This window comes from Lepidochelys kempii, chromosome 2 (genome assembly GCF_965140285.1).
Source record: "Lepidochelys kempii isolate rLepKem1 chromosome 2, rLepKem1.hap1, whole genome shotgun sequence".
In the NCBI taxonomy this organism is placed as follows: domain Eukaryota; kingdom Metazoa; phylum Chordata; order Testudines; family Cheloniidae; genus Lepidochelys; species Lepidochelys kempii.
The window spans coordinates 118757887-119879487 of NC_136381.1; the positions used below are offsets into that span (position 1 = coordinate 118757887).

General features: G+C 42.9%; 14 protein-coding genes, 1 non-coding gene and 1 pseudogene across 38 annotated transcripts; 10 read left to right on the top strand and 6 right to left on the bottom strand.

The window, feature by feature from the left end:
* Positions 1-90800: 90800 nt before the first annotated feature.
* Positions 90801-154242, top strand: ECI2 (enoyl-CoA delta isomerase 2). Of its 4 annotated transcripts, none has more exons than XM_073332146.2 (10): positions 90801-91054; positions 130729-130894; positions 133021-133119; positions 141737-141922; positions 143197-143266; positions 146476-146578; positions 148023-148143; positions 151150-151239; positions 152483-152626; positions 153598-154242. In XM_073332146.2, the coding sequence occupies exons 1-10, from the start codon at positions 90801-90803 to the stop codon at positions 153751-153753; spliced, it is 1389 nt and encodes a 462-aa protein (XP_073188247.2). In that variant the 3' UTR covers positions 153754-154242. The 4 variants fall into 4 exon arrangements, with proteins under 4 accessions (XP_073188247.2, XP_073188251.2, XP_073188248.1 ...); XM_073332150.2 differs by having other exon boundaries at positions 90905-91054; positions 130732-130894; XM_073332147.2 differs by lacking the exon at positions 90801-91054 and adding an exon at positions 109344-109462.
* A 19555-nt stretch (positions 154243-173797) lies between these two features.
* On the top strand, positions 173798-201658 carry FAM217A (family with sequence similarity 217 member A). 5 transcript variants are annotated; one of them, XM_073332160.1, is made up of 7 exons: positions 173798-173913; positions 174006-174102; positions 175632-175716; positions 175807-175832; positions 178568-178639; positions 178757-178836; positions 195518-201658. In XM_073332160.1, exons 1-7 carry the CDS (start codon positions 173852-173854, stop codon positions 196734-196736), a joined length of 1641 nt encoding a protein of 546 aa, XP_073188261.1. In that variant the 5' UTR covers positions 173798-173851; the 3' UTR covers positions 196737-201658. The 5 variants fall into 5 exon arrangements, with proteins under 5 accessions (XP_073188261.1, XP_073188262.1, XP_073188264.1 ...); XM_073332161.1 differs by having other exon boundaries at positions 174009-174102; XM_073332163.1 differs by lacking the exons at positions 174006-174102; positions 175807-175832.
* Positions 201659-213187: 11529 nt separating this feature from the next.
* Positions 213188-263744, bottom strand: PRP4K (pre-mRNA processing factor kinase PRP4K). 6 transcript variants are annotated; one of them, XM_073332158.2, is made up of 19 exons: positions 263637-263743; positions 246217-247413; positions 242990-243160; positions 242512-242667; positions 238882-238963; positions 237425-237635; positions 233034-233107; positions 230414-230504; positions 229552-229699; positions 228439-228576; positions 225844-225997; positions 219889-220003; positions 219167-219318; positions 218466-218552; positions 216499-217251; positions 215943-215988; positions 215333-215418; positions 214478-214523; positions 213188-213379 (listed from the first exon to the last, which is right to left on the bottom strand). In XM_073332158.2, the coding sequence occupies exons 1-15, from the start codon at positions 263672-263674 to the stop codon at positions 217048-217050; spliced, it is 3018 nt and encodes a 1005-aa protein (XP_073188259.1). In that variant the 5' UTR covers positions 263675-263743; the 3' UTR covers positions 213188-213379; positions 214478-214523; positions 215333-215418; positions 215943-215988; positions 216499-217047. The 6 variants fall into 6 exon arrangements, with proteins under 6 accessions (XP_073188259.1, XP_073188256.1, XP_073188258.1 ...); XM_073332155.2 differs by having other exon boundaries at positions 214478-215066; XM_073332157.2 differs by having other exon boundaries at positions 214960-215418.
* A 1929-nt stretch (positions 263745-265673) lies between these two features.
* LOC140907045 (zinc finger autosomal protein-like) lies at positions 265674-298891 on the top strand (annotated as a pseudogene). Its single transcript, XR_013635352.1, has 7 exons — positions 265674-265984; positions 266990-268153; positions 269173-269269; positions 275002-275248; positions 280820-280922; positions 286067-286190; positions 289964-298891. The product of XR_013635352.1 is annotated as a zinc finger autosomal protein-like (transcript).
* Positions 298892-304652: 5761 nt separating this feature from the next.
* LOC140907043 (myb/SANT-like DNA-binding domain-containing protein 7) lies at positions 304653-307912 on the top strand. Its single transcript, XM_073332168.2, has 2 exons — positions 304653-306708; positions 307362-307912. Exons 1-2 carry the CDS (start codon positions 306193-306195, stop codon positions 307386-307388), a joined length of 543 nt encoding a protein of 180 aa, XP_073188269.2. The 5' UTR covers positions 304653-306192; the 3' UTR covers positions 307389-307912.
* Positions 307913-321512: 13600 nt separating this feature from the next.
* Positions 321513-777014, top strand: LOC140907042 (tubulin beta-2 chain). 2 transcript variants are annotated; one of them, XM_073332166.1, is made up of 4 exons: positions 773004-773163; positions 774927-775035; positions 775367-775477; positions 775734-777014. In XM_073332166.1, exons 1-4 carry the CDS (start codon positions 773107-773109, stop codon positions 776792-776794), a joined length of 1338 nt encoding a protein of 445 aa, XP_073188267.1. In that variant the 5' UTR covers positions 773004-773106; the 3' UTR covers positions 776795-777014. The 2 variants fall into 2 exon arrangements, with proteins under 2 accessions (XP_073188268.1, XP_073188267.1); XM_073332167.1 differs by lacking the exons at positions 773004-773163; positions 774927-775035; positions 775367-775477 and adding an exon at positions 321513-321518.
* On the top strand, positions 403917-434642 carry PXDC1 (PX domain containing 1). Its single transcript, XM_073332169.2, has 5 exons — positions 403917-404834; positions 418860-418951; positions 421284-421401; positions 425816-425927; positions 432966-434642. Exons 1-5 carry the CDS (start codon positions 404579-404581, stop codon positions 433081-433083), a joined length of 696 nt encoding a protein of 231 aa, XP_073188270.1. The 5' UTR covers positions 403917-404578; the 3' UTR covers positions 433084-434642.
* On the bottom strand, positions 424786-424858 carry TRNAR-ACG (transfer RNA arginine (anticodon ACG)). The gene has a single exon. It is a non-coding gene; the product is annotated as a tRNA-Arg (tRNA).
* Positions 574270-739660, top strand: SLC22A23 (solute carrier family 22 member 23). 2 transcript variants are annotated; one of them, XM_073332151.2, is made up of 11 exons: positions 574270-575552; positions 608534-608637; positions 611855-612009; positions 690120-690288; positions 702279-702406; positions 712557-712652; positions 716032-716134; positions 719992-720224; positions 724028-724060; positions 724752-724875; positions 735940-739660. In XM_073332151.2, the coding sequence occupies exons 1-11, from the start codon at positions 575016-575018 to the stop codon at positions 736286-736288; spliced, it is 2031 nt and encodes a 676-aa protein (XP_073188252.1). In that variant the 5' UTR covers positions 574270-575015; the 3' UTR covers positions 736289-739660. The 2 variants fall into 2 exon arrangements, with proteins under 2 accessions (XP_073188252.1, XP_073188253.1); XM_073332152.2 differs by lacking the exon at positions 712557-712652 and having other exon boundaries at positions 574292-575552.
* On the bottom strand, positions 745158-753894 carry PSMG4 (proteasome assembly chaperone 4). Its single transcript, XM_073332153.2, has 3 exons — positions 753590-753894; positions 750679-750754; positions 745158-745739 (listed from the first exon to the last, which is right to left on the bottom strand). The coding sequence occupies exons 1-3, from the start codon at positions 753803-753805 to the stop codon at positions 745618-745620; spliced, it is 414 nt and encodes a 137-aa protein (XP_073188254.2). The 5' UTR covers positions 753806-753894; the 3' UTR covers positions 745158-745617.
* Positions 777015-801469: 24455 nt separating the features above from the next.
* On the top strand, positions 801470-804861 carry LOC140907047 (tubulin beta-1 chain). The gene is made up of 4 exons (XM_073332170.2): positions 801470-801631; positions 802525-802633; positions 802921-803031; positions 803594-804861. The coding sequence occupies exons 1-4, from the start codon at positions 801575-801577 to the stop codon at positions 804652-804654; spliced, it is 1338 nt and encodes a 445-aa protein (XP_073188271.1). The 5' UTR covers positions 801470-801574; the 3' UTR covers positions 804655-804861.
* BPHL (biphenyl hydrolase like) lies at positions 803593-837032 on the bottom strand. 2 transcript variants are annotated; one of them, XM_073332171.2, is made up of 7 exons: positions 836747-837032; positions 829378-829481; positions 820828-820994; positions 813775-813928; positions 812232-812363; positions 809178-809301; positions 803593-805348 (listed from the first exon to the last, which is right to left on the bottom strand). In XM_073332171.2, the coding sequence occupies exons 1-7, from the start codon at positions 836863-836865 to the stop codon at positions 805261-805263; spliced, it is 888 nt and encodes a 295-aa protein (XP_073188272.1). In that variant the 5' UTR covers positions 836866-837032; the 3' UTR covers positions 803593-805260. The 2 variants fall into 2 exon arrangements, with proteins under 2 accessions (XP_073188272.1, XP_073188273.1); XM_073332172.2 differs by lacking the exon at positions 836747-837032 and adding an exon at positions 834846-834928.
* A 9136-nt stretch (positions 837033-846168) lies between these two features.
* RIPK1 (receptor interacting serine/threonine kinase 1) lies at positions 846169-883350 on the bottom strand. 3 transcript variants are annotated; one of them, XM_073332173.2, is made up of 12 exons: positions 883177-883350; positions 874812-875014; positions 870975-871128; positions 869692-869829; positions 867012-867252; positions 864339-864488; positions 862998-863074; positions 860129-860225; positions 854767-855375; positions 851777-851854; positions 849624-849776; positions 846169-847749 (listed from the first exon to the last, which is right to left on the bottom strand). In XM_073332173.2, exons 1-12 carry the CDS (start codon positions 883339-883341, stop codon positions 847463-847465), a joined length of 2352 nt encoding a protein of 783 aa, XP_073188274.1. In that variant the 5' UTR covers positions 883342-883350; the 3' UTR covers positions 846169-847462. The 3 variants fall into 3 exon arrangements, with proteins under 3 accessions (XP_073188274.1, XP_073188275.1, XP_073188276.1); XM_073332174.2 differs by having other exon boundaries at positions 883181-883262; XM_073332175.2 differs by lacking the exon at positions 883177-883350 and adding an exon at positions 879573-880771.
* Positions 883351-888186: 4836 nt separating this feature from the next.
* Positions 888187-963486, bottom strand: NQO2 (N-ribosyldihydronicotinamide:quinone dehydrogenase 2). The gene is made up of 7 exons (XM_073332179.2): positions 962288-963486; positions 901657-901802; positions 900208-900372; positions 897249-897379; positions 895827-895940; positions 892013-892114; positions 888187-890986 (listed from the first exon to the last, which is right to left on the bottom strand). The coding sequence occupies exons 2-7, from the start codon at positions 901661-901663 to the stop codon at positions 890813-890815; spliced, it is 693 nt and encodes a 230-aa protein (XP_073188280.2). The 5' UTR covers positions 901664-901802; positions 962288-963486; the 3' UTR covers positions 888187-890812.
* DUSP22 (dual specificity phosphatase 22) lies at positions 962480-1020177 on the top strand. 4 transcript variants are annotated; one of them, XM_073332180.2, is made up of 7 exons: positions 962480-962865; positions 970475-970508; positions 982207-982289; positions 998689-998738; positions 1010052-1010126; positions 1011774-1011945; positions 1016918-1020177. In XM_073332180.2, exons 1-7 carry the CDS (start codon positions 962845-962847, stop codon positions 1017101-1017103), a joined length of 621 nt encoding a protein of 206 aa, XP_073188281.2. In that variant the 5' UTR covers positions 962480-962844; the 3' UTR covers positions 1017104-1020177. The 4 variants fall into 4 exon arrangements, with proteins under 4 accessions (XP_073188281.2, XP_073188282.2, XP_073188284.2 ...); XM_073332181.2 differs by lacking the exon at positions 970475-970508 and having other exon boundaries at positions 962481-962865; XM_073332183.2 differs by lacking the exons at positions 970475-970508; positions 998689-998738 and having other exon boundaries at positions 962481-962865.
* A 94-nt stretch (positions 1020178-1020271) lies between these two features.
* Positions 1020272-1080769, top strand: IRF4 (interferon regulatory factor 4). 3 transcript variants are annotated; one of them, XM_073332176.2, is made up of 12 exons: positions 1020272-1020384; positions 1023707-1023818; positions 1024238-1024367; positions 1038983-1039779; positions 1061581-1061817; positions 1062551-1062737; positions 1063718-1063806; positions 1064413-1064554; positions 1067020-1067127; positions 1068581-1068934; positions 1074267-1074379; positions 1076897-1080769. In XM_073332176.2, the coding sequence occupies exons 5-12, from the start codon at positions 1061614-1061616 to the stop codon at positions 1077038-1077040; spliced, it is 1341 nt and encodes a 446-aa protein (XP_073188277.1). In that variant the 5' UTR covers positions 1020272-1020384; positions 1023707-1023818; positions 1024238-1024367; positions 1038983-1039779; positions 1061581-1061613; the 3' UTR covers positions 1077041-1080769. The 3 variants fall into 3 exon arrangements, with proteins under 3 accessions (XP_073188277.1, XP_073188278.1, XP_073188279.1); XM_073332177.2 differs by lacking the exons at positions 1020272-1020384; positions 1023707-1023818; positions 1024238-1024367 and having other exon boundaries at positions 1038448-1039779; XM_073332178.2 differs by lacking the exons at positions 1020272-1020384; positions 1023707-1023818; positions 1024238-1024367; positions 1038983-1039779 and adding an exon at positions 1058973-1059071.
* Positions 1080770-1121601: the final 40832 nt, after the last annotated feature.

Below are 1121601 nucleotides of genomic sequence, written 5' to 3' on the forward strand. Positions count from 1 at the left end.
GCTGGAAGATGCAGTGCTTTGGGGATTGTTCTTTGATTCTCTGAGCTCTTTTTTATGTGCTTTATGGTACTAAATAAGATTTGAAAAACTGGTTCAAAAACAGATGAGTAAACACCTTTGTGACAGGCATTGGTCATAGTTTTTAGGCCTTGTCTACACACAAAAGATGCACCAGTTTCATGTGGACACTCCTATATTGACATAGAGAGTTTCTTATATTCATTTTAGTGTGTGTGAGAATGAAGCCTACAATATTCTAACCATGAAATCACTTTTTTACAAGTACTTGAAAAGCATAAATAACAATCAACTAGAAAGATATCTTAAAAACCACAGAGATAGGTTAGAATGGAAAAAATTCTGGTCCCATTAGCAACTATTGGAGGGAAAAAAGCAGACAGTTTTGTACCTGTTAAGGTAGTTTATACTTTTGTTTCTCAATCTGACTGTAGAGGCAACCAAAACACTTTCAACAAATTACAGTAGAATTTACTCTGAAAAATAAACTATTCTGTAATGCCTTATTCTTCAACAGATCTGCCACTTGTGTGTGTTCAGAATCCTTTCTACTGACATTGATAGAATTCATTTTTACTGTTTCTAATGGTTAGCCCTGTAGAGCCATTACAGCTAACAGAGCTGAGTTGAACTGAATTCCTTCTTGTGCATCAACAGAATTATTTACAAAGTTCTAGTCACAGAACAGATCAGCAACACCCACGGTAGGTCAGCAACCCATTGAAGACAAAGGGGTGGCAGAGTTGTAATAGAGGGCATAATTTGGTCTGCAGACCTTTATTATTGATGATGTACACGGAGGAAACGATGCAGCTTCACATTCTGATCTTAGGCAGAGTTTCCAGGGGTGGGAGTTAGGAAAGCCATTTCTCCACTTGCAAAGTAAGCACAGTTTACCTGCTGCTCCTTTAAGCAGATCTCGTGGTTGCCGGTTGCCTAATAAGTTAATAGCAAGGATGCAGTAAAAAGTAAACAAAGCCAACAGGAAAAATGTTCTCTGTGCTTCAACTGCCTTCCTTTGAACACTCCTTGGTAACAGTGACCGCTCTAAGCTCACTTCATACCCCTCCCCCTCACACCGTCTAACAGAAATGATTCCTCCAAAGCTCCACTTCTCTCTCTTCTGCACTCCACTCCCAGAAAAACCCCTGTTGAGTGGCCAGCTAAGGGCTTGTTTACATGGGGACACTCAAGAAAGTTAAAAGTGAATCAACTACAGATGTGAAGTCAATGCTATACCTTAAAGCACATTGCACTGCTCCCACCCCCATGGATGCTTTCATTCAAAAGTAAAGTGGCTTTAGTGCACAGTAACTTAATCTTCCTCCAACTCAGCTTGTTCTGCTTGGTTTGAGACTAGAGCAAGCAGAGCAAGCAGCTGATCAAAGTTATTGGTAGCCTAGGGACCCAACTCAACAGATCTCTTTCCAATCTCTGGAAGCAAGGAGAGCTGGCTGCGGTGTGTGGGAGAGAAAGAATCTTGGGTAGGAGAGGGGGGATTAAGTAAATGGGGGGGTGAAAGTAATATTAATGTCTTACCGGTACGGGGGCCAGGGCCTGGGGCAGAAGGGGCGGGGCTTGGGGTCAGCATCCCCCAGCCAGCCCATCCGCGCTGCCTGGCCCGCACCGCCCGAAGGCTCTGGCGGCAATTTAAAAGGCCCTGGCCCTGGGGCAGCTGCCCCTTTCTTCCCCACCCAGTCAGCAGCAAAAGGGGGCAGCGACATCTGCAGACCAAACATTGGCTGCGTACAGCTTTTTACCGGTGTGCCATATCGGCCCGTACCGGCCTACTTTCATAGAATCATAGAATATAGAATATCAGGGTTGGAAGGGACCCCAGAAGGTCATCTAGTCCAACCCCCTGCTCAAAGCAGGTGCATCCCTAAGCATCCCTGCTTAGAAGATGGGGATGGTTGAAACTTGAGTGAACTTGAGTGAAACTGGAGGGGTATGACGGGGATGGGGGAGGAGAGGCAGGAGGGATGGAGCAGAAGGGATCGGGGTCGCCTCTTCTCACCCCCTCCAGCCGGCCTTGCAGGGGGCAATGGACACTCTGGCCAGGGGCCCCACCAGCCCAGGCGGGCACCCGGGAAGTGGGGTTGGGGGCTGTCAAGGTTCCTTCCCCACTCTGAACTCTAGGGTACAGATGTGGGGACCTGGATGAAAAACCCCCTAAGTTTATTTTTACCAGCTTAGGTTAAAACTTCCCCAAGGTACAAACTATTTTACCTTTTGCCCTTGGACTTTATTGCTGCCACCACCAAGCGTCTAACAAATATATAACAGGGAAAGAGCCTGCTTGGAAACATCTTTCCCCCCCAAATCCCCCCAAACCCTATACCCCCTTTCCTGGGGAAGGCTTGATAAAAATCCTCACCAATTTGCATAGGTGAACACAGACCCAAGCCCTTGGATCTTAAGAAAATGAAAAAGCAATCAGGTTCTTAAAAGAAGAATTTTAATTGAAGAAAAAGTAAAAGAATCACCTCTGTAAAATCAGGATGGTAAATACCTTACAGAGTAATCAGATTCAAAACATAGAGAATCCCTCTAGGCAAAACCTTAAGTTACAAAAAGACACAAAAACTGGAATATCCATTCCATTCAGCACAACTTATTTTATCAGCCATTTAAACATAACAGAATCTAATGCATATCTAACTAGATTGCTTACTAACTCTTTACAGGAGTTCTGACCTGCATTCCTGCTCTGGTCCCGGCAAAAGACACACACAGACAGAGAGAACCCTTTGTTTCCCCCCCAGTTCTGAAAGTATCTTGTCTCCTCATTGGTCATTTTGGTCAGGTGCCAGCGAGGTTATCTTTAGCTTCTTAACCCTTTACAGGTGACAGGGTTTTTTCCCGCTGGCCAGGAGGGATTTAAAGGTGGTTAGCCTTCCCTTTATATTTATGTCAGGGGTTCACCCCGCTCCACCCGCCCGGTGCTCCAGACGGGGAACAGGGTTGGAGCGTGGGGGCTTGCCTGCTCCCCAGCTGGAATGCCGGGCAGGTGGAGTGGGGCAAGCCCCCGTGCCCTGACCCCACTCCCCAGCAGGAGCGCTGGATGGGCGGGCGGAGCAGGGCGAGCCCTGGATCCTGCTCCCCGGCAGGAGTACCAGGTGGATTGGGGTAAGCCCCCACACCCCATCTCCGCACCCCAGCAGGAGCGCTGGGTGGGCAGAACGGAGAAAGCCCCCATGCCCTGACCCTGCTCCTTGGCAGGAGCTTTGGGCGGGCAGAACGGGGAAGCCCCCACATCCCAACCCCACTCCCCAGCTAGAGTGCCGGGCGGGCAGAGTGGGGCAAGCCCCTGACCCCACTCCATGGCAAGAACGCTGGCTGGAGCTGGGTGAGCCCTCAACACTGCTCTCCATCTGGAGCACTGGGTAGGCAGAGCTAGGCGAGCCCCTGACCCGTCCCTGGCAGAAGCGCTAGGCGGGTGGAGCAGGGCAAGCCCCTGTACCTCAACCCCATTCCCTGGTTGTGCACCTGGCATGGGGGGCCCCTCGCCAGAGTGTCCATTGCCCCCCTGCAAGACCAGCTGGAGGGGGTGCGGGGAGCCATCCCCGAACCCTCCTATCTCCCCTCGCCCACCCCATCATTGCCCACCCACCAAAGTTGGGGCGCACCCAAGTGTCCCATCCTGGCTATGCCACTGATCTGCACATCTTACCGTACCGCACCATGTAAAAGTGAATTCACTTGTGCAAAAATAAAGGGTCACAATTAATTGAGTGTGCATAACTGAAACCGGGCCAAAAAAAATACTATGTAAATCAAGGCCTGAATATCTGAGGAAAATCGCGAAGCTCTTGCCCTTTTTAAGCCCAGTCATCCCTATACTAAAGCTGAGTTCAATGCAAAGCCTAAGGGGAGGAATCAAAGATGGTTTTATGTCACCTCCGTGCTACCCCCATCCTGGGCTGGCCAAGGAACTGCTTTATGCTGATGCAGGTTAGAGCAGCCTGAGGGCTGTCCCGATGCATGCCTTGCTGCCTATGGTTCCAAGGGGCCATTCCAGCAGCCAATAGCCAAAGCGCAGCAGTGCTCTGATTATGCACCCACTCCTTTAGGAACATCCCCAATATGACCCCTGCCCTGAGGGCTCCAGTGGAAGGAAGTGGTGTAGAGATGTTACTTCAGTTCGAGAGCAGAAAGGGAAGCTCCTTACTTCATGACCTCTTTATGGTGGTAGAGGCAACATTTTGCAGTAATGAATCAGGCCAAATTCATCTGGCTGCTCAGAGCACATTGCTTAGACCAGGGGTAGCCAACCTGTGGCTCCGGAGCCACATGAGGCTCTTCAGAAGTTAATATGCGGCTCCTTGTATAGGCACCGACTCAGAGGCTGGAGCTACAGGCTCCAACTTTCCAATGTGCCGGGGGGTGCTCACTACTCAACCCCAGGATCTGCCACAGGCCCTGCCCCCACTCCACCCCTTCCCGCCCCCTCCCCTGAGCCTGCTGTGCCCTCGCTCCTCCCCCTCAGAGCCTCCTGCATGCCACAAAACAGCTGATCGGGAAGGGAGGGAGGGGGAGGCGCTGATCGGCGGGGCTGACGATGGGTGGGAGGCGCTGGGAGTGGGGGGGGGGAGTGGAGCTGATGAGGGGCTGCTGACGTGTTACTGTGGCTCTTTGGCAACGTACATTGGTAAATTCTGGCTCCTTCTCAGGTTGGTCATCCCTGGTTTAGACTGAGAGAGTGAATGTGAAGCTCTGATTTACATCAACTCCAACAAAACTAGTTATCCAATTGGATCCCAGTTTAGTTTAGAAATCCCATCAGTAATGATAAATCTAATCACTAAAAATCCTATTTAGCACTTAATCACATTTGTATGAAAAAGCGGCATGGTTAGTACCTTAGATATACAATAGTAGTATTTAAAATCAGTTATAAATCCCCTGAACTTTGTATCATTTCCTACTGAAGAGTTTTTCAACCCCTCATTGACAATTAGTGGCCCAGGCAGACATCCATATATGCACTCACCTGCCCTTCCCAATAACCATGGCCTTTTGTAGCTACATTACCTGCCTAATCCTACCCCCTAAAACTCAGTGTCCCACTCATCATCCTACACCAGACTCCTGTTACTTCCCAATGAGACAAATGCATCACAGCACTTCTGCTTTCCATTCCCTGCTCCACACCATGTTTGCATTTCTTTTACCTTTGAAGGAAATTCCTGTGCCCTGATGCCAACTGCTCAGTCTGCTGTTGCCATGAGCTCCTTCCTTGGCCTATAATCCCATGCTCCGTGTTTCCTTGATTTAGTTGTCTTTTGTGGTTCTAGCTGGCATTAAAGGGGTGTTTAATTTCTTATCCAATGGGTTTAGATATGTGGGACTGTATTGTTGTTATGCTCTCCTGGAGGTATTAGCAGTTTTGTCACTAGGTAGTGCAGATTCAGAGGTAAGGAGGCTTTCTTCTCCTTCTCTCTGTGTTTCTAGTCCTCTGCAGGTTGGCATACAAGAGTCTTCTTCTGCTTCAGTTATGACTCAAGAGCCTAGTATGTACTTTGCAAGGGAGATTTTAAAAATGTGTTACCAAAAAGGTGTGGCTTTTCCCTAGTGTCACTGGAGCTCTAAGACAAGACAAAACAGAAGGAAAATAGTTCAGTGGTTAGAGTACTCCTTTAAGCTTTGGGAGATCTGGGTTCAATTCTCCGCTCTGTCACAGACTTTCCTGTGTTATTTGTGCTTACTCAACTCTGTGCACCAGTTCTGCATCTACCAAATTAGAAGAGCTGCATTCCTGTACCTCACAGCAGGATTGTGAGGTGCTTGGATACTACAATAATGCTGGGGGTGGGCATTTAAGAACCTAAAAGAGGTGGATTGATTGCAGGGGTAGCCAATGTTAAGGCCAGCTTTGATATTTTCAAATCACATTTGCCATTCCTAATATAATGTTCATAATGGTTTTAAAATAAAGGGAAAACTAGACACTGATCACCAAAAACATTTATACAGAATCTAAATTGTGGATATGCCCCACTTCATGTCTCATACCAGAAGGTTACAATGTCAATCTAAGGGCAAGGCTACCACAGCATTTGGGAAATAGTGATATTGTGGACAGCTACCCACTCTGGCTATTATATTTTGTTAGAAAAAAAAATTGCCTATAGCACATAAAAAGTAAGACAGAGGACAGACAGGTTGATCTGCATCTTGTTATTTCATTTAGGAAGGCTGGTACTTGAGAAAATGCACAGTCATACATTTTCCAATCCAGGATGAACATTCCTGATGTATTGCGTATCAATTTTTTGAAAAGCTTCTGACTTTTCCTCAGAGGTAATCTATTTCCAGGTACAGCAGGGGATGACAGGACTGAGGTTTCAAACATAGTACGTTAGTCATTTGCTTTACCTGCTAGGTCAGCCATGTTGTTTTGGACAGAAAACCAAAATGACAGACATGACTGAGCCAGCTGCTGAATCAAATACTGCTTCACCCGAAAAACTGATCTTACACAACAACACTGCAGCATGGTGGCAGTCCCTGAGGATTACAGCATCACGGCTGACTTTTAGTTAACCCTTCGGAGCACTGTACAACAAACAAGATTGCCAGACTTAATGAGCTGCTTGTTGAAAAATAATGACAAGTTTCTGCATTCAGAGGCACAATCCTATGTATTTACTATATCACTATTACTGTAAATATTTTTCTAGTAGTTGAAAATACAATTCTCTCTCCGGAGATTTGAAAATTTACAGAATAGCTTTAACTAAGAACAGTGTATTGATATACTATTTGTTGTGGTTCCAGCATAACAAATTCCTGCCCCCCCCCCTTCAACTCATCTTTAAAAAACAAACAAACAAAAATTTTAAAAATCTTTCAGAATTTTGGAAACAAAGCAGACTCCATCGAAGCATTAGGAGACGACAATGCATCATCAATATTTTCAAGAAATATAACTTTAGGAACAGAGTAAGCACAAACATTTTTTACAGTTACTCCTTTAAGTCAATGGGCCTGACTCTTAGCTGGTATAAATCAGCATAACTCAGTGTATACACTGAATTTAGATGCAGTGTGTTTAATTTATGGTAAAAAGTATTTACAGAATATCAGCTGCCATGTATTTTTTTAAAGTTAATATTTACAGCGCTTATAAAGTGCCATGCTGAAATCCCTGGGGAATGAATATTTCTGTTTATCACTACCCCAAGTATAGAATGGCAAGCCACCATCTTCATGGTGGACTCATATTTACAGGAGCAGTTCAATATTTTGAGGACCAGGCAGGTGCATTTTTACCTGTCTCCATCCCTGGCCTTCCCCAGGCTTGAATTCTCTATCTTGTTCTAATGCATATTAATTGCCAGTTAACGTGTTATTTAACGCAATTGTAAATGTGAAACAGACACATCAGATGTTTCTTATAGGTTCAGCCTAGGGTGATTCATGACCAGGAATAAGTGACCTTCCTGTAATAAATATTTGTTAAGTGTCTACTTTAGCATTTACAATCAACAACTAAAACTGCAACCCAAGTATTCAAAAAAATCACTTCAACTTATCTTTTCAAATGTGAGGGACAGAAACTTACCAAAAAAATAGAGTCTCACCTAGTCACATGACTCCAGGAGCTGGAGCTTTAAGAAAGGCACCAAATATCATGAGACTCACAATAAAGTAATGAAAGTTGGCAACACTGAATTTAGACAAGGCTCCTGCCTCTAAAAAAATAACATTCATTTTTATTGGCTGCCATCTGCTTCTTGTGATGCAGGGTAAGTGGAGTCCTTCTGCTTGTGCTGAGATCCATGCATAGTTACCAATATTTTATTTTTTTAAACAATATTGAAAGGGGTAATTTCTCTAAACAAGGGGCAATGAGGGCCTTTTCTACCTCAGTGGTTTGTGTGCAGTGTGGAATTTAGGTTATTTTCTCTTCTCTTTCTCCAGTTACAGTGTTTTTGTTAATAGAAAGCAATATTTAGCTACAGATAATCAATCACAGAGCATGGATAGCATATTATGGAAACAAACCATTCAAAGCAATGGTCATGTCAAATAGTTTGAAGCTATTGATAGCCTGAAATGTGTTGCCAAACAATACTGAAGTCATTTAGAAAAAATGAAACAAACAGAACAAGGTGCTAAATTCATTGAATGAAATGTTTCTTGCAAATAATTCACCAAGCAAGGGAAACAGACTAGAAAAAGTAAATGAATTAGTTTCACTAAGCTAAAAGCGAGGTCTTCCCTTCCGTATCCTTTGGTCTTTCCTCCCGTGCCTACCCGCTTCTATCCAGCTTCAGAACTTTTACACTAATTTCTCTAGAATTATTTCTCTCCTCTCCTTTCTTTGGATAGCAGCATCTCCTTCCTTCTGATTCTCTTTCCCACATGTAGGGGTAGGAGAGAAGAATTCATTCTCTACATCAATTCTATCCCTAGCTTCTCTACAGATACTGCAACAAAGATGACCATTTGTGATGACAATATAGATTCATAGATTCATAGATATTTAGGTCAGAAGGGACCATTATGATCATCTAGTCTGACCTCCTGCACAATGCAGGCCACAGAATTTCACCCACCACTCCTAAAAAAACCTCACACCTATATCTGTGCTATTGAAGTCCTCAAATTGTAGTTTGAAGACCTCAAGGAGCAGAGAATCCTCCAGCAAGTGACCCGTGCCCCATGCTACAGAGGAAGGCGAAAAACCTCCAGGGCCTTCCAATCTGCCCTGGAGGAAAATTCCTTCCCGACCCCAAATATGGCGATCAGCTAAACCCTGAGCATATGGGCAAGATTCATCAGCCAGATACTACAGAAAATTCTTTCCCGGGTAACTTGGATCTTACCCCATCTAAAAACCCATCACAGGCCATTGGGCCTATTTACCATGAATATTTAATTACCAAAACCATGTTATCCCATCATACCATCTCCTCCATAAACTTATCGAGTTTAATCTTAAAGCAAGATAGATCTTTTGCCCCCACTACTTCCCTCGGAAGGCTATTCCAAAACTTCACTCCTCTGATGGTTAGAAACCTTCGTCTAATTTCTAATCTAAATTTCCTAGTGGCCAGTTTATATCCATTTGTTCTTGTGTCCACATTGGTACTGAGTTTAAATAATTCCTCTCCCTCTCTGGTATTTATCCCTCTGATATATTTATAGAGAGCAATCATATCTCCCCTCAACCTTCTTTTAGTTAGGCTAAACAAGCCAAGCTCCCTGAGTCTCCTTTCATAAGACAAGTTTTCCATTCCTCGGATCATCCTAGTAGCCCTTCTCTGTACCTGTTCCAGTTTGAATTCATCCTTCTTAAACATGGGAGACCAGAACTGCACACAGTATTCCAGGTGAGGTCTCACCAGTGCCTTATATAACGGTACTAAAACCTCCTTATCCCTACTGGAAATACTTCTCCTGATGCATCCCAAGACGACATTAGCTTTTTTCACAGCCATATCACATTGGCAGCTCATAGTCATCCTATGATCAACCAATACTCCAAGGTCCTTTTCCTCCTCCGTTACTTCTAGTTGATGCGTCCCTAGCTTATAACTAAAATTCTTGTTATTAATCCCTAAATGCATGACCTTACACTTCTCACTATTAAATTTCATCCTATTCCTATTACTCCAGTTTACAAGGTCATCCAGATCCTCCTGTAGGGTATCCCTGTCCTTCTCTAAATTAGCAATACCTCCCAGCTTTGTATCATCTGCCAACTTTATTAGCACACTCCCACTTTTTGTGCCCAGGTCAGTAATAAAAAGATTAAATAAGATTGGTCCCAAAACTGATCCTTGAGGAACTCCACTGGTAACCTCCCTCCAACTTGACAGTTCACCTTTCAGTAGGACCCGTTGTAGTCTCCCCTTTAACCAATTCCCTATCCACCTTTCAATTTTCCTATTGATGCCCATCTTATCCAATTTAACTAATAATTCCCCATGTGGCACAGTATCAAACGCCTTACTAAAATCTAAGTAAATTAGATCCACTGCGTTTCCTTTGTCTAAAAAATCTGTTACTCTCTCAAAGAAGGAGATCAGGTTGGTTTGGCACGATCTACCTTTTGTAAAACCATGTTGTATTTTGTCCCATTTACCATTGACTTCAATGTCCTTAACTACCTTCTCCTTCAAAATTTTTTCCAAGACCTTGCATACTACAGATGTCAAACTAACAGGCCTATAATTACTTGGATCACTTTTTTTCCCTTTCTTAAAAATAGGAACTATGTTAGCAATTCTCCAATCATACGGTACAACCCCTGAGTTTACAGATTCATTAAAAATTCTTGCTAATGGGCTTGCAATTTCTTGTGCCAATTCTTTTAATATTCTTGGATGAAGATTATCTGGGCCCCCCGATTTAGTCCCATTAAGCTGTTTGAGTTTCGCTTCTACCTCAGATATGGTGATGTCTACCTCCATATCCTCATTCCCATTTATCATGCTACCATTATCCCTAAGATCCTCTTTAGTCTTATTAAAGACTGAGGCAAAGTATTTGTTTAGATATTGGGCCATGCCTAGATTATCCTTGACCTCCACTCCATCCTCAGTTTTTAGCGGTCCCACTTCTTCTTTCTTTGTTTTCTTCCTATTTATATGACTATAGAACCTTTTACTATTGGTTTTAATTCCCTTTGCAAGGTCCAACTCTACTTGACTTTTAGCCTGTCTCACTTTATCCCTACATATTCTGACCTCAATAAGGTAGCTTTCCTTACTGATCCCTCCCTTCTTCCACTCCCTATATGCTTTCTGCTTTTTCTTAATTACCTCTCTAAGATGCTTGCTCATCCAGCTTGGTCTACAACTCCTGCCTATGAATTTTTTCCCCTTTCTTGGGATGCAGGCTTCCGATAGCTTCTGCAGCTTTAATTTAAAATAATCCCAGGCCTCCTCTACCTTTAAACCCATAAATTCTTCAGTCCAATCGACTTCCCTAACTAATTTCCTTAATTTTTGAAAGTCAGCCCTTTTGAAATCAAAAACCCTAGTTGCAGATTTATTTTTGTTAATCCTTCCATTCAATTTGAACTGAATTAGCTCATGATCACTTGAGCCAAGATTATCCCCTACAACCATTTCCTCTATGAGGTCCTCATTACTCACCAAGACCAAATCTAAAATGGCATCCCCTCTAGTCGGTTCAGCAACTACTTGCTGAAGGAATCCATCAGCTATCGCATCTAGGAAAATCTGAGCCCTATTATTATTACTAGCACTCGTCCTCCAGTCTATATCTGGGAAGTTAAAGTCTCCCATGATCACACAGTTTCCATTAGTATTTACTTTATTAAAAACATTAAAAAGGGCTCTATCCATATCCAAATTAGATCCCGGCGGTCTATAGCACACCCCAAGCAATATCCCAGGGGAGGCTCTAATAGTTTTCTTCCCCAATTTAATTGTTGCCCAGACAGACTCAGTCATATCCATTTCATCGCTTCTTATTTCTTTACATTCTATCTCATCATTGATATACAGTGCTACTCCACCACCTTTACCTTTATTTCGGTCTTTCCTAAACAGCACATACCCTTCAATACCTGTAGCCCAGTCATGACTACTATTCCATCAGGTCTCTGTTATACCTATAATATCTGGTTTCACTTCCTGCACCAGTAACTCTAGTTCCTCCATTTTGTTACCTAGGCTCCTTGCATTAGTGTACAAACATCTTAATTTTTGCTGTTTGGCCTCACTCACATTCTGTACCCTATTAGGCACGGTTATTTTACTACTATGTGTGGTTTGAAAACCTGTTCACTAGGACTTAGTCAAAGACCAGCTAACATTTAACTACTTTGTGATTTTCCCTTGTATTGTATTTTACTTTGTAAAGGATACCTTATTTCCAAATTTCTTGTGCTGTTTCAGTGCATCATCCCATATCATGCTCAGTCAGTCAATAATGAAACTAACTTAATAGCATGAACTTTGAAGTTGTGCTTTCAGTAATGTAACTAATGTGCTAATTTGAATCACATATGTGTTACACTAGTAATTTCTATTTCTTATTATGAAGGTCCCTAGGTCATAATATGAACTGGAGCCATACATAAAAATGCTGCAGTCATGAATTTAGCTGTGTACAACAAACATTGCTGAAACAGAGTGATACTCTTATTAAGTAGCATTAACTATAAATGAATCCAAACCACACAATATATAAAGCCTATGTGCCCCAGAATAAATCAATTTACACCTCCAGAAAAGATTTTGATGCACCTGTTTGTTCGAGGCCGACAGTATTAAGGCAAAGAGCTAAAAAAATTGCTCTGCACTTCTAAATTATATCTAACCAAAAAAAGTATATTTAATCAGCACTGAAGTTATACAGAAGTGAGTGTTCCAGATTTACTGTGTGAATGGTCTCTGTAACATAGGCCAATTGTGATATGCAATTTGCAAAAGTCTCCTGGCACTTTGAGCACGGAGAATTTCCCTAATTCATATAATCAGACAGAGAGAAGTTATAACATTTTAATCAACCTTTGGGGTCCTGCTGGGAAGCTCCATTACAAAGCATTGTCATGCCCAGCAGGAACTTGCAGACTCTGGGAGACTGGAATGGTGCTGCACTTTTCAACAATAGCCATGGCAGATTAATAACTACTAAGTTAAACAAAAGACTGTTTCCTCCCCTAGAGATTTGCATAGTACAGCAAGTTAGTATGTTAAAGTACATTTCCTCTCTATAATGGCATCAGCTGCTACAGGAGCCATCTGAGAGTGAATCAAGTCAGATCAGGGAAGACCCTGTATATTAAACACCTAGCTCCTCAACTGGAGGAGGAGCCAGAGCTCATCCTCTCAGGATCTGTCTACACTAGGATAAAAAGCACATCCCCAGATTTCACCTAGACCAACTAATATGTGTTAAAATACAATTTGCCCTGTGTAGACTAGAGTTCTAAAGAATGTTAACAAACATCTTTTAAAATACATCTTTTACCCTAGGGTGGATAGGCCCTGATGAGTAAAATTAGAGCTTCTATCACTTGTATTTTAAAATCCTTTCAATCCTTGATAATTTTAAAGATACTACTGGAAGTGAAGAGCAACACCATCATCCCTCATTGCCCTAATTCAGAAGGCCTGTGGTGTTAATTCCAGCAATGGAGAGAAGAAGATAGAAGAAGGATAAAAGACATTAGAACCAAGGACCCAGCAGAAAAAGAAATTTAGATTTTTAAAAGTAGCATATATTGGCACAAACACAAAGTACATCCCTTAAGTAGAATTCTTTTTAAATTCAAATTACAAATCTGTGAACTAGACATTTCTTGAAGCAGTTATAAAAATTCTAATTAAAATGCAGCTATTGTGCAGTAATATCAATTAGCTCTTTAAAAACCTAATTAATAATTTATCAAGGAGACAACTCAATAATTCAGCAGAGGCAGTAAAAGAGATCTCTTGTTTTATACCCACTACTAGGGGGAACACATTTCAATTAGAAGTGTATGATTGGCATAAACTGGTATAGCACCACTGATTTCAGTGGAGTTACACTGATTCACATCAGCTGAGGACCCAGCCTTGTCAAATTAAGTGTCTTTTCTCTAATTCTCCTATTATCCTGTATAAGTGTTTTTTGTCTGTCTACTTTGATATATAATCATGAAAGTAACAATCTAGGGTTATGATATGATTTGTACAAGGGCTGTATTATACAGGTTCTATTTTGATGTAGAAATGCATATCAATAAAAATGAAGCAAAGATTTTTGGGGGGGAGGGCAGAGGAGAATTGGAATAAAAAATAGGATGTATGCAATCAAAATCATTTTAAACTACTAGTAACTCAGTATCTAGATGAATTAGCAATGACAGGAACAAGAAGGGGATAGGAAAGTACCCCTGAAAGAAATTTTTGAAAAACAGGCAAATGATTGGAATGGCTTTCAAGCATCTGACAGTGGCAGCTCTGGTGGAATAACAGGGGAACAACAGACAAGTGCTGAATTTGCTGGTGGGCTCGGAGATTAAACAATGGTTAGATTAAATGCCACCATTTTATGAGGAGATGGGGGAATTCAAGCTTCCATTTTGGAAAATGAGAGGTGAATAAGTTAGGGCTGGGGGAGGGGGGATATTGTGTAGTTACACTATTTCACCACTGAAAAACAGGTATGTATGTCGCAGTCTCACAAACACGAGCGTAAAAAGAAGCATACCACCTCTTTACATGTTTGAATGTAATGGGATATTAAACTGAACGCAGTATTTATCAGAAAAATTGAAGTATCTTCTGAATAAGAGGAGTTTTCTAAATTTTTGTCTATTTCTTCTAATTTATTTCATTGTCCCTTCTTTTCTTCTCCCCCGTCATATTTCTGGTACGCCTTTCTTTGAGTATCTTTATTTTTCAAGTCAAATTTTTCAGCAGGCCTCCACGAATATGCACCTTTTTGCAAGGCAAGTAATCTGCATTGTCCACACAAAATGGGTAATTGTGTACACAATAAGAATTTAGGCATTCAGTTACTTTTTTTTTATGTGTCTGTGCAAACAGATGCACCAGAGGGTAAGTTGCTAATATGTTACTTTCCCCACACAGCCTTTGCCTTTCTAGTCACCAAAGAGTAAGATAATTCCTTGATAAAAACATCAAAAATTAGCAAAGAAATAAGATAGTTATTAGGCTGTAAGGCTGCATTTGGTTTGTATTAGAACTACTGTATCTTGGGCTTCTGGCTTTTATCAAATGTATCTATTTTGAGACTGACTGTCAAGGGAGTTGTTTAACACTTCCTGAATTCATCACACACTGGCTGAAATTAACCCAAAGGTATAAGGTCTAGAGAAGGCAGTTCCGCCGCATGACAGGCAACTGTGAAGTGGCGATATGCAGGAGATTCTTCCACTCCTCTGTGTTGCAGATGGGTGAGAAACAATAAGAGAGGTCTAAAGGAGGGAGAACCACCATAGAGAGAAGAGAGGCACAGGAGAAGTGGAAGGGCCTCAAAAGAAAAGGAGCTGAAGTGGAGTGTCCCAAGAGAGAATTAGAGGGGGATGGAGGAAATGAATGTTCCTGAGAAATCTTGAGCACTTCCACTGCAGTGCGAGTGACTTCAACTCCCTTTGAGTTTAATGAGAATTGTGGGTACTCAACACCTCACACGACTGGACTCCATAAAAGGGCGGGCACACAAGAGACTGTGGCCTTGGGAAAGGAGGACATTATGACTACAGCCCAACTCTTCAAAAGCTGGCCCAAAAATCCAGCAGAAGTCTTGGACCTGATTCTCTTCTCATGTAGTCAATAGAGTTACACTCATGTAAAATCTGTATGTGAGGAGAATTGGGCCTCCCGACGTGCATAAAGTGCCATAGCACTCCAAAAATTACTCTGAAAGTGGCCATGTTTGTGTCTCAGACATCAGCATAAAATTTTCTCAGTTTACAAGGTTAAAAAAATTGCTTTTGTAACTGCAATCTCTGCGAATTTAGCCTGGGGTTTGCAAGTCATGCTGTGTCTGATCTGGCCCATGCATCATCACCAGTAGAAGAGATTCTGTGAATAGAATTCAGCCAACAAATCTACTGATGCATGAAACAGAATAGAATGCAACTTCTCTTGCCCTCACTGTGGTGGTTCTGCAGTGCTATGAAGACTAAAGTAGTGAAAGTTTTATAGTCCAGAAAATAGCCAGACTGGCATATAACTCGTGGACTGATGTGTAAGGTGAGATGGGAGTTTTCACAATCATTTTTATTAGCTTAAAGTTTGTTCCCTCTATAAACTAGGATAAGCCAGTGCAGTGTCCTAAGATTAACCTATGTCTTGTCAGCTGGTGAGAAAGGAAGCAAATGAAAAGGACCTCTATCAGTGCCAGCCATGAGCAGATAAACACCATCAGACAGAGGGTTTAGGAGGGCTCTCTCCACTGAGACACCTTCTGATCTAGCAACCCAGGCAGATTTCAGCATGAAATAGGAAAAGAAACAGGCTCCTAAATATGACCTTTTGGGGTATTAAAAGGGAGAGAATCTATACTGCTAGCCTAGAAGGAGGACAGAGTTTTATACCCTGAATTGCAGTGGAAGATCCTCCCAGTCACAGATAACTGAGAGTTTGGCCCCAACACACATTTTAACACACTTGTCAGTGATTTACTTTGCTTTGGACTTTGATATATTAGTAATTAGAATGTTATAGTCACCGTTTCACTTTAAATAAGGGAGGGCAGACTGGGTTTGCAGTGTAGTAGGGTTTACTGAAGGATGAGCTGCACACAGTAAGTCAGGAGCTACCCTGCTAGACAGTGAGGAAAACTTTGCAAAATCAGGAAATAAGATGAAACACTTGGAAAAGAATCCTGAAAATAGAGTTCAGCGGCAGGGACACTATGCATTGTTAAAACAGGAATGTGAGATAGTCTTGCTTTGGAGGGTTAAACTCAAAGATGTCTGAATACATTGGAGGAGATCTCTGAAAAGTTGCTACCACTGTAATAGCATTGCAACAAATCTTGTAAGGTGTCTATGGCAACGTTATGATTTGCTGAATATGATTACCCTATTTGTAGGCATGTACCTGTATCTCAAATATTTGGTCTTGTGGTAACACCCACAAGGTATTTAGCCAGCACATTGTGAATGAAGTATTCAAGTAGGGCTGCCAATTAATCGCAGTTAACTCACACGATTAACTCAAAAAAATCAATCGCAATTAATCGTAGTTTTAATCACACTGTTAAACAATAGAATACTAATTGAAATTTATTAAATATTTTGGATGTTTTTCTACATTTTCATATATATTGTATTCTCTGTTGTAACTGAAATTAAAAAGTGTACAAAACCAAAACAATGTAAAACTTCAGCACCTACAAGTCCACGCAATCTTCCTTCTTGTTCAGCCAATCACTAAGACAAACAAGTTTGTTTACAGTTACAGGAGACAATACTGCCCTCTTCTTAGAATCATAGAAGATTAGGGTTGGAAGAGACTTCAGGAGGTCATCTAGTCCAATCCCCTGCTCAAAGCAGGACCAACCCAATTAAATCATCCCAGCCAGGGCTTTGTCAAGCCGGGCCTTAAAAACCTCTAAGGGTATCTACACTACGAAATTAGGTCAATTTTATAGAAGTCGATCTTTAGAAATCGATTTTATACAGTCGATTGTGTATGGCCCCTCTAAGCGCATTAAGTCGGCAGAGTGCGCCCTCAATACCGTGGCTAGCATCAACTCACAGAGCAGTGCACTGAGGGTAGCTATCCCACAGTTCCCGCAGTCTCTGCTGCCCATTGGAATTCTGGATTAAGCTCCCAATGCCTGATGGGGCAAAAACATTGTCGCAGGTGGTTTTAGGTACATGTCCTCAGTCGCCCCTCCCTCCGTGAAAGCAACGGCAGACAATCATTTCATGCCTTTTTACCTGGGTTACCCATGCAGACACCATAGCCTGGCAAGTATGGAGTCCGCTTAGCTCACAGCTGCTGTTGTGAGCATTGTAAACACCTTGCGCATTATTCTGCAGTATGTGCAGAACCTGGCTAAGAGACCTCAGCATGAGGGCGACTGTGAGGAGGACATGGACACAGATGTTCCTGAAAGCATGGGCTGTGGCACTTGAGACATCTTGGCGGCAGTGGGGCTGGCTGATACAGGGAATGCCGATTCTGGGCCCGGCAAACAAGCCCAGACTGGTGGGATTGCATAGTGTTGCAGGTATGGAATGATTTACAGTGGCTGCGAAACTTTTGCATGCGTAAGGCCACTTTCCTTGAACTTTGTGAGTTGCTTTCCCCCCGCCCTGAAGCGCAGGAATACCAAGATGAGAGCTGCCCTGACAGTTGAGAAGCGAGTGGCGATAGCCCTGTGGAAGGTTGCAACGCCTGACTGCTACCTGTCAGTCAAGAATCAATTTGGAGTGGGCAAGTCTACTGTGGGGACTGCTGTGATCCAAGTAGCCAATGCAATCACTGACATTCTGTTATCAAGGGTAGTGACTCTGGGAAATATAGAGGTCATACTGAATGGCTTTGCTGCAATGGGGTTCCCTAACTGTGGTGGGGCGACAGACGGAACCAATATCCCTATCTTGGCCCCAGAACACCTTGCCAACCAGTACGTAAACTGCAAGGGGTACGTCTCAATGGTGCTGCAAGCACTGGTGGATTACAAGGGACGTTTCACCAACATCAACGTGGGATGGCTGGGAAAGGTACATGACGCTCGCATCTTTAGGAACTCCAGGCTGTTCGAGCAGCTGCAAGAAGGGACTTACTTCTCAGACCAGAAAATTACTGTTGGGGATGTTGAAATGCCAATAGTTATCCTTGGGGACCCAGCCTACCCCTTGCTCCCATGGCTCATGAAGGCAGCCTGGACAGTAGTAAGGAGCAGTTCAACTACAGGCTGAGCAAGTGCAGAATGGTGGTAGAATGTGCCTTTGGATGTTAAAAGGTTGTTGGCGCTGTTTGCTGATTAGGTTAGACCTCAGCACAACCAACATTCCCACTGTTATTGCTGCTTGCTGTGTGCTCCATAATATCTGTGAGAGTAAGGGGGAGACGTTTAAGGCAGGGTGGGAGGTTGAGGCAAATTGCCTGGCAGCCAATTTTGAGCAGCCAGACACCAGGGTGATGAGAAGAGCATAGCTAGGTGTGCTGTGCATCAGAGAGGCTTTGAAAACCAGTTTTATGACTGGCCAGGCTATGGTGTGACAGTTGTGTGTCTTTCTCCTTGCTGCAAACCCACCCCCTTTGTTGATTTTAATTCCCTGTAAGCCAACCACCCTACTCACTTCGATCACAGCTGGCAAAGGAAATGAAGTAATTATTGTTTTGAAACCATGCCTTTTTTCTGTATTAATTAAAAAAAAAAGTGAGCAAACTGACAAAGTAGCCCGGGTGGGGTGGGGTGGGGGAGGAGGGAAGGACAAGGCTACATTGCTTATTGTAGCCACGCTACAAATCAAAACTGTTTGCATGACAGCTTTCTGTTGCTTGGGCCATCCTCTGGAGTTGAGTGGCTGTGTGCCCGGAGCCTCTCTCCCCACATTCTTGGGCGTCTGGGTGAGGAGGATATGGAGCTTGGGGAAGAGGGCAGGTGGTTATACAGTGGATGCGGGGGGCGGGGTCTGTGCTCTTGTTGGCTTTCCTGCAGCTCCACCAGATGCCTCATCATGTCTGTTTGCTCCCCCATTAGACTCAGGATTGCCTCTGCTCATCGGAGTCACTTAATGCTTTCCTGGCCTCTGCCACTGAATGCGTCCATGCATTAAGCTGTGCCCTATCAGTCTGGGAGGACTGCATAAGCTTATAAAACATATAATCGCGAATGCGTTTTTTTCACCTTCTAATCTGCGATAATCTCAGGGATGGAGATGACAGGAGAGAATAGAAACATTTGCACCTGCGGGGGGATAAAAAGGGAGAGTAAAATTTAAGATGATACATTTCTGAGAACAAAAGGGAAACTCTTTCACAGTGAATCAAGCAATTCACAGCAGACAGCACCTGTGCTTTAGATACAAGCTTGCATTTTGCCTTTTATATTGAGCGCCTGCCGATATGGTGACACATCACACACGGCTGGGCAACAGAATTTGGTTTCCGGGCAGCCATGGTAAGCCAAAGGGTATACGGGGTTGGTTTCTTACGCCTTCATAACAAGTGGGAATGGTTTCAAACTGCAGCGCCGTCCTTTCCCATAGCAAGCAATGCTGGTTGGGTTTCACATTTAAAAGGAGGGGCTGCGGTTTTCAGGTGGATGTGCAGCACACACCTCCCCACAACCCACCACGTGACTATTTTCTGGGATGATCCCTTTTAGCCAAGTGCAAACAGCCCAGCATGAACAGGGTCCTTTTACTGTTCCCTTACAAAAAGTCCCCTATTTCAACCAGGTGACCATGAATGATATCACTCTCCTGAGGCTAACACTGAAAGATATAGCCTGAATGTTGCTTGAATATGACCAAAACCCAGGACCATTCGCTGCCATGCTTTGTGCTGCAATGATTCCAGACTACTTGCTACTGGCTTGGCGTGGTAAAGTTTCCTACCGTGGAGGACAAAATAAGGCAGCCCTCCCCAGAAACCTTCTGCAAGGCTCTCAGAGTACCTACAGGAGAGCTTCATGGAGATGTCCCTGGAGGATTCCCGCTCCATCCCCAGACACATTAACAGACTTTTCCAGTGGCTGTACTGGCTGCGAATGCATCCTAATTCTTCAAGGCAAATCAAACATTAAACACTATTGCTTTTAAACCCCATACTGTAGTTACAAAAGTGTACTCACCAGAGGTGCCTTCTCCGGCTTCCGGTTTGGGGATCCTGCCTTGGGAGTGTATTGGCTCCAGGGTGATGAAAAGGTCCTGGCTGCCGGGGAGAACAGATTCACCACTTGCCTGCTGTGCATTCTCCTCCTTCTCCTCCTCATCCACAAAATCCTCCTCCCTGTTGTGTGAGACTCCCCACTTGCAGGTGTCCACGGACAGTGGTAGGGTAGTGGTAGGGTCCCCCCCTAGAATGCCATGCAGCTGATCACAGAAGCAGTATGTCAGGGGCTCTGGCCTGGAGCGACCATTTGCCTCCTTTGTCTTTTGGTAGGCTTGCCTGAGCTCCTTAACTTTCATGCGGCACTGCTGTTGTAGCCTCTGTCCTTCATGCTCTGTGTGATTTTGGCATATATATCCGCATTTCTTCTTTTTGATCGGAGTTCGGCCTGCACAGATTCTTCTCCCCATACAGCAATCAGATCCAGTGTCTCCCTTTCGGTCCATGCTGGAGTTCGTTTGCGATTCTGGGGGACTGTATGGTCACCTGTGCTGCTGAGCTCACCACGCTGACCAAACAGGAAATGAAATTCAAAATTTCCTGGGGGTTTTCCTGTGTACCTGGCTAGTGCATTGGACTTCAAAGTGCTGTCCAGAGCGGTCACATTGGAGCAGTCTGGGATTGCTCCCAGAGGCCAATACCATTGAATTGCATCTGCACTACCCCAAATTTGACCCAGCAAGGTTGATTTTAGCGCTACTCTCCTCGCCGGGTAGGAGTACAGAAGTTGATTTTAAGAGCCCTTTAGGTCGATGGAACAGTGTTGGTTGTGTAGATGCATTCGTTTTAAAATTGACCTAATGCGGCTAAATTCGACCTAACCCCTTAGTGTGGATCAGGGCTCAGGACGGAGATTCCACCACCTCCCTAGGTAACCCATTCCAGTGCTTCACCACCCTCCTAGTAAAATAGTTTTTCCTAATATCCAACCTAGACCTCCCCCACTGCAACTTGAGACCTTGCTCCTTGTTCTGTAATCTGCCACCACTGAGAGCAGCATAGCTCCATCCTCTTTGGAACCCCGCTTCAGGTAGTTGAAGGCTGCTATCAAATCGGTTTACACTGCTTTGGATTGTTATCGAGTATAACCCGTCATCAGCATGGACACATGTCCTCTGGAATGGTGGTTGAAGCATGAAGGGACATATGAATCTTTAGCACATCTGGCATGTAAATATCTTGTGTCGCCGGCTACAACAATGCCATGAGAATGCCTGTTCTCACTTTCAGGTGACATTGTAAACAAGAAGCGGGTAGCATTATCTCCTGCAAATGTAAACTTGCAGGCTCTAAAATTTTACATTGCTTTATTTTTGAATGCAGTTTATTTTGTACACAATTCTACATTTGTAAGTTCTACTTTCATGATAAAGAGATTGCAATACAATACTTGTATTAGGTGAATTGAACAATACTATTTCTTTTGGTTTTTTACAGTGCAAATACTTCTAACCAAAATAAATATTAAATGAGCACTGTACACTTTGTAATCTGTGTTGTAATTGAAATAAATTTATTTGAAAATGTAGAAAACATCAAAAAATATTTAAATAAATGATATTCTATTATTGTTTAACAGTGCAATTAATCATGATTAATGTTTTTAGTTGTGCGATTAAAGGCGTTTAATGTTTTTAATCGCTTGACAGCCCTATATTCAAGTTGATGGCTCATCAACTAACACAATGGATCTGGAAGAAGCCTATCTACACCTAATGGATTTTCTGAAGACGTTCTAACTAGAGTACAGGGAATGGCCTTTGCTATGACTAAGCGAAGAAGGCACAGACATGTGACTTGCCCATGTGACTCCAAACTACAGGGATGTTAAATTTTATTATATTATGATCTCTATTACCGAGCGGTTCAGCTATATTCACCTCTTGAAACAGATCCTGTGCTCTACTTAGGATTAAATCGAGAATTGCCTCTCTTCTTGTGGGTTCCAGGACTAGATACTCCAAGAAGCAGTAATTTAAGGTGTCAAGAAACTTTATTTCTGCATTGTTTTGGTAAGAGTAGGAGTGCAGTCTTTATAATACTAATCCAGGACATAAGATTTAGGCCAGGGAATAATGGTCTCTTTCAGAATTCCTGTTTATCAGACCTGTATTATACAGTATCAGAAGTAAATGATCTCTGGCAAAAATGGAACATATGAAGTCACTTGAATCCCTCAGTCTAGAAAGTAGGGGATTGAAGGAGGGGGTTGCAGCTCTTCCAAGTTTTCCTGAAAGTAAGTGGTGTTGCAGAGAAATCTAAGGACTTGGCTACACTTGCGAGTTAGAGCGCATTAAAGCAGCCCGGGCACCCTAGCTCACTACCTATCCACACTGACAAGGCACGTAGAGCGCTCTGACTCCACAGCTAGAGCGCTCCTGGTACTCCACCTCAGCAAGAAGATTAACGCTTGGTGCGCCTTGGCTGAAACACCCGGGCATCAGTGTGAACAAGATGGTGCATTACTGCGCTCTGATCAGCCTCCAGAAACATCCCATAATCCCCTTAAGTCAAGTGGCCACTCTTGTCATTGTTTTGGAATTGCTGCAGGAATGCGGATATGCCCTTCGAAAGCTCCATTTCTGACAGCTGGCTGCTTATCTGCTCCGAGACAAAGCAAGCCATTAGTGTGGAATGCTGTGTGTGAGAGAGAGAGGTGTGGGGGGTGTGGTCTGCTGCTGTCTGAACTTACAAGAAAGCATGCTGACATGCTCTCAGCCCACCAGAAACCCACTCTCTCTCCCCCACATACACACAACACACTCCCTGTCACACTCCACCCCACCCCACTTGAAAAGCACTTTGCAGCCACTTGCATGCTGGGATAGCTACCACAATGCACTGCTCTCTGTGGCCATTGCAAGAGCTGCTAATGTGGCCACGCCAGTGCGCTTGCAGCTGTCAGTGTGGACAGATTGCAGTGCTTTTCCTACTGAGCTCTATGAAGGCTGGTTTAACTCAAAGTGCTCTACATCTGCAAGTGTAGCCATGCCCTAAGATAGTAAATTCCTCCTCACAGAGGCATTGCCAATCTACAGTATAGTACATTCCAGTAGGAACATGATAGAAACTGCCAGACAAAAAGTCATTCCAAAATGTCAAGAATTCTTTGTTCCATGCAAGAATGTCTATTGGGAAAGACATTTTTGTTTATTGCAAAGATAAACTTCCTTTAACATTACTTAAGTTTGCTCACATAAATAAACTATTAGGAAATTAGAGGGGTAAAGTTAGGAAACACAAAATCAAGGATTAAATGTTTGCAAAGTCAAACACTCTCAAGTTAGGAAATGCCAGAATAAACATTGCCCATTCAAATTTAATTGCCCCCTTGCACGTATGCATTATGATACAGCCTTTAATCACATGGTTCCCTTCCCCCACCCAGTCTCCACAGACACACAGAGGACCCTTATCTCACTCAGTGCACACCATGGGAAGCGGCTGGAGCTCCCCTTTGGGGAGGCTAGCCCCCCTCCCTCCCATCCCTTTTGCCTGAGCCCCTCTTCCCAGTGGTCGGGGCCCCAAGCCCCCCCATTCCCCCCCTGGAGAAGCCCTGGGCTGGCCAGAGCCCCGCCAGCCACTCCTCGCCTCCCCTCCCAAGACCTCAAGATGCCCCAAGGGAAAAGATGGCATCTCTTCGAAAGAACCTGAGCTATTTATATGAGCCATGCAGGTTCTGGGGCAGCTGAGGAGGTGGTATGTGTTATTCAGCTTCCTGGGTTCATCAGTAAATCTTCCTGGAATCCAGGAAGATTACTGGTGAACCCAGGAAGCTGAGTAGCACATACTGCCTCCTCAGCTGCCCCAGAAGCTGAATGGCGCATAATAAGCAGCAAAAACTTCCCTGCAACCAGCGGCCTCAGCTGCGCTGCACTGGCCTATTATACCCACTGCCTATAGTGCACAGGATGGATCTACTCTGGGGATGAATCAGGGCTGTGTAGGAGGCCGATGTCTGTAGGACTTCTGACTCATTTGCTGCAGAAGTTGGAAGATTTCTAGTGAATGAGGCAGGGGATTGCAGGAAGAGAAAAGATGGTCTCATTGTTGGATTATATTAAAGAAGTTCTGTATTAAAATCACAAATGAGTTTGATTCCCCATAGTTTACATTCCAGGGTATTACTAATTAAGAGGTCTCTTGGTTTTTGGTACTGTTTCTATCCCTCTATGTGTGAAACTTGCAAGCTGCTAATTGTGTTAGTACATTCTAAGACAGAGTCTGCTCTCAAAGCAATTCACACAGAGAGAGACTCAAAGCAATACTCTGTAACAATAGAAACAGCACCCAGAGACTCCCCGCCCTTTTGTTGTATTCATCTCGCCTTGTTAACAATTGTGATTAAAATAGAGATGGAGGATGTACGTGGATGGATGCTTGGTGTGGATAATAACTGAATGATCAGGGAGGTGCCAGCCTAAGAATCCAGTGTCCATCGGCTGAAGAAGGCGTCAAGTGGAAATAACCAGAGGACCCCCGGAGGGCAGACTGGAATCCACCCAACAGCCTCAAGGATGGGAGAACCAAAGAACAAGATAACATCTGGCAGCACGGAGCCGTCAGGAATGTGCTATCTGCTGATTGATTCAGCAACAGCATGATGAAGCAATTCCCATAGACTGGCACAGGAACAAATTCCTATAAAAATGGCAGGTTTCAGAGTAACAGCCGTGTTAGTCTGTATTTGCAAAAAGAAAAGGAGTACTTGTGGCACCTTAGAGACTAACCAATTTATTTGAGCATAAGCTTTCGTGAGCTACAGCTCACTTCATACAGCTCACGAAAAAAAACATACAGCTCACGAAAGCTTATGCTCAAATAAATTGGTTAGTCTCTAAGGTGCCACAAGTACTCCTTTTCTTTTTTCTATAAAAATGGACTCTAGAAAGTGAGAACTTTGGGGTCTGATTCTGCAAACCAACTTCCAGGAGCATCAGATGTGCATCTGACGAGGCCCTGCTCCCTCCTCATGTCCAGGCCACCTGGCCAGTGGCTTGGCATGAGCAACTCTAAGGCTGGTAACTATGATAACAACCTTGCAGAACCTATGTGTGTGTGTGTTTGTATCAATGAATGTGTGAATAAATATGAGATTGAATGGAATGTTATAGCTATAACTAACTGCTTACTATGATCTTTCTGTATTCACAATAAATGTGGTATTTTGCCTTTTTCCCTTTAATAAGATCCTGCTGGTTTTTATTTTATTGGTATAACATTATGATTAGTGCAGTTGAATGCCGTCCTGGGGAATTGGATTCTACCCTGCCTCTATTACAGAATTCCTATGTGATGCTGGGCTACTTACAGACTTTTCACACATATGCATATGCACAAGGGAGCTCCATTTAGGTTGCATGGGCAGTGTTCATTCTGGCATTTCCTAATTTGAGAGTGCTTAACTTTGCAACCTTTATAAACCTTAATTTTATATTGACTAATTTTTAGGGCTTAGTTTATTGATGAGAGAAACCTTAAATGTTAAAGAACATTTTTTTTTGTTCTGAATTTCCTCAGTTTTTAGTGCAAAGAAGATATTTTATACATCTGCTATTTAAATAACAAAGTACTTATATGTTTATTGTCTTAATTTGTTTGTTATTGCCATTGTTCTAGTACTAGCAAAATTTTTTAATAATTTCAATGGATAATAAATGTTTATTTTTAAGAATTTATTAAAATTATCTTAATCAATTTAAATTTTCACAGTTGCAGGAAGTTATGTGTGGGGGGGAATCAGACAATTATTTAATGACAGTACATATAGACATTCAAAAAGTTAAAGCTTTATAACACAATAAAACACAAATTATCAAAATATACAGAGTAAATTTCCTTAAGTCAAACTCTAATAAGCTTTCAAGGAGCATTTTTCTAATTTTGCTTATCTGCAAATTTCAATCATAATCTATGGAAATATTTTTTGTCTGTTTGAATATGTACAGTGAAATTGACCTTTACTGACATTTACCAATAAAAACCCAATCCTTCTAAACCTACTTTTAGATTTATAGATTCCAAGTCCAGAAGGGACCATTATGATCATCTAGTCTGACCTCTTGCTAACACAGGCCATAGAACTTCTAAAAGATCTGCTCTAGGAAATATTTTGGAGAACATCCAATCTTGATTTTAAAATTGATAAATTGTTCCAAGGGTTAACTACCCTCTCTGTTAAAAACATACACCTTATTCCAATCTGAATTTGTCTCGCTTTAACTTCTAGCCATTAGATCACGTTATACCTTTCTCTGCTAGATTGAAGAGTCTATTATCAAATATTTGTTTCCCCTGTAGGTAGTATAGACTGTAATCAAGTCACCCCTTAACCTTCTCTTTGATAATATAAATCGATTTGAGTTTCTTGAATCTATCACTAGAAAGCATGTTTTCTAATCCTTTAATCATTCTCATGGCTTTTCTTTGAACCCTCTTCAGTGTATCAACATCCTTCTTGAATTGTGGACACCAGAACTGGACACGTTATTCCAGCAGTGGTTGCACTAGTGCCAAATCCAGAGGTAAAAATAACCTCTCTACTCCTATTCAAGATTCCCCTGTTTATGCATCAAAGGATTACATTAGCCCTTTTGGTCACAGGATCCCACTGAGAGCTCCTGTTCAGCTGATTAGCCACCACAACCCCCAAATCTTCTTCAGAGTCACTGCTTCCCAGGAGAGAGGTATCTTTGCAAAGCTCCATATTTCATTACTCTGTGTCAATAAATTGACAGTAACTAAATTAAACTGCATTCAAACAAAATTTTTAATTTTTAAAACAAAAGTTTTACTGAAACTTCTAAATGACTTTTTAAAAAATTGTTTAACAGAAAACTGCGTAGGGACTCATCTATAATTTCCTGCTTTCTTTAACAAAGTAAATATTCAGAAAGCTAGAGCCTCTAATTTGTAAGAAGCATGTAAATATACATATAAGGAGGTGTATTTGTTTTCATATAACTCTTTAAGAGGAATACTACAACCAATTATACTGTGAAAAGAAACAGTGGAACTTAACCCAGTACAAACCCAAAGGAGTATATAAAAATCCAGGGCATTTTCATTACAGGTCTGCCTGTGACTCTTCTCTGTTAATAATGTTCTGGTCCTCTGAGGTAAATCAGTTCTCAAAGGCATCCATTGCCATGACACCCAGGGCAAGAGCGACTCTCCCCAAGTATGCAAATGAACTGGATGGAGTGAGTAAAGAGTGACTGATTATCTCTGATGTTACAATGTTACTGCTCAGCCAGCAGCAGGGTCAGCAAATGTGCATGGGGGGCAGGGCTAAGTCAGACTTTTCTGGTGTTCAGGTTTTACGAAGTTTCATTTAAATACTCATACATAGGAAGCACACTGGAGATCATCTCGCACACACATTATTAGTGGAAATGTGGTTCAAATTTCCCATGGCATACTTATAAAAAAGGGTTCTGAAAAAAGGTGAGATGCTGTAAAACAGAATTCTGGTGCAACCTTAACTATGGTCTCACTACTGTGAGACTAATATTTAAGAGTTCTCCTGAACCTGGGTCTAGGCCTGATTGATATTTGTTTTCCTCCTCATATAAACTGTCCCCAAACTAGTAGAGAAATCTGGGTCACTATTGGGATATCTGTAGGAAAAAGTTATTTATTTATGTAATTAAAAAAGTAAAAACATACATAGCAAATGTACACAAAAACACAAACATGTTTATATTAGAATGTGACCCACATCACTCCTGGTCTCAAGACAAACCACTACAGAGTCCTTGGTCAAATGATTTTAAAAACCCAGAAGGTTACTTTTATTTGGCTGTCATCCCCTTCAGGTGGGGCACCACTTTTCTCCAAAACCACAGGCAAGTCACCAATTGCAAATCAAAAAAACTCACCAGGCCTACCCTGTCCCATGCAGACTCTGATAGGCAACAGTCTTGTAAGCAGCTCCTGGCTCCACCCAGGCGTCTCTCTCAGAGTGAGAGCCAAAGGTTTGCCCTCCTGTCCAGTCAGTCACTAACTGAACTGATCTCTCTCTTTTTAATCTCTCCACCATCCCTGACACCTACTGCAGGTATAAGCAGGGTAGGGTTTATTTAGTTCCCAGAAGCTCCTTAATCTCTTCCGGACCAATGTGGTGTTTGTAGATCCCATCACAAAGAGATATGTATTGGATTGTCTCCATCTCTCTCACTTTTTGCATGCTGCTCATCTCCTTAGATTTTGAGCTCTTCAAAACAGGGACAATGGTTTTAGGTTTTCACAGCACCTGGTACCATAAGGCTCCCATTCTGATCAGGGGCTCAGGATGCAACCACCACATGAAAAGGAAGTGACCAAGGAAGTGCATCAAGTTGGGCAAAACTACAAATTAGAAATACTATTTGACTTTTGAAAAAATGAACTGACCCAGGCTAAATTTAGAATTCCTGAAAGGAATGGCCTAGATGATCGAAAGTCAATGGGACTCATGTTCCTAAGTCACTTAGGAACTTTTTAAAATCCCACCCATTAAACATGAAGATCATAAAAACAATTTTGTTTGAAAGTCTGTGTCAGAAAAAAGAAAAGGAGTACTTGTAGCACCTTAGAGACTAACCAATTTATTTGAGCATGATCTTTCGTGAGCTACAGCTCACTTCATCAGATGCATACTGTGGAAACTGCAGAAGACATTATATACACAGAGACCATGAAACAATACCTCCTCCCACCCCACTCTCCTGCTGGTGATAGCTTATCTAAAGTGATCATCAAGTTGGGCCATTTCCAGCACAAATCCAGGTTTTCTCACCCTCCGCCCCTCCCCCCCACAAACTCACTCTCCTGCTGGCAATAGCCCATCCAAACTGACCACTCTCCTTACAATGTGCATGATAATCAAGGTGGGCCATTTCCAGCATAAATCCAAGTATAACCAGAACGTCGGGGGGTGGGGTGGGGTGGGGTGGGTAGAAAAAAAACAAGGGGAAATAGGCTACCTTGCATAATGACTTAGCCACTCCCAGTCTCTATTTAAGCCTAAATTAATAGTATCCAATTTGCAAATGAATTCCAATTCAGCAGTTTCTCGCTGGAATCTGGATTTGAAGTTTTTTTGTTGTAAGATAGCGACCTTCATGTCTGTGATTGCGTGACCAGAGAGATTGAAGTGTTCTCCGACTGGTTTATGAATGTTATAATTCTTGACATCTGATTTGTGTCCATTTATTCTTTTACGTAGAGATTGTCCAGTTTGACCAATGTACATGGCAGAGGGGCATTGCTGGCACATGATGGCATATATCACATTGGTGGATGTGCAGGTGAACGAGCCTCTGATAGTGTGGCTGATGTTATTAGGCCCTTTGATGGTGTCCCCTGAATAGATATGTGGGCACAGTTGGCAACGGGCTTTGTTGCAAGGATAGGTTCCTGGGTTAGTGGTTCTGTTGTGTGGTATGTGGTTGTTGGTGAGTATTTGCTTCAGGTTGGGGGGCTGTCTGTAGGCAAGGACTGGCCTGTCTCCCAAGATTTGTGAGAGTGTTGGGTCATCCTTCAGGATAGGTTGTAGATCCTTAATAATGCGTTGGAGGGGTTTTAGTTGGGGGCTGAAGGTGACGGCTAGTGGCGTTCTGTTATTTTCTTTGTTAGGCCTGTCCTGTAGTAGGTGACTTCTGGGAACTCTTCTGGCTCTATCAATCTGTTTCTTCACTTCCGCGGGTGGGTATTGTAGTTGTAAGAATGCTTGATAGAGATCTTGTAGGTGTTTGTCTCTGTCTGAGGGGTTGGAGCAAATGCGGTTGTATCGCAGAGCTTGGCTGTAGACGATGGATCGTGTGGTGTGGTCAGGGTGAAAGCTGGAGGCATGTAGGTAGGAATAGCAGTCTGTAGGTTTCCGGTATAGGGTGGTGTTTATGTGACCATTGTTTATTAGCACTGTAGTGTCCAGGAAGTGGATCTCTTGTGTGGACTGGACCAGGCTGAGGTTGATGGTGGGATGGAAATCGTTGAAATCATGGTGGAATTCCTCAAGGGCTTCTTTTCCATGGGTCCAGATGATGAAGATGTCATCAATATAGCGCAAGTAGAGTAGGGGCGTTAGGGGACGAGAGCTGAGGAAGTGTTGTTCTAAGTCAACCATAAAAATGTTGGCATACTGTGGGGCCATGCGGGTACCCATAGCAGTGCCGCTGATCTGACGGTATACATTGTCCCCAAATGTAAAATAGTTATGAGTAAGGACAAAGTCACAAAGTTCAGCCACCAGGTTAGCCGTGACATTATCGGGGATAATGTTCTTGACGGCTTGTAGTCCATCTTTGTGTGGAATGTTGGTGTAGAGGGCTTCTACATCCATAGTGGCCAAGATGGTGTTATCAGGAAGATCATCGATGGATTGTAGTTTCCTCAGGAAGTCAGTGGTGTCTCAAAGGTAGCTGGGAGTGCTGGTAGCGTAGGGCCTGAGGAGGGAGTCTACATAGCCAGACAATCCTGCTGTCAGGGTGCCAATGCCTGAGATGATGGGGCGCCCAGGATTTCCAGGTTTATGGATCTTGGGTAGTAGATAGAATATCCCAGGTCGGGGTTCCAGGGGTGTGTCTGTGCGGATTTGATCTTGTGCTTTTTCAGGAAGTTTCTTGAGCAAATGCTGTAGTTGCTTTTGGTAACTCTCAGTGGGATCATAGGGTAATGGCTTGTAGGAAGTGGTGTTGGAGAGCTGCCGAGCAGCCTCTTGTTCATATTCCGACCTATTCATGATGACAACAGCACCTCCTTTGTCAGCCTTTTTGATTATGATGTCAGAGTTGTTTCTGAGGCTGTGGATGGCATTGTGTTCTGCACAGCTGAGGTTATGGGGCAAGTGATGCTGCTTTTCCACAATTTCAGCCCGTGCACGTCGGCGGAAGCACTCTATGTAGAAGTCCAGTCTGCTGTTTCGACCTTCAGGAGGAGTCCATCTAGAATCCTTCTTTTTGTAATGTTGGTAGGGAGGCCTCTGTGGATTAGTATGTTGTTCAGAGGTATTTTGGAAATATTCCTTGAGTCAGAGACGTCGAAAATAGGATTCTAGGTCACCACAGAACTGCATCATGTTCGTGGGGGTGGAGGGGCAGAAGGAGAGGCCCCGAGATAGGACAGCTGCTTCTGCTGGGCTGAGAGTATAGTTGGATAGGTTAACAATATTGCTGGGTGGGTTGAGAGAACCATTGCTGTGGCCCCTTGTAGCATGTAGTAGTTTAGAAAGTTTAGTGTCCTTTTTCTTTTGTAGAGAAGCAAAGTGTGTGTTGTAAATGGCTTGTCTAGTTTTAGTAAAATCCAGCCAAGAGGAAGTTTGTGTGGAAGGTTGTTTTTTTATGAGAGTATCCATTTTTGAGAGCTCATTCTTAATCTTTCCCTGTTTGCTGTAGAGGATGTTGATCAGGTGATTCCGCAGTTTCTTTGAGAGCGTGTGGCACAAGCTGTCAGCATAGTCTGTGTGGTATGTAGATTGTAATGGATTTTTTACCTTCAGTCCTTTTGGTACAATGTCCATCTGTTTGCATTTGGAAAGGAAGATGATGTCTGTCTGTATCTGTACAAGTTTTTTCATGCAGTTGATAGATTTCCACTCCATACGGCTAAATGCAGTGCCTTGCATAATGACAGGTTTCAGAGTAACAGCCGTGTTAGTCTGTATTCGCAAAAAGAAAAGGAGTACTTGTGGCACCTTAGAGACTAACCAATTTATTTGAGCATGATCTTTTGTGAGCTACAGCTCACTTCATCAGATGCATACTGTGGAAACTGCAGAAGACATTATATACTCACAGAGACCATGAAACAATACCTCCTCCCACCCCACTCTCCTGCTGGTGATAGCTTATCTAAAGTGATCATCAAGTTGGGCCATTTCCAGCACCCTCCGCGCCCCCCGCCCCCCACAAACTCACTCTCCTGCTGGTAATAGCCCATCCAAAGTGACCACTCTCCCTACAATGTGCATGATAATCAAGGTGGGCCATTTCCAGCACAAATCCAGGTTTTCTCACACACCCCCCCCCCCACACACACAAACTCACTCTCCTGCTGGCAATAGCCCATCCAAACTGACCACTCTCCTTACAATGTGCATGGTAATCAAGGTGGGCCATTTCCAGCATAAATCCAAGTATAACCAGAACGTCGGGGTGGGGGGGTGGGTAGAAAAAAAACAAGGGGAAATAGGCTACCTTACATAATGACTTAGCCACTCCCAGTCTCTATTTAAGCCTAAATTAATAGTATCCAATTTGCAAATGAATTCCAATAGTCTGCGAATACAGACTAACACGGCAGGCTGCCACCAGGAACATGGGAGACCCGGCAGGGACAGCCTAGCAACAGTAGCCAGGAACAGGCACTGAGTAATCCCAGGTGGAGTGTGGCAGCTGCTGAGCCTCAGCCTGTAGCAGCTGGAGCTGCACTGTTGGAGACCTCCCTAACTGACTCCTCATGGTCTGTGACCTTCTCGGGGATCCCTGCCATCTCCCAGGCTAGGGCAGGGCTTCTTCTCCCTGCAGAGCATGTCTGCAGGCCCTGGGGAGGGAGCAGGTGGTGAGACTGGAGCCCCCGCCCCGGGGTACCACCAACAACGAGGTTGGGGCAGGGACATAGGCTGGGGACTGCTCTCGGGCACGGCAGGTGGAGGGTCTGGGGTCTGGGGCTCCCCACAGCGACTCAGGCTCCCTGGGCAGCTCTTGCCATGGCCCAGCTCTGTTTTCCAGCCTGGCCAGGGGGCACAGCCTTGAAGATGAGGAGCAGGAGGAAGGGCCATAGTTCCGGTGCCAGTAGCCCCCTACTTCTACCCAGTTTCCTGTGCTACTGTGGCGGCTCCCAAATTGGCTGAGGCCCCTAGGCATGGACCCCATGAACCTTGGTGTTTATCTGCTACTGTTCTTGATACAGTGTATAAACTATTTACAAAAAAATCTTACATTAAAACCTTTTATGAAACATGCAGGGTTTGTTGCCCCCCGCCCCTAGTGTGACCAGATGTCCTGATTTTATAGGGCAGTCCTGATTTTTGGGTCTTTTTCTTATATAGGCTCCTATTACCCCTCACCCCGTCCCGATTTTTCACATTTGCTGTCTGGTCACCCTCCCCCCAGCCCAGTTTTCCTAAGCATGTAACCACATCAGTGCTCTGAGTGGAAGCCACATGATCACCTAGTGTGTTGTTGGGAAAATCCCTTTGATAAATTAAGTGAAAATACTCCCTGTCAATAAGTTGTTTTAGAAAAAGAAAAAAGTACTGCACTTGTTGAAAAATGTCTCACTTCCTGCTTCCAGTTGGTCTCTGACATAGCTGAATAGAAGGCAGCACTAAGAATAATTCCTGCATAAAAATATTCTTGCTCTAGTTCTGGTTTCTGATAGTCATGATCTGGCCCACACTTTATGCATTTCTGTCTGTATGACTCATAGCACAGTGCAAGTTCTTCAGCCTTTGTCCTCAACAAGTGTTCAAATGCTAGAAAATGTGTGTGATCCATGGGGGCAGAGGAAGAGAGAGAGAACAGTTATTTATGCTTCTGGAGTGCATGGCTCATTGAACTGGTAATAGGGGATGCTTGTTTGGTGTCAGCCCTGCATTAGTACTCACAAAGTCATTACCATCAGATGGTTATTCAGTGACCTACATGAAATGAGTCCAGTCCAGACTATTCCCTAGTGGGCAGGTGTCCATATTTCAAAACCCACATATTCAGTTGATACTTTTGTTTGCAGCCTCAGCAAGAAGCAGTATGGATAAAAATTGATTAAAAAAGTGGATTTTTAAAAATTTAAATTAGTTTAATTTAAATTAAAAACAGGGTTTTTTTTAAACTATTTAAAATTTAATTTGAAGTTGACTATGTATGCTCAGGCCTAAATTTATAATCTATTAAAATCATTTATATTAAATACAAAAAAAAATATTAAGTAGTACATGTTTGGTGCCAAGATTTAAAGAGATTCAAACCAGTGAACTGATGGAAGTTACAGGGTAACAACCTCAAACTAGAGTTTGTTGAAGTGCTAAATCCGCTTGTGATATCAGTAGCCTCTTCGGCAAGTGCAAAGAGAATATTTTCTTTCAGTTTATTCAAAAAGTCCAGTTAATGACTAGTTCATTCAAGGTTAAGAAACTAATTGGGAGTTGAAAAAGCAGGAAAATTTGCTTCCCTCTTCTAATCTATGAATTAAAAAAAAAACTACATATGCAAGGATGACTTCTATTAATTCTAAAATCTTGAACACAGAGATCATTGAAAACAATAAATTAAATTTACTAACTACAGATATTTCCTTTGTTTAATAAACTGGTTAGTTTTAAATGCAAAATGTTTTGATCAACTTTTTTTTCCTTATGTATCCAACACATTTAAAATAGTTTAATTAAAAATTACAATGCTTTTTTGTGCATTTTTGATTGAATTTGAATTTCCATCCAAACAGCACTTAACACAAATTGCCAGTAAAAATTATTAATTTTGTGAATAAAAATACATCATTTACCATTTTTGAATGTAATCAAAATGTAAAACTTAAGAATGTGAATAAATATTAGTTTAGCTATACAAGTACTTAAATAAATGAGTATAGATATAGTGCATTTTCCTGGTTATCAAAAAGAAGTGCCGCATTTAGTGTAAAAGCTATATTTAGCTGCAAATCAACATGTTTTAATAGTTACCAACTAATGAGAATCAACCTTTCTTTAGGAAAATAGAAGTACAAATGCAAAACACGATTGAAGCTGATGATTTAATCAAGATTTCCTGCTAGCTGAGTAAACCATGATTTAAATCTGTGATTTAAATCAATCCACCTGCAGAGAATCCAAGGACTGAATAGAGGATGACTTAATTTCTCACTCTTATTGGTGGCATCCCCATGTCAAGGTTGAGACACATTCATGGAGGGAATGCGTGCATGGCTGCTGCTTGAGTTGTCACTGTCCTATCGATAAATAGAGGACTTCAGTTCTTCAGAGCTATCCACCTGGCATCTTTCACAAACACTAAGCTCACTTCAACATATGTTTAAAAAAAAAAATAGGTGGGGGACATCTCTGCCGCCTTCTCATGGCATTCCCCACGAGTAGCATAAAGCGAAACGAAAGTAGACAAAAATGCAGAATACAGTTTGCATTCTAAGCCATCAGCCCAAAAGAACCATCCTCCAATAGGCCCCCTTTATGGGCCAGAGCTGCAAACTCCTGGGGCTGTTTCTCAGGATGCTGCATTTTAATATTGAGGGAATTGCGGTGGTAAAGGGGGATACCTCCTTCCACTTAGCTACAAACCTGGATGCACACATCATCTTGCTTCAGGAGACGCATTCCACCACTGACATCCATTTCCGTTCTAGGCTACGCTGTCATGACTCATCCCATCACAATCAGTATGGGATGGCATCCTATATTAGAGAATGGCTGTCCGCTGTCACTGTATGAACATCTGGACCAAGTGGCATCACAGAATGACATTCAATAAAGGTAAATGAGCTTCCACTGATTAATGGCTACAAGTTTCAATCATTTAACTGGCCAATCCCCACTCTGCCCATCTTTCCAGGTCCTCCCATCTACTGTGGCAACTTCAATTTCTGTCATGTCAATTGGGAATACCCTGATAACAATGCAGGCGGAGGGAGTCTAATGGAGTGGGCATCAGTCATTGACTTTCAACTCCTCTATAACACAAAGGAAACACCAATTTTTCACAGTAGCAGATGTGCAACAGGCTCTCTCCCAGTGCACTGGGCAACTGCCACCACTGGTCATAGAGTGGAAGCTTTGAAGCTTTCCCAAAGTCTCAGCAATCAGCTGTCTTTGATCACCATGGGCCTGTGGATATCAACAAACAGCTTACAAAAGGCCCAGTGGAATCTTTGGAAAGCTCAGTGGGAGGTCTTGCAAGCAGAACTAGAGACATCTGTCAGCAAACTGGCTGAGTTGGACTTGACATGTCCAGCCAATATAAATGACTTCTACCAGACTTCAGTGAATTAATTCAGGCAGCTGCTAAGAAATTGATTCCTAGATGCTATCACTGACAGTATATCCCTGGGTGGTCATCAGAGGCAATTAAGCTCTACTAGGAATTCAAATCAGCTAATACCAAACAGGAGCCCAGTAATAACTGTGAGGAATTCATTCAACTGCTGAATCAAACCAGGCATGACTGATGGAGAGAGTCAGTCATAAAGATGGACTTTACTCTGTGTAGCCAGAAAGCTTGGCAGACCATCAAAAGACATTCTGAAGATTCCAGTCACAAGGAGTTTCCAGTCACCACAAATGCCATCGCATCCCAGCATGTGGCTAACAGCCACACACAGAACTCGGATAAACCTTTCAGCCGTGCAGTCAGAACTGAGATTACAGAGTGGTGACAGGTTCCTAATGTGGATTGATACTTGATGGCTCCTTTTTCGGACAAAGAGCAAGACCAGGACATAAAGATATGAAAACAGAAAGTTTCCATCCTGGATTATATCCAGATGGAGTTCCTACTTCAGAGAGATCAAAAATCTGACTGCTTCAGTTCCTCCACCGATATTTCCAGGAAACTGCATCCCAAAAATCTTGTGCAGAGCAAAGGTCATAGCCATTCCAAAACCAGGAAAGTCACTGGAAAGATCCCAAAGCTACTGACCCATCTCTCTCCTCTGTGTCACATACAAACTTACAGAGAGACTGATTCTGAAGCACATCAATGAGGTTATTGAACCACATCTGCCCTTTGTTCAGGCTGGCTTCAGACAAGGCTGGTGTACCCAAGATCAAGTCATTCGCCTGACACGAGACATTGAAGATGCCTCTGAGAAGAGAAGAAAAGTTGGTGCTGTTCTGATGGATCTGTCAGCTGTACGTGACACTGACTGGCATGTGGGGCTGACAGCCAAGTTGTTGCATGTTATTTCCTGTAAGCCCATGGTGTGGATTATCGTGGAAATGACAGTGAATTGAAGCTTCATCTTGCAAGCTAGAGACAAAGTCAGCCAGCTTAGGTGTCACCGTAATAGACTTCCACAGGGACTGGTTCTAGCTCCTGTCATTTTCAGCTTCTATACTTATGACCTAGCAACAACAAAGGTTGATAAGTATGTATACGCAGATGACATCTGTCTATCTAATGTGGATACGATCTACACAACATGGAAGGCTCACTCAACCAAGACATAAACACTCTGGTCACTTAATGCCACTGATGAAGGTAAGGGAATCTATAAAATAGGGGCCACAACCTTCCATCTCAACAATCACCGAGCCCATTAACCCTTTACACGCAATACTGAGGATCATTCATTCCCTTTCCAGGTAGTTGTCACTTATTTAGGAGTCAAACTGCTAACACATCAGTCCTATCTAGAACACTTAAAGAAAAAGATCTCCTCCCACAATGCTCTGATCTAGAAGCCTCCTGGGGAGTGGAGGCAAATGTTTAACAAACTGTAGTCCTGACACTGGTATTTGCTCCAGTGGAATATTGTGCAGCAGAAGTCAGTATATGCATCTCTTTGATTTGGAGCTGAACACAGCCACACATCTCATTGGTGGTTGCCTTAGCTAAACCTTAACATCTCATTTAAATGTGTTGGCTTAAATAGCTCCCTCGAAACTTCAACAAGATGCCATTACCCTTAAAACTGCATGGAGGGCTATGATGGGTGAAAACAATCTGCTGCACACAAAGCTGACAATGGTTCCAACAGGTGCAAACAAACAACTCGCGCTTCCTATAAGAAGGTCAGCCCACCTCCAGAAGAAAACACCTACACCAGCAGCTCCTGCTGGCCTGCCATGACTGACTTTGCGACATCCTTTTGTAGCAGCCATTCATGCACTTATATCCAGTGCTGCTGCCCCACTGCCCATCTCAGATAACATTTCAGGGCCAACAGTTATGTCTTTGCAAAGTGACAGCAACTCTGGGATAGAGACAGATATGCTGACAAATTTCATAAACCCTAATTTGCTTCCACCTGTTTGTAGCCTGGGACACAAATCCTGGACTAGGCTTAAAAGGTTACTCACTGGAATGGCCAGCATAGCTACCACAATGCAGAAATTTGGCTTAGCCCAATCTTCACACTGTGATAGTGGGGAAATGATGCAGACAGTCAAATATGTGGTGGAGCTCACAATTAGAAGACTGGAGGGCAGACTGCTACATCTCGCTACCTTTGATGATGCAGCAGTTAGCTGGCTGAACAAACTAGATATCAACTTGTGAAACATATGAAAGAAGAACACCTGAGAAGTTGTAAATATCAGAAACAAAAGCAATAGTCATTACAACAGTTAGCTTTTGTGTAAAGAGACAGTATGTAGGAACACATTCAGATCTTTCTATTTAACAGGGTGTTACCATATTACAGAGTGAGCATCGTTACAACTGTAATATGTAGTTTCTAGTGTTTTTATTGAATTGACTGAAATCTCTACATAAACATTTAGCAGACCAGGCACATCTATCAATTGTTAATATTCCAAAAGCATATTATAATATTCCAAATAATATTAAAAAAACTTCAGTTATTGAGTGCCCATCTGGAGAAACAGGCCTGATTTTCAGTGCACGAGTGCTCTACGCTTCCTGACAAACCAGGGCCTTCTAAACAGACTCAGGCTGGGCACTCAAAAATTGAGAAATCCAGAAGATCACTAAGTCACTTTTTAAAATGTTGGCCTCTGCTCTTTTGGGTGTCTGCCAGGCAAATTTTGGTGGTTCTTATAGTAATTCTTTGTTACAATTTACTCTATATTAGTAATCCGGTTATCATAGGTTGCCAGCTTTCTACTCGCACAAAACTGAACACCCTTGCCCCACACCCTGCCCCACCCCTCCTCTGAGGCCCCACCCCCACTCACTCCATCCCCCCCCTCTCTTGCTCGCTCTCCTCACCCTCACTCACTTGCTCTTTTCCACAAGCGTGGCTCCAGGGGTTGGGGTGCAGCAGGGGGTGAGGGCTCCAGCTGGGGATGTGGCTCTGGGGTGAGGCCAGGGATGAGGGACTTCGGGAACAGGAGGGGGCTCTGGGTTCGGGAGGTGGAGCAAGGGGTTCAGAGTATGGGAGGGGCTCTGGGCTGAGGCAGGGGGTTGGGGAGTGGGAGAGGGTATGGACTCTGGGCTGGGGTGCAAGTTCTAGGGTAGGGCCAGAAATGAGGGGTTCAGGGTGTGGGAGAGGGTTCCAGGCTAAGGCAGGGGGTTGGAGTGTGTGGCAGGAGTGAGGGCTCCAGCTGGGGGTGCAGGCTCTGGTGTGAGGGCAGGGATGAGAGGTTTGGGGTGCAGGAGGGTGCTCTGGGCTGGGATCAAGGGGTTTGGAGGGCAGGAGGGGGATCAGGGCGGTGCAGGAGATTGGGGGGGCAGGAGGGGTGAGGGCTCTGTCTGGGGGTACAGGCTCTGGGGCAGGCCTGGGGATGAGGGGTTTGGGGTACAGGAGGGGGCTCTGGGTTGGGTGGGGCTCAGGATTGGGGCAGAGGGTTGGGGCTCGAGCTTACTTCCAGGTCAGCAGTGCAACGGGGCTAAGGCAGGCTCCCTTCCTGTCCTGGCTCTGCGCTGTGCCCCGGAAGCAGCCAGCATGTCCGGCTCCTAGGCCGGGGGAGGGAGGGGGCTATGAGGCTCCAAGTGCCATTCTCGCCCACAGGCACCGCCCCCACCCCCAACTCCCGTTGGCTGCAGTTCCTGGCCAATGGGAGTGTGGAGCTGGTGCTCGGGGCGGGGGCAGTGCCCAGAGCCCCGTGGCCCCCCACCTATGAGCCGGACCAGCTGGCTGCTTCTGGGGTGCAGCGTGGTGCTAGGATAGGTAGGGACTAGCCTGCCTTAGACCCGCAGCACCACCGACCGGACTTTTAATGACTCGGTTGGTGCTGACTGGAGCTGCCAGGGTCCCTTTTTGACCAGGTGTTCCAGTCAAAAACTGGACACCTGGCAACGCTAGGTTATCATATTATTTCCTGCCTATGTACTGGAATATTTCCTTCCTTAAGTTCTGAGCTCCAGATCCCCAAAGGTAGTTAGGCGCCGAAGTTGTATTTTTAGGTGCCATTGTAATCCACAAAATCCCCGCTCCGCTGCCATGTAATTCTGTAGGCACTTATATTCACTTGGGTCCTAAGATTTTGCAGTAAAAGTTCCCTAGGTGCTTATGGTTCTCGGCATGCACAGTGCTGCCTCCCTCTAGATGCCCAGACACTTATCTCCTGCTACGCCCCAGAGTGATCCACGAACCAGGGGAAGATAGGTGCTCCTCCACCTAGCTCACATGTGGGACCCAATCCAGTAGGCATGCTCAAAGCCCATCTAACTCCAAACAAAACAACCACAGGAAGACTACCTCCCTCATAATCTTTAGCTCAGTGTTTATCACACTCACCCAGGATGTAGGAGACGCCCAGTATAAGTCTCCCTGTCTGCCTGATGAGGAGAAGGGATTTGAATAGGAATATCCCACCTCTCAGGAGAGTTCTGTCACCACTGGGCTATGGGACACTCATATATTCAGGTTCCGTCAATTCCTCCTGTTGAAGCTGTTCCTCTTTAATTAAATAATTAAATATTAATTGGGCTGAAGGAGGAGTCTGAATGACTCTACAGCTCTAGTTAGAGCACTCACTTGACAGGTGGCAGATCTCTTATCCTCATGAGGCAGAGTGGGGATTAAACTGGTGGTCTCCCACAGCCTGAGTGCGTGCTCTAACCATTGGGCTAAAGATAAGGGAGCTCCTCCCCCTCCACTACCACAGCCTCTGAGCATGCCTACCAGATCAGGCTCCACATGCAAGTTAGGCAGAGGAGCACTCATCTTCCCCAGGCTTCTGGGTCACTTGCAGAGATAGGCACCTCCCTGCAGCCCAGACTTAGGCACCTCTCTCTCTGTGAGTGGTAAACAGTGAAGAGGACAGGTCACTGATTCAAAGTGATCTAGATTGCTTGGTAAACCGGTCACAAGCAAACAAACAATGTGTGTTTTAGTAATGTTAAATGTAAATGTAAATATCTGGGAACAAAAAAAATGTAGACCTTACTTATAGGATGCGGGATGCTATCCTGGAAAGCAGTGACACTAAAAACCATTTTGTGGTCATGGTGGATAAGCAGCTGAACATGCACTCCCAGCATGATACTGTTACCAAAAGAGTTAATGCAATCCTGGGATACATAAATGGGAGTCTCAAGTAAAGGTAGAGAGGTTATTTCCCGTCTCTATTTGACACCGATGTGCCCACTGCAGGAATACTGTTTGCATCCAACTCCTGTGCCCACCATTCAAGAAGGATGTTAATAAATTGGAGAGGGTTCAGAGAAAAGTCACAAGACTGATTAAAGAATGACAAAACTCATGTTATGGTAACTGAGCTCTTTGAGTCTATCTATTTAGCTTGACAAAGAGAAGGTTAAGGGGTGACTTGATTACAGTCAATAAGTACCTACACGGGAAACAAAATATAACAGACTACTCTTTATTTAGCAGAGAAAAGTATAACAGGATCCAATGGGTAGGAGTTGAAGCTAGACAAATTCAGACTAGAAATAAGGCATACATTTTTAACATGTGGAGGTAATTAACCATTGGAACAATTTTTCAAGGGTCATGATGGATTCTCCATCACCAACAATTTTTAAATCAAGATTGGCTGTTTTTCTATAATATATGAACTAAGAATTATTTTGGGGAAGTTCTATGGCCCGCATTGTACATGAAGTCAGACTAGATGATCACAAAGGTCCCTTCTGGCCTTGGAATCTATGAATTTTTGGCAGACAAAATCCCATCTTTTATGATAAATGAATATATACTTACTATATTTTAAGAATACAGACATGTTGTTGCAAGTGTGGACAGAAATGGCTGACTTTGTGCAGTATTATCTATTTCACATCTGGTTGCACAGGGTCTGAATGAGATCACAAATTGGCCTGTACATAAAGGGATTCTTATAGAGTTTGCAATCATGTTGCAGTTTTCAGTATCTGAACCAGCTGGAATGCAAAGCAAATGCTGCTCTCAGTTTCACTCATGCAATCCCACTGGAGCCAACAGTGCAGTGAGACAGTGAATGTGGCCCCATATGTTTATCCAAACCATTTTTTACTACTGGGAAGGTGAATAACAAAGTCACATGATTAAAATTATGGGGCTACTAGCCATTTGTAATAAAACAGCTTGCTTGGCCCTGATTCTCCTCTTCACTAGTGCAAGTGAAGAATCACTCAGTTGAAGTCAGTGTGAAATGAGTCAGATGAGAATCAGGCTCCTTGGGTTGAATATCACACATATTCATTTAAGCCTTTTACCTTGATTCTCATTATGGAGTTTCCTTTCCATAAATGCTTGGCAATCTCACAGTCTCTCTCTTTTTCCATCTTCATTGTGGACGGATTTACAGAGAAATTACACAAGCACTTGAAGAAGTTGCCACGAATGACTGTTATAACAAGTATCACATTTCATGGGCTTCTGAGCCAGATTTATCATAACAGGAGCAAAATCATCCCCTCAGACACTAGGTGGAAGGAAGAAGAGTTTAGCAGATCCAGGCAAAGAACAGATTGGGACCGGAGGGGACACAAGAAGGAATTCTGCCTCTTTGGTATTATTCCAACCTTCCCCCACAGAAACACCTCCATGAGAGCTTCAGGATGCCTGACAACTCTAGGTAGGAAGTGGACAGGCAAGACCATCTGTTTTTTTCCCTTCCCCAAATCCACGGAGTTTGCTTGCCTAATCTGCACTGACTGGGTCAGCATACCCAGTAAGTTTATTCTTCATGCTCATGCACCTCCTAAAATAGGATTGTAGGAACAAAAGTCACTGGTCGAACCCATGGTAGCACAGTTCCATTGAAGCCATTCTGCCATGCACTTGAAAGAAGGCTGAAGGGAAATGGGACTGGTGGCAGAATGGAAGCACAAGCACCTTTCCTTTCCTTTGATCCCAGGGCAGGTAGGGGCCCAAACAACCCTAGCATAATTTAGAGCAGCCTACTTTAAAGTATGTTACCTTCAGCCACTAGCTGTAGATCAGGTGGAGTTCTGTGTGCTCCATTACTCCCCTGGCATGCCCCTATGTATTACTCAAGACCACTGAAGTCAATGGAAAAACTCAAGCTGCAAATGGTTACATCTGGAGTTTATCATTCTTGTGATACCGTTTTGAAATTAACCAGGCCATTATGTTAAAGTGTTACTGATTTTGTTCTCACTTAACGTTAGTTTTACCCATTTTCTGTTTCCTATCTAATTAGTGACCCAACACTAGACTAACTGAGCTAGAGTTGTGCTAAATATTGATCAAGATGGTTATTTGCATAAGTAACAGTGCACATCAATCTTAGCATACTCCCAGGAAAAGCTATCCTATCACTTTGATTAGAACCAGAGAGACTTCTAACAGACTTATTTTGAAATGTGACTACTATATAACATATTACATTTAAAAACTATTAACTGCATTTAACACACACCTCTACCTTGAAGACCCATCTCTAAACTCTCACACAACTCTGTATCTAGCACATCAATCTAGGCATGTACAGCACATTCATCATCATGGTATCTCAGCACTCTCTATGTTTATGATGTGTCTGTCTTTTTGCAAGAAGTGGTGATTATTATTGTAGTGGGAATGACCTCAACAGTTTCATTGAAAATATGGAGCAGATAGTAAAAATGATGGTGAGGTGGATAAAATAAGAATGGACGTTTTAAAAATTTTGCCCATTAAGGTCCTGAGCCAAATGCCTTTGAAGTCAATGAAAAGAGTCAGTGACAGTCTCTCCATTGACTTCAATGGCCTTTGGATCTGCCCCCAAGACTCCAATCCAGCAAAGGGATCTGCAAGCAAGCACCCTTACTCGCACTGAACTCAGCAGGATGCTGCATGGCAGTAATGGTCCAAGCCTGTCATCATCTCAGCAAGATCTGGGCCTAAAGTTTGGAGTGAACGCCTCAAGTTTTTGGCTCCATCTAAATTTAAACAGGAAGAAAAAATTGTTTGGTTTTGGTGTTTTAATCTAACCTGGAAACAAAATAACGTTGAAAGGAAGGATGATACAGTAGTTGAGGAGCTAGTCTGGAACTCAGGTGACCCAGGCTCAGTTCCATGTTCTGCTATGGGCTTCCTGCAAGACCTCAGGCAAGTCACTTAGGTCTTTGTCTACGCTATGCATTAGTGCCCCTTCATGCTTCGGCCACCATTCCAGAGGACATGCTTCCATGCTGATGACACTTGTTAAAAAAAAAAAAAGTGTTAATTAAATTTGTGACTGAATTCCTTGGGTTCAGAATTGTATGTCTTCCTGCTCTGTTTTACCTGAATTCTGCCCTATATTTCATGTTATAGCAGTCTCAGATAATGACCCTGCACATGTAGTTCGTTTTAAGAACACTTTCGCTGCAGATTTGACAAAACGCAAAGGTGGTACCAATGTGAGATTTCTAAAGAGTGCTACAGCACTCGACCCACGGTGTAAGAATCTGAAGTGCCTTCCAAAATCTGAGAAGGATGAGCTGTGGAGCATGCTTTTAGAAGTCTTAAAAGAGCAACACTCTGATGTGGAAACTACAGAACCCGAACCACCAACGAAGAAAATCAACCTTCTGCTGGTGGCATCTGACTCAGGTGATTAAAATGCGTCGGTCTGCACTGCTCTGGATCATTATCAAGCAGAACCCGTCATCAGCATGGACGTATATCCTCTGGAATGGTGGTTGCAGCATGGAGCATATGAATCTTTAGCACACCTGTCACATAAATACCTTGCTATGCCAGCTACAACAGTGCCATGTGAATGCCTGTTCTCACTTTCAGGTGACACTGTAAACAAGAAGGGGGCAGCATTATCTCTCACAAATGTAAACACATTTGTTTGTCTGTGCGTTTGGCTGAACCAGAAGTAGGACTGAGTGGACTTGTAGGCTCTAAAGTTTTACATTGTTTTATTTTTAAATGTAGTTATTTTTTGTACATAATTCTACATTTGTAAGTTCAACTTTCATGATAAAGAGATTGCACTACAGTACTTGTATTAGGTGAATTGAACAATACTATTTTTGTTTTATAGTTATTTTTTATTACACATATTTGCACTATAAAAAGTGAGCACTGTATACTTTGTATTCTGTGTTGTAATAGAAATCAATATATTTGAAAATGTAGAAAACATCCAAAATTATTTACATAAATGGTATTCTATTATTAACAGAGCAATTAATTGCATGATTAATTGTGATTAATTTTTTTAAATCGCTTGACAGCCCTACTAGAAAACAATGTTTAAAAATACTTTAAGGAGGAAAAACTGACTTAAAAATTGTTGAAATCACCAATATTAAACGAAGTAAATAGGCAGGTAGGCCAGGGTTTGGAGTTTCAGTTCTCCTTTAATTTCAAGCAAGCACAGTCCTAATTTTTGCCAGCTAGCCTCAGAGCAGAAAACTGACAGAGCAGAGATGTTTCTCACCCCTACAGGGGTTCTCCCTTGAGAACAGGGTTGAGGCTTATGGGAAGTTTGCATACGTCTCCATTCTTCTGTGGATAAATATAGACCTTCAGTCTCCACGGTTGTTTATCTGGCACCTTCTACAAGCCCGTAAAATAACCCGAGTCTAGCAGGTAGCACGTCAGAGCCTCTTTAGAGAGCATCTATTTGCTTATTTCATGGAGATCCCCTCCCTCTACCTGCTCGTCCCACTGATATCTGTACAGTTATGGTGATAGTCATTTGACAGTGGTAAAGAGTCACAAAATGACAATGGTAAAGGTTTGCCTTTTGAAACTGAAGGAGGAAATTTATCAAAATAAGGAAAACAATGCTATCCCTAAGATGCTCCTACTTCACCTTAGAGCTCCTGTTCCTTCCCCTCTCCTGCTACAGATCCTTACATCTCATACATCCAGTCTCATATGAATATGCCTCAAACTCTTCTGGTTGATCTTTGGAAGCTGTTACTTTGACAATTGCCATATCATGGAATGCCTCTAGGTTTATGCATCCAGCATTGTTGACAAGACGTTAAGCACATACCCAACAGAGGGTTGGTAATTGGAGAAAGGCAAATTCCCAAATGCAGGACAGAGGCCTGGTCTCCACTGCAAAGTTTTGGTGGCATTACTATGTTGGCTAGGATAGCAGAAAAAAAAAATCACATATCCACCAACATAGCTATGCCAGCAAAAGCGTAGAAGGAGTTACACTCGCAAGTGTGTCCTTTTATTGATGTAGCTTATGTTGTTCATGGGAGGTGGTTTAACTATACAAGTCAAACAACTCATTTTGTTGGTATAAGCTGCATTTCCACTTGCAAAGCATCTGTAGTGCAAATAAGGCTAAAGACACCAACATGTTGATGCTAACCTTTAAAAACCCCAGAGGTGGAAGACTCAAAGAGCCACACAGAAAGTTTTGGCCATGAGAGGGGAAGAGGAAGGACCAGCCAAAATCAGAAGGTGAGGTGGTCACAAAAGACTCCTTGTCTGAGGAGATAAGTCATACACTGCAACAGAAGGACCTTAGATGGCCCCAGAGGACTCTGATCACAGCCCAAGAAATGCTCTGGAGTGGTGAGAAAACTGGAAAAGGGGAAGTGCATGTAAGATTTATTTTTGTCTATTTCATGTGATTATGTTAGGAGCAATAGTGCCAGAATCCATTTGCAAAGTGTCTGTGAATTTTGTGCATGCCTTGTGCCCCTTGATAAGGTAAACTGCAGACCAGACCCACACAGCTGGAGACTGGGACAGGGCACGTTTCAGCTATGGAGGGAGCCTGAGGGGTCAGCACTGGTCCAGGGGCTGGGCAGTAAGCTGTGTGGTTGCAGCTGTTGGGGGGTGGGGACATGGGTGCTGGACAGAGGATCCATACCTGGAGTGTACTCCTCAAGGCCCCAAGATATGAACACTGTCTGGACTCCTTTCAGACTCCGGAGGCTTAACACACACAGGATCCAGCGGCTGGATCCCCTCCCAGTCTGGTGAGTGGCCAAAAGAGGGTGCTCGACTGGATTTGTGACATGGGCCCATGAGACAGTTCTCACCTGACTTCATTTTAATACATTTTTCAGATAAAATAAGTTATATTGACTTGCAGTCCAGAGATAGTCAGAGACTCCAGTGAGATCTTAAGATGTATTTTAAGGCTTGTACAATTCTTGGTTTATTTACAACTAGAATCTGCTCCCCATTAGTTGAGAAACAAGGGGCTAAGATCCAATGTCAACTACACTTCTGCACCACTATCAGAGTAAAGGGAAATAGGAAGGGTAAGCTCCCTCTGCACAGTCAAAGAGGTAAGGAGCCCTGGGGCAGTGCTGCTTACCCACATCACGAAGAGTCAGGTGATCTTTTCTCAGGCTTTTATCAGAGGAGGGAGAGCTGCATGCTTCCCCCTTTATTCCTTGCATCTGCAACCTCACTGGCTTCACTGAGATTGCATGATTGTAAGTTAGTCAAACTGAGCATCCTGGTCCATATTGTGCCCTATGCTCTTATTTAAATAAAAATGTTGTTTGACTAACTCACCTTCCCCCCTACAGTCCTGCCCAAATGAAAAAGTTCTTAGTTAAGAGATGGAATTTCACTTTAAACAAAAACAAAAACATACAATTTCTAATGTTCCAGATTGCGTTTTGCTTCCCAACAAGCAAAGTTAGAAGTAGCAAGGCCACAGAGAAGCTTTAACTCCCCCTCCCAGCCCCAAACAAATAAAAAGGTAGTCACACCAGTACCAGGCAGAAGGTGCCATTGGTTAAGCATTGCAGTAAATGGATCAATTGTGACAGTGGTGTGAAATCCATTTCAGGACTTGACATTGAATTAGAAAACTTTTAGTTGGGTTGCCAACCACTTAATCACAAGGGGGGAATCCTACGGTATAAAATGACAGTGTGCTCTCCTTTCTGACACTTTTATTGTGATGCTTTTTACTGTTTTTTCCAAAATTACCAGTTAACCTAGAAATCTGTTTCCCATGGAAAATGCAGAATTTGCGTTTTTACAAAGGATCGTTAGTTTTTATGTGTTGTGAAAAAATAAAACACAATAACTATTAACAAAATTTTACTGAAAGCACCAGGGTCACTTATTGAATGCACACAACCTCCCCCTGTTGTGGTTGATTTCTGAATGTGCTTTAAATTTACAGTGGAACCCCATTTATCTGATTTAATTGGGACCAGGGCCAGATCAGATCATCAACAATTGAGATAATCTGGAGAATTGGCAAAATGCTTTCTATCCCTTATTTTAAGATGGGTGCGGGGCACGCCTACGGTAGTCAGCCACTGCCCAAGCCCTGGTCACCTGGGGCTGACCGCCTGCGCCCGAGCCACTGTCAGCTCTGGGCGGCTGATGGTTCTGTTCTTACTGAGAGCTAGATAATGGAGGCTCAGATAAACGGGGTTCTACTGTATATTGATAATATACTGTGACTATGGAAATGAAAGTTTAGCATTTCTTTTTTATCACAGAAAAATGTGGATTTTTTTGGTTTTTTAAATCAGAAAATTTTGTTTTATCAAAGAAAACTAGGATCCCTGAAAATTACTATAAGAAATGCTAGTGTACAGCCTACCAGTCTGCTCAGCTGAAAAAGCAAAGACTAAGCAAAACAATAGGAAAATGTGTATTTATAGCTGGACACAAGATTCATTGTCTATTTGGAAGACTGTGGCTAATATAGCTGTGGAACCTCTGGAGAATTAGATAAGAGTTCCAGGTGTCAAATTACTTTTGATATTTGGATAATGTAATTATTGTATGAGAAAATCATGCTGATACTTGTGAATTTAGATGCTGATACAGTTCAGATTTAAACTGAAACACAAGAAACCTTTAAAGTCAAATAAGTTTAGAATTGCATGAATTACATGAATACTGCATTTTCTTTACCATGAAGCATGATCATAAGATAATTGTTTTCTTCAAAATCTAGTTCTGTTATGTGATGCATAAGTGATTATAAGTATCTACAGTAAATTAAAAGTGTAATACTGGTCTTAATTTATTACCAGCCTCACTGAGGCATTCATGGATTCCCCTCTAGCTCCTTTATACTGTATGAATTCACATTACAGTATCACAAGGGAATTTGCAGAATGAAATGCAGAATTTCAGAGGCATTTATTGGACTGCATGGAAGGCTGTCACAGGGTCCACTCACTGCTAGTGGTACCTGGGGATTAGTTCCTTCCAGGTGCCGCACCTTCCTCCAGCGTTCTCCCCACCCATCATCCTCTCTCACCATGCAGCCCTTCCTGCTCCAGGAACTGCAGCTTCATCTTTGTGACTGGGCCCTCCAGCCAGGTCACTAGGGTCCTTCCCCTTCCAGAGTATCAAAGTCTTTCAGGGCAGACTGTCCCAAGCAGTCCACTCTCCACTGCTTGGTCTGTGCCACTTCCCCAGTGGCTGATAGGGGAACCTGGGCCCAACCTCTACTCTGTTTCCACCTCAGGGACCCTCTCTTCAGCGACCAAGGCCCATACTATCCTATGCCTTGCTTTTTTCCCCTGAGTTTTCCTCTCTTTCTAGCTTTCCTCCCTCTCTGGATTTACCAACTCCCTCCTCCCAGGGAGTAACTGCAAGCTACTTGCCTCTATAGCCCTAAACACACATCCCTTCTCCCAGGGAGTGGCTACAGGTTACTTCCCTGCAGCCCCCTTCCGCTCTCAGCTCCTGGGATTTATACAGGCCCCTCCTACTCCTGTCTAGCTGAGACTCTTTTAATTAATCTCTGCTCCCTGGCTGCTCCTCCTCCATCTGAAGCCTGGGCAGTTAATTGGCCCAGCTAGCCATCTTAACCCCTTCAGGTCTTGTGGGGATGGATACCCCGTTACAAAGGGAATTAATTCATATTATACAGAACCCTGGAAACCATCAGAGTCATGAAGAGTCAGTTCCTGACAGGTGCTAAGCACCTGAAATACCCCTTGAAATGATCAGGAGTTACTGATGTCCAGCTCATCTCAGAATCAGACCCAAGAATAAGAAGCTTCTCCCCACCCCCTCACAGACATATTTATAGATTATTCTGTGTATGATACTGAGTGCATTTACTCTGAGCTACTTTGCTGATAATTCTTTGGAGATGAGGCTTTCAGAAATTGTAATGGTTTGCTTTTTTGCTCTTAAAAAAAGAACTCCCTTAAGCTGTGGGTTTTTTTATTTGTTCTGGATAGTCTCATATTTTGACCTTCTGGTCATTTTGTTGGTGGAGGAGGAGGAGGAGGAAGAGAGGACTCCAATAGTAGATGCGTCTCTGGCTTGGAGAGTATTTGGCCCTTGAATTGTGCAGAACAAAACAAAAAACAAAAACCAAGGAACAACCAACAGTAGCAGAAGAAAAAACTCTGAACTGGCTGGGAAGGGAAGGGTCATTTTTGTAACAGATTTTTCACAGCTTTAGTCCCATTGAACAACAGTTCTATGTAAAAAGTCAAAGTGGGTCTCTGAAATGGGAATGGCTCTTATAGTAGTGCAGGAGCAAATTCAGTATGGTTTTATTACTTGGTGCAAGGCAGAAGTTTTACAATCCAGATCTTGAAACAGAGGCTTAGCAACATTTTACCATTGGCTGTCTCTTCACCTCTGATTTTTCCATTAATAAAAACATCTGGAGAATTTTGTTAAATGCTTCAAATTATTTTTCTAATGCAAAATAAATGTTGAAAGGGATGAGTGCAAAACTGGTGTAAATGAGAACGTCGGACGGTGAAAATCTAATCACAACATAAGCAAAATAACATTACGATACAGTAAAGCAACAAGGATTGGAAAGTAAGGACTATTCATTCCTTATACAGCATTAAAGCCCACACTTGCAATACTACATGCAAGTTGGACACCCCAGTAACGAGAATGATACTGAAAATCAGAGGCAATTCAGTGAAGAGCTACTAATCTGATAAAGGACTTGTAGGAAGAGACATTAAACTCTATGACTTTCCTCAATGCATATAGCTTAGAGAAAAGAGGTTATGAGAAGTCTGCAAAAACTTAAAAGGGTGTCTGCATTGGCGAGAGAAAGGAGCTTTTCTGGTCATGTCAGAGAGCAGAATTAGGCATGGTAGTCTTCTTAAAAGAATTTATAACCAACATCAGGAAACATTTTTCTTTAATAGTAAGAACAATTAGAATGTGGAATACTCGTGAGGTCACTGGAAATATTTAGAGGTCACCTAGATAAAGTTTATCTATTGGAAACATTCCTCCGTGCTGCAGTGCGAAGGGCGGACTAGATGACTACTTGTTGTTTTCCATACACATTATCCACCAATGAGTGAGCAGACATAAGAAATTAACTGGTTTATTGACTGTTAGTAGGGCACCGGATAGACTATTTATTTTTCCTTTTTAAAACATGATAGCCACCTGATTACAAGCAAAGTGGAAATACCTATTGATGCTGCTGGCAAATAGCATTAGACCCAAAATCCTAGTATTATTACCAGTATTGGACCTCTAGGGCACACTCTTTACACAGTGGTTGTCTGCATCCCATTCAGCCACATGCACTAGCTTCTTTAACTTCAACATTTAGAGAAGAAGGATAATCTTGCATTTAAGGCATTGGAAAGACTCAAGAACTGGCTTCAATTTCTGGTTTTGTCATAGACTTCCTGTGTGACATAAGTCACTCAGTCTCTTTGTGCCTCAGTTCCCTATCTATAAAATGGGGATGATAGAACCACTACTCCCCATTAGACAGTAAGTTCTCTGAGGCTAGAACAACATTACTGTATATGTGTACAGCACTGAGCACAATGGGGCCATGTGTTCAGATGTGATCTCTAACCACTAATGTAATATAAAATTGTCATAGACTCACCATCCCATAGCACTTCCTCACAACAAGACCCAACATTGCAATCCCTCTGCCTCACCCTCCTCCAGGCTTCTGTGGTCTGTGCAGTGGCTTGGCCCTCCAAACAGATCACACTAAAAATCCCATTCCTCTGGGGTAAGAAGGTCCAATCTCAAGAATTCTTGCCACCCTTCCCAGGCTCAATCTTCTGCAGAATTCTTCCTCACTCTATTACGGAGTGCCAGAGGCCCAGCTTCTCCCAAGCCACTGACCTTCAGAGCTCCTTCCCTAGAATCTCTCTTTTCTTCCAGGCTTACTTTAGAAGGCTCCTTCTCCCCAGCTACTCTCTCGCTTCAAGGACAGCCGCAGGGTACAAACATCTTTCTGCGGGCTCCTCTATCATTCCTTTCACAAAATAAAATCTTCCAATTTTCTATCTCCCATATCTCCCCTCTGTATAGTCCTGCAGTCATTCATGTACAGGAATCACACAATCTAGTGCTCCCCAGATGGGCCTAATCCCTAATTATCTGTCTCCCACTCAGGCATCACAGCAAGGGCTAATTGGGCTCTCCAGCGCCTCTTAACCCTGTCATTGCCAGTGTGGGGCACACACCTCATCACAAAAATAATAATGCTTGTTTGCTATTGTTTCACTATAATATCACATATTTTGTTTGCAGTGGTGTTGTACCCATATTTGCCAACTCCGTGGGTGCTCTGGAGCTGAAGCACCCATATGGAAAAATGGTGGGTGCTGAGCACCCACTGGCAGCCCCCCTACCAACTGCCCCATACCCCAGCACCTCCGGCCTGCCGGTGCGCCCCGTGAATCAGCACCTCCCCCTTCCCTCCCTGTGCCTCCCGCCCACCGCAATCAGCTGTTTTGCAGCATGCAGGAGGCTGGGTGGGAGGGGGAGGAGTGAGGATGTGGGGCGCTCAGGGGAGGGGCGGAACTGGGCGGGAAGAGGCGGGGTGGGGGTGGAGCGGGGCCGGGAAGAGGTAGGGCAGGGTTAGGGCCTGGGGCAGAGCTGGGGTTCAAGCAGCCCCTGGCACTTTGGAAAGCGGTGCCTGTGGCGGTAGCCACATTGGCCACAGGACATTAGAGAGGGAAAGGGGGTGGGGGTGAGGTAATATCTTTTACTGGATCAACCTCTATTGGTGAAAGAGACAAGCTTTTCAGCTCCACAGAGCTCTTATTCAATCACCTGAAGACAACCTCTTGTGGAGCTAGAATGAGTCTCTCTTTCACCAGCAGAAGTTGGTCCAGTAAAAGCTATTACCTCACCCACCTTCTCTCTATAATATCAGAGTATTTTTAAAAGCAGTTTTCTTGGTCACCAACCAAATTAAATGTCTATTTAAAGTCTCTCCTTATTACTAGAGATGAGCCACAGAGTGGGTCAAAGTCTGAGTTTTCCTCAAAGATCAGGGTGCTTTAGAATCATAGAATATCAGGGTTGGAAGGGACCTCAGGAGGTCATCTAGTCCAACCCCTGCTCAAAGCAGGACCAATCCCCAACTAAATTATCCCAGCCAGGGCTTTGTCAAGCCTGATCTTAAAAACCTGTAAGGAAGGAGATTCCACCACTTCCCTAGGTAACCCATTCCAGCGCTTCACCATCCTCCTACTGAAAAAGTTTTTCCTAATATCCAACCTAAACCTCTCCCACTGCAACTTGAGACCATTACTCCTTGTTCTGTCATCTGCTACCACTGAGAACAGTCTAGATCCATCCTCTTTGGAATCCCCTTTCAGGTAGTTGAAAGCAGCTATCAAATCCCCCCTCATTCTTCTCTTCTGCAGACTAAATAATTCCAGTTCCCTCAGCCTCTCCTCTTAAGTCATGTGCTCCACCCCCTAATCATTTTTGTTGCCCTCCGCTGGACTCTTTCCAATTTTTCCACATCCACAGTACTCCAAATGAGGCCTCACCAATGCCGAATAGAGAGGAATGATCATGTGCCTCGATCTGCTGGCAATGCTCCTACTTATACAGCCCAAAATGCCATTAGCCTTCTTGGCAACAAGGGCACACTGTTGACTCATATCCAGCTTCTTGTCCACGGTAACCCCTAGGTCCTTTTCTGCAGAACTTCTGCCTAGCCACTCGGTCCCTAGTCTGTAGCAGTGCATGGGATTCTTCCGTCCTTAGTGCAGGATTCTGCACTTGTCCTTATTGAACCTCATCAGATTTCTTTTGGCCCAATCCTCTAATTTGTCTAGGCCCCTCTGTATCCCATCCCTACCCTCCAGCGTATCTACCTCTCCTCAGAGTTTAGTGTCATCTGCAAACTTGCTGAGGGTGCAATCCATGCCATCCTCCAGATCATTTATGAAGATATTGAACAAAACTGGCCCCAGGATTGACCCTTGGGGCACTCCACTTGATACCGGCTGCCAACTAGACATTGATCACTACCCGTTGAGCGCAATGATCTAGCCAGCTTTCTATCCACCTTATAGTCCATTCATCCAGCCCATAGTTTTTTAACTTGCTGGCAAGAATTCTGTGGGAGACCATATCAAAAGCTTTGCTAAAGTCAAGGAATAACATGTCCACTGCTTTCCCCTCATCCACAGAGCCAGTTATCTCATCATAGAAGGCAATTAGGTTAGTCAGGCATGACTTGCCCTTGGTGAATCCATGCTGACTGTTCCTGATCACTTTCCTCTCCTCTAAGTGCTTCAGAATTGATTCCTTGAGGACCTGCTCCATGATTTTTCCACGGACTGAGGTGAGGCTGACTGGCCTGTAGTTCCCTGGATCCTCCTTCTTCCCTTTTTGAAAGATGGGCACTACATTAGTCTTTTTCCAGTCATCCGGGACGTCCCCTGATGGCCATGAGTTTTCAAAGATAATGGCCAATGGTTCTGCAATCACATCCGCCAACTCCTTTAGCACCCTCGGATGCAGTGCATCCGGCCCCATGGACTTGTGCTCGTCCAGTTTTTCTAAATAGTCCCAAACCACTTCTTTCTCCACAGAGGGCTGGTCACCTCCCCCCCACCCACACTGTGCTTCCCAGTGCAGTAGTCTGGGAGCCGACTTTGTTCGTGAAGACAGAGGCAAAAAAAGCATTAAGTACATTAGCTTTTTCCACATCCTCTGTCACTAGGTTGCCTCCCCCATTCAGTAAGGGGCCCACACTTTCCATGACCTTCTTCTTGTTGCTAACATACCTGTAGAAACCCTTCTTGTTACTCTTAACATCCCTTGCTAGTTGCAACTCCAAGTGATTTGGCCTTCCTGATTTCACTCCTGCATGCCTGAGCAATATTTTTATACTCCTCCCTGGTCATTTGTCCAAGCTTCCACTTCTTGTAAGCTTCTTTTTTTGTGTTTAAGATCAGCAAGGATTTCACTGTTAAGCCAAGCTGGTTGCCTGTCATATTTACTATTCTTTCTACACATCGGGATGGTTTGTTCCTGCAACCTCCATAAGGATTCTTTAAAATACAGCCAGCTCTCCTGGACTCCTTTCCCCCTCATGTTATTCTCCCAGGGGATCCTGCCCATCAGTTCCCTGAGGAGTCAAAGTCTGCTTTTCTGAAGTCCAGGGTCCGTATTCTGCTGCTCTCCTTTCTTCCTTTTGTCAGGATTCTGAACTCGACCATCTCATCATCACTGCCTCCCACGTTCTCATCCACTTTGGCTTCCCCCTACTAATTCTTCCCTCTTTGTGAGCTGCAGATCAAGAAGAGCTCTGCCCCTAGTTGGTTCCTCCAGCACTTGCACCAGGAAATTGTCCCCTACATTTTCCAAAAACTTCCTGGATTGTCTGTGCACTGCTGTATTGCTCTCCCACCAGATATCACTATGATTGAATTCCCACATGAGAACCATGGCCTGTGATCTAGTAACTTCTGTTAGTTGCCTGAAGAAACTCTTGTCCACCTCATCCCCTTGGAGTTTGGATTTGAGGTTCTGATTTAGACCCACTATTGAAAGAGTCCTTCTTCCCCTTACAGCAGGTTTATTTACAATGAAGACTACATCCACCGTCCAGTTTCCTGTATCTGGTTTCCATAGGTCGCAGCTACATAGGTCACTGAAGGGTTCTAACAGGACAGAGTCCATATCTGCTATTCCTCAGTGATTTTATGTTTTGTTTTCATTCATAGGGAAATCAATTAATTATCAGTTCCTACTGATCGATTACAGATGATAAACGTCAGTTATGGAAGATAAGGAAGCAAGAAAATGTCATGGTTGTGGTGTGTATTTTTTTAAATATAAAAGGTATTATGGGGGAGCTGGCGGCAACCCCTGTATTTAGGTTGCCTAACACTTTCCATTATAAAAAATGTTTGAATTTTTTTAACACACACTAAAACCTCCACTGTTTGCAGCTGGCCTTTGAAATATGCTGGGGGAAAGCCTCCAGGCTAGAGAGTTGGCTTTTCTTTGTCACATTAAATTCTGTTCAGGTTTTGCTAAGATTTAAAGTTTTGACCATCACATTTCCCTGCTCTCCCTTGTGTTCCTCAGGACACGCTCTAAAATGTTGGGCATACACTGCCACTGGCAAAACAACAGCAGCAGCACCTATTGAATAGCCAGGGAAGGGCGGGTGCAAGCCTGCCCACATATAAAGCCCCTCTCCCTCCCCTAAGGGGAGGAGCCACTGGACCCAGGCGTCAACAGAGTTTGTGAAGGAAAAAACGATAAAACAGGGATGGGAGTGAGGTCATAGAGTCAAAATCAAGGAACCAGATGGAAATACAAAGCAGAGAACCCTGGACAGCACTCACTGCTCACAGGGAGCCAGTGGATATGGCCCAGAGGAACTCTGCCTGGAGACATGACCTAAGGGAGGATCGGAAATATGCCCAACACTCAGCAGCAGCATATTGCATGGCAACACTTAGGCCAGGAGCTACCAAAGCCGCTATGTAGGGGGTGGCTAAAGAGTCAAGTCGGGCTCTCCTCAACCCCTTTGCACAAGCAGTCCATCTCTGCTGCCTCCTCTGGAGGCATCACGTGTGGCAGGAGCTTCCCCACCTCATAAGGTGGGGAAAGGAGAGAGTTAAGCTGGGCTTCCTTGACCATGCCTAGACCCAGCACAACTCTCAGCACTCATCCCCACTGCCTAGGCTATATCTACATTTACAGCAGCATATAGAGTACATACGCTGCAAAAACTGCTGGCATGGGTATAAATAGCAGGCACTGCTTAGGAGAGTAGACAAAAGACATGCCACAACTTTAGTGTATGTACCAGCTCTCTACACACCCAAGCAGTTCCTCCCTCATCTATACTGCTATTTTTAGCAGTGTAGTGTCCCACTGCCTACCCTCTGTCAGAACCTTTCATTGCCAGATGTAGCTACACACTGCAATGTAGAGGCAGCCTGCTTTTTACTGTGATGTGTAGTTACACTTGTCTACACTGGTGGTGGCAGGTAGGATAAGGCCTTAGATAATAATTTTCTCCTAGCAGCTAATAAACTAAGCCCTGGTCTACACTACAGGTTTAGGTCGAATTTAGCCGTGTTAGTACTATTTTAAAATGACTGCGTCAACACAACCAACCCCGTTCCATCGACCTAAAGGGCTCCTAAAATCGACTTCTGTACTCCTCTCCGGCGAGGGGAGTAGCGCTAAAATCAACCTTGCTGGGTCGAATCTGGGGTAGTGCAGACGCAATTTGACGGTAGTGGCCTCTGGGAGCTATCCCAGACTGCTCCAATGTGACTGCTCTGGACAGCACTTTGAAGTCCGATGCACTAGCCAGGTACACAGGAAAACCCCCAGGAAATTTTGAATTTCATTTCCTGTTTGGTCAGAGTGGTGAGCTCAGCAGCACAGGTGACCATGCAGTCCCCCCAGAATCGCAAACAAGCTCCAGCATGGACCGAAAGGGAGACACTGGATCTGATTGCTGTATGGGGAGAAGAATCTGTGCAAGCCGAATGCCGATCAAAAAGAAGAAATGCTAATATATATGCCAAAATCGCACAGAGCATGAAGGACAGAGGCTACAACAGGGACACACAGCAGTGCCGCGTGAAAGTCAAGGAGCTCAGGCAAGCCTTCCAAAAGACAAAGGAGGCAAACAGTCGCTCCGGATCAGAGCCCCATACATGCCACTTCTATGATCAGCTGCATGGCATTCTAGGGGGGGACCCTACCACTACCCCACCACTGTCCGTGGACACCTGCAAGGGGGGAGTCTCACGCAACAGGGAGGAGGATTTTGTGGATGAGGAGGAGGAGGAGGAGAATGCGCAGCAGGCAAGCGATGAATCTCTTCTCCCTGGAAGCCATGACCTTTTCAGCACCCTGGAGCCAATATACTCCCAAGGCAGGATCCCCAACCCTGAACCTGAAGAAGGCAGCTCTGTTGAGTGCACATTTGTAACTACAGTACAGGGTTTAAAAGCAATACTGTTTAATGTCTGATTTGCCTTGAAGAATTGCAGGATGCATTCACGGCCAGTACAGCTAATGGAAAAGTCTGTTAATGTGTCTGGGGATGGAGCAGGAATCCTCCAGGGACATCTCCATGAAGCTCTCCTGAAGGTACTCTGAGAGCCTTTGCAGAAGGTTTCTGGGGAGGGCTGCCTTATTTCGTCCTCCACGGTCCATAGGACACTTTACCATGCCAAGCCAGTAGCAAATAGTCTGGAATCACAGCAGCACAAAGCATGGCAGCCAATGGTCCTGGGTTTTGGTCACATTCAAGCAATATTCTGTCTATATCTTTCAGTGTTAGCCTCAGGAGAGTGATATCATTCATGGTCACCTGGTTGAAGTAGGGGAATTTATGTAAGGGAACAGTAAAAGGACCCTGTTCATGCTGGGTTGTTTGTGCTTGGCTAAAAGGGATCATCCCAGAGAATAGCCACGTGGCGGGGTGTGGGAGGTGTGTGCTGCACATCCATCTGAAAACTGCAGCCCCTCCTTTTAAATGTGAAACCCAACCAGCATTGCTTGCTATGGGAAAGGACGGCGCTGCAGTTTGAAACCATTCCCACTTGTTATGAAGGCGTAAGAAACCAACCCCGTATACCCTTTGGCTTACCATGGCTGCCCGGAAACCAAATTCTGTTGCCCAGCCGTGTGTGATGTGTCACCATATCGGCAGGCGCTCAATATAAAAGGCAAAATGCAAACTTGTATCTAAAGCACATGTGCTGTCTGCTGTGAATTGCTTGATTCACTGTGAAAGAGTCTCCCTTTTGTTCTCAGAAATGTATCATCTTAAATTTTACTCTCCCTTTTTATCTCCTCCCAGGTGCAAATGTTTCTATGCTCCCCCTATCATTTACGTCCCTGAGGTTATCGCAGATTAGAACACGAAAAAAAATGCACTTGCGATGACTTGTTTTCCGAGCTCATGCCGTCCTCCCGCATTGATAGTGCACAGCTGAATGCATGGAGGCATTCAGTGACAGAGGCCAGGAAAGCATTAAGTGAGCGTGAAGAGCAGAGGCAGGAGGCGAGCTGAGGCTAAGGGGGGAGCAAACGGACATGATGAAGCATCTGCTGGAGCTGCAGGAAAGCCAACAAGAGAACAGACCCTCCCCCTGCATCCACTGTATAACCGCCTGGCCTCCTCCCCAAGCTCCCTATCCTCCTCACCCAGACTCCCAAGAATGGGGGGGGAGGGGAGGGAGGCTTCGGGCACCCAGCCACTCCACTCCAGAGGATGGCCCAAGCAACAGAAGGCTGTCATGCAAACAGTTTTGATCTGCAGTGTGGCTACAATAAGCAACGTGGCCTTGTCCTTCCCTCCTCCCTCACCCCACCCCACCCCACCCGGGCTACTTTGTCAGCTAGCTCACTTTTTTTTTAATTAATAAAAAAAGAGTGCATGGTTTCAAAACAATAATTACTTTATTTCCTTTGCCAGCTGTGATCAAAGTGGGGAGGGTGGTTAGCTTATAGGGAATTAAAATCAACAAAGGGGGCGGGTTTGCAGCAAGGAGAAACACACACAACTGTCACACCGTAGCCTGGCCAGTCATAAAACTGGTTTTCAAAGCCTCTGATGTTCAGCATACCTAGCTGTGCTCTTCTAATCGCCCTGGTGTCTGACTGCTCAAAATTGGCCACCAGGCAATTTGCCTCAACCTCCCACCCCACCATAAACGTCTCCCCCTTACTCTCACAGATATTATGGAGCACACAGCAAGCAGCAATAACAATGGGAATGTTGGTTGCGCTGAGTTCTAATCTAGTCAGCAAACAGTGCCAACGACCTTCTAACGTCCAAAGGCACATTCTACCACCATTCTGCACTTGCTCAGCCAATAGTTGAACTGCTCCTTACTACTGTCCAGGCTGTCTGTGTACCGCTTCATGAGCCATGGGAGCAAGGGGTAGGCTGGGTCCCCAAGGATAACTGTTGGCATTTCAACATCCCCAACAGTAATTTTCTGGTTTGAGAAGTAAGTCCCTTCTTGCAACTCCTCGAAGAGCCCGGAGTTCCTAAAGATACGAGTGTCATGCACCTTTCCCAGCCATCCCACGCTGACGTCGGTGAAACGTCCCTTGTGATCCACCAGTGCTTGCAGCACCATTGAGAAGTACCCCTTGCGGTTTACGTACTGGTTGGCAAGGTGGTCCAGTGCCAAGATAAGGATATGCTTTCCGTCTATCGCCCCACCACAGTTAGGGAACCCCATTGCAGCAAAGCCATCCAGTATGACCTCTATATTTCCCAGAGTCACTATCCTTGATAGCAGAACATCAGTGATTGCATTGGCTACTTGGATCACAGCAGTCCCCACAGAAGACTTGCCCACTCCAAATTGATTCTTGACTGACCGGTAGCAGTCAGGCGTTGCAACCTTCCACAAGGCTATCACCGCTCACTTCTCAGCTGTCAGGGCAGCTCTCATCTTGGTATTCCTGCGCTTCAGGGCGGGAGAAAACAACTCACAAAGTTCAAGGAAAGTGGCCTTATGCATATGAAAGTTTCGCAGCCACTCTGAATCATCCCATACCTGCAACACTGTGCAGTCCCACCACTCTGTGCTTGTTTGCCGGGCCCAGAATCGGTGTTCCACTGTATCAACCAGCTCCACTGCCGCCATGATGTCCCAATTGCCACAGCCCTGGCTTTCAGGAACATCTGTGTTCATGTCCTCATCACAATCGTCCTCATGCTGGCATCTCTTAGCCTGGTTCTGCATAAACTCCAGGATAATGCGCAAGGTGTTTACAATGCTCACATCAGCAGTGGTGAGCTGAGCAGGCTCCATGCTTGCCGTGGTATGGCGTCTGCACGGGTAACCTAGGAAAAAAGGCGCAAAATGATTGTCTGCTGTTGCTTTCACAGAGGGAGGGGCGACTGATGACATGTTCCCAAAACGACCTGTGACAATGTTTTTGCCCCATCAAGCATTGGGAGCTTAACTGAGAAGTCCAATGGGCAGTGGAGACTGCGGGAACTGTGGGATAGCTACCCACAGTGCATGGCTCCGTAAGTTGATGCTAGCCACGGTATTGAGGACACACTCCGCCGATTTAATGCACTTAGTGGGGACGTATAAAATCGATTTCTAAAAATTGACTTCTATAAAATTGACCTAATTTCGTAGTGTACACATATGTTAGTCTATTGTGCAAGTGATAAACATCAGTGCTATAATGCTGGAAGTCCAGAGTTCAAGCCCTGTTGGGTACTTGTTACAGTTCTACATAGAAGAACTTGTCTCTACCTTTCCCTTTTAAAAAAATCCCTAGGAAATTACATTAAAAAAGCTAAAAGAAAAGGAGTACTTCAAGTACTCCTCTTCTTTTTGCGAATACAGACTAACATGGCTGTTACTCTGAAACCTGTCATTAAAAAAGCTTATATTAAAAGCACATGAATTGGACTCAATTTTATTGTATTTATGTATGTTGCGTCACTCAGGAGACTTGCATCAAATTTGCAAGACAAGGTTATTGTTAGTAAGTTATCAAATAGATTCTTGCTGCAAAAAGCATGTACTTACATATTTGCTTATCAGCAGAATAGATTTTTTCCCCAGTTGTTTAACATAAATACAGTTCATTATACAGATATAATCTGTAGTTACAATCAGGGGTAAATTTCTTAAACAAGAAAAATAAGATAAAGGTATAGAAAGTGACCAAATGGGCAGGACATTACAAGTTGTAATTATAACAAATAAGACCCTCTTCACTGCAGTATTTGTGTTTAAGTTAAGCATAATGCAGGGGGATAACTTGGAAAGGAAATGGGGTTGTTTTTTTCCCCTTCCATGTATATACAACACACATCACTACTACTTGTTGATGAGACCATTACTGAGCCTGATTTATACCACTAATAATGTTTCAGCAGGCATTGCCATTCAGTTACATGAAATTAACCATCTCACCCAAAAGGTTAAGTTTCTCACCTCTGAAGTAGAGCACAAAGGGGCCGAAGCACCCTGAGAATTGGAACAGTAGTGTTTAAAGTGATTCAGCACTGACAGTCCCCACCACCAAATACTTCAAACTTTTAAGAACCAAGTTGTCTATAATTGAGTATTTTTTTAAGCCCATCCAAAGGAAATTCGCATGCAAAAAAGCTGATAAACAATTTTATATTCTCATATAATAACCATACACCAGGTGCATTTCATTAGGATTGTACTTAGGTTGAAATATCTTTTGTTCCTTCAGTGAGTTTATTAAAATTAAAATATCTGAAGAAGAATCGAATCAATTAATCTTTTCTTTCAGCCATGTGAATAAATGCCTTGCAATCTGAAAGCAGGAACAAAGCAAAACTGACTTCCCTTGCTCCCCATGTTGCTTGCTCACATCACATCATATTTTGTATGTCATGGGAAGTACTGTTCTTAATAGAGTCTCTAATGCTAGAAACCCAGGTTTATACCATGTCAGTCTGCTGTAATCTCAAACATTTATGTTTCTAAATTATACTGTTATCAACTGAGTGAAACCTTGTTATGGGTTGAGTTAAAACCTCATTGAGATTTGGTATGAATATGCCCTTCAATTACCATAACTGTCAGGATGCGTTAATCTGAAACCCCCCATCTAAGACAAAAGGCAGTTGTGAACCCACCCAGGAGTTTGGACTGAATGGGCAGAAGCAGGAGCAGCGGAAGCCCCCTAAAAGTGGGAGAGGCCACTAGTGTCTGAACAGTGGCCCCGCCCCTGCACCGTCCCTTCTCTCCAAGCCCCCACCCTTGCGCCGCCCCTTTCTCCCTGAACCCTCATCCCCACGCCACCTCTTCCCTGAGGCCCCACTTCTGTGCTGCTTCTTCCAATCAAGACTCCACCCCTCGCTCACTCCTCTCCACCTCCTCCCCCCACCATTCCTCGCCCTTACAGACAGTAAGGAGTGGAGGGTCCATGCCTCCATCATCCCCCTGTTCTGACGTCCCTGGGAGAAGGGGCAGTGAGAGGGCTTTTGCTGAATATTGTTTGTGTTTTGGTATGTTTGGATACTTTGCGGGTGGGGGAAGAGGCAGGGAAGGCTGTTGGTTAAAGAGGCTTGGGCTGTAAGCTAAGAAACTGCTCCGTTTGTTCTTGGTTCCTCCTGAAGTCAGAGACGCAGGGCTTTGTACCCTCCTTGTAAATAAATAAGACTGCATCCAAAAATACCCATCACCATTTCTCCTCACTGGAACATACCCAGAGCCCTGAATTTGGACTAGCCACGTGGGTCAAAAAGGGGCAACAGCACTAAAAAACAATGTGTTGTATAATGAATCTCTGATGCTTATTTAATAAATTTATTGTACATCATGCAACACCACTGTAGCTGGAGAATGATATACTGAGGGCCTATACTTATGTGTTTGAAAAGTAATTGAAAGACGATCGTTTTTGGCTGTGCAAATAATTTGAGCTCTGCCTCTGATGGTATATTTCTTTCATCATTTTGATTATTTGTTTCCAGGTCTGCTGATTCACATATTCTAAGATTCTCATAACAGCCCTCATACCCTCGTTGCTTGGAAATATCTGCTTCATTTTTAGACACGTAGGCTTTGTCTAAACTACACAGCTTTTAGCGACACTGCCGTATCGACACAGCCATGTCACTAAAAGTCAGGCATGTAGCTGCTGTTTGTCAGCACTTTGGCCAACAAAATACTTCCATCCCCAATGAGCGGCGTTCGCGTTGTTAACAGGAGAGCTCTCCTGCTAACAACATGCTGTTCACACTGACACTTGCTGTGGCAAAACTTTTGTCTTTTGGGGGGGAAGAGGGTGTTAGCACATCTGAACGACAAAAGTTTTGTCACTCAATTGCCAGTGTAGACATAACCTTATTCTTTTTTAGTTGCTGACTTTGACAAATAGAAAGAAATGGCTACATGACTTGAACTCATTTTTAAGTGCTGTGCAAGCATCAAAAGATTCTTCTCTATTGCTTCAGAAAGATGAGGTTTCACACTTTCAGATAGTGTCCTTTGCATTTTCACTGTCTTGTAGGATTCCACACATTTTATGGAAAACAGTATGTCTAGCCTTAGGGCTTGTCTATACTACCGCTTAAGTTGATATAAGTTACGTCACTCAGGGATGTGAAAAAAACACTCTCCTAAGTGATGTAACTTACATCAAATTAAAGTGGCGTCCACACCATACTATTTGGGCAGAAGATGCTCTCCCGCCAACATAGCTTCTGCCTCTCATTGAGGTAGAGTAATTATATCAATGGGAGAGTGCTCTTCTGTCAACATAATGTGTCTTCACCAGAGTGCTCTAGGGATGAAAACGAGGGTGTGCCCAACACTCCCTCCATCACCTCCAAGAGCACCTGATTATTTTGTGAAGGTGCCAAATTATGGTTTGCCCAGAACATTTGATCTAAGAATGTCCCCTCCTTGGCTATACAGTACCTTGTTAGTTTTATACTGTTTACTCTTTTGCCCAAATCCCTGCCCTGGCCCCGACTCTTCTCCACCTTCTCCCCTGAGCACGCCGCATCCTAGCTCCTCCCCTCTCCTTCCTGTAAAGTCCTAAGCACTGCCAAACAGCTGTTTGGAGGCTGGAAGCACTGGGAGGTAGGCGGAAGAGCAGGAGGGCAGCGTGCTTGGGAGGGGAGGCGGGGAGGTGGGGAGTGAGGGGAGCTTGGTTGCCAGTGGAGTCGGCGCCTATGGCGGGCTGCAGGAAATAACTCCGTGGGCCATGTGTTTGAGACCCCTGCCATAGAACTGAAAACACCCAACCTTCACAAAGATTTGTTCCAGGCTCAGCCTAGGGTAAACCACTCCCAGGCACAAACATTTGTGAAGTTGCCTACATTAGCACAATCATATTACTGAATATATGTGACAACATGACTGAAAGTTGAAGTCTAGACAAGGCCCCTGCCTCCAAAAGTTAACCAACTCATTTTATTTGTTTCTTTATTCATTACTCTGTAAAGCCCTTTGAAATCTACTGATTAAAAGCACTATATAAGAACTAGGTATTATTGTAGGCTGCCATCTGCTTCATGGGATGCAGTGTAAGTGGAGTCCAGCTGCTTGTACAGAGGCCCATGCATAGTTATGCATATACATTTATATTTAATATCAAGCAATAATTCTCAAAACAAGGAGGGATGGAGTCTACAAAGGCCCCTTCTGTCTGTGGGTTTGTCTTGTTAAAGATGTGGCATTAGAACACCTCCTAACTAACATGTTCTAACAGTCAAGTGTAGACAAGGCAGTGTAGACTTTGACATGTGATAAGGAATGCTTCAGCTAAGCCTGGTCAGCACACATTAAAGTCTACAGTCTCTTGCCCACACTAGACTTTTAGAACATGTTAGATATGTAGTGTTAGATAGGTGGTGTTAGAATATGCCTTTATATCCTAGTCTGGACTAGTTACAGTGTTTGGGTATAGAATGTAGTATTTAGCCACAGATAACAAGGTGACCAATCACAGAGCAGGAATAACATACTATGAACACTAAGCATTCAAAGCAATATTCGTGTCAAATAGTTTGCAAGCCATCCAGAGTCTGAAATATGTTCCCAGACAACACTGAAGTCATTTAGAAAAAAAATGAATAAATAAATATTTCTTTGTGACACAAACAGAAGAAGGTGCTAGGCTAAATTTATTGCAAATACTGCACCAAGCAAAACAAAAACCAAAAAAACATAAAATAAAGGCACATGAATGAATTAATTTCACTGTCTTTTCTTGCTTATTCCCTTCTTTCATTTCATCCTTTTTCTCTCTCCTGCCACGCTTAACCCCTTCTATTCATAATCAGACCTTTTCAACTCTCATGTGTTGAGCATTTTCCCCTCTCCTTTCCTTTCTTTGGACAGCTGCACCTCTCATTCTCTTTCCCCTGTGTAGGGGTGAGAGTACAGTTCATTCTCCATGTCCATTCAATACTTTGCCTCTCTACTGAGACTGTCAACAAGAATGACAATTTGTGATGACAAGGTGTGATTTGGACACCTGTTCACTAGGAATTAGAGATGAGCTAACATTTAACTCCCTTGTGCTTCTATGTGGTATTGTAGTTTACTTTGCAAAAGGATAACTTAATTTCAAACTTGACATACTGTTTAAGTGTACCGTCCTATGATATATTCAGTCGATAATGAAGCTAGCTTTTAATTGCAGGAACTTTGAAATTTTTCTTTCAATAACACAGTTAAGTGTGCTAATGTGAATCTCAGAGATGTTACACTTTGATTACTTATGCTGATGTTCTCTAGGTCAGTGGTTCTCAAAGTCGGTCCGCCGCTTGTTCAGGGAAAGCCCCTGGCGCGCCAGACCGGTTTGTTTACCTGCCGCGTCCGCCCATGCGGCTGATCGCGGCTCCCACTGGCTGCGATTCGCCGCTCAAGGCCAATGGGGGCTGCGGGAAGGGCGGCCAGCAGGTCCCTTGGCCTGCGCCACTTCCCACAGCCCCCATTGGCCTGGAACGGCAAACCGCAGCCAGTGGGAGCCGCGATCGGCTGAACCTACGGACGCGGCAGGTAAACAAACCGGTCCGGTGCGCCAGGGGCTTTCCCTGAACAAGCGGCGGACCGGCTTTGAGAACCACTGCTCTAGGTCCTGATATGAAGTGGAGTTATACATAAAAATTCTGTAGGCATTAATATAGCTGTGTACATCAAGCATTGTTTTAGAGTGACACTCTGATTGTGTAGTAAATATTAACTATAAACAAATCCACGGAGGACAGGTCCATCAGTGGATATTAGCCAAGATAGTCAGGGATGCCACCGCATGCTCTGAGTGTTGCTAGTCTCTGTTTGCCAGAAGCTGGGAATGGACAACAGGGGATGGATCACTTAATGATTTCCTGTTCTTTTCATTCCCTCTGAAACATCTGGCATTGGGCACTACTGGAATACAGGATACTGGGCTAGATCGACTATTGGTCTGACCCAATATGGCCGTTCTTATGTTCATATGTTCAAGCCCAACAACACATATATCCAAGGTCCCCCAAAATAAACCAGTTTAATTCTCTTGAGAAGTTTACTATACCTGAAACAGGCTGAAACCAATAGTATTGTAGTGTTAAGGCACATATCGCATATCATCTGTATTCAGGAAAAACACTTTAAACAGGAACAAGAAAGTGGCCTCCAGTGAATATGGTGGAGATAAATCTATTGTGCTTTCACTAAAGTAGAAGATGATTGGGGCTGTCCAGAAGAGAAAAGAAATAAGATTCCACTACTATTTCTATAACACTGATTATTTTATCAAGTTTTAGTCTTGACACAAGGCACCCTTGTGGGGTGAGTGAATAAGATTGGTAGTGTTGGTTGGGGTGCATGGGGTGGGTGGATGAATATGTGCATTAGGTGGTAGTGTGCCATCCTCCAGCTAATTCTATGATATTCTATGAAACTAATCTATGATAGCTGGACACACGTCATCTGCGCCATGCAGCCTGCACCTCCTCTTTGAGTAGACAGTAAACTGCCTTTATTTTCACCCAGCCACATAAAAATACAAGCCAATTATTATAAAGGCCAGAATTCTTTCTGCCTCAAGTACCCTTCTCCAGACTGCACCAGTTAGCTCTACAGCCACACAGTACCCAAATTCTCATCTCAGTTACAGTGATGTAATCCTCTTGGCTTCAGCAGGACTGCATCCCTGTAACAGAGTGGAGAGTTTGGCCCAGAGCTATCTGGCCTCTCTTTACTGAAAGGCATGAAGAAACAAAAGGTACAATAGGAAAGACTTCAATTGCAATATCCCAAAAGCGATAGTTCTGAATGCAACACAGAGTAGATTGTTAGTTAGTTATTTATAAGAACAGTGAATTAGAGCTTTGTCATTTTCTATTCTTTGTTTTCTAAGTATTGCAACTGTCACATTTTTATTGTATCTTCATCTTATTTTCTTTCACTTAGGCAAACAAGATGCTGCTTTTCAACAAGAAGCTGACAGCAGGGGAAGCATGTGCCCAGGGATTTTTTTTTCCTAGTGGGACTTTTCAGAAGGATGTTTGGATAAGGTTGATAGCAACCAAGAGTGAAAATTAAACTTATCTATTTCTCTGAGGGAGATGTAATTTATATTTTGTATTTGTTTCCTTCTTATTTATATCGGTTATAAAGTTAGGCCTAGCCTGGGCAACTGGCCCTTTGACAGGTGGGGTGGATGACTGCATAGATGGCAGGGCTGATCTTTGTATGGATGGATGCATTCTCTATTCCAGCTTTGTCATATGTCACATGACATCTTGTAACGAGGCCTTCGCTTGCCCTCAGAGACCTCCTCCAAGTGCAATCACCAATGCTTCTTTTATTAACAGTGTCACCTCCTACCACCTTCTATTTACAGACAGTTGTAAACCAGCAACCTGGGGGACAGCTAACTTCTCCAGCCAACAGGGATGCACAGCCTGTGACCCTACCCTACCTTTCCCTTCCCTTCCCTTCATTTCATATAGCCCCCTGGCTAATAAGGCCCACAGGTGTTCCTCTTTCAGTTAGGCATGGCATACTCAGCCAGCCCCAATTAATCCTTTTTAATTGGAGCTGGGCTAACAGGGGCCTGGCTCAGGGCCTCCTGGCCAGCACCCTGTTACACATCTCCTATGTCAGAAGGTAACAGTGCCCCTTTTAGGGTGGTGCTCTGTTGCAGAGTGTCTATCCGGAGGCTGAAACAGGTTTGTTTAGGTTTATAAAGCAATATCCAAAGTACCTAACTAGTGGCAGTTATCACTGAACTATCTCTCTCCTCATTATATCTTGGACTTGGCTTCACCATCCAGCCTACAGGCTGAGGGCAAGGCATGGCCTTATGGCACTCCCTGAGCTATGATCTTCTGCAACCTCTCTCTTCTCTACCTGTGGCCTGGAGTAAGATTGGAGTAAGACTTCTAAGGGCCCTCTACCATAAAAGCTGATGAAAAGCTTCCACCAACTTCCCTCCTCCTGTTTGTATAGTCTATTGGTGATCTCTAGTTATGCCTAATGTAGTGAATGCCAGTGAAAATGAGGTTGGTCAGAAGAGGCTAAAATAGGGAAAGAACAAGTTAAAAATTACTTGGACAAATTAGATGTCTTCAAGTCACCAGAGCCTGATTAAATGGATCCTAGAATACTCAAGGAGCTGACTGAGAAGATATCTGAGTCGTTAGCAATTATCTTCGAGAAGTCATGGAAGACAGGAGAGATTCCAGAAGACTGGAAAAGGGCAAATATAGTGCCCGTCTATAAAAAGGGAAATAAGGACAACCCAGGGAATTATAGACCAGTCAGCTTAACTTCTGTACCGGGAAAGATAATGGAGCAAATAATTAAGCAATCAATTTGCAAACATCTAGAAGATAATAAGGTGAGAAGTTCGAGTCAGCATGGATTTGTCAAAAACAAATCGTGTCAAACCAACCCGATAGCTTTCTTTGACAGGATAACAAGCCTTGTGGATGGGGGGAAGCGGTAGAAGTGGTATATCTTGACTTTAGTGAAGCTTTTGATATTGTCTCGCGTGACCTTCTCATAAACAAACCATTCCCAGAGAGTAGTTATCAGTGATTCACAGTCATGCTGGAAGGGCATAACAAGTGGGGTCCCGCAGCGATCGGTTCTGGATCCGGTTCTCTTCAATATCTTCACCAATGATTTAGATGATGGCATACAGAGTACACTTATAAACTCTGTGGATGATACCAAGCTGGGAGGGGTTGCAAGTGCTTTGGAGGATAGGATTAAAATTCAAAATGATCTGGACAAACTGGAGAAATGATCTGAAGTAGATAGGATGAAATTCAATAAGCAAAAATGCAAAGCACTCCACTGAGGAAGGAACAATCAGTTGCACACATACAAAATGGGAAATGACTGCCTAGGAAGGAGTACTGCAGAAAGGGATCTGGGGGTCATAGTGGATCAAAAGCTAAATGATGAGTCAACAGTGTAACACTTTTGCAAAAAAGCGAACATCAATCTGGTATGTATTAGCAGGAGTGTTGTAAGCAAGACACGAGAAGCAATTCTTCCGCTCTACTCCACTCAGATTGGGCCTCAACTGGAGTATTGTGTCCAGTTCTGGGTGCCACATTTCAGGAAGGATGTGAATAAATTGAAGAGAGTCCAGAGAAGAGTGACAAAAATGATTAAAGATCTAGAAAACATGACCTATGTGGGAAGATTGAAAAAAATGGGTTTGTTTAGTCTGGAAAAGAGAAGACAGAGCGGGGACATGATAACAGTTTTCAAGTATGTAAAAGGTTGTTACAAGGAGGAAGAAGAAAAATTGTTCTTCTTAACTTCTGAGGATAGGACAAGAAGCAATGGGCTTAAATTGCAGCAAGGGAGGTTTAGATTGGACATTAGGAAAAACTTCCTAACTGTCAGGGTGGTTAAGCACTGAAATAAATTGCCTAGGGAGGTTGTGGAATCTCCATCATTGGAGATTTTAAAGAGCAGGTTAGACAAACACCTGTCAGGAGTGGTTTAGATAATTAGTCCTGCCACGAGTGTAGGGGACTGGACTAGATGACCTCTTGAGACCCCTTCCAGTTCTATGATTGAAACCCCTTAAGTCAGTGATTCCCAAATCCCTTGAAAGCTGAGCCTCCCTGCAGTTGGGAAAATGAAACCAATCGTGCCCCATTGTGTGTGGTTAAAGGCCTACATATTTTAATGTATACCTCTGCCACACAACCCTGGCTAGTCCTTCACTTGCCAACACCTTTTGAGAAATGCTGATGTAGGTTATCATAACATAACACTTTCCTCTTCTTTCTTACATGCTTTGATGAGAAGGGAATACCAATGTTGACTGTTATAACATTGTCACTGGCAACCTAGTTAGCACCTACTGAAATAGTTGGGGAAGTTCACACATCAAAGCTATTTTTCAGACTCTCTGCAAACTCAGGGAGATGTCTTGCATCTGTTACACTTTCTTCACATTTTGAAGATTTTCTCTGCAATCGTGACAGCCAGAGTCTCACTTTAAAAAAACAAACCCTAAAAGCTGAGACTCTGAAAAACAATTTGAAGGGCACTCCACACATCCCGACTTTGGGGTGTAGGGAGATAATCACTTAAGACAGCTTTCTCAATGTGTAGGTTACGGGTGAGATGGTTTTGGAGGGTTACTTGCACTAGGATAGATTTAAGGTGTATGATGTAAAAGAAAAAGATTAAGGGAGTAATTTAAGGAAGAGAAGCAAGGAGGATTGGGAAGGAGGAGGAGATTATTGGTGATGAGAAGATGACAAACAAAGGAGAAGACAAGAACACAATTCAGAGAAAAATGAAAAGATGGTGCTTAATTTTAGGTTTGAAAAATGTTGGCCTCACACAAAAAGTTTTTGTGACAAACTAATCTTTATTTTTGAAAAACTAGAAAATTCCCCAACAAAAAATATTGTAAGTTAGGCATTTAGGTACTTTTGAAAATCCCACTAGGCTTCTATCTGCATCTTTAGGCACCAAAGCACCTTCCTGGCCATCTGCGATTTGCCCAAGGTCTGTAACAGAGCAAGGAATTGCATTCTAGTCTCTGAAGTCTCAGGCTAATGCCATAACCACTAGACTACTCTTCCTCCCTATTACCTGTACATATCAATATTATCTTTGCTAAGTCCCTAACTAAAACCCTATGACCCATAACATGTATGATATAACTCCTTTTAAATCAGTGTGATAGGAGAAGCTGCATGTCACGGAGTCCACTCACTGGTGGCACCTCCTCCTACCTGTCCTCTCACCATTTGTCACTTAAGGGGCTCCCTCTTCGTGACTTGGCCCTCCGGCCAGGTGACCACATTTGTTTCCCCTTTTGGGGGCATGTAACAAACTCTTTCCAGGACTCCCAGGCAGTCTGCTGTCCTCTGCATGGCTTGTGCCACGTCCCCAGGGGCTACTAGGGAACCTAGACCCACCCTCTACATCGGGTTGCAGTCCAGGGACCCTCAACCCAGTAGCTCTGGACTTTTATTCTCCCAGTCCTTACTGCTCCTTCCTGGATTGCATTCTACTCTCCCTTTACAGCTGCCTGATCTTCCCCATTATATCAGGGAGTGCAACTGCAGGTTTCTTCCCCCAGCCTGCCAACTTCTTCTCTTTACAGATCCTGTGTATCTCCTCTCCCCAGCTGGACTTCATCTGGAATTAGGTACTCGCACTCCCTAGGTTTTCTCCAGGTGCAGCCTAAGGTTAATTGGCTAATTTACCCCTTCAAGCCATGTATGGAGTGGACATCCCATCACACTGCATATGATTTAACTTTTGAGTAAACTATATCGCACATTTGGGCCCTGATACTGTAAGCTGCTTCAAGTGGGCTGACTCATGTCCATTGTGCAGAGACTTATTAAAGCAAATGTGGCTCTGTATGGTTACAGGGGTCTGCCCGTATGGAATATATTGCAAGATGTGGGCCTTTTATTAACCAATATATAAATAAATAAATATGTTAACAGTTCATGCATTTTTACCACCACTTGCTTTGGGCAGATGTATATGGGCTTGGCTACACTTGCGAGTTAGAGCGCATTAAAGTAGCCCCAGGCGCCCTAACTCACGACGGGTCCACACTGGCAAGGCACGTAGCGCACCCAGACTCTGCGGCTAGAGCGCTCCTGGTAATCCACCTCAGTGAAAAGCATAATGCTTGCTGCACCCCGGCTGGAGCGCTGTGGCGTCAGTGTGGATGCCCTGGTCTATTATGCACTCTGATCGGCCTCCAGAAGTGTCCCACAATGCCTGTTCTAGCCACTTTGGCCATCACTTTGAACTCTACTGCCCTGCCCTCAGGTGACCAACCATCAAACCTGCCCTTTAAATTCTCTGGGAATTTTGAAAATCCCCTTCCTGTTTGCTCAGCAAGGCGTGGAGTGCTCTCAGCGAATCTTTCCAGGTGACCATGCCCCCACGCGCCAGGCGATCCCCAGTATGGAGCAATGGTGAGGTGCTGGACCTCATCAGCGTTTGGGGGAAGGAAGCTGTCCAGTCCCAGCTGCGCTCCAGCTGTAGGAATTATGTTACCTTTGGGCAGATATCAAGGGACATGATGGAAAGGGGCCATGACCGGGACGCACTGCAGTGCAGGGTTAAAGTGAAGGAGCTGTGGAATGCCTACCGCAAAGCCCGCGAGGCAAACCTGCCATTTCGACAAAGCTGGACACAATACTTGGGGGCGACCCCACCTCCACTCTCAGGACCACAATGGACACTTCAGAGCCCAGTTCAACAAGGCAGGAGGAAGAGGAGGAAAGCAGGAGTGAGGGTGCTGAGGAGGAGGGAGACAGCCCAGAATCCCTAGATTCATGCAGCCAGGAGCTGTTCTCAAGCCAGGAGGAAGGTAGCCAGTCGCAGCGGACGGTCCCTGGGGAAGGACAAACACCAGAGGAGGTGCCCGGTAAGCAGCTTTTATTTTGGGAAGGAAGTTGTTCGGTGCAGGCTCTTGGGACGAGGAGGGTTAGGGCTGCATGCATGCCTAGATGCAGAATAGGGCATTGATGTGCTCTCTCACATTGTGGTAATTGCCCTCAATGATCTCTTCAAAGGTCTCATGCAGAAGCTGGGCAATGTGCTTGCGTAGGTTCCTTGGCAGAGCTACTGTGCTCTTTGTCTCAGTCAGGCTAACATGTCCGCGCCACTGTGCCGTGAGGGGTGGGGGAACCATTGCTGCACACAGGCAAGCTGCATATGGGCCAGGGAGGAAGCCGCATTGCAGTAGAAGACCCTCCCTTGCTTCACAGGTCACCCTCAGCAGCGAGATATCTTCCAGGATGAACTCCTGTGGAAAATGTGGGGACAGTGTTCAGTATAGGGGCCCCCTGCAACTGTTGGCTCTCCCCAAGGCACAGAACCCAGAGAAGAGTAGGGCCATGAAACAATCAGTCTCCCTTGCCCCTGTGCTTACTCACCATTTTGGGGCTCCTGTGGGTTATGTGCGCTCGCTTTGGGATGGGCAAATTCTGCTATTGTGTAGACTGTGCTTGTCTTTAAGTTTGGGGGAATCATTGCTCTGTCTGGTGTGAACAATGCTGCCTCTGTTAAGTGTTGGATTTTGGCTTTACAGATGCAACCTTGAGATCTCAGCCATCCTTGTTATCACCGGCCAAAAGACTCCAAAGAATTAGGAAGCGGCCACATAGATGCAAAGAGGACATGCTGCATGAAGTAATGCATCACTCCCTTAATGAAAATCAAAAAGTGCAGGAGTGGCGGGAGAGTGAAAGGAGGGTCCGCCAGCAGAATGCAGATCACCGGCACCAAAGCACGGAGTGGCTGATAAGCATTATGGAGAGCCAAGCATACTTGATACAGGTGCTCGTAGCAATGCAGGCAGAGCACTTCCGCGCCTGCCCCTCTGCAGCCCTTGTCCCAAAACTCTTTCCCTGGTGCCCCCATGTCACCTCCAACCCACTTTCCCCCACATCCAGGTTCTTATTGCCACCAGCTGCCTCCAACACCTCTAGCTTCACCACCCAGCCCTGCAAACTATGACCCTTACCCACTGCACTCAACCCCCATCACCATGCATTTTAGCCAGCCTGAAGTGCAGCACTCATTGGATGGCACTCCAGACAGGAAGGCTGAGTATGATAACAGGACATACGCAAATCTGTGATTGAACCGTTCCCCACCCTACCCCCCCTTGCCCTTTCTGTTTCCCAAGCAGTTGTGTTTCTTTTCAATAAATGGATTTTTTGGCTTTGAAAACATTCTTTATTATTGCATTAAGTAAAAGATACCTTAGCCCAGGAAAGCAACAGGCACTGCAAGTCAGTGTAGAAAACACAGATTCCTACTAACATTGGAACCACTGCTCTTCACTTCTGTGCAGGGCACGAAACATTACTGGTGGCTTTCAGCCTCAAATTGCTCCCTCAAGGCATCCCTAATCCTTGCAGCCCCACGCTGGACCCCTCTAATAGCCTTGCTCTCTGGCTGTTCAAATTCAGCCTCCAGATGTTGAACCTCTGAGTTCCATCCGTGAGTGAATCTTTCACTCTTCCCTTAACAAATGTTATGGACGGTACAGCACGTGGATATAACCGTGGGGATGCTGTCATCGGCCAGGTCCAGCTTCCCATACAGAGAGCACCAGCGGCCCTTTAAATGGCCAAAAGCACACTCCACAGCCATTCTGCACTGGCTCAGCCTGTTGTTGAACCACTCCTTGCTACCACTCTGTGTAGGGTTTCATGAGTCCTGGCATTAAAGGGTAAGCAGGGTCTCCAAGGATCACAAGGGGCATTTCAACTTCCCCTACAGTGATCTTCTGGTCTGGGAAAAAAGTCCCAGCTTGCAGCTTCCTGAACAGGCCAGTGTTCCAAAAGATGTGTGTGTCATGCACCTTTCCGGGCCAGCCTTCATTTGAAACGCCCACGGTGATCCACAAGTGCCTGGAGAACCATAGAGAAATAGCCCTTCCGATTAACGTACTCGGAGGCTAGGTGAGCTGGTGCCAGAATTGGAATATGCGTGCTATCTATCACCCCTCCACAGTTAGGGAAACCCATTTGTGCAAAGCCAGCCACAATGTCACGCACGTTACCTAGAGTCATGGTTCTTCTGAGCAGGATGCGATTAATGACCCTGCAAACTTGCATCAACACGATTCCAGTGGTCGACTTTCCCACTCCAAATTGGTTAGCGACCGATCGGTAGCTGTCTGGAGTTGCCAGCTTCCAGATTGCAATAGCCACCCGCTTCTCCACGGGCAGGGCAGCTCTCAATCTCGTTTCCTTGTGCCGCAGGATGGGGGCTCATCACTCAGTCCCAGGAAAGTGGCTTTTCTCATCCGAAAGTTCTGCAGCCACTGCTCGTCATCCCAGACTTGCATGACGATGTGATCCCACCACTCAGTGCTTGTTTCCCGAGCCCAAAAGTGGCATTCCACGGTGGTGAGAATGTCCGTTAATGCCACAAGCAATTTTGTGTTGTATGCATTATGCGAGTCAACATCATCATCGGACTCCTCACTGTCAGTTTGTAGCTTAAGGAGTAACTCAACTGCCAAACGTGACACGCTGGCGAGACCCATCAGCATATTCCTCAGCACTTCGGGATCCATTCCGGCAGACCGAAAGGGAAGACAGAACGCGCAGTACAAAAAACGTTGAAAGATGGCGGCAAATGTGGATGGAAGCACAGGGATTGCTGGGATGCAAAGCGATGCATCACGGGGCATTGAGACAGGACCCAGAATGCCCCGCCCCCTCCTTCCCACAAGCCACAGTGCCAGAATGGGAAGAGGTGCTCTGTGGGATAGCTGCCCATAATGCACTGCTCCCAATGCCGCTGCAAGTGCCACAAATGTGCACTCACATCTGACAGTGTGAACACATTGCAGCGCTTTCCCTACTGCACGCTCCGAGGGCTGGTTTAACTCACAGCGCTCTACATCAGCAAGTGTAGCCATGCCTTCAGTGAAGACGCTACCTAGGCCGATGGTAGAGCTTCTCCCATTGGTGTAGGTACTCCACCTCCCCAAAAGGCAGTAAAGCTATCTTGACAGGAGAAGCCTTCCCATTGACATAGCACTGTCTACGACGGGGGTTAACACATCTTTACATATAGTTAACACATCTTTATGCGGATGTAACTTGGGTCAACCAAAGTCTATAGTGTAGAATGTGAGGAATGTGCAAGCAAACAGGTATATTTGGAAAATATGTGGAAAAGAAAAACAAAATCTGAAGATATGCCACATCAAGTTAAATGGAGGAGCAACAATAAAAAAATGCAGCTGAAAAAATACAATCATCTTTGACTCATCATTAACATATAGTGGCAATAAAACTCTAGAGGAGGGCATTGCCAGCCATTAGGGACTTGTTTGACAAACAATAAACCTAAGGCAACTTACCAAATGAGCTCACGCTGCCCTCTCTAGAGAGTCCTATAGCTTCATTATATTGGTGCTGACACTCCTGCAATAGTAAACATTGAATTAGTGTTCCATTATATGACATTTCAGGCTATTTCAGATTGTATCAAGTTTAAACTAGGTGTAACAACACATTTTTATTTGACAAAAATGTTAATATCTTGGAGCCAAAATCTCCACACAGATGTGTGTGGAGGGCTCTCGCTGGCTTCAGAGGAGAGCCTCACAGGCCGTGTTAGTCTGTATTCGCAAAAAGAAAAGGAGTACTTGTGGCACCTGAGAGACTAACCAATTTATTTGAGCATAAGCTCAAGCATCCGATGAAGTAGCTCACGAAAAGTTTATGCTCAAATAAATTGGTTAGTCTCTAAGGTGCCACAAGTACTCCTTTTCTTTTTATTAAAAATTAAATGGGACAACTCACGTATTTACAGTTAAACTGGGTTGAAGTGCTTTGCTGCATAGAAGCATTCAGGATTTAAAGCCTGATTCTGAGAACTTGCTCTCAGTCATAGATGTGGGTACTGCTCAGATCTCAGGATCAAAGCTTTACTTAATAATGGGTGAGGTCCTTCATTTTCAATTTTTACCTAAAAATATTCCCAGGTTTTACAAAAGTTATTATTCCATTTTTACTGATTTTCACCCAAATTTTGGACCACTCCAGTACATGAAAATACTAATTATGTTGAGAAAACCCAGTACATTCCATTAGGTAATAATAAATTAGCCTAAGTGTATGTGCAAAGCTGTCTGTTAAAGTAAGGCAATGTAGTACGCATACACATGCATGTGTGTGTGTATATGTGTACATATTGTTAATGTACAGTTCATGAAATAAACCACGGCATTAAACTGCTTTTACTTTCAATACTCTTATTTTTCTCTACCTGTTGCTTTTTTTCTATCTTCCCATTCCTCATTATTAACCCTGATATTTATCCATAAAACTGTGAGGTTAATTTTTTGCACGGGTTTTCACCCATTTTTTAATTTTTGTGATAAACACTGACACAGTCCCAGGAAATGTTAAACAAAATAAAAACTGAAAATGAAGCTCCTTGATAAACAGCCATATTCTGAGGTTTCTACTCAGTCCTTACTCAGCTTTAGCTTACTTAGCTTCTCTATGGGTATGTCTACACTACTGTCCTTCATGCCCTGGGAGATTTTGACAAAGGTTTTGGCATTTCGAAAACTGGAACAGAGTTCTGATAGCACGGATTCCTCTCCCCAAACAGCAATCAGATCCCGTACCTCCCGTTCAGTCCATGCTGGAGCTCTTTTGCGATTCTGGGACTCCATCATGGTCACCTGTGCTGATGAGCTCTGCATGGTCACCTGCAGCTTGCCACGCTGGCCAAACAGGAAATGAGATTCAAAAGTTTGCGGTTCTTTTCCTGTCTACCTGGCCAGTGCATCTGAGTTGAGAGTGCTGTCCAGAGCAGTCACAATGGAGCACTCTGGGATAGCTCCCGGAGGCCAATACCATCGAATTGTGTCCACAGTACCCCCAATTCGAGCCGGCAAGGTCGATTTAAGCGCTAATCCACTTGTCAGGGGTGGAGTAAGGAAATCGATTTTAAGAGCCCTTTAAGTCAAAATAAAGGGCTTCATTGTGTGGATGGGTGCAGGTTTACATCGATTTAACGCTGCTAAATTCGACCTAAACTCCTAGTGTAGACCAGGGCTATGAGTTTTGCCTGAAGGAAGACTGATCAGTGATATCAGGATATGGCCCAATAAAAACACTTTGCATCATTCAGTTGATGCTCTCAAAGTACTCACAAACATTAATGAATTTCACCAGCACCACTGTGAGGTAAGTATTATTACCTCCATTTACAGAGAGGGAAACAGTTACTAGGAGGTTAAGGCCAAAATTTTCAAAATGAATTTAAGGTAGATCAGTTTTTCGGAGCCCAACGTGAGAAATCTTGTGCCAGCTTTTCAGAAATACTAAACTCTCACAACTCTAATGAAAAAATAGATCCAAAGTGTCTCAAACTGGACACAGAAACTGACACATCCTAAATCTGTGGCTACTTTTGAAAATTCAGCTGTATTTGATTTAATTTTGGCTAAGGTGACACAGCAAGTCTATGGCACAGCCAGCAACAGAACCCAGCTTTCCTGACTCCTAGTCCTGTTGTTAACCACTAGATCATGCTTCCTTTCTGCATCTGAGATGTTATATACAATTTTGGAAAACTTTAAAGATGTATTTCCAGGTATTAGAGAAAATAGAGAAAAGTGTTTCACAATTGATTAATGGTATGTAAGGGCTGTATCGTGAGAGAAGATTCAAATCTTAAATAGATATAGTTTGAGGAGAAAAAAGAGAGAGAGAGAAGGAGATTGAAAGGTGATTTAATTAGCTGGGATTTTAAAATCTTAGCCATTATGGTTTTCAAGTACCTAATGGAACACACAAGGGCATGGTATGTTCTGTCATCAACGAACAGTTAAAATGTAAAGTCATGAGCTGAAGCTGGAGGAAGAAAAGTTTAATAGTAGATATTAAGGTTTTATTGTCTTCAATTTAGATTGTAACTTTTTTAGGGCAGGGACCATCTTTTATTCTCTGTTTGCACCATGCCAAGTACAATGGGGCCCCAATCATTGGTTGGGGCCTGCAGACACTACTGTAATAAAAGTAATTAATTAAGATAATCTTAAAGAATTATTGGGATGTGAAAAACTCTGCCATATGATGCTGTGAGAACAGACAGAATAAGTGTTCTAAAGGTATAGTAAGCACACTTACTAAATAATATAATGTATAAGTAATGAAATACTGCAAAGGATTAAATGGACCACTGCTTACTCTCCATTGAGGAATTCTGTTTTTTACATTAACAATTACTTGACACCATCATATTAGCCCATTCCTAAGCTTTTAGCAATACCCACAGCATTAGAAAAACACAGCTGGCAACATGCATTGCAGTTAGCACAGTTTACACTTTTATGTTCTGCAATCCTATGAATTTTTTATAGGGGTCACAGTTTCATTCTGCTCTCAAAGTAACAGCTTTCACAGTTAGCTGTGGTATAGGCTCATGGTATTATGAACTAGCTCTGCTGGTTCTTTAGTTAGATAATATGCTGATAAAAAGAGGGGTTGAATTTTCATTTATTTATTTATTCATTCATTCCCTAATTGTTGATGAAGGTGAATTCTGCAACCCAGAAGTACAGTTACCATAGAGAACTAAAAGATAATAGGTACCACTTGGAGATAATCACACCACTATGCTCATGAAGCAGAAGAGGCAACTGAAAGCTTTCATTCTCCTAAAATTAGGTTATTTAATTGAAAGTATACCCACTCATGTTTTATGTTTGGGAGAAAAAGCACATTTTGATATTCCTGCCTTCTATTTATAGAATTGCACAGCTACAAGTGAGAGAAAATTTACCACAATGGACTAAAGATAATTTAGAAAGTAGCTCTATGATGCCTTTGACTTGAGCAGTATTCTGTGTAGGTAGAAGCAATGACAAGTGCATTTTACAGTGGTACCTGTATAATACTGCTCAAGAGACGCAGACATTTCAAACAAGTGAGATTTGGCTTTTGATCTCTGTGGAGTGCTGTTATTTCCTCCAGGGATGTAGTTATTTTAATAAGTAGGTCAGTCATGTATTTTAGATGGGAGAGTAAATTTACCATTTGAACTCTTCTATTTGTGGGAGAAAACATTGATTATTACAGTTCTGCGCCAGGTACAAAAGCATGTTTGATGTTTGCTCAGACCCATCAAATATTTATCAAAGTTCCTGCAAGACTACTTAAAATTATAGTTAGGTGCTGCCCTTTCTCTAAATGTATTCTCTCCTGGGAAGAGGGGTGCGGGAGGGAAATAAAGCACAAATATTTTTTCTGATAATGCTTAGTGCTAGATAACTACATATAAATAGCAAAATCTTCAATTTTCTTCATGTCTAAATGTCTCCATAATTAGTGTACTCCTCATTCTCCCCCTTATATTCTATCTGAGAAACCTTTAAGACTTGATAATTTTTCATAAATATCCATATTTATTGTTGGAATTATATTGTTAATTTTGGTAATTTGTTTCTAGCAATATGATTGTAATATGTTATACACATAGCCATTGGATAAACAATGTTATGTAATAAAAAAGAAAAAGGTTTACAATACCTCCTCACAAACACCACAATTTGAGTGTGTCCTTCGTAAATTACCAGCTGAGTCCCCTCTGTGTCCCCACAGGCTGAGAATAGTGAAGAGGCAAGTGGTGGTCATTTGAGGGAGCTGGGGAAGGGGGGATAAGCAGGGGACCTGAGAAGGTTCCACAGCTCAATCCCTGTAGAGTTTGGGGAAAATATCTAGTGGACAAAGTCATAAGAAGAACCAATGGCTGAAAGTTAAAGCCACGCAAAATCAAATTATAAATAAAGAACACATGTTTTAACTGTGAGGGTGACTGACCAATGGAACAAACTACCAAACAAAGCAGAGAATTCTCAATCTCTTGATGTCTTCAGATCCTGACTGAATATCTTTCTAGAAGATATACTTTATTCAAACACAAATTATTGGACTCATCATAGACGTAACTGGATGAAATTCAATGGCCTGCATTATACAGGAGATCAGACTAAACAATCTAATGGTCCCTTCTTGAAACTGAAATTTTTCAGCTCATATGGCCCAAAAATCTTACAAACGATGGCCTCTCTTGTTGGGTTCTTCCTCAAGATTTTTAAAAATTATTTGTAGAGAAGGTAAAAGCTGAAGATTCTTCTCATTTTCTCACCCTCCTCTCAAGTCACATTGGTTTTACTTAGTTTGGAGATGCCATGTTCTTCCTTTTGTATTAGGCCTGCCTAGTAGGCTTCATCTATATTTGTTCATGCCATAGAATGCCTCAATCTTGTCTATACTCCCTCTCCCACCATGGCTACCACTTCTGAAGATGTTCCTATGATAGTGCAATGATGAGAGTTTCCTAAAATTACCTGTGCAAATAAATAATATGTAATTCTGTTAACTAAATACGAAAACTCCATTGATGTGAACCATCCAGTACCTGGAAAGGTAACGGAGCAAATAAGCAATCAATTTGCAAACACCTAGAAGATAATAAAGCGATAAATAACAGTCAACATGGATTTGTCAAGAACAAATCATGTCAAACCAACCTAACAGCACTCTTTGACAGGGTAACAAGCTTTGTGGATAGGTGGAAAGTGGTAGATGTATATCCTGACTTTAGTAAAGGTTTTGATGTCTTGCATCACCATCTCATAAACAAACTAGGGAAATACAGCCTACATGGAGCTACTATAAGGTGGGTGCATAATGGTTGGAAAACCGTTCAGAGAGAATAATTGTCAGTGGGTATACAGCTGAGCTGGAAGTGCATATCGAATCGATCGCAAGGATCAGTCCTGGGTCCGGTTCTGTTCAATATATAATATATAATATCAGGGTTGGAAGGGACCTCAGGAGATCATCTAGTCCAACCCCCTGCTCAAAGCAGGACCAATTCCCAAATTTGGTTATGCTCATCATCCCAATGCACAGCAGCAAGTGTTGGGAGCACGTTAAGGCCAATATGGGCAATCCCATTCTCCCCATGGCCCATGAAGGAAGGGGATGAACAGGAAATCACAGATTCCAACCAGAAGGGATCCCAGCCCCTCCAGCCCCATGCTCGCACATACAAGCTGCAGAATTTTGCCAAGAGGATGGATTAAAGCATGTCTTTTGAAAACACAGCTAATCTTGTCTGAACCACTCCAAGTCTATCACCATCCCGGGAAGTTGTTTAAAGCTGTAGCTACCAGGCTTTTCTTCTATTTCTGGGGGTGGAGGGAAGTTCCCTAGAATGACCCCTTCCTGCCCAGAGACACAGATGTTGCCCAGAGATGTACCGAGCCTGTACCCCACAGCCCCTGGCTAGGAATCTCTGCAGTAGGAAAGCAGGCCTCTCCTGCCTCTCTCTCCCCTTTGTCAGCCTCTGAGTGTTTTTCCAAGAAGCCATTGTGAAAAGCTCCGGCAGAAAGGGACACCTGGAAAAGCAGGAGCTGGATCTACTGCTCTGGCAGGATCCCAGGAAGGTGAGGGCAGCCTGGTGCAATGACCCAACCGCCACTTCCAGCCTCTGGGCTGGGCGGAGGTAGTATAAAACTCTCCCACACACAAGGGTTGAACGAGCAGGAAGTTGCTAAGGTGGTGAAGGGGCCCAAGCCCCAGCTCTGCCAGTGCTTTAATCCCCCCAGCATGGAACAATACAGTGCGTGACATGAGGGGCCCTGGCAGAGGGGCCCAGCCCAATGCAAGTTCGCTTCATTTTCCCTCAGCAGCCAGCACAAGCACTAACCCCTGATTAGTGCCAGACAGGTTGGCTCTGTAGGGGCAGCTCACCACTAAAGTGGGGCAAACTCTCGCCCAGTGGGCACTCCTGAGCCGCTGCCTGCTGTCATGAGGCAGGCAGGGCTGGCACATAACAGAAAGCAGGGCTCCCCTCACTGAATCTCTGTCACACAACCCACAGCCACGGCAACTCCACCTGTAGGCGAGCGGGACTCTGCTCACAACCCTTCACAGCCAGTGCTCCTGCACTGTGCCCTGCAGCGCCTCCTGCTGGGAGAGGCAGGGTTGGATAACTTCCCACCAGCAGCTGGGGTGCTTGGCCAGCAGAATCAAGGATTTAGTGAAGTTTTGGCTCTCCTTTGCTCTGTAGGGTCTCTCCCTCTCCCCCTCTTTCCCCAACCCGAAGCAGCGCAGCATCGCCCGACTGCGGTGAGGCAGGCAGTGGGGATCAAGACAAAACCAGAAGATGATGTCTCTGCACTTCCGTCAGACAGGAGTCACCCTCTGGCCTCAGCAGTGTCTCCGGCCTGCCTAGGGACATGACCCAGAAGGCGTTGGCCCTGCTCCAAACCCAGCCTCACTGATACAATAGGACTCCATGGGAACGGATCCCCTCCTGGGATTTTATCTCCAAGTGTGGCAGCGGCCCTTAAACAGCACCCAGGCAGGGCCACAGCGACTCTGTCTCAGACCCTGACAGAGCTCAGTGAGGGACCTGGGCCTGCTCCCCACTGCCAGCGATGCCAGGGACTACAGGCTGTCCCCTTTGCTCCTGGTTCTTTATAAATGATCTAGATAATGCCATAGAGAGTATGCTTATAAAGTTTTCATACAATACCAAGCTGGGAGGGACTTCAAGTAGTTTGGAGGACACGATTAGAATTCAAAATGATCTGGACAAAATGGAGAAATGGTCAGAAGTAAATAGGATGAAATTCAATAAGGACAAATGCAAAGAACTCAACTAGGAAGGAACAATCAGTTGCACACCTACAAAATGGGAAACGACTGCCTAGGAAGGAGTATTGCAGAAAGTGATCTGGGGTTTATAGTGGGTCACAAGCTGAATATGAGTCAACTGTTGCAAAAAAAAGTGAACATCAATCTGGGATGTACTAGCAGGAGTGTGGTAAGCAAGACACAAGAAGTAATTCTGCCATTCTACTTTACGCTGATAAGGCCTTGGCAGGAGTATTGTGTCCAGTTCTGAGCGCCACTTTTCAGGAAAGATGTGGATAAATTAGAGGACGTCCAGAGGAGAGCAACAAAAATTATTAAAAGTCTAGAAAACATGACCTATGAGGAAAGACTGAAAAAACTGGATGTGTTTAGTCTAAAAGAGAAGACTGAGGGGGGGCACGCTAATAGTTTTCATGTACATAAAAGGTTGTTACTAGGAGGAGGGTGAAAAAATTGTTTTCCTTAACCTCTGAGGATAGGATGAGAAGCAATGGCTTTCATTACAGCAAGTTAGACTTTAGGGCTGGTTTTGTTCAATATCTTCATAAATGATCTGGAGGATGGTGTGGATTGCACTCTCAGCAAATTTGCGGATGATACTAAACTGGGAGGAATGGTAGATACGCTGGAGGGCAGGGATAGGATACAGAGGGACCTAGACAAATTGGAGGATTCGGCCAAAAGAAATCTGATGAGGTTCAATAAGGATAAGTGCAGGGTCCTGCACTTAGGACGGAAGAACCCAATGCACAGCTACAGACTAGGGACCGAATGGCTAGGCAGCAGTTCTGCGGAAAAGGACCTAGGGGTGACAGTGGATGAGAAGCTGGATATGAGTCAGCAGTGTGCCCTTGTTGCCAAGAAGGCCAATGGCATTTTGGGATGTATAAGTAGGGGCATAGCGAGCAGATCGAGGGACGTGATCGTTCCCCTCTATTCGACATTGGTGAGGCCTCACCTGGAGTACTGTGTCCAGTTTTGGGCCCCACACTACAAGAAGGATGTGGATAAATTGGAGAGAGTCCAGCGAAGGGCAACAAAAATGATTAGGGGTCTGGAACACATGACTTATGAGGAGAGGCTGAGGAAACTGGGATTGTTTAGTCTGCAGAAGAGAAGAATGAGGGGGGATTTGATAGCTGCTTTCAACTACCTGAGAGGTGGTTCCAGAGAGGATGGTTCTAGACTATTCTCAGTGGTAGAAGAGGACAGGACAAGGAGTAATGGTCTCAAGTTGCAGTGGGGGAGGTTTAGGATGGATATTAGGAAAAACTTTTTCATTAGGAGGGTGGTGAAACACTGGAATGCCTTACCTAGGGAGGTGGTAGAATCTCCTTCCTTAGAAGCTTTTAAGGTCAGGCTTGACAAAGCCCTGGCTGGGATGATTTAATTGGGGATTGGTCCTGCTTTGAGCAGGGGGTTGGACTAGATGACCTCCTGAGGTCCCTTCCAACCCTGATATTCTATGATTCTAAGTTAGGTTTAGGTTAGACATTAGGAAAAACTTCCTACGTGTCAGGGTGGTTAAACACAGGAACAAATTGCCTAGGGAAGTTGTGGAATCTCTGTCATTGGAGGTTTTTAAGAGCAGCTTAGACAAACACCTGTCAGGAATGGTCTAGTTATTATGCAGTCCTGCCTTGAGGCCAAGGGACTGTACTAGGTCCCTTGTAGTCCTACACGTCTATGATTCTATTACGAGTTTTCGGAGGGGTGATGGCATACTATTCCTTTTACTCTTTGAGAAAGTAATATTTTTTGTGCTTTTCTTCTAGGTTCATAGCCAGTGTATTTAGTATATGCTGAAACTTCAAGAACTTCTCCATCGGTAGAATGTGGAAACCCATCAGACAATAAGTTTATGCCTTAAAGGAGGACAGGAATGCTTTTTAAAAATCTAAACCAACTGATGAGATCTCAAATCACTAACAGAATGCATATTCTAGTTTCAAAATGACAAGTAGATATGTTTTTAAAATTAACTTAATAGATTTTTATCCGCCATAACCTGAATTCAGGTTTCTAAATTTCCCCTGTGGGAATTTATGGCATCACACACCTACCTAATAAAACAAAGGAACTATTCTGTTTACCCTGCATTAGGTGCTTCCTGGTGTAATCAACACTTATAGGGTCATGAGAAACCCAAACTACAAATCCCATAAGGCACCATGACAGCTCAAGTGGGCACAGATTAATGTTAAAATATATCAATTTGGGTCAAATGTTTCAATTTAACTTGATAAAAAAATAAGAAAATTAAAAATGTCAGCAAAATCAAAATTGTAGTTTGTGGAAACTGTATTTTTCAAAGAAAAAACGTTGACTGAAAATTCCCTGACCAGCTCTACTTCCAGCCCAGTGCCCTGATTCCTAATTGCCATTGTTATTTGCACATCCCTAGATCCAGTTTTACTTAATTCCTGGGTACAATATGTAGAAGCAGATTACGTGGTCATCCAGATTTAGAAGACAACCTGTTAAATCATCTGGGTGATGAGACCCTTGCTGAAGAAGTTCTTTGATGAACTCATATTAGAACTTCTATTCCTATGACAAGGTTCCTTCCTGGACAGATTCACTTTTGATCTTCCAGCAACCAGTTATTTTAAATTAGTCTTCACGGGCAGTTAAACAGACATCTTCCATTTGTTACACTGTAAGCTACTCTGGGTCAATTAGGTTTGGTTACTTGTGTGATGACAGATATGTGCACAGAGAAGAAAACATACCATTTCCTGCTGAGTTTTAGCCAGTTTTGTTCACTAAGGTTCTAGAAATATAGGGAGAATATTCACATTGGTACCTGCAGCTTGGACCCATCTCTTCATGGCTAGTGAAATCACGTGAAAAACTCTGGATTCACTGGTGAAAATTATTAATGTCTCTTTTTGGGAGGGTAGGGTGCCAGCATTCCTGGAGCAAGTTATTACTAGAGTTGCTCAAAAAAACAAGTGTTGACACTGGCAATTTTTCTGACTATCCCCAATTTCATTGACTATCTTAAATTACATTTCTTGAGAAAGATGGTTGAGAAAATGGCAGTGAGGAAACTCAGGCAGTTACTGGAGTCCTCAGATCACCTTGCTCTTTATCACTTAGGCCAGGTCAACTCTAGGAACTTTGGTTTGCATCAAGGGCGCAACAAGGTGGGGTGGGAGCAAGATGTCCAACTCTCCCCCACCCCCCGCTCCAACCCCTCACTTGAGCTGGCATGACGGAGAGATTGCCGGGCCAAATACAAGTGGCATTGCAACCCCATACACTTACTCTTCCCACACGCTTTTGCAGTCCTTCCAATCAGTGTCCATGGGTACTGGGCACCCCCAATCCCTGGAGCAGGAGGCATCAAGAACCTCCAGTACCCAGGAGTTCTGGGGGCAAGTGGATTTGGGCTTTTAATGCTTCCTGGGAAAACAGACACAGAAGCAGGATGGAAACTGGGGCTCCCAGCATTGCCTGGCCACTGGTGGGAATGGTGGTCTTCAGCCTGACTGCCTCTCTGGGTAAGAGCTTGAGGGATGAGGAGACTGCGGAGCTAGGCGCAGGGGGGAAAGATGGAGCTGGCTGTGGCTGTGGGGCAATGTGCGGGGAAGAGTGCAGGGCTAGGTATGAGACAGGAGGAGGGGTGTGTGTGTGTGGAGCTGGGTGCAGGGAGGGGAGCATGGGTTGGAGTGCAGAGTCAGCGTGAGAGAGCTCAAGACTGGGTATCGGGGAGAAGCAGGAGGAGAGCCTGCGGCTAGGTCTGGGCCCCCTCTTTAGGAATATTTTGGTTGTGCCCCTATTTGGCATAGTTTTGTTGGTCCGGGGTGTGAAAAAAACACTACTGCTAGCTATGCCAACAAAAACCGCAGTGTAAACCCCCAGCGTACATGCAACTATGTCAACTATGGGCATGTCTACACTACAGTGGCACAGCAGCTATGGCACTGCAGCTGTGCCGCTGTAGCACCGTACTGTAGACGCTTCCTACATTGACAGATGGGATTTTTTCATTGATGTAGTTAATCCACCCATCCAACAGGCAGTAACTAGGTTGATGGAAGAATGTTTTCATCAACCTAGCTGCGTCTAAACTGTGGTCTAGGTCAACATAACTACAGAGCTTTGGGCACAAAATTTTTTATAGTCCTCAGTGATGTAGGTAGGTTGACCTAATATTTAGGTGTACACCTGACCTATGTTGACAGAAGAGCACAACTGACATAGCTAATATTCCTGGCTTGGCAGAAAAACTCCTTCTGTTAGCATAAGCTACTATACCAGCAAAGTATTTGTGGTGTAGATGAGGCTTTAGTCATATGGCTGGTCTACACAACACAGTTAGGTTGACGTAAAGCAGCTTATGTTGACCTAATTATGTCAGTGTCTACACTACAACCTTACATCCCACTGATGTAAGTGCCCTACTACACGGACATAATAACTCTACCTCCATGAGAGGCATAAGGCTTATTGTCAGTGTAGTTAGGGTGACGCAGTGGGCATGGCTACACTTACAGATGTAGAGTGCTGTGAGTTAAATCATCCCTCGGAGAGCGCAGTAGGGAAAGCTCTGCAGTGTGTTCACACTGTCAGATTCAAGCGTACTGGTGTGGCCACATTAGCAGCTCTTTCAACGCCACAGAGAGCAGAGCATTGTGGTAGCTATCCCAGCGTTCAAGTGGTTACAACGTGTTTTTCAAATGCGGAGGAGGGTGGAGTGTGACAAGGAGTGTGTTTTGTGTATGTGAGGGGAGAGAGAGTTGGTTTTTGGGGTGCTGAGAGTGTGTCAGCATGCTGTCTTGTACGTTCAGACAGCAGCAGACCCCCTTTTCCCCCCCACCCCACACTCACAGCAAGCAGCATTCCACAGTAATGGTTCCTTTGTCTCGGAGCAGATAAGCAGCCAGCTGTCAGAAACGGAGCTTTGAAAGGCATATCTGCATTCCTGCAGCGAGTTCAAAACAATGACAAGAGTCATTTCAGAGTAGCAGCCGTGTTAGTCTGTATTCGCAAAAAGAAAAGGAGTACTTGTGGCACCTTAGAGACTAACCAATTTATTTGAGCATAAGCTTTCGTGAGCTACAGCTTCATCATCCGATAAAGTGAGCTGTAGCTCACGAAAGCTTATGCTCAAATAAATTGGTTAGTCTCTAAGATGCCACAAGTACTCCTTTTCTTCCAATGACAAGAGTGACCACTTGACTTAAGGGGATTATGGGACATTTCCGGAGGCTGATCACAGCGCAGTAATGCAACACCTCGTTTACACTGGTGCCATGGCGTTTCAGCCAAGGCGTTATGTTTCTCTTGGAGGTGGATTACCAGGAGTGCTCCAGCTGTAAATAAGTGCCTTGCCAGTGTGGACAGGTCAGGAGTTAGGGTGCCTGGGGCTGCTTTAATGTGCTCTAACTCCGTAGACACTGCCTTACTTACATTGGCTGTTGGGTGTCTTCTCAATTTCACGGCAAAAGCCCTGAATTTGACAAGAAAGCCAGGCAACCAGAGCCCAGCTGGGTGTCTGGATCCTGTGCTCAGCTGAGAGCCAGGGCAAGAAGCCCAGGCATCTGGACCCTGCTCACCAGGGCCAAGAAGTCCCTGGGGCCACTTGCCCTCCGTTCCCCCTGGGTAATGGAGAGCCGGGAAGGGGGGCTGCACAGGAGCATGTGCTGCAGGAGGGCTTCTGGCAGGGAGCTGCTGCACCTCTTAGGTCAGTGGAAGCGCTCCTGGCAAGGAAGCACACTACCGATCCATGGAGGGTAGTGTGAACATGCACCACCACAGTAATTACTGCAGTGGCAGTAAGTCGACCTAATATAAGCCGACTTACCTTTCTAGTGTAGACATGTGTCTGCGTCTGGTTTGTAGAACTAGTGCAGAACTGCTCTTGCACCGCACATTTCACTCCGGTGGATGCTGCATTTTCTGCCACACAAAAATCTGACGGCGAAGTCCCAACTCTACTAAATGGGGTTAAAGTCACTATTGAAACCGCTGCCAACACTGGCGTCTCTCTCGCTCACACTTCTCCCCATACACACAATCTCTCCTCTCCCCACAGCTTCACTGCCCCTCTCAGAGGCAAATTCTCTCTCTCACACACACACACAGTGTCTGTACCTCATTCACCCCCATGCCTGCCTCACATGTCACACGCCGCCCCTCACGCCCACAGGCAGCCCGCTCCCAGGCGCCCCCTGCCAGGCGCGCCCCGCAGGACAGGGAAGGAGGCGGTGGCAGCGGCTCCTCCCCCGGGGCCTTGTCCTGCAGCCGCCTCCGACGAGCCGGAGCTCGCTTGGCTGCTCTCTGCGCCAGGCTTCTGCATGGCAGCTGCCGCCGCCGCCGCCGCCGCCTTCCGCTTGGCCCGGAGCTTGCGGCTGCGCCCGGTCTGTGGGGCAAGGTGAGCGGCTGCGGGGCGCCAGGGAGGCTGGAGCTCCCGGGCTGGGAGGGAAGGGGGCTGGGCACTGACAGAGCGAGCAAGGGCGTCCTGTTAGCCTGCTGCGAGGCGGGACCCGCCGAAAACCCCAGTCCAGCGCCTGGCTGGCTCCTGGTTAGGAGTGGAAGGTTTCACAGGCAGGGGCGCCCCTCGGGGGCCTGTGCAGAATAACATGGAGCCTCCCTGCCCTCCCCCCACTGTGGGCATGGCTGTGAGGTCCTGTGCAAGCTCCAGCTCCCTCCTCCAGGGTCCCACCCTACAGGACATGCCACCCACCCCAGTCCCTGAGAACACCCAGCTACTCCCAAGGAGAGGGAGAACTAGGGAACAATAGGGGCCAGAGAGCCCAGCAGGGAGGGGAAAGGGTCCGGGTGGTCTATGTATTGGCAACAGGCATCCTTACAGTGAGGCATCAGTGACAGTCACTTCTGCTGGCTTTGGCCAGGGTTGGCCTTTGAAGAAAAATTCTAGTGCTGATGTTAACGTGTAACAAACTTCTTCCTCCTGCAGAGCTAGGTAACTCTTGTTTTAGCGTCTCACTTTTCACACATAGGCTAATAGGCGTTTTCTGCTGCCAGAAAAATTGTTTTTGCTCAGTTCATTCCCTCAATTTATTTTGCAGGCTGCAGGGTCATTTTTTATTACAAAAGAGTCCTGTTGAATTTTAACCACTTCTTTGTCATTTAAGACATGTTATCTTTCTAAGTTAAAAGTAATAGTCTTGCTATCAAGTTGTGTTTATTCCCAGTGTTTAGTTAATATAAACAGCTCTAGGGGTCACAAGCTGTCTCACATGTTCTCTTCTCTGCAGTGATACAGTTGCTGTCAGTGTTAGAGAGAAAATATAATAGAAATTTTATAAACTTTTAAAGTGGCATGAACATGTTAGGTCTTTTTCAAATATTTACATGCTTAAAGATAAACATGCAAGTAGTCCCACTGAGGTTGTGGAATTAATTTCATTCTTAAAGTTTAGCATATGTATAAATAGTTGCAGTATTTGGAACTCGAACACTTCTTGTTCAGTGAAGATTTAAAAACTGTCTTGTAAAGAGTTAGTAACCAAAAAACCTGCAGTATTGTGGTTGCTTGTGAGAACCAGAAAGTGAAACTGATAAGTCTTTTCTTCATCAAGGCTGAATGAATTGCCAAATAGTATTAGTAGTGAATGAATTTGTTTCAGAGTAACAGCCATGTTAGTCTGTATTCGCAAAAAGAAAAGGAGTACTTGTGGAACCTTAGAGACTAACCAATTTATTTGAGCATAAGCTTTCGTGAGCTACAGCTCACTTCATCGGATGGGAGCTGTAGCTCACGAAAGCTTATGCTCAAATAAATTGGTTAGTCTCTAAGGTGCCATAAGTACTCCTTTTCTTTTTGAATGAATTTGGTTTTTTAGTAATATCAACTGATTTTAAAAACAGATTTTTACCCCAAAGTGTCCCTTTAAGTTCTAAAAGATTTTCAGAGAGTGCTGAATGAAAGTCACAGATCCACAATATTTTAAAGTTGTAAATTTTCAGAGAGAACCTGGTTCTTTATTTCAAAACTGGTTTATTTTAAACCAGTAATTCCACTGTTGAATAATTCAAAGGAGATCTGCTGATCTTTTCTAAAGATAGCACATAATCCTCAATGACAGAAGTGCTCCAAGTAGTAACAGGCAAAATAGGCTGTCAGTGTTTGTTTATATGAGCACTTACTATGGGGCAAGCTGAGTAAATCTGTAAGCTACTTGATCTTGTGACCTTTATCATCTTGTTCTAATTGACAATTCAGCTCCAATAGTGCTCTGTCAAGTTCTCCCATATGATGTGTCTACATAGAGAGCATGATATACAAGGATGGAGTGAGCAAGTAAAATGGGTTCCGGGGAGAAATTTGAGGCTTCTGACACTCCAAACAAGATAAACTATTACATTGCAGCCAGGAGCACCCGAGGGAAACAATTTGTTGGTAGATATTTTCGTCATCTTCAGACATGTGCATGTGAGAGGGTAAATCCATTACGTTGATTGAAAAAAACCTTCATTTGAAATGTGCCTGTCAAGTTTAAAAAAGATATTAAAGCACTGTAATAGTTATACAATACATAAGCTTGAACTAAAATTTCAGATCCAAATACTTCTGAACACTGAAGTGCTTGAAATCCAGATTCTAATTTGGTGACTTGAATCATCTCTCAAAGGTACTTTTTAAAAAAAAATAGTTAATTGCTCTGCTGTAAAACAGCTGAGTTCAGCTTTGGTAGCTTTTTTTTGGCTCATATGACATTAATAGCACGCCAAAAATGTGGCTGTTTTTTGTGTATCCTTTATCAGCTTTGACTTGACAAAAGGTTTGGGCCTGGTATCCTCCCCTCTGAGGCATTTGATCAACACATGTTGACCTATATCAAAATCATCCCAACAGTCAAGCTCACAAACCTATTTTTCTGTCTCGTTCATTCTTCGCTGTCTGCTGGGGACTATCCACTCTGCTGCTCCTTTCAGCTGGGATTCAGTTAGTGGCAGCTGGCGATTGACAGGTGAGGCACCTATCACAAACTCTGACATTCCAATATACACGTTCCTCCTTGCAGTCCTGGCCTGGAAGGGGGAGTGCCTTTGTTCTGCCCTTCCAAGGCAGCAGCCTCCCCATTGCATTTGCAGATGTCCAGTGTCACTGGCCCTGTGGTTGTGCAGGGAGCCCTCTGCAACTCTGCTGTCATATAGCACTCTCTCACCAGCCAGGAGTGTGGGAGCCGTCCCAGGGCAGGAATTGTTCAGCAGTGGGGTGGCCTCCCCCCACAGCCAGGGGCTCACTGGGTTCTTTGTAATCCTGGCCGGGAGTCTCTAATTTGCCAACCCAGGATGTCTACAGCTTCCCCTGCGACTTGTATCCTTGTGTCTTAGGCCCCTCAGTGGTGTAGGTAGCCCCCCTGCATTTCCACTGTATCAGTGCTGGGAGGGAACCCTGCATCCATTCTGGCAGAACTGCCTTAACTTCTGCAACCCTGCAAGCCCTGGCTAGCACAACAGTGCCCTCAAAGTGGCTCCTCAGCAGGGTTAGTTGCCATAGTTACAAGGCAGCTTTGAGGCACTACTACCTATACTGTGATTTGAGCCTCATCCACAGCACTACATTTTTTTGGCATTACGGAGATGGAGAGGGTGTGAGTAACATGAATTTAAATCCAATCACAAGTGCTTCTTCTGGATATATGTATATATAAATAAAAAAAATAACTGTCCTTAATCTTTATATACACAAAAATGTAGCTTTTGGGAATTGGCTTCTGAATTCTTTGGTTAAGCTGTGCCTCACTTGCTTAAGCTGATGAGCCACCCCTGGATAGAGGCCATCCATATAACAGTTCAGACCAACTGCACCAGTATTTCCCCTGGGGCTCCAGCAAGGGCACCACTGTCAGGCTTTCAGCTCCCCACCCATTGCATTTCTTTGGTGAGACTCATGTCCCACTTCCTTCTGACCAACTATTTCTAGGCTGCATAGTTCTGATATAAGCTTATTGGCATGCATCATCCCAGTTCTAACATGGGCTCTGGCAGGAGCAATCCTTCAGTACCCTGCCCAAGGGATTTCCTTTGTGATAACAAGTTCAACACAGCTTCAGCTCAGAAAAAGTACCCAGTTTTATGAACCTCAGTAGGCCAAGTCCTTCCAACCCTACTCTAAGGTCTAGGGTCTTTCATACCAGAGGTTTTGTCCATTTGCTGGATCAGGAAGAAGGCCCTGAGCCAGTTTAAAACCAGGCTATTTATCCAAAAATCGTTTATTGGTCTCTGGAGAATCCAGTTTGAACTAGTATATGTGGATCTTTCCAGGGAGTAGAGTTTCTCTGGAGATATTACAACCTGAGTGAATTTAACTAATCACCCCTGCCTGTTGTTCTCCTGTTTACTCTTCTCATGGAAATACAATGACACAGAGATGAAAATTAATTGTATTAAAATGTAAAGATATTAAGCTCAATTGAATAAGGCTTAACTCAATTAAGTAAGGTTTGTCCAGGATATTATTCTGTCACAACCTCCTCCTATCCACATGTCCCTTGGTCTTCCTCCACTCTGTCCTTATCGCTAATAACCCCAGTTGATATGAGCTAGAAAGTTTGTCCCACCTATCTACAATTCTTATGACAGACCAATCTTCCATCCCCACTGTGAAGGGACCAGTAAAGAAGTATGGTGTTACCCTTTTTGGCCTGAGTGGCTAGCCAAAAATATGGGGTCTTGCAGGTTGGTCTTCTTAGGGGGAGAAATTGAGGGTGGAGTCGGGTACCTTTGATGCAATCTTGTTTGTTTGTACAAACAAAGGAATGTACAAAATCCTGTTTTTTCCTTGAAGCTGTAAGCAAAGAAACTCTTAGCCAGCACCACACTATGCTTGTCCAGGCTGTGACAGTCTGCCCGTTGTGTCATTCTCGCTTTCTCACGCACATGTTTCCCCCCCACACTCCAGGATACCTAGGGAGCACTCTGCTTGCATAGTTCAAATTCCTGAGTGGCCTCAGGTGTGCCTTTGTTCTGAGTGGTGACATGTGCCTGTCCTTTGATTTGGAGACAACAATTATTTCATAAAGGAATTTAACTGTTTCTAATGGAGAGCGGCAGTTACACCCACCAGCCACAAAATGGTTTAATTTAACGCATCCCATAACAGTACAGTCATTGGATATACTAAGGGGCCAATCCTGCTTCCACTGAAGTCAGCAGGGGTATTGTGATGAAATATGTATTTCTATTTGATAGAAGTTAATTAGAGTTTTGGGGCACTATAAGATTTAGGTCTATTAATTTCCTTGATCTTTAGTGCTTGGGTTTTGTAGGTGATAAGGTAAGTGTGATACACTTGTCACTTAGTAACATTTACTAGTATTTTAAATGTTACTCTCTCAGTCTCTAAGGTGCCACTAGTACTCCTTTTCTTTTTGCGAATACAGACTAAGCCCTGGTCTACACTAGGACTTTAGGTCGAATTTAGCAGCATTAAATCAATGTAAACCTGCACCCGTCCACACGATGAAGCCCTTTATTTCAACTTAAAGGGCTCTTAAAATCGATTTCCATACTCCACCCCTGACAAGTGGATTTGCGCTAAAATCGGCCTTGCCGGGTCGAATTAGGGGTACTGTGGACACAATTCGACGGTATTGGCCTCCGGGAGCTATCCCAGAGTGCTCCATTATGACCGCTCTGGACAGCACTCTCCACTCAGATGCACTGGAAAAGAACTGCGAACTTTTGAATCTCATTTCCTGTTTGGCCAGCGTGGCAAGCTGCAGGTGACCATGCAGAGCTCATCAGCATAGGTGACCATGATGGAGTCCCAGAATCGCAAAAGAGCTCCAGCATGGACTGAACGGGAGGTACGGGATCTGATCGCTGTATGGGGAGAGGAATCCGTGCTATCAGAACTCCGTTCCAGTTTTCGAAATGCCAAAACCTTTGTCAAAATCTCCCAGGGCATGAAGGACAGAGGCCATAACAGGGACTCAAAGCAGTGCTGCGTGAAACTTAAGGAGCTGAGGCAAGCCTACCAGAAAACCACAGAGGCAAACGGCCGCTCCGGGTCAGAGGCCCAAACATGCCGCTTCTATGATGAGCTGCATGCCATTTTAGGGGGTTCAGACACCGCTACCCCAGCCTTGTTGTTTGACTCCTTCAATGGAGATGGAGGCAACACGGAAGCAGGTTTTGGGGACGAAGAAGATGATAGCTCACAGCAAGCAAGCGGAGAAACCGGTTTTCCCGACAGCCAGGAACTGTTTCTCACCCTGGACCTGGAGCCAGTACCCCCTGAACCCACCCAAGGCTGCCTCCTGGACCTGGCAGGTGGAGAAGGGACCTCCGGTGAGTGTACCTTTTAAAATACTATACATGGTTTAAAAGCAAGCATGTGAAAGGATTAATTTGCCCTGGCATTCGCGGCTCTCCTGGATGTACTCCCAAAGCCTTTGCAAAAGGTTTCTGGGGAGGGCAGCCTTATTGCGTCCTCCATGGTAGGACACTTTACCACTCCAGGCCAGTAACACGTACTCGGAAATCATTGTACAACAAAGCATTGCAGTGTATGTTTGCTGGCGTTCAAAAAACATCCGTTCTTTATCTCTCTGTGTTATCCTCAGGAGAGTGAGATATCATTCATGGTCACCTGGTTCAAATAGGGTGCTTTTCTTCAGGGGACACTCAGAGAAGCCCTTGTGGCACCTTAGAGACTAACCAATTTATTTGAGCATGAGCTTTCGTGAGCTACAGCTCACTTCATATGCATCTGATGAAGTGAGCTGTAGCTCACGAAAGCTCATGCTCAAATAAATTGGTTAGTCTCTAAGGTGCCACAAGTACTCCTTTTCTTTTTGCGAATACAGACTAACACGGCTGTTACTCTGAAACCTGTCAGAGAAGCCCGTTCCTGCTGGGCTGTTTGCCTATGGCTGAACAGAAATGTTCCCCGCTGTTAGCCACGGGGAGGAGGGAGGGGGTAGCCATGCGGTGGGGGGAGGCAAAATGAGACCTTGTAACGAAAGCACATGTGCTATGTATGTAATGTTAACAGCAAGGTTTACCCTGAAAGAGTGTAGCCACTGTTTTATAAATGTGTCTTTTTAAACACCGCTGTCCCTTTTTTTTTCTCCACCAGCTGCATGTGTTTCAATGATCACAGGATCTTCTCTTTCCCAGAGGCTAGTGAAAATTAGGAAGAAAAAAAAACGCACTCGTGATGAAATGTTCTCTGAGCTCATGCTGTCCTCCCACACTGACATAGCACAGACGAATGCGTGGAGGCAAATAATGTCAGAGTGCAGGAAAGCACAAAATGACCGGGAGGAGAGGTGGCGGGCTGAAGAGAGTAAGTGGCGGGCTGAAGAGAGGGCTGAAGCTGAAATGTGGCGGCAGCGTGATGAGAGGAGGCAGGATTCAATGCTGAGGCTGCTGGAGGACCAAACCAGTATGCTCCAGTGTATGGTTGAGCTGCAGCAAAGGCAGCTGGAGCACAGACTGCCACTGCAGCCCCTCTGTAACCAACCGCCCTCCTCCCCAAGTTCCATAGCCTCCACACCCAGACGCCCAAGAACGTGGTGGGAGGGCCTCCGGCCAACCAACCACTCCACCACAGAGGATTGCCCATAAAACAGAAGGCTGGCATTCCATAAATTTTAAAGTTGTAAACTTTTAAAGTGCTGTGTGGCATTTTCCTTCCCTCCTCCACCACTCCTCCTGGGCTACCTTGGTAGTCATCCCCCTATTTGTGTGATGAATGAATAAAGAATGCATGAATGTGAAGCAACAATGACTTTATTGCCTCTGCAAGCGGTGATCGAAGGGAAGAAGGGAGGGTGGTTAGCTTACAGGGAAGTACAGTGAACCAAGTGGCGGGGGGTTTCATCAAGGAGAAACAAAGAGAACTTTCACACTGTAGCCTGGCCAGTCATGAAACTGGTTTTCAAAGCTTCTCTGATGCGTACCGCGCCCTCCTGTGCTCTTCTAACCACCCTGGTGTCTGGCTGCGCGTAACGAGCAGCCAGGCGATTTGCCTCAGTCTCCCACCCTGCCATAAACGTCTCCCCCTTACTCTCACAGATATTGTGGACCGCACAGCAAGCAGTAATAACAGTGGGAATATTGGTTTCGCTGAGGTCTAAGCGAGTCAGAAAACTGCGCCAGCGCGCCTTTAAATGTCCAAATGCACATTCTACCACCATTCTGCACTTGCTCAGCCTGTAGTTGAACAGCTCCTGACTACTGTCCAGGCTGCCTGTGTACGGCTTCATGAGCCATGGCATTAAGGGGTAGGCTGGGTCCCCAAGGATACATATAGGCATTTCAACATCCCCAACAGTTATTTTCTGGTCTGGGAATAAAGTCCCTTCCTGCAGCTTTTGAAACAGACCAGAGTTCCTGAAGATGCGAGCATCATGTACCTTTCCCAGCCATCCCACGTTGATGTTGGTGAAGCATCCCTTGTGATCCACCAGAGCTTGCAGCACTATCGAAAAGTACCCCTTGCGGTTTATGTACTCGCCGGCTTGGTGCTCCGGTGCCAAGATAGGAATATGGGTTCCGTCTATGGCCCCACCACAGTTAGGGAATCCCATTGCAGCAAAGCCATCCACTATGACCTGCACATTTCCCAGGGTCACTACCCTTGATATCAGCAGATCTTTGATTGCGTTGGCTACTTGCATCACAGCAGCCCCCACAGTAGATTTGCCCACTCCAAATTGATTCCCGACTGACCGGTAGCTGTCTGGTGTTGCAAGCTTCCACAGGGCTATCGCCACTCGCTTCTCAACTGTGAGGGCTGCTCTCATCTTGGTATTCATGCACCTCAGGGCAGGGGAAAGCAAGTCACAAAGTTCCATGAAAGTGCCCTTACGCATGCGAAAGTTTTGCAGCCACTGGGAATCGTCCCAGACCTGCAACACTATGCGGTCCCACCAGTCTGTGCTTGTTTCCCGAGCCCAGAATCGGCGTTCCGCAGCATGAACCTGCCCCATTAGCACCATGATGCATGCATTGGCAGGGCCCATGCTTTCAGAGAAATCTGTGTCCATGTCCTGATCACTCACGTGACTGCGCTGACGTCTCCTACTCGCCCGGTATCGCTCTGCCAGGTTCTGGTGCTGGAATACTGCTGGATAATGCATGTGGTGTTTAATGTGCTCCTAATTGCCAAAGTGAGCTGAGCGACCTCCATGCTTGCCTTGGTATGGCGTTCGCACAGAAAAAAGGCGTGGAATGATTGTCTGCCGTTGCTCTGACGGAGGGAGGGGCGACTGATAACATGGCTTACAGGGTTGGTTTCAGGGAGCTAAAATCAACAAAGGAGGTGGCTTTACATCAAGGAGTATTTCAATCAGGACTTCATGGAGGGTTCCAATAAGAAATGGTGCATCTAAGTTATTGTTCTTATTGCAACAAGGAGGTTAGTCTGGCCTCTGATTGATACATGGCTAGATTTACCTCGCTGCACCTTCTCTGTGAGTGACTGCAGTGTGACCTAGAGGAATGAGTCCCCTAGACTGGGGATGGGGAGAAGCAAATGAGTACAAAACAAATCTGGTCTATTTCTTGTTTTGATCCACTCCATCTATCTTTTACATCTTTGGCTGGCAGCAGACGGTGCAGAAGGACTGCATGCCATCCACATCTCAGGGCTGCTCGGCAGAAGATGGTACAATAGGACTGCTAGCCATCCTCATCTCTTGCCTGCCTGGCAGAAGATGGTACAATACGACTGCGAGCAATCCATATCGCCTGGCTGCTCACCATAAGATGGTTCAATAGGACTGCTGAAGGACTAAAGAGAATGAGTTGATCAAGTCACTCCAAATTTAGTCCCTGCGCCCATGTCTGCCCAGGCGCTTCTGGCCGACATGGTCAGGAGCACCTCGGACATGACGATGACGGCTACCACTCCTATTGCACCGTCTGCTGCCACAAGGTGATGGGTTGCTGCTACTGTGTAGCAATGCAGTACCGCATCTGCCAGCACCCAGGAGACATACGATGACAGTGAGCTGAGTGGGCTCCATGCTTGCTGTGGTATGGCATCTGCACAGGTAACTCAGGAAAAAAGGCGCGAAACGATTGTCTGTCCTTGCTTTCACGGAGGGAGGGAGGGAGGGAACGGGGGGCCTGACGATATGTACCCAGAACCACCCGCGACAATGTTTTAGCCCCATCAGACATTGGGATCTCAACCCAGAATTCCAATGGGCAGCGGAGACTGCGGGAACTGTGGGATAGCTATCCACAGTGCAATGCTCCGGAAGTCGACTCTAGCCTCGGTACTGTGGAAGTACTCCGCCAAGTTAATGCACTTAGAGCATTTTCTGTGGGGACACACACACTCGAATATATAAAACCGATTTCTAAAAAAACGACTTCTATAAATTCGACCTAATTTCGTAGTGTAGACATACCCTAAAACGGCTGCTATTCTGAAACCTCTCATTCTATGTGTTTCCATACATTAGAAACATTGTCTGAAAGCCCAGATCAGATAGATTCCTTTCTAGATTTCAAGGTCATTATAAGGATTAGAGTTGGGGAAAATCTTTTCCATTGTAGTGCCTATTTTCTTTGCTCCATAGTTTTGTTTTGTTATATAGTATGTTTTTGTATCAGTTTGCCTAAGTCAGTAGCTTATGGTTTTGTTTTTTTGTTTTTTAAATAGAGCCTTAATGAAAAGGCATATCAAAATACCAAAAGTAAATGACACTGTATGTCCCCAAACAAGCATCAGGGCACATTTGATCCAAAGTTTAATTGTGTCAGCTACATGACTCTAAATAACATTGTCATAAACATACAGCTAAGGGTAGCATAAAATCCCTCCTTTACCTATAAAGGGCTGAGAAGCTCAGATAACCTGGTTGGCACCTGACCAAAAGGACCAATAAGGGGAGAAGATACTTTCAAATCTATGGGGGAAGGTTTTTGTTTTGGGTTTTTGTGTTCTCTCCGGAGACAGAGAGAGACCAAACAAGTAATCCAGCTCCTACTGAAAGATACATATAAACTTCAGAAATAGTAAATAATAGCAAGGAAATGCGTTAGAGTATCTTTTGTTTTAGTTTGTGAATTTTCCCTGTGCTAAGAGGGACATTTATCCCTTTTTTTGTAACTTTGAAGTTTTGCCTAGAGGGGAATCCTCTGTGTTTTGAATCTGATTATCTGTAAAATTACCTTCCATCCTGATTTTACAGAGGTGCTTCTTTTATTTTGTTTTTATAATAAAGTTCTGTTTTTAAGAACCTGATTGGTTTTTAGTGTCCTAAAAACCCAAGGGGCTGGCCTGTGCTCACCTTGTTAACCGATTTGGTTGGTATATTATTCTCAAGCCTCCCCAGGAAAAGGGGTGAAGGGGTTTAGGGGGATGTTTTAGGGAAACAGAAACTCCAAGTGGTCCTTTTCCTGAATCTTTGTCTAACTCACTTGTGCCTTGGGGAAGTTTTTAACTTAAGCTGGCAGAAATAAGCTTAGGGGGTCTTTCATGTGGGTCCCCACATCTGTACCGCAGAGTTCAGAGTGGGGAGGGAACCCTGACAAATGTAAAAACAACTACATATTCACTTATCCCATTCCAAGGATGGAGCACAAACTGAGTCATCTTAAAATTGTAATGAAATACTTACTAGAATTACACAGCACGTTTCTATATGACTTGTTCAGATAAAGTAGGGATGGTCATTAGATGAGTAAAGCATTTATCTTTCTCTGTCCTTCCAAAAAACTCTTTGTCTAATGTGTTTAACTTGTGCGGAGCCATAAATGCACAGTACTGGCAGTTGGAGAGCTGTTTTTGTAATTTCATTTTTTTTAAGAAGGAGCAGGAGTGGTGATGGGGGAAATTGCTATGGCTTCAATCGACTAAAGTCAGTGGGACTACTTGCATGTGTGAAGTTAAGCATATATATAAGTGTTTGCAGTATTTGGGTTCAAACGTGTAGCCATGACTTCTTATCTAATATGTTTCAGTTGCTTATTTTATGATGTAAGGGTCTCAGGGGAAGGGCCTTGAGGAACAATGAGTATAATCTGGTTCTCTATAAATAGTTGCTTAAATGTCCTTGTATGTTTCATATGTTGGGAGATAGTCCAATCTTTCAAAATACAATGAGATTCTTTGCTCAGAAATTGGTATCTTCATCAATAGCAAAGCAGTCCCATATGGTACAGTCCAATATAATTTTAATGAGGATTTGGGTTTGAGAATATGTACTGTGCAGAGAGGGTGGTGGGAAACTGAAGAGATTGTGTAGGCAAGATTGTTCTTGGACTTTTATTTTACAAACTTTCAAACTCTATTCTTAGTGAAGAACATGATTTTAATTACTTTAAACTATATTATGAACACTGATAGGACCAATTATTTGATCAGCTGGCATGAGATGAGGGAAATTGTGGGTTATTTAAGAAGTTGTCGCTCTAAATATGCAACCATAATAAGGGCTTGGATAATACACTGGAGTTGGACGGTGTAATTTTCTGCTCAAGCAGACGTACCTGCACTTTCTTTGATTGAACTAGTACCCTAAAATAGAGGTGTAGCCGCAGCAGTGCGATGAGCTGGATGGCCTAGCTTCCCCAAGTATGATCCTATCCAGGACCCTAGGCACATAGGCAGGTGGCTAGCCTCTCTTGCTGCTAGTGCTGCTGCGGCTACACTTGTTTTTTACATGAGGTAGCTGAATCAGAGCAAGCATAGGTATGTCTACGGCCACATCTACACTACCTGCCGGATCGGTGGGTAGTGATTGATCTATCGGGGATCGATTTATCGCGTCTAGTGTAGACGCAATAAGTAGATCCCTGATCGCTCTGCTGTCGACTCCGGAACTCCACCAGGGCGAGAGGTGGAAGCGGAGTCGACGGGGGAGCAGCGGCCATCGATCCGGCACTGCGAGGATGCGAAGTAAGTGATTCTAAACCAATCTAAGATACCTCGACTTCAGCTACACTATTCTTGTAGCTGAATTTGCGTATCTTAGATCGATCCCTGCCCCCCAGTGTAGACCAGGCCTACGTGAGCTGGAAATTACACTTCCAGTGTAGATATACCCTTAGTGGGTGTGCAGGATGTAGATGAGAAGGGCGGAATCAGGCTCAAAGTGCTGTATTAACAGTCTGCATCCTTTATTGTCGGAGTCTATCTTAAAAACATGCTTTCAAAACAAGTTTTAGAAATAGATAGTTCACTTTCTCCTGCATGGTGAATGGTCTGGAAGCTGCTAATTTTGGATAATTCCCGTAGGAATCCCAGTCTGATGTAGTTTAGGATTTGAGGGTCAGTCAGTCATGCTGTCTGTTAGCCCATGCGATCTCACTGACTATTGTGGGGTTGCTTAACTGTAACAAAGGACACAAGTTGATCGAAGGAATGCAGCTGCCATTTGCATTATTAGCAAGTGAGCTGGGGGAGACTTTGAAAGTTTGAGTTTAATTGTTTCTGGTGATTTAGCTTTTTTAAAATTAATTCAATTAATTTGATCAGAAAACAAAACTGATGTCAGGTTTTTTTAATTAGTTTCTCTTTTCCCCTGACTGCTATTCATTCTTCTCCTCCATTTTCTTTTTGGCTGGATTGTTTTCCTTAGTTATAAGGAATAGTATGAAGTATGTATATTTATCTCACATACCAATATTTTGTGCCCAAGCATTATATTAGAATGTGAATTGCAGGAGGTTTTTAGTCTTTTCTGAATATTCACTGTGTCTCCTCTGTGTGTTGCTGTCTCTATGCTTTCGTATGTCTTCTCACATTTCTCTTGAATTAAAAAAAAAAAAAAACCAAAACCATTTGGTCATGCATTCACTGGGGTTTTTCATTTTGCAAGTCATTCTGTACATTAGGTTAGCAGCTCCCTATGTAATAGTTATTTTCAGGAACGGGAGGAAGGGTGGGGTGATGGTGAATAGGCACAGTGGAGGGAAGAAAAGTCTATAACCACGGATAGAACACATTCCCTCACAGAACCTGGAATTGTAGAAACTGAGGACTCCTGGGAGACACGAGATCAGATTTGCACAAGCGCTGAGCACTTAAAACCGCAACTGAAGTTGATTAGGGCTGTGCTTTGAACATGTATAGTGCTGTAAAAATTCTAAATACTCTGAAAAGTCAGGCCTTGGATGTCTCAAGCTGGGCACCAAAATTTAGTGGATACTTTTGACCTTAATTTCACATCCGTTCCACATCTGTAAAATGGAGATAATAACACAACTTAATCTCACAGAAGATAAGTGTTGTGAAGATAAATGCATTAATGTTTCTGAAGTACTCATACTATGAGAACATGAGAGAAACACTCGTGAAAATTAATAATTTTGTATTCAATGCAGGATTTGGATGGTGTCCATTAAATAAAGCCTGGGGCCACACATTCAGTGTTGAGGATAAAAAGAAATATCAAATAGCTGTCCATTCTCTGAATAAGGTGGGGAATGTCACTCACCACCGGGCTGGCGCCTCCTCTTGGTTGCTCTGGGGATTAGCTTGAGGCCAGTGCCCCCAGTCTGCGGCTTGCACACTGTCACTGCATTTGCCTGTAGCCCCTCTCACAGCCTGAGGCACCATAGCACCCTCTTTGTCACTCAGCCCTACAGCTGTGTCATCATCTGTGTTCCCCCCACTTCCAGGGGTTAGTGTCTCAGTCCAATAATCATGCCACTTCCTCAGTGGCAAATGGAGGGCAGGGGGACCCTGGCCCACCCACTTCTCTGAGTCCCAGCCCAGGGACCCTGTGGATAGCAGCCTCCTGCTGTGATTCCCATGGCCCCAGCACCTTCTTCGCCCTTGCCTCAGGGCACTCAGCTGCGCAATCCCTGCAGTCCACCAGGAACTCTCCCTTGCTCCCCTGCTCCTTTCTTTTAGCCTGCTAGAGACACAGTCCTCATTATCTTGGCCATTATCTTTGAAAACTCATGGCGATCGGGGGAGTCCTGGACGACTGGAAAAAGGCTAATGTAGTGCCCATCTTTAAAAAAGGGAAGAAGGAGGATCCTGGGAACTACAGGCCAGTCAGCCTCACCTCAGTCCCTGGAAAAATCATGAAGCAGGTCCTCAAGGAATCAATTCTGAAGCACTTAGAGGAGAGGAAAGTGATCAGGAACAGTCAGCATGGATTCACCAAGGGCAAGTCATGCCTGACTAATCTAATTGCCTTCTATGACGAGATAACTGGCTCTGTGGATGAAGGGAAAGCAGTGGACATGTTGTTCCTTGACTTTAGCAAAGCTTTTGACACGGTCTCCCACAGTATTCTTGCCAGCAAGTTAAAGAAGTATGGGCTGGATGAATGGATTATAAGGTGGATAGAAAGCTGGCTAGATTGTCGGGCTCAACGGGTAGTGATCAATGGTTCGGTATCAAGTGGAGTGCCCCAAGGGTCGGTCCTGGAGCTGATTTTGTTCAATATCTTCATAAATGATCTGGAGGATGGTGTAGATTGCACCCTCAGCAAATTTGCAGATGACACTAAACTAGGAGGAGAGGTAGGTACGCTGGAGCGTAGGGATAGGATACAGAGGGACCTAGACAAATTGGAGGATTGGGCCAAAAGAAATCTGATGAGGTTCAACAAGGACAAGTGCAGAGTGCTGCACTTAGGACGGAAGAATCCAATGCACCGCTAGAGACTAGGGACCGAATGGCTCGGCAGCAGTTCTGCAGAAAAGGACCTAGGGGTTACAGTGGACGAGAAGCTGGATATGAGTCAACAGTGTGCCCTTGTTGCCAAGAAGGCCAATGGCATTTTGGGATGTATAAGTAGGGGCATTGCCAGCAGATCGAGGGACGTGATCATTCCCCTCTATTTGACACTGGTGAGGCCTCATCTGGAGTACTGTGTCCAGTTTTGGGCCCCACACTACGAGAAGGATGTGGAAAAATTGGAAAGAGTCCAGCGGAGGGCAACAAAAATGATTAGGGGACTGGAATACATGAGTTATGAGGAGAGGCTGAGGGAACTGGGGATGTTTAGTCTACGGAAGAGAAGAACGAGGGGGGATTTGATAGCTGCTTTCAACTACCTGAAAGGGGGTTCCAAAGAGGATGGCTCTAGACTGTTCTCAGTGGTAGCAGATGACAGAACAAGGAGTAATGGTTTCAAGTTGCAGTGGGGAGGGAGGTTTAGGTTGGATATTAGGAAAAACTTTTTCACTAGGACGGTGGTGAAACACTGGAATGCCTTACCTAGGGAGGTGGTGGAATCTCCTTTCTTAGAAGTTTTAAGGTCAGGCTTGACAAAGCCCTGGCTGGGATGATTTAATTGGGGATCGGTCCTGCTTTGAGCAGGGGGTTGGACTAGATGACCTCCTGAGGTCCCTTCCAACCCTGATATTCTATGATTCTATGATTCTCATTGCTTAGGCTCCCAGTAGCAACTGATTCTGCTCGCCCCTGTGGCTCTTCTTATATGGTCCTGCTTGGCCTGGATTGGCTGTTCCTCACAGTGTCTCTCCTATTGGCTCCTTCCTGTGCAGCCTTCCTAGGGGTCTGTTCACCCCTTACATGCTGGTGTGGGGTGGATGCTCCATCCCAGGGTGGCTGGGGAAACAATAGTATGTGAACATGTAATTAAAGACTGTATCATAATATGCACAAGGGGGCTGAAAAGGTTGCATATTTGCACTTTGATTAATCGCAGCTGAATAGGGTGGGGACTTTGACTGCAGACTTTGTTTACAGGAAAGCAGCATATGGTGGGAGATCTTGCTTGTGGAAGCTCCAGAACTTGATGTAGTAAACTTATCTTTCCAGAAAGCAAGTCTTGTTGTTGAAGGTGTAACATTAGTACATACTTGGGTCTGGATGTCCTTATGCATAGCTAAGGAACTACAGAGCTTCTCATTTGTAAGTCAACAGTTAGAGCTAGGCTAGGCTAGATTCAGTAGGGATTAAAAATTGTTTCCATCTAATGGCTATTTGGAATCTATATGAGAAATTTGGTGGGTCTCAATTCTCACTCCCACATCACAAACTCACTAGCATGCTGTCATAAATCCAAAAGTGGCCTGACGGTGTCTACTATGAGGGGAAAAGTGCTCGTGGCGTGGAAGAGGTGAACCTCTCCCTGACCCTTGGGCGTATGCAGCGACAGCAGATCAATGAGCTGTGCACTAACTACATGCCGATGTTCTCAGCCATCCCAGGACTAACTGAACGGGCATACCACTCCGTTGATACAGGTAATGCTCACCCAATTAAAGTACAACCTTACCGGGTGTCTCCTCAAGCTAAAACTGCTATAGAACGGGAGATCGAGGACATGCTACAGATGGGTGTAATCTGCCCTTCTGGCAGTGCATGGGCATCTCCAGTGGTTCTAGTTCCCAAACCAGATGGGGAGATACGTTTTTACATGGACTGCCGTAAGCTAAATGCTGTAACTCGCCCAGACAACTATCCAATGCCATGCACAGATGACCTATTAGAGAAACTGGGAAGGGCCCAGTTCATCTCTACCTTGGACTTGACCAAGGGGTACTGGAAGGTACTGCTAGATGAATCCGCCAAGGAAAGGTCAGCCTTCACCACACATCTCGGGCTGTATGGATTTATTGTACTCCCTTTCAGGCTGCGGAATGCACCCGCCACCTTCCAAAGACTTGTAGATGGTCTCCTAGCGGGATTAGGAGAATATGCAGTCACACCTTGACGATGTGGCCATATTTTCGGATTCCTGGGCAGAACACCTGGAACATCTACAAAAAGTCTTTGAGCGCATAAGGGAGGCAGGACTAACTGTTAAGGCTAAGAAGTGTCAAATAGGTCTAAACAGAGTGACTTACCTTGGACACCAGGTGGGTCAAGGAACTATCAACCCTCTACAGGCCAAAGTGGATGCTATCCAAAAGTGGCCTGTCCCAAAGTCAAAGAAACAGGTCCAATCCTTCTTAGGTTTGGCCGGATATTTGTACTGCAATTTGTACAGGCGATTTATACCACAATACAGCCAAATTGTTGCGCCACTGACAGACCTAACCAAAAAGAAACAGCCAAATGCCGTTCAGTGGACCGAAGAGTGTCAGAAGGCCTTTAACCAGCTTAAAGCGACACGTATGTCTGACCCTGTGCTATGGGCCCCAGACTTTGACAAACCGTACCTAGTAACCACAGATGCGTCCAAGCGTGGTGTGGGAGCAGTTTTAATGCAGGAAGGACCGGATCAAGAATTCTACCCTGTAGTGTTTCTCAGCAAGAAGCTGTCTGAGAGGGAAAGCAACCTGTCAGTCAGTGAAAAAGAATGTTACGCTATTGTGTACGTTCTGGAAAAGCTACACCCATATGTTTGGGGACGGCGTTTCCACCTGCAAACCGACCATGCTGCGCGACAGTGGCTTCATACTGCCACGGGAAATAACAAAAAACTTATTCGGTGGAGTTTAGCTCTCCAAGCTTTTGATTTCGACATCCAACACATCTCAGGAGCTTGTAACAAAGTGGCTGATGCACTCTCCCATGAAAGTTTCCCAGAATCAACTGTTTAAAATCGTCCTTGAGATGTGGAAAATATTGTTAGTCTTTATATACTTGGTCGTATATTTAGAGGTGCATGTGTCTTATTAACTCTGTTTTCTCCTAGAGCTCCAGGAAGAAATCACAGCCAGCGTTTCACCCTATCTGTGATTTGGGGTGTGTGTCATAAATAAAAAGGGAAGGGTAAACACATTTAAATCCCTCCTGGCCAGAGGAAAAATCCTTTCACCTGTAAAGGGTTAAGAAGCTAGGATAACCTCGCTGGCACCTGACCAAAATGACCAATGAGGAGACAAGATGCTTTCAAAGCTGGACGGGAGGAGAAACAAAGGATTCTCTCTGTCTGTGTTGTCTTTTGCTGGAACCAGACCAGGAATGCAGGTCAGAACTTCTGTAAAGGGCTAATAAGCAATCTAGTTAGATATGCGTTCGATTCTGTTTTGTTTAAATGGCTGATAAAATAAGTTGTGCTGAATGGAATGTAGATTCCTGTTTTTGTGTCTTTTTGTAACTTAAGGTTTTGCCTAGAGGGATTCTCTATGTTTTGAATCTGATTACCCTGTAAGGTATTTACCATCCTGATTTTACAGAGGTGATTCTTTTACTTTTTCTTCAATTAAAATTCTTCTTTTAAGAACCTGATTGCTTTTTCATTTTTCTTAAGATCCAGGGGTTTGGGTCTGTGTTCACCTATACAAATTGGTGAGGTTTTTTACAAATTTTTATCAAGCCTTCCTCAGGAAAGGGGGTGTAGGGTTTGGGAGGATTTTGGGGGGAAAGACGTTTTCAAGCGGGCTCTTTCCCTGTTATATGTTTGTTAGACACTTGGTGGTGGCAGCAATAAAGTCCAATGGCAAAAGGTAAAATAGTTTGCACCTTGGGAAGTTTTAACCTAAGCTGGTAAAAATAAGCTTAGGGGGTCTTTCATGCAGGTCCCCACATCTGTACCCTAGAGTTCAGAGTGGGGAAGGAACCTTGACACACGCTTTGCGCTAATTAGAATACTCAGCAGAAAAGCTGAGCCATGGAAACTGAACTGTCTCTGCCAATCTTAGTTACTAGCACCTCCCTCCTCCTCCTACCCCCTATACACACGCTACCCATAAGAAGTGAGGCCTTCGGGGTGTGTGTGTGTGTGTGTGTGTGTGTGTGTGTGTGTGTGTGAAAAGCTTGCTCTAATGCTGTCTTGTAAATAATAAACAGAGGACTCCATTCACCAAGGCAGTCAAGCCACTGCCTTTCACCAACATTACATCCATATGATTTTTCTTATGCTGAAGTTTGTAGTTACATATAAATTACATTCAAATATGTAAATTATCTCATTGAATACATTGCGTAAAGTGTCACATGGAATTATACAACTTGGCACCTATGAACCTTCATTTTTAGGGGTGGATGAATGAAGAAGAAAGAACAGCTTGATTTAAAGAGACATGGTTGAATTTGCTGTGTTGCCTTTTTGTTTTTATTAAAGCTGGTAAGTGGCAAACTTCAATATAAAATTTGATGAATAAATGTGGAACTAGAAGATGTCATTTTTAGTCACTTCTTCCTGTAATAACAGCACTTAAAACAATTTTCCAATTTAAATGGGAGTCTCTTCAGTAAGCTTACATGTGCTCAATAAGCAAATTCATAAGCAGAATACATGTATACATTATACGTTTTTCTCAATGTTTGTTTTGATCATGATCAGGGAAATATGAAGTTTGATCAGCAGAACATGAAAGTTCATCAACTAAAATGTGCACCTTAATCAGTAAAACGTACAAACTGAAGAGCCTGTAGTATATAGCTCAATTAGGGAGGAGAGCATTTTGCCCTGTAAAGTATAGTCATTCATGTAGCTTGCCCATTAAATTGTAAGTTTTTCTCTCCAAGCTGTGTGGAAAAATTAACTGAAATATGCAGATTGAACATCTTAAGATATGGGGGGAAACTGAGAACATGCAAATTCTGTGATCAGCAGGACTTCTGCCTTCATTTAAAAACAGAGCTCTCTTAGCAGGCTTCCTACAGGTAAACAATGTTGATTTAATGTAGCTGGTTAATAATAAAAAATAATCAAATCCAGGTCAGAAAACATGCCTTGATAGACCTCAGATTTGCTTATTACCGTGTCTAGAGGGGGGAAAAGCAAAACATATATTAGTTTAAACAGTTTAAGATCCTAAACTAAACATAAGTAGCATTAAAAATTACTGTCCACTTTATTTTAGAGACCATCTCAGGTTACATAATGCTGTATAAAACACTTAGACAATTTATGTCCTCAAGGAGTTCTCAAAGAAATTGAAAGGAAAAAAAGGCTTTCAAAGAGGACGGGGAGCACTGGGAATGGGAGGCTGTTCCATGCAGGGGGCAGCATGAAAGAAATTGCTGCTTCTTTCTTTTTTCATTTATCCTGCTTTTCCTGGTGAGGGTTGCAGCAGCATGGAGAGTAGGAAGGACCGGACCTCCCTTTCCTCTGCAACTGGTTCCAGCTCCTAAGGGATTCCCCACCATTCACAGGCCTGCTGGGGGGAGATAATCCCTCCAGCATGTCCTGGGTCAGCCTCAGGGCCTCCTCCCAATGGGATGTGCCTGGTAGAGTTCCAAAGGAAGACTCCTAGGAGGCATCCTTATCGGGTGCCCTGAACCAGCTCAGCAGGCTCCTCTCTATCAGGAGGAGTGGAGGCTTTTCTCCAAGGCCCTCCCGAATAGCTGAGCCCTTCATCCTGTCTCTGAGAATAAACCCAGCCACCTTGCAGAGAAACCTCATTTCAGCTGTTTGTACCTGCGATCTCGTCCTTTTGGTCATTACCCAAATTTCATGACCGTAAGCGAGGACAGGGACATGGATTGACCTGTACACCTAGAGCTGCATATGAGAACTCAGCTCCTGCTTTACCACCATGGATCGGTACAGCACCACCACACCAATTAGCCCATCGATCCCACGCTCCTGCTTACCATCACTCGTGAACAAAATGAACTCTTCCACCGAGGACAGCTGCTCCCCCATCACCTGGAGAGAGCCGTCCACTTTCTTCTGGGAGAGGGCCATGACCTCCAATTTGGAGGTGCTGATTCTCATCCCAACACTTCACACTGGCAGCAAAATGTTCGAGTGCACATCAGAGATTACAGTCTGAAGAAGTAAGAAGGACATCATCATCTGCAAACAGCAGAGACGGCCACCTTCTAGTTCCTGTACCAGATGCATTCCAGAGGTCAGTTGCATCTTGATCTTGTGTCTGTGGAAAATTACATACAGAAGTGGGGACAAGATGCACCCTGGGCGAAGTCTAACGCCCATCTTGAATGAACTCCACGTAATGCCAAGAATACGAACACAGCTCTCACCCCAAGAATAGCGGGACCTGATAGCACGCAAAAGTAGTGCTGGCACCTCGTACTCCTGCAGCACTTCCCATAGGACATCTCAGGGAATTCGGTCATATGCCTTCCCCAGGCCCACAAAACAGGGATACTGGATGAGCAAATTCCCACGGCCCCTCGGGTATCTGTGAGTGAGCAAAGAGCTGGTCCGTTGTTCCACGGCTGGGATGGAATCCACATTGTTCCTCCTGAATCCGAGGTTCAGCTGATGGGCATAACCTCCTTTCCAGCACCCTGGCATAGGCTTTGCTGGGGGGGAGGCTGAGGAATGTCATCCCCCAATAGTTGGAAACACCCTCTCATCTCCTTTCTTAATGCTTGGGACCACCACCCCGGTTTGCAAGTCCAGAGATACTGCACCCACCTTCCATGCAAGATTGAAGAGGTGAGTAAACCACAACATCCCAACATTGTCCCGTGGTTTCAGCACCTCCGGACAAATCTCGTCCACCACTGCTAACTTACCACTACGAAGGCACTTTACCACCGTAGCGACCTCAACAACAGTAATAGATCCAACCTCACTGGAGGTTTCCAGCGCTGCCTCCTGAAAGGAGGGCATGTCCACCAGGTTGAGGAGTTCCTCACAGTGCTCTTTCTGCCTCTCAACAATCTCCTCAAGTCTAGGTCAGTGTTACATCACCCTTGCTGAGAACAGCCTGGGCAACGTCCCGCTGACCCCTCCTAAGGTGAACAGTTTGCTAGAACACCTTTTGAGGCCATTCGGTAGTCATTCTCCATGGTCTTTCCAAACTCCTCCCAAGCCCAGGCTTTCACTTCAATGACCACCTCATCCCTCTTGGCCAACCACTATCTCTCTCTGTTGTTATCAGGAGTCCAGTTTGTGAGCATTTCTCTGAAGGCCGCCTGCTTCACCTTGACAGCTACTCTCACCACTGGTGTCCACCAGAGGGTCCTAGGGTTAGAAAGAAATTACCTTTAAAACTAAAACAAAGATTTCAAACTTATGCCACCTCCTGCTACCTGAGTAAGTAGACAATTACTTACTTTTTTCCTGCCCTCTTGCGTGATTATACATATTAGGATACTGTTGTTCCAGTTGTCTGGACTCCTGTTGTCTGTAGGCCATATTTGCTTTCTCCTTATGTTATTTTTTGTCCTGCCCCTTGCACTGCCTAAATAGTTGATATAGTTTATTCCTTCACAGAAGAAGAAAAGGGAGGGGGGGGAAGGGGAACCAACAAGAACCCTAATATTAACTTTTTTTAAAAAAAAAAGAAGACCAGGTTTAATCCTCCAGAGAATGTAAATTCATCCTGCCTCTCATTTAAAATGAAGATCAACAATGAGTCAAGTGACACATGAGATAAACTTTAATATGATTGCAAATAGACTTTTTAGGTAGCTAATTTGCATATATTTGCCCCGATCCTGCAAAGAAGCGTGTGTGTGTGTGTGTGTGTTTTTGCAGAACCATGGACTCAGTATGGCTTTTATGACTAAAAGTGTCTTCCAAAAAGCTTTAAAGAATCGTAGAACAAATAGTTGGACAACAACAGATAACTCGCTGATGGTATGATGACTACGAGAATCTCTGGATATACTTATATGTTTGTGTTCCACTGTCCTGGTTATTATTGTATTAAGTGTCTTGCTCATTGTTTTGTTTGTGCTTGCGTTTTATGTACTTTAAGCAATCCAGCACAAAATAAAGTAAAATACCTCTAGTCATTTGGCTGGAAATGTGGTTGTGTGTGGGCATTTTGTCAATAGATATTGTGTGCCCTGAAACATGATCACTGGGCAGCAAGATTTGAATATTTAGCCTAACAATTCTGCAGCAGTGCACTACAGAAGGAGACAAATAGTTAAAATCTGTTAGTGAAGCCAAACTATGGTAGATTTTCTGCAATGGTACTAACATTAATTTATCTTAACTGAACTGTTACTTTCTGTTCCACTGGATCTGCAAGTTTGCAAAAACTCTGTTTATATTTGCATGCTTAAACAAAGTGTGAAGGCCATATTACGGAGCTACTGTCCAGACAAAAAAATTAATAAATTAGATCCATATGGAAGCACAGGAGAATATGCTGTTTGTGTACATTTCTGTAGGAAACGATTGTCCTGTAACAGTTAAAAATCAAATGAAAACAATGAAAAACAAACCGCAGTCTCATCAACTCTGTAGCTGAGCCAGCATTTTATAACTGACTATTATATAGTTAGGTATCTGTTTTGGAACATGGATTGAAAAGTACCTTTCTGTTACAGTTAATGAGCTTTGAAGCAGGTATTTATTGAAATTCATTGACAAAGCTGAAAGTTATTTTTTAGTCCTAGATCTTTAGCTGGTTCTGAAATAGTTTTGCTGTCCTAAAAAGAATCTGGTTATGTAATAAATGTGAACAGGAGGGTAGTTAGGATGTAAATGTGTTTTTAAAACTGGAGGGTAGGAAAAGAGAGGTGAATTCACAAGACTTCAGCATCTGGAATCATTTTCACCACCATTTTAGTTAAATTTGTTGAAAGGCAGTCCAATGGAACTGAACTGGACGCACTGAGGGTTTTTTTTTTTAATGTATGTAAATTTTCCCAGTGTAGACATATAATTGAGATTCGCTTTCTGAAATGGTATGACAACATTTTTTCCTGTTTACATTAGTAATCGAGCCATTTTCAATACCAGTTCTGGGATATTGCTGCCATGAAAACCATTTTCATCAATGGTTCAGATTTCTAGCATAAACAGTATTTGAAGTGTATCAAATTCGAATCCATACTTGCACAAATCTCTCTAGCTGGGTATTAAGTTACAGGTAAAAGACAGGACACTATTACGTAGCAACTTGTTAGAGTTGGCTCTTCCAAATCTTTTTGTGGGAGTCACAACATTATATTAAGAAAAGGAGTACTTGTGGCACCTTAGAGACTAACCAGTTTATTTGAGCATAAGCTTTTGTGAGCTACAGCTCACTGCATCGGATGCATATTGTGGAAAGTACAGAAGATCTTTTTATACACACAAACCATGAAAAAATGGGTGTTTACCACTACGAAAGGTTTTCTTTCCCCCCCACACCCCACTCTCCTGCTGGTAATAGCTTATCTAAAGTGATCACTCTCCTTACAATGTGTATGATAATCAAGTTGGGCCATTTCCAGCACAAATCCAGGTTTTATATTATTATAATATACATTATTATTCTACCAATGTTCATGTTTGTAATTTTTTCATGAAAATAATTTTTGAAGTATCTACATTAGAAACTCTGCAACTTGCCTAAGTGCATCTTATAAAAGAAATAAGAGTATCTTTTGCCTCTTAGTTTTAGTCATTAATATTCTCATTCTTTTCCAGTTCACTTTGAATTGTGTAAGAGAAGGCTTTCATGGGGATACAAAGTGATGAAGGGAATAATTACAGTTTCCTTTGTAACAGCTGTGATTAAAGAATATTAACAAGTGCACATTATATAGGATAGTCTCATTTTGACTGTAATACTACACTATATCTCAATGTTTATTAACTATTCTTTGGATCTGAAAACTATCAAATGCAGCTAATAAATTCACCCTTAACAATGGTGAAGCAGCACTGTGATCTGCCAAGAGACATATCATTATTTTGTGTATTTTAATACTAAGACAGTATAATGTAAAATGTTAAGGGCCCGTGGGTATAGTAGGCATAAATTGCAATTAGAAGAAATATTGAACCTTAGGCTCCCCATAATCTTTACCTGCTAACTCATACAAAAACTACAATGTACCATGTCGTCTTTAGGATTTTACTGCAATTACATTAAAATTAGCTACTTACACCTTTTTTTAAATATAGTGAAGACAAAGGCCTTTGTCTTATGTGATGCTAGTCACAGAAAAGCTATGTCAATCACTTAGCAATGGTTAAGCGTTACCTCCTTCCACACATCACCACTGTGAGAAAGCTATATATTGGTTGCTGAAGTCTAAAGGAGCAGGGTTTGTCAGGGGCTTAGCACAAGTCAAGGTCTCTGGTCCTGCCATCTTCTGATTCAGGGCATGTAATTTCATGAGTATTTCATACTGATTGCATCTTAAAATGCTTTAGATAAACACAGAATCATAGAATATTAGGGTTGGAAGAGACCTCAGGAGGTCATCTAGTCCAATCCCCTGCTCAAAGCAGGACCAGCACCAACTAAATCATCCCAGCCAAGGCTTTGTCATGCCAGGCCTTGAAAACCTGTAAGGATGGAGATTCCACCACCTCCCTAGGTAGCCTATCCCAGTGTTTCACCACCTTCCTAGTGAATACTGTTTCCTAATATCCAACCTATACCTCCCCCACTGCAACTTGATACCATTGCTTCTTGTTCTGTCATCTGCCACCACTGAGAGCAGCCTAGCTCCGTCCTCTTTGGAACCCCCCTTCAGATAATTGAAGGCTGCTATCAAATCCCCCCTCACTCTTCTCTTCTGCAGACTAAATAACCCCAGTTTCTTCAGCCTTTCCTCTTAAGTCATGTGCCCCAGGCCGCTAATCATTTTCATTGCCCTCTGCTGGACTCTCCAATTTGTCCACATCCCTTCTGTAGTGAGGGGACCAAAACTGGAAGCAATACTCCAGGTGTGGCCTCACCAGTGCCGAATAGAGGGGAATAATCACTTCCCTTGATCTTCTGGCAACGCTCCCACTAATACAGCCCAATATGCCATTGGCCTTCATGGCAACAAGGGCACACTGCTGACTCATATCCAGCTTCTCGTCCACTGTAATCCACAGGTCCTTTTCTGCAGAATTGCTGCTTAGCCAGACAGTCCCACAGCCTGTAGCAGTGCATGGGATTCTTCCTTTCTAAGTGCAGAACTCTGCACGTGTCCTTGTTGAACCTCATCAGATTTATTTTGGCCCAATACTCCAATTTGTCTAGGTCACTCTGGACACTATCCCTACCCTCCATTGTATCTACCTCTCCCCCCGGTTTAGTGTCATCTGGGAACTTGCTGAGGGTGCAATTAATCCCATCATCCAGATCACTAATAAAGATGTTGAACAAAACTGGCCCAGGACCGACCCCTGGGGCACTCCGCTTGATACCGGCTGCCAACTAGATATCGAGCCGTAGATCACTGACTGTTGAGCCCGACAATCTAGCCAGCTTTCTATCCACCTTATAGTCCATTCATCCAATCCATACTTTTTTAACTTGCTGGCAAGAATACTGTGGGAGACTGTATCAAAAGCTTTGCTAAAGTCACGATATTTCACATTCACTGCTTTCCCCATATGCACAGAGCTAGTTATCTCATCATAGAAGGCAATCAGGTTGGTCAGACATGACTTGCCCTTGGTGAATCCATGTTGACTGTTCCTGATCACCTTCCTCTCCTCCAAGTGCTTCAAAATGGATTCCCTGAGGATCTGCTCCATGATTTTGCTGAGGACTGAAGTGAGGCTGACCGGTCTGTCGTTCCCCAGGTTCTCTTTTTTTTTGTTTTTTTCCCCCTTTTTCAAATATGGGCACTATATTTTCCTTTTTCCAATCGTCCGGGACCTCCTCCGCTTGCCACAAATTTTCAAAGCTAATGGCCAATGGCTCTGCAGTTGCATCAGCCAACTCCTTCAGCACCCTTGGATGCATTAGATCTGGATCCATGGACTTGTGCATGTCCAGCTTTTCTAAACCTGTTCTTTCACCACTGAGTGCTGCTCACCTACTCCCCATGCTGTGTTGCCCACATAATAGCAGAAAGAATTTTAAGAGGGAGAGAAGAGGTGATTTCATAAGAGGTGGGAGAGTTGGTGAGGCAGGTACAACAAGGTTTCAGACAGCAGGAGCTGCAGTGCAGAAGGTTCTCACGCCTTCTGTAGCCACTCTACATTTTCTAGTACAAGACAAGAAAGTCACAAGATGGCTATGAACCAACAAATCAGCTGGAGAAATGCTACTTTTTAACATAATGGCTCTCCTGCTGAAATCTTTTTAATAGGGTGTTTTGACTGATTGTTATGTAATTTAGACTTGCATAGTTCTGTAATGGGGAGTGCAAACCTCACATTGGCCAAGAAGGTCTTAACAAGAGCCTGTGGGATCAGTCAGCCATGTCCTAACACACCTGCAGTAGGTGTCCGGTCTAGAGGGTGGAGGTGAAAGGGGAGAACCCAGGTCAGTTGGTGGCTGACTGGGAAAAGGAGCAGATTTTCAGCTCTCACTTGGTAAGAGAAGCCTGGCTGAAGCCAGGAAGCTGAGTAAGACTGCAGCCTGTCACAGCCTCCCTGAGAGAAGCTAGGTCTGAAGCAGGGAGTCCAGAGGAGTGTTAGCTAGAAAAACAGACTGAATAGCAGGGCTGCATCCAGCCATGAACTGGAACAGTCAGTTTTCCTTTCTGGTTTTATTATATTTGTTTTGTAACTTAGATACTCCAAAAACAGAGGAACTTTGACATGATTTAGTCCTGACAGCATCAGGCCACATGGGAGGTGGCTGCTTTGTATGACTACTGATGACCTGGAAGGAAAGCAAGGAGGATGAATAGTGCTACAACAAGCCACAAGTGAGCATTGTGGAGGCCAACCCTACTACAGACTGAAAAGAGGCACTCCTTTCCACTTGAGAATATACTGATGGGATTGTCCTGCAGGCATGCTATTATTCTGATAGGATTATCTACAATGAGATTATGCACTATGATATCCCGCTGTGAATTTACCCTCCTAGAAGAAACAGAATGGCTCCTTTTAAAACAAAACAAAACCTGAGAAGGGTGAATGAGGGGAAGAACTAGTGTCTAACTGGCTAGTCCCTCGAGCTCTTGTGGTGAGGCCCTTTCATTTTAGACTGTGCTGTTATGTGTGCTCTATATTGAGTCTCCAATAAATATAGTAATTGGCCTCCCCCCTACTGCTGAGTGGCTCGTGGGCATGTTAGAGACTGGCTGGGAGAAAAAAAAAGACTGGCTGAGAGAATGTAACAAAGTGTTCTTTTCCTGGATGGTGCTGTTTGTTGTTGCAAGGACAGCGTGTATAGCATGTCTATTGCTAAGCAAAAATATACTTCAGAGTTATTGTAAATGTATTGAATGTACAAAATTCTGCAGGCGGATAGTGAAAGGCTTTAGCAAAACTGTTTGTTCAGCCTTTCAGGGAAATTGTGTACTAAAGGCATAGTTAATGACTTGTTCATAGTCATTTGACACTTTTTAAGAGTGGCTATCAACCTTTTAATCCATTTTTAAAATCCTTTTGTTAGAGTTTCACTTGATTACTCATGAGGCCTTAGAAAGTTAAAGTGAAATCAGTTTCTCAGATTGAATCTGCCTCTCCGTGTAAGACATTTATTTTCTTTTATTTTCCTATGGAAATAGTTTTATTTCAAATACTGATTCTAACTCCTAGCATCCCTTCCTTTTCTGAATTGATTGCTGCATCAGGGCAGCCACCCAGCACTCCTCCTCATCCCCTGAACTGAGGCTATGGCTACACTAGAGAGTTTACAGTAGATTATCTAGTGTAGCTGCTCTAAACTGACAGAGAGCTCTCCTGTCAATTTAATCCATCCCAATGAATGGCAATAGCTCTGTCAGCAGGAAAGCTACTCCTGGCGACATAGCACTGTTGACACCGGTGCTTAGATCGGTGTAACTTATGTTGCTTGTAACTTATGGGTGACATACACGGTAGTGTAGACATAGCCTTAGTCTTTTTGTCTCTCCTGAGCAAATAAATTGATGGTAAGGTAGTGGGAGCATGATGCTCCTCCCCCAGTCCCCTTTCCTTCTCTGATCTCACAATAACTCCTGGAGGAAAGAGGAATGGGAGGGAAAAAACAAACGCGTTTTTAAAAAATGCTCAACTCCTACAGCACTAGCAAGCATTTCCCCTCATCACTGATAGCTCTGCCAAGCAGGCAGGAAGTGGGCCATGTTAGCAGTTTCTGAGATACTCTGTGTTCACACGTGAGGTTCTGTTCTAGCAGCAGGGAGAGTTGCTAGTATGGAACTCCCATGCAGATAATTATTCCTTTTTTTTCAATTTGCCAGCAGTTTCTCAGTGAAATAGTTGCTCATGCTGTGGCAGGCCTTTTGAACGCTCTCTGGATTGAGTTAACACCCTTGTAGCCTTTAGAAAATTACAATTCTGGTTGGCATCCTGGAGTATTGGCATATTTTATGATGCATTGTCACACACAGCGCAAGCGCAGCAGGAAAAGACTGAAAAAGTAGTTACCATATTATGAAGACTAGTTTCCCCACTTACTCACTAATGCCATGTGTTAAGAGATGCAGGGAAAAAGCTCAAAACAACTAACATACAAATGACTGTAGCACTTTGTCGCATTCAGCTTGGCAAGCCAAAATGGAGATGCAGTTTGTAACATGCTATATCTCTGAAACAGAATTTTTATATTACTACCAAAATTAAAAGCCCATGGAACATGATCTGTCTTCAGGATTTTGGATTGTGTAAGGAAAAGACATTATTTCATAGAAAGAGTGTGTGTGTGTATGTATATGTGTGTGTATATATATATATTTTTGATGGTCTTATATTTGGTTTAATGGCAACTCTTTGTCAAGTCTGAGATACTCAATTGAAAAGAGAACCTATTACTGGGAAACAAAATTCTCCAGTGAAAGAGACCCCATGTTTATTTTTCCCCCTACTGTTCCTCACACGTACTTGTCAACTGCTGGAAATGGCCCATCTTGATTATCACTACAAAAGGTGTTTTTTTTTCTCTCCTTCTGGTAGTAGCTCACCTTACCATGCACACTATAACAAGAGTGATCAGTTAACACCCACTGTTTCATGTTCTCTGTGTATATAAAATCGTCCTACTGTATTTTCCACTCCATGCATCCAGTGAAGTGAGCTGTAGCCCACGAAAGCTTATGCTCAAATAAATTTGTTAGTCTCTAAGGTGCCACAAGTACTCCTATTCTTTTTGCGGATACAGACTAACACAGCAGCTACTCTGAAACTTTTCTCCAAAATGTGTCTCCTGCTATCCAAACGACCGAATCGAGTTTGTTTATATACTTATTTTGCATAGCAGTTAAGTACTTGTGTATTTTCTAGAAAACAGAAAAACTGAGTGACTGCTGCTTAGTAGCCTGTGCTAAACTGATTTGGAACTACAAAAAAACCAAAACAAAAAACCCAGAAATAATTGGGGCTGTCCCTCTTATTTTTTTTCTTAGGCCTTGGAAATCTACTTGGTGGATATATATATATCTTCTGTAAAGCAAGCCTTAATTAATGTCTCTGTAAATGTCCCAGAAAGCAACATGCAATTTTTCTTCCTAAACAAATAGTTAATTACATTATTCAGGACATAGTAGATTAGAAACTCATGGGGTACCTAGGATAGATCGTGTGCCTTCTAGGACCGTCATTGACATTATACTCTTCACTGCTGTACTGTGGCATTTCTTATACTTAGTCCCAGAAAGAGACTTTAAAACACAAAATATCAGTAACACACATAGCTATTTGATAAGAGAAATATTCCCATTCGGTGGTGGTTCTCCTCCCCCTCTGCATAGTAAGTAACCAATAATTTGTTCATACCTCATAGGGCCCTAACAAATTCACTGTCCATTTTGATCAATTTCACAGTCATAGGATTTTCAAAATTGTAAATTTCATAATTTCAGCTATTTAAATTGGAAATGTCACAGTGTTGTAACTGTAGGGGTCCTGACCTAAAAAAGAGTTCGGGGGGAGGGGAGGTCGCAAGTTTATTGTAGGCGAGGTTGCGGTACCACTGCCCTTACTTCTGTGCTGCTGCTGGGGACAGCACTGCCTTCAGAGCTGGGCGGCTTGGCTGGGAGCCCAGCTCTAAAGGCAGCGCTGTGGCCAGCAGCAGCACAGAAGTAAGGATGGCCTAGTATGGTACTGCCACTCTTACTTCTGCGCTGCTGCCTGCAGAGCTGGGTCCTCAGTCAGCAGCCGCCACTCTCCGGCCATACAGCTCTAAAGGCAGCAGCGCAGAAGTAAGGGTGGCAATACCACACCTACTTCTGCAGTGCTGCGAGCAGGCTATTGCCTTCAGAGCTGGGCGACCAGCCAACAGCTGCTGCTCTCCAGCCATCCAGCTCTGAAGGCAGCGCAGAAGTAAGGGTGGCAATACTGTGACCCCCACCCCTTTCCACGGCTCTCTTTTGGGTCAGGACTCCCAATTTGAGAAACATAGGCCTCTCCCTGGAAATCTGTATAGTATAGGGCAGTGGTTTTTTTGAACTTTTTGAATTGAAGGGCAAACCAGGATCTACCCTGCCCCAGTCACTCCATCCTCCCGCCCCCCCCATTGCTTGCTCTCCCTCACCCTCACTCACTTTCACCAGGCTGGATCAAAGGGTTGGGGTTCAGGAGGGGGTGCAGGCTCTGGGCTGGGGGGTTTGCAGTGTGAGATGGGGCTTTGGGCTGAGCCTGGGGCAGGGGGTTGGGGTGCTGGCTCTGGGAGAGGACTGAGGGCAGGGGCCTGGGGTGGAGGAGGAGGTTCGTGGTGCAGGAGGAGGCATGGGGTGCTGCTGGCTCTGGGAGGGGGCTCAGGGCTGGGGCAAGGGCTTGGAGTGCAGGAGGGGCTCAAGGTTGGGGTCTGGCCTCCCACTGGGCAGCACTTAGCTTGGTCAGCTGCGCAGCAAGGCTAAGGCAGGCTCCCTGCCTGCCACGGCTCCATGCCACTCCCAGAAGGGGCCAACACGCCCTTGTGGCCCCTGGAAGGGCCAGGGGGCACATGGCTCCGCGCGCTGCAGTTCTCTGCATGCACCACCCCGAAAGCTCCCATTGGCCACAGTTCCCCATTCCCAGCCAATGGGAGCTGTGGGGGGGATGCTTGCAGGCAGGAGCAGCGCATGGAGACCGCTCCCTCCCCCCGGGGCTGCGGAGGCGTACTGACCGCTTCCGGGAGCGGCATGGGGCCATGGCAGGTGGCCCCTGCTGCGCTGCCTGGCCAGAGATCACAGTCAACTGAGAGAGTCCCAAGGATCAACCAGTCATTTGTGATCGACGGGTTGGTGACCACAGGTATCAGGTAAAAGCACACAAAAAGACCAGATTTCATGGGGGGAAACCAGATTTCACGGTCCATGATGCGTTTTTCATGGCCATTAATTTGGTAGGGCCCTAGTCATGCTACATAATTTATTCTAAAGTAGTAGGTAAGTGGTAGAGGACCTATTGATCATCTTTAACATGGTATATGATGATAATACTGTATATGTAACCCACACGCTTGCATTGCAACATTTAGTGGTGCAAATAAGGGAGGATACATAGTTTCTTGTTTTGGGAGCACTCTCTGTGCCTGTAGACTTACCTAAGCTAGGCAAGGTGACTCCACTGGATGGTTTATAGCAGGGGTGGGCAAACTTTTTGGCCCAAGGGCCACATCTGGGTATGGAAATTGTATGGCGGGCCATGAATGCTCACATAATTGGGGGTTGGGGTGCAGGCTCTGGGGTGGTGCTGGGGATGAGTGCTTGGGGTGTAGGAGGGTGCTTCGGGCTGGGACCGAGGGGTTTGGAGGGCACAAGAGGGATCAGGGCTGGGGCAGGGAGTTGGGGCATGGGAGGGGGTCAGGAGTGCAGGCTCCGGGCGGCGCTTACCTCAAGCAGCTCCTAGAAGCAGTGGCTTGTTCCCCCTACTCCGGCTCCTACGCAGAGGCGCGGCCAGGCAGTTCTGCACACTGCTCCATCCACAGGCGCCACCCCTGCAGCTCCCATTGGCCATGGTTCTTGGCCGATGGGAACTGTGGGGGCAGTGCTTGGGGCAGTGGTAGCGTGCCAAGCCCCTTGGTTGCCTCTACATGTAGGAACCAGAGTGAGGACATGCCACTGGTTCTGGGAGCCGCATGGAGCGGGGCAAGTCCCCAACCCCGCTCCCTGACTGGAGCGCCAGAGCAGGGCAACCCCCGGACCCTGCTCCCTGGTGGGAGCTTGAGGGCTAGATTAAAATGTCTAAAGGGATGGATGCAGCCCCCAAGTCATAGTTTACCCATCCCTGGGCTAGCGTCATTCAGAAATTGGGTGTGGCAGGCACTAGGCATGCATCATTAGCTGTTTGAAATTACTTGGGTGACTTTCATTCCAGTCAAGAAGCCTAGCGGGACACCATGAAGAGTCACCTTCCGAGTGGAAAATCAGAGAAATGTAGGACTGGAAGGGACCTTAAGAAAATCATCAAGTTCTCTGTGCTCTGGCAAGACCAAGTGTTTTCTCCAACTTGTTTTTAAATGCTTCCTGTGATGGAAGCCTATTCCAGAGCTTAACTACCCTTATAATGAGAAGGTTTTCCCTAATAGCTAAACTAAATCTCCCTTGCTGCAGATTAAGCCCCTTGCTTTTTTGTCCTACTTTCAGTGGACATGGAGAACAATTGATCACCACGCTCTTTATAACATCCCTTCACATATTGGAAGACTTATGAGGTTGCACCCCAGTTTTCTTTTCTCAAAACACAAAAATTGGGCATGTTTAAACCTGTCCTCAGAGGTCAGGTTTTGTAAACCTTTTATCATTTTTGTCAATCTTCTCTGAATTCTTTTTAAGTTGCCCCCATCCTTCCTAAAGTGTGGTGCCCAGAATTAGACACAGTAGTCCAGCTGGGGCCTCACCAGTGCTAAGTAGAGCGGGACAGCTACCTCTTGTCTTGTATACAATACTCCTGTTAATATATCCCAGAATCACATTAGCCTTTTTTTGCAGCTGCATCACATTGACTCCTCATATTCAGTTTGTGGTCCATTATAACGCCCAGATCCTTTTCAGCAGTATTACCACTTAGACAGTTACTCCTCATTTTGTAGTTGTGCTTTTGATTTTTTTCCTTCCTATGTGAAGTACTTTTCACTTGTCTTTATTGAATTTCATCTGGTTAAATTCAGACCAATTCTCCAATTTGTGAAGGTCATTTTGAATTTTAAACATGTCCTCCAAAGTACTTGCAATCCCTCCCAGTTTGGTGTCATCTGCATATTTTATAATCATCCTTTGTACTCCATTATCCAAGTCATTAATGAAAATAGTGACTAGTACCGGACTAAGGACTGACTACTGTGGGACCACCCCAAATACACCCTCCCAGTTTGACAGCAAACCATTGATAACTGCTTTTTGAGTACGGTCTTTCAACCAGTTGTACACCCACCTTATAGTAATTTCATTTAGACCACATATTTAATGTTTCTGAGCAAATGGCCGGCCTGCTTAAAAAAAACCCGGAGAGTTAACATTTAAATATTTTATTAATGTTTTAGTTTTTAAACGTATAAAATTTATTTACACCAATGTGAAGCTAGTTTTACATCATAATGGGAGGCTGTTATTTTAAACAGCCTTCTACAGGGTGAGGGAAGGGCTTGCCGTGCTGTAAGTGTGACAAGTAGTGTCAGTCATTAGCTAAATGGACAGATGCTACTAGCTGTAGAACTGATGTGAGCCCAGTTAGAGGCTTTATGTTCAAATGTTTTCTAGGATAAGAGGCATTTGACAGAGAGAGGTCAAAGTGAGTGGAAAGATGGATAGTTCATAAGAGATCACGAGTGAGTAGGAGGACTTTAAGTCTGTGACAAGGCACTATAGTTGAAGTGATTGTCAGCATGGATATTAAAGGTTCTGGTGTTGATGCCCAAGGACAGTGATCTTTCATGTTGAGAAAATACAACTGGCCAAATGCAAATTGTATTTGGCAATAGTGCCAGTGAAAAATTACAGCTTTGTCTAGGTTGGTGAGTTCAGATCCTAGACTCTTCTTCTCTGCCTCATCCACTTTGTTTCTACTGACTGAGCAGCCTCCATGGTAACTTATCTGTTTGTTCAGCTGTGCTGAGACGTTGAGTCCATTGCTGCTGCACGAGAAAGCGAACTGTAATTGGGGGGAAATGACTACCAGCAGGGGAAGCACAGTAAAAGCTGAAAACTTTAAACAAACAACAATACAGTTTTCTGTATGCTAAAGTGGTGTTAAAAGATAGGAAGGAAGAGCAGAGGCAAACGCTTTCTCTCCCTCCCTTTGGACTCACATTTACTCCATTGGGAGCAGGATTGAATTTTGCCATTGATTTCTACAGGTCACATTATGATACTTCTATTCATCCTGAGGAGTATCTTGCTGGCTTCAGTAGGGTGAGAAAAGGTATACAGGATCTAGTCTGATGTTTCTGATTAGGTTCATTATTAGGTCTGCATATATGCTTCACATAGGTGCTGACTCCGTGGGTACTCTGGGGATGGAGCACCCACGGGGAAAAAATGGTGGGTGCTGAGCACCCACGGCAGCCCCCAATCGGCCTCCTCCCTGCCTCTCAGTGTGTGCCGCTGGCCAATTTTTGTCTTCATTTGCATCTTTTAAAAATATAGTATTTTACTGAAATCCTATAAAATACAGTAGCATTCCGATCTTGAGAATTGATTGTGGCCCTTGTAACAGGGCCAGCCACCTCCTGACCACCCCCTCATGGCCAGAGAACACTCTGGGGTCTCCTGCTACCAATTTCTCCACTTCACTTCAACTCCACCTAACAGTAATTAAAACATTCCCATCCTGGGGTCCCATTTATAGAGTCCTTACATACTGCCGCTACTGAAGTTCATTCATGCTCTCCCTTAGGTAGGGAGTCCCCAGCCCTTTTTCCGAGAGCAATTCTAAGTCTGTTGGGCTTAACCTGGATAGAACTCAGCCCTTTGGCTTCCAGGCCCCCAAACTCATCTCCCAGTCAGGGTCTGTATTAGGAGCTGGGGGCCCAGTACTCCCAGACATTACCTGGCTGAACCTCATCAGCCTCTCAGCTTTCTGGTTTCCAGGCCCAAACCCTTCTCTCAGTCAGTGTCTGTCACAGTTCAGTTGGCCTCAAGGTCTTCCCTGCAGGAGCCTGTCCCACACTCTACAATCTCTCTACCATTTTCCCAAGTTTCTCTCCTCTTCATTGTAGCCTGCTGCTGCTGTCTATAGGGCAATCACCCTGATCTCTCCCAAGTGTGTCACATTCTGAGCAGGATTGGCTACCCCAGCAGTCCAACCCTTATGTGTGAGCTACCCTGTTACAGCCACTTCTTCATGGGAAAATTCCCTCAAGAGACATAGGGAGAGTAGGCACATAGTAGGGACCAAATCACAAATGGTCTACAGAAAGTTGAGATACAAGTGAGGGGGAAAAGATTTTTAAAAGTATAATGAAAGAGTGGCACAAAAGGAAGGATAGAAAGTGACATAATAGTAATACAAGTGATTGGTCTATCTAGTAACTTTTTGAAGTTTTTGGGTAAGATAGGACTCAATGTAACACTAGGGTGCCAGTAGCTCTGAGTCTAGACCTATTGGAAGGAATCTTCCTGCTGTTCTTCAGTTATTTCTTTGCCATCCAACTGCCTCTTTTCGTGCTTACTAAAGATGAAAATTTCTAACTTGACAAACCCCAAAGCTTATTTGATGCTGAATACATGGGTGGTACCTTGCAACAGAATCTCAGATACTCTCTTTTTTCCCCACTACCTAGCCTTGGAAAGACTACATGACACACAGTTTAACGAATCAGATCGTTTAACATGATCGTTCCCCTCTATTCGACATTGGTGAGGCCTCATCTGGAGTACTGTGTCCAGTTTTGGGCCCCACACTACAAGAAGGATGTGGAAAAATTGGAAAACATCCAGCAAAGGGCAACAAAAATGATTAGGGGACTGGAACACATGACTTATGAGGAGAGGCTGAGGGAACTGGGATTGTTTAGTCTGCGGAAGAGAAGAATGAGGGGGGATTTGATAGCTGCTTTCAACTACCTGAAAGGAGGTTCCAAAGAGGATGCCTCTAGACTGTTCTCAGTGGTAGCAGATGACAGAACAAGGAGTAATGGTCTGAAGCTGCAGTGCGGGAGGTTTAGGTTGGATATTAGGAAAAACTTTTTCACTAGGAGGGTGGTGAAACACTGGAATGCGTTACCTAGGGAGGTGGTGGAATCTCCTTCCTTTGACGTTTTTAAGGTCAGGCTTGACAAAGCCCTGGCTGGGATGAGTTAGCTGGGGATTGGTCCTGCTTTGAGCAGGGGGTTGGACTAGATGACCACCTGAGGTCCCTTCCAACCCTGATATTCTGTGATTCTATCAATGCAGTACGGTTGGTTAGCTCATATAAAAGGCTTGACTCTTTTTGCTTCCTGTGACATGGTGGTTCTTCTGATGTCATATTGCATGACTTATTGGTGCTTTTTTTTTTTTAACTCAGGCTTTTGGAGCCAATTATGAGTTACATCAATTTGTAATAACATGCAAGGCTGAGTGTCACCATTTTCTCCGTGTTACTGATGAAGGGTATGTTGCTCCACCTACACACAAACTCAGTGGCCCAAAAAAGGAAGAAACACCAGAAATTTAAAATTCAACAATGCTAATGTTAATGATAGTGTCCCAGAAGGGCTGTAGCTAAATAGAAATTCTGATAGCCCTTATAAATGTTAGTACAAGATGACTCTGGAGCTTTATAACTGCATCTCATGGAGAAGCACTATAATCCAATGTTTTAATAGTATTCTTTGCATGCTTTGCCTGTAATTTTTTTCTGTTTCATGCTTAATAACATAAAATATCTTTTATATAAGATGGATATAGCAATCAAGGGGGTTGGATATTGCATTATGCAACATCCTGGAAAGGCATTATTCCTAGATTTCTTTAAGATTCTGACTGTCTATACGTATAGGAAAAAAGGGTGAGTTTACTTGCTATGGATCTGATCTGCAAAAGAATGTTTTTGTACTGTAAGTACTAACAGAATGACTAAGAATGATATGAAATTAAGACCTGGAAAATGTTTACCTGTTAATGTCCCAACTGGAGCTGGTTAGAAAATGGAATTTCCATTCTGTGAGAAATACTGACATTGTAAAATTTGTTTCCTTCTTTAATTGGAACAAAAAGTCAATTTTTTTTTTCACAAAACAGAAATGCAGAAAATTTTTTATTCAGAAACCTTGACACACTTTTGATAATATTATAGTAGATAAAATATCAGCTGTATAAGTGAAAATTATTAGAATGTAGAAGTGAAATCAAAAATGAAATGAGTCAAAATGATTAGTTTCAACCCTTTTCCACAGAAAAGATTTAATTGAAATCGCTACATTCCTGCAAAACATTTTTCAATTATGACAAAAAACTGCATTTTCTGATGAAAAACTTTAGTCCAATATTTTGACCAGCTGTAGTCCCAAATGTCAATAGAACATTTTGGGACTGATTCTTCTCTTACACCAATGTAGAAAAGTGGTGCAACTCCACAACCCTCACTGGAATTACTCTTGATTCCCGGTCTTCATAGAGAAGAAACAGACGAATAGACTTCAGTATCTGATGTTAGATATATTTGGACTTGAGGAGTTTATAAAAAATTACAGTGACTACAAGAGATTTTTTTTTTTAGACTTATGTAGCTTGTAAACTAAATACAGTAAAACCTCAGACTTACAAACTGACTGATCAACCACACACCTTATTTGGAATTGGAAGTACACACAATCAAGCAACAACAGAGACCCCCTCCCCCCCCCACACACACAAATGCACATACAATACAGTGTTAAACCTAAACTATTAAAAAAATAAAGGGGAGATTTAAAAAAAATTGGCAAGATAAGGAAACTCTTTCTATATTTGTTAAAAGCAGCATTTTTCTTCTGCAAAGTAAAGTTTCAAAGCTGTATTAAGTCAATGTTCAGTTGTAAACTTTTGAAAGAATGGCCATAACGTTTTGTTCATAGTTATGAACATTTCAGAGTCACAAAGAACTTCAATTCCTGAAGTGTTCGTACCTGAGGTTCTACTGTATACACTACATTGAACACATTAACAATCTTTTTTTTTTTCCATTGTGTTCTCCAGTCCAGCCAGAATAGATTGAATCAGTGGAGTTATGGATTTATAGGTAAAAACAAACATCAATTTGCCTCCCGTGCAACTGATTGGTGTTTTGCAGCTTGGCTGGCACCTGATCACATAACTTTCTCCCTCTGTCCCCTTTCTCTTCTGGCAGCATCCTGGTGGACTCCTATCTCTGGCACTCTATTTTATGTACAGGAAAGGGTTAGGTACTAGTTGTTCAAAGGTTAATTATGCTACGAGTTGCATCAAACTTCTACAGTGACTTTTTGTAACTTTTTTTGTACTTATTTACTGGGTGGTTGGTTGGGTTTTTTTGGAACATTTACTTGTGGCCCTGTGAATATGTTTTTTTAAAGGCAAACATTAAACATCTTGAAAAACAACATTTATAGTTACAGCAGACAAAACAGCTAACTATAAGTAGATATTTGTTTTCCTTCTAGTAGGACAGTGCATGCTGTCTGTTTTCCTGTAATTCAGCTGCACACGACTGGAGCTGTCATGCGAGTCAGTCAGGAAGATTTTGAAAAGGCCAAAGATCAGCTGAAGCTTTTGAAGGAGGACCCTGGTAATGAAGTAAAGTTGAAGCTCTACGCATTGTTTAAACAGGTAGGTCAGACAATTTTTGTTTAAATTGTGGCTATAGTCTGAAAAGTGACTGTAAAAGAATTCTTCTTAAAAGGCATTATAGGGTTCTACATTTTGTGTCTGAGCAACTTCATTGCATTTCAAAAATGCTTTTAAATTGTTTTTGAATAAATGACAGCTCTGCCAACTCAGCCTGAGCTCTGAGAGTCCAGCAGAGTTCTTCTCACCTCATGAATAATCACCAGTAACTGGTTTGTGAGTCATATTATGCCCTCAATGACACCTGTACCATTCCATTACCGTCAGTGTGATGTGAGGTGTGTCTGATTTGGACTGGGAGTGTGTGTGGAATTGTTGATGCACAAGAAGAAATAGAATCCAATTAATTCCCTTTTAGCAGTTGTACAGGTCCTATATTTGTACAGAATTTATTTCTGAGGTAAAAAATTACTCAAAATTAATCCACCACGTAGTTTGTGTGAAATGATTATAGTTTCAACCAATGTTTCCTCTAATTTTTCCCAGGCATGTGTGAAATTAATTTTGTTATGTGAACCAATATGGAGGTGATATGTGGTAGGGGTGGGGCTGAGGGGTTCGGCGTGTGGGAGGGATCTGGGGGCTAAGGGCTCCAGCTGGCGGTGCGGGCTCAAGGGTGGGGCTGCAGATGAGGGGGCTCAGGGCTGGGGCAGAGGGTTGAGGTTCAAGGGGGTGAGGGCTCCAGCTGGGGGTATGGGCTGTGGGCTGGGAATGAGGGGTTCAGGGCCGGGGCAGAAGGTTGCGATGCATGGGGGGTGAGGGCTCCAGCTGGGGGTGCAGGCTCTGGGCTGGGGATGAGGGGTTTGGGGTGCAGGTTGCCCCAGGGCCACAGCTGGGAGAGAAGACTCCCCTGAGTCTTCTCTCATCGCAGCGGAACCTGGGCTGGGTGGGAGAGGTGCCTCTCCCTGGCCACAGCAGCTCTGGGGCTGGAGCTGCAGGAGAGGCGCCTTTGCACCTCCTCGCTGCAGCCCTGAGTGCCTGCATGGTACTTGATAGGCTGCTGCACAGCCGTGCAGCTTAGAGGAACTTAGGTTTCAGCCCATTGTATTATTTATTACTAAGGCTTAAAGTGGACAATGTGACAGAGGGCATTATGCAAGCCCTCTATAGTGGGGTGGGTCTTACTACCCTAAAGGAATCTTTTTGTAATGGTACGAAGCAGTGGTTTTCAACCTTTTTTTTTTTTTTTCTCATTTGTGGACCCCTAAAAAAATTCATTCAAATAGAGGTGCGGATCCTGTGGTCCATGTCCCCTACCATAGAAGTCTTAGACTGAAAACTGGCTGAACAGAATTCAACTATAAATGTTGCACGTGCTCGGCCTGGCATTTGACGCAGCGTGAGAAAGGGTGTTAAACTGTGGACCTCTATGGTAACAACACCACTTCCAGGTTTTGACTTGCAGATGGAGGTATTCCCATACTTTTGATCAGAAAAATGAAATGCCTTTTCTGGGATCTGAAACTTTAGTCTAAGGGGTCTGTGAAAGGTCACTGAAAATAGTGTGCAGACCCCCCCAGGGGTCCGCGGACCACTGGCATGAAATGGATGGGAGGAGAGATTAATCTAGGGGGTTAGTCTGGGCCCTATCTTGTTGTATTGAAGGAACTAATTGTTCTTTTAATAAAATACAAGAACACACACTCTTTAAAGATAGACCCTTACATGTTATTGTCAGTAACAGCTGACATTAGAAAGCTAGTAAACTTACTTTTCTGGGGTCTAAATACTTCTCTCCCTGTATATGTAATGTGCTTTTCTTAAAGAAAGATTGATCTCATGCAGCGATATTTTTGTAAACTGTATACACAAATGCACCTTTTAAAAGCATGTTTTTTTAAAATTCATTAAAATGGTTGGAGTCTGTACAATATTGAGATCGGGTTCCTGAGAAGTTATATGCTTATCTTGAATATTTAAAAGACGTAATATAGACATAGTGACTTTCCAGTACTCTCTTCTTTGGAGCATACTTGTTTGTTTTCAGAGCTTCTGTGCCATGATCATGTAATGATTGATAGTGGTTGTGTTCTTTGCCCCCAGCCTACTGATTGAGAAATTTGAATTTACTTGAAAGCTTACATGAGTTTATTCCACCCTTTATACAGGCTACCGAGGGTCCCTGCAGTTCTCCAACGCCTGGCATGCTTGACTTTGTCAAGAAGGCAAAATGGGATGCATGGAGTTCACTTGGCAGTTTGTCTAAGGTGAATATAGCACTGCTTTCAATTCATCACTTCATTTACAAACCAGATATTTGATACTGATTAGTGAAGGGTTAGTGTGTAATCATATTGTGTGTTAGTTGAAAGTCTGTTTCAGACATCAGCATATTCTGCACTATGTCTTACAAAGTTCTAAAATATTTTAGTTATATATTTTAGCTTTATAAACTTGGAGTAAAGTGTTACCAACAGCTGATGGAAATGTTAATCTACAAGAGTATTAGGTGTAATTACTTATTCAAGGAAGATTTGTTTGTTTGCTTGCTTTTAAAAGTGTCATTCTAATTGGGTCACATTTTAGCATTTCTTTAAAAAATAAAAAACGAAATGGGCTTTATAGCACTTTTCATTGCCATACAGATTAATCCTGAGTGTGTATATGTGGGGGACAACAAGGATGTCTGCCTCCCTTTGTCTCTCTTATTTGTTGAATAGATATACAAATAGAGAGAGAGCATGCTTCTGGTGTTCTAGGAAGAGATAAAAAGCCTTAGTTCTATAGGATATTCTATCAGCTGATCCAGGACGGAAAATGACTTGTTCCAAACGCCAGTCTTACCCAGGCCTCTTGGCTAACGTATATGTTGATGAATTGGGTGTTGTCATAAGGAAGTTAAAGGTGAGGATCTTTAGACTAAAGTCTAATTTGGTTTTAGCTGATAAACAACACTACCCCAGCAACAAATTTGTGCCTACTTTGTGGACTTTACAAGTGGAATTAAGCTAGTTTCTATATCTTTCTTTAAAAGAGGAAGAAATCTTCCATCGTGAATGCTCATTTCATGGATATTGGTAACTTGTCACGTGAAATAGGGGACTTATATCATAGGCTAAAAGACTGTGAAAAGTGAGTCTAAAAAATAGCCTAGTTGTATCCCATTTTTATTCTGTCTCAATAGATTCCATGTTAAAAAGTATTCTTAGTTTATAAGTAAAAATACAGTGGTTCTAACTGTAAGCCTTGCAAACTAATGCAGGTAGATTACCAGAGCCCAAGGATGAGTTTGTAAAGCTGATAGAAGAACTATATATTTTTATTTTTAAACTAAGCACAGTTTTTTATATGGAATCTATTGAGAAAGAATGAAAATGTGTTTCCCACTATGGCATTTTAGAGTGAGTCACTTTTCAGAGTAAAGAGTCAAATATCTTCTCCCTAAGTCGTGTCAGTTGGCAAAATTTGACTTTCCTAAAACAACTTCTGCTAGTTCCAGAAGACAAACTACTGCATCAGAAATATTTTTTCTTCACTTAGCTTATCAATAATATAGCTAAACTTGCTTACCCAATCATTGTCAGAGGGGTAATGATTTCTTTCTTTCATATTGATTATGCTGTGGTAGCTCTTGTAAGAGCTATCTCTCATGTTCTGATTCTCAAATCATGAACTGTTGATCCCTCTTCACTGATGCACTACTTTTTAAAAGGACTTACAGTTAATAAACAATGTTTACAGACTGCAGTACTTCAGAATAGGATGAAATTGAATAGTGAAAAGTGCAAAGTCATGCATTTAGGGATTAATAACAAGAATTTTTGTTATAAATTGGGGACGCATCACTTGGAAGTAACAGAGGAGGAGAAGACCCTCTGAGTATTGGTTGATCACAGGATGACTATGAGCCGCCAATGTGATATGGCCGTGAAAAAAGCTAATGCGGTCTTGGGATGCATCAAGCGAGGTGTTTCCAGTAGAGATAAGGAGGTGTTAGTACTGTTATACAAGGCACTGGTGAGACCCCATCTGGAATATTGTGTAGTTCTGGTTTAAGAAGGATGAATTCTAACTGGAACAGGTACAGAGAAGAGCTACTAGGATGATCCGAGGAATGGAAAACATGTCTTATGAAAGGAGATTCAAAGAGCTTGGCTTGTTTAGCCTAACCAAAAGAAGGCTGAGGGGAGATATGATTGCTCTCTATAAATATATCAGAGGGATAAATTCCAGGGAGGGAGAGGAATTATTTAAGCTCAGTACCAATGTGGACACACGAACAAATGGATATAAACTGGCCATCAGGAAGTTTAGACTTGAAATTAGACGAAGCTTTCTAACCATCAGAAGAGTGAAGTTCTGGAACAGCCTTCTAAGGGGAGCAGTGGAGGCAAAAGACATATTTGGCTTCAAAACGAAGTTTTATAAGTTTATGGAGGGGATGTTATGATGGGATAGCCTAATTTTGGCAATTAATTGATCTTTGACTATTAGCGATAAATATGCCCATTACCCTGTGATGGGATGCTAGATAGGGTGGGCTCTGAGTTACTACAGAGAATTCTTTCCTGGGTGTCTGGCTGGTGAGTCTTGCCCACATGCTCAGGGTTTTAGCTGATTGCCATATTTGGGGTCAGGAAGGAATTTTCCTCCAAGGCAGATTGGCAGAGGCCCTGGGAGGTTTTTGCTTTCCTCTGTAGCATGGGGCACGGGTCACTTGCTGGAGGATTCTCTGCACCTTGAATTCTTTAAACCACGATTTGAGGATTTTAGTAGCTCAGACATAGGTCAGGGATTTGTGGGTGGGTGAGATTCTGTGGCCTAAGTTGTGCAGGAGGTCAGACTAGACGATCATAATGGTCCCTTCTGACCTTAAAGTCTATGATTCTATGATTCTAGAATAGTAACCATGTGATAGTGATGTTCACGGTGCGAGAAAGTAATGGCTCTTCGTGCATTGTCTGAGTGGGGTGGCCGCACCAGTACACTGAAGGCTGAGCTGCCTTGTACAACCTATAGTTAGGTCTTTGCACTATGCTGCCATGGGCCTAACTGTTTCTTCCTAGCCACACTACTGTATTTAGCAGACCTAGTTCTGGATTTTGAAACTGGCCAGCTCAATGGCAGAAATGCCAATCCTCCCTTATTTTCCATACTCTCCTGATTTATACATTTATAAATTCAGGCCTCAAATCTATGACTTTTGTGTCACTTGCCACTGTTCGGGTCCAACAAATGCAGCAAATAGTGTCGTGGCCGTGGGGTTCGTTCTTCTCCTCCTGGCACATGCACAGACTGAACTGTGACGGTCTGATAGAAAGGAAGCCTCAGCAATTTTGAATGGGGTTTGTGGCGCTGGTTGCACAGCCCATGCTACAAGATGTGTGTCATGCTACAAGATGTGTGTCGTGCTCTAACTGCCCCATGTAGACCCTGCTGGACTATATTAATGTGCTCTAGATCAGTGGTCTCAAAGTGGTGGTCCGCGGACCGGCATGCCATCGGCTGCCTGTCTGTGCGCACATTGGGGAAGAAAAATTTGCCAGTCCCCCACATCAGATAACTTTTGAGAGCATGCCAGCTGGGCCCCCAGGGGGATTGGGAGAGGTCATGGCTATGCAAAGGGGGAACCCGATACACATGTGCAGGCCTCTTGGGTGCCCTCCTTATGAAAATTCTGGTTGCACCTCTAGTGAAAGGAGTGCCATGGGGGCAAGCAGGCATAATTTATTTTTCGCTACAACCCATTTCCCCCAGAGTTCACCAGCTGCCATTGTTGATAAAAATGGCTGATGTGGGTGATAAAAATGAGCCAAATATCCCAGAAAAACCCTGAGTGGAATGTTTCTGAAGTTCAAAATGGGCTATGCAATCAAATTTAAAGTAATTAAGCTATTGAGAGAGAATGAAAATTATGTGTACTGTGACCTATGTCACGTGGACATATCCATCATGCATGGCTGTCGTAACAATGTGAAAATTTGCATTGTGCGAAAAAGCATGTTGAGACAGCAAAAACACCAGCCAGCAGCATGCAGATAAAACAATTCTTCACCGCAGACATCAACGAGAGTGAGACCTGTGCTGAAATGTTAGTAACAGGTTTTGTTGCTGAGCATAACTTGTCAGTTGTGGTGAGCAATCATGTCTCAAAGCTGCTGAAAACTGCATTTTCTGATTTGGAAATCGCCAGGAAATATGTATGTATGCACACAAAGACGACAGCCATTATCAAAGAGATGGCAAATGACAGTGTGGACCATCGAGCAGAAAACATGCGTTGTTCATTGTTTAGTCTAGCCCAGGACAGCAACAGTGGTGCAGGTGCCAGCAAGCTATTCCCAATCATTATTCAGCATTTTAATGATAGCAAAGGTAAAGTGATCACCTCGTTGCTATCAGTCTCAACCTGTACAGTGTGCCACTGGAGAGAATATTTTTCATCTTCTGAATTCAAATATGGATGCCAGGAAAGTCCCACGGTCAAACCGCTTGGCTTTTGATGCGACAGTGCTTCTGTCATGATGGGCGTGCACAAGGGTGTTGCAGTGTTTATTCAAGAGAAACATCTGTCTCTTGTGGGCTGCCCACTTTACCTTGTGCACATCACAGCTGAGAGAAGTGCAAAATATTATGATTAAGGCTATGTTATAGTCTAGGCATTTTTAGTAAGTCATGGACAGGTCACAGGCAGTAAACAAAAATTCATGGCCCGTGACCTGTCTATGACTTATACTATATACCCCTAACTAAAACTTGGGCCGAGGGTGCTCTGGGAGGGGGGCGGGCCGGGGGTGCTCTGGGGGGAGCCCAGGATCCCCACTGGTGCTGTGCGGGGGGAGGTGGGAGAAGTCCCGCTGGTGCTGGGGGGACAGGTGGGCAGTGGCCTGCAGCACACGGCTCAGGACCCTGCTGGTGCTGGCGAGAGTGGGTGATGGCGCGCAGTTCGGGATCTCTGCTGGTGCTGGGGAGAGGGTGGGTGGTGGCGCGTGGCCTGGGACCCCTGCTGGTGCTGGGGGGAGGGAAGGGTTGGTAGGGCTCGTAGACTCTCTACCTGGCTCTGCGTAGTTCCCTGGAAGCGGCTGGCATGTCCCTCCAGCTCCTAGAAGGAGGGAAGGTCAGGGAGGCTCCGCGCGCTGCCCCTGCCATGAACACTGGCTCTGCAACTCCCATTGACTGGGAACCGCAGCCAATGGGAGCTTCAGGGGCAGTGCTTGCAGGCAGGGGCAGCGTGCAGAACCCCCTGGCCCCTCTGCCTAGGAGCTGCAGGCACATGCCAGCCACTTCCGGGGAGCCCGCCCCCTGAGGTAAGTGCCGCCCTGCATGCCAACCTGCTACCCCGGAGCCAGCTGCTGCAAATGTCACAGAAAGTCATGGAATCAGTGACCTCCATAACTGACACGCAGCCTTACTCCTGATGAGCTCCTAATTGACATCTTCTGTTATTTCAACAACAGCACCAAATGTCCTCTGGAGTTAATCATGTGTCAAGCTGTGCAGTGTGTAAGTCTGTAAGATATTGAAGCACGTAGGCATGCACTGTCTGTTGCTTGGCCTATATGTGACCCAGCTCATCCAGCAGTAGAACCACTGACCATCCTTCTTCTGGACTGAAGCAGCAACATGAGTTCATTCATGCAGCACCAAGCCCAAATCTGCAGCTATCAGTCTGCACAGTCCTCCTTTGCAGCAACATAAAAGGACCACAGATGCTGATCAGATTCATGCTAAGGTGACAAGTCAGGAAGACTAGGCCATAAGTGACAACCTAATGCACATCAGGATGGGCCACGCAGAGAACAAATCAGCAACAACCAAAACTGAGCCAGGTGTAGCAGCAGCCACCAGCCAGTTATCAATAGCAAAACTGGAAATCACAGCAGCAGCACTACTGTAGTTACATCACAATTTCTGTTTAAAGGTCAACCTGTCTAAGGCCTTTAAAATTGACATGCATATTTGGATTTCTTTGAAATTTGGTGTTTATCAGGAGAGTGCCTGGATAGGGTTAGGTACCCAATTTTTGGGGTCATTTCAGCTAGCGGTTCTAGAGAGAGAAGCCCCCTCTCCCCAGAACTAGCCATTTTTCAAAAAGTTTCTAGGTGGGCTTTTTTGTGCGGTGCTAGAGATCAAACTGCTGATGTGATATGGGTCAAAAGATGTCTTAATCTGTCAAGTTTTACCCAAGGTAGTGCATGGCACCACTAAATCTTTGGGGTGCCCAAATTGAATGGTGTTTAAGAAAATGTACATTTTTTTATAGTGGGCATATTCCAATACAGAAAAATGGCAAGAGTTTCTTTTTCCCACCATTTTATATGCTTTAACGCTCAACTCCTTTAAGTGTTCTAAAATCTGAACAGTTACTTGAATTGCATTGAAATTCGATTTGCCTCAGGCGGCGTTAGTGGTCCAACCACAGGGTCATTTGACTAAAAGGTTCCCAAGTTACAGCCCCCCACCCCAAAAACCCAGTTTCCTTCTGCTGCCTTGTACTGTTAAACTGAGCCCTGCTCTACACTACAGTTAGTCGACACAAGGCAGCTTATGTTGACCTGACTCTGTAAGTGTCTACACTAATATTTAGCGCCTGCCAATGTAACTCACTCACTACGCCAACTTAGTAATTACCTCCACGAGAGATGCAGAGTCAGTGTCAATGTAGTTTGGTAGGCATAGTGTCAGTGTAGATGCTGAGTTGCTTACATTGACTGTTGCTGGCTTTCAAAAGCTATCCCACAATGCCCCATACTGACATGCTTCAATATGCTTGAGTGAAGTACTCCTGGTGAGAATGCATGCCACTGACGTGAGCAAAGCATAGACACGCACAAGTGATGTAATTACTGCATGGCTGTGTGCCAGCATAAGTTAGGTCGACTTAATTTTGTAGTGTCGGTGTGCCCTGAGCGATACTAATGACTAGATGAACCGCAGACCTCATCAAGATTGATGGCTTTGAACATCCTTCATTTAACATAACTATGGATAGGTAGACAAAAGGATTTTGACTGAGTGGCAGGAGGCTGCTATAATTTGTGCCTCCTGGGTGGCAATTTTATTTTGGGGGAATGTAATCAAAGTCTTGGGGGGGTGGGAAGGTGGGGACGACGACTGGAATTAAATGTGTGAATGTTTCCTGGGAGGAGATGGACATTAGGAGGTGGAGGAGTGGTGGAATAAGGGGAGGGGGGCTTGGGGTGCAGCATGGGGAGGGGAATAAATGGGGATGGTTGCTAAGGGAGGGGAGAGGCCTTAGGGAAAATGGAGGAGGACTACCTTTTTTCCCCCTTGTCTATCTTTTAATAGTGTTAGATGGAATCTTGAGAGTGAGAGTGAATGGGTTGCAAGAGGAGGTGAAGAGCTTGTACACTGCAGCACTTCTGGGGTTGGAAAAGTAAAAATATGTGTGTTAATGGGGAGAACTGGGGCATTGCTGAAAGAGGGAAAAGTTAAGGTTGTGTGTAAACAAAAACCAAAAAAACTTGAACCTTGGGTATGGGGGCATAAAGATGAGGTAAACCAGTGTATGCAAAATTAGAACTGAACTGAAATCGCTTTGGAACTCAACATTGGTTTAAATTTCCCTCCCCTCAATTTTTCCTGTGTCTCCACACTTACTGGTTTCTGCCAGAAACATAGAGGGTCTGTCATGAGATTCCAGAACAATTTTTAGACCAAGAAGCCTTTGGATAAGCATCCAGAAGTTTTAAAGTACTTCTGTGAATTGAAACTTTTGAGCTCCACCTATCATTAGGAAGAAGTTTCCCAAATCACTTGGAAGTGGGAAGAGAAAAGGGGAGAGAGAAGGTGAGGGTTTTTCTGGTGTTGGTTTTTCTGGTTTTTTGGGGAGCTAGCTGACCAGTCTTATGCTCTGATCATTGTTACTGGCAAATCTTTCTGTTTGGAAGGTTACCACTTGTAATTAAATGTTTATTCCCATGTCACCTCTTAGAGTGAGAGAAGAGCAAGTCTGGGTCATTCTTGCACCCTAGAATGAATAAAGACTCTTATCACTCCATAAAAGAATTCAGATTACAAAGTGTAAAGATTTGAGATATCAGTATTTTACATATAGAAGTTTAAAAAAAAAATCTGTTGAGCAATCTTATCAAAATAAAAGACTGATGCATACAGAAAAGCAGTTCTCTGATGAAACTATAAGAGCTACAAAATGTGTGTGTGGGTGTTTGTAGATGGTTGTTTTAAAATGGGCTCTCTGCACCCTGTAGAATGAGCTGAACAACTCGTATTACTAGAGAATAATCCATTCTTGAAGTTCAAGTGACACACCCAAGAATTTACATTCTTAATCTTTACACTGTTAACAGATTATTTTTTTTGAGAACTTCGTATTTTATTTTGAGCTGAACATTTAGTTTTCTTTCATATCTGTAGCGTACTGTTTAAAATGTGTCTTACCCTCCTTTTCTGGCATTTTATTTTCCATCAGTACTTACATTCTGAAATAAAATTTTTGTTTTGCTGAAGGAATGTCCCAATGTGTGTCTCAGTATAGAATACCTTGAGAGCTCTCTTGTCCCAAATCTGGAAAACCAAGTGATGATCCTTGCCTTTAGCATATTCTACCATAAGGATTTTCAAGACAGATATTTTCCCCCTGAAACTGGCAATGCTCAACACCATCAAAACCTTTGCCATTGCTCTCACCAGACACAAAACGTACGAAGTGTTCATTCAGTAAACATCCTTATTTGCATCTTGGTCACCTTGATGAACATAACTTCTATTTAAACAGATTTTTCTAGTTTGATTTACACTGAGAAGAAATTCCTATTTTCAGTTCATCATTGCACTAAGCAGAGGAGACTGAGCTGGACTCCAGCATTTTTTAATAATATTTTTGGGTTTTCCTCCCCACAGGACAATGCCAGACAGAAATATGTTGACCTTGTGTCAGGTTTGGTCTCTTCTGAGTCTTCTAGCCAGGTGAAAGATACCACTCCGGACAGCAAACATGGATATGAAACCCTACAGGTTACCACCACAGACAACATCACTAAGATAATGCTAAACCGCCCTGAGAAGAAAAATGCTATCACCACACAGGTAAAGACATTGACATTAGGGGTTAAATATGATCTTACATCAGGTTAAAAACCTGGTTTCGCTGACATATGGTGGTGAAGTTTTATAACAACTTTTTGGAGTGTCTTTCAAATATTGTGGGCCCAATCCTATGAGATGCGGACTTCCTTTACTCCCATTGAAGCCAATGGGAATCGAAACCTTCAGCACTGAGCAGATGAGTCCCACGGGTTTGGTATAGTGATGCATGTGGACACATGGTGAACAACTACGTTTTTGTGAAGTAACTTGGAAGAATATACTGTGCTAATGCCCAATCATAGCCTCAAGCAACAGCTGCTCTTCCTCTTGGTATTTGTCTTTTCAGCATAATGCCTTAGTGGTGTGTTTTCAAAAGCAGAAAGCTGCCTTTTATTTTCCCTCCAGTTCTGGTGTGTCCTCCATTTCCCTGCTATTTCAAACAATTTATGTAATTCTTCTGCTTCTATTCAGTTTTTCCATTTCAATCTTTTCTTTAGCTTTGAGTTGATGTACAGAAACTAACCACCTTGATAGCGATGTACAGCTTTTTAAAGTTCTGATTTTTTCAAAAGCTCTTAGTGTTCACCTAAATCCTACCCTAACTTGAGACTGTAAACTGCAGAAAGGCTCTACTGTGGTTCATTTAAAAGACTGTGAAATGCTTTCAAATCTACTAATGAAAAACACTATAAAAGAATTAGGTATCATTATTATTAATTTAAACATATGTACAAGACCTCTCCATAGCCCTGTCTAAACCAAGGAATATGTAAAATTCCCTAAACTGTTTTTTTTGCAAAGTTGTATGTGTGTCTAGATAGCTGATCTGCTTCTGCAACTAATTCCAGCAGCATAGAATGTTCAGGGGAATCCTGATGTAGGAGCTGCAAAGCTGGCAGCCAGATTAGGGACTGGAATCTGATCCTTTATGTTTTATATTTTTAGCTCTTTTTAAATTCACATATGTATAATGTCATTTGTCAGGTTTTAAAATAAGTTTTATCCAATTCATGTGCACTTTTTAAGGGGCCTCATTCTGGTCTTCAAACTTGCATCTGAAATGTTACGCACGCTCCTCTGTGGATATAAATATCAGACTGCAATATTTAACTAGTGCAGGCATACATGACCTGTGGGCATACATTGCAGGCACAATTTTAGAGGCAGTCCTTGGAAAATTTGGCCCTTCCAAGTTCTTGATTTTCAGTATGGGTTTTCTTTTGTGACATCACAGCTTTTTTCTTATGTGCTTTTTTCATCCTTCTTTTACATAGATGTACAGAGAAATTATTCAAGCACTTGAAGAAGCTGCCAAGGATGACTCAGTCATAACTGTAATAACAGGTATCATGTTTCACGGGCTTCTCAACCAAATTTATTTCTCTTTTTTTGAAGAGATGAATTTTACCTTATGCCTAAATATAATGTTGACAGATCAGTGGTGCGCTGCCCCCAGCAGCAGCACAGAAGTACGGGTGGCAATGGGGTGCTAGGAAGTCTGCTGTAAAAAGTGATATTTGTATATTTTAGTAAAAGAGCAAAAGGCTGAAGGTTCTTCACGCCTCTCCTGAGAACCTTTTGCGCCCCCCGGTTTGCGCACCACTGATTTAGGTAACCGTTAGCAGACTAAGGCAGAACTGTGTGTAAACAAGGAAACTAAAATAAGAACACTTCCTTCCTCTTTTTTTCCTAGGGCTGTTGATTTAATGGCCGTTAACGCATGCGATTAACTCAAAAAAATTAATCGTGATTTAAAAAATTAATCGCAATTAATCACAGTTGTAATCACACTGTTAAACAATAGAATACCAATTGAAATTTATTAAATATTTGTGGATGTTTTTCTGCATTTTCAAAAATATTGATTTCAATTACAACACAGTATACAAAGTAGACAGTGCTCACTTTATATTGTTATTTTAGTACAAATATTTGCCCTGTAAAAATGGCAAACAAAAGAAATAGTATTTTTCAATTCACTTCGTACAAGTACTGTAGTGCAATCTCTTTATAGTGAAAGTGCAACTTACAAATGTATAGTTTTTGTTATATAATTGCACTCAAAAACAAAACAGCGTAAAACTTTAGCGCCTACAAGTCCACTCAGTCCTACTTCTTGTTCAGCCAGTTGCTATGGAAGATAATGCTGCCCGTTCCTATTTACAATGTCTCCTGAAAATGAGAACAGGCATTTGCATGGCACTTTTGTAGCTGGCATTGCAAGGTATTTACGTGCCAGATTTGTAAACATTCATATGCCCCCTTCATGCTTTGGCCACCATTCCAGAGGACATGCTTCCATGCTCATGACGCTCGTTTAAAAAAAAAAATGCATTAATTAAATTTGTAGCTCAACTCCTTGGGGGAGAATTGCATGTCTCCGATGCTGTTTTACCCACATTCGGCCATATATTTCATGTTATAGCAGTCTTGGATGATTACCCAGCACATGTTCGTTTTAAGAACACTTTCACTGCAGATTTCACAAAACACAAAGAAGCTACCAGTGTGAGCTGTCTAAGGATAGGTACATCACTCAACCCAAGGTTTAAGAATCTGAAATGCCTTCCAATATCTGAGAGGGACGAGGTATAGAGCATACTTTCAGAAGTCCTAAAAGAGCAACACTCCTATGTGGAAACTACAGAAACCGAACCACCAAAAAAGAAAATCTACCTTCTGTTGTTGGCATCTGACTCAGATGATGAAAACGAACATGCATCAGTCCACACTGCTTTGGATGGTTATTGAGCAAAACCCGTTATCAGCATGGATGTATGTCCTCTGGAATGGTGGTTGAAGCATGAAGGGACATATGAAGCTTCAGTGCATCTGGCACGTAAATATCTTGCGACGCCAGCTACAACAGTGCCATGCGAACGCCCGTTCTCACTTTCAGGTGGTATTGTAAGCAAGAAGCAGGCAGCATTATCTCCTGCAAATTTATTTGTCTGAGCGATTAGCTGAATAAGAAGTAAGACTGAGTGGACTTGTAGACTCAAAGTTTTACATTGTTTTATTTTTGAATGCCGTTATTTTTTGTACATAATTCTACATTTGTAAGTAACTTTCATGATAAAGAGATTGCACTACAGTACTTGTATTATGTGAATTGAAAAATACTATTACTTTTGTTTTTTACAGTGCAAATATAAAGTGAGCACTGTATACTTTGTATTTTGTGTTGTAACTGAAATCAATATATTTGAAAATGTAGAAAATATCCAAAACTATTTCAATAAATGGTATTCTGTTATTAACAGTGTGATTAATCGCACAGTTAATTTTTTCCCGAAGTGTCACAGCAGAATCTTTTCAAAATAATGTTATAAGTTCTTTAGCAGATTTGCACTTCCTTCTGCCTCTAAATATCCTTCTGAGATGCTAAGTTGTGAAAGTTACTGGAAAATATAAATTTTGAGATATTTGTACAACTTACATACCTCATCTCCAGCATGGGGGTGTTGCTCTTGCGTTTTTGTTTTGTTGTTTTTTTTAAATTCTCCGCTGTAGTCACAGTTTGGTTATATATAATATGTATCAACATAGTAGAAATAACTGTTCTTGATAAGCTAATAGAAAAACTACACTTGCATGTTTTCTTGTGACCAGTCAAAAAATCTTAACTTCTCTTATATGGTCTGTGAGCCCTGAATGCATGTCATGTCCATCATTAAAAACACACATTCAAGATTTGGGTTTTGTACCAATACTAGTAACTTTGCTCAACTACCCTTAAAGCAGTAAGAAAGGTAGTTTTGTTGGCATTTGTAGGCCACCCATCACTATGGTATCTGGGGGGTGGTCTCAGAGAACCATAAAAACTGGCAAGGGCCCAATCCTGCAAATACTTATGCATATACCTTTATGCCGCTGATTATTAAAAAGGACTAATTGGGCACAGAGTTCTGAATGTGTTTAAGTGTTTACAGGATTGGAGCCTTCAGCCATCATGATAGAATATAATATATGTTCGAGAAACAGGAAAGAATCATCCAGTCAATGTTCTAATTTTTAACCACACCCTTTCTGTTTGAAAATTGTGGTCCCAGTAACCTTGTATTGTAAAATGCTAGTCTTTGTAGTCTTCACTGTAGATTACTATCTTTTTTTTTTTTAAAGGGACACAACATGAAATTTAGGGGTTTAGTTAAGATTCCCCTGTCAGTTTTGAGGGGAGAGGAAAAATCTATAATTGTATTTTCCTATTTGTTTTTAAATGTGTTTTCTCTCCTTTGTTGCTGTGTGAAAGACCCATACAGACAGGGGAAACTGACTATTCACAAAGCGTGATCAGATGCAAAAAGTAAACTGAATTTTTTTACCCCTAACTTTCATTTTCACTGCTTTTAGGTATTGTAACAAAAAATATCAGAACTAATATTGTTAGGTTGAAGATATCCTTTAACAAGGAATTGTTTATGCTTTGAAGCAACTTCTTAATTACTTACCCTAAATATCTAAAGTTAAGCTTTCTCTTCTAAACATGAGAAGAAAGCTTGAGTTTCTTTATTTTGCCTATTCAGAAGTTTTTGTCTTTATATTGTCTGCAGGAAATGGGGATTATTACTGTAGTGGAAATGACCTGAATAACTTTACCAATATCCCACCCGGTGGAATAGAGAAGATGGCAAAAGATGCTGCAATATTACTCGAGTAGGATTTTTTTTATATTGTATGTGCATACACTACTGTAAAGGGTAGGATATTATTTACTTGACTTAACTCAGGGTTACAGGCTCCAGCCAAGAGTAGGGCTCTGTAGTACATACACATAGTAAGAGAGATCTGTCTCAGAGAGTTTACAGTGTACATAGACAAGAGTGGGAGAAAGGAAGTATTAACCACATTTTACAGATGAGGAAATGAGGCAGGTCTACATTAGAAACCTTTGCCAGTATAGTAATGTCAGTGAGGGATGACTCTGGGATTTTTTATTTTTTTTTAAATGACAATGCTGTACTGGCAAAAGCTCTAGTATAGATGCAGTTTTACAGTATAGCATATTTTGTTGAGGAAACCAGTAGAAGCTATACCAGCAAGAGCACTCTTGCTGGTATACGCTACATCTCCGTGAGGAGGCTTTGCTCATGTAGCTATACTAGCAAACTTTTTCTAGTGTAGACTAGGCCTCAAACTGAACACATCTCTTGAGTCCCAATCTCATGCCTTCACTAGAAGACCATACTTTCTCCCTATATGCTGAACAATGAAAAATTATAGTTTACAGTCTTACGGTAGATTGGGAGATAATACAGTGCCGTAAGATGCAGGACAAATATAGGGAAGGTATGTGGGATGAGACTGTGGCTGGCATATATATTTGAACAGGCAGAAACTGATCTTTTTGCTTTAAAAAAAAAAAAAGATTAGGAGATCTTTTACCTTCACCATTGCTTCTTTGTGCTTATAAATTTGAGAAGGAAACTTTGGGAAATACTCTTACTTTGGATTCCTGACTAAAGCATCAGATGCTACAGTAATGCACACAAGAAAACCCTAAGTTAGGTAGATAAGTACCTGCTGCTTTCTATCCAATATTTAAAGATAAACTGCAAGTGAAGGGCTGCAGGACTGTCTTCACTTAGGCAAGTGACGTGTGGACCTCAATTTCCCCCCCAGGAGATGACAACAAGACTCAGATCTATTTTGAAAACTTTTTACCTCAGTATGTGATAAATGGCCCCATTAATCATGCTAAGTAGGGGATTCAGCACTATACCTAAAATTTCACCTGTTTGGTTTTTAATTTCAAGTTCTGTTGAGCCTTATCCCTTTTACTCTTGTGGTGCCCTTGTATTCATTATGCTGCTGACATCCCAAAATGAACATGTGTTGTACCCTTCAGGATATAAAATAATTGTGTAGAATACAATAGAACACCCTTGTGTGACCCTGTATCGACAAGCGGTACTGAGGCTCCATGGTAGTTATGACATCGTTAGCCTGGAGCATGCTGGGGCATCATGGCAGAATAGAAACTAAACAGCATTACACAAGCATAGACTATGTAACTAGTCTCAAGTTTTGCAAAAGACTGGTCTTCCCCGTCAAAAGTTAATGTGTCATCCTGACAAATTCTGCTCCTGCCCCTCTCCAGGAACTTTGTCAACCATTTTATTGATTTCCCTAAGCCATTGATTGCAGTGGTGAATGGTCCAGCTGTTGGAATCTCTGTAACTCTTCTTGGGCTCTTTGACATTGTGTATGCTACTGACAGAGTAAGTAAACTGCATGGCTGATATCAATCCAATATTTGTAAATCCCTGTCTACAAATTTGTGGGAATGAAATTTCCCAAGGTAAGCTGCACCTGTGTAAGCACTGCTTTGCATCAGTGCAGCCCATTTACAGTAGGGGTTTGCACTAGTGTAACTAAACTGATGTTCTTACACCCATGATATTTCTCTCATGTAGATATGGCCTGTAATTTGAACACAGCCACCAAGAGTAATGAGACTTGATATGACTTCTAGTGAAGAAAAGTCACTACATGTTGGCACAGTAAAGGGTAGATGATGTGAAATTATGCTTTTAATGAGTTTGTTAACAATTAGGCCATTTTTACCAACTATAACCAATTCCATTAGCGAATCGGAATACAATAAACTAATTTTACCCAATGTATAATTAAAAACCTCATGACAGCTTTTCTTTAGTCACATCAGAGATGGCTGAGATTACCAAATTTACTGTACAAAGAGCCATGCTAAAGCTTGACCTAAAATCCAAATACATATGCAATATAGATTGCTACTGTACAAAATAGGACACATCTGTCATTCATTTGTTGTAAATTATTCTTTACTGCTTCTACACAATTAATTTGCTCTCTGGTCTTGAGGTCTTGAGCACGGTGGTGCTAGAAGCTGTGTGCAGCTTGGTGTGAGTAGAAGATAAATTTTAAACTGAGTGTGATACCCCATACCAATAAAATGAGAGAGATGTTCACTCAAATTTACATGGCTGGCATATTTATTGCCATTATCTAATGGTACAGAAGGTCCATACTCAGATAGAAAAGTTTTGGAAGAGAAATGAATCCACATCATATTTGAGACAAACCTAGGATATAAAAACTCTAGGGTTGGGTTTTTTTTAAGACAACCTATTACCTCCTGAGCTAAAAAAGTAATCCTTAATGGGTACCCATCTCAGATTGTTGCTTCAGCATTTATATCAATCAAACTTTTTTCTGCCAATCTGTTGGATAGTAGTTCATCATTCTAAGACTCGATATAGTACATGCACAAATTAGTATACAGTACGTTTCATTTAAAAAAAATGACCTTATTTAATTGTCTCACTGTATAACTGTTTGTAATAGAGTAGAGGTGCCCAGCCTTTATTAGGGTGTGGGCAGTATTGGAAACTTGGCAGGAACTTGAGATTCATACTCAATTTGCATGCACATTTATGTTTTTAAAATAGAAGATACTCAGTGAAATCCAGCAGTTCAATTTTTTTTTTTACCATTAATGAGTTTTAACTTGGAGCTAGTTTAGGGTTCCATGTGACATCACATTGTTCACCTTTGCCATAACTTCTTTATGAAAATGTTCAAGGTTTCAGCTCTGAAGCAAGTGTGTAACAGAATTTAAGTGGGGAGAAAAAAGTCTTACAATATTTTAAAAAAAAAAAAAAAGCGTGCTATGATCCTTTACAGACAATTTATCTGCATTGCTGTAAATTAAAAACTGACCTGTTCAGAAGTGATATTTTTGCATGTATTTATGCGACTTACCTATTTAACTTCTGGGGGAAATGTATGTAAATATTCCATATGAAAAAGTGCTGCACATATGTACTAGTTAGGTTCCCCTCCCCCCCCAAAAGGGTTTCAGTAGTCAAATTTAGGGTCCAGTCCTGCAAGCACTCTGTGAATGGAATTCACTGCCAGAATCGGGCCCTTTGTAACTCTTGGATCCTGCCTTGGGTCTCCTCTCGATGAACTTGTTGATACCATTATTTATTCCTTTTTAGGCTGTGTCCCCACTGTGATTGAAACTCTGCTAGATGCTATTGTGTTTAAGTATGGTTGTTGCCGTTTAGCTACCCTGAGAGTGGTTTTGGCCAACAGTGCTATAAACCCCTCTAAATAGGCAATTTAATCATGTTGGGGGATTGATAAACCCGGTCAGGGGATTGTGTTCTATAACGCAGTTGGGTCTTATATGTGTAGAGAGAACCAAGCTGTATATTAACAATGTGTAATGGGGTTCACTACTCACCACTATCACTCCTCTTTGAGGCTTATCTGGGGATTAGTTCACCACTGATTGGACATCCTTTCCTTCAGTCACTCAGTCCGTTGTCTCAATCTCACCCTGCAGGACTCTGGGTAGTTGTCTTCTTTGTAACTCAGTCGTCTGGTCTGGTCACTTTAGTTCTCCCCTTCCAGAGGTCGGTCGGTCGGTCTGTCTCTGAATAAGCTGTGTCTCTGCTGTTCCAGGCAATCCCCTGTTCTATGTCCAAGACTGTGCCACTTTCCCAGTGGCTGATGGGGAACCTGGGCCTGCCCTCTACTTCAGGCAGGGGTGCTGAGAGCCATTGCACCAAACTGTAAACCCTGTATGTAATGGAAACCATTTCAAGCCAGTGGGTGTGGTAGGACCCCTAGTTCCAGCACCTATGACTCCAGGTGCCAGCCCAGGGACCCTATGCTCTGCAACTATGATTTACTTACTCCCAGCCCCGGTTACTACTTCCCTAGGCTCTGTTCTACTCCCTCCTTCGATCCTCTGGCACCTCTGGGTTTACCCCCCATCTAAGCTTCCTCTGTTCCCTATGACTACTTCCCCCTTTTGCTTCTTGCTGGACCCTGTAATGTGACAAACTGCCTCCTGTCAGAAAGTGATTACATACTATTTCCCCTTGTCCCCCCTTCTGTTCTCAGCTTCTTAGCTTTATAAGAGCCCCCACCTGTTCCTGCCCAGATGAGCTTCATTCTTAATTAAGCTTTATTGATCCATAGCTCCCCCCTTGGTGCAGCCTACGTGGTAAGTTGGTCCATCTAACCTACCTTAACCCCTTCAGGATTGGTGTGGGTGAACACCCTATCACACCATGTTGCTAAATTGTGTTTTAAAGCCTGTGAAGGTAATGGGTCAAATTAATCTCTGGTGCAACTTCATTGTAGTCAACTAGACTCTAGTATTTTTCTTCTATTTAAAATGACAAATTTAATGTTTGATTCCTCACTTTAAAGCTGGATTTACTCTTTAATAGGCCACATTTCACACCCCATTTAGTGAACTTGGCCAGAGTCCAGAAGGATGTTCTTCTTACATGTTTCCAAAGATAATGGGCTTATCCAAGGTAAGAGAACACAAGTCTGTACTTTAACTTAGTACTTTCTACGTACGTTTATTGAACTCCAGTTTTCCTCAGTAGTGCCATCCAGCTACATGAGTGAGAAGGGTGACTGTGGGAGAGTCATTTAAATGGAGCCCTCTCCCATTGTGCTTTGCACTCTGTTTAATTAAACTTTTTTTTTAAACATGAGGAAGGTAGTCAAATAGTATCACCAAGGGCACTGAAATAAAGAGAAAACTGAATATCAAAACTAAAAAAAAAAAAAAAAATCCACTGCCAGAGGTATGTAACCCTTCTCTCTCTCTCCCCTTTCCCCCAAACCGTGTATGTCAGATTTCCCTGAGGGCTTGCATCTTTCCTCCAGCAATGGCAGAGGCAGTTGTAAAGTTGTCAGGAAGGATATTGCACTAAAAAGCACCTTTCAGCTAAGCACCTCTGACAGGCAGGGAGCAGTAGTTGTAGGTACTCCTGCTGAACCTTTGGGAAAACTATATATTCAGTCTTTCCTCAGTTTTGTTAGGAAGCTTTTTCACAAATTCCAGGACCTTTCTCTACTACCTGTTAATGGCTGAGTTATTTGTTAGTCTCCTATCCACAAACTCATGCATTCGCTCTTCTGAGCCTGCAGTAGGAATAAAAAAAAATCCAATAAAAAGGCTTAAATGCACCCAATCAAAATAGAGCAGATCTTATCTTCCTATTACAGTTGCGTAATTCCCATTAGCTGTTGTTTAGGTATGCCACTATGATAGTTCTGGCAGTTTTAAATAGCTATATCAGGTTGCCTTTATGTTAACAAAACTTCTCGATATAAACTGTGACAGTTTTGTATAGTACATAGGGAAATAAGTGCTTTCTAGTCACTAGGAAGACAAGGATGATCTTTTCAGCAATTTACAGAATGCCAGTCCCTGTTCTGGAGAATTTAGAATAACCGAGTAAGTAACAATTAGCTTTGACGTTAGCAAATCTTGGGTGATCTGAGAGGGGACAGCCCATCCTGTGCCAGATTCTCTGACAGCTGTACCACTGCTACCCCACAGTGCTCTAGGATGCGACCCCTCAGTGAGTACCTGTGGCCAAACCCTTTTCAGAGAACCGAAATTAACAGGCAACATTTAAGTTTCCTTTTCTACTATGAAAAAGAGCACTGTAAACTGGAGGCTTATGTTTCTCTATTTTTCTTTTTAGTTTCTTAATTCTTGTGTTTTATTAGATTGACAGTCTTTTGTTTTCCTTCCCACAGGCAAACGAGATGCTTCTTTTCAACAAGAAGTTGACTGCAAGGGAAGTGTGCGCCCAGGGACTTGTGACTGAGGTTTTTCCTGACAGGGCTTTTCAAAAGGAAGTTTGGATGAGACTTAAAGCTTATGCAAATCTCCCCAAAAACGTTAGTATTTAAAAATTGTGTCTATACGGCCTGTAACAAGAGAGAGGTTCCCGCTCTCCTATGAGCAGACACTATAGCAAGGTACTATACAGAGTCCAGACTTACCCTCTTGGGGTTTGGCTTTATTGGTAATTGAAAAAATAACAAACCTCAACCTAAGTTTTCTTCTCAAGCTTGGTTGTTCCTATGGTTTTCCCTCCAGGAATTAATGTCACAGTTGCCCCTCTCCCAGAGGCTATCCTGGTTGAAGCTGGCAAGAGGCACTTGCTCATCACTTTCCATTCAAGTACCTTTAAGAAATGAGCTGTTAATCAACTTGAAAATTATGTGCATTTGCCTTGGATGCTAACTCCTGCAGGGTTGACAGAGATACTAGTTTCAACAGCTTTTTTAGATGTATTTAATAGATACAAGTTTGCTACAACTGCTATCGTGTGGGATATTCATTTTACATACTTACCTAGGAGTGGTATCTTCAGCACCTTCAAAAGTGGATTACTACAAAACCAACAAACAACCTACGGGGAAAAAAATCCTGAATCTCTGCACATTCATTTCTCTCCCGAAAAGAACCTACATCCACAGTCCATCTCTTTTCTGACTGCTTGGAATGTGTAGAAAAACATAGTGAGCTGGTCTCATAATAGAGACACTCATACCAGCAGTTTATAAAAACTCCATTTATATTTGGAGCTGCAGGTAGTCTAACAAATTCCCAATTGACATTTGTCTGTCCACACACGTTCTGGGCATTGACGGGATGGATGTATTGTTCCTCCTGAAATGGCACCCTACTAAGTAGTCTTAGCAGCAGCCCCTATGTAAAATGCCAATTTAAATTAAAAATCTAACTGGAATACATACTACTTTTCAGAATGCTGAACTGAGGAGATGTGTAGAATAACACAATTTGTACTATGTATGCCTCACTAATTGTGAGCTTTTGTTTTGTTTTTGTTTTCTTCTCCCAGTCCTTGGCTCTGTCAAAGCAGTTAATACGAGGTGTGGAAAAGGAGAAGCTGCATGCAGTTAACTGTCAGGAGTGTGAACTCCTCACGGAAAGGTGGTTATCTGACGAATGCAGGACTGCTATTATGAGCTTCTTTGGGAAGAAATCAAAACTCTAATTTTTATTGTTGGTGAAGATCAAGCTCCTGAAGCTCATCTGTTTATCCTCACTGAAATAAATTTTAATAAATGAATACACTTTTGGGGGGGTAAATTCTAGTTGTGCCTTTTTATTGATGTTGATTATTACTGTATTATTGTATAGAAACAATTTCATAAAAATTTTAGTAACTTGTAAGTTTTATCTTTCTGTGGCCTGACATTTTATATTCAGACATGAATTTGTGATGCCAAACACATTGGATCCTTCGGCCTGGGTTGTTGGCTGGGAAAGCATTCATTGCTTTACATGCTGAAATGATGTCTTTGAATATAACTACAGCTGTTTGTCTTCCAGAAGGAGTCACGGATTCAATAGCACCAAATCTTGATAGTTCTTGGATAACTGAGTGATAGTCATATGATGCTAACATGTTTCTTTTTATCCATCTAATATAGGAAAGGAAATATTGCATAAGTATAAAATAAATATTAATATTTGTTCCTAACTCTTGCAGCTCATTATTGCTTTAGTAAAGTGACATGAAGGGAAAAGGCCCTATTACTTTAAATAATTCCCTGAGGCTTTGTTGATGTTACCTTGTTTCTTGGCCTTCCAAGTGAATACTGCTCTTTAAAAAGTGTTCACCTGGCAGGCAGACATACAGATCTTCTCGTTTTATATTTATTTCCAATGTTAGAAATAACCTCTTGCCCAAGGCTGGAGCACTAAAAAGCTTGAAAGTGCAGAAGATTTTTTAAAATGCTGTAAAGACTCAAATCTGATATTTTCAAAAGAGAATAGAAAAAGTGGTTGCATATCTGCATATTATCAGGGCAGCACATCCTGCATTGCAAGCTGCTGCTCTGGCAGATCTCAGCATGTGACTACGGGCAATGTTTCCATGCCTATTTGTGACCAGTATGGCCACTGTTCAGTCCACACTTTAGATGAAACCATTATATAATCAACCACATGCTTCATTCTGACTGTCCAGGCTAGGACAATCTCCCTAGCCATTTGCTTATCAGTAGCTGCTAGTAATGCTGTGTGAGAATAACTTTGTCAACTGCAGGTCCAGAACAGCTCATTCAGCTTGAATGTGTTCAGGAAAGATATAATTATAAAAATGTCTGATGGCATTTTGAGATGTCTTAATTCCTTCCACTCAAGACTTGTATCTTAAAAGGGCACATTTCAGAGAGGGTGAAATGCGCTTAATTTAGGCCCAAAATGTAGTTGTTCTTTAAAGGGAATTACAAACCCTAACTACAGCAGAAAATGTTTTCATGGATTTAAGAAATGTGGCTGGGATTTTGCCCACTAACTTCTTTTAAGTCAATGGGGCCATATACAACAGCATTGAGCCGTCTCGTGAGATTCAAAGAAACTGCTGTGTAGTTTTAGCACATCAGATGAACAAAGTGCAAAAAGTAAATGGCAATAAGGTGGAAAGTCAATTGTTTTAATAATCAAAGGTTTCAGCAACATAGGTAGATTGAAAAAAAATTCTTGTTGTGTCTGACTCTCTCTAATCCCTTTGCCTGTAAAGCCAGGGGCCTTAATTACCATCTGACAATCTGTGTATGGTGCAAAAGGAAGATAAAACTGCCACAATGGGGCCAAATTTTGCTAGTGTAAAACTGGAGTAACTCCACTGGCTTATTTCTGTTTTACATCAGTATAAGTGAGAGCAAAATTTGCCCCATAACACCTCCTAAAATAGCTTTCCTAGCTATATCGCCACTTATAATCACAGTGTTAAAGATCTCTGTCTACAGTATCCTGACAGGATAAGACTGATGAGTTTTACCTTACAATTACTGCTGACATCGGAGTGTCCTTTAAATTCAATCTGAATTGCCTGTATTTCTCAGCAAGCCTGTTGGAAATATTTCTTTTCCAGAGTGGTACGTGGTCTGGCTCTGGTGAAAGATAAAGCTCACGGCGTAGCCCCTTACTGGTTAAAATATTTTCAAAGCTGAAGCTGTGGAAACCTGTACTCAAGCAAGAGAGAAATGAAAAATATAGACTGAACCTTCAGTTCTCTTGGCCAAGATTTTTTGTCACCAGCAGTGATTTTGGCTGCCTCAATGTTTGGGGGACTAACTTGTGACACCTTAAAGAGAGCCCAGTTTTCAGAAAGCACTGTGCACCAACCCCCTGGAAATCAGGATCTCTTAAAGTGTCACAAATTGGGCACCAAAAATTACTAGTCATTTTTGAAAATCTTGGCCCTCAAACATTATTTTAAATAATCTATTGCAGCACAGAACCTGCTTCTTTATATGGCGTGGCTGTGTTGGCAGAGTCTCTGAAATCTATCCAGGACTGATGCCTGTCATGAAAAGTGCCATCTTGAAATTTTTAATAACCAGAAGTAGTTGGAAACTTTTTTTCTTTTCCTTTTATGCTGAAGATGGCACCTCTAGTAGCTCAGAGCCCCTCAACACCAGACTAATGTATTGGGTCAGTACTGCCAACAGGGAAAGATTGACACTGAGTGAGCAACACCACTTTCAGCAGCATCGAGGTTAGTGTTGACCTGGCTTGACCCTGTTTAGTTTGTATGTACTAAGGAGATCACAGACCTAAGTGGTATGGCCCCAAGCAAATTAAATGAAATCTGAACATAAGTTTGGGATTTTTGGGCTTGTAACAATGATACTTTAAGCAGAAACATTAAACTTCATTTATCCTGTTTGAATTCTGCTTTCTGGACCTGTCCTAATAAGTATTGCCGTTATGAGCAAGTATTTCCCACAGCAACCATCTTTGCATTATTAATAACTAAATCAATTTGGCTTTCTAGAGTAAGAGCTTTCCTTAATATGTCCGACCACGTTCAAATAACAGTCTTTCAGGAATTCATGTAAGGTTTTCCCACTAATTGGTTTCTAAGCATGTCATCAATCTTATCACTAAATTCACATGGTTAGGTGCTTGTTCCCTAATGCAGAGACTAAGGCACAGCTGAAGAGATGAAGGATCAAAGAAGTGGAGCACAAATAAAACTAAGAATGAAGATGAATAACAACATTCCACAGCATGAGGGGTGAGAATAAAGGGACAGACATTTATCTGTTGCATTTAGAAGAATGAGAGTTCATCAGAATGGGAATTTACAGGAATAGTGGAAGTTTGAGTTTGCTTGAGCTCCATGACTGAGGTAACAAAATGACGACTAGGGGGTGAAATACTCTAATTAATTCCTGATTGGTCTTTCTCAGGCAAAGATACCATTAAAGTCAACCACTGTCATCAGATAATTCAATGGGCCAGCACCGTTACCAACTCCTGTGATTTTTATTGTGAGTCCTGCGATATCGGGGTGGTTTTTTTTAAAGCCCTAGTTCCTGAAGTCATGCCATTATATGAGAATCACAACTATCTTTTTTTTTTTTTTAAAGAAGCATGTTCCTAGCCCTCATGGTTGTGGAGAGAAGTTGGAAAATGTGACCCCTAAATCAGAATGCAAATACAAAGACCGCAAAATGTATTATTTTAAAAAATCATATGATTTTTTTGTGTGTGGATGCTGACTCATTATTTTGAATCTTGAGGCTGGCAATACAGCAAAAGGAGGAAATGATTTGAGAATCATTCACTTATTTATATGCAGTAATACAATACTTCTGTTGTAACCACATTATTTAATCACGTCCATAGGATAACAGTTAAAGTTTTAAAGGTTTTTTTTAGTAAGCATATACTTTAATAAAGGGGAAATGTATTTTATATCATCTGTGATGGAAGGAATAGAATACAGAAGAGCTTTGCAGTACTCTGCTAAACAGCTGCTGCATTCTGCTCTAGAGTTGGCTGCATTTTAGTAGTGGGTGAAATGATCCTTCTATATAGACCTGATCCCCTAACTGATCTAAACAGGTTGGGATCTCTCTACTTGTTTAGAGCCCCACTTACTTCATAGAATCATAGACTATCAGGCTTGGAAGAGACCTCAGGAGGTCATCTAGTCCACTCCCCTGCTCAAAGCAGGACCAATCCCCAACTAAATCATCCTAGCCAAGGCTTTGTCAAGCCTGACCTTAATAATCTCTAAGGAAGGAGATTCCAACCTCCCTAGGTAACCCATTCCAGTGCTTCACCACCCACCTAGTGAAAAAGTTTGTCCTAATATCCAACCTAAACCTCCCCCACTGCAACTTGAGACCATTACTCCTTGTTCTGTCATCTGGTACTACTGAGAACAGTCTAGATCCGTCCTCTTTGGAACCCCATTTCAGGTAGTTGAAAGCAGCTATCAAAATCCCCCCTCATTCTTCTCTTCTGCAGACTAAATAATCCCAGTTCCCTCAGCCTCTCCTCATAAATCATAGAATCATAGAATATCAGGGTTGGAAGGGACCCCAGAAGGTCATCTAGTCCAACCCCCTGCTCGAAGCAGGACCAATTCCCAGTTAAATCATCCCAGCCAGGGCTTTGTCAAGCCTGACCTTAAAAACCTCTAAGGAAGGAGATTCTACCACCTCCCTAGGTAACGCATTCCAGTGTTTCACCACCCTCTTAGTGAAAAAGTTTTTCCTAATATCCAATCTATACCTCCCCCACTGCAACTTGAGACCATTACTCCTCGTTCTGTCATCTGCTACCATTGAGAACAGTCTAGAGCCATCCTCTTTGGAACCCCCTTTCAGGTAGTTGAAAGCAGCTATCAAATCCCCCCTCATTCTTCTCTTCTGCAGACTAAACAATCCCAGCTCCCTCAGCCTCTCCTCATAAGTCATGTGTTCCAGACCCCTAATCATTTTTGTTGCCCTTCACTGGACTCTCTCCAATTTATCCACATCCTTCTTGTAGTGTGGATAAATTGGAGGGGATAGATCACGATCACGTCCCTCGATCTGCTCGCTATGCCCCTACTTATACATCCCAAAATGCCATTGGCCTTCTTGGCAACAAGGGCACACTGCTGACTCATATCCAGCTTCTCGTCCACTGTCACCCCTAGGTCCTTTTCCGCAGAACTGCTGCCTAGCCATTCGGTCCCTAGTCTGTAGCTGTGCATTGGGTTCTTCCGTCCTAAGTGCAGGACCCTGCACTTATCCTTATTGAACCTCATCAAATTTCTTTTGGCCCAATCCTCCAATTTGTCTAGGTCCTTCTGTATCCTATCCCTCCCCTCCAGCGTATCTACCACTCCTCCCAGTTTAGTATCATCCGCAAATTTGCTGAGAGTGCAATCCACACCATCCTCCAGATCATTTATGAAGATATTGAACAAAACCGGCCCCAGGACCGACCCTTGGGGCACTCCACTTGATACCGGCTGCCAACTAGATATGGAGCCATTGATCACTACCCATTGAGTCTTGTGCTCCAGCCCCCTAATAATTTTTCAAAGGGCTAGCTGTGTCAGCCTGGATCTGTAAAAGCGGCAAAGAGTCCTGTGGCACCTTACAGACAAACAGACGTATTGGAGCATAAGATTTCGTGGGTGAATACCCACTTCATCAGATACATGTAGTGGAAATTTCCAGAGGCAGGTATAAATATGCAAGCAAGAATCAGGCTAGGTATAACAAGGTTAGTTCAATCAGGGAGGATGACGCCCTCTTCTAGCAGTTGAGGTGTGAACATCAAGATAGGAGAAACTGCTTTTGTAGTTGGCTCGCCATTCACAGTCTCTGTTTAATCCTGAGCTGATGGTGTCAAATTTGCAAATGAACTGAAGCTCAGCAGTTTCTCTTTGAAGTCTGGTCCTGAAGTTTTTTTGCTGCAGGATGGCTACCTTTAAATCTGCTATTGTGTGTCATTTTTGTTGCCCTCCGCAGGATGTTTTCCAATTTTTCCACATCCTTCTTGTAGTGTGGGGCCCAAAAATGGACACAGTACTCCATATGAGGCCTCACCAATGTCAAATAGATCGGAATGATCATGTTCCTCGATCTGCTGGCAATGCTCCTACTTATACAGCCCAAAATGCCATTAGCCTTCTTGGCAACAAGGGCACACTGTTGACTCATATCCAGCTTCTCATCCACTGTAACCCCTAGGTCCTTTTCTGCAGAGCTGCTGCCGAGCCATTCGGTCCCTAGTCTGTAGCGGTGCATTGGATTCTTCCGTCCTAAGTGCAGGACTCTGCACTTGTCCTTGTTGAACTTCATCAGATTTCTTTTGGCCCAATCTTCTAATTTGTCTAGGTCCCTCTGTATCCTATCCCTACCCTCCAGCGTATCTATCACTCCTCTCAGTTTAGTGTCATCTGCAAACTTGCTGAGGGTGCAATCCACACCATCCTCCAGATCATTAATGAAGATATTGAACAAAACCGGCCCGAGGACCGACCCTTGGGGCACTCTGCTTAATACCGGTTGCCAACTAGACATGGAGCCATTGATCACTACCCGTTGAGCCCGATGATCTAGCCAGTTTTCTAGCCACCTTATAGTCCATTCATCCAGCCCATACTTCTTTAACTTGCTGGCAAGAATACTGTGGGAAACTGTATTAAAAGCTTTGCTAAAGTCAAGGAATAACACGTCCACTGTTTTCCCCTCTTCAGTATGGTTCCACGCAGGCATAAGTATTAGCTAGCACCGAGCAGCTTGCAAAATCAGGTCCACAATTTGTGATTCTGGATCCCTTTGGATGAAAAGTGCTCTACATAGTAAGGACCTGATTTCTGGAGGTATTGCGCATCCATAACTCCCATTAAAGTCAAACATTTCTGTGAGTGCTAAGCATGTCTGAAAGTCATGCCATAAATGTATATTATTTTTTGTACAAGGTGTGCTCTGTAATAATAGCCTCAACCTTGATTACCTGAATGTCTAAGATATTTTGATCTAACTTTATGGTTAGCACCATCAATATTCTCCCTTCTGAGTGTCTGTTAGCATGCTCTTGCACCCCCAGCCTTTCCCCTCAGCATTTCTGAAGGTCCTGAGAGCAAGGCTATATAATGAGTGCAGCGCCTGTTATCACCTCAATTCCTTCCACTGCAATGGCAGAGAACAATAAGTGACTAGGACTCTGACAAAGAGGGGAAGGTGGGTGGGAAGTGTGAATATGCAGAGCCGTCTCAAAGAACTCCAGTTACAAGTGAGTAACCTTCATTTCTTCTTTGAATGGCTCTGCATATTCCCACTTATGGGATAGACTGATAAGCAGTGCTGAAAATAACATGGAGCTAGGCACAGAGTTGTAAATGAATAGAGACTGCAGCATCGCTCTAACAAATTCAACGTCTGCATTAGCAGCTAAGTCCAAAGCATAATGCGTAGTGAAAGTTGTGAACAAAACTCCAGGCAGCAGCTCTGCAAATCTCCAGAGCAGAGACTTGTTTAATGCAAACAAAAGTGGTTGCCACAGCTTTTGTCCCAGGTCTAGGAGTATCTACTAATGAATAACATTCAACAATAAATAGCTAATTATAAATAGCTAATGATAGGATGCATCGGATGAAGTGAGCTCTAGCTCATGAAAGCTTATGCTCAAATAAATTTGTTAGTCTCTAAAGTGCCACAAGTCCTTCTTTCCTTTTTGTGGATGCAGACTAACACGGCTGCTACTCTGAAACCTGTCAAGGAAGGACAGTATGTGTCAAAGGAGGATGCACAGTAGATAAGTCCTTCATACACTTCTTAATGGCATTATATACAATGATCTACTATCAAATAAAGTATCTACTATCAAACAAGGGCTCACTTGACAGCCATTTCTGCCTTTAACAATGAATTAACCCTTCATTTTTAAAAACATAAAATATTCTAGTGCACAGTGTATGGATACTGAAGCAGAAGAACCACCCTTTCCAGTCATCCAAGTCACAAATCTGGTCTATTCTGACTTGTAACCATGTCTGGTTGACTGCCTCCTAACATTAAGCAGCACATTGCAAACAGCCAACATGTAACTCACAAGCCAAATGCAGCTACAGACACCTTCATCTTTAACATGGAGGATGGCCTGTGGAGATGACAGTTCCCAGCATATAGTATTCCACCTTGATCCAAGTGGTATCACATGATACGACTCGTTACTACCAAAGGCCACGCTTCATCGGTAAAGAGGAGGGCACCTGCAATCTCCACTTCATTTCATACATTTTGGGTGCTGTTATTCCTGTGCTATTGGCAACTTGCATCTCTCCAGCAGAAGCCAGGCCAAATTTTGACACCCCTGCCTGCCTCATAACTATAGATTATACACACATACATTCTCCTTCCTCCTCACTAGTACACTGATAAAGCAGCTCCTTCAGCGGATCCTTCAGTTTGCAGTGAAGTCTGGACAGTTTTATAAACAGTTTGTAGATATCCTCCTCCTTGTTATAGGAGTTAACTTTCTGACACTTTCCTAGAGGGGGCAGTTTCAGGAACGCTTGCTCCCCAGACATCCTTCTTGAAGAGAGATGGCCCTTTATTTCATGGGCCAAGGTAAGTAAACACTCTTGCAAGACAGGCTGAACTCTCCTCTCTCCTTTATAGACAGGCTGAACAAAGTGCCCAGCTGGTGGGAATTGGGCTCTCACATCTTTGGCCTTGCTGCTTTGGATCACAGAAGTCACAATAGTTCCATGACATCACAAAAAGACAACTGAAGGAGGAGAATGTATGCTCCATCATACTAGATAGTGGGCTCAGGAGCTGAGTGGTTACATTCTTCTGCTCTATTGCTTCATATTCTAAGACTAATACTCCAAGATCTTTTAATTTCCTGTGTTATAAGATGAATAGTTATAGGTAGTAGTAATTTGGATTATTAGTAGGATTTGATTATTAGAAATATAGATAGTTTGGTTTTGTGATGACCGGGAAACCCGCATGCAAGTTAATTGCCTACTGGGCACAAAGGTTGCGGATCTCACAAGACTGCTAGATAAATGTATGTGCATTGCTGGGGAGGAGCCAGTGGTCATGATGCATGTAGGTACCAGTGACATAGGGAAAGGTAGGTGAGAGGCCCTGGAGGCCAAATTTAGGCTGCTTGGTAAGAGATTAAAGTCCAGGATCTCCATGGTAGCATTCTCTGGACTGCTTCCAGTTCCACACACTGGGCCAGAACGACAGGCAAAACTGCAGGGCCTCAATGCATGGATGATACAGTGGTGAAGGGAGGAGGGTTTTATTAAGGTTTATTAAGAACTGAGAAACCTTTTGGGTAACAAGAAGCATATGCAGGAATGATGGGCACCACTTAAATCAAAATGGAACCAGATTGCTGGCATGTAAAATTAAAACGGTCATAGAGGATTTTATAAACTATGGGCTGAGGGTAAGCTGACAAGTGTGCATCAGTACACAATTCAGGTGCAGAAATCCCTTAGCAGATGTGTTGACTTTCTAATGTGCCAGGGGGTGCTCCCTGCTCCCCCACTCCACCCCTTCTCCCAAGGCCCCACCCTGCCCCGCCTCTTCCTGCCCCCGCTCCTCCCCTTTCCTCACCAGCACTTCCTGAATGCCATAGAACAGCTGATTGTAGTGGGTGGGAGGTGCTGGAAGGGAGGGGGAGGCACTGATCAGCGGGCCCGCCAGTGGGCGGGAGGTCCTGGGGGGAGGTGGGGGAGGAGCTGATGAGTATTTAAAAAAAAGGAGTATAGTAGTAGGAATATACCACCTGACCAGGATGGTGATGGTGATTGTGAAATGCTCGGGGGATAAAGGAGGCTACAAAGGCAAAAAATGAAGTAATAATGGGGGATTTTGACATCCTCATATTGTCAGGGGATTTTGACTATCCTTATATAGAGTAGGTATATGTCACCTCAAAAATTTCTGGACAGAAATGAATACCTGTAGGAAGAGCTCATCCTGGAACCCACAATGAGAGAGGCAATTCTTGATTTAGTCCAAAATGAAGCACAGGTTCTGGTCCAAGAGGTGAATATAGCTGTAACAGTAACTATAATGTAATTACATTTAATATTCTTGTAGGGGGAAAAGGCCAAAGGCACCCACCCATAATAGCATTTAACTTCAAAAAGGGAAGCTATGCAAAAATGAGGAAGCTTGTTAAGTGGAAAATTAAAAGGAAAAGTCACAGGGATGAAATGCCTGCACTCTGTATGGAAACTTAAAAAACACCATAATAGAGGCTCAAACTAGACATATTCCCCAAATAAATTTAAAAAAAAAACAGTAAGAGGACCAAAAAAAGTCACCATGGCTAAACAGCAGAGTAAAAGAGGCAATTTGAGGCAAAAAGGCATATTTTAAAAAAATGGAAGTCAAATCCTAATGAAGAAAATAGAAAAAGGTATAAACTCTGGGAAGTCAAGTGTAAAAATAGAAGAAGGTGACCCAAAAAAAGAATCTGAAGAGTAACTCCCTAAAGACACAAAAACTATCAACAAAAAAATTATTTAATTCAGAAGCAGGAAGCTTGCCAAACAGTCATTGGGGCCACTGGATGTCTGAGGAGGTAAGAGAGCACACTAGGAAGGGAAGGCCATTGCAGAGAAGCAAAATGAATTCTTTATAATGGTTTTCACTGCAGAGGATGTGGGGGAGATCTCTATATCTGAGCCATTCTTTTTAGTTGACAAATCTCAGGAACTGTCCCAAACTAAGGTTTCAATAGAGGAGGTTTGGAACAAACTGACACATTAAACAGTAATAAGTCACTGGGATCAGATGGTATTCACCCAAGAATTCGGAAGGAACTCAAATATGAAATTGCAGAACTACTATCTGTGCTATGTAACCTATCACCTAAACCAGCCTCTGTACCAGATGACTGAAGGGTAGCTAATGCAATGCTGATTTTTTTAAAAAGGCTCTAGAGGTGATCCTGGAAATTACAGGCCAGTAAACCTAACTTCAGTACAAAGCCAATTGACTGAAACTATAGTAAAGGACAGAAATATCAGACACAGATAAAACATGATTTGTTGGGGAAGAGCCGACACAGCTTTTGTAAAAGGAAATCAGGCTTCACCAACCTATCAGACTTCTTAAAGGGGGTTAATAAGCATGTGGACAAGGGTGATCCATTCCATATAGTATACTTGGACTTTCAGAAAGCCTTTGACAATGGCTCACCAATGGCTCTTAAGCAAAGTAAGCAGTCATGGGATAAGAGGAAACATCCCCTCATGAATCAGTAACTGCTTAAAAGATCGGAAACAAAGGGTAGGAATAAATGGTCACTTTTCACACTGGGGAAAGGTAAATAGTGGGGTCCCACAACGATCTGTACTGGGACCTGTGCTGTTCAACATCTTCATAAATGATCTGGAAAAGGGGAGTGAACAGTGATGTGGCAAAATCTGAAGATGATACAAAATTACTCAACATAGTTATGTTATTTTATCTCCATGTGGAAAAGCATAAGAGCAACTTAATAGCAGAAACAAATTATTTTTTCATTCTCTTAACTCAGAAATGACTGGCACAATTTTTCCTCAGCTTTTCAGAAGAAACAAAATAATTTTTAAGCAGAGGAGAAACTTGGCAAATTCATCCACATAGAGAGAAACTGTGGATAGTTAAAAGTACATGAAAACAAGGTTATACTGGAAATATATAACCTTAACATAATTAAGATTATGAAACCTTAATTAGGCTGGTCAATGTTAGTGACTGCTTCAGTAATAACTGGAGGAAAAAATTTGAGCAAACATACAAGGATTTATGCCCAGATCTTCAAAAGTTAATTCCTGGCTATTACAACCTAATAAATCTTGTGAGAAAGAAACTGGGTTTTTTTCCTTGCATATGTTTGGGACCAATTCCACCATGCCAGCTTTTATGACAGCCTCTGGGCAGGTCTACATTTAAAACACTCCAGCGGCACAGCTTCAGTGAAGATGTTGATGGGAGAGCTTCCCCCATTGGCATAATTAATCCACTTCCATGAGAGGTGGTAGCTATGTTGATAGGTGAAGCCCTCCCGCTGACATAGTGCTGTCTACACTGCGGGGGGTTAGGGGGGGTTAGGTCGGTATAACTGTGTCATGCAGGGGTGTGGATTTTTCATACCCCCTGAACAATGTAGTGTTACCAATATAAGTTTGTAGTGTAGGCCTGGCTACTCTGATGTAGTCATTGTCAGTTCTTCCGATTCTGAAAAGCCTGATCAAGTGTGAAACATAAATATTGATTTGTTTTATACTTAGGGTTGTTTAGTTCACAAAGTAACTGTGGGGTGGGGCTAAGAGCTGGGAAAGTTTATTCGTTTAAGGACTAGACATAGGATAATGGAGCCTTTTCATTGAACATTTTGGTTCCATTCACTGACCATAAAAAAAATGTGTTTAGTAAGCATGAGAACATGCCTAGCTCTTTAAAACTCAAAATATGGCTATTACTACCTATGAAAACAACAATTTTCAGATGTGTGCATATTAAACATATAGCCCAGCCAAAATGGCTTGCCCACAATCTAAAAATAATGTAGACCATAATATATTCTTCAGGTGTTCATTTACCTATTTAGTGTAAATTCAGTCTGAACAGTGTGTACTATCAGTCTCATGTAATATTGCTGCAATCCACATATTAAACCCTAAGCTGTAAGTCCTCCTTAAACCTTTTGATTGGGTCATAATGGCTTTGTGATTGATGACAGAGTAAAATTCTGAAGAACAGAGTTCTAATAAACTTGTACTTATAAAAAGTATACAGCAGCACATTGTGAGATTATTCAATTGAAATCATGATTTATGATTTGCTATGATGTCAGGAAACAAATGTTCAGACTCAACTTTTATGTTATCATTCACCAATTTTATTATACTTTCCGGGTCTTAACTTGGTTTATTATTGATACTTTTAGGATGTTAAAGTGGTGTTTTAAGCAAACATTTATTCCCCCCTCACCAACAGATAGCAATAAACTGCTACATATTTTGTTTCTGTGATTTGATGGCAATATTCCATGTAGTTAAACTTAAGATATATCATTAACTTAATTGATCCCACAGCATAGTTCTTGTCAAATTTTCTCTGCCATTCTAGTCAGGCTCCTCTAATCATGCCATTATGGCACATAAAGGCCACTGTTGTATTCTCTCTCAACACTGAATCTTCCATTTATGCTGCTTCTTATTATAAAGCACTTGGGTCTCAGCCACAAAGAGATTCAGCAATGTGCAAATAGAGAAGATGATCTTAAGAATACTTGATGACACTGCTTGGAGGACAATATTTTATTCCAGGACAATAGAGTTGATAGATTTCACTATGAGGAAGAGGATTCTAGACAGTGTTTTAGTGCCAAAGAGCAGTAGTTTCAATTTAACTGAAACTGTGGGCTTTAAAATAAAGCATAAAATATTGACTTAAAAAAAGCAGAGATTGATATTAGTAAGTATCTGAAGGACAGGGAATACATTTACATGGAGTTTAGTATGGATTTTAATAGCATTTCAGATACGACATTAATATGAAAAGTCAAGGAAATTTGTAGGAAGCAACTCTACAGATATAAAACTAGATGATTAGAAGAATGCAGACAAATAATAAATGGAAACAAGTAGACATGGAGAAAGGTAACAAGTATTGTCTGCCAGTACTTGTCGTTGGAACTAATTCTCTTGGAGCAAGAACAAATTGCGTAGTATTGAAATTCACTAAGAGAAGGAACAGTGGACTCAGATGAGAGAAGTACACAACTGCAAGAGGTTCTGAAGATTTAGTTGTGGTGAGGCAATGGATTTATTTTGTGCAGAAACATGTTTAGTCTCAGCTAAGCACACACACACACACACACACTTCATTTATCACTCATCAAAAAAAGGGGGGGGAATTGAGAGTAAGCATGTTGCATCACAAAACAACAAAATTTTTGAAAAGATTATAAAGGAGTAAAAGAACTGGCAGTTAGTAAAAGAGAAATATATTCCCAACCTTCTCAATCATTGTTTCCAGTAATAAATACTATTACAGGATAGGAGAATCCCAATTTCCTTACTATGTAAAAGAATAAGCACAACTGCTACAAATGGTTTAACTTCTTCTGAAATGATTTGTAACTCCAAACACTTGATTTTTTTACAAGTGCCACTCACGCAAATTGTATCCCAAAACACTTTGTGCAGACTGTAGAATACAGTAATAGAATTAAAATAAAAAGTAGCATCTGTGGCAGAGAGAATAGACATAGGCAAAGGAAGAAAATATGTTTGAAATGAAATGTGAAGTTAGATTTGGTGTAAATGCCTAGATAGACCTACGGTTTAGTCAGTGAAGAGAACTGTTACTTACCTTACAGTAACTGTTGTTCTTCTAGATGATTTCTCCATGTGGATCCCATTCTAGGTGCGAATATGCTCCTGGCACCCAAGATTGGATTTTTTTGGCCAGTAGTGTCTGTTGGGGCCATGCATGCACTCTCCTTGCACCCTGCACTCAAGGACAGAAAGGGCACAGCATCCCCAAACACCAATACAAAAGAGAATTCCAAAGCTAAAGGATTTTGCATTACTGTGGAAGAAGGATGGCTCATGGGATCTGTGTGGACAAAATATCTTGAAGAACCACTGTTACTTACATTACAGTAACTGTTCTTTCTTTGAGTATTTGTTCATATGGAGCCAACTCTAGGTGATTGTCTAGCAGTTGTCTCCCTAACGAGGTGAATACCAGGAGTCCTATTTAAATAAGGACTGTAAGACTACCCTGCCAAATTGAGTGTCAAGTGTAGAGTCTACCACTAGAGAATAATGATTGGTAAAGGCATGCATCAAGCTCCAAATAGCTGCCCTATAGATTTCAGATCTAGAGATGCTCCTCAAACAAGCTAAGGAGGCTGCCTGAGCTCTAGGACTGTGCTTTGATCTGAGAAGGAGAAGCTAATTTATTCATTTCATATGAGATCCTGATAAAGTCTGACAGTCACTTTGAGAGTACGGTACGCCTACACTACCCGCCAGATCAGTGGGTAGTGATCGATCTATCAGGGATCAATTTATCACGTCTAGTGTAGGCGCGATAAATCGAACCCCGATCGCTCTGCCGTTGACTCCTGTACTCCGCCATGGGACGGGGGAGGGATAGCTCAGTGGTTTGAGCATTGGCCTGCTAACCCCAGAGTTGTGAGTTCAATCCTTGAGGGGGCCATTTAGGGATCTGCGGCAAAAATTGGGGATTGGTCCTGCTTTGAGCAGGGGGTTGGACTAGATGACCTCCTGAGGTCCCTTCCAACCCTGATATTCTATGAGAGGCAGAAGCGGAGTTGATGGGAGAGCGGTGGCAGTCGACCCTGGACCGTGAGGACACGAGGTAAGTCAACCTAAGATACGTCGACTTCAGCTACGCTATTCTCGTAGCTGAAGTTGTGCATCTTAGGTCAACCCCCCCCCCACCCCAGTGTAGACCAGAGGCAAAATAGCTTGCCCACTAGACAGATCTCCAAAAGTTGCAGACTGTGTGAGCTAATAGGAAAGGGCTCTCAATGTACCTTGTATGGAGTTTTGCTTCTGCAGGAGATGAGTGAGGACCTAGGTAAAAATACTGGTAAGTGTATGTATGTACCAGTTCAAGTGAAAGTCTGAAACTACTTTGAGTAAAAGTTTTTGGTGAGGTCAAAGAGTAGCTCTGTCTTGTGAAAAGAAGTCCTGCCATTAATGCCTGAATCTTGTTCACCCACCAAGCAGATGTAAAAGCCACCAAGAATGCCATTTTAATAGAAAAGGTGGTATAAAATACATGATGACAAGCTCAAATAGGTGTTCCATCAAAGGTAGAATACTACATTTAAGTTCAGGGAGGGAGAATTTCCTTAACTGGTGGAAAAACATGAACCAGCTCCTTCAGAAATTTAGTCCCAGTCAGGTGTGAAAATACTGTTAGACCTGAATGGGAGGGTGACATTGCTGCAAAATGAACCTTAATGGAGCTGACTGAAAGACCTGAGAGTTTCTGGGATAATAAATGATCCACAGTGATAGGAGTGGAAGTCTCCAAGGGTTGAAGATGATGTTAAACAGCCCATAATGAAAAATGTTTCCTGTTGGCTTTATATGTAAAACTCAACAAAACTTTCCTGCTATAAATTGGAATGTCCTGCATTGTAGCAGAACAACATATGTCTACCAAACTTAGCCAACTATCTCATACTAGCAGATGTAGAAATGATGTAGATGGGTCCAGATGTAGAATAGGCTCTGCAAAATGTTTTCTGGAAGAACTGGGAGTATGAAGATGGACAAACTTCTAGATGCATTGGCTCCAAGTACCAAAACTGGTACACCCATGATTGTGCTGTCAGAATTAATTTGGCATTGCTCTGGCTTATTTTATGAGGACTCTGGGAACGAATGGAATCAGAGGGAAAATTTATCTTAGATTTGTGTTCCACCAAATGGGAGCATCCAAAGGGAGCCTGGGCGCATTCCTCCTTGGGAGCAAAATAATGTAACATTTCTTGTTTGAGTTGGCTGCAAAAAAGTCTGTGGTGGAAACGTCCCATAAATTTTTCATAACTGTGGGGACTGAACCTTTCAGGGTTCATTTGCAAATGGGAAAGCACTTCTGGCTGAGTTGGCCTGCTAAACTGTTCTGAACCCCAGTCAAGTGCAGGGCTATCAAACTGACAATGTTGAACTCCCCACACCCATCGATGAATAATCTCCTGACACAGAGAGGATGATCTTCTTCCTCCTTGTCTGTTTACATAGTGCATCACTGCAATATTGTTTATCAGAATTTGGATGGTGGTGATGAGAAGTCCTTGATGAGAAGTAAAAATGCTTTGCGAGCCAAATTAATGACCCTGAGTTCTAGCACATTTATATGTAGCTGAGATTATGTTGGGAACCACCATCCCTGTGTCTGTCTGAAGAGGTTTCAGGTGTGCTCCCCAGTCTTGTCTAGAGGCATCTGTTACAGGAGTCTTTATAGGGGATGGTGATGTGAACATCACACCTTGGCAGACATTTTGCAGATCCTTCCACCACAGCAGAAATGATAGAACCCCAGGGGGAAGGACTTGTACATGCATTGTGTGTCTGCTTAGCTGATGGATCCATTTTAACTATCCCTGAAGAGGCCAAAGATGAAGTCTGGCATGTGGCATTGCATAAATGCAAAAGAATATATGACCCAATAAACTGAGACTGATGGGTTTTTTGAGTGTGAAGAGCTATTATGAGACGCCCTGTGATGCAAAATCTGTTGTGAGGGAGGTAAGCTTGCTGATATTGAGTTGAGAAGTGCTCCTATGAACTCTATTGATAGACTAGGAGTGAGACCAGACTTGACTAATCCAGAGACCTACCAAGGAGAACAGATGGAGAACCACCTACACAGTCTTGGTGACCTGCTGTGACCATTTCCCCTGAATCAATAAGTCACTGACATAAGGATAGATGTCTTCACAGATGCACTACTACCACCAGTAGTTGATGAACATCCTTCATGCCACAGAAAAACCAAATGGTAGCACTCGGAACTGGTAATGAATGTCCTTCACCATTACATGTACTTCCTGTGGAGTGGACAGGAGATTGGGAAGTATGCATCCTGCAAGTTGAGAGTCGTGAACCAATCCAGTAGATCTAGGGAGGAGACTGTAGAGGCTAGATTGACCATCCTGACCTGAAGACTATGGATGAACTTTTTGACTCACCTGAGGTCCAGTATGGGATGCTACTCTCCTTTCTTCTTCAGAATAAGGAAGTAATGGGAATAAAATCCTCTGCCCTAAAACTCAGTTGTTCTCCTTTGTATGAGTAAAAAAATCCTCTACCCCAACACCCTCTCTATTGCACTCAGATGTAGAGGAGAGTCTTGCTCTTGTAGCACTACTAGTAGAGCCAACTTGTCAATCAGCTGATCTAAGGACCTGGAATTTAGCTCTATCGTTGAGTCCTCTAAAAGTTTTTCCATAAACTGGGAGATCTTGTCTCATTGGAGGTAGTCATATTTGGCTAGCAAAGCATGGCAACTGGCAATCTGAAAGCTAGCAGAAGAATTAGACCTTCTCCTGAGTAGGTCTATTTTTTTTCAAATATTTACCCTTGGTGTTGACTTTGGCTAATTGTGTTGCTTAGTTTTCTCATGAACAGCAGCTACTGTTAAAGAACTGGAACACGAGGAGTATAACAATACTCAAAACCTTTTGGAAGGACTCAGTATTGATGCTCTTTTTGTTTGGGAGATAGCTAAGAGGAGGCTGGGTCTGTCATTGATCCCTGACTGGTTCAAGGATACCTCTGTGTATGGGCATTGCCAATTGACCTTGAATTGTATGGTGTAATGCATCAAACTAGTTATGTTACTATTCTTGTACAACTTCCAAAGGATTTCTAAGGTGACAGCATCCTCTTTAGGAGATCTTGAAAAGCCTTAAAATGGTACATTATAGATAGATTGACCACTTCATCCAGCAAAGATGAAGAAATTGTCAAAGGAATAGAAGGATACATACGATCATCATCCTCACTTTGGATTTCCTCTCCCAAATCACGAGGGTCACTCTGCCAAGATGGTTGCACTAATCTTGAAGGCTTCACAGTAGGACATGACCTATTCCTAGACAAAGGGACTCTCAAAGAATATGCAGCAGATTAATCAAGTTGAGGGTTCCAGTAAGGCCAGGACTGGTTACCATAAGGATAGGCCATATGAAGCTAAAGTGGAACTTGTAATCTGCCAGAACAGCGTCTCCTGCAATGAGAGGAAGAATGCCCTGACATCCCTTTCGCTGGTTCTTCCTCATGAACTGACCCAAGAAAAGAGGAGGCAATCCTTGGAGAAGGACTTCTGCTATAGCTAAAGAGGAAGACTCAGAATAACAGAACATAATACATCTTCTCTGTAGGATGTAATGATCTCCGCAGAATCTGAGGAAGTTGAAGAGAGCGGTTGAGAGTGATCTTCTGTGCCGAAGATGATGAGTGTAGAGAAATCTTCAGGGAGGCTATTAAGTCCCCAGATGTAGTAAAGGTAGCTGGACAGAAGCTAACTGCACCACACTGGCATTACTGATGGAAGGAGTACCAACTAAGTTGGTACTGGAGTGGGATGCAATGGAGAAATAAGTGAAGAACAGAGATATACCAAAAGGCTGTTCCAGCTGGTCAAAGCAGTAGAGATGACTCTCCATCTGGAAGAGGTGAGATTCTGTGAAGAAATGGACTGGAGAGCTTGGTGCTTAATGAGCAGGACAGGGAACAGAAGAAAACCTAGAGCAAGTTCTGGGAGGGCATATACGAACTGGATCCTAAACAAATAAGGACCCAATTGAGTTATCTGAGAAGGAGTTGTTGTGTAGTTGCTCTCTTTTGTATGAGTAAAAAAAATCAGGCTTTGCATTCTATATATGCTGCAGTAAGGAGAACTGGAATGTGGAGAGGCCACAGACAAGGGAAATGCAATATCTAAGGGGAGACGAGATGAAGGCCTAGACTGAGGATTTCATCACAGGTGGTGGAACTGAGGTAGTGTTGTAGAGGTGGGGCCAAGCAAACATGCAGATGTGAGACAAGGCACATTGAGAATGAAGATGATGTGAGAGTGGAGAGTGAAGAAGGGAAATCCAGGTGGGCAGGAGACACGAAAGGAGATAGTAAGAGAAGGCAGGAGTGGAGGCGAAAAAGAGTGAGATTGAAGAGGATTTGACTGAGTGAAAACAGAGGAGGAAGAGAAGGAAGCAGACAGGAGAAAAACTGCTGCTCTCTTGCCCCCGGTTCCTAAGATTTCAAATTTAGTTGTTCAAGAAAACAGTTGTCCCCATATTTGGGCTTGGTGGCCTGGGCATGTTTGGCAGCCCTCAACACAAGCAGGCTCCAGCTTGCTGGGGGTCCACACACCCTGCCCCGACCGTAAATCTACAAAACGAAGTAAGTGGCACAGCTTGGGCCTGAACTGCTCTAAAACCTCCCCCAAGGGGGGGGGGGGGGAGAATTGCAGCAGGGGGTCAGAGCAGCGGGGGCGCCAGACTTCCCCCCCCCCCAACGTGGGCCTGAGTGCGGGACGGGGGGTGCAGGGAGCTGGGGGTAGAGACGCTCAGGGGCCGGAGGGAGAGGCTCGAGGCGGTGGCTCTCCGCCCCCCCCCCCCCGCTGGGTGACAGGCCTCCGTGGGGCCGGGGCAGCGGCTGGGCCCCGGGCCGGTTCCCATAGCGATTCCTTGTGACGCGGGGCGGGGCCGGGGACGCCGCAGCGCGGGGCCGGCCGAAGCGGAGGCGGCGGTGGCGGCAGGAGGGTCCGATGGACCGGCTCGCCAGCGGGGCCGGAGTCGCTGCGACACAGTCACCCGGGAGCTTCCGAGGGTAGGTGGGGGGGGGGGGGGGGGCGGCCCGGTCACCCCAGGCCCGGCCCGTGGCCTGCCCCTCACGCCCCTACGCTTCTCTTCCCCCCCCAGCAGGTTTGGCAGGAGGAGCTGGCGCTGCAGCGCTGTGGACGCGGGAGACTTCACAGGCGGCATCTATGGCACCAGCCTCTCCTCCGACTCCCGCCAGGTACGGGCTCCCCGCCCCGTCGCTGCTCTGCAGGAGCAGAGCGGAGCCAGCGCCCCCGGGTGGGCTTGGCCTGGCCGCGTCCGGCGGGGTTTCTTTGTGAATACACCTTAAACCGCTGCCCTCGGGGGCACCAGACACGGGTCACGGGCGCAGGGACGTCGCCACCTGCCGTAGCGCTGGGAGTCCGGGGCTGCGGTGCCGGTTTCCGACTTGCACGCTCCCTTTCAGTGGTCGGTAGTTCCTGGCCGTGACCCCCTTCTTCACCTCGCAGCCTTGCTGCTTCTGCTCGGGCTCCCGAGTCTGCAAGCGGGACACAGCCACCAGCTTTGACCCCCCTCCCAGTCAAGGTGAAAACAGGCCCCTACTAACCGGAAAGCAGGAGTGGCTACAGGTTGTCACAACGAGACTCTGCCGCTGGGGTTGTAACACACTCAGCACGTCTGTGGATCAGGTGCGGAGGAGGTCAGGTACATTACCAAACAGTGGACTCCACAAACACAAGGACATCACTTCATGCACACAACTAGTGTTACTGAAAAAGCCAGTGGTAATTCTCATGCAGGCAGTTACTGATGCACAACCCTAAAGCCCCAATCTCGTAGTGAACCCTATACAGACAGACCCAGCTTTCCGTCTGGAGCACCAGTCAAATTCATAGGACTTTGCAAAGGAAAAAAGGTCTGCCCACATGAAGCCCCCTGCAGGATCAGGACCGTGATCGGTAAATTTCTTTGGGATACTTTGAGATTAAAGGCACTATACCAGGGGTGGCCAACCTGCGGCCCCGGCGCCACATGCGGCTCTTCAGAAGTTAATATGCGGCTCCTTGTACAGGCACCGACTCTGGGGCTGGAGCTACAGGCGCCAACTTTCCAATGTGCTGGGGGTGCTCACTGCTCAACCCCAGGCTCTGCCACGGGCCCTGCCCCCACTCCACCCCTTCCCACCCCCTCCCCTGAGCCTGCTGCATGCCACAAAACAGCTGATCAGGGAGGGAGGGGGAGGGGCTGATCGGTCTGCTGGTGGGTGGGAGGCGCTGGGAGCAGGGTGGGAGCTGATGGGGGGCTGCTGACATATTACTATGGCTCTTTGGCAATATACATTGGTAAATTCTGTCTCCTTCTCAGGCTGAGGTTGGCCACCCCTGCACTATATGAATGCACAATATTATCTTTTCAATGTATTTCTTAGTCTAGTACAAGTAATAATAATACCTAGCTCTTATATATTGCTTTTCATCAGTAGATCTCACAACACTTTATTACAGAGGTCAATATTATCCCATTTTATAGATGGGAAAACTGAGGCCTGGATAGGGGAAGTGACTTGCCCAAGGTCACCCAGCAGGCCAAGTGGAAGTATTTACTTCATATCATTTCTCTGTCCCACAGCTATTCCTGTTAACAGCTCTCTCCATTCTCCACTTCCTCGGTCTGGCTCATAAAGTTATTAAACCTACATTGTCATAGTTACCATATATCTTTAGTTTCTCTGTTTTTGCACTTACTAAAACTCAAATACTATTATAGAATATACATACCAGTGATTTGGAACATGATGTCCACCTTCCTGAAAATAAATACTATCTGTCGGGAGACAAGACTGGAACAGGTGGTAAGGAATCCCTGTTATTCAAAATTCTGTATGGAGAAAATTTTTCTAGAGGACTTCTGTAAGCATAAACCAACTGTTGGTCTTTTACAGGTGTTCTTTCAAGCAAGTTGCACAAGGTAAGACCAGAATAAATATCAGTCTTTTGATAGTAATTGAAGTCAAACCTATCTGGAATTAACTTCATAGGTTTCAGACCTAAATGTTGGTTTTGAAAATCTATCAAACAAATTAGACACTTAAGTTGAAAAGGACTAAACCACTACTGTACCTCTTAAAAAGCCATAAATGAAATTATCAGAGGGGTAGCCGTGTTAGTCTGTATCCACAAAAAGTGAGGAAACAGATTGGGAAGTGAGGAAACAGTTTGACAGAGTGAGACAGATACCCAGAAGTCACCTACTACAGGACAGGCCTAACAAGGAAAATAACAGAACTCCACTGGCCATCATGTACAGCCCCCAGCTAAAACCTCTCCAGCCCATCAACAACGATCTGTAACCTATACTGGAAAATGATCCCTCATTCTCACTGACCTCGGGAGGCAGGCCAGACCTCGCTTACAGACAGCCCCCCAACCTGAAGCAAATACCAACAACTACACACCACACCACAGAAACACTAACCCAGGTAACAAACCCCATTGCCTACTCTGTCCCCATATCTACTCTAGCAACACCATCAGAGGACCCAACCAGATGAGCCACACCATCAGAGACTCATTCATCTGCACATCTACTAACATGATATATGCCATCATGTGCCAGCAATGCCCCTCTGCCATGTACACTGGCCAAACTGGACAGTCTCTACGTAAAAGAATAAATGGACACAAATCAGACATCAGGAATGGTACCATAGAAAAGCCAGTAGGAGAACACTTCTGTCTCCCTGGACATTCAATAAAAGATTTAAAAGTAGCCATTCTTCAACAAAAAAAATTCAAAAACAGACTTCAAAGAGAAACTGCAGAGCTACAATTCATTTGCAAATATAACAATAAATATAACATTAATTTGGGCTTGAATAGGGACGGCGTGGCTGGCTCACTACAAAAGCAATTTTCCCTTTCTTGGTATTGACACCTCCTCATCAATTGTTGGGAGTGGACTACATCCACCCTGATTGAATTGGCCTTGTCAGCACTGGTTCTCCACTTGTAAAGTAACTCCCTTCTCTTCATGTGTCAGTATATTTATGCCTGCATCTGTAATTTTCACTCCATGCATCTGAAGAAGTAGGGTTATAAATGAAATTATGGCTCCACTAGGAAAAAAAATGTTTCTTTTTTAAAATATTTTTCAAATAAAGATAGGCAACTGCATTTTTGAACAGCGTTCTCATTGTAATTGGCCAATCACTTATTCATATTCCAAGTTTTCTTTAAAAGTTATAGTTGCCCTCTTTGATTTGCATGAGGTCAAACTGTAAGATGTACTTAGTTTTAAAAAGTGAAAACTCATTTCAGTGCACTTTACACCTCACCAATAGGAAGACCGTTTTGATTGCAGAATCTAAACCTTCAAAATATAGATTTTTTGAGCAAATATAGCAATCTATGCTATCTTTGTTACATATTTGTATCTTCTATTCCTTTCCAGGGGAGTTACATGTATGCATGTGAGAATAGACCCTTCATATTGTTGAACATGATTTTCCTTTCCCTTAGATAGAATGATGAAATATCCATTTGGTGGCTGCTCAGCAGCCTATGTGAAATTAATTTGGCAAGTTCCCATGTCGTGTGCATGCTCTCAATTAAACACACATGCACACAGACGCACACAAAAGCACAAAAAAACTCATTACATAATTAGCAACTATAATGGCAGCAAGGATAGTTGAAGCAAACCTGGAAGGCCCTGCGAAGCATTCCAGTTGTGTCCCTTAATAGAGCAAAAGCTATTGTCACATTCTGTTACTTTGTTCTGAATTAGAGCAATAAGTCAGTATTCACCTCAGAGTTCTGTAGAATTCATCAGTAAGGCCTCAGGGAGTGAATTCTTCAGTCTGAATAAGGGCTTCCCTATCTTCTTCTCTGTCCCAGTCTGACAAAGCAACAGGAACCACTCTTGGGGCCAGGTTCACAGGTGATGGGACACTGGGTTAGGACATCATCTCTGTACCGTCAGACCAACCTGGTAGCAGAATGAGGTTCTCAATAGAAAGTTGACTAACTCATTCATTCACATGGATTGAATTCAGTAGCGCTGCTGATTTATTGCCTGAGGCGGGTAGCCTGACGCATCTAAAACAGGCTTGAGGAGTTAAAGCTCAGTGGGCCATGTTTACCACAGCAGGAATCTTTCCACTGCTCCAGGTGCACATGTTGCTGCTCTCCATGTGCTCTAACAGTACATTACAATAAGAATTGAGCATCTGTGACAAATCAGTTTAGCCTGAGGAAAGAGCCAATCCATGGCTTTCTCTGTCTGCAGATTTCACAACTTGTCTAACTGGCAGTCTCAACAGAGAGGTCAAAAACTGAATGAGTGTGGGTCAAAAACTACTATGGAGTAATATTAGCCCTGCCACCTATAGAAAAGTGATTTCTCTTGGACAACGTTGCTGTATAAAGAAGCCCTGCCCATGTGCTGTACTTTTTCTGTGTGATTCCAGGCCTCTCAAGCCATCACTGTTCATGAGCACTAAATTCACACAGCAATTTAAATGTTTTATTGAAAGCTAAATTCAGCCCTCAGTTACACACTTGGAACCTCACTGAAGCGAATGGGGTTGCATGGTTTTAACTGAGGATAATTTTTGGACCAAAAGATCCAAGATAAATAAATGATCATGCCTGAAAAGTGTCTTCACACCTACGAAATATTGTAGTTGCTCTTCTGTTTTACAGGATGCTTACAAGACAGCAGTGGAACAACTGGCAGATCTTAGTTTGTCAAAAAATACGACTAGAAGAACACAGGTGGGATTTGTTTGTCAAATAACTTTAATTATGCCATTTATTTCATTTTGCATTCTTGGTGCTTATTCTAAAATATATCAATAGTATTTTTATAGATATTCTTTCTGCTTATTGCAGCTCAGTCAAAATAATAGCAAGGAAGGGATGTTTCATTCCTGGAGATATGCACATGATCAAAGCAATACTACTGTGAACAGGTAAAAAAAAAAGTTTTATTCTTAACACCTAAATCCAGTTAAACTGAACAGTTTTGTTAAAAGGTGTCAAATCATTGTGAACAAGCAAGAGAATTGCATCTAAAACATGCATTTAACACTCTGTGAAGTTATATACTTATGGTTTATTGTCAGCTTATACATTTTCTAACAGAGTAGAGTTCAAAGGAGTTTTATGAATTTATGCATTGGTATTTTAATTAAAAGTGAGATAACAGAGTTATGAATTCTGATGTTCTGGTAAATGCCTTTAATCTCTTCTGGACCACAACTATTTTGTACTATGGTTAAACCTAAAGGATATTGGCTTGCCATCTTGGTATGCAATTCATTAACTCTTTTTTCCAATAAATCCTTCATATACTCTGTCAAGTCTTCAGTTTTCACTGTTAATGAAATAGCACCAAACATATATATAGCAGTATTTTATCCTTTTTCACACTGGAACCCTCCCCGCCCCAGCTGTGGCACCCTCATTCTCCTCTTTTAGCAATCCGGGAAGAGCAGGGTGTTTGTGGCACCTTGAAGGGGTTTGTGACTCTAAGCCTTGAAAACCTTCCAGAAAGGTAAGCAGCAGGATACGGACCCTGGACTTCAGGAAAGCAGACTTCGACTCCCTCAGGGAACGGATGGGTAGGATCCCCTGGGGGACTAACATGAAAGGGAAAGGAGTCCAGGAGAGCTGGCTGTATTTCAAGGAATCCCTGTTGAGGTTACAGGGACAAACCATCCCGATGTGTCGAAAGAATAGTAAATATGGCAGGCGACCAGCTTGGCTTAACGGTGAAATCCTAGCGGATCTTAAGCATAAAAAAGAAGCTTACAAGAAGTGGAAGGTTGGACATATGACCAGGGAAGAGTATAAAAATATTGCTCGGGCATGTAGGAATGAAATTAGGAGGGCCAAATCGCACCTGGAGCTGCAGCTAGCGAGAGATGTTAAGAGTAACAAGAAGGGTTTCTTCAGGTATGTTGGCAACAAGAAGAAAGCCAAGGAAAGTGTGGGCCCCTTAATGAATGAGGGAGGCAACCTAGTGACGGAGGATGTGGAAAAAGCTAATGTACTCAATGCTTTTTTTGCCTCTGTCTTCACGAACAAGGTCAGCTCCCAGACTGCTGTGCTGGGCATCACAACATGGGGAATAGATGGCCAGCCCTCTGTGGAGAAAGAGGTGGTTAGGGACTATTTAGAAAAACTGGACGTGCACAAGTCCATGGGGCCGGATGAGTTGCATCCGAGAGTGCTAAAGGAACTGGCGGCTGTGATTGCAGAGCCATTGGCCATTATCTTTGAAAACTTGTGGTGAACGGGGGAAGTCCCGGATGACTGGAAAAAGGCTAATGTAGTGCCAATCTTTAAAAAAGGGAAGAAGGAGGATCCTGGGAACTACAGGCCAGTCAGCCTCACTTCAGTCCCTGGAAAAATCATGGAGCAGGTCCTCAAAGAATCAATCCTGAAGCACTTATATGAGAGGAAAGTGATCAGGAACAGTCAGCATGGATTCACCAAGGGCAAGTCATGCCTGACTAATCTAATCGCCTTCTATGATGAGATTACTGGTTCTGTGGATGAAGGGAAAGCAGTGGATGTATTGTATCTTGACTTTAGCAAAGCTTTTGACACGGTCTCCCACAGTATTCTTGTCAGCAAGTTAAGGAAGTATGGGCTGGATGAATGCACCATAAGGTGGGTAGAAAGTTGGCTAGATTGTCGGGCTCAACGGGTAGTGATCAATGGCTCCATGTCTAGTTGGCAGCCGGTGTCAAGTGGAGTGCCCCAAGGGTCGGTCCTGGGGCCGGTTTTGTTCAATATCTTCATAAATGATCTGGAGGATGGTGTGGATTGCACTCTCAGCAAATTTGCGGATGATACTAAACTGGGAGGAGTGGTAGATACACTGGAGGGCAGGGATAGGATACAGAAGGACCTAGACAAATTGGAGGATTGGGCCAAAAGAAATCTGATGAGGTTCAATAAGGATAAGTGCAGGGTCCTGCACTTAGGACGGAAGAACCCAATGCACAGCTACAGACTAGGGACCGAATGGCTAGGCAGCAGTTCTGCGGAAAAGGACCTAGGGGTGACAGTGGACGAGAAGCTGGATATGAGCCAGCAGTGTGCCCTTGTTGCCAAGAAGGCCAATGGCATTTTGGGATGTATAAGTAGGGGCATAGCGAGCAGATCGAGGGACGTGATCGTCCCCCTCTATTCGACATTGGTGAGGCCTCATCTGGAGTACTGTGTCCAGTTTTGGGCCCCACACTACAAGAAGGATGTGGATAAATTGGAGAGAGTCCAGCGAAGGGCAACAAAAATGATTAGGGGTCTGGAACACATGAGTTATGAGGAGAGGCTGAGGGAACTGGGATTGTTTAGTCTGCAGAAGAGAAGAATGAGGGGGGATTTGGTAGCTGCTTTCAACTACCTGAGAGGTAGTTCCAGAGAGGATGGTTCTAGACTATTCTCAGTGGTGGAAGAGGACAGGACAAGGAGTAATGGTCTCAAGTTGCAGTGGGGGAGGTTCAGGTTGGATATTAGGAAAAACTTTTTCACTAGGAGGGTGGTGAAACACTGGAATGCATTGCCTAGGGAGGTGGTGGAATCTCCTTCCTTAGACGTTTTTAAGGTCAGGCTTGACAAAGCCCTGGCTGGGATGATTTAATTGGGTATGGGTCCTGCTTTTGAGCAGGGGGTTGGACTAGATGACCTCCTGAGGTCCCTTCCAACCCTGATATTCTATGATTCTATGACCTTACATGTGGTACACAAATGTTCTAAGGAATGGGAGGGCTCAGGAAGTTATGCTTTTTGAAAACTTCCATTTGAGCATTGAGTGGTTCAAGTATGATGTTCAAAAATTTAGTCTTTGATGTTATTCCTAGAGATACCATTAATAAATTGATGGTGCTCAGAAGTTCAGTTACAGATTGCAATGCATCCACAGGATTACAAACACTGTTCTGAACTCACTCTATACCAACCATGTTTAATCCATTACTGCATATAAGATCTAATAATTTTTTTCATCCATTAGATTTTTGTTCAAATGCCTTTATCTAAAATATTAGATATAAAACTAATGTAATCAATAATTCAGATATTATGAAATACAGGGAGTCCTCGGACTTATGACACAATTCGTTCCTCAGAATTGCGTTGCAAGTCGAAACCGCTTTTCCCATAGGACTCAATGGTATGAAGGGGGCATTGGTTCCTGAACCAAGGCTTGATACACTATTTTCACCACAATAACCCAGATTTTTGTACTAAATGAATTATAGATGACTCATGTTGCAACATCAATGTGTTTACTGTACACTGTATTTTGTAAACAGCAGTCAAATAAACATATAAACTCACATATGCTGCTCAGAAAGCCAGGGAGAATGGCACACATGCTGAGCCTCAGCCAATCACTGTTCAAGCTTTCTGATTGGCTGAGCCCAGGGCCGGGAGCCAATCAAAAACAAGCAGCAACCCTACTTGGCAACAAGCTACCCTGCTGCCTTGAAGCCAATCAGAAGTGACTCCTTCCAGCTCCATACCGGTATAAAGCAACCAGGAAGCGATTTCAAGCGAACTTTTTGCAAATTGAGCGTCATAAGTGCGAAACAGGCAGTCAGTTGAAAAGCGTTGTAAGTGGCATCCGACGTAAGTTGGGCGTCGTAAGTCCGAGGACTCCCTATATATTTACCTGTATGTGTGGGGTTCCACTGAACTTTTAATTGTTAAACCATGCAAACTCTTGTGGTCTTTTTAATTAATTATAAAAAGTAAGTTAGTTCTGCAACACTCAATAAACCAGACACCGTAACACCAATAAAACAGACAGCTCTTCTTCAAGTAGTGTCCCTATGGGTGCTCCACTTCAGGTGCGCATGCGCCCCACGCATCTTTGATCAGAGATTTTAGGGAGCAGTGCCAGTTCGGCCCATGCATGCTCTCTATTCTGCCTTGTGCTTTGCGCTGTGGCTATATAGAGCTGTGCTGGCGAACCATCCTCAGTTCCTTCTCAAGCACCTTGGCCTGAGATGGAGTCCAAGTTGAGCTTAGTTCAATTGCAGTTTTTCTCATAGTTTTACTTATCTAAGTTATTGTTACTATTTGTTAAAACAATGGTTGTAAGGACCATTGTACTTTCAATTTTTCCCTGAGGGGAACTTTAGATTGCTGGGTGGATATGCCTGGCTCTCGAACTTTTAAACATTGTCTTCTCTGCCAGGAGGCTATCCTAGTGAGCAACAGGCAGTCCTGGTATGGTCCGTTACACTTTGGGGGGGTGGGGGATAGCAGCGTGCATGTGATTCCCCAAGGAAATTTTTGCCTGGTCTTAAAATCGAGACCCAGAAAGAACCAGGAAATTAAAATGTGTTTCCTTATAATGGAGAGCTCCCTCCATCCAGCTTCTCACTCAGGCCAGGGACTGCCTTCTCTCCCCATACATCGGTCTCCTGAGTAAGTTGACTGCCTCTATCACTTCAGTGCAATACTCCCCTAGAGCTTCTAAGTGGAAGATTCAAGAATCCTCTCAATAGGACTCTAGGAAAGGGAGCTTGAGTTTTTTCACCTACATCATGTGGACCCCCTTCATTGGCCATACTAGGATCCATGGGCAGCATACCGCCAACAATTCTCTAGGGCCCTTAGCATCACTAGTTGCCATGATAAGGGTAGACAGTCCCTCTCCTCCTCTCTCTCCAAAAGGTCTGATCCAGAAGAGGATATCTTTGAGAAATAGGAGATGAGAATCATCCTGCCAACCAACCTCTCTTCTTCATCCCCAATGAAGCAGTTATGCCTGCCTCACCATCCCAGGCTGACGACTTCAAACAGTTCCAGGAATTCACTGAAAGGACAGCGAACTCCTTACAAAATTCCACTTGAGGAGACTAAGGAGTCACAACATAAACTGCTTGATATATTGCACGCAGCGTCATCTGCCTGACTTGCATAACCTATTAATGAGGCTCTTCTGTATCCTGCAAAAGTAATCTGGCATACCCTAGCAACAATATTGCCCACCTGTAAATGGGCTGATAGGAAATATTATGTTTCATCTAAAGATTCAGAGGTTCTGTTTTCTCATCCATCTCCCAACTCCCTAGTTGTCAAGGCTGTACATGAATGTGTAAGGCAGCACCATGGTAAATCAATACCACATGACAAAATTCAGAAGTATCTCAAATTTATTTGGTTGCAAATCGTATTTGTTTACATCTCTGCAGTTTAGAATTGCTAACTATCAGTTGTGGATGGTGAAATATAATCACACCAGCTACTCAAAGTTCACTTCGTTTATTGAGCATCTACCACCACAGCAGAGGGACTAGTTCCAGGCAATCATTACAGAGGATCAGCTTCTTGCCAGACCATCTGTGCAGGCCTCTCTGGATGCTGCTGACACAGCTACTCGCTCTGTTTCTATGGTAGTGGTCATCAGAAGGGCCTTCTGGCTTCAGCTCTTAGGATTTCTGAGGAAGGTCCAGAATACAGTTGAAGACCTTCCCTTCAATTGCTTAAAATTGTTTGTGGAGAATACAGACAAGTCTCTGCATACATTAAAAGATTCCCGGGCCACTTTATGGTCTCTGGGAATTTACACAGCTGAGCATAAATTTAATAAGTCCCAGACAGCACAGAGATCTCGTCCTGCTCAATTCCCTAGCTCCCAGAGATCTTATGAATCCATACAAAAGATGCAGAGGTTCCAGAAAAAGAGACTGTGTGCTACACGAGCATTGACCTCACGAGCCTCATCTTCAAAACGCCAGTTTTGGTGGGTGGTCTAGGTTCTGAGTTGCCTTCCCCCTTCTTCTTACCATCTGCAACTGTTCGCATGCCTTCCTCCCTTTCTCACTTCTGACAAGCTTGGGAGCATATCACTACAGACAAGTGATTTGTGGAGATCATATGAGCAGGATGTTTCATCCACTTTACTTCCCTCGCTCCCTCCCACCCCTTTTCCCTATCCTTCTTCATGGACCCATCTCATAAGTACCTTCTAAAGCAGGAAATAGACTCCCGCCTGAACTTAGGTGCTACAGAAGCAGTTACTGTAAAACACAGAGAAAAGGGGTTTTACTCCAGGTACTTCCTGGTTCTGAAAAAGAACAGCAGGTGGGGACCCACTCTAAGTCAGGTTTGTGAAGATACAGAAGTTCATATTTGTAACACTTGCAGCAATACCACCATCATTGGCTTTAAAGGACTGGTTTTTGGCCCTCAGCCTACAAGATGCATATTTCCATATAGTGATTCGCCCTTCCCACAGAAGTTTCTGATGTTGCACTCGAGGCGAAAACCACTTTCAATACAGAGTGCTTCCATTTGGTCTGTCTCTTCTGCTCCCAGAGTGTTTTTGAAGGTTCTGTCAGTGGTAGTGGCTTACCTTCACAGAGAAGGAATCCTAATATTCTGATAGCTTGACGATTGGCTGCAAAGGGACGCTCCTACAGCGAGACCTCGGTCTCCACTCAGATGACCATAGATCTATTTCTCAGGCCATGTCTACACTACCACTTTTGTTGGCAAAATTTACGTTGCTCAGCGGTGTGAAAAAACCACCCCCCATAGTGATATAAATTATGCTGGCATAAGTGGTAGTGTACACAGCACTATATTGGCGGGAGAGCTTCTCCCACCAACATAGCTAGCACGGCTCATTGGGGTTGGTTTAATTATGTTGACAGGAGAGCTCTCTCCTGTCAGCATAAAGCAGCTACATGGGCGATCTTACAATGACACAGCTGCATCGGTACAGCTGTGCCACTGTAACTCTCTAGTGAAGACACAGCTTCAGTCTGGGGCTGCAATTAAAAATTCAGACGTCCACATTGGCCTCAATGCAATGATGGAAGTTCATAGGAACTTGCTTCGATGCAATAGTTGCCAAACGTAACTCCCAATGCACAGGTTTGCAACCCTATCAAATTTAGTCACTACTGTTCAAATCAGCCCCCAGACATAAGTCAAAAACTGTCTCCAGTTGTTGGGGCATTTGGCAGCTGGGACTTTGTGGTAAACCAGGTCAGGTTGCTCGTGCGCTGCCTCCACAGGTGGCTCAGAAATGGTTATTTGCCAAGCAAACACAGCTTGAACAAACTACTCTGGGTGCCTACTGTTGTGAAGAAGTCCCTCAACTCAGAGGCAACGCATGTGGTGGGGCACGTGGGGTCACACCCTCCCCAGATTTCTGCGAGTGCTGAACTGCCCTTGCAGGGCTTGCTCTGGTTTGCCTGTTGGGGAGACGGCGGGACTCAGTTTTTCTCATGCTGCACCTCCTGCACAGCACGTTTCTGGCTTACTTGGCCCCTCTCCACAGCAGCTGAGCCTGGACAGGGAGCGGAGGGGGCAGGATGGAGCCGCTTCTCCTTCTGGGTGAGGGTAATAGCTCTGAATCAATGCCCCTGTGCAGCGTGGTGACTGCCTATGAGAGCCCAGCTGGGGAAGTGGCAGAGGCCTGCCCTCTCTGCTCCCTGCCAGGCTGCCTGGTAAAAGGGGGGCTCTGGCTGTGCCCCCACCCCTGCCCCGGCACGTTTCTGGCTCACTCAGTCCCATTCTCCAGCTGCCAGGCCTGGGCAGGGAGCAGAGGAGGCAGGCCACCACCACTTCCTCAGGCCGGCTCTCACAGGCAGCCGCAGGAGCTGATGAGATTGGCTGCCCTGGACCGGAAGGTTCCTCCCAGAGGCGACATGTCAGGGCAGTCACATGACCCGCCCCCAACCTTTAAATTGTGCCCCCCCAGCATCATCAGGTACAGATAGTCTCTGCCTCAACTGGTGGAAAGAACATTTGCACAGGAGTCCTCTTCACTCAACCATATCTAAAAACAGTTACCTCCCTGTTGGGATGAGGAGCACATCTTAACACTCATGTAGCTTAAGGCAGGTGATTGTCTCACAAGAGCACTCTACACATGAACTTGCTGGAACTCATGGTGGTCAGGAATGCACATCTCCATTTTATGCCATTGATTGGGGCAAAGATCATGACAGATGATAGTCATGAATGTTTTATATCAATTGTCAAGGGGGAGTGAGATCACCCTCCCTCTGCACCAAAGCAATGAAACTCTGGAGTTGGTGATACGAAATCATATCAGCATGTCAGCAAGCTTATCTTCTGGGCATTCAGAACATCATCGCAGATACCCTCAACAGATGTTTCTCTGAGGATCACAAGTGGGACATAGATTCCATTATATTCCACTGCATATTTCAGTGTTGGGGAGTCCTGCAGGTAGACCTCTGTCACGGCCAGATACAAGAGTGCCTCCAGTTCTTCTCGAGATGCGGAGTGGGCGACCACTCCTTGGGAAATGCCTTTCTCCTTCATTGGATGTCAGGTCTGTTATATGCGTTTCCTCCAACTCTTCTGGTATCCAAGGTGCTGATCAAGAGAAGGAAAGACAAGGCCAGGGTTATTCTGGTGGTTCTGATGTGCCAAGAAAGATGTGGTTTCCTTACCTCATCCAGTTGGTGCTTCTTTTGTAAACCCCACCTGAATTAGGCGGATGTGGTATTACATACACTTGATATTAGAATGGCATTAACCTTTACTTGGACAGGAATAAACCATTTAGAAAATCTCCCAGATAGTTTGTCTCTATTGTGGACAGCTCTAATGGATCTCCAGTTCCCACGCAAAGACTTTCTCCATGAATATCTAGCTGTATTACCCTTTTTTATCAATCTCAATCTCCAACATTCTTCTGTACTAGTCCATTCAGCAAGAGTTCTTTCTACTTTAGTGGCCTTTCTAAAGAATGTTCCCATTGCTGAAATATGTAGAGCCATACACACCTTTTCTGAATATCATGACACAGCTTCTGGTGCTGTGTCTGGCAGTACTGTACCGTCTTCAGTTTTGGACTAGATTCCAAAAGTCCCTCCCCTTCCTGAGAGGATACTGTTCAGTACTCACCTTAAGTGGAGCACCACTAGGGACACTACTTGAAGAAGAAGGCGAGGTTACTCACCTGTGCAGTAATTGTAATTCTTTGCATTGTGTTCCCCTATGGGTGCTCCATTACACACCCTGCTTCCCCTCTTCTTCAGAGTTCTCTGCTACAGAGCTTTGCCATAGAGAAGGAACTGAGGGTGGTTTGCCTGCACAGCTCTATGTAGCCACAGTGCACAGCATGAGGTGGAGTAGAGCACTTGCACAGGCTGAACAGGTACTGCTACCTAAAATATCCGATTGCAGGCAAACGTGCACCTGAGGTGGAGCATTGATAGGGTGACCCATCTCAAAGAACTACAGTTACTGCACAGGGTGAATAACCTCTCTTTATACCTTTTAATTTACTTGGGCCAAATTCAGCAATGCCTTAAATTTGTACAACTTGCATTGACTTCAAAGGTAATCTTGGCTTCTTACACCCAGAATTAATATGGCTCATTTTCCTTTTGGCCTTTAAGAACTCTGCTTTCCTATTTTCCCTGTTTCTTAGCATAGGTTTGTTGTGGTTCTCCTGAGACCTCTTCCACCTTGTTCCCCAAGAACTCAGTCTCTAGTCTTGTTATTCAGGTTCCTTTATCTTGCATACAGCAAAACTACGCTGAGTTGATCAGACTCAGGACAGGGGGCAGGTATAGGGTGTACCACACATCCAAAGTTACACAGAAAAATGTTACCTTATATGCATTTTTACTAACACTGATAACACATGAATTCTTAACTATACATTGCATCATACACTTCATGATTGGCTTGGTTACTTTTCAGGAACCAATCCCTATCCAGCATGCTCTGTACTTGTGCTGGTCATATATAACCTGATCTTTACATTCCAAGTTTTACATCTTTACATCTTGTCTGTTGTCCCTAGTACCAGGGTGTTCCTGCTTGTGTTAGCTAGCACAGATATCCTGACTCCAGTATACTGCTTGCTCAGCCCCTATTTATGGTTTAACCTTCCATTCACCTGCCCACTAAGAACATAAGAATGACCATACTGGGTCAGACCAATGGTCCATCTGGCCCAGTATCCTGTCTTCTGACAGTGGCCAATGCCAGGTGCTTCAGAGGGAATGAACAGAACAAGCAATCATTGAGTGAGCCGTCTCCTGTTGTCGACTCTCAGCTTCTGGCAGTCAGAGGCTATGGACATCCAGAGCATGGAGTTGCATCCCTGACCATATTTACTAATAGCCATTGATGGACCTATCCTCCATGAATTTATCTAATTATTTTTTGAACCCCATTATAGTTTTGACCTTCACAAAGTCCCCTAACAACAAGTTCTACAGATTGACCGTATTGTGTGAAGTACTTTCTTACGTTTGTTTTAAACCTGCTGCCTACTAATTTCATTGGGTGATCCTGGGTTATTGTATTATGTGAAGGGGTCAATAATACTTCCTTATTCACTTTCTCCACACCATTCATGATTTTATAGACCTCTATCATATCCCCTATTAGTCATCTGTTTTCCAAGCTGAAACCTCCCACTCTCTCCGAATATGGAAGCTGTTCCATACCCTTAATCATTTTTGTTGCCCTTCTCTGTATCTTTTCCAATCCTAATTTTTTTTTTTGAGGTGGGGTGACCAGATCTGCACACAATATTCAACCTGTATACCGTGGATTTATATATTGGCATTATGATCTTTAGTTTTTATTATCTCTTTCTTCATGATTCCCACCATTCTGTTAGCTTTTTTGACTGCTGCTGCACATTGAGCGGATGTTTTCAGAGAACTATCAACAATGACTTCAAGATCTCTTTCTTGAACAGCAACAGCTAATTTAGATCCCATCATTACGAAATGACGTCTGTCTTATGTCAAATAACTTATGCCCAGATAGGCCTACAAAATCAAGTTTGAGTGACATTGATTTTTTTTGTTTGTATTTAATATTTGAGCACCAAAAGGAAACACACTATTTAAACTGTTCATACTGTATGATAGGCTGTGATCCTCCAAGACTTAAGCATATGTGTAATCTTACTCTCTGAGACTACTCAGGTAAATAAAAGTGACACATTCTTAAGTCTTTGCAGGATCAGGGCCTAATATTGTTCAAGGAAAAGCAGCAGAAGCAATTGTGCTACGGCACCAAGTGACTCAGAGAAAACAGTTTCTTATAGAATCTTCTTACATTAAAATATGTCTAAAATTATATTAAAATACTAGAAATAACTAAGATCCTATCCACAGTATGGTCCAAACCATGGCAGTAATAACCAGAGGTGGGATTTTTTTGGTAACATAGGTTCAGTAATAGTGAGACAGGACATAACATCTCTGAATCCACCTTTTTCAGAAGGATTTTTCCCCCCTGGTGCACAGTTGACCAGATGTATTCTGGAACTTTCCCTCCCTCCCCCTTCTTCTGAAGTATCGATGATTGCCACATCTGGAGCCACAACAGTGGACAGGGTGGACAAGTGCTCTAAAGTGGTACAGATAATCCTCTCTCAGATGCTTTGCTGATGTGTCTAGCTCAGATGCACAGGATCAAACAGATCACTAGATCAGAGGTCAAGAAGAAATTTTCCTTAAGGCCTCATTAGCAAGGTCCTTGGGGGGTTTTCACCTTCCTCTGCAGAATGAGGCATGGTTCACCTGCTGGGGTCATCTGGGCATCTCATATAATCAATACTCTGCCATTGCAGGAGCATTGAGCATCGGTGGCACCTCGGTTCCGCCTGGACTCTGCCTATGTAACACACTGTTTAGTCTCAAGGATTGAAATGTTTTAGTCTAACAAATTACTGGGACCAATATATGGGTATCTGGGTGAAATTTAAAGGTCTGATCTAATGGTCCCTTCTTATCCTAAGCTCATGGTAAATTCCTAATAGAGTATATGGTGAAAGCTTATCAGCTCTTCTCAGTGTACTGTTATTCGTCTAATCTATTCCCTAATTTCTGGGGCAGGGAATGAGGCTGCAGTAATCTAACATTGTGAACAGCTGGAATAGTAAAGAGAATAAGGCAAAGCTCCTGATATGTTTCTCAGTAGGTTCAATAATTAACCAGCATTGCTCTGTCATCACAGTCTAGTGTGTAGCAAATAAACTGTCTGCTGAATTACTGGCAGATCTTTATTCTCCTCTTCTGCAGTACTAATGAGGGCTAAAAGAATATTTTCTTTTAATTATTTTCCAGTAATGCTTTTGCTGAACTCATGTCCCCCAACAAGTACTGTAATTGCTATTAAAATATTTGCTGTATTTGCACAATTACCTAGAAAATATTTTAATAATTATTATCTTCATTTGGTAAAACCTAATAGAGCATGCATGGCCTTTAGCAAGTTAATGTGAAATTTAATTCACACTAATACACTCACAAGCAGGAAAGAAGGAATGCTGCTGTGTATAGGAAGAACCTGAAAGCTCTGTTGCTACTGTATGTGCCTTCTCACTTTTTCATTTGCATCTTTTAGCTGCAGAAAGTGCCTTTGCCACTTATTTCCCTCTCCTTGTTCCTCCACTTCGTTCCCATTTAATAAATCCTGAGAATCCCTCCCCACTTCTGGGCTCCATGGATAGCATTAGATCAAGAACACTGAGAGATGTTGTCCCCTAGGCAGTGCTGCTCTGTACTCTGCCAACGAATAGATGGTACCTAGTAAAGAGTATTGTCAAGTCTTCTCAAAGATCACATCTTAATAGAGAGAGAATTTCACTAACACTTCTCTTCCCTTTGCAGAACATTCCAGGAACAGCCTCTGCAATTGCTTCCATAAAAAGTAATATGAGGGAGGTATTTAATTTGAATGTAACTGTCTAATGAAATGTAGTAGCTGCAAACAAGGAGAGTCATCACCAGCTGCTTCACAGACAAACTGCAGTTCACAGAACACTGGCTTACACAGTGCATTTCAAAAAGGAAGTCATATTCTATTTCCATTGCAGCTAGTGAGCCAAATTCTGAGACAACTTACACTCTTGTCCAACTCCCTTGAATTGCATTAGGTGTAAGTCAGTTTAAAATTTGCCTTAAAATCTCTTGCTGCTTTTAGAATTCTTTCCAATTGAATACCAGTATATTTACCCTAGTTGGTAATGTACCTTCATTCTTAACTTGCCAAGCTTTCCTCATAGGTATTTTATAGCTCCTCTCCAAATATATAGGCTCTTCCTGAGCATTTGAATTAAGAAGCTTGCGGCTAAAACTAGTCATGAATCCTGTCCAGACTTCTATTTCCTTCGTGCCTGAGACACCTTGTACAGTAAATTGCTCACTGTTACTGACTTTTCAAGTGTCTCAAGCTTCTTTTCTTGGAACACTTTGTTTTGAGGAGTTTGTGTTTCTAATAAGGATAAACTTATTTTTCATATTTTCCCCGATTCACTTATAGCTCTGCTGTGCAGCAGATTCAATTTCTCAGGCATAGTTCCTACTCATTCATCTGAGTTTGCAAGATGCATAGTAATTATGTACCAAAGTGTTTCTTCCAGAATATATATTAGCTGTTTTGGGCAAAAGGCTTCAATACACCCTTTAATACTCCCAAGAATTATGGTCTGCACTGTTAACTTTTAGTCTTTTTACCTCCGAGTTAGTCAGGGTGATGGGTCCTATACAATGGTAGTACAGTCTAGATATACATTATTTTGCCTTGTTTGTCATCTTCTCCTTTATACTTCCCCCCTCCCACTGCAGTGGGACTAGAGAAATCTGAGTGGCTTTCCATGCTAGTATCAAACTATGTGCCCCTTCCACTTAAAGTGACATTGTACTTTTCCCTGTACATTTCAATGAAAACTGAGCAGTTTTAATGCTCAGATAATCCTTCTGTCTATAAACAGGGTCCTCTGATTCAGCCTACTCTTAACAACTTTATTGTGAGTCTTACACTCACGTGACTGCATGTGATATAATTAGACAGGCTTCTGACTTGTGAGATGTGGAAATAGGGACTGTGTAACACTTTGAAAACAGTGACAGATAATTTCTCTCTCATGAGTTCTCCGCTGAGTCTTGGCTGATCCAATTAACAAAACATAACACATTGCTTCCAGTTCTTTGCATTATAAAGCACTTAAATATCTCACCCTTCAGAATATTGAAATATCATTTGCTAAACATATAAAAAATTGGATTACCGTCTAGCAGTGATATGCTAGAAAAGACTTGTAGAAACCCTTCTTTAAATTTTGTTGCAAAATTATGAGGAAGATTAGGGATGGTTTCTGTGCTAGTGTTGGCTTCCATTTCCTCTTTGAATAATGGTAAACATTTCTCTCCCAGAGAAGACTTGGGTTGAAACTCAGAAACATTTGTTTGCCTTTAGAATAGACCTGACTTGCACTAGGTCTCATGTACTTAAATTTTTTTAAAAAAAGATCTAGGAGAGGAGACACCAGTTGCTACAAAGTCACTCACACCATTGCAATTTACACAAGTGGAAGACTGCGCTGTATTATCAGTGTAGTCAGTGTGTATATATACAAACATTTAGAACCAGTGCACTTAATTGACATTTGATTTGTTCAGTGGTAGTGCCTTTCTCCTTGCTTATAGTTACAAGATCACATTTTTGTTTAAATGAGAACATCCGCATCTGAATCTGAACTTGCCAGAATGTTAGAACATTCCCAAAGGGATTCAGTTGCATTAGCGATACGTCTAAGCTGCAGATCAGCATCATGTTTTTTCTAAAGTTTCATATGAAGGTGTTTCAGGTCAGGTTCACGTTTAGGTACCTTGTGTTCAAAACTTGGAATTTTTCACAGCTCAAAAGAGCACTGTTTAATTTTTGAGATACCCTTAAGAAAGCTGTGTTAAGTATATATTCTGTTATCTTGCAATAACCACACAACAAATGTTGCAGTTAAACTAATGTAGAAAAAAATGTGCCACCTCAAGGCAAGGGATAGATGAGTGTTTTACACTATTATATGTCTATTCTATTTTCCTACATAGTTATTACACTATAATTTTCACTCCCTAGTTATAATCTAAATATCTTAGATCATATTTAACTCATTACCTTGTAAACTGTTTTGAGTTAGATACATTAAATAAAAAAAGGTGCTCTATGACATTAGATTTTCTGTATAGCGGTGACGGGGCAAGGCCAGATGGCTATAGGAAAGTAGTGGGAGACAGATATATTAGCTGCAGGCTAAACAAATCCCTGTTACCAGGGTAAGCAAATGGCAGTTGCTCCAGGTCAATTAAGACACCTGGGGCCAATTAAGATCCTTCCAGAAAGCAGGGAAGACAGCTAGGTTGATTGGAACACCTGAAACCAATCAAGGGCTGGCTGAAACTAGTTAAAAACCTCCCAGTTAGTCAGGTGGGGGCACGTGTGGCAGGAGCTGTAGGAGGAAGCCACGCTACTGGAGAAATAGAGCAGTACAAACCCTATCAGGCACAAGGAAGGAGGCCCTGAGGTAAGGGTGACGTAGATATTGAGGAAGTGGGGGGCTGCTGTGGGGAGGTGGCCCAGGGAATCATACTCGTCCTGTTTCCAAAAAGTCAGCTACCAAGAGCTGCTATTATCAGGGTCCCCGGACTGGAGCCCGGAGTAGAAGGCAGGCCCGGGGTCCCCCCTCCCCTCTCTGACTAATCACTGAGCCTGGGAGACAACAGAGACTGTGCGAGGGAAGAAAGCTTCTCCTCACCTCCCTTGCTGGTTTTTGATGAAAATGACTCAGTAGGCTGTGACCCTTGCCTCTAGAGAGAGAAGGGCTACATGGAGGGTCACAGGGAGCCTCTGAGGCTAGCATAATCTGCTAGGAAGCGTGGGACCCACTGAGACAAGGTTGGAGCTTTGTCACAACCTGACATTTGTTGAAACAGAACTAAAGACCACTAATGGTGACTGATAAACATAATTTGTTGTATGTGTTCTGATGAGAACCTTACTGTATTTTTGTTAGCGTATAGTTTTTTCAGTCTTACAGCTGATCTGAAAAACAACCTCTACACTAAATTGTAATTCTACACTAACAATAGTAGTGCAAAGTTTCTCCCCCCTCACAATCCGAGGAACGCAAGCTGGTAATCCTTCCCTTTTATGTATGTTTGCTTGGGTCCTGAAAAATTTAGAAGAGAGCTGTTCTTCTGAGGTCAGTTTCAATATTTGGATCTGAATGTATGATGTCTGTAGGGCTTTTGGGTCAAACATTCCCCTTAGAGGTACACACTAAAGAAACCAAAGTAAGAGTCTTGTAAAATTAATATTAAATTTCCATAACAATACAGCAGAGCGACAGGTGACTGGTTGAATATTTGGCCTTAAAGTCCATCTGGAAGAAGAAAAGTAGAAGGGCTGCAACTCAGGCAGGGAGAACATCATGGAGATGCACTTTTGATATTTTAATGAATGGAGAACAGTTTTATGCCAAGAACAGTAGGACTGTTTACATAAGCAAGGCAAGTAGGAGTTGGCCCTTGGTATGCAGAAGCATTAAGTCGTATCTGAATGAGTATTTCCCTAAAAAGTGGTTGCTGTATGATTGAGCCAAAGCTATAATTTACCTTTTCAATACAAATTGAACAGAGTCATTATTCTCCTTGTAATATGCAACATTAACAGCTAGCCCCCTTAAAAGATAGGGTAAATCCTGGCTCCATTGCAGTCAGTCAGTATGCCCATTGACTTCAGTAGGGTCAGAAGGGCTCGCATAAATGCATTTTATCCTACCAATTCCCTGAGTAAAACTACACTATACTTTCTTTTTTTTTTCCCCTCCAGAGTCTTCAATAAGCCTCTAGTGGAAACTCTTTCCAGCTCACATGGTAATTCTTTAGACTTCTTTACTGTTAATCCCACATTGGTGGGGGCCCATATGAACAGCTGTCACACAGTGTCTTACCGGGGACCTCAGCAGATGCCATTAGGAATCTACTGGACAAATGGAGATGGGGATTTTTTCAAGGTCAAAAATGAAACCACAGCTGACTCCTATCCTGCTACAGAAAGTAGTAGTGATGACGCTCTCTCTGTGTCCAAATGGAATTTGAAGTTGCAAAACAGTAGTGTTGAGAACAGTCTTTTAACAGAGGAAGGTGATGTATCTGAGAGTGAAAAAGTGAATGATGTTTTGCTTAGTTATTTCAAATATATGGATCTGAACTTAAGACCAGAAACCATAGAAAACATTGAAAAAGCTTCCTCTAAGCACCAAAATGAAGTGTTTCCATACCCTGATTTTCTCCCACCACCTTTCAATAACCTGGACTTACAAAAGTTGGCCTTATCAAAATGGGATGACTGGAAGGTAGTCTTTAATCCACCACCAGAAAGCTCTGTTGTGAAATTAATATCTCGTCTGTTGGAAATTGAAAGGATGCAGCACTTGACTATATTAAAAGAGAAGACAAGAGACCTGACAGTATCTTCCAGTATGATGCTTGGCAATCGACCCAGTTCCACAAAATCCATGCATCAGTTGAAGCAGTCAAGACTGTCTGATCCTCTATGTTTTCAGACACCTTTTAATCGAGACTATCAAGAGAAAAATAAATCCAACCATTCTGGCTGCTGCATGCATGACTGGAACAGCTCAAAATGCACTTGGGAGTACTGTCATAATTGCAAATGGAGTGCTGGAACATCCTCTGTTAGAAGTTCATCCACAAAGCAGCTTAGAGCATCTTGTGATGCCTTTAAAAGCTCTAAAATCCCCATCATTTTAAACTCTAACATGCTCTTGCGGAGGTCTTCCTCATGCTGTGTGGCGGCACCAAGAACTCAATCAACTGTAAAATTGACTTCCCCAAAGCTACTGCCATCAAGTACAGCTCTAACCAGTCCTTTCCCTGATAAGGACAGTTTAAAATATAAACAGCCAAGGACCAAAAAGAAACTCTATAGAAAAAATGTAGCAACGAGTAAGACTTCTCATTGCCAGAAGTTAAAATCTGTATCTGCAATGCCAAAGCAGAAGTACACACACACTGACAAACAGTAATTTCTTGAATTCATACTTCTCATTATGAGTGAATCCTGCTCAGCAATCTTATTTTAGGTTGATTGTTGTCAGGTTAAAGTATTTTTAATGGTATGAGACCGAAGTGATATGAAATAGCACTTGTGACAATTGAATCCACTTGTATTGTAGAAAAATCAAGTTTTATCCCTCTGCCTGCTGACATCTTTTAGACCATTTGTGTAACTTTTAAAAGAATTGGAGCAATATAAGCATACCAGCAGATCATCCCGTTCCAGAGTGCAACTATTTTTTTAAATGTTTATAAAAGTAATATCTATAAAGTATAGTTATATTATACTAGCACCCAGAAAATCCCACTCCGCATCAGTGCTCCCCTATGCGCTACGTGCTGTACTAATACATGGGAAGATAACGGTGTCAGCCACAGAGAATTCACAATTTAAGTGCAATATGAAGGGTGGGAGGAGAGAGAGAAAAATACAATTTCTATATATTTGTCATTTTTTTTCCTGATACATAGATTAAGGACCAATGGTCTGATTATACACATGGGAAAATACTAAAGCAAACTGAATGTAGTACATTTCTATCACTTTTTTCCTCAAACAAGAAAATTAAATAGAACAGCTAAATTGATGAAGTTTTCTGTACATGCCTAGAAATCAAGAAAATCAGATTTATGATTCCTATTGCAACCATAGTTGTCCTTGTGTATGAGACCCTCCCGTCCCCCACAAAACCTATGTTATCTGATACTCTGGTGGAATAGACTAGAAATTCTGTAGCAGTTCCATTTAAAATTCTATTTTAATTGAAGTCCATACACTATTCCCAATGTTACTTATTCAAATATTAAATTTGATTTTATACTACCCTTACATGTTCAGTATGTGTCACAGATTTTGGTATGGACAAGTAATTGAACTATAAAAGTTGTCAGAGGGGTAAACTGGAGGTTTTTGGCACATGAAAAGGTGGAGGGTTGTTACCATATTAGCTAAATATTTTTGCTAAAATGATCAGCAGTGAAATGGTTATCATTGTTGACATTTCAAATACCTTCAGGTTTCAGGGTTACCAGTCCTCAGCACCTCTCAGCATTAACTGAGGAAGATGGCAGGACATCAGTTTACAGTCTTCTTCACATATTCAAGAATAATTTTCTTGATGCAAGCCAGAAACAATTGTTTTAAAACCCTGAAATTTTAGCTACTGGAGCTCATTTGTACAAGGGCTGGATATTATATTCATAGAATACAATGTAACATGGCCCGTAATGCAATACGTTCCTATAAGTGCTTCTCGTCAGAGCAACTTACACACAATTACATCTCAACATCCTGGAGTTTAAGGTAAACAGTAGTACAGGAGGGGAAGGAAGGCAATGGTTGCCATTTGAACACCCTGATTTTAGCTGCTTATCACTTTTCAACTCTTTCATCTTTGGGGCTGAAAGAGGCAGGGACATAGTACTGAGTTGGAGTCATGTATCAGCAGTCTCTGCGGGCAGGGCTCTTGTGGAACCCTGGGGAGAAACTAAAGCTTCTCCCCACCCTGTAGAAATATGAAGGGAGTGCATTGTCAAGGGAGAATAGCTTGAGTGAATCTGGCTTATGATCTAACCAATTCTTATTCTGATGAGAGTTCTTGGGAGCAATTGGCTGTTCCCCCTCCCCCAACACACACCGATTGCTAGATCTTATGGTTGTGAGAGGGCCTGTGTAAATCACCCACTCTCACTGGTGGGTTGGATAGGATAATTAAGACCCCTGTATTCAAGAACTTGAGGACTTTTCAGTCACCAACAACTTTAACATTCATTCTTGCACCACAAACTGATTGAGACCTACTCAGCCAGGCCTGTGCAGAAGACCATTTTGAAGTGATTAGCATTCACTGAAGTTACAATTATACACTTTAATGAGAAGATTTTTCTCAAACTTCACCATGGAATCAAATGGGTCTGTTCTCTAGGACCTACAGAGTATTCGTTTTTCATACTAGATACACAATTAAAAATCCCAAGTACAGATGAATCCAGTTGTAAGAACACTCTCTGCATGTTCTCCTGGCTCATTGCCGTACAACTTGTCCCAAAACAGATTTCTTGTTTAATGCACACTTTAAATAGGAAGTTTTCTAAAAGTATTTAGGGGCCTGATCTTGACAACTACCGAGCACCTGTAACTCCCAGACAGTGACTGCACTTGCAAAAAATAGGATGCATAATATGCCAGCAGTGCAGCTCCACCAGTGGAAACTATATTGTAGAGAGGGCTTTCAGATCTCTATCACCATGCTACTTAACTAACCCACTGGTGAGCTTTGAAGTTCAAAAACAGGACCAATGATCGATAGAGAGCCAGAGTAGTGACCAGAGCGCTGTGCTTGTCAGCTCAGCTGCTTTCTGTATCACTTGGAGTTTCCTTAGGTCCCAATTCAAGGAAACATCCTTAGTAAAGGACACCATTTAAGGTGTGTTTAAGATGCAATGAAGACACTATGTGCTTAAATGTTATCCTGAACAACAGTGGTAATAATCACATGCTTAAGAGCGCCAATGAATTGGGATCCTAGAATCTAGACCCTCCAAATGGTCCTAAACCTTCTTTTCCATACTTTCCACGCTGGATTTCTCAAAGCAGCTCTGGACCTACACAAATGACTAATCATATTCTGAATCAGAGTTTTGGATTGCATGGGGATAAAGGGAACACAAAACACCTCCTGAAGTCAAAACGGACACCAGAACCCTTCCACTCTCTAAAGAAGAAATTGCACTTAGAGTGCTCATGGTGAGCAGCTCACTGCTGCTGGAACTGGTGTATTATTACCGCTGGAGAAAATATAGCTCATATTTAGGCACAACCTGCATTTGTTAGATTTTAAAAATGTATTAGTTCAGCTCTTGTAAGCAAGTGATAAGTAACGTATCTTACTGATCAATGCAAACTGAGAGGCAGAACTCATTTACATTTTCTCCTGCTAAATCGAACAATTTTGTAACAAAGATTTATCCCAGAGGGTTTCAAATTAAATCTATTTAACAATTTTTCAGGATAAATGTTTTGCGAGTTGAAGTATCTGCATAATTGCATTTTATTTATAAGCTCTCTGAAAATGCAGCCATAAATTTTAAATAAACTTGACATGTTTCTCTGAACAAATGCTGCCAGCTGTGACAGCTGGCTGGTGGTGAATAACAGTCATCTCAGAACTCACTTAACCATTGTACCATGATTGGGTTATCAGTGACTAAGACGGAGTGATTAGAATCAGCATCTTTGAAAGGTGAGAAGCTACCAACCAGCACACCACTCTACACAGTTACATTTAATATAAAAATATTTCGATTCAGGTCGGCTGATATTCATCCTATGCACTGAGTCAGCACAAGATGTACTCATCTGCTTATGGTCCATTTAAAACAATTGGCTAGGGCCAGTCTGGTTTATATTGGTAACATTTTCATTAATACCTGTACTTATATTTGAAATGGCATATCACTCACAACTGCACATCATTTGAAAACATTCCTCATCTAGCAGCTTGCTTTTGAACTAGAATGTCCCATGAAATCTTGATGCTTAGTTTAGTGTAAATCCTCTTCAGATTCACTTCTAACACTGGCAAAATAATTGGTAGCTGGCTGTGGACATGCCTTTATGAGACAACTGTAAATACCACCTTTCCTCCTCCAGAAGTGTGAACAAGATTTACCCTTACTGGGTCATCCCAGCAGTTTAAGAAACTGATTCAGGCTATGCTGCTACATAGAACTGCTTTGGCCATGACCCTGGCTACGTTAATTAGGATCTAGCCATTTGATTTTTGTTTTTTAAACGTAGGAAACAAAGATTGTGTGGTTAAGACTTCCATATTAACTTATTGGAGAGAAAAGCAGGGCAAGGATGGTCAGGTCACAGTATCATAAGGAGAGAAGGAAGTAAGATGTGTATCTTACATTGCCTTCAATATTAATTTGTATGTTGTCTCACTATTAAGGACCTGATCCAGCAAATACACATGCAGCTTTACACACATGTAGTCCCATTGAATTAAAATAGGACAACTTGTGCAAAGTATGTAAGTTTCCAGAACTGGAATCTTATATTGTAAGCTCTTCTGAGCAGAAACTGTGTTTCTGTGTGTGTACACATACTTAAATGCATTTTGGGCACTACTCCTGCAATAGAAATAAGTTCTAGTTCACCCCTACTCCCTAGGAACATCTGAGCTTTCATTAGTGTATCAGTATCCATGTCTAAACTACATGAAACACTCAAGAATTTAGTGGAGAGGAAGATTCTGTACTGTTGTGAGTAGAAACAAGTGACACTGTGTTCATTTTTAGTCATATCTTTGTGTGTGATGTGCAATAGTTTCCATTTAAAGAAAATCCAAGACAATGCTTGAGATAAATGTCAAAGCATGTGTGTTTTGGGTGCAGTATGTTCTCAGCCACTTTATTTTTTCTTCCATCTTTTAAAGTTTTTAGTTTAAGACAATGCTGGCTGGTCAATTTCTTATTATTTGGGTGCCCAGAACTACAGAGAAGCAGGAAACCCCAAAGTTCTAGGAGGAGCATCTAACATTGCTATGAACCTCACATGGAACATTTTTTATTGAAAAGCTTGTCTGATGGCAGGGAAAGATTGTAGAATTTAGCAGTGGAGAGGGAAAAGTGTACATTTGGGAGTTGAAGAGTTCAGCTAAGAAGCAGATTTGCATGACACAATGGTTGCTAAGTGCCTCTGGGTTTTGACCACCTTTTTTGTTAATTATGTTTTCTGAGGAGAGTGGTCTTAATTCTTGCCTGTGTGATAGGGTCCTAGCAAGTTTTGTTATTTACACATACACATAGTTTTATTTACTTTGTTTCTTCTGTAGTGGTATAGTCTTGTTTTTCCTTTTTGTAATCTGTAAATATTGTTATAAATAAACCCTTTATTCTATTTATAACTACAATGTCTTCATTGCTGCTTTTAGGAAAAGTGGTTACCTGTGGCTGGTAAGATCTGTCTTGCAGGCACGCTAACTCTACATTTAATATAACAAAAGAAAGCTAAATACAAGTGGAAGAGTAGCTTCCAGGGAACAGTTGCTGGTAGCAGTGGGTAGTTCAATATCTATTCTTGTCCCCATCAAACCAGAACTTGCAAATTTTATAAAGTGCCTATTTAGAAAAGCACAAAAATTGCCGGAAGTATCACTCTGCTAAAATTTCAAAACATCTAATGTTCCGCAGAATGCATCTAAAAATCTCAGATAATTACTCTTTAAAGGGGAATGGGCCCATTGGTGGGACCCAGGACATACAGTTTGCACAGCAGAAAGTCTTCCTGGGTACAGGTGAAGTGGGCAAACCAGACACACCTATAAATTAGCTGTCGATTACACCTGCTCCTGCTGGGGGCCGTAGAGCTATTGCCCAGTGTAGGTGTGGCCAGGGCACTTGCATCTCCCTTGTCACCTGTCAGTGAGGAAGTCCCAAGAAAACTCCCAAACATTTCATGAAATGGTGTTGGTGATTCAGGCGGTAGCATTCTTTCTTGTAAGTATGTACTGAACTACTGCCCAGCACAGCTGTGATACTGGAAATGTTTGGATGAGACAGAGCAGATCCTGACTACTTGCAATCATGAGTAAGCACTTTTCACAAGTAGTAGTATTGTTAAACCTGTGGTGTCCTGAAAACAGTCTAATTCTGCTCATTTTTTCTGCTTTTCTAAACTCACCTTATAGCAGGGTGGATAAAAATCAGTGATTTAAAAACAATTATTAAAAAATTGGATTTTTTTGATAAAATGCTTTTTGAGGAGAAAGCCTACCTAAAGATAGTTTAAATTAAAATACATTATAGCTCAAAGATATCTTATCGTGGAATAGGGATTATAAATTCTAATTCTATAGTATGAGACAATATATTCATGTAATGTTTAAGAAAAGTTTTGTAAATAAATTCCAATAGTTCATGGATTAGGAACCCAATCTTATGGGGTTCCAGGGGCTTCTGTATAGATTATTTAGGTTAATCTTTCTATCTACCCAGTGGGACTCGGTGCTCAGTCTAGAAAATACCATCAGAGATGCTTGGTTTTGCAGATCTCAAACTGTGGATTTTGTCTCCACAGAGATAACATGCTTGTTAACAGCAAAAATGTTTTAAAATAAATAATATATAGAGGTGAGAAATAACAGACCTCAACCCTATTGTCCCTCTGCAAATTTGTGTACACAGAGTCAATCCCTTACCTCTCTCTAAAAGTGCAAAGTTTCAAAAAGTTCAATGAATGGAAGACTGTTGTGGGCGGAATAGATCTGGACAAGGAGAAGAAGTCTGGAGATAAATGTGAGGAGAGAGAGACAGGCAGTAGAAACAAAAGTGAAACTGTTTGAGCAGCATATTCCAGAAGTCTTGAGGTCTTTCTGGGTGTAGCCTTCATTGATTTGAGATCTACCATACCATTCTCTCACTAGAAGGGAAAACGTATAATGGCATCAAGCTGTAAGAGAGACCCAGTTTGGGAATATTTTAATGAAGTTCCTCTACCGGCGGGTAAGACAGGCATGTGTGTAAAATGCAAACAGTGCAACAAAGAAATGCAAGACCTGGTTGCCCAAAAGAAACAACATCATGAGAAGTGTTCCTTCTTAGGAGGAAGCTGCGTTGAAGATGATGAAAGGAACGTGTCTGAACAAGTAGGATCTTCAGGTTGGTAAACTTTTTTTTATTTCATACTTCTTTCTTAAGGACTGCCTGTCTTCCTTCTGGACTATTCTTGAATTCTCATGTTTGAGCAAAAATATAGTTGTGACTCTGGTACTATCGTTTTAGATGCAGTTGTGATAAAAAAATAGCTGAAATAGGCAGATCTTCCTTTTACAATTTCACCTTTAAAGTAGTACTGAGTGTCAGCGAATGCAATGAGTAATACTAAATGAGCAGTATGGTAATAATAATTAAATAACTGCATTGACTTATTTTGTTTAGGAGAATCCATCCTCAACATACAGGATTCTGAAGACTATCCACCTTCAAGATCACCATCATTTTCTATAGTTTGAGTTATCTGCCAATGATAGTGTTTCAGTTTCATAGTGTATGTCACATAGCCACAGTATATCACCTGTAGCAAAAAAGAAAAAAAAATCTCCATCATCCAGAAACAACAATAGATACATTTGTGATAAGAACCAGTAGATTCCAAAAAGAGGTAATTGATGAAAAAATTGCCCGGTTTGTTTATGCAACAAACTCTCCTTTCTGTATGATTGAGAACCCACATTTCATTAACATGATTCAGTCATTAAGACAAGCATACAGTCCATGCAACAGAGCAGATGTCGCAGGCAAGTTGCTGGATAAAGTGTATGAAAGAGAAACTGGGCAGTGTGCAAAAGGTCTGGAGGGTGAAATTGTTAACCTGAGTCTTGATGGGTGGAGCACATACAACAATGTTCCTGTTGTATGTGCTTGTGTGACAACAGAAGAAGGGAATGTCTTCCTTACAGAAACAATTGCTACATCAGGAAATGCACACACAACAGAATACTTACAAGAAGTAGCAGTAAAAGCAGGGCCCGCCCACAGCATTTTGGCACCTGAGGCGGGGAGCTGAAATGACGCCCCCATGTCCCCTCGCTTGGGCCAAAACTTTGAAAGGTCTCAATTCTGCCTTCTTCCTGTTCTACTCCTCTCATGGTACTGCTCTGCTACCTACCCCAGTAAAGAAGAACCAACAACTTTAAATGCCTTGTTCAAAAATGTTAAGTAACACTTAACTTTCAAACACCTGAACAGCAAATGTAACTTTTCTTGTCTGCATAGTAAACACTGGCATTTTTATCTGTTTGAATAATCAAAGTGGTGCTTTCTTGGTTGCAAAGATTTGAACTGCTTCCTGAAGGTCCACAGTACGGGCCAGCTCATGCTCTATTGAGACGGTTGCAAGGCCGACCAGCCTCTCCTGTGTCATTGTGGAGCGTAGATGTGTTTTTATTGACTTCAGCTTGGAGAAGCTGCGTTCTCCACTGGCAACTGTTACAGGAAGTGTTAGAAGTATGCGCAGAGCAACAAAAGCATTTGGAAAGAGGACAGTCATCTTATTTGTGCACATATATTCCAGAACAGCCTTTGGAGTTGATCCTGCTGAAATGTATCTTGAAAGGACTTTCAGTTCATCACCTAAATCACTCGAATCAATATCGCACATGTCATCATGTGTCAACACTGTCTCTAGTGCCCTGCATTGCTGGTGTAAGTCTTCTTCAGATATAATGAGGAGTTTTGGAATATCATACAACATCCCAGATATACTGCTGTGTTCCTTGAGCTGCATGAAATGTTCTTCAACTGACTGTATTGCACAGTCTAGCACCTGGTTAAAGAATTAAATTTTGAATTGTTGTTTGGGCTGTCTTATGAGATTATCCCGTGCCTTGTAATCAAAATGTCGTCTTCTTCGGTGACTCTTGTATTCTTGAATGGGTGGGAAAATAGCTTCAGTGTGAAGTTCCTCTGCCAACTTCTGTGCACTCTTCAGAACGTTTTGAAATCCCTCTAGGTATGACTTTGCTTTGTCCAGTTGTTCCATTGTTCCAGATATATCAAGGTCAACACCTTGGAGTCTCTTGCTTACAACATTTATTTCAGACAGTATGTCATGCCAGAACACTAAGCCACACAGAAATGTGAAGTTATGTATGTTTCTGGTGATTCCATTTCCCTCTACCACTGTTCTCCCACGAACAGTTCCTGTCATAACAATATCCTCCATAATGGCAACTATGGCATCATCTATCTTCCCAATTTGGTATTTGATAGGCTTTATTGCCTCCACTTGACTTTCCCATCATGTGGCACTCAGTGGTTTTAGTGTCAGAGGGGATGTTCTCAGATGTTGCTTTAAAATTTGCCATCAATGAGTTGATGCAGAGAAAAATACATAGATGCTTTGAATTACATTAAAAAATTCAGCAGCCTCACTAGAAGCTGATGCTGCATCACTGACCACCAAGTTCAATGAATGAGAACGGCATGGGACAAAAAAAACTCGAGGGCTTAACTCTCGGATCTGTCTCTGTACTCCTCTGTTCTTTCCTCTCATGTTGGCACCATTATCGTAGCCCTGACCTCTCATGTCAGCTATCGCAATTCCCGTATCTTCCAGCTTTTTAAGAAGCACATTTGTCATACGAGCTCCTGTAGTATCATCAATGTCAATAAATTCTAGAAAATGCTCTGACAGTCACCATTGCAGGGACATTTTCACTAGGTTCTGTTGTTACAAAACGCAACATTAAAGTAATTTGTTCCGTATGGCTGATGTCAGGTGTGCAGTCCAGAATGACCAAGTAATATCTTGCAGACTTCAGATCTGCCACAATCTTCTGTTTGACTTTTGTTGCCAGGAACTGTATGATTTCATTTTGAATGTTTTTCCATGGTAGTGGTGTGTGTACATTTCTTGGGTGGTGACTCTTCTTAGATGCTCCTGAACTACAGCATCAAACTCAGCAATCAGCTCCACAGTTTTAAGGAAGTTTCCATTGTCTGGCACATACAGCTGATCTGAAGTGCCAAGCAGTGCTAGATTTTGGGTAGCAAGCATTCTCACAATGGGAATGAGCCTTTTCAGAACATTTTGTCAGTAAAGAGACTGATTCAATCTTCTCTTGATGCTGATCCTCTATGGTGGCCTTTAACCTTAGTCTCATCTCAAGCTCTTTCCACCTATGGAATGCTCTCTGGTGATTTGCTGCCTTCTCATAGCATGCCAGATGTAGCCAGATTTTTCCAGTCCTTTGTTCCTGTAGAACCCAGTGTGGCTGGAACATTAGACTGGAAGAGTTTGCAACGAAAACAGTATGCAGCATTCTGGGTTTTTGAGCACATAAGCCATGACCTCTCCGTTTTGTCACCGTTGGGGATTTCACACCAGTAATGTGGTGGATGGAAACTTCTATTTTCATTGTCTTTGGGGAACATGAAGTTTTTCACTTGCTGTGGCCCAGGCAGTACAAGGAAGTCCCTCAAGCTACTGCTCAAGTGGGTCCACAGTCCTGGATCATCTAGACTTAAGGAACTAAACCCAGCAGCAGCTGTTTCTTGCGCCTCCACCACACTCTTCTCTGATCTACACTTTTCTTCAGGAATGTGCATGGTTACATCCATTTGAGATGGAGATATGGGTGCTGCAGTAGCTGCCAGGTCACCTGCACTCTGACTAACTGGAAGAGCAGGCATCTCCTCACCACTCACATCCTCACTGGGGCCGGAACGCTCACTGTGAATAGTTGTGTCTGTGTACCTCAGGAGAGCTCCTTCCTGCTTAGATAGAAAAGCTTCCTTTGCTTTCTTTTTCTGAATGCTGTCTCAGAGGGGCATTTTTTTCTTTCACTCATGACTGCTGTTCTGTGCCAGCTATAGTGGCTCTCAACACTCAATTGAAAGGGACAAATAAGCAGGCTGGTAGAAGGGACTGAGTGAGGGAAGATATCAGCATCTTAAGGGCCTAACTGGCTCCTACTACTTCAGTTGACTGCCTGTTCTCCTCAAGTGGGTTCAGGGAAGCAGCAGGAAACAGGAAGCTCCCTGAGAAGCTGGTGTTTATCAGTCCAGGCTCCTGGGGGTGCTAGAGAGGTACATAAATGGCTGCTCCTCCTCTCTTTCCCTGCAGCTCCTGCTGCTTTCTGTTATTTCCTCTTACTTTTTCTCCTGCCTGCCTGTTATGTCTCTTGTGCCCTCCTTCTTCCAGCACAGCACTCCACCATCTCTGTGCATCTAGAGCAGAGAGAATACATATGAACTAGCAGCAGACACAATTTTCCACACTCTGGGTCCTAGTGGCGGCCATCTCAGTTCGCCTCATGGTAAGGCCAGCTCTGAGTAAAAGCTATAACAAACTGTGAAAAAAAAATCCAAATGTCTAGTACGCAGCTTGGTCACAGACAATGCTGCAAATGTATCCAAGATGAGAAGCAATTTAGAAGAGGGTGAGGAGAGTCCCAAGATAATAACATACAGGTGCAGTGCTCATTTGATTCACCTCCTAGCCAAAGACTTCAATATTAGCCTTTACTTCTGAAACAGTGAAGTTACAAAATACTTCCATAACAACCACTTTGCAGCAGCTGCTCTCAAAAAAGTGGGAGGAACCAAGCCAACTCTCCCACAAGACGTGCGATGGAACTCAGGAGTGGACTGTTTTGAGCACTGATCAAGAACTGGCCCAATCTGATGACAGTTTGTGAACAGAATCGTAAAAAAATAGATGGCACTGTCACAGCCAAAGTTCTCAACATTGGGCTTAAGAGAAATGCTGAACACATGCTGAGTACCCTGAAGCCTATTTCTGTAGCCTTGAACAAAACGCAGGGAAATAGCTGTTTTATTGCTGACACTGTTGAAATTTGGAAGACACTGAGTGAGATCTTAAAAAGAGAATTATGTATGACAGAGTTAAATTACAAGCATTAAAAAATGAATGGGACAAGCACTATCTCCAGCTCATTTTCTTGCAAATTTTCTCAATACTTGGTACCAGGGTCAAACCTTAACTGCTGAAGAAGAGGAGTTGGCTATGACATGGACATCCAGGAATCATCCCTCCATAATGCCAACTATAATAAACTTCAGAGCTAACAGTGAACCATTCCAGAAATATATGTTTGCTGATGATGTTTTAAAGAAAGTCACACCAGTGAACTGGTGGAGGTCACTTAAGCACTTGGATTCAGAGAGTGTTGAAGTGATAATCTCACTTTTAACAGCAGGAAAGCTTGTTTTTCTTTTCAAGATTATGAACAAACAGGAAAATAAAGGTGAAGACGACCGAATTAGCTACAGAAGCCAATATTTTAAGTTTCTCATGTTGACTGATATAGTCTATCTAATTTTGGGATTTTTTTTTTGTTTTTTAAAAGTATTCCATTTAACTATTTTAGTTAAAAACAATTTTAACACAAACAAACCTGATTTTTAAAAACTTGAATGTTTAACTACATTCAAAAATTTAGTTTTGTTGCTTGTTTTGTTACATTATTATATGTTTGCTGTTGAAGAAAAAAATCCAGAATAAATAACATTGTTGTTTTTGTTAAATAAAACAATTTAAATGTCTGTCTGGTGGTGATCTCCTCCTAATAGAGCATGGCAAGAAAATCCTCCAAATATTAATGATTAACCTGTTGAATTGGAGATAGTTCACCTCTCAATATTTCATAAATATCTGCTTCAATTACCTTTGGTAAATGAAATAACCAATCATTAATTTTCTGATATAGCTGTAAAACTAATCTGAAAAGTTTTCAAAATAAATCACTTTAAAAATGTATAGTGTATACCTTCTAAAAATGAAACCTACATCTATCTCTGAGTTGTGAAGAATATGTATTAAGGTTATTACAACCAACAAGAATGCACTTCTATGTAGAAATCCATGATTAAATAATCAAATCCACCCTGCCTTATAGTTTCAAAAGGATTAATTATTTTTCACTTCCTGTTCAAACTTGCATAGCATTGCTGTTTAATGTTAAGCTGTTGCAGCACATTTCAGTGTGGGTGAAGTGATTTGTATGTAAAGATAGGTAACACTCCATTTTTCGGGTACTTTGGGTTATTTGGTGAAAGGAGCTCTATAAATGCTATCAAGCATTTCCTTTAAAAATCTAATTCATGTCTATGACCTTTTTTGGTTTCTCTTTTCAGATCCAAGAATCACTGTCTTCAGCTTCCTGCTTTACTGTACACCAAATGTGCAGATACCTCTCAACATGCATGCAATATTTATTTCTTAAACATATGTGACTGGATGGATCAGAATATTAGTAATGAAGCAGTTTCTCAAATTTTAAGGCCTAGCAAACCACATCTAAAACTTAAAATACTTGGCATATCATCTGTGTAATTTTAATCAGTGTAGTTCTAATGGATTCTTTATTCGAATACACGTTCAACCAACCTGCATAACATCTGATTCTGGCTCACCTACCATCAGGGGTAAATGTAATAGTTTGAGAACTACTGAAGTGGTAGGATATGGAACCTTTCATCTTTAGTTTATCAATTAAAATCTACCCTGGGTCAGTAGTAACCAGTTCGTTAATGGTGTTGGTTCAGTTCCTAGTGGACAGATATTCACATCACAACATGTATTAACTCTCATGAAAATGTGAGACAAAGTGAAAAACAGATTGCTATTTAGAGGTCTATAGTACATCATAAAGCACCTATTATTTGCATTACGGTAATGTCTCAGAGCCCCAGTCAAGTACCCAGGACCCCACTGTGTTAAGTGCTGTACAACACAGAATAAAAAGATGGACCCTGCTCTAATGAGCTTACAATCTAAGCAGAAGATAAGAGACAACAGACCGTTACAGATAGAAGAGGTAATGCAAGGAAACAATGAGAATATTGGTCAGTATTACAGGCAGTGGTCTCAGCATACCAGCAGCCTAACCGTTGAAGATTTTTGTAGGAATCACAGCCAACGAGTTTTAAGGAGGGTGAGTTAGTTTTCAGGTGTTTATGGGGAGCTTCTCCCAAGCATGAGGGGCAGCATGGGACAAAGCAAACTGCTTATTTGGAAACAGAGGCTGGCATCACAGGCTGATCAGAGGGGGGAGTCAGCACTTCCATGGTGAATGAGATGGGATAAGTAAGACGGGAATAGGCAGTGAAGGTAAATTTTATGTTTGATATTATAGAGGAAGGAGAGCCAGTGGAGGGATGCAAACAAATGGGTTATACAGTCAAAGTGATGGGCTATGAAAGCGATCTTTGCAGCAGCATTTGGAATGGTTCTGAGCAGAACACCACTGCATTTGTCAAGACCAAAGAGAGGGATGTTGCAATAACAGATTTGAGAAAGCCTGAATGAGAGTTTTAGCTGTGTGACTGGATAGGAATGGCCATATCTTAGAAATACTATGCAGAAAGAAATTGCAGGAGTTGGACATAGCCTGGATGTGATAATCTAGAGACAGGTTCAAATAGATGACGACGATCAGGTTATTAGCCTGAGAGACAGGTGGGATGGTGGTGTTGTCCAGTGATCAAGCAAGAGGTAATGGGAAGGTCTTGGGGGCGAGGGTTAGAAGATTTAACAGCTCTCGTTTAGTCATATTGAGCTTGAGGGGATGCCTGGAACATCAGCATCCCTGTTAGAGGGACAGGCCAAGATTTTATTTTTGATAAGAGACCAGTCCAGAATAGAGGTAAATCTGAAGTTGTTGGCATAGAAATAGTATTGAATTTGTGTTTGCAGATGATATTACAGAGAGAGGTTAGAGGGAGAAAAGAGGACTAAGGGCAGAGCCACATGGAACCCTCACAGAAAGATGTGGGGCCAGGGCCAGCAGATGAGGAGGATCCTTCAACGGACAGGCTGAAAGAGCATTTAGAGCAGTGGTCCCCGAACTTTTCAAAGTCATGCCCCTCCACTTACCTTTGTGTGCATGTGCAGACACACACACACACACCCCGGGGCTGGGAGCAAGGCCATGGCTCGGGGGTGGAGGGAGGAGGATACAGACAGGGGTAAGGGGGCCGAGGCTGGGTCTGGGTCCAGAAACGAAGCCGCAGCCTGGGGCTGAGACTGGGGGTAGGGGCAGGTGTAGAGCTGCAGCCAGGGTGTGGTCGGGGGCCAATGCTGGGGGTGGGGCCAGGGGCAGGGTGGCGCTCTCTCCGCATCCCCCATGGGGCTGGCCTGGGCCCCATCATGTCCCCCCTGAACGTTCCTCTGCACCCCCTAGGTGATACACCCCACAGTTTGGGGACCTCTGAATTAGAGACACAGAGGAACCAGCACAGGGCAGAGTTATGGAAGCCAAGGGAGGACAAGATCTTAAGAAAAGAATGGTCAACAGTATCTAAGGCAGCTGACAGGTCAAGGAGGACAAGGATGAAGTGCTGGCTAGGAAATGGTCATTAGTGTCTTTGGTGAGTGGTTTCAGCGGAGTGCAAGCAACAGACACTGGATTGGAGAGAATCAAGGATGAAACTGGAGGAAAAATGGCAGAAAAAGATTGTAAAGAGCACATTCAATGAGCTTAGAAACGAAAGAGAGAATGGGTGGTAGTTGGAGAGGCAAGTGGGGTTGAGTGTGGGATATTTTTAAGATGGAAGAGACTACAGCATGCTTGTGTTCTGACAGGAAAGAGCCAGAGGAGAGTGTGAGATTAAGGGGTTAGGGAGGATATGAGAGTAAGTGCGAGAAAGTTGGGGTTTACTGGGGCAAGTGGAGATGCTAAGAGGAGGGAAGGCAAGCTGAGGGGAGGGGGAAGGTCATGTTGTATTTTGTCAATTCAGACCATATATTAGAGATATAAACATTCTAGTACAGACAAAAATAAATACAGACTCATCAAAATTAGGACGTGGGGAAAAAGTCCACCCTAGCTGCAAACACCATCCCTTTGCACGTAGATCCCAGTCCAGACTGCACACTTCCTCCTTGAAAGCCTCAAAAAGTTTTTTTGCAGCATGCCCTGAAGATCATCAGATTTGGGTGATTTTTGACCCAAGGTCAAGGCTGGAATAAATTCTGAAGTTCAAGGCCCTTCACAGACAATGCCCTTCCAGCAGCTCCCTCCTCTTTTAAACAGAGGGGGCTTCAGCTCAACCACTTCTAATCAAAACTGCACCATTGGTATCACCTAGCAAGAAAGATGGTCTCAAGTAGGCAGCTCCAACCCATTTAAAAACTGACCGGTCAATACCAAGTTCCACCTGGCAATTAACAGGCAGCCAATACAGAGCACCAATTTCATGTGTTCAAGTGAGAAACTCCAATTAACAAGTAAGCCACCACATTCAGCATTACTTTTAAGTTGATTTAAGGTATTGTACCATCTAGATTACATTGCTATACTGTAACCTCAAAGTGACACAGTGACATGGTGAATAAGGTCTGCACCCAAAAGAGTTAGAACTTCTTGGCTAGATGAAGACAGCTAGCCATCCTGTCCAAGAAGCTAGTGAATCAACAATACACTTAAAAACAAATGGCAAGCACAACCTCTGAATTAAAGAGGCAACATAATCCTCGCCATTTCATCAGGCTGCTTTTCCCATCCTACAATCTTTACACTCTTATCCCAATTAAGCTACAGCCATCTATCTTAGTCACTAACGGCCCCCATTAGTGTGATACAATTTTTAACGTATTTATCTTCACAAAATCCTGTGCACTATTACCCCACTTTACAGATGGGGAACTGAGGCACAAAGAGACTAAATGACTCTTGCTCAAGGTCACACAGAAAGTGTGTGATGGAGCAGGTAACTGAACACCTCTGGTACCTCAGTGCTGGCCTAAACTCGAGCAGAGAAAACGGAATCTGAAGAATGACACTGGCATGTTATGATTTAGTGTATGCAAGTATTTGAAAAAAGTATTTTAAAGCTTTATATTATCAACATTATAAACAGAGCAAAAGTAAAAAACACAAAATGCAAATAAGTTCCAAAATCTTATTTTATTAACTTGAAGCAATTGCCACTTTGAACATTTGCTGCTATAACTATGAGTTACAGTTGATGACTTAATACACTGTAGAAGATTAAGTTATATCTCCTGCATTCTCACAGAATGATCAGCCTTCTGGATCAATATATTCAAAGGTTCTTCAGAGGTTTACGGCCACTTACCCTATATATGGATGGAAAAACATTATTAAAAGATGTGACGATTCAAAATCAAAATTCATTAACAATTTTATTTTAAAATGGTTTTCAATTATGTCAACCTATATGTATTCACCTAAGCAACATACATAACAAATATAAGTAGTAAAGAGATTTTTTAATATACATTCCCACTGCATTTAATTCTCATCAGGGGGCCCAGATTCAAAAGCACTTTTAGTTTGTTTTTTGCTGATTTTCAGTCACCATGAGACACAGATCATGGGTTAAATGCTTGGGTTCAGCCGAGTTTCACGTCGCACAGGGCCTGAGGTGTGGAGGCAGCAAATATAGCTGTATACCACCCTCATCCAAAAGCCAACTGCAAATGGCAGCTTCAGGGATTCTTCTATTTTGTACCAGTTTGCCACAGCTGGGAATCAGCAGAGTTCAGCACCACTCCAGTCACACATCCAACTCTCCCCTACACTAAAGGTTGAGAGGGAGAGGCGTGGCAAATAGGTAACTATGTCTCTATACCACTCAGGAATCTTCCATGCTGGGGGAACCATTTAGCTGGATGCTCAAGCCAGAATTACAACTCCTTTGTTCTGCCAGAAAAGCACAAAGGGAGCTGGAGGAGGGCCAAGGACCAGGATCCACTTGTTTTTCAACAATTTCTCATAACCCACCTCCCTAGTTACAATGTTTGCTCTGTTGGCTAAAGGTAAGTAAGAGATAGTATTAGCATATATAATGCATGTGCTACAATAAAATATGGGAACAAAATTTTGTATCCTCTTCTAGTAAAATCTTAAAAACGTCAGTGATGCTAAAATATATATATTTTACCGTCAAATTTGGTTGACTCCTTCCTAAAGGAAAAGTATCATACCCAATATTTCTCTTACAAGAAGAAAGCAAACAGATACAGTATTGTGTATCTTCCTACATTTGATCACAACAAAATCACATCGACCAGAAATGAAACAAGCACATCTTACATATAAATACCATCACAACAGAACTATTCTTAAAATTACCAATAGTGCTAATGAATGCTGTAAACAGAAAGATTAGACAGACATAAAAAATATTTTCATATCTTTTATAGGACAGAAACCTTTGTTCATGTCTTCTGGTGGTCATCATCTTCTTTTGAGCGGCACCTACAACACAAAGAACAAGTAAACGAGCAACTTTATTCTTCTTTAGAATAGTTTTTAAAAGTTCTGTAGGTATAAGGTGCATTGTTTCTATTGGAGTTGACAACTCATTTCATTATTCTTAAATAGGGATACAAAATAATAGTCAAAATCAACAGAAACAATAGGATTTCACTACATCTGTGTAAAATTGCCACCAGAAGTGCTGGATATGTTATAGGCGTCACCAGAACAGTGCAAATTTCTTTGTGTGGAATTAACTAAGTATCTAGTTCTTCATTTCAGTAAGAGTGAAATCTGCATTCTATTTCCTGTATGAACAAGAAACTTAATACGTTGAAGTAGGAACAGATTTACTTTTCATTAAAAATGAAAATAAAAACTGAGAAAAGACAGGTTGAAGGTTCAAAATAGGCATGTAACATCACCCATCACCTGCCTGCTTTGTAGTTCATTACATCTCCTTGGTGGGGAACACCCCACCAGCAGAATGACTGCTTAGTCTCATTTTCCATCCTTGATTGCACTAAGTGTGCATGTTTGTGCCTAGATGGATAAAGAAGTCCTATTTACAATTTGAAACGGGTATTACAAAAAAACCCCTGAATCCCTGTTTTTTCTATACCTTTTATGCAAATAATAAATGGAAATAAAAAGATGCATTTTTTATTGTCTCAAATTATATTTAAAACATCAGTATGGACTGGAAAAGTTTGATTCTGGATTCTTCATGTTGCATAACTAACTCAAATGTTTCAAACTATTTTTAACTGGTTGCTAAATGTTTATCTACACATGCTGTCAGAAATAACCTTGTTAGGAAGGTGAAGTTGGTGTCTCATCAAATCAGACCCATGGAGTAGGCGTAGAGTGGCCTGTGCCTCGCTTTCCTTTCTCTCTTTCAGCACCATCAAAAGGAAAAGTGAGAAAAATAGCACAAACATTAGTTAAAGCCTGAATTCAATCATATATCCTACAGGAATAATTTCATAACAATGAAAGCAGATAGACAGTATCTGTAGGTTTTTGGTTTGTTTTCTTTCTTTTACAATGATGATAATTAGAGATCTAATTAATGTAGTCTAATATCGCCTTCCAAAGATCATAACTTTTAATAATCCCTTTAATTAAAGGATTTACAGAAAAATGAAGGGTTTCTTCTTACGTATTACCTGATTTACCAGCACTGAAGACAAAATCTTTTAAAAATGGCTACAAATGCCTTGTTCACAAAAGACTTTATTATCTAATGATGCATACTGAAAACATACAGAAATCTGCATGGTCCACTTTACATGCAGCAGAACAATCTTCACTTTACAATAAGTGAGTGTCAACTGTTTTATGCAAGAGACAACACTGTCACATTTCTTAAAGAAAAGCTTCATTTACAAAAGAAATAAAAGGTAAAGAAGCAATTACCGCTTTTAAAAAGCAGCTGCTTTGTTCAAGAGTGGAAGGTTTATGCCTGTATTGAAAGACAACATGATCACAAATAATGAAAACAATGAACAAATGAAACACTTTTAGCATAAAGCAGTACACTTTCAAAATGACATACAAATAGTTAAAAATTTCATTATGTTGTCTATCTATCCTTTAGATATAAGGTCTTTCAGAATCAGATCCCAACATATGTAATTAGTAAATGAAAACTCTTCTGTAAGTATTGGTTCTATGTCATAGTGAACTATATTTAACAAAATGTATACAAAGTCTATAGCAAGTTGATTAAAAAAATTAAAGTAATAAGAACAGTACACTGAAGGCGCTCTATCCATCAAGTGCGCATTCTCCAAATTTTAAATGTGATGAACAGAACAGAAGTCGTAACTATGCCACAGTTGCAATGCCAGAAAATAAAACATCATTTATCAAACATGCAGGGAATTCTGCCATAAAGCTATTGTCTCTCATTTGTCAGTTGTTCCAGTAAAATAACATCTTAAACACCGGTGATGTTGATGGTTTAGCTTACCTTCAGTGTACTGAAAGTTGTACACAACCTGCTTTAAAAGAGGAGACCATCCCTGCAGGCAGGCTCAAGAAGGAACAGACCCCCTTCGGCACTGACTACACCAAGGGCATGCTGCTGTGGCCTGCACACACACACCTAGGAAAACGTGAATATAAACAGCATTTATGCTGGCCATTTTTTAAAGACAAAAATGAAGCCAAGTCTGCTAAAAACAAATCAACCACCCAGTATTACTGTTCTTTTATAACAAGCTTTTTTTTTTTTTTTTTTTTATAATATATGAACTGCAACCATATACATTAGCATTGTACTTGTGTGCAGTCTTGGCAATTAAAACAGTTCTACAGTGAAAATTTTCACATAAGACACAAACAGAATTACTCTAACATTTCTAAAAGAAATATCAGCCTTGGTGTTAATTCAAATATATCATTCTTCCTTAACTTTGCAGGGGAAATATTTATGTTTATATACATTAATAAACTGCTGTGAAATTTCTTCAGTCTTTGTATCTTAACTACTCAAACCCTTTGGACTTCTTCATCTGAATTAAATTTTTTCCTGGATGAAGGCATGTTGCAGAGCCTGGTTGATGCTAATCCGTTTGGCTGGGTCTAACATTAGGATCTGGTCCAACAAGTCCTTTAGCTGATGTACTTTTTTCCGCTGGTCTTCAGGGAGTCGTTGGCACCCAATTAAGTCTGCTAACAGGTCCTTGGTTGGATTAATGGTGCTCATGACAGTAACTTTTTCCTAATATAAAAAGTGCAACCAACATTTACTTCTACATAAATTAGCACAGTTAATAAAACCACTATGAGCACAGTAACAAGCACATATTCCAGTTAAAGAACTCACTCTCTCTCTGATGTTATTCCTCCTAAATTTACTGCTGTCCAACACAAATTTAGTGTTGTAACTCTCATTACTGTAAATGTTACTTAAAGAAATACTGAAAATTGAACGTAAGACTAGTAAATGTGCTTTATGCCAAATGCATTCATTTTCTTGCACATCTCATTTAAGATCCGCTTCTCTTCATTTGAGACTCAGTGGATTAGTATATTGAGAATTCTAAGTGAGAAAGCATGTTCTATATTTGCCAATTTGACGCATTCTTAGGGTGCACTCTAACATTCAGTGGTACACACTATAATCCCTAGGGGCATATTTACCCTACAAAATTATGTTGGCCTAAATTACGTCGGTATACAGCCATCACAGTCATTGAATTGCTTTTGTAGTCCACACTATGCTCCTTGTGTTGGTGGTGCATGTCCTCATCAGAAGCGCTTGTACTGACTGTACTGTCAGTATGGGATGGCTTCTGAAAGCCAGTAACAGTCGATGTAAGCAACACAATATTTATACTGACGCTGCATCGACCTAACTACATCGATACTGACTCTATGCCTCTTGTGGAGGTGGTTTTTAAGTTGGGATAGTGGGGCAGTTATGTTGAGGAAGCGAAATTTTAGCATAGACACGTACATAGTTATAATTGAAGTAAGCTGCTTTGCGTCGACCTAACTCTGTAGTGTAGACCAGGCTTAAGGGAGTATTCTATAACAAACATTTCACATAAAAGTTGCACATTTTCTAATTTTAATAAAACAAAGGAAGGCAGCAGCATTAAGATTTATTCATAATTTCAAGTTAAGTTTATTGAAAGTTAAATTATATGAAGGAGTGCACTCAGTTTATGATTGAGAATAACCAGATTTTTTTAAAAATTAAAATACAAAGCCTGAGGGAAATTCCCTGTTGCTAGAACATAATTTAACCTATCACAATAAACTCTCTGCATTCTGCAGGGGAAAAAAATATTTTAAACAGCCTTCACAATGTATCTTGGTACTAATTAGGACATTAATTAATAGGGCATTAATTACTGAATTTCATAAACATTATTATAGTTAAAAAACTTTTTAAAAAATTATAGTTCAGTTAGTCCATTTAAAACTTACCCTTTCTGTTACTTTGTCTACTTCTATATACATGAAGTTGAGATTTTGATCGAAGTGTTGATCTTTGAATACACCTTTTCGGATCATCTGAAAATAAAACAGAGGCAAGAGTTTTGTACAGTTTTTTGTCTTGAAAACTTCAGACTCATCATAACTGAAGATTACATCTACTGCCTTACAGTAATATGAATTACTTAACACTTTTAACACTTGTTCAGAGAACAGCGAGAAATGACTAGAACATAAGAACAGCCATACTGAATCTGACCGATGGTCTATCCAGCCCAGTATCCTGTCTTCTGACAGTGGCCAATCTCAGGTGTTTCAGAGGGTATGAACAGAACAGGTAATCATCAAGTGATCCATCCCCTGTCGCCCATTCCCAGCTTCTGGCAAGACTAAACTGAATAAAACGTCACTCAAACCAGTTGGATAACACACACAGTTATTCTCCGTTTACTTACGTGTTTTATTTTTTCAGGTCGGTGTATAAAAGAGGTTTCTGCTTTCACTTAACACATATAGTCTAAGAAAAAGAAGTCATGTACTTTCACGTCATAAGATTTATAATCAATACAAATTCTACAGTCAAAAGGTTGTTATATGCTGGCTTTTAAGACATCAAACCAAATTCAGTGTTTACTATGATGCCCATTACTGCAATTTCATATGAGATTTTAAACAGTTTACACATTTCTTACCTTGTTTGGCATCTTTCCTTTGAGGTCCATGGCAAGTTTCAACATATGGTTATTGGTTTTGCCAGGAAACAGTATTTTTCCTGTATAAAGTTCATATAACGTGCAGCCTACTGACCACATATCTATACCATAATCATAGATTTTTCCTATAACTGAAACAGAAGAGTTTTCTGATTATATCAGTTAATATCACAAAAGCAGGCATAAACATAACATCCCGCAAGAGCAAAAAGATCCTGTAAACCCTGATTTAGGAACTACCTTAAAACTCATATTCCTAAGAAGAATAAAGTATCAAAGGAAGAGAAAGAAAGTCTTTCCATTTTCCCATGACAGTGGGCTTTAACTGTATCTTGCCCTGGCCACCACAAAATAAAAAACAGTGGAAACTGTCAACCAAAATTACCCCTCCCCCCTGGAAAGGTCATGTGAGCTTCTGCTCACCAAAGTCCGTCTGTTCTGCCTCTGCAACATCTCAAATCCCTGCCCGACTAGGACCAAACAATGAGCATCTCAAGCTCTCTTTCACCAGATGCTAGTGTGTTCTGCTACTGATAGATCGCGGGACTGGCTACATTAAGATTATTGTTTTAACTTTGGTTTTAGTTTTTAGATTATCTATGAAGCATCAATGTTCCAAATACATATGGCCATGTATGATAATTACCAGTCAAGTATTTACGTAATTTAAATACCGAGAGAAATACGTCAGATAAACTTACTAATTTCAGGAGCTCGATAAAATCTACTGACAAGATATGGTGTGATGTCATTATCTGCAACATGTGAAGCTGATCCAAAATCACAAAGCTTTAATATGGTTTTAGATTCATTCACCTGCAAATTAAATAAAAGCTTTACTGGCACAGTGACAGTACACAGATTGTCACTGATGCTGTGATAGTACATAAACTGTCACACACCAGTAACAAGACAATCTCAAATCATCCAATAATCCCCTTAACTAACTTTAACATTTGTTCCCCTTACTCTATCTTGGTTCCTCGTATTCTAATGAAACTGTAATTCCTTCTTAAACTGGAAATGACAATGAATGGCACTACATCATAAAAACTACTGACTTTAAAATTCATTTTTACTGATCAATATGACTAATTTTACAGTTGTTTATCTATAAACTGAGAGACTATTAAATAACATTTCCAAATTTATATTTTCTCTCTACTTATATCAAATGCATGCGCTATTAGCCCACCAAAAATAATCAGTTAACATGATTGACAAAAAAAAATTAAAACCATGGACAAATATGTCCAAGAACTGTGTGTTCAATTTTTTTAAAAAAAAGATTTCTTCTAGGTACACAGTAAGAATGACACCTGGTGAGAAAGGCTGGAATCTGCTCCCCAGGCTGCCATTCTTGAGCCCGAACAATGTGCAAGATTAATAAGTGAAGATTATTTACATTCAAATGTGTCTTCAAAAGAAACATACACAAATTCTGAGCTGGCACAAACTCAGAGTGCGCCTCCCCCAAATACAGAACCAATACACATTTCAAATAGTAGTAGAGTCCTAGTCACTCTTCCCCGTCATCAGAGAAATGGCTCTTCCTTGCCATATTTGGCTTGATCAAAAGTTGGTCATATAAAAGGTCCTGAGGATCCCCTAAATCTTCACCAATCTACTTCTCTAGAGCAGAGTTTCTCAAACTGGGGGTCTTGACCCAAAAGGAGGTTGCAAGGCTATTGGGATCATTTTTTCCCTTGCCTCACAGCTAGGCAGCCGAAGAGCAGTGGCTGTTGGCTGGCCGCCCAGCTCTGAAGGCAGTGCTGCTGCCAGCAGCAGTGCAGAAGTAAGTGGGGGAACGATATGGTTACTTAGCTCTGTAGGGATCTGCACTGATGCAGTGAAAGTTATGTCCAGTACCAAGGGTGGGGTGGGGAAGGTCATCACAGCCTGAAATATTTTCAAAGCAGGGCCCAGCAAAAAAGAAGTTTGAGAATCCCTGCTCCAGAGAATTAGACAGGGTAGCAGCCTGCGCAGAACTAGACAACATTCCCTGTCTGAAGATCAGTCCAGAATGTGCTCATGTAATGAAGGCACATAATTTTCCACTCAGAGCGCAAGAGAGTCACTTCTGCAATGCAGCCAAGTTCCAATGATCCCAAGAACAGAGCAAACAAAAGTCACTTCCATACCTGGATAGCATGAACTGCAGCACTCAGCTCTGTTGCCAATCCAGAGAGCTGGCTAAAATTCTCACTCTCTAAATCTGGTATTCATATATCAACTTACTGTGTCAGTAATAACAATGCACATCGGAATTAGTACTTATTAGCTAATTAATATTACATAGTTCATGTCATTTTTTGGGTAAATATTCTTATAGCTGGAAACATACAGCCTCTATTAGATTACCACACCACCAATAAGACTTAAATACCTCATATTAAATGAAATGAATCAACTATAAGGACTAGCCAAAAAAAATATTCTACAAAGTTTTAGACTGTTTGGAATAGAATTCATGCCTCCAATACAAAGTTAGAACATTTGTTGAAGTCATTTACGAACATTAGTATTCATTTTGTATGTACTGTAATAAAATTTAGAATCTTTAATATGAAAAAATATTCCAGTAGGACATATATATATTCAAGTAGTCAAAAAACATGTTATTTTATTATTTGTTATATTATTCAGCTTTCACAAGTTGAACAGGCATTTGCTAAGATTAAAGCAATGCACTTCACTACTTTTCACACAAGTTTAAGTACGAGACCGCACTGCACTCCAGAGATTAACTTTACAGTCACTCGCCTCTGGAATTTTTTGATAGCAGGATTTTCTCTCAGAAAAAAGGGGTAAAGTTGCATGTGCATGTAGTTTTTTGTTTCTGTTTGTAGAATGAATGGAAAAGTGAAAACTAACTTTTATACACTGAAAAAAGCAAAATTCTAAATTGAGCCAGAACTTCTAGTATGACTAATACAAAAAACACCAAAGGGAAAAAGCATACAAGAATTTTTGAAGTTCTATTCAGAAATATTTGCGAATGCTGGAGATGACCCTGAATAAACTGAAGATATCATCATAAAGGTGAGAACTTTATTTTTCTATTAGAACACATTGTCCTGTATGTGTGTGTAAATGGTTGGATGCCATAGAGAATTCCTTTATCAAAATGAGGATCGCACTGATGGCTTGGATCGCTATAATTTCTAGGGGTTGCTGACAACTCATAAAAGGACATTACTTTTTTTTTTTAAATCATACTTGGATGGGAAATGAGGCCTTAAGATCTTTCACAGTTTGATTTCCTTTTTTGAAAGGGTGCACTTAAGGCTTCTTGGGCAGACAAACTGAAAGACAGAATGCTTATTTTAGGATTCCTTACGTAAAGCCTTTGTTTTTCACAAAGAGGTCTAAAGATTAGCTTTAAAATATTTGAACAGTTGTATTCTTACTCATGTGGGCAATTTTTAAAACTCAATATTTTAACTATGTTATAGGTGGAAACCTCTTTCAGTCATTGAGTAAATAGGAAATTTTAGAAATAGAGAAAGTCTTAAGTTCTTGCCTGCTCACTTTTTTCAGACATCTATTTGGTTAAAATGATTATACTACATTGTTAAATTTATTACAGATTATTTCAACCATGCTAATAAGAGATATAATCATCTTGGGGAAAAAAAATCTACTCTCATTTTGTGGCTGGCAGACCACAGATTAGTTAAGCCAAGCTCAAACTTTGTAGGGAACATAGAAGAAAGTCCTGATTGAACCTTAAAATGTATAATATAACCTGTCAATCTGAGCACTTAAATTGGTTTCTGGATACTTGTGTGGAGAGCTAGAGTAGGAGTTTTTGGACTTATTCCATTTAACTTAATCCTCTTCATTATTTCAAGTCTTTATAATCCTTTATAATACTATTATAAGTCATGCTTCTAAGCACTGACATTATTTCTTAGTTGATGCTTTCAAGAGAACAGAGGGAAGCCATCCATCAGTTCAAATTAGTCAGACTTCTCACCTTAGATAACATTAAGGGAACAATTCAGATTTCCCTCAGGGGATTCTAACTCAATATATTTGATTTTTAAAAATGTATTTAAGAAAAGCAAAGTTATTTTAACACAGTTCAGCCAGAGAGAGATGTATCATATCTATAATATAGTCGGGTTAGAAAAGATTAATCTCTTTGAACAGTCAAATTAAACAAGATAATTAGGCAAACTGGATTTTCCATTCATGCAAGCTCAGAATTGGGAGGGAAGAATCAAGTTAACCCTAGCTGTGCCTTAGGGCTTGTCTACAGTTATAGCGCTGCTCTAGCACTTAGTGAAGACGCTACCTATGCTGACAGGAGAGAGCTTGCGCCGTCTACACTGGGGACTAGGTTGGTATAACTACATCACTCAGAGGTGTGGATTTTCCACACCTCTGAATGACATGGTAATATCAACAAAAGTTTGTAGTGTAGACCAGTGGTTTTCAACTTGTGGTCAATGGACCTTTGGGGATCCACAGAATACATCTAAGTATCAGAGGGTAGCCGTGTTAGTTTGTATCCACAAAAACAACAGGGAGACTGGTGGCACCTTAAAGACTAACAGATTTATTTGGGCATAAGCTTTCTTTGGTAAAAAACCCACTTCTTCAGGGTGCATCTGAGAAGTAGGTTTTTTACCTATGAAAGCTTATGCCCAAATAAATCTGTTAGACGTATTCTCAAAAACAATAGGGAGTCTGGTGGCACCTTAAAGACTAACAGATTTATTTGGGCATAAGCTTTCATAGGTAAAAAACCCACTTCTTCAGATGCACCCTGAAGAAGTGGGTTTTTTACCCAAGAAAGCTTATGCCCAAATAAATCTGTTAGTCTTTAAGGTGCCACCAGACCCCCTGCTGTTTTTGAGAATATGTCTAAGTTCACAAAGGGGTCTGGCACCTCCATTAGAAATTTTTTAGGGGTCCGCAAATGAAAAGAGGTTGAAAACCACTTCTGCAGACCAAGCCTAAGTTAACTTGACCATTAAAAACAGCTTTTTAACACGTGTTTTTACAGAAACAGAGCCAAATTTGTTATTGGAGGCTTCAAAGAAGTTATACTACATATAAATTTGGCCCTCTCTCTATCTTTTTTTTTTTTTTTAAACGGCCAGGGTATAAATTTAAGACCCTGTATGGCCCTCAAGTCAGTTATTTGCATAAAACTCAAGGGTAGAATATGGTTTTTACTTATTAAACTTTCAGGTATTCTCTATTATTTGTTCAGTATCTTATTGTTCTACTCAGCATCCCTCCATGAAAAAATAAGCTCACATTTAAAGCTACTTATTTCTGCCCTTTGTTGCTTTCTTAATTTTGTTTCTCTACCTTCCCATTCTTTTATTCTCCTTCTGTCTATCCCCTGCATTTCTTTCCCTACAGCAATTCCAAATTCCTACTTTTAGAGTTTTGCGTCCACCCCCTCCCATCCACTAAAGTAATCAGCAGTTACATAGTTAATGTTATTATTTAAAATACCATGATTATGCTTTAGAGCAGCAGTTCTCAAACTGAGAGTCAGGACCCCAAAGTGGGTCGCGACCCCATTTTAATGGGGTTGCCAGGGCTGCCGTTAGACTTGCTGGGGCCCAGGACTGAAGCCCAAGCCCAAAGTCTGAGCCCAAGGGCTTCAGCCCTGGGCGGTGGGGCTCAGGTTACAGACCCTGCTGCCTGGGGCTGAAGTCCTGGGGCTTCTGCTTTGGCCCCCGGACCCAGTGCAGTGGGGCTCAGGTGAGCTCAGGCTTTGGTCCTCCCTCCTGAGGTCGTGTAGTAATTTTTGTTGTCAGAAGGGGGTCGTGGTGCAATGAAGTTTGAGAACCTCTGCTTTAGAGTTAACACCCCAATAGGATTAATGAAGGATAACAAGGAGTTAATGGATCCTAGATATTGTTTCAAATTGATGCACACTCAAAAGACAGTTAATTGCTTACACTAGGTTCATATTTAGGTTATTTTCACAACCAGGAAGACTAGAAACTTACATTTTTAAGTAAGTGAAAGCTCAGATTCTGTAGGATTTGAATCTGTCATATGGCCCACAAATACATCAAGTGAACCAAAAGCAACCTGTGTTCTGGTGTTTAACTCCCATGACGCTATGCCTATCCTCTGCTGCAAGGGTACAGGGAAGAGAGTTTAAGGAGTCTTTCCCACTTCCCTCATACGAACAAAAGGAATCATCTCAATTTAGAGCCAGCTAGCATGTTTGGCTCTTGCAGCAGACATGTCTTTGCTAGCACACTCACAAAAAGGGAGCATTTTCTTCCATTATCTTTAAAGAAGTCAAAAATCTTTCTTATCAGAAAGAATGCTTCCTTACTTTGCAATACTGAAGCCCTCTTTTTAAAGAAGTATGAGTGGAACATGAAGGGGGATCTGGGCAGTCACTGTGCTGGTTTAAAGGATAAAATCCCAGGTTACCAGGTTATGTTTAGTGTTAAAGTTTTTTAATTGGAAGCAGAGAATATTTGATTGAATTACAGTTATTTTCTTATTTACTATTTATACCATGATGATTATATTTTGTCCTAATACAAAATCAAAAGCTTTTTTTCCGAGTAAAAGGATGACAAAATTTGGACTTTAAAATTCAGATAACACCCTTTTCAAACAAAAATGTATTTTGCACAGGCTGTCTTATAGTGTTAAATATTACTTACCAAAATATTGTCTGGTTTAATATCAGCATGTAGGATGTTACATCTCTTAAGTAGTTTTAATGCCAGGAACAATTGCTGGCTGTAGGACCGTACAGCTTTAATGTGGAGACCGACATCCTTTCCATACTTTTTCAGTACCTCTCGTAAATTCATACTATTTATGTATATAAAAATTATAGGAAAAATATTAAACAAGGAATAGCATATTTATATTTTAATTATCAATTTTAATGTATATAAACTAATTCTCTTTTAGGCAGTAGGAAAAAAATCACTTAAACCAGACCAACTTGAAATAGATTCCTTGTCATCAGGCCATATACTGAAATAGTAGCCATTCAGAGCAAGAGATGCTATACAGTTACTGACATGACTGTGCTTTTCTAACAGTTATGCAACTTCATTAGGATTCACGGAGGGTCTCATTTGTGTAAAAACTATGATAGTTTCTCAACAGCTGTATGGTCTTTTGTAAATTTTCTCAAGGGACAAAATAGGGCAGGAAAACATATTGACTGGGACTTGGGGAGGAGAAATACAGAAGTTGAGGTGGCCATGTTGGTTGTTGGCATAGGCAAATAGATTGGCTAATATTTATCAAACTAGCAGATCAAAGGGACTTAACAGCCAAATACAGCAGAGAATTTGAGGACAAAAAGATTTCTGCATGCTGGTAACTTTTGGGTGCTCCATAAAACAACATCCTTTGGTCTCAGGTTATTAGTCTATTGTGACACGCTGTACCTCCAAGTAGCATCCTGCAACTTCCATATTCATCATTCATATATGGTTGTGATATTTAAAACAAAGCATGCATTGTAAGATCTCATATGAAAGGTCACGATCCACTGAAACCCACTGTTCTGTCAGAATATGTATATCATTAGAGTGTATGAAGTTATGAGATTTTCCTGCATGGCTGTTATTGAAATATGTTGTAAGTTTGCAAGTTGTCCACTGCTAGTTCTCCAGTGACAACAAAGGAGGTGACCAACACCTGGACAGGCATTGAAAGACCATTAATGAGCAGGGGAGTTGTAATCAAGGGATTTACAATGCTGTAAGAGGGCTGAGCAAGCATCACACAATGGGAGATTGCTCAACTTGGTGACTCAGCAAAGCCCACAAGGACATGTCTCGGCCAGTGTTTTCCAGGCACATGACTGAGGATATAAAATAAGGGAGAGTGGCATCATGCTTTTACCCTTCTCCTCCCCAACCTACACTGGAAGCAACAAGAATGCTGGGAAGACAAAGACTTGAACTGAGGAGATTGGTCCCAGGCTAAAAGGGGAAGCCTGTACATTAAGATCTGTGGCCTACCTACAATATCCAGTGGGTGAGAAAAACTGCTTGATCCAAATAGTACCTAGTCTAACAAGGTTTAAGATTTAGACTACACACTTACCTTTTATTTTCTTTGGTAACTATCTCTGACCTTTTGTGCCCACCACTTATAATCACTTCAATTCTATCTTTCTGTAGATAAATCTGTTTTATATTTTACCTAAAACAGTGTGTTTTGGTTAAAGTGCTTGGGAAATCTCAGCTGAGTTTACAAAGGCTAGTTTGTGTCCTCTCCACATTGAGGGAGGGGCAGACTGGGCAATGCACTTATACTGGTTAGGCTTCTGACCAGGGCAAGATGATACAGTTCTGGGGTGCAAGGCTGGGGGATTGGGAGATTTTCTGGTGGCTTTCTCTGTGTGATTTGAGAGGGGCTCAGGGAGCATTCACACAACTTAGCTAGGTGTGGGGCTCCACATGCTGTTGTACTGAGTGATAACAGTGCCTGGAGGGGTTTGTTGCTTGTCACTAGCAAAGGAGTGTGAGAGACAGCCCAGAGTTGAGAGACAGCTAAAGAGTTAAGAGGGCACAGCAGTGCCCCAGTTCCAAGGTATACCCCAGGGATCCCGTCACAGCATACAATTATTACTTCATAAACCTCAATATTACTTTCCCCAGGATACATGGAAAATTACTTGATTGTACACATACAAAGCTTAGGATTCATAGTACTCTGATAGTCTTGGTGTAGAAATGTAACCCCAAAAGAGTTGCATAGTACACATTTTTGAGTCCACTGTCATAAAATACAAAGTACAGAATCTAGTCTGTCACAAGAAATCTGAACATTTATACCATTTTGGAGGAAAAATTAAAGGTTGAATCACTCTATTGATTGTTTTTCTCTGAATGTATCCTACATGGTTGTATACACACAGGTAACATGTCCTCAGACATACTTAGCAAATGATATGAATGCATTCTGAACCTCTGAAACCATCCCAGATGAAGAAGGAACTATGAATGTTAGGAAAGAAAAATATAGTGGTAAAAAGAATTGCCAATTGTCCGGACCAGATGTCACCCTGACATTGTCATTTTAAGTAGATTAAAATAGTGTGGTGGTACTCGGTATATTTGTGAATCAGTTTTTGAACTGATTTCTTTAAGTAAGTTTACCGACATATTAAGAGCAGAATGTAAAAAGTCCAAATGTAAAGAAAATGTACAAGTTAAGAGTACAAAAGATTAAAATGCACTTAAATCTACTTTCATTTTTGTACACAATTCAGTACATATTCATTTTACCTGAGTGGTTCAAATACCAGACAGAGGTGCTGTTTGTGATAAAAATGCCTGAACAATCGCAGACAATGAAATTTGTCATCTGGATCTGCATCATTGAGCTTCTTCAAAAATTCCAGTTCTTTGAGACCAGTTTTTTGCCTAAAAACAAAGAAATACATTTTGGGCCCAGAACTTATTGACATTCTATACATCACATCCAACATGAACATTATGTTGGCTGGCTCTCAAAAAGTTAGGAAGGCAGTAACAGTCTTATGGTTAACACATCCCTAAAAGTCAAAAGATCTGAGTTTTAGTCTCAACATCTATTGTCTTTGACAAATGACTGGACCTTTTTGTGTTTCATATGTCCATATAAAACCTCTCTTTGCCTTTTCCCATATGTAAAATGGAGGTAAGACTTCGCCCTACCACCCAGGGTTGTGAGGTTTGACTCAATGCTAGGTTTTGAGAGAGTTGCTGTTTAAAAAAAAAAAAAAAATCAATCCAATATCTATTTAACAAACTGTACTATACTTGTTAGCAGATCTTCTGCTGAATGGGTTGCACATGATACAGAGAGTTCACTTAATATTTAAATTCACATCCAGATTCACATTTAAATATAATCTGTGAGCTAATTAATGGAAAACAAAGTAACAAAATGAGAGACCGCTAGTTAAAATAGATAGGGGAGGTTTACACTGAAAATCCTCTTCATGGAGAAAGGAAAGAAAATTACAAAAGCAGTGAACTTTAAATTCACAGTATTGCAACTATGCTGGATAATATTGTTTACTGTAACATTTATATTACCCAACAAGGGACTCCAGCTCTCAAAAGAGCTGCAAATAATTTACTTTCCACGTAGGCAGAGTCTTACTCCTCTGATACCAAATATTTATTAAAATGTATAATTATGTAATCAATCGGATTTTGATTTCTATTGACTATGATAGACCTGAGATTATTTCACTTGAAACATCAAGTGGGAATAAAACCAAGTACTGAAAGATTTTCTAGAAATTTTTTCAATACATATAATTAATAAGATTATTATTAGCCCCACCTTTATGATTAGATTATTAGTGCTGTAAATCCCATTATTTTACTATTTAACAAAACATGACTTACATAAGTTCATTGTTCCTGATTATTTTGACTGCCACTTCTTGGTTTGCTCTTGCCATATCTCTGGCTCGCACTACGTTACTGAAAACTCCCTGGCCAGTGTAACCATAAACATTGTAACGTTTATCTAGAACTTCACCTATGTTAACACCTAGGAAAGAAAATGAACAGGGAAATAAGATAAATTCTGAGCTACGTACACACACATAGAATAATTGAAAAAAAAATTTTCTGTATAGTTCTGAAAAAAACAAAAATACACAGTGCAGTCACTTAATTATTGTGTCAAGTCTACAGAGCTTTGTAGCTAGGTTTGTGGAAATTGTGGGGAAGTGAAACTGTGCTTCCTTTGGTCAGGAGTCTTTTCATAAACAATGTTAGAAGTTGCATGCCCATTTCACCCCATTACAAGAAAGGTTCTGTTGGTCTTTATTAACTGCTGCTGAGTTTAACATTGAGTAGTGAAGAAATGTGCTCACTGAAGCGCTTCCATTCTGAGTCCTGGGTGACAACTACAGCACGATGGGCATCAAGGTTCTTTTCATGCTGTTTTTCTTGGTTTCAGATCATGGCAAGCGTGCTGACGTAACCCTTCCTTCTGGAGGGAGGTCTCATGGCTGTAAATAACTTTGGATAGGTTTTAATTTTACTTTGACTGTTAGATTCTGTGACACACCTGTGAGCAGTTTGGCAGAGCACTATAGTGCAGGAACATGCAGCTGCTTTGGGTGAGCCACACTTTAAGTGATGGCACTGTGGTATGCAATTTCAAAATAATTTTGCAGATCTTTTCAATAAGGTGCTTTTACATTTAGCAACCCTATTTTAGACAACAATATAAATTAAGTTGGCAAAAAATACTTACGATAATAGCCTTCTGCATCAGTCCAGTTATCCCTGAGATTGGGGTTTTCTTTGAAGTCTTTTCCAAAGCCAGCAGCCCTAAGACGAGCACTCTGAAATAAAGCAGAGAATTAGCTTTTTTATTATATTCAAAATACTTTTTTTGTATATAACTGCGATTTTTCATAACACTTACTTATGAAAACTAGAAATCCATTCAGTTATCTATCATCTCTTTCCTAACAAATATTCTTCTATTTCTACAGTTCAAATAATAAATTGACCTTTCAGGAAAGGAAGTATCAAACACACAATATCCCTTAAGCACCAATGTATGAGAATTATGAGAGAAAAATCAATAGAACTACTACTAAATATAGAGATACATAAAGCTTTTGTTGCTACCATAAGTAAAATTTAGTAAATCATTAATGTACACTCCTAGTAACACACAAGATTTGTGGTCTCTCCCCCAGCTTCTCGGAAAGTTTAACTGCAAAATACTACAGTGTCATATTATTTAGAGTTCGATATTTTTACCAAAAAATACTACAATATATTTATTAGTAAATTATCAATTATAAATAAAACTAAAATATAATTGTCAAAATTAGAAAAGGATATTCTGAGGTGGTGGTATGCTTGAATTTTTTGTGAAATTGCTTCTTACTTCATTCATAATGGATATTACTATCAATACTGTGAATCAGCAAGAGACAACTACAAGCAATATATAACCATCAATATCAGTATGACAAATTTAAAAAGTACAGCAGACTCTCGCTAGAGCGCGTGTCGCTATAGTGCAGATTCGCATATAGCACAGTCACGCCGAAGGATCCCAAATTTAAATATTTAAATTGGGATCCATGGTAATGAGGCCCCTGCTATAACACAGTCCCCGCGTTAACGAGGTACCGCGCATGGATCCCGAACCCCGCGTTCTAGCGAGGGTCCGGTGTATATACAAAACTAAAAAAGCACTTTCAATTAAGCGATAAGCATTTCCCTTCCAGAAACTGTCAACCATCTATAAGCTATTTTAAATGGAACAACATCAAGTACTTTCCTACATTTTATTTTTATTCTTTATCTCTATTGTTTACATCATGGTTGTAAAATCTTGAAAATAAAAATATTTTCCCAACAATTTTACCTTTTTTCCATTTTAAAGGGTTTTCTTTTGTTGTTAATGGAGTGGCACTACAATGGCTTTTTGTTATCCCCTTGTTTGTGGTGACATCACTTATAATTAAAGAATGACATTTGGTATGAATCATTAATTCCATGATTTTTATGTTTTGTTTCCTTAAAAGAAAAATCCATCCTTAACACATTTTGGGATGTTTGCATGTAAATAAGCAGGTCACTGAATGTACATGCAAACATGATGCTTTCAAAGCCCCAAATATCCCATTAGATTGCATGTATGTATTGTAAATTATTTAGTGAAAATACTGCAGAAATGACAACACTAAGGACTAAACTGATGTTTGCTATATGGGAGGCTGTGACAGAGTGCTGGGAGGATAAGTTAAGCAGTAATTAGCTGCCACACCTCCCAAAAGGAGGAGTGGAACATTTAATTATTTGATCAGACTTGAGGAGTGGGGAAGGCTCCAGAGCTAAGACACTAATTAACCCACTAGCTGAGAGGACAGTTAAAAAGCACTGGAAAAAAGAAATGAAAGAGGAGGAAGCTAGCAGAGCCCAGAGGACATAAGATCAGTGTGGTCAGATATTTCTCTCTCCCTTCCCCTGGAGAAAGGGCTAAGGACTGGAGAAAACTGTAGACAGAGTTGATACACAGGATCATGCTCGTGGTTTTGTGGAGATAATATAAATAAAACTCACAGTGGTGCTAACAAACAGAAAGCATCGAACACTGTGTGGGATCTCAGGTTAGAAGAGGAGCCTGCTCTGTTACTGAGGCACACATCCACCCTTTCAAACACTAAACCACCAGGACAACATGTGGTTTGTCCAAGTATGTATCTATGTCCAAGACAACAGCATACATGAAAGGAGGTAGGATGCTAAGTGCCACCTAAACTATGTCATGAAGATTGAGAGAAAATAAAAATATCCTGAACCTATAAGGAGAACCAAGTAATTGTAGATTAACTAAATCCTACAGCATTTTTCCAAAGGCAATGTTGTAACTACAAAACCCGTCTGTGACTAACAATCCTGTCACCTTTTTTCTGAGGTGACACTTACCATAATGCCCACCTCACTACATTTCCCAATTATGATGACAAACTTACAGTCCTATTTATGACATTTTTGCACAAATTCTGGGAGTAGCTTTTTTGTTTTTTCTTATATTACTTTGTGCTTCCTCTGCAAAGACAATGCACAAAAGCCGTTGCAGGTCCTGCATAAACAGTAGGCAAAATCCCCCAGTATTTCTCCAGGGAAAACTCCCATTGACTTCAGTGAGAGCTTTCCTGGATGGTACTTGTAAGAATTTCCAGATCAGGCTCAATGGACTTTTATTAAAGTTTTCAAAAGATATTATCCACCTGATTTTACAAATTTTAGTGAGCCAAAATTCAGGCATAAACGACTTGACAGTGTCCCTTTAATAACACAGCAGCGAGCAAATAACGTGCATAAATTATCTCTCTAAAATTACCTACATCAAAGTATGCAGCAAACATATCATCCGATTCTGTGAACATGTCAGGAGCTAATAACTTCTTCTGAGCTGAGCCTTAAAAGGAAATTTACATTACTCAATTTGAAAAGGAAAAAATAAACTAAAAGCACAGATTACCAACAAACAGAGGTATTCTGGTGTGTTAGCAGTTATCTTCTCTATATTGAGAATCTACATTATACAGCATTAAACTTATTTACTAGTTATATAAGACTACAACCAGGCACTTCTTTTACCATTTCTCCTAGATTATGTTGGTTTATGGTATATTCTTTTACATAATTAACCTGTTTAAAAATGCAACACAGAGCTTAAAATCTTTCATTTGCTTTAAAAAAAAAGCAAATATTTCAATTGAAGACTTAACTGAAATGGCTTTCTAACAATTCACATAACAGGGAAAAATTCTGTATTCTACACATTCCTATGCATAACCTGTAGACTGAGTACATAACTTAGAATTATTTTTTTTTGCCAATAATATGAGGTACTTTATTAAAAATTTTAAACCCCCAAAACTCTTTCCCTGGAAGTTTCTCTCTCACAGCCAGAAAAGAATCTTCTTGACTGGATAGATAAAATAGCTGATGGTATTTTTAATTGTTCTATTTAAAAGAAACATTTTAAAATGCAGGCAAGATTATCCCTTTCTCACCATTTAATCATCTTTAATGTCCCAAAAACATTTTATAGGTTGATAACGTAAAAGAAAAGTTCATTAAGGGTACATGTTAATGAAGACAAAACTGGAATTATTTCATAACATATTAAAGTATGATCATTTTAATATTTTGGAGTAAGTTACATGCATCCCTGCCAGAGTATTGAGGAACCCACTTCCCCCAGCATTACACCCCAAAATCCTGCACTTTCAAGGCCCCATATGACAGCCACCAGCCTCCTTATGATAGATGACTGGACTGGAATCAATTGAAACCAATGTAGGTCCCGTAATCAAGCAGAGAGTGCCATTAAGAGATAGAGGGCACTTCACCATACTTCTCAAAATGTCTTTCATTTGAGTCCCAAAGTTACCTACATTCCACAGAATTTGGTGTTCCCTTACACTTCTACTCTTGAACAACATTTACATCAGAAATAAAGGAGAATTAAACTGAGATTATACAAAAGCTGTTTATGCAAAATGATGAATCCAAAATATTAAGTTTTCTTCATATATAATTTTTTGTGCCTCTTCTCATTTAGTCTCCCTTTCCCCCCTCCCTGCCTGCCCCTTGAACATATCGCATCCCACATTTGAACTCTGGCCAGTTGCTAGTCCACTGATGGCAGATCATACTGCCTCCACAGGAGGTCACAACACAGATAAAACTTGGCTCTGACAAGCAGCAGGACAATCTTTTAAAATTGTCTTTCATTTTATGTTTCTATTTATTTTAATACCCACCCTTAAAATCCTAGAACAAAATTATTTAACGCTTTTTAATTTTAAGTACTACTACTATGACTTTCTCTAACTGTATTTTCTTTCATTTTTATATTGTGTATTTTGTATTTTAATTATTTAGTATTTTAACTGTTTGTGTAGTACACAAAAGTGTGTCTTGGCAGGGTGCTTTCTAAATACTATTATTTTTATATTAGCTTTTCAATTTAGCAAACTGATGATTTGGTGTATTTTTCAGAGTTGAAACAAGATTATTCTTTACAGATAATCCTACCACAATCAGCAATATTTGACAGAGTTGCACACAGCTCTAAAAAAAATATTTTGTTAATCAAGGGTTATAAAACCAGCAAGGAAGCACTATTTAAAATGCTACGTGCTAGAAATCACTGAGCTAAACTCTGCCATCTAGTCCCTCTGTTACACTGATATAAAAGAAGAGGAAGCCAGTTTGTTGGGGCAGGGGGGCCTCCCTAAACACACTAACAATAGGACAAGAACTTTTCAGAATATTCAGTGGAGCGCTAGGCTAGACTACCAACCTCAATGAGATGCATCCCTAAGAGGTGTGCAGTCTGTGAGCCAGAGGGTGCACCTAGCCTCTAAGCCAGCTAGTACAATTGCTGCATGCAACAGCAGGTTGAATTGCACTCTGATCTTGCTCAAAAGAACAAAGTGTGCTCCACAGCCCTAGTTAACACCCTACTCCTGAGGGAATTCTGCGCCAAAAAAATTAAAGTTCTGCAAAATTCCACATATTTTATTTGCCAATAAATAAATGTGGAGGCTCCAGCATGGCTGTGGGGTGCACAGGCCACTGGCTGCAGGGAGATGGGAGATCACCGTGCATCCCTCCCCCGCCCCAGGACATGAACTCAATGGTGAGGCTGGAGCTGATCCTGACACTGCGCAAGGACTGGGCCTGCCCCACAAACACCCCGAGGCCATGCCCCTCTGTGCCAGGCACACCAAGGTAGCAAGCAAGAGGGACAGAGTCTTGCACGCACGCACACCCAACCCTGGCCCCCAATCCTGCTGTGGAGCAGGCAGACTAAGCCTGACAGGATCCAAGTGTGGAAGGGCTTAGTGTGGGAGGATCCAGGTGTGGGATGAGAAGGTTCTGTGTGGGGCAATCTGGGTGCAGGTAGCTCGATGGAGGGTCTGGGTGCAGGGTGGATCTGAATGCACCCCCCTCATTGGGGGGTTCCAGGTGTAGGGGGAAATGGGACTCAGCAGGGGGTCCAGGTTAAGATGGTTGGGGCTCAGCAGGGAGGGTCCAGGTACTGGACAGCAGGGTTCACTGGGGTGGGGGTTCGAGTGCAGGAGGCTCAGCAGGGGATGTTCTGTGTCCAGAGGTGGGGGTCTGGAAGCAGGGAGGTTGAGGCTCAGTGGTGGGGGTCTGAGCGCAAGGGGGCTCCGGATGCAGGGGATGAAGCTCAGTGGTGGGGTCTGGATGCAGGGGGGCTCTGGATGCATGGAGTTGGGCAGACGCGGGAGCAGCTCCCCATACAGTGACCCCTCCCTCAGGGCCGATGAGTGATGGGGGCAGGAAGCAAGGGGCAGGGGAGTGGGGCATCGGCATGGTGTGGAGCTTCCTGGGGATGGGTCTGACCTGGCTCTCGCCCAGCCACTCCATGCAGGGGAAGAGGAAGTCCCATCCTCCCATGTGCCCACCCGGGACTACCAGCTGAGCCTAGGGTGCAGGGTAGGAGTCACCAGCCAAGCCCTGCCCCCTTCCCCCCCCCGCAGTGATTTACCCCTCCACCAGCTGCTCTGGGAACCCAAAATGACACGCCCGTGCTGCTTGTGAGGGGCATGTGACCACTCTTGCAGCTTCCCTTTGCTTCCCCATCAGAAGTAATTTTTCTGTGGTGAAGCAAAGAAATCTGCAGAGGACATGAATTCTGTGTGTGTGCAGTGATGCAGAATTCCCCCAGGAGTAACACGCTTTAGCACAGGATGCACAAGACAGGTGTTCTTTGCTTCTCTTGCTGAAGCAGCCATGGCAAGCTTTGGTCCTATATTTATAAAATATATTTCTTCACACAACGCACAGTCAACCTGTGGAACTCCTTGCCAGATAATGTTGTGAAGGCCAAGACCATAACAAGGTTTAAAAAAGAACTAGATAAATTCATGGAGGCTAGGTCCATCAATGGCTATTAGCCAGGATGGGCAGGAATGGTGTCCCTAGCCTCTGTTTGCCAGAAGCTGGAAATGAGCAACAGGGGATGGATCACGTGATGATTACCTGTCTTGTTAATTCCCCCTGGGGCACCTGGCACTGGCCGCTGTTGGAAGATAGTCTACTGGGGTAGATGGACCTTTGGTCTTACCCAGTAGGGCCTTTATGATGGTATTTTAAAGCCAACATTACTTTGCTACACATTTTTTTGGGAACAAAACAAATACTTCCACCCATAAAAGCCATATTTTGTGTAGCAAAGCACAATCCTGGTACAAGTTTCTTCTGGCTTTGTGGCAATTAAAACATTCACAGATCTGTGCACATTCCTCAATGACAATGACTAAGATGAAAATAAGTCAAGGTTTGCCAAACAGAAAAGGAAAAAATAAAATCAGCAGAAAAACAATTTGCGATCTTCCAAGAAAATGTCACATATCTTGGAGATTTAAAAATATATTAAACTAAAATAAATTGACGGTTCCTTCTTAAATATAAAGGAAGACATTAATGTCTGTTCGTCCTAATTTGCAGCACTGACTGCTTAAAGTGGTAATTAGGAACAATGAAAAACTCTCACATTCACACCACCATTCCTCAGAAAGTGTTTTAACAGTTCAGTTCTATAACTTTCTGGGGGGACATTTTCAACACTGTCTAAGAATTAACTTCCTTCACAAGTCTGAAATTATGATATTAAGAAATCTGAACAAAATATGCCTGCAAAACAGATTAGGTATTTCATTTCAAATTGCATAATGAAATTTCAGATTCTTACCATTATTCTGTTCAACTGTCATGAGATTGTGTTTGGCTTTTACAGAGGCCTCAAATGTATCAACATTTTCCCGTTCATACTCTTTAACATCAGCAGCTACACGTTCTAGAATGTCATCTGGTGAATTTGAACGACTACGTGTGCTGCTCTGAGGACTGCTTGGTTCAGATGGCACAGACATGTTACTGTCTTCAGTCAGGTACTTGTATTTCTGCAAAGAAACTTTATCAAGTTATTCTCAGCATCATGACTTGTCCCAATCTAATTCTATTGTGTATTTTGGGGCATACTTTTTCCTGAATCTAACTAGCTCATTCTAAAACTTAATCTGTATCTTTTCTTTATACATTATCTGAAACACTAATCAAATTGTGAAGCATGCTAGTTGTGAGATACAGAAAGAAACATGTGTTGTCAAAATATACCCTGAGACAAGACATTATTGTCCAAATCTTCAAGCTTGATTTATAATACTTCAAAAATACCTTTTTAGGCATTTAGATTTATTGATAAAACCTTTGTAAAAACTGATTTATTGATGAAGAAAGCAAGGCAAGAAGGATAGCACTTGACCATGTGTGGCGAAACGTCAGCATTGAGAAGTCCATTACTAATATTCTGGTGTATAAGAAGTGAATTCATGCTTCAAGGAGAAAATAAGAGCTTTGAGTCTTGCAACCTAAAACATTTACTATTCTATATTAGTTTGAAAGTACAGAAATCTCAAGTGTTATTTTCAATTTTGAAACATTTTTGTAACATTTCTCAAGGTAGCACCAGTGCATCTTTATGTGTAACCACACAGAATGGTAACATTATTAATTATTATTAAGCACCTGCTGTTATCAACACTTATTTTAAGGGTTTAAAATATAAACAACAGTATGCTAAGAATATCAGATAACCGCATACATGGTACCTAACAGTTTCACAACAGGCAAAAATAACACCAGTTCTGCTCAGCTTTCTGGATGCTTACATAGAAGACAAACCTTTCATTTCAAATAAAACTGACTAATCAGATTACAATCAATATTTCTGAGCCTTAACCTCCACTCTACTGTCATTGTGGTATCAGCAATATACCAGTGAAGACAATAAATGTATGATTTATCCTTTGATGCAATTACTATATAATTTTATAGTCATTTAAGTTACACAAAATCTAAAAAAAAGCCAACTCTCACAAAAATGACTCATTTGGAGTAGGTTGTTTAAGTTTTTAAAAATAAGTTGTGCACCAAAAATGTAAGTTTCAACCCAGACAATATTTTTACAACCACATTGAAAAATAAGTGACAGATAGTGACAGCCTTAGCTTTATTAATGTAAGTGTCCACTTGAAAAATATCACTGTCTCCAATCTTATTTTAAAAGAATCAGTAAGACAAAAAAGGTTTTTACTGTACATGTTTAGACAACTTCAGTAATCTGAGGGTTTTAATACAGTGGCCTACCTGAACAATTGCTTGTCTCTGTAATCTTCTCTGCTCTATCAGTGCTTCTTCATCTTCTTCTTCTACATCAAAGTCTTCAAGGCTGTGAATAATTAATTATTAATAATTGTATAGCACCATAAAAATATGTGGGTCTTTACAGAACTGAGTAAAGATGTAGTCCCTGCCCCAGAGAGTTTACAATCTGAAATTAAGAGTAATTACACAACTCTTTGCCTCAAAATACTTGGAAACAAGAACACAGATTCTTTTGAAGCATAGGAATAACTATAAACTTCACTCCTCTATAGTCTTACTACAGATTCAACTGTTTGAGGCAAAGCAAAGGAAATCCCAAAATTAGTTTTCTGAAGCTCCTTTATGAGAAAACATATGCTCTTCGGTGTGCGGCAATTCTCCAAAAACAGCCATATTTTTGGAGTTTAATGTACCCTCCTTACATATACCCACATCATATATCATTTGAAAGCTTATTGTATGCACGCTTGGATGAGGTACAACGTGGAGCTGTCAAGTGGTGCCGTAAACCTGTAGGTGAGGTGAAACAATGGTACCCAAAATGAAAGTCATTTTTTGGTCAATTCCGGAAACACCACAACATGACTAGGACTACAATTTTTAATGTTCACGTTAATTATAATATCTTAATGGCGTTCCTGTTAATCATAGTTGCCAAACGACAATGTATTAAAAGATTTTTATTGGTTTTGCCTGTGGAAGCATTATTTTTTTCAGAAATGATGAAGGTTGTGCACCCGTAGCAGTAGATTGCATGTCCCTAATTTGTACTGCATCGTGAGTAGATATAAATGTATGCAAACTCCTAATGTAATTCTTCTCCTTCAGAAGCTTTTTTACATATGATGAAACATCTAGTCTGCCTGGTAAAATGTTTTAATTTGTAGTGCCTATGCATGCAGTACTAGCCTTTGAAATATTCCAGAAACTAGTTTTTTAATTCAGTGACACTTCTGCACAGGTCAGATTAGTGTTATAGATGACAATATACAGTTTCATACTATGAATATGCAAAAGCTATGAGAGAAATAAGTGGCCTAACAAAAAGTAGTGAAGACAAAGTCCACAAACAAGTCCGTCCCTATTCATTGCAGACGCAAGAAGATCACGTTACAGCTCTTACCAACCATGTCATCAACAATATGACCAACCTATTTGACCCTGACTCACATCCAGAGGCACTTACCAACATATCTACTGGACTGCATGAAACATGAGATGTACAACAGACTGTACTGAGAATAGCAAAGGGTGGTGAAGAACAAATGGAGAGATCTGTGATTCTGATGGGACATGCAGCTTTTCCAGCCTTGTCAAGAAATCTGGCATCAAAACATTTGCCAACATGGACAAGCAAGTGAAGTATAAATCTGGCAACGGAGGGATGATAACAGCAGCAATCAGTCCAGAAACTGTCTTCTGAAAAGCGCTCTCCTTAGCAAGATGCACAGATGATATTTCAACACCAACTGTTCTTCACCCAATAAGAACCTGTGCCTATGTCCCTCTTCCATGCTGATGGAAACATAAGGACAAAGCTGAATTAGGATAACAGCTGGAAGCTCAACCTGAAAGAATCCATCAGTTAACAGCATCCAGCAAAGAAACCACAGTGTACATCAGAGATGCCCTGGCTGTGAAAGAAATAATGGCAGGAAACAAATTCCACACATTTGATTAACTGGATGCTGAGTACTTGAGGCAGGTCCTAAAAAGATTTGACAAAGCTAATTCTATGACAATAACTCTGTGAAAACTACAGAAAGTCAGTGCCAGACAGGACTTAAGGTTGGATGCCAAGAAATACCAGGTGATTGGTGGGCATCCTGTACCTCCATGGAAAAAGTTTCTAAATACCGGATCCAACAGCCAGTCACCTGTAAAATTCCTCTGTGACTATTGTTCAAAATGCTCATGAGAGTGTGGGAGCACACCCAACACAAATACTCCCTGTTGGGGGCTTTTCCAAAGGTGAAGTAGCAAAGTCCATCACCAGTAGAGGTGTTGAAAAAAGCTCAAGACTTGTACAGTACTCATGAGGAAGCGGACACAAGGATGCTTCTGTATCCTGTATGTGCCAATATGGCTTTGGGGCTTCTTGGAATATGTGTTTTGTTTGAATTCATGGTTATTGTGTTATGTGAAGGGATAAATAATACTTCCTTATCCACTTTGTCCCTTCATGATTGTATAGACCTCTATCCTATCCCCCCAAAACTCATCTCGTTTCCAAGCTGAACAGTCCCAGTCTTATTAATCTTTCCTCATATTAATCTTTCCTCGTTTCCTTAAGCTGTTCCATACACTTAATCATTTTTGTTGCCCTTCTCTGTACCTTTTCCCATTCTAATATATCTTTTTAGAAATGGGGCGACCGGAACTGCACACAGCATATCATGGATATATAGAGTGGTATTATGATATCTTCTGTCTTATTATCTATCACTTTCCTAATGGCTCCTAACATGACTGCACACTGAGCAGATGTTTTCAGAGAACTATCCATAATGACTCCAAGATCTCTTTCTTGAGTGGTAACAGTGAATGTAGACCCCATCATTTTGCAGATATACTTGGGATTACATTTTCCAATGTGCAGTACTTTGCATTTATCAATACTCAATTTCACTGCCATTTTGTTGCCCAGTCACCCAGTACTGTGTGCTCTCTTTGCAGTCTGCTTTGGAATTAACTATCCTGAACATGGGTAGCCAGAACTATACACAGTATTCCAGATGAGGTCTAACCTGTACCTTGTACAATGGTGTTAATACTTCCAGTGTTTTATATTTTAAATTGAAACAGATGTCCAGCAAATCCATGAAAAAAATTAGGAGCTGAATAATCAAATATTTATTGATTTTCTTCTCAGCTCCACTTCTCCTTGAAAATCTGAATGTTAAATATAAATATATCTTTTTAAGAGGGTCTCAAAACAATTTATGAGGTTTTATTGAGCCTTACATCTGTGGTGTACTATTCTAAACTCCTCCCCGCCCCCAAAATAAACAAACTGAGGTACAGCAAGACTAAGGCCATGTCTACACTAGCACTTTTGTCGGTAAAACTTTGTTGGTCAGGTGTGTGAAAAAACACACTCTGACTGACATAAGTTTCACCAACAAAAGTGCCAGCATGCACAGCACTATGTTGATGGGAGATGCTCTCCCTCTGGCATAGCTACTGCCACTTGTTGGAGGTAGTTTAATTATGCCAACGGGAGAGCTCTCCCCCGTCACAGAGCGGCTACATGGGAGCTGTGCCACTGTTAGGTCTCTACTGAGACATAGCCTAAGGGATTTGCTCCAGAAACACAGCAACTCAGGATTGGGAACAGAGCACTCTCCTGCCCACGAGCCAATACTCCCAGCTAGTTTTTAAATTCTCTATAATTATGCAAAAAGATTTTGATCACCACAAAACCAGTTTACCACACAGATTAGTACTGAAACAATGCAAGAGTCAGTGCCCTTGGCTAACATGAAAGAATAGGTCATTACACTGGTTTTGCTTAAATGGACACAATACAAAGCTTTCAATAATTAATTCTCCCCATTAATGGAACCAAATCTTTACTCGTTAGGAAATTAAATATTAGAAATTCATTCTTACTTCTCATCTGATGAGGATTCCTGCTCAGCTTTCATGCCTTCAGAAAGACTTCCTTTAAATTTATCTTCCTTAACTTTGCTTCTACTCCTACGTCTACGACCACCCCGTGACCTAGACCTCCTCCTAAGCCGAGATCTACTCCTCCGACCTCTATCCCTGTTGAACAGAAGAAAAATACAGTGTTGATTTATGTCCACATAATATTTAGTTGATACTGAAATATATAAATAGGCAAACCAAACAACCCTTTAAAATAGTAAGCTTTAACAATTAAACTAACGTTAAGATTCTGAAGGAGGCGAAGATGAGTGAAAGAATGTGATAATGTATAACTTTTTGGGGAAGTGAGAATATATGCATGCTAGAGCTGTTATGAATGAGCTAATAAAATATTTAATTTTTATTCTATCCAATTTGAATAATGGGCCTGTATTTAGACAATACTGAAAAGAAAAGTTCCACTGCAAGACGTTTTTACCTCCTCCGAGGAGACCTGCTTCTCCTTCTTGGAGACCGGCTACGTCGGAGTGGTGAACGAGATCTCCTTCGGATGGGAGACCTAGATCTTCTTCTGGATGGTGACCATCTGAGTGGGCTGGCTTCTTTTGATCTCTCACGCCTAGAGAGAATATCATCTCTAGGTCGGGTTCTTGAAATTAAGAAGAAGAGAAAGAAACTAGTATCAGGGACAAACTGAAAACAAAAATCACAATTCCCTCTTAAAGCTCACTTTAAAAGCTTACTGCAAGTGAGACTCCACCAGAGGGGTAAGTATACTTCAGCGCTGCCAGTCTGCTTTGCATGTCTCCCATCCCTGGAAATATCTGCCCAAACACAGACCTAATTCAGCACAACTCTCGCAGTAAACTTTGTTAATTACCATCACAGAGCTAGAAGAAGTAAAAGAAAGTTTTTAAGTATTGTGTAAATATTGGTCTATTTTAAGTTAATGTGCAACAGTGTTGAAATGAATATATACATAAAATAAAAATTGAATCCAGAGGATCTTCTCCTCCACATTACAAATAATATCTCAAATTTGGGCTTAAACTACTTAGCTGTAATCACTGTAGAGTCCATTTTAATTTAGAAAACTGATGTGGCCAGCCGTGATTTAATTAACATTATGTGGACACTATTGTAGCAGGAGTGTTGGTGATTCTGTGGAAGGCATCTTTGCACTTGTGACATTACTGAACCAATTCCGTACTGTTGGTAAGGGCCACAGTTTTGTAAGTAAATATTTCAAATAAGCTTTAGTATTTTTACAATATATACCAACAATTCTACATGAATGGCAAGTGAATAGTTATGCAGTGTTTGCATGACAGATGCAACATAATGAAGACATGAGAGCTATTTAAACTGTGAGTAGTTTTCTAATGAGATTGTGACAGATGATTCAAATGTAATTTTAAACAACTCTATATTTAAAGTAAAAAACTAATATATTTCAATATTATTTTAAAAATATTTTTAACCATTGTTTCTTGGAGGTCTCCCTTTCAATTATTAACCCAGCCCAAATCGGTTTACTCTGGTGTAACTGAATCACAGCATAAGGTACCATAACAACAAAGAAAGCTATAATCCTAACGTTACAATAGTTAAAAATAATTTTAAAATAATATTGAAATGCATTAGTTTTTTTTACTTTAAATACAGAGTTGTTTAAAATTACATTTGAATCGTCTGTCACAATCTCATTGCAAAACTATTCACAGTTTCGACAGAGATCTCATATCTTCATTATATTGCATCTGTCATGCAAACACTGCATACCTATTCACTTGCATTCATGTAGAATTGTTGGTATATATTGTAAAAATACTAAAGCTTATTTCAAATATTTACTTACAAAACTAATTTCAGTATGAGCAATCAAATGAACTGAAAACTGGCTGAAGAAGCAAAGGGCAAAAGCAAATGGCAAAGCACTGAGTGGAGGAGCTGTTAATGATGCACTGTTGTCTTCCTGAGTCATCAAGCTGGGAGCTCCAGAGTTATCACAAGCAAAGGCAGAGTGAGATTAATAAGGTCTTGTCCACAATGGGGATTTACCTGGCCACCACCATCAGTGACCAGTCACCAGCGCACCCTCACTGGTGCAAATCCAGAGTGCAGGCAAACAAAGCCACTATTTCCACTGGTAGAGCTTTCCTCTACCTGAAACTAGAGTGAGCGTGACTGGGGCAAACAGCTTAGCCTGCCTACACTAGCCACTTGCAGCAGGTGCAGCTACACAGGAGGCTGGCCACCAGCTACTGAAGCAAATCTCCAGCTCATATAAGACTTAAGACTCTTCAGTATCATTCTGCGACTGCTTGGGAACACTATGAGCAGCAAAACATTTATGAGAGAGGAGGATTCTGAAAAAATCCAGGAGCTTCTGGAGGCACTGAGCAGCGGAGTCAATCCCAGAGGCACAGAGCAGTACAGACATCTCCCCACTAGTCTGTAGGCTTGCAAGTAGGGTGCTCAGTGAGAAAAAAAAATCTCTCTCCATTCAAGCAGCTAGAGGGGCTTTAAAATTTTAGACACCTAGATTTATTAGACTAGGTCCTAGCCTCAGCACAGGGTGTCTGCAAAACAAAGCTTTTAAACCAATTTTTTTACATCCTCAATCCTGGGCCAGCTGTCTGCTGAGCTGGACCCGTTGGTATAAATTAAAAGTTACTTACTGATGTTTTTAAAATGTGCTGCTTTATACTGCAGCAGCTGCAGCTCCCAGGTGAGCTGCAAGCACTCTTTAAAAAAGAAAGACCTATACACCAAACATTAAAATCTTTTTCCTCAAGTTTTGATTCTTGTTTAAAATGATTTAGTTTCAAATAAATGAATATATGTTTTAAAAGAAGATTTCTTCTATTAGGATGGCTACTGTCCCAGCTTTATCTGTTTCAGAGAAACAAAAACCACCAGGAAACAGATTTTCTATGGATTTATATTTAAAACTATACTTAACTGTTTCTCCTACTATTATAATAAAATATAAAGCATAAAATTCAGAATGCACTTAATAAGAGATTTAAGTCCATCTCCCCTGATTTTAGGTATAGTTAAGAAGCGTGATGCTGCACAGGGCAAAGCAGCCATACCATCGAACACATATGCAAAAAAGCAGCAAGATAAATGCTGCCATGGCTCAAACAAGCAAAAATCATCTTTAAAAGTGAAAATCTCTTAAATAAATTACTAAAAATGGCATCTTCTTAGTCTGGTGTGTGTATTCAGCCATATATGCTGATTTTATTACTAAAATGTTCTCGTTAGCATTACAGACCCAACTCTGCTATAGAAGGATGAACTAGATTTTATTTAAGCTTGTACACACTCCACAGGATTGTTAAATACTTTCTAAATACAGGGCAAAATTCTGTGCCCAACTGACAGAACTGAGAACAGAATTTGAGCTACAGAATATTTATTATTAGGGATGATGAATGAGCCACGAAAAGAACCCACATGAGTCTCAGAACCCAGGTTAGGCTTGAATGACTAGAAGTTAGAAAATACATCTATTTGTGAACTGAACACACACATAAACTGTAAGTTAAGACAATAAATATGCAATCTCATGATGCCATTTTTCTCAGCTATTTTTCGATAAAGCTGTACTTTAAGATGATAGTACAAAATTCTGAAGCCTTCTGATTTTTGCACTTACTTGAGCATCTTTGGTGTTTCTTAATATTTTAAAGTTACCTGGGGGAAGAAAGACGCCTCCTTTCTGATTCTCTTCGTTTCCTTTCTGCTGATCTGCTCTTTGCTCTTCTACCAGGAGACTGAGTTCGAGAGGGTGATTTACTCTGTTTTGATCTGCGATCATTAAGAAGAGGAGATCTGCTTCTTCGTAATTTATCTCGTTTTGGAGATAAGCTTCTTCCTTTAGGGCTGCGGCCAGGTCTTCTACTAGGAGACCTGTTTTCTTTCCCTGAAGAAGCATCTTTTGAAGGAGATTTAATTTGCTTCTTCTCTTTGTCAGTCTCCGATCTCCTTGATTTCCTGTCTTTTGATCGTGACCTTCTGTCTTTGGATTTGCTTCTTAGTTCTATTGGAGATTTGGATTTTTTGCCACGATCTCGACTTTTGCTTTCATTTACAACTGGAGACCTTCTGCGATCTCTTGCTTTACACTTATCATCTGCTTTATTCTTATCCTCCGGAGGAGACTTAGACTTTCTATTTTTCTCTTGAGACCTCCTTTTAAGGGTTGGAGACTTTGATTTCCTTGTTTGATCTTGAGATTTAGTTCTTTTAGATGGGCTTTTTGATTTTCTCCTCTCTTTTGATTTGCTTCTAGTTGCTTTCTCTTTCACTCCGTCAATTCCTATCTTGCTTTTCTTTTTATCAGATCTGTGCCTAGTCCGTTCTTTTGATTCATTCTTACTTGCTTTTTTTGAACTTGTTTTATTGTCCACAAGCTCTAGTTTCCCCTTAGTGTTTGATGATTTAGTTGAAGACCTATTGCCATTTCGCACCTTTTCATTGATTTCTCCCTCTTCTTCCGAACCTGACTCATAACCTTGTAATATTAACCCCATCCCAGATTGAACTTTTCCTTCCATTAACTCATTCTCAAGTTCAGCTTTTAATAATGCTCTTTGTTTCTCCAAATCTTCTAGAGGAGCTAAGAAATCAATTTTAGTTCTTTTTGCTGGTCCATCTTCTTTGTCAGAGGCATCAACAACCTCTTTCCGTTTATGTTTCTTATGTTTGTGTCGGTGTTTATGTTTTTTGTCCTTGTCTTCTTCTGAAGAATGTTTGTGTTTCTTGTGTTTACTTCGGTGTTTGTGTTTCTTTTTTTTGTGTCGGCTGTGCTTATTCTGAGGTTGTTCTACTTCTGATATTTCACCATTTTCTTCATTGACACTTCTCTCAGAAATATCAGCATCTTCAATTCTGCAAGTACATTAAAACATACATCAGCAACTATCAAATATTTCTACTTATTATGTTGTTATACTTTTAGCATCTTGACATAATTTCATTTACATGATACTTGTAAAAACTTTCCAAAAATAAAGAAATCTAGATTACACTCAAATTTCAGGATACTGAGAAGTTATTTTCTGTCTATGGAATCATACTTGAGTGCATCATAAAACCAAGTTGTAATGGCAAGTAAACGTCACGTCCATACAGGTTATTTTGATGTCCAAATGGTACTGATGATGGGAGATCCAGCAAGTATATTAGCAGATACATATCATACATGTTTATAATGCCAAATTGTGTCAGTTTTCAAGCTTCATATTTATAGTAGCACCCATATGTTAGCATTACTCATCTGTGCTGCAAAGTATTTTTACGCATCACCTTAATATTATCTTTATTAAGCTCTTACTACTACTAAGGGAATTCTGCACCACTGCACAAGCGCAGAATTGATGTCCCCCCAGAGATTATTTCCCTCCCCTGCAGAATAATTGATTCTGATGTGAAGGTGAAGGGAAGCTGCAATTACACCTTTCGCTCACCAGGGATTGATGTGATGCCGAAGAGAGGGCAGCTGGCTCATGGGCCAGAGCAGCCAGCCATGAAGGGGGAGGGGGCAGAGGCTGCCTTCCTCAAAGGGCCCTGTCTGTAAAGCCAAGTATGAAGGCATGGGATATGGGGGCACGGACAGAGCAGGGCACATAAGGCTGCTGGATGGGGAAAATCACACAGACTGGGGTTCAGAAGCGCTGGGAGGGACCAGACCAGGGCAGGGACACAGGAGCTAGTAGGGTGACAACATTGAACCAGGGGCTGAATGGGAGCTGGAGTACGGGCCATGTGAGGACAGGACGGAGGGAGGACGGAACTATGCCTGGCTGAGTGGGGGGGCAGGGACACACAGAGACAGGGGCAGCTGTGTCTGGCTGGGGGAGGATGCAGAGACACATGGGGACATGTGCAGATATGCCTGGCTGAACGGAGAGTGGGGGTGCAGGGACACATGGGTCAGGGACATACGTGCCTGACTGAATGGGAGAGTCTAGGGGTTAGCCAGAATCTGCATGGATGAGGCTCCCCGACAATCCCTCCCCCACCAAAAAAAAACCTGTTCCTTACTTCTCCCACCTATACCCAAATAATTCTCCAGGTTCACCCCAGGCTCCTTCCCAGCAATTACCTCCCTCTCCCTTGGCCCCTCCATGAAACCTGACTTCCCCAAACCTTTGCACTGCTTCTGAGGGGTGCAGGAAATACATTTCTGTATTGTAATTTAAATGACTACTCAAAGTTCAGTATTAATATGCCTAGTAAAAGATTTATTTGCCAAAAAACATTTCCTGAATCTTTTTTTGTTGTCCGTATTGTTACAGACATACTTGCTGACAGGTATTTTGAAATAATTTACAAAAATAATTGAAATTGGCATGATTATATTGTGTTATTTTGACAAATAAAATATGCAGAATTTTAAAATATTGTGCTCAGAATTTTTAATTTTTGGTGCAGAATTCCCCCAAGAGTATCTTACTTACTATTCCACCCACATGTGTATTCAAGGCTAAAACTTTTAAAAGTATGTATATTATTTTCAAATGATAAAATGCATAATCTGTATGTTTCTGTTTCAAAGGACTGTACAAGGCACCTGATTAAGCCATTCTTGCACTATCCTATATGGATTGATTTATTTAGCAGTGTTAATCTTTCTTCCTAAGTGTGCACATAGCTTGGCATATAAAGAATGTAAATACTACGAAAGCAAAGGCTTTTCTGTCAAGTGGCAGAAATGAGTATAAGGACCAGGATAAATTAAGAAAAGGACAATTTAGAATGAGTATCAGAAAAACCTTCCTAACAGCAAGCCACATGAATCTGCTTATCTGTCTCCCAAGTAAAGGGTGAAATCTTTGGACACTTAAAGCTGGACTGCACAAAATACTATATGATTATTTAAAATAAACAGTCACTCTTGACTGAAAGTAGGCAAAAAATTTTCCTGGCAATCACATCAATTAAAACAAAAATTAATAGCTCCCTACAGGGGTGGAGGAAGGGAGACCCTGTCCTGCTCATACCCTCAGCTATACACGGACTTAATTTTCTTCTTACTTTACTCACACAATGAGGAACACAGAATTTTGGATGAACAAAATGAGTCGCAATTATTCTGGACTCCAAACAACAAAAGGGAATGTATATAATACCCTTAATAGTGTTGAAGAGATAAGCTCATCAGGCAAGCTTCAACCCACAGAATCAGAAATAACTATAGGCATGCCTACACTGGGAAATTTACAAGCATAACTATACCAGATTAATTATATTGATTTGGGGGAACAGGATTGCATTTAACATAAAATTCAACAAAACCATTATAGTTATGCAGGTAAATTTCCCTGTGTAGACAAGTCCTAAGCCTCTACTGCAGTCCACTTCAGGAAAGATCTTTCCCCAGAATAGTAATATCGGTTGCAGCAGTCATTAGAAGTGATGCCAGACTCAATTTGACTTTTGTTACATTTGTGATGCTACTTGTTCTCATGTCTGGCTTGACCATGTCATGAAACTTCTAAACTTGAACCTTCTAATAACTGCCACCATCCTGTCAATATTGCTTCAATTTTTTACAATTGTGTCAATATGGCAAATTTTGAACATTACCACACACTGTATTATCATACAGTTATAGTTCTTATAACTGCTTTTCCACAAGCTTCTTATATAACCTCACTCAATTTTATACTCTGCACATCCTGAGTCTGATAAAACTCTGGATGACAGTTTTTTCTCCCATTTTATTCTATTTAGAAGCTGAAATGGGTTCATTCATAGTTTTTATGTATTATTTATTAATTGCAACCCTATCCCCCAACAATCACTCATACAACACTAAGCTTACATTGTTAAAATTTAAGTCAGAAAACAGAAAAGATTAAAAAAGCAACAGTAACTCTGCCATACTGCATATATCATTATATTGTATATGTTTTATTATATATACAGTAAGATACACATTTAACCAGGAAGCTGTATTATGCACATTGTGAAAGTTAAAATATTTGTTGGGTAAGTTAAGATTTACATTTCCTGTCTTTAACTGTGCAAATGTAACACTTTAATTACTACATTTATTAATTTTGCAATTTACATAAATACATGCCCTAACAATAAATAAGACTAATATTTGCCACCAATAAGTCATTCTGAAGCAATATATATACCCTAACTATTTTCTAGCCAGGCTATTTAAACATACTTAAGCTAGCACTGCTATTCTGTAGTTGTTTTTTAAACTGCATATTAGACTTAGACAGTAGTATATTTTAGACTGCAATAAATAAACGCAGACCTTAAAAATCAACGTACCCACTTGTCCTAGCAAGGGAAGGAACCTACATTATCCCTTTCTGCAGAATCTAAACTTCTATTTAAAAAAGTTTCTGGACCTTATGACTGACAAAGATAACCTTCCACCAAGGCCTTGTCTAGATGAGGATAAAAGGTGTTTTCAAAAAATTATGTTAGCTAACACACTTAAACTTTATTGTAAACAAAGCAAATCCTATTTTAACATGTCGTCATGTAGGTGGTTGACTTAGGGATCACACAACTTGCCCTGCGTAAGCTAGGATTTTAAAACGTGTTAGCCAACACTTTAAAAGTTTAGACAAACACAAATAGTAACAGAGTCCAAACCAATGTAGTGTTATCCTCCTGAGTTTGAAGACAGACTGCTCCAGTGCCTCTGCTGTTGCTATTAGTTTTGCCAAGTGAAGGTAGAGTGAAATTAACAAAACTATTTTATGTCTGGTATTGAAAATCCAGGGGACAGCATCAGAGGCAAATCCTAGAGTTATTGACTGGGGAGGAAAACCCAAGAAGTAAAGGCTGGGAGAAGTGTAGAATAACAGAAGTCTCTCTCCACCACTACCCATTTTAGCAGACAAGAGGCTTTTGAGGATGCTGGAAAAACACAAAGTACCTTTTATATTTCTACAGCTAAAGGGGAACGGAGGTCCAAATACAGAAGACACCTACTAGCCAGAGGTTTATATGAAAGATGGAGCTTTCAAATAGGGTCCAAAGATAGCCCTGGTATAAATCCCACTACTGTTCCCCTTACCAAGAGCTAAAACTTAGTTAACAATTCTTTTTAATACAAGTGATGGAAAAGTCCAGATTACTTTCCAATAGCTGTATTGGTTCTTTAATTTTAACAGGAGAAAAATGATAAAAAGCTGTAACAATTTTAGTCAGTAACAGTTATTACTTTGAGAACTAAACAGCCAGTATAGCTACAAGTGAGCATATCAGCAGAGTTAAAAACATACTACTTATATATGTGAACATCTGACTACAGCCACACCTCAATCACATATTTTCTCTATATATTCTTTCCCATTACCACTGATTATCAAGGTACTTGTATGTAAATGAGCAGCTCTCTATTTCTTATCAGCTTCTTCCACATGCTTGTGAATTTGTGACAGCAGCAAATTTTGTCGGAGAAAGTGGAGAAACTGGTCATAACAAGAGAAACAAATTTTACACTACATCTGCCTCAATAGATGCCAAAAAGGAAAAAAAATCTAGTTTACAACTTTTTAAAATTCCTAGTGGCAAATTGGAATTTGAATAGAAAAAGCTACAATCCAAATCAGACACTGCTATTCAAGAGGTTCAGAGAGGAAGCAAGAACTATATGGTATGATTAAGGCTGCAAGTTTGTGACGGAGGTCATAGATTCCATGACCTCAGTGACTTCTGCAGCCGCCAGTACGCCTGGCCCAGGTGCCGCCTGAGCATCTCAGGCAGCCCCTGCGCCACCGCACCCACCTCCCCCAGCAGCAGCAGGAGTTTGGGTGTGGAAGTGGGCTCAGGGCTGGGGCAAGGGAGGGTGTGAGGGCTCTAGGCGGTGCTTAGCTTGGGGGGCTCCCCAGAAACAGCAACATCCCCCTCCCTCAGCTCCTAGCTCGGGGGCATGGCCTGGCAGCTCTGCACATTGCCTCCACCTGCAGGCACCGGCCCCACAGCTACCACTGGCCATGGTTCTCAGCCAATGACAGCTGCTGAGCTGAAGCTCAGGGCTGAGGCAGTGTGCAGGGCTGCCTGGCCACACCTCCGCCTAGGAGCTGAGGGAGGGGGATGTCTCTGTTTCCAGGGAGGTGTGGAATATCCAGCCCCTGCCCACCCAGGCTGTGCACCCCCTGGACCTCTCCCCCCGAGCACCCGCGGCATCCCCTGGGCCACCCCCACTCCCCCCCAGAGCACCTGCAGCATCCCCTCAACCACCCCCCACCAACCATGACACACTCTCCCTCCCCCACAGGATTTAGTCAGGGTATATAGTACAAGTCAGACAGGTCACAGGCTGTGAATTTTTATTTACTGCCTATGATCTGTCCATGTCTTTTACTAAAAATACCCAAGACTAATACATAGCCTTAAGTATGATTAATAAGTGTAGAAATATCAAAAATGACTTCTTCATTGGAAGATATAATCATAATATTTTCTACTAGCAAGATAGTGAGTGTAGTAGTTTCTTAATATTTTAATAGTACTACATAATCTTATTAAAAAGCAACAATACAACAAAAACAGCTATATTAATTCGTGCTGCACTGGATAAATCTTTTTTTTGGTCTGGACAATGAAATTAGGTACCAGTCTAACAACATCATGTGGGTCACTCTGTGGTTGACCTTACTTTTCATGTTGTGATACGTAATAAGTAGGGCTGTCAATTAATAGCGATTAACTCAAAACAAATTAACTCAATTAAAAAAATTAATCACAATTATTTTCAATTTTAATTGTACTGTTTAACAATAATAGAATACTAATTGAAATGTATTACAAATATATTTGGATGTTCTATATTTTCAAATATATTGATTTCAATTACAACACAGAATACAAAGCATATAGTGCTCACTTCAAATATTTGTAATAAAAATAATATAAACGTAAAAAGATAAACAAAAGAAATAGTATTTTCCAGTTCATCTCATACAAGTAATGTAGGGCAATCTCTTTATCATGAAAGCGCAATTTACAAATGCAGATTTTTTTTGGTTACAAAACCGCACTCAATATCAAACCAATGTAAAACTTTAGAGCAGGAGTTCTCACAACCAATTTTTTGGTGGCCTCAGAGTGCAGCCACCAACTCTTGCTGGTTGTCAACTCTGACAAATTATCCTAAAATACTAAATTAACAAATAAATATGCATATATACATGTCCAAAACATTGGAATTGATTTATGTAGGGTTGTTGTTTTTTGCAGACTCAATAAAAATAATTTGGAGTTGTATTTTGGTGCCCCTGGCCCCCACTACCTCCCTCACCCCCCTGCCCCAACCCCCCATTGCCCCAGACTCCCTTCTGAAGGCCTTCACCCCAGGCTCACCCCACTCCTTGCCTCTTGACCACAACACCCGGTAAGGCCAGTCCTGCTGAAGCCCAGAGCCAGAGCCCCACGGCTGGAGACAAGAGGGTGTGGCCTGGAGCCCAACGCCAGAGCCCTGCCACCCCGGTTATGCTAAAACCCGGAGCCTGGAGCCTGGCAGCTGAAGCTGGGCAGGGACGCTGAAGCTCACCACCAGAGTCCTATGGCTTGAGTGTGTGTGTGTGGGGGGGGATGGGACGATGGGACTGAAGCCCACCGGCGGAGGCTCCAGCTGAACCAGGGGATGGGGGCTGAAGCCTGCCCCTGGAGCCCCTAGGTGCTGCAGGGAGGGACCGCTGCTTTGCCTCCTCCCTCATTCATCTCTGCACAAGAGGCTGTCGTGACCACAGGAAAAACCACTGGTGGCCGCATTTGAGACACGCTTCTTTAGAGCCTACAAGTCCACTCAGTCCTACTTGTTCAGTCAATCGCTAAGACAAACAAGTTTGTTTACATTTACAGGAAATAATGTAGCCCACTTATTTACAATGTCGCCTGAAAGTGAGAACAGGCATTCGCATGGCACTTTTGTAGTCAGTGTTGTAAGGTATTTACGTGCCAGTTAGGCTAAACATTCAGAGAAGCAATCAAGGGCTGTTTATAAAGTGGTGGTAATCCAAACTCTTCTCTATGGCTGCGAGACTTGGGTGACCTACAGATAACACTTGAAAAACCTGGAACACCAGCACTTTCTTCAGAAGATCCTCAATATAAAGTGGGAGGATCATCGCACTAATGTCAGTGCCCTCACAGAGAACAATATCTTCAGTGCTAAGGACCTACTATCCAGCACCAGCTGAGGTGGAGCGGGCAGTGTGTGCGCATGCCTGATGTATGCTTACCGAAACAACTGCTGTATGCCCATCTTCCCAAAGGAGAAAGGAAATGGGGAGGACAAAATAAATGCTTCAAAGACACCCTCAGGATAACATCAAAAGGTGTGGCACACACTGGGAGACAGCAGCCCAGGATAGGGATAACTGGCAAAGACTTGTCAGAGAGGGAACATCCACTTTTGAGGAAAATTGCCTTGCCCAGGTTGCAGAAAAACGCCAGAAAAGAAAGGAAAGACAGCTGTCACGCAGCAATGGCGGCCCAACCCTGTCTTCCAACACCACCTGCAACGTCTGCCAACGAGCCTGTGGCTCAACAATCGGACTTCGCAGTCACCAAAGGACCCATGAAAAATAAAACCTGTGAAAGAGATCATCCTCAACCTCGAGGGATAGCCGACAACGCTAAACACTCATATGCCCCTTCATGCTTCAGCCACCATTCCAGAGGACATGCTTCCATACTGATGACACTTGTTAAAAATATAAGGCATTAATTACATTTGTGACTGAACTCCTTGGGGGGAGAATTGTATGTCTCCTGCTCTGTGGTTATACTACATTCTGCCATATATTTTGTGTTATGGCAGTCTTGGATGATGACCCAGAACATGTTGTTTGATTTAAGACCACTTTCATTGCAGGTTTGACAAAACGCAAAGGTACCAACGTGAGATTTTAAAGATAGCTATAGCACTCGAGCCAAGGTTTAAGAATCTGAAGTACCTTCCAAAATCTTACAGGGACAAGGTGTGGAACATGCTGTCAGAAGCCTTAAAAGAGCAACACTCCAATGCAGAAACTACAGAACCCAAACCACCAAAAAAGGAAATCAACTTTTTGGTGGTGACATCTAAACTCAGATGATGAAAATGAACGTACATCAGTGCACTCTGCTTTGGATCATTATCAAGCAGAACCCGTTATCTGCCTGGACGCATGTCCTCTGGCGTGATGGTCAAAGCATGAAGGGGCATATGAATGTTTAGCATATCTAGCACATAAACACCTTGCAACGTCGGCTACAACAGTGTCACGGGAATGCCTGTTCTCACTTTCAGGTGACATTGTAACTAAGAAGTGGGCAGCATTATCCCCCATAAATGTAAACACTGTTTATCTTAGTGATTGGCTGAACAAGTAGTAGGACTGTGTGGACTTATAGGCTCTAAAGTTTTACATTGTTTTATTTGAGTGCAGTTATGCAAAAAAAAGTCTACATTTGTAAATTGCACTTTCACAGTAAAGAGATTGCACTACAGTACTTGTATGAGAACTGAGAAATACTATTTATTTAGTTTATCTTTTTTACAGTGCGAATATTTGTACTAAAAATAATATAAAGTGAGCACGGTACATTTTGCATTCTCTGCTGTAACAGAATTCAATATATTTGAAAATGTAGAAAACATCCAAAAAAAATTAAATAAATGGTAGTCTGTTATTGTTTAACAGTGCAATTAAAACTGTGATTATTCGCAATTCATTTTTTTAATCATTTGACAATCCCAGTTATAAGCTTTCATTACTTTGTATACAAAAGTAACGCACGAACTGGGTTGGAAAGGAAAGTATATCAGTTTCCTTCACTCTACTGTAGATAGTGATCTGACTGCTATTTTCCTTTATGCACTCCTGATTTAGAAGTCTGCCATAAAATTGACTGGTGCTTGTATTAAATTGTCAGAAGTGTTTCTTTGTATAAGAGAGTATGTAAACTGAATCAGCCAAATATTTCCAATTTGAAAGACTGATCTTTTATTTCACATAGTTCACATGTGGACTCATAAAGGCTAGAAACTTTTATAAAATAACATTTTAAAAAATCTGCGGATGAGTATGATATAAGTATTGGTATCTCTCATGGAGAGAGTGGGTATTTCAGAAACTTCTTTTCCAGTTCTTTTTTAAATGAACAGTGGATTTTCCACTAATCTCTTTGGAAAATTACTCCAGACTAATAGATTTCACCATGAGAAAGATTTTCCTGATATTCATGTTAAGAGTTCCTTTATTTTAACTCTATTACTTTTTGTTGCAGTTCTCTGTACTACCTTAAACATTTCCTCCCACTCCTTGCTGTGTATTTACTTTATATATTTGTCACAGTTGTTACATTACCTGTCTTTTTCTCCCTCCTTCTCCATCACTGATTACTCAAACTATACATAGTTTTTTCTTTTACTCTTTCCATGCATGCAAATTTCTATGCAAGCAGATCTTCCCCTATAATTTTTGGTATGCACAAAATGCTCTCTACAAAATTAAGGTTTTGTTTATAATTTTCTAGCCCTTCTGACTATCAGAGATCTGTCTATATCAGAAAAGTTTTCACAAATGCACTATTGTAATTTCATTAAGTAGTTACACCAGAGCAAACCCTAATGTAGGTTTCAGAGTAACAGCCGTGTTAGTCTGTATTCGCAAAAAGAAAAGGAGTACTTGTGTCACCTTAGAGACTCACCAATTTATTTGAGCATAAGCTTTCGTGAGCTACAGCTCACTTCATCAGATGCATACTGTGGATAACGTAGATATGCTTCACTGAAATAAAGCAATATTTAACCCCCATGTAGTATGTAATATGCTTCTGTCCAAATCTGCAGACAGACAAAGGCTATGTTCGCACTCTCGTCATTAAAACTTTTGCCACTCAAGGGTGTGAAAAAACCACACCCCTGAACAACAAAAGTTTTAACGGCAAAAAGAACTGGTGTGAACTGCGCTTATCTGGCAGCGACTCTCTCCCGGCGACAAAGCTAATACCCCCTCATTTGAGGTGGTTTTATTTTGTCACCAGGAGAGCTCTCTCCCAGTGACAAAGAGTGGCTACCCTGAGCACCTTACAATGGTGTGGCCGCAGCGGCACAGCCATGCCATTGTAAGATGCGCTGTATAGACATAGCCTGAAACAACAAGTTTTAGGGCCTAATTCAGAGATTATTCAAATCAGTGGAAGCCCTTCCATTAACTTCAATAGGCAGGGAATTAAACTCGGAGAAGTGTCAACCACTACATTCATCTCAACAGTGATCACCAGGAAGCCACGAATGAGAATTAAAGGTCAGCATTAACCACTTAGCAGAAACCACCGAACTAACAGGTTCAAGTATATCCAGGGGGTTATATTTTCCATTCATTCTAATGCACAATCCACATGAATTTAAGGCCATGTCTATACATATAGCGCTGCAGTGGTACAGGTATACCGGTACATCTGCAGCACGTGTAGTGAAGATGTTCTATGCCTATGGAGAGAGCTCTCCCATCGTCATCTCCCATCCCATCAAGAGTGTGAAAAAACCCCCACCTCTGCGAGTGGCATAAGCTATGTTGGTGGGAGAAGCTCTCCCACCAACATAAGGCTGTGCGCATGAGTGCTTATATTGGTGCAACTTATGTCACTCAGGGGAGTGGAATATTCACGTCCCTGAGTGACATAAGTTTTGCCGGCATAGGCTGTAGTGTAGACATAGCCCTACAAATTTTAGCTACAAATGTATGTTCTAGTACATGGATGGGCAAACTTTTTGGCATGAGGACCACATCTGGGTGGGGAAATTGCATGCAGGGCATGAATGTAGGGCTGGGGCAGGAGGGAGTGCGGGAGCGGGTGTGATGTGCAGGAAGGGGCTCAGGGCAGGGGGTTGGGGTGCAGAAGGGGCGTGGGGTGTGGCAGTGGACTCAGGGCAAGGGTTCAGGGTGCAGGATGGGGATCAGGGCAGGGGTGTGGGCTCCGGCCCAGCGCCACTTACCTGGAGCGGCTCCAGGGTGGCAGTGGCGCTGTGCCACTAAGGCAGGCTCCCTGCCTGCCCCGGCCCCAAGCCACTCCCAGAAATGGCCGGCACCACATCCCTGTGGCCCATGGGGGTGGGGTGCAGGGAAGCAGAGGGCTCCAAGCGCTGCCCTCACCTGTGGGTTCCAAACCCAAAGCTCCCATTGGCTGGGAACAGGGAACCGTGGCCAATGGGAGCTTTGGGGGCGGTACCTACAGGCGAGGGCAGCACGCGGAGCCCGCTGCTCCCTCTGGGACGTGGTGCCGGCAGCTTGCAGGAGCAGCACGAGGCCTGCGGCGTCACACGAATGGCAATCCTGCGGGCTGGACCCAAAGCCCTGAGGGGCTGAATACGGCACATGGGCCTTAGTTTGCCCACTTCTGTTCTAGTAAGTTCTACTCCCAACACAGAACTTTTCTGTCAGTCTCTATCTCCACACTATCCCAGGAACCTTATACGAATTGACATTTGTACCATTTGTCAACCTTTAAATTTACTGTTTTGAACCTTTATCTGCTGACTGATGTTTCTCAGTCTGATGCAGAGAAAGACTAGGACTTCAGTACACAATTTAAATCAGCAGAAAGTTTGGCAGGTTCTGTCTCCAAAGCATGTGGACTCTTGGTCCCCAATGAGACAGAAGAAAACAGAATAGTGGTAGGAGGAGTCACAGAATGTAAAAGGATGGAAACTGGAAAGCCAGGAAGAACACCAAGCAGAGAGAACCCTCGACTTGATCTTCCATATTAAGATGTGCCCCCACCACCACTCAAACACTCCTGTGTTCTCCCAACCTAAGCACCTGCTCCCAAAAATCCTCATGCCCTCCTTTGCTTTCATCATCTTTTCCTCTGACTTAAAAGGCTGAAGGGACCCCAGGGCCCATCAACCCTGCTCGTTGTTTTGCTATCCTGACTGCTTCAGGGGAACATGATACCTTCTCGGCACAGCCTGATCCTATTGCTTCTCCAGTGCACCCAGGCCCTGTCAAACATAAGGAAGCAAGAGAACAGAATTCAGCTCTCTTGCATAGGAGGGCAATGTACTAACCGGAGACAAAAACAAGCAGACAGACAGCCCCCATAATTTAAATAAAATAATCTTGAAGAATTTAGGTAAATATTTCAGTTAATGAAAGCGTTGTGTGCATTGTACTCAGTCACCAGATTTTGGGCTCCTGTGCTGGGTTTTGCATAGTGTTACGGAATTTCTATGAAGTTTTGTACAGAACAACAGGCACTAAAATAACCTAATTAAAAACTCCTGTCTTATAATACCAACTGGAAAATGTTGGAATAGGACCAAAGAGAGAAAGAAGATAATAAATAAATAAACAGTCCAGCAAACTCTTGCTAACTAAATTCTATGGATTCTGGCAAAAAATCCCAAAGTAGTTCTGATGGGAGGGGTGTTGCCCCAATTTTATAAGATTAGAATATCACAGATTGGGCAAAAAGGTTTAAGTAAGCTAACCTTTTATATATACACCCATAGAGAATACTTTTCATAGATATTTAGGCCAGAAGGGACCATTATGATCATCCAGTCCGACCTCCCGCACAATGCAGGCCACAGAATTTCACCCACCACTCCTAAAAAAGACCTCACACCTATATCTGTGCTATTGAAGTCCTCAAATTGTAGTTTGAAGACCTCAAGGAGCAGAGAATCCTCCAGCAAGTGACCCGTGCCCCATGCTACAGAGGAAGGCGAAAAACCTCCAGGGCCTTCCAATCTGCCCTGGAGGAAAATTCCTTCCCGACCCCAAATATGGCGATCAGCTAAACCCTGAGCATATGGGCAAGATTCATCAGCCAGATACTACAGAAAATTCTTTCCCAGGTAACTTGGATCTTACCCCATCTAAAAACCCATCACAGGCCATTGGGCCTATTTACCATGAATATTTAATTACCAAAACCATGTTATCCCATCATACCATCTCCTCCATAAACTTATCGAGTTTAATCTTAAAGCAAGATAGATCTTTTGCCCCCACTACTTCCCTCGGAAGGCTATTCCAAAACTTCACTCCTCTGATGGTTAGAAACCTTCGTCTAATTTCTAATCTAAATTTCCTAGTGGCCAGTTTATATCCATTTGTTCTTGTGTCCACATTGGTACTGAGTTTAAATAATTCCTCTCCCTCTCTGGTATTTATCCCTCTGATATATTTATAGAGAGCAATCATATCTCCCCTCAACCTTCTTTTAGTTAGGCTAAACAAGCCAAGCTCCCTGAGTCTCCTTTCATAAGACAAGTTTTCCATTCCTCGGATCATCCTAGTAGCCCTTCTCTGTACCTGTTCCAGTTTGAATTCATCCTTCTTAAACATGGGAGACCAGAACTGCACACAGTATTCCAGGTGAGGTCTCACCAGTGCCTTATATAACGGTACTAAAACCTCCTTATCCCTACTGGAAATACCTCTCCTGATGCATCCCAAGACGACATTAGCTTTTTTCACAGCCATATCACATTGGCAGCTCATAGTCATCCTATGATCAACCAATACTCCAAGGTCCTTTTCCTCCTCCGTTACTTCTAGTTGATGTGTCCCTAGCTTATAACTAAAATTCTTGTTATTAATCCCTAAATGCATGACCTTACACTTCTCACTATTAAATTTCATCCTATTCCTATTACTCCAGTTTACAAGGTCATCCAGATCCTCCTGTAGGGTATCCCTGTCCTTCTCTAAATTAGCAATACCTCCCAGCTTTGTATCATCTGCAAACTTTATTAGCACACTCCCACTTTTTGTGCCCAGGTCAGTAATAAAAAGATTAAATAAGATTGGTCCCAAAACTGATCCTTGAGGAACTCCACTGGTAACCTCCCTCCAACTTGACAGTTCACCTTTCAGTAGGACCCGTTGTAGTCTCCCCTTTAACCAATTCCCTATCCACCTTTCAATTTTCCTATTGATGCCCATCTTATCCAATTTAACTAATAATTCCCCATGTGGCACAGTATCAAACACCTTACTAAAATCTAAGTAAATTAGATCCACTGCGTTTCCTTTATCTAAAAAATCTGTTACTCTCTCAAAGAAGGAGATCAGGTTGGTTTGGCACGATCTACCTTTTGTAAAACCATGTTGTATTTTGTCCCATTTACCATTGACTTCAATGTCCTTAACTACCTTCTCCTTCAAAATTTTTTCCAAGACCTTGCATACTACAGATGTCAAACTAACAGGCCTATAATTACTTGGATCACTTTTTTTCCCTTTCTTAAAAATAGGAACTATGTTAGCAATTCTCCAATCATACGGTACAACCCCTGAGTTTACAGATTCATTAAAAATTCTTGCTAATGGGCTTGCAATTTCTTGTGCCAATTCTTTTAATATACTTAGGAAATTTACTTTACTATGAGAACACATAGCTAATATTATACACAAAGCTTGGGCCTACTAAAGTCAACATATTTTGCTATTAACTAGGTATTACAATAAAACATTTTTGCGCCATTATAACGTTTTTAAAATGAATTTTCATGTGACCCAGAAACAGTATGTATTGTTTTTTATTTCTTTGAAAAGCAACTGGTAGAAAAAGCCCTTCAAACTATTACAGCCAGAAAATCAGATTACAATTTAAGACAGGTCCAACACTATGTCTAAAACGCCTTGACTGAATCCCTTCCCCTTTATATGAAGCTAGTAGTTCCCAAATTGCGGCCCATGAAGCCCTCATGAACCCATCTCATGGTGGGTAAAATCACCAGAGTAAGTGACCACTGCAGGATTTAAGAGGTTGGGAGGGCATGGCTGATGTATGGCTATATATTTATACTTAGGGCTTGTCTACGCATAAAATACTGCTGCTACACTGCTCTAGCACTTCATCACCTATACCAATGGGAGGGGTTCTGCCAATCAGTGTAGGTTATTCCTTTTCCTGAGAAAGGATAGCTAGGTCAGCAGAGGAATTCTTCCATTTACCTCATACTGTCTACACTGAGGGCTAGGTCTGCTTAACTACACTACTCAGGGTTGTGGATTTTACACACCCCTAATCAACGTAGCTGGATCCCCCTATCTTTTTAGAGTAGCCCAGACCTTAAATCACTACACCAGCATATCTGAGCTGCACTACTGTAGTATTTTAGTGAAAACACTACCTACACTTACAGGAGGGGTTCTCCAGTCAGCCTAGGCAAGCCACCTCCCTGCGAAGCAATAGCTAGGTCGACAGAAGATTTCTATCGATCTAGTGTTGTCTGCACTGGGGGTTAGGTTGGCATAATCACGTCTCTCAAGGGTGCAGATTTTAAATTGCCAATTTAAATTAGCTCTATGTCCACATGGGAGGAGTTGGGGGGGGGGAAGGGAGGAGGAGGAGGATAGGGTCTGGTTAATTGATTGCCTTTGATGAAGAACAAAGTCCAAGAGCTCCTTGCTCTCTCACAAAATGCTTTGCACCCTGACTCTAACGCCCACAGTACTAAACACAAGTCAAGCCTGGCCCTGGCCCTCCTCACCCCAGAACGCTGCACGGCCTGCGTTCCCCAAAGGCAGCTGCCAGTGCAGTGGGTATGGACCAGCCTCCAAGCTTCTGGATACCCCCACCCGGCGGGAGCCGGCCTCACTTTCACTAGGGGAGAGCAGGCCGGCGAGCAGCAGCCCTAGGGCGGGAGAGGGTGAGCAACACCCCTCCTTGGAGTGAGCAGACAGCCAGTGTGAAAAATCGGGATAGCGGCGCGGGGGCGGGGGGGGTGGGTTTAAAACGCTCCCATATGAAAAAAAACCACGAACATCGGGACTGACCCTCCCCCTCGGCACCTTAGCAACCACCCCTGGGCGCCCGAGGCGGGAAGGGAGGAGCACGAGGAGCCCCGAACTCCAAGCGCGTGCACGGCCTCTCCCCGTCGCGGCCTGGCTCGTGCTCAATGGGGCCGGGGAAACGGACGCCGCGTGCAGTCCCACCGCCCAGGCCCGCGCTGGGTCTCAGGCCAAAGGCCCAGCCAGGGCCCTCGCGACTCCTCCCCCCCCCCCCCCGGCAAATGAGCCTTGGCGACCGTTACAGCCACCTCCCGCCACAAGACGCCTCACAGCTTCTCCTTCCCACTTCCCCCCCGAGAGGCACCTTCCCAAAGGGGCCACCCTCTCTCTTACTCGGGCTCCCGCAGCACGGACTCCACCGCGGCGGCCATTTTGAACTTCCAAACTCCTTCGCCGCTGCTGGTGAGACGGGGACACAGCGCATGCGCGGTGAGACGCCAAGGGTCGAGGCGAGGAAACGCACCCGCTTGGCGACCACCGGAAGCGAACCTCACCCTCCGGGGAGGGAGTAAGTCACTTCCGGTGGATCTTTTTCTAGGGAGCGTCTGTAAAGAGCCACCTCCAGGCCCAGCAGCGCAAGCACAGAACAAGTGGCTGGGGAAGGGAGTCCCCCATAGCTCAAGCGATCTGGACGCGGCGCAGTGACACGGGCAGCTGCATGGGGCGGGCGCACCCAGTGTTTAAGAGGCGGGTGGGTGGATGATGGTGGCGGAGGGGACAGGAAATTTGGGGTGATTATAGAACAAAGGGGTGGGGGTGAACAGGCAGGTGCTCAGGACTTCTTGGGGAGTGTGGCCCCTAGATGTCACACCAAATAAGAAATGGGATACTGAAAACCAGGGGTACAACCAAAAACTACCGAGGCTGCCTGAAGTTGTGAGCATATGGAGTTAATTTAAGTAAAAGAGAAATTGCCAGGGAGCCTAAGTCCAAAGCATAGACATTGTGGCTATTGTTGAATTATGTTTTATGACACTTAATAGCTCATAAACAAGATTTCACCATTTATTATTTGGATGTCAGAGCGGGCGTAGATGAGCATCTGCAACCCAGATACTCAAGGCATTTGCAGCCTTGCCCTAGTGTATTAGAAGAAGACAGTGAGGCTATGTCAACACTAGCACTTTTGTCAGCATAATTTATGTCGCTCAGGGGTGTGAAAAAAACGCACCCTGAGTGACAGAAGTTACACAAACAGAGGTGCCAGCGTGGACAGTGCTATGTCAGTGTGAGACGCTCTCCTGCTGACATAGCTACCATTGCTTGTTGGAGGTGGTTTCATTATGTCGATGGCCATGGGAGAGCTCTTTCCCGTTGGCCTAGAGTGGCTACACCAGCAGTCTTACAGCAGTGTAGCTGCATCGGTACAGCTGTGCCACTGTAAGCTCTCTCGTGTAGATATGGCCCTAAACTGGGTAGGAAGTCTTGCAAGATTGTCATGAAAATCTAAGCAGCTAGTGATAATATTTGGGGGAGGGGAGGAATTATATTTTGCAGACATTATTTTTGAAAATAAATTATTCTGGATGGGAAAATGAGAATTTTGTCAGCCTGAAAACAAAAATGAACCCCAGGTGTCTGTTTCCATTTTCAAAATGGGAAGAAATGCAGTAAGGAAACAGCATAAACACAGAAAATTAAACTAGATTTTAAAAATGGTTTCAGTTGTGATAATCTCGGGTGCTAATAATGCTAATACTTAGTACTCCGCTATTATTACCTATAATTCATTATAGGTACTAGATAATACTTAGTCCTGCCTTGAGTGCAGGGGGATGGACTAGAGGACCTCTTGTGGTCCCTTCCAGTGCTAGGATTGTATGATTGTGGCCTAGTTATTACTTAGTCCTGCCTCAGTGCAGAGGACTGAATTAAACGACCTATTGAGGTCCCTTCCAGTCCTGCACGGCGATGATTATGTTCGGAAAGACTAACCAAGAATTGTGCTAAGCGCTGTACAGAGTACTAAATGATAATATCGCTTTCCAATACCTGCTTCAAAGAGCTCATATGCAACCATAAATTACCACGTGTTGAGTTAGAAAGATGAAGAACTTGAAGCACAGAGCGCTTAAATGACTGAGCCAAGCTCACGCAGCGATGGGAACAGGGAGGCGCTCGCGGAAATTGAGCGGTCGCTGGTATTTAAAGCGTTGAGATTGGGGTTTCAAACGAGTCCCTTCGCGGCGCTCTTGTGTGCGTCACTTTGCGCACAGTCCCTTAGAGTGGGGCCGCTTGCTGTTATGAAGGGTGGAGGCGGGAGGGTTGAGCGCGCGCTCTAACAAGTGCTCCCTGGGTTGCGGGCCGGAAGCAGGAAAGCTAGCGCAGAGGGGCGCGTCTGAGCCGCGCAGGCCCGGAAACAGGGTGAGACTAACTCAGCAATGCAGCCAGTGACCCCTGACGAGCGGAATGGAACCTTCCTCCCTTCCTTTCACGCGCCGCTGACCCGAGCAGTGTGGGAGCGGCACGTGCTTTCAGTAGAGAGTCCGTCCAAGCAGCAGCGGCTATTGCAAGGGGTGGCTGCGGGAGGATGATGCGCAGCCGTTGTAGCTGTAGGTGGTGCTTTGAGGTGACCGTGTGCCCTCGGCTGCCAAACAGGCGCAAGGGGGACCTGCCCCTGATGGTCTTCCTCCGGCACTAGTCCCTGCTGCTACTACCTCCCTGGTTTTGCTGTATAGCAGGTACGGTCAGCTGGTTCTTCGCCATTTCCTGTGTAAGGGGAATTCATAGCATCAGAGAACAAAATATTGTATTAGTAGAGCCCTACAGTGGATACAAAATGTGTATCTGCATCTGATCCGTGATCAGCAAACGTCACTGGATATAAAGTGGAAATCTGCAGATTTGCAAGGCTCTAAGTATAAGGAGCGATCCTGCACTGGTGGGAGCAGAGGAAGGTGTGCAGGGGGATGTACTACAAATGATCAGGTATAGGGCTTCCAGCTGCTGTGATGCATTCAGGATTACTTGATTATTTTAAAAGAATCGGGGAGGTTACCAGACTGTAAAGATTTGTATAAAAAGGCACAGCCCCTTGTCAGTAGTGGATGCTCTGTATATATGTCAACTCTATAGATTTGTGAATTAATGTATGCTGAGATATTTGTATCTTAATAATGCGTTTTTCTATGGAAAAGTCTTTGCCATGGGATTCATAAATTTTATGCAAGTCCCAAAACGAATACACAACAAAAATCCAATAGAGGAGAAAGTAGCAAATGATTTGGGATTGTTTTTTTAAAACAAATAGTTTTCTAAAATCTCAAGTTTGAAGTTACAGAATAAATGTTTCATCTGTAATATTAATAACTTACTGAAGTAAAAAATAAGCTGCTTTGTATAAGGCATTTAGGTATAAATTTTTTACTTTCAAAACTTCTGTTGTCTTCCAAGAGGCTATGATTTCACCCTTGAATTTTATATACCCTAATGCAATTTAGATTATAATCTGACCCTAGGTCCTCTTGTTGTAACTTCTGAGAAAAGGCAACAATAATAATTGAAATATAAATATACCATAGCATAGTATGCATCAATCTCTAGTTGGGAAAATGTAAATAGGCACTTTATGTATATCTTGCTTAGTATTACTGAAGATTTAGGATAAATTATCTTCTTCTGGAGAAGAGTGCTGATATACCAGCTTTGCAGATCATAGAACTGCTTTATTTATGTTTCTCTTATAGACTTGTGTACTTGCACTTTCTGAAAATGAATGAATTTAAATATAAATTCCAGTACATTCCTTCCACAAACCTACATTTACCTGAGGAGATCACAACATCCTGATTTTATGCCTCTGGGACAGAAGGCTTTGAAACCCAAATTGCCAGCCTGGTGGAAATGTTTTTGGTTGAAGTGTACAGGTGCAAACTTTGTAAGTTCACAAGCAGTATCAAGAATAGAATCAGAACTCCTATGACTAACATTCATAAACAGGGTAGAATTTGCCACATTTCTTAGTGCCTTGAAATGGGCCCAGATCAAGATGAAGATGACTCATACAGCATAGGGGATGAAATCAGCCAAGAAAACAAAGAAAATGAAGAAAACCTTGCAAAGATGTCATTTCTGTTGCCCATGTACCAGATGCTTCATAACATAAGCCCTGAATGCTGTGATGTGAACCTGGGGAGTTACCGTGATAATCCTAATGGCTCTCATTCTTGTAAGGTAAACACACTGAAGAAGAAGCAGGTCAGTTTCAGCTTGAGGAGCCCTGCTTTGTGGTGCCTAATCACCTCTCATATTCCACAGACCCCAATGAATCTAAAAAAAGCAAAGATGAGGAGGAAGCCCAATTTGAACATCTCATGTGACTTGGCCTGTGTTGCATTTCCAGCATTAAAACTCAAACCTTAAAGGTAGAAGTGAAAACAACTAAAGTTGAAGTAAAAGTCAGAAGAAGGTCAAACTTGAAAACAGTGGCTTAGCTCAGCCTTTGAAAGGTATTTGCACTTTAAAACCAAGTGCTGAAAGAATACAACACTGCAACATATGTGACCAAGAACTGAAGTCAAAAGGTGCTTATAAAATCCACGTTAAATGTCATGATGGGGATGAGGGCTTCAAATGTGTTTATTGCAGTTGCTGCATGACTGAATGGAACTTAATGAAAAATAATTTAAAAACACACAAGCCGGTAAAAGAGAGCTACCAGTGTCTGATTTGCAAGAGAGTTTTTATGTCGCCAAGTTCATGGAAAATGCATAGGAACAACCATCATGGAAAATGTAATCTCTTTCTATGCACAAAGTGTTCATCTCTTTATGAAACTGAGCAAGTGAGAAATCTGCATATATCTTTCCATTATGGTATCTTGTTTAAATGTCTGCAATGTGATTTTATTGGTAAGTCTCAAACATTTATTTTTCTCATACTTTCACCCTCATTGTAAACCCATCTGTAAGCATAATGTATATTGAGAGTTACAAAGATGTACTTTAAGAGTTTCAGCATGTAGTACAGTGGTTCTCAACTCTGGTCCACCACTTGTTCAGGGAAAGCCCTGGCGGGCTGAGCCAGTTTGTTTACCTGCCGCATCCACAGGTTCGGCTGATCGCAGTTCCCACTGGCTGCGGTTTGCCGCTCCAGGCCAATGGGGGCTGCTGGAAGTGGTGCGGGCCAAGGGATATGCTGGCTGCCCTTCCTGCAGCCCCCGTTGGCCTGGAGTGGCTAATCGCGGCCAGTAGGAGCCGCGATCAGCTGAACCTGCAGACGCGGCAGGTAAACAAACTGGCCTGGTGCACCGGGGCTTTCCCTGAACAAGCGGTGCACCAGAGTTGATAACCACTGATGTAGTATGATACAATCTGTGATGAGCTATAACAAATAATCTTAGTGTTACTGGGAAATTTGTTACAGGCAGGAACAATACAAATCTGTGTGTTGAATAAGCTTTTGTAAATGTACCTTTTTATGAAAATGTTACTCTGCTCTACAGAATTACATCTCATTTTAAACTATAATCTGTGGATTCTAAATATTTGTTTTTATTTAAAAAAAAAAAAAAGTTGGACTTTTTTTAACTTCTCCTGGACTATTAGGACTTGAAAGTCATGTCACATGTAATGGGAAAAGTAACTTTACGTGGATTTACTCTGTCTGTAGTTTAATAACACTTTGCTATTTTTATCTTTAAACAGCTATATTCCCACTATAAACATTAACTAATACTTACTTGGCTGTGATGTAACTGTTACCTACATTTTATGAATAGGGAAACAAAATGTATAGCTGAAAACAAGGAAGATTGTTGAACATGGTTAAATGTATAATTTTAGAAGAATTAGTGATATTTTCTGTATTTACTTCTATTTGTTTCCTCTGACGCTGATACATTTCAATGATCTATGGCTTTTTGACACAGACGGAGAGTGGAACAAGGTCTACAAGCATCTCTGCACCCACAACTACAGTTCCAGACCACGTCCGTGCACCGAATGTGAAAGATGGTTCTTCCAAATGTAGGTAGCTCTTTAATTTATATGCTTTACTAGGTGTTTGTCTCTTTTTTTTTCTAGCTTCTTGGTTATTAAAATACAGCAAACTATTTCATAAATATTTGTTAAAATCAATAATTTGTTGGGTTTTTAATGCTGTATCCTATTACTGTAAATAGTGATGTTCAGGGAATGGTACAGCCCTACATGTGAATATTTAGTATAAAAGGGTTAAGGAGTGGGAGTGTTAAAAGAAAAAAACAGGTTTTTAAAAATAATGTGGTGGGATTTGCTGTGTTCGGGAAACACCACATAATGTTGCTGCAATCCGAGGGATAGAGAGCACTATAGTGGCTCCCTATCACAGAGACATGAGGTGGGGAAAAGGTAACTTGGGCTCTGAATACAAAGGATCTTATGCTGTTATGGGAAAGAGAGGTGAAAACTGGGATTGAGATTTGGGGTGGGCAAAAAGACTGGAATTGGGTGGGTGAACAGACTGGCACTGGGAACCAGAGGGGCCAGGGGATGGAGGGGAGAGAACTGGGGGAACATATCTGACACCGGGAAACTTGTGGGGAGAACTGGGACTGGCTGAGTAGAAAGTCTGGGACAAGAACTGAGTGGGGACAAGAACTGGGAGCCAGTGGTGATGGGACACATGGGCAGAGGAGGGCAACTGGTGGCCAGGGTGAGGGGAGAGACAGATCAGATATGGGCTGTGGGGGACGCTGTGGCTTGCTGGACAAGGTGCCTGAGGGTGGGAGTGGGTTGGGTGAGGGGAGACTGGAACAGGGATTCTGGAGGGATGAGACTAGCTTGGCAGGGATTCTGGCATTTTTCTAACTTCTTTCTCTTTTTTGAGCGCTTAACTTTGCAACCTTAATCTTTGAATGCAACATTTGTGCGTGATATATTAAGGAGATTTGGGGGAAATGGCAAGATTAGTAACTTTTAAAGAAAACTGACAAAAATCCATCAACTTTAGCAATATGTGCTGAATGCCATTAGCAACCAAGCTATAAGAGGCATTCAGCACGTTGTTAATTAAAAGCTCACAAATTTCTCCTTAAGTCCTGGGACATTCAGACCCTCTTGGGTCGCCGGCTTCAGCTCCATCATGACACCTTGTTGGTGATGTCATATTGACCACCGCACCCCTCTGAAGCATGGAGCTGGCATATATTGTGGGTGGAGGGTCAAGTAAGTGCCGTTTTATTTTTAACATCTTGAATAATTTTTTAATATTTTATCCCAAAAGGGATAAAATATTTTAAAATCTTTGCAAAACTGTGTAATATAACTAAAAATGGGCATTTTTCTGCCCCGTCTACTATAGTGGTTGGCTGAGTAATCCAGCCTTTGTGATACTGACACTACAATGCTTGCTGGGGCATCACACTAGAGAATTGGCAATCCAGGTGAGGCTGGATGGCATTGGCTGAAGTGGGGGAGAAAAAGACACACACTTTTTTTCCCCCTAGGTAACAATGTGCTGAATGACAGGTTTCAGAGTAACAGCCGTGTTAGTCTGTATTCGCAAAAAGAAAAGGAGTACTTGTGGCACCTTAGCGACTAACCAATTTATTTGAGCATAAGCTTTCGTGAGCTACAGCTCACTTCATGTGCTGAATGCCTCTCTTCTTTACCAAGCTGTTGCAGGGCATTTAGCACATATTGCTAAAGTTGATGGAATTTCACAGGTCCCCTCCTAATACTGTTGTTTTGTCTTGGGATTGGTTATATTAATCACTAATATTTTCATGTAATAGCTAATATCTCATTTTCTGTTTTTCTTCGCTTCCTACACTTTCAAGATTTTTGTTGTTGCTAAAATAATGAGCTCATTCAAGCGTGATAAACCACAAACAAACTCTCAGTGAATACGAGGTGAACAACTAAAATATGGTTATGATACCAGGTGTCAAATAAAATAGTTCTCTATGAAGTTATACTATACTTGCCACAAATGAAAGTATTCTTACTCAAATTTATTTGCTTCTGTTTTCACACTGACATGCAAACATCAGCTTCCCCTTCCCTCCCAAAAGGCCCTTGCCAGATCTTTTTAAACATATGATATGACAGTGCAAACAAAATAAGCTTATCTATGTTGGTCCTGGGATATTAGAGACCAAGTGGGTGAGGTAATATCGTTTATTGGACCAACTTCTGTTAGTGAAAGAGACAAGCTTTTGAGCTTCACAGAACTGCTCTTCAGGACTGGGAAAGATAGTATCACAGCTAAATACAAGGTGGGAACAGATTGTTTAGCATCAGTTGTTAACACGCTTTTTGAGGAGCCATTCGAGGTGAAGTGGCCCATTAACACCTCTTCAGTTATAGGACAAAAAATATGCTAAGCAATCTGTTCCGCCTTGTATTTAGCTATGACAATCTGAGGGTATGTCTACACTGCAACATAAACTCGTGCTTGAGCCTGGGCTCAAGCCTAACCCTCTTCCACCTACACTGAAAGTGTGCTAACCCAGGGCTCAGACCCAGGGTCCCAACCCTGCAGGGCTGGAGGCGCCGAGCTTGAGTCAAGCCAGCACCAAGGGGCCAAACACTTTTGCTTTGCAGTGAAGGTGCAGCCTAAGTACCTTTCCCAGACCTGAAGAAGAGTTCTGTGTAGCTTGAAAGCTAGTCTCTCTCACCAACAAAAGTTGGTCCAATAAAAGATATTACCTCACCCACTTTGTCTCTCTAAGATTATTTTACTCCTTCGAAGCTTGACAAAATATACTGCCTATATAACTCTTCACATACTATTGTGCCTATGCTTATTTTCAAAGATAATATCTTTTATTAATGCAAAAATGTGCCTATGACCTGGTTTGATCTTGATGCCAGTTTTGCGTGAGAGAGTTATTTTCACAAGCTTTGCATGATGGTTCAGATTTCAAATGCCGTAGTAACAGTTTAGTGGTTTTTGGCAATAATACATAAGAAGTATCTGTATTTGAACAACATGATAAAATAATAAAAGTTTAAGGGTAAAATGATAAGGCTAAATTCATTCCTACTGTAATTAATTTAATTAACCTCAGTAGAATTACACCAACAATAAATGTTGCCTGTCATGCTTATCTGTATATATTATTTTATCATTCAAGGTTAAACTGAAGACGTATCTAATGCTATATATTGAAGGAAAGCTGAACACATTTCCATAAAAATATTTATTTAAAAAATGTCATGAATTATCATGAATCCATTGGGTTCCAAGATTGCAGCTGCAGTTTCAAAGTGTACGTAAAAGACTCTCATCCTAAAGAGTTTTGCCCTCCACCCTTGACTCTCTTTTTCCTGCGTTTCAACTAGTTGAATTCAAGAAGACACTGTCTCTGGAAAGAAGGGTTATACTTTGTATCTTTTTATAGCCTCCCCCTATTTAAAGTGGTAATGTTTTTCTGACTGATTATCACAGTATTTTAAAAACACAAAAATCCACACACTTTTAAAGACGAGGTCACCACATGAGTGGTATTGAAGTCCCTTAGCTCAATGGCAGGTCAAAAGTAGTCATCTAACTGTATATTATTGGTATATTGCACAGCAGAAAAAGAAAACTGGTTTAGATTAAAAACAAAGGTTGACTTTTCAATAACTATAAAAAATCAGTACCAGAAAAGCAGAACCAGAAAGCAAAGTCCTGGTTCCTAAAACATGCTATTTTATTTGTAAGGGCTTGTCTACACTGGCAATTTACAGCGCTGCAACTTTCTTGCTTGGGGTGTGAAAAAACACCCTTCCCCCTGAGCGCAGCAAGTTTCAGCGCCATAAAGCACCAGTGTAGACCGTGCACCAGCGCTGGGAGCCACGCTCCTTTTGTAGGTGTTTTTTTAAGAACACTGGGAGAGCTCTCTCCCAGCGCTACACCACAACCACACAAGCCACGTTAAAGCGCTGCTGCGGCAGTGCTTTAGCGTTGCCTGTGTAGACTAGCCCTAATACTCCACAAGTACTCATTGTGGGTTCCTAATTGTCTTCTGCAGCACTAACTGTTCCCAGATAGTAACAATTGTTGGACCTGGTTTATCCTTCGGTCTTCACCTTAAGAATGGTACTATACTGGTATATTATGAAAGTATTACTGGAACGATGCTGGTTCTGGTGGGACCCAACTGAGAGTGCCAATTCAGGACAAATTGCTTAAAGCAGGGCAGTTACAGCCCGAGGCTGGGGTCTCTGTGCACACCAAGGCAAACCAAACCAGCCAAACAGAGAAGACTTTGGTTTTACCCCACTGGCTAACCACAAGTCACACAATCAATTCCCTTAAACACTCCAGTTTCCCAGTATCACCACCAATGCCACTCGTTATGGGGACCAATGGTTATGAAAACCAATACCCTTGTAAAAGAAAAAAGGTTTTCTCGATCCTAAAGGACCAAGCCCCAGACCCAGGTCAATATACAAATCAGATCTTACCCACAAATCAAGCTGTTGCCAATCCTTTAGAATCTAAAGGTTTATTCATAAAAGGAAAAAGATATAGATGAGAGCTAGAATTGGTTACATGGAATCAATTACATACACTAATGGCAAAGTTCTTGGTTCAGGCTTGTAGCAGTGATAGAATAAACTGCAGGTTCAAATCAAGTCTCTGGAGTACATCCACAGCTGGGATGGGTCATCAGTCCTTTGTTTGGAGCTTCCATTTGTAGCAAGTTCCTCCAGAGGTATGAAGCAGGACTGAAGACAAGATGGAGATGAGGCATCAGCCTTTTATAGGTTTCAGAGTAGCAGCCGTGTTAGTCTGTATTCGCAAAAAGAAAAGGAGTACTTTTCTTCTTTTGTAGTCTTTTCCAGGTGTAAGATCAAAGAGGTGTTCTTACTGTGGAAAATTACAGCAAAATGGAGTTTGGAGTCACTTGAGCAAGTCCCTGCATACTTTGCTGAGTCACAAGGTGTATCTGCCTTCTCTGGATGAGTCATTTGTATAGCTGATGGTCCTTAATGGGCCATCAAGCAGGCTAGGCAGAGCTGACACCAACTTGTCTGGGGTGTTACCCAGATGCATAGCATAAGTTTGAAATACAGACAGTATAGAATCAGTATTCATAACTTTAACTACAAAAATGATACACACATATAGAGAGCATAATCATAACCAGCAAACCATAACCTCTCCATAGACCCCCCACTTATACGACAACCTTTATACAATATTTGTTGCAAATATATAAAAGTGGTCGCAACAGTGATCTATACAGTTATAGATTGTCAATAACGTCACAACTACTTTCAAGAATGCTAACCTCACCTTGTAGAGTGTGAGTAAAAATTATATATAAATACCGTACTGTAAGACATTTGCTTATCCATATTTTTGTAATATTTTAAAAAAACCAGTTACTAGATTAATATAATTTCAAGGAAACAAGTTAAATATAACTTTGTCCTGTGTCTAAGTTCTAAATGTTTGAACATCTTATCTAGTTGCCTGTGGGAGTCTTTGTGTGTATGTGTGTTTATACATATTTTTAATTTCATGTATATAGCATGGAATTGTGATATGTTAACAAGTCACTTGCTCACCCATGAAACTATTTCTAAAATACAATTACATCTTCACCTACCTTTTTGAGAATGTTTTATCCCAAACTAATAAGATGTTTTCCGCCACTGAAGATAATAAAGTTTATTTTGATTGACTTGCACTTTTTTTGGTAGGCGGAGGGAATTCTTAAGTCTAATTCTGGCTTGGGTTTGCTAATTTGCTTATTTGTATTTCTTTACTGTCCACCCAGAGCTGAGCTGAAAGAGCATATGGCAAAACACAGAACTCCCAAACCCTTCCTATGTTCATTATGTGGCCAAGCATTTAAATATACACATCAAATGAGCAGGCATCAGAAACATGTCCATCAAAGACAGAAAGTGAAAGAGATGAAGAAAAGAAAGAGAACTGAGAATAGTCTTGTGCGCTCCGATACAAAAAGAACAAACTAGAATAAAAAAGAACTCAAATGAATTTGTGTGCAGCATCTGCAACAGGTAAGGCCTATGCTACGATTAGGTTCAAGCTCTGTTTTATGCTTGCAAGTAGTCCTATAGACTTCCATTTTAGGACTATTATTCAAGTACTGTTATTCGCCATGGGCAATATTTTCAGAGAGAGGGGCCCACAGTTAATCTAAAATAGGCACTCTCTTGGCATGGCTTTGTATACAAATAGGTCTGTAGTTGGGCTACTCACATGAACAAGCTGCGGAGTTGGCGGGGACTGTTACCACACACGCATGATTTTCTTATGGAGTTTTTCTTTTACATTTTATCAATACTTTGTTATATACTGTAGATTTTATAGTTGAGACCTTTTAAAAATATTAACTGAATGTGGGTGAGACTTACTGTGTTTGTGTGTCTATCATTATGGACCTCATTTTCAGAAAGAGACCTGATGTCTGCAAAAATGTATGGTTACATGTGTTACAATCTAATAATGTTAGATTAAATGTTACATGCTGGGTGAAACCTTTTTAAGAACTGAGTTTAAAAAAAAAAAAACTCCATGAGGTCGATGAATCTGAACGCACCCTTCAATTAGCATAACATAAATACTCCCACCCTTCCCCCCCAACCTAAAACAAAAGGGTTTTGTGAACCTGCCCATGGGTTTTAGACTGGGTGGGCAGAGGGGCTTTTGCTGACTATATTTTTTTGGGTGGGGAGAGTGAGAAAGGAGAATAGAAACTGAGAGGCAAAAGGCAGGCAAGCCAGCCAAGCAACTATCTGCGAGTATGAGAGATGACCCTGGAAAAAGCTAGAGAGTTTTTGCGGTCTGGTGTTGGCTAAAGAGGCTTGGGGCTGTAAACTAAAAAACGATTTTTTGGTTACTGAATTCCTGAATACTGTTTTCTGTGAGAACCTTTGTATATTCCAGAAGGGGGCAGCAAAGGGTTAGTATTGTTTTGTTCTTCCTTACAAATACTGTTTTTATTTAATGCTTTACTCATTATGTAAATTTAAATACAGAAAACACATAACAATCACAAAGCTCCAGTTTACATATATGGAAATTCAGAGTTAAGGATGTACCTCTGTGCTTTTTTTTCATTTATGCCTTGGTATTTCAGTGCGCTTGTAACAGTGATTTCCCCCCCCCAGTACAGTATGTCTGATACAAAACCAGGGCGACTTAGTGTGCGATCTGCTAGTGTGGTGTTCATTCAAACCCTGGCTTGCCATGCAGTAAGTCTCCATGCGGACATCCTTAAACAGCTTATGGAAATTTACCAAATCATTAATTTGGAGTATAAATATTGTTCAGTGATCACATTTGCAGTTGCTAATTGATATCTAATATGATAAGTTTAAGTGCCCTAGAGAGATTACTTTCCTATGCATGTCATGTAGAATTTGGAAAAAAAGCCAGGTGCTAGATTTCAGTGAAACATCTGGCATTAACTGAGTACTAACAGATAATTTCTTTTTCTGTGACTTGAAATAATGTTAGTTGAATTTAAATATTTCATTGGTTTTGTTTTAAATTGTTTTTTCCTGATTATGTTAAAAGAAGAGACGTGATCTGATTCTGCTAAAAGGAGCATATTTATATTTTACTCAAGAAACCTACTTTTTCAGAACAGCCTGTGAATTTTTACCACATCACAACCAGTGATTTTGATATTAATGTATATTTTTATTTTTAAAAAGTTCTTTTTAAGGAGAAATATTCATACTTGGAACTTCTGCGACCCGTATGGTAGAGAAGCTGGATTTAAAGTCACAGGATTGCATTTAAAGGTACCTGGAACCAATCCTGCTCTTGTTGAAACTAATGGGAACAAGATCAGGCCAAATGTCAAGTCAACTTTGACCAAAATATAATAGCTTTTTTTTTTCTTTTACACCAAAAAAGTCTTCATAAAGCCTAAGATTAAATGAAATGGTTCTTATTATTTTTTTTAATTCTAGTGGAAACCTTTTTAAACTAATATTCTTTTATTTAAACTAATAATTTAATATAAAATTAATATTTTAAACTAATATAATATTAGCCACCCAGTTATTGCCGTATCATGCAAATATATTTCATAAAAGTGAACCTGATGAGAAACTAACCAGCAACACAAATTAATCTGTCTAGTCCATTCCATTGATCAATCTGAGAGAAATTCAACAAGTAAACATCACAAATAATAAAAAGTAAATTAGACTTTAAATTGCTTTGATTATTAAAACTGAACAAGTGTTTGTTTTTAGCATAAATAAGGACCTTTCCTACTTGTGAACTTATGTAATTATTGTACACACAGTCCATGACAGTCTGGTGAATTTTAAGCTGTTTTGTGCTTAGAGGGCTAAGAGTGAAAAAGCAGAAGAAAATAACTTAATTCACTAGAATGCAATCCTTGCTTATTTGGAAAACGTGGTCTTAAAAAAAAAAAAAATGTTACTTTCTCCAAGTATGAACAAGTATGATCTCCCTTCCTCCATGTTGCCTGCTTATTTTTCTCTGTGATCCTAGACTCCCCAGGGAGCCTTCAGGAGCTGGTTGGTTGGAGATCAGCTGGGAGGTGGCAGTCTTTAAGTTGCAGCTGAGGTCACTTAGCAGGTAGCCATTGCAGAGCTGAGAGAGGTGCTATAACTTAATTCCCCATGCTGAGCTTTAGCGGCTAGCTCTTATGTAAAGAGGGCGGCAGGGTTACCTGCCAACAGGGTATTGAATGGGGGCACCAGCTCTCTAGGGTGGAATGTTCTTTTGTTAGGTATGACGTGTATTATGTTTCATCTTACGCTGACCCTTTAAAAACGTGTCTCTTACGGTGATCATGCAGAAATGTTATGGATCCTGAGATTTTTTTGAGCAAGGCAACCTATGTTGCTATGAAAAGAAACATGGGAATCTTATATTAAATGCACAGGACTCTTTTTTTTTTTTTTTTTTTTTTTTTTTTTAAAGGTGTCTGAAATATCCCTATGGTGTACTGTTTATTTTCCTCTTAAGGGTGAAAATGAGTTGTCCCAGCTGTAATTACATGTAATCTCAGTATTTTTCTCTCCTTATACTTATAGTCATAAATCATCTCCTCCTAGCATTATATTTAAAAAAAATCCAGAGATCAATATCTATGGATCTTTTGGTCATTCTATGCCACAAACACCTAAGATGAGACCACAAGGTTATTGGAGTCTTCATGTGTCCCCTTAAACCATTTACAACTGTTAGAACCATGCATACAAACTATTTGTTTTAACTACAGTTCAAACCAAAAGAATCTGCATGGCTGATGGTTTTACTTCTCTTCAAGTCGATTGAGTGATGGAATGGGGTTGGTCCACTAAATCATTGTGAAATAGGGATCTCTTAAATACATAAAGATAATACTTTGATTGTGATTGCAGTGAGCAGAAGCAGTGACAAAGAATTTTTTCCTAATCAGTGAATGAGAGTACTTATAACTTTGAATTACAGTATGTGCATGGCTATTGGATTCCAAAAGACATTATGGAAATTAGACAGCATCTGTGTTTTTGAGCTGTGTATTTATTTTGTAGCTCTTAAAAAAAAAAAAAAAATCTAATTCTAGATCTGTAAAAATCTACTATTTGCAGTGAGGCTTTACAGTTGAAAGGTTATAAATATTTAGGGGAAGGAAAAAAATTGATGTAACGAATATTATTTAGAATGGTACAGCTTGCCTTTTGTAGATGGCTGACATGTTGAAATCTACTGTTTAAATCCAATTATTTCTTCTCAAGCTTTTGAGTTTACTGAAATCATTCTTTTATTCAAGATTGCATATCTTCTGTGAACAGCAAGGTTTTTAACAATTTGCTTTTTTAACCGCTTTCACTTCCCTTATGGAAATGATGGGCTTATCCTCTAAATGATGCAAGCTTTATTTCTTCAGTGCAAGGAAGTGTTAAATTATACACGTCTGAAAGTTCAGTCCATTTTTTCCATCTTTTTATTTTGAACTTTGATACAGCCAAACATCCTTTGAAAAGTTAATTATAAATTAAGAGGTTATGCAGTTGATGGATTTCCACTCCATACGGCTAAATGCAGTGCCTTGCATAATACATCTGATGAAGTGAGCTGTAGCTCACGAAAGCTTATGCTCAAATAAATTGGTTAGTCTCTAAGGTGCCACAAGTACTCCTTTTCTTTTTATAAATAAAGAGTTAACTAAACTGGAATATTTTTATTAATCTTCTTTTTGTTTTTTTTGCATGGTTGGCATCTCAGAGATAAGGTAAACTTCTGTATGTATCAGAGGGGTAGCCGTGTTAGTCTGGATCTGTAAAAGCGGCAAAGAATCCTGTGGCACCTTATAGACTAACAGACATATTGGAGCTTAAGCTTTCGTGGGTGAATACCCACTTCATCCGACAAAGTGGGTATTCACCCACAGAAGCTTATGCTCCAATATGTCTGTTAGTCTATAAGGTGCCACAGGACTCTTTGCTGCTGTATGTAGTAAATTTCAGAAATCAGTGAAAGTACTACAATATCAGACTTTTAAAATGTAATAGGAAATATATATGTTATAGCTTTATTTTCAATATATTGGGTGTAAGCAAAATACTCAATGGGTACTAGTAATGTGTGACTTTAGTGCATGTATTCTGGGGTTAGCATTTACCTTAACAGTTAACATACAGGAATGTATCAGAATGAAAATGTTTTTTTCTATAATAGTGTTGATCAAGAAACTGGAAAATGTGAAGGGCCAAATTTTGAACTCTCTGAAATCAATTGGGAAGACGGCCATTGACTTCTATGGGACCAGGATTTAACCCAAATCTTTTTTTGCTTATATTTTTTCCAATACAACTATAATGGAGATATATATTACTAATTAAAAATAAGCTGACTGCATTATAGCCTTGATCCTGCACTTCTTGTTTACCCACAGTTCTCACTAATGTTGCTGGGAGTTGGGGAGTTTTAGGTGCTGAAAACATATGGATAGGCAGTTTGTGGGCATGAAGATGGGTCTAGAAGAAGTGCCAGACGCTGAATTCACATGAACAGCAATAGAACTTATGAGATCTATATTATTGTTCAAACGTTTACATCTATGTTTAATAGTAAAAAACTGTCTTTTCTTTTTAAGAGGTATAAACCCATATATCATTCAGAGGTGTACTTTTCAATGTAAATAATTGCAATGTACAAGAGTGAAAAAGTGGGTCAGGTAGCTGGGAAGGTAGAATCTACCTTTGATACTCACACCAATGGTTTTTAGAAGATCAGATTGGATCTCTACACTTTGCTGTCCTACACTGTCAATTGATGCCAGTAAATTACCTGTGCCTAGATTATGCATATTTGGTCCATTCTGTGCATTAATATTTTAAAGTTAATACAATATTAAATATATTTAACTACTGTGAGGACTGAAATAAATCTGTTCTTTCATTCTCCCTCCCTGATTATATTAATCTATACCCATTAAACTAACAGCTATAAATATCAGCCATAAAAGTCATTAAAGGGCTACAATGACACAATTGGTTGCTATAACTGAGAAATGTCATCCTTTATCAGTTTATCCAGGAAAAAGAGAAGATGATGATTTTCAGCTGTGACAAGGCTTGTTTCCTCTCTGGCAGGAAGTGTTCTTCAAAACTGGCTCTACAGAGACACATGGGAATACATGTGAGTACAAAACTAAGCTAAAGGCCTCATTGATACAGCATATGCGCATCCATACTGGTAAACTCTGTGTGTGCATTATGTTCTCACTTACAATAAACTGTAATTTTTTTGTTAAAGTGGTGATTGCTTTGTAGTAGGAGAATTTGGATCTCTCTCTTTGTTCCTTAGCAAATATTTACAGTGGTTCTAATGAAAGAAGGTTTTTACCCACTAGTTAATCTGGCTATGATAGTGAGTTTATGTCCCTGATTCAGGAAAGCATCCCAGTTACTCAAGTATTTAGACTTTCTAAATAAATAAGTAAATAGATAAAGTGTTATACATTTACAAATCCTTGCCATGTAAATATTAAATACAATGCAATAATCATTACAACAGTGAGTTCTGTTTAGAGACATTCTACAAAAATATAGTTATCAGATCTGTCTATTTAACAGGGTGTTACTATATTACAGAGAGTGCATCATTATGCTTATGACATGTCATGTTTAGTGATTTTTGTTGAGTGACATTTCTGATTACATATATTTAACAGACCAGGCATGTCTATAACATGTTAATATTCAAAAAAATTGGACAAGCTGAGGGGTTTTTTTTTAAATTATTTTGGGGTGGGTGGGTGACTGTACTTTTGTCTGAGTACTGAATAAATGGTAACCAAATATCTAAGTATCCAAGTGTTTTGACTTTAAGCATATGTTTATCTTCTATGGGACTTAAGCATATCTTTAAAGTTCGGATGTGGGTGACTGCTTTCCTGCATAGGGATGTCCTTATGAACGTTCTTCCATGCATTTCTGATTGAGATCTATATTCCTGTTCACAGCCATGTTTTAGACTTAATAGTTCCTGGAGGTACTTTTGGCTCCTTTCCCTCACCTCTAGAGACTTAGGCCTGGTGTAAACTTAAACGTTAGGTTGACATGGCTATGCCACTCGGGGGTGTGAAAAATTCACACTCCCTAGCGCTGTAGCTATATCAACCTAATGCCAAGAGCAGATGCAGCTAAGGTGCCATTTCCAAAAAGGTACTAAAATATCTCTGCTATTTAATTTTTGTACTTGTGTACTTAAAGGACCTTTTTTAAGTTTTGTTTTTTGTTTTGTTTTTTTAAACCACACAGAAAGTAAACTGAATTTGCCTGAGATAAAAGTAATGATGTTCTGACTAAAAGAATGAGGAGTACTTGTGGCACCTTAGAGATTAACAAATTTATTTGGGCATAAGCTTTCATGGGCTAAGGCCCACTTCATCAGATGGATGCAGTGGAAAATACAGTAGGAAGATATATACACACAGAGAACATGAAAAAATGGATGTTGCCTTACCAACTCTAACGAGATTAATCAGTTAAGGTGGGCTGTTATCAGCAGGAGGAAAAAAAACTTCTGTAGTGATAATCAGGATGGCCCATTTTAAACAGTTGACAAGAAGGTATGAGTAACAGTAGGGGAAAAATTAGCACGGGCAAATAGTTTTTACTTTGTGTAATGACCCATCCACTCCCAGTCTTTATTCAAGCCTAATTTAATGGTATCCAGTTTGCAAATTAATTCCAAGTTCTGCAGTTTCTCGTTGGAGTCCGTTTTTGAAGTTTTTTTTTATTGAAGAATTGCGACTTTTAGGTCTGTAATTGAATGACTAGGGAGGTTGAAGTGTTCTCCGACTGGTTTATTAATGTTATAATTCTTTGTCTGATTTGTGTCCATTTAGTCTTTTGCATAGAGACTGTCCGGTTTGGCCAATGTACATGGCAGAGGGGCATTGCTGGCACATGATGACCTATATCACATTGATAGATGTGCAGTGAACGAGTCTCTGATGGTGTGGCTGATGTGATTCCGTCCTATGATGGTGTCCCTTGAATAGATATGTGGACAGAGTTGGCAACAGACTTTGTTGCAAGGATAGGTTCCTGGGTTAGTGTTTTTGTTGTGTGATGTGTGGTTGCTGGTGAGTATTCTGAGTGAGTAATGTTTTGAGTCAGTGTCTTTTCTTCAGTTTTGTGGTATGTTAATGTCTTCACTGGAAGGCTCAGTATCCCTTTTTCACAGATACTCTTGGGTTCTTTTCACTTTGTTTTAAGAAATTTAGGTACATGGAATTTACATTGTCATGGTTATATTAAGTTCCTAATCCTGACAAAAGACACTGTATTAGAAATCCTGAGTTTGGGACTCTTGGATATTTTCCATATGCTAGGCATTTAACTCTGTAAATGTGATGAGTTTTTTTTTTTTTTTTTAAACTGAGCATGTTAAGAGGTTAGGAAATAGAGATTTGAATTGTACAAGTAGAATAAAACATGTGCTGTGTTAAAGGAATGGCATTCCTAAGTCTGCTACATTATATGTATGGTGGGTGGGTGACAGGCAGGCAGAGTGGGAGAGCTAATTAGCAGCTTGTGACAATATTTACAAAAGTCAGTGCATGGAAAATTTTTGTGTCAGACCTGGCAATGTAGCGGAGAAGTAATATCCACTTCTCTCCACCTTGTGCAATAAGTAAACTTTCAGGGGATTTTTAAAAACAAAAATGTGCTTTCAGTGGTTTGTCAGGAATACAACAGGAATACAACACTCTGACACTTGACTGACATGAGTTTTTTTTTTTTTTTTTTTTTTTTTTTTTAATGCAGTTTTGGGGCTCCATATTCTATGGTGGTGGATCCCTGGCATACATGTGGGTACTTGGAGTAGATAGATCTCTGATATGCCAGATACACAAGTAGTCACATCACTTTAAAACATTCTAAATAACCCCTCCCCCCCGACTGCCCCACCCTCTGACCGCCCCAACCTATCCACACCCCTACCCCAAACTCCCCTGCCCTCTATCCAGTCCCCCTTACCATGCTCCCTGGAGCACCGATGGCTGACGGCGCTACAGCTGTGACAGCCAGAGCACCAGGAGAGGCAGCTGCGCCACCCGGCTGGAGCCAGCCACACCACCGCGCCACACAAAGCACCGGGTCAGGCCAGGTTCTGCAGCTGCGCTGCCCTGCTAGAGCTCACAGCCCCGCCACCCAGCGCATTGTGCCGGCAGCGCAGTGAGCTGAGGCTGCGGGGGAGGGGCTGGGTGCTAGCCTCCCGGGCAAGGAGAGGGGCCAGGCAGGACTGTCCTTCGGGCCAGATGTGGCCCGTGGGCTGTAGTTTGCCCACCTCTGGTGTAAGGTATAATTGCAGCATGATCCCTCTTGCAGGTTCTCTTCGCCTCCCCGTGAGCATCAATTATTCTGGGGAGGGGGGAATCTGCGGCAGACATTAATTCTGTACTTGTGCAGTGGTGTAGAATTCCCCCCCGCCCCTCCGAGTATTAGGTGTCTAACTGTAAGGCCTGGCCTACACTAGAAAATTAAGTTGGCTTAACTATGTCGCTCAGGGATGTGAAAAGTCCACACCCCAAGCAACAGCAATTAAACTGACCTGACCCCCTGAGTAGACAGCGGTAAGTCGACAGGTGTAGTCTTCCATCAACTTAGTTACCGCCTTTTGTGGAGGTGATTACTTATGCCGATGCGGGAACCCTTCCTGTCAGCATAGGTAGTGTCTATGTTGAAGTGCTGTAGCATTTCAAGTGTAGACGAAGCCTGAGTATGATTTTGAAAATTTTGGCCTTAACCTCTCTGAGATTCAGTTTTCCCCTGGGGATTAAAGATTCTATATACTGAGTCCAAAATGATGTTCATTTTTTAAAATTATTGTTAAAAGACCATACAGAACAAAATCTACTTTATAATGAACCGTTACCAAAAGTACATGTAAAACACTGGAGATGGAAGCGTCCTGCATGTTTGCATTTGTAATGGTTCCAGTAGAGAATCGGAGAGACACTGGTTAAAAATCATATATTTGAGGGGAAATACTACCTTACCTGTGTTGATGTTGTTAATAAGTTAACTTATTTCATTTTTAACAAGCTAATAGATTTTTTTAAGTTTTCACCATTAACTTGAATTGTCTGGGTTTTTTTGCATTTGGGTTTGAACCCATGAAAATAGACTTATCAGTTTAGTTTTTCTTTATCACGTATTTATTTCACTTTCATGTCCTCCTCTATTAGATAAATGTTGTAAAATATGCAGGTAAACGTTCAGATCAAAGCATGTGTGCAGATGGGCATGCATGCACAATTTCCATGCGCACCAAAAGGCAGAAGCCCTTAATGTCCTCTGCTTTTTAAGCATTATTTTTTTGTGCTCTTGCTAAAAGGTGTCCATGCTTTTACAAAAAAAATAATTAACACCCTGGCTTCACTGCTAATACTGTTTCCTGTTGCTTTTTGAGAACTTCCGTTCTACCTCCTCTTCAATTTGCAAGAGACTGTGTTTTTAACTAGTGTTAACCTAGTGACTTAAAGCAGGCTGAGAGTTAGTGTTCTGTATTCATGGGGCTGATGCAGGAAAAGGGGCAAAGATAAGTCTTTTTAGGAGAAAAGTAAACTGATCTTCAATTTGGAAATGGAGTTAGTCAATTTACCTGAAACCACGTTCAGCTGTGATGATTTAAGGTTAAAGGTATCTTACCAATAAGTGATCTATCTAGAATTAGAATTGTCCTTTTGTGCAAGAACATACTTTTTATTTCAGATTTTATTTAGTGCAACAGCTTTCTTATAGATGTTCAAGTCAAGTGTGTTAGATTAAAAGTTGTAACCATTCAATACCTGAAGGAAGGGCTTTGTGTGCAAGTCCACGTGGGAACTAAGGCATTTCTCGCCATGGATGCAGCCTGCAAGTATATGACCATTTTGTAATTGGCCACATGGGCAAAGAGGAGAGTCACGAAGGGCCCACTTTAAGTCTTTTGCAGTACATCTCATAACTCTACAACTGAAGTGATTGAGTTTTAGCGATTGAGTTCAAACCAGGGGGCTGAATTATTAGATTTGTCACAACATAGGCACTGGCTACGTTTGAAGCTTGTTCTTGCTGATGCAGCTACATTACCGTCACATATCCCATAAGTAACCTGCTTCGGCAGTGGAAACCTAAGCTGCTACTAGCAGGTCAAACCTTCCACGTCCTGGCTAGCGTAGACTCTCAAGTGATCTTATTTCAGATGGGAATATGTAAAAGACAAGCCAATGGGTCTGAGGATATTTTTTTTAATGTTCTGGTGATTTCCTTTGAATTTTCCCTCCCCTCAGCTCCCATTCCTCATTTATGTGAACATGTCTGCTGCTTTCCATATTTTGATAGGTGAGAAGCCTTTCAAATGTGAAATCTGCTCTTATGCCTCAATTGATGCAAGCTCCCTGCGCAGACATTTCAGGACTCACGCAAGTGAGAGGCCCTACAAATGCGAAATGTGCCCGTACAGTTGGTAAGTGTAAATAGTCCCCCTTGCTTGGGCAGATTTTTCACAGTATAACTATGCGTTTGTTTTTTTTTAAATAAGAGATTGTTTCCTACATACTTCCATCCATCAACAAAAGAAGCCAGATATTTAAATTCACTCCTATAGACAGTCATTCGATACAAAGAGCTAATGAATAGTTTAGTTTTTCTAAGTGGATGTTTCTAACTCCTTTATCTCTGCTTCCACTTAATTTCTATTGATTATTGTACAGGCTACGAGGGAGGATATATGGAATTGGAAAATGATGAATCTAAAAATATCTGAGGGGAAATTGAGATATCTGTGTCATGCCTGGGGCACTGGGATTATGACAGAAGAACACGTTTCTATACGTTCATTCAATGAATGGGAGTCTCTTCCCACTGTTACATGAGCTTCACTAGGTCTTTTCCTCATACTGATTTCTTCTGCCAGTTTGCTTGTAGTGCCCATCCCCCACAACTTGGAAAACTGTCACGTTACTTAAGGCATTTCCCATTGTGAGGTCATACACCTGTCTTTTGTTCGTTTGACAGCACTGGCACAGTACTGTACATTGTATCAAGAATAGAAGCAATAGGTAACTTTGGTAAAGCTCAAATATATTTTGAAGTATGTTACGGAGCATTTAGTAATGTGTAAGTAATGCAAAAGGATAACTTAAATATTTTACATTCTTATGTCTTTGAACATTGTACTGTATGTTAAGTGCAAACATCCAGAGGGAAATGGTATTTAACTGCAAAGGTTTAAACTGAGATAGCTGAGATAAGTTTTGTCTGCCGAACCCATTTGTTGGTTGGTTTGGTTGGAAGGACTATTATAAAACCGTCAATAGTAAATAATTTAGCACTGGATGCGATTATGCTTGCAAAATTGAAGTGTTACTTCCAAGTTTCCTTCAGTGCCAAAGTTCAAACATGGAAACACATCCATCAAATAAGAGGTAAGATAACAAAAATACCGAGTTTAGAGTAAACTCCCAACTCCCTGACCTACATTATGAGCCTTGCAGTAACTGAACACAGGAATAACAACAACAAAGTCTCTTCCTACTCTTCATGACAGCTGCACTGAAATTAAGAACTCTAAACATTGTCCAGCTTCGGTGACAAAAAATGAATTAAATTCAAGAATTGGAGCAGATAATTCACTACCAAATTTGGACAAAAACAGGACACATTCATTAGCAGATGACTGCCTTCTTGGAAGTTATAAGAATGATGTTTGTTCTACTGTATAAGTTAGAGAGCAGGAAGGAGTCAGCAAATAAATATTCCTGTTACATAACAGACACCACAGAACTGCAGAGCAGAACGCTGCTAATCTGCAGTTCACTAAACTACACACTCAATAATCTGCACAAAAAATTGTCAGATTCTTCTCCTGTCAAGTAAGATTTAACAGTAGGGCACTGTAGTGAATTCTCATATTATGAAAATCTTTTTACAAAACATGCTGCAGTATTTTTCTAGTGTATATTGTGCTTTATTTTAAATCATTGACAAAATAAGTACAGCTTTGTGCCATGTTGGCCTTGATTCTAATCAGATTTACTAATTTACAGAATTCACTAGTTCCCTGCACTAGTACAAATTGCAAGATTGGTTGGTTGGTTTGTTATAAGGCCCTAATCCTGGCCTTATGTACATCCTTAACTTTAGGCATGGGAGTAGTTCCATTGAAGTCAATGGAACGGTCATATCTTCAAAGTTGAGCATGCATGTACATGTGTGCAGGATCAGAGCTTAAATATAATGCACGAATAAGGATGATAGTTCAAAATTGTGGCTGAGTTGCACGCAAGCCATGGAAAAAATCACGTAAAAGAAATTGTGGACCTTATTATTTGTGCTAATAAGGTCTATTATTATTTTTCCATGATTTCTGCTGTTGGCAGCCCTGGGCTGAGAACAGGGGATCCTGCTGTCAAAACTGTGGTGGAAGCCTAATATTGCAGGATCCACAATTTCCACAGTATTGTGAATTAAGTTGGGCCTTATGCATGAGTAACTAAATTCAGCAAGTGTGCTGTATCATGCTCTGAAAGTGCCATTTACTTAAAGAACGTTTCACAGGTGTATTTATTATACAACTTCATTATACCAATTACTTGCTTATCATCAGCGTAAGAGCTGAATAATGTTCTCTCTCTCTAATAAATATATATATATATTCTCCAAATAGCCGCATGTATGAATTTGTGAATATACAAATTCATACAAACTGTTGCAATATTTTCTTTAAATAATTTTTTTAATGCTCCACTATCTTTTACTTTAGACTACAACCCCCGCTACTTTAACTTATACCATCTTATACTGTCCTGTTGCTTTTTTTTTTTTTTTTCCTGCTGTGTAAATTGCTTCAATATAGAATTCATTAGGCTGTTGATCTCAGTGGGCCATATTCAAAGAGGAAGGGTAAAGTGATGTAAGGTACCCATAAGTAAACACGTGTAAGCAGGTCTAAGGCTATGTTGACACTTGGGGTGCAATGTACAGTTTGTGTAAATACGCCCGGGCTAGCTTTAATCGAGCTAGCACCCTGAAAATATCAACGAGGGCACAGCAGTGCAGGCTTCAGCGTGTGCAAGTACGTACCCAGGGGATCAGCTGTGCGTGTACAATCTGCGGTGATCCCTGTGCTGCTGTGCCATCGCTGCAGTTTTTTGCGAGGTTGCTAAATTAAAGCTAATGCAATTACATCTACACAAGCTTCAAATCACAGCTGCAGTGTAGACGTATACCCTCAGATGGTATAATTGAAATAACAAAGGAGCGAGAAGAATGTGCAAATTACACCAATTTAGCTACACCTCTGAGTTCTACCCAATACTCTAATTTTAATTTGAGACTAAAATAAAGTTTTGGGTTGGATTACCTGTAGCTAGTCACGAGAAAGTTTCATGATTTGAGCTGCCACATGTGAAGACTGTTTATGTGCCTTGGATTCAGCAGAGACCTGAGCATCACCTTAGTCAAGTTAATAGGAAATGATGGGATGAAATCTGCAATGACATCTGTCCATCTAATAGGAAGAGTCCACTAAGTAGTGAATTTTAAAATGTGTCTCTCACACTTCTTTCTCTACCATCACAAATTTTTGTTTCTCCAACTTCTATATTTGGAAATTCAAGACCTGAAATGTTTCTGAACTGGACTGTTTTATGTAATCTGAAGAGTATGGCCCCCTCAGATCAATAGCCTAATGGATTCTATGCTGGTGCAATTTATATATCAGAAAAAAAAGTACCTAACAGGACAGTATAAGATGTTATAAGTTAAAGTAGTGGGGGTTGTATTCTACAGTAAAACATATTGGAGCATTAAAGATTTTCTTTAAATATTTTTTTAATAATTTGTATGAATTTGTGTATACACAAATATGCAACAGAGCTCACCTTTTAACGTAGAATACTGATAGTATTTGGCTCATGGCTTAAATTCTTATTTTGGAGGCCTGCTCTTTTGTCAATCCATAAATGATGAGAATGTGATTAAAAGTACAAAGTCAAAACACAGATGTTTTTCAATAAATTCATACTCTGGTCTTCAGCCTCTTACCTCTGTCTTGCCTCTCTTAGAATATAAACTCTCCAGGCAGAAACTGATTCTTGTTGTGTGTTTGTACAGTGCCTAGCACAAGGGGGCCCTAATCTTAGTTGGGACCTCTAGCCACTACTGTAATACCGTTTCTACTAGTAGTAGTTACAATTTTTTCCCAGTAAGCTCTAATAAGTTTCCATTACATTACAGAATCCAGAAGAAGAGCCTGGACCTCCATGTGTGACAACATCACACTGGTGAGGCATTTGGCTGTAGTTTTTGCTGCTATTCTTCCCCTGACAAGCAACTCCTCCGGAAGCACGTAAAGAAATACCATCTCAGTTCAGAAATCTCATTAATCAGCACCCAGCCCAGCCCAGCCCATCCCTAGCCTCAAACCATTTCCAATGGAGCATTAGGTTCTTCATGCTTAAATGTGTACCAGAGCAGCTAATCAAGCAGTAGGTCAGCCAGAAGAGAAGGAGAAATTGATCCAATGAGGACATTAAAAGGACAGGCAAATGTGACTCAACCCGAGGCTCAAAGAGTGGTCCTTGCAGGAGGCTTCATATACACTGTAGTATATGCTATAACTCTGGTTTTCCTGAGAGGAGCATGGCATGCTATGAGTAAAGAGTTCTGTTTTACGTGAAGACTGAGTATTTAGATCCTGTTTTCTGACTACCTCATGCTGACTTGTCCTTCATTCGAAGTTACTGAGTTTGACAGTTAAAGGGGGAATTTATTGAAATGCCAATTTAGGTGCATTGAATTCTGCAAGATCGGTTCTTGGATGTCATCTTGCTCATTTTAAATATAGGTACATATTTTTAAATAAGTAAATGAAAGTGAAATCTGTTGGCGCACTGGCTCTCAGAATTAGTTATATTAGAAAACATATCCCTGCTCCCTGGCTACTGTATAATTATTATATGAAAAGTGTGTCTCATAAGAAACTAATCAATGGTAAAATAAAAATATAGACCACATATCCAATAAACTTGATTTTAAAAACTCAGTGGTTTTATATTGTCTGTACTTACTTTGGAGTGGCAACAAAAAATTACTAAGTTTTTTGGAGAGAATGAAAATCAGACCTTTAATAGCCCATGAACAGAAACTGTTTTGCTCCTGTTACTCCCTATTTCTTTGCCAGTAATGATTTTGTAGCATCTGTAAGTAGTAATAAATGTTACACCAGAAATATAACTCCAGCTACATAAAGATTCATACAGACACTTAATGTGGTAACTTTCTATTGGACCAACAAGTAAATTATAACACAAGTGTACACACATTATTTTCTCCTTAACAAATACAATAGTAAAGAATAGGGAGGAGTTGCTAAATGCTGTTCCATTTGTGAAGTGTTTATATAGCAGCTTGAATGAAGAATTTTATTCTCTGCAAAATCTACTAACATGAGCAATGTAGAGACTCCCATCCTTTTCAGGCAGAAAGGGTTTAGGATCTAAATTCTGACAAAAATGGTAAAATGAAGTTAAGGTTTAGAGAACATATTGGTAATTCATGGGACAAATAACTAGAAATTTCCTTTAAGATTATCAGAAAAACAATCCAGAAAATTGGAAGGTAAGGTTAAACCACAGCAGAGCACCATTTGAAAATACAGAAATGCACAGATAAGGTCACTCAAACAAACCTTGCCACCTTCTTTTTCCAAATGCAAGGTCACTTTGCCCTTTCTAACACAAATATAGCAGTGTTTTTTAAAAAAACTAAACAAAAAACCTACCCTACACACACAATTCCTCCTCTGAGAAAAGGGTTAGAGAGAGAACAAACCATATGTTACAGATGTTAGTCACATTGCCTAATGCCTTTGTGAAGGTGCTCGGCTATTACACTAAGAACCTATGTATAATAAACAGCTTTAGCTCTGCTCCCATACTGATATCAATCTCTGTTTTTCCTTCTGTTTCTCTTGTATCTATATAGTAAGGTGATCTAGTTGAAGTAATGACATTTTCCTGAATATTTTTGTTCAGAAGGAGGAGATGGCTGTCCACTTTAGTACTAATCTCCTAGCAATAGCCTCATCAGTTCCAGAAAGGTTAGTGGCTCACAGTGAACAGGTTAAGGAAACTCTTGAACACTGACTAGTTCATCCTTTGAGTCTAGCACTGTCTTTCTGAGGGAAGATACACTTCTATATGAAGGGTAGCCAAAGTAGTTCTTCACCTGTGCTTGAGATTTTAGGGTGGTATTCACAAAGCTACTTAGGTGCCTAAGTTCCCTTTTTTATGGCGTGGGGGACTTAGGGATCCCCACTATGACCCACAAAACTCCCACTGACCCCTGGAGGTGTGTAAACTCACTCAATTCCTCAATTTTTCAAAGTAAAAGATCCCTAGGTGCTGATGGTTCTGACTCTGGACCTGCTGCCACCTCACTCTAGGCACTCAGACCTCTATCTCCTGCCTACGCCCCAAAGCAATTCATGAATTAGGTGAAGATAGGTGTTCAGTTGCCCAAAAGGCCCATTCTGGCAGGCACCTTCTGAGCACCCCTACTGGATTGGGCCCCATTCAGAAGCCTGCTGGAGGTGGAGGTGCTGTTGCCCATCTTATAACTTTAGTGCAGTGGTTAGGGTGCCCCACCTCAGAATATCCCATAACCCACTGGTTAGAGCACTCCCCTGAGAGGTGGGAGACCCTTGTTCAAATCCTTTCTCCCCCTCTGCCAAGAGGAGGGAATTGAACTTGGGTCTCATACATCCCAGGTGAGTGTTCTAACCACATAGCTGAAAGTTACATGGCTGCCCTCTCAACAGGCACTTAGCTCATTAAAACAATGTAGGCACCTGAGCCAGGAGAGGAGTTCTCCTTCATGGATTGCTAGCAGAGCTAGGTGCCTATCTCTGAGAAAGGGGCGGTGCTCAGTGCATTGACATCTCCCATTGGCTAGTTTAAGCAGGAAGCTGCTGAGCATGCTGGCTTTCATGGATTGCATTCTTAGGTACCTATTTCTCCCCATTCATTGTATAGGGAGCCTGGTGCCTAACTTGGCTTTGTGGATCAGTGTTATTCATATGATTTCCTAGGTATCCAAAAATTAGGAGCTGTGATGCTCAGCATTGCAATGCATAAGTCCCTTGGTGGATCCCACCACTAACTACTAATGGAAAAAATATTTCATTTCCTTACAATACTAGCAAGTAAACTACCAAATAATTAGTACAGTATTCTTTTGGGTGTCTTTTTATACTGGAATCTTCCCAAATGGTAAATTTCCAGCTGTCACAGTAATAGTAGCTTACATTTAATAATGCCTTTCTTCCCAAAGGATTCCAAAAGCACTTTACAAGTTATTTATATAGGAATCATTTCACCCATCATTGACACTAAGCCAGCCATCTCTGGGGTGGGACATGGTAGCTATTTGAGAGAATTAGGCAACATTAAACAGTTTAAAATGTGAACTGAAGAACAGTACCATATCTGAGGGAAACTTCAGAGGGAGTTTAAGTAGGCAGGATGTAATTAAACAAATTGGAATTAGGTCAGAACATAGATTAACAGCCCGATTCTTGCAAAAAGTGCAAGGGGACTTTTAATAACCATAAATGGACATGATTTTATTTTTGCATGATACTTTTATGATTTCACCTTTAAGCTATCTAATGCCCCGTAGCACCTTCTTGTGGTATTGATTCACTAATGACTCAAAGGGAGAGGCATACTACCTTAGGACTCAGTTACCAGCCACCACTTTTTGCAGCATCCTGGCTCTTGGAAATTTCCTGTGCAAGTACTAACTAGGCCCAACCACATGTAGCTTATGAAAGCAGACAAGAGAACAGCCTGAAGCATTAGGGATGCTGGCAAAGCATGGCTAGACAGTTTTAATACACTGATTTCTCATTGTCGCCTGCACAGACTGTTTATCAAGTTTGATGGAAGTTTAGGAATTGGGTTCTGAGTAGAAAAAATAGTCTTTTTTAAAAAGTTTTAAGTTTTCATAGATTTTTTATTTCATTCTGATTATAGCTGGGCAGAACTATTCATCATTAGTTAATTAAAAAGGACAAAGTACCAGTATATGAATTGTCTTGAGGATAAAAGGTACTTTAAGAAGCCAGATTCTAATCTCTTCTGTTTACCAGCCTTAGGTAGAACAGATGTTGTTCAATGAAGTGAGTGCTTATTTGTATCTTTTTAAGTGCTATGTCTATAATAATATGGCACAATGTAATGGAAATTGCTTCTCATTCTCTTCCTCTAGTTTTTCTCCTCTTCACTGGTCCCAAAAAGGAATTAGGATAGATCTAGATATTGACTGTAATGGCCTTTGCAGTGTTGTTGTAGCTATGTTGATCCTAGGATATTTGACAGAAAAGGTGGGTGAGGTAATATCCCTTATTGGACCAACTTCTGGTACACAGAGCTCTCCTACCATTTGCTAATTTAAAAAGACAATTAGATGAATGAGCAGCTAGGGTGAATGAGAAGCTCTTTCTTAACTCTCCTACAATTGCTTCAAGCTCAAATTCCTAGGAAATCTGGAAGAATGCCTGGAATGTAGTATCTAATTGACATATATACATGCACAAGTTGTATATATAACTCTTGTATGGGTAACTTATACTATTCAGGTAGCTAAACCTACCAGCAATAAAAATAGGGAAAATAGTTTCACTGTGTGAATGTCATTAAGCAGTTTAAGCGCAAGCAAAACTAAGTTATACACACAAGCCCTCTTTTGTACTCATATTCCCTCTCCTTCCCTCCGCTGTCAGGAAAGACCATTTATAAAGGACCAGTTCAACAAAGCACAACCTCAGAAGAGGCTAGTGACTGTAACAGTGAGTGAATTGTAAGTTCTTCTATGCAAGGACCTTGTCTTCCTACATTTCTGTGTAGGTCTGAGCTATAAAAAACAAAGTTTTTAAATGGGGACTGTGTACTGCAATAGCAGATTAAGCACTAATTTACCTCCCTGTGTGGTCCTCTTGTGATCTAATGCGGTGTAAATTGGTTTTAAACCCCAACCTTACGATTTAGCTACATGCAAAATAGCACCAGTTTAATTTAGTTTGATTTTAAACTGGTGCAACCCCCTGCATGAATACTCTGATTTTGGTTTAAATCTGGTTGACATTGCTTTAGCTTGTGTCAATAAATTTACGGATGTAAACTAAACTGATGATACATAGATTGTAAAGCCAGAAGGGACCATTATGATAATCCACTCTGATCTCCTGTATAACACAGGACTTAGAATTTCTCTGAATTAATCCCTGTCTGCACTAGAGCATGATGGGGAAAAACATCCCATCTTGATTTTAAAAATTGCCAGTGATGGAGGATCCACCACAACCCCTGGTAAATTGGTTAATTACCCTCACTGTTAAACATTTGCACCTTGTTCCCAGTTGGAATTTATCTAGCTTCAATTTCCAGCTGGATCTTGTTACAACTTTGTCTGCTAGACTGAAGGGCCCATTATCAATTTTGTTGTTGCCAATGCAACAAGCTGGGATCAAGTCACCCCTTAATCTTTTCTTTGTTAAACTAGATGAAGTACCTTGACTCTATCACTATCAGCCATATTTTTTAATCCTCTAATCATTTTTGTGGCTCTGCTCTGAGCCTTCTCCAGTTTATCAGCATAATAACCAGTTTGAAGCTACTATCAGAGTGCCCACACAGGAATTTGCATCAGTTAAACTAAATTGGTTTTCAAACCAATTTAAGTTAAATTAGTACAACTTTCACATGTAGACAAGCCTTTATCTCCACATGTAGCTAAGAAAAATTTGGGAATCAGATGATTATGGTCCTTATCAAACCGATGCCAGTGCACTTTTATTGCTGTCTGACTCAAGCACAAAATCTTCTGATATACTTGATACATAGGTCAGGGTTGCACACAAACAGCAGGGGACTTGTATGTCTCTGTGCAGACAAACAACAGTTTGAAAATTTGGACTTAACGGTAAAATATTTAAAAGTTCCTAACTGACTTGAGAGCCAAAGTTCAATTTTCAAAAGAAAATGTAAGAGGCATGTAAGAGTAATTCAAGGTTCATTTAAATCAATAAGAATTAGGCCTCTAAATGCCTGTCACTTAAATTTGGACTTAGGCAGTTTTTAAAATTTTACCTTAAATGACTTATTCAAGGTTATAAAGTGAGATAGTGGTAGAATCTAGGAGCAGAACCCAAAACTCCTGGCTCCTAGACTCATCCTCCAACAACTTGACAACATTCCTTTCAATTAGACCTTGTCCTCTCCCAATACAAAATAACAGATCATATAAAGAGTTTACATTTATGCAGCTCTTCCTTTTGGCCTCCATGCAGGACTCATCCTCTGGGCACTTGCGAGTAGTTTTTTAAAGAGTCAAAAACTCCCAAAGATCTGGATCAGCACTTATAGAAGCACTGGTTTCAGAGTAGCAGCCGTGTTAGTCTGTATTGGCAAAAAGAAAAGGAGGACTCGTGGCACCTTAGAGACTAACCAATTTGTTTGAGGTGCCACAAGTACTCCTTTTCTTTTTATAAAAGCACTGAAATTCCAGATGACAAATACAATCAGAAGGGTAGGTAGAGAGGTGAAACCTGCCTCTGATGGAATGGCACAAATCAGAGTTTCACCTAAAGGGCCGGGGTTAAAAAATAAAATCTCTGAATTCTGCAAGCACAGCTGAGCACTTCTTTTTTTAAGCATGCATTTCTTTCTTGTTTGTAACCAGGCAATCTTTTGTGAAATGTGCAGTACAATTTAAAATTGCTGCCCCTTTAAAAAAAAATGTTTAAAGTCAATTTATTTGAAATATAAATTGCACATTTTTAACTTGTCATCCTTCATTTAGAAACTCCTTCTGTACACATAACAGGAAATTTAAAACACCAGCAAAAATAATTTGGCAACAAATCCACCAATCAAACCCAGAAAAAAATATCAAAAACATAGTCATGGTTGTTTTTTTCCCCTCCATTCGTAATGTATTATTCATTCAGGGCCGGCTCTAGGTTTTTTGCCGCCCCAAGTGGAGTGCCGCCGAAGAAAAGAAAAAAAAGGGGGCCGGGGGCGGAATGCTGCCCCTTGCAAAGTGCGGCCCCAAGCATGTGCTTGGTTTGCTGGTGCCTAGAGCTGGCCCTGTGTTTATTCATAGCAACTAGATGCCTGCAGAGCTTTCCAGTGGAGAAAAGTGGCTGCTGAGAGATTACACATGGGGAGGTACCTACATGCCTGGTTCAGGCAAAACTCACCACCCTTTGAGATAGCGCAGCATGCACTCTATGGTGCGCTCAGCCTGCTCTGCAGGCCAGCGGAGGAGGAGGACAAAGCTGTGGCCTTGGACTTCTAGACATCTTTGGGGATGGTGGAGGGAGCACCAACTGTGACAAGTCATTGCAGCAAAGGGAAAAGGAGGCTTTTTATGCACTTTCCCAGCTACGCACACCCAAGGGGGGGACACAATCTGGCACTGAATTTTTAGATTGGAACTTATTCTGCTCTCAGTTACACAGGTACCACTCCAATGACGTCAGTGTGAGATGAAGGAGTTCTGCTCTTCACAGGCAGTGCTCAGCACCTTGCTGAATTAAGCCCTGGTGGATAGTAGATGAGTCTCCCTCATTATAAATTATTCCTAGCCCTCTGCATTACTTCTTCAGCATAGCTTCCCTCTGTCGTAATGAAGGGTTTGGCCAGAATCTTGCTACTTCTTGCCAGTATGGATTGGCATGAGACTGTGGCTGCTGGCGCAGGCTCCCTACCCTCTGTTATGGTTCTATGTACCAGGCACTGTTGCCCTCAGTGGAATTGCTCAGTGGTTTGTTCTCAGACTTTTGCTACTATGAGGTAGCATCTCCTGCTGTCTTCTAGTTTAAGGAGTGGGAATGCTAGTTGTTAGTGTTTTGCATACTAAAGGATTGGGGTTAGAAAAATACTATGTAATGTTTGGGTCTCCGCATAATAACTTACGTTATCTCTATTTTTATAAACAAGCAGAGAACAGAAAGAAAACTACACCCTAATATGTGCATTTTTACATACAAAGAAAACACGCTTCTCAGCACTAACTGGTGTAATGTTTCATGAGGTTTAATTGTTGTCTGAATTCTGGAGAAGATGAAAGGATGACTGGAATGTCTTTTTTTCATATGCCAACCACTAAGTAAAGGTGCAGTAGTTCTGCTGTAATATAGCAGGTTTAATTTCTGCTTTCCTTAACTGAAAACAAGACGTGCAATGCACCCTTTAACATACAATTAAACCTTTCTTAATCACCACTCAAGGGATGGAAAAAATAGCTTGCTTAATTAATCTAATAAAGGTGGAGCAGTATAGTTGTGGGGAGCAGTATAGTTATTATATTTATTATTTGTATTACTGTAACACTTAGGAGCCCCATTCATGGACCAGGATCCCATTGTACATGGGCAGTCTCTTAAGGTAGTAATTTGCCTATTAAGGGTGGACTCCGTACAAGCCTTCACTGTATCATGCTTTTTTCCTTTCTGTTGATAGGTGAAGTGAAATCCTGGCCTCACTGAAGTCACTGGGAATTTTGTCACTAACTTCAATGAGGCCAGGATTTCACCTATGAGGTCTGTATTAGGACACTGATTCCACTCTGCATTCATGCTAGAAGGGGACAAATTGGCTGATGCTGAGTCTTACCAGAATGATCGCTTGTTCTTTCCCAAGCCCTGACTACACTAGGGCTTGTAACTAGGATTGAAACTATTTTTCAACATGCCTACAGCCTGACATTGCAGTGACATGGTTCCTGACCACATTTTACGTAGAGCACCGTAGAGCTTATCCTACAACCTTCCAACCTTATCCTATAACCTTGCTGCCTGACCACCTGCTACAGATTTAAAGAAACAGTAAATATATCCTTTCATAGACTTTAACGCCAAAGGGATCATTAGATCATCTAGTCTGACCTCCTGTATAAGGCAAGCCATAGTATTTCATTCAGTTTACCCCTCTATAGAGCCCAATAACTTGTGTCTGAGTAAACGGTATCTTCCAGAAATGTATTTTGTCTTGGTCTGAAGTGATCAAAAAAAGGAGTCTCTAAGGCAGGGGTTGGCAAACTTTGAGAAGTGGTGTGCCAAGTCTTCATTAATTTAAGGTTTTGCGTGCCAGTAATAAATTTTACATTTACAGGGGCCCCGACGGAACCCCAGACTGGCAGTGGGCTGGGTGGGGCCCGTGGGTCCATCTGCCGCCTGTGCTGCCGGTCTGGGGTCCCAGCCGCCGGCCCCGCTCAGCCCGCTGCCAGGCTGGATGGACAGAACCCCGGACCGGCAGCGGGCTGAGCGGGGCTGGTGGCCGGAACCCCGGCTGGCAGGGGCCAGCAGATGGAACGCCAGACTGGCAGCGCACTGAGCCACTCAGCCCGCTGCCGGTCTGGGGTCCCAGCCGCCAGCCCCGCTCAGCCCGCTGCCAGCCTGGATGGACAGAACCCCAGGCCGGCAGCGGGCTGAGCGGGGCCGGCGGCCGGGACCCTGGCTGGCAGCAGAGTGCCACTAAAAATCAGCTACGCGTGCCGCAGGTTGCCAACCCCTGATCTAAGGGCTTGGCTACACTGGCAATTTACAGCGCTGCAACTTTCTCACTCAGGGGTGTGAAAAAACACCCCCCTGAATACAGCAATTTTCAGCACTGTAAAGAGCCAGTGTAGACAGTGCACCAGTGCTGGGAGCTACACCCCTTGTGGAGGTGGGTTTTTTAGAGCACTGGGAGAGCTCTCTCCCAGCACTCTGCCGCGACCACACAAGCCACATTAAAGTGCTGCCCTGGCAACACTTCAGCGTTGCCAGTGTAGACTAGCCCTAGCACTTCCCTTGGTAGCTTGTTCTGATGGTTAGCACCTCACTGTTAACAATTTGTGTATCTCTAATTCTAATTTGTCCAGTTCTAACTTCCAAACAAACATTTGTTCTTTTTATGCCTTTCTCTCCGAGCTTAGAGAGCCTTCTAGTACTTAGTATCTTCTCCCCATGAAATACACTATATACCATAATCCAGTCATCTCTTGACTTTTCTTTTGTTTGATAAATCTTTTTAAGTCTCCTTTCATTGTAAGGGATCTTCTCCAGCAGTCAGACGGCTCTTCTCTGCATTCTCTTGAAGTACAATAACTGTGTTCAGAAAGGTTTCAGAGTAGCAGCCGTGTTAGTCTGTATCCGCAAAAAGAAAAGGAGGACTTGTGGCACCTTAGAGACTAACCAATTTATTTGAGCATAAGCTTTTGTGAGCTACAGCTCACTTCATCGGCTGCAGAAACCAATTTATAAATTACCTTAAGGGTCAGTCTAGAGCAGTGGTTCCCAAACTGGGGTTTGTGAACCCCTAGGGGTTTGCAAAATGTTACAGGGGGTTGTCAGAAAAAAATCCCTAATGGCAGACAGAGCTGTCCCTAGGGACTCCGGGCAGCACAGGACCAGCAGCCCGAAGCCCCTGGACTTCCAAGAGCTAACCAGATCAAAGCCAAGCGTATCTATCCCACTGAGGAGATTTAAACTTCAAAACTCCTTATAAGAAATGGAAAGGGAGGTGGATATTTTTTTGTTGTTTTTAAAATTAAATAGGCAGCTAGTATTGTTTTTAAAATTATGATGAAGAACAAGTTTAAGGTTTGTTGTAACATGCATTGTTTGCCTGGACTGCTCAAGACCTGAATGCCTGTGTAGGAGGAACTCTTTGAGCTGGCTGCTTAAATACCTTCATGCTGTTTCCCATTTGATACTCCTTGATGAAACATAGGAGCCTTGTCTTATAACAGGCTTATTCAAAGTGATACAAGCTACGAAAGTGAGATCTTGGAAGAGTGTTGCCGTTTTCATAATAAAAATACTGTAATTACAAATAATTAATAATAAATAGTGTGTAACAAGCATGCCTGAAAAACCATATATCCAAGATCACTGCTTTTATAATTTATACTCAGGTAAGGGAGAAAATCCTTGGAAATACTCATTTTTAAGAGGGGATTCGCGAGACTTGACATTTTAGTGAAAGGGGTTCACAGGTGGTTAAAGTTTGGGAACTACTGGTCTAGAGCGCAGTTTTGGCTTGAATGGTTGTCATTTAAAGAGAGAGAGAGAAATCCTGCTCCCTGTGCCAATAGCACTGGACTGGGACTCAAGAAACCTGGGTCCTATGCCTGGCTCTGCCACTGGCCAGTTGAGTGACCTTGGGCAAGTCACTTCAGCTCTCTGTGCCTCAGTTTCCTCATATGTAAAATGGGGCTAATGATAATGAGGTAAAGTACTTTGAGATCGACTGATGAAAAGTGCCATGTAAGTGTTACCCCTGTATTATTATTATTTGCCCAATGAAAATGGACTGTGGTACAATAGTGGCAGCATTAACTGGTTTTGAACACAACTGAAATGCTAGCACAGTTCCAGCTGAACAAGGGCTGATTTCTAAGGTTGCGCTTTTGTGGTTTTCTCTACTGCTTCTTTTACAGCTCTTACATTCATTAGCCAGCATTTGTCAAATCATATCATTTCATTCAGAGATCTTCAAATACTCAACCTTTATCCAAGCGAACTATGCATTCATTAGGATGACAGACTATCACAACACATTTTTATTTCTATCTTTATAAAAATCCATTGAAATTTGTTGCCGTCAGCTGCTTCTTTATGCAGCGTAACTTCTCATATTCTTGACAGTACTGATTGATTTGACTCATTGTCCTGCACAGTGAAAGCATAGGAGAGCTCATTTATGTTAATTACCCTGGCTTACTGGGTCTCAAGGGACTACCACACATGAGCCTCGCATATCTCTGACCAGTTTTCCCCTTTAAACAATGCCCTGGAAAGTGGTGAGGATTTTGTCTGCAACAATGACAAATCTGGTACCGGTTACAGATCGTGCCTATGTTATCCAGATGACACATCCTGTTCTATTTTGTTGGGTAAATAATTGCACTGCTGTTTTGTTTACATGTTCCTATCTGGTTTGTGAAAGCATTTTACTGTTCACTTTTGAACCCATGTGCACATTCACCACTGGCTCTTCAGAAGAAGTACAAAAGTCTGCTTATCCCTGTCTCTGTGAAGATGATCGATAAATTGAAGTTAACCATTTATTTTTATGTCTAATCATTAATTATGCAAGGAGTACTAATGCTCTTTTCCCTTTGTAGAAACACTTTAACCTTATGCTTGAGGTGATTTAAATGCCAGCAGGTTGCATTAATTTTTTACTACATTTGATAGTTTGCTAAAGAGAAGAATTAAACTGTCATCCAGCCAAAGAAGAGAAGGGTTATAAGTACCTTCTTAAAACAGCTGCAGCTGTTCCTGTAGCTGGATGACAAGTTGTGTGGGTTTAAAAAACAAAACAAAACACACCCCTGGCAAAATGCATGGGTGGAAAAATCAGATTCTGTTGTGGCTTACAAAACAGCAAGCCTGAAAGAACCATATGCTCCTTACAATGAAACAATGGAGTATTGCACATCTGTCTCACTAAGTGGAATTACTACAGTTCAGGTTTCCAGCACTCCTGGCAGGAGAGCTTCATAGCAGATGTATGCTTTTTCTCTGTCTTTTTTTTTTAACCACTTAGGAGAGAAGCTGATGTCCCCCAAGATGGCATCATAAGCTAGGAAAATACTTCCAATATAAAGGAGTACACATCACTAATAAATTTAAAAAGTATATGCAGCTAAACTTGAAGTGCTCTATCTAAACTTGAAGTGCTCCAACTACTCAGTCTCATTTAAAACCACAGAAAACAAAGGAACTGACTTGTGGTTCAATGAGAGCACATTTCCTGCAGAACTTGTAACAAACAGCAAGTAATAAGAACCCCATTGTATGCCCAAGAAAGCAGCATTTTATGCATCATCCCAGACTTTCCCTTATGAACAATACTTCACATATAGGAGGCACTAACCCAGCAAATCACTTAAGTGTGTGCTTAATTTTAAGCACATGATTAGTCCCAGATTAACTTTAAGCATGTAAATTGTGACACTGCACCCCATATTCATCATAGTGATATTATTATGATATGATTATGGCATAATTATTTTGCTTTTTGTACAAGATGGGTCATGTAAGGTGACACTGGAAAAGTTATGATTTGCTGATTATCCTATTTCTGTGCATGTATCCTATTTGGATCTGTCGTTATGAATATTAACTACGTATCTGTATTTCAAATGTGGTTACACCTGGGTGGCACCCACTAGGCAAAATGCTTCCAGTCTAGACAGCTGGTTGTGAAGGATCTATTCAAGGTAATGGGCATAAGGAGAAACAATAGGCTTTTGGAGAAACTTATCCCCCACCTGGTGAGCCTTCCTGAGAATGTTCCAGAGAGCCTATGAATAAAGGCTGCTATGCCTCAGCAGGGCATGTGACCAGGCCACATGATGCTGATCTCCATTTTAGGTACCGGCATTTTTCCATAAACTGAGCTCGGAATTGTTTTTGGAATAAAGGATTCCTGCCATAAAGTAAAGCTATATAAGGTGGGGTGTGATGTCATCTAGGGGCCTCACTCCTCACACAAGGACACTCCTGAGGAAACAAAGACTGAACTGGAGGAAGTGCTGGTCCCAGGCTAAAGGGATTTCTAGGCTATGGAAACCTGGTGGACTGCTTGTATCATCAGCCAGGGTGAGAAATTGCTAATTCATATCTAATCTATGTAGTATTTTAGGCTTAGTTTGTGGTTTTGTTTATTTACTGGGTAATCTGCTTTGATCTGTTTGCTATTACTTATAATCACTTAAAATCTATCTTTTGTAGTTAATAAACTTGGTTTTTGCTTTATCTAAACCAGTGTGCCTCTTAATGAAATGTCTGGGAAAAATCTCAGCTTGGTTAACACAAGTTTGTTGCATATTTCTCTCCACATTGAGGGAAAGGTGAACTGGGTAATATATTCATACAGGTTGGGGTTTTGATCAGGGCAGGACAGTACAGCTCTGGGGTCTTGGGGAGTTGGGGATTATTTTGACTGTAGCCTCTCTATTGTTGGTTCATGCAATGGCTGGCCGAAGCCTGCATGCGGCTGCAGCTGGGTGTGTCCCTGCAAATGCAAATGCTGGTGAAAGTGTAGGACTGGAAGCAGTCTGCAGCTTGTCACAGCATTACAGTGCTGAGAGGGAGCCCAGGCTAGTGTTTCAGAGGGCTCAGTGGAACCCCATTTCCAGGTGGCACCCCAGGGGGGAACCTGTCACATGAGTAGTTTAGTCACATGGTTAAAGTGATTTGCTGGATTGGGACCATGCTGTGACTTCTATGTGGGATTCTCAAAGCACTTTACAAAAAATAAATAGCCAGTACTTACCTTGTGTGTGTGTATGTATGTATGTATAAGTATTTTAAGCCCCATTTTACTGATAGGAAAACTTCTACAGAGATGTTATGGGTCTGCAAATTCCTTGGGGCAGGGACTATGCCTGCTTTTAGCACAATGGATCCCTGAATCTTGATCAGGGCCTCTGGGTTCTAGAAATATTTAACTGGAAAATAAAAGGCGAGGTGTCTATGGCCATGTGTGAAAACTGTGCATGCAATTACACACAAAAATTAGAGGTTTGCAAATGGCCAGTACACCATCTTGCTGGCTATTTGTGTATGCAAAATACCTCTGTCATTCTTGGTCATGTGAAAAAAAAAATTAGGCTTGCAACCAATGTTCCCTCTAATTTTTTACCTTCATGTGCAGAATGAATTTTGTTATGTGCACCAATTTGGAGGTAATGTGTGGTGGGGATGGGGCCGACGGGTTTGGAGTGTGGAAAGGGGCTCAGGACTTGGACAAAGGGTTGCAGTGCAGGGGAGTGAGGGCTCCAGCTAGGAGTGAAGGCTCTGGGGTGAGGCTTGGGATGAGGAGTGCGGGTGGGGCTCAGGGCTGGAGCAGAGGGTTGGGGTGGAGCTGGGAATGAGGGGTTTAGGTGCAGGCTGAGGTGGGAGAGAGGACTCCCCCCTCCCTCTCTCACTTAGCATGTCAGGGCTGGGTGAGAGGTGCGTCTCCCCAGCCGCAGCAGCTCTGGCTGGGCTGGGCCAGGCCGTGGAGGGCCTCCTCTCCCCACCTGCATGGCCCTTGATAGCCACACGGCCATGCAGAAGGCTATGCAGCTTACAGGGAACTTAGCTTGCAACTGATCCTGGCCCTTGGTACCTTCCTTTTTGAAAACTAGGTTCTTAGTAACTTGGCCAAGGTCACATAGGACATCTGTGGCAGGATCTGCTAACAAATGCAGGGGTGAGGATTGGTTTGATTGCAGCTATGTGTCTGTGTGTGGGGGAGAAGCAGCAGAGACAATGACAGAAGCAGAGAGAGAAGGCACAGCTAGAGATGTATTTGTAGTATAACCCCAAGAAAAGATGATCGAGACAGCTTTTGGGTGCTGACTGGAAAGAAGTTGGGACTGCGAGCAAAGAAACTCCTGTTTGAGTCATACTGTGTTCAGGGAAATAGGATTTTGTGTACATGCTGTGTAAATAAACAGTAATGCATTAAAGAAATACTTGACTCTATCATCCATATCCCCTCCTGACAGAAACAACCCCCAAGACCCCAGATACTGGCCAACCACTTAGATAAAAAAGGGCAATGATATTTACAAATTTTATTTTTCATAATTTCCCCCCAAATCTTCATACAAAAATCTCCAGCATATTTATTCAGGACCCCTACTCAGTGCAGGTCTGCAGAGAAGATAAGATCTACTGCTGCTACCATTAATCAAGAAACTTCCTTAGCTCAGATATTAACGGCCTTTGATGAAGGCCCCAGATTCTATATACTGTACTTTACCTTTTCGAAGCAGAGTGGGAGAGCGAAGGAGTCAGAGTCACTAAGAAGACACTGAAGGAACAATGAGAGTGCTCCTGTAAGAACCAGGAAAGCACAGGGTCACAAGAGTTCTAGGGAGGAGAAAATCCAGGAAGAAAGAATCATTAACTGTATAGAAAGTGATGGCAAAGTAGACTGGAAAAGAGGAGTAGCAATTTAAACAGGAAGAGGTCTTTGACCTTCGTAAGGAACATTTCAACAGAGTGGAGCTGGCAGGCACCAGATTATAGGAGACTAAACCCTGGTCTACACTACGAGTTTAGGTCGAATTTAGCAGCATTCGATCGATTTTAACCCTGCACCCGTCCACACAACGAAGCCATTTTTGTCAACTTAATGGGCTCTTAAAATTGATTTCTGTACTCCTTCCTGATGAGGGGATTAGTGCTGAAATCGACATCGCTGGGTCGAATGTAGGTTAGTGTGGATGTAATTCAACGGTATTGGCCCACAGTGCTCAGTTGTGACCGCTCTGGTCAGCACTCTCAACTTGGATGCACTGGCCAGGTAGACAGGAAAAGCCCCGCGAACTTTTGAATTTCATTTCCTGTTCAGTCAGCGTGGCAAACTGATTCAGCACTGGTGACCGTGCAGATCTCATCATCAGAGGTGACCATGGAATCCCAGAATAGCACAAGAGCTCCAGCATGGACCGAACAGGAGATACTGGATCTGATTGCTGTTTGGGGAGATGAATCCGTGCTATCAGAACTCAGTTCCAAAAGACGAAATGCCAAAATATTTGAAAAAATCTCCAAGAGCATGAAGGACCGAGGCTATCACAAGGACCCGCAGCAGTGCCATGTGAAACTTAAGGAGCTCAGGCAAGCCTACCAAAAAACCCAAGAGGCAAATGCCTGCTCTGGGTCAGAGCCACAGACATGCCGCTTCTATGATGAGCTGCATGCAATTCTAGGGGGTGCCCCTACAACTACCCCACACCTGTACGTGGACTCCTGCAAGGAAGTCTCACACAACAGGGATGAGGATTTTGGGGACAAGGAAGATGATAGCGCACACCAGGCAAGTGGAGAAACTGTTCTCCCCGACAGCCAAGAACTGTTTATCACCCTGAAGACACTACCCTCCCAACCTGTGCTCCCGAACCTTGAAGGGGAGAAGGGACCTCTGGTGAGTGAACCTTTGTAAATAAAATTCATGGTTTAAAAGCAAGCGTGTTTAATGATTGATTTGCCCTGAAGACTTGGGATGCATTCGTGGCCAGTACAGCTACTGGAAAACTCTGTTAACGTGTCTGGGGATGGAGCAGAAATCCTCCAAGGACATCTCGATGAAGCTGTCCTGGAGGTACTCTCAAAGCCCTTGCAAAAGGTTTCTGGGGAGGGCAGCCTTATTGCGTCCTCCATGGTACGACACTTTACCACGGCAGGCCAGTAACACGTAGTCTGGAATCATTGCATAAGAAAGCATGGCAGCATGTGGTCCCGGTGTTTGCTGGCATTCAAGCAACATCTGTTCTCTGTGTTTATCCTCGGGAGAGTGATATCATTCATGGTCACCTGGTTGAAATAGGGGAATTTTATCAAGGGGACATTCAGAGGTGGCCATTCCTGCTGGGCTGTTTGCCTGTGGCTGAAAAGAAATTATCCCCACTGTTAGCCACGTGGTGGGGGGAGGGGTGAAGCGATCATCCCAGAGAATTGGGTGTGTGAGGGGGTTTAGTTGGGTTTGTGCTGCACGTTAACCCGAAAACATTGGCCCCTCCTTTTAAATGGCCAATGTGTCTTTTTCAGTTTTAATTTCTTTTTTTTTTCCTCCCACAGCTGCAAATGTTTCAATGCTGCCACTAGCATCTCTGTCCCAGAGGCTAGTGCAGATAAGAAGGCGAAAAAATGCACTCATGATGAAATGTTCTCTGAGCTCATGCAGTCCTCCCAAACTGAAAGAGCCCAGCAGAATGCGTGGAGGCAGACAATGTCAGAGTCCAGGAAAGCACAAAATGAACGCGAGGACAGGTGGCAGGAGCAACAGGAGAGGTGACGGAATCAAGAGGAAAGGTGGAGGCAGCATGATGAGAGGAGGCAGGATGCAATGCTGAGGCTACTGGAGGATCAAACTGATATGCTCCGACGTATGGTTGAGGTGAAGGAAAGGAACGGACCGCCACTGCAGCCCCTGTGTAACCAACTGCCCTCCTCACCCAGATGCCCAAGAACATGGGGGGGCCCCTCTGGGCACCCAACCACTCCACCCCAGAGGACTGCCCAAGCAACAGAAGGCTGGCATTCAATAAGTTTTGAAGTGCAGTGTGGCCTTGTCCTTCCCTCCACCCCCACCCCTCCCAGGCTACCTTGGCAGTTATGCCCCTATTTGTGTGATGAATTAAAGAAAGCATGAATTTGAAACAATAATGACTTTATTGCCTCTGCAAGCAGTGATCAAAGGGGACAGGGGAGGGTTTACAGGGAGGTAGAGTGAACCAAGGGGGTGGGTTTTCATCAAGGAGAAACAAACAGAACTGTCACACTGTAGCCTGGTCAGCCATGAAACTGGTTTTCAAAGCTTCTCTGATGTGCACCGGGCCCTCCTGTGCTCTTCTAACCCCCTGGTGTCTGGCTGCACGTAAGCAGTGGCCAGGGGATTTGCCTCAACTTCCCACCCCGCCATAAATATCTCCCCCTGACTCTGACAGATATTGTAGCGCACACAGCAAGCAGTAATAACAGTAGGAATATTGGTTTAGCTGAGGTCTAACCAAGTTGGTAAACTGCGCCAGCACACTTCTAAACATCCAAATGCACATTCTACCACCATTCTGCACTTGCTCAGCCTATAGATGAACAGCTCCTGACTACTGTCCAGGCTGCCTGTGTACGGCTTCATGAGCCATGGCATTAAGGAGTAGGCTGGGTCCCCAAGGATAACTATAGGCATTTCAACAACCCCAACGGTTATTTTCTGGTCTGGGAATAAAGTCCCTTCCTGCAGCTTTTGAAACAGACCAGAGTTCCTGAAGATGCGAGCGTCATGTACCTTTTCTGGCCATCCCACATTGATGTTGGTGAAACGTCCCTTGTGATCCATCAGAGCTTGCAGCACTATTGAAAAGTACCCCTTGCGGTTTATGTACTGGCTGCCTTGGGGGTCCAGTCCCAAGATAGGGATATGCGTTCCATCTATCTCCCCACCACAGTTAGGGAATCCCATTGCAGCAAAACCATCCAGTATGATCTGCACATTTCCCAGAGTCACTACCCTTGGTAGCAGCAGCTCAGTGATTACGCTGGCTACTTGGATCACAGCAGCCCCCACAGTAGATTTGCCCACTCCAAATTGAATCCCGACTGACCGTTAGCTGTCTGGCGTTGCAAGTTTCCAGAGGGCTATCGGCATTCACTTGTGAACTATGAGGGCTGTTCTCATCTTGGTATTCTTGCCCTTTAGGGCAGGGGAAAGCAAGTCACAAAGTTCCATGAAAATGCCGTTACACATGCAAAAGTTTTGCCACCACTGGGAATCATCCCAGACCCGCAACACTATGCGGTCCCACTAGTCTGTGCTTGTTTCACGGGCCCAGAATCGGCGTTCCACGCCATGAGCCTGCCCCATTGCCACCAGGATGGCCAAATTGCCAGGGAATTTGCTGTGCTTTGAGAGAAGTCTGTGTCCATGTCCTCATCACTTGTCACCACACTGCCATCGCCTCCTCGCCTGCTTTTGCAGGTTCTGGTTTCATAGATTCATAGACATTTAGGTCAGAAGGGACCATTATGATCATCTAGTCTGACCTCCTGCACAACGCAGGCCACAGAATTTCGCCCACCACTCCTGCAAAAAACCTCTCACCTATGTCTGTGCTATTGAAGTCCTCAAATCATGGTTTAAAGACTTCAAGGAGCAGAGAATCCTCCAGCAAGTGACTCGTGCCCCATGCTACAGAGGAAGGCAAAAAACCTCCAGGGCCTCTTCCAATCTGCCCTGGAGAAAAATTCCTTCCCAACTGCAAATATGGCGATCAGCTAAACCCTGAGCATATGGGCAAGATTCATCAGCCAGATACTACAGAAAATTCTTTCCTGGGTAACTCAGATCCCACCCCATCTAATATCCTATCACAGGCCATTGGGCCTATTTACCATGAATATTTAATTACCAAAACCATGTTATCCCATCATACCATCTCCTCCATAAACTTATCAAGTTTAATCTTAAAGCCAGATAGATCTTTTGCCCCCACTGCTTCCCTTGGAAGGCTGTTCCAAAACTTCACTCCTCTGATGGTTAGAAACCTTCGTCTAATTTCTAGTCTAAATTTCCTGGTGGCCATAACCATTTGTTCTTGTGTCCACATCGGTACTGAGCTTAATTAATTCCTTTCCCTCTCCGGTATTTATCTCTCTGATATATTTATAAAGAGCAATCATATCTCCCCCCAACCTTCTTTTAGTTAGGCTAAACAAACCAAGCTCCTTGAGTCTCTTTTCATAAGACAAGTTTTCCATTCCTCGGATCATCCTAGTAGCCCTTCTCTGTACCTGTTCCAGTTTGAATTCATCCTTCTTAAACATGGGAGACCAGAACTGCACACAGTATTCCAGGTGAGGTCTCACCAGTGCCTTGTATAACGGTACTAAAACCTCCTTATCCCTACTGGAAATACCTCTCCTGATGCATCCCAAGACCACATTAGCTTTTTTTCACGGCCATATCACATTGGTGGCTCATAGTCATCCTATGATCAACCAATACTCCAAGGTCCTTCTCCTCCTCCATTACTTCTAATGGATGCGTCCCCAGCTTATAACTAAAATTCTTGTTATTAATTCCTAAATGCATGACCTTACACTTCTCACTATTAAATTTCATCCTATTACTAATACTCCAGTTTACAAGGTTCTGCATATACAAGAGAGTCTCCTCTTATGCTGGGGTTACATTCCGCAGTCAACGCATAAAGCAAAAATCACGTATAGTCAAAATTACATTGAGTATAATGGTGTGCGGAATTGCCCGCACTGCAGGTACAGTATTTAAATAATTGTTTTTCTCTTTTTTTGTTGTTGTTTTTGCCGACCGCGCAAAGCTGAATTCACGCATGTTAAATGCGTGTAAGATGAGACTCGCCTGTACTGCATAATAATACGTGAGGTGTTTACAATGCTCATAACTGCTGCGGTGATCTGAGCGGGCTCCATGCTTGCCATGGTATGGCATCTGCAGAGTTGCAGGGGAAGCGGTGGTTGGATGACCAGTTTTGCAGACCTACTGCACTGTCTGCTGCCAGGACACAACAGCTGAGCGGGCTGCACACTTGCCGTGGTATGGCGAGACAAGAGCAGCCGAGCAGAACTGCAGCGGAAGCGGCCCTGCGAGACCACCGGGAGAGCAGAGTGCCAGCAGAAGCAGTGGATGACAAAGGTCATGTAGAGGACCTGCGAGGTGGATTCATAGCATCAGGAGAACAGGATCACAGAGTGGCAGCAGAAGCGGTGGATGACAACGACGGTTAGCAGTCCTACTGCACCATGTGTTGAAAGCAGTATGGCGCCCACATGGAAAAAAGGCGTGAAATGATTGTCTGCCGTTGCTTTCACGGAGGGAGGGGCAACTGACGACACGTACCCAAAACCAACCGCGGCAGTGTTTTTTGCTCCATTGGGACCTTAACCCAGAATTTCAATGGGCGGCGGAGACTGCAGGAACTGTGGGATAGCTACCCACAATGCAACACTCCAAAAGTTGACGCTAGTCTCGGTACTGTGGACGCACTCCGCCAACTTAATGCACTTAGTGCATTAGTGTGGGGACACACACAATCAACTGTAAAAAATCGCTTTCTAAAAAATCGACTTCTATAAATTCGACCTAATTTCGTAGCGTAGACATACCCTAAGGGGAGAGTTAGTGGAGAAGGAATTGATGAAATGGGACTAGACAGCATGTTCAAGAAATATAGAGGCAGGGAAAGGAGTGAGACTGGGCAGGTACAAGGGAAGTTTAGAAAATTTCTAGCCTGATAAAGAAAAAAACATAATTTGTGTTCAGCTGTTTGTTTATTTATCAGTATAATCCCCCTTGACATTAATGCACTTCATCCAGTGCAGCCGCAGTTTGGCTGTGCCCCTCTTGTAGAAGTCCTTGTCCTGCATGTCCAGAAACAACTTGAGTGCTATGATCACCTCATTGAAGCTCTTTCCACAAAAGTCTTCCTTCAATTTGGGGAACAGGTAGAAGTCTGAGGGAGCCAAATCTGGTTTGCAGGCTGTCTGGAAAAGCAACCAAAAGCCACATTTGGTTGCTGTGGTCATTGCAACCTGGGATGTGTGGGGTGATGCGTTGCCATGGACAGGGCCATCCCTAGCTATTCTGGGGCCCTACACAGCCACCCTCCCCATGGGAGGGAGGTTATGGGGGGGCCCCAGGCCTCCGTGGTGGAGTGGGGCTGGCTTGGGGGGCGGGGGGAAACTGCCCCCCAGCACTCAGTGGCAGCACGGCTGGGGCCAGGTTGCTGCACTTCCCACCATAGGTGAGTACAGGCCTGGCCTTGCTACAGTCCTCAGGGGTGGGAAAAGGTGGGGCAGGGGCGGAGCAGGGTGGGGCCTTTGGGGAAGAGGTGGAGCGGGGGGGAAAGAGGTGGGGCAGGGGCTGGAGCAGCATGCAGTTGCGCAGGGCACCAGAAAATGTGGTGCCTCAAATTTCCTGGTGCCCTATGCAGCTGAGTACTTTGTGTATGGGTAAGGATGGCCCTGGCCATGGAGAAGCAAAAAGTTCACTGAAAATGTCAAGTTGCACTCTTTTCTGGTCAGCTCTCATCATTCTGGGCACCCATCTTGCTGACACCTTTCTTATGCCCAGGTCTTTATTGAGGATGGCTTGCACTGACCCAGTGCTGATGCCCACTGTCTCAGCTATGTGTCTGACTGTTGATCTTCTAGGTGAGGTGATTTTTTTTTATTGGACCTTCTTTCGGTGAGAGAGTTAAGCCTTTGAGCCACACAGAGCTCTTCTTCATTCATCACCATCTTGCAGTGGACTCTCTGGGGTGTCCCCTGCTCTTAGCTCATTTTCCATGCTGATTCTCCTTTGCTTGAATTCAGTAGGCCAGGTTTTTCTTTACTGTGTGTATGAAGAGGCATCATCCCCAAAGGTTGCTCCCATGTCCTCATGGATTTCTTTTGATGTCAAGCCTTTTTATGGAGGTACCGCTCTTTATGGAGAACACCGCTCTGATTTCATTCTTCTCTATTTTTCCAATCTTTGATGACTGACTCACTTCAAAAGGTCCTTGCACAAGTTCTGCACAGATGGAAAAAATGGCTACTAACAAAGAAATACATCAAAATACCAGTACTTTGATCTGTAAAATCTGTTGGGCTCTAGAATATCATTAAATAGGTCAGGCTAGACACTTTCTCAGTGACCCTTGTAGATAGAGAGGCAACTACTATTAAGCAAGGGTCTGGGGGACTGTGGAGACAATAGCGCATTTGAAAGCTGAGGAAAATAAGCCAAGTGACACAGAGAGAGAGAGAGAAAGAGAGAGAGAGATGTTGAAGGTGAGGGAAAGGAATGAGGGGAGGAAGAGAGATCCCAAACTGGAAGAGGGTTGGCTAAAGAAATTGGTCTGAAGGTCAGTGGTTGAAAGTGGGAGAGACATGTCTGAATTGTAGTCCAGAGTGAAGGAGGAGAAAATCCAGGCTGTGTGTATGTATGTGTGGTGGTGAATTGGAAGCGCATGCTAAATTATTTCAGTCTTCTCTTTGAAGAAGCTTCTCAGCAGTGAGGGAGAAAGGTAGAGGCTGAGGAGAGGATTAAGGAGAAAGATAAGGGTGGAAAAGAGACAGCAAAGGTTGTAGGAGAAGGACTTTATCAGGAAGGAGAAGCAGAGCTGTTTTGCAAGGAAGATCTCAGTGACGAAGGCACCGAGGATAAAAACCTAATAGGCCTTCCACATACAGCATAGCTTTAAACAGAAAATATGGGCAAAGGCAAGAGTAATTCCATTGAAATAAATGAGGGTTAGATTGGTGTAAAAGTAGGGTGAGAGGAGAATCAGGCCCATTACATCTTTAGGAATCCTAGAAACAGAACACTAATTATTAAAATCACCAATATTCATTCCAGGAAAAGTCCACATTAGGCAGAGTGAACGCTATATACCACAATTAACAGAGGCCTTGAGGTCAGATTCTTTGGCCATGTAAATTAGCATTGAAGATAAACCCTAGGCTCTCCCATAGTCTTTATCTCAATTTGCTAACTCCTGTGAAAGCTACAAACTGCCTTCTCTTCAGTAGCATTTTACCTCATGTTAGTTACCATGTTAGCTAACTTGAGTTAAGAACACACCTCATGTCCTAGTGAAGATACAGCCTATGGTCAATTTTTAAAAAACAATAAATAAAATACCACCATTTTCAACATCAATAGCCCCGTGACACAGAGCCAGAGAGGGTTAAGCAACCAGCAGGCTGTGTGACCTGGAAGGAACCCTTACAGACATATTAGAAGAGTATTGAAATGGTAAATAGGGCCATTACTTGTAGATAGTGAGCAAACCCATGTTAAGTAGACTAGAATCCTTGATATGTAGGCCTGTATTGTTAGAGAATCACAAGTAGATACTAATTGTATTTGTCTGTGTTTACCTGTATCTTGTTTAGAAGTTTAACAATGTGATCTAATTACCTTGTAGATGCTAAACTTCTGTTCCTGTCTATGATTCATTACTGTATTCTATTGATTCAGAGATCAAAAGGGGATATTCTCATTTAGATGGGACTTGTGGTATAATAAAGTTATTGGCCTCATTTATCTTTGAAATTTGCAACCCTATGTAGTGAACTACCTGTGAACTGTTTGATGGTTAATTGGCTTATGCTAATGAATACAACTAGTTACTGGTCTATGCCTAGGAAACAGAGATTAGCTTCAAAGCAACAATATACATTACCTATTCTTCATCCAAGAAAGGCCCTGCTGCGACCATGACTTGCTTCCGCCATAAAGAAAGATTTGGGCCTGATCCTTTTTTATCTCGGAGCTGCTTAAACTTTGACCAGGAAAATCTAAGCCCACAAGACTGAGGTCTCCAGGTCTACTGTGGATTAGCCCTGGAATTTTCATGGAAGAATTTGAACAAGCTCTGCAGATGGACTGCCTATTGGACTATAACCTATTGAACTGATTGTAGAAGGACTTTTGCAGATCAGCAGCCTCACCATTTCTGTTATGAAACTGACCTAAGAACTGTATTCATATCTGTATGTATATTGACCTTTTAAACCATAGCATCTCTCTCTCTTTTTATTAATAAATCCTAGATTTAGTTAATAAGAATTGGCTCTAAGCATGTATTTCAGTGAGATCTGAAATATTCATCGACCTGGTGGGTAATGTGTCCAGTCTCCTTGGATTGGTAGAACTTTATATTTCCTGAAGAATGTTTTTTAGTAACCCTCACTATATTACACTTGGCTGTCTGGGTGGGAGCCAAAGGCTGGATTGCTTAAAGGGGACTATATTTTGGCTTCTTGGTCACCAGTAAGATATTACAGAAGCTGTTTGGTTACTGGCTTGGTGAAATCTAATTATAGAATAAACCACTAGTTTTGAGGATTGTCTGTTCTATTCCTTGCAGTTTGCCCTGAATAAGCTCCTCCATGGTGACAAGCCCCAAACATGGTGACACCATTAAAGTAAGAAATGGGGTTTTATTATACTCTCACTTCACCATTGTACATCTGGATCAACTTCAGTGAAGTTATGCTGATTTTACATTGGGGATGTGTGTGAGGTGAATCAGGCCTTTCCTTAATGGTGCTGTAGTGCTTGGGCTTTTGCTTTTAAATCCGGTATAATTTTTCTTATAAAAGAAGGTTTTGTGTGTATGGTGCTTCTTTTACAGCATGTAAGTTCCGCTATACCGCATTACGCAAACTGTCTCCTTGGTGAACTTGTAGCGCTGTACAGCAGGGAAGTGTGTGGCTTTAAGCTTTGCCTTCTCTGCCCCAGCAGTTAATAATTAGCTGGCTTCAGGCAAAGAGAGTCTCTGAGACTCACAGTAAACAGTGGGAGACAGGTCAAGGCTGCCAAAACACAGTCTGTGCTGCGTGGCACTTGTGAAGCAGCAATACAATCTGTTCCTGGACACTCAACATGGACAAAAAAATAGATTTTTGTTTTTCTTCTGAAGCGAATAGTTCCATTTGGAAATTCATGGCCCAGTTGTCAAGAGTTACCAAAACACATGCCGTATAATAGCAGGGGGCAAGTGGAAATGTTTTGTAGTAGAGATTTAAAAGGACACTTCATGTGGTGGTTTGGTGTGAGAATTGTTTGAACAATGTTTTTTAAAACCAAAGGGAAAGGAGTTCTGTATTGTGTCTGGACACAGCCAAAGCCCGCATCCTGCAATGCAGTTCCCCACTTCTTTAGATTCAGTCAGTGAGCCTGATGTTCACATGTGCTGATCTCAAGAGGCGTTGCAAGTGCTCAGCATTTCCCAGAGTCAGGCCCAGTTTCCTCCCTCCCCCTTTATTTATGGGTCCATTCCCTAAGACACAGGAGAAGTTCTGATGAATTTTGTCTAGTAAGACATAAACATCAAATCCAAAAACCAGAGTTCAGTTCCCAGCTCTGGTGGTTACAGTCTCAATCTGTTGTATTTTTTTCAATTTCAATTTAAGAAGGGCTTCCTTCTCAGGGAAAGTAAGGAAGCAAGCAAACAACAAAGAAACAAAAACACACAACCAGTAATTTAGGGAGGCAGCTGAAAGGGGGAGTGAAAGATGTCATGAGACCTTGCATTATTTAAGCAAAATATTCAGACGTTAATGTTTTTCTTTGTCAGATTCCAATATGCAGATGCTTATAATGGCTATAAATCTCCCACTCTGTAAGCCAGTGTCATTACAGGCATCAGTGCAGTGATCAAACGCAGAATGGGAAAGCTGGTCCAAGTTTATCCTAATGTTTGAATTAGCACTTGCAATAATCTCCAATATGTACACACTTAGAAGGATTCAATCCCACAAACTGATTTGCTTGTGTCTGGGATTACATTACCTTCAGAGCAGTACAGATTTCCTTATTCAACAAGGGCATTTATTGACTATTTCCCTTCACTAGCAAGATTTGAAACACAGGCCTTTACTGACACATATGTTTAATAAAGTGATTTATGAACTTTTAAAAATCCTAATTCTACAGTATATCCAGTTTCGTTAACTCTGTCACTAACTTTTAATACAATATAACTTTTTAGGGTCTTTGACACAAATTATTTCCTCAAATATGTTGCAGATTTGAATAACACAGTTGCACAGGTAAATAATAAACAACAGCAGAAGGAGAGAGCTTAAGAGCCAACAAGTCAGGGAGAAAGGAAATGTTTTCAGGTGTGACTTGGAATGGGACAGAGAACTGTTGACATTGAGAGATACAGGAAGAATTGCTGTAGCCAATACAGTTGACAAGAGCTGCAGAGGAGAATGTGCTTGCACTGGTAGTAGCAAGATTGTGTGACTAGCCAGAAAGGAGTGGCACTAGATGAATGCAGGGGGCCTGATTCTCCATTACCCTGCACCATGTATAGGGCATTTACACCCCCTTTGCAATGGTGTAAATGACACCACAAGGGACAGAACAATTGCAAATCTGGCTAATTATTTACAGGTACATTATGAAAAGTAAATAATCATAGGGCCTGATCCTGCAAGCTGGTAAGCACCCTCAACTCCCATTGACTAGATGGAGGCAAGTTAATTGAACTGTTGTTGGAAGGGCTTTCACAATTCAGTCCCTACCTGTCCAAACACTTCATAGGAACTGATCCTCAAGTACGATCTAATGGAAAACCTATCTGTGCTGGAAGACATTCAGCAGTCAGATTAGTGAAACAAGAAACCACACTTCTCACTGAATCAAACTATCGCCAGTGTTGGGCTTAAAAGCCCCTTATCCAGTATTTCATCTCTGCCACTGCGTGCCTTTTAAGGTATATCTAGCTACAACTTACACCTTCCAGTTGAAGTGTAAAGGAGGCAGACCTGTGCTAGCAATTGGTTGAGCTAGCCTGCTGAAAACAGCATAGTTGCAGTGGCACGAGCAGTGGGAAGGGCTAGCTGCCTGAGTATGTGCCTAGCATCTTCAATAGGTATGTTCGTGGGGTGGCTGTCCTCTGCTGCTACTGTTTTTAGCATGCTAGTTTGATCAGAGCTAGTGCAGGTATGTCTCCTCAAGATGGAATGTACATCTTCAGCTGGCAGTGTAGACATACGCTAGGGGTACATCTAGGTGTCTGTGTGATTGTAGCATGGGCAGGCATACATTAGTTTTAATCTAGCCAGCAGGATAATAATAGTAATGTTGACATGGTGCCATTGGGTTCAACACAGGCTAGCAACCCAAGTACAGTAGAGGGTTTGACAAGAGTTAAATTCATTTTGTTTCTCTTAGATCTGCCAGATACAGCACACATGTTGACTGGAGCCGTATATCTTTCCATAATATGCCAATATTCAAATTATCCCAATTAAGGGGATCAGTTACAATTTGGTTTCCTTTGTATTGTTGACCAGATTAATACTTCTGACATATTTTTGCAGGCTTGTCACATGAGCCAAGCATATAAGCTTCTGATTAGTAAAGAAGCTCCTTGTGTTTTACTATTATGGATTCTGATCGTGGGTGGCTATTTCAGTGGAACGTTTCACAGCTGCACTGTTTTTTCTGTGGGAAGGAGGTGATTGTCTGGAGTCTCCAGACTTTTATCTAGAATGCCAGTAAAATATCAGTGTATGTGGTGTGGAGTGTTGAAGGCTTTTTTTGGCACTGAAAGAGAAGAATTTAGTTTTGGTTTCCATTGTCTTACCTGGACTGGGATTGTACATCTGAAATCTTAACTCCCAATGTGTTCCTGGTTGAAGTCTCTACAAATGGCGAAAAATAATGTCTACACATATGGGGCTTGTTTTGCTCTCATGGAGGTCAATGAGAGTTTTGTCATTGAGTCCAATGGCAAAAACAAACAAACAAAAGCAAGTATTTCTTCATACAGCCAAACTGTGGAACTCCTTGCCAAATAATGTTATAAAGGCTAAGACTATAAAAGGGTTCAAAAAATAACTAGATAAGTTCATGGAAGATACATCCATCAATGTCTATTAGCCAGGATGGAGAGGGATGATGTCCCTAGCCTCTGTTTGCCGGAAGCTGGGAATGGGAGACAAGGAACGGATAACTTGATGATTACCTGTTCTGTTCATTCCCCCTGGGGCATCTGGCATTGGCCACGGTCGGAAGACAGGATACTGGGCTAGATGGGCCTTTGGTCTGACCCAATATGGCCATTCTAATGTTCTTATGAGCAGGACTGGGTCCATAAATCTCCAAAGAGGGATTTTTAGATTTCCAGATGGGTTTTCTGGAAGGTGTTCAGTATTTCAATTAAGGTCTCTCAGTTTAAAGTAGGAATCTCTGACATCTGATTTCCAGAAGACAGGTTGGAAGGGTCATCCACCTCATCCCTCGCCCTCCACTAGTTACAAGGGCACTTAGAAATGCTTAGAAAATGCAATGCAAGCACACAAGTGACCTAACTCTTTGGCACAAAAAAGGGGATGTGGTGTGGGGGGTATGGGTAGGAAAGTGGAGGAGAAATTTCTTACTTGGTTAAGTAAAGGAAAGGGCAGGGAATCAAGTGAAATAGGGGGTGAAAGATTTTTAAAACAGTAACTGTTACAGCCTGAACTGTGTGGGGGTTTTTTGGGGGGCGGTTAGGGGGAAACCTTCAGTCGAAATAACCCAGCCCACCCAACTGGAAATTGAAAGCAGGAACACAAGAGAGAAAAGAAAGATATCCACATGACATCCTTAGTCTATGATGAAGCAGAAACGTTTTCTTATAATTTCCAAGGGTTTGTGCTTTTCAAGGAGGAGGTCCAGCTAGAAATAAAAAATCACTTCTGCAGCATTTGGAAGGGCATGTTTTCTTTGAGTCACTGTCTAACCCATAATTGTTTTATTTGGGTGGAATTTAGGTACTTTGTAGTGCTGATTAATCTGAGGGACAAATAGCACAAGTTAGAGGCAAGCATGAGGTAGCAAGTGCTATGAATCGCCCAGCTGATTGCTCAGTCTTGATCTGCATTAGCTTTGTTATATTCCTCTACTGGATCCTCTCTTCAGAAGACCTTTCTATCTGCTTCATTATGTAACAAACTCTGTTGTGGTACAGGAGAGTATCCAATGTGGCTAATATCCAGTGGAGATTAAGGCCCCACTGAAGTCATCAGGAGTTTTGTCATTGATTTCAAGAAAATCTAGGATGAAATTCCAGCTAACATTTGACCTACGTTTATGTGTGAACCCAGGTTTCCAAAAGTTGAAAGCACTCTAAACCACCGCCCCCAAAACTGGTGGACTAGGGTCTGAGGCCTTGTCTACACTGGGTGTTTGTAGTAACAGAATGATCAGTTGATCTCTCTCTCTCTGTATATTTAAAAGTGTATTTATAATGTATAAAAGTGCTTCCGCTGTGAACAGCAGTGCTCACATTCAAAGTTTTTGGGAGCAGACAGCTAATCATCTGCACAGACTGTAAAGCCTGGGTGAGCCTGGACCTCTCAGCTACTTGGAATGTCCCTGGAAAGTTTAGCATCATTCTCTTCCAAAATTCTGTTGTTCCCCTGCATGAGAATTTTTGTTCCAAATGGGCTTTTTAATAGACAAATGGGAAAACTTTTATTTTCTAGACAGAGAGTGAGATTCTGGCCCCTGTTAAAGCAGCTTTGTGCTACGCCAGTGGTGCAAAGTAGCTTTATTCCTGGCTTAACGGCTACACAAGGATTTTCCCAGAGTAGGTCAACTGGAGATTTTCCTAGAGCTAGCTACACTGGCTCTACACTAGACCACCTCCTAGCCCCTGGGTAAGGGTGTGTGTGTGTGTTGGGGTAAGGGGGATGGCCAGAGGGCCTTTGGAGAAGTTACAGCTAAACTAGCTCCCAGTTAGCTTTGGGAATGGGGAAGTGGGATGTAAGACCACCTTTGTGCCTCACAGTTGCACTGATTACTTCTCTGGTGCAGTTTGATGGGGTGTACTTGTACTTGTGTACTCCCCACACTGGAGCGGAAGGAGTTAAGGAAGCACTCTTAGCCCCAGAAGCCATGTCCCCTTGACCCTGTTGGGCATGCGCCAACTGCTGCTGCAGTATAAAAGGGAACAGCCTAGCTCAGTCTGGGGGGATTGCTGAGGAGGAAGGATGCACCTCACTGGCTCACTGCTGAAGAGCAGCCAGGATCCTGGACCATTGGAGCAGGAGATACCGAGGCCTAGGTAGGTGCCAGCTACCTGCGGATGACCCAGAGAGATTGCAGCCACCACCCAAGGAGCCCAGAGAGTCCAAAGACACCCCAACTTCAACTGCAGGATTCATGGTAGGAAGTAGCCCAGGGTGGGCTAGCCAGTGTCCCTGCAGCAGTTGTGGGCCAATTTCCTGCTGACTTGGTGGTGAACCCATTTGCCACTACCTGGGCTGGGATCTGGTGGAGCAGGGAGGGCCTGGGTCCCCCTACCCTGGCTGCCCTCCCCTTGGGGGGCGGCCCACCAAACCCCTTCCTATTGACTCTGGACATTAGACCGTGCTCCCCTGTAGCCAAGGGGAGTCCTATTGACACCAACCATTAGGCCACGCTCCCCTGCAGCCAAGGGGAGTCCTATCGATCCGGCCATTGGGCCACACAGCCCTGAGGCTCAGGGCAGCCATACTGACTTAACTGTGGGGCTACCACGCCCTCTCCCCACCCCCAGGGTGATGGGGTGTACTTGCCCCTTGACATGCAGCAAAAGATTTAACCCAAATACTTTCCTTCCCTAGTGTAGTCCTGTTTACTTGAATCTGTTTGGCCCAGCTCCTCTGCAGGGGAAAACACAAATCTCAAAGATTACCTCGTAAAACACACAACATCCTTTGTCTTTGGTCAGCTCCCCCCTTATATTTCCAGTTATTTGGAAATGCTCTTTTGTCGGATGTGTAAACTGAATCCATGTTTCTGTATCAAGAGAATAGAAAACATGGATACCTAGAGCACTTGAAATGTGATCATTACTGGTCAGTCCTTACTTAGATTATTTGTGATAAATGCTTATCAACATGTCGTCTGGAAAAGCAGGAATTCCAAAACAAATAAATAGTTAGGTGCTACCAAATGATGGGGCAAAGTAGCAAAACATTTCCCATGAGTATCTGTTCAGAGTCTTAAACATATTCATATTGATTCTGATCAATCCCCCTTGTGTTTGTTTTTTCCATTAATATTCTAGTGACTGAGTCTGCTAGCAGGAATATTCAGTTATTTCCATTTTACAGCTGGGGAAAATGAGACAGACAGAGTAAAATACTCATCCTATGAGGAAAATGAGGGCGCTCAGTCCTTCTTAAAAGATGCTCAGTGTCTTGCAGGGCTGGGCCCTAAAAGTAGGTCTATACTGCAGCTGGGAACATGCGTCCCTGCCTGGGTAGACAGACGTGAGGCTTGCTCTGCTTGAGCGAGCACTGTAAAAATAGGAGTGCGGACATTGTGGCATGGGTGACGGCTTGGGCTACCCACGCAACTACGGACCCAGGGGATTGAGCAGGCTTGTACTTGGGTGACGAGCCCATGCCCCAGCACCTGCAGGGTTATTTTTAGTGCGCTAGATCAAGCAGAGCTAGCATGTGTCCACCTCCCTGCACTGAGAAGCACCCTATCAGCTGCAGTGCAGACACACCTTAAGTGATTTGTTTAAGGCCATACAGTAAGTCCGTGTCAGACTGGGGGAAAAAAACGAAGTCTCCTGCTTCCTATGTTCCTTGTCCAGGCATGTTTCCCAGCTGGGGTTTTCCTAATATTTTAAATATCTCATACGGAAGACCTATTTTAAAATATAGTCCCATCCCCCCATTTTTAATGCAGACTTTTTCAATATATGTTTTTGGTTTGTTTGTTTTTTGTTTGAGCTTAGCAGGAAATGAAGAGAAATATGCACACGCACACATATATACATCTATAGCAGGAAGGTGAAAAAATGCAAGGTTACATTTTGGAAAGAAGAGAAATGGTGACAGCGATAGTGGCCTTTGAAGAAAATATGGGAAATGGCTGTTCTTTTCTGTGTCAGTTTGTTTTGGCAGCTGCGAGCATGCAAGTCCTCAGATGGTTGCTAAGCAATGTTCTCCATATTTTCCCATCATAGGTGGAGTAACATCCATACGTAAAGTTATTCAAACGTTTTTATTTGAAAGGGTCCGCTTTGGTGTCTTAGAATTGTATTAAACCTGTCCTCCTTCGGCTGTTGTTTGTCACGCTTGTTCTCAGTGTGAGAGTGATTCAGAGCAGCCACTTTCAAGCATGAATGAAAAAATGTTTATCTTTCTGCTGCAAAAAGATTTTTGCAACATTTCATTGAACAGGTACAGACCCTCAGCAAGAGGGGATGGAAACGAGATATTGGACAAGGCCCCAATTCAGGAAAGCACTTAAACACATGACTTTAATGGGGCTTCAGTGCTTTACTGAACAGCATGTGCTTGAGGATACGTCTACAGTGGTGCTGGAGGTGTAATTTCCAGCTTGGACTGACAAACCTGTGCTTGCTCTGATCAAGCTAGTGTGCTAAAAATAGCAGGGTAGCCATGACTGTAAGCACAATGGGATGGGCTAGCTACCCTGAATAGGTTACCTAGGCTTTGAGACGAGCTTGTGCTCAGGGTGGCTAGTCCATCCCAGTGCCAGTGCAACCATGGCTACACTGCTATTTTTATCATGTTAGCTTTAATCAAAACTAGAACATAGGAATGGCCATACTGGGTCAGACCAAGGATCCATCCATCTCAGTATCCTGTCCTCCAGCAGTAGCCAGTGCCTGATACTTCAGAAGGAATGAACAGAACAGGGCAATTATAGACTGTCATACAGTCCCTTAATTTCTGACAGGCAGAAGCTGGGAGACCTAGAGCATGGGGTTGTGCCTACCTGACCATCTTGGCTAGTAGTCATTGCTGGACCTATCCTCTGTGAACTTATCTAGTTCATTTTTGAACCCTGTTATACTTTTGGCCTTCACAGCATCCCCAGGCAATAAGTTCCACAGGTTGCCTAGCACAGATATGTCTACCCAAGCTGGAAATTACACCTCAAGCTCCAGTATAGATATACCTTAAGTGTTTTCTTGAATCAGGGCCATAGTCCTAAGATCACAGATAAACCTTTTGGTGATAAGATGAAAATAGGTTCTGATTTGGGCTGGGGGTTTAAAAAGCACATTTCATGTGTATATACTCACTTTTATTGTCTAATAAAAAAAAGTTCTCTCTGTGTTTCATTAGTACTGCTCATGCATGCATATATAAATGGACTGGCAATTTTCTTTGAATAGACAATCTCATTATTCCATTGTGTTTGCACAGGCATGCATAAGAATGTTGAGTTTTAATGTGTCAACACCCTTGTGATATAGTCTTTGAGAATGTGTGTGGAAGAAGGTAGGGCTTTCAGAAAACCCTGGCTCATCTTGAAGGAGACCTTGTTTTATTGTGAGCATATGTGGTGCAGAAGAGACCATTCTGCTTCTGCTTAGCAAACCGAATGGATGCATTTCACATGTCCCTTTTTTTTAAACCAGTTGTGCTGGTTTAACAAGATGGATCCCAGTTGCACAGACAGTTTCCTGTTCCTGTGCTGGGTTTATATAAAAGCTGTGGACCAATCAGGCTACAGCAGGACTGGAATCCTCTGTCAAGGTTCAGCTTCTGCCCTAGCAACTGTCAGCTGGTCACTGGGTGGCAGGAGGGAGCTTCCTTGCTCCTAAGAATCCACCTTGTTCCTGCAGCTTGACTCCTGGCATCCGACTTGTGGTTCTGATTTCCGGTTTGTCTCCTGCTTCTGATCTCCTGGTATCCTGACCCAGCCAACACAGGGCTGGAGTCAAGAGACTGTGGACACTGGCTCTGACCCTGAGGTCTGGCTGTCTATGACCTGCCCAAGGCACCTTCAGATCCTGATCCAATGCCTATTGAACTCAATGGGAGTCTGTCTAGTGAATTAAATAGTTACCGGATCAGGACTTCTGTGCAGCCAACTGCAGTTCTTCCTTTAGCCAAAAGGAAAGAGTTAACTCCTGACTTTGACAATTTCTGGGCAGTGTCTATACACCCAGCCTGTCGCCAAGTACTACGTACTCACTGAGCTGCTAGCATGGGAGTGGAGGAGGTGAAGTCTCTTTGATATCAGGATGTTTGGGTTTGCATATGCTTGCTCAGTTGCAATGCATAACAATCATTCTTGGAAGATTTTAGATTGCTTGGAAACTTGTCCAGCTTTTTCCATCTATTGCTTTGGAAACTTCCTTTAAAAATTGCTTGTTCTCATGACAGGCGCCGGATGGGGAGCTCTAGAGGCTGACGTCTTCAGTACACCAAGGAGAGGCAACTGTACTAGCTTTCCCTAATTCGTGTTGACCTTCTTCTGGAGGAAGCACTTCTACAGGGAAGAGCGTAGTTTAGACTCCAGGCCAGCTGAATCCTGGTCTTCTCTACAGACTGCCGACTTGAGTTCCGAGCAGTGCCAGTTGTGGATACATAGTCCATCAGATAATGGTCAACTACCAGCCTGGGAAAGATTTGAACTGATGACCTAAAAGTGAAAGCATCCATATCCCATTATCAATTCCCTACCCCCAGACTCAAAAATATAAATAGATAAGTCTTAGGTCAGAGATCTAACAAGTTTTAGATTTTATCATCAATCTTAAAAAATCACCAGGATTTGTGCTTTTGATTACATCTCTGCTTTTATTTCACAGTTCTGTATTTGGTATGTTGATGCTCTGAATAATACATTATTGCTGACATATATCTTTGTTGCTTTCATTCTGTGCAAATACTGAAGCTCTCTTCCCTTCACTGCAAATGAGATTTTTCATGATGTGAGAGTGAATGTGCAATTAACAGCTTAGCAGTGAAATCAGAGCTCGCTCAGCCTTTCATAACACAAATCTGTTCTCTTCTAATAGAATTCTCTGCTCATCGCATGCAGTATATATCCCAATGGAGGCTCCTGGGGGTCTAGCCTGGCCTACTTTGTCAGATCAAGCATGATCTTTACTCATTGCTGTAAAAAGGGTTTGAACACACCTTTGTGTGTGTTTAACCAATCCATTTTTGATTATATACCAGCCTCCAATGGTATATAAACCTTTGAAATCTATAATAGAAACCCAAGGCTTTCAATATATTAGCGTGCAAAAAACCAAGCTCTGAACTCATTTATCCTGTTGTAAAACCAGATTAACGCTAGTGAAATCAATGGAGCGGCTCCAGATATAAGGCTGGATCTGTTGTGATGCTGAGCACTCCTTGGGCTGTGCTGCCTGCCTTCAACTCATTGGGCATTGAAGGCACTCAGTATCGTGGAGAATAAGACCCTCACGCTTTTGTAAATAGATCAGAACTTGGCTCCATAGCAGCAAATGATACTTTAGCAGGACAGACTTTGTCATAAAGTTGAATTTAAGTCAGTCTACTGGTATGAGCAGGAACCGCTTACATTTGCGTTGTTCCTATCCTTACTCTATGCATGTGGACTCCTGAGAGTATGTTCCCTTCCCTCCAAGAATCCTCATTTAGGGGCTTATTAGCCTTGTGTAAAACTGTTAACTTTTTATTTAAACTTTCTTAGGTTGCAACCTCCTCTATGGAAAAGGATTATTTATAACTTTATTTTCCTAAGCATACTAAATCCTATAAACAATGGACTCTCTCTCTTTGGGGTGAAATTCTCCTTTCCAGCACAAAGCTCAGATAATCAGGCTTTGTGTGGAGCTCTGTCCAGGAATTGTGGGGGCAAAGGCAAAATGGCTGCTGCTCCAATGTGTAGAATAAAATAATGGCACCTACCTGACGCAACCGATGGTAGGACCCGCAGAGTGGTGGGCAACTGCAGAAGGAAGGAAGGGATGGAGGAAGCACACACTGAATGCAAGGGTGGGCCCCTCTTTCTCCAGGAGCTCTCCTACTGGCCAGCCAGAGGAAGATAGGAGCTGATTGGCTTCTCCTCTCCCCCCAGCCCTTCATTAATTTAAATCCTTGCCTGCATCTTTTGTTTTGGGGGTCAGGAAGGAATTTTTTCCATTGGGGCCACATTGGCTGAAACCTGGTGGTATTTTTTCACCTTCCTCATCATGCATCATGCAGGCTAAGTAGGAATAGTGTTAAGAAATTGCTAATGTTAATGTGTAAGAACGTTTAGTTCATTGCAACTTGTGGCCTGTGACCAATGCAGATAAAAAGCCAAAAGGGCCAGTGCCCAGAAGAGACCTAGGATTTTGCTGGTGGACCTCGTGCCTATGGAAAGAAAGAAACCTGAAGTTTTCACAGACAGAGGTCCCTCTTTGGTACCTTCTGTCTCCTTTGCAGTGGGATGGTGAGAGGATTCAGAAGAGTGAGCCGAATCCCAGGGATAGCCTGAGGACTTATGGTTTACATGGTGGGAGCCTTTAACACCTGCATGGAACCCATATGTATACCTAGTATGTGGGACATGGGGCAGGTGGGACCCCTCCCATGTGTTAAATTAATAATATTGCAGCCTGCTGTTTAAATCCATCTTTCTGTCCCCATTCACTTGTGTGTCCTAATCAACAGCTGGTACCCCTCCTCATCTGCTAGGGTGGTAGCATCAAGGCTGGCTCATGGGCAGCCTGTGGGCATGGAGTGAGCAGCTCCGTGTCGGGGCTGAAAGCCAGGGATCAGTTCAGGGCTAGGGCAGGTCAAAACCGAAAGTCAGAGTCCATTACAACATTGAAAGCATGAAGCAAGAATCAGGGCAGGGCCAGGCTATGGTCTTTCACTGGGGTCAGCAATGGTCTTAAGCTGGAGACAGTATATCAGGATCAGGGTCAGGAGCTGAGCCTGGGTCAAGAGCCAGGAGTCTGGGTTCAAAGCAAGTTGCAGCCAGCAGTGTCTAAGGCAGAAGCACATCAGAGATCTGTGTTGCTCAGACAACTCCTAGAAATGGCTTCCTGGTTTATATGGGGAGTGCCTAATGGTGGACAGAACTGTCCCTAGGGGGTCTGGGCAGCACAGAGCCAGCAGCCCAGAGCCCCCGAACTTTCAAGAGCTAAGCAGATCCAAGCAAGCATATCTATCAAACTGAGGAGATTTAAACTTCAAATATTTATTAAATATTAAAATATTTGGATATTTGTTGCTGTTTTTAAATTAAACAGGCAGCTAGTATTGTTTTAAAATATTATGAAGAACAAGTTTAAGCTTTGTTGTAACATGCGTTGTTTGCCTGGACTGCTCAAGACCTGAACACTTGTGTAGGAGGGATACTTTGAATTTGCTTCTTAAATACCTTCATGCTGTTTCCCATCTGATACTCCTTGATGAAACATAGGAGCCTTGTCTTATAACAGGCTTATTCAAAGTGATACAAGATACGAAGGTGAGATCTTGGAAGAGTGTTGCCGTTTTCATAATGTAATAAATACTGTAATGATAAATAATAAATAGTGTGTAATCATGTCATAAAAACAAATTTTATATTTACGAGATCACTGCTTTTATAATTTATACTCAGGTAAAGGAAAAAATCCCTGGAAATATTCATTTTTAGGAGTGGGTTCGCGAGACTTGACATTTTAGTGAAAGGAGTTCAGAGGCGGTTAAAGTTTGGGAACCACTGCTATAGGGCTTAGCCACATAGTTCCTCTTGGTAACATCCCTGACTAGGCCCCTGGTGGTGATGAGGAAGTGGTGCCTGGCTTGAACCCCACCACACCCTGCCTGGATCTGCATTGGCACAGCTGTCATGGCTTCTTTCTAGCCAATGACCAAAGCTTACTTGTGAGCCAGGATGAATGTGAAGTGCCATACACAGCAATTGCAGATGCTTCAGTGGGAGGTTTGTCTGTCTCTGCCTGCCCCCTGTTAAAAATGCAACACTAATGCAAGGCATAAGTGGTTGTGTAGAGCAGTTGTGGCTGTACAGGTCAAAAAGGTCACCCTCTGTACTGGAAGGTGGTGGTGGGTGTGAAGTTTCTGGACTGCAGGGTCAAATAGGCAGCGGTAGCTAACAATGGCCTCTGTTTGCTGCAGTGTTGCATCTAATCAATTATGGAATAAAAATAATTGAATAGTGTTATAGGAGCTCTCCTTGCTTCAGTGTGAAGAACACCACTGTGATGAGGAAGGCCTTACATGAACCCTAAATGCCATGAGGCTGCTGTAACTGAGATGGAGGCTGAGCAGGGCCTTGGCTATCCCAAAATCTGGGAAACACAAATGTGATTTAAAGCTATCTTTCCACCCCCAGCTATGCTTCTGCTGAAAGCACTGTGTTGGAGGACTGAGAATAGGGGCCCTTGGATCTCAATTTTGATCTTGGGAAAATAACTAATGTTTCACCTCCACTTCTAAAGTTTCCACAAATTCTGGGGCATGACGGAGTGCTGGATTTAGCCCAAAGAATGCTCGATGTGTGAGAAGGTCATATATGTTGTTGTTGAAACTTTTTTTCTTTTTTTTTTCTTGATAGAAAAAGGGCTTTTCAATAAAATGAAAATGTTCATTTTGGTCACATGTTTCCAGTTTTTGGTTTTGATAACCAACTAATGTTACTGAAAGGGATTTCTAAAAGCTGGAAAAAAATTCTGTTGGTTTTAGTTTTTCTTTGGAAAAAAACAAAACATTTTTATCTTTTTAAAAAAAAAATCAATTTTTCAAAAAATTTCCCACCAAAAATAGTTAATGTTTTTTGACCAATTCAAGTGATAGAGTTTACTTGTCTCTTCAGAATGCTCCCATATTCCTGATCAAGAAATCTTTAGGAATGAAATCCCTCTGTCTGTGATTTCATCCCATAAACTGAGTATGCACTATAGTCTCAGTTAACTCAAAGTCCAGTTAGTGTACTGAAGCCAAATCCATTGAAGTCAGTGGAATTTCAGGTCCATCTTCTGCCCTCACTTGTGGGGTTGATCATGTGAGAAATCATTGCCATGCTAGATAGCCCTTTCTCTTTGGACAAGCTGAATGGGCTTCTGTTAGTTTTCCAGTTGTGCAGCTGTATTTCCAGTACAGTATGTTGTGAAAGTCACACAGAATGCCTCAACTGTGTGGTGTTTTGTCTCAAGAAACAAGAACTTAAAAAGGAGCAATTGGCACCACTTATTCCTCTTCACAGGGTTGCCATCATATAGTAATTTATGGTGTTTATACATGAGTTTGGGGCTTTGAAGAAAAATAGATAGTGCCCTTTCTTAATCTAGTTTGTCATATGCTAAAATTAAGAGTAGGTAATTTTTGGTTTTTTTTCTTCTGACAAATGCTAAAGTAAGGATGAAGTTACATGCTGTAAAAGCTGAGCCAGCAATTCTCATCTGGAAACTGTTACAGCTAATGATAGATTCTATAGAAATCTCTAATCTATGAAAATATAGAACATACTGTACAACATTTGGGCAGCCTTAAGTGAAGTCCAACAGAATCCCCAGACACTTTTGACACAGCTGGATAGAGGATTGTTTGTGGGGTGTGAATAAAAAGCTTAACCTTTGGTGGTGGCAATTTGCAAGTAGCACAAGTTTCAGAATAGAAGATGCGTCTACAATCCTGGCTAAAAAGACAATCTGAAGGGCTATGAAAAAATTCAACACATTGATGCCCCAAGGAATCCTTCTTAACTGCTGTACCAGCGCATTCTGGGATTCTTGAAACATCTATCCCATAGTGCCTAGCACAGTTGCTGGGAGCAGGGGCTTTTGAGTCATTTCCAGATGCACGGCACTGTTCTATGGAATGGAGTTAGGAAAGTTGGTACAGCTGCTGTGTTTTTGGGTCCTGTCCAGAGTGGGGAGAAACTCATATAAACTGCACCAGTTCAGCTGGAACTGAGCTAAAGACTTGCTCCAAGGCATGTGGCAACTGCCTACTACAACTGGCTATTGTAAAATGCCTGTGGTGGCTACAGTGTACATGCAAAGCATTGTGCAAGTGTTGCAAGCTCAAGGAGTCCAAAATAAATGTTTGGGGTTTTTTTGTTTGTGCTTTTTCTTCTGCTTAGTACAGACAGGATCTCTGTGCTTTGGGACCTCATTCTTTGAATACAGCCGGTGAGAAGAGGCCAGTCAGCCAGAAGACTAGTTCTTAGGAAGAGAGTGGGAGGTTGTGAGGAAGGAAAGAAAGCAAGGTTTTGTCTTTCCTGTCCCCAGCCCCAGTGGGAAATGTGTATAGCCAACTCCATGTAAAATCCTAATAGAGATGGGGCACCACAGATTTTATCTCAGTGTAGCAAGTCTAAGTCAACTCTCTATATCACCCACTTGGGGTTGACTTCAGCTAGCTCCATTGAGGTAAAACTTCTAGTGCCCCATCTCCACTAGGATTTTACATGGAGTCAGCTTTCTCAATGTAAAATCACACCTTTTTTGCAGTGAAGACCTAGACAGAGCAGGGTGAAAGTGCTGAAAGAAAACAAACAATTTTCTGTGGGCAAGTGATGAGATGTGCAACCCACACCAACCCTGATAGGGTTAACAAGGGCTTGAGTGGCCAATTAGGTTACCTGGCATCACTTCCCAGAGGGAGGGGCAGGGCTAAGTAAGAGTGAAGCCCAGTAGGGTAATGCTTGGGGCACTATAAAGCCAGAGGGCTGAGAGCAGAAGGGGGCTGCAGGGGAAACAGGCTTCGGTCATTTCCTGGGATGAGGGAGGCTGACAGGGGCAAGGAGACAATCCATGGGGTGATTAAGCCCTGAGATCGTATCATGGTGTAAGGAGTCTAGCAAGAGGCTAGGAGGGGGTGAAGTAGCCATGGGGAGTAGAGTACTATTCTGTGGTAAACCCAGAAACAGGCAAGGGAAGACAAAGAGGCTGGGTAGGAAGGAGTGCAAGGAAAGAGCAACAGCGATGGGGATTGAGCGGACATGCACTGCTGGTTATTGAGTTTATGGGATGAAATTTGGTGTAGTGAGTGAACCTGGGTTCCCCTGCCAGCCACTGGTATAGTGGCATAGAGCCCCAAGGTGGTGCTGAACTCCATCTGGAAACAGCATTTGGACAGTGGTCCTATTGGACTTTTTAACCTGGTAAGGGGTGAACTAAATGGGAGTCTGGATGGAGGGCTAAATTACCAGAAGAGAGACTATTGCAGAGTGAGCAGAGAACAGAAAGGAGCACCCGATGCCTCATGAACTGCTTTCCCACATCTAGACATGAGGAGATGCACTAAGAGTGAGTTAGATCCTCTATTACAGAGCACCAACAAAGGTTTGGCCCTGGCTGCAGTCAAGTAATCCATAAGTAATGACCATCCCTTTCATTCCCTCTCCAATCACGTCCCTCCCCCATATGATGAGAGAGAGAATTATGCACCTGTTTAGATGTTTGTAACAAGGCCTTCAGCGATACTGAGAGCATGGCCACTTGGATGGAGGTGTAGGCATCTAGAGACAAGCCGGATGCTTGAAGTAAGATGTCAGGGGTGTAGCTGTAATAATAGAAAAAAATTAATAGAATATTTTATTTAACCTGGAATCTTGTCTCAGAAGTCCTTCCTGATATATTTAATATAGCTAGGGTTTTTTTTATGTTCCTTATCACCTAGCATTTAGGACTACTATGAAGGATCCTACTAACTTTTTGGGATTCTTGAAAGAGAGTATTTTCTTGTGATGAATGTAGGGGAAAATGGAGTCCTGTTTCTCTTTAAATGGATATACACAGTACTATTGATTAGAAATAGGCCAAGTAGACATAGTGAAAATTTAGAACAGGATTAGATTTAGGCTAGAATTCAAAGCTAGGGTTTGTAGTTGGGCAGCTGCCCCACTCCTGCAGAACAGGGGTTGAAAGCAGCCCTGGAGAGGGCTGCAGCTGGGAAAAAGAGTGAAAGCAGCTGAGGGATTAGCTGACCACAGTTGTGGCCAGCTTAATTAGGGCCCAGCTGGCCCTTATAAGAGCGCTGGGGGCAAGGAGCTAGAGGAGTCTCACTCCTAGCCCTGGAGGGGGAAGGGCTAGCTGCCTGAGAGCAAGGTACCTGAAGCAGAGCAGAGCAGTGCTGGGGAAAAGGGCAAAGGGAGCTGGGGAGCTCCAGCCTGGAAAACCCCCTGGTTGGTGAAGGCCTACAGAGGTATTGGGGCAGCCTGAGGGTAGACAAAGGCAACAGGTCCTATCCCTTTGCCAATGATGAGTGACGACTGCAGTCTGCCCCAGTGAGTGGGGGCTAGATGATGACTGGCAGTAGCCACTGAGGCAAGGTGGGTTTAGAGGGTTGGGAGCTCCTCTAGGAGGGGAAGCCCAGAGTAACGGGGGTACTGCTGGGGGCAGAACCCTGGGGGTAAAGAGGCACCAGGGTCCGGGAGGGACATGGGGCCAGAGACACCGGCCTGCAGAGGGCGTGCCATATGCTGGAAAAGAGCTAATTCCCAAGACGACCAGCAGGAGGTGCTGCATCCAGTGAGATTTGCTTTGCTACAGGGTTGAAGACCAACCAGAACTAAGGTTCAGGTTTAGATTTGATGGTTCTGAATGACAATGAGCTTTTTTTGACCCAAAAATGATGGAGAGCTCATGAGATCAGCTCTTCTAGCATGAATTTTGTCACTTTTGGCTACATCTAAAATGGATCTGAAAAACGAACCCTTTCTAGATGCAATCCATGCTCAAAATGGTGGTGGGGGGGGGGGGAATTCAGCTCTGAGAGCTCGAACGTGTATGTGTGTGTTTGTATTCAGAATTTGAGATTATTGTTCAAATCCAGATCAACTAATGATGTATAGAGATAAATGTCAGTCTGCTCAAAGATTTAGAGGGATATAATTCAAAAAGGAAAATGAATAAACCCTTTAATAAAGAGGTTACAGCTGCAATGTACACATTTTATAAATGAGATGCTTATGGGAAAATGCAAAGCATGCTTACAACTGAAAATTTGTGAAAGACTCAGTGTATGTCTACACTACAACGGCATAGCTATGGTGCTACAACCGTGCCACTGTAGGTCCGTACTGTAGACACTTCCAACATTGACGGAAGAGGATTTTCTGACAATGCAGTTAATTCCCCTCTGCGAGGTGGTAGGTAGGTGAAGAAGAATTCTTCTGTTGATGTAGCTGCATCTACAGTGGGGATTACGTTAACCTAACTCTGTTGCATGGGGTGTGTTTTATAGCACAATCCGGTCACCACTATTTCTTTGTATTTCTGGGAAGTCTTCTATTTTCAGTGGCTTTACTGTTGCTTTGTACCATATATGGAAACAAAATACTTTGCATGATTAGAAATATCAATCTTAAGCAAACGATACTGGCAAAATTCAGTATTTGATATGTGCAACCTTCAAAAAGGCCTTTTCATCATTAAAGTGACACAATATTAATACCTCATTCTATTCGAAACACCTCAACCACAGAAAATAGTCAACCCCGGGGGGGAAACTAAAGGGGAAAAATACCCAAACCCCGCCAAAATAAAAGTAAATTAACAATTAAACCCCAAAGCACTCCAAAATGTGAGCAGTGGCAGAGACTCGGCTATTGCTGTTTATTCTTCACGAGTGGCACTCAGATACTATGCTGATGGGCAGCTGTACAAAAACCCTAAAATAAATACAATATAAGGACCGAGGCATTACAGAAATGTATACATTTGTCCTGCATAAAGTTCCTCAGGGTACTGACAAGAACTTCTTGTTAATACATACTGTATTACTTACATTTCTTTTTCTAGTTAGCTCTTTTCTGCTTCTGCTAATGCAAAGAGTTAGTTGTGGGTGGCTCTGATTTTGTTCATATGTAGTTAATTTATTCCATGGCTTGAGAAGTGCTGTAGTTTATGTTGATGGCCATCAGGACCAGATATGAATTATAAATCCATACAGCTTATTTTTCTGTCGTTAATGTTTGTGTGAGGCCGTGGATTGAAAGAAATAGAGACTTCGGTCTTTACTCTGCCACACTCACATAGTAGGTACCGCAAAGGCAGGGACTGAACAACATTCCCCATTCTGTGCAAACATTCTCAATATCATTGAAGCAGTGTGCCTACTTCCTAGGGACTCAGGAGACCTGGGTTCAATTCCTGGCTCTGCCGCTGGTTTTCTGGGTGATTTTGGGCAAATAACTTTTCCTTCCTGTACCTCAGTCTTTGATTCTATAAAATGGGGATAATGATTCCTTCTTCCTTTTGTAAACCACATTGAAATCTACTGGTCAAAAGTGCTATATAAAGGCTAGGTATCATTGTCTCATTAATGTAATTCAACTCTGACATGGTTGAACTATCTCTAGGATTCAAATCATTCTGTGGGATATGTGCTTTATACAGTATAATTGTTTCTTCACATAAATGGTTTGTTTGTTTTTTAGCATGTACGCACCTGGCCTAAGCTGGGATACTTTCCAGCAGCTGCCTTCCTAGGAGTGCATTGCAATGTATTATCTTTTGGTTAGTAACATTGTTAAAATGCATGTTCTAGCTTGCTTCTGTGTTCAATTTAATTAATCTGGAGATAGAGCTGTACAGAAAAGAATTGCTTCTGAGCATTATCATTATTTATTATGGTTATTAATTTATATAGCTTAATTAAATGTGCACAGGTCTTTACAGCTGGTCAAATGTACTAGAAAAAGAACATGATCCCTGCTCCAAGAAACCTGTGAGCTCAACATCAATGGAGTTGCACTCATGTAACTGAGAACAACAGAGTTCTGAGGATGAACCTATTAGTGGGTGCTGGAGGGAGGGGGACATGCACCAGTGACTGAAAATTTCACTCACGTAGCCTGCTGTCTCCTTTGAAGTTTCACTGCAGTTGAAGCAAAGTTCTTTTGAATTTGAAAAGTTACTGTAAAAGTATCCCAGACACTGGCACAAATACGTCCCAATGCTAGTTCTGTGTGGATGAATTTCACAATCTGCCACAACAACAGCTGACATGAAACATGCCAGCCAGCTGGAATGTGAGTTGCTGTGAGAAGACAGCACATGCTTGATTAGGATAGCAGTGCTGGGCTGGGGGAAAAGGCTAATGCCAGCACCTCAACATATCAATTGTGAAAAATTCCTGATTTTTGGTCCCTTTGATGTGGGTATGGTAGCTGTGTCTTCTGACCCTCTTTTTGTGTGATCACATTAGGCTGGAGAAGGGTCCAACCCACTTTATAATGGTCTGAACCAAAAGCTCACATCTAAACAGCGCTGAACTCTAGACTCCAGCCAGGTCTGAACTTTGTGTTTCACATCCATCTCTACATTGTGCATTTTTGCAGTCACCTGAATCTGCTAAGGAATAACTTGGAAGAAAATGAAGGTCATTATATCATTTCAGATATTTAGCAATAAGGATAAAAGGTCACTTGCAGAAGTGTGAATTCTGAACTAATTTACACTCTGAAGGCAAAAGTGCACCATGGAGGTATAAGTGAGAACAGAGTATGAGTCCCAGATTTTACTTTCAAGAGGAAAAAATGTCGCCTCGTGAACGTATCTTATTGAAAACCAAGGCAGATAGATAAGCCAGACTATAGCCATTTCTTGCTGCAAACAAGTTATATTCTTGTACCATCAAAAAAGAGAAAGCAAAATTCTCCTGTGCTGTCTGGAAGTGTTCTGATCAGAGCACTAGTTTTGGTCCCACAAGATGGTAGCCGTAATAGCTGATAACAGAAGTTGGGTTAGTGCAGTTGGGAGAGACACCCAAAAATTGTCACACCAGACGTCACTAATTTAATAAATCTGATGTTCCACAAGGGCATCAACCCTTGTTGAAGAAAGTGACTAAAGCACTCCTTAAATCAGACTGGATGAGGACATTGCTTTCATTTTTGATGAGTCAACAGGGAAAAAAAGTGTAAAAGAAACAGCCGGGGGGAAAAGGTAAATACACACCTTTCTATAGTGTGTAAATTGTGTTTTAGGGGGTTATTAAAAATACTTAGCACATCTATAGCATGTTATAATTGCAGTGCTTGACATAGTGTTTTTCAGTACCATCTACCATGTGACTGTGCCATAGGAAGCTGAGCAGTTATGCTAACAATGGTATAATGTGACTTTTTAGTATGAATACAGGTAGCCAGGGATCAGGGAGGAGGAAGGGTGAGACAACAGATTGCACATATTCTTAAGAAGTCCTGAAATAATAATCATATTAAAGCAAACAATGTTTCTTCTCTCTCTCCTATCTAACATTCAAACAGAACAATCTAAAGTGAGGCCCATTACAATGTACACTTATAAGGGCTTTTCTGCCCCTGTCTTTTGGGAATTGTGGAGTACTTCCATGTGCTGTTACCAGCCTCAGTCACCTGAAGTTTAGACACTTTGGTGATAATTCCCACCATTCACACAAGCATTTTATAATTTCACAGACAGGCAGGGGCCCTTATTATGGCTTTCACATAGTATTTCTACAGCTCTTTCATTCTGAGGACCACTGTGAGATCTCTCCAGGCAAGGCTCTGTACACCTCTGGTAGTCCACAAACCACAGTCTGAAAACCATTGCTGTAGATTAACGTTCTATCCCTTGTTTTCATCTACTCCATAATCTGTGAAACAAGAGTCTTTTGAGGCTGAACTGCTCCATGTTTTGTTTCAGCCTAGAGCTTAAGGTGGTGGGTTTTGTTTTGGTTTTTTGCTTTGAGATATTGAAAATAGGTACAATATGAGAAACTATGAATAGAATAGAGAGATGCAACCTGCCCTCATCAGCCAAAAATCTGGGTTATCCTCATCCCTTCCTATGGTTATCTCAGAGGCATGTCCCTTAAAATAACTAAATAAAAATTGTCTTGTGAGACTTGGATTTAAATAGCAGCAGTTCTGGAGTTAAACATCCTGGATGACACATGTAGTGGAGAAAAATCTCTGACTCTAATGGTACAGCATTTCTTTATCCATACTGATATCTCCACCAGGGTCTTTTTGAGGTGAAGCTCTAAAACTGATGCCACTTGCTGCATTTTAGACCATATTCAGTAATAAGGGGGTGAATCTCTTCTCTTTGAGGGAAAGTAAAATCTTAGAGCTTTGCTTTTGTGTGACATTCATCCTGGCATTGTGTAGTGTAATGCTGCATTAATTCCCATCAGCTCCAGGTACTGCAGTCTCAGTAATATGGTTAACAAAAAGAGGTCCTACAAAAGGAACAAGGTAGGGCCCAGGCAAAGTTGGAGGAATCTCCTGAGTAATTTTTTTTATTATTGTTCATTATTATTTTATTTCTCTTCAGGCCAGGTCCGACAAATCAGTAACTTCTAAAAACCTGGATGCCTAAAGTTAAGAGCCTAAATCTATATTTAGATCTCTTAATAAGTGACCAATAATTTTCAAAACTTCTGACCACCTAGAACTTCTCTAGCTTAGGCACCTAATTGTAGATTTATGAGCTCACCTTTAGCCATCCATTTTTGAAAATCTTGGCAAACAAGGAGGATAGTGATTCCTACTAATTACAAATCCCTCTATAGCCAATTTTTTTAAAAAAGACAATCTTGGGTTAACTGTGGTATCTGAGCATCTTCCTGTCTATTTATTATTTAATATGTAGCTCCTTAATGCCACAACCAGGTTGGGCCCATTATGGTAGACTCTGTACAAACACCTAATAAATGACAGTTGCTGCCCCCAACAAGTTCACAATCTAAAACGCAGCACTATGAGAAGATTGGGGGCTTGTCTAAATGGTGGGGAAACTCATTCTATGGAGGTGATTTCTAAACTCTACTAAAGTGTTGCACATGAATTGGTCCATATAGTAACAGCAGTAGACCTGCTGATGCTCACTAATGGTTCCTTGCATGCTTCAACGTAGCATTCTTTCAAACAGCACTATGTTAAAGTACAACAGTAGGGTTTATACTGAACAAGTAATGTGCAACACTCTAGAAATCGCTCCCTTAGAGTACATTATGCCACCATGTAGACAAGCCTTAACAGTGAAATCCAAGAATTTGATACTATTGCTCTTCCCAGTGCTAACAGAAGTTCAGTGTTAGAATCTGTGGGATTTTTTTTTTAATATAAATTTCCCCACTGTAGGCACAGTTTAAGGTTAGGCACCTAAATAAATGTTAGTGAATTTCAAAGTGCTGAGTGGTTTAATGGGTCTCAGTGACTTTAATGGGAGCTCTATGTGCTCAGCTGAATCAGTGTTATTGCCAATGGTTTTTTTCTTATAAATTTCACTAGTGTTGACAACATCTTATGCTGCCAAGTTTGAAAACTTTGCCCTATCTTTATTTGCTAATCCCCTGCAAGAGTTAATTGCTTTCATATGGCTTTGAAAAAGCAGGATGTGCTGCATACAGTCTATCTGGTGAGAGTTAGAGCACGTAAACATTTCCTAAAAGCTTGTTTCCTCTTTTGTGGCTGTTTTCTGTTCTTGCTGGTGTGAATTCATTTTTCAGTTCTCTTGAATAAAGATGGATGGGGAAGAGAGAGAGTGGTTTGTCCCCAAACTTCCCCATGTCTGAGAGAATCTGCTCATCTAATAATCCTAGGAATTGGGAATTAGGAAAGCCTTTAGGATGCTTTCTATAAACATACAGAAGGAGTTGTCACATTCCTTCATAGGAAAGCAATGTTGTCTATGATTAGAGTACTGGGAGTGGGAAAAGATGGTTTCTAATTCTGCCACTGGCTTGCTTGGTAACCTTGGGCAAGTTACTTAACGTCTGTGCCCTAGATGCTCTATTTACAAAATGGTGAGAATAACCTTTCTCCATCTTTGTAAAGTGCTTTATCTTCTGATGAAACACATTACATAACTCTAAACTATTATTACAATATTATTGTCCTACTAGATCAGCTCAGTGGTCCATCTAATATGACATCCGGCAGCAGTAACTACTTGCTGCTTCAGACAAAGGCACTCCGCTTACTTGCCACCACACGAAGGGCAGTGAACCAGATACACAATGCTCATGCTCTGAAGCCTGAAATTTGTTTACTCATATCATTATATCAACATACATAGTTGCAAATGTTATCAGTGGCCATAACATTATCCGTCCTTTTCAAAGATCCAGCCGTGTGCTAATTTAATTACATACCATGTACGCAATTTTTGGTTCTATATTTGAAATTTTCTTGCTTAGCTTGTTGACCAACTAATTATTTTAATAATATCTACCTACCCTTCCTAGGTGTGTAGTGTGTAACTGTTCATTCTCTCTCTCTCACTTCCCCTATATTTTGAATTCCATTGAACAATCAAAAAAGTTTTAAAAATACATGCACTAAGTCCCTGATCCAAAACACAATTCAGTCAATGGGGATCTTTTAATTAACATCACTGGGCTAATTGTGAAAGGTAAAGAAAGAAGAGCATATCCTGTACATGTTCTGGTTTCAGTGTCAAAGACCTGTACAGGTTTCCAAAATTTCCGGTAAACTTAGCCAGAGTTTGGAGTAAGCCTTATTGGAACAATGGACTAGATTCTGATACCCTTACTCAGAGTAAGAGTCCCTTATTCTGTGAGCAGTCCCATGGAAATCAGTGAAGCCACTTATGTTGAGTAGCACCTTATTCCATAATAAGCATAGCAGAATCTGCCTCAGTGGGGCAAATCTCTGAGCAAATTTCAAGTGAACCTGGATTGATTCATGGATGTGGGAAGAAATCATTAAACTCAGGAAGTTTAAATGGAGCTTTTCTCCCACATCAGGGAAGACTCGGCATTTGAGCTGAATACTCTGAATGCATCCAATGAAGTGAGCTGTAGCTCACGAAAGCTTATGCTCAAATAAATTTGTTAGTCTCTAAGGTGCCACAAGTACTCCTTTTTTTTTTCCGAATACAGACTAACACAGCTGCTACTCTGAAACCTGTCATTTGAGCTGTGTTTCTCTTGTGAACCAATTCAAACTGAAGGTAAAGAAAGGTTTGCATGACAAGCTGAGACAAAGTTACAGATTTCCCCCAAACTCTAGTTAATTGACCATTGACTTAATCAGACCTGGAAAAACAAGTGCAAATTATGGCCAGAAACAGCTCCTTGAAATAATTGCACAGAACCTGTGTCCTTTGAGGGTTTTTGGTATTCTCTACAAATAGATAGCAAGCTAACAGCCGTGACCCTCTGACCTCACTTTTTCTGGCAAAGAGCAGCCCAATTGTTGTATATTATAAACACCACTTCCTATCCTCTTCCTGTGTGCTGACATGTTTTCCCATGGCAGGTCACTGCTGTAAGCACAGGTCTGCTTTCCTCAAGAAAGAGGCCCTTCCGTAATTTATGAAACTAGAGTCCAGCTGGCAAAATAAACACATTCTGGAACAGGTGATGAAAAATGTGGAAGAGCCTTTGTCTGAAGAGCACATTATTTTGTGTTGAACTTTTAAGGATGTTTCTGAGGAAATGCATGTTGCATCTACATGAGCACTGAAAGAGTTCTTCCCCATTTGTATTCCTGAGCTTGAGAAAGCAGGTGTGGTGTGCCATCTTATTGCAGCGGACACAAGGTACGTATTCAAACCAGAACCAAAATCTAGCTTTGAGCCCATCTCTATTCTCCGTTGCCCTCTTAGCTGTTTACATGGATGGGATATAGGAGAACACTTGTTTACTACTTTCAAACAACAAGAAATAAAAAAAGAGCCAGAAAGATGATGGGTTTTTTTTTTAAAAAAAAAACCCGCTTGAAAGATGCTGTACATTTGAGAGACTGCTGGGGAGGAGGATCGCAGTACCGGGGATTTACAGCTCAAGTTATTGACTGAATAGAAGAGAGCAGCCCAATTTTTGACTGAGAATTGAACCCTTGACATTTAATCTGCTGGCATAAATCCCTGGATCTGTGGTATGACACATGCCCCTCTTTTATTCAAATGCTGGATAAAGGCAATTGCATACAATGATTACACTTGGGGTGTGGGGGGGGAAGCATTTTCATTTGGAATGCAATAAGAAAGGAGATTATTGTAGAGACTGACATACCACTCCTGTTTCCTGCTGCATGGGGCCCACTTGAATCCACTTCGTAATGTCAGGCTTCTGTCATCTGCTTTTGCAAATACTTCAATGTAATGATCTCTTTTCTGGGACAAAAAATAAATTGAGATTCTTCCCACTCTTTTCAAATCGCTGTCCACGGCATAATCCTTAGCTCCAACGCTATTTCTTCTCTGACTAAAGATACTTCCTCTGTGGAAAATGCTGATATTTTTACATTCTTCCGGGCAAAATTTCAGCTAATTTCTACTCAGTTCAGTGACCATTTACCCATTTCTAGGTTGTTTTTTTTCTCCTTTGGGTATCTTAAGATATTTCTCAACTTGAACTTCATAAATATGACTTTGATGGGGTGCACAGACCTTTTGGTAGGGACCCTAAAGTCTTGCCACATCCTGCCCCAGTGGGTCTCTAAAAAGGTCTTGCCAAGCCGGACAATGGCCTGCGGCTTGAGGAGTTAATTCACAGCCAGGAGCAGCTCAGGGAGGCATTCCCAGCTCAGAACTAATCTGGTGCAGATGAACTAACATCTCTACGCAGTGTGTTTCTTTTCTCCAGAGACACAGGTGAAGGAGTTGTGCTGCCTAAAATTTGTGATGCTCTGGGGAAATACAGGAGCCACTCTTTGGCTTGCACTTGACTTCATGCTTATTGTTGGTAAATATATGCAGAAGAAATGCAACTACAGACTTTTGCCAAGTTGATGTCAATTTGGATTAAACTAGGGCCCATGCAATAAAACTGCAGTCCACAAAAGATGACTTGTTCAGACCTGAGCCTCTATTGTTCTAGCCCTAGCAAGCCACATGACAATGTGCGTTTTTATATTGGCAGGTCAAACTCCTCTCTGGTGTAATTCCATTTGACGAAAGGAAGCTTTGAAATATGTCTTGAAATCAACTCCAGGAGTGAAAGATAGACACTTGCTTGGTTACTGTGCATGTAACACGGGTCAACAGAAATAGACGAACCCATTATCCCTTTTTAAAAAAACTAAAGATCAATGAATGCTAATGCATTATTTACTTTATTGTTCTGATGGAGGCTGGGTGAAACCTTGTTAAAGCTGGTGGGTTTGACAGCTGCCCGTCATTCAGGATAAATGTAAGAAGCAGGAATACTATTACTGAAACAAAAGGAACCACCACCCAATGCACAGGCCACATTCAAGGCCAGTCAAACTCTGTGGGTGGAGTGGTTTCACTGGGTATTGTTTGATGGGGCTGTATGCTTCTGCTCCCAGACGCAGCCCAAAAGCCATGCAGACAGCAAGAAAAGCACTGGAAATGTGATCCTGAGAGAAAGCAGTGAGGGGACTCTTTGGGCAGAGTGTTGTCTAGAAAGACACTTGGAGCTGTGAGCAAAGAAACTGCCTCCTGTGATTCCTCTTGTGTTCATGGAAACAGGATTTCATGTACATTCTCTGTAAATAAATAGAATTGTAGCAGAGAAATACCTGACTCCATCTTCCATTTCTTCTCCTAATGGAAACAACCAACAAGACTGAATATTGGCTAACCACTTGGGCCAAAAGAAGTAAAAATATTGTCGCACAGAACATCGTTCTGTGTGTACTTCTGATCAAAATTATATTGTCATTTCAATCAGCAACTAGGGCTGGATCCTAAAACTTGTGTAGGATTTTTTTTAAAACTTGGGGAACATAGAGATGTAGCCTATTAGATGCTTTTCAGATGTGAATTTACTGTGGAAGTAGATGGGGAGTAATTGTCCTAGGATCCCAATTTGGTGACTATTTCCTCTTCTTCTCTTAAGTCCGAAGCATGACCTCTGCACAAGTTTTAGGACTTAGACATTGGTTAAAATGGTGATACAAATTTATACTTAAGCCCACAGATTCTCACGTAGCCTAAGCTCCTTTTACACTGCTCTGGCAATAATTGACAATTACATCCACTCTAAGGCTATTGCACACTGCCAGGGTCGTGGGACCTTAGTGTAAATGAGAATCCTACCCAGCGTTATCTAATGGATGCAGTGATGATGATACATTTTGTTCCTTAATGCAAAACAAAAAATTAACAAACAAGTGATAAAACCCACCTGCTTCTATTCTCTTATGATAGGAAAACCAGTGGACAAATCTGTTGGAGTGGCTTTCAAGCATATAGACTTACACAAATATATACAATTTACTTCAGTGAGGTTGCACTGATACTAGGTCTGAATTTGATTTTGTGTGTGGCAGGGGTTATATATGCACCACCAAGTCAGCTATAAAAAACCCTTCAGTTACCACATAGCCTAACTTTATTAAACCTTATTCTCCCTTCCCCCTGTACCTACCTATTTGTTTACTGCTGGCACTCCTTGTGTTTTGCCTAAAATTAAGGGTCTATTCTGCCACCTGTTTGAGTGAGTCATCCCACTGATAATAGGCCTACCTAGTCCTACGTGAGTAACAATTCATGGGAGGAAGTAAGAGTTTGCAGGGTTAGGCTTTCAGATTGTAAACTCTTCATGGGAGGACCTGCCTTTTTAAAATTTCTCTATAAAGCAATGCTTCTGGACACTGTATTAAGAATAATAGACTGACACAGGAACCTGATTCCATTTCAACTCCCCATAATAATTCTGTAGGGATGTTTGCTACTGTACAATTTTTAAAAAGCTCTTTCAAAGCTGACAATTTAAAAAAGCTAAGCCCTAGTTGAAAGTAGAACTTGATTTCTTTCTCTGCTTGTGGTGAGTTCTTTAAAATGACTTAGCCAACAACTGAAGGGTGAGATATAATTGAAGTCCAACAGGAGTTTTGCCTGAGTCAGGACCAAGCAAGGACAACAGCATTCAGGATATAAACTGAGATATTTTGTTCCGTAATCTGTTAGGCAAGATTGTCCTCCTCTTCCCATCTAATTTACCGCCCCACACTTACACACAAAGTGGTATAATAAAGAACTAATAATGCATATTGAAAAAAGGCAAACTAGTACAAATATGGGTGATAGCCATGTTGAACAGGGCTTGCTTGATTCAGCTTCCCCCCACCTCTCATTGCTTTACATCCTTATATCTGATGTCTGAATTAGACTTTCACTGACTTGGCATCTCCCTTGGTCATTTAAAACAAAGTATGCATGCACACAACAGTGGGTGAAAACTGGCAGTAGTTCAGTAGCAGTGTGCCTATGACTTAAGTCAGTTGCTATAAATCCCAGGCAAGAATGTCTCCTTTAGAGCTATGGCAGATGTGAGACATAGTCTGTTTGGGGATAGGATGCTACTACAGCAATGTGGCCATAAAAGAAAGTGGATAAAGCAAGGATGCATCTGTTGCAGAACAAAGAACATCTGTCCTCAGACCTAGCAGCTCTTGGCATGATTTCACAAAGGGCCAGGTTGACTAATACAAGCCACCATTCCACAAAACAAGCTGTATGTCTGTGGCTGTGCAAAATTGTGCTGTCAGTGATCCTGGGCTCCAGCAGTAATGAGGCTTATATTCTTCTGTCTAATGGGAGGGCGTGGAATGGGATGGGTACCATCATGGTGCACAGCCCTTAGCATTGCCCTTAGCCCTTAGCATACTTGTCTTTCATGATCTTTCTTTGTATACAACATAAACTAACTGCTCTCCTCTTATACACAGACATGAACAAAATGGGAAGTGGAGGACAGAGTGAAGAAACTTTGCTCCTATGTATTTACAATGAGTGACATTCCCACAGAATAGACCTCCCCCTGCCCCCACCCCACACTCTCCCTTTTTTAGCATCGTTCTTTCATGTCTCTCTCACCAGGCTGTTAACTTTTAATTATTATGGTAACTTTTCTTTATTGAAACATTGTAAATCAAAGAGGTGCATCTGCCTTCAGAATGATTGTGTGTCCTATTTTGGACAAGAGAGCATTTCAAGTGTCTGTCTTTTCATGTGTGTCACTAGAATCAAATTGTATTAATCCAGCAAAGGTTGAGGAGCCTGGGATGAAACTGATTTAAAAAAAAAATCATTAATCACATTAGTTTAGAGTCACTCTCTTCAAAATTATGTTGAATCTCCATCTCCACTGATGCATTAGCATTCAGAGTAGCTGAAGCTCTTGACCTTTGGCTCTACCCAGCTGTTTAACAAGTTGGTTTTCTTCCTATATCTTGAGAGAGAGAGGAAATATTTATGTGGGGCCAAACCCAGTAGTCTTTACTTTGATTTTACTCAGGTGATGGGAGTTTTGACTGAATAAAAATGAATAAGGACTTCAGGATATGGTCCATAGACTTTTAGTAGATGTTTTAGTGAGCTCAAGCCCTGCTGATGCCATTTTATGTGGCTATAATCATCTTAGAGATGGGCCTAAACTGCAGAATTCAGATTTTGAATAATATAAAATTCAGAATTGTTCAGGAAAGGAGGTTTGAATCAGTCTATTGCCATCTTGCCAACAGCCATCTCAGTCCAGTTTCAAATTTCCAGTGGTGGCGGGATCCAAATCAGGTCTAATTCTGGATGACACAATGGGGTAGATCAATATTTGGAGAGCACCTTATTCATTTTTTTTAAATAAGATATTCTTAGTTGCAACAATTTGTTATATACTGCCTAGTGACTTTTTAAATTCATTCTGTGGTGCCTAGCTTCTGCAGGAAGTGAGTCATCCGCTATACCATGCGTGCACAGGTGTGTGGGCCCAGTCATTCCATTTAGTAGTCATAAGATATTTTCCTCTGTCCACTTCTCTTTGAGGAGTGACATCTCCAATCTGTCGGTTGCCAACCACCACCTTCCATCTCTCACAGTTGAAACAGAGTTGTAAAACTTCCTCTATCCTTTGGATGTCAGTCTATTTGGCAATGCTTCCGATGTAGTTGGATCTCTTTCTTCCTCTTCCTGGTTTGCCTGTGATCTTGCCTGATTGGGTGTATGCTAGAATAGTCATTTTGCAATTTCTGAGCTATGTGTCCACAGAGATGTTATTCTCTTTTTTGAGACCTAGGTGTGATGTTCTGTACCTCGCAGGAATACCCTGAACCCCCATATTCATCCTTATAATATGATTGTGTGGTGTCCAATGCAAAGTTTATCATGTTGGGTGTCTTAACAATGCTTAGTACATCATGAGCTTTCTGGTTGTAGTAATGTTATAGGTTTGTAATTTCATGTATATAGTTATGAGGCTGAAAATGTGTCCTCATGGCTTAAAACAAGCCCAAGCAAAAATTCTCCAAGAGCAGAGGGGCAGTTCACACCTCATCAGAGCATGTATGGGGCAAACCCAGTCCAGCCTCCCAGGAGCAAAGGACACTGGCCTAGGCAGCAACAAAGGATCTGTTGGACTCTCGAGTGAGTCACCCCCCTTCCTTTGGTCAGTTTGGGACTATGATGAGGTAATGTTCACCTGACCCTGAAGGGGAGTGCAAAGCCAAGAGAGAATAAAGAACATGATAAAAGGATGTTTGCCATGCTCTTCCTCTCTCTTCCACCTCCATCTACAGACATCATCACCAAGCAACTGAAGCACTGATCAAAGGGAAGAGCCTGGCTGAAGGGCAACCAGCCAGCCTGTGGCGAGAAGCATCGAAGTTTATAAGGGCACGGAGAGTGTTAAGATCAGCTTAGAACGTGCTTTGCTTTTATTTCATTTGACCAAATCTGACTTGTGCTTTGACTTATAATCACTTAAAATCTGTTTGTAGTTAATATGTTTGTTTGTTCTACCTGAAGCAGTGCATTTGGTTTGAAGCATGTCGGAGACTCCCCTTTGGGTAACAAGCCTGGTGCATACCAATTTCTTTGTTAAATTGATGAACTCATATAAGTTTGCAGCATCCAGTTGGCATAACTGGACACTGCAACACTGCTAGGCTTGTGTTTGGGACCAGAGGTATTGGCTAGTGTCATTCAGTTACACAATCCAAGCAGCTTACATGCCAGAGGCTGTGCGTGAACAGCCCAGGAGTGGGGGTTCTCACAGCAGAGCAGGGTAAGGCTGGCTCCCAGAGTCAAGGATTGGAGTAGCAGATCACCGGTCTGGATAACACCAGGGGAACGTCACACTAGGGTCTCAAGTAATTGTTCTTTTTATAAATTTATCCTTGTCATCACCTCATTGTTAGAGTCCCGCAAATCCGTGAATATCCATGGACTATTTTTGTGGATAGTGGATCGGATGTAGATACAACTGTGCAGGGCTCTACTCACCAGCAGCTCCTGGCCTGCAGCATCTGGATTGGGCAGCCCGGGGGGCTTAGTGTGCTTGGGGGTTGGTGCCAGCAGCCAGTGGCTGGGAGGCAGTTCAGAGTCAGGGCTGTCCAGCACCCGCTCACCACATCACTTTCTGTCCAGCATCCCCACTGCTCAGCCCGCCAGCTCCTGGGCTGCAGGGTCTACCCCTGGCCAGAGGGATTGGAGTGGGAGGAGTCCCGCTGCTCCACCCCACTGTGATGCAACACGCACTGCTGCTGCCGTGTGCTGTTGCTAATGAGCCCCCGGGAGCAGCACGCAATGCGCTGCCCTTTACCCCCAAGGCCCACCCTTGTGCTGCCTCTTCCCTGCAAGACCCTGCCTGCACTTGTTCCCTTCCCTGCCCCCCATCACTAACCCTTGTGAGATGGCTTGCTGATGCGAATACCGGTAAAAGACAGCTGTCGGATCACGGGTTGATATTGCTGGATGTGACTCGGATACGGTTCCACATTTTTGTATCCGTGCAGGGCTCTACTCATTGGTTCTTAGCTTTGGCTATCTAGCTAATTGTTAACATTCTTCTGTAACACCAACACTCAGATGCTCTAAGTCAGCTCTGGGTAACCACAGGTAGCATGTCAGCAGTCTAATGCAGATGTGTAGCTTTAACTTTTGGCAACACAGAAGACTTTGGAAGTTGTTGAAAGTGTATTTTGCAAGCTGTCTCCTTCTCGATTTCTTCATCACATATTCCATCTGATGTTATTGGACTCCCTAAATAGGGGAAACTATTCACCAGTTTCACCACTTGACTTTCAAGATATAGGTGGTGCCCACCTGTGTTTACTTATTATCATACTTTTTGTCTTCCTAATGTTAAACATCATTCCATATTTCTTGCTGGCATTGTTCACCACACAAATATGTTCTTCCCTTGTCAAAGTGATGCAAAGTAGGTCGTTGGCATATCTTATGCTGTTCATGTATATGCCATTGATCTGTATACCCTAACTGGTGTCTTCTAAACTTTCCCTTATTATACCTTCTATCTCTATATTGAATAGTTGTAGAGAGAGGCTGCAACCTTGCTGTACACCTTTCTTGATGCTGCAATACTCAATTAATTGTTCATTCAGACTGTCCCTATGATGGGGTATTCACCCCACACTGCCAAGGAAGGGGCTAAAAACAGCATAGGAAGGCTGTGCAGGGGGCAGCCAATCAGGGCCCAGCGGGCTCACTTAAAAGGGAGCTGCAGGGCAGAGCAGGGTCAGTTGCTCCAGGGAGCCCAAGGAGAGAGCACTATGTTTCTAGCAGGCTGCAGGGGGGTAGCACCTTGGACAGAGCAGTTGCTAGCAGGGACTGGGGGAGCAAGAGGGAGCTCCTGGCTGGCTGCTGGAGGCCCTGGGAAGAGGACGAAGATGCTGGGGCTGTGGGGAAGTGGCCCAGGGAATTGAAGCAGTACTGGTGGAGAAGTTAAGGAGAGGCAGCAGGAGGCTGCTAGCTACACGTCCCTGGGTCGGGACCCAGACTAATGGGTGGGCCTGGGTCCCATCCTTCCCACTCACCACTGGGGAAGTAGCTGGACTGTAGAACTGGGAGATACTCCCTCACCCCCAGAAGGGGGAAAACATGGATGGTGGCATGGCTGGCGGGTAGAGTCATAAAGAGGACACTGAAGGACTTGGACTGAGAAGGGTCTGCAGATGGAGACAATGACTGGAGAGGCACCACCAGGAGACAGCGCATGAACTGAGAGTGCTAATCCCCAAGATGGCCAGCAGGAGGTGCCACAACACAGGATTTTTATTAATTGTAGATCTTGGAAGTCAATACTACATTCTTCAAGAATATATATCATCTTGTCAGGTTCGATTTTTATTAAATGTCTTCTGAAAAATCCACAAAGCACATATAAATTTCCCTTTACATTTCTATTGCACATTTATATAATATCTTCTGGGCAAAAATTGCCTTCCTATTCCTAATCTTTGGTGGAAACCCAACTGACTTCTGCTCATTCTTGTCTAGAGATGTTGATGTATCCCTGTGCAGGTGATTTTCAACAAAACTTTGAATGTGTGGCTTATCAGGCTTCTGGTTTTAATGTTGTTCACATTCACTAGCATTATTAACCTTTGGTAAAGAAATGAAGATTGACTTCTTGAAGTTCTCCTTATGTCTGTATCTGATTGAAAGTTTTAGCAGAAAATTTTTTGACTCTTCATTCAGGGATTGTAGCATTGCAACTATAATGCCATCCTGCCCAGCTGCTTTACCTTGTTTATCTTTTAGCACTCTTTCTAGTTCTGACACTGCAATATGCTATGCCTTTTTTTTTCTCCTTTTCTGATGTCTATCTTTCAATTTTTCAGGATAATCAAAGTTCCTTCACATATTCCATTCATTTTTCCATGATGCTCTTGGTTTCACAGCATACTCTGCCAATTTTAGTTTTAATACAGCTCATTCCTTTCCTTGACTTCTTTCTTTGTCTCATTGTGGGTTTTGTTTTTTTTTAACAGTGCAATGAACATCTTTGTGTTGTGTCTTACTTTATATTCTTTGATTTCATTGCATCTTTTTTCTAGACATTTTTCTTTTGCCTTTTTGCATGCTTCTTGAATTTGTTTGTGTAACTTTCAATATTCCTCATTTCTATTTTTGCCTTATTGCATTTATTATATTTACAATGTCATCAGTCATCCATGATTGCTTAACATCCTTTCTCTCCCAATACCGATGTGCTGTCGATATGTTCTGCTGTCTTAATTTTCCCCCCAATTTTCCTTGAAGTATCTTTACGGTTGCATTTGTAGGAGACATCAAGCTATTGCATGGAATACATTTCAAAAGTCAACCACTTTTGTTAATGTCTGAGTCCATCTACAGTAATCTGTAGGTTTTTTTGTCTTTTAGATTAGGTAATTTTTTAAGATTTAGTCTGTTTCACAGCAAGCTAATTATGATCACTATTGCAGTCTGCCGCTGGGAGCATTCTGGCATCTAAAACTGCATTACAAAACCTTTTTGATATTAAAATATAATCTATATGATTCCTTTATAGTGTGTCTTGGTTCATCTCCAGGGTTTTGCCATATATATAAATGTCTCAGGTGATGCTGAAATCATGTATTTTTGGCAATTGGATCATTCCTGCTTGCACATTCAATCAGTCTGTGTGCTCTTTTATTCCTACATTCTAATCCATGATCTCCAACTATGTCAACCAATTGACCTTGTCTCGTCTTGGTGATGAAGTCACCCAGGAAAATATGCATACAACAAATGATACCTACACTGTACTAAGGTTGGAGAACCTTAGATACACCATAACATCCTCCAAATCACGTTAACTGGCCCAACAGGGGAAGTGGTGCTCTGGTGTATGTACATTGACTAAATAAGGAGCCAGAGCACCATCCCTGATTGTCAGTTTCTTTTGACTCCAGTTCCAGTGGCAAAGACTGAATTTCCATGCTCCTGATTAGAAATCTGCACTTGGGTCAACCTCCTGATCTACGTATGTGTCGTCATGCTCCGTAGCTGTGACACTCTGTGTATGTTTCCTAGACCTGAAGAAGAGCTCTCTGTGGCTTGAAAGCTTGTCTCTCTCCAATGGAACTTGGTCCAATAAAAGATTGGACCCACCTTGTCTTTCTAATGATGCTTCATAAGTAGGTGAAGAGGGGGTCATGCCCAGACAGGTAGAAGGCAGATAGGTTGGGGGATCTGGGGATAGAAGGCAATCTAGGCATAGAGAGGGAACTTGAGAGGCCCCTACATATGTTTTACATTGAGGCAAGTGAAATTTAGGCCCACATGCTAATTAAGTAATGGCAGCAGGGATTGGCCTCATGTGAGATGAGCGGGTTAAGCTGCTTGAGGTCTTTCATTGCAAAGGATCCTCCAGCATTTTACAGATTATGCATGTACACTGAGCCAATTGAAATGCAGCCACCCTGGGGGAGAGGAGCCGCAGGCTGCACGTATCAGCACAACGGCTATTGGGAGGAAAGATTTGTTCTATGAAGTTGTTGTGTTTGGCCTTTTCAGATGAAAACTTCAACGCCTACATTTCAGACGAGTAAAGGGCTGAGTTGATCTCGTCAGGCTTAATTAAACCTGTGACTCAGCCACCACACCTGGTTTAAAAAAAAAAACCCCAGCCCCATATAATGGCATTGCTGATTTACCCTTTTAAAAACAGTTCCTTTCCCTGAGCTCATAACTTAAGCAAGGCGCTGAGGAGCAGTTTGCACTCCATGTTTCAGACTGCCACAGTTGTTGTTGTGTGGTTGGTTTGTTTGTTTTTAAACTGTATTAAGGCAAAGTTAAGTAATGTTAGTTAACATTTTACTGTATTATATATTCAGGATCAGGTCTCTAATTTCTTCAAAACTAGATATCTTGGATATTTGAAATATGGGGGGGGGGGTTATTCACCATTTCAAGAAGATTAATCTCTTGCCAAATTTTATTGTCTTTTCACAGCAAGTTTCAACACTTGGCCAGTGTTCAGACAAGTTATATAGCCACCCCCTGAAGACAGGAATTATAGTTGGAATGTTTACCAGTGTAATGGGGATTCTGGGGATCCTTGCTGCAAGAAGAGGTTCCAAAATTTTCTTGGTAAGGTAAGCCTTTCTGAGGCACGATGGAATGCAATGCGGCAAACCACCAGCCAGGCGGTCTGGGCAAAGGGCCTTCACGGGAGGTACAAGCTTGTGAGTGCACTCCTGAGCACATGGCCCCTTCCCCTTTTAAGGACCTGCTCCTCATGGCCTGCGACTAGAGGTGACTTGGCCGAGGTCTGGTTGGTCACACTCCACCTCGAGCAGTGTCCGTGCATTGGGTGTGTAAGCGCTGCCTAATTAGAGTCCCAGACACCTTGTCTACCTGGGAGCTCTTCGGATCTTCCAGCTGTTCAACCAGTCCATTCATCCCACAAGCATTCCAGGAGGGAGGGGGAGGAGGAAAGCCACTTCACAGGTATTCAAAGCCCTGGTCTACACTAGGACGTTAGGTCGAATTTAGCAGCGTTAAATCGATGTAAACCTGCACCTGTCCACACAATGAAGCCCTTTATTTCGACTTAAAGGGCTCTTAAAATCGATTTCCTTACTCCACCCCTGACAAGTGGATTAGCGCTTAAATCGACGTTGCCGGCTCGAATTTGGGGTACTGTGGACACAATTCAATGGTATTGGCCTCCGGGAGCTATCCCAGAGTGCTCCATTATGACCGCTCTAGACAGCACTCTCAACTCAGATGCACTGGCCAGGTAGACAGGAAAAGAACCGCGAACTTTTAAATCTCATTTCCTGTTTGGCCAGCGTGGCAAGCTGCAGGTGACCATGCAGAGCTCATCAGCACAGGTGACCATGATGGAGTCCCAGAATCGCAAAAGAGCTCCAGCATGGACCGAACGGGAGGTACGGGATCTGATCGCTGTTTGGGGAGAGGAATCCGTGCTATCAGAACTCCGTTCCAGTTTTCGAAATGCCAAAACCTTTGTGAAAATCTCCCAGGGCATGAAGGACAGAGGCCATAACAGGGACCCGAAGCAGTGCTGCGTGAAACTGAAGGAGCTGAGGCAAGCCTACCAGAAAACCAGAGAGGCGAACAGCCGCTCTGGGTCAGAGCTCCAAACATGCCGCTTCTATGATGAGCTGCATGCCATTTTAAGGGGTTCAGCCACCACTACCCCAGCCGTGTTGTTTGACTCCTTCAATGGAGATGGAGGCAATACGGAAGCAGGTTTTGGGGACGAAGAAGATAGCTCACAGCAAGCAAGCGGAGAAACCGGTTTTCCTGACAGCCAGGAACTGTTTCTCACCCTAGACCTGGAGCCAGTACCCCCCGAACCCACCCAAGGCTGCCTCCTGGACCCAGCAGGCGGAGAAGGGACCTCTGGTGAGTGTACCTTTTAAAATACTATACATGGTTTAAAAGCAAGCATGTGAAAGCATTACTTTGCCCTGGCATTTGCGGTTCTCCTAGATGTAGTCCTAAAGCCTTTGCAAAAGGTTTCTGGGGAGGGCAGCCTTATTGCGTCCTTCATGGTAGGACACTTTACCACTCCAGGCCAGTAACACGTACTCGAGAATCATTGTAGAACAAAGCATTGCAGTGTATGTTTGCTGGCATTCAAACAACATCCGTTCTTTATCTCTCTGTGTTATCCTCAGGAGAGTGAGATATAATTCATGGTCACCTGGTTGAAATAGAGTGCTTTTCTTCAGGGGACACTCAGAGGAGCCCATTCCTGCTGGGCTGTTTGCCTGTGGCTAAACAGAAATGTTCCCCGCTGTTAGCCACAGGGAGAGGGGAATGTTGAGGGGGTAGTCATGCAGTGGGAGGAGGCAAAATGCGACCTTGTAACGAAAGCACATGTGCTATGTATGTAATGTTAACAGCAAGGTTTACCCTGAAAGAGTGTAGCCACTGTTTTATAAAATGTGTCTTTTTAAATACCGCTGTCCCTTTTTTTTTTTTCTCCACCAGCTGCATGTGTTTCAATGATCACAGGATCTTCTCCTTCCCAGAGGCTAGTGAAGCTTAGAAAGAAAAAAAACCACACTCGCGATGAAATGTTCTCCGAGCTCATGCTGTCCTCTCACACTGACAGAGCACAGACGAATGCGTGGAGGCAAATAATGTCAGAGTGCAGGAAAGCACAAAATGACCGGGAGGAGAGGTGGCGGGCTGAAGAGAGGGCTGAAGCTCAAATGTGGTGGCAGCGTGATGAGAGGAGGCAGGATTCAATGCTGAGGCTGCTGCAGGACCAAACCAGTATGCTCCAGTGTATGGTTGAGCTGCAGCAAAGGCAGCTGGAGCACAGACTGCCACTGCTGCCCCTCTGTAACCAACCGCCCTCCTCCCCAAGTTCCATAGCCTCCACACCCAGACGCCCAAGAACGCGGTGGGGGGGCCTCCGGCCAACCAGCCACTCCACCACAGAGGATTGCCCCAAAAAAAGAAGGCTGTCATTCAATAAATTTTAAAGTTGTAAACTTTTAAAGTGCTGTGCTTAAAGTGCTGTGTGGCATTTTCCTTCCCTCCTCCACCACCCCTCCTGGGCTACCTTGGTAGTCATCCCCCTATTTGTTTGATGAATGAATAAAGAATGTATGAATGTGAAGCAACAATGACTTTATTGCCTCTGCAAGCGGTGATTGAAGGGAGGAGGGGCGGGTGGTTAGCTTACAGGGAAGTAGAGTGAACCAAGGGGCGGGGGGTTTCATCAAGGAGAAACAAACAGAACTTTCACACCGTAGCCTGGCCAGTCATGAAACTGGTTTTCAAAGCTTCTCTGATGCGTACCGCACCCTCCTGTGCTCTTCTAACCACCCTGGTGTCTGGCTGCGCATAACCAGCAGCCAGGTGATTTGCCTCAACCTCCCACCCCGCCATAAACGTCTCCCCCTTACTCTCACAGATATTGTGGAGCACACAGCAAGCAGTAATAACAGTGGGAATATTGGTTTCGCTGAGGTCTAAGCGAGTCAGTAAACTGCGCCAGCGCGCCTTTAAACGTCCAAATGCACATTCTACCACCATTCTGCACTTGCTCAGCCTGTAGTTTGAACAGGTCCTGACTACTGTCCAGGCTGCCTATGTACGGCTTCATGAGCCATGGCATTAAGGGATAGGCTGGGTCCCCAAGGATACATATAGGCATTTCAACATCCCCAACAGTTATTTTCTGGTCTGGGAATAAAGTCCCTTCCTGCAGCTTTTGAAACAGACCAGAGTTCCTGAAGATGCGAGCGTCATGCACCTTTCCCGGCCATCCCACGCTGATGTTGGTGAAACGTCCCTTGTGATCCACCAGAGCTTGCAGCACTATCGAAAAGTACCCCTTGCGGTTTATGTACTCGGCGGCTTGGTGCTCCGGTGCCAAGATAGGGATATGGGTTCTGTCTATAGCCCCACCACAGTTAGGGAATCCCATTGCAGCAAAGCCATCCACTATGACCTGCACATTTCCCAGGGTCACTACCCTTGATATCAGCAGATCTTTGATTGCGTGGGCTACTTGCATCACAGCAGCCCCCACAGCAGATTTGCCCACTCCAAATTGATTCCCAACTGACCGGTAGCTGTCTGGCGTTGCAAGCTTCCACAGGGCTATCGCCACTCGCTTCTCAACTGTGAGGGCTGCTCTCATCTTGGTATTCATGCGCCTCAGGGCAGGGGAAAGCAAGTCACAAAGTTCCATGAAAGTGCCCTTACGCATGCGAAAGTTTCGCAGCCACTGGGAAACGTCCCAGACCTGCAACACTATGCGGTCCCACCAGTCTGTGCTTGTTTCCCGAGCCCAGAATCGGCATTCCACAGCATGAACCTGCCCCATTAGCACCATGATGCATGCATTGGCAGGGCCCATGCTTTCAGAGAAATCTGTGTCTGTGTCCATGTCCTGATCACTCACGTGACCGCGCTGACGTCACCTCCACGCCCGGTATCGCTTTGCCAGGTTCCGGTGCTGCATATACTGCTGGATAATGCGTGTGGTGTTTAATGTGCTCCTAATTGCCAAAGTGAGCTGAGCGGCCTCCATGCTTGCCTTGGTATGGCGTCCGCACAGAAAAAAGGCGCGGAACGATTGTCTGCCGTTGCTCTGACAGAGGGAGGGGCGACTGACGACACGGCTTTCAGCGTTGGCTTCAGGGAGCTAAAATCAACAAAGTGGGTGTCTTTACATCAAGGAGTATTTCAGGCAGGACTTCACGGAGGGTTCCAATAAGAAATGGTGCACCTAAGTTATCGTTCTTATTGGAACAAGGAGGTTAGCCTGGCCTCTGATTGATACATGGCTAGATTTACCTCGCTGCACCTTCTCTGTGAGTGACTGCAGTGTGACCTAGAGGAATGAGTCCCCTAGACAGGGGAGGAGGCAAATGAGTACAAAACAAATCTGGTCTATTTCTTGTTTTGACCCACTCCATCTATCTTTTACATCTTTGGCTGGCAGCAGACGGTGCAGAAGGACTGCATGCCATCCACATCTCATGGCTGCTCGGCAGAAGATGGTACAGTACAACTGCTAGCCATCCTCATCTCTTGCCTGCCTGGCAGAAGATGGTACAGTACGACTGCTAGCAGTCCGTATCGCCTGCCCGCTCACCATAAGACGGTTCAATAGGACTGACTGCAGGACTAAAGAGAATGACCTGGTCAAGTCACTCCAAATTTAGTCCCTGCGCCCATGTCTGCCCAGGCGCTCCTCATCGACCTCACAGAGGCGACCAGGAGCACCTCGGACATGACGATGACGGCTACCAGTCGTACTGTACTGTCTGCTGCCACAAGGCAAGGGGTTGCTGCTACTGTGTAGCAATACCGTACTGCGTCTGCTAGCACCTAGGAGACATAGGGTGACGGTTACCTGAGCGGGCTCCATGCTTGCAGTGGTATGGCGTCTGCACAGGTAACTCAGGAAAAAAGGCACAAAATGATTGTCTGCCCTTGCTTTCACGGAGGGAGGGAGGGAACGGGGGCCTGACGATATGTACCCAGAACCACCCGCGACAATGTTTTAGCCCCATCAGGCATTGGGATCTCAACCCAGAATTCCAATGGGCAGCGGAGACTGCGGGAACTGTGGGATAGCTACCCACAGTGCAACGCTCCGGAAGTCGACTCTAGCCTCGGTACTGTGGAAGCGCTCCGCCAAGTTAATGCACTTAATGCACTTAGAGCATTTTCTGTGGGGACACACACACTCGAATATATAAAACCAATTTCTAAAAAATCGACTTCTATAAATTCGACCTTATTCCGTAGTGTAGACATACCCAAAGAGGGAGAGGAGATAAAAGGCGGGGGGAAGTGTAACAGACCTTTCGAGCATACAGGTTATACATAGCATAGTCATACAGAGCATACAGATCACTGCTGCTCCTACAATAGGTCAAATCAAAATTCTATATCCAGACATTCCTGAACTTTGAATCTGCAATGAGATCTATCCTTCATAGTTAGCCCTATATTGTCCCCCATCCTAAAGAAGAGATAGGACCTTTTTTATAGTAAATGAAAAAAGGATTGTTTGAGTTCACAGACAAAACCCAGTAATCCGTCATAGATTTTTTTAACTCCTAGATTAATTAAACACAGCCCATATGGCCTGCTGTCATCACACAGGGGCTCCTTAATCCCAGGCCTGCACTAAACGGTAATGCAATTCCTATCTGTATAATGGGCCGAATGAAAAATTTGGATTCAAATTACACAACTGTACCCTGAATGTTTGTAAAGGTTCAGATCTAGATCTAAGCTTTGTCTCAGACTCATCTTTGATTTCTTGATGTAACCCACACACCACCTGGGTGCGGTGTTCTGTCCCATCTAGTGGCACCGAGACCATTTAAAGAGAGAGAGAAAATGAGTCTGCTCTACAGCACTAAGCTCCAGAGATCCCCAGTTCAATCTGGCCCACGGAGGACTGGGGTCTGTCGGCATTACACTGATACTGGCGTTATAGTGAGCCATTTAGTTTTTTTGAGGTGAATTTAAAAATAAGTACTTGAAAACATTAAATAAATTTAAAAAATCTCTAATTTGAGCACTCTGTCTCTTGCCCAGACCTGTATATTCTTCATGACATCTGATTTCTGATGTAGGACAATCAAAATCACATTTTATCTATTCACAGTTCATCCACCAAGTATTTTCCTGTCATTTTCCTGATGGATTGATCAGAAATTTTGAAAATAGAGGTTTTTTTAACCAGTTAAGCTCCAGAAGGGATCATCTGGATTATGCTGAGAAATCATTAACTGTGTAATATGTATATACATGAGTTTTGGAAACTGCCAGCAGCAGTCTGCTTACCCAGAGCTCCCTGTGGCAAAGGACAGAGCAAACTTACTGTGGTATTTGCTAACACCAGGTTAGATAAAAGCTTGTCAGTCCCCTTACAAGCCCTGTTGTTCAGGATTTCTGAGTGATCTATAAATACTTGCTCCAGTACAAAGGAGCTCATCTTGAGAGCTCCTGTTTTGAGCAGCAGTTTGCTGTCTTTTTCATCTCCTTTTGAAAGGACCCAATCAAGGTTAATGGAACCTTAATATGACATCCTTTTTAATACTGTACCTCTTTGCCATGTGAGTATTCCCCTAACAAATGCTTTTAAAAAGGGAATCACAGCTGAGGACTCAAGCCGAATAAAGTGCTTTGTCAATCTGTATGGGACTGAATTTGGTGACTAGCTGGACTTAATAATACCACGCATTGGAAATTTACTAGCAAAAATAACAATCCTCTAACTGGTGTATATCCTATTATCTGTATGTTTGTCTTTTGGGCCCTGATCATGCAGTGGAATCTGCCTGCATGGGCCTGAATGCTCATTGATGGCCTTAGCTCTCTGTGCCCTTGCTGCTCCCAATCTAGCAAAGCACTTAAACATAGGAGAAGTCCCACTGAAGCATGTATTTAAGTGATTTGCTGGACTGTGCCCTTATACTGTGAGCACGTCAGGAAAGGGAGAGGTCTCTTCTTGAATGTCTGCAATACAAGTAGTCTGCTTTTGGGTGCTCTAATCATGCTAACTGATAATAATCTTAATGGACTAAATGCCGGGCTTTCCTTACTGCTCAAAACTAAAACAAGCTGGTCTAGCTTTTATAATGCACCGCTCATAAAAAAGCACCCTAAGATATGTGTTAGTGCTTATGTAAGGTTTACCTATACAGCAAGTGTAACACATATGTAGAAATAGACAGAAAAAGAAAAAAATAGATTGGATGTTGGTTGGTTGTGTGATGCTGCTAGACCACGTGTGTGCTCTTGCCAGGGCTGTGGGTGTCAGCTGAGCCCTGATAAACTCCTAGCTGGAAACCCAGACCAGCTCACCTGTATGTTAATATTGATCAAGACAGGTGTTAGATGTGTTTAGCTTCTATAAAATACATGTAAGTTGCTGCATGCATTAACCTTGCTTTTAACGGCAAGTTAATATGTAAGTTTTGCTTTATAACTGTAAACATGTCTGTTCTGAACTGAAGCAGGAGAAGGGTTCCCCTGTCCATCAAGGAGGACTATCAAAACTAAGTGGGCAACTGTGAAACATCACGTTACAAAGACTGGGCTAATGGCCCTCTCACACCTATAAAGGTGCTATGTGCAAGGAAGCTTGTCCTATCAGCTTGAATTCTGAAAGAAGAAAATAAGATAGCTGACATGAAAATTCTTCATCTCTTTGCTCTTTGGACTCTCACAGGGCTGGAGCTACGAAACAAAAGCAGAGATCCCCAGGTCAACCTGGGTTAGCCCTAAAAGACGTTAGTTGCTGACAGATTACCACATCTGACACCTTTTGGAACCACAGACTGTCATTCATAGGTGTATATATGTTGCCTGCTTTAACTTGTAAATAACTCTTTTTCATTTCTTTTTCCTAGTTACTAATTAAGTTTACTATAGGATTGGCTATTTTTGGTGTGAGAGCTGAGGTACAAAGTGACCTGGGGTAGGTGAGTGGTCTCTAGGGACTGGGAGCAACCTGAATAGTTAGTGATAAATGGTCACTTACACCCAAAATCACAAAGTCCAGCTTGCCTGGGTGGCAAGATAAACTGGAGTGTGCAGGGGGACTGTCTGTGACTCCATGGTAAGACCGGTATAGTGACCAGTTCACATTTTATTATTCACTTGGCGAAATCTAATTACAGAACCCACCACCAGCTTGGGGTCTCTGCTTTTCGACAGTCTGCCCTGAGGCTGGCACTCACAGTTATGAACACTGCAGACAGTGTGATAGCATGTATATTTAAATCTTTGATGCAAAGTAGGGAGCAGACCAGTGGCAACTTTAGTGAGGTTCCATCTCATGTGTTCAATTGCACCCACAGAAATCATGAAACCAATGGTGCAAAGCCAGGAAAGCATATGTTTCTCCTGGTCTGGGGAGAAGGGGAGGCCTTAGGGAGTGGCAGTGGACTGGACAGAAAGCTTGCTCCACACTTACCCTGTAACTATGGTGCCTGTCCTGAGGGGCTGGGCCTAGCTTCCTACTTTGGGCACTGTGACCTAGAGCATGGGGTCATAGCGCCGCTCAGGTTTGGCCCGGATGTTCTCCCAGTGACCCCATGCATCAGGTCGTGATGCCACTCACTCAAATTTGTCCTTGCCACTGCTCTGCCATGATGAAGGAGCAGCCAGGCCAAACCTGAGTGGAGCTGTGACCCTATGCGCCAGATTGCAATGTCCAGAGTGGGGAACCGGGCCAAGCCCCGTGGGACAGGTGCCACTGCTGCAGGATCAGTGCAAGGTGGGCTCGCTCTCCAAATCCCACCCCCAGGGTCTCCCTTCTGCATTGGGTGGGGTTTAGGTTTGTGGTGCTGAGGTGAATGGTTTTGCTGCAGGTGGTCAGTGTCCCCTCAGAAGTTCAATATAATGCACCCATTAAATGTGGAGACTACTTCCACCCTGGGAGCAGATCTTCAACTTTATATTCCTCTTATATTATACTTAATTTCAATATATATTACACATAAAAAAAATATTAAGAGAGAATTAAAGTTGCAAAGTCAAGCACTCCTAACTTAGGAATGCCAGAATTAAGGCTACCTGTGCAACCTCAGTTCGCCCCTCTTGTGCGTATACATTATGATATAGTCTTTAATTATATGATCACATCCTATTTTTTCCCTCAGTCAGTACCCAGCAGGGACCAGCTGTATATTTAACATGTAATGGAAAACAAGACCTTTTGATTTTATCCTTTTGCTTTTTAAAAATCTAGTAACTTTATGCCATTGAATTTTACAGGAGCATTGACCTTTGTTACATCTTGTGACTGGGGTCAGGCAATAAAGTCAAGTCTTTCCAGCACTCCCATTTGTCACACCCATATTACAAATTTTGCTTTGTTGCAACTGTTCTGCTATATGTGGACTACTCTGGTCATAGTACAGCACTCAGCTGGAGGATGTTGCAAGGACAGAGTTATAAGCAGCAACAAATTATCATGAGACTGTCACTCGTAGAAAGTTTGAATTGATAGTAACTTGGGTTGTGACTAAACCTGACTTCATGCACTACCTTTTTAGGTCCTTCCATCCTTGTTGTAGAGATAAAAGGCCTGATTCATCATAGGGTACTATAGTTTTATACCAGTGTAATTCCACGAGTATCACTGAAGTTAACTTACTCCATTTTCACATGGTGTAATGGTGAATCAACCCCAAAGCATGCCAGGCACCTGCAAAACAAACACTGTGCTTTTAAAACCTACCTGTGTATCAGTTTTCCGTGGCAATTTGATAGTTTTGTAATGGAACTGAAGTGTTAATTAGAGTCCAGGGTAGACAAGTTAATGGATCCTTGTATTCACTTTTCTCATTCTGATTACAGGCTAAGGGCCCAATCCTGTGATGCTAAACTCACATTAGCTTCAATGGAAGTTGAGGATGCAGAGCACCTCACAAGATTGAGCCCTTTGTTTTTATACCATGATAAAAGATCTCCTCAATAATAGCAAATAGAAGGTACTATTTTGACAGTATTGGATAGGCCTGAACCTGCTCCCATCATAAAACTCCTATTGACTTCAAGGGAGAAGGATCAAGCCATTTGGGTTAGCTTCCATCTCCCAATTAGAATATTTGTACTGTTTTTGCTACTTTAACATTTTTCTCTCTGATAATTCCTAATAAGCTGGGCCTCTGAACAAAATACTAGAAAAGATCCACAAATAAAGAATTTGACTGTAAAATGCTTGTTTCCCACCAACAGTGCTAGGTTCCTACAAATCACACAATGTGTCACTCATTACCTCTTCTTATATTACCCCTGCCACCAATACATACATGCGTAACTGGGCCCCCACAAGAAAAAAAAAGAGCTGAGTCATGAAATTCAGGAACAGGCTGGTCTAGGTCCTGATTCAGTCTGGGGCTTCAATATGACCTTCATTTCTCCAGCAAACTTTGTTACCTATCTTATGTATCTATCTTAGTCACATACAGAAAACTTAGTTAAAGAAGAGAGGTGGTTGGAAGTATGCTTCAGTTGAGTCCAAGTGATGCTCCCAAACAATCCGTTTGTTTTAAAAAATGCATAGCTTCAAAAGAACCCCAAATTAGAAAAAAAAAATCTAGGAATTAACAATTCAAGAATCCAGCCAGTTTCCCAATACCATATAAATTGATGTGAGTATGCACTGCAAACCTTGTTTGGGAGATGACTACCAAAACAGAATGTTGGAAGAAAAGAATTAAAACCTAGGGATTTGATTTGTCCTGCCCTGCAATTTGTATATTCATTTGCATTTGTGTACAGTTAGTCAAAAATAGGTGTAAAATGCTACCAGGTCAGCGAGGTAGCTGTGAGGAAAGGAAGGATTCTTCAAATGCATGGAGCATAAAATGGTAGAAGGGAGCCATTTCTCAAGTGAGTCATGGAACATTTTCTTTTCAGAATCTTGTTTCCATTTCAGATATTGACTGAATGGAGACAGAATCTATTTGTCTTCGTAGGAGCTACAAACAACCTGGAAAAAAAGACCTGAATGATGCTCCGAAGGTGGTACTGGGATAATGGCTTCTATGCCTGGATAGATATTATATATATATATATATATATTTTTTATTTTGTAATATAAATTCACTGGCATAGAAGACAGAATGAAAAGGAGAGTGGAAATCTCTTGGAATTCAACTTTTTGTCCTACTTTTAGAATGCTTCTGTGTGAGATTAAGTTGGTCCAAAAGGAGAAAGGAACATGTTCAATTTCTCTTTAGGTTAAGGATTCCTGAACCAGCAAATTTACATTATCTGTTGTTGTCTGAGTTGTAGGGGGATCTGTGCTGATCTCTGTCCTGTAAAGTTGAAAAAATGTTTCTGGGTACCAGAAGACCAAAGTGGCTGGAATGATTGCTTGTTGGAACAAGAGTTCTTTTTCTACTTTCAGTACAAAGTGTCTTCCACACCTACCCTGAGAATGCAGGTTGGTTGATGAGGTTGGACGAATCTGTGTGTGCTTTCTTTGAAGAATTCTTTGGATAACATAGGTCTTGTTCCAATGCCTATCAATTCAGTGGATGGACACATCCCTGATTTCAACAGGCATTGGATCAGGCCCTTAGTCACAACTGAAAAGTCATGACAGATGTTACCATGATAAAGTAGCAATGTCAAAACCTTACGTTCATTTCTTCTTCTTTTCATTATTATTCTTACATCCTTCTTATACTAATGTTGGCTCACAGGATGGAAACTAGTCTGCTCCATCACTCTCTGTTGTTAGCAGCTGCTGCCATCTGCTCTATGGTGTTGAGATTGACTGACTGTTCTGCACCCCATGGTAAGCGTTCTTCTTCAAGTTTCTCTTGGTGTCCTTTTTTCCTCGCATCAGCTGGTTTCCACTTGATGGCTACGTGTGGGAGTCTGTGTGTTGGCATCTCAAATTCTGTGACTGGGGTTCTGGGGAGCCACACTGAAGTTACTCAGTTAGGGTAAACCCCAAAGAATGATAAGTCAACAAAGGTCATGTGTAGTGCTGGGGAGGCGGCGATTGGCTGGGCGGGCGGGGGACCAAGGGGGGTCATGGTAGCAGTGTGGGGTTCGCTGTGTGACACAATTACAACAACTTTGTGCAGCTACTGGGGAAGTTTGTACAGGCAACAAATACACCCTGCGTGGGTGGGCGGGGGGGACCCTGTCACGGGGGGTGGCAGGTTTGTAGAAATTTTGGTGGTGCCCAGAACCCGTGCCCGCCCAAACTCCACCCCCGCACCTGCCCAAGGCTCTGGGAGAGAGTTTGGGTGGGGGAGGTTTGGAGTGCAGGCCCCAGGCTGGGGCAGGGGATTGGGGTGCAGGCTTTGGGAGGGAGTTTGGGGATGGGAGGGAGTGCAGAGGTGAGGGGTGTGGGGTGAGGGCTGTGGCTGCAGATGAGGGGTTTGGGTGTGGGAGGGGCTCAGGGCGAGAGTAGGAGTGTGAGGGCTCTGTCTGGGGCAGGGGGCTTTGGGGTGTTGGAGGGGCTCACGATTAGGGTTGAGGGTGCGGTGGGGGGGTGAAAGCTCTGGCTGGGGGTGTGGGATCTGGGTGGGGCAGGGCTAGGGATGAGTTTGGGGTTCAGGCAGGCTGCTCCAGGACAGGGGCCAGAGAGGAGGACTCCCCCCACAGCCCTTTCCCTGCCCACAGCAGCGAGCTCTGGGGGAAGACCCCCCCAGCAGCACACTCACCTCCCACCACTGTCACTGCACGTGGTCCTAGGGCCCCTCTCAGGTCCAGGAATCTCCCTCGCCTCCCCTGCGGTGGGTGCCGGGGGTGCTGCATGCACCTCCTCCCCTGCTGTTGCCCCTGACTGTAGCCTCACTGGGGGTGAGGGATGGGGCTGCCTCCTTGCCCAGCATGGGGCAGGAGCAGTGACTGCGTGCGGAGGGGTCCCCTGTGCGGGTGGAGGGTCCCGCCGGAAAAGGGAAGGGTCTGAGGTGGAAGGGCAGGCTCAGTCAGTCTGCCCTGGCAGTGGAGATGGGGGGGGTGCTCGGACCCTGCGGCAGCAGTTGCTGCAGGGAGGCAGCATGGAGCTGCAGGGCAGAGGCAGGGGCAGGGACGCTCTGCTCCAGGGCCCGGAGAGGTGTGTGGGGGCAGCAAGAGGGGGCTGGGGGAGGCGTGGGGAGGACACCGGGCTCCAAATATTGGTGGAGCTGGGCCCCTGGGCCGACTCGACTCTCTCCACACTGCTGGGGCTGGCAGCGACGTAAACAGGGCTCTGCTGCCATCGCTGCCTGCAACTGCTGCAGCCTCCTCCTCTTCCTCCTCCCCTCCCCCGCCCCTCCCAGCCTCCAGCGGGGGAGGGGGCGGAGCAGCCTTCCCGCCGGCGCTCAGGGCATTAGGGTGTGCCTGGGCACACCCCGTGCGCACGTCTATGCCCTGCGGTGAAAACAGACGGCATCCATCCTTGTCATTGTGGTGTGTAACTGTATGCCGTAGCGAAAGGCGCTAGCAGTGGAGAGGGCTGCCGCTCTGCTGCTGGAGCTTTCCCCACTGCCTCCCCCCTGCCAGAGCCTTTCACTGCAGTAGGCTCTGGCAGGCATTTAAAAACAGCAGTGTAGACATGGCAGGCATTGATTGGGTGTGAGAGCCTGTGTAGGGTATGTAACCTGTGGGTTCAGGCATGTAGGGCATTCTGTTCCGCTCCACTTTGCTTGCCTAAGCAGTGCCTCACCATTTACACTGCTATTTATACCCATGCTAGCTGGGCATGCAATGTCTACTCTACAGGCAGCCATAAGTGTAGATGCACCTTTTGTTTGTAGCTTTTCAGGGGCGCAGTATCCCCAGCAAAGTCGAGGTCTTCTAGGCATTTGCCATCTACTCATTTATTTAATTTAAATTTATTTTATTTTATAATATTGTCTTCTGGCAAGCAGGTGGTATGAGCTAGCAGAGCACTTGCTACTCCATTGTTCTCTGGGAGAACTGTCACCAGGCTCAGTAAGGTGGCAGCCTAAGGAGAACCCTGGCATAAGAGAAATTCAGGCTTATATTTCTTGCAGAGTGGCACTATTTTGGTGGCTTTCTGGTACAGATAGGCTGGTGGTAGGTCACTCTGCTATGGAAAGCCAGTGGTGAAATGCTAGGCTTGGTTAGCAGGCTGAGATAGATGGAAGAATGCAGATTCAGCAAACAGGATACTTTGGCTGCCACGGCATAAAAGGAAGGCTAATAGGCTCCTGTAACTGAAAAGGCAATTCATTTGAAATGCCCAGCAGTTGTGAGAGAAAATCCTCTCCCTCGTAATCTGGAGTCAGACAGAGACAGACAGCTTGAGTCAAAGCCCATTGAAGTAAATCCATTGGATCAGGCCCAGAGTGTAGGGCTGCAACAGATCAGCAGCAAACTGAACTCGAAGGAGGAACTTAAACTGGTTCCTTTGTGGTAGAATGAACAGGTCCAATGTGTGAATAATGCTCAGCTCAAGGATGAGGAATTATAGGAGACACAGTAGGCCTGGGCTAGAACGCCTGGGAACTTTGGTCAGTGTCTGGAATATAAATACAAATTTTGCAGCTTGAGCCGGTCTCTACAAATGCATCAAGAAGCAAAGCAAAAAGAGTGTCTGCTAACATTCAGCATAAGAAGAACTGAAGAATAATCTTTCAGGATGTGCAAATCCAGTTTTAGAGATTTTAATAGGGCTCAGATTTCAAACTTCTTGATTTCTCCTATGATGACATTAAGGAAAACACTGTCCTAGCACAGTGGTGCCTCATCTGAACTGGAAACTAGACAAAAGTCAGGGCTAATGGGAATGCAATTTAAAATTTTGGAATAAATAACAGCAATTGAGGTGAATTGGATGTATACGAAAAGAAATGTGCACCTGACTGATATAACTGCATACAAACACTGCTACTGTGTTCAGTGCTGTCGGCTGTACTTGTGCATGCCTGCCAGCTCTTGAACAGAGTTTTCATTGATACACATGATTAGAAATTCACCATGTGCTTGTAATCAGTTAAAACAATTTTAGCAACACAGACACTAGAAATGGACAGAGATCCAGGGCAGAGGCCATCTTTTGTTCTGTGTTTGTACAGCAGTGGGTCGTGGTCCATAACTGGGGCTCCTAAATGCTATGGTAGTACAAATGATAAATAATAACAGACATCTGATGTATTCAGAGAGAAATAAGGAAAACCAAATAAACACCTCTGCAATGGAAGCAATGCCCCTACACAACAGCCCACAACCCAATACATAACAGTATGCAGTGTAAGCATGATGTCAGTATGGTGTCAATGAGACCTTTTATTTGCCATGTTGTTGTTGCCGTGTTTGCCCCAGATATTAGAGTGACAAAGAGGGTGAGGTAATAGCTTTTTATTGGATCAACTTCTGTTGGTGAGAGAGACACTCTTTCAAGCTGCCTGTAGCTCATCAAGGAGACACATATCATAAGTGAATCTGAGATTGCCCCATGACTAATGCAATCATACAGGTACTGTCAGGCCTCCATCATACACTGACCCCACACCAGCACTAGAATCTGCTACGTTCTCTCACTTGCAGAGTGGAAAGATGTAGCTTTAAATTGCTCCCATTTTTGCTGCTGCTTTGGGGGTGCGTCATGCTGAGTGACTGATGAGGAATTTGGTCCTGACTGACTACCCCCCACCCTGTTGTATGTGTTTTGTTTTTTGTTTGTTTTTCCAAAAGGTCACACTTTTTACAGTGTGTCTGCACCACATTCTGCCCAACCACGCTCAAGACGCTAAGGTAGAATTGCTTTATGTGTAACTTACACCAACCCCCACAAAAAGCATGTAACCATTTTTGTCTAATGGGCATCAGACACACAACAGACAAGCAAATCAGGTCTTTAGGTTCTATTCCTACCTTTACTGGGCACTTCCTGGGTGACTTATGGAAGGTCACTTAACCTGTCCTTTCCCCATTCCCTTCTCTGTAGAATGGCAATAAGGTTACTGACCTACCTCACACGAGTGTGTGAAGGCCAATGTAACTGCTATTTGAAAAGTATTGGCTGGAAGGTACTATGTTGTTGAGGTTTTTTTGTTTCTTCTTTGAATCATCCTAGCGCCTAAAACCCCCAGTCAAGGAACCGTGATGCCGTCGTGCTAGGTGCTGTACAAATACAGAACAAAAAGACAAGAAAGATGTGATCATTATATAAATCTTTTATTCAGGGTCTAACATATCTACAGCAATACAAAATGAAACCCCCAGTGCCTTTTTCTCTGACAGTCAGAATTCAGTCAAATCATTTTGGAAGTGTAACATTCCAACTTCAATAAAGATATGCATATAAGGAATTGAGGAACACGTTAACTTAGGCTGAAAAATATTTAGCAACCAGCTGCTGGTGACATCAGCATGGCCTGACCTGCAGAACAGAGATTGTATTGCCAGCTCTTGCTAAATAAAGCAGATGACTTATATTTTTCCTTTTTAAAGAGCAGATTTCCTTGGGGAGAACCACAAGCTACCATTAAGGCAAGGTTCACTCCAGTATTTGTTTTTAATTGCTCTCAGCTCCCACCTACTTCCAAATATTTCTGGAACAAGAGTTATGTGATTAAGCTGGAGCGATTCATGAGTTTGTTGGGAAAAGAGAAACCGGAAAAGAAGGGGCTGACTATTCAGGGTAATGATATCATCACACTGGCATCCTTTCCCTGGCCTAGAAAAATGCAGCCATCCCTGCTGTAAGAGTTTGGAGAGCAAATAATAGAGAGTCAGAAGCTGTTTAATTCCTTGGCAAGCCTTCAGAATATACTAGACATAGTCTTGTAAGGTTTACCGGCAGTGACTAGTCAAGTGGGAGATATGGGTATGTAGATTGCAGCCAAGAATAATGGCTGACAGTATTCAAGGAGAATCCCAAGCAAACAGAGATGAAGATAAAGAAAAAGCTCAATAACTATAAAGAACATGTCATCTTCTTTACATCTTTCATTTGATTGCACCTGAGGCTTCTGTTCCTTTTTTAAAAACAAGGATGGTAACATTTCTTGGAACCATAAAGTCCCCACACTAAGATAACGCAAAGAAAATCTCCAGATCACTCAGCACTGAACTCCTTGAATCTTGTGTTCTTCACAGTAAAATGAATGCTCCTTGTAGAGGCCATGAAAGATTAGATGGGACCATTTTGAGGTGGGGAACCAGCCGAGTGATTTTGTTTAATGCTGAAGTATTTTCCTTGTAAAATGGGATTTGGCTTAAAGACAGCTGAATGCGTAAGTGAAATCAGTTTGTCGAACTTCGTTCATTGCCTTGATACTGGCTACTACATATTTGTACAGTACCAACACAATGGGGCATGATGTGGGTCTCTAGGTGCTACTGTCATATAAGAATAATAAAATCGAAAACCGTTATGGGGCCTGATTCTTCTTTCCCATGAGAATGTGCAGTCAGTGGTGTAAATGAGAACAGAATCAGGCATGTGTTCAATGCAGAGTTGGCTTTTCAGTTTTTAATTTGTGTAAATTAATCTGTCCTCAGCACTGGTATTGTGCATTTTGTTTAGTCAGTACTAGGTTAAGTATTTTTAAGCTGGGGGAAAATATTTACATGAAAAAATGGTAGGACTATTATCTGAAAATTTTTTCAGCCTGAGGCAGGTTGAGGACAAAAAGTGCTCTGCGAGAACAGACTCATGATACAGATGTCGATAGATCACATTGGTTTCTATGCTTTCTACATTATGAGCCCGACAATGATTCCTAGGTGAGAAATAGGGTTGGGTCACTATAAGTAATATGTATGTCATTTGTCCTGATTTGGGGCTACAGATGTGTATGTGATACAAAAATCCCTTTGTTGCTATGTTTTGGGGTGCAGGGCAGGGCCGCACACCTTCTGTGAGCGAGCTGTGCAGTACAGCACAGCAGAAGAGGGTGTGGCCTCTGGAACAGGGGGGTACAGCCAGCTGAAAAATCCCTAAAGCCTGTGATTTCCCCCCCTTAACTGGACCTGGTTGCAACAGGCTGTTGCGACAGGAGGGACGTAAAAGGTACATGTTTACTTAGGCTCTGTAAGCATGGATGAGGGGGTGGGGGAAGGGAGCTGGCTCCCCCCTCACTTAATGAGTTTGCTGGTGCATTTGCAGGGTTTTGCTCCTTGCACTGACAGCCCCTGCATTATCGCACCTCTTTGCATTTGACCCTGTGTGCTCTCCTTTATTTGTCACAGCAAGTGCACTTTATCCCCAGTGTTCCCGTGCTACCTATAGCCAGGCCTGTTAAGAGAAATTTGGGACCTCGGTGCATCGTATTCACGCTGGGCCCCCACCGCTTCCCATTTCACTTTATTTACACAGACATTACAGATGTTTTTGGGGGGTCCTGAGTTCAAGACATGGGACAATTGTCCCCCCCTTTTCTTCCCTCTTGTCAGCCATGCAGAGCCTTAGGCAGCTTTGACTAGCTCTTTCTTTTTCCCCCCTAAAATGCTGCTCTTGAAGGGTATCATGGTGAATAAGGGGTTGGCCCCTACCGCAAATTGGGCCATATTGTATCCCCACAAGTAAAGGGCCCCAGTAGTCCTATAATTAGATTGTATTGTATAAAGAGCTCTTGCTTACATATGTGCTTTTTTTCTGCTCGGTTATTACTTGATACACTTCCTTTCTCACCCAGTGCCCATGAGCTGGGATTCAAGCTCTTCTAATGGTAATACAATGCACTTGTCTGTAAAACCCAGTGCAATGGGGAGGGAGCGGAGGTATTCAGAGTGTAACGAAATTTGTCTCTAATTTTTTGGCAGACGGGTGATTGTTCACACAGATCACTTCACAGCCGGTAGCTTTAGCCCCACAGCCGCAGAGCAACAATGCTGCAGGCACAGCTTGGAGCTGAGGTACTAAAATAAACTAATGATTCATAGCGAGGAAATCTCAGGAATGATGAGTGTTTAAATCCAGCTTAATTAAAGCCTTGTTTGCTTTAATCTGAATATGTGCCTACAACAACAGAAATCTTCTGGTGTGAGTATAAGGCTAAGTGGTGCAATACTGCAGCAGTGGGCAGTTTCAGATGTGGGAGGGGAGGTTTTCTCTGACCTATTAGATACTTTGCACCAGGGGGCCTAGGACTAGTCAAAGCTCTCATAGCAATAATTGCTAGTCACAGACCACTGGACCTTGCCTGGCTTACTCATATTGGGTCACAAGACAGGATGTTAACCGCTGACACCACAGCATGTTGCTAAATGGCTATTTTTAAACACATAAAACATGAATAAAAGCAAAATGTTTTGCTTTGATCTACAAGGAAGATTTGAAGCAAGTGTATTGAGTGATGATGGGTCCCTGAAAATCAGGAATGTCTCCTTTTTCAGGGCCTGCCTCTGGCAGTTTTACAAAAAAAACCAGTGCCTTGTCCCCAAATTTGTAAACCCTTGAGGCCGTGGCCACCTAAGATAGCCTCTTGTTCGCTGAGCTGGTGAAACTGACATCAGGCAAACCAAGCACATATGTACGTCAAGGACCAGCCCCCATCAAGTCTGTTATAGGTTGCCACCTTTCCCTCCAGGAAGCTTGTCTTTGAGCTAGTCCTCCCCTACGGGAAGAGTCAAATGACTGCACATAATGTGTAATGGAGATACAAAGGTGGTGCAAAGTTCACCTTTGCACTCCCCTTATCTGCTGATGCTGTGGGCCAGGCCAGGTCACCAGAACTGAGTAAGATTTCTGACTGCTCTCACTTGTGACAGCTGCTAATTGCCCTAAGGAACCAAAAAACACAGCCAAAGAGCAGTGGGGCCATGCCCCATTTCCTCTAGCCACCTCCCTTTTCCCCTGCTACACTGGCAGCAGGGAGGGGATGATATAAGAGCATCTATGCCACTAGAAGATCCCCTTTACGTGAGGATGGAGCTCCTGCAGCTGAATCTCTCTGGGTTTGGGGCCAAGTTGTACCAGAGATGGGGTGCAGAGCAATTACACCTTATGGGAGAATTTGGGTTGGGGACTGAAAGTAGTGAGCCTTCTGGCAGTTCAGCAGCATAGCCACCATATTGAAGGTAGCAACTGACCCAGCCAGGGCTGATGTCCATGCTTTCACCTTCCTCCCCTGCATGAGAGTTGGTCACTGGATTGTGGCAGGCACTGGGAAAGGGGGGAAAAAAGAGAGCAAGTGGGGAGACACAAGACAGAGATAATGAATAACTGGCAGAGAAAGGGTGAAGGAAATAGAAGGGAGAGGGAAGGGAAAGAAGCCTGAACCTTGAGGAAAGAGGAAGCAAAACAACGAAAGCAGCAGTGTGTGTGTGTGTGTGTGTAGGGAGGGGGAGTAGAAAAATCATAGAGAAAATAGAGCACCCTTTTCTCTTCCTCCCATCTCCATTTGCCAAACCCTTGTATGCAGTTCCCTGACCTTCACCAAACCCCTCCCCCCTCATTAAATCCCCCTGTTCACTTTGGAAATCTGGCTACACTACAAGTGAATGGATTTCCAAAGTAATTATTTTTCTCTTTTAAGGAATTGGTTTGTGGGCTACTCCTGGCTTGGTATAGCCAGTGACATCAGTAGAGTGGCACTGGGGCTGAATTTAGCCCTCTGTCTGCAAAATCTATTTTAAAAGAAGTTCCCTTAAAGTGGAGTTATGCAAAATTGTCATTATGAAACTTGCCTAGTTTTGTTGCTGACTCAAAACACAGTCCAGCCTTGCTAAGGTTTGTGAACTTGCTGCTGTTGCACTACAAACATTTGAAACTGGGCATTTTCATCTGGGTTTCACTTTGAATTTCAAGGTTGGTTCAAACACCAAACTGAAGAGGTGGATGCAAAACTGCAGTGAATCAAATAATGGGTTTGTATAGAATCATAGAAGTGTAGGACTGGAAAGGACCTCAATAGTCCCCTGCACTCCAGGGCAGGCCTAAGAAATAACTAGCCCTTTCCTAACAGGTGTTTGTCTAACCTGTTCTTAAACTCCAATGATGGAGATTCCACAATCTCCCTAGACAATTTATTCCAGTGCTTAACCACCCTGACAGTTAGGAAGTTTTTCCTAATGTCCATCTTAAACCTCTCTTGCTGCAAAGTAAGTATGAATGCCTGCAGTCCAAAAGCTCTCTGCTATAAACTTGCGGGTTGCAGGAAATCTGCTTTGGCTTAATGGAAGAAAATGTATTCCAAAGACTGGAGCACATGTAGGTGGTTCCCAATATACCACAGAGTGAAAGTGTGGGATGGATGGTGAATAGAGCTTGTGTTTCCAACTACGATGCTGAGAAAATACATTTCTGATTTAGTGAAGCTGAAGACCGTTGCAGTGGGGGATCAGGTTTAATTACAAATGGATTATAAAGCATCTGCCCAAAGCCATTTACAGATGCTTGGCAACACCACCACTGTTTTTAATTAGCAGTGTGGGAGAGAGAGAAATCTTCCACTCAGACACATTATTTAAACAATAAGATATGGCAGAAGAAGCTGGATGGATATCTTGCATCTGATGGGGGGAATGTTGTCTCCTTTCTGCGCAGTAGTGTCTGAATGCCATGTTTTCTTTACATCATGCCATTTTAAAAGCACATTATCATGTTAACTGCTTTCTTGTGCGCTATTAATAGTTTCATTTCTTTCCAGCTGCTCCATGAAATATTCACCACTCTCCCGGAAAGGCTGCTTTTGCTTCCTGCTGATAATGCATAGCATCTGCTTCAAGCTGGAAGGTGAATGACTAAGTCAGGTGGCCTAGACTTGGGCTTCTTCCCCATGAAGAATATGCTTACAGAAGAACTGGCAATATATGGAAAAATATTTCCACAGGCATTCACTCAAATTGAAAAATCAATTTGTTTAACTTCAGTTGATATATCATTTGCATTCACTTCCTGTGAATGTTTGGGTGATTGAGTTTTACTTGCATGCATGCTAGTGAATTCTAAGTCCACATGCTTGAGTATCATCGCAGGAAATAGTGTAGTTCATATTGAACTGGGTCACAGCAGCAGGACCGTGTTCACTAAACCCTGCGCCAGAGCACTGGCACAAAGCAGGATCCAGATAAGGATCTAACAACACCGTTTTTCAACTAGAACCACACTGGGGCATCTTTAATGTACAACCAAATTCATATTCCTCCCATCTGAGCTGTTGGGAAAGGGTAATGAGACACTTGTTAAGAGGAAGAAGAGAAGTTTGGGGCCTTGATATGGGATAGTGACTAGCAGGTACTGAATAGATGCACGCAATATAATAATACTTAGATCTTTATATTTTCAGAGCACTGTATAAACATTACTCATCCTCACTACATCTGCAGTTTGCAAGAGGGGAATCTGAAACTCAATGTCTGGGTGATTTGCTCAAGGCTACACAGGAGCTCCTGGCTACCGTTACCTACCCTACATATCTACAGAGACTTCATAGCACTAGACAGATAATATATACTGTAGGTCTTCCAAACCTGTGTTCCCAATGCAATGATGATTGGAATGACTTATGGTGGATGCTCTGGAGTTGTTCTGAACATCTCAAGATCTTTTTCTTCTCCGAAATGGCCCTAGGTGTGTTGACATCCTGAGCAAAGAAGAAATTGGGTGTCCTTGTCACCCTTAAATACATCCCAGAATCCTTTTCATCAGTTACAGAAGTGATCTCAATGGCTTTAGGAACTCTTCTTATTCTTCTGCCCGCTTCTTGCCTGGAACTGAGTTACCATGATAGCTCTAGCACTAACCCTAACCCTGACATTCCCATAGATGTGATGTTCTGCATAGTCACCCATATCCTTGAACCCAAAGCCAGCACTCTAATTTCAAGAAGGAATGGATCTCAATCATGATTGTTTCTTGATGATCCTCATGACACCTGAACTATCTTTTGTAGAGGTTGGCCTAGATGACCACATGGAGGCATCTAAGCATTCATTGGAAGTTACTTTTCAAGGGAAGTAATTTTATTCTTGTAGCTTTAATTTGCTTTGGTATTTTTTGGCTCAAGTCTTGCTGCCCATGCTGTCAGTTTCCTGATAAATTGAATAATGTTCTTAGCATATGGAGCCCATTTTCTTCATATTGTATCCATTACCAGGCTTTGCTGTCTTGTTTTCTATGTTGCCTTGATTCAGGAAAACACGTAAACACTTTAAGCATATGCTTGAACACCTTTCCTGAATAGGAAAGCTTTTGCAATAGGGCCTGTGTCTGCAACATTTGCTTGGCCATGCCATACTATTTTATTCTCCTACTCCATCGCAAGCCTGTGCTACCATGATTCCATGTTTAGGGCTTAATCCTGTAGAGTGTGGAGTGCTCTCCACAGCTCAGTTGGGGCCGAGCCAGGGAAGGAGGCAGATGTCTCAAGCCCTCTGCAGAACTCCAGACTAGGCCCGGAGTCACCTACACCCTGCCCCCGAAGAGGACTGCGGACGGAGAGGAGGTACTGGAACTACCATTGGCCGTCTACCCAGAAGCTGTGGAGGACGTGTGGCCAACTGAGCTGAGCCAATGGACGGCAGTAGGAAGTAGCCCAGGAGAACCAGATATTAGTCTGGTTGTGCTACCAGGAAGTGAGTCAGTGTGATTTGGCGGGATCCCTGCTGATCCAGTGGTGGAACCACCCACCACTGCTAGGGCCCTCAGCTGGGACCCACTGGAGTAGGGTGGACCTGGGACCCCCTACCGCCCCGCTGCCAACCCAACAGCTGGCATTTGGCCACATGCTTATCTTAAACCTTTAGGCCTGAAGTCTCTTCTTGCTGTCTGTCCTAACCAGGAGGCTTTGGGCTAAAGACTGTTCCTTGCTCTGCCCTGCCCAGAGGGTCAGAACACTAGACTGCTAACTTCTGTCTGCCCCAGCCAGAAGACTATGGCTATAGACTGTGTTGCTCTGCCCTGCCCAGAGGACCAGAGCCATAGACTGCTAACTGACTGCTGTTTGTTGCCTGACGCAGTGAGTCAGAGTGGCCTCCTTCCAAGCCTGAGATGGAGGGACCACTACAGCTTCCTATGCTAGAAAACAGTAAAGAGATGCACAGTATATAAAAGAAATGGAAGCTAGAATGGTCACAATGTTATTGGAAATAAAAACTGCTCTCGGCCTAGATTTTTTTAAGGCATTTAGGTGTTACTCCACCCAGTGTTGCAAGGCTTATGTGATGGATAAATCCAATTTTCCAATGTGATTTAGGCACCTAGGAACCTAAAGCTACGTCTACACTATAAGTGCCACAGCAGCACACCTGCAGATCCTTGCTGAAGTGACAGATGGTTTTTTTTTGTCGCTGTAGTATGTCCACCCCTCAAGAGGTGGTAGCTTGGTTGATGGAAGAATTTGTCCATTGACTTAGTGGTGTCTATACTAGGGTGTAGGTTGACCTAATGACCTTGCAGAGGGTGTGACATTTTTCACAGCCCTGAGCAATGCAGCTAAGTCAACAAAGTTTTAGCTGAAGATCAGGCCTAAGTCTTGCTGAACGGACTCTTGAAAATGGGATTGAAAATCACTTAGGCCTAAAACCTTTAAAAATCTGGCCCTTTGTGCTTTCCTCTGGCTAAGTGCCTGATCCTACCACCCTTACTCATATGAGTAGTTCCATTAGAAATCAGTGAAACTACTCACATGAATAAGGGCTGTAAAATCCAGCCCTAAGTTTATATTACATGCATGCACCTTAACAGGAGTGGTTCATCTTTATTAACCACTATCCACTTTATGCTGGAATTTGTAGAAGATCTAATTCTTGTTGCTGGGAAAGAGTTGAAATTTTCTAGGAGCCGGTAGGTAATGTCACTCAGGACAGCACTAGCTGCTTGCTAAATTTGGCTTTCACCACTTTCCCAGGCCATTCTTGTATTTGTCTGCATGGGCTTCCATGTTGAGTGCTTGCACTAATATTCAAAGATAGTGGTAACTGCAGCATTATGAAAAGCTCGGAGGAGTGAATTGGCTAGAGATCATAAATCCAAGAAGGAAATGCTGCGAAGAAAGAAGATTTCACAGACCAAAGTCATCTCACATTGACACAACGCAGATAAAGCTTAACTGATGCAGTAAAACTCAAAAAGTAAAATGAAACAATTACAGACTGATGGAATGATGCAGGGATGCTATATAGCAACCCCTTCACAAGGGATGTCACTCAGACACTGTAGTTGGGAGGGATTGGAATAAAGGGTATTTTACTTTTATATCTAGTCTCCAGCTGGAGCATGCCCAGCAGGGCCACAGGGGCATGACCTCCTCGGCCCAGAGAGTAGAGTTAACCCTCGCGGTACCAGTGCACCCTATCACAAGGCCAGACCAGAATAGTTTAGTAACATTATTTCCATTTAACCTGGACCAGAGCTTTCTGTCTGCAAAGACTCAAACAAGCAACATCAGGCTGTAAAATCTGTGACAGGGATCCCACTTAGAGACATAACAACAAAAATAGCAAAGGAAGGTTGAAATGATTCTTCAACACATGTAAGATGGGATTTTCAAAAGCAGTCAGCGATGGCCTAACTGCTCAGTGATAAATCTCCCGCTGACTTCAGTGGTAGCAGAGTTAGGTCAATGCTGAGCACCGTAGAAAATCCCTTCTATAACATTTTCTGAAAGCTCTATATGGGTTGAAGAATTCCATCCCCCATCATTATAATCTTCCTCTGCTGCTGCTTTTGCTGTGTCCCTCAGCTGCAGTCTCTCTTTTAATGTTCGGGATTGCTACTGTTAATAATTTAAAGCAATAAATAATAATAGGATCATTGTTGGAAGGATGCTGCAGAAAATAACACAGTAGTAGCCAGCAAGCTCTCTTCCCTCAATGAATAAAGTTTATAACAAGGAAGCAAGTTAGGGTTAAAATAGGCAGAAACCAAAATAAGCCCCTCTGGAGGTTCAGTCAAGACCTATCACCCCACAGGTAGAGCCCATTCTCAGATATGTAGCTCAACCAACCAGCTTATAGTCCTTTTCCTAAGAACCTGTGCAAGGTGAGAAGGAAACTAAACTGAAGTTAACCCCTTGTTCACCAAAAAGCAGGTAGTACCCATTCACAAGCATAATTTCAGCTTTGTGGGTGAGATACTTTGGGGTTTAAATTGATTCAACTATCTTATCATCAGGACAGGCGGGATATCTGAGGGATATTCATTGTTCTCTGCTAGATTTTCCTGCAGTTGAAGGATCAAGAGGCTTCCTTTAGATTCAGACTGCTGCCTGCAAAGATCTTTTGTAAGCACACAGTGTAGTCTTATTCCAGCCTCAGTAGCTACATTTTTCCCTGTGGAAAAACTGATCCATCTGTGCAGAAAAATTATATTCAGACAACTATGAGCAGCTCAGAAGCAAAAGATTTGTTGTCACGCTTCCTGGGAAGAAATTGAGGGATTTCCTGTGGCAGTCTGGAGATACAGAGACAGTCTCCCTATATTAGAAATTAAAGCTATTAGAACTGGAGAAGTAGTGGGGCAGCAAATATTTATGAACATAGCCCCTTTTCTCAGTGCAGTTTGTTCATCAAGTAGAGTATTAATAAATATAGTATGATTGCACTTAAAAATATTCTGCAGTTGCCACCACTACTAGTCGTCATAACCCAGGTGTCCTGTTTTCTGCTGAATCATCCCTGGAAATAGAACCTCCAACCAGGAAACACCTGTCTACCAGGAGGCCCATGTTGATTTAGAAAGTAGAAAAGACCATTTGGCTGGCAGTGTCGGGGAAGAGAAGGGAAAATATCTTCTTAATCTTAAAGTAAGAGAAGTGTGAGGAGAGAATTTTAAAGCCATCTAAAATGGGGGACAAAGATAGCAAGGAGGATACATGGGAGGGTAAAAAATAGAGAGATTTCTGTATAATCCAGAATACTTTATAGAAGAGAACTCTGATTTTAGTTTTGGGGTTTTGCTGGTTTCTTTACGTCAATGTACACTAGCTATGTGTGGTTGTGTTTTGTTTTTTTAATCAAACTTAAAGCTTTGTTTTTTATAAGTGTAAAATGAGGAACCCAACAGGGTGTATGCTGGCACTTGGAAGCGGTTTATAGGCCAGGCATGGCCCTGACCCAGGACAAAGTTATTCTGAGGAATGTAGTTTGGAGGGACTGATGACAGGCCTAGTGCAGGGGCTGTGACTGAGGGCTAGTGTTTGCAGGACTACATAATGCAAGCTCTTTGTTCAGCTGGTAGGAGATAAGGGCTGCAGTAGGAACTCTCTGTGACAGATTGACAATTTCCTGCAATACCCTGAATGAAGTTTATTGAATTACGTTAAACCTTATCGAATTAGGTTTACTGCCTTTGGGGTCCACTGCATTAAAAATGCAATTACTTGTGTGTTGTTGAGGGATCTTGTGTTTGTCCATAGGAAAGGTAAATAAGAGAACAGCAGGGAATGATTAGGCAAATTTCACTCAGGTTATAACATCTCCAGAGAAACACCACCCCCTGGAAAAGTTTGAATACACTAGTTCAAACTGGATTCTTCAAGGACCAACAGACAATGAAAGGATTTTTGGATAATAGTCTGGTTTTAAACTGGCTCATGGTCTCCTTCCTGACCAAGCAAACAGAAGCATCTCTGGTTCATAGAAGGCCCCAGTCCTCAGGGTGGGGTTGGAAGCACTTGACCTACTGAGAGCTCATAAAACTGTATGCTTGTTCTGAGCTGAACCTTTATTCCAGGTCACAATGCCACATAACAACTTTGACGCCCAAAATGTCTTATTTCAATCTTGTAACCTAGAGCTCAGTTTTGTCCACACTGACCTGAGCTGCAGCAAGAACAGACTTTGTAATATGTGATCCCTTACTAGGGCAAAATCAGTCTTAGTGTAAGTATTATCCCACGGGAGTCAATGGAAGTACATACGGTGATATTTGATCCATCTTCCTGTCTGTGGTGGGTCCCCACAATACATTATCTGGTGCTTTATTCAGTGTACTTCTAAATGGAGTTTACACTACTTCCCTTGAAGGGTTATTGTGAAGTACGTGATCTAAAATTACTGGCAATTACCTGCAGCCTTTATAGATACTCCTGGGGTGAAATCCCAATCCCACTTAGTCAAAGGCAAAATTCGAATTGATTTCAGTGGGCCAGGATTTCACCTGTGGTGTATTTTCCCTCTTGACTCTGACATTTCTCTTTCCTCTCCTTCCCTCAACTTTTAATCCTGGCTGATCACCGAAATGATGCAGTTACTCCGGTTACCTAAGGCTGAAAGGCACTGTATAATGGCAAATACATTATAGCTTCAATTCAACCTGTACAGAAATTTTCTGTTTGTCTTGCCTCCTGCTGCTCTCGTCTCTGCTTAGGTTGCTCCTAGACAAAGGCTCAAACTAAAAACCTCACGTTCTAACCCCTGGGAACTGTGTGCTTGCATTGCAGAGATGCATACAATCTCTACATCCAATCTCACCCCCAGCAATTTTTATTTTAGGTAAGGTCTGAAATTAGAAGACATCTGTAACTGTCAGCTATCCACAGGATCTATCCTATGCCCCAGAGTTTAAACACTCCCTGGGATGAACTCCTTCAGTGGTCCAGACTCTCTCAGGGATCCCACCCTTTCTTAAGGGTAGACGATGCAGCCTTAGCACCTCCAAGACTGAGTCTGTGCACTAGGGGCTCTGCCCAGTGAGTCCGACTGAGGGCTTGTCTACATTTAAAATACACCAGCGGTGCCACTGTCGTGCTTCAGTGTAGACATTAGCTATGCTGCTGGGAAGGGATTTAAAATGGCAAAAAAAATTCATACTTTATGTGCATAATGTTTTCCTTTTGTTATCTAATAGCTACAAGGAGTGCGTTATCATAAATGCACCGATTAAAGCTTTGGCATTTATAAACAAACTAATGCTTGCCCGGGTAAGAGGTATTTGAAAACTACCTAGTGTACATCTTAGAGCACACCTCTAAGTTGTCCTATTTACAACAGTAACAAAAACAAACATAGCTGACCAGGGGAAAGGCTTCTTTTTTTGCATTTTCATTGAATGCTGCTAATAAGCTGTCTTGATGGGTCTTGCTGTAGGTCTCCATTTCACAGCTCAGACTCTCCCTGTCTTGAATTAGAGAGACAACATGGGTGAGGTAATATCTTTTATTGCACCAACTTCCGTTTGTGCGAGAGACAAGATATTACCTCCTCCATCTTGTCTCTCTAATATCCTGGGACCAATATGGCTACAACAACCCCGTCTTGCATTGTCAGTCCTGGCCCAATCTTTAGATTTGCAGTTGATAAGGAGAAGCAGGGTGACCTGCAGCAGTGTAAAGTGCCCTGATTTTATTTTAAACTCCTTCTTCAGATATTCAGAATCAAACACATTCACCAATGAATCCAATGGGGGAAATTGTCCAGCATTCCTGGTGAAAAGAGCTGAAGCTTACAGCTGGAAGCCTTGCTTACAATATACTAGAACTGGTAATAGCCCGCTACTATTGGCTACTTCTCAAAGTGTACCAGCCAAGAGGCTCTTCTTTCTCTTTCATGTGTTTAGCATTGTAAGGTAACTGCATTGTATTTGCAAGACCAATGCTCCAACTGACTTCAGTGACAGCAAGTTTGGGCTTAATGTGTAAAAGATTGTTTTGTTTTTCTCTGTTAAATTGTACAATATATGATAGCTGTGTAGGAATTAGCCAGGTCATCACTGTAATTCTGTCAAAAGGTATTGAGACATCTTCATGCACAGAAGGAAGTGACAGAGCAGCCATCACAAACCTTCCTAACTGACAGCATCCCTAAAATAACCTTTTTAAATGATGAAAAATTGGGTTTAGAGATGGAGTTTTTCATTGAGAAAGCTTGTCATAAAACAAAAAAATTATATTGTCAAATTAAACTTTCATGAAAAAGTTTTGCATTCAATAAAACTCCATTTCTGACACCTCTTTATTTGGGTGTGGGAGGGAAGATCAGCTCTGTTCATGTGTGATGAAGCTACTCCTTGTGTTCCCCCAGATCTCCTCACATTTGGAAGGTAAAGGAGTTGATTTACATTTGCCACTCTTCTGGGGAGTTCTTGCTCGGGGCAAGCACACTTCAGAGTAGTTTTTCACATTATCTACAAATCCCGTGTCTAGTCAAAGACAGAACATGAAACACTTTGGGGAACTGGCAAAAGACAAAATCCCATGCAACAACAAATTATGACAAACTCTGCATTTGAAATGAATAAAAACAAAGAGAGGTTCAAGATTTGACCCCCCTGAGCTCAATGGAAGTTTTGATGCTGACTAAAATGATACTAGAATATAAGATATATTTTCAGCCTGGAAACTGGTAAATCAGATTATCATTCTTACCAGCAAGTTACTAAGCATACTGCATTCTGAAGGGCTGAATGTTCAGAAGGAGTTAGGTTCCTAACTTTGACTATTTGATTGAAAATAGACAGTAGGCCTCTAACTCCTTCTGAGCATTCAGTTTGACATGTTTAGCCTCAGTATAGTGTACCACAAAAGCTACATGAGTACCATTTGCTATTGTAGTTGGTAATACCTTAAGCATAACATACTGTATGGCTGCTATCACCATAGTAGCTGAACAGCTCACAAAACTTACTCCATTATACCTTTGTGACGTAGGGAAGCATTGTCCCCATTTTCCAGATGGGGAAAGGGAAATGGAGAGACATTAAGAGACTTGCCCAACATCACACAGAAGTCCGTGGCAGAGTTGGAAACAGATCCCTGATCTTCTGAATTCTAGTCCAGTGCTTTAGCAGAATACACCTTCAAGAGTGTCACTCATTTCACTATATTCAACTATAGTGAAAATATACCAACATCCCAGAAAACTTTCATGTATGCTTTCCATGTATCCCCTCCCCTTATTGCTGATCACAAAGCCACTTGACGTGACTGAGCCCCTGGGCTGAAGGGTGTCATGGGTGCATAATATACTTATAATTAGCACCTTTATATTAATAGTTTTTAATTATTATTTATAGATTTCCACTTCCTTCTGATTGAGTCAATAACAATCCTGTGTTTGTAAAATGATAACAAATTACAATGGAAGTGAGTCAGATGTCATCTTCTACTTCAGTGTTTGTTACTGAATAAGTCAGGCAGGAGGAACAAACTAATTAGACTTGCTACTAGGGCTAGGAAATGTGGAACCTTTTCTATTTGAAAATTTATCTTACAATGACCCTAAAATATATAAAAAAAAATTGCTGAGATAAAACCCTTGCACGGGGTACAAATAGAGCATATGAAACTGTGGTGGAAAAACTCTAAGAAATCCATAGTGGAAAACACATTATTACTGCTATTATTTATAATTTACAAAGTTATACATTTCTTTGCATACAACAAACATACATGTTCTATATATTTCTGGGGTGGTGGTGAAAGGATAGATTGAAAGTGAGTAAGAATGGAAGGAAAAGCATGGAAGTGAGAGGTAACTGGGAAAACATATCTAAGAATAAAAATAACATGCAAATGTTTGTATAATATTTTACTGAGGCTTAGTCATGATGATGACACAGTAGATATAATATCAAATGTTGCAAAACTGCATGCAGACTTCTGTAGATCAGTGGATGTTACAGGACTTCAGCTAAGGATATAATGAAGAAAGAGAAGAATAATCAAAAACTTGAAATATTTCTGAAAATTCTCTTTGAATGCTATACTACTTCCTGGGCAGGTAGAAATCACAATACATGGCAGGTGATCTGACACTGCCCTAACCAGCATGACAGGAATATTAGCATGAAGCAAACCACTACTTTCAAGCAAGGTATGAATGGGAAGAATGTGACTTCACTGGACAACATAGCTGACACGTTAAAGCGTGCTGCTTTAGTTCCTGCATGGTGATGGTTAATGGAATGATAAATGTTTAATCTGGATCACTATGACTTGTAGAGATTTAGCATGCCCAGAACTACCTAGGCATGATAGCATGATTTCATGATGAAACACTTCGTTAAAAGCTGAACTCTTCTCGAACTCTGTATTCAGTGCACTGAAGGTGAGAATCTTCCAACTGACAAAAGCCAATGCAATGCCCTATAGCACCACTTAAGCCTCACACTAAGGAAGTAAGTAGTGGTACCTACAGCCTTTTGCAGACCCCTTTATAAGCTTCCTTCCATGCCTCACCTTCAACATCCACGTGCCTATTTCTTTCAACCTCTTTTTTATTGTACAATAAAATATTATTGTAGATAGTAAAAGGAAAATTCCATTCCTCACTTCCACATATAAGACTTACTTATATCTTACACTGATGTAAATTGGGAGTAACTCCATCAAAGTCAAAGAAGTTGCACTGTTAAAAAACACTACCCATATAAATGAGGAAGAATCAAAGCCTCAGCATTCTAATATGTCCTCCTTACATTGTCCTCAGGCTTCATATGGTGCAATAAAAAATCTTGTTCTAAAGTCTAGCCCAGTCCCCTTCATTCCTCCTCCCCCAGAACTCCTGCACTGATACTACTGATCCCTGAAATTGTTCTTTCCATATGGAAGGTCCTAAGTACACCTCCTTTGTCCAAGGACATTTGATGTCACCAGTTTGAGAAGTTTTAAAGAAAGAAACAGTTTCGCTGCTTGTTTGTTTGGGGTGTTTGTTTCATGTAGTCCAATATGAGGAGCATGAGGTGAAGTTGTCACCCAGGGTTTTAGTGTGGCCCATTTTTATGTGGAAGCCTTTCCATAGCTAAGGTTGCAACCTATGTCCATAATATGACTCATATTAGCTGTCTTATAACTTTGGTTCCAAAATATAGTTTGGCATGAAAATTGCTAGCTTTGCTCTGAAGAAAAAGGAGAATGTTTCTCATAAATTTGCAGAATTTATCAAACTGTTTTGTCACTTCAGTTAATTAAAAACAATCTGATTTGAATTGTTTATTTCATGTGATCCTTGTAGCTCAAAATCTGCTTGTTTCTACGTCAAACTTCCCATATAGTTAAATGATCTTCAGAACTTGAGTACTGGCTATACTTGAAGAACAGAGTTTGTAATCAAGGTAAGTTATTAACTTTTTTTTGTGGAGAGTTTTGAGGCCAGCCCTCTTTCTGCTGCCTTTGGTAGGAGTTATGAACGAAGGATTAATGCCACTGAAGTCAATGGAGTTATACCAGTGTGAGATCAGAGTTGAGCTCTAGAGATGAAATCCTGGCACCATTAAAGTCAACAGTAAAACTTCCATTGACTTCAGGATTTCACCCTAGATCTCTCTCATCTCCTTAATGGTCATGGCAATTATAAATGTACTTCCTACCATCCAATTCTTTCAGATGCTGGGGTATAATTACAGTCCTTCAATACACCTTCAAGAGTTACAGTTCCAGACCCAACTGTTCAGCTCCACTGAAATGCCGTGACAGAGAGCATTCGGGAGCAGGGCTTTTCTACCACAGAATTTCAAATGAGCTGAACAGGAGCATGTAGTTTCAGGGGGCATATCTGGAAAGCTGAAAGGCATGTCTGGAAAAGGTATCATACAATTAAATAACATCCAACATGCAAAATAAGATGTTATCTCAATCTGGTAAATCAAACTCCAATAAATATTCTTTTTATTATGGAGTCATTCCGGGATGGCCTTAAGCTATGGAGATAATGGAATAAGGATTTAGATCTGTATTACCCCATGCAGGATTCGGAGTCAATGTGGAAACAGTATACTTTCTATTTATCCAAAGCATGAAATGATTTTCAGCACAGAATTTACTCTTTACGTTAGAAGCTGCCATATACCCCATCTCTTTCTAGATTAGAAATCTGCAATAAAATATGAAGACTTTCTTTCTATGGTGCCCAATACTACAAGTCTTTCTCACCCAGGTTATCCTTGCTTGCAGTGAATCAAGTGAATATGGATTGCAAGATTGTCCATTCTTTAGAACTGTAGAAGAATTAATACATTATTAAGATTTACTATTAGTATCTGGTTTATTGCATTTTTACATGAGAACAAGATGCTGTCTGGCTCTTACCTGGGTATGCAGTGAGTAATGAGCATTGAACCTTTCCCTTCACCCCATTTCAGCAAGAACTGCTGTACCAACATTCACTGGAGCGCAAGGATTGCTCCATCCCTATTCGCCTTGCAGCACGGAGCATCTCAAAGGGAACTGAGAGGGTTGGAGAGGAGGCAGGACTGATGCACAGTTGGTAGCAGGCTGCATGCCTGAGTGGGGGTAAAAAGAAAAGGAGTACTTATGGCACCTTAGAGACTAACCAATTTATTTGAGCAGGAGCTTTCGTGAGCTGTATCACGAAAGCTCCTGCTCAGATAAATTGGTTAGTCTCTAAGGTGCCACAAGTACTCCTTTTCTTTTTGTGAATACAGACTAACACAGCTGTTACTACCCCCACTCAGGTTTCAGAGTAACACTTGCCCATACACCAGGGACATCTGGGAGGCACATAGCCTGGCTGATGCAGAATGCCGCCTGGCAGTACAGCTTCACACCAATCCTGACGTGAACTGTCAATGTTTAGGAGGGCAAGTTTGAAAAGACAGGAGAAGAAGCTTTTAGGAATTGGCCTATCTCCTGAACATCAGTATATAATGAAAAAAGAAAAGGAGGACGTGTGGCACCTTAGTGACTAACAAATTTATTTGAGCATAAGCTTCCGTGAGCTATAGCTCACTTCATCGGATGCATTCAGAAGTGAACTGTAGCTCACGAAAGCTTATGCTCAAATAAATTGGTTAGTCTCTAAGGTACCACAAGTCCTCCTTTTCTTTTTGCGAATACAGACTAACACGGCTGCTATTCTGAAACCAGTATCTAATGAGGCACTGGATAAAAGGGTTAAGAAGGACAAATTCTCCCCAGTTACACTGGTTTAAAACCTGAAGTAATTCCATTATTTTCAAGGGAGTTATTTATTCCAGTTTCATCCAAACATCAATAAGAGCAGAATCTGGCCCACTGAGACTAATGGATTTACTCTGGATTTATACATCTGTAACTGGGTGCAGAACTTTTGCATGGTCTTCAGGCAAACATCAATTTTTAAAAACCCAAATAATCAGCAGTTTAGATCTAATAACATGCTCCATTTCTTGGTCTGCTGCAAATACTTGTGAGGCTAAGGGAAAGGATTTCTTAATTCTGAAGTCTAAACTCCCTGATCTCTGGTCAGGACACAATTTAAATATCAGATGATGAGTTCTGAAGTAGTTTTAAAAATAGTGGAGCACAGTCTGACATCGTATATGTTCTATTGTATGCCATGAGAACTCAGAGCACCCTTACTTCCTAAAACCACGCAGTCACAGTACAGCAAGAAGGATTTTATCCACTTCCACTGGGTCCCATGATGCTTTTCATGGTCAGGCAAGAAAACTGCCTTGAATGCGGACTGATTCTGACCTCAGAGTAGTTTTATCCTGGTGTAATCCCTTGGCTTAATTGTTAATGGTTTGACACTTTATTTACACTGGTGTAAAAGAAATCAGAATCAGGCCTTTTGACTTTTGGTGGTCTCCTCTGTATATAATAAAGAAATCAGTGGTCTATTCTGAACAGATAATAGACAGTACTATGCTCTTTGTGTTAATCCCTTATGGTCCTCTTTCCTGTTCATTGATCTAGTTAGATGGGAAAAATGTTTCTATTTAAAATGAGCTCTCTAATAATAATCTCTGTAGGAGGCTGCAGACATATAATGAGAGCTTCTAAGGAATGCATCTGATGAAGTGAGCTGTAGCTCATGAAAGCTTATGCTCAAATAAATTGGTTCGTCTCGAAGGTGCCACGAGTCCTCCTGTTCTTTTTGCGGATACAGACTAACACAGCTGCTCCTCTGCAATCTAAGTATTCAGATATCCTTTAGGAAGTCTACATCACTTCAGTTTGCTTTTCTGATAGTAAAATAGTAGTAGTAGTAACAGCCACCATTACTTTACCGGCACACGATGATGCTGTTAATAAGGCAAAAATTACTTCAAGAAAACTTCTAGTTACTCATAGAGGGCTAAATCCTGAAGTCCTTATTCAATTTTTACATATTCTTACTCCTTCTTTGACACTAATGGGAGGCTGCCTGAGTAAGGACTGAAGAAAAATGGGACACTGAATTCTGATCTCAGCTTAGTTCTACATCAGTGAAGCTGAGATCAGAACCGGCTCTTTGGAAGGACTTCAGAATTTGGCCCACTAATTTTTCACAAATAGAATTATTCTGAAGAGGGAAGAAAGAAAAGTCTTGTGATTTACAGGACTATGTGGGTTCTATGCCTGGTTCTTTCACAGACTTCCTCTGTGATCTTGGCCAAGTCATATAGACTAATGTTACCTAAATGAAGGCATCTAAATTCATACTGAGATGAGTAAATAAGTGACCTGTTTTTCAGGGGGCTTGTGCATTCAACATCCATGGAAGTCAGCGGAAGACAAACAGGATATGAGGCTGCAAGTCCAGCTTGAATCAAACTCAAATTCATAAACCAAAAAAAAAAAAGATTAAAAAAGATTAAAAAAGATACAAATCACATGTCAGATTCAGAGTGAGAAATCAGATTAGATGTTAGAAAAATCACAGTAATGATATTTCAATGTCACCTCAAAGAACTGAACATCAAATCCACATCTCCTTTCATGTTCCACTGCATACAAGGAAATGAAAGCAAATTAGAAAGAGAGATGTTTGGGTAAGTTTGAGCTATTTTGCTTTCCTGACCAAAGTAAATAGTGAACTGGAATAGATTATTTCATCAGTCACATGCTGACAATGCCAGTAGTTAAGCTCAAAATGCCTGCAAACCCTTACTTATATGAGTATCCTTTACACATCTAAATGAAAGTCTTATTTTGTTGCTCTTTTAACTAAGAGGTCAACAGTCCATGTTCAGTCACCAGTTTGATGATGGTAGTCATGGCTTCCCACTTAACAGGGTGGGCACATGAAGGTTGTCATCTTCCACGCAACACCTCTACCATGGTTTTCTGTTTTAGAAAACATTGAACCTCCAGCTATCTGTCAAGATAGAGCCACAGCATGAAAACTTAAACATGCTAAAAACTACCTGGAACTTCCAATCAGTTTTCTTAATAATAATTTCAATTCCAAAAGTGTTCTTGTACAGGATATGGCAGTGTGTGCCTAAATTTTCAGAAGTGACTAATGATTTTGGATGGCTCAGCTTTTCAGTATCCAACCTGAGACATTTTAAACAGGCCTGATTTTCAAAGGGCAGGCGCTCAGAAAGAATTAGACTTGAAAATAATCAGATTTTTATTATTCAAGTAACCTCATAAAAAACAGCTAAGACAAGAAAATCAATTGAATAACTAATCTATGACCTGATTCTTCAGACCTGGGTAGCTAAGTTATGCTCTCAAATCCTTATCTAGGAACATAAATATGTGACTTTTTAATTTTTTTAAAGATGCTGAAAACCCACACTCCTATTGACTTTCATTTAGATGTCTAACTAGGGATTCAAGAGTAGAGTTGAGAGAGGAATTGATTTTTTTTTTTGGTTCGGGACAGACCCAAATATTCAGAAGAAAAAATTAGTTTGGTTTGAACTGAAATTTTTTTGACTTTTCTTACTGAAATGAGAAACTGGAAAAAAAATTAGTTTCAGAAATACTGAGCACATGGTGTTTCCAAAATGAAATTTTCTCTGGAGAACCAGCAGCTGCTGAGTGAAATTGACAAGAATGCCAATTTCATGCAGCACCTGCTGGGATGCCCAGGGCTGGACTCAAGGCCAGGTGGACTGCCCTGGATTTAGGTATACCAGGGATTTGACTTCCAGGCTAGCCTTGAGTCTGGAAGCTTGGAGAACAGGACTCTGGAGGCTGGCAGGCTCTCTGTCACTAAGCTATGGACTGTGAAACACCAGAAGATTCCCAATGGAAATATGCTTGTGTTTTGGTGAAAGTTTTGTCAAATCTGCAATAGTTTTGATAAAATATTTCAGTCCAGCAAATTGGCATTTTCCAATGAAACTTAGTTTCATCAGAAAATTTCTGACCAGCTCCATTTAGGAGGCTAGCTTCAGGCACCCAGGTTAAACATATTTTGGACGTACACCAAAAGAAACTGATAACATTAAACTGATTATTATGACTTAACATTACTAAAAATCTAGAAACCTATGGTCAATTCCCCCCTTCCTTCCCCAGGGTCCTTATCCCATCTTTACTCCTTGGAACTGACATTAAGGTTAAAAATAATGATACTGAGAATAATTGGTTCTTGATTTCTAGTCATGGCTGACACTTATTTGCTGTGCGGACTCTGGTAAATCTTTTAACCTCTCTGTAGCCCATTTTGTTCATCTGTTCTTAAAAAAGAGAGTTCTTGTGACACTCTGCAGAGGAGGTAAATGATTAATTAGTTGCTGTTCTTACAGCACTTCGAATAACTAATACACTAGCATGCTATAGTTATGTGCTATTATTATGTGTTGAAACTTCTCAGTAGCATAGTACAACACAAACATGCATTTTAACAATTTTCAGATACAGCTTTGACTCTAGCCAACCCTTGTTGTCTTCGGTTTTGTTCCAGACAAGAAGGAAGAAGTCTCCTGGGATTTAGGTTGGATCTTTTTGACAGGAAACTGTGGAATTACTTCGAGGGGGAGGAGGTGGGGGGGGAGGTTAAATGGAAATTGTGGAACAAAAGAAGTTAAAGTATCTCGCTTGTTTTAGTCAGATTGCTGTGTTACAAGAAGCTGACTATCAAATGCATACATTCTTGACTAATTCGAAGGTAATTTTCAGAACACAAAACAGGAATCTGTCCAGTCTAAACAGAAAAGTCACTCAATAGCTTAATTTGCTTCCCTTCAGAATGTAGCACTAATAAATAAGGTTGCTGCAAAAACAAAAAATGAGCACTCTGCCCCTCCACCCAGCCATTACCACTTGCTGAGACAGGTGGAGGCATGCTCTGTTCTCAATCATCTTCAATCCTAAATCCCATGACCTGACTGGGTCTCCACAAGCAGGCAGCCTATATTTCTTGCCAGTTGAACTGTGCTTCATGTTTCCTTTCAGAACTGAAGACTGAAAGGCCCTAGAATTGTTTCACTGTGCATTTAAATAAACAAACAAAGCTGACATGCTTTATAAGCTTTTAATTGTCACTCCTTCCATTTCATTTACACCCACCCCAGCCCTCTTATCTTTCTCTTTTTCATCTGCACTGCTGGTTCTATCTTTCCTTCCCACCTCAGCTTTGGAAAGGAAAAGACGAAAGGTGAAATCCTGGCTCCATTGAAGTCAGTGGCAGAACTCCCAGTGACTTCAGTGAAGCCAGGATTTCACCCTAAGGTTCTGATGATCCTGCAAGTACTTACGCACATGCTTTGCTTTAAACCTGTGAGTAATCCCACTGAAGCCTGGCTTTACATGCATGCACAAAACTACGGGGATTTGCACTGGTGAAACTACATCAGCATAGCTACACTGGTGCAAAAGTCCCCACTGCAGACAGGCCACCAGCCTCACAGGGAATGTTCTGAGACAGAGGTCGGAGAAAAGGCAGCGTTGGTTCACCACCCATGCTGCAATCTGAATGGCAATGGCCATTGCACATTGTTGGAAATGCTGCTCTCCATGGGAGAGGTCACACAGCAACATCATTCAGGACCCTCTGGAATAGTTCACCTTCTCTTTTGTTTATAGTTTCAGGTCAGTTTCATTTGGGGGGTTCTCATGCACTAGGATGCTGCTGCAGTGTTTGGGTGGCAAACACTGGAGGGAAATAATTAGACTCAAAGAATATATTTTAATGAAAATGTTACTATTAGTTCTTTGAAAAAGCTATGGTGGTTTTTTTTGAAACAAAACATAAATTTGGTACCTAGACTACCCCGCAGCGTTTCTTTGAGTAAAGGGAATTCAAGGAAGACGTACACGTGGTACTGAATTGTATTAAATAGGAGCATCAATCATTGACATTGAATAATGAGCATATTGTGGCTGCTACTGGAAACTAATCATACTAATAATTACTGACAATATGACTTGTCTAACCTGAATTTCACAGAAGCAAAAGAGGTGATTGTCATTGGTTGCTGACTGGATTAGGCTTGTAGAGTGATGGTTCTGGACAAGCTAGTAATGGGGCCATAAATACAATATTTATTACGTAAAAAACAAAATAGCAAACCTTGAGTAACAGCATCTTTGTGCAGCAGCAATCAACCACTTCAGCCTGTGATGCTACTTAGTAACATCATGAGCCCACTTCTACTGCAACATTTATTGATCAGGGTCCCATGGTATAATGTACTTTAGTCTTGCCTATGGGGAAAGGACCCAGCTGTGGACCCACGTGATGTCTGTGGTCACTACAGTCTTTTTAATTGGTCTAACTTGGGGCCAGATTGTGCCTACTCCTTTCTCTGGTGCACAGTGTGACTGGAGGGTTTCTACAAGATGCTTTCTATTTCCTTAATCGTATGGGCTGAATAATCATTTTAAAGCACAGTTAATGCTAATGCTGTTTGCCTACCTCTAAAGCCAGTCCAGTCATATTACAACTTAGAGATCCATTACGGAGCACATCTTTAAATGCAGTTGTAAAATTGTTATGCCATATGTAGATAGCTAGGCAGATAGGGCCAGATTCTTCTCTTCTTTGCACTAGTGTGAACGGAGAAAATAACTCCAGTGAAATAGAAGCAGAGTTATACTAACATAACACTAGCGTAAGTGAGTTGAAAATCAGGTCCATATTATTCAAAATGTATTAGTATGAACCATATTAAATATGGCTTCTTGTGGAGGGCAGAAAGAGAGAGAGTCCCTCATTTTCCAGTGTGCCAAATTGTACACTCAGACTTTTTTTCCCCTAAAATTTCCCTCTGTTGCTACCTCTGGTTGAACCCCATCACTCGCAGCAATGGAGAGTTAGCTTGTGTAGACAAGGCATTTTAACTACTGTGTTGTGTAGATCAGAACTGAGTAGGGTTAGATGACAGAGTATCTAAAATGCTGGTGAATGTCTGGAGTCCTATCTATATCAGCATGTATCACTGTGGGTACCACAAGTGCAGCTCTAAAACTGGAGAAACAGCGGTTAAGTGCTATGGAAAAAACCCTACTGTAGACACAAACCTCCGAATCAACATGTCTTGCAATTGCCATTTCTAGGGAGTGGCTGTCTAAGAGGAATTCAGAATAAAGAAGAAGCCACAGGGCAAATTGTGCAGTCCACCTTCACATGTACCAGGTATGATCACATGTAATGCATGAGTCAAATCTATAGAAACTTGTAAAAAGGAAAATCAAAAGAAAAACAAGGGTTAGAATCTGCAGATACTGTGATTCAACTCCCACAGGTGGTAGGTGCTAGTGTCTTTAAAGTAAACTAAGGGCTGAATCCTGTTAAGGTTCATGCATGGAACAGCTATAGGGCCAGGCCCCTAAGGCTTTTTAAAAATTAGCTATGGGGAAAACTGTCTTCTTCCAAGGCTCAGCTGCATTGCAACCACTGTGTATTGCTCACTTAGTTATCCAAGATCTTTTAATGGCCTTATGTAGTGTTCAGTTATGGCACAAATTAAACCCTTGGTTGAAGTAACGTACTTGGCTTCACATAAGGAAACAAGCAGTAGCTTTCTACTGGTCAAATGAGCATCCACCCGGCATTCCCTAATAGGTTTTAGGTGTTTTATTAGTTTCATAACAAATGCATGATACAGAAACTCAGTGGTACATGAGTGCTCAGCACCTCACAAGATCTTGCCCCATGTGAATAAACAAAAAGATATTACATGATCTGTCATGGCTTTTTTCATATTGTGACAGGCTCAGGCCAGATAGCTACAGGAGCGTAATAAAAGGCAGATATATTAGCCCCAGGCTACGTAGGTCCCTTTTCCCTGGGTAAGATAACAGGGAAGGTTCCAGATCAATCAGGAACCTTCTGGAGACAATTAAGACAGGCTGATTAGAACACCTGCAGCCAATCAAGAAGTTGCTGGAATCAATTAAGGCAGGCTAATCAGGGCACCTGGGTTTTAAAAAGGAGCTCACTTCAGTTTGTGGTGTGCGTGTGAGGAGCTGAGAGTGAGAACGCGACTGTTGGAGGGCTGAGGTGTACAAGCATTGTCAGACACCAGGAGGAAGATCCTATGATGAGGATAAAGAAGGGGTGGGAGGAGGCCATGGGGAAGTAGTCCAGGGAGTTGTGGCTGTCGCACAGTTGTTCCAGGAGGCACTCTAGACAGCTGCATTCCACAGGGCCCTGGGCTGGAACCCAGAGTAGAGGGCGGGCCCGGGTTCCCCCCAAATCCTCCCAACTCCAGGACGAGTTGACCTGGACTGTGAATTCAGAAAAATGGCCAAGCTGAGGGCTGCCGTGAAGCTCCAAGGTGAGCAAATCTGCCAATAAGTGCAAGACCCACCAAGGTAGCGCAGGAACTTTGTCACAATATATATATGACAATAAGGGGTGGAAGGGAACATTAGAGACCAAAATATTATACTCCTTTAACTGTATGGCAGGCTCCTGGAAAAAAAAACTTAATAAAAGAAACATAGTAATTGACTTAAAAGAGCCCCAAAAGAAATGTCTATACTCATACCATGAAAGAACTACTCACATGCATGCATGCACACAGCAGTGATGCTAAATAGCACAGAGGAATAGAGCATAATAGGTAACAACAGAGATTCACTACAAGCCCCTTTCTGGAAGGGGGGAAAAAAAAGGAGGGGGTGGGGAATGGTTTCTGTCTTGCTCCTGGGAAGAGTTAGAAAAATAGAACACTTATCAATACAGAAGAAAAAGGAAAATAGCTCTGTGTATTATTCATACTTCATTTGTAGCTCACTCATTCCCTCCTCCCCCAACCCAGAAAGGCTTCCTAGGGCATGAAAGGGACTATAAAACTACATAAGAACATCAACAGTAGGTGTGTGCTTTGGGGGAAGGAAGTAGAAGTAATGGAACGCCCACCCTGATCCTTTAGCAGCTATACTCTCAGGAACCTCCAAAACAAAAGCATGGCTTGGAACCCTGTTCGCCGCTAAAAGTCTCTGCTTTGAAACCCATATAACTAAAAATGGGGGAGACTGTGGCTCATCCTGGAGGTGGAGGGAGTTTCATAAAAGCGGACAACTCGGTTGTCATGCACCGACTGAACGACCAAGGGTATGATGGGCTCAAACTTAATTCCTGATACTGTAGTGCTGTTGTATATTACAATTATACTGAAATACCTCATGTATTTACTTAGCTTATTGCTCTAGCGTCTGTCATGGCAGTCATTGTTTACATCTGTAATTAAGCTATGCAGACATATCAACTCATCTATGCTTGTTTTGACTTGATGTAGCTGAAGTAGTAAATGTAGACTAGACACACATTGCAGATGCAGTTATGCACATCAATACAATTTGGTAGCCATTGCTTTTCACTCCAAGGATTCCATCCTGCATTTCTTTCAGATCCAAGGCTCCCCTTAATTTTAATGGGCGTTTTGGGTGCATGGGGTCTGCATTTTGTGAAATGCTTTCTTGGTCTGTGCAGATACTTAAGGGCTTCATCTTGCAAGATGTTGAGCAGTCTGATCCTGATCCAGCAAAGCATGTAGGCACTTGCTTAAGTTAAGCATGTGCTTAAGTATTTGGCCAGAGTGCTGAACATTTTGCAGGATCAGGGCCTAAAAGAGAGAGGCTAATCCTGGGCCTAATGTAGTGGAGGGAGAGCAAAGATTACATTTATTTCAATTTCAACATCATTAGCCCCAAAATGACCCACAGAGCAATCATTAACCTTCCAAGTTGTAGTATATTAGCTTAGACTTAGAAAAGGAAAAATTAGACGGAAATTAAAGCAGCTTTTGAATCTCAAAGTCGATAAACCACATTGATAGATGAATTCTTCTTTAGGGTAGGCATATAATACAGTTGCACATACACTGATTTTAGTAATTTCAGGTATTAATAATGTAGTTTCCCTTCTGAAACAATAAGATTTTAAATTTTATAAAATGCTACTTGCCAAATAGCGAAGAGATTTCAATTTACATTCAAGCTGCTCTTTCTTGTGGAATCTTAGACAAATCACTTCACTGGTCTGTGCATCATCCTCCCTAGCTTAAAATCAGAATACTTGTCTGCCTTTGTAAAGCTCTTCGAGATCTACTGAAAAAAAGTGCCACATAACAGGTTGTTATTATTAGGCCACAAAAGAAATAACTATAAACTGTGCTTAATTTTAGCACATATATCTTTGTGTCCAAATTAATAGATATTAGGCTGAAAACCTGAATAATTTATCTCCATTCCATCTTTCGTATTTTTACATTCATATTTTTAGTATACTGCAGGTTGATTTAATACATTTCTACTATACTTTACTATACTATGCCTGAAACACATTAAAGATATACTTAGTATACAACCTTTTTCGTATGGGCTAATAAAGGGTAAAATTGTTTCAACTAGCCATGTTCTTTAGCTAGATGAAGCTAGCTTACCCTTTGGCATGAATATATCTAGCTTTCAAACGTGGTTACAGATCCTTGAGCATTTACAATACATTTTTTAATGGAAAGAATTTCAGGCTCTGCTGTTAAATCAAATTCAGTGTCAATGCTGAGGGAAACTTTCAACCAGTTTTTACCCAGAAAACATGCTATAAAGTGTGCAACATTTATATTATGAATAGTCCAGTGCTGCCTAGGTACGGCATGCCCTCCACTCCCATTGACTTCAGTGGGAGTTAAGGGCACTCAGCATCTCACAGGATCAGAGCCGGGGTGATAGGAGAACACAGCAAGAATACAGAATTCCAACAGAGCTCTGGCTGTGCATTCATCCCTCAAGCACACGGACCACCCTTTAGTAGAATGAAAGGATATTTTAGTCACTAGCCCATTTAATCCAGGGCTGCCTTCCACCAAAATGTTTCAGAGGGAAGATCTTGTCTTGGGAATAATAATTCCCTGAAGACTACAAGATGAGGAGTTACTGTGAATTACAGATGCAAATGAGTTCTAATAGGAGGGATCTAACAAGGAAGAATTGAATGGGAGACCCCACTCCACGTTGTCTGCAGGTGTTAGCAGGGCCTGGGATGCTGTTTAAACCTCATTATCTTCTCTTTACTTTCTACGTAAGTGAATAAAGTTTCCTCCCCCACTGCTTTGCAAATGCCTGGTTGGGATTCTTCAACAGGAGAAATAGAATACAGTTCATTTATTCCAATACCACTGGCAAAAGAGCAAAACAACGCAACCAGCAGCTAGCTTTCCCCTCTAAGTCTTTTACCTCTTCCATTTAAAAACCCAGCCAGCCCAAGCCTGTAAATTCCACCTGGTTCTTCATCCATGGTATCTGGACTGGCCATCTTGTTACTTTAGGGAGGAATCTACAAGGTGCTAAATATCTCCTGTCAGGTGACCTCACGGGCCTGGGTTGCTGCATCATCAGGTCAGTTTCTTCTTTTTTTTTCCTTTAAATTTTTTAATTATTTCTGTTATTTAGTGGTAATTGCAACAGCTATTCATTGACATTTATCTCTTGGCTTTCCAAGTGTTTAACAAAGAAAGAGAAGTATCATTATCCCCATTTTACAAGATGAGGAAACTGAGGCACAAAGTAGTGAAATTACATGTCCGAGGTCACCCAGCAACAGTACCAGGATTAGAACCAAGGCCTCCTGAGTCCAAGTCCCATTGCCCAGCCACTGGTACATACTCCAGATATAAGGCAGGAGAACAACCTGCTCTCAGAATTCTCATAGTAGCAATGGACTCCAACTTCTCTCCAACAGACTGCGCTTCCTGTGAAAACCTGTTAAAACCAGGTCATTGTGTTTATGACGAGAAATAAAGATGTTAATTTCCCCTTTTGGTTTATCACTAGAGTGTTGTTGAACTGTTTATTATAGTGAACATTGTATTCATCAAATATTTGCATGAACAAGTTTCATCCTGTTGGTAACCTGGATTTCAAAGTGTTTAACACTTGCTGCACTTTAGAGAAAAGAAGGAAGATGGCAAAAGAAGATAAAATAAAAATTTGTATGTTATCTCTTATTGTAGAACCCTCCATCTCTCCTCTATTTGTGTCTTTATTGCACTCATTATGATGCTATTATGGAACAGGTCACAATAATACTATAGAACAGAGTTCTGAGATCGACACCTTATGTACATTAATTGTTGTGTGTGCTTCAGTCTAAGAACTGAAGGTCAGTTTTCCACAAAGGTAGGCTTTATAGGGTTTGGGTTATTTCAGCAAGCAGAGAAACAGACTGTAGGCACTGTGTATGTATTTTTAGCTGATTTCATTCCTGCTGGAAAGCATTCCTTTCTTTAATATCACGTGTTAGTGAAAGTTATGGTTTGCTAGGCTGAAAAACTCTGAGGCACAAATCTAAAGAATTTAAGTGGCTGGGAGCCAGCATGCATTTAAGAAATACGATTGTAACAAGACAATCAGATCACTTCAAAAACCTCATAGCGTAAAATACACACTCACATGGCATCTTTATTTGCTAAGATATCTATGTGCCACCAAAACAATCTCTCCTCCCTTAAGTATGGATAATAACCATCCTACACAATTCATATAAAAAGCCACTTACCAGGAAAGGGATAAAAATGTATCTTAATAAAGGCCCTTCCTTTAAAAAAAAATCAGATACATATTTCCAACTCTCCACTGTGTCATAGATGTTTCTCCACTGACTGTGATTATGCTGCATATAAATGAACTAAATGAATGCAAATAACCACCCTCTATCTACTTTTTTAAACGTGTACTATCCGTGCAAATTTAATAGTAGAAAACAAAAGTGTGAAAAAACAAATGGAACAATTTTCATTTGCAAGATGCATATCCCTTGTGGTTATACTTGTTTATTGCAAATCAATTTTATGGCCCAAGGTGCCAACCTATTTTCCTCCTAGACATACTGCTGTTCTACTGCAAATAATTTTTTTGTGTGAGAGCATTTTTCCACTAAATTTTTATGGATGCAAACAACATTTGATTATTATGAAGTAATCTTTCATTGAAAGAAACAATCAATTCCATTTTAAAGCTGCACCACAGTTTATACTTAAGTCATGTCTCTTTTATATTTAGTAGGGCTGTCAATTAAATGCAGCTAACTCACGCAATTAACTCAAAAAAATGAATCGCGTTTAAAAAAATGAATCGCGATTAATTGCAGTTTTAATCGCACTGTTGAACAATAGAATACCAATTGAAATGTATTAAGTATTTTGGATGTTTTTCTACATTTTCATATATATTGTATTCTGTATTGTAATTGAAATCAAAGTGTATATTATATTATTATTATTATAAATATTTGCACTGTAAAAATGATAAAAGAAATAGCATTTTTCAATTCACCTCATACAAGTACTGTAGTGCAATCTCTTTGTCATGAAATGCATGTAGATTTTTTTTGTTACATAACTGCACTCAAAAACAAAATAATGTAAAACTTCAGAGCCTACAAGTCCACTCAGTCCTTCTTCCTGTTCAGCCAACTGCTAAGACAAACAAGTTTGTTTACCTTTATAGGAGATAATGCTGCCCTTTTCTTATTTACAATGTCACCAGAAAGTGAGAACAAGCATTTGCATGGCACTTTTGTAGCTGGCATTTCAAGGTCTTTACATGCCAGATAACCTAAACATTTGTATGCCCCTTCATGCTTCGGCCACCATTCCAGAGGACATGCTTCCATGCTGATGACACTTGTTAAAAAAATAATGCATTAATTAAATTTGTGACCGAGGGGGAGAATTGTATGACCCTGCTCTATTTTGCCTGCATTCTGCCATATATTTCATGTTATAGCAATCTTGGATGATGACGCAGCACATATTATTGATTTTAAGAACACTTTCACAGCAGATTTGACGAAGTGCAAAGAAGGTACCAATGTGAGATTTCTAAAGATAGCTACAGCACTTGACCCAAGGTGTAAGAATCTGAAGCGCGTTCCAAAATCTGAGAGGGATGAGGTGTGGAGCATGCTTTCAAAAATCTTAAAGGAGTAACATTCTGATGCAGAAACTACAGAACACGAACCACCAAAAAAGAAAATCAACCTTTTGCTGGTGGCATCTGACTCTCAGATAATGAAAATGAACATGCATCAGTCCAAGCACTGCTTTGGGTTGTTATTGAGCAGAACCCGTCATCAGCATGGACACGTGGTTGAACCATGAAGGGACATATGAATCTTTAGTGCATCTGGCACATAAATACCTTGCGACACCGGCTACAACAGTGCCATGAGAACTGCCTGTTCTCACTTTCAGGTGACATTGTAATCAAGAATCGAGTAGCAGTGTCTCCTACAAATGTAAACAAACTTGTTTGAGTGATTGGCTGAACAAGAAGTAGGACTGAGTGGACTTACAGGCTCTAATATTTTACATTGTTTTATTTTTAAATGCATTTTTTGCACATAATTCTACATTTGTAAGTTCAACTTTCATGATCAAGAGATTTCACTACAGTACTTGCATTAGGTGAATTGAAAAATACTATTTCTTTTGTTTTTTTACAGTGCAAATACTTGTAATAAAAATAATTATAAAGTGAGCACTGTTCACTTTGTATTCTGTGTTGTAATTGAAATCAATATATTTGAAAATGTAGAAAACATTCAGAAATATTTAAACAAATGGTATTCTATTATCGCTTAACAGTGCGATTAATCGCGATTAATTTTTTTAAGCATGATTAATTGCAGTGAATTTTTTTTATTGCTTGACAGCTCTAATATTTAGTGAATTAAATAACTTTTCTGGTACAATACTATATAATCACTCACTGGAGGTGTAAGGGGCTGATCCTGCATATAGTTATATACATAGTTAATTTTAGGCATGCAAGTAATCCCATTTTCAGCACTTCTAAAAATAAGATGTATTTGTATATAATATATATGCCTAAATGTGACTTAACTTTAGGAATCTAAGTTTGAAATTTTTGGCATTGGATCATTTTTCATAAGCAGGCAGTAACATGCACACAAGTTTTCTTGTAAAATGTATGTTCTCAATTGCTTTGAGCACTTTAATTAAACTGGGAAGGAGAGGGAGGGGGTGGGGCTGTGTAACTGAAGGAGAGAAAAGTGAATTGTACAAATGAAAAATCAAAAGGGCTCAAACCTGTGAGATGCTGAATGCCCCATAGGAATGAGGACACTCAGCACCAGGCCTGAAATATAAGAGAATTTCAGTCTGTATGGTACCGGGCTCCTTCAAGTTGATTTCAGCAAGAGTTGGGAGAACACAGCAATGGGCAAAAATCAGTCACAGTCAGTATTGTAATGAAAAAAATACAATTAAACAAATAGTGTTCAAAAAGTGCTTCGGCTGCTATATTTAGAAACAACACAAGGCTGACATCTTAAAAATGAGTGTGATGCACAGTTGCCTTCACTTCCTTAGGATATGTGCTGAGTTTTTTTTTTTTCCCCTTGGGTTACCACAGCGACTATTAGAAAATAAAATGCCTTCTCTTCTTGTTTTGTTTTTACATTGAAGAACTTGGGAGACCACCATGTACTGGAACAAGAGAAGAGATGACAAAAGCCCTCTTTCAACAAAAAGAACTGTGTTAAGTTCTTCCCTCACTAAAAAAGTTCACATCAATCCCTTTTCCTTGAAAACACATTGACTATTCCTAACAGCTAATAACAAATACAGAAGAGAGGTCTTGTCTGTCAGTGATAACAGAATCTTTTTGTGGTGAGCCAAGGAGAAGTGGGTGGGCCTTTACCACACACTGCACTGTCTGCTGTGGTAGCAATGTGTGAAATGTGTATGTAGATTGCTGAATTGCTTATCTGGTTTACTTCTATTTGTGAGACTTAGGCCCAATCCTGCTTTTTTATGGAGGTCAGTTTGTTGGCAATTTAATTTGACTGGGGCAGGATCCAGTTCAATCTTAAGGAATTTGGGTATTATTAGTCCAGATTTTTTAAAAAATCAATATAATCTTGAATAAAAAGCAACTTGGGGAAATATGGTTCAGTTGTGGTTTGCTTTTTTCTCTGATGTTCTCTTGTGCTTTAAAATGGATTCAACGCAGCTGTACTGATAAAGAAGTTGAGTCAATAGAGTGTGGGCAGTTTGTGTGTGTGTCCCTGGGAAAAGGATTAAAATTCTTCTGTTGTGTGTCTTGAAGCATCAGAATGATGTAGTGACTTATCAGCAATTCCTACCAACAAGTTTAAAATTGAGAGGGTTTTGCTTACTCAAGGCTTCATCTAGTTTACAAAGTGTCAACCATCTTTTTCACCCGTTCTTTATTTAAAGGGTTTTAAAATTCAGCAATATCTGCAATAAAGGTAAACAACAATGCAATCTGCAGTACCTTTCATATGAAAAAGCTACACAACCATCCCACCCACGCTGATTCAGCTGCAATGCCCTCAGAGTAGCTATCCCTCCATTCCTATAGGTTTCTGTTCCACAGCTCTGGTAACTCCTTGTATCTGCCCTCCCCTTGCATCCTCAGCTGTTGGTCTGTTGGCTGCAATCCTGGTCTGAGGAACCTTAGGAGTTTATCACATCAGCAAACCAGCTCTAAATGTGCTACTGAGTACAGTAGCAAGTTAATGTGGGAACCTTAGGTCTTCCAAAGAAAGCACCTCTCTCCTTGCCACTGTAGGGTCCAGGGAAAGTGCCCACCCTTCCCTAACTGCACTTCTGCTCTGTCAGAGCTGGTGAGCTGTAAGCAAGCAGAACTCCCTTGCCAAAGACCAAAAATTCTTCATCGAGGTGCAGGTACCCCCAACCAAACACTTCTGGTTTTGTGCCTTTATTTACTATGGGTCTGGGAAGTACCACTTACTATTCAGATTCACAGGTGTTTCAAACAACTAGAACAACAAACACACACACCCCTCTCCCTTATCATAGACACCTCTCTAGTTTTGGCAGATAGGTCTCTTGCCTGATAGACCTTACAGTCTCCCAGCTATCCAGTGGGATGGAATAGCCCCAGCATTGATTCTTCCTGAATGAGATCTGCTTAGGGTGGGGGTGAAGCAAATTGTACTGTATGTTGGCAAGAACGCGCGCAATGCTTTTGCAGGCTCAGTCAGGGGTGCTGCTGGCCCTCGGGGGCAAAGAGGTAAGGCCAGATTGGTGGAAAGCACCAGCGAGCTTGCTAGGTTTCCCCCTGCTTTGCCTCTGTAATCCCGAACCACGTATGTGCTTCTAGTCTCGCCCTTTCCTCAGTAACACGCCACGAGTGCAGGTCCTGCTGTAGCTAATCTTGCGTGGGAGGGGGAGGCTCGATGTGGCAGGCACTCATCTCCAGAGCCGCCGGCACTCCCGCTGCGAAAGGCAGCTCACCAGAGCAGCGGGTTCTGCCTTTTAAACCACGTGCAGGCTGGAAGCTAATGCAGCAGCCAGAGCCTGGGGCTGGGGCTGGGGAGAGCGGTCTCTTCCCAGCCGCTGGGGCTGTAAGAAAAACTTCTCGGGGCAGTGGGAGAGAGGGAGAGAAATTCCTCGTCCGCTCCGTGGCTGTCTGTGAGATCACCCCGAGGCGCAGGCCCCTGTCCCTCGGCTGGGACCCTGCTCGGCGCTGAGGATGGGGCGGGGGCTGGCTACGGGCTCTCCGCTGCTGCTGCTGCGGAGGGGGAGCCTGGCAAGCGCAGCTCAGGAGGAGGCTCCGCTGGCCGGGGCTTTGCACTGACCCCTCCCCAGCGAGCCGGGATCAGCAGCGCCACCGAGCAGGGGGGAGCTGCCCCGGCCGGAGCGCGCAGAGCAGCCGCCCAGGCGGGGCGATCGCGTTGCAATAACCCTGCCCTCGAGTCCCTTTGCGAGAGAAGGCAGCGGGGGGGGGGGGGGGCTTCAGCCTCTGCCTGCTGCAGGGCCGCGGGAGGGACAAAACTCCTCCGCTGCCCCAGAGGAGCCAGCCGACGGGAGCCTCCGACCAGCCATCCCCAGGGAAGCGGGCGGGAAGCATCCCGCCCCCGCTGTCCATCCCCCGCGGGATCCGGAGAGAGGAAGCCAAGGCCGGGGGAGCGGAGGCTGAGTCCCGGGGCGCGGAGGAGTCGGCCGGAGGCACAGGGGGTGGGTGTCTGCCTGGAGGGGCCTCCTCGATCTGCTGCGTGGGGAAAGGGCCCGGGCGAAGCCAGAGCTGAGTGCGCAGGGAGTGCCCGGGATCGGGCTGCAAAGGGCGCTGCCCCCCTTGGCCAAGCTGGGAGCCAGAGGGAGCTGTTTGTGTCGTTACCCCGGCGCCCTGCAAAGTGCAAGGAAGTCGGGAAAAGTTCCTGCCCGTCGGGGTCCCCGCGCCGAGCCGCTGCCCGCCGGGCGTGTGACACGCAGCACAGCTGCAGCGGGAAGAGGGCAGGGCTGGGACCTCCCTCCAGCGCAGGAGGAGACTCAACCCGTGCTTTTTGCGGATCGCACCCCCCACCCCCCCTTGATTTGCAACCCTCCCCCCAGCCACCCGTCGGTTCCCCAGCAGCTGGAGGAGGCTGCTCCCCGCCGGGGTATGTGCGGGCAGCGGCAGGATGGCCTCGGCCGTGTTTGAGGGCACCTCTCTGGTGAACATGTACGTGAGGGGCTGCTGGGTGAACGGCATCCGGAGACTCATCATCAGTCGGCGCGGGGACGAGGAGGAGTTCTTCGAGATCCGCACCGAGTGGTCGGACAGGAACGTTCTCTACTTGCACCGGAGCTACTCGGACCTGGGCCGCCTCTTCAGGAGGCTGCTGGACTCCTTCCCGGAGGATCGCCCCGAGCTGTCACAGTCCCCCCTGCTCCAAGGTTTGGGCAGCTTCTGGCTTCCTTCCTATTGCCTAAGACCCTGCTCCTGGCTCGGGGCGTATGTGGGTACACACCCTGGAGAGGGTGGGGAGAGGTAACTCAGTTGCTGGGGAGAGTCAGGCTCTGTTGTTGGCTGTGTGGGTTTGAGTGGCTTTCGCGGAGCGATTGAAGGGCGGCAGAACTGAGGTGGGGAGGAAAGGGTTAAACGCCAGCTAACGGGCTGGATTCTCCACTGTGTAAGTTACAGCCTTGTACCGTGCCTGTGAAATACCGCTTGGCTCAGTCAGACTGGTGACCCTTCAGACAAGGCAGTGGAGAGAATCTGCGCCAGAGGTTTGGCCCGGATTGCTGGGAAACCGAACTCAGTCATCATACGCACAAGTCCCAAATTCGGATGCACCCTGTGGACGTCATTGTAGAGAGAGTTCTTAGAACCCTGTCCCATCCCGCTCTGGGTCCAAGTGATCCTAATTGACATAATCTATGTTTACTGCTCCATCCACACTGATTTAACACCTCCCACCCTTGCCCAAGACACTTTGAGGGATGCGGGGGCTTTTCGGCGGGGGGGGGAGTGGGATGGGGAAGCACTGGTGTTGAAAAGTGAGCAAATGTGTATTTCCCATTTGTAAGCACAGTCCATAGAGCAGACTTACAGGGCTAATAATAGAGGGAAAAGTCCAGACTTTGTGTATATTTTCCCATGAGAACATGGAAGTTTGCTGCTGCTGTCTCTCTTTAACCATCCTATGCTGAGCCCCAGTGCAGGGTGATGGAGAGTTAAATTCTGAGGGTTGATTCTCTGCTCCTTTGTACCAGTGTAGTTCTACTGACTTCAATGGGGTTACTTCTGATTCTGACCTGTGTGAGAAAAGACATGGTCCTTGCGGTTGGAGGTAGCATCACAGAGTTTTCCCCAAGCTAAGGTGGTAAAAAATATTTTTTCTAGAGTAATTCAAAGTGAAATATGTCTTGCAGGCTCTGTCAGTCAGTCAAGTCTCCTGCTTTCTTTACTCCTGCCAGGCAGGTCTCCATCTATTTGTGTTGTCATTTTGTCCTGTTAAAAATATCTGGAATATATTCTTCTCCCCCCCACTTCCCTGATTCCTGTGCTATATCCTAGGTTCATGGGAAATCGCTTCTCTTTCTGTTTCTGAAAATGTAGAGTTGCTCATTTTAGTTCATCTTGTTTTCCCTCCTCATCCTTTCTCAGCTAACACTGAGGGAGGAAGGAATGCTACCTGACAGTCTAGGCACTGAGTGCCCCCTGCAGTCAAGTGGGGAACCTTGCTGTGTAAAATCTGAAAACCCTTGAGCTGGCTGCCAATTCTAAGGCCTACTGATTTGGGTACTCAACTTAACGTACTTTGGGCCCGATTTTCAGTGGTGCTGAGCACCTATAGGCCCTACTGACTAGAGCTGGAGCTGTGAGTGCTCAGCACCTCTAAAAATCAGGTATCAAGTGAGGCCCTCCAAATCAGTGATCACTCTTGCAAAATATTAGGCCTTAATTACATGTTTCAGAGGCCCCGTTTGTGCTTTTTCACTCGCACTGGAATACTGATGCCCCTCCTTGGTCATCCCATATAGCATGAACTATAACTGATGAATAGTAAGGGAAGAGTAAACCTCTTTAGCACATCAGATTTAATTCCTGTGCAAGGCCTGGGTCCTGCAGCCCTCACTTCTGTGAGCAATCTTTCCCATATAAATTGTCACCCTTATTTCAGTAGGCTTCCACAGTGAATGATATGCATGAGGAGGGGGTGGAAGAATTAAGCCCTAATACCACAGTCATTGAGAGCTTCTATCTCCCTACATTATTTTTAATGCTGACAATTCTATGATTTGGGGGTTAAGATCTTTTAAATCTCAAGAACTGTACTTTCTTTGGCTAATGATGGAAACTACTTACAGTGAATAGGATTACCATATGTCTGTATTTTCCTGGACATGTCTGGCTTTTTGGTTTTTAAATTGCCGTCCGGGAGGAATTTTTAAATATCTAAAAACGTCCGGGATTTTGCCATTATTATTTTTCCCCAAAGAAGAGTTGATCATTCAAGAAAGAGTGAATGTTGATCACTTGAGAGAGTGCCCGCTTTTCCCCCTAGCTCCCAGTTAACAGTTGTTTTGTGAAGCTGGGAGGGAGGAGGGGGAACGTGGTGCGCTCAGGGGAGGAGGCAGGGCGGGGGCGGGGATTTGGGGGAAGGGGTCCAGTGGGGCGGGGAGGGGGCGGAGTTGGGGCGGGGATTTTGGGGTAGGGGTTGGAATGGGGGCGGGGAAGGGGTGGAGTTGGGGTGGGCCCGGGGGGCGGGGGTGCAAGCAAATAGTCCCACCCCCCACCGCCCAGAATGTCCTCTTTTTTAAATGTTCAGATATGGTAACCCTAACAGTGAAACATGGGAATGTGATAAAATCAAAGTCCTGAATTGTTTCTGAGTATTTGTAGTATGTAGCTGATAATTCCAGTTATAGTGAACCCACTTCTTAAAATGAAATTCTGTGAAAAATGACTTTGCGGTAATGAAGTATCACTGCATTTCTCTGTACAGTCTGTATTTCATATTTATTCATCAGGACTTGTGCACATTTGGCCACACATACAGTCAAATCTTCTTTAACTAAATGATGCTTTGGATATAAGCAGGGGATTTTATAATATATTTGGTACAGATAGGGGGTATGACCCCATTTTAGATACACTTTTTGGATCTCAGGTTTCTGCATGTAGCATTTTAAAGAAGAATCACATTTTTCCATAATTTTCAATATATTTCACCCAGTAGAAAGTCACACAGTTTCTAGGCATTAGCACTGAGTCAGATATACTGTTGATCCTAGCTTTTCCAAAAGTGTCAGGCAGAGTATTATTTGCATCTTTAATCTTTATGGAAGCAGTGAAAGCATTGTGAGTCAAATTTGCATTGCATAGCAGGAACGGGAAGTACTTTTGGTTACCATAGGTACATTTAAGTAGCATCAGAAGAATTAGATTATCCTATCATTTATATACATTTTGTCAAATTACGTTGTATGAAAGTCAAGGGATATTTTCAAGAAGCAGACACCTAAAATTTGAGCTAAAGTAGTTTGATCTTAAAAATGGTTATTAATTTTGTAGGCTAAAATTTTTTTCCACTTTTCAGTTGCAGAAGTTTTAGAAAGAGATGGTAGACCACTCCTTTTGTGGGACTGTAATTACTTGTGGGTTCAAAACAAAGCTAACATTCTGTGCTGGTATGTTCCTTTTTGCACAGTACCAGCAAATTTTAGTGAATCCCCCTCCCAATCCACTATTTCCAGAACTGCACAGCATTAATGATGCTTATGCAAAAATAAGGTAATGGGAAAAAAAACAGACCCATGTTGGCTACTGTTGCTCTAGGAATACTAAAAAAAGAGGTGGAGAGAATACTGAAGAAATACATATTTGAAATCTTTAAGAGGGGATTGCAAGCTGATTGTGGCTTGTTTGAGATTAGAGTTCTGCAGCTCAGGGCCTGTTTACACTTACAGATTTGCAGCAGCAAAGGTGGAGCTGCTGCAGTGCTTAGTGAAGTTGCTACTTATATCGGCATAGGTACTCCATTTCCTCAAGAGGCAGTAGCTATATTGACAGGAAAATCCACACACCTGAGCAAGATAGTTGTACTGACACAAATTTGAAGTGTAGACCAAAGCTCAGTGTTTTGCCTTCTGAAGTTTTTTACATGTTGTCAAGGTTCCTCCCCTACTCTGAACTCTAGGGTATAGATGTGGGGACCTGCATGAAAACCTCCTAAGCTTACTTTTACCAGCTTGGGTTAAAACTTCCCCAAGGTACAAATTAATTTTATCCTTGGAATATCCACTGCCACCACCAAACTCTAACTGGGTTTACTGGGAAACATAGTTTGGACACATCTTTCCCCCCAAAATCCTCCCAACCCTTGCACCCCACTTCCTGGGAAAGGTTTAGTAAAAATCCTCACCAATTTGCATAGGTGACCACAGACCCAAACCCTTGGATCTGAGAACAATGAAAAAGCATTCAGTTTTCTTACAAGAAGACTTTTAATAGAAATAGAAGTAAATAGAAGTAAAGGAATCACCTCTGTAAACTCAGGATGGTAGATACCTTACAGGGTAATTAGATTAAAAAACATAGAGAATCACACACACTCTGAATACACACAGTCTCTTCTGTCTCATAGGGCTGTTCTGCTGTATTTCTCTTTTCAGATTGCTTCTCTTCCGGCTGCTTCCTCCCCCACCCCTGCCCTATCTAGTCGGATTTTTCTCTTCCTTTCTTCGTCAGTCTTTCCCAGGCTGTTTATCCCCCTCATGTCTCACTTTGCTTGGCCTACTTTCTGTTTCCTCTCTTCCTCCTCACGTGTTTCTCTGTCCTTCACAAGAATGTTGGTGTCACTGATAATTAATTAGCTGTGGCATATCAGAGCTCTCCCATCGTCCTCCACATTATCTCCTGACACAGAACTTCTGTTTCATGCTGGATCATCTCTGCCTTCCTTCCCTGTTACATCAGGCCAAAAGCAGGAGTGAATGGAAAAGAGATGCTCAGCTGCTTCTAGAAAAGGAGTACTTGTGGCACCTTAGAGACTAACCAATTTATTTGAGCATGAGCTTTCGTGCTGTAGCTCACGAAAGCTCATGCTCAAATAAATTGGTTAGTCTCTAAGGTGCCACAAGTACTCCTTTTCTTTTTGCGAATACAGACTAACACGGCTGTTCCTCTCAGCTGCTTCTGTGTCACATCAGCAGTGCACCAGGAAAGACTGAGGGCTGCATGATCTGGATTACACACACTAGCAGACTGTCACATTTTGCTGCACTTTCTGAACACAATAGGTTATGGGTAATGTGTGCTCTCTTATACACTGTTTACAAGACCATCTGGGAGTTTAATGTATGTGTGAAGGGAGCTCTACAGAGGCAATTTAGCAGTTTCCAAAGACAGCAGCTGTTACAGTACTGTGACAATACGGATAAATACACTGCATCTATTGTGCCCCATGTCACTGTTGACAATGTCAATAGTTCATTAACAGAGTTCGTTCAGTCTGGTGGACAAAAGGGAACAGATTTCCATTTTCAGGCTTCTAGCAATGTAGTCCAACTGAAATTCAGTTTTTTTATTTGCCTTAATGGCCTTTAGATTCAGCTCTTTCAGGATGGCATTGGTTGCATACTATTGCTAAGGACCTTCAGTGAAAGGACACATTTTTTCATTTTCTTCTCAGTCTCCTTTACATCTGATGAAATGAGCTGTAGCTCACGAAAGCTTATGCTCAAATAAATTGGTTAGTCTCTAAGGTGACCCAAGTCCTCCTTTTCTTTTTGCGGATACAGATTAACACGGCTGTTACTCTGAAACAAGTTTTACTTGGTTATACGTAAATCCATTGAAACCAGCTGATGTTCACCAAAACATTCAACAGCATGGTCCAGTGATGGCAAAAATTAATGGTTCATCTGTAATGTTATAAGATTAATAAAACTTGCTACTTTCATAATAAAGCCATCCAAAAATCTGGAGTACATGATGAATTAATAAAATTTGTCAGTTTGGGGGTTTTTTGGTCCATGTTCCATGCTGAGTTTCTGAGTTTGTATGAATTCAGTGCTAAGAGTGATAGCAGAGACTTCCATTTTAATGCCATTTTCCTTCCTTCCTTTAATGCCGTGTTCCTTTCATTTCCTCTTCCTTCGGTCAGTTTTCCTCACTTCATTTTGTCTTTTGTGTTCTGTCTTATACCAAGTATCTTATCTGACACCCTGTCTGCAAGATCACTGGGGCTGGGGCTATTCTCTTTGCTTGTGACAGTGAAGTCCTGAGCACCTAGACTGGTGTTTGTAGGCACTATCATAATAATGATAATGTTGGTATGAATGTATGTAAAAAGCCAATGAGTTGAGAGACCAGACTTCTCTGCCTTTAACCTCCTTGGGCTCTACATGTGTGCATAAACAGTTATGTTAAATACAGAATGAAACAAAAAAAAAAACTTTTTTACTCTTCAATTCCTGTTTTGGGGAATTTGTCAGGCTGTTGTTTGAAAGGAATACTGGTAGGTGCTGTAACTTACCTCTGCATAGTCTGAGCTATAGATCTTAAAATAAGAAACCTCTTGTATCAGGATTCAATTTGTGCACAAAGGCCCAGATTTTTACAGGTATTTATCTGCCTAAAGATGAAAATTTTGAAAATCTCACTAAGGACCTAACTATCACTGCATAATGCTAAATACCTTTACAAATCTGGCCCTAATGCCCCCAGACAAGAGCTCTGTTCAGAATGTAACCAATTTAAAACAATGTTTTTTTTCATACTGCCAACATCCAGCTCCCAGCACAGCTTGCCAGCTCCTCCCCAATAAACATGCCCAGAATGAGCAATGTTGGTGACATCACATGAAAATGAAACCCTTGGAGCGCAGAGGTGATCTCTAAAACCTGGATTATTTTCTCCAGAATTAATGCATGGACTGAACCCTACGTGTGTGGATTTCCCCAGCCCCCTGAGAATAGTGGGGAAGAGTGCCTCCTTTGTGACACCATCCACGGGCCCCTGCAGGGATAGCGTGGCAGAACTGAAGACTAGGTGTCACAGGGGAGGTGCTGCTCTCATAAGAACATAGGACAACATTTCTCAAATGCAGCCAGTTTCGCAAATGCAGCCATCGTGGCTGCATGCAGCCACCAGGGTCTTTTTGTGCAGCCACAACAGCCTCCTGGGTGGTGACGGGGAAGAGGGGATGCATCGGCCCCTCCCCCTCCCTCCTTGTTGCTCCTGGATGCGCCACCCTGCACCGCCTCTGGAGAGAGGTGGGGTACAATGCTGCAGGAGCAAGGGAGTCCTTGACCACCATCGCCTCTGGCCCCTGCTGCCTCCCCCTTTGGCCTCCCCACCCAGGGCTTAATGGGTCCTGGGTCTTGCTGAGAAAAGTGATATTAACAAACATGCAAATATCACTTTTCACAGCAGACTTACTAGCTATCTGTGAAAAGTGATACTTGTATGTTTATTAATATCACTTATCACTTTTCATAGCCTCCCAGGTAGCTACTAAGTGTGCTGTGATATTAACAAATATACAAGTATTCACAGCAAGCCCCAGGACCCTCTATGCCCTGGATGGGAAGGGGGGGCGAAAGGGGAGACCACATTATTTTTGTTACTGAGTCTGCCAAAAAAATCCTACAAATATACATTACAATGATTTGGATGTGAATTTGTGCATATTTAATTGTTTTTCCTAAAGTTAATTAAGTATTTTAGGGGGAAAGTGTAAGTGTGGCCACAGTGAGAGGTGGTGGCCGCATTGTGAGGCCACCAAAAATTTGTTGCGAGAACCCCTGATAGGATTTCCCACGCTGAATCAGACTAGCTGTCCATTTAGTCCAGGATCCTGTCTGCAACAGTGGCTAGAACCAGCTGCTTCAGTGGATGGTGTAAAAAATCTGCAGTAGGCCAGTGTGGGATAATCTGCCCTCCACATAGGTTTCATCCTGATCTCTAAAATTAGAGATTATTTTAAACCCTGAAGCATGAAGTTTAATATCCCTTCCAGCATTTTTATTATCTTTAATTATGACAACTCTGGCTATTTTTGGTTATCCATATAAATTCCCAATCTGCCCCACCTGCCTTTTTTTTAAATCTTGATATGTTCTTGGCCTCAATTATTTCCTATGACAATCAGTTTCACAGCTTAATTGCTTCTTGTGTGAAAATGTATTGCCTTTTATCCGTTTTGAATTTCCTACCTTTTAATGTCTTTGAATGTCCCTTTGTTCTTGTGTCATCCCTGCAGATCCTGTATAATTCTGTGCAGAAATGGGGAGGAGGGGTGGAAATAACAGCTGTAGACTGTCTTATCTTTCTCTGAGGCTGCTAATGCATGCCCGGCAGGTGGGGAGGAGCGCTCGAGTCTCTTGCTGGGCCATGCTTTCTGAGGTTAGGGGGAAGAGTAGAGTAGTAGCCAGCAGTCATCTCTGCAAGACAGCTCCTGTGTCTATGCAAAAGACTTTCTGTAGAGATTTGTAAGATCTAATTGCCCTTTATGCAATTGGGAGGGGGCTCTATCTCTAAAATTTGTGGTTCCTCAATCCCCTTCCATAAAGGAAAACTTTGCCAGGTGTACTTCATAGGATTGTCCACCTCTTCGTTTACCTTGCTCCCTCCTGTGGGTTTTCCCGTGGGAGATGGCAGTCTAGGTCGAGGAGAGGAAGGTACAATCTGATTTATTTTTTCATATACGCTGTGGGGTATAATACAGTAACTCCCCACTTAACGTCCTCTTGCTTAATGTTGTTTCAATCTTATGTCCCTGCTCAATTACAGAACATGCTCCATTTAAAGTTGTGCAATACTTCACTATAACGTCGTTTGGCTGTCTGCTTTGTCCACAGCTGGCAGCTGCCCTATCAGCTCCCTTACACCCCCACCCACAGCACCTCCCGCCTGCTGGTAGACCCCGCAGATCAGCGCCTTCCCCCTCCTCCCCTCGCCTCCTGCCTGCAGCAATCAGCTGGCTTGCGGTGTTCAGGAGAGAGAGGGGGAGGAGTGAGGACTCAGCGCGCAGGCTTCCCCTCCTTCCGCTGCCTCCCGAACTCCGCAAACCAGCTGATTGCTGCAGGCAGGAGGGAGGGGGGAGGCTGCGTGCTAAGTCCTCGCTCCTCCCCCCACCCTCCTGTCCACTGAACGTCACAAGCCAGCTGATTGCCGCGGGCAGGAGGGAGGGGGGAGGAGCAAGGACACGGCGTGCCCCCCTCCCTCCGCTGCCTCCTGCCTGCGGCAATCAGCTGGTTTGCGGTGTTCAGGAGGCAGGGGAGGGAGGGGGAGCCTGCGCACCGTGTCCTTGCTCCTCCCTCCTGAACGCCAAAAGCCAGCTGATTGCTGTGGGCAGGAGGCAGGGGAGGGAGGGGGAAGGAGTGAGGACGTGGCGTGCGGAGTAAAGGGGGAGGGCGGAAGAAGAGGCAGGTTAAGGGTGGGTGCTTGGGGGAAGGGGTGGAGTGAGCGGGCCGAGGGTTGAGCCCCCCATCCCTGGTGCTTGCAGAGTAGGGGAAGCTGCCACTGCTGCTGCGCAAAGTGCTTCTCCTAGCCTACAGCACCTTCAGCCTCCTTTACTGCCTCATTGTCTCCAGTGCCAGTGGGCTGTGCCTGCGTGGGGTAGGGCGGGGGCACCTCCCAACTATAGTACTGTACTGTATGGCAAAAAAAAATGTCCCTGGAACCTAACCCCCCTATTTACATTCATTCCTATGGGGTAATTGGATTCACTTAACATCGTTTCGCTTAAAGTCGCATTTTTCAGGAACATAACTACAACGTTAAGTGGGGAGTTACTGTATGTAATAGTAATCACAGTACAACGTCTCACACACTTTGCAGAAAGCGTACACTTGCTTTGACCTCCGTGCTCCAATAAGGTTCCATGGTTAGTGAGTTAAACTTAAGAGCGGAAGGGGAGGATCTCTATGCCAGTCCCTTCGCCCCTTACCCATGTGTTAGTCCCATTAGAGTCAATAGAGGTAATCTTGTGAGTAAGATAAACAGGATTTGGGACCTGTCTGAGACAATGCCAACTTAAACATAGCTACATTTTTGGAAAAGCAAAGACCTATTCATGGCATTATCGAGGGATGGTGTGTGAGACTTATAGCTCTTATGTATGTATGTAGCTATTTTGCCTTGGAAGTCAGTCGATCTTTTTATAAGTGACTCATTATGTACATTTCTCATCAACACTGTGTGTGATATAGTGAGCTATGCACCATTGAGTGAAATTCCTCCCCCAACCCCCTATCAGTTAAAAAACATGCAAATGAATCAAATAAGTGCTTTGCTATGTATGTGTGTTACATAAAAGTTCAGCAGTGTGCAAGATTAGGTGTATGGACATTAAAACATAATTATTCACATTTCAGTAACATTTGTATATAACTGAAGGTTTTGTGGTAGGGCAGAAGAAGCCCATGGAAACCCATGGAAATCCAGTTTAGCTTAAAAACGATAAAGATGGGTGTTTACAGCGTTTAAATCACTTGAATTGATAGTTATTTGTCCAAGCATAGTACACATAATAAGACAGCACAGCAAAGTTTCCAGGGAGGATCCAGCACATGCTTTCAATTAGAAGTCAGACTGCAGCAGAAGAAAAGGAGTGTGAGCAACATTTCTCCGTGACCTCACTGGGATATTTCCCAGCTCTCAGCTAACCTACGTATGCATGACTGAACAAGTGAAAAATAGTACAGTTGGGTTCCAAGCTACAAGGCATATTCTTCTGATTTATTTTCCTTTATTTAAGGACTTCAGTCTGAACAAGGTTTCCAAGTCTGTGTTAGCAATGTAAATGGAAGACTTGGGTGAAATCCTGCAACCCTCTCTGAAGTTGGTGAAATTGGTCATATGAATAAGGAGTCTTTGCCTGGGTAAGGGTTGTAGAATTTGCCCTTTATCCTGGAGCCCTCATTCTTCTAAGTTCTCCCACTGACATTAATCTAGGTGCTTGTGTGAGTAAGGGTTGCAGGATTCAGACAAGAGTCTGTTACCAAGCATCGAAAGGGTTTGATTCTGCAAGGTGCTGAGTCCCGCAGCTCCTGCTGACTTCATTGGGTGGGCTGATCCTGCAAACTCTTATGCATGTGAGCAGTCCCATAAATTGCAGGATCGTGGCCTACAGTTACTGAAAGTACTATGGCATGTCTTGTACCTGTTAATTTTTAAAATTATATAATGTGTGCAAATATTACAAATGAAATTATGCTGGCTTCAGTTTATATGTAAAACCAATTGGGTATTTTCCACATATTTAGAATCTAGATGCAGAAAGCAGAGAGGCCTGTACCGAGCTGAATTCATAGTGACTAATCGTATAAGATCAGCAGCTTCAGGCTGCATGTTTGTAGTCAGTGAGAACGTTCATAGCAATTTATTCATGCATATATAGTTCTTATTCATGCATGTAGGCAAAGCCTGTCCTGGAGCTCTCTCTGTGGCAGTGCAGATTTGCATGATCCTAAAATCAGACTCGTGTGCTAATCATGCAGTCTGACCACAAATTGACACTTGTCAGTCACTGAGAAGAAGCATTATTTTCAGAGGTAACGAGTGAGCATGGATGGCTCTTGCAGGCTTTCGGTAGAAAAGCAAAAGGGTCGGAGTTTTTGCTCCCTCTCATCACTCTTAATCTCCTTCCTCCCCACTCTGCTTCTTTTCTTCTGTTAAGTTGTTTAAGGTTTTAATAAAAATGTTTTTATTGTGCTAAAAGCTGTAAAGCTTCTGTTCCAGTTTTCTAGTAGGTTTTTGTTTTTTGTATTTGGTCTGTAGCTGATTCTTTTCCAAGATCTAGAGGTTAGAAACATGTACTAGAGGTGAAATCTCTTGCTTATGATGAAAAATCTTGGTGGACGCCTGGAGCTATAGAACCCCCTACTGGGTGGCCTGTGAAGTGCCAGAGACTAAAAATCTCACCTGCCATTTCTGATGAAAGAATAGGCCATTGTAGACAGAGAGAGCTCTTGCCTGGACAAATATGCTTCTCTAAGTACTGATTCCTGCCAGCCATCTCTTTTGGAAGATTAGGAGGTGTGTCAGTGTCTTGAATTTGCAACACTGGAGCCCAATCCTGCAAACCTTTATTTACACAAATAGTCTATTCTCGTGCAAGTAGTTCCATTGTGTTCAAGGATTTGCACAACGTTTTTATATAATGCTGTATGTCTGTCAGGAAAAAAAGATGAATGCCTATGTTAGAAATATTATTGGAGAGAAGCAGATCCTGCTATTGGAAATCAACAGATGCAAACTTATGTACTTGGTCACATTAGGCATAGAGATGGAAATAACCTGAGAAAGTTATTATGGAACAAATGGTGGTGGGTCATTATATTGGGGGACGACCAGTAAGGCAATGATGGATGGATAGTATATGGCAGATCACTGAAAGGTCAGCTGCTCAACCCTTGAAATTAGCGATGGATCATGAAGGCTTTAGAAAATCTTGCTATGATGTCACTAATACATGGATTTACTTACTTACCTACTTATTCATAGTGAAAGCCAGGCAAACACTGCAGTGCCACTTTGCATATAGAATCTTTGGCCCCATGTCAAAGCACAGGTGGGGCTGGCCTGGAATAAACAGCTGGCAAAAGGGGCTACCAAGCAACTAGAAAGACGTAGAAAATGAGGCTATATCTATATGTTGGTCCAACTTCTCAATAGCCTTATTCACCTACATTGTGACAAGATGGAATCTCTGTAGGTGCCTATTAGTTACAAAATTCAGAGCTAGATCAAGATTCTGAGCACCCGAGTATTAAGGGCTGTTGGTTTTGCTGTGTCTACTTTCTTTAGGCCCAATCCAACTCCCTTTAAAGTCCATAGAAATACTCACATTGATTTCAGTGGGAGTTGACTCGGGCTCTGGGTAAGGAACCTCTTCCTTCCTTGAGCATGGAAGAAATAGGAGAAATGACAGTGTGCCTAATGGATTTGTATAGAATATAGCAGAATGTGACAACACGTCCAACATCCTGTTGCTCCATCCTTGGTAATCCTCTGATCTGCCGTGGATGATGTAAATTTGGGGCCCGTTGCCAGGAGTAGTGCTGTTGAGATAGTCTGTAACTTTTTTTTTTTAACAAACGCCGTACTCTAAGGACCATTGCCAGCCTAAAGTCACACTTCTGCATGGAAGTTATGTATGCGCCAGTGCTACGAGCAACACCTAAAATAAGGCTATGTACACACTGCTACTTACGTCGGTATAACTTATGTCGCTCGGGGTGTGAATAAGCCACCCCCCGTGCGATGTAAGTTACACTGATCTAAGGGCCAGTTTGGACAGTGCTGTGTAGGCGGGAGAGCTTCTCCTGCCAACGTAGCGACTGCCGCTTGCAGGGGCTAGAGTAATTGGGAGAGCTCTCTCCTGTCAGATTAGAGTGTCCACACTAGCAGTGCAGCAGCGGCACAGCTGCACCGCTGTAAGCTCTGTAGTGGAGCCACTGCCTAAGATATCAATGCCAGACAGAGATTGGAAGGAAAATGGAGGGGAAATTTTTCTATATTTTTGTCTCCAGTTTGTTAGTTTTGTGTGTTTGACAGTCTTGTACGGGTCTTTCACACAGCAACAAGGAGATTAAAACTTTTTTTTAAAACATGAACATATAAGTGTAAAACCACAAAAATTGTCAGAGTGCTCAAGGGCAGGGTTCTACCTCAAACTATTTTACATATTTTTGTTGTCTGCTTTTCAAAGATTGACTTAGGTTTCAGTTTGCTGGATTTTTTTCTGCACAGCCTGTAGGACTTCCTCATTTCCCAACAATGAGGTCTGTTAGGTTGTGAAAAAAATCTCTCAAGTATTATGATGGAAGCCTCTTATTCTGAGACATTTAAAACTAGAGACAAAGCACTCTAAATATATTGCACTGACTGGATATTACGATGGTGTAGAGGACCTAACGTGTCTTTTTCCATCTTGATCGTTTCTATGGCTGTGTGATAACGTTCATGGTGGATGATTATCATGACAGTTGTAGCAAAATCCCCTTGTCCTGTAGTCTAGCTGTTTACGGATAGGGTTTTGAAAAATCTTCCTTTGACTATTGCTCCTGTACCATATTATGTTCAAGAAATATGAGGTAGCTCTCAAAGAGCTTTGTTTAGCTTGTGTTTGATTCTTTCCTCTTCTCCTGTGTGAGTACTTTCTTTTCCACTCTTCGTTGACAAATGAGGATGGATCATGGCTTCAGAAAGAGGATTTGGGGTTTTTTGATTTAATATCCCTCTCTGTGTTCCAACACAGCAACGCTCTGACATGAAGTTAGGGGAGCTACTTCTGGACAATGGGTCATCATCTCCTGAGGTAAAAGATGTGTATCAATTAGGCATGCTGTTTGATGTCTTTCCACATATTCATGAGTAACCTAGATCTGTCTGCCACATATAGACGTCCACATGCATGTTTTGTATTTTCATTCTCGCTTACAATGTGTTTACTTTGTTTCTAGGACTAATCACAATAAAAGAGGCCCGTGATATAGAAGCCAGGCTCAATGAAGTGGAGAAGCTTCTGAAGATTATTATAAATATGCCTTGGAAAGTAAGTATGCTAAGTACCACCTTACTGAACTTTACTATCCACCGGGTCTGATTTGCCCTCTTCATTTAGATGGGAAGGCATGGGGCTGTTTGAGCTTTTGCAGAGGCGAAAGGGGCTGTTCACGATCCTGCATGATATCATCCCTCCCTCCCTGTATCTCAACCCTCATAGTCTCCTACCCCTTGTTTCTACCCCTGCTGCCTTTGCTCCTAAGCAGCCCAACTGGTATCCTTCTTTTCCCCAGAAGACCCTGCTTTTCCTAGTGCACCAAACTATCACCCTCTCTACAGTCAGGTACATCCCTCATTTCAACACAAGTTCTTCTCTGGAGCCTGTCAGAGTTAATCCATCTAAGTCAGTGGTTCTGAACCTATTTACTATTGTGGGCCACATATGCAGCTCTCTATGTGTTATGAGGGCCGCATCCACACAATATATATACACACTACCTGTATGGTCCTAAGGCTGTCACATGGGCTGCAGCTGTGTGCTGTTTGGACCACAAGCGGCCGGCAGGTTGAGAACCAGTGTTCCAAGTAATGTTCTGGTACATAACATTTATTCCAAAGTGACCTGAGCATTGCCATGACTATCATCTCCTTGTCTTTCAGGGTAATATATCTGACCTGCATTGTGTGTTGAATTGAGTGCCCAATCTTGTAATTAGATCCACATGAGCAGACCCCCACTGATTTCAGTGGGGCTCTGTATGGCACAAGGGTCTACCTCTGTGTTTTCTGATTGCAGGATTGGGGCTGTAGATTGTAAGCTCAGTCAAGCAGGGACTGCGTATTTCCCTGTTTTTGTTGCACGAGGCACGCTGAAGGTGCTCAATGAATAATAATAATAGTAATAATGGGTATTATTTGTAGTCTCGCCCCTGCTACCCCAGGCTTCTGAATGCCTTCCTTTTAATGTTATCTGGACCCTAGATTCAGTCCCCTTTTTAAATTGGACAAGTCACTTAACCTCTCTGGCCCTTGGGTTGCCCATCTGTACAAAAGGTATTATAACATTTATCTCCATGACAAGGCTATGTTGAGGCTTGATTAATGTATGCAAACCACTTAAAGATCCTTGGGACGATCTTGTGAAAGAGCAGTTGCTCTTGAAGTTCAACCACACATGCAGGAGTTGGGAGATATGAGTTGCATTCTTGGTCGTGACACTGGCTTTGCTGTATAAATGGGGAAGTCATTGAACATGTGTGCCTCAGTTTCCCCATCAATAAAATGGGGATGATGATACTTTGCTGGGGTACCGAGCGATGTTATTCATTTTAAGTGCTTTGAGTTCTTCAAATGGAATGCAGCATGGAAATACAACGTATTTTTATTTTATATTTTCAGCCAAGGTCCTATGATATGACTGTGTAGCCAATAGACTAGTGGGTCTCAAACTTTTTTACTGGTGACCCCTTTCACACAGCAAGCCTCTGAGTGCGACCCCCCTAATAAATTTTAAACACACTTTTAAATATATTTACCACCATTATAAATGCTGGAGGCAAGCGGGGTTCGGGGTGGAGGTTGACAGCTCGCAACCCCCCAGGTAATAACCTCGCGACCCCCTGAGGGGTCCCGACCCCCAGTTTGAGAACCCCTGCAATAGACCATGTGCCAGGCGTGATCATTCTGCCTGACAGTCATATTGCTGTATTTCAGTGTCTCAGATACTTACAAAGTGTGTAGTCATGTCTGCAGTGTCAGTGTCTTTACCAAGGAAACTTAACTCATGAGCAAACAAAGCGCTCACTGGGGAAGAAAACTACTTGAGTAATTGGCGACCATGGTGACTGATAACCAATGTGAATGGGTGGTCATTTTGAAATCTGCAGATCATAGACCTGGTTGGTTACTTGTTCTTGTGTAGAGCAAGATATACTCCACAGAAGTCAGTGGATTTACACTAGTGAAAAGGAGTGTAAGCGAGAGGAGTTGCAGACTTCATGAGTTTTTTGGCATGTCCAGATGAGTTCAGTGTAAGAGGGTTCCCCCCCACCCTCCCCCACTAGACAAATAAGTTTGTTATAAGTTTGTTTTTTATGCAAAGTGCCTAGAAAATGACTGATGGACAAGTAACAAAAAACAAAAAAACCCCACCCATGAAGTAATCATAATTTATTAGACAAACCCTGAGAGCACTGGGCATCTGGAATGCCTAATGTAGTCAGTGGGAGTTGTATGTTGTCAACAGGAATTGCATGTATTGAGCATTTCTCAAGATTTGGCCCAGTAACAGGTGGGAGGTAGGGGATAACAGGATAAACAAACCAAGCCATGAGTCTGGGAATTAAACTTTGAAAATATATATTTCTTTGGTTCTTTTTCAGTATTCTAGATCTGAAGTTGTCCTTACCTTCTTTGAAAGATCTCCGTTAGATCAAGTGTTAAAAAATGACAATGTTCATAAAATTCAACCAAGCTTTCAGAGTCCGGTTAAAATATCAGGTAAGAATTATTAGCTCGCTAGAATGCATACAAGAATTATTAAATGAAAATATTTGTCTGTTCTTTCACTCCCTCCCTCCTCAACATTTCAAAAGAAACACTTCCTCCCTCACTTTCCCCATGCTCTTGCCTTCCAATGTATAGAATATCATAAGAGCAAACATGCTATGGGCATTATACGATCTTCAGATTCTTCTTTGTGCTGCTTGGAGTCCATTAGCCATTCCTTGAGAAGGCCGTGTCCTTGTGCTGTCCATACTGTTGCACTGCAATGGAAGAACTGAAAGGACATGAACTAAATAAAGTATATTTTTATAACATGCAAAATGGTCACATTTTGTACTAAGGGTTTATTTATAAATATTTTAAGAAGGATTAATACATGATGAATAGATGTGACAGACAGGAGTAATAATCTTACAGTGTAACTACATCAGTACAGTAGAAGATTTTGTAGATGATTATATGCCATGGTTAGGAGTAATCATTTGTTAGAGTTTATTAACCCTTTATAAATGATTTATAAATGTACCCTTAATATAAAGCATGCCTGAGAAATTTAACAACAAACCCATCTGTATAAACGATGGTGAAGAGCATCAAAGAAATTAAATGAAACACAAGAGCAGACGTAAGTGCAGAACAGTGATTCCATGCCCTATTTGGCTTCCATGTACAAATTCAGTCTCCTTCTCAGTGGAGGATTTGTGTGTCTGTCTCTTCAGGTATCTACTTATATGCTTGGGGAGAGGGGAAGGGCGTGAATAAATTTACTGTACGTAATCCTCCTTGACCAGAATGTGAGTCAGGTAGAGGTGGGTATCTTCATTAAGATAAACAAAAAAAAAGTGGGTTTTTCCTATATTGATACATGACATGTGCAAATGTATCCCAAGAGGGAGTAAATGCAAACACAGAAAATCAGTCATTTATTCTTTATATAACGTTGCAAAATTTAGCGTGTTCAGGATCTTTTTTTTAGTCATTTTACTGAGGTACAGAACAAACTGTGATAAAGACTTCTAGGCCAGTTCTAATGGCAAAGGTGTGAATTTATAGACAGGTTATGTATAAGTTAATTAGAAATTACATCTACCATTTCTGTGCACAGTTTTTGCATCGGTCACCCACTTAAATGCATGATGTGTTGACTATATGCCATTTATTTTGTTTCTATATACCTGAAAATGTTCTCTGAAAATACACTAAAGAGCATATTCAATGGGACTACTTGCAGAGTAAGTTGCTACTCGGTGTCAATAAGGGTGGCAGACTCTAGCTTTAAGAATATATAATGTGAAACAAAGTGCTCTTAAACAATATACTTTAAAAGAAAGTCTAGGAAAAATTGCAGTTTAAAATACTGGAAATTGACATACTGGGCCTGATTCCCTTGACACTTATACTGGGATAAATCAAGTATAACTCCATTGGAGCTGAACTGGTTAAACACTGGAGAATCAACTTTTTTGTTTTTGTAGAGTTTAAGGCTTGTTTTGTTCTCTGAAGAAAAATGTAGTGAAAGGCAACTACTTAACAACTTGGTCTGTGTGCATCTCTGCACACGTGACATGATGGGTCCAGAAGCAGATGGAATGTGGTCATTAAGCAACAGTCTGGGCACCATTCTGTTGCAGCTCTAAGAGTGCAATAAGACGGCAGCTACTAGTTCTGCTGCTGCTCCTTCTTACACTGGTGTAAATCAAGCTTAACTTTGTGGAAGTCACTGAAGTTACATCAAACTGGTGTGACAAGAAAATGCGGGTCACTGATATTTTTAATGGTTGGTAAAGAATTGTGTGGAGACCACCACCTTAATTCTCATGTATGAATGCTCAAAAACAAAGAGTGAAACCTGGACGAGCAGTGAGTAGATTCTGTGTAGAGGAGCTGTGGAAACAATGGGACCTGAACAAGAATATGTTTTTAAATCCCAAATTAACTCCTACAGTTTATAATCACACCTGACTTGATTTGTTTTTTCCTCTCTGTCTGGGTATCCAAAAGCACTCTGTGGTATTCAGTCTTATGTACTGACTGGCTGTTATAAAGAATTTCAAAATAAAGCCCAGAATCCGCTGTTTAGTTGATACAACCCTAGTCTGAATTTTGCACAGTGAAATGACTGCATTGTTGAGTTGATGGTTCCAGCAGATGGCACTAAAGGTTAACTTCTAAAATGCTTCATACTGCAGGGGTAATGCTGTAATATTCTTAGGTCATGTCAAGGACACTCGGAAAAAACTGTGACATGCTGGGCTTGCTTTACATTGGATATAATACAACTCTCTAGGTGACTTGTAACCTCTGAGTATGCTGCAAAAATATTTTGTAGTCACTAAAAGAAAACCAACTGTGTCCAGCACAGTCCACTCCAGATTAAAATATTTGAACCAAACAAAACTCACCAGATGAAAGCAGAGTCTGATCCTTGACTTTGCATCTCAGTCTACTGAACAGTGTTTGACAGGGAGTCACGGCTGAAGTGGGATTCTGGAGGGATTCAGTGTAAAACCTCTCACAGATACATCCTGTTCAACTTGGGTGCAATACAAAATGGACCAGAAGTCAGAGAATAATTTTTCCACATAAACATAGAGGCACATGAGTGTTAGTCTGAATGCAAAAATGTACCTTTATTGTAAAAAATTTAAACCTCAGGTCTTTTCACATCTAAGGTCGGTCGGTATCACAGGGTGGCAAACACTTTGGGTTCAAGATGCAAACCTTTTGTGTCCAGACCCACCCCACCACCCTTTCAACAGCGGGATAGTTCTCTTGTTGTTCCTGCAGATAATGCTCAAAACTAACAAACAGGTCCTGGTTCTCCTCTTAATTTCGTGTATATCAGGAAAAAGATCTATTGAAGTCAGTGGCAGTATGAAATGAGTGCAAGTGAGAGGAGACTCCAAGGATGTGCCAGCCCCAGTGTACTTTTGGTGCTCCCAGTGAATGAAAGGTGTTCTAATGAACATGGGGCTAAAATCTCTGATGTAAATGGGTAAGAAACCATTAAAGGCAATGCTGCTGTATCCATGTATACCAGTTGCAAATTTGCCCCCGAATTGTAACTTGGTTTCATGCAGAATTTATAAAGTAAATGCAGGTATGTTTCTTCACTCCCTGCCTGAGAGCTTTAACTTTGAAGTTTAGTTAACTTATTGTTAGATGTAGGAGTGTTAATTCATGATCATAGAATCATAGAATATCAGAGTTGGAAGAGACCTCGGGAGGTCATCTAGTCCAACCCCCTGCTCAAAGCAGGACCAATCCCCAATTTTTGCCCCAGATCCCTAAATGGCCCCCTCAAGGATTGAGCTCGCAACCCTGGGTTTAGCAGGCCAATGCTCAAACCACTGACCTATCCCTCCCCCCAAAGAACACCGAGCCAGGCAGGAGTCGAACCTACAATCTTCTGATCCGTAGTCAGATGCGTTATCCATTGCGCCACTGGCCCTGAATCAAACGTCTCTCCCTTTTATCATGTTCTTTCTTCCCTCTTGGCTTAGCCCCCACCCTTCCACTCATTTGAGTTGCAAGTGTTGGGCCTAATCTTGATTGAAGTCAATGGCATTCAGGCCCCAAAAGTGTAAGCTTGCTGCAGTGAGCTTGCTAAGTATTTATGATATCATAACTTTGTGTATTCACTGAGAGCCGAATCTAGTGCCCCATAAAGTCAATAGGTGTCTGTCCACTGATTTCAATGGGGATTGTGTCAGACCCTCCGACCTATAAAAAATGACTGTAGAATTCAGCCATTCTGAGCTGGTAGCATTTGCAGAGACGTAATGACTGCACAAGGCTCAAGGCAATAGAGAAGTGGGCCCAAGGAAAATTGCTGTTGGAAAACCTATTGTCTAACTTACTTTCAAGGTTGCTGTTGATTTAGAGTTGTAATTATTTCTTTTCTTTATCTTTTTGTTTAATTATGATAACTTGATGTCTGGGAAGAATACAATCAAGATACTGTTGGACTATAACCTTATGGAGCAGATGCCACTCCATTGAAGTCAGTGGGAATTTTGCCACAGGCTTTAATGGGAGCAGAATTTGGCCTTCTCCCAGATGGGAAGATTTGCTAAATATTCTCACATTAGGGTTCTGAACTGCAAATATTCAAGCACATGAGTTCAGTAGGACTGATCACAAGTAAAATTGCTCAGATGTTGCTCAAGTGGCTATGAAGTCAGCAAATGAGCCCAGCTCATCAATAAGCTACAAAATAATAAAAAGACTTTTTCTTTTAATTTAGCTTGCACAGATATTCACTGACACTTCAGTGTGTCCTGTTTGCAGTAATGTCAGCTTTGTGTGATGCACATCCACCCTATCCCTGCCTTGTCGCCCTCCCCACCTTTTCTGGATCCATCTCAGACTTTCAGCATTTTACCTCTTTCTTCCCTTCTCCCCACAGAAATCATGCGTTCTAATGGATTTTGTTTAGCAAACACTGAAACAATAGTTATTGACCACAGTATACCAAACGGAAAAGACAAGCACCTGGATGTAGATTCAGCAGAGCACTTGTAAGTATACATTGTTCCTGAGTATTGGGGTCTTTAAATTAATTGTAACCTTCTCCTAACAACATTTTAATGCCCAGACAAACCCAGTGCTGTGCGAAGACCTGTGTTGGTAAAATTGCCCGTCTAGCTGATTAAAGGTTGGTTAGTTTGGCTGGGCTGTAAGGGTCTGTCTATGCTGCAGCTGGGAGTGAGCCTCCCAGCCTGGGTAGACAGACTTGTGCTAGCAGGGCGTAACCTACTATGCTAAAAATAGCTGTGTGGACGTTTCAGTGCCGGCAGAGGCTCGGGCTCCCCACTCGAGCTCAGACTCAGGGAGCAAGGTAGGCCTGAGCTTGGGTGGCTAGCTTGAGCCTATGCCATGCTGCAACATCTACACAACTATATTTGGCATACTCGCATGAGCTCCACTGGCACAAGTCTGTCCACCTGGGCTGGGAGGCTCGCTCATAGCTGCAGTGCAGACGTACCCTAACGGCCCATTGCAGCAGTCATAAAAATCAATAGACTCCCAATGGAGTGTCATAAGAACATAAGCACGGCCATACTGGGTCAGACCAAAGGTCCATCAAGCCCAGTATCCTGTCCTTTGACAGTGGCCAATGGCAGGTGCCCCAAAGGGAATGAACAGACAGGTTATCATCAAGTGATCCATGCCCTGTCACCCAATCCCAGCTTCTGGCAAACAGAGGCTAGGGACACCATTCCTGCCCATCCTAGCTAATAGCCATTGATGGACCTATCTTCCATGAATCTATCTAGCTCCCTTTTGAATCCCGTTATAGTATTTGCCTTCACAACACCCTTTGGCAAGGAGTTCCAGAGGTTGACAGTGCATTGCGTGAAAAAATACTTTCTTGTGTTTGTTTTAAACCTGCTACCTATTAATTTCATTTGGTGACCCCTTGTTCTTGCATTATGAGAAGGAGTACATAACAACTTCCTTGTTTACTTTCTCTATACCACTCATGATTTTATAGACCTCTATTATATCCCCCCTTAGTCACCTCTTTTCCAAGCTGAAAAGTCCGAGTCTTATTAATCTCTCCTCATACGGAAGCCATTCTATACCCCTAATCATTTTTGTTGCTCTTTTCTGAACCTTTTCCAATTCCAGTATATCTTTTTTGAGATGGGGCGACCATATCTGCATGCAGTATTCAAGGTGTGGGTGTACCATGGATTTATAAAGAGGCAATCTGATATTTTCTGTCTTATTATCTATCCCTTTCTTGATGATTCCCAACATTCTGTTCACTTTTTTGACTGTCGCTGCACATTGAGTGGATGATTTCAGAGAACTATCCACAATGACTCAAAGATCTCTTTCTTGAGTGGTAACAGCTAATTTAGACCCTATCATTGTATATGTATAGTTAGGATTATGTTTTCCAATGTGCATTACTTTGCCTTTATCAACATTAAATTTCATCTGCCATTTTGTTGCCCAGTCACCCGGTTTTGTGACCTAAAGGAGACTGGCCCTCTTCTGGTGGAAAAACTGTGGATGCAACATGGGGCCTCAAGGGTGATTGGTACCAAGGGTCTGATGTGTGCGACAGAATGCTGAGAACTAGTAGCTGACCCAGCACTCTGATCACTGAGCTTTAATTAGTTACCCCAGAAGAGGCCTGCTGGAGGAGTGGAGTATTTAATTATCTAATCAAACTGGGGGATGGGAGGACTGATGGGCTAAGGGGCTAATTATCCTATTAGCTGAGAGGGTAGTTAAAAAGCATGGAAAGGAAGTGCAAGGGAGGCCGCTAGCAGAGTTCAGAGGAAGCAAGAGGTTGGGGTGGTGAGAGCGCTCCCTAGAGAAAGGGCTGAGGACTAGAGGAAACTGCAGAGAAAGTTGCTGCACAGGATTGTGATGGTGGTTTGGTGGAGGTAATATCAATAAAACTCAGGAGGTGCTAGCAGACAGAAAGCATCCCAAGCTGTTTGTGTGGGATCTCAGAACAAGAGCGGACACTGGCCTGTTACACTTTGTCTTTGGTGAGAGCTGGATTGAATCCAGTGTGTGGAAAAGTGAAGGATCCGTAGAGAGGCGAAATCCTCCTAGGAGGCAAGCAATTTATTACTCAGTGACTAAAATATACCTTCTTATTTGTTATTGCTCCCCCTTTGGGTCTGCATTGTAGGCACTTTGGGGATAAAGTTTTCAAATAGAGTTTGAGTCGATGAGTATGTTGACAGATTAATTTTTATGGAAATGCACTCCTGTAAAGTTCTGTCATGCCAACTGATTGATGTTTCACTTTAATAGCTTCAACTAGATGGAGGTAACAGTGTATTCAAGCATTTTAAATATTTGCAGTGAAAAACATTGAGCTACCCATTAGTCAAGCCAGTAAAAACCAAGGAAAACAAGGGAGGAAAAACGTCATGGATCAAATGGACAGAAGCTTGGTTTCCAAACTTAAGGTCTTTTCTAAACTGCATTTAGAATGTGATCTGTATCAGTTTGCTAAAGGGTTTAAAGGATGTTGAGGGCCCCTGTTTTAATCAATGGGAATTTTGCCATTGACTTTAATGTGGCCAGGATCTTGCTCCTTGTTTCAAACTTTGATCCTTGATAACATAGTTTGAACTGTAGCACATATAGGGCCATAATCCAATGGCTGGAAGTAGGCGTAAAAAGATCCAGTGTCTGGAAGCTGAAGTCATCAAAGCTGAAACTGGAAAGCAGACATACATTTTTAATTGTGAGGGTAATTAACCATTGGAACAGGTTACCAAGGGACATGATAGATTTTTCCATCACTTAGATTCTTTTAGAAAGACATCCAGTCTTGATTTAAAAATATGCTCTAGCCCAGCCAAAAGTTGTTAGGCTACAACAGGGGATCAGATGGTGTAATGCAGTGGCCTGTGGTATGCGTGAGGTCTGACTGGATGATCATAACAGGCCCTTCTGGCCTTAAAATCTGTGAAATATATAACAGATGCAGGGTTTTCAGACGAACTGTGGTGAAATAAATAAGCGAATGAAACAGGATGTCTTTACCCATTCATATTCTAAATTCAGAGGTAGCTTGTTTTCTCTTGCAGGGAACGGTTCAGAAGTTAATAACTGAAAATCTATACGTGTGCTGTTCTTAGGCTGAATTGAGGTCCTTCTTGCCGTTGTATTTTATAGCCAATCACTTGTGTAAGATGTGGTTTTATCAAAGGCAGAGTTAGTGAAGATTTCCTATATTGCAGATGTAAATGTAGGTTGATAATCTTCAGTAAAAGTATACATTTTTTTGGAGTGTTATGGAATCCATTTGCAGTCTGTGTACAGTTGAATTGACTGGATTGGTGCTTTCTGTCTGAAATAAGAGCTAATTCCTGTTTGGCTGACTAGTCTCACCTGAAATGAAAACTTGTAGATCCACATTTTTCTTCAGCAACTCTAAGATATTGTAAGCTAAATAGGGCTTGGCTAGCTTTGAACTTGGATAGAAAATTTGCACAGAATACCTACATGCTTCAGAAAGTGGTACTGGAGATTCAGTAGATGGCACTCTTTCCTATAAGTCTTTATTGAACCAGTGTCCAACATTCAGAGGCATTAGATCGTGAGTGGTGCTGTGTTTTGTAAGATCCATAAAATGGAAATCCTGATCATGCTTCATTAAAGATGTTGTAGCACTTTTGTAAGCAGGAGAGTTAGTGCTGGTGTTCTGGCCAAATGCCAGTTTGAGTAACTGTATTCTGCCCCTTTAATTTCCCCTGTAATTTTAGAGCCTGTTTTGTGCCCTGTGTGACCTTGGATGGCCTGGAAAGGATTCAGATTTAGAATTTCACTTAGCTGTATTCTTCACATCCTGTCCTGAAATGTGTTGTACTGTTGCAGTATGCTGTGAAACGACTGTGTTCCATCCCAGAGGTGGCAGAAATGATCCCCTTGTGTATAGTTTGTAATCTTTTGAGAGGAAAAAGTGCTAAATAGACATCTTCTACTCATCATAATTTAGTCGCTGGTTTTGCTTTAGTCACTGGTTTGCTGTACATGAGCCTTATCTTACAAGGGTTATTTGGACCCTTTCTGCCAGCAGCAGGTGGTGAAAACTGTGGAGTTGGCCATGCTGCTTTCTAGTAAAAATCCACTGTAATAGAAGATGTGCATTTTTAAGGACAACCCTACTGTAGTGTTATTAGCATGTAGAGCTCTGGATAGGGGATTTTTATGTAAGTGAATGCAAATAAGTTAAATAGAGAGCTGTGCTGAAATACTAATGTTGGGAATAGAACATTGCCAGAAATGTAAAATCCTACCATTTACTATCAGGAAAAGAAAATGCTATCACTGACCTTTAAGATCTACCCAGAGAGAGCAGAGGCACTATACAGATACTGATCTTATGCGGGCTGATACATGGGACCAGGCTCTCTTCTCCCACCAATTTTACACTAGTGTTACTTCATTGACTTCTGTGGAGTTATTCTTGGTTTACAATCATGTAGATTATGAGAGGAGAATCAGCTAATACTTTCTTCACCAGCAGCACACTGTCCCTGATTCTCCTCTCACTTACCCATGATTTACACTGGTGCAATCGTATTATAAGGAGAGAAATTACCCATTTTGCATCAGTGTGTACAATGAGAGGAGAATTAGGCCCTTTGTGAGGACATATCTTTTGAGGAACTAGGGAATAATTAGTGAGGACAGAGGAAGGAATCTGCATGTAATTAATAGTCTGAAGAACTATTGTTTCAGAAACTCTCACTTGGGAAAATGACTTGTTTGTAACGTCTCAGAAGCATGTTAAATATCCTACTGCAGTGCTGTCCGATGCAGTCTCCTTAACTGAGTTCAGCTTCACATGAAGATTTTAAAATATTGCAGAGTCTAGGGTATATGTCCCACTTTAAACAGAAGTGTCATCTGTTCTTCAGTAGAGATACTGATGGGGGAAAGATAGAATCTTAACAGACCTGTCTCCTGCTTTTCTAGTTTTTTCACCCTGAACATAAGACCATGGAAAGTAGATAGAAGCCTGGTATCAGAATGCTATGGCGTGTTTAAAATATTCCTGCCAATGACTTGTGAAGCTTCTGAAACCAAAAGAAAGAGTTTGATGGAGAAATTGCATGTAGGGTTGGAAGCTTTTGACTGCCATTACTTTGCCCCAGCTCTTTTTGGTTCATCTCTGGAATAGCGTGCCCTAATGGCAATCTGTGGTAAAGTTGCTGGGATGACTGTAGTTATGTTACTCAGCTGCAGCAGTCTAATCAGTTCAGATGAATGTGATGACCCAGCTTTACACTGAACTATTTAAGGCTTCATCTGTTTGGTCTCTCTTCAGAGAATTCGATGATGTCTAACAAGATGTCGGAAAATATTAATATTGGCTCCATGCCAAGCGAGGCAGGTCCCATAATGCAGCAGCATGAAGATGGTGCAGAAAATGTCAAAGGAAGAGAAACTGAGAATAGGATCATCTTTTATTCTGGTCCAGCTAAACTAGGTTTACTAAAACCTTGTGTGAGTAGGGGATGGCAGTCAGGCTGTAGGCATTAGAGAGGGATACACTGACTCATCAAGAAATTGCAGTCATTCTGTCATAGTTTAGTTCCTTATTCTGACTTGTTGCAAAAGCCAAACGCAAAGCATTGTATATAAAAGGAAAGGATTATATCTCCATTTTCAGACCAAAACAAAAGCAGATTCCATTCAGACTCTGTCCTCTGTGTTCTCAGAACAGAAGCATTTGAAATAGCTGCCAAAGGCTGTGAGAATGAAATGAGAGGATTTGGGCCTCAATTGCATGACTCATTTTTCTAGTGCTTGCTTGCTAGCTTCCTTCCTTCCTTCATCACCAGCATGTTTTAACCTAGAAGAGAGAGAGATGGTTCACTCACATATGAGAGTGTGGTTCAGTAGGATTAACTCTAGAGGTTCTTCTTAAGTGCTCCACTTGCAGTCATTAACATACCATAGTTTGAACTTCTCTTGGCTAGTAAAATTTAAGCAACTCCTCTCCTAGATCTTTGACATTGCCTGATAGAACATTGACTTCCTGGGAACAGAGCCTTCCTGTGGTTGGTTGGCAGTAGGGGAGGCATGGAGAAAAGAATTCTTGAGAATGACTTGACTACTGTTTTTGACCTAGGCCAACTTTCATATGCCACACTAACAATGTATCACAAATACACAGTGTCATCAAGTACTATGATGACAACTGCCATAGGTGGCAACTATCATATTAGGGTGCTCATCCTTGTGGTAATAATTTTTAATAAACACTGTTAGCTAATGAGATGGATAACTTACTGCCTCCATATGGATACCATGCTATCTTATGAGGTTTGGTCTGGTTTTTCATTCAGGGCATGTTTTTAAGAAGATAACCATCTTATTTTACTGAAAACAAACTGATCCTCCCTCCATTCATTTCCATGGTTTAGAAAGACACAGGCCTACCGTTAACTGGGAGGTGGGAGGTGGTGTGGGGGGGAATCTCTCTAGTCCTGTAACACTAAATGATTCTGAAACTGGCGGTAGATGCTGTACTACTTTGGTCAGTGTATCAAAGAAGCATGATTACAGTCTGTCAGCAGTTCACAGACTGTGATCTGTGAGACACCAGTAGTCCTTATGGGCCTTCCTTGGTGGAGCATTCTGAAAAACAAAGCGCTGCTTCATTAGGATGAAGCGCTGAGGTACTGGAAGAAGGGGCGGATTCCTGGGAGGATCATTCTCTTACAAAGTAGTCTGCACAAAGATAAAGCTGCAATAAAGCATTAGAAATACTTCTACTGTTACTCAGGTCTGATGTGAACTAAGCCTAGTTGGTAATACTTACTCAAAACATTGCCCTGAAAGGTGGGCAAGCAACATTAGCTGGAGATAAAGCTCAAGAAAGCATTCTTGTTTGCGGTCTTGTTTCCACATGGTTCGCTAGCAAGTATCTTTCCTCATTGTTTCCTGGATTCAGTCTTCAGTTGTTTTACCTCTCTTTCTACAATTTATGTTCATTCTTTCCTTTGTCCTCCACTCCTTTGTTCCATGCTGTGTAAGTGATTTGACTTTTTTTTTTTTAATTTTAGGTTTGAAAGTGTTAGTGAGTTTACTTCAGAGCTAGAAGACACTGATGATCCAGCAGCCTATGTCACCAACTTGACATATTACCACCTGGTCCCATTTGAGACGGATATTTTGGACTGAGGCTTTCCAGGGACCCAGTCAGCTAGCATCCAACTGATTTCTTTGCTCATAGACTCTGCTATCCCCTTGCTCTTCTATGAATAAAGCTGTGTGATTAAAAACAGCAGAGAAGTTGCTGCAGATATGCCATGAAACTGATTTTGCAGCCTAGCCCTTCATTGTGACTCAAGGAGGTACCTTGCAAGGAAGTAACTGCTTCAATAAACTCCTTTTTCCCTGAAAGGAATGTAGCAAGATCTTTGGGCTACTTGGGATCCAAGGAAATCATCTTGGCAAAGGCCATGGCAACCACTACACTGACAAAACCATAAGCAATCGTGCTGTCGTTTGGCACCGGTGGTCACTGGTATACAATGCAACTTGTACAAAAGACTACCCATATTAGCAGCTTCCTGTCTTAAAACGTCACCACAAAATATCCCCAGATGTACCGAGTACACTTCCACTCCGCCTTTATTAGAAGACCACCTCTGTTAAGCAATCAACATTTGTCAGTCCCTTTATGTGGTCACTTAAGACAGGCCCCATAGTTTGTTGTCTGTTCAGCTGTGAGATGACAGGTGCCTTACGTATAATGTTACAAATACCATAGAGTGCCTACAGGAAACCAATGCACAATCTGATTACTTTACCTCTGTTAATCCTTGGGTGTTGTTTAATCATCCGAGAGCTGACTTCTTTCCTTTCCTTTCCTGAAATAGGAGAGCAAACTGGCATGGCAATGGAAAGCTTATAATGCTGAGGTACCTTGAATTACATCAGAGTTCTGGAAAGCTGATAGGAAGGCTGAACTGCCTTGCTAAGAATGGTCAATGTATGCCAGGCACTTGGATCTGGTTTTTCTCTTGGACCAGGAAATCTGAGCAGTGCTTGCAGTTGTTTACACAAGATGGATAATTACCTTTGTGTATTACTTTCCAGGGAGTGGGGAGATTTAAGCCCTGTTGGGACTGAGAATTAAAGATAAACTGCAATGTATCTTACGAGGACAAGAAAAAAGAAACCACCGCAGCTCAGATAGTCTGCTTAACCCACTCCCATATACCCAATGGGCCTGATTCTGATCTTGCCTACACTGGTTTCATACCAATGAAATTCTATTCACCTCAGTGGAGTTACTCCAGTGTCAGAGAGAGCAGAATCAGACCCCAAAGGCTCTTTACTACTGAGTAGTACAACATTAACCTCTCTTAGAGCTCAATCTTGTAAATTGCTGAGCACCCTGCACTCCCAATATGAGCTCAACACCCTGCATGATCAGGCCCTGACCTTTCGTCAAGCATTTAGTGTAGTAATGGCCAGAATTAATTTAAAGAGATATGAACTGAGAAGAGTGCATTTTGAGCTGGTTATCTGCACAATGGCTTTGCCTTGGTCCTGAAGAACTTGGCACAGCTCCTCTCCGGTATACTCTTCAGTGCTCTGTGTATAATAACAGTAAACAGAATTTGCTAATGTACATAATAAATTATTGAGAATCCTAATTCCTTTACACAGTATGTTTTTAAAATATATATTTAATGAAATAAAATTACTCACCTTAAGTATGATAACTTCCATTTAAAGTGTTGACTTCCATTTATTTTTCATGGAGAGTAAGTCTCTGAGACCTGAGTCTCTGCTTTTTCCTCCAATAATTTTGGAAACAGGTTAAGTAATTGCTGCTTTTTCTGTGCTGCTTGTGTTCTCATGCTGCAGATATAATTAATACCCAAGTGAAAGCTACAGGGCTGGGTACTGATCTCACTTCTGTACAAACATGGATTAACACCACTGCCTTCTGTGGAGCTGCTTGGGATTTATACAGGTGAAAATGAGATCAAATCTGGCATCTATAGTTTCTCGGGGTGGAGGAGTTCCTTAAACTGGAATGTAATAGGAAACTTCCTTTTTTCGTGTTCTTGAACTAGATTTATTTTCTTTGCCCACTAACTACAGTTCTTCAGTCTATGCTTCCAGCTGATTATTACTGGGTAGCCGCATTATCTAATGGAAGGGGCACTGGTGGACCGGGAATTGGGAGATCTGAGTCATGTTCCTTGCTCTGTTACTAACCTGCTATGGGACCTTGGGCAACTATACTTCACTGCCCTGTGCCTCAGTTTCCCCATTTGAAAATTCTGCCTGCTATCTCCATTTTACAAGTGCCTACGCCCCACTGACATCCCCTAAGACATAAGTATTCTTGTAAATGTTATCTAGTGATACTTACCTACTTTTTGTAAAGTAATTTAAGATGTATGGATAAAAAGTTATATTAAAGCTATGTATTATTATCACTGAGTTTAAAAGCAAGTGACCTCTTTCATAATGAGGAAACAGGTCAAGCTGCAGACAGGAGAGAAGATGTTGTGGGTGGGTCGTTTTATTAAATCTGTGAGATTAAGGTTTAGTTCATAAATAGAAGTTGCACTGGTTTCAGATAACTGTTCTTTAAAACTATTTAAATTGGTGCAAAAGGCTGTGTGACTACACTTTATGAAATAACCCCTTTAGTTAAATAGATGCAACTTTCTCATGTAGATGAGGCCTTAGTCCCTATACCAAACTTAAATTTGGAAAAGGATAAAATATTAATCATGACTATGTCCACTTTTAAAATTCAAAATGGATCTAGGGCTAAGTAAAAATCAAGTAATAGTATGAGGTGTGTAGGAGTGTTCACCGCCACACAGTCAGATAATGTTACGTGTATACTCTATTACACACACAAAACACTACATTAAAAGGATCTTATGAAGGTTCCAAAGTCAAGCCCTCAAAAGTTTGCTGGTGCAGCCTTAATTCGTCCCCTGAGCATGTATGTGTTATAATTCAGTCTTTAATTACATGGTCACATACTATTTTCCCACAGGACCCCTACCTCATTCAGGCTGCACTGGGCCTGCACTGGAGCTGAATCCGGGCTGTCTAGTAAAGGAGATTGTTTTCTGTAGGACTTTTGCTTTATTTGTTGCAGAAGTTGGAAGGTGTGTAGTGAATGAGGCAGGACACTGCAGGAAGAGAAAGGATGCACATAAAAGGTTGTTACAAGGAGGAGGGAGAAAAATTGTTCTTCTTAACCTCTGAGGATAGGACAAGAAGCAATGGGCTTAAATTGCAGCAAGGGAGGTTTAGGTTGGACATTAGGAAAAAATTCCTAACTGTCAGAGTGGTTAAGCCCTGGACTAAATTGCCTTGGGAGGTTGTGGAATCTCCATCATTGGAGATTTTTAAGAACAGGTTAGACAAACACCTGTCAGGAATGGTCTAGATAATATTGTCCTGCCATGAGTGCAGGAGCCTGGACTAGATGACCTCTCGGGGTCCCTTCCAGTCCTATGATTGATTTTGTGGTGGTGTAGTTTTGTGTGGGGTGTGCGTGCATGCGCACAATCTAGGTTGTTTTTGTTTTTGTTTTGAAAAAGCAAAGTGAAAAAACAGAAATTCCATCATGTGGCATTGTATTGGCACAGACGGGTCATCAGCAGGGTTGAGACTTTAGATCTACCACGCAGATCTGTGGCAGTTGACCTAACACTAACTGATAGAGGATGACAACCTACTACTGCTATGTGGACTAGCACTAGAGGAGGATGGGGCACTGCCAGTGGGTTTCAAGGTATTTGCTGACAGCAGAGGAATGGTGAGACTCAGGAATATTATGTTCTGTTCCAGGATCTAAAAATGAGTATGCTTTAGTGGGCATAGATTCTTCTGCCCATTCCCCTGAAGTGGGACCCCTCTTCCCCACCCTGGTTCCTCGCTCCAGTCCCATTCTTCTCACTTAGCTAGTCTCTACTCCTTAGGTGTCTCATCCCAATTTGTTTGCCTCGCCAGTCCCTGTTCTTGCCCTGCAACCCAGATCCTCATCAAATTGATCTTCCCATCACCTCCTTCTCCCTGCCTCTGTGGTTCTCAGTCCCAGTCTTCCCCACCTGGCTCCTCAACAAAACTAATTCCTCCCTGCTTACTGGCTCTCAGTCTCCTGACCCAGCCAGTCCCAGAGTCCTCCCCACCCACCAATGTCCAGTCTCAGTCTCCCCTCCCAGACTCCTTGTTCCACATGCGTCTGCCTCATCCAAGATGCCTGGGAGCCAGCAGGGAGCTCACTGAGAGCACAAGAGTCACAGAATCCCTGCTCTCAGTTCAGGTGCAGCCCAGAGCTGCAATTGCAGGTCCCCGGGAGCATGCCCAGTACAGACAGAATCAGTGGGGAATTGAGCCAATTAATGTGAAACACATTAGTGCGTTTTGGAAATAACTCCCCTATAGTCTGCATTACTGCTACATGTAGACAAGCCTTTAGATGATATAAGCCAGGGAGCAGGAACATCAGCTATATAAACAGAAATTCCATCATGTGGCATTGTATCGACACACATGGGTCATTAGCAGTGTTGAGACTTTAGATCCACCACACAGATCTGTGGCACTTGATCTAAATGTAACCTGTAAATACAAATGCATATTGCTTGAGTCAGAGGACCTGAGTCTTTACTCAGGGACCCAGATCCTGCACTGCAAAGCAAAGCATTTCAAAACCTGGTTGCTGGCCATAAAAGGATTGGCCTACCATAGCAGGGAGATCCACTGATTGCACAGAGCTGATGCAGCAACTCCTTTGCCACTGCTGCAATAATGGGTAGAAGAAAAGTGTAATTCCCTTCTGTTCCCTGGTTTCCACATGGGACATTTGGGGCCACTGGCAGCCAATGCAATTTAGAGTAGCCTTAATGCTGCTCTAAATTATGTTAGGGGACTAGCTTGGCATACAGTCAAGATTATGGGGATCACAAAAGCCTTCTTTGTGCATGTACACCAGCTTCACTGTGTGTCCCTGAGTTGTAGCTGAGGAGTTGGGCCACTCATACTGGAACAAATCAGGAATACCTCCATTGAGATCAATGAAATTACACAGTATAAGTGAAAGCAGAAGGGACCCAGGTTTTCAATCTCTAATATTGAATGTCAAGAAGCAAATTAGATAAACTGGCAGCAATCAGTCAGGTTGGGCAAAGCAGGAGCTGATGGGTTCCTCAACCACATTGACTGGGGCTAGGGTTGTTTCATCCCTTGGAACTTATTATTCCATTGAAAGAATGTGCCTGCAAAGCGCAAAGTGAAGCTATGACTTTAGTGATTTTGCCTATCTATTTCTGATCTTCTGTGTTTTTTCGAGACTCCTCCTTTTGTGAAATAGCAGCACATTAAGGAATAGGAAATTAGTTATCTTAAACTTACGCTTTTGCAATCACACTGGAACCCCTTGATAACAAAGTTGACTTATTTCAGGAAAAAATCTTTTAGTAGGAAAAGGGAATACATGACAAAATAACCCCCTTCCTCTTTTCTCAGGAGAGGAAGCAGGGATTTCTTTCCTCTCCTACAGTTGCAGGGAGCGCTGGCAGCTAGTAGTCTTCCAGAAGCTTCCATATTTTCATTCATTCCCACCCGAGAAGAGCTGCAATGAGTTTGAAAAATTCCTCCTTGAACCTTGTCTACACTGGGATACGACCTGGTTTCATCCATGGGTGGCCAGGCAATGGTGTAACTGCCTCTCTGCAACCCTTAGCACAGGCGGACACAACCACTATTTGTGAGGTGGCGCTTACTCCTGCTTGAAACCAGGCTGAGCTCCTTAAGTGCAAACTGTGGCTCTCCTTGCCCACATTAGGTTTTGCACCAGTGCAGCTACATCACTGGTTGCTCACTGATGGCAGAGATGGAGGCCAATGTAAACAAGGCCCATGGAACAAAGGCTATGTCTATACTATGGAGCCTAAACCAGCATAGCCCCATAGTGTATGCCAACAGACATGGTTTTTCTGTTGGTGTAGAAGCACCACCTCCCCATATGACATGAACTATGTCAGCAGAAGCACTTTTCTGTCAGCATAGCTGCATCTACACTGGGGGTTTTGTCAGCAGAGCTGTGTTGCCTGGGGGTGTGGTTTTTTCACATCCCTGACATAGCTATGCCTATAAAAGTTTTTAAATGTAGACCATGCCAGAGGGAACCTCGCTCCTCCTTCCTTCTTTGCATCTGCTAAACAGGTGGTGGGAAAATGATAATCCACTTGGGCCATGTCTTCATAAGGGAAAAAAGGTGTCTTTTTAACACGTGTTTAAATCCTAGTGTGCAAAAGGAAGTTGTCAGCTAACACATCTTGGGCTTGTCTACATGTGAATGCTTTTACCAGTTACACTGGTCCATTCATGGAGGTGTGACTCCCACGTAGACACTGGGAATGTCTACATGGGGAAAATCAGGAAAGTTAAACCAGATTAACTAAAGGAGTGAATTTAAAGTGCACTAGCTGAAGCACATTAAACCGTGTTATTTGGGGTTGAGAGCACTCACACGGGTTTAATCCTGTTTAAGTTTTATGAGTGTCCCCGCGTAGATATGCCCTCTTATTCTGGTATAAACACCTACATAAATTAAACCCCTTCTGAAGTGCTATAAACTAAACCAGAAAGGCACTCTTCTACCAGAAATGAGTGTTCATATGGGCAGTTTTTCCTGTACTAGTAACTGAAAGCCTGTGCTGTTGGATGGCTGTAATTCATAAAGTTGTATGTAAAAAAAGCCAAAAATGACTACGAATTTAAAAATGGGATTGTAACAGACCGCATATCTCAGTGAAGTCCAATCCTGGTGATATTCCCAACAAAAATATATCTCAACTGTTTGTAGCTGTTTCCATCCCTTCACAGTAACTCAACAGCCAGGCTAGGCTTCCAGGTGATGTTTGGGGCTAATGTGTGTGCTGCTGGTGGTGGTATGTGGGTGGTTGTGATGATTTGTGTCTAGGGGGGTTGTGTTCATTTGTGCATATGGTGAATGAGGGGTGTGTACTGCTGTGAGGAGCTCTGTATGTTTGGGGTCATTGTGTATGCTGGTTGTGTTATTTTGTGGATGGCAGTTGAGTGCATATCTGTGGAGATTGGGCCAAGTAATCCTCCATCCATGCAGCCTCCCTCACGTCACCAGTGAAATTGTTGCATGTAAATTAGCTGTAGAGTATGGGTTGTGAATGTGATTGATTGAGTGACTGTTGATATCACACTGGGTCTAGGACTCTGGGCATGGCATAGATAGATGCCTTACTGTAGCTGAACACCACACAGGTGTAATTAATAAAGTCAAAACTGGCTGAGAACTTAAAAATTGGATAGTAACAGACTGTGAAACCCAGTGATGACTCAACCTGGTGATACTTAAACAAAACAAGCTCTCAGGCATGCTTGTAGTTGCTTCCATTGCTTCTCATGGACTTTACAAACATTTTAGACTTCTAAGTTATGCACAGGGTGACATTCCTGCAATCTGACTATATAGATAATGGCATCAGTTTAAATTCACACCTAAGCTTTATACTTGCATGACTTGTGTGTGTATATAAGGTCTTAGATGATAAAATAAATCTTAGGGGAAAGTTTAGGGTTTATCCTGGCCAGCCAACACATTTAAAAGTACAGCATGCTTTGTCTAGGATTGTAACATATTAAAAATCCGTCTTTTTTTCCCTTTAGTGAAGGTAAGGCCTTGGAGTACAACATTTAACATGTATCTGGTAGGTGTTAATTGCTGCAATTCAAAGTGATAAATACATAGCATAACCCGATTGCTTATGGTGAAGCGTCACACTGAGTGGAAATGCAGTGAAGCGCTTCTGGGACTTTGATTTCACTTCATAGAGCTGGATTTCACTAAATTAAAAAAGCTTTCATGTGAAGAAGGAGCACAGAGATTGATTTAATGATGAGCACTGTGCCTTAAGGAAGTCTTTGTACATAACACGTTGAGGTTTTCTGTGGCTGTTGTTAGGAAAGCAATTTTAAAATCATTTGGTGGAAACATTCCCTGCAATCCTTTGCTTATGTACTTAAGGTAGGAACAGTTTTTCCTTTTGATTATTTTGTGTGTGTAATTCTTTTCTTTCTTTTCTTGTATTTCCACTTTCAAGTCCCTTGAGTAACTAAAAAACTAGATTTTTTTTCTCCTACGTTTTTGGAAATGTATTAAATTTTTTCACTACAGCACACAAACATAAGCAGAGCCCATGTAGTCCACAGCCCTGGAATCCTCCCTTTATTGTACAATTCTGCTCCTAAATCAATATTTTTCTTTTAAACAAAAACAAATTTACATTTCCAGCTTTTAAAATTGAGAAGAAAACCTTCCAAGTGTATCCAATGTAGTGGTGTCTGCAGGAAGCCAGGAAATACCCCTGCAGGTGGGTCTGCTGTTCCCATTCTTTTCTGTGGGGGTGTGTATTCTGAAGTCTAATGATGAAAATGTATTTTTCAGCACTGTTTGTTAACTTCTGGTTTTGGCAGGAACATCCAGGCAATGCTTTTATCCCAAAACTCCTTCCATAATCCTAAATCACCTCCCATATGTTCTTGGCTGTCTAAAGCCTCTCTGTCCTTTGCCTAGCTACCACAGGGTCTGGCTTCCTCCAACAACTTCTGCAGACTATTTGAGTTGTGAATGATTGGACTGACAGTATGTTGAAAAATGAAAATTATGGGGCATATTAAAATTTGAATATACACAAGGTATATTATACTCTTCTGTTCTTTGTTTTCCTATTAAATTAAATAAAAACCTTTGGTGAAATCCTGGCCCGCAATTAAGTCAGTGAGAATTTTGCTGTTGACTTAATTGGGGCCAGGATTTCAAGCACATTCTGAAGTGCTTTGAATTTGGACCCTAAGTCCACATGTGGTCTCTTGTTCCTAAGTCTTTGCTCAGATCTGTTTTAATGCTGCTTAAATAGTTGACTTGATACAGTTCTAAAATCCCATTGTCCTGATTTCTTTTTTTCTTTATTGGGGGTGGGGGGAGAGAGGAGTCTCTTTTGGAATAACTGTTTCTTTATGTCTATTACTTTGGAACACTGCGCAAAAATAGTGGGCTAAACAGTTACTGCCATGAGAAGAATAAAACAGTATTCAATATAGTCTAGTGGTTGGATCAGGAACAAAGGATTCATTTCTTGGGGGTTTGAAGTGTTTCCCCCCCAGTTATTAAACAAGCTGACATTTGAATATTGTCAAAAATCTTAAGGAAGTAAGGAAAGAGAAGAAGGCCATTCAGCACCAGATATTGTCCACTAACCCTTTTATCATTATTAATTATTATAAGCAGCATGTTTAAATGTCTCCTGCAGTCCAGTCTTTCATTATGATTCCTGATTTCTCATTTATATCTGCAATAGTTCATAGAGCAACAGCAGATTTTTTTAAAATTCTATTTTCTAATTCCTAAGATAAATGTTTACTCCTGTGTTACATACCTACCTATAATCCTCATGATCATTTTTCTTTTTTAATGTAAGTATTACAGTGATGAAGTACAATATCCCCTTCCCACCACCCCCAGATTACTCAGATATTGTTATTGGTCAGACCCAAGTTTCTTTTATCAGTTTAACGGCATTCTAAGGGAAATATTTGCACACAGATGTGTTGTTCCAAAGTTTGACTGCACATTGAGTATTCAGAGCTTCAGTGCTCTAGAACAATTGTCTCTTGTTTGTATAATCGTTCTTGTCATATTTAACAATTTCAGCTAAGACATACATTTAGGGATTTACGCAAAGGGAAGAAATATATTAAAATGGTATTACACATAAGTGTCCGTGCGTAACAGTAATGGAAATCACATTCCGCTAAAAGTTTATGGTAATTGTGAGGTCTTGTGAACTAAATGGAAATACTTATCATATAATTATGTGTGGGTTGGCAGTTTTTGGGTCTCTGAACAAAACCCCACTGATCTGTCTGTTTGATAGCCCCAGAATCCACATTATCATAGTATCAGAGCACCTCACAATCCATAATGTATTTATCCCCACAACATCCCTGTGAGGTAGGGAATTACTATTATCTCCATTTCACAGATGGATCAACTCGCAAACTGTAAAATAGGACTTGTTGGCTGGAAACCCAGCTACTAAATTGAGAAGGTCACTCCTTTTGCAAAAGCTACTACTGTAGAAATCATAGAATCATAGAATATCAGGGTTGGAAGGGACCTCAGGAGGTCATCTAGTCCAACCCCCTGCTCAAAGAAGGACCAATCCCCAAATTTTTGCTCCAATCCCTAAATGGCCCCCTCAAGGATTGAAACTCACAACCCTGGGTTTAGCAGGCCAAGGCTCAAACCACTGAGCTATTTCCCCCCCTCCCCCCTTGAGGGACCTGACTCAGGTCAAGATTGGTAAAGGAGATTCCTTGATCTTTAAGAGTACGGTTACACTGCAGAGGAGTGTGAGCCTCCCAGCTTGGGTAAACAGACTTGTGCTAGTGTGGCTCAAGCAGGTGCGCTAAATATAGCTGTAAGGACATTGCCACTTCACTGGAGGCTCAGGTGAGCCACCCAAGCTCAAGCCTAGGGGATCGGGTGGGCTTGACAGGGCTGACCTTACCATGAGGCGAACTGAGGCAGCTGCCTCAGGTGCCAGACTGTGGGGGGGCACCACTAGGACCCAGAGTGTAGATTATTGTGTCTGCTGCTGGTGCATATGTATTCTCTCTGCTCTAGATGCACAGAGATGGTGGAGTGCTGTGCTGGAGGAAGGAGGACACAAGAGACATAACAGGCAAGCAGGAGAAAAGGTGAGAGGGAATAACAGAAAGCAGCAGGACCTGCAGGGAGAGAGAGGAGGAGGAGCCGCTTATGTACCTCTCTAGCACCCCCAGGAGCCTGGACTGATAAACACCAGCTTCTCAAGGAGCTTCCTGTTTCCTGCTGCTTCCCTGAACCCACTTGAGGAGAACAGGCAGTCAACTGAAGTAGTAGGAGCCAGTTAGGCCCTTAAGATGCCGATATCTTCCCTCACTCAGGCCCTGCTACTAGCCTGTTTACTTGTCCCTTTCAATTGAGTGTTGAGAGCCTAGCACTGCGTGGCACATCAGATCAGCTGTATGTGCCAAACAATGGAACTTCCTTAAAATTGTGGAGCTGATGGCTGAGTTTGATGCTGTACTCCAGGAGCATTTAAGAAGAGTCACCACCCAAGAAATGTACACATACCACTACCTTGGAAAAACCATTCAAAACGAGATCATACAGTTACTGGCAACAAAAGTCAAACAGAAGATTGTGGCAGATCTGAAGTCAGCAAGATATTACTCTGTTATTCTGGACTGCACACCTGACATCAGCCTTATGGAACAAATGACTTTAATGGTGTGTTTTGCAACAACAACAGAACCTAGTGAAAATGTCCCTGCAATGGTGACTGTCAGAGCATTTTCTAGAATTTATTGACATTGATGATACTACAGGAGCTAGTATGACAAATGTGCTTCTTAAAAAGCTGGAAGATACGGGAATTGCGATAGCTGACATGAGAGGTCAGGGCTACGATAATGGTGCCAACATGAGAGGAAAGAACAGAGCAGTGCAGACACAGATCCGAGAGTTAAGCCCTCAAGCTTTTTTTGTCCCGTGCAGTTCTCATTCATTGAACTTGGTGGTCAGTGATGCAGCATCAGCTTCTAGTGAGGCTGCTGAATTTTTTAATGTAATTCAAAGCATCTATGTATTTTTCTCTGCACCAACTCATCAATGGCAAATTTTGAAACAACATCCGGGAACATTCTCTCTGACACTGAAACCACTGAGTGCCACATGATGGGAAAGTCGAGTGGAGGCGATAAAGCCTATAAAACACCAAATTGGGAAGATAGATGATGCCATAGTTGCCATTATGGAGGATAATGTTATGACAGGAACTGTTCGTGGGAGAACAGTGGCAGAGGGAAATGGAATCACCAGAAACATACACAACTTCACATTTCTGTGTGGCTTAGTGTTCTGGCATGACATACTGTCTGAAATAAATGTTGTAAGCAAGAGACTCCAAGGTGTTGACCTTGATATATCTGGAGCAATGGAACAACTGGACAAACCAAAGTCATACCTAGAGGGATTTCAAAACGTTCTGAAGAGTGCACAGAAGTTGGCTGAGGAACTTCACACTGAAGCTATTTTCCCACCCGTTCAAGAATACAAGAGTCACCAAAGAAGAAGACATTTTGATTTTGAGGCACAAGATAATCCCATAAAAGACTCCAAACAACAATTCAAAATTGAATTCTTTAACCAGGTGCTAGATTGTGCAATGCAGTCAGTTGAAGAATGTTTCATGCAGCTCAAGGAACACAGCAGTATATCTCGGATGTTGTATGATATTCCCAAACTCCTCACTATACCTGAAGAAGACCTACACCAGCAATGCAGGGCACTAGAGACAGTGTTGACACATGATGACATGTGCGATATTGATGCGAGTGATTTAGGTGATAAACTGAAAGCCCTTTCAAGATACATTTCAGCAGGATCAACTCCAAAGGCTGTTCTGGAATATATGTGCACAAATAAGATGGACACCCTCTTTCCAAATGCTTTTGTTGCTCTGCGCATACTTCTAACACTTCCTGAAACAGTTGCCAGTGGAGAACACAGCTTCTCCAAGCCGAGGTTAAAAAAAACACATCTACGCTCCACAATGACACAGGAGAGGCTGGTCGGCCTTGCAACCATCTCAATAGAGCATGAGCTTGCCCAGACTGGGGACCTTCAGGAAGCAGTTCAAATCTTTGCAACCAAGAAGGCATGGAAAGCACCACTTTGATTATTCAAACAGATAAAAATGCCAGTGTTTACTATGCAGACAAGAAAAGTTACATTTGTTGTTCAGGTGTTTGAAAGTTAAGTGTTACTTAACATTTTTGAACAAGGCATTTTAAGTTGTTAGTTCTTCTTTATTGGGGTAGGTAGCAGAGCAGTACCATGAGAGGAGTAGAACAGGAAGAAGGCAGAATTGAGACCTTTCAAAGTTTTGGCCCAAGCAAGGGGACATGGGGGCATCATTTCAGCTCCCCGCCTCAGGTGTCAAAATGTTGTGGGCCAGCCCTGGGGCTTGAGCTCATTCCCTTTTTGTCTTGTTAGAGCTTGAACCATCAGCTCATTTCCCTAATGCCATTGAATACCCATCAGAAAGGAGAACCTTAGGTCATTACTGAGCTGCTGAGATTTCAGCAGGCACCTTAGTATGTCTACACTGCAAGTGAAGTTGTGATTGTAGCATAGCCTGAGTGCAAGCAGTCCACGGAGCCTGGGTATGTACTTGGGTTGCCAGCCCATGCTGAAGCCCGTGCCAGCATGTCTACACTGCTTTTGTTACCTATACTAGTTAGATTAAAGCTAGCATGGGCATGAGTATACCTATCTGGCTACAATAGCACCTTCACTTGCAGAGTAGACATGCTCTAAGGTGCCTATTGAAATCTTATCAGCTCAGTAGTGGCCTGAAGTTCTACTGATGGGCATTCAGTGGCATAAATGAAATGAGCTGATGGTTCCAGTCTAACAAGACAAGAACCCACATCACAAGCTGTAGGGAGACCAAGAACTCTGAATAGTCCTTGAGTCTGAGGTCTACACTAGAAATTTACTTTGATATAGCTCTGTTTCTCAAGGATGTGGATTTTTCACACCCCTGAGAATCATAGCTATGCTGACCTATCCACATTGTAGACAGTGCTAGGTTGATGGAAGAATTCTTCCATTGACCTAACTACCATCTCTCAGGGAGGTAGGTTACCTACCGTGACAGGAGCATCCCTCCCATTGGCATAGGTAGTGTCTACACTGAAGCGCTAAAGCAGTGCAGCTGTGCCATTGTAGCAGTTTAAGTGCAGACATACCTTCAATTACTGCTTTGCTGCCATAAATGGTCCCTCTAGAACAGGGCTGAGAACAGTTGGTTGAGGCACTAAGACAACCATTGCTGCTGGTGTGTGTGTGTGTGTGTGTGTGTAAGAGAAAAATACAGGATTGCCGTCTCCAAGGGGGTCACTTCAGCATCTTTTATAATTACCAAGTGTGCCTTTTAAAAAAGGAAATGAACCAAACCTCCACTGCGTGCAACATGTTGTGAAGGATCCTGTGTACAGATCTTGCTGACAGGCAGTATAGGGGGTTAGGTCTCCATCTCACTATATGGAGATACAGTTGCTTAATTCCCTTTAGTGTAAGCCCACTGTTGCCATTAGATGATCCCCAGGCTCTCGTAAAAGATATTGCAGTGGATACCAGCTGATTGACTCAAAATAATTTGTGGCCAATCCATTAAAATCATCTTTAATAAATATGTCACAAACTATAGGGGAGTGTATGCAAGTGAACTGCAGTGAATGCAGGATTAGATTCCAAAGGCTTTCACGGTATCTGCTTGAATCTTCATGGACCAGGTTAAGACTTCCTCTGCACCTCCCTGGGCAGCTGTTTCAGGGTAATGACACAGCCTTACTGTGCTACAGCAACAGTGTATCTATCAGGCCTGGAACATGCTGAGCTCCCTCAACTCCAATGGCAGTTAAGGGTGCCTTATAAGGGGGCTCAGCACCTTGCAGGACTGAGCCCGCTTTTTTTTTTAGAGCTGTCAAGGTTCCTTCCCCACTCTGAACTCTAGGGTACAGATGTGGGGACCTGCATGAAAACCTCCTAAGCTTACTTTTACCAGCTTAGGTTAAAACTTCCCCAAGGTACAAATTATTTTACCCTTTGCCCTTGGATTTCCATTGCCACCACCAAACTTTATCTGGGTTCCTCAAAAAACGTAACTTGGACACATCTTTCCCCCCCAAAATCCTCCCAACCGCTACACCCCACTTCCTGGGGAAGGTTTGGTAATAATCCTCACCAATTTGCATAGGTGACCACAGACCCAAACCCTTGGATCTTAGAACAATGAAAAAGCATTCAGTTTCCTTACAAGAAGACTTTTAATAGAAGTAAAGGAATCACCTCTGTAAAATCAGGATGGTAGATACCTTACAGGGTAATTAGATTCAAACATAGAGAATCCCTCTAGGCAAAACCTTAAGTTACAAAAAAGACACACAGACAGGAATATTCATTCTATTCAGCACAGCTATTTTCTCAACCATTTAAAGAAATCATAATCTAACACATACCTAGCTAGATTACTTACTAAGTTCCAAGACTCCATTCCTGTTCTGTCTCTGGCAAAAGCATCACAGACCCTTTGTTTTTCTCCCTCCTCCCAGCCTTTGAAAGTATCTTGTCTCCTCATTGGTCATTTTGGTCGGGTGCCAGCAAGGTTACCTTTTGCTTCTTAACCCTTTACAGGTGAGAGGATCTTTCCTCTGGCCAGGAGAGATTTTTAAGGGGTTTTACCCTTCCCTTTATTTTTATGACAAGAGCCATGTCATAACCCGCTAAAATTCCACCAACGTGCTAGTGGTCTCCAAACAACTGGTCTAATTTACATGCGGTAAAGCTGAGTTTAAAAGTCACCCTCAATTAGTCATTGCCTCTAGTTTAGTAGCTGCACCTTTACCATGCAAGCCACAGGCAGAAGTAATTAAATGTAATAGAAGCCACACTTATTTTGAAACCCACCCTCCCTTTTTTTATAGCCCCAGGAACAAATAATTAAATTTAACAGAGGCCATGGTGTCAAAATGAAAACATATTGGAACTTCACAAATTTGGAGGACAGCTTTTTTGTCTAACAGGCCTTAACTTCAAGGAAGTTGGTGAATGATGTCATATTCTAAATTCAGTGTTCCAGGCTTTATTCTTCAGATATAGAGAAGAAAGTGAAAAAGGAGACTGACGTGGCAGCTGAGGGATGGAGGAGGAAAAGGGAAGGATTGTGAGTACAAAAGAAGCAGAGTTCAGAGGATATCCTCTATAGGGTTACCATATTTCAAGTTCCCAAATAGAAGACACTGTTGAGGGGAGAGGAAGTGGGTGGGGGGGAAGGATGGGTACAGCTCTCCAGTTGCCCAGTTCTGAAGGCAGCGCGGCCACCAGCAGCAGCTCAGAAGTAGGGGTGGCAATACCATACCATGCCACCCTTACTTCCGCACTGCTGCGGGCGGCCGTGCTGCCTTCAGAGGTGGCTGGCCAGCACCCACCACTCTCTGACCACCCAGCTCAAAATCACAGACATTTGTTCTTATTTCAAAAATGCACCAGCACAGAGATCGGAGGACCTAAACAGAGGTCATGTCTGGGAAAACCCAGATGTATGGTAACCTTAATTTCCTCGATGTGATGTGATGACTCATTTTCGTCACTTTGAGGGTGTATTTGTGTTTCTTCACATTGGCAATGTCCAAAAGTCAGATCAGGCTGTTTAACACAAATGGTTAACATCCCAGCAGAATTGGTGTGACTGGGGTTTTGAATTTTGTTGGTTTATGGATGAAGGTTTAAATAGAGATAGTGGACCTCCCACATTAAAGATTTCAGAAATAAACTGCTATACTAGTCCACTGCAGCTCTGGGGCTGGGGGAGAGGCGCCTCTCCCCGCTGCGCGCCTGCACAGCCCTTGATAGCCTGCTGTGCGGCTGCAAAGCTTAGAGGGAACTTAGCCCACAACCAATGTTCTGAACATCATTGAAATGAGTGTTGTATGTGCCTCTCACCTCCAACTCCATTTCCGTATTTCTCAGATGAAAAATGCTTATCACTATTTTTTGATGTTGAGTTTTTTGGGAAGGGAGTGGTTGATAATATGCTTCATGATTCTGTGACTTTTTCCTGTTTGTTTATGTTTGGAAATATCCAGGACTTGCTTCAATGTTGAGGGCATGATTTTCATTTACACTAAGGCCCCTAAATGCTGCAGTGCTCTGGCACTGTAAAGCGGCATTAGAATGGGTATAAATGGCACTTACACACATTATTTTATTATTAATTGTAGTCCAGTAGCGCCTAGAGGCCACAACCATGATCAAAGGCCTCATTGTACTGGGAACTGTACAAACACACAGTGGGAGACAGTCTCTGCCCTGAAGAGTTAGCAATCTAAATAGATTCGACAAATAAAGGCTTTGGCGGGGGAGGGATATCATGTGAATACCACGATGGTTTGCAAGCATCGTGTTAGTTCCATATAATTTTTTTTCCAGATATTTTTGGGCGGGTTTTTATTTGATCTATGCCTTGTATTTATAGAGCACTAATCAGAAAATATTTACTTTACTACGTACAGTACTTAAGAAAGCACAAGTCTTAAAATGAGAGTAAGCTCCTCTTATACTTTCCTGGGGTTGGTCGCTTGTGATTTTTTGTTTTTATGTAACCATCACAACTTTTGTTTATGATGTGTAGGCTTTGCTTGTCCTTCTACCTAATCTCCCCCAACGATTAGCTGGTACAGTAACAGGGAATATGAGCTTTAATATTATATCGGAAGCTTCCTCAGCTATACCTAAAGAACCAGTGCACTCGGCCAATGCTTCAAATGTATAAATGTAGCACAAGACTAATCACGGTTAGTTTGGTTTGGAGAATTTAATGGCTCTAGAACTCAAAAGAGAGAGAATATTGGCATGACCTTGATGAATATGAAGAATTAACATGGTTATGGGTTTCCGAATGAAAAGATGAAACTTACAGATATATTTCTAGAAATATTCAGTCTAGATGGCTTGAGACTGGTGATAGGTTAAAAGAAGTTTGCTTCCGCTTCTAGTTTGAATCCAACTCCGGTCAGTAGAGACCTAAAGGCATTTTCTTTGGATAGCTCTTTAGAGGCCTCTGTAAAATAGGTGGGTGGTTTCAGTTAATTGTTTACTGGCCAATTCTCCACGTTTTGCGGAATGGCACAAAATAAAATCCTATTGGCAATATCCTCAGTGAGGCTATGGAGTGAATGTGGTAGTTCCAGGAGGAAGGGCATAGAGGTGCTCCTTTGTAGGTAGTCCTTCCACTACCTACCTTGAAGGTAGTCTATTGGGGGCCTTATGATGGAATTTGCACTATTATTGCCTATACTGTACTGGTCCTGTGCATAAATAATTCTGTTTCCAGAGTTAACCATTTATCTTCTTTCACTATTGAAATGCAGATGGAAAGTATTTGTAAGACCCTGGTGCTGGGCTATGTACCAGTGATGGTAGCTGGGCTTCATACTAATCAAGGGAAGGAGAAAACATGGATAGAACCCAGCCACTTAAAGAATCTGAACTAGTCTCTTCCGTGCCGTAAAAGATTCTAGAATTAGTAAACAGAATGAGATTTGCTCCCTCATGCTCAACAATCTGAGAAATGATGAAGGATGAAGGCTGTGAGCAGGGGATGTGCGTGGGCCATTAGTTATGCAACTAAAGAGAGAAAAGGCTGGTTGCTAATGAATATAAACACGTTTGTGAAAGACGTACATGGACTACAGTAGGGGCACAGAAGAATAGGTACTATAGTAGTACCTAATGAATTTGCCATGCCTTGACTTAAGCTGTCTGAAATGTTGACTTGGAAAACACACTTTATTTTCCATAGAGCCAGACAGAATTTTTGTGAACTAAGCAACAAGACAGACAAATATATAGCTCAGTGAGTCAAGAGGGAATTACAAAGCAGTTCTGCGGCTCTGATAGACAGAAAAGATGGGTTTATTACCTTTGATAAGACTGAGATTGGGAGAGCCAGATTCACGATTTTATACTGATTGATACATATGAGAATCTATCTCAACTCCTGATAGCATAGACTTTTCACCAGTAGATAATTCCAAGCGAATGAGGGAAAGGGGAAACAATGGGAAATTAATTCACAGATTAGGCATCAAATTTATGATGCCTTAATTGCTTAAATGGAAGATGGATGCCTTCTGAATTTTATATGCAATTGGATAACACCAGTCAGGTACCTCCAATTACTATATCACAACTAGATACTACAGTAATAGTTTACAAACACATATAGCTAGCTTTGTTAATTCAAAAGGAGCAAGCAAACTTTCTGGATCACTAGAACAATTTATTTTGTGTAGTTCTAGAAATTATTGTCTCTACAGCTGTCCCCCCTATTGTTACCATAAAGCACAGTAGGGAATATTAAAAGGTTTTGGATTTGATCACAACTTTGTTCAGTGGCTCAAAATAATCTGAGCTAGCCCTACAGTTATGGGGCCAACTTCTGCTCTCTCTGTTGCACTCATGCAATAGGGTTGTGCCAGTGTAACAGAGAGTGCAGAATTTTGGCTTATGGTGAGCAAACTACAACAGCCCTGTTTCATTAGGGCACACTAGACAAAGATGCCATTACTCCTCCCTTGTTCTGCCTGTGTCTTTATTGACATGAACTGTGACCATATAGATCATTGTTGCAACCAGGGTCCTATGGTTGCACCGGGTCTGGTGCAGAGGAGGGCAAGTGGGGTGTCTATGGAAAGGTTGTAGTTTGCTGGTTATGATTATGCTGTCTGTATGTGTGTATCATTTTTGTATTTGAAGTTATGAATATTGGCTATGTACCTCAATGTATCTCAATGTGTTTGATGCTAAGTAGCCTCAGTAAAGCATTTGGTCAGCTTCTTGAGAAAGGACTATTCTCAGTAAGTGCCCAATCAAGAAACACTTAACTGACAATGGACTTTGGGACATGCCAATCCACATCTGAGCTTTCCTGGGAATGTTCAAACTAACATGTAAACAATGGCGTTGGACTGCAAAAAGCTGAATCATTCATAGACATGTGACTTGCCCAGGTGGCTACAAACTCCATCTTGTTGCTGTGATTTTGCACAGGAGAACAAAGGGGTTTCCACCCACAAGAGAAAGAATATAAAAGGCCCTGAAAACCCCTCCATTTTGTCTTCAGTTGGTTTAAGTGATGGCCTCTCCACCCCAAAGAGATGCCTGAAAGAAGGGGTTTTTCTATCACTGTAGGTAATCTACCTCCCTGAGTGGCAGGATGGAAGAATTCTTCCACTGAGCCAGCTGCACCTATATGGGGGTTAGATCAGTTTAACTGCAGTGCTCAGTGGGGTAAATTTTCATATCTGTGGGTGCTTTAGCTATGTCAACCTAACTTCAGGTATAGGCCAGGCCCCAGATTATAAATTCTTTGGAGCAGGGACTGCCTTTTTGTTCTGTTTGCACTATGCCTAGCACAGTGACGTACTGGTCCATGACTAGTACTCCTAGCTGCTATGGTAATACAAATAATAAATTATGATTAAAAATATACTTTTTTTTCTAGCCTGGATGGAGCCTTAATAGAATATAGAAGAGCTCCTCTGGCATGTCCTGGGGGCCTTACCTAGCAATGACTTTCAAATGTATGGGACTTAGAATGTTCCAAAAATAGGGAATAATGAAATTTGTGTTCAGATTTCTTGCTTTAAAATACTGGAAGTAGCACTTATAGGAATCTGGCATAGGACAGTCATCAGATCTAGCTGATTTTCTTTTTAAATAGCATAACATTTCAAGGACATTTTTACTCTACAGGTTCTGTAAACAGACAATTTTTTGTTTCTTTAAACCTTTTCATGAACTTTTTAATCAAATTTTTAGTTTTGAATGTTTCCAATGTTTTCTATTTTTTCTTCTTTCCCCCTGCACTTTCCCCTCCTCCATTTTATCAGTGAGAAAGGTGTGTGTATGGAGGGAGGGGCAGGAGGAGGGTTGAGGAAAAAATGGGGAAGAAAGGTAGGTAGGAAGGGGAGAATGAACAATACACTGAAAAATGCAGAATATTAACAAAAATTGTCTTTTTTATTTTTTATAAAGAGTATCAGAAAAACAAAGCTAAAAAAATCTGCACAAAGATTTGTATTTCAGTAAAAGGCCACTTTTCACAAAATTCTAAAATTTTCAAGCATCTTTATCAGCAATAAGTAAGATATTTCAGATTTACAGCTTGATGTGTTGTGAAGCAGGCATATATATTTTAGAATTTGTAATTTGTTTCTTCTCTGTATTTCTGTGCCTGAAAAAACATATGTTACCCAAACTAATGAGCTTCAGAAAAACATATTGACCTTTCTATCATTTGACTAGGCTTGGAAGGAATAGATTTTTATTAGTAAAATGTCTGTAAACATCAATTTCACTATACACACACAAACCGATGAAACAATAATTCCATTGATAATAGATCCATTTACAGATAGACAAATGTGCTTTTGAGAACTCATTAGAGTTTGATTTAAGGATATTTACTTTGTATACTTTGATATCTATGTTGACAGTTTGTATTTTAATGGGTTATAGAGCTTTAACCTTTTGAATCTCAACAACTAAATAATTGTCTGATCCCCCTCATAGCCTACGCCCCATAATTTCCCACAACTGTGAAAATCTAAATGGATAAAAATAAAAGTTTAAAGCCCATAACTTTGCACAGCTATGAAAGCTTTAATCGTTAAAAATAAAAAAATGCTCAAAGATAATCATCAGTATTATCTGTTGCAATATATAAAATTTAATTTTGCCAAGCCTACTTATGACTGAGTTCCCAGAGTCTTGGTAGGGAAAAGCTAAACCTTATCTCCTCTGTAACCATGAAACTTATTTCTTATCTAGTGAGGATAAAACATGCAGACAGAAAAAAAATGTATGCTTAACCCAGTGGTTCTCAAACTTTTTATGTTGGCGGCCCCTTTCACATGGCAAGCCTCTGAGTGAAATCCCGTTATAAATTAAAAACACATTTTTATATTTACCACTATTTTAAGTGCTAAATTTACCACCCTATTGTTTAAAATGAATTTACCTTTTCTCACCACTTTTAAATTGACTAAAACACATTTTTATCAAATTATTTTTATAAGCAAAAATTTTTTAAATAGCTACTGTTTAATACGGGGGGGACAACAAAGAAATGTTTTCAATATCTCTGTTCACACCAGACTTCGCAACCCACTGCCACTCTCACTTCTGCACTGCTGCTGGGGGCAGGCACTGCCTTCATAGCTGGACAGCCAGAGAGCAGTGGCTGCTAGCCAGGCACCCAGATCTGTAGGCAGTGCCACCACCAGCAGCATTGCAGTATTGCAGAAGTAAAGGTGACAATGCCGTACCATGTCACACTTACTTCTGCTTAATGTTTGATCTTTGCTCTGGGAGATGTAGCTTCCCAGTGGAGGGGTGGCTGAGGCAAAATTTGGGGTGGCTATTGCCTCTGCAAGCCTTTCCCGGTGCCACCCCTGCCTGCGTGTCTGGCTATTAAATTATAAATTATTTTTTTTTGCCAATCTCAGTGTTTCGATTAGGCTGCGGTTTAATGCATCTCTTCAGCTGCTGAACAATCAAGCCCTCTAATGTTGTCTCAGTCCCAGGGCCTTAGACATGCTGCACTGCTGTAAAAAGTGACTTGCACCAGTGTAATTTATCCTGATTTTACAATGGGATAAGATACTTCAATTCAAGGGTCCATCCACATTTGGAAAAAGGTGTATTCTTACCACGTTAGCCAACACAAAGGAAAATTTCTAGTGAAGACAAGGCAGTTTGTAGTTTTTACATGTGTCAAGGTAAACTCTGGGGGAGACTTGCATTTACCTGAAAGCTTCTTTACATTTAAAGTACTGTCTATACTGTGAGGCTGGTACAACTGCATGGCTGGATGGATTTTCCACATCCCTGAGTGATGTACTTATACCATGTGACAGGGTGGACTAGGGCAAGAAGCCCCCTGCTGGAGGCCTCAGAGTCCTGCCACACCTGTCCCAGGAAGGGAGCAGTGGAGCTAAGTCCTCCAAGCTGCCTAGAGAGACTGTGCAGGAAGCAGCCAATCAGAAGGCGAGACTGCAAGGGGCTAGCTAATCAGAGGATTGCAGGCTAGTATAAAAGGAGCTACAGTGTAGACCAGAGTCAGTTGCTGCTTGGTGCCTGAGGAGTGACTGTGGTGTTTGTAGTGGACTGAAGGATGGTATTACCATGGACATCTCAGGGCTAGCAGGGACTGGGGGTGTGAGAGATAGTGCCAGGCTGGCTGCTGAGCCTGAGCACAGAAGAGCCCTAAGGTAAGGGTGAAGCATTGGTGAAGGTTGGGGCCATAGGAAAGTGGATCTGAAAGCAGTTTAGTTAAAGGGTCATGGTGGCATGTGGCTTGGGTCCTTGGGTTGGGACCTGGAATAGTGGGTGGGCCTGGGTCCCCCCCCATAGGCTACTGGAGAAGTGGCCTATGATTAGGTGGTGATTAACCCTTGCCCCCTTCTCCCCTGAAGGGAATCTGAACTGTTAAGAGGCCCAGCTGGGGCCAGAACAGATCAGAGTAGGCCAAGAATCTCCAGGGAGGCAGTCCTGAGACCACAGCCCCCTACCATGGCCAGGACTGCTTAGAGACTTGGTTGGACTAATCCCCCCGAAGGGGTCCATTTGAGTTGTTCTGTACAGACTGTGAGTGACTTGGTCACTAGAAATTGGCAGAGAAACTGCCAGAAGGGGTCACCATAAACCAAGAAGTGTAGACATAACCAGTCAAGGGGTGTTCGTGAGGTGTGGGTGCTGCGCTATTACATAACAATGTAAGGTTTGTAGTGTAGACCAGGGCTCATCTTGCTAATATGTGGCAACTACAACCTGCCTTGTGTCCACAAGGATTTTGCCATGTGGTTAAATGGTAATATGTGGTAAGAACCCACCTTTTTCCCCCCAACCCTTCACAGTGAAGACAAGGCCTATGTCACCAGTTACATTAATGCAATGCATCTACACTAGGGATTTACAGTGGTGTAGTTACACTGGCACAAATCCCCACCCCCTCAAGTTCTCAGGTACAGATGCATCTTGCAACAGCTTTCTGGAAGTCCTGACAGAGCATGGAAGCTCATGTTATTTTCTGGATAAGAACGTCATCACTCTACCATTGGAAAGGCCCTGATTTACCTCTTCTGGCAGAACCTGAATTTGTCTTGTGCATTTTTAGGAAGAGAAGATGCTCTCTTACTCTTTGTACTCAGTCTTCTTAACATTTTCATCCCTCCCCATACCTTCATGTGTTGATGGAATTTACCACTGAGCAGTTACTATGGTAACCAGGACATGGCTGCTCTAGGAATGAGAAAGCTACAGAAAGCAAATAAACAATCTGGCACATCCACTGTTGGATCACTTAGACAGAAAATAATTGTGCATTATACCAATAATGGATGAGCAAACCTGTTTAAAAGACAACATGAAATAGAAAACTAATACGATTCTTCATCCTCTTGTCTTATTTTTTAAATGTAATCCTCCCCTCCTTTAAGTCTTTTTGGATTGCTAATGTCATAGCTGCAAATACTAAGGTTCATGTGGTCCCCTTTGTAGTAAAAAGATGGAAAAGGCTCTGCTGCAAAATTATACTGGAACTAGAGTGTGAGGTGAAGGTGCTCAAGGAGGGAAGCAAGGTTCTGCTGCATGCTCCCTCCTGACCCAAAGTGCACAGGAAGCCCCTCTATGGTTGGAGCTCTGACTCAGTCTATACAGGATTTTTCTTTATCTCATGGTAGTTAGCTATCATGGTTAAAGTATTCTAACACATGGTACAAGCCTAGTGTAGACAAGACAAGGTACAGTTTTAACATGTGTTAGCTAGTTGAGCTAAAACCTAGAGGTACTCAGAGAAACTGGGCTCACCATTCTCTCCAATGCCTTGTCTTCACCAGAGTGTTTTACCTCAGGTTCATTGCTTGCCAATTAGCTTTAGATAGTTAACACTTTATTAAGGCTGGTCTGAACATTCACCAGTTATTTGTTAGAGCAACAAAAATTTGGGGCCTCTAGACTAGTCTTTTCAAAGGCATTTTCCAATTAACTTGGGGTACTTAGGACCATAATTAGAAAACACCTTTGAAAAGGCCAGTCTGGAGACTCCCCAAATTCTTGTTGACTGGATACTCCCCAGGCATTTGTACCCAACCACACTCTACATAGTTAACACCTATCTTGAGGTAAGTGGCAATCCATTAATTTAAGTTTTATTAAAAAAAAAAAAAAAACTTCTAGAGAAGACAAGGCATGGAGGATGAGGGAGCAGATCCGGGAAGAAATCATCATACATTATGAATTAACCTTTGCAGCAAAAGCCTGTAATATTTAGGTTTGATTAACCTCACTGTTGTCAGAACTCCCAACTGAGGCCTTGTTTACACTTGCAAGTTAGAGCGCATTAAATCAGCCCCAGTGCCCATAACTCCTGACCCGTCCACACTAGCAAGGCACTTAGAGTGCCTGGACTCTGCAGCTGGAGCACGCCTGGTAATCCACCTCCATGAGAAGCATTGATCTTGCTGTGCCTGGGCTGGAGCATTGGGGTGTCAATGCAACACATCGTCCACACTATTGTGCTGTGATTGGCCTCCAGAAACCTCCCATAATCCCCTGAAGTCAAGTAGCTGTTCTGGTCATTGTTTTGAACTCTGCTGCAGGCATGCGGATATCCCCTTTCAAAGCTCAGTTTCTGACAGCCTGCATGCTTATCTGCTCCAGGGCACACAGAAAACCATTACGGTGGAATGCTCCTGCTGCAGAGGCAGCCGTGTTTGTGTGAGAGAGAGGTGGGGGCTGATGTCGGGTTTCCCCCTGCCGCTGTCTGAACTTACAAGATAGCATGCTGACACACTCTGCCCCCCAAAACACACACTCTCCTCCCCACATACAGACAACATGCTCCCTGTCACACGCCCCACCCTCTCATTTGAAAAGCAGCTGGCAATCTAGTAGGATGCCCATGGAGCAATGGGATGGGGAAACCTGCATCGTGTGACACTGCGCCAGCCCCATTAGGCATTACAAATCCTTTCCAAAGGACGCTGCAGCCACTTGCACACTGGGATAGCGACCACAATGCACTGCTCTCTGTGGTGCTGCAAGAGCTGCTAATGTGGCCATGCTCTCCACAGTCAAAAGGAGCACAGTGTGAACACACAGCAGTGCTTTCCCTGCTGCTGTCTCCGAGGGCTGGTTTAACTCCCGACGCTCTACATTGGCAAGTGTAGCCATGCCTTGATAGGATTGTAAGATGCAGCCAAGTTGGAGAGAGCCAGAGGCAGTTGTCTTTGTTTGACCTGAAGGGCAAGTTTTCAATTTCTTCTAAAGAAGAGCGCTCTGTAGCTCCAACAGAAGCTGATTTAATAAAAGGTATTACTTCCCCCACCTTGTCTCTCTAATATGAGTATAGTTGAATTTAATCTATGCTAATAGTGCACTTGAGGACCAGCTAACATGCTGGCTAGAACTATCCAAGGCCTTCAGTTAACATCCTTCACGTTGCTGTACACTTACTGCTATGAATTCTTTTTTCAGCCACTGTCTCAAAATGAGTCTTTTGCTTACCAAGCGAAAGAACCACCCAGCCATCCAAAACAAACAAACTTTTTATTAGCTTCCTAAGCTATTCTGCTTTTCCTTTAATATTCCAGTCAGATTATTTTGTGTGTGTGTTATAAAGCTCCAGTCTTTACCACTGGAAATAAAAAGATGGTTGTCTCATGGAAGAAGAGCCATCATTTGAGGGAGATCTTATTGGATAGTCGAATGCTATGAATGGCAATATATATTAACATTCTAAGTGTGGAGCAATAAATTTTATACTACAAAAAACAACTAATCAGAGCCATCCCTTGGGTAGGGCGAATCAGGGCGACCACTCCGGACTCCGGGCCCCGTGCTTTGACATCACAGTGTCAGACAGGGCAAGAACATCAGCTGTCTGTCTTGAGCTGAGCAGGCAGAGGCAGCCAGCGACCAGGAGGCAGCATGGTGTGTCTGGCCCTGCCTCCCCGCAGCAGCTCATACCATTTGGCATAGCTGGGGGAGCTTGGCAGGCCCAGGTCAGGGGTTTCTGGCTGCTGTGCAGACAGCTGGGCTCTCCCATGGCACCTGCGCACAGATTGCACAGCCCCCGCCTCCTCCCTGTGCTCTTGGGCCCCGCTGGGCCTGGGGCAATGCTGGCAGGAGGGTGCTGCGCATGCAGCTCCCTCGCCCCATGCTCCCACCCTGGCCCCACCATTATTTGAATGCGGAGGCCAGGGAGTGTGGGAGTCCCAGTCCAGGCTGGGCAAGAGGCAGCACTGGTACCCAGCAGACGGGTACCCCTGACCACCAGTGGGTGTGCCTTGCTCCAGGTAAGCCTCCTTATCCTATGCCCCACGGAACAGCTGGAGCCCCATTGCCCCCACCAGCACACACCTTGCAGCATCCTCTCCCCCACCGGTGCCCCCAGGGGAGACCCAGCGTGCCCTCCCGCCCATGCAGGGCCCATACAGGTTGATTTGTCCCAGGCCACCCCCCCAGGGATGGCCCTGACTGTAATACTATTTATTACCTGTTCCATTTTATCTTGCAGTATTCATGATTAATAATACACTAATATAATGCCATCTATGCTAGTGAGCTCACAAACTGAAGCTAGTTGCTTTGATGAATGGTCTTTAGTGGCATTAGCTGTCTGACATGTCTTACTACAGATGATCTGCAGCTGTTATAGCCACCTGCCAAGGACAAGCCATGAATGATCATTGTCTGAGACAACAGCTGCTTGATAAACAAGCACTCAGTAGATATTTACTAGTGAAATTAGTCATCAAGTAGAGACTTCTGCAGTACATGGGTCATGCCACAGATCACTGCTCTGCAGAGCAGTCAGATTGGATTAAGCTTTGTTCCTCACAGAATGGCTTTATGTGGGCATGAGTGTCTGCCCACACAGGTCTGATGGCAGGATCTAGGCCTTTGATGAGGCCTTTCCAGTGCTACAGTCAAAAGCTAGAATTGTATGGAAAGAAGTGGGCCCATAGATTCTCACTGACGTCACTGGTAGTTTTTGTATGTGTATCTATGGGCAGAATTCAGCTATTTTTTTTTCTATGTTGGAAAATATCCTTTTATAGATCTTCTCTCCCCCCGCCCCCCAATCATACAGGAGGAACATAGTTTCAGCTGTTCTGGCTGCAGCATGGAACCTCACCAGAAAAGTGCAGGACTGGTTATAACGTCACAGTAATAAAGCTCTAGCTATTGCAACATGAGATGGAAAGCAAATGGCTCATCTAGTTGCTCACAGCATTTCTGCAAGGGTTACTTGCCAGTGCTACAGTCAAAGTTAACTTTCCTCACCCCAAAACCTCTCCATTCCCTGCTTCCCCTTGCTCTCCTCCTCTTTCTTTTTCTTCCTTCTCTTTTCTTTTTTGGGGATATTGTTGTTCTTGAAGGTGTTAATGGCTGCTGTCAAGGTTCCTTCCCCACTCTGAACTCTAGGGTACAGATGTGGGGTCCTGTGTGAAAGAACCCCCCCAAAGCTTATTCTTACCAGCTTAGGTTAAAAACTTCCCCAAGGTACAAACTTTGCCTTGTCCTTGAACCGTATGCTGCCACCACCAAGCGTGTTAAACAAAGAACAGGGAAAGAGCCCACTTGGAGACGTCTTCCCCCAAAATATCCCCCCAAGCCCTACACCCCCTTTCCTGGGGAAGGCTTGATTCAAAAACTAACACAGACCCAAATCCTTGGATTTTAAGAACAATGAAAGAATGAAAAAGCAATTGGGTTCTTAAAAGAAGAATTTTAATTAAAGAAAAGGTAAAAGAATCACCTCTGTAAAATCAGCCTTTCTAGCTAGATTACTTATTAACTAACAAAAGTTCTGAGCCTGTATTCCTGATCTGTTCCTGGTAAAAGCATCTCACAGACAGACAGACCCTTTGTTTCCTCCCCAATTTGAAAGTATCTTGTCTCCTCATTGGTCATTTTGGTCAGGTGCCAGCGAGGTTCTTAGCTTCTTAACCCTTTACAGGTGAAAGGGTTTTGCCTCTGGCCAGGAGGGATTTTATAGCACTGTACACATAAAGGTGGTTACCCTTTTATTTTTATGACAGCTGCCATCAATTGGTTATCTGATCTAGAGACAATTGGAAGTGGTTGAAGTTCCTAGATCTGCCTGGGGCTCCATGTGTCCCCCATTTCCTCCTTCTGGTTGTTAACCTTGGTGAAAGCCACACAGGGTTCTGCCCATGATGCCTAAAACATTATCTGAAAACTCTGAGTTAATCAGCTGCAGTATTCAAAAGGTATTGCATACATCCAAACAGCAATGAAATCAAGTTGATTATAAGGCCTTGCAAAGTCACTCAGTTATACCCATTTTATCAATGGGGAAACTGAGGCACAGGCCAGGTAAGTGATTTGCCCAAGGTCACATAGGAAGTCTGTCATGAAGTAAGTAACTGAATGTGAATCTCTGAAGACCCAGGCTAGTGCCCCAACCATTGGACCAATACCTGTGATATCAACAGTAGATCTCAGAGCGCTTCACATAGGTCATTATCATTATTATAGATGTGTTGATATGTCATAGTTCTATCATTTTCTTTCCACTGACTAAGCTTTGTTTTCAGATATTCAGTAATTTGAGAAGTTTCCAGGAAGACAAGTACAAATCTTCACATTATCATTTCATAAAGGAGAGTTATCCATATTTTGCCCCCAGCAAAACACTCTCATAAATATTTGATTCAACATTTATTCTCCCTCTGAAAAATTAAAAGGGCTTGAATTTTCAGAAGAGGTGAGGACTGGCAGCTCCCACTGACTTCAGCTGGAGTTGTAATAAAGAGCCTGATTTTTAGAAGTACAGACCTTCCACAATAATGAAGTTGAGTATTTAAATGCAAAAAGGTCAAGATAGTCTCTTAAGGCTTCTGTGTAGGTTTGTGGTTCCTATAGGGCCTCATGACAATCCAGCTTCATTGAACTGCAACATAATTAACTTATGTTAAACTCCATAGGTCAGATTCATCACTGGTGCTACTTTTTTCAGCCTGAGCCAGGTTTATATCAGTGTAACACTGTCTAAACCAGTGTACCTGAAATCGGAATCTTATACCAGGAATGAAGTTGGCCCTATTACATTATGGAATTTTATGCATGTGATAATTATTGTGATCAAAGTCATAAAGGGACTCAAAAACAGCTGATAAGAAAATTAAAAACATTATAATGCCCTGTCAGTTCAAGCAGTGACCAACCATTAGCAGACAACAGAAAATATCTACAGTTTAAGGACTTCTAACTCTCAGATCAGAGTATACGCTTCTTCCATAGGCAGTCTGGCTCAGGATATTAGCTTATCTATCTCTCTTCCTCCTTGAACAAATGATATTCAATTCACTTCCAGTTTATTAAACTGCATCCCTGAGCCCTGTTTTTAATTTGGTTTGAGTACTAACATCTACATTTGTAGAAACAGGTTTTTAAAAATTAATTACAGTACATAAAATATTGTCCACATCAATGGCTTTGTTACTGGTATGACTTTGGAGCATTTACAGACAATTAAGCTGTGTGTAGCTTGTCGCTGTTAAAAATATTGAAAGAAAATACAAGAAATAGCTGTTTATCTTGACACTTTTTTTTTTTTTTTAGGGTTCACATCAATAAATATTAGTGCTGAGACAGAACCAGAACATTGATGCTGACCCTTAACCCCTCCCTCCCCCATACCTACTAGACCTCAAGGTCAAAACTCGTAACTAGTGGGTGCCTTGATTTTCTTTTTAGGTGACCAACATGAGATCCCCTAAAGGGGTGTGCTTTTTCAGAGTGGATCCTTAGTGCTTTCTGAGGCTTGGTCTACACTTACAACTTCTGCTGGTATTACTACATAACTCAGGGATGTGGAAAATCTAACGCCAGGTGAAGATAGCACTACGTCCATGGGAGGGCTTCTCCCATCAGCATAGCTACTGTCTCTCAGGGAGGTGGAGTACCTATGCTGATGAGAGAAGCCCTCCCACTGGTGCAGGTAATGCTTTCACTGAAACACTAAAGTGGCACAGCTGCATCAGTGCTGCTGTATCATCTCAAGTGTAGACAAGCCCTGAGAATCTGTCTTCTTTAAGGTGGCTGTAGTTGGAACTCAAAACCTGAACCACCCAAATTGACAATCACTCTGAAAATCGTGACTTAAGGTTGGGGCTCCTTCTCGGGGTAGAAGTGAGTGCTCTGTGCTCCATTGGGTAGAGAAAATCCTCCCTTTGCAATAGTATAAAGTTCTTGTTTCTAGCCCTGCAGGGCTGAATGGTAACAAAATCTAAAAATTGTGACCCTTTTATGACTTAAACTGTCACTGGCTCAGGACTGAAACTCCCTCATCCTGGGCCTTGGGCCAGGTTAATTTTTGGAGGGAAAAGTACACATTTGAGAGGGAGACAAAGTAAACATTTCTCTTCTGGACTAGTGGCTTTTTGGTTTTTTTTAAGGCAACAATATTTTGGAACAAGCCTGGGAAAATGGCAAGTGTTCTGGACATAGGTGTGTGATGATCAGTATACCCTGGAGACAAATATTCTTGAATATTGTGGCAGGAACAACTCTTCTCCTTTCTTGGTCAAACCTTGAGCCTAATAAAATCAGTGGAAATTTAACTGTTCACTTCAGTGGGACCAAGGTTTGGGTCTCTGCAATGGAAATTGATTGTGCAATCAGAGCTCAAGGTCTGTGTTGCAACTTCAGCATAGAGTTCCAACATGGTAGGCTAGATGTTGGATCCTAAATTTCCTCCTATACCATAATTTGCAAACAGGTTAAAGAGTGTAGTCATGCTCTCAAATTTCTGACTTTCAGATATTTGAAAGACACTTGGTTGAATTTGGCACTGTAAAATTATGTGACGGGGCAACACTCCTCTGACAGGTTGGACACCCCTGTCCAGGATGCCACCTGATGTGCTGGGGTTCCACTAGGGTGGGTTTCCTCACCCTGTCCTAGCTGTGCTAGGCCCTCAAGCCTCCTCTAACACACACACAGGCAAGGCCACACCCAGCTGCAGACACAGACTGAAATCAGCTCTGTGTGGGAAGATTCAGCTCAGGGATTTATCCAGCATTCACGTGCACACCCCCTTTTGGGGTGTAAACCCCAAATAATATTGTCTTGCGCTTTATAAAGAGATTTGCACAACGCAAGCTCATAAAAATCGCTCCCTCCCTCAAGGTGGAGAGAGATATGTACAGCTTTTTGCCCCCCCCCCCCATATGAATTGCACAAACTGGGTCTTAAAATTTACCTTTTGTAGTTAATAATATTTCTGGTTAGTTTCAAGTGATTATAAGGAATAGCAAACAGAACAAAGCAGATTACTGACCAAATAAAACAAAACATGCAAACTAAGCTTAATAAACTCAAACAGGTTACAAAATGTAATTTCTCACCTCAATGTTTTAGGCAAGTTGCAGAGTTTCTGTTGCTTAGAGTTCCAGTTATTTCTCTTTACAGACTGGACCCCTGTCTCAGCCTGGACTCAACCCTGCCTTTCCCTGATCCCAGCACATCAGGTGGCAGCCAGGATGCAGGGCTCCAACCTGTCACAACCCCCACTTCTTCTAGTGCACATATCCTAGAAGAGCTCTCTTTGTATAGAATATAGATGACTCCTTTAAAAACTGCATTAAAACATTTACAGCTGTGCTTTAAAGCGTAATGTTGCCCTATTGCTAGGTAGAAGAAAGTAAATTTAAAAATGTGGATCTTCCTGTTTCCATAGAAATTATTTCCCCCATTTCAAAAAGTGAATAGAACATTTCCTTATACAAATAAGGAGTACAACGTGGCTTTTGATTTGGAGCAGAACTGTAGCTGTAGGTAGGAATGTCCCGTGGGTCAGTGTGTCACATGCTGATATAGCAAGGAGCCTGAGAAATGTTTGGGGGGAAAATGAACCATTTTGCAAGATCCTTTCAGTTGCCAAACAAATCCAAATCTCTGTCTTGTCACTCCTCAAAGCTGAGTCTTTTTGAAGTACTTGAGGTGCCTGTGTGGACATGACCTGGAAGGCAGAGCTGACATGTAAAGCTTGCAATACGATATCCTTTAGGATATCTTAATAGATGGAATAGAATATCCTGGAAAAGTGGATGATCAAAAAGATCTGACTTATCCTTTTTGTTTTCTGGAGGAAGTCTTTCAGTCTCAAAATATTTTTTGAATGTAAAATTTTGTAAGTTTTTCTCATAAGTGTATATAAATAAAAATTGGAGCTGATCAAAAAGTGCCCCCCAAAAAGTTCATAATAATTTCTGGTCTTTTTTTAATTGATATTTTAAAAATTTCAACCAACTCTAATAAAAATCAAAACCGCTTCTGGGTATAGAAAAATCAATCAAGCTTTTTGAAGTATGAGAGTAAGAAGAAGGAAGAATAAGATCCTAATTACTCATGTTTGGTCAATGTGCCAAGTTTGAAAAGCCTACCTTACAGCTCTGGAAGCACCACTTTAAATCTTAGCTGGGTCAGTTCAGCCCTTGATCACGCTGAGGCAGGTAAACTAAATTTCATGCAGTTTGCTGTGTAGAGGTTTTTTGGATGGGACCTTGAAAACCAAGCACTTGGAGCTGGATCCAAAGCTCAATGAAGTCAGTGCAAGGACTCACATTAGCTTAACAAGGGCTCTGGCTCAGTCTCTTGGTTCAGGATGTTGAACATTTTTATGGAACGTTTCATAACCGTAGGTTGTGCCTGGGTGTGCTTAACCAGCATAGCCCTATCCTCCATTATATGCAGTGAGTGGCTACCCAAAAGATGGCTGCACATCAGGGGTGCTATGTGTTATCCACAGGGCTGCATTAACCTTCTGTGGGCCTGGCACCAAACATATTTGTGTGCCCCCATGGAGGCAATGGAGCATGGTGCAGGGAGGTCGGTCCCTGGAACAAGAGGACAGCCAGAGGCAATGGGGCATGGCAGGGGCAGCCCCGCTCCGCCCAGTGTGAGAGCACTATTTACAAACTAGCAGTTGCCAGACGCACAGTGGCCTGCCCAGCCCTGTGCTGCCAGCATGCCCCTTCCCCTCAAGGGCGGGCCTATGCCACACCACACAGCTGCTCTGCTAAACACCCCCATGACTCCCTATGGCCAGAGCTGCCCTGGATCACTATGCCCAGCACCCCACCCCAGACCCACCCACAAATGCACAACACCACCCCTGCCCACAGCCCTACCACAACTGCCCAGCACCCCCCACACTGAACCCCCATGCCCTAGTGCCCCAACACACAGATCTTCCCCACCCCTTCACAGCCCAGCACCCCCACCCCCATACCCCCCTAAGCCCTGCCTCCTGGCCGCACTCACCCGCCTTGCTGGGAGGTGACTGTCTGCCAGGCTGAGCCGGCAGGGCTGGTCCCTGGACTCGGAATTGCTCTGGCCCCTCGGGAGTGATGCGATCAGCCAGGCCAGGACCTGCCCTGGGCAGGCTCCCTCAAGATGCACTTGCCTGGAGAGACCCAGCCAAGCCCTCCATATTGGCTTCCTGCCCCACCCTCGCCACCTGGCTCTGAGTGGCCAGGCTTCTGCACAGGTGGGGCCCCACAGGTGGTGGGAAGCAGAGACTTCCCAGAGCTGGAGTGCACTGGGGTCCGGCCAGAGGGCTGAGAGGAGCAGAAGGTTGGGCCAGTGGGCAGAGAGGAGCCCTCAGCCAGCCGGTGGGCAGGCTCAGAGGAGCAAGTGGTGGGCGGGGGGAGCCAGTGGGGTCTCGGGGCACAGTGCAAGCGGAGCAGGCCAGGGCCCCTTCTGAGCATAGGCCTGGCTCCATGGAGCCACTGGAGCCATTGTAAACCCGTCACTGGCAGTCCATTAAGGCACTACCAGCTTTTATCATGTGAGCTTTTGCAAGATTAGATCCATAGTCCATAGAAATCCCTGCTCACAGGAGTATTGACACCATTAAATTTACATTGATTTCCCCAGATTTAAATGGGAGACTTGCTTGTACAAAGAAGGGAGGATTGGGCCCCTAGCATCCATCTGAGAGAAGGGGACCCATTAGGTCTCTAGCAAATCGAAAGGGGTGAGAAATCATCTCTAGACACGTCTGAATTGCCAGCGGTTTCCAGACCTAGATTAACTATCTTTTCCATTTGGGGTGGAAAGGGCAGTTACCCTTCAGTATTCCAAATGATGGCTTGTGTAATGAAGTGATCACAGGAGTATAATACAACTTTTATTTCTAAAGCAGTTCTTGCCACAGAAATAGTCAGGGAACTGTACAAAAATATTTACAAGCCCAATAAAATGCAGTGCAAAAAGCCACTCTCATAAAGTATCAAATGAATAAAAGAAATTGAGAGGATCAGAACAGGAAAAAATGGTGTGGAAAAGAAAGATGATGACAAAGATAATGTGGCCAACAGTGATATTAAAAGTACGTTTAGGAAAAAATGAGGTATTTTTAAAATAGTGTCAAAATGACTCAATATCTAAGGGGCCGGAGCTCTATCCACACTAAAGCCCATCCCAGCAAAGGCACAATCGCCTACTGAAGCTGTAATAATGGGATCCCTAAAAAGGATGTGTGAGAATGTGGGTATCAGTCAGACAGAGACTCAAGGAGGAGATAGCCAGAGTCTGCAGTGCCAACTTTAAAACTGGTGTCTGTGCTATGGAATAGAAGCCAATGTAAGGAAACTAGAAAGTCCTATTGGGTCACATTGCAGTCTCCCTTTTGTGGATGCAGTTTGCATGTGCAGAATGTACATCTTTATCTTTGCACCTGCAGCTGAACTGTGGGTATAGATCTAACTACATGACCATGTATGCAAATCAGGCCACCAAAGGTGCAAGAACTCTGATTTGTTCACACAAATTGTCTTTAAGACCAAAAATGGAAGTGCAAGTTTTGCAAATGCCAATTGCATCAACAAAAAGGGAGGCTAGGACTTCAGATCTTTTGAACGAGTCACTTCTTTTAATCCTTCATGTGTCTATCAATGTGTATCTACCTCCAGCATTTCTAAGGGCTTGTCTACACATAGACTTATTGCTAATAAGTCATTATGTGGACACTCTTATTCCAGAATAAAAGCATGCACACTTCAATTTTAACCAGGAATAACTCCATGAACAGACAAGCTCTAAGGTGTCTATTTTTGTGAGCCACTTGATTAAATTAATGTCTGATCATTTAGAACATTTGGAGGAAAACACAACTTTAGACACTGTCTGAGGAACTCAGTGTTGCAAGGAAATCAGAGGGACAAATCCTTTGTCTGAATATTTGAAGAACTGCATGATTTTATGACCAAAAATTAGATCTGTTGTTCCATAGGTGCCGACTCCATGGGTGCTCCAGGGCTGGAGCACCCATGGGAAAAAAAAATAGTGAGTGCTCAGCACACACCGGCAGGCCCCACCAATCAGGCCTCTTCCCCCTGCTCCCACCAAGTGCTTTCCACCTGCCGCTGATTAGCTAGTTAGTGGTGGACAGAAAGCACTGCGGAAGAGAGGAGGAGCAGGGGCAGGAAGAGCCAGAGCAAAGTCAGGGCACCTTTGGGGGGTGGTGTGTGGAACGGGGCAGAAAGAGGCAGGGTGGGGGCAGTGATAGGGCAGGGGTGGGAAGGGGCAGGGTGGGATCTTGGGGGAAGGGGCAGAGCAGGGCTCAAGCACCCCCCGGGGAAATCAGAAGTCAGTGCCTCTGTATTCTGTAAGTTTAAAACAGGATGGGTCAGAGCTCATGTTCCAGAGCATGAACCAAACATTGAAAGAGACAAGAAGGTATTTTTTTTTCCCCCTCTGTGTGTACAGAATTGTACAATTAGTTAGGTGTTATTGTGGTGAGCTTTTCCCATCTTCAGAAGCATCAGGCAAATCATGGAGATAGGATAAGGGACTTGATGTATCAATGGTCAGATCCAGTGTAACCAGTCCTTTAGCCCTGTTATTCAGTACATGTGGATGACAGCCAGCAATTTAGCTGTTCAGAGTGGTATTCCTGACTCTTTTGCAAAGGATGAATTGTTCATGAGCTTCTGTTGCCATTATCCAGCAGGTTTTTTTAGTAATGAGATAAGGCTGCCGGATAATCAAATTAGATTAAACCATTCACCATAACAGCATCTCATAAAGCTTGTCATTTACATCATGTAATAAGTGTAGAAAGTAAACTATTTTAATTTGAAATGCAATGGATATGTCTCCATTCAACAAAGTACAGCTACAGTTTTGATATGACTTTGATCTATTACTCAGTTTATAGTGTATATATTATCTAGAAACTAGGTCACAGCAAGAAGGGGAGTTAATTTTTAAAAGAATGAAATATGAGCTGTGGTGACTGGCAAGAAACTAGATATCAGAGCACAATAAATAAACAGTACTAGTTGACAAGCAGGCCACCTCTTAGTTGGACATGGCTGTTAATGCCAGTACCTGTGCTGCTCTCATTCACCTTGACCAAAGCTCTTTATTAAAATCCAATAAATACAAAAGGTGATCTCAAATAAGCTCAGTTTTTCCAGTTGAGGGCTTCGTGCCCAATGGGCTGCCTCCCAGAAGAAATTAATACCATTTTTGTAAATGGTCGGACTGGTGACCACAGATGGGAATGTCAGAGATCAAATCTGGGGATTCTTTTGCTATACTCCATGTCCCATTAAAGACTGCATTGACAAAATGTCAAGGCTCCTGCTCAATGGGAGTACGAAAATTATTTGGGTCATTCAGTCACCCCACTAGAAGCATGTGTGGCTAGGTGGCTATCACTTTCTGTTCTAGGGTATCCATCTCTGCCTTCCTTTCCTCGCAGCCTGCAAATACCATGCATGCTCCCCAATGCCTGAACCCTCTCTTCCCTTCCCTGCAACAAGCTCAATGCCATCCTTACTCCCTGACCAGACACAAAGCACTGCTTTCCCAAATGGATCCCCTCTTCCTGTAAGGCTCTAGCCCTCGTCCTCACAAAGATACTCTCAAAAACAACAAACCAGTCACTGGAGAAGAATGTACCAAGCAGCTGGGTGCCACATCCACTGCAAACAAGGTGGGGGTGGCCTAAAAGCCTCCCTGTCCCCTTGATTTTCTTTAATGTAAAATACATAGGTTAAGCTTAAGGTATATTCCAAAGAACTCTCTCAAATGCTCTCCCAAAACCATAGGCTGGGCCTGTATGGAGTGACGTGAACAGTTACATTTGGGAGCATGGGGTTGCAAAAAATACTTACAATGTTTATACCAGCTGAGGAGCTAGTCTATAGTCTTTGCTTAGTAGTTTATTAGTATTAGCCATTTATTAGTGTCATGGCTGCATAGCATGGTGCAAAGATTTTTTTTTTAAAGGCATAGTAGCGTCCCTTTAGGGTGTTTGTAATGTAACTGATTCTTGTAAATTCTTTTTTTTTAAAGAGTGGGAGATGTCTCTGATATCTAGGAAAGGAGAAAAATAGTTTAAGGGAGACCTCAGGTTTATTCTGACATAACAGTTGCACACAAACTTTTGTTGCTTTAAATCCCCTACCTGACCTTAAAGCCCCCATCACACTCATTCTTCTGTTAGCTGAAGGGAGAGTGATACTCCTAATCAATCAGAGGGGTTGCTGTAGTGTGGGAAGAGACGCATATTCCCTGCATGAGCTGTATCCACATTCTGCAGTGCTCCCAGCCCCTCTGAGAAGCCAGTATCTTGAATGTAATTGCAAAGCACTAACCACTGAGTGAGCTCCTTGAACTCTGTTTTCTGCCTTTCACCACAGCTATCATATTTGTTTTTCCCCTGCCCAGACAGAGGAAGTTGACTATATTGGATTACTTTCTAGCTAATGCATTATTATCACAGCTGTTTGTGAACTATAAACATCACAGCACATAGAAAATGTGGCCATATCAGACTTATAATATTATGGCTAGTTTGACAGACATGTACAGTGTGATATGACCAATATCATCATTATATTTTCTCTTGTTCTTAATTACATTACACTAGAATAATTACAATAGCTCAGACTGTAGAAATTTCCCTGGGTCATTCTTATCAGCTAACACTGTTCCTTAGGGAAAGGTTCCATAGTGTGGACTGGGCTTCCTCAGCATGATGGGAAAAATAAAAGAACGTTTCCTTAGAGATTTTTACCCTTCACCAGTGTTACCATATGTTAGATGAGCTTTACATTCTAAGGGAAGATTGTGGAATTTCAATCTCAGTTCTCTAGATAGTGGGATAGATCTAAAGTCAATGGAGCTACACCAATTTATACGAGGTGAAGATCTGGCTGGCCCAGTGGCTCTGTTTCCCTGCTGCTTTGCAACTTTTGTTTTCATTTACACTGGTACAAAGTAGGTAAATCTGACTTGCACTTTTCACTCACTCTGTACAGGTGTAAATGTTGGCATAGAGCGTGAGCCAGGGGAGAATCAAACCCATAGTCTTAAGGAGGAGCCACAAACACATTTCACTTGTATCCATGATGTTTGTGCCTCTCTGTTACGATTCTGTAGCAACAGCAGAAGTTAATGCAACATCCTGGAGTCTGTGGAGTTACTCTGGATTTACACAATGTAGCTGAAAGCAATATCTGGGCCAAAATCTTTTTAGCTACTGCTGATTTGGGGAGAAATGGTTGTCAGATCAGTTCAGTTCCTCTTTGGAAACCTGCTAATTCCACTTACTTCTGAGGATCCTTCTGAAAACACTGAATCTTCCTTGAACCAGACTATTATTTATAAAGTCATTGCCGATGAGATTGACTTGGCGAATACAGTTGATATGTGAGGGAGATGCCTATATTGGGATGCAAGAGTTTTCACACAGCCACCAAAAAAACCAAAATACTGGATCTGATTCACAATTATTCCATTACAACAATTTCATGCTGGTATAAGTTTGTTGGCTTCCATTGAAATTACTCCATTGACTTATGCTGTTACGTTGATGGCTGTTGTCACTGCTGATGCACCATTGCGTAATGGCACAAATATTGTGGGGCTGGCTAGGCTAGGCAGTTATTCTGGGTTAATGGAGTTGTCAGTCAGGCCCATTATCTCAAAAACCTGGTAAGTTTTTCTATGATCTGTTTCATCTTTAAAGTCTCTCCATTGCGTTTAGAAGTTATTTGTTGTTTCTTAAACTTGGTATTATTATTAGTTGTTGTGTTGCAGTAGGCCCTAGGAACCCAGTCCTGGACCAGGACCCCACTGTGCTTGGTATAGTACAAACATAGAACAAAAAGATAGTCCTTGCACCAAAGAGCTTACAATCTAAGTATAAGACCAGAGAAAACAGATGGATACAGACAGGCCTATGGGGAAATACAAGGATACAATGAGACAATATAGGTTAGCAAGATAGGCGCTAGTCTTGACACAGCAGCAGCCTAACCGGCATCAAGCTCTTTGTAGGCCTCACGGCACAGGAGAGTTTTAAGGGGGGATTTGAAAAAGATAGTAACTTTTTTTGGTGGATGTTGATGGGGTGCTTCTCCCAGGGGTAGATTGCCCAACTGATCTTGACTTGATACTGGTAAAAGAGCTGGATCTTGCTTCTGCTATTGACTAGGTATTGCTGGTCTAACTGTGACTTTTCCTTTTTTAAATCAGAACTTTCTCTGGCTCACATGTTAATAATTTAATGGACTATTTAGAGCATAAATCATTGGGGTCTGGCTCATCTTTTTGTCCTGTGTCTGTACAACGCCGAGCACAATGGGGCATGGTCCAGAACTGGGGCTCCTGACGTAGGTACCAACTTTTATTTCTCCCCCGGGGGTGCTCTGCTCCCTCGCTCCACCTCTTTCCCCACCTCCATTCTGCCCCATTCCCCGAAGCCCCAACCTGCCTGCTGCTTGCTGCTCTCCGCCCTCCCCCAATTCCCTCCCCGAGCCGCTGATCAGTGACACCACCAATCAGCTGTGGCTGGTAGGTGCTGAGCACCCACTATTTTTTTTTCTTTCTGTGGGTGCTCCAGCAGTCAGCACCTATGGCTCCTGAGCACTACTGCAATACAAATAATAAAGAGCCATAATAAATGATGGGAAATGTACATTTTAAAAGGTGCCATTTGACTTTTTTCTATATTTTTTTCTGTAGTGTTTATAATGTCATTTTGTTTGTGCTAAACAAAATATATAAATGGTCTCTTTATGATATCTGTTCTTAGTTTTCTAAATCCCCTTTCACAGCTGTCTCCTCCACTTTATCAGCTAGGACTTGTAGCTTACCGACAACTGGCAAGTTAACAATAGAAGAAAAGATAGGGAAATCTCCATTGGTTTTCTACAGGGTTTTTTTTTTTTTTTTTTTAACTCTGCTAAAGTTAAATTTACAATTGATCTGGTCAACAACTATTACAGGATAGTGTGCCACTTGCTGAATGCAGTTCCAATTATTCAGCAAACCAGTCTTCATTAGCTCTCCTGATGTGCTGGTGGCAGTGCAACAGTGGGAGAGTTTAAGAAAAGTCTAGTGGAGATGCAGACTTTGAGGCACGCTGACTTCAACTGGTTACAAGAAACATGGTTCAGTTTGTGTCCACGGTGCAGCTCATCTGCCGTCACACTTCTGCTTGTGCCTTCACATGTACTACCTAACCAGTTTGTCTATGGATACAAGTGATATTCCAACCCGGCTGTCTCCGTGTGTGATCATAAATTCAGTGAAATCTTGTCATGTGGGCAAAGCTTATCTACACGCAAACTGGAACCAAAACTGCTTGCTCTGTTTTAATTCACACTGTCAGATATTTCAGTCCAAGTTGGTATGTGCAGAGGCAGATTAAGATTTACCGGGGCTCAGGGGTGCCAGAACCATGGGGGCCAGGAAGGCCATGCCTACCCACTTTTTAACATAAGCGTAGTAGCCTTGGGCAGGCGTGAAACTGTGTCCGCAGAGGCTGCGCTTTGTGATGGGGGAGCTGATAAGGTGACCAGCCTACCAGTGCCAGCCTCTTCCCATTGGGGGGCCGAGGTGGGCCTTAACCCTCCCTCACCATGAGGCCCTGCCCCCAGCTCCTCTTCCCCCTCAAGGCCCCACCCCCTGGCAAGGCCAGAAGCTGGAACCAGGCTGTGGTAAGAGCCATCCAGGGAGCCCCTGACACACACACACACACCCGGATGGCACATCCTGGGGCGTGGGGACATGGGCCAGGGGCTGCTCTTAGGCACTGGTGGGCCCCCCCCGCACTTCTACACAGGTTCCATCACCCTGTATATAAATGGAGTTTCCATTGTTTTGAGTCCACCATACTTAATTTACATAGGAGACAGGCAAATAGCTGCATTCTCTCCTGGCTGGGAGGGAACCTGTTTCCCTTTGTTTGGCCAGACTTTAAAACATTAAGTATCCATATTTCCTCATACAAGGTTAATACATACATTTCACAATTATATTAATCATTGTAATTAATCACAGTGTGTCATTAGCTTTTAGAAAAGACCTCACTCTATACACTTTATAATACAATAATATTGTATATGAGTTGCTTCAATTGCTTATCACTTGAAGTTCAGTCCCCGGGTCTTTATAGACCAGTAAGCTTTGCAATTAATTCTTCTTAAGGTTGCTGCTCAACGTAAAGTTTATTCAAGTTGTGAGGAAGGCAAGATGGAGTCTGGTGGTCTTCACCCCACTTATTAGTTTAAATACAAATTGTTTTGTTTCCTGTGATCTCCTCCCTATACTGTCTTGATGGTCCTATTTACTGGTTATATGAAAATTGAGGTAAACTCACATTCCTTTGTTTAGGATGGACTCGTTCAACAGCTCTCCTGACACTCCTGGTTTACTCACACCTTACTCATAATTCTAGCATATATTTATAACTCTTAATACCATCACATACATATGTCACAAAAGAATGTTAATGATTAGTGAGTTATTAGTTTTCACATGATACCTCAAGGCATACTTTTTACAAAGATTATTACAGTAGTACATACGGTGTGAATACAAGGTGCTTACTGTCCCAGTGATCTACAGCAGTGGCTCTCAACCTTTCCAGATTACTGTACCCCTTTCAGGAATCTGATTTGTCCTGCATACCCCCAAATTTCACCTCACTTAAACAACTTGCTTACAAAATCAGACAAAAAGACAAGTGTCACAGCACGCTTACTGAAATTGCTTGCTTTCTCATTTTTACCATACAATTATAAAATAAATGAATTGGAATATAAATATTGCACTTCCATTTTAGTGTATAGTATATAGAGCAGTATAAACAGGTCATTGTCTGTATGAAATGTTAATTTGTAGTGACTACACTAGTGCTTTTTATGTAGCCTATTGTAAAAGTAGGCAAATATCTAGATGAGTTGACGTATCCAATGGAAGACCTCTGCATACCCCCAGGGGTATACGCACCCCCTAGTTGAGAACCACTAATCTAGAGGGATGTGATGGTATTAAGGATGCCATTCCTCTGGAGTCAGAGGCCTTAAGATGGCTGGTTGGTTGGCCTGCCTGCTGCACCTGAGGAGAAGTTGGACCCAAGTTGGCTGATCCTTATAAAAGAGAGCAGCAGGAAATGGAGGAGGGAGACAGTAACACCTTCCAGAAAACTGAGGGGTCCGTGCTTCTAATGGACTGCTGTTGGAGCTACAGCAGAGACCAGAGACGAGTTGCTCCAGAAACAAAATGGTCAGAAGGGAGACTGTGTGAAGTTCTTTGTTGCTGAGGCTCTGAGGTAAGAGCTGGGAAATTTTGGGTTGCTGAAGTTACTGGTGTGGGGGACAGATTTGGGATAGGGATTACTTGGCCTGCACAGACATTTGAGGGAGGAGGTGATTTTAATTTGTTTGTTCAGAAGGCTTTAAATAAAACTACCGCTTCTGGAAACTGCTTGCCTGGATTCCTTGAAAGCACTCAGATAGAATTACCCCAGGAAATGAGTGGGCTGAGCAAAATGTGGTCCTGTTGGAGCAGGGTGCTATAAAATAGGCCCTAATCCTTTTACAACAAACGTAATCCTTCTAGTTGTTGGCCAATTCAGTCATCAATACAGCAAATTCACATGTATAACTTTCTCCTTTAATCCATTTTGATTTAACACAGTTTGTGGTGCTGCGCTGTGCTGCATCCCAACGTCAAGAATGTTGAGGCTCTGTTTGTGATTCTAATTAAATGCACACATTGTGATGCAGCAGAGGCTGGCATTCTCTTTGCGTGTGAATGAGAGAGGCTTAGCTACCAGGAAGGTATGATCCAGACCTCAGTCACTTTCATTGACTGTGCTCATGACCCACGAGAGACCATTTTCATCTAGTTAGGATCCGATCTCTTAACTACAATACTTTGGCTACTTTTATTAGCTTAGTGAGTTTTAGTATGAAAGGATGTTGCTGCATTTTGTCAATTTCCTCTTATCTGGGTTTTAGATTTGTAGTGCATTTTCCAAAAATAGCCCCATCCACTCATTGATTTATTGTTTATTAATAATGATTATTTAACTTCTATGTGAGACTTGGTGCCCAGGTAGCGTGGGGATGACCATGCTGGAATGGGATGTTTCTAATTTTGGCAAATACTCCTTTTAATGAAGGATTATTAATAGTAGTATCCCCTACCTTTACTAAATGAAAAGTAATTCAGATTATTTTGTACCAGCTCAAGCTTGCAGTGCAACACTCTGTCAATACACAACAGCGATTTCAGGCAATTTTACAAATGTTTCTTCTACTGGCCAGTTAGAACATCTGGAGATCCTTCATTTGGGTACAGATGAAGCAATGCAGTCTGCAATGGCTTCTCCCCAGCATTTATGAGAAGCCACAAACATTACATCTGCACATCTAATGTCAATAATACCAGCAATGATCAGTATGTTAATTGGTTTCCAAAGTCTGCTTGTAGATTATGCACAAAGGTTCATAAGGTTCTTTGTGCAGCTCTTTTTGATGGTAATTTAAGGATCAGATTCTGCTATCTTTATTCACATTTAGTACCCTTCAATGCAAGTAATCCCAATGGGACAGTGTGCAAGTAAGGTGCTTATTCATAATGAGTAAAGGTGTCAGACCTATAGCATTTGAGATAACGTATTTTTGTATGGAACACTAAGGCCAATATACAAAGCCAACAATAATTTTATGTGTACAACTTTGTATGAGCAAATCGTGTGTGTGCGCAATTTCTGTACAACCAAAATAATGGTTTTTAAAGAAGTGCATTTGCGCATGTATATTTTATTATCCTCACAAGTGACAGTGTGCGGAAATTGCACATGCAAGTGATTTGGCGATCCAAAGTTGCACAGGCACAATTGGAAGCTAGATGGAGGTATGTGAAAATGGAGGACACCATTTGCTCTGGTCTGTTTGTTCGGAACAGACAGTACCTTGTTTCTTAAGGCCTCCTCAAGGAGGCCATCTGCAATGGATTTAGTCTGACTCATCCCAGCCATGTGTCATAGACAGTGGTTATAGGTGTTTCAGGATTTAAATTTAGACCATTGAGCCACTATCTGGAATTGTGCTTAGTGAAATCAGTCTTTGTTCTCCAAAATGATGCATTTATACAATAAGCCTGAGTCTTCCCTCATGTGGACTTCAGACCAAAATAACTTAATTCACTTAAATGGAGCTCCTCCTGATGTACACACATGCAAATGAGATCTGAATTGGTCCCCCTGGATAAGACCCCAAGCAATGGGTCTTAAAGAATTCAGAGATTTAAGGAGAGGTGAGGTGGCTGTTTCTGATTTTAGATAAATGGTCCATACAGTGGATGTGTCTGTCCAGGGAGCAGTGGAAAATAGTCTGTAAAGGTTGAATAAAATGTTATTGGACACATTGGGAATACTTGAATGTTCTTGCTCCAGACAGGAGTTTGCCTATTGGATTTGTCCTTCAGTGATTGTTTCATTCCTTGGGCATGTCTACATAACAATATTAAATCGACATAGTTTGTTTGCTTTAAATACAGCAATTTAACTGATGAGAACTTAAGTGCATCGACACCTCTTTGTTATGGTACTTTCATTGTTGATCAGTGTGTTCATTTCAATTGACTGCTCTGCTTACTTGGCAGAAATTCCATGGTGAAGTGTTCACTTGCTCTACTCTCTGCTCTGTTTTTTGTGTGATGTATCCTGGAAACTTCAGGAATTCTGGGATTTGGGGGTCAAACTAGCAAACTGCCATGATTTTCGCTCTTGGCTTCCATTCACTTTGCTAGTGCCAATTTTGAACCCTGATGATGACTCCTGAGCAGTAGAGAGCAAGATACCAAAACAGGTTGATCCAGGTGTGAACCAATGCTGTGTGGGATATTAATTAGAGCAATAGTTAGGAATTGGTCCACAGAAATCTTAGAGCAAACAGACTCACTGCAAAGTGGAGTTAATTCTGTTGCAAGGAAACTACTTACTGTGACGTAAGATGCCAAATAAAGTACTTTGAGAACAGATTTTATGTGGACACAAGGCATTCTAAGGCAAACTAACTAAAGTTAGTGTTATGTAACATCCCCACATAGCCCAGGTCCTTATTTGCTCACTGCACCTCCTAAATGTCAGGCCGCTAATAACATATGGTACTTCTATTAAGCTCTCTTTTTGGGGGTTACATAGGAACCTACTGCATCTTTTTTTTTCACTCTAGGATGCTGGCATGACTTTTGTATTCAGTTCCGTAGCTCACAGCTGTGGGATGGTTGAAGAAAATTGGCACTTTTTCTTTCAGAAGCTGCTCTCATTTTGGAGAGGCCTGAATGTCAGAGCTGTCAATTAAATAGTAGGTCCATGATTCTGGCTGGGCTTGTGCTCCCAACATAGGAAATAGATTGCAGGCTGGCAGGCAGTTTGTGGTGTCATCTTATTTGAGTGAATCACCAAGTGTGTCTGCACTTGCAGTGAGGCGATATACCAGCTAGTTTTGACTGGACAAGGTGTCAGACTTGTGGTGATAGCCTGGCGGATGATATTCACTGGACTTAATTGACTGCCCCATCATGAATGAGTGATAAATAACAAAGCAATTCTTGTAAATAACTCTTCTATTTAGGAAGAAAGCTATAATCTCCCAACTGAGGTTTTGTGGAATTGCTTTGCTCGTACTTGCATTTGTCTAGAACTGACTGTGTGACTCTATATGAAATATACTCTATTAAAAACATTAGCCAGATCCTTAGCTGACATAAATCAGTGTTGCTCCAGTGAAGTCAATCAAGCAATGTTGATTTACACCAGTGTGGCTCTGACGCTGACATGCATAAACTTGGATACGTAGCATAAAGAGGTGATTGTCAGTATTGCCAACAATAGCCAGGGAAAGTAGATTTGACTTTTTTTCTTCAGGAAATAGTTTTAAAAACATCTCAACCCATCTAAGAAGGTGCTTTTGTTTTTCAGAGGTAAGTTTATAAGTAACTTAAGATAAGATAAGCTCCTTAACTTATCTTCAGAATTTAAAGATAGATAACCCCCTCCTGAAATAATGCCTCAACCTGGATGATTTAAACAAGGATTTCGTGAACATAGCCTGATAATCCAATCAAAGAAAGCTAGAAATTACTGCTGCAATACAGGATTTTCTCTGCTATTGAGTCACTGTTTCTTGCTTTGAAGTAGTCTTTCAATGAAGTGAACTTTGAGCAGAAATGCTAAAATATTGCCAAACAATATAGATCTCCAGTGACCTTTTCAGAAAACTAAAAGCCAAATGCATGGCACATCTCCAAGTTTCAGCATTCATTGTGTCTTCCCTTGCAAATGGAATTAAGCAATATGGGCCAGATCCTCAGCTGATGTAACGTGGATTTCAGTGGCACTACACCCATGTACAGCAGCTGAGGATCTGGTCCTTCATTTCTTCTATGCCCCTCCTTATTGCCATTTTATAAAATGTTTTTGTCTGATGCCACTCAGTCTGACACAAATGAAAGGGCAGTGAGTGCACTGCCAGATGGGTTAAAAACAGGCTGTGATTTTGAATTGAAATAATTCATTTTGCTGTCACCTGGCAATCCCCATGAGCCTATAAAATCCTAGTTCCACCTAAGGCTCTGAACACCAGTGAGACGTGGCCCTTGAGCCCCACGTCCCAAACCACATCATCCAGGGAGGGAGACAGTGGCTTATAAAGGCTCTCTACCATTCCTTATTCATTATCCGTGCCGGGTTTACAATGGCTCCAGTGGCTCCATGTAGCCAGGCCCATGCTCAGAAGGGGCCCCGGCCTGTGCCACTTGCACTGTGCCCCAAGACCCTGCTGGCCTCCCCCACCCACCACTTGCCCCTTTTGGCCTGCCCACCTGCTGCCTCCTTGGCCCCACCCCCCTGCTCCTCCCTGCCCCCTGGCTGGACCCCAGAACACCTCCAGCTCTGGGCAGTCTCTGCTTCCCACCACCTGTGGGGCCCCACCTGTCTCCTCAGAGCTGAGCCGCCTGGGACTGGTGCAGAAGCCTGGCCAGTCTCAGCCAGGTGGGGGGGCGGGGACTAGTGTGGAGGGCTTGGCTGGGCCCCTCCAGGCAAGTGTGTCTTAAGGGACCCTGGCCAGGGCTGATCATGCCACTCCTGAGGGGACAGAGCGATGACCAGCCCTGGCTGCGTTGCCAGCTCAGCCGGGTAGACGCAGTCGCCTCCCAGCAGAGCCGGTGAGTGTGGCTGGGAGGCAGGGCTTGGAGGAGTGGGTCTGTAGGGAGTATGGAGGATGCTGGGCTGTGAAGGGGCAGGGAAGCTCTGTGTGTGTTGGGGCACTAGGGAGTGGGGGTTCTGTGGGGGGTGCTGGGAAGTTGTGGTGGGATGGTGGGCATGGGTGGTGTTGTGCAGGGTGCTGTGCATTTGTGGGTGTGGGGGGGGTGCTGGGCATAGTGGGTCCGGGGGGGCCTCTGGCCATACAGAGTTGGGGGGTGTTGGGCAGGGCAGCTGTGTGGTGTGGCATGGGCCTGCCCCCGAGGGGAAGGGGCATGCTGGCAGAACAGGCCACTGTGCGTCAGGCAACTGCCGTTTTGTAAATGGTGCCCTCGCATTGGGCAGAGCAAGGCCACCTCTACCATGCCATACCCCATTGCCTCTGGCTGGCCCCTTGCTTCTGGGATGGACTGACTGATGGGTTGGATCACAGAAAACCCCTTGGGAACTGCCAGCTGATGTGCTTTGACTACCTCTGAGTCTGTTTTCCCTGCCAGCTTAGGACTTCAGTGCCCTGCCTAGTTTTGAGCCAGACACGCTAGCCTGCTACAAACACAGACCCAGGTCTAAAGTACATCCTCTAAAAGCTGCAGGCTTAACTGAAAACAGCTTAAGAAGTGTTCCTGTCTCCAACACCCAGATGCTCAGTTCCCAATGGGGTCCAAACCCCAAATAAATCCGTTTTACCCTGTATAAAGCTTATAAAGGGTAAACTCTTAAGTTGTTCGCCCTCTATAACACTGAGAGAGAGATGCACAGCTGTTTATCCCTGCCCCCGGTATTAATATGTACTCTGGGTTAATTAGTAAGTAAAAAGTGATTGTATTAAATACAAAAAGTAGGCTTTAAGTGTTTCCAGGTAATAACAGACAGAACAAAGTAAATTACCAAGCAAAATAAAAATAAAATGCACAAAGCTATGCCTAATACAGTAAAAAAACTAAATACAGATAAAATCTCCCCCTCAGAGATGTTTCAATAAGCTTCTATCACAGACTGGACGTCTTCCTAGTCTGGGCACAATTCTTTCCCCTGGGACAGCCCGTGTTCCAGCTCAAGTGGTAACTAGGGGATTTCTCAAGACTGCAGCCCACTTTTTTCTGTTCCACTCCCTTTATATATCTTTTCCACAAGGTGGGAATCCTTTGTTCCTCTCTGGGTTCCCACCCCTCCTCTAAATGGAAAAGCACCAGGTTGAAGATGGATTCCAGTTTAGGTGACATGATCACGTGTCACTTTAAGACTTCAAGCCCTCGTTCCTCCCAGCCTGACTCACAGGAAGGCCTGCCTGCAAACAGAGCCATCCACAGTCAATTGTCCTGGTTGATGGGAGCCATCCAGATTCCAAACTACCATTAATGGCCCACATTTTGCATAATTACAAGAGGCCCTCAGAGTTATACTTCATATTTCTAGTTTCAGATACAAGAGTGATACATTTATACAAATAGGATGACCACACTCAGTAGATTATAAGCTTTGTAATTATACCGTACAAGAGACCTTTTGCATGAAGCATATTCCAGTTACATTATATTCACACTTATTAGCATATTTTCATAAAATCATACAGAGTGCAACGTCAAACTGACCTCCCCGTGCCATGTTCCATTGCCTCCATGGGGGCCCACAAATATGTTTGGGGCTGGGCCCACAAAAGGTTAGTCCGGGCCTGTTCATTATGATTATTTGTGTGCTATGTTACTGTAGCACTTGGAGCCCTAGCCATGGACCACGGCCCCATCGTGCTAGCTGCAGTCCCTGTCCCAAGGAGTTTACAATCTAACACAAGAGACAACAGATGGAGACAGACAGACGGGTAGGGAAGTCACTCATGCATTCCCAGAATACTGGCAAATGTGAGGTCACACTGGTGGGGGCGGAGCGGCATGGTCTTCAAAATGGCATTTCCCCTCCCATATGGGACAAAACACATGCAGTTATATCTCATTACTGGCTGGGGGACAAACCACCCAAAAAGAGGGCTGTCCTATTGAAATCCAGAGGCGTGGCCTCCCTAGAGGAAACCATGAGACCATATTGGTCAGCAAGATCGGCAGTTGTCTCAGCACAATAGCTGCCTAACCATTGTTAAGCAATTTGTAGGCATCACAGCAAAGGAGAGTTTTGAGGAGGGATTCAAAAGTGGATAATGTGGTAGTTCTGTGGATGTTTAATGGCAACTTAGCTATTTACAAAATACAAAGAAAGTTCCTATCCCAAGGAAATAACTCACTGTATAGATCCTGTCACCATTCTGCCAGTCAAGCATCATGGTCAAATATCTTCTTTCTCAGAATCTGATTTCAGTTGTGAAATAGAGCATTATATTATGCATTGTTTTTAAGTTGGCCTCAGCCATTAGAAAATAAATTTTATTTCTTTACTCTTGCAGCTGGTAGCAAATTCTGGGTGTCTGTCATCCAGCACAATGGGTTACCTTCACCAATTCTCATCGTTTGTGCATAATAGAAATGCATATAGGAAATTACATGCTAATCTAGGACAGGAGCCAGAGGACGGCACTTATAAAATTAAAAACTATCCTAATTTATTTTCCTGCAAAGGGTCACAGGGGCCTGACGCTTATTGCATCTTTAGTGGTTTGGCGACTGTGTATCACTGCCCACTTACCACATGGAGCTGCACACAGCCAACAGAGACTCCTCCGTCTTCCCACTACCTCTTACCCTCCAGATCCTGTATGTGGCTAGGTGGGTCTGTCCTACAGACACTAAGCATGTTCTCCTACAGGGCAAACTAGCTTGTCCTGCTACAATTTGAAACACAGAATCATAGATTTTAAGGTCAGAAGAGACCATTATGATCATCTAGTCTGACCTCCTGCACAACATCTGTGCAGGCATCTATAACACCAAACTGTTTTTTATTAGCGGAATGCAAGAACAAGGAAAACAGGAGAGATTAAAAAAAGAAGGGAACTGATCCTCAATTCTAAGCCCATTACCCAGAACAAAAACAGACACAGAATAGTTAAAATTCTATCTTTCTCCCTTCTGCACGTTCCCACTTTATTTGATTGCAGTCAGAGGCTGTACCACAGGAGAAATGATGGGAGGGTTTTCTTCATTCTGATGAGCTGTTGTTGTCAAATGGAGTGGATAGAGCACTGATCTGGAAGACCAGAAATCTGGGTTTTTGTACTCACCTCTTGTTAAAGCTCAAACAGCAGATCTGTGGCAATCATTTCACCTCTGTACTTCAGTTTACCCCGGGCAAATAGGGATAGCAATAGTCTTCCAAAGAGCTTTGAGAGCCAAAATGAAATGTGCTATAGAAGAGTCAAGTGTTACTGTTGTTTAAAATTCCTATAGCCTGAAGATGATGATCTAGGCAGAAATGGAAGACACTGATTAATGCAGAGATTCTTAATTCCACTGGGTGGCAGCTGTGCCTTTGTTTAGGTCAGGAGTTATACTCCCTTGTTTGGGTCAGGATGACAACCACCTGTTTGCTAGAAGGAAGCAGATCCAAAACCAAGCTGTGAGAATCTGTACCCAGCTGAGGTGGCCACAGTGTCTTTCTGTACACTCTGACTACTTTTATCCTCTTTTTACCTTCTTGTTCTACTGATGTTAAACCAAGACCCAAACCCAAATACACCACACCAGCATGTGCAACATGTATTGTTTGGATTATACTCAGTTATTCTTTTTAAATGGGTACAAACCAAAACTACAGTCATCAGCACAGTTTTGATGCTGTTGCAATATGCATGGAGTACAGAAGGAGGAACATCAGATTCCTTACTACAAAAGAGAAAAAGACCCGGCCATGAACAAATGTCTCCCATTATACCCAGCTCTGCATTACTACAAATCAGATACAATCAACACCATCTCCTGGCTATCCAAGGACTTGGATGAAACCAGCAACTGGATGAAGAGCAGTTGGTTGTAGAGGGAGGCATGGCCAGGGCAAATTGAGTGTCATTGGGACCACTTACACTAGGCTGCAATGCCAATCATATTTGGAACATCCACCCCTCTGTCTCCGTCTATGAAGGAGTGGACAGGCCAAATTTGAGGGTGCTGCAACCTTCTTTAGCCACGTGAAATGTTGGGAGGTATGCCCCTTGTTGAGGGAGTCTGCCTTCAGATCACGGTATAGTTAAAGCTGTACAACTCCCACTTACCATCTCCCCATCCTCCTCCAGTGTGGATTCAGTTCTACCAGTACAAAGGTGTTTATACAGGGATAGTTTATTCACATACAGGAAATATGTATGACTACACTGGTTTAAAAAAAAAATTCCCCCCCACCCGCCTCAATTAACTGACATAGCTATACTGGTACAAAAACGACATATAGACCAGGGCTCAGACAGATGGGAGCTAGATCTTTTGCTTACTCTCCTGTGATCTGTCTTACTCACTATTACCATCTCACATTTTCACTGTCGGGCTCCAATCAGTGAAACTCTCCCTCGCTCTCAGTACTTTCCTGCTGGTTCGTATTCCTGACTGTCTTTGAAGTAAAGGTGTGAGCTCCTTCATCATTATTCCCAGCATGAAGTCATGATTTGTTTTACTGCCCAGAAAATATTATTTCTCAATTTCAACACCTTGGGAATCAGTTTTTGTGCAGGTTGATGCCTCTTTGGCACAAAATACCATTTACAGCAAAGAAACACTTGACAAAGACACATAGCAGCTACGTAGGGTGCAGAACTACTTGTTTGTTGGGTTTTTTATTTAGTTCAGATGGACAAAATACCTCTGGAAATCCTGAAAGATTTATGGACTGGGCTACAAACTAGCTGCAATACTCGCTGCTTGAAGGCTGACAAGTTCTTTATTGTTGTGATGGGAGGGCCTCCCAGAAGTTCTCATTAAGCCACCACTGGCCTTTAGACCACAGTTTCAGAACCACTGTATTCTCACAAAGCCTGCCTGACTGCCTTCACTTTTGTGAAGCAAGTGTCAATTATTCAGTGAATCCAGGAATCTTCCTATTTGGTTAGAATAGAAATGTTCTCCCTAAAGTATTCTCCTCTGAAGTGTCTTGAAGTAAGCACAGACTATAGCTAATCACCAGACTTGTCATTTTTAATTGTTTCTAATCTGTAAACACCTCACACAGAGAAACACTTATTCTCCCTTCATTTCTGTACATACATTGAATTAAAAGAACTGATCAGTAGGATGGTTCATGCTAACACACTAGGCCAGATTCTCTTCTGAGATCTGTTTCCTTTATGCCACTCAGGTGACATCAAGGGGATGGATTCTGGCTGCAAGTGGCCAGCAGGAAATTTCCCGCTTTTGTGAAAGAACTCTCTCCTCCCCTCAACCCCAGTGAAATTTAATGGAGGCAGCTCCTACACCAACCACACTGCCTTCCCTGTGATATAAAGGGTGTGTCAAGACAGGGAGGAGGCATGGTGGAGCTATGCTATGCCTATCTGATGCTGGGATAAGGATTCTGCTCCAGTGACATTGGCATAAGTCAGAGAAACTCCTTGGACCATTCCTACTATCAGAGCGCCATACCCTTTCCCTCTGGTGTCCAGCAGATCTTGGCCACAGGAAAGAATCTGACCCGCTCTGTTGAGTCATAATTCTGAACACCTGTTTAATGTTTCTTCACAGTTTTTCATAAGGCTAATCTGGATGCCAAGGTATTTTGCATGTGAGGGTGTATATGTGAAAGGGAAAACTGAGAGAACATAATTAGAGCGCTAGAGTTCAGAGGCTTGTTATTAGAGATGGTCAGAAAATAGTAAGCACTGATGAGAGTTAAAAGAACCATTCAACTTTTATGTAAATGTTGCTTTGTTTCTATTGGAGCCCCAGACTGCTTCGCTGATATTGCTTGCAGTACTGGGCCATGCTGCCCTCCGCAAAGCAGGTATCTTGTTGCATTGTGCTGTTCTGTTATGAACTCTTTGCCACACTTCCTCATGGGAAGAGAAAGACAAATATTTTAACAAAAGATAGCCCTAAAGTTTATTTTGGCATGTTCTTCTAGTACACTGCTCTGGTACAGGAGCCCTAAGTGTAAGAGCTGAGTGTCACTGCTTAGCACTGTGCTGTTGCCAGGCGTTAAGTCTTTCCCCTATCTACTTCACAGATGGGCACCTCCTGAACAACTTCAGGGTGTTCTTCTCCCCACACAAGTTTCTTATGTGTGTCAAAGATCATTTCCTGTTGTGAACCTTCAGGTAATATTCTTACAAAACAAGTTGGTCTAACAGATCAGGACAGTCTGAGAGCTTTGCATCAGGAGCGCTATAGTAAAGGGACTAATAAGTAGCAGGACTCTCATTTGCTTGTTTTCTTCTTCCTTCCTTTCCCCCATACACATCCTCCTCCCCGCCCCCCAAAAAGAACTGTTCATAATTTAATATTTCTAATGTTGTAGTGTCCAAAAGTCCCCAGCAGGATTGGGGTCCCTTGTGTTACAGATAATAAAATACTCCCAAAGAAGCTACAATCCACCTAGACTCTTTTTCTTAGTTTCAGGATGATACTGCCAGCCCCAAACATTCCAAAATCATAAGATTCCCTTAAAAATAATACTTTGGAGGTTGCTTATATTTTCCTTCTGGTGTTGAAGTCTTTTGGGCTCTCACTTCCAAGCTTTTCTTCATAATTAGGAGGGCTAGAAATTTGTTTTTTTTTTTTAAAAAAAAAGCCGAGATTCTCATGCAGTCACATCCAGGAGGTGGGGCTTGGAGGGGGAAGAACACAAAATACCATGAGACTTTCAGTAAAATTGTAAGTTGCCAACACTGTACTTTGCTTCTTGTTTTTCCATATAGGAAAGTCCAACTGTGTACTTTCAGTCTGAGTCTTTGATTTCAGACCAAGGAAAACAACCAGATAGGTAGGCCCTAATGTAAAGTTTCCAGGAGGGAGCATAGTAGGTGTAGCTGCTGCAGTGAGTACAATCTTGAACTGAAACTACTCTCCAAAATGGAAGGCCTAACAACATACACAGGAAGAGAGTTCTTAGAAACTTCCAGGTGCAGTACACACAAGAAAGTCAGAACAGGTAACTAGCTAGTACCTTCTGAGTGGTTTGCATTTAAATTATGGTCAAAGGTACCTGTCAAGAAGGACATTCCAGATGCTCGGATGTTATAATAGTTCTGCAGATTAAATAGGATGCTCACTACTAATATTGACAGGTTTCAGAGTAACAGCCGTGTTAGTCTGTATTCGCAAAAAGAAAAGGAGTACTTGTGGCACCTTAGAGACTAACCAATTTATTTGAGCATAAGCTGGATTTGTGCTGGAAATGGCCCACCTGATGATCACTTTAGATAAGCTATTACCAGCAGGACAGTGGGGTGGGAGTAGGTATTGTTTCATATTCTCTGTGTATATATAAAGCCTGCTGCAGTTTCCACGATATGCATCTGAGGAAGTGAGCTGTAGCTCACGAAAGCTTATGCTCTAATAAATTGGTTAGTCTCTAAGGTGCCACAAGTACTCCTTTTCTTACTACTAATATTGTGGGACTTTGTAAAAATATAAGGAAAACTCTTAACAAAAAAATGTTTAAAAATACTATGTGTATAATTCTTTTTGAGACTTTTTTAATCTCTTACAAAAGCTTCCTGGAATGTAAAAGAATAGTACAGACAGTGATAACCTAAAATGACTTAGTCATCAAGAAATGTCAACACTCCCACCCAGTGTACGCTAGCAACTTTCGCCAGTTGTCTGTTAGGGGTGTGACTTATTTTTTTTTGTTCATTTAGTAACATTTTTATAAGTGCCTTTTCCGGTGTGGCTTATTTTGCTCAGGGAACTGGTATAAGCTATACCGTCAAAGCATTTTTTTGCAGGGATAAATGGTATTTAACTAGGAAGCAATACCAGCAAACCTTTTCCAATGTAGATGAGGCCTCTGTGAGTGCTTATCAGTCAGTCCGATGGCAAGAGTGATACTCTTGAAATATCTGATCTGCAAGGGTGCAGAAGATGTTAACAGAAACTGCAGATAAAACCCATTGCTAGGTTAATAACTCAGTGCTTAAAGGGAGTGTCTTACTGATAGCAATAACGACAACGCTGCTGATGGGCAGTTAGTAACCAAAACTCAAGTTTATATAATAAAATCTTTGGGCTAAATTAATCACTACTGTAATTCCACGGCATTCCATTGAGTCACTGCATATCAAGGATGAATTTGGCCTATTGTGTTTGAAGAGGGAGGTATGCTGAATCCTACTCTGCTTCCTTTGTGTTGTAGAGAACAGAAGAACGGCCACACTTGGTCAGACCAAAGGTCCATCTAGCCCAGTATCCTGTCTTCTGACAGTGGCCAATGCCAGGTGCCCCAGAGGGAATGAACAGAACAGGTAATCATCAAGTGATCCATCCCCTTTCGCCCATTCCCAGCTTCTGACAAACAGGCGAGGGGAATCTCATTTACCCAGTGCTATGGGGAGAGTATATCCAACATTTAACCAAAGGCAAGGAAGCTTTTATCAACCTAGCTGTGGAAGTGTCTTCACTTAAATTTGGCTCCTGATGATGTAAGTGCCCCGCTATGCGGATTTAGTAACACCACCTCCCCAAGCAGCATAGAGTCACACTCTTAGTTTGGTCAATAGAGTGAATATACACACTGTGTTATTTATGTTGACCATTAGTGACCTCCAGCAAATGTCCCACAATGCCCTAAATTGACTGCTCTGGTCACTGTGGTGAGCTCTGTTGCCCAGGGTTTAGGTAGACAGGAAGCCTCTCCTCCCTTTTAAATCCCTGCAAACTTTTGAAATTCCTTTTCCTCATTGCCTGGCTTGGTGAGCACACCTAGCAGCTCTCCACTGTTGAGTGTAACTACCCAGCTGACCATCCCGGCTACATGCTCCAGACATGCTCCTGCCTGGAGTAGACGGGAGATATTGGATCAACCGGGCCTATAGGGAGAAGAGGCCCTGCAGGCACAGCTGTGAACCAGTTGTAGAAACATCGACATCTGTGGGCAGATTGCTCAGGGGATGCAGGAGAAGGGCTACAACAGGGACCAGCAGCAGTGCTGCATAAAAGCCAAGGAGCTGTGGCAGTCCTACCAGAAAGCCAGGGAGGCCAACAATTGATCCGGTGCCAAGCTGCAGACCTGCCACTTTTACAAAGGGCTGAATGCCATCCTCAGAGGAGACCTCACCACCATCCCCAAGAGCACCATGAATATTTCCAAGGAGTCTGAGCCACCCGCCCCTGCCATGAACAATGAAGAGGAGAAGGTGGAAGAGGAGGAGAAATATGCGGGATAGGCAGCCAGGGGATCCAGCTGCACCATGAGCCAGGACCTGTTTTTTGACTCCACTGCAGTCCAGTCGCTCTTGATAGTTGAGCATGGGCAAGCCTGATGCAGAGGAAGGAACCTCTGGTAAGTATGCAGTATGCTTTAAAATTATAGGGATGAAACCCCCACAGTAGTAGGACACATTTTCTGGTTTGCTCATTTTTACCTGCTCTAGAAGAGGTAGTGAAACAACCAAAAGAGATAGCGTTGCTATCTGCTTTTCATCCCCTTCTGGAGTTTGGCAGTGGGGGCCACGTGGAGCAGTTTGTTTATGTGCACGAGCATGTCCCATGAATCCTCTGTAGAGATCTCAATGAAACTTTCATTGAGGTACTCTGCAATCCTCTGCCGAAGATTTCTGGGGAGGGCTGCCTTATTTCTTCCACAGCAATAGGAGACTTTCCCACAACTCTCAGCAGTTACACTATAGGGGGGACATTAAAGACAATTACAACACATACACCAACCCTGGCTTTCATAATGTATAACTCACAGTACAAATGATATGAATAGGTGCATTCGCAATGTGTTATTCTTATCTACACAGCAATCCCTACAAGATTCACACTGAGCCGCAAAAGAGCAAGGCCAGGTAGAACACACTACAGCAACACAGACTACTCTGACTCAGTACTAAAATGGTCTTTCACAGCCTCCCAGAGCTGTATAGCTCTGCATTAAGCTCTTCTAATAGCCCTTGTAGCAGACAGCTGCTCCACCTCTGCCCACCACCTCCGCGGAAACTTTTCGCCTTTTGCTTCGAAGATATTCTGCAGAACACAGCAAGCAGCTATAATCATTGGGATATTTTTCTCACTGAAGTCCAATCTTGTAAATAAACAACATCAATGACTCTTCAAACAACCAAAAGCATGTTCAATTGTCATTCTGCATCTGCTCAGCCTGTAGCTGAAGCACTCCTTGGGGCTATCAAGGTGCTGGTATACAACTTAAACAAGACATTCTTGTAGGAATGCTGAAAAACTATCACCTAAACTTGTTCAGAACATCAGCACCAACTTCTAGCATTGGAGGTGGAAATGAAGTACTGAGTGTCATGCTAAGTCAGAGAGCAGAATTTCAGTCTTGGAGTCAAATCAATAATGTTTTAACGCATGAGCAAACTGGGTCTGCTGAAAGGGGGCCCGATGTGCTTCAGGGTATTGAATTTTCAGATGTCATTCATGACTTTGCTGCCTGCAAATCCAGAAAGCAATGTGGGGTTTTTTTAATTAGCAGAATACATGTAAAACGTTTTCTATTATCACTACCTCATGTTTTGGTTATCAATAAAATTTTAAAGACAAGAATTACTATTCATTTCCTTCTGTAATATGGTAGGGAGCCCCAAATTACACCATGTCCAGAGACCACCTTTCTGCCTTCCCAATCCTCTGCTGCTCTAGGATGCCCAGTGTAACCTAGCCCTGGGGCTCTATATGCTGTCACTTTAGACACAGTACATGAGCCAAGTTTTCCCTGAAATGTGATGATACTCAAAAGGAAACTTTCACAGTGTAGGAGAGAAAGGGACAAGTGGCTCTAATGACCCTATTGTATGTAAAAAGAAAAGGCAAATAACTCTTTTAAGGTAGGTTTCAGAGTAACAGCCGTGTTAGTCTGTATTCGCAAAAAGAAAAGGAGTACTTGTGGCACCTTAGAGACTAACCAATTTATTTGAGCATAAGCTTTCGTGAGCTATAGCTCACTTCATCGGATGCATACCGTGGAAACTGCAGCAGACTTTATATATACACAGAGAATATGAAACAATACCTCCTCCCACCCCACTGTCCTGCTGGTAATAGCTTATCTAAAGTGATCATCAGGTGGGCCATTTCCAGCACAAATCCAGGTTTTCTCACCCTCCACCCCCCCACACAAATTCACTCTCCTGCTGGTGATAGCCCATCCAAAGTGACAACTCTTTACACAATGTGCATGACAATCAAGTTGGGCTATTTCCTGCACAAATCCAGGTTTTCTCACATCCCCCCCACCCCCATACACACACACACTCACTCTCCTGCTGGTAATAGCTCATCCAAACTGACCACTCTCCAAGTTTAAATCCAAGTTAAACCAGAACATCTGGGGGGGGGGGGTAGGAAAAAACAAGAGGACACAGGCTACCTTGCATAATGACTTAGCCACTCCCAGTCTCTATTTAAGCCTAAATTAATAGTATCCAATTTGCAAATGAATTCCAATTCAGCAGTTTCTCGCTGGAGTCTGGATTTGAAGTTTTTTTGTTTTAAGATAGCGACCTTCATGTCTGTGATTGCGTGACCAGAGAGATTGAAGTGTTCTCCGACTGGTTTATGAATGTTATAATTCTTGACATCTGATTTGTGTCCATTTATTCTTTTACGTAGAGATACAACCACATTTGCTCCAACCCCTCGGACAGAGACAAACACCTACAAGATCTCTGTCAAGCTTTCTTACAACTACAATACCCACCTGCAGAAGTAAAGAAACAGATTGATAGAGCCAGAAGAGTTCCCAGAAGTTACCTACTACAGGACAGGCCTAACAAAGAAAATAACAGAACGCCACTAGCCGTCACCTTCAGCCCCCAACTAAAACCCCTCCAACGCATTATTAAGGATCTACAACCTATCCTAAAGGATGACCCAGCACTCTCACAAATCTTGGGAGACAGGCCAGTCCTTGCCTACAGACAGCCCCACAACCTGAAGCAAATACTCACCAACAACCACAACAACCACACAACAGAACCACTAACCCAGGAACTTATCCTTGCAACAAAGCCCGTTGCCAACTGTGTCCACATATCTATTCAGGGGACACCATCACAGGGCCTAATAACATCAGCCACACTATCAGAGGCTCGTTCACCTGCACATCCACCAATGTGATATATGCCATCATGTGCCAGCAATGCCCCTCTGCCATGTACATTGGTCAAACTGGACAGTCTCTACGTAAAAGAATAAATGGACACAAATCAGATGTCAAGAATTATAACATTCATAAACCCGTCGGAGAACACTTCAATCTCTCTGGTCACGCAATCACAGACATGAAGGTCGCTATCTTAAAACAAAAAAACTTCAAATCCCAGACTCCAGCGAGAAACTGCTGAATTGGAATTCATTTGCAAATTGGATACTATTAATTTAGGCTTAAATAGAGACTGGGAGTGGCTAAGTCATTATGCAAGGTAGCCTGTGTCCTCTTGTTTTTTCCTCCCCCCCCCCCCCCCCCCCCCCGATGTTCTGGTTTAACTTGGATTTAAACTTGGAGAGTGGTCAGTTTGGATGAGCTATTACCAGCAGGAGAGTGAGTTTGTGTGTGTATGGGGGTGGGGGGGATGTGAGAAAACCTGGATTTGTGCAGGAAATAGCCCAACTTGATTGTCATGCACATTGTGTAAAGAGTTGTCACTTTGGATGGGCTATCACCAGCAGGAGAGTGAATTTGTGTGGGGGGGTGGAGGGTGAGAAAACCTGGATTTGTGCTGGAAATGGCCCACCTGATGATCACTTTAGATAAGCTATTACCAGCAGGACAGTGGGGTGGGAGGAGGTATTGTTTCATATTCTCTGTGTATATATAAAGTCTGCTGCAGTTTCCATGGTATGCATCCGATGAAGTGAGCTGTAGCTCACGAAAGCTTATGCTCTAATAAATTGGTTAGTCTCTAAGGTGCCACAAGTACTCCTTTTCTTTTAAGTTAGTAACAATGAGTACTTCTAAGCAGGGAAGAATAAGGGGATAATTCAGATAAGTTTTAGTCTCTTTGGAGATAATAGCCTTGATCAAATTTCCCATGCTGCTAATGTCATGTAATCCCATGATGTCATCTTGAATAGACATGGGCAAGAGAGCAATTGTCCTGTTATGTAAAACTACCACGTATATGCATAAATATGATAGGTTTCAGAGTAGCAGTCGTGTTAGTCTGTATTCGCAAAAAGAAAAGTACTTGTGGCACCTTAGAGACTAACAAATTTATTTGAGCATAAGCTTTCGTGAGCTTTCACGAAAGCTTATGCTCAAATAAATTTGTTAGTCTCTAAGGTGCAACAAGTACTCATTTATGAAAAAAGAAAAGATGATGTATTTCAATGGACCCAATGAGAATTGCAAGTGATGAAGTCACCCTACCTTCTTAGAAAGGGGTATGTCAGCAGACATGCATGCATTCAAATAGCTATCACTTGCTGTATGCAGTGTTGTTGTAGCCACGTCGGTCCCAGGATATTAGAGAGAAGGTGGGTGAGAGAATACCTTTTATTGGACAAACTTCTTACACAGAGCTTCTTACATAAAGCTCTTTGTTCTGTGATACAGCATGGCCAGAAGGCAGCAGGAGAGAGATGTAAATCCCAGGATGAAAGGAAGCTTTATTCCCTGTAGAGGGAAGAAAGCTTTCTATAGATTAATTAAAAGCACCTGAAGCCAATTAGAGCACCTGAAGCTAGTCACCTGATTTTAAAAAAACCCTGCTTCAATCAGCCAGGGGAAGGAGTTGGAGCAGAGAGCAGTTTGGAGAAGTGCCATGGCTGGCTAGAAGACGAAAGCTTATGCTCAAATAAATTGGTTAGTCTCTAAGGTGCCACAAGTACTCCTTTTCTTTTTTCATATCTAGTCTGTAAGCCTGTCAGCTACACAGTCTCTGCATACCTGCCCCTCTGAGCATGAGTGGGAGAATCTTCACACATTCCACTGCCATGGTCTTTCCTTGCTTCAGACTTGCATTCAACAACCTGATCCTGAGACTCAAAGTTTATCATAATAATTAGTTTACCTTGCACAGATGCCCGTGAACCCTTTAACATCACTAGACATCCACATCACACAAATCATGCAGTGTTCAGCATTAATTCATAGAATCATAGAATCATAGAATATCAGGGTTGGAAGGGACCCCAGAAGGTCATCTAGTCCAACCCCCTGCTCAAAGCAGGACCAATTCCCAGTTAAATCATCCCAGCCAGGGCTTTGTCAAGCCTGACCTTAAAAACCTCTAAGGAAGGAGATTCTACCACCTCCCTAGGTAACGCATTCCAGTGTTTCACCACCCTCTTAGTGAAAAAGTTTTTCCTAATATCCAATCTAAACCTCCCCCACTGCAACTTGAGACCATTACTCCTCGTTCTGTCATCTGCTACCATTGAGAACAGTCTAGAGCCATCCTCTTTGGAACCCCCTTTCAGGTAGTTGAAAGCAGCTATCAAATCCCCCCTCATTCTTCTCTTCTGCAGGCTAAACAATCCCAGCTCCCTCAGCCTCTCCTCATAAGTCATGTGTTCCAGTCCCCTAATCATTTTTGTTGCCCTTCGCTGGACTCTCTCCAATTTATCCACATCCTTCTTGAAGTGTGGGGCCCAAAACTGGACACAGTACTCCAGATGAGGCCTCACCAATGTCGAATAGAGGGGGACGATCACGTCCCTCGATCTGCTCGCTATGCCCCTACTTATACATCCCAAAATGCCATTGGCCTTCTTGGCAACAAGGGCACACTGCTGACTCATATCCAGCTTCTCGTCCACTGTCACCCCTAGGTCCTTTTCTGCAGAACTGCTGCCTAGCCATTCGGTCCCTAGTCTGTAGCTGTGCATTGGGTTCTTCCGTCCTAAGTGCAGGACCCTGCACTTATCCTTATTGAACCTCATCAGATTCCTTTTGGCCCAATCTTCCAATTGGTCTAGGTCCTTCTGTATCCTATCCCTCCCCTCCAGCGTATCTACCACTCCTCCCAGTTTAGTATCATCCGCAAATTTGCTGAGAGTGCAATCCACACCATCCTCCAGATCATTTATGAAGATATTGAATAAAACCGGCCCCAGGACCGACCCTTGGGGCACTCCACTTGATACCGGCTGCCAACTAGACATGGAGCCATTGATCACTACCCGTTGAGCCCGACAATTTAGCCAGCTTTCTACCCACCCTTGTTGGCACCCAAATTGGCACCCTTGTTGGCAGACTCGGCAGAGGGCTAGGACTCATCGGGAAGACAGACTAACCTCTCTTCTCTTAGGTCAGGGGTGAGGAATGTTGGAAAGGGAGTGTGGGGGTGGCTTATCCCTAGTCTGCCTCTGCTATACCTGTTCTGGGGCTAAAGGATTTCAGTGAATCTTCAAGACTGTCAAGCTCGCACCTTTCACAAATATTCTATTTACTACAATAAGGAGCCCCTTCTCTGTCACTGCCATTTGTTGGTCTGATCCCTCCATCTAAATTAATAGATTGGAGACTCTGCATCAGTTTCCTAGAATTAGGTATAAGGGGGAAAAAGCAATAAGGTTTACACCCTAGTAAACTCATTAAAGTATGTACATATACCACAAACAAAGAACTGTTTGTTTAGGACATGCGGCTGCTCCTTATGTCATACTCCACTAATTCTTACCATACAATGCTCATTAGAAACTTACAGAGCTCAAAGGATATTTCCTTATCTTCTCTTTACTTTCATAGCAGCCTGAGGTTTCAGAACACGAGCAGCATGGCATGTTTTAAACTGAACTACCCCAGATTTTCTATCAAATCATTAGCACCACTGCAAAATTAAGAATCGTGGTTGATATTTAGAAATGCATGTAATGGGTAATTATAAGGGCATCTTTATTTAAGTTGGGAAAAGGATCTATGCATGTATCACCCCTATGTTTAATGTTTTAACATAGCTGCATCTCAAACATCTTTTGATATATTTTATTGAAGTAGAGAATCTGTGCCAGTCATGTTTGCATCACAATGAGGCAGTTAGTGTAAAATCCACTATGACATTGAAAGAGACACACAAGTATTTAGCCATAGGTCAGAATGGTGGCTTATTAGCACTCCAAATTTTAGGTGGTGCTCTGATGCTGGGAGGGTTTCCACTACAGTAAAAAGCCATCCAGCCACTAGACTGTGATTGTTTAATACTATAATGTGTGTTGCATGAGAGCCCAGTGGTTCCCCAGGCAGGATCAGAGCCCCTTTGTGCTAGGCACTATACAAAGAAGAAGACTTTCACTGCCCCAAAAAGCTTGCAGTCTATATGGATCGGACACAAGTGCATGTAACAAAGACCAGGGAGAACCTTGGGAGAAAGGACAAGGGTAAGAGCAATAAGGTCACGTGGTTACAAAACCAGGCGCTGTGTGTGTGTGTATTCTGTATACTCACATGCACATATGTGGGGCTTGCTTGGGTGGCTTGTTTTCTTCTAAAATTTTAATGCCACTGCCTGACCCTACTTGTCCCACCATAAATTGCGGGTTGTGGGGAAGTCTAACCTAGGACCAGTGGATCCCACTGGAGACTACAACACGAGCTCCCACTGGCCACCTCAACTGGCCCACAAAAAGTGGAGCTCTCAACCTATACTACCTAGTAGCCATAGCAGCAAAAGCTGAAGTGGGAAACAGAAATGAGTGCTGGGCTGCCTGGCGTCCCCTAGCCCTATTCTGTGCTTCCAGATTCCAACCCTGAGAGCATAGCCTATGGGAGGAAGTTGGCAAGTTCCCTGCCATCATAGAGGGATTAGTAGCTTTAAACAAAAAACCTATCCAGAAGATAGCCCTCCCCCATCTTAACAATTTTAATCATAACACATTTTTTGCCTGCATGACCATACTTCTAATTGTCCCTTTAAATTTCTTATTTGGTATACTTTTTGGTGATCACTGTAGTGTATTATCTTTGCTCACCAGGGTAAATGTAATAACACCGTTTTTATCAACTGCTAATACATAGTTGCTAATGATTTCAATTAGGAATAGGAATAGTTTGCATTTCTATAGCACCTTTCACCCAAGGATCATAAAATACTTTGCAGTCATTGCCTATTTCACAGGCGGTTGTATTTAAACATTAGTACACTCATTTTACAGATGAGGAAAGGATCTCACAAAGCAGGGGTCGGCAACCTTTTAGAAGTGGTGTGCTGAGTCTTCATTTATTCACTCTAATTTAAGGTTTCACGTGCCAGTAATACATTTTAACGTTTTTAGAAGGTCTCTCTCTATAAGTCTATATATTATATAACTAAACTATTGTTATATGTAAAGTAAACAAGGTTTTTAAAATGTTTAAGAAGCTTCATTTAAAATTAAATTAAAATGCAGATCTTATCAGTTTAGTGCAGTGGTTCTTAACCTGAGGTGCCCAGCCGGGGGTTCCATTCACTCAGGCCGGCAGCGGGCTGAGCTGGGCCGGCAGCCAAGACCCCGGCTGGCAAGGGGCCGGCGGCCGGAACTCCAGACTGCCGGTCTGGGGTTTCGCTGGCTCCTGCTAGCCGGGGTCCCGGCTGCCGACCCCGCTCAGCCCCTTGCCGACCGGGGCTTCCGTACACTCAGGCCAGCAGTGGCTGAGCGGGGCCGGTGGCTGGAACCCTGGCTGGCAGCAGCGTTCCAGTAAAAATCAGCTCAAGTGACAGATTTGGCCAAGGTTACACAGGGATGATAGAATTCAGATTTTTCTAATTCTCATTTCTAAGCTTTCAGCACAAGGCTATTCTTCATGAATAGAAAGACTATTACAGTTATGTATCCATCTGTATGATTCCAGTATTTTTGTAAGTTGGCCATTAGCATGCACAAATGTAATTTGTACAGTAGATTTCATTGTCTGTTTCTATGAAGAAGTTTGTTTTGAGCCTCATGGTATTAGGTTTTCCGTTAGATGATATTCACTGTTGGTATGACTCTTCCTAGCCATAATTCCAATCTGGACTTTGGGTGGTTTTGTTTGTTTGTTTTTTCATATAATCTGAATTATCCCATGTAGTGAGCAACATTCACTCCGTAACCAAAACATGCCTCTCTTTTTTTGGATTTTAATTGGCACAGATGCATATACACTTTTGACTTCTTTTTTTTTTTTTTTTTTAACACTTTGCTCTTGGTTTCCATTATCCTGCATCTCATGTGATCATTTTGTTTCAATAAACACTGATCCAGTTTGTTGTCAAGCATCTGTATGAGCCATAATCTTTTGTGCCCTAGAAGTATACAAACAGCATCAAATATTATTTTGTTAAATTGTCTATATCACCCTGTGACTTTTCCATATTATTATTATTGTAATTGTGCAACAAATTTCCAAGTGCCTTTGAGAATGGACTGTAACTGGAGACCATCTAGTCCATAGGTGGCCTTACTCTTTGTCCTTATCGTACAACTGAAATCAATCCTGCTGTGGGGTCTGTGGTGGTATGAAAAGCTTCCCCCAGGCTAATTTGAGAATATCCATGGTTATGAGGCATTGACTGATTCATGCTTGACATAAAGTAAAGCGTCTTTAAATATATATACGTTTCAGCACAGCTCCTCTGGCCCCACCCCGTCCCCGTCCCGACTCTGCCCCCTCCCTGCCCCTATTGGACCCCTCCCCAAATCCCTGCCCCAGCCCCGCCTCTTCCCCGAGTGCATCAGATTCCTCCTCCTCCCCCCTCCCTCCCAGCGCTTGCCGCGTGAAACAGCTGGGAGGGAGAGAGGGGGGTGAAGCAGGATGCAGCGGCACGCTTAGGGGAGGAGGTGGGGGCAGAGGTGAGCTGGGGCGGGGAGCTGCCAGTGGGTGCAGAGCATCACCAATTTTTCCCCGTGCATGCTTCAGCCTCAGAGCACCCACAGAGTTGGCGCCTATGGGTTTCAGAGTGGTAGCCCTGTTAGTCTGTATCAGCAAAAACAACGAGGAGCCCTTGTGGCACCTTTATAGACTAACAAATTTATTTGGGCATAAGCTTTCGTGGGCTAGAACCCATTTCATCAGATGCATGGAGTGGAAAATAAAGGAGCAGATATAAATATATCCTTTCATGTATTTATACCTGCTCCTGTATTTTCCACTCCATGCATCTGATGAAGTGGGTTCTAGCCCACGAAAGCTTTTGCCCAAATGAATTTGTTAGTCTCTAAGGTGCCACAAGGACTCCTCATTTGGTTTTTTTTTTTGGTTTTTTTTTTAAATGTATACTTAAGCCAATAGGTGGGGCAGCTATCTGATGCTGTGGCAATTCCCAATTTCTTTTGTGCTGTTAAGTGAAACAGGATAGCTATTGTTTGTTTGTTTTTATTAGCATTTGGCATGGAATTAAGTTAATATATCAGTGGGAACTTCCACTAATCTTTTGTGATTCATCTGAAACCATGTTTATTTTACCTTCTCAGGAAAGGCTCTAGGCTTTAAAGGTCATCTGCTAGGGTTTTGGAGCTACGTGAGCCAGATTTTTATCTCCGTTACAATGGTGTAAACCCAGCTATTTGACTGAATTTGGTGTAAATTAAATCAGGATCTGACCCACCATCAAAGATGACTTAAGAGAAACGAACGGTCCTTCCTTGCCTCTTTATGTTCTTCAGTGTTGGTCAAATATCTTTAGATGTCCAGAAAGTATGATGGATTCTTAAGGACCTTGAGACATGTGGAGGTGTTTCTGGGATTTAGCATAAATGGTTCAAAAATATTTCAGGTGGGATGGGATTGAAGGGAGAATTTTACATTGCCATGGCCTTGCACAATGATCTTACATCATATATACTATTCCATCCCCCAGTAGTTTCGGTTTAAAAATAAATAAATAAACCAACATCCCTGCATGGCACTTCATTCTCTAGCCTAACTAAGGTGTCATAGAATGCATTGCTATGATGACAACGTGGCAGGTGCCTAGGGGGAAAATGACAATTTAACATAAAATCACAGTGTGATAGACACACTGACAGCTGATTTAAATCTGTATTTGTGCTGGTAGCTAATGAAGGCCCAGTCTACACATAAAACTTAGATTGACATAGCCATGGTGCTCAAGGGTTTGAAAAATCCACACCTGAGTGTGGTAATTGTGCCAACCGTGTAGACGCAGCAAGGTCAACAGAGGAATGCTTCCATCGATTTAGCTACCATCGGTTGGGGAGATTGTGTGCCTAGAGTGATGGAAAAGCCCTTTCTATCTCTGCGATGTGTGTCTACACTAGGGTGTTACAGTGGCATAGTTACGGCACTGTAGCACCTGTAGTGCGGACATGGCCTAAAGGATGTAATGGTGCTTTTATACCAACTTTATCCATTTTAATTAATGCTTTATAATAAGTGTGCTCATTGGACAAATATATCCCAAATGGGTGGCATGTTCCCCTGCATAGAGGGCAAGCACAATGCTTATACAGCCCTCAAAGCCCACATACGTACCGTTTTGTGTGCTTAAGCGGGACATCAGTGGTGCAAAGTCCTCATGCTGGCTTTCTGTATAGGGGCACATGTGACTCTATCGGCCAGATTTCCTGCTAAGGTTTTGCCCCCTCGTGTCACTGAGGCCAGGTCTATACAAGGGCTTTTGATAGTATAGTAGTGTTGGTTAGGGGTGTGACCATTTATTTAAATGTCATTTCTGTACAGGCAGAAGCCTTAATGTCGGTGTTTTTGCCAGTATAGCTTATTTCACTCGCTGAACTGGCTGAGGTCAGATCTGCACTACAGACCTATATCGATATAACTATGTTGCTCAGGGGTGTGAAAAATCCACTCCTGTCATCTTAAAGTGTCTTCATTAAAGTGCAACAGTGGCACAGCTGCGCCAATGCAGTGTTTTAAGAGTAGACTTGCCCTAAGCTATACTGGGGGAAAACACACTTGCCAGTATGAGCTGCGTCTACACTAGGAGGATTTGCCAGGTCAGCTATACTGGTATACCAGCAAAACTTCTCTAGTTTAGACCTTATCTTAGGTAGTGCAAATGGACCAGATTCTAGCTGCAAACGTTTAATAGGGCAATCCCCTGGTGAAGGGGAAATTCCCACTGGCATAAGGCCAGCGGAGCAAACTCCTGGACCAGCTGTACTGCCCCCACCCTGGTGTAGCAGATCAGTTGAAGGTGAATCAGAGCAGTGTGGTAGCATGGCTGAGCTCTCTGAAACCACAGGCATAGTGTTCCTTAAGAAGGCCAGTGGCATAAACTGGAGAAGATGTCAGGGCCAACACACACTGGACCTCAGAATCTGGAGGTTGTAAGCAACTCCTCAATGTCCTGTCCCATCATGCCCCTTGGTATCTGAAGACTGTGGGTTCCACTTCAAGTCAGACTGTTCAATAACAGGGAAGTTAACCCAGTGCCAGCTATGCCTCTACTTCCATAGACACACCAGCTAACTGCACTGCTTATTAACTCCCTCGGCTTTTGCCAGCCTTAATACAGAATTTATTTAAACAGTCCCTTTGGATGCCTCAGTCTCCCTTGAAACCAAGTGAGCAGACCCCTGTGTTGTTAGACCCCTTTCACCATAATATCACAGAAAATCCAAGTTCCTCTGTTCCTAAATGATCAGATACGTACCACAGGTCCTCCTTAGGTCTCCCTCCTTTATCCAATAAGGCAACGCTCAGTCCAATCCTGTTAAACTTATTTAGGCTTTATTAATTAAATGAAAATTAAGCAAGAGATATTTGCCCGATGCTAAGAATACTAAAGACACAGACAAAGACAAACATAACATTTCTGTTCAAGTAACAGTCTTATAGGTTCAGCTTCTGAGGCTTATCCCAGCTATGCCAGCTAGGCGTACCTTACCTGACAAAGTCCTTGCCTCTTAGGATCCAGACTGGTAAAAAGACCCCTCTTCCTTCCACTAGCCCAGTGATTTTCAAACTGCGGGTCGCGACCCAGTACTGGGTTGCAGAATGTAAGGCACTGGGGTCATGGTGGTTCTGGTCAGCACTGCCGACAGGACCATTAAAAGTACCCATCGGCGGTGCTGCCCGGCTAATGCAGGCTAGTCCCTACCTGTTCTGACACCGCACTGTGGCCCGGAAGCAGCCAGCAGCAGGTCTGGATCCTAGATAGGGGGGCCATGGGGCTCCGTGCACTGCCCCCGCCCCGAGCACCAGCTCCGCACTCCCATTGGCCAGTTCTTGGCCAATGGGAGCTGGGGGGTGGGGCGGTGCCTGTGGGTGAGAACCCCTAGGAGCTGGACCTCATGCTGGTCACTTCTGGGGCATAGTGCGGTCCCAGGACAGGCAGGAAGCCTGCCTTAGCACCGCTGCTGACCAGGAGCCACCCGAGGTAAACCCATGCCCCAACCCCATGCCCAAATCCCCTGGTCCAGCCCTGAGCCCCCCCTGCACCCCAAACCCCACATTCCTGGACCCACCCCAGAGCCCGCACCCTCAGCCTGGAGCCCCCTCCTGCACCCAAACTCCTCATCCCTTGCTCCACCTCACAGCCCTCATCCCTACATCCCAACCCTCTGCCCCTGTCCTGAGACCCTCCCACAGCGCAAACCCCTCCAACAATTTTCTTCAACTGGGTCACCAGAAAAAAAGTTTGAAGACCAACGGTCCTAGGCAGCTTTTATCTGAAAGCTCTGCTATGTGACTGTTCTGACCTCAGGGCTCACAGATGCAAAAGGTGAATGGGGGAGGGGAGGGAGTCCATGAGTTAATTCTTCAGTGAAGTCATCCTATGTGATTCATCCCTGGGTCATGTAAAGTGGTTTCTACCCACTGTATTGGGAATTGAGGTGTTTCCTCTGCACACACTTTTATTGGGTATCAATTGACCACTCTCTCCCCTAAGGGGTGTACCTGTTGCTATGAGTTAAACTTAGCAATGATTAATGGCCCTCTTGTTATCATTCAGTCTGTCCCATCTGTGTGAGAGTAACACACATGTACAGCTATTACTTTAAACATAAGATATACATGTATGACTATTAGTCTTCCGTTTACCAGCCTTTAGGAAAGTCCAAACACTACATATTTTACATATTTTACTGCACTTTTAACAACTTAATTTTAATAGCATTTCAGCAGCATTATGTCTGACAGAGTCTCTGTTGATACATAGACCTAGTGTTGGCTTAAGACTCTAGCTTCACATCTCCTTCATGCATTGAGCAGATCTCGGCTGCTGGAGGCAATCCAGCCCTCTGCTTTAATTTTTGCTCCTAAGATATTATTTAGATTGGAAACTCTTTGGGGCAGGAACTGTCTCTTTGTTCTGTGTCTGAGCAGTGCCTAGCACAATGGAGTCCTGGTCCATGACTATGTTAATACAAACAATAATTAAAAATAATCTTCTCATATTGCAAAATAAATATCTAAAGTTCATCTTTCATTAGCAATAAGTGACACAGGACCTGAAGAAGAGCTCTGTGTATGCTCCAAAGCATGTCTCTCACCAACAATAAAAGGTATCGCCTCCCCGACCTTGTCTCTCATGCAGGACAGAGATGTGGGAAAGAGATTTCTATTCAGCATGCATAGAAGCGAATGTGACATGCTGAGAGGTCTGTGTTAGGTAGCAGCCTCGCCACCAGCAACTCTTGAGCTCCAGGCATTAGTTATACCAAATTAGGACCCTCCTAAAACATGCCCCTCCTTCTCCAGACTCACTCATAATATTGTGCCTTGCCTATGCTGATTATATTAAAAAGATTGTTGTAGTTTAACTCATGTTTTTAAATCTTTTAAAACCTGCATTTTGAAAGTTAAAACTTCAATCTCTTTTCCAATCAAATGTCATTCTCCAGTTCTTGTAACTTGTTGTTTTGTTAATAAACACAGAACCATAATTTCTGTATTGGTTCTAATTCCTTGGCTTACTAATGAACTGCTTTCCTCACACTCGTTAAAGGAACAGAGTTTGATGTGGATGAATTGTTTGTTTCTCAAGCAAGTTAATACAAGTCTACTAATACTTTTATGAGCATAATAAATCTGTATGCATCCTTTTTTTTTTTTTCAGTAGTTCTTAAGTTGTAACACTGAGCAGGATCTTTGGCTGGTGTAAATCAGCATAGCTCCTCTGAAGATATGAGAAGGTAGTTCAGCCTCCATGCCTATTAATTGCTTTTGTCTGCAGAGATTGCCAGCTAAAGTCCCAGTTAGTGCCAAATGTGGTTTTCTGATGTGGAAACATCTCTTGTGGGAATTGAACTGAGACTAAACAGCCATCAGATAATGACTACTTCCCTGAACTATCCCGCTTTCATAAAGTTTGTGTTTTATTAGTTTGTATCCTTCACCAGACATAACACAGTGTTGGATAATCATTTTGAATGGTTTTGTTCATACTATGATTTTTCAAGCCAGGAAATGTGAGGTTTTCCCCCACAGACAATATCTAAAATGTGTCAGCTCTGCCCGGGATTTTCATGAGGCTGTTACGACAGAGGGGGCTTTACATCCTGTTGCCCTACTAGCACTATCTTACATAACTGAAACTAGCTTATGTGAGATGCAGCAACCTTTGCAACTGTGTGTGAAAGAATCAAATTACTCCCGAGCCAACAACTCCCAACAAGCTCTAACCACCACTTCATTTTGCTATTTTCCTGATGTTTACAGCAATATAAGCCCATACCTAGTGGATGTGCCTGGAAAATAGGGACCTCCAAGCTATATAACTGTTTCAGCTCAAAAAGAAAAGGAGTACTTGTGGCACCTTAGAGACTAACCAATTTATTTGAGCATAAGCTTTCGTGAGCTACAGCTCACTTCATCGGATGCATACTGTGGAAAGTGTAGAAGATCTTTTTATATACACACAAAGCATGAAAAAATACTTCCCCCCACCCCACTCTCCTGCTGGTAATGGCTTATCTAAAGTGATCACTCTCCTTACAATGTGTATGATAATCAAGTTGGGCCATTTCCAGCACAAATCAAGGTTTTCTCCCCCCAGCTCAGGCGGGCAGACTAGAGCAGTGCCGATTCCTGAAGCTGCTATGTGATTGATGAGCCAAGTGATTCACAGACAATCCGAAGCAGCCTGTGGTAGGGGTTTGGCAGGAAAGACCTACGAGGTAGGCAAGAAAATGAGCAAAAAAGTGGTCCTAAGGAAAAGTCTAAGGGTGGAGTAGCAACTGTTTTATTAGTCTCTGGGCTGGGGCCTGTAGTAGGAAGATAGTATGGGCTACAGCTTAGCTGTGACTCTGAGTGTGGGGTGGGGAGAGTGGGCATCCCATCCAATCGAGAAGAAAAGAATCTCCTGTGGATTCCTGCACTGATGGGAGAAGATCTGACTTTGTCTTCTCATTTGAACTCTTGTTTCTTTTGGAATGGGTGGAATTTTGAAATGGCCAGGGGGGCCGAATCTCCCTATCTGCTTGAGAAGATCCTTGTCAGTGAAGGGAGACTGAGGCACTAACTGCATACGTGACGGTTGAGAGGTAAGCTACGTGCTTACAGGGCCTTGTCACTTCCAGATGATCTTGCCTTAACTTCTACTAGACTAGACCACCTTCTGAGACTCAGAATGACTAACTTCTGAGTTTGAAATCCCCCCTTTGATTCAAAGTGCCTTCTTTACACACAAATAAGCAGAGATTTAAGGCTAAAGTCATCCCCATGAAACTTGACTCAAGTCAATCGAGTTATATCAGGGATGAGCTAGGCCCTTGGTTTTTAGATTTTTACAGTAAATTCACCCACCATTAAACAAATTGAATCCATTATTTGTGTTTAGAGAGGAAATGGTCAATGGGAGGGAGCCATGGTAAATATGCAAAAAACACATCATATTTCCAAAGGAAGAAGCATTTAGCTCTGCTTGTTTGCTGTTGCTTTTGAAGCTGGTTTGTAATATAACCCTTACCAAGTATAAAGTGAGTCAAAAGGTCACTTCTCTCTCTCTCTTGCTCTCCTCTTAAACATACATTTGCACTGTCTTGCAAGTTCAGGATTATTATTTTTTAACACAAATTTGACTCTTTATATAACCAGACAAAAGTAAGTTGCTGCTTTAAAAATCTGTATTGCCTTATAGCAAGTAGAAGGCTAGACAAACTGTGCATGGTTTCATAGTTTAGGAAAAGCTTATTCCTCAGTCCTCATACACTATGAGTGAACTGTATCTTTGTAAACATCTGATTTAGAGTTGCTAGACTAATCAACCTAATAAAGCAGCAAATTAAAAAAAATTAAGAACATCTTGACATGATGATCTTAAAAGACACTTTAATTTCCTCAAGTACCTTAGAGGTACAGTGCAGTATAGATGTGTGTGCATACAATACAGTGCCATCAATATTTTAAGCATTATCAAATACATGTTTCTGCAATCAGTATGAAATGAAATTCACAGCAAATCTTAATATGGCACTATGCAGCATCAAGAACAAATTAGGTTTCTAATCTTTCCAAAAGTGATCTGATGAGATATTCCAGATTAAAAAGAAAAGTCTGTTGGTTCACTTCAATTTTACTATAGTGATAGCATTGCCAGTATATAATCCACCTCTTCATACTAATTATTTCTTAATCAAACAGTGTATTTTTCATACATAATTATACTTGGTTTAGGAGTAAAACCCCATTTTTATCCTGCTTCATTACTCATAACAAATGTATGAGGTTAAGCCACCGTTGCAAAATCTGGTAAAGCACATGGAAGTTAGAACAAGTACTGCTTTGATTGATTTATTTTATTGGATCTCAGTTTGAGTTTGCTGTGGTGGCACCTAGAAGAATCACTCTTTGAATTGAAAATGGAATACATTTGCTATGGAGGTGGCTTTAGAGAAGTCAGTGTGAGAAATTATGAACCCTACAATAGAATTTGATGGGGGTGTGTGTACACAAAACTACTGTTGGTGTTAGGACAGCACCCATAGGCCTCGGTCAGGCTTGGGCCCCTGCTGTGTTTGGCACTGTACAAATGCAGAAAGACATTCTTGTACCAATGGAACTTCCGATCTATGGCCCCGATCCTGCAGTGTACAATGCGTAGGTGAGCTGTACCCTTGAAGACCCCCATGGGACTTCACACAGGCTCAGTAGTCCACCCATCTGTTGCAGGATTGGGGTCTTAGTCAAGACGAGAGGCAATGAGTAGATGTAGCAAGCAAAAAGTGGGAATGGGGAAGGAGAAGTAACAATAATAACATTTAGCTCCATGGGATAGCTATGTGCACAACCTGCACAAACAATTGGTTTGCTCTATGGGCTCAGCCCCTGACTCTTAGATTATATTTCCTATAGGCAAAGCTAGGAATTGAGGCTGAGTGCTCTAGGCTATTGGTAGGTGACCTATTAACAGACCCCTTGAAGAATTATTTCCTCATCATCATCATCGGTGTATTTGCAACTAAATCCATAATCATCCTGCTAAACGTGCTCTAGGATTTCAAAAATTAACAGATCTATTAAAAATATTCCAGCTGCTGGGTTAGAAGGATTCCAGGCAAAAGCTGATCAGCTCCCAGGGGAAACAAGAAAAAATTGTTAAAGTAGTAGGGATTCATGTTGATCTGTACTTGGATGCTGCCAAATATTGTGGAGGCAGAGAAGCAATTCCACACAAAGTGTCTAGGATTGCACAAATTTATGTCATACACCACGACCTGGTGTACAGGATTTGTCTGGGATGGGTCTGGTACTCAAGCATCGCAAAGCCACAAATGAATTGTGCAGGTCTCCTTAAACAAGTTTAAGTAAAAATCCCACAATCCACCCAAAACTATCCTGCACTCTGTACAAACACTAGTTACAGAAACTAATTTAGGAAATGTTCTCTAGAGTTCTAAAAAAATATTTTTGGACAGTGTGACGGGGTAGACTAGGCCCAGAGGCCCCCTGCTGGAGGCCTCAGTGTCCTGCCACACCCATCCCTGGAAGAGAGTAGTGGAGCTAAGTCCTCCAAGCAGCCTGGAGAGACTGCATAGGAAGCAGCCAGTCAGGATAGGAGGGGAGGCTGCAAGGGGCTAGCCAATCAGAGGTTTGCAAGCTAAAATAAAAGAAGCTGCAGTGCTGCTCTGAATCAGTTCCTGGCTGGAGCCAGATGAGTTCAGATGGTGCTCCTGGCTGGCCAAAGGGAACTGCAGCATCATGGACAGCTCAGTGCTGGCAGGGGCCAGGGGAGTGAGAAAGAGCTCCTGGCTGGCTGCTGAGCCTGTACACAGAAGAGCCCTAAGGTAAGGGTGAAGCATTGGTGAAGGCTGGGGTTGCAGGCAACTGATCCAGGGAACTGAAAGTGGTTTAGTTAAAGGGACACAGAGGCACATGGCTGCTATTCTTAGGCTCCCTGGCCTGGGGCCCCCCATAGGCAACTGGGGAAGTGGCCTATGATTCAAGAGCAATTAAACCCCTAGAAGGGGATCTGAACTGTTAAGAGGCCCAGCTGGAGAGCTGGGGCCAGAACAGACAAAGGTGAGTAAAGAGTCTCTGGGGAGGACACCTTGGAGGCTTGGCTCAATACCAGCGCTGGGATTGTAAGACCATGAGACAGCTTAAAGACTGAGACGCCTGGGGTCTGTTTGAGTTGTATTCCGTACGGACTGTGTGAGACTTGGCCAGAGGGCTGAGTCACTAGAAACTGCCAGAAGGGGTCACCATAAACTGAGAGAAGCAGAGACTTACCCAACCGGAAGGAGGAGCTCACGAGAAGTGGGTGCCACGCCATTACAGACTGGCTTGTCCTGGACAATGAACAAGTGTGATGTTTTGGGGGGCCACTCTACAACTGGAAAGCGAAGATGGAAATACTTCTCTGGCAGGGGACAGAAGCTGCTCTAGGATTTGGATTTGAATGGTCAGGTTACAGGTGAAGTAGTCGACATGCTACAATAAACTCACTTATCACATTAAGCTTTTCAACTTGTTGCATGAATATCTGTATCTGTAGCAAGTAGTGAACAATGGATACAATGAAAGATCTCTCGTGTGCACAGAGAATACAGAGTGTTGGGCGCTTATTTTTTCGCTTCTGAGCTGTTTGCTCTACTATCTAGCTTGGAAGTAGCCAGAAATGTCGGCAAAGTCCTGAGGTGCAAACTGAAAAACCCCTTCTCCACACACTGTCCTTTCCACTGTCTTTAAACAGGATTTGCAATTTGTTTTTGTTTTTTTTTAATAAATGAACAAATTATTTTAAAAGAAAAACAACTAAAAAGTCTCATAGATATTCTGTGCAGTAACCTAATAGGTCTGCCATGTTCAGAATTGAACAGACTGGCAGAAGCCTTTCCCCTTTCTAGCCTTGTTCATGTATTCTGATTCTCTGGACACCTGGAGACTTTTTTTTTTTTCTGTTACTCAAATTACTGTTGCATAATATGAGAACAGGATTATCCCGTGCAATAATTCTCAGGTAAATATTGAACGAGCGCAAGGAAATCCTCCTTTATCCAGACTCTGGCATTCACTACTGCAGGAGACCAAAGACCATAAGTGTTTTGTCTTTTAATTTTTCATAGAAATTTCTGTGTTCATGCAATGTGCTAGCCTATCTGACACCCCTGAGACCTAAAAAAAATCTGTCAATAGAATAAGTAAATAGAGCGTGGACCATTGAAACACAAGTTTCTCAATACTGCACTTTGCTATTATGCTTCAACTGACCTGGAGGGGACCCTCTTTAAGAGCATTAGGGTTGTTCTGGTCACCAGGACAAGATTTAACCCATCTCAGAACTTCATTTTGGGCATTCCAGCATTGTGCTATTGGTATGTGATGAGATTGCATCATAATATAAGGAAGCAGAGTTCTTGCACGCTGAAACAATATTGTGATATGAAAATATAAATATTGCAACCTTGGGCTGCAGCATTGTGATGCATTTTGGGAGAGGACTTTAGTACCCTGTCTTTAACAATGACTTATGCTAATCTCCCTGATCAGTGGCAGACAAAAATGAACCATACTGTAAATTGTTTGGAAAATTAGTACGACTGAAGCAGTTTATAGCATAGCTAATGGAATATAATTATAAACCAAAATATACCACAGTTTGTCCCTATTTATGCTGGCCAGGAAAATGAGACCAACATCTGTAATAAGGACTGTGTTTAGGGACTCAATTCTGTTCCCACTGAAGTGAACTGCCAAACTCTCATTGACTTCAATGGGACTTGAATCAGATCCTTGGAATGGATCAGGCTCCAATACTAGCATAGAGAGGGCCTGGGGATAAACTTTGGCTTGTTTACCAGCCTGTACTTGAGTTTTTACTACACTGGCTTAAGACTCATTACTTCTTAGTATTTTGGTGGCACCCAGAAGCCCCAGGTAGGGATCAAGACCCCATTGCATCATATGCTGTACACACACACACACACAATAATATAGGCAATCCTTGCTCCTATGCACTTACAGTCTTCGCCTATGATTAAAAACAATAGGCAGATACACGAAGCAAATAGGTGTGCGGAGTGGAAAGAATTGGTAATGGGGAAATGATCAAGTTTTGTATAAAGCGGCAATTGCAGTACAGCAGTTGCACTTGCAGTTGTTCCTCTTCCACCTGCCCCCCTTCCCTCCGCACCCCCCCTGCAAAAAAAAAAAAAAAAAAGGAAATTGCAGAAGGACTCTTCTCAGAATCTTTTTTTTTTTTTTTAATGTAAAACTGTATAGTGTATCCTCTAAGGCAATGAATGTCTTGTCAGTTCTCTCTGAGCAAAGGAGATAGTCACTTTGCTTCAGCTGAGGTGATCGAATAACATTCAGATGTGGTGTGTGATTGAATGTACATCAGAAAGATTATTTAGTAGGTCTTTCTTTGGAGGATGTGACTGATTCCCATCCAAGTGAGTTAGTGACTGTAATCCCCTCCTAGCTTGCCCTACTGCTGTAAACTGTTGGGGATGTCTCTGTCAGCTCTCTCTCTTTAGCACACAGAGGCTCCTCTGTGTGTAACAGTGTTTTCCTTTTAACTTTCACTCCCAAAAGATTATGGACAGACTGCTTTTCTCCTCTCTATATAGCTTTGTGTAGATAATACCATAGCCAAAAGCAGTAGAAAATGGGAAAGTCTTAATACTTTGTGTCTCATTTTAGAACACAAATGGGATGACCAGATGCCTTGATTTACCAGTATTGCCCTGGTTTAAAGAGGACAGCCCCCAATGTCTTGGCTTGTTCTAGTGAAATTGGAATTAGGGTGACCAGACGTCCCGATTTTATAGGGACAGTCCAGATATTTGGAGCTTTTTCTTAGATAGGTGCCTATTACCTCCCACCCCTTGTCCCGATTTTTCACCCTTGCTATCTGGTCACCTTAATTGGGACAAAGCTCTGGTTTCATTAGAATCCCGAACTACTTAGCGTGACTCACATCAGTGCTCATAAGAGACAACTGAACTTTAGTTACCAGCTGCTGTCATTTGATCTGGCTAAATTTACGAAAGCCAATACTCAGTCCCATGACCATCAGTATCCACTGATTCCAGTAGTGGTTGTATACATGAGCTATTTGGTAACTTGCCATTTGCCTGCATTGACCCACAACACCTCTGCTTCATCACTAACCCCAGTGACCATCAGTGACTCTCACCTGCTTAGTTACTTCACATCTCAGAGCAGCTGAGGATGAGAGGACAATGGCTTCTCAGCAGATCTCTGGGCTGTATGGTAGCTCCACTATGGAAGAAGGTCATGCCAGGCCCCAGTGCTAGGGATCACAGGAAGAGAGAGGAGCAATAAAGCAAGACATAAGGTAGGACATGAAATCAGTCATGAGGACTGTAACAGGGTGGCACACATTTGTTGTGAGCATCCCACTTCTCATGAGCATCCCCTGGCCGAGTGCATGTGCATGGTGACCTCTGTTGGTGGTTTCTCTGGTGTGTTTTCAGTGACTCAGCCTACCAGCGGAGTCGTAGACATTTGTCTATATGTGAAACAAAACAAAACCCTTCCAGGGTATACAGTCTTTATCTTGTCCTGCCCCTGGTATGGGGCCATACCTCCATGGCTTCTTCCCTAGAGACACTGTTTTCCTGTGGCCCTCCCTGGGCTCAGTCTTTACTCACGATGAGCAGCCAGCCAGGAGTTCCTTCTTTGCTCCCCCAGTCCCTGCTGGCAACTGTCTTAGGCTCAGTCCCAGCAGCCAGCCAGGAGCTTTCTCTTGCTCCCCTGGTTCCTGCTAGCACTGAGCTGTCTGTGGTCCTGCCACTCTTTCAGCCAGCCAGGAACACAGTCCTCTCTCCTCCAGCTCCAGTCTGACTCTGGACTCTGGTCCTGCAGCTTATTTTATGTGAGTTTGCTAGGCCCTGATTAGCTGCTCCTTGTGGCCTTCCTCACTGGCTGCTTCCTCGCAACCAATCTAGGCCACTTGGAGTACTTCTCTTCTGCTCCTTTCCTGGGATGGGTGTGTGCGCAGCAGGGGGCCTCTGGGCCCAGTCCACCCCATCACAAGGAGAATAAAGAATCATAGAATCATAGAATATCAGGGTTGGAAGGGACCTCAGGAGGTCATCTAGTCCAACCCCTGCTCAAAGCAGGACCAATCCCCAATTAAATCATCCCAGCCAGGGCTTTGTCAAGCCTGACCTTAAAAACTTCTAAGGAAGGAGATTCTACCACCTCCCTAGGTAACGCATTCCAGTGTTTCACCACCGTCCTAGTGAAAAAGTTTTTCCTAATATCCAACCTAAACCTCCCCCACTGCAACTTGAGACCATTACTCCTTGTCCTGTCCTCTTCTACCACTGAGAATAGTTTAGAACCATCCTCTCTGGAACCACCTCTCAGGTAGTTGAAAGCAGCTATCAAATCCCCCCTCATTCTTCTCTTCTGCAGACTAAACAATCCCAGTTCCCTCAGCCTCTCCTCATAAGTCATGTGTTCCAGTCCCCTAATCATTTTTGTTGCCCTTCGCTGGACTCTCTCCAATTTATCCACATCCTTCTTGTAGTGTGGGGCCCAAAACTGGACACAGTACTCCAGATGAGGCCTCACCAATGTCGAATAGAGGGGAACGATCATGTCCCTCGATCTGCTCGCTATGCCCCTACTTATAGAAATAGAAGAAAGAAATAAAAGCAGAACTTGGTGTCTCTTGGACAGGGTACAAAGGACACAAAGGGGGTTGAGGAGTATGGGAGAAAATAGCAAGGTATCACTTGTACTGTGAAAATGGAACTATACTAAATATTGGTCTGGTAAAATTAACCTCTGTAAAAATGCAGTAGAGTTAGGTGAAATAGCTATAGTAGTTAGTCACTTATTTGAGCAACATTGTTGTCTCTTCTGTGGGTGGCTGAAGACTATGTCCACCTCCTCAGTCATATAAATTGTGACGAATTGATTGCCAAATATTTGTACAAATAATTCTTGTTCTGAAGGGTGTCTGAGGAGTTGGAGTGTTTGAAATTTCAGCTGGGATGGGTAGTTTTGGTTGGACCCTTATATAACATGTGTTTCCTTTTCTTGACTGGAAAGGTATAGCTTTTCTAATTAAGCTTCTGGTGTGAATACTTATATAGGAGTTTAGAATTCACTTCCTGTGACTATTCTGATAGGATTCTAGATTTCCTTACTTAGAAAGTAATTTCCCAGTCTCTTGTAACTTACACACTTTTTTTCTCTTTTCTGTTTTTAAACAGAATAAAGCAAATCTACATTGTAGCATCTTTTTTTTTTCCACTTTTGCATTTTAAAAGGCCTGGCTTGGTTTATTCCTAAGCTTTCATTGGCAGAAGCCAACAGAATGCAGGCTGAAAGTCCCCAGGGATGCCTGCAATCACAGCTGCACTGGAGGTAGGAGTGAGGAGGAGGCCTGGAGCAAACCAATACACCTTCAGATGTGAGCACCATTTAATGTACCTCCTAGGCACCAATGGAGGTGGAGGCGGGAGAGGAGGCTTCTACAGAGTCTGTGGCTTGCTCTTAAAGCTGCATAGTGAAACTCCCAGGGATGGTGTCAATATTGTCTCTTCTTTTAAGAAGACTCCATGCTCAGACAGAGTATGCAAACAGCAGCCTCTTACACTAGCTGGGGTTTATCAAGACCATACTATATAAAGATACTTAGGGCTAGATTTTCAAAGAAACTTGGATGTGGTGATTCTCAGTGTCAGCACGCCTTTTAGGCACCTAGAAAATCAGTTGTGTTCACAAAGCCCTGGTCTACACTAGGACTTTAGGTCGAATTTAGCAGCGTTAAATCGATGTAAACCTGCACCTGTCCACACGATGAAGCCCTTTATTTCGACTTAAAGGGCTCTTAAAATCGATTTCCGTACTCCACTCCTGACAAGTGGATTAGCACTTAAATTGGCCTTTCCGGGTTGAATTTGGGGAACTGTGGACACAATTTGATGGTATTGGCCTCCGGGAGCTATCCCAGAGTGCTCCATTGTGACTGCTCTGGACAGCACTCTCAACTCAGATGCACTGGCCAGATAGACAGGAAAAGAACTGCAAACTTTTGAATCTCATTTCCTGTTTGGCCAGCGTGGCAAGCTGCAGGTGACCATGCAGAGCTCATCAGCAGAGGTGACCATGATGGAGTCCCAGAATCGCAAAAGAGCTCCAGCATGGACTGAACGGGAGGTACGGGATTGATCGCTGTATGGGGAGAGGAATCCATGCTATCAGAACTCCGTTCCAGTTTTCGAAATGCCAAAACCTTTGTCAAAATCTCCCAGGGCATGAAGGACAGAGGCCATAACAAGGATCCAAAGCAGTGCCGCGTGAAACTGAAGGAGCTGAGGCAAGCCTACCAGAAAACCAGAGGGGCGAACGGCCACTCAGGGTCAGAGCCCCAAACATGCCGCTTCTATGATGAGCTGCCTGCCATTTTAAGGGGTTCAGCCACCACTACCCCAGCTGTGTTGTTTGATTCCTTCAATGGAGATGGAGGCAACACGGAAGCAGGTTTTGGGGACGAAGAAGACGATGATGAGGTTGTAGATGGCTCACAGCAAGCAAGCGGAGAAACCGGTTTTCCCGACAGCCAGGAACTGTTTCTCACCCTGGACCTGGAGCCAGTACCCCCCGAACCCACCCAAGGCTGCCTCCTGGACCCGGCAGGTGGAGAAGGGACCTCCGGTGAGCGTACCTTTTAAAATACTATACATGGTTTAAAAGCAAGCATGTGAAAGGATTAATTTGCCCTGGTATTCGCGGCTCTCCTGGATGTACTCCCAAAGCCTTTGCAAAAGGTTTCTGGGGAGGGCAGCCTTATTGCATCCTTCATGGTAGGACACTTTACCACTCCAGGCCAGTGACACGTACTCGGGAATCATTGTACAACAAAGCATTGCAGTGTATGTTTGCTGGCGTTCAAACAACATCCGTTCTTTATCTCTCTGTGTTATCCTCAGGAGAGTGAGATATAATTCAGTCATGAAACTGGTTTTCAAAGCTTCTCGGATGCATACCGCGCCCTCCTGTGCTCTTCTAACCGCCCTGGTGTCTGGCTGCACGTAAGCAGCAGCCAGGCGATTTGCCTCAACCTCCCACCCCGCCATAAACGTCTCCCCCTTACTCTCACAGATATTGTGGAGCACACAGCAAGCAGTAATAACAGTGGGAATATTGGTTTCGCTGAGGTCTAAGCGAGTCAGAAAACTGCGCCAGTGCGCCTTTAAACGTCCAAATGCACATTCTACCACCATTCTGCACTTGCTCAGCCTGTAGTTGAACAGCTCCTGACTACTGTCCAGGCTGCCTGTATATGGCTTCATGAGCCATGGCATTAAGGGGTAGGCTGGGTCCCCAAGGATACATATAGGCATTTCAACATCCCCAACAGTTATTTTCTGGTCTGGGAATAAAGTCCCTTCCTGCAGCTTTAGAAACAGACCAGAGTTCCTGTAGATGCGAGCATCATGTACCTTTCCCAGCCATCCCACGTTGATGTTGGTGAAACGTCCCTTGTGATCCATCAGTGCTTGCAGCGCTATTGAAAAGGACCCCTTGCGGTTTATGTACTCAGCGGCTTGGTGCTCCGGTGCCAAGATAGGGGATATGGGTTCCGTCTATGGCCCCACCACAGTTAGGGAATCCCATTGCAGCAAAGCCATCCACTATGACCTGCACATTTCCCAGGGTCACTACCTTTGATATCAGCAGATCTTTGATTGCGTGGGCTACTTGCTTCACAGCAGCCCCCACAGTAGATTTGCCCACTCCAAATTGATTCCCAACTGACCGGTAGCTGTCTGGCGTTGCAAGCTTCCACAGGGCTATCGCCACTCGCTTCTCGACTGTGAGGGCTGCTCTCATCTTGGTATTCATGCGCTTCAGGACAGGGGAAAGCAAGTCACAAAGTTCCATGAAAGTGCCCTTACGCATGCGAAAGTTTCGCAGCCACTGGGAATCGTCCCAGACCTGCAACACTATGCGGTCCCACCAGTCTGTGCTTGTTTCCCGAGCCCAGAATCGGCGTTCCACAGCATGAACCTGCCCCATTAGCACCATGATGCATGCATTGGCAGGGCCCATGCTTTCAGAGAAATCTGTGTCCATGTCCTGATCACTCACGTGACCGCACTGACGTCGCCTACTCGCCCGGTATCGCCCTGCCAGGTTCTGGTGCTGCATATCCCGCTGGATAATGCGTGTGGTGTTTAATGTGCTCCTAATTGCCAAAGTGAGCTGAGCGACCTCCATGCTTGCCTTGGTATGGCGTCCGCTCAGAAAAAAGGCACGGAACAATTGTCTGCCGTTGCTCTGATGGAGGGAGGGGCGACTGACGACACGGCTTTCAGGGTTGGCTTCAGGGAGCTAAAATCAACAAAGGGGGTGGCTTTACATCAAAGAGTATTTCAGGCAGGACTTCACGGAGGGTTCCAATAAGAAATGGTGCACCTAAGTTGTTATTCTTATTGGAACAAGGAGGTTAGTCTGGCCTCTGATTGATACATGGCTAGATTTATCTCGCTGCACCTTCCCTGTGAGTGACTGCAGTGTGACCTAGAGAAATGAGTCCCCTAGACGGGGGAGGGGGGGAAGCAAATGAGTACAAAACAAATCTGGTCTATTTCTTGTTTTGATCCACTCCATCTATCTTTTACATTTTTGGCTGGCAGCAGACGGTGCAGAAGGACTGCATGCCATCCACATCTCAGGGCTGCTTGGCAGAAGATGGTAGAATACTACTGCTAGCCATCCTCATCTTTTGCCTGCCTGGCAGAAGATGGTACAATACGACTGCTAGCAATCCATATCGCCTGCCTGCTCACCATAAGATGGTTCAATAGCACTGACTGCAGGACTAAAGAGAATGACTTGATCAAGTCACTCCAAATTTAGTCCCTGCGCCCATGTCTGTCCAGGTGCTCCCGGCTGACGCGGCCAGGAGCATCGGACATGACGATGATGGCTACCAGTCCTATTGCACCGTCTGCTGCCACAAGGCAATGGGTTGCTGCTACTGTGTAGCAATGCAGTACCACATCTGCCAGCACCCAGGAGACATACGGTGACAGTGAGCTGAGCGGGCTCCATGCTTGCCGTGGTATGGCGTCTGCACAGGTAACTCAGGAAAAAAAGCACGAAACGATTGTCTGCCCTTGCTTTCACGGAGGGAGGGAGGGAACGGGGGCCTGACGATATGTACCCAGAACCACCCACGACAATGTTTTAGCCCCATCAGGCATTGGGATCTCAACCCAGAATTCCAATGGGCAGTGGAGACTGCGGGAACTGTGGGATAGCTATCCACAGTGCAACACTCCAGAAGTTGACTCTAGCCTCAGTACTGTGGAAGCACTCCGCCGAGTTAATGCACTTAATGCACTTAGAGCATTTTCTGTGGGGACACACACACTCGAATATATAAAACAGATTTCTAAAAAACCGACTTCTATAAATTCGACCTAATTTCGTAGTGTAGACATACCCAAAGCCTAAGTTAGGTGCCTAGGTTCCCTATGCAATGAATGAGGACAAATAGGAGGCTCAGAAGGGGATTCACAAAAGCCAGAATGCCAGGCAGCACCTCGCCTAAGCTAGCCCATAGGAGCTGGCAAGCGAAGGGGTGAGTGCTCAGAACCACCCCTCTGAGATAGGCACTTAAGTCCAGGCTACAGGAGATCCCTATCCCTGCTTGGGATTCTCTGCTGCAAAACTTCTCTAGGGTCTGGTCTACGTTACAGACCTATATCAGTATAACTTCATGGATTTTTCACACCCCCAAGCACAGGTTCCAACTTCCCCTCTGCCCTGTGGGTGCTTGACTCCCACCCCTGGTCCTGGCCCTGCCCCAATTCCACCCCCTTCCCTCAAGTCCCTGCCCTGCCTCTTTACCACCTCCTCCCTGGAGTGCGCTGCGTCCACACTTCTCCCTCTCCCTCCCAGAAAGTCCTAAGTACCGCCAAACAGCTGTTAGGTGGTGGGTGGGAAGCGCTGGGACGGGGAGGAGTGGGGATGCACCACGCTCAGGGGAGAACGAGGCGAGGTGGGGGGAGCTTGGCTGCTGGTGGGTGCAGAGCACCCACTAATTTTTCCCTGTGGGTGCTCCAGCCCTGCAGCATCCACGGAGTCGGCACCTATGCCCCCAAGTGATGATGTTATACCTAATCCCCCCACACAGACAGCACTATGTCGGCAGGAGAGCATCTCCCATGTAGCTACCACCTCTCATGGAGGTGGATGAACTAAGCTAATGGAAGAGCTCAGTGTTGACAGGAGAGAGCATCTTCATTAAAGTGCCGATGCAGCATTTTAAGTGTTGACGTGTCCTAGACATTGAGTGTTCCTTGTACCTTTTTTTGCAGGAAGCCAGGACAACAGGGGAGCTCCCTCATAACTTTTAGCCAAGTGGTTAGGGTAGTCACCTAGGATGTGGGAGACTCCCAGTTCACATTTCCCCCCCTCAAGGGATTTGAACAGGAATCTTCCACCTCTCAGGTGAGTGCCTAACCACTGAACTAGGAGAAATTCTGATGTGGGAGCTCTCTGTCTCTTCTGGTGAAGCTGTTCCACTGTGGGTACATGATTCTTTCATCATGGGGTGAAAGAGAGCCTGTAAGAATGACTCTGTAGACATGGGTTAAAGCACTCACCTGACAGGTGGCAGATCCCTGTTCAAACCCATTCTCCCACTCAGTGGAGGAGGAGGTACTTGAAGTGGGGTCTCCCACTTCCCTGGTGAGTACCATAATAACCAGTGATCTTAAGGTTATGAGGGTGTCCTGCTGCGGCCTTCTCCTGCTGTTTTGTATAAGTTTGTCGACAGGGGCCCACAGCCATGGGCGAGGTCTGAACACACTTACCAGACTGGGCCTCATAGGCAAGTTAGGCAGAGGAAGGCCATCTTCCCCTGGTTTGTGCATTGCTCTGGAGCTTATGCCTGCCATAGGGCTGCGGTCGGCATATGTCACAGTTCAGCGCAACCACACTTGTATTCCCATGGGGGTCCAGCAAAGGCACCCACTGTCAGCCTTCCAGCTCTTAGGTGCAGACCAATGTCTCTTTACTTTATGATGGGGGTGTTTCCAGGCTGCGCAGTTCCTTACCTTTGCTATCTTATTCCCAGAAGAGACAGGCTGCCAAAGCACACCTGCTTGCTTTCTCATCAGAGACTGATAACAGAGCGATTGTCGACAGGTATAAGTTGCCACGCAGGTCTTTCTGTTTTATTCTTAAGGTACAGCACTATAGAGAAAACATATTAAAATAATAAAAGAACCTACACACATGCTAACTAGCTTACCAACCCTTCTGGCAGGAGCAGTCCTTCAAATCCCCACCCAGGGCTGTCCCTACCCATACACAAAGTATGCAGCTGCGCAGGGCACCAGGAAATTTGGGGCATCATTTCCTGGTGCCCTACGCAGCTGCGTGCTGCTCCAGCCCCTGCTCCTCCTCTTCTACATGGCCCCTGCCCCTGCTCCACCCCAGCTCTGCCCCTGCTCCAGCCAGCCCTTCCCCTGAGGACTGCAGGAGGGGTTGGGCTCCCTGTACTCACTGGCGGTGGTAAGTGGAGTGACCCGGCCCTGGCCTGCTCTGCTCCCCTGGCTTCCAGCTGCGCCACCAGCAAGTCCTGGGGGGCTGTTCCCTCCTACCCTCCAAGTCTGGGAGCCAGGGAAGCAGAGCACACTGAGGCCGGGTCACTCCACTTGCTGAAGGAAGTGGCCACCCCCTCCCCTGCCTGCAGAAGCCTGGGGCCCCACATAGCCATCCCCCCCCCCCCCCCGTTGTGGGGGAGGGCTGTGTAAGGCACTAAAATGGCTAGGGACAGCCCTGTCCCCACCCAAGAGGTTTCCTTGGGGTCACAAGTTCATCACAGCTTCAGCTCAGAACAAATACCCAGTCTTATGGGGTCTCAGTAGGCCCAGTCCTTCCAACCCTCCCCTGAGGATTGGGGCCCTCCATGGACCAGGTGTCCTGTCCATTTGGTAGATCAGGAAGAAGGCCCTGAGCCAGTTTAAAACCAGGCTATTTATCCAAAAATCCTTTCTTTGTCTATTGGTCTCTGGAGAATCCAGTTTGAGCTAGTATATTTGGACCTCTGGGGGGGGTGGAGGAATAGCTTCGCAGGGCTGGTAACAGAGAAAATACATTAGCATCCTCCTCCCTACTAGAGAAGGTACATACCAGGGATTTCCCCATGACACCCCCTTGAATTTCCCCAACATCCCCCCCCAGTTTTGTGAACTACTTACGTGCAGTGTTGCCAATTTAGTGATTGTTTGGAAATTTGAATTGAAATTGAAACATTTAAAACACACTTTAAAAGCATATAAAGTGTATGATAAAATACGTGTATCTGAAAAAGTATAATAGATTTGAAAAGTATGAATGTAGACTAGCTTCCTTATACAGCTGTTTTTTGTGACAATGTCAGTGCATTCATTTCGGTGATGTTGGCCAACCTAATAATTTCAAATTATGATTTGTAAGGAAAGTCTAAATGAGCTCTCCCTGACAGCTAGTGATGATCTGGGGGCTGGGAGGAAAGGCTTCAGGACCAGATTGTATTTACAGTCACACCTAATCTACCTAGGTATCCAGCAAATAGAGCTGTGTTGCCCAAGTGATAGATTTTGGCTGGGGTTGGGTTACAAATCACTTGAATGCGGGGGAAGGGTGGGTAATGAAATGTTATTGTTCTTATTGTATGAGTAAAAGGCAGTAGAACTGTACTTAGCCTGTGCTGATTGAGGGCAGCAAGAGATAGGGTGGGGACTGGTGTTTTGCTTGATGGTCTGCCTGAGTCACAAGTACTATTTGATCTGCCCCTCTCTGCTGTTTAAAGACAGAGCTGATTAGCCTCCATAGATAGTCTTTTGTTTTGTTAAAACCACTACAGCTAAAATCACTGATAATCAGGTCTAAGTGCTTAGACCTGCTGTGGGACAGTGTTTCTGTGGAAGACACTGCCCAGCCTGCACTCCCCCACTGAGAACTCTGCTGAAATCACTGAGAGCTGGGTGGAACTTCAAGAGACCAACTCACAGAGGTCACGGTGGCAGCAGAAGGTGGTGGCACAGGGCCATTGGCAACAGAGCAATGGAGTGAACGCGGCACAAAGAACAACAGTGGCCAGAGCAAACAGTGAGCAGCTGGAGGAACAAGCAAGGTGCCTTCTTGCCCCGCACCTGGGAGGTGAACTCACTTGAAAGCACCTCTGAACTCTGAGTCTCCACTGACCAAGGACAACACCAGTGTGCGTTAATGAGACTGTTAAGAATGCTGGAGACACAACACAGTTCATGCGAACAAACATGGCTATGGCATCATACTTTCTATTTAAGCAAGAGATACTACAAACTGGAGGCCAATGTTAAGTGCATTGTCACTTGTTTATCCTGAAGTTGAACACTGGTTCCGAACAAGACAAGCAAATGCTCATCTTTGAAAACTCGTGGCGAACCGGGGAAGTCCCGGATGACTGGAAAAAGGCTAATGTAGTGCCAATCTTTAAAAAAGGGAAGAAGGAAGATCCTGGGAACTACAGGCCAGTCAGCCTCACCTCAGTCCCTGGAAAAATCATGGAGCAGGTCCTCAAAGAATCAATCCTGAAGCACTTGCATGAGAGGAAAGTGATCAGGAACAGCCAGCATGGATTCACCAAGGGAAGGTCATGCCTGACTAATCTAATCGCCTTTTATGATGAGATTACTGGTTCTGTGGATGAAGGGAAAGCAGTGGATGTATTGTTTCTTGACTTTAGCAAAGCTTTTGACACGGTCTCCCATAGTATTCTTGTCAGCAAGTTAAGGAAGTATGGGCTGGATGAATGCACTATAAGGTGGGTAGAAAGCTGGCTAGATTGTCGGGCTCAACGGGTAGTGATCAATGGCTCCATGTCTAGTTGGCAGCCGGTATCAAGTGGAGTGCCCCAAGGGTCGGTCCTGGGGCCAGTTTTATTCAATATCTTCATAAATGATCTGGAGGATGGTGTGGATTGCACTCTCAGCAAATTTGCAGATGATACTAAACTGGGAGGAGTGGTAGATACGCTGGAGGGGAGGGATAGGATACAGAAGGACCTAGACCAATTGGAAGATTGGGCCAAAAGGAATCTGATGAGGTTCAATAAGGATAAGTGCAGGGTCCTGCACTTAGGACGGAAGAACCCAATGCACAGCTACAGACTAGGGACCGAATGGCTAGGCAGCAGTTCTGCAGAAAAGGACCTAGGGGTGACAGTGGATGAGAAGCTGGATATGAGTCAGCAGTGTGCCCTTGTTGCCAAGAAGGCCAATGGCATTTTGGGATGTATAAGTAGGGGCATAGCGAGCAGATCGAGGGACGTGATCGTTCCCCTCTATTCGACATTGGTGAGGCCTCATCTGGAGTACTGTGTCCAGTTTTGGGCCCCACACTTCAAGAAGGATGTGGATAAATTGGAGAGAGTCCAGCGAAGGGCAACAAAAATGATTAGGGGACTGGAACACATGACTTATGAGGAGAGGCTGAGGGAGCTGGGATTGTTTAGTCTGTGGAAGAGAAGAATGAGGGGGGATTTGATAGCTGCTTTCAACTACCTGAAAGGGGGTTCCAAAGAGGATGGCTCTAGACTGTTCTCAATGGTAGCAGATGACAGAACGAGGAGTAATGGTCTCAAGTTGCAGTGGGGGAGGTTTAGATTGGATATTAGGAAAAACTTTTTCACTAAGAGGGTGGTGAAACACTGGAATGAGTTACCTAGGGAGGTGGTAGAATCTCCTTCCTTAGAGGTTTTTAAGGTCAGGCTTGACAAAGCCCTGGCTGGGATGATTTAACTGGGAATTGGTCCTGCTTTGAGCAGGGGGTTGGACTAGATGACCTTCTGGGGTCCCTTCCAACCCTGATATTCTATGATTCTATGACTATCTTTCTGCAAGAAACTCAACTGACTGGTGAGAAGCATGTGGTGAAACAGTGAAAGATTCAACAGTTGAAAAAGTGAAAAATTTTCTCACCACATTCAAAGAATTTGCATACATGGCTGATGAATGCACCGATGCAAATGGCCATCAAGTATTAAGTCATTGTGTACGTTATCTTGATGTCAGTGTTAGGCCAGTAAATGTATTTCTCGATGTTCAAGCTATAAAAGATACATCGGCTGGATCTGTGACAACCCACATCTTAGAAGAGTTAAAAGCTTGTCAATTGGACCCCAGACAGATGGCAGCTTGTTCATTTGATGGAGCTGCAAACTTCTCTGGAAGACATGGTGGAGTACAAGCTTTGCTCAGAGAAAAGTGTAACTCTGAACTCTCCTATACAAACTGCAGAGGCCATCTACTCCAACTGGCGCTAGTACGAGCTGCAGACTCTTCAGAAGACATTTAAAAAAGCTAGGTTTCAGAGGAGCAGCCATGTTAGTCTGTATTCGCAAAAAGAAAAGGAGTACTCGTGGCACCGCAGAGACTAACCAATTTATTTGAGCATAAGCTTTCGTGAGCTACAGCTCACTTCATCGGATGCATTCAGTGGAAAAAAAATGCATCGGATGAAGTGAGCTGTAGCTCACGAAAGTTTATGCTCAAATAAATTGGTTAGTCTCTAAGGTGCCACAAGTACTCCTTTTCTTTTTTAAAAAAAAGCTATAAATTTAATATCTTCATTATATTCTCTTTTTGGCAAGAGTCCAAAAAGACTGAATATCTTGGAAACTATAGAAGATACACTGGGACTAAAGTTCAAATTAGTCCAACCTGGGAAAACCCTCTGGCTTTCTCATGAGCAATCCTTGGTTGTTGTCTTTAAATTACTCCAGCTGTTATTACTGACTTTGGAAAGTATCTCCCAAGATGGGATGGATCTAAGTAGTGAGTCTGGTGGATTACTTTTGCTACTACGTTCAGAGAAGCATATTACCATTCTCTCTCTTGTAAGTCCTACTGTTGAAACCACTTGGGTCATTAAACAATGTCATCCAGGCATTTGCTTCAACAGTAGTAGATCTTTTGTTCAGCAATAGAAGCTACATTTGGATCAATCAGAGAGCTATCCATTGAAACCGTACTGGAAGAAGCAAAGACTTCAGTCCAGAAGCTGACTAGTGAAGACATTTATATTGAATCCTTAAGTGAAGAGGACAAGAAATGTTTGTTAAGACAACTGAAAAAGTACACAGACTTGATTCTTAAAAATCTACAACAGCGACTTCTAGATTCTACTCAAACTCTACATAAGAACATAAGAATGGCCATAATGGGTCAGACCAAAGGTCCTTCCAGCCCAGTATCCTGTCTATCAACAGAAGCCAATGGCAGGTGCCCCAGAGGGAATGAACAGAACAGGTAATCATCAAGTGATCTCTCTCCTGCCATCCATCTCCACCCTCTGACAAACAGAGGCTAGGGACACCATTCCTTACCCATCCTGGCTAATAGCCATTAATGGACTTAACCTCCATGAATTTATCCAGTTCTCTTTTAAACCCTGTTATAGTCCTAGCCTTCACAACCTCCTTAGCAAGAGTTCCACAGGTTGACTGTGCACTGAGTGAAGAAGAACTTCCTTTTATTTGTTTTAAACCTGCTGCCCATTAATTTCATTTGGTGGCCACTAGTTCTTATGGGAACAAGTAAATAACTTTTCCTTGTTCACTTTCTCCACACCACTCATGATTTTATATACCTCTATCATATCCCCCCTTAGTCGCCTCTTTTCCAAGCTGAAAAGTCCTAGTCTCTTTAATCTCTCCTCATATGGGACCCGTTCCAAACCCCTAATAATTTTAGTTGCCCGTTTCTAATGCCAGTATATCTTTTTTGAGATGAGGGGACCACATCTGTACGCCGTATTCAAGATGTGGGCGTACCATAGATTTATATAAGGGCAATAAGATATTCTCCATCTCCATTCTCCCTTTTTTAGTGATTCCCAACATCCCGTTTGCTTTGTTGACTGCTGCTGCACACTGCGTGGACGTCTTCAGAGAGCTAGCCATGATGACTCCAAGATCTTTCTCTTGATTAGTTGTAGCTAAATTAGCCCCCATCATATTGTATGTATAGTTGGGGTTATTTTTTTCCAATGTGCATGACTTTACATTTATCCACATTAAATTTCATTTGCCATTTTGTTGCCCAATCACTTAGTTTTGTGAGATCTTTTTGAAGTTCTTCACAGTCTGCTTTGGTCTTAACTATCTTGAGCAGTTTAGTATCGTCTGCAAACTTTGCCACCTCACTGTTTACCCCTTTCTCCAGATCGTTTATGAATAAGTTGAATAGGATTGGTCCTACGTAGCTTTTACAGATCCCTTTCCTATAAAACACCGACAGTTGAGTGGAGTGAGGCATTACCAGCGACGGGGCTTCCTTGTGCTCAGGATAGAACAGAGAATTTGAACACAGAGTGGAATATCATACGATGAATGAATGAAGATTTGACTTCAACTTCTTTTTTATCATCACTAGTGGCTCAATCCGATCTTTATGTTGTTTCCTGGGATGAAAGAAGTAGTAATTCATCTCTTGCTACTCCCAGTCACAAGAGCTACAGTTGAGCGTTCTTTTTCATCCTTGAATAGAATTTTGTGTTCTAAAGAAGTCGCCTTCTGCCTGATCATGTGAATGAACTAATGAGCATATCAGTTGAAGGAATAGAAGTACCAGACACATGAGAAGCCACCAAAGATGAACAAATTGAATTCAAGAAGTTCATTAACAGAGTTGTACAAAATTATAACGAAACCAAAGAAGGATGTAGATGTAGTGCTTCATAGAAGACTTGAGTAGCCAACTTTAATTTGTGTGATGATTTGAAAACATGAGTTAAATCTAATAAAATGGTCATGAAACATTTTTCAGTTTTTACTATGGTGCCATACAGCCCACCTTCACCCTCATGGTCTCACCCTTCATCGGCTCTTAATCCCTCCCTCCCCCCCCCCCGGAAATTCAAACACCCCACCTAATTTCAATTCCTGGGGAAAACACTGGTACATACAATGCTGTAAAAATACACAATCAACTGCATTTTTAATAGAATATACCCCCCCAAAGGTATTAACCCTAACTCAATACAATTTAACTTAATTCAATAAAGTTTATCTTAATCCAATAAGGTTTGTTCAATTTATTACAGGATATTGCCGGTCTGTCACAGTATGCTCAGAGGCCGAAACATATGTGTCTAGGGAGCTCTCTGACTGTAGAAATTGAGGCACCAAGCAATTATAGGTGCCTACAGGGTTTGGGGAGCAACTGAGAAGGGGTTTTGTGAATCCCAATGGGACCTAATTTGGGGTTCAAGTGTGAATCCAGACCTTAGTGTATAATTTTTTTTTAAAAGCAGCAAACCCTCTCCAACTTTCCTCTTGGGTCAGGGTAGGACTCTAAATGTAATATGATTGTTCCTGACCTAGCAAACTTCTATTTTAGCATAGCATACGTTTTTATTTTGAATTTTCCAGTTATGCAACTTTCAATTAATGTTGAGTCATTTTTAATTTTCATTCTCAAAAATGCAGACCAAAAATAATATACACTATCTAAATGCTGACCCAATGCTGTAGTTCTACCATTTAAATTCACATAGTACTTATTGCTTGGGCAAACAGGAAGAAAAAAATCACATTTGTTTGTTTTAAAGCAAAAAACAGTACCCCAAAAAACCACAACAGCGCTCATCAGTCCAGCCTGATGTAAAGGTCATTCTTCTCCTTTACCAAGTGTATTGTTTTTTTTCTTTACCCGCCCATTGAAGAACCTCATTCTTCCATAACTGCCTCTAAACAAACTTGAGAATTCCATTTCTGAGTAGTGTGTTTGCTTTTTAAGAAAATGTGGCTGTTTTATAAAAAAAAAAAAGAGCTACTTCTATTTCTTGATTTGCACATATTTTTCTTGGACTCATATTGTGCAGGGTACCTTTTATGGATTTCTCCTTCTAGTAGGAACTTGGATACTCACTCAGATGGGGTATTGCTCCAAAGCCCAACTATGGGGGTATTGTTGGTGAGTTTTGTGGAAACTTTCAGCCACAGGGCATAGACCTTTCATGAGGAGAAGTCTTCTCCAGCTAATCCCTGCTCTCATCAGATTCATTAAAACTGAAAGCAAGCCCTTCATAGTCGGTGTGATTATTGTTCAGAGACAAAAGCTAATCCAGCAAGAGAACATGGATCCATGCTATAATGGCAAGCCCTTTAGTCAGGTGCCTTTATCCCACTGGAAAAAATAACTCCTATCGTTTTTAAATTTTACTTGGTCTCTTGCCACTTGTGGGGATGAGGAAACATTTGGGAGCCGTCTGTCCTAGTTAGGGGACTTATAGCCTAAATCAGTGCTTACATGTTTCCTTCTTGTCCTATAATGGACCAGAAATTAATCTGAGTTTATCTGAATAATTTAATGCTTTTTAAAGTGAATTTAGTACTTGTAGAAGGTGCCGGACTGATGGCAGAAGAAACAGAAACCTTTGTTCAGAAAACACAGCTAGCCAGGGCCATAGCAATAATATTGCTTCAAGGCTGTTCAGTGGATGAAAAGAAAATTCAGTCTTCATGCCCCTATGGCATCTCAACTGAGACTGTCAAACACAGCAACAGTTCTACTAGGGTTTGTGGTGTGGATACCAATTCAAAATTAAATGTGTGAGACCACCAGCTCACTTCACATAAGCCGCTCAACAGCCTCTTGGTGGCAATGGCTTTCAGTCACTGACTGGTGACCAAAATGAAAAATACTGGAAATGGCTGAAAAAAATGGAAATTATGTCTAAGGAAGTCAGGAGCCTTCTTAATTGAATTTTGTTTCAAAACTTAGTTGTGGGGGTGGACAGATTCATATTTTAAATGTTGCCATTGGTGGGGAAGAGTGGGACTTCCCCACAACTTTGAAACAAAATTTCAGAATGCTTTGGCAATATTTTGTTCTGAAACATTGAAAAACAAAAAACAAGGACAAAGTTTTTCCATGAGAGAGTTTTGTTTTGTTTTTCCTCTTCATCTGACCCTATCCCTTTCCCCTCTCCCACCTTTTAAAAAAAATTTGAACCATCTCTAGGAAGACTCCATGTCACATTACTGTTGTTCGGTCACCTCACCTGTCATCATTTTTTGTAGATGGTCTCTGTATTTTTGTTGTTGTTGTTCCAAAGAGAAATTCCTACTGGAGCAAACTTGGAAACAAGATCGTATGTATTTTAAGGCATTTACTTGGTTGGTATCTTGCTTTTATTGAAAATAGAAAATTCTGCATGGAGAGATCCACATAGTCAATCTCCAGCATAGCAGTTGTATTTGTAATATTTAGGACAAACTAAGTACCCTATGACTGCTATTCCTAACAGATCTGACTTTCAGACTAGCCTCAACTTCTGCTCAGAATTCCATATGGCGGTAACCCTGTTTTAACTGCTATGTCTACCTTCTTCAAGAGTTTAATAGGCTTTTACTAGAGCACTCACTAAAGTTAATGGCCTGTTGGACAACCGTCATTTTTCTTTTTCTTGCAGTGAAGTTACAAATGTGTTTATCAGATCGCAATTTGACATGAATTATGTGGGCTAATTCCTCTGCTGCACCAGAGCTGAGTATAGAAGATGGACAAAGGGGAAGCAAAGGTGCCTCTAAGCACACGGCATAAATTAGTTGAAACAGTCCATGTTACACTTTCCAGTATCCCAAAGGCTGCTGTAACTCATGCCAGGTTGTAATGGTCCCCTAGGGACTATTCTGACAGTGAGGGACATTAGATTGCAAGACAAAGCTCTCAGAATAGGGGCCAACAGGTTAGTGCTACAACTTCAGTATCAGATCAGAGGTGAAAAAGAGAGGCTGGGAAGATTAAACTGTCTTTAAACCATACCTTTTTAGATATATTAAACTTTTAGTCATATCTGACTTAGTCATATCTGACTTATTTAAGACTTTCATGGACTGATGTTACAGAAGTTTACTGTCAACTACCCAATGAAAGCCTCCCTTAATTGCTCCCTGTTATACCATCATCCTAAAAACATCACAACAATGGAACACATGTCTTATGTGCCATGCGGGAGAGGGAGATGTAGTGAGGCTTCATTGCAGTTGAACAGGAGTTTTTGAAATTTGAATTCTTTTGACTTCTGAGGATCCAGAAGGTGTGGTAGACGGGAATCTGACCTGTGGAAGCTAGGTAACTTTGTAACAATGAGAGTGCAATATTGACACTTAAAATTTCTTAAATCCTGTAGTTCTAATGGCTTCCTGATATTGCATCATGTGTATTTAGGAAACGTTCAATTTAGAAAAAAATCTGCTTATCTAAATTTATATTTTGCTAGATTGCTATAAATAGATACAAGGCAATGTTGTCAAAAATTATTTAGGTGCCCAAGTCCCATTGGCCCTTCAGTACATAAGGGATAATGTTTTCAGTAGAGAGAAATCACCTCAAGTTCAATATAGTGCCAGGTTCTGTGTGCTCTGTACAACACAGAGTAAAGTGGATAAATTAGGAGTTTTTAAACAAGTAAGGCTTCTTAGGAATATTAATGTTTTTCAAAATGGCATACCTTTTCGGTATGTAAATACCGTTTGTAAAGGCTCCCAACATGAAATGCTCCAATTCAGGTACCTTTTCTCAGCAACTCTCCTTCATTGTCACTCTAAAACATGGCGCACACACGAAGGCCTGGTCAACACTTAAAATTTAGATTCACACCCTTGAGCCCCATAGTTAAACCAACCTAACTCCTGGCATGGACATGGCTAGGTCAACGCAGGAATTCTGTTGATCTAGCTGTGGCCTCTTGGGAAGGTGGATTAACTACATTGATGGAAAATCCCCTTTCATCATTGTAGGATATATTTGTATTAGGAGTGCCACAGTGGCATAGCTGCAGCGCTATATGTTGCCTAAAATATGCAGGGCCTCATTGTTATTTACACCTTTACACACCCTGGTCAGGGCCCAGTCACACTGCCAGAGCAGTGTAAAAACATCTCTCTGAATTAGGCCTGCAGAGTCTAGTGAAAATTTTTCAATCTTGCAGGAAGCTTAAACTAAACAAGATGTCTCTTTCTGAGAGATGGGAATGTTCCTGTTTATCTTCGGTGCGACCGCTTATTACCCCAGTGCAAAGAGAAGACAGAAAATCTAATTCAAATCTACCACAATTTTTTAAAAAATATATAAAGATACCAGAGGTCTCTGATTTTTTTTATTTTTATTTTTTAATTTACACACATTCCTGACATTACTAAGTGAGGATGGAAAAACCTAAAGAGGATGTAATTTTGAAAAACACAAATATTCACGTTCCTAAAAAGCCTTGCCTGTATAAAGACTCATGATTTATCTGCCTTACTCTGAGTTGTACAGAGCCCACAGAAATGGTACTATTTTGAATGCAGGGTGCCTTTTCTCCATAGTATACATTCCCCATCCATGTCCTGTTGTACACATGCTTCACTTCACATTAACCACATCTCCTTTGAGGTTAGCATGCTCTTCGTTTTAAGAAAAATTCCTTCCTGCTCCTCATTCCCTCTCTACCAAGTATAAAAGGTTCACCATGAACAATTCATGTTGGCTGTGAGCTGTAAATACTCATGCTGCAGTAAAATTTTTCTCACTCCCCTTCCCCAAGAAAATCTCCTTCTGAAAAATTTCAGTGGGAGCCAAACCTTGCTGTCCTGGATGTAACCCACTGGTAGGGGGGTGCCCTAGCCCTATCTGGAACACACAGTCTACTGACTGTTGTGGCCACCACAGTTGCCTTCTGCCTCTAGTGTTCTTGAAGTCTTGACAGTCAACTCTCAGACTGTGAGACAGATGTCACCATAATGCTGAGATAATAGCTGCTACTGCTACTTATGTTCACCTGTGTCACCGGCTGCTTGCTTTGTCACCACTGCCACTTACCACACTGCTGAATCTTGCTGCTTCTCATAGCATTAGGGCTTTTCCAATCCAATGCCATCCCAGGCCTTCTTGTGTACCACAGCCATTTGACAAAGTTCATGGTATCAGCAAATCTACATAGTGACTTCTTGTTGGCAACTTTTCATAAAGATAGAGCCCTTGCTCAGCTGGTGTGGGAAGAATGTAGCCTAGTATCTCCCCATATGTTTGTAATGGCCATGTCAGCAAGGATTCCAAGTCATAAGCAAATGCTTCCAAATCTTCCTTTGGTTTGTAATGGTGCTATGTGAACTCAGTCACTCAGATCTCACTTTCAGCTTTGCAGAATTCTTTGCCCCAGTAGAGGCACGAAGCATAGCTTATTACCAGGGGATATATTTCTCTGAATGACTCACAGCACCAGCTATAATGTCTCACTTTTTACAATCAGTAGTATGCAAATCCTGGTCTGGTGCTATATGCCATTTGATTTCTTCTGATTGTGTACAGCTCCCCATGACCAATTATGTGTTGCTGCAATGTTCCACACTTCCATTCAAGGTTATTGTTTTCCATACCACTTATGTTGTCATCTTGTATCACTTTTGAGCTATTCACATTAATTGCTAGCAACATTCCAGCAGGCTGCAATTGTTTGGATCTTTATTTAACTTCATTTACCTCCCCACTCTTTATTACATGCTGAATTGTTCCATCATGGCATCTCTTAAATTCCATGCTCTACCATTAGTAGATGTGTAAAAGTGCCAAGTAAAGTTGCTGTGTTGTAAACATAGGTGTAAATCTTGCCTACCTCCCTCACTGTGCAGGTGAAGGGCTTTGACCACCCGAGAACTAGTACAGCTCTGCTGTGAGAGAAGTGGAGGGTAGGGGCAAGATGCCAAGGGGTCTGCATCCTCTGTGCCACCCTTTGGGTCCTTCATCGATCCTTCATCCAACCATGGATGGGGACTTGGGGACAGACTAATAAAGGACAACTATGCTCCATTCATCCCCCTGGTACAGATGCTGCTATATCCCTGAGTCTGCAGTGGGAGTCCCCCATGACCTAAGGAGAAGGATTCTGTTCTCCCCTTTCTCCTCTCCAAACTTCTTTGTGAAATCTTTGCACCAAGCACTCTTAATCATGATTGATGGAGTGTTTGGCCCACAGATCAATGATATGGGGGGGTGGGGAGGCAGGGGTTTGAAATCATTCCAGTAAAAGAAGCAGTAATCTTCCTTTCACTTGGGCCTGTGTGACCTTGTGCCTCTCTGTTTTCACTCAGCTTTCTATTTTCTGCTGGAAAAGAGGAGGAAACTGAACGGAAACTGAACAGAACTGTGGGGAAGGAAAAGTGGGGAAGGAAAACAAATGTTGCAGTCATGCCTAGTCTCCTTCCTTGTGTCTTTTCTAGTCCAATTCTCTATTGTATTTTTTATAGTTCAACTAAATTCTACTCTGACTTCTTTCTAGAAGATTGATTTACTTATAAATTACACCAAAAGTTTTTGTGTGTTAATTTACCTTAAACTTTTAAAGGAAACTGTAGTTCAGGGATACGTGTTGAACTAATGTCTAATTTACATCAAGATCTGTGAGTCTTGGCAATTACTTGAGTCCCAATATCTTGTTTGACTTAAAACAAGCTTAGCATTTGCAACTGTATAGTGCTTAAAATATGACTTATTTAGCATGAGATGAATGGGTTTGGGGGTTCTTTTTGTTTGTTTTTTAATCTAAATCCAATCCATATTGACTTTCCAAGCAGCACTACTGTTTTCTGACTTTGGAGAGCATAGTCCATTCTTAGGGTGACCAGATGTCCCGTTTTTAAAGGGACAGTCACGTTTTTTGGGACTTTTTCTTATATAGGCGCCTACTACCCCCTTTCCCATTTTTTTACAGTTGCTATCTGGTAACGCTATCCATTCTATAACTGCAAGATACAGTGGGCCTGATTCTCCTCTGCCCTTTGTGTAGTCGTTTAATACCTGTACAAAGTGGGTGTGAAACACACACATGATTATACAAGGTGCAAAGCAGCGGAGAATAAGGTCATCGGTTTTTGTATTAACCAGTTGTGTGCTTCCCCATATATTGGTCATGTGAAGCGAAACAAACCTACCTTGTGTTTTCTAGGGATCTGCTATGTCCTATTCATGGTGCCAGCATTTGAGTGGTGCACCAACATCACAATAAATGGCACGGGAAGTGAATGCTGCATAAGGTAGGTGGAAGTGCTGCAGTGGCATTAGGCAGTAAAAAAATAAAAATAGTGGGGGTAGCCCCCCCAAAAAGGGGATCCAAATTATTTTTACAGAGGTGGATATCAAGGAATGCAGCCCTGTATGCTACCGCTTGAAATCTGAGCTACTTGTAAAGGCTCGGTGCGTGACTCCTTGGGTCGGGAAAAGGGAGAGGGGGTGTTTTACCCACAGCTGTGCTCTCTATAGCAAACCCCTTCCTCCAGCTGTGGAAATGCTCTGCCAGTTTGCAGAATAATGTAGTCTGCTGTGGAGCTGGAATAAATTCAGACTGTTCTGAGACTGACAGAGATGTTAGGTTGTGGGGAGGAGTGAAGAAGGCTTGTTCAGGAGCATAAGCCCATCAGTCTGTAGCATTTTTATAAAATGCTGTGGCAGCCATTGTTCACTGTTGCTGGTGAACCTCGGTCTAAGCTTAAAGCTTAAAGCTTAAAGCTGACAGCAATGGATTGTCTATTCCATTCCGTTCTATTCCAAGCCTGCTTTGCAGAGAACATGATGCAAAGAGCCTGCAAGTTTGAACTGTCTGGATCTCTTCCAATCTCTAGTCTCAGAAGACTTGTTCTCACAAATACTGCTGAATACAAACACAATACAAGGCGGGGAGGAGAGGGGAGATTCATAAGGGGAGGGGGCTGTATAAAATGTCACTAACCACACTTTGACCCTACTGCTTTATAAACAGTCTGCATTAAATCTTTTAACGTGAGCTGGGGAGATTGTTTGTTTATTTTTGGGACTGTACTAATTAGGAATAGGCAGCATCATAGCTGGTTTGATGAGCCTTTTGGGAGCTTCTGAGCTCATGAGGTAAATATGCTGTAGTCCTCTCGAAATTCACACACACGTTGATAATAAGATGGATCTGTGCAGGAACAGGCCCACCAACAGCAATTCTGGGCCGCAGGGCAGAACAGTCAATGGGCCTCTGCTGGTGCCCAGCGAGCTGCCAGCTGCGCTGCTGGGCGCGCTCTTGCGGCATGGCCAGGGCTTCCACATGCCCGCCCGGCTGCCTTCGCCGCCACCGGTACCACCCCACACGCGCCTAGGAGCATAGATGCCGATTTCCACATTTCCCAGGGGGTACTCGGTCCCCCACTCCATCCTAGGCCCCTTTTCCCAATGCCCCACCCCCACCCCACCTCTTCCCACCCCTTTTCCGCCCCTTCCCCTGAGGGCACCCCATATACAACTGGTGCCTCCTCATAGGTGTGGGGGGCAAAATCTAAAGGGCAGGTCACATGTCTCCCCGCACAGTGCCCTGCCCAGGGTCACTGCGCTCTCCCCACCTCATGTTACCTGTGAGGGGATGGGGGGGGAGCATGTGCTTTGTCTTCCCACTGTGCCTGTCGCCCCCCCCCCCCACCGGCAAGTTCTGCCGCTCTCCGTGGCGAGCAGGAGCCCAGGCGGGGAGCAGGAGGGAGCCGCTTTTAACGCCGGCCCCTCCCAGTTGCTGCTCTGCAGCTGCCTGAGAGAGCCTGTCTGGGAAGGAGGTGGCTTCCGCTCCCCACCCGGCTTGGCTGCTGGGGACCCCGGCACCCAAGCCCAGGCAGAGAGCAGAAGTCACCTCCCCAGCCAGGTTCTCTCAGGCAGCCGCCACCCAGGGCTGCAGAGCAGCACCTCAGCAGCTGGCTGGAAGGAGCTGGTCCCGGCCCTTCCACTCCTGACATCTGGGCCGTGCATCGCCCAGGCCTGCCCCTGCCCCACCTCTTCCCACGCACGCTCCTCCCGCTTCCCCCCAGCACCTCCGACACGCTGCCAAACAGCTGACGGTGGCAGGCAGGAGGCACTGGGGGAGACAGGGATGAGCTGATCAGCAGGGCTTGCCACTGGTGGGAGGTGCTGTGGGGGGACCACTGTGGGTACTCAGCACCCACTCAGCACCTGTGCCTAGGAGCCCTGTAGCCCACCCGGGCAATTTAAAAGGGCCCAGGGTCCTGGTCGCTGCCTACCAGGCTGGACAATTGTGCCCTTTGCCCCCACGTCCCCTGCCTCCCGTCAGCAGGCCTGAGCAGGAATATCCAGCCTGCCTCTGTACCTGTTGGTGTTTCCCCTAAATAACATCTTTACTTACATGTGCCCCAAATCAACAATTACTTTTGTTTGGCACAGCAGTTTCTCAAGGAATTGGGAGTGAAGCACGTATAGCTTCTTGGGTGACATCTACCAGTTCAAAGCTAAGCCAAATGGGCAAAACATTCTGCTACCCATGAGCCACCAAACTACCCCATCACCTCTGTATGACTCTTTCAACATTCGAGGTGTCTATAACGTCTCCAAACTGGTCAGGTCCTTTGTGAGTGTGTCCTGTTCAGATTAATAAACTTCTGAGTGTGAATGGTCAGGAAAGGGGAACGTGATTCTTGCCTTGTGATTTGTCTTTGTTTTTGTGACATGTTTGCCAGCTCAAAGGAAGGAGACAGATTCCCATAATCAGGAGGGGGGCAGGGAAGAGAGTTTGGGGCAAAATCATCCCTGTCCATTCCAAATCCAAGTACAGTAGTCGAGGTTGAAGCATGAAGTTCTGCAGTCCATGGAGTAGCATACCTCTGTCTGCTGGTTTTAGAACCCAGCTCATTTGAGGGCTAGTGGGTCCAATAGTGGTGGATTCACCAGCTCCAGTCCCATTCCATTCCATACACCCAAATTCCCAGAGCATGAAGGTACAAAGGGGGAAGAGTTGGGCTCCAAAGCTCAGTAAGAATATGGACTTCAAACATGTGCACCCCAAATCTTGCTTTTCTCCTCCCTTCTCACCCCTTCTCCCCCAAGGAAAGATGCCAATTCTGTTTTAGGTGGCGCCCCAACTAAGAAGGGGAAAGGGAGCAGGATCTACTGTGTAGGACTTTGGAAACAAAAACGAAGGAGAGCTTCACTCATGATTAGGAATCCACCTTGATAAATGTGCAAATTGGAAAGTTAAACCAGAGCAATTGAAAATGACAAGGGAAAGAACAGCATGAATGTCATAAGTAATCTCTTCACTACTCTCTGATCCCAATATGCTTTGTATCCTGAAATAGAAATCCCATAGTTTTGGCTCTGTCAATTTAACAATTCAAAAAGAAATAAGATAAGCAAGACCTTTGCTGAGAATGCAGCTTGTGAATAAGGAAGTGTTATTTACCGCTTCACATAACACAAGAGCCACAGGTCATCCAGTGAAATTAATAGGTTTAAAACAAACAAAAGGAAGTATTTCTTCACAGAATGCCCAGTAAACCCGTGGAACTTGTTACCAGGGGATGTTGTGACGGTAGAGACTATAAATGGATTTAAGTTAAAAAACAATTGGATAAGTTCATGGAGGATAGGTCCATCAGTGACTATTAGCCAAGATGGTCAGGGATGCAACCCCATGTTCTAGATGTCCCTAAACCTCAGATTGCCAGATGCTGGGACTGGATAACAGGGGATGGATCACTTGATGATTACCTGTTCTGTTCATTCCCTTTGAAGCATTTGGCATTGGCCTCTGTCAGAAGAGAGGATACTGGGCTAGATGGACCACTGCTCTGACCCAGTATGGCCATTCTTCTGTTCTTCCAGGTAACTACTGTAAGTTTCAAATAGCACAGTGACCCTCTAAGATACAGTAGCTCTTTATGGCTTTTCCTTTTCATACAAGTCTAACTTAGAGGCATGCAAAACCCATGATCAATTCACAATGGAGGAGGCTACCAGCCCAACACAGATGTTCTGGGCCTACAAGCAAGAGGGCTCCTGCAGGAGCATGGCAGGTTTTGTCTGGCTCGATCTGTCAGCATATGTTAGGAAACTGCTGAAATCCCCCTGAATCAGGCAAAGTCTATGCTAGAACAGGTTTGCCAATTATAGCCAGAGAGGTGTACTGGCAAATGCTGTTAGTACAGTCACAGTTTATAGCAGCAAAAGGCCTCTTTTGTTGGTATTGTTTATTCCACTTCCTCAAACAAAATAAGATCTCCTGGGAAAAGCACTTTTTTGCCAGGATAATTGTATTGACACCAGGGCTTTTGTTACAAATACACCCCTACGATACAAATATTGTTTAAAAAAAATCACACCGCTAATTGATATTTCTATGCCAGTAAAAAACCCTTATGTAGACTTGGCCACAGTTCAGCTGATGCATCTTGTTAACTTCACCCAGGACGCCTACAGAGAAGGAAGCAGGGAGCTAGATCAGAGGTGTCTCATCTACTTTGTCATAAGTAGCAATGACCTTCACGTTAAGATTTTATTTGGTATCAGATTTAAAAGCACTTAGCTCAAAAACATGCCTTTTAATAAAACTAAGACGCAAAAAGAAGCAAAACATCCTATACTGTGTTTTTATTGTTTTGTTATATCATACCAACACTCACTACTAGAAACTATACAGAACTATTGTCTTTGTCTAGAAAGGAAACTTGCATCTAGGCTCAGCAATCTGACTCTTCCAAACACAGAAATCTTTGAGTCAAAGTCTAATAACTTTAGCCAAATGCTCTTCAAACATGGGGGACTTGCATTCAACAAACCCTACTTGTAGCTCTTTCAAGAGGAGTCGAGGAAAACATGTTCCTGACTGTGGGATTGTTGCTGTGTCCAGAGTGTGCTACGGCAGATGTGATGTGTTGACAGTTCTGCGCCTAGAAATGTTTACTGGCATTTGACTAAAGCAGTATACAAAATATCACGGAACCAATATAGCTGGGAAGTGAGATAGTCAAAAGAGACTCCTTTAGTACTGTTATACAGTGATTCTAGATGCTTTTTGCCATCTTTCCATGAAGATGTATGTGTTCAATTCTCTTAATCTCTCTAGAGCAGTGGTTCCCAAACTTGTTCTGCCGCTTGTGCAGGGAAAGCCCTTGGCCGGCCACGCCGGTATGTTTACCTGCCGCGTCCGCAGGTTCGGCTGATCGCAGCTCCCAGTGGCCATGGTTCACTGTTTCAGGCCAATGGGAGTTGCTGGAGGCGTCGTGGGCCGAGGAACATACTGGCCGCCGCTTCCAGCAGCTCCCAGCCTGGAGTAGCGAACCGCGGCCACTGGGAGCCTCGATCGGCCGAACCTGCAGGCACGGCAGGTAAATAAACTGGCCTGGCCCACCAGGGGCTTTCCCTGTACAAGCGGCGGAACAAGTTTGGGAACCTCTGCTCTAGAGAAATTAGGTCCTAATTTTCAAAGGAATTAATGGATCAAGCCTCAGCTACATAGAATCATAGTCCTGCCACGAGTGCAGGGGACTTGACTAGATGATCTCTTGAGGTCCCTTCTAGTTCTAAGTGTTATCTAAACCATTCCTGACAGACGTTTGTCTAACCTGCTCTTTAAAATCTTCAATGATGGAGATTCCACAACCTCCAACCCTTGGCAATTTATTCCAGTGCTTAAGCACCCTGACAGTTAGGAAGTTTTTCCTAATGTCCAACCTAAACCTCCCTTCCTGCAATTTAAGCCTATTGCTTCTTGTCCTATACTCAGAGGTTATGAAAAACAGTTTTTCTTCCTCCTCCTTGTAACAACCTTTTACATACTTGAAAACTGTTATCATGTCCCCTCTCAGTCTTCTCTTTTCCAGATTAAACAAAACCAATTTTTTCAATCTTCCCTCATAGGTCATATTTGCTAAACCGTTAATCGTTTTTGTCGCTCTTCTCTGGCCTCTCTCCAATTTGTCCACATCCTTACTGAAATGTGGCACCCAGAACTGGACACAATACTCCAGTTGAGGTGTAATCAGCATGGAGTAGAGCAGAAGAATTACTTTTCGTGTCTTGCTTACAACAGTCCTGCTAATGCATCCCAAAAGGATGTTTGCATTTTCTGCAACAGTGTTACACTGTTGACTCATATTTAGCTTGTGATCCACTATGACCCCCAGATCCCTTTCCTCAGTACTTCTTCCTAGGTAGTCATTTCCCATTTTGTATGTGTGCAGCTGATTGTTCCTTCCTAACTGGAGTACTTTGCATTTGTCCTTATTGAATTTCATCCTATTTACTTCAGACCATTTCTCCAGTTTGTCCAGATCATTTTGAATTTTAATCCTATCCTCCAAAGCACCCCCTCCAAGGTTGCAACCCCTCCAAGCTTGGTATCATCCACAAACTTTATAAGTGTACTCTGTATGCCATTATCTAAATCATTGATGAAGATATTGAACAGAACTGGACCGAGAGTTGATCCCTGTGGGACCCCACTTGTTATGCCCTTCCAGCATGATTGTGAACCACTGGTAACTACTCTCTGGGAACGGTTTTCCAACCGGTTTTGCACCCACCTTATAGCAGCTCCATCTAGGTTGCATTTCCCCAGTTTGTTCATGAGAAGGTCATGTGAGACAGTATCAAAAGCTTTGCTAAACTCAAGATATACCACGTCTATTGCTTCCCCCCATCCACAAGGCTTGTTACCCTATCAAAGAAAGCTATCAGGTTGGTTTGACATGATTTGTTTTTGACAAATCCATGCTGTCTTGTTACTTATCACCTTATTATCTTCTAGATGTTTGCAAATTGATTGCTTAATTATTAAACATACAAGACTGAATTTCAATTATGAGCCACCATGACAGCTGCACTTTTCTGGAACAATGCAAATCACTAAGCCCAAGATGAAGCATGAGACAACCGAGGAAAATGCATTCTCTCTCAAAGGGATCCAGCTATGGAACCATCTTCAGAGGAGATCAGGCGAATCCAGAGTCTGACCATCTTCAGGAAACATTGCAAAACCATAAGTGCCACTTGCAGTCGGGACACCCCACAACAAGCTGAGTTCCAACCCCATAAGGGGAGAGGTGCCAAAGGCTCCATGAAGTCCACGAGGGACTGTGCTAGTTTTACTGACTTTACATGAAAGGCACTCAGATACTATGGTAATGGGCAGCAATATAAAACTCTAAGGCTATGTCTACACAGCAGCTAAACACCCGTGGATGGTCCATGCCAGCCTACTCAGGCTCACGGGGCTCGGGCTCGGGACTGTATCATTGCTGTGAACCTTGGGCTGGACTCTGGGACCCTCCCACCTCACAGGGCCCTAGAGCTCAGGCTTATGTTAGGGTCTGGGCCAGATGCTTTTGCATGGACTGTGAAATCTTTTTTTATTTACTTATTATTATAAATATTGTTATTGTGGTGTGGAAAATGTTTCTGTGGCGTCTGGACCTTGACTATACCTTGATCAAAAAATTTGGACCTTGACAAAAAACAATTAACTCCCCCTGGTCTAGGGTCTAGGACCCTGCGAGAGGAGAGGGTCCCAGAGCCTGGGCTCCAGCCTGAGCTCAGACATCTACACAGCAATGAAACAGTCCTGCAGCCCGAGCCCCATGAGCCTGAGTCGGCTGGTGCAGACCAGCCACGGGTGTCTAGTTGCTGTGTAGACATACCCTATGATAGATAAACCCTAGGTCATGCCTTACAGTCTTTGAATCCTCTTAAATCTCTCGCACTCATCTGCACTTCTTCAGAAGTGAAATACGCTGGCTCAATTTCAGAGCAAAAAGTAGAGTTGATCAAATTATTATAGCTCATTTATTGGAATCGGTTTATTTGGAAAGATTTTCTGATCATGAAATAGCCACAAACAAATTGGAACTAATGAATATGCTTGTAAAATTTGCACTGCTCAAGGAAAAATTAGCCCATGTTTTCTTCATGAACTTGTTGCTAGGATTATCTGCAATTCTCTGGTTAACTATTTATGCTTTAAATCACCTGATGTTGTTTGCATTCCCTGGTTTGCCCACCTAAACTTTATAAACAGCGCAGAGTCCCTTCTTCTGTTTCCAGATTATCTGCAAGCATACATAGTTATTAAACCCATCTATTGGGCAAGTAATATAAAGATCATTCGTTATAAGGGGAATTCTGATGCAGATCCTCGTGCAGAAGTTTGTGAATATATTTGCAACTTGTTTGCTTTCTGGGACTATTCTGGCAAATCAAAACTCTCCCCCACAAATGTTTGAGAACAAGCAACTAAAGGGCACATGAATACTTGTGAGCTGTCAAGTTTTTTATCCACAAGAAAATACATTTGTTGATGTGAATGCATTTGTTAGGTTTCTGCTGTATCCCCCCAGCTCTGGCATTTACTGTCCTGAAGGGTTAGTTCCATTTCTGCTATAGTGGCCCAGCCAAATACAAAGTCAGAGAAAGAAGGACATTTTTATTTAAGTAAAAAATGAAGCTTGTATCTTGGCAAAAAAATTTCATTAGTTGCCTATCTAGCATTCAATAGGATGTTCCTAATCAGCAAGTAGGTGTTGTGGAGCTCTTTATGGTGAAGTAGGAATATTTATTTGTTTTGTATTTCAGAGACCATTTGTTCTTCCCTGAGCACTTTCAGGGACCACTTCTTGTTCTAAATTCTTTTGAGGTTCAAACATGTCAAGATTCCTAGTCTACCTTCTCTGTCACTTGTTGAAGGAACAGATTTTTCCTTCCCTCTCTCGCCCCTTAGCAACTGCTCTTCTCTTGTATTGCACAGTGGTAGTATCTCACATCTTAGGAGTGTTCTGTATAATTTCAGTGCCACCACTTTGATGTTCTAGTTCCTTACAATATCATGGGGGGGAGGTTGGGAAGGCAGTAAGGAAGGAAAGTGGGGGTTGGATGGGGCGGCAGGGGGGCAGTCAGGGTCAGGGGTTCCAGGGGCAGTTAGGGGACAGAGAGAAGGGGTGGTTGGATGGGGCACGGGTCCCGGGGGGGCCATCAGGGAACAGGGGGGGTTGGATGGGGCAGGAGTCTGGGGGGGGGGCTCTCAGGGGGTGAGAAGCCGGAGGGGGGGCAGATAGGGGGTGGGGCCCTCCTCCCCTAACTGGCCCTCCATACAATTTTCGAAACCCAATGCGGCCCTCGGGCCAAAAAGTTTGCCCGCCCCTGATCTAGATCAGCAGTGCTAATTCATTTGCAGGCTACTCTGTGGTGTATCGAAAAGGTCTCTTTTAGGTCACACCTGCTCAATCCCTTGTGGAGCCCATGCAAGAGTATTCCCTACAATGTATCTTGTGGTGCTTTGTCCAATCCAGTTTTAAATAACTTAAATGATGGGGCTTCTCCCACCTACCTGGGGCTGCTAATCCACAATTTAATACATCTCAGTGTTACCAAGCTTTGCTGATGGCCTAATTTTTCCTTTGCAGAACTGAATCTTAGAGTATGATTGAGACATATCAGTAGACTAGTGGTTGCAAGGCTAGAGCTAGAGCTAGTTATCTCTCCATCTTCTAGCTATGCTTTTTACCATTAGAAAGTCAGAAATCCTCCCTTAATAGGGTGCTTGTTTCTAGTCCTGGTGGATGGCAAGAGGTTGGACCTTTAGGTTTTTTCTGCATAATAGTCTGACGAGTTATTGGAGGTAAATGTTAGAAGTTTCCAAGATGGGCAGGCTACAACTTTTTCTCTCCCTTTGAGGCCTTTGCAGTCAGATCCCATAACAATGGTGGTATGAATGTTTGATTGGGAAGATGTGCACAACTCATTTGTGGCCTTTGCAATTTTAGAAATGCATTTACTCTAAACTGGCGCCAATTTAAACTTTTATACCCCACTATGTAGTCACTCTTCCTAGATATTTACACATTCAGTACACACAAGCTGTGAGATTTTTTTTTAAATGCTTAGCATCTTACATTTCAGCTGAAACATCATCAGCATTGCATAAACTGTTTTTCCACACAATTAAATCCTATTTCTTATTGTTTTTGCCCAAATACTGCTGTTTATGTCAGACTCCCACAAATTAATCCATGCTGTACTTGATATATCTCCATGAAAAAGAACACCACTCACATTGATTCATACACCCTGGGGTGTGCCCAAGACAACTTCTAGGTCTCCACAGAGATGAGCTGCACAAAGGGGATCTTGTTTCTATTTCATTCTGCAGCTGAAGAAACATACAGTAGTGACAGGGAGTCTTGGGAAGCTGATATAAAGACTGATTTTTGCAAGCTGCCCATTACCATCCAGCATTTGTACAATTCCTCTCGAATAGCTGTTGTTCAAATTAAACTCTGAAACAGCCTGCCAGAGCAACAGAAGCTGGGCCAGCTCCTCAGCTGATGTAAAGCAGTGTAGCTCCAATGAAGTAGAGAGTTTTGCTGACTTACACCAGATGAGGTTCTGGCCCACTATCTCTTTTAATAGCCTGATAAAATGAATGGACAACATTAAAAACCCTCTCTGAGGAGAAACCCATTATTTTCATTTCAGTTCTGACTAAATTAGCTAAGATTAAAAGAGTGTAATTGACTCTGGATGGTCAGTCTGCAGCTGATCACGTGGTGAAACGGTTTGGATGGAAATTTTAATGTAATGCAAATAGATGTTTCTAATCAACATCAAAATATCTTAATGCAAGTGATGGACAGCATTAACTGGATGTTTGTTTATTGGTAATGTATACAGTATTCTTCCAATCACTGAAGCCTTCGTAGAACATTTCCCCACTTTTTGGTGTCAGAAAACAGGCGTCAATAAAAACAGTACACTTTCTTCTTAGAAGGCAAATAGATGAGCCATTCTCGCTTGCCAATCTGTTTGTTGGGCTTCACATATTCAAACATTGATTTGGTCAGATAACGATTCTTATTGGTGTACTCTTGCTTTGTCAATGAAAAGTCAGCATCTAGATTCTGGCATTTCTGTGGGCCATTCTCAGTGCAGTATGCAATGAGATCTTGAGAAGTCACGTGCCACTTGCCTGGATCATTGGAAAAGGATATTTTTGTGTTACTATCGCTGGGAAAGTCTTCAGAGAAGTGGGGTGAGACTGTAGCTAGAGAAGTCACCGGAGGCTGCTCCTTTTCTTCAGGCGCAGCAGGTTCATGTGGGCTGGTATTTGCCTGGACTTCCTCACCCCCAGACTTAGCAGGAGGAAAAAACTTTAGGAGAGAAGGAGTTCCTTTCAGCACTACATCTTGTCTTTGCTGTCTTTCTTTGGCCTCCTTCAATTTCTGCCATCCTCCTTTCTTCGACATGGTTTCTATTGTCCAGTGTAGAAAGTTCAATATTGCTTGGCCCCACACTTACGTAGCCCACAAAGGCAGAATCACAACCACCATAAATTGCATTCACAATCTTGATGGATTAATTTGTATGAAGCAATATCTAATGAGACAATATTTCCGATGGCCCCACTACCGTCGCCAGCTGTTACTTCAATATGGAATGGAGGGCCTACTGTAGGGTCTAAAAATAGGAGAGCCTAAAAATTAGGGCCTAAAGTAGGACCTAAAAATAGGAGGTCCTAAGGCTATAGCCTTATTAGCCTACGGGTTAAAACGACCTTGTATATCCATTGCGCACAGTCCCGGCTCTGGCCCTAGCCAAAGCCATGGGGAAGAAGAGAGGGCGCACAGCACCGGCTCTGGTCCTGGACAAAGCTGCGGGGGAAAGGAGGGAAACACAGAAAATAACCACCCAACCCTGGTTCCTCCCGCAGCTGCAAAGAAGATGAACAGCCCCAACTCTGACGAAAGCCACAGGTTGGGGATGTGCAGCCCCAGTTCTAACAGCTGAAGCCAAAGTCACAGAAGTCTGGTAAAGTCACAGAATCCAAGAATTCCTTGACCTCTGTAACTAAATCATATCCTTAGTGATCACATACTGCTTTTTTCCACAGGACCTCTGCTTCATTCAGTGCACAAGAAGGACCTGAACTAAGGATGAATCAAGGTTGTATAATAAAGGAGACTGTTGTCTGTAGTACCCCTGTTTCACTGGTTACCGAAGTTGGAAGGTGTGTAGTGAATGAGTCAGGGGATGGCAGGAAGAGAAAAGACGGTCTCATGATTAAGGCAGTTGAATGCTGCCCTGGATAACAGGATTCTATCCCTGCCTTTACCACAGAGTTCCTCTGTGATGCTGGGCAAGTCTCTTATACCAAACTTTTTACAGGTGGCCACTAATTGTGTGTTCCTCATTTTCTGGACAGTTGAGATCTGGGTGTCTGATTTGCAGGAGTGCTCAGAACTCTCAATTACAGCTGAAGACAATGGGAGCTGAGCTTTGAACATATGAAATGCTATATAATGCTAAGTATTCTGAAAAATCAGTCCTAGTCTCCTTTCCTAGCCAGTTCCAGTCCCGTCATCCCAGATCCTTGTCTAATCTGTGTATCCCATTTCCCTGCCCCCCTGCCACCCCCCACCCTCCACGGGCTCCCTGTCCTAGTCTGCCTCCCTGAGCTCCTAATCTTGTCTGTCTTCCAAGTGCATGAGTAGTGCTAAGGCTACTTTAATTTACACTGTTATTTGGACAGGCCCCTTGGACATGCTCAGAATACCAAGCACTGCAAAGGTGATGTAAAGTCGCCTTTCTCTCCCTCACCCACCCCTTCATTCCTGCACTAAGTGCATCTCTGCTGCAGTGGAAAACTTGGCCCCTGGATTCAACCCTGATTCTGACACTGATCCACTGTATGACTTAGCCTCTGGAATCTGTTTCCTGTTTTATAAATTAGTTATATGGCAACACTTTGCTACTACTGCAATAGGAACTTTAGAAATGCTAATAGGTTAGCTAACAAAGACATACCTCACATCCCCACCTAATCTTTGTGGAAATGTTACATTGAATGTCCCCTGATGGGTGTTTCAGATTGTTTGCCTGAAACTCTTAGATGAAGAATGCAATATTTTCTGCTTCATTGTGTTGTATTTATTGTAGAGGACTAAGGGAACGAGCATCAAACTGTAGAATAGAAGGTCTGAGCTCTACTTAAAGTCAAATGAGAAGAAAACTTGCTTTATAAAATGGCAATAAAAAAACACCTAATAATTAGAGGAGAATTAATGGGTTGCAGTTATTTACAAGTACATCATTTAACTGAAAAAAGAAGAGGAGTACTTGTGGCACCTTAGAGACTAACAAATTTTATTTGAGCATAAGCTTTCGTGAGCTAAAGGTTATGCTCAAATAAATTTGTTAGACTCTAAGGTGCCACAATTACTCCTTTTCTTTTTGCGAATACAGACTAACATGGCTGCTACTCTGAAACCTGTCATTTAACTGAGGATTCAGTCTACACAGGATGCTGACTACACGCTTGCCACTCATTACCCTTTCATTTGTACTTAGCAGTGGAAAAAGGAGAACTACTTCTTCCCCATCTCTCTACATAAGCAAACTTGGATGCAGTCTGCTAGATTCTCTTGATACTTCATACTGGCCACAGTTTTAGAATTACTCTCTAGAGTGCTGATAACCTCAGGGATCATAGATACCAACTCCTGCTGTGTGATGAAGGGAGGAAGGCGTTGTGGTGGATTTTTTGTTATTGTTTTTTAATAACCCTGATCAGGTGACTGGGATCAGGAACTAAAGTTGAGTCTCTTAAGAGCACTCCTGTGTGTCAGGCCTTTATTATAGTGTAGTGTGGGATGTTGTTATGGCCCTTTGTTCTCCCAAAAGGTTTTGCAGCTCCTCATTTTGCAGGATGTACTGCACTGCTGCATGTAAAGTGCCAAGGACACCAATCGTGCTTTAGAAATTATTAGGAATGTGCAGCTCTTCCTTTCTGCTGCAACTGCCAGCTGTGGATGAAACGTAGAGTTTAGCTGGGTACATGTGCCCTATAGGATGCTGTCAATTGGCATCTATCCTCCTCCACTAAAGTGGAATGCCAAAGCCCTGTGTCATTGTTCTACCTGTTAGAATAAAACCTCAAGCAGGTGATGCAACCCACAGTGTAACCATTACTCATGCCTGCTGCTGCCAGTCGCATGTAAATGATGTAATAACTATGACTGTTGACAATGAATTGCTCTTAGAACTGACTATCAAGGCGTTAGGCAAGGAGTGTCATAATGAGTCTGAACCTGAATTATAAGGCAAAAGCCCAGTTCCTCTACTTGTGTAACTCCTTTGAAATGAATGGAGTTACACCAGCAGACGATATAACCATAAGTGATTTCCCTCCACTGGGAGCCCTGACTTCAGAACACCAAGTGAGATAGTCAGAAAAGGGACATCTTACTCAATAGGATCTGATTCCTCTGTGTGTTTAGAGTCTCCTGATTTAATGGCAAAATGAACCAATAGAACTAGGTAGAGGGAGCTAAAATTCTAATTCCAGCACCAAATTCTGCCCTTGGTTACACCAGCGCAAGCCTGTTCTTTAAGCTGGGTTTACACAGTTGCAACTGAGGTAAAAATTTAGTCGTGCAGAATCTTTTTTGATGCTGTTGGTGCCTGAGCCAGAAAGAACCCAGCCTGACTACATAGTGCTGGAAGATAGAAAATCCATCTAAATATATGTGTGTTTGCTTTTAAACTGAACAGAGTTGATCTAGATGTTGGGAGATAATGATAACCTAGTCCCCATTCCTAATTCTGCCGCTTTGCAGTAGGTACAGTGAGCTTGCATTATTTTTTTAAAGGGTAGCAACTTTAATCAGCTTTTCTCCATTCTCTATCAGCCTCAGCAGGCCTTATAGTTATTCCTCTTTACTGGGATGTTTGAAATAGTTATATTATACTCCCTAATATAATTTAAAGGTGTTTTTGTTAAAAGTATGGGAATAACAATTATTCTAGCTCAAGTGAAGTTATTAATAATTAATTCTGAGGGAGCATGGTTTTCTTTGATGTAGGACTCTGGGGATTTATTGATTTGCAATAATACAAACTGCCTGAGTTTTCTATTTGAAATTTTAAAATAAAAAATGCAAAGGTTGCTGGTACAGCATAAAAATCTCACTGACTGAACAACTTCCCCAGCAGGAGATTGTAAGGACAGAAGAGTAAAGATGATTATATAAAGGCCTAATTGTTTTCTTATTGACTTTCTATTTAAAACAAAATAGAGATTGTAAATAGAAAGACAACTGATGCATTAACCTAATGTTATGGAATCCAAGTATCCGATATTAGGCAAATGCTATGTTTAATAGGACTGTTTGAACAGTGATCGTGCGTAATAGAGCTGCCAGTTCTTTTACAGTATGCTGTTGCTGCTGATCATTGCTCATTAATGAATAAATAACTATTAACACTGTTAGCAGTTCAAAACAGCAGTTTGTTCCAATGGAATGGTAGCATCTTGAACGCTGTTTTGTGGCAGTCTGGAGATCCAACACATGTGACACCTTCTAGCAGTAGACAGCTGAGAAACCTATTTACAACATTTTATTCAAAAGCCAAATCCTATAAACCAGATGAATACAAATTGGTGGTAGTGGGGGGTATTATTATGTGTTTGTACAGTGCCTTCTTCAATGGTTCCTGATCCTAATTGGGATCTGTAGGTGCTACCAGAATATTAATAATATAGTGTGTGATATGCCAAGAAAGTATTTGTACAGACCAATAGTTTCACACCTAAGTTCCTAAAATTAGAATCCTAAATTAAAATGAGTTAATTTTCAAAGATGCTGAGCTCCTGCAACTTCCAGTGACTTGAATGGGAATTGTGAGTTTTCCGTACTTATGAAAATTAAGCCATTTTTAATTCAGCTCACTACATATGGATTTAGGAAAATAAGAATTGACATACTGGACCAGACCCAAGGTCCATTTAATCCAGCATCCTATCTCTCCTATCATGGATGCTTCAAAGGAAGGTGTAAGAACCTTACAGTAGGTAAGTGTAGGATAATCTGCCCTCCACATAGTTCTCATCCTGATCTCTAATAGTCAGACTGGCTTAAGCTCTAAGCACACAGTTTAAAGTTATTGTCATTAATTATGATAACTCTGAATGTTCTTGTTAGCCATATAATTAGCCAGTCTTTCTTTGAATCTTGTTAAACTCTTGACATCATGAGGCAACGAGTTCCACAGTTTGTCTATACATTGTGTGAAAGTGCTTCCTTTTTATCAGTTTTGAATTTCCCACCTTTTAACTTCATCAGATACCCCCTTGTTCTTCTGTTACAAGTCAGGGAGAATAGATGCTTATGATCTGCTTTCTTTATGCCATTCATTATTTTATATATATTTTACCATGTTCCCTCTTATTAGTCTCCTTTCTAAAGTGAACAATCCCAATCTTTTCAGTCTCTCTCCATAGGATAGTTTTTTTCCAGGCCCTTGATCATTATTTTTGCCCTTCATGAGATGGGAGATCAGTACTGCATGCAGTAGTCCAGATGAGGCTGCACCATTAATTAATAATGGCACTATGATTTCCAAATTATTCTCCCATTCCTCTTGTTTGCTTTTTGGACTGCAGCTACACATTGAGCAGAGGTCTTCATTGAGTTGTCTAGGCACCCAGGTTTGAAAACTCAGGCCTCAATTCTCACTGTATGACAACATAAATAATAAGAAGTGCTGGGAAATTAGGATTCCATCCCCTGTCCTTATTGTCCCTGCGCCATCTGCCCTCACACCTACAAAAAGACCCAATGTTAGTGTGTGGGATGGGGGTTGTGCTGGTTTTTGTGTTGGTTCTCTCACCAGAGAACCAGGAGGCTTAATTAGAGGACCACATTATAACCTGAACTGCTTTAAGGTTCATCTGGAATTTTACTCACTGTCTCAGCAGAATGTTTACACCATTCTTTATTGTACCATGGAAACAAATAGAGCCAAAGTTTGCCTTCACTTGCAATGCTGCAGCCCCATTGACTCCACTGGGGTTGTACATAGTGTAACTAAGGGCAGAATTAGATTCCTTGAATGTCTAGAGAGTTTTATTTCAAAATTAAATATGTGCTGATCTGAAGGGCCAGGAAGTTCTAATAAAAACAATCTGTTTTCATAACCTATCTTCATTGATTTTTTGCTTAAATAAGATTACAGTATAGCAGTAAAATGGACATTACACAACGTCTTAGTCAGAGCATGGACAAATGTTATGGTGCCTAGTTGGCATAATTGGGAAACCTCTAATCTCTAAGCCTTATGAAGCCATAGTTTTATCACCATCCAGCAAATAACTATTGTTCCAACACTCTTTTGCATAGACATGTATTCTGATAGTGGGACCCAAGATTATTACCTGGTCTGTGCCTATATAAGTACTTCCTAACCATCCCCAAATCTTGTTTCTTAATGCCAGTATGATTAACATTTATTAACAAACTTGCATGGTGAAGCAGCAGCAGCAAAGAGCAACATTGCCCTTTCAGTATCATCTCAGCTTCCTGTGTGCAGCACACTACAAATCTGCCTGAGAGGAGAGGAAGGCTCATATGGTATTCAGAACACAATGCAGCTGAAAAATTATGTGTGTGACATGTTCACTGCTTTGCCTGAGTTCTGTACAGCAGGGCTCGACTCATGGAAGCCATGCCTGATGTGTGATTTAGTAAGGCTGCAAGCTCAGTGAATGAGTAGCGCAGTCCTCACCTAGGCCAGATTAGAATTCTGAGCTCATACTGGTCTGCAGACTTTCACAAAGCAGAGTTTTGGCTAGAGCCAATCAAAAAGCTGGTTTCCTTGTGGGTTGCCAAGTAGCATAAACCACTCAAAGGCTTTATAATCTGAATGACAAAAGGGGGGAAGTACATTTTGACTGGCCCAGAAAGGTTAGACTGCAGTGGTTCATCGTGCCACAATAATTTGGCAGTCTTTGCCCATAGAAATTATTGTCTGAAAAAGTAAAGCTAAGCCTTTCATAAGAGTGGAATCTTGATTTTACAAAGGCCCTAGGGGACTCCAAAGCTTTCTTAAAACTGAGAGTTCATAGCTTGGGGGGAAGGCATTGTACAGTGACATTCAGTCAGATGGGAACCCAGAGGTACTTTAGATTAGAATTTTATAAAACCTGGATTCTAGTGGAATTGCAGAAAGTCTTCAAAAGCTGGAGTTGTCTCTAATCAGACCCATTTGAAATGTTAAGTCACCTAAATTATTTGATTCCATGCAGCACTTTTCCCCATGGAAGGGCTTCCAAAGGCCCAAAGAGACCACAAAGATTAGGGTAAATTGACACTGACTATCATTCACGTGCAAAACTCAATGACAGACATTGGTAGGATCTGTAAAAGTGGCATAACCATATATATCTGGGGCAAGACTATCCATAAGCACAACCGCCACAACTCCTGTGGCCGTGGCAAGCACCGCTCCCCATCGCATCTGTGTGAGGATCTTTGCAAGTCATAATAACTGTAGAATGCTGACTCCTACCTTTCTCCTAAGGATCTCAGTGAGAGGGTGATCTTGTGATTAAGTTATGGGAGTGGCATCTGTGACAGACTTCTTTTGTGACCTGGACCAAGTTGCTTCGTCTCCCTGTGCCTCAGCTTCCCATATGAACCATCTTAATAGACAAAGGGGGCGAGAAAGGCAGCGGTATTATCTCCATTTTAAGCTCTGTGCCTTATTATGCCCGTACACAACACAATGCCTCTAGGTGACATTGTAATACAAGTAATATGTATATAGCTATTGTCATGGCCACAGATATGGCTGCTGGCAAGAGCTATGTGTGCTGGGGCAGCCGAAGTTGGGACCTATGTCCCATCTAGAACTAATGCTAAGTTGGAGGACCCAGATATAAGGCTGTCCCTTGAACTAGTTACCGCAGTTTTAAAGAGCAGTGTTGATGGAACAAGACCACGTCCCTGGTCTGTTCAACGCTTTATTCTAGTTACAGGGTCATCAGCATTGCTAACCGCAAGCATTCAAAAATCATGAGTCAGCCCTCAAATATCATGAAATGGTCTTAAAAATCATGAGACTATAAAGCAATTCATTTTGTGATGGTTCTTACTTGCTTTCTAGTTTTTGAGCCTTTAGGATATGCTTGGGGCAGCTTTTCTCTGCAACCATGAGGGCTAGGAACTTACTTTTTTAAAACCAAAAGCTGAGATTCTCACCTAATAACACGACTCCAGAAGATGGAGCTTTAAGAAAAGGAATTGGTATGAGACTCATGATAAAAACACAATGCTAGGACACTTTGGCTTCAGCCACTAATTTAAGCGTGATGTAGCCAAATCCCATGATGTGACTTGCAGTTATAGCATAGACAGGGCCTGAGACAGCTGCTTTCTTTCATTTCCTACCAAGCTCTCCATTCCTGGGTTGCTTGTCCATTTTGTCTATTATGAGGCTAAATCTGTGGCTGTTGTTGTTAAACTGAGTTGCCTGTTCTAGAAATGTAGTATCTCAGTCTCTCTCCTCCCTTTAAAGTGAGGTTCACTTAAAGGTGAATATCACAATGGGTGAGAGCACATGGAACGTTTAAGTCCAGTGCCAGGTGGAGGAATCCATTTTATATTCAAATTCCAGACTCACGTACTGGAATACAAATACCTTGACAAGTGCTGGACTCACACACAAACTATTACTGTGAGAGGAACAAAAACATTTTTAAAGGGAAGGGGGAAAGGGATTTGGAATCCCTACATTTTGTAAACCGAATATAATTTTTTATTGGGCAGGCTTGCCACGGCCACAGGAGTTGTGGCGGTTGTGCTTGTGGATACTCTTGCTCCAGATATATATGGTTATGCCACTTTTACAGATCCTACAAATGACTGTCATTGAGTTTTGCAGGTGAATGTTAGTCAGTGGACATGCAAAGGACACGCAAAGTGAGAACTTCGCTGAAAAGATACATCTGTTTCTAAATTAGACAGTAAGTGGACACTGAGACTGTACTAAATCATCCTAGGTTGAAGAATAAATCTCTTCCAGTTGTCACCAGAAAATAAACACTCCAGAGTCTTTATTACCTTGCTTGAACACAGAGGATCATATGATGGTGAACTACATTGACAAGCAGAGTGAACTCCCTGAGCTCTATTCCCAGCTGACTTGCTGTGAGGCCATGGATATGACACTCCAATGCTCTGCCTCTCAGTTTTCCCATTTGAAAATGGTTCAGAGGAGTGCTATGAGAGTCAGTGATTGTATAATGCTATGAATACTTATATTGTACCTATGCTTACAGGGCTATAAGAATTATGATCCAAAGGTGTCACTTGCACAAAGGACAGTTGGTGAAACCCAGTTTTTACATGAATATAAAGTCAGATGTTCCACATCTATGACAAGAAACCTGAAAATGAGTCACTAAAACTGTCCAGTGTGCGACTTCAGTGTAGAATAGCCAGCACAAGCTGTACATTTCTAGCTCTGCAGTACTGTGTGCTGGAGAACCAGCGGGCTGTATTTTTAACTACACTTAGAATGCATACTACGAAAAGGATGTTAGAAACTGCATTTCTTAGAACACCAAATGTTCTCTCTTATTTTAAATATTGACGATGAACCTACTCTGGGCTCTAGCAGCTTTTAGGCTTATGTGACTCTACAGTATGTGCAATGAAGGAAGTTCTTTTTGTACATTTATATTTCCAGATGTCATGGAACTGTTCACATTATTTTACTGAGCTACTGTGTGCAGGGGATCTCATTTATTGTGATATTTTGACTTGAATTAATAACCCATCTTCCACAGACTAGAAGGTTGCTTTAAAAACGGATGCAATAATAAATGTGTTTTTCCTTAATTTAACAGATGTCCGTGAATTGTGATGAAGCTCCTGTGATTAAGATCCTGTCCCCTAGAGGGAAATGAGAGAGGCCTGGGAAAATCTGGTAATGTATGGAGTTGCGAGCCCTGAGCCAGAGCATGAGTGTGTGAAATCACTGACCTTCGAAACTAGGTCTATTCTAGCTGAAGTATCATATTTCAATAAAAACCACTTGACACCGAATCATGTGTCCTGTGGCCCAAGAGACCTTCCCTGGCAAAGTAACAAACATGTCTTATCGTGCTGCTCTATGAATGATAATGCTATTAAAACAAATGTTACTCTGTTAGTATACTGTTATGTATTCTAAACCTAAGATGCAGAACTGGTATGGTATCCCGGCAGGTTGTGCTCTTTGCTGTCAAAGACCTGGTTTGATTTCCATTTCCATTCTCTAATTCACTAAGTCCCTGAGCCTGACACCTTAGTCATATCCAGCAGCATCTTAGTCTGTGACTAGTCAATAGGGCTAAAGTGTTCCTGGGCATAAGTGAAGGTGGCAGAACTTGGCCTTATGCTGGAAAAGAGGCAGAGGCAGCACGTTGACCATTTAAAGGAGGAAAGGAAGCACATCATGATGCTCCGAAGTGACCTCTCTAGTCAGTTAAGGAGTAGAGAAAGATACTGAAGGAAATGACAGAGACAAAGTGGGTGAGGTAATGTCTTTTATTGGACCAACTTCTGTTGGTGGAAGGTTTGCGAGCTTCAGAGAGCTCTTCTTCAGGTCTAGGGAAGGAAATCTTAGGGTACATCTACCTTGCAAAAAAAGACCCACAGCAGTGAGTCTCAGAGCTTGTGTCAACTGACTCAGGCTCATGCTATGGGGCTAAAAATAGCAGCACAGATATTTGGGCTTGGGCTGGAGCCCAGGCTCTGAAACCCAGTGAGGACACAGGGTCTCAGAGCCTGGGCTCCAGCCCAAGCCCAAAAGTCTACATTGCAATTTTTAGCCCCATAGCATGAGCTCCATAAGCCTGAGTCAGTTGACCCAAGCTCTGAGACTCACTGCTGAGTCTAGCAGAGTTAAGAATTTAAGTTCCCAGGCAAACTCCTATGGAAGATATTGAATTTTGCCATTTAAAATGGAAACTTCACAACATGAAGGAGGAAGCCAGACTAAACAGTGACATCTACTTCCTGAGCAAATGCTTGAAACAAAACATGATTCCCAGAGGACTTACCATCTATAACTCTGTGACTGCTACATACAACTCCAAATCTGCTGAACAGCTCTGGAGAGGGCCCTTAGAAAAACCAAGGAACCGTCTCCTGCACCTTTCATACTCCAGAGGACTACCTCAAACAAGAAATCATCACATGCACACTAGGAGAAAAAAAATCAGGAAAACTACCTGGAGATCATGTAGCAAACCCAAAACAACATTATACATAAACCCTGATGACAGCCATCCAATACAAAAACAAAAAGGGGAACCAACTACAACAACCAACAGAGCACCACCTCTGGGAGAAACCAAGACGCCTTGACCCACCACATAGACCCAACACCATGAAATTAACTGGCACAGAAGTATCTATACTCTACAAGGGACTAAATTTCTGCCCCACCACAGAACCTGATATCATACAAACATATAGCAAACAAGAAGAATTCTTCCACCAACTCCACCTCAAGTATTCTTTCACAACAAAGTCAACACCACCCACAACTACCACATCTGCACGGACAGTCATAAAAAAAAAAATCTGACTGGACACCCCACAGCGGCTGAAACCACACAGTAGATCATTACATTAATTGCTTTAGGGGAAAAAAATCGACTGTAAAATCCTCAACAAGCATTACATCCACCACAATCTAAACAGAGTGACTTACCTTTGGACACCAGGTGGACCAATGAACTATCAACCCCCTACAGGTCAAAGTGGATGCTATCCAAAAGTAGCCTGTCCCAAAGTCAGAGAAACAGGTCCAATCCTTCTTAGGCTTGGCCGGATATTACTGGCGATTTGTACCTCAATACAGCCAAATCGCCGCCCCACTGACAGACCTAACCAAAAAGAAATGGCCAAATGCCGTTCAGCAGACTGAAGAGTGTCAGAAGGCCTTTAACCAGCTTAAAGTGACACTCATAACTGACCCTGTGCTAAGGGCCCCAGACTTTGACAAACCGTTCCTAGTAACCACAGATGCGCCAAAACGTGGTGTGGGAGCAGTCTTAATGCGGGAAGGACCGAATCAAGAGTTCCATCCTGTCGTGTTTCTCAGCAAGAAGCTGTCTGAGAGGGAAAGCCACTGGTCAATCAGTGAAAGGGAATGTTACATCATTGTCTATGCTCTGGAAAAGCTACACCCATACGTTTGGGGACAGCGTTTCCACCTGCAAACCGACCATGCTGCGCTACAGTGGCTTCATACTGCCAAGGGAAATAACAAAAAACTTCTTTGGTGGAGTTTAGCTCTCCAAGATTTTGATTTCGACATACAACACATTTCAGGAGCTTCTAACAAAGTGGCTGATGCACTCTCCCATGAAAGTTTCCCAGAATCAACTGGTTAAAATTGTCCTTGAGATGTGGAAAATATTGTTAGTCTTTATACAGTTAGTACTATATTTAGAGATGCATGTGTCTTAAGAACTCTGTTTTCTCCTAGAGCTCCAGGAAGAAATCACAGCCAGTGTTTCACCCTATCTGTGATTTGGGGGGCGTGTCATAAATATAAAGGAAAGGGTAATCACCTTTCTGTATACAGTGCTATAAAATCCCTCCTGGCCAGAGGCAAAATCCTTTCACCTGTTAAGGGTTAAGAAGCTAAGGTAACCTCACTGGCACCTGATCCAAAATGACCAATGAGGGGACAAGATACTTTCAGATCTGGAGTGGGGGAAAAGGGCTTTTATCTGTCTGTGTGATACCTTTGCTGGGAACAGATCAAGTATGCAAGCCCTTCAACTCCTGTAAAGTTAGTAAGTAATCTAGCTAGAAAATGCATTAGGTTTTCTTTGTTTTGGCTTGTAAATTCACTGTGCTGGAGGGAATATGTATTCCTGTTTTTGTGTCTTTTTGTAACTTAAGGTTTTGCCTAGAGGGATTCTCAATGTTTTGAATCTGATTACCCTGTAAAGTATTTACTATCCTGATTTTAAAGAGGTGATTCTTTTACCTTTTCTTTAAATAAAATTCTTCTTTTAAGAACAGGATTGATTTTTCATTGTTCCTAAGATCCAAGAGTTTGGGTCTGTGTTCACCTGTGCTAATTGGTGAGGATATTATTATCAAGCCTTCCCCAGGAAAGGGGGTGTAAGGCTTGGGGGAATATTTTGGGGGAATAGGATTCCAAGTGGTCCTCTCCCTGTTCTTTGTCTAAATCACTTGGTGGTGGCAGTATACTGTTCAAGGAGAAGGCAAAGTTTGTACCTTGGGGAAGTTTTTAACCTAAGCTGGTAAAAATAAGTGTAGGGGGTCTTTAATGCAGGCCCCCACATCTGTACCCTAGAGTTCAGAGCAGGGAGGGAATCCTGACAACTACAAACATTCTAAAGGAAATGCTGACCAGTTTGTGACTGGTTTCCCCTGGTGTGCCACTGAGCCCTCTGACCCACACCAGCCTGGACTCCCTCTCACACTGTGCTGCTGTGACAAGTTGCAAAAGCCCTCCAAGCTTGCACACAGACAGGGTCACACCCAGCTTCCCAGCCTAGGACCCCAGAGCAGCACCATCCTGCCCTGGTCAAATCTGGCCAGTATATGGGTTTAACTCCCGGTCCGCCTCTCCCTCAATGTGAAGAGGACCATGCACTCTTGTGGTAACCAAGCTGAGATTTTCCCCAGACCCTTTAGTCAAATGCACACTGGTTTGGATTAAAGCATAAAATAAGTTTATGAACTATAAAAGGATAGGTTTTAAGTGATTATAAGTGATAGCAAACAGATCAAAGCAGATTACGTAATAAATAAACAAAACTGCAAACTGAGTTTAAAATACTAGATAGGTAGGATATGATTTAGCAAATTCTCACCCTGAGTGATAAACAGGCTAGCAGATTCTTAAGGCACAAGCTGCCTTGGCTTTTCAGCTTGGGTTTCCCAGGTTTTCATATACAGGCTGGAAATCCATCTAGCCTGGGACCATCACTTCCCCCGTTCTGTCTTTTTTTTTTTTTTTGCCTCAGGTGTTTCCAGGTGTGTTGTTGTAGGGAGAGTGAGGTCCCCACATGATGTCATTTTCCCCCTTTTATATCTTCTTCCCACTTGCTGGTAAGCTCTTTTGCTATGACCTTGGTCAAACAGTTCCCATTGTGTAGTGCTCTCTCTGAGAGGTTTCTACTGTACACGGTTCCTGGGGTAATCCTTGTGTTTGTGTGCATTTCCTCAATAAGCCATTAACATTGTTTGGCCTTTTTATTGTTGTACCTGAAAGGCTGAAAACAAAGTGTTTTCAACCTCACAACATGTTTCAGTAACACACACACACACACACACACACAAACTTCATAACTTCACCTATGACGATAGCACATACAATCCAATGAGATATTAATGTCGAGCAGCTCACGACTTTTAGAATGATACCTCACAAGGCATACTTTGTAAGAACATATGCTAATTACATGACGGTGAATATTGGAGTACCGGGGGGTCACACAGTTCTCTTCAGCACAACCATGACTGAAAACTTGCATTGTAGGCGTTATAAAGAAAGAGAAAATGAAGGCTTGTGAGGACACAGAGGCCCACCAAGATAAGTAAAAGCAGAAATTAACCAGATTCAATTTCCTAACAGTAATGCTTTAGGGCCCTTGTTTATTGTTGGCTGTTGATTCAGTACTCAACCAGTAATCAAACCAGGCAGACTTTAAAAGTTGGAATTTATTGGTTGTCTCTTGAGACTCATTATTGTGATTGCAAAAGTTAATATCACGGCACAGTCTGAATTCTCAATGTATTGTACTAGAATTTCACTTCTATACATTATTTACAGTTGCTGCAGCTATTCCAAAAACTCACCAAACTTCCTGTTTTACCTGCATTAAAAAGCCCCAAGAGACAGCTTTGTTTAAACAGAAAAGTTTTTTAATAGGAAGTTTTGGTAGTGGTGGTGGTGGTGGTGAAAAAAGATGTGGTAAAGGAATTTTGACCCACACAACCTTGCCATTGCAATTTCACATCTTTCTTTAATGCCTTGTTTGAGTTAGGCAATGAATGTCACTGAAGTCTCCCTAGCCCACTGCCATAAACTAATTAGTCTAAAATACTGTTGATGCTTAAACATAATGAAAAGGGGAAATGACAAAAGAGACAGTAGCCTGTGCCACAAAAAGGATTCCTATTATATAGCTTCTGCATCTTAAGTAACATCAACCAAAATTAAGTTAAAGAACACTGTGATCAGTATTGATCAGTTTACTGAAGAGTTCAACTCCTAAGGGCTGGTCTACACTGGGAACCTACATCAGTATAGTTATGTCTCTCAGAGAGGTGAAAAATTCTTTCATTGACCTAGCTACCACCTTTAGGGACAGTGGATTACCTATGCTGATGGGAGAACACCTCCTGTCGGCATAGGTAGTGTCTACAGTGAAGTGCTATAGCAGTGCAGCTGCAATAGGGGTTTAAGTGTAGACATAACCTCAGTATTACGTAGTATTTTGGTGCTGAAAGTTAACTTGAAAAAGCCAAGGGTACTATTTAACAGCACAAATAGCCTGCAACCTTCTCTTCCCTACTCCAACTCGAAATGAATGAACTTACAACTCTATTCCAGAAGATGACCCCGTCTTAACTCAACAGATTACTTTAACGAGTAATTATTAAAGTCAATGGAACCTACGAATAAGTAGTACAGGTGAGTCACATCATACACGCATTTAACTTACACAAATTCAACTATACGCGCTCTGCAAAAAAAAAAGAAAAATAACAAGATACCTGTAAATAGTGCGGGTGATTCCGCCCACCATTCCACTCAAAGTGCGAATGCCCCGGGGTGACCATGAGATGGGAGACATGAATCTGCTGTTCCCTCAGTTGGTCTCAGTTTCCATGTGCCTCTCATCGTGTGAGCATCTCGCCACACTGAGTGTTATTCTAGTGTTTAAAGATATGTATTTTTCGTACAACATGGCCCCTAAATGCAAGCCAACTACTTTATCTGGTGCTCAACCGAAGAAACAGCAATCTGTTCCAACACTGGAGGAAAAACTGGCTGTGTTGGACTTATTGAGAGATGCTATGTCGGTCTCCAATGTGGAGTGTGAATATGGCTACAACGAATCTAGCATCCGTGCCATCAAGATTTGAGAGAGAGAAGTGGTGTCAAGCGCTCCAATAACTGCTAAGGTGACGTGCCAGGTAAGTGATAAGAATTTAGTGAAGACTGAAAAGGCATTAAACTTATGGCTGGAAGACATGAACCGTAAATGTGTGCCTATTGATGGCAACACATTGCGAGAAAAGGCTCTTAGCCTCTACACGCTGTTCAAACCTCCCACCAAAGAGGGACAACCTTCTGATGAGAAGGAATTCAAAGCCAGCCAAGGTTGGCTTAACAGTTTTAGGAACTGCTTCAACCTCAGAAACTTGCAGACTACTGGTGAAGCTGCATCTGCCAATGAAGAGGCAGCAAAAGCCTACCCCAAACAATTAAAGAAAATCATAGAAGTAAAGGGCTATCTTCCGGAACAAGTTTTTAATGCTGATGAGACTGGGCTCTTCTGGAAAAGAATGCGCAACCGCACTTACATTTCGAAATCAGAAAGACAAGTCCCTGGCTTCAAAGCTGCTAAAGACCATGTGACTCTGTTGTTTTGTGGCAATGCAGCTGGGCATTTAGTAAAGCCAGGCTTACTCTACAGGGTTGCAAATCCCTGTGCCCTAAAAGGCAAGAACGAAGTCTCCTGCCTGTGTTCTGGCAATCAAATAAAAAGGCTTGGGTGACGGCAGCATTATTTCTGGATTGGTTCCACAAGTGTTTCATTCCGGAGGTCAAGCAGTACCTTGAAGAGAAAGGACTTGACTTTAAAATGTTGCTGATTGTAGCCAATGCTCCTGGGCACCATGCGGCACTCCGGTTTGCACATAACGATGTTGAAGTCGTCTTTCTCCCCCCCCACCCCGATACCACCTCCATCCTCCAACCTCTCGACCAAGTCGTGATTCACTGTGTCAAGGCCACGTACATGAGGCTTATGTTCTCACGGATACTTAGCACTATGGATGCTGATCCCAATCTTAATGTGTTGGACTGTTGGAAGTCCTTCAACATTGCCAATTGCATCACTTACATTAAACAGGCAATGGATGCAACCAAGCCTGAAACAGTCAATGCATGTTGGCAAAACCTATGCAAAGAATGTGTGAACAGGGTCGGCTCTAGGTTTTTTGCTGCTCCATGCAAAAATTTTTTTGTCCGTCCCCCCTTTTTTTTCCACGGCCCCTGCCGCTGGCCCTGCCACAACTCCGCCCCTTCCCTGCCCCATGCCAGCCCCTTCCCCAAATCCCTGGCTCCGCTTTTCCCTTCCTACTTCTCCCTCCCAGGCTTGCCACGCAAAACAGCTGTTTTGCATGGCAAGCCTAGGAGGGAGGGGGGAGAAGCGGAGTGGCAGCGTGCTCAGGGGAGCAGGTGGAGTGGAGGTGAGCTAGGGTGGGGTGGGGGATGGGGAGGGCCGTGGGAAATAACCCTCGGGGGGGGGCAGAGGAACCTCTCCCTTCCCCAGCTCACCTCCACTCCACCGCCGCCTTCTCCCTCAAGCGTGCCACCGCGCCGCTTCTCCCCACTCCCTCCCAGGCTTGCCGTGCGAAACAGCTGTTTTGCAGCAAGCCTGGGAGGGAGGGAAGGAGGGGGGAGTAGCAGTGTGGCGGCGGCATGCTCAGGGGAGCAGGCAGAGGTGGAGGTGAGCTGAGGCGGGGGAGGGCACGGGGAGCTGCCGGTGGGTGCAAAGCACCCACCAATTTTTGCCTGTGGGTGCTCCAGCCCCAGAGCACCCATGGAGTCAGCGTCTATGATGGCCGGTGCCAGAATGCCGCCCCTGGAAATGTGCTGCCCCAACCACATGCTTGCTTTGCTGGTGCCTAGAGCCAGTCCTGTGTGTGAATGATTTTAAGGGTTTCCCGACCATTGACAAAGAAGTGAAATACATTGTTCAGGTGGCCAGGCAAGTGGGTGGTGATGGCTTCGTCGACATCCTTGAGGAAGAAATTGAAGAATGAATTGACAGCCATAGAGAAACATTGGCTAACGAAGAGTTAGAGGAACTGATAAAATCGTCTACAGAAGATGAAGATGATGACGACGAACAGGAAGAGCCAGCAAGTTGGAATCTTCATAAATTTTCTGAAGTGTTCCAAGCAGCGAAACACTTGAATGATTTAATTTCTGAATATGATCCCTCTATGGAACGAAGCCTCAAAATCACACGTAGTATTATGGACGATTTGAGACCGTATCAAGAAATGTTTGAGCAGCTCAAGAGACAACAGCGACAGTTGTCGATCACCATGTTTCTCAAGGAAAGACAACCAGCAGCAGATGAGCATATGCAATCAACTTCTCGAGCTGAACCAGAGCCAACCACTTACGACTCGCTCTCCATCACCCAAGCTCTCCGTCACCTCCATCTCCTGGATTGACATCAAGCCTTGACGACCCCCTGTAATTACGCCCTGTAATTAAAAATACAGTACTGTAAAATTATATTTTGCATATGTACTCTTTATTAGATGCTGTACATTACTGTATACATTATACATTTATACATGTTACTGTACAGGGTTGTATACACAGAACCATGTACAGTATATTGTACTTTATGTGCGATTTAAGGGATTTTCAAGGGTAATTTTGACTGTACACGATTTTCATCTTACGCGCTGACTTTAGAACCTAACCCCCGCGTAAGATGCGACTCCACTGTACTTGAGCGACATTCGCCACTGTACGGAGGACAACCATGAAGTCTATGCAACACTTAAGTCTCACTTAAAAACTCAAAATAGGTTTTAAGTGGTGTATAGGCCTTGTGCTGGCCCTTTTATCCAGGCATGAGTTTCACTCTCTGTAAGAGCAGTGAAATCAGGCTCTAAATTATATTTTAACCCTGTTAGCCTTGCAGACCCAGAGAGTAATCTGGATTCTATTTCTTCTCATGCCTCATAAATAGAACTGTTTATTAAGTCCCAATCAATCATATCTGCAAATCCATCAAAGACAATGCGACTCCACAGATGTCACCAAGGGCATGATTTGAAAAGAAGGGAACTGCACCTGTGTAAATGAGGGCGGAAATTGGCTTGCAGAATCCTTATTATTGCATGAGAAGGAAAGAGCCCAGTTTGGGATCTCAGATTGTGGTTGCAAAGATGACAGAGAAATCATCTTATTACTTTTATACTGAGTGGATTGGATATGGAAACAGCAGAGAAGCAATACACACTGGGACACACTGTGCTATTTTTACAATCGTATCAGAACAGAACTCCCTTTTCGAATACAATCCCTGCTGCAATGAGTTTGGTTGTTCCAGTCCAAGTCCCGATGGACACATTTCCACCTGGCTCAACATAAAACTACACCACCACAAGAGGCACCCATGCTGACAGCCTCTTAGAGAATCCAGCAACTGAATGGTCTTAGAAATGGAACCATCCTCTCTATTCTAAACAGGTTAGTTCCTCTAGGTTGGGATTGATTTTTATGGGCAGGGTGGTATGAGGAAGCTTACATTACCACTGCCTGCTATATAGCAAACAGAAGATTCCAGTTATGAGGTCTGTGAAGGCAGCACAATTAGCAGGTATTCCTGTAAATTCACAAGATTGTTTTTAAAGGGACATGCAAGATGCATTATTTGTAGAGGCAATGGCAGTAGACATTTCTTTAATCAGTATTTATGCCCACTAATTCTTCTAAATTTAGCACCTGTGTCCACTAATCTCCAAGACATCTGGAAGGCATCAGATATCAAAAGGAAAGTAATTGCTCTGGCTCTGGGGAATTAAGCATTGAATTTGTGGGGAAGAAGGATTTAGTCAATGGATTTCTTTCAGGACACCCCCAAAATCTGGCTGCTGCAACTGCTTAGTAAGCAAATGGTGAATCAAACATCTGTGTGCCATGTAAGCACAACTAAACCTATACAATTACTGTGCTCATTCACTTGCATAACAAGTCACATGCCAATTACTTCACTTAGCCTGTTTGGGAGGAGGAGGATCCACTGAAACAGAGTCTGCAGAGCAGCTGGAAGCAATTTCTTTGTCTTCTCATTACTTTCTTTTGATCTTCTCTCTTCATATTTGGCTATGTAGTCACTGCAAATAAGGGGTGTGTTTACTGTGAGATAACTAACTTGCATTAGTTATCCCACTGTAAAATCTGAGTGGAGACAAGGCACATGTAATTTTAAGCATGATGTACCTCTGGGGGAGGGGTGGTCAACACTGTACCTCCACCTGTGGTTGACCACACCTATTTAGTTCACTATTAAATCTACAGGTGCCTTGTCTCCAGTAGGATTTTACAGGGGGATCATTAATGCACATTTGTTATCTCATGGTAAAAACACATGGCAATGAATATAAAGCCTTTCTGTCTGTCTCCTCTTTCAGGCAGTGGATCTGGGCTGACCGTGTTTAAGAGCCCTTAATACAGGGGAGTAGACAGCTTTTTTTATTTGGGAGAGCTAAATAAAATAGCTATTGAATGTCATCTTTGCCTCTGTCACAATAATTAGCTAGTGTAATAACCTAATGTCTCAGTTTCTCTTCAGCCCAGGCTTTCATAAGCATCTGACAGTCTCAGCTGCTTGAAGTCCCTCGCCTTCCCTTGTGGTATCAGCTGGCTCGTGGTAGCTGGGGCTCTGCTGAAGATCTCTCCTGTAGCAGGCTCTAATTCCTTTCTTCCCTGGTTGGGAAATGGTTCTGCAACCAGCATCTCCTGTTCTTGTGAAGCGGAACTCTGTGTGCCTTGGTGAGGTTCGCCTGTCTGTGCTTTTCCCACTCTTACTGCAGCAATGCTGGCTATTTCCCTCCTCTCAGAAAGGCTAATGATCCACTGCCTTTCTATCTCTAGGTTGTGCATCAGAACTTCTGATTCCCCTCTCTCTTGAGAGACCTGGGACAGGCTCATCTTCCCCCCACTACCATATGCTCTTTTCCAAAGAGAGTAGGGAAGCCAGTCATCATGAAGCCCAAGATTCTTTGGCAGTCTTTTTGCAGCCTCTAACATGCTGGCAGTCAAAGGGCCTCCAGCTACCATCTTATTTGTAGTCTTTTCTTGTCAGAGACTCTGGGTGAGAGAGGACCACAGAAGGTTATACAAGAAAAACATAAAAGCAATTGTTTTCCAATGTAATCAACTGCTCAGGTACAGGCTGTTCCCTTTCTTCATTTTGACACATTCCAAACAAACTGTTTTACAACAAATGCAGTGACTATATAAAACCGAGAGGACAGCTAAATGTTTCAGTTTGCCAGACAGTTGTGTGTGTGTGTGTGTTTTAATTCTGCAATTCTAAGCCATTCTTACTGAGTAGCAACTGAAGTACAGAAACAATGTATATTTTCAAGATGCTAAAAGGAAATAGTTTTAAAAATGGCTGATTAAAAAGGAAGACACTACATGTCTTTCCATGTGTGTAACTTTGGAAAGCTTTGATCTTTCTGGTTTGATGATTTTCAAGGATTCCATTATTAGGAAGCTAGTGATGACATGCTTTCTTTGTACCTAAAAGTTGTACAATAGTAGAGACTATGTTTGGTTAACTACACAGATGAAGCTTTCACATGGTCTCATTTCAAAATTTGAAAATTATTCAAATTCTTGATGCTCTCATAAATCCAAATGTAACAGAAATGCCATTTCAAGACATGCTTCAGGTGTATGGTTCCGACTTCAGCCATAATGGACTAATCACTCAGCATCATCTGTTGGAAACCAACCATCATCTTACAGAAAGATTGCTGAAGTCAGTTCAGAAATATCTGAATTTCCTCAGCTAAACTATACATCGGCTGTTTTCCAAAGTGGACTGTGGCTGAAAAATTCTATCACATTTGGGGGCAAAAATTGTATTTACTATTATGCTGGTGAAAAACAGTGTTATGTTGGCATTGCTTATGCCATTGACTGAAGGCACATATACCAGCTTAATGTAGTGGAATAACAAAGAGAATGCCATATGAAGTGTTGCAGCATTTCTTTGTGATCCTCTGTTCTTTTATATCCTAGTCATTGAAACAGGCCAAGAGCCAGTATTACTCTTCCCCATTATCATCTACTAAGATTGTTCCTCTTAATAAAAGGATTTTTTTTTAGTTTCATAGATGATTTTTCCTCTACTTCCCCCCACACCCTTCATGGCACCTTCTTCCTTTCTCCAAAACTTCCTGTGTTGCATTTTGGATGCTCTCCTGAAGTATGTGAATAGCTCACGTGTAGCTCGGCACTCTTCTTAGGCTGCTGATGGCAGCATTCCTCTGTTGACAAAATGTCTCCAGTTAGTCTCTTCCAGCTGGAGAGACATTCTAGGAACTTGCATTTCCTGGCTGCCTACTTAGTTTTCAGATTCCTCTGATGTCCTAGCTTCACTGTGCAGCAGAGATAGAAAATTATATTGTAAGTTTAACGGAGGTCACCCAATACAGCATTTTTTGCATAGCTGATGATTCATACTTGCCCTCAAATACATTGGGTGTGTACCGGTGAGCACTATGGCTGATTTTACGCTAGGGGCCCAACCCTGCTCCAGTTGAAGTTAACTGGAATTTTGCTATTTATTTCACAGGGAGCAGAAGCAGGTGCTATGGGTCAGCTCCTGTGAAATGCTAAAGCACCTGCAAGGAGTTGAGTGCCCTGCACTCCCATTGACTTCAACAGGAGCTGATCTAAAGGGCGTAGAACCATTCCTGTTGACTTCAGTGAGCTTGGAATTAGCACCATGAAGGAGGCAGTGGGCCACTTTCCAGGATCGGGCCCTATGAGATGAGGCAACTTTAGCAATGTACTGGAATGAAGGTTTGATCCTTTATATGGCTGAGGTGTAGAAGAGTGATTACATCTAGAATCAGAAATTTGCCAGATCTGATTGTATCATATACCTACGGTTACTTGGCTGCCTGGCTTCTGGAAGATTGAGAAATGTTCACCTGTCAGTGCAAATCTCTTAACTTTAACTGCAAAAATCCTTTGAAAATGAAATAACACACAATATAAATGTTAGGTAGCATTATTTTTTCCCCTTACAACTCTAGTATGTATCCATTTGTGGTATAATCATTTATTTAATCACAAATTTATTAATGAAAACAAACACCAAACACTGTGCTAAAGCCCAGTACATTCTTTCTCTTTAGCTTGAACTAATTGATAGTTTGTTTCCCTATGAAGGCTTTCCTATATTATCATTCTCATTTAGTACGCAATGAAGGGAGCATATACACTCCCACCTGAATATTTTGAAAATATCCATTTAGGAGACAAGCAGAGACCCTGACCCAAATCCTGAGCTGGGCTGTGCTCTGCTGGCCCTAGGAGAATGACCCCAGTGTAAGGAGATTGTTGGGTGGAATAGAGCCAGTGTTGCAGCTGGTATAGACCAGCTGGGGGTATATGTAAGGTGTCCCAATGTCCTGATGATGCCCAGCTAGGGTCCTGGCCCAATGGCAGCTGCTACAAGCTAAAGCAATGCATAGGGTGACTGGCCAGGATCCAGGAAGCATATAAGTATCTTAAAGCCTCCCTGTACCCCAATCCTGTGCAGTCCTGTGGGCATTCTACTTTCTATTCCCCTGTCAACTTTCCTCGTCTGAGTACTGGTCTCTTCTTGGTTTCTTTATACAGTCTGGCTGAGTTTTGGGTGAGAGCCTTCTCTGTAGGACTTGCCATTCAAAACAGCCTTTCTTCTGTTCCCAGATTGTCTAACACCCTGGCTAACAATATCACTTTCCCTTAGTCCACTACTTCATAATTCTTTCACTTGCGGCTGCTGTTTAACTCTACAAAGCACTTGGGATATTGATCTATACAAAATAAAGTTTAATTTATTCTTTCATCATTGTTCAGCAGAGAATGTAAGGGTTATAAAAGAAACAGGGTCATACTGAAATCTTAGATGCACAAGGTGTGAAGCATAGCCCACATCCTAGTGTATACAGAAATAAGTAATTGGTACATGTCCCAGTGGAAATAGTTTGTTTTGGATCAATATTCTGTCCCTTAGTAATTTTAAGACTTCAAATATTGACCTGTAGGACACCAGTGAGAGCCCAGCTCTTGGCAGCAGTGACTCAAAGTTACTGCCATCTGATATCTAGTTGATCGACATAACATGGAATTGATGGTTTCTATTCCAGTTGTGGGTAGTATCCAAACCCCTTTGCAATTGGCCCTTTTGTCGGATGTCTTTGGGAGAAAGGCCAAGGATTGTACAGGCACCAAGACTCTTTCTGGTATCAGAAATTTTTCTAAATCAGAGGAAAATGGTGGGGGAGGGAGAATTGGGGGAAGATTTACACTAATACTGCTCAGGCTGTGTTTGTTCTGAGGATGGCACTTCAGTCTTCAGAGCTGTCAATTTTGCACACTTCCCCCATAGTAAATTCACTTAAAAAGTGCCTCAGAAGCCAGAATTCTCTGCTAAATACCCTTGTCCAGTGTCTGGGCTGGGATCTGGGATGTACCATGGAGTGGAAGCTAGAAGGATGTCCCCTCTCCCCAGCCATTTGCTTTGTGGCTGATTCCACAGGGTAATGGCTGGAGTAGATTTTGGAGTTAGAGCACCCTTTGCAAGACTGGAAGAGCTGTATGACAGCAGATCCTCTGAACCCACCACTCCCTCATCCCCAGCCTCCTCACTCCCCAGTACAAAGGGGGCTCACTGCCTATGTGGCCTCCCCAAACTCTTGCCATCCACCTTTGTTATACAGAGTTGTATCAGGGCTATTGTAATAGGGCTCCCTGCATCAGCAGGTGTTGGGGGAAGACAAGATTTGCCCCTTCCTGATATTTTTAAATAAGTCTAGTGCTATGGAAATGGATAGTTCAGGTTTCTAGCACCAGTTACAATAATTAGTTCATTATCATCTTTTACTGGTTGCAACTTTTGGCTGGATTAAGCTGCTTTCCCTTCACTACTACAGAACAGGATGAATAACAAAGACTTTGGGTTTCTCCTGTAAAGGAAAGCTCTCCACTGGGCATGTCTTCTACTTGGAGGGGTAATGAAAACCTGGAGAAAGTGCAGGGAAATATTTCATGTTCAATAACATCTTTGATTACAGGCTCTATTTTTATTAAATATGCCAGTTTAGTCCTGTGAGATGGGAACATGGTGATGAATACATTTGAGGCAATTAGGCTTTAAATCACAGTCCTTACATTTGTCTGGTACTTTCTGTAGCATGTATACACACTGGCACAGTTAGTGTGCATTGAGGTGTAATTTATCTGTCTGCATTTTGAGTCAGAGAGTTTCCTCAGGGCACCTCTGACTACTTTACTCTTATAACCCTCAATGGATATACTAGGTGTAGTTCATGTTTTTCTTGCTCTAGAAATCAAGTTACAAAGTAAAACTGACTGTGACCCTCAAAATCTAGCAGCCAGCAGTTCCCATTACAAGTAACAATACACCTTTCTTGCTTATGAACTGATAGCTAATATTCTGTACCATTATCACAGTATCTCAATTAAAAGATAGTCACCAGGCTGCAGTTTCACAGCCATTCTGCTGAAAAATATTTTTATTTTTGTTACTGTTGGAAGATTGGAGATCATCTCATGCTTTGAGGGGCATGTCAAATGGCGACTGTCTCAAAGCCTGCGGTTTCTGAACTGGGAGACCAGCTCAAATCCTGGGCCATTTCATAGTAAACATTTGAGGATTTTTAAAAAAAGCTATTGAACTGACTTTCTTCCAACTTGATTTGATTTATACATTTCATTAAGACTTACAAACCTAACCAAGTCTAAAGACTGTATGTACTTACTGTTCAGTAACTTACTGCGCTGTTGTTTAAGAAATTCCTTTTTGTATTGTGTTGTTTGACAACTAATTTATAATTACACACAAAAAACTCATTAAAAGAACATTATTAAGGATTCAAAGTCAAACACTAAAAAATGGGAAACACTGGAATTAAGGCTGACCTGCTTCATTTGTTGCAGGAGTTGGGAGACGTGTACTATTTGTAGTAGTGGGGCAGGCTGCTCTAGGCACACCCATAACTATAGGCCTCCCCTTCAGGTAAAGGGGAGGAACCACTAATCCCAGCCTACAATTGATTCTGGGGCCAACAAATGAAAAAACAGGCCTGGGAGTGAGATCAGAGGTAAAGAATAGGGGATTGAGAGGTGGACAAGGAGCAGAGAACCCCAGACCGCACCAACTGCTCCTCAAAGGGGTCTAGGAAGTCAGTGGACATGGTCTATAGGAATTCTGCTCTGAGGCATGACTAGACAAGGGAACCGAAATAGGCCCCACAGTTGTGAAGTATTGCCTGTCAGACTTTCTCCTCCTGGAGTGATGGATGGCCATCTTGGTCAGTGTCAGGAGGAGGTCCTGTGACTTTGTGGGGCCACGGATGGCTTGTGCATAGATCAGGAGATGGGAGCAAAAATGCAGCCAGAACCTCAGTAAGAGGTTCAGGAGGAGCTGGAAGAGGGCCTGCAACCTGATGCACCCTATGTAGATGTGCACCAGGGTCTCCTCACCGCAAAAAGGACAGGTGTTGGGGGAGTACTTGAACTGCACCAGGTACATGCCTGGGCTCACAGCTCCATGGATGAGCCACCAACCTGGTGGGCCATGGAAGCAGAGAGAAGTGCAGAGTGGCCCACTGGGGTTCCTCACCCTCTGCTGGTTGGTAAATGGATAATGAATCAGGAAGAAAAAGGACGGTCTCATGGTTAAGGCAGTTGAATGCTGTCCTGGAGAAATGGATTCTATCCATGTTTCTGCTACAGTGGCCTAGACCCTGAAAGTTATCAAGGCAAATCAATGGCCATTCACAAATAAATTGTTTGCCTAAATATACTAGCAATAGCTCCAATCTTACAAACACTTTTACTAGTGAAGTAACTTTACATACTGACTGTCTACATGCGCCATTGTTTGCAGAATCATTGTCTATACTGTTTTTATGATTTCCACAAATTTGAAATTTCTGCTTTTCTCAAAGGCATCTGGCAGGAAAAAATCCAAAAGGTGAAATTGACTGTAAACAAAAGTAAAACTCACTAGCCTTTCTCCCAGCCTAGAGAAATGCAAAGGGAAAAAAGTTATCAGCATTTATTATGAAAAGTAAATTATATTTACAGTTATTTTTAGATATTAGATTTTATTGGTAAATGTTGGTGAATGTCAATTTCACCATAGGCTCACAAACAGATGAAAAAATATTTCCACTGATAATCGAAATTTACAGACAGGCAAAGAAAGAAAAAGGCTGCTTGAGAACTTCTTAGAGTTGGATTTTAGGATATTTAGTTCATATATTTAGAGTGTGATGTTGACAAATTGTATTTTAATGGTTGTACAGTTTTAACTTTTTGAAACTCAGTGTCTACTGTCACTGAATAATTATCAGCTCCCCCATTGTCTGATCCCCCATCATTTTCAACAGTTGTAAAAATTTAAATCAATACAAATTGCAAAAAAAAATTAAAACCCATAATTCTGCACAACTGTGAAAATTTAAATTGATACAAAAATACTTAAAAACAAACATTGATAATTCAGTTGAAATTATAAAAATTGAATTCTGTCAAGCCTAGTTTTAATTATCTCAGAGATTAACACAGGTAATTATTTGTTTGTAATTTAATTTTTCACCTGACACTCTCTTTGAAATTATGCACATACATCTTTCAAGTTCCAACTATTTTGTATCTGTCTAGGCTTCAGAGACAGGATGTTCTGGTTCAACCTCTAGTCTTTCCTTTGACCCCTCTGGGCCTCCCCATCAGTTACTCTTTATGTTCTGGTTATCTAATTTCCCTTCTTCAGTCACTCAGGGTGGTTTTGTAACTTGGCTTCTCATAGCTTGTCTGAACCAGCAAGCTGCAGGACTCTTATCTTACTGAATAATAGACATAATAGAGGAAATAATTCACATAGAACTAAACAACGTTATTTTACTCCCCCACCCACCCCCTATCGTTTTAATTAGAAAGGAACAACTATTAACCTTGGAGCTATTTTTCATGTTCAAGTCTTTTTTGCTCCTACCACTAATAAATTAGTTAATTGTGAAGGGCTTTGCATATTTCCATGAAAAGTGCCATGTAAGTATAATTTGTGTTGTGGTGTAAACAAGTTCACAGAACTCATTTACAAGAACATATGCCAAATGTAACAACTGTTATCCAAGACAGTGTTGCAATGCTTTTCCATCCTACCCCAGCGCTGGCTGCATTCCAGTGGTGGGTGAAAGCAGTTATAATTTATTAAGGGATGTTGGTGATCTTCCCGGAGGATATATATGTTGATGTAAAATACAGCACTACCTCTGCTGCAGTAGTGATACTATCTTGGCCACCTGAAGGGGTGCTGTTAGGCTGGATTCATTTTAACTCTACCCCGTTTTATTCTCCTTACACTAACACAATGTCATATCCAACCCATAGGGGATAAAAGCATCTCTTTACCAACTCACAGCGAATAAGCCATTTGCCTAAGTACATTTAAACAGCTTTAAGAGACCAGACAGATATCTCAACACTAGCCAAAAGAGATACCCTAGCGGGACGTGCTTAACTGAAGAGACTCCGGGAGAAGGAAGCCTAGCACGAAGACCCACTCCGATTCCTTTAAACTGGGGGTAGCTAGAGTGAGGAGGAGAGGAACCAAAGCGATCAGAGGTGTGTGTGTGTGAGTCGATCTTGTTTCAAAAGCTGCTACGTTCGCTGACACCCCCCCACACACACACACACACATCGAGCCATCCTGCTGGTGCTGGCTGACACCACATCCACCGCCTTGTGCCTGAGCCAAACCCTGCTGCTGTTCAGCGCAAGCTCCTAAATCCTCCTCCACTTTCCTAGCCGGCTCGGTCCCCCTGCCCCAGAGAGCCGGAGCAGCAGGCGGCGCAGGAGATCAGCGGATCTGGCCAGGGTGGCCAGTGAGCGCGCTGGATTTCCCCCCTCTTCTGCTGATCATGGCTTGAGCTCGGCTGCCGGTGGAGGTGCCTGGGGTGGGGGAAGGGCTGCGTCCGGCTGCTCCCTGCAGGGGGAGCCAGGCTGCCGCCGAGGGCCCGGGCGCAGGTGCTGTTACCTTTACCTCTGGGGGCGGGCTGGGGGCTGGCTCTGCAGGTTGAGGCTGCCGAGAGAGGCGCACTCGGAAGGGAGTGGGGAGCGCTCCCCGCCCCTTTCCCCCGGTACGTGCAGCAGCAGGAGCCGAGGCGAACTGCAGCCTCGGGAGAGAGAAAGAGGCGCCGCCACGCAGCGGAGCGAGCTTCGCCCGGCAGCAGCGGCGGCTCTCGGGGCTTCTCCCGCAGCCCGGCGGGCCCCGGGGTGGGGGGACTCGCCCCCCGTGGCGCGGAGCCAGATGTGCGGGGCCAGGGGCTGGAAGGAGCCAGCCAGGCGGTGCCGTGAGCTCTGCCCTGCGGGGCCGCTGCCCCCGGCTTGCCCACGGGACCCGTAGCGGGTGCTGGGGCAGGGAAGCCGCGGCGCGGCCGTGCGGAGCGGAGGCGGCTTTGCAGAGGCTTCCCCAACGCGGCCGGGTGGCGGCGCGGGGCAGGCTCGGTTGCAGCTGCCGGCGGCGGGGGTGTCTCGGCCGAGCGCGGCTTGAGGCGCAGGGCAGGGGGAGTCCCCGGCTGCGTGGGCGGCTCGGGTCGCCCTCCCCGGGCGTGCGGAGCCCGCGGCGCAGTTGGCAGCTCCGCGCTCACTTCGAAGCGCCCAGGCTCGGAGCGCGGCCGGCCCCATCCCGCCCCCTCGGCTCTCTATGTGAGGCTCCCGGATGGCGATAGACCGGCGACGCGAAGCGGCCGGCGGAGGCCGGCAGCTGCCCGAGGAGAACGGGTCCCTGCCGGCCGGGGAGGCGGGCTCGGCAGCAGCAGCGGCGCCGGCGGTGGCTCCCCCCGCGGCCGCGGAGATCCAGACCCTGCCGCCGCCGTCTGCCGGCGGCTCCTGCAGCCCCCTGCTGCTGGACTACGATGGCTCGGTGCTGCCTTTCCTGGGCGGGCTGGGCGGCGGGTACCAGAGGACCCTGGTGCTGCTCACTTGGATCCCGGCCCTTTTCATCGGCTTCAGCCAGTTCTCGGACTCCTTCCTGCTGGACCAGCCGGACTTCTGGTGCCTGGAGGCGGACGGGCAGGGCAACGGGACGGGCCACTTGACCCGGGGCCCCGCGAACCGCAGCCAGAGCGGCATAGGCGGGATGCTGGGGACCCCGGCGCTGCCCACCCCGCCGCCGGGAGACAACGCCAGCCAATGCCATTGCCACGAGTGGCAGTACCGGATCAGAGCCGGCCTCGTCCAGAACGTCGTGAGCAAGGTAAGGAGCAGGGGGGGCTCCCCCGGGCATCTCCCCCTCCCGCGGCGCCGCCCCCGCACTGCGCCCCTGGCCGCTCTGCTCCAGGGCTGCTGGCTTATTAGCAGTCCTTAATTTGTGCTGGGTCTGAGCCCCCACACCTCTAGGCTTGGCCGTTCATAGCCCTCGCCCCCGTGGGCTTGTTGCCTCAGTTATGAAAGTAAAAAAATTGCTTGAGCCCCAGCACCTAATTGCTTGAGCCTTGACACCTCTTTCATTACAAATTAAGTATTGCTTATTTGTCCCTCCAAGCAGGGGCGCTGGAATCATTTGTATAGTGGGGGTGCCTAGAGCTATTGAACCAAACTGTAAACACTGAAAATGATGGAAACCACTTCAAGCCAGGGGGTGCCAGAGCACCCCTAGTTCCAGTACCTTTGCCTCCAAGCTCATTAACACAAGCCCGCCTGACAACTGCATAGGCTGAGGGGTTACAGAAGCTGGAGGACAAAATATGCAAGGTGGGTTTGACTGTGGAGTCCTTCCCCCAGGGGAGGAGGGACACCCCACTTAAACTTGTGCTCAGACATCTAGGAAGGAAAGCAGGCCAGGTGGCAACTAGCTGGTGTCTGGGTCACATGCTTCTGAACCCTTATCTACTTCCTGAATGCCAGATTCTTTATAGGTTTGTTTTTCTAATGGGACTGGCATGAACAAGATATATTACTGGCAGGTGTTGGTCAGAAGTTACGCCCAGCTGTGTCATTGAACCTGAATCCTTAACTTGCAACAACTCTTGTTAATGTAATTCTGGGCCTCTCCTAAACACAGTTGTCAGTATTGCCAATTTTTGTGGCTGTTTTGAACATGCATATACACACATACATATATACAACCTGAAAAATAGGTTGGCACACTGGGCTTGTGATGAAGCATTTGAACCCACACATCCAGAAGCAAAAGCAATCAATAACCCATTAGACAGCTAGCCTTGAATAAATCCCATGCTTTGCATCCTGATGTACTCTTTGAACTAATGTATTTAAAACCCAACCACTTTTTTCCTTTCCTCCTCTTTCCTATCTACTCCAATATTATTCTAGACTTCTGTCTCAGGTTTATGTTTGAATGCATTTTTGTTACTACATTACAAAGTCTTGAGGGACAAGAAATAGGACATGGGGTCTACAGTCAGTGGCTGTTTTACTGATATACTCATCTAATCTTCACAGTTTTCAGTGCTAGCACTAATCTCTCAAGAACTACAAATCCATTGGGCTAATGAAAAGACTATTTTAAAATAAAACCTTTCTACAGTTGTACCATGGTTGTCAGCAAACAGCAAAAAGAAAACACTTCTGACCAGAGAACCTCAAGTCATTACACAGGCTGCCCCTGTACCAATGCAGCATACTAAGCAGATCAGTTTTAGATTACACAACAAAAGCTGTTGAGGGTGGCAGTGAGGAACGCAGATTTGAGAATCACACAACTGGTATGCACTGTGAAATATAAGTATTTCTTTTTGGCAATGTACTTGGTGAAGGAATAAAGGGGGACACATGCATTTTAGGTATAGAAATCATTCTAATCGAAAGGAAAAATGTATACTGCTTGCTTTGTATTGCATAAAGTAATCCTGTAAATCATAAACATGGTTTATAGTTAAAGCTACAATGAACTGATAGTATTTCCATATATGCTAATTAGCATATGTATAGCATATGTATAACTTTGCCCTTACACATGATGAATTTTTAATATATGTTTGTTATTTACATTAGTGGTGCAAAAGTCTTTTTTGTACCATCTGTATACAATTCATTGACATTAGTAAACAACTGTAGCTCATGAGATATAAAACAAAAATGTTACATCATGAGAGTTCCCTTAATCTCAAACCCCCAAAGCTCAGCAAAAATTAGTTCTCACATGGGAACTCTGTTTGGATTAACTGTGCTGCATTGCTTTCCACAACTAGACATGCAGTAATCAAATGACCAGTCTCGTTGCTCTTTCTTGCAGCCAGCACAGGCTCATATCAGTTATTGGAAAGCATTTCAGTTTTTCAGCATGTCCCTCAAAGTGTACATGGTGTGAAAAAATCAACCAGATATAGAGCAAGCAAATAAACCCCAGAAAAAGTCAAAAGCACAATGGGTCAAAAATCTGTCATATTCCCTCTGCAAAGATGAACACACACACTGAATTTAGTGTTATGTGATATAAAACTGCAAATCTGAAATTCAGTGTTTGATGGGGACAGATTATCTTCTGTTATGACTGGAGACTGAGCTATGCATATGTTCTAGGACAGTAGTTTTCAACCTGTGGTCCATGGATCCCCAGGGGTCTGCAGACTGTGCCTAAGATTTCCAAAGGGGTCACACCTCCATCTGAAATTTTTTAGGGGTCCACAAATGAAAAAAGGTTGAAAACCACTGCTTTTGGGCAGTGGTTCTCAACCAGGGGTACACATACCCTTGGGGATACGCAGAGGTCTTCCAGGGGGCACATCAACTCATCCTTATATTTGCCTGGTTTTACAACAGGCTACATAAAAAGCACTAGTGAAGTCAGTACAGACTAAAATTTCATACAGACAATGCCTTGTTTATACAGCTCTATATAGTATACACTGAAATGTAAGTACAATATTTATATTCCAATTGATTTATTTTATAATTATATGGTAAAAATGAGAATGTAAGCAATTTTTCAGTAATTGTGTGCTGGGACACTTTTGTAAGTGTCATAAAAATAAAGGGAAGGGTAACCACCTTTCTGTATACAGTGCTATAAAATCCCTCCTGGCCAGAGGCAAAACCCTTTCACCTGTAAAGGGTTAAGAAGCTAAGATAACCTCGCTGGCACCTGACCAATGAGGAGACAAGATACTTTAAAATCGGGAGGGGGCGGGAAACAAAGGGTTTGTCTGTCTGTCTGTGTGATGCTTTTGCCGGGAACAGATCAGGAATGCAGTCTCAGAACTTCTGTTAATTAGTAAGTAATCTAGCTAGAAATGCGTTAGATTTCCTTTTGTTTAATGGCTGGTAAAATGTTCTGGATGGAATGTATATTCCTGTTTTTGTGTCTTTTTATAATTTAAGGTTTTGCCTAGGGGGATTCTCTGTGTTTTGAATCTGATTACCCTATAAGGTATTTACCATCCTGATTTTACAGAGGTGATTCTTTTACCTTTTCTTTAATTAAAATTCTTCTTTTAAGAACCTGATTGATTTTTCATTGTTCTTTAGATCCAAGGGTTTGGGTCTGTGTTCACTTGTACAAATTGGTGAGGATTTTTATCAAGCCTTCCCCAGGAAAGGGTGTGTAGGACTTGGGGGGATGTTTTCGGGGAAGACGTCTCCAAGTGGGCTCTTTCCCTGTTCTTTGTTTAACACGCTTGGTGGTGGCAGCATACAATTCAAGGACAAGGCAAAGTTTGTACCTTGGGGAAGTTTTTAACCTAAGCTCGTAAAAATAAGCTTAGGGGGTCTTTCATGCAGGTCCCCCACATCTGTATCCCAGAGTTCAGAGTGGGGAAGGAACCTTGACAGTAAGCAAGCAAGTGAAGTGAAACTTGGGGATATGCAAGACAAATCAGACTCCTGAAAGGGGTTCAGTAGTCTGGAAAGGTTGAGAACCACTGTTCTTATGCCTAAAGCAGGGAGATAGCAATCCTAAAATACTGTGTCTGTGTGTGTATAAAACCTTATTAAAATGCTGAGAATCTTTTGAAACTTATTGTGACGTTGACAATAAAAACAGCAGAGAGCATTACTCCTTTATCCTGTAGGCTATAGCCTTGTTTTAAAAAATGCATTCCTTGGAACAATTTAGCACATAGGGTAAATCGATTTTAATGGATAAATAAACAGCTGCGGTCCCTGCTGTCTTTTTTAATTAAAAAAAACAACTTTAACAGACTTCAGAGGGTTTTTTTAAGTATAGTTTTTATTTTTGGTGTGTTTGCTTCTTAAAACTTGGCAGATCTTTCCCACTAAGCTGTAATACTATATAATTACAATCATAGCATTTTCTAAAAGTCAGGATGCCTCTTCAGTTTTGGTTTATTACAAAGGAATGGGGAAAACACGCACACAACAAAGCATCATTTCACCCTGGCTCAAGTTTTCTCAGGTGAATCCATGGGAGTTTTGTCATTGATGTAACTGGGAGCAGGATTGGGCCATAACCGCTAATTCCCATATAGGTATTCCAGCTTCCTTTGTAAAATGGAGCTGCACTGACTTATTCAGAAAGATGGATGCTCAGGTCTCCCTCTTTCTCCCTCCTCTCCCCCACTAAATAAACTTGCTCTTATTACACAATGTTCCGATCTATCTAAATACAGTTTTATGTAATGTATCTTGGACTAATATACACTCAGCCGTGTGATAGCCAGGGGTTATATTGAAACAGCACACAGAGAGCCAAAAAAGTGTAAATCAAAAAGGCACTTTCACTCGGCCAGTATATCCTCTATTTTTAACCTGCATTGCTCCCAGGTAATAGAGGAAGAAAAGTGAGCTCTGTCACGTTCACCTACAATATCTCAACTGTTAAATTATTCATGTTTTTTGGTGCAAAGTGTATTTTGAACTTTTTGTTTTGTTGCTTTCTACTACTTTTGTGTGTGGGTTTGGAATGTCACCTTCCTTTGTTCCTCTCTGGCAGGCAGTTATCCATTAATTAAATGGGTCACTTGAACTAGCTTCCCACCCTCTCTCCTCCCAGTACCCTTCAACAGACTGTAGCCTCTTGCCCAATGTTATATCTGGTACTTGCAGGGTTGAGGTCTTGTCACTTTCAGCACAGCTTTTCAGGGTATCCATTTCTGCCTCTTCTTGGGTCTTTGTTGGTTGTAGTGTTGAGTTGGCTGGTTGATCAGTCGGCAGCAGAATGTTGGTTTCCTGGGGCCATGCATCATTCCTTGCCTTTCTGATATTTTTCAAGAAAGGCAAAGCTGTTCCAGGCGTGAACGAAGCACTGAATTCTTGACTGAGTTACAGGGGGAGCTGCTTTTGATAGTGCTGTTAGTCATGAGGAGCTGGAATCAGTAAAAAGGACCACACCGTTTATTATTTAATATTGTTGAAATAATTACAAAGAAGCAGCTAACTACATAATTCAACCACAAGAATCTCAGTGGCCATATTAAATCACAGATCTGGGTTACTGTCCTGATTCAGTACATAAATCATGGACCTCGGCATGGTACTTAAATGAATCTTCTTCTTCTTCTAGATGTATTTATGTATTATTACAGTTGTTAAATGTTACTTTGAGAATTTGGACTTGTTTTGTTTGTTTTTTCTCACACGATTCACTTGTCTTGCCTAGATATCAGATGCAAATTTAGATGAGGGTACTTCCTGTTCATAAATGTCCTGGGCTGAATAAATTCTTGAGACAAAAAAAGTATCAGTAATGATCGTATCCACCTTGGTACTTTTATGTGGTACTTTTCATCTCTAGGGCTATGTCTACACTACTGCGGTAAGTCAACCTATGCTACGCAACTCCAGCTACATACCTTAGGTTGAGTTACCATGGGGTCTACACCGCGGGGATCGATAGGAGAAAATCTCCCATCAACTTACCTTACTCTTCTCGTCTGGGGTAGAGTACAGGGGTCAACTGGAGAGCGATCTGCAATCAATTTGGTGGGTCTACTAGACCTGCTAAATCGACCACTGGTGGATCGATCTCAGAACGTTGATCCCCACTGTAGTGTAGACCTGCCATCAATCTCAAAGCACTTTCCAAAGGAAGTAAGTAGTATTACTCCTGTCAAGCTGTCTGGCTTTCCCAGTTAATCTGTTAGGAGAATAGGCATCTGCTTATCCAATGCGATATAGTGCATCCTACATTGTCACTCAGGGCATGGCTACACTGGAAACTTCAAAGCGCTGTCGTGGGAATGCTCCTTTGGCAGCGCTCTGAATTGCGAGTGTGATCACGCGTGAGTGCTGGCAGAGAGCTCTCCCAGCACCCCTGGTAATCTCACCTCCATGGGGGGATTAGCTCCAAGTTCTCAGAGCTTGTCTACACGGTTGCTTTAAAGTGCTCAGACTTGCTGCGCTCAGGGGAGTGATTTTTCACACCCCTGAGCCAGCAAGTTAGAGCGCTATGAAATGTAAGTGTAGACAAGCCCTGTGATGTGGGCAGATATACTCTTCTATACAGTCAGTTTCTTTATAAATTGGGAAAACTTTTTCCCACTCCCTTGTGTAGTGGAGGATGTACGCACTGGCTGGGGAAGCTGCTTTTGCCATTCCATGAACTTCCAGCTGCCTCGTGTATGCCCTGTTCTCAGCTTCCAGTTGATCCATGCCTCTTTGTTCTGCTTTCTCCTCAACTTCTTCATTGGCCTTGTGCCTTTGGTAGGCTCTCTCCTTGTTGGTCTTGACTGTGTCCTGGGCTGCCTCCGTCTCCCTGATCCGCAGTTCTGCCATCTGTCTCTGGTGCTCATGTTCTTCCTGGGCTGCCAGGTGATGAACTCAGGCCTGTTCCCCTGCAGTGTTTCCTCCGTGGTGCCTGCCTCTGCGGTGTCTGAGGCAGGAGGGTCCTTGGACGCCGGGTCAAAAGTTATGAGAAAAGCTCCTAGCACCTGAACTGGGATTTACTTTTTGTGGGATATTCCCCTCTCTTTACATAACTGTTCAAGTCTCTTCTATCAAGACCATCCTGTGACTGAGTTCAATCACTGTGTCTCTTCTTTAGCCTTTAAAAACTCTCAATGTCAAGTTTAAACTTTTAACAGTGCTGGGTTATGATCTATAAACCCAGTTGACGTGTGGCATATGAATCCTGCCAAGGCTATGCCAGTGTCAAGCTGTCTGGAATGGCTCAGGAGCATGAGCACCACACTCAGGGCAGACTGTTAAGGAGAAGGGCACACACTCCAAATTGGTTGTGAGTTCTGTAATTAGATTTCACCAACCAGGTATTAGGTGTGAATTCCTCCGGCACTACAACAGCCTCAACATGGAGTCACAGACACTCCTATCCATTTTGCCCAGGCAAGCTTGTCTTTGTGATAGATGGTGCCATACACCAAAAATCACAACAATTTTCAGATTTCTCCCTGTCCCAAAGGACAGGTCACTTACTCTAGTCACTTTACTCCTGGGGGACTTCTGCGCCAAAAAATTAAATTGACAAATTTTATTTGTCAAAATAACACTGCATAATCAGGCCAGTTCCAATTATTTTGGTAATTTATTTCAAAATACCTGTCAGCAAGTATTTCTGTAACAACACAAACACACAGAAAAATTGCCCCAGGAGTAGAGAGTTAGGTTTGACAACCCTATGACAACCCAGTTCTTGTTTCTCTGCCCCCTCCTACCCCCAGAGTCCAGCCGGGAAGCCAGACATCCACAACCCCTCCCCCCACAGAGCCCAGCCATGCCCCCCCCCAGCCAATATACCCAAACCCCCTTCCCCCCAGAGCCCAGCTGTGGGCCTCCCCAAACTAGATGCCCGCACCTCCTCCCCCCAGCTCAGATAACTGCCCCCCTACCCCTCCAGAGCCCAGGGATCCAGAGGGAGAAATAGCCTGCTGCTCCATCACAGGCTTGTGTGGAGTTTCATGCACACTGCTGTCGTCTTCCCTCAGGGTTTTTGGGAAACTGCAGTTGCTGGGAACTCTCTATTCCCCCCATTCCCTGCAATGTCTTCTATGTGCGAGCTGGCCTCTGCCAGGTCCAGCAGCCTCTTGTGGTGGCCAGCAGCACTGCAGCCCATTTCTAGGGGGTGGGGGGAGGAAATTGTGTGCAAAAAAAAATTTCTGCAAAATTCTGCATGACGCAGTGGTGCAGAATTTCCCCAGGAGTATCAGTTGGACCTTAGATCTCACACCAAAGAAAATACTTGTAGTTAATCTTATAATAGATTAACTAAAGATTTATTAACTAAGGAAAATAAATTAGTTATTTAGAAGGTTATAACTGCTAAACATACACATACAAATGAGTTACCATCTTAGGTTCCAAAAGGTAATAGAGGCTGCTGTAATATGCAAGCCCTATATGTCCTCTAGGGCTAATCCAGTCTAGGGATTCCCTTGCTTAGGCCTTCCCAAGCAACACAGAGATCCAGTTTCTTTCTGTCAGGGATTTTTATTCCCTTCCCCCAGAGTTCAAGCTGATGGGATGAGTTCTTGTGCACATCCACACCCATGAAGAGGAGAAGCAGCAGACCACCAAGTCTTTTGTCCTCTGATGTTCTACAATGATTTGTCTGGTGTCTATGGGCCATCTTTTGTTGGGCAGGAGATAACGCTTCCTGTGACAAACTAGTATGTAACACTTGCTAATGCTTTTCTCCTGGCTGGGTGTGTGTGTGTGTTTGTGTTACAGTTTGAGCAAACACTTTTACAATTACAGAGCAAACACTTAAATATTACCTTATAACACAGGATGCAGATATTATAAGTGAGATTAATGCATCTTACAGACCAAACACTAAGCATATTTTTATAAACCAAATAGCTATTTTACTAATCCTAACACACAGATGATCCAAACTGGTTTCCAGCTGTGCCTTTTTAAATATTCAAGTGATGCCTAGAGGCCTTGGCAGGAGCTAGCACCTGGTCTACCTGCATCACTACCCCCATTTTACAAATGGGGAAACTAAGGCACAGAACACTGACATGATGAGGAACGCTGTGGCATTACTACAGTGAAGTGAAATAATTTAGAGACCATGACTTTTTCTTTTTCTTTTTTTTTCAGTCAGATGAAATAAGTTGAAACTGCCAAGTCTGTGAATGTATCAAGGGGTGGTGAGTTCTGAGAACCAATAGCAAATCAGTCCAGGGATTTAGGTGATGTATAGCTACTTAGGGCAATGTGCCAATAAAAAGAGGCAGCTGCAGAGTTTGGGGAGCTCCAAAAGGAGTTTGGAATTAGCTCTCTTCTCTTTAAAGCCTGGATCTATTAATCTTCTGGGTGCTCTGCAAAGCCTATCTTTAATCCCACAGCTCTGGGGATAGAATTGAGGTAATGTGAAGGTTTCACTATGTTTTGTTAGGTTTTTTTTTTTTTAGTTTTTGTTGCCCTTCTCTGTACTTTTTCCAATTCTAATATCTTTTTTGAGGTGGGTTTTTTGACCTGAACTGCAACCAGTATTCAAGGTGTGGGTATATCGTGGATTTATATAGTGGCATTACAATATTTTCTGTTTTATTTTCTATTCCTCTCCTAAGGGTTCCCAACATTCTGTTAGCTTTTTTGACTGCCACTGCACATTGAGCAGACGTTTTCAGAGAACTAGCCACAATCATTCTAAGATCTCCCTCTTGAGTGGTAACAGCTAATTTAGACCCCATAATTTTGCACATAGAGTGGGATTATGTTTTCCAATGTGCATTACTTTGCATTTATCAACATTGACTTTCATCTGCCATTTTGTTGCCCAGTCACCGTTTTGTGAGACCCCTTTGTAACTCTTCAATCAGCATTGGATTTAACTACTTTGAGTAATTTTGTTTCATCGGCAAACTTTTCCACCTCACTGTCTACCCCTTTTCCATATCATTTATGAATATGTTGAACCGCAATAGTCCCAGTGCAGATCCTTGGGGGACCCCACTCTTTATCTCTCTCCACTGTGAAAACTGACCATTTATTCCTAAACTTTGTTTCCTGTTGTTTAACCAGTTACTGATCCCTGAGAAGACCGCCTCTCATCCTGAAACTGCTTACTTTGCTTAAGAGCCTTTGGTGAGGGACCTTGTCAAAGGTTTTCTGAAAGTCCAAGTACACTACATCCACTGGATCACCCATGTCCATATGTTTGTTGACCTTCCTCAAAGAATTGTAATAGATTGGTGAAGCATGATTTCCCTTTACAGAAGTTGTGTTGACTCTTCCCCAGCGTATTTGTTCATCTATGTATCTGATAATTCTGTTCTCTTCTATAGTTTCAATCAGTTTTCCTGGTAGTGAGGTTAGGCTTGCTGGCCTGTAATTGCCAGGATGGCCTCTGGAGCCTTTTTTTTTTTAAATTGGCCATTACATTAGCTACCCTTCAGTCATCTGGTACCAAGGGTGATTTAAGCAATAAGTTGCATAGCACAGTTAGTAGTTCTGCAATTTCATGTTTGAGTTGCTTCAGAACTCTTGGGTCAATACCATCTGGTGCTGGTGACACCTCAGTTCCTCAGATTTGTCACCTAAAAGGAATGACTCTGGTGTGGGATTCTCCCTCACATCCTCTGCAGTGAAGATCAATTTAAAAATGCATTTAGCTTCTTCGCAATGGTCTTATCGTCCTTGAGTGCTCCTTTAATATCTGGATAGTCTAGTTGTGCCACTGATTGTTTTGTGGACTTCCTGTTTCCAATGTACTTAAAGAAAAATTTGCTGTTTAGTTTTTGTCTTTCGCGAGTTGCTCTTTTAAAAAAAAAAAAAAAAAAAAATTTTTTGGCCTAACTATATTTTTACACTTTACTTGCCAGAGTTTATGCTCCTTTCTGTTTTTCTCAGTAGGATTTGACTTCCAGTTTTTAACGGATGTCTTCTTTAGTCTCTAACCATTTCTTTTACTCCGTTGTTTAGTCATGGTGACATTTTTTTGGTCCTCTTGCTGTTTTTGTTTTTGTTTTTGTTTTTTTTAATTTGGGGTATATATTTAGTTTGAGCCTCTATTACAGTGCTTTTTAAAAGGTTTGTTTGCTTCTTTAAAGAGTCAGTACCCAGCAGCTTGCCACATTAACTGACATTAACAATTACTTCAATTCAAACACAATACTAGAATGGTGTAGATTAAAATAAAACAAGTTTATTAAATGGGATATAGTTTAAGTGATGCCAAGTAAAAGAAATAAAGGTAGAGATGGTTACAAGCAGATAAAAGTGAAAACATGGGTCTAACAGTCTAAAACTTAATCTAGCAAGGTACAGTCTTTGCTTAAGATGGTTTCTGTCAGCAATTATTCTTTGTCCAGTATGCCTGACTGTTTCTCAGCCAGGACCTTTCACAGAAGTACGAGGTGATGGTTTCCCTTATTGCTTTAGGTTCCTTATATTCCTAAATAATTGTCTTCGTTCTCAGAGTTAGGAAGGTCTCCTGGGGATTCAGTCTCCTGTGTCTCTTTGGGGTGCAAGAGCCATTTTAATTCTCATTTTTTCCTCTCTCTCTCAAGTTCAGGCTCGAGACAGCCCTTGCTGGTTTGTTTGATAGCTTTGTTTATAGCTAATATGTAAATTGAGGTAAACCCACATTCCTTTGTCTAGAACAGACCTGTTTATTACCTTTATCTAGGTTAGGCTGTCATCTTAAACATGTTCTAGTAACATTATATAGAGGGAATTCATAACTTCACAAATAAGTTTAGCATGCATTTTACAATGATATTAATGACCAGCGTACTATTAGTTTTCAAATGATGCCTCACAAGGCATATTTTGTGCAAACATCATTGCAGTAATGTGTAGGTGTGAATACATGGGTGCTTAGGGTCCACACAGTTCCAGGAGACTGTCACAGGGGTGCTCAACACCTTGCAGAATTGAGCCTTTTCATACCTGGGGAAAATAAGGTGTGCTTTGCAGCATGCCCAGATGACTGACTAATATGGACTCAGGCAAGCTGGGTGGGGAGAGAATGGGTGTTTGAGCACAGAATGGTGGGGAAAAAGAAAAGGAGGACTTGTGGCACCTTAGAGACTAACCAATTTATTTGAGCATAAGCTTTCGTGAGCTACAGCTCACTTCATCGGATGCATACTGTGGAAAGTGTAGAAGATCTTTTATACACACAAAGCATGAAAAAATACCTCCCGCCACCCCACTCTCCTGCTGGTCATAGCTTATCTAAAGTGACCACCCTCCTTACAATGTTTACGATAATCAAGGTGGGCCATTTCCAGCACAAATCCAGGGTTTAACAAGAACGTCTGGGGGGGGGGGGAGGGAAAAAACAAGGGGAAATAGGTTACCTTACATAATGACTTAGCCACTCCCAGTCTCTATTCAAGCTTAAGTTAATTGTATCCAATTTGCAAATGAATTCCAATTCAACAGTTTCTCGCTGGAGTCTGGATTTGAAGTTTTTTTGTTGTAATATCGCAACTTTCATGTCTGTAATCGCATGACCAGAGAGATTGAAGTGTTCTCCGACTGGTTTATGAATGTTATCATTCTTGACATCTGATTTGTGTCCATTTATTCTTTTACATAGAGACTGTCCAGTTTGACCAATGTACATGGCAGAGGGGCATTGTGGCACATGATGGCATATATCACATTGGTGGATATGCAGGTGAACGAGCCTCTGATAGTGTGGCTGATGTTATTAGGCCCTGTGATGGTGTCCCCTGAATAGATATGTGAGCACAGTTGGCAACGGGCTTTGTTGCAAGGATAGGTTCCTGGGTTAGTGGTTCTGTTGTGTGGTATGTGGTTGCCATCAACCTCAGCCTGGTCCAGTCCACACAAGAGATCCACTTCCTGGACACTACAGTGCTAATAAACGATGGTCACATAAACACCACCCTATACCGGAAACGTACTGACCACTATTCCTACCTACATGCCTCCAGCTTTCACCCTGACCACACCACATGATCCATCGTCTACAGCCAAGCTCTGAGATACAACCACATTTGCTCTAGCCCCTCAGACAGAGACAAACACCTACAAGATCTCTATCAAGCATTCTTACAACTACAATACCCACCTGCAGAAGTGAAGAAACAGATTGATAGAGCCAGAAGAGTTCCCAGAAGTCACCTACTACAGGACAGGCCTAACAAAGAAAATAACAGAACGCCACTAGCCGTCACCTTCAGCCCCCAACTAAAACCCCTCCAACACATTATTAAGGATCTACAACCTATCGTGAAGGATGACCCAACACTCTCACAAATCTTGAGAGACAGGCCAGTCCTTGCCTACAGACAGCCCCCCAACCTGAAGCAAATACTCACCAGCAACCACATACCACACAACAGAACCACTAACCCAGGAACCTATCCTTGCAACAAAGATTCATAACAGAACCAAATTATGAATTTAAATTTTCTAAAGCAGTTCTTAAGTGGAACTAAATTTAGAAAATGCTAACGTGAATGTAATGCTTTTGTGTACATTGGTTTCTGCTTCCCTATTAGAGTTCTTTACCTTTCTCTGTCTCATTCCATTGCATGGTCTGTGCACGGTACAAGTATTCTCTCGCATTCCCTCAGTTATAGTCTCTCCTTTCTTTCTGCAGTGTTACTTGCACACTCTGGGTAATTATATAATTAATTAAGCTTAAGGGGCCAGTTATCTTGTTGAATTAGAAGAAATGGACTCATTCATATTAAGACAGAAAATGATGCCAATTTCTGAAATGATTGTTTATATCCACTAGCAATAAAGTCCAAAAGAATAAAGAATGCTAGTTAAAATAACCATTAATAATATATACTGGAAAACATGACATAATTAAATGGAATTAGCATTACAGTATATGATGTGACTTATCTGAATGACTCTGCATTTGTTCACGCTTTTCAGAGTGTATGATGTACTCTGGTTCTCCCAAAAGATCTCTCAACTCAGACATTTCTTCAGAGTCTTATTTCTGATTAAATACCTCATCTCTCTGGCTCTACAGCATTTAAGAATTGCTGAATCTCCTCTCATCCTTCTCCAGACTAAGGTTCTCATGCATTTATACAACGCTGCAATATCTGAGTTGCAAATATTACCAAGGATTAAGAAACAAATAAAAGCCACAGAAATGAGTGTTGGTCATTAGTTTTATAAAAACTTCACTGTATACACACACACACCCCATTTTTTAGGTCAATTTAAACCTGACCATCTCTGTTTTAAAGATACCTTTTCACATTAAAAAGGAAAATTCTACCATGCATAAAAAATAAATATTGAGGTTTTGGGATATACTTTTTTTTTAATTTTTTTTTTTTAAACTGAGATCAGGAGTGAAATGTGCTTATTGAAAAACAGCATCCAGCCATAGGAATTACTTTAAAAAAAGATATTTTTTTTTATTGCTAACCATTATTTTGTTAAGGCCTGATCTTGCAAATACTTATCTTCATGAGTAATTTTATTTGTGTAACTATTATGCCATTGAGAGAAAGGGTTCTACTCACATGGGCAAGGTTTCCTCACATGAGTAGGTGTTTGCTGGACCAGCTCCTTAGTTTGCTCTAAAAATCAGGTGGAATATTTTGATCTTTTCCTGGAATTAAGCAAGAACACTTTAAAAGTATTGGTTCTGTCTTTGGGGGTCCCCAATAGTTTTTCTCCCCTCCCTTTCTCTACTCTCCTTCATTCCAAAAGCTGTAATCTGCAAAATACAAGAGAGCTGTCAATTCTTTGGGTCATAGTGGTGAGAGACACTTAAAGGATGAAATAGAAGGCATCAGTTGAACTCAGTTGGACACTGACGTTCAAAAGGTCAAGCACTTCTCATCGTGAATATTAAGTGTGAAAATAGATCAAAGCCTTACATTACAATTGACGTTTCCAATCTTCCTACTGGTATTGCCCATCTTTCTTTTGAAAGAAGGACGTGTTTTTGAGAGCACTTCTGAGAGCCCACTGTACGAGAGCAAACCAGTTTCTATTCCACTCCAACCCTATCTAGGTTGTGAATGTATGGATTCACTAAGCATTCAGTTGTCTGAAAAATGCTTGCATTCAAAGCGTTACAAACTTGTTCAGCAATCGGATGAAAAGAGTGTTAATATGTAACTAAAACATTTGCGCTTTAAATGGTAAGGCTCTCTTTATGATTGTTAAACTGCTATTAAAACAGGTCTGAAAACTTGTTTAACATTATACCCAGTTGTCACAGAGCCAGTGCCACAAAAATGTTTTGTTCAGAACAATGGTCATCAGCAGCTGAAAACTTAGCAATGACAATTGTAAAACATTGTTTTCCAGTACCTTTCACAGTTGATTCCTGGTGATACATGCTTTTGCTCCCAGAAATTTCATGGTGCTGGGTTGAGGGTATTGGCTAAAGTTGTCTTTAAAAAAAAAAAAGAATTGATGTAAAGATAAATCAGTTTTGTGATGCTAGAGTGTCATTTTCCTCTGAAAAAAACTGTAATATTAAAGATGCATGATTACAGCACAAAAAGATTGGATTTCTTTTCATGGGGGAATAGGCTAAGGGTTAGAGGTACTTTTCGCCTTTTGTTTTTTCAGCTGATTGCTCCCTGTGGCATGAGGGGAAATAACTAAAGAGAAAATAGTCACCTTAGAAACTGTGTTGTTATTTGTGCAATACAGTTTATATCCTCTGTTTTTGTAAATGTCCCAGATAAGATACGATACACACAAGAATTCACATAAATGAAGAATTCCACTGAACTTAAAAAGAAAAGGAGTACTCGTGGCACCTTAAAGTGAAGTGAGCTGTAGCTCACGAAAGCTTATGCTCAAATAAATTGGTTAGTCTCTAAGGTGCCACAAGTACTCCTTTTCTTTTTGCGAATACAGACTAACACGGCTGTTACTCTGAAACTGAACTTAAAAAAACACAGTAGCCTCTGGCCTAATGGAAAAAGAGCAATGTTCAGTGCTGCAGCGTAGAAGGAGCCATGGGTTCAGGAAGTAAATGGCATCTGTTTACTTTCTGGGCTGGTAGTGATTATACAGATCATAAAGAAAATGGCAAACTTGTGCCTTGATCCTGCTAGCACTTATGTACATGCTTAGCTTTTAGGCATGCATGTGAGTGTTTGCAGGTTTGGGGGAGTTTAGGAGAAGCACACAGTATTGCTGACCTTAAGCATTCAAAAATCATGAGTTGGGCACTAAACAATCATGAAATTAGCTTAAGAAACGTGATTTTAAAAGATTTTTTGATTGTTTTTATTTGCCTTCTGGATTTAGGTTTAACATTTTCGAGATTTTCTCCAGAAGTATGTGAACTAGAGAAGTGCCTTTTTTTTTTCTTCTTTTTTTTTTTGCCAAAAGTAATGTCTCCGATCTTCACAAAATCACAGCTTGGGCTTTAAGAAAAATACCAAATATTACAAAACTTGGATTGAGATCAGATGGCAAAGTACTGTACAGTACTTTTGGGGGAATCGGAGGACAGGTTTCTGATGTTCATGGAAACTGAAGGCAAAATGATTGTAAGTGACTGTAATGGGATCGAACCTGGGACCTCTGAAGCTAAATGCATGAGCTAAGAGCCATGTGGCTCTTAGCTAAGGCTATAGAGCAGACTTATTAATCTCTCTAAGTGGTCTCGGTGTCCCTAGATGGGACAGAACACCACACCCAGGAGGTATGTGGGTTACAACTGTTTGTAGGCATCATGACAGATCTCCCAGGGCTTTGATGTTAGGCCAAGATCAGTGTTGACTTTACTGAGGTGACAAAGAGACTCTGATCCCATCAACTGAAGGGCAAGTAATCTGGAAGTGGTAGTCTCGTATTTTTGGGTTGGGTGAATTCTAAGATGCCTGGAGGTAAAGGCATATCCCTGTCTCCAAAAATAAACAGGAGGTGAGAGAGAAGTGGGAGGTTGATGATGCTACTATTATTAATTTAATCCCTTTAAGGAGTTAGAGCACTGTTTGTGGGACATATGATTAACAAATCAATATTAGCAATGATTGTGTAATTAGTAAACACAATTAGTAAAATTAGTTTCTTCCTTGTTTTTCATAAAAAGCATGCCAAATCTGTTATCAAATGTATGTACCTCTTACTGGGGCTCAGGGGCAACAAAGCTGCTAATAATGTTAGCTGTTCCTGATAAAACTGAAACCTAAGAGTAGCTAATCTTTAGTGTCATAGTACTAGAATTTCAGAAACTTTTACGTGCCTGAGATCTTGCTGGGATGGTCAGTGGATTGTTTGAGGATTTTTCAACAGCATAGGTTTCCAAGATACTGATGATGGAGTTATCAGGGGGTTAATTTTTATAAACTTCCCAGTGTAATTGGCATAGCCATGGAGCAAAGGTATTTTTCCTGACGGCTCAAGAGAGAGAAAAGGCTTACTCTATTAAAGTATAGACAGGAATTCCACTTCTGTTGTTAGCTGTTAACTTTAAACTTTGTGTGTAGAGCTTGGATGGGATGTAGTAGAATGTACTAGGTTGGGGTGTGACATTATGCCCGGTATCAGGGGTGGCCACCCTGTGGCTCCGGAGCCGCACGTGGCTCTTCAGAAGTTAATATGCGGCTCCTTGCATAGGTGCTGACTCTGGGGCTGGAGCTACAGGTGCCAACTTTCCACTGTTCAGGCCCTGCCCCCACTTCATCCCTTACCCCAAGGCCCCTGCCCCTTTCTGCCCCCTCCCCGAGCCTGCTGCACCCTTACTCCTCCCCCCGCCATCCCAGAGCCTCCTGTACACTGCGAAACAGCCAATCGCAGTGGGCAGGAGGCACAGGGAGGGAGGGGGAGGCACTGATGAGCAGGGCTGCCAGCGGGTAGGAGGTGCTGAGGGTGGTGGGGGCGGGGTTGGCTGATGGGGGCTGCTGATGTATTACTGTGGCTCTTTAGCAATGTACATTGGTAAATTCAGGCTCCTTCTCAGGCTCAGGTTGGCCACCCCTGCCCCATATCTTCATAGAAATATTGTTATGATATTAATATGGCATAACTAAGATATGTTTTGTGCAAGATGGGTATCATGTGAGGTATCATTGGAAAGGTTATGATTTACGGAATAGGATTATCAATATTCCTAACTTCAGATACAGTTGTTATTGTTACATATTTCTGTATGTGTATTTGGGCAACACCCAAACCAGAAAGTATGCAATCAGCCTGGATAAGCCATTAGGAAGGACAATAGGACTTTGAAGATACTAATCTCCATCCTTCCTGAGAAGTTTCCTGGGATACTGCTTTGACACAGCAGGGTCCTGTGATTGTGTCACCTGGTACAGGATACCATCTTGAAATGCTGGTACCCTTCCATAGGAAGGGGTTGGGGATCAAAACTGGGAAACAAAAGATTCCCGCCATATGCAAATCCTATTTAAGGCTTGGGAGTAAATTAACCTGGGCTCTTCTTCACTGCCTCCCCGCCTAAGAATGAAAACTGCTGACAACACCTGAAGAAACAAAGGAACAAAGCTGGCGGAGGCAGGCGCTGAATCCAGGAGAAAAAGGTCAGCCTGTAAAAGGAATTCCTGGAGAGTTAAGCTGCAAGCAGTGTAGTTTTTGCCTTCAAGAAACTTTGCAACCTGCTTGAAACAACATTTAGGGTGAGAAATTATTTGTAGCCAGTATTCCTGAGTGTATTAAGTTTAGTTTTCATGTTTTGTTTTATGTTCTCAGTAATCTGCTTTGTTCTGTTTGCTATCCCTTATAATCACTTCATTAACTACAAAAGGTAAATTTTAACTTGGTTTTTGTTTACTTCGATACCTCGTTTGTGCAATTCTTAACTGGGGGAGGTGGGGAGAAAGCTGTGCATATCTTCCTCCACCTTGAGGGAGGGGGTGAATTTCATGAGCTTACGCTATACAGATCTCTATACAACGCCAGACACTATAATTTTGGGTTTACACTCCAGAGGGGGTGTGCACTAGAGTGCTGGGCAATTCCCCGAGCTTAGTCTTCCCACATAGAGCTGATTGCAGACTGAGATTCTACAGCTGGGTGAGTCCCTACCTGGGTGTGTGCTGGAGGGGGGCTTGAGAGCCTGTCACAGCAGCACAGAGTAAGGGGAACCCAGGCTGGTGGGACAGGTGGGCTCAGCACATCAGGTGGCACCCCAGAAGGGGGGGGTACAACCTGTCACATGAGGGTTCTGGGGAAATATAACGTTTTTTGTTTTGTTTTTCCCTGAACAAGAAAACCTTATCTTAGGGCAATTCTATAACTGGGGATGAAACCACAAGATCAAATACAGTCCTCTAGAGTAATGCAATTGACAAATCACAGAATCTAACAAGAACCATAAAATCAATAAATGACTTGGAATTGCACTAGTTTTCCATCTTTCTAGCCACAATAGAGACAGAGCAGATGATAATAGCTTTTCTCAGAGAAAGCCTGCGGTATTTCTAGCATGTTAAAGGCGAGCTGTAGCTGATGGGTTTTATTTACCAAGCTTGTGGGTGGGGGTGCAGCCTATAGAACCTACAATAATGCATCTTTTTAAAAGACAGTGATTTTTATTGCTTATATTGGTTGGAAATGAGGTGAGGGGGAGCCCCATGGTACTAAGTAGCAGTTTAATGGACCATTCAGTGTAAAATGATTGACAAACACACAGAGCTATTTGGGCCTCTGCCATAGAAACCTGGGGCAAGTAACATAACCTGTGTGTGCCTTTCCCTGTAAAATGTGGGTGAGCAGACTTGCTTCAAAAGAGTGTTTATAAAGTGTTGGGATGGCAGATGATCACACATACATACGTAGATAATAAAAATGTTAACACATCACCTCAGTGCAATGTTAACATTGAAATATCAAGCTTTAGAAAATCAAGACATTTCAGAAGTGAATGTGGAAATTTCAAATGGTGACATTTTGGGAAAATTACAAGCATCTGAAAATGGTGTTGTAGAGGATATTTTTTTGGCAACTGTAACTACGGCCCGTGCTAGCACTTGCTGTATTAAACATGACATGAAAAAATTTATTAAATACACAGCTTTGTGATATTCTGCAGAAAAGTAATTTGAAGGATAAGGATGGGAAACTGTTTCATAAATACCATATACACAACTTTCTTTGGAGGACTATTAAGCACTTTTTTCAAAGCCCGTAGCTTTGTGGCAATGGTGAATAGTATTTTTAATTATAGGTAGTGACGCCTATAGTTAATGTTGCCTGGCACTTTCCATTTATAAAACCCTATTTTCAGTTGCGTATAACTTTGCCAGGATTGATCTGTTGGGGCTGAAATTTTCTATGTTGGGTGTCTGCTTCTGTCTGAATTGTTTTGAAAAGTGTCAACTAAAATGCAGTTTCCAAGAATGAGGTGAGGGGAAAAATACGTTAAGTCTATGGGTTTAAACAAAATAAATGAATTACACCATTTTGCTGAAAAGCTCTAATGGTTTGGAGCAGAGACTTGAAATTTAGTGGGAGTTGTCAGCTGGTACTTTTTTTGCAGTCTCTATGAAAATTTACCCAAATTTTGGCCAAGTTATAAGCCTCCAAGGGTATGTCTACAGGGCACTAAAACACTGGCTGTTGACCCATGTCAGCTGACTCAGGCTCATAAGGCTCAGGCTGCATGGCTATAAAAGTGCATTGTAGATGTTCGGGCTCTGGGATCCACCCCCTTAGTGGGGTCCCAGACCCCAGGCTTCAGCCTGAGCCCGAATGTCTACATTGCAATTTTATAGTCCCACTAACCTAAATCAGCTGGCAATGTAGACATACCCCTAGAATCTCAGTCTACACATGCCCTGTAGAGACTTATTAGCGTTTGCAAGCTAACTATTTATTTAAAGTCTAGGGCTCAGTTTCAGTACTGGTACGGCAGCCATCTGTGATGAAGTTGGGAAGATTTACAGATATCTTTTTGCTACTTGGAGTCCAGCATCTTAAAGCAACATGACTCTGAAACAAGGAAACTTATTTTCCCAAAACCTCAAAGGACTTGTTTGCTTTCTGTGTTTAATTATAACCATTCTGATCTAGATTTCCAATAGCACTTGTTTAAAACTAGCTCTTGGTAACTGAACCCACTGTTTTCCAACTAGATTGAAGTATGTTTGATTACAGTGTAGTGCTTTATGTGATTATTTTTCCTCCCTTCCGCGTCCCTCCTCCCCCATCAACACAAACAACACTCCCCGTTCATAAAATCAGAAACAACTTAGGCAGAGAAAATATTTCAATTAGTGCTGGTCAAAAAGGGGGTGGGGGATTTTTTATTTTTACATATTTAAAAAAAGTTTTCCACTTTTTCCCCTTTAAAATTTCATCATCATTTTTCTAATGTCAAAATTTCAACTAGCTATATAATTAGTCAAAAGTGATGAAAAGTTTACATAAGAACGGCCATACTGAGTCAGGCCAATCACATCTAACCCAGTATCCTGTCTTCCGACAGTGGCCAGTGCCAGACGCTTCAGAGGGAATGAACAGAACAGGGCAATTATCGAGTGATCCATTCCTTCATCCACTCCCAGCTTCTGGCAGTCAGTAGTTTATGGACAACCCAGATCACGAGATTGCTTCCCTGACCATCTTGGCTAATAGCCATTGATGTATCTATCCTCCATGAACGTGTCTAATTCTGTTTTGAACCCAGTTATACTTTTGGCCTTCACAACATCTCTTGGCAACAAGTTCCACAGGTTGACTGTGTATTCTGTAAAGAAATGCTTCTTTATGTTGGTTTGAAACCTGCTGCTTATTAATTTTCATTGGGTGACCCATGGTTCATGTGTTATGTGAACGGGTAAATAATACTTCCTTATTCGCTTTTCTCCACACCATTCATGATTCTATAGATCTTTGTCAGACCCCCCCTTAGCACTTTTCAAAGCTTGAACAGTTCCAGTCCTTTTAATCTCTTCTCATGTGGAAACTGTTCCGTATCCCTAATCATTTTTGTTGCCCTTCACTGTACTTTTTCAGTTCTAATAGATCTTGTTTGAGATGGGGTGACCAGAACTGCACTCAGTATTCAAGGTGTGAATGTACCATGGATGAAAATTTCATCAATATTTCATCAAAATTATATTTTTTATTTACAAAATGTTATTGAAATTTTGAAACACTTTAATTAGTTCTACTGTTGATGTTTGCAGTTCACTCCAGCTTTCTCTGGTCATTCTCTTTGACTTGCCTGATCATAACATCAGTTGCCGGCCAACAAACAAAACTACTGGTCTACAGTTAGGTGTTTTGGGGCTACAATTTTCTTTTCACTGTAGGAGTTTGCAATCCCCTACCCCCTTACTTTATGTATCAAATAGGGGCAGTTATTTTCAGCTGTATAAATCAGTGTAACTCCATTGTAGTTGATTTTACACCAGCTGAGGAAAGAATCAATAAAATACAGGGCTTGAAGGGACCTTGAGAAATCATTTAGTCCAACACCCTCTCCTCCCCCTCCCCCTTCCCCCCTCCATCACCAAAAAGGCAGGACTGAGTAAACCTAGACCATCCCTGATAAGTGTTTGTCTAAACCTGTTCTTAAAAACCTTCAATGATGGGGATTCCACAACCTCCCTTGGAAGCCTATAACAGAGCTTAACCGGTATCTTTCGATGAGGCAATCCTGAAGGAAAACATTTCTAGGGCAGATTGGAGCCTCCTGGACGACTGCAATGACAATTATGAGAACTTCAGTAAGAGACTGAAATGGTGTGTGAAATCAGCTGAGCGTGAAAGACCAAGAAGAGCTAGCAGAAGAATCTCGGAGAATACAAAGACTTTATTGGAGAAGAGGAGGAAAATGAAAAGAAACGGCAGTGACAGGCTTGAGTACTCCCTTCTGTGCAAGCTCATTTGAATGAAGTTGAAGGAAGACTTTGAGAAATTTCGAACCAAAAAGCTCCTAAAGGCTGCTGAAGATCGTAAAAGTCTCCAAAAATGCAAATGGGAACTGGCGTTATACAGGTCATCATTATCAGCTTTGAAGAACAGGGATGGAAAATCAGTAACTGATCGAACAGAGATGGAGGCAATTTGCAGGGATTTCTAAGCACAGCTGTTTGCATCTCATATAGACGTCCCAATGCCATCACTTCAACAAACCGATGAACGCGTACTCCCGGTTTTCATCAGCGAAGTCCGTCACGCAGCCCATCAAATGAAAGAGGGGAAGGCTCCAGGCAAGAACAGCCTGACTGCAAAAGTGCTTAAGGCAGGAGGTCAGGAACTGTGGAAAGCTCTCGCCCAAAGGTTCAGCTGCTACCTGGAAATCCAGAAGATACTGTCCAGTTGGAAAGAGTCCAATGCCATCTTGCTGCATAAGAAAGGCAATTGAGAAAATCTAAAGAACTATCACCTGATCTGCCTGCTTTCACATATCTATAAGTTGTTCACTAAAATAATAACAAATTGACTGTCACGAAACCTGGATGAACAGCAACCTAGAGAGCAGGCCGGCTTTCGAAGGAATTACAGCACGATAGACCACATCTTCACTCTAAACCAACTACTAGAGGGTTCAAGGGTACTAGAGGGTTCAAGTTCCCTTTGTGTATTGCCTTCGTGGACTACAAGAAGGCATTTGACAGCGTAGAGACTAGCGCTGTTCTTGAAGCTCTTTCAGAACAGGGCATCAGCGCGAAATATATCACATTACTAAAGGAAGCAAACTCTGGCTGTAGCACGGACATATCACTGTTTGATTCTCCCCTCCGAATCCCCATTGAGAAAGGTGTGAAGCAAGGAGATAGTTTCACCAAAACTATTCACAGCCTGTCTTGAATTGGTTTTCTGAGCAGACTTGAAAGTGGGATTAATATCAACGGCGAGCAGCTAAACCATCTCAGGTTCGCAGATGATATAGTGCTGATAGCCGAAAATACAGCCCAGCTTGAGAGAATGCTTAAAGAACTGAACGCAAAAAGTAGTCAAGTCGGATTAAAAATGAATTGGTCGAAAACAAAATACATGAGTTTAGATATTCTGCCAAGAAGCCAAATAACTCTTGGAGGAGAACAGATCCAAGAGGTTGATAAATACGTTTATTTGGGCCAGGAGGTCAACATGCGCCATGATCAGAAAGGCAAACTGTTGCGCAGAAAAAAACCTGGATGGTGCGCATTCAGTGAGATCAAGGACATCCTCCAAGGAAAGATCAGCAAAACAACTCATGCGAATCTTTTTAACTGACAGTGTTTCCAGCGATGTTATATGGCAGTGAAACATGGTCGCTGACAAAGACTGAAGAACATCAACTGTCTGTCACACAGAGGGTGATGGAACGAACATTTTTGGGCATTTTGCTCCATGATCACATCCCCAGTGAAATAATTAGGCTGCAGTCTGGAGTGCAAGACGTTGTCAAAAAGAGGGTCAGCAAAATGCGGTGGGCGGGACATGTGGCCCAACTCAGCAACCAACAAATGGACCGCAGCTATATCCAAGTGGTATCCGTGAGAACAGAAATGGCCATGCGGTCGACCTCCAAAGAGGTGGGATGACTTCCGAACACAGAGATATGGACAAGCATGGTGAAGGATGACCAGAGCGAGAGAAGATTGGAAGATGTGTTGTGATCGGCTCAGTCTCAACTGATGAAGGACCGACAGTCTACGCAACTAGCCTTATAGTTTAAAGTTTTTTCTCATATCTAACCTAAATCTCCCTTGCTGCAGATAGGATCTGGCCCTAAAAGCTCAGTACTTCAGATTTGCTAGTTTAAATGTGTATCCTTGTTGCTGATGATTGGAAGGTGCGCAAAGAGTGTACAGTGTTGTAGTTGTGCGGATCTAGGGGTAGAAAAAACTGTTAATAAATATGGGCTATGACTCTTAAGAATTATGGATGTCAGCAAACCACCAGAAGCAGAACTTCAAATGTAATAGTTGATCTGGTATGTTGCCTTGGAAGGTTCTTCTTTTGGTCGTTTTCATGTGGCATGACTGCATGGCTATTTCAGTTCAGCATTTTTTATTATTTCTAGTGAGTTTGCTTATTTTAAAAACTTCCTTATGCAAAAAGTGTGGTCAGACTGCATCCCTCTTATGAAGGAAGATGCATTTTTTAAAGTGGTTTTAAATGGTTTTAATGTCTCTGTCTTGTGACATGGCAATTCTGGGAACCAGCTGCTGCCCAGCTCTTCCGTAGTCCAAGGGAATCTTGTTTCATCCACGCTTAAAGAAAAAATGAGCCCCTGTACAATCATTATGGTGCAGTGTACCAACTCTTGCTTGTTGTTTCTTTGTTGGAAGGGGTGGTGATTGTCTGAGCAGCTTGCTTTGCGAGCTTGAATCATGTCACTCTTCTCTGTTAGAGTCTCTTCTTACTCCTAAAGGCAGATTATTAGTTTCTGTTGGAAATGCCTCAGATAGTGAGATACTATACTGAAGAAACTCTATAATGATGTCTCAACAGAATTTATGGTGGAGGTCTTCCTGTAAGCATCTAGAGACAGGGTTGCCTTTTCATATATTTAGCATGCCCTCTAAATCATAATACAAAATGAATAATTTGAAATACAGTTTGATAACAAAAACTGTAGTTCTAGTTTCTGGATCATTTGTTTAAATACATGCCTTTAAAGTAGTTTTTAACTTCTCTCATCCATTCCCAAGCATTATTTTGTGCAAGGGTGTTATGCAGTAGGTATGGAGAGAAAAGACAGATTCAGAGATGTGCAGGAAAAACTGTCAGGATTTGGTGACCGCCTGGATCTAGGGGGAAGGAGGAGAGTGAGGAATTGGAAATGACCTTAGGGCTGTAAGCCTAGGTGAGGTACAAAATCTGGACAGAGGTTTTTGATGCTGTTTAATAGCATAGTGAATGCAGACTACTCCTGAGGTAATTCTGCACCAAAAAAAAAAAAATTATAAAATTTTTCACACAGTATTTTAAAATTCTGCATTTTTTTTGTCAATAAATAAACATGGAGGCTCCATCATGGCAGTGGGGAGCAGAGGCTACTGGCTGCACAGAGGTTGGAGATCGCCCTGCAATTTCCTCCCCCCATCTCTCTGGGACATAGACTCAGCAGTTTGGCTGCACCCTACCCTGACACAGTGCAAGGGCCAGACCTGCCCCAGAAATACCCCAAGGTATTTCCCTCCATGCCATGTGCACCAGGTATGGGACAGGCAGGCTCAGCCCAGCAGGATCCAAGCGTGGAGAGGTTTAGTGGGCGGGGGAGGAGGGGATCCAGGTGTGGGTTGAGAGGGTTCTGTGTGGGGAGTCCAGGTACAGTGGGGATCTGGATGCACAGGGGTTCTTGGGGTGGGGGTCTGGGTGCATGGGCAATGGGGCTCTGCAGGGGGGTCCAGGTGAAGGTGGTTGGGGCTCAGTGGGGGGGGTCTGGGTGTGGTGGAGCTCAGCAGGGGGGGTCTGGTGCTTGGGGAGTGAAGCTTGGTGGCGGGGTGGTCTGGGTGCAGCTGGTTGGGGCTCAGTGGAGTGGGGGGTCCAGATGTGTGGGGTTTGTTGGGGTGGGTTAGAGTATGGGGGGTCTCTGTGGGGGTGGTCTAGGTGCAGGGGCGGAGGTCCAGATGCAGAAGGGAAGGAGTGGGGGGCGGGTTTCTGGGTGGGGAAGGAGGGTGAGGCTCATATCATGGGGGCCAGATGCACAGGGGTTGGGTGAATGGGGGAGCAGCTCCCTGTACAGTGACAGAAAGGGAAGAACCTTTATTGATGCACTAGTCACTTAATAATTAACAAACTTAGGGCCACGTTCTGAGGCAAAGTTTCAACTGACTTCATTGTGAGTCATGAATTGGTAAACACTGAGTAAGACCTCTATGGATTTGGCCTGTGGTAAGGAGGTAGTTACTTTTCAGGTGTTTAAGTTTTTGTCAGACACGCAATGAGAGGAAGCATCAGAATAATCTGGTTTGGTTTTAGCCTATGGTGTGGTGGCTCGTCTAAATCAGGTAAATGTTAGGATCCTAGGTTTTGCCAAAAAGTACGGTTACATTATAGAAACACTTGCAGCTTGTTACCAACAATGTATCAACATGTGGCAAGCTCTTTACATTGCTGTGGTGTTGCAAACTGACTTGGTACTGCTGAATTCTTTAGGATTTCTTCAGTCATTTTGAAACACAATGTTAAATGTAACAATTGTAATTTATTCCCTCAAATGGTCATTTCATCCCATCTCCCAAGCCAGGCGGGGTTGGATGGGAGACATCCGGGGCAGGTCCAAGGAGCTGTTGTAAAAGGTGTCATAGACTCAGCATGCAGCACTCTTCCTTCTGGGTCAATATTGTACTAACTCCCCACTGCGGTGTTGTGGGTACCGCCCTGCCAGAGGTGCTCTCTTCTGTTAAGATGTGAATATGGTATGTCCATCTTCACCACTGTCATGTAATTAGGATATGTTTTGTCCACAGTATGCCTTTTGAGGTATCCTTCTAAAAGTCTTGATCTGCTAGACATTAACATCTCATTGGATTGTATGTGCTATCATCCTTGGTAAAGTTATGAAGTTTGGCACTGTGTGTGTTACTGAAACATGTTGTGAGGTTGAAAACACCCACAAGCAGCCTTTCAGGTACAATAGTAAAAAGGCCAAACAATGTTAATGGCTTATTGAGGAAATCATAGAATATTAGGGTTGGAAGAGACCTCAGGAGGTCATCTAGTCCAATCCCCTGCTCATAGCAGGGCCAACATCAACTAAATCATTCCAGCCAAGGCTTTGTCAAGCTGGGACTTAAAAAACATCTAAGGATGGAGATTCCACCACCTCCTTAGGTAACCCATTCCAGTGTTTCACCACCCTCTTAGTGAAATAGTGTTTCCTAATATCCAACATAGACCTCCCCCATTGCAACTTGAGAACATTGCTCCTTGTTTTGTCATCTGCCACCACTGAGAACAGCCTAGCTCCATCCTCTTTGGAACCCCCCTTGAGGTAATTGAAGGCTGCTATTAAATCCCCCCTCACTCTTCTCTTCTCCAGACTAAATAACCCCAGTTCCCTCAACCTCTCCTCATAAGTCACGTGCCCCAGCCCCCTAATCATTTTCGTTGCCCTTCGCTGGACTCTCTCCAATTTGTCCACATCCCTTCTGTAGTGGGGGGACCAAAACTGGATGCAGTACTCCATGTGTGGCATCACCAGTGCCGAATAGAGGGTAATAATCACATCCCTTGATCTGCTGACAGTGCTCCTACTAATACAGCCCAATATGCCATTGGCCTTCTTGGCAACAAGGGCACACTGCTGACTCATATCCAGCTTCTCTTCCACTGTAACCCCTAGGTCCTTTTCTGCAGAACTGCTGCTTAGCCAGTCGGTCCCCAGCCTATAGTGGTGCATGGGATTCTTCCTTCCTAAGTGCAGGACTCTGCACTTGTCCTTGTTGAGTCTCATCAGATTTCTTTTGGCCCAATCCTCCAAGTTGTCTAGGTCACTCTGGACTCTCTCCCTACCCTCCATCATATCTACCTCTCCCCTCAGTTTAGTGTCATCCACGAACTTGCTGAGGGTGCAATTAATCCCATCCTACAGATCATTAATGAAGATATTGAACAAAACCGGCCCCAGGACTGACCCCTGGGGCACTCTGCGTGATACCGGCTGCCAACTAGACACTGAGCCGTTGATCACTATCCGTTGAGCACCACAATCTAGGCAGCTTTCTGTCCATCTTATAGTCCATTCATCCAATCCATACTTTTTTAACTTGCTGGCAAGAATACTGTGGGAGACCGTATCAGAAGCTTTGCTAAAGTCAAGATATAGCACATCCAGCGCTTTCCCCATATCCACGGAGCCCGTTATCTCATCATAGAAGGCAATCAGGTTGGTCAGGTATGACTTGCCGTGTTGACTGTTCCTGATCACACAAGCACAAGGATTACCCCAGGAACTGTGTACAATAGAAACCTCTCAGAGAGCACTACACAATGGGAACTGTTTGACCCAGGTCATAGCAAAAGAGCTTTCCAGAAAGTGGGAAGAAGATATAAAAGGGGGGAAATGACATCATGATGGTACCTCACTCTCCCTACAACAACACACCTGGAAACACTGGAGGAATAAAGACTGAACAGGGGGGAGGTGATGGTCCCAGGCTAAGGGATTGCTAGCCTGTGTATGAAAACCTGGAAACCCCAAGCTGCAGAGCCAATGCAGTTTGTGCCTTAAGAATCTGCCAGGCAGTTTATCACTCAGGGTGAGAATTTGCTAATTCACATCCTCCCTATCTAGTGTGTTATGCTCAGTTTGCGGTTTTGTTTATTTACTAGGTAATCTGCTTTATTCTGTTTGCTATCACTTATAATCACTTAACATCTACCCTTTTGTAGTTAATAAACTTATTTTATGTTTTAATCCAAACCAGTGTGCATTTGACTAAGAGGTCTGGGGAAAATCTCAGCTTGGTTACCACAAATGTGCATGGTCCTCTTCACATTGAGGGAGAGGCGGACTGGTAGTTAAACCCATATACTGGCCAGATTTGACCAGGGCAGGACAGTACTGCTCTGGGGTCCTAGGCTGGGAAGCGGAGTGTGTCCCTACCTATGTGAAAGCTGGTGAAAGTGCAAGCTTGGAGGGCTTTGCAACTTGTCACAGCAGCACAGTGTGAGAGGGAGTCCAGGCTGGTGTGGGTCAGAAGGCTCAGTGGCACCCCAGTTCCAGGTGACACCCTGGGGGGAACCTATCACACAGGCCTTTTGAGGTTATTGATCCTAGGGTATTATTTGCAAGAGGAGGGGTGTTATGCTTGGTATCCTGGCCAAATTCCAATCTGAGTAAAAGAATCTCCCAATGTAAATTCCCCTGGAATTTCAGTTAAATATAGTAGTCCTCATGTCTTATCCTAGGGCTTCATCTTGCAAACATTTAAACACATGAGTACCTCTTCTTCCCCAGAATAAATTACTGTTCTTCTTAGAGTGCTTGCTCAAGTCCATTTCATATGAGGTGTGTGTGCTCACCACATGCACTGGTGCCAGAAAATTTTCCCTCTGTGGTATCGGTAGGGGACCGACTCTGGCGCCTTCTGGAGTGGTGTGCACATGGTATAAGGAGTGTCACTGGCTCCCCCCACCCTCAGTTCCTTCTTGCCGCCAGTGATGGTGCTGAAACGTCTGCTGCTTCGGCTAGCCCTTTTCACTTTGTTCAGTATTTCAAACTTTCTTGTAAAATAGTTGTACATAGTTAACAGTTTCCCTTAGTGTTAGTGTTTTAATTAGTTGGTCCCGAATGGGACTTAGCCTAGGGATGGGGCATGACCCAGTCCCCAGGCTTTAAGCCCTGCGATCACTGCAAGAAACTGATGCCCATCAACAATCCGCATAACAGTTGTTTCAGATGTCTTGGTGGGTCGCATATAAGCGACATTTGAAAGTCCTTCAAACCTTGGACTAAGAAGGAGAGGGACTTCTGCCTCAAAGCGCTCCTCATGGAGTCAGTACTAACTCCAGCACCAGAGCAGTCTAGGTGCAAGTCTGCCCCGAGCACCACAATATTGGTGCAGAGTGCCCCACCTGCGCCGATCCCCGTCCCTGGCATCTTCCAAGAGGCTAAAGAAGACCGGGAGAGGAAGATCTCCTACATCCCTGCTAGGAGAAGGAGAGGGCAGGAGGGGAGCCAAGGCCCAAGTAGGGCAGCTTGATACCTCCTACCAGGAGTCAGGCCCCAGCTCAGGTTGAGTGGTCCCGCCCACCCCGACCTAGGTCTGCCACACCGGACAGTGACGGGGAACTTCATCAGTTAGAGGTCCCGTCGACGCCCTGCAGGCAGTGCAGGATATCCTGGCGCTATTGGTGCCGCCCACACCGGTTACAGCAGTACCCTGGTCTAAGGGTAAACCCGCCTTGGGTCCTTTCTCTAGGTCCCCAATCTCAGTGGCACCGTTCCCCATTGCAGGGGATGTTCCTCCGGTGCTTGCTCGCATGGAGCCACCAGGCCTCGAAGGCAGAGAGGCAGGCTCAGTGAAGCCCTCATCAGTCTCTGGACTCAGGGCACTGCTCGCAAGGTTCGAGGCGTGCCTCGCCTGTGACATGGCACAGGCCTGCAGAGGGTCTGCCCTTCCTAGCATCAACAGCACTGGGACCAGCCCAGTGCTTTACCCATGGCTCGGTACTGGTCGCAGGCCCAAGACAGTCGGTCTCAGCAGTGGAGTTATCAGCTCGCTGATATGCATCACCGTGTCATGGATCCCCTAGATCAGGGAGTAGGTTCTTCCTGGTGACCGACCCGCTCCAGCTCCTGGTCCCGCTCTAGATTCCGGTACCAGTTGAGCAGCGTGACTGAGGTGTAGATCATTGGGACGTCGTCACCAATCCACCAAACCCCGCCGGTCTCCAAGGACTCGCAGAAGGGACTTGTCCCGAGCAGATAGCTCCCTGTCCAGGCGCATACAACAAAGTTCAACTGCGACCCCATCTGGCCTTTCTGCCAAAGCTGGTTTCTTCCTTCCATGTCAATCAAGACATCTTCCTCCTGGTGTTTTGTCCCAAGCTGCACATCACTAATGAGGAAAGGAGGCTGCACGCCCTGACATCAGATGTGCTCTGCCATCTTACCCAGAGTGTACCAAGCCCGTCCCCAGGTCAACCCAGCTCTTCATCACAACAGCAGACAGGATGAAGGGCCTTCTGGTGTCATCCCAGAATTTCCACCTGGATCACCACCTGCATCCAGATCTGTAACAAGCTAGCACAGGTCCCACTGATGCTGATCACGAGGGCCCATTCAACCAGAGCTCAGGTGTCCTCAGCAGCCTTCCTGGCACACATTCCCATCCAGGACATTTGCAGAACCATGGCATGGTCTTCGGTTCACACATTTACGGTGCATTACGCCCTCACACAACAGGGCAGAGACGACGCTGGGTTCGGCAGAGCTGTGTTGCAATCTACACGTCCATGAACTCCTACCGGCCTCCATTGGTACTGCTTGGGAATCACCTAATAGGGAATGGACAGGAGCAAGAACTTGAAGAAGAAAAGACAATTATCTGTTCCATAACTAGTGTTCTTTGAGGTGTGTTGCTCATGTCTGTTCCATGAGCTGCCCTCCGTCCCCACTGTCAGAGTTTCCAGCAAGAAGGAACTGGGGTGGGGTGGGAGCTGGCAGCCAGGGCCGGCTCTAGGCACCAGCAAAACAAGCAGGTGCTTGGGGTGGCACGTTTCTGGGGTGGCATTCCAGCGCCAGCCATGCCATCCCTAGAAATGTACCCCAGCTCGCCTCTGCTCCACTTCTGCCTCCGCCTGCTCCCCTGAGTGAGCCGCCTGGGAGAGAGGGCAGAGGCGGACGTGAGCTGGGGTGGGGAGCGGTTCCTCTACCCCTCCCCCCCCCGTTAATTCCTCCCCCCCTCCCCACCCTTGCTCACCTCCACTCTACCTGCTCCCCTGAATGCGCTGCCTCTCCCTCGCCGGAGAGGGACGGGGGAGAAGCGGAGCGGCGGCGTGTTCAGGGGAGCAGGCAGAGCGGAGGTGAGCTAGGATGGGGAGTTGCGGGGGAGGAGGTGGGGCCGAGTTGGGGCGGAGCCGGGGGTGGTGGAGGTACGAAATAAAAGCGGGAGCTTGAGGACACGTTTGTATTGAAGTTACTGGGATCCAGGAGAGGAAACTGATGTGAGGCCACTTGCAGGTTGCCCTGGGGTCATGAAGGGTCACTCGGGAGGAGACCACTCATTTACACTCCCCCTTTGGAGTACGACAATTTCAGCAACTGAGATGGTTTTAGAGTGCAATTCCAGCACCTTCTTATCCTGGCACCGTAAAATGGCACTGTGGAAAGAGCTGAATCAGGCCGACACACTCTTGCACTTGATTGTCCTACTGCTCTTCTTACCTCTGTGTCAATAGAACGTAGCCTTTCCTAAGTGCAGGCTGTTTTTCTTACACCATCGTCCCATCTTACTCTAGAGAAAGTGGAGTACTGACGGGGGCTACTATACTGTGTTGCAAAAAGGTTACCGTCAATTGATCTGAAGTAGCCTGAACCTGGTGACTCTGTGGCCTGTTACAAAACTGATCATCTTCCCCAGGCATTTGAAAACAGAGGATTAGGGAAATCTGAGATTTGAAATTGTCTGACTTCCTGGTGGTGGTTTACATAGAATTTTGCTGCTGACATGTTGGGGTATTATTTGGATATATTTTTAAGTTAGTTCAAGACTGCCTAGAACATATGGATAGATGCCCATTTTTATAAATCCAAATAAACAAACTTGGGAAGAAAGATTTAATGACCAAACTTCTTAGTGTATAACTAAGCGCCTGATCCAACTCTCACCAAAGTAAAGGAGAGTCTTTTCATTCCCAGTAATGTGAGTTGGATGTGGACTTGAATAATGAATTAAGAATATTTTTAAGTGTGAATGCTAAAATTGAAAAGAACACCTACAACAACATCTGTATGTTTAAATGCACCAGAGAGGAATCAAGTATGTTTCAATGTACCTATCTCTTTTCTTCTTTCAGTGGGATCTCGTTTGTGAATCTTCCTGGAAAGTCCATATTGCTAAATTCTCCCTACTGGTAGGCTTAATCTTTGGCTACTTGATAACAGGATGTATAGCTGACTGGTGAGTGAAAAATCTTTTAATGTTATATAATTTAAATGAATAAAGATGCTAAGTATCTCTCTCGAACTTTTTTAAAAGTTCCTATTCAGGAAGAACCTTTTAATAATTAGATCTGCAGACCTCTGAAAAGAGTAGCATGAATTGGCAGTACAAAATTGTTTTAATTGCTTGGGCTGAGTCACTTATAGCATGATAAATAACAAAAGGAAAATACTTAACTATTGACTTCTAATTATTTGCTGATGACACACTTTGGTACTGCTGTCATGACAGAGCAGAATTAAATATTTTCTAATTATTTAAAAATGGAGCGTTTGTTTTAGATAGCACTAGCCTCTAGTGTTCTGTCAAATAGATACTACAATCACAAATTACTTTTTAGCCATACTTGCTGGTAAAAGGGACAGTGTCAACACATATTTGGCCAAAATTCTCATCTTATTTTTAAAAGGCCTTTACAAACCTTTCCACTGTTTTGTTATTTTTTAAAAGTTGTTTTGAAACAAATGACCATTCCCTTGCAGTGTTTGAAACCCAAATATTGCATAATGACAGGTTTCAGAGTAACAGCCGTGTTAGTCTGTATTCGCAAAAAGAAAAGGAGGACTTGTGGCACCTTAGAGACTAACCAATTTATTAGAGCATAAGCTTTCGTGAGCTACAGCTCACTTCTTCAGATGCATATCGTGGAAACTGCAGCAGGCTTTATATATACACAGAGAATATGAAACAATACCTATTCCCACCCCACTGTCCTGCTGGTAATAGCTTATCTAAAGTGATTTCCAGCACAAATCCACCTGGATTTCATATTCTCTGTGTATATATAAAGCCTGCTGCAGTTTCCACGATATGCATCTGAAGAAGTGAGCTGTAGCTCACGAAAGCTTATGCTCTAATAAATTGGTTAGTCTCTAAGGTGCCACAAGTCCTCCTTTTCTTTTTCCAAATATTGCAGCATTAAGAACATACATATCTGCATTTCTCAAAGTGTGGGGGTATATCCCTCTGGATTACTGGGGAATGGGAATATTGATAGAACTCTCAATTATTCTCCAGAATCTGCTTTCACTTTTAAAAAAAAAATATATCTAGCTGGTATGATTACAAAGAAAAACTTTATACTGTAACCAAAGTGATATATGCTTGAGCTTGCAGAAAGCCTGAAACAATAGCTTTATGGTATGAACCTGCCCCATTCATTCCAGTGGATGCTAACTTACTTGTCAGTTATTATACTTTTTTCACTACTGATTGAAGCATGGAAGAGATGAGAGGAGATGTGGTGTTATGAAGATTTACATGATTACTGCTCACTTTGGTGCCATACCTCACAGCTGTGAGGAGGCGAACCCTGCTGCATGTGTGAAACAACGTGGCCCAAAGCTTCACAGCATCTTAATTTCAATTTTAAATAATAAAATAATGTGGCATTGAAATATTTATTTAATGTCCAGTATTCGATATTCATTGCTCCTCAAAATAAAGCCTTATGGATGTGTATGATGGCGTATAGTTTTATTTCATTTAAATAAAATTCTAAAATTAGGGTAGATCTTAAACAACATGTGACAGAATTGTGGGGAGATGGGTGAGAGTATATGATTTGTTTCATTGCCCTGCAGAAGGGTGTGGGTAGGGTGCTCAGCTTTTAAAAGTTTGGGAAAAACAGATGTAAGTGACCAAATTTACAAAAGGGAAACTGACTTAATTTATTTGCATTGTCTAAGTTGAGAGAAATGCATGAAACGAGAGAGCATAAATAGTGACATAAATTGGATTTTGAAAATTTTCACTTTTAATAATCTGAGCTTGTGGTAGTTACCTAGATAAAGAAATTTGTTTGCAGCATACAGATTTTTAAGTTGATGGTGTTCCTTTAGAAGGAAACTTCTAAAGCTATAAGTGATGACCGCATGACACTATAGTGATTTTCATTCACCAAGTAATTATTAGGGGAAATCTTAGCTGTGTGGGTAGGTATAGGTGGAAGATCTATGGGATCCAGCATGTGGAGACTCCATTTATTCAAACTGGGGACCAAATCCTTATCCAACAACCAGTGCATTATGGATGGTAGCACGTGTTCTAATACAGTGTGGTATGGGCAGTTTGTCACACTCTGGGCTAGCACAATGTGCTACCAAAAAACGTTTACTGCTTCTTTCTACAGGAGCACCGTGATCACTGGAAATTGGGCTTACTTAGAATTTTCAGCGTATGGCAATATTCATGCTTATATATGCACAGAGTTTGCCCCTCACATGCTGTCTTCAGACCATTTTTCTTTTGACAGCAGTGCATATTTTATAGCATTAGATGCATGTATCTGCAAGTGCATCTGAATATCCCATCCCATACACTGCTGGTTGCACAAAGGTCTATGGCTGCTTGCATCCTTTGTCCAAAACAAAATGGCAGGTGTCTGGCTGCAAATAATGTTGAAACCTGTGGCCCTTTGGAAATATTCCGCGTTTCATAGCTGGTGGATTGTGGAATCCAGGGGGGTGCTGATTGAGATGAATAAAGCAGTTCATTTCTTTTAGAGGTATTGCTTCAGGTTCTCTGAAGACTCAGAAAAGTGATGCTTCTTCCGTTTATACTTGGTTTACATTTTTGAGGCTGTTTCCACAACCACAGGGGCTAGAAACTTAGTTTTTAACTAAACGAAAGCTGAGATTTGTGGAAGCTGAAGCATGTGGCAAGAGGAGAATTCGCTGGTAAATTTAATGGGCATGGAAAATGTCTCTTCTCTTGAGGGGAAACTTCTATTAATCAAGTGACCTTTCCTCACTATGGAAAACTAAGGGCTTTTTCCTAAATCGCCTGTCATAATTTTTGTTAAAGGCTTGCACTTACTGCAATTTTTATATATTTATTTGCTGTTTTGTTCACTTTCAGGCTTTGAAAATGGCTCTTATATTAAATAGTGATGCACTTAATGCTATTTGCTTTAATCTGTTCATAAATGAATTTGTCCATGAAATCTTTGCAAGACTAATCAAAGCAATAATTGAATTTAATATGCAGAAATGTGAGAAGTGTCTGTGGGTGGGGGGTGGGGAGTGTGTTGGCTGCTATTAAAAATTGGTAGCAGCATTTGGGAGGAACTATGTAATTTGTTCCCAACTGTGCCTATGTCCTCTGCAAGACATAAGCATCTAGTATTGTGTCCACCTTGGATTTTAACACTATTCTCCCCACTTTCCGTTTGTAGGGTTGGTCGACGGCCAGTGCTACTCTTCTCGGTTATATTCATTCTGATATTTGGACTGACTGTGGCTCTCTCGGTAAATGTGACAATGTTCAGCACGCTCAGATTTTTTGAAGGGTTTTGCCTGGCTGGAATAATCCTCTCCCTGTATGCACTGCGTGAGTATTACCTTCATAATTTAGCAAAAAACATGTTTTGCTTAAATACACAGTCTGCTATGTGTTATACTTCCTGCAGTATGTCTTTCAAGAGACTTGTACAAAAAACAGTTGAATCCCAGAGTTCTTTTAAGTCTACTGCATTGGTTTTGTTCCTGGAAATTCCTCCTCCCCCGCCCCAATTCCCATTTTTTCTTGCGTTGCTGGAGAATCAGCCTATGCAGAAAACGTGTTCATGAGTTTGCAAATGGAAGAAAGGATCAAACAATGTTTATTCTTTTGAATTTCTTTAACCTGGGAGTTGCCTCCTGTGTCCTGGCAACGTTCACGGCATAACAGATGTCAACATGATTTCACAACAACTCTTTTCAGCGATTTGAAAAATCCTTGTCTCTTTGTATGTATGGTGGCACGTGATTTTTACTGAGATGTCTTTGATATTAGTAGCTGGGATTATTCCTCTATATAGTCATTTACAGAATTGCGAAAGAGAGGGAAAATTGGTGAAGTCTCATGCTCTTTCTTTGAGTCGCATTGTTCTCTGAACTGCTTTGCTTTGTTTGCTGAGAGAAACTGGACGGAAATCTTGTGAGAAACTAATGTTTGCTCACTGTCGTGTAAGGAGAGAGAGGACTGCTGGTTGATATGGTACACCTAAATGATGTCTATACTGCAGTTAGACAGCCTCATGCCAGCTGACTCAGGCTTGCAGGCCTCAGGGTCTGGGGCTGTTTAAATGTGGTGCAGACATTTGGGCTCAGGCAGCGGTCCGGGTTCTGGGAACCTCTCAAGATCCTAGATCCTGAGCTGCAGCCCAAGCCCCAACATCTGCACTGAATTATAGAATATCAGGGTTGGAAGGGACCTCAGGAGGTCATCTAGTCCAACCCCCTGCTCAAAGCAGGACCAATCTAAATCATCCCAGCCAGGGCTTTGTCACTGGAATCAAACAACCCCTTAACCCAAGCCTTGTGAGTTCGAGTCAGCTGGCATGGGACAGCAGCAGGTTTTTAAGTGCAATGTAGATCTACCCTTACTGGCCAAAATTTTCAAAAGCCTCCAGTTCTCCCCCCCTCAAGGTTTTTGCTCAGCACTATATGAAAATCAAGCTCCTTTAAGGCATCTCAAGTCAGGAACACAAAAGACTAGTCACTTCTAAAATTGGCTGCTATTTTTATTAATCAGAGAGTTAAAAACGGTTTTTAAGTGTGACTTCCAGCTAAATTAATAAACATTCTTCAATGTCCAACTCATAGTTTAGGCGGGGAAAGAGAAATGGCATAAAAGATAAATTCCTAAATCTGATATTTTCACAGGCCTCTGCCTCTTTCTCTCTCAACCTCTCTGCATTATACTGGAATATAGATAAAGATATTCCCTTCCCAGGAGCCAGGCAAAACTGTTTTGATTGGCAGCTGTGTCTGGAGTACTGCCGTAAGTACAGTAGAATGACCATGTACAGTAGTATGACCATAATTAGCATCTAATATCTTATCGACAGGAAAGTATGGCATTTTATTCTTTTATTTCTGGCACTGAAAAAGAATTTATCAAAATATATCCTGGAACCTTCAGTACAGTTCTTCATAAAGTTTTATTTACTTCCTATTGTAAAGTAGATTAATATTCAGTCCATCAATCTCAGGATTTAGCACAACATCCTTAACCTGCACATACATAAGATCCTTCATAGTGCTGGGTTGTTCTGTTTTTGTTTTTTTGTCTTTAGGTTACATTGAGAGGAGATAGGGTGATTAATATATACAAGATTTTGTTCAGTGTGCCATAATAAATTCTATGGTACCTTGGATACATTTTCTTCTCCTGCCTTTGCTCATATAATTCAAATCCGGCCCCAGCTTTCAGTGTTACTGAATAGAAGTAAACCGTACAGGTGTTTATAGCCTGCAAAGGTTATTAGCCTGCCACAAAGATGTGGTTTAGCTTCCTAGTTATGATTGGACTTAGTGCCCACCTAAGGGAAATTTATAAATGACCACCTCAGATGCTTTGGGAATGGAAATAGTATTAAAGTGTTGCTTGAAAACATAGGACTGCTAAGTTTTAGTTTCCTTGCAAGGCACTTGGAATGGCAGAGTTAGAACAGCTAATGGTTTCTTTCCTTTCAAACACCCCTAATACACTAAGGCAGCGGTTCTCAAACTGTGGGTCGGGACCCCAAAGTGGGTCGTGACTCTGTTTTAATGGGGTCACCAGGGCTGGCATTAGACTTGCTGGGGCCCGGGGCTGAAGCCGAAGTCAGAGCCCCACCGCCCAGGGCTGAAGCCAAAACCCAAGGGCTTCAGCCCTGGGTGGCAGGGCTCAGGTTACAGCCCCCCGGCTCAGGGCTGAAGCCCTGAAGCTTTGGCTTTGGGTGGTGGGGCTCAGACTTTGGGTTTGGCTCTCCTGCCCGGGGTCATGTAGTAATTTTTGTTGTCAGAAGGGGGTCACAATGCAATGAAGGTTGAGAACCCCTGCACTAAGGGTAGGTCTACATGGGAACTACACCTGAGCTAGTGCAGGCATGTCTACCCGAGCTGGAATTACACCTTCCCTAAGTGCATTAGGGTGTTGGGGAGGAAAGAACCTAGCAATGTAGCCATGGCCGTGTAGTGGGCTAGCTACCCAGAATACATACTTTGCGTCTTGGACGAGTACATACAGGGGTGGCTAGCCTGGGCTGCTGCGGCTACACGTCTGTTTTTAGCGCACTAGTCCGATCAGAGGTAGCACAGGGATCTCTGCTCGAGCTGAAAATCACACCTTCCAGCCCCAAACTGAGCATTGGAGAACTCACATTCTTTCAAAGACAATGGTGAGATTGAATTGTGTGGGAGCAGAGAGGTATCAAATCCTCAGAAGGGTTTAAAGACACAGATGCTCTCACAAGAGGTCAGATGATTCAGAAAGAGATTGAGGCGGAGACTGTTGGGAAGCAGTCTTATCCCGCAGAAGTTGTGGGAGCGGGGCTCTGAGTTGAGAGGTCTACCTTAGGTAAGATAGATGTGTATAGGCTGTTCATTGTTTTTAACAATCCTTTTCTCTTGCTATGCTGTGTTCCTATGTGAAGATTAAACAGTACTTTGTTTTTAAAAAAAGGCAGTTCTGGGTCACTCTGTGAGCCACTGGTCACAGGTCCCAAAGGGAAGAACTGAAAGTAGCTGAACCTAGTCAGACCTGTTGGGGGTAAACGCAGTTGATGCACAGGGCACTAACCCAGCACTCTGCCTCAAAGTGGGAGAATTGCAGAATTCTGCCTCAGAGAATTTGAAGGCTCGAGGCCTGACACCAGAAGAGGGGACAGAGGTGTGCAGCTAACCCTGAAACATGATACACATGCAGCAGCCAGAGGCACGCTCTCTCCCACTGCTATCCTGAATTGGTTTGCTTGCGGCCTCCCCCGGGTTATTAGTCATACTGAACAAAGTGCACTCAGCAAACATGACAATTGCTGAGCATGTGATGAGGAAGACATTGATCGTTTTTTTGGTTCTGACACAAAGGTAATTCCCATCCTTAGCTCACTTAGTCTTGTAGGGCCATTGCTCTGAGAGTTGTTGTGATTGACTTCTGCGTGGCACCACCCCTTGCTTACTTTAGCTTTATATTTAAATAGACAGGAAAACACTACTAAGGCCCAGATCCTGCCAATGACTCTGCATAAATAGCAATTTGTGACACATTTTGCTCCATTAACTTCATTGGAATTCCATGCAAATGCAGGGGTCCTATAGTGTAGAGTGCAAAATGGAGACCAATGGCACTTGGCATGGGATTTTCTTATCGCTAAAATGCGATGACACTTGTCATATTCATTAAGAAGGCACAGTCCTCCACGCTAAAAATCTTGAAGGGGAAAGTATCTTTCTGGGTGAGTAGAACTGGCATACTAACATCCGTGCATGTTCTTCTCTTTTATCGTTTCAAATGATTTTGTGCTATTGCAAAGAAACTAATGTTATTGCAATGCATCCCTCTCAGTGTACCGGAATGAAGAACAGAGCTGGAGCATTGCCTCCTAAGGCATAGCACAAAGCAAAGGGAACAGGAAACTAAAAATGATATGGAAAGAGACCACCTGCAGTGCAACTAAGATTTTTTTCCTCCCCTACTTTCCTGATTTTGAAGTTTTCTATAATGTGAAGCAGTGTGGTGATAAAGGAAAATGGCGATGATGTGAACTGAGGTCTCTCAGTGGGTGAAAAGGTTATTTTCTGCCAAATGCTGCTGACAGCTTTAACATGCCATCATTCTAATGACCTTACCTGAGCTTAGACAGCATGAGCAGTAGCACAGATTTGCACACAATCCTAGAATGCTCAGTAATTTCATGGGTGACTGAGCTGCAGACTGCTTTGAGAAATTAGAAAGCATAAACTTGAATGAACATGTACATAGGCTCTGAAAATAGGTTTGTTATAAGGGAGGAGATGTATTTCCATGTCACTGCAAGGGGGTTGGTGCCCCTGAGTCTCGGTGCACAATAAAAGGAAGTAGGGCCACGTTGTTCTAGTCTCTTTAAATTTCCGTGGAGATACCTGCTATGGAATTTCTAGCTCATTCTTCAAAAGACGGTTCAGATTGTCCAGTAATCTTTTCAATTGTGATGTCTCTTGTATAATTAATAAGCTTTATGGCTTTGTTTTCTTTGTCCATTTTAAAGGATTAAAAGGTTGAGGGTGACTTTAAGTTGGCAGAAGTTTAGCGTGGGTCCTATTGACTCACCAAGAAGGGAGGCTGCCTTTTGGTGATTTTTTTTTTTTTTTCTGGAAGACTTGTAACCTGTAGTCGAAGGCTAGAGTTTTAGCTGAAGAAAGGCGCAAGACCTGTACAGAGCAAATCCAGCTACTAGGCTGTGGGTTTTCAGGGCCAGATTTGCAAAAGAACGATGCTACCAATTAGGCAACAAAATAAATGGTCAGATTTTCAGCATGGTAACTGCTGAGCTTTTTTCAAAAATGTAGCTATATGTGTGGGAATATGAGCTCCTGGGTTCTGAGCACTTTTGGTAATCTGACCTTGAATGGGTACGACCACTCCAGCGTCTAGTCAAACCCTCAGTACATCATTATCTTCCCCCAACCCTTCAATAACAAAACGAACAAATGTAGCCGAAACGAGTTACGTTAAGTGTTAGAGAGAGAGAAATTGTTTAGTGCAATCCAAATCTGAACGACTGCATGACTAAAGCTATGAAATGAATCTTTCAAGTGGGGGAGGGGAACATTCAACCAGTTTCCCGACAGACTGAAATGAGGTTTGACTTTGTGATGCCTTGATAAGATTCTGTTCTGGTGACAAGATCAAGGTTTTAAAATTAACAACTTCTTGTTTATATAATCACTATCTACCCTAACTAATTATATTCAGCTTTGGTGTAGCAAGAGTGATCACAGACAGATCCTTTGAGAGAGGTTTTCACTGGATCTCACTTCAGTGTATCGAACAGTGCAGTATTGAATGTTGCTCAAAGAACAAATTCAAATTTCTGAAATATCTGATCGAGGTGCAGGTTTCTATACATTGTATATTGGTAAGTTTACTGCTACTTAATTTTTTAATTGCTGCTGTATAAGAAACATTAAGTAAAATAATATAAATTAGGGAGCCCCAAGCTGCTCAACCTAGGTCTGTGTTGACAACCTTTCAGTAACCCCCTGTGGATTGTGCTTAACCTGCACAAAATGAAGTAGGATGCAGCCCACGAAACTACAGGTCCCAACATGCAATATTTCATTAAAAAAAAATCTCCCTTGCTCCACATTCTGTTTCTCAGCAAAACCAAATCTTGACCTCTGACCTTATCAGGTCACCTCAATCTCTTTATTCCTGCTCCCCATTATTTTGTGTTGTTTTTTTTTCTTCTTCAGGGCATATACTCTCCCTTCAGGGCATTTGCTGACTGCTCCATTTTAATCCTTACATCTTCTGCACTTTAGCATTACAGTTGCTCCAGAATGCATTGCTCCCTTCTGACACTTGTCAACCTTCTCTCCTCCCAGAAGTAGCATTTGAAGATGACAGTATCCCAGCTGTGACCCTGAGATTATGTTGAGTAAAGGTTGGAAGTTTGTCAGGAGAGGAGAGGAAGTATTTAACTTTTTGGGAGGTGAGAAAAAGTTTGAATAATTCAAAAATTGGAACTGGGTTTTATTTAATCTGAATCAATTTACTCATCCCAGTTACTGGAATATTTCAGGTATCGGCTGTACGGCTAAGAGAAATCCATAGAGTCAATCCCACATGAGATGTAAAATCTAAACTTTTATTTAATGTATTTTGAGCATAATTGGAAATGCAGCCCAACCATAGTGCTGTGGATAAATACTCTTGTGGATGACCGTGTTATCCAATATAATGGGTCAGATGAGAAAAAATCAATCCCACGATTTTTCTTGTTCAGAATACAGCCTGCAGTCTCCATGTGAAGTATCCTCCTCTAATTGTTCCAAAAGAGCTTCAACAGCTTTGGTATTCTTGGTGTGAGAAGTCTGGTCTATCTCACAAACGCATTATATTTCTGGGACAACAGTTGTGGTTTTCAGGGCTATTTTTATCAAGACACTCAAATAGGAAAATAAGAAACTCCTCAACTTAAATACTGAGGAAACTTATTCTCATTTACACTAGGGTCCTTTTATTAGAGCTGGTTGAGAAATAGTTTTTGTTCCCATGAAAAGTCTTCACAAAAACTAACAAGTTCTCCTTTTTGTTGAAATTTTTTGCTGAAATTTTTTTTACATTTTGTCCAAAAAACCCTCTGAAAACTGAAATTTTAGTTGAAACCCTGTGAGACACTGGCTTCCTCACTAGCCTGGACAATTATCAGCCATACCAAATAAGTCTTTAGCTCTTGGTTTTGGGCTCCATTTATTGTCCAAATGACCACGTACTCACGCAAGGAAAACAAAGCTTCCATTTCGGGGCTTTCTACCCAGTCACCATGTTGCCCAGTCCTGACCACTAGAGTCTTCCTTCCTTAGGGACTGCTGCAGGTCACTGTCCTTTCCTGCAGCTTCTCCCCACACTCCCCCCCATCTGAGCCACTTGCTGACTTTTGTAATCACTTAGTCCCTGTGACATTCCACAGGGTACAATCTGTACCGTTGAACAGCTGTGTTCCCTCAGTTCTTAACCTGGGGTGCCATTTACACTGCTTTGCTGTAAGAGCAGCCACTCCTGGCCTGTTCACACTAGCATGTAAATTCACTCCCAGCTGAATGATATGAGAGCTTCTAGTCAGCCATTCCTGAATTATATTGCAGAGCAACACCAGCAAACTCCCAGTCCCAGATTTGTCCCCAGAAATGTGCATTTTGTACTGCCCAGCTCTTTCCTTCTGGACAATACACTCTCGTAGAAAGTCCATTATTTCATTAATAGAAAATGACAAATCCTGTTATCTCAAATGGAAGTTTCCAAACACACACAGTCTTAGATCAAACAATAAATCAAGTTTATTAACTACAGACAGTTAGATTAGATAGATTTTAAGTGATGAAGCATAAAAGTCAGAATTGGTTACAAAGGAAAAAGGTAAAATGCAAATACTCAACTTAATAAGCTAAGTGAACTTGAAGCAAAGAGGTTCTTTTGTTTTTAAACCCCTTGCTCATAGCAGTCAGGCTGGCCCTTTCATCCCTGACCACTCCCCCAGTTCAGTGGTACTTTTTTTGTCTTTCAAATGTTGTTTGATGCTATGAGTGGAGAGAGGTGATTTGGGGCCTCTGTTCCTCATTTTTATACCTTTTCCAGCCAGTCTGTTCCATTACCAAAATGTAAATTTCTTCTTCATGCCAGAGAATAGCCACTTAAAACTGGTGATAGTCTGTTTGATTATGCCGACGTCTGGCTGAGATGCTGACTAGTTGTTTGTCTCTGAGGAACTGGTTTGGGCTGCTTCCCCAGATTTGGAAGATGCCGTAGTAACATCATAGAGTAGAATCTTATGCCTTTACATACGGAGTTGCCACACACATTTTACCAGTACAATAAAGATCAGCAAATGATGATGAGTTCAAATGATACCCGACAAGGCATACTTTTTATAAAGTTTATCATAGTTGTGTAACAGTGGTAAACATAGGGTACAGATTGTCCCTTCCCAGTTGATTCTGATGATTCACCAAGGCTGGCTGGCTGGCCAGCCCCATGCCTCTGGCCCAGAAGGGTATGTCTACACAGCCCACGGAAATGAGCGTCCCCGCTCAGGTTGATAGGCTCAGATTAAAATGGCTCACACTGCCACTCTAAAAATATCTGCATAAAACCAGGTGGGCTTCAAAGCCTGAACTCCAGCCCAAGCTGCAACTTGAAAACACTGTCTGTACAGCTATTTTGAAGGAACTAGCATGAGTCCAACTAGCCTGAGACTATCCACCAGGTGTGGCCGGCTTGCTCCTATGGGCTGTGTAGACATACCCTAAAGTAGTGGTTCTCAACTGGGGGTCCGCGAGCCCTTTCAGGGAGGCTGCAGAGCCCCATGGCTGAAACCTGATTCCCCCAGGAGAGGCGTGGGGCTGAAGTCAGCAGGCCTCCCTCTCCCCCAAGCCAGGAGCAGTGGATCGATGAAGCCGGGAACCCCAGAGCCATGCTCCCTGCCCCCCGAAGCTGTGAGTGCCACTGGGAGCCCCCCACACCCCATACGCAGCCCTTAACTACCCTCTGAGCTACCTTCCTGTCTACACACACAGCCCCTAGCTACCCTTTCCTTGCACCCTGAGCGGTTTGAACTGAGTCCTACTTCAAGTTATATTTTTGGTTGTGTCCCCCCACAGCCCAGACAGGCTGGGTGGCCTCATGAGTGAGTCAGGGGATGGAGGCGGTGCTCCCTCCCTGGACACTGCTGTGTGGAGTTGGCTCCAGCCCTCCCTCTCTCCCCCAGATAGAAGTAAAACTATGCCTATGCCCAAGGGTCCCCCCACGGCCCAGAGCCCCACGCTCTCCCTCCCCCTGCCGGGCCCTGGCATTTTTATAGCATGTTGAGGGGGCCTCAGCAAGAAAAAGTTTGAGAACCTCTACCCTAAAGGGGCAAGCCACCCTGTTACAAGCCCTCATACCCCCCTTCCCCCGTCTTTGTTGAAAACAAACATTTGCTGTGGACATTTTTTTTTTTTTTTAAATGAAAGGCATTTTTGTTGGGGAGGGAAGCGGGAGAGAATACAAATGAAAAATCCAGCCCAGCTCTATCCTTTAACATCACTCTGACAGTGTAAAGGGGTGTTAAAGTGGGTGTAAATTTAAGTTTTGAAACGTTTCCATCTTGACACTGCTTTACACTGCTAGATTAGTATAGAGAGGCCTTGGTGTAAATGAAAATCATGCCCTGGATTTCGGATTGACAGTGAGGAAATAACTTTGATTCTTTCACGTGAACTTGTATTTTTTTCTGTCCTTGCCTTTTGTGGCAGAAACTAAGGAGCATTTTTTTGTTCTGTAAATCTGAAAACTTCACAACTGCTCTTCTTTTGGCACTACGGTCTCCCTCCTGTGTTGATTCCAAAGGGGTGATCAGTGGGGAAACCAGAGAAAGATACTTTTAATTTTGAATGCTCTTTGCACATACATGAGATGTCCTAACCTCCTTAACTTCAGTGTACCTGGTCTAATCATGCCAGGATGCTTCTCCCGTTCTAAACTCTGACTTTGTTCTCCAAGGTTATTTTCCCTTCTGCATTGCAATAAACGAGTGCAGCTTTTAATGTCATACATACATAAAGATTGCTGCCTGGCTGTATGTTTAATGCAACATATAAACTAATATTGGAAAAGTTTAGCAACATTAAGGCTGAGAAATCCATGGAAAGGAATTGAGAGATCTGAGTTGAGATTTAAAATGGCAGATGAGAAAAGTGAAGGGAGAGAGTAATGGAGCTGCTATTGGTACTTTAATAATTGTATGTTCTAAAGATAACCCTGCTGTTTGCCTCAGGGACCAGAACACAAATATCAGTGTTTGAAGATATCCATTGCTGAGTTTCTATCCCCAAAACACAATTTCAAAGCAAAATAATGCAGTAGTCCTGGGAGGGTCAGTAGCTTTTTTTTTTTTTTTTTTTTAAGAAGCATTTGATTTAAAAGGAAATTGTATCAATTCTGTACTGAACATCCTGTCAGTCCTCAAACCTAGGAGTTTGTGAGTGAGCGAATAGAAACTGTATTGCAGCAGGGAACACTTTATCCTTATCCTTTCTCTGTGGGGCAGAACTAAAATGTCACATTTGACCACTTTGGAACTAGTGTAAGAGAGGTTTTGAAATCTATATCTGGACACAGGCAATATTAGCGAGGCTCAGATTTGGCTCATTATGGAGAGAGGTTCGAGCAGTGATTTTTGTCTCAAGTTTGGTCCCATCTCCTACTTCGGGTTTTCTTTTGGTGTCTATGCTAGATCTGGAATAGCATACTGAGTACCTGCTTGTATTCATGGATCTTTACCAGGTGTGTCTGGTCTATCTCTAACCCCTTCTTCAGGTGGCACACTTTCTTCTTCACCACCTGTGACTGTTGCATTTCAGTAACCTATAGTTTTCCAAATATCCGTCCCAGTGATATCCTTTAGATCCAACCTCCAAGCATTGATCAGAGCAAGTAGCACACAGCAAGATGGAGGACATGGGACTCCTGATAAGATGGGGTGTGATTAAAAACCATTTCACTTTAGCTAGAAGAAAAACCATCATTTACACGAAAGAGTGAGGCATGCTAACAATCAAAGGTTGCACATAGGTTTGAACTATGCATCACCTAGTTATTTGAGGTTGCAAGAACAAAAATGCAGTACAATTAAGAGTATTGACCATAAAAAATCTGTCAGAGCCTAGTGACTGTTAATATGAGAGCAGTACTGCTGTGTGATGCCATGCTATCACAGAGATCCCATCACTGGGTTTCAAGTGGCTGGTGAAATTTGTAATGAGATATTAATGTCTTTAACAGTTAGGCCCAATTTGCAGTGAGAGACACTTGTCTGTTATGATTATGAAATACTCTCATTTCCCCCTATTCTCACACTTCTTCTATGCATGCACTCTGCCCGTGGCAGCTTGCACATTGAATTTATAGTCTGATGTCGCTCTGCCCACAAGAATGAAACATGAAGTAAAATATTTTATGGGAGATCAGTTGTTTCAGAAACAACTCCCTTGTCTGTACTAAGTGGATTAGAGCGGCTTAACAAAGGCTCCCTCTCCCTGATTCCTAGATGGAATATAAAATTTTAAAATATCTATTCATAAATCTAGCAAAAGTTTGGCAAAGTTTCATATTCTTGTCGAGCAGGTTAACGGCAGGTTCAAGAGCGCTTAATTGTGTCTGTTGTAAATGCAGAATTGTATAATCCCCATCATTGACACTGTTTTTGCAAGGTTATTTGCTTGTGCGTGTAGTTATTGGTTTGTTTTTTCTTCTTGGTAACAAGTTGGAAGTATCCAGTTTACAAAAACATCCTGCATTGGTATCAGGAAATAAATGGCAAAATCCTATTACAGAATATAGTCGATTATATGAAGTGGTGGTGTTTAATTTCACTTGCTAAAGATTTCTGAAGATGTGAGTGTTTTTTCTAAGCAGCCTTTCTCTGCAACTATGCTAGAGAGAACCAACTTTTTTTAAAAAAACAGGACTTCAAGCTATCTTCTTCCCAAAATGGTCATCTTCATTTGAGCGGACAGTCTTCACTTTTTTTCTTAGGACATCTCTGTCCTGTCATAGGGAAAAATTAACCAGGCAAAAGAGAAATGCTTCTTGCAGATCCTTTAAAGAAAAGCATGTCCATTATCGGTATCTGTGCTTCTTCTTTTAATTTAGCACCCTTCAGCTCTTGGAATGAGCAGGCTATATCCTTGGGCTCATTTAAAAAAGAAAAAATCCACTGAAACTTGATTAGAGAACCAGATATGATCGGGTCTCAGTTACTGGACTTCCTTCTCACCGGCAAGCTTTTGCTAGCAATGTGCGAGGAGTTTCAGCAGAGAATAAATAGAAACCTGCAGTCAGCAGATGACAATAAATAGTCTGTTGCTCAGAGTAAAGCTTTCTGTCCAGTGACTTGGCAGCGAGTGACTAGGCCCTCAGGAGCAGAAATGCAGCATTGCAACGTTACAGTACTGAAGGTCAGCTTCTTACATGGAAAAATGAGAATACACAGCTTCATTGTTTTCTTCACTGAGCTTGTTCTTCAGGAGAAAGCTAATTTTTTATAAGCTTGTTGTATGTAGTGGGTGAATAAAGGAATAGATGTTGCTGTCTGTGTCCAGTGTGCAAGAATTGAAAGATGGTTACAGGACTGACCTGTTTTTCAACCTCCCGCTTTTATGTATTGCAAGAGAATCTTGAGATCTTTATTTGGAACTGCAGTGGCATGTTTTGTATTTTTTTGTTTCCCGTCCTCACCCCCCTCCCCGTTTCTTAATTAATTAATGAATTTTAAACTGTCACTTAGGAGTTGACATGAAAATGTGTTGCTGAGTAATTATTACATATGAAAACTGGACATAATGGGCTTTAAAAAACAAGGTCAAAGGGGATTTATTATGCTGCATAGATTGGAAAAACATGTAAAAAAAGTCTGAAGTAAGAGTGATTAAGTTTCTGATACATCTGCGTTTTATTTGGGTCAGGAATTACAGAGCTGAGGAAACTCAGTTTCCATATCTAAAACAGATAAGGAAGAGGAGTTTTTCCTCGGAATAATCTATCTTTTGAAAAGGAGAGAGAATGGGAAAAATCAGACATGATACCTCAATCAGGTATGCTGTTGGTTTGTGCTAACAGATATGTAACAAGTATCCACTTTGGAATTGATTTATACACAAATACCTTTATTCTGGTGGTATTGGACTTGGAGTATTGTTTTGTGAAGTAGTATGATAGAATTTCAGGATTTAAAAAAAAAAAACATTAAAGTAATACATTTAAAATTTGCCAAAGTACATAATTTCCAGAAACTGTATACAGCATTAGAATTGCATCTCTCTCTCTCTCTCTCTCTCTCTCTCTCTCTCAATCGGGGATCTCAAACTCAAATCACCACGAGGGCCACATGAGGACTAGTACATTGGCCCAAGGGTCGCATCACTGACACCTTTTCATACAAAGATACAAAAGCCCTCCCCTGCCCCAGCTATTCCAACCCCTTTCCCAAATCCCCGCCCCGGCCCTGCCTCTTCTCCGCCTCCTCCCCTGAGTGTGCTGTGTCCTCGCTCCTCCCCTCTCCCTCCTGGAAAGTCCTAAGCCCTGCCAAACAGCTGTTTGGCGGCAGGAAGCACTGGGAGGTAGGCAGAGGAGCAGGGACTCAGCGGGGGGTGAGAGGGGCTATGCGGCCCACGGGCCACATGTTTGAGACTCCTGCTCTAAATCTTTAATGAACCCAAACTGTTGTGAAATAAGATTTACACTTCATGAGGAAACAAACATATATACAATACATTAAAAATTTATTGGTAACCTACTGAATTTATCTAAAAACTAAATTGAATTAAGACTAAACCAATTTAAACATAGCAGAAACCTCAATGCTCCAGCACAGACTTTATTATTATGTAGAATTTTCTGTTGGGGAAAATTAAATTAAATATTTTATTTTGGGTTGACTTTTATCTTTGTATCTTGAGCTGCTATGGTGCTTTGTGGGAGTTGCAGTTCTGGATCCTTCATGCCCCCATTCTGCCCTAAGGGCCCAGCTCCATGGACTACATTTCCCATGAGGCTATGCAGTCTCTCCGTGTTGAAGAGCCAACATGGTGCATCATGGGATCAGAAATGGGGAGAGATTGGGATGAAAACAAATATCAAAATATTGGAATTTCCCACTGGATGGCAATTCTGTTTTTTCATCAGTTCTAGTATATTACACGGACAATTTAGGCACAATAAATGTATTCACCTCTTCCCTTTACAAGTTTGTTGTGAACTGAGACATATTTACAAGAACATCTTCAGTAAATGTGATTCAAAATGTCTTGTAACATTCCTGGATGATGATAGATAATATTTAATAGTGCTGAGCACGTAAATATTTTATTTCTGCGAGGCATATGCAATTGACTCCCTTCTATTAAAAGTTTGCAGTTATCACAGGAATCGCAGTAGCCATTTACACTTACTTACTGCAGTTTCTCTTATACTGTGTTTGATTTCCTCTAATCCTAAAACTGAAGGAAGAGTTCTTTTCCTGTGTGGAGCCCCACTAAAGTCCTCAAATTGCAGGATGAAGGCCTAAAATTGCGTGAAACCATCTTCTATTATCATTTGGGATCCTGGTATAATTCTCAGTTCCTTAGGAAAATGAGTCAGTACATGCTGCTCTGTTTTTTATTTGTGGATTTGTTTTGTGTCCATATCATACCTACCCTATGTATTGCTGAGGTAAGCTGACAATTTTTATCGTTACATGAATCCTGTGTGGATTCATTATGGACTTAATTATGTCTCAATGTACACTCCACACAGGATTCATGTAACGATAAAAATTGTCAGCTTACCTCAGCAATACATAGGGTAGGGGTGTGTGTGTGTGTATGTGTATATAGTTCTCATTCTCTCTCTCTTTCGCACACGCACAGAGAAAGCTATGTTAAAAGAACATCGAGTGCTTGCTTGACTTTGTAACTTTAAAGTTAGGAAATGCCAGAATTAAGGTTGCCTGGACAAGCAAAAACAAAATATTGAATATCTGCTCATTAACTGAGCACAGCCATCCTCTGTACTAAATGAGACCAGTATCCTGTGAAGAAAGTAGTGTATGACCATGTAGACGGTATCATAAACGCATATGCACAACAGGGCTGAATTAAGGTTAAATGGGCAACTTTCTTTCTGGCATTTCTTATCTTTTACTTTACAACCTTAATAATGTTCTTTTTAACATAGGGATTTGTGTGTGTAATCTCCTAGGGTTTTAAAAAAGGAAACTGAAAAAACAAATTCCATCAGGTGGCATCGTATTGACATCCATCCACATGAGTCATCATCAGGTTTGGAATCATTATATCCACCACAGAGACTTCTGCACCTTGATCTAACAGAGCAACTGATCGCAGTAGTAGGTTGTCATCCTTTGTGTACTGACATTAGACGGGGATGGGACACTTTGGCCGTGGGTTTCACTGACAATAGAGAAATGAGGAGACTCTGGAATCTTGGGTTGCATTCCAGGCTCTGGACAGGAATGAACTCTAGTGGGCACATACGCTTCTGCCCCATCCCATACTACTTGTCCCTGTCCCAGTCCTATTTCTTCCCCATCCCTGACTCCTTGTCTCAGTCCCATTCTCCTCTCCTAGACCGTTCCAGTGTCCACTCCTCGAGCTTCTCATCCCAGTCCCTTTTTTCTTGCCCAGCAAGACCTAGTTTCACTCCCCCAGACTCCCAGTCTGTGTTCTTCCCCAGTCAGTCTCAGTTCTTCCCCTCCTAGTCCAGTTTTTCTCTCTCTTCCTCCCTCTCTAGTCACCTATGTTCCCTGTTCCTACTGGTTCCTAATCCAGATCACCCACCCCAGGCTCCTCATCTAATCTCCACATCTCCTCCACCCTCTCCCAGCTACTTGTCCTAGTCTCTTTTCACAGCCAGTGCCAGTTCTCCCCTTGTGCCCTGACTCTTTCAGATCTGTTTCTCCACACCTTCACCTCCTTCTCCCCGCCCCACTGGTTCTCAGTCCCATATATTCCTCTAGTTCCTCATTCTATCTCAGTCCCTCCTCCCATTTCCCTCCCTGGCTCCCACTCTATCACATTTTGGGATTCAACCCAGACCAGTGAGAAGTTGCAACCCCAACTGCCCTGTATAATGTTTGGTGCCTTAAATGCTTTGCTGCTGTGGCTCACAGACCCCAGACACCAACAGACAAGTATGCAGATTCCTGTGTGTCTGTGTGCTTGCAGCCCTGGTTCAGTACTCTGATTCCAACAGCCTGCTCGTTACACCCTCAGTCTGAAATTTCCCCCAAACTTTCTGCCCTGAAGTGCCCTCTCCTGGAATATTCAGGGAAGTAATAAAGTCCTTAGTGCCTTTAAAGAGACAAAAGCAGAGTTTATCACTTTAACTGGAGCTAACAATCCTTTCAGTTCAAATGCAGAACTGAGTTGGATTATAGTATAAATAAAACAGGTTTATTAGCAAAAGGACATAGACTAAATTTGATACCAAGTACAAGGAATTGGAGGTAGAATGGGTTAGAAGTAAACAATAAAAATATGCTTTCTAGTGGCTAAGACTTAACAAGGTACAGCCTTGGTTCAAAGTAGATTTCTTACCAATCTTTTTTTTTCCAGCCTTGACTGACTTTCTCTCAGTTGGGACCTCCCGCAGAAGTACAAGGTGCTAGTTTCCCTTGACTTCCTAGGTGGAAGATCTTTGCCTAAACACATTTCTCATATATTGTCACTTCCCAGAGATTTCAACCCTCTTGGCTGAAGGACCCATCCTTCTCAGTTTGCAGGAGCTCTGGCCCTATGTCTGTCCAGTGATGGATGCCAAGATGGCTATTTTTCTCTCTTTATATCTTCTCAAACTCACTGTTTTGGCCTCAGACACAGGGTGACCTCATGCTGTTCTTCCTTTCCTGTGGATTTCCCATCCCCCTGCTGATTCGTATGTAAATGAGGCTTACATTGTTTTGATTCCACCATGCTTAATTTACATTGGAGACAGGAGGGTAGTTGCCTGCCCTCCTGTCTGGGAGAGAACCTGTTTCTCTCCCTTTATTTGGTCACAGACATTAGGGCATAATATTTGTGAGTATCCCTAACTCCTCTTATAGTGTTAATACCTACATTTCACAATGATATTTATCACCAGTATGTCACCAGTTCGCGGATGACACCTTATGTGACCCATTTTACCTACAGGTCATGACAACAGTGAGTTGGGGAACTCTGGGCTGGTCAGGCCAGCTGAAACTCACTGCTATATACCAGGGAGTCCGTAGCCATCTGGCACTGGGGTGCTCTTAGGGTCACACCTCCCCCCCTTACAAAACAGCAGGACGGTTAGTCATTTGTTGACCTCAAGGCAGCAGGTCAGAGCCCTCTTTTATGGACAGGGCATCTGCCACCATATTTCCTTTCCCCTTTGTATGGAAAAAAAATACAACCCTGTTTTGTCTCCTTTGTTCAGTCTCCAACACACAATGTCAGAGAGTATCCATAATTTCACCTTCAGTGTTGTTACAAACATTTCACAGTGATATTAATAACCTGTGTGTTTCTAGATTTCAAACAATATATTCCATGTCACCTTTTCAATAAATACCACAACACCAGTGTGTTAGGTATAGTTAGGTCAGGCCTGACGAGAGCTGCTGATATAGAGTAGTGAACAATTTCCCTCTCTGCATCCCACTGCCAGTCTTCTTGCCTAGCTAATCCCAGTTTCCCCCAACTCCCCATCCTAGTTTCTACCTACCCGACCCCCAGGCTTCTTGTCTAAGTTGACTCCCATCATCCCTATTCCCAAAAGTCTGGCTTTTGTCCCTGTTGCATTTGAATCAGGCAGCTTCCTCCTCCACAGTGCTTGGACTTAGCAGTGGAGACACTGATAGCACAGGAGAGACAGGCTCTCATTTCAGGGGTCCAGACCTGCCACAGCCTACAGCAGCCCATAGTTTGAAAGTCCTGCTCAGCTCCAGGGTTGGAGCATGGCCAGTGCAGATGAAGTCTTTGGGAAATTTAGCTCCTATAATCTGTCTACCAGCCCTGCCTACGTTTATAACTTTCAGATTCTTGCAGTGGTAACATTACATTCTTGCAGTAATGACATTATTGACTTTACTCCAGTGTGAAGAAAGAAGACGACAATATTCCATAGCTATGATAAATTTTTGTTCAGATACTTTGAGCCATTTCCAGTGAGAGACCAAGAGAAAAAAAAAAGAAGAAAGACAGTAAAGACTAGTTAATGAGTTATATTTCTGTGAGTTGGAGGGAATGAGGGGGAAGTCATGCATTTGCAAATATTTACCTTCAAAATAACCAATCAAAATGAGGCCACCACCCAAAAACTGCATGGAAAGGGAACTAAAACATCATCCTGAATTATAATTATCCCAAAACAATGTGGGGTCATTATTCTCTAAATTTCAACTCTGATGATATTTTGATAGACTATACAGTAAATGGCAAAACTTTTACACCTTCCAGGGTTGCACAGGATTATATGTAACGAGTATGTGTAACATGGGTACTTTAAGATGATGAACATAATTAAGCAGACCTAAGGAGGCAGTGTTTGCTGGGTTTAGGGCTCTAGTGATGTGTTCAGGCAGGGAATTTTCATCCCCTATTCAGGCAGCTGGGCTGTATTTCATGCTACTGTTAAACTACACAATGTTAGTATTTTCATTAAGAGACTGTCTTCACCTCTGTCATGTTATCAAGTTTCACATGAATGATTTTGCCCTCCAAATTGTATCCTTATGTCAAATAGTAAAGTATTCTGTGCTGCTTCAGTTGCTTGCTTGTTATGCAAACAAACTAATTGCATCTCATAAATTCAGGAAGCTTATACACATAACTGTAGAACAAGTACACCAAGTTCTTGCACAAAGGCTGAGTAGTGCAGTTGTTTTTAGGACTTCGTCAGTTGCTAAGGAAAAAGTACAAAGGCTATGGGATACACCTGTGGCTGACAAACTACTTTTGATTCAGTGGTTCTCATTCAATTGTTTTGATTCTTCCCTTCTTCAGAAAAGAGGTATATGATGTGAGTGTTTGTAGTGATCATGATTTCCAGATAAAGCACTTAATGCTGTTTGTTAATTTGGCATAACACCTCAACTGAAATCCCCATGCACCGTGTCTTAACCCTGCAATGTCCTCCATCATAATGACCTCTTCTTCCCTTGTGGAACACTTTCTCCTTGGAACGTACGTGCTAATGCTATTCCAGAGCAGTAATTTGAACGCTGAAAGCATCATTAGGATTGCTCACTGTGCCAAGTTTATTTATTGGCATAATTGTCCTAATAAAATATCTTTTTGCAGTGATGTTGTGACCTGAAGAAGAGCTCTGTGTAGCTCGAAAGCTGGTCTGTTTCACCACCAGAAGTTGGTCCAATAAAAGGTGTTACCTCGCCCATCTTGTCTCTCTAATAAAATATCTAACAGATCATTATTATTAACTTGGTTATTTACAGATATGTTTGTCCTCTTGCCAAAGGTCAATAAGAAGCTCTGTCCATGGCTATGGATGTTCTAAGTGAAAAGGAAATCATTGAAATATGTGAGATTTTACTCTTAATTTAATTTCATAACTCAACACCTGGAGGGATAGCAAATCACAAATAGAACTGGTGTAACTAGCAGGAAATGTGTGTCCCCCCCATTCTGTGGGGGACAGTTTTACATAGAGGGACTTTTGGGAGATGCATCTTCAAATAGGTGTTATCTTTGTGCCCCATTAAACAAGAAATTAGTTTTCAACAGCACTTCACTAGTGTATCCAAGTCAAGGCAGACTGATTAGCTGGAGGACAGCCAATTTTGTGATTGTCATCTCCTGTTTAATACTCGCCATGTGTCTTGATACACACATCCGTGTTAAAACTCCTTCCCTCTGGAGACATCAGTATACAATACAGTAAATGAATTTGTTAGGAAATAACTTGATAGAACCAAACATCCAGCTTCCCTGCTTTCCTTTTAATGAAGAGAAACATTGTTAGCTTGAATCATGTAACTCTGAGTTAGTCACAACAAATGGTGCAAACCTTTATTTGTGCTTTTCTACATTTGATTTATAAATGAGTGGTCTGGAATGCACCTGAATATATTGAAGTGCGGTTTGTTTCTTCTCGGTAAATGTAAGATATTCCACATCTATACATAGAATGTGTTCAGATAGGTCACCTAGATTTCAGGACAGAAAACACATTTTTAAAGCAGTTTTTGTATGTGTGTATTAGTGGGAAAGAGGGTCTTCCAAAATTACTGTGACCAAGGTTGTCAAAATTTGGGGGGGAAATGAATATTTCTTGTACCAATTACTTGCTGTTTCCCAACATAAGAACGGCCGTACTGAGTCAGACAGTACTGGGATCTTGTTTAGTCTTCTGATAGTGGCCAATTCCAGGTGCTTCAGAGGGAATGAACAGAACAAGCAATCATGGAATGATCCATCTCCTGTCATCCACTCCCAGCTTCTGGCAAACAGAGGCTAGGGCCACTGAGAATATGGTGTTGCATTATGCCCATTCTGGCTAATAGCCATTGATGAACTATCCTCCATGAATTTATCTAGTTCTTTTTTGAACGCTGTTATAGTTTTGCCCCTCACAATCTCTTCTGGCAACGAGTTCTACAGGCTGACTGTGCATTGTGTGAAGAAGTACTTCCTTTTGTTTGTTTTAAACCTGCTGCCTATTAACCAGCTCTACTCATTACATTCTTACTTGCATTAATTTGATGAGAAGAAAGGATGGAGGTGATAGAACTCCCTGGAATTAACTGCCTATGGAAAAATAAAATGTGTATTTGAATTAAAGAACAAGACCAAATCCCCTATTGTAGTGTCTTGTCTGCCCAACATATACTATGTCTCTGAAATACTAAAGAAGTTTGATTGCTATGACTGTTTTAATAATTCATTTACCCTTTGATGGCTGCAGACTTTTTGTCTAGAGTAAAATGTAGTATTCGTTTCATATCTCATGTGTCCGCCATTTAGGAGACACTGCCTGCAAATCCAGGACACGAGTCTGATAATGGGGAGTTTTTTCCATTTCTGATTAGTGTAATCATATCTATACATAAGCATTTATAATGACCCCCACAGCAGGGTTTGGACACAGGACTTCTAGCTCTATAGCACAGACCTCTACTACTTGAGCTAGAAGGGTAACTCCATTAGCTGGCAATAGGTTGTTACCTTCCATGGGCTAGCTTCTAAAAGGAGACATGATCTACCCAGTGGTTCTCAAACTGGGAGGCGTGACCCTCTCCGGGGGTCATGAGGTTATGATGTGGGGGGTCGCGAACTTTCAGCCTCCACCTCAGAGGCTTGCTGTGTGAAAGGGGTCACCAGCACAAAAGTTTTGAGGACCACTGCTGCATGTGCGTGTACACGCACACACTGCCTCTCCCCTCTCCCCTCCTCTCCCACCCCGCTAGTAGTCTGAAAATTGTCAGCCTGAAAGAGTAGATCTTTATAGATGGAGAAGGAGCTGTTTCCCATGAGCTAAATGCTGACTCAGCCCCTGCCTGGGTCCCTCCCACAGCTCCCCTGAGAGAGAGCCTGTTTGGCTCGGCATTGCTGGGACCTGCCAGCTTACACTTTGATTTTTGGGCATGTCTGTTGTTAAGAATCATTTATGTTGGCTTGTTGTTGTGTTTAAGACACACACACAAGCGCATATAGTGTCTCAGCTTCCTGAGGGTGCTCCAGTGAAGGCTGTCTGTTCAGTGAAAGTGTCATCAAGTAGGTGTGTGCTGTATTTCCCATCCCTCCTCCTCCCTCTTTGCCCCATAGCTTTCAGTTATTGAAGGTCTGTCAGGTGTCATTCTCCTTTCGGCATGGCTCTTAACTTTCCATCATTCTGGAGTGTGATAGAGAAAAATAAATATTCTGATTGTTTTGTTCACGCCAGTCCTCTCCTTTTTTGAATTGTGAATATACTGGACTGACTGAGTATAATATGACCATACTATGATATATAATTTAAGAAGAGAATTTTAGAGGCAGTTGATTGTAGATTATGGTGCACAAGAGGGGACCAATGTAAACCTCTTCATAAATCCTTGATTTGTGGACCCCTGACTAAAAAGCATCCCTCTTTTCAAGAGGTGACAGAAGAGGAGGGATTGGGAAGGCTGAGTTTTGGAGTGTTGCAGAGGCAGTGTTCTTACTCCCTGGGGAAGAGTGTGCCTGGAGTCAACCAGTACCAATCACCTTGGTCCAATTAAGAGTGGTTTGTAAAGGCTTCCACAGGGAGCCATATTCAACTGTTTGGCTAAAGGAGGGGAAGCTGTGATTGTCTTTGTGGGCTTAGGGGCAATGAAAGAGAGGGAGATGGAATTGGAGGGGAGACTTGGAAAGAAGTCTGTTGGCTGGGGAGAGGGACGGAATGGGGAAACCTGCAACAGAGGGAGGCAGAAATATACAGATGCAAAAATGTTAGGAGTGTAAATTAAATCCAAGGGGTGGGAAGAGACAGAAGTGAATAGTTGAATTTTAGGACTGTATTATAAGGTTTACAGATACAGGTTGAATGGATTTATGGTCAATACAAACTCTGATTTAAACCTCTTCCTTTCCACCTTACAATCCTCTAATTTAAACTGTGTGTTCATGCGTGTCTGGTGAAAGAGAGAATTCCCTGCATCACAACAACTGAAAACTACATTGAAGCCTCTTCTGCTCTCAGATTTGTGTGTGTGTATGGGGGGAAGAGGAGGGAGGGAAAGAGAGTTGTGGCTTTGTAATGTGGGAAAATGTCCAGGAGAGATGTGACAGGGATCATGAATCTGGCTTTATGACTGAAGCCATGTTTCAACCCATTTTTCTAGAGACAAACTGCTGGTGTGATAACTCCTTACCCTGCCTAATCTTTTTGAATCAGGATATAGAATTTGTCTTTAGTGTCTGTAAGTCAGAGCATGCTAATTACATGGAATGGTGGAGTAATACAGTTTCAGAGAAAGGTATCTTACCTTTTTGGTGAGACAGTTATCTGTTTTCTAATCAGTAATCTAATCTGCAGTCACTCAAAACCAATCCATGTTGCACTGTTCCCCTGTGGTGGTGTGGTTCATCACACATCTGAAAAGTCCTGGTTAGAATCAGTGACTAACAGAAAAACAGCATTGTGTTTATATTTACTTTTCAATCATTGTTCCCAAATATGTTGTTGGACAAGATGTTTTAGCTGAAAGCCAAAGAAAGCACCTATGTCCTTGCAGAGTAGATTATGCTGCTCCTTCCCATGATCATAGAAATGTAAACTTGTGTGTATGTGTGTTTGTGTCTGGTTTTTAAATTGCTTTGACATACAAAATGTTAATACAGTTGTACTTTGCCTCATATTTAAATCAGATCATTACAGTGATGCTGTCGCAAAAATATGGCCTACTTGCTCTTTGTTTATAAATACATGTGGAATTTACTCCAGATCTTGTTTATAAATTTGTTTAAAATTCACCGTTCTGTCACCAACAAATATATACACTTAACTCTCCCTTCCCCATAAATCTATCAGTTTAGGTATGAAGGTCAAATTAAAAACAATGAACATAAGCTTCATTCATCTGTAGCAGTAACTTCTGAACAAAAATTGTGAGGCCAGTTTTCAAACTTTGTTTTTCATATTAGGGAAGCTAATCCTATGTATGTCGGGTGTTTGCTATACAGACATCAAAAGGCACATCTGAGCACCCAAGGCCCCAGACCAGTAACGCGCTAACACATATTTGTTACTTTAAGCATTTAAGGCTCAAGGTTTAAACCTGTACATTTAAGCACCGGGCCCACTGAAGCCAGTGAGTGCTTTCTTCCATCCCCCAGGAAATGCGTGAAGTACACAGTACTTTGCGTGAATTTCTTTACCACGAGTAGTTATGTTATTGTAATTGTGTGTCCTCTGGAAAATGACCCTGTCGTCATGTTGGTTATTACCCTGTGTAGTAAAACAGCAAAGCAAATACTAATTAATTGGACGTAGAGATGGGGAAGAAAACCTGGAGAAGAGAGCTTCAAATATTAATGTTGCTTTATAAGGGAAACAAATATATTTATGGAAAATGAGGCAACCTTGTCAGGAATAACTGAATGGCCAAATATAATTAACAAGCCTTTTGGAAAACTTGTCTATTTCTCTGTCTTATTATGTCATTAATGTAGCTGCTTTGTGATGAGATTTCTCAAATGTGTTGAATGCCCTTGTGTGCCCTGTGCTTGCTGTGCCGGCAGTACCTGTGATCACTACTGGAGAAACGAGTCTGCTTATTTGGGGCCAGTGGAGAATGGGAAGTCAGGTTTATTTAATATGGATCTGATCTCTGAGCTTGTTGGCATTCTTTCTTTTACAGCTGGCAGACTATGAGAAAGAGAGAGAATCTTGGAGACCTGCTCATAATTGGATAAAATGGGACTGCTAATTATGTTTGGGAAGCTTGCCTAGATTGTCATAAATATTTCTAGTCACCTTTAAGACCAATTTTGCTTTAACAAAATATGAAAAAGGAGAAGAATCCACGGTGATTGTCATTATATTTACATATATTCCTCTCCCTCTTCCCAGCAGTGATCTGCTTTTGTTTAGACCCTGGCTTCTTTATGCATGGAAATACAAATTAAATACTGAAATTATTCCTCTAGAGATAAGTCCGTACAATTCAAAAGGTCAGGGTATAGCTACCCCACCCCAACAAGCAGGGCAGGGACAAGATTGTGACCTTGCTTCACTCTTGCTGAAGGTGGGGGAAAGTAATTTGTGTCAGGCTTACTTCCTCCTCTATGCTAGTTCAGTTCTGGGGTGCTGGATAGCATGCTGGGCAGCAGAAGAAAGGCTTCCCCCAATGCCCACTCGTGCCCACCCACCTGCTTGGGACCTGGGTAGAAGCCTGGTAGAGCTGTGTACATACAAACATACAGGCTCTGGCCATGTAGGTAACCTGCACAGGAAGAGCAAGGGGTCGCCTTATGTCCTGATACCCCTATGCACGTGCATCAGGACTTGCAATTGAGTTACTCCTGGTGGAGTTCTGCACAAAAAAATTAAAAATTCTGCACACAATATTTTAAAATTCTGCGTATTTTATTTGTTAAAATAATGCAATATAATCATGCTGGTTTCAATTATTTTGGTAATTTATTTGAACTATAATACAATGGATGGAGAATGGGAGTGGGGGGCATTGGAGGAAGTCACCAAACCCCCTCTGTCTAATAGTAATGGAGCTAGTATTGACCCTTTACTTCTAGTTAATAGTCAACAAATATATGCAACCATAAGCTCAGTGTTACATCACAGTCAACTGAAGAGCAAGTGAGGGCTGCGGACTCAAACTCACAATTTATACTGGCTACTGGCAATCTCCAGAAAGGTCAGTAGCAAACAGTTCATAGAGCACATTTTGATAGGAATTTTTTTTCAGTCCAAAAATTTAGACCAGTTCTGATCATTAAAGCACCATAAGCATTTATAAGTCCATACTGTCCTTTACAATAAGTCTGCTTTATAGCACTCTGGCAGCATAAAGGATCCTTAAAATTTTTACACCTGTTTTATGCTCCTGGGGGAATTCACTAAGAACAATGGGAACAATTCACTAAGCAGGCAGGCTGCTACATTCTGCTCTGGCTGAGGGAACAGAGCCTGCCCCGCTCCTGTCTCCTCAGAAACACCCGAAAGCCCTGTCCCTCCATTCCAAGCGTGCCACAATAGTGAGTGAGAAGGACAGTGTCTGTCTGTCTGTCTGTCTCACAGACGCATGACTGCCCAGCCCCCAGCAGTGATTTAGGCCGCAACCGGCTGCTCTGAGTGCCCAAATTAACTTGCCTACACTGCTGGGGAGGGGCGTCTGACCGCTCTTGCTTCCCTTTGTTTTCCTGTCAGAAATCATTTTTCTGTGGGAAAGCAAAGAAATCTGTGGGACCGTGAATTCTGCGCATGTGCAGTTATGAAGAATTCCCCCAGGAGAATTGAGTGCTTGAAGAGTAGGGAAGTGTCGTAGTCACTCGATTATTTCTTTGTCATGCCTTTTGGCTTTAATCTTTTTAAGAGCTATAAATGGGGTGAAAAAAACACTGCATTTTAGGTGTGTATTCTACCCCTTTGCTGATCAGGCTGGGGAGAATCTGCCTAGGTCTTGATTTCATGCTGGTTTCCTTCTATACCCTCAGGTCTCCCCCCAGCTATCAACCAGCCTATCCAAGTGCATAGGTTGGGTGGTATGTCTGCAGTTCTTCCCTCATCCCTTGTCTCAGTTGAATCCAGTCTCACGCTGTACTGGAGTGTGTTCTTCAGTGTATTCTCTCCTCTCCTTTTAGGCTGTGCAGTAGCACAGCAGAGCATTTGTTATGCTTGAGTGCTATTTATAATCTGTGACATGCATAATAACTGCTGCCTGTGTTTCAGGCCCTGTGTACTTTGTGACACATTAAACCTAAATTATGTGTCAGCACTGTCTGATTTATGGGGCAGTGCTGCACTGAATCCTGGGACAAACTAGAAAAAGTACACCACAAAATGAAAATATAGAACCACTGCATAGTATTTACTTGCCACGCAGCAGAGAAACGTCATTCCTGTGAATTTTAAGAGTTCTGAAAAAGGGGAATCTTTATGGGCTATGGTCAGCTGCGGGAAGTAGGGGTCAGACCCCAGTAAGAGGGGCGGAAGTGGCTGAATCAACTGTGGGAGGGAGCAAGAGGGGGCTTGCAGGAGGAGGGGGCTTGCAGGAGAAAGCAGCACCTCTTCTGTGTGACTTATGAGCCCTGCATGACAGGTATATGCCTCTGCTGCACAGCACCGAAGCCTTGCAGGGCTTCGGCAGCAAACCAATAATAATTATTGTTTGTATTACCATGGGGCCTCGGAACCCTAGTCATAGACTTGGACCCTACTGTGCTAGGCGCTGTACAAACACAGAACAGAAGACCTCATCCTTGCACCACCAGTGGCCTCTCTTTAAGACTTCTTTGTGACCGAGCATTATGTACGTCACCTCAAATGTATCTTGTTCAAAGACTGTGTGGATTATAAATTGATGATCATGAGAGATGAGGCTAAAGGTGTATTTAGCTGGTTCTTCTCTGTAAAGAATATATAGTTTTTCCTTGTTGTGACCCTGTTTGTAAGGGTGGTGGAGCTCACATGTTACAGAAATGTTACACTGGATGGACTTCAGGTGGAGTCTTGATCAGCTCTCTCGATGAGAGAAAAAAGTGGAGGGAATTCATCTGAAGGCAATTTACAGGATGTGGTGAAGTAAAAATGGGCTGGTAATGGAGACCCTTCGGCCATGGGCTCTTTTTTTTTTTTTTTTTCAAGTAAACCAAGTGTTCATTAAAATTGCAGGGTGAGGCACTATTTAAAAGTGAGACTCTTCTAGTGGCAGGCAGGCTCTGTAGACTAAACAAAAAAAAATCCCTAATTGCTAAAGGACCCATTTAATCCCAGATACTCTGGATGCATCAGAGAGCAAAATTTGGCTCAGTATGTGCTAAGGATGTTGTTTAGTCATTATTGAAAGAGAGGAAATATACGCGTACATTCCCTATCTCCTGTGGCCCAAATTGTTGCTGGCCCTATTTGGGTGTGCCAGAGGCAGACGAAGGTGTAGGGAAGATCCTTCCAAAAACCAGCATGCGGGAGACATCTGTAACATGGATGCTAAGGTGGGGATTGCAGCTGAAGAGGATGGCTAGTGCTACCAGCAAAATGACTGTCCATGGCTAGAATAGCAATGAGACCCATAGCATAGTACCAAGAGCAGTGGGGAAGGACAGGGTGCACCATTTCAGAGGTGTAACCAGGCCCTCTACCAACCACACTCCTTCAGCCAGCAACTCTGGAGGCTATGTGCCTTGTGCAGATATAATTCTTCCCAGGCCTGCTGCTCAGCCAGTGCACTGCCTCCTTGCTCAGCCACCTCTGTGAGAGCTCTCCTGTGATTGTCAGGTAATCTGTCTGTGCTGAAGGTAAACTTGTGCATGTGGACAGTCATGCAGGCAGACCATACAGTGCTCAAACTGAATGATAACTGAATGAAGATTCTTTTTAGTTAAGTTAAAACAGACTATTTTGTTTGTTTTAAAACAATTAAAAAGGCAGCCTCTCTGTAAAACATGGCCAGGACTTATACCACCATGATGTAGTGCAGGGTTTTCTTTAGGTAATAGTTTGCTCTGTGGAGGTGTGACCTCCTACGTTCCGAGCTATTCTTTTTATTAAACAGGCAAGATGCGAGGAAAGAGAGGGGGAAACATGGGTCAATAGCATTGCTTAAGTGCCAGCCAATTCAATACCGTGGTTCCTCACAGAGTCATCGTCAGTCTTGAGGAAAACGTTTGAAGGAGACAAAAGGGCTTATCAACTGAACTAAATTATTCATCAGAATATTGAGAGGAGTGTGCCAAAAAGGGGGAAAAAAGTGAACCTCACACTCCCTACTGCAGCCTGTAATGATCTAAAAATAGAGCTTCAGTCTCTGGGAAAGACCAGAGAATTTTAATTAGATCATCATGCTGAGCAGCTTCAGTGTGTTTCAGCATGTTCTACACAAAGGTGTTGCCAGGCATTCTTTCCTGTTATACTAATTTTTCAGTTGTTTAAATAAAAATGGGGGGGGGGGGTGTGCGCGCACGCATGCGCGGTTATGCCAGTTACCTAACATGATAAATCTTGTGACTAGGGAAAGGCCACTGGGGCCTTCTGTTCATTCTCCTTTTATTCTCCCCCTTTTCCTTCTTTCCTTTCATTTTTGTGTAATTTTTTTAAAACTCACTGATGTTTGTTCTGTCATTATCCATTTCAAACAAGTTATTACCTATTTCATAAGGTCGCACTCCTTGATAAGTTTTTTATCCTTCCTCTTTCTTTTTGAATTTACTTTTCCATACAACCTTTTTGAAGGTGTGTGTGGTTTTTTTTTTTTTTATTTGAATGTTATAATTTCAAAGCTTCTAAGATGCTCCTTTAGTTGACTGACTTATAGCAACTCCAGATGGTTGAAATCTGCTAACTGTTTGCTGGCCTGTGTTAAAGAAGCTGGCGGTCTCCGCTTATTTTCTTGTGGACAGGCGTCTACCCCCTTACTTGTCAATTTGTCAGCACAAAAATGAGTGATCCAATGGGTGGCTGAAAGCTTCTGTTCTTCTCCTTTTATCTCTTCTCTCCCCCCCCCCCCCCCCTTGCTGCTGTTGTGGGAAGTCTAGGCTAAAGAACTGAGGCTTTTGTTGTGTTCTAAACATGGTTAGGTGCTGGTGGTGATTTACATTACCATAGCACAGCGGTTCTCAAACTGTGGATTGAAACCCCAAAGTGGGTCGCGACCCCATTTCAGTGGGGTTGCCACTGCTGGCTTAGGCTTGCTGGGGCCCATGGCTGAAGCCCAAGTCCCACCATCCAGGCCAAAGCCAGAGGGCTTCAACCCTGGGCAGTGGGGCTCAGGTTACAGGCCCCCTGCCTGGGGCTGAAGCTTTTGAGCTTAGGCTTTGTCCCCCCACCCCGGGGTGGTGGGGCAGCGGGGCTTGGGCAGGCTTAGGCTTCAGTCCTCCTTCCTGGGGTCGTGTAGTAATTTTAGTTGTCGTAAGGGGGTCACGGTGCAATGCAGTTTGAGAATCCTGGCCATAGCACATAGGAGACATAGTTATGGACCAGGATCCCATTGTGCTTAGGCACTGTACAAATACAGAACAAAAAGTCCCTGCCTCAAAAAGCTTATAGTCTAAGTAAAGCTGCAGGCAATAAAGTACCATGGTAGCTGGTCCCTCTTTCTGAGTTTCCCCATCCTATGTTTCTGGCCTTACTGGAAGCAGGATGTACCAGAAATCTCATGTATTACATGTATACAGTCCCTAGCCCACAGGGCATCTACCAGAAATAAGATGTTAATAATTATTTCTAAATTAACTTTGTAGACCACAGTCTCAGAGAAACATCTGAATATTTTGGATGGTGGTTTGAACAAAACTCTAAACCTGTGGAGGCTCAACTCTTGGAGCTAGTCAGAAACTTTCTGTCACAACATTTTTAAAGATTTTTTGACAATATGGGAATTCTCATGAGAAGGAAAATCATTTTTCTGGAAGAACTGAAAATGAAGAGAAATTTCAATTTTTCAGTGAAAACTTGAGACATTTTGACCAAAAAAAATTTTGTTGTTGATTTTCAACATGAAATAACTCCCCAAACAGCTATATTGCCCTTCAATAATGCAGACATCTCCCCATTCCCCTGGGATTTAGAGGACAAAGGGTTATGCTCCAGGCAAGTAGCAGGAGTGGAAAGGCTATTATAAGAACTGTAAAATGTGTTGATTCTTCACAGGGAATTTTTCATTTGGGCATTCAAGTGCTAATAGTAACTTAGGCAGTTTTTATTTTTTAAATGTATTTGTGGTGCTTGGCAACAAGTTGGGCACTTTCCAAACTGAAAAGGAAGTATGGTTCTGGCCCTGAAGAACTCATAATCCAAAGACAGGCAGACCGAGAGTTGGGGGAATAAGTAAAACATCTATACAGTTAAGTGAATAAAATTATTCACCAGTCACTCTTCAAGCTTGACATTCTCACTCAGTACATTTTCCATAGGCATCTGTGCAGAGCTGGCCTTTCATAAGGGTCTGAGATGTGAAGAGTGTAAGACACACTGTCTATGGTGGGTGGCATGGGAGAAGTCACTGAGATTTTTGTGTGAGAAGCTGAGAAATAGTCAGAAGAGGACAGCACTTTTCATTGACCCATTAGGATGTGAAATTGGGTCCTGCTGGTTAAAAGTTACGAGAGCGGTTATCAGTTTCATAGTTCTCTCAACGGAGAGAACTTTTCTATAATAATAATAATGATTATTATTATTATTATTATTATTATTCTGTAGCACTGTGTTTGGGTACTTTTTATGTTTTCTCTAGCTGTTTAGCTCCTATGGTTGCGCTTTAGGTATTTTTTTTACATCCCCTCTCAGGCTATGTCTACATGGCACACCCTTAGCTGTGGCATGTAGGGTATGTGTGGCTACATGCTGTAGTGAAAAGCAGGTTGCATTCACACTACTGTGTTAGCTACCTGCAGCAGTGAAAGGCTGTGGCAGTGGACATTATGCTGCTAAAAATAGCAGTGTAGATGGGAGAGGCACTGCTGGGCATGCAGAGAGCTGTGTAGGGTATAGTCTAAGGGTTCAGGCATGTCTTTTAACCTACTCGCCTAAGCAGTGTCTCACAGTCTGTGCTGCAATTAATACCTGTGCTAGGGGTGTGTGCGGCCTGTGTACTTTACACGCCACTGTAAGAAGTGTGCAGTATAGACCTACCCTCAAATATCTTCCCAGCCAAGTCTGCCAGAAAAGTTTTTCATGAAGCCGATATAGTCTAGTTCATTGCTTGTAGACTTATTAGGTTTTAAGTATCTGCATTAAGTGGCATTCACCATCTTTAAACCCAGACAATCCTTATCTACTGTAACTCCTTAATTTAGGCTACATTATTCTTACTTATTTAAAGTTCTATCTAATTTGAAAAACCTTGGATTTTGTACCATTACAAGAGCTTTCACAAATCTTCGTTATTATTGGTGGCCTGAGGACACTGTGATTTGACATTAATGAAGGATATGTCTCTAAATCCCTTAGATTGCTTTGAAAATCATCATAATCACATCCAACAAGGCGCATAGAGTGCCAAGAAATGTGCATACAGCCATGGTGCAAAAATAATTTGGAGGTTCTTTTTCTCTATGGATGCAAAAAAATTGTTTGGGTTCTAGCTATCTTGTTGTTATAACTATAGGGTTGAAAATAGATTTTTAAGCAATGTTGGAGTCCAGAATGCCAAAGGGCAGGTTTACACTAGTGCTTACTTTGATATAACTTAAGTCACTCGCGGGTGTGAATAAGCCACCTCCCCTGAGTGACGTGAGTTACACTGACCTAAGCTCCAGTGTGGACAGCACTATGTTGGTGGGAGACGTTATTGGTCAATAATTAAGTTACAGTGATGAAAGGTCACCCTGATTATCACTTCAGTCTTCTCTCCCGTGGCTGAGTTTTGAGGATTGTTCTCTCCTCTCCTCTCCTCTCTTCGGTTGTTAGATGTGAAACTAACATCTGAGGAAATGGCATGGAGAAACCACCCAAGTCTCAGCCAAGCAAGAGGGATTAAAAAGATAATATGGTCCAGATGTCCAGTCAGCAGGAATGATGATTAAACTAAACCCTGACCCCGACATCACCGATGTCAGAACACTGGTGTGTCAAAGATCACTGAATCTTTATTGCTGCAGCGGAAAGGCTGATCGTAGTAAATTTCTCTTGCAATAGAGCTGATTAATATTCTCTATTTATGCTGATAGTCAACGCACACAGAAACCCCACTAATTGTTTCAACAGAGCAATGCGGAATCTAAATTCCCATGGTAACTTTTATTTTTTTTAAATGCAGATATTTGTCATCACCAGACCCAGGATTTCAGGAAAGATAGACATGGTAGAACTTGCCCAGAACCTGATGGAAATTCTGTCATCTTTAATTGATGTTCCTTTTTGTAAGCTGCATATTTCAAAAAGCACACATCCCAACTTCCTTTGTGTCTGACTGATTGATCTCCAAAGCGGGATGCTGCTCAGGCCCATCAGGCAGGCTATGGAAGCTCTGTGCTTCCACCCATGCTACCTTAAAATTCATGATGCTATTAAGGGACAGATCTCACTTCATTAGGCCAGCAGCATTAGACTGAACTGACTGGTGTTCTGCATATGGTAATGAAGCAACATTTCATATTGACGATACTCTGCAACACCAGTTCCAACAACATGCATAATAAGCAAGTGAAAACCTTTACAGAGCAACTAGTCCTACAAATTTCAGAGTACAGCCGTGTTAGTCTGTATTCGCAAAAAGAAAAGGAGTACTTGTGGCACCTTAGAGACTAACCAATTTATTTGAGCATAAGCTTTCGTGAGCTACAGCTCATGAAAGCTCATGCTCAAATAAATTGGTTAGTCTCTAAGGTGCCACAAGTACTCCTTTTCTTAGTCTTACAAAGTAGTCCATAGCATCTGAAAGCAAAGTGGTGCAGCAGCTGACACAGAGATGCCTACCCTAATGGCACAAAGCGTGCAATTCCAAATGTGCGGCAACCAGCATCCTCAGCTAGTATTGAAAGATGCTTTTGTTAAAACAAAAACAGACATTATGTGGTGGCTGGTTATGTGGATTTCACTTGCAGCTGGGTTATATTTACTTCTGTATTTATTACTAAGGTTGGAGTTCTGGAAAGGCGGTATCTTAGGTACCAAATTAAGTTACATATTGTACTCTGTCCAGAGTCTGAATCATCTGACTTTGTTTCCTTTGGGAATTTTATTGGAAAATCATCAGACATCAGCAAACTGGTGACAGTATAGTACGCAAAGCAAAAGCAATTGAAATGAAATAAATTTTTGAGTGAGGTTAAAAAAGAAGCATGAGTTACAATCTCTTTTAGAAGTCTTGTTTAGCTGACAACTTGACAAATAAATTGTGTATTTAAATTCTGGTTCCCTGTTTTTTGTCTCTGAGTTTGCCCTTCAATTTAAATACTAGTTATATAACAGGTCATGATTAATTTTATTACATTAAATACTTAACCATTAGTATCACTCGGATGTCTTGGGATGAAACTAAAGTTGGAGTGAAAGTTAAGGGCTTGTAGTGGAGTTCTGTGTGATAACATTCCTACTTCTATACTTCTCTGGTGTGGCTTCGTACCACAGAGCTTCTATTGCACAGAAAGAGAGACCACTGCATCTTCAGTAAGTTGTTAAATGTGTGTGTGTTTTATTAAGCTTCCTTGTGGTGTACTACATTGAAATACAGTTCATTAGATTGTCCGTACAATAGAGCAGGAGTAAAGAGAATATTTTGCTTAGTGTCTATCCTGCCCCAGACCAGGTTGAACTGATAATGGATGTTAGTATTTAATTGAACCCTGCTAAAGTTATGAATGTTACTCGTGGTGCAGCCTTTCCAGCATGTTAGCGGTTCACACTACTAATAATGAAATAATAGTTTTATAGACCAAGCACTGGGAGATTCTAAACAATAAATATAATCTAAAGTTCCTTTTCTAGCCACTAAGTACTACATAATTTGAAGCTTTGTTAATTTGTTGGATCTACTTAAGTTTCTCTCCCAAAAACAAGGGTCAGACTTTCTTGACAGAAGCAAACATTTAACGCTTCGTTTCTTTAATCCAAACAATCTCTACTGTTGGCAGCCAAACTGGCTATGCGGCTCCATGCTCTGTTCTGCCAGCACATTCTTCCTCCCCTATAATATCCTATTTGCTTTTAATCTTGTATAGTGTCTCTTAAGTACAGACTTCTTTAAAGAGTGTCAAACCTGCTTAGTTTGAGGGCAACACCCCTTTATATGTGGGTTATTCTGATGCGTCCGTTTGCACTCTGTACTTCATATTTTAATTTCTGTTTTTCTAAATAGACCATTCCTGACAAAATAGAGGAGTAGATAAAATCTCAATGGGGGAAAAATGAAACCTACCAGTCAGTACTCCTGCAGCTTCATCTGTGGTACCAATAGTGAAAACTGTGGTGTAGACAGGACTCAAGATCTTCTTACCACTGTCATCTCTACAGTACAACTCCCACCATTGCTGCCACAGGTGAAGCTGCACCAGTGATGAATTAGGGATCCAGTTGTTGCCATTGTAGACAAGGCCATGGTGCCTAGCTGAGATCTTGGCTCTGCAATGGTGCTGCAAGCATGAATGGAGATGAGCCAGGAGAAAAGTCCAAGAGATGAAAGCATTCTAGCATTGCTTGTTGGCAGTTGCGGTGAGGTTATAATGTATATCAATTTTCATATTTTCTTTTTTTGTGCCTTGGCAGCTTATATCTGAACTCATAGATCCAAATCAAACTCCTTGGAAGTGGTTCTTGCAATCAAACTTTGTGGCTTATTTGATTCAGTGACAGCGTACCTCAATGCGTTGTGCCTCTGTGTAATCGAACAATTTAAAATAAACTTTTAAGGGCTCTCTGGCATGCTGATAAGCCAATAGCAATTAATTTTGATGGAGTGTCTGTCCCCATATGAGACACGAGTGTCCTTCCCTGGGTTCTGTAATTTGTCAGCTATGATTGTATCTGTTGTTTTCATTAACCTAGTTGTCATTTATCCAGAATGAAGTGTTAATGGTCAGAGCATAGACCTGGGAGTTGGGAATCCTGAGTTCTGGTTTCAACTCTGCTACAGTCTCACTGTGTGACTTTAGATGCGTTACTTATCCCTTTGTCTTAATTTCCTCATCTGCAAAATTGGGGATAATATGACTTAATGTATTGTGAGTTAATGTATATAAAACAATTTAACATTGTGTGTGAAATGCAAAGTAGTATAGAGCCACAGTAGTGTTTCTAATTCCATTGTCAATAGCAGTAACCATCTTTCCATCATAATTCTGCTTTTTTATCTACCTTCGATACCCTCCCTCCTTTTTTCACATATGTATGTTTTAAGAACTCTATCTGAACAAAAACAAAAAGCCTGGCTAAAGTCCAAGTATTCTGAAAGTGATCATGGTAACTCGTTAATAATAAATTCTTTTTCAAAATACATGAGTATTTGCAGCCTATTTTTGTCAGGTATTCTTCATGTACTAGTGATTGGTTTCAACAATAATTTGTCATCTGTTGGACCAAAGAAACAATTGTACTTTCAGCCCAGTTAAGTAAAACCCACTTTTTTCTTTTTGTTTTTGACCAGGATTAACAAAGAGTAATCAGGTTTCAGAGTGGTAGCCATGTTTAGTCCACATCAGCAAAAAAAACAAGGAGTCCTTGTGGCACCTTAGGGGGTCAGTGCTAACGAGCCAATTCAATTAAGGTGGAAGGGCTATTCAGGGCTATTCCACCTTAATTGAATTGTCTTTTTAGCACTGACCCCCCACTTGGTGAGGCAACTCCCATCTTTTCATATGCTGTGTATTCATACCTCTCTCCTGTATTTTCCACTCCGTGCATCTGATGAAGTGGGTTTTAGCCCAGGAAAGCTTATGCCCAAATAAATTTGTTAGTCTCTAAGGTGCCACAAGAACTCCTCATTGTTTTTAAAGCGTAAACAGGTTTATTTCATTTGTGATAACTGTCTGTTTACACATACACCCATAAAGCATATTTAGGATTTGTCTTCAATTTGTTTTTAAATGCTGTGCTGCTTATTTCACAGGCTGGCTTTCAGGAGTAATCAATTTTAAAATAAATAAAAGGTGCTCCTGACTAGAGCTGGAATTTGAGGGGGAAACAAACACTGCCCCCCCCCACAGACTTTTGGGACAGGGATTTATGAGGTCCCACTAAAAATATGACTGTGAACTGGTCAGTTATGTAGGTGCATTAAGTTATGCAGTTAATGTAGGTGGTCAGTTATGTAGGCATAACAGAACAAAGAGTGAAATAAGCAGAGGGAGAATTAGATTTTTGTTAGTCACCCAACTGCAATTCTGATGGTAGGCAGTTTAATTGCCCTTAATATTTCAGCTTGTTGGCATTTGTATTGTTTCATTGTGTTCATTCTGTACTTACTAAGTAGATCAATACAGCTGATAAAAATTTCCAGCTTCCTGCTACAGTATTGCCAACTCCATGCTTTCAGAAATCATGAGCTGATCTTCCAGAATCAAACGACTGGCTTAAAAAATCATGAAATTTTAAAAATAATAATTTTTGGAATTGTTTTATTTGCCTTCTGGTGCTGGAGCCATTAGGATTCATGTTTTCTCTGCAACCACAATAGCTAGAAACTTTATTTTTTAATGAAAGTTGAGATTATCACATAATAACCTGACTCCAGGAATTGGGACCTTTAGGAAAATAATAAAAATTGCAAGACTTAAAATTGTGAGAGCTGGCAACTAGTTAGCTCCAAATGACTAATCAAATATGCGAAAGGAATAAAAAGCAAAATAAAAAAAAAAGAATGCCCATCACAGTAATTGCCACATGAAACACATCCTGTCTCTGACTGAGTTGGTTCAAGTAAAACTGGGCTCCCTGGAAAGTTGTGGATGAAAGGCCTACATCCGTGAAAGCCCAAAACTTAAGTATGAATTTCTACCAGTGAGTGTGGGGGTTGGAGTTCAGCTCCATGACAGCCATGTGGGCATAGAATAGGTAATGTGTCCAGAATTGGAGAGGGGGTGGTAAGTGAGGGGTGGGAGAGTGAGTTACAGGAGTAGTGAGTCAAGATTTCCTGGGAAATAGGAGATGGAGTGTAACCTGCGATTTTCCCCCTTTTGAACACATCATGATTCTGTAGGGACTGCAGAGTTCCTGTCACAGAGCTCTCGGTCAGCACGTTTTCCCAACCATGGGGCCCTGAGAAATAAACAGCACATTGGCTCTGGTGAGGTCTCCATGAGCTATGAGCCGTCTGAGGATTGGGCAACAATGTCTGAACTTCCTCTGTCTCACTCATCTATCCCACCTTCTCAGCAGCTGTTCAGCCCACTGCCTTTCCAGACACCCTAGCGGGGGGTGGAGGGGATAGTGCTTTGCAGCATGCCCACAGGGGTAATAAAACTAGGATATGGCAGACAGTGAAGGGACGCAAATTCCAGAACAGAAGACCCTTTCTAAGCATGTGCTGCTAGCAGCCCTCTGCCCTTTTTAAATCAAAGGGGCACCTCAACTGATAGCAACTGCGGCAGTGTCCCAGGAGAAGAGCTGATCTTTGAGATAGCCAGTTCCAAAACTCTTAGTGGCTTTATAGATTAAAATAAACACCCTGAATTCCACCCAGAAATGTATTGACAGCCAGTGGAAATTATGGAGCATAAGAGGAGTACTCTGCATAATCCACCAATACATGACATGCTGTATTTGCACCAGCTTCAGTTTCCAGCTAGTCTTTCAATGCAAAGCACTCCACAGTTATTTAATATCGAGGTCACAAATACATGAGTAATCACTGTAGTGTTGTCAACTCTAATGAGCTTTCCACAAGTGACATGATTTTGGCTTGGGTTGGAGTCAGTCTCGGGATAATGAAAGAAGCGCCTCTCGCAAATGAGTTCTCTGATTGGCTGCCTACCTCACTTGCCTGCCTCCTGGGGTAGAATAGTCAGAGCTGCTGCAGGCAGGGCTCTCTCCGCTCCCTATAGCAACCCAAATCCATTCTCCCAGGAGGGCAGGGGGGACAATGGAGCTAAAGAGCCCAGGAGTTCAGAGTGACTCTGCTCCTTCTTTCCTCCTGTGAGCAATGGGGACAGGATGGTGCTTCTACTCCTCCTCCTTCCTCCCTGCAGCATCCAACCTAGGAATGGGGAGCGGGGGGTGAAAAGCCTGTGGAGCTGCCTCCCCCAACCTGAAAGAAGGGAGAGGGTGCTGCAGTCTGGGAGGGTGGATGAAGAGCCCCAAGAAGAGCAGAACTGAGGCTGGGGAAGGGATAGCGGAACTGACGGAGTGGTGGGAGAGTGAATTTATGGAGGTGGGAGCAGAGTAGGTGCAGAATTAATTGCTGTGAGTGAGCAGACGGGGGAGGGTGGAGCGAGCTCCTGCAGCAACAGCCAAAATCGCCTTACCCGGTAAATGTGAGCACATTGGCAACACTAGCTGTCACGAACACATTGGGGATGGGCAAGGGGGAGTTTAAAAATCAAAAGACAGATCAAACATACACAGTACAGTCTTGAGGTGGGGGGGGATGGGGTCTTCCATGCCATGATTTTTTGGGGTCTGACTCACGATTTTGAGTTGGCAGGACTGGTAATGGTGGCAACAGTCTGTACTGAGGGAAAAGGCTGCATGCTCAAGTGTGCAGGTTTCAACTGAGGCTTTGAATTGGAACGTTTTATATCCATTGTCACTGAAAATTTTAAACGTAGAGTGTATTAGCTTATACCAGCACAATCTTAGCGTCCGCAACTAATTTGTGTTCAAGGCCTTCAAAGGGCATATAACTTCAGATGTAAGGACAAGGCACGGATTTTAAGTGGCTAGCAGAATAGGTAAAAGCTCAGATGGCATTTAAACATTGCTTGTCAATGCCAAGTTTCCATGAATAAAATGTCAAACGCACCTTTTAAACGTGAGATCTTAGTACACGCCCACCTTCTTTGTAAGTGGCCAGGGAGAGAGCTTTTCACGTCAGTATGAGTTTTATTGTATACAGCTCTGTATAATCGTTATAGTAACTGATCTAATGACAATCTCCTTATAGGCCTCAAATTTTGGCTCTCCTACATGGTGTCTTATTAAAGAGGAGTGAGAGTGATGGAGCTAAACTGGTGTTTTTAAGTCTCTCATAGCTGTACTGTCTCAGAAAACGCTTGTGCATCTTGAAGCCTTCTGGACAATTGATTGCTTTAATGTAAACATTCCAGTCCTTGGAGCTTAGAAGTAGGTCGTAGGTGGTGAGTGAAAAAGGGAAGGTGGAGTGGTTTGGAGATACCAAGGGAGTGGCCTCCATTTCTAGATTGAGATAAATAGCGAGGTGGATAGCATTCAGAATGATTGATCTGACTTTCATAGACTCCTAGAATAACAGAGTTGGAAGGGACCTCTGGAGGCCATCTAGTCCAGCCCCCTGCCCAGAGAAGGACCAATCCCAACTAAATCATCCCAGCCAGGGCTTTGTCAAGCTGACCTTAAAAACTAAGGAAGGGGATTCCACCACCTCCCTAGATAATGCATTCCAGTGTTTCACCACCCTCCTAGTGAAAAAGTTTTTCCTAATATCCAACCTAAATCTCCCCCACTGCAACTTGAGACCATTACTCCTTGTCCTGTCATCTGCTATCACTGAGAATAGTCTAGATCCATCCTCTTTGGATCCACCTTTCAGGTAGTTTAAAAGCAGCTATCAAATCCCCCCTCATTCTTCTCTTCCGTAGACTAAACAATCCCAGTTCCCTCAGCCTCTCCTCCTCCTTTGTTCCCAGGAGACTTACTGAAATTTGTGCTAGGGCAGGAATTCTGATGCTCATGTAATTTTACCTCTGATTATGAGATCAGATTCAGCTAATTAACCTGCAGGTGTGAAAGGGTAGATTTTGGTGGTGTTTGTTAAAATCTATCTTCAGGTATCTTGTCTCAGTTTAGCAGCGGGAGGCAAGTTCAGTAGTGGACCCTCCTTTAGTGAGAGTATTAAATCCCAGACCTCAGAACAAACAGTACTGTGCCCTATGCTCAGCATTTCTGTGTGGGCTGGCTTTCCTGAGTGAAACTGAGATATCCTGCATTAAAGGACTTTACCAGAAGGGTCATCCAGTGCTCTCATTGAGAATCATATAAATGTAGGGCTGAAAGGGACCTCAAGAGATCATCTAGCCATCCCCCGATGCGGAGGCAAGACCAAGTATACCTAGACCGTCCCTGACAGGATTCCACAATCTCCCTTGGTAACCTATTCCAGGACTTAACTACCCATATAGCTTGAAAGTTTTTCCTAATATATAACCTATATCTTCCTTGCTGCAGATTAAGCCAATTACTTCTTGTCCTACCTTATGCGGATGTGGAGAACAGTCGATCACCTTCCTTTTTATAACAGTCCTTAACATATTTGGTATCTCCCTCTGCCCCCAGTCATCTTTTCTGAAGACTAAACACACCCAGTTTCTTTAACCTTTCCTCATAGGTTAGATTCTCTAAACCTTTTATTATTTTTGCTGCTTTCCTCTGGATTTTCTCCAATTTGTCAGTATCTTTCTTGACATGTGGGGCCCAAACCTCAACACAGTACTCTAGGTGAGGCCTCACCAGTCCCAAGTGGAGTGGAACAATTGTCTCCCATGTCATAGATACAACTCTCCTGTTAATGCACCCTAGAATACTATTAGCCTTTTTGGCGACTTCATCACATTATTGGCTCACATTCAATTTGTGATTCACTGTAGCCCTGAGATGCTGTTCAACAGTATTACAGCCTTGCCATTTATTGCCCATTTTGTATTTGTGCATTTGATTTTACCTTCCTAAGTGTAGTAATCTGCATTTGTCTTTACTGAATTTCATTTGTTGATTTCAGACCAATTCTCCAATTTAACCAAGGTCCTTTTTGAATTCTAATCCTGTCCTCCAAAGTGCTTGCCGCTACTTCCAGTTTAGTGTCATAAGTATACTCTCCACCCTAGTATGCAAGTCATTAATGAAAATACTGATTAGTACCAAACCAGGGACAGACCCCCCATGGGATCCCATTATATATATCCTTCCACTTTGACAGTGAACCATTAATAACTAGTCTTTGAATTCATATTTTCAACCAGTTGTGCACTCACTTTATAGAAATTATATCTAGACCACATTTCCCTAGTTTGCTTATGAGACTGTCATGTGGGACTGTCTCAAAAGGTTGGCAAATATCAAGATAAATCACATCAACTGCTTCCTCCCATCCACTGGACCAGTAACTCTGTCAAAGAAGGAAGTTAGGTTGGTTTGACATGATTTGTTCTTGACAAAGCTGTGTTGGCTGTTATTTATTTCTCTATTATCCTCTTATTATTCCATTATTTTTCCAGATATCAAAATTAGGCTATAATTGCCCAGGTCCTCTTTGTTCCCTCTTTTTAAAGATAAGTACTATGTTTGCCCTTCTCTGATCCTCTGGGACCTCACCTGTCCTCCATGAGTTCTTGAAGATAATTGCTAACAGTTCTGAGATTGCTTCAGCTAGTTCCTTAAGTGGCCTAGGGTGAACTTTATCAGGCCCTGCTGACTTGAATACATCTAATTTACCTAAACATTTTTAATTTATGCAATCTAATTATCTAAGTAATTTATCTAATGTATCTGACCCTTATGGTCCATCCTAACCTTGTGATTCTATGAATCTGTTCCTTCCCTACTCTGGTTTGTATTTCTTCCCCCTTGTGGTTAATATTAATTGTGCTAAGCATCTGGTCACAATAAACATTTTTAATGAAGACTGACACACAATAGACATTAAACATTTCAAACTTCTTGATGTCATCAGTTTTTAGCTCTCCTTCCCCAGTAAATCATGGATTGACACTTTCCTTCATCTTTCTCTTGCTCCTACTGTATTTATAGAAACTTTTCTTATTGCCTTTTGTGCCTTAGCCTTTTTGATTTTTGTCCCTACATGCATGTGTTGTTCTTTTATTCTTCTCCTTGGCAATCCATCCATGTCTCCACTTTTTGTAGGATGCCTTTTTGATTTTTTCATGTCACTAAAGAGCTCCTGATGCAACCATATTGGCCTTTTACTAGTCTTCCTATCTTTCCTTTGGATCAGGATAGTTTGCTGTTGTGCCTTTAAATATTGTTTCCTTGAGAAAACTGCCAGCTCTCCTGAACTTTATCTGTTAGATTTTCTTCCCATGGGATCTTTCCCATTGTCATAGCCTCGAATTTGGCATCCCATTTAACTTAGCACCCTAGGCGACTATGGACGGGCCGCCGCAGTTCGTGAGAGGGGGAGCATGTAAAGGGCTGATGGGTGGGCAGGAGAGGCAACAGGTAACCGGCCGCCACCTGGCGCCTGCCCATAGTCACCAACCACCGCAGCACGCAGCCAGTGCCAGCTGGAAATAGGATTGGGGCGGGGCCCAGCTGGCCGAGAGCGGGCACACAGCGGCGACTGCGCTGAAGGACCAGCAGGGGGAACGGCCAGCCCCACATGCTGCAACTTTGCCCTACCACCAGCCTTGCACACCCACCCCCATCGTTAGCCACTGGACCCCCCCACTCACCACTGGTGGGCGAGTGGCTGGCAAGCAGGGATCCAGCCAGCACCAGGACCCACCAGTACTGATGGGGCAGGAGACAAAAAATACGGGACAGTTTGCCCGTTTTTAAGAAAAAGTCGGGACAGCTGCAGGAGGGCTTAAATACGGATGGTCCCTTTAAAAACAGGACATCTGGTCACCCTAGTGTGCAACCAACCACCTTGACTTTGTCCTTTTACTTATTTAGGCTGGTATTTTTAGGGGAACCTAATTCCCATAGGATCTTCTAAAAATTCCAGTTTTCTTTCTTTCTGAATCGCATCTTCTTGGAAACAAAAAACTAAATAACAGGAGCGTGTTTGAAAATAGAGTGGGGTTTTCATGTATTATCTGGCATCTTCACAAATGTCAGGAATGCACGTAGCATGTCAGAAGGTTAGAATTGTTGGTGTTTCAAAAGTTGTTGTTCATACAAGTGAATCCCTCCTCAAGGAATCTCTGATTTTAAACAAATAAACCATTATTTTAACAGAATAAAAGATAAATCTAGGATATTGCGCTACTTTCACGGATACCCACTATGCAGACCTTTTGTGGCAAGGTTGCAATTTTCACACCAGGTGGAAATGTGGATTTTGCATTTAGGAGATGTGTGAATAAATCTCTCAGGAGATCACAAATCATTCCTCTGTATCAGGAATGCAGAGGGGAAATGTCAGTATCAATGTGTGTATATGAATATATTAAAGCTGGTGGGAAAACTCCAATTTTATTTCCATGGTAAACTTCTAGCAAAATTATTTTTATTTGAAATATTACATGAAATAATATTGGAACACTGATTTTGTTTAACATTTTTGTCGAAAATTTAGATTTTTTTCATTAAAAAAAATCAAGGAACAAAAATCTGACTTGAAAATGAAACAAAAGTATGTGAGCATGCGCATGTGTGTGTGCGTGAGAGAGAGGCGCAGCCCTAAAGGAAAGATGTTGGATGACAAATGAGATGTCTCACCGCTTCCAGACACTTTTATTGTTTTTCTTTTAATACAAGTATTTCCTCATGAGGAATTAGCAAGCTAAGGAGTATTTTGTTTCAGTTTAGCGACTCCTTTCTCTTTAGGAGATTGTTTCAGTGAGATAGAACCAATCTATGTCACAAACTATCTTTTCTTACAGATCGAACTTGATTTTGAGTGGTGTGTTGGAGGGGGTGGTAGTAAAGGAACCTATCTAATGCTTTTACTTGACCACCTTGCTTTCAGATTTCACATTCAAGAGACTGTCTCAAAATCTGATCAGAGAGAGATAAATTGTTTTTCCTCAAATGGCTATCTCTTTAACTTCCTTTTCATTTAATAAGGTGAGGAGAGGGGATTCTCTCTGAAAAATCTCCTAGCTGAAAGGAGGTCCTGTATGCAGAACAAGCACCTTGGAATATATTCCTCTAATTCTGACCCCGTTTGGATTCTGTCCTGATGTTGATCATGTCCTAGCAACATTAATCTAATAGCATCCCTTGGCTAAATCCCTAGGGAATCATCAGGTTCTTATCTCCCTTCTGGTTGTAGGCTCATGTACTGAACAACAGAGACTAGGCTTTTTTGAGGATAAACTTTAAACAAACAAGCCCACTAAATATTGCTCTGAAATCAGTTACTGTAGCATTTCGAGAATTCTGCATGCCAAAGCTAGGGTTAGGAGCAAACAACATAGAAAAAGTCACTCAAACTGAATGAAAATGGAAATTAGAGGAGAGGGAAGTGAAGCTACTCATCCTTGAAGATTGTTTCTTAATCTCAACTATACTTCTTGGTATTAGATACAGAATATATAGCTGCAAATTGGTATGCATTTATTTTTTAATATAATAGGTTCTTGAAGTTTGCTTCACCGCCAGCATTGTAAATATACTAAGAAATTGTTTATCTATTGCCTTCCCTTCTCTCATCCCGAAGATGTTAAGCCACTTAAGGTTTCCCAGCATATTACATTAGCTTCAACACAGAAATATCCATTTGGAACTCTAATAGCAGTATGTAACAGATTTCTTATGTGGAATATGCTTTACAGTGGTAGAGAATTTAATTTGCTAACAGAGCTCTTTAGCTGTTGCTTCCTTTGCTATAATCCTATATAAACTGCATTGGTCTTTGGAGAGTTCTTGGTTCTCAGTTACTGACCACAAAGACTATATTATAGGGACTAATTTTAATGTCATATCAATCTAGCAAGTGGTTCATATGAATATTTGTCTTTTTTTTCCAATTTCCAATCCTTTGCATTCAAGAATCTCTTGCAGTCATAGTCTACTAAAATCACCTAAAGTTCCCATATCATTAACGAATTCTAGGTGCAAGGTTTAAAACAAAACACAAATGCATATGAGAGAACACACACATTTGAGAATCCATTCCTCCTTCCCTTACCTGCCAAGACCTGAGGATTCTTCTCCATTTTACTTGCAGCAATGGATGATATCTCAGATGCCAATGAGATTGTAGGGGGAAGTGCTGATTCCAATGTTTGTGAGGCCAAACGTTGCAGTGAAAGCACAATCCCTGGTGCTGTTTGTGACAGGAAGCAAAAGTCCTCCATAGTTTGTAACTTACTCATACTGCATATTGTGGGAACTTAAATGCTTTCAACACTTTTTGTAAAGCTTTGCTTTTCACCTTTAAAAGGAAACATTAATTGTTGAAATGGGCTGCAACACGTGGCACAGTAACTGTGGCCTTGGATATGTGAGGGGCAGGATGGGTCTATTATGAGATGCAGCTTCTCCTGTTGTCTTTTTCCCCCAATCTCTCTTCCTTCTACTCTCTTGGCAGGCTAGTTCCTTCACTGTCACTTTTAATCAAGGGAAGAAGCTAGAATTTAGGTCAGACTAGATCACAGTGGTCCCTTCTTGGCCTTGGAATCTATGAATCGACTGCTCGTTCAAAGCAGAAAAAGATGGTAGTGTTTGATAGAGGATGTTGTCATTAAGGGATATCGATCTTCACTACATTATGGATGTGGAAAGTCTATGTCCAGGTGCGCCTATGTGCGGTGCAGATATACATATGTTCTGCCTCTACAAACACACATGCATATTTGAAGAATCATAACCCATTGGTCTGAGATTTATGTTAACCTCTATTTTTCTTTCATCAATTAAATATATTGAATTCTCTTACACAATTTAAAATTAAAAATAAAGGTTGGTGTGAAGAATTTTTTTTTCTCTTCTTTCCTCTTCCCCAGCTAAAAATATTTGGCTGAGATCTGAAGGTCGTTCAAGTGGGTTGGAGGTTTGGTTTTCAGATTTCCTCCACCCACACCCAAAGTAACAAGCTAACTTTTATTCGGATCCTTTGGGTAGTATAAATGAGGGTCATTATTATTTATTTAACTGCATATAATAAATCATGCCACCTACTGCGTTATATGTGAAATCAAGGAGAGAAGGATGGAGTAGAACCTCACGTTCAGTTTAGTACTAAATACCAACTATAGTATGGGGCAAAAGCATTAGAAATAAACTCTAGGCCTTATACAATTTATGTGCATTATATTTTAATTGGAGTCTCGCTCGTCAGAGGTAGGAATGTTCTTCCTATGAAAATGTCTGTCTGTGTCACAATGAGATCATGGAGCAAAGACCCATAGGTTGTTCACTGCTCTGTGTCAGCAATTCTTGTCAGACCTGAAATACTCACAACACCTAACACGTTGTCGTAATCTATATCTAAGAGGTGTCATGTAAGATATCATATGTAACGTGCTAGTCCTGAAAATCATTGTATGGTGTATGTATGGGGCATGTACAAAGAGTTATAAATGTGTGCTAGAATTACGTTCTTAAAATGTGTTTGGCAAGCTATGCACCGCACAGTCTGCCCTAGACAAAGGAACATGTATTTGCTTGTCTGACCAGCCTGCTCATCAGGAAGAAACAATGAAGGTACATATACATAAAAAGTGAATGAAGCCATCAACCTAGTGATAGGGGAGATAGTCTCTTAATTTTCACGATGGGGGGGGGGGAGGAGATTGCAAAAATTAACATGGCATCAGCTCCCTGATAGACGCAGCAAGCTGAGCCCCCAGGAGGGCTTCCTGCCTCTTGAAGCAAGGTCAGTGAACTTTGGGATGATATAAGGAGAAGAAAAAGCTATTACTTAAGGGATTCAAGCGGCCAGAGCTTTGGCTTCTTCAACCAATGGTGTTGAAGTCTCTGGGAACCAAGTTTAGGGGAGAAATCAGCCTCGGCAAAGATTCTAATTTGCTGAAATTGTTTTACCATTAGAAGTGTATGTGGTTGCTTGCAACCCCTTCTATCTTTATTCCTTATACTTGGTATCACTTAATCCTATGTCCTTTTGTTAAATACATTTGTTTTACTTTTACTATAAACCAGTTCAGTGCTGTGATTGAAATAAGAGTGTTTGTCAAACCCCAGTTAAATTAATGAGCTGCAGAGTATTCTCTCTCTAATGCAGCAAATAACTGAATTATTTCTGAGAATGTTCCACAAGGGCTGGACACTGCAGGGCAGGTGGTTTTGGGGAAATTTGTGACTGGGAGGGTGTCACTCTGAAAAAAGGAACTGGGTGGTGGCAGCCAGGGTGTGATCTTCATGCTTATAAATAGCTCTTGGTGTCAGGGCTGTGAGCCACAGCATTTAAGGCACGCAGAGTTGGAGGGCAAGTGGTGACACAAGCCCATACTGGTTTGGTTTGAATCCCAGAGCATCACACACACCTAACTCCCAAGTTTTTAGTAAGAGGGGCTAGATGGGGTAATGGCAAAAAGATAGTGATAACAGGTGGGTGGGTGTATTTGCTTCACAAACTATAACAATGTTGTTTCTGTAGGGTTACGCTCTGTCTGAAACCCTTCCAGAATGATTGCTGATCCCATGGTCTCAAAACCTTGTCGGCTTAAAGCAGAAAAGAGGAAGAATTCTCTGAAAACGTTCCTCTTTGGGGTATTCTTTTGAGTTGTATCCTAAGTAAGGGTTCCACCGTCTACTGTACTTCTGTTTGAAAGAAAGTTTAAAATTGGAAGGTACTGAGCATTTCTTTGAGGTGATCGAGTTTTCTCTTCCGTATTGAAATAAAGTGTTTATATAGTATTAATGTTTTCAAAAGGTTTAGGGAGAATGACTACCTGTTGGAAGAGTGTTCAGTATTTTAGCAGGAAATTGGATCTGCTATAATATGCCAAAATAAATAAATAGACCAAAGTGTTCAGACTTGGGTCTTAGGCACCTAACCCAACATTTAGGCACAGAAAAAAATGGCCTGAGTTTCCAAAGTTACTTGAGATCCTGAAGCTTCCACTGACAGCACCTTCGAACAGCTGGGCACTTGTTTTAGGTGCCTCAGTATAGAGGTGGGTATGTAGATTTAAACATCTGAGGCCGTGATTCTGCAAATACTTTGCATCAGTGTAGCTTTACTTTTTGTGAATAATCCATTACATTGAAAGTTACTTAGATGTGTAAGAGTTTGTAGGATTGGAGCTGGCCTGAGTTTTTGAAAAATGTAGTCTTAGTGTTTATCCATGACATTTACTTGGATTCTGAAGAAATTATATCTTTAAAAGATTTTTCTTACATCTGAATGAGGGTCTCTCTCTTTTTAAAAATTGACTTATTTACTTGCAGACTTGTAGTAAAGATTTGAACTGCCTTTTTCATCTGTGTGTTTACTCTTTAGCAATCATTACACTTCTTAATTTCTAAATGGAAAAATATTTTGCAAGTATTTTTCATTCATTTTCATATGCTGACTTATCTCTTATTGGATCATCAATGATTAATCAGTACAACCGTACCATCATTTTTCCTCTCTACACTACCTGGTCTGTAGTGTAATTACCATACAAAACTTCCATGCTTTTTAATTCAGACATAGTACACAAGATGTTGTTTTTTCCTGGCTCTGGTGGACTGCCTGCTATTTGTTTCTTTGAAGGAGGATTTTGAAGATGAAGCTGCATCAGCTCTTTGAATTCTAATCTCCAGTGATATTAGTGAATGGTTCTGTACTAGTCACTAGGTCAATATTAAAACCAAGCCCTGCTGTCCAAATTACTGTGATCTGTATCAGTATTGTCAGTTTCTGTTATCTAGAATTCAGGAATTGGCCCTAAATTAATCTCCACAAAATACAGAAGGTTACAAGTGACAGTCCTCAGTCTATACCCTTGCAGGCCCAGTTTTAAGAGGTGCTGATTACTGTTAACTAAGGCTACAACTTTGGCATGGACATTTTTAGTAAATTTCATGGTGGAGATTCAGGGGGAAAAAAGGTTAATGGTGGAAGAGGTTCTATCAGGTAGCAGCAGAGACAGACAAACAAACAAACCATCCAGCAAATACAGTACTGTACTGTGCCAGTACACATCAGGTTGCCTGTTCCCACCCCCACCCCTTCTCACCATGGCCTGCAGCAGCCACTTACAGCTAGGAGGTGGTGAATGAAGTTTTCCCCTCTTCCTCCGCCCTGGCTAGGACAGAGACAAGCTTGCAAGGTCAGAGCCTCGGAAAGAAACTTCCTCAGCTGCTACTGAAACCAGGCCTGGAGTGTAAGCTCCCGCCTGCACGCCGTGCTCTGGAGGAGCAGGTCAGTTTTAAAGGGCCACAGCCTGCACTCTGCTCCTGCTGACACTCCAGTGCCCGAGGGGTGCCTCACTCATCACGCTTGCAGCCAGGGGGCTATCGCCAGCTGCCTGCCCCGCCCCCGCTCCGAGCAGTCCGCCCATAATGGCTTGTTCAGAGTTACAAACATTTGAGACTTACCAGCAACCTCCGTTCCCAAGGTGTCTGTAACTCTCAGGTTCTACTGTACACAAGAGTTTAGTGCGACTGCTGAAATGTGAAGCTTGGGGTGAGGAAGGGGGTTAGAGAGCGAGTCCCTTCTGCACTCAACCCACAGAGGGGAAGGGGGGAGGCCCCTTTCCTGCAGGACTGGGCATTGTGACCTAGCACACAGGGTCATAGAGCTATTCAGTTTTGGCCCATCCACCTCTCCCTCTATGGCCGGGCGGACAGGCCAAACCTTTGTAGGGCCATGACCCCATGCACCAGGTGACACCACCACTCAGTTTGGGGGCCTAATCAAATGTGTCTTTATAACCAAGATCTCACAGACTTTATTGAAATTCATGATTTCCGTGACCTCCATGACAAAGTTGTAGGCCTGCCCTTGACTCCTCTTTACTTAGCTCTGCACCTCCCAGCATTGAGCAGCTGTCCTGAGGAAACAGCCACTCTACTTATTCTAATAACCCTGCCAAACTCAGCAATTAAATGGTGGAAAGAGTAACAGACATGCTCTGTTCTCGGTTTCATGCTTTGCTGAAATACAAGGTCCTGCCAAGGTCAGCTTTGCTGGCAGTTGCTTTTCTCAGCCAATTGTATATGTGTGTTTAGTGTCAAGCACTTTTTATTTAAAGAAACCATATGAAACACTTGCATAGTTTAATTATTTTTCATGCTCCTTAGTTTGTAATGTCATCTTAGAAGCTTGAACATTACCTTCTCCCTATCAGCTGTGCCCTTTTCCTATGAGTGTGAATGTATTGAAGAAGCTGGGGTAATCTGCATTTCCAATAGAGCTGAGTTCCCATGGCCATTTTTGTTCTGATTGCTTCTTTGGTTAGGCACCAGTATCACAGATTATGTCAATGCAACTGTGAAACTGCGGGTAGTTAATTCAGTGAGTTTCAAGCTTTAAAACCCTAAGTGCTCTCTTATCAGTGTGTTTCCATGTTTAAAGACCCCCCCCCCCACCTTCTCTAAGATAAATGTATTTTAATCAGAATGTATGGTGGTGATTTGGCTGTGTTGGGCATGTGCTATTTTCAGCAGTGGAGTTGTTTCAGCTGTGTAGTAGTAGTGTTCTGGGCAATAGTTTTTGACCAGCTTACAAAATAATTTATAAGTGGAGGATAACAGCCCTGGAAAAGGTCTCTTTCAGTAATAATTTAGTAATTCAGTGTAGCCCACCGTCCAAGGGTTTTGCTGCAAGGTTGTTGTTTTTTCTTTAGGCTTGTTGTTGGGGGTTTTTTTGTTTTGTTTTGTTTTGTTTTTTTTGCGTGGCTACAGCTCCCAGAGTTTTCTTAAATTATCTGTCCATCGTGGGAGTATTGGTTTTCTTCAGCCACCAGCAACGTTACTATCAAGCAACTGATAATAAAATACAATATAAATTACCCAATTTTAGAATAAAGATCGTCCATGCCTAGCAAAACTTTTGGTGATACTGCTGTGTAATCCTGTCACGGAAAGGAGAAGATCCGGGGGCCTGATCTCCACTCCAGTGACTGCTTTTTCTCTTTAGGGAGCATCTGAGTTAGTGACCCATTCCCCTGCTGTGGTGTCACCTGTAAATCAATCACTGAAGATCTCCATTTCTGGGGACAGCTTGGCTGGCCTACTGCCTGCTCTGGACCAATGAACGGAATCAAGTAATTTCTCCATTGGCTTTTGCTGTTCTTTCCCTTTAAAATTTGGGACCCCCTAGAGCAGTGGCTCTCAAACCTTTTTGATGGTGACTCCTTTCACATAGCAAGCCTCCGAGTACGACCCCTCGCTTATAAATTAAAAACACTTTTTTATATATTTAACACCATTATAAATGCTGGAGGCAAAGCAGGATTTGGGGTGGAGGCTGACAGCTTGTGACCCCCAGTTTGAGAACCCCTGCCCTAGAATGCTTTATGCTATTTGAAAGACCTTCCCTTCTTTTCCACACAGTCAGTAGTTCTTGCAAGAGGGAAAGGAAGGATTTCCTGAGCTCAGAGTGCTCTGCAGGGTGTGCCTTTTAAACTAGAAGATGGTAGGCCAGTAGAACATACTGTGTCTGTCAGCAGTAGACCAGAAACACCTGCTTTCTACAGAAGAGACTGTACATCAGAATGGGACTTGGGCTGTTTAGATCCCTCTGGTCTCTTTCCGAAGAGCAAAGCCATACATCGACATGGGCATGAAGCTAGTTGGCTGCATGACCTTTCTTTTCATAACCCCTCCCCATCAAAATGATGAAGCTAGTGGGGAACCAGGGCCTGTTGAGAGAATGGGAGCTGTCTGGGGAGTATTGGAGGCATAGGTCTCAGTGCCACAAAGATTTAGATCCCAACTTTTTAGTGCTTATCCAGACCCAGACTTCGAAACTTCTTGAGATTTGTTCCTGGACAGTTATACACACTGCCCTCTTTGCAGGAGACCTCCCTCATGAAAGGACAAATGCCTTCATAAGGACTTCACAGTACCCAATAGCAGCTGGAAATCCAAATTAACTGTCCATTTGGTAGGTGGTGATAAAGCCAGTGTGCTAAAACAGATGTTGAGGGCATAATAGGGTCCCTTCTTCACTCCTCCGTTGCCCCCATGACTCTATAGGAGAAGGTGAAGTGAATACATTTTAGTAGGTAAAAGGTGGTATTCTAGGAAGGAGATTGACAGAGGCACTTGATATGCTGGGATGGAAATCTGTCAGTGCTGACTGGGAAACAGCTGTGTGGGATTCCATGGCAACAATGTGTAATTTAATTCTGTTTTGGTACCAGTCTTGGTGGTACTTCTATTGTCAACCCCTGCTGTAAATATATTGGAGTCACATGTAACAGCAGTGACTGTTAATTCTGAGAGTCCCTTGGAAATGCTTGAGGAAAGAAAGGAATCCTTATAAGAATAAGGAACCAAAATTGGATAGAAGTTGAAAGATGGGAAATGGGTAACTGCCTTATTTTTCATATTCATTTTAGTGGTTTGGAAAAGACCATATATCTGTGACCACCGAAGTTTATCAGTTTTTCTCAGTGCCTAATCTACAGTTGCAGATTTTGCCTGGGTACCTTGAACTGACTGACATCTTCTCCTTGATAAATTAAAGTTAATTCAGGTACTGCAGAGCCTTGCATTCCTTTTATAGGCAGGTCTTGACCTATTTATACAGAGAGAGAGAGAGAAATGTATGCACCTAAAACTCTCTCAGAAATTGCAGGTAAAAATTAGTGATTAATGCCATAGTTAGTCCCACTATTTTTTAAAGTATGAAGCAAACAGTGCATATTGTACCTAATATGTGGACATGCTTGGGGGGTCATAGTGACCTCCCTTCTATATTTTATAGTCTCTTTAAGTAAGTATTTACCATACAACGAATACAAATGTGATGGTTAAATTAAGGTAAAACTTAAGAAAATAGACACCAACATAGATGGTCTTAAATCACCAGGTGAGTGTTTACAGTGATGCAAACCAGTGCTAAAGACCAAATAAAATAAAACCTCCTCACAAAACAGGCTCCTCTTTGGACTCCAATAGATCACATGTTGTAAAGAAGCTGTTTGGCTGTTCATTCAACAGCAGGCAAGGATTTGTGTCCTTCAAGTGTTTAGTGAACAATAGACATTTCCATTGCTCAGTCTAAGATAAGGCTGCAAAGGAAGCAGGTTTAATTTGATGCTCTTTTTGTTTGTTTGTTTATCAATTTTGCTGACAAGGTTTAATTGAAGAAGTGTGAAAATGATGTTACTTAGCAATATCAAATTTAACTTCTGGCTAAATTAGAAGCCCAGTGCAACAGCTGTCTGAACTATTGGTCTTATTTTCATATGGTTAGTTAGCTAACATGCTGTGTCTCATTTAACAGTCGATATCCATTTATCATGATGACCAATAACACATGGCACAACTTGCCTAAGGGCTTCTCTATGCATGAAAATTAATCTGAAATAAAGTAGAATGTGAATTTAAAGCAAATTAACTATTCTGGATTAACTCCATTTGCAAATGCTTTTATTCTGGAATAAGTGCCTTATTCCAAGTTATTTAAATCCCCTTTGGAAGTGAATTAAACTAATTCAAAATAAGAGGTGTCCACAGCTTAATGGAATAGCTGTTCTGGAATAAATCCCCACAAAAACAAGCACTAAATATTAAGGTCTATTAAAACAAGAGAATAAGAAGATACAGGAAAGGAAAATAGCAACACTAATAAAAGACTGTCTTACTTAGAAGCATATGTTTAACATTGTTGAACTCAAACTCTTGTTTCTTTTTTCCGTGCTTAAAGCAAGCAGAGATTTTGAATGCCATTTCCCTTTAAGAATGATATAATTGGTGGGTCTCCCGAGGGCCCAATTTGTGCATTCCCCCATTCCTTCCCCTCCACCCACAAATGCACTGACTCCAGTGGGAGTTCTTGGTTTGCAAGGAATATAGGTTCTGGCCCTAAATGCAAGAAAAAGGTTCATAAATGCTTATGTTTAAGGCCCTACTTAATTTGCAATCTTGTGGATTCTGCAATGTGAGGCTTCCACCATAGTTTTGATTTTAATTAGCTTACTTTGCACAGTCCACAATTTTGCATACATTTTGAGGTTTGCAACACCCATTTTCCCCCCATTAGTACAGTAGAACCCCATTTATCCAAGCGGCTAGGGCTCTGTGTTAGAGGGTTTCCCTTCACCCTCTCCCCTGGTTCTTGTCACGTAAACAGAAAGCAGAAGACCAGAACTCTGAAGCGCAGACAATACAATGTTTGTTGGGATTAATTTCCAAGCAAACATATTCCAAAACCCTTCACGCCAGTCAGATTTATCTCTATATGCCGATAGTCTGTGCCCCAGTGTTTCGTTCCCAGCTCTGACGCCGCAGAGCATTTACCCTGTGTCCCCCTTCCCAGCTCTGATGCCACAGAGCCTGGCCTGTGTCCCTGTTCCCCCGTTCCCTATTCCTGTTCCCCCCCATTTAACAAACATGATTCCAGTTTCCCTTCCCCCCACTTCCTGTTTGACCCCAGTTTATGTAGTAGTAATCTCAGCTATACCTTAATCAATTATTTTACTGAAATTTAACAACCAATCCTAACATATTGTAACATTATTCTGTAACCAGTTATATCCCACTACCCTAATTAACTTACACCTAGCCAAATTAATTATACATCAGACAGAAACAATTAGAGAACCAGACAGATTAACAATAGAAAAGTGGGGGCCATAAAGATAAAGCAATACAGAAATGAGGGTTTCATAACCACAGCCATTAAGAAGTGATTTCTTGCCAGACAGGATGCTAGCAAACTAAGTTTTCTTTAAGCATCTTAAGATCTGTTTCTTTATCTGGTGGTGATGGGCACTATCAGGACAGGATAGTCTTCCTAACAGCCCAGTACCACCTTATTTCAATGTGACTGGTTTGGAATGTGAGGCTGTCATCATATGCTTCCTAGCTTATGTCTGCCCCTGCTGCTTAGCCAAAGGCCTTAGCCTAAGAACAAGGCCTCAGAATATCCAATGAAAGAAGGTCCATATGCTGGCGGACTGTGATTTTGATTCTTTGTTTTTATACCCCTGTAACTAGCTAAGTGATAAAAACACACCTAAGTTCTTAAAGTATAGGCCTTTACAGGCAGGCCTGAATATCTATATTCTAACACTCAGGCTCTCAGTCCCATGCATTAATGACTGTAATATAGTTGCAGAAAAATGTCTGGTTATCAAAAAAAAATTAGCAGGTATAACATAATACTTGAGTGTTTATATTGTTCTAGCTAATTTTTCTTTAACAAATAGGTCTTCTCTGGCTTTTCCAAATTACTGCAATTAATAAAGGGTCATTATTACTTGTCCATGATTTTCCATGTCTTTTCTGTAACTGAGCCACAATTATTTGACAATCATCCTGCGATTCAAGTAGGGCCTTACTTATGTTCTATGAATTTTTGGCTAAATAAAAAGGTAATTTTAAAATCATGTTGTCACTATCTAATTGACTACAACCTCCTTCTTACTGATGTTAAATCAAGAACCTTCATCTGCTCTCTGGTTAGTATTTTTATAGTCTCTGTTGGAAGCTTGAGCTGAAGCTGAGCTAAGGTCTAAGCCCTTCCTTGGTTGAGCTTTTTTAGATGGAGTTTTAGTAGCTTTGACTTTATCATGTCACTTGATCTGGTCAGACTTCCTGGATGCTATTTGTGCTAGGGTTCACAGGCTGAGGCCAGAAGGGATTATTGTGGTAATTTAGTCTGACCTCCTGCATAGTGCAATATATAGAATTTTACTCAATGTTGCCTGTATCAAGCCTCATAACCTGTGGTTGAATGAGTTCTCCTCTTGACTCAGTCCTGCTCAAAACAGGCAATACTTCTGGCCCTGCCAAGAAGACTGCATTATAAATAACAGAGACTAAAAAAGAAAATGTAAACAATAAAGCTCCTTGATTCCTGCCTTGATGCTGTGTGTCTGGATGATTGCAGATTATTTAATGTTCTAATTTTGTGTAGTTACCTTTGTTTTTGAAAGATTTACGGTAAGATCTATTTTTTAAAAAGATTTACATTGCTTCTTGGTTTCTTTTTCGCTCCAAATTCAAGACGCATCCCAATTATGTAGCCCCCTCTGAGCTTTATCCTTCACTGAGCAAACACCAGATTTCAGTATAATAAATATGACTGTTGTCTGGCACCATTTTCCGAGTGTCTTTGATAGCTGAAAGGTTTACGGCACACTCAAATGTCTTTAATCTTTTTTTTTTCCCTTCCTGATTTTGACTGCAAACATCGCTCAGGGATACAGATGAACTGTTCACATCTTCCTGGCTTTGATAACCTTTATTTTAAAAAAGAGTCATGCATCAAAAAATATGGAGTTGCAGTGACTTCACTTGTTTCATTTTTCCCAGTACCTGCCTCATTAGTGTCTTGGTGAAATCTGCATGCTGGGTGTTCCGTTGTTTCCTGAATGGACTGTGTGGTGATTATCTTAATGCCACGGGAAACCTTGTGCATAGCTCAGATGATGTCTCAAGTGAGCCCTTAAAAAGTTGCTACTCTGTCTCCATGTTTTAACTATTCAGTCTTACATTAACTCATCTTAAAATGTGAGATTTGACTCTTGAAGGCTAAAATGTAAAACATTAATTACTCACTACTGTTTCTGTAGAATCATCATTTTTAATCATAAGTTTGCAAACTTAATACTTGACTATTTTGTGAAGAAATGATGTAAGGGAATGCTGCAAAGTGCAATTTAGAATGTTATTCGTTAGATTAACATCTGATGAAGTGAGCTGTAGCTCACGAAAGCTCATGCTCAAAGAAATTGGTTAGTCTCTAAGGTGCCACAAGTACTCCTTTTCTTTTTGCGAATACAGACTAACACGGCTGTTACTCTGAAACCATTTGTTAGATTGTCCTTTGAGGCCTCAATTCAGCAAGATACATGCCTAACTTTAACTATTTGAGTCTAATAATTTCATTGGAAGACAATGGAATTATTAGACATATACCTTTGTAAATTGATGAATCAAGACCTGAGTGCCCTAGATATTTTTGATGTCTGTTTGTAATAATCTATAAGTCATTCGTGACATGGAAATTCCAGTTGTATTTTATTTTGTGATAAAGTTTCTGTAAAAACTTCAGGTCCCAGTCCTTCATTGGGATCTGCTAGTATGGGCCTTTGTAGCTTTGGGCCCATTCTTCATGAGTGCTGAGGTCTGTCATTCTGTCTGTCTAGGTTCTTATACGGACCCCTTGAGCACAGTGTCTGAGCACCTCATAATCCTTCATTTTCCCCCTCACAATAGCTTTGTGAGGTAGGGAAGTATTTTCCTCATTTCAGAGGCACAGGGCAGATCATAAATAAACACTGTGTCAGTGCTGAAAAATGAACCCAGGTCTGTCTGTGCTAGCGGATCCCAGTGCAGATCTAGACCCATCGCCTTTTGAGTTCTCTAATGTGGAACTACTGACTGATTGTTCATGGCTCAGTGTGGGGAAAAGAGAACCAGATGTGAGGAGGTTACACTGGAGCTCTAGGTCTTTCGTGTGTCTCAGAATCTGCAACCCTTCTGTTCGCCTCTGTTGCCATTAAAGGGGACGTTAGGTATGGGAGCTTTTCTTCCACCTGACATGTCAGAATGAGTCCACTGTCCAAAGGAGTGGTGACTGGATGTGTCACATGTCCCTAGGACTGCATGTGTGGCAATCAAGGTAAAGGTCATGTTGTCACTTGCATGATGTAAATAATGTGAGTGTTTCAATAGAAACTAAAACAATTTGATCATTATCATAATGGAAAGATAACTGGTTTTTGTGTGTGTATGTGTGTGTAAAATCTTTAATATTTGCCTACAAAATATCACATTGAAGAGGAAAAAAATTGTGCTAAACAATGCTGTAGTTAGCAGTAATTACAAGTCTCAGTCTGTGAAATGTATAAAGAAATATTTAAGATTCGGGAAGGAAGAGTTAACAGCCATAGCTGCATTTCTAACACACGCTATAATTATTAAAGAATTATTTATACATTTTCTCTATCTTTTTCAGTTAAAATTACATGATGTGTGCACAGTTCATTAACCTTTTGAAATCAGAACAAGTCAAATACATTTCTCTTCAATGCAACTGGATGTTTCCCAAGAAACTCAGTTTCTCTTTAATTTTGTGTAAATTAGTTAAGCACATTTTTGTGGCTTTTGCTTAGACCAAATCATAAAATGTCTTCTTAAAATTCTTAAAGCATTGCCATTTACAGAAACAGACCATTTGTTGGAGAAAAATGATTGTCTTTTAAGGAAGATTGATTATGCAAAGTGACTGAGTACTGTATTTCTCCAATGTACTTGTTAAAATACTTCCTTCTTGGATGTTAACACTGAGAATACTGTCAGAACCTAGCTACTGTAAAACAATAGGAAATGGCAGGACTTTTCCATCCATGCTGTAGCAGGACTTGAGCTTCTAGCAACATACTGATGCAATTGCTGTCTTTATCCTTTGAAAACAACACTCATGCCTTGGGTACTGAGTAGTTTAATAACTTTATAGATTTTTCAAGGCCAATTCTGAGAAAATGGCAAAAACTGGTGGAGAATGTTAGGGTTTATTTAATTTACTGCATGTTTTTTGTGGCAACTTTGGGGAAAAAATGTTGAAATGCCAGATGTCAGCTATTTACTGAACAGTTACTTTGTCACTGCTCTTCGCCTTCAAGTGAGATTTTCCACTTAAAATAAAAAGAAATTCCCAGAAAAAAACTTTGTGAGGTAAAGTTGAAGTACATATTGGTTACCCAAGGATAAAGTCCTTTCCAAATGTAGTTAGTAAAACAGCCATTTAAAAGTCAGGAAATTTTGAGTTAAGATGAAATTTATCAAAACCCCCAAATTATTATTATTTCTATTGGGATAACACCTCAGTTCCCTTAGGGGGGACCCCATTGTCCCAGGCATTGAGCACACAAATAACAAAAAACCGTTCTTTGCCCCAACGTGTTTGCAGTTCAAACATTTCTGTCAAGCTCTTCTTCCAGGCTGTCCAACTTTAGCTTTCAGAAGCTGGAGGATGCAGCAACATGCAATAACAGGAAGGTTTTTATGCTACCACATGACAACCATGACCCCTGTGTAAGAAACCTCATAATCGTAGATTAAAAGTGAGGGGTGAGGGCTCTGAAAATTTGTTCAGAATCCTTGGTGCAGGTAGCTGCTGCTGAAGCACTATGAGATAAGTCACCCAGAATGTCCCACCCACAATAATTGGCAATACTTATGGATTTGAAAATGTGTGTGTATGTATGTGTACACACACAGCATCTTTTCTGACATCCCAAATTTTGCTGTGTTACTTGTAACTAGTTAAGTTAACCATGCCTCTGCCTGGTTACAAAAATACTATGCTTAGTTATATTGGGGACAGGGCCAAAGATATAAAAATGGCAACATTTCATCAGCTTTCTATTGTGGAATCCGATTTTCTTTGTGAAGACAGCCCTTCTTAGTCAGGAGAAACAGTCAGTCCAGTGAGGTTTCCTTCCTCAAAGCTTTTCTAAGCAGAAGACAATAATCAAAACACAAGAACCTGGATTTCCATCCCCCCTAGAACTTCCTACCAGATAATCAGACCGGGGTTGCAGTCCAATGTGTTCCATAGTACTGCTGTCACAACCCTCTTTTTCCAGCATATCCTCTGAGAGAGCTCATTTCCTCCTCAACCTCTTCTTATGTTGCAAGCTTCTTCCAAATATAACTTCCCTCTCCCAGAAATTAGCTTGAAGTTTCCTGTATTTGTAAAGAATGATGAAGCTTAAGATAACAACCTTATTATGCTGGAAAGTGGGTGGGGGGAACCTTCTTTCTACATCAGTTGGAATGTTACCAGTTTAGGGCCCAATTCTGCAAAGTCTCTGTGCACGGAACTCCCATTAACTGGGAATTCTTTGAGCAGCAGGATTCTAAGACCAGACCTCAAGATCTATCCCTTTCTTTTCTCAATTTTAAGCTAGCGTCTGCCCTATCATGCAGCTTACCGTGTGCTCCCCTGTCTGTGTCAACTGGTTGTCTTTCATCGTATGTTTATGCCCTGATCACATAAGTGCTTTCTGTCACACTGTCCAGAGTGGCTCACAACTATGTGTAGGCAGATACCCTATGAGCCTATAATTAGATTTCATCAAGCCAGTAACAAAGGTGAACTCCTGGATCACTATAACAGTTTTACCATGGAATCACAGACAGTCCCTTTAGACTCTGGACACCCAGGCAGACTGAACATAGTGATAAGTGGTCACTTACACCAAAAATCACACAACATTCAGATTGCTTCCGGTCCCAAGAGACCAGTCACTTACCGCAGATCAACTGGTATCCTAGATTTTACACCAAAGAAAGTGCCAATCCTGTTATAAGAAAAGGAGTACTTGTGGCACCTTAGAGACTAACAAATTTATGCATCCGATGAAGTGAGCTGTAGCTCACGAAAGCTTATGCTCAAATAAATTTGTTGGTCTCTAAGGTGCCACAAGTACTCCTTTTTGCGAATACAGACTAACATGGCTGCTACTCTGAATCCTGTAATAAAGTATCTAAATGTTTACTAACTAGCAAAGATAAATAAGAGAGTTATTTACAGATTAAAGCCAGCAAACATACACACAAAAATGAGTTACCATCTAAATCTTAAGAGTGACAGAGTTGTAGTGATCTGTCAACTAAAAGTGTCTTTCAGAGTGGACTGGGGAGATAACCCCCCAGGGTTGTCTGGCTTTGATTTGGTTTCTCTGGCCATGTGATAGTTCAAACAGCAAAGAGATGAAAAATCTTCACAAACTATTTCCTTCTTCCAGCGTTCAAATTGATGGGACAAGGCCTTCTGCACATACTTCTCCATGGGTACGATAGGGCCATTAACCAATCCTTTGCATTGCAATGTACCTTGATGGCCATCTGATTTTGATACTACTTCTGGATGGGTGCGGGGTGGGCGGAATGGACAATTCATGTGCCTGGGTTCACAAGTTCAGAACAAACATTTTCAAAGTTCTAAAGCAAAACTTACATATTTTCTCATAGCATGGAACAGTGGTTCTCAAACTTTTTTTTCTGCAGACCACTTGAAAATTGCGGAGGGTCTCGGCACACCACTTAATGATCTTTCCAAATGTTGTTTGTACCGTTAGCTAACTATTGTAAAGCACTTTGGATAAAAGTGCTTTATTAAAAAAAAACTTAATAATAAATATTTTTTTGTTCTACGAATAAAAGTACACAACTCGTATTTCAATATCCGTAGTCTTACCTTTCTAATGCGATGGATGTGCCCTCTCTCCCCTGCTGTGGCAGCCCCTGAGCTGGGGCGGGGGGGAGAGTCTCTCCCCAGCCACAAAGCTGAGGCTGGGAAAGAGGGCCATCTCTCTCTGGCAGCCGCAGCCCTGGAGCTGGGGAAAGTCCCCTCTTTCTCTGGCCGCTGCAGCCCTGCACATCCCAAATTCCCCCCACCCGCTCTTCTCACCCCACTGCCTCCTCCCATCTACACCCTATTCCCACCCAAGGCCACCACCTCACCTTACATGTGCGTCTTCTCCATGGTTCAGGCACCTAATTAGCGGAGCCACGCCTGCCCGGCTCCACTAATTAGGTGGGTGGCCCTTCGTTCTCTCATGTGTGGCCGCCCAGGCGTGCACCTTAGAGGGAACTATCCATTGACCACCTGAATGGAGGTCGCAGACCACTGGTGGTCCGCAGACAACAGTTTGAGAACTTCTAACATGGAATACAGATATTGCAAGTGAGATTAATGCATGCAACACCTTACAAGCATTTCATAGCCCTGGTCTACGCTACGGGGTTAGGTCAATTTTAGCCACGTTAAAAATGACTTAAAAATGACTGCATCCACACAATCAACCCCGTTCCATCAACCTAAAGGGCTCTTAAAATTGACTTCTGTACTCCCCACCCCCCCACCCCCCGACGAGGGGAGTAGCACTAAAATCTACCTTGCTGGGTTGAATTTGGGGTAGTGTGGATGCAAATTGACAGTATTGGCCTCCAGGAGCTATCCCAAAGTGCTCCATTGTGACCACTCTGGATAGCACTTTGAACTCCGATGCACTAGCCAGGTACACAGGAAAAGCCCCGGGAACTTTTGAATTTCATTTCCTGTTTGGTCAGTGTGGCGAATTCAGCAGCACAGGTGACCATGCAGTCCCCCCAGAACCATTTCTACACTCCCCCTATCATCTCAGTCCCTGAGGTTATCAAAGATTAGAAGGCGAAAAAAACACACTCGCGATTACATGTTTTCCGAGCTCATGCAGTCCTCCTGCACTGATCGGCCACAGCTTTTGGCACTGAGGCATTTAGTGGCAGAGGCCAGGAAAGAATTAAGTGAGTGCAAAGAGCAGAAGCAGGACGCGATGCTGAGGCTAATGGGGGAGCAAACAGACATGATGAAGTGTCTGTTGGAGCTGCAGGAAAGCCAGCAGGAGCACAGTCCCCCACTGCATCCACTGTATAACCGCCTACCCTCCTCCCCATGTTCCATAGCCTCCTCACCCAGACGCCCAAGAACGCGGGGCGGGAGGCTCCAGGCACCCAGCTACTCCACTCCAGGTGATAGCCCAAGCAACAGAAGGCTGTCATTCAAACCGTCTGATTTTTAGGGTGGCTACAATAAGCAATGTGGCTTTGTCCTTCCCTCCTTCCCCACCCCACCTGGGCTACCTTGTCCATTATCTCATTTATTTTAATAAAGAAAGAATGCAAGGTTTCAAAACACTAGTTACTTTATTTCGAAGTGGGGAGGGTGGTTGGCTTACAGGGAATTAAAATCAACAAAGAGGGTGGATTTGCAGCAAGGAGAAACGCACACAACTGTCACACTGAAGCCTGGCCAGTCATGAAACTGGTTTTCAAAGCCTCTCTGATGCGCAGCATGCCTTGCTGTGCTCTTCTCATCGCCCTGGTGTCTGGCTGCTCAAAATCGGATGCCAGGAGATTTGCCTCAATCTCCCATCCCACCATAAACGTCAACAAGCAGCAATAACAGTGGGAATATTGGTTGCACTGAGGTCTGACCAACAGCGCCAGTGAGCTTTTAAACGTCCAAAGACACATTCTACTCGCTCAGCCTATAGTTGAACTGCTCCTTACTACTGTCCAGGCTTCATGAGCCATGGGAGCATGGGGTAGGCTGGGGTAGGTGCGACCGCGCAGTGCTGCCGGCTGGGAGAGCAACCTGAGGCAGAAGCCTCCAGCTCGCAGGAGAGCAGAGTTGCAGTGGAAGTGGTGGAGCTGTACACCATGCCCTGGAGGTTGCTAGGAGCCAGGCAGGGAAGACGTTCCCAGGACTCCCAGCCAAGCTACATGTCCAACGAGGACGGCTACCAGTCCTACTGCACCGTCTGCTGCAGAGTTGCAGGAGAGCCGAGCTGCGGTGGAGCCGTACACCATGGACAAGGACTGCTAGCATCGTCTGCTGTGAAGGTACCCAGGAGCTGCTGCTGTGTAGCGATGCCAGCTGCTGCAGGTGCTTCTGTGTCAAATGCTTGGAGGTCCTGGTAGGGCAAGGTACCTCGGCCAAGGCAAAAGAGCAAGAGCCCCGGAGCTGTTACATGTGTCAACCACAGAAGTGCTATGGGGTGTTACAGCGCCGACCGGACTGGAATGTGCGGCTGCAAGACTTCTGCACCAGCGAGAAAGGACAGGAATATGATGCACCTGAAATCTAAAAAGGCCCGCACATTTCCCAGAGTCGCTACCCTTGATAATAGAATGTCAATGATTGCATTGGCTACTTGAATCACAGCAGCCCCTACAGTAGACTTGCCCACAACAGCAGTGGTGATGGTGAGCTGAGCGGGCTCCATGCTTGCTGTGGTATGGCATCTGCGCGGGTAACCCAGGAAAAAAGGCGCAAAATGATTGTCTGCCTTTGCTTTCATGGAGGGAGGCATGACTGACGTACCCAAAACCACCTGTGACAGTGTTTTTGCCCCATCAGGCATTGGGAGCTTAACCCAGAATTTCAATGGGTGGTGGTGACTGTGGGATAGCTACCCACAGTGCACTGCTCCGTAAGTCAATGCTAGCCACGGTAGTGAGGACGCACTCTGCCGACTTAATGCGCTTCGTGTGGATATACGCAATCGATTGTATAAAATCGAATTCTAAAAATCGACTTCTATAAAATCTACCTAATTTCGTAGTGTAGACATACCCATAGAGTCTGAACACTAAATACATTCTTATAAGATAAATACCTATTTTGAGCAAAACTAACCTAGAGGTGCACTGATCTGGTCTCCAGCTATGAGTTTGTCAGTTCTTAGCTATGCCTGCAGTCTTGGCAAGAGCTGGCACCTGGCCTGCCAATGTCACACTTTCTCCCGTGCTTAACTTTATACATGTAAATCTTTGCAGGATTGATATCTTATGAGAAGATCTTGGGGGCAGGGACCATCTTTGGGTTATAACTTTGTACAATGCCTAGCACACTGAGGCCTGGATCTCTGGTTTGCGACCTCTTCATGCTATTACTACCAAAATGGTGTTCGATACATTTAGTTGACAAAAAATGGCTGTAATATGACTTTCTTTTTTAATTGGTATAAAGTTAGTAAAAAGAAAAGGAGGACTTGTGGCACCTTAGAGACTAACAAATGTATTTGCGCACAAGCTTTCGTGAGCTACAGCTCACTTCATCGGACGCTTATGCTCAAATAAATTGGTTAGTCTCTGAGGTGCCACAAGTACTCCTTTTCTTTTTGCGAATACAGACTAACACGCCTGCTACTCTGAAACCTATAAAGTTAGTGTTTAGGTAAATGAGGGAGCAGCAGTGGCTAGAGCCGGGCATATTGGAGACAGCAGCTTCACAAGCTTCCTTACCCATCTCCTTATAATGCCTCTAAACTCTTCCAAAACCAGGCAACTCTCACAGCTCTGGGTCCCTCTTAAACAGAAAGTACTAATTTTGCCTGACTATTACCTAATGGAGACCAGACTCATTTCACTTGTTAATTTCAGTAAGTAGGAATTTGAACTATGTCTACAAAGGTGAAAGGCCAACTGACTTCACCAAGTACCTTCTTCCAAAATTACATTTGATGGCCCTGATCCTGCAATTGGATCTATGTTGGCAGACCCTTGTGAAGCCCCACTGGACTCAGGACAGGCATCATGGATCAGATTGTGGAATCTGGGCCTATGTTAGGTATGCATTAAAATCCTTGTGTTGGGCTCTGTACAAAGGTGAAATAGTTAGTCCATGCTTTGAAGAGCTTACAGTCTAAGCACCTGAAAATAAAACATGGAAACCTATCATCTGTTTTAATTCCATTTCAAATATATAACCCGCTCCTAATTTGAATACAGCCTCGTATCTTCAACAAATATTATCTTTCTAGGTGTATGTGTCATCTGTAGAAATCATTCCATCAAAAAGTGAATCAGAAGTGAATTTTTCCTCCAGAGAATAACTTACATTTTCTGTATGTTCACACAAGTATGCTACTTAGCAAATAAGAGCTGGTTGGAAAATGGAGGGGGAAACATTCCCTATCCTTTTTCCAACTGTTTTGTTGTTGCTATTCTGTGGGGTTTTTTTGTTTTTTTGGTGGTGGTTTTTTGTTTTGTGTTTTGTTTTGTTTTTTTTGGTCGACTAGAATTTTCCAACCAGCTTTCCTAGCAAGGTCACATTATATCATTTTAATATTATCTTTCAGTTAAATTTTGTCACTGAATGTTTTTGGAAAGTAAAAGCAAATAACCTTGTCCTTCTGTTGTTTTTTTGCCATACAGCTACAACCTGCACTGTGAAGTTCAGTCCTTTTTATTGTTGATCGAGAGAGGTATTTTACCTACAGATGCTTCAGTATAAACCCTATATCATTGTAGCATGTTATTGCTGAAGGCAGACATATCCATTAATGCAAAAACAATCTGTCACTTGCAGTCTGATCATCTCTCTTCCTCCAGTGAATGCACATTGATGGCAGCAGCCGACATAATTTGCCATGTCTAAATCTCCAATTTTCACATCACGTAGGACGAGCCTGTCCAGAGTGCATGACATTAATCTTTAAAACAATTATGCCTTAGAGGCCAAATGTGTGACAGCCTTTTACAAGCATGTTTACTATATGCTTCTGATGACTTGGCTGTCCCGGACATGTTCTCTGACTCTGTTCCATGCAAACTGAATATGGACTCTTTCTGATGCTGGTATGATGGTGATTTCCTCCCTCCCCCTTATAGTTCAACTCTTTTACAGTGCTGATTGGCCCTTAGAGTAGGACACTAGCTTTGTTTAATAATTTCCCTTGGTATCGTATAGAGTTAGAAATACTTGTAAAAATACAAAATCTGTAAAAGGTGAACAAAAGAATGTTTTTGTTTTGTTACTAAATCTGTACTAACTATAAGGCAGGACCTTGTTGGTGTTGCTGATCTAATGTACAGCTGTTCCTTCAGCTGGGGATATGTTTTTTCAGACTAGAGGATAATCTATAAAATAGAATATTTGCATACTTGATTAAAATCTAAGGCGCTCATGAGCAGGGGTATGCATCAAAGCTATCCATGTAAAGGTTTCCTCTGTGCTCTTATCTCCCTGGGTCAGTGGTTCACAACCTATTTACCATTGTGGGCTGCTTATGCGGCTTTCTGTGTTATGTGGGCCACATCCACACTGTACATATACATAAACACTACCTGTATGGTCCTGAGGCTATCACATGGGCTGCAGCTGTGTGCTGATTGGGCCACGGGTTGACAGCCACTGCTCTGGCTGATAAGCTAGAAAGCGAACAGTTCAAGGCCTGTTGCCTAAGTTTTGCCAGCAATACAGAGTTCCATCAGGAAAATGCTAGAATCAGAAGGCTGATGTAAACGTATTCACTTGTTCTGTTGAATGAAATAATTGTGGAAGCAGATTCTCTCACCAAGTGCATTTCTTTTGCAGAATTGGCACCCAGAAAGGCTGAGATGCAATAGTCTGTCTCTGTGGAGAGGGTGGCTCTGGAACCCTGCTAGTGCATATGAGACCGGCCTTTCACCATGCTTGACCGTCTATTAGCTGGGAAATGCTTACTAGACCTGAAACAGGATGATGATGTGCTGCTTGTTTGTTTGTACCTTTTGAAGACCTGTGTCCCTTGGCTCTTTTCCCTATTGTGAAATGCAGTGGAGCTGAAAGTGACATTAATTGAAATTCACAAATGGCTATTGTGGATGATCACTCCCTGTTTATTTAACAGAAGAAATTGTTATTCAGATGCATATCTGGTGAATGCCTTTCTCTTCCCTGATTGAAGTGATTGTAATGTTATCAAAATTCTGAAACAAATATGCTTCAAATGAACAACTCCACCATCTGTAGAGGAAAATTAGCCCCCATGACACCTCTCGCACTGTGTTTTGTTTTGGCTATTCCAGTTTGTAGCATGCACATGGAATGTTTTGCTGTCAGAGAAAAGAAAAAAAGGCCACCATGATTTGATTTTACTACAACAAAAGCAGCCACCTGCTATGAACAGCAGCACCGTTAGATTTGTGAGGTATGCATGTGACCGAGTATTTCCTTTGGAGCAGGTTACCTTCTAGAGGGAAAGGTCTAATGAAGCAGCCCCGTGTCACTTAGCATTGTTATAGTATGGGATTAAAAATATCATAGAAGTTATCAGTATAGTGACATTGTGAAAACAGGAGGAAGAAAGAGACCCTGAAATGGGAAAAGAAGGTATAGAATGAAAGGAAGAAAGACACCATTTATCAGAATGGTAGGCAGCACTTGTGAGGACACACTGGGCTATGGCAGTCTTGAGCTGCTTGTTTATAATAATCTCATTAAGTATACAATTCTGGACACTGGGACTAGAGTGTGTATGGTGAATCTGTATATTACTTGGTGGTGGTCTAGAGCTTTTGTAAATTTATTTTGGACCCATCTTTTCCTTTTTTGCAGTATATTGCTGATACTCGCATACGATGGTTGTCATTAAAAAGCTCCAGTATTTGCCAGGAGTTACTTTATGGTGGCATAGAAGATACCACAATTTTCTTCTAGAAGTAGATTAGGAAATAATTGTGATAGCAATAATTCTGTGGTATCCATTAACTTTTAAATGGCAACTACTGTAGTTTGCCATGGAAGCAAGTGTGTGTGTCTCTGTGTGTATTATAACAGGGAGGGAGAGTTCATCTTGAATAATTTTGACTCTTCTCAAATACTGTGAGTAGTGGAGTTTGAATAGAACATTATTGTCATGTTTAGGAGGAACTGGGGTGACTGGAATGAAGAAAACAATTTTAAGGAAAGAAACTAATCTCTGCCAGCCAAGATTTGGGAGAGGAGGAAGAGATGGGATGATCTTTCTGTATATACAGCTCAGTCTTCAGCTCCAAGTTGATTTATGGTTTAGCCCTATATTAGAGCACACTGCGATGTTCTAATATCTAGATGACAAAGGCATGGGTTGTGGTAGCAAGGCGCACATCTGGAAAAAGTGGCAACAGCTTCCTGGCCACAAGTGGATGAAGGAGAGCCATCCTGGCACCACTGCTATATAATTATCTAAGAACAGCTAGGAATCTAACAATATCCCAAGATTGTGAATGTACCAGGTAATAAAAGACAGACACGCATCCTCAATTAAACAGGCAGATATAATCCTCCCCCATCCTACCAGCCTTCCTTGTCACAGAGTTATCTGTAAAACATGGTAACCTGTGAGAATGAATCTGGGGATGGGGTATACTTATGGGGCGGGGGGGGGGATCATTAGACTGTCCTGCATACTCTCAAGAGAGTAGTCAGCTGCAGTTGGCTCTCACAGAGCCCTCTGGAAACTTGGGTTCCATTAGCCTCTGAGTGTGGCCTATCAACATAGGTTTCCTTGTCCCCCATGGAGAGATGTACCACAGCCTTAAGTCATAACATTTAATGATTGGTCCTTGATTGGTTAAAATTTTGTATTGTCTCATCTCCGGACCCAGTTCATACTCCAGATCCAGACTCTGGCCAACTGTACGAACAGTGCCAGCAGCCAGGTACCATCTACCCCGGTTTCAGTCATACGTAGAGAAATCGTTACATTAGAAAATATGCCTACTATTTGTAAAAAGAAAAGGAGGACTTGTGGCACCTTAGAGACTAACCAATTTATTTGAGCATAAGCTTTCGTGAGCTACAGCTCACTTCATCGGATGCATTCAGTGGAAAATACCTATGTGTATATAGTTCACGTTTTAATGCAAGTGTACACATAAGAAAACATGAGCCATTCTGTGTGGAAACCACCTTTGGAAAGCACCTGTGTCATGTGTGGATGCATTTTAGAATAACTTGTATTATACTGTGCTATTTCAAGACAGTGGAAAGTAATCCAATTTCTTCTATTCAGTCAATGCAGTTTAGTCTATTACTTCTCTCTATACTTGATAAAGGATTGGATTTCTCCAGAGAGTGAATTTGATTTCTCTTTTCTTTCTCTGTCGCTGTCTTTTGTTTACATCTGTTGTCTCTGCATTCTGGTGTGTGATAACCTTTCCTTCTGCACTCTGCTTTTATTTATTTAATCTATCTTTAATTAACAGAATTTCCACGCAGTCCTTCCTTATTTGCTTCTGGTGTCGTTCTTGGTCTCAACTCACCCAGCCTGCAGCTGCTGCTATTGCAGCCACGCTGAATCAAAGTTGTGTAAGCTGGGAGTAGAGTGTACTCCGCGTGTATATGAAGTGTGCAACGTTTAGAGGGTTGGGTCTGATAAGCCTCTGGAAATTGGGATATTGATCCTAAATGTCGTCGTCTTTCTATTTTCAGTAGGGCCTAGGAGCCCCAACCAAGTTTGGCGGCTCCATTGTGCTAAGCATTGTACAAACACACAGTGAGAGATGATCCTTGCCCCAAGGGGAGCACTCCGTTTAAACAGACAAGTCAGACTAAGGGTGGCAGGTGAGACAGAGGCACAGAGAGATGGAATGACTGGTCCAGGGTTACACAGCACGCCAGCAGCAGAGCCAGGATTAGAACCTAAGTGTTCTGGATCTCAGTCCACTGGACCGATTGGACCAGAACCACAGAGAGACACTCATTAGGTCTTTTGGCCGCTCGACTTCAGCCTTAGCTATGCTCAGGAACCTTGGGAGGAGGGGAGAATGAAGAAATTAAAAATGAAAAGTGTATTTTTTTTAATGGATGATTTCATTTTTGTTCTTAGGCTTTTATACTGTCACCCTTCAGTCTTAATATCTGAATCCCTCCCTAGTAAAATTGATAGCAGTGTCTCTAGTGGACTTCAGAGTCTCTGACCCTTTCTCACTTTTTTTTGTTTGTTTGTTTGGGGGTGAGAGGGGCATGCTGTGGTGGTTTTTTGTTTTGTTTTTTGCAGGGGAAGAGTAGTAGAAGGGGAAGAGTAGTAGAGTAGAAGAGTAGTAGAAGGGGGTGTCTGTTGTGTCACTCTTGTTATGATGGAAACGCTTTGTCAAAAAGGTAAGTTTTTGCAACATTTCCTCAAGATGGTTGTACTCTAGAGATTCATGTCATCTCTACTCTGAAATGTGTTCCATAGCTAGATTCTGTCAGCTGGCAATGCTTTTTTCCTGGGCTCTGTTTGTCCTAGTGGAGCCCAACTATTTTGGTGGCTCATAGGTTGAAATCAGGTGGGATGTTCCAAGGTACAAATGGCAGTTAGCACCTGGAAATCTCTCTAACAAGTAGCTGGTGCTTGGTCCATTAATTGCTTCATGGTTTGAGATTAGAGCTGGATGAGCTAATCATAGGACTCTTTCAAAGTGTTTAACCTTTTCCCTTTTCGTGTGTTGTTTGCAAACAAGTTGTGGATTTTAAAATAAATGTGTTCACAATTCATGCATGTGCGAATACCTAATAATAATCCCTAGCTCTTTTATAGTGTTTTTCATCCATAGATCTCTAATGAGAACAAATGTATCTGCTTCAGAGTTGTTGGCAAATGCCCAAAGCAAACAGTTTGCTATTTACTTGTTGTTACTTCTCTAAGTTACAAAAAGGGGAAAGACATGATCAAGTCACCAGGCCTTTGATTTGCGCAGGTAGAGAAGGGAACTTTGTGTGGGTTTGAAGGAGCTAGGTCAGCATTTAGGACATTTTTAACAAGGTCTTGCTTGAGAAGTCACTGCTAGGGGGAAATAAAAAGGCTCTTGTGTTATAATATTGGGAGGGAGAGCTGAGAACGAGGGTACTAATTGCTGTGCCTGATCATTTAAAATCAATCAGCCCCTTGTAACGTGTGTACTATTTCCATTGCTGCATGTAGCCTGTCGTTATTGGTTTTCTTTTCATAGACATTTTCTTTTGACCACCTCCAGAGTCTTGTAGGAGAGAATTGTTCTGGTCTGGAGTGGAGCTGAACTCCAGTGAATGTTACCTCTGTTAAGTTCCTCTGCCTCCAGTCTTGAGCTCATGAGCTTTCAGTGATATGACTGGTGGAAATACTGCCAGCATGCAACAGTCTGAAGCCGTAATCACTCATTTTGTACCACCTTCAGCAAAAATGATGCATCAGCTTGAACTGCATCAGTTTTAGCTTGGCGTCCTGCACAGCTTTTGAAGCTCTAGTCTAGAGACTTGTCCAATCCTGTTCTGAATACTGTACATTGTTCCCAAATCTTCCTCCCATTTAGATTGTGTACAGTGTTGTGATCACGTACATTTTGTCAATCAAGTGGCAATATATCAGAGGCTTCTGCTTTCGTAAATCTTAACCCCTTGCTAGCAGGCTGGCGAAGAATGATTGATCTTTACTGGGCAATGCAGAGCCCATTGTCTTTTTCAAGCTATTTCTAAGCTTCAGAAAGCTATAAAATCAAACCTTTCAAGGCTAATGGCTCTCTGAAGATCCTTTAAGGATTGTGTACAGGTTTAAAATGCACAGTGCCCTATTTGTCTACTCACATAGGCCAAAAGAGTTACTTGCTTTCTACACTACTTTCTGAATTATTCACGAGACATCTATATCCACATTAAACAATTTAAATGATATGCACCTCAAACGCTGTATAATCATTATACATGTTGTTAAGCAGTATTTTTTGTGCTTACTGAGAACACACTGGATGCATTTGTAACATTTCCTAAAGTAGCTCAGAATTCTTCCACTTTAGATTGTGGTGTGGCAATGAACTTGCTTTTCTTTGTGGGGACATCAGTCTTTGAAACTACAGCTCATTTATTGCTGACCTCTTCCAGTTTCCTAAAGATAGTTTGCTTAGTGTGTAGGGTGCTGTGACTCTAGAAACTGTGTTAAGTAAAATGCAGAAGTAATAACAAGGATTGTGGGGTTCAGTGTACTGAAAAAAAGTAATTTAGGTATTGCAAAATCCAGTTTACGAATTCACAGTCAGAATCAAGAGTCCCAAGGAATAACATGGGTTCTACTGTCTGATTCATAAGAAGGGATGACGCAGTTGCTTGGAACTCAGATTTGTAGTTAGCTTTCATGTAATTTTGTTAACAAAATATTTAGTCTTATCACAGACCTAGTCAAGGGAGTGTCAGAATATACAATGAGGATCTAATTACTGGTATAGCTTTAGAAAATCAAGAAGGACAAACAGTATGATAGAGCCATCTTTAACATGTGGCCCTCATGTATGTATATTCATTCATAAAAATGCATCTTTCGTGGTTTCTAGGCATGTGTATGAAAAATGCATATACCACTAAACATCTATCAATGATAGTAAAGAACTCCGTATCCATCTGAGGGAAAAAATACTCACCAGCCCCCTCCTTAAAGCAACATCTCAAAGAAGAGACTGAGAAAAAATATAACCCATAGGTTCCGTAAGGGCCTGATTCTCCCCTCCTTACACCAGCTTTATGCTGAAACTTTCTGAAACAGATGCATTTACACTGATACGAAACTTGTGTACTGGATAGAAATCCAGCCCCAAAAGTCTATAAATCTCTGGCTCTGTCTGAGCAAGCTGGAGAGAATGCCAAAATTGAGGGCCCTTCACTGAGAAGGTTCTGTGTTTAAAAACAAATGTAGAAAGGGGCAATTCAAGTGTCCCAGCTAATCTCAACTGCTCCGTTAGAATGTAAATGGAGAGCCTGGATTATAGAAATTCTACTACTGTGTTGGAATGTGCTTGGGGTGGGTGAGGGATGGGAGGTTGGGACTAGTTTGAGAGTTTTTGTTTTTAAAAAGAATATTATAATATGATGCATGCAGTCTGTACATTGGTACAGTGGAGATTATCAATTGACACATTTTTGTTTGTTTGGAGTTTAGATTGCATTATTTGGAACTGCTATTAATGCAGCTACAATCCTTTTTTGTCTCAGTTATACTGGCATTTAAAGGCCATAAGGTATCACTGTGATCATCTAGTTTGAAAGCCCTGTTCATGCCTACTTTTGAATCAGGAACCTGTTGAATGATGGGCAAATGTGATCCTCACTGTACTCCAGAAACTAGCCCCTGTGATTAGAACTCAGGACCTCCTGGTTTCCATCCTGCTGCTTACACCTCCAGACCACACTGCCTTATTATTTGAAAGGGATTACCAACAGGCTTTCTAAACAATGTATAATACATTAATTGTTTTAATTGTCATACGTGGTAGTTATAGATAGAGCCCTGCATGGATACAAAAAAATGGATCCACCTCTGCGATATTTAACTTGTATCCGACTCGCGATCTGCAGTCCACTTTTATATGTATCCTCACCAGCACTCTATCTCACTGTTACAGCCCTGCAAGGATGTAAAAATTGGATCTGCATCCAATCCATGAGCCGCAAAGATAGTAAACAATACATCCATATCCACGGATGCAGATATTCGAGGATATAAACGGGTATCCACAGATTTGCAGGGCTCTAGTTATAGATCAAAAATACCCCTCAAAGAGTGTGCAGGAATGTGCAGTTCAAAAATATCTGTTGTACACATACGCACATTTCTGCAAATCACACATTTCCACACAACTATGTGTATATATAGCTTTTTCCACACAGGGACTAATGGTCCTTAAATTCATGCCAGGATAGGTTAAGTTAATAGCTGCAGCATTCCTGTATGTACCCTGTACTTGCTACAGTGCATATATTGAATGGAGGCCATAATGAGGTTATCTAAACAAAAATACTTATTTTCTAAGATAATTGGCAGGCTTTTATGGGCCACCACTCTGTGCATTGATCAAATCTAATCCTTCATATCTCTGTTTCCCCATCTGTAAAATGGGGATAATGATGCTTACATCCTTTTGTAAAGTGCTTTGAGATCTAATAGATGAAAAGCTCAACATAAACGCTAGGTGGTATTATTATTGGTATCTGTGATGGGGTAGGCTGCCAGAGAGGGTTGTAGCTCTAGTGGTCAGGCCACCCTACCACCTTGCTTGGCCCTTTAAGGGTTTGGAAAGGTCCAGTGGATATATGTAGAGGCCTAAGGGTCCTGGGATTGGGAATGGTGATTAGGGAAGGAATCTGGAGGATTTACCTTTTAAGGACCTGAAACAAAAGGCAGGGCAAGGGTCCCCTCTCACCTCATCAACTGGGAAGGATTGGGAGAAGCATAGAGACTGCCTCCTCCAATGCAGCCGACCGATACTGATAGGAGAAGGCTGGCCTGCTGAACCCTCCATTTTGGAAGGCTAGTTGGGAAGCGTGTGGGGCTGAAGGAAGCTGGCAAAAGCCTTGCAACTAACTAAGGTGTAAGGCAAGAGGCCTGACACGTACAAACCCCAGATCCAGAAAAAGGGCTGAAGGGAACACTTGCTTGAAGGAGGGAAAGACAATATACTCTAAGGCAAAGAGACTCTTGGAATACAAACCCAGTCCCAGTGCAAGGGAACCCCTGTTTAGAGGAGACGGATACTGACTGTTTAAGGTGGTGTCCCCAAACTGGGGGAGAGTGTCCGCTTAGGGAGCGCGGAGGAATGTTCAGGGGGGCGCACGGCAAGGCTTGGGCTAGCGTCCACAGGGGATAGGGAGGGAGCGCCACCCAGTCCACTCTGCTCGCGGTCCCGCTTCTGGCCCCAGCCCCGCCTCCAGCCGCAACCTTGGTCCCTGACTCCTGGCCTGGCTGCAGCTCCGCTCCCGCTGCCAGCCTCGGCCCCCAACTCCAGCTCTGGCCCTAGACCAGCCCCAGTCCCTGGCTCCAGTTCCAGACGTGGCCCCTCACCCGGTCCCGGCTCCCTATCACGGCTCCCGGGGCGGGTAGGGGGTGGGCAGATCACATTACGGGTAAAAGGGGGCATGGCATAAAAAGTTTAGGAACCACTGGTTTAAGGCCGGGGCAGAGAACTGCTAGCAGTACAATCTAGCTGCCGTAGGGAAGAGCTGAGACTGGCTTTTAGGAAATTCTTCTGTAGCTGGTCCCAGGAGAAGCTGTGAGGAGCCCCACGCTCAGGGCAGGGGCAGCAGAATCTGCATATCTTGTAAAAATACTGGTGAGAGAGGTAAAGATGAGAACAGCCAAGGGAAAATGGTGAAGGGACTGAAGGAATGGTTGGTAGTCGTCTAAACACAGTCCCTGGGCAGGAATCCAGAGGAGAAGGTGGGCCTGGGTTCCCTTACCTCTCCCCCAGGCCAAGAGGAAAAACACGGGTATCAGGAATAAAAGAAGCCAGGAATAGCAAATGCCAGATTGAGGCCAGAAGACAGGCTTGAAGGACATTCTGATTTTGAATTTCCTATTTTCTGGACTTTTCTGTTAACCCCAGAAGGGGAACGGACTGAGCAGTGACCTGGCCACATATCTCAGACTGTTGTGGCACAGGGATAATTGAATGGACTCCAGGTTAAGAAAAATCCCTGTAGCGCCACACCTGGACACTAGGAGGCACTCTTGAGGTGAAAGACCCCTTATGACAGTACCATGTAGTGTATGTGGCAAAAACAAAAGGGGGGTGGGGGTGGGGGGGGGTGATTACAGTGACTCTCTTTAGTTTGAATTAATGGGAACAGGCTACATAGCACTCCTTCCCCAAAGGAATAGATTAGGAAACTCTTAGCTAAATGGGAGAAACATAGGTTCTGTTATACGTTCATACTATGGATGGGGTAAGTTAGACCTCCATACTGCAATGGATATGTGTGGGCATACCTCTGAGTCTGCATGGAGTCGCATGAAGTCAGTGGTGTCCTGTGTGGGCTGAAGGCTCTTTTATTCATCACAGTGTCAGATATCAGTGCGGTATTGTGAGAACCCTTCTCCTTGACACAGTGATGTTTAGATTGCCTTGTTGACAAGGTGTCTGCTGAGAACTACTATTGTAGCTTCTTGTATCTTTTAAGACTGATGCCACAGATCTTTGGGAAGTCAAGAGACTGATCTAATGTATATTATATTTGCAGGTTTCAGAGGAGCAGCCGCGTTAGCCTGTATTCGCAAAAAGAAAAGGCGGACTTGTGGCACCTGAGAGACTAACACATTTATTTGAGCATGAGCTTTCGTGAGCTACAGCTCACTTCATGCATCCGATGAAGTGAGCTGTAGCTCATGAAATCTCATGCTCAGATAAATGTGTTAGTCTCTAAGGTGTCACAAGTCCGCCTTTTTTTTTTATTTGCATTAGTGATGCTATATTTAATAGACACATCGAGTTTGTGCTAATGTTACTTGAAAGTCATGCTAATCCAGTAACTATGGCAATTTTTCATCTTCTCCAGAGAAGTGGGAACAACTTGATCATACATATATGATAGCCCGGAGATTATTTTGCTTGTTTTCTTCTCTGAAGTTCTTTGCTTTTTTTATACAATCAATAATTAGTGCAAATGGACAGTTATATCAATTATGCACCATTGAGTCAGAAATGCAATTATACAATATTGACACATCTTTCTGACTTCATAAAGAACTTGATCTTGTTTCTGCAACTTTTCATAACTGACACTCACCAAAGCTCAGCCATTGGAAAGTTGAACTTGCACCTGTCTAATGCAGATTTTTTTGTTTCTATAGCAACAAATCTACTTGTACTTACTGAAAGAATACTGGAGTGTGAGTGACTATGATGTTTAATTTAAAAAACAAAATAGCTTTATGCTTGAAGGCTATAAAAACATAACTTAGAGGACACCTGCCCACCAAGGAAAAAATGAAATTGGTTAAGCCCAGTGTACTTCATTACTGGGAATGATGCCATATTAATGGGATGGGAGCTCTGTGTTTAATCTTGTTTTACTAATTAAACTGTAAAAGCTTTTTTATATGCAACAGTAAGTGTGTTTGGGGTTTATTTTTCCTCCTCCGCTCCCCACCGCCAGAACTGGGTTGTGGTTTGTTTGTGGCTGGGATAATGAAAATTCTGACTGCTTCACTACAGATACATTTTCCTTGGTATTGGTTGGCAACGTTCCTGTTCCAGCAATAACCTGCTAGCCTTGGAACAATGTGATAAACGTTCTGCTCAAATCCCCATCGCACATACAACTTGGCCTCTGATGAAGACATTTTATCTCCCTCTTCTCCCTTTCCCCCGGTTTTCCATTATCCATCATCTTAACCATTTAATAATAATTTTAACAACAAAATAACTGGCAGAGTTCCAGGGAAAAGCACATTGCCTTTGTCAATGCTATCATGGTGACAGACATTTTTCTAGCTTATGTATCTATTTCCACTTGCCACAAATACTTATTGTGCAGCCCTTATTTGCAAGCTTATTATGCCTCAAGATTAACCCATGGAAGCGGATGTAGACATGCAGAAAGTGTAGATTGCAGGGTGCCACTTTAGTTCTAGCTGGAAAAAAAAATTAATCAACATTAGGATGTAGTTGTATGATCTGAACCAGTTTTATTGTTACGTTTCTGTTGATTTTGAAAATGTGATTCTGCTAGATCCAGCTTCATTTTGACTATCCAGAATCCAGGGATTTTAAGGAGTTTTATCAAGCAACCCTGTGTCATAAGGGCTGCTGAGATTACTGATGATGTCAGTGGTGATGGATTTCACTGAAGAGGGAAGAAAGGGACAGATGGGAAGCGGTCTTGCTGAAAGTTGAGTGAGATCCCCGGGGGTGAGGGGGAAACAGCACTGAAAAGTCCAATTTGAAATGGGATTGAGTACTAGCATGATAAATTTGGAGGAAGGTGGCTTTCCATAGTGGCTGGAGGGCTAGATCCTGCGAAGTGCCAAGCACTCGCAACTCCCATGAAAATCAATGGGAATTGAAGGCACTTGGCACCTCTGGGGGTTTTTCAGCATCTTGCAGGATTGGGCCCTAAATCTTTGGGACACGTGAGCTTTTACTTGCCATAAGTCTTCAGTAAAATATTTTCTTGAGCCCAGGACTGAGTGAAATACTTTCTAAACAGACTATTGTATCCACTTGGTAGATCAAATTAAAAAAAATGTGATTGATGGTAGTACATTGGTTCCAGTGCGATAATAAATTATTAATGAGCTCCTCTGTCATTAGGGATAGCAAAAAAAATGTCCTTGCATTGACCTTCAAATTTTGCATGTGGCTTTTTGTTTCAGGAATAGAACTCTGTCCTCCTGGGCACCGGTTCATGGTCACCATGGTTGCAAGCTTCATTGCAATGGCAGGACAGTTCCTCATGCCAGGGCTGGCTGCCCTCTGCAGGGACTGGCAGGTTCTCCAGGCCGTCATCATCTGCCCCTTCCTGCTGATGTTGCTTTACTGGGTGTAAGTATTTCTGCCTTGTTTCTTGTTTGTAAAGATGCTCGCTACTAAGGCTGGGTTATGGGGTGGTTTTGATATCTGGGATTATTATAGTCTGTATCGAGCTTTTCTTTTTCACAGTTATAAAATGTCTCCTTCAGCAAATAGGTAAATCTGAAACCAAGCTTCAGAAGAAAAAAACTCTTACCCTCTAAGGTAGCTTCCTCTGCTTACTTTCCCAGTAGTGGGTGGGAGGGAGAGGAGAGTTCTGCTTTGGTGAGCTGCCATATGTGCTTCATACTACTTTGGGGAGGGGACATGTTGCAGTCACCAAGGATAAAAAATTATGAGAAAAATAGGTTCTCACCAGCAGGGTGTTGACAATTGTGCCGCAGCCTTAGCCCTTGGAGATCCGTGTTTCTAAAGTCAAGTTTTCCCTTCAAACCCAGAGCTTGGTTCTTGCCTGCCCCTTCAGTCTCTTTGGCCTGGGCTAGGTTAGGATTTAAAGCAATGATGTTAGCATGTATTGGCCAACATGTGCAAACTAGCCCATTTTAAATCTAGTGTAGACAAGGTACATTGCCCTTAACATGTGCTGAGCTCATGCTCCCTGAGAGGGTCTCTGCACAGCAGCTGGGAGGGTATTTCTCATCTTGGGGAGACAGATGTGTAGCACACTAAAGTTAACGGTGTGGCCGTGATGGCATAGGCAGTGGCTCAGGGAAGCCACCTGAGTCCAGACCCAGGGGGTCAGGCAGGATTATACTCCGGTGGCTAGCCTGAGCCACTGCCCATGTCATAACAGCCATGCTGTTATTTTTAGCATGCTTGCTCAAGCAAAGCCAGTGTGTGTCCATCTGCCCATGCTGGGAAGTATCCTAAGGCTCCCACGAGGCTTCTCACTCAATCCGCTTAGTGTTAAAATCTACACTGCCTTAGGGCTTGGCTACACTTGCGAATTACAGCGCAATAAAGGAGCCCCGGGTGCCCTAGCTCACTACCCATCCACACTGGCAAGGCACGTAGAGCGCCCGGACTCCACTGCTACAGCGCTTCTGGTTCTCCACCTCAGTGAGAAGATTAACGCTTGGTGCGCCTTGGCTGAAACTTAGGGCATCAGTGTGAACAAGATGTTGCATTACTACGCTCTGAACAGCCTCCGGAAATGTCCCATAATCCCCTTAAGTCAAGTGGCCACTCTTGTCATTGTTTTGGAGTTGTTGCAGGAATGCGGATATGACCTTTGAAAGCTCCGTTTCTGACTCCCGGCATGCTTATCTGCTCCGAGACAAAGCAACCATTAGTGTGGAATGCTGTGTGTGTGAGAGAGAGGCAGGGGGCGGGGTCTGCTGCTGTCTGAACTTGGAAGACAGCATGCTGACATGCTCTCAGGCCCCAGCCCACAAAAAACCCCACATACACACAACACACTCCCTGTCACACTCCACCCCCTCCCCCCCATTTGAAAAGCATGTTGCAGTCACTTGCGTGCTAGGATAGCTGCCCATAATGCACCACTCCCAATGCCGCTGCAAAAGTGGTCACGCCAGTGCACTTGAAGCTGTCAGTGTGGACAGACTGCAGCGCTTTCCCTACTGCGCTCTTCGAAGGCTGGTTTAACTCAAAGTGCTCTACTTCTGCAAGTGTAGCCATGCCCTTATCTGTGCTGTGCAATGTAGTTGTAGTTGTGTTAGTCCCAGGATGTTAGAGAGACAATGTGGGTGGACCAACTTCTGTTGGTGAGAGAGACAAGCTTTTGAGCTGACATAGAGCTCTTCTTCAGGTCTGGGAAAAGTACTCAGCGTGTGGCAGCGAAATACAAAGTGGAGCAGATTGTTTAGCATAGGTAGTTAGCAAATGTTGTAAGGTAAAGTGGCCCGTTAACCCCTCTGCAGTCATAGGACAAAAAGAGGGAGTTAATGGATTACAGATTGTTGAAGTAAACCATAAATCTGGTGTCTCGGTTTTGTCCATGCATTTTGGTGTCTAGCAAAGTTATGAATTTAAACGCCAGGCTTGTCTTTTGAAAGTATCGTGCAGGTTTCCTTTGAGGATGAGGACCAATAGGTCAGCTATGGAGTGATGGTTTTGTGAAGACTGCTCACCCACAGGTGATAAGGTGTTTTTGTCTTTTATCATTTTCCTGTGTGAGTTCATTCAAGAGCGTAGTTATGGTCTGGTTTCACATAGTTGTTGTTGGGGAATTTAGTGCACTGGATGAGGTATACGTTGTGAAGGGCGTGTGTAGAATCCATGGATCTTGAAAGTTGTGTTGTGGGGAGTGTTGATCACTGTAGCAGTGAAGATATGTCTGCAGGTTTTGCATCTGTTTTGGGAGGATCTGGTGCTGCTTTGAGTTGGTGTCTCCTGGTCTGTGTGTTTTAGCATGTGTACCTTATCACATGTTAGTTTTACCTAATCTGTTGTTTTATTTTACTTCCTACCCTTCATCAGTTGTATTGGGTGAATGTTCACTGCTGTTCAGTCATTCTACGCTGGAATACATTTTAGCATAACAATTCCTGTTTTAAACCGTACATATTGCTAGTGTACAATACCAATACCATCCTTTACAAGTATTTTATTTGATAGTGTTTAACTGTCCTTTAGGAAGAGAGGTTTCAGAGTAGCAGCTGTGTTAGTCTGTATTTGCATCCGATGAAGTGAGCTGTAGCTCACAAAAGCTTATGCTCAAATAAATTGGTTAGTCTCTAAGGTGACACTAGTATTCCTTTTCTTTTTAGGAAGAGAGATGATTAACTAGCATAATAACGCACCAAACAAACCAACAAAACAAACTTCTGTGTAAAGAGACTTTTTTTCATATTATAAACACTGCCATGTCAGGATTTGATTCACTACCAGTAAACTCAATGCAAAGGCCCCGCTGACATTAATGGGAGTTGGAAATCTTAACCTTTTATCCCAAATTAAACAAAGGCCTTCATGGCACGCAACTAATTTTTGTTAGGGTAATTGTGGGGAAGATGGTGAGAAACAGAGGAGTCTGAAGTTTCTCCCCCGACTCCACAATCAAAACAAGAGCCCACTGATCTCTTCTTTTATAGGCAAATCCTGCTCCCAGCTGGAAAATCCTCCTCTGGTGCTTCAGTTTGTTTAGCAATTGATTGCTTGCAAAAATCACATAGGGATCTGTAACATTTTTCCCCTTCCTCCCCCACCCCATAAAAAGTTGCTGTTGGGGTATTTCCTTCCCTCTGTCTCCTCCCCAAAAATATCAAAATAAGATTTAAATCCACTTTGCATCAGAATACCAGCTGGAATTTATCACATCGCTCCTTTTCTTCCATCTCCTTTGGTCCATAGCGCTGCTAAAAAGGATCCAGAGCAGGCTGGGAAGAAATGCACACCCCCACCAAGCCAAACTAGGGAAGATGAGGCCAGAGTCAGAGGCCGTTTGCAGGAGCCTCGGGCGTGTCTCATCTGCCTTTCTTCATCCCTTTGGGAGTGGCTGTGTCCTGAAAAGCAGATGCCAATGGCTGGGGTGGGAAGCAGCCTCTCGCAAGGCATGAGGACAGGAGCTCCTCAACAAGTCCTGTCACGCGCCACTTGCTGGCCCCGACCTCCTTGAATCAACAGCCACCCCCAGGTGTCCCCGCGCAAGGTGCATTCTCCTTCACACCGCGCACAGTCAACCTGTGGAACTCCTTGCCTGAGGAGGTTGTGAAGGCTAGGACTATAACAGGGTTTAGAAGAGAACTAGATAACCTCCATGAATTTAAGTCTATTAATGGCTATTACCCAGGATGGGTAAGGAATGATGTCCCTAGCCTCTGTTTGTCAGAGGGTGGAGCTGGATGGCAGGAGAGAGATCACTTGATCGTTACCTGTTAGGTTCACTCCCTCTGGGACACCTGGAATTGGCCACTGTCAGTAGACAGGATACAGGGCTGGATGGACCTTTGATCTGACCCAGTATGGCCGTTCTTATGTTCCTATGGTTTTGCTACTGGCCAGATTCTGCCCTTGGATATGCACCTGTAAATCCCATTGAAAACAGGAGGGGAAGGATGGAAGGAAGGTAGGGTTAGGACCTGCTTATACGGTATGATAATGGTAGCAATAACCAAAGTATCAAAACTTGTGGAGTCTGATTTTTCTTGAACGAGCAGAAAGGGACTGAAAACATTTGTTTAGTTATGCTGGGTGTACAGTACACGTATGCTGCATGCATACCTCTCACCTGTCCCATCTTTTTAAGTGGGATGCTCCTTTTATGAAGCAGATAAGGTGGTGTCATTTTTATAGTTCCTTCCCTCTCAACTAGGGTATAGGAGAGTAGTTAATTGGGCACCGTACTGTGTGCATAGTTGAGGGGGTGGGGGGCAGTGAACTTGCATTTAATTGTAACAAAAGAAAAATTGAAAACTGCCCTTCCTTGTCGCTTGTTAATTACCCACACAAAGTAATCAGCTAAACAATAGAAAGGTCTTGTGACCTACCATATTGTCTCCTCCCTCATCTTCCCCCCTGATTTGTAATCCCTGATCCCTCTCCTACTCTGAGAGTGCTGTTCACTTTCCTCGTACATCTCTGGGTCTGATCTTCTTCCATCTCTGTGCTTGCTTCGCTCCCCCTCACTCTGTATTATAGATACCATGCTGTCATGGGCTGTGTAATACCTAAACAGATAGAGCTTGGAGCAAAATACTTATTGAGAGGGAGGGGAGCAGCTCTATACAAAAGTGCAGGGGTGCTAGGCCTTTAATAGTCAATGACAGAGCTGTGGAATCTGGATAGTCCTAGACATCTGGAAGACCATAGAAGTTTGTGCGTAAGCCAGCTCTGAGAAATGCGCTTAAAGGCATGTACATGAAAGAAGTCAGGGTCCTAACTATGCACTTAGGCACAGATTTCAGATCACCAGGATACAGAAGGCTTTCTGTTTCCTCTTTTTGGTATTAGATGCTTCCTAGAACTGGCTGTCCTGAAGGTCAGCAAGTGTATTAATAATTAAAACAAAGAAACCCGACATACTAACTAAATGTTAAGGTTGTGAAAAGGACTAGCTGCGGTGGGTGTAGGTGCACAAGTGCCATAAGCGGAGATTTATCCTTTCCCCATTCTCCTCAAATGCAGCAGCTTGAATTTTAACTGGTTGCCCTGATGCAACCCCCTAGTGCAAACACAGTTTACTCTAGTGCAGTCAGGGCCGTCCCTACCCATACACAAAGTACACAGCTGCATAGGGCACCAGGAAATTGCAGCTGCGTGCTGCTCCAGCTCCTGTTCCGCCCCAGCCCCACCTTCACTCCACCCCTTCCCCAAAGCCTCCGCCCCTGCCCTGCCTATTCCTGCCCCTGCTCTGCCCCCACTCCCCTGAGGACTGCAGCAAGGATTGGGCCTTCACTCACCAGCGGCGGGAAGTGCAGCAACTTGACCCCAGCCGTGCCACTGATGAGTGCTGGGGGGCGGTTCTCACCCTGCCCCCCAATTCCCAAGGCTTGGAGCCAGGGGAGAAGAGCAGAGCAGGCTGGGCCGGGTCACTCCACTTCCCGCTGCCCCATGAGTGCTGGGTGGGGCCAGATCCTGCACTCACCGGGAGATAGGAAGTTGAGCGACCCGGCCCCAACCCACTCCACTCTGCTGGCTTGTGCTGTGGGGTAGTTCCCCCCCCACCCCCCAAGCCTGCTCCTGCCCTCCCGCGGAGGCCTGGGTCCAGCCCTTCTCTTCCCCCCCCCACCCCCCACGGGAGGGCTGCGTAGGGCACCAGAATGGCTTGGGACAGCCCTGATTGCAGTCCACTGGTACCGTTTACTCTGTTTGCAGGCTGGGGTCACACTCCCAAGCATGCCTTAAAATCTTTGGCACTGGCTGCAGCAGTATTTGTGTGCCAGTGACACCCAGGGCAAAAATTCTAAAAGGCATCTTCTCCCTTTCCCCATCTTCACTTGTGTATCTCCTTCCTCCTCTCTGCATTCTCTCCTTTTTACTGTCTTTCTCCTGTCCTCCTTTCTGTGTTTTTTCCCTTCCCCTCTCCCTTTTTAAAAAACTCCTTTAGACTTTTTCTGTGGTTTGAATTTTTCCTTGCTGTTAAGGATTTTTGTTTTGTTGTTTCAATGCTCCTCGTGCTCCTTCCCTCTCTCCCAGCGGTCTCTGCATGGACAGCAGCAAGAACTTCTACACACTGAAACCAGAAACTGACAGTAATTCTAGTTTTTCCCTCTTCTGTTTTTTCCGTGGGTAAAGGGCTTGTTTTACCTTTACTCTAGAAGGAAAGGAAGTCTACCAATCAGCTGACTGCAGCCAGCTCAGCCTTAGGCACTGGGAAACTGATCAACCCTAATCAATTACCCTTAGCAGAAAACTTTTTAAGCTCTTTACAGAGAGTACTCCAAAGGGAAAGATGAGGGTGAGGTAAAAAAGGGGAACTTTGCCAAAGCTAACAACTGGTTTTTCCCCATCTGACTAGAGGAGAAGATGTGGGAGGGTGACCACCCATCTCAGATTAGGCGGGACAGTCCCAAAATGCAGAGTTCAAGTCCTGATTCTCAGCTGAGTGACTACGGCATTTGTCCCAGATTCCCTGTCAGTCTCTTCCTGGGTGGGGCTGAGGTGGGCCTTAGCCCCACTTGGCCATGAGGCCTCACCTCCCGGCCAGACCAGAAGTTGGAGCCAAACAGTAGTAAGAACCACCCAGGGAGCCCCGGGCACTGTGGGGAGCCCCAAACCCTCCACCTGCCCTGGCAGCACGCCCCCGGGTGGGAACACGGGCTAGGGACTGCTCTTGGGCACCTAATCCTACCCAAGGCAGATGAAGTGTTCTGGGCTGCCCACAGCAGCCCAGGCTCCAGGGTGGCTATTACCATGGCCCAGCTCTGGCTTCAAGCCTGGCTAGGGGGTGGGCTCCTGGGGAAAGAGGAAGAGCAGGGGGTGGGGCCACAGATGGGGTGGGGTTCCTGCATGTGTCCCACTTTTGCCTTTTGAAAAGGGGGTAACCCTAGGGAGGAGCAGCAGTTTGACAATAGAGCAAATGAAAGAAAATGGAAAAATTTCCTATTTTGTTTGTATTCTGAAAAGATGTTGGCAAAGCAGCTACTTGTAAACATTCTTTTACTATCCTAACTTAAGCCAATGCAAGGAGATACAGTTGTAGTGAACTAGAGGTGTGAAATTAGGCTTCAGGGCTAACTTCTCTGTTTTAGAGTAACAGCTGTGTTAGTCTGTATTCGCAAAAAGAAAAGGAGTACTTGTGGCACCTTAGAGACTAATCAATTTATTAGAGCATGAGCTTTCGTGAGCTACAGCTCACTTCATCGGATCCGATGAAGTGAGCTGTAGCTCACGAAAGCTCATGCTCAAATAAATTGGTTAGTCTCTAAGGTGCCACAAGTCCTCCTTTTCTTTTCTCTGTTTTGTTTGCTTGGTTTTTTTTTTTGTTTTTTTTTTTGCTTTCAAGTTTCCCATCATGCTGCCTAAAGTTTGGAAGTCAGAGCTGCAAAAATCCCACCTGTGTGTGTGCGTGCACGCCACAAGTCTGACAAGTCCCTGTGTGAGTTCACACAACTGAAATTGAAACAGTAAAAGAAAAGTAAAATGCATTAAATATTTAAAAGAGAATTTTAACTTAATATGTTGTTTAATCTCCTGGAGTTGAGACAAAGCAATTAGGGAAGTTTATTTGAGGACCTCAAGATGCATGTAATCCCTGATTTTTATCTCCTATTTTTTGGTGTCTTCTATCTCCTGCTGTTGCTCATCAGATTGAGCAAATAGGGCAACTGGAAGTCTTTTGCCTTTGGGCTTGAGCATGTCCAGTGCTGGAATCATACACAAGCTACAAGGGAATGAGACACTTTTTTTTCTGTTTGCTCCTGAATGACCAAAACAAAGATCTTGAAGGACTGGAAATCCTTTTACCCTCCCCTCTCCTCTCTTCTTTTTCCAGTTTATGTCCCTGACGGGCTGCACAGGTTGGAAGCTGTAGTCTGTCCAGTCTTTGAAATATTTTGTTTTGAATCATCTTACTCCAAAAGGAAGTGTTCAGTTAGGGTTAGATGTGTTAGACCGCAATCCTGCAATTGTTAGTGCACAGGCAGACTGTCCAAATGGAGGCTCCATGCAGCAGTCCACCTGCTCGCTATTACTTATTGGCTTGGAGCCTCACAGAGGAAAATATCACCTTTGTACAGTCGGGGACAAGATACTTACACAGGTATTGAGGAAGTGAGTGTCTCTGAAGAGGTAGATGTGTGTGTATGTTTTTTAAAACCTCAGCCCTGAAGATTTTCCTGTGCTTGCCAAATATAGATGCCAGCTGTCTCATTATGGCTACAACTGCTTCAGGGCTTATTCATGTTTCAGTGCCCAGGCCTATTTTGCTGTGGCAGCTGCTGAGAAACACTGCCTGCTTTCTGACAACAGGGGCTGTTGTGTCCAGTGGGCTGTAGGCCAGCTGGTGAGTGCTCCTTGCTCTCCTTGCCTCCACCCCTCTTTGGTGTAAGCAGAATTGGGCACAGTGTGGTTTAGCTCCAGGAGAAGGATGGTGACCAGCTGCTCAGTGAAATGGTGGCAACAGCCCCTAGCCCAGCTCTGCAGTGTGTTGCATGATTGTATGCCCAAATACGGTGATTTGGCTGAGCAGCCAGCTAGCCACTTTCTAGTGCACTCACCCCATTTTCATACATAATTGCCTGCACTGTCTACACAAAATGGGTATCTGTTTTTAAACAGTTTGACCCTGACCACTAATTTTAGTTTCTTTCCCCTCTGTCCTAACTTTTCTCTCCCCAATTGCCACTATACTCTTCCTTTGTACCTTCTTTCATTCTCTCCCTCCCTTCTGTTTCTAACTCCCTCTTTACTAACATCTTGTTTATTCACCACCCCAATGATCTCTTTGGCACTGGGGCTCTCACCTTCCAAATGTATGTGAGGGGAATGTTGTGGAAGGTGAGCAGGAGCCAGAGTGAATCTGAAACTGTCACCCCTCCTTTTCTTGAAATCAGTGGAACTACTCACATATGTAAAGTTAAACTAAGTGTTTGTGGGATCAGGCCCCACATGTGGGTGAGTTGACTCTCAGCCTTCCTTTTCAGTTACATTATTCAGAAAACATACATGATTGATGGGTAGGGTGAGTAGGAATAATTTACTTGTCTGTCCTTTGGACTGTGAGCTGCACAAGGCAAGGAAACTGCCCTCTTCTCTGCTGGAGAGCTCCTAAATCATTCTAGCCTCTATTGGAAAGAATTATTGAAAATAAATAATAATCCATGATGCAGCATGGAAAAATTGGGACAAAAAATGATGCTTTGGTACTTGGAAGGAATTTCTACCATGGAAACCATCTTCAGAGCCATTAACACAATCCTTTTCCAGCAGTTGCTGTACAAATAGCACTTGCTATGAAAGGTTTTTCTGGTGGCTTTTGTTCAGTTACTAAGCGGACTGTTCCAAAGGATCATTAGAGTAACAGCTATTGCTGCCAGCTATCAAGGGCAAAACAGTGGATGGTGTGTTGCATTCAGTGGCTTTTTTTGAGTCGATTTGCAAAATGTGCCATTTCCACAACAATATGTTCTGCTCGAAAATTTGCTGAGGCAGACACATGATATCAATGCAGTATAATGAGCTGTCAAAGGGAATGCTCTCCTATTTGCAATACTTACTTACGGTTCTTCGACACGTTAGATTGTAGGTCATTTTTCCTTTTCGTTCTCCTTATTTTAATGCATAAAATCAATATGCCTTTTTCTTCATCTAGGATTGCATTCAAGCCAAGGGTGATGTTAACTGTATTAACCTGAAATGGTGGCTGCTTTATGGTTCAGCTGCCTTTACTCCATTCCTTTGTCACCCTGCTCCCTTACATACATAAGAGTTGAGACTGCATTGGTGACAAAGGTCACCGCACTGTGGTGGAATTTCTGACTAGTATAACTTTATTTTATAATGCATCTGTTACACAAACTGTGTCATCAGATGCCCTAGAAGATTAAATATACTTACTGAGTTAAAGGGAAAGAGAAATTGAGGCCTATACAAGGGAGAAGACCGCAAATCTTGTGGACCTATTTCAGCTGTGTGTTTTGTAAAGTTCCGCACATGCCTGTTTGGCTCAGTATGAAAATAAATGGATTTGAAAATATAGAGAAGGTTAATCAGTTATTTAGGGTGAATGTCTACATTTAATGGAAATAAATGAGAACTCTATGAAAAATATATATTTTTCAGGAGAACCACCCCAAAATGTTGTATTCGTGGTACAAAATTGTGTGTTTTGTATCGCAGCATATGAGTCCTTTCGTGATTATTGCTTAAACACCTGTATCTGATCAAATGCTTTTTAGTTACTCCTTATTGGATATAGGTTGTGGGGCAGCAGGTCGGATCAGAGACATAGCTGACAGCAAGGGTTTTTTGTTGTTTTTAATGACATCCACACCAGCTGCCTCTTAGTTCCTGATTTATCAGAGCTTTCATATGTGAACTAGTAATTTCTGATGACATCTACTACTAATCCGTGTTAAGCCTGCGTCTCTTAAACAGCCTACCCTTCATCAGACAATCTGTTAGTTCTCCAAACTTGCACAAGTCTTACCTTTAGATTTGGTTAGATATTAATAGATTTTCAAGGCCAGGCAGTACCCCTAGATCATCTACTGACTTTCTTTATAGTACACGCTGCTATATGCAGGTGTAAAACTGATATTTTTCATATATTCTGTCCTTTCTTGAGGTACAGTGTAAATCAGATTTCTGCGAACTCATATCCACATTGCTCTTTGAAGTTCATATCAAAGGTGGATGTATTCCCAATGTTGCTCATCCACCACCCTCCGGAAGAATGACGTATTAAGCGTATATGGTGTATCCTCTGACACTCTTGCTAGTAAATAAATCAGAAGTAAGTGTGTGAAGTTCCCCAACACGGTTCAGCACTGTTTCCTGTGAGGTTTATATTCAAAGTGGCATTCCGTTTTACTTGACTTAATTCCATATTTGATACTATTGTACAGAGGAGTATCCCATATGGGGTGTTTTTATGCAGCATATCACACAAATAAAGCCATATTATTTTCACTAAAGGGAGCTTTCGTAGTGACAAAATTGAACATAGTGTTAAGCTACTTATTACATATTTATCCAGACTAGGAATATACATATCACTGCTCTGTCAAAATACCTTAAAATCTGTTTATGAAGCTGGAAATATTTGACTTATAGGGGAAAAAATAGTGTTTTGCAGATAATTTTAAACAATCTGCCTTAAAACAAAATTAACATTGCATTGTAATCATAAACAAGTTCAACAGGGTATTTTCCCCCTCCAGCTTTAAAAGACTTCCAGTCACTTCCTTAACTAGAGCGCTGGGTGAGAATTGCTATTTGGAAACTCTCCCACTCTTTTACTCAGTTGGCAGCTGGTGGCTTTTGCCGACAGTGATTCCTAGGGCTTTTCTACATGGCAAGTTAGTGTGCGGTAGGCAAGCCAGGGTGTGAATCTGCAGGGCGCCAACTTGCTGCTCTCTAACTCAGCATGTAGATACTTCGACAGCCACACTCCAGGACTTTTACTGCGCTGTATCAGTCTCCACACAGAGTTAGCACGTGGGGAGCTGGAGCACTGTAGATTCACACCCTGACTTGCCACACACTAACTCACCATGCAGACAAGTCTCCCCAAACCTTTCGTATATTGTACTAATGCGCACAATCCTGTTACCCGGCCTTATTTTGTTTTCTATTACCCCATTTTACAAAAGATGTGATGCAACAGGAATTGGTTTCTATGTGCATCTGTATAAAAGAAAACATGGTGGGAGGGTGAGATATTAAATACCCCTAGATAGTTTACATAGTGGGAATCTTACCCTTTGATTTTGCACCGTTTGCAAAAAACATTTTTAAAAAAAAATGTTCAGGCAATTCTTACTTTACCATTTCCATGTTGTTACTTTGTTCTCAAATAGTGTAAGTCGACAAATGCAGTTTCCGCCTGTTGATAGATCCTTGGAAGCATCCACTAACACATTTTGTATCTCTTGAAGTATTTTCCCGGAGTCCCTTCGGTGGCTGATGGCTACACAGCAATTTGAAGCATCCAGGAAACTTATTCTTCACTTCACTAACAAGAACGAGATGAACATTGAAAGTGATATCAAAGGAGTGATGCCCGGTGAGTAGGTTTGCCCAACAAGCCAGGCAGTGGAAGTCCAGACATACAAATTACTTTGGTTTTTTTTGCAAGTATTCATGTGGCATAACTGCCCCGGATTAAATAATCAAGTCACCATCTGTAAAATTACCCTATTTATTCATTCATTTATTTATTTTACAATTGTTGAAATACAGTCCTGAACTCAGTAGCTCTGTTTAAATTACTCTGCTTATTGGATAGTCCTAGCAGTTATATTATTTCTCATTTTTCAGTGCAATATGTTTTTAGAGGCATCTCTCAGTACATTTCACCGTGGCTAGAGAAACCACCATTAGCCTTTTGCTATTTGCCCTTGTCTATAAATGAGATTATGCCCTTCAGAACACATTAATTTATTCATACGGAAAAGTGGCAGCAGCCAAGCAACAAATTCTAAGTAATATCAATGAAGCAGATCTAAAAATAGTCCCAATTTCTTTCCATTTCTTAAAATCTTACTTTGCTAGTCATTTCACTTTCCTTTTTAAGTCACTGTGAATTTTTAAGACAGTTTCCTGGTGATGGTCAAGGTGGTTTTTGTTGGAAATTTAAACCCAGTTGGCTGGTTGCTTGAAGCTTTTAAGAAGAGCCGACTATTATTGTCGCTAAGGTTGCCATTGACACGGTGATGTTATTGTCCTTCAGAGCATTTCAGAAAGCAAAGGGCTTTATATGGCTCTGTCTGTGTACAATTATAACAAAGGAGAGAATTTTTCTGAAGTTCCACCGACTCTGTTGTTGCACCTGTCAAATTCTTGTCACGCTCCCCTTTACTCTTCAAAGCACCGGCAGGGCCCAGAAATACCCATTTCCGATGTCCCTTAGAATCAGTATCTGAACGGCCAGTCACCCAGAAGCCAGCTAGTACATTGTTTCAGTGTACTTTTATAGCTTAACCGTTCTTCGATTAAGTCTGCTCTCTCTGCCCATCACTATGAATTAGTGCATTTCACCCAGTGCAGAAAACTCATCCACGGCCTCATGAGCAACTGAAATCCCAATTAAACCCTTAACATGGGAATAGATTAATCCATAGGTTCTTGCGATGGCCTCTCTGCACTCAGGTGAATTTCACCCACAGAGTGAAAAATGTCACTATTGCACCAGAAGCTGATAGACTAAATGATATTCTTATCCTCAGTTATTTGTACATTAAAAATTGAAATCCTAGCCAGATGTTTGCTTCAGCTTGGTATTTATACCAAGTGGTCTGTTATGTGGTGTGTGGCCCAATCTACTCCGTTGTCAAGCTTATTTGGTTATAATATTGTTTTATGTATATATTGTTGTAAACTGTCAATATATATTGTATCTTAGATTACAGTATGTGTATGTAAATTATATGAAATATAAAAAAAACCTGACATTAAAAAAATGTTATTTAGGAGTTAGGTTGTAAAATCAAGTACTAGAAAGTTAGGAAATACGTAGAACACCATAAATTTGGCAGCTTGAATTCTCCCTCATGGGCATCCAACCTGTTGAGTGAATGGGACAGGATAAAGTCTGTGATTCACAACTTAGCTCCTCTGGCACAATGGAACTTTCTGTAACAGGGGTCGGCAACCTATGGCACGGGTGCCAAAGAGGGCACGTGAGCCGATCTTTAATGGCACGCTGCTGCCTGCCGGGTCCCAGCCACCAGCCCCGCTCAGCCTGCTGCCAAACCCAGGCAGGGACCCTGGCAGGCAGCAGTGTGCCATTAAAAATCCTGCCCACCCCGGCCTGCGCTTCCTTCCCCCCCACCCCCCCACCCCAGCAGGGTGAAGAAGCTTGGTACTGTTGGCTGCTGCTGCTGAGTTGGCAAGCTCCCCCCCCCCCCCCGCCTCTTCCCCCAGCGTGCTGGGTTCCCGCCCCTCCTCCTCTCCCTCCCTGCCATCCATCAGCTGATGGCCCTTGCGAGGGAGGTGAGGGAGGGGGAGAAGCAGAGGTGAGGGAGGGGGAGAAGCGGAGCCACAGCTTGCTCACTGCTCCAGGGAGGAGGCGGGGAAGAGGTGGGGACGGGGTCTTGGGGAAGGGGAGTGAAATCAAGGCATGTCCCCTCCAGCCCCACAACCCGAGCCCACACACCCAGCCCTCTGCCCTGACCCCTGCACCCCCCCCACACCCCAGCCTCTTCCCCTGACCCTTGCACCACCCGACGGCCCCAGCCCTGACTCCAGTACCCCACACACATGCACCCCCCACACGTACCCAGCCCCCCCACACCCATTGCCCTGACTCCTGCAGCTTCCTCATATGCCCCCAGCCCTCTGCCCTGACTTTTGCACCCCCCACACATACCCAGCCTCCCCACACACCCCATGTCCTGACTGTTGCACCCCCCACATTCCCACCCCCACCCTGAGCACCAAACGGGAGCTCCTGCACCCCCAAACCTCCACATTGCCACCTGCACCCCTCGCACCAAATGGGAGCTGTCCAGGTAAGCCCTCCACCCCCAAACCTCCTGCCCCAACCCTGAGCCCTCTCCTTCATTCTAGCTCCTGACCAGACCCTACACCCCAACCCCCAGCCTGTTCCTTCACCCCCAGCTGTGTGCTCAGTGCACTCCCACCCTCAGCGCAGTGCAGAGAGAGAGGAAGAGAATGGGCTAGAACCAGGGAGAAGGTAGGTACCCACTCTATGTGGGCAGGGCCGAGATCCCAGACAGGCAGCGGGCTGAACGGGGCTGGCAGCCGGGACCCTGGCTGGCAGGAGCCGGCGGACGGAACCCCAGACCGGCAGCGGACTGAGAGGCAGCGGGCTGAGCCGCTCAGCCCACTGCTGGTCTGAGTTCCCAGTCACCCGCCCCGCTCAGCCCGCTGCCAGTCTGGTGTTCTGGCCGCCGGCCCCTTGCCAGCTGGGGTCCCAGCCACGGTCCCACTCAACCAGCTGCCGGCCTAGGTGAATGGAACCCCAGGCTGGCGGTGGGCTGAGCAGGCCTGCGGCATAAGATCAGCATTTTAATTTAATTTTAAATGAAGCATCTTAAACATTTTGAAAACCTTGTTTACTTTACATATGACAATAGTTTAGTTATATAATATATAGACTTATAGAGAGAGACCCCATGGAGCACTCATGGGGAAAAATTTCAGCCAAGCTCCCCCCTCCTCGCCGCCTTCTCCCCTCAGTGTGCCGCGTCCCTGCTCCAGTGCTTCCCTCTGCATAACAGCTGTTTGGCAGCGCTTAGCACTTTCTAGGGGGGAGGAGCAGGTACGTGGTGTGCTCAGGGGAGGAGGCGGAGAAGAGGCAGGGCAGGGGTGGGGACTTGGCGAAAGGGGGGTGGAATGGGGGCGGGGCGAAGGGGGTGAAGAGGTGGGGGGTGGGTAAGCACCCACCCTGCAGAGGGGAAGTCGGTGCCATAGGGGTGAGTGGCAGGCGGGTGAAGAGGCGAGTGGCGAGAAAGCGGGCAGGGGGGTGAGTGGTGTGTGGGGGACTGAGGAGGGACCCAGCTAACCAGTGGCAGGCAGGGGGATGAGGAAGGGTGCAGTGGGGGGAGGGGGGGCCTGAGCAGGGAGGGGGCGGGATGCCTGGGAGGAGCGGGGGTGGGCTGTGGGTGGGGCTGATGGCACCCCAATGTGTCCCAATATTTTAGTGTGGTGATCTGGTCACCCGAGTGAGTGTGTGTATATTATTGAAAACCAAACAAGAAAACCACACAACTTCCAAAACAAAATACATGATAGATATTCCTCGTGTTGTTTAATGCTCTGCTGGAGGTGCTCAGATACTATAGTGAAGAGGGTAGCCTAAGAACCTATATAGAATAGAATATCGTGTCCTATGGAAAATATATGTGATCATGTAATTAAAAACTGTATCCTAACGCATACACACAAGGGGGTCAAATTAAAAGCACACAGGCAACTTTAAAATGAGCATATCCTAACTTTATACTACTTGAATTTGCAACCTAAATAACCTTTTCTAACTGTGGTGGAAGGACTGATTTTGTGTATTTAATTTTTGTATGTTTACAATTTGTATTCATTTTAGTGAGCTGCATTGACTTGAAATCTTTTATTCATCTTATATTGTGTGCTATGGCATAGGGCTAAGGTGTTCTATTAATTAAAAACAAATTTTCTAGAGGTTTTTTTAAAAGGAAAAAGGTAAAAACAAATTCTGTCACGTATAACGATAACCTACAGGAGACATTTTAACAATATTTTCAATGGAGGAAGATGAATTGTTAACTATCAGAATGGTTTTATGGCTATTATCACGCATAGTCATAGCTGGTTATTTTTTCACATCAGTGGTCCCATAGCAGGGACATCTAAAGATGACTCCCTGTTGCTCATTATTAAGAGGAAGCCTTACTTCTATGTGTGAGACATAAGAATGGCCATACTGGATCAGACAAATGGCCCATCTAGCTCAGTATCCTATCTTTTGACTGTGGCCAGTGCCAGATGCTTCAGAGGGAATGAACGGAACAGGGCAATTTATCAAGTGATCCATCCCCTGTCGTCCAGTCCCAGCTTCTGGTAATCAGAGATTTATTGACACCCAGAGCACGGAGTTACTTCCCTGACCATCTTGGATAATAGCCATTGATGTATCTATTCTCCAAGAACTTATCTAATTATTTTCTGAACCCATTATAATTTTGGCCTTCGCAGCATCCCCCAGCAATGAGTTCCACAGGTTGGCTGTGCGTTGTGTGAAGAAGTACTTTTTTGTTTGTTTTTAATCCTGCTGCCTGCTAATTTCATTGGGTGGCCACTGGTTCTTGTATTATGAGAAGGAGTAAATAACACTTCTTCACTTTCTCCATGCCATTCATGATTTTATAGACCTCTATCATATCCCCCGAAGAGCATTTCTTGACGCTATAGCTTTCGTCTCCATCTCTGGATACATCCACGCACATCAGCTGTCAATAAATTTTGCTGACATTACCCTTTGCAAACTTAGTCGAGATACTGTTAAGAAACAGGACACGTCTGTTCCTGCCTCCTCGCTGATGCCAGTGCTATCTTTTTCTCTCTCCCTAAGTTTTTGTTCAATTTTCTTTGTTTTTGTTTTGTTTTAAACTATCTTGGCAGCCCCATACGTTAAGGTTTTCCTGTCTGCCATGCTGGAGGGATGCATTATAGAAAATACTAGCAAGAGGGCAAAATGTTCTTAACTGAAAACCTTTATTTGCTTAGGTTAATGTTATAGGTTAAATCAAGAGAGTGATGGGGGATGTCAGAAAAGTCTTGGTTTTGAATGACCAAAAACCTGATCTGCATGTAAACTGTAGTTTTGTGACTACACAGGTTAGTAAGCAGAGAAAAACAGATCATCATTGTGGTCACCAAGGCAAATCCTAGAGAGCCATAGCCATCCATCTCCATCTCTAGCTAGGTTCTGAAGGTGATCTGGCTGGATATTCAGTTTATGTTCATTGGCAACCTTATTGTTCCACCAGAGCTTTTGGTGATCACGTGATAGCCAGCCATGTAGCAGCATTTCTTGGTAAACATGCTTTGTGATTTGCTGGTCTTCCGTTCTAATAATACATCCATACCAAGAAAGCCACTGAAAACAAACCAGTGCTGATGGAAGCAGTTGCTGAGTTCATCTACAAATACCTTCACTGCTGATCTTGTCCTGCCTCTTACTATGCAACAAGTGACAAGCACAACAAAAACATTTTTTTAAAAGTCAGTCTGTTGTTCTTCAGTCTTCTTTGGCACCCACATTTCACTGACATGCAAATGAGTTGGTATAATTGTGGTTTTATAGATCTGCAGCTTTGTGGTAACCTAGATGTCCCGATGTTTCCACAGAGGCTGCTGAAAGAGCTGGAACGTGACAGCGGCTGCTACTGTAGGAGTATTAGCATTTTTCCAACATCCTCCAGCACGGTCTATGATGCTTCCCACGTATTTGAAAGTTGCTGCTTGCTCGATATCAGTCCTGACGTGTTAATACTGAGCTGGCTGTAATGGAGGCTGCTTGTTGATAATGGTCAGGGACTTAGCTTTTTCTGGATTAATAACCAGAGCAATGTATGTTGCTTCTTGCCAGAAGAGAATGGCTCTTAGCTGCAGTGATTCACCAAACTGGGCAGGGAGATGTCATTAGTGTAATTCGCTGTCTCAAAACAAACTGACGTTCAGCTTGATGCCACCGAGAGAGTCTCATCAAGCTTATCCGTCAGCCAGTCGGTGGCAATATTGAGCAATGATGGTGACAGGATGCAGCCTTGCCAAACTTCTGTGGGAATCATAGAATCATAGAATATCAGGGTTGGAAGGGACCTCAGAAGGTCATCTAGTCCAATCCCCTGCTCAAAGCAGGATCAATCCCCAATTTTTGCCCCAGATCCCTAAATGGCCCCCTCAAGGATTGAACTCACAACCCTGGGTTTAGCAGGCCAATGCTCAAACCACTGAGCTATCCCTCCCCCCCAAAAATACGGAGCCATGCTATGTATCTGCCACTGATGCAAACACAGGTTTCTGTTCCATGCTAGGGCACCTCTGTCAATGACCGTATTTTCCCAGGAATGCCGTATCACCTCATGACATCCCACAAACTTGCTCGATGCACTGACTTAAAGACCTGACAGAAGTCTATAAAAAATGCTGTGCCTGGCTTACTAAATTCAGCCACCTTCTCAAAAAGCTGTCTCCGGTTGAAGAGCTGGCTGAAAGTGGAGGGACCAGGTCTGAAACTGCACTGAGTATCCTGGCCATTGCCCCACAGGGCATCACCGATTCGAGACATAAACTCAGAAGCAAGGACATTCCCTGGGACCAACAACAGTGTAATACCTCTAGCTGCTACAATTGTCATTATCATCCTGTTTGGAAGAGGCAGAATAACACCCTTCTTCTAGTCATTGAGGATGATGTTAGCATGCCATATGGTCTGGAAGAATGTGCAGCTATGGCACAATACTCTCCCCTACAGGGTTGGTGTGTTCACGTCGTGAGGGCGTTTCTACTGAAGCTGACTGACCACCCTGTGACAATCTGCTCAAGTGTCCTTGAAGCTGAAAAGGTCACGGGTTTGTGTCTGCCACTGGGGCAAAAATGACTAATGAAAACCTGGTCATCAGTGCAAAAGGGGCATCCTGATATCTTGCATGTTGGCAGCAAATGAGGAAAGCAGATGCTTCTGCTTTATGTTTTAAGTGTCGAGTGAAGGATGGGTGATAAGCTTGTATTTGTACACAACAGGTGTCGGGGGCAGCGTCTCAACATTGGTGCAGAAATTCCATATTTTCATTTTTCCTATTGCAGAGCTGTCCACTAGTCTACTTTAACAGCCTTGTGTCTTCCAGCAGAAAATACAGTGCATAGCTTTGCTTTAGCTAGGATCCATTGTCTCTCACTATTCTGACTCTCCATATTATCTCATATAGCCCTGTGTGACAGAATTACACAATACATCTAAATGATAGACTGCTTCTGTAGATCCCTAGTAATGAAAATGTGAAGCAATCTGCAGCTGGAAAACCCACTGTAATTCTGCTTGTATGTTCCCATCAAATTAATATGTGCGACACAACAGATCATTACAGCAACTACTTTAGTCACAGACCTGCCCTCAGGAAGTTGGTGAATGCTGATTCTTTATTATCGAGCTTATAAATGGGTGAACCAGTTTTTGGGTGGAGGGGGAAACTCCTTGGACTTGAATTTCAGTCCAAACAGTGAACAGATTCTGAGCCCTTTGTAAATTTTTGATGTTATTCCCACTACTTGGTGAAAGTTCTCATCTGTCCACTTGCTGGTGATACTGCAACTCAAACTGCCTCAGTGTGCACCTGAACCAAAGCTTACTGGAGTCAATGGGAAGATGGACCACATAATGAAAAAAAGTAAGGGGAAGAAAAATTGGAACCCCCTGGAAATTCACACAATAGAGCCCCTCAGGTGAATGAACAACCTCCCAAGACCACTCTTAAAGGGTCTCTCTGAAAGAATAAATGGAATTATTTAACAGCAGTCCCATCCACACCTGTAAAGGTATGCAGTCAGGTCAACAAAACCTCATATAAGGTACATCTACACTGGAGCTCGAGGCATAGTTTCCAGCTTGGGTAGACGTCTGCATTCTTTGATCAAGCTATGTAGCCGCGGCAGAGTGAGGGGCTAGCCGCCCAAGTATGAAACTAGGGTTTCAGATGGGCTCAAACTCGAGTTGGCTATCCCATTCCACCACTCAGACGGTTATGGTTATGCTTCTATTTTTAACATGCTAGCTCAATCACAGCTAGCGTGGGTATATGTAGCCAAGCTGGAAATTATACCTCCAGCTCCCGTGTAGACTTAGCCATAATCAACAACGTCAAAAGCAGCTGAAAAGTCTAGGTACGTTGGCAGAGACATCTGATCCTAAGTTATCAGTAGGAGCACAACCTTACCCAACAAGACCAGCACAATCTCAACGCCATAACTGCACCAAAAAGCAAACTAATGAGAAAAAACAAGCTTATCTGAGGACTCCTAGATGACTGCAAATTTGCATTGCTCCAACCTTCTCAGTAGCCTTGCACAGAGCGGTAATCTGGTGTTCATTATAAGCTATACTTTTCTGAAAGACAGAATAAAGGAGAAAACTCCTCCTCTTCTGGTATTTTTATTTTTCATTGCTTAACAGCCACCTTGATTTTTGCCAGGAACAGTTTGTTTCATGAAGATATTTTGCCTTTACAAATCATATTGTCACCACCAATTAGAAACTGAAGCATACTAGTTAGAGTTGATTTGAAAAATGAAAAACTAGTTCACAAAGAATTTGAAATTTCTAAGTTCTTTTCATTTCAAACTTCATAATCAACTCTTTTTATTGAATTTTTTATCAAAAAACATTGTCGACATTTTTGTTTACTAAAAATCTGTTTTTAAACAGAAAATCTCAATAAGCATGGTGATAAAATTTTTATAATATTTTTGATAAATGTTTGTTAAAATGTAACTTTTTTCACAATAAAGGAATATTGTGACAGTGTTGACAGGAAAAATTTTGCATTCAAAGAAGTAATTTTTTGATGGGAAAAACTTCCACCAGAACTAATCCAAGTGTTTCCTTCGGTGAGGCATAGAAACATTTTAGGGTAGCTAAAAGACAAGTTGTTTTTAACCAAACAAGACTGTAAATCACAAGGAAGCATATAGATGACAGATCATCTTGAGGAAGGAGAGGAACTGTTTGTTGAGGGATTTTGAAGTCACAAAACTCCATTCTGCCTGTACGTTATTAAAGGGTTGTATTCCATTTTAAATAGTTTGTATATTGTGGTGATAGGATACACTCTACACTTGAGACAAAGGGCCAGATCCTCAGCTCATGTAAATCAGCATAACTCCACTGAAGTCAGGAGAAGTGCACTGATTTACACCATGTCAGGATCTAGACAATTATTTACAGTTAAGTAAAAGGTGATTTCACCACTGTTTTTGTTTATGCCGTGCTATGGGCTACTTGAAAGTCTATACTGGTAATTGTCTTAGTTTCAGATCTAATGCTTCCACGAAAATCTGCCTTTGTGCGTGTTCCATTGTTTTTTGTAAATTCCTTGATGAAAAATAACTATTTGACCAGACTGAACAACCAAATAGTCCCTTCTTTACTTATCTCTGAATGAAAATCTAATCTGGAATGCCTCTCTTGACATTCAGGAGGCAGATGTTCATTTCCAAGATATGGCCAATTAACATAAGAGAGTTGAAGGAATACTTAAAGTGTACAGGGAAAAAATGCAGATAGAATTGCAAAGGCAGTCAGCAGAGAGTGAGTAATCCAATTAGAAATGAGAATTTGCAGGGAGTTCCATGTGACTCAGAAAAAAAGGTGAAATTTGCAGCCTATTTCTAAATCACAGGAGCAGAATTGCTTCTGAAATAATATGCATTCCTTAGCCCATTCAGATGTATTACTATGGTGATAGAATGATGACAAATGCTGTATGTCAGTATAGTTCCATATGTGCTATTTGATTGTTTTTCAGCTCTCTCTGTGTGTGTGTTTTAAGTAGGAAGCTACATTTTAAAAAAAAACCCAACATTAAAATAAGCATGCAAAATCAAGCACTCAGAAGTTAGGAATAGATTGCCTGTGCAGCCTTAATTTGGTCTCCTTGTGTGTATGTGCATGAAACAATCTTCAATTACATGATCACGCACTATTTTCTCCACAGGACCCCTGCCTCACTCAGTGCACAGGATGGACGATGCTCATGGAATGAAGCTGTTGTCTGTAGGATCTCTACCTCATTTGTTGCAGAAGTTGGAAGGTGTGTAGTGAATGAGGCAGAGGATTGCAGGCAGAGAAAGAACAGTGTCATGGTTACGGCAGCTGAATGCTGCCCAGGAGCATTGGATTCTTTCCCTGTCTCTGTCACAGAGTTCCTCTGAGATGCTGGGCAAGTCACTTAAACCAAACTTTTCACGGGTGGCCATTAATTGTGTGTTCCTCATTTTCTGGGTGCCTGGCTTGATTCCCTGGCGTCTGATTTACAGATGAGCTGAGCATTATTGGCCGTAGCTTAAGTTAACGGGAGCTGTGATTTGAACATGTAATGTTCTATATAATGCTAAGTACTCTGAAAAATCAAGGCCTACATTTATTCCAGTGGGGCACCAAAAATGGTGGATATCTTTGACAATTTCAGCCTAAAACTCCGTGCTTCAGTTTCCCATCCATAAAATGAGGGTGGTAATACCCCTAGGCTCACTGAAAAGTTGTAAAGATTGATCTTTGTGAAGAGTTCAGGTGCTCCAGTGAGAACACTGTAGAACTGCTCACAAGGAAACTAATAATTTTGTGTTCAGTACAGGGTTTGGATGGTGTGCATGAAATAAGGCCTAAGGCCACACATTGAACAAAGAGGATAAAAAGAAATATTAAATAACTCCCCATTCACTGCATAAAGAGGGAGTCTTGTGGAAAAAAATAGCATGTGATTAAAGACTGTATCATAATGCATGCACACAAGGAGACTGAATTAAGGTTGCAAGTGAAACTTTTACTCTGGCGCTTCCTAAGATGTGTGTGGAACCTTAATGTTCTTTAACACTGATTTTAAAAAATGTAATTTACTACAGGTGGGCATCATGAGCTAATAAAATGAATACAGGGTAGGGAGTCTAAGTTCTTATCTTATCTCTGCCACGGACTGACTGTTTGGCGGTGAGCAGGTTACTTCCCCTCTCTGTGCCTCAGGTCTCCCTCCTGCAAAATGGGTGTTGTGAGGATTACTTCTCTGTAAAATACTTTGATGATGAAAAGAGCTGTGAAAGTGTTTAAATGTTATTGCTACTAACATTTGAAAGTGTAAGATACGCATATTCCCCTCCAGGGCTCTAGAATCAAACCATGCCCATGGACTACAGGTGGTTTTGAATGTCCTTGTGCTGGGCTTTGGTTGATGAGCTTTGCTTCGTTCTCTTTGTCACAAGGCAGAAGGGAAGAGGTAGGCAAAAGCATTATAAATTTTGGGTTGGTAATAATGGGCTCAAATTAGTTTCATCTGCAAGCAGCACTTCCCCCTCTCCCCCACCCCATTCCCTTCATTTTCTTTACTTCCCCAGTGGTTTTCATTCATCATCTTTTATCCTGTATCCCATTAAAAGGTTGGGAAAGATAGAGGTACTAGAGACAGCCAGACTGTTAATGTATGTATGAAGTGAGCTGATGCAAACTACTGTGGGAGGCTATGTTGCAGTCTCATAAGCAGTCAGTATATATTGTGACTGGTCCAAGACTTTTTGGGTGACTTTTTGAATGCATAAACAGGGGAATCTTGAGTAGGAGTAGAGAGGTTATTTTACCTCTCTATTTGGCGCTGGTGGGATTGCTGCTGAAATACTGTGTTGAGTTCTGGTGTCCACAAATCAAGAAGGATGTTGATAAATTGGAAAGGGTTCAGAAAAGAGTGACAAGAATGATTAAAGGATTAGAAAACGTGCCTTATAGTGAGAGATTCAAGGAGCTCAGTCAGTTTATCTTAACAAAGAGAAGGTTAAAGAGTGACTCCATTATTAGTACCTACAGGGGGAACAAATATTTGATAACAGGCTCTTCAGTCTAGTAGAAAAAGGTATAGTATGATCCAGTGGTTGGAAGCTGAAGTTAAACAAATTCAGACTGGAAATAAGGTGTAAATATTTACCAGTGAAGGTAATTAACCATTGGAACAATTTACTGTAGGTTGTGGTGGATTCTCCATCTCTGGCAATTTTTACACCAAGATTGGATGTGTTTCTAAATGATCTGCTCTAGGATTTATTTTGGGGAAGTTCAATGGCCTCAGACTGGATGATCACAATGTTTTTTCTGGCTTTAGAATCTATTAATCTAGAAGTGTTGAGGCAGGTACAGTTTGTACTGCTGGAATGTAGAACTGTTGTGACGTTTCTAGCCACAGCTGCTTAAGTTTTTACTGGGCATTTATCCTTGGAATCATTTGTAATTGTTCCAATATCTTGGAAAATATGATCTAATATGTTTATGTAGCAGCTAAATTAATCTCGGGATTAGATGTTTGGGTAATACAGTGCTCTTCATTCTGTTTTGTACCATTCATAGACTGTTTTTGTGCAAATACCTATTCTCTAAGGGTTGTCTGTATTCCACTACAAAATGGCGAAGACAAGGAAGTGTATGGCTGCCTCGGCAGGGTTCCGACAGCACAGTATGAGGGTCAGTCAGGCTCACAGCCCTTTCTTGAACTCAAGAGCAGGCAAGATCTTCGAGCACTGAGCGCTGCTTTAAAATCTGAAGGGATTGCCTTGATGAGCCCCACATCATTTTTGTAAAAAATATTCCTCTGTTCAGTGTCCATCAAAATTACATTAAATGCCTGAAGCGGAGGAAAGACAAAGTGGGTGAGGTAATATCTTTTATTGGACCAACTTCTGCTGGTAAAGAGACAAGGCTTGGAGCTCTACAGAGCTGTTCTTGAGGTCCTGTGGAGCTCAAAAGCTTGTGTCTTTCCCAGCAGAAGTTGCTCCAATAAAAGCTATTATCCATCTCATCTCTCTCCTATCCTGTGGCCAGCACGGCTGCAACAACACTGGAACTGAGGAGGGCAGATGATGTATTGCTGTAACCTTCTAGCAATTTATTTCTAGAAACCTGGGGTTAGAGATGCACACATTGAATGAGTTTGGCCATCTCCAGTCCACTCCTTAGATAGCACAGATCCATATTACAGAAATGCTATCAATTTTGTCACACATGTGAGGACCCTGTCTGTGAGAGGCATATCACTAGCAGAGTATGTTGCTGATTAGGACTAAAGTACACTGGAACATCTGCTGGTGTATCAGGCAACTTGACATCTCTCAAGGACCATCCATCTACATTCCATCCCTAACTCCCCAATTTTTTTTTTTACATATATTTTAAAATTGCGAGTAGCATTGGAATCTGCAGGGAGCCACATGCAGCCCTCCAAGACTGCAGAGAGGATCAACAACACATAGAAGGATAAGAGAGAAACAAATCAAGGAGTGTGTGTGTGTGTGTGTAGGGTGGTGTGGCCTCCTCAGAGCTCTGAGGCAGGAGGGAAGGAGAACCCTGCTGGCCCTCTTCCCAGAACATCCAGAATAAAATCTGAAATCCCCTGGCTACTCTGCTCACTCACTACATGACCTTCTGTTTTGTTTCAGAGCTGGAGAAGGAGCTTACCAGGAGGCCCAAGAAGGTCTGCATTGTTAAAGTGGTGGGAACCAGGAACCTGTGGAAAAACATTGTAGTATTGTGTGTGAACTCGTAAGTCCAACATATTCCTGTCAAGTATGTTGAATGTTTTCTCTGTTGGTAAACTGAAAGTAGATGTGGATGGTGAGGGAAATATAGAGACTCTTCTGCCCCATTACAGGACCCTTATCCCAGTGTCTTAGATAGCTGATCTTTGATAAGAAGAGTGAGCTCTACCAGAAGAGTGATCTCGTGTAGAAGCTTAAGGAAGTAGTCATCTGACATTTTAAGCTGTGGAGCAAAAAGCATAAGGTGCTTTCTTGGGAATGGTAGCTGTGCAAGTGCATTGTTGTGTTAGTGACCAACTGTATATCTCTGTCTTGCAAAAACTTGCTACTCTGGGTAGGATTTTCTGAATGACAAGAGCACAAGTTGCACTGACTTTCTCATGAATTCCACTCTCCCCTCCCAGTTTTAACAGGACCTGTGCTCCTAAGTCACTTAGGGTACATCTACACAGAGTTTTAAAATCATGGTAGCGAATCTCAGGCCCTGCATCTACAGACTGGGGCTTATGCTACAGCGCTAAAAACAACTGCGTAGATGTTTAGACTCAGCTGTAGCTCAGGCTCTGAAACACAAGGTGCAGGTTGGGCTTTTGAGGCTGAGCTCCAGCCCAAGCTGCAATGTCTGCACTGCTGTTTTCAGCACCGTAGCTGTACACCTGGGCTCTGACACTCTCTGCCACAGGGTTTAAAACAGTGTCAATGTACTTTTGAAAATCTCACCTTATACTTCCAATGGATAACGTCAAGGAAGCAGATCAGTCCGAACTGGTTAATGTCTTTGGTGTATTCAATGGTGTCCTTTTTAAATTTAAACCAAATTGTTCGGTAGTTTCTTGTTGGGTCTTGTTGTTGAAAATTTCTCTCAAGTGAGAGGTCAAGCTGTAGATTTCCATTATCCTGGATTAAAATTAATGACTACCAGTTTCAGTTGCATGTCTTAAATTATCCGGGAGGTAGAAGGGAGCAAGTGAGGTGAAAAGTCCAAGGATATTACCATCTTATCTTTATTTCATCTTTATTTCAAATAAAGCAGCAGGGAAAGGAGGAAATAAGCACATATGGTTGATTTGAATGTAAGCAATTGCACAATTATAAAACTGTTTGCATAAATTTATCTGTTTAATATTTTCTAAAATTTAATGGATTTATTTGGCAAAGGAAGAAGTTGCTTGGCAATAAATACTAAGCTGTGGCCTGTATAGTAGCTGACCATGATGTCCTGAAAACTGGACAAAAAGGGCTTCAGTTCCTCCAAATCATTAAAGGGGTATACAGGGAAAGTGTACTTTCTCAAACACAGTAGTGTGACACCTACATTCTAAGGCCTCAATCTGGCAAACATCTACATGAGCGAAGTTAAGCATGTGCTTAAGTGTTTGCAGGATCACACAAAACTGAGAGAGCTTCTCATGTATGAAATAAAAGTAAATGTACGGGCTTGAAATCTATTTCAAAATGACCCTGACTACTTTTGAGGGTGGGGAAGGGAACAGGAGAAAGTGAAGGGGCAGCCATGGTGGTGTTTCCTAGTGTGTCAGTTATATAAAGTGCCCATTTGGATCACCTGTGTGATTTTTAAATTGGGATGGGGTGGTGGTAGTAAGACCAGAAATTGCCCTAGAAAAATTATGTGTAGAAATATAAGTTCCCTGCCCATAGTTGGAATTTCCACTTGATTTTAGGGCTCCGACCTGTAATCTTCATTCTCATGAGAAGTTACAGTGACCCATATGATTATGAATTGCAGCACTGGATCAACAGATCCTGCCTGGGTGAGGCCCATTGTTTCTAAGGATCTGTCTATGCTGAATCAGTTGCCGGATCAGCGCCTTAATTTACAGTGTCAGTTGGTGAAAGAAGTGGTGGGCTTTTAATAACCACTGCGGTGGCCTCATGCATTTTGGAACAATTTTTTTGCTGCTAGACTGAGTTTATAGTTACAGTAACTTAAGTGGATTTATGAACATTGTCTCTGTATGAATTCCCCCTTCGCCCACCCCACTTTTAATTATACTTGTTTGGAAATTCCCAAGACCAGAATAAAAACAACACAAAGGATGATTTTTGGCCATTGTCAGTGGAGAAGTTCTGCATTCTTTGAAGAGTGTGAATCAAATTTGTGTTGGTCAGGCAGATCTCAAGTTTATTTTAGGGAAAGAAGAGCCTATTTTTCATTATTATTATTATTATTCCTTTTGCATCATGTAGTCTGTCCTGAGATTCAGGCAGTTGTGAATTTTGGGAAAAATAAAACATTTCAGGGGAGAAAGAGGAAATTTTTTCAGGGCACGTTGATTTATTTCAAAAATAAAAGGCAACTGTTTGAATCTCCTCAGAATTTTAGGATGTTAGAATAAATCCCAGGGATGTGGATTAAAGGGAAGAGCACAGGTAATAAATTGTATAATGCATTAATTTATCTCATGGGTCTTCAGTTTACCACATGGATATATTTGTGTAATATATTAGGGTTGTCTAGTTGTATATTAAATAGTGTTTGTAAGATATCAAGCACCAGAGTTAAGACAGAAAATAAATTCTGTACAGATTATTCTGTAGATTCCGAAAGCAAATGAAATTTTGTACAAGAATAAACAACTACGTGTCCTGTAGTGCATTCTGTCAATGTAAAGTATATCAATTCTGCAGTTCCAAAAGGTGCACAATTCTATCTTGGCTTTCACTGACTGGTCTGCTGTGCACAGGGCTGTCATTCACTTAGCTGTTATAAATCCCCACCATTTGTTTATTTAAAAAAACAAAAAGCTTTCCATAGTTTGGTTTCCATAAAAATTGTTTCAAATTCCTGAAATTAAGGAAAATCCTGATAGATGGTGTACTGATGTAACATACTAGCCATTCATTCTGGAGACTTAGGCCCAAATGTGGCTTAATGATACACATGTGGAATGAATTTGGCAATACTTAGTCTACTCCTTAGTTAATGTAGCAGGTCACATTACCTAAATGCTACAGAATTTGCCACAGATATGAGGCTCTTTTCTGAGAGAGGTGTCGCGCTGCCTGAGGAGGTATTGATAGCACTAAAATACACCAGTAACTCTGTCCACACATGAAATGATTTTACATTGCACTAGGATCTGGCACTATCCATATGAATCTCACCGTACCGACCATTTATTTTGTTAATAAATATTTGAAACAGGAGAAATGGTCAATAGAGGAACCAGTTTTCATGTAAAAAATAAGTGGAGGAAAGTAATGCTGAAGTATAGCATGAATCACAATTCAAGCCATAGATTTTCTGTTTCATAACAGTCATAGTAACAAATTAAATACAGGTTCAGTCTGTCACTTTAAATATTCATTTTAAAAGTTATTTTGCCAGCAGCACTACCTTGGGGATTGAGGTTACTATCTATGGTGTGATCTGTTTCGTATTATGCTTCCTTGCAGCCCAACCATAGAGCCCTTCTTCATAAAACTGATCACAGCAGTACTCATTCTAAAGGCCATGGGTCAGATGTTAGATAGTAACCGAAGTCTATTAAATTAATCTGAAGGCAGCTTCTGATTTGTTTTCATGACTGATTTCAGGTTGCTTCCAATCACATAATAAAAATGTAATCTCACATGGCTTGATTTGGGAACTGCTGTTGCTTAGCACCTATTAGAATCAGGTCGGTTGATCACAAGTCTTTTGGTTTGATCAATTTTTGATCATTGTTTATTTGTATTACAGTAGAACCTTGAGGGTAGGTGGGCTATGGGTTGTATGCGCTTAGTAAGAGAAGTCTCTGCCTCAAAGTTTTTCCTTTTCTGTCCAGCTCCTTGTTGCATTGCAATATTTGCTTGCCTGTTCAGAAGTGGTCTCCCATTGTCACTTTCTGTCTCCCTTAGGCTGACCGGGTTTGGAATACATCACTGCTTTGCAAAAAGCATGATGGGTCATGAAGCGAAGATGACCATCACCCACAATTTCTATGCAGACTACTATACCATGGCAGGGATTGCTCTGGCATCCTGCCTGGCTATGTGCCCAGTCGTTGGGTTTCTAGGGCGAAGAGGAGGACTGCTGCTGTTCATGATTCTGACAGCTCTGGCATCGCTTCTACAGTTAGGCCTTCTCAACTGTAAGTGAGGGCATAAGTGACGTGCACCTTGATACTGGTCAGAGAGCATTACCTTGCAAAGCTGCATGAGGCCTTGAATCAATGGCTGTTCTCAACTGACATATGGAAAAAACCTGTCTATTGCAGAACAGAAGAGCAGTAAATCAGCTCTCTGTGGATGGTGCAGATTCATATGCTCTACAATCCCGCTGAAAGCGATAGGGAATGTAAGTCACTGTAGATTTTGGCCCATTCTCTGTACATATTCGACTACAGTGAAACTCTTTTGTTCTCTCTCCAATTTTCCCTTTATTCTTTTGGTTCATTGTTCTAGGTGCAGGGATTTATGCTTGTAGCAGAGCTCAGAGCTAGTCACCCACGCTGAGAAGAGTTAAAAACAGAGTGGATTTCAATCTCTGACGATGTGTCAAAATTGATTGTCTGGGTTTTTAAAAGGGGGGGAAAAAGAGTTTTCTGTTGTCTTAAGACAGAGGTGGGCAAACTACGGCGCGGGACTGTCCTGCCCGGCCCTTGAGCTCCTGGCCTGGGAGGCTAGCCCCCTTCCCCTCCACCGCAGCCTCAGCTTGCCACGCCACCTGGGCAGCGCGGCGCTGTGGCGGGCTTCGGCCGGGCCATGCAGCTGTCAGTCCTACTACTCTGAGTGGCATGGTAAGGGGGTGGGGAGCGATGGGGTTGGATAAGGAGCAGGGGATCTCGGGGGGTAGTCAGGGGACAGGGAGCGGGGGGTTGGATGGGGGTGGGGTCCTGGGGGCGGCAGTTAGGGGAGGGGGGTCCCAGGAGGTGGCGGTCAGGGGACAAGGAGAAGGGGGGGTTGGATGGGTCAGAGGTTCTGAGGGGGGCAGTGAGGGGGCGGATAGGCGGTGGGGGCCAGGCTGTTTGGGGAGGCACAGCCTTCCCTACCCGGCCCTCCATACAATTTCAGAACCCCGATGTGGCCCTCAGGCCAAAAAGTTTGCCCACCCGTGTCTTAAGAGAATTCATGGAAATGGCATACAAGTTTTACCAGATTCTTTTTTCTCCAAGGAGGCTGCAAAGGAAATTAGTTTCCCATTCATGGTTCCTTCTCTTTCTCAGATTTTCTGACATGCAATGAGTATGCTTAGGAAGTTGAATTGATTGATGGCAGAGTCCCAAAATTCCCATCCTCTTATAATTGCAAAAGAGGCAGTCTCTATCGGAGACAAGAACAGTATATTCCAAGTCTGTGGGTCAATGCTGGGTGGGTTCAGGTTGTTTCTGGTTTTGCCACTCTTCTAAAAATAGTGTAAAAAAAAAAAAAAAAGGGGGGGGGGGGCAAGTATCTGAACATCTGTCAAATTGCCTTTTGGAGAAAAAGCCAGAGGGGAACATGTCTCACTACTATAAAGTTAGTGGGAATAGTCCTAATCAAACTGGAGGTGTGTTCTCTGTCTCCTCCCTCCCTCTTGGTAAATTTGTGTGGCCACACATATGCAATACACAGTTAGCAGTGTAATTAAGAAATATGTATAGCACATGCATGTGTCTAAGTAATTATTGGCACACTGCCTGCTATGGAACACAGCTAAGAACAGCAATCTCAGGTCAGACTGACAGAATACAGGGCATATACCCTAAACCGGTGGATTAGTCTGTCATAAGACTTAATCAAGCCAGTAACAAAAATGTGTTTCCAAAATACTGTACTGCTTATTATGAAGCCAAAGATAGTTCCCTTCAGGCCCTCTAGCCCCTCATGCACCACCCAGACAAACCAGACTACTATGGTAAATGATTATTAAAACCAAAAATCGTATGTATTAACTTCCTCCAGTTCCAGAAAACCAGACACCCGCCTGAGGTCAATATATACTTCAGGATCTTACCAAATACCACACTATAGTCAATCTTTAGTAAAGTAACTAAAGATTTTTTTAATACACAAAGAAGAGTTATTAAATGGTTAAAGTGAATCACATACATTGCAGATGATGGCAGAGTTTATAGATCAGGAGAATAGCAGTGATGTTAAATCTGCTAGCTTGCAGTAAGTTTTCCTGGATCACCCAAAATATTGGGGGTCCTCAGTCCATGTTCAAAGCTTCCCTTTGTTAGAAATCATAGTCCAGAGACGTGGAGCAGGCAAGAGGCAAGGATGTGATATCACAGTCTCAAATTTATACTCCCCAGTCCATGTACCTGGAAGGTTACTGGCACAAACATGGGAGTCAGGAATCACATGTTCTGTGTGCCCCTGCTGAGTCATGAGGCATCCATTGTCTACATATTCTCTGAGGCGTGGGGAAGGGGCCCATCGGAAGAGTTGATTTCCCTTAATGGCCCATCAACCATGGCTCACTGGTCTTGATGTAAATCTGTTCTTGTGGGTGTTACCCAGGAACACATGTTGAGATACAAACACATAGCAAAGATTCATACAATGAATACAAAGATTCACATACAATGGTAATACATGTGTATAAACAGGGTAACCATTGTTCAACAGATTACAACTTTTCCAGTGATACCTTACAAGGCATGCTTTGCATAAGATTTATCACAATTGTGCACCAGCGTTGATACATCAGTGGTTGCAACAGTGTCAATACATGAGTGGTGATACCAAAACATGGTCATCTTCCTTTTTATACAGTGTCACAATAATACTCTGCATAACGATGAACTACAAAAAGCATGCCTTTGAAGAAACAGAATTATGGTAGCTAGATTACAACTATTTCTAAATTATGTTTGTTCTGCTGTGTTCCATTCTGAAACTTGAAGATGGACATAGAGAATTAATGAGAAGCTTTCTGTCATGCCCATGTTAAAACATTCTGTTCCCAGCTGCTGAGGGCAACCGAAAGTCAACACGAGGTGCAACTTATTGTCATTGATGCACTTCTTAACATACTGGGTTTTTCAGATGTGCCCTCATCATATACAGTTTGCCCTTTGTCCCCCTCCCATTTCTAAAAACTGCCCATACAAAAGTAGGAGGAAAAGGCAGCCCTGAACTCTGGAACAGCTTGTATCCTTCTACTGCGGTCTGTCCCCCTCCATCACATCCCACCATCACTCCTTATAGGCAGCTAGGCAATGGTGTGAAGAGAAATGAATGGCCATGCTGTCTGTGTAATTTGTTAAAGGGTGTGTGTGTGTCGTAAGACCTCTGACAGAGGGATCTCCTTCCAGATTTCAGGGTTTCTCCTGAGTCAGAACTTCTTTAAGCTCTCTGGAGTAACCCAGCTGCTGGGATGTTCTGCCAGGCTCGCATAACTATTGTTCCGCTTTTTATGCAGCATTACTTAGCGCCGCGTGGGAACGTGGGCCAAAAAGCAGCTTGTGAATAATTTTAAACACTGTAAACTCACTTTGGATTTTGGCAAGGGAAAAATATGTGTTTTAGCAACGCAGGGATGCTGATTGTAATGGTTTCCTTCTCTAACTAAAGCCCCTGTGGCCATTCCCTGAGGGTTACAGCAAAGCTTGACTGCAGTTTCTTTTCCTCCTTTATTACCAACAAAGAGACTTTTGTTTAATTTCAGTGCTAATTCTGGGTCTTTTCAAATGATTTACCACTGTGCGTTTATTATCATCATCTCATTAGAATTCTATCCTCCAGATGGGAATAGGCCTGGAAATTGCATGCCATGTCAAACTGGTTTTGAAAGACTATTGCAATCCAGTCATGATACTGAAAGGAAAGTTTATGGGGAGGAGGTGGAGGGCTGTAGTTTGGTTTGGTATGGGGGGGAGGGTGTTGTGTGTTTGTGTTTTCACTTTGAATAAATCACATATTTAACTCTCTCTCTCCCTTTTTAATTTATCTTTTGCGGATCCAGTGATTGGAAAATATAGTCAACTTCCAGGCTCAGGTACTGTTTACTAATGTCTATGCAGTGTTTTAGAACTGCTTGCACTCTGACTGGGTGTATCTGAAAGGCCAGAGTCGCTAAGGATACAGAGTCTGAATGCAGTAACTGCTAGTGTTCATGTGCAAGGTTGCTGTTGAGCTCAATGTCCTAGGGCTCTTCTTGTAGAGCTGATTGCTTATTTTTACAGCTCCTGTTCAATGCACCTGTGGCTCTGATCAGTTGCAGCATAAGGATTTTTTCTGCAGGTCTGTGGTAGAGATGAGAACATTTTATTTATATCTTCCTCTATTGCAACATCTGCAATGTCTCAACCACAGAATTGTACTAGGTCATGATTAATTCTGGTTGTCTCCATATGGCTACCAGATTTGGGTGGGAAGTGTCCAGTGCCTGAAAAATTGTTTGGAGACATTTCTTGAGCTTTACCTCTTTGTGATGGCTGTTGATAACAAAGTTGGAGATTGTTTTTACTGCTAATTTTTTGGCAATATGTTACGACATTTTTATTTATGTTTTGGGTAGTTGGTACATGGCTTATTAAATATTGATTTAAATAAACATTGGGGGAGGAGACTCAAACTTGCATCTAAGGTGAATGAATGACTTAATATGGTATTCTTGTTTTATTTCTTGGGGACTATATACTGATTTTGCTGAGCTCAATTTCCATGTGCATGTGTCTGTCTAACAGGTATGAGTGACAGCGTCAAAGACAAATTTTCTACTGCATTTTCCATTGTGGGTATGTTTTCTTCGCATGCTGTTGGAAGTCTTAGTGTTTTCTTCTGTGCTGAAATCACACCAACAGTAATAAGGTAAGACCCCCAAACTTCCCATGTTGGGGTGGGAACCAGTTCAGATGTCCTTACTTTATTAATAATTTATTGTGTAATGCAAACTTTTATTTATGCAAGGTGAAATCTCTAATAATCTGATACTCTGGGACAATGGACTCTGGGATGTTCTGTAGTTTGAGCAGTCTCTTGGGAGCTACTTTGCATATAAATAAAGAGAGTTTTATTTACATCGCTTCAGACAGTTTCACCCTTTCTCCCATCATGATAATTCAATATTTTAATTAACAACTTGGATGTTGGAATGAAGAGAATGCTTATAAAATTTGCAGATGACACCAAGCTGGGAGAGGTTGAAAGCACTTTGGGGGGACATGATTAGAATTCAGAAATATCTTGATAAATTGGACAATTGGTCTGACATCACATAGGAAGGAAAAATCAAACACGCACATACAAAATGGAAATAACTGGCTAGCCAGTAGTATTGCAGAAAAGGATCTGGGGGTTCTCCATGTCCATCAAGGGTAGGACAAGAAGTAATCATCTCTGTTTGCAGCAAGGAAGATTTAGGTTAGATATTAGGGAAACATTTCTAATTATAAGGATTGTTAAGTACTGGAATAGGTTATCGAGGGAGGCTGTGGAATCCCCATCATTGGAGGTTTTAAAGAAAAGGTTAGACAAACAACTTGGTGTGAGTATATTTTATCCTGACTCAACATGGGGGGATTGGCTAGATGACCTCTTGAAGTGCCTTCCAGCCTTACTTGTCTATGATTCCTTAATTATCAACAATACTTTTTACATTAAGAATTGCATGAGGCATTGTAGCTAAATTTGGTTTGATCTCCAGTTCTTCCACTGTGTTGTGCTTCAGTTTTCTTGCAGGCTGTGAAATGACTGTGTGCATGCTAAAAAGGGAAGCCTGTGCTTACGTGCTTTGCTTAATTGGAGTATAACCATTAAAATTATGCTGTTGTCACTTGGTTTAATAAAAAGTACCTCTCAGTATCCCCAGGGGTTTGTGAAAGTAGTAAATGCATGCATGCATAGGTGCCAACTTTTACTTTTCCCCGGGGTGTTCCACATCCTCTCTGAGGCCCCGCTCGCACTCTGCCCCCTCCCTGAGGCCCCACCTTCGCTCTGCCTCTTCCCACCCCTCTGCACCTCCTTCCCCCAAAGCCCCTCTTCCCGCTCCCACTCCACCCACTCCCCGAGGCCCCTGCCTGCCCGTCGATTGCTGGTCTCTGCCTCCACCCCATTCCGAGCTGCTGGTGGGTGCTGAGCACCCACTGTTTTTTTTCCATGGCCCTGGAGAACCCACGAGTCGGCACCTATGCATGCATTTCAAGTCTGCACCCAGGGCGTTGAGAGAGAAGTTTATGTCTGGCCCTGTGTGAGTGTTCTAAAGGGGGGAATAGGCACAAGCAGCCCTGCTTCTGTCCAGTGAAAGCTTCAGCCAAAATTCAGTGACAGGTTGGTGAAGAAAAAGGGGGCGGGAGGGGGGAACCAGTACAGCTAGCAGTGATAACAGCCCCAGAGGTGATGTCAATGGCACTGCACCTTTCAAAGGTGTATCATTTCCCTCTGCATTCATCCCCTCTCCTCCAGCACAAGTGGTAGCATTATGCCTTTCAAAGGCTGTTTAGTGGTCTGCCTCTTCCCTCACCTCCTCAACACAGGCCTATCTTAAAGGAGTCAAATAATTTGCCCTAAATATGGCCCTTGATAACCTGGATAATAGTGAAAATGGGAAGTTTCCCAGCCCTTTCTTTGCAATATCAGTTTTCCATTTTATTTATTCACTTCTCTTCTTACAGCATAATCTCATGCACTGGTCATACACTGCATTTGTACATTCTGGATAACAGTTGAAATAGTGCCAAAATGATTTAGGTGCTTTAGGTCCCATTGACTTTCAATTGGATTCAGGCTCTTTAAAAAGGGAAGGTGGGGAGGGGGGTGGGGGGAGAGAGAGAGAGAGAGAGAAAACTTTCCAAAGTGAAATGTCCTTACAATATTTTGTCATCTGTGTAGCAAAGGGTCAAATCTTTCTTTTGTTTAACTCAGTGTTGTTTTTTCCAGCTGTGTGGCGTGAGGTACATATTTCACAAATTACATCATTTTGCAGGGGAAGCTGTTGGTTGTAGAGAAGAGAGTGTAAGCTAGTTTGAATCATTACTAGCTTTTGCTTGCTAAGCAAAACTCACCTTTCATTTGCTATCATAACTATGAAAGGGTTATTTTAGGACATCATTCCAATAGGTTGTGTTCTCTAGTTAGCTTTTCCTAAATTACAGATGAAAACATTTGTACCTTAGTTATTTTTCTCACAAGAGATGTTAAAGTGGAAAAGATTTTCTAGTTAGTCATGAAATTAAAAATTTAAAGGGACACATCAGCATGTAATCAAATGCAGTTGTTGGGTTTTTTAATTGTTTCAGGAATTGTGACTGTTTTTTGACTCTCTGATGATTTTTATGGTTTTACAATAGATTTTTCTTTTTTTAAATTTTCTCCCTGTTATGTGAAAGAACTAAACAGAGAGGAAACTGACCAACTGAATGACTAACCAGAAGAAACAGCTAAATGTTGTCAAATGGACAAAGCAAACCAAAAATGTCCTTTTCCTCTAATCCCACACCAAAGGCTCTTAAGCAAAGTAAGCAGTCATGGGATAAGTGGAAATGTCCTCTCAGGGATCAGTAACTGGTTAAAAGACAGGGAACAAAGGATAGGAATAACTGGCCAGTGTAGAGAGGTAAATAGCAGGGTCCCCCAAAGATCTGTACTGGGACCTGTGCTGTTCAATGTATTCATAAATGATCTGGAAAAGGGTGTGAACAGTGACACGGCAAAATTGGCAGATGATACAAAATTACCCAAGAAAGTTAAACCCAAAGATGACTGTGAAAAGAGATATCACAAAACTGGGTGACAGGGCAACAAAATAGCAGATGAAATTCAGTGTTGATCTGTGCAAAGTAGCACACACTGGAAAACATAATCCCAACTACACATACAAAATCAGCTGTTACTACTCAAGAAACAAATCTTGGAATCATCATGGATAGTTCTCTGAAAACATCTACTCAATGTGCAGTGGCAGTCAAAAAAGCTAACAAAATGTTATGAACTAGTAGGGAAGGGATAGATAATAAAACAGAAAATATCATAATGCCACTATATAAATCTATGGTACACCCACACCTTGAACACTGTGTGTGCAGTTCTTGTCACTCCAGCTCAAAAAAGATAAATTAGAATTGGAAAAGATACAGAAAAGGGCAACAAAAAATGATTAGGGGGATGTAACAGCTTCCATATGAGGAAGGATTAAAAAGATTTGGACTGTCCAGCTTGGAAAAGAGATGACTGAGGGAGGATATGATAGAGGTCTAATAAATCATGAATAATGTGGAGAAAGTTAATAAGGAAGTGTATTGACCCCTACAGATAACACAAGAACCAGGGGTCACCCAATGAAATTAATAGGCAGCAGGTTTAAAACAAGAGGAAGTATTTCTTCACACAGTGTGCAGCCAACCTGTGGAACTCGTTGCCAGGGGATGTTGTGAAGGCCAAAACTATCCCAGGGTTAAAAAAATAATTAGATAAGTTTATGGAGAATAGATACATCAATGGCTATTAGCCAAGGTGGTCAGGGATGCAACCCTCATGCTCTGGGTCTGACTGCCAGAAGCTGGGACTGGACAGTTCTGTCCATTCCCTCTGACGCATCTGGCACTGACCACTGTCAGCTGACAGGATGCTGGATGGACTGTTGTTCTGAGCCAGTATGACCGTTCTTATATTCTTAGCACATTTCAGACAGAAGTGTGATTGCTAAGCTGATGATATGCCTTTGCTCAGGTGTCATGAAATAGGCATCTGGCCATTTCTCCCTCACGCCCTTTACAGGGCAATTGTCTTTATGAAATACCACCCATAATGCATTGCAATTTGGCAAAGCATCTTATTTTCAGGACTTGACCTATATTCAACTGATGTTCCAATCAGAGTCTTGTGGGAGGGCATAGTAAGGGAATTGGGGGAGTCATTGGGTTTTTCAAACTAATTCTTTATTCATATTTTGTTTGTGAGGAAAAATATCATCAATATTAAGGTGCTTACAAGTAGATTGGCTGTTGTATGATTGCTACCATGACAATCAATAGCATTTCCCAACACTTCTACACTGTTTTCAATAAGCAAAAGGTTGTTTTTGAATAACCCCAACATCAGGTTCCAAGAATTTATCTTTTCCTGCTAGAATCTACAATATATGTTTCAGAGACCTAAAGGCTCTCAGGAATAACACAAATATTTATTGTTGAGATCCTTATTACCCTGACATATTAATGCTGGTCAGCCCTGATTCATCGTTAAAGAGTTCTAATTCCTTGTGCCAAGGAGTTCATTTAAAAAGCTCCTTTCCAACACTGAACTGAAGCACTAAATGAAGCTGATAATCCTCCTCCAATAAGCATGATGACAGAGCCACTGAGGGTTGCGCTACTTACCAAAGAGACCAAGGCTTTAGAAAGGAGTTGATTGGGAGACTGTTTTGTTTTCTCCTTTCTTTCCCTCCCCTGCCAGTTTCTAAAAGGGGGAGAACAGTACCGGTTCCTAGACCCCTGAGGATAGGGAGTAACTACCTATTGCTTGGCCTTGGCATTGCTAATACCACTTTCCCTCTCCTTACTGATAGCAACAGTGAAGAGAAAAGGTATGTGGGAGGAACAGTGGGGATTTTAGCCATCAGCCACTGTCCACTGATGGCTCTAACTAAAGTAAATTCCCACTGGAGATTAGGGGAGTGGAGATTGCTGAGGTTAAAATCAAATAATCACATCAGGATTTTAAATCACAGCACTTCACACAGTGGAGTAAGACTGGGGCTCTAAGGCACAACTGCAATACAAATAAATAATCTTTTCAGTAATTGAAGGGGTTTTTGACCCATTGTCACATCAGACCACTTGCATTAGAAAGGGTCAAATACTTGAGAAAAACTAAGGTGGGATTAAAATTGCTCTTTTGTGCTTCTAAATATTAGAGAGAGGTGCAAGCCATATTCCTGGATTTAGTTTCACTTCAGTGAAGAATTTCTGAGATAATATTTTGCTATTGTTATTTTAAACTCTTATTAGTAAAGTGTTCTGGTGATGTTTAAAGCTCTAGTAGACCAGAAAAAGTTCTAAAATATGAATAGGGAAACCTTTAAAGACTACCAATTTTGAACCAGGCTCTTTCAACGTTTGCACCATTGAGGATTACAAGAGCAGTTTTACAGTCTTATAAATGATCCTCTTGTACTATTCTCGCTCTTATTAGCTTACATAAATGTGAGCAAAGCCTACTCTCTAGTGGTAACACAGAGAATGGCAGAAGTCAAATACAGTAGCTGCTTTCTTAAGATCTGATATGCTGTAATGTAATCTTTGGAGGATATACATTAATTAAGACTGAAAAAGCCACATGAGGAAGCTATTTTACAAATTGAGAAATTGAGGGAGAGGTTTGATTTGTCCAAGGTGTTGCAGTGTGTCCATTTCAGACGCCCAAACCACAGCTTGAAACATTAGGCCGTAGTCTATTAATATTCAATATGTTAGAGAAAACTGAAACAAAAAACTGCACCATCACATCTCAGGAAACTTCTTGAGTGAGGAAGAACAATATCTAGGAATTGAGCACCCCAGAAAAGTTCTAAATCCTGCCTGCAGTCACACCACGCATGAGAAAGAAAAGTGAACTACAGAAGTGCGCTGCACTTTTAAACAGAGTTGTTTCATTGCTTCACTCATGCGCGTCTATTGTGCATGTCAGCAAGGAAAACATCTGCAAATGTTGAACTGACATTATTTTAGATTATAAAAAAAATGCAGCAAAAAATAAATAGTATAGTGTTTTCTAGCACTGATAGTGCTCCCTGATTTTTTCTAGTATACATAGTGCAACCTACAGTGAGAGAATATCTCTCTGACTTCACCTACAGTGCTACTTGACATACAGTGAACCTAAAATTGTTCCTTCTCCCTTAGTTTTCCTTGCAGTGCATTTAAATTCCTCATTTAAATGCCTTTAAAATCCAGGTGAGCATTTTTTTTCCCCAGTCTTTGACGTACAATACTGAATAGATGACGGGTTCTCCAATTGGGGGTCATGACCCTTCAGGGGGTCGTGAGGTGGTTCTGTGGGGGTCACGAGCTGTCAGCCTTGTGCCCACATTAAATTACATTTTAATTAACTCCCTTGTTTTTAACTGGGGGGGGAGGGCGCGGCATGGCGTCACACTCAGAGGCTTCCCATGTGAAAGGGGTCACCAATACAAAAAGTTTGAGAACCACTGACTCTGTGGACCTGATTCCCCATTGCCCGGCCCCTAGCGTAGTCATGTGCACCAGTACAAAATGAGCATATCATGCTGCTGTGGTAGAATTTTACACCCTCTTTGCACTAATGTAAATGACTGCACAATGTCCAGGGCAAAGGAGAATCAGCTCTTTGTCACTATTGCACCAATTTGGGGTGTGGTCCTGCTAATACGTCTGCATTTGAATACCTAGTCCTATGGGACTACCCATGCGAGTATAAATTCAGAAAGTTACTTAAATGTGACAGGGGGGATTTAATTGCAGAAACAATAGATTTAGGTAGGTTTTAATTTTTCAGTGAAAAGTTGGCTAAAGCTTAATATCCAGACTCCAAAATTTCTACTGCCAACACAAAATCCAGTAAACCCTGCAAAAATCCAGTTTCTTCTGTAAAAGCCTGGGAAAATCACTCTTTGTCTCTGTAAAGTGAAAGGTAGATAATTAAACATTGCAAGGAGGGATTGCTTTGCTCTTGTCTGCTGGTCTGAGCAGAATATTTTTGGTGTCCTACACTTCCTGCACTTAAGCAGCCAAGCTGTAAATCCATGGATACTGAAAAGATCTGGGATATGGGGATTAGCTTTTGAGCAAGATGGCTGGTGGTCAGAGAAAATCTTAGAAGTCAGAGATTTGTAGTGCTGGGTTTGATTTATATCATAGAGTATAACCTATATAATGATAATAAAAAAGTAGCAGTGCAGATTATCACCGAATTTGAAGTTTTAGTTGTGTGGAAAAGGGAGGAAGTTGAGCATGGGGAGGACTGGAACATGTTGACTCACAGGAAAGTACTGTCTGTGCACCAAGGACACAGAATTTAAATGTAATGGGGCAGTATGCAGGTATCAGGCCTTGAAAGGGTACCACAGAGAGTGTTATGGGTCCTGAGATCATCATGCTGCTGCAGTAGTGGAGTGACACAGACACAGAAGCTGTGGCTGACAGGTGACTGAGTTCTGTGCTGAGAGTGAGGGTCCGGGAGCACAGCAGAGAAAAGTGCAAAAGAAAATGGGAGTTACTGGGAAACCTGCTACTGGGTTTCAGGGTAGGGGAGGGATGAGCCCTATCCAGTAGCCTGAGGGAGAACCTAAAGTTGTTGTTGCTGCACTGAGGACCCATTGTAAGGTGAAACCAGTCCTGGGAACAACTGTTAAGGGTCAAAGCTGCTGTTAGAGAAAAGTGCCTGAGGGAATCCATCTGCATCTGGAACAGCCATTCTACCTAGACTGTAGGGCTGGAATTTTCAAAGGGGCCCAAGGGGTTAGTTCTGATTTGCAGGCATGCTGAGCATTCACAGCTGCACTTGAAGTCAGTGGGAGCTGTGCTCTGAAGATATGAAGTGCTATGTAAGGATAAGTACTCTGAAAGATCAGGTCCTAAGTGTCTCAGATTGGGCAACCAAAATTAGTGTATACTTTTGATCTTAATCTCTCTGCATAGGTGGCAGCCCCCCTCCTCCCCATGCCTCCTGCCCGCCGCAATCAGCTGTTTCACAGCATACAGGAGGTTCTGGGGGGCGGGGGGAGTGGAACTGGGCAGGCAGAGGCGGAGCGGGAGGTGGGAAGAGGTGGGGGAGGAAGAGGCGTGGTGGGGCCTTGAGGGAAGGGGTGGAGTGGGGGCAGGGCCTGGGGCAGAGCTGGGGGTCCAGCACCCCCCAGCACATTGGAAAGTCGGCACCTGTGTGTCTCTGTGCCATAATTCCCCATTACTAAAATGAGGATAATGATCCCCCCCGCCCCACCTCAAAAGGGTGTTGTGGTTTATTTTCACAACATTTAATGTTTGTGGAGCCCTCAGATAGCATTGTGATGAGCACCATAGAAAAGCCTATGAGGACATTTAAAATTGACTCCAGAGCTGGGTTTGAATAGGGAGAAGTGGTCCATACATTGAACAGTGAAGAGAAAACAAAATTTTGAAGAGCTGCTCATTCAGTGAACACCACCATTCTGTGCACTGAGTGAGGCAGGGATCCTGTGAAAACAATAAAATGTGATCATGTAATTCATGACTGTATCGTAATGTTTACACAAAAGGGGACCGAATTAAGGTTGCCCAGGTAACTTTAATTCTGATATTTCCTAACTTTTTTGAGTACTTGACTTTGCAACCTAAATAGGGTTTATTTTACGGTGTTTTTGTGTGTGTAATCTAAGGGCACCTCTACACCAAAAACTTAAGTGGAGTTATATTAGGTCAATTTACAGTCACTGGTGCATGTCTACAGTACCCTCCTTGGATCAATGGTGTGTGTCCTCACCAGGAGCTCTTCCACCGACCTAAGAGGGGCAGTGTGGAGAGCTGAGAGCCTGGTCTCTCAGCTCTGCTGGTAGCTCCCTGCTGGAAGCCTGGCTGCCCCATAGGCTCCTGGGCTCCCAGCAGACTGCTCCCCACCCCGGCTCCCTGTTCCCTGCTGGGAGTGTGGTCCGGCTGCCCAGGGCTTCTCGCCCCAAGTCCCAGGCTGGAGAGCGGGGCTCTAGCTGGAACTGTGAAACTGTCAAGAGAGCTAACAGTTAATGTAAGTAATGCAGTGTCTACACAGACAATGTCGCCTTAACTACACCGATGTAAGCGCTACGCCTCTCATGGAGGTAGAGTTATGATGTCAGTGTAGTAGGGCACTTACATCAGCGGGTTAAGGCTGTAGTGTAGACACTGACATATTTATTCGACGTAAGCTGCCTTACATCGATCTAACAGTATAGTGTAGACCAGGCCTAAGTATATGCCAGTGTTCGTTATAGTGTGATGAATTATTTATAACAATGGTTTGGCTTAATAAATGCACCTTTTTGTAATCTCAAAACATTTCAGAAATGCTAATTAACCTTCACAACACCTTTGGTAGGTATTATCTCCATGTTTCAGATAACATTGCTCTGCCTCAGCTTCCCTAAGTGACTCGTCCAAAACCACACAGTCAGGAACAACTCTTGACTTCCTGTCCTCTGTTCTGACCACTAGACAGTGCTCTTTTTTTTTAAAAATCTACATTTTCTGACTGTCCCAAAGTATTTGCATCCAACAGCACAGCGCTTTATAGAAGAGGGATTTCAGAACCTCTTATAGCAGATCAAATCTAATATCGTGTCTCCATCAGTGGCCCATGTAAAATACGGCAGAGGCAGCAAAAGCCCCCCCTACACTGAATAATGCACCTGTTATTTGTTACTGGGCTTCCTTTGGTCTTCTCTAAACTAGAGATATTTATCATGCTAAGGGAAGTGTGGTTTCCATAGCATGATTGGACATATCTGCATGGGGGAAATTTCTACAGAATTGTCTACACACACAAGTTTTACCACTTTAATTATAAGGGGTACAGCTTCACCACCCCACCCCCTTTGTGTGGACAAAGTTATGCTGGTATAAAGGTATTTTTCTATAGTAGATTTCAAACTGCTTTACAAAGGAGGTCACTATAGAGTCATAGACTTCTTGCCAGAAGGGACCATCAAATCATCTTGATTGACCTGTACATCTCAAGCCACTAACCCTGCCCAGTTGTCACTACAATGATCTGTATAACCTGCATTAGACTGAATTATTCCAGCTTTCCAGATACTATTGTGTGCCATAGGCAGAGAATAGAGGGATTGAGGTGCTCCAGTGCCTGAGGCTCCTGCAATGGCAGGGAACTGATTGGTGAGATACAATTATCCCCATTGTACAGATGAGGAGACTGAGACATGGAGAAGTTAAGTGAAGTTCCCAAAATCACCCAGCAGACCAGTGGCAAAGCCAGGACTAGACTCTTCCCTTGTGGGATTGGGAATAAACAATCCGAGACTAAAGCAATTTATAGCCGTATAACTGCATCCCTGCTAGGAGCCATACCTGTCGAACTATTTCAGTCAACAGTCCCCCCCCCACACACACACACACACACACAAAACCAGTACCATAACTGTGCATAATCAGGCCTGTTTTTAAAATAATTTACAGTCACAGTGTAGACTAAGTATAGATTGGCCTGACCCACTTTTAATGAAACGCTGTCAAGATCACATTGGACTCTGGTTCTGTAAAAGCAGAGCGGACTGCCTTAAATCATCTCATCAGGTCTACACAATGGCTCTAACAGGGTTACAACCAGTTAGAAAATTTCCCCAGCACAGAGATGCCCATTGTGACCGTGCACAACAATACTCCAGGTACTTGACATGGGTGTGAAACACGGCTTGGATTGGACTTGCTTTCAGTAGGGCCAAGTGTTAGTTTAGGCTGAACCGTTTCAGCCTGCATCCGTTTAGTGACCGCGTGGGCAGCCCTGAGTCGGTTCAGACTGAAGCCGTTCAAGCAGTTCACCTGCTGCTGTCCCACAGTGCGCAGGAGACCTTTCAGAATCTGCTGGAACGCATCACGGCTGGGAGCTGCGCTGGGCATTGTAGCTCGGGTACCTGGAGAACGTTGCAAGTGAGACTGTTTGTAGCAGCTCTGGGGTGAACCTGGGCCAAAGGAGCCATGGGCCGAACATGGACATGGACGTGCTGAGCCATCTGCACTTGGTGCAGGGCAGTTCAGTTAGGAATGGATCAGGTGGCTGGTGTAGGCAAAGTCGTCAGGCTTTGAGAATGAGGATGTAAGCTTTGCTGACCTCTGCGGCCACTGCTTGTGTTTTTGTTTGGTTGGTTTTTGCGTTGTTTTTTTCAAATACACAGCTGCTGTATTCTGTATGTGTTGAGACTGTTTGTCTTTGTAGGGGAGGTGGACTCGGACTTGTCCTGGCCAGTGCAGGCTTTGGTATGCTGACTGCACCTATAATGGAGCTTCATAACCAGAAAGGCTACTTTCTGCACCATGTGATCTTCGCCTGCTGTACGCTCATTTGCATCATCTGTATTCTCCTCTTGCCGGAGAGCAAGAACCAAAACCTGCCTGAGAACATCCCAGACGGCGAACACTACACCAGGAAGCCCCTCCTGCCACACAAGAAAGGAGAGCAGCCCTTGCTTCTGACAAACTCTGAACTCAAGGATTACTCTGGCCTCCATGATTCGTCAGCTGTGGGCGACGGGGTGTCCGAGAATACCACTGCCAATGGGATGTAACTGGGCGGATTTTTTTATTTTATTTTATTTTTTTGGGACGAGCACTTTGGGTGGAGGTGTTTTGCATAGGTTTGCAGACCAGTGATGGAACAGATGGATACATGGGGGAATTCAACTCTGCTGCTAAAGTCATTTATTGTAGGAATCTTCAACTGGTGTGCAAATTACTTTTGAAAAGGTTATGGGGGAAAATAACGCATCTGAGAAAAGAACTGGCCGGAGATAACCCTTCCAAACTTTCCTGGAATTAAATGTTTGTATTTATTTTGATTATCATTTTAAAGAAGCACTTTACTCCCCTTTCCTTTCATTGATCACACGAATGAAGCCATCTTCTTTCAAGAGGTGCAGCCATTCCAAAAAGAGAAATGGTGTGATGTTTTCTGCTTCCATCTTTGTCTTTTGTGTTTTGTTAAAGGAAAGAGGTATCTCTGCTGCAAAGTTGAATCCACTGAAACTTACACTAGTGCAACATTAGCTCTGCCTGTCTAGAAAGTCAAATCCCCCAGGTTGCCTGCTCTGTTTGTACGAACAACACAAACCCTGTTGTGATTCAAACTCTGACTGCATTTGATTTAGCATTAATTAGGTTTTGATCGTGTTCCCATATGTATTTAAAAGTTATTTTCTAAATTAGAGTTGATTTTGTACTGTAGTTAAAGCAGTCAGCAAAATACTACACAAATTAGCTTAGTTTTTTTCAGTCAGGATCAGCCTTATAAATTATCACAGTCAGCTCTTTTAGAGATTTCCTGCAAGTGATTAATAATAATATAAACAACGGTGACCTCCTCCTTCCAGTCCCCAAGCCAGCAACAGATTTGCATTGGCCATCAGATTTTGATTCTTGTTGTGTGAATGTCTTAAGGATCTAGTTAATACAAGGACGTTCTGAGCTTAAAAGCGCTTTTGTATCATTGTGAACAATACCCCCACCGCTACCTTCCTTGCCTTGTCCATGCAGGCCATGCATTTTTGATTTGCCCAGTGGTACAGCCATTTAAATGAACAGAGCAGCAGGATGTGTAATGTTGTATTGAGCATCCATATGATTGCCACTTTGTTTGATGGACGTCTTGCATTCATAGGCATGGAAAGGCTAATCTGCACTTTCCTCTTCTTCCCTGCCCCTTCTTTTGCTCTATATATTGTCTGTTAACTACTGTACCTACTACTTACATCCTCCATTAGGCTGCCTTTGTCCTCTTGTAACCCACACAAAATCAGCAAGTCTGTGAGCAGTGTACTAAGCCGCACAGCCGCAGATGCTGATGAGTGCAAGAGGACGAGCAGGTCTGGAGAAGTGACAAAGATTGTTGTGGTTGGAAAATCAATGTTGTCTTAAAGCTGCTAACTTTTGTACAGAGGATGTGGACATTTGGGTTCTTTTGGAACCACATAAGAAACACTGGACCAGTTGATGGTAATTTTGCCTGGAGTTACGCTACTGTTTTCATCATAGTTAGACTTGCTGTGACCGCAACAGACCAATTTTTCTTACACTCTCTAGTTACTGAACGTTTTGAAAGTGGCCACCTCTCCTTCGTTTTGTTCTGCGTTCAGATTTTTGCAGTCTGCATTCACCTTGAAAATAAGGCCTTTCAGTTTGTGCAGTATTCATGTGCCAAATTTGTGTAATACCTTTTGCCTTTTATATGAAGCTTGTTACAAGCCACATATCAGGAGAAGTGGGTTTATATCAAAATCTAGAAAATAAAACAAATAATCATCAAGGGAAGGGGGCCTTGACGCAGGAGAGCAATAGAGAGAGCAGAAGATTGTTTGAAATCGGGCATGCACATAGGCTCAGAGTTGTTACACAGCACCTTGCAATCCATATACCACAGAACAGCTTTTCAGTTCACGACCTCCGTGCATATATACTCAGGCTACAGTACAAACCATGTTGACCTTTCACAAGCCTATGAGACGGATTGCATTTAGCACTGTTATGGTCCTGGTGTGTCATCGCTGTTGTCCACAGCACTTTATAGTTTCCTATTCTGGTGTTTGCTCTTTCATTACAAACAGTCCCAGCAAAAAGAACTGTTTAAACATATCAGCCTATTTATATAAGAAATAAATACATTAGGTTACGGGAGCACTTGGCAATTTTTTTAACTTAATTTTTGTGAAATTGACTTTTGTATTTTGTTTTGTTTTTTAATTTGCCTGAGATGAGGCATTTGGTACTGGTCCTTTAAAATGAGGTCCCAACACCTACAGTTTGCTTGACTCAGCCATGGCAAAAACAGTAAGTGATAGTCTGTCTCGATAGCTCTGTTATAGCTCATTTGAGAGGAAGAAAGCCTGTTTTTTAAAAAGATATGAGCCATCAGCTTTTGTGGAGTGTATCTGAGGCTGGAAAGTTTCTGGGGAGAGACAGACAGGTACTAAACGATGCAGGAAGTTATAAACAAACATCAGTTTCCTAATGTGTTCTGTCCAGTTCTTTGTACGGTTGGGTACTCTGGCAGTTTTTTAACAACTGTCTGTCAAGCCATAAGCTTCTCAGTCATGGTTCTCCACAGTGCAGAGGAAACACTTTTCTCAGCCGACTACTGTTCCCAGTCAACGCAACAAGGAAAACGTTCAGAGCTTTGCTGTCCGTTTAGGCCCATTTCTTTCCATGAGCCCTCAGTTATTCTAGCCCACTAGTGGGGTTTTTAGTTACCATTTAAGGGGTGTGTGTTTGTTTTTGTTTTTAGAATTTTTAAACAGAATGTGAAAATGGCATTACACTTGATCATTTTAAGGGGTGTTTTTTTCAGCAATGTTTCTGTTGCTAAACACAGTGAAAATAGATAAGACTGGAAAAACCATGTAATCTCTTTGCCACTTTTGAAAAGTGTTGTTTTGGTTAAGCAGGGTTTTGTTTTGTTTTAACATGGAAGTATTTTTCTTAAATGATGCCACTTCCTGGAGCCAAATGCTTCAAGAGCACCAAATTGGAAGCAGAAGTGCCATTAAATGAACTCTGTGAATGTCCAGTCAAATTGCACCTGTAGCTAGCACATAAAGACAACACTTAAGTGCGGGTTAATCTCCCACGCTTTAACTTAAAAAAAAAAAAACCTCATTTTAACTGTATTGTGTGAAATGTCTTGGGAAAGGAGTACAGTGTGTTTATGTCTAGTGGATGAGACTTCCCTTCCCCCCCCTCAGTTTCTGATGAAGTTTTATTAAAGAATGGTGTTACTGTATGTTTTGATCATGAGTAGTCTGGTGGTGCTTATTCATAGCACAAGCGTAAATCAAGTACTGAAAACAGTCTTACAAGCTAAATGTCTGCATGATGTTACATCTGTTGTACTACTGAAAACCTTTGTATGTAAATGTACAGAAATAAAAAGGTGTTGCCCCATTAGCATACTTCCTTTTGAATGTCTTTCTTGCCTTCGGTGCGATGAGTGTTTAATGCTGTGCTTTCCAAAACACCCCCGCTACTGAAGGAGTTGGATGAAATTTTTAAAACCTCCCGTAACAGCACTAACCCTTTTTATTTAAAAAAAAAAAAAAAAAAAAAAAAGGATTCTCTAACTAAGGGTGCTTCAGCCACCACATGCCACCTTAAGGTTGGGCTTCAAGGAAGAGGATATGTTGCAGCTGAAGCAGTTCTGCTGCTCAACTTCAAGTTCCATTTGCAGAAAAGACACAGTATGATCCACGGCCCTGGGACTCAGAAGACCAGGATTCTGTTTCTGACTTGCTGCGCAGCCTCGGGCAAGTCATTTCACTCATCCGTGCCTGTTTCTCCTCCTATGCTTCGTCTGTCTTGTCTGTGTAGACTGTAAGCTCTTCAGGACAGGGGACTGTCTTACTCTTTGTACAGTACCTCTATACACTACTGTAATCTTACTGTTGCTAATAAAATTGATCGCTTCTGGGTTCTAGAGTCCACATGGAAGGAACCAAACAGTGCTGACTTTAGTTGGGGATAGACAAAGCATCCTTTTACAATAGGTTATTTCTGGGATCTAGCTGTATACAATAAGTAACATTTTCTACCTTCGTAATTTTAGACCAATCTGGTAAACTGAAGTGCTCCTCCCCACTGCTACTGAATTTGGCTAAAATATCAAGGCAAAAATATTGTTTACCTTAGTTGGCTACTAACCCAGAGGTCAGGCCAGCTGACTCTGTGTCTCGAGATGTCATCCAGTGCTTTAGTCAAACTTGAGAAGACAGCTGGCTTTAGGAAGATGAAGACCGCATACAGTTTGACAGCTTTGCCTTGAGTATCCCTAGCATATGCTATGAGGCTTGGGGAACCTTGATTGGTGATTGCATTGTCACCTATACTATTGATGTATGTATGCATTCATTCACTGTGATTTCACAGAGGCTGGGAGCTGCTTTCACATCAGGAAAGCTGATTTGGTACATTTCATTTAGTTTTCCGTTGCCTATATTGCCTGATTCCCTCAGTACATTATTGCTGTTTCCTTGCAAGCATCTGGCAAGGAAAAGGGCAACTCATCCTTCTCACTTGCCTAAGGCAAGTGAGGTTGACACCATGACCCAAACTGTCATGAGGGCTCTGCTGAGTGAAACTGAGACACAATTTACATGTCCAATCATGCTGCATTTATGTCACATTAGGGCCATATTTATCCCTTCCCCCACTAGGACTAGAGAAAAACGAGCCTTCCCACATCTGTTGTGCATATTGCACAAGACCCAGGGACAATCGCAATCTCTGCACTTTTAGGAGCACAAGGACAGCTCTCTGCAGGGCCACATATTGCTCCAAAGAGGGTGGAGTGGTCCAACCTGCCTCAACTAGCCAGGGAGCACCCTGCACTATCCAAAGGGATGCTTCAGCATACATGCTTCTACCTGAACACCGGTGGGCGGGGCAAGAAGGGAAAGTACAACCTGAGAGACAATCTCTCTCAGCTCCCCCGGGGCAATGCTGGCTCCATATGCCAGTGTGAAGCAGTATACTCCAGTGGCTAGGGCACATGACTGGGAGTCAGGAGATACGGGTTCCTGGCTTTGACACTGACCTGCTGTCTGACATCTTGCAAGTCATTTCATCTCTCTGTGCCTTTGATTCCCCTCTGACCCTCTGTCTTGTCTATTTAAGACTTTAAGCTCTGAGGTAGGGGCTGTGTGTGTGTATAGTGCCATGGGTCCTAAACTCACTTGGGGCCGCAACTTGGTGCTATAATACAATTTGTTAAATCATATTGACTCTGGCTAATTATAATTTAACCATTAGTGTATACGCTCTTGAGAAGAATTCACATGCTTTGTGGCCAGCAAAACAATGCTTGATGAGGATGGAGTTTGTACTGTTCTGTCTAAAATGCATTGCTTAGAAACACAGGTGGTGAATGGTGACCAGGGAATGAGACCACTTAGTATAGTGCATAAATACACAACAGGAAAGTTAAGGCTGCTGATCTGAACTCAGTTTCCAGGCTTATCAATAAAATCACAACCTTAGCTCTGAATTAACACAGCTTTTGGTTGATCATAGAAGTGTAGGATGGGAAGGGACCCAAGAGGTCATTTAGTCCAGTCTCCTGCATGCAAGACAGAACTAAGTAGTAACTACTGACAGGTGTTTGTCTAACCTGTTGGTAGAAACCTCCAATGATGGAGATTCCACAACCTTCTTAGGTAATTTGTTCCAGTGCTTAACTGCCATGACAATTAGGAAGTTTTCCTAATGTCCAACCTAAACTGCCTGTGCTGCAGTTTAATCCCACTGCTTCTTGTCCTATCCTCAGAGGTTAAGGAGAATAATTTTTCACCATCCTCCTTGTAACAACCTTTTATGTACTTGAAATTGTTATGCCCCAACCCCCCCTAGTCTTCTCCAGCCTAAACAAACCTAATTTTTTCAATTTTTCCTCATAGGTCATCTTTTCTAAATCTTTAATCATTTTTGTTGTTCTCCTCTGGACTTTCTTCAATTTGTCCACATCTTTCCTGAAATCTTGCACCCAGAACTGGACATAGTACTCCAGCTGAGGCCTTATCAGCATGAAGTAGAATGGAAGAATTACTTCTCCCAGAATGATGATTGCTGCTTTTTTCTTTTTTTTAAATAAAGTGTTACACTGTTGACTCATTTAGTTTGTGATCCACTGTAACCCCCAGATCCCTTTCCTAGGCAGTCATTTCTCATTTTGTACACATGCAACTGATTGTTCCTTCCTCAGTGGAGTACTTTTCATTTGTCCTTACTGAATTTCATCCTCTTTATTTCAGACCATTTCTCTAATTTGTCCAGATCATTTTGAATTTTAATCCTGTACTCCAGAGCACTTGCAACCCGTCCCAGATTGGTATTGTCCACAAACTTCGTAAGTGTACTCTCTATGCCATTATCTAAATCATTGATGAAGACACTGGACAGAAGTCGACCACCCCACTCAATATGTCCTTCCAGTTAGACTGTAAGCCACCCATAACTACTCTCTGGGAATAGTTTTCCAACCAGTTATGCACCTACCTTATAGTAGTTCCATCTAGGCTGTATTTCCCTAGCTTTCAGAGGAACAGCCGTGTTAGTCTGTATTCGCAAAAAGAAAAGGAGTACTTGTGGCACCTTAGAGACTAACCAATTTATTTGAGCATGAGCTTTCGTGAGCTACAGCTCACTTCATCAGATGTTTCCACGGTAAACATCTGATGAAGTGAGCTGTAGCTCACGAAAGCTCATGCTCAAATAAATTGGTTAGTCTCTAAGGTGCCACAAGTACTCCTTTTCTTTTTCCCTAGCTTGTTTATGAAAAGGTCATGTAAGACTTCTGATACTGTCTCACTAAAATCAAGATATACCATATCTACCCCTTCCCGCTATCCACAAGGCTTGTTACCTTGTCAAAGAAAACTATTAGGTTGGTTTGACATAGTTTGTTCTTGACAATTTGATACAGTTACTTATCACCTTATTATCTTCTAAGTGTTTGCAAATTGATTACTTGATCCATTATCTTTCCAGATACTGGTCTCTAATTCCCTGGGTTCAACTGAGGCCAGGTGAAAGCATAGGTTTTGGTCCTTACCTTTATACTCTTATTGTAGAAACAGGGGCTGGCAACAGATACTATGTATTATAATTTATTTATCAAAAAAACTCTGAGCAGAGACTAGATATAATCAGAGGTTGAAGTTGTATTCTCTAAATAAGCATTATTTGCTATATCTACTTTTTAACTACTGACCATAAAACCATAATAAACTAGGCTGAGATGGCTTTTCTAGAGCCTGCCAACTTCTTTGTTTCCAGGGAGCTATTCTAGCAGCATTAATATTTTATACTTATAGTGGAGACTTTCCATGCACACCAGTGTGAGGTTTGCTACTTTACAGATGGGGAAACTGGTTATGCAACTTCCTCACTGTCACAGAGCAAGTCAGGGGTTGGACGGAAATAGAATTTGTGTCTCCTGACCTTCAGTGCCCCACTGTTCAATCATGAGAAAATTCTGCCTTTGTGCTACTAGAACTTAAACCCTCAGGCTTTTTTAGGTAAGATTCTCATACACTACTTCAGAAACTCCCTTTTAATAACAGCTTGCACATGTATAGCATCTTTCACTTAAGGATTTGAAACTGTTATTTAAGCTTTGAGAGAGAAAGCACAGAGGGCTCAGTGAAGGGAAAGATGAAAAAATCCTAATTTCCAGCCCATTCAGCATATTGACAACAATCACTGGGAATAAAGACTCATCTCTACAGCCATCAGGTTTCCACCGGTCGCTTACATCAGTGTTTTTCAAACCGTGGTATGTAAGGCGCTAGGTCGCCTTGCTCTGGTCAGCACCACCAATCGAGCCAGTAAAAGTCCCGTCGGCGGTGCTGCCTTGCTAAGGCAGGCTAGTGCCTACCTTTTCCGACACCACGCTGCACCCCAGAAGTGGCCAACAGCAGGTCCATCTTCTAGGCATGTGCCCTGCCCCCGCCCTGAGCACCGTCTCCACACGCCATTGGCCAGCTCCCAGCCAATGTGAGGTTGGTGGGGGGGGCGTGCCTGCGGGCAAGAGTCACGCAGAGCCACCTGCAAGCCTCTGGCTAGGAGCCAGACCTGCTGCTGGACACTTCCAAGGCGCAGCACAATTCACAGTGTACCCTGGCTGCACCGTTGAAAAGGAGCCAGCAGAGGTAAGTCTGTGCCCCAACCCTGCACCCACATCCCCAGCCCTGAGCCCCCCAAAACCTGGAACCCCTTCCTGCACCCCAAACCCCTCATCCCCAGCCCTGATCCCCACCTGCGCCCCAGCCCAGAGTCCCCTCCCACACCCTGAACCCCTCACTCCCAACCCTCTTTCCAAGCTCTGAGCCCCTCCCACGCCAAACCCCTCATCCCCAGCTCCGTTGGGTCGCGGGCATCAACAATTTTCTTCAACTGGGTCCCCAGAAAAAAAGTTTGAAAACCACTGCCTTACATAATGCCTGTGTAGAGTTACTTATTCCAGTGCCCTTAATGTCAAACTACCCCACTGTATTTTCCCCTGTTCAATACCCTTCTAAAGTGAAGCTCTATTCTGAAGAGTGTAAAAGTGGCAGTGTGGTGGTCCATGGCTATTGCATCTAACTCAGGGGTCGCCAACCAGCAGCACGTGAGCTGATTTTTAGTGGCACTTTGCTACCAGCCAGGGTCCCGGCTGCCGGCCTCGATGGACAGACCCCCGGGCCAGCAAAGGGCTGAGCAGGGCTGGCGGACGGAACCCCAGACTGGCAGCTGGCTGAGCAGCAGCAGACAAGACTCTGGATACATAGCGCATACTTACTAAGTAATAAAGCACACTTTAGGATCAAACATTTATTTCCTTTTCAGTGGAAAATTCCTTTCCCTTTGGAAAGAACAAATTTCTGCCATTCTCCCACCATACTGCAAATGAAAGTGATGTCAATATGACTTCCTTTTATTTAATTTGCTGATTTTTCACAATAGCATGCCAGGCTTTCACATAAGCACTAGAAGAGATTTGTTTTCTCTTTCTCTAATTATGATACATAGTATGTTACATGTGCAACTAAAATGCAGAGAACATTCCTGACTGATTACAATTTCTAGGTAGGTCAAGCTCCATGCATACACAAGTTTCCAATATCTTGCTTAACTCACAACATTCCTCCCCATATCCCTCAATCCCCTTTCTCTACCATCAGACCATCTCTAACAAAGCAGAGGAACTCAAAAAGTTTGGAAGAAATACATTTTTAAGTTCTGCTCAAGTTTGGTCCAAACAATTTTGTAAAACAAACACAACGTTCCAAAATATTAACTCAGTGTCTGTCAATATGGAAACCCAGTCAGTTTATTTCTTTTTTAAAAAAGTAACAAATTAGCTTACAATGATGCAAAGTTAGAACTTCTCTGGAAAAGCCATCATTTCTTCCTTGATTCTGTTCTCTATGTGTAATGTGAAACTGCTGTCTGTATTCTGAAGATTGTAGCTGACGAAGATCTGTTTTTTAGTCTTCCTGGCTAAAATACAAAACCAAGAACAGTCATCCGTTACTCATTCCTATATTAGTGCTGGTAGTAATCAAACATTTTATGGAGAGAAAGGAGGCAAGTTTTCCATTCTGCAATACAAATGCACTGACCTGGACCAACCACCTCTAAAGTAGTTGTATAACCTATATATCTACTCAGTGTGGCTTGTTGGCTAAAAACCTTAGGTAGCAGACAGCGATGAGTGCTGTGCGGCAGATATGGCAGTTAGGTTAGGGCCTGATTCAAAGTCCACAGTAGTTAATGGAAAGGCTTCAATTGGCTTTGGATCAGGCTCTTAAACATAATGTAGTTCAAGATAAATTATAGGTTATACTGGACTCCTTACCAGATTACACAGACTAAATTGAAGAGATAATTTATGCTCAAAGATGCTTTGGGGAGGCGGGGGGATAGAATTAAGTAATTAGACATTCAAAAAAGCCTAGTAGAGAAATGCTAGGATAATCTAATGATAAAGTAGATACCATATTACCTGATCTATGTACATTATACCAGTTATTTTCCATGGCAGACCTAACAGTGGTGGTTAAAAAAAATAAATCCCCAAACTGTGGAAAGATGGCTCTAAATGATCAGCAGGGGAATGGATGACATGAAAAAAAGTTACAGTATAGAAAATAGACTTCCTAATTTTGATAAAATAATACCTAGGCACTCATACAATGCCATCTTTAATGAACTGTGCAAACTAAGCAATAGGTGATATGTAGGCAGCTTGGGAAACCTGAGGGACAAAAACTGAGTTGCCCAAAATGGTAACTGGCGACAGGCTGAGATCCATAAAGGTATTTAGGCTCCTGTCACTGAAATAAATTGCAGTGTTATTGTAGCCCTGTTGATCCCAAGATGAGAGAGAGACAAGGCAGGTCAGGTAATACCTTTTTGGAAGTGAGGAGCCCTCGTAAACTTATTCATGGTGTCAGAGCCAGAAAAGAACTCAGGTGTTTTGAGCTACCAGTCCCATGCCCCTTTTGTATATAGGGCCCAATCTGGCAAAGCACTTAAATACAAACTTAAATGCTTTGCTGAAGCATCACCTTAGTACATCACTCTCACGTATCTTGGGAGACTGACCAGTCCTCGCTTATAGACAGCCCCCCAACCTGAAGCAAATACTCACCAGCAACCACACAACAAAAACACTAACCCAGGAACCTATCCTTGCAACAAAGCCCGATGCCAACTCTGACCACATATCTATTCAAGTGACACCATCATAGGATCTAATCACATCAGCCACGCCATCAGGGACTCATTCACCTGCACATCTACCAATGTGATACATGCCAGCAATGCCCCTCTGCCATGTACATTGCCCAAACCGGACAGACTCTACGCAAAAGAATAAATGGACACAAATCTGACATCAGGAATCATGACATTCAAAAACCAATAGGAGAACACTTCAACCCCTCTGGTCACTCAATAACAGACTTAAAGGTGGCAATTTTGCAACAGAAAAGCGTCAAAAACAGACTCCAACAAGAAACTGCTGAACTGGAATTAATTTGCAAACAAGATACCATTAACTTGGGCTTGAATAGAGACTGGGAGAAGCTGGGTCATTACACAAATTGAATCTATTTCCCCATGTTAAGTATCCTCACACCTTGTCAACTGTCTGAAATGGGCCATCTTGATTATCACTACAAAAGTTTTTTTTCTCCTACTGATAATAGCTCATCTTAATTAATTAGCCTCTTAGAGTTGGTATGGCAACTTCCACCGTTTTATGTTCTCTGTATATATATCTTCTTACTATATGTTCCATTCTATGCATCTGATGAAGTGGGCTGTAGCCCACGAAAGCTTACGCTCAAATAAATTTTGTTAGTCTTTAAGGTGCCACAAGTACTCCTGTTCTTAGTACAAAAGTCAGTCCTGAACACAAAGCCACAACTAACAAAGGAAACAGCATGACAAATGCTTGAAATGGCAATGGGAGAAAGAAATGTACACCGCAGATTTCCAAAGAGGACAGACAGGTATCTTTCTTTCATAAATTCTTTCACTTAGACCGTACAGGAACAAATAACTTTTCTGCGTACCAAACTAGATATTAATTTAAGACACGATTGTTCCCCAGAATATTCCAAGGATTATCTTCTGTATCTTAAAAAAAAAAAAGATAGTCAGAAATTCCTAAAAAATCTCAATCCATCTCAGCCAGCTGGAAAATCAAGGACAGAAAGACTGTACTCTTCTGAATTTCTCTTTTAAAAAGCAATTTTGAGGCTGTTTCATTATTATACCAATCAATTCAATTGACTTATCTTATATTCTAATAGAACGATCAACTTCCTCTTGGCTCAGTGAGACGAGGGAGCCCTATGACCTGCTTCTGAAACGGATTCATTTTCTTTTTAACAATTCGCACAATAACATTAATGGAATGTGGCTTGTTGCGCTAACATGCTACAACTTGAAAAACAAGCATGTCTGCCCTGGTATTGGCCCCTGTGGTACAAAGCCTCGTGTTATCATCAAGGCTTAAAAATTCTCACATTAAATAACTGGAGTACTAATTCTAAACTGAAAGTTGAATTAATTGCCACACCACTTTAACCAACAGACTGAGTTGTGAATTACTTCTGCACCATGTCTGGCCTTAGTCGTCTGGAAGAGACCATGAAATGCAGTTTCCAATGCTTGTGAATGCTACTGGTCCTTTGACGCTTTTTGCAAGAGTAGTCCCGTGTCCTGGTTGAAACTCCAATAGGACAGTTAAATCCTGCCCCCATCTAATTTGCCCTGCAGAGTCAACAGGATATATGCCCTGCTCATTGTATTCCCTTGAAATGAGAAGAGAAGGGGAGATTTTGTACACAAAATATTACAGTGATCTCTGATGTTACTCTGCCTCCTCATCCCCTCAGAGGGGTGAGATCTGCAACTTCAAAGAACTGGATGGGTTTTGTGCATCTCAAGCTAGTGAAACTAGGAAAATTAGGAAAAACTTTTTCACTAGGAGGGTGGTGAAACACTGGAATGCGTTACCTAGGGAGGTGGTGGAATCTCCTTCCTTAGATATTTTTAAGGTCATGCTTGACAAAGCCCTGGCTGGGATGATTTAGTTGGGGATTGGTCCTGCTTTGAGCAGGGGGTTGGACTAGATGACCTCCCGAGGTCCCTTCCAACCCTGATATTCTATGATTCTATAATTCTATGAAACATCGACCCAGATCCTTAAAGGTATGTAGGTACCTAACTCCCCTTGAAATGAATGAGTTCAGTGCCTGAATACCTTTGAGGATCTGAGCAGTAGTTCTACAGCTAGCTGATCCACAGCCACACAGAGCAGATGCCATTCCATGGAGCCTGCCTGCTCCCCTTTAACCTAGGCAGCATGACTAGCTCTTGAGCTGTACCGAGCACAGCAAGTCCTTCTACACAGCAGAAACGCTGGTTAACCAGCAATGAGATCCACAGCATCCTGATTCACAATCTCAACATTGCAATAGTCTTGGAGAAGAAAAGGTCCTGTAGGATTGGGAGAGGCCACAAACATGGAGGAGAGTTACTGCTCCCCAACTCACGGACTTACCACTCCTGTTCTGACCACTTGTGCTCTCACCTATAATGTGGGTAGAGGGGAGCATTCAGTTAATGGGTTCACTTTCTGGCCTACAGCACTGCTGTGAGCTATTGGACAGATGCCCCATTTCACTGCTGGGTGAGGAGATTCCTGTGTGCATATGTCCATTTCCTTAAATCTGCAATCTGGGCCAATAATTTGTAGAGTGCTTCGGGATCTTTCTGGCTGAAGAGAGCTGTAGAAAAGTAGGAGGTAGAGTAGCCTTTATTTACGCCTGCACGTGTGTGCGTGCAGGCATCGGTGCTGGCATCTGCAGAGTGCAGGCGTGTGCACATTAAGCTGCCTAATCCCTGTGCATGTGTATGGAAGCGATGAAAGACTATGTAAAAGTGCCTGTGCAAGTGTTTGAGGCGAGGGAGTGGATAGGGAGAGGCCTACCTGAACGTTTGTTCCTGTCCCGTATTAATCGCTAAACAAAACACGGGGATTACTGAAATGCAAAGCCCTCATTATATTCGTTATCAATAATGTCCCTCAGCAGCGGTGCCAGGAGATTCCTAGGATAACACTCCTATTACCAGCAATGAAACCTAGTGCTTTCTGCCTTTCAAACGCTGTAGTACAGCAGAACCTCAGAGTTACAAACTGACCTGTCAACCACACACCTCATTTGGAACTGGAAGTATGCAATCAGGCAACAACCGAGACGGGAGGGGGAAAATAAACACAGTACTTTGTTAAACAAACTACTAAAACAGTAAAGGGAAAGTTAAAAAAAAGATTTGCAAGGTAAGGAAACTGTTTCTGTGCTTGTTTCATTTAAATTAAGATGGTTAAAAGCAGCATTCTTCTTCTTGTTTCAAAGCTGTATTAAGATAATGTTCAGTTGCAAACTTTTGAAAAAACAACTCATGTTTTGTTCAGAGTTACGAACATCTCATGGTTACGTACAACCTCCATCCTGATGTGTTTGTAACTGAGGTTCTACTGCAGCTATATAGGTGTAGAGAACGGTAGCACTGACTCAGTAAGGTATTTAAGCACATGCCTAACTTTAAGAAGGTGAGCAGTAGAAATGTGAAAAGTTAGGCATGAAGAATTCAAAGCCATAGAATAAAAGTTTTTCCTCAAGAATGATTCACTCTAATACTTTGCTTTAACACAATGCAAGCTTCAAGCATGGTCAGACAATATTTAAGCTCATGTCTACCTGAGACAAACATATGCCTCTTACTGAGAAGTCAGACAACATTATTTGTAGTGACAGCAAAGGTGATTCATTGCCAAAGATGCGAGGTGAGAGCAAAAACAACCACAGAATTTAAAAAGTACAAGTGTGTTATAAAACATCTGAACCATTCAAGAACGCACCTAGTCGCTGGGCTAGAGAATTTGAGATGGTGTCAGAGGCACCTCCCAGAAGTGATGTAGACACTGGAATGGAGTCCTGAAAAGAAAGCAAAGAATCAGTTATTTATTCTGTACTAAAATTAGCTATTTTTTCCCCCGAGGAGATGGCTGCAAGTAATAAGTCACAACAATAGTCACTTTTTCTGTTTTGGTTTTAAAAAAGAGGAATCCCAAAAGACTTACATTTCCTACAGTCATTTGAGTCCTTATGTCCTACCATGTCAAGGTGAACTCCACCAAAACAACCACCAACCAAATCACAGTGTCCTTTACATTATATAAAGATGGTGGAGGGGAGTTTCAAAACACCAAGGAGCGCTTACAATGAATTTGTAATTACACTGACTAGTATTCCCAAATCCCTGAGGCACTTTTGAAAATCTCCCCTGGTGTCTACAATATTTTTATACAGTGTATCCATTAAAATAGTCTTTAATTACACACACACATACTATTTCACAAATAATACAATATACAGTTTTTAAAAAAGAAAAATTCCATAATCTGGAAATACTTGAGTAAACACCACCTAAATATCCTTCCCATTCAAGAATCCAATTCTGCAACCCTTGCTTACGCTGAGAAGTAAACAAGTAATTTCACTGAGACTACTCACATAATGAAGTGTTACTTATTGAGGAGTGCACACTGGGCCGTCACTGAGGCATGGGCTCCTATGAAGCCTGTCACTGAACAAACACTGCCTCATAAAAATCTTTATGCACTGGACACATTTTCAAGTGTGTGTACCACTGTGCACAGTCTGACTATGTCTACATTGCAATTAGACCACCCAGAGCTGGCCTGTGCCAGCTGACTTGGGCTCATGGGGCTTGGTCTGTGAGGGTGTTTAATTGCAGTGTAAACATACCCTATGAGGAAAGTTTCCTACACAGTCCTGCCCATTTAAAGTGTGCTATATTGGCAGTAAATGATGAAGGGCTCCTAACACAATGGGGTCTTGGTGCATACCTGGAGCTCCTAGAGGCTGCCCCAATCCAAATCACAACACATAGCCATAGACTTTAAGGCCAGAAGGCCTGAGCATGTGGGCAAGACGCACCTGGGAAAGAATTTGCTGTAGTAACTCAGAACCCTGCCCATCTAGTGTCCCATCTCTGGCTTTTGGAGATATTTTTGAATTAATCAATTCAATCCCCATTTACTTGCTCAAAGAGGTATCGTTCCTTACTATGTAGTAAATAAGATGTACTCTTCCACAGACCTGTCTCATTCAATGCCCAGATCTTGAATCCGCTAAAAAAAATTACTACACAGTCAAAATTGTCATGCTGGCACAGCCTGCTATGTCCCCCTTGGGAATACTGGCAAATTGTTGTCACATATATTGCAATTGTCAAAATCTACTACAGATGAGCAAAGTGCAATTTTCAAAGGCTTATACTGAGCCAAATTAGCCAGCCAGTTTGTTGAATGGAGCATTAAAATGGGAGTCAAGAGACCTGGATTCTAATCCTGGCTCTGCCCACTATCCTGATGCAAGACGTTGGGCTGTTGTCTCTCTTCAATTCTGTGCCTCAGTTTCCCCCATCCATAAAATGGGGATAACACTTACTTTCTCCTGTAATGCATTGTGAGAGCTACAGAGGAAAAAATGGTCCAATACAACACCCACTGAAATCAATGGGAGTCTTTCCATTGACTTCAGTAGTTTGACCGAATCCTCTAAGAGTTAAGAATCATGATAACACTTGAAGACACTTTTCTGTCAAATTTTACCCATTTCTCTGCCAAATAAATATACTTACACCCTCCATCTATTTGACAAGATGCTGCAATGAAAGGGAATATTCCCTCTCCCTCCCACATAAACTCTTCTAGTTCTCAAAAGCTGCTCAACTGTCCATCCTAAAATTTCAACTCTTGGGAGGGAAGTTCAGCAAAGGTATAAATGACAGAAAAGGGGTTCAAATGGAAATGCTTGGGTAGTGTGTAGACTAGAAAAATAAATAGTGGGTAAAATTTTCAAAAACGTTGAATCATGTAGGAGCCTACATCCCATTACTAAAAGTAAGTCTAATTGAAAGTAATGGAATTTAAGCTCCTAAATAGGTGCTTTTGAAAATTTTACCCCGGCCTGGCCTACACCTAAAACTTAGGGCTGGGTTATCTAACCTTAGGTTGGCTTGGCTTAATTACAATGCATAGGGCATGCAGGCCCAGGCACTGCCTCTCAGAAAGATGGATTTAATACAGCCACATAAGAACCCCTTCTATTGCTGTAGTAAGTGCCTATGCTACATCAGTTTTAGGTGGGAAATGATGTTTAAACACCGGGGGTGGAGGGGTGGAGCTGCCTACCCCCCAGCACCTCTTGCTACAGCCCTAGTTGCGTCTACACTGTGCGACCAAGTTAGGCCAGCCTAACCCCCAGTGTAGACACAGCTAAGTCAATCGTCCTTGGATGAATTCTTCTGCGGACCTAGTTGTTGCCTCTGGAGGGGATGGGTTGACTACAGGGATGGCCAGACCCCGTCCCTCGCTGGAGCAAACACCGACCCTACCGTGCGCCGCTGGAGCCTACCCTGCCCCCACTGCGCAACTTGGCACCTCCACCTGGGTTTGCCAGCGGTAGAACTGCATTAGCCCGCCCCATCCTCAGCTACCCCCTAGGCGGGCCAGGGCCCGTTCACACCACGTCAAAGGGGATCCGGCCTGTTTACACGAGGGTTTAAAACGTGGCAGGCGCTAAAACCCGCTTTGCCAACACCGTCCTCGGGGGACCGGGCCCGCCGGCCGTCTGCCAGCCCCGGGGGTCCCGCGGGGGAGGGGCCGGGGCTCTGCGGCCCCGGCGGAAAGGGAAGGGAGGCGGGGGCAGGAGGCCGGAGAGTGGGGAGCGCGGGGCACTCACGTGGGGGCTGCACATGGCCACAGCCAGGCTGCGGAGCGCGGGCTCCGCCCCCACCCAGAGGAAGAGCGAGTCCCGCAGCCGCATGGCGTGGAAGTGCACGAGCTGCTCCCCCGCGCGCCCGCAGAAATCGTGCAGGGAAATCCCGGCCGGGGGCGCTCCCTCCGGCGCGTGGCGCGGGGACCCCGCCGCCGCCGCCTGCTGCTGCTGCGGCTCCATCCGCCTCGCGCCCGGCCGCGCGCCCGGTCTCGTCTGCCGCTGCCAGGCCAGAGCAAACGATCCCCGAGCGCAGGCCTGGCCCTTGCCGCGCCCGGCGGCGGTGGGCAGGGAGCCAAACCTGGCCCGCGCCACGGGAGGGTAGCTGGGCTCCTCCCCTCCTCCCCTCCTCCCCCCCCTTGCTCTGTCCCCCCCCCCCTTGCTCTGTCCCCCCAGGTTGTTCCCAGCTGCCCCGGCCTTATTCCCGCTCTCAGCCTTCACCCCCAGCTCCTGTCCCTGCAGCCCCCCCGGGCGCCCCCTGAGCTGAAGCTGGGGGTGCTCAGGGCCTCTAAAATCTGGCTGCCCCGCTGCAACCCGTGCCGGGGGCCTTCTGCTGCAACCCCCACTTCTCCTTCAGGGCGTCGGCTTTGGTCCAAATCGGAGATGGGCCTTGGGCACTGAGGGTCCCCGTATTGTACCCGACCTATGCGGGGGGTGGGGGGAGGCGGTGTGGACATGTAAAGGCAGCGCTCTTCAGTCCAAGCCTTCTTACTTCCACATCCATCACGTTCCGGCAGGATCTGGCTAAGGTTTAGGGCCACGCCACGGGCCCCCGCTCCTGGAGGCACAGGAGCATATCACAAGCTCAGCTTTCTTTTCAGGGTTGTGAAGCGGTGAAACTTGAAAACGTGACCCGTGCAGCTGCTGTCGGCCGCAGTCAGCAGAAATCCTGATGCCATAGCTCAAAAATATGAAGTGCCCCATGCATCTCACTGGTATGGGGTGGGGGGTGTTTAAATCCAAGACCCACTGCTCTGGAGAACCCTGTCAATTCTATCCATCATTGGATTTTGTATGTGGTGAGAAGCATGCGGTGGTCCAACTCACCCCCCTTGCTCCTGGAAGACATGTTCGCTGCTCCAAGGGGGCTCATGTTGCCACTCCTGAGATGAGAGGTTGGAAGGAGAAAAGACCTCACAACCACTCCAAGCAGGGGCCAGGCCACTGAAGGCACCATCACGTAGTGTGCCTAGGGTCCTGTATTGCCTAAATTTAGTCATCCTCTCAGGATGCTCCTGTAGATAAGAGCAAATATACAGCACTCTATCCATAGATCTCAACGCATTTTACAAGGGGATAGTAAGCATAATTATACCCGCTTTACAGGCAGGGAAAGTCAGGCCTGGAGAGTTTACAGACTTGCTTTGAAGAGTCGCTACGCCACCACAATTGTATTCTAAGTCAATTGTAGGTGCTCTGCACCTTTGAGAATCAGCTTTTTTTATTCAGGAGCCTTCATATGGATTTAAGAGCCTAACAAGGTACCCAGGTTTGAAAATGTTACCTCTTGTCTTTTATAGAAAGATTGTTCTGTACACTACTCTAGGCTAGGAACACACAAAGTTACTATGTACACAGGAAATATTGAAAGGCAAAGATGTGTTTTGTTTTTATCCAAAAGAGAATTGTGAAAGTGTGATTGTGGCAATAATCAAGTAGCCATCACTACGCACTCGCTTCAATACAGGAGAAGTAGGATTTGATAGGCTGGGGGAAACCCGACAGGTGCGGAGGAGCGTGTGGATTGGACAGAGACATCCCTTAGGGGAGGATCTACTAATGGAGATTCTCTATGTCTTAGTAAGGAGGAGAGTATGGAAGATGATAAAATACAGGTAGGATCTGATGAGAAACAGTCAAATGAAAAAAAGTCTCATTCAATTACATCAAGTAAAGGGAGACAGTTAAAAAGTGACAAGTTTTTAAAGTGCTTATATACCAATGCTAGAAGTCTAAATAATAAGATGGGTGAACTAGAGCGTCTCATATTAAATGAGGATATTGATATAATAGGCATCACAGAAACTTGGTGGAACAAGGATAATCAATGGGACACGGTAATACCAGGGTACAAAATATATCAGAAGGACAGAACAGGCCATGCTGGTGGGGGAGTGGCACTATATGTGAAAGAAAGCATAGAATCAAATTCAGTAAAAATCTTAAATGAACCAAACTACCATAAAATCTCTATGGATAGTAATTCCATGCTTGAATAATAAGAATATACCAGTAGGGATATATTACCGACCACCTGACCAGGATAGTGATAGTGACTGCGAAATGCTCAGAGAGATTAGAGAGGCTATTAAAATAAAAAACTCAAAAATAATGGGGGATTTCAACAATCCCCATATTGACTGGGTACATGTCACCTCGGGACAGGATGCAGAGATAAAGTTTCTTGAAACCTTAAATGACTGCCTCTTGGAGTAGCTAGTCCTGGAACACAGAACAGGAGCGGCAATTCTTGATTTAGTCCTAAGTGGAGCACAGGATCTGGTACAAGAGGTAAATATAGCTGGACTGCTTGGTAATAGTGACCATAATATAATTTAATTTAACATCCCTGTGACGGGGAAAACACCACAGAGGTCCAACCTGCAGCATTTAATTTCAGAAAGGGAAACTACACAAAAATGAGGAAGTTAGTTAAACAGAAGTTAAAAGGTACAGTACCAAAAGTGAAATCCCTGCAAGCTGCATGGAAACTTTTTAAAGACACCATAATAGAGGCTCAATTTCAATGTATACCCCAAATTAAAAAAACATGGTAAGAGAACCAAAAAAGAACCACTGTGGGTAAACAACAAAGTAAGAGAAGCAGTGAGAGGCAAAAAGGCATCCTTTAAAAAGTGGAAGCTAAATCCTAGTGAGGAAAATAGAAAGGAGCATAAACTCTGTCAAATGAAGTGTAAAAATATAATTAGGAATGCCAAAAAAGAATCTGAAGAACAGCTAGCCAAAGACTCAAAAAGTAATAGCAAAAAAAATGTTTAAATACATCAGAAGCAGGAAGCCTGCTAAACAACCAGTGGGGCCACCAGACGATTGAGATGCTAAAGGAGCACTCAAGGATGATAAGGCCATTGCAGAGAAACTAAATTAATTCTGTGCATTGGTCTTCACGGTTGAGAGGATGTGAGGGAGATTCCCAAACCTGAGCCATTCTTTTTAGGTGACAAATCTGATGAATTGTCTCAGATTGAGGTGTCATTAGAGGAGGTTTTGGAACAAATTGGTAAACTAAACAGTAATAGGTCACTAGGACCAGATGGTATTCACACAAGAATTCTGAAGGAACTCAAATGTGAAATTGCAGGACTACTAACCATAGTCTGTAACCTATAATTTAAATCAGTTTCTGTACCAAATAACTGGAGGATAGCTAATGTGACGCCAATTTTTTAAAAGGTCTCCAGAGGTGACCCCAGCAATTACAGGTCAGTAAGCCTGACTTCAGTACCGGGCAAACTGATTGAAATGATAGGAAAGAACAGAATTTTCAGATGCATAGATGAACATAATTTGTTGGGGAAGAGTCAACATGGTTTTTGTAAAGGGAAATTATGCCTCACCAATCTACTAGAATTCTTTAAGGGGGTCAACAAGCATGTGGACAAGGGGGATCCAGTGGATATAGCGTATTTAGATTTTCAGAAAGCCTTTGACAAGGTCCCTCACCAAAGGCTCTTAAGCAAAGTAAGCAGTCATGGGATAAGAGGGAAGGTCCTCTCATGGATTGGTAACTGGTTAAAAGATAGAAAACAAAGGGCAGGGATAAATGGTCAGTTTTCAAAATGGAGAGAGGTAAATAGTGGTGTCCCCCAGGGGTCCGTACTGGGCCCAGTCCTATTCAACATATTCATAAATGATCTGAAAGAAGTGAGGTGGCAAAATTTGCAGATGATACTCAACTACTCAAGATAGTTAAGGCAGACTGAAAGAGCTACAAAAGGATCTCTCAAAACTGGGTGACTGGGCAACAAAATGGCAGATGAAATTCAATGTTGATAAATGCAAAGTAATGTACATTGGAAAACATAATCCCAACTATACATATAAAATAATGGGATCTAAATTAACAAGAAAGAGTCATTGTGGATAGTTCTCTGAAAACATCCACTCAATGTACAGCAGCAGTCAAAAAAGCAAACAGAATGGTGGGAATCATTAAGAAAGGGATAGATAATAAGACAGAAAATATCTATTGCCTCGATATAAATCTATGGTACGCCCCCATCTACTGCGTGCAGATGTGGTCGCCACGTCTCAAAAAAGATATATTGGAATTGGAAAAGGGCAACAAAAATGATTAAGGGCATGGAACTGCTGCCATATGAGGAGAGATTAATAAGACTGGGACTTTTCAGCTTGGAAAAAATTGACTAAGGAGGGATGTGATAGAGGTCTATAAAATCATGACTGGTGTGGAAAAAGTGGTAAAAGTAAATAAGGAAGTGTTATTTACTCCTTCTCGTAACACAAGAACAAGGGGTCACCAAATGAAATTAATAGGCAGCAGGTTTAAAACAAACAAAAGGAAGTATTTTTTCACACAACGCACAGTCAACCTGTGGAACTCCTTGCCAGAGGATGTTGTGAAGGCCAAGACTATAACAGGGGTCAAAAAAGAACTAGATAAATGCATGGAGGCTAGGTCAATCAATGGCTTTTAGCCAGAATGGGCAGGGATGATGTCCTTAGCCTCTGTTTGCCAGAAGCTGGAAATGGGCGACAAGAGATGAATCACTTGATGTTTACCCGTTCTGTTCATTCTCTCTGGGGCACTGGATCTGGCCACTGTCGGAAAACAGGATACTGGGCTAGATGGACCTTTGGTCTGACCTAGTGTGGCCTTTCTTATGTTCTTATGAACCCAAAGGAAACATTTGATGTTTTGAAACATTTGAAGCAAATAGGTAGCTTGAGTTTTAGGTCTCTACTAGTCAAATATACAGGAAGATAAATACAGAAAATATTACACAGAAGCGGAATTGCATCTAAATAGGTGCAATCAGGAAAAGAACACAATAGAGAGAATTCTGACAACAGCTGCAGTTGTGATGGCTAGAATCCACCAGGTGGCACAGTAAATTGGCAAGATGATATGCCAAAGCTAGAGGTAAACTGGGATACAGCTGGCTATAATAAATTATACTCCATTTTCCCCAGGATCTGCAGAGCCAAAGTCCTGATTCTTGAGTGTTTTCCAACATGCTATCCCATACCAGAAATCTCTGGGAAGATAATGTTGATACTGTCCTTACTCAAGTCTGTAGACAGCAAGTTTACTCAGAGGGAGGTTACTGGTATTTGCTGATGTGTCTGAAGAAAGTGCAATCCTGAAGGAAAGGTGGTTCCTTGGGGATGACCACTCTGTCCTCCTCTTTCAACCACCAGGATACAGCAAGGCTGTTTGCTTCCTAGTCTTTCATAAGACAGAACTTTGTCTGTTGTGATCCTCACTGACAACAGCTGATGTAATGAACCCGGACATGTCTGCTCTGCTTTCAGGGGCAGCGAGTTATATGGGCCTGTGGTACCCACGTTCCAGGAATATTCAGGGCCCAGGGGCCCGGCTCCACCAATGTTCAGGACCAGGTCTCTCCCCCTGCCCCACCTGCCACCCCTGCGTGCCTCTCCCAGAGTGTATCTCAGCCCTGCCTGCTGCCCCTGGGCCTCTCTCTGCGCTGCTCCCAGAAGCGGCTGGAATGGCCCTACGGCCCCGGGGGGCAGGCAGGAGGTCTCCGCTGACTCCACAGCTCCCGTTGGCAGGGAACTGTGGCCAATGGGAGCTGCTGGGGCAGTGCCTGCAGGCAGCAGCATGCAAAGACACCCCCCCCCCTGCCCCCCAGCCCTCTCGCCTAGGAGCCGCTGCCAGATGGATATGCGGGTTGCCTTCGGGAGCTGCCCAGGGTAAGCACTGCATCCCTCACCCTCTCCTGCACCCCAACCCCCTGCCCCGTCCCAAAGCCCACACCCCACACCCAAACTCCCACCCAGAATCTGCACCCCAACTCCCAGCCCCACATCCAAACTCCCACCCAGAGCCCACCTCCCAACCTGCACCCCAACCCCCTGCTCCAGCCCAAACCCCCTCCTGCACCCAAACTCCTTCCCGGAGCCTGCCCCCAAACCTCCTCTTGCACCCAAACACCCTCCCAGAGCCTTAGGCAAGTGTGGCGGGGGGGGGGGGGACTTGGACCCATTCTGGGCACCACCAAAAATTATACAAACCTGCCGCCCCTGTCTGCTTGGGGCTTCAGTGTTCCCATTGTATGGAAGGCTGTGGACTTTTAAAATCTGAAAGTAGTACGTAGTATGCTAGTATAAACAGACTGATAACTTCTCCAGAGTTAGCTGGCAACCAAGGTTCCATTATAATGCTCATTTTCACCCTCCAACCCCCCTATGTGTCTCTGGCAATCCACAGCTCCATGTGGATTTCAAATTTTAAGGGTTAACTTTCAGGTTGAGGCAGAATTTTTTTCACCGTTACATTTAAGGAAAATTTATAAAAGACTGAATGTTTCCAACCCTTAGAAACCTGATCCTCAGCCCTGCTACGTTATTATTCTGCTACAGAATGGCTGAGTGTACCCGGGCATGGGAATCCTCAGCTTCTGTAAAGCTGACATAGCTGACTCTGTCTCACAATCCCCCACCTCAGCAATTGGGAGGAGGAGCAAAGGCAAGGCCAAGCATGATGTGTGTTCCCTTGGATGTCTCCACCAGCATAATGTCCCATAGGGGCCCATTACAACCTGACTGAACCAGTCCATGGCTTCTACAGGGATAAGAAGAGTGGAAAGGTGGCAAAAAGCCACCTTTGCCCTCCCTCCTAAGTGCATTTAACTCTGGTTCAGGCTATCTAATGATCTGGCTCAAAATGGGTAACATTTCTTTGTATCACGCTGTATTGTTAATGTGATCACATTCTAACTCTGCATTTAGTGGGGGGTATCATGTAGAAAGATTTATCCCAAACCAGGGAAAATAAATTGTTTTGCAGTGTTGTAGCTGTGTTGGTCCCAGGATAGTACAGAGACAAGGTGGGGGAGGTAGTACCTTTTACTGGACTAACGCTGTTCAGAAGTTGGTCCCATAAAATATATTACTTTGCCCACCTTCTCTATTCATCACCACTAATGCATGGTGTCTGTCACTGATGCAGAAAGGAAAACAGCATGACAGATCAATTTCCATCTAAAGGCAACCATACAAATGTAGGGCCAGATTCTCCATTGCATCTGAGTAGAACCTGGATGCAATGGAGTGGGGTGAGTGCCCCCAGGGAGTCCCCAGTTGAGGATCTGATATAGCAAAGCTGCACTCCACCACACCCCTCTCCACCTCTGACATGCCACCTTATGCTGAGATCGATGGAAGTAAGGACTGCTAATATGCTGGTTGGGGGCCAGAGAGCTCAGCACCTTGCAGGACTGAGCCCTAGCTCCTCCAATGACTCTCCCCATTTCACTGCATCAAGTTCAAACTTCTTATCCTCACCTCTCAGGCCCTTTACTAGTCTGCCCCTCCCTACTTGTCTGCTCTTGTCTCCAGGGTCACTGGAACAATTTATATAGTGGAGGTGCTGTAAATCCCGTATATGGTGGAACCCACTTCAAGCCAGGGGGTGCGGCAGCACCCTCAGCACTTCTAGTTCCAGCACCTGTGCTTAGCTCTGATTGTGTTGTCCCCATCGCCTTTGCTTCACCAACTGTAACAGCCTGCTACACCCATTTGCCACTGTCTCACACACACAGCTGCATGCTATCTTTCACAGGACTCCTTAAATATGAAATCCCCTTCTTGAACTGATTTACAAGGTCCTGTAACCTGTTCCTTCCTGTCGCTTCACAATACCCACCTCTGCTGCACTTACCATATCTAGCTATAATAAAGCAACTGCAAGTGTGTCTATATTATTTCTTGTACCCTTCTCCCCCTGCCCTTCATATGGCAGTTGTTTCCTTAAGCTGTAGGTCTGTCAGGGTGGGGTTCATGTATTTATGTGTTTTTACTGTGCCTATGGAGACCTGATTCAATACAAGTGACAATAAACCAATAGGGAAACTTAGGAATGAATCCTAGGCTCTAATGATGGAGGCCCCATCACACATGTTCATCTTCTGAAACAGCGTGTTATATTCTCTGAAAGTTTCCCCGTCTCATTTTCATTTTAATCTCATTTGGTGTTGCCTTCTCTCCTATGTGAGCACCTGCAAAGAGAGCTCACTTGCTTGGAAACTGCGCCTATCTCCTCATGTTGGGTCATGTTTCTCTTCAGCCCATCCAGGGTTTGATTTTCTTTAAAAGCTGCTGAGAACTGAGCACCTTTTGCCATTCATTGGCATTACAGGTGTTCAGCACTGTGAAAATCAGGGTTGTAACAATCTGCACAATGAAAAGTCAGGCCCAGAAATCCTATATTCTGCCCAACCCCAGGTGTCTATCTCAATACGTCAGACTTCTGTCTATAGACTGTTCTGCATATTTAATACATCGCCCGGAATACAGCTGCTCTGTGTGGAACATTGCACACTCCTCTTTAAGACTGAAAGAGAAAAACACCCATCCAGAGAAGTGGAGGTAATGGTTGCAGTGAGTTTGAAATGCAGCTGTGAAACATGCTGCAGAGTGAGTGGATTTGTCTTGGGGCAGATCACTTGGTGTGAAATGCACATATTATTGACAGTTCTGGAAAGGTATAAGAGGCAGAACACAAACAGAGGGGAAACTAACTATATAACAACCTACACTACCTGTTACCTTTTTAACAATCTCACCTTTATTATATGGCAATGAAAGTTGAATGTAATTTATTATGTTATGTCACATCTCCCATTTATGAGGCTGCAATTAGAAGGAGCTGTGCTGTAAAGTTGGCTATCACAATATCAATACAGTAGATATAATGAAGCGTATACACTACTTGTGTGACTGAATATGATGCTTGCATAGTACTTTGGCCATGTCTACACTGGCTCAGTTACACCACTGTAGTGTACACTGTAGTACAGATTGACAGAAGGGGTTTTTCCATCAATGTAGTTACTCCCCCTCTCCAAGAGGCAGTAGCTAGGACAACAGAAGAATTATAATGTCAACAGCTTAATGTATCATCACCTTTTCCCTTAATACAAAAGAAAATCTTCTTTGATGGGGTTTGTAAGTCAGTTGTTCAAATTTCCCTCAGTAGATTGGCAGGGAGTCTTTATGGAGTGAGCAGATTCTCTGCCCCCCATAATGCCGTTCTACCAACATGTTCTGTATGCACAGCATTGCTTTACATTATTTTAACAGAGCTCATCTGATGACCAGTGTGATGCAATGATCAGCGCACAAATCAAGACTTCTAGATTTCATTCATGACTCTTCTACTGCCCCGCTACATGACCTTGTGTAAAATCACTTGTGCTCTTTGTGCCTTATTCATCTGTCTGTAAAATGGGATAATTAAATAATACTGACCTAGTTCCCAAGGCTTTAATGAGGATTAAGGGGTGGATAACACTTTTCATGTCAGCGCCTCTATATGTGCAAAGTAATAACATTTTCCTGTTGTAGAATGAGACATTCTTTCCTGTTGTTACGTGAGTCACTGGATTAGCTTGTCTTAGATCCAACAGAATATTCACAATGTCCAAATTCATACACAGGAAGTGCAATGTTTAGTGACTCCCTCGTTCCCTGCAGGGGTTAGAAGAGGTTTTCCCTACTAGGTTCATTGAATCATTTACATGGATATAGCACCTTTCACTTTGAAGGATCCCAAAGCAGCTTGCAAAGTTTGCCTCTAGTGCCCGCATTTTGTGCATAAAAGTGTCTATTGAGACTCGTGGTGTCAAGAAGTGCACCAGAAATTGGAGATTACATACCTGTGATCTATCTTGTAAGGCTCTTGGGAAAATAGGCAGGCAATGGAGGTGTAGAATGGAAATGAACATTGGAAAGGGTGAGAAAAGCTAGGTAGAGTAATGAGTGAGTAACTAAAAAGAGAGGTAAGAGAATATATTAGGGAATTTCTCACTCCCCATATTTCAGAATTATGTCCCTGGCCTCAATATATGAAAGGGATGATGTATCCTGCTATATTTTGTCAGAAATAGCTCTGTGTAGCCCACTTTGTAAGTGTGTGTTCTTTGTCTCCATCTACAGAGGATAAGAGTCTAATACAGCCCCCAGCTACAGAGACTAGCTCTTTTGCTCAAGTTGCAAAGATTTGTGCTTTCTGATCTATAGGTCACTTATTCAGTCCATGCTGTTGACCACGATGGTGGTCATCACGTATATGGGGGCTTGACTAGAATTCAAATTGCGTCTCAGATGCTTGGGATGAGCTTCCTTTGTCCAGAAGAAAATATGTAACCCACTGGTAAGATGTGTGTTATTGTGGTGGTTACAGAGCTTGGAGCACCTCTGTCACCTACCTGGTCTTGCTGACTTCATCTTTTCAGGTTCAGCTTTGTGCATTTACCTCTCCCAGGGCAGAATTCTGCAATTCTCCCACTCTTACACTGGGCCCTGGGCACCAGCACCCTGGGTATCAATCATGCTTATCCAGTAGGTCGGACTGAGTTCTTGCCCCATGTCTCTTTCCTTCAGGAGTCTGTGACCAGTGGTATCCAGTGACAAAACAGGCTTCTTACAACAAAGTATTGTTTGTTTTGCAGTAGGAACAAAGCATAAGTGGTTAAAAAAGTTTTTAAAACAAAAACAGCCTCCATGCATGTCTATCTTACCTAAAGGCTTACCATCCCCCACTGGTAACTTAGGCAGGCCTAGCTTCTTCAGCTACCCCAGCAGGTGCCTGCCCTTCGGTCTGGTTCCCCCAGACAAACCTTCCATTTCTGGAGAGGGAGAGACCTTTTTTAAATTGCCAGAGTTCCTTTGTTCTGTGTTCCCAGGCTTTGGCCCTTCTGGAAAAAACTAGTTTTGCTGGTTGGCAGGGGAAGAGAAGGTAAAATTTTCAAATATTCCTGGCTTTGTCCCTTAACAATCCTCAAGTGTTTATGATGGGGTGGATTTTCTTGAGCCATTCATATATATTCATACAGTAAACATCCCAGTAATCAGGTCAACATACAGCAGCCGTAACTTGTTACAGAACAGCACCACATCTGTCACAGTTATGTGTTCCTCTCTCCATGCCTGATTGACAGAGGACATGGCTCTTTAGCACAAGCTCTGGAGGTTCCTGGTTCAGTGCCTACCATTAGTTTACATCACACATGTATGTGATTTCCCAGCACAAATGAGCCTCATAGCCACTACTCTCGTCATCTAATCAGTGTATCTGCAAAGTGTACATCACTCATTATTACCAGAGGATGCTTTCCAGAGCCATCACTTATGGACCATATTCCTGGATCTAGGGTTAATTGCAAAATAATGTTTAGCACTCTGGAGTAAATCCATAGAAGTCAAGGGAGTTGCTACCTATTTAAGCTGGTATAATGAGAGAAGAATTTGGTCTTTAGGCTATCTCCTTTAAATGATTAATGGGCAGAATTCCAACAGGTTTAGTTTGGCTGCATGTCTCACTTCAAAAACCTTGAGTCACATCATTGAACTCTTAGCTGATAAATATGATTTTCCCTTCTGCTGCACAGAAAATGCCAGAAATCACGCGCCCTCCTCCCTTTTCAATTTGTCTTCTTATCTGCAAAGTGTGATGCGGCAAGCTGCTGCCATAGCTATGGAATCACAGAAGCAGCTCTGCTCAGCAGAAATTTTAATGCATGTGCATGCACTGAGTTCCATGTGACATGCATCTGTTATGCATTTTTCATGGAACAGACACAAATCAGGCGGAAATTGTCCTGAAATACTGTAGTGAATGAAAAATAAAAAAAATCAGGATAAGAGGAATTCACTGCATTTGGGAATAATACCTTTAGTGCATTCAGAGCCTGATCCAGCGCCCATTGAAATAAATAGAAAAATGCCCACTGACTTCACTGGGCTTTGGATCAGGCCCTTAATAAGTAACCATGCACATTAATTGTACAGAGGGAACAGGAAACACTGGAAGTTTGGACTCATGAGTTTCTGCCTGATGGATCATTCAGTTACACAGAACCGCACCCACTGGAAGACAAGTCTCCAAAATTCAGTCTCCCACTGAGACTCAGATCTATCACAGCGAAGGCCATTCACACCCTGCGTCTCCACCCTCCTCCCTGCCTCCTTCTATTTCACCCCAACTCTCCTGGAAGACCAGCTCCTCCAGCATAAGGAGATGGTCTGGAGATGACCCTTTAGATCTGCCAGCAGTTTGAGGCTATGCCTACACTTACAAGTGCTTACAAGCCACTTGCTACAGCGCTGGAAGGGTTTTTTCTATTCTCTGTTGTAAATCCACCCCCTCGCCAGGGGGTAGGTAGGTCCACAGAAGAATTCTCCACCATTCTAGCAGTGTTTAAACCTGGGGTTAGGTTGGCTTAAACTAACCAACACACACACACACACATATACTGCGTGATGTCGACCTAGCTAGGTCGACCTAAGTTTTAGGTACATACCAAGCCTCGGTTTGACTAGGACTCTGCCAGCTTCTGTAAACCAATCCCAGGTAATGGAAGACCTAGCAAATACCCTGGGACTGTGTTAGCACAAGACTGCTACACTCAGAGTAAAGCAACACCTGCTCAGTGGCCCCTGAACTCTGCCTTTCTCAGCTGCAGCCAGCCTGCTCCCAGATCTGCTTCCTGCTGCCTCAGGCTGAGTGACAGGTGGTAAAGCAGAGCTGGGGAGACTTCTCTCTATGTGGCTAGGAATATGGGTCAATTCCAGAAGGGGAAGGGGAAGCGATGGTATTGTTAGGGATGGGGGAGGACATTGGAGAACTGTGGAGGCAGAAAAGGGAACTATGGGGATAAAGGGATGTTCACTGAGGAATCATGGGTAGAAAAGAGGGAACTGTGGGGGCAAAGGGAGAAGCTAAAAGTTTTAATAGATGATTGTTTTAATGAGCTGGAGGGTTTTGTGTGCATGCTAGTAATTTGAAGGTTAGTTTTCACCTCCTTTTCAACAATATCAGTGTCACCAGCATGTCCACACAACCTTCTGCTGGATGCAACTCATCAGCAGAATTGTCCCCTTGCAAAACTGTTAACATGTGGATAACTATACTCTTCCTGCAGCTAGCTGAAGCCACTCCATGCAACAAGCAAAAGAGAAGGGAGGAACTTGAGAGAACTGAAAAATTCTTCATTTAGCTCAGTTACAAAGATGACTGTTTCAATAGCATTCCTAGTTCCAGCCGGCCCAGGGAGCAATGGACCAAATGTATCTCTGAACTTGAATGCCCAGTGTCACAGTACAGTATTTTGCTACCAGATGCCCATGTTGGAGTATTTTGCATAAGAAGAGAATCCTTGGGTTAGAGAGAAATAAGGTGAAAGCCAAAAGGCTTGCAAACAGAGTTTTTCTTGTGCCCAAGAATTCAGCCCACATCTCCTGTTCCTAAAGTAGTTTTACCCAATTTCTCAAGCCATGCAGATAAGGATCAGATTTGCCCAGTCTCATTTAAATTACAAACAAATACCTGATTATGAGATAAAGCACCAAGAATAACCCAGAATAGCAGGTGAATGTTATTATTATTCATGCCTTGTTTTTTCGCACACAGCAAATTTGTTCCCCAGGAATCTAGAAACAGCTGTATCAGCAGCTCATGTGTATTGATACTGGAACCTTATTCATATTTATACTAGGAGAGCCCTGCACATAGGAATTAAAAAAAATCATTTCTTCTATTGACTGGTACACCACACCATCAATATAGCTCCTCAGTGTGCTTTGCGGTAAATTAGGCTATGAGATTTATTACAGCAAAGAGTCGTTTGTCAATGGGAGGCCTAGGGAAAACCATGGAAACTCTGCCCCTAAACTGTCTGCTCTCTGACTCTAACTGTTCAATAACTGCCTAGCCAGGGACAGCATTTCCAATTCCTCCTAGACATTTTTCTGTGGCTTATATTCTCGTTTGCTAAATATAGGCTGAGACATTATTGGACCCTTGTATTATCACTTGCCCAAATAAGGGCACTTCTTTGACACTTAGTAAATAATGGATAAACAAGCCAATACATAACAATCCTGTGTTGGACTCAGCACGTTCTGGAAAGTACTGCGTTCGCTCTGTGAGCATATCCTGGGCAATGCAGAGTGCCCTGTGAACCCCAGTTGGCTTCTACTGCACACCTACAATCTTCCCAGTGACATCTGTGTGTTCTGTTTCTATTGACAAGGAGACACATGAGAGCTTTTCAAGTGAGATTGGGGATGCCCATCTCGATGGATATTGGGTGGGGTTTTGGCTCAGAGCTTTTGTTGGGCTTTGGCATGGTAGGGGAATTCTGTATTGTTATCTTAAAGCAAAAAAATTAGTGAGCAGAGGTGTAAAAGCTGGAGCAAAAGGTTGTGTTTATTTGTAAAAGTAAAGTAATATATTGTAAACATTAATAAATAGAAATTAGGCATAGAGTGACAGTAAAACCTATAATTTCACAAGGTGAAAGTTAAGGTTAATTTATATGTATTGAAATTTTAAACCTAAAATCACCCTGGTTTAGGCTCTGCAATTTGATCCACATGGGCAGACCATTATTCACTCATGCAGTCCCACTGAAGTCAATGGGGAATTTGCACAGACACAGGCGTCCAGCTATGAGGATCAGATTTCAGAAGTGGGGGTCTATGCTTGCATGTTTTAGTCCATTCCCCCATCTGCCATATGTCATACATGTTTGAACAGTAAGATTCTGGGAATACGGGCTGTTTGTTTGGGGAAGGCCAATGTTGGTGGCCTAGCACAGTGCGCTCCTGATCCTGACTTTGGGCACTCCTTCAGTACAAATATTAAGAAATAAGTTTAAAAAAAACAATACAGGGTAACTCAGGACTGTGCCCTATATTAAGACCCACAATCCACAGCCCGGAGACCTTTGTGTCAGCTCCCTCCTTTGAAGAATTTCAGGAATGCAACACAGCATAAGAGGACAGAAATATATTTTCCCCCGTAGAGGGAAATGCAGCCCTTTCTGACTGACACTGCAACATGCACCACAAACTGTGCTGCTGTATGAGGCATGGATTATTTACTTACTATGAAGTAAGATTGATTCTCTCTCCTGATCTTTTATTACCTGGACCAAAAGGGCCTTTGCAACTCTCTCAGAACCTGGAAGGGACAGTCAAGTCTCTCTCTCAACAGGGAACATTTCAAGTGATGAAGCAGCAGGGTCAGAAAGGGATCACATCCAGCCTGTCTCAGCTGGAAGGATGGTAGTAGCCATGGAAGGGAAGGGTAGGGGGAAGGGTAAAATGGATAAAACCAGGTTGATCCTCTGAGCTTCATTAGGTAAACTCTCAAGTGACATCATCTTAGTCCTCCTTTCATGAGTACAGTGGGGATAAAAGTATAACCCCATGGCCAGCCCTTTGCTTTATGCTGCAGCAATTTTCCCACTCCTGCGTTTGCAATGCTTTTGAATGATGGGAAAAGAACGACATGAGTGAAAATGTTGCAGAGGTTTTTTGTTCCCTTCCTTTTTGTGCAGGCTGCTTCTGAGGCTATGTTGGTTGCCTAGGAAACTGCAGCAGGAGGAATTTGATTGAATGTGTGGCCAGACTGAACGTCAGAGCTGTGGGCAGAGTTTCGATTGAAAGAGAGAGACCCGAAGTCAATGGAAAGATTCTCATTCACTTCAATGGGTTTCAAATACAGCCCTTAAATAGACGATTGTAATATCTGGTATTTAATTCCCTCCCATCCAATAATCTGAGTTTATTCTTATTGTTCATTTTTAGGAGTAAATATCTGGGTGGGTTTTTCTCCTTCCCGTATTTATTCAATTGTTTTCTTCGATTAGCTCAAAATTTGGCCTCTGGCTTTTCCGGGATGAACTAAAAGTAGGGGTGGGGGATCTTAAAGGTAAGCATTTCCCTTTGGAATTTTTAGCTCAGAAATACTTGTATTTGGGATGTATATTTTATGAAAACCTAGGCTCAGATTTGTTATTCAGTGGGGTTGTAAATAATCAGTTTGACCTTAATACTGAAAACCTGTTTATACGCAGAATTATGCATACATTAATAGAATGTCTATACTGTATACACTTTTGCACATTCAAATGCTGATAGTTCTGCCAGTAGCTAGCCAATATGCAATTTATGGGACCCAGCATAAGGTTTAGCATTGGTGACACAACTACTGCAAACTCCTCCCAATTATACAATTAAATTTGCACTAATTGTGCTGCAAGCTGCAGTCTTTTTTTTTTAGTACAGTATACATAGCTACAATGCAGTGTTTACTGTGAATAATCTATGTAAACATTATTCTGAATCGTTACCTGAAGGATCTAGTGGTCTGGTGAAAATAGGCTTAATAAAATGGAAATTATTTTTAGGAATGTAATTATAAGAATTAGATGTAGAATATATGCTTAACCTGCCACAAAAATGTTGGCTTGGAATTAAAACTACACATAGTTTGCTAAGTGTAGTCAACCAGATAATTAAATTGCTCCTTGTTTAGACCTGTAAAAGCAGATTTTTACAGGGAATGTAAGTGATCTAATTGTCTTTGAAATCACTTATTAAAGATAAAACCCAACTCAGCAGCTTTCAAGCAGACCAGTTTGGAAGTTGAATGGCTTTTAAAGGAAAGGATGCCAAAAGAAACAAGTGGCTATCCTAACAATGCTCTGCAGAACACCTTAGAACATCACATCCGATCTGCAATATTCAATATTTAGGCGTACTGAACTGTACAAGGAAGATTTGGAAGGATTCGTCATTGACAATGATTGGAGAACAGAACAAAGAAAAGAAAAAAAATGTAGCAAAATGCTGATGTAAATTCTGGACTCTGCTGCATTTTTTTATTCCAGTGGAATATCTGGCAGATTTATTAATATAAAGATTTGCTAAAATCTGAGGGGAAAGGCTATTTCCTAATCCTATAATATGGAAACTGTATATGCGTTTGGGCTCTGGATTTATTTAATTTCTATTTAATGGCAATTCACAGCAAAATAAGTATACATGTGGACATCAAACGAAATGTAAAGTGAAATAGACCATAATATTGGTATCCTACATGATTTGCTTAGCACAGAAAAACCTTCCTCGTGCAGCTGCAGCATAAAAGATACTGCTCCTACACGCTTTCAGAGGTTCGATCTCTCTGTCTTGCATTATTACCACGTTCACTTTTGAATCATTTGCTCATCCTGCCCCTATCTGAAATATTTGGAGTTCTCCCAGTAATCAGAATATTGATGTACTGTGATAAAAAATAAAAGCAAGCAACCTGATGAAACAGTTATAGACTACAGTAACACACACATTCAACTTCCCACCTTCTCCGGCCCCTCATGCTCTGATAGCGTAGTGTAAATCTGCAACAACATGACAAACCGCTACAGGTTTGCTACAGTTTGATCGGTTTTGCAGCAGAGGTCAGATAAAGCTATGCAACAAGAAAATTTAGTCTATGTTTTGTGCACGACGATCGCAAATAGCTGCCTGGCATGTGGACAGAGGTCAATGTTACATTGCTGGGGAGCAGCGAGGAGGATTAAATGCAGTCTCTGTTGTTGGAATATGAAAAGCTGACCTCATCACCTAGAAAACATCAAGCAGCATTACTCATGGAATATCTGGAAATACGGCCAAGGTTTGCAAGGGAAAATAATAATAATAAAAAAAATCCATTAGCAACATAACCTCGGCGGAGGAAAAAAAACCCTGCTTTGTGGAAATGAACCGGTTTAAAGTCTCACCGCGGTTGATCCTATTTTCTGCAGGCTGTTTCAAAGTGATCCAATGTCTCATTCCAGTGAGGAAGGTCTAAATGCAAAACAAAAAAGTATATGTCGGGGAATATTTTTAAATTGGATTGGATTGGATATGCAGATCAGGTTGTGAAGTTTTTTGTTAAGTTTCACAAGAATCAGTACTGACAGCGGTCTCTGATCTCCTTGCAGATCCCTTAGCTCCTCCCTGGACACACCTATCGGCAAACAGCTAATTGCATGTATGGTGTATGTGTGTGTTTGTGGGGATGGATATGTTAATAAGCAGCAATGTGTTTTTTTTTCTAGTATCCTTTTTCATTGTTCTTTTGTTCCACGAAATCGACGAGCTTATGAAAGCCCCCTTAATCTCCTCTCCTCTCCAGCAAAAATAAAATAATCAAATGACAGTAGAGTTGCTATTTAAACACTCATTGAAAAACAGGCTGGGTATCACACAACTGCATGTTTCAGAGCCCGAGCCATGTCTCAGACAGAGCCCATTTTCCTGTCCTGATCCTGGAGCGGTCCCTGCTTTCCACCAGGTAGGAGGATGGGTCCCTCAAGAAAACCGGATGTATATTAAAAACCACTTGTAACCCTCACACTGTATCTAGCGGCTCTTGCAGGGTCCGAGTTTTGGCGATCACCCCCATGGGACCACGAAGGACATCTGGGGGATCTGGCGTCCCCCAGCCAGTATTCTGTAAATACATGAGGGCTCTCAGACGTGGAAGAGGGTGTGTGGAATTGCAGCGAACTCGTCTCCTTCCCCCTCCCTCAGCACCTTGCAGCGTTTGATGCTGCAGCAAAGGGAGCTGCCTAAGAAACAAAAGGCTGAGGAAGGCAGATGCGGATGGATCGATCTATGTACAAAACAGGTTAATGTCTTCCATTCGCACAGCCTGGCTTCCGTTCACTCTTTTGTGTAAAGAAAAGGAGGATTGTGGCACCTTAGAGACTAACCGATTTATTTGAGCATCAGCTTTCCTGAGCTACAGCTCACTTCATGGGATGCATTCATTTTGTGTGAGCGCCAGCAAAGCACTTACGCTATAAAGGCTGCTCTTGTACTGCAAGGGAGAGATTTCCCTCTGTCCAGTTTGCCTTGAGCTACCCGCCCGCAGGGTTCCCTTTGATCTCCGCGTTATACAGTGTCCGTGAATGTGACTCGGTGGAGGGTGCAGCGGCTGGAGCCGTCTCGCCAGGGCTGGGGGAGAGCAGGGCGCTCGCTGCTCCTCACCCTGCTCGTACAGCGCTACTCTCGCTCTGCACGGGGGGCCCTGGGGGGAGCAGGAGACGCTCGTTGCCCCTCAGGCTGCGACAAGCCCCCTCCCAGCTGCTGAGGCTGCGGCTCCCCACTCCGCCCCCCGCGATGGCTCCCGCCTAGCGCCCCCCGTGCCCTGGAGACAATGGAGCGGCAGCAGCAGCATCCCCCGAGCGCACGGCGAGGCCCCGCCCCGGCATTACATCACCCGCTTGAGAAGGGCTGCGGGGAGCGGGCCTGTGACGGGAGGGGGCGGGGCCAGCAGCCCCCCTCTATAAAAGGAGGAGCTGGGGGGCCGCGCGGCTCAGAGCTCGCAGCTGCAGGTGCCGGAGCCAGCCAGGCAGCAGGAGCCGTAGCCGCCAGCCGGAGGCAGAGCGTGTTTGTGGCCGTGTGACTCGGGCGCCATGCGTGAGATCGTGCACATCCAGGCTGGCCAGTGCGGGAACCAGATCGGAGCCAAGGTAAAGATCGGGTGTGTCCCGCTTGTTGTGTCCCTCGCCCTGGGGCTGGCAGGGGGCGGCTCAGTGGGGTGCGCACGCGGGGGCTGGAGTTAATTAACGCTCCGCTCGCCTTGGCTGCGCTGTATTAGGTAAGGGCTATTCACGGTCACTGTCCAGCGTGTCCAGCCTCCTTCCCAAAGGCGGCCGCTTTAGCGCCTGGCTGGTTTGTGTCCAAACAGTGTAACGCTTGAGGGCTGACGTGCGTCGTCTTTGCTCGCGCTCTTACTGAGAGCCGCGGAGAACCGAGGCGATTCCGGCAGCGGGCCGGGGTCGCGGAGAGTCCTCTCCTCACCCAGCCTGGCTGCCGTGCTCTGAATCACAGCCCCCTCTCGCCGGCGCAGCCGCAAGCCCCGCTGCGGGCGCCTCCCTGCAGGCTGCGGGCGCCTCGCCCTTTGCGCGCGGGGATGCGACTTCTCGGGCATGACTCCGATCCCCCCGCGTGCTCGCCACGCCCTCCGGGTCCCTGTCAAAGCCGTCGGGCCGCCCGCCTAGCTAGGGCGCTGCAGACCGCCCGAGCCCTCCACCCGCGACAACCTGCAGCTGTGGTCCGCCCCTCCCCGGCCCCCGTCTTCTGCCCTGCCTCTGGGTGAGTCTGAACAAATGGCGCTCGCACTTGCTGGTGACTCTTAAAAGAATCAGTTGCCACGTTGCTGCTGCTCTTCCCCGTCGTGGATTCGCTCTAATTGGTGCTCTGCACCTTCAGCTGCTTCTGACGGGGAGACGCCTTGTCTGCTGTGTCAGGCACCCTGCTGCAGTTACCGGTTAGGTTAGCCCACTGGCCACGCACTACAGGAAGGGGGGGGGGGGAGGGAGGGATGTAGTTCGGGGTTCTCAAACTCTAGCAACCTGAGGACCCCCATTTTGATTTTAAAATGTTCAGGGACCACCCAGCCGCCTCCTTGCTTAGCCCTTGCCCTGCCCCCTGCCCCACCCTTTCATCCTCCCTCCTTCCATTGCTTGCTCTCCCCCACCTTCACTCACTTTCACTAGGCTGGGGCAGGGGTTTGGGGTGTGGGAGGGGGGTGAGCAGTGCAGGAGCTGGCATAGGGCATTGGGGTATGGGAGGGGGTGCGGGTGCAAACTCTGGGCTGGGAGGGGGTTGGGGTGCAGGAGCAGATGCGGAGTGTGGGCTGGGGGAGGGAGTTTGGGTGAGGGCTCTGGGCGAGGGCAGGAGGTTGCAGTGTGGGAGGGGGTGCAGGGTGTGGGTTCTGGGCTGGGGCAGGGATTGATATGTGTGTGGGAGGGCGTGAGGGGCTTACCTCATGCAGCTCCTAAAAGCAACTGGCACCTATCTCTAGCGGGGGGGGGGTCTCCATGCGCTGCCCCTGCCTGCAGGCACCACCCCCGTAGCTTGTGTTGTCTGCAGTTCCTGGCCAATGGGAGCTGCGGAATTGGTGCTCGAGGAGGGGGCAGTAGACCCCATGACCCCCTCTCCACCCACCCCAGGGGCTAGAGGGCTGTGCCTGCCACTTCCAGAAATGTGGGGGAGCCAGGACAGGTGAGTCTGTTCCCCAGCATGCTGGAGGTGTGCCAGGGAGGGGGAGGAGTTCCTTAGTGGGGCCTGCAGACCCCTGGAGTCCCTTCGAGGACCCCAGTTTGAGAAATGCTGCTGTAGAGCATTAAAAGGCCTGCTGGCAGTATGTGGAGGGAGGAAGGGAGGGGAAGGTCACACAGCTGACAGCCTAATACAATTATTAACTGCCCTTTTCAAAACCACATTTCAGTTTTGGGAGGTCATCAGTGATGAGCATGGCATTGACCCCACTGGCAGCTACCATGGAGACAGTGACTTGCAGCTAGAAAGGATCAACGTTTACTACAATGAAGCCTCTGGTAACTTTTTGTTTACAGTTCTGTGTCCTCCTGAAATCAAAACTAAATGTTCTAAAGCACATACGTGCATCCGAGGTTTATGTAATTAACTTCAGTGCATTCTACACTCGGTAAAATGCTCCCTCTGAATTTCTATTAAATCCTTGGCAAAGCTTTAATGCCTACTTCAAATTCAAGTTGTCACTTCACTCAAGGCTGTTCTTTTTAAATACCATTTCTTCACTTGTCTGGGCAGTAGCAGTCTGTCTCCAGTGAATTGTGAGGAGCACAGTAGCCCACTTGTTAAATAGCTGACTGCAAGTCTGTAATCTGGCTTTTATTCCTCCCACAGGTAATAAGTATGTACCCCGTGCAATCCTTGTTGACTTGGAGCCTGGCACAATGGACTCTGTCAGATCTGGACCATTTGGCCAGATCTTCAGACCTGACAACTTTGTCTTTGGTATGTAATTGTATGTATCTATGGTTTACTATTGTCATAAAACTTTAAACTGAACACCCACTCTGTGCCTAAAACTAACACAATTTACCTAGCTCTGTGAGACTTGCATGGTACTTAGCACAATGGAGCCCTCATCCTTGCTAGGAGTTCCTAGTACTGCTGGGATATAAATAATGTTCTGTCCTAAACGGAGCATGTGAAACTTCTCCTTCATATTCTGGTGACTAAATCAGCATCTTTCCACTCCACCTTCCAGGTCAGAGTGGTGCTGGAAACAACTGGGCAAAAGGCCACTATACAGAGGGAGCTGAGCTAGTGGACTCTGTCCTGGATGTGGTAAGGAAGGAATCGGAAAGCTGTGACTGTCTACAGGGTTTCCAGCTGACCCATTCTCTAGGTGGTGGCACGGGGTCTGGGATGGGAACTCTCCTCATCAGCAAAATTAGGGAGGAGTACCCGGACCGTATCATGAACACCTTCAGTGTAATGCCATCTCCGAAGGTGTCAGACACAGTGGTTGAACCCTACAATGCCACCCTTTCTGTCCACCAGTTGGTGGAAAATACGGATGAAACCTACTGTATTGACAATGAAGCCTTGTATGACATTTGCTTCCGCACGCTGAAACTCACAACCCCTACCTATGGGGACCTCAACCACCTGGTCTCTGCCACTATGAGCGGCGTGACGACCTGCCTCCGGTTTCCCGGACAGCTGAATGCTGATCTCCGCAAGCTGGCAGTCAATATGGTGCCTTTCCCCCGTCTGCACTTCTTCATGCCAGGGTTTGCCCCGCTAACTAGCCGTGGCAGCCAGCAGTATCGGGCTCTGACGGTGCCAGAGCTAACGCAGCAGATGTTTGATTCTAAAAACATGATGGCAGCCTGTGATCCCCGCCATGGCCGCTACCTGACTGTGGCAGCAATATTCCGTGGCCGAATGTCCATGAAGGAGGTGGATGAGCAGATGCTCAATGTCCAGAACAAAAACAGCAGCTACTTTGTTGAATGGATCCCCAATAACGTCAAGACGGCTGTCTGTGACATTCCCCCCCGCGGCCTCAAAATGTCTGCCACTTTCATTGGGAACAGCACAGCCATTCAGGAGCTGTTCAAGAGAATCTCTGAGCAGTTCACGGCCATGTTCCGGCGTAAGGCTTTCTTGCACTGGTACACTGGTGAGGGCATGGATGAGATGGAGTTCACTGAAGCAGAGAGCAACATGAATGACCTGGTATCAGAATATCAGCAATACCAAGATGCCACTGCTGATGAGCAAGGGGAATTTGAAGAGGAAGGAGAGGAGGATGAGGCTTAAGATAAAAAGGCTTAGGAAAATCTTTAGTAAAGGCAGGCACGTGTTCTGAATGAAGTCTGTTCACAGTTGTGGTGAAGCATGCTTTATTATGTCCTTTGGTACCCTCCGCTGTTGCCAGTTTTGTAACCTTGACAATGTAACAGTAGTTGCAAAAGTAACTCTAAAAATCTTCTGTTTAAATGGCTAACTTCTCAAATATAAAAGGCATCTGTGTTCCAAATGGTGTCTTAGACTTATTTCTCTCCTCTCAGACCAAGAAAAGCAGAGCTGGAACTAGCTTCCTAATTGCAGTCTTACATTAAATTATGGGTGTGATTGGCAAATAGCCTGAAGTTGTGTACCAGTAAACAAGGGATCAAATCACTTGCACTGACATGGTAGTAATTAAGATAGTTAATAATTTTTGGAGATCATGTGAGTAAAAAATGCAGTGCCCTGGTGTAAAAGTCAAACAACCAATCTATTGTTGGGAAAGTTGCTTTGACTAATAGAAACAAGACACTTCACTCAAGGATCTTGCAACTTCTGTTTACAGGAATACATAATAGTGAGGTCAGCTAGACAGTATTAACTTATCAAAACTGATTTCACAGTGTGCCTGCAGCCTTCCCTTGTCATTCAAGTGCTCTTCTTAATGCACTTGTTACAGGGCTTCCAGCATGCTAGGCAGCTTCACCTCCCTATGACTTGAATGATCCTGAGCAGCCCTGTTCCCATTTGTGAAATGGGAAAAGTGTATGCAGAGGCAGGAGGTTAGAATTGCATTAGCAATATTGTAGTCATGGTTGAGAGGATATGTTCATGCCCAAGAGCTGTTCAGGCAATTAATTCTTATTTTCAAAGGTGAACACTTTCCAAAATAGCAGCTAAGCCAACGCACCAACATGCTACGCTTCTGGCTAAACTGGATCATTCTAGTATGACTTGCTTGAAGGTTACACACAACATAATCAAAACAGAACTTAACTACCCTCTTGCAGCAGACTTTTTTTAAAAGAACCCTACGAATGGCTGTATCCTACACTATATCTTGGCCTCTGCAGAATTCCTGCTGGCTGTAACTTTAATAGTAAATGTAAAAAGAAATGCACTTCACTTTCATAGGAAGGTCAGAGGAGGCAGGAGCCTTCTAAATTAGTCTCCTTCAGTTGGGGATGTGTGTAGGGGGGGGGAGAGTTAAAAGGCATTTGCTCCTAAAGGCCATAGGTAACCTGAGGATGAAAATTGCAAGGGGACCAGTGATTCTATAATACATCCTAAGGGGCTCCAGGTGTAGAGGGTCTTTGGGGGGGCTCCCTAAACTAGGGTAAATCCAACCCAGCAATGTAGGATGTTGGAGACAAATAGCCTCTTTGGGCAGGTTCTGACTACATTTGTCATGCCCTGGCCTATCTGTCATTACTGCAGGGAGCAGCTCTTTTACACATTAAAACTTTTCATGTCAATAATTCTCATTAAGGTGGCAAGTATAACAGTGCATTCAAATGTTTTGTTTCATTGTTTCTTTATTCAAACTTTACTTGACACAGCCTTTCTCTTCAGGGTGAAAGTCAAAATGACAGTGGTATAATAGTGGGCAATAACAGAAACACTCCCACTGTTGCTTAATAAGGGCCCTTAAGATATTGAGCTCAACCTCTGCTGAGCTAGGAGCACAAACCCAAAGGCCTGCTCTCTGGCCTTTAGGTGAAATGCTTGGTCAAGCTAATTTTGCTTGACTAAGAGTGAGCCCACCATCTGTATTTAACATTTTTTACCTTACTATTTTACCCCAACTTGTCTACTTACACAGCTCTAGCTGTGCTGTTGTGATGCTTTATGCATCCAATGAAGTGAGCTGTAGCTCCCGAAAGCTTATGCTCAAATAAATGTGTTAGTCTCTATGGTGCCACAAGTCTTCCTTTTCTTTATACCCTAAGTTATAGTGCCTCTTACTGAACCTCAATTACCTTGGGCCTCATGAGAGTCTTAGGCTTTGTTTTAAAGGTAGAAGATTTATTTACTTCCCCACCCCCGTCTTAGAGTTCAGCTTCTTATTCTAAACCACAGGGAGGGGGATGCATCTTTCAATGGGGGCGGTCCCTGTACAGCTGTTAGATCAAGCTGCCTAGCAAAACCACTTGTTGTACCTCTTATACCACAGCAGTGTTATGGTTAAGGTGGTTCTAGTAACTCATTGCACTACACACCCACTCTTGCACTCAATAAAAATCACGTCAAAGTAGGCTGCTTTGGTTGTCAAAGTAACCCTCCTTTTGAATGGCCTGGTGGGGCTGCACTTGAAATCTTGTTTGCTTTCATGCCTGCTCTAACGGTGTTAGAGTGTACAATGCTGCCTGTGTTGCCTGGAAATTGGGGGTGGTGTAGAAGGGCCAGCACTTTCCTTTTTAGGGATGGTTGCCTTGTGGAAATTACAGCGAGGATAACTATGCAAAGGGGGCAGACTATTCCTCCATTCAGGCACAGTCTGTAATCTGTCATCCCTGTGACACAAATCATATGTAGCTAAAGATTGGGGGTAGTATGGTACTACTTACCGTAGCTGTGACTTTTACAACTCTCATTCACCCTCAGTGGGTTTAGCCTCCCATTCTATTTTAGCATCATCAATATGTCCATGAGATAAGGCTTATGGGGAATTAGCCTACTAAGTACTGATGCTTTCAGTACTGCTCATTTGCTAGAAAGCAGCATGCCTTCCTACCCCTTTGACGGTTCGCTGTCCTGTGTGGGTTTGCCAAACCTGCCAAAGAAGAGAAGCATTAAGATAGATAATAGGATATTTTTGGATAGAGTATCTTCTACAAAGCTCAGTAACCTGTCAATCAATCCATGCAAATATAAGGTTAAAGTCTATGAAAAATTATCTCTGGGCATGAGGTGGGGAAAATATTGGATTTGTGGGGGTGCAGGAAAAATAAATTATAAGCCATGGAGAGAAGATGGGTTTCACATTTGGAATAGGTACAGGGGTTCTCAAACTTCATTGGACTACGATTCCCCTTCTGACAAAAATTACTGTGCAACCCCAGGAGGGGGCACTGAAGTCTGAGCCTACCCCAGCTCTGCCGCCCCAGGTGGCGGGCCAAAGCCTGAGCCCTGCTGCCCAGGGCTGAAGCCCTTGGGCTTTGGCTCCAACCCTGGGTGGTGGGGCTTGGCCTTTGGCTTCTGTCCCAGGCCCCAGCAAGCCTAATGTCAACCCTGGTGATCCCATTAAAATGGGGTCATGACCCACTTTGGGGTCCTGACCCCCAGTTTGAGAACTGCTGGGACAGGAAGATTCAGTATCATTTTATACCTAGAACACTAGAATCCAACTGAACCTTTAATATACCCTGGAGACTGCCAATTACACAAACCTAAGGATTTCATATTTCAGATAATGAGCAGATATGCCCTTCACTCCCTCACCATGGTTACACTTCTCTCTCACAAAGAAATTTTGTGCATCTAAGCAGGGTTCCAGAATACAATCTACCAACCCCTCACTGCTATAAACAAGCATTTGACAGAGGCATCATAAATGTCCAGTTGGAGTGCATCTCCTCTATTATCTTGTGTATCAAATGGGGCCTCTCTTTTAGATTCGACCGTGATACGTGAGGAAGGATTATGCATTCTAAATACCTCAGATAATCTCTATTTAGCAATAGTTATGGGTGCAATAGAAAAGATTTTGGCAAGAAATATACAACTGAGACTTAGTGCCAACCCTTATTGGCAGTTTCCACTAAGGCCTCACACATCATTAATAGTTAGAACCAATGCAGTCAAAAATAAGGGAATCAGTTCCTGTCATGTAATTGTGTGAGGTGGATATCTGCAGAATGTACCTAGTGGATATGAATATATAAAGAATATAATTCATGCAAACAATTCTGATAAGAAAACTCTCACTGTCGATGGTGTGGAGGTAATACACTACTATGACAGGGCTGGATAATCCCTACATAGAATCATAGAATATCAGGGTTGGAAGGGACCTCAGGAGGTCATCTAGTCCAACCCCCTGCTCAAAAGCAGGACCCATACCCAATTAAATCATCCCAGCCAGGGCTTTGTCAAGCCTGACCTTAAAAACTTCTAAGGAAGGAGATTCCACCACCTCCCTAGGCAATGCATTCCAGTGTTTCACCACCCTCCTAGTGAAAAAGTTTTTCCTAATATCCAACCTAAACCTCCCCCACTGCAACTTGAGACCATTACTCCTTGTCCTGTCCTCTTCCACCACTGAGAATAGTCTAGAACCATCCTCTCTGGAACCACCTCTCAGGTAGTTGAAAGCAGCTATCAAATCCCCCCTCATTCTTCTCTTCCACAGACTAAACAATCCCAGTTCCCTCAGCCTCTCCTCATAAGTCATGTGTTCCAGACCCCTAATCATTTTTGTTGCCCTTCGCTGGACTCTTTCCAATTTATCCACATCCTTCTTGTAGTGCGGGGCCCAAAACTGGACACAGTACTCCACATGAGGCCTCACCAATGTCGAATAGAGGGGGACGATCACGTCCCTCGATCTGCTCGCTATGCCCCTACTTATACATCCCAAAATGCCATTGGCCTTCTTGGCAACAAGGGCACACTGCTGACTCATATCCAGCTTCTCGTCCACTGTCACCCCTAGGTCCTTTTCCGCAGAACTGCTGCCTAGCCATTCGGTCCCTAGTCTGTAGCTGTGCATTGGGTTCTTCCGTCCTAAGTGCAGGACCCTGCACTTATCCTTATTGAACCTCATCAGATTTCTTTTGGCCCAATCCTCCAATTTGTCTAGGTCCCTCTGTATCCTATCCCTGCCCTCCAGCGTATCTACCACTCCTCCCAGTTTAGTATCATCTGCAAATTGGCTGAGAGTGCAATCCACACCATCTTCCAGATCATTTATGAAGATATTGAACAAAACCAGCCCCAGGACCGACCCCTGGGGCACTCCACTTGACACCGGCTGCCAACTAGACATGGAGCCATTGCTCACTACCCGTTGAGCCCGACAATCTAGCCAACTTTCTACCCACCTTATAGTACATTCATCCAGCCCATACTTCTTTAACTTGCTGACAAGAATACTGTGGGAAACCGTGTCAAAAGCTTTGCTAAAGTCAAGATACAATACATCCACTGCTTTCCCTTCATCCACAGAACCAGTAATCTCATCATAGAAGGCAATTAGATTAGTCAGTCATGACCTTCCCTTGGTGAATCCATGCTGACTGTTCCTGATCACTTTCCTCTCATGTAAGTGCTTCAGGATTGATTCTTTGAGGACCTGCTCCATGATTTTTCCGGGGACTGAAGTGAGGCTGACTGGCCTGTAGTTCCCAGGATCCTCCTTCTTCCCTTTTTTAAAAATTGGCACTACATTAGCCTTTTTCCAGTCATCCGGGATTTCCCCCGTTCGCCATGAGTTTTCAAAGATAATGGCCAATGGCTCTGCAATCACAGCCGCCAGTTCCTTTAGCACTCTCGGATGCAACTCGTCCGGCCCCATGCACTTGTGCACGTCCAGCTTTTCTAAATAGTCCCTAACCACCTCTTTCTCCACAGAGGGCTGGCCATCTATTCCCCATGTTGTGATGCCCAGCGCAGCAGTCTGGGAGCTGACCTTGTTCGTGAAGACAGAGGCAAAAAAAGCATTGAGTACATTAGCTTTTTCCACATCCTCTGTCACTAGGTTGCCTCCTTCATTCATTAAGGGGCCCACACTTTCCTTGGCTTTCTTCTTGTTGCCAACATACCTGAAGAAACCCTTCTTGTTACTCTTAACATCTCTCGCTAGCTGCAGCTCCAGGTGCGATTTGGCCCTCCTAATTTCATTCCTACATGCCCGAGCAATATTTTTATACTCTTCCCTGGTCATATGTCCAACCTTCCACTTCTTGTAAGCTTCTTTTTTATGCTTAAGATCTGCTAGGATTTCACCGTTAAGCCAAGCTGGTCGCCTGCCATATTTACTATTCTTTTGACACATCGGGATGGTTTGTCCCTGTAACCTCAACAGGGATTCCTTGAAATACAGCCAGCTCTCCTGGACTCCTTTCCCCTTCATGTTAGTCCCCCAGGGGATCCTACCCATCCGTTCCCTGAGGGAGTCGAAGTCTGCTTTCCTGAAGTCCAGGGTCCGTATCCTGCTGCTTACCTTTCTTCCCTGTGTCAGCATCCTGAACTCAACCAACTCATGGTCACTGCCTCCCAGATTCCCATCCACTTTTGCTTCCCCTACTAATTCTTCCCGGTTTGTGAGCAGCAGGTCAAGAAAAGCTCTCCCCCAGTTGGCTCCTCTAGCACTTGCACCAGGAAATTTTCCCCTACGCTTTCCAAAAACTTCCTGGATTGTCTATGCACCGCTGTATTGCTCTCCCAGCAGATATCAGGAAAATTAAAGTCACCCATGAGAACCAGGGCATGCGATCTAGTAGCTTCCGCGAGCTGCCGGAAGAAAGCCTCATCCACCTCATCCCCCTGGTCCGGTGGTCTATAGCAGACTCCCACCACTACATCACTCCTGTTGCTCACACTTCTAAACTTAATCCAGAGACACTCAGGTTTTTCTGCAGTTTTGTACCGGAGCTCTGAGCAGTCATACTGCTCCCTTACATACAGTGCTACTCCCCCACCTTTTCTGCCCTGCCTGTCCTTCCTGAACAGTTTATAACCATCCATGACAGTACTCCAGTCATGTGAGTTATCCCACCAAGTCTCTGTTATTCCAATCACGTCATAATTCCTTGACATCACCAGGACCTCCAGTTCTCCCTGCTTGTTTCCAAGGCTTTGTGCATTCGTATATAAGCACTTGAGATAACCTGCTGATCGCCCCTCATTCTCAGTATGAGGCAGGAGCCCTCCCCTCACAGACATTCCTACCTGTGCTTCCTCCCAGTATCCCGCTTTCCCACTTAACTCAGGGCTTTGGTCTCCTTCCCCTGGTGAACCTAGTTTAAAGCCCTCCTCACTAGGTTAGCCAGCCTGCTCGCAAAGATGCTCTTCCCTCTCTTTGTAAGGTGGAGCCCGTCTCTGCCCAGCACTCCTCCTTCATGGAACACCATCCCATGGTCAAAGAATCCAAAGCCTTATCTCCGACACCACCTGCGTAGCCATTCGTTGACTTCCACGATTCGACGGTCCCTACCCAGGCCTTTTCCTTCCACGGGGAGGATGGACGAGAACACCACTTGCGCCTCAAACTCCTTTATCCTTCTTCCCAGAGCCACGTAGTCCGTAGTGATCCGCTCAAGGTCATTCTTGGCAGTATCATTGGTGCCCATGTGGAGAAGCAGAAAGGGGTAGCAATCCGAGGGCTTGATGAGTCTCAGCAGTCTCTCCATCAAATCGCGAATCTTAGCCCCCAGCAAGCAGCAGACTTCTCGGTTTTCCCAGTCAGGGTGGCAGATAGATGACTCAGTCCCCCGGAGTAAAGAATCCCCGACCACCACCACCCGCCTCCTTCTCTTGGGAGTGGTGGTCGTGGAACCCCCCATCTCAGGACAGCGCATCTCATGCCTTCCAACCAGCGGAGTCTCCTTCTGCTTTCTCCCCCCAGACATATCATCTGGTCCACTCTCCGCAATGGTACCTGTGGTCTCCACAGGTAGTTACATAGTTATATAGGGTTGATTTATTTAAAAGAAAAAAACACAACAAACTCCTGAGGTGAGGATCTGGTATCAGTGAGATTGCCTCTTCATTTTTCCATTCATTAATTACCTCTGGGTCTCTAGTCTTTCCTTGTGCTGAAACTCTGCCTGGGGAAAGCTGGAGAAAGGATAGGTCAGTGGTTACAATGCTAGCTGCACTTTTGGGAGAACTGGGTTCGGTTCCCTGCTTTACCACCAATTTTCTGTGTGACCTTGGGCAAGCTAGTAAGGCCCAGATCCTCAAAGCAATGTATTGGGAAAAACAAGATTTACACAGGAACCAAGGCAAAGTTATTCAATTGCATTGTGATATGCTTCTGAAACTTGGCAAATGCCAGAAAAACACAACAGGAAACTTAAAGCATTCCAGCTGAGATGCTTACAAAGAGTAGTTGGTGTCCACTGGTGGAACAAAGTAACCAGTGCTGGTGTGTTACAAAGGACTGGCCAGCAGACTATAGAGACAATGATTTGAGAAAGAAGGCTGAGGTGGTTTGGACATGTTATATGGCAATATCAAAAAACAATATTCCTCGCCAAGCTCTTCACTGGATATGACCTGGGGGAAGATGGAAAAGAAGAGGACAACTGATAAGAAAACCATTGAGAAAGATGTTGCTGTTATGCAAACAGACTATAATGGAACAAGAAATGTGGCATTAGATAGACAGAGGTGGAAAGACTGGGTTGCCTCACGTCACAAGCCATGAGAGCATCTAATAAAATAAGAATAGATCCTCATAGGTATTTAGGGGCCTAGTTATGTGCCTACATACCTTTGAGGTTCTGGGCCCAAGTCTTTCTGGGCTAAATCCACAAAGGGAATTAGGTGTTACAGTCCCTAACTCTTAGGTGCCCTGTCACGTAGCGGAATCCATAGCCATGGATTAGGTGCCTAGGCTCCCTATACAATGCCTGGGGAGCGTTAGACACCTAAGAATGGGATTCAAATAAGCCAGCAAGCTGAGTGGGTGGCTACCTAAGCTAGCCAGTAGGAAATCCAGAGAAAAGTGTGGCCTAAGCCCTCTCATGGAGTTAGGTGCCTGCCTCTGGGCCAAAGGGATTCTCAACTGTGATCAGCTAAGCCAGGTCAACCCTTTCTTGGAGCAGGGATGGTGGTGATGGTTGGTGGTGCTGCTGCTGCTGTCACTGCCACCCCCTTCCTCTTTCTATCCAATAACCCCACGGTTAGAGTACTCACCCAGGGTATGGGAGACCAAGGTTCAACTCTCCTCTCTGCCTGATCTGGCTTGGACCCAGGTTGCCCACCTTCCGGGTTAGTGCCCCAGCTGTTGGATATAAAGGGGGCAACTCCCCCTCCTTGGTTGCCTTTTATGTGGGCTCAGTGTGCTCTGAGAACACCTACGACCAGGCCCCACAAAGGCACTCAGGCGGGGGAACACCTCCTTTGAGAACCCCACCCGGGCTGAGGCATGAGCTAAGGCAGCTCGGTGATGTCAAAACTTAGGTAGCTTTGCACATGCTTACAAGCAGAAACTTAGGGGAATTTACCAGTGGAGACTTAGGTGTCTAGGGATTTTAAGCACCTACAGGGTTAGGTGGCAGCTGAGCAGAGGTTTTTTTGAAGCCCTTAGTGGTGCCTAAATGTTAAACTTACACACGTAAGATGGCACTTAGATGCTTCAGTACCTTTGTGGATCTAGCCCTCTGGTCTTCCCTCTGTAAAATAGGGGTACTAGTGAGGATCAACGTGTTAAAGAGCGTGGGATGCTCAGATACTATGGGAATGGATAAGTACCTTAGATAGACGATAGTGCTGGTGCTGTGTGTGTCCTCCAGGACTCAAACCCACATGGCCTGTTCCATTGAAGTCAATGTCAATCTTTCTAATGGATGTTAAACTGGGGTCACAGAGAATGAAAATGGCAATGTGGGTTAGCAACGTGGAGAAGGAAAGGAGGGACCCCATAATCTTCAGCTCCTCTCTATGTGGGTGTTGTCAAACCCATACCTTTTATTTAAGTTCCCCACTGTTTTTCAGCTCCCACTGCAGAGCTGTGGGAGAGCAGTGTCAAGAGAGGAAGCCAGTTTAGAACTTTCAGGGAAGAAGTAAAGGGGTGTGTTGGGGCGTCTGGTGATTTGAGGCACGTAGAGGAAAACTTTTCCATTTTTCCCTCCCTGCCCAAACCCTAAAACAGGGGTAGGCAACCTATGGCACACGTGCTGATTTTCAGTGGCACTCTCACTGCCCAGGTTGTGGCCACTGGTCCAAGAGGCTCTGCATTTTAATTTAATTTTAAATGAAGCTTCTTAAACATTTTTAAAACCTTATTTACTTTACATACAACTATAGTTTAGTTATATATTAAAGACTTACAGAAAGAGACCTTCTAAAAACGTTAAAATGTATTACTGGCACATGAAACCTTAAATTAAAGTGAATAAATGAAGACTCGGCACACCGCTTCTGAAAAGTTGCCGACCCCTGCCGTAGAGGGTTAGGGGTGAGGACAAATCCCATTGCTATTTGCCTATATGGCATGCTCCAGGAATACTGTATAGGATTAAGTTTTCCATAAGAAAGGTAATCTCAGGGGCCTAAATAGGTTTATACTAACATTTGCATACCTAATGTTGTGTAAACTATTCTAGCCTCTAATTAAACAATTGGTGTTGTCTCATTTGCTACATGATTTTTTGATTTAATGAGCCCTGGCTTTTTTGTTTGCCCCAATTACCAGATGAAACATTCCCTTAGGGATTCCAGGACTTTCACTTGTATTTGGCTCACACCCTTTCTCCTCAAGGGACTCTTTATTTTCCTCTTCCACCTGTATTTGTGGCTCCACAGCTTGAGGGTCTGCTTGTATTTTTCTGGCTCACCTTGAAGCTGTGGGTCAATTGTCCCCCTGAATCCACCTTGTATATGGCTGGTTTCTTACTTAGAAACACAAACCCCACCACACACTCTTTCTATGTAATATTCCCCGGTTCTCTCTAAATATGTGCTTTTTTTTTTTTTGTAGGAACCAATTATGATGCATTCCAGCTAGTACTAGTTGTTGTCAGTCCAGCCAGTTAAGGCCATTTTCACCCCCTTGTTCAATTCTGCAGCATTTACACAATTAAAAAAATATATTAGGAGCCAACTCTGCAGCTGGTTATATCAAAGGTTTCTTTCTGCAGTATGTCCCTGATATAAGATTCAATTACAGTTAAGGACCCTTGCAATCCATCCATCACTACCTGTGCTGTGTGTTCTCCTTGTACAAGTGGGAGTGGCAGCACCTGGACCTAGCTGCTGCTGTGTTGAGCCTCAGACACCTCCATTTGGATTCTTTCTAACACAGTCCAAAAAGAAAAGGGGGACTTGTGGCACCTTAGAGACTAACCAATTTATTAGAGCATGAGCTTTCGTGAGCTACAGCTCACTTCATCGGATGCATATCACATATCACGAAATATCATATCACATATCACGAAAGCTTATGCTCTAATAAATGTGTTAGTCTCTAAGGTGCCACAAGTCCTCCTTTTCTTTTTGCGAATACAGACTAACACGGCTGCTCCTCTGAAACCTAACACAGTCCAAGTGCACAGCATGCTCAGCTGTATGAAAATTCAAAATAGAGGCACCTGGGCTGTGGCATGGGGCTAGCAAGGTGCTACAGGGCGCAATGCATTATGGGAAAGGAAGGAGACTGATTAGACCCCTCCCCCATTGGACACTTACAAGTGGAGCCCCTGGAATGCTCGTCTGACTACAAGCCAGTGGGGGCTTGGGGTCATGGGAGAGTTCTGAAAGGACTACCTCCCAGGGACTAAGCCATCAAGAGAAACAGTGCAGGTGATAACCTTTCTGTATCCTCCAGCAGTTTAACAAGGAAATTGGTTTCTCACCATTAGTTTCAATCTGATGCAAACTATTTCACTCTCCATAAAGTCAGGCTAGTAGAAAGAGAAGTGATAGCTATTCAAACACTTGTCAAAAGGTTACCAGCTTACATTCTCCAAGCAAGCAAGACACAGTTTAAGGTTAGCCTATTCTCCTCACCCGCCCCTCCTCAAAACCTTTAAATGTGGGTGTGATGTTCCTGACGTCTACTGTGTGCATCCGATGAAGTGAGCTGTAGCTCACGAAAGCTTATGCTCAAATAAATTTGTTAGTTCCTAAGGTGCCACAAGTACTCTTGTTCTTTTTTTGACATAACCTGTGACTGTATAGATCATTGTTGCAACCACTGTTATATACTTGCAGCAAATATTGTACAAAGGTTGTTGTGTAAGGTGTCTATGGAAAGGTTATGATTTGCTGGTTATGATTATATTATCCATATGGGTGTATCGTTTTTGCAGTTGAAGTTATGAATATTGGCTATGTACTTCTATATCAATGTGTTTTGATTCTAAGTAGCCTCATTGAAGCATTTGGTCAGCTTCTTGAGAAGGGACTATTCTCAGTAAGTGCCCAATCAAGAAACACTTAACTGATAATGGATTTTGGGAGATGCCAATCCACATCTGAGCTTTCCTGGGAACATTCAAACTAACATGTAAACAATGGTGTTGGCCTGTAAAGAACTAAGTCATGCATGGACATGTGGCTTGCCCATGTGACTCCAGGCTCCTTCTTGCTGCTGGGATCGTCCACAAGGCAGAGGATATAAAAGGCTGCTGCAGCTCCTCCGTTTTCTCTTCAATCCTGCTTCTTGCCTCTGGAGAGACTTTGCTACTGAAGCTCTGAAAATAGGATTAAATGACCCATCCCAGCTGTGGATGTACTCCAGAGACTTAATTTGAACCTACAGTTTATTCCATCGCTGCTACAAGCCTGACCCAAGAACTTTGCCATTAGTGTATGTAATTGATTCCATTTAACCAATTCTAGCTCTCATCTATATCTTTTTCCTTTTATGAATAAACCTTTAGATTTGTCGGTAAGATCTAACTTGTATATTGACCTGGGTCTGGGGCTTGGTCCTTTGGGATTGGGAGAACCCTTTTTCTTTTACTGGGGTATTGGTTTTCATAACTATTTGTCCCCATAATGAGTGGCACTGGTGGTGATACTGGAAAACTGGAGTGTCTAAGGGAATTGTTTGTGTGACTTATGGTTAGCCAGTGGGATAAAACCAAAGTCCTCTCTATCTGTCTGGTTTGGTTTGCCTTGGTGTACCTAGCCTTGGGCTGTAACTGCCCTGCTTTAAGCAATTTGTCCTGAATTGGTGTGCTCAGTTGGGTCCCACCAAAGCCAGCATCATTACAGTGGGATTCTGAATTTAAGGAAAGGAGAACTGAGTTAGCCCTACTAGTTTCTTATTTAATCTTTGACTTTTGTGCAGTAGCTTACCATTTCCTAATGTACCTCAGTTTAGCAATATTTTTGCACTTGGCTTCCTGGATTAGTCAAAGGCATTATTTTTTCTTTTGGCCATAATTCATCTATAATTGAAGTGATGGAAGTGTTAACAATACTCCATCTCAAATGGACTCTGAACACACTTATACTGAAAGCTGAGACAGATGTTTTAGGCACCAAGCTATGCCATCTTTGTTGAGTGTCCATTGTTTTGGTTTCAAGCAGGTTCTCACATTTTTCTGTTTATACAATCGCAATATACTGCCTATCCCTAAAATTAATAATGAAAAGATCCAAGTGGCGGCGTTAAGCTCAAACTAAGACCTACATATATAGAATGGAATTCTGGTTTATTGATCTGTTAAATTTTGCTTCTTTGCTAAATGCATAATCTCTGTCTTATTATTTGTATTACAGAGGCATCTAGATGTTCCTTGTCCTAGGTATTGTACATCCCTATAGTAAGAGCCAATTCCTGCTGTAAGAGCTTACAAACTAAATAGACAAGTCAGACAAAAGGTTTAAGGGAAACAAGGCACTGAAAGGTGAAATGACTTGCCAGGTCACACAGAAAATTAATGATAGAGCCAAGAAAATACCCATTTCTCCTGAGTCTCAGTCCAGCATCCTATCCACTGGATTACACATCCTCTCATCCAGTCTTACCCAGATTGAGCATAATCTTTCAAGCAATTAAATACTACAGCAAAAAATTTCAGAGTAATTATGATGCTCAGTAAAGCAGGCTTGGATTAAGCAGCTGCAGGACCGTGAGAAAAATGAGAACTCAAAAATGTTTTAATTGAGAGGAATACTAGATGAACTCCAGACAAATTTTGCCCCAAGGTGAAGGGTTCATGTTTAGCTATTCCACCTGGAAGCAGGCAGGGCACACCCTGACTGTTCTGTAGAAGCAATGCACACATTGCTCTATCCAAGGACAAGGGCTAGATATGAACCATGAGAACTTGATTGTTGGGACAGCAACTGTGGGAGGCTTTCTTAGCCTGGGCTCAAGGCCTGAGAACCAGGATTGTAGTAGATAAAGGATGGCAAATAAGTATATTAATCAACGTCATACATTCCTTTGTGTATCTTTTTGCGGTAGCAGTGTGTAATGCTTAGGGGGGAGAAATATAATAAAAGGAGAAGGTGGAAGGCGGGGGGGCAGAACAGCCCATCTCAGCTGACCAGCCTGCTTGCTTGCATAAAGCTGTGTTCTGTCTCATCATTGAACCATGGCACTACTTTCACACCAAGGCACTACTTTCGTTCTGAACTCAGGGTGTAACTGTAATTTCTACTTGCAAACCCATTATAATTAGCAATGTCTGAAAGTTTATTTGGAAAAAAGAAATTTGTCACCTAGTCAAAATGGTACTTTTATAGCTCTGTTCTGATACTACAAGTGAGAACCAACTTCTCAAGCCAACGGATAAGGTTTTGCGTTTGCCCAGTCTATAGTTAAATTGCAAGTAACTATCTAATTGCAAGATAAAGCACTGAGACTAAGGAACAAGAGCAACTCTGACTGGCATGTGATTGTTACAATTCATACCTTGCTCTTGCTGGCATACGGCACATTTGTTTTGCTAGAAATAGTTGTTTCGGCATCTCATGTATATTGATATTGGAACCTTATTAACATTTATACTAAAAGAGCACTGCTCACAGGAATAACAAATACATTTTAATCTATTGGATGGCACCCCATCAGTATCGTTATTTGCTGAGTCCAATATTCATGGCATAATGTATATTTATCATCAGGGGCAGCATTTGCTATAGGGTAGGAGGACACTTCCTCCCCCCAGCCTTGGGTTTGATTGCCCAGACTTTTAAGCAGCTGCCTAGGGCAGTAAATTTCTGCACAGCTGCCTAGTGTGGCACACTTGGCCCGGCTGCCTCCCTATCATGACAGGGGCAGCTGGGCCAAACCTGCTATCCTAGGCCTATGAGGAAGAGGTCGGCACACTGAAGTTTTGCCTAAGTAGATTTTCTTGAGCAGCCTCTGGTGCCGCTCTCCTCTCTCTGCTGGTTGGACAGGAAGCAGCAGCAGTGGCCTGGGCAAGAGCTGAGTGTGGAGTGAGCTAGGCCCTGAATCTGCCCCAGGCCAGTCATGGTTGAGACACGTGACCCCCAGATTGCTCCCCTCACTCCCTGGGATAGGACTGGCACACCACCTTCCTCCAGGATGGGACACCTATGAGCAGCCACGGGGATGCTGACATAACTCCCCGCCGCCCTCCCTCCCCCAATTTTTCTAAAATGATGCTCCTGGTTATTATGTTTATTACGGTGGTACCTAGAGGCCAAATGAGAATGAAGCCCCATTATGCTAGGTACTGTATAAATATAGAATAGGAGAGACAGTCCCTGCCCAAAGAGCTTACAATCTAAATAGATAAGAGAGACACAGGGTCAGGGAAAAACTTGAGTTTCATTCAAAGACAGCTGTTCCCATTGAAGGAAAGTGGATCTTTGTAGAAATAACATCGCCCTATGCCCACAAATTGTGCTGCATCTCTCTCTCTCTCTCTCTCTCTCTCACACACACACTTTCTATTTTATCCTTAGCCAATCACATGGGATTTAGACAGTGTAAAACACAAGTACAGGAGACTATATGCTAATGCCCTTTTTACTTATGAACAAATCAGCATCAAACACAGAAAGCGTATGAAAGACCGATGCCCTAGCCAGAGTGACCACAAGTGATGGCGTCACAGCAGGCATTGTGTAGTGAAGTTCTCAGATCTGGCTCAATCCTGTTAATCCACAAATCAATGCAGCAGCCCCACAGCTGGCACCAGGTAGGGTTAGGGCATGCACCCCTTTGTACGTCAATGGAAAGTTTGAGAGCACGGTGTGCTGGGGTGTTTTTGTCTATCCTGGTGACATGGCCAAAAGGCACGCAACACAGCTTTTAGATATAATGAGTGACTGGAGTAAGGCCAGATCGCTGTGAGACTATGACATTTAGCACAGAGTGAAACCATTTTATACTCAGGATTTGGCACTGACTGCATGGAATGCCTCTAGCCGCTCCAAGTCTGCCTGTAAGCTGGTCCGGGTTTCTAACTCGTAGAAATACAGGTAGTACACAGGTTTAATAGATCCTGAATTTTGGCTCAGCACAAAGATGTTATGAACAAAGAAGTTTATTTAATCGATCTATATATTGCTCATCACTGTTGTGTCTGATTACCTATCTAGCACATAGTGGGCTGTAATTAGGAAGTAGGAATATTGATTCGTCTTATGAACTTTTATTACATGACGTAAAAGCACCTTCATAAAGTTTCCCAGCTCCTTGCTGAGAGGAATAGTCTTGTGTTTCTCAGCAGTGCATACAGTACTTCAATTGCAGCAGGTCCAAAAGGTGATCTCAGGCAGGCTTCATCAGCTGGAAGAATGGTGGCCATGGGGTAAAGGGTGAAAGACAAAATGAATAAAAATAGATTGATCATGAGTAGGGCCCTACCAAATTCCCAACCATGAAAAACATGTCCCGGATCGTGAAATCTGGTCTCCCCCTGTGAAATCTGGTCTTTTGGGTGCTCTTACCCTATACTACACAGATTTCACAGGGGGGAGACCAACATTTCTCAAATTAGGGGTCCCAACCCAAAAGGGAGTTGCGGGGGGGTCACAAGGTTATTTTAGCGGGTGGGGCGCAGTATTGCCTTCAGATCTGCGTGTCTGGAGTGTGACATTTGTTAGCTGGGCACCCAGCTCTGAAGGCAGCTCATTGCCAGCAACAGCACAGAAGAAAGGGTGGCAATACCATGCCATGCCACCCTTAATTCTGCATTGCTGCCCTCAGAGCTGGGAGGCCGGAGAGTGGCGGCTGCTGACTGAGGGTCCAGCTCTGCAGGCAGCAGCGCAGAACTAAGGGTGGCCATACCATGCCATGCCATGCCATCCTTCTGTGCTGCTGGTGGTGGCAGCTCTGCCTTCAGAGCTGGGCTCCTGGCCAGCAGTTGCCACTCTCCAGCTGCCCAGCTCTGAAGGCAGTGCCGTAGCCAGCAGCAGTGCAGAAGTAAGGGTAGCAGTACTGTAATCCTCACTCTAATAACCTTGCCAAACCCTCCCCTCCCCCCAAACTCCTTTAGGGGTCAGGACTCCTAAAATTACAACACTGGCAAATTTCAGATTTAAATAGCTGAAATAATGAAATTTACTATTTTAAAAATCCTATGACCGTGAAATTGGTATGGCCCTAATCATGAGGATTCCAATAGGAAAAGTCTCCAGTGAGTTATGTAGTCTGTCCTCTATGTGTACCCCAGTGAGATTAATACCATGGCCAGATATTTGGTCTATTGTTTATGCTGCAGCAATTTCCATACTCATTTTTGCAATATATTCAAACGATGCGGAATAATTGACAAGAATGAAAATGTTACAAGGGTTTTTGTTTCCTTCTTCCTTGTGCAGACTGTTTCTGAGGTTGTGTTGGTTGCCTAGGAAACTGCTGAAGGAGGAATTCGATTGAATGTGCTCCCAGACTGAACATCAGCATTGTGGGCAGTGTCAATTGATAGACGTGTATGTGTGTGCACACCCACAATGTATACGCTGGATGCTATGGCCCAGATCCACGAAGGTATTTAGGCTCCTAACTTCCACTGATTTCAAGGTTTTTGTGGATCTGGGTCTTTGGTTTTTTGTTTGTTTGTTTGTTTTTTAAATTTGTAATATCAAAGAATCCTGAACATTCATGATTTTATGTTAGCTATTATATTTTTCTATCTAAACACAGTCTATGGCCAAGATTTAAAAAAGTGGGTGCTTAAAATTAGGCTCCTATAGCCATATTTAGATACCTAAACAATTTTCAAAAGTGTTCCACTATGGATGCTGTTGGGGGGCTAAACACTTTTGAAAATCAGGCCAAATTTTCAGGCATCTAAATAAGTTTTTAAAACACCTTGATACTATCCCCAGTTATATATAATATATGGAACAAGTGGGGAAAAAAAGGTTACAATGAAAAGACTGCTCAAGATTACAAAAGCATGTGTCTAGCAAATTTGGGAATATAATGAAGATTTCTTGACTCTCAGACCCGTGCTGTAACCATTGCAGCATCGTATCTCCTTAAACAGCTTTTTAAACTTCCAGTCCTCACAGGACCAAAATCATAATCTTGGCAACATAAAGCAAACACTCTAGCTGTAGGTATAACCACACAATTAGAATATGCTAAATTCACAGATTTTAAATTACCTATCGCAGAGGTTGCTTATTGTTAAGCAAATATTGTTAAGTACCATAGAAATATATTGAACATTATGAGGAAAAATTAATAATACAACCTCGAATGTATAAAGGCTTCAGCATTCAAAAAGTCTGTTCTCAAGCTGATGCAAAGATCTCTGAGCAAGCACAATCCCTTGATAATAACATGACTGTGTGTTTTGCTACTGCAAATGTTGTAATAATAATAATAGTGTGGCAAAGATCATGGGGCAGATCCATGATAATTTACACCAGCTGAGGATCTGTCCAGGAGCCTCCTAGAAGATCTCCAACTTGCAAGGAGGAAGCTCCACTGGAGCAAATTGAGAGACTCTAGATTAGTGGCCGCTTTTGAAAATTTGTGCCTAAGTGATCTACCCAAGGTCAGAGCAAGCCAGTGTCGGAGACAAGGACAAAACTAAGAAGTCTCGACTCCCAGTTTTATCCTCCAACCATTCATTAGGCAATGCTCCTTCCTTTAGATGTAAACACCAAAACAAGATTTGAGGTGAACTCAACAACTTTACAATACATTTTATATTCTTGTTTAAAAAAAACAAAACACATTATTGTGAATGACTGAGTCCTTTGCTTCACTGGCCCCATCTGACAGCTCTGTAATTTATTACATTTGTAACTTCACCATTACTCTTGATATAGTGATACTGTGACCAACAAGCCATCAATCTGATGATACAGTTAGCCCCAGATTCCCATCTCCTTCCCCCAAGCCCTACTTTCAGCACTGTGAATCTGTCATCAATTTTATAAGTGGACTTGATGGTTTCTGCACAATTCATTTTAGACTTATCAAATTGAAAATCATTCCATGTTTCTTATATGAAGAATAGAGCAGTTGGAGGAAATTTTGGGTCAGTATCTCTGGGGTGGTTGAAACAAATCTGAGGCTCCCTATCAAGTCTTTAAATTACCCCCAAATCTTGAGCCATGTCTTCTGGTGGGTTTAGTGCCACAAGGAGTGAGGGGAGGATCTGTGAAATAGTTAGAACAGGAGCACATCGCTGGGTGGGTGGGGGCTAACTGTGGACAGAATCTGTGTATGTTAGCACTGGTTGGGGCACAACAAAGAAAGAAATCCTGTTATCCCAGGGGGATAAAATATCATCATCACAGAGACCTCTCTGAGCACAAATCAGCTCTACACCCCTATATCACACAGCGCAGGTAGCAAATCTCATGCTAGCATTTCTACTTTTCCTACGTGTGGTCAGTCTCCATCATGCAAGGGCCTCATGTCTGCAGGCTTGGGCAGCTGTAGGTGCTGCCATTAACAAGAAGCAGATTCATCCTACTTGTGGTTGAAATAGGAAAAACTGGTCTTTTCACCGAAGCAAGCCTCAACCAACGTTAATCATGTAAGACCTGGAAACCGATGTGGGTGGAACAATTTAAAAAAAAAAAAAAAGGCAATACATGCTATGCTGCATTTTTCAACAGTAGCAGTGGCCGTACGACATATTTCCATCTAACCTCTCTCCCCCCACAATCTGAGCACTGCTCTAAAAGAAGCAAACAGATTTAAGACTTTCTCCACATCTAGGTCACTTGATCCCTCCCCAATCACCTGGCCATGCAAAATGAGGTCATTTCTACACAACTCCGTATCAACAACGTTGTGTGATTTTGTTTGTTTGTTTGTTTTTTAAGTACAACTTGAACTATTTATATTATTCCTAGGTTAAACGAATTACCTGTTCTTGTAATTGCTTTGAAAATAAAAAAAGCGATGTAAGCCTTTCGTATTATCATTAATTTGCTAAGCAGGAAATAATAAATCACTAAAAATCACAATTTAACAATTGGAACAAATCTATTATAATTTATGCAAAATATAATAAGCAATTTATTCAGGAAAGCAGTGTGCACTTGAGTTTCTTAAGACTGATGTTTTCAACCTACTGGTCTCTGCCATCCAGTGTAGGAGATGTGATAGCTTTCTGGTGAGTGCCTGAATTTTCCCTTTAAAATCTATGCATATTTAAAAAAATTGTGATCAGTTGCAGCAAGCCTACGCATATCGTCCAAGTTCAGTGGTTCCCAATGCTGTGTTCAAATTATATATTGGATGTAAAATGGGAGCCTGACTGCAGAATTCCATGCTGTGAGTTTAAATTGCGAGAAACCTATTCTAGTACAGGAGGCCTACCTGCAACATACTTCAATTAATTAGGATCAAGAGAGGTCTAAATCCAGAGCCTCAAAGGTTATTTATAAAAAGAAAAGGAGTACTTGTGGCACCTTAGAGACTAACAAATGTATTTGGGCATAAGCTTTCGTGAGCTACAGCTCACTTCATCGGATGCATTCAGTGGAAAATACAGTGGGGAGATTTATGTACATGGAGAACATGAAACAATGGGTGTTACCATACACACTGTAAGGAGAGTGGTCACTTAAGGTGATCTATTACCAGCAGGAGAGCCGGGAGGGGGGTGGGGGGAAGGCCTTTTGTAGTGACAAGCAAGGTGGGCCATTTCCAGCAGTTGACAAGAACATCTGAGGAACAGTGTGGGGTGGGGAGGAATAAACATGGGGAAATGGTTTTACTTTGTGTAATGACCCATCCACTCCCAGTCTCTATTCAAGCCTAAGTTAATTGTACCCAGTTTGCAAATTAATTCCAATTTAGCAGTCTCTCATTGGAATCTGTTTTTGAAATGAGAGACTGCTAAATTGGAATTAATTTGCAAACTGGGTACAATTAACTTAGGCTTGAATAGAGACTGGGAGTGGATGGGTCATTACACAAAGTAAAACCATTTCCCCATGTTTATTCCTCCCCACCCCACACTGTTCCTCAGATGTTCTTGTCAACTGCTGGAAATGGCCCACCTTGCTTGTCACTACAAAAGGCCTCCCCCACCCCCCCGGCTCTCCTACTGGTAATAGATCACCTTAAGTGACCACTCTCCTTACAGTGTGTATGGTAACACCCATTGTTTCATGTTCTCTATGTATATAAATCTCCCCACTGTATTTTCCACTGAATGCATCTGATGAAGTGAGCTGTAGCTCACAAAAGCTTATGCGCAAATAAATTTGTTAGTCTCCAAGGTGCCGCAAGTCCTCCTTTTCTTTTTGCGAATAGACTAACATGACTGCTACTCTGAAACCAAAGATTATTTATGTGATTTTAGTGATTTCAAATGAAGATGGGCACCTAAATATCTTTGACAGTGTGGGGACTACTGGTTAGAGTACAGGATGGGGAGTCAGGAGACCTGGGTTCTAGTTCTGGGTCTGGTACTTGCTCACTGTGTGGTATTAGGCAAGTTTGTTGCATGATTTCAATTTCCCCATCTATAAAATGGGGATAAAAACATGTCCATTTTTGTATGAAAAGTGGTGTATCAGTGAAAAATCTGTCCATTACATAGGTACAGATAAGAAACAAGTCCAATATTTTTAGACTGAATTTAATAGTATGCAGCAAGTTGGAGGTTTTCTGTTTCTTAAAAAATATTTCCCAAGGGATCAAAAGGTGTAAATATTCTGGTTGATTTTTCTGGTCCAAAAACACACAAATAAAAAACCCCCTCACCCAACCTGCTTTTAGAGTCTCTTCCTAAATAAAAAGCACAAGAAGAAGAAAAGTTGAAAATAAAATTTAGGATAAACAACTGGGTCATTCAAAGGCATTATCCTGCCTCTGAATTGGGAGATTGTAGTGGATAGAGGAATCTGGTGATATAAAGACTTTCCAGTCCCCTTCCCCCCACTATCCTGCAGTATTTACTCATGATACAAAAGAAGAAACAAAAGACATTACTCTTGTTTACCTAATAATCCCTGTGATGTGTTCCTGCCGGGGTGCCACCAGGAACTGCGGTCCCACTGAGACACCCCCACCCCCTACCAGCCTGGGCTCCCTTTACACTGTACTGCTGTGACCAGCTTGCACTTTCACCAGCAGACGTACAGGTAGGGACACATCCAGCTGCAGTTACATGCAGATGCTGTGATCAGCTCTGCATGGGAGGGCTCCAGTTAAGGAGCTTCCCAACTATTCAGGCATCCCCTTCCCCCATCGGAATGTAAACCCAAAGTTATACTGTCTTGCGCTGCACAGGGAACTGTACAGCACAAGCTCATGAAATTCGCCCCCCCCCCCCAATGTGGAGAGAAATCTACAATAGCTTTCTGTCCCGAGTTATGACTCCCACACACTGGTTTCAGACAAAAGCAAAAACAAGTTTATTAACTACAAAAGACAGAGTTTAAGTGATAGCAAACAGATCAAAGCAGACTACCTAGCAAATAAACAAAACATGCAAACTAAGCTTAATTTAGCAAATCCTCACCCTATGTAGTATTCGTATCTGATCTAAGTGATGATACAAGCAGGCTGCAGATTCTTAAGGCGCAAGCTGCACTTGCTTACAGCTTAGAATTCCCAGATGTTCCATTCACAGGCTAAAAATCCCTTTAGCCTAGGTCCAGCACTTTCCCCAGTTCAGTCTTTGTTTCTCAGGTGTTTCCAGGAGTCTCTTTGGGTGTGGAGTCAGTGAAGAAGCACATTGATGTCACTCCCCTCCCTTATATAGCTTTTGCATAGGGCAGGAACCCTTTGTTTCAAAGCTTGGTTTCCACACCAGTCAGTGGAAAAAACCTGATGTCCCAAGATGGAGACCAGTACAAGGTGACCTGGGCACATGTCCCTGTAGCGTCACAGCAGCCATGCATTGAAGGCTGTCTGCAGCATCCTCAGGAAAGCCCCCGGGGTGGGAAATAAGTTTCTGCTAAGGCCTATTATTCTCTCTAATGGACCCTCAACCTGAATGGGTCCTTCCCAGCCAGCCATCTAGACCAGGGGTGGGCAAACTGTGGGCCGCTTCCGGCCCACCAGACATATTTATCTGGGTCTCGAGCTCCCGCCAGAGAGCAGGATTGGGGGCTTGTGTCGCTCTGCATGCATCCGATGAAGTGAGCTGTAGCTCACGAAAGCTTATGCTCAAATAAATTGGTTAGACTCTAAGGTGGCACAAGTCCTCCTTTTCTTTCTGCCTGCCCAGCGTTCCAGCCAGCGAGTGGGGTTGGGGGCTTGCCCCACTCCTCCCGCCCGGCGCTCCCCAGCCCCTGACTCACAATTTCCTTTGCGAGCACCATCTTCCAGCAGGCTCAGCCACACTGCGCAGGCACGACTTCACCGCACTGTTTCTAGGATCGGAATCCTGCCCCTACATGGCAGCTCCCCCCCACACGGCAGCGCGTCCAATCCCCTCCCAGTCTCCTGTGGCCCCAACCTTGAGAGCCTCGAAATCACCCAGGGGCCGCACCTGTCCCAGCTAGGGTGTCTCTGCCCATGGCAGTGCCTGGTACGGCACCTTGGTGTCAAGGGCAAGGCCCCTAGGAGTCCCCGGTACCACTCCTGTAGAGCCTCCCCATCGCGCCACACGAGTCGTCCCCCCCCCCCGCCACCTCACTAACATCTCTTATAGAGGCCTCCCCATGCTACACCCCATAGAGTCCCCCTCCTCCACCGGGCATTCATGACCCGCCATACAATTTCCATACCCAGATACGGCCCTGAGGCCAAAAAGTTTGCCCACCCCTGATCTAGACTGAGATCTTTTTGCCTAGTGAGCGTACACAAAGGTGTAAACACATTTGTAATACAGATATATAGTCAATATTCCTAACTTCAGATACAAAAATGATACATGCATACAAAGAGGATAATCATATTCAGTAAATCATAACCTTTCCAATGACATCTGATATGACTTACCTTCCATAAAACGCATTATGATTGTGTCATAATCGTATCATAATATCACCATGAAGAATACGGGGTGCAGTGTCACACTCCCCTCTACCTTTAACACATTACACTTAAGAGCCCTGTGGCGCTAGAAAGCTTGTTTCTCTCACTCACAGAAGTTGGTCCAGTAACAAAGTTACCTCCCTCCCACCTTGTCTTTACATACATACAGGCGCTCAGCTCATATAAGGCGTGTCACTTAGCTGACACAGCTTGTTACAGAAGGGAAATCTGTCCTCCTTCACTTCTTATTTTTGAACATAGCAGGATCCTTCTTGACTGTTCTGCCCAGGAAACTCGGTGGAGGGTGCAGCGGCTGGGGCCGTCTCGCCAGGGCTGGGGGAGAGCAGGGCGCTCGCTGCTCCTCACCCTGCTCGTACAGCGCTACTCTCGCTCTGCACGGGGGGCCCTGGGGGGAGCAGGAGACGCTCGTTGCCCCTCAGGCTGCGACAAGCCCCCTCCCAGCTGCTGAGGCTGCGGCTCCCCACTCCGCCCCCCGCGATGGCTCCCGCCTAGCGCCCCCCGTGCCCAGGAGACAATGGAGCGGCAGCAGCAGCATCCCCCGAGCGCACGGCGAGGCCCCGCCCCGGCATTACATCACCCGCTTGAGAAGGGCTGCGGGGGGCGGGCCTGTGACGGGAGGGGGCGGAGCTCCGTGGCGCGAGGGGCGGGGCCAGCAGCCCCCCCCATAAAAGGAGGAGCTGGGGGGGCCGCCCGGTTCAGAGCTCACAGCTGCAAGTGCCTGAGGGAGCCAGGGAGCAGCCGGAGGCAGAGCGTGTTTGTGGCCGTGTGACTCCGGCGCCATGCGTGAGATCGTGCACATCCAGGCTGGCCAGTGCGGGAACCAGATCGGAGCCAAGGTAAAGATCGGGGCCCGGTCGGGGGCCCCGCTTGTTGTGTCCCTGGCGCTGGCAGGGGGCGGCTCAGTGGGGTGCGCACGCGGGGGCTGGACAGATGCTGTTGCGGTGTAAAAGCGAGGTCGCTAAGTGGGGGTGGTGCTGGAGGTTTGGGAACAACTCCATGTTTACCTAAAATAATCTTCAGCTGACCCCTTTGAATCAGTGCATCAGCGCACCTGTTTCAGCTCTCCGTTGAGTCGCCACTTCTACTCCATAAAAGATAAAGGGAAGATTGAGCATTGTCTCGGCCGGGCGTGGGGAAGCGTATTCCGACAGCCTGATTGCCGTGCTCTGAATGCACAATGGCGCTCAGTTCCTTGCTGATGCAGCAGACAACTCCCTGTAGGCTCCGGATGCCTCGCCCTCTTACGCGGGGAGGTAGCTGTGCTTGGAGCAGCGTCAGAGATGGTTCAAGGGTGTCACATCTGTGTAGGTTCTTTCCTGTAGTAGCTAACTGGATTCCTAATGGGGGAAATTTCCTTTCTAGTGTCTAGCAACGTAAATCACTTTGAAGACTACAACTGATTAGAGATACTGTAATTCTTAAAGCCTATGGTAGCATTTCTCAAAGTGATACATTAACCTAATTGTAACAAGCATTTGCTTACTGCCTGATGCTGCAGTTTCCTGCTAGTCCTTCTTAATCATAATTGCAGCTCTACCAATTCTTAACTGCTTCGGGGGCAGGGGGTAAACACCTTGTCTGTGTTTGTCTCATCAAGGTGCAGTTATTGGTTAGGGCCCTGGGCAGGGGCTAGGTCCATGGAACTAGAACAGACATGTTGACAGCATGTTGGATCACCCCTGACAGCCTAATGCAATTACTAAGTGCCCTTTTCAAAACCCTATTTCAGTTCTGGGAGGTCATCAGTGATGAGCATGGCATCGACCCCACTGGCAGCTACCATGGTGACAGTGACTTGCAGCTAGAAAGGATCAATGTTTACTACAATGAAGCTGCTGGTAATTATACACCACTTATTTCTTCAGACCTTCATAATTTTACTAAGTAAGCCAAAATAAGTCAGGTGTATAGATGTACAGTTCATTATAGTTGGGACAGCTACCGTAAAGGAATTTGCTATTGACCCTTTGTTAAAGGACACTGAGTCTTTCCAAGATGGCTCTACTTAATACTCTTTCCCTTCTGTCACTGCAGCAGTCTTTCCAGTGAGCTGTGTTGAGCCTGCTCAGAGCAAAGCAGCCTGCTGACTGCAAGTCAGTTATACTGGTTTTTGTTCCTTTTACAGGTAACAAGTATGTACCCCGTGCAATCCTTGTTGATTTGGAGCCTGGTACAATGGACTCTGTCAGATCTGGACCATTTGGCCAAATCTTCAGACCTGACAACTTTGTCTTTGGTATGTAACATTATGTATAGCTGCAGCTGCAGTAGTCTTTGGCTCCTGTGTTGAGACAGGTTTCAGAGTAACAGCCGTGTTAGTCTGTATTCGCAAAAAGAAAAGGAGTACTTGTGGCACCTTAGAGACTAACCAATTTATTTGAGCGTGAGCTACACGAAAGCTCATGCTCAAATAAATTGGTTAGTCTCTAAGGTGCCACAAGTACTCCTTTTCTTTTTGTGTTGAGACAATGAATTTGAAACATCCCTGTAGAGCTGCTTATATTAACGCCTCTTACTGCATACATTCAGTGTGCCCTCTGTTTTTGGGTTGTTTGCATGAAACTTAAATGGAATAATTTAGCTTTTAACTTGTGGACTTGTAAAGTCCAAACATAAATGGAATCACAGTATACACAATAGTCCATTAATTGTAGTAAATTGATATAGCTTGGTAAAACTATTCCCCTTTGTCCATAAATTAAGATTTAATAGCGTTTGTGCCTTGTACACCATATCCTAAACAGAGTATGTGAAACTAAACTGGTGACTAAATCAGCATATTCCATTCCGCCTTCCAGGTCAGAGTGGTGCTGGAAACAACTGGGCAAAAGGCCACTACACAGAGGGAGCTGAGCTAGTGGACTCTGTCCTGGATGTGGTAAGGAAGGAATCGGAAAGCTGTGACTGTCTACAGGGTTTCCAGCTGACCCATTCTCTAGGTGGTGGCACGGGGTCTGGGATGGGAACTCTCCTCATTAGCAAAATTAGGGAGGAGTACCCGGACCGTATCATGAACACCTTCAGTGTAATGCCATCTCCGAAAGTGTCAGACACTGTGGTTGAACCCTACAATGCCACCCTTTCTGTCCACCAGTTGGTGGAAAATACGGATGAAACCTACTGTATTGACAATGAAGCCTTGTATGACATTTGCTTCCGCACGCTGAAACTCACAACCCCTACCTATGGGGACCTCAACCACCTGGTCTCCATCACTATGAGCGGCGTGACGACCTGCCTCCGGTTTCCCGGACAGCTGAATGCTGATCTCCGCAAGCTGGCAGTCAATATGGTGCCTTTCCCCCGTCTGCACTTCTTCATGCCAGGGTTTGCCCCGCTAACTAGCCGTGGCAGCCAGCAGTACCGGGCTCTGACGGTGCCAGAGCTAACGCAGCAGATGTTTGATTCTAAAAACATGATGGCAGCCTGTGATCCCCGCCATGGCCGCTACCTGACTGTGGCAGCAATATTCCGTGGCCGAATGTCCATGAAGGAGGTGGATGAGCAGATGCTCAATGTCCAGAACAAAAACAGCAGCTACTTTGTTGAATGGATCCCCAATAACGTCAAGACGGCTGTCTGTGACATTCCCCCCCGCGGCCTCAAAATGTCTGCCACTTTCATTGGGAACAGCACAGCCATTCAGGAGCTGTTCAAGAGAATCTCTGAGCAGTTCACGGCCATGTTCCGGCGTAAGGCTTTCTTGCACTGGTACACTGGTGAGGGCATGGATGAGATGGAGTTCACTGAAGCAGAGAGCAACATGAATGACCTGGTATCAGAATATCAGCAATACCAAGATGCCACTGCTGATGAGCAAGGGGAATTTGAAGAGGAAGGAGAGGAGGATGAGGCTTAAGGCAGTTGGTACCAGAGGAACTCTACCAGGCATGTGGTCAGAATGAACTCTGATAATGGTGATAAAGCATGTTCTTCTTGGCCGTGTAGTTGATTATCCTCTGTTGGCATTATGTAACCTTAACAAAGTTCTCTATGTAATAATTGTAAAGTCAAGTTTGATGGCTTTGATCTTAACTTTAAGACACATAAAGGCATGTGTTCAAAATGTCTCCTGGTTTGTTTGTTTAAAATAAGTCTCCAGTTCTCATCCAGCATATCTCTTTATATAGTCTTGTTAACTGCGCATTCAGTGCTTCCTGATATGGAGTTAAGTACTTGCTAGATAACAATCTTGATCCAGTCAGACACATTTAATGCTGCTTCACTAGTTACTTTTTTACAGACAGATGCATCTCTGCCATGCACTACTTTTTTACCAAGCAAGATATAGTAAGGATCTTAATCTACCTCTAACTGGCATAAATGCAAACAATTTCCTTTTACAGTTTCTTATAATGGAGAATCAAACGGCCAATAAGTCAGTGACATGACTGGGATGGCCAGAGAGGGAGAATATAATCATTAAATATACTAAGATAACCTTACATACTTAATTTTTTTAACTCTATTGTAGGAAATCTTCTACTAATCTGTTGAATTCTTCTGCAAAGCGTAAATGTAGATTGTGCTTTCCTTCTGGCATCAGAAACAACCTAAAAAAAGATAGTCATGTAAACGCTAAACATATACTTGCATATAAAACACATAGGGCCATTGTATGACCATGGTAACCAAGTGCAAAATCTGAAGCAACTCCTGTGGTTTTTTCTTTTTAAACACTATCTAGATTTCCTTTGGTGTAAAGTCAGAATCTGGCTCCTCCATTTAATAATTAGTTGAGTTATTCTTAAAATTGAAACCTTGACAGTCTATAGCTAGTGCCTACAAAGCTAAATGCCATCTCTGGGGAAGACAAATTGGTGCTGGATCAGGGAAAAATGTGTTAGATGAGCTGTAATTGTGAATCTCTGGGAAATTTTCTCTTTAAGTCAGCTACTTGCCAGAAGCCAGATACTTGGTTCTCAAACTTTTGTACTGGTGACCCCTTTCACATAGGAAGCCCCTGAGTGTGATGACCCCCACCCTTCACCTCCTTATAAACTTAAAAACCCTTTAAAATATATTTAACACCATTATAAATGCTGGAGGCAAAGTGTGGGTTGGGGTGGAGGTTGACAGATTGTACCCCCCCCCCAACGTAATAACCTTCTGACCCCCAGTTTGCAAATGCCTGCACTAGCGGCTGTAGAGGGTTAACCTTCCAGAGGTAGCATGAGATGTTACAACATCTCACTAATGTCTCCTATGAGGCAACACTGGAATAGAATCTACAGTACTTGCCTTCAGGGAAAAGAGCAGGGTGATGGTCATGAGTTGAAGTGATCCTCTGAAAAAGGGGAGGGAGTAACAATGCTGGAGTGGATGGAGGAGACTTTTGTGGTGAGGACAGTGTGACACTAAGTGTGCCAGCTAAGTAACTAATGGGTTGGGCTGGGTATTAAGTTTTGCTAATGGAGCAAACCTGTATGAATTCTGTATGAACAGGGAAGCCTGTAAAGTAAACTCTAATTTTCATTTTGACAGAGGTTAAACCAGCTAACTAAACAGAATTTACCTGTTTTGTCTTCATAAAAATGGCTTCGGTTTTCCTAATCCTACTCTATTGCTAGTGTGCACTGTGTGTTGGAAATAGTAATAAAATGGAGCTCTAGTTGACAGACTAGTCACAGCTAGGAAGAGAATGAACAGCTGTATTCCACATGCTAAGAGGATGCATTGCCACAGTTTCTAGATGAGGTGAGCACTGCTTCAAGATTTTGGGTAAAGGGGTTGAGAGTAACATCTCTGGACATATTTGTATTCTGTACCGTTCATTATTCCAAAAACACTGATGCACTTGAGCGAAATAGTTGACTGTCACTTCATGTTTATTATGAGACCAGTGCCCAGTAGTAACGTCTCAGTAAAGGTGTAGATAGAGCAGCTATGACCTTAGCATTCAGTGCTAACTGGGCTTCCTGCTCCAGCTGTAGTATTTCAGGGCTTTGTTAGCTCTGCTGAAGGGGATAGCGATTAGATATCATATGGCACAAGGAGTGCAGGGGCAGTAATTCAGATGGGTGGAAGTGGTCTTAACTACATGGTTTCACTTTTAGATTAACAGATTCCAAGGTGAGAAGGCACCATGGTATATAGCTCAGAGGCCACAGACCTTCCCTAAAATTAATTCCTAGAGCATATATCCTTTTATTTAATAAAAATAAAAAAAAAATCCAGTACTGATTTAAAATTGCTAGTGATAGAGGACCCACCATAACCCCTGGAACACTATTCCAGTGGTTAACTACCTTCATTGTTAAATTTACACCTTTATTTCCAGTCTAAATTTGTCTAGTTTAAACATCCAGCCACTGTATCGTGCTACACCTTTCTCTGCTAGATTGCACAGCCCATTTAGACTGTAATGAAGTCACCCCTCAACCTTCTCTGTGAGCTCCTTGAGTCTATTTATCTTAAACAATTTCACTACAAGACATGCTTTCTAATCCTTTAATCATTCTTGTGGCTCTTCTCTGAACTCTCTCCAATTTATCAACATCCTTCTTGAACTATGGGCACTAGAACTGGACATGGTATTCAAGCAGCAGTTGCACCAGTGTCAAATACAGAAGTAAATAATCTCTCTACTCCTATTCAAGATTCTTCTATTCGTGCATCCAAGGATAGCATTAGTCCTTTTGGCCTTGGTGTTACACTGTGAGCTCATTATCAGCTGATTATCTGCCCCCACTCCCAACTCTTTCAAAGTGACTGCTTCCCAGGATAGAGTCCCTATCTTGTAAGTATGACCTGCCTTCTTTGTTCCTAGATGCAGTTCCAGGTTTACAATGGGGCCAGAGATCAGACACCCTCCCCCATGAGCCCCAACCACCTCCCCTGCACCCAGACTGCACACCTCCACCCCTTTTCCCCCAGCTGCTGAGCTCTAACTACTTTCACTTGGTCTCCCTTGCAGACTCCCATTGCCCCTGCACTTGGAACCTCCCTCTGCATCCAGATCCCCCACTGAGCTGCCTGCACCCAGACTGCCCCACACAGAACCCTCTTACTCCTATCTGGATTCCCCCCACACTAAGTCCCTCCGCACTTGGATCCTGCTGTGAGGTTGAGCCTCCCTGCCCGCATCTGGTGTGCCTGGTGCAAAAGGGGCAGGGCCCCAAGGAGTTTCTGTGGCAGACATGGCCCTTGTGCTGTGTCAGGGTCAGGTTCAGCCTCACTACCAAGTCCCGGTCCCAGGGGGCTGGGGGAGGCTGCAGGGTATTCTCTCATCTTGGTGGCCGGTGCTTCTCCCCTGCCATGATGGAGCTTCCACGTTTATTTATTGTTAAAAAACAAAAATTGCAGAATTTTAAAATATTATGCACAGAATTTGATTCGGAATTCCCTCAGGAATATGTGGTGCTGTAATGGTGGGACTGTGAAGGGGGTGCTGGACAATAGGTGATCTGCGAGTGAGGGAGCTGGGCAGGGGGTATGGTGTGCAGGGTATTGTGCAGTTGTGGTGGGAGGTCAGCGGGAGGGGTCTCTGGGCAGGGGGTGCTGGGCATAGCAGGTCTGGGGGCATTGGGCATAAGGATCTGTAGGGGAGGTCTGGGCGAGGGGGCGCTGGGCGTAGGGATCTGTGGGGGAAGTCTCTTGGTGAGGGGGATGCTGGGCATAAAGGCAGGGCGCTGGGCAGGGGGCAGTGTGGAAGGGGCATGCTGGCAGCACAGGGCTGGGCGGGCCAGGGTGCGTCTAGCAATTTTGGGTTTGTAAACATTGCCCTTGTGCTTGGCTGAGAGGGACCACTCCGGCTGTGCTGCACCTAATTGCCCCCAACTGGCCCCTCGCTCTGCAGACTGCCCCCCCATCACATGCCCTACTTCTCCAATGAGGGCCCACAAATATATTTGGGGCCGGGCCCACAAAAAGTTAATCTGGCCCTGCCTAGATATGCACCTTTACATTTGGCCACATTAGAACAGGTACTGTTTGCACCCACTCTGCTCTAATCAGTGACCCGTCCTCTTCATTATTTACCACTCCCCAAATCCTTGTCACCTGCAAACTTTATCAGTAGTGATTTTGTTCTCTTGCAGGTTATTGATAAAAATGTTCATAGCATAGGGGCAAGAACCAATCCCTGTGGGATGCACTAGAAATGCATCTGCTCAATAATGATTCTCCATTCTCAGACATTTTGAGACCTATCAATTAGCCAGCTTTTAATCCTTTTGGCTCCTTACTCCTTTTTAAAACAGTACTATAATGTAAAAAGGATAGTCTGCGCTGCTCTCAATGTACCATTCTGGGGATGCTTACAAACAACTCCATCCGTGTCTGAGAAATTCTGCCTAAAGATTTTCCATTTCCATATTGTGTGTTCACTTCTTCCCTTCCCAAAAGGTGCTTCAAAACTGTGCAGCTGAAGGCATGACTCACCGTGACCCTTTGATGTGTGCATGAAGATAGTCCGCGTGAAACTGTGGTACCAAAGGGTCTTTTCCACCATGTATTATAAATGTTGGACACTTTATGTGAGGCAGTAAATGTTGACAAATGTTACCTGAAAAACAGAGGTTAAGGTTATGCTCTTTATTTTAAAATATGAAAGTTTAAAACTGAAAAAACTGTTAGAAACTAGGAACTTCTATTGTAGCTCTGATCACTAGTACCCATTGGCATATACAATGTAGTCACCCTGCCACAGAGGGATAATAAGCAAGTGCCAAACGTACGCTGCCTAGCATCAGTACACAAACCTCTTTCCCCAAAGATGAAATACATAATATATTTCTACTTCTGTGTGATGAGCTGTTGATTAATGAACCATCACTACATAGCAAAGCCAGTGCATGAAATATTTGTGGCACGCACTTTTCTAAACATTCTAACTGCACATAACTAGACAATGCATGGATTGCTTGGCTATAATTCATCTCTTCCGTCTCTGAGGTCTATGCCATCTCATGTTTATGCTACTGTTGGTTATTCTAGGTTATCAAGCTGCAGGTTACCTGACAATTTTTTTAAACCTACGGTATAAAAATTAAGTATATAAATATACAGTAATATCTGCTCATAATGGACATTTCTCTTTGTAATAGGTGTCCACCTAATCTAGAATTACCCAAACCAATCAAAGGTTTTTTTTTCTGTTCTTTCATTTAATGTAAACCTGAAAATAATGTGCATTCTGCTTCCCTTTTCCACACATCAATACAGTTTATGCACTCTTTTTGGCTAGCTTTCCATTCTTGGCTTTGACTCTTGCTTTCATGAGTGAGTTTGTGGGTAAATCAAGGAGGGGAGAAACTTTCATTTGATATTCCAGACATTCTCAAACAATTTTTGCTTTCAATTTACAAGGCTTTCCTCACAGATATTGGCAGCCTTAGAACCCAGTTCAAGTGTATATATTCATGCTGTCCCAGCTCTCAAGTCACTCGTTGCTAGTTTTAAATAATGATGCCTCCACCTCACCCATTACCTTACTTTTTTTCAATTATTGCCCAGTAATCATTTTCACTTGGTACTTTTCATCCAAGGATCTTAAAGCACCTTTTCAATGTTGTTTAAGCTTCAGAACAGCAAGTACAGAAAGGTGAAGTCGCTTGCCCAAGGTTAGAGAGTCAAGAAATAGACACAACCGTCCTCTGCTTTAATCACCAGATTGTACTTCCTCCCTTAGCACAGTTGGTACGCTTTGCAGGAACATTCTTCAGTTCTGCAGCTTTAAGCCACTCATGCAGCATCGCCTTAAAAGTCACCATCCTCAGTGAGTTTAGAATTTATTTTTTAGAGTTTCTTGCGCCATCAGCTTTCCTGCCTATTCATGGCAAATAGTCCTGAGAAATTTTAAGCAACAGGCTGTGTTTGAGCACAAGGTTTTGCTATTCTACTTAAATCATGTTCATGCATGATTAATTCCAGTTTGAATGAAAGAAAATCTAGTGTTTTTATTTGTCCCTTTTCTTGATTTCATCCACTGGTACCTTGATGCATGACTGGCTCTCAGTACAAAAGTAGCTAACTGCCTTTCACAGATGACCTAGCGTACACTGGATCAGATTGTGCAAGATGCTGATGGCTGAGTGCTGCCAACTATTGCTGACTAGAGAGGGAGATGAGAATGCTCAGCACCTTCCAGTGCTGAGTCCAGTTACAGCCCCTGGGCAAGTCAGCTAGTTGTTAAATGTTTCCAGGTGGTCTTTTTCCAGGGAGACTTATTTCCACACGTGCTGAAAATTGTGGCCACTAAAGGATGTGACTACTGCTTGCAGATGGCTGTCAGCCAAGGTTTCACTGCATATATACCCCAGACTTATACTTACCCCTATCTAAGGGGGTGCTATTTTTTAAAAAAAATGACAAAAGAACTGGAATACAACTTGTTAAGATGCCTCCCTACTGGGAGAAATTATGGTACCAGCTGACTGGCATCTTTCTTACAAGTCTGTCTCTGGATTTGAAGAAGTAAAATGTAAGGAAACACTTTCCTTGCAGTCATTTGATGCCTACTGTCTATTCAGAACCATTGTCAGATATTTACTATTTTGGTTTTAAGGACTAAAGGAACATACACATAAGGGAATCTTGGGCTTTTTGCCTTGTGTGCACCATATGTACTGTATATATTGTTTGCATTCAGCAATTTAAAAGCAAATTTGCTATGAATTAAAACAGAAAATTGCTGTTTAGCATTTAGGGTCAATCTTATTTGCAAAGTCTATAGGAAGAGTTTATTCCCAAAGATTTTTAAGAGTCAAGCTTAAAAATAACATAGTTGTTCCTGAATTGTAACTGACTTATTTTAGATGCTTTATCTTTGGCTGCATTATTTTAAATATGCTTTGTTAAATCTGAACCACAAATCTTTAAAAATCAATCTTCCCTCCCTTGCTTTCAATATCTGCTGCTACCTGTAGAAACCATAAAACGAATGCTCTTTTGGGCTATGTCATATCTCTCAAGTGGAAAATATTTCCTCATTGAAAGAGAACTGAAAAGGAACCTGAGAAGAAACTCTCCAACTACATCTATTTAAAAATGATATTTTTAGTAACTTGGGGGGGGAGGGATAGCTCAGTGGTTTGAGCATTGGCCTGCTAAACCCAGGGTTGTGACCTCAATCCTTGAGGGGGCCATTTAGGGATCTGGGGCAAAAATTGGGGATTCGTCCTGCTTTGAGCAGGGGGTTGGACTAGATGACCTCCTGAGGTCCCTTCCAACCCTGAGATTCTATGATTCTATTCTAGGCTTGTGGCAAAGCAAAGGCAGAGAAAAGTCTCAGCTAATGACTTCCAAAAGCTCTTTCCTCCTGTTCATCACTTAGATTCTGTGAAGTGTCTGCTGTATTCATGAGCGCGAGTCCGCTGGTTCATAACACTGTGCGGTGTGTGCATCTCGTTCGTTCTTCCTCTGCTGGCTGCTAAGAGCAATGTTGAGAGATTTTTAGCTGCAACTTTTCTGCTGCTGCAGTTGCAGGAATCTTACCATCTGGCTTGTCAGCAAACTGAGAGATTCCATCCACCCAGGCCTCACAAGTTTTTGCAAAATATTCATGTCCATACACTTCTTCCATTGGTTTCCTGATCTTTTCACTCCATTTTGAAACATCTCGGATAGCTATGTAAAATGGCATTGAATACATTACACCCTTTTCAATAAACAAATAGCATTCACATAAATACTTGAGTGTGCATTTTAAGAGCCAATTACAAATTTACATTTCAGATGCAAAATTCTGTCAAAGGTTTTTTTTTAAAAAAACTATCCGTGGAAGGGGCAAAAAATAACAAATTAATTTCAATGTCTGTATCAGAGTCCTTTCTGAGTTCAAGTTGCAAATTGTTGCTACTGTGTTTGCAAGGGGTGGACAAATACGCTCTCTGCCTGCAGTGGGAGGAAAGGAGGAGGGAGGTGTGCTTGCAGGATGAGACCCCAAAGCATGTAGAGTCTCTTTGGTGAGGTGAGGTGAGGGAGAAGAGTGTTTATCTAGAGTCAAAGTTCAAATCGTATCTATTTTTATAGAAAATGGGTAGGGTATAAATGCCCTGCTCTAGGACAGCTTTCTGCTCTGGCCTCTGGATGGAAGCTGGCACCTGAGTTATTCACTCGTGTTCAATGTCAGGAAGTCTTTACTAAGGCGTTCCAGTATGCTGACATTATAGTACATTTGCCACATTCTTAGAGGAAACCAGGATCTGCCTACTCAGTGGAGTCCTGCTGACTCACTGCATGTTACTCAAAGCTGTACAAATAATCTGGAATTCTACTTTACTCCCCTGTTTGCCAGGTTTAGAAATTTTGTATCTCTCCAGCTGACAATAATGCCCATAAAGCAAATGTCCCCAAGAGTGACAACTACCATACAGCATCAAATTTGGATACAAAGCAAATTACAAATAATTTTCAATAAACAGCAATATGCAATTTCTAGAAGAAATAATTTTCCCAGACATTTCTCAGGTCACTGAAATCAGATTTTTTTTCTGCGTGCTAAGTTTCTTTCTTTAGGTTTTTCAGCTTTTGTTTTGCTGGAAAAGTTGCAGTTAGCCAGAAATCCAGGGTCTATTTATAAAGCTTTTTTTTTTTTTTTTTGTCAATAGAGCAAAGAATTTCAAGGGAATTAAAGTGGAAAAGGAAACATGGGTGATTCATTTTTTCCTACACACAAATGAATTTTATTTGTCATTATTTTCTGATTGTGTATTCTGACCTCAGGAGGGGAAAAGTTCTTGTTCATTATATGCTAGAATACTAGATATTACACATTTTTAAAAAGTTTTGCTCTCGTTCCTAAGGAACGTTTTTCCTTCTGTTTTATTGCACGTATGGTGGTTTGGGGGAGGAGGGTTTGTGTCATTAAGATTTTTTATCTATTCCTGTATTTACTAAAATAGGGAATTCTGTGATGTGTTATTTCCTTTAAATTGTTATGTGTTTGTAATTATTTTAAAGGATCAATACAAAGATACAAGAAGAGACTAAGTTATTTGCCATCAGACATGTCTCCATTCATGCAATTAATACTTACCATTGTAAAGCTTCAGATCCTCTTGAGTAACAATGGTGTTTGCTCCCCAAACAACTAACTTATGGATAAAGGTTGGATATTTTGCAGCTGCTATGAGAGCAGTAATCCCACCATCACTCCATCCCAGCAAAGAGAACTTCTTAAACTTCAATGCCTTGATTGGTGTGACAAAATCACAGTAAAAATCACTGGCCTTCACTACTAAACAACTGTATCTACCTGCAGTTAACTGTTTCTTGAAAACTAATAACTTCAACCAAAATCTCAAATTTAGTTAAATTACAATTAACACACACAACTAAAATGGAAATACAGACTCCTTTGCTGAATGGTGGAAGACTTAAGGACAAGTTCAAATATCTAGAAATTATATTTCCCTCCACTATGGTTTGGGCTATTTAATGGAGTAAAGGCTAATTACATTGACAGTAGATTTTACATTAAAATGGGCAGCAATTGAAAAAACCCTATTTAAAGTAAAAGTGAGTGTGACGCTGCTAGAGATTCTTGGATTGCCTTCCTGTAGATTTGAAGAATCTGTATGGCAGTGGGTGACTGCATCTTAGATGAGACTGTGCCCTGGTCTACACTGGGATTTTACACTGGTAAAGTAAGTCTCTCAGGTGTGAAAAATCCACATGCCTGAGAGATGTAACTGTACCGAACTAACCCCCAGTTTAGACAGCAGTAGACAGAGAAGAACAATTTAGCTACCGCTTCTCGGGGAGGTGGATTACCAATACCAGTGGGTGAACCCCTTCTGTTGGCATAGGTAGTGTCTAGACTGTAGCACAGGGATTGGCAACCTTTCAGAAGTGGTGTGCTAAGTCTTCATTTATTCACTCTAATTTAAGGTTTTGCGTGCCAGTAATATATTTTAACATTTTTAGAAGGTCTCTCTCTATAAGTCTATATTATATAACTAAACTATTGTTGTATGTAAAGTAAACAAGGTTTTTAAAATGTTTAAGAAGCTTTATTTAAAATTAAAATGCAGATCTTATCAGTTTAGTGCAATGGTTCTTAATCTGGGGCACGCACCCCCTAGGCATGCGAGATGCCCTTTCTGGGGGTGTGAAACATGCGAGATTTTTTTAGAAGGTAAACCATACAAAACACAAATTAAGCACAGGCACATAAGTACAACTACTTTGTTTCATCAAACCTATGTATTTCTTAACATTATACATTTTTTAACTATTACTGTAATATACAAAGTTTTTTCAAGTTTTTAAGCTAATTGTAGTGTAATTTTTGATAAGGGCTGCAGAGTGTTGGGCCCCGGCCAGGAGCAGAGCCCTGGGCTGGCTGCTGGTACGCCAAGCCAGCAGGAGGGCTGAGCAGGGCCGGGCAGCTGGAACCCCAGACCAGCAGTGAGGTGAGCGGGGCCGGCAGCTGGTATCCCAGGCCTGCAGCAGGCTGAGCAGGGCAGATGGCCGGGACCCCGGCTGACAAGGGGCCAGTGGCCGGTACCCCAGACTGTCAGCGGGCTGAGTTGAGTGGCGGACAGAACTCCAGACTGGCAGCGGCTCACCCGCTGCCGATCTGGGGTTCCGCCGGCCCCGCTCAGCCCGCTGCCGGCTGGGGGTTCCGTTCACTCAGGCCAGCAGCGGGCTGAGTGGGGCTGGAGGCCAAGACCCCAGCTGGCAAGGGGCCGGCGGCCGGACCTCCAGACCGTCAGCAGGCTGAGTGGGGCCGGCAGACAGAACCCCAGACCGGTGGCGGGCTGAGTGGTTCACCCTGCTGCCGGTCTGGGATTCTGTCCACCAGTTCCTGCCATCCGGGGTCCTGGCCGCCAGCCCCGCTCAGCCCGCTGCTGGCCTGGGGTTCTGTTCACCCAGGCAGGCAGCGGGCTGAGCAGGGTCAGCAGTGGGGACCCTGGCTGGCAGCAGTGTGCCAGTAAAAATTGGCTCACATACCACCTTTGGCACGCGTGCCGCAGGTTGCCGACCCCTGCTGTAGCATTTTAAGTATAGACAAGCCCTGAGAAGCAGTTACTAAAGAGTCTTAGAAAAAATAAAGGTTAATAAAACCTGGAAAACAAGAGCTGGTTTGTTGACACTTGTTAAATATCTATTGTGGGTTTTAGAGAGTGTACATGTGTGAGAGCTACCTAAACTGGCTGAACTTTTTAAAAGCATCCACTAATTTACAGTGCTTCAAATTTTGAGTGTCCAACTTGAAACAGCTAGGGCCTGATTTTATGAGGTGCTGAGCGCTCATATTATCAGCTAGAGTCAATGTAAGTAGCTGTGGGTGCATTTCACCACTCAAAACTAGGCTTAGAGGGTCCAAGTTTTTAAAAGTAACCAGTAAATTTGTTCCTGCAATTGCGTGCACCCAAAATCTGAGTACTTCAATATCTAAGCCAGGGGTTGGCAACCTATGGCATGCATGCCAAAGACAGCACGTGAGCCGATTTTTAATGGCATGCTGCTGCCTGCCGGGTCCCAGCCGCCGGCCCCGCTCAGCCCGCTGTCGAACTCAGGCCGACAGTGGGCTGAGCGGGGCCGGCAGCCAAGACCCCAGCAGGCAGCCATGTGCCATTCAAAATCCTGCCTGCCCCAGCCCGCTCTTCTCCGCCCCCCGTGGGGAATCATAGAATATCAGGGTTGGAAGGGACCCCAGAAGGTCATCTAGTCCAACCCCCTGCTCGAAGCAGGACCAATTCCCAGTTAAATCATCCCAGCCAGGGCTTTGTCAAGCCTGACCTTAAAAACCTCTAAGGAAGGAGATTCTACCACCTCCCTAGGTAACGCATTCCAGTGTTTCACCACCCTCTTAGTGAAAAAGTTTTTCCTAATATCCAATCTAAACAGGGACAGGGTGAAGAAGCTTGGTCCGCAGCTGCTGCTGCAGGGCTGGCAAGCTTCTCCCCTCCCACATCTCTTCCCCCAGCATGCTGGGTTCCTGCCCCTCCTCCTCTTCCTCCCTGCCTCCAATCAGCTGATGGCCCTTGTGCGGGAGGGGGAGAAGCAGAGCTGTAGTGCGCTTGCTCCGGGGAGGAGGCGGAGAAGAGATAGGGAAGGGAGCTGGAATCAGGGCATATCCCCTCCAGCCCCCTGCCATGAGCCGCTGGGCAGAGGGCTGGGAGCACCCCCACAACCCTAGCCCACACCCCCAGCCCTCTGCCCTGACCCCTGCATCCCCCCAGGACCCCAGCCCCTCCCCATGCCCTGACTCTTTCCCCCCCCACATTCCCAACCCCACCCTGAGCATCAAACAGGAGCTCCTGCACCCCCCAACTCCATTCCCACCTGCACCCTCACACCAAATGGGAGCTGCCCAGGTAAGCACTCCACACCCAAACCTCCTGCCCCAACCCTGAGCCCCCTCCCTCATTCTAGCTCCTGGCTAGACCCTGTACCCCAACCCTCAGCCTGCTCCTTCACCCCCAGCCCTGTGCTCAGTGCACTCCCATCCTCAGCTCAGTGCAGAGAGAGAGGAAGAGAATGGGCTAGAACCAAGGAGAAGGTAGGTACCCACTCTATGTGGGCAGGGCCGGGAGCCCAGACCAGCAGCGGGCTGAGTGGCAGCAGGCTGAGCAGCTTAGCCCACTGCTCGTCTGGGGTCCCGGATGTTGGCCCCAATCAGCTCACTGCCGGTCTGGGGTTCTGGCTGCTGGTCCCTTTGCCAGCTGGGGTCCCGGCCGCAGGCCCCACTGAGCCAGCTGCCAGCCTAGGTGAATGGAACCCCAGGCTGGCAGCGGGCTGAGCAGGCCTGCGGCATAAGATTAGCATTTTAATTTAATTTTAAATGAAGCTTCTTAAACATTTTGAAAACCTTGTTTACTTTACATATGACAATAGTTTAGTTATATAATATATTACCTATAGAGAGACACCTTCTAAAAAATGTTAAAATGTATTACTGACATGAAAAACCTTAAATTAAAGTGAATAAATGAAGACTCGGCACACCACTTCTGAAAGGTTCCCGACCCCTGATCTAAGCAATCTGGTACAAATCCACCTTTTTTTGTGCTTAGAGGCATGGTTTTGGCCTGTTAAATGTGAAGCTGGATTGAAGCCACTTAGAAAACATGATCTGAAATTTGAACTGTTCTTGGTTATAACCGTATACTTTAAATACTGCTTCATGATGAGTTTCAATTAAAAATGTTTATGTTGAAATGATTGCCTTCCCCTAAGGAAGCAAGATTGTAGCCCACAATGACCTTAATTTATCCTATGTACTACTTTCCCCTAGAACTTGGCAGATTCTAGGTCACATTCTCTGCTGCACCAAGATCCACTAACAGCAGGAAGAGAGTAGTGGGGACAACCACGGAGCCAGTTACGGCTTCCTATTTCTGTGGGCTATCTTGTGCTGGCTCCGGTCCTGTAGTATGACAGCATTTCACTTGAAATTACCTCCGTCCAGGGCCCCATACGTAGTGTGGCCATGTACGGTCTGACACAATTGCAGATTCTTTTTAAGTTGCTGTATAAAATAAGCTTTCATTTGAGTCAAATGTAAATCAACACAAGTGATGTCTGCCTGAGTCTGCAGTCAGCCTGAAACAATAATTCAGAGACATGTGAACTGATCCCTTTTGGCTCAATGGGATGTTAAAACGGAAGTATCAGAAGGTTTTAAATATCAATATTAACTATCTCATTGCTGAAAATTTTAGAAGCAATGCTAACGTGCTTATTGGTCATTGCTGGATGTAGTGGTAGGCATCGGAGCAGGGTGCAGTGAAGCAGGCTTAAAATGTTCTTTTCCCATATTAAATTCTGCTAGTAGTTATAAAGAGGTCTTTATTTCAAAAAGAGATTTAATTCAGATGGTAGATGGTGACACCTGTCTTGCACTGTTATCTTGTTCTTCAGAATCTCAGCTTTCATTTTATTAAGAAAAGCTTATAGCAGTGAGTTGGGAAGAAAATTTCAAAAAATATGAACCAAGTCTAACAGACACAGATGCAAGCTAACAAAGCTATTCCTGCAAAACCCCCAGACTGGCCACAACTACGCTGGCAAAAGAGTGCTTCTGTTGGCACAGCTAATGTCATTTGGGGAGATGGTGTATCTATGCCAGCAGAACTCTGTTGGCATACACTGCATCTCCACAAGGGGGCTTGTCAGAATAGCTAAACCACTATGTGCCAAAGGATTCATAGTGTAGTCAATACAAGTCTGTAGAAAGCCAATAGGTCTGAGGGCTTGTCTGCACAGGAAAGTTATACTGGTATAAGCTAAGATGAGAATTTAAACTGATATACCTTATGATTCCCCATGTGGACACACTTATTCTGGAAATCCTAATCTTCATTACTAGGGCTGAGTCTTTAGCTACTGTGCTATCATACAGTATTTGTGAGAATGTATAAACACGTTAATCCATGCTTCATAAGTAGGTTTGGCAGAATTTGTTTGTTTTTTTAAAATAATTTCAATGGATAATGTTTGTTTTAAGCATTTTTTAATTTTTATCAACTTAAATTTTCAGTTGTGGGAAATTATGCGAGGGGGGTGTCAGACAATTATTTAATGACAGTGGTTGTTGATATTCAAAAAGATAAAGCTTTACAGCCATTAAAACACAAATTGTCAACATCACATGTCAAAATATACAAAGTAAACAGCCTGAATTAAAACTCTAATAAGTTCTCAAGCAGCATTTTTTTCTTTGCCTATCTGTAAATTTCTGTTGATTGAAATAATTTTTTTCATCAGTTTGTATAAAGTGAAATCAATGTTTGACATTCCATAAAAAAAACCCAACCCTAATCCTTCCAAGCCTATTCATAAGAGAGATTTCAATAATCCTTTAATATACGTACTTATAAACATACAAATCTTCAAAAGCGGAAGATATGCTACACAGTTTTCTGTTGCCAAAAAATCTAGTCAGTTATACTTTTAACTTTAGCACTGATTAAATGTGAATGGGATGCTGCCCTGCATTCTACCCAATTGAGTATAAAGTATTGGATTATGTACTCCTTTTGAGGACAGCATCTTTTTTTTCTGTCATGCATTCATTAACTGTTTGAAGAGAAGCAGGTAAAAGGAGTTCCAACCTTTCGCATTTGGAAGCCCGTCACCTGCTCATGATAGCATTTTTGTCTTGGTTAGCCAGAGTGGTACTGGCTTTGTACGTTAGTCTGCATATACTGTAAATCAAGGGGCAACCAGATTTCATGACTAGGGAAAAACATTTCTCCTGTGTTTCTTGTCAGACTTATTTTGGATCAACTAATCTCCTTATGCAGCGTACTTTAAGAAGGCTGCATTTTCAATTTCCCATGGGTCTGCAAAGTTGCTGCTGTTAAAAGAAATAACTGGCTTTGCTGTCCAAACCCTATCTGATATTTCTGGAACATATTGCATTGTCAGGATTCTTAACATGACCAAAGATTCTGTGTAGTTTAACATAAGGAATTCCATTTACAAGTTGCCAATATGGTAGTTAATATTTTATTGTCAGGCTTTCCTTTAACATTAATTTGGCACAATCATTAACAAAACAACGGGACAACATATTTTTCACTTTATGATTCTACAAATCAGGCTTAAAAAGCAGGAAAAACAATGACAGACATGAGTCATGTTCTTTGTACTCACAATGTGTGTAAATTATATTTGGTGTGGATTTAGGAATCCTCTGACTCCCCATTCTAACTATTTCAGGAATAGACCTTACAATGGAAATGTCAGTTTAGTTTGCAGGGATCAGATGTTAAACTCGTAGCTAAGACATTTTGCAAGAACCTATCACCCACTAGAGAACCTGTCAGCTACAATCATTAACTGTAGGTCTTGTTTTTAATATATAGTTTTCCTGGACTTCATTCAACTATAAAGTCACAAACATCCTCAGACAAAATATTTGGAATAAGAACGTGCTGCTTCCTTACATAATTAATTCCATGGCTAAATCATCTGTGTGATAAAAGGGAGAAGGAAGCAGAATGTATCTCCATCCATTTTAAGCACTTTTGCATAATTTAATATCAGCAATTACTACTGTAAACATATAATCCTTGACTTCATCCCTCCCCACCATCATTAAGGAAAACCAGACTTTATCTCAGAACAGATTTACCTGCATCAGATCAACAGCATCTCTTGCATCCCTTTCAAAGAAATCTGGAGGAAAATCTCGAGCTGGAGGGATGGAATGTCCATAGCCCCGAGGATCCCAAGCAACTATTGTGAACAGCTGCTTGTTCATAGATTTGAGCTGTGGTCCAAAATCAGTTTGACTACTCCCTAAAAACATTATGTCCTGATAAATTAATCACCACATTATACAACTACCCTATACATGCTACAAATGCAGGTGAGGGAACCCCTCCTTCAAATAATGTGAAAGTTGAGACCAATCCACAAAAGTGAGGTACCTTTCTCAGCCTTATTGTAAGTAGGAATTGCAACTAGCAGAGGATCAGTTGTGCATTAAAAACCTTTAGTAGTATTCTAATACATTTAAAGGAAATTACTGCTCAAAAGTATGCAATCTCACCGAATCAGTAGGACTTCATAAATTCACTTAGTTGGGACACCTACCAGTGAAGAGATTTAGATAAATGGTATGGACCAGGACCACTGCTTAATCACAACAGTATGAATAAAAATTTTGCTGAATTAAGATGTTTTCTTCTAAGTGGTATCAATAGGTAAGTGTTGGTTAAGCAGGTAATATACCCATTTTTAGAGCACCCACTACTGTAGGATCTAAGAAGGCCTTGATTTGGCAATATTTTTCAGACTTACATTTTCAGACATTTTTTAAATTTGGTGGGGTGTCAGCAAATCAGTTGGGCTATCTGAGTATAGAGGATTCTATTGGACTATAATCTCTATGAACACAAGGGTTGAGATAGCAGTTTTGTGATCAAACTTATTTAGCCCTAGTATAATGTATTGAAAGAATGTAAATCAAAATCTTGTTCCATAATGGCTTTACACTTCTTCTAGAATTTAAAAGGGGCTGTTAAAATACTTTTAACATTCCGATTAGAATACCCCAAATTCCTCCTTTTACATCAGTAATAGTAACTGGAGACATAACAAAACCAGTGGAAGTTTGTGGGAGCACATGGGCTCTGAAAAAGAATCCCAATACCTCCATCATCTACAGCATGGTGCAATTAGGTGATTAGGGTATGTCTACACTACGAAATTAGGTCGAATTTATAGAAGTCAGTTTTTTAGAAATCGGTTTTATATATTCGAGTGTGTGTGTCCCCACAGAAAATGCTCTAAGTGCATTAACTCGGTGGAGCGCTTCCACAGTACCGAGGCAAGCGTCGACTTCCGGAGCGTTGCACTGTGGGTAGCTATCCCACAGTTCCCGCAGTCTCCGCTGCCCATTGGAATTCTGGGTTGATATCCCAATGCCTGATGGGGCTAAAACATTGTCGCGGGTGGTTCTGGGTACATATCATCAGGCCCCCGTTCCCTCCCTCCCCCCGTGAAAGCAAGGGCAGACAATCATTTCGCGCCTTTTTTCCTGAGTTACCTGTGCAGACGCCATACCACGGCAAGCATGGAGCCCGCTCAGGTAACCGTCACCCTATGTCTCCTGGGTGCTGGCAGACGCGGTACGGCATTGCTACACAGTAGCAGCAACCCCTTGCCTTGTGGCAGCAGACGGTACAGTACGACTGGTAGCCGTCATCGTCATGTCTGAGGTGCTCCTGGTCGCCTCTGTGAGGTCGATCAGGAGCGCCTGGGCAGACATGGGCGCAGGGACTAAATTTGGAGTGACTTGAGCAGGTCATTCTCTTTAGTCCTGCAGTCAGTCCTATTGAACCGTCTTATGGTGAGCGGGCAGGCGATACAGACTGCTAGCAGTCGTACTGTACCATCTTCTGCTGAGCAGCCATGAGATGTGGATGGCATGCAGTCCTTCTGCACCGTCTGCTGCCAGCCAAAGATGTAAAAGATAGATGGAGTGGATCAAAACAAGAAATAGACCAGATTTGCTTCCCCCCTCCCCTGTCTAGGGGACTCATTCTTCTAGATCACACTGCAGTCACTTACAGAGAAGGTGCAGCGAGGTAAATCTAGCCATGTATCAATCAGAGGCCAGGCTAACCTTCTTGTTCCAATAACGACAATAACTTAGGTGCACCATTTCTTATTGGAACCCTCCGTGAAGTCCTGCCTGAAATACTCCTTGATGTAAAGCCACCCCCTTTGTTGATTTTAGCTCCCTGAAGCCAACCCTGTAAGCGCCCCTCCCAGCGTCAGAGCAATGGCAAACAATCGGGCATCTGAGAGTGCTGTCCAGAGCACTCACAATGGAGCACTCTGATGGGGCTAAAACATTGTCGCGGGTGGTTCTGGGTACGTGTCGTCAGGCCCCCGTTCCCTCCCTCCCTCCGTGAAAGCAAGGGCAGACAATCGTTTCGCGCCTTTTTTCATGAGTTACCTGTGCAGACACCATACCACGGCAAGCATGGAGCCAGCTCAGGTAACCGTCACCCTATGTCTCCTGGGTGCTGGCAGACGCGGTACGGCTTTGCTGCACAGTAGCAGCAACCCATTGCCTTCTGGCAGCAGACGGTGCAATACGATTGGTAGTCGTCCTCGTCGTGTCCGAGGTGCTCCTGGCCACGTCGGCTGGGAGCGCCTGGGCAGACATGGGCGCAGGGACTAAATTTGGAGTGACTTGACCAGGTCATTCTCTTTAGTCCTGCAGTCCTATTGAACCGTCTTATGGTGAGCGGGCAGGCGATACGGACTGCTAGCAGACGTACTGTACCATCTTCTGCCAGGCAGGCAAGAGATGAGGATTGCTAGCAGTCGTATTGTACCATCTTATGCCAGGCAGGCAAGAGATGAAGATGGCTAGCAGTCGTACTGTACCATCTTCTGCCAAGCAGCCATGAGATGTGGATGGCATGCAGTCCTTCTGCACCGTCTGCTGCCAGCCAAAGATGTAAAAGATAGATGGAGTGGGTCAGAACAAGAAATAGACCAGATTTGTTTTGTACTCATTTTCCTCCTCCCCTGTCTAGATCACACTGCAGTCACTCACAGAGAAGGTGCAGCGAGGTAAATCTAGCCATGTATCAATCAGAGGCCAGGCTAACCTCCTTGTTCCAATAACAACGATAACTTAGGTGCACCATTTCTTATTGGAACCCTCCGTGCAGTCCTGCCTGAAATACTCCTTGATGTACAGGCACACCTTTTGTTGATTTTAGCTCCCTGAAGCCAACCCTGTAAGCCGTGTCGTCAGTCGCCCCTCCCTCCGTCAGAGCAACGGCAGACAATCGTTCCGCGCCTTTTTTCTGTGCGGACGCCATACCAAGGCAAGCATGGAGGCCGCTGAGCTCATTTTGGCAATTAGGAGCACATCAACCACCACACGCATTATCCAGCAGTATATGCAGCACCAGAACATGGCAACGCGATACCGGGCGAGGAGGCGACGTCAGCGCGGTCCCGTGAGTGATCAGGACATGGACACAGATTTCTCTGAAAGCATGGGCCCTGCCAATGCATGCATCATGGTGCTAATGGGGCAGGTTCATGCTGTGGAACGCCGATTCTGGGCTCGGGAAACAAGCACAGACTGGTGGGACCGCATAGTGTTGCAGGTCTGGGACGATTCCCAGTGGCTGTGAAACTTTCGCATGCGTAAGGGCACTTTCATGGAACTTTGTGACTTGCTTTCCCCTGCCCTGAAGCGCATGAATACCAGGATGAGAGCAGCCCTCACAGTTGAGAAGCGAGTGGCGATAGCCCTGTGGAAGCTTGCAACGCCAGACAGCTACCGGTCAGTTGGGAATCAATTTGGAGTGGGCAAATCTACTGTGGGGGCTGCTGTTATGCAAGTAGCTCACGCAATCAAAGATCTGCTGATATCAAGGGTAGTGACCCTGGGAAATGTGCAGGTCATAGTGGATGGCTTTGCTGCAATGGGATTCCCTAACTGTGGTGGGGCTATAGACGGAACCCATATCCCTATCTTGGCACCGGAGCACCAAGCCGCCGAGTACATAAACCGCAAGGGGTACTTTTCGATAGTGCTGCAAGCTCTGGTGGATCACAAGCGACGTTTCACCAACATCAACGTGGGATGGCCGGGAAAGGTGCATGATGCTCACATCTTCAGGAACTCTGGTCTGTTTCAAAAGCTGCAGGAAGGGACTTTATTCCCAGACCAGAAAATAACTGTTGGGGATGTTGAAATGCCTATATGTATCCTTGGGGACCCAGCCTACCCCTTAATGCCATGGCTCATGAAGCCGTACACAGGCAGCCTGGACAGTAGTCAGGAGCTGTTCAACTACAGGCTGAGCAAGTGCAGAATGGTGGTAGAATGTGCATTTGGACGTTTAAAGGCGCGCTGGCGCAGTTTACTGACTCGCTTAGACCTCAGCGAAACCAATATTCCCACTGTTATTACTGCTTGCTGTGTGCTCCACAATATCTGTGAGAGTAAGGGGGAGACGTTTATGGCGGGGTGGGAGGCTGAGGCAAATCGCCTAGCTGCTGGTTACGCACAGCCAGACACCAGGGTGGTTAGAAGAGCACAGGAGGGCGCGGTACGCATCAGAGAAGCTTTGAAAACCAGTTTCATGACTGGCCAGGCTACGGTGTGAAAGTTCTGTTTGTTTCTCCTTGATGAAACCCCCCGCCCCTTGGTTCACTCTACTTCCCTGTAAGCTAACCACCCTCCCCTCCTCCCTTTAATCACCGCTTGCAGAGGCAATAAAGTCATTGATGCTTCACAGTCATGCATTCGTTATTCATTCATCACACAAATAGGGAGATGACTACCAAGGTATCCCAGGAGGGGTGGTGGAGGAGGGAAGGAAAATGCCACACAGCACTTTAAGCACAGCACTTTAAAAGTTTACAACTTTAAAATTTATTGAATGACAGCCTTCTTTTTTTTGGGCAATCCTCTGTGGTGGAGTGGCTGGTTGGCCGGAGGCCCCCCCACCGTGTTCTTGGGCGTCTGGGTGTGGAGGCTATGGAACTTGGGGAGGAGGGCGGTTGGTTACAGAGGGGCAGCAGTGGCAGTCTGTGCTCCAGCTGCCTTTGCTGCAGCTCAACCATACACTGGAGCATTCTGGTTTGGTCCTGCAGCAGCCTCAGCATTGAATCCTGCCTCCTCTCATCACGCTGCCGCCACATTTGAGCTTCAGCCCTGTCTTCAGCCCGCCACTTACTCTCTTCAGCCCGCCACTTACTCTCTTCAGCCCTCCACCTCTCCTCCCGGTCATTTTGTGCTTTCCTGCACTCTGACATTATTTGCCTCCACGCATTCGTCTGTGCTCTGTCAGTGTGGGAGGACAGCATGAGCTCGGAGAACATTTCATCGCGAGTGCGTTTTTTTTTCTTTCTAAGCTTCACTAGCCTCTGGGAAGGAGAAGATCCTGTGATCATTGAAACACATGCAGCTGGTGGAGAAAAAAAAAGGGACAGCGGTATTTAAAAAGACACATTTTATAAAACAGTCGCTACACTCTTTCAGGGTAAACCTTGCTGTTAACATTACATACATAGCACATGTGCTTTCGTTACAAGGTCGCATTTTGCCTCCTCCCACCGCGTGACTACCCCCTCAACCTTCCCCCCTCCCTGTGGCTAACAGCGGGGAACATTTCTGTTCAGCCACAGGCAAACAGCCCAGCAGGAACGGGCACCTCTGAGTGTCCCTGAAGAAAAGCACTCTATTTCAACCAGGTGACCATGAATTATATCTCACTCTCCTGAGGGTAACACAGAGAGATAAAGAACGGATTTTGGTTGAATGCCAGCAAACATACACTGCAATGCTTTGTTCTACAGTGATTCCCGAGTACGTGTTACTGGCCTGGAGTGGTAAAGTGTCCTACCATGAAGGACGAAATAAGGCTGCCCTCCCCAGAAACCTTTTGCAAAGGCTTTAGGACTACATCTAGGAGAACCGCAAATGCCAGGGCAAAGTAATCCTTTCACATGCTTGCTTTTAAACCATGTATAGCATTTTAAAAGGTACACTCACCAGAGGTCCCTTCTCCGCCTGCTGGGTCCAGGAGGCAGCCTTGGGTGGGTTCGGGGGGTACTGGCTCCAGGTCTAGGGTGAGAAACAGTTCCTGGCTGTCGGGAAAACCGGTTTCTCCGCTTGCTTGCTGTGAGCTATCTACAACCTCCTCCTCATCATCATCTTCTTCGTCCCCAAAACCTGCTTCCGTATTGCCTCCATCTCCATTGAAGGAGTCAAACAACACGGCTGGGGTAGTGGTGGCTGAACCCCTTAAAATGGCATGCAGCTCATCATAGAAGCGGCATGTTTGGGGCTCTGACCCAGAGCGGCTGTTCGCCTCTCTGGTTTTCTGGTAGGCTTGCCTCAGCTCCTTCAGTTTCACGCGGCACTGCTTCGGGTCCCTGTTATGACCTCTGTCCTTCATGCCCTGGGAGATTTTCACAAAGGTTTTGGCATTTCGAAAACTGGAACGGAGTTCTGATAGCACGGATTCCTCTCCCCAAACAGCGATCAGATCCCGTACCTCCCGTTCGGTCCATGCTGGAGCTCTTTTGCGATTCTGGGACTCCATCATGGTCACCTGTGCTGATGAGCTCTGCATGGTCACCTGCAGCTTGCCACGCTGGCCAAACAGGAAATGAGATTCAAAAGTTTGCGGTTCTTTTCCTGTCTACCTGGCCAGTGCATCTGAGTTGAGAGTGCTGTCCAGAGCGGTCAGAATGGAGCACTCTGGGATAGCTCCTGGAGGCCAATACCATCGAATTGTGTCCACAGTACCCCAAATTCGAGCCGGGAACGTCGATTTAAGCGCTAATCCACTTGTCAGGGGTGGAGTAAGGAAATCGATTTTAAGAGCCCTTTAAGTCGAAATAAAGGGCTTCACTGTGTGGACGGGTGCAGGTTTAAATCGATTTAACGTTGCTAAATTCGACCTAAAGTCCTAGTGTAGACCAGGGCTAAGGGATGAGTTTTCTTCCCTTGCAATAATGTTTAATGGACACATCCATAAGCAGAATACCAGGCTAGATGGAGAAGCACTGGACACTGACCTGGTATTATAAATCAGCTACTAATTTTATTAGTAGATAGTGCTGTGATCCCAGTGCTTGATACCATTAAAAAGTGGGTTACTTTATTTTTAAGGGCACCTTATGACTAGTCTATAAAGGATAAATGATTAACCACTTATTAAAACAACTATTAATTAATTGACTCCGTGGGTCAATAGGTTGCTTATAACCATCTATAACACAAAGTCCATGTCTCTAATATGCTACTAATTATTTAACATTTTATAAAATGACACCAAAAAGTATATAAGTCATTTATTTTTTTTACTAAATGTTAAAACATGCCTGTACTAACACATTATACACCAAGCTTCAGCCCAAAGACATTTAAAATTGGTAAGACAACAAAATCTGGCAACTAGTGTTTTAATGGTGGTAATTAAACTATAGCAGTGTACATTTCAAAATAAAACAATGTATACATTGCAAAAAATCAATTTTGAATTCATAAGTGGGCCTTTCTTGACTTCTCTCAGAAACAGGATGAATATCAATAATGAACAATTTAAGAATTATTATTTCTCAGACACCATTAGAATTAGATATTCCCTTTTCTTCCTATTTTTTTGCCATCTCTCCAGAAATGTCTTCCAAATTTATGTATTTTTAAAGTATTTTATAACAAAATATTTTCATGTCAAAAAGAAAAACTGCATCCCACTTTACATATCTCAACAATCTATGGCCCTGAGCCAGCAACCTACTTATGCATATGCATAATTTTGAGCACCTGGGTAGATCTAACGAGTTCTTGGCAAGAAGTGGCACTAAGCAAATGAGCAGCTGCATTCTGCATCAACTGTATGTATTTTCTGGGCTGCACCATAGTGACTCACTCTGGAGACGACAAAGGTAGCAATTACTGTGGCAAGGTCAGTATCCAAAAAGAGAGGATGCAACCACTAGCTAGACATTCCTGGCCACTGGCACACTCAGTCTCCAAAAGCAGCTGAGAATCGAATATAACTGATGCATTATGAAACTGAATAACCAAAAGGTGAACATACACTCTTATTAAAGAAAAACCAATATCACCTCTGCTATTTTCCCCCTTCATGAGAAAGCTCTTGTTTAAACAAGATGTAAATGCTGCCATCAGTGTTGTTCATTATTATAGCTGGAATTGGAAGGCACTTATACTCTTTTTAGAGATGATCATTCATTCAGTCTTTATATACTAAAATATAAAACAACGGAGCTGACTCGCCATTGTTTGTACCTTGCATAGTCATTTGCACCTGTGAAAAGTGGATGTACAACATTACTAAATCAGAATGGTAGCATTTTACATCCACTTTGTGGTGGTATGAGTGTCTACAGAAAGTGCAAGGCAATGGAGATTCAGGCCTAGAATGTTTGCATTTAGAAGGTCTCTGGTGTTCTAAATGAGTTTGTAAAACTGGTAAATGTTTAAAATAACTGATTTTTCCTAACTCTATTACATGTACCAAATTCTAGTTTTTAAAACGTAATGCATAAACAAAGTAAAAAGCTGCTGAAAAAGATCTTACAAAAAGAGTACAAAATAGCTTTAGAAAAATCAAGAAAAAAGATTCCGATATCAAGTCGTAATATGACAAAAGCTCCTGACCTAACATCCCAGGAAGCAGCAGAACTGCATGATCCCCTTGTCCTGTCTGTTGATAATGCAGGGGCACTCCATTCACTTTGATTTTAGCAGATGTTATTGAAGTACTAGAAGGAAAGAAAATTATTCAACATGCTAATATCTCATTACAGTGCAGTCATTCAATGGACTATGCAGTAATTACTAATGCTAGACACTGACAGCACAGTCATATTTAAAGGGTTCTATTTGCCTTTCTGGGAGGGGAGGGGGGCGTGTTGAGTGTCTGTGTGTGAGAGAGAAAGAATCAAACAGAGTGCTACGGGAAAACAGAGGCAGACTACATAGGAAGTCAGGGATGTGACATTTTTACTTTATAATACTGTGTGGGTCTGCAAAGTGTCTTTTAAAACAATATGTATCTTTTGGAATAAAACAAAATGTTGCAAACCTGCATAACATTATAAAAAGAAACCTCTTACTGAACACCTCCTCCCACCCCCCAAAAAAACCTCAGAAGTAATACTGTGTACCCTCCCCAGCACAGAGGATGATAGGACAATGCTTGGAGCAGGAGCCAGTACTCTGTGGCAAGATGGAACACTGGGAGATCCAAAAAAGAAAAGAGGTAAGTTCTCAGTTCTGAATGACTCTCTTAGCCTGGCTATTGGAGGTGTGTAGCACATTACTAAAGTTACTGGAATTTTGTTAAAATCCTTGGTATATCACTTTTCAGCACTTCGTTCTATACAGTACCCAAATGAAGTGACAGATACAGTAGGAATAAAACCAGAAAAATGGTTAGGTCTAGTTTGTGCACATCCACATAGGGAAGCAAATGGGGAATAAGGCACTCCCCTTGCTGCCCTGACCACACTACCTGAGTCCAGGCATGGAGGTTAAAGGGGCACTGCATTCCTGTTTACTACCCTGCCTTGCCCCTTGAGTAGGTGGGCCTGGAGACTAGGCAGAGAGCCTTAGCTTTGCACCTCCTAGGAACTGGCCAGTATAGGTAAGCCAGCACCCTAGGGTTAGGAATACATTATCTCCCCTAAGTGCAAGGAGGTAACACCTCCACTTGTATGGTTCCTGTGTAGCCTTTGCGGCTGGCATTTTTTAAACTACTGTATCATAATCATGTTAAACTTTGCTGTATCATAATCATGTTAAACTTTGGTGGCTTCGGTATGTCACATGATACTGATGGTAGCACAATAATAGGAGATTTTAAGAAACAATCAGTGTAACTACAGCTTTAAGTGCCTACAGAAGTGTGTTAAAAATAAACAAACAAACATTAAAAAGAAATATCACTGTATTGCTGAACTGCTTCCAAATGGCTGCTGTTGTTGCACTGAACCTCATCTTCTGCTGCTACATAACAGAATGTGGTGTATGGTTACTTATGATTCACAACTTGTGTAATGAAAAAACCTACAGCTGGGGTCAGGGAGAATCACATCATACAATTCAATTCAATGTAATCTGAGCAGAGGGTATTGTTCAATTAGAAAATACATTACTGTGTAAAATGTTCCAACAGGAAGAAGTAGCAAAGTAAGCCTTCAAGATTACACAAAAGTCAGTCACAAGCGGAGGAAAATTAATGGTAAAGATACTTGTATTTATATAGTTTGGAATTCTATTACCATCATCAGATAATTCTTAGAGGGATCATTGTTACATTGACTGTTAGGCCTTTGCTAACCCGCTACATATTTATGAAAATGTAAATTAATTAGATTTTTAATATATATTACTACTTGGAATATTAGTTGGTTTTAGACCCTAAATGTTTCCAAAGTGTAATCCGTGAACACAGGAACATGGTGCAGTAGAATTTGACTTATCCAGAAAAGTGATTATTTTTTTCCCTTGAGTCTCTTTCAACTGACTGTTGAAGCCTGTCCATTTCAAGTGGCTGGAGCAGAGAAAGGAGGTATTAGTGCCATTTTGAGTCATTTTTCTGCTCTGAATAGCAAAAATCTTGCTGGATATTGAGGAAATGAAGTACAAACCCATTTCCCATTGAAGAGGCAAGATAAGTTCATTACTTTTACTTTTGTGTAAACTTCTATTCCAGCCACGTGAGAACTCAAATATGTAAGCGTGGGAGTTTTCTTCTATTCTACTCTCTCTAGGTTCTTATGCAGCTCTCATCACTGTAGTACCTGAGCACCTTATAGTAGTGCATTAAGTGTCGTGAGTAACATTGGTCACTTGTTTTTTTTTTCTCTCTCTCTCTCTCTCCCATCCTCTCCTCAGGGGGAGAATTGTGTGTGCAGGGTAGTTGATTTTCTTTTTCTTTATTGTATCACTATATGTTGCGTTTGGAGAAGGCAAGACCAAAGAGGTGAACCTTGCACTTGGAGTGGAAGGTGATGAGGTTTATGACGATGCTTAGTTCCTGTGGGAGTTCTTTGCACAGTTACAGACCAGTCCCTGAGAAAGCTCTGCACAGGTGAGCTTTACCCTTCCAAGTTACATCTTCACTGTAGAAAAAGGTGTGTTTTTACATTGAGAGAGCTAACCCAGATTAGCGATGTCAATGTGAAATCCTAGTGGTGACAAGGTACAGGTAGTCTTTTATCTCAACTAGCCTCATCAAGGTAACACTTACCTGTGCCATGTCTCTATTAGGATTTCATATCTAGAAAGCTAATTCAAGTTAGCTAGCTCCACGTAATATCACACCTTTTATTTTGCAGTGAAGACACAGTTCTACTCTCTACTCTATGTTACTACTCTCAATCCTGGCCAATCAAGGGAGCACCTGTTACTAGCAAAAGTGCTTTTTTTAGGAAAGCATTCAAGCATGTGCTTAAATCCATCCCTATTCAGGAAAGCACTTACACACATGCTTAAATTTAAGCATATGTGTAAGTCCCATTGACTCCAGGGGCTTAAATATTTAAGTACTTTTCTGACCAGTATGAGTGTTGGCCCTGAACTTCTGAGCCCTCTTTCCACCCCTGTGTAATTTCCTGTTCCAGGCCAATGGAATAGTCACCCCAAACTACAAGGACAGCTTCCTCAGTGACATGTATGAAATACACAGATGCTCTACCCTCTTTCTTGCTTTTTCTCCATGAGCCTCCCAGTGCTCCATAGCCCATGAGATTTACTTAATTGTACTTCTATTAGTTAATATGTGTAAAGTTGTAATCGTACGTTACGATATGATAGCACCAGATCTGTACTGCACACAGGAATATTTGGATCCAAGGGCAGGCTGCCAACAATCTCTCAAAAAGTCTGCACTTTAACCTGGCATTACTACTGTGTACTGGAAGGTGAGGAGAGGGCACAGGGTGTTTGCAAAGAGATGGGGTGAGAGACTGAGATATTTATTCATTTTCCCATTTAAGCAAAAATGTTTTTTCTAAGCCATAATCAAGGAGGGAGATAACACCATTAGGCAAACAAACTTCTATTAGTCCATTTGCACTTTGTTATTTAAAAAGGATACTGAGTATATTTACACCATAACATTGTTGTAAACTCTGAGGTGGACCCTCATCAGGAAATGTTTTTTGAAAATACCTGCCATTTGGTGCAATCTGGGGCATTCCAAAAGCCAATTCCTGTAAAAAATCTGCTTTTCAGAAGTATTTTATGAGCCTCAAGGATGCAGTCTACAATGTTTCTAACAGTGTCCATAAAAGGATGAACACCACCAAAAGCAAGGACATCACTTCAACCATTCATTCAACTAGTTAAAATTGAACAAAGGGCAATTTTAACATAGTCACCATGTGGATGACTGAGAAAGCACTTTAGAGATAGTGATAGATCAGACATGAGGTATTAACCTAAGTAGGAAAGGACAGTTGACTGAAGTGAGACATTATTGTAATTCCGTATTTTATCCACTGTGAAATGATGTCAATGGATATCATTAAAATGAGCTGCGAGAATAGTCCTGGCAACTGGACTTTTAAATAATTTTAAAAGTCTTTGTTTTTTTGGCAGTAAGTCATGTCTCGCTCAAGAGGATAAAAGACCAATTTCTAAATCTCAGTTTAATACCATTCTTTTAACTGTACTAAATATGAAACAGCAGTGAAACTAATGTTTTTCTACACTTTGTTTTCCTTACAGAATGTTGTACTTCGACGTTGTTAATAATCTTTAAATACAACACTGTTCTATGATTTCACTGTATGGTTCTTATCTTCTGGCATAGCTCTGTATTACACACTTACCTCATTCAAAAACAGGCATACGAGTTTGCATTTTGTCTTCCAATTAATTTATAACCTAATAGTTACAGTTCTCTTCTGACTAACTTATCTCACTTTAAAAAACAAAAAACACATACGGACATCTCACCATTTGGTTACCTAATGGTTAACCTTTATTCATTTTACTACTTTAATTGCCTTAAATATCATGGGTGAAATCTTTGCCCCATTGAAGCCAATGAAAGTTTTATTTGCTTTTTTGTAGGAATGTTACTTTAAAGCATTAAGGTTGAGAGAAACTTTCTTTCTATGCCACTCACAAAACAACTTCATGATTTAGTGAGATTGTTGTGTTATTTATTAAGCTTTGACATTATGCTTATCTCTGTGCTAAACACAGAGGTAAGCGGTTGACTTAACCCCTGCCACATAGTTTACATTCAGGACTGAATTACTTCTACTTTAAATCATGTTTCATAAAGCAACCCAAAATGAACAAACAAAGGCTGTACAGACTCCTATTCCTAATTTATGGTAGTGGGAATTAAATTGCAGCCCTTTGTTCACAAGAAGGCAGCCCAGACTGTACATAAACTAAGTGTTTATGTAACACAATACTGTAGTTGGTAATGGCACTTACCAAACTAAGGATCTGATCCTGCAATTAGATCTATATGATCCATCTACACAGATCCTTTGAAGATTGGGGTGCAAGTCCAGAACTGGTTTTCATGACTATGGCTCAGACTGGAAGAGTCATTATGCCATTTATAACTTAATGAATTTTGACTATCTGTTATGGGGATACGTTTTAACAAATTAATTTGACTATTAAAACTGATCAACCAAGCTTTTTTGTACCTACCCTACTGTAAATATCTATGCATATAAACCAAGTTTCATAACCAAATATGATGCAGCTAAATGTTTGAGCTTAGGGTAAGAAGTATGGCACATCCTTAGATCACTTTTTGAACAACACTTAATAGAAAGCACAGCTATATTAAAAAAAAATAGTAAAACACAGCACTTGTCTTTTGATTTAAAAATTTCATTCCATGAAGGTTATTTGACTATATCCTTCACCACGGTAATGAGCAGCTCAACTCAATTTTAACTAATCCTTGTAGGAACATTTAATATCCCATTGCTTGAAACCATTTTAAAAATTGCAAAAAACCCTATCTTTACTGACAAAACACAATCACTACCCTCCTGTTGCCTTTTTTTTAAGTGGGCAATGAAGTGGTGTTTTTACAGACCTCTGGGGGAAAACTATACTGCTTTCCTTTTTCATGTTGCACTTACACATTGTGTAGCCTTTCCCTCTGACCAGTTATTAACTGCATGTGAAGTAACCTTCTGCTGAATGTGTGATGCTGCCTCACACTTGCTCTTGAGCCATGTAAAAAGACACTGTTGGAATTTCATAGCCAATATATACAGACCTTTTTATCTGGATGAAGACCAAGTGAGGGGCTGCACCACAAACTCAGCAAATCATCACATTTCTGTGAAGTTAATATGTAATCAGTTAGGAAAAAGGCTGTAGAATCAGCAAATCAAAATGTGAATCTTAAAAAATTAACCACTCTATTTTTTTCAGCAGGCCTGAGATACCCCATTTCACTCCCTACTTAGAATAGGTAACACTCAGAGTGTTACCGGTTTGTCAAAAAACATTAGGCATAGTATAGAAATGTTATTGAAGCATGTAAAAATAAGAGCAATACTATTGCCTTTGCCAAACAAGCCCTTGCACGTCTTTTATGACTTCCAAAATAAAATTTGCAGTTTTGTTTGTCCCGACTACGCAACTAAGAGATTCTCTGCTCCTTGTATCTTCCTCCTTGATTTTGACAGGTACAAAGGTCTTTTGTTTTGGAAAAGCTGAAAGTATGCACAAGATCAGATAGATCAGTGCCCCCTAAAGCCATGGTAGCTTGATAATGAAATGGAAATTATTTGCCGTGTGTGTGTGTTAAATGGGACAGAAATGTCACTAGGAGGGATCCAGCACAATGGATGGAGAAACTGCAATCAGCAATGTATGGACTGCGAAGTATGTTTTATGACTATACTATAGAGAGGGTAAGTCTGTACAACATAATTTTCAGAAAAATAAAATTTCAGTCCATGCTGGTCAGAAATTGTGCTAGAATCATGCTAATACAGATTTTATCCCCTTGACTGCATCTACCGTAACTTGTGGAGGCTGAGACGTCAATTTTCTGCCTGGTTATGTTGGTCAGCATAAACAGGGCATTGGAACAAGATGTGAACAGTGTCTGAAACCTGTTTTAAAGAATGTATGCCTCATTTCACACCACTCAACACAACCATATATGTATACAGAAAACTTGTTTTTAAAACAATGTTTAAAAACATTTCCTATCTGTAATGTAGAGAGGGCCAAAGGCTACAGGCCCATAGTCCTGAACTGGGAATTACATTCAATCAGTAGTGCGCAGCAGCCTGTGCTGGTGCATCTACTTCTAGAACAGTAGTTTTCTGCCTCCCTAAAGCCTGGCTCAGCCTTGCACCCTCCATAGGCTGAAACCACATTTGTACTGTATCCACAAATCATGCTGCAGCATTGTGCTTTGCAGAAATGGGATGCAATTTGTGAACGACAAGGGAAGGACACTTCAGTTACAGCTACACCACAAATCCAAGCTGGGCTTTGGCTGGGGGCAAAGGACTGTGGCATGAAAAATGGATTTGCAGGGGCAGCTTTTAAATTCAGCTGCCAGCCTTCCCTTTTCCTTTCTCAGTCTTTCTTCCCTACCACATCCCTTAGCAACCCTGGCTGCTTCCAGCAGGCCGCGGGGCCCCTAGTAGAGGGGCTAGGGGTGCAGCCTGCCACCTATGGCGGGGGGACGGACGGGACAGGGACTCAGCCCAGAACTCAAAAAGAGGAGAGTGGGGGTGGACACTAGTGACAGCTCCTTACACCAGAAAAGAAAGCTGAGGAAATGCAGCGCCCTCCCCCAATATCCCTACATAGCCTACTGCCAAAGCCCAACCCACAAATACCCCCCGCCCCAGCCTTCCCCAAAGCACTACACCACCCCTTCCTCAAAACACCACCCTCCCCACTGCACAACCCCCCGCCGCCCCAAGGCTCCCCAGCAGCGGGCTGAGACGCCCTGGGAGGCGGGGGCGGCTCCGCGCTGGCAGCGCCGCGGCCTGGCCGGGGCTGACTTTACCCGTAGGAGGCAGCAGCAACAGGTCCCCGGAGGCCGAGCGGCGCCGCCTCCCGCGCGGCCGGCGGGAGCTGGGAGAGGAGAATCCGCAGCAGCGCCCCGCCAGCGCCCGGCCGAGCCATTCCCCTCCCCGCAGCTGCCAGCCGCCCTGCCTCGGGCGCAGGGCGGGCCGCGGTGCTGCTGCAAAGACCCTCCCCGGCTCCCGCGTCGCCTCGGGCGGGCCGCCCCCAGGTGGCTGCGGGAACAGAGCGGCCCCGGGCTGCTGGAAGCGCGGCGAGGCTGGGCGGGCCCCCAGGGGGAGCCCTGGTGCAGGAGCTGCTCCCTCGCTCGCCCCCCTCCGTCCGCCTGCTCCTCCTGCAGAACGGGGGCCCCAAAGCTGAGTGAGTGGCATTGCGACCTGGTGCAGGGGCCACCGTGCCACGCGGGTGCAGCTGGAGGGGCAGCGGGGCTACCCCTGAGGGACCCCCGCATGCTTCTCCTCCTCGCTGGCCTTGGGAAGGCCCAGTGCTGGTGACTTGGCGCCCCTGCCCCTTGGTGGAATGAGTGTATGGCCCTGGGGGCCACTGCCCCACACCTAACAGCTCACCCTCCGGTGATGGCTTTGGGGCCCATTGCATGGTGCTGTGCCCATATCACTCACACACGGGGATAGGTGGTCTGTGCCATCAGGCAGCCAGAGCAAGATAGGGTGACCAGAGAGAAAGTGTGAAAAATCAGGATGGGATGGGGAGTAATAGGCATCTATATAAGAAAAAGCCACGAATATCGGGATTGTCCCTCTAAAATCAGAACATCTGGTCACTCTATACCAAGGTGGCCCTCCCCAAGGAGAGTGAGGCCTGTGCCACACACAAAGTTGCAGTGGTTTACCTTGAGATGTGATTTTTTTAAACCAGGTTAGTTAAATTGAGCCATCTGTGCATGGGGATACTTAGGTATGGCTGCACTGAAAGTGCTTCAGTGTAAACACTACCTATGCCAATGGGCGGGGTTCTCCCATGAGCACAGGTAATCCACCTCTCTGCGAGATGGTAGCTAGGTCAATAGAAGAAATTCCATTGACCTATCACTGGCTACACCGGGGGTTAGGTGCTTGGCATACCTAAATCTCAGGGATGTGGACGTTTCACACCCCTGAGAGACATTGCTATTCAATGTAAATTCTCACTGTAGAGCTATGTCTACACTATAGAGCCCATGCCTGCATAGCTATGGCACCATAGTCCCCTAGTGTAGACACTGCAGGTATGTCTACACTACAATCACTACAGCGTCACAGTTCCAGTGCTGTAGCTGCACCACCATAGTGTGGTGCTTACTACGGAGAGGGAAGGGGTTCTTCCGTTGTTGCAGTAAATCCACATCTCTGAGAGGCAGTAGCTAGGTTGATGGAAGAATTCTTCCATCAGCCTAGCACTGTCCACACTGGGACTTAGGTTGGCTTCCTTACGTGTCTCGGGGTGAATTTGTCGTCCTGAGCGATGTAGCTAAGTTGACCTACGTTTCTAGAGTTCTTCTGTCTACTTAGTAACTGCACCTCTGACAGCATGCTTCACTGAGGTCCTGCTGACATAGGTATGTTGCCTGGAGTTGTGAATTTTGCACATTTCTACATGACATAGCTATGCTGGCAGAATTTTGTAGTATAGCCCCGGCCTTATATAGGAATAAGAGTGTCTATGTGGGAGTTATATGGGTATAACTATAGCAGTTTAAATTCACATCTGAGCTTATACTGGTATACCTTTCTCATTGTGAGGGAGTAGAGAAATTGCTGTCCAGCAATGGTGACCCCTGGGGGCAGGCCCTGAAGGGTCACATGACCCTCCCCACAATGCCGGGGGAGAAGGACAAGGCCCGCAGCTGGGAGATGAAGGGGCAGGGCCAGAGCCGGAAGGGAAGACGGTGGGCCAGAGCCTCTCCTAGTCCAGCCTCCTCTTCCGGCGATGCTGCCTGGTGCGGCACTCTCCCAGGCAGTCTGCGGCTACACTGCTTGCTTGGCACAGCCCAGGCAGGCAGCGTGGCCAGAGGCTGCCTAGGAGAGTGCATTAGTGGCTCCACACATCAGGGCCGGATTAACCTTTTGTGGGCCTGGCGCCAAACTTTTTTGTTGGCTCCTGTCATAAATATAAAGGGAAGGGTAAACCCGTTTGAAATCCCTCCTGGCCAGGGGAAAGCTCCTCTCACCTGTAAAGGGTTAAGAAGCTAAAGGTAACCTCGCTGGCACCTGACCAAAATGATCAATGAGGAGACAAGATACTTTCAAAAGCTGGGAGGAGGGAGAGAAACAAAGGGTCTGTGTGTCTGTCTATATTCTGTCTTTGCCGGGGATAGACCAGAAATGGAGTCTTAGAACTTTTAGTAAGTAATCTAGCTAGGTACGTGTTAGATTATGATTTCTTTAAATGGCTGAGAAAAGAACTGTGCTGAATAGAATAACTATTTCTGTCTGTGTATCTTTTTTGTAACTTAAGGTTTTGCCTAGAGGGGTTCTCTATGTTTTTGAATCTAATTACCCTGTAAGGTATCTACCATCCTGATTTTATAGGGCGGATTTCTTTATTTCTATTTACTTCTATTTTTATTAAAAGTCTTCTTGTAAGAAAACTGAATGCTTTTTCATTGTTCTCAGATCCAAGGGTTTGGGTCTGTGGTCACCTATGCAAATTGGTGAGGCTTTTTATCCAACATTTCCCAGGAAAGGGGGGGTGCAAGTGTTGGGAGGATTGCTCATTGTTCTTAAGATCCAAGGGTCTGGGTCTGTAGTCACCTAGGCAAATTGGTGAGGCTTTTTACCAAACCTTGTCCAGGAAGTGGGGTGCAAGGTTTTGGGAAGTATTTTGGGGGGAAAGATGTGTCCAAACAGCTCTTCCCCAGTAACCAGTATTAGTTTGGTGGTGGTAGCGGCCAATCCAAGGACAAAGTGTGGAATATTTTGTACCTTGGGGAAGTTTTGACCTAAGCTGGTAAAGATAAGCTTAGGAGGTTTTTCATGCAGGTCCCCACATCTGTACCCTAGAGTTCAGAGTGGGGGAGGAACCTTGACAGCCTCCATGGGAGTAATGGAGCATGGCACAGAGAGGTCAGTTCCCAGAGTGAGGGGCCAGCCAGGGGCAATGGGCATGGCATGGCAGGGGCGGCCCAGCTCCGCCCAGCCCAGTAGCGAGGGTGCTATTTACAAACCAGCAGGTACCAGACACACACTAGCTCGCCCGGCCCTGTGCTGCCATCATGAACCTTCCCCTCAGGGGTGGACCCATGCCACGCCATGCAGCCCCCCTCCCAACATCCTCCTGACTCCCTATGGCCAGAGCCCCCCGCCCCAGACCTACTATGCCCAGTGCCCCCCCAATCCCTCTCCACACAAATGCATAGTGCCCTGCACAACACCATCCCGGCTCAGCACCCCCCTGCCCACAGCCCTACCACGACTGGCCAGCACCCCCCACAAAACCCCCACTCCCTAGTGCCCCAACACATAGATCTTCCCTGCCCTCTCACAGCCCAGCACAGTCCCTGCAAGAAACCCACTCCCCCACGCCTTGCCTCTGGCCACACTCGCTGGCCCTGCTGGAAGGCAACTGTGTGCCAGCAGTGCAGCCAGAGCTGGTACCAGGGCGGGGAATCGCTCCAGTCCCTCAGGAGTGGTGTGATCAGCCAGGCCAGGACCTGCCCTGGCCAGGCTCCCTCAAGACGCACTTCTCCTGGAGGGGCCCAGCCAAGCTCCCTGCATTGTCCCCGCCCCCCACCTGAGACTGGCCAGGCTTCTGCACCAGTCCCAGGCGGGGAGACAGGTGGGGTCTCACAGGTGGTGGGAAGCAGAGACTGCCCGGAGCCAGAAGTGCACTGGGGTCTGGCCAGGGGGCAGAGAGGAGCAGGGGGTGGTGTTACCAAATATGCCCATTACTTTGGGGTATGCTCATTTATTAGGGTTATTCTTCGGGGGGGGGGCAGGATTCTGTAATTCTATTAATGTACTACTTATGTCACTTGTGTGGTCTACTCCTTCCTTCTGCAAATTCCCTCCCAATGGAGATATCCTGCAGGACCTAGGTTCCCCAGGACTGGGTCCCTCCAGCCCTAGAATTAGATGAACACACACACACTAACAGAGCAAGTCTGAGCGGACAGGGTCAATCAGCACTCTCAAGCGGATCCCCTTATCTGTCAGTGTACTCAATGGGCTGGGTCAAGCAGCACTTTCAAGCTGTCACCCTCATGTGCCCTTGGGCTCAACAGGCTGGGCTGAGCAGCAATTTCAGCTGCCCACTCCTTATGTGCCACAGGTTTAACACGTCCCTATCCCACTTTCACGTTACACTTGTACTGATAGTAATCCACTTGATGAGCAAACCCCACAGTATTTTTGGGCACTACAGGGATCTTTAGCTTAGGTAAAAGAAGCGTTGCTGCAGAGTAAATGGGGGAAGCTACAAACACAAAAGAGTAGAGTTCAGAGAGAGAGAGAGAAGCAACCAGCTTAACCATAAAAGTTATTTATTAAATAATAGTGATAACTACACAAGAAGAGCCTAAACTAACATAAGAAATTATTAAAGGTTAATACCTGAGGTAGAAAGGAAGACAGAGAGAGAGAAAGAGGGGGATCTCACCCACTCCAGGAGGCTTGGACTGGTCAGGGTTCCCAGGTGATGGTGGTAGCTCAGGGTCCTGAGGGCGGGAGACAGGCAGAGTTCCCAGCACGATCAGTCAGGAGAAGATGGAGTCCCAGTAGAACTGATGCATAGTTTGGATCTAAGCATCAGAACACTGACTGGAGGGTGAGTAGGGATTTTTGTAGAGAAAATACAATGGTTCAAGGGAGAACACTAGATTTGTTTATAGGTAAACTGATGACTCAAGGGTTTTCTTTAGTCGAGACAATAGGAGCTGATCACTCTTGGCTCTGGGTGGTGTTTTCTTCCAGGGAGCTCAAAATGCAACTAGGCTGCTTCAGTATTTTGGATATCAATAAAGGATTTATTACTAGAATTGGTCTGATAATTCTTGAGCTGGGTGTGTGCAGGCATAGGTCCATTAACACCTGGAGCAGAGATTCCCATGATGCAGTGCGTCCCTGCTTTTCTGATCCCAGAGTTCAGTGTGGTTCTCTGTTCTCCATTCTGTATGCAAACTGAGATGTCCCCCTGTCCCATCTTTCATGCAGATGAGGCTAGGGGAGTTGTCTCTGTTTTCCATTCTGTATGCTAATGGAGATGTCTTAATCTTGTCACCCTTGTCAGGAGGGGTCTAGGTGTGTCTCCCAAGGCCCTTCACTGCTCTCTGCAAGCCTTTTCTCTGGTCGGTTTTGATTCAAGCAGGGAGGGGGTGGGGGTGTGTTTTTCATGAGTCAGACAGGCTAAATACTGTGCCAGGCTTTTGCACCAGTCCCAGGTGACTCAGCTCCAGGGAGACAGGTGGGGCCCCACAGGTGGTGGGAAGCAGAGACTGCCCGGAGCCGGAAGTGCACTGGGGTCTGGCCAGGGGGCAGAGAGGAGCAGGGGGGGTGGGGCTGAGGAGGCAGCAGGTGGCCAGGCCAAGAGGAGCAAGTGGTGGGCGGGGGGAGCTAGAAGGGTCTCAGGGCACAGTGCAAGCGGAGCAGGCCAGGGCCCGTTCTGAGCATGGGCCCGGCTCCATGGAGCCACTGGAGCCATTGTAAACCCAGGACTGCCACAGATGCCAGGAGGACTGGAGCAGAGCCCCCACCCGCAGGTAACATGGGATGGGGAGGCGCTGGGGAGAGCGTGGGGCGCCCCAGCTAGGAGTGGGGTGGGGATGAGTTATGTGGGGGGTCACATGGGGAACAGGGCGGGGATGAGTCACATGAGGGGGTCATGTGGGGGGACGGTGATGAGTCATGTGGGGAGTCACGTGGGGAGGTCATGTGCCCCCTTTAGCTGGTGCTCCCTTTGTGTCCCTCCCACTAGTCGCCTCTCCCTGGGTCCAGCATAGTGGGAGTTAAAGAAAACCTTTGGGTTCAGCCAGCCCCGCCCCACTATACCTGGAGACAGTGCCAGGCCTGGTGGGGAGAGAAAAGAAGGGAGCCTAACTCATTGGGAGCTGACTGGTGATGAGGTATGAGTTCTCTGCCTGCCGGAAGGGACAGAGCAATAACCTGCCAGCTAGCACAGCCACTTGAGGTAAGTAAAGCCTCCCCTGCCAAGGGGAGGCTGCAAATAAGCCCCAGCACTTGGGGCAACTGAACTAGTGGGGTCATGCCCCAAACTGAAGAGACATGTAGGAAGTAGCCCAGGGAAGCAGGTCTTGACTCCCTGCCCATCTTCCCTGTTCAGGGGCTGATTTACACAGGGCCCTGTGGAACTTGGTAGAGAGGTAGGGTTTGGGTCCCCCTACCACTCTCTCTGGCATTACAGACTGAAAGACCAGCAATCTAGCCACTAGACTGCCCAGCCCCAGAAGACCGTATCACACCCATAAAGACAAGTTCTTTGGCTTTGTCTATCCACAAAAGTTTGTACCTCTTTAACTGTATCAGTATAGTTTGTTTCAGAGTAACAGCCGTGTTAGTCTGTATTCGCAAAAAGAAAAGGAGTACTTGTGGCACCTTAGAGACTAACCAATTTATTTGAGCAGGAGCTTTTGTGAGCTACAGCTCACTTCATCGGATGCATACTGTGGAAAGTGTAGAAGATCTTTTTATATACACACAAAGCATGAAAAAATACCTCCTCCCATCCCACTCTCCTGCTGCTAATAGCTTATCTAAATTGATCACTCTCCTTACAATGTGTATGATAATCAAGTTGGGCCATTTCCAGCACAAATCCAGGGTTTAACAAGAACGTCTTGGGGGGGGGGGGGGTTGTGAGGATACAGCTACACTGGTATAAATGTGCTTCTACTCGGGGTGGCAGGTTTGTATAATTTTTGGTGGTGTCCAGAATGGGTCTAAGTCCCACCCCCGACACACCTGCCTTGTAAGCTGATACATACAGAGAGGACTCCCCCCAGATCTCTTCCTCCCTGGCAGCACACTCACTTCGCACCACTGTCACTGCACAGGCTCCTAGGGCCCCTCTCACATTTATACCAGGCCACCTCCCCTGTGGTGGGTACCAGGGGAGGGGGACTGCCATTGTGCGCCTTCTCCCCTACTACTGCCCCTCACTGTAGCCTCACTGGGGGTGGGGGATGGGGCTGCCCCTTGCCTAGCATGGGGCAGGAGTTGTGACTGCGGGAAGGCCCTGTGCTGGTGGAGGGTCCTGCCAGAAAAGGGAAGGGTCCGTCCGTCCGAGGCGGAAGGGCAGGGTCAGCCTGCCCTGGCACTAGTGTGGGGGATGCTAGGACCCTGCAGTGGCAGCTGGTGCCGGGATCTGGCAGAGCAGAGCGTAGCAAGCAGGTGCAGGGGACAGCCGCCTGCTGCCAAGGGTGCAGGCAGGGATGTGTGGGGATGGCAGGCGGGGCCGGAGGAGAGACTGGGTCCTGAACATTGGTGGAGCTGGTTCCCCATGCACTGAATATTGCTGGAGCATGGGCACCACAGGCTCATATAACTCACCACTCCTGCTTTCAGTGATATAGCTTATTCCTTATATGGGAAGGGGAATAAGTTATATCAGTATAGCTGCATCCACACTAGTGGTATAACTATTTTGGTAAAAACTCACACCCCTAGTTGATATAGTTATACTGGTACAAAACCTCTGTCCAGACCAGGCTGTAGATAAACCAAAATAAGTTGAGGTCAACTGATATAAGCATTTCCACATAGCCTTTTGCACTGGTGTAACTAAATCAGTTTAAAACCTACACTTTTAATTAAATGGTGCAGCTTTCTGTGTAGAAAAGTCCTAAATTTACAGGCACAAGTTAGTCTTATGAGTGTCTGCACAGGTGCTTGCCTGGGGTTAATGAAACCATTTTTTTAAAACTGATTTAAGTTATATCTGCAACTTCTGTGTTTAGACAAGCCCTAAGTTTCACATTATCTTCCAATGCAGAATGAAGCCTGGAGGACCAAATTTTCAGAGGTGTGCTGCATGCCCTCTGACTCCTACTGGCTTCAATAGAAGCAGCAGGGCCTCAAAGAGCTAATTTATTTTTTTTCAAAATTTCTCTTAAATTTTTCCACAAAAAACTTTGAACAATTTTCACGAAGAAGTCAGTTTTTTTTTTAACCAGATCTCATGTTCAGCACTCCTGAAAATTTGGCCCCTAGCCTTTATGGTTGCAAAGTCAAAGATTGAAAACAAGTGTAACCAATGCAGTGATATCGGCTCAAGCCTGTTGAGATACTGAAACAATACCTCTCAGAGGAGTGAACTGCCCCATTCAGTGCAATGTGTTACCTCTGAAGCCTAACAATGACATTTACATGTAAACATGGAGAAATATTTTGGCATTGGTTAGTGTGTGCAAGAAAGAAGGAATTATCTTGTTATGCACAACTACTGCTGTGGTTTTCCTTTGGGCGACAGGAGTCTGGTTTGTGGGCAGAATGTAGAAGTGTACCATTGTCTTTATTTATTTTCCCCAATGATTCCTTGAGTGGACATCCTGGTTTTACTGGGTTGTCCCTGTTTTGTGTGTCAGCCTTTGGGCCTTACATAATTTGTCTGAAACCAAAGTTTTGTCCTGGTTTTGATACAATGCACAAATTCACTCTTGTGTTGGTTTGGCTTGCCTGTGTCCCTAGGAGGGATCCTGCTCCTGGAAGTTGGAGGGCGGCTAGCATGGGTGGGGCTGGACAGCAGAACAGAGTCCAGGGAGATCCATGTGGACCCTAGAGAAGCTAAAGGTTAAGTGGATAGAAGACTACTCCTTTTTAGCAGGGATAGGAGTTAGACAAACGACACCCAGCAAATACGATGGTAGGAAATGCCACAAGTTGAAATTCTTGAGTTTCCTCAGAAAGAACGAGGAGTACTTGTGGCATCTTAGAGACTAACAAATTTATTTGAGCATAAGCCTTCATGGGTTGGTGCCACAAGTACTCCTCGTTCTTTCTGCTGATACAGACTAACACGGCTACCACTCTGAAACTTGAGTTTCCTATGAGTTTTATTCTCCTTTACCCAAGAATGGAGCTCTATTTAGAAACAATAGGAACAGTCAGCACATTGCCAGTTGAAAACTATAAATGATCATAATACATTTTCAGGGCTACTAATCAAAGGTTGTGTAGCGAAGGATATGTCTACACTGCAATCAGGTGTGATTGCAGCACAAGTTAATTTTGCTAACATGACTAAAAACAGCAGTGAAGATGCGTGGGCTGTACAAGCATCCCAGGGAACTTGGGTACATACTCGCATTGCTAGTCTGCACTGAAGCCTGTGCCACCACATTTACGCTGCTATTTTTAGTTAGGTTAGCTAGATTTAAAACTAGCATGGGTAAGCCTAGCCATGCTGCAATCACACCTCCAATTGCAGAGTGTGTCCACCTTTTATTTGAAAGATAGTGGGGTTCAAAGCCTGTTAAGATTTATTGGAATTCGTATTAGCTTTTTTGTCCTGATGGATAATTATTTTTGCCACTTGCCAAAAGGAGAATTATCTGATCCAAAAAGTTGGATGGAAGTTCATATATTTGTGGTTTTGGTTGAGGTCACAGCCACTGCCCTTCAAAGAAGGAGTAGTTTGACCTAATTATTCTTAGTGGATGCAAATTTGTGGGCCAATAATTTTTCCTTGTGGGTTCCATACTCCAAGAAAGTCTGTAATTTGTACGCTTTATCTCCAGTGTGACTAGAAAGTTCATGCCTCCATTTCTGGTTAATTAGCCTGAAATGAAATGCCTGACTGATTTTCCAAACTTTCCAAGTTTCAAGGCCTTTTCTTTGGCTCAGGTACATATTAGTTTTCCTTTCCCTTTTCATAAAGCATATATTCCCGAATTTACTCCCATCACAGAATGAAAACTAAATAATAATAAACACATTATCATAATCCTGTGAGAAGGCAGTTCTTGTAATGTCAATTTACACAGTGGTTTCTATACTTGATAATCATTATTGCTCTTACACCAATACTTTGTATCTTTTTATACTTCTGTATTTTTATTATAATATTTATTTTTTATTAAAGTTATAAAAAGGACACTTTAAAAAAATAAGGTGATGAATCTATAAGGCAATCCGAGTTATGACGATCTCCTGTGGATATTGGCTGTGCTTAGAAGAGTTGAGGCGTTTGGTTTGGTTTTCAATCCAGGGCTTCAATATGGTGTGACAAAATCCATGATATGCTCTCATTGATGTGAGTTTTGCGTAAATGCCATGCTTCTTTTAGGCAGTAATGAATGAAGGCACTTTAAACACAGCTACGTGCATGCTTTGAGGTAGCAGTCCAAAAGTTCTGTGAAAAAATTAGATCCAAATGCCCACCACCACCCCTTGCCAATCCCTTCCCTTCCATGTTATTTTTCATATCATACACAATTCAGATTTTGTTTTAACTTTTTTTGTCCTTGGACAAAGTTTATTAGATAAACCTATTATCTTCACTGTAAAAGGAAGAGCTTCTTTCCCCTTCCTTCCCCCCTGCCATCCCCCCCAGGACAGGCTTTTCATAATTGTCCTGTCTTCAAAAATTAAATGTTTTGAGCTACAGGATACTGTATACTGCTTGACAGAAATATGTGCATGTTCTAGACAGGCGTCTTTCATGCAGCACTTTTACAAGATTGTTTCATGTTCTCAGTAAGAGGATCTTCAGATAAAATATCACAGCCATTTCCATTAAGTTTCCAGTTCGCCTACTCCTGGTTCATTTTTATCAAATCATTAAGGAGATCTATTCTCTTGCAGTCATAGAGGGCTCTGGCCAGCTTTCCTACTGTAGGTCCTTTGTAGCCTTCACTCATAACCCATTTCTGCAGCATTTGGTAAACTTTTTCTTTGAGTCCATCTCGTTCGTAGTCATGGTCAATTTCATCAATCTGTGGCTCACTAAAGCCCAGTTTACGAGCACAGTGTTTCCACTGTTTAGCCAAGTTCTCTCTCACTAGATTCAGGTGTTTTTCAGAGAGGATAGAGGTGCTATCTGCAAAAAGAAAGACAAGTGTAAGAAGACAGCATTGTTTAAACTCCACTTCTCTTTGAATGTCTCCCCCCAAAATATGGTCACTAGTAATGAATGATAGGATTATAGGTGGCTTTCATATAAGCAATTGGTCTAGTGATTAAAGAAGAGGACTGGATGTCAGACAGAAATCTGATGAGGTTCAACAAGGACAAGTGCAGAGTCCTGCACTTAGAATGGAAGAATCCCATGCACCGCTACAGACTAGGGACTGAATGGCTAGGCAGCAGTTCTGCAGAAAAGGACCTAGGGGTTACAGTGGACGAGAAGCTGGATATGAGTCAACAGTGTGCTGTTGTTGCCAAGAAGGCCAAGGGCATTTTGGGATGTATAAGTAGGGGCATTGCCAGCAGATCGAGGGACGTGATCATTCTCCTCTATTCGACATTGGTGAGGCCTCATCTGGAGTATTGTGTCCAGTTTTGGGCCCCACACTACAAGAAGGATGTGGAAAAATTGGAGAACGTCCAGTGGAGGGCAACAAAAATGATTAGGGGACTGGAACACATGACTTATGAGGAGAGGCTGAGGGAACTGGGATTGCTTAGTCTGCGGAAGAGAAGAATGAGGGGGGATTTGATAGCTGCTTTCAACTACCTGAAAGGGGGTTCCAAAGACGATGGATCTAGACTCTTCTCAGTGGTAGCAGATGACAGAACAAGGAGTAATGGTCTCAAGTTGCAGTGGGGGAGGTTTAGGTTGGATATTAGGAAAAACTTTTTCACTAGGAGGGTGGTGAAACACTGAAATGGGTTACCTAGGGAATTGGTAGAATCTCCTTCCTTTGAAGTTTTTAAGGTCAGGCTTGACAAAGCCCTGGCTGGGATGATTTAGTTGGGGATTGGTCCTGCTTTGAGCAGGGGGTTGGACTAGATGACCTCCTGAGGTCCCTTCCAACCCTGATATTTTATGATTCTATGACACTCCTAGATCTACTACTGTTTTGCTTTTTTGACCTGGGACATGTCACAATGTCCTTGTGTCTTTCTTTAATCATATGTAAAATTGAGAAACTACCTCACAGTGGTGATATGAGGCTTAATTAATGTTTATAAAATGCTTTGATATCCTTGGATGAAAGATACTGTTATGACTTCTCAATTAAATACATTAAAAATATGCAGTAGTGATTTAAGCCAGTATATACAAATACTATGACTAGGGTGACCAGATGTCCCGATTTTATAGGGACAGTCCTGATTTTTGGGGCTTTTTCTTATATAGGCACCTATTACCCACCCCATCCCCATCCCGATTTTTCACGCTTGCTATCTGGTCACCCTAACTACTACCTTTTAAAATAGTCCTGCCCCTCCTGTACTGAAATGTTTGAACTCTCAGTCAGGTCCACTGATCCTAGTTTTGCTTCCACTGCTCTTTTTTTTCCTCTGTCTTTATGTACACATCCACAGGTGCTGTGACTTGGTGACTCATGAGACAGTGCACTGTGTTGACATGCTTAATGTCAGCTTCAGGTTTGGTAGAGGCAGCTGCGGGAGAATATCAGCTAAGAGGTGATGAAACAGGGTGGGTGAGGGAATGGTGTAATAATACAAAGCAACGTTAGTACAAACCACCACTCATGATGATAACCTTAGGTATTGCTTAACTGTAATGCTATGTAATAAAGGACCCAAAATGGCTAACTTCTGAATACAACAGGGAGCTAGATGCACGGTACATTCCCCAAAGATGGTTCTCAGAAACAGACTGTCAGCCTTCAGATTGTGCCGAAAGAGTGAGGCGAGCAGGGACTAAGGGGTGGGGTGCACAAGGAACAAAGAGCTGATTGTAAAGAGGAACATTATGAAAGAACGGAGAGAGATTGCTCTTACCAAATATACCTATGTTTTCATAATGTGCATAAGAGTTTTGCATGTTGACTGGAACACTGCTTACATATAGATTCTGGTCTTCAATCGCCATGTGATTGTAGGCTCCAATTTGAATTCCGGTACTGTTATATATGGTGTATTTTGCAGCTTCATCTGTGTAAAGGCAGTTTAAGACGGATATATAATCAAGTACATGCAGTTTAGAATTCAAGAGATACGATGGCAAGGAAGAATGATTTATTTTGTATTTAAACCAAATACAGCCATGATCATTATTTTGTATTTAAACTAGAAACGGCCTTTCTTTGGCCACTGCAGGAACTTTGCCATTATTAATTTATGATACTTCTGTACTGGCTGCTCTTGGTGTGCTTTGGGTTGTACAAATAGAGGAAGTCACAATCCCTGCCCCTAGGATCTTACATTCTGAATTGAATAGGTGATACAGTTCAGAGACATAATTCACTGGGTGAAAGATGAAAGTCAATCTCAAAATATCAAAGTGGTGGCAATGTTCCTTTAAAAAAAAAAAAAAAAAAAAGGTGTCCGTGCAGAGGATTGGGGGCCAGGGGAAGCAAGATTAAGAGAGATGGGGAGTTCTGAGTTTGTGACTTCAATGGTGCTACACTGATTTACATCAGTTGAGGATCAGGCCCCAGATCTTTTGTGAAATATTTACTGGATTTAATATTACATGTATCAGATTTAATATATACAGAACCTTATCTTTATATGGCTTCACTTCCAGCTATCTACTGGCCATTACAGCAGGACTGGCTCTCGGGGAGAAGCATGCTGTGCTCCATGAATCTGCAGATTACAACCCTTGCACTTTAGAGAAGTCCTGAGCAGAAAACTTCTAGGTGCTCCCCCATGGTTAGTGTGTCCCTGTACTGTCCCCTCTGAGGGGCTGTACCTTGGAGGCACAATAGATTACTACATTTCTCAATAGGCACGGCTGAGATTTTAAGTGCATAAAGATCAGGAAGTTCAAAAGGGCACAGTCCCTTAATATGCTTACGGTAATCAAGCTAAGAGATGAGGAGGAGACAAACAATATCTCTGAGATCTTTTATAGGTGTAAAAACTGAACCACAATGTTGAATTAGTAGTTCTTTGCATTTAACTTGTATGTAAAATCAGTGCTATTTTAGATTACAACCATATTAGTTCATTTTATATCATGACAATAGTTTCTGGAAGATACTTAGGTAGATGTATTATAAATTGTCTTTGAGTGAGAAGACTGCAAAGCAAGGTTGAACAATTTTCTGTTGTTCAGAATTGACAATAAAATGCTATTCCTGCTCTGAAAAATGGCTATAAATGGCCCCTTCAGATCTGCTGTGTGTGTGTATCCACAGTAACATCTGCATACTTTATTGAAAACAGTCATATTCAGTTTGTAAAGTGTCACATACATTTACATTTCCTTAGACATGATTTTCAATCAGTATCAGTAACAACTAACCATGATAAATATAAAATTAAAGAGTAACGTCCCTGCCATTGGTGAATATGTAGCAATTAGGGATATAAATACTGTTTAAAAAAAGTTAACCATTTAAATGATTAAAAATATGTCATTTAAATGGTTAACCGATTAAATGGCTGGGCCTGCTCCGGCCAACGCAGCTAGGGCTGCTGGGATCGGCCAGCTGGCCAGGGGTTAATGGTTAAGGCGGGTTAACTGGTAAGACTAATTCTCACCTTTTACATCCCTATTAACCGACCACAGATGTGTTTATCGCTAACTACTTCAACAGCTTCATTTTTAGTCAAAAATGCTTTTTTGAACAAAGCCTAAATACAAGTGAAAAATGAAGCTTTTGAAGACTCAGATTTGGCTTATAGTTTCACTTCTCAAAGAAGTGAATCCAGGTATGAAGTCATGATTTCACAGTTCTGTAAGGCCCTGGAAAATCATGCAGTTTGTCTCTCAGAGCCATGATACTTCATATCTCTGTGCTTTATAACACATCTACATGGTGCTTAATGATACCCTGTAAAACAAAGAGAGGTATTTCATTAACGGTTTTTAGAGGTAGAGATTTCAGTTTCACTTTTTAGTAAAGCTGGTCCAAAATTTTTGAAATAAGGTTAGCATGCATTTAGTGTTAGTCGTTAGGAAATATCAATGCTACAGCATTTACCTGTGATTTTGTGTTGTACAGGTGTAGTAGGAGTATATGCAAAATTCCCCTTCTTAAAAGGATTGGATTCCGTTTTGCCTGAATAATTACAAAACACACAAATGCAAAAGTATTTGGTCATCAAAAACCTAAAGGCACAAGTACTTCAAAACTGTTATATTTATAATAGTATAAGAACACAGTTAATGCTCCTAATACAGAGGGGGGGAAAGGTGCTGTTACCCCAAAAGCTAAGAAGCTTTATAACAAATCCAATAAAAGTATATTTAATTAAACAAATCATAGTTTAGTGAAGTGCCTAACAACCTTACTCCGTGTCAAGATCCTCTAGCGTAGACCCTGCATCCATACAGAGTCTGCGAAGTGCCAGTGTGACCAGCGGGATTCCACACAGATGTAAGAGTTCCTTTGCAAGCAGATTCCAGTGCAGGATTATAGTCTAGATATGGATTTAGGTACCTAATTTTAGGTACACAAATTTGAAAATTCCAGTCTAAGGTAACACAACAAGTTAACAGAAGAGCTGGCAGGTCATCCGATTCTCAGGGCTTGCCTATATGGAGCCTTAGTGCGCAGCAAGCCAGGGTATAAATATACAGCACACTAGCATGCCATGCCCTAAGTCACCCTGTGGACCCTGCTGCCATGCACTAACTTCTATAGTGCACTTTGACTTACTGCTGTTTGAAACACTAAGTATGGAATTTTTAGCACGTGGCAGCAGCGTCCATAGGGCAACTTAGGGCACAGCAGGCTAGTGTGCTGTACATTCACATCCTGGCTTACCATGCACCAAATCTCTGGGTGGCCATGCTAGTAGTCTGGTATTTCTCCACTATATCATGCTGCTTCTCAGTAATCTCTTCTGCATTTCTTTTTTCTTTCTATCCAAATATTTGAACATTAGTGATTTTGAGAGTTAGTTTCCACCTGCAGATGTGACAGTCACAGCTCTCACGAACTCCTCGCAATCAATATATTGATGTAGACAGCAATCGCAGACTCCATACAGCGGTTTTTTGGTGTTTTTTTTTTGGACAATGAAATCTTGCATTCTGTCAACTCTGTAGCACCTGCGGTTAGCCCACGTGACTAACGTAGCTGAAGTCAATGTACTTAGATCGACTTACTGTGGTGTCTTCACCGACTGCGGCCGCTCCCCAGTCGACTCCACCTGCGCCTCTCGCGGCAGTGAAGTACAGGAGTCGACGGGAGAGTGCTCGGGGGCGATTTATCGCGTCTAGACTAGACATGATAAATCGATCCCCCGCTGGATCGATCACTATCCGGTGGGTAGTGTAGACATACCCTTAGTGTAAAGTGCTGAAAAGGAAAGTCATACCAGGAAAATCCAGCATTCTAGGGTAAGATGATTAATCTGTATAATACCTTGTCCTTTTCCTAAATGGTATGGGACAACCTCCACTGAACACACGGTTATTGACCTGTTTGTTTATGTTTGTTTTTTGCTAAACTCTCAATATTCTCTCCCTTCTTGAGCTCTATAGCCTTCTGTTCCTAAGGATACATACCTCACCTGCAATTGCTGAGAGGCATTGCCATAGCAGCATTAGATATAACCTGCTCTCTGTGCAGCTAAGAGTATCAGCTTCCTGTTGGCTTGAATTTAGGGACACTTATGAACATGGATCTTCCATCTGGTAGAGCATTTACCCAATCAAGCCACCAGAGCTGGCAAAGATTCATTTTCTGAAAGGTACGAAATATCCTCACTCTAACACTGTTTCTGTGCTGCAACTGACCTGCAGTAAGATTCTGACTCCTTTTACACACCTTTGTGAGTCTAAAATCAACTACCATTTGCTTCTAGCACAATCTGGTGATTGTTCTTGTTTATGGTTCTTTCACCCTAGATGGGCTGGGAGAGGTCATTAGTTATTTAGCTGCCCAACTTACTCTCTGGGGAATTTTGTGCGCAGAATTTTTTATTTTTTGGCACAATATTTTAAAATTCTTCAAATTTTATTTGTTAAAATAACACTACATAATCATGCCAGTTTCAATTATTTTGGTAATTTATTTCAAAATACCCGTCAGCAAGTATGTCTGTAACAATACAGACACACACAAAAATTCCCCCAGGAGTAGAGAGTTAAAGAAACTCCTATGACAACCCAGTTCCTGTTTCTCTGCCCACCCCAGAGCCCAGCCGGGGGTCCAGACACTCACACCCCCTCCCGCCCCCACTGCAGAGCCCAGCTGTGGTGCCCTTCTGCTAATATGCCTCAACCCCTCCTCCCCAGAGCTCTACCGTGGGGGCCCCCCCTTGCCCAGGCACCTGTTCCCCTCCTCCCCCAGAGCCCAGGGATCCAGAAGGAGAAACAGCCTGATGCTTGGTCCCAAACTTTCATGGAGTTTCCTGCATACCACCCTATCCTTCCCTCAGGGCATGCTGGGAACTGCAGCTGCCAGGAACCCTTTAGCTCCCTCCTCCTCCCCCTAGCAGTGTCTTCTATGTGCAAGCTGGGTTCTGCTGAGTCCAGTGGCCCCTAGTGGTGGCTAGCAGCACTGCAGCCCATTTCTGTGGGGGAAAGGAAATTCTGCAGGCACAACATTAATTTCTGCAAAATTCTGCATTGTGCAGTGGCACAGAACTCCCCCAGGAGTACCAACTGGATAATAGCATGCAGTCAGTGGCTTGATTCTTCTCTCTTACACTGATGTAAATCAGGAGTAACATTGACATCAATGGAGTTACACCAATGAAAACAAGCACGTGAGGAGAATCAAGCCCACAGCATTTTAATGAACGGAAGTGATATAAAATTATCAGGAAAATGAAGAGCAGTGGACCATAATATGTCTAAAGGAAATCCTTTGCTACCATAGCTTGAAGAGTATGAAATCAGCTGCTTGTTGGTATGTGAGCTACAAATTGATCAGTGGCCATTTTACTTCTGGAAGACGACAAAAGGAGTACTGTTTGTGTTTTAGACAAAAAAAAGTAGTAAGACCAATATCTCACCTACCTGTCTCTGTATTCAAACTCTTTGGAATCCAAGGTGTGGATGCTTGTGGCTGCTGGTCTAGGCCAGATTCAGGCACAGGAGGTTTATTCAGACTAAATGTATTGGCTGAATTTGATCCATAGAGATCCTCTGTACATCCTGCTATTGGATCTACAGGCCTTGTCCCATACATAATATTTGGATTGTATGGTAAATTTTCCCATATTGGAGTTGTTGCAGCTGGTGGTGGTGGTTGTTTTAAATGACTGTAACTGGTCACGTTACTATAGCAACTGGCTTTTGATCCTGTGCTTTCAGCTTTCAGATATGATTCATTCATCTGTGGAGCAGCAGGTGGAGTTGTAAATGGATCAAAGGACACCCTTCGTCGTCTTTCCTCCTCTCTCTTTTCAGCACTGTATACCAGAGGTTGGCTTTCAAAATTATCCATCCGGCTGCCATACTTATGATAATTTAATTCATCCTGCAATTTTCTTTCTAGGCCCACAGAGGCCTCAAAGGAGGTCTCACAGCTCTCGACAGGCTGGTTCACCGGAAAGGGAGCAAACATGGCTTCATCCACATTGCCAGTCATGAGACCCTGAGAGCTATGTAGGGAATTGGGCTGATCTGCAGCAGGGAAGGGAAATTTAATACTTGAATTAGCCTATAATGCAAAGATATACCTGTCATTTTCAATTACATCTCAACAATACTATGGTAGAGTCTAGCATTTTTATATTAAACAGCTAAATAATTCATAACTAAAGGTAATCTCTTCCAGAAAAGATAATATATTTTACATTTTACTTAAGACATTTTCATCAGAAATGATCTTTATAAACTGTGGGTCTGACCATACTGAAATCAATGGCAAAAGCTCAGTGACTTCAATGCTACAAGACCAGATCCTATAGACCAGTGGTTCTCAAAGCCGGTCTGCCGCTTGTTCAGGGAAAGCCCCTGGTGGGCCAGACAGGTTTGTTTACCTGCTGCGTCCGCAGGTTTGGCCTATCGCAGCTCCCACTGACCATGGTTTGCCGCTCCAGGCCAATTGGGGCTGCGGGAAGTGCGGCCAGCACGTACCTTGGCCCGCACCGCTTCCCGCAGCCCCCATTGGCCAGGTCCGAACCTGCGGATGCGGCAGGTAAACAAACCAGGGAAGGCCCTTGGCGGGCCGGACCGAACAAGCAGTGGACCGGCTTTGAGAACTACTGCTATAGACAGGTTTCAGAGTAGCAGCCGTGTTAGTCTGTATTCACAAAAAGAAAAAGAGTACTTGTGGCACCTTAGAGACTAACCAATTTATCCAATGAAGTGAGCTGTAGCTCACGAAAGCTTATGCTCAAATAAATTGGTTAGTCTCTAAGGTGCCACAAGTACTCCTTTTCTTTTTGCTATAGACAGTATCTATAGGGATAGTAAACGTTTCAAGCACCACTGAAATGCAGCCACCTCTAAGCGGAACATGGCACAGAAATACAACACAACACATCAGGCCAAGAAGGGAAGAATGAAAGGTCTTGGACTTTAGAGGTCCTGGTTCACTAATTTACCTCCAATGGAGTTATATTGCACAAAATTGGAGAGAGATAGTGGAGAATGAGACTCTCAGAATTTCACTGTAGGTGCTACTTTAAACAGCAGTAAAAGTCATGTTTCTTTCAATGATCCTATCACAGCAAATCTCAAATTAGCCTTCATGAATGCATCATTCTGTATTTTTAATGAACTTTGATTTTCAATCTCTGTCTAGCTTGTTCTTCTAGAGTTCAGAGAATATATTTTAATAAAGATCCATTTAATGTCTATGGGCGAAGAGGGAAGTAACTCATGATTTTCACCTAAACCTTACAGATAAATTCTGTCCTTGGATGGTTGCGCACACATAGCTTCCCTTAGAGACAATGAAAGGTTTGCTTGTGGTCTGAACTGGATTGTTTGAATTCTAATCATTCTATAGCATCGCAAGACTGAACAAATAGTTCAAAACCTGCTTTTTTTGTAGTATGGGGCTGAAGAGGATCTCCTATTGAGATTTAAAAGGATTACAGCATCAACATGGAGCTTTGAAATGGTCTTGTAGATGCTGGGCATCACTGAAAATAATGGGGCTCAAAAAGGCCATTGTAGCATTAGAACAAAGCTTATATGGGACTGGAACAAAGCTTATATGGGACTGGATAGTCAGGGGATTGGTAATGATGTATGGAATGTTGACCTTCCTATCTCTAGAATACACGTTTGAATCCAATCCAGGTTGGTGGTGAATGAAAACCGTTACTCTCTGATGGCTGCTCCATGGTAAATGTGACTTGGTTGACTTACTCTGGTGTCAAGTGGATAAATATCACCACTGCAACAGGAAAAAAACAACCCCACCATAGTTGGCAACTGTCAGCACTCGACAGGTGCTAGATTGAATGTCAAGGACTGTGACCGTCTCTACAAATGATCCTCCAGGGCAGGCTTGAGGACTCTTAGGCCATGTCTACAATACCACTTACGTCACTCAGGGATGTGAAAAAACACACCTCTGAGTGACACAAATTATGCCAGCATAAGCGGTAGTGTGCAAAGCGACTGCCACTCATTGGGGGTGGTTTAATTATGTTGATAGGAGAGCTCTCTCCTAATGGCATAATGCAGCTACATGAGAGATCTGACAGTGGCACAGCTGCATCAGTACAGTTGTGCCCCTGTCAGATCTCTAGTGTAGACGTAGCCTCCAAGAATGTCTACACTGAGTTTTAAAACCCAGGGCAACGCATCTGAGGCTCAGGCTGGACCCTGGCCTCTGAAGCCTAGGGAGGCTGCAATGTCTACGCTGTTCTTAATGATCTAGCATGAACCCGGGTCTGTACACCCGTAGCAGGGAGTCTCAGAACCTGGGTTTTAAAAACACAAGCATATACGTGCCCTTACACTACCACGGGCTGCACTGTGTCTATCTGCTGGATAAAGAGAGGACTTTGATTGTCCTCTACAAGGTTGTCAGTGGATCACCTTTCACAAACGCCACATTCACACCAAAGGTTTTTTTTTAAAAGGATGAGAGAGTTTGTAACATGGTGCTGCTACGTTTTAATATTTTTCCTAAGAAAACATAACTTACACATTAAACATGTAGTCCTGCTGCTGCCCGATTAAAATTCATTACCTCTGCTGAAGAACGGTGTGAGTTGCTGCTAACCTGTCTGGGGGGTGAGGTTTGTCAGGCAGATGACAAGACTGATCACATAGTATTATCTGAACTAGATTATCTTCAAAATGGTCTGAGCAAAAGAAAACTTTGCAGGAGGTTTTTACTGGATTTTCTAACATCGCTTATGTGTGTGTGTGTGTGTGTGTGTGTGTGTGATGGAATGTGTAAACCTGCCTGTGATGGGGTGTGCACCGCGCACTGGCCCTGCAGGAGCTGAATTAGGCCAGGTAAGCCCAATCTGTTAATTAGGCTGCAAACTGGAGCTTTTGGGCTGGAGGCAGATAATTGGAGAGTGGCTCACTTGTGCAGGAATGGGGGCAGGGGTATATAAAATACAGGAAACAGGGGGGGTCTTGGGAAAATCTACAGTCACCGACTGGGAAGAGGGAGGAGTGTTTGGAGGTAGCAGAGATGGGTAGCCTGTAGTTGCTCACTGGGAGAAGAGAGTGGTGAAGCTGGCAGACCCAGAGAAGGAAGGGAGAGCCAAAGGTTAGGACAACTCAGGGAAATGCAGTAAGGTATGGGATGGAACAGACTTGACTGCTGATTAGAGGGTACCTGAGCCAGAACATGGAGTACAGAATGGGCCCAGGTTTCCCAACCAGCCACTAGGGAAGTGCATAGGAAGACTGCCTGAGTCTGTTTGGCAGAAGAGACCTCTTCCCTCCCCCCTCAGAAGGGGAAACCACAATAGTGACCTAGCTGGAGGGGTGAGTCACAATGAGGCCACAGCAACTCCTAGAGCGAAAGAGCAGCTGCACACAGGTGGAGGGATGGTTTGCAGCCTTGGGGAAAGGTGTTGACCCGGTGTACTGTTCCCCAGAACAGCCAGGAGGCAGCGCCAGACCTGCGGTGAGTAGAGCACCCTGTCACACTGCCACAGCTGAAAAGGAATTAACTGGAGCCCGAAAGCTCTATTAGTACTGTCTGGGTACACCTGGAAAGGGTGAGTCAAGCTCAAGGAGGCCTTGAAGGAAGGAGGTCAGGGCAGTTGGGAGGAGGCCCAGGAGAGAGGGCATCTAATGTGCTCTCTGAGTGGGAGAGGGCTGGCAAGCGCTAGTAAGAGAGGTAAACCAGGAAAGTGCAGAGGGAGGATTAGCTCTGCTAGTCAGTATCCTGAGAACAGGATGAAGGAGTCTGAGAACTAGACAGAGAGCCTATAATCACATGCCCTAAACTGCTGGGAGTGGTTTAATGGTATTCTTTGTTTGTCACTGCTTAGCAGAGAGACAAGGACTGTAGAAAGACCCGAGGAGGAACAGAAGACATTTGAGTTGATTATTTGGGATTTTAAGGACAGTGGTGACCATGGAAGGAGGGTGACACTAGGGGAACCTGGCAAGGTCCCAACACAAGAGACCATCTGAAAGGCCATAGGGGCACTCTAGGATGGTGGACCTGTTACACAGTGCTACAGATTTGAACCCCTGCTAACAGGGCACTTGGGTGAAAGAAGTACAGAGACACACCTTCCACTACAGACCTAGTGGTATGGCCACATATAATTATCTACAACTATATACTTCCTCAAAGCTGTGAAACAAACCAGGATTTGAGCTGATATGTGACAAAGGAGGGAACAGATGAATGGAGTAACCCACGACCAGTCCCATGGTGTCTAAGGCAGAATCAATAAGGAGCAAGATCTTAAAACAAGTGATACATTCTAGTTTTTTTCACTCTAGTTGTTCTCAGGACACTGATAAGGTTGGACTGGAAAGGGGAGATGATTCCAAAAATTGATATAGCATGGTACTGAAGCCTAAAGACCAAGCAAAAGTTTGTTGGTGTGAATCAACAGAGGGAAGGTTAAGGATGTTATCAAAGTGAACATATAATGTAATGGACAAAACAAGTATTGAACAAATGAAGTACAGATGGAAAGAGAAAATACTTTCTGCATGGAAAGACAAAAGCACAAGAGTTTAAAAATAATCTGGTTTTTCAAACTGTAGCGCCTGGAAATAGTGATCAAGAGAGAGTGTTTCTGTGACTTGCATTTTAGAACAGCAGATAAATCTGATCTTTTTATTCAGTACTCCAGATTCTCTCCCGAGTTCTGAACAACTGGGTCTGTTCGTTACAGCTTTTAATAATAATGGAATCAATTTTATTTGTCCCCAATTTTGCCCTAAGCAGGCAATATGAAAAAGTATTATGAAGTGATGTAGTAATCACCTGTTTGTGCATGTCCGTTACTTGGAGATTCTGCGACAGCGTCTATCTGAAGGGACTGCATCCTCTTCACAAGTTCAGTTGGCCCAGGGTACACTTTCTGTACACAGGAAAAAAATATCATGAAGCAGGTGAAAGTTTAAGCAAAGGAAGTATCTTTACTGTAAAAACCAAATGCATCTCCTCAGCGAGTGGCCCAAGTGAACAGCTTGCATAGATCTCACGTTCTTTGGTGGAATGCTGGTGGACCATGATCCTTGCTTTGTGGGGCTTGCTTACTAGTGAGGTTAAGTTTACAGACAAGCAGTGTCTGCTTTCAAGGAAGGCAGGAATGATTACTATGTAAATATAGGGCATGATTCTCTGATCTGGCCAAGCTGTGCCCTTACTCACACTGACTACTGTCTTAGTCCATGAGCTAATCCCATTGGACTAGACAGTGACTCTCTGCACTGCTTCCACCTCAGGGCTGTACCTACAAGTCATAGACTTATCACAATGCAATCTATAGGATTGCTTGCAGAGTAAGATGCTGCTTAAAGGGTAGCAGAATCATGCCCTATTTTATGTATTTACATGTAGAGCTTAACTGGAAAAAAAAAAAATCCACGGCTATGGCCTTGTTTTGACAACTGTTTATATGTGGGATATGGGGACAGTGAGCTTGGTGAAGATCCTTGGAAGGAATGTTTCATAGTGTTTCACTGCACTTTCACCTTTGCAAATCCTTGTCTTTATTTCTCAAGGCCGAAGAAATAATCATCTTTACCCTGGCATTTTGATGTTCCAGCCATTCATGCCTTTTTGATGTCCTTACTCAAGTAAAACTTGATGTCAAGTGCAGTTTTACCAGATTAAGGACTTTTGTTCTTACTTGCACTTCTCAGAAAGTCATTAGTCACTGTCTTACCAGGAAGTCTTTTCACAAATTAAAAACCAACAAGAATTTCTTCCTGTAAACATATCTTGATCCCAGGTGTTCAAAGTTAAAAACTTCATTTTGGCCTTCTGTTAGGGCCTGATTCTGACACCCTGCTTATGTAACTGTGTATTACCCTGCTCCAGGAAAAGTCCCATTGGTAAAGAGTGCAGCATACTCCACCCTTGTCTTTTTTAAAAGGGATTATTTTCAGAGAAAAGTGCTACTCAAAAATCAAACAGTAAAAAGCTTCAAAACATATTGGTACAGCTTTGTTACTTGACCATATTCATTTGCTTGTATGTTGTATCCTTATCTCCTACCCCTTGTCTGTTTCTGCCTTCAGACTCTCAGCCATTGAGGGCAGCGATTATTTCTTTTGTGCTTCTGCAGAACCCAGCACAATCCTGATTGGTAGCACCCAAAAGCCCCATAATATAAAATATTTACTACTCAGAATTAGTATGGGTGGTAGAATCAGTTCCAGTAGAATATTTGTCTGTTTTGTCAACTTTATTTTGCAAAGCTTTGCTATCTTGCCAAAGAATACTGGACACGTCTTCAAAGTCACCACATGGATTTCCCAAATCAGAAATGTTTTAATTCCCCATCCCGCAATTTCAGGGAGAAGGAAAGCACCTGACAAAATATGGCTGTGTAGCAGAACGGCGGCACCATGGGGACACTTCCACTTATTAGTTTAAAATATTGGGGATGCAATCCTTGTCACCTGCATATAAATGGTACTTTCATTTCAGGGTTCAGCCACAGCATCAGGCCCTTAATGTCAGTAGGACTACTCCAATAAGTAAATGTTTTCTAGTGTGACTAAGGGCTCCACAATCTGGCCCAAAGCATTTGCCAGGAAGTAACTTGCCTTTCATTATTATTTCAGATCAGGAAAGTGTCCTTCTGCACAACAGTTTGCAAGCTACATCCAATGGGAGGAACAGGGAACCAAGTTACAGCTGAGAGAGGACTCAAAACTTTGAATTTCCTGACTTTTTTCTTGTTTAGATTACAGTAATGCTTAGAGGTCTCAACCAGGTTCAGGTTTCAGAGTAACAGCCGTGTTAGTCTGTATTCGCAAAAAGAAAAGGAGTACTTGTGGCACCTTGGAGACTAACCAATTTATTTGATCATAAGCTTTCGTGAGCTACAGCTCACTTCATCGCATGCATACTGTGGAAAGTACAGAAGATCTTTTTATACACACAAACCATGAAAAAAATGGGTGTTTACCACTACAAAAGGTTCTCTCTCCCTCCACCCCACTCTCCTGCTGGTAATAGCTTATCTAAAGTGATCACTCTCCTTACAATGTGTATGATAATCAAGGTGGGCCATCTCCAGCACAGATCCAGGGTTTAACAAGAATGTCGGGGGGGGGGGGAAGGGGGGAAGGAAAAAACAAGGGGAAATAGTTACCTTGCATAAGGACTTAGTCACTCCCAGTCAACCAGGTTAACCAGGTTCAGGCCTCTCTGTGCTAGGTACTATATAAACATATAGTAAATTGTATGTATTCAGAAAACTCAGCAATAACACTTCATAAGCTATGAACCAGATTGTCACCTTAACTCATGTTGAATAGTAGCTTGCTCAACAAATCGTCTCTTTTAATTTCCATTAACGTCAATGCAGTAACACCAGTATAAAACTAATGTAAATGTGATTTCAGCAGGATTTCTAATGGAGGAAAGTTCTACTCACTGGCGATCAGAATCTAGCTAACAGGGCTTTTTTTACATTTAGCAGGGGCTGGATTCTGCCATCCATACTCACACTAAGTAGCCCTTTACTCCACAAGCAGACCTATTGGAATAAGTGGGAGTGCTTACTGAATATAGTATTACTTAGTGTGAGTAAGGGTGTTAGAATTTGGCCCTGTATGTATGTGTGTGGTTTTTTTACTTACAAGTTACGCTCGGAAGCATCTGGGATGCTACTTACCTTTATCTTTCTCAAGTCATCTTCAACATCTTTTTCTAGTTGCTCACAGTAAAATGGCTTGTATTTCTGACTAATTTCTGCAGGAAAGGAAGATTTGAGGAAAGTAGTTTTAAACAGCAAATATAAATGACTGTGCTGCTTAGCTCACTTCCACCAAAACATTAACCAGTTAGTTACATAAGTTTATAAACAGGAGTGGGCTCATAAAAATGTAAGCAATGTTAGCAGGGCTGATTTAGTCTTAAAAAAGAATGTAATAAGAACTGAATTCTTGTTCACTTTTAAGTATTACATACACTCAGTTGCATTGGGCTATTTAATAAACACCTCCCTACCCAACTGCAAAGCCCGCACAGGCTGTGACTTTAAGACACGTGACTACAAAGATAGTGAGGGACAGCCAGGGTCTTCCAACAGCATTAGGCTTGGCTTCCTATGTTCTAAGCTCCTGTAGTGTCTTAGCAAGACAAAGGAACACTTCTATCCAGCTTTAGGGTCAAACTCTGCTATATAATCACTGGCCTGAGCCAGGGAGCTCTGGATAACAGGTGTCACCCACAGCATATGCCCTTTCCATGTTATCAGCTGCGTAAAGGAACCCTATTCTTTGAGAGACCCCCGCTAGGGTGCATGGAGGGAGCAGGTTTCTGTGCTCCCCTGAGCACAAGGACTGCAATTTGGGACTGGCCCTTTTGCTGGGCATGCAAAAAGAGCGATAAGCCTTCTACCTCATCCATCCCCCTCATCTCACCTGTGCCATGGGGAGTCAAAATCTGTAAAGCACCTCATATACAAACTATATCCCAAATGGAGTGCCTTCCTCCATGAGTGGTCCCATTGACTGGGTCTGCTATTAACAGCTTTATAATACTACTTACCTTCTCTGAGAAGTATTTTATTATCATTGTCTCCAGTTTCCTGATGAGGAGAAACTGAGGCACAGTACTTCTATAGATCTGATGTACTAGCAGCAGAATATGCAGGTTTGAGAATGGGATAGCAATTAGGCCCCTAACATGATACTGAAGAGCTTAAAAAATGCAGGGGGTGCATGTTTGTGTGGTGAACTTTTAAGCTGGCAAAGCTCCACTGAAGTCAATGAAACTATACCAATGTATATCTACAGAATATGTGGTCCAGAGTTTATTCAGAATTCAGATCACGGACTTGACTTGTGTGTGTGAGGAGATTAATTTTTATTTTGAAAAGAAACCTAAGACACACAAACCTGTGACAAACAAAAGTCATGACTTTCTGAAAGGAAGGATTAAGCTCATTTTGCCATATTTTGTAAAACATTGGATATGTCCAAACAAAAATAATCCTGAAGCCGTATTTTACCTGAAAAGGTTGGACGATTCTCTGGCTTTTGTTGCCAACAGTGCTTCATTAGATCGATAATTTCCTTTGGACAACTGTCTTTAATATCTTCTGTATTTGGCCTGTCCCCTTTCATGATGCCAAAGCAAATGTGTGTTTCATTTATAGCATCTGAAAAACAAAATCTCAGATCAGACTCCTAATCACAGGGTTTTGCTACCATGAAAGGTCATCTTCTAGAAACAGCAAAGAAAGTGCCTCATTTAGAACCACAAATCTGCTGGCACATGAAAATGCTTACTCTATGGATCTGACTCTGAAACCCTCACTCGTGATGAGTAGTACTTACTGTGAGTTCAGTTACTTGCATGAGTAACTCCTACTCAATAGGAGTTAGGGTTATGGAAGTGAACCCCCTAGGGCCTGATTCTCAGTTGCTTTGTTCTAGTGCTTGGAGTAAAAACAGGGATGTGGCCCCAAAGGCAGCTTTAAGCCATCTTACTGTTCCTGTATTCCAGGGCTGTTCAGGGGCCTAGTTGGCAACCAATATAAGTGAGAGCAGCCCTTAGCCTGCTCCAACTTCTGCTCTGCTTCCCATGGCCCTTCTGTGCCAGGGGCTGGGAGCAAGTCTGACACGTATCCCTTAAGCCAGCTCTCCACCAGCAAAGGAGGCCCACTGCACTGGAAGGATTCTCCTGGGGGTTTCTCTGGTTCCTTTCAGGCCCAGAGTGGCAGAACTTAGCATAACTAAGAAGTAACCAGTGAGCAAACGCAAGCTTAGTGCACATAACACTCTGACTATGTCTACATTTCAGAGACTATACTGGCATAACTATGTTGCTGCAACTATGCAGACATAACCCTATAGTGTAGGTGCAGCCTACCTTGACAGAAGTTTTCTCTGTCGCTGTAGGAACACCAACTCCCTGAACAACAATCTACATCAGTGGAAGAATTCTTACCTCGACATAGCTGTGTCTACACCCGGGGTTAGGTTGGCATAACTACGTCAGGGAGGGGCATAGAGTTTTCACACCCCTGACTGAAGTAGCTCTGTTGACCTAGCTTGTAAGTGCAGACCAGGTCTAAGTGCAAATGCTGCAGGTAAAACTTGTCTGCCTTTTGAAAATCTGGCCCAGCCAGTATTTAGTATTTTAGTATCTGGTATAGGTTTCAGCACAAACAGGTTTGTAATAGGCAGTTAATGCAGAGTGTAGTTTAGCATAGTCAAGTGAAGTGTAGTATGGCAAGAGAAGGTTATAATCCCCCAGGTGAAATGTGATTGGTAAAACAGAAGTATGGAGAAGCGGAGGAGAGAGAGAAAAACAAAGGTGGTGTTACTGGGTGTGGAATGGGGAAGGGAGTTATATAGCACAAGAATTAATAATTAACAAATTTAGTAGCATCTATGATACATGGGGATCGAACAGAAACCAGTCATTTTACTAGTAAACATCCCCAACCAGGGCATTCATTCAGAGTCTAGAGTTTTACTAATCTAGCAAGGCCTAAGTACAATGGAAAACAACAGGGGTTTAAAATTGAAATGGTTCCCAAACTTGAAATCAGTCTGTTTGGATTTCAGGATGATGACAGAGCACCACCACCAACGCCTGGAAGTGAGGTATTTCAGAAACTAACACCAGCTTTATCGTACGTGGTCAGTTAGGAGAAGCACTCCTAATGAGAGGTCCTGCTTTCAGCTCTGGAGGCCTGAATTCAAATGTGACTGAACCTCCAAGTAATATGAGCTTAGTGGTTATTTGTCCACAACATGTAGAACCACCACACAGTTTGGCAGAAATCTCAGTTTCTGCTCAGATGAGATCCAGAATTGCAATAGCAGGGATGATGCAGGTCAGGTGTGAGTGCCACTGGGTAAATTATGTGGAGAAGCTTGTACTCTGATGGCCAATCCTAATCGGCTCCAAGCAATGCTCTGAGTTTCCAACACTCACTAACATTCACAGGAAATTCATCAAAGGAAACAAATACAGTATGGAAAAGTAAGATGTGCCTATGTCTGCTATATTGTAACGGAACTGCTTTTAAGTGTGTTATGGATGTTACAAATTGGGATTCTACCAAATCTTCGATATATCTTAAGACTGATAAGAGAAGTGGTCTAGTGGTCAAAGCACAGGACTGGGAGTCAGGAATTTCTAAATTCTAATCCTGGCCTTGGACAGTAACTCCTTCCATGGCCTTGGGCAAGCACGTAACCCATCTGCCTTAGTTTCCCCCGAGGATAATGACAACAACATAGGTGCACTGTGAGGATTAATTAGGCCTTGTCTACACTTGGAAATAGCCCTAATTTAGCAATCAGTGGCCAACAATTGCTGTAGCTGCATCAATGCTGATCCTTAAGTGTGGACAAAGGCAAGCCAGGGTTTGCACCAACTGAGCTAATTGGGGCTTACTGCTGCTTCCAGTAGGGATAAACTTCAATTAGCTCCATCAATATAAACCTCCACGTGTCCTTGTCCACCCTTAAAAGGCAGTACTGGTGCAGCTGTACCAATTGTTGGTCACCGATTGCTGAACAGGAGCTATTCTTGAGTAGAGACAAGAATTTATTTAATGCTTATAGGATGTTTTGAAAATGTTATGTGCTAAGTATTATAAGTCTTAATTTTATAGCTTCCTTAAAGCAAACTCATTTAGCAATACAAGCCTCTCCAAGTGACTTACTTTCGTATGGCTCTTTGTTGGCAAAAATTGCCCAGAGCACTATGCCAAAACTGTAAACGTCTGACTTCTCCACAGGTTTTGTGTTAACTGAGAGTAAGTGCTCAGGGGCCATGTAGTAAAGAGTGCCAGCGGCACTCCTGGACGCGCTCTTGGAAGTGCTCTTGATTTTCCTCTGCCGGCTGGTCTCTTCTTTGGTCAATCTACTCCAGTTTTTAAAGCAGGCGACGCCAAGATCTGCAATCTGTAAAACAGGTCAAATCAGAGCTACTGAAAATGGAGGATGTGGCTAATAAAGGAGAGAGATGGAGCAAACTGTTTTCACATATTACTCAAGGTTTGTTAAATATGAGGGAATATTTATTGAAATGACTTAAATGAAAGTCATTTCAATAAACTCAAACTCTTCAATAAGCGTAACCAAAGAGGGTCAATTAAATCATATTTTAAAGATCTCTGTGAATTTGTTGCCTGAATCAAATATTGCCAACTGAGACACACTGAATTTTAACATGTTGAGACACTGTTATAGCCCAACCATGTTATAACACAACTTGGCTTTGCTTATATGTATGAGACCAAACTGAGCTATAATCATGTTAGAGAACAGAAGTTCAGGGTGAAATTCATCCCAGTGCAGGAGGTCAACACAGATAAATGGTGGCTAAGATTAGGATAGGCCTAGATGGGGAATTAATCAATTCCATCCCAATTACAAAGGGGTTTCGACAACGCTGTCTCTTAGCCCCTTTTCTTTTAAACTTTTATATCAATGTTTTAGCATTAAAAGGGCATCAGAATTCACAACCCCCCCCAATATGAATCACTTTGTGTTAGAACCATGTTGTCTGTATAGAATATCTCAAACACCATTGGGACTGAAGCGTTTATTTAAACTCATTTGGTTTATACTGTCAATGGGAGGGCCTCCTGATAGATTTGAAAACTAAAGTAACTGTCTTTAGTCAGAGACAGAGGTTTCATAAATGGAAGATCAATGGGCACTATATTGAACAAGTTAGCTCTTTCTCCTACCTGGGTATCCGACTCTCACAAAATTGTTTGTGGGATAAAAGTGTTCTGGTAACAAAAGAGGGCCTCAAATTCAATGCAAGCTGTGTTACATTTTTCCTGGACTCCTAGGGGCCACTTAATTGCACCACCCCTTAAGAGTATTTTGAGTCTTGGATTTTGTATGGCGCTTGGATTTTATATGGCACAGAAATATGGGGATGGAATGATCCCCACTGCCCCCAGGACTGGAAGTGATTCAGAACAAATTTCTTAGGAAGATTCTTGGTCTCCCAAATAATACCCCTGCTGCTCTTAGACCTGAGACAGTTATGAATTCTATTCTGTCCAAAGTGCAATATGGGAATATTAATATTTGACTTTGCATTCATAGCATGCACCCATAGCGTTTGTCAAGGTTTGACTTAGCAGAACAGTTCAGTAGGACTTTTTTACTTAAATTTGCATTCTCTAGGTTTCTCGGAATTGGAAATAATTAGATTTATGTTTAAAAATGTGAAATCCATAATCTGGTCGAGAATAGAAGATATTAATAAGCAAATATATTTGGTAGTGATTTCTATTTCAAGTAGGTCACCTTGGTTCCTCCTTGTTAAAAAGACTCCTGGGTATGCCAGATATTTAGAGAGTTTGTGTAATAACTTGCTAAGGAGGGCCATTAGAGTTCTCCATTTTCAATCAATGAAGACCGCTTACTTAGAAAGCTGATATACTGGCACCTCTGTCCCTGAGGCTTATGGCATTATTTATTACATTGTAACCTGTATTGCCACTTACGGTCAAAATGGCTTTCTGTGTTTTTGTCCCGGATGCCTTTTTCTATGCCCTCTCAGATCAGGAACTGTTAAGAACTGACAATGTACAAGTGACATATATCAAGCAACAGAGTTTCCTTACAAGGGGCTCATTAAATAACTGCAAGTAATGACAGGAGACTGTTTCAGTAGTTCATCTTCACAGGACATATGTCCACAGGACAAAAGACATGGGCTGCTGCAGAACCTGCTCAGATTTTACTCGGCAGCAGGCACCGTGCATAGGGGATTTGATTCAAAGCACCTGAAGTCAGTAGAAAAACTCCAGCTGACTTCTCTGGACTTTGGATCAGGCCTACAAAACACTTCTGTGAAGGTCTGTGTCGCTGCTTTTCTTCTGTAGCTGCTGGCTGATATCTAAAAGTAAGGAAGAGAGGGAAAGAAAAGCACACACACAAAAAAAGGTTAAAAAAGGAAAATGCAGGAAGAGGGAAAGGGCAGGAAGAGAAAACACAGATGAGACAGGAACAAAGGTGTGATATTTGCCACAAAGCAGTTTCATGTGCCGTTCTGGTATTTCTGTTTTTTCTCAAGTTGTGTTTGTCTAAAATTAAAAACTTGTAAATAAATTAATGAATAAAATAATCAAGTGAGCAAAGCCAGTATTTTCTCTCTACTTTCTATCCCATGTACTTTTGGCAGAGACAGATAATGAACATTTCAGGATCAGCTTGTCGGTGAGCCACCACATTTTAAAGATGGGCTACTAAAATTTGATTTTTGACAGCCCACTGAACTACTAGTTTATTAATCCTTGATAAATTGCAGCCTATATAGCAGGAGCCGCACCCTACAGCCCAAATCACAAGTGTTCTGTGTTTAAATTCTAACAGTACCTTAATGTGAAAGTCGTCATCTACAAGGATGTTTTCTGGTTTCAGGTCTTTGTGTACCAAACTCTGCTCATTTAAATAAAGCATTCCTTCAATGATCTCCAAGATGAACCGCCCCTTCACAGACAAAGGAATAGTGGACTAAAATAAAGAAAAGGAAATACAAATTATCAAAACTATTGCATAGTACATCATAAAATGAAACAAATTACCTTTAAAAGGCTCCCCCTTTTAGCCTCCCACAGTACGTTTACTCAAGGTGGGAATTAAAAATCACTGAAGTCCTTCTTGGAACTAGATTCCACTCAGTTGCACCAGAGTAAATCTAGAGTAACTCCATATTTACACTGGTGGAACTGAGATCAGACACTGGCCCTCTATGATTACTCCTCAGCGGGTGATGCATCCACACAACTCTCATAGATTTCAGTGGGAAATGAACGCATGTACCTGAGGGCAGAATTTGGCCCAATGATTAAAAGACTCAAATGAGTCTATCAAAGGCTACTGCTATGTTAGATCCAAGATCTAACTCACTAGGGGTTAAATGCTGCCCTACTTGCACACACTGTAAATTAAAGGGGATATACAGCAGGGGTCAGAGTGGTTGTGGGAAAGAATATTTTACCCAGCAGCATGGTACCAGAGCAACATTTCGGATACTCTGCTGCCAATACTCTAGCCCTCTCTAGGACCTTGTGCACCACTATATGGATAAGCTAGAGGGATAGTAGGCCTTTGGATCCACAGAATGGCAGCTTCATTAGCCATTCCCAGGCACCTTTCCAACCCCCTCCACGTGCCATGGAGAAAAACTTCCTAGAGTGCACAGGCAATTGCCTATCCCTTCCCCCACACCCTGTGAGAACCAAAACAGTTCTGCTGCTTTTAGAATCTGTTGTACCTGTAGAGGCAGAGGCTGCATTTGGCCCTACAGCAGGGAAAAGGGGATCAGAAATTGAAGATTCTATGCATAGTTATTTCCTTTGGCAACAAAAGCCACATCCTGTCCTTTTTAAACTTCTTATCAACTCTGACTGGAAAGTTTGCTTTCACTTCCCCTTATGAATAAGCTATAAACAACATTTCACCTGTAACCTTCCTAAACCAAAGCTTACACCAAGCAAATCACTGATTTTTTTTTTTCTGCCAAATAAAAGCAGAGAGTAAAATCTCTAAAAAGCCCTGCATCTTTTAAGTGATTTTTAAGATATTCAGCAGTATCAGCTTCCCACAGTAATAACTGATGAATGTACATATGAGAGATTATTTACTTCACTACTCACTGTTTTTAGTACTTTCATCAAGTTTCCCTTGTGCACATATTCCATCACCAGAGAGTAGTTTCCATCTTCCAGAATGATGCCTAGTAATTTTACCACCCGATCGTGACTTAGTTTGCGCATAATCTTGCCTTCTTCAAGAAGGGAAGCATTATATCTGTGAAATGGAAACTACAGGATTACATTGTGTACAGGTATCAGACTGGTAAGAGCATAGTAAGGCATAAATATCCTGTTGATTCATAGTGAAAGTGATGGTCAGAAAAGTAAGTCCATCTTCATGACCTCTGTAAGCTGGGCCAGATCTTCAGTTGGTTTAAATCCACTGAATTCGGTTTATACCATCTGAGCCTCTGGCCTAGTAACTTTTATATCTGTTCCCTACTTAGTCTGTCCACATACTCTTAATTTAGGGCCTGATTTTCAGTAAGTGTGCAGGTATACATGCTTTGTGAATGCAGTGCTGGATTTGTGTATGCAGATCCCTGACTTGCATGTAGCTAGCCTGCTTACAAACTTGCTGAAAATTAGGCCTTCAATAGCGTTTTTTTTTTTTGTTTTTTTTTTGAGTTTTGGAAAATGGTTTACATTAATCTTTGAGGACATGGCTATTATTTGGCCTAATTTATTACAGACATGTAAGATACCAAACACGGACTACTTTAGATTTGTCATTGCCTTCTCTATAGCTAAAAATATAATAATGTAGTTAGAATCTCAAAGCAAGTTAATCTTTTAAAATTGCATTTTACAAAGTGTTCTACGTACTCTCTTGTGGGGATGAAGAACTAGCCAGGGGAAGGGGAGACACAGACAGACCTCATAATTGTTCTATAGAATCTCTACTTTCATTTAAAAAAAAAGTTAGCCTCTAGCTGTTGTAGGTTTGAAGGAAATTTCAAACCATGACCCAAGTGTAACTGATGCAGTTATATCTGTCGGAGTTTGCAGACAGTATGAACATCTCAGTGGGCACAAACTCAGATGCCAATGAATATACTTTGTAAGCCACTGCTTAATATAAAAAATTACGGAGGCAGTTAGAAATACAATCCAACTTCATAACATTATAAAATCAGGGTAGGTCTTTAGCAATAGACAGTGGAGCTGACGGAGGCACAATTAGTTTCTTATTCCCACAGGGGGCTCAGTTTTCAAAAGTTTGTGAAACACTGTCCTATTGGTTGAAAGATCTGTAAGTGAGATGCCTAAAACACACAGCGAAAGAGGGAGACACAGAGAAAGAGAAATGAAAGGGCTTTGGATAGTTAGTGCAGGAACTTGAATGGAGGTATGTAGGGCTTGGTCACCAATTTGTGTCAGTATAACTGTTGCTCCACACCCCTGAGTGACACAGTTATACCGACCTAACCCCCAGTGTAGCCCACGCTATGCCAACAGGAGGGCTTCTCCTGTCAACCTAGCTGCTGCGCCTCAGGGAGGTGGAGTACCTATGCTGATGGGAGAAGCTCTCCCACCGGCGTAGGTAGCATCTTCCGTAAGTGCCACAGGGGCGCAGCTCCACCAGGGCCGCTGCAGTGCTGTAAGTGGAGACAAGGCCTAGGACTCTTTAGTAAAGCGCTAGTATTCCAGGACTGACTTACAAGCTAATTTCAGACAGGATTTATTACAGAGGGATCATCCAACCATGGCTGTGGACAGGGTTTAATTTGTCATGAAAGAGGTGCACAAATTAAGCAGTAGTTGGGAGGCAGGAGAGCAGCGGCTGCTGGCTGGCCGCCCAGCTCTGAAGGCAGCACTGCTGCAGCAGCACAGAGGTAAGGGAGTCATGGCATGGGTACTGCCACCCTTATTTCTGGGCTGCTGCTGGTGCCAATGCAGCCTTCAAAGTTGGGTGGCCAGAGAGCAGTGGCTGCTGGCTGGGAGCCTAGAGGTGCCAGGGCTATGAACTGCCATGCCTGGCGGTGCCAGGACTTAGCCCCGGCAAGCCCAGGCACAAATTAAGCGCTGGCTGTGGATACTGGATGTTCGTAACCCTTGTTATTCTGGATTAATGGCTTGCAACACTGATTGTCCAATGCCACATCCTGCTTGGTCAGCTGGGCCTGTTGGTGATCTGCACCATCGCTCAAGAGTGCACAGCTAGGAACTCATCAAGAATGTTAAAAAAGGAATCCCTGTAAGCATTGGATTAAATGGGGCAAAGTAAAGTTAGTGAGAAGAAAAGGAATTGTGGCCATACTGCAAGAGGAAGTAGCAGCTTTTCTGTAGTATGTTGTGTGCTAGCACTCTCCCAGGCTGTGATTCAAAGGGAAACTGCCCCCTCCCAGCCTTGAATATCATTCTACAGCAGTACAGAAGAGGCTGGGCTGCTTTCAGCTGCTCTAGGCTCAATTAGGAGCTTTTTAAAGGCTTCTGATCAACATTTTAAGTAAAAATAAACGTAAGGATTTGAGATAGACGAGGAGAGAAAAAACAATAAAGGCAGCCAGAAGGCAGGGGAGAAAAGCGTTGCAGGCAGCAGTCTGTGGACTATCAGAGTCTCTTCATTCACTTCCCGCTCTTAAAACTAAATTGGGAACCGTTCCATAGTCTCAGTTCAGGTTTTGTACCGAACTAGAAGAATGTGGGTATTTGTGTCCTTTTTAGTGGCTGGTCCACGTAAGAGGTTTACGACTCTACTACTGCTCCCAGCGAATGGACTTAGGGCCTGACCCAAAGTTAATGGGAGTCTTTGTATTAAATGCAGTGGACTTGACCTCAAGCCCTTAGTCCTTCAGTTCAAGGGACAGAGGCTCCTGCTCGTCATGGTTTAGTGCTGGGGTTCAAACCCGGCTGTTGGCCTGGGCAGCATTAGTTAAAATAACAGAAATTGTTTTCCTGTTACTCCTAATTGGACATTTCCAGTTAAGTGCCTGACTGTGTTTTTCATTTACATGCTTAAAAAAAAGTGCCATCCAGTTGAGTTTTTGCTCTCATTTAGGCACACAAGAATTTATTTGCTTTTAAGGACCCCATGTGGAAATGGTTAAATTCCCAGGTAATGGAGAACTTCATTATAAAGATGAGGCAATGCTTTAGAAAGGTTAGCTTTGGAGAAAAAAATAAAAATCTTAGTGGAAAGTCTTACTTGTGCCTGCAATATCCTTATACAACATCTTTCTTCCAAAGATTTTAAATGGTATTTAGTCTCTCTCGCTTCATCTGCGGATCTCAAATTGCTTCACAAATGAGATCAGTATCATCATCCCCATTTTACAAATGGGGAAACTGAGGCACTGAGCGGGAAATGACTTACCCACAGTCACACAGCATATCTGTGACAAAGCAGGGACTTGAATCCAAGTCCGAGTTCAGTGCTCTATCTACTAGGCAACACTGCCTCCCTTTAAAATAAAGTAAATATGCTTCAGACAAATCAATGAAGCAGAGAAGTGCAATGTAGGGATCACAGCAACTGCCGCTGGGGTGCAACACAGCAATGCTGCACACAGAGATAGTACATAATAGTTCAGGACAGCTAGTGAAGACAAATTCTCTATACAGTCCATGCAATATTTCGCTAATGAAATGCAATTTGCTAGTAAAAGATTCCACCCACATAATAACCATAAATCACTCTTAGTCCTAACGTAGAACACATTCTTCATCATCTTCAGTTTGGCAAGTTCACTATACAGCAATGTGCTGCACATGTTATATCCATCCTGAAAATATTCTCTGCACTGAAATGCCATTTACTCCAAGATCTCTTTACACTACTTTGGCAGTGTAAAAGGGCCTCAAAATGGATGTAAATGTAAGGCCCCTGTACACTGTCAGAGTGATGTAAAGGGGTCTTAATATAAATGAGAATCAAGCCCTCTCTCTCCAACTTACTCTGTGCGCTGGGGTCCCGTATACACTGTTTTTAATACCACAAGCCCATGTTTCTTGTGATAACATAAAGAAACCATTCCAAATCCTCCAGCATCTAGTTCTTCCTTCTGCAGCAAGTCCTGCGTGTTCATGTGAATATCTTCCAGTGACATGTTTGTAGCCTCCAAGAGCTTAGGGTTTACAAAAATACAATACTCCTGGATCTGTAACATGAAGAGAGAAGACAAAGAAAGTGTCATCATCCAACGTTCATCTGTCACAGTAAATGAAGATCTAGTTATGCAGGTAGGCCCAGATCCTCAAAGGTACAGCATTTCAACGCCTAACTTCCACTGAAATAAATGGGACTTAAGTGCCTAAATACCTTTGAGGATCTGGGCCCTGGGGCACTGTGTACCTCAAAACACCCTGGAACTCCTGTATTTACCACTGTCATATAATTATGATATGTTTTGTACAAAATATGTCTGGTGAGGTATCATTTTAAAAGCCTTGATCTGTTGGACATTAAGATCCTGTTGGATTGTATGTGCTATCATTGTACAGGAAGTTATGAATTTTTGCTATGTGTGTGATACTGAAATATGCTGTGAGGCTGGGAACACTCACAACAAGCCTTTCCGGTACAACAGTGGAGTAGCCAGACAGGCTGATGGTCCATTAAAGAAAATCCACTATCCCAGGAACTGTATACAATGGAGACTTCTCGGAGGTAGCACTTAGACAATGTAGAATGCTTGACCAATGGAGGCAGATCCCCATGTCACAAGCATAGATCTTTCCAGCAAGCTGGACGAAAGTATAAAGAAGGGAAGTGACATGACTCGGTCTCACCCCTATACATCTCAACACCTGGAAACATATCGGGAGGACAAAGATTTTGAAATGGGGAGGGAGCCCCAGGCTGGAGGAGAGTCCCAGCCTGTGTATTGAAGATCTGTGACCTGTTTATACCATCTATCAGGGTGAGACACTGCTTGAATCAAATCCTGTTTACTTTATAGAAATCAGATTGCGAATTTCCTTTTATTTCTTAGGTAAGCAACTTTGATCTCTACACTTACTACTTATAATCACTTAAAATCTCTCTTTCAGTAGTTGTTAAATCAGTTTTATATTTTACCTAAAACAGTGTATTTTGGTTGAAGTGGTTGGGAAATCTCAGCTCAGTTTACAAAGGCTAGTTTGTGTCCTCTCCACATCAAGGGAGGGGTGGACTGGATAATGAACTTACACTGGTCAGGCTTCTGACTAGGGCAAGACAGTACAGTTTTGGGGTGCCGAGATGGGGGGAATTGGCTGGAGCCTCTCTACTGTTTTATTCATGAGTGGCTGGGAGAAGCATACATGTAACTCAGTTGGGTGTGTCCCTGTCTGTGGATGTCTGTATAAGAACAATACCTGCCATAAGTTTGTGGCTTGTCACAGCATCACAATGTGAGAGGGATAATCCAAGTTGGTGGGACAAGAAGGCTCAGCAGTCCCACAGTTAAGGTTGCACCCGGGAACCCCATCACAGGCACATAGTATCTTGTTTATTTATCAGCATCACAAAATGATAGGTAAGTGGGCCTAACTCAGAGCTGATTCAGGTTGCGGTGTCCGGTTTTCAACTGGAACATCCGCTCGAAAAGGGACCCTCCCCAGCCTGGTGAAACTGAGCGAGTGAGTGAGAGTGGGGCAGAGCAAGCGACAGAGGGAGGGGGGATGGAGTGAGGAGGGCGGGGCCTCGAAGAAGGAGCGGGGCAAGGGCGTTAAGTTTTGACTGATTAGAAAGTTGGCAACTAAGCAGCATCTCATAAAATCAGGTCCAAAAATCACAAGTGGTGGTTTATGGTGACTTACTGTCACTCTAACATTTAGATCATAATAGTACTTGGTTTTTCTACTGGAGGATCTCAATGCATTGTACAAAAATTGATGAATCAGTTCTCAGCTTGTAATGTACAGCAGTTGAGTATTATTACCCCTATTTATAGACGAGACTATTGAAGGGCAGAGAAGTTAAGGACCAGATTTTCAAACGTATTTAGGCACCTAGAGATACAGATAGACACAGTGGGATTTTCAAAAATGCCTAGCGCCTAATCAATGGGACTACTTGTAGAATAAGGTATTACTCAGTGTGAGTAAAGGTGGCAGAATTGCACCGTTTCTTATTGCTTCTTCACGTCCCTCAGGATCCTCCCTTAACACACTCATGAATTATGAACTAACACTCTGTAAACAGTGTGAACCCTCAACAGAGATTGTGGTTTGTTAAGCACAGAAAAAAATTTCTCTTCTCACAGTATAACAGAGTGTCCTGGCTCTCTAAGACATGCTTAGAGACAGCCCTACCCCAGTTTCAATCCAGAATGGCTGGAATTCTGAAAAATGTAGTCTTAGGTTGATAAGAGTTAGAGGCTGTCAGAGGGTGCCAGGGAATATAAGTAGCCCCTTTCCCTGAGAACAAAGGGAGAGTACAAAAGGAGCAAGAATTCTTGTGAGGATTCCTGCATACACCATAAAGAAAGTCACAGAGTTCTTAGTCTCTTCAGCCTGGGAGAGGCTTTGGAAAAAGCCAGGTAAGAGCTGACGAAAAGGCCTGAAAAGACAGCTGAGTAAAAGTGTACCTTATGACCTTGTCTTCACTATGGGGAAAAAAGGGGTGCGCTCTTATTTGTGCTAGCTAACTTGAGTTAACTAAGAAGAGGTAAAATCCTAGTGAAGACAAGGCAGTTTAGAATTTTCACATTAAACTTTAACTCAACCTGCTAACTTGTGTGAAAACTACAAACTGCCTTGTCTTCACTAGGATTTTACCTTGCGTTTAACTAACGAGTTAGGAACACACCTATTTTTCTTTTTTGTAATGAAGACAGGATTTAAGAGGCTACCTGGGTTTGTGCTAGGTTGCTTTCTTCTCCCTCAAACCCTGGCCAGGGGCTTAATTAATAGGTTTGGATGATTATAGTAGCCCAAGTACACAGACCTGGGAACAGGGTATTGTTGTCAAGGGTTGGCTGCCTGCAGCTGCAGCAGATTAGGCCTTTAAGGCAGCAGGAAACATAACTGCATTAAGGAGTGGGAGAAGTGAGGGGGTGTCTAGAACGTGGCTAAACAAACTGTGAATGCTGACAATGCTGGCCTGTGGTTGTCTGGCCTTTTTTTCCTCCTCAAGCAGGGGAAGGGCAGAATCAGTAATGGAGCTTAACTTTTACTTGACTGACTAGCACACCAAGGTTCCATAGCAACTGGCCTGCCTTTGAATAGGGAACCTGGAGGAGGAACTTTTTGACTGCAGAGCTAGAAAAACCCATCTTGAACTTGAGTACTTGTGGCACCTTAGAGATGTTAGTACTCCTTTTCTTTTTGTGAATACAGACTAACACGGCTGCTACTCTGAAACCTGCCATCTTGAACTGGAAACTAAGGGAGGGTAAAGGGTGTAAACTTGGGGAAAGAGAAGAAGGGAGAGTGTGTGGCTGCATCTAGTGCCTGCTCTTTTGTCAAAGGACCCATGCTTGAGCTCATCATTCCCTGAGGGCCCACCAGCAGGGTGCTGCTGGATTGACATGGAATCCTGAGGGAGAGCCCATGGCCCAAGAAGAGAAGCTAGAACATATCTACATCAGATTCTTCTCTTCTCACTTGTCATTACTTTGAAAGGATATCGTTTCAGTTAGTTGGAGAGCTATCCTACAAGCAAGGAAACTCGAGCAATGGCTGCATTCAGATGGACAGAAGGTAAGCCCCTACCATACATGGCTATCAGTTTTGGTACATGGGCTAGGCTATATGGTATGCATGTCATTGATCTCATCAGGGAGCTGTGAGGCTTAACTAAACTTGTAAAAACACTTTAAGATCCTTAAATAAAAGGTCCTGCTATGTGAAGACAAAGTATTTGTATTGTATATTTCTGACACCTAAATCTATCTATCATACTCTAGCTGCTCTTACCCTACCCTAAATCTTCCTCAGTCTGGATTTTCACACTTGTGAAGATAATCTCATGGGACTGAAAATCAAGATCTGAGTTCTATTCCAAGCTCTGCCCTAGACCTTGGGCAAGTGCCAACGGCAATGTTGCTAACACTTGATTTTATTGCAAGTCTTGTGACACTTTTAGTGTCCTTTCTTAAGGTGTGGTAAAAATGAGAAAGTAAGCAAGAAATAAGAATGATAGATCATGGGCTAATGGGATTACATGAAAATCTCAGCTTTCATTTTAAAAATAAAAATAGTTCCTAGCCCTGATGGTTGCGGAGAAAAGCTTGAAAATGTGACCCATAAAGACTCAAACAAGAAGGCAAATAGAAAGTTAATTTTGGAATCTTTTTAAAATCATATCTTTTGGGAGGGCAGGGAGCGGAAAGCTAGCCCTGACTCATGCCTTTTGAACATTTAAGGTTGGCAATATTGTGTCTTTGCCTCAGTTCCCCATGTATGAAATGGAGTGAAGATGCTGCCCTACCACATACAGGTGTTGGAAGGCTAAACTTTTTGAAGTCAGACGTAATATTTTAAAGTTTTACTTCAAAGAATGCAATGGGAGGAAAATAGCAAAGTGTGTAGCTTAAAAAAACCCCAACACCCTGAGAAAACTGGAATCCTTTAATTGAAATAAAATAAATCCCATGTACTGTAAACATGGGACTAAATGCATTTTAAAATCTATAAACCCATAACATTAAGATCCTAACTCAGTGACAATATATGAGTAGACCTAAAAATACAGTTCTACACACACAAACACTATTCATGGTCTTATATTACCAAGAAATGAATTCATGCCCTCAGGGTCGTCTTTTTCCTTCTACAACAGAACAATTAATACTTAACGTGATGCAGGGAATGCAGTTCCCTATGCTATTTCATAGCCCAACTTTCAAAATGCATGTACACAACTGCACACCTACTATAACTTGCCTCTCTAAATCAGACATTTGCACATGCAATTGGTCAAGTACATTACTAACTAGTCATTTCTCTTCCACATAGCCAGTATGCACATGCAAGAACTGCATGTACATTTTTGAAAATCAGGCCTTTAAAACTACACCAATTCTGTTGAAATTTGGAATTACTGTTATATTAAGTACTGTAAAACTTCCTGAGTGAAGACAGTTTTTGCCCCAAATAGCTTACAATCTAAGGCCCTGATCCTGTCCCAAATCACTTATAAATGTAAGTAATTGCAGGTCAGCAAATAGTCACGTTGATAAAATAGAACACTGGGCATATATTTTTGAATATTAACAATCCTAAATGTTGAAACAGGACTCGTATGAAATTGTAAGCGTGAAATACATCTTGATTGAGGGCCAACACCAACTAGGGTCCAAATTCTGCAAAGTGCTGAGGACTTCTTGCAATGGGAGTCCAGGGTCCTCAGTGTCTCATGGGAGATACTTAGCACCTTTGGGATTACGCACACACGATCAGATCCTAAAAGGTATGTGGACACCTGATTTCAATAGGAGTTAGACACCTAAATACCTTTTTGAGGATGTGGATTTAAATTAGACTTTTGCCTCTTTTGCCAGCATCTAGATGTGAATTAATTTCAGCCCAAGGAAGCAAAATTCCAGGAGAAATAAATGAATTACATTAAAAACCCCAATGCTACAATACTTCATAAGGTGGACATGCAAGTTATACATTTAGGTGTCGCTGCACAAGGAGTAATGCTGCATAACTGTAAGATTATTTTTCTGTAAGCCCAGTTCCTTGTTTTACAACTCAGTATAGTTGTCCTCCTCTCAGTCTGAACTCTACTTCTTATCTCCTCCCCCCTGAGATGACGTGCACAATGTCCTCCTCATAGGGATTCTCACTGGTGCTATGGTCAGTGGTGAGTGATCTATTTTCTGTTAGGACAACAGTATACTGAGCCTGTTAAAACGTAAAATCCAAAGCTAAAATTTCCTGTCACCAAAGCAATTATTTGGGTGTTCAAGCCATTACTTAAAATTCAGTTCTGATTTATTTTTTTAAATGACATTTTTCATATAACTAATCTGAAACCTCATGAAGGATGTACTAGATGTAGATTACAGCTCATTATGTTGAGGGACTTCTGGTGGTTTCTTGGCATATGTCAATTATTCTACTTTCTAGTGAAATCACCAGAAGTGAAAAACCACTTAGCTTATTCAACACTAAAAGAAAAATAATAATTCTCCGTTTCTTGGGGATCACTAGTGACTTCCCTATTTCATAAATTGAAGGTCCTCCAGTCTTGCTTGGGTCATGTGGGTGGAATGGTGGCGGTACCTTCATGTGGCCTTAATTTCACCCACAGATCAATGCCTGTTACATCTGCCTTTGAGTATCTTGAGTATTGAGTATTTGAGTATCTTCACCGGTCACTGAGTTCTGCCCCAACCCTTCAGGGGATTAACCATGTTTTATGCTTCATTAGTGTCCTGCACCCATTTCTTGAAGTGTTGAATAAGTGTGGTTGCCAACTTTCTATTGGCAGAAAACCAAACTCGCCTGTCCTGCCCCTTTTCCGAGGCCTCGCCCCTGCTCACTCCATCCTCTTCTCTCAGTTGCTCACTCTCCTCCACCCTCATCATTCATTTTCACTGGGCAGGGGGTTGGGGTGTGGCCGGGGGAGTGGCAGTGAAGGCTCCCGCTGCAGATATGGGCTCTGGACGTGGGGCTGGAGATGAGGGGTTTGGGGTGCAGGAGAGGGCAAGGGCTCCAGCTGTGGGTGTGGGCTCTGGGGGTGGAGCCAGGGATGAACAGTTTGGGGTGTGGGCTCTGCGTGGTGCTTACTTCAGACGGCTCCAGGGAAGCTGCAGGCATCTCCCTCCAGCTCCTTAGCAGAGGCATGAGCACATAGCTCTCTGTGCTGCCTGTGCCTGCAGGCACCGCCCCCTCACCTCCCACCGGCCGTGGTTCCTGGCCAATGGGAGCAGCGGAGCTGTGCTGGGAGCAGGGGCAGCGCACAGAGCCTGTGGCCTTCCCTCTGCCTAGGAGCCAGAGGGAGATGCTGGCAGCTTCCTGGGAGTTGCATGGAGCCAGGTAGGGAGCCTGCCTGCGCTGCTGACCGGACTTTTAACGACCTGACCAGAGATGCCAGGGTTCCTTTTCGACCAGGTGTTGTGATCGAAAACCGGACAGCTGGCAGCCCTATAAATGAGGGCCCTTTTTACCAAAACCGAGGTAGGGTGTACCCATAGCAAGCGCTAGGAGAGCGGGGGCAGGGGTGAAAATTCTCACTACTTCTCCCTTCCACCCGGGGCGTGGGAATGGGGTATGGAAATCCCCACTGCTCTCCCAGCCAGGGAGGATGAGCAGACAGATCCCTGCGCTGGCAGCAGGCCGGGGGCTCCCCACCTCAGGCCCGGGGTGGGACGAGAGGAGATCAAAAATCCTCTTCCTCTACTACTGCCTTGTGCGGACTGAGACCGTCACCAAAAGGAAGCAGTGGCGGAGGCAGCCCAGTGGATGAGATTTATGACCTATGCCCGTCGCGGTCTGGGCAAACAACCCCCGGCAAGGCGCCGAGAACTCTTTCTTTCCTCGCATCACCCCGTCATTCGCACAGACGGCCCCAGGTCTGCTCCGGGACCCAGGTACAAACTGGGGGGCTCCCCCGTGCGCACGCTCCCCTTCAGTTCCGCACAGCAGAGCCGCACAGTTCGGAGCCGCTCCCGGGCGAGGTGGCTGTTAAAGAGACCGTCTCCTCTCCTGCAGACCCGCTTCCCCACTGAACCCAGCCGCTTTAAAGGAGTCCCAGGGAAGGACAGGCAGCTGTCTGGGGCTAAGGCCCGTCTGACGGGGGATCCGCTTTCCTCCTTCGGCTGGGGGTTGGTGGGCCGGTTTTTCAAGCACACCAGAAGAAGCAAGTCAATCGAGGGATCAGGACACAACAATCGCGTCTGAAAACCTCCTGTGACAGGGGCGGATGCGTTTGTAAGAGCGAAAGTTTGTCTAAATATTATACAAGCTATTCACCATAGTCTAGGAGGCTGACCTGCGCTGGGAGCTGGAGCAGGGGGAGGGGATATAGAAGGCTTGATCCACCATTAGCATTTGGTAAGAGATTGCAAAAAATCGGCCTCCACAACATGGGGTTGAGAAATTGAAACTAACTCTCCCTCTTCGGCAATAGCAAAGGAAGTCTGCTGAAGAAAGACAATCGAAGAATCCCATATTTCCCCTCCTCTCCCATTTCATCACCCCAAAAGTCCTTGATATTAATATTATTACACCCTAACACATGCAGTATCTATACCCAAACGTCCCGGAAAATAAAAGGGAAGCGGGTTCCAGGCAGACCTACGTGTAACTCAACGAACCTGTACAAACAAACCAAGAAAAACCTAGTCTCCAGTTAAAGACTCACAGAGTGAAAGTGCTCTCTTACCTGCCTGTGTACGGAGCAGTAACTCCAGGGAGATCGAGCCACTGCTGTCTGGGCTTCAGCTCTTTTACCAAGCCTGGATTGATTCCTCCTCGCTGACGCCCGCCTTGCAGTGGGAGGAGTCCTGTGAAACCACATCAACAAAACCGGATCCCCAGCTGCGTACATGCCAGCAGGCTGAGGAAGAGAGGGGAACCCCTGGACAAGCTAATGAAAAACGGTGCCATTCTTATAGGACTCTCTAGCTTCAAAGGTTAAGTTCTGCCCGGATTTACAGACTGTGAAGCCACATGGAGGTCAGTGCGTAAAATGGTGTACTGACAGCCCCAAAAGATCAAAAATCATAAGGGGTTTGAGCCTTAGCCTGCTAAACCCATGGTTGTGAGTTCAATCCTTGAGAGGGCCATTTAGGGATCTGGGGCAAAAATTGGAGATTGGTCCTGCTTTAAGCAGGGGGTTGGACTAGATGACCTCCTGAGGTCCCTTCCAACCTTGATATTCTATGATAATTCTATGATAAGACTGCCTGTCCCAGACCTGAAGAAGAGCTGTAGGTAGCTCAAAAGCTTGTCTCTTTCCTCACCAGAAGTTGATCTAATAAAAGATATTACCTCACCCACCTTGTCTCCACCTGCCATGAGATTTTTTTTTAAAAGGATTTGCAAAGGTTTGTTGATTTGCTATGGCCCTTGTTTGCATCGCAGTTAACCTTATGTTAGCAATACACAAGATAAATTAACTGGGAGTCCACACTGTAGCTCAGAGTGCAGTGGCCCCCTCACTGTGCAGCAGGAATAAAGGCGCATTGCTGTGTGAACACAGAACATGTTAAGGGGAAAAATCATGGTTGAACCCAGATTAAATCTCCCGTGAAGACAAAGCCTTAGTTTTGCACATTATGCTATAGAGAGCTTCATCCTGTAGTGAGGCACCTGCTGTGGTGAGGTACCTGTTGCAACCTATGGTGCTGACCTTGGGCAAGTCAGTTAATCTCTGTGGCTCAACCTCCATGTGCACAGAATACTTTCCTAGCTCACAGATTAAGTTCCCTCTAAACTACGTGGCTGTGCAGCTGCCTATTAAGCCCCACACAGGGGCTCAGTTCCGCAGCCGGGGGAGAGGCACCTCTCCCCCAGCATGGACCTGCCGCAGCTGGGGGAGAGGCGCCTCTTCCACCACCCTCAGCCCCGGGGCTGCTGTGGGGAGAGAGAGAGCTGCAGGGAGTCCTGTAGCAGCCTGCACCCCAAACCCCTCATCCCTGGCCCCACCCCAGAGCCTGCACCCCCAGCTGGAACCCTCTCCGAACCCATCGGCCCCACCTCCACCACATTAATTTTGTTATGTGCACCAATATGGAGGTGATGTGTGACATAACAAAATTCATTCCGCACATGCGTGGAAAAAATAAGAGGGAACACTGCAACACAGGGATGCCTACGAGGATAAAGTCACTCAAGTTTGTGAGGCATTCCAACGCTATGGCAATTGGGACCAGGTAAGTAGCGTGGGGGTCAAGGAGATGAGAAGGTCTGTGGACAACCTAGTATAGCTGTACTTTAAGAAGCTTCAAAGTTCTGTTGGCGAATCTGGTGGAGTTTATCAGTTCCTTGGAAGGGAAATAGTTGGCAAGAAATAAAAGTTGACAAAGTTTTCATGATGAAAGCAGAGCTACTCAATTCCAGGAACTAAATAGCTCCTGTTCAAGGAAATTTACAGTTCACGTAGTACTTGTAAAATAGCTATGTATGCATCAGAATCTCTAAAGAATACTTTGACACAGAAGTTCTATCGTGAGGTATTAATTGTTTCTCTGAACAACAAAAATATTAAGTACCAAAGAATATGCACTGAAGCATCTGAATTTCCATCTTCAGGTGGTGTTGTACTAAACTATAGTACAGACTAGATACCCATTCTCATGACTTAAGAAACATCGTCATCATTTTAAAGAGGAAATTCCCAGACCTGGGAATGACAAGGCTGCACAGCTGCCCTGGGCTTTCTCTAGGATGAATACAAGGGTTCTGGTTCCCCCAATGTCCTTGAAATATCTGTTGGCAAAATTTTTATACTTTGCTTGCCTGGCCAGGATGTGGCACAGGGGAACTGAATGGCTCTCTCTGCCACTGTTTGTTGTGGCTGACTTAACTTACAAGTAGACACCTGCTCTCACCCTCCCCCCCCAAAAACTGACAGTTTTGAACTCCTTTTTCTTAAAGAGATAACTAGCATTGTATTTTAAAAATATTTCGAGAGAATTGCACTGTCAAACTGAAATTTGATTCTCTCTAATCTGTAGCGTTAATACAAGTCTTGTTTTCATAGATTCCAAGGCCAGAAGGGACCATTGTGACATCTAGCCTGATCTCCTGTATAACACAGACCATGAAATATCCCCAAAATAATTTCTAGAGCTGACTTTTGCAGTTCAACTGATTGGTGGGTCTAGGCATCCACAGATGGAATAGGCCATTATTAATACAAGCTAATTATTGATAGCCATGTTAGCAAATTGTGAGACATCATGGATATAGTTACCAAATTCTGATTCAGAGTACAGTCGCTTGGTTAAGATTGCTTTTAAAAAGGTTGGATGAAATCCTCACTCCACTGATTTCAGTGGCAAAAATTCTAGACCTCAATAGGCCAGGAATTCATCCATATTTGCTACTTTACATAGCAATGTGAAGGGAAAGGCTGACATCATGGGGCGGTGAATAACTAATAATTTCTTTTCTATCGATCTATCCTGTATATAACCAGGAAAAGGTTTAGTCTGGAGTTCTCTCCAATCGAACAGCTTTCAAAATAATGCAGGGTAATAAAATATATCAGTGCATGTACTCTAATCTGTTTATATAAAAAAAGTGTCTGCACCCTTATTATTATAGCTAGATTATCTATGTCCAAAAAGTACCTAATTGATCTAGTTCTACGCCCTTTTGCAATTTGACTAGCTATAGCCAATTACTTGACTACACTTGCGGTTCAAAAATATTTGAGCGCAAATAGCTGCGCATAGTCAGCTTATTAGTCAAAGGGAAAGCAGCGCAACATAAAAAGGAGACATACATACCACCCTTTCAGAGAAGTAATCTCAGAGCATTCACCTTACACAGGTCTGCTTTCAAAGTATGCACTCAAGACTATGTGTATTTATATTGTGGCTGTTTACAAGCTAAAGGCACTCCATACATAACCCCACTTGTCTCTAGCAGTTTTATACTGATTTTTCTACACTGTCCTGTACTTTTCTTATCTTTGTCTTGGATACCTCCTTCCAGGCACCTCTTAATTGTACCAGGACGTATTAGTCATACATCTTGTTTCTGTCAGGTTATGTATTTGTTTGAGCCAAGACCAGAATTCAGCTGTGCAAAGTGTTATGGGCTACACCTTAGTGTGAGTGAACAAGTGTGAACAGCATTTTGGGAAAAGCATAATACAGAGTACAGGTGTGCAACTTAGCATAACTACCCAGCAATCATACATAAGAATGGCCATACTGGGTCAGACCAAAGGTCCATCTAACCCAGTATCTTGTCTTCCAACAGTGGCCAATGCCAAGTGCCCCAGAGGGAAGGAACAGAACAGGTAATCAACAAGTGATCCATCCCCTGTCACCCATTCCCAGTTTCTGGCACACAGAGGCTAGTGACACCATCCTTGCCAATATTCATTGATGGACCTATCCTCCATGAATTTATCTGGTTCTTTTTTGAACCCTGTTACAGTCTTGGCCTTCACAACATCCTCTGGCAAAGTTCCACAGGTTGACTGTGCGTTGTGTGAAGAAATACTTCCTTTTGTTTGTTTTAAACCTGCTGCTCATTAATTTCATTTGGTGACCCCTAGTTCTTGTGTTATGAGGAGGAGTAAATAGTACTTCCTTGTTTATTTTCTCTATACTAGTCATGATTTTATAGACCTCTATCATATCCCCCCTTAGTAGTCTCTTTTCCAAGCTGAAAAATCCCAGTCTTATTAATCTCTCCTCATATGGAAGTGGTTCCACACCCCCTTATTGTTTTTGTTGCCCTTTTCTGAACCTTTTCCAATTCCAATTTTTTTTTTTTTGAGATGGGGCAACCACATCTGCACACAGTATTCAAGATGTGGGCCTACCATGGATTTATACCTGATAAGGTGTACAATATTAAAGTTCATATAATATATATTATGCACAACACACACACTGGCTACCAAATATAAACATTAGCGTGAAGCTGGGTGTAGGAAGGCTAATGTGTTTAATCTTTGAAATAGAAATGAGAAGGACCAGAATCACGGATGATTTTTTCATCTAATACAGAAATTTAAACTTACTGAGCTGAACCAATAAAGATAAAATGGTTACTTTTTTTTTTTTTTTTTAAGCAGAAATTGCCCTATCACTTCAATGTCCTTATGGGCTGTCCTGAGAAATCAGTAATGTAAAAAATCAAGAAAGGAATATACTGTAGAGGATATTATATGCTTCCCCCTCCCACATGTCGGTGGTCCTTGGATTAATGATCAGACAACGTCCATTTCTATTTTACTCCATGTCTTGAAGATCACATTTCACAGTCAATTCATTGTCAATCTTTTATCAGAAATATTTAGAGAGGTAATTGGATTAAGGGATACAAGATATGTTAGACAACCAAGAGAGAAATTACTAACATATCAGTAAAGAGGACTGTCAAGCTGACTCCAGTGACTCAAGAGAGTGACTGTTAAGAACCAAGACAAAAACCCCTACTTGGCTGTGAGCTCTAAATTTAGATTTCACCAGCTAACTATCAGTCAGTCTCCTTGAATACTCAGATCTGACTCACCACCCAGGTAAGCTTGCCTTTGTGATAGGTGGTCCCTTATACCAAGTATTACAGCAATATTCAGGTTACTCCTAGTCCCAAAGGACCAATCACTTACCCCAGGTCAATCGCACCTTCGATGTCACACCAGAGACAATGCTTGTAGCCAATCCTACAATAAACTATATACAGATTTATTAATAGGAAAAAGGAAACAGTTATTTATAAGGTATAAGCAGGTAAACATGGATACACAAATGAATGACAATTTGTTACAAAAGGTAATAGAAGCTTCTATAACTAAGCAAGCAAGCTCTATATGGCTCTTTGGGCTAACCCAGGCTAAACAGCTGGGGACCTCTTGTTTATACCTAGAAAACCTTGCCCTCCCAGAGTCCAAGTAGCATAGAGATCCTCACTTCCTTCTGTTTAGGGGTTTTATTCCCCCTCCTACCATATGCATTCAGCTGCAAACTCAGCTGATGTGGAAGAATCCACTTGCATGACTCACCTTCATGGGGAAAAAGCAGAGCAACAAAGTTGTACGCTCTTTAATGTTCCACACTAGTCTGTTTGGAGTCAATGGGGTTTCCCTCTTGGAGAGGACATAACAGCTTTGGATGCAGGTAATAAGTTATTAAAAAAAGAAGTGGCAAATGTATTCCCTGCATGTGAAATCATAAGTGTCATACAACTGTGGCAAAGACTCAGGAATTTTATTTAATGCAACTGAACCAGAAACTTTAGTCAAATAAATAAAAATAGTATCCCTTAAAGCCAGAATTTTCAGAAGAGCTCAACCACCATCACTGGGGAGAGCCTTTCAGAAGAGCTCAGTACCTAACATGTTGAGTTTTAAAAAAAATATCTGGCCACTTAATTTTGGTACCTAGTGTGGAGCTGAGCTCTCCTGATAATCTCTCCCCAGTTGCTGATACGGCTCTATATTGCTCTCTCTTCCCGGCACAGTTCCTTCTAGAACCTTCAAGACCCCCTTATGCCTAGCTTCATGACACTTTTTTTTTTTTTTTAAAGTGTATGTGTATCCTGACAATAAGCATCATAGGAGACTGATTAGCAGTTTTGTGGAATTAATCCCATGTGACTTCCTCACAAATACTCCTAGCTAGAATTTCCAAGCATCTGCGTTGTGCTGTAATAGAATTTAAGAGATGTGCCTAACTTTACCCTGACTGCAGTCTATCAATTCCTGTTGACTTTAGTGATTATAGGAGCAAGACTTCTCTGTATACATCCTCTTAATTTTTTGTGAGCAGAATACGCATTTGTCTTCTGAATAACACCTTTGCTCAGTCTCCAAACAAACTGAGGATTTTTATTCTGAAAAAGTAAATATGCATGGACAGCAACTGCATTTGTATCTTACTATGTCCACCTTCTTCAGTCTGAACATGAATTTAGGTGACTGGAAACATTGTAATCTGGTATCTACATCTTGCATACAACAGGTAAACATTCACAAAGAAGCATAATAGTATGTTTAACAGTATGTTAAGGTTGTGACAGCGACTGATCAGAGCCAGGAAATACACAATTAAGCATGAAATATACCATATATCTACCACAAAAAAATCATCAGTTACTTTCCAGAGCCAAATTATCCCACTGAAGTCCATGGCAAAATTCCCAAACATTAAGAGCCAACCCACACCTACTGGTGTATCCTATTAGGCATTGACCCACACTGGGACAGTGGCCACGGCAGATGAAGTGGGCAATGTGCCTCACCAAGCCAGCCACAGTGCCAGAGTCCCCCGGGGAAGCACATTTGCTGCTATAGTATTTAGGGGAAGGTACATCAGGCATTCAACTCCAGGGCTGAATAGCTCTGCTGATTAGTGTGAGGGGCCACAGCAATTGCCCTTGATTCCTCTCTCTTCCTAATGGGGTAGCTAGTGGCAGCGTAAGTGGGGATCAGTCCTTGAACTCAGAAAAAAGTATCCATTAAAATGTATGAGGAGGCAAAAATGGCAGGGGGCTTCACGTACCCTTCCTTGTGTACACACAGAACAATGCAATGGTGAAGGCACCAGTGTTGTATATTCATACTTCACTTTGAATTTGCTTCCTTTATTGGCATCTGAAACTGTCTTAAAGCTGCTTTACTATAGTTCAGTTGTAAATAATCTTAGGAATTTAGGAACCGACACATAGATCTGTTTTGGTATTGAAGGTTAAGGCTGGCTATAGTTCTCATGTAACCTAAATTACTGCATATCCTATATACTCAAACTGTACAATAATTCAAATGTAGACAAAACTTGCTTAAGAGATCAGAGTTGACTGATAACTGGCTGTGACAAATCTTATTTATCACAGGATATTTCCAGGTCAATTTAACAAAAATGGCAGCTGGTGCACAAAAGTGTTGAAGTAAATCTGGCAATATCTTTCAGGTGTTTTGCAGGTCACCTGTGTCTTAGGGCAATAGCCATTATCTGTGATTCAATCCTATGCTTGTATGAACAGGCACTATTCTAAAAAAAAAAAAAACACAAACAACCTGATTGTATACTAGGCACTAATATTTACTAGTTAGGGAGCCATGTCCCACACAGCAAGGAGCTGCACCACTCATCATTACACTGTACTCCTAAGAAGACAGGAAGATCGAGGCCATATTGCTAACTGAGCTATTACCAATTGGCTGTCTTTAGGTGTAATACAATCCAGCAAGTTTATGAGACTGACATTATGCATTGTGACTCCCCCCCCCCCATACATGGTAAGGTACAGCATGAAGGAAAGAGAAAAGATACAACTGAGACAATTCCTGCAACTTCCCCGCCCCCATATCTCTCTAGTGTTGTGCCTGAACATTACTTAAAATACAACTCAGGAGTGCAGTTTATAGGCTTTTCCTCCCAGATAGTCTTCAGTCGCTGTGCCCAGGAGGTCAGCATCTCCTTTCTTTTCTCTTCTGTCACGTACTTGGGAGCAAAGCAGATCTGAGGAGCAAGGACTTTGAAACCACAGAAGTGCATTATACCATGCTAGAGTCAAAGGACAAGAGACACATGTCAGAAAATGGTTCAACTCCATTTTTGCTACAGTTAAAGAATTCAGATTTTAAAATATTTCTCCTACCCTATGTGGGGCATGTTTTCTTTGATAAAATAGCATTGCTTTAAACTATCCATGTGGAGGGACAAAAGGATGCGGGAATGTACCTTTGCAACCACACTTGTGGACAAGTGTTGAAGGCTAGCCTATGATGCTTCTGAGTTTGATTAGTGTACGTTGTTCCCCAGTTCCTGGAACAGTTTTGAAATGCTATTGAAGCTATATAACTAACTTACCCTTTCAACTGTCATACACTTCCACGTTTGATGGCTGAACATTTAGGATACTATTGACTCTTCTTGGATTGTTCCTGAATGAAATTCATGTTTCATCCCTGTACTTCTACATTTGTTTTAGGCACTTCTGAATCTAGCTGAGTCATGCAATTCTGATTCACACAGTTCTGAATGAGTTTTAATGCCCTCTGAGTGAGCTAAATTCACTAACCTTCCTCTTTTCCGAACTTCAGAATATATTTACGATTAGCACCTTTCCATTAGTTGCCTTTTAAATGATGCAGCCAAATGGGCTTAGTAATGTTAATGAGTCTGCCTAGCTAGAAACTGCAGAAGAGTTTGTTAGAAGATGGAAGTGTTTCTGGAAGATCTAGGACAAGTGATTCAACTAGTTTATGTCAGCAGGTAGATGTCACAGCACACCATGCCAGCCACACAAAGATTTCCCAACAAGCTGGCTCTTCCCTAGTCATGCTATTATATGCAAATCTCTTCTTTAATTTTTTTTTGCCCTAATAGCGGCAGAGAAACTGGAAAACATGAAACCTACGTCTCAAATCAAGAGGAAAATAAAGACCTAACATTGCTCTTTCAAAATCGGATGGATTTTTTTTAAAAGGAATCATGATTTCTGTGGGGCCTGTCTCCTGACTTTGAATGCTTGGAGTTGGCAGTACTATGAAGGTGCACAGTTATTGAGCAAATATTCATATATTGTACCTGGATGGGCCACAGGAGATAGCGAATGTCACCACTGACCCCTCCTTTTGAAAACATTTCTTCATCTCCTCCAGTGGTAAATGAAAGTAGGGCTAGTTTATTCTGGAATGAAGAAAATAAGACTTAGGCACATTAATTTAAGAACAAGTGACCCGGTAGCCAAAAAGGACACTTCAGAAACACTAGATTAACTTGGCAGAACAGAGATGGCTGAGGAAGCTGACCCCCCTTTTCTGTCCTCCTCATACCCTGGTCTTTTCACACAGTACCACTTACTGCATCTCTGGTACACAGCTTGTTGATATATGGAGTAGTAAAGTGTGTGAAAATAGCTCTGTGGGAAAACATACATAAAAATGCATGTTACTTGGGCCCTTACCTTTTGCCATCTGTAAAATGGGGAAGATGCTTGCCCTTCCTTGTAAAGTGCTTTGAGATCTATGGTTGGAAAAATTGAGTGCTAAGTGTGTTTATGCTCCTCCCTCTCCCCCAGATGGAAACTGCATCCTGTATACATAGTAGTCTTCATTTAAAGCTTCTCAGTTGCCTGAGAATAGATTAGTTGGGTATTTGTTATGTTCTTTAGGTGTATTCCTTGCACTAAGTATTTTACCAGAACCATGTTTCCTCAGATTCTATAACCATGGGATCTGACACAGACTTGTACCCCAGCATCTAACTCTTATTTATGGCTGCCAAGGGAACCTTCCAAATGTGAACTGAACACAACGGATGCAGCAGCCTCGTTGTCCCAAATTTGCAAACAGGCCAAAATGACAGCTTTTAAAGGGTCTGAATCACCTGTGTTTGTCTCGTTGGACTATTTCTGAAATCTAATAATGAAAACTTAAATGTTGGCATTGTTAAAATGATCAGCAAATTAAATAGTCAAGTAATCTACATATCCATCATTGTGGGATATTGGACTTGAGAAATAAGCATCTTCAAATCTTCAGCTAATGACTAGCTCTGCTATTCACAATGCCAAGAACAGCTCAAAAGTTATGAATTGGTGTCTGGACATGCCAATCTTGCTTGATTATAGGGTAGAAAGTTAAAAAGGGCAAAAGTGAATAGCTAAGACAGGAGGTCACGAAAATCCACACACACGAACCACAAATAATACTGAGCACTCCATTTATAATACTCCAAATGAGATTTTATAGCCTGAGTCCAACCTCTGGCATTAATCATGGAGCAGAAATCTTTCTACCCAATTCACCGCTATTTGTTATAGATTATCTCAGTCTTCATGCCATAGTAAGGTGGCACAGTTTGAACAATTTAGAGCTATGGACCAACTTAAACTGGTCACAAATTCGGATGACCTTGACAGAGTGGGATCTGTTTGCATCAAATTATGAACTCGTTTTTTATTAGGTGTTGAACACGTCTAAGTTGAATGCAGAGGGGAGCCTATTGTCCTGCATTCCAGACACCTTTCCCAGGTAGGGAAGCTTACTGAATCCTCAAAGGACCAGCAAGACTACAATTTACGGCCACCTACTTTGTCACTCAACAACTTGCCTACTCCTACAGAGCAATGAGCTCTCTATGCAGGTGGGGCAAGTATGACTCGAGGAAGGTTTGGAGCACCCCACTGGAGCATATAATAGAGAGACAGAAGTCTATTTGGCGTCGGATACTGATCTGGATGCGGGGGGGGGGGGGGAAGGGGGGAAGATGACCATCACCACATAGAAGGAGGCTTTGTTGCAGGGCAGAGGGCAGGAAGGACTCTGCCCAGCCTGAACAGTGAGGTACTTTGGACTCACAGAAGGGCTGAGATCAGAAGCGGGGAGGCTGTGTCTCAGGACTTGTTTCCTTTTCAAAGATCAGTAACTCTCTAATGTTTTTAAGAGAAAAGTGATTGTGGTTAAGAAATTCCTTTGCTCAGCCTGTGCTTCTTGCTTGCCTGCCACATGGTTCCTAGAGAGGTTAAACTAGAAGCCCAGAGTGCTCACAGCCCAGGGGAGGCTCTGGGGAAGCATTTGTAAACTGACTGGAGGGATTGGGATGGCAGCATCCTATATTCCAAGAAAGGGCATCAGACAAGAAGTCTGAGCCTGGGAGTGTGTCCTTGGGACCTAGAGCTAGAAACAGTGACTAGTTATGACCTAGACCCAGCTGGTTTGGACTGGGTGGGACCCAGAAATGATCCACTTACTACAGACTGACCATGCAATCTGGCCCCATGTCCCACTGTACTAGTCTTCTTGAAATGCTAGATCCTTGTTCATTTCCTCACCCCACCTTCCTTCAGCTATGTGTGCGCATTACTGGATTAAAAAAAAAACACCCTAAAAAGTATTTTCTACCATGAAAAATTTTTTTTTAGGTTTGCAATGGGTACAGGGTTTTTTCTTGCCTGTAACTAATTATCGTACTCCCTATTCTTTTGTATTTCTTACTCTCTTGCCCATTAAACAATTTATTTTCAGAGAATAGCAGGGAAAGGTAAAAGAAAAGACACATACATTAGGGCTGACAAGCGGTAGTACTTCCCCTCTGTGCTTAATACGCAACAGCTGATTAAAATGAATAGTCTGTCACCAGTAACTACGTCAAGCATTTCTTCCTGTTACACCAGAACTTTCTAATGCGCTAAAATACATCTATTTTAAAAGGCAGAGACAATAAGCAGCTATAGCAGTATCTTCCAGATAGCTTACTAAGCATAGAGGGCTCCTGCAGGATCTGCGCTGGCTGCCTATTGGTCTCTAGGTGGAGATTAAGATGTTAGTTATGACCAATAAAGCACCAGGGTTTTATGAATGGGCTGGGGGCAGCCTACCTAAGGCACTGCCTCTCTCTCTATGCCATACTGCCACAACTGTGCTTAGCAGGAGGGCTCAAGTTGGATCCTATGGTTGTAAAAGAGAGGGGCAGCTCACAAGGCATTCTCCACAAGATCAAGTCTCTGGAACTTGCTCCCCCCATCCTCCTTGCTCTGATATTGGCAGCGTTTGATGATCATTCAAGCATGCTGCAAAAGACACGTTTGTGTTTTTGGAGAAGGCAAAGGTGTGCTTCCTAGACGATGGAGCGGTGGAAAGGAGTTTTCGTCGGTGGCAGGCTGGCTAAGTTCTTGCTGGAGTGATTATGTAATGCTGCTGAAATTTTGAATTGCTTCTTAATGTGTGTGTACCTAAAGCCTAGTACAGGAGGATTTTTAGTTATTTTAAATAAATTGCATGCCCAAGAATGTACTACACACCCCAGAAAACAAATACATCATCCCTCCCCTGCAGATTTTGCAATCCACTTTCAGAAAAACCTAACGTGAGGGTCCCAGCCAAGCCAGGAGGAGGAGAAGGGTGATAATAGCATATGGCTGAGGCTTGCACGCATCTTGATAGTCCTATTTGCATCATCTTTCCCCCATGCACATTTGTCTTAGGCAAGATGGAAGGAGGATATTCGGTGAGTAGAGAGTCTGACCATCTATATGAAATGGTGCAAAGCCTTTCGCTATACAGACACCCTTTTCTATTCCCAAACCACTACCAGCCTTCCACTCTTACCCAAAATTAAACAACACCCCCTCCCCTACGCAGAGTTTTTATTCTGAAAAGGCAGAAGTGCCCGAGACTCCATGATGTTTGCACTCATATACTAGAGGGCAGTATAAAACTCTAAGGTACAGAGAAGAAATAAGTTTTTAGGAAGGATTTTGAATGATCACTGAGTGCCACTATAAAGCCTAAATCTCATTTATCCACTTAGATTAAAAATAAAATTACAGCATAGGAACAGACAAGAATTATACAAAAAAAATATTGTTTAGCCTAATGTAACAGTCCAGGGAACATACCTTGAGTAAGCCATCATCATAACACTGTGGGAAATTGTGAGCAAATCCTTGGACCAAGACTCTGTCTATCCAGCCCTTCATGATGGCAGGCATGCTGAACCAATACAAGGGAAACTGAAAAGCAAAGCAAAGGCTCCTGTTAATAGTGAGATGTAATTGGCAGAGGTACACCATTTCCTTTGGCCTTGTTTCTATGCTAAGAACATCTTATCACCTTAATCAGTCAAGCCATTCACAGATCAAGCACTGTAAATAAAGCCTATCATTCAGAGAATGGAGGAACTATATTTGCTTATGGTTGTGGGGTTTTTTTTTGTAATATTCTTTTGAAAAATGCCATGAGATCTCCAAATGTCCGTGAGTTTTCAGAATCTCTTACACCTCAACCAAAAGATGAGCCTTCTGACAGACACTGGATTCATGGGGCAGAGGGACTGTCAATAATTTTCTGTAGCACCTGGCTTTTTTCATTTCTGCTATTGACTAAACCAGAGGTGAGCAAACTTTGGCCGCGGGACCATCCTGCCTGGCCCTTGAGCTCCCGGCCAGAGAGGCTAGCCCCTGGCCCCTCCCCTGCTGTCCCCCCTCCCCTGTAGTTACGTGGGCAGTGCGGCTTGCGCCCACCCACCTCCCAGGCTTTCCAATAAGCCAGTTCTGCTCCTCTGAGTGGCATGGTTAGGGGGTGGGGGAGGGGGCTGGATAAGGGGCAGTGGGTCCCTGGGGGGCAGTCAGGGGACAGGGGGTGGTTGGATGGGGTGGAGGTTCTGGGGGGTGGGGTGGTCAGGGGACAAGAAACAGGGTGGGTTGGATGGGCATGGGAGTCCCGGGGGGCCTGTCAGGGGGTGAGGGTGTGGCTAGGGATTGGGGCAGTCAGGGGACAGGGAGCAGGGGGGTTGGATAGGAGGTGGAGTCCTGGGAGGGATAGTCGGGGCGGGTGGTCCCAGGAGGGGCAGTCAGGGGACAGGGAGCAGGGGGGGTAGAAGGGGCGGAGGTTCTGGGGGGAGGTCCTGGGGAGAGGCAGTTAGGGGCTGTGGGGTCCCAGGAGGGGGCGGTCAGGGGACAAGCAGTGAGGGAGAAGTTGGATGGGTCAGTGGTTCTGAGGGGGGCAGTCAAGGGGAGGGAAGTGGGAGGGGGCAGAGACCAGGCTGTTTGGGGAGGCACAGCCTTCCCTACCCGGCCCTCCATACAGTTTCACAACCCTGATGTGGCCCTTGAGCCAAAAAATTTGCCCACCCCTGGGCTAGACCTTGTAAGATCACAGCCCAAGCCTTATCTGCATTATCAGCATGAGCAGTGCATTGAAAGTAAATGACAGTGGGAATTAGGTGTCTAAACTTTCCAGCTTTTTATAGTTTCTTTATTACTGTATTTGTTTTAATGCCATATTAAGACCATAAGATTATTAATAAGAAAAATCATGACCTGAAAAATCACTAAATCAGCAACTTGAACCTTCCTCTGTTCCTCAATCAAATCACTAGCCAAGCATCTTCTCTTGTAAGCTTCCCATGATTCCACTCCATAATCAAAGTGTTCTGAGTTGCGCAGACAGCCTGTGGAAAAAAAACATGGACATTGTTTATCCCACTTCTAGCATTAAATCCACATAAGATAATTCAATACAAGTCACAATCTGCTGTCCTAGATTGGAATATTTCATCCCATTGATTTATCATGAGCTGCACCATATTGTAAGGAGTGATAGATGAACTGCTGATTTTTTTTTTTTTAAAGTGTAGGTGAATCTAGTACTTGCAAAAGTATCAGTACTCGTTTACATTAAGGCCCCTCTGTCCCCCTTTATGCTACCAGAGTGGTGTAAAAGGGCCTTAATGTAAATGAAAATCAGGCCATCAGAGTTTAGGGCCTGATCCTGAGCATCTGCTAAGGAGCTTCATCTCTTCCTGAAGTCCATGCGACCAGAGTGGGTGAGGACTTTCAAAGACCTGACGCGGAGCATGGGTTTGAATCAGACAGTCTGCAACCTTCCTTGCCCACTTCTGCCAGTGCTCTTGTAACATCAGTCTTTCGGTTCTACGTTTTCCTTTAACAGACACTGACAGCTCTGCCAAATTGTGTAATGGCTTTGCGCTTTCACTTCCTAAATTAGGACAGCATCAGGATTAAAAACCTACCTCTTGGTGAATGGCTTTCTTAACTATGATAAACACTTGGAAACCAGTTTTAAATTTAATATGATCTCCACTGGGTTTCTCTCAAGTTTTTACTAAACTAATAAATGGACAATGGCATTACCATATTCCATCAATGTGAATCATACTTAATAGATGACACAAACCCCAAACATACACGAATGAACACTTGGGAATTATTTGCAGAAAGCATCTGTAACCAGACTGCTCCTTGGGAGGAGGTGTTTTGTAATGATGCCTCTTTAAGAAGACACAAACACTTGTAAGTTATAATACACAAACATTTGGGCCCAAAGGCACAGGGCTATTAAAAAACCTCCAGTCTTACTCGTAAGGGCCGAATCCTGCTACTGTTGTAGTCAATGGCAAAACTGTCAAACTCAAGGGTGTAGGATGGATTCCTAAAGTGATATCCTCTAGTACTGTGGTTTTCAACCAGTGGTCCTTGAACCCTTGGAGGCTCTGCAGACTATGGACAGGTCTACACTACCGATTACGTTGATCTAACTTATCTTGCTAAGGGGTGTGAAAAAGCTCCTCCCCCCCCCCCGCAAGTTTCACGCTGTCCACACCAGCACTAAGTTGGCAGGGGCCACTCTCTCACCAACATAGTTTCTGCTTCTCGTCCAGGTGGAGTAATTATGCTGATGGGAGAGCTGTCTCCCGTCGGCATAGCGTGTTTTCACCAGATGCGCTACAGCGACGTAGCTGCATCAGTGCAGCTGCTCTGATGTAGCACTGTAGTGTAGACTTGCCCTATGTCTAAGGGATCTGCAAAAGGTAACTATGAAAATAAAGTTTCAGAGCCAAGAAAAGGCATTTTGTTTTTATAATCAATCAAAAGCATGCGAATACCCCCATCTACAGGTCAAAACCTGGAAGTGTTGTTGTTACCATAGGTTTCAGAGTAGCAGCCGTGTTAGTCTGTATTCACAAAAAGAAAAAGGAGGACTTGTGGCACCTTAGAGATTAACAAATTTATTTGAGCATAAGCTTTCGTGAGCTACAGCTCACTTCATCGGATGCATTAGTGGAAAATGCAGTGGGGAGATTTATATACATAGAGAACATGAAACAATGGGTGTTACCATACACACTGTAACCAGAGTGATCACTTAAGGTGACCTATTACCAGCAGGAGAGCGGGGGTGGGGGTGGGACACCTTTTGTAGTGATAATCAAGGTGGGCCATTTCCAGCAGTTGACAAGAATGTCTGAGGAACAGTGGAGGGTGGGGGATAAACATGGGGAAATAGTTTTACTTTGTGTAATGACCCATCTACTCCCAGTCTCTATTCAAGCCTAAGTTAATTGTATCCAGTTTGCAAATTAATTCCAATTCAGCAGTCTCTCGTTGGAGTCTGTTTTTGAAGTTTTTTTGTTGAAGTATTGTCACTTTTAGGTCTGTAATTGTGAGTGACCAGAGAGATTGAAGTGTTCTCCAACTGGTTTTTGAATGTTATAATTCTTGACATCTGATTTGTGTCCATTTATTCTTTTACATAGAGACTGTCCAGTTTGGCCAATGTACATGGCAGAGGGGAATGCTGGCACATGATGGCATATATCATATTGGTAGATGTGCAGTGAACGAGCCTCTGATATTGTGGCTGATGTGATTAGGCCCTATGATGGTGTCCCCTGAATAGATATGTCTAACACCCTTTCTCACGCTGTATCAAATGCCAGGCCAAGCACGTGCAACATTTATAGTTGAATTCTGTTCAGCCAGTTTTCAGTCTAAGACTTCTATATAGCTCAGTGGTTTGAGCATTGGCCTGCTATACCCAGGGTTGTGAGTTCAGTCCTTGAGGGGGCCATTTAGGGATCTGGGGCAAAAATTGGGGACTGGTCCTGCTTTGAGCAGTGGCTTGGACTAGATGACCTCCTGAGGTCCCTTCCAACTCTGATATTCTATGATTCTATAGTAGGGGTCCATGGACCACATGTTGAATTTCCAAAGGGGTCCACACCTCTCTTTTTGAAATTTTTTAAGGGTCTGCAAATGGAAAATGATTGAAAACTACTGCTCTAGTAAATGCCCACAGAAAGAAAAAGTTCAGTCTTACTAATTAGCTATTGCTTTACACCAAAAGTCTCCCTGTTTTTTCTCTATAGAGCACCTGACCCTTACATCAAACAATGCAGCTCTGGTGTGTCAAATTGGTAAAACTGTGTTTACAATCCCAAAGAGAGAGATTTTAAAAATGTACTTCAACTAGTCTCACCAATGATATCATTTCTTGTTGCTCGTGGCTCAAATTGCATTGCGTACAGATCTGATGTGGTGACGTTGCAGCCCTGTTTGCTCAATTCTTCTACTGCAAGATTCTTTAAGGATCCATTTAGAGATTTGGGCTCTTGATGTGCATAAATTATTAGTACTTTTCTCCCTGGAGTTAAAAAGAAAAGAAAATCTCCAGATACCATGGTAATGGATACATCTAAAAATAGTATGCAGAGACAGGGCCTCGTACTCCATTGTTCAGCACCTTGTTTACTTTCGGACAAGTGCAAAGTGAGGAAAACACTACTCGGTCATAATGGTAGCATTTTATATCCACCTACCACTGGTAAGAGACTATGTGAAGTGCTGGGCAATGGTGAATCTGGCCCACTGAGTTAATCTTTGCTGAAGTGGGCTTCCCTAACTGGAACTCAGTGGACTGAGGGGAAAGAAAAAAACCAAAAGTGCCTGGAGTTACAAGTTAAAATCTTCTGCTTATTTTATGCATAGCCCCACTGTCTCCTGGCAGTATACTCAAGGAACTAAACAAACAGTTAACATCCATAATAGAATATAATTTTTTAATAGAACCATAGCAGTATTTTTGATTCACTGAGCACAAAGAGGGGGTGGGTGATGTTCCTACATACATGAAGACAGTGGTTTATTTATAAAAACTGCAGTGACAGAAACTTTCACACACGGCTTAAAACGGAGGTGAGGTAGACCTGCAGGGAGGAAAAGCTGCATCTCTGAAGAGCCAACACAGAAAAAGGCTTGGTTATCTGATTAACTAAATTTCGGTGGTAGAAACAAGGGATGGATATGCCAGGTCTCCATCAGCCTGATAATTAAGTTGGCCGTTTCAAATATAGCCAGGAGTATCTCAGTTAAGGGCTTGAACAACCACTTTTCTGCTTTATCATCAGTCAATATAAAGAATACTGTAAAGAGCAGATGTTGATCTATTAACCAAGTGTGTTGCTGATTCTAGCATCACATAAAAGTAACAAAGCATCCCTGCCAAGAGGTCATTACAATCCTCAAGCATTGTGTTCATATGGTCGATGTAATAAGAATATAAATCCATTTGAAACAACTATGATCTCACTCAGTAACTTATTCAAGAAAGTAAGGAAGGACAGTCACGCATTTGCTGCTTAAGAGCCTGTTCCTGCAAACACTACATGCTGAATAGTCTGCAAAGTGCTGAGTAGCATCAATTCCCATCAAGCTGAAGGCACTCAGCACTGTAGGTTTGGGGTAAAATTTGCAAAAGCACCTAAGTGCACTGAGATTTAAGAAAGTAAGTGACTTAGGCGCTTTTGCAAATTTTACCTCACAGCCCCATCCAAGCACTGATGGAGCTAGGACATTTCTGATTCCAGCGTGCACAGCTCTGAAATGAGTAACATTCTATCGCTACCAAAGGAAAATGGTCTCTTCTTACCTGCCATTTTTTAATAGTCTTCCTCTCTAGAAAATCCACTATAACAGACTCCCAAAAGAGAGATGTGCTCATTGGAGAAACACCATAACAGTGAAAAGGACACGCTTTCCCTTTCAGTACAGCCTGGTGGAAAGCGCACACTGAGTCTGAAACAGAAGGAGACAGGTTGCGAAAGAATAATTAAAGAAACAAGAGGTGGTGTAGCTAAACAGATGGCATTATAACTACAAGGAGCATATGATGGTGTACTGTGGTATGAAGGTTTTATCAATGTAAATTTTGGATGGCTGCTTTAGTCACTAGTGGTGAAGTGACACATAAGTTATGTACATCATCTCACACAAGTATAGACACATATTGGGCCAGAATCATTGGTATGCTCTGGCTACTTTACACTGCTCCAGCAAAACATCTGTAAACTCACCTTAACTATCTGGTTAAACTGGATTTACAGCTGCTTTCATCAATGTCTACAGCAAATTTTACTAATTTGGAAGGTGCTAATTCCTCTCATAGCTTCTCAAAAAAACACTTCAAAATCATCTCTATCCATAACTCTCCATGCCTCAGCATACATTATAAAGATTTATATTAAATACTCATTGAATTGTGTTTATCACAGGCAAACATTGAAACCTGCATTTCAGCCTCAAACAGCTGCCTTCAAAACATTCAAACCCAGCCTGAAGGCAGCTTAGTGCTTTTGGTTACGACTCTTTGGGTCACAGTGTGACCCCTTACTCACACTGGTGAGCATTTTCTCACACACATACTCATAGCTGTAACTGCTCACCAAGGTGTGTTAAGAGCTTCACCAAATGCCCCTTTGTGTTTGCCTCTCATTAAAATCATAGGCTAAATGCATGCTATTTATGGTGAAGGATGCCTTATATTGCAGGTAGCCTTACTGAAGTCCATGGGACTACCGGCGGAGTAAAGTACTTTTCAATAGGCATAACAGTTAGACTGGCCCAGAGAGTCCTAATCTGTATACACTACCAGTGTCGTCATTGCCTGCAATAAAACATTTTAAATTAATCTCCATGAAAGCAGATGGGGCTCTGACATCTGCTAACTCTGCTTTTCTTCCCCATTAAAATGTTACAATAAGAGGCATGGCATGCATATGTGTGCGAGGTTTGCCACTTAGCTAGGGTTACCAGATAGCAACTGTGGAAAAAACAGGACAGGGAGTGGGGGGTAATAGGCGCCTATATAAGAAAAAGTCCCCAAAAATGGGACTGTCCCTTTAAAAATGGGACATCTGGTCACCCTACACTTAGTATAAGTCTAATAAATCTGTTTCCTAGCACTGCCGAGTCTTTGCTGAGTTTTTCAAACCATCCTCCTGACAACTTCTATAGTTGTGGAACCTTTGCAAGTCCCCTGCTGCCTGGCTGCTTTAGCGTCTGTGTAAAGTTCAAACCCATCAACACCACTTCCAGACAACCTATTGCACTGGCATAAAGACTATGTCTTCGCTGCAAAAAAACTGTGTACTTTTACACTAAGGTGGGGTGTCAGGGTTGTCAACTTTGGTTGGTTGTATTCCTGGAGATTTCATCACATAACTATCTCTAATTAAAGATTAATATTAAATTCCTGGAGGGTTAGCAACCCTAGTCTCAGTGTCAAAAATCACAAGATTTTGCAGTGAAGATGTAGGCTCTAGCTGTCTTTACAATATGCAGCACATCACAAGGAAAGCTGCATGCATCTCGGGCTTGGTCTACACATTACAGAATTAGGTCGACGTAAGGCAGCCTACGTCGATGTTGTTATGTCACTGCCTATACTACAGCCTTGCTGCTGCCCATGTAAGTGCCCCACTACCCCGCCATAATAGTGCCACCTCCAGGAGAGGCATAGGGCTTCTGTCAGTCTAGTTAGGGCAATGCAGTGTCCATATAGACACTATGTTATTCACATCAGCTGTTGGCTGTCATACCTGTCAATTGCATGGCTCCATGCATGGACAATGGGTAGAATAGGCCAGGGGAGGCTAAGCCTCCCCAAACAGGATAAGGTACACCTCCTTTTGGAGGAGCACCGCTGCCAAAAGGGCGCCCGCGGTCTGCCCTGAGACCCTGCTCCCGCATCCCGCTCTTCCCCCATGGCTCTGCCCACGCTCCTTCTCTTCCCGCCCTCACTCTGCCACTTTCCTCCACGCCCCCCCCCCACCCAACGCTCGCACGTCTTCACCCCCTGAGAGGCAGAGAGGAGCTGGCGGCAGGTCAGGGGGCCTCAGAGGAGGGGATAGAGAGAGGCACGAGCCACAGGTGGAGCAGGAGCCTCAGGACAGGGTGGGGGTGGAATGCGGGTGGGTTTGTGGGGGGGAGGCCGAGCGGGGGTGGGCTTCGGGATGGAGCAGGGGGGCAGGGTCATGGTCCGGGCACGGACGGCCCCCCCTTCTAAGGAGCATCTGGCACTCAGGACCAGCCTCCCCCAATACAGGTGTCATGCCCCTGGCTCCATGCCTGGGCCGGTGGTGGGTTCCAGCTGGAGCCTAGCTGCCCCCTATTCTAGCTCCCCACTCCCAGCTGGGCTGCTGCCCTGGCTCCCCTACAGCCAGCTGCCCACTCAGGGAAGCAAAAAGCTCTGGGGGCAGCAGGGCTCCCAGCAGGGATCTGCGCGGAGCTGAGAGCCCTGGCTTCCAGCCCCCCACATTGCCGCTCTTCAGTTGGTGGAAGCGTTCCTAGTGAGGATACACACCACCGACAGGAGGGCAGCGTGGACATCAGCCACCACAGTAACTACTGCAGCGGTTGTAAGTCGGCCTAAGGTAGGTCAGCAGTGTAGATATGCCCCCAGTGTTTTGGGGACTGGGCCCTTTTTACCTGTTGTCTGGGTCAGAAGGGAAGAATCCTGTTCCTGGATGAAAGGGAAGCTGCTGCTCTTTACAGGGTGGGAAAGGACAGTGTGAAGGGCGGGGAGAGAGAGGAATGTAACTAGCTCTACCGACAAATGAAACTCCCACCTAGTGGACACCCTCCACCTCCTCCCTCCTTTCATTGTTACAGCTGCAGAGTCAGACCAATAGGAGACTGTTGGAAGCACTCTCCCTACCTTCAAGAGTGCCAAGGACCCACATGATTGGTTCCCTAATGCTTCTGCTGATTGCTACCTTGTTTCTCTCTGCCCCCTGGTAGCTCGCCAGAGGAGGCCCTCCCCACCCTCTTGTTATGGCCTTGGGAATGCTGTTGATTCACTTTGTAGACAGCCTCTTGTACTGATGCACGATCTTCAGCAGCCGTGACACAACTTTCAAGGCAAGGATGTGAATTTCCACATTTTTGTCTGATCTCACACCCCCTGAAAGGACCCCTAGGATACTGGGAGGCCTCCCCCCCCCTACACACAACTTTTCATTAGGGCTAGATCACACCATGCTCCCAATTCCACAGACAAAGGGGGCCTTAGGGAGAGGCTGAACTGTATGTGTGCCATTAACTATTCAGGCTCCATAATGAACTGCTTTTTGCAGACACTGGCAGGGCTACTTCAGCAGCTGACCTGGCTTAAGTGCCCAGCTCCAGGAGAGAGTGCATGGCTGAAGATCCTGAGTGGTGAGAGGTGCCTATCTCTGTTCCACCAGCCAGGTGCATTAGATCAGCTGCTTAGGTGCCTAAGACTCTCTCTTCTCCCTTCCCTTCTGCTTGGTATTTCACTCCTGGCTAGCTTTAGCAGCTCCATATGCAGCTTGCTGGTTTCTGAGGATCCCTTTCTTAGGCACCTAATTCTTCCCATGCATTCTGGCATCATTATCATAATGGGTGGTAAAAATAACAGTACAGATGTTCCCACTCAGGTTGGAGCTCGGTCTCTGAGACACCCCTTCCCCCTGCTTGCTGGGTTTCAGTCAGAGCTCAAGCTCCAGCCCGAACAGGAACATCTACACTACTATTTTTAGCTTTGTAGCACGAGCCTGAATCTACACACCCACACTCTGAGACTTGCTGCTGCAGGTTTTATTTTCTATAGATATATATTTGCAGTATAAACGTACCCTTAGAGGTTAGGTGTTGGTACACTGGGCAGAGTGCCCCCTAAGTGCCTTCAAACATCTGGGCCTTTGTCTTTATATTTGTCCCTAACACACGCAGCACAGTTAGAGCTATGTAAATAATACCAAGAATAAAAATTTCTACTACAAAACCATTACAAGCATTACATAATTAATCCTCATGAGGAAGGCAAGGTAAGAGAGCTAAATACGTATTTACTAACTTCTTCCATCCCTGCAAACAGACATCAAAAGAAGAGCGCAAGGCCTCAATCTTGCAAATATATAAGTCAATAAGTGTGTGTTTAACTTTACACATGTGCGTATTCCCATTGAACTCCATGGAACTAGTCATGCGTGTAAAATTAAGCACGTGCATAAATGTTTGCAGGACTGGGACCTTTCAGATAATTAACTGCCCCCATTCAGCTCTCTGGGCTATTAACTGTGAAGAGTTAAATGTCAGCATTGTTAATCATTTCACCATTTCATTTTTTTTTTTAAGCAGAAACATCTATGTATTTCTGGGTAGAGCTATCAATGCTTCTTCAAGGCTCTCAACAGAACTCTGGGACAGAGCGGCCTAATCAGTTTTAGGAACTGATTTATTCCTCCCCTTTTATGTAACTGTATGGTAGAGAATAGAGTTGCTTGCTCGCCTCCCTATTTTTTATGTTAAAGGATTCCTGAATATGCATCTCTTGAATGGGCCTCCCCTCCCACCTCCCCAGGCATTTCCCCTTCGCTGCACTGAGAATTTGTGTATTCAGGGCCAATAAGGTAATTAGCTGGCTGTCTTCTTCATCCTCTTTTCTCTCGACAACATTCATCTCTCCAACCCTCCCTCAGAGCAGAAAGGACATTCTCTTTCCATTATTTATTGCTCTGCCTAAGGAGTTAATTGCTGAGTGATGCAGAATAGTTGCAGCTCACGCGCAGCTAGAGCTGGGCAGAGATTCTCCTCTCATCCCACTGTAAATCAGGAGGACTGAACTCAGTGGAGTCATACTTGTGTAAAGGGAGGATTATTGGTTTAGGGTTTCCCCTGCATTGGGGTGACAGTAGCAGCTGTTCTCTTCCACTTGGGACACAGACTGGCTGTTAGCTATTTCCTCACAATCACCCCAATGACCCAACTGTGCTGCTGTAAGGACTCACAGCAAATCAGCATGAGTGGAGGCAGTATGTGTAATCCTGGTGGGATATTTTGTGGTAGGGCTCTCTCAAGCCTCCTGTTGGAGCTGATCCACTGTGGATAAATAATTAAAGAGTCACTGGGCCAGAGACCAAGACAGAATGAGAATGACTCTGCTGCTTGGTGGTTAGAGCATGTATGTGGGAGACCTTCAAATTAAGATTAAGGAATAGGTAAAATGGGGCATTTCTGGATGGACAAAAGAGAGGGATGACTGTTATACTGAAACATTTCAGGCAAGACATCCTGAAGGACGGTTGTGACATTCTATACCTTGGGGGAGCGTCCTGTAACCCCCATATTCTTCATTTTTATATCATTGTGATCTTGCATATAAAGCATGCCTTATGAGGTATCAGGGGAAAGGTTATGATCTGCTGAAAGACATTGTTCTATCTAAATATGTGTATCACCAATGCATATGAGATTATAAGAATTGTGTTGTATGGTTTTCACTAAAATATGCTGTGGATTTGGGAGGCACCCAGATACTAGCTATACAGAGACAATGGCAAGGGAGGTAACCAACACTTGGGTAGGTGCAGTTGAACAGAGACCACCAGCCATTGTCCAGCAAGGGAGCTACAATGCAATGACTCACCTGGATGAGGCCACTCCAAGGGAATTGCTTAACCTTGCCTGGGGACTCAGCAGTGCCCACCAGACATGCCTGGACTTGTGCTCTCCAAGCACATGCGACTGAGGGTATAAAACAGAACACTTGGGCCTCATGCTTGGCCTTTCTCCTATCCCCACTATGCTGCAAGTACCGAGGACACCGAGGAGACTTAAGACTCCAAGAGAGGAGACTGGCCCAGGTTTGAAGGGTGAAATCTGCACACTATGAACTACAATATCCAGTGGGGTGAGAAAAACTGCTTAATCTAGATGTTGCCCCGTCTAATAGAGTTGAGAGTTTAGACTGCATGCTTATATTTTATTTTATTTTGGTAACTAACTCTGACTTTTTGCCTATCACTATAATCACTTACAATCTATCTTTTGTAGTCAATAAATTTGTTTAACTGTTTATTGTTACTAGTGGGTTTGCCTGAAGTGTGTGGTAAATCTGATCAGGTGTATATCCACTTTCCATTGATGAAGTGGTGAACCAATTAATAAATTTGCACTGCTCGTCTTCAGCATTGCAAGATGGTATATCCCTGAGGTACAGTGCTTGGAGCTGGGGGGATTTGGCTCTGGTGCCTTTCTCTGTGTGATTCATGAGTGGCTCTGGGAGCATTCATGCAATCTAGCTGGGTGGAGGGTCTCCACCTGTGGTTGTGCTGAGTGATCACAGCTCCTGGAGGGGTTTGCTGCTGGTCACTAGCAAGGCATTGTGAGAGACAGCCCAGGCTGGAGAGAGTTCAGGGGGCACTGTGGTCCCACAGTCCCAGGTTGCACCCTGGGGATCCCATCACAACAGTAGCTCACCGAATTCCTCTAGTTGGCTGCATGGGCAAATGGAGAACACTGGAAATGTTACAGCTGTTCCTCTGGCCCCATACTTCTACAGAGGGGACAAAGAATTGTTCATCTTGCCTAGAATGTAGCATCTGATCTCGAGAAATAAAGGCAAACCGATTCCAGTCCCTAAACTACTGTTGTCTTTTGAAAAGACGACTTGGGATATAGTGTGACCAGGAGACAGAAACTTGCAGAGTCTGACAGGGCAAGAAGGAGGCTAGAACAAACCCAAACTGGACAAGGAAAGAATAAGCAGTGTAAAGTGAGGAAGAAAGTTTGGCTCCCCACTGTCAAAAATAAGCTGTATGCAAAATGCCAAGACCCATGTAATGCGTGAGGGAGACAGTCTTTCATATAAGCCTTGGGCCTGATTCTTTTTCCCAGGTTAGAAATAACTTCCACTGACTTCGGCAGGAATTACTCTGATCCTCTGGTTGGGCAAATCCTTGGTTTGAGAGGACTCTGTGGAATCTCTCCCTGCTCTTCCTCCAATAGCTCATAGACAAGATTGGCAAATGAGTCACTGCTCAACTCGGGGTGTCAAGTGGTATCCCAAGAGGGCATGGTTGGATTATTCCCAAGAATTCCATGCATCTTCACAAAGGGCTGTCCTCCTTAATGTGTGTGTTAAGAACCTCCTATACGGCTTCCAGTCTGCTCTCATGAGCATTTATTGATTTTAAGCCACTCAACAGCATTCCCCACAGTATCTAAACAAAGCTCTGTTTTGTTCAAGGTCCTTTTGAAGATCCTCTCTCTTCCTACCAAGAATCTCTTCCACTGACTTTATTAATAAATTTGAACTTTAGCTCTGGCTTTTTTTCTTGAGTGAGACAGGGTTGAGATTAATGATAAAAGCCCAGTCCCAAATGGTTTTTCTAACCCAGGCAGGAGCTGGAGTGCACTGGTTGGAGAGACCTGAGAAAACTCTCCACTGAATGTACTCTTAGTGGATTGAACAGCCGGAGTTTGTAAAACTTGCCCTTGATCACCGGCGGAACAGCTAGAATTGTGTGACTGCATAAGGAGCTGAGAGACCGAGAGGAATCCACTTTAAAGATGTAATATTGGTGCAAGTTTGATGACACCAGGGACCAGATTGTGTTTATCCCTCCTTCAGTGGGCCTAGAGACTCCACAGGTATGCCCTATTTAGTGCATCTAGCCTGTTTGCTGAACAGGGTGGGTCTGAGGCAGTTTGGCTCCTATTACCTTTGGGCTGATGCTTGCTCCCAAGGGCACTATGCCCGTTCCTGGGAATACTACAAAATAAGGCCAAGCTGGTATGTGAAGTTGACCCAGAAAATTGTCTGGGATCCAGGTGGTCTAATCATTGCTTCCACCCCATGTGTGATACAAACTAATGACCAATTTGGAATATAAGTAGCTAGTAACAAAATCTTCCTGGAGTCCAATATCACAGGCCTGCTGTGTGACCCTGAATACGTTACTTCCCCTCTTTGACTCAGCTTCCCCATCTGGTTTCCTCTATGCCGTGCTTTGAGATCTCTGAATGAAAACTGTAACTATGAAAAAAGAATACCTCCCTCTTGGATCTAGGTTTGTACCCCAGAGTAAGGCAAGTTGGGATTTGAACAACCATGTTGTCTAGCCCCAGGCTTAGACAACACAATGGTTAAAAACTGAAGACTCCTGTCAGCTTGGCTCTATGATTACTCCTTCCAAGCTTCTATTGGTGGAAGATTTTTTGGGGGGGCGGGGGGAGGCTAGTGTAGACACAACCTAACCACCATCAATACAGTGAACCTGATTCTCCTATTACACATGCTGGAGTCTTCTGGGAGTAATTCCCATTGGCTTCAACAGGCTTTGGATCAGACCTATGGTCACCAGTAAATGGTAAACACCATCTCCGTCCCATTCGGCACAGGATTATTATGCAGCAGATTCTTTTTGTTTGAAGTTATGTTTGAGTCTACAGCATTGGGATAGCAAGCTTCTGCCAAAGAGAAACCCATCTCGATTCACCTGATTAACATCCTCTACAGCAAACAGGGAAAGATTAAGAATGAGCTCTCAAAAATGGTTTCAGAGTAACAGCTGTGTTAGTCTGTATTCGCAAAAAGAAAAGGAGGACTTGTGGCACCTTAGAGACTAACCAATTTATTAGAGCATAAGCTTTCGTGAGCTACAGCTCACTTCTTCAGATGCATATCGTGGAAACTGCAGCAGGCTTTATATATACACACAGAGAATATGAAACAATACCTATTCCCACCCCACTGTCCTGCTGGTAATAGCTTATCTAAAGTGATTTCCAGCACAAATCCAGGTTTTCTCACCCTCCACCCCCCCACACAAATTCACTCTCCTGCTGGTGATAGCCCATCCAAAGTGATAACTCTTTACACAATGTGCATGACAATTAAGCTGGGCTATTTCCTGCATAAATCCAGGTTCTCACATCCCCCCCACCCCCATACACACACAAACTCACTCTCCTGCTGGTAATAGCTCATCCAAACTGACCACTCTCAAAAATGGATACTCTCATAAAAAACCAACCTTCCACACAAACTTCCTCGTGGCTGGACTTTACTAAAACTAGACAAGCCATTTACAACACACACTTTGCTTCTCTACAAAAGAAAAAGGACACTAAACTTTCTAAACTACTACATGCCACAAGGGGCCACAGCAATGGTTCCCTCAACCCACCCAACAATATTGTTAACCTATCCAACTATACTCTCAGCCCAGCAGAAGCAGCTGTCCTATCTCAGGGCCTCTCCTTCTGCCCTTCCACCCCACGAACATGATACAGTTCTGTGGTGACCTAGAATCCTATTTTCGACGTCTCCGACTCAAGGAATATTTCCAACATACCTCTGAACAACATACTAATCCACAGAGACCTCCCTACTAACACTACAAAAAGAGGGATTCTGGGTGGACTCCTCCTGAAGGTCGAAACAGCAGACTGGACTTCTACATAGAGTGCTTCCGCCGACGTGCACGGGCTGAAATTGTGGAAAAGCAGCATCACTTGCCCCATAACCTCAGCCATGCGGAACGCAATGCTATCCACAGCCTCAGAAACAACTCTGACATCATAATCAAAAAGGCTGACAAAGGAGGTGCTGTTGTCATCATGAATAGGTCAGAATATGAACAAGAGGCTGCTCGGCAGCTCTCCAACAACACTTTCTACAAGCCATTACCCTCTGATCCCACTGAGAGTTACCAAAAGAAACTACAGCATTTGCTCAAGAAACTTCCTGAAAAAGCACAAGATCAAATCCGCACAGACACACCCTTGGAACCCCGACCTGAGATATTCTATCTACTACCCAAGATCCATAAACCTGGAAATCCTGGGCGCCCCATCATCTCAGGCATTGGCACCCTGACAGCAGGATTGTCTGGCTATGCAGACTCCCTCCTCGGGCCCTACGCTACCAGCACTCCCAGCTACCTTGGAGACATCACTGACTTCCTGAGGAAACTACAATCCATCGGTGATCTTCCTGATAACACCATCCTGGCCACTATGGATGTAGAAGCCCTCTACACCAACATTCCACACAAAGATGGACTATAAGCCGTCAAGAACACTATCCCTGATAATGTCACGGCTAACCTGGTGGCTGAACTTTGTGACTTTTTCCTTACCCATAACTATTTTACATTTGGGGACAATGTATACCTTCAGATCAGCGGCACTGCTATGGGTACCCGCATGGCCTCACAGTATGCCAACATTTTTACGGCTGACTTGGAACAACGCTTCCTCAGCTCTCGTCCCCTAACGCCCCTACTCTACTTGCGCTATATTGATGACATCTTCATCATCTGGACCCATGGAAAAGAAGCCCTTGAGGAATTCTACCATGATTTCAACAATTTCCATCCCACCATCAACCTCAGCCTGATCCAGTCCACACAAGAGATCCACTTCCTAGACATTACAGTGCTAATAAACGATGGTCACATAAACACCACCCTATACCGCTATTCCTACCTACATGCCTCCAGCTTTCACCCTGACCACACCACACGATCCATCGTCTTCAGTCAAGCTCTGCGATACAACCGCATTTGCTCCAACCCCTCAGACAGAGACAAACACCTACAAGATCTCTATCAAGCATTCTTACAACTACAATACCCACCCGCGGAAGTGAAGAAACAGATTGATAGAGCCAGAAGAGTTCCCAGAAGTCACCTACTACAGGACAGGCCTAACAAAGAAAATAACAGAACGCCACTAGCCGTCACCTTCAGCCCCCAACTAAAACCCCTCCAACGTATTATTAGCGATCTACAACCTATCCTGAAGGAAGACCCATCACTCTCACAGATCTTGGGAGACAGGCCAGTCCTTGCTTACAGATAGCCCCCCAACCTGAAGCAAATACTCACCAGCAACCACACACCACACAACAAAAACACTAACCCAGGAACTTATCCTGCAACAAAGCCCGTTGCCAACTGTGTCCACATATCTATTCAGGGGACGCCATCATAGGGCCTAATCAAATCAGCCACACTATCAGAGGCTCGTTCATCTATGCATCTACCAATGTGATATATGCCATCATGTGCCAGCAATGCCCCTCTGCCATGTACATTGGTCAAACTGGACAGTCTCTACGTAAAAGAATAAATGGACACAAATCAGATGTCAAGAATTATAACATTCATAAACCAGTCGGAGAACACTTCAATCTCTCTGGTCACTCGATCTCAGACCTAAAGGTCGCAATATTAAAACAAAAAAACTTCAAATCCAGACTCCAGCGAGAAACTGTTGAATTGGAATTCATTTGCAAATTGGATACAATTAACTTAAGCTTGAATAGAGACTGGGAGTGGCTAAGTCATTATGCAAGGTAACCTATTTTCCCTTGTTTTTTCCTACCTTGCCCCCCTCCCCCCCCCCCCCCCAGATGTTCCTGTTAAACCCTGGATTTGTGCTGGAAATGGCCCACCTTGATTATCATACACATTGTAAGGAGAGTGGTCACTTTAGATAAGCTATTACCAGCAGGAGAGTGGGTTTGTGTGTGTGTGTGTGGGGGGTGTGTGTATGTGTGTGTGTGTGTGAGAAAACCTGGATTTGTGCTGGAAATGGCCCAACTTGATTATCATACACATTGTAAGGAGAGTGATCACTTTAGATAAGCTATTACCAGCAGGAGAGTGGGTGGGGGGAGGTATTTTTTCATGCTTTGTGTGTATATAAAAAGATCTTCTACACTTTCCACAGTATGATGAAGTGAGCTGTAGCTCACGAAAGCTCATGCTCAACTAAATTGGTTAGTCTCTAAGGTGCCACAAGTACTCCTTTTCTTTTCTCCCTCAAAAGCAACTCTTTCTTCTTACCTGTGTCACTTAAACCAGCAATACAAGACCAACTGTCTTTGTAACCATTGTTCACTCTCTGGGCTGAAATCTTTTGGGCTTTCAAAATCGCATATGAGCTGTAGCTCACGAAAGCTTATGCTCAAATAAATTGGTTAGTCTCTAAGGTGCCACAAGTACTCCTTTTCTTTTTGCGAATACAGACTAACAGGGCTGCTACTCTGAAATCTATTCAGCGTGTCCATGTAGTGCCACCTAGTGGCTAATGCGAGGGAATGTCCTGATAATATAAGCTGCAAAGTCCGACGTGACAGGACTGTGGGGTTTACGTTTTTAACAGAACAAACATCCTGACCCAAAGTAAATATATAAGAAAGCGTTTTAAGTAGCCAATGGGCCCTGGCAGGACAACAAAGAGAATTCCCATCACCATAAGAATGCATAAGGCAAATCCTATTCATTAGAGTTGAGTGAATCCTGAGGGGAGGGGAAAAATTTCACTCTGTCTATCCCCCTCCCATGTTTCTTTTCTGTGACTATTCTAGTGAATTCTCTCATGCTGGGCTAGCGGGGCTTGCAGGAGCAACTGAGGATCAGGACACTACAGGAGACGCTTTTGGTATCACCACAGGGTATGTTGGGCAGTACCTGACATTTTCCTCTCAGGTAGCAGTGATGAGGCATAGTCATTCAGTGATACCAATCTTTAGAGCAGCAGAGGTGACAGCAGGGCTGGGTAACACAGGAAAAGGAAGCAGGAAGAGTGTGTAACTGAGAGAGCTACTTACATGTGGCTTTTTTCCCCTCTGTCTCTGAGGTCAGTAGCGAGTAATAGGAACAACAATGGCAACAACTAAAGTTGAGAAATCTTCATGCTAGCTCTAAGTAAAACACAATATTTGCAAGGATAATGCATCTTGGAACACACTATCACCTATTTAACTACTGAGTTGTAATTACAGTCATATTTTGTAGCAGACTAGTAAATATGATGTAGTATATTTCTTTACACATTTTAAAAAGCCTTAATAAAATGAAACTTCTCACAGCCTCTGCTGCTAAATCTTTACTAAGAAGTGAGGGGATTGGCCCCTAAGTTTTTCAGTAAGAGTAAGAAATCCTCAGCAGCAAGGCAGTAATTATATCCCAGGGAATAACCAAGTGGATGAATTTCCATGAATTAAGAATTTTGTGAGAGTTTTAGCTATTCTACTATACCCTAAATATATAACTGATCCAAGTGGGGCGAGAGGAGCAAAATGGGAACAGCAGGCATCTTCATCCATATAAAGATGTGATATCTCCAAGAACATCCATGTTACCTAGTTGTTAGTTTCATGGGTCAAGTTAAACCAGACACAACTGAGAGTGTGTCTTCACTACAATAAAGGGGTGTGTTTTAAGAGAGAGAGTTAGCTACCTTGTTGTAAAATCCTAGCGTAGAAAAGGCAACCTTAAGGTACTGTTAGTTTTATCTTGATGCAGCTAGTCGAGGTAATTGGAAGCAGTCGGAGGGCAGAGGGCTGGGGTTTGCCTACACCAGCTGCACTGACGTAAAACTACCACTTTCCTTGTCTTCACTAAGATTTTACAATGACGTAGCTGGCTCATTGTAGAAGACAGACCCTTTTACTTGTGAAGATGCAGGCTTTGGTTTCACTACAAAAAGGTATGTTTCTACATTGGATTAGCTATCCCAACATAAAATCTTAGTGGACCCACAGGCACAGCAGGTAGTTTTTACCTCTATGGAGTTAGGGCATATCTCTTGTGGACACTCAGGAAAGTTAAGGCGAATCAACTAAAGGTGTGGATTGAAAGTGCATCCTGTGTGGATGGTCATTCAGAGGGAAAGTGGCCTTAGTTCACTTTAGCTTAATTCCCTTTGAAGGGATACTAAGGGCATGGCTACACTTGCAGTTGTAGACTGCTGGGAGTTAAACCAGCCTTCGGAGAGCGCAGCAGGAACAACGCTGCCGAGTGTTTACACTCTCAACTGGAAGCGCGCTGGTGTGGCCCCATTAGCAGCTCTTGCAACGCCACAAAGAGCAGTGCATTGTGGTAGCTATTCCAGCATGTAAGTGGCTGCAACGTGCTTTTCAAATGTGGGGGAGTGGGGTGGAGTGTGACAGGGAGTGTGTTGTGTGTATGTCGAGGGAGAGAGAGTGGGTTTTTGGGGGGGCTGAGAGCATGTCAGCATGCTGTCTTGTAAGTTCAGACAGCAGCAGACCTCCCTCTTCCTCCTCCCCCCGGCCTCTCTTTCACTCACTCACAGCAAGCAGCATTCCTCAGTAATGGTTCCTTTGTCTCGGAGCAGATAAGCAGCCAGCTGTCAGAAACGGAGCTTTGAAAGGGCATATCCACATTCCTACCGTGAGTTCAAAACAATGACAAGAGTGGCCACTTGACTTAAGGGGATTATGGGATGTTTCCGGAGGTCAATCAGAGCGCAGTAATGCAACACCTCGTTCACACTGGTGCTGCGGCGCTCCAGCGGGGGCACAGCAAATGTTATTCCACTCGCCGAGGTGGAGAATCAGCAGCACTGTAGCCACGGAGTCAGAGCCCTCTACGTGCCTTGCCAGTGTGGACGGGTAGTGAGCTAGTGTGCCTGGGGCTCCTTTATTGTGCTGTAACTCGCAAGTGTAGCCAAGCCCTAAGGCCTGGTCTACACTTAAAACTTAGTTCTGCATAGTTATAGCACTCACGCTGTGAATAACCCTGCAGTGTATAGGCAGGGGACAGAAGCATTTTTTCCATGGTGTGGGAACACCACCCTCAGTGTAGATGTGGCTAGGTCAATGGAAGAATGATTCCATCGCCGTAACTATTATCACTTGGGGAGGAGGTGTTCCTACATCAGTCGAAAATCCCCCTTAGATCAGTGTGGGCTGCAACTACGCTACGGGGTTATGTTATCATAGCTATGGCATCATAGTTATGCCACTCTAGTCCTCATCCTGTAGACATGGTCTTTGCTTCTGAATAGAGTAACCAGATGTCCTGATAATATCGGGACTGTCATGATATTAGGGGCTTTGTCTTGTACAAGCAAGGATGCCCCGCCCCGTCCGAAAAACAGAAGTGTCCCGATTTTTTCATACTTGCTATCTGGTCACCTTTCTTCTGAATGAGAGCACCCATACAAGGGTTCAGTGCACCTTAAATTCACACCTTTATTGCATTTGGTTTAACTTCCCATGTAGACGAGCCCTAAATTGAAGTGAACCCTATACTCCCATTTGGGGTTTACTTCAACCAGTTACATCAAGGGAAAAATTACAGTGCCTTGTCTTCATAAGGATTTTACATTGACATATCCATTTCAATGTAAAAATACTTTTCATTGCAAAAAAAAAAAAAAAAAAAAAAAAAGACAACCAGATCCTAAAGCTAGTCTAATGACAGGTTTCAGAGTAGCAGCCGTGTTAGTCTGTATCCACAAAAAGAAAAAGAGGACTTGTGGCACCTTAGAGACTAACAAACTTATTTGAGCATAAGCTTTCGTGAGCTACAGCTCACTTCATTGGATGCATCTGATGAAGTGAGCTGTAGCTCACGAAAGCTTATGCTCAGATAAATTTGCTAGTCTCTAAGGTGCCACAAGTCCTCCTTTTCTTTTTAAAGCTAGTCTGGTTCCTTTCTCCCCAATTAAGAATTCTCCTACAGCAGGAATCCTTGACAAGTCAACAGATTAAGCCATTGCCACCTACTTACCACAGGTGTCTTCCTGTAAAAATTGTGGTGATGGCTGCAAAACTGACTTTAATGGCAAACACTTTGTATGAGTTTTAAATCCCAGAATGCAAGAAGAAAAGGAGTACTTGTGGCACCTTAGAGACTAACCAATCTAAGGTGCCACAAGTACTCCTTTTCTTTTTGCGAATACAGACTAACACAGCTGTTACTCTGAAACCTGTCAGAATGCAAGAAGTTAGTCTTATGACATTTGAAAAAAATCTATGTGTATCTGACTGAGCGGTTGTTTTCAGAATGATTTTTTTCACCTGTATAACTTCCAGGGCTTTGCCAATTTAGTTTTAAACTCTAGCTCTGTGATGGATTTTAGTATTAAGGAGCTTTGATTTTTTCCACATACCTTTGAACAAAATAAAGGGCTTTGGGCGGGTAGGGGATGTCTGTTTTTAAGCTACTGGACTTCATAGTTACTCGCTGCCATAGATGTCCGGTTCTCATCTATCTGGTGAGGGGTAAAAATTATGGGTCAAGTTGGGACTTTGACTTTCTAGGCAAATAAATACACATATGAAGGGAAAATAAAGCTTTAAAAGGGAGCTCTAGTAAACTATTAGGCTGAGGGAGACTATAATTTCATCATCTAAAATAATGAACTCTAAGTAAACCTCACCAGGTGCATAAGGTGCTGCCCCTGCTGAGTCAATCATGTGTGACAAAAAGTGCTTAAGAAACAACTAATTTTAGTTATTCTTTCCAGATTGCTTTTCACAGGTTCCTCTTATACAGTAGTTTATAGGGGGGGTTCTGATTCTCCATTGTGTTGTGGTGGGTTTTGTGTTGAAAGGGGTTAGGGGACTGAACAGTTTACTACTAGTTGGTGAGCAACATCTGCTCATACTACGTCTGTCCAGCTGCAAGCCAGCTGAGGAGGAACCAAAAACCAAGAGAGCCCTCACTAGAATAGTGTTCCATGATTTAGGGAAAATGATGCACTGGTCAAACTTATATTGTGGTGCCCTTTCTTTGAGTTTGAGAACAGCAATGTGGGCCTTAGGGAGCGAGGACCAGCTTCTGGCCCCAGATCCTGGTCAGGCTGCACAGGGAGGAGTTTCTGAGCCCAGGGTCCTCTGGCCATACACCCCCTGACCACCTAGCAGGAGGAGAGCGGGTGCGTGGCTCCTGCCCATGGGAAGGGGCTGGCCCGCTGGCTTCACAGGGGTGAGCCCTGCTGCTTGCACCTCCCCGTCAGGCTGGTAGCTCTGGGTGGCATTTCCCCTCCCCGTCAGGCTGGCCAGGGGCTCCAGACCTGGGCTCTCCTGCACTCACCTCTGCTCTGGCAGCCCAGGCCCACCAGCTTGCGGCACTCGGATGGCACCTCCCTGACCACTGTGCCCTGGGCAGTCACCCATGTCACCCACCCATAAGGCTGGCCATAGTTACAAGTGACTTGGAGCACAGTCTTTCCCCTATACCATATAGGTTAAAACCTGGCATCTGGGACAGCAGGCAGCTATGAAGTTCAGATAGTTTCAAGATAGACACAAAACGGAAAAAATGGTATGGAAAAAATGGTAACACGGACAATTTCAGAGAAGTCTCTGAATTACTGCAGTAGAGAGTCTTCAAGACTTTAGTAGGGACAAACAAACATCTATGTCTTCAACACTTGCCCCCGCTCTGAACAACTGAAATAAAATTACTCTTGTTCTAGTGAGAACAGTGCTCTGCTTACTTGAGGAAAATCCACTAGAGGGAGGAAGAGAGCTAAGAACACCATTAAAAAAATGGGTAGTTATACAACAATGGGTCCACATACCAATAAATTCTCACTTATTTTCTCCTACAGCAGTAACTGGCTAAATAAACAATTATCCAAAGCTTTTCTTGTGTTAGCCTGACCCCTTATAAATCTTCCCACGAACCTGAGCGCCATCTTTTCAAATGTATTATATGGCTCATTTTAGTGCTTTCATTCCCTGCTTCCCCCGGGGGCGAATAATGGAGTTTTCAATTCCGCATCACATCCAAAAAATTAAAAAAGAAAAATCGTTCTGGGTTGAACAACATGTTTCATTTCAATTTCTAGATTTTAAACATGTTTTTGCATTTTCTGCAGAATTACAGAAGGTAATTCTGAAATGCAAAATCACTTAGACCTACAAAATGGAAACATTTCCTTTAGGAAATGTTGTAACTTTTTGACTTTTTCAGGTCCCCCCCCCCACAGAAGGTATACAGTTTGGCAAAACTGATACAAATTTACAAAACATTTCCCATCCCCACCTCCAAGTTTTGGGAAAAAAATGTCATCCTGCTCTCACTGCAGTTACTTCAGTGGTCCTTTCTTGAAGGACAAAGCTACTATTATCTGTAATATGGATAGTTTGCACTATGGGTAAATCCACTAATGTATGAAAACCACTCAGCTACTGTGGTGCTGAGCACAGAAATACCTATATAGATAAACTATTATTTATATACTTACACACCCTAATATCTGATCACTTCCCTATTATTTATGGGTTTATCCTCAAAACACCCTGTGAGGTAGGGAAATATGATTATCTCCATTTTAGAGGTGGGGAAAATGAGACACAGAGATTTAGGCCATGATCCTGCAAAAGTTAAACACATATGCTTAATTGTACACCCTGAGTGTCTCATTTGAAGTCTATTCACAGTGCCTAACATTAAGCATGTGTGTAAATCTTTTGCAGGATTGGGGCTTTAGCTTGATCTGCCATATGCCCATCAACCCCCTACAAAAGAGCAGTCAGGGCCTTCTCAAGAGTAGATTTAACAGAAATATTCCAACTGCCCGCCACCAGAAAGCACTCCTACAGAGGGATGTTTTCTTCTTGATAGGCATAACTTATTACTGCATTCTAAATACACAGCCTAGGATGACTACTGGTGAAACTAAATTAGAGTATTACAACCTTCTAAATCTAGGACTATAGTTAGATTTTGGCATGTGGCTGAATATGGCCACACTGTGTTGATTTAAAATCAGATATGGCATAGATGCAGGTCATTGTGGGCTGAACTATTGTGTGGGAAACGTGTTTTGTGCATCTCTTGAGAGTTCTGGTTTTAAGAAATGTATCCCTTATCTGATGAAGCATTGTCAGTGTAAAATGAACCGAAACTGTGTCTGGTCAATGTTATCTGCTGCTTCAGAGTGAGTATCCTGCCACATGTCTGTGTGAATTAGTTAGTTGGCAAAGCTTAAGTGAGGCAGTCAAAGAGGCATGGCCCATGTGATAAGTTGTGTGCAGCATAGTTGTAGCTGTGTTGGTCCCACGACATTTGAGAGACAAGATGGGTGAGGTAACATCTTTTTTATTGAACCAACTTCTGTTGGTGAGAGAGACAAGCTTTTGAGCCACACATAGCTCATCTTCAGATCTGGGACAGGTACTCCCAGCCTCACAGCAAAATGCAAGGTGGAACAGACTCTTTGCATTTATCACATACTGCCACACACATTTTCATTCTTTTGTTACACCAGTGTGGGGGTATCCCCCCCGTACACATCCCTCCCACACAGAAGACCAACTTCCCTGAAACACTCTAACTAGTCTTCCAGATCCACCACCGCTTTAAACAGAACTCGCACATTTTAGAATTACTTCCTTAATGTACATCTGCATGGTTCTTCTCCCCCCCGCCGCATTTCCTTTGTGCTGCCCACAGTCCTGCAAACCCCCAAAGCATGTGAGCAGCGTTGAGAAATCTCCTAAGCCCCTTTTCATCTACGTCATTATCTAGCACACCTCTGTCAGCACTCACCCTGCGGAGGCCTTTTCCCCCAACGTGTCTTTTTTGACCTTTTCATTGACCTATCCCCACGTAGCTTCTTGTCTCACTCAATCACGCAAGCTACAGTAATTTGTACTGTGATTAATTGCTGTGGTTTATAAATCTCAACCTGAAATGCTGGGCATCAAGATAGGAAACATCCTACTGTGCAGCAGTCAAGGATGATGAACAAACCCAGGATGGAAAGGTGAAAGAGAAGGACTTCCACCCCCACCCACCACCTTCTACACAAATTGCAAATCTGAGGTCAAAAGAATCCTGGGTGTATTTCTGATTACAGAAAGATGATCCACAGTCTCCTGTTTTGGTAGTAAAGGCTGTGAACCTGAATCTCCACACCACATAATATAAATCTCTCAATACTAGCAATATTGGCTCCTTCGAAGTTGGAGGGAAACTGAGGTAGGAAGTCAGGTTTCAGTTTGTTTAGTTGCTGTCCCACTAGGTGATTGCTGTCATGGAAATGAGAATTTTACTCAACCAATAAATGTTTGTATTCGTGTTAAAGAAGACAGAATGGACAATTAGTCAGCCCAGCCTGTTATGTTGCTGAGTTCCTCCTCTTGTCCTGCTTAAGCAATAGCAAACTGTACTGCACTTGTGGTATGAAAATGTGTTTTCATTAGTGTTTGCACTCTCCTTGAAATGCAGTATGATGGGCCTGTGATTAGGGGGAAGAATTACTTCATGTATATGGCCGGTGACTGTCTGAGTAGCTTTGCTTTTTTTTTTTATTACTACTTATATTACAGTAGCACCTGTAAACCTCATTGAGGATCAGGGCCTCAGTATGCTAGGTGCAACTCAAAAACATTGTAAAAGGACGCCTCTGCCCCAAAGATCTTACAATCTAAGACAAGATGCAACAAATGGATGGAACAAACATCACTGGAAGGATGAGAGAAATGGTAATAAGAACAGGCATTTGTGTAGGCCAGCAATGTGCACAACTAGATGGGAGTGAGCCAAAGTTTAGAAGTTAATTCATTATCAGATAATGGAAACCCATGCTGACCATCTACTTCATCAGCTAGGCTTTTCTTTCTTGGGAGCGTAACAGGAGCTGAGCGGTCTCCTTTGGCCTGAGAATGATAGTAACCAACATTTCTTTCTTTTGCTTTGTCTATCAAAAATATTGGTCAAAGTACCTCTACTCTGCTCTTCGTTTTTTTCTCTCAGTGGCCCTGCTTAGGAGAAGGCTGGGTGAACTCCAACAGTGAGACTTTCCAGTGGATCATGTCCTTGGTACAAACAAGCTTGTATCTGGAAATGAAATAATGCACCGTCTACTGTCTCCTGTTGTGAGAGAAGAGTATTTATGTTTACAGGAACACCGTGTTATTTAAAGGAATTCACTCAGCAGCAGGTGAAATCCCCTGCAGGACAGGCAGCGTCGTAAGGCTGTGCACAATCCACTGTTATGAATTGACAAAGTGCTTATGCTCTCTTCTGCCATTCAGATCACTGTAACTAGCACACACGTACAGCAAACAACTGAACCACTTCTTTTGCTAACATGTCATTATTTTCTATACTTTCAGTCAGACTAAACTGAAGTGACTGAGAATGAAATTGAAAAGTCTCTCACTCTTACCATCCCAGCACATTAGTTACCAAGATTTCAAACCATACATTTGTGCATTAGTAATGATTGTAGTAATGAATCTTGTGCAACGTTTTCCCTTTCAGTTGTGAGTATGGATGCATCTAATGCTCTAATCCATTTTTTATGTCCTTTCTGTCTGTATCTGGGCAGTATTTATTCCGGGAACACTGGATGAGATGATAAAAGAATGCCAGCTTTACAACTAACTCATAGTTTGCACAATTTTGGGATTTGAAAAAAGGCTATACCCTCTGTACCTTACATTTTGACAGTTTAATTGTAGATGAATCATAGAATCATAGAATATCAGGGTTGGAAGGGACCTCAGGAGGTCATCTATGCCAACCCCCTGCTCAAAGCAGGACCAATCCCCAACTAAATCATCCTACTCAGGGCTTTGTCAAGCCTGACCTTAAAAACTTCAAAGGAAGGAGATTCCACCACCTCCCTAGGTAACGCATTCCAGTGCTTCACCACCCTCCTAGTGAAAAAGTTTTTCCTAATATCCAACCTAAACCTCCCCCACTGCAACTTGAGACCATTACTCCTTGTTCTGTCATCTGCTACCACTGAGAACAGTCTAGAGCCATCCTCTTTGGAACCCCCTTTCAGGCAGTTGAAAGCAGTTATCAAATCCCCCCTCATTCTTCTCTTCCGCAGACTAAACAATCCCAGTTCCCTCAGCCTCTCCTCATAAGTCATGTGTTCCAGTCCCCTAATCATTTTTGTTGCCCTCCGCTGGATGTTTTCCAATTTTTTCACATCCTTCTGGTAGTGTGGGACCCAAAACTGGACACAGTACTCCAGATGAGGCCTCACCAATGTCAAATAGAGGGGAATGATCATGTCCCTTGATCTGCTGGCAATGCCCCTACTTATACATCCCAAAATGCCATTGGTCTTCTTGGCAACAACGCCACACTGTTGACTCATATCCAGCTTCTCGTCCACTGTAACCCCGGGGTCCTTTTCTGCAGAGCTGCTGCCTAGCCATTCGGTCCCTAGTCTGTAGCGGTGCATTGGATTCTTCCGTCCTAAGTGCAGGACTCTGCACTTGTCCTTGTTGAACCTCATCAGATTTCTTTTGGCCCAATCCTCTAATTTGTCTAGGTCCCTCTGTATCCTATCCCTACCCTCCAGCGTATCTACCTCTCCTCCCAGTTTAGTGTCATCTGCAAACTTGCTGAGGGTGCAGTCCACGCCATCCTCCAGATCATTAATGAAGATATTGAACAAAACCGGCCCGAGGACCGACCCTTGGGGCACTCCACTTGATATCGGCTGCCAACTAGACATGGAGTCATTGCTCACTACCCTTTGAGCCTGATGACCTAGCCAGCTTTCTATCCACCTTATAGTCCATTCATCCAGCACATACTTCTTTAACTTGCTGGCAAGAATACTGTGGGAGACCGTGTCAAAAGCTTTGCTAAAGTCAAGGAACAACACGTTCGCTGCTTTCGCTCATCCACAGAGCCAGTTATCTTGTCATAGAAGGCAATTAGGTTAGTCAGGCATGACTTGCCCTTGATGAATCCATGCTGACTGTTCCTGATCACTTTCCTCTCCTCTTAAGTGCTTCAGAATTGATTCCTTGAGGACCTGCTCCATGATTTTTCCAGGGACTGTGGTGAGGCTGACTGGCCTGTAGTTCCCAGGATCCTTCTTCTTCCCTTTTTTAAAGACGGGCACTACATTAGCCTTTTTCCAGGCATCTGGGACCTCCCCCGATCGCCATGAGTTTTCAAAGATAATGACCAACAGCTCAGCAATCACATCCATCAACTCCTTTAGCACTCTCGGATGCAGCGCATCCGGCCCCATGGACTTGTGCTCGTCCAGCTTTTCTAAATAGTCCCAAACCACTTCTTTCTCCACAGAGGGCTGGTCACCTCCTCCCCATGCTGTGCTGCCCAGTGCAGTAGTCTGGGAGCTGACCTTGTTTGTGAAGACAGAGGCAAAAAAAGCATTGAGTACATTAGCTTTTTCCACAACCTCTGTCACTAGGTTGCCTCCCTCATTGAGTAAGAGACCCACACTTTCCTTGACTTTCTTCTTGTTGCTAACATACCTGAAGAAACCCTTCTTGTTACTCTTAACATCTCTTGCTAGCTGCGACTCCAGGTGTGATTTGGCCTTCCTGATTTCACTCCTGCATGCCTGAGCAATATTTTTATACTCTTCCATGGTCATTTGTCCAGTCTTCCACTTCTTGTAAGCTTCTTTTTTGTGTTTAAGATCAGCAAGGATTTCACTGTTAAGCCAAGCTGGTCGCCTGCCATATTTACTATTCTTTCTACACATTGGGATGGTTTGTCCCTGTAACCTCAATAAGGATTCTTTTAAAATACAGCCAGCTCTCCTGGACTCCTTTTCCCCTCATGTTATTCTCCCAGGGGATCCTGCCCATCAGTTCCCTGAGGTTGTCAAAGTCTGCTTTTCTGAAGACCAGGGTGTGTATTCTGCTGCTCTCCTTTCTTCCCTGTGTCAGGATCCTGAACTCGACCATCTCATGGTCACTGCCTCCCAGGTTCCCATCTACTTTTGCTTCCCCTACTAATTCTTCCTGGTTTGTGAGCAGCAGGTCAAGAAGAGCTCTGCCCCAGTTGGTTCCTCCAGCACTTGCACCAGGAAATTGTCCCTTACACTTTCCAAAAACTTCCTGGATTGTCTGTGCACTGCTGTATTGCTCTCCCAGCAGATATCAGGGTGATTGAAGTCTCCCATGAGAACCAGGGCAAGTGATCTAGTAACTTCCGTTAGTTGCTGGAAGAAAGCCTCATCAACTTCATCCCCCTGGTCCGGTAGTCTACAGCAGATTCCCACCATGACATCACCCTTGTTGCTCACACTTCTAAACTTAATCCAGAGACTCTCACGTTTTTCTGCAGTTTCATACCAGAGCTCTGAGCAGTCATACTGCTCCCTTACATATAGTACAACTCCCCCACCTTTTCTGCCCTGCCTGTCCTTCCTGAACAGTTTATATCCATCCATGACAGTACTCCAGTCATGTGAGTTATCGCACCAAGTCTGTGTTATTCCAATCACATCATAATTCCTTGACTGTGCCAGGACTTCAGTTCTCCCTGCTTGTTTCCCACGCTTCTTGCATTTGTGTATAGGCATTTGAGACAACTTGCTGATCATCCCTCTTTCTCAGTATGAGGCAGGAGCCCTCCTCTCTCGCGTTCTCCTGCTCATGCTTCCTCCTGGTATCCCATGTCCACACTTACCTCAGGGCTTTGGTCTCCTTCCTCCAGTGAACCTAGTTTAAAGCCCTCCTCACTAGGTTAGCCAGCCTGCTTGTGAAGATGCTCTTCCCTCTGTCCGTTAGGTGGAGCCCAGCTCTGCCTAGAACTCCTCCTTCTTGGAACACCATCCCAAGGTCAAAGAATCCAAAGCCTTCTGTACGACACCACCTGCGTAGCCATTCATTGACTTCCACAATTCGACGGTCTCTACCCAGGCCTTTTCCTTCCACTGGGAGGGTGGACGAGAACACCACTTGCGCCTCAAACTCCTTTATCCTTCTTCCCAGAGCCACGTAGTCCGCAGTGATCCACTCAAGGTCATTCTTGGCAGTATCACTGATGTCCACATGGAGAAGCAGGAAGGGGTAGCGATCCGAGGGCTTGATGAGTCACGGCAGTCTCTCCGTCACAGCGTGAATCCTAGCTCCTTGCAAGCAGCAGACTTCTCGGTTTTCCCGGTCTTTTAGATGGACTAAAAAGAACTAAGAAAAGAGCAACAAGTATCAGGTGGTTGAAGGGGAGGATTTATCAGGAAAGATTAGAGCTAAATGCGTATAGTTTGGCTAAGAAGGAGCAATTAAAGAGGTCACAGAAGAACAAGCAAAGGACAGAATCCTGGAAGCAAGAGAAGGATGTACAAACTTTGTACAGGTATTTGTCAGCTGTAAACACCAGAGATTTCAGAGGAATTATTTGAAGATGATATAAGTAGATACAAATGAAAGTAAAGGGATGATATTAGCAAAGGAAAAATTTAGGCTCAGTATTAGAAAAATCTTCCTCTAGTTTGAGGACCTCCTAGTACACGGGTGGGCAAACTTTTTGGCCCAAAGGCCACATCGGGGTGGGGAAATTGCATGCAGGACCATGAATGTAGGGCTGGGGCAGGGGGTTGGGGTGCTGGAGGTAGTGCGGGGTGTGGGAGGGGGTGTGGTGTGCAGGAAGGGGTTCAGGGCAAGGGGTTGGGGCAGAGGAGGGGTGTGGGGTATACAAGGGGGCTCAGGGCACGGGGTTGGGGTGCAGGAGGGGTGCGAGGTGCAGCAGGCGGCTCAGGGCAGGGGGTTGGAGTGCAGGAGGGGTGTGGGGTGCGGCAGGGAGCTCGGGACAGGGTTGGGGTGCAGGAGGGGGTGTGGAGTGTGGCAGGGGGTTGGGGCGCAGGAGGAGTGTGGGAGGGGGCTCAGGGCAGGGGGTTGGGGTGCAGGGTGCAGGAGGGATGCGGGGTGTACAAGGGGGCTCAGGACAGGAGGATGGGGTTCAGGAGGGGTGTGGGAGGGGGCTCAGGGCAGGGGGGTGGGGTGCAGGAGGGGTTCAGGGTGCGGGCTCCGGCCCGGCGCCGCTTACCTGGAGTGGCTCCGGGGTGGCAGCGGCGTGCAGGAGGGCCAGGGCAGGCTCCCTCCCTGCCTGCCTGCCCACCCTGGCCCCGCGCCGCTCCGGGAAGCGACTGGCACCATGTCCCTGCAGCCCCTGCGGGAGAGGGGGCAGAAGGCTCTGTGCACTGCCCTTGCCTGTGGGTACCTCCCCCAAAGCTCCCATTGCCCAGGAATGGGGAACTGCAGCCAAGGGGAGCTTTGGGGGAGGTACTCACAGGCAAGGGCAGTGCGCGGAGCTCTCTGCTCCCCTCCCCAAGGGGCTGCAGGGACGTGGTGCCGGCCGCTTCTGGGAGAGGCACGGGGCCTGCGGCGCCACGGGGGTGGCAATCCTGAGGGTCGGATCCAAAGCCCTGAGGGGCCGGATCTGGCCTGCGGGCCATAGTTTGCCCACCCCTGTCCTAGTAGAATGTGGAATCTCCACAAGGAAGTGGCAAAGCCCCATTGTTTGGGACACTTACATTCTCTGGGTCAATCTTTAGTAGCTTCTACTGTGGGAAACAATCTTACATTGTCAGGGGGTGCTGGAGATGAAAATGGGGGCCTTTCAGCTCCAGCCGCTAGGAATGGTCGTATCTGAGATGGCTTACATTCTTACAGAAATTTGATGCAGAATAAGATAAAGAGCTGCACCACCAATTTACATGTTCTAATCCAGCCCAGATTAACAGTGATCAGAAATTATTCTTTCCTAGTTCTTCAGTGGTCCACATGACACAAGTCTAGTGGCCTTGATCCAGTTGCCAGTGGGCATCCACATCACAAAAAACACCACCCGAAAACAGTCGCTCCTGAGGGTTAGGCGTAGGGTTTAGTCATGACGAGATGTTCCTTTTATCCCTGGCTCAGGAAGATTGAGGCACTTTAGTAGAGGAGTTTGGGAAAGAGGGCACTTGCTGCTGTTTATGCCATAACTGTGGCTTCCCGGGTTTGGAATCAGGACCTTTCAAGACCAATACATTTCATTAAAAATACCTCCCAGAATGTACTTTCAGTACCTTACACATGAGGTGGGTACAATAAATGACTTTCTTTTTTGTCACTGCTGGAAAATGTCACACCTGTTCTAGTGGAGACAGATCTTTCTTTCCATTGCCACTCCACTCATCATTTCCTTAACAGCACTGTCTTGTTCTTCACTGTGAAAACACATGGAATTCTGCCGTTAAGAACATCCTGCTGATAATAGCTCATCTTAATTAATTAGCCTCTTACTCCACCTTTTCATGTTCTCTGTATGTGTATATCTATATCTATATCTATATATCTTTTTACTATATGTTCCATTCTATGCATCCGATGAAGTGGGCTGCAGCCCACGAAAGCTTATGCTCAAATAAATTACTAAGGTGCCACAAGTACTCCTTTTCTTTTTGCAGATACAGACTAACACGGCTGCTACTCTGAAATAATAAATAGTAGCCAATAACAGGCCAAATAATGAATCCTTGGTGAAACTCTATTGATGTCAATGGTTACACTAGAGATGAATTTGGTCCAATCATTCTAATAATCAGTACAAGCCACAGAGAAGCATTATTTCCACTATTGCTGGAAACTTTCTCACCCATCACCATTGTGTTCACTGCTTTCTGCTTCACATGTGCTTTCCTCTCTCTGCTGGTGTCTTGAGAATGTACCTGTGGGTAGCAATTTTCACCCTCAAGCCACATATTGATTGCTAAGTCTGGATCAAAGTGGGGGGGTGTGGGGGGACGACACAGTGGAGTTTTTGGCTTTGGAAAGCTGAGCTCAACCTAACATCTGACTTTTTTTTTTTTTAGCATAAGTTTGTGAAAAGTGTGTGTGTAGATATATATATATATTTAAATGTGGATGACTAAATCCTCCAACCCCTGTTTGAAAAAAATCCAGTGGTGAAACCAGTGCTAACTGACTGAGTAAGGCAAGAGTGACTCTTTTGTAGAGTCTGTAATGGGCTGTGGACACCCTCTTCAACTTCCCAACCAAGACTTAAATAACTGAAGATGAAGCTAAACTCAGAGAATCTTTCCCAGTTTTTACACTGAGCTCATTGCATGCGGGGGAAGGACTTCTGAAGGTTAGTGAGTGCTGTGTGAATAACTTGTGCCGTCCATCAGTGTTTACTAAATATCATGCTTTGATGATGACTCAGTGCTTTCAATACATGCACATGGCTTCCACAAATACCAGGGAAAGCAGCAGTCCTAAAGTTGCTTCTTGGGGTTTCTGGTCTGAGATGCTACTTGGCCTGCTAGCACCAGCTTCTTCTTTTCACAACGTTGCTTTTGGAAAGTAGTATTCTCAAGGAAGGAGTATTACATTTATTATCAAAGGACGTATTCTCCCAGTCTCTCTCTTCCCTATGGACAGCAATGTCCATCTTGATGACCCCACTGGCCCTCAGTTCCCCTCACTCACCCACTTATTTGACTGCCATCCTGGATCAGCTCTCTGCAGAGGTCATTCACTCAACCTTGGAGTAGCCTGCAAGGTGTGTACACAACAAGGATGTTGACGTGTCTCATTTAACTCTTGTTCTCCCAACCTTTACTTTGTTAGCACTTGTTATGATCTGCCTAATTGCCTTTGGAGCAGGACCATGTCTTTATATGTCTTTACACAGCACCCAACACAATGCAGCCATGACCTGGATTATGCCCCAGGCTGAATTACTTCTCTGCCCTGTTGCATGTTTGTCACCTGGCTGGACCACTGTCAGTCTCCCATCACACAGGTATCCCAGACCTAAGGAGAACTCTCTGTGGCCTCCAGAGAAAGGATGTTGCTATGGATGCAACTGACTCTTTTCCCACATGGAAGAGGGAGAGTTGTGTGCAAAGGGGGTCCTGGCATGTCTTAGGGACACAATCAAGCCCACAGTTCCCTTTTCATTTCTGTTAAGTGATTTCAGTGGTATTGTTACAATTTATTTCTATGGAGCATATTAGGAACTTTTCAAAGCACAAAAGACACAGGGCTTGTCTACATGATCAGAGAGCGCATGGCAAGCCGGGCTGTAAATCTACACACTGTGCCGACCTTTTCTACAATGGGATTCCCCTTTACGGGGGTGGAGGGCCCCAAGGCCAGCTGCTGCTTATAGAAATCTTGACAGCACATGAGGATGTTGCTTTTGTGAGGATGGCCCTGGCCTCCCTTTCATTTCCTGGGACCCATGCAGTGCCAAGGGGCTGCGCAGGGTTTGTGGGTGGGCTCTACAGCCTGGGCTGTGCCTTGGTTTGTCCCCACATCCCCCTCCTCCCACTGCCCCCACAACTAAACATACTCAATATATTAATAGTTTTTAAATCAAGACTAGGGGAGAGAGGAAGAAGAATGGTTGTGTTTGAGGGAGGTGATGTGTCTGACAAAGAAGGAAACAGTGTCTCCTGTCCCTGATGTGTTTGATGACTAGAACAATCTCAATCTCTGCCATCAGCAATAATAAAAGAGCCTTACCACAGGGAAAGAGCTGGAATCACGAAAACCAAGGAAGGATTTTCAGCAAGACCCAGGACCAAACCAGATAATATGAAGAAAACCAGAGAGTGAGATGTAGATGTAGTTCATAGCTGTTGATCCACAAGCGAAGTGGGGATCCAACCGAAGGCCCTGATCCTGCAAGGACCTGAGTGTCTCCTGGAAGGTACCTTCAGTTCCTGTTGATGCCAGTGGGAGTGGAGGGCACACGTACCTTACAAGGAGTAGACCCCAAGAGACTGAGCTAATGGAATATCACTCTTTATTACACAGTGATCTATGTTTATTAAGACAATGTGGGTGACACAGATACCCTCATAATCATTCATTTTGTTGCTAAATCACTAACTTCAGGTAAAAGCCTATTTGGTACTGAAAGTCATCCGAAGGGTTTAAGAAATCCTGGATTGCCATTAACTAAAGCAGCCATGTGACAGTGTGGGTAATTAGTGGTCAGGATATCATAGAATCATAGAATATCAGGGTTGGAAGGGACCCCAGAAGGTCATCTAGTCCAACCCCCTGCTCGAAGCAGGACCAATTCCCAGTTAAATCATCCCAACCAGGGCTTTGTCAAGCCTGACCTTAAAAACCTCTAAGGAAGGAGATTCTACCACCTCCCTAGGTAACGCATTCCAGTGTTTCACCACCCTCATAGTGAAGAAGTTTTTCCTAATATCCAATCTAAACCTCCCCCCCTGCAACTTGAGACCATTACTCCTCGGTCTGTCGTCTGCTACCATTGAGAACAGTCTAGAGCCATCCTCTTTGAAACCCCCTTTCAGGTAGTTGAAAGCAGCTATCAAATCCCCCCTCATTCTTCTCTTCTGCAGACTAAACAATCCCAGCTCCCTCAGCCTCTCCTCACAAGTCATGTGTTCTAGACCCCTAATCATTTTTGTTGCCCTTCGCTGGACTCTCTCCAATTTATCCACATCCTTCTTGTAGTGTGGGGCCCAAAACTGGACACAGTACTCCAGATGAGGCCTCACCAATGTCGAATAGAGGGGAACGATCACGTCCCTCGATCTGCTCGCTATACCCCTACTTATACATCCCAAAATGCCATTGGCCTTCTTGGCAACAAGGGCACACTGCTGACTCATATCCAGTTTCTCATCCACTGTCACCCCTAGGTCCTTTTCCGCAGAACTGCTGCCTAGCCATTCGGTCCCTAGTCTGTAGCTGTGCATTGGGTTCTTCCGTCCTAAGTGCAGGACCCTGCACTTATCCTTATTGAACCTCATCAGATTTCTTTTGGCCCAATCCTCCAATTTGTCTAGGTCCTTCTGTATCCTATCCCTCCCCTCCAGCGTATCTACCACTCCTGCTAGTTTAGTATCATTCGCAAATTTGCTGAGAGTGCAATCTACACCATCCTCCAGATCATTTATGAAGATATTGAACAAAACCGGCCCCAGGACCGACCCCTGGGGCACTCCACTTGACACCGGCTGCCAACTAGACATGTAGCCATTGATCACTACCCGTTGAGCCCGACAATCTAGCCAGCTTTCTACCCACCTTATAGTGCATTCATCCAGCCCATACTTCCTTAACATAGATATCTTAACATAGAGAGTCTCTCACAAGTATAAGTGAAAACATGGATAGATATTTTCCTTAAATTAGTCACAATCCAGGCCAAAAGATTTTAGCCCAGAGTAATTTCTATTAAAGTTGCACCTGTATATTTACAGTCCAACTTCCTTTCTTGCAAGCTAAGGTCTCATTCAAAAGAATCTTGCATATATAATTATTGGAATAGTACTCAATATTTCTAATTTGGAAGGATGGAGGGCTGAGTTGATCTTGCCAGGATTTGAACCTATGGTTCCAGGGACTCTAACACGCATGCTTTGGTAGGGATCATCTTTTTGATCTCTGTTGTATATCACCTAGCACAATAGGATTCTCATCCATTCCTGGGGCTTCTAGGTGCTACCACAATGCAAATGATAAAGAATAATAATTGGTCTACTGGTAGGGTGAGCCCTGTTGCAAAACAAAAGACTGTGGCATTTCCCTGTCTCTGTCAGCCACTTTGTGTGTGTATTTTTCTGCTGGGAGTCCTGCAGAAGTACTTTGCTCATAGTGAGTAGTACACTTTTACTTTATGGACACTATGTAATGTTAGAACAAAATAAAAGCACATTCAAACTAGCTCTGTTCAAGTTCCTTCAAAGTGATGTTGAACACCGTGAGTCTGAAGGACTCACACTTTGCAAAGGCATCACATCATGCAACAATTCACCAAGGTTCGTCGTGGATTCTTCATCACTGCCAATTTTTAAATCACGATTGGATGTTTTCCTAAGAGATCTGCTCTAGGAATTATTTTGGTGAAGTTCTGTGGCCTGTGCTGTGCAGGAGGCCAGACTAGATGATCACTGTGGTCCCTTCTGGCCTTAAAAATCTATGAATCTATGCATCAGAATGCACCCTGATGATGTCGTCAGCCTAAAGAGCCCTCTCACTTAAAGTCTGGGAGAAAGGATAAACTGCTTAAATTTTCCGCCCCCTGTATTCCATCCATGAAGTGTTGGCTCTGCTGGGCTGGCATCTCAGTAGTTATCTCACCTTGTCTGTTTTGGGTTTGCTCAACCTTATAGCTAAGCCCTCATCCCCTTTACATTTGCCCAACACTGCTCAACAGTGACTCTGTAAATCAGTTAGAGAGTGGTGTTGAGAAACACAGAAGAGAAAATTCCTCCAGTTCATTTACAAAGAGCGTGGCTAAAATGTGGTGCATGAAGTAGGAGAATGGGGACATCCTTAAGGGTCTGACAGCAATGCGCAGGGTGCCCCCAGAGCATGATATCTCAGCCATGCATAGTTCACCCATCTTGAAAAAGGAAGCATCTCAGTGATGAGAGAAAGCGAAGGGGACCACATGCATAATGAAACCATGCTATGAATAATGAAAGTACCATCTATGGTGCAGGTATCCTTTTCTGTCTGAAATCTGGGTATTTCATTTTTAGTTTATTTTTAATAAAGAAATTGCAAATTATGTAATATAGATGTACACTCTCATTAGGGCCTGGAGTAATTTTCCTAACTGTTCAGAAAACATCTCCAAATGATGGGTTTATGGCTGAAAATACAGCACACGTGAGCAACATCACGGCGGTTATAATGCTGTGTCACTGAAGCAATACTTTAGTTGTCAGACTAAACTCCCAAATCCCTTACCAATACCCCTGAACTCTCAAGGGGTAGGCAGAGCAGTTTTGTCCTTACATAACATCATTTATTATATAAGTCACAGTTACGTGTGTCTATATTGAATAGTTATAAAAAGGTTACAGCTGAACCTTTATGAGCAGGCAAAGAGTAAAAATATAAGTTGTTAGAGTGCGCTGGATTGGCCTCCTGTACGGCCAAACCTCAGTCCCTCAGCACAGCCTAAGTATATAGGCTACACACAGGAATGTTCAATGCAGCTCACAGCTGATCCATACCAGAGCTGGATTAACTCTCCTGTGGGCCCAGGGCTATTAGATTTTGGGGGGCCCCTGTATACAAGTTTTTTCCTAATTTAAAACAAAATTATCACAACTATGGCACTGAGGCTATTAACACTATATTAAACTTACCTTTTAATTAACATAAACCTGTCCTGTGGTTACATTTCAGTCTTAAAACATGTAGAATATAGTTAAGTTAATTCAAAATAGCCTACTTCTTACTTTAGAACAGCTGTTACACTAGTTTCTTTCTGGGAGGGAGTTTGAGTGCAGGAGGGGGGCTCCAGGCTGGAGCAGAGTGCTAGGGTGCAGGAGAGGGTGAGGGGTGTGGGTTCTGGGAGGGAGTTTGGTGCAGGAGGGGATTCTGACCTGAGGCAGGGGGTTGGGGTGCAGGTGTAGGCTCCGGCTGGGAGGTGTATACAACAGGTGGCTCCTGGCCGGCGGCGCAGCTGGGCTCAGGCAGGCTGCCTGCCTGCATGCCGTGGCCACACGCTGTTCCCAGGAGTGGCTGGCTGCTGGCACATCTCTGCCCACCCATGGGGGAAGGGGCACAGCGTGTCTCCATGCGCTGCCCGTGCCCTCAAGTGCTGCCCCTGCAGCTCCCATTGGCCGGAAACCGAGGAGTTTGTCACAGATCTGCTGGCCACCTCCTTGCACTGTTATGGATAAGGCCCTGCAGAGTCCATTTCTATTTTATATGGGGGAGGTAGACCTCTCCTGCATGCCTTCTCAACATGCTGCCATCTTCCATGCAAAGTGGAACTACACCAGTGCTTCTGTTTTAGGGTTCCTGGAGGATGGATTAGGAAAAAAAGACATTGGGGTTTGCTCCTTAAGGGAGTTCATAGGTTAGAGGTCACAGTAGAACTACATAGGAGGATAATGGATGGGGTGAACATAAAACTATGATATATAATTGCAATAATGTGAACGGAGCCAGAGTTTGTTGACCTGTTCTACTGAATAACCTTAGAAAATTCCATAGTGAGAAACCAGCTCATCCATGTTTCATTTCAGCATGTGCCCACCCTTTATATTACTTTTCTCATTGTCCTTAGTTTTTGGTTTTTTTAAATTTCCCTTTCACTTCTGTGCTTCTTTTGTGGGTTACAACTACTTACCTGAGGCCAGTGAGAGCTGCTCAAGGAGGTCTACATAACATTATAATCTATCAGTGACTGATAAATTTCTCTTCTGCTAAACATTTCCTTCCCCACCATAAGTAATTGAGTTTGGGCCTTCACAACCCCATGAGAAGTTGAGCAGTGAATGTGCTGATGGCCAGTTGTTTACATGTAGCTTTGTTATATGCATTGTGTTATGCATAAACTCTTCATTGTTTTTCAGCGCGCACATCACTTTATGTAATTGTAAATTTTCAGTCTACAAAATGTCAAGCGCCAGATCATCAGCCCTGCTCTAGCCCCTCTCTGTGTTGGCTGTAAAGTGGGACAGCTGGGGAATTCCCCAGCAAGGGGAATCCCCAGTTGGTGCTGAGCTACCCCTTTCAAAAACCCACATCTGTGCAGGGGGCATGGGCAGAACTTGCTGCTCTCTGTCATAATGGCCCTTAGAGAATTGTTACACACTGCCACAAGCCACCGACTGCTTATCTCCATGAGTAAGGGAGCAATGATGGCAGAAAAGCTCCTTGGCTCACCTGCCTACTTGAGTGCCATGCTGAGCATAACTTGACCAGATCCAAGAATCTGATGCCCTAAAATCCAAACCCACAACCACCAGATCATTGAGTTTTATTTAAATTGGACATTTCCAGTGACATTAATCCACCTTGGTTTTAAATTTCAAATAAAAAAAAAAAGTGTGTAACAAGCATGTATACAGAAAGAATAATATTAAGGGCCAAAATCTAAGGCCTTTACTCAAGCAAAGATTCCAAATTTTGCCTTAGTAGGTACTGCAGGATTTGGTCCTCAAGGTTTACATAAATTATTATAACTAGTACAAGAGCAGTGAGTGTATAGTTTAGTCTAAAAAATTCTATAATAAAGATCTCCTCTACCCTCCACTGAGAAAACAACAGAAAAAAAGGTTATTGTTAAATGCGAGTAGTTTGCTCAATGCTTTCAAAGACAAGTGAAATCACAGAATCAGATTCTGCTCTCAGTTACACTAGTAGAAATCTGAAGAAACTTCATTGAAATCAATTGTAACTGAGATTGAAATCTGGTTTAGAATCTTCTGAGGAATTCAGAATTTAAAAATCTAGATAGGGGAGGTTAGGCTTAGTGTCTTTATTGCGGTTTTTAATACTGACAATTGCACAATTTGGCTTCAGAGATTTGTTTCCCCAATTAGAAAAGTGAATAAAATAAATGTACTAGATCTGTTATAGAAACTACTGTGGGAAACTCAATAATCAAATTCCCAGTGATCTCAAGGGATACAGCCAACTTCTGAAAAATCAGTGTGTGTATTGAGATGGGTAAATTTTGTATTTACCTGCCAAATTTGAAAAATGGGGTCACTTCTGCTAATACTGTCTTACATATAAAGAAAAGGAGTACTTGTGGCACCTTAGAGACTAACCAATTTATTAGAGCATAAGCTTTTGTGAGCTACAGCTCACTTCATCAGATGCATCTGATGAATCATGCATCATGCATCTGCATCTGATGAAGTGAGCTGTAGCTCACGAAAGCTTATGCTCTAATAAATTGGTTAGTCGCTAAGGTGCCACAAGTCCTCCTTTTCTTTTTGCGAATACAGACTAACACGGCTGTTACTCTGAAACCTGTCTTACATATAGTGCCTTTTATCCCCATGGGTTCAAAAATATGTGTAATAATGCATAGCAATAGCGTTCCACAGGTTAGGGCAGAAAGTTAAGAACAAACTAACTATTGCATCCAAATGAAACTGCAGGGGAGATATATATAAGTGATAAGTTAGAATTTGACCAGGATACTGAGGTTAACAACCTGTACTTCCCAAAAGTGTCAAGAGATCCTTAATACCTAGAACCTTTAATATGTTTTATCCAAATACAAACAGCACAGTGTTTCCAGTGTGCTGTCTCAGAGGGAAGAGTGCTACCTACTCAATCCCAGTTGCCGCATCCTTTCAGCATCCTGGCTTTTTTCCTGGAGATCTCCCATCCATATACTGGTGAAGCTCAAGACACTTAACAAACAATTAGTTTTAACTGTCAGTAGAACACATTGTACCATTTCCTTAAGTAAAGAGGAAGCATTTTCTGACAGCTTGCATCAGCCATATCCTTTGCAGTGTGTGCCAGTGAGTGGTGAGAGGTGATGGTGATGATAAAAGGGGCCCTGCACACTCTGGGGATCTCATAGGTCTAGATAAGGTAAACAGCGATTGAAACGTCAATGAATGCTACTAATTGATCTCCAGCCAAGGGAAATCACTTCTCTCAGCAACAAATACAGGCTTAGAACAAGGTGATGCCTCTATCCATGGTGCTTATATGGCCCCCATTGCCTTAACACCTCACAATCTTTAATGCCTTTAGCTCCACAGCTCTCCTGTAAGATAGAGAAGTGTTATTATCCCCATTTTACAGATGGGGAACTGAGGTATAAAAAGACTTTCCCACGGTCACACAGGAAGTCAGTATCAGAGCAGGGAACTGAACCTATATCTTCTGAATCTCTACTGCCCTATCCACAGGAGCATCCCTGCTGTACTGCCTTATGCCCTGGGATTCTGTGTGGGGCCAAAGGAAGCACAGAAGAACTCAGAGATGTAGGCATGGGGGTTTCAAGGATCATTTAAAAGTTAGCATTTTTTCAAGAGCCGAATCAAAGAAGGTAGCAAGGGGAGAGTCCAGTATGATGGCCACTCACCACCAGATCAAATGGAAATGGATCTGCCACAGTATCCTCACTTTTTGCCTCATCAGCCAGTAAAGCTATGCAAAATATGCCTGTTCCTGTTTGTACAGTGTAGTATAAAAGAAGTGGGTCATCATAACCTTATAAATAGTTTGAACCCTTTAGTAGCTTCACTGGTTTGTCTGTTTTAGAAGCTAGCAGAACCAGGCCAGAGCAGCAGTGTCTGTATGTAGCTAAGCCTTGCATGTTGTACATTGCTAGTACACATGATTATTTGGACCCCATTGTGTATTTCTTCCAGATTACATTTGTTGTGTAATGGGCAAAAGACACAACACACAATTTTGGCAAAATGAAACCCATGCATTAGCTTCACATGGCTCTGTTACCCTCACGCTCCACTTTATGTTTTGGGTTCATGTGCAAATGACAATTGAGTGAAATCTGAAGCATCGCCAGCAAACATGGGAAAGGTTTGTCAGTTTCACTGTGAAATGAAACTTGCCTAAATCAACTTCTTCATGGACTCTCCTCCCACCGATGAGTCCTGGGAGTTCCCCTTCTTGGAAAGTTTTCTTCTGTGGCTCATGGTCTCCATGATAGCCTCTCCTCTGATTCCCACCTAGCTCTTTTGAGGAGCAAGGCAGCAAGCAAGCCTATTGTGCCCCCTCTGTCTGGTGAAGGGTTTTCAGGATGACCAGAGTTGAAAACATTATTTTAAGAGATTCTTTTTCTTAATGAACCTTGATACGCAGCAGATTTGCTATGGTTTAGGTTTTGTTGCTTTGACAGCCCCTCTCATGGGATGGATTATGACTGTGCAGGTGCATGGGAGAGTGGAGAAAGTGTATGCCTTCATGGGGGCCAGCCAGCCTCAGGGCCACATGTGGGACTGCACGAGATCCCTGCCTTAGTCTGAAAGGTTTGGCCACCTGCTTGGGGCAGGGTATTCTGTCCTATAAACTGGCACCAGTCTCTAAACAACCAAATAACAAAATAGCAACTCAGAATTCAGCTGTCTGCATCTTTAAACAAAGAGGGGAAAAAACCCTTCTAAATGCAAGTGCTTGATTGCAACACTTAGGGCAAGGCACTGGCCTGGGTTCTGCGTTAGCCTTGAGGAGCTCTTCCTCTGTCCCAGTCTCACCCAGCTCTGCTCCTGAGCAAAAGGCAGCAAGCCTTCTTAAATGGTCTATTAGTTCCTGATTGGTCTGTATTTTCTCCTGACCTTTCTAGGCCTCTGGAGGACTGTCTTGTTGGTCACCTGATAGATCCTATCACACAGTCACAACCCTCGGAGGAGCTTGGATGTATGGTTTTGGCTCAGGTCCCTAACTTTCGCACTCCCTGTTAAAATGCCAGAAATATTGAGTGACCCTTTACAATTGCCATAATCAACATTTCCTTACAGGGCTAAAACCTAGAGGTGGGTCAAGAGAATATTCATCTGTCTAATGCTGAAGAAAATCTTGATTGTGCTTCACGGTTTGCTTATACCTGATGATGAAAATTCTCTGAAACCAAAGGGATTCTAGCCTCTAAGCATGTGGCCCTACAGCACAGATTAATGACATGCTGTGTGAGGTGAATGGGCATGAAGAGAGAAAAGGTAGAAGGGAAGAGTCAAACTGTCAGGGTTTTTTGCGATAGCGGTATCAGACATAGAGCACCTGCAGCTTTCACTCGTGTTTCACCCACAGCCATTGCCTGTGACTGTTGCCCACTTTGATAGAAATTATTTGAAGTCATGATATGACCTTGGTTAGCCATTTGACCTCCAAACTACCCATGAGAACTAGCTGCAGTATTTACTGTTACAGCTGCATCCTGAATGCTGGGATGCTGCCCAGCATTTTGCAATGTTATCCACTAAACAGTGGTACATGGACAGTGGACTGTAGCTGTGCCCAAACTTGAGTTACAAACCTGGGCCCAGATTTGTCAAAAGATTTATTGTTGTTTGGGATTCTTTTGGTGAACTGGGGCAGGATTATATTTTGCTGGGTGACCTGCACACAATGTGGCCATTTCCCTTGGTTTCAGCCTAGAGTCAAGTTGAACCTGATGGTTTCAGCAGAGAAATTTTTGTTGAGGTTTTGGGTTCATTCAAATCTGAAGTGGAGTAAAACTCATGGGAAATGAACAGATGACAACTGAAATGGTTTGGCACAAGTCCCTGTATATGGAAATTGCCAAATGTTGCATGAAAGTTCTGCCATTTTCACCACAGAACACTTTGAATACCTTATTTTGTTTTACTCTTTACTTCTGGGCTTTATTAAACCAAGGAGAGATGGGCACGAGCTGAAAAGCTCAGATCTGAATCCCAGTTTTCCCAAAGTGTAGATGGGTTTGGCCTTGGGAGTTTGGTTTAGTTCCCTCTCCAAGGCCAGGTCTACACTACAAACATATATTGGCATAACTACATCTCCTCTCAGGGGTGTGAAAAAGCCACACCCCTGAGCAACGTAGTTATACTCACCTAACCTCTGGTGTAGACAGCGCTATGTTGGCAGGAGGGCTTCTCTCATCGACATAGCTATCGCCTCCTGGGGAGGTAGATTAAGTATGCCAATGGGTGCAGCTCTCCAGTCAGCATAGTAGCGTCTTCACTAAAGTGCTGCAGCCCTGTATGTGAAGACAAGCCCTAACTGAGACTCATTTTATTGCTTTCTTTTTGGCTTTTCCCCTTAGAATAGAAGGAATCTAAATTTTGCTTCATCAGGCTGAAATATTTGCTGTTCTGCTGACTAAGACGCTAGTTTCCAATGTGGGAAATAAAACAGTTTAGTCCTGAACAATACCTAAGGCCAAGACTTCTTTTCCTGTTCTGTTTTCAGTCCACCTGGCTGATATGAGCTCCACTCTCCCTATGGCACTCCCATTACTAGATCTGAGTGAGAGAAAAGAATATTGGCATTGAGATGTGCCATTGTTATTATTTGGTGAGCACTGCTGATAGAAAAGATGTAAATAAAGGCTGCCCCGAGGCTTAAAAGACAACACAGACAAGACAAGATACACTGTGGGGAAGAGGAAGCTATTAACTTCAAATTTTTTTCTTTGGCAGTTTCATACTCTGCCCTCCTTAAAAGTGTGTGGGGTGGAGCACACATTTGATCAGCCTGGCTTAGTGTTTGTGGCCATATGGATCTAAAGAAAAGAATTTTGCCCCAAGATGTAGTGTAGAGATAAGGCAGAAAGATGGGCTCCAAGCCACAAAGTTCAGAACCTGATCCAGTAACAGGTCTGGATACGAATTACAGAGTTTGGTGGTGGTGGGGTTGGGTCTGAAGTTTTTGTTTGGGCTCATCTCTAATAAAGAACAAAAGAGAGTTCCAGCAGGAATAATGAGGTGAACATGCTTAATGGCATGGTAAACTGTATCCATCAAATTCTAGCTGCAATATTCCCCCATCATAGAAATAAAATAAAACCAAGAATTGCACTAATTCAGGGTAAACAAAAGATGTCACTGTTAGACGCAGAAAAAAAGACAGATTGATTTAATAAACCATCACACTGAAACTGTTCACACTGATATGTCATCATGATACATTAACGATTATTTTTACTTTCTTTGTTTATACAATGGGAAATCACTGAAGATGCTTATGTGTGAAAAACCCTAAACCTTACTTGTAAGCTCCTTGGTTTCTTTCAAGTGTTATAGTAATGCTTCCAAGTTCCTGTAAATGCCCCCACACTTAATACTCAGTCTGGAATGTGAAACCACCACGGTTGACCCTAAAGAAGATGCAGAGTGAATCACTACACCGACATGAAAGAAGAAGAATGCAGAGAATAGAAAGTATGTGAATTGTGAAGACAGAACACAGGGGAGGTGGCAAGACAACAGGGGAAGTTTACAAGTGTACAAAGCGCTAGACATCGAAGGGAAAAAAAACAGTTGGGGAAATGATTTAAAAACCTCTGGCACAATGTGAGACCTAATCCTCATGTTCTCTTTGATGTCAGTCAGAACTCCCATTCACTCCTATGGGGTTGGATCGGCTCGGATCTGTATTTTGTGCTCAGGATCAGTGCTTTCCTCTTAAATTCCGAGCATCTTTAGAAAGCTATATCTATATTGTGTGTTTAACCCTACTTCTATAGTCATTTCAAATGTCATTCTCTTCCCTTCAGTGCTGAGTCACCTTATCACAACATATCATGGGCCAAATCTTGAAGTCCTTACTCAGGACCAAATTCTGCTCCGACAGCTATCTGGGAGTAACTCTACCATTGTGTAAGATTGTAAACTTCCCCTGTTCTCCTGCCATCTCCCCTGTGTTCTGCCTTCACAAATCACATATTTTCTGTTTTCTGCATTCCACTTATAGTGGATTTCCTATGAATTTACAGCAGTGTAGCGAAGCAGAATTTGGTACTCAGGTTTTACTCAGATAAAACGATTGACCTGGACCATCTCCCCAAGATCAGTACTTGGATGTCAGCCCCCCTTTACCCCTATCCTCCCACTTCTTCATTGGCATTTTCAGTTGACACCATAACCCCGTCCATGGAGTTTTTGAAGGGTTCAGGAAGTGTGTGAGAACCAGGTACAGTGAGAGGGTGAATTAGGGGAGGAGACTCATAGTCCCTCGGGGAATCTGCTGAGAGGTTAACAGCCAGAGGCTGCATTTATTCTCTGTGAGTCCCCTCTACTATGGGGAACTCCCCCTTTAGGGGGAAATCCAGGTTCAGCCACAGGTGGGGGAGTCCCTGGCGTTTGGAGCTGGGGAGAAAGAGGGAATAGGGGGACCCTGAAGCTGCTGCAGAAGAACAATGGCCTCTGTACAAATGACGTCTATGGGATCCCCCCACATTTGCCTGGATCTCAGGGGATCTGCAGACTTGGGAGCTGATCCTGTTGCCTGTTCTGTAGCAGGGCAAACTGTCCCCAATGGGAAAACTCAGAGTTTTCTTTCCCTCAGGCCGTTCCACAGGAAGAACAATCTGGCTCATGGAAACCAATGGAAATTTTGCCTGAGTAAGCAATCTCAGGATCTTTTGGAGGGGATTTTTATCCATGTCTCTGTATAACAAATGGGCACAAGGTATATTTATAAGGTATTAATCAGTTGCTGGTCAATACTTTCGTTTTCTAATAACCATAGAACTTGTGGCCACAGGGCTGCTTCCTTTGACTAGACTGAAAACAAATACATCTCAAGCATCCCATCAGGGGTGGGTGCTGGCAGTGCAGCTTAATGGTTAGAACCAGGCTGAGGGTGCTAGCAACCAGAGCTAGGGGTCAGAGCTGGAGTCAGGAAGGGCAGAGCTGGGCTGGAGCAAGACAAGAGTACGGCAGGATAAGAATGACTGGAGCTGCAAGCAGAAACGTGGAGCACGTGGCCAATGCTGAGCTGCTGCTGAGCTTGAAAGCAGGCCTGCTGGCCCTTCAGTCAATCGGGTGGGCTGGCTCCAACCACAAGTCAGCTGAGCTCATTCATCAGCCTGGAGGCTGGCCTGGTTAGTCAACAGGCTCAGCTGAAGGTACTCAACCCTGGCACATCCTAACTGGCTAAAGGAATAGCTACACAACAGATTTTTCAGTCATCCACCAACATGCCTGCACCACCCAGAAGTAATACAGTATTGCAGTGGGATGTAGGGTAGCTCTCACTCTTTTCTGTGTCCTGCATATTTAAATGTAAGGCATTCCCACTTCTGTCTGCTAAGGGGCACAGCTGTCCGGGCACTCAGCATGGAGAGGATCTTACCGAGTGAGTTGCACACGCTGCCTTCTGTTCTGGGAATTCTGTCTTTGCTCTTTGTTTGCCTGCTGGCTTCCTCAGTCTACAATAAGTCATCCAGACTGAAAGGATACGATTTACACTTTGTGCCTGGAATACAGAATGGCCCTGGTTCTCGTTTGCGCTGAGGCCTTTTACAATGCTTTGCCAGTGTAAAGGAGACTTGCAGTGGACATCCATTACATTTGTATCCACGTTATGGACGCTTTGTTGCCAGAGTTTGTACAGAGGTATTACTGTGAATGAGTATGAGGCCCAAACTATATGATGTGGTGGTGGTGTGGTTGCTTAGAGTAATATGGATACCTTTATACTCTCCAAATATTACTAGTCTTCTATATGGACGTTTCACGCTGTGTGAGAAAACCAACTCTTTTTTTTTTTTAAATGTGTGATTCTCCTGAGTATCTCCTGAGTCTACATTACAGCTACATTGATGGAAGCGTTTTTTCTCTCACTGTGGTTAATCCACCTCTCCAAGAGGCGGTAGCTAGGTTGACAGAAGAATTCTTCTGTTGACTTAGCCACATCTACACTAGGGTCTCAGGGAATGAGATTTTTCACAGCCCTAAGCAAAGTAGCTAGGTCGATCTAATTTTTAAGCGTAGACCACATCTCAAAGAAAGTTACTAGCACTGTTAGCTGTGAAATATATAATTCTATTAGTGCTATTAATAATTATTTGTAATAATATAGCACTTAGGAGCCCCAATATAGTCCTGGACCCCATTGTGCATGGTGCTGTACAATTATACAGCAAAAAGAAAGCTCATGCCTGACAGACCTTACAATGCAAGTATAAGGCAAGAGACAACAAATGAATACAGACAGAGGGGGAAGCACAAGGAAACACAGAGACGCTATTGGTCAGCATGATAGGCCGTGATTTCAGCATACTGGAAGCCTAATCCTTGTCAAGTTTTTATAGGAATTATGGCAAAGGAGAGTTTTAAGGAGGGATTTGAAGGAGGCTCGTGCACGAGTTTTGCAGATATTTATGAGGGGCTCCTCCCAAGTGTGAGGGGCAGCCTGGGAGAAAACAAAGTTGCTTGTCTGAAAATTTAACCAGTGGGAGATGGAAGCTGGTGTCACGGACTGATCAGAGGTGGGGGGTGGTGACATTTCAATAGCGAATGAGAAATGACAAGTAGGTGGGGGGGGGAAGGACCTTGAAAGTGAAGACAAGTGGCTTATTTTTCATGAGACGGGTGACTTGGACAAAGCAGCAGGCTACGAAATGATCTTTGCAGCAGCATTCTGAATAGATATGAGAGGGGCAAGATTGCATTGGTAAAGGCCAGAAATAAGGATGTTGCCGTAATTGAATCATGAGATGCTGAGAGCTGGGGTAAGCATGTTAGCTGTGAGGATGGATAGGAAAAGCCAAATTGCAGAGATGTTCTACTGAAAGAATCTGCAAGATCTAGATGCAGCCTGGGTGTGAGGACCTAGAGAGAAATCTGACCCAAAGATAACACCCAGGTTGTGGACCTTAGTTACACTTTCTTGTCCATGGTGACTGAGAAAGAAGGTAGCAGGGAAGGTTTCGGGGGAATAATTAAGATCTGTGTTTTAGCCATGTTGAACTTAAACCGATGAGGAGACATCAGAGAGACAGGCTAGAACTGGGTAGGAACCAGATATTCCATTTCATGGGAAAATCCATTATATTGAATTTTTTTCCATTCTGAAATGGAACAAAAAGAAAAAAACAAGTACAAATTGAAAATTTCCCACAAAACAAACTTCCACAAAAATACTAGTTTGGGGTCAATTTCAATGTCTTGTTTAGATAAAACTGAAGCATTCCATTTTGATTTCAACCTTCAACAATGCGGTTTATATAAAAACAATGAATTTTCTTTTGAATAGTCATTTCAAAAATAAACTATCAAAACGCTTTGTTCTGAAAATGTTGTCAGGGGACATTTTAACATTTTCAAAATGCTTCACTTCAGGGCAGGGGGTTCTAAACAAAATGTCATTTAAAGAGATCCATTTTTCTGAATGTTCTGATTTTAAAATTGGCATTTTCCGTCAAAAACCCAGTTTCAACAAAAAAAATTCCAACCAGCTTTAAGGCAGGTGAAACTGTAGTTTGGACAGAAGGAGACAGATAGCTCTGACAGTGATCAGCTTGGAGATGGTGGCTGAATTTGTGTTTGTGGACGAGAGTACCCAAAGGTAAAGTGTAGAGGGAGAAGGGAAGGGGACAAAGGACAGAGCCCAGAGCCCTGTGGAACCCCCCCAGAAAGTTGAAGGAAGTATGAAGAGTATTCTTCGAAGGACATGCTGAAGGAGCAATTAAAGAGGTAAGAGGAGAGGACAGAGTCAAAGAAGACAAGGGAGAGCAAGATTTCAAGAAGACCATGGCCAACTGTGTCAAGTGGATAGGTTAGAGGAGGAAAGTGGATGAGAAATTCTTGTGTCTGTGAAAGGGGACGAGGAGAGAGTTCTAGGAGGGGAAAGGGGAAGAGAAGGCAAGCTGAGGGGAAGGTCATTGTATTTTATCAATTTTATTTTGGGAGAAATTGGCAAGATCTATTATTATTTATCATTCATTATGCGGCAGTGCCTAGAAGCCTCAGCCAGGCTGTGTCAGGATTGAGCACTACCAGATGAGCCTGATGACTAACCAGGCCAGCCTCCAGGCAAATTAATGAGCTCAGCTGGGTTTACGGTGACCAGACGTCCTGATATTAGGGGCTTTGTCTTATATAGGCAACTATCCCTCTGCCCCTAAAAAAAAAAAAAAAAGTGTCCCGATTTTTCACACTTGCTATCTGGTCACGCAAGCTGGGTTGTGGTAGGATTGGCTGAAGGCAGTCAGACAGCCCTGATTTTAAGATCAGTAGCAGCAGCTAGTTGCCGGCTGCTCAACGTTTCTGCTCAACATTTCTGCTCTTAACCTGTCCTGTTCCTGTCCTTCTCTAGTCCCATGTTCCTTCCTGGTTCCTGCTCCGGCACCTGACTCCAGCTCTGGTTCCTGGCTTAGGGTCAAACCTCTGGTCCGGTTCTTGACACTGGCTCTGCTTCCTGACCTTTGGTTCCTGATTTCCAACTTCAGCTCTGACCCTTACTTTCCAGCTCGACTTCCGGCCCCCCTGAGCCCGATTCTAACCGTTGAGATGGACTGTCGGCCACCACCCTGACAGGTTGAAGCCCCATTGTACTAGGTACTGTATAAATATAAAGTAAATGACAATCTCTGCCCCAAAGAACTTACAGCCTAAAGTTGAGCTAGTTTTGTATTTGGTGTTATGTGTGCAGTCACTTTATCTTTTGATGTGTTCACATTCCATCAGATTATTCATTTCCATAGGTACCGCTCCTCAAAATGCACCAAAATTAATGAAGACAATATTTTGATAGAAAATGGACTTGAACCTGCTTCTAGTGATGTCCAAGGCAAAAGCCCAACTGATTTCAGACCCTACCTCCCAACATCTTATCTTCTTTACTTGTCATTGACCTCAGGTGAGAATGAGATGAGAATGTATCTCAGTTTCAGCTTCAAAGCTTAAAATTTCATTTCACTTCTATAATGTCATGTTTTGGTGGTTAAAGCTTAATAGTTTCATGCAAGAAATATTAAAATAGTCCGCCATGTGTAGTTTGCTTTCTCTCCACCTCTCATTTTCAGTCAGCACTCCAAGGATCCCAGTGACATCACAACATAGAAAAGAAACTACCCTATTACATAAAAAGCACTTCTGCAGACTAATTGGAATGAACACTCCTCTTACACAGAAATATTGAAAGGCATCTTTCATTTTATTTTGTTAATACAAAATCAGGATGTTGCTCTTGCTGTGTGCGTAATTCCCTTCGGTCTGGTCAATTTCAACTCCATTGCTGATCGAGGACAATTGAGGTCCTGATCTTACACTCCTTATTTAGTTACAGCTCTCATTACAGTCAGTGAGAGCTTTGCCTGAATAAGGACTGTATCATCCAATCCTATAGAACTAGTATTAGGATTGAAAAGTAAATAGAGGGATCAGATTTACAAAACTAAATTTGGAGGCACTTCAAATGTTGCAAGTGTAAATGACCCAAAACAAGTTGAATATGGAAATCATGCAAAAATCAGCAAAATCTTTCATAATGGACCAGAGGGTGAGAAAAGGTTTGGGAAGTTCCACCAAAACCATTTTTTCTGAGGTTTGGTTCAACCCAAACTTGAATTTCCCCCACCCACTCATTTAACACCTGATATTCAAAAGTACTCACAGAAGAAAGAACGTTTAAGGAAGACTTTAGTTTCAGCTGTATTTCTTATCCTTACTTGCAGGATCAAAAGTGAATCACAAAAGCTAATCTCAGTCGTTCTTTCAGGAACTGGGAATCTCAACTGGAGGCTGCAATGAAACAGGAAATGCATATTGCACAAGACCACATTGAGTATCTTTTTAAAAGGTCAGTTAGTAAAGTTTGTTGGTACATTTTAAAAATTGCACACAAAACTTGCATTCATTTATGTTCTTATTAAAAAAAATGGATGAGGTGCAAAATTATGCTTTCAATTGCACCACGGTAACTATCATACTCAGAGAAATTACTCAAGCGGCATCAGGGGAGAAAAGCACTTTAGTTTTAGTGTACACAGGTTTGTTTGTATTTTATTGTTGTTATTTGTATTACTATAATGCAATCTTCTATCATCAGCAACAGAGTTGAAATTAACCTGACTGAAGGGAATTAAACACACAGCAAGAGCAGCTTCCTTACTGCCTTTATAATATTTCTGTGCAAGAGGATCTCTCATTCCAGCTGGTCTGCAGAAGTGCTTTTTATTTAACAGGGTAGTTTCTTTTCCATGTTGTGATGTCACTGGGCTTCATGTTGTGCTGATTGAAAGTGAGTGGTGGGGCATGTCTACAATACAGCCCTAAGTCACCCTATGTTAGGCCAATTTACAGCATACTACCCTCCTTCTGTTGGTGGCGCACATCCTCACCGGGAGTGCTTCCACCGACTGAAAGAGAGCAGATTCAGGGGCTGAGAGGCTCTCAGCTCTGGGCTGCTCCCCGCCCAGAGCCCAGCTGCCTACCAGGGCTCTTGGTTCCCCACTCCCAGCTGGGGATGCGGGGGAGAGAAGGGGCCAGCGACCCGAGCTTCTCAGTTCCCTGAGCAGGGAGCCTCCAGGCAGCAGCCCAGCTGGGAGTGTGGAGCCAGGAGCAAGACAGCCAACAGCAAATGTAAGTAATGCAGTGTCTACACAGACACTTTGTCACCCTAACTACATCAGCATAAGCACTATGTCTCTTGTGAAGGTGGAGTTATTATGTCAGTGTGGTAGGACACGTATATCAGCACAACAAGGCTGCAGTGTAGACACTGATATAATTAGGTCGATGCAAGCTGCCTTATATCGACCTAACTGTGTAGTGTAGACCAGGCGGTGGAGAGAGATGATGCTTAGAGGCGCCAACCAAGACTGAGGCCCCATTGTTCTTTACAAACACATACTAAAAGCCACTCCCAGCTCCAAAGATTTTACAATCTACACAGACAGACAAAGTGAGGAGGAAAGGAAGTAGTATTATTCCCATTTTATAGATGGGAAACCGAGGCCCAGAGAGATTACATGACTTCTCCCAGGGCACAGAGTCTGTGACAAAGGTGTGAATTGAACTCAGATCTCCTGAATCCCAGATCCAGTGGCTTAACCACAAGAGCATCCTTCTCTCATTTAAAAAAGAAAAGAAATATACAAAAATACAGATTGATAGAAAAGGTACTAAGATCAAGGGAGCCATCTTCATTTGTAGCCTACCTAGATTAAAGATATTTTTTAAATTTAATATTTTCAACTAACTTGAAGTGTCAGTTGTTTTAGGAGGATGTAAAAGAATATGTAGTAGATAATATACCTTTTTACAATGGAAAGTAGAGAATTAATGATAATATAGAACAGGGGTTTTCAAACTGGGGGTCAGGACCCCTCAGGGGGTCATGAGGTTCTTACATGGGGGGTAGGGTCACGAGCTGTCAGCCTCCACCCTGAGCCCCGCTTCGCCTCCAGCATTTATAATGGTGCTAAATATATAAAAAGTGTTTTTAATTTATAAGGGGGGGGGCACACTCAGAGGCTCTGGGTGAAAGAGGTCACCAGTACAAAAGTTTGAGAACCACTGGTATAGAGTATCAAGGGTCTTCCAAAAGATCAGAGAGAGTGAAGATGCATAAGTAGCAGAGATGGTCCCAAATGAAAACCTTGTATCTCTGGATCTCAAACTTGGATGAGAGTTTTAGCTCTATAGACTGAGAGGAAAGGAAGAATGGGTCTTAGAAATGTTGTGTAAGAATTAGACATGGTTTGGAAATGTAAGTCTAGAGAGATGAATAAGTGAAAGATGACACTTAGATTATGAGTCTCAGTGGAAGATAATGGTGACATCCATGGTACATGAGATAGTGGGGAAGACAGGAGGGAGAAAGATAAAGAGCTTAGTTTTAGTTGTGTTGACCTTAAGTTGTTGGCTGGACAACCAGAAAGACTGGTCACAATTTTAGTTTGGATGGAAAGAGAAAGATCCAGACTAGAGTCAGATCTGTGAGTGGTCAATGTAGACATGATATCTGAAACTGTTTTCAAACAAAATCACCCAGTTATAAGTAAGGTTGTGATTCTGTCACGGAGGTCACAGATTCTGACTTTCTGTGACCTCTGACTTCCACAGCTGCAGTGGCTGGTGTGGCTGACCCCAGGGCTGCCTGCCAGCCACACTGGCCATTGCTGGAGTGACCCTGAGGCCAGCCGCACTGGCTGCTGCTTGGGTGGCCCTGGGCAGCTGGCCCTGGGGAGCACCTGAGCATTGGTGGCCCTGGAGGCCAACAGGAGAGTGGTCCCTAGGGGCCTTGGAGCAGTGGCTGCTGGGTGGTCAGCCCCCACCGCTGGAGCAGGGGGCCCCCAAAGCAGCAGGCTCTGGGAGCAGAGATTTAGTCATTATGGGTATTTATAGCAATAATCATGGACAGGTCAGGGGCCGTGAATTTTTGTTTATTGCCTGTGACCTGTCCATGACTTTTACCAAAAATACCCATGACTAAATCTTAGCCTTAGTGATAATATATAGAAAGATTAAAGAAAGGTCAAGGGTGAAGCTTGGTGGGACCCCAACAAATGTGAGAAAGCATGATGATCCCCCAAACAAAATCTCTGCAGGAATGATTAGAGAACTAGGTGAAAGTGGGGTGTCAAAAGCTGAGGAAGGACAAGATTTCAAGAAGAATATGGTCAGTAGTGTCAGTCAGCCAACAAGTACAGGAGAAGTTTGTGCAGGCCCTGAAATTTGGCATAGAAAATGTTGAGACTTTGAAAAAGCAGCACCTGTGCGTTCTAGAAATGGGGGAAATGAATTAGCCCTATTTAGGTTTTGTTTATGTAAATAGCTACTTCTCTCATAGATGTCACCTATTCCTATGGCTAAACTGCCCCTTTCTCTTACCTGGATTCCTGACTCTGAACATGTGAAATGTTGGGGATCAGATCCACAGCAGGATGACAGAAACTTGCTGGTAAAGTACAGAACCACAATTAGAAATTAGGATTGTTTTTAAGAGTGAAATTTAGACATTTCTAATTTAGCCCTGAGTATATTTTGATAGAGGCTCTCCTCAACATTCGGTTTTGTGGATGGTCTCAGGTTTAAAAAATACAGGGCAGAATTTTCAGATGTGCTCAGCATTGACTTTCAACAACTTCTCCTATTGAAGCTAATGGTAAAATGACAAGTGACTGTAATACAGGCCGAATTAGGCCAATACAGTGTGGTTTTGAAAATCCCACTCATAGATGATTAATGACACTGCTCAGAATATTAGCTGAGATGGGAAAATGTCTAAAATTAATATAATCTAAGATTGGGGTTACATTTTACAGTCTAGAAATGTATTTTTGGTGTAGGTGCCAGACCAGCTCAACTTTTTTTTACACACATACCACTCCTGCAATGACTCCTATACAACAGAGTAGCAGCACTCAGCCTTTACCAGGCGAAAAGCCACCACATCATTAAACGAAAATTTGAAAAGCCGCAAACGATTGAAACAAAACAACAGTATGTAACAAGTTTATTGCTGAATAACACCTGAAATATTCATTAAACTACTAATAATGGTTACAATATGAGCACTTTGACCTAGGGAGAGATCTGGTTGGCCATCATTTTGCAGAAGTCTGATTCTGTTGACTTTGCTGACACCCATATGTCTGTCTCCATTTGTGTTTTTATTTGAAGTAACAATTTTCTCTTTTCCCAACCATCAAATTAATGCCATGGTAGGTCAGCACCTGATGCTTCAATCCACCCTGAGAAGAGAGTCGTATGCATGCCTAAGGAGAACCACAAGCTGATTAAAGTGTGGTTCTACTCTGAAAAGCCACTATGGAAGATCGGCACCTTCTGACTCTATAGAAGCAGTCCCTGCATGCAGTTAGAGTTGGCTGCTCACTTTGGTGCCCAAAGTAAGTTTTTTCTTGGTTTTTACTCCCGTGAGTCCTCTGGAGCCACGTACAGCTAAGGGAAAATGAACTGGACTCCATTCCATCTGGTGCATCAGCAGCAGAGCTGTTGGCTAAATTCCTGTCCATTTTACATGCTCAAACTCATTGAAGACAATGAGACTATATAGGCATCAGACTGAACCTGAATCCTTCTTGTGCTGTCAGACATCACTTTAGGGCACAAACACCCCTGTTTACCATGCTGTTTCCTGGAATGGCTACCTTGATCTGTTTCTAGCATTTAATTTTTTTTGTTTTTAACAAGGATAGTTTGTTGGCCTATTGCCCTCCCTCAACCTGGAGGCCCAGTGGCCTGTTTTTTGTCTGGACCCTACCCTTTGACCTGTCTGGCTTATGCAGCCCTACCCAGAGTTAAAGCTCCCACTGGTACACCTCTCGGAATCCTTGGAACACAAAAGCCTTCCCACCACATCAAGGTGCCCAGGGAAGGCTAAAGGCATCAGCTGAGGACATAATTTGGTTTGCAGACCCTCTATTACAGATGAGGATGTGCAAGAAGGAAAGATTCTATCTTGACTCTTAAACGCCTGGCTGAGTTTATATCACTGGCAGTTATAAAAACATCATATTTGGAAGCTGAACACATTTATTATGCAAACCACTGTGAGATAGCAAACATGATATCTCACTGCCATTGGTATTGAATCATTTTTCAGAATAGAGCTGCACTTTAAATGCTGAATCTTATCTAATCTCTAAAGTCTAACACTGCCCTAGGGGAACACACGAATGGAGTAGGTGTTAATGTATGAAAAGATATTGCTTTTGGGTCAAGGGGGTGCAAGTGAGATGTACCTGGAATTAATTCTCAAGGCCTAACCCTCCTGAATTTAACCATGGTGTTTGAAAGGAAAGCATTGGTGAGTAGAGTTGACTGGAAAATGGTTTCTCCCTCTCCTCCCAGGGAAAATTTGGATAAAACCAAACAAAAACCGTTTTCCTGGAAAATTTTCAGTTTTTCTCAGGAAGACCAGGCATATTAGTTTTACCGTGAGGTAAATGTACTGAGGTTAACCCCTGGAAGAGGTATAGGGCTCTTTACCTTACCGTGGTGTCTGGTCTTCACTGTGTCATTACCGTAGGATAGCTCATGCATATTATTAGTTACCCTGTGTTAAAAAATGCACCTTTTTTTAACATTGAAGACAAGACCCCTGTTAGTAAATGGCTGATTCAATGTACACTGAGGTATTCCATGATATAGCAATTTCTTAAAATGAACCAGAATTCCTAAGTTTTACCCAGACAAATTTCCCAAACTGTCAGAGTCCAAACTTTGACTTCACTGGAAGAGAGCGCATGCACCTACAGACAGAATTTGGTTCAGAGACAGCTATTTGTATTGCTGTCAGGTCTCATCCTGCTTCAGAGAGATGACCTGTCATATTGCTCAGACTGAAGTAGGTCAGTAGACAGTGGTTTTGTGAACTGGTACTTTTAAAGCTCTCTGTTTAAAATCTTGACACTTACTTTGGTACCTAAATAGGAGCTGAGTTCTTTTGAAAATCTGTCTTCTCGTAGCTGTCACTGGAGTGGAATACCCTGTATATAACTTGAAATTGTGCTCACTATATATGGGTTTTTCTATTTCTGGTAAACTGGCAGTGGGAAGGCAAGAGTGTTTTTTAAAAGACTGTTGCCCGTCTTCCGCATACACAAAGCAAATGTTCTGAAAAAATAAGCTTTGAACATTTATGACCTTGAACATTGACTCCTAATCTACAGGGCATCCGACTGGCATGAAAATGTAACATCCCTTGTATTAAAAATAAAGGACTGTAATATTCTACAGTTGTAATCCAAAACATTGCAGTAACACTACTATAAGCTGTAGTGTTTTGGAACATAACTGTAGAATACGGTCGAACATTTAGTACATTTTTTTAAAATATAAGAGATGACACTTTAAAAGCACTGATGCAACTTTTCAGTTCTTGTTTAAACCCACTCTTGTCTCTCAATTTTGAAGCACTATCGCTCAGCTCTGGTTTTGCTTCCTAACGCCAACTTGCTTTTAGCTGAGCTTTTGTTTTTCGAAGTCTGAGAAGCACACCTGTTTAAACAATGAAGAAAATACAAAGAAACTTTTGAAAATGGCTCAGTATCTATTATTTCATAACTGAAACCAAGTCAGGTTTCTTTTGTACTTTAGCATGATATTGCAAGCCACACAGGAAACCTACCTTCATTTCTATAGTGACTTATTCTAGAATATTTGGTCAGATATTATCAACTATATTAAATAGTAAAATTACTCAGTGCTGGCACCACTCCTAAATATAAATCCATCTGTATGTATTATGGTGCTATTCAGATATTAAAAGAGAATAAGATGAGTTTCATTTTCTGCCAGTGACAAATAAAGTAACCATCAAAGCAGGTGAAATAAGAAGAAGAGAAAAGGATATTGTGAAATTTCCTCACGTCTGCTTTCTTTATTTACAGAAAGCTAAGGTCAAGTGATTCTTTTGCTACAATTGTTCTTCGTGGGCCCCATCCTGTTCCTACTGAAATCACACAAAACTTGCTAAACATAAGAGGGCCAGATCCTCAGCTAGTGTAAATCCATGTAGCTCTGTTGACTTCAGTGGAGCTACACTGATGATTCATACCAGCTGGGAATCTGACCCAAGAGTTTGCACATTTGTCTCAGAGAAAGGCTTAGTGGCATTTTAAGAGCAATGCTATGCTGTGTCTTCTCTGGTGCACCACACAGCTCATCTGGACTATCAAAACACAAATTCAGTCAAGACATTCCAAGGCGTTTAGTTTCAGTCAAGTTTCCAAGAATGGAGGAGGACGTTCATGCTGGTCTAACTTATGTTAGCCATTTCTCAGTTCACCATTTGGCTATACTGAATGGAAGCAGACCACATCTGACTGACTGTAACTTTCCCTTAGTCGTACAAACCTTGTAGATTGCATCAACATTTCTAAAATCTAAACAAATAAGCAGTGATGGAGAAAAGGACAACCAGATATATTTACAGTATGAAAGCAGAATGATCGGATCTTTTTAGAGCGCTCTCCTCTTCAGAGCCCACCATGCAAAGTATTTTCACATGCAGTGAGGTAAAGAAAGCCAAGAAATTGAAAGGAACGGGTGAGGAGACTGTCTCCTGTGTCTTGCTACCCAGCAGTTTGCAGTGTCTTCCAGAAAAACATCTATGGTGCATGTCTGCTGAAAACAATGTGCTAGGCTAACCTCATGGGCATAATCACAGCTTCTTTTAAAGCCTGATTCAAAGACTCCTACTGGATTCAATAAACGTCAGCTCATGTTCCTGATGGTTCTGTGTTGATGAGACCCCTGCTCCTCACCAAGCTTCAAAGTAATTTTTTAAATGGTAATTTCAAGAAATTGAGCTCTGCCCACTCCAAAAAGTTCTTGTCGCCTCTTAGGGATCTCTCTTCCACATATTGCTATTTACTTACCTGCTGCACAGGAGAGTTGTGAAGATTACCTTTAGTGAGATTGCACAGGTGTAAACTGAGAGCAGAAAATGCCCTATTAAAACAATATTTTTCCTCTAGAGTCCTTGTATACAATGAACAGCAACAGAAACAAATAAATTTTTAGCTTATGAGCAGGAGTAAATTTTGGTATTTCACTCCCACTCAACAACGGGTTATTTATAGTAACTAATCATATATGCAATATGCTTTTTAATGTTCTTGTCTCCATTGAAAATGTTTAATGTTTTGGAAAACGTACAGTTCCAGAATCCAGTATTTTATTATATTTGAAGAAGATTCTTAATTGATGGAAAATGTGTTACTATTTTTGTAACACTTTGCTATCTAATTATGAAAGATAAACCGAATTGTTGACCAGACCATTTACTTTCTTACATATGCAGCAAAAGTGAAGGTGGAAGACAGATCAGGTAAGTGGATATGGTAAAGTCAAGGCAGTACGAGTCATTGGTTAGAGTTCACTGCTCTAAAAGTTATAGCAATGATCTATTTTTAACATGTTCTTTCCACTTGTCCCACCTCCCCAAAACGGCCTTTCAAAAATGGAGTAAAATCAGAATTGTTAAGGCCTTTTAAGTACTCTTTTTCCACATATTTTAACCAAGAAATTCGTAACAGTCAAATAAACCAAGCAGCTGTAACCCATCAGCCATTCCTGTTGAGTTTTCAGCTAGATTTTTTAATTGCTTTAGGTACATGTAAACAGAGGTTGCTGAATGAATGTCACTTGCTGGAGGATTCTCTGCTCCTTGAGGTCTTCAAACTACAATTTGAGGACTTCAATAGCACAGATATAGGTGTGAGGTCTTTTTTAGGAGTGGTGGGTGAAATTCTGTGGCCTGCATTGTGCAGGAGGTCAGACTAGATGATCATAATGGTCCCTTCTGACCTAAATATCTATGAATCTATGAATCTATGATAGCTTTACAGATATGAAAATGCAGTTATTTGATCAATGGTTGCTATGGCAGCTAACCTACATCTAGATTATCTTGTACATTTCTCCAAAAAGCGTTACAAGTCTGAGCTATTTTTTTACATTTACATTCCTCCGACAGCGTTTTGATAGACTGCTAGGTTTGCTCCTTCTGTCTGAATTGTCCATTACTTTTTTGGCCAGGGCCTTGACCTCTTGTAAGGCTCCTTTGTGCCATTTCTGCCTTATGTCCTCAGTTGTGGATTCACCCCATACATCTTGGAATGTCCTCCAGGCCACCTACTGGTGGAGAGGATTGGAGGGGCAGATCAGGGGTGCGATTAGGGAAGGACTGTGATGCAGCTATTCTGGCCAGCAGGTGCAGCCCTAAGTCGGTTCGCTATAAAATTTAAAGGTCAGAATTTGCTCTCATCAGTTACATGGGGATTTGAATAAGAGCAACTCAGTTGACTTTAGTGGAGTTGCTCTAGATTCACACGAGCATAAATGAGAGCAAAATTTGCCCTTAAGGCCTTGAATTAATAAAATTGTGTCTGAATTCAGCTCAGTGGAAACCATCATTATAATAAACGATAATGCTTATCACTCATATTCAAAGTGCTATGTCTTCTGCAGTGCATTAGTAATGTAGTATGGGCTAGAGTAGTTTTATGTAACTATATATATTACAGTTATCCAGCAGGAATCCCAGAATTCGGTGAGACTGCCCTGCATCCAGCTCTCTCTCCTTTACTGACCACTCCCCCAATCCAATCACTACCTAACCCCTTGTTGTTTATTAATTTGGTTTTAAGCTCAATTTATTTCCCACAAAACTTTTCGATGTCATAGAATCAGCATTTTCCAGTTGAAAACTGTTCCATTGGAAACTTTTTGATTTTTTTTTTTAAATCTTCTTCCTTGCCAGCCCTGCAAAATTAGTCATGAATCCCTTTCATTGGAAGCCAGCCCCACTCTGAATCAGTTTCTGCCAGATAAAGGAAGGATGACGTTGCTTTCTGCCTGTTGTATAGTGTAAACACAGCAGCCCGTTGTATTTACCAAGGGATCAGAAGATAACAGGCATGGGTTATTCATTTATTTTTCTTTTAAGGGCGTCAAACTTAACCTGCAGTTAAAGCAGACGACTAGATTTTTAAAAAAATGGTCAGTTTCGCCATCAGTTTGGCTCTGATTTTTACCCAGACAATTGCCTCAAAGACAGATGCAGCAATCAGGGAACTTAGCATCACTGAACTCACGTATGCAATGTCAAAAAGTGGCTATTGCTCTGCATATGCTTCACATGTTACCTGGCAATACAAAAAAATAGGATTTTTGTGGTTATATGCTATGCTAAAATAATGCCACTTCTCAGGAATGCTGAAAGCTATCAGATCCAGCAAGTGCTTTCATACCCAGCTAGAGTGTGCGTTTATTCAATGTGATCACCTTGGTTATAGATTGCTCTTGCCAGTCAAGGTTGTAGTCAATCACAGACTGAATACGATATGATACTGCTGCAAAAAAAGACAAATGTTTTTCTGAGATGTATTAACAAGAGTGTTGTATGTCAGACATGAGAGATAATTGTTCCTATCTACTCCATACTGGTGACACCTCAGGGGGAGAACTGTGTCCAATTCTGGATGCTACATAATAAAGATGTGTACAAATTGGAGAATCCAGAGGAGAGCAACAAAAATGATCCAAAGTTTAGAAAACATGACCTATGAGGAAAGGTTGAAAGTACTGGGTTTGTTTAGTTTAGAGAAAAGAAGGCAGAGGAGGGACATAGTTGAAGACAGTTATGTACAAGGTTGTCATAAAGAGGACAGTAATTAATTGTTCTCTGTGTCCACTGGGGGTAGGACAAGAAGTAATTGGCTTGGTTTGCTGAAAGGGAGATTCAGGTTAGATATTAGGAAAAACTGTCTAACTATAAGAATAGTTAAGCACCGGAACAGGTTATTTAAGGAGACTGTGGAATTCCTCTCAACGCAGGATTTTAAGAATAGGTTAGACAAACCCCTGTTGGGGAGGATGTAGATGTAATTAATCCTGCGTTAGCCGTGGGGGATGGACTAGATGGCCTCTTGAGGTCCCTACTAGCCCTATATTTCTATCATTTATTTTGGCTTTAAAGGCTTGAAAACAATGCATATATTTAACATGATGGATCACATCCTCAGCAGGTGTAAATCAGTGTATGCTCCATTCACTTTAACTGATCGTATCTGCTGAGGATCTGGACATGTGTGCAATATAAAATAGTTTATTATACAACAACAAAATAAGAAAATAAGCACTAAGAATAACCTGGTAGTGCAAGAGATAATGGCATAGAGAGTACACTTATAAAGTTTGTGGGTGATACCAAGCTGGGAGGGGATTATGATCTTGACAAAAATGATCTTGATAAACAGAAGAAATGGTCTGAAATAAATAGGATGAAATTCAATAAGGACAAATGTAAAGTACTAGATTTAAGACGGAATAACCAATTACACAAATAAAAAATGGGAAATGACTGCGTAGGAAAAGGATCTGCGGCAATAGTGGATCACAAACTAAATATTTGTCAACAATGTAATACTGTTGTAAAAAAAAAAATTGAACAGCATTAGCAGGAGTGTTGTAAGCAAGACACAAGAAGTAATTCATCCTCTCTACTCAGCACTGATAAGGCTTCAACTGGAATACTGTGTGGATGGCCAGTTCTGGGCACCTCACTTCAGGAAAGATGTGAACAAACTGGAGAAAGTCCAAAGGAGAGCAACAAAATTGTTTAAAGGTCTAGAAAACACGTCCTATGAAGAAAAATGGAAAAAACTGGGTTTGTTTAGTCTGGAGAAGAGAAGACAGAGGACGGACATAAGTCTTCAAGTATGTAAAAGGTTGTTATAAAAGGGAGGGTGATAAATTGTTTTCCTTATTCACCGAGGACAGGACAAGAAGTAATGGGCTTAAACTGCAGCAAGAGAGATTTAGGTTAGACATTAGGAATAACTTTCTAACTGTATTGGTAATTAAGCACTGGAACAAATTACCTAGGGAGTTCTGGAATCTCCATCATTGGAGGTTTTTAAGAACTGGTTAGACAAACAAGTGTCAGGGATGGTACAGAATGCAGAGAGCTGGAATAGATGACCTACCGAGGTCCTTTCCAGTTCTACATTTCTATATTATACTCCTGGGGAAATTCTGCACTAAAAAAATTAAAAATTCTGCACATATTTTAAAATTCTGCAAAATTCTACATATTTTGTTTGTCAAAATAGCACAATAAAATCATGCCAGTTTCAATTATTTTGGTAATTTATTTCAAAATACCTGTCAGCAAGTATGTCTGTAACAATATAGACAACGAAAAAGATTCAGGAAATGTTTTTTGACAAATAGATTCCTTAGTAGGCATATTAATACCGAACTTGATGTATCTTTGTTGACAACTATCTTCTGGTTCAGTGAAACTAAATGTTTCATTTAAACAAAATCATTATACAAAAGTATGTTATACAAAAGTATTGTAACGACCTGGCCTAAAAGGAGGATAGCAGCCTTAAGGACTGTTTTGTGTCTGTCATGTGTTGTCCTAGTTCAAGCTTCTATGTGTATTGTAAGTTTTTTGGGTCATGCCACTGTAATGGGTGGGGGGGTTGGTGAGTTGTGGTAGTTTAATTGTAGGATAGCCAGTGGTTAGCATGGGGAAAGGAGACCCAGGGTAAACTCTGTGTGTGTGGGTTGGGTCGTGTACATGGTTTGCCAGCCAACACCCATTCATCTCTGGAGGTGGTATGAATGCCCTCGGGCTGGAGCGGAGGGGGATGGGTTCAGGATGGCAGGGAATACATAAGGTTTTTACGTTGAGACTTGCTGCTCACACAGCAGTAGTGCTCATGTGTGTGCAAAGACATTATGTGTACACATAACTAATACATTTGATTTGCAAAACCAGAAAAAAAAACATTTTGGTGGAAATCACAAATTCTGTGTGAAAATATAAAATTCTGTGAGGAACATTAATTCTGTGCAAATTCTCCATTGCGCAATGGTGCAGAATTCTAGCAGAAGTAATATTATGGCAAACTGCAATTAATTTCTTTTTAGCCTACATTTCACAAAAATACTGTAATAAAATACATTTGGGGGAGCATTGCCAATGAAATATTAAAGACTGTTCCTATTTTCCATTGGTTAGGCACAAGGGAGGGGAGGAGGAAGGCACTAACTACTGCACACGGACCAATTTATGTTCTTCTCCTTCAACAGAACTGCTGTCATCAGAAAACGACATAAGGAATGACACTGTAGGGCATTTAGACAGCTATGGCCTTGTCATGACTATATTAAAGCAGTGATTCTTAAACTTTCCAAATAACTGCCAGTTTATCAAATTAAGGGCTTAATTCTGTTACCACTGAAGTCAATGGAACTTCTGGTTTTGACTTCAACAGGAGCAGGATCAAACTCTGAGACCTTGGCTGTACCTGCCGTTGCCTCCATTTAATTCTCATCTCCCATTTAATTGTGAGCATATCAAACAACTAGGGAGCTTGTTGTCAGCAGTTCAGGATCCAGGCTTTCAGGCAGAGATGGCGGGGGCAGAGATGGCGGGTTTACAGGGGCTATTCAAAAAAGGTGCAAAATGAAGTTGGAAGCCCATGGAATGATGGGAGGGAAAGAACTGCATCTTGGGATGGAGAGCGCACCCCCAGGATGCGCTGCGATCTGTTCCCAGAGCTCCCAGCGGCAGAGGGTGGCGAGTTCCACAGGAGGCTAGCTACCCACGATGCAATGCTCTGTCGATGCAAGAGCACCACTGTGGACACGCTCCGCCGACACGAGGAACGTTGTGTGGGTGTGCACGGTGGATGTAATTAAAGTGGCTTCTGACGTAACTTCAGTCAACTGAACTTTGCAATGTAGACAGGTCCTAAGGCCTAGTCTACACTACAAAAATAGGTCGACCTCACAGCATGGCTCAGGTGAACCATTTCACACCCTGTGCGGCACCTAAGCAGCCCCAAGCTTCCCTCAACCTAGCCACCACCTCTCAGAGAGGTGGATTTACGACCACAACAGAACCACCCCTTCCATCGCAGTAGCGTCTACACTACAGCCCTACTGGGAACACAGACTGATCCTGGAAAAAAGCTGGGGTGCCAGGGGTTTTACAGAGACCCTTGGAAACCGCTGTACAGATCAGGCTAAAGCCCAGCAGCGGCTTCCTGGCGCAAGGCCCTGAACAGAAGGTGGGTTTTTTTTGTTTTTTTTTTCCTATTTTTCTTTTTTAAAACCAAGCCTGATTTGCATAAACGGCAAGAAATAGGTTTGATTATTTCAGTGTGGCAACTTGTGTTATTTTGGCCCTGACTGCTAGGAAACTAAACAACCTCCCGCTTCATCCCACACACCCGCAGCAGCCGCCGCCGCCGCCGCCGCCGCTTACTCACCCTTCCAGGAATGAGGGTGGGCCGGACTCACCCTCGCCTCTCTCCGCGTGTGCTGCTGGCGGGGGAGGGCCGGGGTCGCTTTGCACGGCGGGACGTGTAGTTTTCTCAGGCGGGTCTCGGCGGGGGAGCCGGCCGCGGCGGAACTACAAGCCCCAGGGCAGCCTGCGGGGGGGGAGGACGCTTGCTAGGCGTTCGGGCTCTAATCACACGTGGGGGTGGCGAGCCCTGCAAACAGAAGGGCGAGAGCCGAGAGGTGGTTCCTGGCAATGACGCCCTGGTGACTAGTTCAGCTGTTCTCCCGTGCAGCGAGGTCCAGGGGTAGCCAAGCGGAAAACCTCCTCTGATCACAAGGCATCTAGGAGAAAAGCCTGGCCACGCTGGGGGCAGAGATGATCCTGCGCGCTGCAGCTAAGAATTGACAGTAACCCCCTCGCCCCATACACACTCTCATCACAGGGCAAACACTTTCCCATGCGCGTTGACCTGCAGCGTGCAAGCAAGCTTAGCCTGCAGCCAAGAGTTCTCCCGCAGTACTAAAGTTCAGTCCGCTTAGAGCCATGGGGAATGGGATGAACAAGGTAATGCTGCTGCTTCTTCTTGTTATTCTTTGTGTGCGTGTGCGTCGGGGTGTGCGGGGCTCCCCAGGATCGAAAAGCTGCTGTAAAGATCAATCCACCGCCTCCCCACATCGTCTCCTCCCCCTCCCTGCTTTGTTTTGCAGTAAACATCCTTATACAATGAGGGGTAACGAGCCGTTGCTATAGGCGTTTATGGCCAGCTAAGGTCAAATGAGGTTTTTCTGCCTAACTTCGATTTTGGCTTTTTGGAAAGGGAAGGAGACGATGGCTGAAATTCCCCTTGGGGGCGCGTTTCCTGGTTAGCAATCTGCAGCTGCCATGCATGCACGATGATTTGGTTTCAGCTGGTACTAAGTAGGTCTGTCTTCCTTCCTCTCCCTGCAAAATACATTTGCTGTAGACTAGCAAAGTGGGAGAGCTAGACAATTCTACTCCTGATCCCTCACGCGCCTTTATAAACCTGCTGTCCACATGACTAGTAATCAGGGCGTATATGTATATTTCTCGGTTGTCGTTTCCTTGTTGTGTGTGTCTTTCTCGGTTTTGCATGAGAAGACGGAAATGCTTCAGGCAGCCAGAGTCCTTACAGCTACCTAGATGTTCAAGGAGTATTCTGGGCACCCTCTTTAAAACCATCCATCACGCAGAGGGGTAGAAAGATCAAGATGCCAGACTTGTTGACTGCGTGGGTATCTAGTGAAGCTGCTGGAGGAAAATAAATGGCGTTCTTTATGTTTCGCAATCTCCTAGGCATCTAACACTTCCACAGTAACCCCCCCCCCCATGAGTCAGTCTCAGGACATGTGTTATACCACATGCCTTGAAGAAGCCAAGTCAAAAAACCTTTATCGTGATTGTTGTGGTTCTTGGCTCTTTTGTTGTATTATTTGTTTTCTTAAGTGGGTTTTTGGGTGTGTCCTAGAAGAAATGTTTGAATTTCTATAACTATCTGCAAAAAGAAAAGGAGGACTTGTGGCACCTGAGAGACTAACAAATTTATTTGAGCATAAGCTTTCGTGAGCTACAGCTCACTTCATCAGAGCTACTGTAGCTCACAAAAGCTTATGCTCAAATAAATTGGTTAGTCTCTAAGGTGCCACAAGTCCTCCTTTCCTTTTTGCGCATACAGACTAACACGGCTGTTACTCTGAAACCTGTCAGATAAACAGCCGCGTTAGTCTGTATTCGCAAAAAGAAAAGGAGGACTTGTGGCACCTTAGAGACTACTTCATGAAGTGAGCTGTAGCTCACGAAAGCTCATGCTCAAATAAATTGGTTAGTCTCTAAGGTGCCACAAGTCCTCCTTTTCTTTTTATAACTATCTGGATTTTCCTAGCTGATGCCATTCAGTACAGAGGAATCTGGATGTCTTTCTTCTCTCTTCCAGCATCAGCTCTGTTTGTGTTCAGATGCTTGTTTAATGCAAGTTAATTAGATTTTTCAAACTAACATATGGAGGCTGATTGTTTACTGATTACTATAGGCAGAAGGTTTAACACACTCCTGGTGGTTCTTTTGCCTCACACTTACTATTGGGGGTGTCAAGGATCCCACTTTTTATGTATCTGTCTAGCACTTGAAGGCCATGTGCTTAGTAGACCGAACATGAGGTGGGAGCCAGGATTTCCTGGCTCTGACACTGACTTGCTGTGAGGCCTTGGGTAAATCACTGAGGGCCTGATCCTGGATCCACTGAAGTTAATGGATGCAGGATCAGATCTTTAACCTCTCCCTATTTGTTTTCCCTTCTGCAAAACGGGAATAGTAACACATACCTGCCTTATATGTGACTTTGGGGACGTGTGGTCAATTGAAAATCAATTATGGATCTCCCTCTGCTTTATTTGGGCTATTTAGGACATAACCTTCTAATTACTTGGTTTTCACAGATGGTAGGTGGTCAACACTTCTTGAAAAGCAGGCTCCTTTTAATGTATCTCAAATTGGATATCCAAAAATTGAGGTCCTCAAAATCCAGAATCATTTTTGAAGATCTTGGTTGCTGGTTTTATTCTTGGAATTGTTAGAATGTGGCACCAAGCATATTGCCTTTTCTGTCAGTGTTGTGAGCCAGCAGTAACACAAGGGATTAAGAGGGGCTTGGAATCCTCAAAGCTGATTGTTGGATGCATGTGGCCCCCTGAGTCATCAGTGCCTCTCAGTATCAGTGACATTAGTTGGTAATTTGAGTGCTTCTTGCAGTATAGCCATATATGATGGAGACTACAGAGGGACATGATTTGAGCAGCTTATCAGATGGTGGATTATTTCAATTAAGAGCATCTCTTTGTACTGAAGCCAAGAGAAGATTAATTGTTGCCCCTAATGGTTCAGAAATGGAAAAGCTCCAGAGACTGTTACAGCGTCTGTTGGTTCTTGAGCCCTTGTCACTGTTGTGTTTTCTAGTCACGAGTGCAGTGGGGTTCCTATGTTTTGCGTTTAGTTAGAAATGTGGTATACATGTATTTCATAGGAGTAAGTGTACCTGATTTTTAGATGGGTTTTGCAGCTTATAGAAAGGCTTGCAGAGGACTGAGGCACTTTTTGTCTGTTACATCTTAGCAAAAACAGCTGTGCTTGTTGTTCTCAAGCCTGGCACCTAGTCATCCTCCAGGTTCTTCCAAAGTAAGTTGTTTGTAATATTATTATTATTGTAATATTATTCCCATGCAACACAACTATGGGAAAATGGCTGGCTAGCAAGCCCTCTCAAACTGCAAATTCATCACTTAACTGCAATTAATTTTCAATGCCTTAACCTTCTCTCAGAGTAGCAGCCGTGTTAGTCTGTATGCGCAAAAAGAAAAGGAGGACTTGTGGCACCTTAGAGACTAACCAATTTATTTGAGCATAAGCTTTCGTGAGCATCCGATGACGTGAGCTGTAGCTCATGAAAGCTTATGCTCAAATAAATTGGTTAGTCTCTAAGGTGCCACAATCCTCCTTTTCTTTTAACCTTCTCTCTGTCTTTAACCTCTTCAGTTGAGGGTTAAACTCCCGCAGATCTTTTTCTTTACTTAGCCCATCCTCTATCACAGTAGTTTCTAGAGATCTTTCTAGTCCAGTCAAAATGGTTCCAGTGATGGGCTTTCCACCGCTTCCATGGAAAGACTATTCTGCAGTCCAACTGATCTGATTGCTAGAGAGTTTTTCTTAATAGTCTACATTTTCCTTTTCTTATTCTAACTGCTCATGCTTTATCTCTGACCTGGGTTTTAGTTCAAGATTCATGTTGATTTCTGTGTTTCAAAATCATGCATGACCTTAGAACCCCCTCTTTTTCATTCTGTGGTTTGGCAGCTGAGATCAGATGGGAGATAATGCTCTAACTGATAAAACTTAGATTTATTTATCTGTAAGCAAGGCATTCTTAGTGAAAGGCATTCTCAGTGAAGAGCCTTCCACTGGGATTCATTCCCTTCTTGGTCTGATATTCTGAAGATCAATTCTTCTTATTCACTCAGGCTTTCTTGAAGGGATGGTGGAAGCCTCAGTATTTCATAGGGGAAGATTCTTTTAGTGGCACTGTTAAAATGGCATTTGGGATTTATTCGTGTAGGTGTGTTATATATCATGTGCTTAGTGATCTTGTAATAAGTGCCTTATGTAAATTGCATAGGTAAATAGTATTTAATAAAGAGATTGATTTACATTTTTTCTAAGTTAATCTAGATCGTTACAGCTGATGTAAATAATTCCTTGGAAATCAATAGACCTATGTCAGTTTACATCAGGTGAGGATCTGGCCCATCGGCCTATGTGACTTTCCTGTGACGCTTAGTGAAATAGGCTAATCCTCTTGTTCTTGCCCTGCATCACATTCTTCTCATAATCTCTGCACAAAACCCATTAAACTGCAGTGAATTTCCATGGATTGCTTAATAGATATTAGTCAAAACAACTTTATGCAGTAAGTTATGTTAATGTAGTCTGAGAGTATGTGTCTATTTAGAAAATAATGGGGCATTCAGACATCCATAAATCTTTTAAGTGGATCTGAAGAATTACTAGGAGGTTGATAAGTATCAGTAGCTCTCTCTTAAAAGGGCTGTGCCATCACAATATTTATTCTGACTTTCTCATTAATGCAATTAGGAACTGATGACTGACTTAGATGGCCTTGGTGATTGGTGGCAAAGTAGAGATCTTGTCCATGGTCGTATTTACTAAATAGCATTTGCTTCATATTGTGTTTCAGCTCATATGAAGAGCTCTTGTTTTATTCACAAAGCAGTGGTTGAAAAGTTCATGATATGGCCGCCCTTCTCCTCTCCCTCCCCTCTTCTCTCACATGTAAACACCCATCCATCACTCTTCATTTGGTTCTAATCCTCCCTTCTCCGTAGTCTGAAATTGCATTTGCTGAAGTCAGGGTGAGATGACACAGTTGAAAGTTCCCAACCATAGCATAGTGCCGAAATATTAGTAAGCACTATAGGAAGAGTCACCTTTTTCCAGGTAGCTTTCCTCCTTGGTAAGGTTTCATTCTTTTAGAATGACTCCTGAGGCAGCCTCTTCCTTGCAAGACATCCTAATTTCCTTTATTGGTTTCATAATGCACAAATACACACTTCTGGTTTTTTTCCACCTTCACTAAGGACATCCTATTTAAAGAGCATCTTCCTTTTTATCCCTCCTCCAGTCTGTCCGTCTACCCAGTCTGGGCATTTTCTCTTTATGGTTTCTAACCCTAGTGGTAATGACTAGAATGTAAGCTCTAATCCTCTCTTGGGAATATACGATTGTTAGATAAATGCTGCAGTCCAGTCTGAAATACTATAGCATACCTACACATACAGAATATTGCATTTGTATTTGGAAATTTAAACTCAGACTGAGGTAGTTGGCTGGGTTGGGTTGTTGAATTTTGTGCCATTGTGATCTGTTTGGGAGCATGTTAGGCCACTGGCCCTTCACTTATGTCACAGGTACAATACTCCTGGGAGAAGCTGCTAATGTGAACAGAGGCAATAGCCCACACCTATTTAACTAGGAGAGACTGAAACTGAGTCAGAGACACAACCACATCTTTTTAAAAAAAACAAAACTAACCAGAGTACCATGAGGTGTGTGTGTTGTTTTTTTTTGTTTTGTTTTTTTCAAGCACGTTTGAGAGAGAGTGAAAAGTTTCAGGGATGGGTCCCCACAGTGGTCCATACTAAGGAGACCAAATTACATGCACTCTTGAAGTAATGACTTTCTAGATGGGTCATCCTTTGCTCTCTTTATAAAGGATGTTAATTAGTAAAACTCCAAAAGGGGGGTTGTAGTGGGGTGGTCACCCCGCTCCTGCCCTGAAGGGGTTAAAAGCAGTCCTGGAGAGGGCTGCAGCTGGGTTACAGGGATTAAGAACAGCTAGGGAAGCTGAGGGAGTAGCTAACCACAGCTGTGGCCAGCTCAATCAGGGCCCAGCTGGCCCTTATAAGAAGGCTGGGGGCTAGAAGCAAAGAGTCCCACTGTAGTGGGAAGGGCTAGCTGCCTGGAAACAGTGCTAAAGCAGAGTAGCACTGCAGAGTTCCAGCCTGATAAACCCCGAGGCTGCAGGCCTTGGTGAGTGCCTACAGAGGCACTGGGGCTGCAGAGGGGCAGTCTGAGGATAGGCAAAGGCAGTAGGTCCTACCCTCTTACCAATGATGAGTGGCTTACGTTGCAGTCTGCCCCCGTGAACGGGGGCTAGCTGATGACTGGCAGTAGCCACTGAGGCAAGGTGGGTCTAGAGGGTTGGGGGTTCCCTGTGAGGGGAGACCCAGAGTGGGGATCCTGCTGGGGCAGAACCCCAGGGAAAAAGGAACTGAGGTCTGGGAGGGACATGGGGCCAGTGACAGGTGAGACACCGGAGTGTAGAGGGCGCTCCAGTGCTGGTGAAGAGCTAATTCCCTGGACTACCAGCAGGAGTTGCTGCACTGGTGAATCTTGTCCCGCTACAGGGGTAAATCATGAGCACGCATTAGCTGTGTTAAACTTGCAGGTCTCTGTTTGCATAGGTTCTTGTCAAACATTGTCAGCTTTGGTTCATGTGGTTTTGCAGCCCTTGACTTTCGCTTTAAGTTTCACATTCCTTCAGATCCCAGTATGGCAAAATCAAAAATAAAAATGAAATGGATGAGCGTCGTTCAGCCCTGTACATAGTTAAGGGAATTGCAAAGGTCCATTGGGTCTAGGCAACATGGCCTTCTAGAGCTGTTGACAGGATTGAACCCGAGGGTTGGATATGATGTGACCTGACATGGAGAGGGAATGTAAGTTAAAGATGTAGGGGAGGGAGGTTCATGCAAAATAATGTTGGCCTGAAAGCGTGGCTCTTCTGTTTTCTTACCTGATTGATAGTGGCATAATAAGTATTAAAGATTGTTTTTGTTTGTGCAACCTATATGGTAAAACATCCTAGAAACTAATTTACAGTCCCATATGCTGGGCTGCTACGCTCCATGACACAAATCATGTCCCTTTTCAACAAGATGGTTGTTGTGAAGAAAGGTCTCAAATGCCAATCCCTGGCGAAAGTACTTCATACCTTTTAGAACTTCCGAATTGCTGGACTGAGCAAAGTGGGGGGAGTTTTTCCTTTAAATAGCAGTGCTAGGGAGATTGTTGATGCAGTTGTGATGACATTAGAGCGTTGCTAAGGCAGTAGGAAGTTGGTGCTGACATGTCATTGATGGTGGTATGCTTTACAGGCGTGTAAAGGAAAATGGATCATATTTTAGCTATCTTGTTTTTGCTTCTTCAGGGGAATTAGATGTTGGTCATAGATGTCCAGGTGTCTGTCATGTAGTGGGAGAGAACAAAGGTTTTACTTTTGTGTTGTGGTGTGTGCCCTTTTCTTTTCTTTTTTTTCCATACATTCTCTTTTGTGTGTTGGCTTCAGTGCAGAGGAGGTTTATGAAAGGGTGGGAATGGGTAACATCACACTGTTAACCATATGTACTCGGACTGCACAGAGCTGACCCTGAAGAAGACCTTGAAACTCCCAAGTTAAAGAAAGTAATGTAACTGAGAATAGCAAGAGCATATGGGAGCCCTGCTGAGGAGCACATAGTTTGGGGGAGAGGGGCGCGGAAGCGCAACTGAGTGACTTTAATTGATTATCACTCTGTTCATAAGTGCTGTTTGCAGTGATTTCTTATATTTAAGAGTACCTTACTGAAATGTAGGGTGACAGTGATCTGACTTGCCTTCCTCCGCTTCAAGCACTACAAGATCTGTTGGATTTTATTTTCCAGTCCCTTCACTGACTTATTCTGTGTCCTTAGACAAGTCACTTAACCTTTTTTGTATTTGATTCCCCATTGATTCAATAAGGATAATACATTACAGCAAGGGTTTTACAGGGCCTATTTTTGAGATCCTTGGGTGGAAAATGGTGTGTAACTGTCAAATATTACTATCAACCTTTAGACATGTTGGAAACATTTCAAAGTGCAGCATGCCTGAAGCATTATAGAATGGGAAAGTTACAAGGAGAAATATATAATGCTGCCAGCACCTTTAGATTCCATTAGACAATAGTCTACGACAGAAATCTGTTCCATCCTGTATGCAAATCAAACATTGTCAAACTGTGCTACCACAAGACCTCTATATTTGATACTATATTTCTTTCTCACAGATTCTGCCTGGCTTGTTCCTTGGCAACTTTAAAGGTAAGATTAGTTTTATGGTTACAATTTAGGATTACTTAAAAGTCTGAAAGTGTTGGGTCATACACAGCCCTACAATATTTGCTAAAATCTGTGCAAGTTCTTTATCCCCATTTTGCTTAATTTCTGAATCTACCTGCTAGCACTAAGAAGAGAATGTTTTCTCTGTCACCTGTACATGCACTGCACAACTGGTTAAAAATGCACACACTCTCCTGGGAGCATGCTTCACCTAGAATTCCCAAATGTTGGCCTCTGTTGTAAATTGGTAGTGCACTTTTCAGACTGGCCTGTGAGCCAGACCATTTTTTGCAAGCCCTCCTCATTATTAGTGGCTTAATTTGCCTCCAATTCATTGCTCTCATTATTGTGGTTATAGATCAGAAGTGTTCAGGAGCCCTATTATAAATGCTTGTAAAACTGAGAAATACAGAGTTTGATGTTTGAGCAGCAGTATATAGTGTTCATATTGTAGACTCAGACCTGTTCTCCCTCTCCCTCTCTGTGTGTGGTTTTTCTTTCCATTTGATTTTTAACCTAGTACTTATAGAGCCTTATCTTTTTAAGAAGGCTAAGGCTGAGAAAAGTTCCTGGCACCCAGCAGTTCCCACTGAAATTACTTATTGTTTAAGTATTTGGGACAGGGACCATCTGCTCATTACATATGTGTACAGCACCTAGCACAGAGGGGCTGTTTCATGTTCTCAGTGTATATAAAATCTCCCCAGTGTATTTTCCACTGCATGCATCTGATGAAGTGAGCTGTAGCTCACGAAAGCTTATGCTCAAATAAATTTGTTAGTCTCTAAGGTGCCACAAGTCCTCCTTTTCTTTTTACAAATACAAACTAACACGGCTGCTACTCTGATCCCAGCTTGGGGTCTCTAGGTGCTATTGTAATACCGCCAATAAATAACTGGTAACATCTACCTAGAGCTACGCTTAGTTGTGAGCAACAGCAGTGTGCTGAGTGGAGACTGCACATGCCTCCATATATTTGGTCTGCTCACGTGACTGGACAAGGTCTGCTCCTTTCATTTCATATTTAGGTGGTGCTGCACCAACATTCCTCTCCACCCCTCCCTCTGTGAAGTATTTGGTAGCATAAACCTGCAACAGGATACTGGCACTGTTTGTCTTGTCTGTATCTGATCCTGCTGTCCCTTGTTGCCGGGGGGACGGAATTGCAGGGTCCATCCTGATAGTTATTTAGCTCCCCTTTCTGTGTGGAGCATCTTTGGAATGTGCCCAGAGATGCAGGACAAGTTTGAGGGGCACTCCCATGCAAGGTGGCAAACATGAGGATGGTGCTGGGCTGTGTGGGGTGGAGGGAAGTTGGTTGTGTCAGCTGTGTAGGTGATGGATGGAGGGGAAGGAAACGAGAGTGGAGGCAATGACAAGTTTGTGATGGGATACAGGGTCTGGAAACAAAGAACATACAGGTTTCAGAGTAACAGCTGTGTTTAGTCTGTATTCGCAAAAAGAAAAGGAGAACTTGTGGCACCTTAGAGACTAACCAATTTATTTGAGCATAAGCTTTCGTATGCATCTGATGAAGTGAGCTGTAACTCACGAAAGCTCATGCTCAAATAAATTGGTTAGTCTCTAAGGTGCCACAAGTACTCCTTTTCTTTTAAAGAACCTACAGAAATCAGAAAGGGCGCGTGGGGGGGCTGGGAGGAGAAAATAAGGAGGGAGAGAGGGAGAAAATCCAGAGACGGTGTATCTTCTGAGTTGAGGCAGTACCTTCTGCTTGTGACGGAGCTAATCTTGGCCTCACTGCTGGATGAGACAAAGTGGGAGAGGACTGGAGAGGGGTGAATGATATCTCGCATTTGATGTCAGATTGCTTCAGTTTTTCAAAGTGCAGTGAGAGGGGGAGGGGCCCATAGTGCATGGTGTTTGACTCTGAAACTGGCCCTGTCGTCATGCCAGCCGTGGTGGCAAAACTTTTGATAATACTCCCAAGAGAGTGAAACTCAGACCCAGCATCTGTTTCTCAGTGTGGTACTGTTTTCACCCACTGAGTGACTGAGGCAAGGCAAGATGAAGGGGAGTAGGCCAAAGTTGCAGAGTGAGTCAGCACCTCAGCCCAGATTAGATCCTAGAACCCTTCTGGCTTGTCTTGCTGTAACCATTCAGCTATGTGCCTTGAAAATGGTCTATAAATGGTTTGTCAAATAACTTTTAGCATGATAAAAACATGGTGTTAATGAAGGTGGGATGAGTGTGTAGTATTGGGATCCAGTTAAAAATAAATGAAGCTGAAGTGCATCAGCTATTTCTTATCGGGGGAAGGGCTGGTGTCAATATGAATGTCTGCTTGAGTGACTGTCGCTGTTTGTTTAATAAAAATAAAGGTGGGGTTTTTTTTTTTAAATGGCCTTTGCTCACATAGTATTTAATCAATACTCTCCACCATTGTGAGGTCATGTCAGTAGGTAAATTGATCTCCGAGTTAGTTACATCTCTGGAGCAGAAAAGTGACAATAGCTGTTAAGTTTCAGAGTAGCAGCCGTGTTAGTCTGTATTCGCAAAAAGAAAAGGAGTACTTGTGGCACCTTAGAGACTAACCAATTTATTTGAGCATAAGCTATCTTGAGTTACAGCTCACTTCATCGGATGCATTAAAGCATCAGATGCTGTTAAAGCACTTTGTTAATTAGAGAGACAAGGTGGGAAAGGAATATCTTTTATTGGACCAACTTTTGTTGGTGAAAGAGACAAGTTTTCAAGCCACACAGAGTTCTTCAGACACTGTACCTTTGTCAGACCTATAGAAAAGCTCTATGTATGTTCAAAAGTTTCTCTCTTTCACTAACAGAAGTTGGTCCAATAAAAGATATTACCTCATCTACTTTGTGCACAGATACAACACTTTAATAAAGTTAATCTTTGAATTTCTAAAAAAATTTCTTAACAGTCTAATAATGCTAATAGCAACAGTGACAGAGTGCTAACATTGCGAAGTAATATAGTGCTGCTGAAACAAGGCAAATATAAGCTTGCCTAGAGGAATTTGATTACTGAGTTCTTTTGCAAATGTTCTGATTTACATCACATGCAATGTACGAAAGACAGGACAAGACTTTGAATAGTGAGTAGTGATTTGGGTGTTGGACTTGAGACACCCATAGTCAGAGAGTTGGTGCTCAGTGCTTTCTGACAATCGGGTCCTTCTATGGTGTCTCATGCAAAGAAAGCTTGGGTTTTGCAAGTGATTTTTTTTTGAGTATTAAAAATGTGTGGTGATACAGACGTCCCCTTAGGTGATTGAAAATCACAGATCTTCACAAGCTGACTAGTGCTGTTCTAGGTTAGTAATTGCATGGGAAACCTCTAAGGAAACTGAGATGCTATGGGAAGTGGTATGAGTGATTCAAGCAGGTGGTTCCCTGCATTCTCATCAAAATTGATGTAATACCCCAGCATGATGTTAGAGGGTGCTGTGCTTCTGGAAGTTCCATTGTTTGGAAGGGACTGGATGTTCTGACCATGGAATTTTTTTACCAGACTAGCAATCCTACTTTTGTAGCTATGTAGAACCTGTCTTTCAGGGCTCCTGAATTGCTGTTCTGAAGTTAAGCCTCAAATTGTCTATGTAAGGTAAATAGATTCAGACACGTTTAACTTATGGATAAACTGAAGCATGGTTTATGAAATGGTTGCAGAGTAAGTCAGTGGTATGGATGAGGATAGAACTCCGGACTCCTGACTTGCAGGCTACTGCTCTAATCTTTCGAAAAGACTGCTTCAGGCAGAGTGAGAGTGCCTTGATAGTGTCTTGGGATCCTTGGGAGTGGAAAGCTTTGTAGAGTACTGATTCAGGAAACCATTGAAGTCCATAGGACTTTAAGCATGTGCTCACAATACTTTTCTGAAGAGAGATGGATTTAGGAACTTAAGAGCTTTCTTGAATTGGGACCTCAGCTAAAACTTAAAACTGAATTACATTCCTAAGGTACAAAGTTTAGGAGAATGTGCATCCAGAGAACTGAGCAGTTCAAGCAGAACTGCTGCCTTTCTTACAAAATATTGAGGAAGAGTTCACCTTTAAAACCCAGGAGACAATTAATCTTACAGATTGATTGTCTTCTGGGTTTCCTTTTGTTCAGGAGCAAAGCCTTGCTCCTGAACAAAACTCCATGGGACTGGTAGCTTGATAAGAGATGTGGGGATGGAGGGGTTGAAGGTTGGAAGAAGCCCTCTTCAAAATAAATCCTCCCCCCCCCTTTCCCCCCCCCCCCCCGATTTGAAAGAATTCCGGTCTGTCAAATGGAAATCAAAGTCCTGCAGTCCACTCACAAGTTAGTGTAATCTCCCTTGATGAAGTGCAAAGCTGTCAGTCAACAGCTGTAGGTCTGAAAGCCCCCATATGCCTTTATTCCCACTAGAAAGCTGGTGTCTGCTGTGTAGCAGCTGACAGCTTTTTCTATATTCCCATCTGAAGAAATTTCCTGTTTTTTCTAATACCCTGGTGGGACAGTATAAGGGTTTTGCCTCTTTTCCCATGCAGCAGTAGGGAAATATTTTTCATCTACATGAGTGCCAGCTGGGTCTTTCAAGTACAATTGATTCCAAAAACCAAGGCTCAATAAACTGTAATAAGAGTTAAAGGCCATGCAGTTCTTCAAGCTTGAATACAAAGTAATACATGTCCTTTCTGCTTGCAAACGTGTCTGGAAGATTTGAGTTTTTCCAATGGAATATTTGGGGGATTTTTGATTCTGAGGGGAAAGCCACAATGTGAGGCTTAATTTCCCCCAAAGAGTCCAGTGGCACTATGGATGAAGTGGACAGCTTAGCTGAAGTTTCCACTCTTCCTGTTCCTCAACATAAGACGCAGTGCACAGCAAATGATTCTGCTGTGTTCACAGTGCCATTGAATTCCTCTGAATAAGCTTGTTCGAGGTTCTTTCAGGAAAAGTTCCCTTTGTGGGGGCCCATTTGGGGTTCAGCCTTCAAGCAAGAAGAGGGGGTTAGTATCTTTCAGGTTTGCTCTCCTGGAATTCACAGATAATCTAGATTTACAGGCTAGTACAGCGAAAGCTTCAAATGTGGATTGCCCTAGGAGGGGAAGAAGGTACAGGGTAGAGCCCTCTGTGGGACTATTGTTTTAATCCCGCTCTTGTTCTGCCCTGCAATTCCCACTCCCACCTGCTCCCATGTTGTTTCTTGCATTTTTATCCTGGTCTGACCCACAAAAACCTTAGATCCCACAAAGCCCACGAGAGAGACCGATTCCTCCATGCTACTTTATAAAATACATTAACAGACTTTTTTTTTAAATAAAAATGGAATTCAGACACAATTTTTACCACTAAAAGAATAAAATAAATCTTGCTTAAACCATGTAAAAAAATACATTAACTCCTGCTGTAATAGACATCAACTCTTTCTATCCCTTGCTTAAATTTACATATTAAAACCTTTATTTAAAAAATTGCCGAAATTCTATTTGACAAATGGAGATTTAGTGTTTTCCCACAAATTACTGCAGTCTGGTTTTTCCCCCTCTTTGCCCCCTGCCTGCAGCAAAGTACATTATACCTGCTATTATGGCCACGAGTCCTGCAGGATCCCCCCTCCCCCCCCACTTACAATGCAACTACTTAAAATTTTGAACAAGTTTATTTACAGGAATTAAAGTTTCGGGAACAGGAAGGGTGGAAGTTTTGCCTAGGCACTCAGTGATGTCACAGACAAACTGCATATTATGGATGGAACTAAGCGTGTCCTTGGGAACCATGGGGAGCGAGGGGAGGTGGGAAACAATCCTCAGTGGGAGCTGTGGGTGCTCAGTATCTCTGAAAACTAGGCAGTTTATGTAATAGGGATGCCAACTTTCTAATACCTGAAAACCAAACACCCCTGCCCTGCCCCTTCCCCCGAGGCTCTGCCCCCTGTCCCACCTGTCCACCCTCCCTCCCCCCATTGCTTGCTCGCTCACCCCCCATCCCCTGGCCTCCTCCCCTGCTGCCTGTAGAGCTGGGCTGGGAGGAGCTGACGCAGAAGTCAGTCCCCAGACCGAGGGGGTGGGGAAATCAGGGCACAGCGGGGTGGGGGGAGGGGCAGACAGGTCTCCCCGCCCCACCCCCCGACGGCACCAGTATATACTTTGGAGTTTGGTCTGGGAGTCAGGCTGTGGAGTGGTAGGAAGAGTAGCAGCTGCTAAGCAAGGCTGCTCCAGCAGCAGCTGCTGCTCTTCCCACCCCCAGTGGTGGAGGCTGGTTACTGCAGATAATTTATGCTCAAATAAATTGGTTGGTCTCTAAGGTGCCACAAGTACTCCTTTTCTTTTTGCGAATACAGACTAACATGGCTGTTACTCTGAAACCTGCAGATAACAGGACTTTTAGTGGCCGGTCAGCTGTGTTGACCGGACACTGCCAGTTTTCCTTTTCGACCAGATGTTCCAGTTGAAAACGGAACACCTGGGAAACCTATTATGTAGGTGTGCCTAACTAAGGTACCAAAATTTTAAAGTTTTGGCCTCGGCCTCCAGCTAGTTCTTCTCAAAAATATCGTCAGGGTGTATCCACTAGGAGAAAAGATGTGTTCTTACCATGTGTTAAAAGCCTAGTGAAGGCAAGGTAGTTTTCAAATGTATTCACAGGTTGAGGTAAATGTTAGCAGGAAGCTGAGAGTTTGCCTCAAGCTGCTAACATGTGATAAAACTATAGCTGGCTTGTCTTCACTAGGGTTTTACCTCATTAGTTATGTGTTAGTTTAACACATAAGAGCACAACTTTTATTCCCTAGTGAAGGCAAGGCTGCAGGGTTGTGTTTTGGAGGAGGGAGAGACTGCATACAAACTAGAGCAGTGGTTCTCAAACTTTTATACCGGTGACCCCTTTCACATAGCAAGTCTCTGAGTGTGACCCCCCCCTTATAAATTAAAAACTTTATATATAGTTTATAAGTTTATATATAAATAACACCATTATAAATGCTGGAGGCAAAGCGGGGCTTGAGGTGGAAGCTGACTGCTCATGACCACCCATGTAATAACCTCCCAGCCCCCAGTTTGAGCACCCCTGAACTAGAGGACATTGTATGGTGAGAGAAAGATGATAACCCACCACTTCTGCCCCCTTCTGCCCCCAAACTCCAAGAAATACAAATCTAGTTTGAGCTAATCTCATTGATCTGATTATTTTAGCTGCGGGATGCCTCACAGTCTGATGCCACAGACATGGACCTGCATCAGTGTAATTGGCTTTCTCCACCAGAATGGTTTTGGTTTTTACTGGATAAGAAGGGATGGGGAAAACTCTAGGAATTTTGAAGAAAGGGGAGGTGACAAAATCTTTGGAAATTCTTCTTATGTCATTCGAATGAAAGGGAAATAATTGGTTTCACCACCCATCTCTTGAAGGGATTATTAATGATGAGTTGGGTCTGCCTGTGTACTTACTTGGCCCCATCATGTCAGTACTGAAGATCCTCCCAATCATTAATTAATATATTCTCAGAGGAGCCTGTGGGGTAGGGGAAGTACTATCTCCATTTTACACATGGGGAAATAAGGCACAGGAAGTGTGTGGTACAGTGGAGACTCAATCCAGATTCTACCAATCCTGTTCCAGTGCCTTAACTACAAAATTAATCTTCCTCCTTGGCTATGTGGCTGTGACCCTGTCCATACTAGTATGAGGAGCTAGAGCTAGGAGCGCGGAAGAAAATGAAGCAAAAGAAACCTAGGCTGAATGTGGGGGGAAGAGGAGAAAGGGGGAAATATATCAAGATATGTGAGGAAGGACTCTCCCAAGGAAACTGTTTGATGCCCTCATGAGTTGAGAGGTTTTAAATTATATTGGATGAAGCATTAGACAGCCTGCTGTAGGAAAGAATCTTGTGCAGGACCTAAACAGATAGATACACTCTCTAGAAAGCAGAGCTAAAAGAAATCTAACACTGTGACCTTGAAACATCAGCCTGCTTTGTATGGTGCAGTACTATAGGGATATGCTAAATAATGAATCAGAATTATAGTTCTAGCACTGAATGTTCTTGCTTTTTGGTCCCTTAACATAACCATTTTAGATATGAAATTGAACATCTCTGTTATGCAGAAGTATTGTGAGGAACAGGGTATCTAATCTGTATAGCTACTGAGGACAGCTTCTCAATCTTGTCTGTTATATCAGTGATTTGCATTGGGGAGAAGCAAGGGAATTTCCCTTCTTCAAATTTATATATTCCATGGGTCTAGAGACTTGGATAACATACCAGCCAGGGACTATGTTTTTTTTCCTCCTCTGTATATTTTCTGTTTGAATTATGTATACTGTGAACTGCAGTTTATCTTGGCATTGTTTGTAGTGTTGTTCTAGCTGTGTTGGTCCCAGGGTATTTGAGAGACAAGGTGGGTAAGGGAAAAGATATTACCTCACCCACCTCATTGATCTCGGTACACAGTTTCAGGATCAATGTGTAGTCTCCTGTCCTCTTCTATGAATATCCCAAAACCACTGTCTTACTACACAGCATTGATTTTATTGAACTCCAGTTAACTGAAGGACTAAAATGTTGCAAGGGTAGTACTGTGTGTTCTTAATGACACTGCTAGCCAGTCAACTTTTAAAGGGAATCATTTGTATTGTAAAGCTGGCTGAGCTGCAAAGCTGCTTGCCTTGACAGGGCTTTGGGAACCTGGAGCACAGTTTCTCCTGAGCCATTAGCATTCTCTTAAATTATAATTTATTTGTCTTACACTAGCACTAATTGTGATCAGAGCCCAACTGTGCTAGGCACTGTACAAACGCATAATAAGAGATGACCCTGTCTTGAAAAGCTTATTAAATTGACAAGAGAGCTAAAGGCTGCAAGGGGGAAACGAAGGCACATAGAGATGAAGTGACTTGCTCAAGGCTACATTTAGGTCAGTGGCCAAACCACATCCCTTGTGTCCCATCCAGTGTCGTATCCACTGGGAAATGCTACCTCCCTAAAACTAAAATTTAGGTTCCAGCTAGCTGGCCCTGAAGTATGCAACTATATTGGAGGGTGCACAGTACAGACTTAAAAGCCCAACTGGGCTGGCTTCTGTAGTTTTCCAAACCCATCACTTTACAGGTGATTTCTGAGACCTCAATAATCAAGGATGCACTTAATATTATTAACAACTCTGTTCCTCTGAAGCTCTAGCAGGTTACAGTGTCAGCAAGTCTCATAGTTATCCTTGGAAGTGCTCATTCTTGTTATGAAGAGACCTTAAAGAATTTGAATTATTTGGTGCTGAATTCTGTCTGAAATGGTGACACAGGAGTCCAAATGAATAAACACCTATGCTCTCGTCACACATATTGGACCTGCAGAGTAGGTGAAACTAGACCGTTTTGATTTTTCTCTGATTTTAAGAGCTGCTAAGACCTTTAAGATAGAGTATTTTTCATAATCGGGTATGGACTTGTTAACTCTCTCCTATTGTGTTCAGATCCTCAGCATTTTGTCTGTTGGACAATATGATTAAATGCCACCTTCTGCTTTCTGATTTAAAAAGGGTATTGAAACCTCATAGTAGAGAGTAATGACTCGAATTAAGAGATGCTGATTGATCTTTTGCACGTACATAAAGAACATACAGGTGATATTATTGTTATTTTTGTACCAAGGAAGAGCCGATTTAAAAAAGCACAGACCACAAAGGTTTCAAATCTATTTAACCAGGCTAACACAAACTAATTGTGTAGGCTGGTTTTAAGACAGGTGTCCACATAACAAAGAACACTGTTATAATTGACACGTATGGCAGCCTTTCTCAGTCAAGAGATAAAGATTAGAGACAAACTGAACTTTGACCCCCATGGGTCTTCCCTCCTGGTCTTGTTGATGGGCCAGTGTAGGGAAGTTGCACTGTGGCTACAGAAGATTTCAGTCTCCAGAGCTGCTGTTTTTAACTCCGTTCATGTAGACATAATCCAACTAAACTTCTTTAAAATGTCTAGCATCAAATTTTCAGGCCTTAACCTGCATTCCAGTTCTGAGCACCTAATGGTAATTCTGAATACTCATGTACCTATAATGAAGGGCTCAAGATTAAAAGTCACCTTGGGAAAATTTCTTCCTCAAAGTTACTTAATAAAATGTATTAAAATGTACTAAATAAATCTGATTTTATTTAGTACAATGTTTTCTTATTTTTGATGTAACTTAGTTAAAGATGTGGTTTGGTACCTCTCCCATGTTGAAACTTATCAAATCTTTTTATAAGCACTGGCCGAACTTAAAAGGAGTAGAGCAGGTATGGTATGTTACAGTTACTATGTCCCTCTCTAGTAGCTAGTCTACAGAGAATAAGAACCCAGTATTGCTATACGCTGACGGTACTCCAGAAGCTGAAGTGGCAGGGGCCTTTGCTTTTTTCCACAGATTCACTCCTCACTGATGACTATTAAACTTTTAATCTTGTTTTAAACATCTCCGGCAAGGACTCTATTATACTTTTGTTTGTGAGGGTAACCCTGTGTGTGTTTTTGTGCATAATGCATAGTGAATACATGACGGGGTACTATGATGTAAAGGCTTTGTTGGGGTGGCTACTTTAGCCATGAGTGGAGCTGGCTGAAGTAATGAGAAATTTCAAAATTCAAAAGTTGATTAAATTGTTATAAATTTCCCTTTCCCCGTGTTGCTCTGCTTCCTATAGAGCTAATAGAAATCTTGTGAGTTTTGATGAAATGTTGAATATTTGGGCGGGGGAGATTAAAAACAAAACAAAAATCCTAAACTTTTCCCCACCAACTTTCCTAGTGAGTTTTGCAGGTCATCTCAAACAAATATCTATAAAATCGTAATACCACATTTTCACATACACTATGTATATAGTGTATGTATTGCATATTCCTCAATTTTTGTGTGTGTATATATACACATACACTGTTTCTTGGACTTTTGATTTTACCAACAAAGGGATACAACTGTACAAATCTTGGATGGAAGAGAAAATGATAAATGTAAGCCCCCTCTAAAAAATCTCTATTTTTCTTGACTTAAAATGTGATTACTTAGGGTCTTCCAGGGTTAGAAGCAATTGGGGTGTTTTTTCTTGGGAAGCTGGGAATTTCTCCTGTGCAGTGTAAGAAATCTCATGTTTCTAGCTCTGCAGAATTGTGAGATATCAGGCCATAAACCTTTAATGACTGAATATTGCCTGCTTTGGCCAGTGTAACTTGTGTGTTGGGGTGGTGGAAGGGGACATGAAGGTGGGACTCTCTATTTGGAAGGTAGTAGGAACACTTGTGTGGTAAATTGATCTTAAACAACGATGGCAGTTTTGAAGCTGCTTAGTGCTACAGGGTTTGAAATGTAAGCATAAATCCAAGTGCAGATGGATTAGTATTAGTGGGCAGAGAATAGGTGAGACTGTCAAAGGTGTATGATAACTTGCATTTATCACATGGCTCTAAAATTTATCATATGTCTGTTATCTGCGCACGTGGTGTGTGTGCGTGACACAGACACACTCAATTTTCAGATGCAAAATATGTGAAACTGTTGACTTAATAATTTAGGGATGTTTTCTTAACCTTGTTCTTTATATAGTATATCGTTTGGTTTGGAGTTCTTGTCTTTTTGATTGTGGTGTTTTTAGAAGAACTTCACAGATGATCATGATTTTCAACATGTGTGAGCGAACTAGGAACAAAGCTTTTTAAGAGAAACTTAAAAAAATAATCTTTTTTTACCCCCACTACAGATGCTCGAGATGCGGAGCAACTGAGCAAGAATAATGTTACACACATTCTGTCAATCCATGACGGTGCTAGGCCTATGCTTGAGGTAAGGGGGAATCCATCTCGTTAACGAGAGGGGGAATCCATCTCGTTAACCTGAACATGAAATAATGGCCTGTCAACCTTCATTTAATTTGATCCTTATTACAATTGTTTGACACAATTTTCCGTATTTTCTCTTGGAAACATTTGGCAGTCACAGTTTTGTGAGTCAGTCACAGTTTTCATCACTGGTATTGTTACAACAGGCAATCCCAGCTGTCAAAGGAGGATTCAGTTACGGTGTTTTATCGATTGACATTCTGTTTTATCAGAGAGACAAGGTGGGGGAGGTAGTATCTTTTATTGGACCAACTTCTATTGGTGAGAGTGCATGTTCTTCGCCCAGTAGCAGAGATTACTAAATATTCTGTGTTGATTTCTAGGATGTTAAAACCCATTTAAAAATATCCCTTTACCATAACATGCCCCTTGCTAACACTGCACGGCAAATTATTTGTGCAAGAGGCTTCAAATCCTTTTCTACCTAAAATGTAATTATCCAGGCTTGACAAAAAAAAATGCCATAGCCTAGTAGCCTGGAGGGAATACACCTGTGCTGCTACACCCCAAAAAACCACTCATTCAATTTACGTGGGCAGATATTTGCCCCCTCTGCAAATTAATCCATTCCTTCCCCCATTTTATTTTACTTATTGTGAACGCATTCACAATATAGAAGATGACTGCTGGTGCTGCTGCCGCTACTGCTCTCCTTCTGAGCCTATATGGCTTTTTTTTGTTTGTTTCCTAATGCCTCCACCAATCAGAGGGCTTCTGCTTCTAGTGCCATTTCCCCTCCAGTAAAAAAACAACAACAATGGATTTAGGGGGAGGGATAGCTCAGTGGTTTGAGCATTGGCCTGCTAAGCCCACGGTTGTGAGTTCAATTCTTGAGGGGGCCATTTAGGGATCTAGGGCAAAAATTGGGGATTGGTCCTGCTTTGAGCAGGGGTTTGGACTAGATGACCTCCTGAGGTCCCTTCCAACCCTGAGATTCTATGAATTGATTCTAGCCACTCCTGTAAAATTTCCATTTGACCTGGCAAGCCAGTGAATAGGTTGGGTGTATTTATAAAAAAAAAAAAAAAAATTCCTACCTGGGGAAAGTAGGGTTGCCAATTTTGGTTGGATGTATTCCTGGAGGCTTCATCACATAATCTTTTAATTAAAAATTAATCTTTAAGTCCTGGAGACTCCAGGACAATCCTGGAGGGCTGGCATCCCTAGGGGAAAGGCAGTTAAAGGTGAACTGGAATTTGAAGATTGTCTTTGGGCTCAGTACTGTGGATCAGCAAAACTAAACCTGCTCACTTTTCGTTGAGTGTGTGTTTGACTTATTAAGGTGTACCTACTGTATGGTCTAAAAACACATTGAATTTCAAGACTGCTGTTAACTGGAGTGATATACAGATGCACTCACTAAGGAAGATGTAATCACACTTTTATGTCTGTGCTGCATGTGTTTCCTCTGGGGTGTTGTCCTCTAAAATAAACAGAAGCTTGCATCTGTCTTGTCATGATTTTCTAGTCAAGGTAGGGGAACTACTCGATGCAGAATCCAGGTGCAGTCACAGTATTCAGTCTACAACCTCCTCTCATGTGGAAAACCAGTGTTACAATTTGTCCACAGTTCTTTAAGTAGAAGGAAGATTGCAAGTTCCTTTTGTTTTTCAGCAAAATTATTCTTAATTACATTCTAATTCATGGTTTTAATCCGGTATTCACTTGCAACTAAGTACTTACTGATGAACGAAGGTTTAGAAAATCTTGTTACAGCACTTCATTAGTTCTATTTAGGTATGATTACTTGTCAGGTTGTAATTAAGATATGTGGAAAACAATGTGTTGGTACTTTGCAGGTTGTCTTGCTCTTGGAGCATTGAAAAATAATGTTTAGGGTTTAGGCTTTCTATAAATTCTATTTGCTTTTAAAAGATTAGTAGCTTTGGCTTTTTCTCTTGCCCACTGAAGTCAACACAAAGCTCCTATTGACTTCAATGGCACAGCGTTAAGTACCCAGTTCTGTAGCTGCTCTGTCAGTGGAAATTTCGCTGAAATCATTTTGAGATTAATACAGGGAATGACACTAAAATCAGACCCTTAGTAAACTTTCCTGTTTACATAGATACCGTAGTCATGCCTAAAAATCAAGATGGTAGTTGAATTGAACATTTGCCAAAGTGTGTGGGGTTTCTTTTGTTTGTTTTTTAATTTCCTATCCTAAGTTTAAGAAATATTACAACTATAGTACATTAAAGTGATGGCTGTATTCAGTTAGCTGATGATCAGTACTATGAAGTCACATTCATTTTCACATAATGTGTTAAGTTCTTTTTATTGACCAGAGAAATTGTGTTCATTCTAGTGAATCATGCTTAAAGGGTCACTGTCACATAGGTTAGCTCTCAAAAATTCTTGCAAAACCTACTACCACCAGGTGTTACTTTTTTTTTTTTTTGTAATTTCAATAATAGTGTTTTGTTTTGATGTAATAATAATTCTTCTGTTCAATTTGAATATGCAACACGGTAGCATCTTGCTATTACATGAGAACCAGAAAATGGAATTGATCCATCTAATTTCATTGTCCACGTTGAGTCAAGAATAAAAAGCAAACAGCCATCATAAACAATGAATAGTATATTTGGTGTATATTCTAAAATCTAATTTTAAAAATCTGTTGATGCCGATGAGGACATTTTTAAAAATTATTTTTGACCTGAGAATGATTGTGTATTTGAACCAAATACCTTCTTAACTTACTTTTTCCTGTTCTGTTCCTTGTTTTCTGCACTATTAGGAAGTATGAAATGTCTGTTGCCCCCCCCCCCCCCCCCCCAGCTTGCCACATCAGGAGAAAATGATTGCCTGGTTGGGGTTCATATAAAAATGCTTTAAGTTTTTTCAGGAGAAGTAATTGAGAAACCAATAACTTTTCAGTGGGTTTTGCTTTCAGAAGCCCTTTCTGGTAAAGTTCAACTCTATAAATCCTCTGAGTTTGCTATTTATAGTTAGCTAATTAACAAAGATTAGGCTCAGGAAGCTATTGCTTGCTTTCAGAATGGAATATCTGCAGACAAAATGTTTTTAAAGTAAATAAAGTCTTGTATTCTACTTGTGGTACAATAAAGGCTGAAAACAGCTTTTTAAAGGATTGTTTTTACTTTTTGTAGGGAAGGGTATGGCATATTATAGGTATGTGGTGAAGCTTGACATGACTTAAATTGGAAAAAAATTAACAGAACATGAATTGAGCAATCTGTCACTGTTTTGTGCTTAGTTCTTTTGCTCTCTATGTAACACTATTTTAATGTAAACTAGCGTTATCTTTTTAAAAATAGAGCCTGTAATTAATTTGTTTATGAAGCCCCAATATTGAAGCAATCTAAATGCTGAACACAGTCTTCATACAGATATCCTAACAATGCATACAGCCATTTGTAATTTAAAAAGACATGCCTAAAAGTTTGTCAGGAAAAAACGGATGAAGTGATTGTGAACACACTAGGGACTACAAAATATGATCATGAACTACTTCAAATGAGTGCCCCCAATAAACAGGGACACGTGGGCCACCATTCTCTATCTACCAGCATCATTTCTGTTTTTGCCTGGGCAAGGAGTAGGTATCTCTGACGTGTTAGTTCCTCCATATAATCCAAGCATTCTTCCAGAGCAGAGGCTGAACTTGCCTGACCACAGATGATTGTTCATAGATCTGTATGTCACATAAAATCCTAGCATAGAAGATGCTCAGATTCCAGGCCATCACCTCACCAATTTGCTGCTTGGATGCTTCAAATTCCAGATATAAACTCCAGTGCTCTCTGGGCATGAGAAATAACAAGGAATCGGTGAGCTGGGAGCCTCCTCTAAAAGATAATATCGGTCAGTGATCTGACAGATTCCATGGCATGAAGGGAATGTCAGCTATGCCTTAGCATCAGCGCCTCTGATGCAACAAGCAATAGGCTCTGGTGGTGACACAGGTTTGGAATAGACCAAGATCAACATGCACAGCTTGATGGGCAGACCTGACCCAGGGGTGTGATCAAAATATCTGATCTTCAGACAAAACCCAGAGGCGAGAACAAGCATGTAACCAGCCCTGCACACCCAAAAAGTCCGTGGCTTCCAGGAATATCCAAGCCATTAGAGTTGTTGTCCACATGCACTCTGAAACCTCTGAAGACAAGAATCTACAAGGGCTCTCAGCAATGCCAACACATGATCCTTAAAGCTGATTTTTACAGGTTTCATTTCTGTTGCTGTGGGCTGACGGGAGATAACTTATCACAAAGGACCCGACACACAGCCCCCTGAAGTCTCTTCATTGACTCCTGTGGGCTTTGAATCTGTCCCAAGGCAGGTACAATACTGGCAGCAGGAATACGAGCTTTCCCCATATTGTTTCATGGTGGAAGTTTTTTTGTTTTGATTTTATTCTTGTGTTGCATTCATTGAGGTGCTCAGAGCCTGCAGTGAGGAGCACAACATAAATACTGAGAGAGTGCATTTGAGTGCTTTCTATTTTAGCAAATGTCACCCAACTCTGCTTTGGAGCAGGGCTTAAGTAAGTTACTATTAGCCTGTCTTCAAGCATTAGCTTAGCTTAACAAAAAGAAGGTTTAAAGAGTGATTTGATCACGGTCTATAAGGACTTGCCTGGGGAACAGAAATTTGATAGAGGGCTCGTCAGTGTATCCGACAAAGGTATATAACAAGATCCAATGTGTGGAAGTTGAAGCTATGCAAATTCAAACCTAGAAAGAAGATGCATATTTTTCACAGACAGGGTAATTGACCATTGGAACAACTTATCAAGGTTTGTGGTGGATTTTCCATTACTGGCAATTGTAAAGTCAAGGCTGGATTTTCTCTAGAAGATGTGTGCAAGAGAAGTAGCCATATGTCCATCAAGAACTGGATTGACACTATGAACTCTTCTTATAGAATTCAACAAATGTTTGTCAGTTACTAGTACATTATTTTTGCTGTTAAGCTAGACCAGAGTTGAAACAGTAAGTGTATGATTCCTATTCCCCCGTCTCCTGGGGTTATCTGGTCTCCTGACATTTAATTTACAATATTCTGTCATTTGCAGACTGGCCTCAGTACAGAACTTGCTGTGATGGAACACTGTTGTATAGCAGATTTGTAGGGGGGATTTGATGACAGCCTTCAACTACCTGAAGGGGGGTTCCAAAGAGGATGGAGCTTGGCTGTTCTCGGTGGCAGATGACAGAACAAGGAGCAGTGGTCTCAAGTTGCAGTGGGGGAGGTTTAGGTTGGATATTAGGAAAAACTATTCCACTAGGAGGGTGGTGAAGCACTGGAATGGAATACCTAGGGAGGTGGTGGACTCTTCATCCTTAGAGGTTTTTAAGGCCTAGCTTGACAAAGCCCTGGCTGGGATGATTTAGTTGGGGTTGGTTCTGCTTTGAGCAGGGGGTTGGACTAGATCTCCTGACGTCTCTTCCAACCCTAATCTTCTATGATTTGATGATTCTATGACATAATTAAGACATTTTCGTTTTGAGACTCATGCTTCTGAAAAAATGAAGAGTAGCATGACCTTAGAGGCATTTTAATGTTCCCATTAGAGTAGCCTGTAGTGCTGTTTTCTGTCACAGAACGCTTGGATCTTCACCATTCCGTTTACAGTGAGTCACATTTGAAGCTGGCCCTTGTGTAGGTTTTGTGCTTTGTGCACGTGTGTGATTTTTTTTCTTGCTTTCTGTTTCTAAAAGAATTGATTTTTCTTTTTCATGGGTATTAGAAGAGAAAGGGATATATAGTTGCAATTGTTAATCTGAAACCATCCAGGTGAGGCTAAAGTAGTTGAGTTATATTTAAATCCCACCAAACTAGACAAGCTTTTGGGTTTTTTAAGATCACACCGCTCCCTTTACATTGTAGGCAGTTGTAATACATGTCTATAGCCCATCCACACACCGGTGCAGTCTTTGGTCTATAAGAGATATCTAGCCTATGTGGGGATACAAGTCTGTATAAGTGGTCCATCAGTAAGGTAGTCCTGTCATTGGAGCTTCTGTGGTTTGATGATCAGTTTCTTTCTAGGGCAAATATAGGGATTTGAAAGCAGCATACATAGTTGTTTAGAGCATAAAATAGCTGTGATTGCTGCTTAGGAAACACTCTATGGTGCATGCCAATGAAATATCATAATCTTCCTCCACTAGCTCTTCTATAATGTAAATTTTTGTAGTGTGGTTTTTTCATTCTTTATAGTTAACCAGAGCACCTGCAGGAAGCAGAGTTATTTGTTCTTTTAAAAAAAAATTCAGATCCCATTCACTATGCCAAGATAGATCTTGTGCACAATATTTCCAGAATAGTGCTATGTATACCTCCCCTCCCCCATACTAATAGCGATGTAAAATAAGCTATGGCTTGTATGCTCTGTAGAAAGGGAAAAAACAAAAAACCTCGAGACAATTTAATGCAGTTATCTATTTTGGTCGATTTTATTAGCTTTTCTTGTGCTCCTGTCGTCACATATCTTGAATGAACTGTAGCTTTAAGACTGAAGTTTCAAGGGACCCTTGTAAAGAATTTAGATCCCAAATTTGATCTTCCATACAGTCACTCAGAAACTGACGGGGGGGAGGCAAGAAGGAATATTTCTGAGAGCCATGAAAACAATCCTTCAAGCTCCTTGAGTTTGCAGAAGTAGTCAATGCATGGCTTATTTTCAGTTCTGCTAGCATAAATGATGCTAGTTCATCTAGTGGCAAGAGGTTGACAGCATGTTAATTTGGACTCCAGGATTTAAAATAATAGTTCTCCAACAAAGTGTGTGCCAAATTCTTTGAGGCCTGCAGTTAAGAGCTGATTTAGAGTAAAGCCCACATACTTTTTGAAGGGATTCTTAAAAAATGGAAATTCAGCCCAATTAAAGCTAATAGAAAGGAACCCGAATCATGGCAGGTAAAATATAAGGTGAGTTTAAGAGGAACAAGTGAATGGTTGAGTATAGAGGCAAATATATACTTAGAGTATCTTGTTTTTATATTCAAATCAGTAAGTGTGAGAGAATGAGGGGAAGTAAAAGAATGAGGACGTTGCAGAGAAGCTAAATGATTTCTTTGCGTCAGTTTTTCACCACAGACGATGTTGCGGACATACCTGTTCTTTTCAGGCACTCTTAGGGATGGAGAAGTCAAAAGAGGATGTGCTGGAACAAGCTGAAAAATAACAAGTTCCTTGGACTGGATGGAAGATCTAGGAGTTCTGAGGAAACTTAACAAAAGTGGCTGATCTGCTAGCAAAAGCCATGCAATCTCTCTACTATCAGCTATTATCCTGGAAGAGAGATGTCAGTTTGATACTTATTAGAGACCTGGTAATCATAATATATCCTTATGGGCCTACACTTAGATTTGCTATTTGTGGAAATTTCTTAAATTTCTGTGTATGGCCAAACATTTCAGATATCAAACTTAAAGTGGGCTGTACATTTTGCAGCTTCTGGGTTCAAAAAAGTTCCAGATGAGCAGAGGAACTAGCTAGTTTCTTGGCATAGAGCAGATCAGCTGCTTCAACACAGTCTTTGGCTGATATTCCTGCTGCTGCCTAAGATATCAGCTCTTGGTGCCTAAGAATGTTATTTGGGGCATGCTCAGCATAGGGTTTCCACTGAAATATTAAATGGTGATAGCCACACCATGTTTCAGTTTTCTAATACCATGTTCCATGTCCTGAAAGCTTCCTCCACTACCTTTAACTTTAGTTTTGAAATGGACTCTTCCCCCCCCCTCTTTGATGCACTTTAAGAGATTTCCAAAATTCTGGGGGAAAACCCTGGGTTAAGATGAAAGAAGCAATTTCCATCTCCCTAATTGGTAGAACTACAGGTGCAGAAGATAACTAACCTTCAGTATTCTCTCTTTAGCTCTGTAATCTCAAGGGAATATCCACACTCAGAAACCAGCCCATAAGTCTTTGGTTTGGACTAGAAGTGCATCATTGCTCTGACACATGATGGCTAAATTGGTTTCCTAATGTTGCCCTATCAATCCATGCATTTTTTGAGTTCAGGCTAAATCTGGACTCATGCTGCTCATTATGTGTAAACCTCCAGACCTTTTAAAAAAATACAGCTTCTGTACTGTATATCATGGAGCAGTTCTTGAGATGCAAGAAGCTATTTGTAAGTAAAAATTGCTTCTTGAGGAACCGATGAGGAGAATAAATGGATCCTTTAGTAGTGATTGTGTAGCACATTCTGTACACTGGCTCTGCAATCTTTTTGTATGTAGGCCAGTCTTAGGGGACTCTTAATGAGTGCGTTCTGCTGGCCAGATAGCATACAACAAAATGCAATTTCCAAGTCATTAACATGCTACCAGAGTGAAAATTAGTTCTTCCAGTTGTTAAATAATTAAAGTCAGATTTAAACTGTTCTGTTTGGGTCTCTTCCAATAGGCTCCTACCTCAACTAGTGTCACAAATTGTTATTCTTCAACAGTCTGGTCACAATCAAGAGGAAGCTCAGAAGTGCCCATTTTAAATAAATATAATTTTCATATACATTTCACTGCTTATTCATGATTAGAAGAATTTCCCCACGAGAGGTTTCAAAAGATTGTGCTGAGCAAAATAGCTACCATTTTTCTTTCAGCTGTAGTGGTGCGAGAAGACTCCTTTATTTAAAGTACAGTTCTTCTGACTTTGGCTGAGTTCATGAGGAGTTGGGAACTCTGACCTAATTTCTCAAAAGTGACTAGTGATTTTGTATGTCCACAATGAGACACCTGAAAGAGGCCTGAATTCCAGGAAGTGCTGAGCACTTACCCTCTTGATGTTGGTTCCTTGTAGTGTCTCAAGTTAGACACTCAACATTAGTCATCTTTGGTGGAGACTGCTGTGGCGATATACTGACTCGGTTCATTCTTTGGTTTCCCTAGTTATTCCACCTTCCAGGAGAACTCCAGCCTTTGTTGGGTAGCACTAACATCTGGTGGAAGGGTGGTTCTAGAATCTTTCCACTATTGAGGCACCTCTACTAGGGGTTAGGTTGTTGAAAGTACGGGTCAGTATTGACCCATTGATTGGATATTGATTGGTATGGGTCAGTATTGACCCATACCACATTCACTGGAACACAATAAGCCCTTCTACTTCCATCTAGGAAAAGATGTGGAAAGTGTTAATTTTCATTTCTAAAAATAGATGTAGCTGTTTCTGATCTTAATGATTTTTTTAAAAAATCTGAAAATACTTCATAAGATTGCTGTAAGATCCTTATGTAATCAAGTGCTGTGAATATAAAAAGGCTACTGTATTATTAAAAATAAATAAATATTACAGGACCGTCCCAGCTTCAGTAGTTCAGATTCCCCATAAGTCTATTTCATTTATTTATGATGCCCTCAAAAGCAAACATGAAATAACTCTACAATGTGGTCGATTAATGGTTATTGCTGAAATATAAATGTTTTCTATGAGTCATTAATAAAATCAACAGCATTTGTAACTGCTCCAGAAAGTAACTGAAAGGACAAACAACGGTTGACTGGTTTTCAGTTAGATGGTTCTGTAGCTGTACTGGACAAAACTCTTGGTAACCTCTTGCTGGTTTGCCTTGAGGAAACCTTATCTGCTGGCTGTTTCCCACTTTAGCTTTTTTGCTGAAATGCCCCTAAACAAAAATAAGTACTCCCATCCTCATCTGTTGATGTGACAAGTCAGATTAACACATGGCTTTTGACTAACCTGAAAGAACTTGCCAGGTGCTAGAGGTTTCCTATTTGCATCTGGGTTCACAAATTTAAGCTGAGGGGTTTTGGTTGTTTTTTTTAAAAAAAAGAATTTCTTGGAAGTCGTTGATGGTATCTTTACATAAATTTAAATACCGAGAAGTTTAATGCCAAAAATGTAACATTTATCTTTTAAAAAATAATGATTTTAGAATAGAAATTGTGGTGGTGGTTTTGGACAACTCAGGGTTCGTATTTCTCTTCCCCCCCACCCTCTTCCCCCCACCACTGATTGACTAGAAATGGAGATGTTAAAGTTACAAAACTGAGAACTCTCAAAGGGGATAGAGCATTGAAGTCAAACTCTATCTTAAGTGTTACTTTGCATTATGAGTCTGTTTTTTAAGTTCTATAACTCTCTTCTCCCTCCCCCCACATAGTGTTGCTAGATTACTCAAAAACATTAAAGCAAAAACACCCAAATACTTTATTAGATTTTTTTATACTTCTGAATACACCATACAATACTATTTATTTATAGTTTTAAGTTAATCAGGCATCATTCTTGGTGAATTCAGAATGTGTCTTTGATTATAACAAACTATCCTATGTTTGTAACCTGAAGAAATAACAAGACGTATCTGTTTTGTCATGCTTCTATTAGCTTATTCTTGCTGGAGATTCTTGGTATTGCTTTTGTCAAGATGAAATCTGCAATGTGCTGTTTGGATTTCCCATTCTCACATACAAACCTACTATCTCAAGTGCACCAGATGTGGTTGCATCATTTTGCTGCTGCAAAGTCTTGTTCTGCATAGGAAAGTTCAAATTGTTTAAGTTTGGTTGATAAAATTAAGCTAGGAAAGTAACATCCACTTTATTTTTTTCATTTCAAATTAGCCACAGATAAGTAGAATAGGAAAAAATTGAACTAGGTCATAAAAGATACTCATTGTTTTTCCTGTACTTTTTTTCTTGTGTGTTATATAAAATATTGAATATAATCCAAAAATGTAAGACTTTATATTAAAAAAAAAAAAGCTAATAAAATCTCTCACACACACACAATGTTATGGTTTCATTGAAGATTCCAAACATTAAACAAGTGTGCAGTGTTCAGAACTTAATAGGTAATGACACCTAAAATAATTAGAAGTTATAACATATTTGCTGTTCAGTTGATAGGTTTTTATTAGCTCTCAGTGTAAACCCTGGCTATATAAAATATATTTAAATTTTGTTTCTCATTTTTGAAAACTTGAGAGAGATAGTGTAATGATTTGGCTTTATTTTACGATGTATGGCGAAATGGTGCAAGCATGGTATTGTTTCACAAATAACAGTGAATTTTAGAAATTTTACTTAACTCTCGCTTGTTTCAGCTTTGACGATCTTGAAATCAGAATACTTGTTCTGGTTTTGTTAGCTCTCACTGTATCGGTTTAACTGTAGCCTTTAGTTTCAGGGCCTAAGAGACAAAATTCTAGTTTTGGTGGTTACTCTGTCTGCTGAAATAGAAAACTAAAAGATCATTTTATTTTCAGTATATTAGCTCTCCAGTCTATCACGTATCATTAACTTCACTGGAAAAAAAGTGCGTGACCTCAATTGCTTCTGGCATCATACGAAAACTAGCTAATATCAATAACCTTAGAAAACATCTTAAAAAATGAATGTAGGTGTATGGGTGGGGGTGGGATGATAAGGATTTAGAAGCAACAGTTGGAGCATAGCATTGAATTAAGTGGTCATGAGAGAGGCACTATGATGTAGTTGGTTATTCAGCTTATGTATAGGTCTAGGAAGCTTGTACGAACACTTGAACTTGTGTGGTGAACTGCTGAGGGTTTGGTTTTTTTCCCTCAGTTGGAGCATAGAATTCGGTTTGCTTTACAGCAATGTGTCATTTTTCATAACTCTGAGAAAATATTTAATTTTTTTTATGAAAAAGCTGGTTTGGTTTAATCCAGGGAAGGGTCTGTTTGGAGGGAGAAAGAGGAAAAAATGTTGGCATGCAAGATATCGGTTGAAGGAATATTTCAATGTGAATATACCAACTGCAGCAGTAAGTAAGTAATGTGGATTCGTTCCTTCACGTTGGATTTATAATAATTGCTTTGTCATCAGCTCTTGTAATAAGGTTTTATCTCTGACCTAAAAAAAATCCCATTTTTGAGAAGGGCAAATATTCTATGAAATCAACAAATGTAATGAGTGGAACTGGTCTGCTGGAACCTAAATCCAGTTTTTTCACTGAAAAATCCATCTTCTATTCTACCAGATGACAAAATGCAAGTTTCCTTTTGAAAGAAATACTGAGTTATACACATACACTTAATGTTTAGTTTGCCTGTCCCATCTTTGTTAATATTATTAATTTAAATCACATAGTAGGGTTTATTCTTGACATTTTCTAGCAATATTATAGCTTCCTGAATAAATCTGAGGCCCATTGAGGCATTGGAAGTCTTCCCATTGACTTCAGCAATCTTATGACCAGGCACAGACTCCTTGTTGTCATGATGAGCACATACCCAAGCAAGGAAGCAGACACCTCAGTGATGTTTTTGCTTCCTCCTTTGACTTGGTCTTTGTTGACGATTCTAAGATTGCAAACGCTACTAACTACTGAAATTGTGAAGTTTATGGCATATTTGCACACTAATGAACAAGCTATGAGCATCTGAAAATCTTAGTCTACTAGTCAGTATTTACTTGTTACGTTGACACAAACTGTTCTGCTTTGTTTAGAGTCCCTTTGGGACAATTCTTAGATGTTATATGCATTGTACGTGCACAGGAAAGACTGTGATGTCTCTGGGGCATAACTGCACAAGAACACTACGATGTTGGGTGGTTTTTTTTTAATTATCACATAGACAAGAGGGCTCAGAAATTAAATAACTTCCTGTTACCAATATCCTTTTTTTTTTTTTTTTTTTTTTTAAAGTGCACTAAGTTTGTAAATATATCAAAATTGCCTGAAGAAAAGCGAATTCAGCATGGCAAGTCTTGTTATCAACAGTAACACATAAATTATCTCTATTGGACAGTGGCCGAAGTGTTTCATTTACAAACAACTGCCCAGTATCAACCAGTATAGTCCCTCTATTTAATTCATGCAATTAAAATTAACGCTTTTGATTCTAAGACTCTTTTTTTTTTTTAAACTATCTAGGATCAAAATCTGATTATGGGGTGGGATTTTAAAAAGTTGGTCGGTGCTGTTCTAACTGTGCTCCAGTTGAAGTCATTGGGAGTTTTACTGTTGATTTCAGTGGGACAGAGAGAGGCCATTTTTGAGATTCTACCCATAATTTTCATTTTCCTGTTGGAGGAGGGGGGATTTCCTGGGAGGCCTGGGAGGGGAGTTCATTGGAAGGCGCTGCTAAAACGCTCCAAGGTGGCACGCATTGGTAAAGCACAGAATTCCAGAACCTTTGTGTTGAATGGCCCTGTTAATCTGACCCTGAGAGGTGATGAGCACCTCCCATTGAGTGTAACTCCCGTTGGCTTTATTGGGTTGTACCTCCCAGGATCAGGCCTTGGAGGAGCTATTTTGCACAATATGTGGTCTCTTGTAGGCTAGTTTCATGCTTGCATGTGGTTCTGTGGTAGCTGTGAATTCACGTCACTCTTGGCATCACGCAGAATGGGAATCAGCCATCTGTGACAGAAAAGAACACTGTGTGCTCTAAAACTGACAGTACTTCTTCTTTTTAAAGTGAACATTTTCTGAAAGCCCCTCTTAGTTCAGCTATTGGAAGCATTCAGCATGTGTGGTAACTGTTGAAATCAGTGGGACTATTTAAATGAGTATGGGATGCAGGATTGGGACCTTTAATTGCATGATACAATGCTGGCCTCAATGTGTTTTCTCTCTCTCCCCTTCCCCACCTTCTTTTCATTCCCATGTTCTGCCTTGTTGAAGGGTAGCTAATGAGTACTGGGCTCCTGGTACTGAATTGTCCAAAGGAGAAAAGAGCATTTAATATGACCTGAAAACGTAAATTGCCAAGCTTCAGCAAATGTAGCGCCTAATGCTATAAAATTGACTCATCTGAGCAGTCCTCTTAAGTTCAAAGCTAAAGCTTCATGGTGAATACCACTGTGTAAGGAGGTAATGATACCAGCTCTATATTGTAGCATTGTCTAGTCTAGAGAAATCAATCCATGATATTAGCAATCTATTGTTTTATATGCACATTGTTCTACCGCCAGTTGAGTGCATCTCCGCTAGCCATCTTGACTCTGTAAGGTTTATTATCCTTGCATCCACACTAGGGCTGCTTTGCCCTGATTCAAGTGGGGGTGGCTGCCATGTTCGACAGTTTTCATTTTTTGACAGATGTCAGAGATGCCATTTAGCTGGCAAGCTTCCATTGTTCACCAGCTGAATCTCTTCTCTTCCCCACCCCCAGCCATGTTTTGTCATGCCCACACAACTCTCCCCACATTACCTTCCAGAAATATTACCAGCTCCCACTCTGCAGAGGCTTAGCTGAGATTATGCTCGCTTTCACTGTAAACCCCTCTTCAAATGTTCCCCTCTCCCTAAGTCATGATTTCCCCCAGCTATGCCTTCCACACTTCCAATAATCCCCACGCTCTGTCTGTGCCACTTATTCAGTGAACCATTGACAGTTCACCAGTATACTCTGTGACACACTTCAGGTGGAAATAAGTTGACAATCCACAGGTGGATTAAAGGGCTAGGAAGAGGTTGGAAAGCGGTAGTGGAATGGCTGTGAAGAATGCATTGGCTTGCTCTGACATACCACCTCTGGCTCTTCAGATTGAGAACATAACGGTTGCACAATCAGAGGTTTGTTGGCTCAGGTGTGGAGTAGCCAGAGGTGGGGTTGGAGATCATGGCCTGGGAAGAGGTTTATATTTGAGGAGGTCATAATGAGCCTGATCACTATCTGAGATCCTGGAGATGTCCTAAAGAGGGAAGTAACTAGGTATATTTAAAACTAGTGTGTTTAGTATGGAGTACTAACTTCTTTTGTCATCGCTCTTTTTGTTACTTATCTATTACTTTGGACAATAAAGTGACAAGCTCATTTTTTAAACTTGTTTCTGTGGCCCTTTGTAAAACACTCCTGAAAAGGCATTGCCTACTTGACTTTTCAGATCAGAGTTCTTCTAAGAATATATATTGCGGTTCCTTATTTCAGTACATAATTCATTACACTAATAGCTGACTAATAAAGTGAGGACTTCTTATTGGAAGATACGCCTGAGTTTTAAAGTCCTCGCTTTCAAAAAAATAACCGATTTTCTCTTCCAAAATGCCCTCCTTTTTGTTTGTGTTGCTAAATACATAAGGGAAAAACTGAATGTGGCATTCTGCATGAGAAATAGTTTTTCACAAATTTCATTTTCAGCATTCTTTTTGACAAGTCAGAACGGTATAAGATGTGACTAGTTTCCAATGAAACATAACAAGAATAATAGTTTAAGATGATGAATATAACAAGTTTTACACCTTTCTAATAAAGATGCTGCCATTTAAAAAATTCACTTAAGGATCTTTGGAGTAAACATGACTAAGCTGTCTGTTTCTTAGCGACAAAACATTTGTGAAAACAACTTTTTAAGTCTGTACGCAATGGTGTTGTAACCACATTGGTCCCAGAATATTAGAGCAGTGGTTCTCAAATTTTGTACTGGTGACCCCTTTCACATAGCAAGCCTCTGAGTGCGACCCCCACTTAAAAATTAAAAACACTTTTTAAAAAATATTTAACACCATTATAAATGCTGGAGGCAAAGCGGCGTTTAGGGTGGAGGCTGACAGCTCACGACCCCCCATATAATCTTGCGATCCCCTGAGAGTCCAACCCCCAGTTTGAGAACCCCCGTATTAGAGAGACAAGGTGGGTGGGTTCATCACATAAGAATGGTCATAGTAGGTCAGACCAAAGGTCCATCTAGCCCAGTATCCTGTCTTCTGACGGGGGCCAATGCCAGATGCTTCAAAGGAAATTAACAGAACAGGCAATTATCAAGTGATTCAGCCCCTGTCCTCCAGTCCCAGTATCTGGCAATTGGAGGCTTAGGGACCCTCAAGCATGGGGTTGCATTCCTGACCATCTTGGCTAATAGCCGTTGATGGAGCTATCCTCCTTGAACATATCTCATTCTTTTTTGAACCAAGTTATACTTTTGGCCTTCACAGCATCCCTGGCAATGAGTTCCACAGGTTGACTGTGCATAGTGTGAAGTACTTTCTTGTGTTTTGTTTTTAAACCTGCTGCCTAGTAATTTCATTGGGTGACCCTCTGGTTCTTGTGTTATGCGAAGGGGGTAAATAACACTTCCTGATTCACTTCCTCCACACCAGTCATGATTTTATAGACCTCTCTCCTATCTGTCCCTTAGTTGTCTCTCTTTCCAAGCTGAACCATCCCAGCCCATATGGAAGCTTACACAGAGCTGAAGAAGAGCTCTGGGGAAGCTTGTCTCTCTCACCAACAAAAGATATTACTGCACCCACCTTGTCTTTGTTTTCAATCTGGGCAGATGAGGCAAAATCTGCAGTTACTTGCAATACTACACCTCTTTCATAATCAATGGAGCTGCACAACTACTAGAGCAGAATTTGCCCATTGATCTGTGACCATTATGCTTCTGTCCTAATGTCGTGTTCTCATTCCTGTTTACTGCTTTATACAGGGAGTGAAATATCTGTGCATTCCTGCTGCCGATTCACCCTCGCAGAATTTGTAAGTTTGGTTTGTTTTTTTTTTAATTCAGTACGAATGCTTGTTTTGAAATATGTTGAAGGACCTGATTCTGATCTCTGAGCAATTTTACACCAATGTAGGTTTAAATCTGTTGGTTTAGGGGGAATTACTCCTGATTTATATTGAGGTGACAGAAGAATAGCGTCCCCCCACCCCTTTTTTTAAGTGCTTTCCTACTTGGTATGTCTGCTTTGCTACCAACAATATCCAGAGTTGTTACGGCAAAATTTTTGGAAGGGATATTAAACCTTGTGCTTCAGGGCTGGTCTGTGTTGCAAAGTTAGGTCAGTTTAACTAGATTCCTCCAGGACTATGAAAAAATTAAGACCTTGTATGATGTAATTAAGCCAACCTAAGCCCTGGCGTACACTCTGCTAGGTTGATGGAAAAATTGTTCTGTTGACCTAGCAACCACCTCTCTGAGTTGACTTTTAATACAACGATGGAAAAACAGCACCACAGCAGTGCAGCTGCAGCTCTGCAGCTGCGTCACTGTAGCATTTCTGGTAGAGAGAGAGCCTTAGCCGTAGCCAATCTCTACATTTTAGAGACCCGGAGGAGACCTATGTGGGGTGCAGATTATGGCACGTCTTCCTACTGTAGGGTTCTTACACCTTCCTCCAAATCATCTGGTCCTGGCCACTGCTGAAACAGTAAAATGGGTTAGGCCTGATTCAATATGTCAATTCCTATGGTCTTATGCTTCTTGTAATAGGAATGTATCTGTGTGAAGCTGCTTTTTTTAATTAAATTAAATTGTTATTTTATTTAACTATCCACTGTCCATGTAACTGTCCTGAAAGTTAGTTGAGCTGACCCTGGGTTTAACATTCCAAATCTTTGAATTGATGGTATGTAGAAAACCATGATCTTGAAGTAATCAAAACATATTTCATAAGAAGACTTGGATGGCGACCAACTCTGTCTTCTAGTGCTCACTGTTTATGTTGAGGAGAGGTGGGGGGGTTTCAGCCACTTCCTGCTAACTAGTTATGTAGAGAAACAGAAGTAGTTGAAAGGGCCTGGTACCTACGGAAGGAAATGCAGCACTGCTTTTTCTCTCAGATCAGAGCAATATTCCGGCTGATGCTTTCAGTGGATATTTTTAGAGTGTTTTGTTTCTCATACCTTGAAGAGATTCCAACATGACACTTGATGTTTCTTAATTGTTCTTTTCACCCTTTTCAGTGGCATGTTTCTGCAGTTATAAAAATCAATTTAACACAATTTTGTGTAGTAAGAACATAGCCCGTGAGCCTGTTTTTTCCCTGTCAGAGGCACTGAGCACCCTCAAAGGCAACTGTAGTCAATGAGCTGCATGTTCTCAGTGCTTCTCAAAATCAGACCCTGAGTGTATTACTCCCTTAAAAATAATAGTAGCCCATAGGCTATTAAGTGGGAATCCAGGTTAGAGAACAGAATAGGATTTTCAGAACTAAGACGGTGGATATGGAAGCAATTTTTTGCATTGTTCTGAGGGAGGGTTGGAAAAATTGTGGAGTTTCATTTAATTTCCTTTAGGAAGGAAGCAACTTAAGAAACTACAGAGGCCTCATTCGCATTTTTTGGGTAGTCATTAATCGTTTGTCAGTAGTTGGAGATCCACTGGGTAGTTGTAAAAAGAAAAGGAGGACTTGTGGCACCTTAGAGACTAACCAATTTATTTGAGCATAAGCTTTCGTGAGCTACAGCTCACTTCATTAGTCTCTAAGGTGCCACAAGTTCTCCTTTTCTTTTTGCGAATACAGACTAACACGGCTGCTACTCTGAAACCTGTCATTGTACTGGGTAGTTGTGAAAATGTTTGCAAATCTGCCGTCTGTGTTAGAAATCTGGACCACTTTGTGAATAGAAAGAGGACACAATTTCCAGCGAATGTTAATTACACGTGCAATGCAACCAGCCCTAGTCATTGCATGTCAAGGAAATACATTGAAAAGCATTCAAAAGTAATTAGCTTTCTGGCACTGTACCAAGATTCTTAAAGCATTAATAAGATAAGATATTTGCATGAGTATTGTTTCTGTTATGCTGCAAGCATATACGGTTCTTGCTTCGGTATCAGATGGTTGCAAACAAATTTGGTACTTCTGATATTGATACATTTGATCACTTAAAAGAAAACTGGATGAGTAACTGACTTTTCTTCTTTATACGATGGAAAACTTCAAGTATAATGCACAGTGTCTCTAAATACTGATGGTACTTGCTTTTAATATAAAAACTTCATAAGGTCAAAAGAAGCTTGTTTTATTCAGGTCATAAGAATGTAATATGATCTTATCCCAACACTGTTTAAAAGTATAGGGTGTTTATCAGTTTGAGGGGGGGGGCCGCTGTGGAAAGAGAGGATCTGTCCCTTTCTGATTTCTTTGTGTCTCTCCCCTTCCCAGAGAGAGACTGACAGCTGCAGAGGAAAACAATAGCATCGCATATAAAGTGCTTTTACCTAGTGATTGCTGCCGAGTGAAATTGACTAGGATCACATAAGATGCTTGTCTGTATTACTCAGCAGCTGATTTTTCAGGTAAAGTTCTTCTGAGGTGGTGGTACTACTTTTCTGCAGCTGCTGGCATTTGTCGAAGGGGACCGGCTTGATGCATGGTCAGAGTGGATCTTGGGACTGTGGAGTTGCTAACTTAAGTTCACATGAGCTATGTTTTCCTCACGGAAATTTATTTTTCAATAAGTATAATATACATGATGCACTTACAGTAAGCATATTAAGGGCTCTCCTGTTCCTGAGAGAAATCAATTCCCAATAAAATACAACAGTGAAAACAGAATACGCTCATGTTCTTTCAAACTGTGAGAAGATTCAGTTCTACTAGCATTTTCTGCTCCTGCTTAGAATTTGAATTAAGCAATCATTGAGGCCTAGGTCATTTCCTGGGAGTTTAATGTGAGTTTGGCCTCTGCAGTGGGAATTTGGCTTCAGGCCATTAACTTCTGCTGGTCACTGATTTCCCTGACAATGCCCTCTCCTAAGGAACTTTTACTCTAAAATTAATTCTGTAGAAATTAAATATACCCTTCCTCACGCCATCTTATTTCTGTACTGTGTGTTTCTAGGGAATTAATACCCAGTTATGCTAGCCTATTTAGGGTGGCCATATTTCCCAAAGTGAAAACAGGACACCATGGGGTGCTGGCTCAAGCTCCCCACAGCCACTTGCCTGAGGCTGCTGCTGGCGCCCTCCCTCATCCCCCTCCCACAGGACTATCATTAATCACTCAAACCCTGCTTCCCCCCTGCACGGGGCTGTCATCTCTGCTTATGTTCCTCCTCACCACACCCCACTTTTATTTAAAACAAATAAAAATAAAAAAATGGGCATTTGTCCTGTTTGCTCTTGCCAACTGATCAGGGCTAATAAAAGGGACTCTCCTTGCCAAAATGGGATGTATGGTAATCCTGAGCCTATTGGGCTTCATGGTTGCCTTTTGAACTCTTCCTTTTGGCTTAGATTTAATATTACAGCCAGTCTGTCTGATAGTGCTACAGTAGCAAAATGCCAAAGAATCATACAAAAGTTCTAAGTAGTTCTTAGTTCTTGACTATTCCAGGTTGGATTGCTGAAGAGACAATACCACTACATTTCTTTCCCTACTGATGCTTTTTTCAACCCTAATGCATTTCTGAAAGCTCAACTAAACACTGAAGTGTAGAGCTGACATGGAAAATCCCGCATTAATCAGATTACCCTTTTTATTAAAGCATGATTAGAGAGCCCATTCACTGCTTTACTTCGTGTGGGATGTGCCCAGTGATACTATAAAGAAGCTGCAGTTCATAATATTAAGTTGGCAAGAGAAGTGTTAAAGTTGGATGTTGTACAATACATTGTCTTTACACTGAATTGTCAGTCCAGTGCGTAGATGGTTAATCAGGACAGTTGTTTTACTTTTATGTAGCAAATATTGATTTCCTATTTCACTGTTAACCTTGATTATCATGCACATTGTAGGGAGAGTGGTCGCTTTGGATGAGCTATTACCAGCAGGAGAGTGATTTTGTGTGTGTGGTTTTTGGAGGGGGATGGGGGGGTGAGAAAACCTGGATTTGTGCTGGAAATGGCCCACCTTGATTACCATACACATTTTAAAGAGAGTGGTCACTTTGGATGGGCTATTACCAGCAGGAGAGTGAGTTTGTGGGGGGGGGGGGGAGGGTGAGAGAACCTGGATTTGTGCTGGAAATGGCCCAACTTGATGATCACTTTAGATAAGCTATTACCAGCAGGAGAGTGGGGTGGGAGGAGGTATTGTTTCATGGTCTCTGTGTATATAATGTCTTCTGCAGTTTCCACAGTATGCATCCGATGAAATGAGCTGTAGCTCACGAAAGCTCATGTTCAAATAAATTGGTTAGTCTCTAAGGTGCCACAAGTACTCCTTTTCTTTTTATAGAATAATTTGCTATTCAAGGGGTGAACATAAACCAGTACTGGGTTGAGCTGGCAGATTGCTTGAAACAGTAGCTCTAAGAGGTGTGAACTGCCCCATTGATCAGAGTCAGGGCTCCATGATTCCATGAACTGGTAATGAATTCGACAGGCGTGACTGCATTAGGATTTCCCTTCTAACTTTTATGAAACTTGAACAAGACAATCGTGGGTGAACACTACCACACGTCTAAATTTGATGCTGTAACAAGTAAACTAGCTGCATAGTGACTCAGCATACTAAATGTCATATCTGGAAAATGACTAATAAAACTGGACCAAAAGTTCACTATTAGCCATGCTTAATTACTCTCTCTCCCTCCCTCCCCGAGAAAGACATCACCCCTTTACCTTCGATATTTTTTCATCCCAAAGCATGTTCCATAAGAAAGTGAGAAAAACTTGTTAGGTCATTGTAGAAGATGTATTGGTGTTTGGCGCTACTGTGGAAAAACACACCAACGTATTAGAGAGAGACACGGTGGGTGCGGTAATATATTTTATTGGACCAACTTCCCACCTTGTCTGTGTCTCTATCCTGGGATCGACAAGGCTACAACTATACTGCATACATCAACCTGTGTCATTTTTCTAGAGATCTAGGGGCAAAAAGGGGTCGAGTAAAATCCAGATAAAAGCATCACGTTTTTAACTGACCTAAGCAGTTAGATCTTGGAGAAATACTGCTTAACTGTGATACAGTTCTTTTTAAAAAGCCATGCATGCCGCTAATAAAGTCTGTTAGGTTCAGCTGCTGCCTACAGGTTATATCCCTGCAAGCAAACACAAGCACCATATGGTGTCAAAATTAGGGCTGGTCGAAACTTTTTTCAGTGGAAAATAGTTTTCTTGACTGAATGAAAATGTTTGCGCAAAGTATCAACCTTTCTTTCTTTTGTCTGTCTTCAGACAAAAAACTTATGTCTGAAAACCATAGTTTTCAGCTTACATTTTTCAGGTTTTCAGTAACTGAAAACCAGAATATTTCAGCTTTCATCTTTTCAACAAAATGTCAATAATTTATCCAAAGGAAAAAACATTTCCTGACCAGTTCTAGTCAAAATGTTAGAATAGACACACATTTTAAAGTCTGGAATTGCAGAATTCCTCAGGAGATCCTCTTCTGAAAGGGTCATTCATAGAATCCTAGAGATACGTGTAGGGTTGGAAGGGACCTTGGGAGGTCATCAAATGCATCCCTCCCGGCATGCTGAGACAGGACCAAGTAAACCTGGACCATTCCTAACAGGTGGTTTGTCCATCCTGTCCTTGAAAATCTCCAGTGACGGGGATTCCACAACCTCCCTTGTGAGCCTATTCCAGAACTTAACTACCCTTATAGTTAGAAAGTGTTTCCTAGTATCTAACCCAGTAGTCTCCAAACGCTCAGTCCCCCTTACCCCTGTCCATGTCTCTGTCCTCCTGGAACCAGGGCCATGGCTTGGGGGACAGGGGTGGGGGGGAAGACGGGGTAAGCAGGATGAGGCTGGGGCCACAGGTGGGGGTAGGTCTGGGACCAGGAACAGAGTCGCAGCCAGGGCCAGGGCTGTGAATATCGAGAGCAAGGAACAATATTATAAAGATGCTCTTGGTGGTGGGTACCATATCAGAGGAGTGACTGCTCAACTTGGCCTTATGGGACCTCTTGGACTGGTCCAAGAGCATCTATGCCCCCTCTCAGCCACTCAGTCCCAGAGAGAGTCAACTTCTCCAGTATCTATAGCAACCAGAGAAGATCCTCCTCCTCCTAATCTACAACCTCCCTCCTTTTTGGCACCTAGAGAGGAACCCCAGAATATTTCCCCCACATATTTCTTCCTCTTCCCCAGAGGAAACATGACTACCTCCTGAGGACTTTAAAGGTTTTCAAGACCTCATTAGGAGGGTGGCCACATTTGTACAAACTCCTGGACATCTTACAAACTCCCATTCTGGGAAAGGTTGCCCATCCCATTAATTAAGCCTTGTTTGAACCTGCAAAGATCCTTTAGCAGACACTGATCTCCATTCCACCCACTGCCAAATGAATAGACAGATGGTATCAGGTTCCCCAGCAAGAATTTGTGTATTTCTTCACTTATGCCATCCCAGACTCATTAGTGGCAACAGCAACAAAAGAACATTTGAGGCAGTCTCACCCTCAGGCTACCCTGAAGGATAGGGAGTGTAAGAGACTGGACCTATATAGCGAAAAGGCTTACATTACCATGACCCTTCAGATGAGGGTGTGAAATTACAAGGCATTTTTGGCCAAATCCACCTTTATTAACTGCTCCGAATTTTTTTTTGACAAACTGCCTGAAGAATATAGGGATCAGTTTTTGGTCATAGTCTCCAAGGTCATCTCACTGCTTGAACGTCTGTCCTGGCAGCTATTGGTGCATCAGATCCTGCATCATTTCTGATGGCTACAGCCATTTCAATGAGACACTCTTTTTGATTGTAGGCCTCTGGCATTCCTAAACAATTAAAAATGCAGTAGAAGATCCACCATTTGAAGGTGCTAAACTGTTTTCTCAGAAAACTGATGATGCAATGCACATGTTGAAAGATTCTTGTCAATCGTTTTGTTTGCTGGGTGTTTACACCCCAGTAACAAAAAGAGGAAGCAGTTTGAGGCCCAGAACACAATACAGATCTTACTACCAGCAGAGATCTCAGGGTGCCTCTAGAAGGAGATCTAAGCCACTTAGATGTCCCCCATTAGCATCATAGACCCTTTTCATCAGACTTTGTTCACTTTGAAGCAGTTTTTTGATATCTCAGTCGATGACTGCATGCTGACTGTGTTTCATCTTCTACATCCAGACCCTCCATTTTGGAAATGTTCTCTCTCTTCTATAGTGCATGGACGGAGATTACATTGGACCAATAGGTGCTCAGCCCGGTAAGAGAAGAATAGGTTATCCAGTTCATGTACTTCCCTTTCCCTGACCCGCCTTCCTTGTCCCTTTTCAGGGACCCATCCCATGAGGTTGTTTTACATCAAGAATTACAGTTTCTATTGGAATTGGGGCCAAGAGAGGAAGTTCCTTGTCAACACATAGGGAAAGATTTCTGTTTATGCTACTTTCTGATTCCTAAAAAGAGAGGTGGCCTTCGGCTCTTTCTGGATTTAAGAAATCCAAACCATTTTATCAAAAAGACAGTCAACCTGACATCTATTATCCCTCTCTTAGAGATTAGTATGCTGCCCTCGACCTGCAGGATGCGTATTTCCACATGGCAATACATCTTGGCCACAGAAAGTATCTTTGATTCATGGGAAACAACATGCACTGCCTATACACTGTGCTGCCTGCCAGCCTATCCTTGGCCTAAGGGTATTTATCAAGTGTATGATGATAGTGGCAGCTCACCTGCACCATTTAGGAGTTAAAATATTTCTCTACCTGGACAGTAGGCTTGGTCAGGGAAGGTCAGGATCTCACAATCAAAAAAGCAATCTTATCGTCAGACATCTGTTCTTTTGTCCAGATTGAAAACTGAATGTAGAGGAATCAACATTACAAGCAATGCAGCAAGTAAATTTCATAGGCGTAGATCTTGATGCCACGATTCCCATTGCTTACCACCCGACAAACAAGTTCCAGTCCATGGTCTTTGTCAGAGGGCCTCAGTTCCAACCTGAGGACCACAGTGAATTAATGTCTAGCATTGTTGGGTCACATGGCCTAGAGTGCGTGAGTGGACTCAGCATGCCAGACTTTACCTCAAATGTCTGTAGACCTGGCTTCACTTAGCATAGCATCCAGCAAACATTTTCTGGATTTGCTGCTTTGTGTATCTGCCCAAGAGCTTCAGCCCCTGTTAACACCTCAGAATGTAGGCAGAGGGGTTCCATTCCTTCCACCAGAACCAATTATGGCTTTTATAATAGATGCGTCCACCAGGGATTGAGGGGCCTATCTGGGTCAACTTCAGGCTCAAGCATTTTGGACATCTAAGGAACTTTCATTCCATATAAATATGCTGGAACTTTGAGCTATTCTTTGGGACTGTGAGATGTTCATTACCATCATCAGGTGGTTCCAGTTCTTACCAAAGACATCACCGATATGTTTTATCTGAACAAGCAGGGAGATGCAAGGTTGTCTCAGCTATGCCAGGAAGCGATCCACTTGTGGAACTTCTGTATAAAGACCAATATCTCACTAAATGCCTTTCACCTCTTGGGAGCGAGGAACTCTGTATTGCAGATTCCCTCATCAGATACCTCCATAGATCATCACGAGTGGTCAATAAAGAGGCCGATCTGCAGTAGAACCCCATTAGTGGGGTTATCTGATAATAGACCTCTTTGTAACCAACCTGAACAATAACTGCAGGAGGTTCTGTTCTAGGGCGGGTCACAGCCCAGGTTCCATTATCAATGGCTTTATTTTTTTCCCATGTGTTGCCCATGTTTCCTCCAGTTCCTCTGATTCCAAGGATGATAAGAAAAGTAAGACAAAGAACCCTAATCCTCATAGCGCTTGCCTGGCCAAGGCAGTACTAGTGCATGGACGTACAGCAACTCTCCATCTGGCCACCCACACCTCTATCTCTGCTTGAGAATTTTTTGCCTCAAAACCAAGGGAAGTCACTGCACCCTTACCTATAATCTCTTCACCTAACAGTCTTGATGATCTCTGGTTGGTCAATGAGGAGAAAGTCTGCTCCTGAAAAGTCCAAGCTGTTCTGGTGAACAGCAGAAAGGATTACACCAGAGCCATGTAGGAAGCAAAATGGAAAAGGTTTTCAGTCTGGGTGGAATTGCATCAGTTATCTCCTGGTAACACAGAGATTAGACATATGTATGCCAGACTGTTACTGCATCTGAAATCCTCTGGTCTCTCAGCTCTCCATTGAGCATCAATTTCTGCAGTATGCCCATGAGTGGAGAGGTTTTCAATCCTCTGGTACCCATATTTTGAAGGGGTCTTATCCATGTCTACCCTCCAGAATCTGAACCAGTACCTTCCTGGGACCTGAATTTTAATACTGTCCCATTTGATGAGACCCCTCTTTGAACCTTTGGCAACAACATCCCTGCTGCTGCTGTCAGTGAAAATGATAGGATGTTTGGGAGGGCTCTGACATTTTACCTGCACTGCACAAAGTCTTTCAGATCCTCTTCTAGACTGTTTTGTTGCCTACACTACTGGGGACTGGGTTAAAGGGCAACCTGTCACAGCTCAGCATATTTCACACTGAATTTCAGATTGTATTGAGCTTTGCTATGATCTGGCAAACGTCTCTCTGCAAAGGAAAGCAGCCCGCTCCACTAGGGTTCCTTCCATTTTGTCAGCCTTCTTGAGTAATGTTCCAATAGCAGTCATTTTGCAAATCAGAAATGTGGTCATCTGTACATACCTTCTCCAGATACTGTTACCTCAAGGTTCATGAGGGGACGCCAACTTCAGCCAGTTGGTGTTGCGATCTCTCTTCAAGTTATCTGATATCCACCAGCTGCAAGGAAACTGCTGGTGAATCCCCTGCAGTGGACTGTGTGTGCGCACAGTCGCTCCACGGAGGAAAAAATGGTTACATATCTGTACAGGAACTGTTGTTCTTCCAGATGTGCTGTGCACATGTACATTCTGCGACTCTCCCACCTTCCCCACTACTTTGAGTTTAGCTTACCAGCAGTGCAAAGAAAGGGAGAAGGAGATGGCGATCACACCCCTTTAATACCCTTGGTTTGGTGCCTGAAGACAGCAGGGGCGCCTGTGCTGCCTGCTGGTATGGCTGGTAAGTCTCCAGCTGGAGTGTGTTTGGTGCACATCCACCTACAGTGGAATGTACATGTGCACAACTCATCTCAAAGAACAACCGTAACTGTACCAGTAAGTAACTGGGTTTTTGTTATGAGACATTTATATTGCAATAGCTCCTAATGGCCACAACCAGGTTGGGCCACATTATGCTAGGTGCAGTACAAACACATAACAATGACTACCTACACTAAAGAACTTCCAGTCTAAAAGATGACATCTAATGAGTGGATGAGCCAAACGAGTAGGCTGGGATCGAAAGCAGGAAAGACAGGGAAACAAATTGTAATAGGAGGAGTGCAAGTTCTTCGTAGTGGTGGGGCTACACTTTGGAGGGCTTTGAAATTAAGGAGAATAAATTTTGTATTTCATGCAGTGGAAGAGGAGGAACCAGTGAAGAGTTTTGAGTGGATTGCTGTAGGTGGAGTAATGAGCCAAGAATGATGATCTTAGCAGCATTTTGGAAGGATGTGAGTTGGGGGAGGACGGAGTACGGAATTGTCAAAGCCAGAGAAGAGGAGACTGCAGTAGTCAAAGTGCGAAGTGATCAAGGGCTGAACAAGACTTTTTGGCAGTGTGATCAGAGAGGAAAGGTGGATCTTGGAGATATTGTGCAGGAAGAAGTGGCAAGTTTTAGATGTGGCCTGGATGAGCTCAAGTCATTGTGATGTCTGCTGTGACAGAGAAAGAGGAGGGAAGGGAGGTCTTTACGGGAAAAAATCAGGAGCTCTGTTTTGGCCGTGCTAAATTTCAGTTGATGGCAGGACCTCCACAAGGAAATGTCAGAAAGACAAACTAACATAGTTGCTTGCTGGGAGGGAAGGAGATTTGCCAGTCATCCACAGAAAGTATTTGTCAATGGTGATTATAAGAATGGTGCCTGAGATACCAAAGTTTCCATTCATATTTAAAATAAGGAATAATCTAAGGCAACTGCGTGGTATCTGTTGGTTGCCTTTTTAATGTACTGTATTCTGGGAACAATATGAAGTGGCTTTTCAGATCTTTTTCTCAGTTTTTATTTTTTCTCTCTGAGTCATGACTTTACTAAAACCAAGTCCTTTGTGTTTCCCTCTTGCTTCTGTTTTCAGGACAAGACATTTCAAAGAGAGCATCAGGTTTATCCATGAGTGCCGGCTTAGAGGTGAGAGCTGTCTTGTTCACTGGTACGTATGTCAATTGTTTAAGAATATTCTAATTTTTTTCCCTCCATATTTTTTTTAAGTCTGTGATAAATGAGTGTTGCCCACCCTACTCTTTTTTAACAATAATACTTCTGCATTTATACAGCACCTCACATCTGAGGATCCCCCGCCAAAATTAAAAACGGTTGTTAAGCCTCGCTCCACTCTGGATATTGAGGCACAGAGAAGTTAAGTGGCTGCCGGAACACACAATGTGTCGGTGGCAGAGCCAGGAGTGAAATCCAGAGCTGCTGACTCCGGTCCCCCACTCAGACCTTGGGACTATTTGTTCCCTGTGTTATATTTTAACAGTAGTGTTGCATCATCTATTTGTCTGATTCATGCTAGTCACCATTTTCTTCTCTCACAGACAGTTCCTGTGATCCTAATAATTTTATCAGTTCCAGTTGCAACTATTTTTGCTGCTTTAGGGCTGCTGGAAATGTTCCTCTCAACAGAAACTGGTGTTTTAAGCTTCACTGAAGCATTCAAATATCACAGCTGTTGCGAGCAGATTACTGATTAGAGAGGGAGTCCTGAGACATTAACTGCCTTCAAAGAGTTAGAATATAGAAAAGGAAAGCCCATCATGGTTTTTCTTACTGTCGTTGCTTGTGGTCCCTGTGCATTGCTGCAATGTCTAACTAGCATTTCAGAACCTGTATCTAGAGTCAGGTCCAGTAGTTTGAGCACTGGGCTTGGAGGTAGGAACTCCAGCATTCTAATCCTGTTCTGCCATTGGCTCATTGTGTAGCTTTGAACAAGTCGATTAACCTCTCTGTACCTCGCTCTCTTCATATGTAAAATGGGGATATTGACCTACTTCATGAGCGTGTTCTGAGATGGTTGGTTGATATTGTGCTTTATTGTTTATATTCTTTGAGAGTGTGAAGTGAGCAAATCTACAACTGTCACTCAAATGTATTCTTTATCTATAGTAATAACACCACTTTTCATCCAGAGCTGTCAAACCACTTGACAGTGGTAGGTTCTCTCGTTCTCCCAGTGTCACAGATGGTGAAACTGAGGCACTGAGAAATAAAGTCACAGAGCATGTCAGTGGCAGACTCAGAAATAGAACTGAGAACTGAGTCCTGTGCTCTAATGTTCAACTCTGTCTGAAAGTTTTTAATGAATTTAAACCCAATCTCATTAAAATGAGTCTTTTCCAGCACATATAGATCTGTCTTCTTATTTCATGACCCTATTCTCTCTGGGGGCATGTTTTGTTTTTTATGTCTGGGTGACTCGTATCTAGTTTTTAAGAAAAACAACAAATACAAAATTGTTCTCAGGCTTTCTCATGGAGGCTTTGTATTTGTTCTTTGTTTAAAAAAACTCTCATCTGAACTGAATTTCAGTACAGCGCCTCTCTTGGGGTGCCCATACTGCACGTGGATTCACTTCTCTACATTTCAAAGTCCAGTACATTGACCTAAAGATATTTTAATAGTTATATAGGAACAGCCACCACAATGTGCTCATTACTTTAATCTCCTTAGTTTAGGTAATATATTTTACCTGGTAAAGTGCTGTGTAAATTTATGATGCTATATGAGACAATGAGCGTATTTATTTTAAGACTTTTTATATTTTGTATCTATTTATTTTGTCTCATTTCTGCTGCAGTCTTGCCGGAGTCTCTAGGAGCGTAACTTTGGTAGTCGCTTACGTCATGACAATCACAGACTTTGGTTGGGAAGATGCATTGTCTATTGTAAGAGCATCGAGATCCTGTGCCAATCCTAATATGGGCTTCCAGAGGCAGCTACAGGAGTTTGAAAAACATGATGTTGACCATGTAGGTGATTTTTGTTGACCAATTTGGTTGCTTAAGCCATAAAGTTTTGGACTGTCTCATAACTTTAGAAGGTTAAAGATTAGAAGATAAATGGCCCAGAATGCAGCAATAATACAAATGTACAAATGATGCTAATGTAAAAACTGTTTTTTCACATCTACCTAGGATGTTCAAGCAAGAAAAAATAGTTTTTTCAAATTAACAATGCTGTAAACAAAACTTGAGATCTGAAAGTCAAGCTGGGTTCTCTTCCTGGCTTATGCATCATCACCAGTAACCAACATTTTGTATCACTGGAACTTAACTAACAATTGTGGGGATGATGCATGAACCAGAATGGAATCCAGCTCCTTCTCCTTGAGCTGGGTTGGTTCTGCAGGGCTAACGGGAGTTTAGAAAAATAGTAATAACCTGTCAATAACATAAACAATACAGCTGAACACACACTGGGAACAGGTCTGTTGAGTAAGGAGGCACTGTTTTTACATAATCACTTTTCTGACCATAACTCCATTTTACATTGCTCAGCACATTTGTCCTCTCTACTTTCTCAAGTCACTCTTTTTTTTTTTTTTTTAAAGAAAGTAAATGAGGTAGGGAGGTGGCTTCATTTTTTCTTCCAGGATTTCTTGCAGCAGAGAGCTGAGAAATTACTGTGGCATTTCAGTAATGCAGTTTTCAACTGTAAATATTTGTTTTTGGAAACTATTTAATTAAATATTTCCTGGATCATTCAGAACTGATATTAATGGGTGGGTAACTGACTTTTTAAGATACAATATAAAGGGACTTTCCAGACTAGTCTCCTTCCTCCCTTATATGAAGGTTTACAGTCATTTCAGATCTAATTGGACTGAGTTAATAACCCTAATTGTCATTGTATATGCAAATAACCTTGAGAAGAGAGTAACGTCTTTTTTTTTTTTAATGTCACAATGGAAGGGTGCAGCAGTTTCTTCCCTGAAAGGGAGGCACTAGGCTACAAAAAGAAATGCTCACCTGTGGACATAACTTGTTGCAAACGGTTGTATCTCTCAACCACAACTTTTGGGACCAGATCCTCAGCAGATGTGAATCAGTGTACTTCTATTCATTTCAATGGAGCTATGCCAATTTATACCAGCTGAGTATCTGGGCCTGAGTTTTTAATTACAGCACCACTTGTCCATGGTAGCTCTGTACAAAGTATATTGGGGTTTCAGGACATTTGATCCGTTAGATTTGATCTTCTAGGCTTTTAGGCATTGAAGATCCTAACGTGTTGTGTTGTGTATCCTTCATAAATTTCCCTTAAATGTGCCTTAAGTTCTCATCTTTGATATGACTACAATATAAATATATTTTGCTTATTCAGTATGTTTGATCCTGCAAGATGCTGAGCACTATGGTCCTGATCCAGCAAAGCACTTAAGCATGTGCTCAACTTCTAAGACGTGAGCAGTCCCATTAATACTTTTACGACTATTTGCATGCTTCTGAGTCTGTGTTTAAGTGCTTTGCTGGGTCACGGCGCAATTGCTGAGTTTCTTACAGAATCGATCTCCGTATAGTTACTAACTGAATGGATACCTCCAATCTAATATATTTCATACTCTTCCTAAACTTGCCAAACACTACACAGTTGATTAGGAAAGAGTCATGTGACCTAAAATAGTTTTGCCTTCATAGCTAATCAGTGATAGCAGGGCTTAGAGTGGGAAGGTGCTGCCTGCCAGCCTTGCTTTGCCCAGCTGATAGACAGCAGTGGAGCTACAAAAGCAAGAAGAAAGAGCAGGAACCACTTATTCTTTGAGGGCCTCCCCCTCCCCGCAACAGCTGAGCAGAGTAGGAGCAATTGTAATTGTTCCTGCATTGAGGCTTCACTGCCAGGTAAGTGGGAGAAGAGTCAGGGCAGGAAGAAGGAGAGGCAGGTTAAAGAATTTGCACGCATTTGTAATGTGTTTATTTGATACAGCAAGAGATTATATAGGCCAGGTCACCAGCTGGTTGTAAATTGACATGCCTCCATTGAAGTCATTGGAGCTATGCTGACTTATACCTGCTGAGGAACTGGCCTTATGTAAAATGTTGAATGCTTAAAACGCCTGGTTTAGCCACTGATCCCACAAAGACTTATGTACATACTTAACTTGATACACATGAGTAGCCCCATCAACATCAAACTAAGCACATGCATAAATCTTTGCAGAATCAGGATCTGAGGCTGAAGTTGTATCTCACACACTCTGCAATGGATTTTTTTTTTTTGGCAGATGCATATTTTACAAAATGTTAAACATTTAAGTTTTCCTTCCCTTCTCCCCACATCCAACTAAACCATTTAAAAAGCACAGTAATGCACTTCCAGGTATGTATTAAACAGCCGATATACTACACCCCGCCCCAGCATTGATGTGTTGAAATAAGAACGGTCATGCTGGGTCAGACCAGTGGTCCATCTAGCCCATTCTGCCAACAGTGCCAATGCCAGGTGCCTCAGAAGGAATGAACAGAACAGAACAATCGTCAAGTGATCCATCCCCTGTCGTCCACTCCCAGCTTCTGGCAGGTCAGAGCTTTGGGGACACCCAGAGTATGGGGTTATGTCCCTGACCATCTTGACTAATAGTCATTGATGGACCTATCCTCCATGGACTTATCTAATTCTCTTTTTAACCAGTTATACTTTTGGCCTTCAGAGCATCCCTTGACAATGAGTATATCGTGTGTGTAAAGAAGTACTTCTTTATGTTTGTTTTTAAACCTGCTGCCTATTCATTTCCTTGGGCGACCCTTTGTTCTTGTGTTATAAAGGGGTAAATAGCACTTCCCTACTCGCTTCCTCCATGCCAGTCATGATCGTATAGACCTCTCTCCTATCTCCCCCCCCCCCCCCTTAATCGTCTCTTTTCCAAGCTGAGCAGTCCCAGTCTTTTTAATTTCTCCTCCTATGGAAGCTGTCCCATCCCCCTGATCATTTTTGTTGCCCTTCTCTGTCCTTTTTCCAGTTCTAATACATCCTTTTTGAGATGAGGCAACCAGAACTGCAGGCAGTATTCAAGGTGTGGGTGCACCATGGGTTTATCGAGTGGCATTGTGATGGTTTGTGTATTCTTTTCTATCCCTCTCCCCTAAGGGTTCCCGACACTCTAACTTTTCATCGTAGTTTTTTTGACTGCTGCTGCACATGGAGCAGGTGTTTTCTGAGAACTAGCCACTCAAACTCCAGACTCTTCCTTGAGTGGTAACAGCTAGATTAGACCCCCTAATTTTGTATGTATTGTTGTGATTATGTTTTCCAATGTGCATTATTTTTTATTTATCAGCATTGAATTTCATCTGCCATTTTGTTGCCCAGTCACCCAGTTTAGTGAGATCTCTCCGTAACTCTTTGCAGTCAGCTTTGGACCTAACTGTCTTGAGTAATTTTGTATCATCTGCAAACTTTGCCACCTCGCTGTTTGCCCTTTTTCTCGATCATTTATGAGTATGTTGAACAGCACTGATCCCAGTACAGATTCTTGGGGAACTCTGTTATTTGCCTCTCTCCACTGCGCAAACTGACCACTTGTTCCTACCCTTGGTTTCTTATCTTTTAACCAGTTACTGATCTTATAGCACCTTCTTTCCTATCCCATGACTGCTGACGTTACTTAAGAGCCTTTGGTATGGGATCTTGTCAAAAGTTTTCTGAAAGTCCAAGTACGCTGTATTAACTGGCTCATCCTTGTCTGCATGTTTGTTGACAGCCTCAAAGAATTCTTAGATTGGTGAGGCATGATTTCTCTCTTCAAAAACCATGTTGACTCTTCCCCAGTATACTATGTTCATGTTCGTGTCTGATAGAATCATAGAATATCAGGGTTGGAAGGGACCACAGGAGGTCATCTAGTCCAACCCCCTGCTCAAAGCAGGACCAATCCCCAATTTTCTCCCCAGATCCCTAAATGGCCCCCTCAAGGATTGAACTCACAACCCTGGGTTTAGCAGGCCAATGCTCAAACCACTGAGCTATCCCTCCCCCCAAACTAATTCTGTTATTTACTATAGTTTCAAGCAGTTTGTCTGGTAATGAAGTTAATTGCCAGGATAGTCTCCGGAGCCTTTCTTGAAAATTAGCATTACATTAGCTATCCTCCAGTCATCTCGTACAGAGGCTGATTTAAGCAATAGGTTACATGCCCCAGTTATCAGAGTAGCAGCCGTGTTAGTCTGTATCTGCAAAAAGAAAAGGAGGACTTGTGGCACCTTAGAGACTAACAAATTTATTTGAGCATAAACTTTCATGAGCTACAGCTCACTTCATCGGATGCATTCAGTGGAAAAAGCTTATGCTCAAATAAATTTTAGTCTCTAAGGTGCCACAAGTCCTCCTTTTCTTTATACCCCAGTTAGTAGTTCTGCAATTTCATATCTGAGTTCCTTCAGAACTCTTGGGTGAATACTATCAGTTTAATTTGTTAATTTATTCTAAAACCTCCTCTGTTGATGCTTCTGTTTAGACAAGGACACCATGATTGTGAATAGTTCCATAATTTACCTTTGTGACATTTAAATTGGTAAAAATGGCCATTACTTTGCCAGTTCTTCCGCCCAAAGTGTGCTTGTATTTGTGGACAAGCACATGCTGCGGGAGTCCCTTATTCTAAATTTAGAGCCCAATTCAGCAAAACACTTACGCATGTGTGTAACTTTTTAAGCGTATGAGTGGTCCCATCGACTTCAATGGGCCGACAACTATGCTTCATCACACGTTTTTAAGTGCTTTGCTGTTTCAAAGCCATATAGTGCAGTATTTGGGGCACTCTTCTTTAGACAATCAGGGTTAGACTGTAAAAGGTTTAAACTATGTGATTTGGACATTATTTTGATTACTTTAATGTTCTTGAAAAAGATGTTATTTACTATTAAATGATGGTGTAAGAGGAGTATTCTTTCTGCATCCGGTTTGTGTTAATAACTAGCATATCTACTATGTGTTTAACTTCTCCAGTTCAGGCAGTGGCTGAAGGAAGAATATGGAGAAAATTCTTTGCAGGATGAGCAAGAAGCCAAAGTTCTTCTGAGTAAATATAAAGAGCAGGCAATGACGCAACCAAGTCCTGGTGGGAGACAGTGGAATAATAACTTTTCCTCACTGCCTTCCCTGTCATACAACAACTACACAACAGAGACCTAATCACTCCAGGCTGGATTCACTTTCTTTTTTCCTTTGACCTGTTTAAAAACAGATGTCACCAGTTTCCCCTCCACTCTCTACAGAAGTCATGCGAGCTGTACCCTTGTGGAAAACGTGATGAAAATACTATACAGCGTGTGTGTGTGTGAGACACAATTTTACAGTTTTATGTAACATCACTCTCTGTAAGCTTCCCTACAGAGAGGCACCCTTTATGTCAGGTTCTCACTGCCCTCAAACTCCATCCCCTTCGTAATATGTGCCTCTCTAAAAGACACTCGTATGCGCATGATAACATTGTCTCCAAAGAATGAGCTTCCAAAGTGTGTGAGTACTTATGCATTTTTTGCTTGTGCTGCGGGTTGCCGTTTGAACTTAGCTACCTCAAAAATGCTGTTCTTGTCACTGAGGTTGTAAATGCAACTTTGAAAATTGCCTCGTATAATCTCAATTTTACACTCGATGAATGCAAAGTGTGTGTGTCATAAAAAAAATTTGAGAGGTTTCTGGTTTTCATTTAAATTATTCGTAGTTGTCACTGGTTTGAATTAAAAATTAAGATGTGTGAATTCCATCTATTTTGCCAATTTAAAACCAGTGGTCAAGTTTGTCAGAGTGCACATGTAAACTAAATTTTAAACCAAAGTAAAAAACTAGAGGCCAGATTCTGCTTCTGGTTATCCTGGTATAAATCTGGAATAGCTCAGTTGTAGTTCTTCTGGATTTACAACAGTGTAACTCCAAGCAAATTACTGAAGTTGTTCCAGTTTTACACTGGTGTTATGGTGAGGAGAATCCTTACTTTTAGTCTTTGATTCAGAGTATGTAGGGGTATTGCTTAAAGATTCCAGAACAGAAAAGGATGCTCTCCCAACCTGCAAGGACATTTCAAGTGTATACTGTGGATGACTTGGACATTCAGTAAGAGAGAGATTCAGCACACTGTACTTAACCAGAATTTTTTTTATTTCATGTCCTATGACACCCTAACTTACAAACATTTAACGTGGTCCCCTTGATGCTTGCTGCCAATGTCTTCACACAATGATGAACTCTGGGATGGACTGGAGACGGACTGTAGGGGTAAAGTAAGCCCCAAAATATTTTTGACATCTTATCCATTTTAATGGAATGGAAAGTATGGATATTAAAAATCCATTAACGCAAAAATTAGGATTTACATTACTACTATATTCCATCTCAGTCTGCACCAGAACTTTATGTTGTGGGCCTCGTCGCACCACACAGTGCTAGTATATTACATATGGTCAGAACAAATTGTTACTCTGTAGGTGGCAGGTGTTGGGATATTGTAGACGTGGAAAAGTCTTAACTTTTGTTTCTAACCTAATAGCTTGCTGAATACCATGTGTGCATGTTACTTAATCTTTGCAGACCACCATCGTTCATAGATAACACTTGGCTAGCAGGCAAACAGGAGACTGTATGAATTTCAATAGGAGACAGGTTTAGTAATTGCCCAAGACAATACTACCTTCTATGCATCCAACTGATGGAAGCTTCCATTCACGGTCACTAATTTTTGTAGACTGGAGACTTTCCTCTTTGTAAAAGAGTCTTACACACAAGATTGAGAATGATGAACTCAAACCTGTATTCACAATAAGATATGTATAGCATTTTTGGCACATGTACCAAAAAAAGACACAGTTGTCAAAAGTATTCCAAGTATTTACAGCAGAAGTAAGTCTGTGTGTGTGTACACAACATACAGTTGTATATACCAATGTTAACTGCATATGACACATGTTCCAGAATGTGGTGTTGCATTTCTTTTTCCACAGCAACACTGTGGGTGCTGAAAAATTTAAAGTTCCTTTATGCTGAGAACAGTTGGAGACATCTGCTAATGTGTTGTGTTCAGGTTTGTTCTTTGCTTTTTTGTTTTAATTGGCTGGTTGACTTCCAAAGTGTCAACCTCTGAAACAACATTTGATGCCTGCATAGTTGACATGTCTCAATAGCCATAAAGCCCACACACTTGTGAAGCTGCAACTGGAAAGCAGACTCAAGAGTAAAGTAAGAAGATCCATAGGTGGGAACTGGAGTGTTTGTTCCCAGCACACACACTTTCTCTTTAATGGACCAGAGGAAGGTATCTGCATAGATACTTTTAGCTGGGGTAGAGTAGATCTTCATCTCCCTGATCTTCAATGGTTGTGTATTACCCTCCTAAACCTAGGCCACAATTGCACCATCCTCTCCTTCAAGAGAGTAGAACAGAATTAAGGGAGAGAGAGGGCAACAGCAGCATAGGGAAGCCTGAGCTGCCCTGTCCATGTGGGGAGTGGGACAGTAGGATTCCCTGCATTAGTATGTTATCAAGGCACAGAAGGGATGGCAGTCGCACCTAAACCTTCCTCCGCTCCTTTAAGAAAGGAGCGAAACAGACATTGTCCAGAAACATAACACAATCTCTTCTCTTACTAGCCTTCCAGTGACAGCTTAAAGGGCTAATTGACTATGTGGATATATAATTATCCACCAGAGGACAGTCAACATTCAGGTGATTGACTTTAGCAGTGTAGACTGTGTCCAGTTTTTTCACATACTTTCTGTATTTGTATTTCTAAGCCTCTCTGCTTTATTTTGCCTTCCACTATCAAATGCACGAAACTTTTTAACAACTTATTGAGCATCCTGATTTACATGGATAACGTACTATTTTGTAAACTTAATATTTTTTTGTGACTGCAAGCAAACATTTTAGCATGATTCTACAAGTTACTTCATAAGTATTTTACCCTGATTTTAACATGGAAACAGTTGTTGCTTTGATTATTTTTCTGGGGTGATTGGAAAAATATTATGGCAAATTCTAACTTTAAAAAAAACAAAACAAAATGTTGTTTATAATGGTCACTGTATATTACTACGTCAGTGAAAGATTACAGTAAATACTTCAGCCAGTTAGGAACTATAAGCCCAGTAAGCTTGGTTCTCTGTCTTCCTTTTGGCATTCTAATAAAGCCTCATCTTTGGTTGCTTTTCTCGATGGTTTGTATTTAATAAGTTCTACAATTTTCTATAAATAAAAGTAAATGTTAATAGCATATCTGTGTATTTTCTTGAAAGACCTAAATTAATATTCTCTGCTAGATCCCTGGTCCTTGGCTAGCATCCCTACTGTTTACAAACAGAGCCTACCATGAACTGATTCACTCTGGTGTTCAAGTGAAGTTGTGCTTTGCATCACAGAGCTCTCTGCAGCCCAAGAAGGATCTCCTGAATCCTTCCATGGGTTCATTGATCTCGGCCAGGTGAGTCAATGTCCCTCTCCCCTCTCCCCCCCCACTCACTCCACCTGTTTTTAAAAAAAAAAAAAAAAAAAAAAAAAGGGAAGGGAGTACTAGCAAATGTTTTTACTCTGAACAATGGAAGCCTTGCTAAACTTGGTCACTGTAGTGCCACTGTCTGCCGTACCCGGGCTGTAAGAGTCTGAATTCTTGTCAGCGTTCAGCCAATTAAAGACCAGCGTGAAAACTGCCTTGAAACTGAAAATCAGGAATCCCGGTGTTAATGTATATATTTAAATAGCTCCTGTGCTCTGCTTAGTGTATTCCCATGTTCCTTGAAGTCTTTAAACCACGATTTGAGGACTTCAGTAGCTCAGCCATTGGTGAGAAGTTTATTGCAGGAGTGGGTGGGTGAGACTCTGTGGCCTGCATTGAGCAGGAGGTCGGACTAGATGGTCCCTTCTGACCTTAGTATCTATGAATCTATGTTCCCCCTTCATATAAGTAGCCTGTCTGGAACTGGTTATCACTGCAGTAGCAGACAAGAACTGTTGCACGCAGTTCCCCAGGCAGCTGAGAGCTAGAACAAGACATGCAGTGACTTGCTGACATTTTCCCCTTTGGCATGTATTCTTTTCCTAGTATGCCGCTATTTTATATGTTCATTCAACTAACTATATTTTACCGTGTGTTGCAATGTGGCAGTGCAGTGGTATTTCTTGCTTCTACTAACATAGCGCCTAGGAGCTCACTGTGCTAGTTATAACCCACATTACCACAATGTGGGTCTTCGTTCACCCTCTAGTGGCTGGTCCATCTAAGAGGCTGATGAATCAGACCCTTATGGGACAGTCATCACAAAGTGTATTCCATTTACAATATATGAAATGCGTTAAACGGTTAAGCTTCCCAGAACTGCCCAATTAACTCAGATAGGTTTTTATGGCACTAAGATATTATTGCTTCATAACTGGTCAGTAGTCTTTGGGAAACCAAAACTATTGACCAGTTTAGCCATTGCCTAAGACATGGCTTCATGGTTTAAAACAAATGAACTTTGGGCCAGATCTACACTACAAAGGTTGGTTGGGTATGGGGGGGAAAAACCCACACCCCTTAACCGGAATAGCTATGCTTCCGAAACTTCCAGCGTAGATGCGGCTATGCTGACGTAAGAGTTGCATTTGTTGTATAAACAAGATGTTGGTCCCAGAGAATTTTGAGGCTCTGAAACATTTAATGCAAAATTTGATATATTTCAACGATTTTCAGATATCGGGTCTGATCCAGAGCCCATTGCTGGGACTGTTCACATGTTAAAAGTAAAATTCATTTGTAAGTTCTTTGCTGAATTGAGCCAGAGCCCAAGTCAGCTGGGGAGTTAGCATGATTCCATAATATTGATTCATTTTATTATTTATTCCTTTGTGAACCACAGCTTTTTCAACATAATCTGTTCTAGCACTGAGTTTTAGGGCCTGATTTTTCTCATCTACACCATGGTACGCAATAAGAAATCAAATGAAGGGACACCAGTATGAGGAGAGAATTGGGGGCCTTAATCTGTTTCGCCAATGTAATGCTATACTTTCCATGAATTTGCAGTCCTCTAAGATGTGTATTATCTGTGAATTTGATTTGCGAACCTTCCATTCCATCTTCCATGGTGTTAATGAAAAATGTTGGACTTTATCGGACCCAGAACTGACTGCTGCATGACTCTATTCAATGCCAACTGCTAACTTGACCGTGAATCTTTAATAATTATTCAGTATGAGTGTGAGGTGCATCCTCTTCTATATCACTGACTATAAAATAACCAGACACCGGTGATCATTTTCATCTCCCCACCATCCTCTTCTCACTTAGGAAGATTAAGATCATGTGTCCTAGGTTACTGGGATCTTAATAAATCAAAGCACTGAGCCTCAGTGTTGCTTTATTGCTCATATTAGGACTGCATGACAGTACTCACTAAACTTCCCATGTCCTGTCTTAGCATACAGGGGGCTAAATGTGACAGTGGGGTGATTCTTTTGAGGGCAATGTCTCAAGGCATTGATGATATTTTTATAGAATCCCCTGGAGATGTAAATATGTGACTGTTACAAAGTTAGTTATTTATAAATTATATTCTCAGCAGAACTTTAAATATGGTTCTTGCTTTACCACATGGGCCGAGCTCATTTAAATTAAACGATCTGTGACTAAACTTTGTAGCTCTCCAATATTTTTCTCTTATCCTTTGACAAGTGGGCAAATTCTTGTCTGAACATCTGCAAGTTTAGGTTTGCATTTGCTGTAGCTAATTATGCAAACTGCAGTTTACAAAGAGTTAATCACTCACAAGTTGCAAGATTACATACTGTAGCTTTTGTGTAGTTTCTAGTACAATTATTAGGAGTTGTCATCTAACAGTATAAGCAGGTGCATTATTACCATGGACATACAGCAGAGCTCATAATCCTAATGAAAGGTCAAAGTCTTCCTGAGATAAACCTGGTCCAGCTTCATCAAATTAAGGCAGAATTAGGTTGCTAATATAGATTTTTCAGATGGTTTTATTCCAGCTTCTATTCCAGGTGCAATTCTCATACATAAAAAATTGTATCCTCCAGTTTGCATCTCCAACGAATTATGAATAAAAAGTTGTAGTGTCTTTGTAGCTGTTAGTCACAGGATATTAGAGAGACAAGGTAGGTGAGGTAATATCTTTTATTGGACCAACTTCTGTTGGTGAGAGACAAGGTTTTGAGCTTACACAGAGCTCTTCTTCAGGTCTGGAAGACTTACTCAGTGTCGCAGCTAAATACAAGGTGGGATGAATTGTTTAGCATCATCTGTTCCATCTTGTATTTAGCTGCGATGCTCTGAGTACGTTTTCCAGACCTGAAGAAGAGCTTGGTGTAAACTGATCAAATATTTTGAGATTGACCTCTAAACTACTTGGCTTCAGGTTCAAACATGTAGTTCAATATGTCTGCTGCTTGGGCCAACAGATAATCAGGGGTGCAAAAATATAGCCTAAGTTTTGTGCACATGCATTTACTGGAGGTCCTGTTTGAAAATCTGTGCCTAGGTTGCGTTAAAAGGCAGTGATGTTTGTTTTGACTATTCAGACACAAGGAAGAGAATCTTTGCTAAGTAACTTTTTCCTTGTTAATTTAAATATATATTTTTTTAAATTCTGATGTTTATCCCAGGACCCCTGAGATAGGTTAACTAATGCAAATGCCAGCATACTATACAGTTTTGCAAGATCTCTTATTTGTGTCTGTGATGGGATATATCTGGCCTTTGCGGCTTCCTACAGGAGTCCCCTTGCTTCTGCTACATCTTTCCCCAGGAAGCACCGAAATGACAGGAAAAGAGCAGCAAAGGCCTGCCTAGAGGCCTCATGGATGGAGCCAGTTGGAGCCCAGAAGGCTCCGATAAAAGGAGCTGCAGGGCCTTAGCAGGTGAGTTCCTGGCTGAGCAAGGAAGGGTGCTCCTCTCTGGCCAAAGGAGCTTGATGGATAATGAGAGTTTTTCTGGCTGCATTTGCTTGATCTGGGTTTGCAGGGCATGAGGACCTAAGAACCTTAACACTGAGGTAAGGGTGGAGCTAAAAGGGGCCAGGTATGGAGGAGGCCCAGGGAAGCAGCAGCAACAAACTGAAGTCAAGCAGGGCATAGCTGCTGTTTATAGGGTCCCTGGGTTGGAACCTGGAGCAGTGGGTGGGCCTGTCTACGAACCACAGTGACATAAACCCCAAGAGGGCACAGGTCTTATTTGAGAGCCCAAAGAAAGGGGTGAATTTAAAGGGCCTAGAGCTGGAGTGGAAGACACGCACAAGGGCAACAGGACTGTTCATTTATTGAACTCTTTACTACCCCAGAAGGGGTTCATTTGGACTGTGAAACCAAGCCAGGGAAGATTCACCAAGGTTGGCTGGCAGCCTGCAGTGGGCATGAGGGGTGAGAAAAGGACGGTGGTACTACACCCAGCTGCTAGGAAGCACTCAAGAGGTGAGTGCTCCCTTTACAGTATCACTAACATTTAATACAACTGAATATATTTGCCATGGAGCATCTTGCAAACTTTGTATGCTGTTGCTCTGTGTACACTAATGCCTGAAGTACAGACAGTCCTTTGACGTCTGTGGACCTCATTTACAACAGTCATGTGCCCAGTAATGGCTCTCACAACACTGGATGTTAGTTTGCTCTTAAGAGGGCATGTTGACCCACAACATTGCTGAGGTTGTCCCTGACCTGTTTTGAAAAAGAGCCATAGGATCCTGAACTTCTACCTGAGATGTCGGAGAGATTTTGTTTGAATGACCCACCCAAAAGTTGGTTCTAAATTACATAATGATTTTAAATAGCATTTCACTCTGTTGTGATCAGCTTATTGATTATCCATATATGCTATAGAGAAAGTTATGCAGTGGCGCTCTCATAGATCCAGCTTAAGAACACAAGAATGGCCATACCGGGTCAGACCCGTGGTCCTTCTAGCCCAGTAATCCTGTCTTCTGACAAGGGTCAGTGCCAGATGCTTCAGAGGGAATGAACAGAACAGGGCAATTATTGAGTGATCCATTCCCTGTCTTCTAGTCCCAGCTTCTGCCAGTTGGAGGTTCAGGGACCCCTGGAGCATGGGGTTCTGTCCCTGACCATCTTGGCTAATAGCCATTGATGGATCTGTCCTCCATGAACTTACCTAATTCTTTCTGTTTTGCATCCTGCTTGTGATCAGTACAGAGTGGTGCACCATATTCTGAGCAAATGCAGAGATTACCTTGATATAGCCATTCTTTTGCCTGTGGAACATGTATCATCACAGAGGGTGCCTCCCTTCACCATTCATAAATAAGTAACAGCCCTTCTGCAATCCCTGTGGGTCCTCAAAAAGATGTGAGACCAACTTTGTCTGTTGCCATAAAGCCTTTGATCTATTGCAGTGCCTCTTTAATTTGACCCTTTAATGATGATTATTTAGCTCAGTTTTAGTAGTATCTTTCCCATGGGCCTGATTTAATACCCATTAAAATCAATAGAAAGGCTTCAATTGAATTTAGTGGGTATTGGATTAGGCCCCCGCCCCCACATTTGGGGACATCTTCTGCCTCATGCAGTGGTTGGCCAGCTGTTACCTCCTGTCTAAAGTCCCACCCTCTTTACAAAGATCACCAACTCACGGGACCTGGCTGACCCGTTTACAATATGGCTGCAATTTCTAATGTTTACGGGTCCTAACCATGTTTGGAGTAACGTACCACTGAGCTAAAGCCTTGGGCATGTCGACTTTCCATTTTAATAGGGCTGTCAAGCGATTAAAAAAATTGTGCGATCACACTGTTAAACAATAATAGAATACCATTTATTTAAATATTTTTGGATGTTTTCTACTTTTTACAAATATACATAGATTTCAATTACAACACAGAATAGAAAGTGTACAGTGCTAACTTTATATTTTTGGTTACAAGTATTTGCACTGTAAAAAAACAAAAGAAATATTTTTTCAAATCACCTAATACAAGTAGTGTAGTGTAATCTCTTCATCATGAAAGTTGAACTTACAAATATACAATGATATACAAAAATAACTGCATTCAAAAATAAAACAATGTAACATTTTAGAGTCTGCAAGTCCACTCAGTCCTCCTTCTTGTTCAGCCAATCACTCAGACAAACAAGTTTGTTTACATTTGCAGGAGATACTGCTGCCCGCTTCTCGTTAATAATGTTACCTGAAAGTGAGAACAGGCATTCACATGGCACTGTTATAGCCAGCGTTGCAAGGTATTTATGTACCAGATGCATTAAAGATTCACATGTCCCTTCATGCTTCAACCACCATTATAAGGGACATGCATCCATCCTGATGACAGGTTCTGCTCGATAACGATCCAAAGCAGTGCGGACCGATGCTTGTTCATTTTCATTATCTGAGTCAGATGCCACCAGCAAAAGGTTGATTTTCTTTTTTGGTGGTTCTGGTTATGTCGTCTCCACATTGGAGTGTTGCTCTTTTAAGACTTCTGAAAGCATGCTCCACACCTCGTCCCTCTCAGATTTTGGAAGGCACTTCAGATTCTTAAACCTTGAGCCAAGTGCTGTAGCTATCTTTAGAAATCTAACATTGGTACCTTCTTTGCGTTTTGTGAAATCTGCAGTGAAAGTGTTCTTAAAACGAACATGTGCTGGGTCATCATCCAAAACTGCTATAACATGAAATATATGGTAGAATGCGGGTAAAACAGCAGGGGACATACAATTCTCCCCTAAGGACTTCAGTCACAAATTTAATTAATGCATTATTTTTTTAATGAGCGTCATCAGCATGGAAGCATGTCCTCTGGAATGGTGGCCAAAGGGTGAAGGGGCATACGAATGTTTAGCATATCTGGCATGTAAATACCTTGCAATGCTGGCTACAAAAGTGCCATGCAAATGCCTGTTCTCGATTTCTGGTGACATTTTAAATAAGAAGAGGGCAGCATTATCTCCTGTAAATGTAAACAAACTTGTTTGTCTTAGTGACTGGCTGAACAAGAAGTAGGACTGAGTGGACTTGTAGGCTCAAGTTTTACATTGCTTTGTTTTTGAGTGAAGTTGTCACAAAAAAAATCTACTTTTGTAAGTTGCACTTTCACGACAGAGATTCCACTATAGTACTTGTATGAGGTGAATTGAAAAATCCTATTTTTTGTTTATCATTTTTACAATGTAAATATTTGTAATAAAAAATAATATACACTTTGATTTCCATTATAACACAGATTACAATATATATAAAATATAGAAAACATGAAAAATATTAAATTTCAATTGGTATTCTATTGTATAACAGTGCGATTAAAACTGTGATTAATCGTGATTAATTTTTTTGAGTTAATCGTGTGAGTTAACTGTGATTGATTGGCAGCCCTACATTTTAAGCTCCATAAGAAGTAATGCTGCCTTCTGCTCTGGAAATAAGATGCTCTTTTGGGTGGAAAAATACTGAATAATGTTTGTAATTCTAGAAACCTTAGGGATCACACAAGGATTTCCTGGGCCTTTCTCGGCCCCTACTGGCTTACTACTATCCGTGTCATTTGTTATTTGTATCATTAGTAATAGGTTTTTTGGCTGTTTCACAATGACTCGGCCACAATCAATAATAATTCTATTAATATATTAATTGCAGCCGAGTCCACACAAGGGACAGACTGCTATCACTTTCAGCATCTGCAGTACACTCACCTTCAATAATTTTCTTGGTTAAAATTCAGTAAATAGAGCTGACCTTAATTTCCCCAGATTGGATGCTTCATACCAAACATGACCATGATAGGGGGAAAATAATTCAATTTTTGCAAATTGTTTAACAGATCTTTTGATTATCTACGTTAAAAATGTCAAACTTGTGCTCCCCTCTAATTAGCGCTCCATTAAAAGTGCACCAAATTTCAAGACTGGTTCAAAATGTCAGGTGAACAGCTTAAATGCTGTAAGTAAGACTGAGATTTGATCCTAAATTGTCCACTGTCCTTTGCAGAGGTCAACAAAAGGTCAAGATTCAACTTTAAAGGAAATGTTGAATGATTGGCACAATTTATTTCCATCAGCCGTCAGGGAGGCAGCATAGTCCAGTGTACAAGGCACTAGACAGAGTCTGGAGGTTTGGATTTTGTTCCCACCTCCGCTGCTGATCTGTTGTGAAACTTTGGGCAAGTCTCTTCACTTCTTTACTTCAGTTTCTAATCTGTAAAATGGGGATAAATGATGCTAACTTCCTTGGTAAAGCACTTTGAGATACGTTGGTGAAATGCACTACATAAGAGTTAAGTATTTATTATTAAATTATGAGCATCTATAGGAGAAAATTTATTACATTTCCTTTTTGAATTTTGTTAATCCTCGGTGCAAGAGAATATGCAAATCAATACTCCCATTAATAGGTGGAGTGCATTCTGGTAGCTGTGTACCGAGCATGCTTGCTTGCCGAGTTTTGACCCTAGTGGAGGCAAATCATGGTAGTAAACCTTGGCTACAAATTACTGCATTTTGACTTAAACTAAGGAAAGCACTGAACATGCTTTCCATATACAGGATCTAGTGAGCTGTAATTGTCATGCAACTATACCCCTCCATAGTATTATTCAGAGCAGTGAAACCATAGAGGTAAAATGGCATACCGAGAATACAAAGGTATCAGAAATTAGCATTGACCAAAATATTGTGAGCACTATAAGACATGCCAAAGGGTATTCCAGACGATCGAGAATTCATTCACTATGGAAATGAGAGAGAACCTCCGTCCCGCCAGTATTTTGGACATATGAATAGAATGCTAAAAAGAAGTGATGCCCACAGTCTCCGTGGTTAAAGATGGGCTCATTATAGGGAAAAACATGTGGCTAGCTAGTACATTTTAATGAAATCTGTTACAATGTATGGCAAAGTGACTCACCAGGTCATAAAATAGTGCTGATTGGGCCAGACCATTGTCCTAGTGGTGGTGCTTCTGGGCTGCTGTCGAGCTTGGATTTGATTTAAAGTAGCAACGCCTTTTTTCCCCAAAAAATATTTGGCAACTTCAGCCATTGCTGAATGTGGCTGCCCCTCTTCTGAGCAGTTTTTCTCAGACAGAGCATATAACACCCATGTGCCAGTTCTACCTTGCACCCAAACAAAGAGCTGGAATTCTTTATATTGGTACTGATCAAGAAAGCCTTGCATTTATTTGGTCCTTAGGTCTGAATTGGGGCTTTGCTACGGGCATTGAGCAAGGGGCAGTGCATAGTTATACTGGCCCAGGAGCAGCTAAGAAAACAGATTATGATTCAGACTCACAATCTGGTCCCAAATGACCCCTTTTACTCCAGGGTTGAAGGAGGAAGGCAACTCAACTCTGAGTTCAATTAAATAACTTGAATCAATATGATGCTTTAACTGATTATTTTAATTGTGTACAATAGACTGTTTGGATACCGATAACGCACATTATGTACATACACCCCCCAAATAATATAGGGACTTGGGTTTTGAAAACAGTTCAACTGTGGGGCAAGGGAACAGGTTCTTTTTAATTTGCCCAATTACGATGGGAAAGTTTTAGGGAAGGAGGCAGCAATCCATGAATCAGTCCGCTTGGTTCATTTAAAAATGTCTCTTCATGGCTTTTGTTCAAACCAGGAACACTATGAGCCACAAAGAAAAACAATTAGTTATTGACTAGAATACAGTATGGTTTAGATAGTAATGTTCCATTAAGTTTTTAAAACCTGTGAGCTACACAAATATATATGGGGACAGTGATGTGCTTCCAGTCTTTTAATAAGGGGCTACAATTTAAAAAAAAAAAAATCCTTTAATGGAGATAAAGCATGGGGTACGTGAGCTTGGAGAGAGCTTGGGCAAGGGACTGGAGAAATCTAATAATTTGTTTTCCCATTTAAATAGAAACTCAAAATTGTATTCGAAGGAGGCTTCACCACTTGGCAAATAAGTTTATATTAAGTGCACGCACTGGCTGCTTCCTGAAAGACATACTGAGTATATTGATATTGTAGGAGGTTTCCCATTTGTGAATTGAAAGCAGCAGATCGTGGAGGAGAATGGAATGCAAATCTTCAGCAGGAGTTGCAGGTATTTGGTGCATTCCAAAGAAAAAGACTTTTCCGAAGTGACTAGTGATTTTGGTTTCAGAGTAGCAGCCATGTTAGTCTGTATTCGCAAAAAGAAAAGGAGGACTTGTGGCACCTTAGAGACTAGCAAATTTATCTGAGCATTTTTTCATCTAACATCTAACAAATTTATTTTGGGTGCTCAATCTGAGAAGCTGAAAATTAGCCCCCTTTGAAGAGGATGGGTGCTGAATGCTTTCTGAAAATCAGGCCTAGTCCTGGTGTCTCAAGTTGGGCACTCAAAAGTCGAGGCACTTGAAATCATTGGTCACTTTGGAAAATGTGGGCCTTGTTCTCCAGATGCATATTTGAGAGCCCTAAGGATAAAAGCCATCCCTGGCAGAAGTTAGTTTAGCAGCATCCGGAGAGTGTGTGAAATCCATCAGAGGGTGTGAAATCACAACAGCCCTCTTTCATTTGGCAGCAAGGCCTCCCTATCAGACATTGGTGTGTGGTAACATTTCATGCAGACTTTTTATCTCAGATGGGCTCTATGTAATCTTTACAAGATTGCAAATGGAATATAGGCTGGTTTGAGATTTTGAAGGGATTTCCAGTAAGGTGGTGTGTCTTAAAGCATCATAGCACTTGATGACTCGAATGGGAGTCAGGACAGTCTTTCATTTGAGATATGCAGATGATAATGATTGTCATCTTTGAAAGTAATTTACCGAACATGATGGAAAAAGAAAGATCACAGAGTCATCGTCTATTTCAGTCCTATAATGAAATTCCCCACACTCATTCTCCCTCCCAAGGGATGACAGCAATGAGCCACCTCAGCTTCTATCACAGTTGGTGGTGTTGCCCTGCAGTGGACAGCTGCTTAGATTGTGTGATCGCTGAAAATCATAATGGATAATGAGAACTAAACCAGTGTCACAGTGGACTGGCTCATTTGGTCACTAAAGGTAAGAAAACATAGGAACACATTCAAATGTGAGCTAGGCTGGACTCTGATTTTTGGCTTATTAGGCTCCTGTGGCTTTATCAAACTGTGGGGGCTTTATAATCAAACAAATAGGGGATGGTGGCAACTAGAGATGTGAGATCCAGGGCAGCTTTTAGGAGCAATATGTCTTTCTTGAAAGAGGACCAACAATAGGGTTTTTACAGCTATTAGATGGAAAGAGGCAAACCAAAATGAAGAAGGCATTTCTTCAGGAACAAGCACCAGGCAGACAGTGATTTTTTTTTAAATTGGCTAAAAGAGGGTCATAATCATGTAGACTGAGAGAACTGATTAGTTAAGCAAATATAAGACTGAAAAGCCTACAGTGCAGGTGCTGATCTTGACATTTTAATAGGCATCCTCATGCTAGCCCTAACTTTGACTCTTCATGCTAATATTTCATATGTTAGAGGAAAAGTTCTGCCTGCATGCAGAGGGGCCACAAAAGACCCCAAATGCAGTGGAATTTCCATCCTCCCATTGCATAGGAGATTGGGATTCTGCAGCATCTTGTGCTCAGAGAAGCTTGGCTGAAGTGCACAGTGAGTTGTGGGTAGACTAGGAGAGTAGTTCTTGGAGTTTTTTTTTTTTTTTTAAAGGTAAACTTGAGCTCCCTTGTTGGTGCTGTTTTAGTGCATGAGATATAGCTGTGGTATCTCACCCATCCACTTGGATTGAGCTCATTTGGAATAAGGCTCTTCCCTTCTGTAATAAGAGCATCCATGCAGGGAGTTAATCAGGAACAGATAGTCTGCTTTAAATTCACACCCTTAATCCAAATTAATTTCTCAGTTCAGTCAAACACAGAGTAATAAATGTATAAGTGAACAATTTTTCACAGTGGGCACTGTTGTAGCTGTGTTGCTCTCAGAATATTAGAGAGATGATTCCCTCACCCACCTTGTCGCTCCAGTTTTTCACAGGACATTTACTTTTACCTGAGAACAATTATACTGGTGAGGATTTTTCTTGTGTGTCCTTTTAAGTATCACTTCCCATCTTTTTGCTAGATACTTAAAAAAACTAGTTGCCTGCAGTTCGTGTGGAAATCTCTCCCATGTATTTGATTCTCAGATTCCGTGTTGATGGAAGACGTATTAGGACCTAGGTAGATCAGAAACAATCTGTTCAGTGCACCATCTTCCTCACTTGCAGTCCACAACTTCTGTAATTGACAAGAAACCAGGATCCTGTTCTCATTGAAATCAATGGCTAAGCTCCTATTGACCACAATGAGAACATGATCGATCTTTGTTTCCCAGGCCCAAAGCTTGTTAAGGACACTCACTGTATGTGGTCATTTAGTTCTTTCTTTCAACACTTTCACTAGCAGTGTTATAGAAAAGAGAACAGAGTGAGAGCTGTCAGTAAACACTAATATATCATTAAAAGAATTTATAATATTCTTTATATTGTAAGAATTCTGTGGGGGGGTGTGTGTGTATAAATATAATTTTTTTTAAAGAAGTCAGTTTCTTCCTCTACATACCAAACCCCGTCACAGCAAAAACAGTTCTTGTGTGTTGGAGTAAAGGAATACATGCCTCTGAAAGCAAATTGGTGTTATAAAGATCTTAAAACTTAATAGATTTTTACTATAAAATAAGCAGTCTTTAAACCAATTTTAGCAGTTATTAAAGTACATGGAGTATAAAAACATCTGTCACTTACATAAATCCTGATGAGGATCTCAAAGCGCTCTGTGAAGACTGCTAGGTATGAGCATCCTCAAGTTACAGTTGGGCAAACTGAGGTATGGAGTGTCATGTGACTTGTCCATTATGTCCCAACAAAGCAGTGGCAGGTTGCCTGACATCTAGATCCTTGTTTTAACCACTAGACAATGCTACCTCCCTTTCTGTGATGTGTATAATCACATTTACCATAAATGAAAAACAGGAGCCAGAATTTATTTGAACAGAGGTGATTTTTAAATCTAATCCAGACCCCCCACCCCCCAAAAAAACCAAAACAGTTATGCAATAAATGGAGTACTATTGAGTGGGTGAGGGAAATTCTTGGTGTTTTCTATCCTGCTTTACTTAAACATATCGTGCATGGCTAAATTTGCCTCATTAGTAATGTGCAAAGCTTTATTTTGCTTCAGAAGAGAAGCATTTGCCCATGCTAAGAACTCCCCCTTCAGCACGTCCTTCCTGCTCGTGTTAACCAAGAGTAACCATGCAGGCAGAGACTTTTTTTTTTTCCACCAGAAGAAAAGAACAGAAGTTGCCAGAGCTCATGAAATAGACCATCCCGATTAGATCAGCTGTCAACAGTCACTGCAGCTGGCTGTTTGTCAAAAATATTGTGGGCCAACATCAACTGTCAGATGAAAATCACAGAACTCCTGTATATCCTTAAGTTAAATAGAAATATCAAGGTGGAGAACTCATTTGTTTCTAAATGGCTAAGTGGGAGATTTTTTGAAGGCACAAAAAAAGTTAGGCATCCAACTGCCACTGAAAGTTGATTTCCTCTTTTTGCCTTTGAAAATCTCCCTTTTACTGTCCCAAGTACCTTGCTTCAACCGGCTACTGTGGGGTAAGTAGTTCTAAAAACACACATTATGTACATGAAACCTTCCTCCCCATACATTAATACAGACATGTCTTCTGTGTTCTGCCTATTCAACAGGTTTTTAAAATTGCACAATAAGGCACCAGCTATCTTGAGAGGTTTTATGTCCACGTGTGCATGTGTAATCTGTGTAAAAAGAATATTAACAAGGTTGCAAAGTGAAACCCTCAAAAGTTAGGAAGTGCCAGAATTAAGGTAGTCTGTGCAACAGTTAAGAACATAAGAACGGCCATACGGGGTCAGACCAATGGCCCATCCAGTCCAGTATCCTGTCTACCAACAGTGGCCAACACCAGGTGCAACTTTAATGCAGCCCTCTTGTGTGTAAGCATTATGGTACAATCTTTGGTACATGATCAGATTATATTTTTTCCACTGGCCCCCTACCTCATTCAGTGCACTGGATGGACCAGCTCTTGGAATGAATCAGGGTTGTGTAGTGAAGGAGACTGTTGTCTTTAGGACCCCTGCTTCATTTATTTTCAGAAGCTGGAAGAGCTGTAATGAATGAGGCAGGGAATAGCAGGAAGAGACAAGACAGTTTCACAGTTAAGATAATTAATTGCTGCCCTGGGGAATTAGATTCTATTCCTGCCATTGTTCCTATGTGTTGCTGGGCAAGTCACTTACACCCAGCTTTTCATAGGTGGTCACTAATTGTGTTTCTCTCATTTTTTGGGTGCTTTACTAGAGACCTGGGTGTCTGATATGCACAAGTGCTGGGCACCCACAGCGGCAACTGAAGTCAATGGGAGCTGAATTTTGAACATATGAAGTGGAGTACTCTGAAAAATCAGGTCTTCGTAAATTGAGCACCCAAAATTAATGGGTATTTTGACCTCTCTCTTCATCAGTTCTCGACCTGTAAAATGGGGATGATAATATCCTCTTCTCTCACAGCCAGGCTGAAAATATGTTCAGTAATGTTTGTGAAGCACTCAGATATTAGTCATAGGCATCATATAAAATCTCTGGAGGGAATTATTAATTCTATCTTCAAAGTAGGGTTGGAATAGCATGTAGTATTTAAGGCCTGGGGCCACACATTGAACAACAAGGAGAAAATGAAATATCGAATAGCTTGTTCATTAAGTGAGCACTGTCCATTCTGTGAACTTAGAGGCAGGGGTACTGCAGAAAAAATGTGATCATGTAATTAAAGACTGTATCATAATGCATAAGCACAAAGGGGCCAAATTAAGGTTGTGCCACAAACGTGTCACCTCTCTAGACAACCCAACCCAATCTTGCCCTAACCCTTAGTCCCCGTCCCCTCCCACACTCTACTTCACGCTCCTTGTGCCCAGTCTCCTTGCCTTGCTGACCCAATTTCCCTCACTCACTGACTCCCAGTCTCTTTCCCCACTGCTTTTGCTCCTCAGCTCCCAGGCATAGTCTCCTTGCCAGGTTAGTCCGTGCCCCACTATTAGCCTCAAGTACCAGTCTCCATACCCCAGGAGTCCTTGTCCCAATCTACTTATCCAGCTTTCTCCCGTAACACCGTAGTTCTCACTCTCTTGTCCTTTCTTCACTTGAATCGGATGGTTTCCTCCTCCACATTGCCTGGAGGCCAGCAGGAGGGTCGCTGATAGCAAAGGAGAGAGGGTTCCCTGCTGTATGCAATGGTGGTGTAGCTGTGTCAGTCCCAGGATATTAGAGAGACAAGGCGGGTGAAATAATATATTTTATTGGACCAACTTCTGTTGGTGAGACACAAGCTTTCAAGCTACTCAGTTGCTTTTCGAGTCTGGGAAAGGTACTCAGAGTGTCCCAGATAAATATAAGATTGAGAAGATAACATATATGCTAACTACTTATGCTAAACTAAGGGACTGTTATGGGGTCACTTCCCCTTGAATGATCCCTAGAATATGTGCTAATTACTTATCTGTATCGATCTTGTATTTAGCTGGGACACTCTGATTACCTTTCCCAGAGCTGAAGATAGGTTACCTGCTGTCAGTCCTAGTGCTCAGTCCCACCCCAGCCTGGAGCAGGCATTATAGGGAGAATCCAGCTTTCTCCCTGTAGCCTGGGGCTAGAATATGTTGAGTTGCTCCGTGGGGAAGGCACATGCACGGTCTGGTCAGAACTCTAGAAACTGTAAGAAGCTCTCTGAGGATGGAACTTTTAAGGATTTTAGCTGCCAAGCTGTAGTAAGTCTCTACTGAGCATGTGTGAATTACAATTTGTCAGAGGCTTAAAACTTGGTCAGATTTGCACAGATTTTCAAAGGGAAGATCAATGGCACATCTGACAGTCCACCACCTGCAATATTTCAAGTCCCATCTTCAAAGTATGAGGGCTTTCAAAAACAAGGTTACCAAAATGTATTTAACATTGAAAAACACTGTTGCTTTCCCTACTCTTGTTTTCAGAAATGGCCCAATTGTTGCAGCTGAAATGTTACCAAAACACACAGCCTGAGGCAAACCCCTGACATGGAAAATTTTAGGCCAAATGGTTAAAGTTTGGCAAAGTTATAAGCAACTGAAAATAGGATCTTATAATGGGTTGTGTTGGGCAAACATAATAATAGGCTTTGCTACCACCACCACCACCCCCCATTTTTTTTTTTTTTTGTTAAACTTCATCTTCACTATTGTAAAGAGGTGCATCCCTCCAGCACAGAGACATCAAACTGCTGTGATTCTAACTGAATGTCTTCGTGATTCCTTTTTAAATAATTCTCCTTCCCCCCCCACGCCCCCTGCCCATGGCATTTTAAGACGTCACACAGCCCCTTATCTCAGAGCAAGGGCTCAGCTCAGTTTATCACCTGTAGCTGTGTATCCTCCTGCATGCAATGACCCTGATCTTCAGAGATGCTGAGCACCCACACAACCATTGAAGTCAGGGGAAGCAGCAGGTTCTTGGAACCTCTGAAAATTAGGCCCCAGGAATCTAGCATTAATGGATTTCCCAGAATATGTAGGGCGGTGAAGAGTCCCCCTCCACACCCTGGAACTTGTCCTAGGCAGGATAAGCATGCACTTCATCCCACTAAGGAATACCGCAGTCTCACTGTGGTTCAGGAGGTTCATTGGCTGAGATACAATGCCTCAAGGAGCTTCCCTTTGGGTGGGGCATCTCTACAGTGCCCCTTAATGTGCACCATGCCTTAAAGGCACAATTTAGCACTATTTGTTGAGTCACAAGAATGTGATCAGCACGGTCCAGCACAAGATATGGTTTCAACCCTATAGAGCTCGCAGCCAACCTTGTAATTCCATCATGTTCAATAATATTCAGAATCTAGGTAACTATCTGATCAGATGGGGTTCTCAATCTAGGGGGCTGCAGACCGGTATCAGGAAGTTGTGACTACCCTGCCCATCCCATATTGCTAAATGGGAGGAAGAATCCCAGCTATGTCCCTGATAGCTGCAATGGGTGGGGGAGGCAGTATGGGAAAGGTTGGGAACCACTGATACAGGGCATTTAGAAAATCAACCTACTGCCTGCACTTCTGTTTCTAGCAGCATTTACCCACTTGTCAAATCACAATGCAACTTGATCAGGTCCACATGTTATAGAAGTGAAACAAATGTTTCTTTAAAAAACATTTGGATATTTGATGTAAGTTGAAGTATGATTGCATCATGTATCAAGGGGCGAGGGAGTTATCTGTTTTTGAGAATGAGATGGAAATATTTTCTGGCTTCTATATTGATCAGACTGATCGCTGACAGTGGGACAAATTCTGACTGGACTTAGACACCATGCAGCCCCATTAAGTCCTTGGCTACAGATATTTCTGTTTAAATCATTCTTCTGCACATCTTTTGGGGCTGCACCGACTCTTTTTTCAAAGTGAAATGCACTTGCCAGTGTACATTCATATAGATCTCTCTCACTTACTTTACTACCATGTTGTAGTGATGTAACTGAAGACCGAATGAGACCAATGTTCTACAGAAAGAGATGTGTTTATTCAGCTGCCTAAAGCATTATAATGAATCACCGGGATTTTCCTTTGAAGAATTTAGATTTTGTCCCTGCTTGTGTACTTCAGTGGTCAGTCTTTCTTTCTGGGTTGTGCAGTTCTTCTTTTCAGAAGTTATTACAAGCTTTGGGAGAGGGAGCACTTGACCACACTAGTAACAGTTGCTGAACAGGCCCAGGGTTGAAGCTTTGTTCCTCATCAATCCAGTTAGGACAAAACAATACACTAATATCTTGAATTGTATGAGGCACATAGTGCCTTCACTATGATTTTTCACTTTCTAAAACCTCTGATCATGCAGTCACTTAGAATGTTCAGATGCACGCCACATATCATTACAATCTGTGGATCTCCATGTACTTTATGAACGCGTATTATGCTTCACAACTTCCCTGAGGCAAATAAATATTATCATCAGGGCTGGGGAACTTCATGACATTTGGGATGTTGTGAACCTTCCAGCTGTACTTAGGGATTGCAAAACAAATTTGCATTCATGAACCTTTTTTCTGTAATGTAAACCCCAAGGATGTCTTTTTTAAAAACAAAAACAGAAGGACAAAAAACCCCAGATGCTTTATTTTCTAGTTAAGAGCTGCTTGTGCTATGTAGAAGGGTAGAAGACCATTCCCTAACACCCACAAAAGCTAAATAACCGCAAGTACCCTCGGATCTAGCTCCTTGCCCTGCTGAAAGCGGCAGGGAGATAGAGACCTGCCTCCTTTGCAGATCTCCTCCCTTTATGTGTGGGGTGGAAGGAGGAAATCCCAATGGGGAATGTTTTGGGATTGGTTTTTCCTCCTCACTTTTTTAATTTATTTATATATATATATAAAATAAAAATAAAGTGTGAGAGAGAGTCTAAGGGGTGTGGCGTAAAAAGAAAAATACCCCATAAATATCTTTCTTATATATAGGGTTTTTTCTTTTTATGCCACACCCCTTAGACTCTCTATTTTTTCTCTACTCTAATCTCTCTCTTTTGCTCTCAGTTCATTTTTTTTTTTCTCTACTCTTTACTTTGAGTCTCTCTGAAGGGTAGCGCTTAGCCAGAAGCTTTCAAAATGTAACTGATCTTCTGAACCCATAATGTCTGTGAGGGTTTGAAATTAGGCACAATTAGTTCATCCATCTAAGTATTATGCCCATTTTATACCTGGGTAAATGGAGGTACAAATTGGTTAGGGTAAGAATATTCAAACCTGGATTCCTAAAGTTAAGCACCCAGATAACCAGCCTGATTTTCTGAGATACTGAGCACTAATAATTCCCATTAAAGTCCACAGATCCACATCAGATATGGTATCCTCCAACCTCCGTCCTGTGGCAGTTCAGGCCACTAGACCTGGCTTCCTCAAAGAAACAAGGAGTGCTCCTAGAGTTCATTGTTGCATGAGAAGTCTATAACCATGGCTGCCAGCTCCTAGTCTTGGAAAATTACTATAGAGGTTAAGTCCCACCTCCCCTTTTTCTTGCCTTCTAGTGGAAAGGAAGGAGGAAGAATTGGGATCCGGAGAGCACTTCCCAGTGTGAGGCAAGGCAGCATGTAAGTGCTGGTAACTGGCCTCTTTCCCCCTCCCTGTAACAAGCAGGTGGTCATAATGAGAGGCTTCTGAAACTTTTCTGAGCTTAATCCTGGGAACACAGAGGTGGCTGCCAAGTTTCAGGCATCTGGTGTGATGTTCATATAGTTGTTATACCTCTCCACTGCCCCTTTGGAATCTTAGGCCTGCACCCTTGGTGAATCCCTTCTCCAAAGCTTCTCTTTGAGCTCTTGGAGAGGAATATAAGGCAGCCAAAGCTTTCCTCTCTTACTGCTCCCCCTGCTGGATCCAAATCAAAATGAAGGAACTGGGAAAAGGAGTTGTGCCTGGCTGTCCCAATGAAGTCTGAAACAGAAAGGAAAGCTCTAACCACACCAACAAAGGAGGTGGAGCTGTATGGGAGTGCTGCTCACCCAACCCAGGGAGCAGAGAGCGAACAAAGCTCTCCTCTACTCCAACTCTTCCCTCTCCTAACCTCCCCACAGCAGTAAGAAAGATAAAGAGGCCAGAAAGGCAGGGGAGAGAATGGTGCATGTGATAGATGACAGGGATTTAAAGGAGTGGGACAGGATCAGAGCAGAATAGGGCCTGGGCTGAAGGGGGGGATACAAATCTTGGGTTGCCAACAGTCCCTGATTACAATGGACAATCCCTTATGTTTTTCATCTCTGTACCACAAGATCAGGAGTTGCTGAATGCTGCAAAAAGCAGCAAGAAATACCCCTGACGAATGTAGGTGAGTACTGCTGCTTAATTATTATGCATAATAATGATATCAGGAGGGGAGGTGGGTGGGAGTGCTAAGAAAACAGACCCTTATTTTTAAAATGCAGTGCTGGCAACCCTAGATACCAAAGAGGACAGGGGCCGAAGAAGGTGTCTACAAGGAAACTCCTAACCCCTCTTCATCAGCCACCTCCCACTACCTGCTACCCAGTGGTGCCAATTAGGAGGAGTGAGGCGGGGGAGGGGAACGCTGCTGCTGCCATCTAGGTTTTTGCACTTACTGGAAGTTCCATGGACCGGGGGGGGCCCCTTCCCTCGCCACTTTTAAGCAGTGGTCCCATACTAAAGCAGTACGGCTGCTGCCAGAGAGGTCTGGAGCATCCCTCTGGCTGCGTGGTTGCAGCACCACTGAAATTTGACCCACAGTCCCCTGTCAAGGGAGACCAGGGGTCCGTGCGGGAAGGGGAATGAGCAGGGACCCCCCCTGCTGGGGAGGGGGAGGATGAGAATTTGCCCACCTGCAAGAACTATCTGAATTGGCACCACCTACCCACACACTTGACAACCAGCCCGCCCCTGTCAAGCTGCTCTAGGCTATCTCTGGCTGCCCTTTCCCACTTTGCTCCCCCCCAACTTCCCCTCTCTGTCACCTTCCATGGGAGTGAGCCAGGGTGCCCAGCAGTGGCAGCAAATAGGAGGACTAAGATAGAGCGGGTTCTCAAAAATGGGGGTGCTCATTACACCAACAGACAGGGCTCACAAATAGCCAGTACATGCCCGTACGTCGAACCGGCACCTCTCTGAGACTATGCACTCGGTCTTCAGAATCTCGGCAGTGTTGTTTACTAAAATTAAATCCCTGCTGAGCATAATGTTCTCAATGTTCGCTTTCTGGCATTTTTGCCTGAACCGAGCTGCCTCAGTCTGCTAATAGTGGAAGGAGATGGGGGCTCTGACTCACCTTTCTCCCAGGACACAAGCCTCAGGGCCCTAACAAAGAGGGAGAATAAGTCCAATGTGTCAAAAAGCAGCATCCTTCTGACCTAGGCTTCTTTCCTAATTCCCAGTGACAGTTTGCTCTGGCACAGCCTGACTCCCTCAATCCTCCCCTTGCCCCACGCTGAAGGGGGCAGAGAGATTCCTGCCTCCTTTACACACCTCCTCCCTTTTGTGTGTGGGGTGGAGGGAGGAAATCCCAGTGGGGAACATTTTGGGATTTGTTTTTTCCCCTCGCTGAGGAGAAATTGGGCAGCTATAGTGCTGCAGTCCCCCAGGGCAGGGCCAGATTAAAGAATTTGGGGACCTTGTGAACTAGGGAAATCCCCCCCCCCAATCATCTTCCTTAAACTAGACAGAGAAGAGACCCAGCTGCCTACAGTACCATACCTGAACGGTGCTGGTTCACCATACCTGGGCCGGATTACACCACTCTCTGAAGTTTGGCCTGCCTCCCCTGCCCCATTTGAGTCATGACCCAGGAGGAAGCAGCTGGGCCAAACCTGGTCAGGGCCCAAATAGAGCTGCCATCTCTGAGAGGCACAAAAATGAGCCACTCTTTCCTTCCCAGATGCCCCACCCACCAGCCTGACCCTCTTCTTCCCTTCCCATACACTACCACCAGCTTGATCCTCCTCTTCCTTTCCCAGGCATCCCTATCATCACCCTCCAACTCTCCTGACCCGTGAGCGTCTATACCCACCCCCTCTCAGGAGCCTCAGCCCAAGAAGCCCTCCACCCTCCCCACCTAGGGGCCCCTTCCTAGTTACAAGTGGGGGAAAAAAACCCCAGGCATATTGCAAATGGCAATGCTGGAGAAAAGCTGGCCAGGCCAGCTAAAAACCAGCCAGGCAGCAAACCTAGGCCTAAACATGGTTGTGGGACCTGCAGAGATCAGGGTCCCTCTGCAAATGTACAGAGTCCACATCGGTTAATCCAGGTTTGCTCCTGGGAGATTGTTCAGATCCCAGAAGGTCCCAAATCACAGTGTAAGATCCCCCTAATGTAATAGAAAACAATACTGTACCACTCTTATGTGTAAAAATTAGTAGGAGAAAATATTTACTGTTACCAGTACAAAAAAGAAAATGTTTATTTTTTATCTTGACTTTTACTAATGAGAAATTATACTTTGTTTGGCAGCTTGCTATTTTTGTGATTTTTTTCTTGCCCCTGTGTTCCTCAGGCTAGTCACATTTCATGCATGACTTCTTTTAGTTTATTTATATCTGAGACATAAAGAGAGATTGCTTTGATGTTACTGTGTTTCTAAAAGCTTTCTTCAATGAGGATGGGACCGTGTTAATTGCATTTATAAATGTATTGTCATATGATGCTTTAGCACAAGTGTTTTCCCTGTTTTAAAATTGTAATATGCCCTTTAATTTGTGGTTAGTAAAATATCAGACTTTTAAAATCTTTTTGCCAGTCTCCAGTTTTTTCCTGTAATTGGGTCAGCAGTAATGCATCTCCTCTTTGATTGTCAGGTGTTCTGTTGGTTGAAATTTGTGCATTAAAAGATGTTTTGACAAAGATGGTTTTTGACCAGAATGATCATTTTTTGAAGAAAATTTTCCTTTTGGTGAGATTTCCTTCCCCCCCCCCATTATTTTTAAAAAAGGAAAAATCAGTTGCTGAAGTAATAAATAAATAGGTAAAATATTTCAGCTTTTGAAAAGGAGAAAGTGTTTCCTACTGGTGTAGTGAAAAGAAATGGGAGTTGGAATACTAGGGATCTAGTCCAGGTTCATACGGACTATGTTAAGGTTTTATGCTGCCGCCTATCGCTATACTATCTAGTGCCTACCACATAAAATCAATAGCAGTAGCAAAGTCCCTTGTGGATTTTATGGAGTCTCTGGCTCATCCCCCTTTTGGGGGTAAGAACTTTGGTGTGGGGGTTTTGTTTCTGATTTTTAATTGTTTAGTTTAATTTTTTGGGGGGATGGAGAGGTTGATTTTGTGTTTGTGTGTAGAAGAGAGTGTCCGTATTGCCAGCATCATTTTTATAGTGGGAGGGCCTTTTCGAAGACTCTCTCTGTACCCAGGGGTAAGTCATTAGCCTTCTCTGCATCACTGTTTACGTATATCAATAATATGATTAGGATGGGGTGAATATTGCAAAAATAATCTACTAATCTTCATTTAGATTTTCAACTACGAATATTACAGAATTTTTGCAAAAAACAAATATCAAAATTGAAACTGTATTTGCACCAAAACCCGGAATCTAATGAATTTACACTCAAAAATGAATGAACAGAAATATAGTGTGTGACTTGTGTGTCTAATCAAAACACCTCACTTTATGAATGAAAATACAGTGAACTGTTTGTAAATGACCTAGTCCAAGAATTAGGGCTCGTCTGCATGACGAAGTTAGTCCAGGTAGGGTATGAATTAAAAGCTATTCCGGAATAAGAGTGTCTACACAATGAGCTACTCCAGAATATTTTATTCTGCATTAGCTATTCTGGTCAGTTTCCCCGTGTAGACATGCCCTTATCTGGCAAATTTTTAATAACAAATGCAAACAAACTAGTCTGTTCATGCACAAATCACAAAATAAAAGACACGCTACATTTGTTGTATGAATTATTTGTCAATTATTAGCCCAACTCTAAAAATGAATGTTATTACGGAGAGGTGTTGTGAAGTTGTATCTGAGTGTTCCTAAAGTGCTTTGGGATCCTCCGCTGTTACATAACTGTAAAATATTATGCTGAATGAACCATAATACCCCATGCATTGATTTTAAACGTTTTGAAAAAACATAGTGCATTCGTTTACTAGCTAAGGCAGTAGATCTAATGTTTGATGTTACTTTCTGGGTTGTGAGAAACCAACAGTAAGTCAGTGAGTAATAATCTCTTTGAAATTTCCGCACACAAGAACATCCTATGCAGTTAACAAAAACCAAACAAAATAAATGGTGGGAATGGGGGTGAATTACTGTAGCCTAACAATCCACTCTTTAGGATAAAGGCGTCATAAAACCATGCCCCACCATGCCCACCAGCAGTCTGGATGAACATAGAAGTCCACTGTCAACCATTATATATTCAAGCTATACCATATTCCTTTAAAAATGTTTGTATGGTCTCTGAAAAACCCTAAGCAAAAACATTCCTCATTGAAACTCTCATAAAATGGCCAAAGTCACCTGGAACTGATACATGAAATATTTCATCCAGACGACCACCCTTCCTTATTTCCCGGCCCCCACCCCCAGGAGAAATTCCTGACATTCTTTATACACTCAGTAAGGATTACAGGGGATATGCACAAATGGTATGTTGGAATAGGGGTCACCTGACTTTCAGGGATGCCAAGTATCCACGGCTCCCATTAGAATCAATGAGAGGAACAGTGGAGACTCATTACTAGAGCTCAGCCAATAATTGATTTTTCAGGTGAGTGGCTGAACTGAAAAATCAACACCTCCCTCCACAAAAAAATGATTCCCCCCCGCACCAAAACAGAAAACTGAAAAAAAAAATCATGTGGTTCAAATGAAAAATTTCAGATGTTGATTTGAAATGACTTTTTCTAAATGAAATGTTGATCTGAAAATGCTGAAAGGTTTGATTTTTTTTCTTTTTTTTAAAACCAAACAGTCAAAATCATTCACTGAATTTGACCCAAATTTATGAATAGTTTTGGTGGCCCCCCAAAATGCATTTTTTGTCAAGTTTACTATTTGCCAAAAAAAAAAAAATTGCCTAGCTCTACTCAGCGCTTCTAGCAATCAGACCAGCATACAGTGATATACAGAAGCCATTCAAAGAACTACCCATGAGATGTTCATGAATGCTTATGATGCTCAAACATGGAGACCGATCCTCAGTTGATGTAAATTGTCATATAGCTCTATTGATTTCAATGGGGCTAACAGTTTACACCATCTGAGGATTCCTCCCATGATCTTCATGCAAGTAAGATCAACAGTGTTGCCAGGGCATGGGCACCTTCAACTCTTATGGGGGTCAGTAGGAATTGATGGTTTCGGAACCTCTCACAGTCAGCGTCTGAATGATAAAATGACTCAATCAGGTCACAATTTTATCATTTCAGTCATGGTGCAAAGCTTCTGTTCGCTGAAAAATTATGTATGGTGTTAGAAGAAAATTAAGACTATTGCTTCTTCCACTATCATGTAATATTATGAATCCATTTTAGAATTATCAATAAAAATACTTCAGCTACAATCTCTCCTCTCATACCTCACAGATACCAACTCCACTTTTATTGCAGCCCACGTTAGGCAAGTTGTAGTAGATAAGCATGCAGCTGCCTGCTTTCCATGTGTGTTCCTCAATTTAAGGCCCAAATATAAAGTGAAATAGATTATGTCAACCCAGAAAGAAAGAACAAAATACTGTTTGCCTTCAGGAGTTCACTGTTTTTTCTAGAACGTGGAGCCACGTTCTGAGAATGGAAACTACCACCTTAACCACTGTGCAGCTCACTTACATATCCAAAGGGTTGTCTCAAAATGAGAGCACATTGTTCTCCTGTCTCTTCATATTCTAGAGTTAGGCTATATTTTTATAACTTGTGGTATTTGTATATTTACTCTTTTTAAATATTTATGATTATACACAAATGGAAAATTACAAGGAGAAAGATGAAAAAAGTAATCATCTTGTGTGGAGAATGCAATTGCCTGTTTCTTATTAGAATGAAGACAAAATATGGATACATACCAAAGGTTTAGCTGACCCTCTGCACCTTGAATGTGACTATTTCCAGTTATATGTACCATCATGAAAAAACACCCCTGAGTGACATAAGTTACGTGGGCATAAGTGGTAGTGTAGACATGGCCTGAGTCTCTCTAACCTGATTTACACATTCCCACCTTAACAACTAACCTATATTAAACACATTATGCATGTTAAATTACTTGAGTCCCGATTTGTTTTATTGTGGTTTTTGTTTTAATCAGCTCTCCAAAATAATGGTTGTGCTGCTAAAATAACAGCCACTGTGCTAAGTAAGCCCTGACAACACTGACCCAGTTGCAATCTTGCCATCCCATTGTCCTGCCTGCCCATCATGATTGTATGGAAGAATGGGGCAATGGGTGGGGCTGCGGGCGGAATGGGGGAGGGGCTCTGGACTTGGCGCTCCAGGCCGGGGTGAGAGCTCTGCGGCAGGCCCAGCCGGGGCCAAGATCTCAGCCCCACCTCCCCCTCCGCCAAGGCCAAGAGAGGGAGAGGAGAGGTGGAGGGCAGGCAGAATGGGGGCAGGACTGCAGAGGAAGGGGCAGAACGGGGAGGGGCTCCACGCTTGGTGCTTCAGCCAGGGCTGAGAGCTCCGCCGCAGTCCCAGCCAGGGCCAAGTTCTCAGCCTCCCCACCCTCACTGTGGCCCCAACCAAGCTCTCAGCCACCCCCTCCCCTGCCCGGCTGGAGCCATGGGAGGAGCTGAGAGCAGTGAGTGGGGGTGGGGCCTCAGCCAGAAGAGGTGGGCATGGGGCTGGCCTCCCCATGGGGAAGCTTCACTTGCCACCCATGGCTGTGCCACTTTAAGGTCTCTAGTGTAGACGTAGCCTCAGAATTTCTCATTGAAGGCCCAATTTTGATTGTAATAGTGGCAGAGTAACACCACAGCCCAGTGGTACCAAAATCCCCTTGTATGAACAACAACCCTAACAAATGTGTCAAACCCTACCCTCCAACTGCACTGAAAAGAAAGCCCCACCCCACCAAGAACATCAGTCACACATCCAGTGTGAACACTCCCTCTTAAAGCCTCCCTATCGTCTCCTACTTGGCAGCCGCTTTGCAGCACTTCTATGAGGACAAAAAATACTAGAGCATGTGTGTTAAAGCTCTTCTGTTGAAGAGGGTAGGTATCAGTGAGATTTACAGAGAGAGTGAGCGTAGAATACAGTCCATGAGTAGGGAGCAAAAAAGCCTACCAGAAGTGTACTGTTTCAATTGTCTGGTGTCTTGTGTTGGTAGGGGCTGGAGAAACTCAACAAGAGGTAACTTATTTTTCTCCTTCGCTGTTGAGGAAGGGTTTGTTCACATGGTGTGCTTAGAATATGAGATGGCGTTTGGAAATTGATAAGATGCACAGTAGGATTACTTGTTGTTCAGACCTGTGCATTTTCCTGCCCCTCATAAGGTATCTGCCATTGCATGCAACAAGAGTGGATATTGTGGACAATAATGATCAGCATATTAGCTGGGTATTTCTGATAAAATGATTAGCTGAAAATGGCTGACAATGTTGATACACAAATTGGTATGATTAGGGTTAATAACCTGTTGCAATGAAGGGGGCAGATCCCCCTTCTCAGAGCTCTTACAATCTGTCTGCAGGCTCACACTGCAGAAGTTCAGTGTGGAGACATTTTCTTCCTAACCATAATGTTTTAAATAAATGAAATCTTGAATTGTGCAAAATAGTAATCTGTCATGCGACCCAGATCACAAAACAGGAGGATTATGTTTGTTATGAATACAACTTGCAGTCATGAAGGCCATCACTGAAAGAAGAAACCATTCCTGGTGATACTTTTCCTCTCTCTATATATTTTCATAAGACAAACATGATTTGCAAACATGTTCGTGAATAAAATCTTTTAGTTTAGTTTACGGCTGTCTCGGGCCCTATTATTAGTTACTAATGAGTAGTCACATGACGTGTGAGTGTTCAAGAATGTTAATCCATGAAGCATCCATGAATTTTTAGCACATCACTTGGAGTCTTTTTATCAAAATGTCTTTCTAAAAGGTAGGCTTTAGTTCAGCCACAGTGATTGGCTCAATAATATTCATCGATGTACGAGGGAAGAATTCTGTCCCACTACAAGAATAGTCAGAAGGAATTCTATAAGACGTATTATGCAGACCGCAAGAATAGATTATTATAGTAGTTGTTTTGGTCTGTAATATCAATGAAAATGAAGAGTTCACAAACTAGCTATAACCTGAAAATGATTTGGCAAATACTTATTCATAATGAATATATTCATGGAAATCAGGATAGATTTGTGAACAACTTGCTATCCAAAAAAATAATTTTTTTAGCTCATAACTTCTCAGTCCAAAAATTCCTTTAATTTGATTTAAAACCGTTTAAGATGGTCAAAAATCAGAACAAAAGAATGTTGTTCATAATGACAGGTTCCGCCAGCTCTGTTTACTACTTTGATAATATGCCATGATAACAATTGCATTAAATGTGACAGACGAAACACCAGTAAAATATTCCTGAGAGTGGGAAAAAAATGTAATAGCACTCATGGGGCATGTCAGTGAGTTGAACGTATAGGAAAAAAATATAGAATAACCTGATATACAAAAATCCTGCTTTTCTTTTTTCACAAGAATCATATTAAGAAAAAAGACATTAATTTTTTAAGATGAGCGTGGATATGCAGGTGACACGTGCAAAAGATACGTATTAAGTACCTTGACATGGGAAAAGGAGTGTCAAAAGAAATTAGTGGGCTGTTTCATATGAGAATTCAAGTAGTTGGGAGTTTACACAGGCCCAGATCCTGAAAACACTCTGCTATGTCTACACTAGGCTATATCTAAAAAACACCCATTTAACTGACATAAGTTTCTCCGACAGAAGTGCCAGTGTGGACAGCTCTCCTGCCGACATAACTACTGCTGCTCTGTGGGGGTGATTTAATTATGCTGATGGAAGAGCGCATGTAGACAGACATAGCATATGTAGCCATAGCCTTATGTACACATTTCACTCCACCTACCTAAATAGTCCCATTGACTTCAGTAGAACTACTCATGTGAGATAAATTACTTGTGCAGAAGTCAGAGCCTAACGTTAGAGAGCTAAACTGATTGTGAAAGGAAAATGTAAGCTAATATCTGTGCTCCAAATACAGGTAATTTTTCTCATATAGTTCCTTTTCATTTTTTTAATGAAGGATAATTCTTTAATAGTAATCTGCAATTGCAGATTACTGCAGGGATGAGGATAGAACAAACTCCTAAATGGAAAAATGTCTAGATACAAGTCAGCCTGAAGACAAGACAATGTTTTGCACAAGTCAAAAACAATAATATTCCCAAAACAAAAATAATTAGATTCTTAGAAATATAATCATGAGAAAGGGGGGTCTGAGATATGTGGCATATATGTCATGCTCAGGTTGAGATACACATTACTCAGCACTGCAAATGAGCTATCGCACAACAGATTTTTTTCTCCTTGACATTATACATACATTAATCTCATCTGGAATAGTGGCAGGATACTGGCTGTATTGCAGATGTTCCCAGTAATAATTAGTGGGTATTCCTTAAATAGAACTAGACATGGAGATACCTACAGCAAATTAGATTACCTTGTAAAAGTACATAGGCAAAATAAAAATATGAATCCAATAAGACACTGTATATGGTAAATATGGTTAGGCATATATAATTCATACAAAATACATCCCAGATCCAACTCTCCTTAAAGTCAGTAGAAAGACTCCTGCTGGCTTGAATCTAAATTTACTCTAAGTCTAAACACTTTAGAGCTAAATTCAGGCCTGATGAAAACCATTATCCCAAATTGCATTCCAGTCAGGCTGAATTTGCTTTTTAGATTTGCTGTTATGGACAGATATGCTTTGATAGGAGGCAAGGCAATACACTGGGAGACATATATAACATATATACATTCTAAAGGACTCATACAGTTTGGTAGCAAATTTGAAAAGAGCTATGGTTTGCAGGCAATTTTGAACAATAAAATAACTTTCAGGTTGAACCAAAACCAATTTTTAAATTAAAAAAAATTTTTTTTTTTTGTGAATCAAAAACGCAGAGAGAATTTCACTTTGGATCAAACAAACTATTTTGGTTTGACAAAAGTGAACCATTTTGTTTTGATTTTTGACTATCTTAAACTTTTAAATCAACGGAATTTTTGGAATGAAAAATTATGAACCAAAAAAATTGAAATGTTTCATTTCATTTGTTTTTTTTATTTTTACTGAAACAATTTGATGAAACTAAAATATTTTGAAAATTCATTATGGTGTCACTGATCCTGCCCCTGCCCTCCTCATCCTAAAAAAAAAAAAAATTAAAAAAAAAAAGCCAAAAAATTCCCAGTTCTACATTTGGACAATTAACTACAAGCTGTAGACTAAACAAGTCAGAATTCTGGTAGTATTTCCAATTATTGCCATTCATCCACCCCAATTCCCCAGAAAGAATTCATATCCAGCTATAGATGCTTTTCATCCTTGGCTGCCTTACAGTATGCTGCTCCAGACAGCAGTTTGAGAACAGGACCATCTTCATGATGTGGAAATGGGGGAAGATTTTATAACCATATAATAATGTCTAGCTTGTACATTGTGCTTTTCATCAGTAGATCTCAAAATGTTCTACAATCTTTAAGATATTTATCACCACAACTTCCCTATGGTGTAGAAAAGCGCTTATCCCAATTTTCTCAGATGGGGAACTGATATAAGAGTGACCAGCAATGTTTAAAATGTTGAAGAAAGTATAAACTAAATAACTAGAAAATAGAGGTGGGATGTGAGATATTTTTGTAGCTAGTGTAACTTTCATAAAAGGTACGTCAATGTTGAGAAACAAACAGCTAAAATTGATTAATTGATCTTATTGGCTTTATCAGTAGCAAAATTATATGGCAAGATTTCCAAAAATGCTCAGCCTCAGCAACTTCCATTGTTCTTAGCTCTTTTCAGTGTAAGTCCCTGCGTGCTGACCACGTTTCACAATGTGGCCATTTCATTTAAGCTGCATCTGCACTAGAAGTGCTGCAGCGGCGCAGCTGCATTAAGCTGACAGGAGAGAGCTCTCCTGTCGGCTTAATTACTCCGTCTCCCATGAGAAGCAGTAGCTATGTTGGCGGGAGAAGCTCTCCTGCTGACATAGTGCTGTCTACACCAGCCCTTTAGTCTGTGTAATTTACGTCATTTAAATGTGTGGGTTATTCAGACTCCTGAGCAGCATAAATTATACCGAAGAAAATTCTAGTGTAGACAAGATGCCTAAATGGGACCAGAGAGGTTTTGAAATCCAGTCACACTGGAATTCATGATAGTCCATCAGTGGAAAAGGGTTATGAATATGCAGCTTTTTACCTCTATGGGATTGGTTCAAATAATCAGATATAGTTTGGTAGTAGCCAAACGTAATTATTAGAGCTGGGCACACAGTGCAGGATTATTTGTAAGCATTCCCATTTTTCAAGGAGTTTGCTTCACCTGTGTTTACACCCCTTTTGTGAACTTTTTACAAATGTTCTAAGAACAAATTTACCAACATGAATATTTACTAACCAGCAAAATGTACGCAAACATTACAAAATATAGAAAGTGAATTTTTTACTTATAATCCTGAGTATTCATGCCAGAAATCTTATTCTAAGAGTTAAACTCATTCATCAGGGGAACAAAATGTACCATGTAATCTGCGTGTTTGGTTAAAACAGCTCAAATTCCCAATTTCAAATATCAAATACTCAAAGCAATGTGCAAAGTGAACAGTTTGCAAGCACTGCACAGGCTGAAATATTTGCATAGTACAATCTTTGAATAATTTTGAGCAATGAATATATTTATGGAAAATGTGATCTGTCTGCAGACAATTCACAAGCAGCAGAAAGAGCTGTGTTTGATAACTAAAATACAATATGTACTGTAAATAGTTCATCCAACTCTCCTTGTTACCAGCTGAGGATGGCCATTTGGTATCCTACCATATGTGAAAAGGGTTATGGTCTCAGTCCAGTTCCTGGTGGACAGGTATCCATATTATAAAATAGCACCATTCCAATTGGAACTAATATCCACCCTTTGACTCTCAACAGAGAGGCAAGAGGTGAAATTCTGGGAGTTTTGCCATTGACTTCACTGCCGGATTCTATAGACATGGAGGACGAACTGTCCTTTTTTCCCCTTGTGAGTTGAGGAGGGAGATATGTTAGTTTAACAGTACAGTGAAACTTCCACAGCCAGCGATGTACCATTCCTGAAGTTTAGGAGAGTACTTCACCCTATGTGGCAAAGAGTAACAACCCTCGGAAGAAAATCTACTTAAATTTTTCTTTTTAAAGAAAGGTTACAACTACTCTTTCAGATGTTACTACATATGAGATAACTCTTTTTAGAACACGCATTAATTTAGGGGAATATGAAGTCTTGAGAAACATTCTAGATCATTAGATTACAAAGCAAAAGGGAAATAAAAGGAAAGAATGTAAACAAATTTGGACAAAAGTAGTTGTAAGAAAATATAAAATTGCGTGTGTTTTTTTCTACTTAGTCACGCAGATATTTAGTTACATTTACTTCTGTGGTATTTTGCTTTTAAATGTTTTAAATGATTACATAATTAATAATATGATATGGGGATTTTATGAAAGGCGAGCACAGTAGGTCACAAAATCAGGAAGAGCAGCTGTAGAAGCTATGTCTAAATAAGACATCACCAGTGCTCATGGCAAAAAAAAAAAAAAAGGGAGAATGTTTAGGATCCAGATGTTCTTTACTGTGGAAGTTAGTTCATCAAAACGCCGCCAGATGCTGCTCTGGTGTGAAACTGAGTTTGTGAGGTTCCTGCTCTAAACTCTTGAATTGTGTTGACAACTTTTAGGGTCTTTCTACATTGTAAAAACAACTAGGACTTGTGACGTGGTTTCAACACCACAGTCTTGAACATAGTTAAAGTGAGAGTCCATCTTGCTATGTAAATATGTTTTTATGGCTGAACCTTGTTTTAGCCTACAGGACTTCATCTTGCAAACACATAGGCTGGGATTTTTGAAGAGACCACGGAGAGTTAGGCTCCCAGCTCTCAATGAAAGTCAAGGCTAATGAAACTACTCTTAAGCCTTTGGAAAATTCTAGCCTTAGGCAACAAGAGCCAGATTTATAAACATATTTTAGTGTCTAAAGAAGTCCATAGGTGCCTAGTTGAATTTTTAGACGTGCCATAGGGGAGTTTCATTGGCATTGACTTTCACTGCGAGATGGATATCTAACTCATATAGGAACTTTTGAAAATCCCACTAGATGCCTAATTATCTTTGAAAATCTGACCCCAAGTGTGACAGATATGGCAATTTCTTGTGATATCTTTGAAAGACTCTATGGTATTAAGTATATGTATTATTGTGGGCTCTAATTGTATATAACTTCTTCATGGGGAAGATGGGACAAAGATTTGCAACCCCTTGGAGTCCATTGTTTTACATGAATGGTATATGTATGGCTGTGTTTCCCTCCAGAGGGGAGGGCTGCCACAGATCCTCCAGGAATTAAAAACAATGGGTGGTGGTGAAGACAAATCACCCAGGTTGTAATCTCCTCATAGAGGTACTATCTCTTAGGGAGGCCCTCATATACTAGTTCAAACTGGATTCTCCAAAGACCAACAAAAAAAGGACCTTTGGATAAATAGCCTGAGTTTGTTGACTCAGGGCCTTCTCTTTAATCCAGCAAACAGACAGAACCTTCTGTTTAAGCCAAGGCAGGGCCCAATCCTGCTGCATACTTATGGAAGGAGTTGACCTTTTAAGAGCCTGTAAGTCTGGTAAGCTTTTAGCATGAGTGCAGGTTCTTTTATTGATTGTATATATTTTCTTTGTAATGCTTTGGCCTTAAGAATAAATGTGCTTGCTTATAAAGGGTTGCATGATAACTTGTAACTGCTGGCAAGTACAGCTGTTCAGAGCCTTTGAAGAGAAGGCAAAAATCAAATTCTGGCCTGTTTAGGCAGTCTGACTTGCTGGGGATATCACTGTATAAGCAGGGAACTGTGCAATCTGGAAAAAACCCTGTCAGCAGGGAGAGACATGGGTCTCTGTCCAAGATAAGTGGTGGCTCAAGAGCCTGAGCCTAGAGTGGATGCCTGCGAGAAACCATGGACTGGGAATACAAGTGCAGCAGCCCTGGAACTATGACACCAAGTTGCTTCGTTGCTTACGTGTTTGCAGGATTGCACCCCAGGATTGTACTATTGGTTAGAAATGTAGCTAGCATGGTGTGGTGACATATTTTGTTCTTTTTAATTTGTAATCAATCAAACTAGACACTCCTAGAAATGTAGAAAGATCTTATATAAATTTTGGAAGTTCTTTATGCTTGCAGATAAAAGTAGCCCTCCATAATAACTTTATACGGTTTCTTTCAACAAGACCTTTCAAAAATTGTTAAAATGGATTATTCCCCTAGGACAAACTATTCAAAGTTTATTTTAAAATAGTTATAGCCTGTGATTGGTCCTGGGAATTTGTGTGCATTAAGGACTAAGGGCTTGTCTATCTGAACATTTAGTTTGTGGCAAGCTAGGGTGTGAATCTAACCCCCACTAGCCTGCTGCATACTAACTGTTTTGGTGGATTCTGCTGACTCACACTAACAGTTTGCTAGTGTGCTTTAATCTACTCTTGTTTCAAAGCAGGGTAGATCAAAGTCTACTAACAAACTTAATGCATGTCAGCAGGGTCCACAAGAACCTACAGAGTGAGGCAGACTCGTGAGAGCAGATTCACGCTTCAGCTTGCCTCGGACTAAATGTTCATGCAGATAAGCCCTAAGGATAACATTTTCAAAAGCCTTGAAAGTCAGTGGGATTTATCCTTTTATGTGCTTAAGTCACTTTTGAAAATGGCATGTAGGCTCCTATGTCACTTGGGCACTTTTAAAAATTCACTCTAAATCATTTACCAAAGAGTTGGTGTTTTGAAACGTGGCTAACTGGATTCTTAAAGAACACTGACACTGAAGCTCCAGCTCTGGTGACATAAGTGCCGCCTTACCAAATTCACGGTCCATTTTGGTCAATTTCAGGATCGTAGGATTTTAAAAATTATAAATTTCATTATTTCGGCTATTTAAATCTGAAATGTCATGGGGTTGTAATTGTGGGGGTCCTGAGCTAAAAAGGCATTGTGGGGGGGGTCGCAAGGTTAGTGGGCGGGGTTATGGTACTGCTGCCCGTACTGCTGTTGGCGGCGGCGCTGCCTTCAGAGCTGGGCAGCTGGAGAGCAGCGGCGGCTGCTGGCCAGGAGCCCAGTGCTGAAGGCAGAGCCGCCATCAGCAGCAGTGCGGAAGTAAGGATGGTATGGTAGGGTATGGCCACCCTGACTTCTGTGCTGCTGCCTGCAGAGCTGGGTCCTTAGTCAGCAGCCAGCACTCTCTAGCCACCCAGTTCAGAAGGCAGCAGTGCAGAAGTAAGGGTGGCAATACCGCCTCCCCCTAAAATAACCTTGCAATCTCCCTGGAACTCCCTTTTGGTTCAGGACCACCAATTTGAGAAATGCTGGTCTCCCCCATGAAATCTGCATAGTATTGGGTACAAGCACTCAAAAGACCAGATTTCACGGTGAGAGGCAGATGTCATGGTCCGTGACGTGTAAATTTTCATGGCCATGAATTTGGTAGGGCCCTAGACGTAAGTGGTAGCGTTTTTGTTGCTATAAATCAAAAATGGCTGCACCGGTTTAATTTTCTTTCAGATTTGGCAGAGCAATTCAGTACTAGGCAAAGCTCATATAAACCAGATCTGAGCCTCCTGTTCCCTTCCCTCTGCACCATGGGATTTGGTGGAGGGAAGGAACAAATCAACGTCACCTCTTAAGGGATCCACACCTACTCACAGGAAGGGGACTAGTTAGGGGCCTGATCCTACTCAAGCTGAAGTCAATGGCTAAACTTGTATTGACTCAAATGGTACAGGATTGGGCCTTTAATGCCTACACAGAGCCTGAATCACCATTGCATTCATCCTTACCTACTTACTTGTTTAGATTGTAAGGTCTTTAGACAGGGACTAGCTACTGCCCTCTGTTATAGTGTCTAACACAATGGGGCCCTGATCTTGACTGGTCCCTAAGCACTACTGCAATAAACATGAGTAATAGTAATAACTCCCATTTTATGTTGGTGCATCTCCATTGAAACCAATGGTGTTATACACTGGTGTAAACTGGAGTAACGTATTAGTGAGCATGGCCGATAGTCTGCAGTAATTTACACAGGTTCCCCTGGTGCAGCTTGGAACTCCCCTTCTCCTCTAACCACCCCCTAAGGGGATTTCAGGGTAGTCACAGTTGGGGGAACACCTGAATGAATGGCACTGTACAGGGGCCTCTAGCAACAGTGGAGCCAAGGGACCTCAGTAAGACTAAAGCTTTGCTGCTGGCACATTTCCCCTATAACTTTCTGATTTAGGCAGTAGAGCTCACAGCTTCTTCTCCAGGAGACAAACCTCACCCTTATACTAGAAGAATTCCAGAGAAACTCTGCCAGTTGAAATGTGACTTTACACTGATTTACGTGGAAATAACTTGCCTAGGGAAACATGGGGCCCAAGGAGTTTGGAAGGAATTTTTTTGGATGAATTAGAAACCTCTGAAAACAGGACTTTCTAATGCAAGTATCCTCTCAACCTTATTAGACCCTGACTAGTGCACCATTTCACACATCCATGTTTAAACGTTATGGGCCTAATTTTTTTCCATGGATACAAGGGTGCAATTCCCTCTGAAGTCAGCAGGGACTTCATGTGTAAGCTGAATCAGCCCCCTGTGCATGAAATACTTGTGAATGACTGTTTAGAAGAAACAGCCACTTTTCCTGGCAAACATTTAGATAGTTTAGTCAGTGACCTTAAAAGTGTGGTTAATATAGGGGTTATAAAGCAATACAAGCTTTCTGACAGCAGGCCTGCAAACTTTGTATTCGTACAGGAAAATTCCATTGAAGCTAAATGTGACTTTTGTGTCAGGTCTGCTGGACCTTTTATTAATATTTAGATCACTAGAAAGGGAGATTATGCTGCAAGGTTCCTGTATTGTTCAAAACATAATCAAGGCCAGTGGATGATTAGGATTTCCAGCCTATACAATATGCACATTATATAGGTCACCAGTCTGCAATAGTTAATTAAAATAACATAGTTTAATTATTGGACACAGTTTTCCAACCTGGATGCCTAAAAATTAGTCCCCTAAACTTTTGATTATCCACCTAAATGGCCTCATTTTCTGAAACCCTTGGCACTCACATTCCTATTGATATGAACTGCAGATGCTCAGTGCATATGAAAATCAGGGCACTTCTACTGAAGTGCCTAAATATGCATTTAGGAGTCTAGTTTTAGGCATCCAGGTCTGAACTTTCTGCCAATTGGGGCTAATCCCCCATAGAATGCTTTTGGCAAAGTTGATAAAAGACAACCAAACATTGTTGGTCATCTGTACTGTCTTCATAAAATATTTTTTTTTGCAAGTTCTGCTTTTTTTTTTCTCTTAAGGGTTAAGGGTTTTTCTAATAATTATTTTAACTTCAGCTGAAAAGTAAGATAAAAAACCAACAACATTACTCCAAATTGGGGAAAGGATCTAGTTCTATCGTGAAGGGCTTGTTCTGACTTTTTTCACTTTGAGACGGCGCTCTTTCTTTCAGACTGGGGAAAGTTGCCATTTATAATTAAACTAAATCAATATGCAACACTTTTATATATCCAGTGAAACTTCTGTCTTAGTTCTTTATACCATCGTTATCGTCCTTGCTTCTAATGAACAATATCCAAATCAGGCCTTTTCTGGGAAATATTAGTGATACTTTAGATGGTTATGTTTAACCATGGCTAAAGCTGTGAACTTATCTTGCTTTGATGTTTTAGGAGTCTATGACTGTGATAGCTGCAGATGTGAACAGTATATTTAATTGTTGATTATTACCGAGTCCTTGGAATGTAAGTGCCTTCGATTCGCACTAAAATTTTATTTTAGACATAGCTTTGAGTTGTATTATAAACCCAAACCTAAAAGTGCTTAAAAAAACCCTTGACTTTAATTACATTTAAATTTCAGAAGATGGCGTTGAAGATTAGCAATTAATATTCTAAACACTGTATGTATCCTCTACATAGACAGCCAAAAAAATCAATGTGCGACGACTGTTTTGAATGCGGTATTTAAGAACAGAGGATGTGAATGTCTGTTAAAAATGTTAAAAACGGGTGCAGCGGGGGGCGCTGCTACATGAAACGTGTGTGAAACCTGAAAGGTACTAAACGACTTGTTGCTAGTCCAAACCTCGAGCTTCCTCCCTGCGCTTAGTTTAGGAGAGTCTGGTGAACAGTTACTCTGTCTCTCAGTTGATTTTTTGTTTGTTTGTTTTTCAACAAAGATATTAACAAGTCATTTACAAGCAGTGCTCTCTTTGCATATCGTGAGTTCAGTCGCTGCACGGTTTAAAAGGGGCCTTCCTGGGAGAGATTTGGTTTACTCCATAGAAGATTTTCGCTGTAGTTTGATCGTTCCTGTTTGCATACATGTCGTTCTGACGCTATGAATGGTATGTGCATGATCTGTGTATGAAAGCATCGGCTGTCCCATACCGTCTGTTCTTTTAGCATTAAAAATGTATCCGTTTCAGAATCCAATTCACTGACGTGTAATCCATCGATGGGAGAAAGGAAAGTCGGAAGAGTCCCCCAACAATATACAGATTAGCGCTGTTCTAAAATCCATATGTCTTCAGCGGGGTGGTTTGATTAGAAATATATTACCGCAGACTTGAATTGTAACAAGCGGAATCTGATCCCTCCTCCCCCCCCCCCCCCAGGTCTGGTACAAATGACTTTTGGGGCTGCTGCAGTTTATTCACCTTATATACCGTTTGGCTTTGAATACACTTTTTAAAAAGCCCAAGTGCCAGGGAGGGAGTGGCGTGTGAGTCTGATCATGCGTTGAGGAAGGGGAGCTAGTCCTGTGTAGCCCACGTGTGACCGCTTATGACTCTGGAATGTCAGCCCATGTGTACAGCAGCGCCTACCCTTCTCCTAACCCCATTCTCTTCCTGGCCCTCGGTTAAATCTGCTGCCCCGAGGGCACGGACAAACAGTGTTCTCTGGCAAGGACTTTTTTGCCACAAACTGTAAGCCTTCCACCACCATAAGGTGTGATCTACGGGTCGTTTACAGTAAAATAAAGCTGGCTGTAAAGCAGGTGATCAGGCAGGGATTTCCCGTTCTATTTATATGTATATCTGTATATAAAAACGATTAGGCGCTGTACTTTTCCCACGTGTCACTGTGTCTAGGTAAACCCCCAGCGGCCCGCTCCGCTTCAGTGCAGCCCCCGCGCTCGTCTGTATCCCTCAGTCCGTCCAACCTCTGTAAGACTCCGCCCCCAACCTCTTCGCCCCCCCCCCGCCCCATCTGACAGCTCTTCAGTCCTATAAGTTCCTGCTTTCGCTCAGTTTGGTTGTTTCATATCTTTTTTAACCATTTGAGAAAACAGGCTGCCTCCTGCACTGAGCGGCTGGGTGAAAGAGGTAAGAGACCGATCATCCCCAATGATAATTGGGCGGGGGAATTGGGCATTTCTTTGCTTATTTAAGCTGGTAGTGATCTGATCCTGTTCTGGGAGTGTAGCACATTGAATGAGCATTATCTGCCAAACTCTCCCCCTCACTTTGCTTTACACGGTAGCTTTCTCAAGAGAAAACTCTTCAACCCATATGCTCACCCCGTTAGCCCCAGAGCAATTGCTGTCTGGGATCTCAGAAGTTAGAAATGGACATAACTTAGTAGAGCTGTCCCTCAGACAGGATAGAGTACCTGCCAGAGGATGTATTAAGCTAGCATTACAGTTGATCATGGGCATTTAGTGAGAATGTTGCATAAAATGAATTCAGTTGCAACAGGTCGGATGCGGGGCGGGCGGGGGGCTTGTTGTTGTAGACAAAGTTACAGAATTTCTTGTTTGTAAAATGATACATTCTAAAAGCCTGTCTGGAGTGAATGATCCTACATTTGCCCTTTGGGGGTGGTGGGGGAGAAAGACTCGCCTTGTCCCCCCCCCCCATCTCTAATTCTGTGATTCTAGGAGAACAAGGGTTACTCCAGCACTTGTAATTAAGCAAATTTATATATTCATTTGTTTCTCTCTCTCTCTCTATTGAAAAAAGTGTGTGTGTGTGTAATAAAAATAATATTTTTCAATCCTTAAATTAACGTAACCCTGGCCCTCGCTAGAACCTGGTAGGCGATCACACATTTCGATCTCCGGCCCCTACCTTCCTTGTCTGCTTTCAAGCAGCAGCCCTCGAGTCTTGCAAGACACAGATTTTTCTGACTGTGCTATTATTTTGGAAAGGGAGGAAAAATAAAAGTTTGCGGAGGATTCTATTAAGTTACATTTTTTTCCCTGTCATTTTCTTTTCCTTCCTGGCTTTTAAAAATTATTTTTAGTTAATATCTAAACCAGGCCAGCGGGGCAGCTCTGGGTTAAAACAGGCGCCTGGCCTCACGCCGTGGTCTAATAGGAGGCTGGTGAGCGTGCTGCTGCCCTTCAGACTCTGTAACACACCTGTCCTCACTGCTACTGGGAGTCCCAGGCTGTGCCCCAGGCTGTGCCAGGAGCCTGCTGGCATTGCAGGGCCTGGCTGGCTTCAGTGGGAGCCGGAGAGGGCGGCATGAGATTCCTGTCCCTTAACCCCGGGCTCCGGACGGAACCCAATTCGCTCTCTTTTCGTAAATGTTACTATAAGGCTTTTACTGCTGGGTCACCAACGGGGAAGCGGAGGTGGAACCGGTCCGTGCTCTGCCCGGCCATCTCTCCGAGGGCTGAAATAGTCTCTAGCGCTATGAGCTCAGGCTGACCTTTTCCGCTCTCTGTCCCAGGGTGGGTCGGTCAGACCCACCCCCACCAGCTGCGTGGAAATGATGTTCACTAGAACAATTTAGTGATGGAAAAGTCCCAGGCTCGGCAGCAGCCGTGCACTAGTGGGTGGGTGCAATTACCAAACACTTGGCCACCGCGTAGAAGTCAGAAGGGAAACTGCAAACTGCAAAGCTAGGGAGCGCCACACACACTTACAGCTACACACGGTGTCTGTGTGCGTCTTTGTGTGTCAAAATGCATCACACCTCCATTTTCCCGGTCGGCTCATAACTTGTGTGAATTGCCTTCACTTAGGATCTTTCCAGTCGGTATCCAATTCTAGACCTGTTCAGTACATGCGTCTGCGTACAGGCGTCTTGCATTTGTGTCCGTGCAGATTATTACACACCCTTAAAGTTCAGCAGCTGACTTGTATGAGGGGTAAACTTAGTGCTTGCTCGGTCTGTTCCAACTTTTAGGTATAGGTATTAGTATAGGCTTGCATTGCTTGTGCCTATTATAGATACACGCCTGTAGACTATATTACGTCCTCCACGTATGGTTTTGAAACATACCTTCTCGTGCGGACTCGTGAATTAGCGTCATATGTATGCATACACCGTGTGTGTGTATTTATGAGGACAATATATGTATACACACACGCGCTCTTAGAGATCATAGGCGCTATTTATAACTATGTGTGGTTGAGGTTTTCAAAGCAGTGCCGGGCGGGGGGGGGGGTTAGTATTTACATATGAACACAGGTGTATACACGAACACATGCCCAGCTATACTCTCAGTATCTGTTTCATAAACACACACACACACACAGGCGCGGGAGGAGCAGGTAGAGATAAATACAGTGTCTGTCCAGGCACGTGGAGTCGCTGTCTCTCCCCGTGCCCAGGAGCAGCCCATCCATGCAGCCAGGGCGCAGTAGCTCCCAGGGCCGGGGCCTGGCCGACTCACCCCGCCGGGAAGAGGCTCTCGCTGGGCCCCCCTTGCTGCTGTGCAGCGGGGAGAGGAACTTTCGCCCGTTCCCCTCCCAGGCTCGAGCCCCGTCGCAAAGTTAAGCAGCCCGGGCCGGCCCACGCCTGAGGCTGCAGCTAGCGGGGTGGCGTTTAATAGCGGGCGTCTCTCTCCTCTCCTCTCCCCCCGGCCCCCTTCCCCTCCGTAAGCTGGTGCCCGGGCGTGTGCAGCGAGTGCGTGGCATGAACCTGGAGAGCAGCGAGTGCGGGATGAGCTCGGTGAGCTGCGGCAACGGGAAGCTCCGCCAGTGGCTGATTGACCAGATCGACAGCGGCAAGTACCCGGGCCTGGTGTGGGAGAACGACGAGAAGAGCATCTTCCGCATCCCCTGGAAGCACGCCGGCAAGCAGGACTACAACCGCGAGGAGGATGCCGCCCTCTTCAAGGTAGGGGGCGGCCAAGGGCCACTCACCCGCCCCCTGGGCGTGTCTCTTGCCGTCCTGCAGCCCCGACCCCCCTGGTCGGTGGGAGACAGGAGGGATCGAGTCCTTAGCAAGAAGACGGCCGGCGGGGGGGGGGGGGGGGGGGGGGGCAGGATCTCCCCTTGGCAGGACGTGGCCCCGAACAACGACCCGAGCTGAGCCGCTGGGGATCCTGCTCTCCAGCCAGCCAGGACCCACCGAGGCCCCATCCCGCACCGTTGAAGCCAATGGGAGTTTTGCCCTTGACTTCGGCAGGCGCAGGTCTGTCTTTTTCAAGCGCATTGGTTGCTGGTTGTTGCCTGGAGCGAGGCTGTGCAGTTTCTCCCAGAATTAATGCAGTTAATTGCTTTCCTCAGCAAGCCCTCTCGGTTTTGGTTTTGGTTTATTTTAACGACAGGGTTGCCCGCGTCCATATGGAACACTTCCCCCCTCCTTCCTTCTCCAGCTGTAATCATAAACCTTTGTATGGTTAGAGAACAGTTATTTGTGCATTCATCCAGTCACTTTTCTTCTCTCTCTTACTATTTTATCTTGCCTTTGATACTGTTTTTATTACCTTATCAAGAAACCACCTCGCATATACTTTAGCATAAACCCATAGGGAATAAATTCCCCACTCGATTGCAATTTCAGCTTTTGTGATTGTCTACCTAGAGCTTGATTTTTTTTTCTTTTTGACCATTTGAAATGTTTTCAGGCTTGGGCTCTTTTTAAAGGAAAGTTCAGAGAGGGCATTGATAAACCAGATCCCCCAACTTGGAAGACAAGGCTGCGGTGTGCTTTGAACAAGAGCAATGACTTTGAAGAACTGGTTGAGAGAAGCCAGCTGGATATTTCTGATCCATATAAAGTGTACCGAATAGTTCCAGAAGGAGCTAAAAAAGGTAGGCCATCATAGGTTTTATATCCATTTAAAGTCTCATTTTCCAGTGTGCAAAAACTGAAGAGATGGCCAATGTGCTGTCACTCATGTCATGTATAATCATACAGTCACTCATGTCAGACTTGGTAGCAATCAATACAATAAACAAGATGTGCAGTACTCAAGTACGTCTTATTTGGATAAATTTCCCTTTGACTTACATTGGAGGTTTTGCCTGAAAAAGAACGGTGGGAGTCTGAATCGTAGCATTTGAAAAAATACCCCTTTGTTGGAGGTACAGGCATGCAGTATGTAAATTACTGGAGGGATTAACCTTGGCTGTACAGCCTCTATTTCAATTTTAAATAAAGTGATGCCTGTCTTAAGCAACCACTCAAGAGACAGGCAAAAATACGTTTGCTTAATGGACTTCAAATAAAGGTGGAGCAGACCTGAACTCATTAAGAGCCAGATTGTGCTGGACTACTTCAGGGGTGAGCAAGGTTAGCGAAGTGCATTATCAACCCTAGCCCTCTTTGTCTCTGCATAGCAGTCAAGTACGGTCACAGTCCTGGCACTCCCCTGTGCTCCTATTTTCCTAGAAGCCCCAGACCCTCAAGACACCCCAAAAAGGGCACACAGCAGGCAGTCATCCCTCCTATGAACTGGCCATCAGAGCTGGATGGGCACATAAAGGAAATATGCTGCACCCCTTGAAGGGATGTGAGTGGCAGGTGCTCTTCCTTCATGCACTGGGAAGCTCTGGGAGACAGAATTCCTCCCAAAGGTCCCTCTGCACTACTCCCTCTGTAGGCCAGTATCTATGAAGCACAATCAAGCCCCGTGTTTGGGGGTGGTGTAGGATGGTCTCTTAAGAGAGGAGATTGCTTATTAAGGATGGTCTTTTGTACAGGTTTCTCTGCAGTAGATCATTTTCAGGTTTATTTAAGATTATTTCAGGTTTATTTAGTAACTTTGTTTTAATCCTTATCATGTATGTAGGAGCAAAACAACTCAGCCTAGAGGATCAACAGATAATGATGAACCATCCATACACAATGACTTCTCCTTACACTTCACTACAGGCTCAGGTACAGATCAGTCATGTGTTATTTTTTAGCTTGTTTGTTGGGTGTCGATTGAGCTAATTTTTGCAAGACCATATTATACTACAAGTCTTTCTATTCTGGTCTACCACCATTTAGTTCTGCTTGGAAAAAGACTTTTTTTTATAAGAAACTGAGAAATCTGGAAGCAATGTTTTTATCACGTGAAACCACAGGGCAGCTGATCCATCTGGGATTTTTTAAAATGTGAATTACAGCTCTGTTTTGTTAGATTTTTTTTGTAAAAATGGATGTATTGCCCTAGTACTTCTGGTGCCAGAAATTAAACATATGATGAAACAGTTATTCTACAGTAATGTTTTGCAACATGCTCCAGTTGCCTATTATAATTTTGTCATGTTTATAGTTTACACTAATGGTGACATGCAGCTCATTTGAAAGCCTTCTCCTTTTGGCAAAATATCATCCAGGTGGTCTGTATGGTGCTTTGATCTACAAGAGATATGGGAGAACAAATAACAAAAGGTCTCCTGCAGAACTAAGGAAACTTTCTAATATGGGAGATTATGTGAAAGGCAGCATCAATTCTGATTACAGCCAAATAAAACAATGTCTCATTAAACTGAACAGGTGTCAAACTACATGGTACCTCATGAACGTAACTGGAGAGATTTTGCCCCAGAGCAGCCACACCCTGACATCCCCTACCAATGCCAAAGTGTTCCTTTTGCAGCTCGCAGTCACCATTGGCAAGGTCCTGCTTGTGAAAACGGTAAGAACATCTCCCTGGATGTCAATTGCTCTCTAATCTAAAGAGACAATATGTGACCACCATAGAAGGACTACAGATTTCATATTTATTATTCATGGCTTCAGTGGCATTGGTATGGATGGCTTGATTTTCAGAAGTTCTGAGCATCCTTCAATGACAGCTGCAGGTGATCAGCACCTGTCATCTATATTGACACTTATTTTATTTTATTCTTTTATTTGTTTTACTGTAGTGCTTAGGAGCCTTAGTCATCACCATAGTAACTCATATTGCCAACCCCAAGTGTTCAAAAATTGAGTCACCCCCCCACAAATGATTTATAAATGACTATGTATAGATAATTTTTTTATTTGTCTTCTGATTTTTGAGTCTTTATGGTTCACATTTTTCACGTTTTTCTTCATCATCACATAGGTTAGAAACATACTTCCCCCCCTTAAATGAAAGCTGATATTCTCACATAGTCATAGCATTCCAGGATCGGAGGCTTTGTGAACTGTACTAAGTATTGATAGAGTTGGCAGCACCGAATCTGAGCACCTGAAAAACATGCAGAGTAGGGAAGTCTTTACCTTATGTGGGGAACTGAGGTACACAGAGATTAAGTGACTTGTTCCATGGTGACATAGGAGGTCTGTAGAAGAGCTGGAAATTGAACCTGGGTTTCCTGTGTTGCAGTCTAATGCCTTATTCACATGACCATCCATTGTGCCGTGTATGGCTGCAGGCTCAGACTCTCAAGGGATATATGCTCATTTCAGTATGCAGGGATTTGCTCCATAAGTACAGGTCCCCACATATCCATATGAGAATAATCTTGTAAAAAGTAGAAATCCTTAGTCCAAGATGAGATAAGGAAGGAATACTTAAAGCGCACAGGGTATTAGAACTACAAAATATAGTCCTTTAATGGTTCAAGTGCAATGAAATAAACTTCTGTTTACATTTGTCTATTGTCAGCTGAACACTCTACATTTAGACAAGTGAGCTATTTAGTTGAAATTTTATAAAATTCTGCCCTGATTTACACCCCATGCAACAGTTACTTCAATGGGGTAGTGAATGTAGGTTTTGGTCCTTATGATCTATTGAACTTATGCTGAATAGAAACACTAATTTTGAAGTGAACGGTGTCATAAACTCTTAGATACTATGGTAAAGACGGCTCTAGAAAATGCTAAGATAGAGAATAAAAGAAACACGGCATTTTCTAATACTAGAAAGAAGACCATAACTATAATTTTTCTCTGGAAAATTTATCTGTTGATTACCTGATAGAATCTTAGCATATACAGATTTAAAAAAATCACTGATATTTTTGCTTTGTTTTTTGTTAGTAACCATGAACATTATGTCAAGCTTTAGTAATAATATTGCTTTTCCTGGTTTCAATTTCATTCCTTCATCCCCCAGTCTTATGCTTATCATTACAGCTGTTCTTTAAAAGTCACGGCTCCAAAGCATCATTTTCCCCGCATTGTATCCCGGGGTCAGCGGGCATTCTGAAGAGACAAGAAACACAGGGCCTTCTATCTTTGTGGCTTAAAAGAAAATGAATCAATCCCCAATGCAGCAAAGCATTTAAACCCATGCTTAATGGGCCAATGGGATGTCAGCATATGCTTAAAGTTAAGCACATGCTTAAGTGTTTTCTTGTATAGGGTTGGATGTAAACAAATTGTCAAGTGTTTTCCTGTCTCAGGGTCTAAGTGCTGCATTAAGCTTGTATCAGAGAATTGGGCAATAGTGGTTTACTCACTGGATTGTCTTGTTTGTCAACAGTCACTCAGGTATGCCCTTGGCACAGGTTAAAAAGTGAACTAGCTTTGCGAAGAGTCAAATCTGTCTATGGGAAAGAATAGTGTATCTTACCTGCATCATAAATATTGTGTTTATGATGTAAAGCCCTTTGAAATCAATGCTAAGATTCCTGTTGACTTCAAGGGACTTTGGACAGGTGTTATCACATTTCAGTTTGCCTCAATATTATCTCACTCACAGGAAGGGATAGCTCGGGAAAGGACTAATGTTGGCTGTAATATTAAAACTCTAATACTCTACTGCAGGAGAATCTCTTTTCCCTACAATTGCCTTCTTTCTTTAACACCATTAAAGACATAATGACTGAATATTTGAGTTGCCTTTGATAAAACTCCTTAAGACCTGTGAGAATAAATGGATTATTTTTCATCAGCCTTCAAGAACACCATTATCTAGTTAAAATGCAGATTATTTCTATGGTAGAATAATATGCACTGATATGGTTAGGTAAAAGAACAACACTTAAAAGATCCAAATAAGAAAAATCTAGATAACATCTTGAGTGGATAAAATATTTTGGTCAAGGGGAAGATTTTTTTATAAAGCTGACGCTCAGAAACTCTCACATGCATAGCTGTGAACTCTAACTTTGCTCTTGGATTTTAGATAGCTAGATATCATTTGACTTTTTTTTGTAAAAACAGGTTGTCAGGTGACTGGAACCTTTTATGCTTGTGCACCATCTGAGTCACAGACTCCTGGGATCCCAATAGAGCCAAGCATAAGGTCTGGTGAAGCTCTTGCACTATCAGGTAAGTCTATAACACCAGGCTTTCATGGTGAACCATCCAGGAGGCTTTCCTTATAACTTTCCAAGTAAATGTTTTCTCACTGTTTATAGGGACTTCTTTTGTGAGTGCAAGTGACATTTCTTTTCCAAATGACTTCTGTGCATATACACTTAGGCCTCAATTCAGCAAGATTTTTAAGCACATGTGGAACTTTAAGCACTTGAGTAGTCCTCACTGAAATCTGTAACTCAGGTTGAGATCAATGGGACCATTCATGTGCTTAAAGTTACACACGCTTAAATACTTTGCTCTTTCAAGCAAATTCTTGGGTGCTCCTCAATGAGTCATCAGATAGGACAACTGCTGACAGGTGAAGCAGATTCTTCTTTAGCTCACCACACAGCCATATTGCTTTTGGATTCAGAGGTCTAGTGGTTTTTTGTTTTTAACCTGGACTGTATCCTTTCTGAAAAATTCTATTTGTTTGTTCAACATTTTGTCCTATGGATACTTTTCTGTCTTCTCTGTTGACTGCATCAGGATTTGCATCATTTATTTATTCTTGATAAAATAAAACCTCTTGGTATATTAGTAATGACACTTTCACTCTCTGAAAATAAATCTGTTCAGCCAGTTTGCAGTTGTTCAGACTCAAGGGTGGCTTTTTTATTTTATTCCTTATGTGGAAATGTAGGAGCTAGTTTGTTTTTTAAACTAACAATGGAAATTATCTGGAGAAATTGACAATGCAATGTTAAGGGGAGAGACTTGGCTGGCAAATGGCAGGCAGAGTTAAAACGCATGCCTAAGTGCCCTTCCTGAGCAGGGCTGCTGTCCCGAAGTTGGTCTATTTGCACAGCCCTGCACCAGTGCTGTGCAGAATCAATCCCTTAACAATCACTCTCCTGTGTCGAGTGACCACTTTAAAACTATGCCTAAGATTTCAAATATAATTTTGTTGTGTTTCAGCCAAAGACCACTTCTACTAGGCAAGTGATTGCATTTTTGCAAGTCTTGTGGGTAGTTGCTTAACATGGTTCTATACAACATCTTGAGAGAAGCATAGCTATTTTATGATTTATCTAGGAGAACATCCTGATACTGAGCATTAATTCCAATTAAACCTGTGAAGTACAAACACTTTTTTCCTCATTAATGAAAATATGCAGCTTGCCGGGCATTAATGTCTAGCATATTTTCTGCCCTCTGCATCACAGGCTATGCAGTTCCCACTCCAGGGGCCTCTACTGGTAGAAGCTGGTGTTGGAGTCTGCACTTCCATATTTCATTATTTCAATTCAATCTATGTTTTCCCCTAAATCAGGGCTAAATTCTGAGAGATGCTGAGTGTTAGAAATGATAGGCGCATAGCACCTTTCAAGATCTGGCCCATTGGCCTTAATAGTACTGTGATGTAATGTAAAATACTCACAATATTGAACAGCAGTAATTTTTTCCCAAAATATACTTACAGACTGTCGACTACACATCTGTCTATATTACCGTGAAATACTGGTGAAAGAGATGACGACTTCAAGTCCTGAAGGCTGTAGAATATCTCATGCCCAAAATTATGAGGTCAGCAGCTTGGATCAAGTTATCTTCCCGTATCCAGAAGATAATGGCCAGAGGAAAAACATAGAAAAATTACTGAGCCACTTGGAACGCGGAGTAATACTCTGGATGGCACCTGATGGGCTTTATGCTAAGAGACTTTGTCAAAGCAGGATCTACTGGGATGGACCTCTGGCTTTATGCAGTGACAGGCCAAATAAACTGGAAAGGGAGCAGACCTGCAAACTTTTTGATACTCAGCAATTTTTGGCAGGTAATTTTCAATTTAGGTTACATGTTGTCTATATAAATGTCACCAAAACATTGTCATTGTGGTTCCAGATGGGAACTATTAAAGCGCTCTTTGTACTAAATTACTCCCACCAAAGTGGTTGGGAGATGCAGCTGCTCAGCTGCTCTCTGGATGTGGCCGTATATGTAGGTGTTAGAAGAGCACAGCTTAGGAATACTGTTTTATTTGTATATTACCATGGTTAGTTCTGCTTTTGATACACTTATGTGGCTCCCATTGAAAGTGATAGGAACCACTCATGCTCAACTGAGGACAAGGTAAGGCCTGTGTCACTTTATACTGAGTGGGAGGAGCCCAACAAAATAGTCCTTCGTAAGATTGGATAGTCGATGGGACCACATTCTGATTTTGGATCCACTGGTGTAAATCTTGAGTAACTCCATTGTCTTCAGTTGATTTACTCCAGACTTATGCTGGTGTGAGTCTGAAATCTGACCCAGAGTATTTAAACATGAGCAAGTATTAATCCCAACAGATATTTTTTAAATCTGTGTTTTGGTGTGTGTGTGTGTGTCTATATTTAGACAAATATTCTGGAAAATATTTGTGGGGTGAATTTATAGACTCTGATTTTCAACAATCATCCTATTAACTAATGGCATAAGGCAAGATTGTAACTTGCCCAACACACCTGCAAAAGTGAGTAAGATGTTTGAAGGCACGCCCTCAACCCGCTGCACTGGTTATTTGGATTGGGGGTAGCAGAATGGAGGGGAAAACAGCCCCACAGGGGATACTCCTGCTCTGGGAAGGGGGTGGATGGAGTCTTGGCTCCAATTTCCAAGATGCTGACCAGCACTTCTGAGCTAGCACAGAGAGATGAGCAACCTGCTCCAGGGAAAGGGGTGGACGCAGATTACTTCCCCTCCCCTAGAGTAAGGGGAGAAACAGGGCGGCACAATTATATGCTGCCCCTTACTAGGGCTTGCAGCAGAGCTACAGTTGAGCTGTTAAGTTTTAGAGTCTCTCCTCCTGGGCAGAACACCTTACTGCCTTTCAGACCGATATATTGGTATAAGTTACAGTTTCGTAGAAAAATAATGCAATGCTTTAAAAAAATAGCCCAAATGAGCCACTGCCTTTATAAGATTTCATTTTCCAGACTTTGATGTGTCATCCTAGCAGAATTATCAAGCATCATATACATTTAAATATACATCTGAAGAGGATATGAAAATTGACAGTTAAAAAGGGGAATTTGAGCTGGATTTATGGGGTTACAACTTCTATTGTATGCTAATTGTAAGATGTATCGTTATGCCTGCAGTCATGTGTCTGGAAGTCCCTTTTCCTTTTTCAGATGCCACTTTAAATTAAATCTGGCTCTTCCAAACCATTCACAGGATATGTGGCAGTATCTGTTTAGAAGCCTGTTCCCAAAGGTTAACTTAAGCACAGTTTTCTAAGTTATGTGTTTGCAAATGCATGTGCAAACACGTGTACGATTGCATGCTTAATTTGTGTGCAGTTATCACAACAGTGTGTGCAAATTGGGGTGTAACGTGCAGCTAGCCAGGTAACTTCTTAAGTGACTATTTTGCCATGCACACACCATAGCTACACATTAATTTTGGTTAGTGAGCCCAAATCAAGTGTACATTTGGGTGCGGACAGTCAGAAAATCAGACCCTTAGGAGATGGAAACACTCCAGACTTCTACTAAGAGATGCATGTCCCAAAGAATTCACAGAAGGAAGATGCAGAGCCTGGGCTGTGGCCTTTAATTGATATGGCTGTGTATTGGTGCGGGGATATGTCCATATGGGACTCACTGAAAGATTGGGCTTTGTGATTCTGGCATATAGTACAGGGGTGACCACATTCTAACGTCTGGGTTATTTATGGAGAGATCTGAGTGATGACTTTAGCAAACCAGGAGAGAAAGAGAATTTGGAGAAGGCTCAAAGACTGGAATTGGAGAAGGGTATGAAGGGGCATTAAGGAGGCTTGCATGAGTGGAGAGTAGGCAGCTGGAGCTAGAATAGAAGGAAATGAGACCTGATTTGGGGAGACATGTGAAAATCTGGCAGTTGAAGTCTGAATTTGACCCAGGAGATGAGAGGGAGCCAGTGGAGCTGTTTGAAGAGCAAAGTGACATGCTCAGAGCAGTGAGAAGACCTCAGGTTCATGCTTTCATGCATTTGGAACAGCTGGGATTCTCTGATTCTCTTTCATATTGAAGATCATTTCTGAAACTCTTCATGGGCCAACTCCCTTCTCTATCCCATTCCTTCCCAGGGCTATTATGCTGCAATACTTTGAGAATCACTGAGGCTGAGGGCTTGTCTACACTTACTGGGGAATTGAAGCACGATGCGTCGGTGGTCGATTTAGCGGGTCTAGTGAAGACCTGCTAAATTGACCGCAGATTGCGCTCCCATTGACTCCTGTACTCCATCTGAACGAGAAATGCAAGGGGAGTCGATGGGAGAGTGTCTCCCGTCGACATCGCCTTGTGTGGACCCCGCGGTAAGTAGATCTAAGTACGTCGACTTCAGCTACATTATTCACATAGCTGAAGTTGCGTAACTTAGATCGATCTCCCCCTGTAGTGTAGACAAGGCCTGAGTAAAATTCTGTGACAGAGGAGAGGTAGGGATGGGGTTCTTTCCCCAGTAGTAACACTGGGACTTATTAATCGGGAATTGCACCGATCCCAGACTCCTCCTTGCCCCCTCTTATGACACCTAAGTGAGTGCAGCGTTGGATGATCATACCAAAGGACTGAAAATCTTCCCCTCTGCTCCTAGCAGGTTGTGAGCGTTTTTAGGGCTTGTTGGAAATAGAGAGAGAACGTTACCTACTTTTTTGTTCAAAGAGAACTGTACTCTATTTGTCATTAATTATTAATTCATTATTCATCATTATAATTTATTATTCAGTTGAACGTAGAGGCCTCAACTGAGACTAGAGCCCCGTTGTGCTGGGCACTCACACAGAGTAAGAAACAGTCCCTGCCCCAAAGAGCATTCAATCGACATAGAGAAGACAGGCAAATTGTGGAAGAAAGGAAGTGTTGTTATGCCCATTTTACGGATGGGGGATGTCCAGCATGGAGAGATTTTGTGACTTGTCCAAGGTCTCACGGGAACTGAGCCCACATCTCCTGAATCCCAGTATAATACCTTAATCACAAGCCCAGCCTTTCTCTCCGCAAGGTGCTGTCCCCCATCCCAATATTGTGTTAATTTTAAAATATTTTATGATTGATTTCCTTTTGCAAGGTTTCCCAAAAGACACGAACCACATTACAGAGCATTATTAGCTCTTTATAAGTCAATGACATAAAAAAGACCTCATGTAAAGCAAAATGTACTATGGATGTTGAAATAAAGATGTGGTTTTCTTTTTTTTAAATTCAATTAAATATTGTTAATTTTACGGTGCCACTGGCCAATGTATTTTAACCCAAGTGGAGCCCTCTTGTAAACGTCTCCCCCACACATTGCCTATTAATATAAATAATATAAATATTTATATATTTGAGAGGCAGTATTGCCTAGTGACTAGAGCACTGGACTGGAATTCAGGAGACCTGGGTTCTTTTCCTGACTGTGCCACTGTCCTGCTGAGTGACTTTGTACAGGTTACTTCCCCTCTCTGTGCCTCAGTATCCCCATCTGTGAAATGGGGCTAATGATACGGATGTCCTTGGTAAAGCCCTTGAGCTCTATGGGTTAAATGTGCTGTATAAGACCTTTATGGTGTTGTTATTGTTTATTAGAATCAAAGGATGACTATAACCAAATTTGCACTTTGCACATTGCAGCCTTTTGAGATTTTCATTGTATTGTATTATAAACTAACATTTTTGATGATGTTATGTTGTGCCTAAAGAAATCTCAGTGCTTTACAGAGCAATAGAAGGGATGGAATCCTGGCCCTATTGAAGACAATGGTAAGACTCTCACTGACTTCAGTGGGTCCAGAATTTCACCCAAAGTGCCTCCTCTACAGAGTTTGCAGTATAAAAATAGACATGACCCAACAAGTGACAGCAGCAGAGAGGGAAAAGGAGGATGAGGGGGGCAATGAAAGGCCACAGATGTCACTGTGTTTGAGCCTGGCCCTTTTCAAAGGGTCTGTCCACACTGCAATCTGAGATGTGATTGCAGCTTGGGTAGTCAGACCCACACTGGCTTTCCCTGTGCTAAAATGCCTAAAAATAACAATGTTGATGTGGTAACGTGGGCTCCAGTGTGGATTATACAAGCATGCTGGGGACCCTGGGGACTTATGTGCATTGCTAGTCCATGCGGCCTCATTCAGACTGCTATTTTTAGCTCTGCTAGTGCGAATATGTCTACCTGCGCTGTAATCACACCTCTGATTGCAATGTAGACATACCTATAGAATAGAGAGCTCACATGAGATCTCTGGGACCCTGGCTCCTGTAGTAGAAGCGAAAAGCAAACCATCCAGAAAATATGTGATCTGAACTAATTACATTCCTGTGGATTCATGACCTGGCGGGGGGCGGGATGGACAGTATACAGGCACTAACATGGTTCTGTCTGGGCCTGCTCCTGCTCCCACTGAAGCCATTGTCTTAAGTGGGAGTAAGATCAAGCCCTTACAAAGGTGTACTAGCGGCATTGCAAGCTAGTCCTGAGATTTGCCATCTACTTTCTAATGAACAATCCATCTTCTGAGGTTCAGTCATCACAAGTAGTGGGCACAGAAGTATAGTCTGAAGTCAGTGTAAACACTTTTGTTACTTAAATTGCTCTCAGTTCTACTCTTAAGGGTGACAGGCTTTCCTGCAACATCTCAGCACCATTGTTTTTGAAAGAAGTCGTGCAATGTGACTTACATAGCATGATCCTTCTGAAATGTATATGTGGATGGGAGAAACTTAAACCGGCAAAGTTCAAAAGTCCTGAAGAATGTTTCCGAAGTTTCTGTTGTTGAGCCAAACACAAGCATGAATCTGAGGAAATCCCAATTGCTGTTTATATGAAATTACTCAAAATGCAATACAAATAGAATAATTGGAGTCTCTTAGCTCTTGAAGGGAGACAGAGTTTTCAGCTATTTGTCCCTTGCTGGTACTTATCTGTGTTCTCTCCCTGATCTGTGGCAAAGTCTCCAAGGTCCTTGATGCTGGTATCTCTCCTTTCTCTCAGACTCGCTTTCCCTTTGCTAGACCCTGTCATCACTTTTGCCAGTTGTCCAATAGAACCTCTTCATTGCTCCTGTAGTCTGCTGTTCTGCTCCAAGGTCCTTCACTACTAACTCTGAAACTCAGCCATTGATGGTGAGGATTTTCTGAACATATCTTTTCTGTCTTCAGAATTGCAAGCTTTTGCCCACCATGGACGTCCATTGCCTAGATTCCAGGTTGCTCTGTGTTTTGGAGAGGAATTTCCAGACCCACAAAGGCAGAGGAAGCTAATTACAGCCCACGTAAGTATGATTTGTTTCATTTCTTAGTTTAAAATGAAGAGTATGTGAATCTGACAGGCAGCCTTCTCTTCCTCTCATCAGTAAGCTGTGGGGGAGGCAGTATAGTCTAGTGGCTAGGGCACTGGACTGGGAGACCTGGGTTCAGTTCCCTGCTCTGCCATTAGCCCGCTGGCAAATCATATCCCGCCCTGTGCCTTAGTTTCCCCATCTGTAAAAAATGGAGATAAGAAGACTGACCTCCTTTGTAAAGCGCTTTGCGATCTACTGACGAAAGCACTTGAGAGGCGCGATTACGACTATTAGCTAAATGGAACAGTTTGACTAGTGTCAGCCATGTGACACTAGTAAGCAGGGCCTTGCATAGAATATTATTGCATGACTGCCAAAGCTGGCGCATAATTGTGGATTTTTTTAAAATTGCCACATAAGTATGCTGCAGCATTTAAGCTTTCTCAGAGATACCCCCTCCCCTTTCGCCCCTCCTAGCCTCAGGTGTCTGCACCGCAAACTGCCATAGCAGACTGAGGCAGGCTTTACTGCTTGGGTTACTCTTGCTTCACCTCTTGGCGGCTGTCTTCGTAACCCTGGGCCTTGACTATACTGCATACTTTTACATTCATTTCCCTGCAGTAGTGCAGCTGCACCAATGTAAGCAATAGTGGAGGCTGGGATCAGCTGCTTTCCAAAACCCGAGCTCCACAAAGGAGATGTACCCATGGTCTCCCTGTCCACGCTAGAGGCAGGGTTTAGTTTATTGCCATTCTCTCCGAAGTGGGAGAATATTGGTGTTTAATTTTGTAAGTCATCCAGATGCTAAGGTGATGGGCCAGAGATTTTTGTAATAAAATAATTACCTTCCCTTTACAAATTATGTAACTTCCTTACCACTATCTGCCTGCAACGCATTGCCCTGTGGTTCCCCTGGATAGAGGATTACAGCTTCCAAGTTCAGTTTGCTGTCCTCCCCAGACATCCTCTGCTGGAATGAATGTTCCCATGGTCAGGTTAGGTTTTTCTTTCTTTCAGAGATCCTCTAACTCTAACACATGCGCCCCCAACCCAGACATCAGTCCTGCATCTTTAGATTGCTGGGGAGTATTGAGCCAGGAATACAATGGCGTAATTATTCGAGCAAAGATCAGAGATATCATTGGACCTCAAGCCTCCTCATTTCCTGCTTAGGCCCCCAACAGTACAAATTCTCTCCTACATCTCCACCATCCATAACACCTCCCACTTCCCAGCTACTCCCTCTCTCCTCCCATCTGCTTTCCAAATTTCTGGCCCCCCTTCAAAGTACCCTTTCCCCACAGCCCTCCTCTCCTCAAACATATTCTCTCCCTCCGCCCACAAAGACTCTCCTCTGAGCCTGTGCCCACTGCCCTCCCCCCCCCCACCTTCCCGCCCCCATAACTCTCAGTGAGTTTGGTCTCTCCTCCAGCGCTCTGCCTCAAACCTGACCCTGGTTATGCTGGCTGGCAGCTTAATCTCTTCTCTGGAATTGGCTCAGCCCCTGCCTTGGGTCCCCCTGTTCTGCACTTGGAACTGATGGGGAGGGTGGGAACTGAACAGGCTTCATAGAGCACTCAGTTGCATGCCTGCCCAGCAGAAGCCCAGAACAGCCCCTCGCAGCAGGCGGTTACACCTGCAGTTGCTTCCTTCCTGTCCAGCTGACCAGTCCAACAGCTTATGAGGGGAAGTGGCGAGAGATTGCTGAATTGCTACAGTAAGCATCAGCCTCAAACTCCTGTCCCTTCCTCCACTGCTGATGTCGGCTGAAAGCTAGGGAGGACATGTTCTTCCCCCTGCCACCCACACACCTTTCCTCCATAAAGTGATGTCCGTGTAGGGCTGCGTCTAAATGTTTAGAGGACCTCGGATCTGTTCTCAGAACATATTTGTTCCCCATTTATAAGTCTCAAGTTTTTATATCCTAGGAGTCAAAGTTAAGTATTTAACTAAGGCACTGTGCAAAGCTGGGGCCCCTTGGGGCTAGTGAGACAAGCGAAATGAGTCGAGCCTCTCAAACACTTCACAAAAGCTTGGCCCTATTAAACCAGTGCAGTGCTGAACAGATACAGTTAGGGATGAATGGACATACAATAACATTTAAATTTAGAAATGTTAGACTTGGACTCAGAATAAGGGACTGATTTTTAAAGTTAAGCATATGAAACTGGGCCCGCATTTGGCCGTGCCTAATTTAGCCATGGAAATATGGGCACACACAGATCAGGCGTCACATGTACATATGGACTAGCTGACAGGGGACATTTGCAAACGCATGCTTTATGCAGTGGGTATTTGTCAGCAAAAACTGCAGCTCGCTCTAAGAATCTGGAGTTGAAGTAAAGGCAGAGCTCAATGAGAACAGAGTGCATTTTCTTTCCATTTTGGTATGTGGAACTGTTTTATTTTGGCTTGTCTTAAACATCTTTTTATTGTTGAGTAAATAGCTAATACGAACAATATGGAACATGCTATCACGCTTCAATAACATTTTTATCTGTTGTTAAGGTTGAGCCAATGTTTGCAAGGCAGCTGTATTACTTTGCTCAACAAAACAGTGGACATTTTCTGAGAGGCTATGATTTACCAGAACATGTCACTAGTCCAGAGGATTACCACAGATCTATTCGCCATTCCTCCATTCAAGAATAATCTCCTCAGAAGGAGTGTGTTTAAGGCTTTGTAAAGATGATGCATATTGGAAGAACAGAGCTGGATCACATCTTGGGGATCCAAATCACAGCTGGATTTATTCAGGAAAACAAAGTCTCAGAGATTGGAAAATGAACCAGAACAACAATATCGTACAATAGAAACTATGGGGCTTCAAGATTTGGATGGTACATCTCACATAGATTCCGCGGTTGCTGGGGATAACTGTGAAAACTGACAAAATGTTTGATATGTTTACATTGTTTAAACGTTCTCCATGGTTTGAGGATGACTTCTTGCTGAAGACTTAAATTCAGAGTTTACAATGTTATGATATTTGCAGAGCTATTTATTTGTGATTACAAATCTCAGGGCGGGGAAATATATTGGCAGTATTCCCAGCATGAAGCTGTAGCTACTGTGGGAAAGGTGGCACACAAGTGGCCTAGGCATCCATAAATGTTTTGTTGTGAATAGCTACACATGTAAGTGGTTAAGAATTTAGACTGTTAAGTGTGGTAAACTTTTTATGCCTATATTCTTCTATGAAAGTTTCAGTGTGTATTTTTTTTAAAAAATCCAATCCTATTGAGATATATATTTTTATGCCTGACATTTCTCTTCACAGTGAATTTTGTTATTATCACTGCTGTTAGTAGATTGATACCCATAAAAGCACTTAGAAGAGTTATCTAGATGGCATATTTGGGGTAGTACATTGTGAAGGGTGGCCATTTAATGTTGGAGAGTCAGCAAGCAACTGATGCTTCTCTCTAACAATCTCTAGATCTGGGAGTTTTTGCTGTCTGTGTGGCAGGTGGGATCATTGACTTGAATTCTAGACCATAGAATAAAACAGGTTTCTGAGAAAATGACTGTAATCTTTGATAATTATTCTTTCGTATATGATTATATTTTGGTGGTCATTCTCACTGGCACATATATGTAACATGAAATAGATTTCCAAGGTACATTTGTATAGATATGGTAAATATTCACAAAAAGAGTCATTGACTTACACAAGGTCAAGTTCTGCTTTTGGCTGTGCACCTACAGCTCCCTTCCTTGTGTATGGAAGTCAGTGGGAGCCAGGTGTCCAAAGAAGAGCAGACTTTGGCCCATAGTATCAATAGAGCTGGGAATATCTATCCTAACTTTTTGTTTTAAAAAGTAAAAAAAAAAAAAAAAAAGTAAATTTCCTGAAATTATACTAACTCTTAATGCTGGGGTGTTGATTATTTGCTTGCATATGCAAATGGACTTGGAACTTCTTTGTATGACAGAGAGAGAGAGATCTGTCAATATTGGGATGTGTGTGTGAAATTCTACAGTCTATGTTATGCAGGAGGTCAGACTAGATGGTCATAATGGTCTGTTCTGGCCTTAAAAATCTGTGAATTTATATTTCTCATGCCAGAAAGATCCTCTCCATGGTTAGAAATACACTTTGTTTGAATTTCTAGCTAGAACAAAATTGTATATGGTCTGACAGCAGACTCACATTCTAGGGAACTTTATACATCTTAAAGATGCATACTATTTTGGGATATAATATCCCCCCTTTTCTCCCCTCCCATAAGGCCAGTTTATCAGTTCATTATGTTTCAATGTTCTTCCTTACTTGAAATATCTTTCCTGACTTACGTGTTCTTAGGGGAATACTCTATCTCACAGACATTCAAATCTCTGCATTAGTCAGCCTCCAACCCTTTTTAATTTGCACACTTCTATGTATATTTTAGTCCAGTGAAGCATGCAGAACTTCAGATGAAATCAATGGGACTTTTTTGTGCAGGACTGAAGAAATGAACTGATGTACAGTATTGGACATGGTTTTAACTTTTCCTAATAGTCATTGCTTCACTTGTTGAGCGTCTCCGCACACATCTCAGAAAAAAGTCCTGGACCCCACCAGTTCAGCTTTGTAGATCAGATGTGTTGTTTTCTGAGGTGGGGTTAGTTCTTAAGGGCCTAATCCTGCATTGCCATCTCCGGCAAGAGGCCCAGTTAAGTCAGTGGGAGGTTTGTTTATGTAAAGATTGCAGGAACAGACCACAAGAAAGGAAGTCTGAAATATGAAAACATTCAGTGTTAGTTCACTTTGCAAAGCATTGAAAAAGATGTATTTTTTCCTTTGCTGAATTGTAGACGTTGCAGGGAATAAAAATCACTGAGGGCCAGATTCTGCTATTGGATGCCTGGAGCTCCCATCAACTTCAGAATTTGGACCTTGATGTCTTCTATGGCTTATGTGAAATCCTGATTCTTAAAGTCAAGGCATGGTGGTATCTGTTTTCAGTATCACTGCACATTGGAAAGATATTGAACTATTTGTCCAATTCATCAAGTTTGACTTGGAATATGCTATTTTCAGGATGATATTACTAAATTCCTTCGGGAAAATACAAGAGGTTGTAAGTTAGTTATGTTGGCCTTTGACCCCGCTCCCATGGAAATCAATAGTGAAAGTCCCATTGACCTTTAGTGAGAACCAGATGATGCCTTATGGGAGCAAAGAATGGCACTTACTGTTAAGTGATCAGTTTTAATCCTTCTGGAATGTAAGGGGAGTTTCAGATTGTTCCATCAAGAGTATAAAGATCACAGCTTCATAAGCTTCTATGTTTTAGAATAAAGGCTACAGAAACACTGAAAGTTTGTAGATTCATTTACAAATTACATTTATTTTTTGCTGGTAGATATTTTAGGATAGGTTAGTGTCATGTAAGTCTAAAAGCTGATTGTGTTGAACTACTTGTTGTTTGAATGTGGTACCTTCCAGGAAAGCAGCGAATTGCAAGTATAGAATGAGGCAGCTTCTCAAAATATGTTCCAGGTTTTACCCATTATATCCCTGGAGAGAAGAACTTTCCAAACTTACACTGATTTTACCAACACCTTGGTAATGATGGCCAGAATTTCACAGGTTCATTGTAGACAACCTAGCATTGCTGTTATGGTACTGCCCCGATTCAGCTAAGCACGTAAGCTCTTAGTTTGAGCATGTGCTTAAGTCCATTCCTACTCAGCAAAGCATGTACGTGCGTGCCAAATTCTAGTGCTTTCCTGAATTGGGGCCTAAAGATTGAGGTACTGGGGTGTGTGTTTGAGAGAGAGGAGAGGAGTTGTGATAGGACCAAAGGGAGGTGATCAAATTAAACAATAGGAACTGTCCTAGTGGAGTAGTAACAGCGTATGCCATAGTACTCAGTAACTCAAAGCAAGAGGAGAGTCTGCAAACTGTGCAAGAGATCTATGAAGTCTTTTAGGAAGGGGAAACTATCCATCTCTTTGTGTTGCATCTTCTGCCATTCAAAGTTAGAGGTACATTAAGCTTGGCTTTGGAAGGAGCTTTTAGCTATACTCCCCTCAGGAGTACAGTACGGTAAAGTTAGCAGCTGTTGAAGAAGGGATTTAAAAAAAAAAAAAAGAAAGAAAAGCATCCAATTAGAAGTTGCATATGATATCCAGTAGGACTGTCTGTAAATTCTGAACTAATTATGAGTACCCTATTTGTAGTGTAGGAAAGCCTCCAGGTGAAAATTTATTTAACACAAACAAAAAGCCAGAAACATCTATTTTTGAAAAAGAGCAATGAATATCTAGAATGGTACTGTGAATTACATTGTAAATTGATTTTTAAAGACTGTGTTTGACTTATGTGACAACATGCTATTGTTCCAAATAACCAATGGATAAATAAAATGGGGAAAAAACACCCAAAACATTTTCTCTGATTTAAATGTTTTTATCCCGTCACTAATGTGAAAGCATTTGAATTACTTCCTACTTCTGTTAAATTCTGTTTATAGCTTCTGAAGTCTACTTCCTTCCTGGTAGGATTTCAGTGGTATTATATCTCAAGTGTTTTACTTCTAGCAAGACTGATGACAAAGATTGATCCGTGTTTTAAATGGAGTCCATTGTAATTTGTCAATATTGTAATCTCATTCTAATATATAAACGTTGCTACAACTGTCTTTGATCTTTTGTAAGAGCTTCATGTCCAAATCCCAGAAACTATTTGCTTTCTTGAAAAATTGGCTTTGTCTCACTTTAAGTGGTTCAGTCTACTATTAAAAGCTCATTAACACTTGCGGGGATGTAGGTTAACCAGAAATGAGAAGATATATTTAAGCGAAGTACAGCGTAAGAGGCTTTGTGGAAAAAACACAGGATTCACGTGAAAACCCCCATGCTTTGTACGTATGCTGTTTACATCAGCATTTGTCAGCAAAGTGGAGGTGGGGAAACACCATTCTGATCAGAGAGCTTTGAGGAAAAAGTAAAGCATTCAGTCATGCTGCTGTAGATCATTGTCTCCTTCTAGACCCTAGAGATACCATAAATAATGTGGTTCCTTTTTAATAAGAATAACCTTTTTTTTTTCTTTTAAATTGATTTGTCCTTTCTCAGAAACAATTGTGTGCCATTTGTGTCAATTTTAGCTGGGCTTGGCGTGGGATTTGTGATCACTATGGTATTTTCAGAAGAATTAAATATCTTATCTCCTTCTTATTAAATTTATAGCAGATTTCCATTTCATATTTATTAAGGACTAATTTCTAAAAGAGGTTGTTTGTTTAATTTTAGATGCTGTTGTGGTCAGTGGCATTTAGATTGGATCCAAGAAAAAAGTAGTTTAAATACCCTTTTTTATATGCTGGCTGTTGGGGAATTATCAGGCAGCATAGTAACAAGCTAAAAGAGATTTCGATTTTAAAGGGGTTCAGACTGAAGTTTAAAATGCCTTTAAATTACAAAGGGATGAATATATCATTTACACTTGCGTGTAAGAAAGGGTAGAAATTGGCCCCCAGTGTGCAAATACAGAAAACTGGAGGCTTAGGTTTTCTGAAGTGACATCAAGAAGGAAGTAACATGGTATCTTAAAATAGCAATTCCTTGATGTGCCCCATAGGCTAAACATCTGAAAATCTGAAAAACACTCTGGTGTAGGATTTAAATGATTACATGGTGAATTGGCACCTGTTTTTGATAATCAAGTAGACAGATCATATATGAGTCCAGAAACAGGTAAGAAATCTTGGCTCTGATCCTGTTTGTGGTACCACTGCTTTTCACTTCACTTCTGGCAGTTTGTGATCGTAAAGCTATTGTAGGTTCCAGGAGTGTTGGAACAATTTCCATAGTGGGGCTGCTGAGAGCCATTGAACCAAACTGTAAACCTTGTAGATGATGGAAACCATTTCAAGCCACTTCGTTCCAGCACCCCTGTAGGCAATCATGGGAGGATCACCCCAGTGCTGGAGGAATCTTCCAGTGCCATAGAGCATATGGGGTTTGGCCAGGTGAAAAGGGACTTGGCCAAGTTTTCCTTATGTCCCTGGATCTTATGAACCCTACTGTTACTGGCTACTATGTAGGCCCCGTAAGCCAATTGGAAACTGGTGTAACTGAGAGCAGCCTTCAGGTTGCTCTGAGATAGAGTAGGGGATCAGCCCGACACACAGATGGCTTGGGATTGAAGGAGTAAAAAAGCCAACTTTGCGCAAATCCCCGTGTGCTGTGCACACTTCAGCCACAGCTGAGGGTCTGAGTCCTTGTCACTTACTCTGGTGGTTTATATGCTTAGATTATGTAGCTGGACAGAATTGTGATGAAACACAGAGCATCTTTTTGCAAATACATTTTTATTCTCTATCATTGATTGCACAACATGACGAGCCTATGTGCCTAGTCATGTCAAGAGAAAACTCCTGCCGGCTGGCTCTTTTATGATGTTGTCTGTTTGCCAAGTGATAGCAGAATTTGGAGCTTTGCAGTAGGTTAGCTGAAGTTAGTTTCACAGACTCACGGTACCATTTCTTCTTCTATCTTTATTCACAAAATCTGCACAAATCCTGTCCCTTGAGCAGAGATGACAAAAATACCAAGACAATTTCATTTGCAGAAACCCCAGATTTTACATCTGTGTCCCATCCTGTAGCTGGGAAACAACTTCCTTTCTGACTATTGGTGTCTCTGTTCTGCAGTCCCCTGCCAGTCCAGGTGTGATTGCTGCAGCAAATCCTTAGGGGAGTCCTTTGGGTAAAACTCCCTCTGTTTAACCCTTTCTATGGAGACTTTCATATGCAATACTTACATTGTTCACACATGTATTTCATGGCTGTCTTTACCATAAGCAATGGCGCAAAACATCACTGCTCACAAAACATTGCTCCTTTGCACTTTATTAATTGTGGCCAAGTTTTCAAATCTGGGTGCCTAAAATGAAACAGCTAAAGGAACGGCCTGATTGTCAGAGATGCCAAACTTCAACATCTTCCATTAACTTCTACTAGAATTGTGGGTGCTCTGTGCTTCTGAATGCAGGCCACTTGTTTAGGCACCCAGGTTGGAACTTGGGTTATATGCTATCTTTAGTCTCCATGCTCAACTCCTACTCATATTAATGGGGACTGGGCAGTTTTGTGTACTGCTCCGTCCTCTGCTCCTGTTTTTGAAAGTGTCCCCTGGCATCTCAAGTCATCTAAGCAGAAGCCAACCTTTACTCTAGATCTCAGTTCCTTCTGGTATTTATGCCCTCCATCTCCCATCAGATGGCCTAGCACTATTCCTCCATGCAGGATCTGCAAGAAGAGGCAGAGTGTTCCAGCAGTTAAGGCAGTGGTGAGTGACTCAGGAGACCTGCATTCTAGTCTTAACTTAGCCACTGACCTGCTGTGTGAAACTGTGCAAGCCATGTCACCTCTCTGTGTGTTCGTCTCCCATCCAATTTCTGTGTTGTCTATTTAGATTGTAAGCTTTCCAGGGTAGAGGTTGTTTTTTACTATGTAATTGTACAGGCTTAGCGCAGTAGGGCACAGATTTCGATAGGGGCCTCTAGGCACTACCAGAATACCAATAATTATTAGTAATAATTTCTTGGGGCCTGCTGGTTATAATACTCATTTTCTAATCCATAAAAATGCTCAGCAGGGCCTTCCAAACCATCCATGCTTGGAATTGCCACAGAAACCAAATATGCCACGTATTTCAGGCTTCTCTAACACACTGATTGTTTTTTCTCAATGAGATGACTGAATCAATTCTTTCCTCCACAAGTGGAGGATGAGCATTTCCAGTTTCTAATGATAGTGTAGATAGAATGAGATAAGATCAAATTTCTCTGTCTTCCTCACTTTACTTTAGTTTCAGCTTTTCTTACAGCTCAGGGCTTTGTATCCTCAGAAACCAAAGTTTTGGGTCAGGACTAGCTGCACCTCCAATAAGTCATTTTCATTTCTTCTTTTCGTGCATGACCAAGAGCTTCATCACTCTTCATGATTGTCCCCTCCCATGGAAAAACCCATGGGAGGGATAGAGAGTGAGCTAGAGAGAGAGACTTCAAAAATATGGCGCATTTCTAAATGCAGCGTGGCTGTTGCATCATCCCCTGTTCAATGCGGGGATGGTAGCCTTCTAGATCTGCAAAAGGTCACGGCTACTTTGTGAAACCCTGAGAATTTCAGCCAAACCTGCAGAATTGTTGACGTTCTCTACCAATGGCTTCCCCTCCAGATGGCTACTTGGCTACCCCACTGTGAGGAATCACTACGGTGGTGGTGGTTGCATGGGGACAGTAATGATTGCACCAGAAACACAAAGCTCAATAGCTTGTTGCCAGAATTGAGCTGGCTGTGGAAAAACTGTAAAAGAAAAGACAGATTTTTACAGGTTTTCTTTTTGTTTGTTAGCTTAAAAAAACAACACCCACCAAATACTTTCCAAATGAAGGCCTGTTCTGACTGAATGTTTTTGACCAGCTCTGTCACAGAGGTTCGCTGTGTCCCAAGGAAACATGTGTAAGGTGGCTGCTCCCCTCCTAATCATCCAGCTGCAGCTCCCCAACATTGTGGTAGCCCTGCAGAGCAATTTCTGTGAGCTCACAAGTAGGAGGAGCATGCAGTGGAGGTGCTGCGCCAGGCTGTGCATGTTTCCATTCCCGTCTTGTGCATTTGGGCTTAAGTCCACCTGAAAGGGGGGATGGCATCTAAGATCCTGTTTCTCACCTCATACTAGTTTAGCAATGGCATTATTCCTGATTTACACCAGTATAAGAGAGAGGCAAATCAGTCCCACAGTTCCATGGAGGAAAGCTGAGAGAGGTGCTTTCCTACATTGTAAGGTCAGGAAAGACCACTGTGATCATCTAGTCCAGTGATACTCAGCGAGGCTCGCGAGCCGCAAGGGGCTCTATAATGTGACTCCTGTGGCTCTTTGTAGCACATGATATTAAAAACCTGTGTGATATAATTATTAACCAAAGTTATTAACCAATCAGGTGATTTTACTATGTTATTAATCAATTGTAGTTGATAAAAATAATACTTGGTCAGTCATTTTGCTGTAAGAATTATTTTTATATATATATATGAAACAATGAATTCCCACTATTGTAGCTTTTTTGGGTAATATTGGTCACTAATTTGGCTCCTGAAGCACTGAGGTCTGAGCGTCACTGATCTAGTCTGACCACCAGCATGCAGGCCATAGGACTTCCTTGAATTATTTTCTGTTTGAACTCTCTGCAGCAGAAACCCTGAGCTGGCCCTTTGCCATTAGGAGGTTTGTATGCAATAATTAAGCTGGTTATTTATTTAAAGTTTGTCTGAGATGGAAGTGGGTATCGTTTAATAGCCACTACACAGGAGAGTGATAGTCTCAGTGGTTTGGCTGAATTTTCGCCTTTTTTACTGCCATTATACTACAAGAAAGGCTTACCCAAATACCTTATCCGCAGTGTTTAAATTTAGAATACATTGATTTCTATCTGTAAATTACAAGGAAATGAATATATCAAGTTGCTCAGGTGACATGAACCACAAAAGGGAAGCTTAAGTAGTGATGACCTCAGAACTTTGAAAAGACCACCCCAAAACTTTGATTGGTTGACTCTTGTTAAAGGAACATTGTCCTAGCCAACCTGAGAGCATGCCAATTTGCACCCTTTTAGTGATGAACACATCTAATGTGGGAACAATGAGCAAAGAAAAGTGTAACAACCCTTGCAAATGTTAAAATATTTATTCTCCCCCACCCCTGTGCCTGATCCCTCCCACTGTGACACCACAAATGCTATTGTTATGATTATTTCACATTTCTATGGCAGTAGTCCCTCAACCCCACAACCAGGGTGGGCCCCATTATGCTAGGTTCTGTACAAGTGCATAATCAATGACAACCCCTGACTCACAGACCACTGCAATGAGTCATCTGGAATTTATCTCTGTTCAGGGATCTCATCAGTGATGAATGCCTCCTTTCCCCTGGCCAATGGTGACATTCAGCAAGGATCTCTGGTTTTTAGCTGTATTCTCATTGCGAAGTTCACCTTCTGGAAGACATAGTTTACTCAGCCTCTAAAATCAGATTGGTAAGATCACAGCTCACAGGCTGGCAACAAACCCAGAGGACTGGGTTCGTTCATGAAGGTGGACATGTGTGCACATAGGATTGGTGTTGCCAATGCTCCTTCAGTTGACTGCCCGGGGAGCTCTCTTTGTGCTGAGTTCTGTTCTGCTGATTTTGAACTTTGCAAGAATCCTTATCACAAGAAGAAAAAGTTAGTTTCATTATTTTTATTTTATTCATTATTACAATGTCCAAAATTACACTCAGCATGTTTGCAGGAGAAATAGCCCCTTCCCCAAAGAGCTTGCAGCCTAATTACAGTAGGTCCTGAGTAGAGTGGAGTAGAGGTCCTGAGACTGGCTCCGGAACATTTGGTCCCTTGGTGAGCAAGTGATGTGGAGTGAAGTGGGAGGAAGCGAAATGAAAGGTGATCCAAGATGGAGATGCAGGAGAGAACTGGGAGACAATGGTTATCAATGGCACAGCCTATGAATGTAGCGGTGAAGGGCAATGGGATGCTAGATGAAGAGGTAAGTGGAAGTCCAAGGAGAGCTTTTTGAAGACGACAGACTGGGCCATACTTCTACTGTGAGGGGAAAGAGCTAGAGGAGAGTGAGAGACTAAGGAGGAGGCGTGGGAGGGGGAAATGTTGGGACAAGGAGAGACAGGAGGCAGGAAGTGATGAGGTTGCAGTGGCAGGTCCTGTGAAGAAAAGGATGCCTCAGGACAGAAGAGAGGTTCTAGGTGGGAGTTGATGGTCATAAATGAGCAATGGGGTTACATGCATGGGAATTAATAAAGGAGGGACAATAATGTGGGTGGCAAGGAATATGACAGAAGTAAACAAGGAGGGAGAATTAATTACTGCCAGAGAAAGTCTCTGTGTACTCAGGACTTTTGCCAGAAGGCATTGGGGAGGAGTGGAGGAATCCGATGTTGGGGTTGCACCAGGATTCAGTTTAGGGAGGTGGACGTTGTGCCTGAGACAGCAGCAAGACAGCCAAAATTGGAAGAGCAAATGGAGTGAATGAATTCAATAGCAGAGTCCGGTAGAGAGAACAGAACAGAAATCATGGACAATGAAGATACAGAGGTCATGAAAGGGCCGGGTGGAGAGGCATAAGGGTGGTGTGGAGGGAGATGAGAAGATGGTGAGAGAGAGGGAACTGAGATACCAGAGATCAGATAAGAAGCAATGTTTAGACTGAGAACTTTTTAAAGGAGAGTGAAAGTTACCAAGTGGTCTTCATGTGGTGAAGCCCTAGTGAAACTGGGATGTTGAATAATTCCTCAGTTCCTCACCAAAGTGGAGCAAAGCTTCCCTGGGCTTCATGTAAGAATTGCTCACAACCACACTCACATTCATACATACTATGCGGACACAGCCATCTGCATCTACGACATCTGAATGTCTTTTTAATTTATGGCAGCAATTTTTACCAAATACCCTTTGGGCTCTACTTCGAATCAGAAGGGACTTTAACTGTCTATATGTAAAATTGCTGACATCAGAATGAGTTAAATCAGGCTCATGTCCCAAGAATACAAGTTTGTCAATTGATTGCAACAATTCAGGAGAAAGAAAATGCCTGTGAAGCAACTTCTGTGTCAGAAATATTTTTAAGAGAGGTTTCAGATCAAGAGGAACACTGGGTTAAATTCCCCTCAGGTCCCAGAGGGGATGGGGTATGTTGCCGTGGCTTAAAGAGACTGCAACTTCTTCTGACAAAGAGATTCTTCAGGGAGCCAGTGCTGCCCCCCCACCCCCCCGGTGGCCAGGGATATAGATCCTGGTTTGGGCAGAGGAGAGAACATCCCTCCCACTCCCTCCACCAGCAGGAATCTCAGTGACAAGTGAAAACTAAAGCTCCTGGGCCTGATCCCCAGCTGCTTTAAACTGATGTAGCTCTGCTGACTTCAGTGGAACTCTGGCAGTATAAGCCAGTTAGGGATGTGGCCCGGTCTCCTCTAGTGGAATTCCTGCTCTTTGCAGAGATAGTCCCCTCTGGGCCCCTTGCGCCGTGCCTGATTTTATTTCAAATTATATTTGGTCCTGCACTGATTTTGCTGGGAAGCTACACAAGTGTAAAAGTCGCAACCCGTTTAACTAGCAAAAAAGACTAATTTACTTTGCTGAAGTCAAAGCTGGTTTTGCGAGCAAAGGAAGTGCATGACTGAGCCCAGAATGTACAGTATTGTTTTGAATCAACCATTTCCAGTATCCTTGCTCCTTCCCTTTTCATATGTAGTGACTCGACCTGTATGCTGAGCAGCTGCCTCTTTTGCCTTGTCTCCTTCCAGCTTCTTCACAGGTTGCCCTGTGATTTGCTAAAGTTGGCAGACAGAAAAAATCCCAGTGGTGGTGGAGTTCTACACAGTACTTTAAAACGTGAATGACTTGTTAGTAGAATGCCAGTATCACCTAGAAACACTGGCTGAGAGCAGGGCCCTAAGTTGCTGGGCACTCTAAGCATGTAATAAGAGCTTACAGTCTAGCTACACAAGATGGGAGAGAAACTAAGACGCAGAGAGATGGAGAGATTTTCCCAGGGTCACACAGAAAGTCTGTGGCAGAGCCAGGAATGAAACCCAGATTTCCTAATTTCAGGCATCCCAATCCAGCATGTTAACCACAAGACCATCCTTCCTCAACTCACATTGCTCTGTGCTAGCTAGGTACAGGGCTGTTGATTTAATCATGATTCTAAATAGATTTGAATCAAGTCATTTTATAAATTTGTCCGAATGAAATGTTCATTAGCTACTTCAAGCTAGTGTTTGTAAGCAATAGTAAATGGGATTTTAAGATGTGCCCAGGACAGGTTGGGAAGACATAATTGTCTGTGGAGCTACATAATATCACATATGGTCCCAATCCTGCAAACAAGTTACATCTGTGTTTCACTTTATTAGAGTGAGTGCTCCCATTGAAGTCAATGGGAGTAAAGTGAAAGTATTTGCAGGATCGGGGTTTTTTTTGCCATGGAAATAATTATCTCACTGTCTGATTTAGTCACTGCAGCAGGGTATTTGCAGTCACTAGGACATAAGCACTTGGTTAGGATAACAGACAAGCAATTGATTGGTTTAATTGAAGAGAAGAGCAACAGTCTAGGCACTTCAGAGCATGTGGGAGGAAGTGGTGTGTTTCCATTGTGACTGGCAGCAAAGTACGACTAGTTAAAAACAAGGTGGTTTGAGGAACAGCTTGCGTGTTGATGGCATTTCCCTATTCTGTTTGTCAAGCAAAGGTGGGAATGTAAGCGTCAGAACTTACTTGAATCTCTCCTTTTACAAGAAAAGCCAAGCAGCCTCCACTGGAACTATTCTGAGTGCCTTGCTCTTGTTGACAGCCAGTCCAAATGTGTTTGTGTTGTAGGTGCTTGTGGGTGAAACAGAAAGAAAAAAGACAAAATGCTCAAATACACAGGGTACTGGTGATGCTAATGCATCTGTCAGGAATATTGAAGGTCTGTGAGCCTCAAATAAATTGGTTGGTCTCTAAGGTGCCACAAGTACTCCTTTTCTTTTTGTGAATACAGACTAACACAGCTGTTACTCTGAAACCTGAAATAGTACACTAGCGAACTGCCCTGTGGTTATAGCTAAAAGCAGAATGACAAGCAATGGGGCAGATTCCCCACCAGTTTCACATTAGTGTAACTCCACTAATTTCCACAGCACTATCCTGGCATAAAACTGAAATAAACCAGAGGTGAATCAGTCCCTTTACTCGCTATGTGAATGCTTATTAGACACATAACCCAACAGTTTATAATCCTGCATGTATGCCTATATAATTTTTGCCTTGTGTCTAGAGACCATTCCTCCTTATGGTAATTGTGAGCTGATTGCAGGGCATGGAGGGTGTTAATTCCCTAGTTCTCCTTCTGACCACATTGCCAAGTCAATGGATGACTCTGCCCAAAGGACGCTAAAACAATGAACTTTAAAAGAAAGTTGTCTGTAGACACCTAATTTCAGTATTTTCAGTGAGTTAATCTTTTTCAGTCAGTGTCTGGTGAAAGACTGAGAATGACAATGACTGCTATAACTAGCAACTTTAAGAGAACTGTCTGCCACATCATCAGAGGTGCCCACAGGTGCATTATCATCATAGGTGAGTGAGGAGTTTGTCATCTCCCCTCTTAGGAGCTGGGGAGAGCTAGAAGTGGGTGGCGTGGGGATGGTTGTGCATGTGTTCCCTGAGGGACTTTATTAGGAGATTGATACAATTACTTTGAGGGTCTGTGATGAGGGATTAATGAGCGACTGTGGAGGTGGGGGGGAATTAGGCACTGTATTGGAAGGAGAGTTGATGGATTTGCTGTAGGACTAAGGGCTTCTGTCATAGATTACTTGGGCAAGAGAGGAGGGGTCATCTAAAAATTATCACATTCCTCTCTTCACTTCAGTCACTCCCAGATCACTTCATCCTACAAACCCACCCAGCTCATCCACTCTGTAGTCCTCAAGGAAGTCAGTCCCTGTCCTTCCTCAGGTGTGCATTATGGAGAAGTTTTCTTTCCCAAAAGCTTTGGGGCCCAGCTGTTTGAAGAGCTGTATCAATTCCCCTCTGATACCACTGCAGTTGTAATCGACAGAGCTGCTCAGGCTTACAGCCCCACTGTTTTAAAAGGTGGAGGGGTAAGTGCCAGAGCATTCATAGCGATGGGTGTTTCATCCCAGCTCATCTTGATCTGCTGGAAGATGTATTTGGTGACCCTTTGGGAATGCTGCAATATTTATGTTTTTCTAGTTTCTTTCAGGGTTGATGGGGCTATAGAGAAGACAGTTATTTGTTTTAAAATTGAGGGCTCCTTTTAGGTAGATTCTTTTTAATTTCCTTTTGTCACAATCTCAGTTAGATTATTGCTTGTGTTTTAAATTCTGCATGTGGAGAGCTACTGTGAGTTATGATGTCTGAGTCTGAAGTTAAATAAACGTAGGCCAGAATCCTCTGTACCACCTGCTGTGGGGTTTAAAGAGAGATGCTGTGGAAAACAGCCCAAAGGAATCTGCGACATATCTGAGGCCCAAAGGTGCCTGCTACACACAACTGAGGAGAATCAAGGACATCTCTTTAGAGGGGATTATTTGGCCAGAAACTTCCCATCAGAGAAGAACTGGATTGGCCTCAATGGTGAATAGCCTGTTGCTGAGTAACCAGAGTGGATCTCATAGTAGCGCAGTAGCTCCTCCTCATATGTGACTTCTTAAGTAGCCAACTGTGGTCCTTAGCATAGTCCTAAAACCATCACTGCTTGTTTGAACACAAGCCATCAAAGAGTGTATAGGCCAATTGCAGCATTCTAAATCTGAAAAACGGCACTGGTTTTAAGAGGGCCAAACAGCATTTTTTGCAGCTGCATTTACAATCAAGGCTACTATCATTTCCTCCCTCAAGAACCACTTTGGCTGTTATGCCAACAAGGAATCAGTCCATTGGCGCTACTTAGGCTAAGCAGTAGTTGGGGAGACATTATTTTGTTTCTTTGATTAGTTAATTCTAACAGAACCTTTCAGATTATTTGGAACCATCAAGTTGTGCAATAATTAGTTTGCATAAGCACAGAATCTTATTGTGGTTATTCATAGAATCATAGAATATCAGGGTTGGAAGGGACCCCTGAAGGTCATCTAGTCCAACCCCCCGCTCAAAGCAGGACCAATTCCCAGTTAAATCATCCCAGCCAGGGCTTTGTCAAGCCTGACCTTAAAATCCTCTATGGAAGGAGATTCTACCACCTCCCTAGGTAACGCATTCCAGTGTTTCACCACCCTCATAGTGAAAAAGTTTTTCCTAATATCCAATCTAAACCTCCCCCACTGCAACTTGAGACCATTACTCCTCGTTCTGTCATCTGCTACCATTGAGAACAGTCTAGAGCCATCCTCTTTGGAACCCCCTTTCAGGTAGTTGAAAGCAGCTATCAAATCCCCCCTCATTCTTCTCTTCTGCAGGCTAAACAATCCCAGCTCCCTCAGCCTCTCTTCATAAGTCATGTGTTCCAGACCCCTAATCATTTTTGTTGCCCTTCGCTGGACTCTCTCCAATTTATCCACATCCTTCTTGTAGTGTGGGGCCCAAAACTGGACACAGTACTCCAGATGAGGCCTCACCAATGTCGAATAGAGGGGAACGATCACGTCCCTCGATCTGCTCGCTATGCCCCTACTTATACATCCCAAAATGCCATTGGCCTTCTTGGCAACAGTTATTCCTGTCCTGCCTCTCTCCCCACCCTGTCTTCTAGGGTTTGTTACACTTGCTTGTTAAGTCACGCTTTAAATTTTGTAAACTCTTTGAGGCATATGTGTTTGTGCTGTACCTACCACCATGGGGCTCTGATCCTGACTGGGCTACCATAGTACAGTCAAAGAATAATAACAGTAAATGGAGAAGGCAGCGCATGGATAACGAACACATTCAGAAAGGAAACACACTTACAGAGTGATCGGCTGGAAACCATCTATCACAAAAGCACCAGAGTATATTGAAAGCACCATCCCCATTGTCCTATTACTCTCCTGAAAGCTACATCTCACTGAAGCTTCCCAAAGTAACCTGCTCATTCTTTGGTCCAAAAGGACATTTCAGAAAACAGGTGGGCTGAGAGTTTTCAAAGTTACCGAGGTGATTTGGGTGCCCTATTCCCATTAAAATTAATTGGACATCTAAATCCCTTTGGCAGCTTTCAAAATCTCAGCTCTGGCGCATTTGCAAGCAAAACTGAACAGCAAAAGAAGTGAGCCAAACCTTTTCAAGCAAGGGTTGTGTTGGTGTGAAGCTGTAGGGTAAGCTTCAGGTCAATCTTTATTTAATACAAATCGTTGCACTCAGCCTGTCTGTAAAACCACAGACAATGAACAACTGTTACTGGTTTTGTTAGATGCTGCTACTACTACTGGTTTCATATCAAGTCATTGATTTCTTTATAACGATGTTCTCTGTGTATCTGGGACATGCAGTCTGTGGAATGCGGCATCCGTGAATGCTTTGTAATACGATCAGAAAGGATTACTTTATACTTTGTACTCAAGGTAAAAATGTCATGCATTTCTCTATTACACAGAAAAATAGCACCATGCTTGACCACATTTACTTATGTAAACATGAGTGCCTTTTCTCCTGCGGTTGGCATCAGGAACTCCACGCTAGTGATTTTCTGTTTTATTGTGTTTGAATTAACTAGCTTCCTCACCCTCGCTTCTCCTCCACTTACTGTTTTGGCTCTTTGATATGCAAAAATGTTTGCTGAGGGGAGTTAGATGGTTTGCATTAATTGCATATTTGCAATGTCATTAGCTTAGCTGGGTAGGTGATGGTTGCTTTTAAGAGGAAAGGGAAAATAGAGGATGTTTTTACATTTCCCCTGTAACTTTAAACAGTGCTCTTATGGCCCTGGAAAGAGAGCCTTCCTTTCAGCTAGGGAGGGAGATGGTCCACGACTCACAATCCTGGAACTCAAGGCACCTGGTGTTCAAATCCCTGTTCTGGGTGACCTTAGACAACAGTGAGGGAACAATTTTCAAATGTGCGTAAGGGCTACAGTCACGAGTTGACTTAAGTATTGCAATGCCAAACTTTTTGGCACCCTGCCACCAGGGCCGCCAAGGGGGGGGGCAAGTGGGGCAATTTGCCCAAGGCCCTGGTCCCGAAGGGGCCCCCACGAGAGTTTTCGGCGGCACTTTGGGGGCGGGTCCTTCAGTGCCGCCGAACACACCCGGATTGAAGGCCCCGCCACTGAAGACCCGAAGACCTGCCGTGACAATTCGGCGGTGGGGGGTCCTTCCACTCCATGTCTTTGAGAAGTGCCCCAAAGACCCGGAGTGGAAGGACCCCTGCCACCAAAGACCCCAGGCCCCCTGAATCCTCTGGGCGGCCCTGCCTGCCACACGGTGGAATTCACAGCCCTGAGCAAGACACCCCATGCATTGTATAGGGAGTGTTAGGAGCCTAAGAAAGGGATTCACGGCAGCCATTAGTAAATGCTGAGAACAAGGGTGGGAATTAGGTCTCACCCCTCACAGGTAGTTAAGCACCTAGCTCCAGGCCAGAGGCAGGCGCCTCCCTCAGCTAGTGATTCCCAACCCTGAACTGTCTCCTGGAGTTAGGCACCTAAGCCAGGGCAGCCCTTTCTCCTGAAAAACCAGTGGTTAGGGCAGCCACCTGGGTTCAAGTCCCTGGCCCAATTCAGGCAGAGGAAAATTGGCCTCCTACATCCCAGGTGAGTACCTATCCACTGGGCTATGGGCTATAATGGGGACCCGGACACACACACAGGCTGTGTTTTGTGAGGGTTAGATCTGCTCTGTGAACATCTATTGGCTTGGGCCCCACAGATAAGATAGGCAAGTCTGGGAATCCTGCCAGGGTTTAGGCACTAGCTAGGCCATGCAGCACTGAGGCTTAGAAGGTCTAAGTAAGTCCCTGTTTGGTTCTAGCCCTTAGAAGCCTAAGGGTTTGTCTCCACTACAATCACAGAGTGTAATTGCAGCATGTATGGACCTACCTGTGACAGTGGTGCCAGAATAGGGAGGCCCAAGCAGCCCCTGGCTCATGTTCCCACCCTCCAGAGGCCCCAATCCAGGGCAGGTGGAGGTTCCATGCCACAGCTACCCCCTGGAGGCTTGGTGACCCTACTTCCCACAGCTGCCCACACGGCTCTTACTGTGGCTGGGCTGCGGCTCTGAGGCCCTGCTCCCCCCGCCGGAGCTGGGTCGGGGCAAGAGCTGTGCTGCGTGAGCAGCTATGGGGAGCCTGGGTCCCTCCACCTGCTCGGGAGGAGAGGGGGGTTCTGTGGGGTAGGGACATGGGCAGGGAGCTGCTTTTGGCCCCTGGGCTGGGGAAGGGTGGGCTCTGGCTTGGCCGGGGCCTCATGAGGAAGAGGAAGGGGTGGGGGCCCCTGCCCCCCCAACTTTTGGGAAGGCTCTGCCGCCCTTGACCCAAGCTAGCGGTAATCCAGCTACCAGAGCAGTGAAGCTGCAGAAGGGGCTTCTGAGTGGGCTGTACGAGCCTGCCTGGGACCCTGGGTAATTATTTAGATGGCTAATCCTCTCTGAAGCCCATGCTGCCAAGCTTTCACTGCTAGTACAGTAAAGCTAGCGCGGGTATGTCTACGCTGGCTACAATCCCGTCCCTTAGGATATGTCTCCTCGCTGAGCTGGTTTCCAGCTTCAGGCGACAGACGTAAGCCAGCTCTCATTGAGCTAGTGCACCAAAAAAAAGAGTGTAGCCATGGGAGCAAAAGCAGCATGAAGGGCCAGCCAGCCTGGGTTCATGCCCATCAGGGACACTAGGTAAGTATTTGGGGTGGCTAGCTGTGTCCATTACTCGCGCTACATTCTATTTTTAGAACTCTAGCTCAATTAGAACTAGCGCGAGTTTGTCGGGTTAAGCCAGGACTCCCTCTGCCCCCACCCCCCATTCCAGGTGCAGACATAGCCCTAGTCTCACTGAAAGTCACCCCCAGGGCCTGGCTACACTTACGCTGCGGGTGTGATTCCCAGTTAGTGAAGCCATACCTGGGCTAGCTTTGCTCCAGCTGGTGCCTAAAAATAGCAGTCTAGCATGGGTAGGACGCATCCAGGGAGGGGCTGGGGCAGCTTGTACTGCGCTAGCTAGCCAGAGCTGGCACACATGGTACTCTGGCTGCATTACTATTTTAACTGGTAGCTTAAGCAGCTACTGGTAGAGCTGCTGAAGCTGGGCATCACACCTCTCAGCTCAAATGTAGCTGTCACCCTCGTGACCTGTCACCCATAGGCTCACTGTGCCTCATCTATGAAATGGGATTAATAGTACTTGCCCAAGGTAGATAAACACATGGTCTGAGCTGCAGAAGATCATGGGCATGGTTCTGATCTGAGCTTATGTTAATGTAACGCCATTGACAGCAAAGGAATTGCTCCAGCTTTACAGCACTGTAAGTGAGAGGAAAAAAATCGGTACAAAGATGTGCTTAAGGATGTCATCTCATGCTTTCAGCTGTCAGGAACTGGCACTGATAAACCAGCCTTCTCCCCAAAGTGGGCCACTGACAAGCAAAACTTTCCAGGTATTCACCAACCACGTCTGGCTTGAGTCGCCACTTCACATTTACACCTGAGCAAAGTGGGTGTACAATGCTAGGATTCTGATCTGGTTGAATGTGTGTGGGGGTGTACATGACTGCACAAGGTGCGAGGTGGGGGAGATCCAGGCCCTTCCTATATGCAGCATGATAGCAGCCTGCTCTGAGCTTTAAGTGTCTAACTGCCATCCATTTCAGTGGGCGTTAGGAGCTTAAAGCCCTTTGAGGATCTGGGCTGACATTGGAGTGTTTGTTGCAGCTGCATAAGCTATTGGGATGCTGCGAAAAGCCCCCAAAGTAATCTATTAAATAGGAGGGTTGGGGGAAAGCAAGGGGTCAGTCCAGCTAAAGGCTCTGCCCCAGAGCCAGTCACAGCGGCACCTCTTTTGCTGGAGTAGAAAGGCTAGCCGCCAATGCTGAAAAGCCTTAGCGCTGCACCAACACGTACAGTTAGGTTTCGTACCCCAGCCTCGGAAAAGCTCCTGACTAGGGCTGCTAGCCAAGTTGCTGAGTGGGATGATGCTGCAGTGACTGAGCCAACATTTAGTGTGTGACATTTACATTCGGCTGCACAGAACTACGACACCGCGCGCCAAGCCAGCATGAGACCACTGCATTCTAGTGCCTGTTTCCTAGGTCATAAAGGGGGCGGATAAAGAAAAAAAAATACTGTTAATTGCCTGTTACAGCTTTTTCCACCCTTTTGCTCTGAATCGCGGGTTGCTGACAAGGTAACAGCAGGCACTGTAAGGACAATCAGTGCTCTACTCGGTGGGCATTAGCAAGTGAAACAAAACTTTCAAGCCTAATATTTGTGTTGTACGTGCCAGGTTTTGTTGTTTTTTTTTTGGGGGGGGGGAAGGTTTTGAAACTCAGCACCACCCACAGTTGCCCGTCAGCGACTTGTCTGTGGTTTGTTCAGCTGGTTTCTTAAATTACAAATAGGTGGGATGAGTCCGACTCTTACAACCTGTGGTCTCAGCCTGTTTTCATCTTCAACAGCAGCATCATGGGAATCTGGGTGCATCCAGTCCTTACTGGATGTTGTGGGAGGGACAGCTTTTTCCATTGCCGTCATGGGTCTGGCTGCACCTCTTCTGGCTTAGCTCCCAAGGGAGCCCCACTCTTCCAGCCTGCTTTCTCTGGGCGCTATTGTTCACCCAATCGTGTGCTGATGGGCTGTCATTCATCGCCGTTCTCTGTGCAGGTGCCATGTAACAGGCAGAGGCACTAGCTGCACTGAGGGGGGGATGGACGGACTCCACAGCCAAGCCAACATTGGTGGCAGGACACTTAGCTCAGCATGGCTAGCCAGTGTGGGCAGAGTCAGCTGAGCACTAGGCATGGGCCAGGCCTAAGCAATTCACCCATATGCTGCTAAGGAGGGACAATGAGCTGTGGGCAGATGAGCAGACAGCGTGGCCCAGGTTGAGACTGAGGCACAAATTAAAGCATGAAGTGCTACTAAAGCACACAAACCTGTCCCCAGCAAATGGTATGGCTGTCCCCTTCCACCAGCAAGAGGGTTCATCAAACTTGGGTTTGCTGATGCAACATGGGCTTGACTTGTAGCCCCTCTTCCAGTTCTAGTACAGTGTTCGGGTGCAGCGCCCTGTTAGTGCATTTCTATTATCCGAGCAGGTGTCAAACCGTTTGTGAATACCCGTATTACTCAGCGCAAGGGGCTCTGCTATATGTTTGACTTGAACTGTGCCCCTCTGCGTGCGGCTGTTGGGCCCCAATGTTTATGTTACATTATTCAGGAAGAGTTCGGTTTTAACTGTTCTGTAGATCAACTGTAATAGTGTGGAGCAGGTGAACAATTCTGCCATCTGTATAATGTCTGGGGCAGGGGGAAAAAAACAAAAAAATCACATGCTGCAGGCCCCCCACCACCCCTCCGCCTTTGCTGGTTCTGAAAGGCTTGTGGAAAGTAGCACCAGGAGGGTCTAGATACAGCTAAGTGTTTTTATGCATGTCCCCATTATTCTAAAAACAGAACACTGAGTTAGATATGGACCAGGAGGAGACACTTCCATTTGCTCCAGCCCCTTCAGTCCCTGAGGTGTACTTATTTTACTTATGTAGTTACTGTATGAATTGAAGCCCAGAGTGGGGGGATGAACGTGTGTTCATTTGGTAAAATGACGCTAATGGCAGTGGGGTGGTGATGCTTGGGGAGGCCCCTTTTTCAGTGGTTACAGTTCAAAGACTAACCTGCACCCATTAAACCATTGAAATTAGCTTGGTTTCAACAGCTCCGTTCTCTCAGGGACCGTAGTGCTATCATTTTCATTATTGTGTGCCTTCCTGCTTTTCAGCGACGCACTCAAGCTGCAAAAACTGAAGTCCGGCCTGTCCTGAGGTTCTGAGCTGTTTGATGCCAGGCTTTTGTCACAGGGCTAGGAGTACACCATCACCATTTTATGATGACATCATTGGACCCAGTCCTCTCTGCTACGCAAACTTTACACAGTTGCAGGTGTAAGCGGGGGCAGGGCAATGATGGCTTGCAGATAGGCTTATACCCCTTGACTTGGAGGGGGGGCAAATTTAGAGCAGCTAAGGTGATCTTATCTGCCACCAGCTCCACTCTGTTGCAGTATTCCAGCCACACCCCTTTTCCTGACATGCCTCATTGCGGCTTGAGTTAGAGATGGCCAGACCAATGCTGCACAACTTGAGCTTGCAAATGCTCCCGGGGGCTTCCTGGTCTGGGGAAGCCACCTGTCTGCCTGTCACAACGGTACAAAGCAGATATAACGGCAACCAACGAATCCCTTCTCCGCTTGATGGGGAAAAGGATTTGAATAGGGATTGACCATCTCTTAGGACAGTGCGCTAATCACTGAGCTATGGGCTAGTCTGAGGTAGGGGTCCCTCACTCTCTCCTACTGAAGCTGTTCCACTTTGAACAAATAGCCATTGGTGAGGACAAAAAATGATTCTAGTCCAGTGGTGAGAGGATGCAGGTGGGAGCCCCAGGGTCCTGTCATCCTGCTCCAATCCCTCTGTCATTATTAACACAAAGTGGAACAGCCTCAATAGGAGAGGATGAGGTAACCCCCCCACCAAAATACCCCGTAGTGCTGTAGTTACAGCACTCTTCTGAGAATAGGGCCCCTATTCAAAGCCTTTCTCCCCGTCAAGCGGATAATGGGAACTTGAACCTGGCTCTCCCGCAGCCGAGCTGAGTGCCCTAAATAGGATCAAAGTGAGCAGGGAGGAAGCATCATGTCCTCTGTTCTCTTGCACGAACAGCTTAGGCCCCTAAGCTGGTTGACTCCAGGAGATGATTCTCAGCTGTAGAGTGCTGGCAGAGAGAGGTATCTCCCTCCAACCTGGACTTAAGGGTGGGGCTGAAGCTACACATCTCTCATTGGCTAGCTTAGGCAGCTCCCCCCCAAGCATGCTAGCTTTTGTGGATCCCATGCCCACCTCTCTCTGTGCATTGTGCTGGGAAACCAGGTGCCTACTCAGGCTTTGTGGATTTCAAAGATTTTCAAGGTGCCTAAAAGTGGAGCCAGGCCTTGGTGTTTATCTTCGAGAGGTGGGGGCTTAGGCCACACTCCTCTCCTCAGCATTTCCTGTTGGTTAGCTTAGCTTGCTGGCTTCTGATGCTTCCTTGTGTGGGTACCTATCTCTTCCCATTGTATAGGGGGTCTGGGCGCCTAAGTCGGAGCTGTGATTTCCACCTGAGGGCAGGCTGCCTAGCAGTTAGCTACTGCAATGCTCATCTTAAGTACCCCTTATCAACCTGGCCTTGAGGGGCTTAGGCAATGCAATGCTTAAGTTCCTTTGGGGATTTAGCCCCATGTGACTAGCCAAAGGCCATACAGGGAACCTGGAGCAGAGCTGTAAATAAATCCTAATCCAGTGCCTTAAGATAGGGACCAGATCTTCCAAGGTATTTAGGTGCCTAACATGAGAGTTAGGCATCTGTCTACCTTTAAAGATCTATGCCAAGCTTCTTACAGTAAGCGCCAGGCAGACACAGGGAACCTGTGCAGTCAGGACTCTGCACAGGTGGAGAAGACTACTTGCTTAAAACTAGTGCAGCATCAGGACCTTAGGCTGAGGAATGGGCACAGTCGCCCCAAAAGAGTGGGAAGCCCTGGTCTAAGAAATACTAAAGAGACAGATTAAATCAACAGATGCAGCTGAGGGGAGGGGGTGAGGAGAAATTCAGGCACAAGTGCATGAAACTCTGCCGTGCTTGATTAGGAGCGAGTGGCAGGAATGTGATACCAGTGAGCAAGAGGTTTCAGATGTTACCCAGAGAATTAGGGCCTGACTTTCAGAGGCACTGAGCACCTGTACCAGCAATTGATTGAACACATGGGTGTTCAGTCCTTCTGATAAACAAACCAACCCTTATTTACAAACCCACTTTGTTGCTGAAAAGTTAGTGCAATAACTTGAACTCTCATAGGAAGTCTCTAATCACACAAGTTTCAGATCTCTTATTTGCTTTTTTCCCCTCTTACTTTATACATGGTATTACACATGAAAACGATATTAAAAGAGCAATATGAAGGTTGCAAATTCAATTGCTCAGAAGTTAGGAAATGCCAGAATTAAAGTTGCCTCATTGTGCGTGCATGTCCATAATTTCCTAGTTTTTTTAAAAAAGCAATCTAAAAAACCTGAAATTCCCTCAGGTAGCATCATATTGACACACACATTGATCAGCAGCAGGGATGGAACCTTTAGATCCACTGCACAGACCTCTGTCACTTGAGCTAACAGAGTGACTGGTAGCAGTAGCGGGTTGTCATCCCCTATATTATCTAGCATTTGCTGGGGATGAGACCCCATTTTGTTTCAACACTATTTGCTGACAGCAGAGGAATGATGAGAGTCAGGCATCTTGAGTTCCATTCCAGGCTCGGGAGAGAAGAATGCTCTAGTGGACACAGATTCTTCTGCCCATTCTCCCACAGTCATGATCTCTTCTCCAACCTGTCTTGTCTCCTTTCCATGCCTGGATCCCTGCCTCTCCAATCATCAGGATGCTCACCCCAGTCTCAGGCTCCATGCCCAGCCAATTCTCTGTGCTCACTGTCCAAGTCCCAATCTCCCCCTTCTCCCATTGAGTTCGAGTCTCCTTGCCCAGCTAGTCCCAGTTCCCCCTCCCCAGCCCCTTATCCAATCAGTTTCTCCCCTCTCCCACCTCTAGCTCCCAGTTGTGATCTCCCTCCCTTGGCTCCTCAGCTGGAGCCTCCCTTGGCTCCTCAGCTAATCTCAGTCCTTCCCACCCTCTCCCTGGATCCTTGTCCTCCCTTCTGTCTCCAGTCTCATTGTCCAGCCACTCCCCCTCTTCCTATTTCTCCCCAGCACCTTGTCCAATCTTAGTGTCCCCCGCCCACATCCGCAGCTTCCCTCCCCAGCTCCCAGTCTCCACATCACATGGTTTACAGGCCCAGTCTCCTTGCCCCCCATTCTCAGTCTGCATCTCTCCTCCCTTCCAATCCCACTTGAACCAGGCTCTGAGCTGATTTACTCCTGTCCCTCTCCTTGGTTAGGCTCTTGTCCCTTATGCATTCAGATCAGATGGCTTCCTCCTCCACACTGCTTGGGTGGCAGTGGTATGCGTATGTGGGTGTGAGAGCCTGGGAGGGAGGGGGGCTGAGCACTGCAGGGACGGGCTTCCCACGCTTAATTCCAGTGCCTGGTCTCACCCCAGCCTGGAACAGCTGGCAGCCGCTATTACAGGGAAAATCCAGCTTTACACCTGTAGGCTTCAGCTGGGTGCCACCTGCGCAGTTGCTCTGGGGGGGACGGTGTATGCACAGCCTGGCCGCACACAAGAGCTGTGAGGAGACAGAGCATGGCCAGTGATGACAGAATCTTTGAAAACTTCAGTTGTTAAACTCTAGCTAATCTCCACTGAGTATGTGGAACCCTGATTTTTCAAAGGCTTATAATTTGGGCAAATTTGGGCAGATTTTCACTGCAATGATAACACACACACACACATCCCTGACCCAAAGATCACCCCTTCTTCCCCATCAAATTTCAAGTTACTGATGCCAAGGAAAGGTCACCAGAACTTTTTAACATGCAAACAAGTATTTTTTCTTCGCTACATTCTTGACAGCAGCTGAATGATTTTGGCCGATATCTTGAGGGGAAAAAAAAAAATTAACGTGAGACAGACAATCAGGATGGAAAATTTCAGGCCTAACAATTAATGTCTAGCAAGTTATAATCAACTGAAAACAGGGTCTTATAATGGGAAGTGTCAGGCAACCTTAATAATAGGTAGTGCAATCAGAATAATAGGCATTGCAATCAGCTCTGGCTATAATACAGTCTTTACATTTTCAAAGCATGAAAGCTATTGTCTGCAGTTTATTTGCCATGACAGTGAAGAACTAACCCTCTTTCTTAAAAAAAAAACAAAAAAAACCAACTTTTTTTTGACTGAATGGAAGTGTCTACTGCTCCATTTTACAAATGAACAATGAGGTTTCCTGAAATGAAGAGCCGGCTTTTATTCTGAGCTGGCTTCCATGAAATGTGCATGAGAACGTCTTACTCTTATCACTGAGATTGTTATGGAGGAACAAGAGACTGTCCAAATCAGCTTGGCAAGTGAGTCATTGGTCTTTGGGTTTAGTAGCAAAAAGATCTGCGTTTCAAGTACTTTCTAAAACTTGTCAAGAAGTTCTAGGTGGTTATAAGGAAACAACTGAAAACATTTGAATCGCTCCCCTCTTCCCCAGCATTTCTTTCCTCTCTCCAAATTAACAGCAATCCCTGTATGGGAAATTTTGTGGAACTAAAAGAAGTGTCAAAACTGCAAGACCAGACAATACAAACCCAGATCACGCTAGATAGACTTAGGGTGGGAGGTAACAGTAATAAAACAAGAAAAGACATGCATGAATAGGGAGGGGTGGGAGAAGGAAAAAGAGGCAGGGTTAGGTGGTATGGAGGTCTGGCATGCTTTGTCAAGTTGTAAAACTGCTTAATTCCATAATTCTGCAGCCATTCTGTGAAGCGTGCATTATTTGGAAACAGGCACAAGCTGTCATTTAGCTTTTTGGACTTTTCATTGGCTGCTTAACGAAAATAAAATTTGAAAAAGCGTAAAGCCCGCATTCTACAATAAGTAGGGAGACCCACTGCAGTCACAGGGGGTGCCAGTTTCATGTCAACTCTGGGTGGGCACACCAGTCCACACAAGCTACATGTGGTTAGCTCAGGGCCTGTGGACCAGAGTCCAGCACCTAAATACCTTTGAGGATCTGGGTGTAAATGACTATCACATCACAAGCCTTACAACCCCTTGGCTGAGACGATCTCCCAGGATTGCTTATTGCTGATGCTCTTTGTCATTAATTTTCTTTCCTACTTGTAGGATTTCTCTCCCCAGCAGCACACTCCCAGAAGCTGCGTGCTTGCTCTTCTCTCTGGGTCTTCTCACTCTCTCTCCTTTGATGACATCTCTCTGTGGCCAAGCCTCTGTTTTCGTTCTCTCCATCTGTTGCCTGTGGCAGAGGTGAGATGTCTAGAGAATAGTAAGGAAAAGCTACAGAGATTTTTTTCCCCATTGGGACAGACAGCAGAGGAGCGTTCAAAAATACTTCACATTTTATAAGATCCACAAGTCAAACGGGTACCTGGAGGTCAGAGTCACTGAGAAGCATTCCAGGCACTCATTGGAGACTTTGGGCCAGATCCTCAATTGCTTTAAATCAGTCTAGCTGATTTATACCACCTGAGGATTTGGCCTAAATTGGAAAAGAGAAATTAGGTTATCTAGTGCTGTCTAGGTCATCTATGGACCATCAGGACTCTGCTTCAAAGTAAACAACATGTTTATTAATGATAAATTATTAATAATAATTATGGTTATTCTTCATGGATCTTGTGATAGTACTCAAAACAGGCTATATGGTATACATACATAAAGGAAGACAATGCTAAAAGGAAACAGTTGTTTATACTAACCTGTGCAACTCAATGCCACAAGGTATTATTGAGGCCAACAGTTTAGTAGAATAAAAATGGTTTAGACATTTATATGGATAATGAGAATATACACAGTTAGATAGGATAAAAATGGGCAACTAATGTAAACCCGCGTGCTTCAGGGCACAAGCCAATCACCAACTACTATCTATAAAATTATTCATCCAACACTCTCTCCTCCTGCCCCATACAGGGTGTGGGCACTTGCGTGCTTTCTCTGCTCCAGCACAACACCGAAACTACCGCAATGCAGTCCTGGGGATGCTGCTGTGAGGAGCAGGAGGGACCATGGGCCTGCGCTCCCCCATTATCCTTGGAGTGGACTGGTCGCAGGGCAGAAGCAGGCTGCAGTAGAGCTTGCATGCAATTGTGCTTCCTTGAGGGGCAATGCTTCCCTGAGCCTTGACTGTGGTGGGGCAAACCGAACTTTACCCCAACCCAGGCTGGGGTCCAAATGGCACAATTTGGCTCCCAAACATAAAGTGACTTTCCCCTTTCTACCCTATTCTCTTACACCATGTTACCTTTCCAGGCTGTGACAAAATGAACAAAACCTTTGTGAAGCTGGAGTCGAGGTTGAAATCATGTATCAGTGACTAGCACATTAAAGGGTTTGATAAAAAACACTGGCATGGCCAAAAAACCCAAATCAGACTCACGGCTTGAGAAAGGTGCAAGCTTATTAAAAGAAAACCAAAGCAAAACCTCAACACTGAAAGAAGCCAGGAAACGAGACCTGAAGGTTGGTATTCCAACCAGTCTAACGTTTAACAGCAAGGAAGTTCAGTTAGTTCGGGACTGAAGTTGAACTGCCTCACTCTCCCCTCCCCACGCTAAGCGGCTTGATGAAGAGCAGGAAGCATGTTAAAGTACAAATTGGCTGCCAGCCACAGAAATGAAAAAAAAAAAATAACCCACTTTTCAAAGGGGAGGAACCTAAGAGTCATTTAGCGAGATTCACTCATACATGTATAAGCTCAGATAAAAAGGGAACAAACTGCTTAACCCAGCTAGAACAATCTTGGCATACATTCTTCATCTTAGACCTTGTTGATGGGAAATGTTGTGTGTATAGTGTATGAATTCAGACAACACCCAACAGCAAGCAGCACACAGCAAGCTGATTTCCAGATGAATATTTACTACGATGTGGTCAGTAGCGGTTGACCATATTGGGTGCATGTCTGATTGTCATACCCATACGGTCACTTAGTAGTAAATATAATTTTAAAACAACCTTTTCTTTTAAACTAAATCTTCATTTTATGACTTCAGAACAGTTATAGGAGTCATATGGAGCTCTCCTGGGGCGTGTCTACACTGTCAAAAAAGGTGTGCTCTTACCTTAGGCTAGCTAACCCCTGTTAGCTAACTTGGATTAAAACAGCGGTGAAGATATGGTAACTCAGGTTCAACCTGAGGGGCCCCATAGGCTTTAACTCAATGGTGTAGCGGTACAAATAGAAGTGGGTAAACTAATCTAAACTCCATATACTCCAAATGAGAAGTGGCTAAACTCCATTTACTCATGTTTACCCTTGACGACTTTACTGCTTTAACTTGAGTTAGTAATCCAAATTAACTATTAACTGCTACTTTAACCAGAGTTGGCTACTATAGGCTAGCTAACCAGAATTAAAAATACACCTTTTATTTTATTTATTTTATTTTTTTTTGCAGTGGACACACACTTATCATTATAACAAACTATATAATCTATTCAGCATGAACTGGCCACAAGACTAGACAGGCTGTTTGAGGATCTGAAGCGTGTTTTTCAAATGTATACCTTTCTTGAAAGCAAGATATTAAGGTTTAAGATAATAAAAACAAAGAACACGTTTCTTGATCTACTGTAGGGGCACTCTAATCCTGATAGCATTGGGAAAACTGCAGTCAAAGAAGGTGATTTTAAAATCTAAATGCTCATTTTCAGAGGATATCAAAAATGACTGGGTTTATACCTGATATTTGACATGATTTGCTGCTTATGGGAGACTTGGGAAGGTGCATGTCTAGTGGTTAGAACATAGAACTGGGAATTTGCATCCCTAACTCTGTCACTGATTCACTGTGTGACCTTGGATGAGTCACTCAACTTCTCTATGTCTCAAGTGATACTTCTATAAAATGAGGCCAATAATACTGACATGGAGAACTGTCTCTGAACGGATAAACACATGGGAATTTTGTCATTGACTTCTCGGGGGTCAGGAGTTCACCCAGGTAAGCATTTTGAGGTCCTCAGTTGAAAGGCCTCATTTTGGCATTATTATAATTCTATTTCTCTCAATTTGTAAACTACTTTTTTCACATGGAAATAGATCTCATGTTAGGGTATTGTTTAACTAGCATGGTGCTGATTTCTCTGAAAGTTGACCAAGTCCTGGTCATACATGGTCATTTATAGCTCTTAGTACAATGCTCATCTATGGTATTTGCCATTCTTTCGATACCATTCCAAATCATGCAATTTTAGAGGAGGAACAATAAGCAAAGGTTAGAGGAGAAAATGCTAACTTTAAAGTTAAAATAGAAGCTCTAGAGCTACTTGGGAGAAAAAAGTACACAAATACACATTTCATGTAACATATGACCAATACATAATCAATATTGTCTCCAATATAGCTCCTATGTTTGGAACTACAGCCCTGCCTCCATTTATGCCTGTGTTTAATTTTAAGCATATGAATAGTTCCAAATTACTAAGCTTAGCGCTGTTGGTCTCTCTCACAGCTGGTCCCTCCACTTAGTAGCTAACTAAAGTCAAATGGTCTCTAGACAGAAGGCGACCTAGGCTTTCCAAGTAAAGATGACAGGTTTTTTTTGCACAGAACACATTATCATTAGGGCTGATTGAATTTTTTCCATCAAAACTTCTTTTTTAAAATGTCAGTGTTGGTCAGAAACAAAAGCTTTTTCTGCTTTTCACAAAAACCTGAAAAAATTCCAAGAAATATTTCAATGAACATGAACAACTTTCATTTTTGTAAAAAAACAAAAAACAAAAAACCCTGACCAGTTCTGACTATGCTGTACAAGTTCTTAGTATTCAGAATATCCCTCCATGTTATCTTCCTCTTTTGTGTCATTGGCTCTCTTGTGGCTTATACTAAGGCTATGTCTATACTGCATGCTTCTTTCAGTGGTGTGCAGAGTATGTACTCAGGTAGTCCCCCCTCCACCCTGCACGTGCTTAAGTATACACAAGCAGAGTACCGACATGCCTGAATGGTGTGAATATGTACCCATGTGCATATTCTACCCTAGTGGCTCTCAATCTTTCCAGACTACTGCACCCCTTTCAGGAGTCGGATTTGCTTTGTGCACCCCAAGTTTCACCTCACTTAAAATCTACTTGGTTACAAAATCAGGCAAACATATAAAAGTGTCCTAGCACACAATTGCTGAAAGATTGCTCACATTCTCATTTTCATCATATAACTATAAAAGTATCAATTGGAATATAAATATTGTACTTACATTTCAGTGTATAGTATATAGAGCAGTATAAACAAGTCGCTGTATGAAATTTTAGCTTGGACTGCCTTCGCTAGTGCTTTTTATGTAGCCTGTTGTAAAACTAAGCAAATATCATGATCAGTTGACGTACCCCTAGAAGACCTCTGCGTACCACAAGGGGACATGTACCCCTGGTTGAGAACCACTGTTTTTCATGGCTCTCTACTTGCCCAAGCCATGCCTTCCTGTCTACACTGCTATGTTTAGCCATGCAGTGTCTTTGCTACAGCTCAGCTGCTGGAGCATTTCCCAGCCGCAAGGTAAGACTTGGGCAGTGGGGAGAGGATCTGGCAGCAGGGAAAGGCTCCACCCAGCTCCCCACTGCTGGTGCCTTTCCCCATTGAAGCAGTGAAGAGGCAGCAAGAAAAGGCTCTGGCAGCTCCTTGCTTCTGGGGCCCTTCCCCACCACAGAAGGCTTCCACTGCTGGAGCCTTCCCCTGCTGCACAGATACACTCTGGCAGCAGGGAAAGGTTCCAGCGGGAAAGGCAGTGGGGATCCTTTCTCTGCTGCCTCCCCCCAGCCAGAGCCTTACACTGACACCTGTAGCTACACACGGCAGTGTGGACATAGCCTGTTTTTCACTGTGGCGTATAGCTACATGTACCCTATACCAGTGGTATGTGGTGTAGATGTAGCCTAAGATTTGTAAGCTTTCTGGGGGCAGGGATTGTCTTTTTGTTCTGTGTTTGTACAGAACCTAGCGCAGTGGGGTCCTGGTCTGTGACTGGGGCTCCTAGACCCTGTTCTTCTCTGCTGCAACCCTCATTCTACTCCTTTCACTCTCTCTCTTCAAGTATAACGGGCATCATGCTACCATAATTACCTCCCCCTTTCTCTTCAAAGAAAGACAATTTCTTTTCAACTACACGCTTATCTACATCATGCTGTGACTGGACAACAGCCTGTCCCACATCTTCTGTATTCAAAGGGACCACTCAGTCCCCAACTTCCTGCTTCCCCCCCAACCCTCCCCAGAGCAAAATAGACTGAGTTCTGTGAACTTCGCTAGCAGAAGTGCCACATGGTTTAAATATTGTTGTGTTACTGGTAGTGGAGAAAGAAACCGTAGGTTTAGGTCCCATATAAATAGCAGGGCATAGCCTCACAAACACAAAAGGTCAGATTTGTTGAAATGTTCCTCAGACCCCTGACTAGTACACGGACATGGAGTCTACTGTGGATGGTGGTGGTGGTCTGACTTTACCCTTCCCGGCTACACGATGCATGTACATGAGTGATGCCATTATTAACGCGTCTGGGACAATGAAATGTGGTGAAGAGAGACAACACTGGAGATTCAATAACTGCATTTTGAAGAAATTATTTCAACTTTTCAGAAGTGATTTATTGCAATGTACAAGGTAGGGCAGGGACAGACAATCCTGACCAGCTGTGATTTTAATATATGGCCTGGGGTCAGTTGTTGCTGCTCTTCAATCGTATGAGGAGCTGTAGAAAGTCCTCATTTACAGCATTGAAATATGAATCCACTAGATGAAGGTGGCATATGATTGGGTTTGGCAGTATTCAATTTTTTATAGAGAATCTTGGCAGATAATATCAACGTTTATTTTTAAGCATTTTCCCCCCTGATTTTTATCTATTTAAATTTTATGGGCGGGTGGGCCAGACAATAATTATTTAATGACAATAGCCATTGGGATTCGAGACATTAATAACCATTAAAACACAAATTGTCAACATCACATACCAAAATATAGAAAGAAAATATTATTAATTCAAACATGTTCCCAAGAAGTTTTTTTTTTCTTTTTCACTTTGCCTATATGTAAATGTCAGTTATTATCAATGGAAATTTTTTTTGTCACACTGTGTGAGTATAGTGAAATCAACGTTTACCGACATTTACTGATAAAAATCTAATTTTCCAAGCCTACATATGACACACAACGCTCACTGCTCTAGGTGTTTTCTACAGGTGCAGAGAAGAGAAGTTTACTCACCTTGTGCAGTAACTGAGGTTCTTCAAGAAGGTTGTCCCTGTGGGTGCTCCATTTTAGGTGATGGCGTGCCCCTGCACTGGTAACTGGAGATTTGCAGTAGCAGTGCCTGGTTGGGTTGCAGATGCGCCGTCGCCATCTCGTGCCGCTCCAGGCGGGTACATAGCACTGTGCAACACCCCCTACCCCCGCCCCGGGGTTCCTTCTTTACCTCAAAGTACCTAGTGTGAAAACTCCGAAGCGGGGGGTAGAGGGTAGTGGAGCACCCAGAGGGACAACCATCTCAGAGAACCTCAGTTACTGCAAAAGGTGAGTAACCTTCTCCTTTTCTTCTTCTTCTGTGAGGAGTGTTCCTGTGGGTGCTCAACTTTTAGATGGCTGTCGAGCAGTGCCCCGCAATGGAAGGGAGGGGCTTCAGAGTTGCAGTCATGGCAGACGATAAAACCACTAGTCCGAACAGAGCATCTGATGATATGCTAGATATGATATCATAGATGAATGCTCTTTGGCAGAGGTTCTCAGACTGTGTTCCGTGGACCACCAGTGGTCTGCGAGCTCCATTCAAGTGATCTGCAGATAGTTCCCTCTCAGATGCATGCCTGGGCAGCCGCACACAAGAGAATGAAGCCACACAGGCCCGGCTCAATTAAATGAGGTGCCTGGACCCTGGAGAAGATGCACATGTAAGGTGAGGTGGTGGCCTGGGGGGAATAGGGGGCAGTGGCGCGAGAAGAGGGGGTGGGGGGAATTTGGGATGTGTAGGGCTGCGGCAGCCAGAAAAAGAGGCGGCTTTCCCCAGCTCCAGGGCTGCGGCTGCTGGGGAGAGATGGCCCTCCTTCCCTACCCAGCTCGGTGGCTGCTGCGGTGGGGGAGAGAAGGCACATCCGTTGCATTAGAAAGGTAAAACTACTGATATGAAAATGAGAGTTGTCTGCTTTTATTTGTAGAACAAAAAAAGTTAATTAAGGGGTTTTTTTTTATATAGTGCTTTTACCCAAAGCACTTTACAATAGTTAGTTCATGGTACAAACAACATTTGGAAAGATCATTAAGTGGTCCGCTGAGACCCTCAGCAATTTTCAAGTGGTCCGTGGAAAAAAAAGTTTGAGAACCACTGCTCTATGGCATAACGTTGTGTAAAGGTGTGGGCTGATGCCCATGTTGCTGCTTTGGAGATATCCATAGTGGGCACATTGTGAAGGAAGGCCATCAAAGTAGACAGAGCTCTGGTGGAGTGTGCATGGGTCCCCGGTGGGGGTTTTAGGCTACGTCTATACTATGGACCTCACAGTGGCACAGCTGTACTGTTGCAGCTGCTGTTGTTGATAACAAAAGTTAATGCACTCGGAGATCCATTTAGATAGCCTCTGTCTAGATATGGTATCTCTTTTTGATCATTCTGTGATGGAAAGGAATCATTTTGGTGACTTTCTGAAAGTCTCTGTTCTCTCTATGTAAAAGACTAGCGCCCTTCGGATGTCTAGGGTATGCAGTGCTGGTTCTCATTTATTCCTATGCAGATTTGGGAAGAACGATGAGAGATGAGTGGGCTGATTCATATGGAATGAGGAGACAACCTTAGGTAAGAACTTGGGATGCAGTCTTAAGGTAACCTTATTTTTGAAGAATGTTGTATATGGGAAGTGTGTGCTGTGAGGGCTCTCAGTTCCCTACCCACTGAGGGGACATGATGGTGATGAGGAAGGGCATCTTCATCGAAAGGTGGAGTAGTGGACATGCTGCTAGTGGTTCAAATGGGGGTTCAGTAAGGCCTTGTAACACCAGATTGACATCCCATGATGCAGTAAGGGTTTGTATTTTGGGGGTAGATGTTACGAAGGCCCTTGAGAAAATGCTTGGTGATTGGATGAGTGAAAATTGAGAACTCATCCATCTTGTGGTGGAACACTGTGATAGCTGCAAGATGTACTTTGACCGACCTCATGGAGAGGCTCGGTTTCTTAAATTCCAATATATAGTCCAGTACCAATGGTAGAGGAGAGGAAACCACCATGATTTGTCTATTTTGGCACTATGTATTGAAATGCCTTCATTTGTGTAGGTATGTATGTTGAGTAGTTGCTCTATGACTATTTAACAGACTGTCCCTTACTTCCTCTGAACAGGTCATTTTGGCTTCTTGGAGCCACGGAGTAGCTACCCCTGGAGGTGAAGTCTTGCCAGATTCAGGTGGTGAACCTGGCCCACATACTGGGAGAGGAGAGGAGGTAGAAGAGGAAAAGTGCATGATGGGCACACGGCCATCTTTAGGACATAAGGAAACTACATTTGCCTGGGCCATGTGGGGGCTATTAAGATGACTCTACAGTTGTCTGTCCTGATCTTGTGTGTGACCCATGCTAGAAGAGAGGCCAGAGGGAAGGCGTCCCATTTGATGAGAAAAGCATTGCCCAGGGAACGGGGCCCCAATCCCCCTCTGGAGCAGAAATTTGGGCACTTGGCATTTTGAGTTGTTGCAGAGAGGTCTACAGTTGGGGACTCCCACTGTTTGAATACATTCTGTAGTACTCCAGTCTTGGGAAAATTTTCTGCTTAGTGCATCTGCAGTGGTACGCTGCCCATGGGTCCCACTATAGCTGTGGTGGGAAAGGCATGAGTGGTGGCATCCAGGGGTGTCCATACAAGTTCTGAGTTTCAGGTTCCAGGTGATAGTCCCTTTGTTACAATGGACCTGCTCTGGTAGATGTATGGGGAGGTGAAGAATGATGGGAGGAGTAGATTTCTCCTTCATCCTTGTCACCCTCATCACTTGAAAAGGGAGGAGCAAATCTAGATGGTATGGTAAGATGGCTTGTATGGAGCCTGCTGGAGTCAGGTCGATACTGAGGAGAGGAGAGTCCAGTGTCGAGGAGACTAGGAGATTCTTGTGGCGAAGGAATTGCAGCGGTACCAAGAGCATAGGTATCGAGGAAGGTGTTTGGTGGTACCGATATCTGGGGTGCAGTTGTTGGTGCTGAGGATAGACTCTGCGCATTGTGGAGACAGAAGGTGGTGCCATAGCCTACAGTGATGTCAAGCTGCTCGGTGCCGAGTGCCTCATCTACTCCAATGGTACTGAGGCAGACGGTTTCGCTTTCCCATTGCTGCGCTTGTCTGAGCTAGCCTGCTAGTGCAGTACCCACAATACCAGATGGTCCCTCAGAGGTGGAAGGTCCCAGTGCAGTTGGTACTGATAGGGTCTGCTGAGTCGGAGAATGTGGTTTCTTGGTGGGTTTTCTCCCCTGAGGGAGGACAATATGCTGATCTAAAGGTTCATTATCAACTAAAACTTAATATCCTAATATAAGAGAAAAAAAGGGTGTGGTTTTTTTAGAGACATAAAATAAACGGTGAAGGAGAGGTAATTATAAACTAGCCAACAATGAACTATTCCCTAAGTAACCAGACTAGCTAGATTAAAGTAGTGAATACATTCCGTGGTACTCCAGTATTCAGTGTTTATATAGATACAACATACAGAGGCACTGCTAAGTGCTTCAACTCAAGCCAAAGGTGGTAGAGAAGGAACAGGGTGCGGGTGGGGGGTTACATGGCACTATGTAGCCACCTGAAGCAGTGTGAGATGGGGACAGCACATGTGTGACCCAACCAGGCACTACTTCTACAAATCTCTGATTACAGGCAATCGCCTAAAGAGGAGCACCCACAGGGACACTCTTCAAAGAAGAACTGGGGGATTCAGGTTCCCACAGAAAGTTATGGGCAGATTTAGTGAGAAACTATGTATGAAGAAAAATTGCAGATTCTTCAGGGCTTCCTGAGGAGGCAGTTTCTGGCAGGAAGTTCTCTCGGTACATGTGCCTTTTTGCAGCAATACAGAGGAAAGACACCCAACCATTCATACGAGACCACAACATTTTTTCTGAGCCCTCATTAGCTCTCCATATATTCATTATACATTTATCTATTACTAATACAAACACTGATGAGGGGGATGTCAAGATTTTTCTACATGACTGGGCCTCCCAGACTTTCCACTTGAGAAAAGACATCACCACCACCACCACTCTGATATGTTGATTTCAGTGAGAGTCCAGAAAACCCGACACGGCCAAGTTTAATACAGCGCCAGCAATGGAATCACATAAAGCTGCAAGACATCAATCAGAAACTTCTCCAAAGCATAATCTCAGAAAGTCAAATGTTGCCAAAAGATATGTCATTGAACCAGCTGCTAGAGATACGAAGTTGAGTTTAACATATCTGTTTTATTAGTAACATCCAAGACTTATCCGTAATACAAAACACTTGAGGACTTCAGTCAACGGCCACACAAAAAAGAGAGTCTTTGCAAAGAGGCACATTCTCCCTTTATTTTGCAAGCAGACCGATCTCCCATTGGTCTCAATGGATGGTGCACTATGAAGAGCATAATGTCTTTATGCACACAGGCACTGGTTATTATGTGAACATGTGTCAACAAGCTGACACTTTGGTACAGCCACCCTTCAACTAACCTAGGACTTGGGCTACCTAGGTTCAAGTCAGTACTCTGCCACGGACTTTTAAAATGACATTGGGCTAGTCCCTTCCTCTCTCCGTGTCTTAACTCCATGCCTGGACAATGAGGATAACAGCACGTTGCCTCACAGGGCTTCTGTGATGCAAAATACATTACAGACTGTCAGGTGCCCAGATACTACACTGATGGGGGCCTAAATACCTAAAATCGAGAGCTAGGGCTGTGCTTTTGAAAAGAATTCAGAGGTATTTTCATAGAGTTTGAGATCAAAAGGGACCCTCAAGTCATCTAGTCACATCTCCTGCATGGCACAGGCCACCAACACCAGCCAGCGCCCGCACACTGACCCCAGCTGTCACATCGCAGTACACAATTCAGGTATGATCCTGCCGTTCTTTTATGATGATACTTTAAAAAGTATATGCAGCACATCCTTAACCTGTGGGATTTAATTGTCAAAAGATATCATCGAGGACAACAGCTTAGTAGGAATCAAAAAAGTATTCAGTGTTTATATAGGTAAGGAGAAATCCAGTCAAATTAGATAGCAATTCCCCCAACCCTGCTTTTTTTTTTAAAGGGATACAAGTCCTAGTGATTCAGGGTATAAGCAGCTGACCACAGCTGCTAGCACATAACCTATTCAAGCAGCAGGTATTTGCCAGTGTCAGAGACAGGATAGTAAATGGCCCACAGGTCCCCCGCACTCTTTATGTGATGTACCTCTCTCTTTGTGCTGAAGAATTTAAGGTGTTCTCTTCAAGGACATTATTATTTTGCGAGCTTTCAGAATGCATGATAGATTTTTTTTCTTACAACATGAAGGATTTTATTGACGTTTACTTCTATCTTGTGGCTGGTGGCATTTTATAAACTCCGATGATCATAGCTAACATGGTATTGTGCAACTTGGATGGAGGGATCAGCTTCTGCCACTTTGAAAGTCTGATGTTAAAATGCCTGAACAGAAAAATTTGGAGGCTGTCTCCCCATGCAGACCATGCTTTTGTGATTAGAAAAGTTGCATTCAAACATTTACCTTATAACGTTTCAGAGTTGTCCTGGCTTTATTAATGGATTCCCATAACTCTCTGTGAACCTACCTACTTATTTAGTTCACAACCCAAAAATACTAAGTAGCACATCAGCATTTCAATTTTATAAGTATCTACAGAATATCTAAAAGATTAGCTGAAAGGGGAAATCACCTCTTTGTCAATATAAAAAATGCAAGCCACTTCAATGAACAAAATTCATCAGAAAATGTGAGTAATGAGCAGTGATGAGGATTTTCTCATCTTGCTCATTTTAAATTATATGCTAGCTGATTGGATGGTATATGCTGAAAATCTGCTTATGACCAAATAAAATAAAATAAAAATAAAAAATTGAGGAAAGTGCTCTTTTTGCTGAAGCAGAATCTTCCACCACAGTGAGAATTTCAACATACTTTTGTTGAATTAACAGAAATGTCAAAAGCACAAAACCCCCATGCCACGGAAATTGAGACAGACCAGGACCTCCCAGTTGTTCCTAGATCACCCAAATATTTAGAAACAGGCAGGGAGGTTCCATTTAAGACCAAATTCAAATCATATCTCACCTTGTTGTTCCCTCAATCTCTGTTACTGACAATGAGTAATTTACAGATGATTCATCCAGAAAGATGCCAAATGGTCTAAAAGCTGAACATAAGTATATAGTATGCACCAAGATCTGCTACAGATACAACTGAATTCAGATTTCTATTCTGATCCTCCTTTTTCAAAACTTTCCAACTCAAAAGGAATTTGAGAATTTTCTATACAAGAAGGAAGTTTCAGCAGAATTGGTTAAACTATTTTATGCAATGAGAACATGAGGAAAAGAAAACACATTTCCCCCATATATTCTGATCAGAAAAGGTTCACTTTGACAACTGAAAAACAACTGCATTTAGAAAAAACTGTGTCTTACCAGTTAATTTCATTAGTCCTAAAATAGCAAGATCTTTTGTTACTAATGGAAGGAGGCATACTAATGGGTATGTCTACACTACTTTATTTAAGTTGCCCACAACTATCTTCTTTTAAAGGACTTAAACGGATCACTTGATAACCCGTCTGTTCATTCCCTTTGGGGCACCTGCCATTGGCCACACTCAGAGGACAGGATATTGGGCTTGATGGACCTTTGGTCTGACCCAGTATGGCCGTTGTTATGTTCTTAAGCACTTTGGGTATGTCTACACTACAATTAAAAACCCACGGTTGGCCTGTGCCAGCGGATGTCAGGCACATGGGGCTTGGGCTGTGGGGTTGTTTAATTGCAGTGTAGATATCTGGGCTTGGGCTGGGACTTGGGCTTTAGGATCCTGCAAGGTGGGAGGATCCCAGAGCTTCGTCTGAAGCCCAAGCCAGAATGTCTACAATGCAGTTAAACAGTTCTGCAGCCAGAGACCAACAAGCCCAAGTCAGCTGGCATGGGCCAGCCACTGGTGTCTAATTGCAGTGCAGACATAATCCTTTAAGTGGGTTTGTTCAGGACTTTACATAACGGCCTGCCTGCTCCATCGGGGAAACTGGAAGAACTTGTAAAAAATCACAGGCCAATAGCTCTGTATTAAAGAACTTATGCCAATTAAGGATGGATGAGTTCTGAACATCTCAATTAAAGGTCTTTTAGAATCTCTGCACTTGGAATTAATGGTGCTCATGAGACGTAGAGGATAAGAAGGCTGCTGCATCACAGAGCCTTTAACACATGGTAGCTCTAGATGAAGAAACTTACAAAGGTGAAGACAAACGTTTGTAATGCTCCTCGCAGAAAAATAGCTCTGGATTTTTTTTTTTCTGTTCAACAATCCAAAAAACAAAAACAAAATGCAAAAGACTATTGTTTGCTGAAATGCTCAAGTAGAAATATCAAGCATGCAAAAGTCAGAACATTTTAACAGAGAATGCCGCTCTTGTAAAAGTATCTTGTCTACATTTTACATTATGTAGCATTTTCTCTTTTTGTTCCCATTGAGTGAAAGGATATATAGAAGCAGCCTTAACTTTAGGAATCGCCTGACATTTGCATGCATGTTATTTGAATCTTCACAGTGCATTAATGCTAGGATTTTGCATTTAATAAGAAAATCACTTCCCTTACCACTGGAAGAAAAGCAGCCACCTCTGGAATGAAATGCAGCTGCTGTCAGCATTACTGCACAACAGTTTAGGGAAAGAAATTAATAGCAGTATAGAAAATATGCTCTTTGCATTTGCCTATACAGTGTCTATAACACTGAGGGTGCTATCATATTATAAACCATTAACAATAAAAATAATATCCATTTGAAACTGCAGTGTGAACCTTTTAAAGTTCAATTTTGTGTCATTCAATAGACACTTAGTGCCCCCCAACATTGTTCCAGTATAGATTGCTACTTGCTACACAATCACCCCCATTTCCTGAAGCACCTGTTGTTTTGTTTACTATCCACATGATCACCAGGCCCCAGACCTTCCTAATATATGAAAAGTTTACGATTGTTACTCAAGGTGGGATAGCAGTTGGGTAGTAACAGCTTTTGGTCACTACCTGCCTTTGCCTTGACATTAAGCAGTGACATAGAGGTAACAAAGTCTAAACCCCCTTATTAATTCCCTTGAAGCCATTCTGTCCCCTGGACAGATATAAACAAATGTGTCAGTCCCATTAAAAAAAGATATCTGAGATCAAAAGGAGCAAATAAGAGTCCCTATCTAATAAACGTTTTAATTGTTTGATATTATTTTAAAATTGCTTAGCCTTTTTCCTTGGGTATAAAATTTGATCCTGGACTAAGAACTTTTAAGTTAATTACCATGCCAGAGTGATTATTTTACTGCTGTGTGACAGTATGGAACAGACTTGCCATCACTCTAGTCCCATTTGAGGTCTGCCATCAGTGTAACAAGGCTAGCTGCAGATGTAGTTCACATCGAGTCCTGAAACCCAGACACTCCAAAGCATATTTATGCTCTACAGCACAATGTAATAAGCTCTAGTGGCATGGCAAGGACTACAAGCGCTGCCAATTGTTTTGACAAGTCACATATCTTTTACCAGTTCTAGCCAAATATTACACTTCCAAGTGCCCATGTGTGCCACAATTCATAACATGAAGCAGATTTGCTGACACATACAAGTGTCCTCTTATTGTCACAGATCAAGATGGGTCCAAATTCAACCCTCAGATCAAAACACCCAAAACTGGAAAGTGTTCAAGATCCAGATCTGAATTTTAGGGTTTGAGCCCATCTGTAGGATTAGATACCATTTTGCATGTATTTCAATTTTCATTTATTCTGATAAAGGTCACTGTAGATTTCACATTGCAAAATGGTTCCACAACGTGTATAGCAAATACAAAAGATGCAGGGCCCACTCATGCCCTAGCGAGATCCCAGATTGGGACAGATGTTAACTCTGTCTCTTAGGAAGTACGTTTTCTGCATGCACATGGGTTTTCATGTACAATTTGACAATTGGCCTAATCCGAAGCCCACTGAAGTCAATGAGTTTTTCTATTGATTACAATGGGCTTTAGATTAGGCCCAATATAACAGGAGTTTTGATATGTTTGCATGTTGTCTTTTCTAAAAAGAACTGAAGATCATATGTAATCATGGTAACAGCCAAATTCTGGTCTTGATGTTGCCTTTTTTACAAAGCCAGAATAATCTCTAGAACATGCCATTTTTGCATGATGTCACAAAATCACACACACTAAAAGAAAACACTTGAACCACTTAATTCAAAACCCCAGGGGGTCAGTTCAGAAATAGTTTCTATATTTTCTAATGCTTTAACCAGTCAAGTGTTAAATGTGTATAGGCAGGGGACTTCCAGCAAGTTCCTGGCAAGTCACAGATCTCTCTGTCAGGAAATTTCTGTGTTAATCCAATTTTTCTTTTTAATTAATCCTCATTTCACCTAGTTTTGCATCAGTCTGAACAATGCCCCTCCCTCTTTGGTGTTTAGACTTTCCAAGTATCTGCAGGCATGCATTCTGTTCCCCCATACTTGTTGCTCACCTTGTATTTATTTTTTTAGGTTTTTCCTTATAGATTAATCTGTGTTGTATGTCAGTCATTTTGTTTCACTTCTTTGATTTCCCTCCAGTCTGTCTCTCTCTCTGGTAATGGATGTACCCAGAAATGAATGGTTCAATAGTTGCATGGCAATAGGGTATGTGAATAAAAATCTCACCTTTAGTACACTTCTCAGGGATGCAATAGGCTTGGCAATGGTTTGGTAAGTGGGTAAATTCAACCCGTCAGTCATCCCCCCTCCCCTTGTGCTACAGCACATAGAGCCCCACAGAGCTACAAAATGTCCAGCCCCAGCCCCCCAGCGCAAGCGTCTCACCTCCTTCTTGCTGTCAGATAGTGAATTTGTACTGGTTCTGGTATATTTAGGGCTTTTGATGCATGTGGGTGGGCAGAATTTGCTTGACATCCTTGATCCACAAATCACGGCCCCAATTCTGCAAAGACTTACACACAAGTTTCACTTTAAGTACCAGCAGTCCCCTGCCTATTCATAAAGTTAAGAGTGTGTGTAAATGTTTGCAGGATTTTGGTCCACGTTTCCAATCGTCTAGGTTCTTCTGTATTATTTCTCTGCCCCAAGAGTGTTCAACAACTCTCTATCAGATATAATCTGCAAATGTCATTGACATACTCTATACCTTCCACAGCCTATTAATGAAGATATTTTAAAAACTCAGGTTTGTTTGCCAGGATTTGTTCTTCATTCCCACACATTGCTTGTTTCTTTTGGTGACACTATCCTCTGTATGTTTATGGATTGTCCCCTTATTTGTTTAATTATTTTACTAGGGGGTGACGTTCACTTTAACTGAGTCACTCCTCCCCTGATTATGTTTTTTTTCTTTTTTAACTTCAGTACCCCATTTGCTTTCCCCCAATCTTTCGGGACCACCCCAATCATCAGTGACTTTTCAAAAAGTAATTCTCAGTAGTTCAGTAAATTAGGGCTCATCTACCCAGTGTATTAGTTTGCACTAGGGTGGCATAAATTCTAATGGGCACTAATTTGGGGCACACTAACTGGTGTGATGTGTGGACCCTGTTGGCACACAATAAAAACTCCCTAGTGTGCATTAACATAGTACTGTTTGAAACAGGACTGCATTAGTATGCACTAGGGAACTTTCATTGTGTACCAGCAGGGTCCACAAGGAACAGGTAATGCAAAACACCCTAACGTGCTGGAATTTACACCCCACTCACATGGACAAGCCCTTTGTGAGCTAATTCCTTAACACCTCAAGGTGCATAACATCTGGACGCACTGAGATGTGTATTTCCTGCACCTGTTATTTTTAATGAAGATCTATTTGTACATGCTTGTTGTCACTTCCTAATTTCCCAAGTTTATTTTTCTTTTAAATGGTAGATGAAAAGACCCCCAACAATCCAGCTCATTCTTTTAGAGTTGTCATTAATCTTTCTTAGGTATCTAGATGCTGATTCAGAAGGGATGTACATATGCACGTACATAACTTTAAGACTGTGAGCAGTCCCAATGACACTTAAAGTCAGGCATGTTCTTAAGTACCTTGCTGATTTTTGGCCTTATAGAGGCCCCTCAGTGTAGTATCTAGGTCCATTTACTAATTGGCTCAGTTTTTCTCCAGTATTGCCACTAACCCGTACATCTTTATAAATACTCTTAACCCTTAAAACACTTTTGCTATCATGAAGAGTGTGTGTGTGTCTGCATGTGTGCTCTCTTCAAGTCTTATTTGACTATGTATTCTGGTGTGGTCCCACAATGCTTTTCCATTTCCAGTAATGTACTTTTTACTCACTATATTTTTGAACAGGTCCTCGTGAAGCCGCATTGACCACTTCTTGTTCCTCATAATCTTCTTTTTCAGAGGAACTGTAGTCTGTTGTACCTTAATTATGGTATTTTAGCATTCTTAACCCCTCTTCCACCCAAGTGGATTTTAATAATTTTTTCCATTGCACCTTGTTCACTAGGTTTCTTCATTTCCCCCAAATCTGCTTTCTTGAAATCTAATACTCTTGTACTACACTGGTTCATGACCCCTTTCCTCACCACGTTTAATTCAAGTAACATGTGATCCCTTTCCCATTATTCTTAGCCTCTCTGCCAGTAACATTCAGCATTCTTGTAGA

Bases quoted from the DNA above. Each gene is read 5' to 3' on its own strand.
- ECI2 (XM_073332146.2), top strand. From the start codon at position 90,801: ATGTCACACGCCGCCCCTCACGCCCACAGGCAGCCCGCTCCCAGGCGC. The intron at 143,267-146,475 runs GTATCATGTTTC...TATTGTCTGCAG, and splicing joins AGTCATAACTGTAATAACAG to GAAATGGGGATTATTACTGT. The intron at 146,579-148,022 runs GTAGGATTTTTT...GCCCCTCTCCAG, and splicing joins GATGCTGCAATATTACTCGA to GAACTTTGTCAACCATTTTA.
- FAM217A (XM_073332160.1), top strand. From the start codon at position 173,852: ATGGACCGGCTCGCCAGCGGGGCCGGAGTCGCTGCGACACAGTCACCC. The intron at 175,717-175,806 runs GTAAGGAATCCC...GGTCTTTTACAG, and splicing joins AGACAAGACTGGAACAGGTG to GTGTTCTTTCAAGCAAGTTG. The intron at 175,833-178,567 runs GTAAGACCAGAA...TCTGTTTTACAG, and splicing joins TTTCAAGCAAGTTGCACAAG to GATGCTTACAAGACAGCAGT.
- PRP4K (XM_073332156.2), bottom strand. From the start codon at position 263,674: ATGGCCGCCGCGGTGGAGTCCGTGCTGCGGGAGCCCGA. The intron at 247,414-263,636 runs GTAAGAGAGAGG...ATGTACTTGCAG, and splicing joins TCCGTGCTGCGGGAGCCCGA to AATTGAAGATGCTGATATTT. The intron at 225,998-228,438 runs GTAAAATGAATA...ATACATAAATAG, and splicing joins CTGGTATTTGAACCACTCAG to TATGAATTTACGAGAGGTAC.
- LOC140907043 (XM_073332168.2), top strand. From the start codon at position 306,193: ATGGAATCCCAGAATAGCACAAGAGCTCCAGCATGGACCGAACAGGAG. The intron at 306,709-307,361 runs GTGAGTGAACCT...TTCCTCCCACAG, and splicing joins AAGGGGAGAAGGGACCTCTG to CTGCAAATGTTTCAATGCTG.
- PXDC1 (XM_073332169.2), top strand. From the start codon at position 404,579: ATGGCCTCGGCCGTGTTTGAGGGCACCTCTCTGGTGAACATGTACGTG. The intron at 418,952-421,283 runs GTAAGTATGCTA...GTTCTTTTTCAG, and splicing joins TTATAAATATGCCTTGGAAA to TATTCTAGATCTGAAGTTGT. The intron at 421,402-425,815 runs GTAAGAATTATT...TTCTCCCCACAG, and splicing joins GAGTCCGGTTAAAATATCAG to AAATCATGCGTTCTAATGGA.
- SLC22A23 (XM_073332151.2), top strand. From the start codon at position 575,016: ATGGCGATAGACCGGCGACGCGAAGCGGCCGGCGGAGGCCGGCAGCTG. The intron at 702,407-712,556 runs GTGAGTAGGTTT...TTTTCTCCACAG, and splicing joins TATCAAAGGAGTGATGCCCG to GACCCCTGCCTCACTCAGTG. The intron at 712,653-716,031 runs GTGTGTAGTGAA...GTTTTGTTTCAG, and splicing joins TTTGTTGCAGAAGTTGGAAG to AGCTGGAGAAGGAGCTTACC.
- PSMG4 (XM_073332153.2), bottom strand. From the start codon at position 753,805: ATGGAGCCGCAGCAGCAGCAGGCGGCGGCGGCGGGGTCCCCGCGCCAC. The intron at 750,755-753,589 runs GTGAGTGCCCCG...CTTTCTTTTCAG, and splicing joins TGGCCATGTGCAGCCCCCAC to GACTCCATTCCAGTGTCTAC. The intron at 745,740-750,678 runs GTGCGTTCTTGA...TTTGTATTTTAG, and splicing joins TTCTCTAGCCCAGCGACTAG to CCAGGAAGACTAAAAAACAG.
- LOC140907042 (XM_073332166.1), top strand. From the start codon at position 773,107: ATGCGTGAGATCGTGCACATCCAGGCTGGCCAGTGCGGGAACCAGATC. The intron at 775,036-775,366 runs GTAACTTTTTGT...TTCCTCCCACAG, and splicing joins TTACTACAATGAAGCCTCTG to GTAATAAGTATGTACCCCGT. The intron at 775,478-775,733 runs GTATGTAATTGT...TCCACCTTCCAG, and splicing joins ACCTGACAACTTTGTCTTTG to GTCAGAGTGGTGCTGGAAAC.
- LOC140907047 (XM_073332170.2), top strand. From the start codon at position 801,575: ATGCGTGAGATCGTGCACATCCAGGCTGGCCAGTGCGGGAACCAGATC. The intron at 802,634-802,920 runs GTAATTATACAC...TTCCTTTTACAG, and splicing joins TTACTACAATGAAGCTGCTG to GTAACAAGTATGTACCCCGT. The intron at 803,032-803,593 runs GTATGTAACATT...TCCGCCTTCCAG, and splicing joins ACCTGACAACTTTGTCTTTG to GTCAGAGTGGTGCTGGAAAC.
- BPHL (XM_073332171.2), bottom strand. From the start codon at position 836,865: ATGGCTCGGCCGGGCGCTGGCGGGGCGCTGCTGCGGATTCTCCTCTCC. The intron at 820,995-829,377 runs GTCAGGAGCTTT...TAATGTTTTTAG, and splicing joins GCTGCTTCCTGGGATGTTAG to GGAGTAGTCAAACTGATTTT. The intron at 812,364-813,774 runs GTAAGTATTAAT...CATTTTACATAG, and splicing joins GGATCTGAAGCTTTACAATG to CTATCCGAGATGTTTCAAAA.
- RIPK1 (XM_073332173.2), bottom strand. From the start codon at position 883,341: ATGTACGCAGCTGGGGATCCGGTTTTGTTGATGTGGTTTCACAGGACT. The intron at 860,226-862,997 runs GTAAGTAGCATC...TCCTGTGTACAG, and splicing joins ATGACTTGAGAAAGATAAAG to AAAGTGTACCCTGGGCCAAC. The intron at 855,376-860,128 runs GTGATTACTACA...TCCCTGCTGCAG, and splicing joins TAACGGACATGCACAAACAG to ATCAGCCCAATTCCCTACAT.
- NQO2 (XM_073332179.2), bottom strand. The intron at 897,380-900,207 runs GTGAGACTAGTT...TTTTTTCCACAG, and splicing joins AACAAGAAATGATATCATTG to GCTGTCTGCGCAACTCAGAA. The intron at 890,987-892,012 runs GTACAATATATG...CTTTGACTCTAG, and splicing joins ATCTCCTGTGGCCCATCCAG to CATGGTATAATGCACTTCTG.
- DUSP22 (XM_073332180.2), top strand. From the start codon at position 962,845: ATGGGGAATGGGATGAACAAG. The intron at 962,866-970,474 runs GTAATGCTGCTG...TCTTTCTCACAG, and splicing joins TGGGGAATGGGATGAACAAG to ATTCTGCCTGGCTTGTTCCT. The intron at 998,739-1,010,051 runs GTAAGTTTGGTT...TTCTGTTTTCAG, and splicing joins GATTCACCCTCGCAGAATTT to GACAAGACATTTCAAAGAGA.
- IRF4 (XM_073332176.2), top strand. From the start codon at position 1,061,614: ATGAACCTGGAGAGCAGCGAGTGCGGGATGAGCTCGGTGAGCTGCGGC. The intron at 1,062,738-1,063,717 runs GTAGGCCATCAT...TCATGTATGTAG, and splicing joins TCCAGAAGGAGCTAAAAAAG to GAGCAAAACAACTCAGCCTA. The intron at 1,068,935-1,074,266 runs GTAATTTTCAAT...TTCTGTCTTCAG, and splicing joins TACTCAGCAATTTTTGGCAG to AATTGCAAGCTTTTGCCCAC.